Source organism: Brettanomyces bruxellensis, chromosome 4 (genome assembly GCF_011074885.1).
Source record: "Brettanomyces bruxellensis chromosome 4, complete sequence".
Lineage (NCBI taxonomy): Eukaryota > Fungi > Ascomycota > Pichiomycetes > Pichiales > Pichiaceae > Brettanomyces > Brettanomyces bruxellensis.
The window spans coordinates 1-834315 of NC_054685.1; the positions used below are offsets into that span (position 1 = coordinate 1).

General features: G+C 39.6%; 333 protein-coding genes and 8 non-coding genes across 341 annotated transcripts; 181 read left to right on the forward strand and 160 right to left on the reverse strand.

Annotated features, from left to right (window-relative positions):
* Positions 1–374: 374 nt before the first annotated feature.
* On the reverse strand, positions 375–2879 carry BRETT_001557 (uncharacterized protein; the record flags this gene model as incomplete). Its single annotated transcript, XM_041280104.1, has 1 exon — positions 375–2879. The coding sequence occupies one exon, from the start codon at positions 2877–2879 to the stop codon at positions 375–377; it is 2505 nt and encodes an 834-aa protein (XP_041134987.1).
* A 512-nt stretch (positions 2880–3391) lies between these two features.
* Positions 3392–5464, forward strand: BRETT_001558 (uncharacterized protein; the record flags this gene model as incomplete). Its single annotated transcript, XM_041280105.1, has 1 exon — positions 3392–5464. One exon carries the CDS (start codon positions 3392–3394, stop codon positions 5462–5464), a length of 2073 nt encoding a protein of 690 aa, XP_041134988.1.
* A 255-nt stretch (positions 5465–5719) lies between these two features.
* On the reverse strand, positions 5720–6721 carry BRETT_001559 (uncharacterized protein; the record flags this gene model as incomplete). The annotated part of the gene is made up of 1 exon (XM_041280106.1): positions 5720–6721. One exon carries the CDS (start codon positions 6719–6721, stop codon positions 5720–5722), a length of 1002 nt encoding a protein of 333 aa, XP_041134989.1.
* An 865-nt stretch (positions 6722–7586) lies between these two features.
* On the forward strand, positions 7587–8960 carry BRETT_001560 (uncharacterized protein; the record flags this gene model as incomplete). Its single annotated transcript, XM_041280107.1, has 1 exon — positions 7587–8960. The coding sequence occupies one exon, from the start codon at positions 7587–7589 to the stop codon at positions 8958–8960; it is 1374 nt and encodes a 457-aa protein (XP_041134990.1).
* Positions 8961–10885: 1925 nt separating this feature from the next.
* Positions 10886–13474, forward strand: BRETT_001561 (uncharacterized protein; the record flags this gene model as incomplete). The annotated part of the gene is made up of 1 exon (XM_041280108.1): positions 10886–13474. The coding sequence occupies one exon, from the start codon at positions 10886–10888 to the stop codon at positions 13472–13474; it is 2589 nt and encodes an 862-aa protein (XP_041134991.1).
* Positions 13475–13775: 301 nt separating this feature from the next.
* On the reverse strand, positions 13776–14921 carry BRETT_001562 (uncharacterized protein; the record flags this gene model as incomplete). Its single annotated transcript, XM_041280109.1, has 1 exon — positions 13776–14921. The coding sequence occupies one exon, from the start codon at positions 14919–14921 to the stop codon at positions 13776–13778; it is 1146 nt and encodes a 381-aa protein (XP_041134992.1).
* A 984-nt stretch (positions 14922–15905) lies between these two features.
* BRETT_001563 (uncharacterized protein) lies at positions 15906–18200 on the forward strand (the record flags this gene model as incomplete). Its single annotated transcript, XM_041280110.1, has 1 exon — positions 15906–18200. One exon carries the CDS (start codon positions 15906–15908, stop codon positions 18198–18200), a length of 2295 nt encoding a protein of 764 aa, XP_041134993.1.
* Positions 18201–18319: 119 nt separating this feature from the next.
* Positions 18320–19444, reverse strand: ARO2 (bifunctional chorismate synthase/riboflavin reductase [NAD(P)H] aro2; the record flags this gene model as incomplete). The annotated part of the gene is made up of 1 exon (XM_041280111.1): positions 18320–19444. The coding sequence occupies one exon, from the start codon at positions 19442–19444 to the stop codon at positions 18320–18322; it is 1125 nt and encodes a 374-aa protein (XP_041134994.1).
* Positions 19445–19752: 308 nt separating this feature from the next.
* On the reverse strand, positions 19753–21327 carry BRETT_001565 (uncharacterized protein; the record flags this gene model as incomplete). Its single annotated transcript, XM_041280112.1, has 1 exon — positions 19753–21327. One exon carries the CDS (start codon positions 21325–21327, stop codon positions 19753–19755), a length of 1575 nt encoding a protein of 524 aa, XP_041134995.1.
* Positions 21328–22441: 1114 nt separating this feature from the next.
* Positions 22442–24879, reverse strand: BRETT_001566 (uncharacterized protein; the record flags this gene model as incomplete). Its single annotated transcript, XM_041280113.1, has 2 exons — positions 22442–23694; positions 23742–24879. 2 exons carry the CDS (start codon positions 24877–24879, stop codon positions 22442–22444), a joined length of 2391 nt encoding a protein of 796 aa, XP_041134996.1.
* Positions 24880–27059: 2180 nt separating this feature from the next.
* Positions 27060–28760, forward strand: BRETT_001567 (uncharacterized protein; the record flags this gene model as incomplete). Its single annotated transcript, XM_041280114.1, has 1 exon — positions 27060–28760. The coding sequence occupies one exon, from the start codon at positions 27060–27062 to the stop codon at positions 28758–28760; it is 1701 nt and encodes a 566-aa protein (XP_041134997.1).
* A 318-nt stretch (positions 28761–29078) lies between these two features.
* MIS1_1 (mitochondrial C1- tetrahydrofolate synthase precursor) lies at positions 29079–32048 on the reverse strand (the record flags this gene model as incomplete). Its single annotated transcript, XM_041280115.1, has 1 exon — positions 29079–32048. One exon carries the CDS (start codon positions 32046–32048, stop codon positions 29079–29081), a length of 2970 nt encoding a protein of 989 aa, XP_041134998.1.
* Positions 32049–33079: 1031 nt separating this feature from the next.
* Positions 33080–34252, reverse strand: RML2 (mitochondrial 54S ribosomal protein rml2; the record flags this gene model as incomplete). The annotated part of the gene is made up of 1 exon (XM_041280116.1): positions 33080–34252. The coding sequence occupies one exon, from the start codon at positions 34250–34252 to the stop codon at positions 33080–33082; it is 1173 nt and encodes a 390-aa protein (XP_041134999.1).
* A 1714-nt stretch (positions 34253–35966) lies between these two features.
* On the forward strand, positions 35967–36584 carry ATP5 (ATP synthase F0 subcomplex subunit OSCP atp5; the record flags this gene model as incomplete). Its single annotated transcript, XM_041280117.1, has 1 exon — positions 35967–36584. One exon carries the CDS (start codon positions 35967–35969, stop codon positions 36582–36584), a length of 618 nt encoding a protein of 205 aa, XP_041135000.1.
* Positions 36585–37141: 557 nt separating this feature from the next.
* On the forward strand, positions 37142–39547 carry BRETT_001571 (uncharacterized protein; the record flags this gene model as incomplete). Its single annotated transcript, XM_041280118.1, has 1 exon — positions 37142–39547. One exon carries the CDS (start codon positions 37142–37144, stop codon positions 39545–39547), a length of 2406 nt encoding a protein of 801 aa, XP_041135001.1.
* Positions 39548–40153: 606 nt separating this feature from the next.
* Positions 40154–40648, forward strand: RPL12A (60S ribosomal protein L12A; the record flags this gene model as incomplete). Its single annotated transcript, XM_041280119.1, has 1 exon — positions 40154–40648. The coding sequence occupies one exon, from the start codon at positions 40154–40156 to the stop codon at positions 40646–40648; it is 495 nt and encodes a 164-aa protein (XP_041135002.1).
* Positions 40649–41494: 846 nt separating this feature from the next.
* On the forward strand, positions 41495–42643 carry BRETT_001573 (uncharacterized protein; the record flags this gene model as incomplete). The annotated part of the gene is made up of 1 exon (XM_041280120.1): positions 41495–42643. The coding sequence occupies one exon, from the start codon at positions 41495–41497 to the stop codon at positions 42641–42643; it is 1149 nt and encodes a 382-aa protein (XP_041135003.1).
* A 654-nt stretch (positions 42644–43297) lies between these two features.
* BRETT_001574 (uncharacterized protein) lies at positions 43298–44782 on the forward strand (the record flags this gene model as incomplete). The annotated part of the gene is made up of 1 exon (XM_041280121.1): positions 43298–44782. One exon carries the CDS (start codon positions 43298–43300, stop codon positions 44780–44782), a length of 1485 nt encoding a protein of 494 aa, XP_041135004.1.
* Positions 44783–45663: 881 nt separating this feature from the next.
* Positions 45664–48072, forward strand: BRETT_001575 (uncharacterized protein; the record flags this gene model as incomplete). Its single annotated transcript, XM_041280122.1, has 1 exon — positions 45664–48072. The coding sequence occupies one exon, from the start codon at positions 45664–45666 to the stop codon at positions 48070–48072; it is 2409 nt and encodes an 802-aa protein (XP_041135005.1).
* Positions 48073–48548: 476 nt separating this feature from the next.
* On the reverse strand, positions 48549–50192 carry BRETT_001576 (uncharacterized protein; the record flags this gene model as incomplete). Its single annotated transcript, XM_041280123.1, has 1 exon — positions 48549–50192. One exon carries the CDS (start codon positions 50190–50192, stop codon positions 48549–48551), a length of 1644 nt encoding a protein of 547 aa, XP_041135006.1.
* Positions 50193–53395: 3203 nt separating this feature from the next.
* BRETT_001577 (uncharacterized protein) lies at positions 53396–55039 on the forward strand (the record flags this gene model as incomplete). The annotated part of the gene is made up of 1 exon (XM_041280124.1): positions 53396–55039. The coding sequence occupies one exon, from the start codon at positions 53396–53398 to the stop codon at positions 55037–55039; it is 1644 nt and encodes a 547-aa protein (XP_041135007.1).
* Positions 55040–55489: 450 nt separating this feature from the next.
* Positions 55490–56317, forward strand: BRETT_001578 (uncharacterized protein; the record flags this gene model as incomplete). The annotated part of the gene is made up of 1 exon (XM_041280125.1): positions 55490–56317. The coding sequence occupies one exon, from the start codon at positions 55490–55492 to the stop codon at positions 56315–56317; it is 828 nt and encodes a 275-aa protein (XP_041135008.1).
* Positions 56318–56691: 374 nt separating this feature from the next.
* Positions 56692–58317, forward strand: BRETT_001579 (uncharacterized protein; the record flags this gene model as incomplete). The annotated part of the gene is made up of 1 exon (XM_041280126.1): positions 56692–58317. The coding sequence occupies one exon, from the start codon at positions 56692–56694 to the stop codon at positions 58315–58317; it is 1626 nt and encodes a 541-aa protein (XP_041135009.1).
* Positions 58318–58834: 517 nt separating this feature from the next.
* Positions 58835–60760, reverse strand: BRETT_001580 (uncharacterized protein; the record flags this gene model as incomplete). The annotated part of the gene is made up of 1 exon (XM_041280127.1): positions 58835–60760. The coding sequence occupies one exon, from the start codon at positions 60758–60760 to the stop codon at positions 58835–58837; it is 1926 nt and encodes a 641-aa protein (XP_041135010.1).
* Positions 60761–62510: 1750 nt separating this feature from the next.
* Positions 62511–64847, forward strand: BRETT_001581 (uncharacterized protein; the record flags this gene model as incomplete). Its single annotated transcript, XM_041280128.1, has 1 exon — positions 62511–64847. The coding sequence occupies one exon, from the start codon at positions 62511–62513 to the stop codon at positions 64845–64847; it is 2337 nt and encodes a 778-aa protein (XP_041135011.1).
* A 407-nt stretch (positions 64848–65254) lies between these two features.
* ACO2 (aconitate hydratase) lies at positions 65255–67690 on the forward strand (the record flags this gene model as incomplete). Its single annotated transcript, XM_041280129.1, has 1 exon — positions 65255–67690. One exon carries the CDS (start codon positions 65255–65257, stop codon positions 67688–67690), a length of 2436 nt encoding a protein of 811 aa, XP_041135012.1.
* Positions 67691–67892: 202 nt separating this feature from the next.
* RPS22A_2 (ribosomal 40S subunit protein S22A) lies at positions 67893–68285 on the reverse strand (the record flags this gene model as incomplete). Its single annotated transcript, XM_041280130.1, has 1 exon — positions 67893–68285. The coding sequence occupies one exon, from the start codon at positions 68283–68285 to the stop codon at positions 67893–67895; it is 393 nt and encodes a 130-aa protein (XP_041135013.1).
* Positions 68286–70461: 2176 nt separating this feature from the next.
* Positions 70462–71148, reverse strand: BRETT_001584 (uncharacterized protein; the record flags this gene model as incomplete). Its single annotated transcript, XM_041280131.1, has 3 exons — positions 70462–70920; positions 70998–71039; positions 71113–71148. 3 exons carry the CDS (start codon positions 71146–71148, stop codon positions 70462–70464), a joined length of 537 nt encoding a protein of 178 aa, XP_041135014.1.
* Positions 71149–71517: 369 nt separating this feature from the next.
* On the reverse strand, positions 71518–72672 carry BRETT_001585 (uncharacterized protein; the record flags this gene model as incomplete). The annotated part of the gene is made up of 1 exon (XM_041280132.1): positions 71518–72672. One exon carries the CDS (start codon positions 72670–72672, stop codon positions 71518–71520), a length of 1155 nt encoding a protein of 384 aa, XP_041135015.1.
* Positions 72673–75513: 2841 nt separating this feature from the next.
* Positions 75514–77448, forward strand: BRETT_001586 (uncharacterized protein; the record flags this gene model as incomplete). Its single annotated transcript, XM_041280133.1, has 1 exon — positions 75514–77448. One exon carries the CDS (start codon positions 75514–75516, stop codon positions 77446–77448), a length of 1935 nt encoding a protein of 644 aa, XP_041135016.1.
* Positions 77449–77796: 348 nt separating this feature from the next.
* Positions 77797–80352, reverse strand: BRETT_001587 (DNA replication licensing factor MCM7; the record flags this gene model as incomplete). Its single annotated transcript, XM_041280134.1, has 1 exon — positions 77797–80352. The coding sequence occupies one exon, from the start codon at positions 80350–80352 to the stop codon at positions 77797–77799; it is 2556 nt and encodes an 851-aa protein (XP_041135017.1).
* Positions 80353–81759: 1407 nt separating this feature from the next.
* Positions 81760–83535, forward strand: BRETT_001588 (uncharacterized protein; the record flags this gene model as incomplete). Its single annotated transcript, XM_041280135.1, has 1 exon — positions 81760–83535. The coding sequence occupies one exon, from the start codon at positions 81760–81762 to the stop codon at positions 83533–83535; it is 1776 nt and encodes a 591-aa protein (XP_041135018.1).
* A 771-nt stretch (positions 83536–84306) lies between these two features.
* ITR1 (myo-inositol transporter itr1) lies at positions 84307–85986 on the forward strand (the record flags this gene model as incomplete). The annotated part of the gene is made up of 1 exon (XM_041280136.1): positions 84307–85986. The coding sequence occupies one exon, from the start codon at positions 84307–84309 to the stop codon at positions 85984–85986; it is 1680 nt and encodes a 559-aa protein (XP_041135019.1).
* Positions 85987–87084: 1098 nt separating this feature from the next.
* BRETT_001590 (uncharacterized protein) lies at positions 87085–87702 on the forward strand (the record flags this gene model as incomplete). The annotated part of the gene is made up of 1 exon (XM_041280137.1): positions 87085–87702. One exon carries the CDS (start codon positions 87085–87087, stop codon positions 87700–87702), a length of 618 nt encoding a protein of 205 aa, XP_041135020.1.
* A 319-nt stretch (positions 87703–88021) lies between these two features.
* On the forward strand, positions 88022–89410 carry BRETT_001591 (uncharacterized protein; the record flags this gene model as incomplete). Its single annotated transcript, XM_041280138.1, has 1 exon — positions 88022–89410. The coding sequence occupies one exon, from the start codon at positions 88022–88024 to the stop codon at positions 89408–89410; it is 1389 nt and encodes a 462-aa protein (XP_041135021.1).
* A 1122-nt stretch (positions 89411–90532) lies between these two features.
* Positions 90533–91249, forward strand: BRETT_001592 (uncharacterized protein; the record flags this gene model as incomplete). Its single annotated transcript, XM_041280139.1, has 1 exon — positions 90533–91249. One exon carries the CDS (start codon positions 90533–90535, stop codon positions 91247–91249), a length of 717 nt encoding a protein of 238 aa, XP_041135022.1.
* A 469-nt stretch (positions 91250–91718) lies between these two features.
* BRETT_001593 (uncharacterized protein) lies at positions 91719–93185 on the forward strand (the record flags this gene model as incomplete). Its single annotated transcript, XM_041280140.1, has 1 exon — positions 91719–93185. The coding sequence occupies one exon, from the start codon at positions 91719–91721 to the stop codon at positions 93183–93185; it is 1467 nt and encodes a 488-aa protein (XP_041135023.1).
* A 244-nt stretch (positions 93186–93429) lies between these two features.
* Positions 93430–94407, forward strand: BRETT_001594 (uncharacterized protein; the record flags this gene model as incomplete). The annotated part of the gene is made up of 1 exon (XM_041280141.1): positions 93430–94407. The coding sequence occupies one exon, from the start codon at positions 93430–93432 to the stop codon at positions 94405–94407; it is 978 nt and encodes a 325-aa protein (XP_041135024.1).
* Positions 94408–94617: 210 nt separating this feature from the next.
* On the reverse strand, positions 94618–96657 carry BRETT_001595 (uncharacterized protein; the record flags this gene model as incomplete). The annotated part of the gene is made up of 1 exon (XM_041280142.1): positions 94618–96657. One exon carries the CDS (start codon positions 96655–96657, stop codon positions 94618–94620), a length of 2040 nt encoding a protein of 679 aa, XP_041135025.1.
* Positions 96658–97411: 754 nt separating this feature from the next.
* On the forward strand, positions 97412–98923 carry BRETT_001596 (uncharacterized protein; the record flags this gene model as incomplete). The annotated part of the gene is made up of 1 exon (XM_041280143.1): positions 97412–98923. One exon carries the CDS (start codon positions 97412–97414, stop codon positions 98921–98923), a length of 1512 nt encoding a protein of 503 aa, XP_041135026.1.
* Positions 98924–99558: 635 nt separating this feature from the next.
* On the forward strand, positions 99559–101610 carry BRETT_001597 (uncharacterized protein; the record flags this gene model as incomplete). Its single annotated transcript, XM_041280144.1, has 1 exon — positions 99559–101610. One exon carries the CDS (start codon positions 99559–99561, stop codon positions 101608–101610), a length of 2052 nt encoding a protein of 683 aa, XP_041135027.1.
* Positions 101611–101911: 301 nt separating this feature from the next.
* Positions 101912–104107, reverse strand: BRETT_001598 (uncharacterized protein; the record flags this gene model as incomplete). Its single annotated transcript, XM_041280145.1, has 1 exon — positions 101912–104107. The coding sequence occupies one exon, from the start codon at positions 104105–104107 to the stop codon at positions 101912–101914; it is 2196 nt and encodes a 731-aa protein (XP_041135028.1).
* A 1032-nt stretch (positions 104108–105139) lies between these two features.
* On the reverse strand, positions 105140–105922 carry BRETT_001599 (uncharacterized protein; the record flags this gene model as incomplete). Its single annotated transcript, XM_041280146.1, has 1 exon — positions 105140–105922. The coding sequence occupies one exon, from the start codon at positions 105920–105922 to the stop codon at positions 105140–105142; it is 783 nt and encodes a 260-aa protein (XP_041135029.1).
* A 422-nt stretch (positions 105923–106344) lies between these two features.
* TIF45 (eukaryotic translation initiation factor 4E) lies at positions 106345–107058 on the reverse strand (the record flags this gene model as incomplete). The annotated part of the gene is made up of 1 exon (XM_041280147.1): positions 106345–107058. The coding sequence occupies one exon, from the start codon at positions 107056–107058 to the stop codon at positions 106345–106347; it is 714 nt and encodes a 237-aa protein (XP_041135030.1).
* Positions 107059–107673: 615 nt separating this feature from the next.
* BRETT_001601 (uncharacterized protein) lies at positions 107674–108324 on the forward strand (the record flags this gene model as incomplete). The annotated part of the gene is made up of 1 exon (XM_041280148.1): positions 107674–108324. One exon carries the CDS (start codon positions 107674–107676, stop codon positions 108322–108324), a length of 651 nt encoding a protein of 216 aa, XP_041135031.1.
* A 106-nt stretch (positions 108325–108430) lies between these two features.
* On the reverse strand, positions 108431–108775 carry BRETT_001602 (uncharacterized protein; the record flags this gene model as incomplete). The annotated part of the gene is made up of 1 exon (XM_041280149.1): positions 108431–108775. One exon carries the CDS (start codon positions 108773–108775, stop codon positions 108431–108433), a length of 345 nt encoding a protein of 114 aa, XP_041135032.1.
* Positions 108776–109247: 472 nt separating this feature from the next.
* Positions 109248–110198, forward strand: BRETT_001603 (uncharacterized protein; the record flags this gene model as incomplete). Its single annotated transcript, XM_041280150.1, has 1 exon — positions 109248–110198. One exon carries the CDS (start codon positions 109248–109250, stop codon positions 110196–110198), a length of 951 nt encoding a protein of 316 aa, XP_041135033.1.
* A 930-nt stretch (positions 110199–111128) lies between these two features.
* Positions 111129–114932, forward strand: BRETT_001604 (uncharacterized protein; the record flags this gene model as incomplete). The annotated part of the gene is made up of 1 exon (XM_041280151.1): positions 111129–114932. The coding sequence occupies one exon, from the start codon at positions 111129–111131 to the stop codon at positions 114930–114932; it is 3804 nt and encodes a 1267-aa protein (XP_041135034.1).
* A 207-nt stretch (positions 114933–115139) lies between these two features.
* Positions 115140–116486, reverse strand: ARG8 (acetylornithine aminotransferase; the record flags this gene model as incomplete). Its single annotated transcript, XM_041280152.1, has 1 exon — positions 115140–116486. One exon carries the CDS (start codon positions 116484–116486, stop codon positions 115140–115142), a length of 1347 nt encoding a protein of 448 aa, XP_041135035.1.
* A 748-nt stretch (positions 116487–117234) lies between these two features.
* On the forward strand, positions 117235–117729 carry BRETT_001606 (uncharacterized protein; the record flags this gene model as incomplete). Its single annotated transcript, XM_041280153.1, has 1 exon — positions 117235–117729. The coding sequence occupies one exon, from the start codon at positions 117235–117237 to the stop codon at positions 117727–117729; it is 495 nt and encodes a 164-aa protein (XP_041135036.1).
* Positions 117730–118429: 700 nt separating this feature from the next.
* Positions 118430–119284, reverse strand: BRETT_001607 (uncharacterized protein; the record flags this gene model as incomplete). The annotated part of the gene is made up of 1 exon (XM_041280154.1): positions 118430–119284. The coding sequence occupies one exon, from the start codon at positions 119282–119284 to the stop codon at positions 118430–118432; it is 855 nt and encodes a 284-aa protein (XP_041135037.1).
* Positions 119285–120040: 756 nt separating this feature from the next.
* BRETT_001608 (uncharacterized protein) lies at positions 120041–121645 on the forward strand (the record flags this gene model as incomplete). The annotated part of the gene is made up of 1 exon (XM_041280155.1): positions 120041–121645. The coding sequence occupies one exon, from the start codon at positions 120041–120043 to the stop codon at positions 121643–121645; it is 1605 nt and encodes a 534-aa protein (XP_041135038.1).
* Positions 121646–121877: 232 nt separating this feature from the next.
* Positions 121878–123653, reverse strand: IMA1_1 (Integral inner nuclear membrane protein ima1; the record flags this gene model as incomplete). Its single annotated transcript, XM_041280156.1, has 1 exon — positions 121878–123653. The coding sequence occupies one exon, from the start codon at positions 123651–123653 to the stop codon at positions 121878–121880; it is 1776 nt and encodes a 591-aa protein (XP_041135039.1).
* Positions 123654–124834: 1181 nt separating this feature from the next.
* Positions 124835–125872, reverse strand: BRETT_001610 (uncharacterized protein; the record flags this gene model as incomplete). Its single annotated transcript, XM_041280157.1, has 1 exon — positions 124835–125872. One exon carries the CDS (start codon positions 125870–125872, stop codon positions 124835–124837), a length of 1038 nt encoding a protein of 345 aa, XP_041135040.1.
* Positions 125873–127056: 1184 nt separating this feature from the next.
* BRETT_001611 (uncharacterized protein) lies at positions 127057–129594 on the forward strand (the record flags this gene model as incomplete). Its single annotated transcript, XM_041280158.1, has 1 exon — positions 127057–129594. The coding sequence occupies one exon, from the start codon at positions 127057–127059 to the stop codon at positions 129592–129594; it is 2538 nt and encodes an 845-aa protein (XP_041135041.1).
* Positions 129595–129768: 174 nt separating this feature from the next.
* On the reverse strand, positions 129769–131238 carry SLT2 (Mitogen-activated protein kinase slt2/MPK1; the record flags this gene model as incomplete). The annotated part of the gene is made up of 1 exon (XM_041280159.1): positions 129769–131238. The coding sequence occupies one exon, from the start codon at positions 131236–131238 to the stop codon at positions 129769–129771; it is 1470 nt and encodes a 489-aa protein (XP_041135042.1).
* A 1698-nt stretch (positions 131239–132936) lies between these two features.
* BRETT_001613 (uncharacterized protein) lies at positions 132937–134421 on the forward strand (the record flags this gene model as incomplete). Its single annotated transcript, XM_041280160.1, has 1 exon — positions 132937–134421. The coding sequence occupies one exon, from the start codon at positions 132937–132939 to the stop codon at positions 134419–134421; it is 1485 nt and encodes a 494-aa protein (XP_041135043.1).
* A 548-nt stretch (positions 134422–134969) lies between these two features.
* On the forward strand, positions 134970–138023 carry BRETT_001614 (uncharacterized protein; the record flags this gene model as incomplete). Its single annotated transcript, XM_041280161.1, has 1 exon — positions 134970–138023. The coding sequence occupies one exon, from the start codon at positions 134970–134972 to the stop codon at positions 138021–138023; it is 3054 nt and encodes a 1017-aa protein (XP_041135044.1).
* Positions 138024–138507: 484 nt separating this feature from the next.
* VMA16 (H(+)-transporting V0 sector ATPase subunit c'') lies at positions 138508–139095 on the forward strand (the record flags this gene model as incomplete). Its single annotated transcript, XM_041280162.1, has 1 exon — positions 138508–139095. The coding sequence occupies one exon, from the start codon at positions 138508–138510 to the stop codon at positions 139093–139095; it is 588 nt and encodes a 195-aa protein (XP_041135045.1).
* A 499-nt stretch (positions 139096–139594) lies between these two features.
* On the reverse strand, positions 139595–140659 carry BRETT_001616 (uncharacterized protein; the record flags this gene model as incomplete). Its single annotated transcript, XM_041280163.1, has 1 exon — positions 139595–140659. One exon carries the CDS (start codon positions 140657–140659, stop codon positions 139595–139597), a length of 1065 nt encoding a protein of 354 aa, XP_041135046.1.
* Positions 140660–142117: 1458 nt separating this feature from the next.
* Positions 142118–142984, forward strand: BRETT_001617 (uncharacterized protein; the record flags this gene model as incomplete). The annotated part of the gene is made up of 1 exon (XM_041280164.1): positions 142118–142984. The coding sequence occupies one exon, from the start codon at positions 142118–142120 to the stop codon at positions 142982–142984; it is 867 nt and encodes a 288-aa protein (XP_041135047.1).
* Positions 142985–143022: 38 nt separating this feature from the next.
* Positions 143023–145254, forward strand: BRETT_001618 (uncharacterized protein; the record flags this gene model as incomplete). The annotated part of the gene is made up of 1 exon (XM_041280165.1): positions 143023–145254. The coding sequence occupies one exon, from the start codon at positions 143023–143025 to the stop codon at positions 145252–145254; it is 2232 nt and encodes a 743-aa protein (XP_041135048.1).
* A 126-nt stretch (positions 145255–145380) lies between these two features.
* Positions 145381–146316, reverse strand: BRETT_001619 (uncharacterized protein; the record flags this gene model as incomplete). The annotated part of the gene is made up of 1 exon (XM_041280166.1): positions 145381–146316. One exon carries the CDS (start codon positions 146314–146316, stop codon positions 145381–145383), a length of 936 nt encoding a protein of 311 aa, XP_041135049.1.
* Positions 146317–146601: 285 nt separating this feature from the next.
* BRETT_001620 (uncharacterized protein) lies at positions 146602–148533 on the reverse strand (the record flags this gene model as incomplete). The annotated part of the gene is made up of 1 exon (XM_041280167.1): positions 146602–148533. The coding sequence occupies one exon, from the start codon at positions 148531–148533 to the stop codon at positions 146602–146604; it is 1932 nt and encodes a 643-aa protein (XP_041135050.1).
* A 406-nt stretch (positions 148534–148939) lies between these two features.
* On the forward strand, positions 148940–149953 carry BRETT_001621 (uncharacterized protein; the record flags this gene model as incomplete). Its single annotated transcript, XM_041280168.1, has 1 exon — positions 148940–149953. The coding sequence occupies one exon, from the start codon at positions 148940–148942 to the stop codon at positions 149951–149953; it is 1014 nt and encodes a 337-aa protein (XP_041135051.1).
* A 270-nt stretch (positions 149954–150223) lies between these two features.
* On the forward strand, positions 150224–151870 carry BRETT_001622 (uncharacterized protein; the record flags this gene model as incomplete). Its single annotated transcript, XM_041280169.1, has 1 exon — positions 150224–151870. The coding sequence occupies one exon, from the start codon at positions 150224–150226 to the stop codon at positions 151868–151870; it is 1647 nt and encodes a 548-aa protein (XP_041135052.1).
* A 168-nt stretch (positions 151871–152038) lies between these two features.
* Positions 152039–152809, reverse strand: BRETT_001623 (uncharacterized protein; the record flags this gene model as incomplete). Its single annotated transcript, XM_041280170.1, has 1 exon — positions 152039–152809. One exon carries the CDS (start codon positions 152807–152809, stop codon positions 152039–152041), a length of 771 nt encoding a protein of 256 aa, XP_041135053.1.
* Positions 152810–153370: 561 nt separating this feature from the next.
* On the forward strand, positions 153371–155098 carry BRETT_001624 (uncharacterized protein; the record flags this gene model as incomplete). The annotated part of the gene is made up of 1 exon (XM_041280171.1): positions 153371–155098. One exon carries the CDS (start codon positions 153371–153373, stop codon positions 155096–155098), a length of 1728 nt encoding a protein of 575 aa, XP_041135054.1.
* Positions 155099–155265: 167 nt separating this feature from the next.
* Positions 155266–156159, reverse strand: BRETT_001625 (uncharacterized protein; the record flags this gene model as incomplete). The annotated part of the gene is made up of 1 exon (XM_041280172.1): positions 155266–156159. The coding sequence occupies one exon, from the start codon at positions 156157–156159 to the stop codon at positions 155266–155268; it is 894 nt and encodes a 297-aa protein (XP_041135055.1).
* A 353-nt stretch (positions 156160–156512) lies between these two features.
* Positions 156513–157805, reverse strand: BRETT_001626 (uncharacterized protein; the record flags this gene model as incomplete). Its single annotated transcript, XM_041280173.1, has 1 exon — positions 156513–157805. One exon carries the CDS (start codon positions 157803–157805, stop codon positions 156513–156515), a length of 1293 nt encoding a protein of 430 aa, XP_041135056.1.
* Positions 157806–158444: 639 nt separating this feature from the next.
* On the reverse strand, positions 158445–160271 carry BRETT_001627 (uncharacterized protein; the record flags this gene model as incomplete). The annotated part of the gene is made up of 1 exon (XM_041280174.1): positions 158445–160271. One exon carries the CDS (start codon positions 160269–160271, stop codon positions 158445–158447), a length of 1827 nt encoding a protein of 608 aa, XP_041135057.1.
* Positions 160272–161037: 766 nt separating this feature from the next.
* Positions 161038–163461, forward strand: BRETT_001628 (uncharacterized protein; the record flags this gene model as incomplete). The annotated part of the gene is made up of 1 exon (XM_041280175.1): positions 161038–163461. The coding sequence occupies one exon, from the start codon at positions 161038–161040 to the stop codon at positions 163459–163461; it is 2424 nt and encodes an 807-aa protein (XP_041135058.1).
* Positions 163462–163539: 78 nt separating this feature from the next.
* Positions 163540–165273, reverse strand: BRETT_001629 (uncharacterized protein; the record flags this gene model as incomplete). Its single annotated transcript, XM_041280176.1, has 1 exon — positions 163540–165273. One exon carries the CDS (start codon positions 165271–165273, stop codon positions 163540–163542), a length of 1734 nt encoding a protein of 577 aa, XP_041135059.1.
* A 558-nt stretch (positions 165274–165831) lies between these two features.
* Positions 165832–165913, reverse strand: BRETT_001630. The gene has a single exon. It is a non-coding gene; the product is annotated as a tRNA-Ser (tRNA).
* A 2866-nt stretch (positions 165914–168779) lies between these two features.
* BRETT_001631 (uncharacterized protein) lies at positions 168780–170660 on the forward strand (the record flags this gene model as incomplete). The annotated part of the gene is made up of 1 exon (XM_041280177.1): positions 168780–170660. The coding sequence occupies one exon, from the start codon at positions 168780–168782 to the stop codon at positions 170658–170660; it is 1881 nt and encodes a 626-aa protein (XP_041135060.1).
* Positions 170661–170761: 101 nt separating this feature from the next.
* BRETT_001632 (uncharacterized protein) lies at positions 170762–172681 on the reverse strand (the record flags this gene model as incomplete). The annotated part of the gene is made up of 1 exon (XM_041280178.1): positions 170762–172681. The coding sequence occupies one exon, from the start codon at positions 172679–172681 to the stop codon at positions 170762–170764; it is 1920 nt and encodes a 639-aa protein (XP_041135061.1).
* Positions 172682–173153: 472 nt separating this feature from the next.
* On the reverse strand, positions 173154–174500 carry BRETT_001633 (uncharacterized protein; the record flags this gene model as incomplete). The annotated part of the gene is made up of 1 exon (XM_041280179.1): positions 173154–174500. The coding sequence occupies one exon, from the start codon at positions 174498–174500 to the stop codon at positions 173154–173156; it is 1347 nt and encodes a 448-aa protein (XP_041135062.1).
* Positions 174501–175874: 1374 nt separating this feature from the next.
* Positions 175875–176426, forward strand: BRETT_001634 (uncharacterized protein; the record flags this gene model as incomplete). Its single annotated transcript, XM_041280180.1, has 1 exon — positions 175875–176426. The coding sequence occupies one exon, from the start codon at positions 175875–175877 to the stop codon at positions 176424–176426; it is 552 nt and encodes a 183-aa protein (XP_041135063.1).
* Positions 176427–176972: 546 nt separating this feature from the next.
* Positions 176973–177911, forward strand: BRETT_001635 (uncharacterized protein; the record flags this gene model as incomplete). The annotated part of the gene is made up of 1 exon (XM_041280181.1): positions 176973–177911. The coding sequence occupies one exon, from the start codon at positions 176973–176975 to the stop codon at positions 177909–177911; it is 939 nt and encodes a 312-aa protein (XP_041135064.1).
* Positions 177912–177992: 81 nt separating this feature from the next.
* On the reverse strand, positions 177993–179668 carry BRETT_001636 (uncharacterized protein; the record flags this gene model as incomplete). Its single annotated transcript, XM_041280182.1, has 2 exons — positions 177993–179031; positions 179409–179668. 2 exons carry the CDS (start codon positions 179666–179668, stop codon positions 177993–177995), a joined length of 1299 nt encoding a protein of 432 aa, XP_041135065.1.
* Positions 179669–180655: 987 nt separating this feature from the next.
* QCR8 (ubiquinol--cytochrome-c reductase subunit 8) lies at positions 180656–180988 on the forward strand (the record flags this gene model as incomplete). Its single annotated transcript, XM_041280183.1, has 2 exons — positions 180656–180703; positions 180764–180988. The coding sequence occupies 2 exons, from the start codon at positions 180656–180658 to the stop codon at positions 180986–180988; spliced, it is 273 nt and encodes a 90-aa protein (XP_041135066.1).
* Positions 180989–182030: 1042 nt separating this feature from the next.
* Positions 182031–182954, forward strand: BRETT_001638 (uncharacterized protein; the record flags this gene model as incomplete). Its single annotated transcript, XM_041280184.1, has 1 exon — positions 182031–182954. One exon carries the CDS (start codon positions 182031–182033, stop codon positions 182952–182954), a length of 924 nt encoding a protein of 307 aa, XP_041135067.1.
* Positions 182955–183354: 400 nt separating this feature from the next.
* BRETT_001639 (uncharacterized protein) lies at positions 183355–186438 on the reverse strand (the record flags this gene model as incomplete). The annotated part of the gene is made up of 1 exon (XM_041280185.1): positions 183355–186438. One exon carries the CDS (start codon positions 186436–186438, stop codon positions 183355–183357), a length of 3084 nt encoding a protein of 1027 aa, XP_041135068.1.
* A 387-nt stretch (positions 186439–186825) lies between these two features.
* GPM1 (Phosphoglycerate mutase) lies at positions 186826–187575 on the reverse strand (the record flags this gene model as incomplete). Its single annotated transcript, XM_041280186.1, has 1 exon — positions 186826–187575. One exon carries the CDS (start codon positions 187573–187575, stop codon positions 186826–186828), a length of 750 nt encoding a protein of 249 aa, XP_041135069.1.
* Positions 187576–188312: 737 nt separating this feature from the next.
* Positions 188313–188384, reverse strand: BRETT_001641. The gene has a single exon. It is a non-coding gene; the product is annotated as a tRNA-Asp (tRNA).
* A 1650-nt stretch (positions 188385–190034) lies between these two features.
* On the reverse strand, positions 190035–190799 carry BRETT_001642 (uncharacterized protein; the record flags this gene model as incomplete). The annotated part of the gene is made up of 1 exon (XM_041280187.1): positions 190035–190799. The coding sequence occupies one exon, from the start codon at positions 190797–190799 to the stop codon at positions 190035–190037; it is 765 nt and encodes a 254-aa protein (XP_041135070.1).
* A 301-nt stretch (positions 190800–191100) lies between these two features.
* Positions 191101–191766, forward strand: BRETT_001643 (uncharacterized protein; the record flags this gene model as incomplete). Its single annotated transcript, XM_041280188.1, has 1 exon — positions 191101–191766. One exon carries the CDS (start codon positions 191101–191103, stop codon positions 191764–191766), a length of 666 nt encoding a protein of 221 aa, XP_041135071.1.
* A 49-nt stretch (positions 191767–191815) lies between these two features.
* BRETT_001644 (uncharacterized protein) lies at positions 191816–192191 on the reverse strand (the record flags this gene model as incomplete). The annotated part of the gene is made up of 2 exons (XM_041280189.1): positions 191816–192098; positions 192157–192191. 2 exons carry the CDS (start codon positions 192189–192191, stop codon positions 191816–191818), a joined length of 318 nt encoding a protein of 105 aa, XP_041135072.1.
* A 736-nt stretch (positions 192192–192927) lies between these two features.
* On the forward strand, positions 192928–194700 carry BRETT_001645 (uncharacterized protein; the record flags this gene model as incomplete). The annotated part of the gene is made up of 1 exon (XM_041280190.1): positions 192928–194700. The coding sequence occupies one exon, from the start codon at positions 192928–192930 to the stop codon at positions 194698–194700; it is 1773 nt and encodes a 590-aa protein (XP_041135073.1).
* Positions 194701–194813: 113 nt separating this feature from the next.
* BRETT_001646 (uncharacterized protein) lies at positions 194814–196592 on the reverse strand (the record flags this gene model as incomplete). Its single annotated transcript, XM_041280191.1, has 1 exon — positions 194814–196592. One exon carries the CDS (start codon positions 196590–196592, stop codon positions 194814–194816), a length of 1779 nt encoding a protein of 592 aa, XP_041135074.1.
* A 3899-nt stretch (positions 196593–200491) lies between these two features.
* On the forward strand, positions 200492–200563 carry BRETT_001647. Its single transcript has one exon. It is a non-coding gene; the product is annotated as a tRNA-Asp (tRNA).
* Positions 200564–200752: 189 nt separating this feature from the next.
* BRETT_001648 (uncharacterized protein) lies at positions 200753–203329 on the reverse strand (the record flags this gene model as incomplete). Its single annotated transcript, XM_041280192.1, has 1 exon — positions 200753–203329. One exon carries the CDS (start codon positions 203327–203329, stop codon positions 200753–200755), a length of 2577 nt encoding a protein of 858 aa, XP_041135075.1.
* Positions 203330–204043: 714 nt separating this feature from the next.
* ADE1_2 (Bifunctional purine biosynthetic protein ade1) lies at positions 204044–206413 on the reverse strand (the record flags this gene model as incomplete). The annotated part of the gene is made up of 1 exon (XM_041280193.1): positions 204044–206413. The coding sequence occupies one exon, from the start codon at positions 206411–206413 to the stop codon at positions 204044–204046; it is 2370 nt and encodes a 789-aa protein (XP_041135076.1).
* Positions 206414–212338: 5925 nt separating this feature from the next.
* On the reverse strand, positions 212339–213550 carry BRETT_001650 (uncharacterized protein; the record flags this gene model as incomplete). The annotated part of the gene is made up of 1 exon (XM_041280194.1): positions 212339–213550. One exon carries the CDS (start codon positions 213548–213550, stop codon positions 212339–212341), a length of 1212 nt encoding a protein of 403 aa, XP_041135077.1.
* A 1401-nt stretch (positions 213551–214951) lies between these two features.
* Positions 214952–216031, forward strand: BRETT_001651 (uncharacterized protein; the record flags this gene model as incomplete). The annotated part of the gene is made up of 1 exon (XM_041280195.1): positions 214952–216031. The coding sequence occupies one exon, from the start codon at positions 214952–214954 to the stop codon at positions 216029–216031; it is 1080 nt and encodes a 359-aa protein (XP_041135078.1).
* Positions 216032–217139: 1108 nt separating this feature from the next.
* Positions 217140–219383, forward strand: BRETT_001652 (uncharacterized protein; the record flags this gene model as incomplete). Its single annotated transcript, XM_041280196.1, has 1 exon — positions 217140–219383. One exon carries the CDS (start codon positions 217140–217142, stop codon positions 219381–219383), a length of 2244 nt encoding a protein of 747 aa, XP_041135079.1.
* A 529-nt stretch (positions 219384–219912) lies between these two features.
* Positions 219913–221319, forward strand: BRETT_001653 (uncharacterized protein; the record flags this gene model as incomplete). The annotated part of the gene is made up of 1 exon (XM_041280197.1): positions 219913–221319. The coding sequence occupies one exon, from the start codon at positions 219913–219915 to the stop codon at positions 221317–221319; it is 1407 nt and encodes a 468-aa protein (XP_041135080.1).
* Positions 221320–223365: 2046 nt separating this feature from the next.
* ACH1 (acetyl-CoA hydrolase) lies at positions 223366–224940 on the forward strand (the record flags this gene model as incomplete). Its single annotated transcript, XM_041280198.1, has 1 exon — positions 223366–224940. The coding sequence occupies one exon, from the start codon at positions 223366–223368 to the stop codon at positions 224938–224940; it is 1575 nt and encodes a 524-aa protein (XP_041135081.1).
* A 1010-nt stretch (positions 224941–225950) lies between these two features.
* Positions 225951–227039, forward strand: BRETT_001655 (uncharacterized protein; the record flags this gene model as incomplete). The annotated part of the gene is made up of 1 exon (XM_041280199.1): positions 225951–227039. The coding sequence occupies one exon, from the start codon at positions 225951–225953 to the stop codon at positions 227037–227039; it is 1089 nt and encodes a 362-aa protein (XP_041135082.1).
* Positions 227040–227728: 689 nt separating this feature from the next.
* ADK1 (Adenylate kinase) lies at positions 227729–228397 on the forward strand (the record flags this gene model as incomplete). The annotated part of the gene is made up of 1 exon (XM_041280200.1): positions 227729–228397. One exon carries the CDS (start codon positions 227729–227731, stop codon positions 228395–228397), a length of 669 nt encoding a protein of 222 aa, XP_041135083.1.
* A 492-nt stretch (positions 228398–228889) lies between these two features.
* On the forward strand, positions 228890–229810 carry BRETT_001657 (uncharacterized protein; the record flags this gene model as incomplete). The annotated part of the gene is made up of 1 exon (XM_041280201.1): positions 228890–229810. The coding sequence occupies one exon, from the start codon at positions 228890–228892 to the stop codon at positions 229808–229810; it is 921 nt and encodes a 306-aa protein (XP_041135084.1).
* A 306-nt stretch (positions 229811–230116) lies between these two features.
* BRETT_001658 (uncharacterized protein) lies at positions 230117–232141 on the forward strand (the record flags this gene model as incomplete). Its single annotated transcript, XM_041280202.1, has 1 exon — positions 230117–232141. One exon carries the CDS (start codon positions 230117–230119, stop codon positions 232139–232141), a length of 2025 nt encoding a protein of 674 aa, XP_041135085.1.
* Positions 232142–232297: 156 nt separating this feature from the next.
* RPT6 (26S proteasome regulatory subunit 8) lies at positions 232298–233494 on the reverse strand (the record flags this gene model as incomplete). Its single annotated transcript, XM_041280203.1, has 1 exon — positions 232298–233494. The coding sequence occupies one exon, from the start codon at positions 233492–233494 to the stop codon at positions 232298–232300; it is 1197 nt and encodes a 398-aa protein (XP_041135086.1).
* Positions 233495–235370: 1876 nt separating this feature from the next.
* On the forward strand, positions 235371–238919 carry BRETT_001660 (uncharacterized protein; the record flags this gene model as incomplete). Its single annotated transcript, XM_041280204.1, has 1 exon — positions 235371–238919. The coding sequence occupies one exon, from the start codon at positions 235371–235373 to the stop codon at positions 238917–238919; it is 3549 nt and encodes a 1182-aa protein (XP_041135087.1).
* A 309-nt stretch (positions 238920–239228) lies between these two features.
* BRETT_001661 (uncharacterized protein) lies at positions 239229–241487 on the reverse strand (the record flags this gene model as incomplete). The annotated part of the gene is made up of 1 exon (XM_041280205.1): positions 239229–241487. The coding sequence occupies one exon, from the start codon at positions 241485–241487 to the stop codon at positions 239229–239231; it is 2259 nt and encodes a 752-aa protein (XP_041135088.1).
* Positions 241488–243342: 1855 nt separating this feature from the next.
* On the reverse strand, positions 243343–245084 carry BRETT_001662 (uncharacterized protein; the record flags this gene model as incomplete). The annotated part of the gene is made up of 2 exons (XM_041280206.1): positions 243343–244835; positions 245075–245084. 2 exons carry the CDS (start codon positions 245082–245084, stop codon positions 243343–243345), a joined length of 1503 nt encoding a protein of 500 aa, XP_041135089.1.
* A 583-nt stretch (positions 245085–245667) lies between these two features.
* BRETT_001663 (uncharacterized protein) lies at positions 245668–246405 on the forward strand (the record flags this gene model as incomplete). The annotated part of the gene is made up of 1 exon (XM_041280207.1): positions 245668–246405. The coding sequence occupies one exon, from the start codon at positions 245668–245670 to the stop codon at positions 246403–246405; it is 738 nt and encodes a 245-aa protein (XP_041135090.1).
* An 811-nt stretch (positions 246406–247216) lies between these two features.
* On the forward strand, positions 247217–248395 carry BRETT_001664 (uncharacterized protein; the record flags this gene model as incomplete). The annotated part of the gene is made up of 1 exon (XM_041280208.1): positions 247217–248395. The coding sequence occupies one exon, from the start codon at positions 247217–247219 to the stop codon at positions 248393–248395; it is 1179 nt and encodes a 392-aa protein (XP_041135091.1).
* A 286-nt stretch (positions 248396–248681) lies between these two features.
* BRETT_001665 (uncharacterized protein) lies at positions 248682–249488 on the forward strand (the record flags this gene model as incomplete). Its single annotated transcript, XM_041280209.1, has 1 exon — positions 248682–249488. The coding sequence occupies one exon, from the start codon at positions 248682–248684 to the stop codon at positions 249486–249488; it is 807 nt and encodes a 268-aa protein (XP_041135092.1).
* A 44-nt stretch (positions 249489–249532) lies between these two features.
* On the reverse strand, positions 249533–250132 carry BRETT_001666 (uncharacterized protein; the record flags this gene model as incomplete). The annotated part of the gene is made up of 1 exon (XM_041280210.1): positions 249533–250132. One exon carries the CDS (start codon positions 250130–250132, stop codon positions 249533–249535), a length of 600 nt encoding a protein of 199 aa, XP_041135093.1.
* A 1272-nt stretch (positions 250133–251404) lies between these two features.
* Positions 251405–252307, forward strand: BRETT_001667 (uncharacterized protein; the record flags this gene model as incomplete). Its single annotated transcript, XM_041280211.1, has 1 exon — positions 251405–252307. The coding sequence occupies one exon, from the start codon at positions 251405–251407 to the stop codon at positions 252305–252307; it is 903 nt and encodes a 300-aa protein (XP_041135094.1).
* Positions 252308–252882: 575 nt separating this feature from the next.
* On the forward strand, positions 252883–253158 carry SMT3 (SUMO protein smt3; the record flags this gene model as incomplete). The annotated part of the gene is made up of 1 exon (XM_041280212.1): positions 252883–253158. The coding sequence occupies one exon, from the start codon at positions 252883–252885 to the stop codon at positions 253156–253158; it is 276 nt and encodes a 91-aa protein (XP_041135095.1).
* Positions 253159–254208: 1050 nt separating this feature from the next.
* BRETT_001669 (uncharacterized protein) lies at positions 254209–258339 on the forward strand (the record flags this gene model as incomplete). Its single annotated transcript, XM_041280213.1, has 1 exon — positions 254209–258339. The coding sequence occupies one exon, from the start codon at positions 254209–254211 to the stop codon at positions 258337–258339; it is 4131 nt and encodes a 1376-aa protein (XP_041135096.1).
* A 500-nt stretch (positions 258340–258839) lies between these two features.
* On the reverse strand, positions 258840–261302 carry BRETT_001670 (uncharacterized protein; the record flags this gene model as incomplete). Its single annotated transcript, XM_041280214.1, has 1 exon — positions 258840–261302. The coding sequence occupies one exon, from the start codon at positions 261300–261302 to the stop codon at positions 258840–258842; it is 2463 nt and encodes an 820-aa protein (XP_041135097.1).
* A 1716-nt stretch (positions 261303–263018) lies between these two features.
* BRETT_001671 (uncharacterized protein) lies at positions 263019–264047 on the reverse strand (the record flags this gene model as incomplete). The annotated part of the gene is made up of 1 exon (XM_041280215.1): positions 263019–264047. The coding sequence occupies one exon, from the start codon at positions 264045–264047 to the stop codon at positions 263019–263021; it is 1029 nt and encodes a 342-aa protein (XP_041135098.1).
* A 662-nt stretch (positions 264048–264709) lies between these two features.
* On the reverse strand, positions 264710–267103 carry BRETT_001672 (uncharacterized protein; the record flags this gene model as incomplete). Its single annotated transcript, XM_041280216.1, has 1 exon — positions 264710–267103. The coding sequence occupies one exon, from the start codon at positions 267101–267103 to the stop codon at positions 264710–264712; it is 2394 nt and encodes a 797-aa protein (XP_041135099.1).
* Positions 267104–268445: 1342 nt separating this feature from the next.
* BRETT_001673 (uncharacterized protein) lies at positions 268446–269564 on the forward strand (the record flags this gene model as incomplete). The annotated part of the gene is made up of 1 exon (XM_041280217.1): positions 268446–269564. One exon carries the CDS (start codon positions 268446–268448, stop codon positions 269562–269564), a length of 1119 nt encoding a protein of 372 aa, XP_041135100.1.
* A 216-nt stretch (positions 269565–269780) lies between these two features.
* BRETT_001674 (uncharacterized protein) lies at positions 269781–272582 on the reverse strand (the record flags this gene model as incomplete). Its single annotated transcript, XM_041280218.1, has 1 exon — positions 269781–272582. The coding sequence occupies one exon, from the start codon at positions 272580–272582 to the stop codon at positions 269781–269783; it is 2802 nt and encodes a 933-aa protein (XP_041135101.1).
* Positions 272583–273339: 757 nt separating this feature from the next.
* On the forward strand, positions 273340–274791 carry BRETT_001675 (uncharacterized protein; the record flags this gene model as incomplete). Its single annotated transcript, XM_041280219.1, has 1 exon — positions 273340–274791. One exon carries the CDS (start codon positions 273340–273342, stop codon positions 274789–274791), a length of 1452 nt encoding a protein of 483 aa, XP_041135102.1.
* Positions 274792–275722: 931 nt separating this feature from the next.
* BRETT_001676 (uncharacterized protein) lies at positions 275723–276187 on the forward strand (the record flags this gene model as incomplete). Its single annotated transcript, XM_041280220.1, has 1 exon — positions 275723–276187. The coding sequence occupies one exon, from the start codon at positions 275723–275725 to the stop codon at positions 276185–276187; it is 465 nt and encodes a 154-aa protein (XP_041135103.1).
* A 724-nt stretch (positions 276188–276911) lies between these two features.
* On the forward strand, positions 276912–278057 carry BRETT_001677 (uncharacterized protein; the record flags this gene model as incomplete). Its single annotated transcript, XM_041280221.1, has 1 exon — positions 276912–278057. The coding sequence occupies one exon, from the start codon at positions 276912–276914 to the stop codon at positions 278055–278057; it is 1146 nt and encodes a 381-aa protein (XP_041135104.1).
* Positions 278058–278423: 366 nt separating this feature from the next.
* Positions 278424–278863, forward strand: SWS2 (37S ribosomal protein subunit sws2, mitochondrial; the record flags this gene model as incomplete). The annotated part of the gene is made up of 2 exons (XM_041280222.1): positions 278424–278474; positions 278549–278863. The coding sequence occupies 2 exons, from the start codon at positions 278424–278426 to the stop codon at positions 278861–278863; spliced, it is 366 nt and encodes a 121-aa protein (XP_041135105.1).
* Positions 278864–279306: 443 nt separating this feature from the next.
* Positions 279307–280140, forward strand: BRETT_001679 (uncharacterized protein; the record flags this gene model as incomplete). The annotated part of the gene is made up of 1 exon (XM_041280223.1): positions 279307–280140. The coding sequence occupies one exon, from the start codon at positions 279307–279309 to the stop codon at positions 280138–280140; it is 834 nt and encodes a 277-aa protein (XP_041135106.1).
* Positions 280141–280419: 279 nt separating this feature from the next.
* BRETT_001680 (uncharacterized protein) lies at positions 280420–280905 on the forward strand (the record flags this gene model as incomplete). Its single annotated transcript, XM_041280224.1, has 1 exon — positions 280420–280905. The coding sequence occupies one exon, from the start codon at positions 280420–280422 to the stop codon at positions 280903–280905; it is 486 nt and encodes a 161-aa protein (XP_041135107.1).
* A 1032-nt stretch (positions 280906–281937) lies between these two features.
* On the forward strand, positions 281938–284997 carry BRETT_001681 (uncharacterized protein; the record flags this gene model as incomplete). The annotated part of the gene is made up of 1 exon (XM_041280225.1): positions 281938–284997. The coding sequence occupies one exon, from the start codon at positions 281938–281940 to the stop codon at positions 284995–284997; it is 3060 nt and encodes a 1019-aa protein (XP_041135108.1).
* A 1127-nt stretch (positions 284998–286124) lies between these two features.
* BRETT_001682 (uncharacterized protein) lies at positions 286125–287660 on the forward strand (the record flags this gene model as incomplete). Its single annotated transcript, XM_041280226.1, has 1 exon — positions 286125–287660. One exon carries the CDS (start codon positions 286125–286127, stop codon positions 287658–287660), a length of 1536 nt encoding a protein of 511 aa, XP_041135109.1.
* A 175-nt stretch (positions 287661–287835) lies between these two features.
* Positions 287836–287907, reverse strand: BRETT_001683. Its single transcript has one exon. It is a non-coding gene; the product is annotated as a tRNA-Pro (tRNA).
* An 8805-nt stretch (positions 287908–296712) lies between these two features.
* Positions 296713–298866, reverse strand: BRETT_001684 (uncharacterized protein; the record flags this gene model as incomplete). Its single annotated transcript, XM_041280227.1, has 1 exon — positions 296713–298866. One exon carries the CDS (start codon positions 298864–298866, stop codon positions 296713–296715), a length of 2154 nt encoding a protein of 717 aa, XP_041135110.1.
* A 777-nt stretch (positions 298867–299643) lies between these two features.
* On the reverse strand, positions 299644–301953 carry BRETT_001685 (uncharacterized protein; the record flags this gene model as incomplete). The annotated part of the gene is made up of 2 exons (XM_041280228.1): positions 299644–301169; positions 301221–301953. 2 exons carry the CDS (start codon positions 301951–301953, stop codon positions 299644–299646), a joined length of 2259 nt encoding a protein of 752 aa, XP_041135111.1.
* A 1760-nt stretch (positions 301954–303713) lies between these two features.
* BRETT_001686 (uncharacterized protein) lies at positions 303714–305180 on the forward strand (the record flags this gene model as incomplete). The annotated part of the gene is made up of 1 exon (XM_041280229.1): positions 303714–305180. One exon carries the CDS (start codon positions 303714–303716, stop codon positions 305178–305180), a length of 1467 nt encoding a protein of 488 aa, XP_041135112.1.
* A 302-nt stretch (positions 305181–305482) lies between these two features.
* On the forward strand, positions 305483–308362 carry BRETT_001687 (uncharacterized protein; the record flags this gene model as incomplete). Its single annotated transcript, XM_041280230.1, has 1 exon — positions 305483–308362. The coding sequence occupies one exon, from the start codon at positions 305483–305485 to the stop codon at positions 308360–308362; it is 2880 nt and encodes a 959-aa protein (XP_041135113.1).
* A 312-nt stretch (positions 308363–308674) lies between these two features.
* On the forward strand, positions 308675–309484 carry BRETT_001688 (uncharacterized protein; the record flags this gene model as incomplete). Its single annotated transcript, XM_041280231.1, has 1 exon — positions 308675–309484. One exon carries the CDS (start codon positions 308675–308677, stop codon positions 309482–309484), a length of 810 nt encoding a protein of 269 aa, XP_041135114.1.
* A 156-nt stretch (positions 309485–309640) lies between these two features.
* Positions 309641–310312, reverse strand: BRETT_001689 (uncharacterized protein; the record flags this gene model as incomplete). Its single annotated transcript, XM_041280232.1, has 1 exon — positions 309641–310312. The coding sequence occupies one exon, from the start codon at positions 310310–310312 to the stop codon at positions 309641–309643; it is 672 nt and encodes a 223-aa protein (XP_041135115.1).
* Positions 310313–310703: 391 nt separating this feature from the next.
* BRETT_001690 (uncharacterized protein) lies at positions 310704–313073 on the forward strand (the record flags this gene model as incomplete). Its single annotated transcript, XM_041280233.1, has 1 exon — positions 310704–313073. The coding sequence occupies one exon, from the start codon at positions 310704–310706 to the stop codon at positions 313071–313073; it is 2370 nt and encodes a 789-aa protein (XP_041135116.1).
* An 845-nt stretch (positions 313074–313918) lies between these two features.
* BRETT_001691 (uncharacterized protein) lies at positions 313919–315772 on the reverse strand (the record flags this gene model as incomplete). The annotated part of the gene is made up of 1 exon (XM_041280234.1): positions 313919–315772. One exon carries the CDS (start codon positions 315770–315772, stop codon positions 313919–313921), a length of 1854 nt encoding a protein of 617 aa, XP_041135117.1.
* Positions 315773–316769: 997 nt separating this feature from the next.
* ATP17 (ATP synthase f chain, mitochondrial precursor) lies at positions 316770–317366 on the forward strand (the record flags this gene model as incomplete). Its single annotated transcript, XM_041280235.1, has 2 exons — positions 316770–316832; positions 317130–317366. The coding sequence occupies 2 exons, from the start codon at positions 316770–316772 to the stop codon at positions 317364–317366; spliced, it is 300 nt and encodes a 99-aa protein (XP_041135118.1).
* Positions 317367–317601: 235 nt separating this feature from the next.
* On the reverse strand, positions 317602–319080 carry BRETT_001693 (uncharacterized protein; the record flags this gene model as incomplete). Its single annotated transcript, XM_041280236.1, has 1 exon — positions 317602–319080. The coding sequence occupies one exon, from the start codon at positions 319078–319080 to the stop codon at positions 317602–317604; it is 1479 nt and encodes a 492-aa protein (XP_041135119.1).
* A 411-nt stretch (positions 319081–319491) lies between these two features.
* BRETT_001694 (uncharacterized protein) lies at positions 319492–320730 on the reverse strand (the record flags this gene model as incomplete). The annotated part of the gene is made up of 1 exon (XM_041280237.1): positions 319492–320730. One exon carries the CDS (start codon positions 320728–320730, stop codon positions 319492–319494), a length of 1239 nt encoding a protein of 412 aa, XP_041135120.1.
* A 501-nt stretch (positions 320731–321231) lies between these two features.
* Positions 321232–321894, forward strand: BRETT_001695 (uncharacterized protein; the record flags this gene model as incomplete). Its single annotated transcript, XM_041280238.1, has 1 exon — positions 321232–321894. The coding sequence occupies one exon, from the start codon at positions 321232–321234 to the stop codon at positions 321892–321894; it is 663 nt and encodes a 220-aa protein (XP_041135121.1).
* A 1799-nt stretch (positions 321895–323693) lies between these two features.
* On the forward strand, positions 323694–325979 carry BRETT_001696 (uncharacterized protein; the record flags this gene model as incomplete). The annotated part of the gene is made up of 1 exon (XM_041280239.1): positions 323694–325979. One exon carries the CDS (start codon positions 323694–323696, stop codon positions 325977–325979), a length of 2286 nt encoding a protein of 761 aa, XP_041135122.1.
* A 326-nt stretch (positions 325980–326305) lies between these two features.
* Positions 326306–327838, forward strand: BRETT_001697 (uncharacterized protein; the record flags this gene model as incomplete). The annotated part of the gene is made up of 1 exon (XM_041280240.1): positions 326306–327838. The coding sequence occupies one exon, from the start codon at positions 326306–326308 to the stop codon at positions 327836–327838; it is 1533 nt and encodes a 510-aa protein (XP_041135123.1).
* Positions 327839–327916: 78 nt separating this feature from the next.
* Positions 327917–330829, reverse strand: BRETT_001698 (uncharacterized protein; the record flags this gene model as incomplete). Its single annotated transcript, XM_041280241.1, has 1 exon — positions 327917–330829. One exon carries the CDS (start codon positions 330827–330829, stop codon positions 327917–327919), a length of 2913 nt encoding a protein of 970 aa, XP_041135124.1.
* Positions 330830–331815: 986 nt separating this feature from the next.
* Positions 331816–332433, forward strand: BRETT_001699 (uncharacterized protein; the record flags this gene model as incomplete). Its single annotated transcript, XM_041280242.1, has 1 exon — positions 331816–332433. The coding sequence occupies one exon, from the start codon at positions 331816–331818 to the stop codon at positions 332431–332433; it is 618 nt and encodes a 205-aa protein (XP_041135125.1).
* Positions 332434–332660: 227 nt separating this feature from the next.
* Positions 332661–334082, reverse strand: BRETT_001700 (uncharacterized protein; the record flags this gene model as incomplete). Its single annotated transcript, XM_041280243.1, has 1 exon — positions 332661–334082. The coding sequence occupies one exon, from the start codon at positions 334080–334082 to the stop codon at positions 332661–332663; it is 1422 nt and encodes a 473-aa protein (XP_041135126.1).
* Positions 334083–334699: 617 nt separating this feature from the next.
* On the forward strand, positions 334700–335800 carry BRETT_001701 (uncharacterized protein; the record flags this gene model as incomplete). Its single annotated transcript, XM_041280244.1, has 1 exon — positions 334700–335800. The coding sequence occupies one exon, from the start codon at positions 334700–334702 to the stop codon at positions 335798–335800; it is 1101 nt and encodes a 366-aa protein (XP_041135127.1).
* Positions 335801–335996: 196 nt separating this feature from the next.
* BRETT_001702 (uncharacterized protein) lies at positions 335997–336857 on the reverse strand (the record flags this gene model as incomplete). The annotated part of the gene is made up of 1 exon (XM_041280245.1): positions 335997–336857. One exon carries the CDS (start codon positions 336855–336857, stop codon positions 335997–335999), a length of 861 nt encoding a protein of 286 aa, XP_041135128.1.
* A 548-nt stretch (positions 336858–337405) lies between these two features.
* Positions 337406–339142, forward strand: BRETT_001703 (uncharacterized protein; the record flags this gene model as incomplete). The annotated part of the gene is made up of 1 exon (XM_041280246.1): positions 337406–339142. One exon carries the CDS (start codon positions 337406–337408, stop codon positions 339140–339142), a length of 1737 nt encoding a protein of 578 aa, XP_041135129.1.
* An 851-nt stretch (positions 339143–339993) lies between these two features.
* Positions 339994–341493, forward strand: BRETT_001704 (uncharacterized protein; the record flags this gene model as incomplete). Its single annotated transcript, XM_041280247.1, has 1 exon — positions 339994–341493. The coding sequence occupies one exon, from the start codon at positions 339994–339996 to the stop codon at positions 341491–341493; it is 1500 nt and encodes a 499-aa protein (XP_041135130.1).
* A 986-nt stretch (positions 341494–342479) lies between these two features.
* BRETT_001705 (uncharacterized protein) lies at positions 342480–342767 on the forward strand (the record flags this gene model as incomplete). Its single annotated transcript, XM_041280248.1, has 1 exon — positions 342480–342767. The coding sequence occupies one exon, from the start codon at positions 342480–342482 to the stop codon at positions 342765–342767; it is 288 nt and encodes a 95-aa protein (XP_041135131.1).
* Positions 342768–343023: 256 nt separating this feature from the next.
* BRETT_001706 (uncharacterized protein) lies at positions 343024–343842 on the reverse strand (the record flags this gene model as incomplete). Its single annotated transcript, XM_041280249.1, has 1 exon — positions 343024–343842. The coding sequence occupies one exon, from the start codon at positions 343840–343842 to the stop codon at positions 343024–343026; it is 819 nt and encodes a 272-aa protein (XP_041135132.1).
* A 2151-nt stretch (positions 343843–345993) lies between these two features.
* Positions 345994–348228, forward strand: BRETT_001707 (uncharacterized protein; the record flags this gene model as incomplete). The annotated part of the gene is made up of 1 exon (XM_041280250.1): positions 345994–348228. The coding sequence occupies one exon, from the start codon at positions 345994–345996 to the stop codon at positions 348226–348228; it is 2235 nt and encodes a 744-aa protein (XP_041135133.1).
* Positions 348229–349353: 1125 nt separating this feature from the next.
* Positions 349354–353619, forward strand: BRETT_001708 (uncharacterized protein; the record flags this gene model as incomplete). Its single annotated transcript, XM_041280251.1, has 1 exon — positions 349354–353619. One exon carries the CDS (start codon positions 349354–349356, stop codon positions 353617–353619), a length of 4266 nt encoding a protein of 1421 aa, XP_041135134.1.
* A 2056-nt stretch (positions 353620–355675) lies between these two features.
* BRETT_001709 (uncharacterized protein) lies at positions 355676–356380 on the reverse strand (the record flags this gene model as incomplete). The annotated part of the gene is made up of 1 exon (XM_041280252.1): positions 355676–356380. The coding sequence occupies one exon, from the start codon at positions 356378–356380 to the stop codon at positions 355676–355678; it is 705 nt and encodes a 234-aa protein (XP_041135135.1).
* Positions 356381–357125: 745 nt separating this feature from the next.
* Positions 357126–358454, forward strand: BRETT_001710 (uncharacterized protein; the record flags this gene model as incomplete). Its single annotated transcript, XM_041280253.1, has 1 exon — positions 357126–358454. The coding sequence occupies one exon, from the start codon at positions 357126–357128 to the stop codon at positions 358452–358454; it is 1329 nt and encodes a 442-aa protein (XP_041135136.1).
* Positions 358455–358649: 195 nt separating this feature from the next.
* On the reverse strand, positions 358650–360341 carry BRETT_001711 (uncharacterized protein; the record flags this gene model as incomplete). The annotated part of the gene is made up of 1 exon (XM_041280254.1): positions 358650–360341. One exon carries the CDS (start codon positions 360339–360341, stop codon positions 358650–358652), a length of 1692 nt encoding a protein of 563 aa, XP_041135137.1.
* Positions 360342–361196: 855 nt separating this feature from the next.
* On the forward strand, positions 361197–363503 carry BRETT_001712 (uncharacterized protein; the record flags this gene model as incomplete). The annotated part of the gene is made up of 1 exon (XM_041280255.1): positions 361197–363503. The coding sequence occupies one exon, from the start codon at positions 361197–361199 to the stop codon at positions 363501–363503; it is 2307 nt and encodes a 768-aa protein (XP_041135138.1).
* A 377-nt stretch (positions 363504–363880) lies between these two features.
* Positions 363881–364697, forward strand: PRE7 (Proteasome subunit beta type-6; the record flags this gene model as incomplete). Its single annotated transcript, XM_041280256.1, has 2 exons — positions 363881–363965; positions 364051–364697. The coding sequence occupies 2 exons, from the start codon at positions 363881–363883 to the stop codon at positions 364695–364697; spliced, it is 732 nt and encodes a 243-aa protein (XP_041135139.1).
* Positions 364698–364831: 134 nt separating this feature from the next.
* Positions 364832–365452, reverse strand: BRETT_001714 (uncharacterized protein; the record flags this gene model as incomplete). Its single annotated transcript, XM_041280257.1, has 1 exon — positions 364832–365452. One exon carries the CDS (start codon positions 365450–365452, stop codon positions 364832–364834), a length of 621 nt encoding a protein of 206 aa, XP_041135140.1.
* A 380-nt stretch (positions 365453–365832) lies between these two features.
* Positions 365833–366756, reverse strand: BRETT_001715 (uncharacterized protein; the record flags this gene model as incomplete). The annotated part of the gene is made up of 1 exon (XM_041280258.1): positions 365833–366756. One exon carries the CDS (start codon positions 366754–366756, stop codon positions 365833–365835), a length of 924 nt encoding a protein of 307 aa, XP_041135141.1.
* A 909-nt stretch (positions 366757–367665) lies between these two features.
* On the forward strand, positions 367666–368130 carry SOD1 (Superoxide dismutase [Cu-Zn]; the record flags this gene model as incomplete). Its single annotated transcript, XM_041280259.1, has 1 exon — positions 367666–368130. The coding sequence occupies one exon, from the start codon at positions 367666–367668 to the stop codon at positions 368128–368130; it is 465 nt and encodes a 154-aa protein (XP_041135142.1).
* Positions 368131–368316: 186 nt separating this feature from the next.
* Positions 368317–369213, reverse strand: BRETT_001717 (uncharacterized protein; the record flags this gene model as incomplete). The annotated part of the gene is made up of 1 exon (XM_041280260.1): positions 368317–369213. One exon carries the CDS (start codon positions 369211–369213, stop codon positions 368317–368319), a length of 897 nt encoding a protein of 298 aa, XP_041135143.1.
* Positions 369214–369763: 550 nt separating this feature from the next.
* Positions 369764–370525, forward strand: BRETT_001718 (uncharacterized protein; the record flags this gene model as incomplete). The annotated part of the gene is made up of 1 exon (XM_041280261.1): positions 369764–370525. One exon carries the CDS (start codon positions 369764–369766, stop codon positions 370523–370525), a length of 762 nt encoding a protein of 253 aa, XP_041135144.1.
* Positions 370526–370650: 125 nt separating this feature from the next.
* Positions 370651–371475, reverse strand: BRETT_001719 (uncharacterized protein; the record flags this gene model as incomplete). The annotated part of the gene is made up of 1 exon (XM_041280262.1): positions 370651–371475. The coding sequence occupies one exon, from the start codon at positions 371473–371475 to the stop codon at positions 370651–370653; it is 825 nt and encodes a 274-aa protein (XP_041135145.1).
* Positions 371476–371736: 261 nt separating this feature from the next.
* Positions 371737–372450, forward strand: BRETT_001720 (uncharacterized protein; the record flags this gene model as incomplete). Its single annotated transcript, XM_041280263.1, has 2 exons — positions 371737–372183; positions 372253–372450. The coding sequence occupies 2 exons, from the start codon at positions 371737–371739 to the stop codon at positions 372448–372450; spliced, it is 645 nt and encodes a 214-aa protein (XP_041135146.1).
* Positions 372451–373417: 967 nt separating this feature from the next.
* URA7 (CTP synthase ura7) lies at positions 373418–375145 on the forward strand (the record flags this gene model as incomplete). Its single annotated transcript, XM_041280264.1, has 1 exon — positions 373418–375145. The coding sequence occupies one exon, from the start codon at positions 373418–373420 to the stop codon at positions 375143–375145; it is 1728 nt and encodes a 575-aa protein (XP_041135147.1).
* Positions 375146–375682: 537 nt separating this feature from the next.
* On the reverse strand, positions 375683–376717 carry BRETT_001722 (uncharacterized protein; the record flags this gene model as incomplete). The annotated part of the gene is made up of 1 exon (XM_041280265.1): positions 375683–376717. One exon carries the CDS (start codon positions 376715–376717, stop codon positions 375683–375685), a length of 1035 nt encoding a protein of 344 aa, XP_041135148.1.
* A 603-nt stretch (positions 376718–377320) lies between these two features.
* Positions 377321–377806, reverse strand: BRETT_001723 (uncharacterized protein; the record flags this gene model as incomplete). The annotated part of the gene is made up of 1 exon (XM_041280266.1): positions 377321–377806. One exon carries the CDS (start codon positions 377804–377806, stop codon positions 377321–377323), a length of 486 nt encoding a protein of 161 aa, XP_041135149.1.
* A 545-nt stretch (positions 377807–378351) lies between these two features.
* Positions 378352–380199, reverse strand: BRETT_001724 (uncharacterized protein; the record flags this gene model as incomplete). Its single annotated transcript, XM_041280267.1, has 1 exon — positions 378352–380199. One exon carries the CDS (start codon positions 380197–380199, stop codon positions 378352–378354), a length of 1848 nt encoding a protein of 615 aa, XP_041135150.1.
* An 890-nt stretch (positions 380200–381089) lies between these two features.
* Positions 381090–381644, reverse strand: BRETT_001725 (uncharacterized protein; the record flags this gene model as incomplete). The annotated part of the gene is made up of 1 exon (XM_041280268.1): positions 381090–381644. The coding sequence occupies one exon, from the start codon at positions 381642–381644 to the stop codon at positions 381090–381092; it is 555 nt and encodes a 184-aa protein (XP_041135151.1).
* A 935-nt stretch (positions 381645–382579) lies between these two features.
* BRETT_001726 (uncharacterized protein) lies at positions 382580–383476 on the reverse strand (the record flags this gene model as incomplete). Its single annotated transcript, XM_041280269.1, has 1 exon — positions 382580–383476. One exon carries the CDS (start codon positions 383474–383476, stop codon positions 382580–382582), a length of 897 nt encoding a protein of 298 aa, XP_041135152.1.
* Positions 383477–384638: 1162 nt separating this feature from the next.
* STT3 (oligosaccharyl transferase stt3 subunit) lies at positions 384639–386978 on the reverse strand (the record flags this gene model as incomplete). The annotated part of the gene is made up of 1 exon (XM_041280270.1): positions 384639–386978. The coding sequence occupies one exon, from the start codon at positions 386976–386978 to the stop codon at positions 384639–384641; it is 2340 nt and encodes a 779-aa protein (XP_041135153.1).
* A 1212-nt stretch (positions 386979–388190) lies between these two features.
* On the forward strand, positions 388191–390131 carry BRETT_001728 (uncharacterized protein; the record flags this gene model as incomplete). The annotated part of the gene is made up of 1 exon (XM_041280271.1): positions 388191–390131. One exon carries the CDS (start codon positions 388191–388193, stop codon positions 390129–390131), a length of 1941 nt encoding a protein of 646 aa, XP_041135154.1.
* Positions 390132–390539: 408 nt separating this feature from the next.
* Positions 390540–394086, reverse strand: BRETT_001729 (uncharacterized protein; the record flags this gene model as incomplete). Its single annotated transcript, XM_041280272.1, has 2 exons — positions 390540–392780; positions 393961–394086. The coding sequence occupies 2 exons, from the start codon at positions 394084–394086 to the stop codon at positions 390540–390542; spliced, it is 2367 nt and encodes a 788-aa protein (XP_041135155.1).
* A 221-nt stretch (positions 394087–394307) lies between these two features.
* On the forward strand, positions 394308–396425 carry BRETT_001730 (uncharacterized protein; the record flags this gene model as incomplete). The annotated part of the gene is made up of 1 exon (XM_041280273.1): positions 394308–396425. The coding sequence occupies one exon, from the start codon at positions 394308–394310 to the stop codon at positions 396423–396425; it is 2118 nt and encodes a 705-aa protein (XP_041135156.1).
* Positions 396426–396579: 154 nt separating this feature from the next.
* On the reverse strand, positions 396580–401547 carry BRETT_001731 (uncharacterized protein; the record flags this gene model as incomplete). Its single annotated transcript, XM_041280274.1, has 1 exon — positions 396580–401547. One exon carries the CDS (start codon positions 401545–401547, stop codon positions 396580–396582), a length of 4968 nt encoding a protein of 1655 aa, XP_041135157.1.
* A 371-nt stretch (positions 401548–401918) lies between these two features.
* BRETT_001732 (uncharacterized protein) lies at positions 401919–402824 on the reverse strand (the record flags this gene model as incomplete). The annotated part of the gene is made up of 1 exon (XM_041280275.1): positions 401919–402824. One exon carries the CDS (start codon positions 402822–402824, stop codon positions 401919–401921), a length of 906 nt encoding a protein of 301 aa, XP_041135158.1.
* A 796-nt stretch (positions 402825–403620) lies between these two features.
* Positions 403621–404805, reverse strand: BRETT_001733 (uncharacterized protein; the record flags this gene model as incomplete). Its single annotated transcript, XM_041280276.1, has 1 exon — positions 403621–404805. One exon carries the CDS (start codon positions 404803–404805, stop codon positions 403621–403623), a length of 1185 nt encoding a protein of 394 aa, XP_041135159.1.
* Positions 404806–407189: 2384 nt separating this feature from the next.
* Positions 407190–408071, reverse strand: BRETT_001734 (uncharacterized protein; the record flags this gene model as incomplete). Its single annotated transcript, XM_041280277.1, has 1 exon — positions 407190–408071. One exon carries the CDS (start codon positions 408069–408071, stop codon positions 407190–407192), a length of 882 nt encoding a protein of 293 aa, XP_041135160.1.
* Positions 408072–408303: 232 nt separating this feature from the next.
* BRETT_001735 (uncharacterized protein) lies at positions 408304–410149 on the reverse strand (the record flags this gene model as incomplete). Its single annotated transcript, XM_041280278.1, has 2 exons — positions 408304–408749; positions 408784–410149. The coding sequence occupies 2 exons, from the start codon at positions 410147–410149 to the stop codon at positions 408304–408306; spliced, it is 1812 nt and encodes a 603-aa protein (XP_041135161.1).
* A 295-nt stretch (positions 410150–410444) lies between these two features.
* BRETT_001736 (uncharacterized protein) lies at positions 410445–411098 on the forward strand (the record flags this gene model as incomplete). The annotated part of the gene is made up of 1 exon (XM_041280279.1): positions 410445–411098. One exon carries the CDS (start codon positions 410445–410447, stop codon positions 411096–411098), a length of 654 nt encoding a protein of 217 aa, XP_041135162.1.
* A 575-nt stretch (positions 411099–411673) lies between these two features.
* HEM2 (Aminolevulinate dehydratase) lies at positions 411674–412714 on the reverse strand (the record flags this gene model as incomplete). Its single annotated transcript, XM_041280280.1, has 1 exon — positions 411674–412714. The coding sequence occupies one exon, from the start codon at positions 412712–412714 to the stop codon at positions 411674–411676; it is 1041 nt and encodes a 346-aa protein (XP_041135163.1).
* Positions 412715–413010: 296 nt separating this feature from the next.
* BRETT_001738 (uncharacterized protein) lies at positions 413011–416322 on the reverse strand (the record flags this gene model as incomplete). Its single annotated transcript, XM_041280281.1, has 3 exons — positions 413011–413221; positions 413856–416036; positions 416312–416322. 3 exons carry the CDS (start codon positions 416320–416322, stop codon positions 413011–413013), a joined length of 2403 nt encoding a protein of 800 aa, XP_041135164.1.
* A 1455-nt stretch (positions 416323–417777) lies between these two features.
* Positions 417778–418053, forward strand: COX12 (Cytochrome c oxidase subunit 6B; the record flags this gene model as incomplete). The annotated part of the gene is made up of 1 exon (XM_041280282.1): positions 417778–418053. The coding sequence occupies one exon, from the start codon at positions 417778–417780 to the stop codon at positions 418051–418053; it is 276 nt and encodes a 91-aa protein (XP_041135165.1).
* Positions 418054–418460: 407 nt separating this feature from the next.
* On the reverse strand, positions 418461–419255 carry BRETT_001740 (uncharacterized protein; the record flags this gene model as incomplete). Its single annotated transcript, XM_041280283.1, has 1 exon — positions 418461–419255. One exon carries the CDS (start codon positions 419253–419255, stop codon positions 418461–418463), a length of 795 nt encoding a protein of 264 aa, XP_041135166.1.
* A 637-nt stretch (positions 419256–419892) lies between these two features.
* On the forward strand, positions 419893–420723 carry BRETT_001741 (uncharacterized protein; the record flags this gene model as incomplete). Its single annotated transcript, XM_041280284.1, has 1 exon — positions 419893–420723. One exon carries the CDS (start codon positions 419893–419895, stop codon positions 420721–420723), a length of 831 nt encoding a protein of 276 aa, XP_041135167.1.
* An 861-nt stretch (positions 420724–421584) lies between these two features.
* BRETT_001742 (uncharacterized protein) lies at positions 421585–423630 on the forward strand (the record flags this gene model as incomplete). The annotated part of the gene is made up of 1 exon (XM_041280285.1): positions 421585–423630. The coding sequence occupies one exon, from the start codon at positions 421585–421587 to the stop codon at positions 423628–423630; it is 2046 nt and encodes a 681-aa protein (XP_041135168.1).
* Positions 423631–426573: 2943 nt separating this feature from the next.
* BRETT_001743 (uncharacterized protein) lies at positions 426574–428499 on the forward strand (the record flags this gene model as incomplete). The annotated part of the gene is made up of 1 exon (XM_041280286.1): positions 426574–428499. The coding sequence occupies one exon, from the start codon at positions 426574–426576 to the stop codon at positions 428497–428499; it is 1926 nt and encodes a 641-aa protein (XP_041135169.1).
* A 295-nt stretch (positions 428500–428794) lies between these two features.
* BRETT_001744 (uncharacterized protein) lies at positions 428795–431440 on the forward strand (the record flags this gene model as incomplete). Its single annotated transcript, XM_041280287.1, has 1 exon — positions 428795–431440. One exon carries the CDS (start codon positions 428795–428797, stop codon positions 431438–431440), a length of 2646 nt encoding a protein of 881 aa, XP_041135170.1.
* A 389-nt stretch (positions 431441–431829) lies between these two features.
* Positions 431830–432864, reverse strand: BRETT_001745 (uncharacterized protein; the record flags this gene model as incomplete). The annotated part of the gene is made up of 1 exon (XM_041280288.1): positions 431830–432864. One exon carries the CDS (start codon positions 432862–432864, stop codon positions 431830–431832), a length of 1035 nt encoding a protein of 344 aa, XP_041135171.1.
* Positions 432865–434870: 2006 nt separating this feature from the next.
* BRETT_001746 (uncharacterized protein) lies at positions 434871–435815 on the forward strand (the record flags this gene model as incomplete). The annotated part of the gene is made up of 1 exon (XM_041280289.1): positions 434871–435815. The coding sequence occupies one exon, from the start codon at positions 434871–434873 to the stop codon at positions 435813–435815; it is 945 nt and encodes a 314-aa protein (XP_041135172.1).
* Positions 435816–436225: 410 nt separating this feature from the next.
* BRETT_001747 (uncharacterized protein) lies at positions 436226–437406 on the forward strand (the record flags this gene model as incomplete). The annotated part of the gene is made up of 2 exons (XM_041280290.1): positions 436226–436279; positions 436684–437406. The coding sequence occupies 2 exons, from the start codon at positions 436226–436228 to the stop codon at positions 437404–437406; spliced, it is 777 nt and encodes a 258-aa protein (XP_041135173.1).
* Positions 437407–438196: 790 nt separating this feature from the next.
* MIC10 (Mitochondrial inner membrane organizing system component) lies at positions 438197–438463 on the forward strand (the record flags this gene model as incomplete). The annotated part of the gene is made up of 1 exon (XM_041280291.1): positions 438197–438463. The coding sequence occupies one exon, from the start codon at positions 438197–438199 to the stop codon at positions 438461–438463; it is 267 nt and encodes an 88-aa protein (XP_041135174.1).
* A 2435-nt stretch (positions 438464–440898) lies between these two features.
* On the forward strand, positions 440899–442038 carry GLY1 (Threonine aldolase; the record flags this gene model as incomplete). Its single annotated transcript, XM_041280292.1, has 1 exon — positions 440899–442038. One exon carries the CDS (start codon positions 440899–440901, stop codon positions 442036–442038), a length of 1140 nt encoding a protein of 379 aa, XP_041135175.1.
* A 651-nt stretch (positions 442039–442689) lies between these two features.
* On the forward strand, positions 442690–446004 carry BRETT_001750 (uncharacterized protein; the record flags this gene model as incomplete). Its single annotated transcript, XM_041280293.1, has 1 exon — positions 442690–446004. The coding sequence occupies one exon, from the start codon at positions 442690–442692 to the stop codon at positions 446002–446004; it is 3315 nt and encodes a 1104-aa protein (XP_041135176.1).
* Positions 446005–446301: 297 nt separating this feature from the next.
* Positions 446302–447455, reverse strand: ANP1 (Mannan polymerase II complex anp1 subunit; the record flags this gene model as incomplete). Its single annotated transcript, XM_041280294.1, has 2 exons — positions 446302–446939; positions 447032–447455. The coding sequence occupies 2 exons, from the start codon at positions 447453–447455 to the stop codon at positions 446302–446304; spliced, it is 1062 nt and encodes a 353-aa protein (XP_041135177.1).
* A 780-nt stretch (positions 447456–448235) lies between these two features.
* On the reverse strand, positions 448236–449843 carry BRETT_001752 (uncharacterized protein; the record flags this gene model as incomplete). Its single annotated transcript, XM_041280295.1, has 1 exon — positions 448236–449843. One exon carries the CDS (start codon positions 449841–449843, stop codon positions 448236–448238), a length of 1608 nt encoding a protein of 535 aa, XP_041135178.1.
* A 2004-nt stretch (positions 449844–451847) lies between these two features.
* Positions 451848–451919, forward strand: BRETT_001753. Its single transcript has one exon. It is a non-coding gene; the product is annotated as a tRNA-Pro (tRNA).
* Positions 451920–455462: 3543 nt separating this feature from the next.
* On the forward strand, positions 455463–458222 carry BRETT_001754 (uncharacterized protein; the record flags this gene model as incomplete). Its single annotated transcript, XM_041280296.1, has 1 exon — positions 455463–458222. One exon carries the CDS (start codon positions 455463–455465, stop codon positions 458220–458222), a length of 2760 nt encoding a protein of 919 aa, XP_041135179.1.
* A 179-nt stretch (positions 458223–458401) lies between these two features.
* On the reverse strand, positions 458402–459523 carry BRETT_001755 (uncharacterized protein; the record flags this gene model as incomplete). The annotated part of the gene is made up of 1 exon (XM_041280297.1): positions 458402–459523. One exon carries the CDS (start codon positions 459521–459523, stop codon positions 458402–458404), a length of 1122 nt encoding a protein of 373 aa, XP_041135180.1.
* A 2058-nt stretch (positions 459524–461581) lies between these two features.
* Positions 461582–462841, reverse strand: BRETT_001756 (uncharacterized protein; the record flags this gene model as incomplete). Its single annotated transcript, XM_041280298.1, has 1 exon — positions 461582–462841. The coding sequence occupies one exon, from the start codon at positions 462839–462841 to the stop codon at positions 461582–461584; it is 1260 nt and encodes a 419-aa protein (XP_041135181.1).
* Positions 462842–465617: 2776 nt separating this feature from the next.
* On the forward strand, positions 465618–467825 carry BRETT_001757 (uncharacterized protein; the record flags this gene model as incomplete). The annotated part of the gene is made up of 1 exon (XM_041280299.1): positions 465618–467825. One exon carries the CDS (start codon positions 465618–465620, stop codon positions 467823–467825), a length of 2208 nt encoding a protein of 735 aa, XP_041135182.1.
* A 200-nt stretch (positions 467826–468025) lies between these two features.
* BRETT_001758 (uncharacterized protein) lies at positions 468026–469047 on the reverse strand (the record flags this gene model as incomplete). The annotated part of the gene is made up of 2 exons (XM_041280300.1): positions 468026–468956; positions 469031–469047. The coding sequence occupies 2 exons, from the start codon at positions 469045–469047 to the stop codon at positions 468026–468028; spliced, it is 948 nt and encodes a 315-aa protein (XP_041135183.1).
* Positions 469048–469530: 483 nt separating this feature from the next.
* On the reverse strand, positions 469531–471006 carry BRETT_001759 (uncharacterized protein; the record flags this gene model as incomplete). The annotated part of the gene is made up of 1 exon (XM_041280301.1): positions 469531–471006. The coding sequence occupies one exon, from the start codon at positions 471004–471006 to the stop codon at positions 469531–469533; it is 1476 nt and encodes a 491-aa protein (XP_041135184.1).
* A 1922-nt stretch (positions 471007–472928) lies between these two features.
* On the forward strand, positions 472929–473765 carry BRETT_001760 (uncharacterized protein; the record flags this gene model as incomplete). Its single annotated transcript, XM_041280302.1, has 1 exon — positions 472929–473765. One exon carries the CDS (start codon positions 472929–472931, stop codon positions 473763–473765), a length of 837 nt encoding a protein of 278 aa, XP_041135185.1.
* Positions 473766–474855: 1090 nt separating this feature from the next.
* Positions 474856–475542, forward strand: BRETT_001761 (uncharacterized protein; the record flags this gene model as incomplete). Its single annotated transcript, XM_041280303.1, has 1 exon — positions 474856–475542. One exon carries the CDS (start codon positions 474856–474858, stop codon positions 475540–475542), a length of 687 nt encoding a protein of 228 aa, XP_041135186.1.
* Positions 475543–476287: 745 nt separating this feature from the next.
* BRETT_001762 (uncharacterized protein) lies at positions 476288–478951 on the forward strand (the record flags this gene model as incomplete). The annotated part of the gene is made up of 1 exon (XM_041280304.1): positions 476288–478951. The coding sequence occupies one exon, from the start codon at positions 476288–476290 to the stop codon at positions 478949–478951; it is 2664 nt and encodes an 887-aa protein (XP_041135187.1).
* Positions 478952–479269: 318 nt separating this feature from the next.
* Positions 479270–481558, forward strand: BRETT_001763 (uncharacterized protein; the record flags this gene model as incomplete). The annotated part of the gene is made up of 1 exon (XM_041280305.1): positions 479270–481558. One exon carries the CDS (start codon positions 479270–479272, stop codon positions 481556–481558), a length of 2289 nt encoding a protein of 762 aa, XP_041135188.1.
* Positions 481559–481577: 19 nt separating this feature from the next.
* Positions 481578–482702, reverse strand: BRETT_001764 (uncharacterized protein; the record flags this gene model as incomplete). The annotated part of the gene is made up of 1 exon (XM_041280306.1): positions 481578–482702. The coding sequence occupies one exon, from the start codon at positions 482700–482702 to the stop codon at positions 481578–481580; it is 1125 nt and encodes a 374-aa protein (XP_041135189.1).
* A 1435-nt stretch (positions 482703–484137) lies between these two features.
* BRETT_001765 (uncharacterized protein) lies at positions 484138–485664 on the forward strand (the record flags this gene model as incomplete). The annotated part of the gene is made up of 1 exon (XM_041280307.1): positions 484138–485664. One exon carries the CDS (start codon positions 484138–484140, stop codon positions 485662–485664), a length of 1527 nt encoding a protein of 508 aa, XP_041135190.1.
* Positions 485665–486359: 695 nt separating this feature from the next.
* On the reverse strand, positions 486360–490058 carry BRETT_001766 (uncharacterized protein; the record flags this gene model as incomplete). The annotated part of the gene is made up of 1 exon (XM_041280308.1): positions 486360–490058. The coding sequence occupies one exon, from the start codon at positions 490056–490058 to the stop codon at positions 486360–486362; it is 3699 nt and encodes a 1232-aa protein (XP_041135191.1).
* A 1574-nt stretch (positions 490059–491632) lies between these two features.
* Positions 491633–493060, reverse strand: BRETT_001767 (uncharacterized protein; the record flags this gene model as incomplete). Its single annotated transcript, XM_041280309.1, has 1 exon — positions 491633–493060. One exon carries the CDS (start codon positions 493058–493060, stop codon positions 491633–491635), a length of 1428 nt encoding a protein of 475 aa, XP_041135192.1.
* A 1266-nt stretch (positions 493061–494326) lies between these two features.
* Positions 494327–496111, reverse strand: BRETT_001768 (uncharacterized protein; the record flags this gene model as incomplete). The annotated part of the gene is made up of 1 exon (XM_041280310.1): positions 494327–496111. One exon carries the CDS (start codon positions 496109–496111, stop codon positions 494327–494329), a length of 1785 nt encoding a protein of 594 aa, XP_041135193.1.
* A 2311-nt stretch (positions 496112–498422) lies between these two features.
* Positions 498423–499316, forward strand: BRETT_001769 (uncharacterized protein; the record flags this gene model as incomplete). The annotated part of the gene is made up of 1 exon (XM_041280311.1): positions 498423–499316. The coding sequence occupies one exon, from the start codon at positions 498423–498425 to the stop codon at positions 499314–499316; it is 894 nt and encodes a 297-aa protein (XP_041135194.1).
* Positions 499317–499916: 600 nt separating this feature from the next.
* BRETT_001770 (uncharacterized protein) lies at positions 499917–501783 on the reverse strand (the record flags this gene model as incomplete). The annotated part of the gene is made up of 2 exons (XM_041280312.1): positions 499917–501656; positions 501739–501783. The coding sequence occupies 2 exons, from the start codon at positions 501781–501783 to the stop codon at positions 499917–499919; spliced, it is 1785 nt and encodes a 594-aa protein (XP_041135195.1).
* A 408-nt stretch (positions 501784–502191) lies between these two features.
* Positions 502192–503088, reverse strand: BRETT_001771 (uncharacterized protein; the record flags this gene model as incomplete). Its single annotated transcript, XM_041280313.1, has 1 exon — positions 502192–503088. One exon carries the CDS (start codon positions 503086–503088, stop codon positions 502192–502194), a length of 897 nt encoding a protein of 298 aa, XP_041135196.1.
* A 1268-nt stretch (positions 503089–504356) lies between these two features.
* Positions 504357–505637, forward strand: BRETT_001772 (uncharacterized protein; the record flags this gene model as incomplete). Its single annotated transcript, XM_041280314.1, has 1 exon — positions 504357–505637. One exon carries the CDS (start codon positions 504357–504359, stop codon positions 505635–505637), a length of 1281 nt encoding a protein of 426 aa, XP_041135197.1.
* A 145-nt stretch (positions 505638–505782) lies between these two features.
* On the reverse strand, positions 505783–506988 carry BRETT_001773 (uncharacterized protein; the record flags this gene model as incomplete). The annotated part of the gene is made up of 1 exon (XM_041280315.1): positions 505783–506988. One exon carries the CDS (start codon positions 506986–506988, stop codon positions 505783–505785), a length of 1206 nt encoding a protein of 401 aa, XP_041135198.1.
* A 371-nt stretch (positions 506989–507359) lies between these two features.
* BRETT_001774 (uncharacterized protein) lies at positions 507360–509414 on the reverse strand (the record flags this gene model as incomplete). The annotated part of the gene is made up of 1 exon (XM_041280316.1): positions 507360–509414. One exon carries the CDS (start codon positions 509412–509414, stop codon positions 507360–507362), a length of 2055 nt encoding a protein of 684 aa, XP_041135199.1.
* A 1333-nt stretch (positions 509415–510747) lies between these two features.
* Positions 510748–512478, forward strand: BRETT_001775 (uncharacterized protein; the record flags this gene model as incomplete). Its single annotated transcript, XM_041280317.1, has 1 exon — positions 510748–512478. The coding sequence occupies one exon, from the start codon at positions 510748–510750 to the stop codon at positions 512476–512478; it is 1731 nt and encodes a 576-aa protein (XP_041135200.1).
* A 684-nt stretch (positions 512479–513162) lies between these two features.
* On the reverse strand, positions 513163–514215 carry BRETT_001776 (uncharacterized protein; the record flags this gene model as incomplete). Its single annotated transcript, XM_041280318.1, has 1 exon — positions 513163–514215. The coding sequence occupies one exon, from the start codon at positions 514213–514215 to the stop codon at positions 513163–513165; it is 1053 nt and encodes a 350-aa protein (XP_041135201.1).
* Positions 514216–515850: 1635 nt separating this feature from the next.
* On the forward strand, positions 515851–517557 carry BRETT_001777 (uncharacterized protein; the record flags this gene model as incomplete). Its single annotated transcript, XM_041280319.1, has 1 exon — positions 515851–517557. One exon carries the CDS (start codon positions 515851–515853, stop codon positions 517555–517557), a length of 1707 nt encoding a protein of 568 aa, XP_041135202.1.
* A 296-nt stretch (positions 517558–517853) lies between these two features.
* BRETT_001778 (uncharacterized protein) lies at positions 517854–521031 on the forward strand (the record flags this gene model as incomplete). The annotated part of the gene is made up of 2 exons (XM_041280320.1): positions 517854–517913; positions 519088–521031. The coding sequence occupies 2 exons, from the start codon at positions 517854–517856 to the stop codon at positions 521029–521031; spliced, it is 2004 nt and encodes a 667-aa protein (XP_041135203.1).
* Positions 521032–521500: 469 nt separating this feature from the next.
* On the reverse strand, positions 521501–521824 carry BRETT_001779 (uncharacterized protein; the record flags this gene model as incomplete). The annotated part of the gene is made up of 1 exon (XM_041280321.1): positions 521501–521824. One exon carries the CDS (start codon positions 521822–521824, stop codon positions 521501–521503), a length of 324 nt encoding a protein of 107 aa, XP_041135204.1.
* Positions 521825–522155: 331 nt separating this feature from the next.
* Positions 522156–524135, forward strand: BRETT_001780 (uncharacterized protein; the record flags this gene model as incomplete). Its single annotated transcript, XM_041280322.1, has 1 exon — positions 522156–524135. The coding sequence occupies one exon, from the start codon at positions 522156–522158 to the stop codon at positions 524133–524135; it is 1980 nt and encodes a 659-aa protein (XP_041135205.1).
* Positions 524136–524925: 790 nt separating this feature from the next.
* On the forward strand, positions 524926–525891 carry BRETT_001781 (uncharacterized protein; the record flags this gene model as incomplete). Its single annotated transcript, XM_041280323.1, has 1 exon — positions 524926–525891. The coding sequence occupies one exon, from the start codon at positions 524926–524928 to the stop codon at positions 525889–525891; it is 966 nt and encodes a 321-aa protein (XP_041135206.1).
* Positions 525892–526512: 621 nt separating this feature from the next.
* BRETT_001782 (uncharacterized protein) lies at positions 526513–528162 on the reverse strand (the record flags this gene model as incomplete). Its single annotated transcript, XM_041280324.1, has 1 exon — positions 526513–528162. One exon carries the CDS (start codon positions 528160–528162, stop codon positions 526513–526515), a length of 1650 nt encoding a protein of 549 aa, XP_041135207.1.
* A 3135-nt stretch (positions 528163–531297) lies between these two features.
* On the reverse strand, positions 531298–533670 carry BRETT_001783 (uncharacterized protein; the record flags this gene model as incomplete). Its single annotated transcript, XM_041280325.1, has 1 exon — positions 531298–533670. One exon carries the CDS (start codon positions 533668–533670, stop codon positions 531298–531300), a length of 2373 nt encoding a protein of 790 aa, XP_041135208.1.
* A 459-nt stretch (positions 533671–534129) lies between these two features.
* On the forward strand, positions 534130–537555 carry BRETT_001784 (uncharacterized protein; the record flags this gene model as incomplete). Its single annotated transcript, XM_041280326.1, has 1 exon — positions 534130–537555. One exon carries the CDS (start codon positions 534130–534132, stop codon positions 537553–537555), a length of 3426 nt encoding a protein of 1141 aa, XP_041135209.1.
* A 23-nt stretch (positions 537556–537578) lies between these two features.
* Positions 537579–538049, forward strand: RAD50 (DNA repair protein rad50; the record flags this gene model as incomplete). The annotated part of the gene is made up of 1 exon (XM_041280327.1): positions 537579–538049. One exon carries the CDS (start codon positions 537579–537581, stop codon positions 538047–538049), a length of 471 nt encoding a protein of 156 aa, XP_041135210.1.
* Positions 538050–538336: 287 nt separating this feature from the next.
* Positions 538337–540001, reverse strand: BRETT_001786 (uncharacterized protein; the record flags this gene model as incomplete). The annotated part of the gene is made up of 1 exon (XM_041280328.1): positions 538337–540001. The coding sequence occupies one exon, from the start codon at positions 539999–540001 to the stop codon at positions 538337–538339; it is 1665 nt and encodes a 554-aa protein (XP_041135211.1).
* A 709-nt stretch (positions 540002–540710) lies between these two features.
* BRETT_001787 (uncharacterized protein) lies at positions 540711–541976 on the forward strand (the record flags this gene model as incomplete). Its single annotated transcript, XM_041280329.1, has 1 exon — positions 540711–541976. The coding sequence occupies one exon, from the start codon at positions 540711–540713 to the stop codon at positions 541974–541976; it is 1266 nt and encodes a 421-aa protein (XP_041135212.1).
* A 969-nt stretch (positions 541977–542945) lies between these two features.
* Positions 542946–543809, forward strand: CHO1 (CDP-diacylglycerol-serine O-phosphatidyltransferase; the record flags this gene model as incomplete). Its single annotated transcript, XM_041280330.1, has 1 exon — positions 542946–543809. One exon carries the CDS (start codon positions 542946–542948, stop codon positions 543807–543809), a length of 864 nt encoding a protein of 287 aa, XP_041135213.1.
* Positions 543810–543919: 110 nt separating this feature from the next.
* On the reverse strand, positions 543920–544570 carry BRETT_001789 (uncharacterized protein; the record flags this gene model as incomplete). The annotated part of the gene is made up of 1 exon (XM_041280331.1): positions 543920–544570. The coding sequence occupies one exon, from the start codon at positions 544568–544570 to the stop codon at positions 543920–543922; it is 651 nt and encodes a 216-aa protein (XP_041135214.1).
* A 425-nt stretch (positions 544571–544995) lies between these two features.
* On the reverse strand, positions 544996–546204 carry BRETT_001790 (uncharacterized protein; the record flags this gene model as incomplete). Its single annotated transcript, XM_041280332.1, has 1 exon — positions 544996–546204. The coding sequence occupies one exon, from the start codon at positions 546202–546204 to the stop codon at positions 544996–544998; it is 1209 nt and encodes a 402-aa protein (XP_041135215.1).
* A 615-nt stretch (positions 546205–546819) lies between these two features.
* Positions 546820–549591, reverse strand: BRETT_001791 (uncharacterized protein; the record flags this gene model as incomplete). The annotated part of the gene is made up of 1 exon (XM_041280333.1): positions 546820–549591. One exon carries the CDS (start codon positions 549589–549591, stop codon positions 546820–546822), a length of 2772 nt encoding a protein of 923 aa, XP_041135216.1.
* Positions 549592–550076: 485 nt separating this feature from the next.
* Positions 550077–551591, forward strand: BRETT_001792 (uncharacterized protein; the record flags this gene model as incomplete). Its single annotated transcript, XM_041280334.1, has 1 exon — positions 550077–551591. One exon carries the CDS (start codon positions 550077–550079, stop codon positions 551589–551591), a length of 1515 nt encoding a protein of 504 aa, XP_041135217.1.
* Positions 551592–552037: 446 nt separating this feature from the next.
* On the reverse strand, positions 552038–553336 carry BRETT_001793 (uncharacterized protein; the record flags this gene model as incomplete). Its single annotated transcript, XM_041280335.1, has 2 exons — positions 552038–552961; positions 553055–553336. 2 exons carry the CDS (start codon positions 553334–553336, stop codon positions 552038–552040), a joined length of 1206 nt encoding a protein of 401 aa, XP_041135218.1.
* A 1518-nt stretch (positions 553337–554854) lies between these two features.
* On the forward strand, positions 554855–555223 carry BRETT_001794 (uncharacterized protein; the record flags this gene model as incomplete). Its single annotated transcript, XM_041280336.1, has 1 exon — positions 554855–555223. The coding sequence occupies one exon, from the start codon at positions 554855–554857 to the stop codon at positions 555221–555223; it is 369 nt and encodes a 122-aa protein (XP_041135219.1).
* Positions 555224–555619: 396 nt separating this feature from the next.
* On the reverse strand, positions 555620–558754 carry BRETT_001795 (uncharacterized protein; the record flags this gene model as incomplete). The annotated part of the gene is made up of 1 exon (XM_041280337.1): positions 555620–558754. One exon carries the CDS (start codon positions 558752–558754, stop codon positions 555620–555622), a length of 3135 nt encoding a protein of 1044 aa, XP_041135220.1.
* A 767-nt stretch (positions 558755–559521) lies between these two features.
* Positions 559522–561198, reverse strand: TUB2 (beta-tubulin; the record flags this gene model as incomplete). Its single annotated transcript, XM_041280338.1, has 2 exons — positions 559522–560900; positions 561162–561198. 2 exons carry the CDS (start codon positions 561196–561198, stop codon positions 559522–559524), a joined length of 1416 nt encoding a protein of 471 aa, XP_041135221.1.
* Positions 561199–562822: 1624 nt separating this feature from the next.
* On the reverse strand, positions 562823–564895 carry BRETT_001797 (uncharacterized protein; the record flags this gene model as incomplete). The annotated part of the gene is made up of 1 exon (XM_041280339.1): positions 562823–564895. One exon carries the CDS (start codon positions 564893–564895, stop codon positions 562823–562825), a length of 2073 nt encoding a protein of 690 aa, XP_041135222.1.
* A 674-nt stretch (positions 564896–565569) lies between these two features.
* BRETT_001798 (uncharacterized protein) lies at positions 565570–566877 on the forward strand (the record flags this gene model as incomplete). The annotated part of the gene is made up of 1 exon (XM_041280340.1): positions 565570–566877. The coding sequence occupies one exon, from the start codon at positions 565570–565572 to the stop codon at positions 566875–566877; it is 1308 nt and encodes a 435-aa protein (XP_041135223.1).
* A 320-nt stretch (positions 566878–567197) lies between these two features.
* On the reverse strand, positions 567198–567773 carry BRETT_001799 (uncharacterized protein; the record flags this gene model as incomplete). The annotated part of the gene is made up of 1 exon (XM_041280341.1): positions 567198–567773. The coding sequence occupies one exon, from the start codon at positions 567771–567773 to the stop codon at positions 567198–567200; it is 576 nt and encodes a 191-aa protein (XP_041135224.1).
* A 2706-nt stretch (positions 567774–570479) lies between these two features.
* On the forward strand, positions 570480–572435 carry BRETT_001800 (uncharacterized protein; the record flags this gene model as incomplete). The annotated part of the gene is made up of 1 exon (XM_041280342.1): positions 570480–572435. One exon carries the CDS (start codon positions 570480–570482, stop codon positions 572433–572435), a length of 1956 nt encoding a protein of 651 aa, XP_041135225.1.
* Positions 572436–573514: 1079 nt separating this feature from the next.
* BRETT_001801 (uncharacterized protein) lies at positions 573515–574249 on the reverse strand (the record flags this gene model as incomplete). Its single annotated transcript, XM_041280343.1, has 1 exon — positions 573515–574249. The coding sequence occupies one exon, from the start codon at positions 574247–574249 to the stop codon at positions 573515–573517; it is 735 nt and encodes a 244-aa protein (XP_041135226.1).
* Positions 574250–575281: 1032 nt separating this feature from the next.
* On the forward strand, positions 575282–577042 carry BRETT_001802 (uncharacterized protein; the record flags this gene model as incomplete). The annotated part of the gene is made up of 1 exon (XM_041280344.1): positions 575282–577042. The coding sequence occupies one exon, from the start codon at positions 575282–575284 to the stop codon at positions 577040–577042; it is 1761 nt and encodes a 586-aa protein (XP_041135227.1).
* Positions 577043–578642: 1600 nt separating this feature from the next.
* BRETT_001803 (uncharacterized protein) lies at positions 578643–579983 on the forward strand (the record flags this gene model as incomplete). The annotated part of the gene is made up of 1 exon (XM_041280345.1): positions 578643–579983. One exon carries the CDS (start codon positions 578643–578645, stop codon positions 579981–579983), a length of 1341 nt encoding a protein of 446 aa, XP_041135228.1.
* A 1188-nt stretch (positions 579984–581171) lies between these two features.
* BRETT_001804 (uncharacterized protein) lies at positions 581172–584015 on the forward strand (the record flags this gene model as incomplete). The annotated part of the gene is made up of 1 exon (XM_041280346.1): positions 581172–584015. The coding sequence occupies one exon, from the start codon at positions 581172–581174 to the stop codon at positions 584013–584015; it is 2844 nt and encodes a 947-aa protein (XP_041135229.1).
* A 2087-nt stretch (positions 584016–586102) lies between these two features.
* BRETT_001805 (uncharacterized protein) lies at positions 586103–589201 on the reverse strand (the record flags this gene model as incomplete). The annotated part of the gene is made up of 1 exon (XM_041280347.1): positions 586103–589201. One exon carries the CDS (start codon positions 589199–589201, stop codon positions 586103–586105), a length of 3099 nt encoding a protein of 1032 aa, XP_041135230.1.
* Positions 589202–592737: 3536 nt separating this feature from the next.
* BRETT_001806 (uncharacterized protein) lies at positions 592738–593673 on the forward strand (the record flags this gene model as incomplete). Its single annotated transcript, XM_041280348.1, has 1 exon — positions 592738–593673. One exon carries the CDS (start codon positions 592738–592740, stop codon positions 593671–593673), a length of 936 nt encoding a protein of 311 aa, XP_041135231.1.
* A 1032-nt stretch (positions 593674–594705) lies between these two features.
* BRETT_001807 (uncharacterized protein) lies at positions 594706–596925 on the forward strand (the record flags this gene model as incomplete). The annotated part of the gene is made up of 1 exon (XM_041280349.1): positions 594706–596925. One exon carries the CDS (start codon positions 594706–594708, stop codon positions 596923–596925), a length of 2220 nt encoding a protein of 739 aa, XP_041135232.1.
* Positions 596926–597786: 861 nt separating this feature from the next.
* Positions 597787–599013, reverse strand: ARP2 (Arp2/3 complex subunit, actin nucleation center; the record flags this gene model as incomplete). Its single annotated transcript, XM_041280350.1, has 1 exon — positions 597787–599013. The coding sequence occupies one exon, from the start codon at positions 599011–599013 to the stop codon at positions 597787–597789; it is 1227 nt and encodes a 408-aa protein (XP_041135233.1).
* A 903-nt stretch (positions 599014–599916) lies between these two features.
* Positions 599917–600726, reverse strand: BRETT_001809 (uncharacterized protein; the record flags this gene model as incomplete). The annotated part of the gene is made up of 1 exon (XM_041280351.1): positions 599917–600726. One exon carries the CDS (start codon positions 600724–600726, stop codon positions 599917–599919), a length of 810 nt encoding a protein of 269 aa, XP_041135234.1.
* Positions 600727–601057: 331 nt separating this feature from the next.
* On the forward strand, positions 601058–601891 carry BRETT_001810 (uncharacterized protein; the record flags this gene model as incomplete). Its single annotated transcript, XM_041280352.1, has 1 exon — positions 601058–601891. One exon carries the CDS (start codon positions 601058–601060, stop codon positions 601889–601891), a length of 834 nt encoding a protein of 277 aa, XP_041135235.1.
* A 1110-nt stretch (positions 601892–603001) lies between these two features.
* Positions 603002–604246, reverse strand: BRETT_001811 (uncharacterized protein; the record flags this gene model as incomplete). Its single annotated transcript, XM_041280353.1, has 1 exon — positions 603002–604246. The coding sequence occupies one exon, from the start codon at positions 604244–604246 to the stop codon at positions 603002–603004; it is 1245 nt and encodes a 414-aa protein (XP_041135236.1).
* Positions 604247–605743: 1497 nt separating this feature from the next.
* On the reverse strand, positions 605744–606013 carry BRETT_001812 (uncharacterized protein; the record flags this gene model as incomplete). The annotated part of the gene is made up of 1 exon (XM_041280354.1): positions 605744–606013. The coding sequence occupies one exon, from the start codon at positions 606011–606013 to the stop codon at positions 605744–605746; it is 270 nt and encodes an 89-aa protein (XP_041135237.1).
* A 2-nt stretch (positions 606014–606015) lies between these two features.
* BRETT_001813 (uncharacterized protein) lies at positions 606016–606504 on the reverse strand (the record flags this gene model as incomplete). Its single annotated transcript, XM_041280355.1, has 1 exon — positions 606016–606504. The coding sequence occupies one exon, from the start codon at positions 606502–606504 to the stop codon at positions 606016–606018; it is 489 nt and encodes a 162-aa protein (XP_041135238.1).
* Positions 606505–607429: 925 nt separating this feature from the next.
* On the forward strand, positions 607430–607865 carry BRETT_001814 (uncharacterized protein; the record flags this gene model as incomplete). Its single annotated transcript, XM_041280356.1, has 2 exons — positions 607430–607698; positions 607787–607865. The coding sequence occupies 2 exons, from the start codon at positions 607430–607432 to the stop codon at positions 607863–607865; spliced, it is 348 nt and encodes a 115-aa protein (XP_041135239.1).
* Positions 607866–608872: 1007 nt separating this feature from the next.
* On the forward strand, positions 608873–610162 carry BRETT_001815 (uncharacterized protein; the record flags this gene model as incomplete). Its single annotated transcript, XM_041280357.1, has 1 exon — positions 608873–610162. The coding sequence occupies one exon, from the start codon at positions 608873–608875 to the stop codon at positions 610160–610162; it is 1290 nt and encodes a 429-aa protein (XP_041135240.1).
* Positions 610163–610920: 758 nt separating this feature from the next.
* BRETT_001816 (uncharacterized protein) lies at positions 610921–611787 on the forward strand (the record flags this gene model as incomplete). The annotated part of the gene is made up of 1 exon (XM_041280358.1): positions 610921–611787. One exon carries the CDS (start codon positions 610921–610923, stop codon positions 611785–611787), a length of 867 nt encoding a protein of 288 aa, XP_041135241.1.
* Positions 611788–613048: 1261 nt separating this feature from the next.
* On the forward strand, positions 613049–613705 carry BRETT_001817 (uncharacterized protein; the record flags this gene model as incomplete). The annotated part of the gene is made up of 1 exon (XM_041280359.1): positions 613049–613705. The coding sequence occupies one exon, from the start codon at positions 613049–613051 to the stop codon at positions 613703–613705; it is 657 nt and encodes a 218-aa protein (XP_041135242.1).
* A 1170-nt stretch (positions 613706–614875) lies between these two features.
* On the forward strand, positions 614876–616324 carry BRETT_001818 (uncharacterized protein; the record flags this gene model as incomplete). The annotated part of the gene is made up of 1 exon (XM_041280360.1): positions 614876–616324. One exon carries the CDS (start codon positions 614876–614878, stop codon positions 616322–616324), a length of 1449 nt encoding a protein of 482 aa, XP_041135243.1.
* A 77-nt stretch (positions 616325–616401) lies between these two features.
* RPB8 (DNA-directed RNA polymerases I, II, and III subunit RPABC3) lies at positions 616402–616845 on the reverse strand (the record flags this gene model as incomplete). The annotated part of the gene is made up of 1 exon (XM_041280361.1): positions 616402–616845. One exon carries the CDS (start codon positions 616843–616845, stop codon positions 616402–616404), a length of 444 nt encoding a protein of 147 aa, XP_041135244.1.
* A 674-nt stretch (positions 616846–617519) lies between these two features.
* Positions 617520–620324, forward strand: BRETT_001820 (uncharacterized protein; the record flags this gene model as incomplete). Its single annotated transcript, XM_041280362.1, has 1 exon — positions 617520–620324. One exon carries the CDS (start codon positions 617520–617522, stop codon positions 620322–620324), a length of 2805 nt encoding a protein of 934 aa, XP_041135245.1.
* A 678-nt stretch (positions 620325–621002) lies between these two features.
* Positions 621003–623462, forward strand: BRETT_001821 (uncharacterized protein; the record flags this gene model as incomplete). Its single annotated transcript, XM_041280363.1, has 1 exon — positions 621003–623462. The coding sequence occupies one exon, from the start codon at positions 621003–621005 to the stop codon at positions 623460–623462; it is 2460 nt and encodes an 819-aa protein (XP_041135246.1).
* Positions 623463–623748: 286 nt separating this feature from the next.
* Positions 623749–624870, reverse strand: BRETT_001822 (uncharacterized protein; the record flags this gene model as incomplete). Its single annotated transcript, XM_041280364.1, has 1 exon — positions 623749–624870. The coding sequence occupies one exon, from the start codon at positions 624868–624870 to the stop codon at positions 623749–623751; it is 1122 nt and encodes a 373-aa protein (XP_041135247.1).
* An 835-nt stretch (positions 624871–625705) lies between these two features.
* Positions 625706–626434, forward strand: BRETT_001823 (uncharacterized protein; the record flags this gene model as incomplete). Its single annotated transcript, XM_041280365.1, has 1 exon — positions 625706–626434. One exon carries the CDS (start codon positions 625706–625708, stop codon positions 626432–626434), a length of 729 nt encoding a protein of 242 aa, XP_041135248.1.
* A 303-nt stretch (positions 626435–626737) lies between these two features.
* BRETT_001824 (uncharacterized protein) lies at positions 626738–629653 on the reverse strand (the record flags this gene model as incomplete). Its single annotated transcript, XM_041280366.1, has 1 exon — positions 626738–629653. One exon carries the CDS (start codon positions 629651–629653, stop codon positions 626738–626740), a length of 2916 nt encoding a protein of 971 aa, XP_041135249.1.
* A 2357-nt stretch (positions 629654–632010) lies between these two features.
* On the forward strand, positions 632011–632874 carry BRETT_001825 (uncharacterized protein; the record flags this gene model as incomplete). Its single annotated transcript, XM_041280367.1, has 1 exon — positions 632011–632874. The coding sequence occupies one exon, from the start codon at positions 632011–632013 to the stop codon at positions 632872–632874; it is 864 nt and encodes a 287-aa protein (XP_041135250.1).
* A 3418-nt stretch (positions 632875–636292) lies between these two features.
* BRETT_001826 lies at positions 636293–636364 on the forward strand. Its single transcript has one exon. It is a non-coding gene; the product is annotated as a tRNA-Cys (tRNA).
* Positions 636365–636914: 550 nt separating this feature from the next.
* On the forward strand, positions 636915–638441 carry BRETT_001827 (uncharacterized protein; the record flags this gene model as incomplete). The annotated part of the gene is made up of 1 exon (XM_041280368.1): positions 636915–638441. The coding sequence occupies one exon, from the start codon at positions 636915–636917 to the stop codon at positions 638439–638441; it is 1527 nt and encodes a 508-aa protein (XP_041135251.1).
* A 193-nt stretch (positions 638442–638634) lies between these two features.
* BRETT_001828 (uncharacterized protein) lies at positions 638635–639864 on the reverse strand (the record flags this gene model as incomplete). Its single annotated transcript, XM_041280369.1, has 1 exon — positions 638635–639864. One exon carries the CDS (start codon positions 639862–639864, stop codon positions 638635–638637), a length of 1230 nt encoding a protein of 409 aa, XP_041135252.1.
* Positions 639865–641159: 1295 nt separating this feature from the next.
* Positions 641160–643463, reverse strand: BRETT_001829 (uncharacterized protein; the record flags this gene model as incomplete). Its single annotated transcript, XM_041280370.1, has 1 exon — positions 641160–643463. One exon carries the CDS (start codon positions 643461–643463, stop codon positions 641160–641162), a length of 2304 nt encoding a protein of 767 aa, XP_041135253.1.
* A 2817-nt stretch (positions 643464–646280) lies between these two features.
* Positions 646281–650219, reverse strand: BRETT_001830 (uncharacterized protein; the record flags this gene model as incomplete). Its single annotated transcript, XM_041280371.1, has 1 exon — positions 646281–650219. One exon carries the CDS (start codon positions 650217–650219, stop codon positions 646281–646283), a length of 3939 nt encoding a protein of 1312 aa, XP_041135254.1.
* A 1078-nt stretch (positions 650220–651297) lies between these two features.
* BRETT_001831 (uncharacterized protein) lies at positions 651298–653949 on the reverse strand (the record flags this gene model as incomplete). The annotated part of the gene is made up of 1 exon (XM_041280372.1): positions 651298–653949. One exon carries the CDS (start codon positions 653947–653949, stop codon positions 651298–651300), a length of 2652 nt encoding a protein of 883 aa, XP_041135255.1.
* An 846-nt stretch (positions 653950–654795) lies between these two features.
* Positions 654796–655881, forward strand: BRETT_001832 (uncharacterized protein; the record flags this gene model as incomplete). Its single annotated transcript, XM_041280373.1, has 2 exons — positions 654796–654813; positions 655030–655881. The coding sequence occupies 2 exons, from the start codon at positions 654796–654798 to the stop codon at positions 655879–655881; spliced, it is 870 nt and encodes a 289-aa protein (XP_041135256.1).
* A 485-nt stretch (positions 655882–656366) lies between these two features.
* BRETT_001833 (uncharacterized protein) lies at positions 656367–657167 on the forward strand (the record flags this gene model as incomplete). The annotated part of the gene is made up of 1 exon (XM_041280374.1): positions 656367–657167. One exon carries the CDS (start codon positions 656367–656369, stop codon positions 657165–657167), a length of 801 nt encoding a protein of 266 aa, XP_041135257.1.
* Positions 657168–657801: 634 nt separating this feature from the next.
* BRETT_001834 (uncharacterized protein) lies at positions 657802–659076 on the reverse strand (the record flags this gene model as incomplete). Its single annotated transcript, XM_041280375.1, has 1 exon — positions 657802–659076. The coding sequence occupies one exon, from the start codon at positions 659074–659076 to the stop codon at positions 657802–657804; it is 1275 nt and encodes a 424-aa protein (XP_041135258.1).
* A 906-nt stretch (positions 659077–659982) lies between these two features.
* Positions 659983–660651, forward strand: BRETT_001835 (uncharacterized protein; the record flags this gene model as incomplete). Its single annotated transcript, XM_041280376.1, has 1 exon — positions 659983–660651. The coding sequence occupies one exon, from the start codon at positions 659983–659985 to the stop codon at positions 660649–660651; it is 669 nt and encodes a 222-aa protein (XP_041135259.1).
* A 414-nt stretch (positions 660652–661065) lies between these two features.
* On the reverse strand, positions 661066–662987 carry BRETT_001836 (uncharacterized protein; the record flags this gene model as incomplete). Its single annotated transcript, XM_041280377.1, has 2 exons — positions 661066–662599; positions 662632–662987. 2 exons carry the CDS (start codon positions 662985–662987, stop codon positions 661066–661068), a joined length of 1890 nt encoding a protein of 629 aa, XP_041135260.1.
* A 1102-nt stretch (positions 662988–664089) lies between these two features.
* BRETT_001837 (uncharacterized protein) lies at positions 664090–664581 on the forward strand (the record flags this gene model as incomplete). The annotated part of the gene is made up of 2 exons (XM_041280378.1): positions 664090–664428; positions 664507–664581. The coding sequence occupies 2 exons, from the start codon at positions 664090–664092 to the stop codon at positions 664579–664581; spliced, it is 414 nt and encodes a 137-aa protein (XP_041135261.1).
* Positions 664582–665211: 630 nt separating this feature from the next.
* On the forward strand, positions 665212–667608 carry BRETT_001838 (uncharacterized protein; the record flags this gene model as incomplete). Its single annotated transcript, XM_041280379.1, has 1 exon — positions 665212–667608. The coding sequence occupies one exon, from the start codon at positions 665212–665214 to the stop codon at positions 667606–667608; it is 2397 nt and encodes a 798-aa protein (XP_041135262.1).
* Positions 667609–668335: 727 nt separating this feature from the next.
* On the reverse strand, positions 668336–671065 carry BRETT_001839 (uncharacterized protein; the record flags this gene model as incomplete). Its single annotated transcript, XM_041280380.1, has 1 exon — positions 668336–671065. One exon carries the CDS (start codon positions 671063–671065, stop codon positions 668336–668338), a length of 2730 nt encoding a protein of 909 aa, XP_041135263.1.
* An 876-nt stretch (positions 671066–671941) lies between these two features.
* Positions 671942–673114, forward strand: COQ2 (Para-hydroxybenzoate--polyprenyltransferase, mitochondrial precursor (PHB:polyprenyltransferase); the record flags this gene model as incomplete). Its single annotated transcript, XM_041280381.1, has 1 exon — positions 671942–673114. The coding sequence occupies one exon, from the start codon at positions 671942–671944 to the stop codon at positions 673112–673114; it is 1173 nt and encodes a 390-aa protein (XP_041135264.1).
* Positions 673115–673655: 541 nt separating this feature from the next.
* BRETT_001841 (uncharacterized protein) lies at positions 673656–674083 on the reverse strand (the record flags this gene model as incomplete). Its single annotated transcript, XM_041280382.1, has 2 exons — positions 673656–673841; positions 673907–674083. 2 exons carry the CDS (start codon positions 674081–674083, stop codon positions 673656–673658), a joined length of 363 nt encoding a protein of 120 aa, XP_041135265.1.
* A 755-nt stretch (positions 674084–674838) lies between these two features.
* BRETT_001842 (uncharacterized protein) lies at positions 674839–675279 on the reverse strand (the record flags this gene model as incomplete). Its single annotated transcript, XM_041280383.1, has 1 exon — positions 674839–675279. One exon carries the CDS (start codon positions 675277–675279, stop codon positions 674839–674841), a length of 441 nt encoding a protein of 146 aa, XP_041135266.1.
* A 566-nt stretch (positions 675280–675845) lies between these two features.
* BRETT_001843 (uncharacterized protein) lies at positions 675846–676364 on the reverse strand (the record flags this gene model as incomplete). Its single annotated transcript, XM_041280384.1, has 1 exon — positions 675846–676364. One exon carries the CDS (start codon positions 676362–676364, stop codon positions 675846–675848), a length of 519 nt encoding a protein of 172 aa, XP_041135267.1.
* Positions 676365–677742: 1378 nt separating this feature from the next.
* Positions 677743–678486, reverse strand: BRETT_001844 (uncharacterized protein; the record flags this gene model as incomplete). The annotated part of the gene is made up of 1 exon (XM_041280385.1): positions 677743–678486. The coding sequence occupies one exon, from the start codon at positions 678484–678486 to the stop codon at positions 677743–677745; it is 744 nt and encodes a 247-aa protein (XP_041135268.1).
* A 2168-nt stretch (positions 678487–680654) lies between these two features.
* Positions 680655–682484, reverse strand: BRETT_001845 (uncharacterized protein; the record flags this gene model as incomplete). The annotated part of the gene is made up of 1 exon (XM_041280386.1): positions 680655–682484. The coding sequence occupies one exon, from the start codon at positions 682482–682484 to the stop codon at positions 680655–680657; it is 1830 nt and encodes a 609-aa protein (XP_041135269.1).
* Positions 682485–683179: 695 nt separating this feature from the next.
* Positions 683180–684175, reverse strand: BRETT_001846 (uncharacterized protein; the record flags this gene model as incomplete). The annotated part of the gene is made up of 1 exon (XM_041280387.1): positions 683180–684175. One exon carries the CDS (start codon positions 684173–684175, stop codon positions 683180–683182), a length of 996 nt encoding a protein of 331 aa, XP_041135270.1.
* Positions 684176–684855: 680 nt separating this feature from the next.
* RPS28A (40S ribosomal protein S28) lies at positions 684856–685490 on the forward strand (the record flags this gene model as incomplete). The annotated part of the gene is made up of 2 exons (XM_041280388.1): positions 684856–684858; positions 685290–685490. 2 exons carry the CDS (start codon positions 684856–684858, stop codon positions 685488–685490), a joined length of 204 nt encoding a protein of 67 aa, XP_041135271.1.
* A 713-nt stretch (positions 685491–686203) lies between these two features.
* On the forward strand, positions 686204–686914 carry BRETT_001848 (uncharacterized protein; the record flags this gene model as incomplete). Its single annotated transcript, XM_041280389.1, has 1 exon — positions 686204–686914. One exon carries the CDS (start codon positions 686204–686206, stop codon positions 686912–686914), a length of 711 nt encoding a protein of 236 aa, XP_041135272.1.
* A 129-nt stretch (positions 686915–687043) lies between these two features.
* On the reverse strand, positions 687044–688117 carry BRETT_001849 (uncharacterized protein; the record flags this gene model as incomplete). The annotated part of the gene is made up of 2 exons (XM_041280390.1): positions 687044–687986; positions 688056–688117. The coding sequence occupies 2 exons, from the start codon at positions 688115–688117 to the stop codon at positions 687044–687046; spliced, it is 1005 nt and encodes a 334-aa protein (XP_041135273.1).
* Positions 688118–688538: 421 nt separating this feature from the next.
* On the reverse strand, positions 688539–689714 carry BRETT_001850 (uncharacterized protein; the record flags this gene model as incomplete). The annotated part of the gene is made up of 1 exon (XM_041280391.1): positions 688539–689714. The coding sequence occupies one exon, from the start codon at positions 689712–689714 to the stop codon at positions 688539–688541; it is 1176 nt and encodes a 391-aa protein (XP_041135274.1).
* Positions 689715–690097: 383 nt separating this feature from the next.
* On the forward strand, positions 690098–692608 carry BRETT_001851 (uncharacterized protein; the record flags this gene model as incomplete). The annotated part of the gene is made up of 1 exon (XM_041280392.1): positions 690098–692608. The coding sequence occupies one exon, from the start codon at positions 690098–690100 to the stop codon at positions 692606–692608; it is 2511 nt and encodes an 836-aa protein (XP_041135275.1).
* Positions 692609–694356: 1748 nt separating this feature from the next.
* BRETT_001852 lies at positions 694357–694430 on the forward strand. The gene has a single exon. It is a non-coding gene; the product is annotated as a tRNA-Asn (tRNA).
* Positions 694431–694835: 405 nt separating this feature from the next.
* MSRB5 (Peptide methionine sulfoxide reductase B5) lies at positions 694836–695258 on the forward strand (the record flags this gene model as incomplete). Its single annotated transcript, XM_041280393.1, has 1 exon — positions 694836–695258. One exon carries the CDS (start codon positions 694836–694838, stop codon positions 695256–695258), a length of 423 nt encoding a protein of 140 aa, XP_041135276.1.
* A 59-nt stretch (positions 695259–695317) lies between these two features.
* On the reverse strand, positions 695318–696226 carry BRETT_001854 (uncharacterized protein; the record flags this gene model as incomplete). Its single annotated transcript, XM_041280394.1, has 1 exon — positions 695318–696226. One exon carries the CDS (start codon positions 696224–696226, stop codon positions 695318–695320), a length of 909 nt encoding a protein of 302 aa, XP_041135277.1.
* Positions 696227–696851: 625 nt separating this feature from the next.
* BRETT_001855 (uncharacterized protein) lies at positions 696852–705404 on the reverse strand (the record flags this gene model as incomplete). The annotated part of the gene is made up of 1 exon (XM_041280395.1): positions 696852–705404. One exon carries the CDS (start codon positions 705402–705404, stop codon positions 696852–696854), a length of 8553 nt encoding a protein of 2850 aa, XP_041135278.1.
* Positions 705405–706207: 803 nt separating this feature from the next.
* Positions 706208–707797, reverse strand: BRETT_001856 (uncharacterized protein; the record flags this gene model as incomplete). The annotated part of the gene is made up of 1 exon (XM_041280396.1): positions 706208–707797. One exon carries the CDS (start codon positions 707795–707797, stop codon positions 706208–706210), a length of 1590 nt encoding a protein of 529 aa, XP_041135279.1.
* A 790-nt stretch (positions 707798–708587) lies between these two features.
* BRETT_001857 (uncharacterized protein) lies at positions 708588–710048 on the forward strand (the record flags this gene model as incomplete). The annotated part of the gene is made up of 1 exon (XM_041280397.1): positions 708588–710048. The coding sequence occupies one exon, from the start codon at positions 708588–708590 to the stop codon at positions 710046–710048; it is 1461 nt and encodes a 486-aa protein (XP_041135280.1).
* Positions 710049–711365: 1317 nt separating this feature from the next.
* Positions 711366–714002, forward strand: BRETT_001858 (uncharacterized protein; the record flags this gene model as incomplete). Its single annotated transcript, XM_041280398.1, has 1 exon — positions 711366–714002. One exon carries the CDS (start codon positions 711366–711368, stop codon positions 714000–714002), a length of 2637 nt encoding a protein of 878 aa, XP_041135281.1.
* Positions 714003–714069: 67 nt separating this feature from the next.
* On the reverse strand, positions 714070–718884 carry BRETT_001859 (uncharacterized protein; the record flags this gene model as incomplete). The annotated part of the gene is made up of 1 exon (XM_041280399.1): positions 714070–718884. The coding sequence occupies one exon, from the start codon at positions 718882–718884 to the stop codon at positions 714070–714072; it is 4815 nt and encodes a 1604-aa protein (XP_041135282.1).
* A 443-nt stretch (positions 718885–719327) lies between these two features.
* Positions 719328–720446, forward strand: BRETT_001860 (uncharacterized protein; the record flags this gene model as incomplete). The annotated part of the gene is made up of 1 exon (XM_041280400.1): positions 719328–720446. The coding sequence occupies one exon, from the start codon at positions 719328–719330 to the stop codon at positions 720444–720446; it is 1119 nt and encodes a 372-aa protein (XP_041135283.1).
* Positions 720447–720455: 9 nt separating this feature from the next.
* BRETT_001861 (uncharacterized protein) lies at positions 720456–720773 on the reverse strand (the record flags this gene model as incomplete). The annotated part of the gene is made up of 1 exon (XM_041280401.1): positions 720456–720773. One exon carries the CDS (start codon positions 720771–720773, stop codon positions 720456–720458), a length of 318 nt encoding a protein of 105 aa, XP_041135284.1.
* Positions 720774–721337: 564 nt separating this feature from the next.
* BRETT_001862 (uncharacterized protein) lies at positions 721338–724607 on the reverse strand (the record flags this gene model as incomplete). The annotated part of the gene is made up of 1 exon (XM_041280402.1): positions 721338–724607. One exon carries the CDS (start codon positions 724605–724607, stop codon positions 721338–721340), a length of 3270 nt encoding a protein of 1089 aa, XP_041135285.1.
* A 2296-nt stretch (positions 724608–726903) lies between these two features.
* BRETT_001863 (uncharacterized protein) lies at positions 726904–727251 on the reverse strand (the record flags this gene model as incomplete). Its single annotated transcript, XM_041280403.1, has 1 exon — positions 726904–727251. The coding sequence occupies one exon, from the start codon at positions 727249–727251 to the stop codon at positions 726904–726906; it is 348 nt and encodes a 115-aa protein (XP_041135286.1).
* A 47-nt stretch (positions 727252–727298) lies between these two features.
* On the forward strand, positions 727299–728159 carry BRETT_001864 (uncharacterized protein; the record flags this gene model as incomplete). Its single annotated transcript, XM_041280404.1, has 1 exon — positions 727299–728159. The coding sequence occupies one exon, from the start codon at positions 727299–727301 to the stop codon at positions 728157–728159; it is 861 nt and encodes a 286-aa protein (XP_041135287.1).
* Positions 728160–729432: 1273 nt separating this feature from the next.
* BRETT_001865 (uncharacterized protein) lies at positions 729433–733488 on the forward strand (the record flags this gene model as incomplete). Its single annotated transcript, XM_041280405.1, has 3 exons — positions 729433–729441; positions 729806–730819; positions 730846–733488. 3 exons carry the CDS (start codon positions 729433–729435, stop codon positions 733486–733488), a joined length of 3666 nt encoding a protein of 1221 aa, XP_041135288.1.
* A 221-nt stretch (positions 733489–733709) lies between these two features.
* Positions 733710–735692, reverse strand: BRETT_001866 (uncharacterized protein; the record flags this gene model as incomplete). Its single annotated transcript, XM_041280406.1, has 1 exon — positions 733710–735692. One exon carries the CDS (start codon positions 735690–735692, stop codon positions 733710–733712), a length of 1983 nt encoding a protein of 660 aa, XP_041135289.1.
* A 2172-nt stretch (positions 735693–737864) lies between these two features.
* On the forward strand, positions 737865–737937 carry BRETT_001867. The gene has a single exon. It is a non-coding gene; the product is annotated as a tRNA-Phe (tRNA).
* A 256-nt stretch (positions 737938–738193) lies between these two features.
* BRETT_001868 (uncharacterized protein) lies at positions 738194–739288 on the forward strand (the record flags this gene model as incomplete). The annotated part of the gene is made up of 1 exon (XM_041280407.1): positions 738194–739288. The coding sequence occupies one exon, from the start codon at positions 738194–738196 to the stop codon at positions 739286–739288; it is 1095 nt and encodes a 364-aa protein (XP_041135290.1).
* A 135-nt stretch (positions 739289–739423) lies between these two features.
* On the reverse strand, positions 739424–741604 carry ERG7 (Lanosterol synthase (Oxidosqualene--lanosterol cyclase); the record flags this gene model as incomplete). Its single annotated transcript, XM_041280408.1, has 1 exon — positions 739424–741604. One exon carries the CDS (start codon positions 741602–741604, stop codon positions 739424–739426), a length of 2181 nt encoding a protein of 726 aa, XP_041135291.1.
* A 257-nt stretch (positions 741605–741861) lies between these two features.
* Positions 741862–743391, reverse strand: BRETT_001870 (uncharacterized protein; the record flags this gene model as incomplete). The annotated part of the gene is made up of 1 exon (XM_041280409.1): positions 741862–743391. One exon carries the CDS (start codon positions 743389–743391, stop codon positions 741862–741864), a length of 1530 nt encoding a protein of 509 aa, XP_041135292.1.
* Positions 743392–743799: 408 nt separating this feature from the next.
* On the reverse strand, positions 743800–745545 carry BRETT_001871 (uncharacterized protein; the record flags this gene model as incomplete). Its single annotated transcript, XM_041280410.1, has 1 exon — positions 743800–745545. One exon carries the CDS (start codon positions 745543–745545, stop codon positions 743800–743802), a length of 1746 nt encoding a protein of 581 aa, XP_041135293.1.
* A 1745-nt stretch (positions 745546–747290) lies between these two features.
* BRETT_001872 (uncharacterized protein) lies at positions 747291–747611 on the forward strand (the record flags this gene model as incomplete). Its single annotated transcript, XM_041280411.1, has 1 exon — positions 747291–747611. One exon carries the CDS (start codon positions 747291–747293, stop codon positions 747609–747611), a length of 321 nt encoding a protein of 106 aa, XP_041135294.1.
* A 542-nt stretch (positions 747612–748153) lies between these two features.
* MRP2 (40S ribosomal protein mrp2, mitochondrial) lies at positions 748154–748525 on the reverse strand (the record flags this gene model as incomplete). The annotated part of the gene is made up of 1 exon (XM_041280412.1): positions 748154–748525. The coding sequence occupies one exon, from the start codon at positions 748523–748525 to the stop codon at positions 748154–748156; it is 372 nt and encodes a 123-aa protein (XP_041135295.1).
* A 675-nt stretch (positions 748526–749200) lies between these two features.
* Positions 749201–750538, forward strand: BRETT_001874 (uncharacterized protein; the record flags this gene model as incomplete). The annotated part of the gene is made up of 1 exon (XM_041280413.1): positions 749201–750538. The coding sequence occupies one exon, from the start codon at positions 749201–749203 to the stop codon at positions 750536–750538; it is 1338 nt and encodes a 445-aa protein (XP_041135296.1).
* A 492-nt stretch (positions 750539–751030) lies between these two features.
* Positions 751031–751906, forward strand: URA6 (bifunctional uridylate/adenylate kinase; the record flags this gene model as incomplete). The annotated part of the gene is made up of 1 exon (XM_041280414.1): positions 751031–751906. One exon carries the CDS (start codon positions 751031–751033, stop codon positions 751904–751906), a length of 876 nt encoding a protein of 291 aa, XP_041135297.1.
* Positions 751907–752047: 141 nt separating this feature from the next.
* BRETT_001876 (uncharacterized protein) lies at positions 752048–754207 on the reverse strand (the record flags this gene model as incomplete). Its single annotated transcript, XM_041280415.1, has 1 exon — positions 752048–754207. The coding sequence occupies one exon, from the start codon at positions 754205–754207 to the stop codon at positions 752048–752050; it is 2160 nt and encodes a 719-aa protein (XP_041135298.1).
* A 3492-nt stretch (positions 754208–757699) lies between these two features.
* Positions 757700–758788, forward strand: BRETT_001877 (uncharacterized protein; the record flags this gene model as incomplete). Its single annotated transcript, XM_041280416.1, has 1 exon — positions 757700–758788. One exon carries the CDS (start codon positions 757700–757702, stop codon positions 758786–758788), a length of 1089 nt encoding a protein of 362 aa, XP_041135299.1.
* Positions 758789–759904: 1116 nt separating this feature from the next.
* Positions 759905–761371, forward strand: BRETT_001878 (uncharacterized protein; the record flags this gene model as incomplete). The annotated part of the gene is made up of 1 exon (XM_041280417.1): positions 759905–761371. The coding sequence occupies one exon, from the start codon at positions 759905–759907 to the stop codon at positions 761369–761371; it is 1467 nt and encodes a 488-aa protein (XP_041135300.1).
* Positions 761372–761860: 489 nt separating this feature from the next.
* BRETT_001879 (uncharacterized protein) lies at positions 761861–763948 on the reverse strand (the record flags this gene model as incomplete). Its single annotated transcript, XM_041280418.1, has 1 exon — positions 761861–763948. The coding sequence occupies one exon, from the start codon at positions 763946–763948 to the stop codon at positions 761861–761863; it is 2088 nt and encodes a 695-aa protein (XP_041135301.1).
* A 3781-nt stretch (positions 763949–767729) lies between these two features.
* BRETT_001880 (uncharacterized protein) lies at positions 767730–769604 on the reverse strand (the record flags this gene model as incomplete). The annotated part of the gene is made up of 1 exon (XM_041280419.1): positions 767730–769604. One exon carries the CDS (start codon positions 769602–769604, stop codon positions 767730–767732), a length of 1875 nt encoding a protein of 624 aa, XP_041135302.1.
* A 431-nt stretch (positions 769605–770035) lies between these two features.
* On the forward strand, positions 770036–771412 carry BRETT_001881 (uncharacterized protein; the record flags this gene model as incomplete). Its single annotated transcript, XM_041280420.1, has 1 exon — positions 770036–771412. One exon carries the CDS (start codon positions 770036–770038, stop codon positions 771410–771412), a length of 1377 nt encoding a protein of 458 aa, XP_041135303.1.
* A 73-nt stretch (positions 771413–771485) lies between these two features.
* BRETT_001882 (uncharacterized protein) lies at positions 771486–772901 on the reverse strand (the record flags this gene model as incomplete). The annotated part of the gene is made up of 1 exon (XM_041280421.1): positions 771486–772901. One exon carries the CDS (start codon positions 772899–772901, stop codon positions 771486–771488), a length of 1416 nt encoding a protein of 471 aa, XP_041135304.1.
* A 1717-nt stretch (positions 772902–774618) lies between these two features.
* On the forward strand, positions 774619–775224 carry RHO1 (GTP-binding protein Rho1; the record flags this gene model as incomplete). Its single annotated transcript, XM_041280422.1, has 1 exon — positions 774619–775224. One exon carries the CDS (start codon positions 774619–774621, stop codon positions 775222–775224), a length of 606 nt encoding a protein of 201 aa, XP_041135305.1.
* Positions 775225–776254: 1030 nt separating this feature from the next.
* BRETT_001884 (uncharacterized protein) lies at positions 776255–777589 on the forward strand (the record flags this gene model as incomplete). The annotated part of the gene is made up of 1 exon (XM_041280423.1): positions 776255–777589. One exon carries the CDS (start codon positions 776255–776257, stop codon positions 777587–777589), a length of 1335 nt encoding a protein of 444 aa, XP_041135306.1.
* Positions 777590–778703: 1114 nt separating this feature from the next.
* BRETT_001885 (uncharacterized protein) lies at positions 778704–780539 on the forward strand (the record flags this gene model as incomplete). The annotated part of the gene is made up of 1 exon (XM_041280424.1): positions 778704–780539. One exon carries the CDS (start codon positions 778704–778706, stop codon positions 780537–780539), a length of 1836 nt encoding a protein of 611 aa, XP_041135307.1.
* A 598-nt stretch (positions 780540–781137) lies between these two features.
* Positions 781138–784395, forward strand: BRETT_001886 (uncharacterized protein; the record flags this gene model as incomplete). The annotated part of the gene is made up of 1 exon (XM_041280425.1): positions 781138–784395. One exon carries the CDS (start codon positions 781138–781140, stop codon positions 784393–784395), a length of 3258 nt encoding a protein of 1085 aa, XP_041135308.1.
* A 401-nt stretch (positions 784396–784796) lies between these two features.
* ALI1 (Putative NADH-ubiquinone oxidoreductase 30.4 kDa subunit, mitochondrial) lies at positions 784797–785705 on the forward strand (the record flags this gene model as incomplete). The annotated part of the gene is made up of 1 exon (XM_041280426.1): positions 784797–785705. One exon carries the CDS (start codon positions 784797–784799, stop codon positions 785703–785705), a length of 909 nt encoding a protein of 302 aa, XP_041135309.1.
* Positions 785706–785951: 246 nt separating this feature from the next.
* BRETT_001888 (uncharacterized protein) lies at positions 785952–787102 on the reverse strand (the record flags this gene model as incomplete). Its single annotated transcript, XM_041280427.1, has 2 exons — positions 785952–786815; positions 786878–787102. The coding sequence occupies 2 exons, from the start codon at positions 787100–787102 to the stop codon at positions 785952–785954; spliced, it is 1089 nt and encodes a 362-aa protein (XP_041135310.1).
* A 541-nt stretch (positions 787103–787643) lies between these two features.
* BRETT_001889 (uncharacterized protein) lies at positions 787644–788309 on the forward strand (the record flags this gene model as incomplete). Its single annotated transcript, XM_041280428.1, has 1 exon — positions 787644–788309. One exon carries the CDS (start codon positions 787644–787646, stop codon positions 788307–788309), a length of 666 nt encoding a protein of 221 aa, XP_041135311.1.
* A 454-nt stretch (positions 788310–788763) lies between these two features.
* BRETT_001890 (uncharacterized protein) lies at positions 788764–790725 on the reverse strand (the record flags this gene model as incomplete). The annotated part of the gene is made up of 1 exon (XM_041280429.1): positions 788764–790725. One exon carries the CDS (start codon positions 790723–790725, stop codon positions 788764–788766), a length of 1962 nt encoding a protein of 653 aa, XP_041135312.1.
* Positions 790726–791624: 899 nt separating this feature from the next.
* BRETT_001891 (uncharacterized protein) lies at positions 791625–794696 on the forward strand (the record flags this gene model as incomplete). Its single annotated transcript, XM_041280430.1, has 1 exon — positions 791625–794696. One exon carries the CDS (start codon positions 791625–791627, stop codon positions 794694–794696), a length of 3072 nt encoding a protein of 1023 aa, XP_041135313.1.
* A 162-nt stretch (positions 794697–794858) lies between these two features.
* Positions 794859–798443, reverse strand: BRETT_001892 (uncharacterized protein; the record flags this gene model as incomplete). The annotated part of the gene is made up of 1 exon (XM_041280431.1): positions 794859–798443. One exon carries the CDS (start codon positions 798441–798443, stop codon positions 794859–794861), a length of 3585 nt encoding a protein of 1194 aa, XP_041135314.1.
* A 634-nt stretch (positions 798444–799077) lies between these two features.
* On the reverse strand, positions 799078–800100 carry BRETT_001893 (uncharacterized protein; the record flags this gene model as incomplete). The annotated part of the gene is made up of 1 exon (XM_041280432.1): positions 799078–800100. The coding sequence occupies one exon, from the start codon at positions 800098–800100 to the stop codon at positions 799078–799080; it is 1023 nt and encodes a 340-aa protein (XP_041135315.1).
* Positions 800101–800605: 505 nt separating this feature from the next.
* On the reverse strand, positions 800606–802381 carry BRETT_001894 (uncharacterized protein; the record flags this gene model as incomplete). Its single annotated transcript, XM_041280433.1, has 1 exon — positions 800606–802381. The coding sequence occupies one exon, from the start codon at positions 802379–802381 to the stop codon at positions 800606–800608; it is 1776 nt and encodes a 591-aa protein (XP_041135316.1).
* A 1520-nt stretch (positions 802382–803901) lies between these two features.
* MPC1 (pyruvate transporter mpc1) lies at positions 803902–804279 on the forward strand (the record flags this gene model as incomplete). Its single annotated transcript, XM_041280434.1, has 1 exon — positions 803902–804279. One exon carries the CDS (start codon positions 803902–803904, stop codon positions 804277–804279), a length of 378 nt encoding a protein of 125 aa, XP_041135317.1.
* A 130-nt stretch (positions 804280–804409) lies between these two features.
* BRETT_001896 (uncharacterized protein) lies at positions 804410–806167 on the reverse strand (the record flags this gene model as incomplete). Its single annotated transcript, XM_041280435.1, has 1 exon — positions 804410–806167. The coding sequence occupies one exon, from the start codon at positions 806165–806167 to the stop codon at positions 804410–804412; it is 1758 nt and encodes a 585-aa protein (XP_041135318.1).
* A 399-nt stretch (positions 806168–806566) lies between these two features.
* On the forward strand, positions 806567–810081 carry BRETT_001897 (uncharacterized protein; the record flags this gene model as incomplete). Its single annotated transcript, XM_041280436.1, has 2 exons — positions 806567–806669; positions 806741–810081. The coding sequence occupies 2 exons, from the start codon at positions 806567–806569 to the stop codon at positions 810079–810081; spliced, it is 3444 nt and encodes a 1147-aa protein (XP_041135319.1).
* Positions 810082–834315: the final 24234 nt, after the last annotated feature.

Genomic DNA, 834315 nt, shown 5'->3' on the forward strand with positions numbered 1-834315 from the left:
ACCTTGGCTCCCAATGTTTATGCAGTACTGGCTTTAATATTTTATGAGGGTCTACTAGGTGGTACATCGTACGTTAATACATATAGATCGCTAACTGAGCATACAGAACCAACAGAAAGAGAGTTTGCGATTGGATGCGTTGGAATGAGTGATAGTGCAGGAGTTTTAACAGCAGCACTTATCTCAATGCTGCTTGAACCATCCCTCTGTCATTATCAAGCTAAAAATGGGAGACCATGGTGTCAAATGACTTGACACTTTCATATCTATATTTGTGCGCGTACTAGAATCTTTACATAACATGATACATTCCTTTCAACTGTGACGTATTATTTTTTATCTTGACGTATTTTATTCATTTTGATATGCTCTTTCTAATCTTGATCGTCATCATTTTCACTTGTGTCTTGCTCATTTCTCGTAGACGATCTATGCATTAAACATCTTTCTCTCATTTGCTGCATGAGATTCTCTATAATCTTCTGGTTTGTGTCATGCGTCTGTACCCCATTAAGTATGGTGAAACATCTAAGTAAATCAGTGCCTTGCAAGTAATTTGAATCCGTGCTATTTTCATTTGCTTTCTCATCGTCATTCGGACTTGTAGACTTGTCCGCATTCACTATGGCGGTGTTGTCGGATTTGTCCGCGTCTTCAAAATTATCAACGATTCTAGTTTCCCGAAAGTTAACATTTGATACCATTGCACCAATGACACCATCATGCTCTCGTTTTCTTTCATTTTCCGTTTCCACTTGTCTATTGACCTGGTATAAAGGAATAATCACCTGATCCCTGAAAGCCGCAAGAATCAGGTCCGACATAACTACGTCATTATCTGAAATCGTCTGATCTGATCCATTGTTATAGCCACCCAGTGCGGATGCTTTTGCTTCGTTTTTGTTGATTGGCAAAAATACTCCTTGAAGATAAAAGTATATTTTTCTGTAGAACAAATTCCAAAGCAGTAAACAACTTTTCTCAAAGTTATCATCTGATAGATATGAAGAGAAACTCATATCGGCGGTGTTTGTGAATGATCGACTATTGTTTGTGCATTCGGATCCTGGCAGGGATCGTATCTTCATGATTTTATCATTTTGATCGTAGTAAAGTAAGGATAGTGTTGTTGTCATACCAACCTTAAGAAATTCTTGAACCTCCTCGTAAATCCGTCTACTTCCATTTACACAATTTGTATTTAATACATCATTAGTCTCAGCGGGAGATGATGTATTACTCGGAAAACCAAATGTTGGTGACGGCGCAGTAATAGGAGTATAAGGAGAGGAGCTTAAGCGATTATTATATGAATCCATACTCATTGCCGTACTTTGAACAGATGCTTCATTATGATTCCATTGCATGGCATTATTTGAGCTTTCGATATTTCCGGGAGAGCGCAACTTCTGATAAAGGTAAACTAGTTTGTTGATCTTCTCCATTGGAGCCTTTAGCCTATCTCCTTTGAATAAAGGGTTAACTAAAGAACAAAAAATTGCCCAAGACTCGTCTGCAACGTTTTCTCTGTCAATGCTAAATGCATCATAGTCTTCCGAATTCATATTTTTCCTAGAAGCATCGGCAGTACCCAATTCTTCTAACTCCTTTAGAACAGATTGAAGATCATTTGTGGAAAATGTATTATTTGCCGCCGACGGACGAAAAGAGTATCTTGTTTCAGCTTGTCCTCTACGAGTTACCTTCGAATTGGAATTTGAAGATGACTTTAACGAATCTTTACGTGACCTAAGTAGGTACATGTGCGAATGCGCCTTCATCCAGTTCTTTGCTGGTTGTGTGGCGGCTTGAACTTTTCCTGGTAGTGTGTCGGATGAGCCATTGTTTAATCTATAAGCCGCTATTCGTTCGACTTCTTTGGAGGTTCTAGCAAGCGGTGATTTCGTATCCTTTGAAACGGATGGAAGAAGCGATGTTTGAATGGATAAATTGTCGTGACCCTTCAAGTTTTGGACATTCAGCAGTGTTGCCGTGTCAGAATAGTTCTTCTCTCCTAAAGTTGCAGATGAGTTATTCGATTTAATATTGAAAATGGAACCTTTGTTGGAATCCATTGTGGATTGTCGATGAAATCTACTGGCAGTCCTTGTCAACAAGTTGCCAAATCGAGTGGTAGATGATGAGGTTTTAAGACCAGGAAGCTTCTTTATTGGCTGTTGTCTTACCAATGATGATGAGGAATTGGCGAACGGCTCAACTACTGTACTGCTATAACTTGTACTGCCAGAACTTTTATCCTCATTTGATCTATTTGCGGAAAGAGAGCCAATATCATCTTTGATATGAAGAGCATTTTGTGTTTTGCTTCGAAGTCTCCCATACAAAGTACCACGATGCTGCTTTGAAATGGCGTTTGATTGAGCGGTTCCTTGTTTCTGGGATATACCAGATAAAGATAAACGATGTCTTTGAAACGAAGACGGGGGCTCAGTTGGTAATCCTCGAATATTGTTGAATTCCACATTATTTATGCTTGGTGCTGGTAGACTGACACGATCGGAAGCATCAGGCGGCACATCAATTGTCAATGGGGGAGGCTTTCTTCCTCTTCTCTGGATATGATCAAATTTTAAAGTCTCAGGCACCATCGTACCGCTTGATTCCTCAGCAGTTGAATTAATATATGAGCGAGAACTCTCTACTGTATCTCTGGAATCGTTGAATGCTGAAGAAGTGCTTAGATGCCGTATTGAAGCTTTTGAAGTGTTGGATGAACGCCGTGAAGAAATAACGTGCGGCAAATGAAATATTCCTGATACTCTTCTGAAATGCTCATGATGATGTTGATGATGAGGGAGACGTTGTGTGGTGGACATAAATGAAGGCGGGGAGCTATTTGCCGAAGAATTGATTGCCATTGCTCGAATATAAGGCGATATGCCATATACAACGCTATTGATTATGAACAGAACCGCAAGATATAACCGTCTTGATAAAACACAAGCTCAATCCTGATAAAACCTTATTATGAAGGCACAAAAAACCACAGATTTTCTTCGAATACAGGAGATAGGTCCCTTAATTAAGTAAATTGACCGTATATGCGGAGATATACACATTATACTTAGTCGATTCATCAACTATATATTATATTTTGGCACAAAGCAAAGCCAACTTTTGCGCGATTCCCGACTAAAAATACGGGGGTCTCAAAATTTCTCCATATACTAAGGCACCGCCAATTAGACTTAATAATAATCAATTCATCACTTTTCATGTGAATGGCTAAAACACATAGAAATAGGTCAATTGTTCAAAAGGTTATTTGCTTTAATCTAATCAATTCTTTCAAGAGGTTTGATTAGGACATTAGAGCAATAGACGCTTTTTTGACATTCAACGTTGTTAGTTCATTCATTTCATATTCAATATGCATCCATCTCAGACTGATCCATATGACAACTTGTCCATTAGTGCAGTAAAGCAGAAGCATAAGCTCTCCAAGAAGGCTTCTAAAATGTTCATTACCGCTGAAAGCATAATCCCTGACGGTCTATTGGATCGACAAGAACCAATTTCATCTTTAACCGCAGAGAATGTAGAAAATACAGAAACAGGTTTCATTTCAGAGCAACCATCTTTATACGAAGAATCTATTGAACCGGATAACCAACAGATTAAGAAGATAAAATCAACCGGGGTGTTAAATACTGAAACTGGAGGACCAAGACTGGAGATTAACAAAGGTGATAATCAAACGTCTCACCACAAACAAAATATAAGCACAGATGAGCCAACTGTGACTTGGTCAAATACGGGAAGTCATTCATCAAGCATTAATATTACAAATAGCAATGGTGCATTTGTCGACTCGCCAAGTTTTCTTTCCCCATACATTAACGATACACAAAATCATACATCTAGTGGGTCTTTAGAGCAATCTTCAATACTGGATAGGTTGTCATTGGTAGAGTCTGTTACGCACACACCTTCATCCTGTGCATCTATGGCACCATTCACAAATTTTGGTTTTACACCTGATTTCTCTGATCACAAAGCGACCGAAAGGGTGTTCTTTTCCAAAAAAAAGCATTTCTTTATCCTCTCTTCCGCTGGAAAACCGATTTATTCGATGAATGGCTGCGATGACATTGTTACAGTCTATGCTGGCATTATACAAACAATAGTTTCATTTTTTCAGTATCATCCTGACGGTAGTTCTCAACATATTCATTCCGTCACGGCCAAAGACGGCATTGGTAAAACGGTGAAATTAGTATTTGCAGATCGATCTCCAATTTTATTGATGACCTCATCATCGACTGGGGAGTCAGATGCTCAATTGGCTCAGCAACTTGATATAATATACAGCTTTCTTATTGCAACACTCAGCAAACCTCATATTGAGAAGGTCTATGAGAAAAGGGACAACTTTGATTTGAGGAGCATTTTGGGAAAAGCTGATATTTCATGCTTGGACGCCATTTGTAACGATTTAACAAATTTTGGGAATCCTGGTGCCATTGTTGGTGGTCTTGAATGTCTTAATATCAGGCATAAAACCAGAAAGAAGTTGGATGGCATTTTTCTGAAGCATAGGTCTGAAAACTTGCTATATGGGTTGCTAGTGGCACCAAATGGAAGATTGGTCAGTGTGCTTAGGCCAAGACTACACACTCTTCATTCATTGGATCTTATGTTGCTATTCTCGATGATCTACAACACCAATACTTTCAAGTCAACTGTTGAAGAAGGTACCGACCATCCCAGCGGTACTATGCCTTTAGCGACAAATGAGGACTTTTGGGTCCCGATATGTCTGCCAAAATTTAATCCTAACGGATTTCTCTACGCTTTCATTCAACTCGTAGAGATGAAAGATGAGCTATTGCTAAAATTGCACGATCTAAACACCGATGTACTTGGAAATCAATATTCATATGCCAATAACAACTTAGGTAAGGGAACACAGCTGGCTGTTATTCTAATCAGTGTCTTCAAAGACACATTTTTTGAGATGAGAAAAGCTTCCCATGCCATAGTCCAGGATATTAAACTCAATAGAACTATATTCAGAGAGTTGTATAAATCTGTGGTCGGAACACAGGGGTCGGATGGTACCACTGGTTTCCCAAATGGTCGAGTTTCACCAATTGAAATACCTGCTCCATTAATCAAGCATTTTATATTTAAAAGCAGGCGCTATACACAATTTGTATCTTCTAATTTACAAGGCAGCAAGGTTGAGATGAGAACGCAGGATGACATTAAAGTCAAAGGTCAGATCATGGAGTTATATTCACATCTGAGATCAAGGCAAATGCAGAATGTCTCCATTAAGGCTACCGGAAACCAGGTTGAGGGAATTGGTAACACGTTAAGCACAAGTCAAAAGGAGAAATACGTGGATATTATTGAATGGAGTGTTAATGGTGACTTGGTAACCGGAGTTTTAATATCATCGCCATCCTATGATCTATATGCCATAAGTAATGGGGTGTGATTAATAGGGCCAGTCTTTTGAAGTCCTGCAAAAGGATTGTTAGATGGTGTTTAGATAATTCAGACAGGTTGCTTATAAAAACAGGGGCAACATTTTAACCACTAATGTTAACTTTTCTAATATTCAGTCATTAAATATAAAATTCATAAAATAACCCAACGACATCGCAGAAACTTGCTCACCATTATAGCGTAAACCAATGAACAAGAAGGACAAAAGAAATATAGAAAAGGAAAATGTGTACCTAAACAACGATCATGGCATGAGAGTAGTGTGTGCCGTTATGTAACTCTCGACCAGCCCTCTAAAATGTGAGAAAGCACTTAAAACAACAAAAACGTGAAAGATCTGATGCGAATGTCCCCATATATCGAATTTTCCTGGTCTAAATCTTTCCGGAATTCTCAATGCATACAACACTGCACCTGTGATATATCCAACGCCTTCACCCACAACATACCAGAAGCCACAGCGGTGAACAGACGCCTCAAAGCCATATCTATATATTCCATAACCAATTGGCAAAAGTGCAGATAAACCGAAAGCGATAAACATAAGGGCTCTGAAAGGTCTCCATTCGTTAGACTTAAATTCTGGCCTCAAACTGGTGATTAGACAAGACACACCGAAAAGGAAGGTAATAGCCAGAAATATGAATCTTGGAATAGGAGAATCAATATATCCATAATATATTATACCAATCATTGATGTAATGACAAGAACCACGATGCCCGCATAATCAATACTATTACCCATATTAGCCACTTTAAGCGAATGAACCTTGATTGTATGGAAAACTGCCGAGCACGAAAGGCATGTCATGAACCCAAAAAAGAAAAGTCCGAAAATCAACTTGTCGGTACCATTTGTGTTTTCAAACTTTGGAATCGAGACAATTGCAGATGGTATAAAGCCTATGAAATTGTCATTGTTAACTCTTCTAAAAGGACGTAAAAGAAAAAGGACAACCGGCATTAAAGTTCCAGGGACCAGATGTGTGTAGACATTGACCCATTCATTATTGAGATAGAAAAGTGACTTAAAGCATCTTCTGAAACTGTTTGTTTCTCTAACATATCCGCCCAGGATGAAATCGTTATCTCGCTGCCATAATGGCACCTCATCAATTGTGCATAATCCATGTGAATCGTAACTTTTATGCCTTATTAATGGTGTACGAGACATTTTGGAACGAGATTTGATGATAGAATATGGACGGTCTTCACTCACAGATGTAGACTGGGTTGCTGAATTCATTCTTAACAAATGATATTCTCTTTCCTGGGATGAATGGAAGGTTTATGCAGTGATTATCAATCGCTAACTCATCGATTAATCTTAGGACTTTTCAAAATACATGATATGGTGCGGTGAACATCTATTTTATAGAAGGAACGAAGATTCGTTTTGTTAAGCAGGATTCTAAAATGTTCCGGAACGGTAAATAAAATGTTGGGTAGGAGAAATTTGGATATATTTTGAAGCGCAACAGTCGTATACCTGCGGGCTAAAATTTCGCCGATAAGATTTCGGCCTAACAGGACTTGGGCCCTCTCCTAACTAAAAGCTGCCATTTTTTTTAGACTGTTACGGGATAATGCGGGCAAGTATTTAAGGATGACACCATATCAAACAAAGGAGCTTCGGTGATAGATAATATCCAAAAGCATTCACAGCTTATTCCACCGGACTATGGATAAAACATTAAGGTAAATAAAATTGTAATTACTCCGAGTTTGAAGATAATACAGTTCGTGATGTAAAATATTTTACAATTACATCAATATTTGAAGACATTTTGCTGATAGTGATGTATTCATTCCTTTATTTTCAGGGTCAAGCTAAGCGTGAGATGAGAGCATATACTTCTCACCGAGATATTATATTCTAAATTTATTTTTATTTTTTTTTACCTTGGTATATTTTTTATTTTTTTGCGTGTCTCGTTCGCTACGATCTTGATGAAAATCCGGTTTTCGATAGGCCAGTCGATAAACAATATTGTACAGAAGCAGAATGAAAATTTAAAAATCTTGATACGGAACTGCAACAAGCCACTGATACTAGATAAATACTCTTGCTTTCAGGTGTAACACGATTTCTTGTCAAAAAAAGTACAAAAATGAAGTCAAGACAAGAAAAAGTGTTGCTAAGTCTCCTTAATGCACCGGGAAACCGTAATCAGTGCTGTGAGTGTTCATCCTCATACCCTACGTGGGCTTCGTGCAATTTGGGTATATTTCTTTGTGGAAAATGCGCATCTGCCCATCGTGCATTGGGAGAGGATGTCTCAGTTGTTAAATCGTTGAGTTTGGATACCTGGACTTCGGAAGAGCTCGATTTCATGGAGAGAATGGGTAATGACAGAAATCACCGTGTGTGGAATGCAAGACGGATTCCATTCCCGTTCAACGGAGAAGATAAGGATACAGTGATCTCATATCTCAGAGATAAGTACGTTTTGGGGAAGTTTAGGAACACACCAATCTCTGAAGAAGACTACCATCTGGATGTTTTAAACTCAGGGGACTTTGATAGGTCATATGGAGGAAGGAGAGATAGATTCAGAGATTACGAAGATAACGCCAGCTACACTTCTGGAAGTTCTGGAGGGTATGGCAGTCATAGAAGATCGTCCAGGTCAAGAAGTTATGCACGCTCGTATAGTTCGAGAAATGGAAGTAGTGCTTCATTGACCTTGCAGCACAGGCCTTCAACAGGTGAAGAAAGGAGAAAATACGGAGATATGGCACGAAAGATGAAGTTTGACATGGGCTATGAGGATCTGGATCTTAACATAGAAGCTCTTAGTCGGACACACGGCAATTTAAGTCGTGCTGCAAGACTAGTTGAAAATGAGGGAAGTTCAAGTAGACGAGAGGACTCTGAAACGCCACCACCTTTGCCCCAAAGAAGGGATCAGGAAGGAAAGCATAGCGAAAGCAGCTCAAGCTTGGCAAAAAAGCAGAATGGAGAAACGTATGATTGGATTGATTCGAATCCGAGTACTTCTGCACAAGCTAGTACGCCAAGCAGTGCACCAAATAATAGCGGCGACAAGATATATCAGTATGTTGATCCAAATACAGGCATATACTACTACTTGGATAAAAATGGACAGCAGTATGTTGATCCAGCCCAAAGTCAGAGATTACAGATGCAACAGACAGCAGCTTATGGTGTTGCCGCCGGTGGTATGCCAACTTCAATGTTGGTAAATCCATCTGCTCCTACTGTTAATCCCGGAGCCAGTACTAGTTCTCTGACTTTGAATCAGTTGAAGCAACAGCAGCGGCAGCAGCAGCAGCAACAACAACAACAGCAATTCCCGCAGCAGACCGGAATGTTTACATATATGCCTACGAATGCAATGCCTCAATTCCAAACAGGAGTTGCCCCTATGCAATTTGCAAATGGTGTTCCTCAGTACCAGCAGCCTCAGCAGCCTCAACAGCAAGCGCAATTCCAGCAGCAGAATAAATTTACAGGTTTCTGAGTGCTACTTATACTCAAAGGCGTTGGTTTACAAATTGATGCTCACAACTCACGATGTTGGTTTATTCAGATAAAATGGACAATAATTTGGTATTTTTACTTCTCACTGTAAGCGGTTGTAATCTACGATTTCTTTTCCTTGATTGTGATATTATCGGAAAAGATAAATTGACAAAAGGTATTGGAATCTATTAGAGATTGTAGGAATGACTTGATAATTGTTATATCGCTCTTTATTAGTATCATCATAGTTTCTCGAACGATCCTCACTTATATGTAACTTGGACTATTCACTTTTCGGAATACAAGTAGACAGGACAAGCACTGAGTACAACATGAAGGGGAACACCTAAAAATAGCAATGTCTCAAGTCCAATATTTATTCCCATTATTTAAGCAGGCTGATACAGATTGTACATTAAAGGTTATGAACGAGATTTTTTTTKKTTCTTAGGAGTAGCCGCTAATCGTCTAAAAAATTTAGAAATATGGCAATCTGAGTAGTGCATTCTCTGTATCAGATTCACGGCAAGCTTACCGTTTTAAGCGGTATTCCGTTTGGATTGCCACCCCATGCACTATGAATAAATATATACTTGAATAATCATAACCATCTTCATAAAATATGTTTTATCCGCACTATCACAGAGTTGTTATCAATTTTTGTTAGTATTATCTAGAGCCCAATACTTGCTTAATTTACTTTCAAATATATCGACGGTTATTATTTATTATAAGGGGTCAAAAGGCGCTCTCCAAATTTTTTATCAGTCTTTGTGTGGCTCCTTAATCTTCCCAATTTTGTACGCACATTTAGAAAGATAACATTTTATCTGGTACACCCCTTCACTTTAAAATGTTGCTGTGTATTACAGAGAAGCCGCCTGTATTCCTTGTTTTGTATTTGTTCTGAATATCATGTAGTGCATTAGACTCCTTTAGCATTTGATAGCTTTCTCTACTATGTGTGAGCATGCACGATTGTCCGCGCCAGGTTACCTAATTGATCGGCATTCTCTCATATTCGTTATCAGTTAGTCATTCATTTTTTTTTGTAGCTTTCAATTATATTTTTTGCACGCTAACTAAATCTAGCAGGACGCCATCCCTTTTCTTAATAATAAAAAATATTTTATCCCCTCTACTATGGCTCCAGATTTATTTATACTAAGCTCCCCCTCCCAACTTTACGTGCCATACCTTTACGACTCTTTTCCTTATCCCTTTCTAACATACTCTTGTTTCTCTTGTAGTAATTACTTTCTTCGATAACTACTAGTTGGTCCTTGCATGGTGTTACGCCATCTAAATGTTATTTCAAAAAGCATATAAATCATTCTCTCCGGCTAGCATACAGAAAATTACACGGTCGTTGTAATCTCATGGTTACACCTGATTATAAATTTGATCAGCACTAATATTCTCTTTCTGAGTCATAAACTTTTACAATTTCTGTGACTCAGTTGAAACACACATATACTTATACGTGATTGTTTCTCTTACTCTTACAACATCTCCTTCCCGCTCCTTGGATTGTTAGAACCGTGATAGTACCTGTCTCTGAATTTACTAGGGAAAATCACTGTGGTTACAGATTCTTTCCTCTTCATTACAAGCAAAGGAAAAGCATATTTAAATAGTGTCTGCTTGATTTACCTTCGTATCATCTGGTCGACAACACGTGAACTATCTATCTGGGCATCCCTCTTCTCTGTTTAGTCGCGCGCATTTCCTTTATATATTTTATTTTTATTTTTTTTGAGATCGGTTCTTATCGCATAAAGGCAAATCAAGGCTGTGCTTACAAATATTTACTGGTCATCGGCTGGGAATCAGAGATAAAACTAAAGTTTCTCCCCACTATAACCATCAAGTGCATTCCAATTTTTTTCCAACGAAGATAAGTAATAGCTACAAACATCCACAATGTCCCTGAAATCTTCAGATGAAATGGAAAATCACATTGTGGGACATTTTCGAATAGGTCCCGAAATCGGTAAAGGATCATTCGCAAATGTCTACAAAGGTTATGATTTGAGAACACGCAAAGCAGTCGCAATCAAGTCTGTATTTCGAAGTCGCTTAAAAAACCAGAAACTCATCGATAACTTGGAGGTTGAAATTTCGATTCTTAAGAACCTTAAGAATCCTCATATAGTTGCATTGCTTGATTGTACTCGAACGGACGAGCACTTTCATTTGTTCATGGAATATTGCTCTCTAGGTGACTTATCATATTTTATCAAGAAAAGAGACCAGCTTGCAACTCATCATCCATTAATTAAATCAATTCTTGAAAAGTATCCTTCTCCTCCTCAGAGTAGAGGAATGAACGAAGTACTCGTCATTAACTTTATACAGCAGCTGGCTTCTGCCTTAAAGTTCCTACGTTCGCAGAATTTGGTTCATAGAGATATCAAACCTCAGAATTTGCTGCTATGCCCACCAGTACATTCTAAGAAAGAATTTGAAGAAAAGCACTATGCAGGTCTCTGGGAGTTACCAGTTCTTAAGATTGCTGACTTTGGCTTTGCAAGGTTTCTTCCGGCGACCTCCATGGCAGAAACTCTTTGTGGTTCTCCATTATACATGGCACCGGAAATTCTCAGATATGAAAAGTACAATGCAAAAGCTGACTTGTGGTCTGTTGGTGCTGTTATATATGAAATGGCCGTCGGAAGGCCTCCCTTTCGGGCTGCAAATCACGTCGAATTGTTGAAAAAAATAGAAAGGGCGAAGGACAAAATATCGTTTCCATCTTCTGCAAAACTTTCCGAAGGGCTGGTTAAATTAATTTGCAGTCTTCTAAAGGCAGATCCTACAGAAAGAATGGGCTTTACCGAGTTTTTTGAATATCCATTGGTTGTGGGCGAGATAAAGAGTGATGATCAACCCTTGGAATGCTCTCTGGATGATGATCAACTTTTCATTAGTGAATATCTACCAAAGAAAGGTTCAAGTTTGGGCACGACTTCACCATTAACAACTTTGCCCGAAGAAGAGTTGGAAAACTCTGATCAGAATGATGACGTTTCGACAAATCACATTAAGAGTACGGTGCAAGATGAAAATGAAACAAAAATTGATAAGAAAGCCCACACTGAGGCAATTGATACAAATTCTTCGAAACCCACGTCGGATAGCAAGAGCATAGAATTTGGAATACAGCCGAAGGATGAGATAATAAAAAGTATAATAACCAGGAATAGTCCTCCTCCTGGGAAAAAGGATGCCTCCTTGCTACAAAAGTTACACCAGAGAACAGTAAATACATACAAAATTGAGCAGCCAAGGGCTATTTCTCCATTTGAAAAGGATTATGTTGTCGTTGAGAAGCGAACGGTTGAGGTAAATGCACTAGCAGATGAATTAAATAAAAGAGGATCGGGTGCGGTTGCCATTTCTCCCAGAAATGATAGCTTTCTTCCTGCAGACAGGAGATATTCGTCTGGAAGTTCCTCATCGAGTGCTTCCTCACATAGGAAGCCCAGCTTCAGTGAACGGAAAACACCTCTCATCATGAATTCCACAAATGCACTCTCCAGAGCCTTGGGCTACACTTCGAGTCGACTGTTCGGCATCGCGCATCATGGATCACCAGGTCAACGGAAGTACTCACAGGATTTCTGGAAGTATCAACAGTTACAGCAGCAGCAAAAAGCTGCTTCCGGTGCAAAGATTCTTGAAAGTAAAATATTGAATCCACTATTGACTAGTGCTCTTTCGGGAAACGATGGCAACTCTAAGCAGATAGTTAAGCCAATATCTCCGGATGATTCGCAAACTATATCTGAGGATAAGAAGGTTGTTTCACAATTGGAGACACTTGCTACTATGGCTCATGCGGTGAGTTTATTTGCCGAAGTGAAATTTAGTCAGTTGATTCCCATGCCACCATCTTTCAGAACGATTAGTTCAAATGTATCCCCAGGAAGTGATGGTTCTAGTGGAACAAATGACTCGTTACCATCCATGATGATAAGAAATATCAGTGAAGAGGGCCTGTCATTATATGTGAAGACGTTATCATTATTGGCTCAGGCGATGTATGTTGCATCAGAGTGGTGGCACACAAATTCTATGGATTCTGCCGCATCTCCAAGGATGAATGAATTAGTTCAATGGATTCGATCTAAGTTCAATGAATGCTTGGAGAAAGCAGAATATTTGCGTGAGAAACTAGTCAATAGCACAGATTCTAAAGATATAAGTAATGGCAGAGGACAATGGGTAGTGGCAGAAAAGCTTATTTTTGATAGGGCACTCGAGATGTCGAAGAATGCGGCTTTAAATGAAATGAAAAATAGGGATTTATATGGCTGTGAGCTAACTTATTCAACTGCAATATGGATGCTGGAGGCATTATTAAATAATGAAGAAAATGTGTCGGCAAGCAAGACTTTTGATAAGTTGGATGACTCGGATAGGAAAACAGTACAGGGGTTTATTAATGTCATTGGCAAAAGGCTTCTTTTGCTTCGCAAAAAGATTGAGGTTCAACAAATTAAACATTGAATTCGTGCAATGGATATCGCTTTTATGAGTTTGGTTATTTATATAGCTATTTTTATACAAAAAAGGAAAAATAAAGAAATGGGTTTCTGGTTTGGGTTTACATACTGAGTTACTAAAAAAAAGGGATTGTAATTACTCTCTCCTGGAACATGCAATATAATTCTGGGGTTATAAACTAAACTAATTTTATACTAACGTTACATCGGAATGCAGCAGATTACTAAACTAAACTTCGGACTTGCTCTTAGAAAAGGATCACTCACACTGTTTTTTGCCGTTTCCATCGTCAATTTTACCCAGATTAGACCTTTGTGTTTTCTTCCAAATCGGCCTTCTCTGCTAAAAGGAAACGTGGAACACACGAGTAAGCTAAATTTGTGAAACTTCGGGCAGGTTCACATTTGCAATGGAGTGCATTAAATATGTCTGGATCAGATGGACAATCGAAATTAGGTTTATGGTAGTAACCAGTGTTGGCAAAATAGTGAATTTTTTTGAATGGAAGAAGGTATGAGACAGCTAGTGAGTGAATAGGTGCATCGCCCCATCTCTCGTAGAAAAAGTTCCCCGTGGCATCAAGATATTGAAAGTAATCCTCATATTCCTTGGATCGAAAGAAATTCAAATCTGCAATCTCAAAATTGGACCAATAGTGACAAAGATTATAATTTCTAGGCTCAAATGTATGCGTTTCCGAATCATGTGTAATGAACTTTATGCTGTTCCGCTTTCCAACATACTCTGGATGTTCACTTTCAAAAAACTCCAACGTGTTACTCCACAACTGTCGGATTGTTTTTCTGTCCTCTAGCATTGCCATAGTAAAACCATAAGCACGTTTCTCCTCGTGCATAATCTTGAATGGATCTTCCGCTATGTCACAATAGAATCTAATGAAAGGTTCCACTCTCCAATAATACTGATACGTATTCATAACGGGCATTTTATAGAAAAATCCCGAGTTGAAACGACACATTTGGCGATAAGTCACCTTTCTTGCGTAAAGGACTTGCTCTCTTGCCATGAAGTCCATATCTTTCTTCATTTCGTCCTTATCTATACTGTCTGGTATATCCCAGAACTCTTCTGGTATCTCGGAAAAGATTGCTCTGCCACTGACAGCTGCACTCACATTACCTTTAAAATATTCGGTAAATGGCTTGTCGTTCATGAACACCCAGTCATAGTGGAAACGATTATTGAATCTTTCTTCAACATATTTAATCGATGAGAGCATACCATCCAACTCACTATTTCGCACCAATGAAAATAACGTGGCATTCTCTCTTTTGACCTTATTCTGTGTCACGTCGTTGTAATATTCCGGAGCTTTAAATTCTATACCTTTGGAATAGAAGCCCAAATTTGAAAAAAGCATGATGCTACTGGCTTTTTCCGTTTTAGCAATGGTTAAAATTCCTACACCAAGAGCAATTAAGGCAAGCATACACAACGATATGGCTGACACGGCTCGCCTCGAATGCAAATGCATTAAACGACATCCTCTGGGATATTTCATGCTGGCATTGGTTTTGTTAATTTTTTTGTCTATATTGTTGTTGATCACATAAGTTTTCTACAGTAGAGAAGGCTTTATAAATCGTCAATAGTAGAATGTTTCGAATTTTAAACTTTTTTGTTGTTGTTTCTGTTACACCAGCCTCGATGTTTAATGCACCAAAGTCATAGGCCGGAGGGAACGGTTTGGCTAAAATTGTTTTAGTTCTATTGTTTATGGTGGAGATTCTAGTAGACCACTAAACGGTATGTACCGGAAAAGAAGAACATTGAAAAAAAAAAATTTGAAAGCCGAAATCTTCAACCGTGATTCGAGCTGCGTTCAGCGCACCTACGTAATCAAAAATGCAAAAAGCGGTTTCAACTATTGTTCTCATAGTTGGAGAATATGATTTTCAATCAGCGAAACAAAATGAGCTTTGAAAGAGCTTCAAAAAACTTTTGGGCTGCCGCAGGTGCAGAGGTTTGAAATGATTTTTCTTCATGTAGTATCGCAGAGGAAAAAAGCATAAAACCGAAAATTCGGTGAAGTTTGCATTTTCTTGCTGTGCACCAAAAATGGTGCTGTTTTAGGAAATTTGTCAATACTTTTCATAATCATATCCTTAATAGGTTAAATGTCCCAAACACCAGGGAAGGTTTTTACGTCAGTAAAAAAATAAATAAATGAACGAGAGTTTAATGATGTCTGAAGCAGTGCCCATAACCTGAAGTTCGTTCGATTAATTTGATTGCTCTGTTGATTATCATATAGTATATTCAAACCGCAAGCAGGCTAATATTCTAATCTATCTTTGGTCCCTTTTTCCTAGACATTTAACGGTAGCATCACAATATAAACATTGAAGATTATAAGACAGCAGTTTAACATCAGATCAAAATGTACATATGTACATTCATATTGCTGTGTACAATGCTCAATCTGGTACGAGCCTCCACATTGAAAAATGCGGTATATAACTTCTGGAACAGTACAGTGTACATTCATCTTGCTGAGTCAGAAACATCGGACGATGTAATAGTTGAACTTCCATTTAATTCCAAATATCAGAGCGGTGCAGAAGTGACAGATTATTTTAGTCCGCCAACATCCTCATGTGATCTTGTTTCTGCAAATAGCAGTTTACTTTCCATTTGTCCAGGATCCACGTCAGAAGATGGGATCAATAAGATTATTGTCCTCTATAGATACAATTCCACCGAAAAAATGTGGCACACAATTACAACCGACAAAACAGTACCACTCTTTACAGGGTCTTCCTACATGAGCACTTTTGATGACCCATATTCTCTTTATATTTTTGGTGGTTACGATAATTACACGCAAGAAGTGTCAAATCGAACTCTTAAAATTGATCTAACACACCTTACCGTATCTAATTTTAGTACAACGATTCAACCATCTTCATTTTACGGGGCATCCTCTGTTCAAATAAACTACAATACAGAGCTTATTATAGGCGGAAAGGTCCAAGATGGATGGATTAGTCTTACACAGATGGCAATGTGGCAATACGAGGCTTGGGCATTTAAATCTGTGAGCAAAGCACAAACAAAATCTATTAATCCAAGATTGTATCCACTTACGTTGCCACTTTTTGGTAGGAATAGCTTTGCTGATGTATTTGAAACTAACAATTTTACTGGATTCGATGTCAATTCTATATTGGTAGTTGGCGGTCAACTTCTAAATGGATATAGTAATCCAGAGTTTGCCATGTTGAATACTTCCGGAAGTACATGGTCATGGGAATCATTGGACGATTCAATTAGTATCGCCAACAGCAAAATGAATTCTGACTACGATGACAATTTATCACTGGACAACATCATGGGGGCAGCCGTAATTTATGACACGTTAATTGTGATTTCAAATAGTTCAGGCACTGAAGTAAAAACGTCAAATTCCAAACACAAACGATCTGATTCATACTTTTTGAAGCTTTATAATACAACCACTTTTGAAGTCATGAATGAGGTAGACTTCACTGATCTCAATCAGTCAACAACGCACACAATTGAGAAAGTGTCAAATAAGAATACGATTATCGCACTTTCCACCGTGATCCCAATATTAAGTATTATAATTGCTATTGTTGGCGGAATTCTTCTTCACAAAAAATACAAGAAAAGAAAGGAAGAGGAGGAAAACGAGCGGGAAATTCGAGAGATAATGGAGTTCTACAAAGCTCCCGGACAAGACAGTTCGTACTCTTCTTTTGGATCTGGATCTACAACTGATGTGAGTGAGAAGCCTGTAAGCTCTCATTTCAGTAGTTGTGATGGAAGAGAAATTCAGGTGAATAATTTTGATGACGGTGATAACCTTTCAATCAGCTCTTGGAAGCGAAAAAGAGAAATGTACGAACGACAGAAGAAAAATAGATTACTGCCGTTGTCTGATCGGAAATCAGGAATTAAAGCAAGCTCTACGGATGATGAGTTCCTAAAAAGTGAGGAAGGATCATTGGTGAGAAGATTATCCTCGCTGTCTACACGTCTTGGAAGATCATTAAGGAGAACGTTTTCTTACCAATCCTCGATAGGATCTTATGCAACAAACCAAAATGGAGACAGCAGTCAGACAGGAAGTAACAATATGATCCAAGAAAGCAACACTGTCAGGCGTCCAACATCAACATACTCTGGAAGATACGGACTTAGAAAAAGTAACTCTGCATTATATCAGATTCCTGAGGATTCGTCAATTTCGGGACATCAAAAATTCTTTGTGGAACCCAGGGATTCACTTTATTTCCATCCTTCGGAGGTATCGAGTGAAGGAAAGCTTTCACCCCAACGATCATTGCTATCCAATTCGAATAAAAGTTCATCTTCTCCAAGCAGTTCTCCTTCTGTGCGTACAGAGTCCACACCAAATGAGAGTGCTTTATCGTCATTAAAGATGAATGCAGCTACGATTATTCCACCACCAAATCGCTCGTACGTTCCTCCATTTGGGGAGGATGAAGAGCCAGATGAAAATCTTGACGTACAAATATTGGTCAGTTCTAAACGGAGATCCAAATTGCACATCACTAATCCAGACCTCGAGCGGGAGAGATCAATGAGATCTGCTGTCAACAGTGTCGGAAATTCACCAGTTGACACAGAAGTTAAGATGGCCAGTGATAGATCTGTCTCCGATTCAAGTAATACCAGACGAAGGTGTGTCAGCCAAGAGAGTAAAAAAGAAGAGCATAATTAACTCCGAGCTTTGTTACGTCTGAAGAGTTGGAAACCTTGGGCTATGTACTTTTATTACAAGATATTATTAATGAATGGAAATTTTATTTTAGGTATTATCAAATTTATGCGTCCATCATATTAATGGACAAGGTTGAAGGTAGATTCTCTAGACTTCTGGATCAAATAAGAATCAGCAAGTGCTAACGCAGTCATTGCTTCAACGATTGGAACAGCTCTTGGAACAACGTTTGGATCATGTCTACCTTTGGCCTCGAGTGTGCCATCCTTGCCATCGTAAGTAGCAGTACTCTGTGGCTTCGAAATAGTAGCGGGTGATTTGAAAGCAACGGAGAAGTAAATATTCTCACCGTTACTAATTCCGCCCTGAATACCACCTGAGTTGTTGGTGGTTGTTCCCAGATGGCCATTCTTCATAATGAAGGGATCATTGTGCTTGGAGCCTGGAATGGCAGTACCAGCGAAACCAGAACCAATTTCAAAGCCTTTGGTTGCAGGAATAGAAAGCATTGCGTGGGCAAGCATAGCCTCCAGTTTGTCGAAAGCAGGTTCACCAAGACCAATTGGAACATTCCTAACAACACACGTGACAATACCACCAATGGAGTCATTTTGTGCCTTGTAATCCTCAACTATTTTCGTCATCTTCTCAGCCTTGTCAGGAATTGGGCATCTGATAGGGCCTGCGGCATCCACTGTTTCTCTAGTGATGTTCTGGAGCAATTCCATAAACTCTGGATTCTGCGAAGATCTGTCAAGTTGACATTCTCCCACACCGGAGACAAAGGCCACTATTTCGACATTGTTGGCCTGCTTCAAAAACTTCTCTGCGATTGCACCTGCAGCAACCCTGCCAATAGTTTCTCTTGCCGATGCTCTTCCACCGCCAGATGAAGCCTTTATGCCATATTTCTCTATGTATGTGTAATCGGCATGGGAAGGTCTAGGGTACTTTGCCATTTCACTGTAATCCTTTGGTCTCTGGTTTTCATTAAGAACAAGCATTCCAATAGGAGTTCCCAATGTCTTTCCAAATTCCGTACCGGACTGGATGTAAACCCGATCTTTTTCATTTCTTGGAGTAGAAAGTTTCGACTGTCCTGGTCTTCTCCTACTTAACTGAGGCTGGATGTCTTCCTCAGTTAATGACATGTTTGGAGGAACACCATCGACAATACAGCCGACTGATTTGCAGTGGGATTCACCGTAGGTAGTAACCTTGAACAGAGTACCAAAAGTAGACATTTCGTTCACTATTTCTTCGAATTCGCTTCGGCCAAAGCAAAAAAAAAAAGAGAAAGCTAGCTAGCTATGTGGAAGACGATGAGTTTTTTTCTCCGATTTTATTTGGATTAGTTGATCTTCTCGAGGTACTCCGTTCCGGTTTATGTCATCGGAGTTGAAAAAAAAAATCTTTGAATTTTTTATGACTCAATAGCCTACCTATCTCTTTAGTGCATACCACGAGTCATCATATATACTATGGGGTCTACACGCAACTTTTTATTACATATAAAATTGCTTTGTAGGGTAGTTATATAGTGCTGAATAACTTATATATAGCTGTGAACAACAAGGCATCTGAGTAAAATTTCATTCTTATACCTTTTCACCTGTGAAATGAAGCATTTCCATGAAGCTGTACGAATAGGGACCTTAAGTTGAAGTCTCTCACTTTCAGTCTTGCAATTCTTGGCAAGCCTGTTTCTGGCAATGATCCAACCTCTTAAAATGCACAAGCATAACCCGGCAGCAAAATATGAGAAGCCAACAAATATGGCCGGATGCCTATATTGAGTTGGACTAGCTGGACCATCCGCCTTAAGAGCTATACCAATAACTGGAGAGACTATTCCCGTAGCACCAACAGCAATCCAAGATAAAGACATACCGATACCAAACTTTTGAAGGCCAATAATTGCTCCGTTGATTGTTGGCATAGTCAACCAAATAGTGCCCATTAGTGAACCTTCAAACATCGCAAATACAATTGCTGTAGCGTAATTTCGACATGGAATCCACATTGCAAAATCGAATAAACTGACTAGCCAACTTGCTATAATCGTGGCTTGTATCGGGCCTATGTAGTCAGCTATCTTGCCGATTGTTGGTCGGCCATATATAATTCCCACAGCAACCATAGTGGATACAACAGAAGCCTCTGTGTTACCATATCCAAGAGATCTCATGAAATCCCCTAAATTGTACATCAAAGTAACATATCCCAAGATTGTGAACATCTCCCATAGCATCATTATCTGGCTGCCAAAAATGCTGTAGACAGTCTTGTCATAAATTTTGTATATCGGCTTCACTTCCTTATTTCTGCTCCGAATTAAAAACACAGCCATCAAATTTAACACTGCACACATGATTGCCTGAGTTCTGAGAGCCCAACGCCAACTATGCTGACGAAGTATGGGTTCCATTCCAATATTATAAATTATGCCACCCAAGCCCGAACCTGCACACATAATCCCAACAGCATAGTTTCTCTTCCCTCCAGGTCCTCCTTTAAACCACTGTGGAACAATGATAACGCTTGGAATGGCAACAAGACCCATCCCTATACCTTGCATAATGCCTTGAGTGCAATAAAGTTGCCAAAGTTTGGTGGAAAAAGATGCCAATAAGACACCTGCAAGTTGAACAACAATTCCCATGATGGCCACAGTTTTAATTCCCAAGATTCCAACAAAATAGTTGATCAATGGGCCAAAAATAACCCCAGATCCAAAGGCAAATCCTCCAATAGCGGCGATTCCCGTCTTACTTGCTGTTGGAAATAAATCATTGTTGATATATGCCTGCAAGTACAATGCAAAAGCTGAATTGGAACCCCACGTATTAAAATTGAAGAAAAAGCATCCGATGACTGAGAGAAGACCCCATCCAGTAAACTTATCCGGAATATCCTCACTCAATGCAATTATAGTGCGAACTCTTTCTAATTCAGCTTCCTCTATGCTTGTTAGGTCCTCGTTTGTGCTATCTTGTTCTTCATTTTGGTTGTTCTGATTTATAAGATTGTATGAAATCACGTCAGCCCCCAGACTAGAATCTGATCCAGCCTGGCTTGTGCTATCACGTACAATCTTCTCTTTAATATTTTTTCCTTCTCCTGGCATGAATGATACAATCTAATATAATCTTCGTTTCTGAAAAGCAATAATCAACTTCAGTATAAAGCTAAAGTTGGCTACAGTCCTCTGAGAGCAAGAAATCAGATCTATTATACGCACGATTTGCCTTATTTATATATCATTAAAAGATGGGAACTTGTATCTTGTAAAATCAAGATTCCTTTCATATTGCCTATAATGACTTCATGCATTGATGGGTTTACCCGCCTGTATCGGGCCAAGTAACCGTTATTACTGAATTAGAATAATTTACCGCCATCTCGGACATAAAAAAAAAAAAATCTTGCTCTCTATTTCCTCAGCACTGATACAAAATGTATTAGTAATTCAGAAAATTCGCAATTTCTGATCTCGCGGAACGGAACTACAAACTGAAAATAAAAAACGTCCGAGGTGTCATCGAAATAGGCATCTTTCTATGAGAGATATATTGTTTGATTTTTCAGGTGAAGTCATTCTAGGGAACGTTTTCAATCTGAATTAATAAAATTTTCGATAACCATCACAAATAGCCTTCACACAGAAAATTGAGATAACTAAGAATAGAGTGGAACTGTGCCGTACAATCCCGTTCAAAATGCCTTTCGAGGATGAACATTCAAGTAATTGCTGCTCTAACGATGAAGCGTAATTTCAACTCTAAATTGCGGAACTACATTTGCTTGAAGATGCTCTGATGAGCAACGTTTGCTTCCCATTGTCTTACTATTAATAATATGTTTTTTTTATTTTCTTGCATCAGAAGGACATAGTTTTCAACACGCAAAAGCATTTGTTGAAAGCATCAAATCATGCTCAGTATGCCCAGAAATTGCTACTGAACTTCCTCAATTTGTGTATTGTACTATTATTAACGGTAGTTCGTATATAGGAGGCATTAAAAAGCGTTGTTGGCCGATTTTAAACTACAATTGAATATTTTACACTGCTCGAATTGCTGTACCCGAATTGATATATTATTTATCGTGTTATGACACTGGATTACATAATAATTAGGTTCAGTTCAAAAAGAAGAATTAAGCGGTAAAGCGAAAATAGGAATAAGTTGGAACGCTAACGTAGGAAATGTTACCGGCATATCTAACGAATGTAATAATCGTTATATATCAGATGCCCATTCCCATACACGCATGATCTCACCATTCACTTCAAGTTGGTAAGCACTAATGTTACTATTCCTTTCTATCACTTTCGTGACCTTTTCCCAAATCTCTGTACGCTTTTTCTGTTTAATAGATGGATCAGTTAAATAATAATCACGAAGTTGTATTTTTCCAATATACCGATGCTCAACCTCGTGATGCCTGAAAAGAGTAGATTGCTGTTGCAATTTTTCAATCACCTTTTCTGTCAACTCTTTTACCATCTTTTTTTCGCCTATGTACATTTTCAACTTTAAGTAAACTGCACCCATTATAATAAGTACTGCAGAGAGTCCCATAATCCAGTATTTAAGACGGATGAGCATATCCAAAAAGAAGTGCTTTAATTTACATTTGATACTGAATTTCGAGTGCGAGTTGGACCTTATGAAATCATCATGGAACACCAAATCCTGCTTTTCCTTCATTAAAGCCAATGATTTATCCCATAAATAGCCGAATTCCCCATCCTCTAGTTCTTTATCCATATCGAGTCTTTCAATTATGTAGTCCTGAAGGGATCTGAAATCAAGTCCAACCTGGTCGTCGTCTCCGGTGCCACAATTGAAATTGGCATTCCTTTTTGCCAACACATCACAACTCACCTTCACAATTTTATTGATTTTGGCAACTTTCTCAGAATCCAAAACGCATTTATTCAAAGTTGGAATTAACCCAAATCCGGAATACCAAGGTTTTGAAATGGTATAATCCTGTCTGCATTCTAAATGAGAATGCTTGCCACATATCGCGTGTTCGGGACATGGAACGCAGTTCATTTTGAAAGCCTCGTTCAAAGCATCGGCATACTCCGCCAAAGCAGGATGTTCCAACTTGTTAACTGTTAAAAATGGCTTGTAAACCTCATACCCACAAAAGCCAATGGATATTCTCTGTTGGCGATATATTGAAAAAAAGAGAAATGAGAACAAGAAGAATATCCATGTAAAAATGAATCGGTATATTGCAATCCGAGAGATAAAGGGCTTGAGTGACGAGTCAACGGATTTCATGGCGATCATAGATTCCTCTTCCACTCTAGAAGTCTCCTTATCGAATTCATCCTGTAGGTGCTTTAAAACAGTTTCATCCTCTTCAGATGACTGCATTTCTGGTGTGTGTATTTGCGCGCGGATAGACTCGTCGGATGAGGACAAATCATGAGAAGATGTGCTTTTGATAATTTCATGCTTTCTCTCCCTTTTTCCGACTTTATTGGAGATTCAATACGTTTCGTTGGTCCTTTGAGAATCTTACCCTGTGCTTCATTCATTAATTTGAGTGTAAGCGCATTGTTATTTTTCTTTGTAGACTTGATTCTCATATGAGCCTTCTTTTTAGGAGAGCCTACTGGAGTGGAAGCCGAGACGGCCATTATTTTGTTTATATTCAAATTAGATTCGTTGTCTGATACCTCTCTTGGCTCATTAACCGCAGTTATGTAATTAAGAGATGACAATTCTGAGCTTTCAGGATGTAACTCTGATTGGTCTTTGCGCACGACACTACTTCCTGTTTCATTTTCATATCTTTCAAGGCCAGATAAATTGTGTTTTTCATCTGGCTCACCGTCTCTAAGCTGAGAGGTGGTTGATGATGATTCATTAGGAGTATTTTGCTCTTCTCTGGTCTCAGATTTCACATTCTTACCGTCTTTCTGAGTCTTTTCCGGTTTAACATCACTTTTAGACGTTTTTCTCGGGGAGCGACGTGAAGTTTTCCGTCTCTTGGTTGATTTGACAGTATCTTCCCGCTTACTGTCCTCGTTGATGTTATCGTCCTCAAATTTAATGGCAACATTCCTTGGAAACAATGCATCAGTAGGAGCTCCTGATTTCGAAGGTGAACTAATCGGTGAAGACGAAAATTGCTCTTTTCTCCTAGTTGGTTTATAGAAAGAATCGGAATGTGTCAATGTATTTCCATTTTTGTTACTTGTTTCATCCACGCGCTTGAATGGTCTCTTTTTTGGAACTGTAGATTCTATAAATGGGTTAATTGACGTCCTATCTTCGGAAACGGACATAATTGATGAATTCTGTTGTTGTTCTAACAGGTGATGAAGTGTTTTTCGTGATTCCTTGCTAGGTGACTTCAGTATTGGCTTTTCCACTTTGAAGACTTTTTTCCCCGTCTTCACCTTCACAAAATCCGGTGATGATCCTGCGGCCTTTTTTCGGTGTGAAACGTTTTTTTTTGTTTCGACAAACCTGCCATTCTCTTCCCTCAACTTTGGAATCAACTCATCGGAAAAAATCTCTATTAAAGCTGCTTTTCTTGCTTTGGATGGATATGCTATGTCATAATGATCCAAAAGTTGTTTCAAATCCACCACCCGCAATTGATGAGGATCATATCCTGGTTCCAAATATTTCTTTGTATTTTTCTCTTTCATATTGTTGATGAATGAGTAACAATCTCAGATCAATTATAAAATGTGTAAAGTTAAGCGGTTTGTATGATAACAGTTAGTAGTGTACTTTTTTCTCCTGGCACTCTTTTTTACACCATAGGTAGAGATATGATAAACAAACCTGATTTGTGACGCGTCGATTTTAAATAAATTGTGAGAAAAAAATGTCGACGTTACGAGGAGTCGATTGACCAGGTAACTACTTCAAATATTATCATCCCACCATTCCTTCCAGCCTGAATCATTTGATTGCTGTGCTTCAATGAGATAGTTTAAGGAATAATGCAAGCTGTTGAAATAACAACGCAAAATAATATTGTTCCGGCAATCAAGCACGTAGTAACGATAAACACAATAACGGGGGCAAAAAACTTTTCCCATCTTTTTTTCCTCGTTCACCTGGGTGAAATTTTTCAACACTGAAATCTACCGGAAGACACCAGCCCACGGAAAATAAGTTCAGTTCCCTGAAAACGTTGATCCATATACAAACAAGTTAACCATCGAAACAATAGCAGATCTAACGAAATATTGGTTAATCGACGAAAAGCGTGGGAGGTTTATTTTTCTTATATGCTGATGTCTTGCACCTTCCAGCTTAATCAATTAATCGATTACAAGGTCTTCGCGGAATCGATTGAACACGTCTAATCATCAAGCGATATATGTATTTCGATGGTAAAAATAAGTGTACTGCGTAAGGCATGTGAGCGGCGATGTTCTATTTTTTTTCTTGAAAATTTCTGATTTCACTATGCAGGAAAAATAAATTGAAGTTTTAATATAGCTTCCTCTAACGCACTGTTCAGCATTGTTGCGGTGCCTCCTTTGCGTAATCTAACTCCGATAAAAAAAAAAGAGAATCAAGTGCAAATAAAGGACAACGGAAAAAAATATTCCGATAATAATAACAGGGTTAACGCGAAAAAAATAAAAAAAATAAAAAAAAAGATGGCGGATGGAATCTAATCATGAATCACATCGAGAACATACATACACGGATCAAACTTATCCAACGAGGCCTTGAAATATTATTAATAATACAGTAGTTTTGATTTATTTTATCACCCACGACTTAGTAAGAGAAATAAAGGGCGTATTACCGAAATGGTGTAAGAAGCAAGGCTAAGAATATGCACGGCGGAAAAGTGTTAATTTTCCTTTACGGTATCCTACTTTGTGAATATTTATTTGCCCAACTCCGATAGCCTGCCTTGGAATCCGAGAATGCTTGCCGGATAATGCTAACCTCACCGGATCTAAAGTCAATAATTTTTTTTTCTAGCAATTATGAAGATAGCTGTGTTACAGTAGTGGTTATCTATGAGGAAGGTAATTTGAACGGTTCAATTGCATTAATTTTTGAAAATCACGGTAGATATCTCAAATGAAGGTACCTTCTCTACAAATAGGCTATGGCGGAAAACGGTTAGCATTTGTACAAATGAATGGGATCGATAAGAATTACGGGCGGAGAAGTTGAAATGGCAAAGAAGGACTTTTGTCCCGTTCATTGTAAGCATGAACGGTGGAGTATATTTTCAAACGGTCATCGGATTCTGCAGTGAGCGTGGGCTTATCTAAATACCGAAATTACCATGATACAGGTAAAAGAAGGGAGTTTTGAAGGTTACAAAAAAAAGGCAAGTCAAAAGAAAGGTGGCAGTGAAAGCAGAAAAATCTTGAAGGGTGTAAATCATTGAACAATGAATGCTTTTTCAAATTACGGAGAATAACCCACGGAATAGAACTACTTTGAGAAAATAAAACAGTTTGGTAAGTTACTGGAAAATTTCCAGCGTCCATCTCGAGGCTGTGCTGCATGAGTAAAGGACACAAAGCAAAAAAAAAAAATTTTCACGATTAAGAGAAAGGACCCACGCATCTCCGACGGGCGGGATGATGTGATACCAGTGATTAAGCAAAAGTGTCTATTTTAGGTTTCCAAGTTTGTCCGATACAAATTAGGCGGCTTCCTTTTGATGGGCGGCGGAAACATTATATAAGACGAAGTTTAGCACAATTTTCACAGATCAAAGGTTAACGTGTTATCTCAATGTATTTTTTTTTTTTTAAGTTATTCTTCAGAGATATTATAGATTTTATTAGTGCTTCTTGCATCTGATTGATTTATAGGATAATCTTTATATAGTTTCACAACAATGGCTACTATTTCTTTGGCAACATACATCTTCACCAGACTCAAGCAGATCGGTGTTGACACTGTTTTCGGTGTCCCAGGTGATTTCAACTTGGCCTTCCTTGACCACATTGATGAGGTCCCAAACCTCAGATGGGCTGGTAACGCCAATGAGTTGAATGCTGCTTACGCTGCTGATGGATACTCTCGTATCAAGGGTTTCGCTGCTATCTGCACGACTTTCGGTGTTGGTGAGCTTTCTGCCACTAACGGTATTGCCGGTGCTTACGCTGAGCACGTTGGTTTGATCCACATTGTCGGTTCCCCAACCATCAGCGCCGAGCACAACAAGCTTCTTTTGCACCACACTCTGGCTGATGGTAAGTTCGATATCTTCAACAAGATGTCCAGACACATCACTTTGAAGACCGCTGCTTTGGATGACATCACTACTGCCCCAGCTATCATTGATGACCTTATCAGAACTGGTTACATCTACAAGAGACCAGTGTACGTTGAGGTTCCATCTAACTTGGGTGAGGAACAGGTTCCTGCTGCTCGTCTTAACACTCCAATCGACTTGAGTCTCCCACCTAACGACCCAGCTGCCGAGAAGGAGTTTGTCCAGGAGGTTATCGATAAGATCACCAAGGCTACCAAGCCATGTATCTTGGTCGATGCTTGTGCCGTCAGACACGATGTCAAGAACTTCGTTGCTGACTTGGTCAATGCTACCAAGTACCCAGTCTACGTTACTCCTATGGGTAAGTCTGCCTTTGATGAGGATAACGAGAGATTCTGCGGTGTCTACGTCGGTGCTCTTTCTAAGCCAGATGTCAAGGAGTCTTTGGAGAACTCCGATTTGATTCTTTCTATCGGTGGTTTGCTTTCCGACTACAACACTGGTGCCTTCACTTACCAGTACCACACCACCAACGTCGTCGAGTTCCACTCTGACTACTGTAAGGTCAAGTCCGCTGTTTACCAGGGTATCCAGATGCAGGCTGCTTTGGCTAAGATCATTAAGGCTTTGTCCAGCGTTAACTTGAACTACGTCCCAACTCCAGTCCCAGCTTCCGTCTCCGAGTACAAGCAGGTCCAGAAGGTTACTTCCGGTAAGATCACCCAGGAGTTCTTGTGGAGAAAGCTTTCTTACTTCCTCAAGGCTGACGATGTTATCGTCTCTGAGACCGGTACCTCTTCCTTCGGTATCTTGCAATGCCACTACCCAGCTGGTGTCACTGCCATCTCCCAGGTCTTGTGGGGTTCTATTGGTTACGCTCTCCCATCTTCCGTCGGTGCCGCTTTCGCTGCCGATGAGATCAGCAAGGACAAGAGAGTTATCTTGTTCACCGGTGAGGGTTCTTTGCAGTTGACTGTCCAGGCTATCTCCGATGCCTTCAGACGCCACTTGCACCCATACTTCTTTGTCTTGAACAACAAGGGTTACACCATTGAGAAGCTTATTCACGGTTTGCACGCTGAATACAACAACATTCAGACCTGGGACCACCAGAAGCTTTGCGGTGTCTTCCATGACAAGGATGACTACGAGAACTACAAGGTCTCCACTGTTCAGGAATTGAACAAGTTGTGGTCTGACCCAGAGTTCAACAAGCCAACCAAGTTAAGATTGATCGAGATCATGTTGGATGAGTTCGATGCTCCAAAGAACTTGATCGGCCAGGCTAAGTTGTCCGAGACCATCAACTCTGGTAACTAAGCTAGATTGGTGTAGAGTTGCAGTCATATTCTGTGTTTAATTTTACGTGTTTTTAACACACATTTATATCACGATTAATTGGAATGATTTTAATTATTAACTTATCTGGTGTATATATGATCGCATATGAATAAAAGTTTTTCTAAGTTAAATTTGTTGTGTGGTGCGGGTGCATTACTCTGTAGATGAGTCTCTTTCTATATTTGTTCTGAAAGCTACCGTACGCTGTTCTATGTAGTTCGATTGAATAATGTTTAAAGTAGTCCTTTTTTTCTAGTTACTTATATATATCTAGTGACGTGAGATCGCACGTTTCCCTTAAAACATACCCTCGATCTCCTCATTCTCGCCAATATCCACATTCATGAATCCTGAATAAGTTGGTAATCCTGGAATAGTCATTATCTTACCAGCCAACGCGTACAAGTATCCGGCACCAGCACTAATTTTGATCTCTCTAATTGGGAAAGTGAATCCAGATGGAGCACCCTTCAACTCAGGGTCATGCGAAAGCGAATACTGTGTCTTTGCAATGCAGATTGGCAAGTGAGACAAGCCCTGTTTCTCATATCTTGCAATTTGCTGCTTGGCAAGGTCCGATAGTTCAATATTCTTTGCTCCATATGTCTTCGTAGCAATGTCGTTGAGTCTGTCTTCGATACTTCCATCAAGATCATACAAGAACTTCAAAGGTTTCTTACCAACAGGTGCCTCCTTAGTTGCTCTAATGACGGCCTTAGCTAGATCAATCGCACCTTTTCCTCCCTCAGCAAAGTGGTTTGAAACAGCTGTGGCAAATGCACCTGCCTTCTGTGCCTCCTTTGTAATAGCCTCGATTTCAGCATCCGTATCAGTTCCAAACTTGTTGACGGCAACGACAACAGGCGATCCATATGCCTTTGCATCGGCAATTTCTTTGGCTAAGTTGGAAGCAGCACCCTTGGCAACGAAGTCAACATTTTCGCTGAGATACTCTGGTGGAATTGCACGTCCAGGTTTCACGCCTGGTGCACCACCATGTAGTTTCAAAGCTCTAACGGTGGTAACGATGACAACAACATCAGGTCTCAAGCCCGAGGCCCTGCACTTAATATTGAAGAAACGTTCACCTCCCATGGAGAAATCGAAACCAGCCTCAGTGACGACAAAGCCCTTCTTGCCGGTTTCAGCGGAAGAAGCACCGTCCTTGGTCTTTGGAGAACCAACAAGTTTGAGAGCGAGTTTATCTGCGACAACAGATGAGGCACCGATGGAAATGTTGGCGAATGGACCAGCATGAACAAAGACAGGTGTTCCTTCCAATGTCTGCATCAAGTTAGGATTGATTGCATCCTTCATTATGACAGTCAACGCTCCGGCAACACCAATATCATCAGCAGTAATTGGGGTGCCGTCTCTACTCGAGGCAACAACAAGGCGTGCAATACGCTGTCTCATGTCCTTCAAGCCAGTTGAAAGTGCCAAAATAGCCATCAACTCGGAGGCGACGGTAATGTCGAATCCGGTCTTTCTGACAAAGCCCTTTTCTGAAGGTGACTGTCCAATGGTGATTCCTCTGAGCATACGATCGTTAACATCGACAACACGCTTGACGGTAATGGTGTCCGGATCGATGTTCAACTTGGCAAACCTTGTAATCTCCTCTGGGGTAAGCGTGTCCGGATCGGTCTTTGATATTCCAAGCTTCTCCAATCTTCTAAGCATGGACTGGGTGAAGTACTTAGTTCCATCTTTCTTCTTTGGAATAAGCCTCTTGTAGAACGATTTGTCCGACTGTCTGGACTCGTGGAAGGCGCGAGCATCAACAGCTGCTGCAAGAAGGTTGTTTGCAGCCTCAATGACGAGAATATCGCCGGTCAATTGAAGGTTGAACTCCTCCATAGGAATGACCTGTGCGTATCCTCCACCTGCAGCACCACCTTTCACACCAAATGTTGGTCCCATTGAAGGCTGACGAACATTGGCAACTGCTGGAACACCCAGGTGTGCACCCAAAGCCTGCACCAAACCCATAGTCGTGGTAGATTTACCCTCGCCAAAAGGTGTAGGAGTAACACCGGCAACAAGAACATAGTAGCCGTTGTCTCTACGATTCTTCAACCGGTCGTATGCCTTCAAATTCACCTTTGCCTTGTGATCACCGAACGACTCGAGTTCTCCAGGCAAAATGCCCAACTCCTTGGCAATAGTACCAATTGGTTTAGGCTGCTGGGATCTGGAAATCTCGATATCCGACGGAATAGGGTTCTTTGGGTGGATTTTAAGAGGCTTGCACGTGGCAGGCTTCAAGTATGCCGAATATTGCTGACGGGCGGCTTCGAAAGCGTTGGAAATCAACATGGCAACAGTCATAGGACCAACACCACCTGGCACAGGTGTAATCCAAGAAGCCTTTTCCTTGGCCTTGTCGAACTCAACATCACCAACGGCTCTGTGTCCGGTCTTCTTCGTAGCATCTGGAACGTAGTTCATACCAACGTCGATGACAATTGCACCTTCCTTAATCCAGGAACCCTTGACGAACTCCTTCTTTCCCATGGCAACAATCAAAATGTCGGCCTTGGACACGATTTCTGGAATGTTCTTTGTATGGCTATGGCAAACGGTGACAGTGCAGTCGGCCTTTCTCAACATGGCGGCAACAGGCGAGCCAACAATATCGGATCTGCCGACAACAACTGCATTTTTACCAGCGAGCGAAACTCCAGTTTCTTTCAAAAGCTTCATGCAACCGTTAGGCGTACATGGATAGAAATGAGGGCTTCCATGTCTTTTGGCAAGCTCTCCCACATTGTACCTGTCAAAACCATCAACATCTTTGCTTGGCAACACACTGTTGGTCACCTTAGTCTCGTCAATGTGCTTTGGTAGTGGAAGCTGGATCAAGATACCATTGACATCGATGTTATCGTTCAACTTGGCAATGATGTTTAGCAGAGTGGTTTCATCCACATCCTCTGGGAGATTGATCACATTACAGCTCACACCAGCCTTTGTGCTGACTTTTTGTTTTCTGTGGACATATGCAGATGAATCAGGTCTGCTTCCAACTTGAATAATTGTCAATGAAGGCTTGAATTCTGGGAATTTCTCCTGATACTTTAGAACGTTTGCACGAACCTCCTCTCTGACTTTCTGTGCAACCTTCTTACCAGATAGGATCTTTGCCTCTAATGCTGTAGCACTCGAGGAAAAGGATCTCATCAAAGCTGAAGTTTTTCTGACTCCGGCCACCTGACGGAGCACCCGGGTGGTCAATAAAGTTCTAGAAGAAGCAATTCTAAACATTGTACGATCTAAAGTGCTGTTAGCTAATAGCTCTCAGCCAATGTATAATGTGCTGATCCAATCAACATCCACCAAGAAGGGTTGGTTTCTCGATTGAAATGTCGGCATGGTTCAATTTGACTGCTTTTAAATCTTGATCTTCTTTTTTTTTTCAAAAAAATTTTTTCAGTCATCGTGGGATTGCCAAATTCGGACTCCTCCTGAATTTTGACTCCTCGTTATCTTACACCGGTTCATCGTCCCGTCAGCTACCTAAGATGCTCGATTCTGACTCTGCCATTCACATGTAGATCTAATTAACAGAGGCAATTTAGACAGGCGTAAGTTTCGAGATCACAAACGTATTTTTTAAAATACAAATCGAAGGTTGCAAAATATTCATGTTTTCCCCTGAGCATAACGCTTTAAAGTTTCATGCATTCCGTGTTCAGCAAAATTGGGATTTTTTTTTTTCTTTAAAATCCTTAAGCCATAAAATAATATACTACAAAAAAATCAACCGTACTTCTTGCACCATTTGATATGTATGTTTCTTCCACATTATCCTAATGCGCAGTATCCCTTTGTATACCACCAATAATGAAGGCTGGCCCCAGATTAAGGTCATCATCAGTACTGCAATGGATTTGTCATAGAATATCATGCAAGCTATTTTTTCACACCCGTTCTCGGCCTATTTTTACTTTAGCGAAGTGTGTAGAAAAAAAAACATATAAACCAATCAATCGAACCGGAAGTACTGAAAAATTTAAGGGGAGGGATCAAGCCACAAATCTGACGGAGTTCTTCACGGCCTCTTTACCTCCGAATATCCTGGAGTGGAACAAGATTTCGGCAAAAAAATGCCAAACATTATGCTGAACATTATTCTTTCATGGACAAACAACATCCATCGTAAATTTCGGAGCCCACTACACTACCGTTAGCAGTTAGATTCATACGTTAAACTATGTACAAAGAGAAACGACCGCGTGAATATGGTTAAAATAAATAATGCACAAAGAGCACGCATCAGGAATGATGGAAAATATTCAGGCACGTGCCTCCTTACCTCTTGGCCTGTCTCTAACCTTATTCTTATTAACATGCTTGCCAGTTCTGGTCTTAAAGCCACCCTTGGCAAGCACACCCCATGGGGACATCGAGAGCTTGTTTGACTTCGATTTACCTCTACCACCACCCATAGGATGGTCACATTTGTTCATCGCGACACCCCTGACTGTAGGTCTAATACCCTTATGCCTGGATCTACCGGCTTTACCGAGAGATTCATTGTGATGTGCCGCATTGGAAACAACACCCAATGTAGCACAAGCTCCCAGGGACACATACCTCTGTTCTCCGCTCTGAAGTTGAATCACTGCCTTGTTCTTTTCCGGCAACTTGGACACCACACGACCGTACGAACCTGCTGCACGACAATATTTGGCTGGACCATTTTCATGCTCTCCAATACTATGGATAATGGTTCCCACAGGGAGCATACTGATCGGCATACAATTCCCCTTCCTTGTAATACGCACAGAGAGAATTGCAGGATCAATCTTTCCACCCATCTCCCTGATCAAACGTTTCGGAATTCCTGATCTGAACGATTCAACTTCATCTCCTGCACGCAATCCTTCACATGCAATGATGTAACTCAATGTTCCCGAGGCCTCATGCTTTATAAGTGCTATATGTGCAGTTCTGTTCGGGTCATACTCGATTCTCACCACTTTCTGGCGTCCTGGCATAATTCTTTCATAATCAATGAGTCTAATTCTTCTTTTGTGACCACCTCCACGATGCCGAACTGTGATTCTACCAGTTCTATTTCTTCCCGCAGAGTCAACCTTTCGCATAGTAAGGGGCTTATATGGCTTGCCTTTCCAAAGATACGGATATATTGGCTTTCTCCACCATCTTATACCTGGCGATGTCGGTTTCACTCTTTTCATGGCCACCTTCTCTTTGGAAAGTTCTAGCTGTCTTCTTGTCAACTCATCTTGCTTTTCCAACTCAGTAACATCTGCTTCTCTTCTTCCTAAGGAATCATTGGCATTTCTCTTCTCTGTGGCTCCCACTGTTGAAGCAAATCTTTGTTGTGCAAATGCACTCAGAAAATTGTATGATCTCACATGGGATGCAACCAATGATGATTGCTGTTGTGTTGATGGTAAAATCCCTTTAATGGACCGTCCTATCGTCCACCGAAACATCATACCAATTTATTAACTGAACGTTTTATAAAATGCGTTTGTGAGGTCTATTTGTTGATAACAACTTGTTAGTTAGCTGAGACCGCTAATCTCTCTTTTTTATTTTACGCAGGCCAATATTTTTGAGATCTTTTTTTTTTCGCTAAACTCTACTTTTCTTCTCTGAAAGTCCTATCGCCATATGCTGACGTAACGAACAATGTCTTATATGGTGAAACAACCCTGTGTAGTATATAAATCTGATGTTTAATAGTGAATCAAAATAACACTGATAATGCTTGCTAATAATGTATGCTGGACACTGTATTGGGGAAAGAACATTTACAGTGCGCATAAACAAATGAGAACTTGGGATTCTAAATTTTACTATTCCAAAAAAAAAAAAATAAAAAAGGAGGACTTGGTAATAGAGGTGCTTAAATGAAAAAAAAAGTAAGGAAGGGGTCAGGGCAATGAACAATAGGTTCACAACGCCCAAAGCTACTTGAAAGCAAGAGAACTGATTATTGTGTTACGCCCTCTTTAAAAGTATAGGTTCTACTTAGATCGGATGGGCAATTATACATGTTGTTCTATAAAACGAGAACCTTCACACATGCTTTAATTTTCATTCCTTTAACCATCACCACTAGGCAAGAGATGAGTGTAAACAGCAATAAGAACTTCAATATTGTTAATAGGAGGGTTGCTGGTAATTTTTAGAGAAAACATATTCAACATATAACGGGATAGTATTACGTGTGCGAATACATCTAAGCATCCTTTACTTCGTAGGAAATAAACCAGAGAAGTCATGACAAACGTTAATACGGCACTAAAAGCCTCTGGAGTCTCATACATCAATATGTAGATAATAATTTTCATTATTCCTGCACCATTACCCTGACATCACCGAAATCTTTGCATATCGCTTCATTCATAGCGGTGGGCACTTTATGAGAAATCATCGATATTGAAAATTCATGAAAAGCTGCAGATGATTTACAGGCAATCTTCAGATGATTATTAATAAATTTCTACACTTTTATCACACTAGGCTTGCCAGCACTTGTGGATTCTTTTTGTTGTTCCTCTCCAAAAAATATTCTTCCGTATAAACCAAGGGGTCGTGCTTTGCAGGATCCGATTGTATAGAATACTCTTAATCAAATAAATTTGAACTCTACATGTCAGTAATCGGTTAAATGAAAGTTAATAATACATGCTTGCAAGGAAAGCAATACCCAATAAAATGCTAGTAGCATGTCTTGAAGTCTTTAAAATGTTTGTTTGGTCTAGTTACGCGTTCCGTCCTGTCTCCATTCTCATAGACCAAATTATGTAAGCAACAAAAGAAGAAAAAACGTGTACATGACGGTTATGCCGGACAAATGAAAAGAAACTATTTTATTAGGACAGTACAAATTGAACAAGAGGATATCGATAAACTACAGTGACCTTTATGGAGACTTTTAAGAATACTCTAGGGAAACATAAGAAGGATACATTTATACTACGCATCTAAAAGGAAAAAAGGAGTGGATAGTGAAATGTCGAAGAAAATAATTTATATTAGTACACGGCAGAAAAAAAGAAACACAGGAAACTTAGGATTGATTTTCTCGCAACTAAAAAAAAAAAGGAAGAAATCCGTTAATATAAGCTTTTAAAGTTTACAGCTTCTCGTTTAAGACATCCCACAAAAGCTTTTAGCATTCCAAATTCATCAATTCACAAAATGGTTGCACGTCAATTTGTTAGATGCTTGGCCACTGCGGTCAAATCAGTGAAGCCACCTGTTGAGTTGTTTGGCCTTGATGGCACATACGCATCAGCATTATATACAGCGGCAGCCAAAAACAACAGCCTTGACAAGTCATTTGCTTCAATGTCTAAGCTTTCAGAAACTATCAACAAAGATCCTAAGGTGATGCGGATTCTTTCGAACCCATCATTGTCTGCCGGCTCCAGAAAAGAGGTTGTTTCCGTGTTGTCCCAGCAACTTAGCTTGGATCCAATGGTTTCTAACCTTTTGACTGTTTTGGCCGAGAACAACCGTTTGGAAATTTTCAAGGAGGTGTCTAAGAAATTCGCTCTTTTGAACGATGCCCATAACGGTGTCGTTGAAGCCAGAATTGTCAGTGCAAAGGCCTTGGATGAGAGAGTTCTTGCTAAATTGGATAGAGCCATCAGCCACTCAAAGTTCGTCCAGAATGGTCAGCACTTGAAGATTAAAAACGAGGTTGACCCATCAATTTTGGGAGGTTTGATTGTGGAGGTTGGAGATAGGTCGGTGGATCTTTCTGTGCAGACCAAGGTCATCAAATTGAACAGAGCTATTTCAGAAAACATCTAAATGATGGAAATAAATCTTGCTACACATTATTAGAAGGCAGGGCTTTGTATTCACTCCTCGCCTACTATCATTATAACTCAATACATATTCTGACGTTTTATATTTAAATGTTGCTGTCTGTAGGTAATGTATGATCACGTACTTTATTGTGGTTTGAATAATTTTGGCTTTAACAGGTAAACTGCGCGCTCGCTCTGCTTATTCCTAGGTTCTTCTTTTTTTTACCGCTTGAAATGAGTGAGGGTACTTGTCCTGGAGCACTCTCTCACCCTATTTATTATTTTTTTGAACCCATGTATTTATTTCGTGAATGAACAACTTCCATGAGCGAAAGGAATGATTTTTTTTTTCTTGTTGTTCCACACTCTATTTTTCATTTATTTCACCCCAACTGTTACCGCAATTCAGATCATCGACACCTCAAATATAAAACCAACGTGTAATCTGTTCAGAATTTTTAGTCATTCTACAGACACTGTATATCAAGCACTGAGGTGCTTCAAGGCTTATCCAATATCACCCCTCCTCCGTACTGATTCAAGCAGACATCTATAATAATGCAAGAGGAATTGGAAAAGGGAATAATCTCTCTGGATATTAACGATACTGCCTCAGACATCGACATAACAGATACGTTTCAGGAGGTCATCGGAGAAATAGATTATGGTACCGTGGTGAAATCGCAGCAGTTTAAACTTCTTCATGGTACACATGCTTTGGAAGTAATGAATCCCAAGCTTGACACATCTTTGCTACCTACAATTCAGTTTGATTTATGTTCTGTGAATTCAATGGAAAAAGTCAACTCCATCATTGTCGGGATTTTTGACGCATTATGTGCATGGCTGGACAACAATTCCCTTAGTGTATCGGTATTTAGTTGTGCATACATAGAGAGACTTTTAGTGAATTACAGACAGTGTGGTGTAAGCGGGTTAGACTTTCACACACATAGTGGGAACAAACAAGAGCACGAAAAGCAGGAAAATTCAATTTCAGATATACTACAGTCTAATGATGAATCTATAATACTGAAGGATGCAATTCTTCGAACATTTTGTGTTTCAATTCTTCAGTTTGTGAAGTTCGTGATTAAGATGGGACTTGCTGGTGTCATTTACGAAGAAGAAGATCTTAATACACAAACAATGAACATGAACATAATTCAGGAAGTGGATTTGGATCGCTCAGTTTTGGAACTATCTCGTGTTATGACATGGGTTCAAACCCATACGACTGAGAAAAATCCAAAGAGTGCTGATTTTCAGTTTTGTTACGACTCCCTTAAGCTGGTTAATTGCATGCTAGAAATTCCAAAGGTTTTGAACCTAAATTTGCAGCCGTATTCGAACATTAAGAATGAGAAGTCAAACTCAAGTTCAAAGCTTCATGAAATCAGAAAGAATGTAACCGAATGTCTTTCTATAATTAAAAAACTATCAAGCCTTACTTCTTATGTGGAAGGTCTACCGGAGATACAAGGCTGCTTCAGTACTAATGTTCAGAAACACTTAGATAATTGCAGCCCTCCAAAGCCAGTTGTTCTTTTGAAATTTGATGATACGATGCAAAATTTGGACAGACTAATTACAGACTCACTAGCAGTTTTGAGACTGGTCGATGTTGAGGATTCTGTGCAGATGGTCGAATACTTGTCATATCTTATGAATAAAAGGGAATCAACAGATGATGAAGATGATATTCTTGGCATGCATGTGGTTGCCCGTTCAGTCTTGCAACTATTCCTGATTAGGGATGATGAATCCATTTTTGGCAGTAAAAATTATAACATCAGCAGTTTGCTGACAGATTTTATGACAAAGATAGCAACACAAAATGCGAAGATATTTGATATAAACAAAAAGGAAGTCCAGGTTGCAATGGGCGAACTTTTGTCCAACATCAAATTCCCGTTTTATAATTTCTTGACATGTGTTTCACAGAACCCTGCAAGGCAAAGGCAGATTTGTGGAAGGGAGATCATACTTTGGGACAGGTTTCAAGTGGATGCTGAAAACTTGGAGTTGAAATTTAATAACCTGTTCCCTGATAATTTTGATGGTGCATCTTTCCCAATAATGCCGATTGCATCCTTTATATACTATTCGAAGTTGAAGAAAATGATCCAGCTGGTACTCAAAAACGTTGAATTGCATCTCTACAAAGATTTAAGCGAGCTCAATATTGGCTACTGGGGTGTTTCTTATTTGATAGATTATCTCCTTCAGCATTTGAACAGACTTATAGATCTAGTCAAGTTAAGACAGAAGCAAGTGAATATTCTTTATGCGTCACTTGGCAAGGCGAGGGGGAAGAAGAAGGAAGAACTTATGAAGTTGTACAAGAAGAAATCTGCACCAGTGCCGGATCTTATTAGGACACAAAAATATCTCGAATATGAGGTGAGTAAATTTTCTATTTTAAGAGGAATAATCGAAGTTAAGCTCGTGGAACTGCAAATACTTAATTACTTTGGCTATTTGAAACTTCCCAGAATGTGCAAAGTACCAGAGCAAATGCTTTTCGAGATCCAATTTAAACCAATTCAATCTGTTGGCGTTCCAGAGATGCCAAGCTTTGATGATTATCAAAAGACATTGAATAGATTCAATGATGCTTTTAAGGAGGTGTTGCGGCAGAATGACTTCGGATACTTTAAGAAGTTGATCACGGTAAAGGCACATAATTTAAACGATTACTTCCACAGTATTGAAAAACAATTAAAGGAACTAGGCTTTCCATCTTTTCTAAGCGATATCATTTCATCTGATATCAAGAATTTGAGACGCGCTTCGATTTATGCCGAACTCTCCATCAACAAGTTGATAAGGATTTTAGGAGACAACTCGGAAAATCACAAGAACTTGAATATATCGATAGAGCGCCTGCATCAAAATCCTTATTTTCCGAATATTCAAGTTGAATTGATGAAGCAGACGTCGGATGCTCATAAAACTAATTGATACATCATGATATATAAACTTTTTTTTTATTATTCTGCTACTAAATCCAGACGGATTACATGATAAAAAATTTCGCATGAACATACATTAATTCGCAAGAGTTAAGGAAACCGGGCGGTGGCTATACTATCAGTTGGCATCCGTTAAAGATACTTTTCATAGTGCACCGGTTTTTCTCTATGCTGGATTGAAGACTATATTTAGTAGTATCGTAACGTATTTCGGAAGAGCGTATGTGGAGGGAAAAAATACAGTCCAGCCGATCGACCCGATCATGAAAGAGAGAATGTGCAGTAGAAAATTGCGGGAACCAACCCTCGCACCTCCAGGTGGAAAATGCGTGCGGCCGAATTTTATTAGGCCCTCCATGGACCAATAGTGTGTAGCGAGGGAAAAAATATTGGAGGGAGCGGAAACCCACTTCGAGAAAGCCCGCGTTGGAGAACTTTTTTTTTCAGTGGGTTAGGCTAGGAAAATTTTCCAGGTGCAGCGAACGGTTAAAGGAAGCTTATAACTGATTTTCAATATTTTCTTGCTTTAAAGGTTTTTGGTCGAATCGGTTCCTTTTGACAAGCAGCAAACAATCAATAGATAACTATTAACAAAATGCCTCCAAAGTTCGATCCAAATGAAATCAAGTACCTTTACATGAGAGCCGTTGGTGGTGAAGTCGGTGCTTCAGCTTCTTTGGCCCCAAAGATCGGTCCTCTTGGTTTATCTCCAAAGAGAATTGGTGACCAGATTGCTAAGGCTACCAAGGATTTCAAGGGAATTAAGGTCACTGTTCAGCTGAAGATTCAGAACAGACAGGCTGAGGTTTCTGTTGTTCCATCTGCTTCATCTCTTATCATCAGTGCCCTTAAGGAGCCACCAAGAGACAGAAAGAAAGACAAGAACATCCAGCACTCTGGTAACTTGACTTTGGACCAAATCTTTGAGATTGCTAAGACCATGAGCGAGAAGTCCTTCGGTAAGACGTTGGCTTCTGTCTCCAAGGAGATCTTGGGAACTTGCCAGTCTATTGGATGTACCGTTGATGGAAAGCCTCCACATGATGTCATTGAGGCTATCGATGCCGGTGAAGTTGATGGTAAGTTTTAATGAAATACAACATTTTTTTTTTTTTGTTATTTGTGAACCTTTACTAACAATTCTAAATTTTTAATAGTTCCTGAAAACTAAATCAGTTGTTGAACTTTAAGAGACAAATAAATCCAAGAGTTTGCATAGGGATTCATCCGAATGGTATATATGTATATCCTACTCAGAGTTAATAAATGCTGTTACTAATATATGGTATTTCCGGATCGTTTTAGGAGCTAAAAGCAGTTGCATGAGTTTTTACCTTTCTTTTTTCACGGCAATGATACGATATCGTAACATACGTCATGATTTTATTTATTTCGCAGTTCATATGCACCCTAGGTTAAGAAGTTTGCTAACACTCTGAAGCCAAATCTCTCAATATTTGGATTCAATTTTGAATGCAAACAAAATCAAAAATGTCTATTACTTACCGTGCAATTCTCTCAATGTATTGTACGGTCCTTTTTTAACCCAGACAACTGTGAAATCTTGACGCATTTTTTTTCTTTTTTTTTTGCTTTGCCTGCCTGCTCGTTACACTCTGATTCCAAGGAATAATCGTAGCTGTTTAAACAAGTAGGTTTTGTATTAGTTATAGTGACCTATGTTGATCGTATCGTCTCACGTTCGGTACTTTTTCATCGGTCTATCTTTATTTTATTTTTTTTCTAGTGAGATCGCGCGGCTCGTAGTCGATTGGGGTTGTTTACTTTTTAGATGAATTGGTAGTGGGAAGATCAACATGAAATTGTTGTGTCTGAACATCAAATACTTTTGAGCTTTTTCCTCGATTACTTTCATAAAAACACAAAATAAATCATCTGAATAAAAGAAATCGAATTATTTCTAATTGTCGATAGAATGACAAATGCTATTGACACAGCATTCGCAAAAGCTGTAAGTACTCTACAGAAATTGTCCATATGGTCAGCTCAGTACCCAGCTTTGAAACCACCACAGGCAGATAGAGTAGAATTGTATGGATTGTACAAACAGGCAACTGAAGGTGATATCTCCAATCAAAATGTGCCATTTCCTACGGGCGATTCTCAAGAAAGTGACGTTGCAAGGTGGAAATGGCGTTCATGGAAAGGAAAAGAAGGAATGTCAAGTGAAGATGCCAAACAGCATTATACACAATATCTTTTGAATATGATGAAGATATATGCCAGCGGATATGACGATACCGAGATTCTCGAGTCAGAATTAGAAGTAGCACTCCAAAATGCAAAGGAATCAACGTTAGAATCAAGGAAGCCTGCAAGATCAGAGTATACCAACTTCGATACATCTGCTGGACATCAAGGAGTTAGAAGAGCAGAATCTCCAGCTGTGTCTCTTTATAGAGTTGCATCTAGCGGATTCAACAGTAAAATTGCTAGACCACCGTCCAGGAGCTACTCGACAACAAATACCAACCAGAACATTAAAAATGACAACACCGGTTTCGGCGGCATCACTGGAGAATCGGATGTTGCAGGCAATTTTGATTTGAAAGATGATGAAACAAACGAATTCGTGAATCCAAGTCGAATAGATTTTATTCGGTGGCAGAATCAGGTGAATTATGCCCTAACGAAGATAACACAGAAGTTGGACAGAATGAATAACGATCAGCCGACAACCTCATCTCTAAACTTATCACAGAAGGATTCCGGAATTCTGGCGAAAGGAAATAATACAAACACAGACAAGTTAAACACAAATCATGAAAAACGATTTCTAAAACTACTATACGAGTTACGGAAAATCACCACAGACACCATGTTGAAGATTTACAACTACAGTAAATCATGTTTCAGCTCAGCCAGGTCGCGTACCGGGATCATCGTTCTTATATATCTTATCATTCAGCTACGAAAGTCCTTTCGATTTCATTCTTTCTACCAAAAACTCGCTTCAACGATGATCCGTCTTTTCTCTCGTTTGCAGACATATTTCGATAGGGGACATTCCAGAAGTTTGAAAACGAACAATGCTTCTCATGTTATAGTTGGAAACTTATGCTGAATTCTGCCTACATAGATATAGACCACGACTGTATAAATTTGCAGTAATTAAAAATGGGTAGGGTGCTTCAGATTTTGCAATTAGATGAAATAGATGAAATTCCGCTCTGACTTGTAACTTTTGGAGTGAATGAACAAAATATGGTATGTATATTGCTACGCGGCTGAAGGTCGTTAAACAATAGCATTCCAAATTATTTCCGAGCCAACATATCTCCTCGTTTTTTTTTTTTTTTTTTTTTTTGTAGATTTTTGCCCTGCTTACTAATTAAAATTAATGGGGTTTAGTACCGAGGAAAATGGACTCAAATCAGGAGTACGGAGAATTATGCCAGTTAATTTGCTGCCAGACCTTGGTCATGAAAGATTATCATTCTTTTATATTTTATTTTATTTCATATAAGGAGGTAAAGTTTCAGATCGACTAAACAATATTACATTCAGTTGGCTGATACGTTACTGTGACGACTGCTCTTTTGGTCTCATAGACATTATACTGTTGCAAACATAAATTGTGAACAAGGAGTCCGATATACCCGTTCCATATTAAAGAAACCATCATTTCACATCCAACTTTCGTCCTCAATTCTAATTCAATAAAAAAAAGCCGCTTTCTGCAGAAAATTATACAAAACAAAGGTACAAGTTCGTAAAAATGTCGACAAACAAGGCACCATCTAAGAAAGGTTCCAGGCCAGGCAGGAAGCCACTAACAACAGAGCCAAAAAATAAAAGGACAGCCCAAAACAGGGCAGCGCAAAGGGCATTTCGTGAGCGTAAAGAGCGGAAAATGCGTGAGCTGCAGGACAAAGTGAAGAAGCTTGAGGATGAAAAGTTACAGATCACGAACGAAAAGGAGCTTCTCAGATCGCAGGTGCAAACATTACTTCAGGAGTTGTCAAGATTTAGGAATGAACAACTTACTGATTTACCACAGCAGCAATCTCCGTACTCTGCCGTCGACCCTTCTGACTCATCAATTTCTTCTGGAACCACCCCTGAATTTTCAAACTCTATGCACACACCTCAGTCCTCTGCTACTTCAACTACAGCCATGTCGATATCCGGAGGAGGGAAGAAACCGATCACTTTTAGCAATGATACGTACAAATTTCCAAGTGGTTGGAGTTTTAGCGGATCAAACAATAAAGAAATCAGGAGTGAGCTCGACCAGTCAAACTTCAAGGGTGACTTCGACGAGGGTGTGAGTCATTTCTGCTCAGAGCTTAATGAGGCATGTGGCACGAAAAGCTGCCCATTTCCTAAGAGTAAGAGGCAAGAGCTGGAGGCCAAGTATGCTGACAGCGAAATTTTAAATCATAATAGAACACCAACATTGAAATCCAACGATACTTCAGGTAAAGTGTCGGAGATCGGTGTACAGAAAGGATTTAGTAAAGCCACATCTGTTGGTGCTCCCTTTTTCAACCTGATCAAGAGCCAGGCTCCGGCAGCTGCTAAGCCATCAGACGAAATGAATTTTCTTTTAGATTCTATGGGTGTGGATCCATCTGTATCTACGTCTTCATTTACTACACCAAACCCAACGGCATTTAACGAAGAGGAATTTTTGGCAGACAACTTCTCCTCTGCAATTAAACGCAACACCGATAATTTGGAAGATGACACATTGGGAGGCCTAGTGACGGAATCTTCCAAGTATGATCCGTTGGATGAGATTTTTGGTTCAAGTGCTGCTGTTGTCGCCGATGGTATAGACGGATCTTTAGGAGTATCAGCTGATACTGGTGATTTAATCAACAGCTACATATCGCCAACAACGCTGCCTGCATTTAGTACAGATGCTGATGGTAATGCTGTGGTTAAGGACGAGACGGACAAAATTCCAAAAGCTGATAGTAAGGTAACGACACAGAGTAACTCTGATGTCGTTCCTGATAGTAATAAGAGTCTTATGAAATGCTCGCAGATCTGGGAGCGGATAACTTCGCATCCAAGATTCTCCGAAATCGATATCGATGGACTTTGTAAGGAGCTTAAGGAGAAGGCTAAGTGCAGCGAGCACGGAGTTGTTGTCGATGGTAAGGATGTTGGCAAGTTGATAAATGATGCCGTTGACAACAACAATCATGAATCTAAGGTTAAAGAGAATCACTTTTTGAAAGGTGTTACTTGCTGATTCGTTTTAATGTCTGCTCGTTACTGCGCTGCTTCCTCCTTATTTTAAATTCCCTTACATTTTTATTTCAAGCTTCTTTTTTCTTTTGTTCTTCTTTCTTGTATGCCCTTTATAACATCTGGTCATTTGATTAATTCTGGTGGTTTTCGGTATTTCCTATAGTTCGCTATAATATAAAATTAATTTATCTGGTATTAACGTTTCTGTACTTATTTGTGAGGACCATGAAAGGATTTAAATTCAAGTGCTGAAGTTTCCCAGAATACGACGCTCTTTACGAGTTACCACTATTCGGGCACACCAATTTTTCTAGGCTTCATTCGGCTTGTTTATTAATAAAAAAATTGACTCCCTGCCGGAAGTTTTTCGCGGTCTCGTCTTTTTGCATCAGCACTATAAAGTGTTTATTTTTTTGATTTTCTTTGGCTCTGATTTCAGACAACAAGAATTGTGGAAAAAAAAAAAAGGAAGGTGTTGTCATTTTCGATTCGAGCGAACAGGGAGCACTGTCAACAAATTTCTTTAAGTTTTAATTCGTAAGATCTAATTATTCAATCAAAAGGGAAGGTTCAAACATCAGACTTAAGAACAAGCCGATATTTCTGTTGAAAGGAAGGACAAACTTTGCAAGTTTAAGAAAGTGCTGATAATTTTCATTCTTGATTCAGTTGGACGGAACTTTTGTTGATATTTGGTCAGACTTTCAGTGCCCATTTTGAAAGTTTACAGGTTATCAGAGAACAGAAATCGACTGGTATATATACACTTATAGGCGTGGATAAAACCAATTAAAGCATACGTGATACATTAAAGTGGACACCTGAATACACAACTGGTACAACGGACAGTCTTATAAGTTAGATTTTTCACACTGCACAAAAATGGCTGACATTTATGAAATCGAAGACATTGATGGTGTCCGTTTTAACTGGAACGCATTCCCTGTTACGAGGCAGGAGGCTGATAACATGTCCTCACCTGTCGGATGCCTGTACACTCCTCTTCTGGCTAGAGATGATCTTCCGGTGGCAGAATACGATCCACAGGTTTGCAGAAGATGCCGTGCTGTACTGAACGTGTTTTCGCAGATTGACTTGGGATCTAAGACATGGGTTTGCACACTCTGTAACTCCAGAAACCCATTACCTCCTCATTATGCAGGAATAACGGCTGAGAACCTACCATTAGAATTGAATCCACAATCATCTTCTATTGAATACATTTTATCTCGTACACAGCCGCCACCTCCTCCATGCTATATTTATGTTGTGGATTTGTGCCAGGAGCCGGAAGACCTCGAGTCTTTGAAGAAGACCTTGATCACAACTCTTCCATTGCATCCTCCTGGGGCACTTGTTGGTCTCATCACCTTCGACTCCGTTGTTAACGTCCACGAGCTTGGCTTCAAGTCATGTTCCAAGACATATGTCTTCAGCGGAAGCCACGAATACGAGTCTGTTGCCGCACAGAAGCAGCTAGGCATATACGGAAACTGTTCTAGAGACTGGATGCGTCAGTTGGAAGGATCCGCACCTGTGAAAGCTCCAGGAGCTGGTGCAGCTGCCCAGTTCGGTCCAATTGCTTCTACCGTTGGTAGATTCCTTATTCCAATAGGTGATGAGGATTCCATCACACGCCTCACTAAGACTATAACCTCATTAGAGACTTCAAAATGGACAGTTAAGCCTGGCCACAGGGCTGTGCGTGTTACTGGTGCTGCCCTAGATATAGCTTCATGCCTTATTGACGGTTCCTACACGCAGTGTTGTGCCAAAGTTATGCTTTTCAGTGCCGGTGCCTGTACTTTTGGCCCGGGTAAGATTGTTGGCACTGAGCTCAAAGAACCTATTAGATCACACAGTGACATTGACAAGGGTTCGGCTTCGCATTACAAGAAAGCCGTGAAATTCTACCAGAAGCTTGCCACAAAGGCCGTTGGCTCAAATGCTGCCAGGGAGAATACCAAAGACAAATTCTTTGACCATAATGCATCCTCCAGTTTCTGTGTTAATATATTTGCAGGATGCTATGATCAGACTGGTGTCTACGAGATGCTCCCTCTTGCCAACAAGACAGGCGGTGTTGTTGTTGTGACGGATTCCTTCCAGACTTCCATCTTCAGAAACTCATTCTTTGAATTGTATGCTAAGGATGACAATGGATATCCATTTGACTATTCTGCAGGCAGCTTGGATGTTCTCACATCTCCGCGTTTGAAAGTTGCGGGCTTGATTGGTCATGGTGCCTCTCTCAAGGCAGATGGTGAAAATGTTGCTGATGTTGAGATTGGTGAAGGATTTACTCATCGGTGGAGTCTTCGCTCTATTTCTCCTAGACACACATATGCAATCTTCTTTGATATGCAGACTGTTGGCTCCGTGGAGCAACGTACATCGTCAGTTCCTGAGGTTTATATTCAGTTCCAGACTACATACAGGCATACTGACGGAACTGTTAGGATGAGAGTGACAACATTGAGTAGATTAACATCTAATTCCACGGATTTATCCTCCACATTCGACCAGGAGGCGGCTGCAGTCTTGTACGCTAGACTTGTTGTTAACAAGCTTGAGAGAGGTGGTGAGTACTCTGACCTTCTTCGTTGGATTGATAAATCACTTGTCAAGCTCTGTACCGTTTTTGGTGATTATACTAAGGGTGATGCCAACTCGTTCAGGCTGTCTAACAAATTCTCTCTTCTTCCACAGTTCATCTATCATCTCCGGCGTTCTCAGTTCCTTCAGGTGTTCAACTACTCACCTGATGAGACTGCCTTCTACCACCATACTCTTCTTCGGACTGATGTTAGGGATTCATTGGTTATGATTCAGCCAACTTTGGTGCGTTTTCTTGCAGATGGATCTGAGCCAGAGCCTGTGCTATTGGATTCTGCATCATTAAAACCAGATGCAGTCTTACTTTTGGATGCATTCTTCTACACTGTCATCTACTATGGAAGAGTTGCCGCTGAGTGGAGAGATGCACATTATCCAAAGGATGAATATCCTGGGGTCTACGACATGATGGATAAGTCTAGAGAAGAAGCTGCATCTTTAATTGCCGACAGATTCCCTCTTCCTAGATATGTTACATGTGACGAAGGTAAATCACAAGCTAGATTTTTGTATTCCAAATTAAATCCTTCCGAGAATGATAACAACCAATTTGTTGGAGGCAGAATGGGCGGTTACGTTCCTGACGAAGGAGAGGCATCTGTTGTCCACACCGAGGATGTTAGTTTGCGGACTTTCTTCCAGCACTTGGCTAAGCTGGTTGTTAATGCTAGCTGAAAGCTACTATAGAATGGAAATAAAAATTGTCCTTTTTTCTTCTTATTGTTACTTCTTTTTATATATTAGCTTTTTTTATCTCGCCTTTTCTTACTCCTCTCCATCATATATCTCTCTCTCTCTTTACAACTAAATCTTTATTTTTTTCTTCAATGCTCTGCATTTTATAATTGTTCTATTTTGAATTTTATAACTTGTAGGGGGGATTGTGGTGGTACTTTATTTCAAAGCTACTTTTCTTCTTTTTCCGTTTTGTCAGATATTAATCATAAATTAAGCGATAAGAGAATTTCGCTGGAAGGGGAAGTAAATAAGAAAGAAAAAATAATGGGGGAAAACGACTCTGATTGGAAATGGTACCATCCAATCAGCATAACATAACCTTTATGAAGTTAAACGGGTATATGTATGCAATTCGTATAAGCGCTTTTTTCTTTTTCACTCATCGAGGGTATATTTAATAAAATAATCATAATTTAAAAGGAGCTCCATGTCCAATCGCTGGGAACACCTTTTGCAACAGAACTTTTTCTTCTCTTGCCTTCTGATTTGTTGGTATTTTCCAAAACGTCTAAATCCTTGTGATCAGACTCAAACTCCGACCCTTCACCTAAAAATTCAATCCATGCCTCATAACACTTAAAACAGACTTTACTAAACTTCGAATAGTCCACTGAGGTAGATCTGGAGGATGCAGTAGAATCATGTGAAATAACTTTAAAGAGCTGTTCACTCAAAGATCCATTTGAAGAGCAAGCGGTACTATCATCCGTGTCGGAAGATCTCTTGAGTCCAGGATCAGATGTTATTGCACAAAGTTCCTTTCTGTCCTCTACTGGGTAGGGATTCTCAAACTTCGCTAATAAATTAAGATTCGCTTTTTGTTGTAAGCAATCGGCGCAGAACAAATATCCACAGTGTCTGCAGTGATGCCTTCTTCTCACCATAGTAAATGGCTTTTCACATGCTTCACAGTAATTACTCGAATTATTTGGCTTCCAACAAGAATGGGTTGGCTCGAGTTTTGAACTATAACCCAATCTGAACAATGAAGAGGAGCTGTGTAGTAATTCACGAGAAAGAAGCTTGTCTTCAATTGACATAATCCTGGACGATGCTTTTAATCTGAGGTTGGCTGTGCTACATTTGTTGCTCAGAAGACCAGCTTCCGAGAATGGCCCCCGTCTCATATTCTGATTTCTGTTAGGAGGGGTGTTATTATCCTCCTCTGTCGTGGATTTGGGTATTATAAGCGAATCTTTATCGATGGCCCTTAAAACAGGAGGGATATAACCTGGCAAAGTACTTGGCTCATCTATCTGACGTAATCGTTTCTGGGAGGACGTGCTTTTAAAGCCAGAGAGATATAAAGGTCTAGCCTGCTCGGTCTGTTTTGCAACATGACTATATTTCTGGTTATCGCTTGTTTCATTATCGGATGTATCATCTAACTCAATAGTGGTAGTTTTTCCGGGAGAAACTCCTGATGAACCGGAAGATGCGATAGACTTTTTGCGAAAGGTATAAGCATGAAGCAGAAACCCGGGTGTTGCGGCCTCTTGATGAATATTTTGTTGCTGTTTCTGCTCTTTCAACACATCTTGAGAACTCTTAGCCCGTTCCGGAAGCTCAAATTCTGCAGGCTTGTAAGAACTATTGGCTGCCGGAGACATAGACCTTTTTTGGGGATGTAACAATCTCTGTTGCTCACTTGTACTCAACAGATTAGGTGTCCCGCTCTTGCTAGTACCAGAAGAATGAAAAGTATTTAGATTTGACATTCGTGGAGCACGAATTTTTTCGTCATAGTCATAATCGAACGACAGATCGTTTATTAAGTCATCTGAAAGCTGGTCTTTATTCTTGAGAATTCCTCTGTATTTACAGTAAAATTTTCTGTGATCACAATCATGATCAACACGATCACAACGTTGAGGAGGGAAATCATGTATTATAGAAATCTGGGAGCAACGCCCAGACCTTGTTGTGTTCACCATAGGCTTTTTGCTAAACGAGAAGTTTGATGGTTGCAAACTGGATGATGCATTTTCTGAATCGGTTGTATTCAGTTGCTGATATGACACACCACCATTTCGGCTGTCAAAAGCAGTATCAGCCATTTGAATGAATGCTTTGTGAGGAGTTTTGGATGCTTGTATATATTAATATTTCGATGTTATCGCCTCGTTTACGGAAGGTGAAATCAAATACGAAGCAAACTGTAAGAATTATGCGTAAAAAAAAAAGATAGAAGTGATAGGATCAAATATATAAATTCAGAGGAGAATGTTTACCAGCAGTAGCTATCAATCAGCTATCATATCTGCGGCTGCACTTGACAGGAGTGTGAAGAAAGCTCTTACGTACAAAATTGAAAGATAGGGCAAATCGAATGAAAATAACAATGCAGAATAAGAATAACAACAAGGAAGAAAGCTGACAAAGCGCCTTACCATTCTAGGAAGGGAAGAATTATCAGAAATTAATTGTTCTGCAGAGGTTGTAGCTGGCTTCGGGATGAATAAATAAAAAAAGAAGAATAGCTAAACTTACCAGAACAAACACCTAGGATGCATTGAAACGAACTACAGTCGACTGGCGAGGTTGTTCGCGAACAATAGTAAAATAATATTTTTTTGTGCGTTGGGTAGTGAATTTACCGATGGTTTTTTACTGATAAGAAAAAAAAAGCGGCTTAACTAAACAAATTCTACAAAATTGGCGTTTCCAGCCAGTGAACAAACATAATAATATATCATCGTCTTTGTCCACTCTATCTTTGCTTTCATCATTAATGCGTACTTACCATATCTCTCGTACTTGCTAATTTACAACTTGTAAAGATAAGAACAACTGCCTTCTGCGATCTATCATTTTGGTGCGTACAAATACTTCTCAAAGCTGAATGCAGGTACAGTACTGAGACTTTTCCAGGGACATACGTGCAACAAATGATTATTCATGATTCAACTGAATTAAAAGAAACCTCGTTATAGAACTGTGAAGTTATAATTTCAAGCTAATTTGAATTTATATGCGCTGAATTTCACTTCTCACTTTATTTATTTGTTCGGTGATGCAACTGCAAGTACTTGTGCTATTGATAATATTTTTCTGTAGGTTCGCTGTATCAATGAAGACTCTTTTCTGATTGGCTACCACTCCATACTTATCTTAAACTTTTTCCCGGTCAAAAAAAAAAAAAAATTAACGTGAGTAAAAAATAGGCTTTGTCGTTCGTAACAGAAATGGTGCACGGGTGCTATATGCTTTTTTTTAAAACTGCTAAATAGCGAACGAAGCGCGGACGAAGCCTCGCCATTAGATCAGGTACTAATTTTCTTGATCTCTGTCCCTGGTTGAAGTTCATAAGGCACGACTTTGAAACAAATGTGCTCACAATTTGACTTCAGGTCATTTAAAATACATTAAATTTTGTGCTATTTTAATGCTATTTAAAAATTTGCACATTATGGGAACATAACATTGACAAATTCCGAAAAGCAATCCTGTAATTACACGATTGGTGATAAGAACTGTGTAATCCCGGAAATAAATAGAAGAAACTAAAACAGTAATTTTAAATAGACCTGACTTCTTTTCCTAAAATAAGACAAGAATTTGCATTGTCAGAGCTGTAAAAAGAGAAAAAGTATTGGAAATAGAAGAACACAAAGTAAAGAAGAAGTAATAAATAGGGAAGTTGGTAAGACTGTCGGTCTGTAAGATGATTCTTTAAAAAACTATTTAGCCCCGGTAAGATATTTTGTTGTAAAGAGGTATTCGTTATTGTTTTTGAAAACACCAACAGAGGAAGCTCTCAACCACCAAATCAACCTCGTTGGGGAAGATTCTGTATTACTGGGGTAAATATTAATATAAACTACCATCCCTTTTATCGTATAAGATAACTTTACAATTTAATAATGATTAACTATGCTCGATATTAATAACAACTTTAATTACTACCACCTTCTAAATCTCACTTGAAGGTCCATAAATATGAAAATGATAATACCACAGATCGATTTATCAGATATGTGGGAAATATGACTTTTTAACAACAACAAAGTGTGCATATATATATGTAGAACATCAGGTATTTTATCTGGGCTGATTTCATCCTGAATTACAAAAGCGGAATTAATCAATAGGCGTCAAAATATAATTGAAAAATGGAGTCGCTAAGTAATCAGAGAATAAAACACGGAATTGGATTCTGATTTAGGAAGGCAATTCCATAAATATTTTTATTGAATTAGGAAATTAAAAACTTTTTTATTCTTGTTGTGTGCGTTTCAGGATGCTGATTCCGCTTCAACGCTTTAGACCGCTTAAACTCGCATAATCGTCGTTAGGGTTCATCGCATGGCTTTAAAGTCATCTATAAAACCTGAAAGATCATGTCTGCTCCTTAAATTTGATAGACTTCGCCTGTGATGGAGGGCTATCATACTTTCTGGTGCCGACCAATTACATTGCTTCAAAAAAATTTTTGCCTCAATTATGCCGGGAAGAAGTCATGCGAGGAAATTCAACAAATTTCAGCACCGGTCCAAAATGTGAATGTGAAAGTTTCTAGTTAACGTTGGAAGGAAGTACACCAAGCCAACATGGGTTGGATACCTATATTTTAAAAAAAGAAATGTGTGCATTCATGTGAAGGAAAGGCTGCCAATCGTAATCACACATCAAAATGCCCGTCAAAATGCCGAAACGGTGCCCTTTTGCATCATTTTAAGCCCTTAAGAAGACTTTTCGTCATAGGAAATATAACTTTGCAAAATATGAAGAAAACTTTTATCAAGTCTATTGTTCTCCGCCTCGCAAAAAATAGCTTTTCAAAATTTATTCACAGAAACTTATAGTATATGCTTAAAAGATGACTTTCTGTCAATTAGGTAAGCCTTTGGAAGCAGAGTAATCTCCAAGTAAAATTACACAAGTATGTAGTTAAACTTTAGTAGGATCTATATCTTGATTGGCGTAACTTGCTTGGAATTTTAGGTAGGTCGTCTGACAAATTTTTGCATGCATGTGTCTGTGTTCTTTATCTAAAGAACCGGGTCCATCATTTCTATTGTTCGAATAATTTTGTTTTATTTTCGTTTCTCAAGTTCGAGACTATCGCATTATCAAATTCGATCCAACTCAGATACATAAGAATATATCTATATATATATATATAGGTGTATTTCTGCCTATAGAAAATGGACTACGTATTTGTTTGATCAGTCTTATTTTCGAATTTTTAACTCTTTCTATCGGTTATCTACCCTGACTATCTATTGCTCAACCGTATTCCATAGACTTTCAAATTCAAATGAGCGGCTCTAAAAAGGATCTCACAGAGATGAACACACGTTCTCTCTCGATGGACAGTGATGCAGCTGAATTAGCCAAGATGGGATATAAACAAGAATTTTCAAGGCATTACGGATTTCTTTCCACATTTTCATTTGCACTTTCTATTTCCGGTTTAATGGGAACCATTTCCATCACATATATGTATCCACTCATCTCTGGTGGTCCGGCAGCCGGAGTTTGGTGTTGGTTTATTGGATCAATTGGTTGTCTTTGTATTGCATGGTCTGTCGCTGAAATTACTTCATGCTTTCCTACATCTGGGGGTATGTACTACGTTATTACGCATGTTGTTCCAAAAAAATGGGTCCCCGCACTATGTTGGACTGATGGCTGGCTTTATTTCACCGGTGCATTAACCGGTACCTGTTCGACAGATTTTGGAGCTGCAACACTACTTTTGCAAACCATTTCCATGCATTCGGATTATTCATATATTCCATCAAAGGGTCAAACTACTGCTGTTGCCATATTGATTATGCTATCACATGCTTTGCTTAACTCGCTTCCAGGTGATATTCTTTCTAGAGTGACGAAATACTACTGCATCATCAACATTGGAACCACAATTGCTTTGATTGTGACTCTATTGGTCAAGTGCCCAAAAATTAATACCGCCGAATTTACATTCACAAAGGTCGTTAATTCAACAGGATGGGATTCAAATGGTTGGGCTTTTCTCTTTGGTTTTTTAGAGGTTTCTTGGGTCATGACTTGCTATGATGCGACGTCGAGAATATCGGAAGAAGTGAAAGATGCTGCTCTTTATACACCCTTAGCTATTGCATCCGCACTTACAACTACTGCTGTCCTTGGTTGGGTTCTAAACGTTGTGATCACTTTGACCATGGGAACAGATGTGACTGGAATTATTAATGGTGTTTCTGGCCAGCCAATCGTGGAGATATATCTTCACGCTATGGGAAAAACAGGCGCAACTGCATTTTTGGCACTTGCCTTTCTTATTATTTGGTTCACCGGTGCTACAGCTACATGCTATACCTCGAGATCGTTGTGGTCGTTTGCCAGAGACAGAGGACTTCCATTTTCAGATTTCTGGCACCACATCACACCAAGAACAGGTGTTCCAACACGTTGTGTTTGGTTGGTTTGTGTAATCAACTGCCTTTTGACACTCATAAACTTGGGATCTACCATTGCCATGAACGCAATCTTTTCCGCATGTGCAATTTGTACTGATTGGTCCTATATTCTAGTTATCTTCTGCTTTGCCGTTAATGCCCGTAAGATGGGTGTTGCTAAGGGACCATTCAATTTGAAGAAGCTTTCGCACCCAATAATGTTTGCATCATGTGTTTGGACTGTGTTTGTGTCTATCGTCTTTGTTTTCCCTAACTATATGCCGGTCACCAAGGAAAACATGAACTACACTGTGGTCATTCTAGCTGCAGTTTTCTTCTTTTCTGGTGGATGGTACTTGCTGAGTGCCAGAAAATGGTACAGTGGTCCAGTGGCTAACGTTGTCGATAGCTCTGACTCTACAGTTGAGCAAGCAATAACGCAAAGTGAAACCAACACTTTAGAAATGTCTTCCGAGTCTGACACCAGGAAGACAAAGGCAAATTCTGATGATAGTGCCTAAAGCAGAAGTAGATAAATTTAGATTTTTACGGATTTTTTGGGGTTTAGATAATTTAGAGGAAACTGGATAAGGCGGGCTTTGTCTAGACTCACTCTGAAGGGATTGTCTTCCGTTTTATTATGCTGTTTAGTTAATGCTTTTATTTAGCGTCTGTCTGTATAAACATAAAATTCATTATTAAAGGAGGTCTGTTGCTGCAACGTAGTATAGTACAATTATGAACCGTTTTTTGAGTACACCCGTACTTTACTTCAGTTTTAATTATAATAAAGCTAAATTTTAGAGCGTCCCAAAGACGAGATTATTTTTCAGATGATGGAACGCGTATCCACTGATCGGATTGATAATTTTTATGTGACATTGAGATAAATCAAATCAAACGTTTGATTTTCACATCTTTCCTCTGTACGAGCAATTTTCATATAGAGTTACATGCGTTTCCAATCAAAAATGTTGGATGACCTCATAATAGAGGTCCAATCAGTTCTTGAGGATGACCACATGAAATTTGTCTTGACTGCAATTGTGGCATTGCTTGTGATTATTATTACATCGTTCATAGTGCAAAAAACTTTGTTCAAGAATAAGAATCGAACGTTCATTCTTACTGGACCGAAGAAAAGCGGAAAGACGTCTCTTTTCTATTATTTAACAACTGGGAAAATACCAGAACTAACAGTTACATCTATAGAGCCAAGTGTTGGTAAACTTAAACTTCATAGCGATGAATATAGTGAGGCATTTGCAGATGTGGTGATTCGTGATTACCCAGCTAGTTCGAAACTCAAAAATCTTTACTTGTATCCGTTTTTGAAAGAGAATATTAGAGGATGCAAGGGTTTAATATACGTCATTGATTCATCCTGCTTTGATTCGAGCTATTGCAATATGGTGGCAAATGACTTGCTCGATCTCTTGAAGATTACAGAATCAATTCCAAATGGCGTTGATATTGCCATATTTTGCAATAAATGTGACTATTTCACAAGCAGAAAGCCTAAAAAGATCAAAGAAATGCTTGAAAATGAAATCACAAAACTTTACAAATTAAAGTTGAGAAATCTAAACAAAGTTTCGTTACACGATACAACAGAAAATGCTGAGGCCGACGAGTCAGAGGAGGAAGATAACTTCGAGGACACACTTAATACTGCATTCCAGCGGGGCGAATTCAAATTCGAGATGCTTGAAGGAAATGTTGATTTTTTGGAGGGTAATGCATTTAAGCAAAAAACAGAGCCGTTAACGGTCTGGTTCTGCGAGAAAGCCGCTAATTAGAATCGTTGAGATATAATTTTGTTGCTTAAAGATATACCTATATGTTCCTGTAATGTTTCAGCTGCTTAATTTCAAGGAAATATCTATTATGTTGCACATAGTCCAATCCTTTTAGTTCTTCTTACTTATTAAATCTGGTGAATGCATATCTGCGTCCCATCCATAAAAAATACCGTTGAGAAAAATAAAAAAAAAATATGGACAACTATATTGTAGATATTTTTGTTGAGTATGAGAACAGCCAGTGCCTCAGAGCACACATACATCTACATTTGAAAAAGGTACAACGCTTTCATCTCATCTTTTTCATCAATTACTTTATTGTGCGAATCAGTACTTGCTTTATATCAAACCAACGGCTGGGATGCTTGACAATGGTCTTTAGTTTGACATCAGCATTTGCTGCTGTTACGTTTATTGGTTTACACTATGCGAATTACATGTTCTCAAAGTATGTTGCTCAGGGTATTTTAGTGCCGATATTGAGTAAGCAATCGACAAGTGACCATTTTGTCACTTCTTTAAACGAAAGATTATACAAACTTGGAATTAGTTACAAAGTCCGAATTTCAGATGGCAGAAAAGCTTCTCAAGCAACGGTGTCCGCATCATACCCATCTGTAAAAGATAAGTGGGCTCCAGCAAAAGGTTATGGCCAAATTTTTACATTCACTAATAATCTACTCTTCAATGCCACGGTTTCATTATCTTTGCAGATAGCGTGTCTATTTTTATTTGACATAGCCGGAGTATTTGACTCCCCGGTGAAAACATTTGATACCAATATTACCTTGTTGTTTCTCACGATCATTCTTTCTTATGTATTACCAGGATGGGTAATCCAGTGCGTGATATATCAAAGGATTAGTAGACCAAACAATAGGAAAATATATGATCTCAAAAGGGTTCTTCTTACATTCTGTGCTATTGAAATAATCTGGTTATTGCTGTTGAGAGCCTGCTCTAGCATCCTTCTGAAATCGGGTCTTCAGCTATCAAAGATGAGCATGTTACAAATGGCATTGTATCGGATATCTATTTTTGGGGTTGTTTGTATGGCAATTTTGAATGGAACAGGGTGCATCAGCTCAATCTTTTCCTTCATTACATTTACAAAGAGTAAAGTTTCGAAGACTGACGTTCTCTCCATAGTGAAATCTTTAAAGCTCGTTGACTCATTGATTTCAAGTCGAAGAGAACGGTTTTCATTGCCAGACAACAATTATAATGACGAATCACTTCTAGATAACGAATTAGTTGTTCTTGAAAGTAATAGGGATGACCTTATCAGACGTCTCGCGTTATCTTCAGAAAATTATCTTCGTAAGGAAGGTGAACACAACTTAACTCGAAAGCTTGAGGCTTTATTTGAGCTAGGACTTCTGGTTTATTGTTCGTATAGGGTCATCAATAACTTTCTGTTTCAACTACCAATGATTATTCTGGCGAAAATCGGAATATTAAATGAAAAGACTTCGGAGCAGGATCCAGTCTCTGCCACTTTAGCAAGGATAACAGTCAAATATTTCAACACTGGTTATAGTTCGGAACAGCTTGCTGTACTTATAGATATTGGATTTGCGGTATGTTTATTTATTTGTTCGTTCAGAAGTGTGGAACTCACATTATCAAATATCGGAAAGGCATTGCTATTTAAAACAGGCTTTGAAGACAAAGCAACGATGAATGCTTCTATCTCCCAATTTAGTTATGTTTTTAATTTGGTCGTTGCAGAAGTAACGGGAGTCTATGTGCTTTCCACAATTTTACTTTTGGATAACGGCAGTCTTCAGAGTCAACCGAAAGAAGAATCCCTAAATTCCGAATATATTGATGCACAGTCAATTAATGTATTATACAGCAGTTGGTTTGGGTTGAGCGCTATCTGCTCCATAATCGGCCTTTACTTATTGCAAAAATTTCAGAATTTTTCAAACAATGACTTTGAGGATGATGAGTACGACGAAGAAAAGCTAGTGGAAGGTATACGGTCGGTATAAACATGCTTAGTTATTCACGCTATCTTTTATAGAAAAAAAAATTAATACATTCTAAACCTTACTCTTTTGCGAAAAAACATATGACGAATTAGTAGTAAATTAAGGAAGTATAAACGTAGGGGAATAACTTCAAAAAGCTATAAAAAAGTGGCTGCTCGATGATATGAATGCTTTTGCTGGTATGTACAACAGCCGTGGAATAATCCAAAAGAAAAGATAAAAATGTAATAGAAGTCTTTTTTTTTCAATAACCTTGAAGATAAGCATCGTGAGATAAAACACACACACACACAAATGGAAATCACGCTAGGAATATTGAATCAAAGTTTCATATCGCATATAATCTCTCAATCTGTTAAGCACATCATTGCACAAACTAACAAAAGGGATCAAACATTAAGCTCCCACACAAAATAGACGAGGTTTGCTTAGAAAAGAATAATAATATCTTCGGGGAAAAATAATTATAGTAACAGAAGTGAAGAAAACAAAAAAAGAAGGCACGTAAGGCAAATATTCAACTACGAGAGATGATTTTTGTTTCACCATCCTTCTCTGAAGATGAACCTTCCTTTTTTATTTTGCTGTCACTACTAGCTTCTTCCTCATCCTCAATGTCATCATCATCCTCTTTGTCCAACATCAATCTCTCTTCTGGGGATAGTTCAGCATACACCTTCTTTTCCATATCTGGTATCTGGGCCATACCATAGTAGCAAATAGCAGCACATCCCAAAATACCGGCAATACAAGAGAAGACCAAGGCAACAATACCTCTAGCAGTAAAACCGGCAGGTAAGTTCTTGACCTGAACGTTTTGATTGGTTAAGTCCAAAAAGTTGTTGGTGTTGGCAGCAGCATTACCGTCATAAGGAACACCGTTTGCATTACATATATCCTTCCAATTTTCAGAAACTGATTGATCTTTCTGGATTTGTTCTGGGTCTTCTATAAGGACAATTGCAAGTCCTTGAAGCAAATGCCACTCAATATGGCAATGGAAGTACCACACACCAGGGTTATCAGCCTTGAATCTAATACGGAAGTAAGATTGTGGTCTGACATAAAGCGTGTCTCTGATCATTGGATATTCTGGAGCAGTGTATGGAGCACTCTCATTGTAAGGGACAGGATCCTCACTGTCAGTGTAATCTGGACCTCTTTCAACGACTTGGAAAACATGTCCGTGCAAGTGGAATGGATGCTTACCGGTATCGTTATTGTTGAGAACCAATTCGACAACTTCATCTTTCTGGAGAACGAAAGAGTTCGTGTTGGTACCATAAACCAACTCATTTGTACTGTAGTTACCAGAGGAAAGAACAGTTCCCAATGCTGGGACCTTTGGAGCAACATACGTGATATTATTGAAGAATGCATAGTTTATACCATCATCTAAGTTGTCCATCACAACGTCGATCTTGATTTGATAGTCGTAGTCATCGTAAAGCTCCTGCTTGTCAACAGGAACCAAGTAGAAGTCATCCAAGAAGTCATCAAGGTAGTTGTCAGAATAATACTCATCAGGCAATGGAGCAGATGAATTGTAAACCACAGCATTAGTGCTGTTCATGTGAATAACACCATCGGTGGTATCTAACATATCCTCATCCATCTTTTGCATGAAAGCATAGTTTTTGGAAGTATCGTTCTTGGTGTGAACCAAGACATCGTATCTTTGAGCAACGGTGATATACAAATAGTCAGTCTCGTTAGGCTCGACATAAACACCATCAACTGCGACAACAGTGAAGCTATGGTCCTCGATCCACACATACTGAGATAGAAAACCACCGATGTTGATGATACGAAGAAGATAAGTGGTGTCAGGTTTGACATTCCACGTTCCGTTAAGAGTGTTGTTGAACAAAAGAGTCTGAGGAATTGGCTCAGCACCAGTTGGGTTAAATCTGTTCAAGAATTCGGGAATCAAGTCGGAAATCATACTATGATACCATTCGGTGATGGTGAGGGTGACATCTTCATCATAATCGAATGGAGCATCATCCTTATCTTCAATAATGAAAGCGCCACGCATGCCATCCATGTATTGTCCCTTGGTATGAGAGTGATACCAGTAACTTCCGTGCTGGTCAGGAACAGTGAAGTTATAAACCATAGTTTCATTTGGAGGAATATCACATTGGGTAAGCATTGGAACACCATCATACTCGTTGGTGTTCTCTTGGAACAAACCGTGGAAATGAAGAGAAGTGTTCTGATCAGGCAACCCGTTGGTCAAGTTGATGATAACTCTGTCACCTTCCTTAACTCTGATGTCAGGCCATGGATATTCGCCATTGCACAACACGACATCCATCTTATGCAATCCATCTGGGTTCTCTTTACCCCATGATGTTGTCCAGTTGTAGACATGCGTGTCAGCAAGCACGTTTCCCAACAAAAGGAAAAATGAAGAAATTAATAGTGGAACCGATCTCATCGCTATGCTATTAAAACTTATCTGGCAAGCTCACGAAGGAGAAGTTTGGATCTTGGAAAAACCAGCGATTGTTGTAATAGGTAGTTGTTAGTTGAAGTGCTTGCAGCAGTTCCTCCTACCTTTATATAATGTATTCAATCGACAAGATGTAAATTTCAACTATCCAAAATTTTCTCCTTTTTTTCGAAGATGCATTTTTCATTCGTTTATTGTTAGTCGTAAATTACCCAAAGAACTTGGGGATTTTTAACTACCCACACACTTGTCTTATTGTATCCATTATTCTTTTTTCTTTGCTCTGTGAATTTACCGATGTTCTTTTATTGTTTTCTACAAAAATGTACAACCAGCGTACTTTTTTTTTCCGTGCTCTCTAAATTCCTGAGACATTTATCTGTATCTAATTGGGCTATTTTTCTAAAAAAAACGGAGGACTTATCCATCGACAGTTTTTAAGCTTAAACTAATATACGGCAGGGATATCCTTCCTACATATGAAAAATAGCTTTACGTCCAGTTATTTCACATTTTCGATCCCTCAATACCTGCTATTAGAATTAATCACTTTGCTATGATTACTATGTCTTGATGATTTGTGAACAAAGTTCTCCCACTGAAAGTGAGTTAGTAGGTACCCAAATAAAATTTCACCAGTTTTTTTTTTCAACTGATTGATCAGATAACCCTGCAGTAGTTCAAAAATCTAGCGCTTATTGTCCGTTGAGCCTTGTTTCCAGACATCATTCACCGCGCTTTTTTCCCTATTGTTGTTTTAATTATTTCAGATACTTAAAAAACTTTTACAGAATTAAAAACGATAACAGCGAGATTTAAGGTAAGTTAATTAATCGAATGATCTTGCTTATTGACACTCATCCTTAGATGATTGTCGGGTGATATTATTGTCCATAAAATTTATGGGGCTAGTCGTCATAATGCCATCCACTCCAACTAATTTGTTTCGTACTAGCTAATATAAATTAATTTCGTAAAAATCCTAAATAGTTACTTGCTTTTATGGGTACCGATTTCTCCTTTAGTGCCTTTTTTTTTGGAAGTTTTACGATAGGTTTGTCCTGTTTCGCCTGGTTAAAAAAGCTTTCCTTTGGAATCCTTGCTCTCAGTATTGCTGATATAGTTTATTATGTATACTGGTAAGAAATAATGTTACTGTATTTATTTACTTCACCTCAAAAATATTTAGCCGTCACAGGCAGCATTACATATATTAATACAAATTAGTATCCAAGCTTTGGCAAATTTCACTCTATTATCCACAAATTTATATAAATGATAATGGAACAAGATGATCGTATTTATCATGCAGAGATATGTTGTAAAGTAGTGTAAATTAGCTTTCTTCCACTCGTGTACATAGTTGTAAAGAACCTAAAAAGAATTGAGTCTTGCTATTAACCTTGCGTTATCACGAAATTTCGTTCAAATGAATATGAATAGTCTGTATTAAATTGAAGGCTGAAATAATGCTTTGTTTATGAACTTCGACACGGGACTAATGAACCGTGAGCATATCATTGTCTAAGCAACATTATTCACCCCTACACCATAATTGAAAACGCGCTTTGTTGATTGACAACACGAAATTTTCAACTTCGGGCGATCCATTCAAAGAAACACCATCGCGTTCTTCGAGGTTAAAGCATTTGTGACATTTTTTTCATTGAAATTTATATATATACAGATCTTACTGCTTTGTTATTGTGAGCATATTCTCAATGTGCAAGGAAACATGGATCGTTTCTTTACCACAAAATCTGAAAACAGAAAAAGAAGTCTTAACGGTTCATCTACTTGCACTAAGGGTGAGAGTACCAATGGCAAAACACCAGCTGATATTTTACAGCTAGCCAAAAAAAATGATAAGAAGAGACATGATGAGTTGATTAAAGCAAAATTGATTGCACTTAAACGTGACAAAAATGATGCTACTACTATTCCTGTGGTAAATCTTATTGATGAGGAGGACAAACCAGACTCGGGGGACAATTTGCAATCGATTAAGTCCAAGTGTTGTAATCGGACACAAAATATTTCTTCACCAACATACAATTTGGCAAGTCTTGATACAGATGCGAATTGTTTAGATATGGTTATAACTGGTGCTAAGGATAAACCTTCCAAGAATTCAATCAAGTTGTCAACTTTGCTGAAAAATGGTAGATTTGATATTGCAGTGAATCGTCCGGTGTTCAATGTTTGCTTGAAGGTTGACTCAAAAATGCTTCGAAATGTTGTGAAAAGAGATATCAGGGTTCCAGCTGAAAATAAAGGTTTTTTGAAGTCTTTTGGAATCCACAATTCACGGAAACCTCACCGACCTTCATTTGAAGAGATCGTAAAGCAATTTTCCGACAATGAAAAGCAAAGAAACACAAGGAAAACAACAGATTATATGGAATTGCCAACTTTGAAGGTTGCCAATTTTTGGATCATGGATGAAGCTGATAAGATTGAATATCAAAATATGATCGCCCAGAAGTTGAAGCTTCCATTTACTTCTAGAAAAGAGCATCTTGAACATCCGTTTCATTTTTCTGCGAATGACTATATGTCGTTCTTTGATAAAAGTTTCAAAGCAGAGACTTGTCCAAAGGTTCAACCTTTTGAGGTTTTCTATTATCCTGAGCGTGATGCCACATATAAAATGAAGGAAGAAGTGAAAAGAGCTCCCAAGGATCCACGTTTTTCCAGACTAATCTCAAACTATGAGTATTTCAGAGAGAATGATTGTACTCAATGGTGTGACCTTTTTAGACCAAAAACTCATAGTGCTATATTACAGAAAAAGGCAACTCGGGAATTCTTATATTCGTGGATTAATGATGCATTTAGCAAACTTAAAAATGTGAATCCAAGAAAACGTCAGCAATTCTTAAAGAGGCAGAGGAAAAAAAACAAGCAGGATTCCGAAATGGGTGATTTTATTGTAGATGATAATGATGGATACGAAGAAGATGGCAGAGAAATACAGAAAGATAAATTCATTCCATCCCTAATTGTGACTGGGCCCATTGGTTGTGGGAAGACTTCATCAATTTATGCAATAGTAAAGGAGGAACTCAACGGCAGTGTATTTGAACTCAATTCCTCACAACCAAGAGCTAAGAAAGATATCAATTTTCATCTCAAACAAATTGGAACCACTCATCTAGTCAACGCAGAGACAGGTATAAATCACGATAGAACAGTCATACTTTTTGATGATGTCGACCTTATAGATGATGAGGGAAGAGATAAGGAGTTTTGGATGGGTGCTAGCCAACTTCTTTCCTATACGTATAGACCAGTTATTTTTATTGCTAGGGATCTTACTACGATACCTTCGAATATTATTGAGGAGTCAACGGTAATAAATTTGGGGCTAAATAGTGCCAAATTAGTTGACAGCTATTTAAAATTAGTTGCACTCAGCAAGGGATTTGACATTGACTCTTCGATTTTGAGATCTTTGCAAAGAGGAGGCATTCGGGGGTCGATAATGCAATTACAACTATTCAGCAATCGTTTTGATAAACTAGACGTGGGTCTAGTAAAGGTTTGTCGGCAGCAAGTTGCAGCTGAAAAATCAGAATCAAAAAAAAACAGAAATAATTTATCATCCATTAAAGGGAGCCCTATTTCTCATCTAAGCAAGTTGAGAAAGCTTGATCTTATGCGGGATATAAAATTTGGAATAAGATTTATAGAATTTACAGAACGTACGGGAGATGTGAAATACTATCATTACAATCACTTGTCTTCTTCTCAGAAATTGTCTTCCGACAGATATCAAACGGTTTCGTTTTACTCACAACTTCTTTTCCCAAGTGGCTCCCGAAAACGGAAGTTACTTTACAATGATGCCTACGATTACACGGAACTCAATCCAGGGGGCTCTTTTGAATATTTGAGTGATATCCGATTTGCTACAGAGGTTAGGCCATTGATAAAGAGTATGGCCAAGAAGGAATACGAACGGATACATAAAATAAGAATTTTAAAGAGAACGGGAGAAGAAAGCAAACTAAGAAAGAATAGACGGATGTTTCATGCAAACCCGAAGGATTTCTTTGAGGATTTGGACTGAGTAAATAAATTACATTGATTATCATAGATGTAACTAATATACAAAATATATTAAACCCTGCGATTGTACCGGTATTTCAATTTCCGTTTTGATGACTTAGAACGCGATTTTCATTGGTTGTTTCGTGACCGAGAAGAAATCGAAAAATGAACAAGCCGCACTGCGTTAAGTGAGTCATTAAAGCCAAAAACAGGGAAGGAGAAATAATTTTTGTGAAAAACATGAAAATCTATGCTTACATGGATATTGGTGGTGAAAAAAAAAAAAAAAATTAGAGAGTGCCGAAGAAACGATTAACTTTCATGTTTATCAAGTGTGATAGTTCATTATAAATTTAACACTCAACCAAATTTACCTGTTCTATAGTGTCAGAAAAACTTGTTTGTATATAGTACATTGGAAAAGCAATGCTTTCAACCGCCGGAATTCGTCGAAATTTATGTAACAAGGTTCGCCATTTAGGCGGATCTTTGTTAACGGCATCACCTATGACGTGTCGAGGATTGGCATCTAGTGTCAATAACTTTGAGCAATACTCCTCTCCTGAAGGCTTTGAGGCAAGGACACCTCCATACACAAAGCTTCTCAGAAATTTACAAAAGGTTCGCCAGGTTTTGGGTGGTTCCGACAAGCCATTGACGTTGGCAGAGAAAATTCTCTACTCACACTTAGTGAATCCAGAGGAACTTGATATTGCTAAGGGAGATGTTGGCAATATCAGAGGTAAACAATATTTAAAATTGAATCCTGATAGGGTTGCGATGCAAGATGCCTCGGCACAGATGGCCATGCTTCAGTTCATTACATGTGGTATGAAGTCTACTGCCGTTCCTGCATCCATTCATTGCGATCACTTGATTGTGGGCAAAGATGGCGAAGAAAAAGATCTTCCAAGATCAATCAAGAACAATATTGAGGTGTTTGACTTCTTGAAATCTTGTGGTGAAAAATTCGGAATTCAGGTCTGGGGTCCTGGTTCTGGTATCATCCATCAGATTGTTCTTGAGAATTTCTCTGTTCCAGGTTTGATGATGCTTGGTACCGATTCCCATACTCCAAATGCAGGTGGACTTGGTGCCATTGCAATTGGTGTTGGTGGTGCCGATGCCGTGGATGCATTGACCGGAACACCTTGGGAATTAAAGGCTCCAAAAATCCTTGGTGTTAATCTTAAAGGTGAATTGCATGGATGGACTTCTCCAAAGGATATTATTACCAAGTTGGCTGGTGACCTAACAGTTCGTGGTGGTACTGGATATATTGTGGAGTACTTTGGAGACGGTGTCAAACAGCTGGGTTGTACCGGTATGGCAACAATTTGCAATATGGGTGCCGAAATAGGTGCCACTACATCTACCTTCCCTATGCAAGACTCTCACTTTGATTACCTTACGGCAACTGGTAGAGGGCCAGTTGCAGATTTGGCTCGTAAAGTGAATAATGAGACTCAGTTGATGACTGCTGATAAAGGTGCCCAGTACGATAAGATCGTTGAGATTGATCTTTCAGCCTTGGAACCTAGTGTGAATGGACCATTCACCCCAGATCTTCGTACTCCTATTTCTGAATTGAAAAGCAAGTGGAGAAAGGAAAGCTGGCCCGGCGAAATTTCTGCAGGCTTGATTGGTTCATGTACAAACTCTTCATACCAAGATATGTCTCGTGCTGCTTCTCTCGTTTTGCAGGCCGAAAAAGCCGGCCTCAAGCCAAAGATTCCATTCTTTGTTACTCCTGGTTCAGAGAGAGTTCGTGCTACTATTGGCAGAGATGGAATTATCGACATCTTTAAGCGTAATGGTGCAAAGGTTCTTGCAAATGCTTGTGGCCCATGTATTGGACAGTGGGATCGCGGTGAAAACAAGCCAACTGGATCTAATGTGATCTTCACATCTTTCAACAGAAACTTCAAAGCAAGAAATGATGGAAATAGGAAAACTATGAATTTCTTGACATCGCCTGATATTGTGACGGCCATGATATATTCTGGATCGATGGACTTCAATCCTTTAGCAGATTCCATTACAACCCCAGATGGTAAGAAGTTCAAATTCAACCCACCGGTTGGAGACAAGCTTCCATCAAAAGGTTTCATTGAGGGAAGAAAGCAGTTCTACCCAGAGATGTCACCTAAACCAAAGCCAAGTGTTGAAATCCAAGTTTCACCTGAGAGTGACAGACTTCAACTTCTCAAGCCTTTTGCCCCATGGTCAGGAAAGGAGTTTACCACTACTGTGATATTGAAGGTTCAAGGTAAATGTACCACTGATCATATTTCAGCAGCCGGTCCTTGGTTGAAGTACAAGGGACATTTGGGAAATATCGCCCATAACACGTTAATTGGCGCAGTTAATAAGGAGACCGGGGAAGTTAACACGGTTTATGACTTTGATGGAAAGTCTTATGGTATTCCAGAATTGATGCAGAAATGGAAGGATGAACAAAGGCCATGGATTGTTGTTGCGGAGCACAACTATGGTGAGGGTTCTGCCCGTGAGCATGCTGCTTTACAGCCAAGATATTTAGGCGGAGAAATCATTCTAACTAAATCTTTTGCAAGAATCCACGAGACCAACTTGAAGAAGCAAGGTATGCTTCCATTGACTTTTGCCAATGAGGCCGACTACGATAAATTACATACTGGTGATGTTATTACTACTTTAAATCTCCGCGATATGATTAAGAAACATGGTGATAATGGAGGATTCATAGATTTAGAAGTCACCAAACGGGATACCGGCAAGAAGTTTGTCATCAAGGCCCGCCACACCATGTCAGCCGATCAAGTTGAGTGGTTCAAAGCCGGCTCTGCAATAAACTATATCAGAGATCAGGCTAAGAACTGATCATGTTACGCATAAGAACGTCTAGTTAATAAATTTACTATTAAGGTAATCAGCTGCTCTGCTTTTTGATATTGTTTTCTCTATCTTCTGTATTAAAATCTATTATAAATGAGCATACACATCAGTAACATAGAAAACTAATACATTAATGCGAACTATGAACCTATTAAAATTAAAAGTCCCTTCCGTACATTTTGCTCCCTTAGTAAACAAATCCAAGGATCTTACCAGAAACATGCTTTCTCTTAGCCTCCTCGTGATCCATGATACCAGCAGATGTGGTCAAGATGATGTAACCGAACTGTCTGGCTGGCAACAAGTTGTCAGTCCACTTCTCAATCTCGTTGATCTTAACGTTGAATCTTGGCTGAATAACACCAACCTTGTTCAATCTTCCATTCAACTGAACGACAACCTTACCAGATCTGTGGTCATCGATGTACTCGAATTCTCCAATGTATCCATGCTTCTGGATAACTCTCAAGAACTTGATGATCACCTTTGAGGATGGTCTGATCAAGACTTGTCTCTTACCGTTCTTCTCGGCGTTTGTGATGGTCTTCAAGGCGTCAGCCAAAACAGATGTTCTTCCCATTTTTGATTTCTAGATCGGTCGAATTGCTTGTATTCAAAATTAAGCGGAAGTGAACACGAACTCACTTTTGGAATAGTTCACCTTCGAATGTCTTCCATCTCTATACTTCAATTTTTCACTCCCATCCCATGAAGCGCGCGAACAAAAATTTGAATTGAAAAATTGGTTCGGGGGGGGGGGAAAAAAAAAAAAATAGTCTCTACAATTAACTCGACTACCTTCATCAAGTTTACATGTAACTACATGTAATATATATCCATTGATAGAAGACCAAGATACTACAAACTGACTTGATATATATATGTACTGGTAGGTTGATAATGTAGAATTGGGAAATAATTAAACTCTACAGGGATCTACAAAAAGGTCTTGAACACCATTTCTTCTCTACAAATATTCCTAATGTTAAATTATAAGAGGTGTGAGGTGTATATCTCAAATCACGTGTATCCAGCTTTCTTGAATTTTGATTTATAGAAAAAATTTTATTCTCCCAGCCTGTGTAGCCCAGCCTTAGTCGCGCTTAGGATGTGCACGAAAATACAGATTTGAATATATGAAGGCTCCATAACAGTACTTACATTTACTTGCTTTATCCTTTTCGTTCATATTAATTAACCAACAAGAAATACATTAAGATGCCTGTAAGTTGAAATTGATGCCATTTAGGTGGACCAACCATTATAACGTCTAAACGCCATATTGTTAAGAGCAGACATAGGGAGCGGAAGTTTAAAGATACAACAAGTAGCATTCGGTGGAAAGCATATGTGTGGATGTTACAAAAGCTTAGGTGACACAAAGTACCACACATTACGTTATTTTTCATGAAGTGGATTATCAAAGACGGTACATGCAATCAAGAATAGCCGGATTTTTTGCATATTGAATATTAATCAACAACTGTGTTCTAAAATAACTTTTACGGCTGGTCTATTTGAAAGAAATTTCTTATTGGAGGAACTGCAATACTAACAAATCTTTTAATATATTATGCAGTCCCACAAGACTTTCAGAATTAAGCAGAAGTTGGCTAAGCACCAGAAGCAAAACAGACCTTTGCCTCAGTGGATCAGACTTAGAACTGGTAACAAGATCAGATACAATGCTAAGAGAATCAACTGGAGAAGAAGAAAGTTGCATCTATGAGTTAGTTGCTATTTGCTAGAGGAAGCTGGCAGTTGTTTTTGCTTAATGGTGATCAGATTGATAAACATGCGGGTTATCACTGTGCCTTTGTAATATGGTGGGATTTACTATCAACTGTGTGATTTATCATTACAAACTTTTGGCCTGATGTTGCCTATACGTTTGCGATATCTCAAATTTTGTTGACACCTTACGGCGGGATTATTGTTAACTTTCTATCTTAGTCTTAATAAGTTTAATACATGTTCTTACATAGGTAATGCCTCTAGTTTTTTGTACGTTGTATGCTTTTGCAATAATCAATGTGGGACGGGTGTACCTGCATTCATTGATCTCAATTTTAGTATGTCGTATGATAGTTTACTGCCTTTCCTGGAATACTTTAATAAAATTTAAAAGCCCTGAAAATATTGAAGTGTTGGACGACCTGAAAAGTTTTAAGAACTGAGACACCCGCAAAAAATTTTCCGCTATAAAAAGGATCAATTTTCCCGCAAAAAAGTATCGACTTATGTTTCTGAGTATAAACACCTGTGTAATGAAGAGACGGACTTAGACTTGCGAGGGGTCTACACTCAGAATAATGAACATCATTCTTCTAAAGTGCTATGTTTTCTTATAGTTTTTTTTGCCTATAGGTTGAGAAATTTCTGATTATGATATGATTGGTTTTGCTTTGTATTGGGCGGCAGTAGCTGTCTGAATGAAGCAATTCTGATACCTCTCTGATTAAGAGGAATAAGAACTTACATGATGAACAAAAAATTTTTTTAAAAAGTCAAGCTAGATAGTATCTGATATCGATTTTCCGAATTTTTTAATTCGGTTCATGATAGATAATTTAGGGTCTTCTTCTGACAAGTTCTTACTTCTTTTACAGGATGTTCGTATTCAAGAATTATCAACTAATTAAAGGTTGAAATAAAAATAGTAGTATATAGTAGTGCCACTAACAGACGTAAACCACAAAATGACGAACAAATACCGGTTCAGCATAAATGAAAGGGTATATTGCCTATCTAACCATTCAGACCTGCTCCTCGAACACCGTTTCGATTGGTTTTTCCATTAATGCTGCATGTGAAACAATACTGACAGCTGAAGAACCAATGAGCCACATCATAGTGCTAACAGGAGAGGCCAGAAAACCTAATGGGAGCGAAATGATAAGTAATCCGGTGTATAATTGGGAAGTAGACAAACTACCGATCGGTAAATGAAGATCCTCTCCGTTCAATCTGGAGATTCCAAAGACACCGAGCCCAGTAAATAGTACAACAAACAATAAAAGACCGTTTGTAACGAGTGCATACACCGAGAGAAGAAGCACGATTGCAATATAGTTGGATTGGAAATAACCTATGTTGTAAAAAACCCTTTGTTTAACCTCGTTGAAATCAGCCGGTTTTGACACCCTCCGCACATCAAAAAATTCTTGTGGAGGTCTTATGGTCGAAAACTTTCCCTGTAGAGATGTGTACGTGTTCTGGAACAGAATAATATTTATTAGTATGAATGTTGTGCAGTGTAGTCAAACCTTGAATTCAAGAAAGTAGAACTTACCTTTATGTTCTCAACACTAAATGAATCAGCCAAAGAAGCGACCTTAAGTAAAGTTATGTGTTGTTAGTATGCAATGATCTGAAAAGCGTGTTGCAAGAATGATGACGAAACTTACATTGAGTCGTTGAACAGGAGCAAATAAATTGGACATCGCGCTTCAATATAACCTCTTGATATTGATGTGTTTAGAAGTTGCTCAGTGAATACAACGTGCAGTGAACAGGAGAAGACAGAAAAAAAAGTGCTACCGTGAAGTCTATCTTGCAAATATGTCTAAGCCTAGACGCCGTCTAGAAACTCGCGACTAAATGACTTCAACAATAAATAAATATAAATACGGTAATTTTTTTTCGAATTTCATAACCAAAAAAAGACCAGACCATCTGGACAGAGAGAAAAGTAACAGAAGGGATTTGCTTGTTTATTTTCTCTTAAAAAAGCTGTTTAGGGTTCATATTCAAATCATAAGTCGAAATTATGTACACGTGTATTTACAAAATTTAGAGTGTATTTTAACTCTTCAGATCACAATGCTTAGCATGCTGCCCTTATCTGTATGCCAGATATCATTAAGCATGAATCCTTTTTCGTTCCCCAGTCCAGCAACATTTTCAAGAATAAGTTCAGCATCATTCGAATCCGCATAATTTCTGAATCCAACTTCGGGTTGACTGCAATCCAGAGTTAGAATCTCGCTCTGGTGTTCGGAAGCAATCCTCGGCCTTTTAATGCTAGGATCGTATTGAAATAAACGGCAATATCTATGGCCGATATTCCCCACTATTGGGTCTAGGACTATCATTCCTTGCTTCTCACCCCATCCCAAACCACCCACCACTATTTTATAAAATTGGTTTGTATAGTTAGTACGGGAGAATGGTTTTGCATCTTTCAAGTCTAAAGGGTCGATTAATTCCATGAAAACGTCCCGCCTGGAATTTTGTATTTCTTTATTCGCAATTAAATAGTCAGCAGCAGGCCGACCATTTATCTTTTTAATCATATTGGATGTAAAGTCGGTCACTTGAAAGCACCCGTCGTTATCAGATAAATTGGCACCCAGGTCTAGTTCCTTTAACTGATGAAATGCTTGTAACTTTATGCAATCAGTTTTTAGCAACGGAAGCTTGATCGAGAGACGGCTGCAGTTTTCCAAATTTGCTGCATGATGATCATCATCATAGAAAAAGCTAGTATAATATTCCCCGTTTGTAAACAGAGTATTCGCTAGAGGCATGTTCAATAAATGGGACCCAGATGAGCATGCGATCTCTATATTTAGATTCGAATTCACCGATTTATCTTTCCAGTTTTTATCAAGTTGGGTAGGTGCAACAGCACTAAATGAACTTTTTACACTGCCAATACTTTCATTGCTGTTATCCGGAGCAAGTTCATAGTTCTCGATCGTAATCGGTTGATCAAACCATAATTCCGAAATAGCATTGCGTCTCCCAACAACGGTATCAACACAAGCTGTGACGATCTTTAGATTACTTGTATTCCGAGTCTCAATAATATTGTAAACATTTTCTATGGTTTGCTGTAGCTGAGATGGTGTTGTAAGTAATATCAACGAATGCTCGTTCTGGGATGGTCCGAGACGAAATTTCCGACTTGGATTTATTGTTGTTCTGAAAGATAACGAACGTCTGAAAATTTGAAATCTGAACATGGATATCCTGTAACTTCAGATCTACCTATCTAACCACTAGTGAGTAGATTAGAAAGCAAAATGGGTTGTTCATGTAACATATACTTCTTAATCGATAACAAAAAATAATATTTGAGCACTTTTCCCCTAGAGCAAAAAAAAAAGCACATAAACATACCAACTTCAGCCCCAATAGTACTTGTAGACTCATCCTTTTCTTCATTTCTTTACGGCTACAGTTTTCTTTGCAAAGATTTTAATTATATTACCTTATCGAAAAAGCGTACTACACATGAGCATCAACTAAACCGAATAATTGCATGATGAATCCAAGTCAAACAAGGGACTCGCACGTATGATTCATATACTGAAACGGAATCCTCAAAAAATGAGAATGGCACTCACTTTAAAAATGTCACCAACAGTAGAATAAGCATACGGATAATCCAAAAGATCGGCTCGAAAGCAGCAGCAACAATAGTGAGAAGATAAATTATTCATTTAAGCTTCTTCTTTGGTCTCAACTGATTGCAGTGACCGCACTTTCTCTTTCTGCAGTTGTGAGCTCTTGGTGGCAATCTGGCGTAGCACTTTCTGCAAATAGCCTTGTCACAGTTGTACTTGGAAGCCAAAGCCTTAAGGGATGGCTCAATGATACCTCCTCTCAATCTCAAGACCAAGTGAAGAGTTGACTCCTTTTGGATGTTGTAGTCAGACAAAGTTCTGCCATCCTCCAACTGCTTACCGGCAAAGATCAATCTCTGCTGATCAGGTGGGATTCCCTCCTTATCCTGGATCTTTTGCTTGACATTGTCAATGGTATCTGAAGACTCCACCTCCAAGGTGATAGTCTTACCCGTCAAGGTCTTAACGAAAATTTGCATTTTTCTGTATCAAAAAAATAATGTCTGTTAGTACGAATAATCATCTTCTTTAAAATAAATTATCTGATTTCTGTGCAGGTGCGTTTGCTGGGTTCAACCAAGTGAAAAGTTTGCAATCAGGAAGAATAAGTATTCTAAAGCTTCAAAGTTGGACATCTCATGATGATATAGAATAACCAGTGAAAACAATAGGTCGCCATCAAATAGTCTTACATGACTAACTGTTTCCAATATTAGCTAACTAAGTATGTAATACCGTCTATGTTATCCTTGTCAAGGTGAAGTAATCTAATCCATTTGCAACATCTGTTTATTAACAACCATACCAACCAAAAGCAAACATTCATCTAAACACATAATCACACTCTTGTGTTACTTACGATTTTTGTTATGCGAATGATCCGTTACTAAATTATAATAAATTATACGAAGGATTTGACGTTGAAACAGCAGCTTAAAGTCGCTCCTCAACTTGAAACCTACTGGCCTCAAATCCGTACGCACTACAAAGTGCCATCAAAAAAAAAATAAAAAAACGGAACTCGAAAAATTTGAAGTTAATTAGTTTAAGGGTTTGTACCCCTTATGTGATCACGTGATGCATATTGAAATTGTTATAATATTTGTGGTGTACGGGTGCAGTGCTTGGGAGTACTACTTCTTTGTCAGTTGTAATCCCTTCGGTACTTTTCTGTATAATAAATAGTATTTAGTGGCCATCAAGCAACATATATTGAACTTCAATAATTTGTGAAAAATGCATAGAAACTTTTCAAATTAAAGCCAGCATCGAAAAGGAGGTCTTTGTTGTTAGTTTCTTAAAGGAATATAACTACTGTCAAATAAAGGGAAGGAGCCTCCCTCGATTTATATTTATCTATTTGTTCCCTTATATTTTAAATAATGTATGATATGCTACTAAATGTAAAAACATAAACTTTGATAGATACTTTGGTATTATACAGAAAGTAAACTGTAAATAATTATGGTTATCTTTAGTAAAATATGAAATTGTTATATCGAATTTATTAGAACTCAAAAATTATGAATTTTATTCTTCCGATCAACATAATACCATATTTTCCAAGATTTCAACGGTTTTACAGGACATATAATTATATACAACATTTCAATCATTTTCTTCATAGTTTGAACATGTACACAAAGATAATATGGGTTACGATCAGGGGAAAACATAAGTTAGCAAAATATTCTTGCTAGTAAACCGCTCCAACAGATTTCAGTCCCTGATACGGAAGTGTCCTTCAAAAAAAAAGAAGGGGGAAAAAAGCGACTCGGAAATACGTCGCCGACGTTACCGCTTGAGCTTACGGCACCTTAAGATAGCCGTTCGCACAAAAGAATGAATAAATCGTCCCTCAATGCCCCATTCATTCAAGATTTTATAAAACAATAGTCCCAACGGCTTTCAGTCAAACGGTGCTACTACTATTTCTTGTGAGATGAGTAAGCAAAGGGTGGCCTTTCCAACTCGAGGCTTTAAATTCTCATGTGTGACAGGGTATGCATACGAGCTGTAATGAATACATCTTTTAGTTTCATTTGTAACTAAATTCAAGAACCTATAGACAATAATTTGAGATTCAGAGGAAGGTGTCAGAACATATTTGAATGTAAGCTGTAGCTTTGTCTGAAATTGGGAGCTGACACTTTGTAATTTGGAGGTTCCGCTACCAGCGGAAAGCCGCTTTATTTTTTAAGCATTCGCGATACAATAAGAATTACATTATGTACAGTACAGCAGGCACGTCTGATTTATTTGCCTGATTTTCCTGAACATAAAAGAGACCAATGCCATTCCAAAAAAGTGGCCCCAAAACACAACTAAGACTCGTTTAGTTTTTGTTCGACCTTTCTAATCATTCAGTATATGTTTAAAAGGTTTGCCGGCACATTCTGGTATTTTGCTAAACCTAAAAAGACCTTTTCACAACTCTCACCCTCAACATTTTGGAACATGTCTACATTCTCAAGATATCCAAACATCTCACCCCATTTGGCTGAGATTGTGAAACCCCATTTACCAAAGGATGGGTCACCTGAAATTGATCCATCGACCAAGTCAAATTATTACAATTTCAAGGTCGAGCATTTGTACCTCGATTTAGCCGTGAGATTTGATAAGAAGCGTCTTATTGGTTCAGCTTCTTTTGATATCAAGGCTATTCAAGACTCTGGTAACATTATTCTGGATTCATCGTTCTTGAATATCAAGGATGTTTTCATCAATGGCGAAAAGACATCATTTACTGTGAAGCCAAGAGAGGAGCCACTAGGCTCTCCATTTGTTATTAATTATTCAGTGAGAATAAATGATTCATTTAAGCTGAAGGTGGATTATGAAACAACTGATAAATGTACTGCATTACAATGGCTAGACCCAGAGCAAACGGATGGTCACAAGCTACCATATCTGTTCTCACAGTGTGAACCATCACACGCTCGATCTTTCTTCCCATGCTTTGATACCCCCTCAATAAAAGCACCTGTATCATACCATATAACTTCTCCATTAAATACATTGGTTTCCGGCTTGTTGTCAGACAAGAAGCCTTCTTCCAGTGATCCAAAACATTTTGTTTATCACTATGAACAGCCTGTTCCTATTCCATCCTATTTGGTTTCCATAGCATCCGGTGATATTGTGGGTGCAAAAATTGGACCTCGATCCACCGTTTACTCAGAGCCTTCCTTCATTGACAAATGCCAATATGAGTTTGAAGCTGACACTGAAAAGTTTATTAAGACTGCTGAGGATTTGGTGTTTGAGTATGAATGGAAAGAGTACAATGTTCTAATCCTACCGCAGTCGATGCCGTTTGGTGGTATGGAACATCCAAATTGTACCTTTGCCACACCCACCTTGGTTTCCGGTGATCGCGAAAATGTTGATGTCATTGCTCATGAACTTTCTCACAGTTGGTCTGGAAATTTGGTCACTAACTGTTCCTTTGAACACTTTTGGTTGAATGAAGGCTGGACTGTTTATCTTGAGCGCCGTATTATTGGAAAACTGCATGGTGATAAGTATAGAGACTTCAGCGCTATCATTGGATGGACAGATTTAGTTAATGCGATTGATGCCATGGGTGACACTGCCAACAGATACAGCAGCTTAATTCAAGACTTAAAGGATGGAACTGATCCTGACGATTCGTTCAGTGATGTACCTTATGAAAAAGGCTCTAATATGCTTTACACAATTGAAAAAACACTGGGTGGAAAAGAGCAATTTGATCCCTTTATCAAATACTACTTTAGGAAATTTAAGTACAGTTCATTGGATACATATCAATTCTTAGATACTCTTTACGGCTTTTATGCTGACAGAAAGAATATTTTGGATACAATTGACTGGCAAAGATGGCTATATGGGCCAGGATTACCACCAAAGCCAAAGTTTGATACTGAACTTGTTGACCAATGCTATAATCTATCTGACAAATGGATCAAAGTTGCATCAACAACACCAGAACAGCTTGAGTCTATATTTGATCCATCTGATATTAAGAACTTCTCATCCAATCAAAATTTGGTCTTTTTGGATACGTTGGTTGGCTCTGATGGCGATGACGGATTTCATTGGAATTCATCAAGTGGAAGAAAAGCAGTTGAAGTTATGGGAAAGAAGTATGCAAATTATGAGACATCTCAAAACGCCGAGGTTCTTTTCCGTTGGTTCAGAATTCAGTTGATTGCAAGGATCGAATCTTCTTATATTAAATTGGCTGACTGGCTTGGAACAGTTGGACGTATGAAATTCGTGAGACCTTCTTACATCTTGTTGAACAAGGTTGATAGAGCTCTTGCCTTGAAAACATTTAAAAAGTTTGAAGCAGGCTATCATCCTATATGTCGCTCGATGGTTAAAAAAGATCTTGGTTTAGCATAATATATACATTGATATGTCTATTTATAGCATATGATAAATGCTGTTGGTTATCTGTAGTGCCTAGACATATCACTCAATATTGCAATGAAATTTCCATTTACGGAGTGTTACACGAAAATATTGTATTAATTACTCTTACTTTATTAAAGTGCATATTTCCAGTAGTGCTGTGTGCCTCATATAATATTTTGCTATATTTTACCTCTGATTTCTCCTTTTCAAATTCGCAAAAACACACACGAAAGTGTGAGTTGTTACGCATGTTTCACACCAAAAAGTAAAATTCATCTTCTATCCAAAAACTACAAAACAATAATATACAAAATGTGATGAAATACAAAAATCCAATCATTCGCTCATGGACTTGTCGCCATCTCCATCCGTGTCGGCATCCGAACCATGTTTTGAGTCTTTGACCGCAGACTCATCGTTATCCTTATCAGCGGCATCAAAATCCTCATCACCAAGGTTTCCAACAATAGCAAGCATCTCATCATCGTCCACAAGATGCCATAAATTCAAGGATTGATATCTATATATACATTCCTTGAAAAGATCTTCTGTAAAACCTTTACCAATGCAAGCATTTCTGAGAGCTGCGACTGACACGATTTTCTCACCGGACTGCCTGATTTTTTCCCTGATGAGATTGAAAACTTTGGATGAATCCGATTCACTAAGATTATCCGATTCATCTATGTTATCACTCAAACTTTGGCGAGCCACATTCACCAATCTCAAAGCTTCGTCAATATCTTCTGTGTCAACCTCATTGCTAAATCTCACTCTTGCCAAAGCTTGCGACAACCGCAAAATACCCAATAATGTTCTTGGGGTTGTGTGACCAAAGTAGAATTTAGAAAATTCATATTTCTTACTCTCCTTCCTCATCTTCACGTACTGTTGAACAACATAGTCACGAACTTCAGGAGTAATGACAGGCCTAAACCTTCTAGCTATGGAAATAAACTGTCTCATTGTTGTTGCATCTAATGGTTCTAGAGCACTAGCCGGCTGTTTGTTGTACATATGAACATATGCAACGTGTTCAGCTAACCGCTCATCTTGTTCCCTGTCTGGTTTATCCAAAATGACAAACATGATATCAAATCTGGACATAAGTGCAGCAGGAAGATTTATATTCTGGAATGGTGATAACTTCGGATTGTAACGGCCGTACAAAGGGTTAGCGGCTGCTAATATTGAGGCTCTTGCATTCAAAGTTGTGGTAATTCCGGCCTTGGATATGGATATCGTTTGTTGCTCCATAACTTCATGGATAGCAGTACGGTCACTTTCGTCCATCTTATCAAACTCATCAATACAGCAGACACCGTTATCGGCTAACACCAAAGCACCACCTTCTAAAACCATTTCATCGGTAATAGGGTCTCTCATAACAGCAGCAGTAAGACCCACCCCCGATGAACCTTTACCAGTTGTATAAACACCTCTTGGAGCCAGCTTTGAGATCGACTTCAAAAGCTGTGATTTGGCAACACCGGGATCACCCATTAAAAGAATGTTGACGTCACCTCTAATTCTCATACCATCATTCATCTCCTTTGTGACACCACCAACAAGCAAAAGCAAAAGAGCCTTCTTAATGTCAAGATTTCCATAAATTTCAGGTGCAATGGAAGAAGCCAATCTTTCGTAAAGATGACCCTGAGAGCGAATTTCAGACACCTTCTCCTCAACCTCTGGGGTAATTCCCAAGTTTTCATATTTCCTCTTATGCTGCTTGACACTCTGTGCTAATAGATATGTTTCTGTAAGTAAGCCTGCCTTCCATGCTTTGTAGGCAGTATATGGAACAGGTAAAAAGATACCTGCAACATCCACAATATCACCAGGATCCATGGATCGCACCAAAGTTCCAACAACGTGAATATTTAACATTCTTGGGATTTGTCCCACCGGAACTTGACTGGCCAATTCCTGAATTTTCACATCTTGGAATGGCAAGAATTTAGAGGCCCTTGTGGATGGGAAAAGATGGCCCCTGTGTTGGTTGCTCATACACTGCGGAGAATTACATTCTGTTAATGGTGTGAAGGTGTTGGATGTAACCTCTTGAAAGATCTCATATCCACAAGTATCACAAGTGTATGCATTAACCTGAACAGCTGGTTTAACATCCGAAACTCTGGTAACAATGCCCCGTACCGTAATCAATTTACCCAAGTGGCTTCCTCGGACTTCTCTCACAGCCAATGCTTTTCTAGGGCCTTTCAAAGTTGCACCAGTAGGAGGGCGGAAGTAGAGATTGTATCTTCTGGTTAACTCAGCTGGGAATAGATCGGCCGAACCTTCAACATCTATTGCAGCTCTCTGTTGCTGTTCAGCATTATCACCAACTAAACCACTATTTGCCAATTCTTGCTGATGCTCTTCTATAAGTCGGGCATTTCTAAGCTTTCTCTGATGAATGATAACATCAAGTACATCATCCTTATGCGATAGGTTCACTGTAGGATCAGGCATGATCTCATCGATAACTTCAGAAAACAGGTTGACAAAATGTTCCGTATTTCTCATAACAATATCGGTCAGGCTTCCGGAAGAACGACCAGCCGGTCTTTGGGTTTCCTCATAAGTTTTCACATCATCCAGATCAATATAAAGGGCAGTTAATTCTCTATTGGCCACTCTTTGTAAAAGATGCATATATTTTGGTCCCTTACCAACACCCTGTAAATCTTCGTCATCATGTTCCAATTCCGCAGCACTGTGATCATATAGACCTTCTGCGGATTCTTCCTTGGCTTCTTCAAGAGATTCCGTCGATTTGAAGTGTTGTAGGAAATCACGTATTTCTTCTTTTAAATCTCCATAGTTAATATTCATTTGCACTGCCGGTAGCACAACACCACCCGGTGCGGAAGCAGCTAATGTAGCCATTTTATGATTGTTGGCTCTTGAAATAAGATGATGCTTGTGGGTGAACAAATGGTATAATTATCAATCAAGGTTCAAAAGTCTGCGATGAATTCTAACTTCACGTAAAAGAAAAAGTATCTTCATCTCGCTTCGGGACTTTTTTTTTATGAAACATACAGGGGGGGGGTTAGCATTATATTTCCAGCATCATTCAGTATGGTAACAAAAAAAAAAAGGTTAGTTATTCGCTCTTAATAATTATTATTCTATTTGTGGAAAATTACATACATGAAGCTTACAAAAAAATTTCCAATTCGGTGAAAATTCACGCGTCAAAAGAAATGTGCTTATGCGCATCAGAGATATTTCATATTTGAGGCTAAACATATGTTACGTCGATCGACCCGACTGGCGGCTTTAAAACAAGAAGAAAACAAAGAGCATTCGAGATAAAAAAAAAAAGGGAGGAGGACCTTACGCGAAAGTTTTTTCCAGTCTTTTCCATCTGTAGTTTTCTTTTATTTTCTTTCGCAGCCCCGTTTGATAGGGCTAGACCCTTCCTTAGTCATTTTGTCGCAATATGCCTTTTATATTTATTTCCAATAGTTTCTCTAGGGTTATCTTGATCTCTTTTACTTTATCAATAAAATTTATGACAGAATGAATTGTACGGCGAAACACCGGAAGGAAAACAACTATAATAAAAGTGTAAAACGTAAGCACTTCTCCTTATCTAACAACACACACAAGATCGCACAAAATCGAACAAAGATCTCTTTTTTACTGGAGTCTATTAAGTTTCAGGGAAAGATTTAGAGCTTGAAAAAATTTACTCTAAAAAATTAAACAATGCCAAAGAAGAACAAAAACAAAGAAAATTTATTTATTGATTGTTGCTCGCAGTGACGTAAACCCAAGCATGCATTTTCATTGGTCAGTACTACTTGCGTATGATTCAATAGCCCTTTTTCGGGCAGCTTCATGTTCTCATACCTAGCAGGCCACGTCAAATCAATCAAATTCATACTAGAAAATTACGTTGCAGGCAGTAAACAAGTAATACGTGACTATTTTTTGAAACCTTGCTCGACTATTTAAAGGTTGCCTTTTTCCCTCTCCCCCGTTGCAACCTATGACTCGCAAAATGTTTTTTCTTCTTTTTCATTCGTCTCTTTCTACTGTATACTTCTGACGCCAATCTTTTCTTGCTTCTTCATTCTTTGCGTGGATAGTTACCAAGTGCGGATACAATCCATCATTGTTAGCAATCGCTTTTACATTTTTACTTGAGCTAATTACTTTCTGTTTATACTTTATTCAAAGAGAGAATATCTCACACATTTCTTAAAAAAAGTAACCATAAAAGAAGAACACACAATTAGTAGAAGAACCATAGAGGATCAACAAAAGACAACAAGAAACATCAGTATGTCGCTGTTCAAATTATTTGGAAAAAAGCATGATTCTGATCGGCAGCATGATGTGAAGCTCTCCCATAGTGCGGAGGGATCGACCACAGTAAAAGACCTAGCAAAGTCGAAGATTGCACCCAGTGGTGAATACTTTGAAAATTTGGACGATAACAGCCGAAAGTCAACAGGTCAGTACGAAAATAAAGGCACAAGATTTCAAAAAATCCAGCCAGTAGACGATGAAGACACCGATGATGATGAGGTGCAGGAAGATAAAGTTTCAGGGCTTATCATCTTGCTTACACTTACTGCCTCCATTTCCGGTTTCATGTTTGGCTATGATACCGGTTATATTTCGTCGGCATTAGTCTCGATTGGTGGAGATTTGGGCAAGACATTGTCATACGGAGAGGAGGAATACATTACTGCTGCCACTTCCTTGGGTGCATTGATTGCATCAATTTTGTCTGGCGTGCTTGGGGATTATTTCGGAAGAAGACCGATTTTAATGCTCTCAAACATTCTTTTCGTCATTGGGGCTATTGTTCAATGCGCTGCACATTCAGTTTGGATGATGATTTCAGGAAGACTTGTCATGGGATTCGGTGTCGGAATTGGATCTTTACTGGCTCCAGTTTTCATTTCGGAGCTTGCCCCAAGAAAGTACAGAGGCCGTTTGGTGATAATAAACTGTTTTGGTACTACAGGAGGCCAATTAGTTGCCTATGCTATAGGTGCTGGACTTTCCAGAATTAAAAATGGCTGGAGAGCCGCCGTTGGAATATCTATGTTTCCACCCCTTCTTCAGTTTCTGGCATTTCTCTTTTTCCTTCCAGACACACCAAGATTCTTAGTTATGAAGGGCAGAATTTCACAGGCGCACGGAATACTTATGAAAATATATCCGGATGCTACAGAGGAACAAGTCAATTCATCCATAAAAGAACTCCAAGAATTGAATAGAGCATTACCTGGAGGTAATGTCTTGCAGAGACTATGGTACGGTGCTAAGTTGCTCCATACATCGGGACCAGCCTTTAGAGCTCTATTCATCACATGCGGAATGCAAGCCCTTCAGCAATTCACGGGTTTCAATTCATTGATGTACTTCTCCGCCACGATTTTCAAAGCAGTCGGATTCAAGGACTCCACTGCGGTTTCCATAATAGTTGCTGCAACCAACTTCATATTTACTGTGGTTGCATTTTTTATCATTGATAAGGTTGGTAGAAGACGTTTGATGCTAGCCAGTTTGTACGGTATGCTAGCATTTCTGGTGTTGAATTCAGTGGCATTTCATTTTCTTGACATTACATTTCATGGTAGCGATGCAATCGTGAACTCATCTGATAGTCATACTTGGGGTATTGTGATTATTATAGCCATGATTGGTTATGTTGCATCCTATGCCGTCGGATGTGGTAATGTTCCATGGCAACAAGGTGAGATGTTTCCACAAGCAGTTCGTGCATTGGGTTCATCCTATGCTACTGCAACTAACTGGACAGGATCTTTAGTCATTTCAGCCACATTTTTAACAATGCTTCAGAACATTTCGCCTACTGGTACTTTTGCTTTGTTTGCTGGTTTAACACTGCTATCCATTATATTCATTCTACTTTTCTTCCCAGAACTATCTGGTATGAGCTTAGAAGAGTCCCAAAAGGTTTTAACCGGTGGTTTCCATATAAGGGAATCCATGAAGATCGCCAAAATGAGAAAGAAGTATGGTAATAAAGTTCCACTAAGCGTCATGGAAAAGCCCGAGAGCGGAGTCGAAGACATGGCTTGAAGTTAACACGACATGATTTAAAAATGTATCACATACGGAACTCGCTGCATGTCCATATATTTTTATTGAGGTAGTCCGATAGACTACACATAACCGTGAACTTATCTGAACAGCTGTAGAAAAGAAAAAAGAAGGTACTCACAATGCGCTGTGAGGTGCTTTATAGTCTTTTTGCAGTTTTTACTTCTTAGTTTTCCTTTTCAAATCTACATAAATACTTTTCACTTTATTTCTAAATAAGCTATTCTTTTAATTAAATGATGAGTTTGTCAAATGATCACTTCTAATTCTAAAACCATATACTGAAATTAGAATTGGTATTTTCTATTCGGATGCCGTGAAATTTCAGAAGCCAAATTTGATTTTCACGTTCTGAGGCTTGACACTTTTTAGTTCCCCAACACTTTTTTCCGATATTCCGGGTCTCGGGATATTTACCGGTCCTGAGGACTAATAGACTAGCAAGAAACTGGAGAAGAAAATTTTACACTCGGTAAACAAACCGAGGGGCAGAGGGGAGCAAAGCAAATTTCTGGCGAATCAGCACAAGAGGTGGGAATCAAAAAAAAGCTAATTCAACTCCCCTTGATTTTAGAACAAGAAATATTTAGATTTAAATATGTGTACTTTTGCACGTAAATCTAAATTGTCACAAATCACAGCTGTTCTCTTCTTTTGAAATTACCCAGGACCTTTACATTCTTTTATATTTTGAATTTAATCGAACGCTAAATTTCTGTGGGCTACTGACAGGAAAGGTATATTCACAGAATGCCGTCAGAATACCCCCAAGGATCATTGAAAAAGATACACAGGGTCAGCGAGACTACACAGAGAACAGATGATATAACAGATATACAATTTTCGCCAGATTTTGGTACAAGGATTGAACCTTTTCCAGATGAGGACACGACCTCAACAGTGATGGTGCTGGAAAATGAGAAGCCATCACTGATGGTTTTATTTTTAACCTTTTTGGCTTCCATCTCTGGTTTTATGTTTGGATATGACACCGGTTATATTTCATCTGCATTGGTGTCTATCGGGGACAGTTTCGGCAAAACATTGTCATATGGTAATGAACAATTCATTACGGCTGCCACTTCACTTGGTGCCTTGATTACCGCCATTATATCTGGATTAATCGTTGACTATTTTGGCAGGAAGCCAGTTTTAATGGTTTCTAACATCTTATTTGTTATTGGCAGTGTTATTCAATGTGCTTCACATAATGTGTGGACAATGATAATTGGAAGGTTGATAATGGGTTTTGGTGTTGGAACTGGATCATTGATTGCCCCTCTTTATATTTCCGAATTAGCTCCAAGCACATTTAGGGGTAGATTAGTTGTGCTTAATGTTCTTGGAATCACAGGGGGCCAACTTATTGCATATGCCATTGGTGCAGGATTAGATTCAGTGCATAATGGCTGGAGAATAGTGGTTGGCATATCTATTATTCCTCCGGTGATCCAATTTGCTTCATTTCTCTTCTTACCGGATACACCTAGGTTTTTGGTGATGAAAGGAAAATTCGATCTTGCAGCCAAGGTCATCAACAGGATTTATAACGGTGCAACACCTGAATTAGTGGAAGAAAAAATACGGGAATTGCAGATCGCTAATTCAGAGATTCCTGGTAGAAGTGTACTTCAAAGGTATAAATATTCTCTCATTAAGATTCACACAGTTCCATCTAATTTCAGGGCATTGTTTCTTGCCTGTGCCCTTCAAGCTATTCAACAGTTTACAGGTTTCAACTCTTTAATGTATTTCTCTGCCACAATATTTAAGGCGATCGGCTTCAACAACTCTACAGCCGTGTCAATTATTGTTGCAGGAACAAACTTTGTTGTCACCTTACTTGCATTTTTTGTTATCGATCGTGTTGGACGGAGGCGGATGCTATTACTTTCGCTCCCATTAATGATGATTTTCCTTATTTTGTGTGCTGTCGCATTTCATTTTATTGATATACACTTTGAAAATCATTCCGCATATGTTAATGGCTCAGTCTCCAAATGGGGGATTGTTGTTGTCATCGCAATGATTCTTTATACCGCTTCTTATGCAATTGGAATTGGCAATGTTCCTTGGCAGCAATCTGAACTATTCCCACAGTCTGTTCGGGGACTTGGAACATCATTTTCTACGGCAACGAATTGGGCTGGATCACTCGTTATTTCGGCCACTTTCTTAACAATGTTGGAAAATATTACGCCCACCGGTACCTTCGCTTTATTTGCTGTACTTTCAGCATTGTCGTTTGTTTTGGTGTACTTCTGTTACCCAGAGCTTTCAAACCTAAGTTTGGAAGAAGTTGAAATGGTTCTTACGGGAGGTTTTAATATTAAAGCCTCTGAGAAACTTGCAAAGAAGAGAAAGAGACAACGGATCAACAATAAAATGAAAGACCAGGATAAGCCAAGCACCCAAATCAATGCTGCATGAGTCTGATTTTATAGTAATTAGACGCATGCACTTTTTTCTTTTTTTGAAGAATAGCTATATTTATATTTAAATAATAATAATAATAATGAAGGTAATATTATATCTAGTGTAAACCGAACTAGCATCCAACATCAGATAACTCTTCCAAGCCATTTTCCCTACAATTTTTATAGCCACTTCGAATATCAAAAACTTTCATAACTTCAGATGAAAACGATGAGAAGAAAAATTGGCGCCGAAAAGCCAGCAGTTCTAGTACTTGTTGAATTTACTTATGAAATATTGTAGATGCTGAAATGCCCACATACGAAGCCATATAAAATATTGTGGTAATTCAAGCTCAATTATTGAACCAAGACCACACCAAGAAATTTAAAATAAAAAGATACCATTAATAGCATCCAAAAACAAAGTGAATGCAGGTAGGTTTAGGAATCTGTTCTATGAATTGTGGACATTACGAGAAATAATGAACGAGAGAGGATTCTCAAAATCCTGAAAATTGTTGATTAGCCATTTAAGAAGACCAATTTACTTCACATATTTCATATTACTAATTGGATGCTATTAAGGTTCAGAGGAGAAATTATCAAAGTATTAAAATAAAAGAGTAAAATATCAAACACCTGAGTTTAACAGTAAGGTATTAAGGTGAAAGCCACCTATGTCAACAGGTCTACATGTCATGTATATTAGCGTTGAATATATAATAATTAGGGCTTATTTTAAACTACTCAGGCGCGACTATCGACGTGTATCTTACCAATTATATGAATTGTCAGTGTGCCTTGTAACTATTATATACGAACAAAGCAGATCTACCGTAATGCGGGAGCAAAATTTCGGCGGTATCCGTGTTCGATATAATTAGTAATAAGGACCGGTGTAAATTTATTTCACAATAGGGAAAATAACAATAGCACTCCTATGTTACCGTTTAAATGATTGCGGTTTAAATTCATCCCAAATCGTATAAAGAGGGATGTTATTTCGGAAGCAGATTCAGCTGTGGAAAACCAATAAATAGATGTTTGTCAATTTACCGATATCGTATTTCTTATCGTTTTGTTGTTGAAGAACAGGCAAGTTGTATCAGTCATGACAGACCAAGGAACGTGCTACTTATTGCTTCCATCGCCAAGGAACTCACTCCTTCCAGATTTAGCGCACTATCTAGGCTTAAATATTACTTTTAAGGACAACAAAGATCCTCATTATCTTGAAACTTTTCCCCTTCATAGAGCTCCATCATTTGAATCAAAGGATGGATTTAAACTACATGAAGCAATGACAATATTAAAATACTTTATATCGCTTCGGCCGGTGGATTGCAAGTACAATTTCTTTGGACACAGCAAGCGGGAAGAAGCTCAAGTTTGGCAATGGGTATCATTCACAAACTCAGATTGTATAGTTGCATTAGTTGATTATCTTGATAAGCCAATGACTCCAGAAGGAAAGAAAGCAGCATGGAAGTGGTCCGAACAAAATGCGCAAGAGTTCGAGAGACAACTAGAAACGACTCCCTATCTCGTTGGATCCGAAAAAACCTTAGCAGATATTTACGGTGTCCAACTCTTCATATGGGGTTTTCAGGTTTGTTGGTATAAAGATTGGTTGGCAAAACATCCAGCCATTGAAAAGTGGTTCCGGAAAATCGTTGACAACGATGAAATTGTGTCTCGGACATACAAAGGCTTTGGACCCGAAAAATGATGTGCGGGTGAAGTTGTGAATATTATTGTTGCTATAGTTGTTACTGTTATTAATAAATTATGATTGACTTATTATTAATTTTGAGCTTTTCATAGGTTCCTCCTACTTTGAGGACATAGTGCTAGAGCGTACGCAGTCTCATAAGAGATCGAATGTTTGCTGGATTACCGATCTTGACGCGAAACGCGACTTCCTGATTTTTATTTTTATTTTTTTTTTAACTTCATCTTGTTTGTATTAATCAATTTCACGTTAAGAGATCCAAGTACATAACTCAAAACACGGGAAATTATCACAGTAAATTTGGGTGAAATCTAGCATGTCATTTATACCACATCTTAGGCGGCCAATTGGAACGAAAGTTAAAGGCTCAGAGGATCATGTTCGGTTTGCCGATGAACCTGAAACGAGATATAGTAGGACTGGAAGACACCCAACTAGATTGACAAGACACGAAAAAGAAGCCAGAAAAGAAGACGCTTTGAGGTTTCTTCGCCGACGCAATGAAGATCTGGATGGATTAATGGATAATGGTGGCATATCTAGGAGGCTTCGAACATCATCATACGCAATAGATCATCCAATACACAGGGACAGGGACCTCAACAAACGTACATATGAATTAATGAGAGAATCACCAATAAGGCGGATACCAAATCCACAGAGCTTGAACAATGATAATGTTCTACGTAGTGTACGGAAAGAGGCAAGTTCAAACCTTCCAATATTAAATAATAGGAAGTTCACGACCTCCACCACAGAAAGTCCACGGAAGAGACACAGAGGATTACTGGATTCCTTATCTTCAGTTGGATCTCGATTACTCAATGCTGCATTGTTTAATGAGAGGAAGGAAGACAGAAAAATGAGGGATAATGATAGGAATATCAATACTGACAGCCTAGTTGAGAAATGGGATAAGGAAGAGTTGAAACGCATTAATGCTAATAATGAGCTTGAACGACAAATAAGGCAGAAAAGAAGATTATTGGAACAACTGAATTCAAGTATAAGAAGATCTGAGTGGAAGGACCAAGACACACCCACGCGGGATGAGTTTAATAAGTATGATCTTGAAGCTAAAATGGACAAACTAGAAAACGCTATTAAAACTTTACATGGTAGTACGTCAAAAGAAGATGTTCTAAAAGAATTAGGGGCAATTAGACAAGAACTTTTAGGCATGAAAAGTAGACAAGAAAGCAATAATATGAAGTTTGAGTCGAGAATGGAAGAATTACAGCTAGAGGCCCAGTTAAATCTAAGAAGGTACAAGAAGATGCTGGAGGATCTAGGACGGAAAAGAAATGAAATAGAGAAGCAGAAAGATGAAATGATTAAAATGTTAAGGAAAGCAGTTAGGAAGAAGAGGAAAAGAAGAGAGGTTAGTGATAGTGGAAGCGAGGAAGAAGAAGAGGAAGAAGATGACGATTATGACTTCCCTGCCGGTAGCAAAAGCCGTGATTACGATAAGGATAATATAGATTTGAGCAGTGATTCAGATTCGATCTCCGAGTTCGAGAACGAAAAATCGCCTAAACATACTTCAAAGTTGTCACCAACTCACACAAGGGGCCGAAAAAGAAGAAAGACAACCTCGAGTTCGATTCGATCTAAACTAAATAAAATAACGAAGAGAATGAAGAGTATGGAACATGACGTTAGCAATAACAGGCATCAGGCCAAAAAATTACAGGAGGAAATTTAGAAACGGTGCTCCTTTCAATTGAATAGATATGCACATATTTAACGAACGACTGTAGGGACAATTGGTAAACATCTCCATCGGATGAAAAGCTGACAATTTGCTTAAGTTGTCTTCTCAAGATGTACTAAGACATTTATTGGCAAAGTTGAATTGACCCGTCGATGAATAAGTAAAAGAATAAATAATACCTTTTCGAAACTGCTTCTTTCAAAGTATGAAGCAGCATCAATGCTAATTCACAGCAATAATAAAGTCTGGATTTTCCTCTGAAAGTTTAGCAATTAGCTCAGCCTGCTCTATAAGAATCCCGATTAGATTAATTTGAATTTGTATGCTTTAAGTAGAAAAAAAGGGAATATTTGGATGAAAAATTCAGATTAGGCATCAGTCGAGTCAATTTTTTTTTACGAAGCCCTGATGAAATGATGAATGCGGTACGTGGTAGCTGCGGTGCATTGTATTTTCTGCGATTTGTAAAATTTATCGCGATGATGGTTTTCTGCACTGATGCGTAAGTAAACCACGGTGTGTGAATAAATTTCTTTCAGTTGGTATGCTGCCCAATTTTTTTTTTATTTATCCTTGCAAGTACATATTATTAGTCGCGGCTGGCCATCTACAAATTTTGGGCGGCCCTATTATCTGGGTTGTTTATGTATGCCGACCTGCTATTGTTGGAATGGCATGGGGGCAGTTAGTTGCTCTCGTGTTTTCCCTGGTGCCCAGACGCACCCACAACATTTGTACCGAAAATGTTTTTGGAGCGTAATATTTTTACTAACATACCTAAAATTCCGTTGCCACTAATTTAACTTAAAATTTCATTTCGATAAACATACCGTCTCTGATCGGAAATCCAACGTAAATTTTATTTTAGATCTCGCCTTTGTCTTTCTTTTTCTAGGCACAGAGTGAAGTTAAGCAACACGATCCGAACTCGCTTTTAAAAGTTGGAGCCAAGCCTATCTTCTTCATATACTCTCGTGATTCACATTCTGCACAAGTGTGTGACATTCGACTGTTTGATCTATACCAACGTTACAGCTCATACAGCCTCGTTACTCAGGTTAGTTTTCACATTCTTTTCGTTCCGGCGAGTTTAATACTTGGAAATAGGGCACGATGAGATTTGGTTGCCTCGTGCAAGCTTGTGCACTATTTATTGCAAGTGCCCAAACTGCAAATGCTGCAGTAGTGGATACAGATACCACCACCACAGCAGCAGCAGCAGCAGCAGCAGTTACAACAGATACGGCTGCAACAACTACAGCAGCAGCTGCAGCTGCAGCTGCCGCCGCTGCTACAACTACAAATACGGTAAACACCTTGCCAACTACTACAACTGCAGCAACAGCAGTTACAACAGCAGACACTACAGACACAGCAAATACATTGACAAATGCTGCTACAACACCAACAACTACAACTACTACGCCGGCAGCAGCAGCAGCAGCAGCAGCAGCGGCAGCTGCAACAACAACATCGGCTACAACAGATACAGATGCAGCAGCAGTAGCAGCAACAACGACAGCAGCAGCAGCAGCAGCAACTACAACCCCACTTACAGTTGACACTGACGAAACTACAGATGACACCGCTACAGATACGGATACAACGTCAAGTGAATCGAAAACTCTAGTTTGGGTTACGATTACGGAACAGGGGGGTGCTACTACGGCCATCCAAACTGCATACACGCAGAAGTTTGTGAGTATGTACTCCACACTCAACACCCCATCATCTGGCGTCATTGGTCTTGGCACCATCAAGGGTACTGTGGGTGCACTCAAGCAATATAAGACGGTTACCATATCCGTTTCGGAAGCCGACAATGATTAGGCTGGTTGTCAAAACACGCGAGACCTCTGACTTCATTTTCATTTTCATTTTCTCTTTCGCATTTGTATTTTCCATTCCCATTCTTTCTCTTCCTGCGCTTTGCGTTTATATTACAAACTGTACTGCTAATCTATAATTTTTATTTCTTTGCTATTGGCTTCGTGAATGTATTTGAAAAATAACCGGCCCGACTTTATCGCGGGATGCCCAAACTCAGTCGATCGTCCGATTATCCTATATTGCTCCAAATTTATACAATAAAAAAAAAAAATTTAATTAATTGGCCCTAATTGCCATATCAGTCTCGATGACGGGCCCCTTCCATCTGTATATAATCGGTATCGATGCAAGAAGACTGCTCGGCCATTTTGCTTTATCCAGATAGGTGGCCTCATTGAATAAGAGGCTTTAGATAAGGAAACAATATATCATTTTTTTTTTCTCTCCATTCAATCTGACTACAGCTCTAATGAATACTGATCATCCAGACGCACACAAACCTGTACAGGATAGGTTGAAGACAGATCATGAACCACCAGGAATTGATGTCGTCAAGAAAGATGCTGATATTAACATTGATGTCAGGTCTCTCGAATACATTTTGACCTATGAGCATCTTATATGCCCAATTTGCAAAACACCATTTATCAACCCATACACAACCACCTGTGGTCACACCTTCTGCAGGAGTTGTCTATTTGAAGCTCTTAGGTCTCCTCTCGGGTGTAGATGTCCATTGGATCGTATTCCACTTCATGTGAATGACAGACTTTTACACAATGATGACTTTTCCAATGTAACATCATACGCACAACAAAACGATGATAATTCCTCTAGTATCAACTCGGATGACGTCAGGAACGATGACGAAGATGTGGGAAGTGCTGCAGATAATGATATATTCCCAGCTCCTATAATAATTTCAAACATAGCGGATGATTTGAAGGTGTGGTGCATTAATAGAAAGCGAGGATGTACGTGGACTGGACCAAGGTGGGAAATAAGGACACATGTCTTGAAAAGCTGCCTTTATACTAGAATCATTTGTGGAAGAAAGGGACGCGATGGTAAGCCATGTAAGAAATTATGCGAAAGAAGATTTCTCACCGGTAACAGCGGGGATGATGCTAGCAATCATGAAAGCAATGATACACAAAAGGAACTGAGTTGCCCGCATGTAGAGCATCCCTGCAAATTTTGCAAGAAAATGATAAGCACAGTCGATTTGGAATGGCATTTAAATAATGAATGTACACGGAACGTCAAATGCTGCCATGGGTGCAATCTGGAATTTCCTGTGAAGACATTTCAGGCTCATGAAAAGTATTGTGAAAAGTTGCATGTAAGATGCCCTGGATCCAGATTTGGCTGTACATGGAAAGGAAGTCGAGAGTTACTACTGAAAGTTCATCGACAGGAGTGCATATTTATAAAGTTGTCAGGGTATTTGGAGAGTCAAGAAGAAAAATTGAAAACGATTTCTACAGAAAATGCATTCCTAAAGACTGAAATGTCAAATATTTTGGATTCTGTTATTCAAGGCCGGGTGAAAAACCTTGGATTTCAGATGGACATGGAAGAGATTTCTTCTGACTCAGAGAGGTTAGCAGAACTTAATTTTAAAGATAACATTAACGATGAGGGTTCCGGACTCCGTTTTGATTTTGAAAAGCTTCGGCTAGGGACACAACGTGCTAAAAGAGCATTGAAAGAACTTGAACTGAGCAAAAAGATAATAACGGATTTGGCCGTTGATAATTATCAAATAAAGGAAGAACTTAAGAATCAGAAAATTGCTATGAATACTATTCATCAGCAACTTCAATTTGTGCTTATGGACAGAAAAAGATTAGATAACAGGATTACCAAGCTGGGATCCGAATCAAACTTGACAAATGTGGATTTGCCCGGAAGCAAGCTCAGCAATAAGTTATAGGATTATATACTACATCATGAAAATGAACAATACTTAAGCTTTATGTAGGTGCCACCGTCTGTTTAAGGATTGACTTATCCTTAAGATAAAAAAGGTTAACGAGAAAAAAAAAAAAAAAAATTCCCAATTAAATAAGATGCACTTTTTTGTACTGCTCAAACCGAAAGAGCTTTAAATTGGACTACATTTCTTTGTGCTTTCCATAATGTGCTGCTTTCTTTAGCAAAAGCTATCTGGTCACAAAATGAATGAACATAATGATGATGAACTCCTTCTAGTAGAAAAGCATACAAATTACATCAAAGACTTATTCCGAAAGCCCGTGTACCTTGAACATTGGATGGCCGATCATTTAAAGATGAATGCATTATATTGGGGGATATGCGCTCTATTTCTAATGCATCAAGAGGATGCCTTTAAAAAGGAAGATGTTGTTTCTTTTATTATAAAGTGTTATGATAATAAATACGGAGGTTTTGGTTCTGCACCAAGACACGAAGCCCACATTCTCTCAACACTATCGGCTCTTCAGGTACTCAAGCTTTACGATTCATTAGATGCACTCAGTAAGGAGCAAAAGGATAAAACTATAAGCTTTATTAAAAGTCTACAGTTATCAGATGGTTCTTTTGAGGGCGATCGATTTGGTGAAGTGGATACTAGATTTGTTTATACCGCAATACAATCACTAGCAATTTTGGAGGAATTGGACAAATCGATCGTGGATCCAGCAGTAGATTTTATTCTAAAGTGTCAAAATTTTGATGGCTGCTTTGGAATGGTTCCTGGAGCCGAGTCACATGCTGCACAAGCATTCACTTGTCTAGGGACATTGGCTATATGCAATTCATTAAATAAAATTAAGAATCCTGAAGCTTTAGAATGGTGGCTAAGTGATAGACAAACAGCAAACGGTGGTCTCAATGGGCGCCCAGAAAAGTTACCGGATGTATGCTACAGCTGGTGGGTATTATCATGTCTTTCAATATTAAAGAAACTTGATTATATAGATGCCGAAAGCCTTGTTAAATTTATATTGAGAGCGCAAAACAGCGAAACCGGAGGGATTGCCGATCGACCGGGAAATGAATGTGATGTTTATCACACATTCTTTGGGATGGCAGGTTTAAGTTTAATGAAGAAGGGAGATCTTTTGCTTATTGATCCAATATACGGCTTACCTACAAATGTCACTAAGACGATAAAGAAATATCCGTATTAAGCCGATATGTATATAGAGTCCTGTGTAAACGATTAATCATTAAATTCAAAAAAAAAAAAAAAAAATGTTGATCTATAACCCAAAGTGACATGCTGTTAAGAACTATCATTTAACTTTATTTCAATCAAGTTTAACTATGTATACAGCCACTTGATTTGAATGCCACAAAATGGCACCATACGTCTTCCAGTATATGTATAAACTGTTGTATCATAATAACTGCCGAAATTTTGACTTCCTTGTGGCTGGTCTGTACTCAAAAAAGCTGACTTTACCATCCTGTATAAACTTACCGGGATTTATGACATGACAGTTTTTGTATATGAGATCAAAAATAGGTGTAGTGGGGTCACAAATCACAAGAAGATCCGGAAGAGGGATGAGACTAAGAATTTGTGCATAATTCGATAATATTGGTCTGATTCTACTACTAAATGGTGACAAGGTGCCTTGATCAAGAAGAGTTTTGACCACCTTCCTGGATTGAATCTCATCAGGCTTCAGCTTCGGTTTCGTCACTCGATCTATCTCTAGTAGAAGGTCATCCCCCTTTTCAACGGTGCTATCAGCTTTCTTTTCAAGCTCTTCCTTTTTAATATCGTTTAGTTTGTCCTTTGATAAATAGGTAATATCATTTCTTCGCAACCTACTTCCAATATCATCTCTGACAATGGTAATATCATGCGAGAGATAATTCATCTTGCATGGATTTGATGCCCAGTCAACATCTTTTACCCACCTTTTTAAACGCCGTCCAAACATGGCTGGAACCTTAAACTTAGGCCAAATAGAATTGGATCCTTTGGTAACCAAAGATGACCAAGGATCATTATCACCAGGCAAAATCGTAAAGTGAACTTTCCCACAAAGTTTTGGGAATCCTTGCAATATTGATGCAAATGAATCGAAGTATGATTTATATAGACTAGATGATGTAATGTAAGAAAATGAAGAACTTTCTGTCACATCAAGTGGGCTGTCTATGAATGATCCCGGAAAGACAATGGAGATGATGTTGACATTCTGCTCATCGATCTCATTGGTCAATGTGGTGAACAATTTCTTGAGAGCCTCCAATACTTTCAAATTATTTAAAAATATGTCACATCCAAGAAATATCATTTTGTGTTCCGGAAATTCTCTCTCTATCATTGGAAGTCGTTTTTTCAAGCCAGTATCTATATGGCCATGCTTTGAATAAATACCATTGAAGTCAATATTCCCTAACGAATCGATTGAAACCTCTTGGAGTTCCGATGGGGGAGATGCCAATGCACTAACATAGAATTTTCCACTATTGGAATAAATTCCATCACAGATCACGTAATTTCCGGAAGTCACAAAGCAGTTTGTGGGGAAAATGCACTGAGACAACTCCAAAATAATAGTATCGGTATCATCTTGTAACTGCCATAGACCTGCGGAGCTGAGAGTCAAAATCCCGAAAAGAACAAAATGTTCACCATGGTGTCCTAGCAAATTCTTGATTGAGGTGATCTGTTGATTAGCCATCTGAGGATGAAAAGAACCAGTTATGGAATTCATAGAGCTAAATGTTCGTGGCTGGAAGTGATCATTTCTTAATAATCTGTCTTTGAGTATATGAAATCTATCCACATAGAAACTGATACTATCTTTAGACGTAGGAAGAGATATGCTATCATCTTGGGAGTTTTGAACGGGAAGAAAATATAGTTGCCTTCTACGTTCATCAAACCTGATTCGTTGAAATCTGGAAATGTCGACAATTTTGAAAAAATCTGTCCAATCGATGGAGTCATCTAGCATTTGTAATTCTTGGTCAACTCTATTCTGACTAGAAAGAGAAGAAGCTGGCTGTGTATCTTGTGTACTTTGCATAGAGTCACTAAAAACTTTAAATGATTTCCGAGTATTTCCAGGCAACTGACCTGAATTTCCAAAAGAGAGATCTCTAGATTTCAATTCTTTTGCATTTTGTTCGGAATCTATTTCCTTGATTATAACTTCGACACCGTCTCCGTTAAGAAACAATCCTCTATTTTGATCTTTCCATAACTTTCCAACACGTTCCAGAAAAGATACCGTTAACGGGCCTCTCCATTGATTCCCAAAATTACGCCCGATATAAGAACTTAATTTTTCTAAAGCATCTGATTGTATATTCAACCCAAATTTCTTAGTTAATGTTCTGTAAGCTATGGGCCTTAAATTAGATGGCCGTAATACAATCGGAAGGATAATTGGTTTATTCAAGTTCGCTGATTCCATTACCGATAGATCAATTCCAGAAACTTAACTGCAAATTCTTACTTTTTAAAAAATGAAAGAATACCACTCAGATCTGATTTATTGACAGGAAATACAGTTTTCATGCTTTATCCCTTACGCGTTTCCAAAAAACATGTTTCGTCAATTACTACTTTTTCACCGCTTCTCTGTTCAGTCAATGACATGAGTTTTACATCCCTACACAATTGGCCGAAAATAATTTAGATTCGAGATTCGAGACTAGTAACATTTACAGCCCACGGATGGCTTGCATCTTATTGTTGGCGAAAAAAAAAAATATTTTTTCCAGAATTATATGAATAGGGCTTTAGGCTATTGTTTAAAAGCTGGAGTTGCATGAAAAATATCCGCAGAAAATGCCTGCGAGTTATATCAATTAGCGAACGGTGAAAAAAAAGTAATCGATCCTTAAATTTTTCGCGGGATTTTAATTGCTTAACCTGTAAAGTTGGTAGGTAGATCAGTAAATAGCGCAATTTCGAATTTAATCAATTGTCAAGTCCGATTAAAATTAGCGTACAAGGTAATGAAATGATTAAAAACCTCATGCATTTTTAAATTTCTAATATCAAACTACAGATGGAAGGAGAGAGGAGTGATGTATATAACATTTATGTTTCCTCCCTCAACATTTCTCATGTCAACTTTTGCGCAGAGTTAAGTGCATCTTGAACTTCAATATTTTCTTCAATTTATATATCAGCAAAGCATACACAAAAGCATTTTATTAAAAATGCTCAGAGTAAATGAAAATTCAATAAAGAAAGAAAGTATTCAAACCGAGAAGGAGTTAAATCATGATTTGGCAGATTCTAAGGTTAGTACTTCTGACTTTTCTAGTATTCCATCTTTCAAGAAAGAACATCAACTTAGCAAGAAATTGAGATGGAAGATATATTTTCAAATTATGCCGTTGTTCATACTTGTATATTTTTTTCAGTTCCTCGACAAAACATTGTTAAATTATGCGGCTGTTATGGGTATCACGAAGTATTTAAAAGGAAATGAGTACAGTAACTTGAGCACAATCTTTTATGTAAGTTACTTAGCTATGGAACCATTTGCTGGTATTTGCATTCAAAAATTACCGGTTGCAAAGTTTCTTGGAGTCAATGTTATTATATGGGGTATCGTGGTCAGCTGCCATGCTGCCACAAAGACCTATGCAGGGTTGATGATTGTAAGAACACTTCTTGGTCTTTGCGAAGCTAGTGCGGGAGCTTGCCTTATCGTGATAACTGGAATGTGGTGGACTAAAAAGGAGCAAAGCCAGCTCACTGGTTTATGGTTTATGCAGATTGGTACTGCACAAATTATTGGAGCTCTTATTTCTTTTGGCTTTCAGCATGTCCATACAACCACAATTGAAAGCTGGCAGATTTTGTTCATTGTTATTGGTATTATAACTGCTCTATTGGGTGTTGCAGTTTTGATTTTCCTTCCAGACAATCCTCTGACATGCAAGTTTCTTACCGAAGGTGAGAAACAAGAGGTCATTGACCATATTAGAATTAATCAAACTGGGGTCGAAAATAGAAAGTATAAGTTCTACCAGGTGAAAGAGATTTTGTTTAAAGATAAACAGACCTGGCTATTATTTTTTATTGTGTTGCTTTCCCTTATCAATGGAGGTGCAATTACTACATTTTCTAGTATTATCTTGGAATCGTTCGGATTTGATCACTATCAAAGCACCTTTATGCAATTTCCTTCCGGTGTTATCACCATAATCTCGGCTTTGCTTTGCTGCTACCTTCCAAGTTATATTGGGGAGAGGTGTCTTATTGTTTCCTTTATTAGCTTACTATCATTGATAGGTATTGTGTTACAAATTAGTCTCGATGCTTCTCAAAAAGCCGGTCGCTTAATCGGTGTTTATTTGATGAATTTCAATGGAGCCCTTGTTGCATTAGTTTATACGTGGGGTGCGATCAATACCTCAGGTCATACAAAGCGTATCACAAGAAATACAATGACATTAATGGCCTTCTGTATAGGTTGCTTGCTTGGTCCACAACAGTTTAGGAGTAAAAACGCTCCGAATTATACACCAGGAAAGATTGCATTGATTGCAGAACTTGCAGTTGTCATAGTTCTTGCATTGATATTAAGAATTGTCATTATTAAAGAGAATAAATCAAGAGATGAGAAGTACAGAGATCTGCCAGCTGAAATTCGTAATAGGGATGCAACTTTTCTGGATATTACAGATATTGAAAATGTTAATTTCAGATATAGTTATTGATTTTGATGACTTTGATTTGTCTTTCAAAAAGCTTCATTTTTCATGTTTTAATTCATTCTAATAAAATAAGTATGTATGACCACGACTGCAGTAATAAATGATAATATTGATGGGCGTACAACTGTGTGCGAGTGCTTTCCATACACCTCAAAAAGCATCACTTAATAAAAATTAAAGATATTTAAGCATGTACATTCCACTTTTAATTTCACAACTTTATAATTTGGTATTTTCTCTCTTATTCAGCCTGAAAAACATTCAATATACTATTTAACGACAACTTCAAAAAGAAATCGGAGTCACACCTAAACCCAATTCAAGAAATCTTGCACCTTAATTAAAAAAAAAAAATAAAAATGGGTAGAACAATAATATCAATTTTTGTAAAAAGTTCGGCAATTCTTCATGCGTACGATAAGTAAATACGTAGTAAAAAAAAAAAAAAAAAAAACGATAGCCACTGAACTGACAACATTTGTACTTGGCACATTAAAATATCAAACTACTTCAATAATTTTTAGGCAGGCATGGAATTTTTTGTCTGAGTGCCAAAGCTAATACTTGTTGTGACGCCAAATAGCAATTTGTAGAATTCCGCAGGGTTGTGATGACTAACCCAAATTGTGGAATAAAGAATGCCAAGAAAAATAAAGCATGTATCGGACTCTAAAAGAAAAAGAGCAATTTTTAGCTGTGATTGGTGCAAACTTCGCAAGAGGGCATGTTGTCGGTTCAAAAATGGAACAAGAGTATTTGACGGGAACACACCTTGTACAGAATGTGTTAAAGGAAAAAGAAACTGTATTACAACCATTAAACGAAGGGCAAGAAATCATGGACAAAACTCAGATTTGAAGTACCATTTAGAATGCCTTCAAAGAATTGTCAAAGCTATGTTTCCTGAAACGGATCCAAACAATATTGATGATCTCAGAAGTATGGCCAAGGCTCTATTTGTTTCCTTACCGGACACGGATACCGGGATCAATATCAATGATTCCATTTTTAAGAGACAATCTACTAATTCTACCAAGGCGCATATCAATTTTAGAGGAGGTTCGAACGTTTTTAATGCATTATTGCAATTAGGAGATAATAATAAGGGTAAAGATGACATCTTACGATTCGAAAATCATGGCTTAAATTCAGCAATTGGCTCGGCAGAGGTACCAAATTTACGGAAATATTTAATGATTAACCTTATTCCACAGTCCGAAGCTGAAAAATACACTGAGGTCTTCTTTAAGAAGGTACATTCAAGCTATTTTATTTTTAATGAAGAAAGATTCCGTAGCCGAATGGACATTTATTTCAGAGATTATCCAGTTTTGGCGTCAAATAATTATGAACAGTTCACCAGTGAAGAAATATGCACAATGTATTTAGTGTGGATTTTAGGGCGAAATACACTTTTATCGATGGGCGCTCCAAATGAAAATATTAATGTGGTAGCCGATACCATTATTGCTCGTTATCTCAGAGTCATTAATTTGTGTCTGTCTGATTTTGTCTTTTCTAAGTCGATTGATAGCGTACGAATGTTGTATTTGGCTGCTCTATATCACGATACTTTAAAAAATAGGGAAACTTGCTGGCTTCTTCTCAGTAACTGTTGCTTGAAGTGTATCAGTATGGGTTTTCATCGGAATCAATGCATTCAGAAATTGGACCCAGATCTCCAAGAAGAAATACGAATAGTGTGGTGGTCCAGTTTTAGATTACAAGTTAACAATTCCGCTATTTTGGGGAAGCTACCCGTATTTTCTCTTCAGGACGTAAACTTGGATCTACCAAAATTGGATTGCGTTGAAGATCCATTGTTTAAAGCCTCATATTTTAAATCGGTATCATTATTGAAGGTGATGTACTCTGTTCTTAAAAACAGAGAATATCTTTTGTCTAGTAATGACCCCTGGTCAAAGGAGAATATTGGTACAGTAATGAAACTTCAAAGGTCTCTTATACATTGGAAAGAAACATGCGATATTAATCTTCAAAATTATAAGACGAATCCCCCAAAGCGATACTGCATAAAAATGCACCTGCAATTCCATTATGTCTCGATGTCTTTAAGTCTGCCATATTTATTGGAGGTGAGTATTAAAATGAAAGGCCATATGAACAATAAGACAGCCTTTTTGACACCGATGTGTTATGGTTTGTCGTCGGCAGTGGAACTTACAAATGTCCTCCAGTTCTCTGTCGAATCGCATTTGATAAACGGACTACTATACTATGATCTTTTCTATGCATATAATGCTTTAATGGTTTTATTACTTGGCTACACATTGACGAAGGAGAAGTCCAGCGACGAAAATTCACAAAATTATAGTTTGGTATTATATACGTTGGAAAAAACATTTTCAATCGATTCCCTCTCTATTCTGAAAGCCATCGAAACAATTCGATCGGTTAACCAAAAGTATGGGGATAAAGCAGTAGGTGTTATGAAAGAATCAAGCAAAAAAATTAAGCTGTTGCTAAAGCACTTCAAGCTAGACAACTCTAATAATGAAGTAACCATATACAGGAAGAAGGAACTGGATGGTACACCATCTGACACAAACTCTATTATAGCAGGTGCTCCAAATTTCCAGAGCATATTTCAAAGTAGCGAAAACTTTCAAGATATCATGAATTACTATTTTTCTTATAATTCACCATCTGAATGGACTAATGTACTTTAAGCTATGAAGACTGTTAAAAAAGTATGCACCATTAGTAATATTGCTTCTTCGATATCGATGCTGATCTTTTATTACGGTATTGCTAGTTGAGAAAGATTATGTAAAAAGGTAAATGGCAGGAATAATTAGGAAAAGGAGCAAGATCATAAAGCTACTCATGCTTAAATATTGACAATTTTACTCACTATAAAATGTTACATATACATGCATGCAAATCTTTACTATCTACTATTTTATATTATTTTATATTAATTGTACAGAAAAGGCATTACATCGTTTATTCACACACTTCATATGGGAATCACAGTGTAATGATGGCGACACCGACGAGGGCAACTAATAGTAAAGGCAATGACGTGGTTTGTATCATTGGAGCCATTCCCTCATAGTTATAAACTGATGGTGTCGTAAAGTTTTGGGAAGAAACTGAGCTATATAGCAACGTTGATAAACTGAGTGTAGGATGAACGTTTGAGCTCAAAAGTTGTGAACTGCTCTCAGGTGCAGCTTGAGTAGTTGGAATTGAATATTCTGATTGCGTATTGATAAAGGTTGAACTACTCTTTGTAGAGCAAGGAATTGAGGTGATGGTGCTGGTTGTAATATTTTGTGCCGAAATAGACGAGGACAAATTGTAATTCTCGAAGTACTGGTTAGGTGCACCAACTGAGCGGGTTGTAAATGAAAGAATGGCTGAAGTTGGTACAGATATCTTATCAGAACTAGATGTGCGCAATGAATGAAATTCTGTCCCTGTAGTCTTGGTTTCATCTTTAATACTTGATGGAATCTCGGAAGAACTATTTTGAGGAACAAATGTTGGAAAAATGTAAGTACTAACTTTGACAGTTGTTGTACCTGGTGCGGCCAAAACTTCAGTACTGCTATTGTTGGATATCGAGGAAATAGTTGGTAATGAGCCTGACCAATCTTTAGAAATGGTGCTAGACTGACTCTTTGTGTTTGAAGAAATTGTAACAGTTCTCCAGTAATCGATGGAGGTACCGGACTCTGAAATGTTTCCGAAAGTGGCAGCATTTAAAGATGTCGATGATGAAATCTGCAGGCTTTGTGTCGTTGTGGTAGAACTTAAAGAAGATGAAGCTGGGTAGCCCATGGATGTGCTAGTAGGGTTAAGTGATCTGGTTGTATTTGACAAAGTGAACGAAGCTGCAAGAGACAAACTTAGCCCTGAGGAACTTTGTATTGAAGTGGACGTTGTAACAGTAGAAGTGATTGACTGTATGGAGGACGAACTGGCTGAATCTGAAATTGAATTTGTACCTGTTGTCGTTAAGATAGAGGAGAAACTCGATGACAAGGATAGGGAGGATGAGGATGAAGATAATGGTGAAAATGAAGAAGAAGAAAGCGATAATGGTGATGAGGAGGAAACAGAAGACGATGGGGTTGATGATGTAGTCGAAGAAAGGGATAACGTTGATGAAGAGGAAGCAGAAGACGATGATGCGGATGATGATGATGATGATGAGGATGATGATGTGGCTGTTGATGATACAGCACTAGTTGTATTAAGCAAATCAGCCATTGCATCTAAATATGTTTCATCATCAACCACATTATTTGTGGCATAATAAGCATTCCAAAGCATGATACCGCCAAAGTTAGATGATTCTGGAAGTATGTCATCTGTAAGAGCCGTACTAACGATAGATGGTTCGACATAACCACCAGATGGAGCTGCTGCAGAAGAACCAGGTAAACCCAAAAACAATTTGATATCTTTATTTTTGCTTGTGGTATTTGCCCAGTCAGCCCACCATTCCCAATTAAAGCTGGAGCCGGATAAACTGCAGTAGTTATTGTAGAATTGAATAAATGCGAAGTCGATATCAGCCCCATTAAGTAAAGGTCCAACATATGCATCATTTTCTGGACATTGTGGAGCTGCAGAAAGATAGTATGTCTTTGAAGAATCTTCAGAAAACTTACTTCTTAATTCATTGGCAGTAGCAACCAAACCTGTGCTACTTCCACCTTCTATGTCAAAGTCAAATCCATCGATAACGGCATCTCCAAAAGGTCTTGTGATGGAACTGTTATTATCAGGTCCAAAATACTTCCATAAATCATCGGCAAAGGTAACGCCTTCGGCATCGCTGGTTAGTTCACTACTACCTGTTGAACCTCCAATAGAAAGCATAACCTTTTTTCCAAGGTTTTGACAGTATTTGATTCCAGACACGATATCCGTAGTACCATCGGTACCATCACAGGTATAAGTCCAGGAGCCATCTGATGTCTCTGGATAACATTCTGCGGGCCAAAGATTTATTTCCATAGGATCTGGATAGACATTTAAAAAACTCAAGATAACAATGTCCACGCCATCATCAGCACATGTTTCTTCTAAGGTTGGAGTATCAGTAGCCTGCCCCCAGTACAAAGCAATCTGTCCAGGGAGAACAGGAGAAAGCTTTGCTGTTGCTAGCACAAAGCAAAAATTTATGAAAGTCAATATGATAAGAAATTGCATCTTTATGATCGATAAAATAACGAATGAATGATCACGTAAGTGAGTGTATGCTTTTTGTATGTATAATCTTTGAATTTGTTCTACTCGGAGCACATATTTAGTTTAAATTAGTAATGGAACGAACCAAATGTATTCATAAACACTCATACTTATATAGTCATCGAAGATAATTATTTTTGTTGATGTACTTCGTTGAAGTGAATCAAATTAGAAATATTTGCATCCAGCCATATTGATTTAGCTTCGGAAATCAGCTTCTACGAGTAGATCACGACGATTCTTGATCCTCGAAACAAGAATATGTGCAAGCATTTCCATTATTGCATGAAAACAAAATTTCAATTGTTCCAATAGCAAACTTTAGGGAACAAATAAATTACATAAAAATACGTCTGGACTTAACTAATGATCCATAATGCTTTGGTTCATGTTCATTTTTCTCAAAAAGTAGTTGTCAAAAACTTTTGGGATCAAGTCCTAAAAAAGAAATTTATCTCCTCAGCCATCTCCCCATAATTCTCTTTTTAGAGGAAATATTTCCTAAAGAGAAATAATTTATTTTTTTCATCCCCAATGCAAGATCCAATTCAGCTCAATTCAGAAGATTGAAAATTTTGAAACAATAGGCTGAATAAATTTATTTCCTGATCCATAAAGTATTTTCCTGATCCATATTTATGCAGGCCTCTTTTTTTGTACTCATGTCTTCCGTACGAGGCGTGTTAATAATCTGAAAAGGTATGGATTGTCCTAGCATGTGTTACTCAATGCTTGAAATAACGAGAATTAAATTTCTTTTTAAAATAATTGTTTTTATGAATATTAATCCCAAGTATCTGGATGGGTCATATATTAATGATGCAACCCAAATCGTACCTAGAAGTTTACAATACATATCAAATTTCTCCCAATAAATGGCGATCTTCAAAAGTACGCAGTACTTCCAATTAATATATTCATACTTAGAAATAAATTATCGTTGGTAGCCAAAAAGAAAATTAAATCTTTGTATGCGAAAGAATATTTCCTGGTTCATGTGTACAAGATATACATGTATACACGACTCCTGATTTCCCTTGTGCTTTCATCTTTATCATCTTTGAAAAGAGGCGAGTAGTGCACCATTTCGATAAAATCAAGCTTGAAATTGTACGGTTGTTCCTGTGCCTTTTGGAAAAATGATAAATCCGCGTCGAGAAGATGAGGTCTATGAGGAGTGAATGCAACTAGTACTTTACCAGTTTTCGGCGTAATCAATTGTTTGCATGTTTTTAGCAACTTGTAATGCTCAGTGTGATTGAAAATAACATCACTTAAAATGATGGTATCAAATGTTTTCCTCTCAACTGGGGGTCCCGATATCAGTGATAGTATGTCGCTGATATCGTTTCCCCATATGAATCCTAAGGACTTACAGTTGTTCTGAATTTTATTCATCTTTATATTGTATTCTATGTTGTTTACTAACTCTGGATCGGGATAATCTGTTGCTAAAGCCATTGAAGCTCCTAATTTGGCGCAGAGGATGGATGGAAGAGCACCGCCAGAACCAAATTCTATAACGGTTCGGTCTTTTACCAGTGTATCCATATTTTTCTCCAGATATTTTGCAATATACTTGCATGCATTTGTCAATATGTGTCCATACAAAGGTGATTTTCCTATAAGGTGTATATCTATAGGCATGCCAAGCATTGTATAAAATTTCACCAGGTGTCCCTTTATTACCGGTTCCTCATAATCATTGTTTCCAAAAATCCCACCCAGTAGTACATCTGTATCACTTTCATCACTATTTTTTGGTGCTTCCGACATCCTGTTCCAAAAAATACTTAAAATATCATTTTGTACAATTATCTACGTTCATATTAAGATTCTGTAATCTCGTTAGAACTTTTCAACTAAAACCTCGAGCGAAAAAAACTCCAGAAAACAGAGTGAAAAGGAAAAATAGCACGAGCTACAAAAACAACTTCTACTCTCCAATTCTCTGAAACAATATACATATACCTATATACTTCTTGGCGGTCAAAGCATGGGTGAATTTTACAAAGGGTGCATAATAGAGTTATCTTACTTTTGAGGTCTTTTTAACAACATAATACACTTTAAAAAAAAGAAATTAATCCACATATGGGATAAAGTTGTTAAAGCAAATATTGCTAGTGTATAAAGCGAAACATTTGAAACAGCAATGTATTAACATTTTTCTTGTCTCTTTTCGATTTTCAGACAGCTTACATAGTAATCAAAGGAGCTGCATTCCTATCTCCGTAGTTATTGTGCTTCATGAACTCAATAGTGTCACGGTCAGACAACTTAAGCACTTTCTTAAACCTTGTTCCGATAGGTTTCAATTTCTCAATATCACAAGATTTAGTCCACAAACCAATCTTAAATCCATTTCTTCTAACATTAAGAACAACACCATTCACCTCAGTTTGATCATCATCCTCGATAGTCTCTCCAATCACACTCAATAAAGCTCTTGTCCAAATCTCATGAATATCAATATTTTTAGATCTAAACTGGTGCGACCATTTACCACCTTCGGCATTTGCTGTATCCTCCCATTCTGGTTTAATATCATTACGGAACAGATGGTAGTCTGATTTTAGAGGTAGATCAACAGCTTTAGGAACAGCATGGTATATTCCCCAGAATTCTTCGACAGTATCAAATGACACAATAGGCTTTAACAAATCAGCCCAGCTCTCATTCTTATCGACTGCAGGCTTCGTGTACCACAAGGTCCACTTGGAATTAAGAGGATGTTTAACTGTGAATTCTTCTTTATTTTCCAACACTGTAACATCCTTCTTCTCCTCTTCAGGTTTGGCCACTTCTGCTTCGACTGGTTTCTCTTCCTGCTTTGCCTTGTCCTCCTGTTCTTCCTTCTTATCTTCTAGGGATAATTCAGCAGTCTTTTTATTTATTTCTTCTTCCGACATCTGCGTAAAGTCTCAATAGTTAGTATGTGAATCGGCATAAAAATATGCCTTCTTCGTGAAAAGTTCCAAATACTTAGCTCAAAGTCCAGTTATTTGATCTCATAATCTAATCAACATATGATGAAGTCAAATGCATACCAAATGTTAATTATTTGTATTAGAATAGCCTGCAAGGATATTCCACTAACAAACAAAAGTATACCCAATGATGAAATGAAAACTTCGTGTGAACTTCAATTTAGCAAAAAAAAAAGACTTACCTTTGTACAAATATCTTAAAACTTAGCAGAATAATTTCTAGGAGTTAGATGTGACCTTTAAAATGATACCGCTTCTTTATGTAAATGCTAAAGGTACAAATCGCATCGTCAATTAATGATATTTGAACTTTTTTTTGTCTACAGGCTATGCCTTCCACTTCCACGAATACAAGACAAAAATTTTTTTTCATATATTTATGCACATTGTTTATGTATATATTATATTTATGCTTCACGACGGCCCATATATATGCTCATAAATTTATCTCCTCGTTCCTCAGTTGTAGAGATTATTTCCAGTGCCCGATACTTATATCATCTTATATTACGGACTAAGTATGACACTGAACTCAAGATGTCAAACGTTTCTAAAACTTCCAGCACAAAATCTGTCATTACTACTGATGTTGGTCTTGCTTATGGCGTATCAAAAATACACGGTGTCAATCCAGTCCTTTTAATCGAGAAAATTCTGAGAGAACGAATATTATACTCGTTGTACTGGCAACAGCCCTGTGTTACATTAAATTTAATGACACTCCTCGATGAAGTGGTATTTAATGTTAAATTAATAGGCACATACTCTGATGCTGGAAAGGTGCGACCTACGAGATTCATTTGCATTATTCTTCGACTTCTTCAAATTCAACCTACATCCGATATCATCGCTTATCTACTGCAACAAAATGATTTTAAATACTTGCAAGCTATTGCAGCATTATATGTTCGCATCACGATGAACAGTATTGATATTTATAAAAATCTTGAGCCACTTCTATCAAATTACTGCCGCCTCCGAATTTATGATAGTGGAAAATCATATATAATACATATGGATGAATATATAGATAATTTGTTGACCGGTTCAAGCTTTTGCGATTTGACTTTTCCCAGAATAGTTAGACGAGACCAGTTGGAAGAAACAGGAAAATTAGACGAGAGGTTAAGCTCCATACGTGATGACTTTGAGAAAGAAGTTGAGGAGCAGGAGGAGGGGCAGCTTTAAGTAAAAACAAAAATGTCATACCACCTGATAGGACTGCCATTAGATTAATTAGGCTTTGGGTAACTGATATGTATTTTTAAACATTGAATTTGCTAAAATATTTATATTAAAATGAGTGCTGACCTCTTCTAGATTTAGTTGTATTCCTTTCCTTCACCGCTGATGGACGTTCCGTTGACGGATTAACCTTTGGCTGACTGATTGATTTTGCCAAAACACGGTCAACATCAAGTTCGTCTGGTAGAATTACCAATCTCACTTGATTTCCTCTTATATTAACAAACTCGAGTTCTTTCGGATTTCGATCCTTCAATGTCATCCGAACGTTTTTGAGATTCATATTCATCGAAGGTGCCACTGATATTATGTCACCTATAATCACGGTTCCATCTTTCAGTTCAACTTGAACCCTCTCATTTATCATGTTCATAAGAAAACTGCAAAGTTTCATTTTTCCAAATAGCTTGCGATCTATGTTCGTTTAATATGTTTGCTTACAAAAATATCAAGTTGATGTACACCTGTAGCTTTTGTTGAGCAGTATATACCCTCATAAGCTTAATAGCGTTGGCCAACGTTGAACTGTGTTCTCGCACAACCTTACATTTTCTTCTTTTTCTAAGCTCAGTAGAATATTTTATGCATCAAAACTTCCAACGAAAATTTTCGCGCAGAACTCTATGGATTTATGAACTCAAAACTGACAGGATGCCAGATTCGGCAAAATAGCTTTTCATCTTCAAATCGCTATATATATAAATTTCATTTATTTTTTCCCCTCAGTTTTAGTTGGAGCACAAAAAGTTTGACTCGCATTTTCAAATAATTCTGATAGTTAATCTTTTACCTTAATATACTAAGCTGGGGCATTTAGTCTTAATTATAGGTATTGCGTCGGATAAGCATTGTATAAAATTATCACGATGGTTAACTTACTTATTACTCCAAGGTCGAAGAATCTCAAGAAAATTAACTGTGATACTGAACCAAATACTAGGGTGCAGGCAATTATAAATGCATATGCCAAAGTCAACAATATTAATCCAAACCGCGTGAAGCTCTCTTATGCATTTGATGATGACCCAAAGACAAAGAAGCAGGTTAGAAAAACGTTGAAAAATTTTGAAACACTAGAGGAAAATGGACTTGATTTTACCCAAACAGATACTCTCACAGTGGGTGCCAAAGATGTTGGTCCACAGATTGGTTGGAGACTGGTGTATTTCATTGAGTATTTGGGACCGGTCTTGATTCACTCACTTATATATTATGGATTGTATAATCCAACATATAATACCTTAACACAGAAGGCTGCCTACATTATGACTTTACTTCACTATCTTAAAAGGGAGTACGAGACTCTTTTCGTTCATTTGTTTTCTGCCGACACCATGCCACTGTCATATTTATTTAGAAACTGTGGTCATTATTGGATCTTCAATGGTCTATTGATGGCATACTCAATGTATGCACCACAATCGGTCGAGTACACTGGTTACAAAAAGATTCTTTTCCACGTTGAGGATAGAACTGTGGATCAAACAGAGATATTTGCAACTCTTTGGGTTCTCTGTGCAATTTCAAACTTTTACTGTCATTGGCTGTTGAGGCAGCTCCGTTCAGATGGCTCAAGAGAGCACAAAATTCCACACGGATTTCTGTTCGAATACGTGTCATTTCCTAACTATTTCTTTGAATCACTTTGTTGGCTTATATTTGCCATTTATGTGAACAATTGGTCGGCGTACTTATTCTACGTTATTGGTACCGGTACCATGATGGACTGGGCCATAAAGAAGCACCACAAATATATCAAGGAGTTTGGTGACAAGTATCCGAAGGGAAGAAAGGCTATGATTCCGTTCATATTCTAGGCCTGCGGATACAATCCCTTGTTATTTTTCTATTTTGATCACAGCAGTGTTTTGGGCATCTACAGATGTTGCTGCTGTATTGTTTATGTACGTATGATGAAGCATCATAAAAATTGAGCAGGTTTACGTAAACGTGTAGATACCACTAAATGTTGTTAATGTGTCCGAAGTAACTCAGAGTTCGAATAATTAATAGTCTTTTTTTACCCGATAGGGTAGGACGGTGATATGTCACGGTAAAATCAAAATCTGATAATACGTAATTTCGTGTGAATATTGCACACATTCTTGGTGTAGTCTTGACGATAATAAAAAAAAAATCCTACCCTCTCAAAAATATTGTCCCTTCAAAAATAACAAAACTAATGATTGTTACAGTACCGTTTCGTGGTTTGATTGTTTATGAAGGCATGGCTTTATTGTGGTGGAAGTTTTCTTCATGTTCTAAAATGAATAATATTTGACCGAAAAGTCATAATTATTGCAACATTCTATTTAGTCCGGCGAGTAACGAGCGACTTTTAAGGGTATGAAACTGAAATGATAGGTTATGGAAATTTTAATGTGGTGATTGTTGATGTTTTACGGTCCTAGGAATTTTTTGTTGTTTACTGTCTTCGCTGTATCTGATACCTCTTCCCCAAATTTCGAACTGCTATCGCACATTATTATTTACTTAATCTTTTTCCCCCTATTAATTGAGAGCACATGCATAACTAGCGTATTGCAGTTCCCTAATAATTGTATCCACTTTATTTATTACCTTTTGTTTTGCAACTTCTTCCAATAACCATAAGGAGGCCTTAGTTTTCTATTTTACGATTTGCAACTATTCTCTGTAGTAGCAAGGCCGTGATCCGGCACCAATTAAGCTGTTAACCGTGCTCTTCTTTATAGAAATTCAAATTTTATTACGATACTCCGTTGATCATGTCATCCCAAAAGTTGTCGGGTGATGATGATCACAATGATGAAGTTTTGAATAGTGTTACCGGAAACTCCGACACAAAAGTTTCCAATTCTACATCTTCGCATGGAGATGAGGATTCAAGCGAAGACGTTGAGAAATTTTTAGGGGCAGGATCTGAACAGAATCATTCTGCCGGTATTCCAGAAAAATCGGCCAATCCTGAAAATACTGCTTTGGCTGCTCATTCAAAAGAAGCGGTATATCCACAAAAATATGCTGTTAAATCTGATTCAGCGTCAAAGCCAATAATTGGTACAGCTGCAATGGGTAGTCCCTTTACTGCAAATTTAAACGAAGCAGCTTCAACTTTCACGACTTCTTCGCCCAGAGCAGCCCCAATAATGCCGTTAACTTCTTCGAATTCCGAAGTTGGAGATGCCAAGGAAATTTCTTCACGAACACACACTGAGAATGAGAATATTTCAAGTAAGAATCTACACGACAAGCCACATGGAAAACCTCTTGCTGAATCAAAACCAAAAAAAGCTCAGCCCCAGCAACATTTGAAGTCCCAATCTGTTCAGGCACCATCAGTACAAAGTACAAGTGATTCACAACTAGTTTCACCTCTTCTTCAAAGTTATCTTCCGAACCTTCACAACGTGCGAAACCAAAAATCTAATAGATCTATTAAATCAGCCACACGCTCAGTTACGGCGCAGCCAAACCGTGTTCTTCTTAAGCAGAGGCCGCAGGGATCATACCATAGGCAATATGTTCTGCTCCGCGATAAACAAGGCCCAATGCCAAGTCCTTTATTCAGTCCTGCAAACCCACCATTGAGCTTTGGTACTAATTCGGATGCGGCCGGTTTTAAACTTGACTCGCCTCAACTCTATCCGGTGAGATCGGCAAGGTCACTTCGCTCTAAAACGCATCCAAAGAGGGAATCATCAAAGTACGTCTTTAGTGTTGATGATGATGAGGATGAGGTGGAGGAAGATTTGAACAGGGAATACTTACAAGATTATAATAACACCTTACACCACCGAAGATCCCAACTTCCATCACAAGCCAATGGCTTGGAAGGACAACCTTTATCTGCTCAGGCAGATTACGATGATAACTTGGCATCATTGAGCAATTTTGATGATAATAGCACTATCAGGCAGACCACATCCAGGCTTTCCGAAAATGAAGAGTTACAGGATGCTGATCATTCAACAAGCGTCGAAAATCCGGTAGACGAAGATGCGGCTATGACCGCAACACAAAGTAGAAAGTCATCAGTCGCACCGATTGATCCTGCTTATGATGAATATCCGGATGATGCGTCAACTAGCTCAAATGAAAGTTTTACTTTGAGAGAACGGCAAGATGCTATTAATGAAACACATCCTTTTGGAATTCGTATTTGGAAGCCTGCCGTTTACAAAAAGCATCGCTCTGTTGAAAAAGAAGCTGATAATGATATTCATTCCAATCCTAGTACGGCAAAGACTATTGGTAAAAGTGTGAAGTTTTTTAACTTTCTATGGACATGCACATTTGGATTGGCATTCTTTTCCATCTGTCTTATATTCTCTGCCTTAACTGCAATTATGTCCATTATCTGTGTAAAATGCACAGATCAGTCGTTGAAATATGCTCAACTATACCTCCGCTTAGGTCTCTATCTTTTGATGCCATTTGGAAAGATTGTTCTTATGAATTCTAGCACAAACTATATTCGTGAAGATGCCTATGTAGGTACTTCTGTGGCAGATTTTCGCAGATGGCGTGCCCAGAATGAAGGCAGACTTTTCTTTTCTGCCCCAAATGCAATGAAAGGTCGTATCACGGAGGCAACACCGTTGAATAGCAGATTACCTCTGAATGCCAGAAATTATACGGATCATTCAAATGTTTCAAGTCCACAAGGTAGCAGTGATCATGCTCATGATGGGGGAGACGATGTTACAGTGAAGGAAAGATTATTTGGTAGAGGACAATGGAATGCTGGCAGAGTCGCTTTCTTTTTACAATTCTATTTAATATTTGTGCCATTTACTAGTATCATTGCATTTGCTCAGTGGCTTGGTGTTTTCACTATTCCTATGGCAAAGGTTTTGGTAATTCTTTTGAATCATCTTAGAATGCATCCTTTGGCTTTGTCCTTTGAACCGGAAAAGGACTATTATGAGAAAAGGCTTAACAGTATTCCTCGGAATGAATCCATTTTAATCTGCACCTATAGATCTTTTGGATTTCATTATTACAAATATACAGTTGATGGAACAAACATTTTCTTTATCAATCTGAATTTTTTGGTTATTTTTACCATTTTTGATTACTTCTGCTTAAACCAGAAATTGCATTGGGTCACACCTATTACCAACCCTTCTTTGATTTTTATTCTTTGTCTTGCATCTATCATTCCACTTGCCTACTTTATCGGTCAGGCAGTTGCTTCCATCTCCGCACAAACTTCCATGGGTGTCGGTGCAGTTATTAATGCATTCTTCTCCACTATCGTGGAAGTTTTCTTATATTGTGTCGCTTTGAACCAATCTAAGGCAAAGCTTGTCGAGGGTTCAATTATTGGTTCCATCCTCGGTGCGGTTCTTCTTTTGCCAGGAACATCAATGTGCAGTGGCGCCATCAGAAGAAAAACACAGAGATACAATCCAGCGTCTGCTGGTGTGTCATCCACTATGCTTCTATACTCTATTTTGATCATGTTTTCTCCTACAATTCTGCATCAAATATTCGGTCAATACGAAGAAAGATGTCGGGATTGTACAGAAGTTTCTAATTCAGCTCAGAGTTGTAAACGGTGCCATTATATACAGTCAACTGTTGTCATAGATCGGCTTTACACTAAGTATTTAAGGCCTTTCACCATTGTATGCTCCATCTGCCTATTCACTGCATATTGTATTGGTCTGCTTTTCACATTGAAAACGCATGCAGCATTGATTTGGAGTACACCTGTCTCCGTCGAGAAGGAGAAAAGAGCTACTGGAGCAGCAATCACCGTTCAGACTCCTGAAAACTCAAGTATGGGCTCTAGGTCAAAGGCTTCTGGTTCTGTTTCAAATCAAAATGATCTTTCTTTGGTTCGCGCTTTAACAAGATCTACCAGCTTTATGCAAAGTCAACAACAGCAGCAGCGTCAACCTCAGCAGCCTCAACTTCAGCAACAGACATCTGTTCAGTCGATGCAGCCACAAATGCAACAGCAACAGCAGTTACAGCTACAAAGTGATGGAGGTCATGACTCTCCAAACTGGTCTAGATCTAAGTCCACAAGTATTCTTTTACTTGCTACGTTTACATATGCAATTATTGCGGAAATTTTGGTCGATGTTGTCGATGACGTTTTGAAAGCATTCCCTATAAATCCTAAGTTCCTTGGCTTGACCGTTTTTGCTTTAGTGCCAAACACTACTGAGTTTGTTAATGCTATTCTGTTTGCCATGCATGGGAATGTTGCCTTATCTATGGAAATTGGTTCTGCCTATGCACTTCAAGTCTGCCTTTTGCAAATTCCTATTTTGGTTGTTTACACGTGTTGGGGTGCAATTAAAACTGGATTTATTGATCCTTCCAAATTGTTTTCTCTTATCTTCCCACGCTGGGATTTTATTGCCTGTCTAATGTCTGTCTACATGTTTACATATGTGTACGCTGAAGGAAAGTCGAATTACTTTAAAGGATCCATTCTTATTCTCCTTTATATCGGGATAATATTTGGTTTCTTTATAGCCATCTCCATTGATGACGAGCATGAGTATATTTCAAAAGGGGTGGCCTTAACTTCCAACTTGTTATTTAATAACTGAGTGCAACAAAATGATACCAATACTACATTTCAAGAAAACTTATGTTTGCGTTTCCAGATCACTTCGCATTCAAAGTATTGTCTTCAACTTTTTTTTTTTTTTTTTTTTAGTACGAGTATATCTATTTATTATTATAGTCTTGTTTTAATCAATAGAAGAAAAATGCTTAGTCTATTAGTATGTGATGTCCAGTTTCAAGGTTTGCGATTATTTTTTTTGAACAAAAGTCTCATTCATAGCCTTCTCTAAAATCTTCAAACCATCAATAATGACTTCGTCGGGGATGTTTAAGGGAGGAACAATTCTAATGACATTTCCGCCGGCACTAATAACCAAAAGTCCTAGTTCTCTTGCTTTTTCAATAACAGCAGATGGGTTTTCAGTGCATTCAAGTCCAAGGATTAACCCTTCACCCCTGATATCCTTAATATTTTTGGGGAACTTTTCTTTTAATTCATTCAGTTTAACCTTGAAGAGTTCGGACTTCTTCTGAACATTATTTAAGAATTCATCAGTAGCTATCTGATTTAAAACATAGCATCCAATTCTTGCCCCCAATGGATTTCCACCAAAAGTTGTTCCATGATCTCCAACCTTTATTACATCACCAACCTCTTTTGAAATCATGGTGGCACCAATTGGAAATCCATTTCCTAATGCCTTTGCCATTGTGAGAATATCCGGATGTCCTTCTTTTGGAAGCTTTGCATGGGCCCAAAGCTTTCCCGATCTTCCCAGTCCACATTGTATTTCATCATATATTAAAAGAGCTTTATGCTTACTGCAAAGTTTCTTCAAAGAAACCAGGAATTCATGATTCTGTGGATGAACGCCACCTTCACCTTGAATTGGTTCGATGATTACACCACAAGTTTCATCACTGATCAATTTTTCAACCGATGCAATGTCGCCGGGTTTAGCAACAGAAACACCCGGAACCAATGGTGCAAAAGGCTTCTGGTACTTAGGATTTGGGGTCACAGATAATGAACCAAATGTTCTACCGTGAAATGAGGTTTCAAAGGTTATGAATTTTGTCTTTTTAAGAGAAATGGAAGTTCCGTATTTTCTAGCGAACTTTAGGGCAGCCTCATTCGCTTCCGTACCGGAGTTGCACAAAAACACTTGTGATGCATTGTACATCCCACCAAACTGCTTTGTTTTTTCAACCAATTCTTTACTTAACTTTAAAGTCCATAGGTTGTAGAAAAGATTTGAACTATGGACAAGTGTGTTCGCCTGCTCAAACATAATCTTTGCAACCTCTGGGTTGGAATGGCCAAGAGCAGTCACGGCAATTCCGGCAGAAAAATCAACGTACTTCTTTCCCTCGACATCCCAAAGAAAAGAACCTTTCCCTTTTTTCAGAACCATTTCTGGTCTGCTGTATGTGGTCACTCCAAATGGCGCATTATTGCCAATAAACTCTGATGTCTTCGACAAAGTGGTTTTGTTAGCATGAATTAATGCCCTGCCAGAGTTGGTGAATGACCTGCTTTGGATCGCAACAGTTAATCTCTTGGATGCTGATTTCAAAACTGACGCTCTAAACATAATGAAATTTCTTAACTGTTATACACCAAACTTAACTTCAGAAAAGTGCCGGGGCTATTAAAGTTGAAAAGACTATTCGTGGATAAAACGTAAGATCAAAAAAGAAGGATGTACTGCAATTTATATACTCGATGTGACTCACCGTATTTTTGGACGAAATAACAATAAATTCTGTGATATAATGTAAAAATTTTATTCTTATAATAATAGGAATAGTTGCGCGCTTAGTAAAAGAAATTACTTTAAATGGAATAAGTGATAGTTTATGAAATTTATATTTTGGAAATTAGGCTGCTATGGTGGAATTATTTCAGATGTCTAGTACATCTTGACACCGAATACGTTAAACCGATGACAACTTTGGAAAGTCGTGGGTCCTATTACCTGAACCATTTCTAGAGTTGATGAAACATTTTTTCTTAAAGCTAATTGCTTTTGCTTCATAATCTGTACGTAAATGCATTTTTTGCGGAGTTAGATATATGCATTTGATCAAAATCACTTTGCAAAGGAGATCATTTATCTATCTCATCTCATTCTTTTTTTCTCATTAGAACAAAGTCCACATCCGTAAACCCTACATATAAATGTTTTTCATTCGCCCCGAAAAATATCTTATTTTCGCTTGTCTCCAGAGTAAGCAAGCATAGGCATGGCATCACTTTATTATTTATGATTTTTATTCATAAGAGCTTTACAATATTTTGTGTTCAATAGAATCAACTTAAAGTCATTAGACACAATCAAGATGTCAACTAAGTTTTTTAATCTCACAGCTAACGAGGCATTTAAAAAACTTCCACGAACGTTACAAACATTCTTTACCAGATATCCGCCGGCACCAATTAAAATATATGCTACAAAACCCACATTTACAAATGCCACTGATGCCAATCCATTTTTGCCCAATATTCATCCAATTACAAAGAAAGTTCATAATCCAGTGTACTCCTTACGAAAGCAGTCGGAGTTGTATAAGACGGCTTATAAATTTGGAATTGCTGATCTGATGCCAGTTATGCAAAACCAAAAGAAAGTGTATCAGGAAAAATATGTTAGCAAGCCTGTTCTTAAAGGTGTTTTGAATCCTAAGGGCCACAAATGGGAAAGAACATATGCTGAGAGAAAGCGGAAGATCGCCGAAGGTATTGCAAATGCTGACAAGGTGCTTATTCAGTACAGAGGTTCAAAGTACAAGAAGAGATTGGAGAGGAGAGAAAAGGAGAAACCTACATGGTATTGATGGACTAGATTTTATAAAAAGCATATTTAACAAGCAATTCTACTCTTGTATATATAATATAGAGACGCTGTCTCCTGAACAGTTATTTTAATACCTTCTCAATGATTTATTTCTATTTTAATTCTGTTATTATCGATCATGTTGAGTTTTAGAATTCGCGGAGGAATCCGAATAACTCGTATTTGGCTCTAAGAAGGGAGCCTGACCTGTTTCGGCAGGAGTATTACCGCCTTTTGGGGTGTATTATAAGTTATCCGAAGGATTGGAAGGCATATTGATAGAATAGTGACTTATATTAAGATATATAGCGGTGATAGTCTCTAAAGAAAGAGGTAAAATAGTAACAAAATAATAATAGAGTGAGAAAATACAAGGGGTGTTGCTAGACCCCTTATATATTCTTACTCGGGGAGAGGCCACATATCCCAAATATGGGCAATGACCCGTTCAAAGTAATATAAAAAGTAATAAGGGCAATTCGCATGGCTTTAACACCAGTGAAATACAATAAAAGTAATAAAAGATAAAGTAATCCCTAAATATAATTGGTCCAAGGATGTAAATAAAGAGAAAATTTCTCGAGGTTGTGTGGTTAACAACAATTGTCTTTGCAATATTCCGCTGATGGTGAAATATTCCAACAGATCATACTCTATTTGTTTGCATTAAATAATATTTACAAGTGACGACCGCAAAAAAGCTAATTTTGCGCCTCATCAAATTTACTTAGTTTCCTAAATATATCCTCTTCCGTAGACTCTTCTTGAACCTCTTCCTTCTCACCGTTTTCACCTTCAAATTCAGCCTTCAAGTTATCATTCTCGCCCATATTACTACCACTTGCAGATGAATTAGCCCGTTTTGCTTCAATAACCTTAGTTAATGCAATTGCATCCTTCTTCCACTTGCTCAACACTGCCATTTCTTTATCGAATCCATATTCGATTGCCGATTTATTATATACTGCTCCAAACATCTCACTCTGCTCGGCAGTCACACTAGATTCAGTCTCATCTGCAATCTTCAACCTATAATATTCGTATTTTGATTGTTCATAGGCATTATAAAGGGGCGTATTTTCTACCCTCACAAGGTAAAGAGTTCTCTGAACAACAGACTCGCCGTCCAATTTCTTGGTGTACTGTTTCATTGTAGACCAGTCAAGCTTTCCAATGTTTAAATTTCGCTCATTTTCGTTTAGTACTTTGGGATCCGCTAATTCCCAAGGATGCTGCCTATAAAATAATGACCTGATGTCATCTTCCACAAAACGAAGTTTCTCCGGTTTCAAGAAATCTTTATTCATCTGTTTTGGAGTTAATCTTGTTTTGTAAAAGCCATTTGTTTTGTTAACATTAAGTATTTCATTATACCGTGAGTCTTCTTCCTCTTTTATTTTCTTCAACAATTGTATTTTGACTGTTTTGGTGTTATTAAACATTGGTGGATGGTAAGCAAGCACCTTATACCAAGAGGGTTGCTTTGTCACCAACCCGGAATCTAAGTATTGAGAGGTTCTCTCAAGTACCTGTCCAGCATTTTTAATAGCATTCATGACTGCTACAATGGTTTTTTTTTCTGAAAAAAAAGCCTCCCTTTATATGAGTGCAATAAGTCTAACAAATTATTTAAAGAATAGATAGACAAACCAGGTTTAAATAAGTGAGTTTTTTTTTCTTTCCATGATCACTCTTTTCTCTCTCAATATTTATGATACCAACTGAGTAAAAATATATACATCCTTACACGAGGCTGGATCCACAACGACTGGAAGAGAAAAGAATATGTATCAGGTAAAAATATAGCAAAAATTCAATGGTAAAGCAAAGATTAATTGTAAGCATCAAATTAAACCCTGTGGCTATTTAAATAATACTAGTGCAATCGATTAGCCTACATTGTTTCTTCAGCTTTTATTAAAATATGCTATCAGCTAACAGAAATTACAGTTGGGACAAAAAAAAAAATTGCTGCAAGATTTTTTTCAGCCCTCGGAATTCTTTATTCTACATAAAATTGTTCACCATTTGTCGTCTGGCAGTCACGACCACTAAAGATGATTCAAGATGATTCAACTGCGCGAAAAAATACTGAAAATCTCTTTCAAACAATAAGAATTTTGTTAGATAAGTCACCTGTCGATTATCATAAAAGAAGACTGAAACGATATATAAGGGAACAAGTTTTAACTTGTTTCTGTATTTCTTGTTCTCAATTTTTGTTTCGGTCAATGATATAAATTAAATCGTATCAGTCATTTCGATCGTCGCTACAATCCAATAAACAATTTGGGGGACACCATTTGCATAATATGACTGCTGAAAATATTAAGGGACTTCCATCTCTTAGTGCTGAAAGCCAGAGAATCCTGGAAACTTCTCCTTCAGAGAGAGCAAGTGATGATATAAAAAAGTCGGATATCGATGAAAGCATAATAACAAGTAACTTGCCTTCACCATCCAAAAAGCAACTTGATAGAGTGTATCGTCATTTAGATTATAGGATCATTCCCGCAATTTGGTGCCTATATTTTTTAACCTCATTTGGTTCTTCCGCTTATGGTAATACGCTTACAATGAACTTTGAGGAAAATCATTCGTTGCAAGCAAGTTTGAATCTAGATACGCGTGCTCTTTCAACTGCTACAGCGTTGTATTATGTCGCATATATAATTTTTGATCTTCCGATGAACTTAGTTATGACTAAATTGTCACCACAAGTTTGGTTGTGTCGAATTGTTATGAGTGTTGGCCTCTGTTATATTTGTTATGCAGCTCTTCATAATGCTTCTGGTCTAGAGGCTATTAGATTTATGACAGGTTTCGCTGAATCTGGTACCTGGCCTGGTCTCACCTATTACATATCATTATGGTATCCCGAAGAAAGAACTGCCAGGAGAATTGGTTACTATTTTACCGCAGCCCAGTTGAGTGCTGCAGCTGCTGGTTTGGTTGCTGCAGGTTTTCAGAAAATGGACATGGTTCGTGGATTTTATGGATGGAAATGGCTTTATATAGTTTATGGCTCCATTGTTATTGCTTGTGGTATTTCTCTTATATGGTGGCTTCCGGACAGACCTGCTCATCTTTTAGGGAAGGAAACAAAATCCCATAGTATTCTTCCAGAAAGTATACACAAATTCTTTACTACAACACAGCCACTCTCATCAGAAGAGAGAAAATTGCATGCTATAGATATGGGCGAAAGATACAAAAAAGTTGAATGGGGTGTTATTGATTTATTGAGGGTTGTATCCGATATTCGGACATGGGCCTTGATTGTGATGTACTTTGGTGTGGTTGGTACCGGATATGGTCTAGCAGTCTTTGCTACAACATTGATTAAGGTGAATAACCCAAAGTTGTCTGGGATTGATGTATCCTTATTGTACGCTCCTATTTGGCTATTCGATTTGGCAGCCATTCTTTTGGTTACTCCTTTTGCAGATAAGTTTAAAGCGCAAAGGTATATTTTCTTTTCTTGTGCATGCCTTGTCATTATAATAGGCTTGCTCGTCACTACTTATGCTAAAGGTCCTTGGAGCAGATGGGGTGGATTGTTAATTTGCGGTTTTGGTTTAGGGCCAACCGTTCCAATATGCATGACATTGGCAGCAGAAATTATGACGCATGTCTATGGTGACGTTGGATGTGCAGCATCAGCGGCTCTTGTGTCTGGACTTGGAAATTTGGGATCTGTCACTTCTACTTATGCACTATACACCGGATGGCCTGCCGATGAGAAAAATTTGTATCGAAACTCAAATATGATCCTACTATTAATGTGTGCTATGAGTATTGTGGCGTGCATTGTTTTGACAGTCTTGAGAAAATATATGAGTGAAGAGCCATACGACAAATCAAAAGTTGCTGAATCAAATAGCAATACAAGTATATCCATGAAGAGTACAGTTTAATTATGTGATCATGGTGAATAATCATAATACGAAAGTTTTTGTAAACCCTATAAATTTACTGCGAATCACTTTGCAACTTAGTTGAGGTATAAGTATTTGTTCATATATAGCTTTGCTTAAACTACCAGCTTTAAAAAAAGTTCAAGATAATGGAGATAGTAAATTTTATACTATACACATTTTTTAACAAATATTGGTTGCAATACACAATAAAATTTTAGATTTGTAGTAATCATTTGGAAGCACTAACAAAATATAAGCGACCCTCCCAGGGTTTTAAAATGTCAGCAGCTCCATCCGTATTTTTATGCGTACCAAAGAAGATAGTATACTTTCGATCGTCCGGGAATTTGAATTTAACATCCTTTCCGGAAAAACTGAAAATTCCAAAAAATCTCTTGTTGGCATATTGCTTAGTAAAGGCAAAATAATCAGGATTATCAAGGTCGTAAAAATCAAAATTGTAGCCATATACTAAAATATCCTTGTTTTCTTTCCTAAACCTGATAGCTCTTTTCCAGAAGTTAAGAACGGAATTTGGATCGTCCAGCTCATCCTCGACGTTTATTCCCTCCTTGTATACTTCATTCATTTTAAACCATGGTTTTGCGCTGTCACTAAATCCACCAGTAAGTCCCTTTGATGACCATGGAATTGGAGTTCTAGCATGATCTCTTGATATCACAGAAAGTGCATTCTTAAACTTTAAGACCTCCGAAGAGTCCTTTCCAAATTTCTTGCATAAAATTTTATAATTGTTACGAACTTCAACATCTTCGTAATCTTCCACTGGCCAACCCTTAAAGTTAATTGAGCCCAATTCCTGACCCTGGTAGATATACATAGTACCCGTGAGGGATATCAAAAGTGAACACAATAACTTTGCCGAAGCAACACGGGAAGTTATTGTTGAATCATCGCCAAATCTACTCACCGATCTTGCTCTATCGTGGTTTTCAAAGTATACTGTAGCCCAAGAATCTGTTCCATTAATCCAACGGAATGAATCAGCAACTGCTAATTTCCAATCCTTCAATGTAAATGGTAACAAGTCATATATAAAACTCTGCGAAGTACCGACATCGGTATGCTTGAAAGTAAAAATCTCCGATAGTTCTTGTGATTTCTCACTGGTATAGCTTAACCTTGCATCCATGCCGGCTGAGCCAATTTCACCAACAGTCATAATTGTCCTACCATCATCAATTTGAGAGAGCATATAATGATGCATCAGTTTATGGAATTCATGTATTCTTGCACCATTTGCTGTATATGGATCTGAGGGTTGATAATCATCCTTTGGATTAGATAAAGGTGCATCCGGCATTGTCATGGTTTTTGAGTAGAGAAATGCAACATCTATTCTGAATCCATCAACGCCATGTCTCAACCAGAAGCCAACAGCACTATCAAAAATGGCGGCCCTGCAATTAATATTTTCCCAATTTAGATCAGGTTGACCTTCGGCAAACAAATGTAGGTAAAACTCTTTTGTTTTTGAATCATATTTCCAGGCGGAGCCTCCAAAATAAGATCTCCAATTATTAGGAGGAATTGGAGTTCCATTGGCAGTGTATCCCTTTGGCTTTCTCCAGTAAAACCAATTACGCTTTGAATTTGTTTTGCTGGATCTACTTTCCTTAAACCATGCATGCTGATCAGAGCAATGATTCACCACCAAGTCAACTAAAATCTTCATACCTTTGTTGTGGGCCTCCTTAATTAGATTAAAGATATCCTCATTCTTCCCGTATTTTGGCCAAACTTTCTCATAATTTGCAATGTCATATCCCATATCTTTCTGCGGTGAATCATAGAATGGTGAAATCCAAATAGCCGTAATTCCAAGGTCTTTCAGGTAATCTAGTTTTGATCTAATTCCATTAATATCACCCCAACCATCATTATTCGAATCTTTAAATGAGGCTGGGTATATCTGATAAAATGTTGCCTCCTTCCACCACTGAGGTTTGGTTTCTGGATGCTCTTCAACTGTTTTTGTTGACATTCTTATTTTTGCTTGTCGAATTATGAAATAGCATCGTGTAAATTATCGTTTTGATTGTGCGATTTATGCCGGAATATTGTATCTATAAATACACTAACTTCCAAAGAATCATGCAAAAATAGTAAGAAAGAAAATGATTTTTAAAATTGGAAATTATCGAAGATCAGCCAATAATCGAAACCACTTCATTCAATCCCCGGATTTTCAAATAAAAAAGCGGGGAAGTTGATTCCGAAAAAGTATTAATAATTACACGCTTTTTCGATGAATCTCGGAAACAATTTCCCTTACATTTTTATTTGTTGAATGCTAACCCATCCTTGCGCATCATACTTGTTCTCTTATAAAATGATTTAATAATTGCTCTCTCACAAGATGAGTGTATAGTATTGATTAATAGATATTGCATTGGAAGAAATGTGGAAACCACTATACTTGAATAACTAAGAATATTGTAGTTAAGACATGAAAATGTTGCGTCCTATTATTATATAAAGATATACCAACAATTTTGCTTAGTTATGATTCTAGGTAAAAGAGGCCAAACTAATCTTTGAAATTGTTTCTTTGCTACAACAAAGTAAAATGCAAACATACAAGTAAAAGCGTGGAAAGTGAAATTATGTATTTTTTTTCTTCAAACGAGTTTGAGTGATCATTATTCGATTGAGTGTAATTTAAACAAATTTGCTCGTATAAACATCAGTAGGAAATAATATGAGGGTCAATAGCAAGGAAATATTGAAATCGTCTGGTACGTACCGGCTACGCGTTTTCAATGAAGTCTCATGATTTGTGTGTTGTGTTGGGCATATCGGTTTTTACCATTAAATTTCTATTTCATTTAATAATGCATTTCTTTATATTTAGATTTTATATTTAGATTACGTTGGAAATAGGTATGGAAGAACGTATTTATTATTATCATCGATTGAATAGTCCTGTTGTAGTAGCAGGTAGACGACCAAAATATGTTTGCATTTATTGAGTTAATCACTATTATAAGAAAGTGTGAATGTAACCACTTCTTAATCCTTATTTTTAAATAGTACCGGCTCCATGAATACAATTCTTGTGAGGGAGCACGGTGAGTTTGCATACGAAAGTATTAAGTTAATGTTCATAAAATGAGCCATTTCAATTAATAGTAAAAATAAAGGCAAAAAAGCATCGAAAGCATTTTATGGCTTCGCAACAACGACTGTGTCTCCTCCCTTGGAAGAACTCTTGAGAGCAGCGTCAATAATAGCAAGATGATGAAAAGCGACTTCTGGAGTAGCGATGATTCCACTCTTATCTCCAGTCTTGATCGCTTCACCTAAAACATCAAACTCTTTGGATGGAGTCCGGTATTCATCCTCGATAGGAATATCCATTTCGTATGACTTTGTTTCTGCTGTGAGACCGCCAACTCTCAATGTTAATTTTTCTGGATGTTTTGGACTGAAATCCAAGAACACAGAGCCATTATCACCCAAAATCTTGAAAATACAGCTCTTATCAGTATTTCCAAAAGCGGATCCATACGTGAATGTTCCAATCACTCCGGATTCCATTTCCACAAGAGAGTATAATATATCATCTGTTCCACTCAACTCACGGACCCTTTTAGTATGAGCGTTGACCTTTCTAATTTGACCTAACACACCTGTTAAAAGGGCTAATTGGTGAACACCCCCATCTGATAAAAAGCCGCCAATATGCTTAGGTTGTCTTCTCCAAGATGTACTGAGATATTTATTGGCAAAGTTAAATTGACCTGTGGATGAATAAGTAAAAGAATAAACATTGCCTATCTTTGAGACTGCCTCTTTCAAAGCATCAACTGCTTTGAAGTAGCACCAATGCTCGTTCACAGCAATAATAAGATCCGGATTTTCCTTTGAAAGTTTAACAATTTGCGCAGCCTGCTCCAGGTCTGCCGCAATTGGCTTTTCAACGCAGATATTCTTCTTGTATTTAACTGCTAATTTAACAGCACTCAAGTTGAATTGCACTGGAAGTAGAGCGTCCACGAGATTAACCTCTGGATCCTTGAAAGCATCTTCCATATCATCATAGATAATCTTAATATCAGCGTTTTTTGCAAAGACCTCAGCCTTCTCCTTTGTTCTATTAAAGCATGAGTAAGGTGTGAAATACTTTGATGCCTTCAATGCTGGTAGGTGAGCATCTGTAGCAAAAATTCCAGTGCCAACAACACAAACTTTATACGACATTATGATTGACTAACAAAAAATTCGGATAGTTAAGTCGATTCTAATCAAGAAATCAAAGCACTTTTTGGTGCCTTTCTCTGTGCTTAACTCAAAATAATTAAGTTCTGGTGTCCGATATTTATATATTCGGGAAATTTTTTGTGGTTCGAGTTAAAGTTCGGCCATTCGGATAAATTTCCATGTCTATCTACTCTTCAATCATGGGGTTCAATGCGGAGTGAACTAGTAAAAAAAATAACAATGCGGAAAAGCCAGGTTCAACCAGTCAATGATTCGAAATAGAAAAATCAGCGAGGAAGTAAAGTAGGTTTACAATGTTAAAAAGATGCAATTTTTCCGGACGATATCTTCCGACCAAACTACAACATTATGTCATTTCATAAAAGGAAGTGTTTTTAGGTCCGCGTTTTAATGCGATGAGTGATATAAGGCCAAACACAATCAGAACGCATTATTTAATTATAGATCAATACAGAAAGAAGGTGCGTGACGGAAAGAAAAGGTTGAAGTAAACATCGCTTTTGAAAACCTATGTTCAGCCTTCCAAATATTAAGGAATCTAGATACATGTAAGCGGGGGGTAACTTTTTTTCTCAAAACAGAAACTTGTAGTTTACTTTTTATTCTTTCAATCCTCTCAGCAAGCAAATCGTTTGAAATTTGAGACGGAAGAAACCGCAACCCGCCAAGGAATCAACAAAAAAAAAGGTATAGCTATCTTCCAACGACTCACAGACGCGTCGCTTCAAAGTAATAAAAATAACACCGGGAGTGTGGCTTATTGGACAATCTCCGTATGTGTAAATGGCATGTATTTACATATTTCTTTGTACGGTAATTTCCAATTTTATTAATTGTTCTTCATTTTGCTGTCTAGGTATATAATAACTTCCAAAAAGAGCATGATGGCAGTGCTATCGTATTATTCCTTATTCCTTATTACTGGCAGTCGCCGGTTCAAACAGGAATCAATTCCAGGACGTTTGTTTTTTTATCTCCTGTGATATGCAACCAACACTTCTTTTTCTTTAAAAAAGTTTTGCGTTTTTCTTTCTCAGAGCATTAAACATTTAATCTAATCAATTATATAAGTACGCATAACCCATTTCTTCATACCCTGGTACAATTAACAAATTTTTGATTCATTCATTTCTTCTACACTTTGAAGTCTGTCGATTGAATCTATGGAAGAAAAAGTTGTTGAAAGAGAATCAGCGTGGAGTTGGGGACCTCATAATAGCGTCTTCACTTCACTCTCAACAATTTCAATCGTTTGTCTTCTTTTAATCTATGGTTCTAGTCTTCTCATAAGTCAGGTTACAGTATTCTATAAAAATTCTCACGGTATGAAAGAATTTGATAGTTTGTCCAACAGGCTTTTTCCACAAAAGCACACAAGTATTGAAGGCAAGGTTCCGTTAACTTTTAAGAGTGTTAGAGCAGGTACCTTTAAACCTGAGACTAAAGAAATACAGTGGTTAGAGACATCTGTCTCTAAAACCAATGATACGGGTGACTTTGTTGTCACTAAAGGATCGAAATACTTTTTAAAAAATGTGCAAGATCCAGAGTTTTCTAAACTGTTATATGATGGTTCGGAGATCGTTTATGATGATAAAAAGTATAAGATTGAGGATGTCGTCTTCAGTAATGATTTGAAGCATGTTCTTTTGGTGTGCGACAAAATTCACAACTGGAGACATTCGTTCTTCGCATCCTATTTCATTTATAATATCGAGACGAAAACTACGCAGTCATTGTATGATAAAAATAACGAATTGAATGAGAAAATTGCTTTGGCCAAATGGTCTCCTGATTCCAAGAAGATTGCATTTGTGCTTGAGAACAACGTGTATATTAAGAATATTTCCGATTTTATTCATCCAACTTTGACGCAAGTTACCCATGATGGGGGAAAAGAGATTTTCTATGGCAAGCCAGACTGGGTATATGAAGAGGAAGTTTTCGAAAGTGATACCGCTCTCTGGTGGTCCCCAAATTCTGAGTTTTTATCTATGTTACGTTGCAATGATACGCAAGTGCCAACTTACCCGATACCATATTTTGTCCAGGATGATGAGAAGTACAAAAATTCCTCGTATCCAGAGTTACGAGAGATTAAGTATCCGAAGGCCGGTTATCCAAATCCAGTTGTTGACTTCTTGGTTTACGATATGTCTGCTGAGGAAGTTAAATATATCGACCAGGATGATGATTTTTATCATGACAAGGATATTCCAAATGATACCAGACTTATTACAGAAATGGTTTGGGTCGGAGACCAGCAAGTTCTAGTGAGAACCACAAATCGTGTCTCTGATATCTTGAAAATTTTCATAGTTGATGTTACTGGTTCAAAACTGAACAGTACATTGACTCGCTCGGAAGACTTACGGAAGAAGAATAGTTGGTTTGAAATTGAACACAATACCCTCTATATTCCAAAGGCCGAAACACGGCCAGAAGAAGGATATATTGATGTTCTTGAGGTCGATGGCTATGATCACTTAGCTTACTTCTCGCCACCTACTGCCGCGACACCAAAAGCTTATCTAACTAGAGGTGATTGGGAGGTTGTTGGTGGACCACGAGCATTTGATTACATCACTAACAAGGTTTACTTTATATCAACAGAAAAATCTTCAATGGAAAGACACCTTTATTCTGTCGGTTTAGATGGAAAAGATAAAACAAATGTCACGGATGTTTCTAAGGAGGGTGTTTATTCTGCATCGTTTTCCAAGGGTTCTCGCTATTTACTATTGAATTACAACGGTCCGGATGTTCCATATCAAAATTTGATTGACCTCCACACAATGAAAGTTGACTCATTTGAGACAAATGAAAAGTTGAAAGGCGTTCTTGAAAAGTATATCGTTCCAAAAGTTATTTATGGTGAGTTGAATTTGGGTGATGGTGTGAAAGCTAATTACAAGCAGACTTTTCCATTGAATTTTAATCCTTCTCATAAGTATCCACTACTCTTTTTCGTTTATGGAGGCCCGGGTTCCCAGTTGGTTGTAAAAACTTTTGGGCAGCCTTTTTCATCTGTGATTGCGTCAGAACTAGACGCTGTTGTTGTTACCGTTGATGGTAGAGGAACTGGCTTTAAAGGCAAACAATTCAGAAATGTTGTGAAAAATAATCTTTCTCATTATGAGGTTATTGATCAGATCGCAGCTGGAAACATTTTTATTTCCAAGCCATATATTGATCCCGAGAGAACAGCCATTTGGGGCTGGTCTTATGGAGGGTTCATGACTTTGAAAACTTTGGAAAAAGATCAGGGGAATGTTTTCAAGTATGGTATGGCTGTTGCACCTGTTACAAACTGGATGTTTTATGATTCCATTTACACTGAGCGTTATATGAATACACCTCAGAACAATCCAAACTATAAAAATGGTTCTGTTCATGACGTTGAAGGTTTTAAATCAGTGAAGAGATTTTTGCTTATGCATGGTACTGGTGATGATAATGTTCATCTACAGAACAGTTTAAAGTTCTTGGATATGCTCGACCAAGCAGGTGTAGAGAATTATGATGTGCATGTCTTTCCAGATAGCGACCACTCTATCAGCTATCACAATGCAAACACTATCGTGTATGATAAATTGTTCATTTGGTTAAAACTTGCCTTTGCAGGTGTTTATGATGAGATTTATGAGCCTGTCAGAATTGACAATTACGGGCCAATCGATCCCGATCTCCATGTTTTGTGAGCTAAAACTTTTTTCCATGATGTTGTACATACTCTTCTAATACGCATTTTACTTTAAATCAATTAGAACATACCTATTGCAAAAAAATAATAATGATATTAATTGGTCGTTACACTTTATATAGGAATGAAGCAAACAGTTAAGGATGGAACAAGATGATCTTCGTTTTTCATATCAGTTATATCTTTCGGCTCCAAATACTAAATCATGCTCTAGATCCATTTCGCCATCATCGGTGGCTTCTTCTGGTCTTGGTGGTATATCTGGGTCATTTGAATATGCACCAGTTGGTGTCCGTAATGATCCTTGCATTGATGGATGTTCGTGTAAATCTACCTGAGGTGTAGCTTCCGGCGAAGCAAATGTGGCTCTTGGAGACATGATTCCAGGTGACTCCTGGATAGTTTCCTGAGGAGATTGAATCTGAAAGTTCTGTTGCGTTCTTTCAAAGTCCGAATGTTGTTGCTGTTGCTGTAAACTTGTCTGGTTAACTTGTTCCTCTCTTTGTTGTTCCTCTTGATATATTCGCTCCTGTTCCTCCAATGGTTTTCTGACATATTCTCTAAATCCTGCAACTTCATCCACTATCATCTTCTTCATATCATGAATATCATCCACAGACTCAAATGAAAAGTCAAATTTACGTGGACAAACAGGTTCGTCGTTTGGATCATGCCATACTTCCAAGTAAGGGTGCTCTAATGCTTGCTCGGCTGTAATTCTTGTCTTTGGATCCAGGGTTAAAAGTTTGCTCAAAAGATCTAAAGCTAGAGGGGATGCATCTGGATAGAGAGTTTCAAATGGAATTCTTGGCATATAAGGTAGAGACCGAATATACGCCCTCGCCCTTGGTGATTTGATATTTTCTATGGTTTTCTCATCAGGTGTGCCCAAAACCCTCAGTATTTGATTTAGCTGATCAACATAGTCCTTTCCTTTAAAAATTGTACGCCTTCCAAGTAGTTCTGCCAAAATACATCCCGCAGACCACATATCAATAGCTTTCGTGTATCCTTGAAAACTTAAGATAATTTCAGGAGCACGGTACCATCTGGTTGCAACATATTCTGTCATGAAGCCATTATTTTTGGTTGGATCACTGGAATAACCTCTCGCAAGCCCAAAATCACAAATCTTTAACTCACAGTCGGCATTAACAAGTAAGTTTCCAGGCTTCAAATCTCTATGAAGAACATCTGCCGAATGTATATATTTCAATCCACATAGTGTTTGGTAAATAAAGGATTGAAAATGTGCGTCTGTTAAAGGTTGTCCTGAGCGTATGATTTGGTGCATATCACACTCCATCAACTCCTCGTATAAGTAAACTTCATTGAAGTTCCCGTTTGCATCTGGAACAATATCTAGATCGTATAAACAAGTAATATTTTTATGCCCACGAAAATGGCGTAGAAGTTTGATTTCTCTAAGCGCTCTTTTACAGAGAATCTTCTTGCTAAAAATGTTTGTGATCTTTTTAATAGCCACTTTATCTTCCCCCTCGTCTCCGTCTAAGTACTTTGCAGAGCAAACAATACCATATGCACCCTGGCCTAGACCTTTAATCAGTTGAAACCGCTTATCAACAATAAAATTCTGCTGAAATACGCGGAAAACGTGATATTGATCTAGACTTCCATTCATTTTATACGTAGTATCTCAATAGTCTCTTAGAAAGAATGCTGTTGTGGTGTAAAAATGAAAGCAGAAACTGAGCCAAGCAGCCAAATTTTTTAATGTAAAAGACGCTTTCGGATATAATTAAGAAAAAGCACCTAGTACCTAAATACTTTGTCTTTCCACTCGGTTTTAAGTGCCTAAATTACTGAAACAACTGTTTGGATTCTTGAAGACCCTTAGCCCGCGTTTTTTTGACAAGTTCTAGATCAGCTCAAAAAAAGGATAGTTTGGTGTATGGAATAGGGCAGGAAAAATTAGTAGCACCGTGTCGCGAATCGCTAACATTCAATGCAAAAAAAAGGTCTTTTGATAGTACCAGGACTAATGTTCCGATAAATGGATTGATAGTATTTATGTTTTAATAGCTCTAGTTGGATTCTATATCCCAAAATTCAGAATGATGATATTAGACGATACCGTTTGATATTTTGTAATAACAAGTTAACTCAGAAAAGTAGTCCAAACCCCCTTATGGAAATAATAATATACAAATAATTAGTGTAAATCAAATCGTAAATGAGTCTGATCCAGAACAAACTTCTTGGGAACAACGTCTGTATTTATAACGTTGGTAAATATGTATTGAGGTTCAGGAATGATTATCTTCTTTGATTTCATTTCCTTAATTCCTTTTCCGGGGTGCATATTACCATCAGGGAAATAATAGAATTGATGTCCTTAGGTCTAACTTTTCAATGTACTTGTTCGATTCCCAGTTCAAGCTTCTAAAAATATCCTGAAAATACTATTTAAAACAATCCGAATAAAGCTACATAAATTTTCTCTGTCTTGATCGCGAGATCTCAACTTTTTCTGTGCTTTAATTCAATAGTCCTGAAGCATGAATCAATATTATTCTCGAGGAGCCCCTTAGATTGGAAAATGTGCTCAACACTAAAAAAAGAAGATACGCTGAAATTTTAAAGTGGTGTTCAAGCGTTTAATTTACGTAAAATTGTTGTTTTCTTTCCTCGACGATAGACGTAGGTAGAACTTTTCAGATGTTCAAATGCCCTTTTCAACGTCGATCCTGCTATTTTTATACTCTCTTTTATGTCTTGAGTTAATTTCGCATTTATTTTCCTCAATCAACTTTCTTTCTAATTTGATCTATTGTGCGCTTAGCACCCCAGGCAGTTTTTGGATATGGAACGAACTTGCTATATTCTTTGTATTAGTTTACATAATAATTTTTTTACCCTTTATATTTTTGAACAGTTGGTTCGATAGAAGAGCTTTACGTATAAAGGATTCTTTTGTATTAGTGATACTTTCTGATTTTGACCTCAATAATGAGCATGCAGATTATATTTATCTTATTGCCCTTGTTTGCATTTTGATGAATACCGCTGTTTCTTCTTTCTGTCGATATAAATTTGTTCGGAGGATCAATTCATGAAGTAAGAAGTTTTTTTTTTTTTTTTTTTTTTTTTTTTGAAGCCTAAATTCAAGCAAAAGTCAACAGTGCTTCTACTTATTTTCCTCAAGGTAGGGTATTGCTTCTGCTTTAATCTTCATCATTTGCAGCATTACTAAATTGTTATAACCACGTAATAACAGCATAGACTCCATTAAATTCTATTAGTTTTCGTTTCTTTTTTTTTCATTTCGGTTGATTTGGAACTAAGTGGAGTATCAGTCACTCATATATTAGATAACACCATGTCAGTGGCTACACAGCCAACTCTCAGAGGCAAAAGTGACCTACAGGAAAAACCCTCTGATGTTACAAATGGCTCTTTGTCTAAGGCTGCTGAACCTGAACCTGAACCCGACACTCGAGACCAAATGAGCAGGGTCGACATAGATGGACTTGTTATGAAATTTCAGAAAAAACTAGGGAAAAGGTGGGATGACTATCAGATGGTAGTTTCACTTTTTCTTGTAGGAAAGCTTTCTAGAGAAGAATTGATGGCAAAACTTGAAGAGACTCTTGATAGTACAACAATCCGATTTCATAATCAACTTCTTCTTGCTAACCTTGCGAACTGTCTTAGGGCAGAACCATCTGATGGGATGTCAAGTGCAAGATTTGGAAGTCAAACACAACAAAGCAAAAAAAGAAAAACAGGTCGATCATCACAATATGATATGTTGAAGAGAAATATTCTTTCGCTTCCTATAAGAGAAAGAAGACGGCTAAAAAGCATTGTACGAGAATCCGGTAAAAGGGGAATGACAAATTCAACATTAGCTCTTACCCGTCAGGCTATTCTTCCAAAGATTCCTATGAAAGCCCCCAAAGGAGCTGAAGTTCAATCGAAGGAAACTATTGCTGCAACATTGGAGCAGACAAGTAAGTGGTCTAAAGATGTTTCACGTGCAATTAAAGCACCGCTTTGTTCTGAAAGTTTTGAACTTCCTGATATAGAATCATTACAAACACGCATGCTAGGTATTGCAAGGGAGCATGGCCTAGAGGGTAGTGTGAGTCCACGTGCCGCACAATTTCTTTTGGTTGGACTTGAATATCATTTAAAATCACTCATTGAGAGGTCACTTGCCAAAGTGAAAAGAAATAAAAATGGCTCAAAACGTCAGCGTGTTACTCTTACTGTTGAAGATATGTATGATACACTATCACAGGTGCCACATTCAGTAGATAACAGTGGGTCTCTCTATTATTTAAACGATGCATTATTAAAGAATGATGATGATGCCTCTGTGATTCATCTTCAGAGGCAACCGTTGGCAAAAAAAATGCCGCATAGTTTTGACACCCAGACAGATATCATGAAACTTCAAGAGAAAGATAAATCATTCAAGGCAAATGACAGGTCCAACCATATGAATCTTGCTATTAGCGAAGAGAATCCAAAAGGTGATACAAATACGGAGAATGCCTCAGAAGAGCACAAAAATATGCAAGGCAAAAAGACGGAATCTCAAGGATCACAAACATTTGTTAGGCCATCATTCTCGAAAGAAAGTACGGATCACCATATGAAATTTTCGAAAAGCATCATTAACCGTAAATTTCATGTCAGTGAATATTCACCCATTAGTTTTGTATTGAAGCCAAAAGGGCTGGGGGTCAGGAAAAATGAAGAAAAGCAAGCAGGCAGGCCCAACTTAGTACTTCATGATCCAAGCATCGGCAGTCCTAATGACCTTAATTGGGTCATTAATGAGCTTTTGTCAGAGTAAATTTATGTATTAGTAATCCCTTTAAATAAACCCACAATTATGACATTTTTTAAAATGAAATTGGAAACAACCGGGTAGAATAGATCTAAATGCTTTTACGCTACATATCGACGTTGCAGAGAATTGTTTGTCGGATCCAATTATTTCATTTCCAGAGCATGTAGGGTGCGCAAATAAACGTTTATGTAATTTGGTTCAGCCTAAATGAAAACTGTTTCCTATAGAATGGTATTCTCGCATCAAAAAGAACTAAATAAACGGAGATTTTGTTGAGAAGAGGATTCCAAGAGAATGGAGGTAGAAGACCTGATAATGAATGGGTATATGATTTATTTTATATCAGAACGCATCCGATCACCAGTTAATCTTGTTTTTTGTTTTTTTTCTTAGGCCTTCCGTCTTTCCATTTCGATTTCGCTCGCGATCAATATTTCTCTGAGTAGAGAGCACTTTTTGCCCTGAAAGAGATTTCATGAGATTTTGTCCTTCATATTACAAAGCATTAAAGCTGTGAGGGGCACTACGGTAGTTTTATAAAGCATTAGAATATGACGAACGAAAAGGATAAGAGTGCAGCTAAGCACGATGTTGCTGCTTCACTTACCGAAAGCAAGAAACAGAAGGGCAAAAAGGCGTTGCAAAAAGAGGAAGAAGAACTTAGCGAGGAAGATCTACAATTGAAGTCCGATTTGGATATGCTTGTTGAGCGTTTGTTGGGTTCTCAATTGGACCTATATTTACCATCCTTAGAAAGCATGAAAAAGTTTATAAGGGAGTCTACATCTTCAATGACAGCTGTTCCAAAGCCATTGAAATTTTTAAGGCCACATTATCCAGCATTGGTTTCTCTAACGGATAAATGGGATAATAAGGAGTATAAGCAAAAGTTAAGCGATATTCTTTCTATTATTGGTATGACTTATTCAGACACTGATGGTCCTCAATATCACTTGGATAGTTTAAGATGGAGACTTCAAAGCAATGTCGATTCAGCCATTGGAGAATGGGGTCATGAATATCTCCGTCATTTGGCATTGGAAATTGGAGACGCTTACCATGAAACAGTTGATGATGAAGATTCGTCGAAGCCTGAAGTTGCAAGTCGGGATGTCGAAGGCGATCAAAGCATCAAAAAGGAGAAGGATACTGATTCTTCTGAAGTTAGCAAGCAATCTGAGCTAAATGCAAAAAATGTTCATGTTACTTTCAAGGTCGAAGAACTTATTCAGCTATCCATGATTATTGTTGAATATTTTCTAAAGCATAATGCTGAAACTGAGGCTGTCGACTTATTGCTGGAAATTGAACAGATAGAAAGGTTGCCAAAGTATGTTGACCATGAAACTTATAGCCGTGTTTGCAACTACATAGAGGCATGCGTTCCTTTGTTGGCACCACCTGATGATTTGGCCTTTTTACATACAGCCTATACAATTTATCTTAACAATAATCAGCTTCCACAAGCCCTTAGATTGGCTATGCATTTGGACGATGATTCTCTAATCAAGGCTGTTTTCGATGCGACGAACGATGAACTTGTCCAGAAGCAGCTGGGTTTAATTTTAGCACAGCAAAATTCATCTTACACCGTTGAAAATGAGGACGTGCAGGCTTGCATTTCAAATGTCAAACTCTCAGAATATTTCAAATATTTGGTTGGTGAATTAAATTTGTTAAAGCCAAAGGTTCCTGAGGATGTTTATAAATCGCACTTGGAGACCAGCATCTTTGCTTCCACGTCCAGACTGGAAAGTGCTAAGCAAAATTTGGCTGCTGCATTTGTGAGCTCTTTCCTTAATGCTGGTTATGGAACGGAGAAGCTAATTGACGACGAAAAATGGATATACAGGACTAAAGGGGAAGGTATGTTATCAACCACTGCTTCATTAGGTCTTGTTAATTTGTGGGATATCAATGAAGGTCTACAAAAGCTAGATAAATTTCTCTATTCCGATCAACCGGACGTTAAAGCTGGTGCGTTATTAGGAATGGGCATTGCAACTTCGAGCGTTCATGACAGCGTTGAGCCTGCGCTTTTGATATTGCAGGATTATGTCTCTGCAGATACTGAGCAGGATGCTAAGTTAACTGCTGCTGCCATAAATGGATTGGGAATTGCATTTGCAGGCAGTAAAAACGAGGAGGTCTTGAATTTACTTTCCCCATTGGTTTCAGATCCTTCCGTTTCTTTAGAAATTCAAGCTTTAGCCGCTTTAGCATTAGGTCATGTTTTCGTTGGTACATGTAATGGAGATATAACATCTACAATTTTGCAAGCTTTGCTAGAGGAAGATCCTTTGGAGCTGACGTCAAAGTGGATTAGATTTATGTCTCTAGGTTTGGGATTGCTATACATGGGTAAATATGATCAAATTGACGATGTTTTGGAAACCATCGATGCCATTGAGCACCCTATTGTTAAGACTCTTAAAGTCTTGGTCACGATTTGCGCATATGCAGGTACGGGTAATGTTCTTCAAATTCAACAACTTCTGCAAATGTGTACAGTCAAGGCTAGAAATGACGACGATGATGAAGATGATGACGATGAGGATGAAGATGAAGATGAGGCTGAAGTTGATCCAGCAGCAGAGGAAGAGGAAGATGAGGATGATAATGAGGCTGCGGGTGCGGAAACTAGTAATGTTGAGTCTGAAAATGCCACATCTTCTGTTGTTAAGTCAAGCAATGATAATGCTGATAACGATAATGAGAATGGTAACGACTCGCAAATGGACACAGATGAATCCAGCACTAAGTCTGGTAAAGCAAGTGAACCTAGTCAGGATAATAGTGGAGAAGATGATACCTACCAGGGTTATTGTGTTCTCGGCTTAGCCTTGATAGCTATGGGTGAGGAAATTGGACAGGAAATGTCACTGCGGCATTTTGATCATCTTGTGCACTACGGTACGGCACTTATCAGAAGAGCTGTTCCTTTGGCTATGGGACTAGTGTCAGCATCAAATCCAGAGATGAGCGTTTACGATACATTATCTAGATATTCACATGATCAGGATTTGGATGTGGCATACAATGCCATTTTTTCCATGGGATTAATCGGTGCCGGAACTAATAATGCACGTCTAGCCCAACTTTTACGTCAGTTGGCATCTTACTATATTAATGATCAGAACGGATTGTTCATTACAAGAATAGCACAGGGTCTTGTTCACTTAGGTAAGGGAACATTGACTTTATCACCATTCAGCACGGATCGTCAAGCCATGTCCAAGGTGAGTCTAGCCTCCTTACTCACTGTTTCTATTGCATTGTTAGATCCTACTTCATTCATCTTGAATGATCATTCTAGTTTTCTCTTCTATTTAGTTCCAGCTATGAACCCAAGAATGCTGGTGACTGTTGATTCTGACTTAAAGCCATTAAAAGTCAATGTTAGAGTTGGGCAGGCTGTTGATGTCGTTGGACAGGCTGGTAGACCAAAGACCATTACTGGTTGGGTTACTCATTCCACACCTGTCCTTCTTGGATACGGTGAGAGGGCAGAATTAGAGAATGATGAATATTACGCTTTGGCATCATCCCTTGAGGGTGTTGTGATACTTAAAAAGAATCCGGATTATATGGAGGTGGATGCCTAATTATCTCTGGATGATTTTTAATTATTTGCGATGTTGCTTTTGCTTACAAGCATATATTTCGAGCCACAATATATTTCTTTGATTTTAGTAACAGAGTAAAAAAAGAAAGAAAAAAAAAAAAAAAAAAAACAGGACACCAAAACTTTCAGGACTGCTGCTCAATTGAAAGGAAGGAGGAGAAAAAAATATAATATTAAAAAAAAAGTAAAGTGTATGTATGTCCCGTATCGCGGTAATGCATATTTTCCCTCAATCGGTCGTCCTTCCATTTCCTGTTCCTTGGACTTCTCAGATGTTCTGAAGAGGTCTTAGGTTCATAAGGGTTCACATCAATCTGCATCATTCTCCTTTAAATACCAAGTTTTGTTTTCGTTCATTTTGTTTTCATCGTTGTTGTTTTTTACTCAATTGATTGACTACGATAAAGCAACTTGGTGTGCATCATCTTCCTGTTCTGCTCTTCATTAATTTTTGTCTCATAATAATGTCTTACACTACAACAGCAACTGTCACAACGGTGGCGTTAGCGATCGCCTGCTATATAATTCTTACAGGGTCAGGGGAGAAATTCGATGTGGGAAATTTCCTACAGAAAACATCTCCGTATATGTGGTCTAATCTTGGTATAGCATGCTGCATAGGCCTCTCTGTGATAGGTGCAGCGTGGGGTATTTTCATTACTGGTGCCTCTATTATTGGTGCAGGTGTCAGGGCCCCAAGAATCACAACAAAGAACCTTATTTCCGTTATTTTCTGTGAGGTTGTCGCTATCTATGGTCTTATTATGTCTATTGTTTTTTCTGCCAAGATTACGCCGACCGCAAATATCCTAACAAGGGAAAATGTGTATACAGGTCACTGCTTATTCTGGGCTGGGCTAACTGTCGGTCTAAGTAATCTCATATGCGGTGTTTGTGTTGGTGTCACAGGTTCAACAGCAGCGATTTCCGACGCTACGGATTCCACCTTATTCGTTAAAATTTTGGTGATCGAGATTTTTGGTTCCGTTCTTGGTTTATTCGGATTAATTGTTGGTCTTTTGATGGCTGCCAAGGCTGGTGAATTCCATTGATGATGCTAACTTCTACGGCTAAGATTAAGGGCAATTAGGTATTGTTGCAATCTGTTTTCTTGGTGTTTATTGGGGCTTTGAACATGTGCCATTAGACTTCTTTTATCGTGCTCACTTGTCGCATTTTATTTGCTTTGGATGGCGACTATTTGTTTATTTTTGCTCATCTCTTAGTTAATTAGCATTACTCTAAAATTAAACACTTACGTTCTAACCCTCTTCTCTTCGTTCGAAGCCAACTTGTAACATGTAGGACCTGTTTATTCTAGTAAACATTAAGCGATCAAAATTATAGCACCGGATAATTTGCTTCTGGATAGCGCCAGATGGTATTTGCGGTAAAATTCAAGATCTTCGGGTCATTCAGATCAATCGAAGATGTATGAAAGTATCCAAAAAGCCTAAATTGCAGCAAAAGGATATTGCTTTGCTCTAACTGAGTAAAAAAAAGTTTATATACGTACAGCCCACGTTTTTACACGTAGTTGTATGCTGTATTTTATAGTTTGCTTATTTCCTCCACTGTTGCACCCTCGTATGCTGGCTCTAGCAACCGCCATTTGCAAATAACATTCTTCTTTCTGAAGATCTCTATCACATCTGAGGCTATCTGATTGAAATTTTTTGTTGCCAAGCAAAGAATAGTAGGTCCGGCTCCACTTAAGCATATACCCAATAATCCTGGATGATTCTCCGGTGTAAACTTCGTTATAACCTCTGAAAGACCCGGTATTAGCACCTTTCTGTAAGGTTGATGTAATCTATCTTGCATAGCACTGTAAATCAAAGCTGGATCTAAATTTTCTGCACCAACTGCCGACGTTAGCACGGCCAATCTCTGTAAATTAAACACAATATCCTCTCTGCTGTATGAACTAGGAAGAACGGAACGTGATTTGTTCGTGCTGACCTCAAATTGTGGAATAATCGCAACACATTTGATCTTCTCAGACATATGATACTTAACGTGGGTTCCGAGATTTGAAGGAGCGTCTGTACTTGTTTCACCTTTCTTTGGTGAAAGTATATTTTCCAATGGTTGGTGAACCCTTTCAGACTCGGATTTCGAAAGATCTCTCAAAAATGATCCAACAAAACCCCCCATCATCGATGCCGTAATGTTATCTGGATGTCTTTCTATCATAAGACAATAATCCAAACACCTTTGTTTGGAAAATCCAAAACCTCCAATGGCATTTGCAAGCAACACTCCTCCAACCACTGCAGTTCCAGAGGATCCAAGCCCACGTCCTAGTGGCACGTCATTATGAACTAAAATACGAGTTCCGAGTGGGAAAGTTCTCACACTATTGACCCTCAAAACATAAAGTGCTGTCTGTGTAAGAAAGTTCTTATCTGATTGAAATGGAACCTCATCAGCACCTTCACCCTCGTATGATATTAGACAGTTGAATGGATCCTTCTTGGATTCTTCCCCAAATTGTTCCGCATCTATCTTTACATTTATCGTCAGATATAGGTTGAGGCCTATACCCAAAACGTCAAAACCTGGACCAATGTTAGCCGAAGATGCCGGAACCCTAATGACGAACTCTCTAGCCATTTCTCACGGATATGCGTGACTCACCTCACCTATATATCTCTACTATATTTATAAAAATATAGGGTTTCTTTGGGTCTTATGTAATGTTGTTTATCAATCTTGACATTTTTCAGATCGTAGCCATTAAGGATTCTTCTGCTCGCTGAATTTTCATGCTGATGAAAAAAAAAAAAAAAAAAAAAAAATAGTCACTGCATGAAATGTAATGTTTCTGTTCTGTAACTTGTCGCTCGATATTTTGACAAACATTCAATTTTTTTTTCACGCTTCGGCAGGGCAGGATAAGAGCCTCCCTAAAAACATAAAGAAAAGGGATATTTTAGTAAGTATAATTTTTAGGTATAATCAAAGTTAAAGTAATCTTTTACTAATTTACCTAGCAATGCATCATATTAGGCATGTCTCTCCTAACACCACGTCAGTTCTGTCTGTTCATACTATATCACTGAGTATAGTTTTTCTTGTGCTCCTTCCCTTCCTGTCTGCTCGATTTTGTTTTCTAGGATTTCTACCATGTTTTTCAGGCTCTACGGATTCTCTCTCCCAAGGTTCAAATTAAGAAAAGAGGGAGGTGTAAAAAAAAATTAAATGAATGTTGGAATTGGCGCGTCGGAAATAGTCGTTAATTATTCTGCGATCCGGATTACTCGTGCTAATAGTAAAAATGAACTTTCAAGACAAATGTTTCAACAACTAACCCGTTCGTAATCCACCTATGTTAGAATACTTCATTTGTCTTTAAATTCTAAGTCACAATTCATTGTGATTGTTATCAGTTGCTTGAAACTTTATCTCCCGTGTTCAGAAGAGAAATATTAGTAATAGTTCTTCACTCCTCATCAACGCGTATGTATACAGTTTTCTTTTTTTTTTTAGTGATTCCCTCACGATTCCAGAAATTTATTTAATTATGGAGACAAAATTCCACTTGATCCTAGCACCTGTAAATTGGTTGATTTTGCAACAAATTCGTGGTTGGTTCAAGAAACAAAGAATTTGCTTTGCACAAACTTTCTAAAGCGTTCAGTGAGATTTCAAAGGGTGGCTAATTTATCATTTTTCACCAAGGCATCAAGCTCAGCACACTTTTTTTAAAGGCCGATACTTCGGTCTCGTCAATCGTTTTCAAGTGTATATTTAAGCCAACTCTGAGATCAACTTTGGACCTCATCGTTTATATATATCTATCATTCATCAATTTGAGGACCTGAGTTTTGGATCCCGTGTTAATCAAGCAGATTTATATAGTGGAGCATCATATAATTTGATTTTCACGCTACGTTCTTTTGGTTTCCACAGAGCAGCATCCTCCGTTTTTGCTCGCTTCATACTCTTATCATTTTGTATCTCCTGGAATTTTCAAATCGGCTGAACTACTTCCGGCAAGGGATCTAACGTTTTGTGCTTGGAGCCGGCAAATATCTCCCATTGTTATAGGCATATATTACTTTTTACAAAATGTCTATGTCGTCAAGAGGCCGAACCTCAGCATCGGCAAGGAATTCGCAAGAGAGTGGTATAAGTTCGCGAAAGTCTACTCATGAGGAACTTGTTGCGGCATCTCATGCTGTGGAGCAGGAACTTAATGTTGTCAAGGCCCTCAAAAGATTGAGTATAGGTAACAGCTTCAATTATGACCCAGATCTTCCTCCAGATGAATCTGACCTGATAGACCTCAACGCATATATTGATTTGAACAGAAGCCCTACGCAAAGGTCTGTTGCATCCACATCTAGTGCCTCGTCTTCTTCTTCTAAATCATCAGCATCATACAAAAGGTCTAGTTTATGTGAAGAGCAGCATGTAGATATGGGAGGACAGTATGACCACGGTGATGACCAAACACAAGAGTCATTTGATGATAAGGAAAATAAAAGAGAAGCGCAAGAGCTAACAAGAAGTAAATTAGAACGGAACGCTCTGTCTAAAGAAAAATTGCGTCGTGATCAAGAAAGTGAAGTAGATGCAGAGGATGTTATATTGGAATCAAACAAATTGATGTGGGTTCCGGCAACTGCACACCCAAAATTAGCACCTGAAAACTTCAGAAAGTATGTACAAGAAACAGTGCAAGAGATTACCACAAAGCTGGATAAGACACGCTCTAAGCGGTCTTCTTTGTCTCAGGAATCAGCGAATGGGGATAATAGTACTGGTGAAAACAGGAATGTGGACAGAACCTCAGATAATAGTTCTAGGCGGACTTCTTCTTCTTCTACAAGCTCGTCAAGAAAGTCTCGTCAGCCTTCATTGAAAGAGCTGAGTACGGAGCTTGAGATTTGTCTCATTTGGCTGGAATGGATTCCACTGATGCAGTTACCTTAGCCAGAACCCTTTCTTCTTCGTCGTTAGGTTTTACCCAAATGGAGAAAGATCTTTATGCATCTTCGGACTCTGCGTTGAAAAGGACAGATAGTTTTCCCAGATCCAGTGATGTACTCAACTCCAGTAAAAGTGAAAAATCGAGCTCTTCGTCACCAGATGCTATTGATGAAAATCTCCCTATACCAACTTCTGGAATTGGTGGTGGTTTAAGACGAGCACGCTGGACAACTTACAGGAAAAGAGGTCGTCCAAACCTTCAAAAACTACAGAGCAAGAGTGCAGAAAAGCAGAAAGCGGCTCTTGGGAAAAATATTTCAAGACATGATGAACAAGTATCTTCGGGAAAGACTGTTTTTTCACGAGAAGCAAATAGAGTTCCAGTTCGCTCCTTTTCTACACCGTTGCCATCCTCAACTGGTTCGGCAATAAATTCGGTGGATAAGCCATTAAGCCGCACTCCATCGAGTAAACTTCCACCGTTACCTGTTACTAATGAGAACAAGTCTTTTGCTTTCTCTCAAAAGGGCGGTGTTTCTCCAAAGGCACCAGAATATGCTTCAAAGAATGCAAATACATCTTCTATTTCCTCTGTACCCTCTGTTAATTCGAAGCACTCTGGTTGGAAATGGCTGAAGGAGAAAGCATCAACGCGAAACGAGAATCAAAATCAGAAAGGTTCGGATCATTTTGAAGATTCAACAGAAGTTTTCAATACCGAACCAGCAGCTTCTTCGCTCTCAGGAGGGTATGTTGATAAAAATGCGTTTGAAAGTGATAAAGCAGCGGGTGAACCTGATGTTTCGACTTCTTCCACTTTTTCAAGTATATTCCATTTCAGATCTCGTACTTCTGATGATAGCACATCGCAATCTGGTAAATCATTTAAGGAACTTAAAACGGTATTTGGATCGCATCGTCACCACAAGCATGAGGAGCCGGTTAAGGAACAAATACACGAGAATCCAAAATTGGATACAAATATTGATAATCATATCCATCAAGAGATGAATCACGGTTTACAGCCATATCCGACCCCGGAGCAAGTTAACGGTCGTTCAGGGTTATCGTCGATGAATGGACAGCAAAGCAGTAATGCCAGGCATTCTAATAAATATGAACATAATGTTCCTGTTCAATCTGACCATACGAAATCAGAAGTAATTACAGATAATTCAATGTCAATAGAAAACGGAGACTCCCCTTATCAACAGCAATCTCAAAGAATTCCTGTTTCAGGTTCGTCATCTCAGCAATCTTACGTTGGACCGCAGAATCAAACTAGCGGTCAGTTTGTTGACCAACGTAAATTGCCGGAGAATCTACAAATGGAAGTGCACCGGCATCATCATCATCAGAGAAATAATGGAGAGCATAGACAGAATGTTCAATATGGAAGATATTCGGATGAGGATGTGGGTGAACGTTTTAATTCTGGAATGTTAACACAGGAACAATCCAAGAGGCAGAAGTACCAAATGCGTGTGCTTCGTCAGCATCGTCACAGACCTTCTAAAGGACAAAGGAAAGGAGGTCGACCTTCGGACAGGAAGAATATTTTACCTATGCAACAAAGTGAACAACGTCGTTCTGGAACTCGACAGAAGTTATCAGGATCTAACAGTATGAATGTCTCTCGTTCTTCTATGCCGATTTCTCAATCACAGAAGACGCAATTGAGCCAGAACGAGAACCACATTCAAAATCAAGCTTCTACGGCAAATGTAGATGCATCTGTTAAGAAAGCAGCTAAGGTTGAAGCCAAAGCGAAAAGTCAACTTCCAATGGTACCTGAGCCATCGACGGAAGCTCTCAAAAGAAGTCTTAAAGTTTCACGTCATAACACGAGAGCCAATCAGCCATTGGAAATGCGTGATTCGGCTTTTGGCTTTCCCTTACCTCCTGTCTCAAAGTCTACGCTTGTCATGTTGGATTACAGGTTCCCGATCCACGTCGAAAGAGCAGTTTACAGACTTTCCCATCTGAAACTTGCCGACCCAAAGCGGCCACTTTACCAGCAGGTGTTGCTCAGTAACTTCATGTATTCATATCTTAATCTGGTGAATCACACATTGTATCTTCAGCAGCAACAACAAGAGCAGATGTTCCAACAGCAGCAAAGAGAAATTGGGGCTAATGATGACGACTATGCTCTTTCTGGAAATGAACAGCAACAAATAATGCCGAATGAGACAGTTATTTCGGAATCACAGGATGGTATGGTTGCTGGTAGCTATGGAGTGGCTGTACAGCGGGCGGACAGTCATTACTGAACATTAAATTAATCTTTTTCATTTTCTCTTTTATGACAGTTAACGATATAAGGATCCAAATAATATGCGATATAGAGTTGTTTTACTGATGTATATAATCGAGTAAGCGCATGCCATAAGATGAATTCATTGAGATGAAATGGGCATGGTAAGACTATTGAACCTTGTCCGAAAGAACCAAACACCAAAGGCTAGTAAAAGCCAGTACATAAATTTATAAGCCATATTTTCTGTTCTGGGATTTAAGGAAGGAACCCCCATAAAGTTGCAGAATGAATGTGCTGCAATACAGCACCATATCGATTCACTGTTGAAAAACACAAGATTTGTTAAGACGCCAAAAAGCGTTGTGTATAACAGTTGAAACGTAACTGTAAAAATTATAGCAGACTTGGGATAGCCTTCTTTGCAAAGTTCGAATGCGTGATGCAAGTGTGCCGTGCCAAAAAGAAATGGTGTCCAAATAATAACATTCTCCTTCATTCCAGAATGATTTTCAAAAAAGGGCTGAAATATACCTGCGGCGATACCAGTGTAGGTGATCTCTTCTGTACCTGGAGCAACCAAATAATCTCGCATCTGAAGTTCTGTTTCAGTTGCTTTTCCCTGCACTGTATTTACGTTAGTTTTACCACTTGTGTCATCGTTTAGGTGATTAAGATTTTTAATCTCGCGTGTTTCATCCCTGCTATACCTGTGAAGTTCTTTTAACCTATTCATCTCCTGATAATCTTCAACTATTTTTTTCATAATTGGTCCGATAAATAAGCCTGCAAATAAGATTATAGTTCTCGCCACATCTACTATAGTAAGCCAATTAATTCCAAGACCAAAATAATTGAAAGCCTGGCCGATGCTCTCGCTCGATCCAATTGCATATGTCATGATAAAAGCAGCCAATATCACATTTGCTAAGGTAGAAATTAGTGCCCTATGAATACGTGACCTTACAACTATGTGGTCATCCCTATTACCTTCTGGAGGATGAAAAAGATGGAGAACAGCAACGTAACCCAGTGTTGCCGCCAGCACATATACCAAGCTTGCTAAAATTGCACCCATATTAAGTGCTATTAGTCAAAGTAATGTAGTATACATTGCCCAATACGAAGTCTAATGTAATATTAATTGATCATGTTAGGAAAACTTTGGATATATTTCATATCTCGTTCTTCTCTAGGACCCTTCCTAGGAATTATTCAACAAAAAATTAGAAATTTTTCAGATTAGTAGATGATGCCGTATTGGGGTATTACAATACGCAGGAAAAAAAAATTACTCAGAACAAGCGATAATATTATCATTAATAAATTTGCATTAATAAATAGAATCTAGTTGTGTATTTGATCACTTCCTGGAAATTGTGCCTCTAAGATACCACAATGAAATAAGAGTCATAAATCCAAGTGCACCACAGCCCAAAGCAAACGGGGTCATCATTAATTCGGATTCTGGTTCTGGCTTTAAGCCAGGTGTTGCAGTTTTTGGATCTGCAGCTGCCTGCACTAATTGTCCCAGAAGCTCGCCTAATGATGATGACCATCCTGATGAAATATGCATCGGGGGCCCGAGGTAAAGAGACCTCGTGTATGGTTCAGGTTGCAAATCGGCCCTTTGCTGTTGACGATCAAGATCTGCTTTTAAAGCCACATATACTGCAGGAATATGATCCAGTTCGGGATATTTCGACCTTAAATCAATCAAATATTGGAATGACTCGGGATCGGATGAATCATATGCAAAACAGATCACATCGCATGATTCCAGTTTTGTTTTATTTTCTAATATGGCGCCCTCTAGTTCTCCCAGTTCTTGAATTATCAAATAGCACTGCTTGCCACCTTTAAGTTCGACATTATTGACTACCAATCTTGGCTGAATTGTCGGTGAATATGCACTGCTATATTGTCTTCCCAAGAATGATATTAGTAATGATGTTTTCCCGCATCCTCTTGCTCCTATTATGAAACAGTTGAAGACTGTTCTGTCACCAACAGTAGAACGATATGTTTTTCCGTATCTTTTTCTGCTTTTACGCTGTTTTGTTACATGTAGTGCGGTCGTCGTTGGCTCCTCTCCATTCCGACGACCAGAACTTTCAACTCTGTCACTATATCCAAAATATCCAAGATATTCCAACGTAGTCTTATAGTCGAGAAATGTACACATGGACCATTGGGCAAGCCATCCTTGTAAAGTGATATCTCCTTGTTCGTTGCACACCACACTTTTCGGAAAATTGCATTCTTTCCATGATCTTGGAATTCCAGGTGTTGGATAGAATAATTTCGTAAGCTCTTGCTCATTAAGTCCGCCGTCGTTGTCTTTGTCAAAGAGTAAAAAAAGATCAACAAGAAACTGATATCCTTTTGGAGAAAGCTCGACACTAGAGTTCTGACCAACCTCCATTTTTGGATGTAAACATTTATCATCAACGGAAAGAGAGTCGGTATAGTGATAAGCCCTCAATATTCCCCATATTGTTTCGTGCCGCCCTATCTCAACATATAGTTTGTTTAAAGCTAGGAAGCCTTCTTCCGTAATTCCATTCTGTCCAGCAGATCCAGGAATCGATGTATTTAAGGTTGATTTAATCAAATGTAGTTCATTAATGTCCATTGTTTTGTGAAAGCACTTCTCTTGTAATTCAAGAAATTCTTTATCATTCAAAAATTCATCCTGGTCCTTATCGCACAAATAAAATATTCTTTTTAAGGCAGTCACCGCCAAAGTTTTTAAGTTACTGTCCTTGTAATCATATAATGGAGCAATCGGATATGTAACAGCTCGCTGACACAAGTAAAATGCTTGTATAACATTATAATTCTCTTTGGCACTGCATCTTATGCAAGCCTCTATTTCCTTAAACTCCCGCAACAAGGGAATAAATTCTTCGTTGATAACAGTCTCTTCTTTGATGGATTTATCAATGTCAACCTTATTATTGCATAGGACTATAGGTAAGTTCACACCAAGCGATCTAAAAGTTGGTATCCAATAAAGAGATATCCTTTCATAAGTGTAATGATCGGAATAAACAAGCCAGATCACGTCAGCTTGTCTGACCTCATACTGAAGAGTATATGTGTCCGATGATGATGTGTCCACCACTATAGTTGAGTTTGGGGAATGTGAAGAATTAGAAAAATCCCTTGGTATTATCAATTCAGGAATAACATGCTGAATGTTCGGAACGTACTTTTCTTTGACAAGTGAGGCTATCAAACTTGATTTTCCAACACCTTCATCGCCGCAAACAATTACTCGTATACTATCCATTAAATTCTTCTTCTGTACAGGGTAAATAGTAATATATCTAATGTTGCTTATTCCAATATTTTCTTAATTCTCACCTTTCTGTACCCAAAAATGTTCTATGAGCAGAAAGTTCTTATCAGTCTCCCCTATTTATATATCACATTTATTTCTAAATTAGATATCGGTTTGATGTGAAAAAATGCGGATGACTAGAGGGGCCATGCTATCTCGTGCTCGTGTTCGGTATTTTTGACGCTCAAAAATATAAATAAAAAAATACATTATGATAAGATAGATCAAATAAGTATTCGTTTGTTTGCAAGTTTCTTTTCTTCTTTAACTTTGGTTATTTCAATACAACATGCCAATAATATTATAGAATGTTTGAAAATTAGACAGTTTAATATTTTAAATAAGTTCAAAAAAGATGGCGTTACATAACCAATTGTTAAAATTAACTTCCCTCTTACAAGAACTGGAATCAAGCATAGATGAGTACAACACTTTAAAGGAAATATCTGATGATCCTGTTACAGTTGATTCGGACAGTGATATTTCTCACACTTTTGAGCAATTTCTGGCGCTTTTTTCCAACATATCATCGAACTTACAAGACCGTTTGAAGGGTCCAATTTCAGCGAGAAGAGCGAATCAACAGCTGGCATCTGATGAACCTCTTGACGAATTTACTGAATTGAAAAAGATAATAAATACTATGAAGCATCTTATAGAGAAAGTTCCTGAATTTTCTAAAATTAGTTCCAGCTTAGATATGGTGGAAATAGACAACTTAAGTGAGAATAGAAAAGCTAAACTTCAAAATATGATGACCACTACTCGGGATCATATGCAAGATTATTCAGTTCCATCTACATCGGATTCTTCCTCCTCGCAGAATTCGCAGAGCTATTCGCTGCTTCAAAAAGGCTCCAGGACGAAATCCTTACACAAGAAGTCTGTAAGATTCAAGGATCATTTAATAGACGGTGTTTCTGATAAGCCTTTAGATACAAATTTGAGGCCTTATCGTGATCATGTTGAAAAGTACGGTCAAGTAGGAAAAAATTGCAAAGCAGATAGCGACAATTTAAGATATCATGATGAACCGATTGTTGATGATGATAACAGCATGAGCATGTCCGATAGAGATGTTTTTATAGCGAATCAACAACAAATGCTTGAGCAAAATCGTTCTTTAGATCACTTATCCGATTCGGTACAACGGCAACATGAGATGTCTTTACAAATAAATGATGAAGTAAGTGATCATATGGTACTTTTAGATGATCTTGAAAATGGCATAGATAGGACTAATGCCCGTTTGATGAGAGGTACAAGAAACATCAAAAAATTCCGGGAGGCTTTACGAGAGAGAGGTGATTGGTGCACGATTCTCATTTTAGTGATAGTTCTTCTTTTTTTATTAATAGTTTTGAAATAGATCTGCAAAAAGATGTGTGCTTGTCTTTAAGGTTCATCGTCTGCTTTTATAGTTGATTATTGTGTGGGCGATGAAATAATTTGAAGTCTTCGTTACTAGTATCTGTCTGCCGACTTAAGTGGTGTAAAGTTTTTTTGTTTTTGCACCCTCTCTGTTCCACCAACGGTAGACACTTACTGCTTATTAGTTTCATCCAGATTGAAAACAAAGCGTTTTTAATGTTAACCAAAAGGCTCATTACAGAAGTCATTATTTATTTAACTCAATCATATGTACTGTATTACAATTGAAAGAAGATTGCTTTGCAAACTAACGAGTAGTAGAGTTCGGGCGACACATCATTATTCCAAGTTTTCGTTGAGAGAAAGAGAGAAAGAACACGTTAGTCATGATCTTTTATCACAACCCACAAACCCCGTAAGATCAAGATTTGCACCTTCGCCTACAGGATTTTTACATCTTGGTTCTTTGAGAACAGCTTTATATAATTATTTAATTGCTCGTTCTACACACGGGCAATTCATTCTTCGGTTAGAGGATACCGATCAGAAAAGATTGGTTGAAGGCGCCGAGGAAAACATCTACCATACTCTCGAATGGTTAGGGTTGTCGGTTGATGAAGGTCCTCAAAATTGTGGTACATATGCACCCTATAAGCAGAGCGAAAGAACGGCAATTTATTCAAAGTACATTAAAAAGCTTTTGGATAAAGGACTCGCTTACAGATGCTTTTGTACCAAAGACCGTTTGACGCAGTTGAGAGATTCCGCGAGACTTCTTAAGCCGCCCACTACTGCGTCCTATGATAGATATTGCTTGAAGCATTATTCAAAAGAAGAGTCTGATGAAAAGGCATCTGCTGGAGAACATTTTACCGTGAGATTTGTTTCCCCTCATAAATATCCGACATTTCTTGATCTGCTCCATGGTAAGATAGATCAACAAATTCAGATAAATCCATTGGATGTTCGATATGAGGATCCGGTGTTATTAAAAAGTGATGGTTTGCCAACATATCATTTTGCGAATGTAATTGATGATCATTTGATGAAGATTACGCACGTTATACGTGGTGAAGAATGGCTAGCCTCGACCCCTAAGCATGTTGCATTGTATGATGCCTTTGGATGGAATCCTCCAAAGTTTATCCATATTCCGTTGTTAACAACTGTTGATAACAGAAAACTCTCCAAACGCTCTGGAGATATTGATATCATGTCTTTAAAATCTAAGGGCTTTCTACCTGAAGCTTTGATTAATTTTAGTGTTCTTTTTGGTTGGTCACCGAGAAGAGAGTATGGAAAGAAGTCGAGTGAAATTTACAGCTTAAAAGAATTGGAAAAAATATTTACTCTTGAAGGATTGACTAAGGGGAATGCGAAGGTTGATTTCAAAAAACTTGATTTCTTCAATAAGCATTATCTTGGAGTAAAGTTAAGTGATCGTACTTCTGATTTTTATAACAACAATCTTGATGATATTTATCGAAAATTGAAGACGACGCTTAAAATGGACAGTTTAGATTATCATCTTGTCGATCGTGTTCTCCAGTCAGTTGGTACAGCTTTAAGCAATATTAATGAGTTGAACACGGAGAAGTACTGGTACTTTTTTGTGAGACCAGAATATACACTAGTCACGTTGTTGCAGCATACAATTCAAGATAAAGATACGGTTAAAGTAATTGTGAATGAGCTCAATGAGAGGGCAGCTGGTTTAATTCCTGAGAAGCTGAGCGATACAATTAAAGCAATTGCGAAATCGCATTCAGGCCTGAAAAGAAAAACTGTCTATCAAACTCTTAGATATGCTCTAAGTGGCCCACAATCAGGTATCAGTATGCACACTATTATCGATATTCTTGGACTATATGAAGTCAAACAGAGATTACAAAATTTGGCAGATTTTGTTAGTTGAGCGTAGATGCCCCAAAGTGTGATTGATCACTTGTGAAGTGTATGTGACCAAGCCCTCCCTGTACATATATAGAATTAAGAATAAAGTGTAAATTATTACAGAATATTCTATCACTATCCGTTTTTCATCATATCGTACACATTTTTTATTGATATTTAAGAATTTTAATCAGTCCTGAGCATCACATAAGCGTTTTAAATAGTCGGGATCATTTGTCATCCTACTCTTAAATTTGTTCCACCAATCATTAAATTTATCCATCGAAACTTTGTTGTTTACATCCGCAAACGATGAAAGAAAATTGAAGGCATTGGCAATAATTTTATTGGAAAAATCAAGCACCTGTGACTGTGTTAGATCATTTGATAATGCGAGTGCCGAGCCGGAACCTGATTTTATTCCTGGTTTATTCGAAACGACCATAGATGACGAATTGCCTGTAGATTGAGTTTTCTGTTGCTCAAGCAATGATGATGCCGATTCTGTAGGCTCCACCGAAATTCCAATTGTTATCGAAGCTGTTGACTGTTGTTGATCAGTCAATCCTGATTGGTTGCCTGGTACGTCCATCCCTAAATCCATATCAATATCACCTTCTGACGGAAATTGAGCCCGTCGAGTCCGATATTTCTCAGCAATATTGCCCGGATTGACTTTAAATATTGCGCTTTGCTTTTTGAAGTTTAATCCACCGAGGAGTTTAAATTCTGTACTTACTGTAGGATGACGATCCGGGTCCGTAGATCCCGTTGAAAATACCTGGAATTGATAGTATATTAATGCAGTAAATGCTGGATCAAATGGAACATTAGGCAAAACAAAGAGAGATAAATAGTATCTGTCTTTGACGGATAGGTCGTCGTATGTTAACGTGAACTTTGTGCTCTCGATTTGTTGCGCGATCTTCAGTGGTCGTCCTCCTAGAGTTGATGCAAACATTTGTCTTCTGCTCACTTCTTAAAGTAAAAGCCCTTACTACCATACAATAAAATTAATTTTATCAAAATGAATATTGACCTTGTTTCAATTGATGATAAAAAATTATCCAAGGTCGGTGACACAAATATATGTATTGGTAAATGCTGAAACACGATTATTGGCTGGTCCTTCCAATATTGTAATATAAATTTCGGAAGCATCTAGAGAGTTCTGGTTCACAAGTATTGTGGTGTATGGTTGAACGCAATTTTATTTTTCGTTTCACTAAATTTTCCTCTTTCAACGTTAGATCTACCTCTCAGGTGTCTGTGTTCTTAGTTTTCAGTCCAACTTCAATATCATTGGAAACTTCCATATGTACTATTGTAACGCATGTTTACACGATGGCAGCCGTTAGGGCATATTTTTTCTGACCTGCGAGTATCATGTGCTCGATTAGTTGTTGGTTCACACCGAAGGGAGCACCACTTAAGCAAAGGGCAGTTCGAATTTCTTCGATCTAGAGCTGATATGAATGTTATCTACTTAAGGGAGACAAATAAATTATATAAGGGGCAATTAATGTTTATGCAGGAACGAAATCATACGAATTTGTCTGCTTATAATACTTCCCAGTTTACATCAGATATCCCTTCGGAGGCGATTATGGGATGGTATGGCATCCTTACAAGGCAGTTGAACAATGATGAAATAAAAGAAGAAATTGAAATATTTAAGAATCATGTTATATCAGACCTATCACGTCCGGATCTTTACGGTCGCTTCAAAGTGTGCTTCTTCAGAAAAATGATCGCGTTTGGTCAAATAAACTTTTCACTTTCCCCCGAATGCTTCGGAGTCGATAAAACATCTTTTAAAAACAAATCGCCGAATATTAAGCAGCTTTCAAGAGTGAAGAAGATGGTCGATTTTGTATCAAGCAGATTTAATCCGTCAAGAGATAATTTGGCCATCATTAGTAAGCGTCTTAAAGCGGAGAGGTTTCCCGCGGATCTTTTTCTTCATCATCAATTTATGGTGAACCTCAATAGGCGTGATATGGGTAGACTTCTAGAAGTATACTTCAATTTTCCGAGGCCCAGAGCTTACCATTTGACATCTTTGGAGTTTGAGAAGTTTATGGGTTTGGTTTTACGTTACAAAGTTGGTGATACAGATCATTTAATACACACCGAAGCACTGATCGCATTTTTTGACAGTTTACTTGATGATAATATACCCCTTACAAAGTTTGAATTGACAAAGTACATATTTTTTGTGCTGAAAAACTTACTTAATGTTCAAAAGGTTAGCAATACAGAATGTTTCAATAAAATAATGGCTCTACAAGGACGAATTACATTCTCTCAATCAATTTGGAATCTCCTTTTATGTCAGTTTTGGGATAAGAAGGATATAATTCTTCAGGAAATGTCTCATAAAGTAATTCTTAATAGTGACTTAATTCGAACAATATGTTGTCGATGTACCTCGAAGAATGAGTTAATCAACATCATAGAAATTATAAAGTTGAAGCACATGCACCTTGATCCAGAACTGTTTGAATTGATCATTCAAAGATTGTTATTCTTCAAAGAGTTTGGTTATGCCACAATTTTGGTAAAAGCTGTGCTTGAATCATTTAAACGTTTGCGCCAGACTAACAACTTTGAAAGAGGAACGGTTATTCACCGCACAAAAATTTTGAGACTAATTGATAGCAGATATGAGGAATTGAATAGTGTGCTTTTATATGAAGCCCGTCAACAAGTACTGAATGAGTCACAGCATTCCGATTCACAATTGTTATATTATACGTTCAAACCTTCACCTATGCTAATGTATTATTTTTTGGACTGTCTAACCTTAACAAGCGACACACAAAAAGTTGCTGCATATTCCGTGCTAAAAATTATGAATGCCTACAAAATACCATTGTTGAATTCTCAAAGCTTACGCATGCTAAGCGATTTGTATTTACATCCAGTGGATTCCATAGAGTGTATGGAGACTGACATGAATTTGGTTAAGACAATAGTGAATCTTGCTTATAACTCGGCTCATTATAATCAATACTTCCATAACTGTGTGGGAGATTCCAGATATGACAAAAAGTATTTGAGTGGATTTCTTCACAAAAACATTAATTCTAGTGCAGCACAAGAAACAAGGGCTATATTCGAACTCGCTTTTAATATTTATAAGCAATGGTCACTTAATGACCAATCCTCAACCTTGAAGGACAAGCGAGCTGAGATTAAAAAGTCTATGCTACAAATTTACAAAGAACTAGTTGCAATCAGCGCATGATTGCCATCAGTATTCGCGTACAACACCTGATATATTGGCGGTTCTTCTATATAAAAAAAACTTGTAAATATATTACCGTATGGGATTACAACAAATTACTCTGCCATAATGAAAGTGCAATAATAAGCTGTTCTTCCTTAAAACTATGTACACAGACACTCATTAATTTAATGACCTCTTTTATGAAGTTGTATTGCACCAGTTGCATTTCGAAGAAGGTCAAGATCTTCATTCACTTCTTCCGGTTTTAATGGTGGACAGCCCTCGTAGCCCTTACTTGAATACCTCATACTGGCTTTCTCTTTTCGTTTAAGTAAATCTTCACCGTATAAAAAAATATTAAGCTTGGGATTATCTGTAAGAATCGGTTTTTCCTGTTTTTCATTGCTTGACGATGTATTTTTAGCTTTATGCCGTTTCCTTCCACCTGCCGAACCATATCCGGTTGTCGCTCCTGTGGAGTCATATGAATCTTCGGCATTGCTATCCATAAATCCAGTTTCATCATATCTCTTGTGTCTCCGAGACCGCCGTTCTGATGACAGGAAAAATGATGATGATGAATCAAACCCAGAGTTGTAGCCACTTTCCGCTCTTGATGTACCACCCACAGCTGAACCTATATTCATTGGATGATGATATCTAGTACCAACATGCCCTGTAGAAGATGATGATGTTGCTATGTCTATAAGAGCTTTGTCCTCCTTCAACTGTCTTATTCTACTTATAACTCTATTTTGAAGCTTCTGCTTCACCATCTGAACAATCCTTTTCGTATCTTCTGAAATCTTATCATAATCTTCCTTAAATTGTTTGTTAATAAATTGAACTTGATATTCCTCCGCAAGACGAAGCCTCAATAATTCCGCATCCCGTTGTTCCTCAAAATCTCGAACGTTCTGAAGATATTGTGGATCACTACTGGAATGTAAGGAGCTAAGTTTGTACTGTAGTTGGATAAGGGCATCCCTGTAATGATAATCTTTATCTGTCTTAAACTGTTGCTCAAGCCGATCAATTTTGGACTTGATTTGAATTTTCTTTTTATCTTTCTTTGACATCGTCGTATACTACTTATGTCCTTGCATGCACTACTTATTTGATTCTAATGTTTTCAAGTCAAACACCTATCGGAAAAGTCATTTCACCCCTATCAGAAGTTTTCTTTCTTTTTTGTGTACTTATTATTATATACATTTCAGTTTTTTTTTTTTTTTTTTTTTTAATTCATGATAGCGAATCTTTACAAAATTATTTTCTGCTCCCCTATGTAGGCTCGACTCTTTCCTATGAGTATGATTTAACAACCTTATATTTACATCTGCATATATAATTTAATACACTAGTCCAAAAAACGAATTAATATAATTATGGAATGTGTAAATTTATTGAAAGAGAGAAACAAAATAATAAATTATACTGATTCCATTTTTCCCCCTAGCTGTTTGGACCCCTTCTCGATCCTGGGCTTTTGCACTCCAAGGATTTTATTTCCTGCGTTAGTTCTTTTTATGGTTTCTAGATAATTGTAGGGCACAAATCCGATTCTGCCATCCCTCGATCTACATTTCCACCATTTTGACTCTTGGCCATTCGGAGAAAGATTTGATAGCACAGCAACCAAATCCCCTTTTCTTAAAGCTAGCTCAACCCGTTCATCCTCTGGATTGAAATTATATGTTGCTCTCGCAAATTGGAGTTTTTTTGGATCCAGTGGAGCTGCTGAACCATTCTCCGACAATCCTTCCAACAAATATTTTCCTGAGGCCGTTAACATATTGTTCTGATGCTGTCGTTGCCTTCTTAAAAATTTATTATGTTGATTCTTGGCAATAATCGTGACCAACTTTCTGAGAAGATATGGCATTCCAAAAACAGCCGCTATAAAGAATAAAAGTGGTTTCAAAGAGGCGCTATGTCTTTTCGGAGCTTTGCTATTGTTGTCTCGTCTAATTCCAGCTTTTATTTCTTTCTGGTACTGTTGAAACTCTTCAACTGAAAATGTACCATTTGATCCTTTCACGTACCCCAAAAGTTTCTTTATCCATCCCCTAGCTCTATAGATCCCTGAAACAGACCCTAAAGCATCCTTAATGTGCGTAAATTGTTCCGCTACAGACATCATTGTGAAGAAAGAATTATGGGTCGCGAAATAGGCGCTCTCCAGCATCTGTGCAAAGCCAGCAATGGCCCCTATAAAGCTTTCTATCATTTGAAATGTGGCCTCAGTTCCCTGAGCAAGTGATCCTTCATTGCCTCCAAGTTGGCCACCTAGACCCCCACCATACATCCCCAGGCCAGATCCATACATCCCCGAACCATACAGCCCTGAACCATACATTCCACCTCCATATAGTCCACCGCCATACATCCCATTGCCATACATCCCACTACTATACATTCCATTGCCGTATAGTCCGTTACTTCCATACGTATTTGACCCATAACCATCGCTTATCTGATTTGCGTTGTTTATGTTATTGTTATCACACCTTTTATCTTTATCAGCATAATCTCTGCCTGCCATCAGATTTTCTGGTTTTGGAGGTATTGCTGGAGGAGCATCACTTGTCTGTGCCAAAGAAGTTGGTTTCCCTATAACTGTTTGAGTCTGTTGAGTTTGAATAGAACCTGCTGATTCAATACCCACAGACGCACCAGACGTACCCGAACTCACCTCCCATGGTTTCGGACGTGAATGCGACATTCTATTTAACACAAAAATATGTCCTGTCTAATGTTGTTTTAAAAGGCATTAAACATGAGTGTTAGCACACATCGATAAAAATTATAACCTGCGATAAAAATTAATTTGACCCAGAAAATAGTCAGCTAAGATCAAACCAAAAATTAGCCGAAATTCTGCAACACTAGATTCGCACTCTGCAGAGACAGGTGGGGTCACGTTTTTCCCGCCCTCACTATATAATTTGCTACCTAGAGTTAAATTCCAATCCCCTTCCCCACATCACCCTTTTTCCCGTAACTTTTCAACCGAGCATTATCATCTACTCTTCTAAGACGGTAACTCAGAGCTGCGTGCTCAGATAATGTATAGCAATTTAAAAGAGCTCGCTAGAATAATGTAAAGGTCGTTTATATTACTTTCTACGTCATCTATATTTACGTCTTAACTCATATGTTTGTAGTGCGAGGATAAAGGGCAAGCAACTAAATGCTACAATCGTAATACAAGCCGAACAAATTTCAAAAAAAATAGAGAGAAGAAAAGAGAAAAAATACAATATCAAATTGCCGACAATATAGGCATTATAGTACAAAGATGATGCACGAAGCATCATAAACAGCATAACCACTCTGTATCAAGAAAACTTGTTAAATCTTCTCAAGCATTCCAGATTGTGTATTTCTGAGGTTCTATCAGGCTTAATGGTTGAACATTCTCATCCTGGTCATTGTTTTTGTCCTCATCGACTATATTATCATCATCCTCGTTTTCGGTCGAAACCACTAACTCATTTTTGCGGCTGATAACAACTCTAGGTGCCTTATTGGCCTCTAAAACTGCTTCTTCACAAAGTTGAAGACCTCTGTCTGTTGCACCAAGTTGACTGGCCTTAAGCAATTTTGCCCTCACGTTGTGTGCCTGTTTCCGTAAAGAAAGTCTATCCACAAGAAGGTTATGTTTCTCAAGAGCCAAACTTCTCTTGTGCTGTTCGACTTCCTTCTCGATGGAATCAAGCTGCATTATCTTTAAGTTGAACTTTTTTAGAGAAAGCTCCACTATTGTTGATATTAATCTATCTTCACTCTCCTTTTCTTGTTGAGATCGTCCTTCTGCGTTTCCTATTAAAGCGCCAAAAGCGAGTTTGGCTGCTTTTGTTGCATCCGCATCCTTTTTCAAGGAATCTATTGTAGTCTGGTCAACACTTCTTAAAAGCTGTCCTAGTAGCTCATGAGCATTTGAAGTCATAGTTGAAGATGATGCCTCCATCGAATGTCCACTTGAGTTGTCTGCATCCCTTAAGTGGGAAATCCTAAGCTGCTTCAAGTATTTAGAAAATGATTTTTTATTTAATTGTTTCTCCAAGTACCTATCTTCGATAGGCAGTTGAATAAACTTTGCAATGCACTGCTCCTTGGTTCGTGAACCAACATGACCACAGATTGAGTTCCAATCATCTCCATACATCTCAATTGCCTCTAAAAGAAGTAAAATTTCTTGGTCGGACCAAGGATTCGAATCAGATTGTGCTTGGATTTTGTTCAACTTGACGAAATCAGCACTCTTGAATGTTGATGGAAATTGGGCATCCTCAAATGCGCGAGATGATATATTTTGTTTATTTTTCAAATTATGATATCTTGTTTCTGTTATATCATTTCCAGTAATACTGCAATAAAGTTCCTTTACTCCAGCAAGCTTATTATTTTTATTAGCTTCTTCGTTTCTTAAAGTAAACGCATCTTGTGTTGAATCATATATGTTATGTCTAAGCTCCAAGTTAATTGGAATATCTTCCTTTTGAACGTTTGGACTATCATCCTCGTCGGATAATTTTATCTTTTTAGCTGGAGGTTCTTCCTCATTATCATGGGACCCCTCGCTTGTATCTTTTGAATCAGATGATTCCAGCTGCGACTCGATCAGTTTAGTCTCTCGTGGAATATAAGGTTCAAATCCAGATGGCTTATCCAAGGTAACCTGAAAGTGACCCGTATACTGTGGACCCATTAAGAAAGGTTTGGTCTTAGGGTCAATTTGAAAATTGATGAGGCCCCATTTTGTTAGAAACCCATGTACACGCATGATAGTCGCAACATCACCTGCAAGGTTTCTCCTTGCCGCAGTAACAGTCAAATATTCTAATGGATTTAATCTATATGTGTTTATCATGAAGTCACGCATTTCTTTATAAATGGATGGCGTCTTAAACCGTGACTCTCCGGCAAAGAACTCTGGTAATGATCTTTTCTCAATGTCATGAATCTTGTTCATATCAAACCACTTAGCGTAGGATGGAATAATCACCGGCTTAGTCTGTTTAGCAAGGTATTTTCTGGCATCTTCTCCCATCTTCTTCACTTTCGCTTCAAGTTCTTCTTTAGTAACTTTGGGATCTGCATCTCCTTCTTCAACATTCTCCGGAGATATATTATGCTCAGGTGCATTTACCTGTTCATCGTGTTTCTTCTCCTCTGATTCATTCATTTTTCTAAAAAGAACGTGTTTAGATTTACGAACTGTAATTTTGGTTTTCCCCCTTTTTCCTTAAATGTTTTTTATTATCGTTTTCAATGCGCACAAGCAAGCAAATTACGCTGTTAGTCCACAATATGTATATGCTTTATTGTGAAGCTCGTACTGTTATTCAAGGAATACTTACTACCAGTGTACCGGCACAACGGGATGATGAAAAAAAAAAAAAACTTGTTGGATGGAGCCTGAACGAAAGACGAAAACTTAGATCAGCAAGCTTTGCTTTTACTTTAACTAAATTATGACGCTCGTTTTCCCAAATATGAGAAAAAAAAATTTTTGTTCCACCCAATTGTTTGCTTTCTTCGTAATTGATATATGTACGGATGTACGCTTTTTGGAGAGAAAGGGGGGGAGTAAATGAACACCCTCTTAGATTTATACCCTTAGGACGTCATAGGTTTGGAGATACCTATAAATTCAGTTTCGTGACTCTCTTTCTGTCTTCATCGTAGAATACCTAGCTGAACATATGTAATGGTTGATATTAATTTTATATATATATGCGGCTACACCTAAAGCGTAGATGTTTCGTTTTCTTTTAGCACTGCAGAAAAAAAACGCGTCGCGTTTGCGCTTAGTTTTTCCCCATCCTTCAATGGAACGCATTAATTAAGCCTAAGTAGATGTGGAACAAGATTAACCTTCAATTTAACCCCAAAAACTAAATTTATCATATATAAGAAACAGAGAATAATTACCTAACAATCTTGGTATTATGAGTTCTCCTTCAACTTCACCATCAGGATCTGTTGTTCCATCTTCCAGAGTATCTACGCCATCAACATCGGTTTACGGTTCGGATGAAGAAGAAGGTGAGGATAAAGAGGAGAAGAGAATTCTGAAGTTGCTCGAGCAAAAATATGCTAATGACACAAATTCCAGTGAACAATTTAAGAAAGAGGTTAAGGAATTTGAAGGATTATCGAATGGCCGAAAATTGAAAAAGTTGGACGAACTCGTGAAGAGATCTCAGCTTTTCAGTAGTATTATTGCGAATACTTTATTGGAAAGCCGCCTCTCTTCACAAGGAAAAAATAAGAAAATAAGAAAACATTTAGGGGATACTTCTAAGTCAAATGTATCAAACTTTGCAGGTCCATTGAAGAAGAAGCAGAGAACGCAAGGAAATAAAACAAAAGGTAAGATGATTCAATCGAAAATTACTGATCTTCTTAAAATAAAGTCTAATGTTAAGAAAAGAGATGCCAGAGTATCCCAAAATTCCCTGAAGAAATTTGAGCGACCAAATATTGGACAGCCGAAACTTATTACGGGTTGCAGAATGAAAGATTATCAGGTGACAGGAATGCAATGGTTGGTGACGTTGTACCAAAATGGCTTGAATGGCATTCTAGCAGATGAGATGGGTTTAGGAAAGACTCTTGAGAGTATTGCAATGTTAGCATATTTATATGAGCAAGGAATTAGCGGCCCTTTTTTGATATGTTGCCCATTAAGTACAGTATCAAATTGGGTAGATGAATTTCATAGATTTGCCTCAACATTTAATGTTATTGCTTACGTTGGATCTAAGGATAAGAGGGCTAATCTAAGGAGGACCTTATTTCATGCAAATGTTGTTGTTACCTCCTATGAAATTAGCATTAGGGATTCTAAATATTTGGAAAAAAAAGATTGGAAATATTTAATTGTGGATGAGGGACATAGGTTGAAAAATTCGCATTGTCTTTTGATTCAGCAGCTCAAACGAATACGAACGTCTAATCGTTTGCTTTTGACAGGCACACCATTACAAAATAATTTGGATGAACTCTGGTCATTGCTTAATTTTATTCTTCCTGATATTTTCCATGATGTAGAAGTTTTCCAACAGTGGTTTGATTTTTCAGCATTTGAGAATTTAAAAGAAGATAGTTCTAGTGCAGTATCTCAACATTTTAACGACATAGTGAGCCTCGAAATTCAAAAGACGTTGGTTAAGAACTTGCATACTATTCTCAAGCCATTTTTGTTACGAAGATTAAAAAAAGATGTGATGAAGGGATTGCCTCCAAAGCGAGAGTATATCATATACTCAAAACTTTCCAAAAAGCAAGATCTTATCTATAAGGCTATTCTTTCTCGACACCTGAAGGATTTGTTGTATATTCAGGGCTTCGAGGATTACATGAGCCTCAATCATAATGCATCTGAAAGGAGTTATTCCAAAAGTGATCTCAAGAAATATGTATTGTCACAATTACATGATGAGAATCCAAAGGAGGATAATGATCTTTTTAAGCATTGGAGCTTTGTCCGTCAGCAAGTGAATAGAAAAAAATTGCAGAACGTTATGATGCAATTACGTTTAGTATGCGATTCACCATACTTATTCTTTTTTCCATGGAATGATGACACAAAATTGACCTCTGATCTTATCCAAAACTCTTGTAAGTTGCAAATATTGGATCAGCTTCTCCCACTTCTATTAAAACAAAAGCATAAAGTTCTAATATTCTCACAATTTACGGGTATGCTTGATATTTTGCAATCCTATTTGACTGAGATCCGTGATATTAGCTGTTGCAGAATTGATGGTTCAACGTCTCAAAGTGATCGAGAATTTTTAATATCGGAATTCAACAAGATTGCATCAAAGTCAGGTGTGTTTTTATTATCGACGAGAGCTGGTGGCCTTGGAATAAACTTAACAGCAGCAGATACTGTAATTCTCTTTGACTCAGACTGGAATCCACAAGTGGACCTTCAAGCTATGGACAGAGTACATAGAATTGGGCAAACCAAGCCTGTATTGGTTTACCGTTTAGTTTGTGCACATACGATTGAGGAATTTCTTCTAGCAAATGCCGATTCCAAGCGAAGGCTTGAAAAGCTTGTTATACAATTAGGTGACTTTCATACTTTGTTACAAAAGCCGTCCGAGATGCACCTGACATTTAGAAGGAAAAAGCAGGTGCCTAATACAAATGATGAGCTTTTGGACAATTTGAAGAAGTTTTTGGATTCTAAAACTGTAAAAACTAAGGATATTGATAGTAATGTTTTAAGTGAAGCTGATATAACGGACCTCTTGGACCGTTCGGAGTCAGCATACACTAGAAGAGATGCCGGCGAGCAGACGGCTGATGGTAAAAAGTCACATATTTCATTGTTTGAAACAGTGTCTACTATGGCGTGAAACAATACTGAATTATGTGTAACCATTTTGATTTACCGTATATCAAATAATTTAAATATATATAATTATGAAATTCAGCTAATTGTATACTTTTTTGTAACATTCTGCAACCTCAAAAATTATCTTGGAAATGGCATCGGAATTTGGACGTTTCGCCGGCTCCAAAGTAAGACAACTTTGAAGGAGGTCAATCATAGTGTTTTTAATATGTGTGTTGCTAAGTGTGTCAAGCTGCTGTCCATAAAATTGATCATCGTACTGACATCGAATTATTTGTAAACGTACTCTAGGTTCAAATCTATGGCAGAATGGAAGCTTTAAGGTTATTAACGTGTACATTATAACACCAAATGCCCATATGTCACAGCAATTATCGGGACTGTGTGGCTCAGGGTTGAGAAGCTCGGGTGCAGCATAAGGTAATGATCCTATCTCATCATCTGGAAAGGAGAAGCCTTCACAGTCCATGGGGCATTCGTGCGCACTTTGTCTTCCGCACAATGAACAATCGTTAAGAATCTGTCTCGTCATAGGCGAAACATGGATATTATTTTTGACATAATCTTCAAAAAAATTCGCCATTCCAAAATCGCAAAGCAGTAAGCAATTTTCATGTTGTGAATCAACAAGGCAGTTCTCCAGCTTCAAATCGCCATGATATATTCCCCTAGAATGTATATATTCCAACGCTGAGCAAAGATCTTTAAGGAAACCTAAAATTTGTTCAAACCTTTTGCCAAGAGGTATTCTATAAGCCTCCCACATCTTTACAATATCATAAAGGCATCCTCCAGAGACATTTGGCATAACCAAAAAAATGTATTCATTCGTCAAGCAGACATCTTGAAGCTTGAGGATATTCTCATGCTGCATTAATGACCATATTAAAGCTTCCGTCTCAAATCTTTTCACGAAGTAAAAAGAGTTATGAGTAGCAATGATTTTAACAGCTTTTTCATCTGATGTATCATCAATGTCAAAACATTTCCGTATGACTCCAAAGGTGCCTCGATTGAAAATATCTCCTAGAACCCATTTTCCATTAACAAGCGACCCGATTTTGTTTTTATCAGCAGTATTAATACTGTTGTCTCGAGTTGAGCTATCACTGAAAGAAAAATTTCCAAGAAATGAAATAGCTGTAGCAGATGGTTTATCTTGATGCATTGAATGTCGTCTGATCAACTTCACAATATGATTCTTATAGTTTGTATTGCGCTTCAGTTCATCTGGTAGTAGCTGGTCGAGTACTGAGTTTCGTTGACTAAAAGTCATTGAAGAAAAATTATGAGGCAAACTAGAAATTAAAGTCAAATCCCCGTCAGAACACCCACGACTACATTGCTGCTTTGATTTCCTATTCAACAGCAAACCTGTATCGGATGCATTCTCTTTTCCGCCAATTGTTGGCTTTACCGAAGGGTATGATCCTTTGATCAAAGTCTTTCTGCCCGGTAAATGTGATCTGCCAAGATCATATTCAAAATTCAAGTTGTTCGTCTTCATCGAAGTTAACTTTCTCCCGGTATTCTTATTTTCTGAATCTTTATAATCCCTCTGAAACTCAAACTGAGGCGGGGTCGTATCTTTGAAACCAGAGGTATACTCATTTCGAATTTCTTCTGCCGTATCTTCAATATCACTATCATTTCTAAGCGTATTTTGTTCCTTCAATTCCGAAGTTCTTATACTGCGAAGTCTTCTCCCCCTAGTAGAGTCAAATTGTGAAGTCTCACTTGTGGAAAACGCTCTTTTCCTGATCACAGGGCAAAATCTCCCTTCCAGGAATTGAGCCTTTTCAAAATGATTCATTGACTGACTTCTACATGTTTTGCAGGTCTGATAAACCAGATTTAAGATGACTATATCGCTTTTGATCCCCTCGTTATCAGAATTCATCTATTTTGAGTTTTTAAATATGGTAAAGAATGCCTATCTTCAATATCAATGTCAAACAAAATATTTGTCATTATCTTTTACGAATTTTGCTTCTTTGTATCGAATATAAACTCTGTTCTGTTTGTATATGTGAGTGCCAAATATAAAATAAAAAAGGTAAAAGGTACGCTTACAGTTAAAAAAGTTATAAAGCGTACGTAAGAGAAGTGTCATGAAGTCGAAAGGTATTACTTATCTGGGCCTGCGACGATAAGTAACGTACCGCGGGTTGGTTTTCCATAATACCAAATAAAAAGGCATCGATAACATAATTATTGGTATCCACACACTACTTTTCAAAGCTCCCATATAGGAAACAATACTAATCATATTAAACAATTTCGATTTTTCGTAAGTCACAATTAATTTGAGTTTGAGAAGATGGCAATTAATCATCTTCTCCATAGGAGAGAGGATCTAAAAAAATTATACCGTCAGCTACAGGATTCGAACCTGTGCGGGCAAAGCCCAAAAGATTTCTAATCTTTCTCCTTAACCACTCGGACAAACTGACAGAACGTCACTTGTAAGGGGTCTGCTTTGGTTTGAACCTAAATTATTTTAGATTATGTAAGTACAAAGTGATTTGTGTGTTTGTTTTGCAGTGTTGAATCAAACCACTAAAAGATGAAGTATTGTATGTTGTAAAATAGTGTTTTTAGAATGTTATGATGTAATTTAAGTAAGTGCGGAAGTAATGTATAATGAAATAATCAACTAGTTTGTATTCACTAGGATATAGATAAAAGCACCCCTTTGTATATGTTTATAATTTGAAGTGTTATTATATTTATTTTAATGACTTGTTTTTTATTTGTTTTGTTTGTTTTTCTTATTTCTATCTTCTTGTTATATTTTCTCTTATTCTTATCTCTGTTCTTCTTATTCTCTTTTTTCTAAGCTGTTGCTTCTTCTTTCTTATCTTCATCTTGAGTTTTCCAAAAAGGCTAAATACTCATTTAATATTTTCTCGTTTTTCTGCTTAATAAAATATTTGCATCTCGTCGTCCAATTTTAATAAATAATTCGCTCATGTTGCTTCGCTCATAATATTACGTAACCATTTGGATAACACGTGACTTTTCCTTGTTCGATCCCTCACATCACTTGTAAGGGATCTGCTTATAATTGAACCTAAATTATTTTAGATTATGTAAGTGCAAAGTGATTTGTGTGTTTGTTTTGAAGTGTTGAATCAAACCACTAAAAGATGAAGTATTGTATATTGTAAAATAATGGTTTTAGAATGTTATGATATAATTTAAGTAAGTGCAGAAGTAATGTAGAATGAAATAATCAACTAGTTTGTATTCACTAGGATATAGATAAAAGCACCCCTTTGTATATGTTTATAATTCGAAGTAATCTAGTATTCATTTTAATGACTTGTTTTTATTTATTTTATTTGTTTTTCTTATTTTTATCTTCTTGTTATCTTTTCTCTTATTCTTCCCGTTCTCTTCTTCTGTAAGCTGTTAATGTCAAAACCATGAAGCTCTCGAACAATGGAGTTCAAGTAAGTCAAGTAAGGAAAGATGGTATTGTTATATCATCCGATTAATACGAGAACTACATCTATATAAAGTGAAGATATTCCCTTTCGTATATTATCATACATACTCTTTATTACATACTACGATAAGTATCGAAATACTATATAAATCTGGTAACACTAACTTTAACAAATATGTTACCTAATACTAGGTGAGATTCTCATATGTCCGATAATACTGGAACCTACGGGGTATTATTATGTCTGCTGAGGTTAGTGTTACCAGATTAGTCTAGAATTTTGATATTTATTGTAGTATATAACTTGTACATAAGGTTTAGTATAGATACAAGAGGATATCTCAGCTTTAAGTAGTTGTCATTCTTCTTGTACGACAACCTAGACAATAGACCTTCTTCTACTTAGAACCTTATCGTTTTATACTTCTATTGTTTTGATAATGTCTCACCAGTTATCATACCATATAGCTTTACCTGCCATTTTTTAAGTATAGTGTGCCATTCAAATTAATGATTGAACACGGTGATATTTTTGTGTTAGGCTTTTAGGTCCTTGATAAAATTTATCATTAATGTGCCTTTGACATAAAAACAGTTGTTAAATTGAAAGAGACAAGTTTCAAGTCATAGGCCTCTTTTAGAAAGAACGTGAACTTAATAAAGCAATCAGTGTCACACATAAAATCAAGTTAGAATGTTTTTGTGGACATACACTTCTACAAATTGAGCTATTGTTACATAATATGACGATATTCCCTTTTGTGCAAATTCAACGGCATGCTTCTCATATACATCAAATATTATGAAATACTACACTGAAGTTTGTGACACCAACTTTAACGATAATTCATTCAACATATATTAAGAATCATCTCATACGTACATGTACTACTTTATTTCTTTTTATTACATGACTCAATTAAAGAGAAAAGGAATTTGCATGGTTTACAACTACTTATCAAAAAATGTATACATTTTGACATAAACCTTCAGTTGAACACAATAGTGACCTGGAATTTCACACTGGAAAACAAATAAGTTTGGATATATATTTTTTTTTTGGATGCTGGGACTATTTGGTGTAACATATGCCTCTTTCGTGTGTGAATTACCTGTTCAACCATTAAAGGTCTGTATTATTGATGGTGTGATAGTCATGAAAGAATAGAAACATAACTCTGATTGATATGCGGTACCACAGTTATATATTCAGACATCATGGCTGCTGACTTGGATCAACATTACTTAAAAGGCTTTGGTTGTACTACCAATTCTAATGCCAGAATCCACCATTGGAGTGATCAAGTGGTAAGCTCAAAAGAATAGATATCATTCCATATAGTTTGTAATGATACTTGTGTCGTTTTCATATGAAAATAATTTTCCAAAAGAAGTCAATTTAGTCAACAGATATTAACCATGTAAGCAAAAATAAAAATTTAAATTGGGAAAAGATCCCTTAAATCAAATTTGGAAAAATCATAGAAAGTGGCAAAGTCTATAATATATTACCATAGCTAAAAATAATCATTAACACAACCAAAAAAATACCATTGCCTACCTAAAGAAGAAAAACAAGCAGAAAGAACAGCGTAACGTCACATTACTCTTTGTAATTGTTCAGAGAGTTCGTTAACGCATCTTTCACTTAAAAGCAAAATCCTACTGCGATAAGCATGAACTCATATTCAAAAAATTTCTTCCGTGCACTGAAAGTTTGCGAAGAAAATTATCATACACATTTTTTAACAAAATAAAAAGGCACATTTTTTACAAACAAATACAAATACGAAACACAAAGGTTAAATAAACTTCAGCTAAACAAGCCAGAATAAATTCCTAATATCAGTGATAACGACCGAAGCGAAATGGTGTTTTCATTTTCCGTAAATAATCAAAACGGTAATGGCTCTTCAGGAAATATCTTTGGAGGTGACAATTCCGGTACAGGTAACAACAGCAACAACAACCTTTCGTTTGGCAGCAGCAATATGAATTCTACTGGTTTGAATTTGAATAAATCTTCCGGGAATAAGGGTCCAAGCTTTAACTTTGATAGTCAAAGTCAGAGCGGTTCATTGAGTGCAAACGGTAATACAAACGGAACATTTAATTTTGGTACCAATAATAACAACAAGACTTTACCAGGACAGAATTCAAGTGTTGGTACCAAAAAAACTAGCAATAGTGGTCCTATTTTTGGCTTTGGGTCTGGCAGCAACAGTGCAGAAGCAGGAAATGCCAAATTCAGTTTTGGTGGTTCAGACAGTAAACCAATTGGAAATGCAATTAACCAGAAAGCCAATTCAACTGCAAGTAAGCCAACTTTCAACTTTTCATCATCGGCTTCCAATGAAGTTCCAACCGCTAGTAACAAAAAGATTTCCTTCGGATCATCTTTATCTGACCAAAATTCTTCAAGCAAGCCCTCATTTTCGTTCGGTACTGCAAATAATAACAAAAATATTGCAAACGCTTCGAAAATTTCGTTTGGAAGTGCGAAGAATAATATTTCTCAAGAGAATAATAGCAGTGGCACATTCTCTTTAGGCGTTGGCAATACCTCTGTGAAATCTTCAGATTCGAAAGCATCTTCAGGTTTTGCTTTACCAGCGAAAGGAAACCAAAGTCAACCCACTTTCCTGCTCGGAAAGCAGGGGAATGCCAACAGTGCCGGTACATCTGACAATTCAAATGCAAAAACATTTAACTTTGCAGGTATTTCCAGTAACCTAACAAAGAAGGCGGAGGATAATCCCTCTTCTGAGGACTCCGATAAAAATAAAAAGCAGCCAGCAACAAGCGCACCAAAATTTTCATTTGGCGTGACTAAGGACGATACTTCCAAATCAAACTCCAGCAGTAGCGTGAATAAACCAACATTTACTTTTGGTGCAAAGGCTATAAATCCAGTCGATAAAGATACAAAAACCAACAAATCAGCTATAACTGAAAAAGGATCACAATTCACGTTTGATTCTTCGAAAAATAATGATAAATTAAAGCAGGCACCAACAAATGAAAATAATGGCAAAAAACATGCACTTCCAGGATTCAAGACCAACGACGAGAAGAAGGCTTCTGTGAAGGTTGAAGATTTTAAACCAAAACAAGTTTCTATTACAAATAAAAATTTAGATGATCTTATCAATAAGTGGACGAACCAGCTTTCTTCTGCTTCTAAGATGTTTAAGAATTATGGTGAAAAGATTAGATCATGGGATGAGGTTATGGTTTCTTCTTCAGAAAAGATTACTAAGCTTTATTCAGATTCATTGGAATGTGAAAATAAGCAAAACAAGATAGATCAAACACTCTCATACATCGAAAGGCAACAAGAGGAGCTAGAAACACTACTCACAGGTTATGAAAAACAGTCAGAGTCTCTTCTTTCTTCCTCCAGACAGGGTGGATCTTCTGAAATTGTAACCGTAACCTCTGGTGGTTCAATCGGTTCGTTGACAAATGATCAGGTGAGAGAAAAATCTTACAAACTCGCAGAGATTTTGGAAATGAGATTGAATTCTTTGGGAACAAACTTCTCCTCATTGATATCCGAAGTAAACAAGGTGAACGACAATTTCAATCGTTCTCTACTTACTTCAAATAGTAAGACAGACGAAGAGGAAGGCCTTCTTGAGGATGTATTAAAACTTTTGAACAGCCACCTTGAAAGTTTGAATTGGGTTGAGGAGAGTGAAAGAAGCCTTCGTATGCAAGTGAATAAGATAAAAAAAAGTTCTATTTAGTTAGCTATCGATTATTAAGATTGACATATATTATAAAATTTGAGTAAAGGCTTTTCTTCTCTTTCTTGTAATGTTCTAACCACTGATTGTCATTCCATTGCTTATTGCTTATCTGATTTACTATTGAGCGTGTGCTTAACCCTCTTCCGCAACAGTAGCTCTACTCTGGTTCGGTCAAAATCCTTGCTCAAGTCTTGCTTGGGTTGCATTTCTGCTCGGCTAATAGTCATTTTACCCAACCCCGTGGAGATACGATTGACTGTTTTAGCAATGCCACTGTTAGATCTTCCATGTCCCCATGAATGTGCCCTTGATAGTAAATTTTCTAGCATTCCAGAATTGCTCAAGTGCTGTATCTTTTTCGTAGAGATACCACCGTGGCCATCTCCTTTATTGTGCATTTTGGAATAATTTTCAAGTATTTTACAACCTTCCGTTTGAAGTTCGAAATCAGTCATCCTAAATAACCTAATTGCATCTGGTACAATCAATTTTATAGATAGCATGATATGTTCTCCTTCGCCGTCCAAACTACTGGAACTTTTACCCGATGAGGTACTGCCGGAAGAATCTCTTGTGAGGGATGATTCAGTCAATCTTTGTCGTTGATGATTTTGCTCAATATAAGTGAAGTCTGTATCGTTATTTAATGCTTCGCTATCATATCCATTTTTATTATTATGCGGCAACTCATTACATGAATGATATTCTTCACCACGTACACTAATGTCGAAATTACCAGATGTGTTATCGTTCCCATTGTTTTGATCACGGGTTATCTCTTCCTCCTCATCGTTCTCATTATCACTTATTAATATGATAGAATCCTTCAAAGATGTAGGGCCAGAAATTAATCCCTCTTTTTGAACTGGATAATGAAGAAGAAGATACAGTGCCTCTCCATAATCAGAAACAATCAATTTTTGCTTGATCAGTGCAAGCATGATAAGAATGATAAATGGAATCAAAAGGGTGATATCTATGTCAGATTGAAACAGATTTTGCAAAAAACTAAAACAAATTAGCCTATCCCATAATTTGAGAGAAGTGGAAATACCAATTTCCCTTGTTAGAACAAGCCGTAGATATCTCATTAACCAGATTCGACCATCCAATTTGAACTTGTTTTTGAATAAGTGATACAAAAATTTATCACACTGATGAAGTTTCAAATCAAACATTATTGTCTCCTGTAATAGGGCACCATCTGAATAATACTTACTCATGATAGGCTTCATCAGAATATTGAAAGCGCCAAAAGTATCATGAGAAACAGCGTTAGGATCCATCAGAAGCAAAATCTCCTCATCGAGCTTTGTGATTGGTTCTTTTCTTTTTCCAAGTGAGTGTCGTGGTATATTCTCTGAGAAGAACACCATATAGATAACCCCACACAATTCATGTAAGCCTTGATAATAAGGAATTGCATTCAACTGGCACCATAAATATAATATTGTAATTACTTGTCGTCTATTTGAAATATTTTGAATAAAATATTTTGGATATTCAGGAAACAACCTATCAACATCTGTAATAATGGCTTCAAGAGTTTGCGTATCTGATTCCTGCTGTTTGATATCGTTATGAGTTTCATTCAAGTCAGGATCAACTGATCGAGATAGGGGATCACTACTTACCCTAATTTTTTGTAGCACCCTTTTCTTGTTTACATCATCAGTTATATCAAATCCTTCAATATGATCATAAGAGGATTTTTGATAATATTCATTCTGTTTACTCAATTGATTCCAGGGTATTTCAAACTCATCCAATAGTTCGCTGTAATCACGTCGTAACTTCAAGATATTGCTCAAATTGAGTTCGACATCACTATGCCCTTTCTGTGGGTTGATCTTGTTTATTCTTAATATTGTCAATTTCCAAACCAATGCTCGTGAGAAAATCGATGGCTTACTGATCTCGCTATAATTTCCATTAAGTGTGTCTTCTGCCAAGTCGGATATAGTTTGAAATGAATCTAGACTCAATTTCGCTCGCTCGAGCATGGATGGACCCAACATTATGTAAGAACGTTGGCAGTTCGATTACGTGAATAAAATTCTCAACTAATCAAGATGGTGTACCTAAAGAATATAAATTGTGATGGTAAAAGATACAGAAACTTATGAAATACTACATAGTGAATTTGATGGATGTATTTTTAGATTATGTCTACTTATTGTATTCGCATACTCATTCTTAAAATAATTGTTTCTATTCTTATACGAATCGCGCTTTCTTTTGGCACTGGTAGGTGACAGACGGTTATTTATCAAGAATAGAAAACATATACAAATTCACTGGGTTTCAATTATTATTTTTGGAGGCAGAATCTTAAGACGCAAAACAAATAAATGACAAGAGGAACGACAAACACTACAAGAGTGTAATAAGGACAATCCCACATATAATAAAATTAATATTTCAAAAAAAAACTTAACTTTCTGCTTTAAGGTATGGAAAACTACGTCGAGCTTAATAATACCGCATACCTTAAGTAACAATATCGTTGCTATCATCATCATCATCACTTAAACTGCTCATGGAGATCGATTCACCTGATGAATGTCCTCCCATAGCAAAAGATTCGGTATCGGTGTGTGAGGACGATGAAGATGAGTCATCTTTGCAGTAGAGAATAGATATAACAGCGGCTATAATAATGAATTCTCCAATTAAACTCATCCTAGAGGGCCAATGACCAAAAATAACGAGGTCAAAGAAAGATGCATATACAAGCTGAGAGTATGACATAGCAATGGCCCTTGCAGCTTTCTCCCTTTGCATACCGGCGGTTAGGAGATACTGCATAATAAACCCAGCTAATCCTAAGAGAATCAAATATGCCCATTGCCGCGCATTGCGAGGCATTTCAAAATTAAGACCAGGAGTTAACATTATTCCAAGAAAAGAAAAGATGCAGGTAATTAAAGCGAAAAAGGAGACAGTAACCAAGGCATGAGCATGAAAACCAATCTTCCTGATAGAACACATAGCTATACCTGTTCCAAATGGTGCAGACAACGCAAAAAGACTTCCTAATAATCTTAATTTCGGGTCAGAAGTTTCCAAGTTTCTTCCGCTTCCAGAAGAGCCTTGATCAACGGTTGTTGCCCCAGCTTCAGTTCCTGCTGTAGTTGAATCCAAGGTCGACTCGCCTCCAAAGATAAAGCTAGGTCTAGAGATGAATATAACGCCCACAAATGCAACCATACCACCAATTGCCTCCGCTTTGGTGAATCGCTCATGAAGAAACATGTATGCCATTAATGATGTTATAACTGGCGCCAAGAATGTGATCGATATTGTATCGGACATTGTGAGATAAAGTAAAGCGAAATACTGACCCGCCACAGCTATGTAACCTCCAATTCCTCTGCCGATCATATACTTTCTGTAGCCTTTTGGGCCAAACGGGAAATCAGCATCATGCTTGATGATCAAATAAATTGCACAGCAGACGTACGTTATACTCATACGAACAAATAGAATTTGAAATGGATGCATTGGCTCGTCAAAATCAGGATCCATGAGTAGGAGCTTGCAGAAAAGGATCATTAGTGAGTTGAAAATTTGTGAAATCAATGTTAAAGTGACACCCATGTTGGGCACCACATAACTGTTATAACAATAAACAAATTTATCGGCAATCCTATTGAAGATGCGATGACGTCTAGTCAGATACAATCCCGGTTGCCAAAGCTTGTTCGACGAAACGGATGACTGTGCTATAGTCTCGGACTCTGAATCGCCAATACTCCGCGGCTGTATACTTATGCGTGATAAAGACTTTTCGGACGCTCTAGAGTCAAGCCTTTTATATGAAGAGGCTTTAGCCATGCTCAAAAGTATTTACGGCCGACTTAATTCGGATCCAATCTATCAGATTGTGTTGGGAAACAGATTTGAAATAATTGTGATACAAGTCGTCATATTTTGAACTGATCTCAAAGATTAACTACAGTAATCACTTCAGCGGTAGGCTTCTGAGCAGATTAGCTTTTTTTTATCTTGGGGCGGGACAATATGAATCCTACATCATCTCAGCCTAGAAGAAAACTTTCATGTTTCTTAATAGTAGGGACAATAGACAATAGCAAAAAATAAAAAAAGAGCCGATCGATCGTAAAGAGAGAGACGAAAGAGATTTTTTGGAAAGACGACTGAAATGGGTAAAAAAGACGAGTAATAGTAAAACTACATCCATACCCAAGTAAAAAAAAATTGCAGCTATCCGAATATTTAATACACCCGTACATTCTCTGTTTATTCGAAGTCTGAAATCAGCCACCACCCAACGACTACGCTTATTCCACCAGACATCAGTATTCTTTCCACTCACATAAAAAAATTCATTTTTTTCCGCAACATCACTACGTATTTTTTTTGTTTTCATAAATCGACTCCGCCTTCTTAATTGGTCGCTTGCTCATTTTCGCATAAAAATTAGAGAGCAGATTACGGCATCTGTAAACAAATAAGTTGCATGATACACCATCAAAGATTAAACCAGAGTATAATTTTAGCACCAATAATATAATATAGTGATTTCTGGAAATATTATTATTCTGACGTACAGCGGCTTTAGAATGGATCCCCAAAGAAGTACAGGCAGAAATGTGCAAGATGTTGGAAATTGGGTATAAATATTTCATCAAGACTAAAGCTTTTGAGAAAAAAGCAGATTTGAGCAAGCGTTGCAAGGTAAAGCCAGAAAAGCGTGATTATGCTGGGAAGTGGGAGTGTAACCACACAGACGGGAAATAATGCATGAAATTAGTAAAGAACACAAATTTAGATGAATGAAAACAATGCAGAAAGTAGGTGGGACTTTGAACAATGCATATTATCTTATAAAGACAAAGAGTCTTGTAAACAAAAAACACAGCAAAAATAACGAGTAATATTCGTAAAATAAACAAAAAAAAAGCGCATACCCCAGCAGTGCGAAGCGAAATATAAGTCGCGTGTTTGTTGCACAAAAAAAGTTACCTGTAAACTAATTCCTTAACATCTTACTGAGAAAAGGGAAAAGAAAAAAATACATATATAAACAAGTAAACATATTTAATACTATCTCAAAGCTGCAATATTTTCAATCCTAACAGGTGTGTGAATCAAATTAACGCTTCATACAGTAATACTTGGAATTGAAAATAACCAGATCGTTCGAATTTAATTGACGGTCTTGTACTGACTCTTTGACATAAACTAATGTTTAACCACTTGTCCAAAAAAATCACACCAAGGATTCTTAAGTCCTCAATAGCTTTGACAACGTCGCGCTCATTTATTACAGCTTCCCCAGTGTTCGAAGAGGCTGGCTTGTCCTCTTCGATCCAACCTGTCAAGGGAAAGAAAAGATCGAAAAAGAGAAAGAGCCAAAAGGACCTCGAAAAGCCAAAGAGACCAATGAGTGCCTTCTCTCTTTACTACAAGGAGCGTCGTGCTGAATTGGGAAAGACAGACACTCCGCCAACAGATGCAATGAAGCAAATTGCTGAGAAATGGAGAGAGGAATCATCAGATGTCAAGGAGAAGTACAACGCTCTTAAGGAAGAGGCTAAAGCTGAATATGACCGTAAGATGGCGGAATGGAAAGCTAAATATCCACCTAAGCTTTCAGGCTACAATAAGTTTGTTAAAGTCAATTTCAACAGAGCCAATGTGACATCTGCTTCGCAGCTGCCAACTGAATCTAAGAGGGTTGCTGCTCTCTGGAGACAATTGACCCCTGAGGAAAAGAAACAGTGGAACAGCAAATAAGGAGCACTCTAAAGTACTTTGATTTATATTTCGCGTTTTATGCAGGTCTGCTCATCTCTTGGTTGATGTGACAGGATTATGATGGTGTTATCGATCAGCCAATGGGTCAGGCTCAACAAATTTTTTTTTTTTCTTCTTCTTCTTCTTATATTTGTTATTCTTCTTTTCCTTCAATGGTCTTCGTTATAATTTCTTTTTTCGTTGTCCAGCAGTTCTTTATTCTTTATAATTTTTCAGGTTGTACTATTTCAATATGATATTAGCGAGTAAACAGATCCACTTGTATGTGTGCAATAAGATATTATTCCAATGCCACTAAATTGAAAGTTTGTTGTTTAATTTAAACTTCTTATATTTCGTAATTCTTGTATGTTTGCTTTACTTTAAATAGCAGATTGAAAGAAAGGATCAAGCAACGACCAAAAAAAAAGTTTGGGATGCGTGCATTAAAATTCCTGTTCCGAATTAGATATGAAGTTAAGAGATTCTTAAGGAATTTCTTTGCGGCACATGTTACCGTTAACAAAGTTTGTATTATATTAGGAAATGAGAATTGAATACTTAGTTGCGTTCTTTGTCACTATTTGGACAGTGGTTGCTGAATCCTCCAAAGTAACCGAGAATGTTTCGGCTGAAGGTGATCCTAAGATCGGAAGAGTTGTTATCCTTGAGGTCGAGCAAAATAAGGAAATTATTGGAAACCTAACGCTAGGAATATTTTATGATGATGTTCCAAAGACTGCCAAAAACTTCTATCTTTTGGCCAAAACCCAGAAGTACACGGGAACTCTTTTTCACAGGGTGATAAAGGACTTTATGATTCAAGGGGGAGATATCGATGGAAGCGGCGGTTATTCTATATATGGAAAAGAAAGGGGATCTATGCCAGATGAGAACTTTAAAATTAAACATGATAGACCAGGACGGCTCGCAATGGCTAATGCTGGACCAGACAGCGCTCTTTCACAATTTTATATCACTATGAAGGCAACTAGCTGGTTGGACGGACATTATGTAGTGTTCGGGCAACTTATCGATGGATTTGACACCCTCAAGAGTATTGACATTACCGAAACTGATCGGAACAATAAACCAAAAAACGATGTCAACATACATTCCGTTTATACCTATCTTTCTGATGGCACCTTAGATAACACGTTAACCGATGAGGAAAGAACATTTGACATTACTGTTGATGTTCCGACAGAAGAGGATCGAAATTCACTGTTGAATTTGGAGACAGGTAAAAAAGATGAGCCTGGTGGCGAAGATAATGGAAAGCAAAAACAAAATGATCGGGAAGCACAGTACAAGGAACATGAAGCTCAGCGTGCAGCAACAAGGCCAAAATATGAGGCATTTTACGTTCTAGTTCCATTGGTAATTTTTGGAGCTCTTATAACTTTCATGTTGGTGAGATCCAGAAGAAACATCATGTATGCAATTAGAGGTCCTCGTTACAGAAGGGTACAAGTTCATCGCTGAGAATTAAAAAAAAAAAAAATATGTAATCTATTTGAATGCTGGACACTAGGCCGCGTACAAAGGATGCTTGCGCACTAAAAATCACTTAAATGAAGGGCAATACTTTTCATATACAAACACCTGGGGTTCGATATGCACAAAACTTCTTAACAAAGACCGAAAGTACGAAATATCCAACTTCCTGATAATTACATAAATTGTCAGGGTTGCTTTCTGTGGATTCGAAAGAAAGCTTATTGCACCCACACGATTAACTCCAACTAGGGAATCGACTGAATCAATCTTGATCCACGTGCACCCGTCCTTCGCAGGAAAGACTTTCTTGTTATTGACACTATCATCAATGTCTGCATAAGTAACCAAATAATTGAAGCTATCCCATTTTGATTTTAATTCGGTAATATTTTCTGTCTTGTCGTAGGTGATGTCAAGCTTTCCATCTTCATTTCTAAGTTTGTTGAAAAGAGTAATACCGCTCATGCAGGATGCGATATCCGAATGAATAACAATCGGATAGAGCATTCCTTCTGAAAATTGATGTCCGAGACGAATATTAAGTCGTGTAAGAGCTTCTCCTCCAGGATAGTTAAAGCTCGAAGCATATGCTGAAAATAATGAAAGCATGTAGTTTCCAAGGCAAAGCAGTGCCAATACAATTTTAAGCGTATAACCTTTATACCTATGTTCGGTCAAATTTGCTATGCCGGTTGCAGCTGACATGGTCAATGCAGGAACTGCATATATGATAAATCTCCATTCTTTATGAGGCTGCAACGACATAACACCAATGAAGACGAACGAAGAAATTACCACAGTTTTAATTGTGCTCACATGATAATTCACTAGATCTGACTTTAGACTCGACAAGCAAAATATTGGAACCACCGGAATCATAAACGTTCGTGGGAGATATTTGGTAAAATATGCGTGAAAAGGTTCCGTACCCCATTTTTTTGATTGCCCCTGGACCAAATTGAAGAAAAATGATTCAAGCTCAGGAAGTGAAGGCTCTCCCCAAAAAAAGCTATCTGTTTTATAACTGATTAAGCATCCGACAATTCCTCCAAGTGATGCTACCACGATTAATGACCTGAATTCTATTTGTCGTTGTATAGGGCTACTGTAGAAAGTATGCCGGCGAACATAATGATTTCGAGACGAAAAATAACCCCAAGCGCAAAGAGAAGGCCAATGCTTCTAGTCGTATCACCATTGATAAAGTTTCCAATACAAATGTTGAAAATAGGGAGGGCCATGAAATTTGGTAATGTTCTGGAGCTATAGAAAACGATGTGAAATTGTGTAAACTGTAATAAACCAAACCATGTACCTATTGATTTCGTCCTTCTGCTGCACGATATACTGATCTGATGCTTTAAATAGCACAATGCATAGCAGTTGAAAATGCAAAGTAATAATCTGGAAGTAAATTGGTAATTCAGCCAAGTGAGATTATATGCCTGGGAAAAACTCGTAGGAGAAAAGACATCTACTAACGGCTTGAGTCTCATTATCAGTGATTCAGGTAGGATACTAAGTGGAATTGCAATTAATAAAGCACCAATAAAGGTTCTTTTCACAACACCAGGGAACTCTTTATGATCATAATTAGATAGATCATCAACCCCATTGAAAATTATGTCATGAATGGCCTGGAGGTTAAATGACTCTTCAACTTTGGTATATGGTGCAATGCACAAAAAGTATATTGCTGTTCCAAAAAGCAGACTGTCTAGAAACTTTGAACAGAATATCATGTCTTGGGGCAAATATCTGGAAAGAGTGTGCAAATTTGTTCTATATTAAATTAAAAATGTAAATTCAAAATATTCGATATGGTGATAAGCAAATGTTTTATTTGAGGCAAGAAAACCCCATATTACAGTTCACTATATTCGAAGTTACCACGAACCAAGTCACTTGAGAAACGTATCGTGTTTCCATTGGACACAATTTGCGAGACCATATTTGTTTCGCTCTTTTACACTACACATTCTTCAACTCTGAACTCTACTAAAATAATCTATCACGTGGCTCCTTTTAATACACGCATGCACTTATTACTTTTTTAATACACGTACAGATAATACTTTTATCATTTATAGCACTAGATTTATATATATATAAATGATCATCAAGTTTTCACATTCTGCAAAAGTCAGCTTATCTGTTAGTTATCCTACAGTCGTGGTTTTCAAAATAAATACAAAATGCTTTTTCTCCTCATCTAATTAGGCTGTGTAGAAATATAGATCAACATCCAACCAATGGAGTTGTTCCAAATCTTGGGGATTTTTTAATTTGGTTGTGTAAGGAGGGGAGGAGATGCGAAGAGTTTTGGGATAGGAAATTTAACGCAAAAAATTGAACATTGATTCTTTGCAAAGAGACTAATAAAAAAAAAATTATGTCTTTTACGTAGCGTCTTAATAAAGAGAATGAACACATTAAACAAATATTTGTAACTCTTAGACATCTAAGGAATTACGAAAAAAAAGATATATATCATACGTTAATAATGGTTGTTCATTACATGGGATGGTGGGGACATATGGGTAAGTGTTTTATGCGTACATTATGCAGCATGTTAATATTGTGATACTTTTCTCGCTGACAAGCAGGTGATATCAACTTAGAAATTCATCATATGCTGACTGTTTGTCAGCATATTTGAGATAAATTTTGAGCTTATAGCTTGCTTAAATGTTAAGGATATACATTTGATTATGTCCAATAGTCATATAATGGATGATAATGCAGATGACGTTGAATCATATATCTGCCGCCGGTACGTAAATTGACTTGTCATCTATCAAATACTAACATATGTTAATATTAAAGGTTCTCCAAAGCAAAAGTACATTGCTCAGTATACAGTCTCTCCTTATGCTCAAAGTCCATTAAAGGGCTCTCTGAATAGAGCTGTGTTTAGTACATTTAGCAGATTTAAGTCACAAGTTTTCTACTGGGCTGTTCCATTATGTATTGTTTATGGCTTTTGGGCAAAGGCTAGAGACTATAATGCTTATTTATATACCAAGGCCGGAAGAGAGGAGCTAGAGAGGGTCAATGTTTAATGTACTATCATACCATGGTAGCATGATGAGTGTTTAATCTTCCGCTTCTATTATTTAAGGATGAAATATATTTATTTATTATTAAAACCTTCGCTTTTGAATCTTAAAGTAATATACGCTGTAATATTCGTTAAGCAGTTTTACAAGGAAAAAAATATTTCGTAATCGACAATTGGAACACTATTAAACCTATTCTAATTTCATGCGGCCCTCGTTTATTGAGTATGTTCAAATCATTGCTCTTTTTTCTTCTCTACCTCTTTGGAGCTATAGGAAGGCGAAACGTCTTCGTTAAATGCAATGTAAACATATAACATCATTACAACATTTGCCACGAATGCAGCTGCACCACCACTCACTATGTCATTGTCAGTTAAGGATCTCGTAGCAAAAAATACAATAAGTGGTGCGCTCACCATTAAAGCTGTAAATAATAAGAGCTTTTTAACCACAGGACTGCTCAAAGGAAAACAATAACTTAAGTTAGTAGCTAGATATTAAAACAAACCGTATCAACAGACATACTTACGCTGGTATATCAACCATTATGAAGATTCTCGATACTGGATGGTTAATCCAAATTTGTGAAAGTGTAAGATGGAAAGAGTTCTTGTTACGTACTCTGATATACCGATAGAGAGGGCAATGTTCTATCGGCAGCAGAAATTTATTGCCCAGAATTAGTGATCAGCTGAGGTCGATCGACGTAATTAAATACTGTTTCAGATTGATCAAAATAGGACAGTACATATTTAGCAATGTTATCTTTTATGTGTCAACGTTTTGAAAATCTTTAATAAGGTGGAGCAACGTCTGAATGCATGCTCTCAAATTAAGGTGTTTTCGCTAGTTTGAGAAGCGTCCTTTGGCTGGCAAATAAAATGTAGACGTGATGGCGTAATGTCGCAAGCAAGAAAAAATATATATATCTAGAATTCTGGGAATCCAGTTACTAAATGAGGACATGAACAGAAAATGCCAGCAGCCAACCCAATTGCTTTATGATCTACACTAAGTTTAACATTCAGTTTGTCATTTAAACATGAGGCTTTCACCAACACAAATTAATGATTTTGAAAAAAATGGTTGCCTTGTAATTCCAAACTTTCTAAGGTTGGATGTGGTTGAATCTTTAAATTATGAGATTGAACACCTATATTCCAAGTTCGACATCAACAAGCATCCTATGACAAAGTTCACGACTGAGATTAATGGAAAGCATATTGGCAATAAGTATTTCTTGGAATCTTCTGATAAAATACACTATTTTTTTGAACCAGATGCCTTTGATTCCAAAAGCATGTTGACAAAACCAGTTGATAAATCAATTAACAAGATCGGTCATGGTTTACATATTTTGGATAAAAATTTCAAAAGTATAACCATTAATTCAACCATAAGTGAAATTTGCACCCAGTTAGGTTATAGAGATCCCAGGGCGTTACAAAGCATGGTTATCATAAAACAACCTGGAATAGGTAACGAGGTTCCCCCGCACACGGATTCGGAATTTCTTTATACGAATCCTGTTACGTGTCTTGGATTCTGGTTTGCTTTGGAGAACTGTACTGCAAAAAATGGATGCTTACAGATTATTTCAGGGTCGCATAAAATGCATACTTTGAAGAAAAGATTTGTCCGAGACACGGAAAAAGGTGGAACTAAGTTTGTTCACGTTAATGAGCCTTTGAAAAACTGGAATTCAAATGTTGATCATGAAAAGGGAGAAAATTCATGGCAAAAATCATCAAAATATACGAATGTCGAGGTTCCTGCAGGAAGTTTGGTTTTGATTCATGGAAATTTGGTCCACAAATCAGATAGAAATAATTCCCAGACCTCGAGAAATGCATATGTATTTCATGTTTTGGAAGCAGATTCAAAATATGACGACTTGAATTGGTTACAGATCCCGTTTGATAATCCGAGTGGTACTGATAACTTTACTAGAATATCTGAAAGGTAAGACTCATATTCTGGTGTATTGTTATCCGTAAGATAAACAACAACTTCGTTTTATATTTATGTTTTTCATTTATATTATATAATTAACACTCCCTAATACATGTAACTTTTTTTTCTTTCGACCCAAGAAAGTGAGGAGCTGGTACGAAAGAAGTGAGTGTTCAATTGCTACATATTTATTATTCATTATTTATTTATCAGCACGCCAATCATAAATTTATTGTTCCGTTCTTTTTGATAAGCAGTCGTGACGTTTAAAAAGAATGCGGTCAAAGTCACGAGCATCAAAATATTTACAAGTATGAAAAAATAAATGTATAAGAATCCTTTTCTTCGAACAATGCTAAATGTTATTTGAATTTTATCAACGAGTCGTCAATTCAAGTAGCCAGTATTTTACTTCAAACGTTGCTCCAGAATCCTGTGTGTCCGACTTTCATTTCTTTTAAAGTTAATACCCATCTTTTCATAGATGAGCCATACTGTGAAATATTAGGAGTTCTTATAAATTTTCTTAATCCCCAAGATAAAGTCATCAACGAGCCTTTTCCACTCACTTTAGCATCTTTTATTATTAAATCGACAAGTGCAATATGTACATCTTTGAACCTAACGTAACAATGAAATAGGGATGAATCATTTGAATCATAAATCATTGCTCCCAGTTTCTCCAATCTTTTGAAGAGCTCTAATTTGGTATTAAAAGTATTTTTGCTCTTGAAAATTCCGATCATCATGGAATGTATCAATGTTAATGGAATATCACCATTATAAGTTTGATAGTAATAAGTTATCAGTCTAGGAACCCTATCCGGATATCTAGAGATCAAATCTTCCACCATTTTTGACTTTATTCTTAACGTGCAAAAGATGTTTAAAAGGGATTGCTTTTGTTCCAAACTAAGTCGCGTTTTGTTTCCACTTCGTGGGCCATCGTCATCAATATCAATTAGGAATGGCGCAGATTTATCGTTTTTGCTTTCCGAAATAAGTCTATCTGCACTGTTGTTAGACTCACCGGTCTCTGAGTGATGCGAATCAATATTCAGAATCCAAAACATATTCATCATGGTACTATATATATCATTATTTTCAGAGCAATCGAATTCTTTAGAAGGTTTACCTTCAAGAGGAGAAACCTTCGAATCAAAAAGTGAATCTAACAGAAAGTTTAATTTAGGATTTCCGACTGTCCGATTTGCCACTGTACTTGTGGCCTTTATAGGATTAATAGCATTTATCGGCGGGTATTTTTGGGGATATTTCAATGTTATTGAGTCCAAAAAGTCATGGATATCCCAAAAGAGTTTTGGATCTAAGTTTAAATCCGAGTTTTCAATTTTTATCCTCGGAAGAATCTTGAAAAGCATTTTTATAAAAAGCTCTAAGATAACAGACTCCGCGGTAATACGCCTGCTGAAGCAATCCAAGTTATCGTCAGCATTTACTTTAGCAATACTCTCAATTTGCTTTCTAAGAATGTATTTCTTGAACTTGTAATCACACTTTGAAAATTCTATGGCAACAGCTTTTAGCAATTCCCTATTTGATAAATATATTTTGGACACATTCTTTGTAGAAGAATAATTTATTGTTGAAATTAGGAATTTGTTCAACAGATCAGAAAGTCTATCTGCAAGCACATAGGATTCAAATCTATCATTGAGCTGATGACAATTCCGCAGCCAGATTAATAAGAATGGTAAAAAATATGATGCGGATATCTTTTTAGACTCGCTTAATATATCGATCCAACTCTTTAAGGTGCGTACTGGAGTTGCGTCCTTTTCAAAAAAATCATTAGCATTACTCATTAATGAATTTCCAATCTGCTTTTGCCTGTTGTGAGACAGTGTATCGACATTTGATGATATTAGGAGCATCTTAAGGAGCTTTCTTGGACGCTTCAAGTATTCTCTATGATCCACATAAAAATATTTCACTATGAACTGAACCACATATTTAACCTCATCCTTATCGCTTATTTCTCCTAGCAAATAAAGAAAACGACCATAGTGTTTTCCCGCAACTTCTTCGTTCACATTGTCAAACCGTTCAAATGCTTTATATTCAATGATGAGTCCTTTCCCTTTTTTTGATCTGGATAATCTTCCAAATTCTTGAACAAAGAATTGCGTTTGATTTAAAATGCGGTTCCCTAGATTGTCTATAATTAGTGGTGTAAAAGAGCTGCCTTGGTCGTTGTATGCCGAACTGACCGAATATTCTTTATAGATTTGTACTGAAAGACGCCTGTTACTAACAAAGCGTGTCAACGAAAAAAAGTCAATTGGCGTAGCATATTGTAAAGGATATCTGCTTAACAATTCCAAAACCTTCTGCTGACGATTTAGCACAAAATAATAAAGATCGAAGTCTTTATTTAAACCAAGTTTAATAAGTTCGTAATTTTTAACCTCTATAAGATGATTTAGGATGGAACTAAAAAAGTTTGTTTCCTTAAATATACTTTCACCTGTGCAGTATGACGTTAACAATTTATTGAACCCGGATAGCTGTCCCTTCAAGTTTCCCTGGTTTTTTGCCTTTACTATATCTATCATGGCATATAGATGAAGAGCACTTATGTCGGGATCCGTTTTACCATTAAGCGCATTATTGTGAAAATCTTTGATAGCCATATCTAAATCTCCAACACTAAAATCAAGGGTACTGAGCCTATGCAAGATCAGGTTCATAAATTTTAATTTTATCAAATTGTAGCCATTCTTGTAATTTAAATAACTGATCTGTGAAACCAATCGGGGATTGACCACCTCAAGTACGTCAGATAGTCTGCAGAGAAAAAGGAATTTCATCCAACTCGAATTGTGCAACAATTCATTCTTTTTTAAAAGTGTGTCAACAAATGAAAGTAAATCGCCAAGCTGTAAGTCCATCTTCAGAATTAAAGCCGCAGCATTGTGAAACCAAAGATGATTAATTAATATTTCTACTGCTCGTGACATAATTTGAATATCATGTATATCGAAATCTTTAGAGTTCATGAATAAATATAATAGTTTTGCGCAGTCGTATCTTGTTCCTTTCCCAGTCAAAGGAACTTTTGCGCTGCTTCCATGTAATCTGCGGTATTTGGTAAGGAGATGGTGCCAATCTTGCTGATTTAATATACTAAATGATTCTGTTTGTAGCAAACTTCCTATTGTCAGCCTCTTTGTTGTCAAATCATTGGTTTTATCAAAATCAGCAGTATCATTATTTATATCTGAAGTCTGAGTAGCTTGCTGAACTAATGCCTTTTGGGCTTTCTGTATTGTGCAGTTTACAAATTTCCAAGCACGTCTTCTCTCTTGTCTGATCAAACGAGGCCATACCTTCTTGGTGCTCTTTAGTTCATTACTGTCAACTTTATGTCTCGGGAATTTTGTGTGAAATGATCGAGCAGAAACATGTGGGGATCTTATCAGCATATGGCAGTACCTGACTTGTACAAGGGGATGGTACTTTGGACACCAAAGCATGTGAGTAGGTACAACATGTATCCAATATTAATTGATCACCTGAATATTATGAGACTCCGTTTTCGAATAATTTAAGTGTACAACGCGATTACTATCGGATTTGAATTGTAAGTTAACTAATCAAAGAAAGGCCTACCAAAAAGTCTTTCGAAATACTAGATAAATTAAAAAAATATTGAAAAAATATCACGAACTCTATATAAGAAATAAGTTATCTACATATCGACGGGTCGGAAGTATCCTCACATCCTACTACCAAAAAAAAAATACAACTTACGAACACACTAGTACTCAAGATTTCATATCATTAAAAGATATAACACCGTATGTAATGCAAAAGCCAAGACCAAAAAAAGGCATAACCTAACACTTACGAATGAATGTCATTTATTTCTTCTGTCCCTGAGCAGCAACGGCGGCAGCACCAGCAGCAGCAGCTTCTGGGTCCAAGTAGTATGGCTTCTTAATTGGCTTGAGATCATCATCCAATTCAAAGACCAATGGAATACCAGTTGGAATGTTCAAGTTAGCGATATCGTCGTCAGAGATCTTCTCCAAGTACTTGACCAAACCTCTCAAAGAGTTACCATGGGCTGCAATCAAGACAGTCTTGTTCTCTCTCAATTCCTTAGCAATGACATCTTGGTAGAATGGCAACATTCTCTCAATAACCAATTGCAAAGATTCCGTAGCTGGAAGAACGGATGGGTCCAAGTGTGCGTATCTGGCATCATCGAACTGTGCGAACTTGTTACCCCTGGCAATAGGAGGTGGTGGGGTGTTGTATGATCTTCTCCAGACCTTGAACTGGACAGGTCCAACTTCCTCCAAAACCTCAGCTTTGTTCTTACCCTGCAGATCACCGTAGTGTCTCTCGTTCAATCTCCATGATCTAACGACTGGAAGGTAAAGGAAGTCAGCCTCCTCCAAAGCAATGTTAGCAGTCTGAATAGCTCTGCTCAACAAGGAAGTGAAGACAATATCTGGTTTCAATCCAGAGTCCTTCAACAACTCACCTGCTCTCTTAGCCTCCTTACGACCCTGAGCAGAAAGCTTCACATCAACCCAACCAGTGAACAAATTCTTTGAGTTCCATTCGGATTGACCGTGTCTAAGAAGAATAAGCTTATGAACCATTTTGACAGAATTATACTTTTTGCTGATAAATGCAACACTTGATAACAGGAAGTAGAAACGTACGCAGCTCGGGAAGGAAAAGAAGGGGTTTTAATGACTGTGGGCAGAAAGTGACTTTTCTCTTTTTATATATGTTTCTTCTGGCATTAATTTGGGTGTGCACATTCTGATTCTTTCTCATTTTTCTCATTGCTGTTAGCCGACTCATCGGAGCTTTCTCAATTTTGAAATTTTTTTTTTAATCATCCTTTGCCCTATACAGCCACATGCGTAATCCACGCCGGAGATGACTGCTCCCCGTTATTTTTATTCGTCGACTACTCACGCATCTTTTTTATCCAGAAGAAAAGAATCATCATCAGATCCGCACTTCTTTTATTTACGACCGATTACCTTTGTATAATATTGGCATGCACTCATCTAATGAGATTTAACCTATGGTTATTTATGTAATCAATACCCTCTAGCTGATAATACCTAATTTGGTCTTTGTCCGACATCTGCGGTTGATCTCCGCCCGTAGTCACCTGGGGGCCGCTCTGAGATCTTTCGCGAAACTCCCGAATAAATAAATTTTCAGTTTGAACGATTCAAAACAATAGAAAATTCGAACACTACTGTGGCAAACGTGTGTTGCATTTAATTTTCAAGGAGTGAAAAAAAAATAAAAAGTCCGAGAAAAATGACGACAGCGCATCAAGAACCTGTAATAATTGAATGGCAAAAAAATTCGCGTCCTCTCAGACCGAGAATTGAACTCGGATCCCTCGCGTGACAAGCGAAAATTCTAGCCATTAAACTATCTGAGATTTACATATTTTTAAATTTCCCGCATATTTATATCATTATTTTGATTTACTAATACCTCTTGTGGAATATTCTTGAGTGCGGTAAGTGTACCACATGTAGATTATGTGAGACTGTGTAAGACTTTATGATTGTCGGACATATGAGAATATTACTTAATAATAGTGTCAGAGTATATAAATCATGTGTGGCATATGTATCCGCTTAATTGTTCTTATACCCATTTATCGTAGGTACCGAGGACGCAGATGTTCAAGATTATGAACGAGATTGGTCATATAGTTCCGATCTAGAAAAGACTTCTATTGCATAGAATGACCCTCATAAAAAGCGGGGTCCTTATAAGCACGTTTGTAATTCTGTCAAAACAATGTAGCTCTCGAACAATGGAGTTTAAGTAAGTGAAGATGGTATTGTTATATCATCTGATCAATACGAGAACCACATCTATATAAAGTGAAGATATTCCCTTTTGTCTATCATTATACATACTATCTATTACATACTACAATAAATATCGAAACACTATATAAATCTGGTAACACTAACTTTAACAAATTCAGTGAGAACCCGAAAGTTACTCTTGGTTTCAGCTGAAGGTTCACTTCAAGATGGATAAATTCCTTTACATCAATATGTATTGCGAATTACGCAATAAAGTCGTCGTCCCTTTTAAGGCACACATAGTATATAAAGAAAAAGTAGTACATACATATAAGAAATATTTTTCCATAGAAGTGGAGTAGGTCATTCTCAGCTGAAAGTAAATTAAGGAGAGTTTTGTTTCAGGGCAAAAATTTTCCTGCGGTCTATTTCTGATATCCGTCTGAATATTAACTTGATTTACATCTTATAAATCAAATACCAGTTGAACCTTTATGAGATATCAACATAAAAAGTATTATTATAACTCATAGGTTTCGACAATATAAATCGTGTGTGGTAAACTTTCTGTCTCATATTCCTATGCATTTATGAATTAGCTATTTGTAAAAGGAACTAAAAAATAAGGTAAAAAGAATGTGATAAAAAGAGAAAATGCACATGCTTTAAATACCTTTAGTCCTTATGAGCGAGGACTTCTCGGCATAAGCAATGCAAGACAGTTTTCTGTAGATGCGGCTGTCGACGCATTTATTACAGCACTCATGTACATTTATAATTCCAGAAGATGCAAGTATGTCAAAACAAAATAAGTATAAATCAATAAGGTTCCTAGGAGAACAAGATATAGGGTGTCATATAAGAAGAAGAATGTCAATTATATAAAGATGAGATATCCTCTTGTGTCTATACTAAATCTTATGTACAGGTTATGTACTACAAGAAGTATCGAGGTACTATACCAATCTGGTAACACTAACTTTAATAAAGTACACCAAAAAGCTGAATTCTGCTCCACAGTATAGGTTCTTATTTTAAGGTTGCCAAAGAAGAGCACACTGGAGCTATCTACAATTTACTCCCCCACTGTAAACAAAAATTAAGCTATATGTATACATCAAAGAAAATAAATTACTCAAACTAGAATGATTGATGACAAAAATTACATTTGACCTCAAAAAAGAAGAAAAAATATACTTTATTTGCGATACAGCTTCTAGCAACAAAATTCTATCCCTTCATATGAATGTTTATAAGCTTCAAGATATTTAATTAGATTTCTTAGATTTCTTTGTGATTTCTCTAAGATGCGTTTTTGGGAGCCATTCGTCAACACCAGTAGATTTAGAGATTGAAGTAGTGGATTTCTTTGATGCCTTCTGTTTAGAAGCTTTTAAGGTAGGAGAAGGAAGAATCCCTTTCAAATACGTTTTACCGAATGTGCCATATAGAACATAAACCAAGCCAGCAACGGTAGCCCCGAGTAATAATTCCGAGACAATCAATTTCGGATTAAAGAAGGATATTTTTGGATCGGTCACATCAAATATCTGATTTCTTGCGCCCAACTTCATGAACTTCTTCTCGTACACAATGTAGACAGCAGGTACAAACAAATAGTCATCAGGAATCATATTCACTGCAACATTTTGAATAAACGTGACACTTTCATCAGTGGAAACAGCAAGAGGACCGATCTGGTTTGCCGTCACGTTGGCTTTCACATCACCGGTGACAGGAGAAACCAACTGACCCCCAACACCAATAATCGTGCAAGGTTCCTCCTCCCCAGAAGTGAAATTATAAACAACACTAACAGTTTCACCATTTGAAACCTTTACAACTTCAGTTGAAGACTTTTCCTGTTTACCTTTGATAAGATAGTCAATCTTAAAATTAAATGGCTTTTCATCAGTTGGCTGGAATTTCTGATAGGCCGGTGCTTGTTTCGCATTAATGTCTGCATTGTCGGCAGCAACGGCCGTCGATGCTAAGAGAGAGGTCAGAGTCAACAAAATTTTCGAGAATTTCATTTTCTGTAGTTGCTTAGCTGGTATATATCCAAGGAGAAAGCTCTGACATATATGAGTAGACGGTGATGCAAAAAGAACGTGGGAGGGGAGCAGTTTCGCTTTCTAATTTTTTCAACTTGTCCTTCAATATCAGTCGAAAAAAAATGTTTTCGGCGACGAAGCACTAAATTGCAGCTTACGTAATTCAAATTTAAAAAACAGATCGAAAGCTACGTGAGAGAAAACATTTGCCATACATATTCTCCTAACTTCAGTTACAATCATTTTCATTCTATTCGGGAGCAACAACAATAATTCATAAATGTCATTTGAGAATGCAATGGGAGATTTGAATCTCCCGCTGCCCGACTGTGACCTAGTTGCTGCTAGGAATTATAGCTTGGATAAATTAAGCACGCTCAAGGAACGGATCGAACGATCATTAGATATGTTGTTTACTCGGCTGAAGTCTTTACATGTGGACATGGACACCAAGTTATTAACAGAGGATGGATTTCCTAGGAGTGATATAGATGTTATTCAGACACGTTTGGTAAGGGTACAGATCATTCGCCTACGTAATGATCTTAAAGAAGTTATTGATATCGTCGATTTCAAAATCAAGGATATGTTCCAAGAGATAAAATTAAAAACCAATAAAGTTGATCCCGAAAACAGGGGCGCTAAATGGAATTGCAAACAACTCATTTCTTTCGCCATTGTTGAGGAAGTTGAACCCAATAGTCCTGCTGCAAAGGCAGGGCTTAAATCCGGCGATAAAATCTTGAGTTTTGGACATATTAATGTAACAAATCATAAGCACCTACAAAGCGTGGCAACCGTGGTCAAAAGCAACATCGATCGCACTATAGAAATTGTTGTTGAAAGAAATGAGGCAAACAGTCCCAGAGTGTCATTAAAACTTTCTCCGAGTACAAGTTGGGGTGGAAAGGGGTTATTGGGTTGCAAAATAACCGAAATTAAATGATAAAACTAATTATGTGTTGCTATCATGATCATACATTATAATTAAAACTTCATCCTCCGTGGAGAGTGGATGTGAAAGAAATTAAATCATCGTTGTTTAATTTGTAATTAAGTTCGCCTTCAAGTTCCCAGTCAGTATCATTTATGAGCACCAAAATACCCGGTCTAACATTTTCTTCCTGCATGAAAACACAAAGATCTTTCTCTCTATCCACCAAAATATTCTGCACGATGTAAGCCAAGAGATCTCTCATTGTGGGAACATTGTTATCCTTACGAGTGACAATACACTTTGCTTTTGTGAGTCCACCGAAAATAGAGTCCAATCCTCCTCTTTTCCAAATATTGTTAGTATTACACTCAAAGTTGTCGGCAAATTTATAAAACTTACAAAAATTCAACATCAACATTTATACCACCTGCCATTATAATATGATTATTTAGGATACAACACAGTATGTGAAAATGAATTCGAGTTAATGGTGAAATCCAATTTAGCTCTGATATTTTTGACATCAGAAATATTTGTTTCGAAGAATTCAAAATTTTCTCCTCTTTTATCGCGAAAAAGTAGACTCGCCTTTTATCCGGAATTTTGAGGAGAGCGCGAAGCCCGAAATTATGTAATGATTTTTTTCAAAACTCCGAGCTCCGAGTTTGAAAATTCCTGAACTAACTGCCTAGCACTAATTAATACAACATTATAAGTACCAGAATTGTACACATAAATTTATACATAGTATCACTATATAATCTTAAACTTGAACAAAAAAATTATAGTACGCTATATGCTTTTCCTCAAGACTCGGATGGGTGGTCTGTCACACTCTTTTGCTGATATGACTCTAGAATGATGACTCTACAAGAAGTTTCCCGAAAGAGCTAAGCGGGGCATGTTAGAGAAAAATATATAATGAAATTTTATTCATAGAGGAAAATTTTTTGTCAATATGTCACACAAATAACTATTAACTGCTAATGTTATAATTCGTGTGGAATATAAATAAACTGGTGTTAGCGCGTCCTCTTTTTCGTTAATCATAACTCTTAGTTTTAATATAATGGATTCACCGACCGCGGTAGGACATATCTTTATAAGTTCGACTCACTGTATTGTACAAGAAGGCCATATACTGTTTTGCTTTTTATATCCAAATAAGAAATGACAATGCTCAAGGATCCCTCACTTAAGTACAAAAAATTTGATCCAAAACTCAATTTAAAAACCAGGCAGTGGCCTCTCAGAACACTGGACAAGCCACCAAGATGGCTTTCCACTGATCTCCGGGACGGAAATCAATCCCTTCCTGATCCAATGACAGTGGAAGAAAAGCAAGTTTATTTTAAGAAGTTAGTTGAAATAGGTTTCAAAGAAATTGAGGTTGCATTTCCATCTGCTTCACAAATTGATTTTGATTTTACGCGCTGGTGTGTCCAGAATGCTCCTTCCGATGTGGCCATACAGGTCCTTGCGCCATGTAGGCCACAGTTTATAAAGCGAACAATTGATGCTCTCAAAGGTGCTAAGAAAGCTATTGTTCATATATACATGGCTACATCAGAGTGCTTCAGAGATATTGTATTCAATCTCTCTAAAGAGGAAACAAAAAAGCAGGCAACTGAATGCACACGTTATGTGCGAACTCTCACGAAAGATGATCCAAACATGCATGAAACTGAATGGATGTTTGAATTTTCACCCGAGACTTTCAGTGATACTGATCCAGATTACGCAATTGAGGTGTGTGAATCAGTGAAGGCAGCCTGGAATCCATCCATTAGAAATCCGATTATTTTTAATTTGCCGGCTACTGTTGAGATGTCGACACCTAACGTTTATGCTGATCAAATAGAGAATTTTTGCAATAAAATATCTGAGAGTAAAAAAGTTTGCATTTCTCTTCATCCGCACAACGATAGAGGCTGTGCTGTTGCAGCCGCAGAGTTGGCTCAATTGGCAGGGGCAGATAGGGTGGAAGGATGCCTTTTCGGAAACGGGGAACGTACCGGTAATGTTGACTTAGTGACATTGGCCTTAAACCTTTATACACAGGGCATAAATCCACATTTGGATTTCTCTGACATGAAGTCTGTGATTGATGTCGTTGAAAAATGCAATAAAATTCCTATTCATCCCAGAGCACCGTATGGCGGACAACTTGTTGTCTGTGCTTTCTCTGGATCTCATCAGGACGCAATTAAAAAAGGGTTTAAGAAGCATGAACAGAAAAAGAGAAAGCTTGCATTTGAAGCTGAAAGTTCGGGAAAGAAGTGCCGCATTGCGGATTGGAAAATGCCATATTTACCATTGGATCCTCGAGACATTGGCCGGACATACGAAGCAATTATCAGAGTTAATTCTCAGTCAGGTAAAGGGGGGGCCTCTTGGATCATTCTGAGAAACTTGGAATTAGATCTTCCTAGAGGACTTCAGATTGAGTTTTCTAAGGTTGTTCAGCGTGAAACAGAGGCTAAAACAAGAGAATTGAAAACGTCAGAAATTGTCGGTCTCTTTGAAACAAAATATATCATATTTCCGGAAAACACTGTAATCAAGCTGGAGAAAGTTAACGCTTTTAGACTTGTTGATTATCATAGTGATACCAAAAAAGGAGGAAAGAGAGAAATACATTCTATCATCAAGAACAACAACAAGGAAATCAAGTTAAATGGGGTGGGAAACGGTCCAATATCTGCTTTTGCAAATTCGCTCGCCGCATATTTCAATAGAGACTTCGACGTTGTGAATTATCACGAACACTCTCTTGGTAAAGATTCTGATTCTCAAGCTGCGTCATATATCAACTGTAGGATTGGTTCAAACCCTCCTCTGTGGGGTGTGGGAATTCACGAAGATGTTAACGTTGCCGGCTTTAACGCGCTAATCAGTTGCTTGAATCAAAGCGTTAGAGCTAACTTTATTCATCTGAATTAATAAAATTCTCAATTTTTGATGAATATTAATCAAGATACGATATTTCAAAATAATAGTACTTTCGACTCAATATATCTTCTTTTTTAGTCGGATGCATTTCAACAAGCGATTGTTTAAAGTGGAACTTTGTTAAATTCTCCGGTATCCAGTCCAAGATTCTGTACCACTTTGTCTAATGCGGATACTTCGGATTCATATCTTTTTTTCCTTTGCTTGTAGTTTTCATCGTCTTCTACATATTTCAAGTTAGGATTCAACGGACCTTCGTCCTCGTTATCTATATGATATTTCCGTCGAAGATAATATTTAATATCAGCAACTAATTCGATTGTATCATAGTCTTCTCGTGCGTCAATCCTCCCAGCTGATTCTTCAATCACAGCTTTAAATTCCGGATCGTGTAAATATTTAGAAAGATTGGCACTTATAATTTTGGCCACATGTGTTTCGAGCCTTTGGACTCGCGTCTTCCATGACACTCGAAGTACATCGTATAATGATATCTCGCATTCATCATAATTGTCTATTTGAGTAATAGCAATGGCAGCCATAGTCTTAAGCCTATCAATAAAAAGAGAATCAGCTAACATCAATGTGTCTATTGCAAGAACAGTAGGGATGTCTACTGTGTCAAAATAAAGAAAGTCCAAAATTATTTCCACAAGTTTGCTACCCCTAATTTGCAGTTCTTCTGATGATAACCCATCTATACACTGCGTCACAGATGAAACTGGTAAAGAAAGAACAGGAATTGCATTCGGATTTTTCAAGAAATATTGCCTATCAATTATACCTTCATCCTCGAGCATTGTATCCAAAAAAAGAGATGTCTCCACGAAAGAAGACCTAAAAAGAGTGTCAAAATATTCTGAGCGAGATAAGATTGCACGATGAACAGGGTAAAACAGGTAATGATCTGCGACCTCAACACAAAGGATCACGTCCGCTCCGTTTTTATCTATGAAATGTCTCTTTTCATCCGGGGAAAGAACATTTTTATAAGCATCGTTATTAGTTATATCTATCACAGTATCGTCATTGTTTATTTTCAAAGATACATTAATTTTTCGAACGATCATTGGTTGGATTATTTGTTGAGTTACGAATCGCTTCAATTTCCCACGAGCAATAGAACATATTTGCTGTTGAACCTGATTTTTAACCCTAGATCTCTCGGCCATAGTATTAGCCACATATATCCGCTTAACTACAGATGCAAGATCGGGTAAATGAACATCTTCTGCTAAGGAAATAAGATCATCAATATCAATATCTTTAAGATCTAATTTTGGAACTAAATAAATATAGTCCACAAGAAATTTCCAACTCCGAACATTATGCCGGTTACAGAGTATATCTTGTGTACTCACGCAAAAGGAACTATCTTTTGTGTCACTAGATGAAAGCTTTTCCCAAAAATAATCTGAGATCACCATTAGCATAAAGCGATGAATTTTCATGCTTTCCTTAGGCAGATCAGGAAAAGTAAGAAGAGCATCAAAGCTAACAAATTTTGGCCTTAACAATATGCCTGTTATATGGGATGCGAATGGTTGAGTAACATCGACGGCTTTAGTAATATCATAGCTAAGCAAAATCGACCTTATAGAATCATTTAAGGCGCCGTAAATGGCCCGTGAGCCTTCAAACGTATCACGACTAACAATGCATCCCTTTTCTAGTAAAAGCTTTACTATATTTTCATGTCCACATATTGAAGCCAAAATAAGAGGCGAATAATCCCACTCATCCATTTGATTTAAATTAATACCCGTCGCAATATACTTATCAGCTAATTCTATATCACCTTTCCTGCATGCAGTACATAGTTCTCTAAATTCCTTTGACAGATTATAATTCTTCGCAAAATGCCCCTTAGCCCATATATCCATCCTGATATATAATTGAAGTTATTATCATAACACTTAGATGGATATTATGTAACACTCTTCTGTATGTCAAAATATACAACTATTCTCACGCATAATTTCAGGATTTCTTTCTCATGCTTTTTTTCCCCCATCCCCCCCTTTCTTTTTCTAAACCGCATTTCAATGATTTTTATCTTACTTTATTGAGACTTGGTTAAATCATTCTATAGTTCCACAAACTCCTAAGTCTCAAAATTCATTCCTCAAGCAAATTGTTGCAAGACCAGTATAAGTGAAATGTGTTTAATTAAAAGCATTCAACTTTTTAAGTTAATGAATAACTTTCTTAAATTATAATTTCTTGTAAAAATGATTCTGCAATATCACCCGTTATAAGCATTGCATTATAATGCTATCGTAAAAAGGTTGTAAGGATAAAAGGTGAGGGATTTGGCTTTCATAATAATAATCATATTGAATGGTATTTAAGTTATTATATCAAATCAGTACTTTTTGTAATACAATAGATATTTAAAAGCAATCGCAAAAACTTGTCCAATACATTATATATTGCAGGACAAACTTTTGAAAACAAGAAACTATCATGCGTCCGTCTTTTAGCTTAAGCATTGCGATATTCTCACGTTTATTTTAATGAATTTAAAATAAATGGCAACTAATTCTGGCCATCCGTCTAATTTAATTTAATAGCAAAAAAGGTATATTGACCGTTTTATGCCACTTTTTCGTGCTAAGTGTAAAGCATTTGAATCCTTTCTGCAATATGTATTCCTTGTCTGCAAGCATAACACCTATCCTGATATTTGTTTCATTCGTGCGTTGTGTATCACGACTCCCTTCATCATTAAAAAGTTGACTAGTTTCATGTGTTCATCTAGTCTGTATAACTGGAATATATATTTGTAAAGATGATGAGAAAAATGAGGATTAATCAGGATCCTTATCATACCTGAAAAATGTTGGGTAGAATGTATTCGTCGATGGTCAGATCAAAAAAACTGTACCGCCTTGTTTCAATCATATTTTTGATAAGTATTTATAAGTATTTAATTATATGCATGCAATCCTCACAATATTTTAGGCTCATACATTTTTTGTCCCCTTCAATTCTACACCCTTCTTTCAAAAAATTAAAGTATGTACTTCACATCAATTATAAAAGTTGGCGTTATTTTTCTAAGTTATCAACTATATACAAATAATTTTATCAGAAAAAATGGATTCTGCTATTTATCCAACTGGACTTTCAGCTCTAATAAAGTTTGGTATTGTGCTATTATATATCTAATGATTTTGCTCTTCTCAAGTCAATCCAAAGTGTGACATAATTTGATCCAATATTTTCATTAGTTATAGTTCATATACGATATTGTTGTAACATCAGCGCCTGCTTTGTACTCTTGTACCTTCCTTCGCATGTGCTGCTGGGTACACAAATATCCAATTGTTATGGGTAAGTTTGACTAGAGAATTTGAATTCAAAAAAGGACATGTTTGAATTGAGTGACCAGAATAGCTAAATAGGGTTTATACGGTCCTATTTGCCCTTCATTGAGAAACCGAGGTTGTTCTAAAATTCTGCTGAAAATTTGTTTCAAGTGAAATTTCATTTTTAGCGTGTGCAATTTGAAATCACTAAAAAGTTTAAAGGAGTTGAGTAGGAATGAAGATTGTGATCAACATTGTGTCCAAAAAGTATGTTTCTTTGTTTTAAGATTGATTTGATTCACATATTTTAAATAAAATAATTACAAGTGAAGAATCATGTTATTTCATAAGTTCCAACAGCAGTGGTGTTAAAGTTAGTGTTACCAGATTAGTCTAGTATCTTGAGATATATTGTAGTACATAACTTGTACATATATTTAGTACAGACACAAGAGGATATTTCATCTTTATGTCGGACATATGAGAATATTACCTAGTATTAGATAATCTATTATTATATGTCATTAGATTTATTTGTTTTGAGATCTGAACTTATTCTAAAATAACGAAGATTTAGAATAATATCTAATAGAGACAATCCTGGATAAAATGCACTAACTGTGTATGTTAGGGAATCAGCAGAAAAATAATTATGCGCGATCATAATTCTGTTTCTGAGAATTAAATCTTTTTTTTTTATTATGTATGATTACCTCACTTTATTTTCCTTTTTATTTTTACTTTACTTTACCTCTTTTTATATAACTTGTTTCTTCTACGAAGGGACGAGACCCGATAGCCTATTTTGCAATACAACTAGTTCGACTCCACTTTGATGGTAACAGAGTAAAGGAAGTAAATTCATTTTCTTCTATGGTGACACATACACAATTGTTAGAATGTTAAAGGCATTAACATTATCACACAGACCACTTGGTACATTTATATCCACCCATTTAGGTAACCGACCTTACAATTGTCTGAATCTCCCCGACTGCTAGGTTCTTATTAGTTCTATTAAAGAAGGAGTTTGATAACTAAAGCTCGGGAGTAACTCATAAGGTCTCTCTTAACTCTGACACATAATCTATAGGTTATGCCTTCACCGTACTCACAAAAATTCCACAGGATGCATATCGTAATTTCAATAGTGTTATAAGTGCCCATGAATCTTTATTAAATGTAAGGGGTCAAACCAAGAACATATTGGTTTAAAGCCAGATAAAATATTAATGAATTCATTTACCTGATTAGGTAACACGGAAAGATATAAATAGTTTCCGAAATAATTTATGAGAAGCGCGAATAAGAAATAAAGCGTACTGAAAGGATAGTGATCCGAAAGACAATAAGAAAGAGCTACATCGGAATAAACTGACTAATATTCGTGTGGCGACTGCATATGCAAAACAACAGGTTTTTGCATGATCGCGGGTTATGCTGAATTCACATAATGTGATGTTCCCAAACAGGATGGATTCCTCTTTGGCATACAATTTGTTATTGTATGAAATTGGAAGAGAAATGGAAGAAGTGTCATTCTCCATTTAATATAAATATGCGCCCTTGCCCTCCTTTGATACAGAGGCAAGGTTAGATTATGATTTAGTTATTTTTCGAGAAAGAGAGATTGGGGAGAAAGGTGATTAGATAGAATAATGAATGAATAGAATGATTCATAGAGAGCTATTGTCGGAGTTAAGAGAGACCTTGTGAGTTACTCCCGGGCTTTAGCTATCAAACTCCTTCTTTAATAGAACTAATAAGAACCTAGCAGTCGGGGAGATTCAGACAATTGTAAGGTCGGTTACCTAAGTGGGTGGATATAAATGTACCAAGTGGTCTGTGTGATAATGTTAATGCCTTTAACATTCTAACAATTGTGTATGTGTCACCATAGAAGAAAATGAATTTACTTCCTTTACTCTGTTACCATCAAAGTGGAGTCGAACTAGTTGTATTGCAAAATAGGCTATCGGGTCTCGTCCCTTCGTAGAAGAAACAAGTTATATAAAAAGAGGTAAAGTAAAGTAAAAATAAAAAGGAAAATAAAGTGAGGTAATCATACATAATAAAAAAAAAAGATTTAATTCTCAGAAACAGAATTATGATCGCGCATAATTATTTTTCTGCTGATTCCCTAACATACACAGTTAGTGCATTTTATCCAGGATTGTCTCTATTAGATATTATTCTAAATCTTCGTTATTTTAGAATAAGTTCAGATCTCAAAACAAATAAATCTAATGACATATAATAATAGATTACCTAATACTAGGTAATATTCTCATATGTCCGACAGCTATGAGATAAGAGATATGAAAGGATACGAGAAGTATCAGATAAGAATCTAATTAATCTAATATATATCTTTAGACGGATTTGGTAATCATCTAAAGAATCCTTATACTTCAGGTTATTAAAAATAATATTTTGTTACCTTCAGTCCGACCATTTACATTAAATGTAGATCTCAGATAGTTTAATGGCTAGAATTTTCGCTTGTCACGCGAGGGATCCGAGTTCAATTCTCGGTCTGAGAGTTTTTTTGGCCATTTTTTGGCCACCCCTTTCTTGCTTTGTCCAGCCATGAGGATTGATTTCCTTCTAGATCCTGGATGTACACAGCATATTTTTTGGATTAAAATTTGTTCAGACTATTACAACTCTTTATTATAATATATATCTATATTAAACTTGTTTTAAAATATTTAATAGGGTAAATTTCAACATTAGGCCAAGTCGCCGTATCTCGTGTAACGACTTGGAAGGCTGACCATTGATCTATTTGTTCGATCCCTTTGCTCTTGCTTGCGTTTTCTTCCAAAGCCAAATGTCTTAACAGACACTCCAGAATTTATGGCACTCTTTCTTGTATCTCTTCTTTGTGCCATATCCATGTACCAGTTGGCAGCAAAACCAGAAACAATGATGGCAACAATAATGAATCCCAAAATACCACCAAACCATGCGTAAGTAGTTTCATCCTGACCTGGAACATGAACATTCATTCCAAACAAACCAGTGACTAAATTCATTGGAACCAATATAGTGCCAATCATTGTAACTTTAGACAACATATCAGTGACCTGATTATTCGAATAAAAGGACTCAACTTGAAGTTGTGCCAAGTAATTCGAGTGCGACCTACTGAATATTTTTTCATAAGAAAGTAGGGACTGAAACATAGTGATTATATGATCCTGAATATCACCTAGATAGAGAGCAATATCTGCTCTTGGCTGTGCAGAATGCCCTGCCAGAGGACTACTATCCTCATGACATCTTTTGGCAAACATCTTGATAACGTCTGCCTTTCCTTGAAGTAATCTCATTAAGGTCATGACTTTCCGCCTTGATTCACCAATCCGAAAGAGCATCTCTCTGAAATCTTTCTCTTTGAACAAAAAGACCGAATCCTCTATTGCGTCAGCTTCGTACTCAATTGAATGGATAACCGGTGCAAAACCGTCAGTAATATCATCAATCATAGCATAACAAAGCCAATCTGCAGAAACATCAACATAATCTCTAAGCTGACGGACCCTTCTCCTAACACTAGCCGGATTGCTGATAGGAGAAAAATGGAAGGTCAATATTCCTTGTTGAAATACAACCATATAAACATTTATAGGCTCCAAAAAATCTTCACTCTCACTGTCGGGATCAAAAGTATGGAAACAGACAAAGTAATAAGTTCGAAAAAGCTCAACCTTTTCTCGTGCTTCTTGCATACGAATATCTTCTGCTGTTAATGGGTGAATTCCAAATGCTTTTGCAAGCATTTTCATTTCTTCATCCGTTGGGCAGATACAATCCAGCCACCACACAGAGTCTTCTGGTTCAAAAAGGGATCTTACAGGGGTACCCTTTTTCACAATAGAAGCTATATCTGCAGCATGAATCGTTTCCTCCCTGTTTGAGTTGAAGAAACTGAATCGATCAGGCACTATATCATTATCCGTGTCAGTGTTAATCGAAGAATCAAATGATGCTCTCTCCGTCGATGAGTTCAAAGTATTTTGTGTATTTGCAACTTTAATTTCCATACCCAACTTATTGTCCTCAGTATCCATTTCCTTCTCAAATTCCATAGTAGATGAGGAACTTGTGCCCATTTTTTCCTCATTTTCAGACACTTTATTTTTCAAAACCCCAGATTTTTTAGTCTTCCTGAAGCGTGGAGTATACTTTAAGGCGGCAGTACTAAATTTCTCAGAAGATGTAGTCACAGAACTTTCTCCACGTAATTTAAGTTCGTTCTCCCTCTTTGAAATTTCCTCATTTTCTAGTCTTTGCTCTGTAATAAATTCCTCTATCTCATCAAAATCAATTCCACGAATACGGACATGCTTAGGGACCATTGGAAAACAAACATCTTCTTCTGTTTCTTGTGAATCACGAGAACCATGCGAATCAACATCACTATCAGTATCACTACTTGGTGGATGTGAGGACTTCGAAGAAACATGTGAAGTTGCCCGTCCCAAATTATTCGTGGTATCAACTATTGTTACGCCAGGAACGCCAGCTTTATGTATTCCAGCAGAACCCCTTGAAGATCTGGAAAACCTTCTCACTTCGCCCTGGCTTATGCTTGGAAGAAGTATTCCACTTGGATGCGAAGCAGAATCCTTAGATTTAGAACGTAGCAACATTTTTACTTCTTCACTCATAGATTTGGATCGGTGACGCATCCCAGAAGACGGCTTCTTTTTCGGAACTCTTAAACCCCCAACTTTAGTTTCAATTTCGGATAATGGGCCCACTGACCTTGCAATCGTACCATATCTATCCTGAAATTTTGTGGCATACTCATCTTCTTCACCTTCATCATCTGTAGCGAGCATTTTACTACGAAGATCCCTCGAATTGACAGATGGGTTAAAAGGATGTGGCAAAGGGCCATCCTTACGGAATAATCTATCTCTAACCGGAGGATCCACATCCACAGAAGAACAGTGGCCTGTCATAGTATCAAGTGTACGTTCATGTACATTTTTATCATCGACCTCATCCCCTAGAAATTTGCTTGACTGCTTTGGGGAAGCACAATTACCTCGGCCTAAATATTGTTTGTTCCATTTCGGAGGAGTTAAATGCTTGTTGTGAAAACTTTTTGTTTCAACCTGATGTGGCTCATATTCATGAGCAAGCCTAGAGTTCGTCCTAACTGGAAGTGACAGACTCTGGTGCCTGTGATCATTTAAACGAGCATCTCCAATAATACTTGAGTTATTAGATGTGGCTGAAATAGAATTAACACCAGAAATTGACGATGATGCAGAATTCGAGTCAGTTGCACTCATATTAGCGTCCTAAATAAACAATACTAGCTTTCGGATTAAGATTCTCTCGATACTTGCTTTGGCTGCTTTCACTATATTGAATATAAACGGTTATGCCTTGAACTTAATTAAACGTGGTGTTCTCATTTGAATTCTGAACAATACGTATACCTCCGAATAAGCATATGTAAGATGACTCTTTAATCATAAAGAACAAATACTTTCAAGAATACTGGCAATACTTGGGCCAAACTCGAAACAAATAGCTAAATTTCTAATTCACAGAATAGAAAGAGCACCACCAAGCTTAAACGTTTGAGGGGAAAAACTTTTCCTTTGTCTGATAGCTACATAAAAATTTATCATAATTTCTAAAAGAAAGGAGAAAAAAAAATATATATATATATTTAGTTACACATTTTGTAATTGAAAAGTTGATTAACTATTATTAACTAGAAACGTGCGCTTATTGTGCATCACTACACCGGTGATATTTATTTTTCTAAAACGGTTGTTTCATATTATTTCGATAGTTTATAAATGATCCGGTCTGTTGATGAGCTGCAAGACACTAAATAAAAATTAAGTATCAAAATTAAGTAAATTTTAAGCAGCCACTTGATTATGTAGAAGCTTTTTTATGAACGAATCACACTACCATTCTAGAACTTATATCTCTAAAAGAAACACCCTTTTTTCTTCCTTAACTCATCTCACTTTATTACATGCATTTATTCAATACAATCCTTCAGCATTGTCAACAATACAGCCGACCATACCGGGCATCCGCTTCACAAGTTTACCAATTTTGTACACAGTTTCACCTGCCTTAGTCAAATTCTCAGTGACCCTTTCGACATTTATTGCTTTCACTATCACAACCATACCAACACCAAGATTGAGCGTTTTTAGAATATCTGGGATCGGGACATTACCTTCTTTGCCGAGCCACTTGAAAATCTCCGGAACCTCCCACGTGGAAATGTCAATCTTGGCTGTAACATTATCAGGCAAGGCGCGAGGAACATTTTCAATCAAACCTCCACCTGTAATGTGGGCTAAACCCAAAATTAACCCAGACTTTATTGATGGAAGAAGCTGTTTGACGTAAATTCTTGTTGGAATAAGAACTTCTCTGCCAATAGTAGACTTAGGATTCCATGGAGCAGGATCAGTGTAGCTGTAACTACTACTTTCAATTATTTTTCTCACCAATGAATAACCATTGGAATGAATACCGTTTGAAGCAATTCCAAGCAAAATGTCTCCGGCACCCATTTCGTCCGTACGAGGAAGCATTTCATCCTTCAAAACCGCACCAACAGCAGTTCCGTTAGTATCATAATGTCCAGGCGGATACATCCCAGGCATTTCTGAAGTTTCACCTCCAACCAAAGCACATCCAGCCTGTTTACAGCCATCGGCAACACCACGAACAAAACTCTGAGCGACAGGTAAATCTAAATGACCCGTTGCAAAATAATCTAAAAACATAAGAGGCTCAGCACCCTGAACGACCAAATCGTTAACATTCATTGCCACTAAATCAATTCCCACCGTGTCATGTACATCGAGAATCTGCGCAATACGAAGCTTTGTACCAACACCATCAGTTGCTCCGACAAGAAGTGTGTTATCAATATCATTGTAACCAGCAGCCTTAAGGTCGAAAAGACCACCGAAACCACCGAGTTCTGGATTTGCTCCAGGTCTAGATGTTGACTTGACCATCTTTTTAATATTTTCAACCAACTTATTACCGGCATCAACGGAGACACCTGCTGCTTCATAAGTTAAAGTATTACCGTCCACAATTTTCGAGTCAAAGGCTCTGTGAGCTATATCGTCCCTCGTGTACTTGCCTGTGAATGTAACAAAGCCAACCCCCACATATGCTTTCTTAACCGCATCCTTAAGGGTATCAGATATCGCAGTAGCAGCAATAACACGACCACCAGCGGTGACAAGAGAGCCATTAACAAGCTTTGTTCCTGCATGAAAAATGAATGTATCCTCCGGTAAAGGCTCCTTAATGGATATTTTATCTCCTTTATTATATTTCACTGGATAACCGGAAGCCGCCATGACAACCGTAGCACTTGACTTTCCTTCATAGATACTGAAGGGCACACTATCAAGACGATGCTCAACAGTGGCAATCATTAAGTCTAGAAGATCACTTTTCATCAAAGGAAGAACGGTCTGAGTTTCTGGGTCACCAAACCTCACATTATATTCTAGAACCTTAGGCTCACCTTGAGGGCTGATCATCAAACCAACAAACAAAACACCGACCATAGGATAACCATCTTTTCTCATACCATCAATACTTGGTTTCAAGATGGTCTTCTCTATTTTAGATAGAAGAGAAGGAGTAGCCAGAGGTGCAGGAGCATAGGCACCCATACCACCGGTATTAAGTCCAGTATCACCATTGCCCACGCGCTTATGGTCCTGAGCTGGTGGAAGATAGACATAAGAATAACCATCACTTATACAAAGTATAGATAACTCGTCACCTTCCAGGTATTCTTCAACCACAACTTCAGAACCTGCAGCACCAAAATTACGGTCCACCATTATCTCCTTAAGTGCTAGTAATGCTTCATCTTTATTTTCTGGAATTATGACACCTTTTCCGGCGGCGATTCCTGAAGCTTTGATAACGACCTTCGTGTTACAGTTTTGGACGTACCTTTTAGCCTCTTCATAATCAGTAAAATTCTGATAAGTAGCAGTTGGAATACCGTGCTTTTTCATGAAATCTTTTGCAAAAGCTTTGGAACCTTCCATGCGGGCTGCAGTAGAAGAAGGACCAAATGAAGGAATACCGATTTTTGCAAAAGCATCGGCAACACCATCAACAAGAGGCTGCTCAGGGCCAGGAACCACTAACTTAACATCATTTTTAAGTGCAAATGAAGTAAGCTCTGGATAGTCCGATGAAGACAATCCAATAGGAACGCAGGTAACATTTTTCATCGAGGCAATACCTCCGTTACCAGGAGCACAAAATATCTTACCAATCTTGGGTGATTGCGAAAGTTTCCAGATGAGTGCATGCTCACGACCACCTTCTCCGAGAACGAGAACATTAAACGACATCTTGCAAAATTAACAATATACTTGGTAGCAATAAGGTATAACAGAGCTGCAACACTTCCTCCAAAGGATGTCGTAAAGTCGATTTCTGTTTAGTAAATGGCTATGATGTTGTACTTATGAGAAGTAATCAGCAGAGACAATTTAAATTTGATGTACTGAATAATTTTCTGAACCAAAAAAAAAAAAAAAAAAAATAAATAACTTTCTTAATTACATCTGACTTCTCCATTTTTAGACCGGGAATGACTACAGAAAACACTTCTTCTTCTTATACTATGACTTCAAGATTAAAAATAACCAAGAAATTAATTTATATCGACGCTGATACAAATATTAAATTGTGGATCATATATATTAAACGGTATTTCTTAAAGCAGATTAGGCTTTATAAGGGACTATCCATTAAAATTTCATTGCTCTTGGCGTAACTTTAGATGAAGATGAAGTTCTTGTAAACCCCAATTTCTGTGATGTATTATCTTGCTGAGATCTATTTCTTGTAGAAATAGGCTTTTTGGGGTTCCTGTAGGAATACTTTCTTTTCACCGACGATCTATGGCTTCCTCTTGTAGATTTTCTTTTCCTAGCTCTATAATTTCCTCCATTTGAGGTCGTCCTGTTTTGATCCACTTCTTTTACCGTGGATTGCGAATTTAAGAGTGTTTCCAACTGATTTAGGGTTCCATTATCATCACTGTGAAAAAACTTAGAAGTGTTGCCTGTAGTGAGTGCCATTCTTGGCTGCTGAGATGAAATAGATGAAGCTATGACTTCGTTGGAACTGTTTCCCGCATAATCAAAATCCAACGATACTGCTGGGACTGTACTGGTGCCAAACAACTTTTCTCTCTCCTTCCTAAGATTTCCAAGAACTCTTTTAAAGACACTGAAATATTGCATCTGTGACTTCTTTAAATCATCCAGCACAGTATACTCCATTTCAGTAGATGGTAGTTTTAACGCCATGTCCTTTAAAGTGGTATCCGAAGCAATCGATGTTTCTGATGCATGAGAAAATCGGGTAGAAGCTCTTGACCTTTGAGCTCGGAGGCGCATATAGCACTCATTTACATGACTTTTCATTGCTGGATCTTCAATCGTTGTTTGTCTGGGATTTGCTGCACGATAACCAAATTTTGATATCGGTACAATCTTAGCTGCTGATTGATTTATTTCAGCAGTTCTTGTAGTATTAATACCGACAGATTCCAAATCATCAATGCTAGATGTATGCGCCTCTTTTCTTGCTTTATTAGGCCTCACACTTTTGTGCGTTCGTTTAATTTTTCGTTTACCATCAGATCCCATGTGACCTTTATTGCCAGAATCATCCATAGTTTGATTAAAAGTCATAATGACTTTTTCTCCTTTGACCAACACTTTAGAAGCATTACGTCCAAGGCGTAGATAATTTGTTGCAAAACCTGCCCTATTCATTATCGACTTTTCTTCCAAATAATAATTGTGAACTAGGTGAAAGAAAACCCTTTCGACATCCACTTTAGAAAGATTTTTTCCTATCCCGTAAAACTCATTATCTGCAAGTCCACTTTTCAAAACCTTTGCACTTCTGGAACCTTTGATGGCATCTTGAAACTGTATCATAGTGATACGAGAATTCTGAAACTGTTTTACAAGTGACATTATATTGTGAGCAAGACCGGTGACATCTTTTTTCATTTGCTTTATGGTTCCAACCCTAGCACAATTATCACATTGCTTGTGACAATTCTTTCGATCAAAGGATTCATTAAAATATTGCAAAACTTGTTGCCGTCTGCAGTCAGTAGTATTTTCACAATACTGGATAACTTGTCGAAGTTTAGCAAGATGCTGCTCTTTACTATCCCTATCTAGCTCACGATCTCGCTGTATCAAATTCTGTAATGTCATAGCATCCCTCATACTATAGTACATCAGACAATCAGAATGCTTACCATCTCTTCCCGCACGTCCTGTTTCTTGATAATAACCTTCTAAGTTTCGAGGCATCGTTAAATGAATGACAAAACGAACATCTGGTTTATCAATACCCATACCAAATGCAATCGTGGCACATATGACTTTAATCTGATCATGCTGCCAAGCCATCTGTACCCGAGAACGATCCTCCGTCGACATTCCCGCATGATAAAAATCACACTTTATTCCAAAAGCACACAACTTTTCTGACGTATGTTCACAAGAGTTCTTAGAGTGACAATATATAATTCCTGTGTAATTGGTATACTTTTTATTGATCAATTCAGCGATCCTCTGAACCGTATTCTTCTTCTTTGGGACGACACCATAATAAAGGTTAGTTCGATTAAAACTTTGTTTCAGAAATTTGGGCGAGGAAAGCTTTAAATTATGCACAATATCCAGACAGACGTGATCATTAGCTGTAGCAGTAAGGGCCATAACAGGAATGTCTGGATACTGCTCTTTGAAATAACTCAAAGCCTTATAATCTGGTCTAAAGTCATGACCCCAAGACGAAACACAATGCGCCTCATCAACAACAACTCTGGCCAATCTTCCATCTCTATGCAATTTTTCAATGGCTCTTTTACACTGACCACTGGCACTAATCATTTCAGGTGAAAAGTATACAAGGTCCAAAAAACCATTCTTGAATAAATTAAACGTTTCACGACGCACTTTAACATCAGTTCTCGAATTAAGCATTGCAGCCTTGATATGCCTATCTAACAAATGCCTAACCTGATCCTGCATTAACGAAATCAAGGGTGAGATCACAACTGTAGTACCCTTTGTCTTTCCAGAATTTACAAGAGCAGGAAGTTGATAGCAAAGAGACTTTCCTCCTCCAGTCGGCATTAAAACAAAAACATCACTACCGGAAAGGGTTGCGTTAATTGCTTCTAACTGATTTTGTCGAAAGGATTTAAGATGAAAAACGTTCGATAAAACAGAAAAAACCTCGTTTGTCCAAGGGTAAGTATTTTCTGTCATCTTTTCTGTCGATGGCTTAAGTTTGGATTCATTGTAATGATCAATCTGGTATGCGCATTCTTCTTTATTTTCCTGTTTTATAACGGTGCTTTCCACAATATTTTTTGATTCAACACCATCAATGGTGATAAAATCATCATCAGACTCATTATCATCATCATCAGCAATCTCTATGGTTTCTAACTCCCTTTCCTCATTAAGCTGGGTGAAATAATCGCTATCTGACTTTACAGCTATATCTTCTTCAGAATCATCTTCAATATCAACAGAAGGGCTATGCAAAATATCATTCTCATTCAATTCAGTCACCGGGTCTTCAATCTCTTCTACATCTGATGATTTATTAATGCCTACTGTAAATGTCCCATCACCTACGCCAACGTCAACGTCAAAGTCAACATCAACATTGTCTGTAGGATCTATATGTGTGCTGTTGACAGCATTTATGTCATTTTCTTCTTTAGCATCAACATAAGTTACATCGGCATCGGGGGAATTATTGTACCCATCAGAGACTATAAAATCGTTCAGTTCGTTTCTCTCTTGTGTGCTTAATTTGTTCTCTGTCAACCGTTCTTCAGGATCCGTCTCGCAGTTGAGTGAAGAACTATCAGGAGCTCCACAATCTTCCCCAGTTGCACCCAATTCCAGCGATGTAGAAATAGCTTTCAATGATTCTTGATGCGCAGAATCTTTTATTGCATCGGAACTATCTGCCTGAAACTTAATTTCTGACAAAGCAGACCTTTCACAGTTGATCTTAGCATTAAGCACATTATCTTTTGCATTTTGGATTTTTTTGTTAATAACTTTAACATCTGCATCATTTTCCGATTTTGATGATAATGCACGACACATATTACAATAAAGAGAACCTAAAGCTTCTAGTGAATCAATAAAACCATATAGATGGCTCACTAATCTCTGAAGTTCAGAATTTGCAAGATTGGATGTATTTTCATGCCTAAGATGCAAAGAAGGATAATCAAGATTAGTGTCATCTGAATTGATATATTTACTTCCATCATCCTGCTTCCCTGGAGATACGAGAATACCTTTATGATCAGGTTTTTCTCTCCGACTTGCCAAAAGTGCTTCAAGTTCATCATCATCATCATCACTGAAAAAGTCATCATCACCTTCACTGTTATTTATCACCTCATTATCATCAAATTGTTCCGCAATATTACCATGTGTTGCATTTAGATTGACTTGCCTCCCACTTTCATTGACTTTTAGATGCTTCGTTGATTCATTTCTCTCGCTCAAAACGTCGCCATTTCTCTTCTTAGGCAAAATTTTATCACTATCTCCCGTAAGATCAATAAAATGCTTCGAATCCGATTTTGAAGGAACGTCCTTCAGTGACAAGGCTGCTTTTTGCATTAGCTTTGTAATTTCCAGCTGATCATCGCTTTTTGAAACAGACCTCTGAAATGTATTATGCAATTCTGGCTGTGTTAATCTCATTGCTTGTTCAATAGAAGAGGATGTACAATCATTTGATTTCTGCGTACTGGTTTTAACAGAGTTCATTGTTCCATTGCCAAAGGTTCTAGCATGTTTTGATAGTTCGCCCACTGCATCGGAAGATACTCCATCCTTACTGGTATCTAAAACTACCGATTCATGATTATTGTCTGGTTGATTATCAAAAACATCATCTGATTCAAGATCAATTATCAAATTATTTGGTATATCGTCAACGGATAATCGAATATTAAATTCATTTGAATGACCATATTTTGCAATTTGTTCTTCAGTAAGCTTAGGAAGTATAGGAAGCTTTCCTGGTATAAACGGTCGACAATTCCGTATCCAAGAAATTTCTTCCTTAATATTTGTAATCATTAGACGGGACTGTGAACATCAGATAATGTTGATGTTTAGATGCCAAAAGAAGCACCAAATAGATTAGCTATGTACAGTTCCGAAGGGTAAAAAATTGTTAAACCGTGTTGAATGAAGATGTGACGCGAATAAGGGCGAGCGAAAAAGTAAACACATCAAACACCAAAATGTACAATAGGTGAAAAATTAAAAATAATGAAGACAACCACAAACATTACTAGACGTTAAGATAAATCTACCCATTACACAATTCACTATAAAAAACTCTCTTCAATCATTAATGCTAAACACATTTGGCGACAAGAAAAAACATACCTATATACCCTTATACATATTAGATCAGATCCTCAGTTCCACCAACCCTCCTCTCAAGAAGCCCAGGTTCAAAGTTAATATACTTTCCACGAACAAACACAAAACACAAACCTTTTTCTTACAAAAATTCTAAATAACAAATCAAACCCTTGCTTTGACACTTAGAAAAATGAAGAAAAAAAGGGCGTCAGAAACCGAAAAGTGTAATAGTAACGACACCCAGCTCATAAGAAACAAAGCCCAGATAAATCTGAGACTAAATTCTCGTAATAGAGCCAAGACGATCTAACGTCTTCAGAATTGCCAAAAATAAATTGTAACTAATAAGATAACTTCCGAAGAAGTTATTTCAGCTGTTACACTGAAAAGAACAGATACTACACATGATCTAAGCCAAAAGGCAAAGAGATCTTAGAGAAAGGAAAAATTTCAAAAGAAAAAAATATGCGCATTGTGGCATGGTAAAGTCTTCAAAAATGAGGAAGACCGTGAGTATTTATAGCAAGAGGAAGGAAACAGAAAAAAAAAATTTTACCCAGCGGGCGGGCGCAAAGGAACAATTATTATTCAGAATTATGAAAACTGAATCAATGAAATTGATTTTCAAAACACTAGAAAATACCATCGTTACAAGCGATGCCATATTATAATAACTCTATGAAATGCATACCATCAAAATAAAAAGAGGATAGTACTTATGAAAGCCATATAAATCACCAATTTATTCATGCGATTGGCATAAGAAGTGATTTACGAGTTTCTTTTCTTACTAGGTCACAGACCGTAGTCCCAATCGATTTTTCACACCTCACTATCTTCAAAGTTTTCGTAGTCATCAACATTGCTACGTTTGGGTTCGATATTATCCATGCTTTGATTGTTTCCCTCATCATCCGATTCGTTAAAATTTGAAACTTCACCATCATCAGAACTCTCCAATTCGTTATCGTCCATCATTGTACTTGAAACTCTTGGAATAAACTGCTGGCAATCTCCATCATATGGCTTGCAGAATAATACTGGCTTTCCACAGCGTAAACAGTTCCAATGAGTACCATCATCAGAAACTTTATCAACCAAAACTCCCCCATTGAGCTCGTTATAGTCGTCCAACTTATTTATGATACAATAGTAGCAATACAAGTGTCCGCAGTTGGTAATATATGGATTTGTGACTAAATTATCCTCTATCGAGACATCTTCTCCATTATGCAAATTCTCCGAACTCTTTTTGTAGCATATTGCACAACAGGCTTGAGGAAGGAAACGATGAATATTATTGCTTCCATCTATCATTGTCTTCTTTGTATACTTATTAATATGAAATATACTCTTTAAACTTATCAAAAACTTTTTAATTGAAATCAACGGAAGAGTAAATGCTAAGAATTCGGTCAGCGTGTTCCAGACAAGCTGACGATCTTGAAATTCATAAGATATAGCCTCAGGATTTGATGCCAAAGACACCTCTGTATTTGATATAGGAATGTACGACACTTTTAATATCCTGTCCATCAAGCTTGGAAACTTTCCGTTCAAAAGGAAAGTAACAAAATTAGCAAGAGAGAGAATAGCATAATATTTGTTAAGCTGTCGAACTAGTTTACCTAAAGATTTGATCAGTGATCTTTCAGTAAGATTTGGTGCGTTGAGTTCTAATTCGGAAGAATACAACTGCTTTTCGAACCTGGAATATAAATATGAACCAACAATTGATGATAGAAGAAACAACTTTCGAAGTTTTGATATATTCTGCCTATATGGAGCACCTAAATCATGAAGTGTTAAATTCTGTAATCGAAGACCATACGTGTTACCTTTGCTCCAAATAGTTGATTTGAAAAGGAAAAGTTTCAATATCAGTTCGAGTTCCAAAGCGAATCTAGTTCCAAATTTTTGTATATTAATAGGTAATTTGGAATCTCCAAATGCGACTGATAACTTTGAATTTAGAGTTTTAAGAAGCTCTATATCCAACGACAATGCATCTAGTTGAAGCACCTTGTTCGGCATTTTGATATTAAAAAAAAAACACCTATTTAACATACTTTTGGCATATGAGAGAAATACCACAATCACATTGCAAATATTGGACCAGTAGACATTCACAGAAACGATTTTCAAAATATCATTTTATATCTAGCTTCCATATAAGAATCATCGAAGATTTTTTAGCGGTCGATAATTTTTTTTGAACACGGTGCGAAGACAGGCAACGAACGCTAATACCTGGAAGTTCAATTCTGGTATTATTAAGTCAATCACTACTCTAATCCTTGAATTACGTATACCAGTAAAAATGTATTGTTGGTGAAGCTGAAATAGTGCTTAAAAAAAAGTCATTTGATATCAGGTCTTTAGTCTAGGATATTTTACAAAATTTCTTTCCTTGGAAGTAGACGTTCACTAGTGAAAATCTATCTACGTATCCAGTATATGTATGACCCACAGTTACACCGAAAGAATGCGCTACGTTGTTTCATGTCCAGAAAACCTCATTTGAGAATATTCATAACCTGAATAAATCAGAGGAGGGAACAAGGACCAAAACGTATTGTCGTTTTTTGAATTCCAACAGAAATAAAGAATGATATTCTACAATAAATTATAGCGGATTTTTGAAAGAGCTTTGCTATCCCTTAACTGTGTAATAATGACAGCAACTTCTAAGTGTATCTGTATAACAGTTAATATGGAATTGCAATCCAACAACGATTTTTTTTGCAAATAAATTATGAGTAGGATAAAATTGTTGTTAGTATGCGCTAATATTTGGTTGAGTTACGTAATCTGGAATGTGAATTTGGTGAACGGATGTGATTCTGATTTGTATGGTGATTGGTCTTTAATACGGATTGAAGAGGAAAGCGAGAAAGGTTAGTTAAACGAAAAGATGGTTGAGAAAAAGGTATTTCTCATTGGTTGATTAAGTAATCAAACAATAAAAATTAAGGAACTCAGGAAACCATCAGAGAAAAGTTTTTTGTTTATAATTAAGGGCTTTGCCACTTCTGTGCAGATGAAATATGCATGATGTAAACGGTCATGTGGAATAACGAAAGTTAACGAAGTTAAGCAAGTTATTAAGGGACCAACCTACTGATATTATTTCTACTACAGAGAATTAGTATTAGCTGCTTATTTACGTAATTAGTATATAAAGGAAGCTTTCAATAAATCTCGGATTACAACAAAAATGACTTCTCAAAGAAAAAAAAGAAAAACTGGGGTAACAAATTTCGTGGAGTGTGTAAGCAAATTTAAAGTACGGAATAATTAAAGATCCACAGCCGTGGAAAACTGCATCATTGCAACGGACAAGTCAAAAATATAGTTTTTAATAGCCTTTGCGGCTCACGGTCAAATAACCCAGATTAATAGTGCACACTTTTTACCGATAACAGCAAAACAAAAATGCAAACTAGTAAGGAAAACAGAGAAATAGTGATTGTAGGGGCTGGTGTAATCGGATTGACATGTGGCTATCAATTAGCCTTGAAGGGTTACAAAAATGTGATCATTATTTCAAAGGATTTCCCAACTACTGGCTTGCGGAAAGCTGAATACACATCTTCAAAGAGTGGTGCACATTTTAGACCCTTTCCATCTAGAAATTCTGACCAGTACAGAGACAGCAGGTACACGAGATCGACATACAATTACTTTAAAAGATTGGCAGTTGAACATCCAGAAAGCTCCGTTAAGTTTATGAAGGGAATCGATTATCTTGAATATCCAGATCCACTATATATGAAGCTCGGAAAAGGATATCATGAGGGTGTTGATGACTTCAAGCTCATTCCAAAAAAAAAACTTCCCAGAAATGTTGTTTTTGGTGCTACTTACAAGACTTGGTGTATGAATTCACCTGTGTATCTTGAGTTCTTACAGAATGAGCTTGATATGAAATATGGCTATAAATTCATTTTCAAAAACGTACCTTCGTTAAGCATAATCGCCGAAACGTATCCACATGCCTTAATTATTAATGCTACTGGGATGGGATTACAATATGATGGCTCATATGATCCTTCTTGCTATCAAATCAGGGGCCAGACATTGCTAGTGAGACCTCCATTGAACAACAAATATGAAAGATGCACGGTCACTTATCAAATGGCGAACGGTGAATGGTCATTTGTGATTCCAAGACCTCTAAGTGGTGGAGTAATTATAGGAGGTACAAAGGTGGTCAATGGAAAAAACCCCAATCCAGATCCTGTTGAGACCAAAAATCTTATTGAAAATGCAAAAAAGAGATTTCCTGAATTATTATTAGGAAGCAAAAACGAGTTCGAAATACGCAGAGTTAACGTCGGATTTAGACCTGCTAGAAGGGGCGGTGCCAAGGTTAAAAAATCTGTCGTTGCGGGCACAACCATAATTGACTGTTATGGGTTTGCAGGATCTGGGATGGAAATGTCATGGGGTGCTGCTGAGAAAGTTGTTTCACTCCTGGAAAACGATGAAGCATTCCAAAGATCAAAGCTTTAACAATATTTAAATTTGGATTATGCTTGCGTCATCGTGGTTATGCTATGTAAAATGTAAAGCACTAATATTGTAGTCACCAGTTCTATGTATGACGCCAGTAGGGTTAATTTTAATTTAATTGTTTTGTCCGCCCATCTCAAAAACATTAAAATTTCTTCGTACGTGGAAATACATACTCTAGACTTTTTTTTTCTTTACTAGAAGAAAAACAGAAACGGATTAATTGATACTCTCTGCATATGATCAAGGAAAAACTTTTTACAGGTGCTTATTACCTTACACCCGAAGGATCGCTTTTTAGTCCTAACTCCGGGAGTAACCACCGGAAGGAAAAGTAAACCGTTCTATTTCACCAAACATTCAGGGACATATTAACCTTACCCCCAATATATAGGAGTGGAAAATTGTAAAAATTAATCATGTGTGCTTAGATATTGAGAATAACATGCAAAATTGTTGCACTTATGCGGAGATAGCACAACATCTATTAGACGAAAACAATTCATTAAAGGCGAGTTTTCGGACCGAAAAAGGAAAAATCGTACCAAAAAAAAGAATAAACTTACAATAATCAGCCTTTCACTTCAACCATGGCCCTTTGCCTTAATATTTCAGTAGATCCCTTCCATTGTTATTACATTTACATTTGTAAACGGCTCACACGGCATTGCTTCTGCCATATACCGGTTTTTCTCACACTAATTTCTCTATTATTTATATATTTCCCTTCCTTCAACGTAATATAATTCTCTATCCTCTTTTAACTTTAGCTTGTAGATGATTATTTACTGCATAATATTGCCCAGATCATCTTCTATAATTATATTTTGTGGTTCATACATACTATATGCAAGAAGCTCATCATGATTTACACAGAACATCCAAATCGTCGAGGGTCAAATCTATTCGGCCAATTCGGAGTCGGCGAAGAAAGTACTCGAAAAAAGGTTGCAAGGAATGTAAAAGAAGAAAGATCAAGGTATGTATTAATGACAATCTTTTACTTTTAGTGTTACAATAAGTTACTAATAACTTGTGAATACAGTGTGACGAAGAGAAGCCTGAATGCTGGAATTGTGTTCATTTAGGGAAGAAATGCGTCTATACGATGTCACCACTTGATAAAGGGCACAGCATTGATCAAGGTGGAATTGAATATAAGCATTCAGAGAACACAACAGTCGCAGCGAGTGCCATTCCTTTTGTTATTCCAAGTTCAAAATATCATAGCAATTCAAACCCTAGTGGTGGTTATACATGCACGTTTGTGACTCAACCAATGTCCGTTTCCAACGGTGTGTCGACAAATATAAATAATGAAAATCACTATCATTCGGGGATTAAAACAGCACCACTTCTGCTTTATGATGGAAATTTATATCCTGGTGCAATTCTAAATGGCAATATATATCATCAAGGTGCACCATTAAACCCATTGAATCCTTCACCGTATAACAGTTCAAACATGGTTCAAGTTCCGACGTCTGCTCCTATCCCAGTTACCCAACAAATCAGGATTCCAGTAACGGTACCGATACCTAATGCCCACCTGAATGCGAGATCAAATATTTCAACAACAGCTTTATCCCCTCTTATTTTACCAACTCCTGGGAATAATGCGCATGCAGTACTAGAACAAAATTTATTGGTTTCACCAATATCACAAATGAATACGATTAGACCATTATCAGCTATTTCATCTAGACCACCCTACCTGAGCCGGTCTTGGAGTGAGAATGGAAATACCATTGCCACGAAACATGATAAGTCTGAAGTCGTTGCAAGAAAAGTACCAGATTTCAAGGAGAACGCTTCCGGAAGAAACATATTGCAAAGACAGACACATTCTTGTACATCATCACCATGTATCGAGCATCGCAATACTTCCGAGATATCTGAGCATTATGACTCAATATCATCATTAATCAACATCATTAACGTGATAATTTCTAAAAAGTTGGATGAAAACACTCTAAATACACATGACGTATCTGAAGACAGTAATTTGAGCATAGAATTTAGTCGATTTCCTGATCAAAAATTGGTATTTGATGAAACTCAGAATACAGATGATCTGAAATCAGAAACGATTGCTCTTCCTTCTGTGGTCAAAACTTGCCCATCATTTGATTCGTTTGGCATTCTACCTCGAGACATAAAATATTTGAACGAGTTTTATAAAAACTTCACCCGTATGACTTTTCCGTTGTGTTCACAGTCACATTTAAATCCTGCTAAGAATATTATTCTAAACTATGCCATGAATAATAAGTACCTCTTATCAGCCGTTCTTGCCTGTGGTGCATTTCAAAAATGGACACAATCGCATAATGTCAAAGACGGGGATGCTTATTACAAATATCTAGGGAACTCGCAAACAATACTTTCTTCTACGTCTGATTCAAAAGGTATTCCCACGGAGAGCTTGGTTTTGGATATTTTACTGATGGCATCGTTTACACCAAGAAAGGAGATCACACATTGGAAGCCACATCTATTAGCAGTTAAGAAATTGTTGATGCAACCAAACCGGAACAGTACGATATGTACCTACGTTTTGGAATTTTGCCGAACATGGTATATTTCAATATGCCTGTCTATTAGTATTCCATTTCCATATTTAGATAAGGATATATCATCAACAGATTTTCGACTTTCAATACCAGAGAGTGTGTTATCAAAAAAATATCTGCAGAGCATGAAACTTATCCGAAAGGATGGTTTTAATTACATATATGGTCACACAAATAAACTTTGTTCAATAATCCAGCAAATACACGAATACGGAAGAAGAGTCAATAGGTGGAAATATACTAACTCTGAATGCAAACCACAAATTACTCTTCTTGAGACAAATAGAATATTGAATGAATTGATGAAGGAACACGAATATTCTATCATTGGCAATGATGGAATTTCTGAATCCTTTAACAAAATTTCTCTAAAAACACTATCACTACCCGAGGGGGCAGTGGAGGAAATTGAGTTGAAAAATGGAACTACGATTACCGTTTCATGGTATGACATAAGTCAACAGTCATTCGTCTGGTCTGCAATTATAATTCTTCTTTCGGTCATTGGTGAATTGCCTTCGGATCACTACATGGTCCAAGAGGCCGTGCATAAAATTCTTAGTCTTCTCGTATTTATGAATGCCAAGGAACCATTATCCAACAATTTAATGTTTATACTTGAGCGTCCAGTATACGTGGCTGCGGTTAATTGTATTACCACCGATGACAGAAAATTGATATCGAAATTCTTTTTGCAGTTACATCGGATGGGTCACATTTCCGCCCACATCGACTTGGAGGACTTGTATGAATGCTGGGGAAACAAGAAACATGATTAGTATTGATTTCATGGGGTTTAAAGATTTCATGCCACTTTATAATTTATTATATATTTGGGCATGATTAATGCTTCTGGCCTTATCTTTTGCAGTTGTTGTTCTATATATATATATATGTATATAATTCATGGGTTCAAGATGTGTCTCGAAAAAGACAGAAGAACAGTCGCTGCTGTTAAAAATTTTTTTAACATATGATATGGTGATTAATATAAATCACAGCAAGATTAGTGTTGACTACAAAGTCGAACCTTTACGGTAGATAACGAAATACAGCGTATTTTATTAATTTTTTTGGTGCCAGCTTTCTAATCTTAAGATATCAATAATAAAGCTATTGTTTACTGGGAAACCGAATTAACAAAGAATTTTTTTTTTTACTTTCGATCAGTCACGCTTCAACATGTTTTTTGCAAAAATAAAATTTAGAATAAGAACGTTCCTTATCTTTTTTTATTACTTCTTTTCTCTGTTACTACCAGTTATTGTATTAGAACCAGTTTGAAAAGCAAAGTTTCTTTTTTTAAAAATGAAGCGTTCATTTGTTGATGCTCAAGGGGAGCAAAACCGAAGTTTCGTCCGAAAGAAGCCTCACGGATTGAGTGAGGGCAATCAGCATGGAAAACAATGCGATATAATAACAAGGCTTCCACTGGAGCTCGTTGAAATAATATTTAAGAAGGGAAATTTATCACGACAAGATATTATCAATATTTCAATGACTTCCAGTTCACATAGGGCACGCTTTTTTATGCTGGTGTTTCAGAGCATAAAGATTACATGGGGAGATTTTGAACGTTTTGACAAGACATTTAAACACAAAGATTTGATTCGTCACGTTAGAATCTATAGTGATTTGTCGGACATCAAAAAGACAACATTTGGGGAGTGGAATATTTCTATGCGTAACTTGTTGTTAGAATGCACAAATTTATGGAAAATGATCATTGAAGTTATGACTTCCGCCCGTTGTCTTAAGTACCAAGACAAATTTGATGTCGATTTATCAGATAAAATAACCAGTTTAACTTTGATTAGTCATGCGAATGAGGCTGCTGACGAATCTCTTTTTGAGCTTTCACAGCTTCAGAAATTTCATAATCTGAGTGAATTAAAATTGAACGGCTTTTTTATTAATAAAGACCAATATTTTTACCCCAAATTTAAACCAGACTTATCTGACTATGCAGTGCGCTGTTTAGATGGAAAGGTGCTTAATTTAAAGCATCTCAAGCTTGTGAACTGTCGATGGGAACATCCATCAAATTTAAGTGATATTTTTAGTCCCAACTATCCATCTCCAAATCCTGTGCTAATTTGCGGAAGAGAGAAAGAGAAATTTACTGCACCATCCAGTATTTCGATCTTTTACAGTGAAGAATCAGCACCTTTTGTAGTGAGTGAAAGGTTTCGCAATTTCGTTAATAATGATAACGATGAACAATTTCTTTTTCAAACACAATTCTATAGCAGATTAAAGCAATTGTCGATTGTCATATTAAACAGGAAGGAGCTGACAAATCCGGAAAGATATGATTACTATTATCCATGGATTGGACAACTTGGATTCCGGCGGAAATTTCATGTGCATTCAGATGCGTCAGGGGAAATTGAATGCCGCTCAATACTTACATCCTTAGAAAGGCTAACACTTGTGGGCTGGAGATTGTCTAATTTAAGTGAACTCGAGAAGGCATTTAAAACGGACGGTGGAATGAAATATAACATGAAACACATCACACTTTATATCATGCCGGTTACTGGTAGCGGGGCAGAAAACAGAAATGAGGAAGAACTAAAAGGCATAAAGAAACGTCTAGAAGAAATTTTCAATGCTCCCGGAATTAACAACAATCATTGTACCATGGATATCGGCTACGCTTATGATTGTTTAAAAGATCATCGTTATGATCAAGAATTTTCAAAATACAATTGAATAAGCACAAACATTCAATTGAAGTGGGAAAAGGGGTTGCCAATTTAGATCCGGGTGGATTTTGGCACAAATAAAGATATATAAATAAACTAGTATTTTAAGGGACAAAGATGGGAGGACTTCAGGGAAAGTAGTTAGAATCTTTGTGATCATATGCTGCACTTCATTATTGCGACTTTATAATGAATAGGAAATAATTTTGGGATAATTGTCTATGCTAGTTTGAATAATCAATAATATAAATTCAGGTTGAACTAAGATTCTATCAAGAAAATTTGTGGGGTAAATAAAGGTTAATGGAATCTTCAATTTAAATTATGAAATCCCGAGTAATCATTGTGAAACTTGTTCGTATGCGAAGGAAGCCATCCAAGCTGAATGCAAAAAAAGACCTTATGTACGCATTTGAACGAGGATTGTCGTCCTTTACTCCGGGGCGGACAAATAGAAGGGTATGGCTACAACCCTGCCTTCGTTAATTTACTTGATACCAAAGCATTCTAACCAACATTTTTCTGCGTACAATAACCGAATTGCTGTACCTTTTTTTGAGATTCCGGTAATGGACTGTCAGAACACGATTAACCACTTGACGTAGCACTGAAAAGGTTATGCTTTGGCTAGCCGGATCAACCTTGTCAAAGTTCTAAAGCCCCAGCCATTAATAAAATCTTTGCGGAGACGATTCTCCCGATACCAGTAGAAACCATTTCGGAATTTTTCTGGGACCACTCCCAGCCGGTAAGGTAAGTATCGATAGGACAATGCTCAATATCCTCTGGTGGGGAAAAGCGCGACTGCACTAATGAGCAAGAGTTGATCAACACGAAAACCGAAGTCCAGAGGGGAATTTTTTTTCGTAAGTAGAGACAAAAAAAAAAGGCGGGCTTTGTAAAATCATGAATTGACTAGGATAATAATCCGTCTATTATAACTGCATTGTGTGATAATAAGGGGGTGGGGGTATTAAGCCAACGCAAAATAAAAAAGGTCGGAAATCTGAACATAAGGCTTTTCGTGAAGTCCGCTGACATTGAAAGCCCCATATTTGGTTGGACAGCTTTTAATATTGGGGTGGGCTAGAATAATGCCAAACCATTGACCAGAGTATTCACACAATGTCCGACATTGTACCAAATGCTATCAGATAAAAATGGTTATTAAAAGAACAAACAAGGCACCTTACTAGATCGTCTCACTTTGGGTACAGTTTATTTGTAACGGACCTTTCTTTAAGTTTCAAACTATCTCCCTGAATCTACATTGATTTAAAGCTCAAGGAAAGCGGCCACCTTGCTCAATCTAAATATGGGTTAGGAAGGGAGGAAAAAATGAAATAAATAAAAAAAAAAGAAAATCAAGCTAATTCTTTGTGGAGCCCCGCAATATCGGTACTTCTGACATTCGAGGTATGCTGATGAGGTGAGACAAAGAAAATCTGAAAGCCATTGTTAAAGCATCATAAACCACCAAAACAAGCATTATTTTCCCACGCGCCGAATCCGGTACATATCCGACCGCCCTAATCACAAAGTGCAGTATTGAGGTTACTTTTGCAATTTGTTACCTTGTACTTCCGATACACCGCTCACCTTCACCATAAATTCCCACTATAATAGCACCTTTTCATCCACTTGTTATTTATTTATTTTTTGGAAAATGTTCTATTGTGATATAACAAATGGAACTCAACCTGCTTTCTTGTACTATTATTCTTTTTTTTTTCCTCCAAAGCGAACGTCCGACTTTCGTAAAGTTATGAAATTATAAATATGCGTATATTCATATATATTTTATTTTATTTCCTACTTTTCATCATTTAGGCTTTTCAGATCTTTACCTGCTTGGTTGATTTGGGCTAAAGTATTCTTTTAGTTTTATCGCTACATCTTTTTCATATTCATAACTGACACTTTTCTTCATCGGTCGTGTGGTAAACCACTTCTAAGAGAAAAGCAGTAGAACAATTCAATTGCACTTTGGATTTCTCGTGTTTAGATCAGTTCCCACATAAGATACATTTGATAAAGTAAAAAAGACACAAATATGTCTGCAATTCTTAAACAGAGAGTGAGGTTCGCTCCATATTTGAAGAAGCTTAGAACGCCTGAGCAGTGTGTTCCATTCTTCAAGAATGGTCAATATTTGGGATGGTCCGGTTTCACTGGTGTTGGCTCACCTAAGGCTGTTCCAACCGCACTTGCCAATTATGTTGAAAAGAACCACTTGCAAGGGAAACTCGCTTTTAACTTATTCGTTGGTGCTTCCGCTGGCCCCGAAGAGTCCAGATGGGCTGACTTGAACATGTTGGCAAGACGTGCACCACATCAGGTTGGTAAGCCAATTAGAAAAGCAATCAATGAAGGCCGAACTCTGTTCTTAGATAAGCACCTTTCCATGTTCCCTCAGGATTTAACCTACGGATTTTACACAAGAAACAAGAAGGATAACGATCTTTTGGATTACATGCTGATCGAAGCTACTGCCATTACAGAGGATGGTGCAATCGTTCCAGGTCCAGCAGTCGGTGGTTCTCCGGAAATGCTTTCTGTTGCTGACAAGATTATTATTGAAGTGAACACCTCTATTCCATCTTTCGAAGGTATTCACGACATTGATATGCCAATAAATCCTCCAAACAGACCACCTATTCCATACACAAGGGTTGATCAACGTAGTGGTTTGACATCCATCCCAATCGATCCAGAGAAGGTGGTCGCAATCGTTGAATCTACGATTCCGGATAAGGTTCCAGCACCTGCCAAGCCAGATGCTAAGTCTAAGAAGATCGCCGAGCACTTGATTGAGTTCTTTGAACAGGAAGTGAAGGCTGGCAGAATGCCAGAGAATTTGCATCCCCTTCAATCTGGTATTGGTAATGTTGGTAATGCCATTATTGATGGTCTTGCCAGCTCCAGCTTCAAGCACATGAACGTCTGGACTGAGGTTATGCAGGATTCTTTCTTGCAATACTTCGAGAAGGGAAAGATCGACTTTGCCACAGCAACATCCGTTAGATTATCTCCAGAGGGTTTCAAGAAGTTCTTCGGAAACTGGGACTTGTTCAGCAAAAAGGTTTGCTTGCGTTCCCAGGTCGTTTCGAATTCTCCAGAGGTGATTAGAAGATTGGGTGTTATTGCCATGAACACACCAGTTGAATTCGATATTTATGGTCACGCAAACTCCACAAATGTTGGTGGATCTAAAATGTTGAATGGTTTGGGAGGATCTGGTGATTTCTTGAGAAACGCCAAGTATTCGATCATGCACACTCCATCGGCAAGACCATCCAAGACTGATCCAACGGGTATTTCTTGTGTTGTTCCATTCTGCTCACACGTTGATCAAACTGAGCATGATGTCGATGTTTATGTGACTGAGCAAGGTCTAGCTGATTTGAGAGGACTGGCACCAAAGGAGAGAGCACGCGAGATTATAAAGCAATGTGCCCACCCAGATTATCGTGCACAACTTGACGATTACCTGGACAGAGCTATTTTCTACTGCACGAAGAGAAAGTCATTGCACGAACCCCACATCTTGAGTAATGCTTTGAAGATGCACATAAATCTTGAGAAGAATGGTACCATGAAGCTCAAGTCCTGGGATGACCAAATATAAATGTGTTAGGAAGATGTATGAGAACAGAGCCCGAAATTTAGCGCTCCTTTTGATTTATTTAACTTGGAAAGGAGCCTTTCCTTTTTTGTGCACTGTTTCCGATTTTGGGAAGCGATTCGTTGGTTGTGGTGAAGATGAATATAAAAAAATAAAAGTTTGAAAGCAAATTTGCTGTCTAATGCTTTTGTAGATCTAACGTTTCTGAAATTAAATTCCACTGGATGGCCGACGACCGGATTATGGTGAATACGGAATTGCGTGTACCTTGTTTAGAGATAGCGCTAATTTTTTTTTATTGGGAGGGGACTTTTATACTGCGCCTATGAATAAAAGTATTAAGACGTGATAGTACGAAATAAATAGCTTAGATAATTAGAATGAAAAATCATGAATACACAAGAAACTAGAATAGGCAATTTAAATAAATAATGACCCATTTAATTATCGGGCAGGAACATGAAGTGACATGAACTTAGATAACGCATGGCAAACGTTTTTTTTTTCGATTGTCTTACAACTCTTTAGAAACGTTGACATTGAATAGAAAAGAGAAAGCGAAAGCCGATCTATTATCGATTATTAAGGTAATATTATTGAAAACATCCCGAACCGCAGGAAGAAATTAGACTAATAACAAAAATGCTTTATGTTTAGTGCTCATTCTTTTATTTTATACATTATACATTGCGCGGAAACATCAAGGGTCCGAACTCCGGAGAATAGTGCTGAAGTTACAAAAAAAAAAAAAGGAAATAAATCCGGTTTCGCACATGCTTGAAGCCGATTGTTCCTCCATTTGGAAACCAGGAAAGCACCTGATTTCTTAATTGAGCATAGCAAAATTTGGTGACTTTTACTTGCTATGACATTCATAAACTTTACGACCAACCACGTTCAGGTATAAAAGCCAACGGTTGTCACCTTTTTCCTGTTTTAACTCTTGCGATGTAGAAGACATCGAGGTATATATATGTATAAAGTGTGATTAAACAGTTGAAACTACTGTAAAAATGAAGGGATTATCTTATCTTAAACCAGGAGTTATCAAACTTCAAGATATACCAAAGCCAGAAATTACCTCACCAACCGATGTGATTGGGAAAGTGGTCATGACCACAATTTGCGGTTCGGATCTTCACATGATAAAAGGTGAATTAGAATTTATCAACAAACATGCAGAAGAAACAGGAAGAGGTGTTGTTCTCGGTCACGAGGCAATAATTAAGGTTGAGGAAGTTGGCTCCTCAGTTAAGAATTTCAAAAAAAATGACGTTTGCATTATGTCCTGTACTACATGCTGTGGAAAGTGTCACTATTGTAAAGAAGGATGCCCAGCACACTGTCTCAACTCAATTGGTATCTGCGGTTGCTATCTTGGAAGCATAATTGATGGAGCTCAAGCTGAATACGTTCGAATACCTTACGCTGATTTCTCACTTTACAAGTGTCTAAAAGGTCTTCCTTTAAGCTCATGCTTGATGTTGAGTGATATCTTGCCAACTTCGTATGAATTGGGTGTTTTGAACGGAAAAGTTAAGGAAGGTTCCACGGTCGCAATCATTGGTGTCGGCCCAATTGGTTTAGCAGCTTTGCTTAGTGCAAAGGCCATGAAACCTGCATACATTGTGGCAATTGACTTGGATGATTCTAGATTGGAAAAGGCCAGGTCACTTGGAGCAGATTACACGGTCAATTCAGGAAAGGAGGACGTTGTGAAATTCATTCAAGGACTTCCTTCTATTGATGGAAGACTTCCTGGAGTCGATACTGTAATTGAGTGCGTGGGAAGTCCAGTCACGTTTGAACTCTGTCAAAACATCGTGGGTGTTAACGGAACTATTGCTAATGTGGGAGTTCACGGAAGACCAGCGAAGATTCTCATTGACAAATTATGGATTATGAATATCGACATTACCACTGGTCTAGTCAATTGCACGTCTACAAAAGAGCTAATGGATAGGGTGGCTGATGGAAAGTTGGATCCATCTAAACTTATTACTCACCACTTCAAACTTTCAGAGATTGAGGAAGCGTACAAAGTTTTTTCGAATGCTGCGGAAAGTAAAGCCATTAAGATTGTCATAGAAAACGATTATTAACCAAACTTTGCTGTGGTGTGGGCAGACAAAAAGAAGAAAAAAAATAAAAAAGATGGATACTTTTCCGTCTATCCATAAACTTTATGTACAAATTTCAAAGTTGATTAATATTTACTGGAGAAGAGTGATCCTTTAACTTTGTAGAATTACTATTGTATTAGTTCAAGCTCAGAATGTACAGAAATGTTTCTTGAAAAATCAATCTTAAAAAAAGAACAGAGAGAAACTAACTAATACCAAACACTCTTTACATAGTTCCGGCTATCCGAATTTTGGGTATTTCGGCTCTCGAAAAAGCGGGGATAGTAGTCTCACACTAAATACTTACGTTTGAAATGATTCCTTCTGAATAAGTTGTGGGAAAAGCCCTTCCTCGGTTCTGAGGAAATGCGAAAGCGAGAAAAAAAAAAAAAAAAAAAAAAAAAATTACTATAGTAAACTGCAGCGGCAACGGAGGGAAGAAGATGAAAAATTATGAGTGCCGAATTTATTATTGGGCGAATGCGAATTCGGGGAAAAAATTACGCATTGATCTTTTTTACAAGAATATCATGTCTACACATATTGAACTTCTTCATTAACACTTATTTTTTAGCTTGCCTTGTTTTCCTTAATTTCATCACTACACTCATATATTTGCTGGTAAAGCATAATTTGCACTGAATAAAAATCGTCAAATCGATATCATCATGGCCGCCGAAAACGATACTTTGAGAATGGTTTTGCTTGGACCTCCAGGTGCTGGTAAAGGTACCCAAGCACCAAATCTCGTCAACAAGTTTGGTGCTTGTCACTTGTCTACTGGTGATATGTTGAGATCGCAGATCTCCAAGAAGACAGAACTGGGTCTCCAGGCCAAGAAGATTATGGATGCTGGTGGATTGATTTCCGACGACATCATGGTTGGTATGATCAAAGGTGAGTTGGAGAACAACCCAGCCTGTAAGAAGGGGTTCATTTTGGATGGATTCCCAAGAACTATTCCACAAGCAGAGAAGTTAGATGCTATGTTGGCCGAGAAAAAGATTCCATTGCAGAAGGCTCTTGAATTGAAAGTTGATGACGAGCTTTTAGTTGCTAGAATTACCGGTAGACTTGTTCACCCGGCTTCAGGTAGATCATATCACAAGTTGTTCAATCCACCAAAGGTTCCAGGTAAGGATGATGTTACAGGTGAGCCATTGGTTCAAAGATCAGATGATAATGCCGATGCTTTGAAGAAGAGATTGGCTACATATCACAAGCAGACCGAGCCAATCGTTAAGTACTATCAGAAAACAGGTGTTTGGGCTGCAGTTGATGCTTCCCAGAATCCAAAGAATGTCTGGAGCGATATTTTGAAGTGTCTTGGTCAATAAGTGATGACTGTGATGCAAGAGGTTACGGGCACCTGTGAACTGTAAACATGATACTTTAGATTTATATAATGCTATCTATGCATGTTCAATATGATGTCTCTTGTATGCTTTTAGAATGATAACTAGGGAGTCGTAGAAGATTTTGGGGTATGAATCTTTTGGTATTTCGGGGGTTGGATAGAGAAGGAGAGAGGGGAAATAAAATAAAAAAAAAATAAAAAAAAAAGAACGATGCGCAGCTGAGTGTAATCGATCAATCACTTCCTGACACAGAAAAGTTGCTAATTGGTGTAATCTTAACCATCTCAGATGCTGGAAGAGTTAATTAAATGTGGTATTAATCACTATCGCTAATATCATCATTTTTATTAATGCCAGTTTGAATGTAAATTGGCTGTGTTGTAACATTATTGAAATTCATTTCCTCAAGATTGTGCTCAATTAATAACGTCAGCTTTCATTAATCATATTTACAATAACTGCGTACAGGCCATGTTTAGATCACCATTAGACATTGAATTAAGGTTGGACGGGGAGGACACTAGGGAGATGGTTGATATCAAAAGTTTGAAAGGTCGTAAAGAAAGAATTCCATTATATAAGGACGGCGAGACAGTAAAAGGTCAGGTGACAGTCAGAACGAGAGACAACAAGAAGATCGAGCACATGGGCATAAAGATACAATTATTAGGAACAATTGAGACAAAGGGAGATGGCGTTCAATCAGATGACTTTCTTTCATTGGCACATGAACTTGCCAGCCCCGGAGAAATGCGTCACCAGGAAACATTCCCATTCGAATTCAGAAATGTTGAAAAGCCATACGAAAGCTATAAAGGGATAAACGTGAAGCTTAGATACTACTTGAAAGTCACCGTTAGCCGAAAGTCTGCTGATGTTATTAGAGAGAAGGAATTATGGGTTTATCAGTATCAGAGTCAAGAACAATTGGAAAGACAGGTGGTGCAGACAACAAAGGACAAAAAGTCGGCACCTACATCAATGGTGAAGATGGATGTTGGAATAGAAAATTGCCTTCATATTGAGTTCGAATACTCCAAGAACAGATATTCATTGAAAGATGTTATTGTGGGGAGAATATACTTTCTGCTAGTGCGCCTCAAAATTAAGCACATGGAGCTTTCGTTGATTAGACGTGAAACATGCGGTGCCTCACCAAATCAAAAAAGTGAAAGTCAAACCATAGTCAGATTTGAAATTATGGACGGTGCTCCTGTTCGGGGAGAGACAATCCCTATAAGGCTCTTCCTCGGGGGATTCGACTTGACACCTACATATAAGGATGTCAACAAGAAATTTTCTACCCGAACATTCCTAAGCTTAGTTCTTATTGATGAGGATGCTAGAAGATATTTCAAGCAAAGCGAGATCATCCTTTACAGAGAAGAATAGATTTTATAAGAGTACGATTATTATTAATTTTTTTCTTGATTTGTAATGATGTTATTTTGTAGTGTCAGATCTTAAAGAAAATATGATTTGCCTTCTATGCATCTACTTGTTGATCTTCTGCGGTCTTCCAAAATATTCTGTTTGAAATTTCTCAGCGGCGTATTGTTCGGGCTATCTTGATAAGATATATTTTATTTGAGAAAGTTTTGCAGATCACCGAGTTCCATCTAAGTTTCTTCTTAGTTCAAATATTTAAGTGTAATTCAAAGCAATCTTTGTATAATAAACATTAACATCATTATCGGGATGTCCAGCAATATACCCAATGGGCAGTATCTTGAGTTTTCAGATAAATTATTTTGCAACCGCTCATCCTCGAAGCAAGCTAACCTTCCTTATTATTCAGATAAGGTCTTATTACCAGAAACAGTGTTGGAACAGTTATTGAACGAGCAGAAAGCACTTAACATCAAAAGTCTACCACATCCATTGATATTTCGTTTGAGTACGCCTAGCAATCAATGCTATGCAGGTGTTCGAGAATTCATATCTAGTGAAGGAGAAATCGAATTACCTGGCCTTTTGGGGGACAAGTTAGGAATATTACAGGATGCAATGAGCACACCGGTGATTGTGCAGCTAGTTAACGAGGTAAAGAGTGCAAAAAAATTAGTTTTGACTCCAGAAATGGTATATAGTCAATTTACAAGTGATCAGGACTGGAAGTGGTTTCTCGAAGCTAAGCTGACTTCATTATACACTACACTTACACAGGGAGATGACCTAATAATAAAGGACGATAGCGCTTCTTTGCAAATATATAAACTAAAAGTTTCAAAGACTTCACCAGGTAGGACTGTCTGCATAATAGATACAGATATAGATTTAGATATAACTCCTTTGAATAATGAAATGGCGGAGAGATTATCGGCCGGAAAGGCAAAAAGAGATGTTGAATTTCTCACAGTCAAGGTCGATGATGTTGCTACTGTTTCTGTTGAGAATTCACAGAAGTTACTTATTAATGTTACTCCAAATATTCAACAGCACGGCTTAATTATTTCTGCAGATGTGGATTTTGCCATTTCTGGAAATAGATTAATTAGTCAGGATTTATTTCTTAAATCCACTTTTTCGAAGGGTGATAAAGAGTTAATTATTAATACAGGAAACAAACTGTTGGATGGGGCAAACATTTATGTTATCCCGATGGGGAGGGAATTTGTTGAAGCCAAATTTAAGATTTGCAGTGCAGATCGAAAGATTGTGGAGGTCGATAATAAGGATAATGAAGGGACAACTTCGCACAATTCTTCATATGTTCAATGCGCCTATTGCAAGTCTTGGATTTTAAAAAGGTCACAGTTGATGCATGAAAATTTCTGCAGAAGAAATAACATTCCATGCGATAAAGGTTGTGGAAGGGTCTTTTTAAGAAAGATTCCGGAGACTCACTGGCACTGCTGTTCAACATATGGAGATTCTACCGAATCATTACGTCTCCATAAGGAGTATTGTCATGAAGGGCCAGTTACGTGTCCAAAATGTGATATGAAATTTTCAAATAAGCAGGAGTTATGCAGGCATAGAGATATGGAATGTCCAAAATCATTGCATGAGTGTCGCTTTTGTCATCTTATTGTTCCTAGAGGCGAGCAAACTCCTGAAACTAGACTATTAGATATGTCAGCTCATGAGTTCACATGCGGGGCTAAAACAACAGAGTGCAGAAATTGTGGAAAAGTAATTAGGAGAATGGACATGGAATCACACCATAGAATACATGAACTTGATAGAGTCAGCAGATCTGAACCAATCGTATGTTCGAACCAGAACTGTACTAGGATAATTTCACAAACAGGTGCACAGAATGTTTTTGGTTTATGCAATGTGTGCTTTGGCCCACTTTATTCTTCAGCATATGACCCTAAGCATATTAAGTTACGTTCAAGACTTGAACGAAAATATATTATTCAGATGCAACATGGATGTGGTAATAATTGGTGTGACAACACGTTTTGCAGGAGTTCTAAACGATTTGCATGGAAGAACCTTCAATTGTCGGATATCATCAAGTTTGTGAGGTCTGATCTCGTACCACGAGATGTCTATGAACACCGGGAATACAACTTCTGTGTTGATGAGACAATAACAAGACAAAAGCATCTGGAGGAAACTTTGTTAGAAGTTCCAGACTTCTCAGAGTATGGCAAAGGGTGGATTTGCGAGGGGCTTAATAGTGTCTCTGCGGGTGAAGAGAATGCGAACCGGATTGTTCCCAAATTAAAAGGATGGCTAATTAAATACGGCGTCAAAAAATCTGAATACTAAGCAGTGTTCCAGTTTATAGATGTACTATAACACTACAATATACGAAAATGTAATTCTTACTATCACCTATATTCTCACCTTATATCAAACACTTAATATGCACTGTGGAAAATATACATCATATCCAACCTGTTTGAAAGCAATGCCTCCTAGTAATCACTTGTACAATTTCTGCACCGAAACACCTCCCTCCTCATTCTTATTCATCACCTTGGCAACTGCAAGTTCGAAGTCTTCTTGTGTAACGTGAATACGCCTTTCTCTAAGAGCATACATACCAGCTTCAGTACAAACACCTTTAATTTCGGCACCTGTACATCCATTCATTTTTTCCGCAATTTTCTTCAAGTCGATTCCCCTAGTAAGATTCATTTTCCGTGAGTGTATTTTCAAAATATCTGTCCTTGCTGCAACAGATGGTGGAGGGAACTCAATCTTCCTGTCAATTCTTCCCGGTCTGAGTAAAGCAGGATCCAATATATCCAACCTATTTGTTGCCATGATGATTTTAATATCCTTTGAAGATTCGAAACCATCCAACTGGTTCAACAATTCAAGCATGGTTCTCTGAACTTCTGAATCTCCACCCCCTGAAGATGATTCAACTCTTGAGGATCCAATGGAATCGATTTCATCCATGAATATAATAGATGGTGCATGCTCCCTAGCCATAACGAACAACTCCCGAACCATTCTGGAACCCTCACCAATATACTTCTGCACCAATTCAGATCCTGAAACACGAATGAACTTGCAATCAGTGTGATGAGCAACAGCCCTTGCCAAAAGAGTTTTACCCGTTCCTGGAGGACCATACAATATAACACCTTTTGGTTGTGCTATTCCCAAACTTTCAAATAACTCTGGATGTTTCACAGGTAGCTCAATAACCTCCTTGATTTCCTTGATTTGCTTATCAAGACCGCCAATCATATCATATGTAGAATCCGGAACTTTCTCCACCATCATAAGGGAAATTAATGGATCAACTTTATTAGGAAGAATTTTATGTAGTTCATAAGTGTCACTTCTTAGGCAAACTCTTAAACCTGCCATGACATCCTTGATATCAATACTGTCGGCAACATTGACCACATATTTACCTTCAGGATGCACTTTCACTAACACTTTCTTCTTTCCCATAACTTTAACAACTTCTCCAACATATGAGCCAGGCTCCTGTAACAAACGAAGCTCATCTTTTAGAGATCTCACCTTGGAGTTGAGCGTATTTCTCTGTGCTTCGAGTCTTCTTAAATTCTGTGTCTTTGCGGCAATCTGAATTTCATAATCTTGTATTTTCTGCCTGAAAAACGGCTTCACACCGCTCTCGTGCGTCACTGCTGTTGCCATTCCTATTTTCCTTCTTTACTGATAATTTATCAAAATCAAGCTTATTACGGCCAAGATTAATGTATTAAAGGCAAATTATGAGTTTGAAGCTTTGGGATAAAATTCTGTGGTGTATGTACATATGAATTAAATGCTTGATAAAACTAATCGGGCCCACTCTTTTATGCCATCCATTATACCACTTGTTTTTTTTCTTTTACTTACTACCATCGCCTATATTCGCCACATAAAAAATTCATTGGAAAGTTACCTATTGTCCATGTGTACGGATGTATTTTATATTTCAAAGCGATGCACAAATTTCTTTCGTTCATAGTATCAAGGTACAGCATTGCAAGTGACATTATCGACAAGACAAAGATTACTAACGGGGGATTTCACAAAACTAATAGTAAAAACAAGATAGTATGCCATTGAATGCGCTGAAGCGGTGCTTGCTAATTTTAATTGCAATCACATCCTTTGCATCAGCTTATGAAACTTATTGCAAATGCCAATGCGGACAGGATTATGCCATTTACACTTTAGAACATAAACAGACTTGTCGAGACTGTAATGCTAGCTTTTGCCTTTCAAAAGGGTCGGTTTTATGCAGCGGGAAAACCAAGGACGAGGCTAAAAAAGAAATTATAACTTCGTGCTTTCGTAGGTACATATTTTGAAATATGTTTGAACTGACAGAATCATTACTCTAATACTAACGTGCTTAATATCTTTTTTTTAGAGAGAGAATCGACTCGTGACATGCTGGTTATTTACGGATTTATGATTCTTATAGGGATGTTACTTCTCTTTGTAGTGGTGAAAAAGCACCTCTAGGACAATTATATTGATGAATGCCATGAAATTTGAATAGAATTACAATAAAATAACTTGATTAGAGCACTAACAGAGGAATTCCTGCTTAGTGTTAGATGCTTGTTTAATATGAGTATCTGGATAGCCACCAAACAGTCAACAGGATGCGTTACAGCTTCCAAAGCAAGACATCCTTACACAAATTGAATATGCACAGCAGATATCAGATATCAGTGGCCAAAACCACTACTATTTAAAGCAGAATATTAATGGGCCCGGAATTGAACGGCTGAAAAACCAAAACATGTCGCATATGTAAGGGCATTTTAATATATAAGGATAAACTTAATCATAAATGAATTAGCTATGAGTTTACGAAAAAAAACATACTAAGGGTAGGGTAGAGTGACTTTTAAGGGGGACGACGACCTGGTGGGATCGCTTACCATTTTCCATTCCATTTGCGTAAAAAAAAAGGATGATGAAAAAAAAAAATTGATACTTCCTAGTACGCCGGCCGCATGAAAAATTAAATACCCAGTTAAAAATTTTTTTCGCGTTTGAAAAGTCTTACGGAAATCTGGGTACCACTGAAAAAAAAGAGTAGCTTGAAAGAGAAAGAAAAAAAAAGGAAATGGGCAGAAAATAGCTTTAGTACTTTGAGGAGAGTGCTTACTGTTCTTTAAAAGCGATATCTTTACTAATACTATCGTTAGCATACTATTGCACAATTTTTAAGATAAGTGCATAGGTGTATATATACTTACATATATATACTTTGTTTCGGGAACAATATCTACTCATAGATATAAATCATTTCCGATCTTCTTGCGATTAATATTGGAAGAAGAACACCTGCATTATTAGATCGAAAGGAAGCGAAGCCATACGCACACTTCTTCCCGTTAATTTGCACCATTTTTGACTTTGTCTCATCTTTTTATTTTCTGGACCTTTGGGGATCATTGATATAAAAAACCACAAACAAAGTTTTGTCATTACTTTCAAGAGGGAGCAGACAATAAACAAAACAATTGATTCAACTTTAGATCAAGTTAGTTATCATTTGTTCAACATAATGGGCTCATCCTCAGAACAGACGAGTACGGGTAGTCCCGCGACTGCCGAAAAGAAGATAGCACAAGCAAATGAACAAGCGTCGGAACAGCCGAAGCAACAACAGAAAAATTCACCTGCAGTTTCAGCTGCACCATCACCAGCTACTGTCAATGCCTCTACAGGAAACGCACAGGCTCCATCAGCAGCATCATCATCATCATCGTCATCATTTAATGCGGGCCACAGAAGGGGGTCGTCTACATCATATCGTAAAAATAATGGTGGAAGGCGTGGAAACGGATATAATCACAGACACTATAACCAACGTCCCCAAAATCCTCCAATGTATGCAGCTGCCCGCGGATGGACGGAATACATGAATCAGCAATATTACGCAGCAGCAGCAGCAGCGGCTCAAGGATATTATTATAATCCACAAGCTCCGGCACCTCAAGGATTTTTCACACCTGTGATGGGTGCTATGCCAGGCGTTATTCCAGGTGCTGTGAATGAAGATAACGGGGCTAGAGCCTCTCATCCGGTGGATCTGCCGGCTAAGCCTGCATCCCATGCTGGAATCAGCATAAAGACGAAAGATGGAAGGCCAGTTTCATTTGCTCAGTTTAAGAAGGCCGAGAATTTTGAACCAAGCAATGCCCCAGTGACTGCAGCCTTGAAGACACCTGTTCCAGAACAAAAGCCTTCTCCCGAGCCAGTGAAAAAGCCGGAAGTGGTTGCCGTTAAGGAAGAGGAAGCCAATAAAAGTAAGGAAAACAAGAATGCTTTTAAGGAAGCCATTCTTGCCAAAATCCGTGCTAAAAAGGCATTAGAAGCCCAAAAGAAGGAAGCAACGGTTCAGAAACCAACTCAAAAGCCTGAAACTGCTGAGTCCGCAGATAAGAAGCCAGCAGCATCGTCAGTTGAGACCAAATCTACAAAGGTTGAGAAGCCCGCACCTACTCCTGCTAAATCAATTCCTGTTACGAAAGCGGAGAAGAAGGAGTTATCAGTTGAAAAGCCTGTCGAAAAAGTTTCAAAGGTTCCATCCGCTCCTGTGACTACCGCTGTCGAAAAGAAAGAGGAGGAGACTGAAAAGCAAGAAAAGAAGCTTACAGAGCCAGTTAAGAAGGAAGTGGCCGAGCCAAGTGCCGAAAAGCCAGCTTCCAAGAAGCCAGTTGCAGAAAAGCCAGCTGCAGAGAAGCCAGTTGCAGAAAAGTCAGTTACAGAAAAGCCAGCTGCGGAAAAGCCAAGTGCAGAAAAGCCATCTTCAAAAGTTTCAATGGCACAACTTATTGCTCAGAAGAATGATGCCAAATTTCAGCCAGCTGGCGAAGTGGAAACTCCAGCAAAGCAGGCTATACCTTCACTTCCTACAACGCCAAGTTCGTTACCGGTTCATATTCCTCAAAAGCCAACATTATCATCAAAATCTGAAAATTTGATGTCCACAGCCATTACGAATGCTGCAGTTTCAAGATTAGAACAAGACATATCAGAATCACAATCGGCCGATGCTAAGGAGGCAGAGAACAATGTTTCTAAGGTGACGATGTCGCAATTCTTTGAGCGTATAAAGGCGGCAAAGCCAGTCGAGAATGTTTATAAATTTTCATACCCAGATGGTGTGATACTCCCAGACGAGAAATTCCAGTCCTACCATAAAAAAACGTATGATCCCGGATTCCTGTATCAGTTCTGTGAGGCATGCGACTTTGAAGTTGATGATGACTGGAAGACCAAATACTCTTCGCACGTTCTGTTGCTTGATCGCTCTGGAAGCAAAGGTGGATACCGCAATGGCAGCCAGTATGGTGGACGTGGAATGTCGCGTAATGGTCCTAGGGGTGAATATAATGGATCCAGAAATGGATCTCGTGGTGGAAGTGGTAGAAGACGGTCTGGTAGAGGCGAAAAGAGCCGCCAGGGATCGAGGAGAAGAAAGGATTCTCACAGAAGCCGTAGAGGAGAGCCAAGAGATATGCGTGAAATGAGAGAGATTGGTCACGGCTCTAGACACGAAGAGTGGAATTCGAACCCAGAAGAGAATGCTGGTTCCAGGGAGGCAGCTTCTGCTCCTGCAATCCCAGAAACGCTTCCAAACGGTGAGCCTCTATTGAAGAAGGCTGAGCACAAATGGGTGCCTCGTTCCTTGAGAAAGAAGGAGAAGGAGGTTAAGTATGCACCAGATGGAAAGACGGTGCTTTTAGAGGAGGATGACATCAGAAGCAAGACGCAATCTTTGCTTAACAAGCTTACATTGGAGCAGTTTGATAATATTACTGGAAAAATGCTGGAGGTGGCAAACCAATCTAAGTGGGAAGAGGATGCACAGGCTTTGAAGCTTGTTATTGAGATCACATTTGCAAAGGCCTGCGATGAGCCCCATTGGTCCAACATGTATGCTAGGTGGTGCTTCAAGCTCTGTAAGGATGTCGACCCAGAGGTGAAGGACTCCAAGGATGAGGAATTGGGAGAAACAAGAAACAGTGGCTCCAACCTTGTTCATTACTTATTGGTTTCACGTTGTCAAACCGAGTACGAGAAGGGATGGGAAGATAAGCTTCCAACAAACCCAGATGGATCTCAACTAGAACCAGAGATGATGTCGGATGAATACTATAAGATGGCCGCTGCAAAGAGAAGAGGACTTGGCTTAGTTAGATTCATTGGTGAGTTGTTCAGTTATAAACTTCTTAACAGACACGTCATCATGCGTTGTATCGTGGAAATTCTAAGTAAGGACGAGCCATCGGATGATGCAATGGAGACACTTTCCCAGCTGTTGAAGACATGTGGTCCAAGTTTGGATCAGACTTCAGAGGGCAAGCATCATTTGGATCTTGCGTTCTCGAAGATCCATACCTTGCTAGATACCAGCAAATCACTAACCTCTCGTATTAAGTTCAGTATTCTTGATATGATGGAACTCAGAAAGAGGAACTGGCGTGATGAAAATGCCGAAAAGTCCGGTCCAAAGACTATTCAGGAGATTCACATGGAGGCTGAACGTAAGAGAGAGCAGGAAGAATACGAAAAGGAAATGAGAAGAAGACATCATGGAGGTCGTGGTGGTATGGATCATCGAGGAGGTAGTAGAATGGGTTCTAGAGCCGGATCTAGGTTGGGTTCTAGGTCAAACTCATCCAGATGGGGATCTTCGGACAGACTTTCTTCTAAAGATTTGAGTAAGGTTGGTGTTGTGAGGAACTCATCTGAAGGATCTTTGGGACCATTCAAAAAGAATAAGACATTTCAGACACTTGCCTCTCTGAGAAGAGGAAGGGATAGATCATCTGATAACTTCACAACAGTTTCTGGAAGTATGAGATCATCATCCACAAGGTCTACCACAAATACGCCACCTACGCCGGAGCCAAGAGAGGCATCAGTGAACAGATTCGCCGCTTTAGGATTAGATGAAGATGAAGATGACGATGAGGAGGAAGAGGAAGAAGAAGAAGCAGAAAGAGGCAATGCAGATGAAGATGTTGCCTCTTCGAATAAAGAGAGTACAGAAGATAATGTTAAGTCAAACGGCAAACCGGAAGATCAGAAGGACGAGCAGTAATTAAAGCACGCATGAGTATACTCTTTAATAATTATGGTGATCGTCGAGCTCTTTTGTACATCTTTTCTTAATCTACTTTGTTTGTTATTTTACACACTTTTTTTTTTAATATTTTGCGTTTCTACGTCTTAATTGTAGTTGGTAAAAGGATTTCTAACTTTACTTGAGTTTTAATTATTATTACTTATTAGCCTATACTCTAGTATTTTCTGGAACCTGAAGTTCCTACCGCTAGTAGGGGGAGCATATCACTATAGGCCACGCGATCCGAAAGGAGTACATATATATATATAAATGTAAAGCATTGTCTTAAGGCCTGTTGCTTTCAACTGTTAGCTGAACTAATTCCTCCACCGGATTGGAACTGAATTTTGAGGCATCTATATTGAACAAAACCTTTTTGATCGCAATATTAATCTTACCATCTTGGAATATCTGCAGCAATTGTTTATTCACCTTCTCTGAAGCTGCCTCAACATTTGGCGCTCCAAACTGTGTTTGAAGCATCACACTTTTAAGCTCTTCTAAGGATGTCAAATTATTCACGGGAATCTCGTCGTTAAAGCAATTCAAGACATCAAGATTTTTTATCAACCTGTAATTTGATGTTGTCGCCAAGACAATTAAACGATGAGACTCCGGAGGAGGCTTTCTCATCCTGGTCATTAGAGCACGTAATATGACAGAGGAAAATCGAGGACCAATAGGAACGTAATCTATTATGGCTTCAATATCATCAACTATGAGGATATTTAACGGGGACTTGTATGCATCACGGAACGTATTATCGATGTATTGGACCTTTGCAGACTCTGACATACCAATCAATTCGTCGGATGAGATCATTCGAATAAATGGAAACTTAGATTTCAAGGCCATATTTGCGGCCAATGCGGTCTTTCCAGAACCAGGAGGACCATACAGTAACACAGAAGAGAAGTTAAATCTTTTGGAGTTTTTCAACTGCGCAATATCTCTATTAACTCTGTTGATAATACCATCAATTTTTGGGGAGAATTTGAGAATACCTCCTTTGACACAGTCGTGTAAATCTTCTTCATTAACACCATATGCCGGCTTCACTTCATTAAGAGCATTCAAAAAGCAATCCATATTGACAACCACATCTTTCCAATCACCTTTTATCTGTCCCACTGTACCAACCTTAATATGCCGGCTCAATGCAAAGGAAGTGGCAGACTTAACCAAACCTTCCAATTCAGCACCACTGAAATTCTTGGTTAGTTTAGCGAGTTTATGAAGATCAACATCCGATGCCAAAGCTCCATTATCACGCATTTTTTTAGTCTTAATTTCCAAAATTTGATTTCGTCCCTCCTCGTCTGGCAAATGTATCTCCACTTGCACTTCAAATCTTCCAGGACGAAGCAAAGCTTCATCAATCAAGTCACGTCTGTTGGTCATTCCAATCACGAGAATGTTGTTTAACTGGTCAACACCATCCATTTTAGCAAGTAACTGATTGACCACATTATCTGCGACACCAGTGCCATCACCTCTGGAACCACGCTGCTTGAAAATTGAATCCAACTCATCGAATATGATGATATGAAGTGATGATGCATCACCCTTTTGTTTATACTCAGCCTCTGCATCTTTGAACAAATTTCTAATATTTTCTTCAGAAGAACCAACATACTTGGATAGGATTTCCGGACCGTTAACAATCTTCGGCTCCTTTGCATTCAACATTTTACCAATTTGCCTAGCAATCAAAGTCTTTCCTGTACCCGGAGGTCCATACAAAAGCATACCTTTGACATGCTGAATTCCCAACTTCTCAACCAATGCCGGTGGGAAAATTCTTGATGCAAATGCTCTTCTGAAAATAGAGGTAAATTCGTTGTCCAAACCACCAATACCCATATCTTCAAATTTGAAATCAGGTCTAATAATTGCATCAACATTTGGCCTTTTCATTGAAGCTTTCAGGTTCACAAGACCATCAGATCCTTTATAGAAACTCACTTGTGTCTGCTGAACAACTATTCCTTTATTCATAATATCACCGCTAACTGGGACATTTTCCATACTCACATCAGCAAGATCAACAACCTGGGTAGCTGTGACCTTGAGTTCAAAGTAATTGCCCTTGAACTCGAAGAGCAGAATTTGGGTAGGTTGCAATATTTGTGAATCAAACTTCTTCACGAATGCATCGGCCATTTCATCCGGATCGTATAACCTGCTATTTGCTCTATTTCTGTTCCAAAAATTCACCTCAACATTAATTGCCCCCAAATATGCTCCTTTCTTACCATTGGCATGAAATAAATCATAAGGCGAAACCAAGACAGATTGATCTGTGGACCAAGAACCCCAAAATCTTTGATTTCCAGATAGACCAATGGCACCGGGAATCATTTTTGTGCTTTGCTTAATTGTGAACACAAACTTGTTATCCAATATCACATATGTACCTTCCTTAAAATCTTGTGGATTTACAGCTGCACAATTCGACTTCGCAGTTTCATTGTCAGGTGAATTCTTCACCAGCATCGTCTTGGCAGCATCTGCCTTCGACTTTCTAAATGGTAACTTCTCCATTTCATTTACTGCACAATGCTTTCAATTATGGACAAGTGATAAAAGAAAGGACGTTGACAGGTATCAGCTGAAGAAAAAAAAGACATTCTAGGTCTTTATCTAATAGTGCGAATAATCTTTGTTTATCTGAAATTTATACATATTTTTGTATCGTACATAATTTTTATTTGCTGTCAACTTCTCGGCATTCCCTATTCTTTCAGTACCGGCCCAAGATCTCATGCACGGATGTATAATTCGGTCATGCTTAGTTGTTAGCTTTCAACCCTTAATACACCGTATTGATGTTCTCTAGAACTAAAGCCAAATATTCTTGACAGATACAATTGCTCGGATGAGTCAACTTTGCTCGGTTTTTGCTTTAATAAAGGCTGCTGAGTTATTTGCAGTTATTATATCCCCTTCCCAATTTGATGTATCTACTATCACACTATTGCATGAGTATACGTCAGATCGATCTGTGATTCTTGACTCACTGTCATCATTAATCAACACCGAAAGGATCAAGAAGCACGTTTTGGATAAGCTTTTATCTTGGGATTCGGTGTATTTTTTTAAACTTACATTTGACGGAATCGCTTTTGAACATGAATGGGTTTTTGGTCCCCTGCTTTGGCGTTTATTAGGCGTACTAATGAAGCTCTTCTCGAGTAATATATACGATGCATTGATAGTATCAATGATCATCAACAATATATGCCATTTCTTAAGTTGTGTTTTGTTAAGAAAACTAACTCTACTGATTTTCGGACCAAGGTTTAAAAGCAAGAAGCTGGTTTCCACGTTTGCAAATACGTGCTCATTGCTATGTGCCATTCAACCATCCGGAATATTTTCAACGGTGGGTTACAGTGAATCCGTGTCACAACTATTCTGCTATCTTGGACTTTATTACAGGGCATATGCCTTAACAAACAATGTTAGACTGCATCGCAAACAATATCTTCTCTCCGGGATTTGCTTTTCCATCGCATTTGGATACAGATCGAATTGCCTACTATACGGAATTTTGTACCTTTATGATTTGTTCAATGCCATTAAACATAGAACCTTTGTTTCTATGTTAATGCCGCTGATATCCGGCTTGCTTTTATTTGCATCTTTGTACATTTCCGTGGCTCTTCCATACTTGAGATATTGTCCTCAAAGGGGAGAATGGTGTCACTCGATCACTAAATCATTGGTTACCTATGCACAATCATATTATTGGAATGTTGGATTTCTCAAATATTTTACACTTGGCAACATTCCCCTTTTTCTAATGGCAATGCCACAGCTTCTTGTGCTTGTTCTCTCATTGATTAGGTTCAAAGCATGCAAGAAAATTAGAGGAGAGTGGCTCGTTTGCTTTGTGTATACATTTTTGCAATTCACCACAATGCATGTCCAAATTGTTAATAGAGTTAGTACTTGCACATTCCTCCACATTTGGTTTCTCTCTTCATTGTTGTATCAAGATGCATTTAACGGAAATGCAAATGCAAACAAAAAGAAACAGAATTTTCTTTTCTCTCAGAGATTTGCACATTGGATGATACTATTTTGGATGGTTTGGGTAATAGTCCAGGCAGGATTGTATGCTGTCTTCTTACCACCAGCATAGATCTAAAGATTTGAGCTATTATTCATACAATAAAAATAACATGTACATTTTACGCAGTTTAGACAATCACCGAGTTTTTCTTACCTTCCATTCTATTGAGGACATGAAAAATAATAAGGAGCAAAAAACGTATGAAGTATTGAAGAAAAAGGAAACGACAAAAAAGTAATAACAACACCCACATGCACTCTTAATAAGTATACAACGGCCGAAGAAATTTCAACCAATTTGAAGCCTATGTAGCCGCATCAATCACTGTGTAGGTAGAAATTGTGAAAACTGTGAGTTTGCAGCGGCACCTGTCTGCTGCCATTCAGAAACTATGTCTTCCATAATTGAAAGACCGGCCAAAATGCCAACACATGTACTGAAAGCAATTCCTTTGCATCTACCACAGCACTCGGCAAATGCCACAATGGCTGATGAAAATAGAGCACCTGATCTGCTTGCTGGTGATATAATCTTTCCAAGCTCTTTAGCCACAGCAACATCTCTACGACCGACAAGAGTAATATCCTGTTCCTTGAGCATCTTGGCAACACCCCTTGCAGCAGAGCCAGACATAAATGGCCAAAATTTGCCAAAGTATGTAGAAACCATAACCACAAAGAACAAAAATGTAAATGGCCTGATAATGGAAAGAACCAAGTTGCTCGAAGAAGGAGCTGCAGATATCAAATACAAAATACCACCGTCAAGATTGTATGTTTTTTTCGTCTCAGCATCCAAAGTCCAGTGTCCAATTAGACTGATATAGTTAATGTACTTTGAGTTAGCACATATTCTTGTTAACGTGAACCCAACAATGTTCAAAAAGTATAGAATAGAAAATGTGAAGAGAACTGGAAGAGCACCGCAATAAAGAAGCTTAACAGGATAAACAGTAGACATTCCTCTGACTTTGGTCGACTTCACAGAAATTTCGTATCTGCAATTCGATAGGTAGAGGGTAGCAAAGAAAGCTGCAATAGCAACATAGACTTGAGTCAAGTTGGCCCCGATGTTTCTAGTGAAAGCTTCATACACGGCATAAGTCCAGCTTTTGGAGGAAAACAAATTTCGGCCAAGCTGAATGAGCGCACCGGAAGATTCCTTACCACGAGAAGTAACAAATGTGGTTAAACCAAACATTGAAGTGGCCAAAGTGGTAGCAGCAGAAGCCGTAATGTAAGCCAAAATGCCAGGACCAAAGCCATAACCCTTATCAAGAAGTTCAACCAACAAAGTGACAATAGCATTGCTAACAGTCAACTCGACAATAATGAGAGATTTAGCAACAACGGAGGGGGATGTCAAGGCTGAACTTCCTTCCTCTGTCTTTGAGAAAAGGTCCAAAGGCTCAAAGTAGTCGGAGAAAACGAGAAGAATTGCAAAAACAAATCCGAGAATGAAAGAAGTTATCTTTTGCAAAGTTTGAAACAACCTCCGATCTGACGGAGAACTGAAGTCAACTTTGAGTAGCTTCTTTCCGGCGAGAATCTGCCAAAAGAATGCGGAAAATGCAGCTGGGAAAACACCAAATTCCAAGAAAGTTCCGGCTCTTGAACCAAAACCCGACCTGAGCCAAGAAAATGGGTCAACAATTTTGCTATCATCGACACCACTCACTGGAAGACCAAGAAGAAGATATATAGCTGCAGCTGCCACAGTGTACACAATCTTCTCATCGAAAATAATTTTTTCGTATGGAAGTTGCACTTCAGGAACAACTGATTGAAAAGGCTTGATGAGATCCAAAAGACGAACTTTAAAAATAAATAAACGGGTGAGTTAGTACGAGACCCTCTAACTTTTTCATGTAAACACTAAACAAAATATTATCACATATTAATATACGTGCAAAAAGCATGTAAAAAGTAGCATATATCTATGGAAAATGCTTGCTAGTTCGTTTTATCATATTGAGTGGGAAATCGAGACATCAAACACATATCTAAGGTTAGAAGTAAAAGCCGCAACTAGATATGTGTAATACTGTACTTACTTTCACTCATCTTGACAGGAATAATGAATAACTTTGCTTTATTCAGTCTTAAGGCAGAGTTAGTGATCTTGCAGGTACCCGCTATTTCTGCTTGAGTGCAGTGAGAAAAGGTGATAGTGCACTTTCTGAAAAAATACAAGTTTTCTCGACAGCCGATGAAAACTGGGCAATTCAGCCATTCTAATTCCCAGTCGAGCGAATGAAAAAAAAAAAATAGCATTGGAGAACAACTCGTAATCGAGGGATCGAGAAAAAGAACACTCAACTAATGGGGTTCAGTTAGGTTGTGGGAGCCGCAGGATAAAAAATTCACAAACAGGGAAAGTGGGCGGGAAAAAAAAGTCGATATTAGTCGCGTCAATCGTACATAAATGGAAATTGAATCATAAACTAGGATTCATTAATAGAAAATTTCCTCGTGCCAAGAAATGTGTAAAATTTTTATTGAATTATTGTGATGTCCGTCATCATTAATCGGCAATAACACTACCGAGATTCAAAGCATCTAGTTACTAAGTAGTCATAAACCAACTTTCTTGACTAAAATTTGAGCCTGGACATACTACATTTGAATTTTAAAAGGGCAACTAATGATGACATTGAAACTATCCACAGAGAAGGAACGGACAGCTCCGGATGATCTTATTAGTTACGATGATGCAATTAAATACTGGTCAAGTATAGAACCTAGTATTAATGGAGTACTTGGTGGATATGGCGATACAACAAACGTTCCAAGAGTTGACATAGTAGGATCGCTCATTTTTTATAGGAGAGTGAAAACAAAATTTCTTAAAACATCAGAAGAAACCAAATACGGCATAGACTTCGGAGCTGGCATTGGCCGGGTGACGAAAAATTTACTATCAAACATTTGTGATCAAGTGGATCTTCTTGAACCGGTCGAAAACTTTGTGGTAAAAATGAATGAAGAGTTAAGGATACTAAAAGCACAGGGGAAAATAGGCGAAATATTGCAAATTTCTATGCAGAATTGGGTACCAAAGAAGACTCATAAGTATCATTTGTTATGGTGTCAATGGTGTTGCGGCCACATTACAGACGATGATTTTTTAAAGTGGATGGACAACTGTCGGTTAGCTCTGAAAGAAGGAGGCATATTGATTATTAAAGAAAACAACTCAACTGATTTGCATGGGAACGATATTTTCGATCCGACCGATTTTAGCAAGACTCGCTCGGATTTACATTTTAAAAAACTTTTCAAGCAAGCTGGTTGGAACTTATGTTTAACCATGAAGCAGAGAGGAATGCCAAGAGAACTCTATCCGATCCAAATGTATGCCTTACAGCCAGATAAAAACCCTTAAGTTCAACATATGTACAACAAATAAAAGGACCACGTTTCCTGCAAAAGAAAAATTTCAAGCCTAAAATCAGATAGGGGTGAAAGACTATATTGATGGAAATATTTTCTTCATAGAAATCAGTTGAACTATGCGTTAATTCTCAATCATCATCTTTAGGTTTGAATTTCTTTAGCAGGTGACTTACATTACTTCTCTAAGGTGCCTTCTTTCTTCTGAACAGAATGTACCTATTGTAAAACTAATGTTCGACATTGCATCTAAGCTCATTGGCATAATTAAAATTCATAAATTAGAGACACGTATAAAAACAGAGAAAGTGAAAGAAGAGAGAACGCTGAAAATTTTAAAGAAACTTTGATGCCTTTATATACGCTCAACATATATCTGTTAAATGAAAAAGACTGGAAAAAATTTTTTCCCATATTTATACAATTCTTGAGCATGGGACAAATAAAGTTTCATTGAAGAACCAAACCGATGACAGAATGCAGGTGTCTGTACAGGAAAATATTCTTTAGAAAACAATTAATTATGAACTAACTTTTGGATATCTTTAATATCATAGAAATGGATGTCACCTATATAGTTTATTGCTTGTCTTTTATATTGTTAAATTCACCGAAGAACAGGCACAATGATAAATAAAATCCCATGCTGTTTTTCATCGAATTTTCAATTAACATCCTTACATGTAAATTTGATGGTCTTTGCACTCCTTTCGAGGAAATAAAATGCGTATTCATGAGGGGCTAGGTGCATTTGTATTCACTCGAGGGCTACGTAACAAAAGCAAAAAGGTAATTTTAACACGATGACATCAAGAGAGGGGCTAGGAAAACAAATTTCCGCAGCACAGTTTCAGTCTTCACAAGGTTATGTGACTCAAAATAAAGTCAAACATAATTTTTCCAGAAATTTGAGTGTGGATATTTTCAAGTTTGACCACAGCCTTTTTGAAACGCCTATACCAAATTATTCACTTTTCAATAGCGATAGTATTCAAATATTAACCGACAGATCACCCGATAATGATTTAGATTGGTATAAAGAGCCGACGTTTCTTTCTATGGCCGGGGTTCGTGTTTTTGAGGATGGAAGCTATCCCCAAAATAAAATGTGGAATGACACATTATGTAGCATTGTACGGCACAATATTTCAGATAACTGGAGGATATCCATATTATACTGCGATAGACAGTGGACAGAAGCAACACAAAATATCATTGAAAATTTGCTTCGGGTAAGGAACTTGGAATTCAGCAGTATTGAAATCACGGAAGAGCCCTTTGAGGATCTGGTATGCCGAATTATTCAACAATTTCAACCACGGGAAATCTCATACTATGCCAATCGGGATGAAAAAGAGGATATTATAGCAACATATATGAAAAATATGCATTCAAATATAGACTACTTTAGGATAAACGTGCAGTTCTTATATTCTTTTATTAATCCTTACGTGGAGTTCAAAAAAGTTGTCGTTCTTATAAATAAGCACAACGGTAATCTGAATTCGGGATCCCCAACTACAATGAGCAAATTATATTTTGGCACATACTTTCGTATATTCTATGCTGGAAGAAGGGAACTATTAAATAAATTTGTCACAAACGAATTCATTCCAGAAAAGTTCCAAGCTAAGCTCAAGTTTGAAGCCTCTCGAGTTAACATTAGCAATCGAAGGATACCGACTTCTGAATTTAAGCAATATGGTCAGTTGAATGGCCGAAGCATGTTAAGACCAATTCAGAAAGGTTGCATCCCGGGGATTATTTATGCATTGAAGGTCCTCATTTGTGATTGTAATGCTAATTCTTTTCTTTATGGTGAATCCCCAATAGTTATTATCGCGTACGACCCCATGATATCACGTGCAAACCTGGGTCTCTATGTGAGACAAATTCCAGTGTGGGAGCCCGTGAATGAAGTGGCCATAGTAGACTGCTCGTTACGTGTTGAGAGATTGCTCCGGATAAACTTGGGTGCTTGATGTATATTAACATAATAAAGAAGATTTCTGAAGCCGAACGAGATCGCTTGCGGGGAAAAAAAAATTCAGAAGTAAATAAATAAAATAGAAAAAATGTAACGGTATAATTATGGGGTCCGTATAATTTGTATTTCTTTTGTGCCTATTATAGAAATATACATTCAACGTTAAATTTTAGTGACTGCCTTCTCTAAATAGTTAACACAGTTGTTGTTGTTTTACAGGTTTTAGTTCGTTATTTTTGTTTTGAATGAAATAAGAAAGCAAGTGCGCTGATAGTGATTAAATGTGTAGGCCAGACAAAATCTTGGACAATGCTTGGGATAGAGTGAGCTTAAATTCCCGAATGAAATTACCGGAAACCATTAATTTATTGGATCAAATTGAGGCAATATATGGCAGGCCCATAATATCAAATGAATATCGCTCTTTTTGGATTGACACAGTGTTAAGCAACCCAGGACTATTTGTATCTAAAAGCGACTTTAAGGAACTTTTCAGAACCCTCTTTGATATGAATTTCGAAGAAGCCTTCCAATCAACAGAAAGAAATCGGGATAATCTAACAAAACGTATGACTGATAGTATATTGGAAGAAACCACAAATCTTAACAAGTTACGATATATGGATGATACTAAAAAAATTGATGAATACTCGAAAAGAATACATCTACTACGAGACGCGTTAGAGACTCGGGATTCTCATGGGAAATCCAGATATCTCGACCACAGTACGGAATTTGCCATTAATCAAAAGCTTGTTAAATACTTAAGTGCACTAAACGCGATTTACAAGCATCATCTGCAAACACTCAGCGATCGTTCACCTTCGCAGTATGTGAATAAGCTATCTTCCGGAATTGCACAACAAGAAGACTTGTTGAAAACTTTAAGTGAGAAGTTCAGTGAACGTGAAATGACCCACAAGTTTGGCTGGATTCAAATTGGAAAAATGCACCTTAGATCGGTCTTACTTAAATTGATCATTTTTGTGACGGTGATCATGATGACTTCATATGGATTAAGTCTTTTAGCGGAATCAGATGATGGGTATGCTTCGTACTATTACTATGATAATGAAAACCAAAGATAACCCGAAAAGACTTTCACTGTTCGCTATCAAATACTTAATTTAAATCAACCTTCCCATGTTCTGGTGCATTCCAAACATTCTTCAGTAAATGTCTTTGTCCGTGCAAGTGATGACCCTTGCGATGATTTTGAGTTTGCAGAGCCTTGTGTTGGTGGCAACGACCTGTTTGAGCAGCTTTCGCCACCGCCGCTAATCAAGCAACCGTTTGAGCTTTCACTTGGACGATCTAAGTGGCGCATTTTTAGACCTGGCTTAACAATGTCCCTGATTTTCTGCTTAACAACCTTGGAATCCGGAAAGCCTCCGTTCATCTTCCTATCCCAGAGAACAGTCCAGTTATCTGCTCTTCTTGGCTTAATTGCTATGGTGAAGGTGCCGGCCACAAGTGAAGGCTTTAGGAGAACAGAGTTTATGGTTAATTTCGAGAAACCATCTCCTGCTTTCTCTGTGGCTTCCGGATCTTCTTTGCTTGCGAAAGTTTGAAGAATTTCCTGTTGGTACCATGCTGCCCGAAGCATCCATTTGCAACGAACACAATATGCAATTGACACTATCGGATAATCCAGCATTATGTTATCATTTTCCGGATTGCTTTTAGTTGAAGACTCCGACTTTGGTCTTGGCGGATTGACTTGTTGTGACATCTGGTTTTTATCCTACTCTGTCTAATAAATAATCAAATTGCTAATTTATGATTGCTAGAAAGCATATATCTATATATATAAGAATATATATATTTAGAGTCGATGTTTGCATGTAATATGTATGTGTCGTATTCGAAGAAACATGTTGTTCTTGGTTTCTCTTTTTCTCCCTCTTCCCGCCGCCGCCTTAAATTTTTCCCCCTCCCCGCCTGGAAAATAAATATTATGCGTGATCCGGACGGGTCACTCAAATATTCCTTGTGACAGTAATGCCAGAAAAAGCACCACGGCACCAGGAAATCGATCGCAGAGTGCTTTATTTGGACTCTTTTTTTTTTAACCGCTTCAACGCAGACTTGATCATGCTAGCGTACGTTCAATATCTTGCCCGCATTTAAAGATCTCCCAATGATATCTTCTTTCTGAATTGTTTATTTTCCTGTCTGTGTTTTTTAGTGTGCAATCGTTTTTCATTCTCAACCTTTCGATATCGTGCCCAAGTTCTCTTTGTTGTCTCAGATTGCCTCTGTCTGGGTTCACCACATTGTCGAACAGCATGAACAAATTTATCAAGACAATCCTGCAAATTCTTATCCCGATATCTTGTCAGCTGACTTTCTACTAGTATATCTCCGGAAATGGTGAAATATGGGAACCTCTTTTTGACCGGAGTATCTTTATTGATATAATTTTTCATAATTTCGTCAAAGGCATTCTCATTCATCCAACTTCCTCTTGATCTGTACCATGAGGAACTACTCATACTCATTTGTGCCTTTGTATCTGTTTTGTTCACATGCTCTCCCCCTTTCCCGGAAGAGTGCGTATATGTGACTTTAAAATGTCTCAATAAGCTTTTGTCTGGTTTGAGATTCTGTAACCATTGTCTAACATTATTACTGTCACCTTGAGCTTTTGTTGACAATAGTCGGATTGAGAAAATGCCAACAAGATTGAGTTTAGTTTGCATACTTCTTAATGGTGTGCCATTAAACTTGGTTGTGCTTATTAAATAATGACTGCGTTCAATACCATACATAAGCAATATAACACCGAATGATTGTGACGACTCCCATATGTGCATCCGTGCATCCTAAGATCCGAGATAGCAAAAAACGTACCAGCTGATGTACGGAAAAACCCCTGCCAAGAACGATTTCTTTCTTTTTTTCGACCTCTCCTCTATTTTGATTTAATTGACTCAAGTAGCAATGTTTAGATTATAACCGGTAGGACAGAAAATTGTATATTGGGCTAAGATAAACGGGGAATATGCTCTCTTTTTCTCCTTTGGAAAATTGTGGTGAATACCTGAAGGCCTATATTCCAACATGGATTGTAACAGGTGCGATCTTTGCAATCAGTTTCATCATGGAGTTGACTTGCGAACCGTTTAAGCGGCATTTCGTATTAAGTGACCCGTCAATAAGTTATCCATTTTCATATCATGAAAGATTTAATGACACAAATTTGTGGCTTTCTGCCGTTATTGTTCCATATGTTGTAATGATTTGGATATCTTTGCTTAAGCATTTATTCGGAGGAGAACAAAACACCCCCAAATACGCACACGTTATTCATATTACCACGCTTGCGTTCTTTCTAGCAATGGGCATCAATGGATTTGTGACGGAGTTTTTGAAACTACGAATTGGAAAATTGAGACCTGATTTTCTTGAGCGTTGTGGCCCAACCATAGATTCATCTGCGGCTTTAATTGGCAAAGTTTACAATGAAACCATCTGTTCCAAACCATTGGGCGAGATTTTATTTAAAGATGGTTTTAAATCGTGTCCTTCTGGTCATTCATCTTTTGCTTGGTGTGGCTTTAATTTCTTGAATCTTTGGATTTCCGGCCAATTGCATCTTCATTCGCCGCTGGATCAAGATATTGACCCTATTGCAAATCCTTCTCAAAATAGCAAGTACCATAGGTTTCATCTTCTTCAGTTAGTAAACCTCGTACCGATTGGATGTGCTCTTCAAATCAGTCTAAGCAGATCGCAAGATTATAGGCATGATTTTATTGACATATCTTTGGGCAGTTTCATTGGTTTTGCTGTCTCTACATTCATTTACTGTCAGTTTTTCCGGTCGATCTTTGGTTATCATTCCTCTGAAACAAAGTTTTCTGATTATCAAGTTATGAATTCTTACAATGATATTCCTCTTTAGTGGTATAATATACTTTTGTGTGCTTTGTGTACATGAATGAAGTATATAGCCATAAATTTTGCTACACTTATAGACTTCCTTTCTGTGATTTCAAAGCCTGAGTATTAATGACGAACTAGTTTAGTATGCATCCGTACATCAAATAAGCTTTTGATTGTACCGGACTCTTTTTTTTTCTTCTTTTTCGAAGCGTTCATTAACGCGAAGTTCAGTCTCATTAAGGGCCGAAATCAAAAAAAAAAAAATAAAGTAAAAAACATTTGAACTTAATTGCCACAAAACTTCTGAAGTCAGTGTAAATACTTCTAAAGTAGGTCTACCGTTTCTCCTGTGAAACAACAGCCAAGTTTAGATTTTTTAGGTAAGTTAATAAGATTCCACAATGTGATGATTACGATGAAAGAAGAATCATTTTGTTATCACTTGCATGTTTGCTTTTGTCGTTTAAAGTTTAACATTGAATATTTACAATAGATGTTTTATAATGGTACATAAAATTAACCGTTTAATACATATTACACTGCTTCAGCTTCTTGATATACTAACTATTTGTTTTCAAAAAGATTTAATCAATTATGTCTGAAGAACCAAAGTCAGAGCCAAAGGACAGTCACATCAACCTTAAGGTTACAGATGGAAGCTCAGAGGTCTTTTTTAAGATCAAAAGAACGACTCCTTTGAAGAGATTAATGGAAGCCTTTTGCAAGAGACAGGGCAAAAGTGTCGAAAGTTTGAGATTTTTATATGAAGGTCAGAGGTTGACACCAGATTCCACTCCAGAGAGCTTGGACATGGAGGATGGTGACTTGATAGAGGCTCATAGAGAGCAAGTTGGAGGGGCTTTTTATTAGGGAGATTCGGCCATTAAGGCAGCGTTCGCCTTTACATTAACTGAGGCGTTTCTCTCCGGTTTTGCTTTACCTTCTTAGTTTGAGATGGATACTATTAATCTTATTTCACGGATTTCTATTTCTGATCAATGGATAGTGGAGCTAACGCTGTCATTATACCCCGTTTTTAGTTGTGTATTATTTCCGTATTGCTAATGTGTTGAATACTTAGTCTTTATTTTTAGTGTGAAGTAATATGAAAAACATAAATTTGGTTTCTTAATTGTAGCATAATACATCCTTACATTCATTTGGTTGGAGGGGTAATCGCCGAGTAAAAAAAGTTTTTTTTTAAATTTTCAGCGCTAGCTTTCCATACAAGCGAAAGCTGAATTCTGCAAGTAATTGATCCCAAAAAGGAATTGCATTCGCCAAAGGAGTGGGCGACGCGAACTTCGGATTGTGAAAAGGGATATAATTATCCAAAAACGCGCTTGAATATTCCACTACAATAAGAATGTTCGCGTCCTCAATAATTAGCCAGCCCCTTTAAAAAAATGTGTGTTTTCCTTTTACCTAAATTTGGCGTTTTTTCATCTGCATTTACAAGGCTGTTCCTTATTTTCCTGCCTGCATCAAGACAAAAAATTTGTTTCCCAACGCATGTCCATGGATGGATGTGTTACTTTATTACTATGCCGCTTTTTTTTCTATTTCAACAAATCTTGACTAATAAGGCTTTCTTTTTCCTTATAAATCATTCTCATTTACAACTGTAGGCTTGTTCATAGGTTATATTTTTAGACCTGTTCATACTCTACAAGCAACAACTGGTCGACACGTCGTTTTTGAAGCTTTTTAACCAACTCATACTTTTCATTCGCTTTTCATCTTCTTCGAACTTGCCTCTTTGTTTCCTTTCTTCATTCATTTAGATAACTCGTACAGTTCTTTCAACGGCAAAGAGAAAACGCTTGAGTTGCATTCAAATATCTTTCAATCATTCAAAGTTACGCCCTCTTTTATTTTCACTTTGGAATTACTTCGCAAATTTCTACGAATCGCCAAAAAATGACATCTGTTCATTCAAGACAGGAATCATTTGCTTCCTCATATGTCTCCACAAACGCACTTAGGGGAACAAACACAAGAACTAGTGGCATGCCACCAACCCCAAGAACCAGACATCTGGTGAAGATAGGCCCATGGAAACTAGGAACAACTTTGGGAAAGGGTGCAACAAGCCGTGTTTTCCTAGCAACAAACAGCCAGACAGGTGAGAAGGCTGCCGTTAAAGTCGTGTCCAAATCTACTCTTAATGCGGCAAGGAACTCGGAGCCTGCTTCTGATAGAGATTGCGACTCTGCTGGACTCAGCTACGGTATTGAACGTGAAATAATTATCATGAAGCTATTGAATCATCCAAATGTTCTTAGACTGTACGACGTCTGGGAAACAGAGAAGGCACTTTACTTGGTTCTTGAATATGTGGAAGGTGGTGAATTGTTTGACTTGCTTGTTGAAAGTGGTCCGCTTCCTGAAAGAACGGCTGTTGCCTTTTTCAGGCAAATTATTCTCGGAGCCTCATATTGTCACAGCTTGGGTATCTGCCATAGAGACCTGAAGCCAGAAAACTTACTTCTGGATCGTGATTATAACATCAAGATTGCCGATTTTGGAATGGCTGCTCTGGAGTCCAAAGATAGACTTTTGGAAACATCGTGTGGCTCACCTCATTATGCAGCTCCAGAAATTGTTTCTGGACTTCGCTATCATGGCTCTGCATCTGATGTCTGGTCTTGCGGTGTTATCCTATTTGCACTTTTAACCGGTCGACTTCCATTTGACGACGAAAATATTAGAGACCTCTTGCTCAAGGTTCAAAGGGGTCACTACGAAATTGTCGAAGATCTTTCTACTGAAGCTCGTGATTTGATCTCCAAGATGCTTACAGTTGATCCAGAGAAGAGAATCAAGACTCGCGATATCTTATACCATCCTTTGCTATTGAAATATTTCGGAGGACCTGAAGATCTTGCCGATTACAACAGTCTTCCTGCCCCAGAGGCAGCATCCCAACCTGTGGCCAAGTCCGCTGATGGTATAGATAAGCACATCATTCGCAATTTGGTTACATTATGGCACGGAAGATCTAAAGATGACATTGTGAAAGCTCTTTTAAGTCCTGAGCAGAACTCGGAAAAGACATTCTACTCCCTTCTCCTGCGTTATCGTCATGATCATATTGACAGGGGCGGAAATTCACTCGTGAGAAGTAGTTCTATGATTTCCAAAATTACATCGAGTCCGGCTAGATCCGCAATGAGTAGTGGTGCAGGCAGTAGTCGGCATTCGAAAAGCCGGTCTAAGAGCTCGTTTGCAAATTCATTTACCGCTTCTTCTGCCCACAACAGACCAGTGTCTTTCCAAAACATTCATTCACACAGACCTGGGGCCTCTACTAGTGGATCTAGTAGAAGCACATCCAGCAATAGTTTAGTGAATAATTTGTCTAACCCATCCAGAAGAAATTCATTTATTAGATCTGCCTCGATTCCGCCACTTCCCGAAGGAGCGACATATGACAAATACCTTCAGAAAGACACTTCCACCGATCCACAGGCAGCTGCCGACAATTCTTCTTTGAACAATTCTCAGAGGCAAAGTTTGTCGACATTGAAACGGAAGTCACTGACACTTTGCGAGAACGATAGTACTGTTACAGCCGATGCGAAATCTTCTATGGCTGCCGGTGAAGCAGGTACGGTTGTCGATGTTGATGCAGCCGTTAAATCATCATACATGTTGGAAAGGTCAGTGTCGGGTTCTGCCAATAGATCCTTGGACACAACTCATAATGCTATGAAAAAATCCAGGAATTCCATGGCTTTCAGCGATTCCAATATATTACAGAGTGGCTCGGAAACAAGTGTATCTGTCCAGAACACTACTGGAGATACATCCACCTCTGTTAATAATGAGAATGAGTCGGCACTAAAGAATTCAATAACGTCCAAAGTTCTTTCTGCATATGCACAATTGGCATCGGTTGAGGAAGGAAGTAAGAAGAAAGTGGAGGATTATGGTAAGCGCACATCAACCGACTTTGGCAAGCTCTGTGATGCATTGTTTGGAACTGAAAGCAAATCAAATACCGCAATTCCTACTTCTGATTCTATGGCCACCATTAATGCCATAGTGTTGAACAGTCCGCATGAACAGGATAAGAGAAGAAGCAGAAGAGCAAGCAGGAGAATGTCCAAGTTGAAGAGATTATCTACTACTTCCAAGAGGAGATCTGTGATCACCAAGCATAATTCTTCTCGCCGTCTAAGTATGTATCTTGAAAAGAGGGGTGGTAAAAGGTCCGAAAATTCAAAGAGAGCGTATTCGACACCTCTAGATAGGATCTCTCAGATTTTGCAGTCTGAAGATGTTCAAGGTAATAAACGTAGAGCAGCTTCTGACTTTGATGCTGAACATGTGCTAGGTAGAACGGCGATTTCTGCACCTCCTAAGCCTGTTTCACGGTTGGATCCGAGATATAACGCATATCACAGATATGAGGTCACAGTGGAGAAGCTTGCGTTGGAAAAGAAGGAGGCTGCTTTGGAAGAAAAGAGGAGAAAGGAAGCTGAAAAAAAGAGAAAAGAGGAGGAGGAGCAAAAGGAGGCAGCACAGGCCAAAGCTAACGCTGATATTCAACAGGCTGACGAAAGTGGTGAGAGAAGTGAGGGTGATGATGATAGAACGGACGACGATGATGAGCGTCATGATTTGAAATCTACTGTGGAGCGCAGAGAAAGCCTTAGGCGGAGTGTTGATGTTGATAAATCGTATGATAAGCCTGCTCGTCATTTTTCGTCTGCTAGAGGTTCGAGGATTCCAACAAGAATCAGTGATGTTGTTATTCCACAGGTTGCTCGTAAGTCAAAGGCATTTCCAAATGAAAATAGGTACAGCGTTCTTTCCATATATTCTGCTTTGAATTCCTCGAGTCGCCTCAGTCAGTACGTTAGGGAACTTGATGATGAAATGAGCAAATCCAAATCTGCAGCATTTAGAAAATCAACCTCCAGGATGAGTCGACTTAGTATGCTTTTGCAGGATATCGATGTGGGACCCCAATTTGACGAGGGGAATGAGGATGATGAAATGGGTGGTGATTCTGATGATACTATTAGGAGAAGCCCAGCAATTGAAGAGGAAGATGAATGTGAGAATGTCGACAATGACGATCCACAACTTGATGATGCTCTTGATGACACCGTTGACATGAATCTTCGTTTGGATGATCCTAAACAGAAACGTGCCTCCGGCGCTACAGATGATCTTTGCTTTGTTGACAAAAAATCACAATCAAAGTTGGTCACCAGTAAGCCAAATCTTGCTTATAACTCCTCGCACAACTCTCTTATCTCAAATCACTCAGATGATGCGAATGCTTATAAGGGAATGCATCTCCCTGAAATACCTGGATCACCTCTAAAAAAAGAAATTTCACGAAATTCAAAGTCTGATTTGGCGAAGAACACTGAGGAAAACGCTGTTGAATCAAAAGCCCAAGCTGCAAGTACAGGAATGACTAAGAGTAAAGAAAAAAGCTCTCTTCCTGCTGTTCCAGCTGCTGAGACGAAAAAGGTGATTGCTGGTAAAGACTCTGAAAGCAGAGTTCCAAAAAAAGAAGCTCAAAGAGCAGCATTGAGGCCAATAAACGGAAATAGGCCCGAGATAAAGAATACTAGAAAGACATCTTTCTTTAGGAGATTCTCTAGAAAGAGCCATGAAAAGGAGGATGAGCCTGATAAGGACACAAAGAGGAAAAGTTCCATTTCATTGCTGTTCAAACGTATTTTCTCTGGAGATACCGAAGCCAAGCAGGTGATTCAGACGAAGTTGGGTACGCAGGAGTTGTATGATGCAATGAAATCACTTTTCTTCAATTGGAGACATCATGGTATAACACACTTGGATTACGATGAGAATTTCCGTCGCATTAATGCTGCAGTTGCTAAGCATAATGCAATGGGTGTGAAGCCATGCAAATTCTCTTGCAGGGTACTTCAAGTCGAGGATGATTTGAAACCTGATGCTCAGTCTGAGCTGGTTTTTACTTGTACAAGCGGGTCCGGTAAAACATTCAGCAAGATGGTTCATGAGATTCAGGTGATATTGGATAAGGAGTCTGTGTATGTTGCTTAAATATTGGTGTTTAAATTAATTAATTTGCTTTTTAAAATAAACTGTAATCCTGAAGTATGTACTTGGATCTTGCTTCCATTTAATTGAGCGAAAAATCGTGTATCTATGTCCTGTATAGTAAGACATTCATTTTCCGTTCTTAGAGTTGTTATCAATAAGCGAAAATATCGCCTAATGTCTTATAGCCCATTCGATATGATTACTGAAATGATACTAAGTACTGCCATATTTGATCTTCTCATGTAACTTATGTATTTAGTTTCAAAACATAAGTCATGGTGAAACCTCATAGCCAACACTGCTTAAAGAGCAGCATGTACAATTTTTGTTTTTACGCCTGTTGCTTGTCTTTATGCCTTTATTTTTTTATACATTCTTTTTTATGATCTTAACCTTGATCTCTTATTGATGTACAAAGTTTCAACAGTAATGCCAAATTTAAAAAGTCAAAAAACAAACATGTTTTCATAAATGCAAAGTGAAAGGTCAAAACAAGTAATCTATTTATTGAGAGACTCCTGCTTTAATTCATTGAATACATTTTGAATAAATGAACCACCAGATATCTCAAAATACTTTAAGAGCCCGTCTAGTGGTACATCACTGAAGTTATTTTGGCTGACGGTAGGTATATCATCGCATTTGAAGGCTGTGCTATCAATATTGAAATTTGCAGAATCAAAATCGGGACCAGTACCTTCAGTGCCTTCGTCAACTTTCATGGTATCCAAAGAATAAACGTGAGTTTCGTGTTTTATCATCACTGAATTTTGGGGTTCCTTCAAATCGCTAACCATAGTATTCAAACCGTATCCAAAATTAAAATTTTCGTTTGTATTGTCATCTTTCTCAGAAGGTGGTGTCATCCCGTTATCTCCAAATGAATTTTTAACGACATTCACTAACCTTTGAAATGTTTCTTCAAAAACTTCCGCACTCTTCCAATGGTCCGCAGCAACGTGAAGAATATCGCTGCACGCACCAATAGTCCTATTTATAATATTACATTTTTCCCATTTTAGGACGTGAAGTTTCCTATCGAGCCAAATTGAGTAAATAAATGAAATGCCGGCAACGAAACAACAGTGAACACTCATCCACATAAATCGGAAAAGTCCCTTTTCATATAACTTCTTGTAGTTTAAACAAATTGCAGCCGTACTTCTAGCAAATGTACGGAACCATTCCAAGTCATTTGAGCTTGACTGAACCCCAGTTTTTGATATCTTAATTATGATCGGTCTTAGAAGAACGGTCATAGAGTTATGGTATGAAATTATAGCCCAGTTATTGGATTGGAATGCACTTCTAGCCCGCTTCTCATAAGAAAAATTCTTTACCCAATCGTTCAACTCCAAAACAATTTGAACACGAGTACATTCCAATTCCTCCTTCGTTCCAATCAAACGTTCTGGTTTATATATAAATGTGGAAATACTGGATTGAATTCTGCGAAGCTTAATAACCTGGCATCCAATTTGTGTTTCTGGCGTCTCTTCTGGCATCGGAAGATCAATATCGACGTCAGATATACTAAAAGGGCGTCCTAGAATTAGCCCGTTAACTCTTTCGATTCCGTAGGCTGACCAGAACACACGAGCTCTCAGTTCTTCCCTTTTCGTAATTTCTTCCGAAGACAGTTCTTGCCTGGAAATGATATCTGTAGTCTGACCACGATGAAGACCAAGGGCAACTGCAGAACGAATAGCCATTCCAGTTGCTTCCCAAACAGATGCTCCAGCAGGCATTCCCTGAGCGAATTGAGTTAGCATGAGGTAAGCTTGAATGGTGTGAATGGTGTTGTGGTGAATCATGTGGTCAAGATTTTCAAATGCTTTATCATAATACATTCTCATCATTTTTGTATGCCCTGAAAGCGGATTCAGCAGTTGAGAACCTATAGCAAAGATCATATAGATAAAGAACTTGGCTGTCTTACTCTTCGATTTATCACCATTCTTGATGACATTGTCAAACCATTTCAGGACCTCATCCCAGTCCAGGTATGGGTATTGACATTGAATTGTATTTTTATAAGCCTTGAGATAGGCATTTGCGGCAGTGGCTGATGGCATTAAAAAAGGAGTCTTTGATGTCGGATTTTGAATATGTATATCTTTAGGGAGTTTGTTCTCGCTTTGATAGAAGCCAATATCATCGAAGAAGTATATTGACTTGGATATTGCTCGTGCGATCGAATAAGCACTGGTTTCACCTACGTATCTAGGATCTTCCTCTGAACCCACAGTTATCATTCCAACTTGCTCAAGGAAATCATTGTTATTCTTGCTCGCTTCAACGCTGCTGCTTGATCCCGTAATTGACATAGGTGATGTCAGCTCGGTTTTAGAGAATGATAAAGAATTCATCTTTACGGACGGAATCGACATCCCCATAAGGTTATTTTCATCACCTTTCATTGTTGCGCCATCCGAATGCTCAGTAGTCAAATCATCCTTACAAATAGATGAGGCATCACTTCTGGACTTTTCCCTCAATAAATTTTCCAGTTTTGTTAACTTGCCCTCTAGCAAATCAATATAATTCCGTTTAATTTCCCTACCAGTAGGTGCATATATTATTGTACACTCCAAGCCTAGCCTTTTGCAGCCTGAGCAAATCGGATATTTACCGTCACACTTCTTCCTTCGCCTCTTGCAATTGCAACATGCTGCCATTTGATGTTTAGAGGAGCGTCTGTGTCTTTTTGGCTTCATAGCTGTCGGCATAACTGGACTTAAACTTGTAGATGAATTAAGTACCATCATGCTCCCTACCACCTTTCCTGGGCCTCCACTGTTGGTATCAGTACATATATTTTGAATATTTGACGCTAATTTTGAAGATTCAGAGGATGGACCGAGTACAGATAACCCAACAGAGCAAGACGCATCGTATGCAGACTTTGATTCTGTGGATTTTAAGACCCTAAATCTCGTCTGACCGTCGCAAAGTTGTTTCATGTATATTTCTACCTCTAGCCGTATGTTGATTGCCGGACTTCTCTAAAATGCATTAGATCAAGAGAGATTCTCTCTCAGCAATTTTATTTACATTCAAACTTTATTGGTACTTGAGCTTCATAAAATATGTCATCATATATATATATTGTAAGCACGTTAACGCTTTGTTCTGCTTTTGGTGGGTATCTTAAAAGACGGAATCCATGATATTTGAAGTTTCCCGACTGCATAGAAATTCGGTCACCCAATTGTTTTTCAATATTTCCTATTGTTCAGTGCGAAGTATAGTAATTGGCGAACGAATGGCAGTCGACTATAGAAATTTTTACCGATAAGATTTCAGCAGATATACAAAAAAAAACATCTACCCAGCAAGTACGAACAATAGCATTTTTTTCTAATATAGTGCCAAAGTAGAAAACGAGAGGATTAAATTAAAGATAAATGGAAAGATCAACCACCGACGAATGAAAGACTGCTAAGCTCAAAATTGTTCTTTAGATAATAAAATAAAACTAAATTAAAAACTAGCAGTCAACGACTGTTACTTGCAGCATATAACCTAAGTACTGTTTCCCTCGTTGCGCTTTATTTGGGCTTAGCATAAAAGAACTTTGTACACCCTAAGGCTCTAGTTTCTTTTTAATAAAATTACTGTATCCACACCTGATTAGTATTATTTCACAACATGTAGAGCAATTGCAATCAAATGCGGAAAGCCGTACCCGCATCTCAGCCCATTTCCATAAATGAAATTTGATGAAATTACCCCAGGACGCATAATTAATTTGACTGAGACTCGGAGTTCTTGGTACGGAAATTTCCTTTTATGTGGTTGTGTCCGCGAATCCAAGTGGCACTTTTTTTAGAGGAATGATAAGGGTCGGTTTATCTCGGAAAAAAGCCCCGAAATGGGAGCGAACGATAGATAACACGTAAAACTTGGCAATCGTCGATGTAAACAAAATTGCGGACGTTACATTCGTCGGAGAGCAAAATAAATTATTTCCTGTTCTGTGAGCGAAAACATAAGCATGTGTGCAATTTACTCTTCCTACCGTTGTTTTGAATACTTCCCCACAAGTCAAAAAAGCTTAAAACATCTACTTTTCGACATCATGTGCTAAAGCAAATGAACGATTGCAATATTCGTTGAATCTTTTTAGTCTGCAAAAGTTCAGAGAATAATCCTTTTTACAAGATCCAGTTAGCTGGGAATTTGTGGTTATCTGTTTTCTCTACAATTTATGTTCCAGCGCAAAGGTATAAATATTGTAATATTGTATACACTTGTATTGATATGTCTACACTCAACATACATCGTTTGTCATGATTCTACAAACCCAAAATGTAAGAATTTGAGCCCAAATATATACCGTGGTGGCATCGAGACCTATTATTATTTTTGTCCATTGTTATACATATACAATCAGCGATAAGTTTCCTTTGATCATTCATAAAATCAGTACATTATCTTTGATGAATAAAGTGGTTTGAATTGTGGCACAGCCTCTTCCAACCAAGAGTTGTTTGTCTGCTTTTATAGCGAGTACTGTTAAAATGAAAAGTTTCATTTTCTCATCAATGCCGTTCAAAAGTGGTTTCTTGGTAGCATATCCAATGAATACGATTACGTGCACCACTCAAAAGTACTACATTCAGATCTCAATAGCTATTCATCTTTCTTATTATTAGATCATTGCAATAAATAAAATATCAGGAATAATACTTGTCGGTGATGGGTCTCTTTTCTGGTAACTTGACTTGACCTTTTCCCTCCCTTAGCTTTAGCTGGACCGCCTTCAAAAGATTATATAAAAGAGTTAATGTTGGTGTTTGCACATCCAATTCTCCTGCTCTTATAAGTAGATTACCTAGAATTACTTCAAGTTCAATTGGATTACCTTTCTTGACATCTATCAACATTGAAGGTTCATACCAATCTCCATCATCAGAATGAATAACTTTGTTGATGATTCCTTCAGGAAGCTTAACTCCGTCCTTCTCGGCCACATCGATAACTTCATGCATAGCAGGAACACAAATTGAATCATTTGTGCCTGCAACTTCTAATCTTCCGGTGTCAACCCTTGTAAGTGCACATGTGGTATTCATCGCTGCATTATACACCAATTTCATGTATCTGTATTTCTTGACGTCGGGGTAGTATGATACCGCATTTTTTGCATTGCTGTAGAGGGTGATGAACTCTTCAGCTTTCAATTTTTGAATATCTAAAGGAATCGCCTCATTGAAAAAGCAACTAATAAAGCAGCGATCGTGTTGTGTTTGATGAATGACACCATTAAAGTTATGTGATCCAATGTGCGAAACTCCCGAAAGGCAAATATTCTTTGGATACTTTTTTAAAAATGGACGTTCAATCCCAAATCCATTTTGAATGAGCACAATTGTGGTTTTCCTGGGAGTAATGACCTTCTCAATCACATCTTCCATTTTCACTATATCCGGGAGGGATTTTGTAGTAATGATAACAAAGTCATAGTACTCGTTATCTGGGAGGATTGCTTCTTCAATATTAGGGAAGATATTGTGAGGTTTCCAGTGTGTTACATGACCATAATCAATGGATTTAAATTCGTACCCATCCTTCGAGACCTTTGGATAATCTCTTCTAACCACAATTGAAAGATCTGCTTTTCCTGTATAGTCAATTCCAAGGGCAACGACACTTCCAACGCCACCAGGGCCCACTAGTAAAACCTTTGGCATATCTTGGGTCATGTCTTTGTTATAGAAATATGTCACAGCAATATGATATCAATACACACACAAAAAAAGCTTAAAAGCAGTCGAAGGATAAATGTATCATACATCCATGTGAGAATTCTCTCAGTATTTATTTTATCTGAATATAATGATATTCTTTTCCCAAATTGCGATAAGAAAATTTTGGGCTTTATCAAAGTTTCCGACCACTGGCTAAATCAGGTAATTCTAATCGGGACTAGCGAAACTCAACAAAAGTTTACAATTTCTCCTGTTATAAAATTGAAATAATTAAATAACTAAATATAGTATACATTTTTGACAGATTATATGAAGAGAAAGGTACCAGCAACATGAATTATCCGGTCAAAACTACCCTTTCCTTTTTCTTGGTATATTTATTCTTGTGCTTAATTCCGGTGACAAAATAACTGACAGAATAAACTTTTTTTTGTTGATAATATATGCGTTAGACATCAACTCATTAAAGTGGGTGTTTTTGTTCATATCAAAGGTAAGGCACAAAAAGAATAAAAGAGATGACCAATATAGTATTATGAATTTTGCTATATTTTTTACCGTTAGATAAGAGTACACAAAGGATTTTCAGCACGACAGCGATCAAATGATCCTAAAAATAATATCGGCATTAGTTGAATGGCCTATTCTCCCCACGTTTAGTAATAATACATCATTCTATGCTTATTTTTTTCACCAACAGAGGTCTTGTTTTTCATTTCTTCTATCTGAAGTTCCACCATAACAGAATCCATCTTGAAATACTTCGGCATGGTGAAAAATGAATCAAGATCGGCCAAAAACAATTCTATTAAATAGGGACGGAAATTGAAAAACACTTTGGATAAACCCTTGGAAACGGCTGTCATAACCACTTTGTTGGGCCTTCTAGCAGATATTTTCATTCCCGGAAATACTAAACCTGCCAATATTCTCATAAATTCTTGAGTACTTAGATGCTTTCTGATATGCATACTGTCAAGTCTTATTCCCCTAGCTGATGTGACAACAGCCTTCCTATTATCTGTGTGATCAGTTGTTGGACCTTGAAAATCTCTGACTGAAAGAGCATGTGCACCCTTTGGAAATCTTCTCCTTTTTCCGGCCACTTTGCTTTTTACCTTCTCCTCGCTAGTGGTTCCATTCTGTGTTCTATCCTGTACTTCGTTTTTATTGTTCCCTTCATGCATATCTTTATCGTAAGCAATATTATCCTCCTCCTCATCATCATCATCGTCAGAACTAACAAATAACGAAGAGTTTTTAAACATATCCGGCATCTCAAAATTGTTTGCATTATCTTCAGACCCAGAAATCTGTTCCTTGGAATCATGAACCCCACTTACCTCAGAATTCACCTGCTTTTGATCGTCATTTGCCGTTTGGTCTTCCTTTTTTTTGTCTCTTATATCCATATACCCGCCATAATCATCTTGTGTTTTATCTTTTGAATCGGTGTATATTGCATCTTTAGCGTCATCGATATCGCTATCATTTTCACCATCTTGAACAGTTTCCGCGTAATTTTCATCTTCACCTACATAATCATCTTCATCTGTTTCATCATCTTCATACTCCTCTTGGTTTTCATCTTCATCGTCTGTTTCAACATTAAGCATCGGATTGGATCTCATGAGACGTACTATTGCATCAAGTTTATCACACGAATATAATGCCTTTCCGTCGGTTATCAAGGAATTTATCCATTGAAAGCGCTTTTTGGCCTCATCCTTAATGGTCATGTTTTTGAACTTCTTTAAATATTGCCCTGTAGATCGAAAAATCTTTAATTTCCAGAGGTTCTTGACTTTAGTCGGTTGAATAGTTAAATTTGCCATGCTTATATGATGGCCTTTTTCTTGCATATCGGCATCAATGCTTATAGCCGGACGTTGGTCAAAAATCAATGGTGGTAAGATAACATTTAGAAATGGTTCCAGATTAGACATAATATACTCGTATTCACTCTCGTGCAAAAATGGTGTTTGATCGAGATCGCCAAAAGCCACCCGTTTATATGCTTGTTCCATAAATTTATTCAGAAGGCAATCTAAATTTGCTGCTATCGCTGGATCCGCCTCTTTATCATATTTAGCAAAAAGGCTATACTGGGGTGGCTTGTAAAAAAAACCATGTCGAGCCTCTTTGACCAATTCCGGGGTAAATTCGGTGGAATAATCCAACCTGGAAAATAGAAAATCCATGTTGTCTTCCATGACCAATTTCATTTTCTTGTTCTTGTACGATTCTTCCTCATTATCTTCATTTTGTTTCTTCGGATGTAGCTTCTTTGTAGAAACCCTTCTATGTGATGAATCCGATGGTGCTTTCCGGATAGTTCCAAGTTTCTTTTTCTTTTCCAATACCTTTTTCGTGGATGATGCTTTTTTCTTCACGGCTTTCTTTCTGCGCTTACTTTTTCTTGTCTTCCCATTTGACTTTGGGGGTATAAGATCATTGGAGAAGTTCCTTTTATTCATAATAGCTCTTTCAATAGCTGCCAGTGATGCATTTGACGTCCTTTTGCGCGGTTGCCTTCTTTCCACATATGTGTTGTAATCCTTCTGATTGGCCTCACTTGATTCTTCTGAACTGCCTTCGGCCTCAGCTTCATGATGATCTGTACTAATATCTGGATTTATACCGCTCAATCTTGGATCAAAATTGTAATCCACTCTTTCCTTATTAAAAATGTGTTTCTTAAGGCTCCCAAATATCTCACTTGAAGATATGTCCTTAACCGCATCATTTGGTAATGGCCTGAAAGCCGTATCATACTTGGAAAGATTCACCAGGAAATCAATTAAGCACAAAATCTTGTTCTCATTTTCAAGTGATTCTATAATTAAGTTACTAAAAATGTTATAAACAATAATGTATCGATTTTTGAATGTTAATAGCTCTTTTATCTCAGGAAGCACTTTCTCCTCGAACTCTGATTGTGTGAGAAGTGGTTTGAAGGTAAAATCATAATCTCGGAACTCGTCTACCAAGCCGTCTAACAGATCTCGAAGACGCACAATAAATTTCGATATGTCTATACTGGAGGACATAACTCTATAGCACTATTTTCATGTAACCAGTATTTTTGCTTCAGGTACATTCACTATTCAGATATATTTGTAGTGAATTCTGTATTTATTTGTGTCGAGTTAAATTTCAAAATCTAGACGCGTGAATTCACTAAATACGATATCCGGGAAGAGAGAAAAAAAATACTGAAATCAATTTTTGATAATATGTTAGCGATTAAGGAAAGGAGTAAGGGTATCATTATTATGTTGATAAAAAACGATAAAAAACGATATTCCAATGATCTATCGAAGCATTAACTGCCTGAAATCTGGATTATGTTTCAAGATTACTGCATTTACATAATTCATGACACCAAGTGAAACATTTTGGTCACGTTCCTCTTTTATTTTTTTAGTCAACTTTCTGGTTCATAACAAGTACTTTTTTCAGGGATTTTAATTGCTGAATATCTTGTAATCAGCTTGCATATTATTAATTACAACCCTGAAGGTAATTTTTGTTTTCTTAAATAACGCTAATACTGATGCTGGAACATGACATGTTTCCTTTTAAAATTTGAATGTCAGCTTTTCAAGTTCCTCAAAAACACCATAATTTAGAAAATATTTGCCAATAGTTGGAGCAATGAAGTTGGAGCTTTCATAATTATGAAATCGAGATAGGCTATTGAACTGTATTGAAAAAGCATCAAGTAATCAAGTCGTTCTCATAAGACGTCATACTTTTAAGACATACCCATCTCCAAACTATCTCACTCTTGTTAAGATGTATTGTTATTCATTAATATTATGATTTCTTTAGACGAATCAGTGTGTTGATACAGCCCTAATTAAAGGGGCACTTTCAGAATGCTTCTGTCAACTATTTCCTTCCCAGGGTGATTTGATAAATCACTATTTCGCACTCTAAAAAAAAATTAAAACTTAAAAAAAAAAGGAAACCCTTTTCGCGATGTACCATAGTTAGTAATCCTTGAAAACCAGCCTTCTTTGGGTGTACCATCAATCAATCAAGTTTTCCGAATCATGCATCAAGTTATGAGCAATTTCAAGTTCATCTATTCAAAATGCATGAAATGTTTTTGAATAATTTCTCAACTTCATTATGAGATGTCGCTTATTTTTTTGATGATAAATTGCAAAGCCCATGTTCAAACATTGTTCTCTCAGAATTGTGGTTTTATAAGTGGCACCTTGGAATGCTCTTAAAGAATGCATATTTTACTGAACATCATTTCGTTGTATAGTCTTTTCTTTTCCTTTCCTTTTTACTTCCTCTCAATTTTGCAACTTATAGAAGGAACTTTGAATCGTATGTTAAATTGTTCGATAGTGGGTACATTCTGTCTGTTGAAAGAGAATGACTGCTGTATATCGCACACAGGCAATCGGGACATTGCAAGAACCCGATCATATTATTCAATATCATGGACCATCTTTATCGAAAAAGGAATCAATACGGGGCTTCAGAAGACCTAAAATTAGTCCCATGAAACGACCCAGTATGCAAGTTCAAAGAGAAGGAAGTTTAAGCAGGCATGGAAGCAAAAGAAAGCTATATCATGAATACCGAGTGCCAACAAAAACAGCTTTTCATAAACCGGGATATTACCAGTTTCCACACTCTGAGTATGGCACTAGGCACACAAAAAGAGCGAAGTCAGTCCAGTTAAAGCCGAAGTATAAAAACAGTCTAGACATTGATTCGATATTCAAGCTGTCAGGTGAGCGTTTAAACAGAAGTACAATTCCGTACTACTTAATACAGTACTCGCTTCGTAACTGGTATGATGGCTGTAGAAAAAATCCAGTGATTAGGTATGAAATTGAAAATACCAAATTAAAGGGAGATGAAATTGTTTTGGAGGATTCTGGATTTAATATGGAACAATATCTTACACTGCCAATATCAGAGATAATGCACTCAGTCGAAGAGAATAAAGTGAAACCCGTTAAAAAGAATGCATACATGAAAACTAAGTTTGTGCCGTTACAATATAAAGCAAATAGGAATACGAGTCCACTTTCAATGGAATCATGGACAAACGATCAAATGAAAAAATACGGCCTTAGCACAAGATCATTGCGATCATTGGATCAGGCAGATTATAGCATCAAGAAGAAATCAATTGGAGGTATTAGTGAAATTGCGGGACTTAGTATAGAATCCAGTTCAGAACTGTACGACGAATACTTTGCCGATATATCTGGGGGGCATTTCAACACTTGGAGCGAAGCTTGTTCTTATCTCGAAAAAGAATCTCCTGAGTTTTATTCAAATGATTACTTTCTTCTCAGGTTGATGCTTGATATCTATATCAGGCGGATAGTAGCTGCAAGGATATCTGCATCAATTGGAACTGAGCGGGCAAGAAGGTTGCCGGATCTCTCAATGGATGAAATATGGCATTTATTAGCAGACAATGTGAAAGCAGTTTATGGCTTAAAGCAGCTTCATGTGTTTCAGCAACAAAAATAGAGTTCACATCCACTCCTTTGCATCTTTTTTTTTCTTCCTCTTCTTGCGACATCAATAGCATACATCTTACTTTTTGCATAATCGAATTCTAGTTAATAAGTTTTCAAAATATGATTTTCCATTCACGGTATATTATTAATTTTTATACTTATTAGTAGTGTGAAATGGTGAAATTATAATAGCTTGTGCTTCTGTGTACATATTCAAACAATCTATTCAAACAAGATATTCCCTAAGTTCATCATTGCTACCATTCAAAAGTTTTATATTTTCAAACTTTTCGGTCGCAGAGTTAAAACAGTTATTTACAAGTTCGACATTCTGCTTTTTAACAAAGGTAGTCACTTCCCCCGACAAACGATCATCATGCAGACAGCTCTCAAAGATCATTTCAGTGACAGCGTTGAAAAACTTTGTGAACTTGCCATCTTTCTCTCTAGCGGCCCTGCTGTATATTGTTCTAAAATGCAAATTGAACCACGACCATAGTTCATCGTAAAAGTCAGGCTGCAACCTGAAGCCAATAACAGCAAATTCAATCATTGCAATATCAAAATTTGTACTCACAAAATTCAAGGTCTTGTTCCGAAGGTATTTTGCAGTCACAAAGCCAAGAGAATTCACCGCCGCTATTTGAACATCATATGAACTTGCAGGCTGGATTATATTTTGAACAACCAAGCCCGGTGACTTAATAAGCTTAAATATTTCCTTAAACTCTTTGTTTGATGCGCTTGTTTGTACCAATGCAAATATAGGCAGTAATAATTCCTTTGGAATAGAGTTCTTCGGTCCATGCATCAATTTTTTATACAACTTTTTGGCAATCTTGGCTGCCGTACCATTTTGATAGTTCAATGACATTAATAGACGTCTGAGCTCCGCCTCTGTTTCATCTATTGAGGATAGGTCATCCCATTGCAACTGTGATAGCCACCTGCTTTCAATCTGATCAATAAACTTCAAAAGTCTCTGGTATAAGTTTTTGTCCTTAAAGTAAGAATAGCTTGAGACGGCTTGAGACAAATTCGTCAACTCTGTAACAGCAATAATCAGTGCTTTTTTACTAAAGTGTTTTATCTTCCTAATGCCTTTAACTGTTTCAAGAAGTCCAAGAGCAACATCCGAATTGTTCGTGTTTGTGCTGAGCAAAACTGCAATATCTTCAAAAAGTTGTATTAGTTCCACCTCGGTCAATTTTTCTAAATTCTCTGCTAACATTCTGTAGAATTCTAATGAATATTTCACGGTAACAAAGGCGACATCGTTGTAATTCACGAAAAAAACATTCTGTGTGTCTAGGACTAATTTCCTATCGGTTAGCATTTGCCTACCAAGATTGCCGTCCTTCGTCTTGAGAAATAATGGTATTTGATATGGAATGTCTTCAATATCAGTCGCGTCTGATGCGTTATTTAAAAGTCTATGCTGTTCCACAACGACTCGTTCGGATTCATCATAGCTAACAGAAATAACCGGATATCCCGCTGTGTGGATCCAAGAGGACATAATAGTAGATATATCATACTTGAATTTATTGAGTTTATGATCCTTTAAAAAGTTCCAAAGGTCAATAGGCTTGAATGTACCGTATGCATTCTCTTTAATAAACTCACCCACCATTCTAAAAAGGGTGCCAAAACTATAATTTTTTATATCTGTATCCTCAAGCAGAAATCCAAGCATCCTAAGAAGCCAAATGCCTTTATCGTATGCTTCACGTGCAAACGTGTTATTAATATTCGAAGTATCAACATGGGACACAAAAATCGGTTTAATATTCTTGCGTCTTTGTGCATCTTGAACTTTGACTAATTCTGAATTGATCATATCAATCCAAGTATTATTGTCATCCATGTCCTGAATAAGGCATGTGGCCATAAATGTAGCAAACGATTCATTTAACCACGTATGAATATAGCTATCATAAGTGACATAGTCTCCCATATACATATGGATCATCTCGTGAACAAGTACGAGTCTAATGTTCTTTTTAATCAATTCAAGTTCTTTCGGATCATCTGAATTCCATCCTGGTAAAAGAATTTGTTGGCTGATCACCTGAATTAAGGACCAGTCTTCAACTGCACCATCAAAGAGAAATGGAAGAGCAACCACATCAAGTTTTGGAATTGGGTATTTAACGCCAAACCTATTTTCAACAACAGGAAGATACTTCTGTACAATGTCAAGGGCATATTGAGCTCTTGAGCTTTCACCAACTTGTGTGAATATTCTTAATGGAAAATGTTCATTGTCTATCATTTTGGTTTCAGTTTCTAATATATCTAGATCACCAAGAGCAAAGCTAAAAACTGCAACAGACATTTTTGGAGATTCTTCAAATATTATAGTTTTTCGGTCGCCATTTTTTTCTGAAAGCTGAGGTTCTACTGTCAAGACGGGCATATTTGATACGCATTTGTAGTTATCATCAATTGTAAGAGAAAGCTGTATGTTGGCTTTCCAGTTAGATTCGTCAATGCATGGGAAAATTTCCCTTCCAAAATGCGGCTGACAGTGTGAACCCAAAATATGAAGATCGGAACGTCCTGTTTTAGGATTTGTGTAATGTGTTTGAAAAATACCTGTTGTTGGCTGATCAAACGTGAGAACCTCATGTACAACACCTAAGAAATTGATCTTCATTTTCGGAATATCTGTTGCACAGAGAACATCATCAAACTTAATTTCATCTGAAGAATATTCAGTTGTCTGAGCTTTTGTGTCCAATTTTGACTTTAATTTAAATGCAGTACCGTCAAGAAAAAGTACACTTTTCAATGAAATAAGCTTTAAAGTATGAAGCACGATTGTAAATGTAGTTGTTAAACCTTCCGAGTCAGTGCTATCTGGAAGATTCTTGTTTAAAATAAGATCAATGGTAATCTCACCTGTATAATTTTTCTTTAAAGGAGAAACATCCAAATTAATAGAGTACTTCGATGGTAACAAACGATTCTTGAAACTTAAAAGAGTTTCTTGCTTAGTGGCATTTCTGATGCTGGAAAAGGTCATCTTAATTTATTATTTTTATTTCGCCTCTACTGACAAACAGTTCCTAGACGAAAAAAGTACATAAAATTAAATCGCTTAAAGTTCAAGTACAAAAGGCATGTAATCGAAGGATATTTGATACGTACCAGGCATGAATTGAGTAAATTTTTCACCGATGCTTCTCACCCTCGAGAGAACTTAAAAGCAAAATAAACGACTCTTATGGACGCGTCGATTATTGTTAATTTTTTTTTTTTTAAACGGCAATTTTCTCTCCCCTCAATAATAAGCCCAGATCGGATCGCGTAAAATTTTTGAATAAGCTTTAGCTTCGAAAAAGTTCCATGAATTTCTAAACGCAAGATTCAGGCGTCTGTGATCAAAAATTTCTTTGTTCGATATCATTCCAAGCCTTTCCTAGCAAATAATGCTGATTTCAGCACAACTAGCTGAAATAAAACGGTCGAATTAAAATAATGTATAATCTATTATTTTATCAAGTGGAGTGCTGGGGAACCTCACTTTTTATCCTTGAGAAAGTTTAACTATTTAAACCAAATTAGTTTAAATCTTCGTTCATAAAAGTCTGCACGACATTTTGCCCCTTTAAGAAGCCTAGTTCGGCTGTTCATACGTTTTCTTTTCCAGTCTCGGATACATTAGTTCAGCAGTATAGGGTATAGTGCAATACTAGCAACTAAGATAGAGTGACATTATATCGTAAGCATACATCTATTGTTTGAAATTGTTCGGAATTTTCTGCCAGGTTGTGTGAATTATGGTCAAAGAGACAAAATTCTACGACTTGCTGCAGATTCCACCAAATGCAGATCCACATCAAATCAAGAAAGCATACAGAGCGTGCGCTCTCAAGTATCATCCAGATAAGGTGAGAAACGTGAATGATGAGACGACTAGACGTAAAAGAACAGAGTTGTTTCAAGAGATGACGAGAGCATATGAAGTTCTTTCTGACGATCAAAAAAGAGCGATATACGACCGTTACGGCGAGGAGGCTGTTAATCAAGGAGTTGTGGCTCAGGAGAATGGCAATTCTCAAGGTATGGCATCACCGGCAGAAAGTTTATTCTCTAATTTCTTTGGGGGAAGCTCTGAAATGCATGGGGGAGGAAGAAGCTTTTTTGACGATGCCTTTAATGCCTTTCAGTCATTTGATCGCGATTTTGATAGTCCGTTTGGTTCTGCAAAGTTCGGTAACTTTGGCCAAAACTTCTTTTCCCATAATCACAATTCTCCTGAAAAAGGTAGAGATATCTACCATACTATTTATTGCACCTTGATGGACTTTTATAACGGGAAGAAGATTAAGCTCAGTTTACTGAGAAAGGTGCAATGTAGTAAATGCCATGGTACCGGGGGACTTCGTCGTGTAACATGTTCTCGATGCAATGGAGCGGGTATCCAAGTTGTCGAACGTAGAATGGGCGGGGTTTACCAACGATCCTCGAGCACTTGTCAACAGTGTGGGGGTTCAGGAGAATATATTCCTGAGGATAGTATTTGTCCCGAGTGTGAAGGCCGGAGGCTAGTTGACAAAAAAGTAATTTTAGAGGTTACCGTTCCGCGTGGTTGTGGGTCTGGTTATCAGATTGTGTTTGCCAAGGGAGCCGACGAAGGAATAAATATCATCCCTGGTGATGTTATTGTCACTCTTAAGGAGAGAAAGAAGGCTCATAAGAAGAATTATAGGATGGCAGGTGTTAAGGATGATGATGAGATGGACTTAAATGAGAAATTCGCCCGCAGCAACGATGACCTTTTGACTACGGTAAAGGTTCCGTTAAGAACGGCTATTTGTGGAGGTGATGTCTCCTTAAAGCATTTAGATGGTAGTGTTCTACACATCTACGTTGATCGTGGGGACCTGCAACATTTTAGCAATATTAGAGTTGTGAAAAATAGAGGAATGCCGATATCTACTAATGAGCCCGGTACCTCCAGCGAAGTTATTGGATACGGTGATTTATATGTGAAGTTTGAGGTGGAGCTCCCAAAACCAGAAGATCTTACAAAAGAGCAGTACACTGCTCTTTCTATGATATTAGCACCAAAAGGGCAGCAACATGATGATGTTGAAATGCTCCCCAACAGGGAGACTGAAGGCATCAGCGAAAAGGGAAACAAGTGTAATGGTAATGATATGATATACTCCTCGCCTGTTGATTCAAAACGAATAAAAGCTTTGGATATAGACTTCCCGGAAGTTTAATGAATAATCGCTTTTGCTGCAACCTATTTTTTCTTCTGTGTGTACTTATATAAATTTTATGTTGATGGATGAATGTACCGACTCGCCGGTTCCATACTCATTGATAAGTTTAGCTTTTTTTGTTTATTTTCGAGTCTAGTTTTTTAGCTTATCTTATCCCAATTGGCTGTATTTTAAAGATTTCCGAGGAGTACAGGAGGGTGAAGTACTGTATATGTATATTATATATATTTTCTATTTTCGAATATTTATTCTCCAATTTTAAATGGAAACTACGAAGGTGATGAGAATTTTGGAAATTGCAGAGAGTAGAGTATCCTAAAAAATACCATCATAGCGCGTACTTGGCCTGGAAAGCACAATGCATATGCACGAAAAGTAAGCGCAGATGATCGGAATTTTATTCTCTTGATATTGACCAGTGAAATTTGAAGTATGATATTAATCGACTAATGGGCAAAAATAGTTCAAAATTTTTTTTTATCCGAACGTGTTTTCTTTGTATACGGATTTTCTGGCAAGCTCTAAACATTTTCTCTTTTTGCCCAACAGTCGAAACCCCCGTTCCCGTTTCATAGTTTTTTTTTCGACCTCTTTCTCTCATCTCACATACTTAATACATAGTTTTTTTATTTTATTTACTTTTCCCTCACTGTTTGACCTCAAATTTAATATTAACTTAAAAAAAGCCCCCTGTCCTTTGTTCGTGCTCTTGTATCCTTAACAAACTTGAGTACCTTTTTTGCGCACAATCAAAAACTAGGAAACCAATTGAACAACCAAAAGTATATTAACAAAATGGAAAAGTTAAGAGAAGTAAGTATATGCTCTTAATATACAAGGATGAATGGTGGCGCATTCTTTTTTTGATCCGCATAGATCAGTGACATGTTTTTGATTCATATACTAATGAATTGCCATTTTAAAGAAAATGAACAAGCTTAAGCTTGATGCCGAAACATGGCAGGAGAAATCGGATGAGCAGACTGAGAAAGTGAAAACTCTTGAGCAGAAGCTTCTTGAAAAGGATAATGAAATCAAGGCATTGACAACCAAGAATCAGACATTAGAGGAGGAGAATGAAAAAGTTAGTGGTGAGCTAGAAGACCTTAAAAAGGTTGCTGGTGAATCCACACAGCTTAAGTCGACAAATGAGAACTATACAAAGAAGAATTCGATGTTGGAGGAAGAATTGGAGGCTTCTGATAAAAATTTGAAGGAAACTACTGCAAAGTTGAGAGAAACTGATGTCAAGGCTGAGCAGTTGGAGAAGAAAGTTGCTTCTCTTGAGGCTGAGAAGGCAGAATTAGAGACTAAATATGATGAACTTGAGGAGAAGTTTAAGAAGGCATCCGACGAGTTGGAGGAGATCAACAAACAGTTGGAGGATATATAAACAGATGGCGCTCCAAGTTTTCATCTCGTTGCAACCATCATATTATCCGTGTGTCTGATATTAGCTGTGATGATAAATACCATGGATACTCAACATTTTGTACTTGGAGAGCGTGTACTTCTCGCTCTTTCCACACATGTATTGGGGAATTGAGCTTTTGTCCCAGTGCGTAGTCGTTTTATACAGTGGTTTTTATATGGCTACTTAGTGTCATGCTTTGTGCTCTTTTCCACTGAGAGAGCATCCTCGTCTTTTGAATGGTATTTCTTTTTTGATTAACTTTTTTTTTCTTCTATATCTTTAGTTTATTAAAATTAATGATCATTACCTGCCCCATATAGTTAACATCATTGTTTATTTATACTCTTTGAACTACTTTTGCTTTTGATGATTGGCTAGCTTAGTGGTAGAACAAATGTTTCTTAATATATTATGAAATCAAACACTAGTGCAGTTCAGAAGCTCAAAATTTTCAGGACATTTGAATTTTCCGAAAATCCTGCAATGGATAAATAAATCTTACCTAGAGCAGGGAAAGGATGTGCGGGAAAAAAAAAAAAACAGCGGGGAAGACAGGAAATGTTAATCAAGGTACTTCAAGTATGTTGTAGCTTGGGAAATGCTGCAATAATAAGTTTAGTTTGTCAAAATTCAAGGCTGTATATTTGGAGTTGAGTTAACGTGCATTTGAGGTCCTATAAATAATAAAGATCAAGTCATCTTAATGACGGAAAACAATAATGAAGAAGGCAGACGCCAACAACGACTGCAACGACAGAATAATTCACTGGCGAGCCCTCCTCCATACTCCGAAGGAGAGACAAGTGTATTACCAGCACTATCCTGCGCGGATTATGGTCCTTCTGGAGACAGCTTTAATAGGCATTTTGAAGAGCTGGGTACGGACGATGAGGACATAGAAATGGATCGAATGCATGTGGGGCAACCTACCCATCCTGAAAATCGAAACATTCTTTTTGGAATTAATTCTACATCGGCAAAAGAATTAACGCATCAGCATAGCTCACTAAAAGAGATTGGTCTTAAAAGGTTGAATCCAAGGCAACATTTTACCGTTGCAATTTCCAGAGATATTTCATTGGTGCTCATCTTGAAAAACTTACTGATATTCTGGACAAAATGGTACAAGATGATTATATCACCTTCTAAGAATTCAAGTTGGACAGCTGTCTGGGCAACCGAGTTTTTTCTTGCAGGTATATGGTGTTTAGTTTCTGCCCTACTTTCATACTGTATTTTGGATGGATTAATGGCTCGATGGATGGTTATGTACACGTTGCAAGGTGCGGTAATACGCATATTGAGTATATCTTTGTTGATTATTTCGCTGATTGAGCTTTTAAACTACATGTTCAACAATCCTAAAAATGAGTTTTGTCTAGCCGCATGGATTATTATTAGCTGTGTCCTTACTTTTATCTTCATAGTGCAAAATTATGTGACTTCGAACCTGAGGTTAAATGAAATCCTCCTTAGGAATGCCAAATCAGAAGGGAATAATCAGTATTCTACAGAAATCGCTTCAATTGGATCTTCTGCCGAAGGGGTCGGAGAGCCTCCCGATGTGTTTACAGATTCTGGTTCATTACATCGAAGAATAGATCACACGTTACAACGAGAATCAACAGGTTCGTGTGCAGAATCGAATAAAAGAAAATTTGAGAAACCCCATAGGACGGTCGATATTTATAACCTTACCGTTTTTGCTGTTGTTCCGATAGGAGTTGCGAGCTTTATCACCATGTGTGGTCTAGTTCGTTTGGTGGTAATACTTAGACTTGATATAGGCCTCAAAATAAGTAAAATCCTTCCTGAGGACACCATCGATGCAGCCTCTCAGTTACTTTAACTCATTGCAGTGTATTATTTATCTTTTCTAGAATTTTTCATTACCTATTCGTCGCTTTAATATCAATATCTCGCTTTATAATTGCTTGTTTTTTTTTCGTATTGCGGTAGGTAATCATAAGGCCGAGTTAAACTTACTCTCCAAGTATTACTCCAGGTGTTTCCACTTTTCGTAAAAACTTTTCCCCTTCCTCCTTGCACCATTCTACCGTTTTTTTTCTTACCTACTTTTTTCACCGTACATGAAAAGAGATGATAATCTATCAGATCAACGTGTAGTCCCACAATCATAAAGGTTCTGACAATAATCAAATAATAGCATTTATTTCGATAAATTGAATTCTGATTGAATTCAGGTGCATTCATAATGGTTGTTCATATTCTCGGTAAGGCCGTTAAGGGCAAAGCGAGGGTTGCAGTAAGTATATCAATTTATATCAGTGAAAATTATCTTTATAAGCAACATCTAACAAATATACTGTTTTTGTTTAGTACGGCCTAGCAGCAACGTTTTATGGAATTGGATTTAACACAGCAACAAGAATATGCTCTAAATTGGGGTTTTACCCGGAAATGAGGGTGCATCAGTTAACTGAGCAACAAGTGATGTCTATAACAAAAGAGCTTTCAGATATGACAATAGAATCGAAGCTTTTATCACAAATAAGATCGAATATTCAACTTAAAAAGGATACTGGCTCCTATGCTGGTCTACGTCACGCCATGGGTCTCCCTGTTAGAGGTCAGAAAACAAGAAATAATGCAAAGACTGCAAGAAAGCTCAATCGTTTGGACAGAAAGCGTTGAATGTAGACTGTCTTTGTTATTTATTTGTGATTGATCATAGTTTATACATGCCTTGTACATATATAACATATTACTTTGAAAAGTTTCATACAGCAGAAGTTCAAATGCGCAACTGTTTATTTGTCTTCCGTAGATCGTATAAGAATGAGTGGGGCGGTTCTTTATTTTATTTGCACGTAAGCATTACTTAATATATATATATATCTCTATCTAAATGTTCCAGCTTATAAAAATATGCGAAGCTCTCCAGTTGTGCAAAATGTTGAGCTCATGTTCATTTTTCTTTTTGGGATGCGGTAACATTTTAAACAGAGAAGAAAAAAAAAGTACATCAGCGAGCTGAACGTCTGCCCTTCCCAATTTACTTAATTCTCTCCTAACAGTAAACTTTATCTTATTAGACCGATTGCAGCTTGTTGGCAAGGATTTTTAAGTAAACAAGAATGACATTCTTTTGTGGTATTGGAAAAAGTATAAAATTCTATACTAAGGGCTTTTTTGCCTTGACGCTTTTGTTACTCAGTGCCACGTATGGTGTTTTATGTTCTCTCGTTATGTCATTGGTTGGGCAAAGGCAGTATGCCCAATACAGTGTTGCAAGAGTGTATTATGCGCTTCTCAGTTTCTTCATGGGTCTCAAAATTGAGGTGGACAGACCAGAATTGTTAACAAAGTTACCTGCTCTGTTGATTTCAAATCATCAATCGGAAATGGATATCTACATTTTGGGCAGAGTATTCCCTCCAAAGTGTGTTATTACGGCGAAGAATTCATTGAAATATGTTCCATTCCTTGGATGGTTCATGTATTTGTCGGGTACATTCTTTTTAGTGAGGCATAACAAGAAGAAGGATGTTTCAACTTTGAATCGTGCACTTGCCCAGCTCAAGCAGAGAAAAGGTGGTCTTTACATGTTTCCTGAAGGAACTAGATCGTATGCTACAAGGCCCACATTACTGCCATTTAAGAAGGGTGCATTTCACTTGGCCATTCAGGGCCAGATCCCTATCATTCCAATCGTGGTCTCTAACACGTCCAATATCTACTCTATGAAGTTAAAAAACTTTAATCGTGGAACCGTTAAAATCAAGATTCTCGACCCTATCCCTACAGTTGGATTAACAAAGGACGATGTTCCAAAACTTTGCCTTGACACGGAAAAGAAGATGAGAGAGGCAATCACAGATTTAGGAATGAGTGTTCTTTCCGGTGGTGAAAGAAAGAAAGTTAATGACCACGAAAATATTGATGAAACGACAACACTTCTCGACCATTAGATGCGATTTAAGTACAGATACGGTTTTATTTTTTGATTTTTTTTATATAACTTGACTAATACCGAGATATGACGAAATGAACTTAACGGTAACGTAGAAAGGTATTAATTGATTATTGAAGGCCAGATATCTTTTCCATTTGTGGTGTGCGGGTGTGCCCTGTTTTCATAGAATCTGCTGAAGGGAGAAAGTTAATCTGAGAATTGTAGGTAAATTAGTTCTTGTTCATACTTGTTATAATTATTTAACAAATGAATACACATTCAAAAATCGTTCATAATGTGGTTTTGGAATGCAGAAAAGGAGGCTAGTGATGCACAATCTTCTTTGAAAAGTCCTCCGGATGATGTGGAAGAGGCAGCTGAGGTTTTAAACAGAGCACTTAAAGGGGATATCAATGACAAAGGCACAAAAGACGCTATAGCGTCACATCAAACATCGCAATCAACCAAAAGCATGAGAGATCTTGCGAATATAAGGGCAAAATCAATAAAATTAAGTGAATTTCCAAAAGAAATGTCATGTCTTACCGCTATGGATGAACTTTTAGAATGCATGTCTATGGGAGGACAAATAAGAAATTATTACAGGTACGGGGACTTCACGATGTGCGACAAACAAACAAAGAAGTTGGATTTTTGTATTAGAAATAAGGGTAAACCTAATGAGGTGAAAGAGGAAAATGTGCAGCGATATTATAAAGACAGGCTCATTGAGAAATTGAAAAGAGGAAGTAGTGAAGATGTATGGGAGTCGAGGAAATAGGTAAAGCTCTAAGGATCGCTTAATTCCGTGATCATGAGAGTAAAAGCATGTACATATACAATAATAGATATCATTACATTCTTACCGTAAATAAGAAACTGTTTTCCAATATTTACACTAGATAAAAGCATATTATTATTAGCCGACATTTCTGCAGCTGTAAGGATGTTCATCCGACCTTATTTCAAGTATAGAGGTTCCTTCCTGATTTCTTGTACTGAACCTTGTTGTTACTTAGAGAATGGTTCAAATTGTAATACAACTCAAATAAACTTTTGGCATAACTCGAATAGGTAAATGTTACAAAATGTGACTGCGTTATCTGTTTTACCCGAATTAGTATAATGTAATTAAAGGTTATTTAATTTTGTTCAGTATAAATGTGCATTCATACCTCGGCGTTTACTCAGTAACAAATTACCTCGCTACAGTAGCTTTTTTTTTTTTTTTTTTTGATTGTTCATCTCAAAATCTGAAACATTTGGAAATGAAAAATTTAATGGGCCCTAATTCAAGATATATTTCCTAATCTGGGTTAAAGATTATACTTGAGGTTTCATATTTATCACCAAATTGTTTAATGGTGTACAGTTAAAAGAAATGTCGTATTGTTCTTATAATATTTTTAATGCAAATAGTTAATAACAATTTGAGAATATGTTGCTTGCTTACGAACGAGTTGTTATTATAATAACATGCAGAAATCTGTATTTCATGCTTGATCCTAGTGATGCATCTCCGGGTTCGATCGAATAAATATTAATTAGCGGAAGAGCCCAAATTTTTTTTTTTCCAATATTTTCCTTATAAATTGATAAAGTCCTGCAAATGCAGATCAGTAAACATTTTTATTTCTGAATATATTCACCATTTGATATTCATTTTGAAACGTTTCTTGTTAAAAGTATCGTCAGCGTATTCGCCGTGATCAGATCAAGCTTGATTTGATCTCTTTTTTTTTTTTTTTCTTCCTTGTTTGTTATCCATCTTATTTCATGGTCTTCAATTAGTGCAGGTTCACTATAAAGAAAAATGCGTCACACTGTCCTACCCCTCATTAAACATATAAGTTCGACAATTTCTCACTCCACGCATTCTTCACCTCGTGTTGGTGATGGAATGCGTGCTGATTTTTCAACGCCAAAATCGGCTTTCTCAACACAGTCACCATCTGATTCTCTTTATTCGGGCCGGGATCCATATGAGCCATCGTCTACCAGAACGACTCCTCTGAGACCAAAAATTAACCTCAAGAGAAGAACCCAAATATCCCCGAATGAAACATGTTGTTTCTGCTTGGAACCTGTGATAATTTGTTTTGATGGTGAAGAATTTTTAGAATTAACATGTGGTCATTTTATTCATTTTGACTGTATGGTTGAGTTGCACGAGTCCGAAAAGGAACAATTGTTCCCTTCTTCAAAGGATAATTTGTTTGATGCAGATTTAGAATCATCATTCTCTGTGATCTGCCCAATCTGCGCAAAGAAGGCTTTTTGTGCCCATGGTGAGTTGGAAGATAAGCTTTTAAAAACCAAGCTGTTGAATTCTGCAAAAGCATGGATAAGTACCGATTTGCAATCTGAGACTGCTACGCCTACAAGCGCTCCAGAACTACCTGAAGCGCAGTCTACCATGTCTGATTCATCTTTTACGCCATTAAAGACTCCGGAAAGTCAGATTGGTGATCGGTTTTGGGATAATATGAAAGAACAGGTTGTCACTGCTCCGCAGAAATCTTCAGATTCCTTGCAGGAACCATTATCTGCAACAATGCCACTCTTTGCCGAAAAGTCATCATTGTGTTTACCATCGCCATCAACTGTTGATACTTCCTCTTCGTTAAGTAATCCAAAATTGGTCAAGGTGTCTTTGAATCCGGAAGAAACATGTATATCTCTAGATGATATGTCTGCAGATGGACATAATGAATATCTTTTATCTGCGGTTATTAATATAAAGACTGCTGCTTTCGAGCCCCTACCGATAAATCAACCGAAGACTGAAAAAATTATAACAGATGTGAACAAAAGCAAGATTCTGAATTCTTTGTTGGATGTCTTGAAATCACGGTTGAGCGAAAACGATCAACAGAAATTGGATGTCGCAAATTTTGGCCCATTGGTTTTGTTCGATTATATGAACTCGATCAGTTATACTGGAGTATCATATCATTGGCCGTTGATTATGCTGTTTGAGTTTGCGCTTATTGTCTTAAATTCGGAAGCAAGTGAAGTTATATTGGCTCAAAAATTGGGTGAGGGTGATATTATCTCTTCTGTTTACACGAATCATAAAAACGACACAATCCTAATAAATATGACAACTTTGCAGTTGCCCGAGATTCGACTTGAAACTGATGGTAAAGTCATGCTGCAAAAATGGAGCAATGTGCTTAAACATTTCGTCAACAACGATCAGTGTGAGATTCCAAACAGAGCTGACGCAACCGTTATTGGGGCGAGATTTCATGGCAATGGTCCGAGTGATCATGTACCATGTGTTCTAATGACTACTAATGCTTGGGGCTTAATTTCTGATCGAGATGACAGCATACCAGATGAAATCCAGAAAATTAACAAGCTGGAATCGAATGGTCTTGAGTTGCCTTTTGAGTATATAAACAAAAGATTACCGAAACCTGAAAGAGCATCGCTCAAGCTCATTTTGGTTTTGCCGATGGTGAAGAGCAAGGAGTCTGAGTTGACTGATGGGCAATATGCAAGTAAAATACGTCAAGTCATAAAATGTGTCTTTGATAAACTTGAAGATGGTGATAGTGTGGGTCTCGTATTTGTTGGTCAGAAAGCTTTACAAGACAGTAATCTTGGGCATTATTATGGTTTAGTAGGCAAGTCATGGCCGGGTTGGAAGGATATTTTGAGTAGCATAACTGCAGAAAGTGTTTCCCAACATGAAGAAGGAAATTCACAATGGACTGAAGGTTTAAAGTATGTGAATACTCTTCTTAAAGTTGGATTTGAACAAGAAGATAAGACGATACGGCACTTAGTATTTGTCACAACGCAAGCAATAGATGATTCGTGTTTCTCTATTCCAGCCTTCATGGAAAATGAACATAATATACAGAACCCATTTTGTGAAACTTCGCAACCTAATAAGACATCAGTCCCTATCGATATGGCGATCAATCAAATATGCTCCAAATATCATGCGTCGTTTTCTTCTATTCTTATGGCTGATGAATTCAGATATACCTTGAGTCAATATATGACCAATCATCTAGTATTGAATGGAACGAAAGCAGATATGAAGTATAATAATTTTTTACGGGAATTCCTTGTTCTTGATCTCGCTGACTTAGAGGCTACGGTTGAAAGTATTTTAGGCCATTTAAATAATGCTACGGTAAAGAATCTTGATATTTCGTTAGCAACCCCAAGTGGAATAGAGTTGAGGGAATTCGAATTTGATGGCGAAATGGTGAAGTCTGAAAGCAGCGATTCACTTCGCATACACATTATCAATTTGGAGTCTGGATATAATGTATCTTTAATGTTTAAGGTCGCAATCCAACTTGATCGGTTGGACCACAAGATTTTAGAAAAAGGAGGAAAAGTATCGGTCGCCGTGGCCAAGTCCTCAATGCTGGCATTGCAATCAACGGCTGAGGTCTGTACAATCAGTCCGCTAGATATTAGAATTATGCCAGTGGGAAAAAATATTGATGCTACGCAATTGAACCTAACAATCAGAAATTCATTTGATGTTAGGGATGTCGAATTACCCATAGTTTCTGGGTCAAGATCTGTCAAGGATGTCTGCTTCATGAAAAGAAAGATGCAATTTATGGTGTTAGACGTGTTGAAAAAATACATTTTTGGTGCAAGTAAGTTTGACCATGCCCAAAAGGAGGCAATAATGGTACATCTAACAGACTTAGTGAGCAAATTGGACAATTTGGAAAATTCTTGTAATAATTCTGGCGGTTCAAGCATGGGTATTGACGTATTTAAGAACTGGGTAAACACCTTAACGGAGTTACTCGAGGAGTGTAAAGAAGGCTACTCCTTACGAAATTATCAATTAAGCAATTATAGGTGCTTCAATTATTACTTGCGAACCGTCTAATTTATCACATATACAAATTTCATACAGTTAAATATAATTTTTTTGTTGTCAATAGCAGTCACAAATTGAAAAAAGTTGTCTCTTGCATTTTACATTTCACACATATTAGTGCTAACAATCGGAGTCGTTTCAATTGTAGTTTATTTTACAGCGTGACTAGTAAAGAGGATGGTTGTAAAATTTCCGTTAGTACAATGAATAAAATTCTTTGCGAACAATAGCTATCTACAAGAGAAAAAAAAAAAAGGCCTAATTTTTTGTGATGAAATATTTTCTCCCGCAATGTTTAATAATTTATCCGCTAATCATAAATTCATAAATGCGATCTGCCAAGCAAAAGTCAGCCGCCGCAAACGGAAATTGTTGTCGCGCGCTCCTCAAACCAAAACAAGATTCAATAAATGATCAATTGGCGTCAAATATACAAGCAGTCGGCAAAAGTCATGATTAAAATGTGTCGTTAGGAAAAAGTTTACAAATTTTTGTCAAGTCGCTAGTCAGTCTAAGTTCCATATCGTGAATCACTCACTCGCTTAGTAACCTGAAGTGCAAATTTTTTATATGTTGTCTTTGATTGCCTCACGTTTGGTTTGATTTGAGAGAATATTTATTGAGTCTGTAGGAAAATGCTACTATATGTGGGTACGATGAAATGCTGTTTTCTGGCAATACACCAATTTAATGATTATCCGCTAGCATTCATTCTTCCGATTTAATTTTTGCCGCATTAAAAACACCGGGTTTTTTTTGGTCACTCGTATTTTTCGCTCCCTTTTTTCACTTTTCGAATTTATTATTTTCATCCTTTGGGTGAAGATACAAAACTTATTGTTAGTGTAACGGAGATTACCATTTAACAATGCAAGGAATTTTGGTACCTTAATGTGGTTTAATTGATGTCAGAAATAGTAGTGAGAAATACATGACCATCGGTCACTGTTACATGAAAGGTAGTACCCTTTTGACGATAAAGCCGTATTTTTTTTTTCAGCTACAAACTATTTAAATACTAATGGGTAGAGCTTTCTTTCAGTGCTAATCCTAATGATGAAGATGCTGCTAATAAAAAGAAGATTAATTCGAGCCGACCCAAGATTAGGTTGCACATTCAATTTTGTTTTGAAGAAATGAGTTCACGTGCTTCAACAATTACTAAGCGTTCTACAGAATTTTCCATTGCGGAAGATCGAACAACAGAAAATGGTGGCGCCAAGCTGGATTTTTCGGGCAAGGCGATCAAGCATTATGTTATCACAAGGTTTACCGATCTTATTCCTTCGAAGAGAATGATTCAAGCGAACAAGAGATTGATGAACCCAATTCCAGCTTTAAGAGAAATGAACAAAAAGCAATGGCTTATGTTTTCATCCGCATTTTTGGCATGGATGTGGGTTGCATATGATTTCTTCACTATTTCGCTTAATATTTCTAATCTTTCCGAGGAGTTCAATCTTCCTGTAAAGAGTATAACTTGGGGCATTACTCTAGTGTTGATGGTTCGCACGGTTGGTAGCATAATGTTTGGCTATTTGGGTGATCGTTATGGAAGAAAATGGCCTTTGGTTCTTAACATGGGACTTGTGTGCATTCTTCAAATAGGTACTGGATTTGTGAAAAATTACAAGGAGTTTTTAGCAGTGAGAGCATTGTTTGGTGTTTTGTTGGGAGGTGTTTATGGTAATGCTGCAGCTACAGCTCTAGATGACTGCCCTAATGATGCCAGAGGATTTATATCCGGTTTTCTTCAACAAGGATATACGTTTGGCTACTTAATGGCCGTTATCTTCAAGAGAGCAATTGCCGACAATTCCAGTTATGGATGGAAGTCTACCTTTTGGTTTGGTTCTGGAATCAGTTTTTTGATCATGATATTCAGATGTCTTTTACCTGAAACAGATAGCTTTATTAAGTCTCAGGAGCTTGCTAGATACAAGAAGGAGAATAACATTCAAGACAAGAGCTTTTCACAAACTGCTAAGGAGGCTTGTAGAGAGTACTGGTTAATTATGATTTACTTGGTCCTTTTTGCAGCAGGTTTCAACTTCATATCTCATAGTTCCCAAGATATGTACCCAACCTTGTTGACTGTTCAATACTCGTTTTCCGAAGATAGATCTACTGTTACTAACTGTGTTGCCAATATTGGTGCTATGTTTGGCGGTATAATTATGGGACATGCCTCCAGTATTTTTGGAAGAAGGTTTATTATTATCATTTGTTGTATTGCTGGTGGTGCTTTAATTTATCCTTGGGCTTTTACTAAAGGATCTGCTATTAATGTCGGAGCTTTCTTTTTACAATTTTGTGTTCAGGGTGCTTGGGGTGCAGTTCCGATTCAATTATCTGAACTTGCACCTCCTCAATTTAGAGCATTTGTTGTTGGTCTTGCTTACCAACTAGGAAATTTAGCGTCTTCAGCTTCATCTACAATCGAGACAACCATAGGTGAGCAGTTCCCTATCACATTAAAAGATGGTAAGAAAACATTTGATTATGCCAAGGTTATGGCTATCTTTGTTGGTTGTGTGTTTGCTTACATTATCATTGTCACGTTTCTGGGTCCTGAAAGGAGAAACTATTCTTTTGATGGGGATGACGAATCAAATGATGAATATGAAGATAAAGAGGTCACGGTGCCCAAAGACAAAACCTCCATGGTTTGAATACTAAATTGTTTGTATATATACTCCCGTTGTGCTGGCACAACCACTAATAGAGATAATTCAATTTTAATATATTTAAAAATAAACAATCAATAGTACAGAAATTCGATTGTTATTTTCTGTTGTTGAATTAATTTGATTCAAATCATATAAGGGATTTCTACGCAAAAAATAAGGGGTCAACTGGGAATTGAACCCAGGGCCTCCTGCACCCAAAGCAGGAATCATACCACTAGACCATTAACCCCACTACAAAATTTAAACCCTCTTTGTAAATGGTCGGACTGAAGGTAACAAAATATTATTTTTTAATAACCTGAAGTATAAGGATTCTTTAGATGATTACCAAATCCGTCTAAAGATATATATTAGATTAATAAGATTGTTATCTGATACTTCTCGTATCTTTCCTTCTTCAGATTTCTTTGTTGGAGTTAAGAGAGACCTTATGAGTTACTCCCGGGCTTTAGCTATCAAACTCCTTCTTTAATAGAACTAATAAGAACCTAGCAGTCGGGGAGATTCAGACAATTGTAAGGTCGGTTACCTAAGTGGGTGGATATAAATGTACCAAGTGGTCTGTGTGATAATGTTAATGCCTTTAACATTCTAACAATTGTGTATGTATCACCATAGAAGAAAATGAATTTACTTCCTTTACTCTGTTACCATCAAAGTGGAGTCGAACTAGTTGTATTGCAAAATAGGCTATCGGGTCTCGTCCCTTCGTAGAAGAAACAAGTTATATAAAAAGAGGTAAAGTAAAGTAAAAATAAAAAGGAAAATAAAGTGAGGTAATCATACATAATWAAAAAAAAAGATTTAATTCTCAGAAACAGAATTATGATCGCGCATAATTATTTTTCTGCTGATTCCCTAACATACACAGTTAGTGCATTTTATCCAGGATTGTCTCTATTAGATATTATTCTAAATCTTCGTTATTTTAGAATAAGTTCAGATCTCAAAACAAATAAATCTAATGACATATAATAATAGATTACCTAATACTAGGTAATATTCTCATATGTCCGACACGCTCCCTTGATTTGTAGCATCTGAATAATCATGCTCCTTAACTTACCCAATACCTTGGTAGTAATAGGTTTAGTAAGAATATCAGCTAACTGGTCCTTCGTACTAACGTGTTTGATAATGAAACGCTTCTCTTCAAATCGTTCTTCTAAACATTTCWACCTGACAGCGTATGGCTTTGATTTTGGTGAAAAGTTACCATAAACTATCGTATCAACAGCGGATTTGTTATCCACTAAAAGTTCAGGATAWTTTCCTTCGCCTTGATAAGCGGACATGAACTTCATGAGAGGGTGAAACCATTCAAGCTCATTAGAAAGTAGGTAAATTGCCTGAAGTTCCGCCTCAGTAGATGACTTGCAGACCAATGGGGTATACTGGCACTTCCAATAGAGAGGTGCATCCGAAAACATGATGAGAAATCCGTTCATGGACTTCCTTGTAATCGGATCTTGAGCATAGTCACTATCTGAGTAGCAAATCAAATGATCCATTTTAGTTTCCGAAGTGTGTTGATAAATGATAGATTTGAAACGACTATGATAGAGGTAGTTTAAAACATGTTTCAACTGATCAACGACTAGACGATGAGGATACGTCGAAAAACGCGCTAAGTAATCAACAGCATAAGCAATATCAGGCCTTGTCATAACCGCGACGTATAATAAACAACCAATTTTGCGTCGAAAATCACTGACTGCCTTATTAAGCATCTCCTTAGTAGCTTCTAACGGATGTTCCGCAGTATCGAAGTAGAAATTTTGGACTTAACGGAGTAGCACAGCTTCTAGCAAAAGTAAGGTGAAGCTTCTCAACGAATTCTTCGATATAGGCAGACTGACATAGCTTAATCTTTTTCACACGACCATCCTTTAAGATCAATCCCCAAAAACTTCTGTAAATTGGTCTTCTTATCAGGTTGGATCGTTTTAAGCTCATATTTACCAGATATATGTTTGTAAACTTTGTCCAGTATAGCTTTATTCGAAGCGCCAACAATAATGTCATCCACAAATAAACCAACAACGCAATCGACTTTTCCATTCCGATTCTTATGAATGTAGGTGGATGGAAAAGGGTGGGAACTTTCAAAATTAATTTTGGCCAAATGTTTCTGAATTTCCTTATGCCACAAATTGCCCGATTGCTTGAGACCATATAAAGCTTTGTTAAGCTTATAGACCACCCTCATGCCGGATGGCACTTTTGCATGCCTTGTGTGGGTAGAATACCCTTGAGGCTGATAAATGTACAATTCGGTATCAATAGGACTGTATAGATAAGCAGTTTTGACATCAAACTGAGCCATAAACCAATGCTGAGTAGCAATAAGAGCAAAAATCGCTCTCATGATCTCTGGTCGAAGAGTTGGAGAAAATGTAATTGAATATGTATTCTCCTTCTGGTGATCACCGCGAGCAACGAGACGTGCTTTGCGTCGACCATCAGATTTAACGGTAAAAACCCAACTTGTGGAGACGCAGCAATTCAAAATTTTCGGATCATCTGTAAGAATTGGATTGCGATCCCATGTGTTATGTATATGATGAGAGTGAAACTACTCGTCATCAATTGCTGCCTTCCATTTTGCAGCGTCCTTGCTGCACATCGCTTGTTTGTAACCTTTCGGATTAGCTGCGAGATAAATGTCGCTTAACAACACTTGAAAAATCCGTGGCTTCTTCCGAGCAACCATATAGGTACGCTCAGGAGCAGAAGATTCGCCAGGAGTGCTGTTAATCAACGGCACCGAGGAACGGGTGTCCCCATTCACAAGATCATCATAAGTATGTTTTCTTGATAAACGAGTTCCAGTCCTAAAAGGCTCTAAGGAAGAGAATTTGGACTTGTTCAAACGGCTTGAACCCTTCTCGGTCTTCACTTTTTCACCAGCAGAAGTCGCAGGAATCACTTGAAATGATATCTTATGGCCAGAGGATCCGGATTTGTCCGCCAAAGTATCATGAGGTGAAGTAACTTGAGGTAACTTAGAGTGATTGACTTCTCCATCCAATGACGAGTTGAGTAATGCTCGATCATCTTCATGTTCTGCTTGTAAAGGGATGTTAAGATGCCTGGTCGTAGTATGATGCTTGGACTCCGTGTGATTGTGTCCAGTTAGTCTCTGATAATCCTTTTCACCAGCATTTAAACTTGGTGAATCAGAAACTGCAAATTTCTCAGGTTCGACCACGGGCAACGGACGATTTAACGTGCTCAGTGCTTCCATATTTTCAGGAACTGTCACTCTGGAAGTAGCAAGATTGTTCGATTCCTTTCCACCGACAACAGGGTTGTCGTCAGTAGAAGTTGCAGTAGATCTCTCAGCTTTAACGTTCTCCTTAGGAGCTTGGGGCATTGAATGCTTCGCTCCCTTAATCTTACCAGCATGACCAACCATAGGTGAACGCTTCGCATTAGGAGCGGGCTTCGATGAAACTTTCTTGGGTTTAGTACCCTTGGCAGGCTTCTTAAAGTTTGGCTTCCTGTAATGCAGTTGAGGAGTTGAGTGATCTCCTGCATCCAAGTCGAAAAGCATAGTAGTTTCCGCTGTAGGCTTCTCGTCTGATGCTTGGATAGTCTGAGGTTCCTCTGAGTTTGAGACTTCACGTAAGTCGGCAGCGCTCTCAATATCATCAGAGTAGTCCTCAGACGTAGAAGAAGTAGTAGACAGTATGTCTGAATTATCATCTGAATCTGGCACCCAGTCAGAATCACTTTCGTAGTCATCGTCTGAACTGGATACAATTGGACTGCCAGCACGCAATGTGGGCTCTGTCACAATCGAATGATCATCATCTTCAGATAGCTCGGTCTCCATAGCAGCATCGTCGTAGAGCTTTCTGTCAACAGGAATAGATGACGCATTCTGACCTTCAGATAATCCAACAATACTCGGCACCTCAGAAGAAATATCACTTGATGCATCATCAGCAGATAGATCGGCAAAAATCTCAATTCTTGGATCATAAAGTGACTGCAATGAATCATCCACGCGTGATTGAGGTGTAAGAAAATAGTCTGTATAAAGTACAGACGGGTTCATAAATTGAACATGGCGTGTATCCGTAAATGTACCGTAACGTGTGTCTCCTGGCGTATTCGGGATGAAGACTTGGCAACCAAAGGTTTCATTGCTCCATCCAAGATATATGCCCTGAACAGCCCTTTCCCCAAGCTTAGGTGTGTATTTCGGAGGGTAAGTAACCTCACAAAGTTCACCAAAGATATGCAAATCCTTAGTTTTGGGAGACATAAACTTGAGTTTAAGTGACGGACTGGTTCCAATATTATCATTCACGAGATTGTTCCTGACAAATACTGAATATAGCACAGCTTCCTTCCAAAAATTGTGAGAAACTTTACCAGAATGCAACATGGCACGCGCATCATTCATAATCGTTAAGTTCAAGCGTTCAGCAACACCATTAGACGCAGATGTATAACCGGAGGTAGTATGAAGTTCAATACCTTCACGTTCTAATATGGTTTTCAATTCAGCATTTAAGTATTCAGTACCTTTATCTGAGAAGATTTTATGCACTCTGTATCCTTCCTTGCTAAATTGGTTTGATACCCATCGAACGTATTTATCAACTGCACGAGCAACATCACTCTTGTGTTTCATCATAAAAACCGTTGTATACTTAGTATATTGGTCCTTAAAAGTAACAAAGCAACCCATTTCGCCAACACTCGTGTGCGTCTWGACAATGCAAACATCGGAATAAACAACATCAAAAGGAATAGGACGCAAGTAATAGTCTCTTGAACCCTCTATAGCATTTGCTCGTCTCGCCTTCGCTTCCATACAATCAACACAACCTTTGCTGAGCAATTCATCAAGTTCCTTTATTTCCTTYTTCGAAGCAGTAATCGTCCCATGATTAATAGACTTTTTTTGATTAGCCTAAGGTTAGCATGAGCCAATTTAAGATGTAAGTTGTTTATATGCAATTGTCCTCCACCAATCATAAACTGATTAAAATCACCTGGTATATACCATAGCTTGTTAACTTGAACTAACTGAATACATTCATCTCCAACATTGAGAACCTTTGAATAAGTCTGAGATTTGGTACCAAAATCGTGAAAGTAGGTCTGAATTCGGCATTCAGGGCAACGGTTGATATCGTCTTCTGAAAAGATAGTAGGAGCACCCTCATAATAGTGTAGGTAGAGTGTAAGAACATTTCCCATGTAATTAAAGATTATCCTACCGGAACCTTCCAATTTCTTTTGACTATCGTCATAACCAACAGAGAAAACTTTATCGTCCTTGCGGAAAGGCATGTAATCATGTAGCCATTCCCTATGACCTGTGAGACTAATGGCAGCGCCATTATCAATTAAGATAAAATCTCGAATGCCTCGGAGTATTCAAACTATCCATTGGCACGCTGCCTAGGACTTGTAACTCGGAGATATTAGTAGATTCATCGCTCAATTTGACATTATTCATATTCTCCTTCCTCTCATTCTTCTTGCCTTTGTTAGATTGATCCTTCTTCTGATGATCAGATCCATGCGAACGGTTATTATTCGGCGGCTCTTGTCTTTTCTTGTTTTTCGAAATGCTGGAATAACCTTGCTTGTTGGAAGTCACAAAGATTGACTTGGAAAGCGACTTCGAAACAATCGCAGCATTACGTTTAGACTTGACTTTTCTTTCGATCCATTTCTTAAATTCAACTAAGTCGTTTATTTCATCAAATTCTGAACAATTTCCTTTAATCGATTCAGCGACACCGGGTCTAAGATGGGCCAAAATATCTGTATCCCCGTGATAGCAACTACACCATTTTATAGATGTAATGACATTGTCAATGATGTTGACATAAACACTAAAGAGGCTTCTAATAATCATCATGCCTGATAACATCTAAAACATTCCTAAACCATCCTGATGTAATTCAATGTTTGTCACAATCGTAAGTTCCCAGAATAATAAGTAGGGCTTGCAGTATTCTATGAACAAATTCCATTTGCATAAGCAGCTCTATTCATCAATAGCAGAGTTTGGTAGTAATTCCATTTCTGACAAATTTCTGATTAATATATATGAGATCATCTCGTTAAGAATATCGAGTAGGAACAGCTTCCTTGACTCAAAATTGAGATAACAACAATTCACGCGCAGCAAAATATGATTTCACTTGAAAAGTAAACGAATCATTAAACATCTTTAGGCATCGAAATAATGTATCTGAAGCTCAGTTAAAAACCAGCTGATAAAGATAATATGAATGAGATTATGTAATCGATATGATCAGCGATCTACACAAATTTCTCAATCTGTTAACACTCATAACGGATCTTAGAAAATTTTCCCAGGAGGCATAACCTGAAAATATTTTCATCAAGCGAGAATTTTTCTTGAGAGAAATTCAGTAGACATAAAAAAAATTCCTTCTCGTAGAATTCTCAACTAAATTCAAAAGAAAAAAGATGGCATACACATCTGCCTCTTCACAAAAATCACACAAATTGGTTATCCTGTCTGTGACGCCATGTTGGAGTTAAGAGAGACCTTATGAGTTACTCCCGGGCTTTAGCTATCAAACTCCTTCTTTAATAGAACTAATAAGAACCTAGCAGTCGGGGAGATTCAGACAATTGTAAGGTCGGTTACCTAAGTGGGTGGATATAAATGTACCAAGTGGTCTGTGTGATAATGTTAATGCCTTTAACATTCTAACAATTGTGTATGTATCACCATAGAAGAAAATGAATTTACTTCCTTTACTCTGTTACCATCAAAGTGGAGTCGAACTAGTTGTATTGCAAAATAGGCTATCGGGTCTCGTCCCTTCGTAGAAGAAACAAGTTATATAAAAAGAGGTAAAGTAAAGTAAAAATAAAAAGGAAAATAAAGTGAGGTAATCATACATAATAAAAAAAAARAGATTTAATTCTCAGAAACAGAATTATGATCGCGCATAATTATTTTTCTGCTGATTCCCTAACATACACAGTTAGTGGCATTTTATCCAGGATTGTCTCTATTAGATATTATTCTAAATCTTCGTTATTTTAGAATAAGTTCAGATCTCAAAAACAAATAAATCTAATGACATATAATAATAGATTACCTAATACTAGGTAATATTCTCATATGTCCGACATTCTTTCCATCCTTCTCTCATTACCAGAGGGTAAGGACCTCTATTTATATTAAATGGAAATGACACATTTCCCGAAATTAATTATTATTTTACTAATATCAGTTCATGACAACGGAAGACACTTTCCCTCCTCGGGAAATGTTCGTCAGTCATTTACAATGGCATGGACTGTCCCCGTCCATTCTTTAACCAGAAGTCAATTCTCTTGACTTAATTACTATTGTTAATTAGCTCATAGTTATTTTAAACATGAAATTAATTCATCTCTCGCGTGACTCTTATTTCGGACCAAGTCAGAGTATTTCTCACTCTCCCTTTCCTTATTGGGAACAGTGACTTTCAATTATTTCTCTGGCTTTAAACCAATAGGTTCTTGGTTTGACCCCTTACACTCTTATTATTATAACAGCATAAATCATTTAACATCTTTTGCTCATTTATTTTTTAGACTTTTGTTAATTCTGTCGGAATTAAGAGAGACCTTATGAGTTATTCCCAGATTTTAACTATCAAACTCCATTTTTAATAAAACCGATAAGAACATAGTAGTTGGGAAGATTCAGACAATTGTAAGGTCGGCTATCTAAGATGGGTAGATATAAATGTACCAAGTGGTCTGAGTGAAGATGGCAATGCATTCAACATTCTAACAAATGTGTATATGTCATCATATAAGAAAATTAATTTACTTCCTGTACTTTGTCATGTCAAAACGATGAAGCTCTCGAACAATGGAGTCCAACTTAGAGAAGATGGTATTGTTATATCATCTGATTAATACGAGAACTACATCTATATAGTGAAGATATTCCCTTTCGTATATCATTATACATACCCTTTATTATATACTACAATAAATATCGAAATACTATATAAATTTGGTAACACTAACTTTAACATGTCTCCATCAAGTGGTGTCGAACTAGTTGTATTGCAAAATAGGCTATTGGGTCTCGTCCCTTCGTAGAAGAAATAAGTTATATAAAAAGAGGTAAAGCAAAGTGAAAAATCAAAAAAGGAAAATAAAGTGAGGTAATCATACATAATATAAAAAAAGATTTAATTCTCAGAAACGGAATTATGATTGCGTATAATTATTTTTCTGCTGATTTCCTAAGATACAAAGTTAGTGCATTTTATCCAGGATTGTCTATAATAGATATTATTCTAAATTTTCGTTATTTAAGAATGAGTTCAGATCTCAAAACAAATAAATCTAACGAAACTTAATAATATATCACCTAATACTAGGTAATATTCTCACATGCCCGACATATCCATATTTATCTTGGTCAGATTGTTTGGATATCAGGAAATATTTACCCTACGATGAATAACCATATTCAAAGGAAAACGATGCCCTCTCTTGCTTTCTTTGGAAATCTACCAGTTATTTTAACATTGGGCTGGAAATTCATTTCAAGATGCTGCTTTCCCTAGTATATAACTGCACTTATTAAAGTTGTTGTTACCACATTTAGTATAGTTTTCGATACTTATTGTAGTATATAATTCCTATACAAGTTTTAGTATAAATCCAAGAGGGCAGCTCAACTTCGTATAAGAAGAACAACGACAACTATATTGAGATGTAATATCCTCTTGTGTCTATGCTAAATTTGACATACAAGTTATATACCACAATAAATGTCGGAACACTATAGTATACTAATCGGGTAATACAAACCTTAACATTGTACTTAATGTGACAAGGCTACATACAAGATTGACGAGCCTTGGCAAAAAATCTCTCTTTTAAAAACTATGGTTCTAGCTTTTTAATGCATACAAATTATAACGGTAAGCAAGTAGCCATAAATTATTACCAAAACAATATATTTTCATATTACATTATAGATCGGGCGATTGTATTACCGTTCTGTTTGCTGCTTTTAATGCCAATCACCATACCGCGTGAACTTACTCGGCAAACTAGTGACTGTACGACGATCATACACAGCACTGTTCCGGTGCTTTCCAATTTTGAAACTTCTAGTTGAGGAAGTGGACTCAACACTAGCTTTTTTGGATAATCGATTCATGTACCATTCACCCAATCCTGCTGCCACAATGCACACAAAAATAATAAATCCCAAAATACCTCCAAACCAACCATAATTTTCGACATCCCCACCAGGAACAGTAACGTTCATACCAAATAATCCCGTTACCAAATTCATAGGAACTAAAATGGTTCCCAAGAATGTAACTTTAGATAACATATCCGTGACCAAATTATTAAAATTAAAGGATTCAACCTGAAGTTGAGCAAGATAATTTGCATGCGCTCTACTAAGCACCTTTTCATAAGACAACAACGACTGGAACATAGTAATAAGATGATCCTGAATATCACCAAGATAAAGCGCTATTCCGGATCGTGGCTTGACAGGTTGGCTAGCGGTCACAGATGGTAATTTTTTATCTTCCTGACACCGCTTCGCAAACATTTTAATGACATCCGCCTTACCTTGTAGCAAACGCATCAAAGTCATCACCTTTCTTCGTGATTCACCAATTCTGAAAAGCATTGCCCTGAAATCCTTTTCCTTTAAAAAAAATACTGTGTCCTCTATTGCCTCAGCCTCATATTCAATTGAAGATATAACAGGGGCAAATCCATCGGTGATGTCATCGACCAGTGCGTAACAAAGCCAGTCGGATGATAACTCAACATAGTCCCTTAACTGCCTGACTCTTCGCCTAACACTTGCCGGATTATTAATCGGTGAGAAATGAACAGTTAGCATACCCTGCCGAAAAACGACCATATATACATTAACTCGTTCCAAAAAATCTTCGCTTTCATTGTCGTCCTCAAAAGTATGAAAACAGACAAAGTAATACGTTTTAAATAGTTCAACTTTCTCCCGTGCTTCCTGGGTTCTAATATCCTCGGCCGTCAAAGGATGAATACCAAATGCCTTCGCAAGTACTTTCATTTCATCCTCAGTTGGACACGTGCAGTCTAACCACCACACCGAATCCTCTGGTTCAAACAAATCTAAAACATGCGTCCCTGGCGCCAAAAGACTTGAAATATCTGGGGAATGTATTGTTTCTTCACGTTTAGAATTAAAGAAGCTGAATCTGTTCGGAGGTTCTGAAGTTCCATTCTCACCCCCATAAAACTTTTCAACTTGAGGGAAAGAGGCAGGTGCATTATTACCAGAGGATGAATTTGACGATACATTGTCACCAATTTGAAAGCTGCCTATTTTGTGATTCTGATCTAGTCCACCACCAGAGAGCCCATTTCTGGAAAAGTTCGACAACTGATAACCTTTGGGTGAGTATTTTAAAGCAGAAGTACTAAAGTTTTGTGATCCCGTAGTCATCATTCTATTTAACCCCACGGAAGAATTTCTAATGGCTTGTTCACGTTTTAAAATTTCCTCATTTTCAATCTTCTCTGTTTGAATATATTCTTCGAGCTCATCGACATCAACATCACCAACCCGAATGTGCTTCGGTATCATAGGGAAGCAGACATCCTCCTCTGTTTCTTGAGAATCGCCCGATGCATGTGAGTCCACATCACTTTCAGATTCACTAGAATCATTATTACTAGACTGCACAGATTCTTTTCTAGGAGATTTCCTTTGGCTGTTGTTACTAACTTTTGAAATGGATTTAAAGATCGGGGGATTGAGATTATTCACATTACTTGAATTGGACCTAGTGCGGTTGCGAATTTTATTATTGGCTGGAGTAAGTAAAATACTGCCAGTTCTATGCCCTCTTCCTGATTCTATCAAATTTTCAGCCTGCCTTTTAATTGCTTTCGAACCTGTGCGTGAAAATTTTGAAGAACTTCTATGCAATGGATGACTTTTCGATGCATTAGACTTCATTCGATTTAACGAGGAATCCTTCCGCGTACTGCCATGATTGCTAATTCCGTCTACACTAGCGACAACATCATCATCAAAAATCACGGCACTTTCATTTTCTTCTTCATCTCGACTAGTCAACTTATTCCCAATGGGTTTATCGGAGGTGAAGCTAACCCTATTATTAGAAATGCGGTTTGATTCCAACGACATTATGTGCCATATAGAAAGTAAAATGTATCGAAACTTAGTGCATTCGTTTATCCAAGATATTTAATAGATGTATCCCAAATCTCCGCAACTGAAGTAACAATATTACTTTTCTAAGGTAACTCTTCTGATGCGTTGGATAAGTTTAAACGCTTCTATGTAAATCAATTATCATTTTTTCACTCTAAAAAATTGCGCAAGAACGATAAAGCTTGCACGTTTTCCCAGATTATTATTATTTTTTTCCAGTCTGGATTATTCGGCGGGCTGTGAAATGATGCAAATTGGCACAAAAAGCGTTATCAGAACATAGAATAGAAGCTCAATATGACATGACTTGGATTTATTCCAACTTATTTGCGCACCTTTGTACAAAAACACTTTTTAATTTTCAAAATATGACATAATAAGGTGTACTGAAACAACAAAATAGATGCTTTCGTCGATTAGATATAACGATGACTATTTATATTATTTTTGATTTGTTGCAATTGTATCTTCTATTCTTTTAGTCATATATTGTAAAGGCTAAAAAACACTTAAACTAAAAAAGGTCGATGTGGAAACGAGTGGTGAGAGCAACAGTAGACAATAAATGGGGAATTGCCTATTATTCAACACAGAATACTCTATGTAGTGAGCATTTATCTATGTGATTATGCCTTACGGAGCAGCATTCGATATAATGCGGAAAAATATACATTACACATTTGCTATTAGTTAAATTTGATATTGAATACACAGAGAGAGAAAGCAAAAAACATTGACATCATATCATCATTATAATTCCAATGTGCTCATATTTCTTGCTTTTTCAAGAGGCTTTTCGCAGAGCCAAGTAGAGGCATACATGTTAACCCTATCGATAGCTGTTCCATCCTCACGGACAGCTGCTGGTGTACATTTAAAGCCAAATTCTTCAAAATTTTTAATGTACCATGGCGATTTTGATGCCGAACGCAACATCACCCTCCCACCAGGAGCAAGAGCACCATCCAAAGCTTCAATTTCCTCATTTGCTTCAGATCCTTCCTTAGAAAACCAATCCATATGATCCATAATAATGGCTATTGTTAACGAATGTTTTGTCATTCTGGAAAACACATCATTGAGATAGTCTGTGTGAATTCTAATGTTGTTTAATGGACTATCATTAGATGTGAACTTCCGGAAAGCACTTTTGGTGAGGTAGTCAGGACAATTACTTTTGGAGTACTTTCCCTTCAAGCAGAGGTAGTAAAAGTAATTATCATCCGAAATCATGTATTTATTGATAATTGGATCCAACGTATCGGCAAGATATTTAAAAACGGATGACCCCATCAAGGAAGCTTGATTTGCAGGAACACCTAATGCCTTCCAAAGGAAAAAAGGATTGCCAATGAAGAGAGTCGAAAAGACTGGATTAAGGAGTTTTGATCTGAGTTTTGTCTGCCAAACTAACCTTTGCTGTTTCATGGTCTTCGCATTACACAACTCTTCCACGTAGTCTCCCATTCCAGCCATTTTGAAAATATATCTAGTGAATTTCAAAGGCCATTTTGAGAAACCGGTAAAATAAAGACCATTTCCTTTGATGTCAAAAGTTTTTGGACCATATTTGTACCAAAACTGGAATGCATTAGAGGACATATGGGCCGACATTTTAAGAAGATAGTTTTTGAAGTCATCAATTTTTCCCTCACCAAACATCTGCCATATTTCTTCTCTTGATAGGGATTTAAATGCAGCCAATTTAAGCTCTAGTAGATGACCTTGACAAGGATTCAAATCCACACAATGAATTCTTCTTGGAGGAGAAGATAAAGAAGCATATGACAAAATATTATCACCTGCAGATGTAATGGCTAAAACTGTATCATCCTTAGTGAAATGCAAAATACGATCGTCTTCCCGTGGGTCTTCCCAAGTGAAGGCATATATATACTGATCTTTAAATTGCCTATAGACCGGCTTTTGCTCATCATAATAAACACGATAAATGTCTTTCTGATAATACATGGAAGGATAAGGTAGGTTTCTGGACTCATTAGACATAGCGGCCTCGTGACTCTTACTTGTTTTGACCGTTAATACTTCTGAACTAGGAACATCCTTTGGGGCCAAATAAGGCGATTCAGTTGCTAGCGCATTAATTCTGTACAACAAAGACGACGACTTGCTTTTATCACAACCTAACCAAATATAATATGGAATTCTTCCAAGAATATTATTATAGAGGTTCAGGGACTTGATGGTGCCAAAACGGTACTCAAGGTAATCTCTTCTAGCAGGATCTAGAAAAACACGGTCAGCTTCAAACCAAGCTCTCCAGAACGTACGCAAAATCCATGGAACATGTCATCCGGCAAGTCCACCGACAGTATTGACTTTTCCAATAGTATTCGCACTGCTTTGAATTCCAAAATCAACACAGCATATGAGACCTTCCTTTTTTAAAAGGTCCGCGGCATGGTCGATAGCGGAATGGAACGTTGGAATCATCGAAAGGGAATAGGAAAAGGTTATAATATCAGCTTGTTGCTCTGGAATTGTGAATGTACAAGCGTCAGCTAACATAAAATGAACATTTGTAAATCCTTGACCTTCAAATCTTTGACGAGCAACTTCCAATAGAGAAGATGATAAATCGACAATATAGATTGCCTTAAAATGCTTCAAAGGAAGAATAGAAATCATCTGTTCAACATTATGGCCCGTTCCTCCTCCAACGTCCACCCACACTAAGTTGTCAATTTTTTGAACGTGGGAAACTAATAACTTCAACGAGTCTTCCCTTCCCTTCAAAAGTGCAGATCTCGTAGAGTCGTATATACTCGCTTGCGTTTCGTAAAAAGTTTCCAAAGCCTGCTGTTGGGGGGCATGATCCGAGCGTCTTTTTGAGGAAGGTAAAAATGGCTTAAAAAAGCAATTCCAACAGAACAGAAAAACAGTTCCAACCTTGATCTTCTTCAGTGCTGAATAAATTGCTGCTGTGATAATTCCAGCAAGAACAACTGTTAAAATCGCGGAAGAGTTTTGTTCTTGGGACAATCCCTTTTCGAGGTACGAGGGAATTTTATCCGAGACGAAACTGCTGACGTTTTCCATTTTGAGGGAATTATGTCGTTGTCCAAGGGAAAACAAGTAGTACTTCGGTCAAAATCGTATTGAAACAATATTTTACAGCAGCGGAAATTTGACACTGCAGTCATGGAAATATTACCATACTTATATATGGAAACATACACGTCCTACAAAATAAGGTTGGCCCCAGCGGGGAAATGCACATGTATGAACCCAACAGAAAGCACACCAGTTCCAGGATCATTTGTGGCCGGAGGAACAAGAAGAAAAGAAAATAAAGAATCAATAGAAAGACATCTAAATGCGGGAAATTTATTCTTACATCTTACATGTCAGTGAGTATATTAATTTATTTTGTTTAAAGAAATACAAGAATAACCCATGTGCCATGTGTATTCTAGAATGAAATATATACCAAATAAAGCTAAAAATTGTAATCTGGGGAACTGGGAACTGTGATAAGGACTCAAAAAAAAAAAAAAAGCTAAGAATAATAAATGAATAAAACGTGCCCCAAGAGATTGCACACACTGAGCATTTCAGAATTGATCTCGAAGATTTTTGGACAGGACATGATCCTTTAGTAATAAATAACTTTTCATTATAATTACTTTCACATGCAAATAAATATACTTACTCTTTTTGTTCAGAGCTCTCAAATGAACATTCCACATGGCCCAACTATGTGATATGCTCTGACATCTTTTTTGATAAAATGAAACAAACACAATATTACTGGAAACTATCCCCATATTATTGTTTAGTCGTAAAGAACTTTTTTTTTCGAACTATATACGTAAGACAGGATGGATATCTCTAAAAATTCAAGTCGGGATCAATGTCTTAGTATGCGTATTTTTGATTTTGCATACGTAGTACGAAGAAACGAGTCAGTTTCGTGATACCAAATATAGTCGTAAAAATGCCGGTCAGATAGATGCCTCGCCCGGTAAATGATTGGGCTAGATTTCAACATTTTGCAACCATATATTGCTTTATGTGAAGCTATGAATTATTTCGTGCACCCAGTCGCGCTATTTGTGAAACGGTTGAACAAAAATCCCAGAAATCTTTTTTTTTTGTGAATTGTTCATTCTTGTATGCTTCCCACTCCTGTCGGGATTTGTCTCAATTATGACATTTCGTTCATTTATATATACAATTACATGTTAAATAAGTGGGATAATCAATATTTTGGGATTATGCGATTGATGAATGTTATAAAAAGATAAAATCATAAAGAAAAAGTCCAAGCCTCGAATCACGATGCTAATCACAATCTAATAAAATTTGTGCTATCTCTCCCACATACCAACTTATTTACAAACGAAACAGGCATTATATATTCAATTACTAACTTTTAATAATCTTGAAAAAAGATTCAGTCAACTCATGAGATATCTTCGAAATATGTACTCGATATTCCCCGTTCTACTCGATACGATTACTATAGATGAATAAAAAACGTGACGTAAGCGCGAAATATCGATGGATTATCGTTAATGTCGAATTCGTTCGTTCACCACCTTTTTTTGCGTACAATCTTTTTTATCAACACCAAAGAAGGCTTTAAACCAAATTTTAAAGTCGGATCCACAAGCTATATTTGGCAAGAGATGTTACAGATCAGGCCTATATTAGGTCTGAGATTTATTGGGATCCGAAACATTCCTCGAATACAGCCGGGAGAGCCTCTTCTTCTACATCTAAAACCTCACTATGCTTCCCGAAACGCATTCTTTTGGTCGGGATCAGCAATAAATCAAAGAAAACTGCTGCATCAAATGGTTCCATTTTTGCAAACAACAAATTTTCCAAAAATATTAACTGAGCATAACGTATTAAATGTTGATTTGAACTTTCGCCGCAGAAGACTAAACCAGTTTTGGAAAGGGCAGGTCAGAGGAGCAGCATTCTGGAGGATCGGTACAAATCTTAGGATATTCAAACAGATGCTTCAAGACTCTGGGGACAATGAATGGAAATATCGTCTTCTTTTGTTTTTATTTCTATTCATTATAATCAATTTCCTATTTAATATAATGATGGCAATTTTGACAAATATATATTTGGAGAGATTACAGGCTACATCCAGCAAATTTGGGTTTATGATTAATAGTGTATACAAGCATGGAGTGGTGGAGGAAATGATTACCATAAACGATCAAAAGGCGAACGAAAACTACTTGAGATGCTTACGAATGCTTGCCCAAAAAAACGGGTTGAAGAATTATGACACCGAGGAAGACCCAAAGAACAAGCAAAAATTGGAGGAGGATGCTAATTATAAATATAACATTGACAACATAATAATGTCTACGGACCAACTTGATAAATGGTATTTCGAGAGAAATGACTTGGACTACATTTCAATGTATTGTGATCTTGCCTTAAGATACGCATTAACTCTTCCAAGCAAGCAAAGCAGATTAGTCGAGCACACAGTAGATATTTGTTTCGGGATAATTAATCACTATGAGAAGGTTGCCCACGAAGAAGTTGGATCATACAAGTTGAAGAACAAGGCTCTAAGAACAAAGGCGGATATTATGGAATACAACAATGTGAATTTCGATGAGATACGGACGTGTCTTTTTAATGCTTTGGAACTTTTGGAAAAACACGAGTTTACAAGCCAAAACACGAAATCGATAATAAAGGATGTCACTGAAATTCCAGAAGACCAGACTCTTGGAAACAATATGCTAAATTCCATTCTAGATTTGTGCTCTTTTTTCACAGATTCAAGAAGACCAAATTATATCAATATAGCATTGCAAATGCTAACATCCACATTGAGATCGCTTGAATGCGAGCTATCTGTGCTCGACAAAAAATATGACTCAGAAGCGTTATTTGGAAGGAAGCAGGCGGTTCACTCAAAAGATGAAAGAAGGTTAATGGAACTTAAATTTGAAAAGATACCATTAATTCAAATGGAGATTAGCGAGATCCTTTGGTATGGAAAACATTATAATCAGGCCATTGATCTTGCAAGAAGTTCGGCCCAGAAATCTATGCTATACTCACATGGAAATTACAATTGTGCTAAAATAGCACGAATTGGATTTAAGAATTTGGCAACAATGTATTCCAAGGAGGGAGATAAGGAGACAGCAGAACTTTGCAAGGTGCAATCTGAGGGTATTGAGATACCATTAGAAGCGTTTTCTGTTCCTAGCCGTACGGTAAGGGACGCCGTTCTAGAATACTGGTTTGGATCCTGGGGTGAAGTAATGTTCCCGGGTTAATTAATACGGTAACAACGATGATTTCGAAATATGTAATTTATTCGCTCACACATGTACATACTATATTATAATTAATTTGTTAACAGGAGAAATCCGTGTACGTAAATTTTTTTCGCACACTTTCATTCAACTTTTTTTTTAGAGGCATCAGAATAAACTCATTCAAACTCCAAGTTAAATTATATACAATTAATTTTTAAGGATACAGGTACACACACTAACTTGAAGGTTGCAACAATCGTGTTACATCAGGATTAAACTGTAATCAGTTGCAATTGCCTTATATAAGGTATAAAAGCACAATGTCAGAGACTACGACTACATTGGGTCAACCTCAATTGGATCGCCTTGTTTTGATCAGTTTGAGGAAGAAGTTCCACCCTTTGACATTTGGTAAACTTTACAGGGAATACAAATTTAAAACACTTTCAGGCTCAAATGATGCTAAAATTGACTTATTGCCTCTTTTCCAAGATTGCTCTTCATCAGCATTACAATTAAAGTATATATTTGAGGTTCTTGTAACCAATGACCTAGACAACACGTTCGAAGATCTTGTCAACTTTTTTTCAACATATTTAGCCAAATTAAAGCAAGAAGATCAAACGGCTATCCTGGTATATTTCAATCAAATATCGGATGAATTTCCTTGGAAAAGCCTTGGTTGTCACGAAGAATTTCTTAAAGCCCTTGGATCTTTCCTTGAATCGTTTCCCAAATTTCAGAGTTCATTAGATAATGATGCCAAATTCATTCTAATGCTAACAAAATTTGTGGCAAATATTCTTAGTAGTGGGTCAAAGATATTCCCACAATTCACTCAGGACATTTTGAACTATCTGGAATATTTGAAAAAAAACGGCTTTAATTCTTCCTATGAATACTTGAATGCATCTTTCAGCGACTATAACTTATCAGCGGTCAAGAAGGGTTATAACACACTAACTGTCTCTCAAAATGGTAGACAGGGATCGTTGGAATCTGCAAAACTTTTGAAGATGAGAAAGATTTTATGGCTTTCACAACAATTTATTGTGAAGTATTCTCCTGTTAACGAGAAACTTATTCGGGTATTCAAACGTGTACTTAACTTGTCTAGTGTCACAACTGCAGCTACGAATACATCAATTGCCTATGAATTTACTACGTCAATGTTTGATTGCTTACTTTTATCGACGAAGAGGACCAGAGATGTTTGGATCAACGCTATCACCAACAAATTACCTCTGGTAATGAAACTATTAAAGATAAGTCAGGCTAAATTAGCAACTACACTGCAAAACATTGCAGATGCTTCTAATGTTGATCAGAATAGGCAGGTGTTCATCAAATTTTTAAAGAATTTGATCACACTTGATTTGGTAAAGCCTGAGCATCTTCAGAGAATTGTTACGAATGCACCCAGTACTTTAGCTATGAAAAATATAAAGACAGAGGAGGTGGTGGCTACTTATAACAATATTTTTCACAAAAGTAATCCCGAGTTCTCTTCTATTGAAGAGTCTGGGGCATTGAACTTTATGAAGACAGTGAGCCAATCTATTTTGTACATGCAAACGGTTTCAAAGTTGATACTAGACTCAATACGTACTTTTATTACAGAAAAAGATAATCTTAGACTGAGGAGGATTCTTATATCTTTGGCATCCGAGAAATCAGTACTGGATTACGTTCTTTTGGAGAGATCACCATATGACTTCATTCAAAAGCTTTTGTCGTATTTAGACCAACTTGTTGATACTAAACCTGGAACAGAAACAAAAAGCGACCAGTTCATGAGAGAAAATAATGAGGATTTCATGGATCTTGATTTGGGTAGCGACGATGCTTCAAACGCCCAGGAATTTTTCACCGATTTAGGAACTGTTTTAATATTTGTTCAGTATGCCGTCTACAGGTACAACATGAATCTTTGGAAATTTGAGAAGAATGATATTACTCTGCAATTATTGAATAATGCCAGTACTATCAATTCAAATGACTATTTGGAAAAGCTTCAGGATCCTTCCTCGGAACTAAATAAAATCATGAACAAATGGATCAGTTCATTGTTTAACAGCGATAACACAGATGGAATATCGGACGATCTTATTAAAATGTGCAGCTTACGTGATTATCATTTTATAATGCCCAGAATATTGGAAGAGGCAATAATGGCATACAGCTCCTGTTTGATCGATGAAGATTCTTTGATTGGTGGATTGGAGTATTTTTATCAACCTTTTTTGATTAACAACCTTACAACTATTTTCAGATACTTGGTGAATGCCAGCTGGGAGAAAGAAGGACAAAATTCAATTATCACCCTCACCAAGATTCTTGAGAAATTGAGTAAACCAGGTGAAATGAACGATGAAGCTCGAATATTACACTCAATGGTGATGGAGAATGTTAATGATGTGGTGTTTACCGCACTTGAAAATTTGAGTGGTCTACCACAGGTGGAGAACTATCTTAAACAACTAAAAAAGCCAGATCCGGATAGCACCGACTTAAGCGGACTTATAACATATATTTTAGAAGGTAAACCAGCTAAGTTTGAACTCCCTGAAGTCTACATGATTGCTGATTCTATTGGAGAGCGATTAGATATGTTTTATGATGAACTCACATTCATTCTTTCCACATCTACAAAGGATGGAGGAAATTCCCACGTTAACAATAGATTGGCGGAGGCGCTTGACTATGAACTAATTGCTTCTTTGATGGTTTACTATTCCTCCTTTAAAACATGCACACCATTGAAATCATGGGTGAACCATTTAAACTACTTTAACGAAAAAAGAAACTTGGATATTGCTTACGATAGGGTGCCTTCAAATAGTTTAACAATTACAAATAGTGCTTCTACGAAGCATGAGGAAGAAACAGCTTCTGATAGTAAAGAAAATATAACGGGTACTCATACGGGCTCATCTTTTGATGAGAGTTTGATGGGCTTTGTGAAAGATCCAGAAGAAGCGGAACAGAATAACATTACAGTCAAGTTAGATCCAGATGCCATGATTGATGATTCCAAAGAGGAAAACAGTTTAGAAAAAATAGAAGAAAAGAGGGATAAAGGAAAAAACGAGTGCGATTTGTTTATCGTCAATCTACTTATTTTGATTAGGTACAATGATCCAAAAGTCATGAACAACTTGATTACAAGAATATTATCGAACCTAGAGTGCATACATTGACAATGCGTCTTGTTCATCTTTTGTCAGGCTTTTATTTGCTATTTAACCGGTAAATAATCAGGGGTTGATTATTTTAGAAGGATTTTAATTCTGGGAGATTTGTAGTGGGTAGATGTATATTTAAAATTGGGTATCAAGGATCGCGGCTTTTGCTAAAGGAAGTACATGCCAAAGAAAGACGTTTTTTTTTTTTTTTGTCACTTAACGCAAGATAAATTGACGATTGCTCTCTTAGAGTAAATAATATACTCCTATACACTTAATAAAGCACAGGCAAATAGAGGACGTAAATAACAACATATTTTCAAGGTAATGTCAGCTATTAGTTTTCCAGAGGTCGATATTCCTAATTCCCAAAGATCCGATATTATTGCAGGCCACAGAACGCTTGTTTATCTTATCAGGCTTTTGAAAGGCACCAGCTATTCAGTTTTCATGATCTATTTGACATCAATATTTGTGCTTAGGCCATTGCTTTCGTTAAAGTACGAAAGGAGACAAGAATTTTTACAATTTGCCTTTGAAAGAATAAAAAAGCTTTATTCCAAAGTTTCAAAAAACGTGAAGCATATCCCAGCCGTCGAAGAAAACTACAACGGTAGAGTTTACAAAGACGAATCAGTTGGTACGGGTGATTTTCTTGTGAAAGATTATTCATTTATACCCGGTGATTGGAGTAGCTCAAAATGTTATTCTGGAAGTGAGCAGCAACTTTCTTTAGATGAAGATGATCTTACTTCACGCTGCCTTAATTCAACCGATAAATTGTTTAATAGCATGACGAACATGAAGAGAACTCTCGAATATCTTAAGGTGCATGAATATAAGAAGAAGAATACTTATTATAGCGGATCAAGTTTCAGAAATAAAGATGATTCATCTGAAATGCAACCATTATTGTTCCAGCTCAAGCAGTTGGACAACTACATGGGAATGGTGAATGCAGATCATCCCAGAGACTACTTTTTTAGGAGGTCTCCGTTACAGAATTTATATGCGGATCAAGCTGGGGCACAGAGAAAAGACGGTAACTATCTTGACAGTATTCATAAAGGTATAATTGAATGCCAAAATCTCATTGAGCAAGTTCGCATGGTGAAGCCAGGAAAATTATCACAGTAAATTTTCCCATGGAAGAAGCAGCGGGTCTGCAGTGAATCTATGGCTTTTTTCTCAATTGTTTCATATATATCGTCATATTACATATGTCTATAAATGACGTCGTACATACACTTAGATATGTATATTTTAAATGCACATGTAATAGAAGAAATCGATTTATCGGCCTTGGAACTCAGATTCCTTTCCCTCATCTTTAATTCTTTGACTTTTTTCCCGAATTTCATTCAAGCTATCAAAAATTTTCCCTAGCTTTTCCTTTGCATGGAGATGAACATAACTTGAAAGTTCTTGTTTGACGAAATACGGTATTTCCATTTTTAACTCCTCCTCTTTCTCTTTGAAATACTCATTAAGCTTTTGATCAAGCATTTGCTCTTTTATTAATTTGGCCCCTCTTTTCTTCCAGTGCTCCTGCTTCTTCTCCTTTTCACTAGAACTTGGTCGCCAGTTCGATTTGAGGATTTTCGAAATACTTATAGGTGAGATTTTAAAGAACTCGGATAACTTTTGCGTCGTGAGCTCTTTAGGATATTTCTTATGTAGCATTTTTATTCCATCCATTGCAGTCCTACTCAGCCTCTTTGTTTTGGAAAGATCCAACTTCATGGCTTTTTCTCTTAAAGCATATTTATTTCTCATATATTGTGGTAAATCCATTTTCCTCCATCCCTTAGGAGGTGGCTTTAAATGCATTCTTCCTCCATTTTTAATCTGCTCTTGCTGTATGATATCTGTATTTTTTTTTAAATAATCAGTCCAGTCTCGTCGGTTATACACCTTTCCTCTGAAACCACCTGGAAGTTTATCCAAATCAGGAAGCTTCCACATTGTAGGCCTTTTCTTTGAGAAAACAATACAAGATGTACCGAAACGACGTAAAAACATATATATTATGCAGCAGTAATAGCGGCTGCTTGAAAGTAATCCTTTGAGATGTAAAGAATAGAGTCTGGATATTCACCAATGTAAACTCTCTTAAGACTTTTATTCTAGGACATGTACGACAATAATTTTTCTGGAAAGAGCGACGATATGAAACTGATACTTTTTTTTATGATTATATTTTTTTTAAGCATATGTTTACAACATGAAGAATGAACAAACGCATTCCAATTCGACCAAGTGTACAGCGTACTCTTTATTCTTGACTTCTTCTTTACTTCGACAGTAAGTTATATCTCAAACGATTTTCTTTTTAATAGCGCAGGAAGTACCTATAATGAATATCTTAAGAAGGTTTTTTTTAAGCAATAAAACACATTCTGGAGATACATCCGTTTCAATTCCTTCTGGACAGCTAATTCTTGTGCGTTCACCCGCATCTCCGAAGTCAGAAAATGAATGCCTTTATGAGGATGTAATTCTTTCAATAAGAGAAACCAGCAGTCCATTCAATTATCAACTTGTTGTTGGAAAGAACCACACTTCCGAGCAGGATTTAATCAGTGATGGTGATGATGAAAATAATGAAGAGGACGAACTTTTTGAATCGGATACAACCGTTTTGAAGTCATTTCTTATTGATGCTCAATTAAAATTCATTTTATTTGAGGATACCGAAAGTGAAATTCTTGGTTGGAAAGACTTAGAAGGGGATGCAGGTGACATGTATGAATACAGAATTAACCCAACGGTTCCCCAAGACACGGTTGATCATTTCTTATTTGCTGTTTATAGGTGTGAATACGAAAGAAAATACAAAAGATCCAGCGCAGATATTCATGCCGCTTCCTTGAAGGAGTTTGTTGTTGAGCAAAAGGATTTACAATTAGAAGGGGATCATATTCTATCTTCCATATCGACTGCATCATCTACTTTGGATCTTCATAGTAATTTGCAGGGAGCAGATGACGAGGATGAGGCAGATGAGGGAGATGAGGATGAATTTCAAGATGCCATCGAAGAAGTGGCTACTGAAGAACAGGTAAAGGGTGAGCTAATTGGATCTGTGCTATGTGATTTGTTCGTTTATGATGCCAAGAAACAATCTTTCAAGACTAAACAAAAGGGGATGGAAGCTTCTATTGAGGACATCGGACATTGGAATTATTTGATGCAGATAAAAAAGAAGCAGAGCGAAGAGGATACGAAGAGCAAAGATTTCTCAATAGTTTCGTACGTTATTGAGCAGCTTGATCCAACCTTCAGATTCGAGCAGTTCTCATTTATTTTCAACTATTTCACAGAGAAAGCTGGTTACACATTTCTTATGCGATTTGCTAACAGGGATGAGTACGATAAATTTCAGAAAATGTTTGCGAAAGCTTTGTGGCAACATAACAACGAAAGAGAATGGCGTCTTATCAAAGAAACGGAGCAGGACTATTTGGTTGATACATTTAGGGATGTATCTCTTAGCGATGAAGATATGCCAGATGCCGTTAGTGATGATGACGATGATGTTGAAATGACCGATTCTACGATTAACATGAAAGATAATGAGAGTGATAGTGAAGACGAACAAAAGACACGCTATAAAAATAGCGCAGAACATAACAAAGGGCTCAAGATAGGATTAAAAGACGACAGAGCTTTTATTTCCAGGGGAAACAAGCTTGGAATTTTCCGTACAGACAACGATGATAGGAAGTTAACTTTCTCTACCGCTATTGAAAGCATTTCTAGCTCCAGGCAAAAAAACAAAAAGATTAATCTTGACCGTATGATGCTTCAAAAAGGAGATACCACTATGATTATTCAGGATACCGCAGATCCTAACACAATTTATAAGATGGATCTTAATCGTGGTAAGGTGGTTGAGGACTGGACTATGACGAAAGATTCGGTTGGCATTCCGGTGGTTAACTTTGCACCAAACGACAAGTATGCGGAGATGGGCGATGAGGAGACTTTCTTGGGACTTTCAAAACAGTCCCTTTTCAGAGTTGACCCTAGAACAAAGAATAAAATCGTTGATTCTGATTTCAAGCAGTACAAATCGAAGACGAATTTCAGTCAGATAGCTACGACGGACAATGGATACATTGTGGCATCTACTAAAGGAGGAGAAATTAAGCTGTACGACGAACTTGGAAGAAACGCAAAAACCTCGCTTCCAGGTCTTGGTGATGATTTTATTGGCTTGACAACTTCCAGTGACGGAAGGTTCATATTGGCCACGTGCAAGACATATTTGCTATTAATTGACGTGAAGATCAAAAAGGGAAAATATCGCTATAAAATGGGATTCGAGAGGTCATTCGGCAAGGATGATAAACCATTGCCTAAGAAGCTCACTTTAAAACCGGAGCATCTTGCTTATTTGAGACAAGTGTGCGGAAACAACATGTCCTTTACCAAAGCTAACTTCAATTCAACATTACAATACAAAACGAACACACCATCATCTATAATCACATCTATTGGACCGTTTGCCGTCACGTGGAGCATGAGAAAAGTTTTAAAGAATGATCCAGAACCTTATACCATTCGCAGATATAATGATACTGTCATGATGGGTGACTTCACAGTTCATAATGCTCATAGGATGATATTCACGTTGCCAGATGATGTGACGCTTGCATCTTCTAAATCATTCAAAAAACCATCCACTGAATTTGGCGGAGTAGTGAAGGAATACCAAGGCTAAGTTCCATCGTATGATGACGCCAAATATATGGAACTCTTAATACTCCGGAAGCCTTTTTTTTGGCACTTCGTTACATTTTTCTGATAAAATGTTATGAGTGCTTTCAATATAATAACCTTATTTCTTTTTCTCCTTTTTCTATGTACTTTTAGTGACTCGCTTAATAAATATACTTTGACTTATTGTTGTAAAATCTATACATCTTATTTCCTGAACAAGAAAGTATTTTTTAACTCATCCTGGAATACTTTTCTAAAGGCATTCATTTTCTGTATCATCGTAGGTCTATATTCAAATCTACTTTGCACTTTTGGCGGTCGGTGGAAAGGTAGATCATCAGACACCGGCCGTGGAGGCTTTATGTTATTCATTCTGCAGTATATATTGCGCACAATTTGATTGAAAAGTTTTGATCTTATGAGCTAAATTGAGTATACTTGTTAGTTATGTATTTCATTTATGCTATTCTTTAAAGTTACTTACTGTTCGGTAAAGAAGTTCTTCGAATGGATCTGGAGCTCCGTAAAGCATTCTGAAACACTATGCAGGATCGTGCCAAGTATTTACTTGAAGATGAATATAAAATTTAATTGCCGTATTTAAACTTTGACTAAGAATTTATTCTAGATTAAATAAAGCACAAACAAGGAAGATATATTCAAGTGCCACCTTTAAATGAAGTTGGCTTTAATATGAATAAATATTTATCATCTTAAAATTTATGACCCTCTCGAATTATTTTAGCTAACTTTAAATTTTCTAACGGCTCACCATTTCCCAGTTTTCCATACATTCTCCTCACCTCACAAAAATTATGTATCCTCTTTGCTTAATAAAAGATGCATTCAATTTTTACGGTTTGGTCGATACTTATATTCAGGATAGCATAAAGTATGTATCTTCTTTTCAATGCCGGCAACACGATAAAATTCTTCCTTAATCGTTGGATCTTCGTTAGCCCACATCAAGGATACAATCTGTATCAGTAAATGGTGATTGAACTTTTTGACCTTGAACTGGGATTTTAGTTGCTGTTTTAATTCCTCTGTTACAGCAATTTCGGAGTTCTCCAAAAATACTTTTTCTTTTTCAGGATCATACGTTTTGTAGTTCAGTCCCGTTTTTTCAAACAAGAAATCCGAAAGTGAGTCCATAAATGAGAGCAAAATAATTGCTTTGACCATCAGCGCTCTATAAAGCATAAATGAATTTAAAGGTCTCTTGACGCATTTGATAGGAATCAATCCTTTCTCTAATTTTCTTTTTTTAGTTGCATTCTTCAAAAGATTATTTTTTGACTTATAGGTTGTCGGCTGATTTGGCTGTCTAAAATATATTTGAAACTGTTTGACATCTTTAAAGCAGGAAACAATCGATCCATCGAATGTTTCTGCTGAATCATCAGCGCCAGCATATGTCTTTATTGTCATACTTAAATGCTTATCTGTTCTTTCAGTTATAATTAATCCATTATCTTTTTCATGAGGAGGTAATTTCTGCTTTGATGGCCTACCAATAATTGAAACAAGAAATTTTAGCTTTAAATCAAAGTTTCGCAATTTGAATAGCCACAACACCTGTTGGACATCTTTAATACTCATTGCTTTCTGCCTGGACATCCGAAGAATTTTCCCTTCTCTTTCATTCGTCATTAAAGGCAAAATGACTTTAGATTTGAACTTTGGGTATTCCGAAGAATAATCTTTAATATATTCGGGATCTTTGTGAAGGGATTTCTCTTTATTTTTTGAAGTTTTCAATTTTCTCTTCCTTGTATTTTTGTCGGCATATATACCAGGAAGGTTATTATTACCTTTTGACGATGTAATATCCTCGATTCTAAACATATCAAACTTAAACTTACGATTCTTACCACCTGCATACTGATAAATTGTTGGAGCGGGCTTAGGTGGAACCACCTTTGTGGTGAGCGAAGGAATAACTGAACTTATTGAGACAGTATTTTGTGCAATGGGTTCAATTTTAATAGCCAATTCATCATCATTTTGCAGATTAAATATGCTGTTATCTTGACTTCGCTTCAAAATTTTAGTTTGCGAAGCCCCTATGCTATTGGATTTACTTTCTTCCGTTAAGGGTGAATATATTGAGTCCAAGTCCAATACGATCTCCGACAGTGGGAGTGATTGGGAGGAAAGGCTCTCATTATAAATATTGTATTCAGTTGTTAATGAATGCCCAGTCATTGGTGGAATATATCTTAAATCAGCTTGATTCCCTCCATCTGTAATTGATGAAACAACAGGATTTACTGCAATACTTTGAAACAGAGCACCATTCTCACACGAGCAAAACGCAGAATGCGCTGTTGATGTATCACGATGAAGCAAGCAAGATGGATCAGTCGAACGTTTCAAAAAATCTCTTGGAATTTCATGTGAATTTAATTCAGGAAAAGCAGTAAAACTATTAGAAGATGGAGGTGGCGGGGTTCCACCTGCAACATTTTCTGGTATTACTGCATTTTGAGAAGTATTGCCAGATGTCGACCAATCGGTATCAGAATGACACCGGATGTAAGAAGAATTATCTAACAAGGCTTGGGGTAAAAATGTTGAAGATTGCTTTTTATGGTCAATTAAGGTTCCACTTGAGTCATTTTTTAACAAACCAATAGGATCGGAGGAGTTTTCTATCACTCTCTCAATATCTGGGATATTGGATGAACATGAAGACATTGAAACAAAATACTTGATAGTCTGAAGATAAAATAATAGCCAGACCTTTATATTTATTTGGAATGTTGGCTACAGACCTAAATGCAATGAATGAAAGGGAAATTGGCATACAAGATAGAGGAGAAGACGAAAATTTTAAATAATGGAGCTTCTCAAATATGACAAAGGAAATAATAGCACCGTTTTAGGACATGTGTACTAAAACTATTCATTTCATATAGACGCACAAAGATGTGTATATTGCATAAAATTTGAACACATTGATTCAGTATTTATGTAGGATACGCATGACTTACTATGAACAAATCAAGAAGACAAGGGTGAATACTCCTAAAGAGGAAAGAAATTAAATCCCTCGAAGGAGGTGCTGAAATAATAATTTTTTTTTTAAAAAGTTGAGCAATAGCTATACATCAAAGTAAGTAGGCAAGGAAAAAACGGGTTAAAATGATCTGTATAAAAAAAGAATATGACTTTATAGAACTTGCCCATGACTGTCATATAGTCTGTTCAAAAATCCTTTCCAGAAGAAACTGCCAAAGTATCTTGTCTGTCTATGTATTTATTCATTGCATCTAGAAAAAGATATATAAATAAATGTGACCAGTTAGATAAAACACTTAATCGGAGAATACATTGTTTCATTCACTAACAGAAATACAGGAAAGTAGTAGTTTAATTTTACCTAACTTAGTCATAGCCTGAGCCAACTTAGAAAATAAACTTACGTAAGCAGACCTTTTTTTGAGATTCTTCGCTGTCTCTCAATTTTTACTATTTTCCCCTTTCTCGTCCAATAAGAAGTAAAAAAAATTGTTAAATTCGCGGCCTGGAAGTTGAAAATGTAACTTGAGAAGAAGCTAAAAAAAAGTAAAAGCAGTGAGGTTATTATTGATCAATTGCTGACTACGGCAAGAATACAACCTGACAATCTAGTATTCAAGTGCAGTTTCTTATCTGCTTTTTGAACGGAACAAGCAACATTAAATATCGCAGGATGTCGTTCATTTTTAGAAGAAGTTTGTCGACTTTGATTCCACCAAAGATTGCTTCTCCAGCAGTAAGTTGCCTTTCAGGATATTCTTTGCAGTTTTAAACACTAAGCACTTCAAAATATCCAGACCAACTCTATGGATGTGTTAAAACACAAAGTGACTGGTTGAGATACCTTGAGGAAAGTATAGAAAGTATTAGTGAAATCCATACACGTGGGCGGATGGCCGATACATCAAATTAGCGGTATTCATTATTCACATTTTGAGACTTTCATCGTTTTTTGACTAGCTACCTATAAAGGGTTCTTCTTATTATATTAAATTGGGTGGACTTATACTAACATGTGATACCAATTATTTAGAACCTTGGCTCAAATCCGGCTGCTAAAAGAATGCAGAATATTGTTTCGTTCTACTCAAAACTTCCAAGAGGACACGCTCCTACACCAGTGGCAAAGACACTTTTTGCCAAATACAGAGAAAAGTACAGAAACACCGGAAAACCAGTGTTCCACGTTACAATGGCTCTTTTGATTTCTGGATATGCATTGAATTACTACTTTGTGTTCCGTCATGAGAAGGGAGAGGAAGGCCTATAAGCGCCGTTTTCTATGATGGAATATCCACTTTCATTAGTTGGCGGATGCCAGGTATATTATTCACATTTTATGTTATTTTGCAATTCCTTCATGCTCAAGGGCCCAGTATGTATTTACAAATTCCAATACAAATTCAGAAATATATAAATATAAGCCAACATGCTGTATTCGAAAAATAAATCTATAGAAACGTAAGTATGTACACGATAACCAACGATCGTTTGATCCGTAAAATTTATTTACATATATTCAGCATTTCCTTGAAGTCGGTGACCTTTTCCATCGGCTTACCAGACTCCTTACCTTTCATTTTCTCGAAAGCCTCGATTGTTGTCCAATCATCCCAGTTGACAACATTTACATTCCTCTTACCTAATAGCTCTTCCGTAACCTTACGACCGGGTTTGTCTATATTATTGTTCTTAGCATTAAGCTGCTCCTGTATAATTTCAGCTAGTAAACCGCTTGTCATGACAGTCGAGTTAATATTTCCCCTTGAACCATTTGCAACCCAGCCCACGCAATAAGAATCGTTTCTTCCGATAACCTTTCCATCTACATTCGGAATCACTCCTTTTTTCTCATCGAACGGTATTCCAAGCTTTTTGAATTCGGGTAAAGGTTTGCATTTATATCCGATTGATGGAATCACTAATTGACAATTTATCGAACTGAAACCTTCTGTAGGAGTTATGATAGATCTATAACTGCGGGTATTTGGAATACGCTCAATCTTTATAGAATTATCTCTGAAAATAACCTCTTCCAAGAGTTCTGGATCAGCACGGTTCACTTTGAATCCGATTGGGCTTTTCAAGTAATCCAAATACCAGACTCTTCTTGGGGTTTTGCCACCTGCATTTTCTTTCTCCAACAACCCTTTATACTTATTAACCAACGAAAGCCGTCTTTTGTCCACTCTCCCAAGTTTTAAATCTTGAAGTGTGACAAACTTCTGTTTAGGCCAACCTCCAAAATACACACCTTCCTTATACAATTCAAAAAGTTCTTTGAACTCCTTATTGGTGAACTTACTTTCCAGGAAGCCTTTACGGGCAACAATAGTCACCTTCTCAACTTTTGATTTCCTCAACTGCTCAATCGCATGCCTGGATATGTCTGTCATCTTCCAATGAGACTCTATAGGTGCCAAGAGAACTCTCGCAATATCAATTGCAACATTACCATTTCCAATAATGACTACGCTTTTAACTTTATCCAAGGGAGGATCAAGGTCCTTGTATTCAGGACTGCCATTATACCAACCGACAAATGCCTTAGAATTAATTATACCAGGGTGATCATCCTCTCCAGGTATTCCAAGCTTATTCTCTTTATTTGAACCGTATGCATAAACAACAATATCATAGTTGTCATAAAGCTCTTTTAACTTTAAATCAATCCCAACAGTTACATTTCCGTAATATTTGAACCTCTCATCTTTTCGGGTATCTTGAAATCGTTCTTGGCAATTTTTGACCTCTGGGTGATCAGGTGCCACTCCATATCGAACTAATCCGAAGGGGCAAGGATTTCTTTCAAACATATCTATTTGGAGAGATGGATCATTGTCTTTGAGTAGATTCAAGGATGTATAAAATCCGGATGGTCCTGCACCAACAACAGCAACCTTTTTGGAGAGTCGACAAGCTGTTGTTGAAAGAAATCTTCTTGAAATATATGCAAGTGTGAATCTAGTGAATGTAGGTGTCATACCGTTAAAATATATCAACTGTTTCCCTATCTCAAAACCAAAAAACTAAATTTCTTCAAAATACCGGAGAAACGAAAGAGTGAGCAGTTGTCAATGATTCTCAAGGATATAATGTAGAAAGATGCACTGAATTGAAGTAAACTGGGGTAAAATCATTATGCTTCTGAAATGGAAAATGGTGATCCCAACTGATCTGCGTGAAAAAAAAAAAGAAAAAAAGAAAACCGGTGATAGAATGAAAGATAATAAAATTCCGAAGAAAGAATACCGAAAATATGCCTACATCGCAAATACATGGATACCTAACAAATTGTACCACTACAATCATATTAAGTACAGACATTCGAGTCCTCATAAACAATGATATAATCAACATTGAGCCTTCCACGTGTCTTATTTTTTTTTCTTTTTTTAGGAAAGTTTTGCATATTCTCTACGCACATCCACAACAGGAAGCCTCATAGAACACCACTGCATATCTCTTAAAAGCTTTTTGGGATCACTATGGCCGGCTGCAAGATTTAACAGCTTGTCATAATCTTGTTGCTGTCGCTTGAACTCCCGCACGACCAAATTTTCTTCAAAATCAACATAGAGTCTGGTATCATGTATCCGCACTAGAACATTGTCGACACGCACAAATGATCTTTGTAATACAAGCATACAGTCATGCATCACTCTTATCTTAATATTAAGTGTCGATATTCCGTTATCACCCAATTCATCTTCAAAGAGTGTCATATCGTCAAAGAATAAGATGGGACTATGCTTTGTAAGCTTATCATGCGGAATTGTGTAGCTGTCATCATGAACGAACCCACCTTCGGGCACTGTAAGATCGGTTCCAAAATAATGAGTAGTGTATGTCCAATCATATGGTTTGATGATCTCCATTAGCACATCATCATCGTTATGGTGAGCCTTAGCCCGACTTTTGAACCATTCATCTGCATAGGAGACCTTTAGTATATCCTTATTATCAATACTGACAGTTCTGAGTGCATCAAGAGAATTAAAACAGATATGGAGATTCTTGTTGCTATTCAAAACCTCGACTTTGTTGTTTCCAAAAATCATCTCGGGTACAGGAACTCCAAGAATGCTTTCAAAATGTTCAATTTCTTCTTTCGTAAGAATTGGCTTTCTGGCAGTATATATCTCCCAGTCATTGATGGATATTGAAGGTGTATCCTTGAACGGAAATGTAGCAGCTGGTGCAGGTATGATAACAGCACCACAATGTGCACAACGTGGGTTCTGACAATTTTGATCATCACATCCCATTGCTGGTACTTGAACTTGAACGTCTTTATCTGTTGTGCTTTGCTCATTTTTATCCGGTGACCTACTTTCGGAACTTTTTTCATCGTGGAAATGACGTGATTGACCATCTTTTGTATCCCGTGAGTTTGAATTAGGCGTTTTAAATCTAGGAGGCATTCTTGAGTTAATTGTTAGCATATGCATACGCCTAGCAGCGTCTATCTGAAATGTATTAAAGGAACTTGCAATCGGTTTTGGATAAAGCCCATCTGGCGCCTTCGTAATCGCTTTTCGACTTGGCTGATTCTCATGGTTTATAACATCATGAGATGAGAAGGTGGGTCCACTCGAGGCTTCGTCTTTTTCACCATTATTGGCTTTTACCATTATTTATATGTATGCGAGCTGGATGCTTCTATTCTCTTATGTCAGTAGGCCTTTCTTAAACGCTAATCGGTGGATGTGAATGTTTAGTTTTCGACCACTGGCTATCGTTAAATTATGGGGATGCAGATGTTAATTAGAAATGAAAAGGAGCGGGTCGATCGACTGGGGTTCGCCTGAGAGGTGTATGGAATGACAAGACGCACTAAAAATAAACACGAGAAACTTTTTTTTTTTTCATGTCTCTTTTTATTCTTGCCCTGAATGCGAATACGGTAGGCGTGCGGCATGCAGAGCTGTCAATAATTAACGCGACAATCACAATAACCAGTACTGAATAGACTAATAGCCAAGCCGAATACAAGCTTGAAATAATCAGATATCGCCGAGGAATATAAGGCTTCTGAGAATATGAAGTTCCTTGCACGAGGTTCGCGGAGCACAGGTGGTCTACAGAGGATTTTCTCGAGATCACCTGGGCTAATTATAATCTCAATTATCATTATGACATCTTTCGTTTACATGTTTTCAAGTTCTGCGTTCAGTAACCCAGGAGAAACACTTGGAACATTTTCCGAAGAAGGCGATGGTATAAAAGTGACCACGCCATCAGATTCAGATATTTCTGAAGTTTCTGAAGGGCTCAATATCGATTTAGAGCGGGAAGGATTGGAGCAGACTGATACACCATTTATGCCAAAGATGGGCAATGCAACTCTACGGAAAGAACTAGGCAATGCATCCTGGAAGCTATTTCACACAATCCTTGCAAGATATCCTGACGAGCCTACAGATGCCCAGAAATCGCATCTTCGAACTTACATCTATACATTTGCCCAGGTTTATCCTTGTGGTGACTGTGCAAGACATTTTATCAAACTACTTAAGAAGTTCCCACCCCAGCTAAACTCGAGGAAGAATGCCGCTGTCTGGGGATGTGATGTGCACAATCAGGTTAACGAGAAACTCCATCACCCAATATACGATTGCAGTAATATTCTTGAAGATTATGATTGCGGATGTGGTGTTGATGAGGAGTCAGAAGATTACACTCTTCAAGGTAAAACACTGAAGGAGGTTCAAGGGGATGCTGTGGACAAATTGGAGTCACAAAAACATCTCGATAGTATACATGTGGAGAGTAAGGAGGCCCATGTGGGCGGTTGATTATGTAAAAGAGGATATTTGCTGTTTGCCATTAGTCATCTCACTGTATTTCTTCGTTGTCGAGCAAATATTTACGATACCAAGGTCAAGTCCAAACCTATGGAGCTTATTGTATGCTTGTTTGCAATATATTGAAATAAACCGAACCGTACATAACATGTAGTTAGAAGTAGATGTGTGTACGCTCAACAAGTATACATATAGTTTCTTTTTAATCATTTGTTATTTCAGTAGGCATTTCCATGACCATTTCGAAGTGACAGGTTAACAATAGGAAATAAATAATGATTTCGAAAGAACCATCTGTCGTATGGGTTAATCCGGATTCGTGAGAAATATCGGAGTGCGACACTTTTGACGATGCCCGTTGCAGCTCTCGGAAACTACTAAAGAATTTTGCATTTGCTCTGAAAAAAAAATTGCCGACAATTGTATTCCTTTAAGCTTTCATTGGTCAGAAATGCATTCAAATAAATAAATTGAAGCAAAGATATTAAATTCATGCTAACCAAAATTTAAAGTTTGTTCCGTAATGGACATTTTGGTTCTACGAATGATGGCAACATATTAAATGGAAATCGCCATGGATATCGGGCCAGCCGAAATGACGTTTCGAAATCAAGAAGTTTGACAATCCACTTTGTCCGTTAATACTCTCGATCTACACACAAATAGGATAAAACACCCCATTCAAAAGCAAGTGAATCCACTTTTGCGGGGTGAGAAAATTTGAATCTAACCATAGAAGCGAGTTCTTAAATTAAAATCCTGTACGCACTATTATTATTTATGCATGATCAATAATTTAGCTTATAAAACCAAACGCGGCTTGCACCTGTATCTCCACAAAATTTACTACCTTAATGATTTCCTTACAATCTGGAAAATAATTTACTAGAGTTTGTATTGAAACAATCCATATTCATTCCGTAATTTAACAATTTTAATAAAGAATCGATTGCGGACATGACAAAGGTGCGACGATTACAGATCTGATAAACTACTCCTGAGATCCAATCGCTCAGTTACTTGAATTCCTGAATAATTTTTATGCTAGCAAAAGCTTCAAGTGTGATATCCAGTTACTAATATAGTCGACGACACTCTTAACGTTTTGTAAGATTTCAATCAAAAGTCCCTCCGGAAAAAGGCACCGAAAAGTGCACATCTCCGGAAATTGCTGCAAAGAGCGGCTAAAGCAAAAAAAAAAAAAATAGGAAATGAAGCGGGCAATTGCGGGGGCTCTATTGTCTCGCAAAATAAAGTTGTCCGCTCTAAACACGGTAAAGTTTCCGGACTCCACAAATAAAAAATAAAAAATAAAAGGGCTTCTATTTGAAATTAAAATCATTGGACAGCTGATGGAAAGCCATAGATGGCATTGTACAAAATGAATCCGTAAGTATGTAAATGTGTTTGACTACATATATAAATGAGTTCACCCTTTCGGTACCAAACTACGGACTTTGCATCTTTTGGATGTCTAAATGCATTTGATTCACTCTTAGTCGATTTATTCCTTGTACACTAAAGCCAGATCATTGATAAATCATATCCATCGCCATTCAGTCGATGTCTTGTTCTTTTTAAAGAAATCGATAAAAGTACAATTCAAAACCTCAAAGCCGGTGAATTTCTTCGAACTTCGATTTATTCCAAAACATCAACGAGGAGAACTGAACAATTTCGAGGCCAAATAAGCGGGCTAGCTATTGATTTAAAGGTAATTTCTAGATCTGATTACAATTCATTGGATTAGATTACACAAAAGTGTAGTGTGATACGCTCAATATCGCACAATGAAACAGAGTGATTTGAACACAGCATGCCAAAAATTAGTCCCTCTATTACCAAATACTCAGCGCATGGAAAACAATAGAGGCCAGAAAATTGGCAAGCCAAAAAAAGGTCGTGGGCCAGGAAGATCAAAAATCAGAGGATACTATGCCGCGAAGCAGCCGAGGGTCACGACAAGGATTGTGAACAAAAACCCACCCACATTTGTTGATCAGGCTAAACCACGGCATTTGAGAAGTTGTGCAAGATGTAGAAAGCACAAAACAAAGTGTGACTATGTCGATACAGTCCCAAATCCCTGCTCATCATGTGCTCAGCGAGGTGTCACATGTGAGCTAGAAATAGTTATTCCAATAAAACGGTCCAACATCATCAAAAATATATCGGATGATATTAATGGGTTAAAAGATATGGTCGATTCTTTGTTGGCACGTGATGCGTATTTAAGAGACATGTGCCAGCGATCTAATATAGCTGTTTCTGGGCTTGTCGATCTGAAGTGCAAGGCTGATCGAAACATCTACAATAAGGATACAACATTATTTGGGAAGAAAGGTAATGTCACGAAGGAAATCTTGACACCCCCGGACTCAGTTAAGTCATTCCGAATGTCAGATAGTTGTTCTTGCTCAAATGATATGGGGATCAATAGTTATTCTGTGGGGAGAACCAACTCGATGGAATCTACAATAAGAGGCCAGGTGACCCCTCCGAGTGATAACGAATATAAGTCACTGGTAAACAAATCAGAGAAATGCCAAATAAAAGGTGTTTGTTCGTACGGAATGCTTGAAATTGAACGCTTCTTCTACATTTTTAATGAGAAATTACTCCCCCGTATCCCGATCATGCCCGCAATAACTTCGGCAAAAACACTTTACAGCAACAATAAGCTGTTGTTTTGGTCCATCATATATGTGGTATCAGGGGATAAAAAAATTGAGCATGATTACCTAAGGGGGGAATTGGCACGGTGGTGCTGGCTTCACACACCCCGTGACTTATCAATTATCCAATCCATAATAATAATGTCTGCTTTTCCAATCAAGCGGATTGAACAAGTGAAATCCTCATATGAATTTGATACATACATCTTTCAGCAACTTGAACTTGCGAAAGATCTATCTGTGCAGATAGGTCTCGGAAAAAGTGTAATATTTTCTAAGGAGTTTTCCAGAAGTATAGAAAATAGAGAAATTAAGGATAAGTATATATACAATACATGGTGCATGCTATATATTCTGGGAACAATATATGGTTTCAAGTTGGGGTTAGAATGGGATTTCAGAAGAGATTATATTATCGAAAATATGCGGAAAACCAATTCATACGTGGGAAGACTTTTAAATATCGTGATTCTCCACTCTGAAATTATAGGAATTATCGCCTTTAATTACGAGGCGCCTTCCGAATATCATGAAAATACAACATACTTAGAGAGAAAGTTGGATAATTGGAGCGAAATGCTTCAAAGATACAAATCTCAAGAAACGGATATCAATATTCTAGTGATGCTCTCAGTAGTTGAACTAACATTACGGCTATGTGACAATGGAGCTAGTGTGCAGGAAAAGATTGAGCAAAATAAACGCAGCATTGAGCTATGTAACGACACATATAACCTAATTTCGGTCATTAACATTGCTACGGCTCCAATATTTGTGAAAATGGCATTAGAGTTTGTGAGTGTTGTCTTGATTAAACTTTCACTTTCTCCTTACAATTTGCAGGAGCTCAATACAGAGTTTTTAGGCTTTGTTTTCCAGAAGCTTGCCGGCCTAAGTGAGTACGCTGATACTAGGCAAATACTAGATCTTCTTATGGAGATCCAATCAAGCTTTACGATGGACGATACTGCACTCTTGATGAGTGATTTTTCTTGGTTTCAGGTTCAATTACTGCAAGGGTTGATGTTTGATTTGAAAAACACTGTTGATTTATTTAGAACATGCCGTGGAAACAGACAGGAATTGTCTAGACTTTTTGATAACAGCATTCTGGACAAAAATGTCTTTCGAAGAAACGCAGAAAATTTTATTCGTAACGTTGATCTCATAGGCCCATATTCAGATGCATTATTTAATGCTACGCCCTTACCTGTGGATGAAAGTGATAATTCCTATGCTTACGAAAAAAGAGGCCGCACTCTTCAAGGTGATGGTGAATACGCACTAATCAATATCAATTCTTATGATTCCGATCGGAAGTTAACTTCGCTAGACTGCCATTATAATGAAGATTATCAGTCTAATTTTCCTTTCATGTTTAACGAGATGAAAATCACTTAGATTTATAAGGAAAATTCTTATTTATACTTGAATTTATACATCATGAATAATGACCAATATATAAGAAAAATGTAATTATGTGGCGTGGTGTAAGAAAATCCTTTTTTTTTTTGGTTGAAACGGCTGAAAATTTTACCATGACTCTAAGCACCCTTCCTTATGTTCGGAGATAAGAAAAATCTGATAGAATCTGCAGGATGACAATGTGTCATACCCTCCTGCTCCCTGATAATCCCTTTTGAGGTATATATACGGCGCGATTTACAGATCTAATAAAATTCATCATACGTATATTTTCTTATGCTTGAAATATTGGTTTAAATAATATGAGTGAAGACCGGAGTACAAGTATAGAAAGTGTACATTCTCTTGAAGAAGATGAAATAACTCAAACAAGAATGAAATCACAGTGTCATCAAGACAAAGAGACTGGTATCGCTAAAAATGGGAGTTTCAAAGAATTAGCTCACACGGATTCTGCTTCTGCAACATCGGATAGTGACATAGATCAAGATGATAAACCTCATATGGACTATCCGGATGGCGGCCTTAAGGCCAATACAATAGTTTTAGCATGCTGGATCGGGTTTGTGTCCAACTTTGGGCTTATAAACTCGACTGGTGCAATAGAGTCACGCGTACAGCAATATATTCTAACGGAAAATACGGCGACAGAGATTTCATGGATATTTTCGATATTCTCTTTTGTGGCCTTCGGCTGTAATCTTATATCTGGTCGTTTGTTTGACAAATACGGTGCTAAAACCATTTCCATAATAGGGAGTATTCTTCTGGTCGGCGGATTGTTTGCCACTGCAAACTGTCGCACATTGGTCGAGTTCATACTTGGATTTGGAATATGCTGTGGTGTGGGATGTGCATTATTGATGGCTCCAAATGTTAGCGTTATAGGACATTATTTTGACAAACATCGTGGAATTGCGATGGGTATTGCGATGTCCGGAGCATCGGTTGGTGGAATTGTCTGGCCATTGCTATGCCTTGGACTCTATGACAAAGTTGGCTATACGTGGACGATTAGGATTTTGGCATTTGCCATGCTGCTTCTCTTGGGAATATACTGCATTCTTATTGATGATCGCAGAAAAGAGGTGGCACAATACAGTACAGAGTTGAAGGCACAGAGATTAAGAGAGCGGGAGAAATTAGGCATCTGCGAAGTGTCATTTTCACGGAAAATAGCCAATAAAATGTTTCTTACACGGAAATTACTCAGTACTGCTCATAAAATACAAGATGCCGTTGACTTCTCTATGCTCAGGGACCTCACATATGATTTTTTAGTTCTTGGAGTTTTTCTAAACGAGTTTTCCCTTCTTTTAGTGTTTACCTACATTCCGACATATGCCATTAGCGAGAACTTTTCACAGTCAACCGGATTACTAGCGTTGATCATTGTTAATGCCACTGGTGTCGTCGGTAGATACGTACCTTCCTACATCGCTGATAAATATGGTAACTTCAACATTATAACAGTTTCATCTTTTTTTATGTCTTGTTTTATTTTTGTTCTTTGGGTTCCATTCGGAAACTATTATGGCTGCTTTATGACATTTGCTGGACTTTTTGGCGTTGCCTGTGCATCGACTTTAGTTTTGACACCACTTTGCACTTCAGAAATAAGCGAGCCACAGAATTACGGTAAAGCATATGGTACATGCTATTTCTTTTGCGCTTTTGGAAATCTTATATCTCTTCCAATTGGAATGGCCTTAACCGGATCCAATGGTAACTATCAAAACATGGCAATCTTTAGTGGTGTTACATCGGCCATCGGAACTATCGCTTTCGCTTCAGCCAGATACAGATTAGGAGGATTTAAACTTGTTGCTGTCTAGCAATTTCATTTCATAAAGCATTAAAATTATATAGATATATATTCTCTAATATTCATATCCTTTCCGCCGAAAGACATGCTACATAATTATACAATCCTCTGGAGTAAATCCGTACATAATTTTGTCCACTGACTTCTTGATTTTCAGCCAATCGCTTCTTCTTGATACAAATCGATAAACCTCTTCGGGTGAAAATATTCCATTGTCCCTACCAATATCGATGATCAATTTTCCCAACTCTTTGCACTGCTTGTTGTTCTCAGAACAATCTATTAGGTAAAGCTGACTTATCTTTTTGAAACTTGCAAAGTACTGAACAGTAGCTTTAACCCTGTATCTCTGGAAAAACGAATAAAGAAAATTCACATCCCTGATAAACGGCATTGCACCAGTAACTGATATGATGAACCTCTGAGTCAACAACTTTATAAATATGGCCACAAAACGTTCTCCTATTTCCTGATTGAAAACATCAAGAATTGCCTTATCAATTGAACTTCGTAGCATGGAAAAGTGTGTATCTAAGATTTGAACTGACCTAAGAACCCATTCAGTGGCCTTATCATTTATATATACGGAGTTATCAGAGGCAGAAATATCATATGTTGTTTCATTAGCGTCACAACTCTGAATAGTATAGCTCACTTCACTTATGATAACGCCGATACTGATGTTAAGACCATCAGCCACATACGTATCCAAAATAGTTTCAAAATTTTTAATTTCCTTCTCACACGGGGACATCGATAGAAAATCCTTATACTTTCCTGATTTGGATTTCACTACCCCATTGGCAACTAATTCTTTCTGATAAAAAACGGTCACCATTTGCAACACAAAGTCACCGACTTTCACCAACTCAACAAAGCTATTAAGTGGGACCACGGCAACTGAATTGGCGTTTAATTTTCCTTCAAATTTTGTTGGTTTATAATCTCTGAGTGTTGCCAATGCTTCATTAAATCCTGGTTGGATATGCTCATGAATAAGAACTCCAAGCATGTTAATAAAAATGTCAGAACATGTCGAATAAAGCTGACTTTTAAGATCGGAAGTCATTGAATATTTGGTCAAGCCTAAAAGAAGATCATAACTGTTTTTCACATGTTGTAAAGCTAAAACTGTCAAGTCAACATTCACTAATGACTTCATCTCTTCGACATTACTTTGGAGAATCTTTAGTTTTGCTGCCATCTTCGAAATCTTTGTTACACCATCACCTTCTTCCTTTGTGGCTTCACTTGTCTTTATTTCTCCATCACTAGTGGTTTTCAATTTTTTGTTTGACCGAAAATTGAAGATGTTGGAAAAACTCGAAAACATATCAAAATTCTTCTTCTTAGTGCCAGGATCATCTACCATTCGCATGATTTCACGCTCCATTTTTTTACGGTCGTCCATTTTGTTAGATTTCCAAGTTTTGATCATGAATTTAAGAGATTCAATACATTTCATTGGAAGCTGCTCAGAAAAATCTATCAAGTATGGCTCATAATACATGTTAACAAAGCCACATGCAATATTGATATAATTCATTTTTTCTGTCTTCCCTTTGCCAAGTTCCACCATGGTTTCAGGGTACTCCAAGTTCTGAAGTGTGGAAATAAGTTTGTAGTGAATATATGGAACCGATTGAAAAAATAAAGAACCCATGTTCATTATATTGATTCTTGAATCGGATCGATCAGAAGTACTCCGAGCGGGTAGTGTCTCATCTTTATCATCTGTTTTAAGTTTCAATTCTTTAATTTCACTCGTGACTAAACCAGCATCATCATTCCAAACATTTGCATCATCCTGAACTATTGGGGTAGGTTCTTTTGTTTCTTCAGGCTCATTTTCTGTATCCTTAGATTTATCCAACAATTCGTCTAGCTCTTTCTTCTCGACAATTTCCTCCGTACTTTCACCGGCTTTAGCATCAATTTCCTTTGCTTTATTCACAATTGCATCGATCAATCCGCCGATTAAATAGTTGCTCAAGAAAGTCTCAATGACTTTGAGAACGATTGGCACCTCATTCATTTCACCTTTATTCTTAGATGGTTCGACAAAGGCCATTCCAATCTCTTGAAGGTCCGCATTCATAAGCAAAGCAATCTTTTGATCGAATATACTATCCAACATATCGAAGCTGAGCTTATAACCATTAACAGCTCCATCCGTACCCTCATCCGCCTCCTTAAAAACGCTATCAACAATTTTCGGATCGGTGCATATGGAAAATCCATCTGCATATCTTGAAATAAAGAATTCACTTAGTGAATTCAGTGGATCCACGGTGAGTTGTTGATTTTCCACCTTCAATGCATCCAGAGCCGCTATTAACACTTTCACTGCTTTGAAATTCCTTTTGTCCAATTGAATGCCTATCTCTCTTGTGACTGTATTGACAAAAAGATTTAACATTGTGTCCAAACGGAGGAGAATCGCATCATAGTCACGACTATCTGCTACTTCATATAGTTGCAAAAATCTAATAACATTGCTGAAAAGTTTAGTTTGCAACTCTGGAGTGTTATACTTTTTGAACAATCCCAGCTCACTGGCATCCCTATTGTTCCTCACCAACAGAGATATTACAATTGGCTGCATTATTGAATATATCTTGAGAAAATGTTGTCTTGCGAGCAACTCGCTTGATACTATAGTATCGAAGCAGTTCAGTGGATCCATGGATGAATCATCATCTAAACTTAAAAGAGAGTTTTCCCCACCAGACGTAAACGATCCACTCGCTATCTTATCATTTTTCAGCTCTATCTGCGTATTTTGAGGTCTAGTCTCCCACACCCTGAGAGTTTTGAGATATTGCACCCATAAAGAACTATCCGTAGATATCAGTTGATAAACTTGTTTATTGACAATACTAAAGTTGTAGAGATCCCTGTAATCATGTAAATTTATTGCAATTTTGTGCACAACCCGATCAGGTATATATACGCTGTTACCATAATGTAATGGCAACGGTAATTTGATTTGAAGGACCATTCTGGAATTTTTGAATTGTACATGAAACTAGTACATTAATGGAGCCAGAAATTTTGATACTGGTATAGATACAATGTGTAAATCGTCGTATCTTATACGGCACCTCCTGAAATATGTATTATCCGAGCTACGTATACAAAATAGTCGTTTAACTGGTCTTGGAGATCTCGGAAAATACAACAGATAGACGACACCTAAAATCAAAAAATGTGAAGATACTAGTAGAATATGGAATGCAGGTCGATAGACGCGATATTTTCGTCTGTTGACACGAAAGCATAGTTAACAGCTCGACCCTCATTTTCTCAAACCTATCTTGAAATACGCAACATGATTGATGGATTGGTTTCTAATTTATTGACTCTTCCAACATTATTATGTTCATATAACCTTTTGATAGTTTGTTGGGTTAACAAGTTACTACACGTATCAAAATGATCTCACGGCGAATGGAGAAGTGGTGTGAGGCAAAAAAACACGTAATGCTGCTTTTATCTACGTTAATGAGCGGAAAGTAAGGGAGAAACAATTAATCGGCAACGACTGAGTAAAGACGATCTTTTTTCCTCCCCCAACCCCCCTGGCCCCGCTCTCTCACTAAGAGGAACATTGATATTCAATTACTAAGCAGCCGTTAACCTCAACTCGCGGTAAAAAACATAATGGAAAGAACAATAGTTGCAACATTAATTTCCGTTTGGTGCGTATATTTCAGGGATAAATGTTCAGAAAAAAATTCATTGTTCTCGTTCGAAAAAATAGCGCTTATTATCTATTTCTGGAGCTTTCTTCGAGGATGAAGTTGAGACGGAAAATCAGGATTCACAAAATTTGGAGGGTATAAAAGGGTCTGTTATTCCCTTTCACGAAAGCCACGTTCATTGCTGGGACATTTCTATTGCGTTTTGGTCTTTCAAAGTAAACTATTGACGCTAATAGTTGAAATATACATTATATTACAATAACAAATACATTATAACTTCACAATGGCAGAATCCGGAGCAGTCTACCTTCTTCTTCCTTCACCAAGATCAACCCTCTTTCCACCTCTTATCAAGTATTTGAACTTGGACATCAAGATTTCGGATAGAAATGACCCAGAGTACAAAGCAGCATTTCCTTTGAACAAAGCTCCCGCTTTTAAGTCCAAGGATGGATGGAAGCTTCACGAAGCTATGGCCATTTTGCAGTACATTGTCTCGTTGAAACCAGAGAGTTGCAAATATAAATTCTACGGAAACAATGAGCGTGAAAAAGCCAAGGTCTGGCAATGGATTTCTTTTGCAAACTCTGATTGTGTCAGCGTCGTTGCAGGCTATTTTTTCCATAGCACTACTGAGGAAGAGAAAAAGGCAGCTGCGGTCAATGTGAATAAGACTGCTAGCGAGTTTGAAGATCAGCTTAAGCAGACTAAATATTTGGCTGGTGCTGAGTGCACGTTGGCTGATATCTTCTGCGTTAATCTCTTTGTGTGGGGACTTGACAAGCTGTTTGACAAGGAGTTTTTCGCCAAGCATCCATCGATTCACAGATGGCTCAGAGAGGTTTGCGACCACGATCCAATTCTTTCTCCAACTTTGAAGGGTAAAGATGCAACCAAATAAATGAAACACTGTTAGATAAATTTTTTATGTGGCGTATAGACAAATATGACATTTTCATGCCATTAGTTGTGCTTTACGTAGTTTCCTCGTAAGTGCGTAACGTAATACAATACATACCACCAGTCCCCGACTACTGCTTATACATGACCAGGATCCCCATACGGAAGTACAAATAATATCTATAAACATTGAGAAGGGAAATTAATCGCCGGTGCGTACTTTCCGGCTTATATAGAAGTGATGCTGCGATGGAAAGTGTAAATTATAAATACCGTTAAAATGACGGTATCAATAGCAAACGAACTCCAGTCTGGACGAATAGGAAGTTGCCAATCCAACAAAAGATTAACCAGAATCGGTTTCTTGGAAAATTTCGCTTTGAACTGGTCGTCGGTCAATTTTTCTGACAGTGGTAGGATTTCTCTTTTCTGCCTGAAAATTGGTAAGTTTGATAAACGAGACTCAAGTTTGGAAGCCTGGTGGGGAAGAACAGTGCAGAAAAAAAGTGACAAATAAGATATCACCGCTAACACCCCATACCATATCAGTGGTCTCAGGAAATCCGGCAAATAGCAAAGGTGTGACTCGAATGTATCGTGAAGAACAGTCTGACTACCTGTTTCTTGCCAAATTTCCGAATCTGCCCGATTAAGTCCGCCTTCTTCACCTGGATTCCAAAGAGAGAGCATCTGTATGGCTGGCCATCTGATTCCTCCGGTCATCGCACTTGATTTGACAGTGATCTCATCAGAAAAGTCACGCCCAACAGAGTCGTGATTCTCATCGTAAATGTGGTCTTGCTTGTCAAGGCCGGATCTACCAAGTGGGTGTCTTACATGGCAATAATCATGATCATCTCCAGACAATATCAACTTTGGCTTTATCCAATCCAATATTTCCCTTGAGTATTTATACTCGATGACTGTTTGATACTGCTTTCCCTTAACAATGGGAAAAGGTTTGCTAGACTCTCTGTATCTTCCACATTTTTGATCTTTGGGATTTCTGTATAGTGGAACATGCGTAATAACAATTCGAGGAAATTCCTTAGCTGGATGGTCAGGCTTTTGGAAAGATTCCAAGAACTCTCTTGATGATTTGGCCACCAAGTCATTGTCGGTATCCGAAAGAGAGACAGTATCTAGAAGAATAATTGAATGATTTCCAAGGGTCACATATGTGTCTGCATCTCCGAAGAAAGTTTTAAATCTTTTGTAAACATCATAAGAGATACCTGTTCCAAAGCCAACATCATGGTTGCCCGGAATTTGCTGATAAGCTCTGTTATCTTTTTGCTCGGGAAAGACACGATTGAATCGATCGAATTCCTGAAACCAATCTTTATCCTTCCATTCGCGTCCGCCGTCAAATAAATCACCCACAAAGATTGTCGAATGTTGTTTCAAGACTCTATTCATAAGTTCGTAGTTGCGATGAAGATAATTGTCCGCTAGGATTCGTGTTAACCACATTAAAGGGCCTGGTCTAGTAGGGTAAGAAAATGCATCAACAATCTGGGGATCCCCGATGATAATTGAATGATGAGGATCGGAATCTTTGGGCCATTGCTCCCATTTACGCCAATTGCATTTGCTGAAGGCGGAATACACAGCTGTTCTTTCAAAATAATGGATCGTTAAAATCCACATCATGCAAAGGACAAAGAGATGCTTCCACCTTACGCTTCTTAATAGACCAAAAAATGTGCGTGCTAAGCCATGACTCTGTAATTTTCTTATGGGTGGAGGTGTCCCAAATGATGCCTTATGAAGGAAAGAGGGACTTTTCGGTGTGAAGTCCATTGGATCAGAATTTGACAATAAACAGAGTGATCTAACAGATCAATTTATTAAACGATTTATACTCCTTCAATATCGTAGATTCCAGACACCTGTCCCCCTTGCGTAGTTCGTCTCGAATAATAACTGTATATGTAGCGAGTAGAAGTGAAAAGCTACTAAACAGGCTTAGATGGCCTTCAGCAGCCGCAATAAACTTTACCTCGATAAACGCGAAATTTCGAGGTGTGGAATTTTTCCATTTTTTTTTCTATTTATTTTCATTTTTAATTTTTTATCATCTTAGTTTTTTTCTCTGCACCAATATCGGCTTCATCGACCCGACTGAAGTTGAGATGGGCCGGTACGGCAGTTTTGAAATATGGTTTTCATAGTTTTCCAGACAACGGAGCCAGGAAAAGCCACGGATTTGATGCGACATTGTTTCCAGGCAGGGAGGTTTGAAGTGGAAAATAGAGCTGCTTGAAATGGAACTCAGGTCAACACGTAGCTCTAAACGTGAGCTAAATTTGGAAGATGGTAAAATTCTGGGGAACGACAAAATAGGCTATAAGACAGATTCAGTTGATCGGAAGAATGACATGAAAGTGGAAAATGGCCAAGAATCAAATGATGACCGATTCAACTTTGATGATTACTTGGCAGACGGTGTACCGGAGCATTTCACTATTAACATAGCTTCAGATCATGATGCAATACCGAGTGGTGCTACCCTTCTGTATAATGCTGAATTAGACGGTGTAGGTAAACCACTTGGTGATGCATACAAGCTTGATCTTGTTGATTTAACTCAAAAACAGAAAGACGCTTCTTCTAATTCAAAGAATAAACACTGGAGGAAAGCATTACGAACTCAGAGTGAGAGGAATCATAGCGGATCAAATAATAACAACAACAATAATAACATTAATTTATCCAGTGATCCACTCACACAAAATACAGGGATAAAGAGAAAGCAACCAAAGGGGTGGGTCGATCCCTTGAGCAATAAACTATACGATGTTGCTCATAGGAGAAAAGAAATGAAAGAGAGAAAGTTTGGAGCTGCTGATCGAACAAAATCTCTGAGTGAATTTGACGAATGTATGAACGCGATGGAAAAACTCGGAAGATCCGTCAAGTTAAAGGCCAGACTGAGTCTCAAGGAACAATATCATCGAATTATGAAGCAGCATCTTGACAATAAGGAACTGGAAAATCTGGCCAAGGTACTACCAGAGCTGACGAGAGTGGAAAACACATCAGATCTGAATGAGGTGTGCATTAAATATAAACTGACGGTAAAGGAGTTGATGAAATTTATTATAAGGTTTGAAGATATTAGAATTAAAGAGCAAAGCATGAAAAGGGCCAGGACAGAAATTAGACAGCATCGTGCGGAACCAGTAGTGGATACAGACGATGATGAGTCTACCGACCCAATAAACTTGAAGGATTTTAAAGAAAGATCGAGAAAAAGGCTACGGAAACGTAATAAGAAGTACGGCAAGATCATTAAGGTTCACTTTTATGATGGTGTGACACTTGTGATAGATCCAGTGTACAACCCAAAAGTCATCAGAGACTGAGTGTGGCCACCGAATAATATTAGGAAGGAGGTGCGTCGTTTAAACATGATCATCATAAATCCAACGGCAAGTACAATTAGGATTTAATTATCGTGTTAGTTACTTTGGAATTTACAATAGAGCAGAACCGCTTTTTTCATTAATAATACACTTATTAATACATTGGAATGGCATTTATACAAATCGGGGCTGCTTTTCAAACCTTTGAGTGGCTGTCATCACAATCATTTATAAACGTTGTGTCAATGCCACCGAATTCAAAGCTTAGCGTCTTTAAAAATTCGATATCGGTTAAGATAAAAAGCTTTGGCAAGAATCCTTTTAGTAAGCTGGACTCTTTAGTGGTACTGGAGTATATCTGGAACGTGGAAAATATGAATGAGAATGAGAGAATTAGGGTCAGAACAAAAAGAATTGTCCTCCTCAATCGCATCCTTGCGCTTTCATATTTGGCGTTTCTCGTGTGCTTTTGGAAGAAACTTTTTAATCCGTCCATAATAGAAATTTGTTCAATACCCCTGCCCTTCATGGAAGCGTCGGCATTCATTATAAGACGGTGAAAAATCATATTAACAGCTAAATAGTCTAAAAATGCTTTCACGTGAACGGAACTGTCATCATCATTAGTTATCAGCGCAAAACTTACAAATAAGACCACTTTTGCTAAAGAGACCATGCCGTAAGAAGCAACGAGAGTATTAACCTGAGACGATTTTCTAAGTCTAGTAGCAGCCAGAATCCTTCCTGTAATATTAGATATAAAATTCACAGTTGCTATAATCATGTTAGGCACAAAGTTTAGAATTGTGTAGAGAGCTCCTTCATTTCGAAAATTTGAAGTCCCGGATGTTTCCGAAATCATTACCGACTTGAAAAATAGAGGGATCGAATAAAGGGCAAGAATCACAGAATAAATTCCTGTATACAATGCAACACCAATCTTAGCAAAATCATTTGAGGATGGAAGCAAAAGAATAAACATGGCTGCAATAAACAAAGTGTACATTAAATATCTTCCAATCTCTGAGAGTGAGACTGTGGTAGGTCCGGCTGCCATTTGGTGGAAAATCTAGAAGAGTGAAAGAATGAAATTAGTAGAATGGTGAATAAACAACTACCAGTGATAAGGAGTCGCTCGGATGATACTAATGAAATTGTTTGGTATATTATGCATAGACACTGCGCAAAACGATCTGAAAAGAAGTTTATTTTGATGTCGAGAAAAAATACCGAATTGATAGATTACGTCAATACAGGAGTATTTGAGCAATAGTTTTTAACATGGACGCATCGAGGTAGAGCTGGGAGAAAAAAAAAAAAAAGACTATTTATAGTCGATCGACGTCCCTAAAAAAATTGTGGATCAACCTACTGTATCACAATGATCTACAGAACCTATGTGCAATTAAACATACTGTTACAAACAGATAAATTATGCTTTATTCATTCCCAAGAGTTATTTAGCAAATCTGAGAATATACAAAGGATTTCAATTTCTTAAGTGAACAGCAGCGAACACTCAATTGGTGTTTGATTGGACTTTTATCAAATTTCATTTACTTTTCCCGTATCGAGTTGCCTAACCGAAACATACTACTACTAATAATGAAACCTGCAGCGGACAAAGACCAAAAAGATGATATATTAACTCAGACGGATACTGAAAATACCTCCGATCTGGATATACATACTTCAATTATAAGTAAGGTCGAGATATCTCATCCAGTGCGTATTTGCAAAATCATTGATGAGACTAAAAATCTTAAAATCTTCATTACGGGAGCGTCAAAATCAACAGAAGTTCATAGCAGATTGCAGCCATTCATTGTGTATTCGATCAAACTTGGACCTTTAATAGTAAAGCGTCGTTACAGTGAGTTTGAGAGTCTTCGGAGTTGCCTTGTGAAATGCTATCCTACAATGATAGTACCTCCAATACCCGAGAAGCAGTCTCTGGCATCGAATATTTCACAGACTACGAGTTCATCATTAGGAATAATTGGACCTAACAATAGCGAAGAACTACTTAATCCTGATGCTGGTGGCGAAAATGATATCTTTCAAGGAAATGAACAAATAGTTACTAAGAACAGTGAAGATAAGAAACATACAGTGGATGAAAATGAAAATAGGATATCTGTGGATGACGCCGACGGCATTGGTGCTGAGCAAGCTTCAAACCATTCGCCAAATACGTCTGTATTTCTTTCTGGTTTGCCACATCTTATCGAGTATCGGAAGAGAATGCTTGCGGTTTTTTTGAATCGATGCCTTGAGAACAAACAAATACGTGATTGCAAATTCTTCCTTAACTTTTTGGACCCGGAGGTTAATTTCCACGATTACCTTGAAATAAAAGAAAATCATATTTTATTCAAGACATCTATATATCGACTATCGCCGTTTAATCCCCTGGAAAATTTAAGTAATCAACTTTATCTAACGCTTCCACTTCCATCGTCCGCTGATATAAGCAGGTTTATTGAGCTTGCGGATGAAGCCCAGTTCCAGCGTATTGTCAACTTTGAGAAAAAGTTTCAAAAGTATGAGGATTCATTAGACAAAATCGGAAAGGATAATAAGCGAATACTGAAGAACTTTGAAGCTTTATGTCCAGACTTAGCAGATCTTGGTTCTTTATACAACTCCCTCTCCATGATGCAGGATTCAAATTTCATGGATAATTTTGCCAAATTATATGAAAGAGAGGTGATTTTCTTGAAGGCCATGGCTGGATCCATGAGTCTAAACTTTCTTGACAGGATAGTAGAATTGAAGCATTTTGCAAAGACCGTGAAAGAGTTAACGGAGTATAATCGGAAAAAATTCATTCAAGGAAAGATGGTTTCGCATCAGTTGAGTGATATTCAACAGAAATATAAAGTTTTTGAAATGCAGGAGGTCAAAATACAAAACATTGATGCTAAGGCAAGTGCAGCAATGGGCAAGAGTATCACGAACAATAAACAAATTGCTCTAGAGGCGCCTATAACCGATGCTGAGCTTCAGACGGCACTTTTTGCCAAATCTAAGAAGCCATTTTACGGAAAAATTCCCGGATTTAAGAAGATCGGCAGTGTTTTCAAGAAATATACCGACACAAATCCTGATCAAACACGCAGAAATAAAATGTACAACTTAAAGCTTCGTTTATACCAATTACGGAGGCAGCATGAAATTATAGAGAATGAAATTGGCAAAATAAATAGGGAAGTGATAAAACAATTAGTATGGTTTCATAAATGGTTCAAGGTCGAACTTATTAAAGTGGTTGGCCAATATCATGAGAGTATGAATGACTTTACTACAAGCAATATTGAGGCAATCCAGGAGGTGTTCTGAGATGTAACTACAATAATAAGGAAATTCAATTGGCTTTTTTTTATGGTGTATGAGCATTACTTGTTAATTCTATTGGCGTTCATTTTGGGACGGTGGTTTTGAGTATATCTTTATAACAAATAATTTTGATATTATGCGGGGGAGGTTTAAGTGAAAATATGTAGCATTATCTGGCGTCTAAATTTTATGAGCGATAGGAAAAAGCTTTTAATCAATGATTTGGGCCTATTAAAGTAACAAAATAATTTAAACTCTGTCTATATTTTTGAGAATCAAATTTTTTTTTTTGTGGGGAATCCCACTACACTCGATGCTTAAGGTCAAGCATTAAAAGAGGTTGCAGAGAAAAAGGATAATAAAATGAATTACTTTTTTGTAAGCGTTATATTTGTATTGATAAGGACTAAAATTCACCAATACAATTGTACCCTTTTATAATTAAACCAAGAACGAATACTGTAAGGGAAACGGACTATGCGTCTGTTTAATATATTGTGAATTTCTTATCTCTTGCATGGAGGCAGAAATTGTAACCTCATTTGGAAACAAATGAATAGAATATAAATTATATAAAATTACAACCTAAAGTGCCAGGCTAATAATAACCATTGTTCTAATTAAACTTGCACATTGTCGCCTTTTTTTTTTTTTTTTTTTTTTTTGTGATAGTGTAGTTATCTGGTAATGATTCAATTTGAATGCACACACTCAACAGATAAATGAGTTCTCTTCGTTTCGGAACTATTACATCCCGATAACATCATCATAAAGTGTATTATTCAGATTGGTGGTCTACTTATTCTTTTGAAGTGTATTACCTCCTGTTTTATTTTAGTCCATTTACATTAAAGATGGCAAAGCATTCTAAGGACGTCAAGATTCATCAAAGTCCTAATTCTCAAAGGCAAGATTCATCACCCTCTATATCTGATTCATCAGATGGTGTAGGTCACTTCTCTGACTTAGACGATAACTCAGATGCTGGTATTCTTTCAAACAGTTCATCGTCTAATCCATCCCATTATGCTTCTTCCGAAACATTATCGACAACTGAGGATTCATGGTCGGTTATAGTGGGTGATGAAGGAGTTTCAGACGCGGAACATGATCAAGAGGTTGGTACGCAGACTTTTGTTAATGGTGAAATTTCAGCCGTGAGTTCGAATGGTGATTTTCGTGGAGTTAAGCCATCGTCAGATGATCTTTTGGAAACTCCAAGAGGCTCAATACAGACGTTAAAAGGTGAAGGAGTTTCATCTTCTTCTGCTTATACTGAGAGAGCATTCATTGCTTCCATTGATCGCAACAAGATTGATGTGACTGAGTATACGTGTGCAACAGAACTGAAATTTGATTTGTGGGAATCTGTGAGAGAAAACTCCGAGTATTGTGTGAGCGAGTTTTTGAAGATGCTGATATATGTCAGGAAGTACTTGCAGGCACATCGGGCAATTTCATTTTCTATGGCAATTTTTGCCATCATCTGTGTTATAGGAAGAGCAGTGTACATGTTTGATGATTACTTATGGAAAAATAGTATTTTAAACAAGTCTCTTCCTGTAAACTACATTGCTGATCACCCTAATTATAAGGCGCTTTATGAGAAGGTATGTGACAATACGCAGGAGAATTTACACAATGAGCTTACCCACTGCATTGCGGACTTTTTTTCTACTCATCCGCAGGCAAATAATTATCGTGAATGTTTTGACAGGTATGAACAAGGGTTGGGGCAAGATGCAGAGTTTTGTGGTTTTGATGTGGATAAGCTACTAAGAAAGGAAATGTGGAAATATTACGGATCGTCTTTTCAGCAATCACGTGAGCTTTTCCAGATTGCAACCTCGAAACTTTTTAAGGGATTTGTTTCGTGGAGTGTAAGCAGTACACAAGCTCTGGGTAAAAAAACGGTTACATCATACACTAAGGTGCGGAATTTGATACAAAAGGATGGCACCGAAGAAGCTAGACATTTGTACAACCGATATTATGAACTTCAGATCCAGTTAATTAATAACTGGAGCAAGTTGTATAATGCTTCCAAAGCAAGAACTGTGAAGATATACAATGGCCGTATTGTTCCGATGATTAATGCAGGATTATCCGGTTGTGAAAGCATATACCTGAATCAATTGATACCATTAAATAAAACTTTTCGAAAGTTTTATGATCAAAAGATTGTGCCCACAGCTAGAGAATCGTATTCTAGGATAAAATCCTTCCCTTTCCGAAAGCATGCTGATGAACTTCATCAAGAAGTTTTGCGCCTGAACAAAACAATTGGCAGCTTTTTGAATAGGAAGGTGAAAGATATCGAGAAGGCAGTCAGCAATATATTAGCGACGGTATAAAAGGTATTAAACATACGGCTTTTTCTTTTAATTGTTATTCAATTGTGCCTTAATATGTTTTCTCTAATGTTCGGATTTTATTTGGATGGTGTGGCAACCTTGTTGTCTTTTCTTTGAACTTTATTTTTTTTTTATTTTTTCTTTTATAGTGTTCCTCTTCGTTGGGTTTATGGATAGCCGCCAAATTTTAATTTTGGTGGATCCGCTTACTTATTTCAAGTGATCCTCTAAATATGTGGTACTTGGTATACGACATCGCATTATGTAGTAAGTTAAAGCCATTGTCGAAATGGAACATCAATAAGATGATAGGACTGACAAAAAGATTTGTCATTAGGCAGTATATTCAAATTTTATAATGAATAAATAGCACCATCGCTTTTGTTCGAAACGTGTGAGTTTGAAGTGTATTCAAAAAGTATTTGGGAGACATGAATATTAGCGGAGATCTAATCTATATTGTTTTTGATCTTCTCAGCTACAATAGAATTAATTACACAATTTTATTTTTGTTTCATATTTACTGCATATTTATAATAAACATTGTATTACCTTAAGAAATTATCAACAAGATCAGAAGATTGTAATGCTCATATACTGGAGTTTTCATAGGAAGTATTACTGTATTTGGAATAAATCCTTTGAACGTAACTTCTATTTTAAGGGAAGATACTTTTCTGTTGAATGCACCTAACCCCTATTAGAAGTGAAGGTATCTTTTTGTTATAAGTACATAACTATATATGCCTTATTATCTCAAATATCATTGAGTGTTTACGAATGAAAACAAAAATAATGAATCAGAGTGTACACAGATTACCGTTGAACCAAAACTGGAACTGCAAATCCCAAAATTATAAATCCGTACACCGTTCGAGTATTAGGCGTAAGAATCGTAAGAAAATAAATCCCAGCATTTGATGTCTCAATGTATCTTCATAACTTCTTGATTACTACGGGTTCTCGTATACTATTTTATACTACAAATGTCATCAGCAGCAGGAGCTGGACTTGGGCCACTTAGAACAACCCCTCCTCAAAGAGGTTCGTTCCCATTAGATCATTTCGGAGACTGTACGGAACAGATGAAGAAGTACATGAAATGTCTTGAGCTTGTTCACAACGATAATGCACCAAACTGCCGTCTTCTTGCAAAGGAGTATCTTGATTGTCGAATGAAACACGATTTAATGGATAAAACTGAGTGGAAAAATCTTGGTTTGCCGGATGATCCACAAGAGTCCAAAGAGCAAACTGAACCGCATAAAGACTAGGAGTGGCTTAATTGACAACACAAACACAAATTAGAAGGAAATACTATGAACAGATTACATGTATATAAACGCATACGCATCTTATTTATATGATCAAATAGAAATTGACTAAAAGATTGAGGTCAATCAGCAGATTTGTAGGGGTCTGTTTGGCTTTCTTGAATACCATTCCTATCCTAATAAAATACATCATGAACTAAAAATACAGCAGTATTCATTTCGTTTCTAAGGCGGCATCTCTCATTTTTTTCAGCTATTAATCTCCACGCTGGGCAATTTTATGCTCTAAATACTCTACCCGCTTCTCTAGACTTTCTATTATCTCTAGAACCTCCCTCTTATGCTCAAGCGAGATATACTTTTCAGTATTCCCTATAAGTCTCGCAACATATTCCTTGAGAGAGACGGGATTGGTGAAGTCTTCAGATTTATTGCTAACCACTAGTTTTCCGTCACCTTGAACATCAATTTTTCTTGCCGAACCAATAACATCATCAGCAACTTCTTTAGGCGTATCTGCTTTATGCATATCTGGAGTACTCGAGGTACTCGGATGAGAAGATATATGTCTGACGTTAGTTTTCACCGGAGTAGTTGGACTCTTAGTATAAAGTATTCGATGCTGTTTCTTGAATTTTTGAAGTGAACAACCAGATTGGGACTTTTCATGACGAAGCAAGGCATCTCCTCTGGAGAAAGAACGACCACACTTTGAGCATACAAACGGTTTCTTATGCAAATGCAGCTTTTGATGGCGGCGCATATCATGCTTTCTTCTAAACGCTCGCTCACATGTAGGACAGAAATAAGGCCTTAAATCTTTGTGAATCATCTCGTGTGAGATGAGGTTCTGCTTTCTTGTAAATCTTTTGTGACACTGCGAACATTCAAACTTCTTTTCATGCTTCGATGTATCCATGCTACTGTCTGATGATACCACGGTACCATCATTAGTATGATCAAAGGATAAATTGGAGGTTGATACCGAAACTTCATTACCTTTAGAGCTTGAAGCTGCAACTGCAGTAGCGGCAGCCGCTACTGCTTGCGTATTTTGAACTGTTATGGTACTCATCAAAAGGTATTGACACTGCGGGATATATCACTAGGTTAGAGAAAATATATTTTCAATATAAGTTGGAGAACAACACAATTCACCGAATTGTTCACCACCAATTGCCACAAATAAACAGTACACACGCTTATCGTGGACACGTATGGTTGGAAGATGGAATATGCAGCAAATTTATGTTACTGAACCCAAAGAAAATATGATGTTAACAACTTTTGTACATTGGGGTTGGAAAAGAGGAGTTCAAAAATCGGTGGCTGAGCTCAGGCGAGATATGGGAAACTGTGGCGGCGCAGAAAACTCAAAAGCAAAAAAAATGTTATTTTGATTTCCACTGAATACGTGAGCGAACAAATGAACGACTACATAGTTGTGGTGTGCGGATGCTCAGACTGGAACGGAAAAAACTGAAACAATTTAATTAGCCGCCTCACATATTCCACCTACACCCTAAATCCAGAAAACATACTTATAAAACATGTTGGAACAAGGAACAAAGACGTATCACATAAAGCATCTGGATGAGGAATTTGGAATTTACTGCGTTGAAATTAAATGCCATTCAATCCCAATTGGGAAAGATAAGTGGCTCAGCAATGGCTGATATCCGAACCAAACTAACGTGAAGATTTGCGTAGATAAATATATTCAGACCGGGGAGACAATGCTACTACCACCATTCTTTAAATTCTTGTTCATGTACCTGCAGTATCTATCAAAAAATTGTAGATTCGGGAAATCAAGTACACACAGATCAGTTGCATTGAAAGAAGGAAAAAGGAAAACCTAGCATGTTAATCATCGGAGTGAAAAATTCGTATACCAACCAAATATACTTATTTTCTGGAAAAGCACGGGTCTAGGCTCTTGAAAATCGCAATTGCTTTCCTCTGCCTAATTAATTCTAATACCTGGCGCCACTCAAACTGCAGTACTAATAATGCACTATGTTTGAAAAAAAGTAACCGTTTGAAAACACTGCAGTCCCAGTATTCGTATCGGATGAATTTCACAGGCAGGATGTGATAAGTAAAGCAAAACAGGAAGAAATCTTCGGATAGGCATGTACAAGTTCGGTGATAATGATTGAGGATGAAGAGCCAGCACCAACAATGTTAAGCTATTGGGTAATTGGGCAAGGAAAGTACCGGGTAAAGGAAATTTACGGTAGTCAGCCGTTTTAATTTAAAAATTTTTTTTCGCGATATTGAGAAAAAGCCGCTTATCCCGCATTTTAAAAAAGCAGAATGCTTAACGAACTCCACTTTTTGTTTGCCGCTGTATGAGAATTCATATCATAATATTTTTTTGTTCAACAAATTCCATTATTTACTTTTTGGCACCGCTCGTTCTCACATGGGGATCGTAATAAAAAACGCCCCGAATTAATTTTAAAGCTCAAATGAGATAGATATTCCCCCCGGCTTGCCTTGGGAACTAAGTTTAAATTAAATTACTTCCACTGCAAGCATTCAACACATTTTTCATTACGAGCCTATTGATCTTCGGCAATGTGCCATATTTTTCATGAGCTTTCAATCACTCAAATTGTGGTTTCATCGTATTCTCTCTATGCTTGCTTATCTGGTATAAACAGTTGTTACAGCAACCTCTTTATGCTATTATACTCTATATCCTCCCCACCCTTCCGACCATCATAAAAAAAATAAAAAAAAAAAAATAAAAAGTGCTTAGTAAGAGTTTCGTGGTATTCCCCTCCCCAAGTCCGAGAGGTAATTTTCCTTATTCCTCCAATTTCAATTTTTTTTTCCGCACACATTTCACCATTGCCTAATATTAGCAACAAAATCAAATTACCAGCGTTATTTCCATTTTTTTTTTTTGTGATGCTTTTCTCGCACCGTAATAAATTAATACCGATACCCTCCATCTTCAACTATGTGCTCTTCCTACAACATCTTCCTTCACTATGATCATTCAAAACTTAAGCACATCATAAATTCTATACTCAATCGCACCATAATATTGCAAAAATTTGTCTGGTTTCTGCTCTGCAGCCGTTTAAAACTGCATCGACAGTGCTACAATTTTTATAAGGGACTTTTTTCACGCTTTACCTATTAGTGCAGATAATTACATCGGGCACGCCCTTTATTACGTTTAGCATAACTACACCACTAAGCTTTTAGGATGATGTCTGCAATCAAGTTGATGGATTTTGGCAACAAGCGCCGCAGGCTTGAATCTCAGCAGCAGGATGTCAATTTCCTAAATGGGACTTCCATGGCAATGCAGATCGCTGCAGACTCCATGTCTGATTCTTTTACAAGTGATGAGGGCACCAAGACAATTACACAGCCCGAGGTCATCGATCTCGATTCGGACTCGGACAATTATATTTTCAAGGATGAGGTTGATCAGCATCAACTGACACAAAACCAAAGGGCTTGTTTGCTAAATGGAGCAGGCCAATCTTCGGCAGGCGATGACAGCAATAGCAACGGGAAAACAGGCTTTTCGTGGAAGGACGATGCATATATGAATAATCAGCAGACACAGTTTGGATATCAGGACGGACACAACTTGATTGATCTGACTGAGGCTAACCAGGATGATAATAACGAAGATGAAACCGAAGATCAGGCAATGAACAAGCTGTTGGATGTTGAAGAGGATGACGAGGGTGCATTTGGCAAGATGGATGACGTGTTTGGCTCAAAGGACAGCAACAGCGATCTTTTGCTTCATATTTCTGACAGCTCGCGGAACTTTTCGTCCGGTTCCACTGGTTCTAGTGAGATGTGCATTAAGGAAAACCCAAACTCCCCGATTTCCTCCGCCTCCTCATACAATTTCCCGTCACCTTCGGGATCATCCTTACATTCTGCAAACGTCAAGTTGGACTCAATACGACCTGGATTTTTCACAAGTGAGGCTCGGCTTGGTGCCGTGCCGCAACTTCCGTACACCAAGCTCGAATACATAGCCCCTACAGACTACACATCGATCAGGGAGAAAATTGGGGATGTCCAGGCGGCAGTCATTCCATACTATTCACATTATTCACAAAGAAGCTCTCCATCAAGTACTTACCGGGAAAATTTGAGCCATGGCAAGAGGCCTCACTTCTACAAAAAGTTGTCCAGGCCTCGCCGGCATGCGCCTTCGTCATCATCGGATGAGGAGTCTCCGTGTGACGATAGCGATGGATACTATATCATCAGAAGAGGCTCAAATTTTGCCAACGGGCGTTTCCGGATACGGAAACTACTGGGCCAGGGAACTTTTGGAAAAGTGGTAAAGGCTTACGACAAGAAGTCGCATGCAGTTGTAGCGATCAAGATAATAAAGTCGATCTCGAAGTATCGCAGTGCTGCAAGGATCGAACTCCGTGTTCTTGCCATGCTAAAGAAGCATGATCCTAAGAATATCTACCAATGTATTCATTTACGAGAATGCTTTGATTACAGAGGCCACATATGCATTGTGACGGACATGCTTGGGCAGTCACTTTTCGATTTCATGGAGAACAACAAGTGCTTGCCGTTCCCAGGCTCCCACATCCAGGCTTTTGCAAAGCAAATCCTTCGCTCAGTCGCATTCATGCACGATCTAAATTTAATACACACCGATCTGAAGCCGGAAAACATCTTACTTCAGAACGATTCGTTTGTTCGTCGTCCCTTCTGCCCTCCTTCGGTTGCAACTAAGGCTATCTCAAGGAAGGTGCTTAAAGACCCCAAGATTTTCACAATTGATTTCGGTGCTGCCATCTTTGACGATGAGTCACACGCTCGAGTGGTCTCAACACGCCATTACCGTGCTCCTGAAATTATTATGGACACTGGATGGTCATTTCCTTGTGATATATGGTCTGTTGGCTGTATTTTGGTGGAACTTGCGACTGGTGACACGCTTTTCAAAACGCACAACAATGTTCAGCACTTGGCAATGATGGAAAGAGTGGTAGGTGAGCCGATCGATCTTAGCCTGGTCAGAGACTGTATCTATAACTATTACACTGCCAATGGCCAGAGAAGAGGCTACCATTCACATGATGAGGAGTGCATTGCCGATGCATTTTCAAAATCGACTGGCCGCCTAAGGTTCCCTATAGTGTCAACGTCTAAAAAGATCATGAACGAGGTGGATCAACTATCATGCATAGAGGACATTATTGGTGATAGTGTTGGCTTCAGATTTAGCAGACGCATGTCGCTTAGTGATTCCTTGAAGCACTTTAATATTCCAAGAGCTAAGCAGCAAGAGTACACATTTTGGTTTTGGTTTGTTGATTTAATAAGGAAGATGCTTATTTTCGATCCAGAGCGTAGAATCACTGCTGTCGAGGCACTGGATCACGAATGGTTTAATTACGGAATTCTCGATGATGGCTTGCTGTCATTGAATTCCGAAATTGCTAACTGATCAGCACGTGCTTGAAGGACTGCTGAGCTGATTCTTTTCACCCGCCTCATTTTCTTCACTTACACCAGTTCAGTTTTCATCAGAGTACACAAGTCTAATTCACATCGGGCACGTTTAGTCGATAGCACTTCTCCTGTTGGTACTTGCTTGCTACTCTTTTTCTAACAGAGACACTTCGTTGCCTGCCTATCATTTTTCACTTTTATAGCTAGTGTTCATTTTCTATCTTCACCATTATTTTTCTTTGTTTTGTCTTCATTTTTCTGTCTAAGAGCTTTTTACTTCTGTGGGTTACCAGGTGCCGGGTTAAACATATTTGCGCCATCTTTTCTTACAATTGACGTTACTATTTATAAGGGGTTATGATTACCGAGATTCACTTTCAGGACATTTTCCAATCAAAGTTTGTTTATTTCTACTTGCCAAAAGGATAAATTTAATTCGAGTTATATCGTTATATTTTACATTCACAAGTCTGTATATTCGATGTGCAACGGTTTAGTGACGGCTTTCAGCCATCTTCATTTATGTAGTATTACAACGGTTGGCTATTTTTCCTTTATTGCATACCGCATATATAATCTATATCTTAGTATTCTTAATCATTTTCCTTGGACTGCATTAATAAATATTTTTCCATACGCCTGCTGCACTTCCGCGGAGATCACCGATAAGAAGAAGTTGGCGCGGATGTGCATTATTGGGTAAGAACATTCCAAATGTGAAAAAAAAATGCGGCACTAGTAGATAAGAAAAGAGGTTCAGTAGAGTCGGAAAACGCGAGAAGGAAGGAAGAAAGAAAGAAAGAAAAAAAAAAGATAAAGAACGCAACCAAATTTGTTTTTCTCGATGTCGTGTGCTTATTATATGGGAGAAAGCTATTGGCTGCACAAGCGCACATTTCAGATTTGGCAATACTATTTGATTTATCGGCTGGCCGATACGGTCTGGAGTTGTGGCAAAAATGTATATTATATTATTGCTTAGATCTGCTCTTTTCCTACAATCGCCTGAGATGAAGATCTTAGTACTCAAATCCCAAGTGTGCTCTCTTCAGTGTATTTCCTTCAGTGCCGAAGTCTACATACAGTAGAGGTGCGTCAACTTAAAACTAGGACCAAAAAAATGGCACCAATAGCGGTCGAACCCAGCCCATATGATGGCACAGCAAACAATGATCTTAAAGATATTCAATTCACAGATACCATACGATTTTACCTCAACGATAAACTCCAGGTGGTGAAAAATCCAGATCCGGAGGAGCGACTCATTGACTATATCAGAAATGAGGCTGATCTCAGAGGCACAAAAGAAGCATGTTCGGAATCGGGATGTAATGCTTGCTCTGTTACCATTGCATCCATTTCATACACAGACACGGATTATCCAGAGCGCCCACAGGTTCACTATCGGTCCGTAAATTCATGTGTTACTCCTTTGATTCTTGCAGACGGCAAGCAAGTGATCACAGTTGAAGGTGTTGGCTCGTCTAAAAACCCACATCCAGTTCAGGAGAGAATTGCTAAATTCCACGGTTCACAGTGTGGATTTTGCACACCTGGTTTTGTGATGTCTTTGTATGCGTTGCTAAGGGAGAAAAATGGCCACGTGTCGGTTGCAGAAATTGATGAAGCATTGGAATCAAATTTGTGCAGATGCACGGGCTACATGCCAATCTATGATGCGGCATATTCGTTTGCGTACGATTCTGATAATTACAACAGGGAGAAGATCAGACCTTTCCTCAAGAAGAAGGACACGAGTTCTGAGACTGGAAATGACTTGTATGGCGGTTCAGTGTGTGCGTTAGGAACCAAATGCTGCAGATACAAGTCTGGAAAAGAGAAAGCTGACGAAGAATGTGATAAGTCTGCATCCAATTCGGACATGGAGATCGATATGAACAAAATATTCACACCAAACGGTCTGCCATTGAAGCCATACAATCCGGCAGCAGATTTGCCGTTCCCTCTTAAACTTTCCAGGATCAACCCTAAGCCAATTTGCTACGGAAATGAGCGAAAGATGTGGTTTCGCCCCGTGACTAAAGAACAATTTCTAGAGATATACAGAATCTATCCGGATGCCAAAATTGTCGCCGGAGCATCGGAGGTTCAGATCGAGGTGAAGTTCAAGGCTGCCAATTACAAGGTGAATATTTATGCTGGGGACGTCAAGGAACTCAAAGGATGGTCATACGAGAAGGGGAAGGGTTTAACAATTGGAGGTGATATTCCATTGATCGAGTTAGAATCTATCTGCGGTGATTTGGCAAAACGGTTGGGTAGAACTGCAGCTGGACAGACATACAACGCAATTGAGGAGCAGTTGAAGGTCTTTGCTTCTAAAGCTGTTCGTAATGTGGCCACTCCGGCAGGTAATATCGTGACAGCATCGCCAATTGCGGATCTAAATCCAATATTTGTGGCTTGTGGTGCAATCATAACGGCGGAAAAACTGACTGAGGATGGTAAACTAGAAAAGACGCACATTGATATGCGTGACAACTTCTTTACTGGGTACAGGCGGCACAAATTACCTGCATCATCGGTGATTACCGAGATCTTCATCCCAGATACTGCAGATAACGAATACATCCACTGCTATAAGCAGTGCAAGCGGAAAGATGACGATATCTCCATTGTCACTGCCTGCTTGAGAATGCAGCTAGATGACGAAGGAAATGTGCTCGATTCAACATTAGTCTACGGTGGTATGGCTCCTATAACCAAGAACTCACCAAAGGCCGAAAAAACTATCAAGGGGAAGAATATTTACAACTCATCATTTAGCGAGGAATGCTGTAAGTGCCTTAGTGAAGATGATTATAAGATGCCATACGGCGTTCCTGGCGGTGCTGCCTCGTATAGAAGATCCCTAACATTGTCCTTCTTCTACAAATTTTGGCAGTACGTTTTGGCCACAGCGCCAATTCCCAAGGCTAACGTTGCCACGATCCAGTATAGGGATGCTCTTCTGGATGTTGATTCGTTGAGTGAAGTGACAAGAGTCCAAAAGCATGGCTACAGAGAAATGAACACTCCAGGGCACAAGACTGGAATCATTGGCAAGCCTATCGTTCATGTGAATGCAATAAAACAGGCAACAGGCGAAGCTCAGTATACCAATGATATTCCACCATTGCACCGCGAACTATTTGGTGTGCAGGTGATGTCTGAAAAGGCGCATGCTAAGATTCTCTCCGTGGACTGGAGTGAGGCCTTGGAAGTGGAATCAGTTGTTGGATACGTAGACATTAACGACTTGCCTAACAAGGAGGCCAATCTTTGGGGCAATTTACCCTTTGGAAAGGAACCTTTCTTTGCAGATGGTGAGGTGTTCTTTGTTGGCCAGGCTATTGGTGTTATCCTTGCCTCAAGTAAAGAGAGGGCCTATGAGGCATCTAGAAAAGTTAGAGTTGTGTACGATGAGCTTCCCCGAATCATCTCCGTTGAGGACGGTGTGCAACAGAAGTCGTTCTTTCCAGACAGGAGAGAAGTCAAGCTTGGGGATTGGGAATCTGCATTCAAGAACAGTAAATATTATCTTGAGAACACTGCGAGATTATCGGCCCAAGAACATTTCTACTTCGAGGTTCAGAACTGCCTCGTTATACCACAGGAAGGTGGTGAGCTCAAGGTGTATTCTTCCACACAAAATCCTACCGAGACCCAGTTGTGTGCCGCACAGGTCACGGGTGTTCCTGCAAACAGAGTCATATGCCGTGTTAAAAGACTCGGAGGTGGATTTGGTGGTAAGGAGACCAGATCTATCCAACTTTCGAGTTTGGCGGCAGTTGCAGCCAGAAAGTTTAATCGTCCAGTCAGGTTGGAACTCAACCGAAGCGAAGACATGAAAACTTCCGGTGAAAGACATCCATTTTTGGTAAAGTACCGGGCCTCGTTGGACGAAGATTTAAAGTTCACTGGATTGGACATGGTTCTTTATGCGAATGCTGGTTGGTCGATGGATTTGACTCGTGGTGTCATTGACAGATCCGTTCTCCATGCATCAAATGCTTATTACATTCCTAATGCTCGGGTTTGTGGCATACCAGTGAAGACCAACATTGCCTCTAACACGGCATATCGGACGTTTGGTGCCCAGGCTGGATTCTATGCGATTGAGTCTGTTGTGACGGAGTTCGCCGAGAAGCTTGGTGTGGATCCGGAGGAAATAAGAAGAAGGAATTACTTGAAGCCAAATTGTGGTGAGGTGTTCCCATACAAGCAGGTAGTTGGTGAAGACATCACGATTTCCAACGTGGTGGATGAAAACTTGAAGGAGTGCAACTACAAGAAGATGAAGCAGAAAATCAATGAGTTCAACAAGCATTCAAAATGGATAAAGCGTGGTATAGCACAAATTCCCGCAGTGTTTGGTGTTTCGTTCGGTGTTCTTTTCTTGAATCAGGCTGGTGCTTTAGTCCACATTTATAACGATGGCTCCTGCTTGATTTCAACTGGTGGTGTTGAGATTGGCCAGGGTATTAGTACCGTGATGAGGATGATTGCAGCTGAAGAATTGGGCGTTCCGTTTGACAAGATATTCTTGAGCGAGACTTCTACCGAATGTGTTCCTAACACATCATCTACTGCAGCTTCTTCCGGATCCGATTTGAACGGAATGGCGTTAAAGGATGCATGCATGAAGCTTAACAAGCGTTTAAAGCCGGTGAAGGATGCAATCACGAAGGAAAAAGGTGACAAATGGACGTGGGAGGAGTTGATCACAAAGGCCTACTTGGACAGAGTCTCATTGAGTGCAACTGGATTCTACAAGACGCCAGAAATCGGCTTTGAGTGGGGAGATGAGAATCCTAAACCCGCCTTTTTCTATCACACTCAGGGATCTGCTGTATCTGTAGTCGAAGTAGATACGTTAACCGGTGATTGGAGTTGCTTGGAGTCACACATCAAGATGGACTGTGGACGGCCGTTAAATAAAGCAATCATATACGGTCAAATTGAAGGAGCTTTCGTCCAGGGAATGGGCTACTTTACCATGGAACAGTCATTATGGTTAAGCAGGACAGGAGGGCTGGCCACAACCGGTCCTGGTGCCTACAAAATTCCAGGGTTCAGGGATACTCCACAACGATTTGTGCTATCAATGTACAAGGGAAGCGATTTCAGGCATTTGAGAACCATTCATTCATCTAAGGGAGTTGGTGAACCACCATTTTTCCTTGGTGCAAGTGTCCACTTTGCCCTCAGAGATGCAATTGGACATGCAAGAAGACAGAATGGCATTGAATCGGGAAGTCAGGGCTTGAGATTCCGGGTTCCTTTGACTACTGAGAGAATCAGAGTTGATTGTGGTGATAAGCTTGCCAAACAGTCGTTTGTGGCAGCCAAAGAGGGCGAGGAGGAATTCTTTATCGAGGGATGATTTAATTATTTATATGTTCATGCACATACTGTATATTGAATTTAGATGCTCAGTAACAAAACAAACACAAGTTAACTGGAAAGTAAAATATCTCAAGAAAGTGGATATAAACACTATCTGAAGCAGGCTCCATTGGTAAGTTTATCGGCCATTTCATTTACTTCTACACTTCGATATTCAGGAGTATGCATAATTTCCAAATTGTCGAAGCCTGTCTAATTCTTGACCTGATTGAGCTGATTGATTTTATTCAGGCAAGGTTCAATCAAATTTTTATTCTTCACCAGCTTTCCAGATGATTATTTCCAGCCATTTTGCTGCCACCGAATACTGCATTTATAGAGTGCAATGTGTACTTCAAGTTGGTTGCAATATTATACCTTTTGTCCGTATTACCACTGAAAATTTTGTTAAAGGTGGAATGATTTCTGCTCTCTGATTTGACTGTTTGTTGTCCTTCACTAGGGCAGAAGCATTAACATATGACCAAAAAAAACACCATATGCAACCAATTAGCTTTAATCTTCATTGTACTTGGATGCAATCTGCAACAATGGTTTTTACCTAGAGAGCTACCCGATTGTTCATTTGAAGAACGAACCACCAAAGATTCCATAAGAATTGACAACGGAAGATCTTCCATCCAAATGAATATCATCAGAACTGTTTATACGACTATTGTTCTGAGCACATGCTCAAGCTTCAGCAGGAGTATCAACGCTGTTGAATTAGGAATTTGGGTATCCATCTACCGACTGTTTACAGCTCAACAAGTCCGAAAAGACACCATTTGATCTGCCACTTACGATATCGTAATATTTTCCTTGTATTAATAACATCCATACGAAGCCAACAGGGTTGTGTTATGTTTGTATAGACACTATATTTGTATATTTGAAACGAGTACTAGTGTACATAAAATTAAACTGAGAAAACGTACAGATACATGTATATTCATACTTACTGAAGTATTTACTTTGCGAAAAGACAGGGAAATTGCCGTTTAACGAGTGGTATCTCAAGGTTTGAAGGGCTAGGACCATTACTTTAATTCACCCACTCATATCCGTCCATATAACTTTATTGAACCAAACTTGCATCTCGCATGTCTAAATTAGTTACAAATACTAATGCTATGTAGTGAAAATGGTGTCTGTTAGTTGGTTCGTTTGTACCACGGAAAATATTTAACAATAATGTTAAATCGTAAATGGACACATCACTTTTCTGAAGACCATATGCAATCTTTTAGACGCAATTAAAGTAATTGATTTCAGCAAGAACATCCAGGATTGATCATTGCGTTGCTTACTATTTATTACCCAGAAATCAGATGCCTCGTTCTGGATTAGGTATGTTTAATAAGTTATTTCTTTTGGTATAATGGTGTTTATTCTGAGATCCCATGACATGAGAAATGCTGTTGCTGTTAACACTTGTACTCAGAAATATGCTATGAGAGTTGTTAGGTAAACGAATATACTCTGCCCAGAAAGCCATAAGTAAATTGTCCCATTTTTTTGTGTTAACGACTCTTGTAAGTTCTAAAACTAATGCACATACATTAAAAGATTTCCCGACTGTCTCCAACCAAGCACTCTAAATAATTTCAAGCAGATAGTTCAACTTGCTCATGTCCCTCTTTCGGAGTTTTTGATCAGACTTGTCTCCATGTGAAGATAAACACATTTTCCAAAGACACCGTCTCCTGAACAAATATCACAAGTTCTGCAACCGAAGATCACAGCACTTTGAGAAGTATCCGTGCTACAGAACAAATATCGGTACAAATTGTGGAATGCTCTTTAAAATTCATATCCTTAAATTCATACAGCAAGGTTACATAAACTACGGTGTTAGCATCTCAGCAGTTGTCTATTAGGCTTAGGCCCTGGATGAAATCATGAAGAGCTGCATGCTAACCGGAACAAAGTTTAGTATGTCATTATTCGTGTCGAAGTAGCTTCAAAAGGTATAAGAAATAAATGTGAACTGCATAAGTTAATTTAATGAAGTATCATCCCGGACTCCACAAGAGGCAATGTAATACCATTTATCATGGAATGTTCATACGACAGCCCATATTGGCGAGTCTGTCGGCATTCTCGTTTCCAGGGTTTCCAGAATGACCTGGAATGTAGCATATTTCAATATCTCCAAAATCGTTGTCGTCATTAAGATCATTGATTCTGTCAATCATTCTTAAAGATGGCTCTATAATATCTCTATTTGAGACTTTAGTGCCAGCACTAGTACACCAATCATTCTGTTGCCACTTACGGGCCCAATGCTTGAAGCAATTGATTGCATATCCTGAATCAGTGGCAATGTTATGCTTGTTCTCGAATGTGGAATGCAGAATTACCTTCAACGCCGCCATAATCCCCATAAGCTCAGCACGTTGGTTTGTCTGATTTTTGCCATTCAAAGGAGCCGCAATACTTTCAAAGTTACAAAATGGTAAGTACACTCCATAGCCACCGTATGCTCTACCTCTGTCTTGATTGTTTTTGCATGCACCATCTGTGAAAATCCAGTGAATGTTAAAATTTGGACCATCGTCATCATCATCATGCAGATAGTTAGTGTAATCTGGAATATCGTCACCTAGGCATCCTAGATACTCTAAAGCATCGTACCGATTATTAAACCCTCTGTATATGGCATCCCTGTATCCTGAAACATTTTCTTGACAATCATCCCAGCTGTCATACAAGCCAGGATTATATCCATTAATTACAGCATAGTATTCTTTTGACATGTATCTAAGTATGTGAATGTTCTAAACGCTGATTGATCGTTTCAAATCAAAACATGACTTCGAAATCAGACCATAAAGTTGATCTGCGGACGTACGAGGAGGGAAATTAGAAAATGTAGAAATCAAAAAAATCAAATTCCAACAACTTTTCGACGTGAGAGGCAAAATTCAGAAGTGTGTATACATCGTTTCACACATAAGCCGATTCCTGCAGTGTCACATTTTTTTCCCGGCTTCTCGCTTCTCCCCATTTTTCACCTAACCCACCTAATCTGAAAATGTGGAAATGTGTCCTCCAGCTCCCTAGTCTGAGATCGGGGAAAAAAGCATTTACAGAAGATAGCGATAATGAAACGATGACATATTTCTTAAAATCGTAAAATTTCCGACGTACATTATTCATACTTGTCTTTCCGATAAAACAAAGCTACATTACGTCAACAGAACAAAGAGCAAGATGTACTTAGATTCAAACAATCCCCGGCAGAAACAACAAAAAGTGAAAAAAAATAAAGGATAAACATCAGATAAACAGATGTGAAAAATAGGAGGTGTAAAAAAAAGCGAGTGGAGGGTGTGAGAGATTTAAGTAAGACCCCAAAAAATACTACATCAGATCCTCTTATTCATGATAACTTTTATGCTAAATTCCACAGTCTGTCTTCTACAATTGCTGTTAAACCACTCGAATTACCCATATTTAGACCCCAATACTACACATACAGTTGGACACTTTGAAAACAAGATGAGTCACGAAACAATCGCCCCGTTTAATTTCTTTAAAGGGCACCCTACAGTTAGCATACTCCCGACAAAGGAGATTATGGAGGCTACAATAAGAATTATGAAGAGGTTCAATAAGACCATGGATACGTATGATGATTTTGTGAATAGACATCCGCTCGATTATGGAACAGATCCAGGAAATTTAGAGGTGCGTAAATTGATAGCAAAATGGAACGATAAAAACTTCAATGTGGTTAGGCCAAGCAACCCAGACTGCATTAATTTGACATCTGGGGCATCTGCTGGATTGATGAATCTCCTCTTGCAATTAACCAGCCCTCATCATGGCTTGACTAGAAGAGCTTTTTTTATTAGTCCTACGTATTTCTTGATTAATTCAGTCTTTATTGATGCTGGCTTTGGCGGAAAGTTGAGTGCAGTGGTGGAACAGGCAGACGGCCAAGTTGATGTTAAAAAATTTGGGGAGAGACTCAACTATTATGACTCTCTTTTGCCGAAACCAAAAGCAATCATTTGCAAGGAAGATATACCTCAGATATATGACCCGAGCAGACCATTAAAGAAAATCTTCAGGTATGTTTTGTACGTTGTTCCCTCCTTTTCAAATCCCAAGGGAAGTTCACTGACCGATGAGACCAAATTGGCCCTTATAAAATTGGCCAGAAAGCACGACATGCTAATTGTCTGTGATGATGTTTACGATTTGCTTGATTACAGGGAAGGTGCAAACCTCAAGCACAGCAAGAGGATGGTGTATTTGGACAGAGAGACACTTCCTGAAGGCGAGGAATACGGAAATGTAATTTCTAATGCCACGTTTTCAAAACTTTTGGGTCCTGGACTTCGTGCGGGATATCAAGAATCATCAACACCAAAGCTTGCATATCTCCTTTCGCAGGGAGGTGCCAATAAATCGGGAGGCACTCCTTCTCAGTTGAATACCGTTATCATTGGTGATTTGTTGAAAACGGGGGTTGTCGACAAAGTCATTGCGGGTTTGAATAAGGTGTACTCAGAGAGGGCAAAAGTACTGAAGCAAAGCATCAAAAAATATCTTCCTGATGGCACTAAAGCATCCGCTTTTGAAGGAGGCTATTTTGGCTGGGTGGAGTTGCCAGAAAGATACGATCTTAAGGAAATTGCTGCTGAGTGTCTCAAGCGAGGTGTTGTTTTGGCAACTGGCGATAATTTTGAAGTTACCGGTGATCCTCAGGGATGGGGAAAGCATTGTGTCCGTCTTTCACTTAGCTTTCTGTCCCCAGATAAGATTAAAGAAGGCATCAAAATTTGGGGCGATGTCTGTAAGAACAGCGTTAAAGATGCATAAAAGAAGCTTGCCGTATATCAAGATGTTGCATATTTACTCTCCAGATTAATGACACTTATAGAGTTAGAGTTCCAATTTGGACATTACCGGATTAATGGTATCTTTATTTAATCATCAATACTACATTTGTGGACAACTTTATGCGCTATTATTGATTGTACGGTATATACAGGGAGGAACCAGATTATATTTATGCTATGAAACTGCCGATCGTACCTTTGACGTTTCCAGTTTTACACGATCGTAATATGCCATCGCCTGTTGCAGTCTGTATTTTTGAGGAGAATACTCTGTTTGCTGCTGTATTTTTTTATACAAAGCTTCAAATTGTGATTTTTCATGTGCATCCACCTGATCACAACAATTAACTCGAACCAACTCTTGCTTTTCGTTTGGGTTGATCGCCACTTTTAAACAACCACGAATATTTGCTTGTATGGAAGCTGAAGGAATCACTTGCTTCTTCGACTCTTCTTTTGCTAGGCTTTCTTCGCAATTCTTTAGCCAGGAGAATTTGTGAATGAATAGTCTAAGTTTTTGGTAGTGTCGTTTTGTTGAATCCTTTGGCTTCTTATTTTTCTTTTGCAAGAGTACTCCAAACTTGGAAAATATTGCTTTGAAAGGATGGGAGCTGTTCTGGTTAGACTTGCTTTCCTTTTTGGTGCTACAGTTCCGACCTGCTGTAACATCAAATGAGGTTAATGCGGAATCTAACGGTACTGGATTTTCATTGCTTTGAACGGCATTGCCTTGAAATATTTTCCAGTCTTCCAGTTTTTTGAAGCTTAATATTCTTTTCTTAGTAGAGAATTGCACCTGCTTTGGAGGTGAAGCCTTAATATCGCAATGATGTCTTGAAAAATGCAACCATGAAAATCTCTTTGAAACCTTCTTCTGCTTATCATCGCCACTTTGATGAGACACGTCTGAAGGTTTGGTCACTTTACAATGCGGAACAGGCTTGTTGAAAACCGCCTTTGGTGTTGCTTTCTCCAATCTCTTATTACTCCGTAGCTTGTTGCAAAGATCTCTGACATAAGGTTCATTGGTATAAATCGAACGTGCTGTTACCCAGGACTTGTTGGAACATAAATTTTCGTTACTTGATACTGGAGGTTCCGTACAATCATCCATATTTGGGAGACTGGAAACAATTTCCGGTTTATTCTCTGGTTGCCAACGTTGTGGTGGAGCAATAAATGTGTAAGGACGATAAGGGGTGTATGTGTATTGATAGCCCAACTGCTGGAAATCCAGAGAGAGATTGGAACTAACGCCACTGAAGGTTCCAAGCTCGAGATCAAGAGATCCACGTTCATCCATAGTATTAATGCGTTGCTGATTTTGCGCCATCAATTGACAACATTGAATATCTGTCTCGTTGAAATTATATGAATCTTCAGTTCCAGTTCCTCCATTGCCTTCACAAAGCTGCTGAATTCTTATTTTGCTGAGAAGATGCGTATTTGAATCTTTGAAACTCTTGTTAGCGCCAAATCCGTAATCTTGTTTGATTGGATACTGTGTACCAGTCGTACTGCTACCAATGGTGGTAGCCGGAGTTTCATACATTGCTGAAGATGAATCACCTCTCTGACTCTTGAAAGTAGAATTATCATCAATTGATTTAAAGTTGCATTTTTTGAAGGGATTTGAGTCGCTCAACCAAGTGCTTTCCCCAATCATATTTGCTTTCTGAGAATCAGGATCATTGCATTCAGTGCCATCGTCACCATTATACTGGCACGTTGTTTCCTTAACGAACATTTTGTTATCCATTTCATATTCTTTACACCATGCATCTCCTTTCCGGTAGCCTGCGAATGGATCTGTCTCAGTCCTTGGTAGCTTGTTTTCTTGGGAGGAAGAATAAATCTCTTGGTTCATCGTATTATCACTATTTATTTGTAGTAAATTCACTGATTCGCTTTGCGAAATATAATTGTTTTGTAGATTAATACAAGAAACCGTAGTACGGTGATGATTAATGCAAACATTTTGTCTTGTTAGAGATTTAGCGCTATTTTAAATCCTTTTCTTTGACTTGGCTGACCAGAAATATAATTTAGGCGCCAAATCCAATTCCCAACGATCGAAATAGAAAGACACATTTTTAAGCATGCACTAGTGAGAAAAGCAAATTGATAGTGCATCTAGCAACTATTATATGGTAATTGAATTAAAGTATTAAATACTTCCAGTTGAAAACCGCACATTAATTTTGACTTCCTAATTTGGATAGATCCTGCATCAGGATATATGCAGTGAACATCAAGAGTGAAATATTTTTAAATCGTTCAGATTGTTAGGGCATCAGTACAGTATGGTCATTTTCTATTCTGCTTGGAAAAATACATATATATAAAAGCATACATATATTGGGCAATAATATTATGAATTAAGTCTAATTATTGAAAATGTTTTCAACACTGGTTATTTCTTTATTTACTGAATAGCTTGGTTAAACTGATTGAACGTAAAATGCCAGGTGGACTTTTTTGCTGCACAACCATTATAGTTTCTCCGTTGCACGATGCCCGTTCAAGGGCTTTTTTTTTCCCCTCCCCCGAATTTATTTATTTATTTATTTATTCATCTCGTACCTTTTTCTTCAACACAGTCTAATGTACAGCTTCAATGATTTCGCTACTGAGCATTCTTTCTTGTCGGAGTATCATTTTGAATCACATCTTCTTGTTAAACTGAACACATCAAGAATACAACATTGGAAATTCGCCAATTATGGGACTCCAAGCATTTGTGGATCTATCCCCGGTGCTTCTTTGTCTCCCAGGCCTAACCATCTCGTTGTTATATTTACAGGAGTCTCTTAACCCATGGAGTCAACTGTTCGATAAATCTTCAAAATTAACGGAGAGAGTGCCGCCTTTGCTTGTGCAAAGCATTTTCTTTTCATCTATTACACTGTTGATAACGGCAGCGTTTAAAAAGATTGGTTCATATGAGCAACATCAATTGATATCATCACCGGTTGAAGAGGAGGAAGATTCAACTGATAGCAACACAAGAGATATTACTATTCTTCGCATAGTACTGCAGCCGATTCGATTTATTTGCCTTCTTCTTATACCAATAGCCATGATATTTCTGGCGAACCAACTCTTACTCCCTGTGCGGACATCAACATTGGTTATGATTGCAATACTTATAAATAGAGCACCAAGATCGACATACCGATCTTTGAAATTAGAGCAAGAATACTCTATGACGCAATCAATTGCCGGGGTAGCATTTCGAAGGTACCAACCAATAATTGTACACACTGCTTGCTTTATTTATGACTATATATATTCATCATGGCAAGGCAACGGCATGGCCAATTCATCGCTATTAGGATATGCCTTATTACTTATTCCTCATGCTCTCTTTTTGAATTCTAGCACAAACAAGAATTTCCGTGAGAACATGATTCCACTTATACAGATTAGGAGTTCATTGGTCTCCTCCATAATTTCATTACTGGTACTATTAGGCCTTTATATTAGGAATGTCAACTTTAAAATGCTTTTTGTTGCAATGGGCTCTCTTTTCATCTTACTAATGAGCCAAATAGACTACGAGAATATTGGCAAGAAGGGAAATGCTTGCAAACTATTTCATAGGTATGTCACTAAGGAAAATTACAAAGTGGCACTCGTGGGCTTAAATATTATTATGGCATGTGTCCACGCATTGACGATAAATGTAAATCGATCAAGCTTGGATGATTACAATTCATTACAAATGGCAATGATTAAGGATTCTGTCTCAGACTTTCTATCAAATTTTATTCTCATATTCACCATTCGAGTTCCTAAAACCTCACAACAAGATTCAGATATCAAGGACAAGGAGCTGCCAGATGATGAAAGTAAAAATAGTCGAAAGATCTCATTTACTTCAATGCTGGTTCAACTGATTCGTAATGAAGATTCAAGGTCGATCTTCAATTTTCTTCTACTTAATCTTTCGTTCATGTTCGTTCAGATACTATATTCTTTTAGATCTAAGTCATTAAGCTTACTTAGTGATTCTTTGCACATGTTCTTGGATTGCACATCATTGTTTCTTGGCCTCTTGGCTTCGGTGATTGCAAAACACAACATTCAGAATCCGAGCTTGTCATATCCGTTTGGGTTGGCAAGAATTGAGACTCTGGCCGGCTTTACAAATGGTTCTTTATTACTTGGGATTGTTTTTGGCATATTTTCACAAGCTATTCAGCGACTCATTAATCCAATTGCTTTAGAAAATACGACAGAGTTGCTAATTGTCAGTATTTTAGGTTTGCTTGTAAATATTGTTGGCATATTTGCAGTTGGTCATGATCACGACCATGCACATGGTCATTCCCATGGTCATGCTCACCACCACCACCACCATCATCATCATCATACGTATGCTGAGCACACAAATAATGGGGAAAATGTGAATTTACAAGAAAATAATCATGAACAAGATCATGAGCATATAGGTGAACATAATTATGAAAAAGAACAGGAGCATGACCAGAATTCGTCTCGCGAGGCAGAAATAGAGGAAAATATAAAATATGAAAATGATAATATGCATGGAATATTTTTGCACATTATGGCAGATACATTAGGCTCAGTTGGTGTTGTTGTTTCCACTCTTCTTGTTAAGTACTTTGGCTGGAAGCTTATTGATCCATTGACATCAATTTTGATTGGCGCTTTGATATTAATCTCGGCGATTCCCCTTTTAAAATCGTCGTCATCAAATCTTTTACTCTCCTTAAACGAAACGTACGCTACTGAATTAAAGAATTTATTAGGACAGGTTAGACAAATTCAAGGAGTGAAAAATTACGCTACGCCAAGATTTTGGCCCAAGAATGATTCATCTTCTCGTTTGATAGGCTACTTACACGTTGTGTATTATCGCACAGAAAACTCAACATTAATCAGAGAAAAGATTAATAAGATATTTGCTTCGTCAGATGTGATTGAAAAATGTTACATTCAGGTGGAAAATGAGATCGATGATTGTTGGTGCAGAACAAAGGGTGTTTTCAGCACCAACAGCTGAGTTGTGAGATGGTTGACTTTCTAAGTGTACTTTTTCTATAGATGCGATTTTAAACTGTGCATGCGATGACATGTGTTTATGTTGTGGAGTACGTAGAAGCAGAATGTGTACATATATTGGTACTTAAGGGACGGGAATAGCTATGTCCCAAAAAAAAAAAAAAATCAAGCGAGAGCGTAAAATAAAAAATAAAAAAAACAGTAACTAAAATTGTATACTCTTCGCGAAAGATTTCTTTGATGTGTCCGGAAGGCAAAGAAAGGAAGAAAGACAGCGATGAAAACATCTTGGTAAATGGCATATATCAGCAACATAGGTTAATGAATTATTATTACCCTGTTTTTACTAGAGCAATACATAAATTCAATAACACAAGCATGCAACAAAGTACACTTTTGAATACTGAGTATTCGACTGATGTTCAGCAAGAGCCTATAGAGCACAGATTCAATCCATATCAGGGTAAGTATACAAATGTCAGAAATTACAGAAGTCACACAGTAATTTATATATTTCAGCTACTAACCACATGCCATAATCAATTTAGATAATGGTGGTACCATCTTGGGAATTGCCGGAGAGGATTTTGCTGTTTTAGCCGGAGATACAAGACAGACGGTTGGATACAGTATTGATTCCAGATACGAGCCGAAAGTGCACAATGTTGGCGATAATCTACTTTTATCAGCGAATGGATTTTCCGCAGATGGTGTTCAATTGGTGAAGGTGTTTCAGAATCAGCTTAAATGGTATCATTTTGACAACAACAAGGATATGTCCGTCGATAGTGCCGCCAGATTAATTCAACATTTGCTTTATGGAAAGAGAATGTTTCCATACTATGTGTCTACAATATTGGCTGGTCTTGACAAAGAGGGAAAAGGTGCAATATACTCGTTTGACCCAGTTGGATCATATGAAAGAGAGCAATGTAGGGCAGGTGGAGCTGCTGCCTCATTGATTATGCCTTTTCTTGATAATCAGGTGAATTTCAAGAATCAGATGGATCCAGAGAGCAACGGAACAAAGCAGAGACCCATAAAATATCTTAAGTTAGATGAGGTGATTCAATTGGTTAGAGATGCCTTCACTTCAGCAACTGAAAGACATATAGAAGTTGGTGATGGTCTTCAGATTCTTGTGGTTACAAAAGATGGCGTTAAGACAGAGTACTATCCATTAAAGAGAGATTGAGGCGATAACAAGTTTCAGAAGTAGCTACAGTTCAGTTGCAATGGAGAAAAAAAGTATTTCATATATTACATAGTATCGGATTTATATATGTCTGAACAGTTTCGATCAAACAGCAGGTAGCAAGTGTAGGCTCTTCATTGAGGAAGGCTAAAGACACTATTTTTGATAACCTTCTTGTAGTAAACGTAAAAGAAATCAGAGTAGACCAAAGTTTGTATGATACCAGTCACAATGGAAAGTTTGTCAAGACGACCCTCGGTGAAATATCTGTAGAACCAGTTTGGAATATACAATGCTCTATAGAGTCCCAAAGCAAAAATGTAGTGAATTGTCAAAAGCTCGGCCTCACCTTTTGATTCTAGAAGAAACAATTGGGGCAAAATAGCCACAGATTCAAGCCATAAACTATAGCTCCAGAGTAACTCAATTGGGGAAAAGCTGTAGTGGAAAAGAAGAGCACACACAGCTGCACCCAGTAATAGATACTGAACAGGAAATATGTCCGCATTCTCTTTTATCTCGCTGGAGTACTTTTTGAGAAGATAAACCGCGTATATGGAAGAGGCGATAAAGAATATCTTCATAAGTGTGTTGTATACTGAGATGAATGTGGTAAATAAATCCAAGTATCTTGTCACAAAAACAATGACGTATAGCACCTGTGTTTTCAAGGATATGCCCTTGGCACTCTTCTTCTTCTGGATTGAATGTATAAGAATTAAGATGGAAACCAAATGGCTCAGATCTCCAGCCATTCTAAATAAATTTAGCATGATGTGTATGTGTTATCTTCTTGCTTTGAGTGGAGCGTATCAACAGACGGCAATTTAAATTCGGCACAATTCTTATGGCTCAAATGCACTTTGAAACCTCTCTATGTTATTTGCTATATATGTGAATGGTGTCAGTTTCAACAAAAAGCTTGGCGTGTGTTGATCTTATAAATTCTTTGAATTGTTTTTTTCCTGCCATATTTTTTACGACACAGGGTCATAATTTTTCACCTGGCTTCTTGCAGATTAATGCAAAAGCCAGTCCCCGATATATATAATTACCGTTTCTCCAGCCCCACTAAATCAAATCCTTTTAGAATGTTATAGATTGAATTTTAAGAGTACAAACTCTTGGAGAGGAATTATAAATCTCTATACACAGCATAATCATCATCATCATCATCATCTTCTTCCTCCTCGGTTATATCCTCAATTTGAAGTTTCTGGATTACCTTGGCAATGTTACGCTCCATTTCCTCCAAATTGACAGGCTTCTGACCAATATCTTTACCTGAAAGTATATCAATGATCATTTTTGAGTCAGGATTTTCCGGAAGTTTATAAACCGTGTATTTTTCATCTGCCGAGCGTCCCTTAGGAAGATAAAAAATCACAGGAAACTGCCCAACTTCAAACTTACTCATCAATTCAGTGGATTTACTATCCGTCACATCGATACCATAGAATTCTGTTCTCGGCTCATGTTCTTTCTCACCGTAATATTTGGCAAGACGTTCAAAATATGAGTTGTACGGGTTTCCAAGTTTCTTATCCCACGGCTGGAAGAATGCCACAAAAATATCACGATCTTGACGATTGAAAATATTCAATTTCATATCCTCCGTATTCCCTTCATAGTTATCAAGGCGGTTGACATAGCTTGGTAGTTTATTTGCGACGGCACCTGTAGCTTCGAATATATAGTCCATAATCTCTGGTGTCCGTCTTTTTCCATTGTAAAACCCAACCTGCGTACCATCTGATGAAAAGAGTTTCACCACTGGAAATCCAATAAGTTTGTATTTTGCTCTAATTCTTTTATTATGTAAACCATCTATCTTAAATACATTTAACCTAGTTCCTCTGTAAAGATCACCTAGTGGCTCAAATTCCGGATCAAACTGGCGACAGTAAGAACAATAAGGTGAATTGAAATAGACCAATGAGTATGTTCCAGGATTGCCGAAGACCTGATTTTCAAAATTAGTATCATCAACCTCTGTGACGGAAGCTGTAATAATTTGCAATATTGCAAATAACGTAATAAGGAATAAAGGGACAAACATTACGCCTACTCATGAGTCCTTCATCATAAAGATCATACTTACTATCCGTTAGCTTGATATATTAAATTTTTGTCCATCTGATATCAGACTTCGTTTTCATGTATGGGGATTTCGGAGATAATCTCCATTTTATGTACCACTTAAGGTCGGCACTGCCTTGATCAATGGTACCGAAAAATTTGATGGCACAAACAGTCTTGAGCAGACGCGTCGCCAAATATTTGGTACAACCATTATGTTTGAGCAAATTATGCTTCTTTTTTGGTACTATGATGGTTCCCAGAAGATGCATTTCATGGTTGTCGAAAACTATAAAGGGATGCCATTTCCAATAATATGCTGATTTTTATTTTTGTCTCTATTCATAATATCTTTTTATCTCTACCTTTGGTAACGTTTTATATCTTTCAGTTATACCTTTTGGTTTAACGCTTATTTCAAAGCAATGACACCAGTGCATGTAGCTAATGGCACGTCCGTACACCATCAGACATTTGCCTGGACAATAAGCTGAGGGGAACGATAGAGACAAAAAATTAGTAAGCAAGGGGAACAGTACTGGACTCAAAGCGGCTGGCTGACTGAGGGGTTCAAAAATAATAGCCAACAGATCTTGCGAAACAAAGGGGATAAATTTATAGAAGAATCATATTCTCCGTGTTTGGAAAAGCATGGAAAGAAAAAAAAAGAAAAGTTTATTTGAGTCGCAATTCGAAAAGGAAAATGAATGCAATTGAGGCAAAATAATTGGGAACTAGCAGCGTATAAAAAGGGGGCCGCAATCCTGAATTAAATGTGGGAAACTGTGTGTGTTCTGAGTGATTATTTACTTTAGACTCAGTCAGTATAGTAAATTGTCGATAGTGATTGGTTTACTACAAAACTATAAAAACATACAAACACAAAGAAATGGTTAAAGCAGTTGCAGTTGTCAGAGGAGACTCTACAGTCAAAGGTGTTGTTACCTTTGAGCAAACCTCAGAGAGTGAGCCAACAACCATTAACTACAACATCGAGGGTAACGATCCAAATGCTTTGAGAGGATTCCACATTCACACATTTGGTGACAACACCAACGGTTGCACATCAGCCGGTCCTCACTTCAACCCATTCGGTAAGACTCATGGTGCTCCAACTGACGAAAACAGGCACGTTGGTGATTTGGGTAACATCAAGACGGATGCCAATGGAGTTGCTAAGGGCACCATCAAGGACAAGTTAGTTAAGCTTATTGGTGTGAACTCCATCATTGGAAGAACCGTCGTTGTTCATGCTGGAACTGACGATTTGGGTAAGGGCGGCGATGCTGGTTCTTTGCAGACTGGTAACGCCGGTGGCAGACCAGCATGCGGTGTCATTGGCTTGTCTGCATAAGCATCTTTTTGGCCCGTCATATGTATTTAACAAAAATCTAGTGTAAATAGGGAGGCAGATATTCTATATTCAAAGTAATTATCAGCATATTGAACACGTTTCTGTGGTACTACGGGTAGATGTAATATCATAATAAGGAATACTATAACGTATGTGATGTGCAATAAAGCATATATTCAGATGTGTTCAGATGTCATCGCCTCCACCAATCATGAAAAAGCTGGAGTTTTGAGATGAGTGCCGGCTGAAGTAGTCGAAATCAATTGAAACAGCATTTGCCAACATCACAGCTTTCTGGTCTAACGTTAACGAGCGGTTCGATATTTGGCCATAATAGTTCTCCATTCCCTGAAAGCTGATTGGATCCATTCTCACAATGTACACACCAGTATCGGTAAACATCTCCCTGAAAAGACCACCGAAATTCCGTGACACATCACCAACAACCTCCTTATCTCTGTTGTAAACCGGAAAATCCCAGCTTAGAAAGCCACTGTCAATCTTTCCGTACTGTATAAAGCTTTCCTCGTCCTGGTTTGCACCAACTGGATTTTCGTATCCAGTACCCCGTCCGAATAAATTGTACCTACGCCTCCATAGATGCCAACTTTGCACAGATTCGCCAACAACAATTCCATCTGGATCGTTGGGAGATCTCACGTTAGGAAGAATGGCTTTAATGTGCGAGTTGATGATACTAAAGCGTCTTCTAATAGTCAGCAACAAGTTTCCGTTGTTATCCAACAAGTCAACAGTAAATGGTCGATGAAGACGATATACCTGCCGCATTATGGCCTTGCCTATACCGAAGTCTCTCTCAATGAGCCATCCGATCTGATTTCCCATTGAATCCATCACCGAATACTTATTTGCTTGCTCAAACCCAAGAAACAAGTTCATGAATTCAATCTGCCTCTGAATAACGATAGTTGGCTGATTGAGAATCTGTGTGACAGGATCAGAAGTCCCGATTATTCCATTTGGGTTGTCTGTGAATATCGGTTGTGCCTGATATTCTGCCTGTGAAGTACCATTTCCAGGATTATTTCCATATACATTTCTGTATCCGTTCGACCGGCCCATTGGATTATACCTTTGATGCACCTTCGAGTGTGTGTGATACTGACAGTAGTTGAAAGGAGGAAAAAGCCCACTCTGGAAAGCAGAAATTCCTGCCTTAGAGGAATGACTTATTGAACGCTTTGAAATAGTGGCTATTTGAAAGCAGGGCAGCTTAAACATCACAAAAAAAAGTAAATTTGAACCAATTGGAACAGGTTGATCTTGCAAGATGTCTAAGTTGAAATAAATAATCGCAGCGTTATTTGTTGTCTCTAGCTCACATAGGCATGAGCGCAAAGACTATTCCAGATTGTTCCTCTTCCCAAGAGTACATAAATTTGCCATTATGCAATTTATCAATTATATTGAGCACATCAATACACCGCAGATACAAATCCTATCTTTTTTTTTTTTTTTTGTGAATGATCGACCAGCTGAATCTTCGAAGTTCCTAACAACACAGTCCAGTCTATTTATTTTTTCAGATACATTTAAATCAAGCATTGCACCTTGGCAAAAATACCATATTGCTTTCTTAGCAAGTATTATCTGACATATTTATTACACAAGCATGGCTCTCTTAGGTCAAATAATTGCCAGAAGAGGGATCCATCTGGCCCCCAAACTCCCCCTTCAGGCAGAATTCGCTAAGGCCGGTATCCCTGGGTTGATGTCTAAGGAACAGTTTAAAATTGGATGGATAGATTATCAAGATTTTTTAACTAAGAACTTAACACTAAAGACAGTCGACACAGAATTTGAAGCAAGAAGTCCGTTGGCAATTTTACTCAGTACGGCAAAAACTCAACGACTAGCCTCAGTTTTTCACTATGCTTCTCAATGCCACAATAATCATCTCTTTTTCCAACAGTTGATGCCAAAGGGAACTTGTACTACACCCATCAAAGCGAATTTGCTTGAGAAAATCAACGACCAGTATGGCGATCTAGATACTTTCAAGAATGAGTTTCTTTTCAATGCTGATTCGTTAACTGGAAATGGATGGGTGTTTTTGGTGGAAAATAGTGACAAGACCTTGAAAATACTTCAGTGCAACAATGACGGCACACCGTATTTCTTTGGAAGGAACCAGAACATTGATCTCAATGGGGCAATAGATATTTCCGAGTATGAGCAGTTGCTTTCAAAGAAAGAAGGAGTTATAAATCATACGAAGGACTACTCGTTACCCCTTCTATGCGTGAATGTATGGGAATTTGCCTATATTCAAGATTACGGAGTCACAGGAAAGGCTGATTATTTGGAGAATTTCTGGGACTGTATAAATTGGGAAGTGATCAATAAGCGGATATTCAGTAACGTTCAGAATTGAGATTCCACTGGAGATGGGAAGTGCATGTAAATAACATAGACAAAAATAGTAATACATATAAAGGCAGTTAATTTTGCGTAGCAAAGACGATGTTTGTATAGAAAGATAGGCCAAATGTAATGCAATCAGCTGCTTTCTTCGTCACTCAAAGCACTATAATCACTATAATCACCACAAAATAAGATCATATCCGTCAACCTTTGATCATTTACCATATCTGCTTTTGACAATGACGAAATGAGATTTATATTGAATTGTGAAAGTATTTTATCCTTACGCACCAGGGATTTGTACTTATTTTTCAACTTTTCATATTCCCGTGTGGATAGCATATCTTTTTCTTTCCCTTTCATGCTGTTAACCACCTCAGATAATTTTCGATCACGTGCCACTTTATCTCTGAGAAGTTTCAATTTTGGTGCAGATATCTCCCTTAGATGACCCAAATTTTCTTCCAATTTGAAGTTTTGCTGAATCAATTTGGCAGCCTCTATATTGTTCTTATCATTTTCTTTTATGAGCGATGAAAGATCATTATCATGAGCAGCATCGGTATTCCTAAAATCTCTTTCAGTATATGTAGTCTTTAAGATTGGGGATGTCACTAGTCTTTGCTCAATTATCAGACGTCTTATTCTAATTAGTTGCCTTAAAAAACTGGCTATGCTTTCCAAATTCTTCCTGTCATTGAAATTTGCATCAGTAGATACACCATTTATTAAATTCTGATGAAGTGTACCTAGAACAAGAGACTCGTTTTCTTGAATTGTTTCTCTAAACTTTTCATCCTTATCAATTTCATTGAAACCATTGTTTTTCACTGTTTGTTGTATTAAGTTATCAATTGTGCTCACCAATTCTCTGTATGTTTGTGCGTGCTCAATTTCAAGTTTTCTAACATTTTTCTTAGAACTGTCCGAGTCAGCTGTATCTTCGGATATTTCAGACATTTGGAAGCATGCAAATGTGTGAATAATACCTGTTTAATGCTGAAAAGTCATACTATTAAATAATATACAATCGAAGATTATTAGATTGTGCTATACATGTTATGTAAATAAGTAGTCGCGATAAAAAAAAAATAAATAGAAATGAATTAGTCTTGTAAGACTTATTGTTGATGAAACTTATATTTGCATACGAAGACAACAAGTACTGCAAATCTCAGTATACTAGTAATAGGTAATACTACTACAGACATTTATTGACTTATGGATGAACAAACATCATTAAAGAAGACAGCCTTTTCATTCCCAAAGCTCTATAACTTTCCGCCTTTTTTCACAAGGCAGCCTAATCAGCAGACATATCACACACAACTCGAGGCTTGGAGGAAGATTGTGATAGAATATTGTCGATTTTATCGAATATGGGCTCTCTCTTTGAATGGGATAGCATTGACAAACGTAAAAGCCGGGTCCTCTTCCGGTGATGATGAGGATGAAGAATCTGAACCTTCTGGGACGGAAGGTGAAAAAGCATCGGTATTCAAAAACACAAAGATAAATCGTGAAGTGAAGGGTGATTTCATTATGACAATCTACGAGAGTTTGATTGAGAAGAAAGAGGCTAGTTGGATAAATGAACAAAACCAGCGTTTAGGTATTCTGATATATTGGAATAGTCTTGAAGACTGGGCAACAATGCTAATGAACTGGGTAAGTAACCAATGGATGCTTATATGAATATTTTCGAAACTTTTTATTAACATTGCTTGAGTAATTTAGGTGGTATCAACAGGACAAGACGGAAATGTTTTAACTATATACGAACTTCAGAATGGTGAAGCAGTTCAAGATCAAGAATTTGCTGGCATGGCTACCGAGACACTTACACGGGTGATTTCTGTTCTCGCCAAGGAAGGAAGAGCAAGAGTTCTTAAAGATGACGATGGAACGATCGCTGGAGTCAAATTCGGATCATAATGAATCAAAAAGACGCAGTAGAGGTTGAAAGCTTCTTTTAGGCAGTACTTACTATTTTGCTGGTCATTCTAGAGCATGCAGCATGAAAATATTTGATGTAATAAGGATCTTTCTGGACCATCTCTATAAATTGGTGCAGTTATCGTACAAACATTGTACTTTGACTTACACGTAGAAATAAAACAGTTTGCAGAGATTATAGTGCAAGATGTTTCAACAAAATCGATTAATTACTATCAGGTGTATTGTAACGTTAAATACAGTGGCATGCATACTGCCACGATGTCTAATATAAAATGCATAAATGTCCAAAGTGAAAAGAGCGTAATAAGCGTGCACCACATTTGACTGGAAAATATAGTAACCACTCCCAGACGCGTTTTTAGGCGTTTAGGATTGACCCTAAAAGATAAAGAAAAAAAAAAAAAAAAAAAAAAAAAAAAAAAAAAACGGTTCGTCTTGCGAAATATAATACTGTCAGCAACTGAAGAGAGATGAAGCAATGGCATTGTTAAGCCAAAAAGCTTCTATTGATAAAATTTTTTTTTTATGTATATATTTTTTTGCGTGTGTAAAATTTCTTCAAAAACCCTCTCATATATATATAGGGGGAAATTGTGCTGAGTGGAACCAAATCCTGAACTACGTTGTAACACTCCGCTCTTCCCGCACTCTCGCCCCCTTTCTTTTGGTTCTCTTCTTTCTTCCCCTCTCTCAGCCTTATTTTCTTTTCTTTACGGTGAAACCGAACGTTTGTTAGCTTTATTTTTAAGGAGACTTAGATCTTGCTTTAGCTGGACCGTTTTCTTGACAATCGTCATCGCAAAAAAAATTTTCGCATTTTTCAACTTTACGCGTTCTTCACATATACTACAGGCTGAGTTTGGGGCATTTCTTATCGCTTAGATTAACATAAGTGTAAAACAAAACTCCCCTGTACTTACTTACTAGTGTCAATACATACAGAATGAAATACGTTTGCGTCTCTGGTGGTGTTATTTCCGGTATCGGTAAGGGTGTTCTTGCATCGTCTACCGGTATGCTGATGAAGACATACGGCCTCCGTGTTACTTCTATCAAGATCGATCCTTACTTGAATATTGATGCTGGTACGATGTCTCCTTTGGAGCACGGAGAGTGCTATGTGCTAGATGATGGTGGTGAGGTTGATTTGGACTTGGGAAACTACGAGAGATACCTCGGAATTTCTCTCAACAGGCAGAACAACATCACTACCGGTAAGATTTACTCTACGGTGATTAAAAGAGAGAGGAAAGGTGACTATCTTGGTAAGACCGTCCAGGTCGTTCCACACATCACGGACACGATTCAGAACTGGATCGAGAAGGTCGCCAAGATCCCGGTTGACAACTCTGGTATCGAGCCAGACGTGTGTATTATCGAATTGGGAGGTACCGTTGGTGATATCGAGTCTGCCCCATTCGTTGAGGCTCTCAGACAGTTCCAGTTCCGCGTGGGCCGTGAGAACTTCGCATTGATTCATGTTTCACTGGTTCCAGTTGTCAGTGGAGAGCAGAAGACCAAACCAACGCAGGCTGCTATCAAAGAGCTTAGATCTCTTGGTTTGTACCCAGACATGATTGCCTGCCGTTGCAAGCAGAAGTTGGTGAAGAAGACCATCGACAAGATTGCCATGTTCTGCCACGTGGGCCCAGAGCAGGTGTTGGCAGTGCACAACGTTTCTTCGACGTACCATGTTCCATTGCTCTTGAAGCAGGAGAAGGAGTTGGACTTTTTGGCAGAAAGATTGCACTTGTCGGAGTTGAACATCAGCGATGAGATGAAGAGCAAGGGGGAGAAGTTGCTCGAAGATTGGACCCGCCTTACGACGCAGGAGGACCGGTCTTTCAAGAAGGTGACGATCGCGATTGTTGGAAAGTACACGAATTTGCATGACTCGTATCTTTCCGTGATCAAGTCCTTGGAGCACAGTGCCATGCGTTGCTCCAGAAAGCTTGAGATCGTCTGGGTTGAGTCGACGGACCTTGAGCCAGAGTGCGAGATCAAGAACAAGGCCAACTTCCACAAGGCTTGGCAGGCCGTGTGTACCGCGGATGGTATTCTTGTTCCAGGAGGCTTTGGACACAGAGGTACCGAAGGTATGATTGCTGCCACCAAGTGGGCCAGGGAGAACAAGGTCCCATTTTTGGGAGTCTGTCTCGGATTGCAGATTGCAGTCATTGAGTTTGCCAGAAACGTTCTTGGCAAGGCCAGTGCCACATCGCAGGAGTTTGACGAGAATTCGGCCGAGGCTGACCGTGCCGTTGTGTACATGCCTGAGATAAGCAAGGAGACCATGGGTGGAACCATGAGATTGGGATCCAGAAAGACTGTTTTCCAGCCTGGAAGTGAGGACTCCGTCATCAGAAAGCTGTACGGAGATGCTGAGGTTATCGATGAGAGACACAGACACAGATACGAGGTGAATCCGGCCATGTCCGAGGAGCTGGAGGAGAAAGGACTCAAGTTTGTGGGAAGAGACGAGACCGGTGAGAGAATGGAGATTTTCGAGCTTCAGGACCACCCATTCTTTGTTGGAACCCAGTTCCACCCAGAGTACTTGTCCAAGGTGTTGGATCCTTCTAGACCATTCCTTGGTTTGGTTTCTGCTGCTGCTGGAATCTTGGATGATGTGCTTTCTCAGGATTTGTCCAGAAAGGAGATCGACTTCTGATTGGGCTCGCCTGGTTGCACATACTGGACTGATGCGGATCTATGGGGTTGGAATTACGAAAAAAAGCGAGGATGAAGGGAAGATGAAGAGAAGATGAAGAGAAGATGATGCTATGGATTGGAGTGATTCGTTCACTGTGAAAGAAGCAGCGCTTTAGTTGGCAAATTGTTTTGGTTTACTGATAATCTAAGCTTGCGTCTTACGGTTGTCGCTTTTGGTTCTATTCTGCTTTTTGTTTGATTATATCTTGCTATTTTGATTCGGCTTTATTTTATCTTATTATTATTTCTTTCCTTCGTCATCCCCTCTTTCCAGTACATTTGCTTGGGTAGTAATATAAATTAATGATATAGACTTAAACATCATAGAAATCTACGCTCTAAAAAGAAAAAAAAGGGTACGGACTCGCATACTGTACGCACGGATATTGCCGAATTAGGCCTATTATATATATATAAGCACCCTGTAATAATGGACTAAGAAGTGGAAAAACATTAACATTTATTACAATTATTACCCGGCCAGCTCTTCCAATTCTTATAAACTATTGCCCAACGGCTTCCTGGCAATCTTAATAGCGACATCCAAAAATAAACTAGACAACACTGGAATGGTGAGATTATCATCCAACTCCATGATGTCTATTCCCTCGCTAAGTGCAGCAATAAATCCGCAGAGAATCGCCAAAGCATGCAAAGAAAGATAACTTGTGGCTGCAGTCCAGAAGAAATCTTGCGAATATTCTGGATACTTTGGAGCAAGATATCCGTAGAAGAAGTAGCACGCAAAAACGCCCATCACGAAAGCGCCAAAAGAACCTGCTAATGATTTGCCACGTGCGATTTTTGGTGTCAAATAGCCGAATTTGCGACCAATTGTGGATGCAGCAGTATCACACCAGCTCAAAAGAAGAATTGACATGACCGCAACATCCTTGTGGGCAAACTTCAAGCTGAAATAGCATCCAAGAATATACCAGATAACGCCGTTGATCGAATTGACCTCACCTTCTCTCATCATGAAACCCACAACAGCGCAATAAGCCTTATTAAAAGCTTTCCACCTGAAACGAAGGAGGTCAAAAGAGAATATGGCCAAACCAGCAGCTCCCAATGGAAGAAGAATCTCCCCCGTCTGGTGTCCAAGCGTAAACAAATACAATGTGAAGAATCCGATCGAAACATGCAGAAGCTTTCTCGGTATCTCTTGCTCGTGTATGAATCTCTTGAACTTTTTATGTGTTTCTTCAATCATTTCTAGGCTACTTTGGCTGGTGGACATCTCTGTGCTCGAAACCGGGACTTCCAAAGTTTCTTTCTTCTCATCCCCCTCGGAAAAGGTCGACGTGTCATCATCCGTGATATGAGTTTCCGAGATATCTGACAAAAGATCGTCATCAGCTTCGTATTCGTCTTCCTCAAGTATGGTATCTTTATTTAAAGTGTAGTCCGGATCCGCCGACTCGTCGTAATTTTCCTCATCTATGATTTGTGAAAGTGATATACTAGTCTTTCGTGGACTGCTTTCGGGTTCATGGGCATTAGCTCCGGATGTATTTACTCCCGAAGCCATTTCAACTGATTAGCAATTTTCAGTGTATTCGTATTTGTATGCAAAACGTGCAGTTTGAACAGACTGCGAAAAAAAGTCCAATATCAGAGAACAGGAAGGAAATTTTAAACGGAAGAAGAACCTGTAGGAAAAAGAAGACGGCAATTGGGATAAACAAACAGGGAAATCAAAATGTGTACAGATCACCGATTCATCAGTGCGGGAAAAAAAAAAAATAAGTAAAAAAAAAAATAAGTAAAAATAAAAAAAAATAAAAATAAAAAAAATAAGTAAAAATGAAAGTAAAAGTTCATACGCAGAATTTTACGTCTATCTTCACATTCATCGCCTATTTTTGCTGGCGCGCCGCATGCTTACAAATGTACGGATGTGCATGACAGCATGAATCCTGAATAAATTGCACTCCTAGCAGCCACCGCACACTCTCCAAGAGCAGCAATACACAATCAGCAACAAAAATCAATCATAAAATTCAATTATAGAAATCAATCATAAAAACCAATTACAGAAATCAATTGTAGAAGATCAACCACAAAATCAACCCACCTACATTAAATCCATAAGTATCATTTATTCTTCAAATTATCCATTTCTACAAGAAATTCATTTATTGGCTGCTTCTTCAGCTCCCTTTTCACCACCTTTCTTTGCACCTCCAACAACACCTTGTATGTACTCAGAAGCATTATTCACAGCCTTCTTTCCAGCTTCCACATACTCGCCCGCGGTTTCTGAAAACTTCTTTCCCTGAGCTTCGATTGACTTCTTCCAGTCCTGGTTCTTGGTTTCCAAGTCACTCTTGGCAGCCTCGTTTTTTTTCTGTATTCCGTCCTTCTTAGCCTCAAAGCCGCTCTTGGCAGCGTCGTTATCCTTCTGTATTTGATCCTTTGTGTCATCTAACTTCTTTTGAGCGTTATCTGCGAAATTCTGCAGTCCTGATTTCTTCTTGTCGGGGTTGAATTTGGCGGCAATCTTGTCTGCCTCATTTGTAACAGTCTCTTTTGCCTTTTGGAATCCGCTTTTCTGGGAATCTGGAGTCACAGCCTCGGTGGCCTTGTCCGTAAATGATTTTCTTCCTGGATCCGACATACTTATTTCTCGATGCTCGACTGAATATATGATTGCTTCTTACCTGCTTTGATATCTGCAATACACCTGTACAGTTGAGGAAGCAATCACAAAAATGGTCCTGGATGCATCATAAAAAAATAAAATAATAAAAACCAAGACAATTCCCGCCTTTTATATATCGCTGTAGTGGAAGTAGCAAGTATGCTTGCCACACAACCCACTTCCTAGCTGTATGGTTGCTTCCTAATACAATTACGTATGGGTTGCCTATTTGGGATACTTCTGGATAAATAGCAAACTTGGCGGAGAAAAAAGAATGTGAAAAAATTGAAAAGCCGATGCTTTTTTTTTTATTTTTTTTTTAGAAAAGCCTGCTTTTTCACAAGGTGGGGCACATAATACAACCCCAGCAACCGCAGAGTAACCCATTCAAAAGCGGAAATTGCCCATGGGTCAGGAAATCAGCACAGCCCAATTGTGCCTAGCAGCGGCCTGCATTGTCAGTTTTCTTGGTATTGATGTGTTTCTTCAAAGTCTATATACATTATACTCGTACATAATCTCTACTCGTCCTTAAGCCAGCCTTGAGCCCTGTGCACAGCCTTCTCCCAGAGGTGCCAGGCTGCTCTACGCTCATCATCTGGGAGTCTGGCGTGAAATGTATTCTTTGCACTCATTCCTGCACCCAAAGTTCTTCGTACATCACCGAGTGAGTTCCAGAATCGGACATCTTTTTGTAAACCAGCGGCAATTGCAGCACCCAATGCAGTACATTCGGAGTAGTTGGCCCGCTTAATGTCGACACAGGGACCCAATATATCGGCCTGGATCTGCATGACGTGTGCAGATTTGGACATACCACCGTCTACATGTAGAGAATTGATGCTGATGCCTTCTCCCTTAGTGCTATCGTCCAAAAAGCCGGTCTCTGAACCTCGGTCACTTAGCATGGCCTTAAGAATGGCTCTAACCTGGAAGCAGACGCCCTCTATGGCTGCTCTCGCTATATGTGCAGCAGTTGAGTACTGCGTCAAGCCAAAAATAGAGCCTCTTGTAGATGCATCCCAGTAAGGTGCAAAAAGGCCCGAGAAAGCAGGAACAAACACCACACCTCCGGAGTCAGGAGCTGCCGCTGCCAGAGGCCCGATGTCAGATGCCTTATCGATAAGTTTGAGGTTGTCTCTAAGCCACTGCACACATGAACCAGCCACAGCTATCGAGCCCTCCAAGCAGTAATGTGGCTTGTTGCAATTCTCACCATCCACCCCCGGGTCTAACGAATCAAACCAGTACCCAACTGTGGTCACCAACCCATGCCGGGAGATGAATTTCTTTGGTCCGACATTGAACAACATAAATGCTCCCGTGCCATAAGTGCACTTGGCATCACCTTCATCAAAAGCCATCTGGCCAACAAGCGATGCCGATTGGTCCCCGAGACACCCTGTGATGGGAATGTGGTCGAAAATCCGGTGGAGGCAGTCTTTCTGGTCAATTGGCAACGGTTTTAATTGGTTGTCGAGCCGTCTGATGTCAGGCATACTGAAAGAGCCAAAAAAGTGGCTGCTAGGGACGATCTTGGGCAGGTTGATCTTCTTGGGGTCGACTTGGAAAAACCGGAGGAGTCGATCGTCGTAATCGTGCGTCTGGAGGTTCATCATGGCCGTTCTCGATGCATTCGACATGTCTGTCTCAAAAGTGTGCTCTCTAGTGAGATTGTAGATCAACCACGTGTCAACAGTACCAAACATGAGGTCGCAATCTCCGGATTCGTAACTTTTCCGTATTGCTGGCACATTCTGGTACATCCAGACCCACTTTAGGCCAGAGAAGTATGTAGAAAGAGGGCATCCGGAGCGGTCTGTCATGTCATCTAGCACCTTCTGGGGTGTGGCCTTCCTGTATTGAAGCATCAACGGTGTTGTACGGGTGTCATTCCAGACAATGCCGTTATATAGTGGCACGCCTGTCTTTTTCGACCATATTATGGTGGTCTCTCGCATGTTGGCAATACCAATTGCCTCAATCTGATACTGAACTTGCTCGCTGGCATCTGAATCGTCCAATGGCACCTCACTATTGATCATCTCAAGTGTCATGGCACATTCAGACATGCACTGAATCACGTTGTTGAGAATATGGCATGGATTGCACTCTGCCCACCCAGGGTTCGGAAATAGAAGTGTTGGGTTGTTTGGTGCATCCTCGATCACAAGATTGTTGTCTCTCATATTCAATGCAATACCCTCACTGGAGAAAATGGTTGGTGAGTTTCGTCTCGAACCTTCTTGAGCTGATGTTGAATACTCGATCTGATGCTTGGCGATTTCTCTGCCATCTTTCGTTAAGAGAATTGCTCTTGTTGACGTGGTTCCGACGTCAACTGTGCATATAACTGGTTCGACCGGCATTGTGCTGTTTTCTTAGTCTAGTCTTGTTAAATGGGGTGAAGTAAAATGGTATTTTGAAAATACTTGTCAGTACCCTGAATTTTTTTTGTGTCAGCACTTCCTCAGATATCGACTATCAGGAATCAAAGTATACTTGAGCGTGCTATTGTGACGATTTGTGGAATTATAGTATTTAATGGGGAAAGATAGTGTCGTCCACGCGACTGATAAAATTGCCGATGATCTGTTATATTTAAATCACATAAATAATAGAACAGATGTTGGTTCATCAGGATTGTTGACTGTTCTGACCTTCTCCACATTTCCATTTTCTCTCATGCATGGTGTATTTTTTTTTTTTTTTTTTTCACTGCACTCTCGTGCCAAAATGCCGTTGCTCATTATTTCTGGCTTTATTGTCCAATACATTTTCCCCACACTGACTCAATCTGATTACTGGCAATGCCATCTATCTATCCGTAAGTCGCATTGTAAATTATCTATTTTGTGTTACTATTCTCTTTGATCAGTCTAGGCGTTTCAGTATTTGGTCTTTTTAATTACTTTGCAAGTTATTTTAGTAAATAAGTATATGCGCCGGTATTATTTATCCCATGCTGAGTCATCACAGGAGTTTTCGAAACTAACTTAACGAGAATATATATATTTCGTTGGATCTCTGGGTGTTTTCTTGACATCTTATTATCTCATTCGAAAGTTATAGAATATCTTATATAATTAAACAAATACACATGTCATGATATTTTCAGTGCAGAAATGAAGACAGTAATTATTGTTCGCTTGCAATGTGATAGACACAAACTCCTCAAGCATAACATTTTGGCCTATGTCCGGTATTTACTCATCATCGTACTCCCAATTATCTTCCTCATTCTCCTGAAACTCAACATTTACTCTTGATTTCCATGAATGGCATTGCTTAACTCAAGCCATTCTTCTAGCTTTTTCGCACTGTCGCTTTCTATGTCTGGAAGACTGTCATGTCCATAACTCACAAGTTTATCACCTCTACCAATCCTATCATATATTTTTTCATCCGAAATTCCACCTATGCCATCGTCCTTCTCCTGAAACACCGATATTTCATAATTGTACTTCTCTTTAATGTTGTATTCCCTCCCCAGAAGTCGCCTACCCCGTAGATATGCAACATTTACCCTATCTTTGGGGTTACTTATATCAGTATCACAATTAGCATGCTCGTCCTTTTTGTTTAACACCCCAGCATCTTCACCAGGCTTATTCTGATCCTCCTCGGATATTCCATTCCACCCTTTATTCAATTTATCCGTCATTTGTGTTTGTTCAACAGTCCTATTCCAGTCATTAGAGCCTGAGCTCACATATCCAGTATAATCAATGTGAACCGGTAATATATTGCATGTTACACCATCAGACAGATTGCCCAGCTCCTGTTTTTGCTCCAAATTGTACGTGATACTCATTTTACTCCAAAAGTATCTCTTCGATCTTGAATCATTTGAATCAAAATGTATTATAAGCTGATATTGGTGGTCCAGCAATTATATTCACGCGTCTTATTTTTATCACGTGACCTGAGCTTTGAAATCCGCTCTGAAAAAGTATGCCGAAGCCCTCACTATATTGATGCTGGAACCCGCTGAATGAAAAAAAGCTAAGAAACAAATTTTTTTGAACTTTTTTTTTCTTCCAGTATATTGGACGCTCGTTATTAATTTACTTCTGTCTTCTTAGCACCACTTTACTTATTTTAACTTTAAAAATAGTTCTACTCTTCCTTTCCTCATCTATCCAGTCCGAAAATGATGTCGCCTGCAGTGCAACAGTTTCAGCACTACCCTCATCTAATTTCTAAGTAAGTAGAGTTTGAAAAGATACACTTGTTTATTCTTCAAAAAATACAAATCTCAATGATGATTTAACATATGAGTGAACAATCTCTTAGCCCCCTGGGCGTTGATTACAAACTTATGTTGCCTTCCTACTGAAAGATAAAGTATATTGCGAGGAGTGAAATTGTGAAGCACGGCTTCTTTTGACCTTATTTGTGTTACTAACATCTTGCAAACAGATGGATGGATCCAATATTTGCTATTTCGATGGGTGTTGCAGCTTATTATTTATATGAGCGGCGAGTTGGCCGTGAGCCAGGGCACACGTTGAACGAGCTTATTGCTCGTAAGTATCAGAGGTGGAGAAGTCAATGAGCAAAATTTTCGGCTCTGGTAGCTTGGAAATTTTGTTGACTTGGACACTTATTTATGTACTACTAATGAATTTATGATTTTGGATAAAAGTTTATGTGGTGTAAAAGTAGTAGTTTAGTCGTCATTTGGGATTCTACAATGTACGGTCGTTAGTGGTCATGCTCAATTTTATCATCATGTATAAGTAGTACTTAGTAGTAATCTGCAATGTCCTGCTCCAAGGTATTATGGGTAGGAGTCCATCCAAGTTCCTTCTGTGATATATCCGACAATGTTGGGCAGTCCATAGCCATGACATAAGCCAAGAATCCCAAATACTTGGAGGCTTCCTCAACACGCATTGTTTTTATTGGAAGAATCTGCTTTGAAGCGATTGCCACAGCAATGTTCTTGAAAGGAATGCCAGTTTCACCGATGCAGTTGTACTTTTTACCTGGTTTTCCATTCTCAAGTGCAAGAACCAAGAAGTTTGCCGCATCCTCGAGGTTCACAGCAGGCCATCTGTTCTCTCCTTTTCCGATATAGATCGAGACTCCGTTATCATGGCAAGATTTGACAAGGACGGGAATCCATGCACGGGTGTCTCCCTTACCATGGACAGTGGGTGGAAATCTGACAGACATGGCTCTGACACCCTGCTTGGCGAAATCAAGTGCTGCCTGCTCGTTAATTGCCCTTTCGCCAAATCCTGATGCCTTGGAGTATGGAGTATTTTCATCAGAAGGTTTTCCTGACTCGTTGGACAAAACTAATGTGCCAACAATATTCACAAACGGCTTGTCTGTGCCCTTCATTGCCTCAAGCATAACTGCACTCGCCTGCTTATCCACTTTAAGGCATCGATCCATGTGTTCGTAGTCCGGAATAAATGCTAAGTGTATAACACCGTCTGCCTCGGTTGCTCCTTTTCTTAGTGCATCCTTGTCATTTAGATCACCCATGATAACACCACATCCTTTTGCCCTAAGCTTGTCTGCAGAACCTTCAGATTTGGCCAATCCAATCACCTTGTAACCCTTCTTTAGCAACTCATCAACTGTGACACTGCCTATTGTGCCGGTTGCTCCTGTGACGAATACTGTTTTCATATTGCGTATGTTTTATTCCTATTTGCGGTTTTTTCTTGCCTTGTACCGATAATACTCGTAGCAATCGTACTGTAAAACTCTTCGTTGAAGCAGAGTTACAAATGTGGATCAGATTATGCAAATTGTTGGGAATATTGACTCTCTTTTATACCTTAAAAACCAGACACCCGGGGTCCCCTAAATTTTTCTGCGGGTTTTCCCAATCGAGGTTGCTCTGCTCTTTTCTTCCGAACTTTGTGGGGATACAATAAAATCTTATTTAATTCAGCTACCTATTATTAAGCACGCATTTTTAGGTCTTACTAATAATGTCGCCTGAAAGAAGTGAGGTGACGAAATATATCTCTCATTGCATTATCTAATTATTAATGTGTTCGTTCCGTTTTATTTCCTTCATTTCCTTTTTTTTCCCGCAGTTTATTCCTTAGTGCCGATGCATTTTGATTGGCTACTAGTTAGGTTATACTTGGACCTTTTATGCTTTGGCCTTTATATTTAGACTTCTTATATTTGTATTCTTTATATTTCAGCATTGTCAAGCATTCAAAGTTTTCTAGTGTGTTTGTGGCTGTTTATTCTGATTTGTCATGTTTCCTTCCTGGTCGCTACCAATTCTCAAATATATATTTTCTATTGTAATATGTCGGCCTTCTGAAATTGCTCACCCCACATTTTTTTGTCACTTTTTTACCGATTTCCGTGTCTTTTCATTCGGCTATAGTTGATCGGGAAAACTAATAATGCACAAAATGACTTAATAATGAAAAAGCGGCGATTTCCAAATTTCCGTTATTAACTGCTAGTCGGCAATGAGATATATGTTTTTTCGATAGGAGAGGAGCACTCCGAATATGTCCGTGGTAGATGTGTGTCAGTTATACATGTTCCCTAAATCAGAGTAAATAAGTGCACATTCCCCCATGCACGGGTATTGCACACACTACATAAATAGATAAATGCTACTGTAATACTTCTTTAGACGGTTTTAAACGTAACGTTGGTTCCTCTACGGAGTTCTTGCTAACGTCTATTTTGAGCTTTTTGAAGTGTACTACATCCTTTACTGAATCATTAAAAGTGCTACCACTAAATTCCTGTAATACGACAACCACTTCAATCTGTTCAATATTTTCCTTTACTTTATATCAACAACTTTAGATGCTTACAATAAGTTCAACTGGGTATCAGGCTTTGTCCGCGTCAATTTTCTTAATGCTCTTCTGCTTTTTCCTGCTAGATTCTCCTCACCAATCGACACCAAGTCTCTTCCAAAATTGTCAGGGTCCTTGAGCTTATAAATACGGACAATCCAGTTTTCACTGGTGAACACCTCATCTAAAACATCCAAGTGTATGCTTTCCGCATATGGCCGGCTCAATCTCTGTCTTCTGACCCTATCGACAGGATCTGATCCTCCAAATGCCTCGGACAGCCTGTAGTAGCTCATCTTGTACATGAGGGAGTCCTTCATCGTTTGTGAGGCAAGATCATCAACCCTGTAGTTTCCATCTCCAGTGAAAAACTTGGTCTCGTCTACCTCATCTGGCCATATTCCATGGGCAATACGAATCATCCATAGGAATTTGTTGAGGTCATCACCGGAATACCCGATCAAACCTCCGAAAATGATTAAAACGTAGTCCACACCCAATCTTCTCATTATCACTTCGGACTCCCTCTCACCAACAGACATTGCTTTACCAACAGTGGCAATGTGAGTGTTGTTCCAAGTGTTGTTGTCAACAAAAGTCGTTCTGTTGGCCATTCCACCGATTTGGTATCCATAATCCCACCAGGCCATCACCTTGGAATCCTCGGCAGTGTTCATACGTAGCCAGTAGTAAGCTTCTCTGAAATCATCAATGATAGTATTGCTACCATCTGGAAGTTTGGATGCCAAAACGACAGATGGGGACGAGTAAGCATTTGAAGTGACCCATGTGCAGTGCTGCACATAGTAGTACAAGTAGAAGATCACGGAAGCACTAACGAGCAACTTGGAAACAAGAGAAAAGACACGCGAGGCGGATTTCTGGGCCTTGGCGGAAATCTCATCCCTGAAGTCCATGTAAATTCCACAAATTCTGCCCAAGCAAAGTCCGGCGCAGATGCAAACGACCGGAGAAAGAGTAAGCATCAATCTGATCATGACACCGGCAAAATATGATGCCAAAACTGAGTAGATGATGATAAAGACGGACTCGTTTGACAAGTCCTGGAAGCAGAGGAAGACTCCAACCGGGAAAAGCCACACCAGGAAGTTCATATCGAAAAAGAACGAGGCCCAAGGTGTAGGCTGATGCTCAGAGACAGAGGCAATGATTGGAATGTGGATTTTGGCATAGGACGTATCCCAAAGAGAGTAGAATCTTCCTGTCCAGGGAGCAATGAGGCCAACTTTGGTGGCCACGACTATGGCGGCTATTCCCAACGTGAAGACGAGGAATCCGGAAGCAATCATAAGACGGTGGAATTTCTCAGCGGTTAACACACGCTTGAGGTAGTTTGCAACCAAGACTAGCTGCAAGAGGCCGAATATTCCAAGTGAAGCCATATGGTCGTTTGATCTTATAGGGAGGAAACCGACAAATGGGATCTGCATCGACATAACTGTTCCCAGAACGTACCATGTGCAGTAAGAAGTGTACAACTTGTAGGAAAAGCGACCCATGAGGACCAAAATGAAAACGTGCAATGGAATCATGTTGGTGATGAACACGTATCCACCCCAGGCACTAACCATGTAGAAGTAACTCAAGGCTGTGAGAGAAGCATAGAAAACAGAGCCATGGCGAACGGCTTTGATCCAGAAATAAAACGTCAACATCAACAAAGTGATGGCAATTGCCTCGTTATCGTATGAGCCAGCCACGGAACGTGAAATGTAGCCTGGCACTATTGCCATGAATAGTGCACTGAAGAAGGCTGCCGTTTTCTTGAAGCGAAGACCTTTGACAGTGTCTGAAATCTCCAAAGTGAGAAGATACGTGGCTAGTGCAGTAACTGAGGAAAATGCTGGTGCAAGAAGCACGCAAATGTTTCTGACATCAATTGGAAGCCCAAACTTGTGGAGGAGATGATACAACACGGAAGATGTGACCATAAGTCCAGGATAAAGCGTGCCTCCTGTGACACGGCCTAATGGGTACCAAGTTTTGTCATCAAACCAATTGAGAAACTTGTAGAATGAATGCGTCACCAAATATTTCGTTGCACGATAGTTGAACCAGGGATCGAATTCATGGATAATGGATTCAAACCTTATGACGGAAAACAACCGTGATGAAACTGCCGCAAAGGAGATCGAAACGAAAATGGCTGTCTTGAGCAAGATCTTGAATGCTGCCAACAGACGCCCATCGACGCGAATATATCCCTCCTTGTCGACTGTGCAGAGCATTTTGTCTGAAAATGAATGTTTCAGGGCAAAGTACTTCCTCAACTGTAATATAAATGCACTAAGTTTGGACTGCTGGTGTTCGAGATGAGCCTGGTTGTTCATGTCAGTTATTTTCCTAGGTAGTTTTTTTTTTAGTTTTTCGTCCCTCGCTTTTTTTTTTAGACGTGTCCTCGCTATTCGTGAAATTGGAATATGAAAAGCCGGGCTGTGTACCGAGTAAGTAATGAGTAGTACTAACTATGTGTGCATACAGTAGAGAGACGTCTGTACAAAGTACACAGTCTCGGCTGGAAGTGGAATGAAACAAGAGCAAGCGTATTTGGGGCAATAAACCTCTTTGGTTAGTGTGGCCACGTGGAAAACAGGGTAATATCGGACTGCACAGCCCGGTTCCAAGGTGTCACGACAAACTTTTATGTAAGGCAGGATGAAGTACAGATTTTGACAACATGGGTATTACGATGATTTTGGGGAAGGAATTTGATCTGGAGGATTAGTTTAGTAACTATGTGGGTAAAATAAAGTACTGGAGAGATTGGCAAGGTGGATTGGAGAAAGTATACAAATCAGAATTGCGATAGTTAGAATGTACATACATAAAGTAGTCATATTGTAGATAGTAATAAATTATTTCTAAGGTGAATAATTATTTGTAATGTGGATAATTATGTGCTAATATGGAGAATTCTTTGGTGTGAAAATGAAAAGTTTGCGTTGTTTTTTCACGAATCTGCGTATAATTCAAATCCAATCCCTGATTTTGAAGCTGGTAATAGAAATAAAGATTTACAGACAGCTTTAATTTGGGATTGTAATTCCCGAAATATGCATACCTACACTTTTTTAATAAAATATGTGAACATTTTGTGAAAAGCAAATTGGTCAAATCCCAAGTACACTTATCATCGTGAATGTGTGTACTGGGATATTTTCCGGGTACTGGTAATTTTATTATTATTTCCACGCAGCATTTCTTCTACATTTCATGCAGATTTTCTTTCTTCTTTTTCATTTGTGCTCGGCAATTTCATTTTTTATCAGACTACATACACATTTTTTTTTTTTTATCGCGATTACTTATAATCAGTGAATTTTAATCTTTTATTGCCCTGAAATAGTGAGCTGACTCTTGGACACATATATATTTCAAACGGGGATAATCTCTGTGAATTACAGTTGCACAGCACTCGGCCGGTGGCATACATACCAGATTTAGGGTAGATTACAGCACAGCGCGATAAACGAAAAGGCAGAGGAGGAAAGAGGCGAATTGAACACAAGGCCATACTTCATCACATTTAAGTGGAACATTAGATGACATCAGGTGCAATAAACGGAAGTCTGCATCTCCAGCGGATGGATAGCAGTAACAGGACAGCAGCGAAAGCAGGGGTGCACAGGTTGGAGCGGAATTCGGGCAGTTCAAGCTCAAGTTCTGGGGGCCAGTCTGAGGAGAGCTCAATAGAGTCACAGAGCCATGAATACACAAAGGAGGAGGTAGATACGAGCCGGGAGGCCACAAACTCGCCCGTGGGGAGTCAGGCGGATGGGCAGGTTGCCGGTGGCGGTGGCGTGATGAGCAAAACCGGGGTGGAAAATGGCGGAAAAGACGGCACGGAGTATTTAAGGAGGGAAGCGGTCGATTACCGAGGAGGGGCAGCCCAGGAGGCAAATAAGGCTGGGAGAGAGGCGGACAGCCGGCAGCGGACGCTGGCGAGAATGCAGCAGTACGGCATGGTGCAGAATGCGGAGGATATGGTGCCGAATGTGGATGGGCAGAGGCACAATGCGATGAATCCGCTGTATGCGAGTATTCAGTTGTCGCAGTCGAGTGGAGGGAGTGAGGTTGGGGATGGTGAAAAGGGTGAAGTGAGAAATGGGAGAAATGTGGGAAATGCTGAAATTAGAGAAGTGAGAAATGTGGGAAATAGTGATGTGGGAAATAGTGAAATGAGTAGTGAAATGGGAAATAGTGATATCGGCAATGAAATGAAAAACATCAACAGGTTTGTAGGCAAAGCATTGCCATATCAGCCCCCTCATGAGCACCCTGCTCGCATATCCCCCAGGGACTTTGTGCAGAACGGGAGGAGGCCAGGACAGGTGGGCGGTGTACGCGGGACGCCCGGTAGGACTCCCGGTAAAGTTATTACCACCCCCGGTGAAGTCACCGCGACGCCCGGTAGGCATTTTGGCCGAACCTCCGGTGGAGATTCTGGTAGCGTTACTGCGACGCCCGGTAGAGTGCCAGGTGGAACTTTCGGGACGCTCGGCGCGTCTACCAGGCTTCCCAGTGCCGCTACCAGGCACCCTCCCGGCAGATACCGCTCGCAGGGCCTGCAGCCCAGACCAGTGCCTTCTCTCCACCCGTCCACCATTCTCGACGCGCCCTTCGACGTGTCGGCGTCCGCCCCGATGTCCGGATACAGGGGCTCATCCTCACCCTTCAGAGATGAGTCTTGTGCCGATTTGAAGCAGATCAACATCCAAAGAAGGCCCTTGTACACCCCGGCGGTTCTCCGGTCCACCACCACGCTGACCGACCTGGACACCGGGCGGCCTGGTGCCGACACCGGGCAGGTGGCCCGCCCCCGACTGGTTTCCACCGGGTCGGCATCGTCTGTGGGGTCGCTCGGGTCGATTTCTTCGTACTGGAATTTTTTACGGGGCAGCCCACCGGGCGACCGCGAGGCCGGGCCCGGGCCCACCAGGCGGCACTGGCGGCCGGATTCTGCCCGGTACAGCTGCCACCACTGCGGCCGGCTGCTCAACTACCTGACTCCCGTCCGCCGTAAGCACCACTGCCGGTACTGCGGGGACATTTTCTGCAGTGACTGCCTACGCAATTACATATACTTGGACCAGCAGGCGCACTTTGCTGTTTTTGGATCGAATGGGGAGGGCGATGGAAGTGAGAGTGAGAATTATAGAGGTGATGAGATGAATCATGATGAAAGTAGTCAGATGAATCGTGAAGAAGGTAATGAGATGAATTATGGTGGGGGTGATGTGATGAATCACGGAAGCAATCAAAATAATGCTAATGCAACCACCTCCACCGACAAAAAATTCCTCTGCAAAGTTTGTGCCTCGTGTGCCCAGAAATACGAAGACTTCGTAAAGCTTCACTCAACTAGAGACCACAACTTGGGGTCTGCAGCAGACCAAGCCGGCGGTAAAAAAGGATCTGCAAGAAGAGATACGCTCAAGCCGCAGTCGGGCGTTCCCATCGACTGGGACTGGAGCTCCTTTTGAAATGATATTTAGAATAATTTAACGATACGACAATGTAACATAATATTAATACATTAATATCCCTCCTAATATCGATACAATAATATCCCTCCTAATATCAATACATTAATATCACTCCTAATATCAATACATTAATTACCCCAATATCAACACATTAATCACCCCAATATCAACACATTAATTTTATCCATCTGAGTAATAATACATCCATCTTTGCTCTCTCACAACACACTGCCTCATACCAATACATATACTCACTCCTTTCTCCTAAGATTGATACATTGATTTATGCTTACCTTTACTTTAATGTTAATACACTAATCACCCCGATAGCAATACATTAATCCCAATGTTAATACATTAATCCTAATGTTAATACATCAATCACTCCAATATCAACACATATCCTCACTCGGCCCTCCTACGGTTGCTGTCAATGATTTTATCGTGGACCAGGCTGAGCGAGTCGCGGAATCCCGGCCCGGGCTCACCTTCCGAGTCGGAAACCAACGATTCCACCTCACTGGACGAAGAACTCGACAATCCAATGCCCGAAGACGAAGAATCATCCTGGAGAATCGGAACCTCGCCCACCTTGATGGGCCTGGCAGCTTTCTTGGCAGCTTTTCTTCTTGCTCTTCTCCTCCGGAGCCTCTGGGTCTTTGCCTCCTCGTACTCATCCTCGGTCGCATACTTGGCCTCCCTGGCCAACTGCTCGGCATCCTTGTAGCTCCGGAGATTGAAGTCCGCGTATAACTGGGGGCCATACTCGTTGATGACCGAGGTAATCTCACCAGCAAGCAGTGTTCTCTCAAGCTGCAAATCGGCGAAGCCCTTATTTCCCACAAGCATGAGCCTGAGCGGCTTTATCGAGCGGATGAGGTCGGCCCCGCGGTCCCCGAACACAAGTGCCGAGTACGTGATGCACGCACACACCAGGTAGAGAAGCGGCACTGTTTTCCACAGTGAGAGGCTGCTTGCACAGTACTTTCGAAGCAGATACGCACCAACAAACGAGTACAACGTGTAGAGGAGCGGTGCCAAGAGCATGCCCACTAGAATCTTCCATGTGGCAATGACGTCCCTGGCGTGAATCTTCACGGTTGACGCTGCAAGGGCAGCTTTCCTCTTTCTCTCTGAGATGACCTTGGCCGTAACGAAAACGGGCAGGAACAATATGCTTCCAGGGAGGGCCAATGCCCCTAGAAACCCGACCCGCACCACGACAGACACGAGTCTGAACAGTACATGCAACTTGCTGCGTTGCTGTGTGTGCTGCTGCTCAACCAAGTGGTCCGGAATCTGGAAAGACCGGAGCTCCTGGTTGTAGTGAAGGATGGCAGCCCGCAGTTTCTGGATCCGTGCGTTGTCCTGGAACGTGGTGTAGCCGTGAAGAAGCCTTCTGTTCATTTCCACGATGGCTGGGGGCGACAAGTGGGCGGAAAAGCTGTGCGAGTACAACCTGCGGGCGGTCTGGACCACCAGGAGCGTCTCGAAGTCTGGGCAGGTCACCGTGACAGCCTTGAGAGCCTTCGTTATGGTGTCCAAGAGCTGCCTCACTGCATCTCTGGATGTTTCTGCATTCGCATACAGGTCCACCGTCTCCTTTGAGATCTCAATCGGCGGCCCAAACTCCACCACTGCCCGCGAGCGGAACCTGTCCGCGTGGAAATAGTTCATGCCACATGGCGTGATGCACACGGAACACCCCGGATTCGCATCCATCGCACCTAACGCCATAATGGCGACGCCGGCCTTTAGGGGGAGCAAATCCGGCCTGTCGTGCGACCCGCCCTCCGAAAAAACGCCTAGGCAGTTGCCCCGTGCCAAGTGCTCGAACACCTGGGCGTAAACCTCCGCCTGGTCCACCTTGGGAGCCGTTTTGAACGGTGTACCGCGTGCAAACAGCTTTTCACCCACACTACGGGCCTCTTCGTTTGAAAATCTAAACGGTTTGCGAAGATAAAGCTCGTGGTCATCGACAATTCGGCCCACCTGGCCCACCCCCAGCGAATGGGGCAATGCTAACAGACTCTTGGGCTGGCACTGCGACCTAAAAGCTGTATTATCGTCTCCCAAGATGTGCAAAGAATCGCCAGGATCCATTTTGATCTTGCCGTCTGCAGCCTTCAAGTTGTCCTGGGCTCGCTTCACCGGGATCGAAAGCTGGCACCGTGATAAGTCGCCTATGACCCGCTTCTTGTACGATTTTTCTGCGATGAGGAAAGAAACACGGCGTCCAACCTCACGCTTGATCTGCATTTGGAGAATTAACGGGTCCACGAACTGGTTTGCGTGCGGTGCAGCCACAAATATCACCGGGCCTGTTTTCGGAATACGGAACGCACCCCTCGTGCGAATCTCCCTGAAAAAACAGCTGAAGATGAACTCCAGGCACCAAAGCACAAAGTCGTAAATCAGCTTCTGCGTGCTACTTGGTGCGTGATAGAGCTTTCTAAGGGCCTCGTAGTTCTGCAAGGCCTCTTGCTGAGCAGAGGCAACCTTGCGGTTGTCTCCTGAGGATTCGTTAGATTCCGGCGTCGTTTTGGAATGTGCTTTCCTGGTTCTTTGATGCTGCAGTGTCTCGTATAAAACTTCTAGGATGAAATTATAATGCGAATAACTGTGCCCGAGAAGCTGGTCAATCCACTGTTGCAAAAGTGCTGAATTTTCCTTTCTTTATATCAAATCAGGTTCAACCTAATCTCGGCGGTGGAACTTTCCGAAATTGGCCCCTGCTTTGACCAAGACAAGACAGGTCTAATAACCTGATCCAGCCTGCATTTATTTAATCGCTTATTGTGCTTTTTATTTATTTTTTGCTCTGCCAAGAAACCTGAAAAACTTTGCAAATTTCTGTTTAAGGTTAAATGCCAGGCTGCGAAGCGGACTCGCGGAAATTTGGAATTCAAGCAGTAGCTGGTATAGCCACAAATCACCAATAAGTCGAGCCTAAGTATGTGTTTGAATTTTGTTTTTATTTCCGACTTGTGTTGTATTTATGTTCTAGTTGTAACGTCTGCTTTAATTTAACTTTTATTTAATTTTCATCTGTGCTTTATTTTTCATTTGTGCTTAACCATCAGGACTGGCTGACCCAACAAACCAGCGGTAAAGCATAAAACGTTTGGGTGCACGGATGTAAATATTCAAAAGATGGAATGCATAGCTGCAGTTGATAATGTGGACAGACACATTTTTCCTGGAAGCTGAGTGTCTCGTACTTTCCGCAAAATGTTCAGTTAAAATTTAGTCGCACAGGGGCGTCCATATTATTCTCCTTTACGTCTCAAAACTACAGAAATTTGTCATGTTTGTACCTTGATATTGAAGTAAACACGATAGCTAAATCAGGTACGCTATAACAAACAGAAGGTAAGGAAGAAAGTTACGAGGAGAACTGAATGGAAAGTAATACCAACATCTCTTGGCAAATTCTAAGTTACAGTAGGAGCAGTTGTTTGAAAATTTGATTTATGTAGCTGGATGTAAAAATTCCAGTTTTATTTTGACGGAAAATAAAAGTCTCATGTTTCGGACTTTTGCAAGACAGAAGACCCGAAAATTTCCAGGATGCACATATACACTAATCCTACATTCCCCGGATACATTCAATGCTGAGCCCTGTTTGTCTGCAACATATCCTATCAATGCAGAAGAAAGCAACTGAGAAAGAATTTTTCATCCGCAGAGTTTTAGGGATCGGATTAAAAAAAATTATCAACAGCCACAATAGGAAATACGTAAACAAATATTATATCTCTAAGCGGAAAAGTGGTTACAGTTAATGATTTTCGCATACGAATAAAAGCAAAATAGAATGGAGTACGTGAGAGTGGAACAATTCCCAAGGTGTTCCTGCAGCATTGTTCGTAGTACGAGAAATGGTCTCCGGAGTTCTTTCTGCAAAGATGTTTTTGCCGGCAACTTGCATTCCAACCTGTGTTATCTTCATTTATTTGAAGTGCACAAACTAGGACAACCATATCCATAGCAGGAGCTTCTAAGAGCTTTCAATATTTATAGCGGTAAGGAGGCAACTGGTACATCAGGATCAGGAAGATATTGATAACAGGGAATCAGAAAATATATTCATTATTCGGGACAGTTGAATCAACAGTGTGAATGTCAAATCAGCTTTCTTATATTCAACACAAATAGGAGCGGTAAATCAACATGTCAAGAGTATGGCTCCTGGATTTGATAGGAGCCATTTTAATGCTTTCCGTTGGCGGTATTTCAGTAGCTCTCATTACAATCGACCGGACTTCAGTGGCCGTACTATCCATACTTACGGCATTTTGCTGGCTCTATGGTGTTTTATCACTGATAGATATACTGCATCGCACAATCACAGCACCGATAAGTCATAAAATCAGCGGTGTTCTATATCATGCGATGCTTCTTCTGAAGATTAGTCTTTTCCTCGGGTCTCAAGCGCTGGAAATTTACTGGCTGGATCACTTGATTCTGGAAATGGACATCCAGCATATAAGCGGCACAAACAAAAGGTTGCAAGCCTCTTTAGCCTCTGTAGTTATCCTATCTGCTATTTTCTGTTCTCCAGGAGTCTATGCAAATGCAACTTACATGTGTGGAAAATCCGGAATGCAGGATCGAATACCGAATTTGGACATCAAGAAAGCAGGTAAAGGACCTGATGTGAATAGTAAGCAGTTGAGATTCGAATCGGACAGTACTGCAGCAGCTGGATCTGCTTTCGGGTCGTCTATCAACAGCAGCCTGGGACAAACAGTTAAGATTAAGGACTCGATACAAACTCTAGCGCCGGATCAGGCCACCAAGTGTGAGATTGAACAAACAAAGAAGGCTGCCGAAAACATGTTTTGGACAGCAAAGCCAGATGTAGCCCCAGATGCAATAGTACACCGAGCAAAGCCCACTGAACAGACAGACAGTTGGGATAGCGGCAATTCGGATTTGGCTAAGGAAAAGCTAGCGGTTGAAAAGCACTGTGATATTTCGAAGAAAGCCAAAAAAGTGGAAGTTTCCATTCCATCTCTTGAAACTACTGAGTATGAGGATTTGAGCAAACCTGTTTACCGGTTCCCAGAACCTATATCGGAGGAATATGGTGAGAACAGGGGGGCAAAGTTTACTTTTCCTCCAACGCAGGAAAATGCATACATGCAGGCCTATGAGGAAGCTTCCATGGGCAGCCTTGATAATCTCAGCGATATTCCAGAACATTCGACTGACAGATGGCCACTTTTCTCCACGGGCTCCGGGTTGTCTGCCGAGAACGGTGTGGCGGGTTCACTAAACAAAAATGTAAAGATGAATCACGTGAGTCCAGAGTCATGGAAGCTGAATTCTGATCACTGGCAGCGGAATAGAGAGCGGGTTGGATTCAACAATGGTATTATCACATCCACCAAAAGAATTGACCAGGGATGGTGGGAAAACGATGAGGGAAATGCTCATGATGCGATAAGCGAGCAAGAACAAGCGAAAGTAGATATCACCGCCAGTAAGAACAGAGCAAGCAATCTTGATATGCCAGATTTAAGCCCCCCACCGTTGGATACAAGGCTCCGGAAAAGCGCCTCGTTAAGTCCCGAGAAATTGATTCCGGGCTCTCCAAGGCATCATTCTTCAAAGTTGAGTCTTCCAGACACCAGTTTCACTAACAGCGGTCTTGCATCCAAGGACTCGCGATTATCACTAAGAATTGGGGGAGTGCTTCGCAATAGCAGAAGCATACCTATGCTAAGAACATCGTTCACTCACAGCCGGTCACATTCTGTGCTTGGAATCTTTTCCAGATCAACACCATCGTCTCCGAAAAGGAGTTCACCCTCGAAATCTGTTCTTACGAGTCCAATCAAGGGGATTAGAGGTATCCGATTTGGCAGCAGGGAGAACATAAAGCACCAAAGATACACTCCAAGACACTGTGGACACTCGCAGTCCGTTCCCGAGCTCAATTTCGAGTTTATCCAGTCTCTTCAAAGCTCTCCAACCCATAAAAAATCACTTTCTTCCGTTAAGGGCCACAGACGTGCAACATCGTCTCTAACGTACAAAAGCTCGCCGAAAAGGAGAGCACTTCACAGGAAAGATAACAGCAGATTAATGCTTGTTGAAGCCCATAATGAAACCAGCTTAGTCGTGCAAGGAAGTGATGCTTCGTCTGCAAACAGCGACTTGAGCACATCTGATTCATTGGAGGAAGAAAGTTTGAATTCTGTACCATCCATGCTTATAGGCCAATATGACCGCGAAAAATGGAGGGTCATTCGCCGTAAGCAGCTATCTGAGGTAGCACTATAACCTGACAGGTCACTTTACTACATAATTTTAAGTATTATACAATATATTCTGCCAAGACAGTCATGTAGATAGGGGGAAAAATTTTATAAGCAGCTCTAGATCTAATTATGTAACAATGTGACGAACTAACTATTCAGCTTGTGAACAACCGCTATTACTCTAGCACAGATTTCAACTCCTTCAACTTGGCCAAAACCCCTTCCACTAATTTCGAGCTGTCGTCGCTTTGAAGAATTCTCTGCTCATCTTCATTCGAAGGAACAATCCTTAAGCTCAAATACTTGGGATGCGATATTAGGTACTTCAGAGCTATCACAAGCTTTTTCCTCTCCGTTTCAGTATCCAACCCTGGAACCAATACAACGGCGGTTTGGTCGAATTGTTCGCTTACAGAGTTGCGAATATAATTGTAGGCATCGAGAGAACTCAACGCCTTAGCTAGCAAAACAATCTGCGACGTCTCCTGTATCAATTTTGTACAGATGAACGAGTCAGCGTTGAACCACTCCTGAATAGTGCTGGCTATCTGCTTATTGAACGCTGTAGCAAACAAGCAAATCTGGGGCAAAATTGAGTCGCCAAAGAAACTAAGTGCCACCAAAGCTATCGGGAGAAGTCCATCACTCCAAAGATGCTGCAACCCGGAATTGGCAATCGGATAAGCCTTTGCGTTTCCAGCCTGTATTCTATTAGATATTGGTGAGTCTATCAGCACATCAAAGAGTCCGTTTCTAATAAGTTCCCTAGCAATAAGTTTCTTGTGGCTGACAAACTCGAACAGAAACATCAAGGAATAGTCTGCGAAAACCTCATTATCGTGGAACTTGATCATGTGCGAAACGCCGTATACAGAGCACAAAGTCCGGAAACAGCCGGTAGTGACGACAAACTTCGCAACTGCCTTCTCCACACTTTCGTGCAGATCCAACTCCATGAACACCTTCAAAAGCGAAAGAATCAACGTAATGTCTCCGGTCTGTTTCAAAACCAACGGAGAATGCCCTATTTCTGTGTTGGGCTTGCTCAATGCCTTGGCCTTGATATTCTGGAAAAGCACGTTGATCGACCTGCAGATAATTACACTGAAAACATCGATAAATGTGGCCGAGTACTGGATGGTCATGTCGCTCAGCTGTGCCTTGACCATACTTAAAGCAATCAACAGAATCCTCAACAAGGGCTTGTAGCAATTGACTTCCATGCTGAGTAGACTTCCAGAAAGATCCACCTCTCTAGAAACCAAGAGCTTCGAGCAGAAGGAGATGATTTCGAATAGGAATTGCTTGTCAGGCTTGAAATCTGGATTTTGAGAGAAGCACATACAAATGTAAAAGGTAAGCTCCACCCTGGTCTGGAAAACTGTTCCAAAGATATCCGTGATCTCACTTCCATCACACTGCTTCATCAACTCAGCACCAAGCTTGAGATAGCCGGAATCCATCTCCGACTTTCCGACTTTGCAGAGACACGTGATTAGTGCACCGTATGCCTTGACTACCGACACTTGTGCCATCGCATACTGCAAGTTGATGCTTGCGGATTCGATTTGCTCACTGATCTGCGACCAGTTGTCACTTTCACCCAAAAGCAATTCGAGAAGATTGAATGAAAAGACCGACCGAGAACCATAATGATGCTCCTTGTATCCGCTGGCTATAGCAAACTGGGAAAGCTTGTAGGAGGGCCAAAGTCTGTGGAAATCAGATTCGACAGCTCTTTGAAGCGAGCTATCGTACCCGAGAACGGCAAATTTCGAGCTCAACGATTTTATAAACGACGGATCGTTGAGTTTCTTCAAAATTATCTGTCTGTCAGCCCTGTCGTACGAAACGAAAAGGTACAACGATAATATTTCGGCCACCTTGGATATCAGCCTGACCTCATAACAGTAATCAACGTAGGCCGACTTTGGAGCATCCTCTTTGACACCTCCTGAAGGGAAATCGTCCAACTTTGAAAGTAGCTGCTTGACAAACTCGGTATCGTCAGCTTGCTGCTCGGCAGATGTCCAAGAGCTGAAGGCTAAAGAGATCGCGTCTGTCATATGCAGAGCAACATGTGGTGGGAATATTCGGATTGACCCAACGTCCTTCTTGATGACCTCAAGAAGTGACATTCTCTTCGATGCGGATAACTTCTCGGTATCATCACGCATACTGTCCTTGATATCTCTACCCGTAATCAATACTATTGAAAGGCCTTCCTGCCCACCCTTGATAACGGCTGAAAAGAGATCGTAAAGTGTAACTCTGAGCGTGTAGAGCTCTGCGCGATTTCCCGTATCCACACAGAGGCACCTGAGTAGGATTTCGGTATGGACATGGCTCAAATGGGTAAGAAATGATGGAGGCTCGGTGTGCCACTTGGCAGAGGCCATACTGATTAAAAGCTGCGAGACAAGCTGCCTTTTATCCAAATTGGTCAAGTACAGCGTGACCAAATTTGGAAGACGCGAGAACAACTCCATCTCCAATGAGGAAACGGTGTCTGGAAGTGTCGTGGAACGGACCTTGATCAAGGTTGATGCAAAGCTGAAAGCATCATGCAGCCACCGATAATTCCAGAAACCATACATATCACTTGACACGCAATCGGTGAAAGTCGACGATATACTTTCGATTAACGAGACAATTGGCTTGACACAGCGAGACTCCTGAGATGCGGGCAGAAGGAAAGCATCGAGTATCCGTTTTGAAGAAGCGTAAAAGAACGAGTTGACCTTATTTTCCGGCTTGGAGTACTCATCGACTCCGTAGAGAGAGGTCAAGATTGCGTCAAATAGACGGACACACTGCGAACCAATCTGAGGCCTTTGGTGGATGTCAGTGTACTTCCATGATGAGAAATTGGCAAACAGCTGGACGAAGTATACAATTAAAGCCTCGATCACCTGCGATTTAAGCTTGAGAGAAACGTTTTCCTCAATTCTTATGCAGTCACGAACTAATGCAGAACCCAACTTGAGCAACGAGAGAGTGAGTGCAAAATCTCCAGACACAACTTCCCTGGTTCCGGTAACCATGGCAATCTTGCAGCCACCTGGCCTAATGCCAAAAATATTGGATCTGTACAAATAGGACCACACACGATACGAATATCCTTTAACACAGAGTGCAGTCAGGAAATCGACACACGCAGACAAAAGTGGCACGGAACGTATATTGAGCCCCTGCTCAAAAATCCTGAACGTGACATCAATAAAGTCGTGCTGTCCAATGAAGGAATTCAACGCGGAAATAATATCCGCAATCGTACGTGAGTCGGACTGGCGGAAAACCCTGGTAAGCAGCCAGAAAACACGTTGAAGAAACGATATCCTGGCCTCATCATCTTCCAAATGGATTGCCAGATTGTGCAAAATACGCCCAAGCACGGCCCACCCTGAATATGTGTATAGAAAAGCGACTAAAACGGCATTATCCTCATTGCTGCTTGCATCCAAAAGCGAGGCTTTCTCCCCCTTTATGACTTTCAACTGGCCAGTCGGAAATATCTGCGCCCTGGTTCCCTGCTTTAGAAGAAGTGAAAGCTCTTTTCCAGACTCGAAAGGCGGTGCAACATCAACATCTTCGACAAGCTTAATGAGATCAGGGTTGACGTCATCGATCGAGTATTTATAACCGAACGGTTTCTCTGGCATGATTTGCATATACGATGAGAAGGTCTTCATTTCCTCAGTTGCCAAGTTGGCGTTAATGCCGACCAATGAAACAAACGACTTCAAAGAAAGTGGCAATTTAGCCCGTGCCAAAGTCATCATATCCTCTGCAGCAGGATTCTCGAAAAATCTCTTGACGGTATCATCAGAGGCACTAGAGAGAATGTTGCTTATTTCCGTAATCGTTTTATCGGCCATACGAACATACGGAGCAAATGCAATCACAAATGAGCCAAGGATGTCTGAATAGATAGGATCGTACTGAAGAAGCTTATGGCAGTTTTGGAGTGCATCTGTCACACCCAATCGAGCTGCGTTATTGGCAAAGGACACAAATAGATTGCGAATCGTTGCAAGTGGCATAAATTTGTCAATAAAGGAAGCAGCCTTGCCATCCGTACCCTTATTTGATTCCAGATCCAAAACAGTGTATTTTCTGTGCAAGATGATACTCCATGCATACAGAACGATCGGATTCGAGGCAGACTCGCTTAACGCCTTGTTGATGTCAAGCATGCATTGCGGCTGATTCATGTATGACCAGTCATCCTCAAGAGAGCCAAAGTTTCTGTCCATATCCAGCAAAGAAAGTGAAATTACAGTGCATAGGGCCTCCACCGTCATCTGCTGCTCGTTACTTATTATATCCAGACTCTTGAAATGCGATAGATATGACGATTTGTGCATAATATCAAACCACTTGACCACAACAGATGCTACAACGGCAGTTTCGGACGTTGTTACAAGGTATGTGATATATCCGAGAAGGTCCAACAGAGTGAGGAAATACTCGTGCAATATGAGCTTGCCCACCTGGTCGTCAGCCTGTTTGTTCTCTAACTGTGATACAATATCGTCTATATTTTGTATCTGCTTCTCAACCAAAGCATATCCATTTTTCATTAATCCATGTGAAACCTCTTCCGAAACAGAGCAGGCCGTGGCAATATTGTCGTTCTTCAACAACAAGAAACACGTGCGAATTATGCTTCTTTGCTCCCGCAATACCTGGCTCAAGTAGTATAATAGAGTTTCAGTCTTGCCGGAATTAGCCAACCCTAGTCTTGCGGTATCTGTACAAATATCGGTCAAACCTTGCTTCGGTATCTTCTGAGATGCACATAGCACAATTCTCAACACTTCAATTTGGTCTAACTGCAAGATGTCACTTATCTCGTTGACGTATTTAGTATTTTCCTCAGAAAGTGTGTTCTCATACTTGACTGTTCTTAGAGTAAACGATTTTGGAAGATCCTTGTGTTCGACTTTAGCAGCTTTAAAGGGCAAACCACCGTCTGTGTATATGTCTTTGTTTGCAGTTAAAAACGATATGAGGCAGCCATTAAGAAGCTTGTCATCTCGAGGACCTTGTTCTTCATGCTGTAATAACAATAGAATGTGCTCGAATGTCCAAGTTGCAGAAACGGCAGTGGCTGACTGCGGAGCAGCAACTGTCAAAGCCATGCTGATAAACTTGTAATAAATGATCAAGTGATTCAGCCAAAAAATGCAAAGATATGAGCCGATCTAGGATGTTGATCAGGTGGTAAGGCAATAGTAAATATTTCAGTAGATGAAAATATGGCTTTGTTTATTGAACAATTTTTTTTCGCTACTTTTTTACTCCTACTTTCTCACACCAGGAAGATGAAAATCCTAGTGGTAAATCCATTCAAATGATAAGAAGGAAGTACAGCATTCAGCATAGCAAGTATTTTCCATTCAGCATAGCATTTATTTACCATCATTTACCATTACCATTCAGTCACCCATCTATTAGGCATTATAAATAATATGTATATGTACACGAATGTCACTCTAAATCTCTAATCAAGTTAATTTCCGTAATAGAATACAGTCGAATCAGGTTTAGGAACACCATTCTCACCTGAATAAGCCTCAATATGGAGTTCGGTTCGATTTCTAAAACCAATAGACTCCCTAATGGTCGAATTTAAAATCTGAGGAAGCTTTTTTCCCTTGAGTGTTGTTTTCCCGGAGACGAGAGCTGACCATCTTTTGTTGCACTGTTCAATTACAGAAACAGCATCATTGCGGCCTAAGTACCTTCCATCGAATGCAAAGGTGTTCTCTGGTTTACCAGCGGGTCTTTTATAGTCCTTAAACCAGATTTTGATTGCATTTAGAGATCCGGGCATAACAGTTGAAACATCATTAATGTCTGTCAATACTTTAGCCATTGGATCCTTCAAGTTGATTGTAATGATTTTCCAGTCTAGCTCTCCTTCATCTATCATTGCCAAAGCACCCAACACTTTTACAGTTTTGATCTCACCCAACTTGCCAACAGTACTTCCCAATTCAAGCACATCAAGCGGATCATCATCTCCATACAATTCTTTATTTCCCAAGGCTTCAAACGTTGGATCCTCCCAAGTCTGTGGAAAAGCACCATAATTAAACGGGTAGCCTTTAAATGGGAAGATGTTGTTGACGTATCTCAATTTTCCTTTCTTGGTATCCTGCGTTATTGGGTTCCAGGGCAGTTCCTTTGATATTTCAAACTTTGCTTGCGAATATCTTGGAATTTCGATAACCATCGAAGCTGTGCTTGTTTTTGGATTTAAATCCAATGGAACATCGTGAAAAAACGAAGCTGGTCGTCCAGAGTCGTCTATAAGGTAGGTCTGGAACTCTTTAGTGTACTTCCGACCTTTCTGGATTGTTGAAAATAATCTCCTGGAGCATTTTCCGGCTTCTTTAGTAAGGCATGCAAACATATTGCAGATGGTGGGTTCAAAGTTGAGCAGTTCTTTCAATATAGTAGAAACAAAAAAAAAAATAAATGAAAGTATGCGGGGCCGATCTTCGTTAATGTGCATGAGGAGATATTTGTAGCCTCGGTTACGTAATCGGTGAAGATTAGATTGGAATGGTTTTAAAGGGAGCGAAGAAGGAACAGCATATTAGGACAAACAATTAGGCAAAGCAATTATAATGAACGCAAATAGATTTCACACATGTTGGATGAAGTAGATTAAAAAGGTGTCAGGATATATATGCTAAGAAGTACCAGAAGATACCACTGGAACGTTCTTACTAGTGCAAGGATGTAAAGTACATGCAGTGAAGACAACAAATCAGCCAATTGACTATGAAGGTCAAGCAAGCTGGAAACAGGCATATGAGCTCACAATCTGGTCGTGGAATGATGGCATATTTAATTGAAGTTTCTCCAGCAGGTCGATGAGTAATGTATTATGGTATTAAACTCCGATTTTTTATTGAAATCGATTTTTCTGGGGTGGAGCGAGAGAACAGAAATAGACGCAGAAGTAAAATACATTAAAATTTTAAAGCATTGTTGAATAATCCCTTTAAAGTGAAAACAGACGAAATCTAACAGTAGACCTACCACGAAGAGGGGAGTAAGAAGAGGACAAAAAATACAAGAACGGGAACAATATAAAAAGGAGGAAGATTAGTAGAGAAAGAGGAGGGGAAACAACAAGAAAAAACAAAAAAGCAAACCAACAAGCCAGCAAACCGTACAATAGCAAGGCAAATAGAATGGTCCTAATCGACATACTTCCACCCATCGCGGCATAGAATGTATGACAGAGAGCTTCCTATAAGACCCTCATAGTTTATTCCAGATATGCCACTAGCAGCCGGTTCCTTGTGAGTCTTATCTTTCAGCGAATAGACAACCTTGAGAAGCGAGTTGGACTCGTTAAACGGCAGGCGGTACATCTGGTGGAACTTGCGAGCGCAGAATTCGGCATTGAACTTCCGGGATTGCAACCGGGAGAGCTTGCTGGAGAGGTATTTCCACTTGTGCGATTCGGCCAGCGGTAAAAGACTCTTGAGGATGTATACATCTTCCTCGTTAAAGCCAGCAATGTCTGCATTCTGGTCAGCCGGCAGATAGCAGGATGGGCTAATTTTATTCTGGTTGTTGACCGATTTGTACACCCGATCGGGCCTCTCGACTAGAGAATCGCGGCCCGAGGAGGCTCGCGAGGACCCACGCCTCCTTGCACCAGAAGCCCGCCTGGAACGGGGCCTGGAAGAGGCTGATGAAGAGCGTGCACGGAGCCCGAGTGAGTTCCGGCGGCTCAGGGAGTTCCGGCGGCCCATACTGGCGGACCGGAATCCCGAGGATGAGGAGTAGGAGGTGAGCTGGTGTGCCTGGTTGGCCATCTTGGACTGGTGTGAGGATGTGCCGTCGAAATAGACACGGGGCGAGATGTCGGGAGTATTTGCAGAGCTGGGTGCTTTATCGTGCATGCCGTACGGAGGGGAGAAGTAGGCAGGCGTGGAGGACGCTGATTGGACGGCTGAGGGCTGCTGGGGCAGCTGGAACGACTGTGAAGGCTGTGGTTGTTGTGTTCGTGGCTGAGTCTGCGATTGTGTCTGTGATTGAGGCTGAGAGTATGAATTCTGCATTTGGGCAGGCCTGGAAGTGGTTGGATAGGAAAGAGACAAAGAGGACATTGCCGAAGAACCCTGTGGAAAGAACCCGGAGGAGGCCGGGTGCCTTATTTCTGGTTGTTGTGGGGACAGATGTTGGATTGACTGATTCATATAATCGGGTAACTGCGACTTTTGGGGTACAATGTGACGTTGCTGCTGCTTTTCCAACGCAAGTTCAAACAATGATGCCGGGTTTGAGTCTAGGAGCGTTGGATAGACTGCCGTTTGAAGCGTGATAGTATTTAAATGTGTTTGGTAAGTCTGGCTTTGGTTTGAAAATAGCATCTCAGTAGTCGAGGGCAGGCGGAAGCAAAATGCGGCTCAAACCACGAAAAAATAGAAGGAAAAAAAAATGTCTAGCGAGCGGAAAAAAAATGAGAAAATGAAAGTAAAAATTGAAATGGATGGGAAGAAAAAAAAGACTTAAAAAAATATTGTGCGAGTGCTTACCAAAGAGGAAATAGATCGGCCAATTCGGTCAATCACTGAGTAGCCGGTTGCTCTGAAATGCCTCTTTCAATAAATTGAAACGGTGTAGACGGTCGCTGTAAAATTGAAAGGATGTCCTTTTAGTGATTCTGTGTGAATTGATGGTGGTTTCTGTCAAAAAAAAGATATCTCTGAGGTGGATATCTGGGGTTGATGTCTCGTAGAATGGATAATAGTTGGTGCGGCGAACCCGATTTTGACATGTATTGAGGCTCGACTGCACGGAAGAAAAAAAATCCGTTGCCGAGCAAAGCCAAAATTTTGTGTCAGACGTAAACCAGGAATTCTCAACGGAAGCTGACCGGATTCGAATACTTAGGCTTCAAATATTGAAAGTGTAGTATTTGCAGTCACTTAAAAGTATCCGATATCTGTTTGGGGTGTTTAGGAATGTTTGCGAATGTTTGAGATTGATTGATAATGCTTGATGTGTAACAACACTCGATAGTGAATCAAATATCCAAGTGGGAAGGCAAGAATATTAAGAGAACTGAAAAGCAGTAACAGCAATATTAGTAAGATCTTTGTGGAATATCAAAGAACAACAGAAATGAAATGGCTAAAGGAAAAAGAAGAGAGCTGAAATAAAAGAAGTAGGACTGGGATAAAAGAAATTGGACTAAGAAAAGAAAACAGGAGCCAGGATAAAATGCAAACTAAGAAGTGACACCTTATATATACATTTATATATACATTTATATATACATCTGCACCTAAACATATTTAGTCGGATTCCAGACTTTGTATGTGCAAAAGCCTTTGCTAAAAACAACGGCAGACAAATGATTGCCGATAAAGAGAAATTAAAATATGCCTTCGAACTTAAAGGTTGTGCTAATTGCAAACGCAAAAGCAACAAACAAGCAAGATGAGTGGATGATAGGAGAATGGTTAAGCGCCCAAAGAATACGGCCTGTCCATTTTTGGAGAAGTAAAGAAAGAAGATTCTGTATTGAGGCTGAAACCATTAAGCACCGGAGAATGGAAATGCTCCGCCTAGAGATTAAAAAGGGGAAAAAGGCAGTTCCAGAACCAGAACAGACATGTATCATGTAGGAACCGAAAAGAGGGGCATTAAGATAAAGGAAAAAAAAATAATACTGGAAAGGGAAATGGAAAATAATGATGAATGAAAGGAAAATGGCACTGGAAACATGATGAAAAACTCAGAATTCAGACTTTTATTGTAATACCAGAGCATGATAATAGTTGATAGAAATTTAGGGCGCAGGAGAACGACAGGGCGAAAACCGAAAACAATGCAAAAGCCTAATTCGCAGGATATTTCTATCCTGACGCAGCAAGCAAAGAATGCTCTTCAAACAAAAAATATGCGGCATTGTCTCTTTGTTCTCTAAATCACAATTATATGCTCTGTCTTCAATCGTGAGATTTCCATGCGTCACAATTTTCCTGATTTGATCATTATTTGCGACCGAAAATTCTTTACGCGCCAATTACCGAGAGTGCTATCCACGACGTATTCTTGATTATCTATTATTGCTATTGAATTCCATATTCATCCAATTATTCTTCTCATATTTATTTTTTTGTGTTCCATTTATCGAGCACTCATGTATTCCAGATTAAGTCATCTTTTCTCCCCGCTTTTGGAAACTATACTGGCTGCTACGTTCTAAGTGAAATTATCAAAACTTTTTACTGGCAATAATTGGGGCTCTTTCTCTTTATCATTATCTTCATGCAGTGTCAAAATTTCACCACATGCCTTAAGATGCAATTAGATCTCCACTGGTGCCCGTATAAGCACTACCTGGATGTACATATCGCAATATACATTCTGCTTCAGAGTAGTGTACTATCTTATCTTCGATATTGAAACGCCATAATACTGTACGATTGCTAAAGAAAGAGGAATACGGTACCAGAAACAGCATCAAGTATAAGCCAGCCAACATTACTAAATACCCGCAATCTAAATTTAACTCCAGTACTATTATTAAATTAATAAATATTGGTTTCAGTTTATTCTAATTGTTAAACACACTAATGTGAGTTCTTCCGTTTCCGTCGAGTATATCTGCAGCTTTATGCTTTTTACTCATCAGGCATAAAAGATGGTCTTTTGTCTTCATGGTAGTCTAGTCTTTATGTGGTTGCTCTAAATTACACTGCACTTATTCTCGTATTGTCGCTCTTGACTAATTACGCTCTTTCTATTACTCTGTCTTTCTCTTCTTTGAGCGGTGACCACCAGTGTCTCCACTCTGCTTATTTTTGTGGCTATGTTTTCTTTTCTTGTGTGTTCCTGAATTGTGGGAATGTCTATTATGGTGTCTGCTATCGTTTATCATTTTTCCTCCGATATCCGGGAAAAACATTTGATTCTCCTTTTTTCCGCCAATCAGAACTCCGGCCTCTTTCCCCTCCATCGTAACCTTGACGTTTTCATGTTTGTGCTTATGCTTGTGATTATGTTTGTGACTGTGACTATTGGGTTTTTCATCGCTATGTGATTGTATCTTGTCCTTATCCTCATCAGAACTGTGATTGTGTCTATGCTTATGACTTTTCTTGTGTCCAGACTTATGCTTGTGCCTGTGTCCGTGCTCATGCTTGTGTTCCTCATCATTATCAGACGACACATCGAAAATCACTAATCGGTCATCTGAGGAAACAAGACTTACATCCGACTTTGCATTTTTCTGTGGTGTCAAAATCTTTTCCACCTTAGGAGGCTCTGCATGATTGCCGATCGTACCTTGTAGAATTTCTCCAAACACAAACATTCGATATAATGGCGATTCCGACTTATCAATTCCGCTAGCTTTGACTTTACTAGCATTAGGATTGAACATTGTTGGAATTCCAGTGTTCTTTTTACCTGCAGCCACCTGATCTATTCCGCCCCCATTGACATCTAATGCCTTAAGCTGCCCATCAAACAATCTTTCCCACCAAGCAACACCGTCATTTGCATCTTGTCCAACACCTTTATAATCATACTTGTGTTTAACCAAGATAGGGCGTTTAAGTCCGCCTTCTTTTAATGCTTCTCCTTCCTTCCAGCCAAACTTCTTAAGATACTCAACTGAGTTCATCTTCCCAATATAAGTTCATGGGATCTGGTATGCTTTTTGGTCACTAAATGCCCAGTCTAATAGTTAAACGATATTGTTACAGATGGCAGATCTTATCGAAAATTTTTCGGCTGATACAAAAAAAAATAAAAAAGATTAAAATAAAAAAAGCTCTCAGATGAAAAATGTACAATCATCGGCGTCTATAAAATTTGAGCTGCATCACATTTCTACATATACATATTTAGTGGGGCTATTTCTTGGTGGTCTTCCTTAAAGCTGCCAAATTTCCAAGCCGTATAGTGCCTCCTTCGGCCATCGGAAAGCCATCCAACTTTAAGCCTGCCAAACCACAATCCTTCTCTGTAGCAAATTCAGCAACCACTGTATGTAAATCTGGTCTTTCCTCATACTTAGTGATCTTTCCAATCTCCTCAATTTTATGCTTGATATCACTCATAGCGGTAGATTGCACATTCAGTAAAACAACAGTTCTCGACTGATTAAATCTGATCTGCTTGAGTTTCCGTCCATGTGTTCTAGTATGAACTTTTCCAGCATCTGCTAATACTACGTGTATTTTCCTTCCAAATAATTCATAATTGTCCAACTCCTGAACCGCCTTTTCGGCAGATTCCGGTAGCACGTATGTAACATAAGCGAAGCCATCGTTGTTTCTTCCCTGGATGGCTCTGTTTTCTTTTTAATGGGATTTTGGCAGCTTCTATATCACCCACTTTTGATAATAGGCTTTTCAAAGCGTCGGAATCAACATTAAAATCGAGTTGCGTGATGTACACTTCACGTTTTTCCTCTAATGCCCGGGTTAGTCCACTTGCATGTGGTGCTGAGTTCATTCTCTTGGCAGAATTTACAGCGCTAACTTTATTACTATCACTAAAAGCCCGCTTCTTTACCCCTGGAATGTCATCCATCGGGTACTTTTTATCCTCATCAATATACATTGTCTTAAAGATCATCCATTTGGATCTCAGCTGAGCATACTCCGGTCTGCCATAAAAGCTAGCATGGCATTTCTCAAATAGTTTAGTGATACTATCTCTAGCCTCAGCATCGATGAAATCTAGAGAAGCCACGCAGATATCGAGGCTGAACAACCAGTCATCAGCAATCAGAGAAGCAGGACCACGATCAAGATGGAGGAATGAGTGTATTGTGTCTAAAAGTTGGTGTGAAAGCTTAAATCTCAAAAATGTGCATATGCAAGTCCGTTGCACATCCGTTAATGATAGATCCGAGGCCCATGTGAAAACCTGTTTTACAACATAAGAAATTTCAGGAGTTTGTGTGATTGAAGATGCAACCCTGTTTACCCGCCATAGTATTCCCTCGAGTACTCTTTGTGTTCCTTCATCTGAAGGATGCATGCACTCTAGTTCTGCCCTAAATTCGTATAACTTCTGAATCTCGGACGAGTACTTTTTCACAACCAACTGTAAGGCCCACGATGAGTTGGGAAATCTAGTAGTTAAGGACCTTATTGTTTCCGGACTCGCGTTCCGCTTAGTACAGTATCTATTCCAAGACTCGAATGACATATTCAACAAGCCAAGATCGCACAAACGGCACATTCTTTCAAAAATGTTATCGGCAAATCCGTAAGATGTGGAATCAACATTTTCCATGCAGTACAGCATGTATTTGATCCAGTAAGACTCATCGCTTTTGTTTCTTGCAAGATGTATTTCGTACATCATCATTGAATCGGATATTCTGGATGTCTTAGAATGCATCGAAGCAACTTTTGACATCGCAGCCATATAATTATTATCTGAGCTGTACGCACTTAGACATTCCACACATTGTTGATAGAGATCTTTAATTGCAATAGATGGAATCGCAAGCCTCCACATCCATATCGAACTTGCCTGTGATAGGTTCATATTCTGATTCTTCACTACCTGCTCATAATATATTTGCCAGACTTTGTATCCATCGGCAAAATCAAACATTGTATCCTCAGCAGCACCTTTAACTAATGCATTGATATCATCTCTGTATTCTGAAAGCAGTTCATGCGGTATATCTGATGGCTTTGACAAGATGTCAAGCCACTCCGAAGTTGTCCGATGCTTCATGAGAAGTGTATTTGATAATTTAAGACAGCAATTCTAAAATCATGAAATGTTGAAAGTATGCTAGTGGCATATGGAGGTAGTTCGGAATTAATGTTGGATGTACGGAAATGGATCGGAACGGAGTATTCTCGCGTTATCAAAAAAAAATAAAAATAAAAATAAAGTAGGCACTGATCTAAAAGCACTAGACATTATTTTCCAGCATAAACATGATACACTTCGATCACAGTATTGCACATTTCAAATATTTCAAGTATAGTGACACGTGTCTGAAACTCGAGAGCATATTCACATTATGGGAAACAACGTGTCTAGTGGGAGGAAAGCACCGAAGATTACGTCACAGGATAAGGCAATTCTCCAATTGAAAATACAGAGAGATAAGTTGAGGAAGACAAGCATCAAGGTGCAAACGGTGATCAAAAGAGAAAATGAAATAGCCCGGCAATGTGTTCGAAAAGGAGACAAGAGGAGGGCCCTTTTGGCGCTTAAGAAGAGGAAATACCAGGAGAATTTGTTGGATACAGTTGGGAAGCAGTCGGATTCACTAGAGACTCTTATCAATACGATAGAGTTCAAACTCATAGAGAAGGATGTGGTGTATGGATTACAGGAGGGAAATAAGGTGTTGAAGCAGCTCAACACAGAGCTCTCGGTTGACAAAGTGGATAAGATCATGGATGAAACTGCAGAGGGTGTTAGTTATCAGGAGGAATTGAGTGAACGACTTGGAGAGTTGATGCCGAGGGCATTGGATGCCGAGGTGGATGAGGAGCTAGAAAGAATGGAGAGAGAGGAAGCGGAGAAGACGGAAGAGGGCAGTAAGAACGAGGCGGCAAAGCTTGGAGAGCTTCCTGCTGCACCATCTGGAGAATTGATAGATGGAGGGAGGAAAGAGGAGAAAGAGAGGAGGGAGAAGGGAGAGAAGCCACAGGCAGTGCCTGCATAGACTGAAGTTGCTTACCTACACATTCAAGTAATAATCTAACCCACAGACTGTAAGCAGTAATATAACTGCTTATCATAGACTTCAAGCAATAATGCTACTTATCTATAGATATAACGCATATATACAGATTCCACACAATAAACCGAAGCTGCTTATCAACAGATTTTAGTCAACAATCTAACTCCTACCTACATATTCCAAGCAATAAACTAAAAGCTGCACTTAAAGAAACAATCCAACTACTTATCCATACACCCTAAGTGATAAGCTAACTGCCTATCTACGGATTCTGGACAATAATCTGAAATTGCTCACCTACACATTCAAGCAATACTACTTATCCTCACACTTCAAGCAATAATACTACTTATCTAGTGGTTGCAAGCTGTACCTGAAGTAAGCTGAAATCAACAATCTGAACAAACTAAGCTACGCTATCTACACCACATACACTCCAAGAAGCACTTGATTCTATTTGCACGAAAGCAGCCGTAAAGCCACGTCCACTAGCTATGTACAGGAGCGGTGTTAGGCGTTAAAGCAGGTAGAACAGAGATCACGAAGCAGAGGTGTCCTCACATAGGAATGGGCTCGTCCTCGTCAAGCCAGTCAAGGAAGTAAGGCGTGAAGTAGGAGATAATGAGCCTGGCACCGGCCCTGAGGAATCCGTAGTGTGCCTCAAAGGCAATTGTCTTCAAATCAACGACATTCTTCTCGGCGGCAGCCCAGAGCATCGCGTACTCGCCACTCACGTGATACGCACACACCGGGTAGTCTGCACACAAGTTGGAGGCATCCCGGACAACGTCCAAGTAGAAAGTGGAAGGTTTGACGATTATGGCATCTGTTCCCTCGCTCATGTCTCTCTTCATGGCTCTTCTTGCCAAGCCTGCACCGCCGGAAGGAAGCTGGTAGCACTTCCGGTCCCCGTGGGAGGGAGAGGAGCCGGCGGCATCCCGGAATGGGCCGTACAAGTTGCCGCTAAACTTGGCAGCGTACGACATCACGAAAACCTTGTGTGCCAAACCTGCATCCACCAAACCCTCCTTGATGGCTTTGACCCGGCCATCCATCATGTCTGAAGGAGCTACACAGTGCGCTCCCGCCTTGGCATAGTTGACAGCAACAGCGGCAATACGGCGAATGGACATCTCATTGTTGATGGTACCGTCCTCGTATAGGATTCCACAATGTCCGTGCGAGGTGTACTCGCACAAGCACACGTCACACATCACGAAGAGGTCCGGGAAGTGCTTTCTGAGGGCCTTCACCGCCTGGATCACGGGTCCGCTCGGGTCGTCTGCAGGGGTGCCCTCAGCATCTTTCTTGGTGTCCAACAAAACACCAAAGATGATAACTGCACGGAGACCTTTCTTAACAAGGCCTGCCACGTATGGAATCAGCTTGTTGACGCCATACCTGTTGATGTGGGGCAAGGATGGGATTGGAACCTCCTCGTCCGGCCGGTCCGACACGAACAACGGATAAATAAACATGTTTTTCGAGAGTTGTCTCTCGTGCTGCCATGTTCTGGTTAGCGGAGTGTTGTATCCTCCTTGGAGAATCGATGGGATGTTCGTTGCCCTTGCTGGGAGGTATTCTGCAGTGTGAGGCATGCTGGGAGTTTACTCTGGTTGTGAATAAATAGATCTGCGTATATACACGAGTGCCAAAGCTGCGAATATGCGAATGAAGAGTATATGGAGTGTTGGCAGAAGCTAAATGTAGACTGAACAAAAAGCGAGTGAAGACAACGCAAAAACTGGCGAAATGACTTCAAAACGGATCCAAAATGGATGGCAAATACTGCACTGCTTGGTCTGGGGTCGCCGATTTCGATATTTTTGTTTCTCCATTCATATTTATACGCTGCCCAATGTATATGTGTCTACCCCTATCGCTGTTTATCCATTCACCAAATTGCTGGTGCGAAATTTTTCTTCTCCCGTTTTCTCCAACGCTTGAAATATTTCCCAGATCTTGCCTGGCTCCCCCATTGTTGATTTTTACACGCGATAAAAATTTTATTTCCGCCCCCAGCTGCCATTGTTTGGTCGTATTCTTTACCTGCCAACGGCATGACCGCCTCTCCAGCCAAATCATGCCGTTTGGCCGCCATTCGGCTGTTCAAAATGCATAAAATGTACTTTTCAGGGCTGTCCTAAGTAAGGCATTTAGTCTGTGACACTTCTGAAAAGTGCAGTCTTGCAATTTCCAAACATGCTTCCTCTCTTGCCATTTTCCTTGATTGCCGCCATATGGGTGGTACCGGTAAAATACTAAGAATAAGTCAAATAAATTTATTTGAATTTGAAATTTTCACACCGCACAACGTTTCACGCCAAATCGGGAAATCCAGGAACTGAACAATTACTAATTTCTGCACGTCCCTACTTCCAACATTTCAACACTCTGCTTCCGAAGTTTGACGGCATGTAATCTACTTTCAAAAGCTTTATTTCGTTTGATTTGATAAAGGACATCAATATTAAGGTAATCAATAATAGGATAAGATTAAGGTAAGATTAAGGTAATATCAATATCAAGCTAATATCGATCGACTACACCACTACTACCAACATTCATTAAAACACTTTACAAATTCTCTGGTATCTACTTTATTATATCTATCACTGCAAATCCCACAAATCATCCCCTCCTTTTCGTTATCATCCCTTGAGGTTTCTCCTCTGTATATTATGCCTGGCATTAACAGCTTTTCCACCCTTTCCAACATCTCTATTAAAGCTCAGATACGGAATCCAGCCGCTTTCAATCCGGCTGCAATCAATATCACCTTCCCTGTACATTGCTTCCGGGAATATTTCCTGAACCGGATACTTGAGTCCTCCTTTCACAAACACCAACTTTTCATCTTGCTCTGTCACCAACTCCGAAATATGCGATAGGTCGATCGGCGTGTATATGTTAACCGATTTGGACCGACGGTCTATCGAATGAATAAGCGCCAATCCATGGTATTTCATATCTGCCCCTTCAAGGAGTTGGGAGCACTCAACGGCTATATTAGGCAGTCCCTTTGCCTGTATCAAACGGCCACTTTTTCTCACGCTGTCTGTCAAAGAACTAACGAGATCACTGAAATGGCTTTTTGTCGCTGTGAACATTCCCACAACCTGAAAAACTAGAAAATCATCCACATCCTCTGCATTCACGTTGCTGTTTCCATCGAGAAGCGAGATGAAAGCAAGTGGCTTCTGAGTTCCACATTCCAGTGATGAGTAAGGTATCCTGTATGGTGATTCTGATAGTAGAGGTGTGAAATCATAGTGGTGTGTGTGTATGCTGTAGTGGAAGTACGATAAGATCTTAAAATTTCGTATCTGCGAAGAAGAGTACTTCATGGTGTGAACACTTGAGGGAAGATGGAAGCCTTGAAGACGAATTAAATAGTCATATTGTAGTCCTTCCAAAAGATACTGGTCGTTCTCTGGTCTTTCCGAGTTTGTAAACAATACGAGATGTGTTATATGCATCATTCTGGTTAACTCTTCGAAGATCTGAACTCCAAACCCTTTAATCCAGCCAGGAGTATTCACCAAAACTGGACAATCGGCTGGCAAATTGTCTATGAGTCTCTTCAGTTTCCTAAAGAAGCTTTGAGGTTGTACTTGTGGGCTTGTAAATCCAACAAATTCCTGTATGTCTGGAACTGGCATTTCGCTCTTTTGAGACAGTTCCTTTAATGAATTTATGGATCCAAATGCAGGCTTGCGATGTATTGTCACGGAGATGCATCCGGGGTCCGAAAATTCGGTTTGTCCTGGGTCAATATCTAAAACTGCAACCTGCTGCACACTGATCAAATCCGCTTTTCGCACCATATGATTAAGTAATATTCTTAAAAAAGTCGACTTGCCGGAATTCTTACCGCCTAGAAGTAATATGTTGTGTGGTGTTGGCTTTTTTGAAAGGTGTGCCTCCTGTATCTCTGATGTTAACGCATTCCGATAGTATCTCCAATCCTCGAGTTCCGTCGTCCCGATTTCACCCTCAGAAGACGATTTAATAGGCCGAAACGAGTACGGATTAGAGTGCATGCCATTTTTGACATTAACATCATCTTTCGTGCAGTATATATTCTTCAATTGCGAGTACAGCATTCCAATCTCGTTGCTTCCATCAAACCAGTTCTCTATCTTCACCACTGACATGTACTTAGGAGAGAAAAAGTTTGCAATCCATTTATTCTGGCTGTTCTTTACCAGTTGTGAATTTTGAGCTGATGTTGGTCGGATCACCGGGAGAGAAGAAAGAGAAGATGCCTCCACCTCCAACACATGTTTTTCGTCAGCATGAAAAACGATTGTATTTAACGTTATTGCACCTTTTTGCACGATCAGCTTGAACTTACCTTTTATCATAAGGCAGTCCCCTGCTCTTAATCCAACAACTATATTATTGTTATAGTAATTTATACCTTCTGGATCAACAGTTGAACTAGTAGTCACATCAACATCAACGTATCCTCTCTTTGAGTTTGACAAAAGCGTCTTCGCACCCATCCCAAAATCAATACTGAGCGATTCGGCGCTTGTTTTGAATCTATCATCGCTGTTCTTATCATTATTATCGTCTTGGCTACTATCAGAACTGTTATCAGTACTATCATTTGTGTCGGAATTCTCAGTATCATTTGTATCACTTGATTGGTCTACCATACCATTTATCAATCCAAGTTCAATCGCACTCTTAACCCCGTCCTCATCTTCATCGATTTGCAAGATCTCATCATCATTCGTGTTTTTTTCGCAATTTACTTTTTGGCGCTTAATGTTGATCCTATTATTTGATTGTATCTCATGTATTGAACTCAATGTATCTGTTTCACCACCCGTCACCACATTTTTGGTATGTATCTTTCTTGTAATATCAACACTTATCTTGTCCGTATCATTCTTTCTTGCCCTTTTTAGCCTTGCAAATGCACTCACTGTATCGGATATTTACTCCAAAGTTAGTATGTGAATAAATTACATAAAGTAACAGCTTCAACTTACGCCTTTGAGACATTTCCTGAGGAAAATGGTCAATAATGTGTTAAACACCTGATTTTCCAATCACTTGATATTCTCTGTAGGTTTGAATTGAAGTTTTGCATAGATACAACAAACCGTTAAGTTTTGGTTATAGACAAATTTTCGTTTGTTGCCAGGTCTTTTTGTAAAGATAAATCTCTACACCACAAATACTGTCCTACCATCGTATTTTCGCTATAATCAGGGATTGTACTTCTTTTCGGTATATTTTGTGTGGTAGGAACTAGTAGAGCTATAAAGTAAATGTCCATGTGTACAAATTCTGCAAATCTCTTCTGTTGAAATTTCAATCTTTACTCCTTATATCACATACAAAAATATAAGCGTAATTGCATCTTGTTTACTACTTGATGGATATTGTATATGATGTTTAATCAAAGGTATGAAGACAAGTTCCAAATATGTCAAATGATCATTATTTTTATGTTCGACATGAAAGTGTTATTTCTTAATGTGAATTGATAGTGGAAATTGGCGAAGAAATCGTAAGATGACATCTCTCTTTTTTACTTTAAAAAGTATATAGCATAACATGACTCTAAAGATTCAACCATCCTATAACCTCATTCAATACAAGCTCAAAGGCATCTTTCATGAAACATTGCTAAGCATTAACATTTTGAGTTTCAGATTTAATTCACTTTCTTTTACCACTAATTGAATTCTTATACATAACCAATCTTTCTTACTGCATAAGAGAACAACTTCGAAGGTCAATTGAACTCGATTACATTTTAGATTCTTGTATTCAGCAATGGTTGATCGTTTGCATTAATATCAGCAAATTGCCTTTTGAATGATAAATCCAGATCAAATATTGATAATACTTCTTATGAAAGCATTTATTTTCATGTTCGGAATTTGGTACTTATCTTCATCACATTTGTTAAAATGAATACGATAGGCAGACCTAACTTCCTGCGTCGATTATGGACGATCTCTTCGAAAGCTTCATTAAGCGCCAGAAAAGTTTTTTGTAGCTGGTTTTACCGATGACCAATAGGAAAGCAGCGAAATTTTCACTGGGCTACTAAGCAGTGGGGTGATTTTCACTCAAATCCCAATTCTTACTGGTAACTACAAAACGACGGACTTGCACTTATCAATATTTAGGGTACTGTGAATAACAATTAAGATAAGTTCCTCTTGAAATCTGAAAGTATCTGACTGAAGAAACTAAAAGTACCTGATTGAAGAAAGAAAAAAAGTCTTCCAAAGCTAGATCATGTAACTCCTATTGGAAAGTGCATTACTATCTAATTCGCAAAGTTTGATGAGAAAAATACAAGTAGTTACCTCCGTACAGTAAGTAAGGACTGTGGTATTATTTCTACGAGTTACATTTAAAGTTATCTTTCCAATAATACCGCCCAAATAGACTGAACATTATGCATGCGTTTTAGCTTGCCTATTATTGCGTGAAACAACTTATGATGCTCTGTGGTGTGTTTTTTCGGTAATTTTTTTTTTTTTTCTACTTCCTCCAAACCTTATTTTCTCAACCTAATTTCATGCTTAAATTCTGTCAAGCACATTACTTTTCTCTACTTCGAACCTCTTCCAATTTCACACAACGGTAACGTTCCAAATAGAGTATAAACCAAAGATAGGATATCAAAATGACCGAATACAAACTACAAACACCAGGTTTCGATGCTAGATTCCCCCAACAAAATCAAACCAAGCATTGCTATCAATCATACTTGGATTATCACAAATGCGTTGCTTTGAAAGGTAGTGATTTTGAGCCTTGCAAAGTGTTCTGGCACACTTTCCAGTCTCTATGCCCTCATGATTGGGTGGAGAACTGGGATGATGAAAGAGAAAAGGGAATTTTCCCGGGTGACTTGTCTATTGATCAATTTAAGGATAAGACTGAAGAGAAGAAGGAGTAAAGAAAGCTGCCAATACATATAAACATCCTCATCACTTTCCAAGATGCATCACACACTGTCATTCACACCAGAATTTAATTGTTGCCCATCATTGAACACGTCTTGTTTTTTTGAAATATTGTGTTAGGCATCCGTGGACGGTTGTTATTGACTTTTATTCTTATTTATTCTGCCAGCAGCTAACGCATCCTTAGTTGGCTGGACTCTGGATGATTGAACCACGAAAAAAGTGGAATACCATCGCTTTCCATATTTTTGTTTACTTGTTGTTGGTGCTTATTGCTGAATTGTTGCTTTCTATTCTAACTCCATATCCTTGCTGCGATTAATGGCCAGCTATTTATTATTATATCTTCAATTCACATCTATTTTTTTACTGCTATCATTATCTCGTAACTATACAAACTCTATTCTCTCTGCCGGCTCCACCCTTCTTCAACCAAGCCTGTAAATTTGTCCTTTAATTCGCTTGAAATCTCGGCATCCTGGTTTTCGGGCCTGAGATTCAGGTAAGAGTAGAAAACTGGAATTTTTACATCTTCTTGTATCTTCAAAGCATCAAGTTCTCTTCTAGTGTACCCACCGTTTTCTGTTACCGTTTGATTTCGCCCAGTTTTACTTCCAGTAATCTCTGTTTTGCCTTTGGCCCTCTTTCTTCGCTGCTGCCGAAACTCCGATTCGCTCATCAAGCTATAATCCAAGTAGTTGAACTGATCAAACCTAAACCGAAGATTCTGCACTTCCTTATCTCCAACGACAACTTTTTCCATTCCATCGATTTTAGCATTTCTTCGATTCCGCTCAACCTTATCCATCTTACTCTTCTCAGAGACCTGCACTCCTATCTTTTGCTTCACAATTTCAACTATCGTCACTAGCTTCTGTATTGATTGGCCACTTGCAATTAATAGAATTTCAATCTCTGGTTCTTTCATTCTCTCCTGTAGAAGTTTCAGTATCTTGGACAATCTCTTCTTAATGCTGTCATTCTTGTTGATCACCATCCTGTTCATATTCGATTGTGTGCCCTGACCTGCCTCTGTCAAAAATCTGGTATTCTGACTTTCGCTTTGCGACAATATTTCTCCCCACACTAAGCTTCTAGTCGTTTCTGATTGTGTACCATGTGCATTTTGTTGTGTATCTTTATAATTTGACAATCCAGTGCCCTTTCTTTTTCGTGGATTCTCTGTTGCAACCATTTGTATTTTTTATTCGAGATCTGTGCAATGCTTTGTGATATTTTGTAATCTCTTGCAATGCTTTGTGACACTTCCTATTGCTTTGTAGTAAATTCTGAGTTGATATCGGTGCACCTGAAAAATCATCTCTCATCCAGAAAAATAAGGAGCGCAAATCGACGCGTCGGTTGGGCTTGTGGACGCGTCCAATAACATCCGACAAGGATTTGACATGATTCTTGTTTGCAAGAAACAAGTATGGGGTTCAAATTATAGTAATGAATTGAAATGTGTTAAGTAAAAGTGTCAGTATAGGTTTTTGAGCTAAGTTGAGTAAAAGCATGGGTAAAATCGTTTGAGGTGTTGTTTTATATGTTATATGCCCTTCGTTAACTCATTAGTATATGCAGTATAAGGCATAATTTGGCCTTCATGTCTACCAGTAAGTATATGACACCCGAATTAACCAATCACAGTGTTTGTGCCGCTTCACATGACTACAAAATTGCACGTTCATGCTAAAACTGTTTATTTTTGTCACACCTACCACGCTGAAAAATTCGTAAACACATAAATAGCGACAAGGGCCGATTTTTTACTTCACGTACTATTTATTAAGAAGCACATATACAGTGGCACAAAGCAACACCTACACACAATGGGGGTTCCGTTTCCAGATATTGATCCATACGAAGAACTAGGTGTGGCGAATGATGCCGTCCCGCCTGCAATTAAGAAAGCATACTATAAATTATGCTTGAAGTACCATCCGGATAAGTTGCAAAAAGAGTCTAAGGAAACGCGAGAAAGGCACAGGGAGAAGTTTCAAAGGGTCCAGTTCAGCTATTCGATATTGAAAGATGCGAAAAAAAGAGCACGCTACGATGCCTCAGGCAGTGTTGAGGATAGTTGTGTTTTGGATGATGACTTTGACTGGAAGGATTTTTTTAAGAGATACACGGAGACTAAAGTGACGGAAGAGATGATTGATCAGGATAAAAAGCAGTACCAGAACTCGGCCGAGGAGAGGGATGACGTGTTAAATTCGATGGAGTACTACAAGGGGCAGTTTCTGCGTTTGTTTGAGGCGATTCCGCACTTGGAGTTCAGCAAAAAGGAAGAGGAACGAGTTTTCAAGATAGTTGAAGGGTTGGTAGAGGGAGGAGAATTGGAGGAGTATCCGGCATGGAAGAAATACGTGGGGGACAGAAAGAAGGAGGTGCGCAAAATGCTTCGAAAGTCGAAAAAAGAGGCCAAGGAGGCCGAAAAGCTGTTGGCAGACATCAAAGCCAAAAATAAGAAAAAGGATAATTCACAAGACACACTTTCGGCAATGATCAAAGCGAACCACAAGAAGAGGAAAGATCCGTTCGAACAGCTTGTGGCAAAGTATTCGAAGAATAGCCGAGGCCGGGCATCCGGGAAAAGTGAGTATGATATGGATGATGAGGAATTCGAGCGAATGCAAAAGGAGATGTTGAAGAAGTAGAGGAAAAGCGGTTAGCAGTTTGAAGGAAGAGGTCGAAACACAGAGTTGGAGTGGGGTGCACATTTACTAATATGAACACACAAGCTGCAGTTCGGTAGAGTGTGGCTTATGGTCAAAGTAAATTTGGTCGAAGTAAATTTTGTGTACGTAATGTCAAAGTAGATTTGGACAAAGTAAATTTTGTGTAGGTAACGTCGAAGTCATTTTGGTACAGGCAATGCGTACGTAATATTTAAGTCCGAGAATCCAGGAATGAGGAACCGCGGGATATGTTGTGTGTGTGAATTTTTGAATGCGATAATTTTTTGTGCCTGCGTACTTGTTTACTTAACTTAGGGTAGTTGAGCATTTTCATGGATTTGATGGGTTAGAGACACTTTGTCTGTTACAGATTGTTGTTGATATACAAGCTAAATTTATAGATTTGAGATTTCATTTTTGCTAAGTTGTTTTGTTTTAGTGTCGAAGGAGCCAAGATATAGATTTTTGAAGATACAGTATCTGGTAGAGATTTCTAATACTGCAATTTCTCATAATAGCGGATACTGAATCTTCTAATACAGTGATTTCTGATTGAAACTTCTAACACAGATTCTGACTGAGACTTCTGATACAGTGATTTGTGAATTAATAGTGGAAATCGTTACATTAGGCAGTACAGTGATAGGATATTGATATTTGTTTGTGCATAGACTCTTTTGGTCTGGCATAATTGATAGAGACATAGCATTCAGGATTTAATATATTAACAGAATTTGATTGGTTTTGTTAATATCTAAAGGTGCTTGTTGGAAAAGTTTGCATTACATAATAAAATAAGTGCCTGCTAGCACTAGCATTAGCATTTGATACTTTTAAATTATGACTTTGGAGGAAGAGAAATTTCCCCTTGAGGGGAAAGAGGCGTGTGAAGTTTTTTCTACGGGCGAGCTTGAGTTGATTGGGCGGATGCTGGGAGCGAGTGGAGTAAATGAACCGCAGGGATTAAATGAAGCGCAGGGAGTAAATGCGCAGAGAGTAAATGCGCAGGGAGTAAATACGCAGGGAGCAAATGAAACACAGGATGCGCAGGAAGTGCGCGCATTGCCGAGGTGGCGGCGGCGGAGCCGGGTGCGAGAGAGCCGCATGCCTGCGCCAGCAGGGCAGGAGACTCTGGCGCCCCCGACAAAGCGCCGACTGGTGTCTGGGGAGAAACTTCGGGGCGCGCTTACGCCGCTTGCACCGCTTGCGCCGCCACTCCCGTCTCCCGGCGCGTCGCCCACGCGTATGGAGGAATCTATGGGGCTAGTGGTAGCGTCAGGAGGTGCGCCGGTTGTGGGCGCTGATGGGCGAGCGTGGGAGGCGGTGCGGCAGGCTGCGCAAGTGCTTGCGGCAGTGCCGCCCGGGTCGTTGGCGGCGCGATATGCGCTGTGGCAGCTGGTGCAGCGCGCCGACCGCCCGGCTCTCTCGACGTTGCAGCGTGTGATTAAGAGTGCGCTTCGCAAGGATGTCGTTCAAAGCCTCCCCGCAGAGGTGGCGTACCGCATCTTTGCGGAGTTGGACTTCCGTACGCTGGTGCGCGCATCGGAGGTATGCCGCGCATGGCGCACGACTAGCGAGCAGGACGCGGCACACTTGTGGAAGCGGCTGGTGCTGCGGGACAACTTGGTGCGCGATGAGGCGGAGTATGATGCGGAGCGGAGGTGGCTTGCGGGGCTGCGCCCGGAAAAGGAGTGCGGGTGGGTTGCACGGCAGATCTACCGGCGGCGGCGCATGATCGGGCAGCGGTGGCGCGATCCGGATTTCCACCCCGTGCGCAAGACGCTCCCCTGCCAGGGCCCCAGCGTGATCACATGCCTGCAGTTCGACGATGACAAGATTGCCGCCGGATCGGATGACAACAACATCACAATCTACGACACGCGCACGGGCAAAGTACGCGCAGTGCTTGCGGGTCACACAGGGGGTGTGTGGGCAATGAAATACCGCGGGAACACGCTAGCGTCCGGGTCGACGGACCGCACGGTGCGCATCTGGAACATAGCGCAAGGGGTGTGCACGCATATTTTCCGCGGCCACGTGTCAACCGTGCGCTGCCTGGAGATAATCGAGCCGCGGCGCATTGGCACAGATGACGAGGGCCGCGCCATTGTGTTTCCTGAGACGCCGCTACTCGTGACTGGGTCGCGGGACGCAACGTTGTTTGTTTGGCGGCTGCCGGAGAACGGCGCGCAGGATGCGGTTGCGGGTGCGCCGGTGGATTTGGACGAGCGCGCGAACCCGTACCTGGTGCGCGTACTGCGCGGGCACACGGGGTCGGTACGGGCAGTTGCGGGTGCAGGTAACATCTTGGTTTCCGCAAGCTACGACACGACGGCGCGCGTGTGGGACTTGCGCACGGGCGAGTGCAAGTTTGTGCTTGCCGGCCATGCAGACCGCATCTACAGCTGCGTGTACGATGCGCAGCGCAGCCGCTGCTACACGGGGTCCGTGGACAACACGGTGCGCATGTGGGACGTGCGCACGGGGCGCTGCGCCGCCATCCTGGAGGGCCACCAGATGCTCGTCGGCCTCATCACGCTGTCGCCGCATGCGCTCGTATCTGCAGCCGCAGATTGGACCGTGCGCGTGTGGGACCCAGACTCCGGCGCGCCGCGCCACGTCCTGCGCGGCCACTCCTCCGCAATCACGTGCGTCCAGAACAATGACTACTTCATTGTTTCCGGATCCCAGGGCATGTTGAAGCTATGGGATACCCGCACAGGTCGCTTTATCCGCGATCTCGTCGATGACGTCAGCGGCGCCGTGTGGCAGGTGCGCTTCGACTACCGGCGCTGCGTGGCGGCGGTGCAAAAAACAGACCGCACCTGTCTCGAGATTCTTGACTTCTGCCCGCCGGAGTCCGACCGCTGGGCCAGGGGCGAGTGAGGGAGCGCGGGAGTTGCCGTTTTTGGATGATGGGTTTTGCAATGCGTGAGGAGGGATTATTTGCTGTAGCTTAGGCAGGTGTCTGGTAATGGTGGAATTTAACATAGCTCTGAAATATAATGCAGTCGTATAGATGTTTGAGAAAATTCATAATTGATGATGTAATCTGAGCGGAGGGTGGATGTCTATATTAGAGAGTGTAATTCATGCTGGGACTGGATATAATGCATAATATAATTAAGCATAGACCGGATATCTGATAATAGATAATGTACTTTGATAACTATAATATATTATTTAGTGTGATCTAGGCTAAGAGTGAATATAATACATAATGCAATTAAGCATGGACCAGGTGTTTGATAATGATGTAATTTAAGCATAGCTTTAATATATAATGCAACCGTGTAAATGTTCGAGGGCATCCATAATAGATGATGTAATCTGAGCAGAGACTGGATATCTATAATGCATAATGGAATCTAAGTAGAGAGTGGATATTCATAATAGATAATGTGATCTAAGTGAAGAGTGGATATCTATAATAGATAATGTAATCTAATCAGAGACTGTATATCTATAATAGATGATGTAATTTGATATCTATAAGAGATAGTGCAATTTAAGTAGAGAGTGGATACTTGATAGTAGATTATTTGATGTGATCTAAGCGCAGACTGGATATTTATAATAGCTAGCGTAATTTAAGCAGAGAGTGAATATTTGATGGTAGATTATTTGATCTAATCGAAGCATAGACCGGTCATCTGCAAATGATGTAATCTAAGCATATATTATTTGGGTGATCTTAGCATAGACCGAATGTCTGATAATAGATGGTATAATCTCGGTATATATGCTGAATGTCTGATAATAGATCATTTGAAGTACTATTAGCCTAGGCTGAATGGTGGATAATGGATACTATAATCTAAGCATACATTATTTGGATAGTCTAAGTATAGACTGATATCTAATAATAGAGGCTATAATCCAAGCATACGCTTGATAATACAATTCAATGCTATAGATGTTCCAGGATATCCATCACAGCTCTGACTTTCACAATATTACTATTCATATTGTCTCAAGTGTTAACTGATGGTTTGACCATCATCTCATGATATCTTCGTTTTGATGTTTGTGATGTAAACTACGATCTTGCAATCACAAATCTCTGCATGTACCAAACTGAACATGAAGCTTATATGAATTTCGAATTTCTGCTATATAGTCTGACTACTCTGATCTCCCATTAATAAATCCGAAAAATGCATTTATCTGATGATATAACGAATGTCTGGCATTTATATCAAATGTGATGAATAGGTAATATTGATACCTGGTATATCTCTATCCAAACTCCTAAAGCTTGATCATGAACATGCATGAAATAGAATATGCTGGATATATGTCTAGTGTGATATATGACCTGGAAATGCCGATGTCTGTGATTTCATCTGAATGTGCGAAATCTGAATGTGCGAAATCTAAATGTGCCGTATCCCAAAGGTATCCAGTATCCGGGAGATTCCGATCTTGATTCATGACATCTAAAAATGGATGAAACTTAGAATGCTATGTAAATAACCTATGTTCTGTCTAGAGATATCAGAATATCTTGGATATAACACATTGGTTGTTATAACAAGATGTACGCAAATCATGAGTCTCAAGAATATAATCTACAACATCTGGACTACGATCTCAAATATGTAAATATATGAACTGTCTTGTCTTTGGACATACGAGCCTTTAATATGTAGCGGAGATGCAATGAATTTATTGATTTTAGATAGATCATACACCTAGCAGATACATGCTTGCGTGTTCGGGTAATAAATTGGATTACCCTAATAAATGAAAGATATGCACGAGATCATAAAATTTAGGAGTAAGATCGATGTAGCATATATGGCTGCATATTATCATTGGGTAGTGTATATAGTTACATATAAAGAGGTAGCTTGCAGTTGGCTTGATTATAGTTTTAGCTACTGCCAATACCAAATTGTTTGCCAAGCTAAGATGAACACCTTTTTTTAGTTTACAACAGAAAAGATTTCTAGGTATAAAAATGAAAGTACTTTTACTCTTACAAAGAAGTACCAGTTTCAGGCATACTGTGCGGTATTGTGCGGTATTTGTGGGACCTCGATCAGGAAACCAATAAAGTGGTATACTTGCAGATTGTATGTGGCACACGTAAATTATTGGTATTGAGCATCCTGAAAATCAAGCTTCGTTTGGTAATCTTATGAGAAACTGAAGTCAAGAAAGAATGATTATGCTGAGATTAGCTTTCTCGTTTGCTTGCCAATTCTGTGTGCACTCCTTTCTCTGGTTGCAATTTGCATTATGCCTGAGGTGAATGATGATGACTAATAGGAATATAATGCCTGGCATTAACACAGATGCTAACTAAGGTGCATTCTCCATATGTACCTGCTGCAGAGTCCTGCCGGCTGCCCAATCTCTTCTTTCTATTGTCCCAAATTATCTCTTCCTCAATTATCACTTCCCAATGCATCATTTTCTCCGTTTTTCTCAACCCGCCCCGCGTGTAAGGTTGCTGCGAATTTTGTCGCATTTGTGTGTACTCCGCGAACCGGTGCTTATTCTTCTTTTATTGTCATTTATTGTCATTTATTGTCATTTATTTTCATTTGTTTTCATTATTTATTCTGCCTGCAGTGTAAACTTTCTTCACATCAGCACTGGTTTCCAATTTACGCGTAAACAACAGGCGGCGATCAGTTGTTCACAGTAAGCAGAGTTCACGCGGATATTTGTCGTTGAGCGTGTGAGGCAGCCAGAATCGATAGTTTGCCAATTAAAGGGAAAAGAGCGAAAGCAAACGAAAGCAAAGCAAAGCAAAGGCAAAGCAAAAGCAAAAGAAAGCAAAGCAAAAGCAAAAGAAAGCAAAAGCAGAAAGCATTTAACATGATCCGCCGAACAAGACGCGTGGTGGCATTTGCAGTGGTGCTATGCCTAGTGTTGACGTCGTTCTTCCTATTGCCTAAAAACCCGTTGATGTTCTTATCGAAGAACATGCCGCTCACATACTCGGATCTCGCGGACACAACGCGGGCCGGCGTGGGTAGAAGTCTCCAGAAGGTTGGTCTCCGGCCGCTGGGCTGGAAAGAGACGGCCGACGAGTCGTTTTTCGTGTCTCCAGTGTCAGATTTGGTCACAGAGGCCCAATACTCGCACAGCGAGGATATCGTGGGCTACACGAGCCGCAAACTCACGGACGAGGAGTTCACGAAGTCGCAGGTGCAGTGCGGGCAGATCCGGTACCGGTCCGGGTCGAATAACGAGCGTGTGGAGGTGACTAAGCCGCGAGTTTTGGAAGATCCGAGCGGATTTCATGATTTGTGGAATTACTTGGAGCAGTCCGGGTACTCGAAGCTGGTGAAGCCGCAGGACGCCGAGCACTGGTACCGGTTCTCCGGGTCGGCCGTGTGGATGCCCGGAGACAACTGCTACTTGATGGTTACCCGGTACATCTACGCACCAACCGAAAGAGACGTTCCTGTTCTCTCACTCTGCCGTTTGCAGGCGTTTGACTCCAAGTGGGCCGAGATCCCGGGCAAGCGGATCCGGTACGTGGACGTGACGTCAAACAAGATCCTTGCCGCATTGAGGAAGTACTTGAGACACGATAAGGACGACTCCATGTTGGATGCGATCTCTTTGAAGATGCCTGCATTCATGGATGTGCCAATCCAGCAGGTCCCCGGCCGCAAGGCTGTGTTCTTGGGCCCGGAGGACCCCCGCATCGTGTATCGGGAGAACAGCTTGATGGAGGACGAGCCAATCATCACTTTCAACGAGCTCACCGAGTCCAAAGACCGCTTGATACACGCCGCGTTCCCGTTGCGGAAACCCGTTGATGGCAAACTCAGGGTCGTTGCATTGAGGTCCTCGCTCTCGGACCGGATGCCGCTCGTGGAGAAAAACTGGTCGCCGTTTTTCGAAAGAGGCGACGGCGACTTCCAATCCGGCTCTTTGGGCTTTGCACACTTCATCTACGACCTGGGAGACATCACCATTGTGCGTTGCGACTTTGACACGGGCAAGTGCAAGCAGACGAGCCGCGAAGACGAGGATAAAAAGGACTCCGAGGACGGAAAGACCAAGAACAGCCTCGGCAAGGTGTTTATCCGCGGCGGGACAAACATCGTGGCCGTTCCGGAGGTGTTGCAGAGGCGGATCTTGCGGCCGAAGAGAACTAAAGGCATGAGCAAGAACGCAGAGCCCGAGATGTGGTTTGGCATCTCGAAAACGCACGATGAGGAGTGCAGCTGCGGCAAGTCCAACTACAGGCCTAACATGTTCATCCTCTACAAGAACAACGGGCTCTACCGCATGGAGATCGTCACCGAGAGCTCCAATCTCGGCATAGACATCACTGCATGGTCTGCGGACGGTTCTACGGCATGTGACGGTCTTCCAAACGTTCTTTCACCAAACAGCATCGCTTTCTGGAGTGTCCATGAGGGTGCCTTTGGCCTCGATGACTACTTGGCGCTCACCATCAGTTTGGCCGACCACGATACACAGCTTGTCTTTTTGAAAGGTGTTGCCAGCTACATTGATGGTTTGTACCGAGAGAACGCTATCCAGGCCGATGATTCCCTTTCGGCCGAGCGGGCTGCTGCAGTCATCCGCTGTGCACTCCAGGGCTCTTATTCGAGGTGTGAGGCCTATGCCAAGACACATAAGATGTTTGTTGAATTGTCTGGAGAGTCTGGAGAGTCTGGAGAGTCTGGAGAGTCTGCTAAGGCTGAAAATGCTGAAAATGCTGAAAATGCTGAAAAGATAGAAGAGGACGCAGCTGCGGCCAATGCAGAGAAGCAGGCTTGAGCTTCTGCTGCGTTATATATACAAATTTTTGTTTAATGGACAGCGACCTGGATTTATTTACGTCTGGATTACGTAGTGTAGCTTCTGAATTTTCATGATATTTCAATCCTATTTTTTTTTAGCTATCTCAAACTTTCATTGTTGAATAATTTTATTTGTTTTATTTTTTTTTTTTTTTTTTTTTTTTTTACTTCTTCCATTTTTCACTCCTAGCTAAAGATACAAGCCATAACATATCCCCTTCTTCCCCACCTCACACCTCTCCAGCAAGCATCAACAGTTGCACATTCGCAGAATGGTGAAGAAAGTATCGTCCGCGCACAAGCTCGGGCCGTTACAGCGGAATATGGACAAAAAAGTGTCGAAGTTGGTTTTGCAGCTGCTAGATGAAAGAACACAAGAGATGAAAGCAAAAGGGCAGACAATCGGCCCATTCAGCGTCGCTTTGGTGCGAAACTTGAGCGAGGTAGAGATAGTGAAGTATGCACAGAGTCAGGACAGGTCGTTTGGCCGAGTCAAGGAGGAGAATATACGCAAATCGGTGCAAAGAACGTTGAAACCGTTATTGCAGGAGGAGGAGGAAGAGATCAAGAATCTTGGAATAAACCCGGACACACTTTTGCATTCGGAGGATGTGGATGATAACAACGAGCCGTTGATGGAGGTGCAGGACCTAAACAAGGCGAACAAGAGCATAGTGGAGATGTGGAAGGAAGGTGCGAAGGAAGGGAGTGAAAAATTGAAGAGTGACAGAGATACAGACAGCGAAACAAGGGCAAACTCCACTCGGAGCACTGGGAACGGCAGAGTGGGGGATGCAGAAGTCAGCGATGATGATAAAAGAGGAAAGAAGCGGGTGAAGCACGGCGGTGCAGGCGGTGCAGGCGGAGAAACCAAGAGAAAGAGAGTTTCGAAGAAAGATCGGTCTCCGCCGAATATAAGGCTAAGTTCGCTGGGAGGGCTTGATGACGTGATCACAGAGCTCATGGAGACGGTTGGAATGCCGATATTGCACCCGGAGATATACAGTGCGACCGGGATTGAGCCTCCGAGAGGGGTTCTGCTTCACGGACCGCCGGGATGTGGAAAAACGACAATTGCGAATGCCTTGGCAGGCGAACTTCAAGTCCCGTTCATCCCGGTTAGTGCACCGTCGGTTGTTAGCGGTATGTCCGGGGAGAGCGAGAAGAAAGTGCGGGAAATCTTTGCTGAGGCAAAGAGAATTGCCCCGTGTCTCGTTTTCATAGATGAAATAGACGCAATCACGCCGAAAAGGGACGGTGGGGCGCAGCGGGAGATGGAGAAACGGATTGTGGCGCAGCTGTTGACCTGCCTTGACGATCTCAGTTTGGAAAAAACAGGCGGCAGGCCCGTGATCGTGATCGGAGCAACAAACAGGCCGGACTCACTTGACACAGCCTTGAGACGTGCAGGCCGGTTTGACCGCGAGATATGCATCAGTGTGCCCGATGAGGAGGCCCGCGCGCGCATATTGGAGTCGATGACGCACGGCTTGAAGATAAGCGGCAGTCTTGGCACGGCGGAGATTGCAAAGCTAACCCCCGGCTTTGTTGGTGCCGATTTGAAGGCACTAGTGACTGCTGCCGGTGTGGCGGCGATCAAGCGGATATTTTCGATATTTGCGGGTGCCAAAGTGCCCATTGGCAACGATGCAGATGATGCAGATGCAGATGCAATAGGTAATATGCTTATCAGTAATGCCGATGCAGATGCAATGGGTAACATGCCCAGCACCAATGCGGATGGAAATGCAATTGGTAACATGCTTATCAGCAATGCAGATGAGGATGCAATGGATGTGGATGCAGGCGAAAATCACTTAACTCCCCATTCTCAAGTGGACCCGCGTGTCAGCCGGCTTCCACACTCGGTAATCCAGAAGTTTCTAGAAACCCACCCCCAGCCGTTGACGGAGCAGGAGTTGGCTCCATTGTGCATCACAAAGGCTGATTTCTTGAGTGCGTTGCCGACGATCCAGCCCACAGCCAAAAGAGAAGGCTTTGCGACGATTCCAGACGTCACATGGGACCATGTTGGAGCTTTGAGGAGCGTGCGAGTGGAGCTTCACATGGCGATTGTTCAGCCCATCAAGCGGCCGGATCTATACCGGAAAGTAGGCATCACAGCACCCGGAGGAGTGCTCATGTGGGGTCCGCCGGGCTGTGGTAAGACGTTGCTAGCCAAAGCGGTTGCAAACGAGTCGAAGGCCAACTTCATCTCGGTCAAGGGTCCCGAGTTGTTGAATAAGTTTGTGGGTGAGTCCGAGCGCGCCGTCAGGAAAGTCTTTTCGAGAGCAAGAGCGTCTGTTCCATGCATCATCTTCTTCGATGAGTTGGATGCACTCGTTCCGCGGCGAGATTCCGCACTCAGTGAGGCCAGCAGCCGAGTTGTCAACACGCTTTTGACCGAGCTTGATGGTCTCAACGATAGACACGGCATCTTTGTCATTGGTGCCACCAACAGGCCCGATATGATAGATCCGGCCATGCTCCGTCCTGGCCGGCTTGACAAGACTTTGTACGTGCAACTTCCGTCTCCTGACGAGAGATTCGAGATTTTGAAGACCATCGTTAGGGCCAACCACACTCCCGTTGCCCCGTCTGTCGATCTTTCGGCCATTTCGCGCGACCACCGCTGCAAGAACTTCTCGGGAGCAGACATCTCGTCACTCGTCAAGGAGGCCAGTGTGCGATCGTTGAAGCGGGTGTTTTTCAAGGAGATAGGCCAGGGGATCGAGACCGTTAGCGATTCCATCCCTGCAGACGGCATAGTTGTGTCTCGGGATGATTTCGAGAGTGCTTTAAGTGCTGTCAAGCCGTCTGTCAGTGATCGCGACAGACTGAGGTACGAGAGGCTCAATAGACAGTGGAGCAAGGCCTCCATACAGAAGGAGGCTGATGAGAAGCCTGCCGAGGCTTGATCTGCTGCTCATGTAATATATATACAGTACACATTAATTGATTGTGGAGGCTTTGGGGCTTTCTTACTTCCTTAATACCTTCTTACTACCTTCTTAAGCTTCCTAGTCTCATCAGTACTCTGTTTATTTTTTCATCCTGCTCACATCATCTTCTCCTACATCTTACTACACCTACCTCACTACACTTCTTTGCTTCTTACCACTACAGTTTATACACTATCCCCAGAAAGCAACTATCTAATTCGCTCAGCTGGTTTCAGTCTACTTCAGATTGCACTTATCCAGATCACACTCCCTTCTGCAGTGCTAACTACAACAAGCAAAGTTCACGCTATCGCTTACATTTCATTTCATTCTCTTTTATTCAGCACATACTTATTCGAAATAATTCACTCGTTCTTTGGCCAGTTGTCCTTGAGACTCTGGATAGTCTGCTCAGCAGTAAGTGGCTTCCTTCCAGTAAGCTTCTCAATGTCGTTGGTCACATTTCTCATCAATCCACGCTTCACGACAATACCACAAGACTCCAAATCATCCATAATTAAAGGCATTGGCGACTTGTTCTTGCTCTTATCACCCTCAACATCCTTTGGAACACCCTGGGCAGTCCAGTATTTGCGCAACTCTTCGTCAGAAACCGGAACATACTCACCCTTGTAACCAGAAGCTGCACAGATCTTGTCAAACACTTGCTTGTTGGTCAAAGCCTCGGGACCTGTCAAAGTATAGACTGTATTTGGCTTGCCCCTTCCCATAATCAATGCTCCAAAGGTGCGACCGCAATCTTCCCTTGACACAAATGCTCCTGGAACACCATCACTGTTATCTAGCCACTTGGCACCGCAGTAATTCCAACTTGGGGCAAAGAAGTTGATGGTGTTGTCAAGATAAAGACAGTCTCTCTGAATGGAGTACTGCAACCCACTCTTGAAGATCACTTGCTCCGTGTAGTGGTGGTCTTGAGGAAGAACTGGGATGTCCTTATCCAAATCTGCTCCAACAAATGATGTGTAGCAGACCCTTGTGACACCTGCTTTGACACATGCGTCAACAACATTCTTGTGCTGCCTTCTTCTCCTCTCACCAATGAGCCAAGTCGACACAAACGAGACGACATCCGCACCTTTAAAGACTGCAACCATCGCATCTATATCATCGTATGTCAAATCGATGATTTCTGCACCGGCTGCCTTGGCTTTTGCAACCAATTTGGCAGGAATATGGGTCTTGTCGTACGAAGCAAGAACAATTTGCTGGTCTGCAGTTTTGATATCAAGTGCAAAATCTGCTGCATGGCCCCAAGAAAGCCATCCACTCCTGTAATAATGTACTTTGTCATGTTTGTAGTTTGAATCAGGCTCGATTAGGTTTCGATTATAGTATTCACTAGCTGTTAACTGTTGGTTTTCGCCTCTTTGGTACATAAGTCAAAACTACGGCTTACATTTACACTCTGCACCGGCTCTTAACACACAAAACTTGGGGGTCTACATCAATTTATACCTCCACAGAAAACCAAGTGTACGAAAATCCCACAAAAAGCAAAGCAGCAATATATCTCTCCCCGTATACTTCCGCTTTGCTTTTGCCCTTATTCAGGTACTGCCGTACATCATCGTCTGTCTGATTTCTGATCACCCCATTTTCTTACTTTTCAAGACTTACCGGAGTTACTTACTCCCTAAAGATTTTCATAACCACTTTGCTGAGAATTAGTTTCGGTCCGGTAGTGAATAATAAAAAAAAATACATTCATTTGTTTTCCTGCGGTTCACACGGGTCCTTTTTATTATCAAAATTTTCTTTTGTCTCCGGGATTCTACTTTCGGGCTTCGGACTTCGTTATTGTGTTTTTTTTTTTTTCGCTCAGAATCCTTAGAATTCCGATTACGATGACTATGCGAGATACGATATATGAATATTCCGGAATAACTTTACGGAAATAACATGCCACTTTGGCCTATCTATAGCTTAACAAAGAGCTTGTGTTCCGATTGCAACAAAACCGTCTTTGTTTTTTCAACCGTTCGTAACCCTCCTTTCCTTATCCACTTAGTAAGCATTGTCACTAATTACTAATTAAGTGTCTATAATGCTCATATTATGCTGTCTTAGTGCTTGCAGTTAGGGATTATTCCCCAAGTCAAATTTATGTTCTTTTCTGCTGGCATCATTTTGTTAATTTCAAATGTCGAGGTTCATTTTGTTGATTTTTTCTCTGTTCTTCCTTATTGTGTCGCATTTTCTCGTCATTCTCTCTGCACTTCCCTTGCACTTCCCTTTTTATTTACATTAGAAGATTGGAAGAGAAGTTAAGGAGCGCTAGAAAATAGGTTATACTAAGAGGTAAAATCAACTACCCAGAATTGAAGATGGAATAATTCATGAATATCCATTGCAGTCTTACAAATATGTTTCTGCGAGTCATTTTTCCTGAAGTATTTGCTTGTTGTTGATTTTATGCATGTACGTTTTATTCATTATTTGAGTGGTTGTTTTTCAGCATTAGCCTAAAAACAAAAGTGGCATAAAGTAATGCTTGCTAGAACATTTACCATCCTTCTGGTCTTTGAGTTCTTTCTTCTAATTTGTGTCTTATACTTGATGTAATCTTGTCATGTAATGCCATATGGTCAAAACTGAACATATTTGTTAGTAAATATCCTCTATTGGTTCATGGATCTCGATGTTTCTGCACTTACAGCATTGTAAACAAAATGCTAAAACCAATCCAGTAGATTACTAAAATAATCCAGATTATGGTTCTAAGTAATATAATCTCGCGGTTTAATAAAGAATCGATATAAATGGACATGTTTGCTTGTTCCAATACTACGATACCTAATGCTGTGAATATTCCATCTGTGAATTTGTTGAAAATGATAATCCACACCTTGTTTAATATTTTTTTTCAGTTCACAGCGCTTATGTTGTTCCTAAGAATTTATTTTCAGTTGATTTTTTCAGTTCAATTCTAAATAAATATCGTTCATTTAATGCCAATACGATAATCAGAATAGTAATCTTATATTACAAATAGCATAATTTGCTTATCTCACGGAGTTATATCCTTTTTTGTGACTTCACTATCTATGTAATCCTTTTGTACTGCAACAGAAAACATGATTTTCTTTTCCCCAAAGCGGAATAACGCGAAATGCAACAGACTCGCGTAAGAAAAAAAGAAGGTAAAAAATAAAAATTCGTGGTACCCAATTCACCTGGAATGAGATACAAATAAAGCCGGAAATAGACGCTGTCGAAAAGTAGGCTTGTATATGAGCACATAATCATCTGTCAAAAGATATTGACATCTGCATACATCGAGGTCACTTGATTGGATCTTAAATACCTCAAGATACGACTTGGATCAGCGTTAAAAGACGATCTGAATATCATAATTAAAAGGATTTCCGGATCGCGTTTACAAATGTTAATAGCACATGATACGAAGGCACAATCTGCCTTGGAAAGTACACCAAAGGATTATTCACAATCCCAAAGGTTGTCCGATTCCAGTCTTGGGATTATTTCGCCTGCAAAGACACCAAATGATCAGATAAAGGTAGCTCTTTCGATCTCACCACCTACTTCCACATCTTCTGAACCATTATCTTCATCACAAAACTCAAGAATTACACATATGACAACACTTACAAGTCCTACGATATTAAGTACGAAGTACAAAATGCCTGGAGTGCTGAACACAGGGTCTGTATCAAAGAAACATGATGAAAAAGATATTGAGGATAAAACTGGTGCTGGAAGTAATGCCAATAGTTTACGTGTTGTGGATGAAGAGATGGGACAACTAATGGAAACACTAGATGCAATTGAGGGTCATGTCAGCGGGGAAAGGCCAATGAGGGGAGGAGCTGCTGGAAAAACACTAAAGACGGTTCGCCAAAAGATACTCCGTCTCAATTTGGCGAAGAACTTGATAAAAAATGAGCTCAAGAACATCAAGGATGAGAGCCAACTAGAAAGACGGATGTTCCTGAAAAGTGTTTCCAGCTTTGAAAGAAACCTGGAGTTGATAAGAAGCGAAAACGAGGCTATCAATGAAAAGAATCTCAAGCTCATCCGATATTGCCGTAAATTGAAAAATGGAAGACTCAAGCGGCTTAAAGCTGAGAATACCCAGCTACGGCAAAGCCTTGAGCAGGCATTGGATCATCAGGAGGACTCATTAAACTTGAACAGAAGCCGCAAATTGAGAACGGATAGCGTTTTGACTAATGATACTGTTGTTGCCTCAAGACAGAATAGTAATGTCAGCATGCTCGATACTTTGGGGCGTTTAGCATCTCACGTTCTTGCAGATGAAAGTACGCTAAGCTCGCAAGGCCCAAATCTGCATGATGGAAAAGCTTAAGTTGACATATTGCTTGTTGTATGCTTAATATTTGTTATGGTTACAAGTGTGACATCGGCCGCCTTGAGTTTTCGGGCAGTGCCGCCTTATGGACTACATTTTGGAGTGCGATCGCATTTCCCTGTATTTACTCTGGTTCTAGGAATAAGTACGTAATTACATATGATTCTGTGACGCTAAAGGACTTGGACTTGAGATAGCTCAGCGTAGTATGTAGACGCGTCGATCGGCGCGGGCTGACTAATTTTTCATGGCTGGCGAAGATGCCCAACTTTTCTGCGGTGCAATTCGCTGCGGCAGAAACCTGTTTTTTGTCCTTTGAAGATTAATGCTGGGACCTCCTCCTTGCTGCATGGAAGTTTATTGTGAATGCAAAGTAAACTATAAACAGTATAGAAATATTCTCAAACATGTCGTCGCTTCTGGAACAATCTTTGGATGAGATCATCGGGTCATCCAGAAGTGTAAGTATCGAATAAACACTGTGAATAGGGAAGAATGGTCAGCGAGTCTAGAATCATGTATTGTGTGGATACATGGGCAGATATCCGGTTATAAGAAGTGTAAATGGCACAAATATATGGTGTGGTTAGTTTTATGCAGTGGACTGATTTATGAAGGGTCTCTCTGTGCATTATTGCCGCGATTCATGCTTTATATGGGGCATAGTTGAATATACACCAAGAGAGGAGAGTATTTGCTTAGTTGGTGGCATTTAGACACATTTATGCAGATATGAGCCCTTACATTAAGCCAGGTTTGTGCCGTGTGACCAGAAGATACGTGAAAATGTGTCGATTCAGTCCTGCAAGTCCATTCTTCCAGTTTTCCGCCAGAAATGCAAATTAACTAACACAACGTTTTTCAGAGTAAAAGCCGCGTCAACAAGCCGGCCCGTCGGAACAGCAGACGCAGAAACGGAAGGCACTTCCGGCCGGTTCTTCATCTGGATGAGGAGACGGAACATCTTGCAAAAGGCGAGCCATACTTGAGAGTAAGCAATCTCCATCCTGATCTTACAGAAAAAGATCTTAGGGAACTATTCAGTCGAATTGGCGAGGTCAAGTTCGTCAAGCTTGAGATGAACACCAGAGGCCAATCAACAGGTGTCGCATTTGTTGGATACACGCACCCAAGTGATTGCAGCCTTGCAATCGATAAATTTGACGGAAGAAGAGCTGCCGGACAGATTATCTGTGTCGAAAATGCAGTTCCTTTGGCTGACCGGATATTTGCAGCCTCGCAAAGAAAGCCAAAGAAGAAAAACAACAGACGCAAAGAGAGAAAAGAGAAGAAGAAGAAGCAAACACACAGAAAGACGGCTGAGGAGCTTGATGCCGAACTCAGCCAGTACATGTCAAACGAGGGGCAAATTCCGGTTGCCCAGGATAATGGTGGTGCAAATGCTGCTGATACTGATGCTCCAATGGACGAACCGGCGGCCGAACAGCCTGAAAATGTTCCTGCATCCCAAAATGCACCTGCAAATACACCTGCAAGTGAATCTGCAAATGCACAGAATGCACCTGCACAGAATGCCGAGCCACAAGCCACGGATGAGCGATTCGCCGCTGTCAATAACGGGGAATGAAAAGTGTACTTTTAAGATTTTCAGATTGTTAGTTTGCTAATGGTCAATTTGCCAAAACATTCAATTGTTGATTTGCCAAAACGTTTATTTGTTGATTTGGCAAAACGTTTATTTGCCATTCTGTTTACTTGCCCTTTGATTTCTTATCATTTTGTAATTTGTGTATTTCTATACCTTGAAATGGAGCATCTATGCTGTTAAGACATCAGAATAGTTGGAATAAACAATCAGATGTAACACTTAACCACTTCCCTGACTCTTAACCGTGGCTTCCACGTAACCCGATTGACGCGTCTGTGTATTCCCTTCTTTTGGGCCAGCTGAAAAAAACAACAAATTAAAAAATCTTACCGACCCTCGCCTTGCCCCAATTGGTCACCGAAAAGAGACATATTGTTGTTGGCTGTTCTTTTCATGTGCAAAGCTTTAAGTAAACTGATACTCACATAAAGGAACAACCATTTGATAGAGAAAGTATGTGAATGAAGGATTCTTGCCCTTAGATACCGGATTGTCGTTGAATCGGCAATTGTTTATCAAGTACTCCATACCTCCATGCTAATTAAATAAGATGCCTGATGATATTCGGAACAAATCACCGGCTTTAGTACAAATACTAAAGTCTAAAGAAAACGCAAATGCAAATGCAAACAGCATGATAATGCTGGACTGGTACTCGAGTAAAGATAACAATTGATTCAACACTTTTTGACACTGGTGTCCTTCTGCAAATTAGCATTATCTGATTCAACTCTTATACTAACATAGCATTCACCCCAGATAGATAAAGATGTCGCAGGCAGCACCGAAAGTGGCAGTTGATAGCAAGTCATCCGTCCCATCATCCGAAATTATCAGTTCGAAGTGGGATGTTGTGATTTCTAACGCAATTGTGAAGACAGGACTTGGATTTGGTGCCGGTATCTTGCTTTCGGTACTTTTCTTCAAAAAGAGAAGTTTTCCGATTTGGCTTGGAACCGGTATAGGTCTTGGCAAGGCCTGGTCTGAAGGTGATAGCGTGTTTAGAGGTGCAGGTGTGCGCGATGTGCATGCATAGACGTGGTTTCGCATAAAAAGCAAAAGCAAAAGCAAATGCAAATGCAAATGCAAATGCAAAAGTAAATGCATGTCTGGCCTATGCTGTACATAACACTTAGGTCAATCAATGTAAATTTCTGCTCAATATTCACCATATTGATTCTGGCAACAGGAAAAGAAGAAGTTTGATGTGACAAATTTGCTTGCAATATAGTATCCCTTCCATATTCATTTAATCTGCCATTTCACTTGTTCTTCAAGCATTTCAAGTTGTTCTACTTGTCACTTTTGCTCTTACTTATTCCATTTATATACATAACTCTTTCCATCGTTCTATTTATTCCAACGGCCACATCAGTACACCAACACTCTTGAGGCACCATATTCTTACAAATATACTCAGTTAAACGGATAGAAGAGTCCATTTCCACATATACCTATCTCTCTTTATTTAGGTTGAACATAAGCAACATATTCCGACTGCTAGATTTTGATGTAGGGCAGGCAGGTCTTCGTAAACTATACAGAGTCAACATGAAAGTGGTTTGACTTCGAATCTCTAAAATGCTTTTCTTGTGATGTTTATAGCTCTTGCGAAATCGACGGGCTATCTACATCCGACAAGAAAATTTTGTATCGCATACATTATAATAGTACTTCGTTATCGTTTGGGTAGAAAAAGGAAGAGAATTCCTTCTCAGCACGCATTAGCTTCCATGCAGGAGCATCTCAGTATGCATTAACCTAACGTAGGCAGATGCAGACATATTTGTATCTTGGGGTGCCTGAATTGGCGAGCATGTGCTGCAAAGCGCCTGGGATTCGGCGCGCCTTGCGCTGATACGGAACGGACAATTCAAACAAAGACGGGAGTATTGTGTCGGCGGCCGACCGCATCAGTGCCGTTGCATGGGGTGCAGATAAGCGTGGGGAAGGCATTGAAGTCTGTGAGAAGTCAATGCAAAATTCGACAAATGTGCGCGAAGTCCGCACGAAGTCATGAGAAGTGGGGGTGAGAAATTGACTTCTTTCCACCGGAGTCAGTCCAAGTAAGCATTTTTGCAGAGGTGTGAGGTGTGGTCTGCTGACTTCTGCCACAAATTTCGCCGCAACGGCTATCTTGAAGCATTTAAAGTTCTTTGTGTCATTTTTTCCCCTTTTTTTGTTCTATTCATTATCTGTATGGCCCCTCATCCCAATGTTATCCTTATCAGTTGCAGTTATGCTTATCTAGATGGTCTGCCATCTGTCATATCGTTTCTGGGATGAACCTATTTTAACCCTTAAAGTTCTTTTTTACTCCCACAGCCCCAACCCTCGCTCAGTTTCCCTCACAGACACTGGCAGCCAATAGAAATGCCTGGAAGTTTTTTCTACCTGCTTCCGTGTCAATTTCTGATGACTAATATTTCACTTTTTTTTTTTTCGAACCTTGCGGATTTGTGCCGAGACTACTGTCATCTCTCATCCGTCTCGCTGCTTGTTGGCCAATCGTAACTTCCCGGATCGGGTTAGATATTCCCAAAACCAATATTTTGTGTGGTCATTCGCACATACCGGGATGTCGCAGCTGAGTTCTGAGTGCTTCGTTTAGGGTATGGGAACCCGATTAGACTAAGTCAGGTGCCAAGTAGTAATTTTTTTCAATGCACCACTTTTTCGGAGGCCATCAGAGGTATAAGGCAAAGGCATGATCAAGCAAAATTTCGGGAATTTACAAATTACTCGGGGCGAAAATTTGCACTTTTACAGGTGTTACCGCCAACACTTTTAACTGGCTGGCATGTAGTGTTCAGTCACCATTCTTTATCAAAGTAAATGCCAAGTAGATAGAACTTTCCAGCGATTAAGAGAATGAGGATAATGGGGAGAAAAAAAAAAAAAGCAAGAAGAAAAAAGATATGAAAAATTGACTAATCTATTCTGGATTAAAGCGAATCATGCTCGCCAAAGCTAACCGGTCCACATATATCTGTATTGTTTAGGAGCTGTAAATTTTTCATCCCCAGACAATGGACTCCGTGTGTGGTGTCCCTTGCCCGTTAGTGCCTATTTCCCTTCCCTGTGGTTCTCCAAACGCCTCCGATTACCAAATCCGCTTAGGCATCGTGCGTTGTTTTTTCCCCCGCTTGCTTACGGATATATAAAGACACAACTTTGTCTGTTGAATAATGATGTAGTTCGCATGTCTCATGTTGGCGAGCACCCTCTAAACTTTCAGATTTGCCAACGTACTTCTGTTTCCCCCACTCTTCCAATCACAAGTCCCTTCGTTAAAGAAGTTTTGTAACTTCAACTGGATATTCAGCCACAACTCAACAGACAAACAGCAAAGCATTCAACTGCATTTCGTTTGTTTCTGCTAAGCCAAAGCAAGACTGATCGCCTCAGATTATACATCTGTCCACAATAGAATTACACTACACAAAATAAACGTCCTTTTCAAAATAAAAAATGACTTTCGAGAGCCACAACGAATTTAGAAGTGATACTTTCACAGTGCCAACTCCAGAGATGTTGGCCTCAGCAGTGAATTGTTCCGTCGGAGATTCCGTCTACAAGGAAGACCGTGATACTTTAGAGCTTGAGAGCTATGTTGCCAAGCTTGCTGGAAAGGAAGCTGGTCTTTTCTGCTGTTCCGGAACGATGTCGAACCAAATTGCACTCAGAACTCATCTTTTCCAGCCTCCACATCGTATTTTGTGCGATTACCGCTCCCACGTTTACACACACGAGGCAGGTGGTCTCGCCACACTTTCTCAAGCTATGGTGACGCCGGTGATTCCATCAAATGGCCTATATCTCACGCTTGATGACATTATCGACAACTTCATCCCAGATGACGGTGATGTGCACATGGCTCCAACCAGGGTTGTTTCCTTGGAGAACACCTTGAGTGGCATCATCTTCCCATTGGATGAGTTGGCCAAGATTTCCCACTGGTGCCACCAGCATGGTATTAGATTGCACTGTGATGGTGCAAGGTTGTGGAATGCTGCTGCCGAGGTTGGTGTTCCGATCTCCGAGTACTGCAAATATTTCGACTCTGTCTCTTTATGTCTGTCGAAGTCGCTTGGTGCACCGATCGGCTCTGTTCTTGTAGGCCCACGTGAATACATCGAGAAGGCTAATCACTTCAAGAAGCAAAATGGTGGTGGTATACGGCAGAGTGGTATGCTAGCCAGAATGGCCCTCATGGCACTAAAGACCAACTACTCGAAGCTCACGCAGACCCACAAGTGGGCCAAGGAGTTCGGCAAGTGGTGTGATAAGCAAGGTATTGCTCTGGAGGTGCCTGTGCAGACTAATTTCGTGTTTTTGGACTCGAAAAAGGTCCATTTGAACCCTGCCGTGTGGCAGGAGGCCGCAAAGAAGCATAACGTCAAAGTTATGGGCTACCGAATCGCCTTCCACTACCAGAATGATGCCGCTTCCGTGGAAAATCTCAAAAAGGCTCTTCTAGAGGCTTTCAAGGACTCGCTGGTCAATCCTTACGTGTTTAGAGGTGCTCCTAAGCTTTATAGAGTCAACTCAAACAGCTCAGAGTTGACTATGGTTGCAGAACACGAGAAGCAGTCTGCCAAGGTGATTTGAGGATTGGGTATACATACATTCCGCTGGCTTTGCATGTTAATACTTTATTATCTTTTTGTTATCACACTTGATGGGGGCATCTTATAGCTTTATATGCCGGCGCTTTACTAAGTTGTTGGGTATAGTATGTACGTACGTTAAATAATATTAGGTATCTGGATATCTGCTGATTGGCGATGTATCGTATTTTCGTGCTTAGTTATTCTGTACTTCCGAAATGTGCTGGTTACCAGCAGGAGTCGGTGTACATTGCGAATTTTGGCACTAATTGGCAAGGTTGATTTTCCTGTTCATTCCTCGGAGAAGTTTTGCACGCATTCTATTCAGCATAATTTCCATCGCTCGCTTAAAACAATAACGCCCCAAGAAAACAAATATAATATAAACCGAGAATAAACCCGGTGATGGCTCTCGAGAATTTTTGGGCTCTTTTTCAATACTTCCCACACAAGGGGGAAAAAATGAATAAAAATAAAAAACATAGAATCAAAAAAAATTAAATAGAAACTATCCTGACCCAGGCATACATGTATCCCAGCATCTATCTGATATACCTTGGCCTCATTGATTTGTAAATTTTCTTTCTTCTTCTCTTTCTTTGTAGAATTTCTATACAGGCAGTCAATTTTCAATACAGAGGCAGATGCTCAGATGCTCATTCCATTCCTTTTTGCATTTGCCGGCCTTTGCTGGCTTGCCCATCGTTTTTCATCACTTATTTCTATTAGCTTGGAAAAAGCGGTCAAAACATTAAATGTCTGTGTTCCCAATGTTCCCCTCATTTCTATAGATAAGGTGTCATTCAACCGTATAGCATTACATTGGGACTCTGGAATTGGCAGATTCAACTCGGAAACAGGTAAAAATGCTGCCGGAAACGTGTCAAATAGCAGTAATACACCTGATGGCTCTTATGAGGGCACAAACAGCGGTCCCAACACAGAGGCAAACATTGAGGGTCCACGAAAGCTTCCTCAGGTCTCACCTTATGCAATAAGTCATTATGTCTTGTACATCAACGGTCTTCAAACAGCGATTATAGATGGAAATAAGCAGTCTTGTGTTTTAAACGGCCTTACTCCAGACACAAACTATCAAGTTGATCTCGTCGCCTTTAACATGACTAACTTCCGATCCAGAAGTTGCCCTATATATGTGAAAACTGCAGCCAGAGATGATCCAAAGTTTGCACAAAACGGTCTTGGTGGTTCTTTAGACCATCCTGATGCACTACTGCGAACTTTAGTTCCTGATCCGGGTGATCTGATTGTCCATGAAGCCTTTAAATCTCGTTCAAGAAGTTCCACGATTGATGGTGGCTCCAGTTTTGGATTTGACAGTGCGAATAACTCCGGTGTGCAGCAAGAGCCAACCAGAACGCCGCCTAATCTAATTACGGATATAAACGAGTTGAAGTTTTTACTTGAAAGTGGATTAGAAGAAGTGAAAAGCTTGATCCACTCTCATCGCAATATGGAAACAGAATTCAAAGAAGAAGAGGAGGCTCTTATTTTGGCAAGAAGAGAGGCCAAGCAGCGGAGAAAGATAGAAGATTCAAACAGAGCCAATCTTCGTCAGGAAATAAAGTATCTTGAGGAGCAGAGGATGAAGTCGGAGAATAAATTATCGGCAAATAGGCAAAAGCTGAACGTACGCTTGAAGAAAATACATTTGAAGGAGGATCAGATTGATGCATGGAACAAAGAAATTGATAAAATGAAAGAGGAGAAACGGACCATTTTGGAAAAAGACCACCCGGAGCAAATGGATAAATTGCAATACCAGATACAGGAGTTGAACAAGGTGTCGTTTTCCCTCCAGGTTGAAATCCATGACTTTGAAAACGAGTTGAAGTCTTTGATGAAAAGTAAAAAGCAGCTGGATACGTTGAAACAGAAATTGGGCGACCTGTTTCGGCTTTTGGACGAACAGACAGATTTGCAAACCGGTGTTCTAAAGCCGGAAGGTCAGGAAACACTCGAAAAACTACTACTTTTGAAACCGGACTGGAGCAAAGAGTTGACTGATGAAGTTCTAACGATAGACAAGCAGATGGAAGCTGAGTGGAAAGAATTACAAAAGAAGGAGTTTGGAAGAGTCGAAATGTTGAGGAATTCAAGAAATAGCAGTTATTCGAACGGTGTTTCTAATCCAGACGCTGATTTAGATGTTAAATGGTCAGAATCTCCATCAGATCTTAATAGACTACTCCCACAAAGTCTTATTGATGATGATTTTGATTACAATGTGGGTGCAGTCAGACAGCCAGTTGCTTCAGCAGCTCAATCACCGGTTTCTTCTGCTATTCCAAGTCAGGATGTCTCGATGGATAGTCCCGTTAACTTCTCATCTGTTGGTGTGCTTCAGCAGCCTATTAGCAACTCATACAATTCTTCATTAAATGCCCAACCAATATCTCATGATGATCGCAACATATCCGGATTATCGCAACCACAAAGTTCAGACTTTGGTAATTCAAATTCGACAGCTGTTGGTCATAAAGCGGCCAGCAGCTTGGACATTCTTGCCGGTTTGTACAATAATGATATGAACGCCTCGAATATGAACTACTCGACTATTACTTCACTCAGTGCTTTGGCCAGTAAAGCCAGTGAGATGGCAGCAAATCAAAGCAGCGGTGTGATGTCTCCGCAATCGCTACGTGCTGTTCAGCTTCATCCTACTGACAGTGCCATTTCAGCATCATTGCTAGATATGGGAAATACACTAGGCATGCCGTCAAACAGGAGATCCATGCTTGATGGATTTTCGCGTATTTCTTCTTCTGGAGGAAGCATAATGGCTCTTGGAAGCTCTCCGCCAACCCAAACAGACCCGGCAATTGGTCTGAGTGTCAGTAATAGCCAGTTTTCACGGCTTTTCAGTAGTCCTACTAACAATATTGCTGCTGCCAGAGCTGGTAATGTTGGAACTGTCAGTCCAGTTGATCGCGGACGCAGTTCGCTTGAATATGTTACCCGTGCAAGAAGTACGAGTTTTGGTTCGAGTATCTGGAGCAATGGTGGTGTAAACAGCAAAGGTATCAATGCCAATAATCATGAAAACCTTGGAAATCCAGACAAGTCTGAATCTTCAGCCACAAACATGGCTGATTGGACCGTTGGTTCGGGATGGGGAACCTCTATGGGAAACTTGGGCGAACCCATTTCACTGGTTGCAAGTTCTTCATCTGCTCCTCGCACTGCTCCCGAAAGTATGTCTAACAAAGATAGTAAGCAGCACAATCATAATTGGCTTCATAATTGGGGTCTAAGTTCTGCAACAGACGAGTCTGCAAATGACTCTTCTAAGCTTGAGGAAGGAGACTCGTTAAAGTATGATGAGGAGCAACATCAGGGTTCGCAATCCTTCTTCAAAAATAAGATCTTCAAGTTTGGCATGACTCCTACGAAGGCTAAAAACTCTGCTAAATCTGGGCCTGAAATCACCGTGTCAGAGGACAAAGATGCTGTGAATAATCAAAGCAATACCGATTCTCCGAGATCTGGGGAGTCTAGTGGGCATTTGGGAAGTGGATTTGGTTCCAGGTCATCACGAATATTTAAACTAGGATCCAGAAAGGCGTCTTTCCACAGTATGGGATCCGGAAAGAGTAACATTTCAGGAGAAACCAATGGAAGTACGGCTGTTGGTGAGGATGTATCTGTAAATGAGGACGAAGAGAATAGTCACAGTGGTGGAAAAAGCGGCAAAAGAGGAAGTAGCGGAAGTGACAGCAGTAGTGGAAGCGTGTTTTCGAGAAAGTTGAGCTTTCCATTCAAGAAGGACAAGGAAAAGGAGGAAGCAAGCGGCAGATTAGAAGAAGTCAAGGAAGAGGATGAGGAGGATTCAGATAAAAGACGTGTTGGTAATGAAGAAAGCGAGGAGCTTTCAGAAGAAAAGAGTAAGAATAAAAAGTCGAAGAAAAGAAGAAAGAAGAAGCACAGGACTGAAAAAGAAAGATGAAGCACAAGGCTAAAAATAAATATAACCGGAACAAAGATGAAAATTGCGTGAATAAGAGATACATAGCAGAGACACTGTTCTCTTCTACATGAAAGTTACCGCTACGGACAACAAAACACGATGTCGGTAGCCAAGTAAAGATCAAAATGCTTGTAATTATATGGATATATATAGATGCTTTAGTTAAATGATTGAATGAATGAATGAATGACTTGGCTAAGAGAAGATATGTGGAAGTAGTAAAGAGGGTGCTTGTCATCAGCACCTTTTCTCCCTTGAAAGCTTTTTATTTGGTTTTCAATCACTCCAGTCAACACGGACGTTTCTGGAAAGACGGACCGGATCAGAGTTTTTAAGCACACGTAATCTTTCATCTTCCCAGCCTTTTTGCACGTTTTCAAATCCGGCTTTCCACACTTTCTTGTACACCTTCATCACCTCTTTCCGCTTTTCTGCTTTCTCTTCTTCCTGAGCCATCCATTCCATGTGCTTCAAATCATCAGTCGATGGTTCATAGATGTGCCATATAACATAATGAGGAAGACCGACCACCGATAGACCCATCCTACGGCATAATTTACCAAATCCTTCAGTTTCAGCATGCTTTTCGAATGAAAAGGCCGGAAAATGTGCACCATCACGAAACACGTGGGCTTTGGAAAGAATAGAAACACCTCCTATGCCATCTAGTTCCATTTCCGTCTCTGGGTCTCCGTATGGATCCCTCAAATATGCTAAATGAGGTCTCCAAGTGGCATATTCAACATATCCTTCAACAATAACCGCATCCTCATCCAACGTATCGGCTAATTGTAGCCCGCCGTCACTCTCACGCCAAGAATTCAAGTCATATGGTTGTTGACCTCCCAACCAATCGGGAAGTGGTCTCCAAACATTCGGAACTATCACATCTTTATCGTGGTGCATGAGATCCTCTAAAATTGTTGGCGGACAGGTTTCGACATCCACATCACGCCAGTACACCCATGAGTGATATGGCTTTAAGCCACTGACGTCAACCAGTTACGGGCCTTGGCCATAAGTTTTCTACGTGGTCCTTGAGCAGCAAATCCATGTCTATCACTAAAACTCTGACCGATTGCCTGACCGAAGTCCTTTTCAAATATTTCAATGTTTCCGAAATGAATCGATGGGTCCTCATCATTCTGTAATTCCCTAAGCATTGTCACTAAAAGCCCCATAGTATCATCCTTCGAATCTGAGACAAGAAATGCCAAATCAATAAGATGATGCGGATATGTCATATTCCGCATGTGTGAGAAAAACATCGGCATATGTTCTGCAGCATCTCTGAGTGGAACACAAAAAAGAATTCGGTCCTGTTTCATCCAGCCATCCGAATGGCCATCCACTTTGTCGAGATCATAAAATTCCGTGTATTCTGCATTTGATTCGGTAAACAGAGGCACATAGGGAAGCTGGCCCAGCATTTTAAATGTGATTCCTGCCGATCCCGCCAAAATCAATATCAACAATACCACTATTCGAATGATTGAAATCTGGCAAATCCTCGCTTTTCGTGAATGCTTGAGAGGGCTAATTGGCGGCCCTAATCTTTGGCTCATATTGTAAAATTCTTAGTTAATTATCCCAGTAGTATATGTTCCTAATCAAATTTACCACCTTCCTTGTGAGCCTGCTTGTTTCCTTATCGTCTAAGGGATCGAAATATGTTTTCTCTATTAATATAAAATAAAATCTTGTAACAACAACAGATATTTTGTGTTTATGTGTGTGAGATCACAATTCTTGAAACTAGTTAACCTCCTCACTTTATTGTAAAGCCCTAAAGCCACCTTCCAAGGGTCTGATCCTTTCGAAGCCAATGATTGCAGTTGGATCCTGCGAATTGCGGTGCTAAGGTGCTTTTACACGAGCCTGCGATTGTTGTTATAAAAAGTTCAACTCTATCTGAAAAAAAATTTTGATGTAAAAATTAAGGAATTAGTGAGCTAAGAGGAACTGCTTTAAATAGAAATGTTGCCAACATTAACACTGCGGATTATCATCCTGGTATGTTTTTCCAGAAAAAAAGACAGTAATAATACATCCTTACATCTTAATGACATGATCTCCATTCATTTACATAAGTTTTTCTACTCTTACTTTACATTGGATTATTTTATCAGAAGACAAAAGGTCCACTGCAAAACGATTAGGCAAAGAAAATGGAATGTATGTCCAAGATGAAGAGAGCGTCCACTCTAATTCTAATTTAATGAAATGTTTCTCGAAGGCCGCTTGATTGGCGGTGGTGTTTTTTTTTGTGCTGCATCAATATTCGATCCTCTATTTTTCCCTCCCAAATTTCGTGGCAATCTTCTTTTTGGTCCACGTGCTCTATTCTTTGTCAGATGATGAAGCTTCTTACTACTTCCGTTAAGATCGGAGTTATCAATTGTTTTTGAGCGACTTGTCGTATTTGTCGTTATAGTTTTTCCTTTGATCATCCTAGCCAATGCATCCGGCATGGATGACATTGTTTGTGCTTTAACCATGCCCGGTAATGCCACTGGCATCATTTCAGTTTTGACCGCGTTTCTAAATTTGTTATGACTTGCTCCATCAACTCCGTTTTCGACACCTCTTGTTTCTTGTATTCTGACCCTGCTTGTGTCCGTTTTCTTCGCATTAAAGCGGTCGTTTCGGAGTTTTAACTGCTGAATCATTTTCAAAGCCTCTGGAACGTCTGCATCTGCCGAGTTTTTTTTGTACACACTAGTATGTTTTTTCAGATTTTCCCTTTTCGCAATAGCCTCTGGGATAGTTAAATTAGGTTTGGGACCTACCTTTGGTTTTTGAAGTTTCTTCATCTGAGTGAATGCTTCAGGAACAACCTTCTCCGGTTTTGCAGCCGGTTTTGGTGACCTTAAACTTTCTAATTGCTTTACAAATTGAGGAATTTCCTTTGATTTAGGTGGAACTTCGGGAACTGGCCGAAGTTTATGCATGGGTATTTCTGCTTTCTCCCGTTTTCCCATTTGTGTATTGTCTTTTTTATTGGGTATTACATGTCTAAGAGAAACTAGTGGCTTTGGTTTTGGCTTTGGCTTTGGTCTTGATTGTGGCTTTAACGTTTGTTTTCGTTTATTGGGCATCTGCTCTAGTTCTCTTTTTTGCTTTGGCACTGATTTAAGTGTGTTCTGTGCCTTCGTAGCATTTTCTCTCATTCTCTGTCTTTCCACTTTTTTGTTTTCACCACTATTACTTCGCTTATTCATTGAAGATACAGTTTCCCTATTTACGTTATGTTCACCTGCATATATATCGTCCTTAATATTCAAATCAACTTCATTAATCTTGACTTTCTTGTTTTTACTATCATTATCCGGTCTCCTTCTCTCTATCTGAGCATGTTTATTCCATGGGAGATCTGGGCGTGCTTCTTTCTTTATCAAATCATTATAATGAATCACACGTGGTCCTTTTCCTGGCTTAATCATATCAGCCGACGTCTCTATATGTATGGATTGTACAAAGGTTTCAAAATCCCGGATTTCCTCCCCATTCCTATCGGATCTAAAGGGTTTGATATTTGTTGAATTATTCGTATCTTTTCTCGCCGTGGGTTTCAAAAGAAAAATTGTATCCTTCGTATCCCCATCTTTCTCGACTATACTAGATAAAGATTTACTCTTCATTGGAACAATCGGAGGTACCTTTTTCTTTTTGGGGGACCTCTTATATAGCTCCCTTTCAATATTCACCTGATCTTCCAATGACTTCATCCTTTCCGCAGTTTGTTTCTGCCTTTCGTCATGAAGTTGTTCAAACGTACTTAAAAAGTTTTCAACATCTGTATCTGAATTTATGGCCATTCTTGTCTTTTTCAAGATATATTGACTTAATTACTGACGTTCAATTGCACAAACTATGTGGACGAATATGAGTATAGTGATTTGTCAACCGTCGGCCATAATTCACAGTTAGAAACGCGACAGAAAAAAATGGAGCAAAATAAATCTACCGAAAGATATCCTCGAATTCTGGAAGATCGAAAAAAAGAAGGATTTCACTTTTTATGGATTCTGAAAAAGCAACAGCTGTAGGGCGAGAATTATTGCATTGTTATGTTCTTTGTCGCTTTGCAAATTTTGATACAAGTATGTCATAGCAAAAGAAGTATAAATCATTAAGGTTCCAGAGAGAACAAGGTCTAGGTTGTCATATGAGAAGAAAAATGACGACTATATAAAGATGAGATATCCTCTTGTGTCTATACTAAATCTTGTGTACAAGTTATGTACTGCAATAAATATCGAAATACTATATAAATCTGGTAGCACTAGCTTTAACAATTAGGTAATCTATTACTGTATGTCATCAGATTTATTTGTTTTGAAATCTGAACTTATTTTTAAATAACGAAGATTTAGAATAATATATACTAAAAACAATCCTATGTATGTGAGGGAATCAGCAGAAAAAAAATCATTCACTGTTAAAGTTAGTGTTACCAAATTTATATAGTATTTCGATATTTATTATAGTATGTAATAAAGAGTATGTATAATGATATACAAAAGAGAATATCTTCATTTTATATAGATGTGTCAGAGTATATAAATCCCGTGTGACATTCGTATCTGCTTAATTGCTCACATATCTCTGTGCCGTAGCACTACCGAGCGCGCAGATGCCCAAGGTTATGAACGAGATTGGTCATATAGTTCGGATATAGAAAAGACTTCTGTTGCATAGAATGACCCCCATAACAAAATAGGGTCCTTACGAACACGTTTGTAATCCAGCGAGAACCCGAAGGTTACTCTTGGTTTGAGCTGAAGGTTCACTTCAAGATGGATTTCCTTATATGAATATGTATTGCAAATTACACAATAAAGTCGTCGTCCCTTCTAAGAGACACATAGTATATAAGGAAAAAGTAGTACATACATGTAAGAGATATTTTTCCGCAGAAGTGGAATAGGTCATTCTCAGCCGAAAGTAGATTAGGGAGAAATTTATTTCACAGGAAAAATTTCCCCGCGAATTATTTCTCATATCTGTCTGAACATTAATTTGATTCACATATTATAAATCAAATACCAGTTGAACCTTTATGCGTTATTACCATATAAAACATTATTATAACTCATAGGTTCCGACAAGATGTAGTTCGCGTATTAATCAGATGATATAACAATACCATCTTTCCTTACTTGAACTCCATTGTTCGAGAGCTTCATTGTTTTGACATTCACAATTATAATTTTGCTTCTTAGAACTAAGTATTCTTTTTTATATTATGTAAGATTACCTCACTTTATTTTCCTTTTTATTTTTACATTACTTTACCTCTTTTTATATAGTTTCTTCTACAATGGGACGAGACCAGATAGTATATTTTGCAATATATCTAGTTTGACTCCAGTTGATAATGGCAGAGTAAAGGAAGTATATTCATTTTCTTCTATGGTGACACATATACAGTTATTAGAATGTTAAAGGCATTAACATTATCACACAGACCACTTGGTACATTTATATCCACCCACTTAGGTAACCGACCTTACAATTGTCTGAATCTCCCCGACTGCTAGGTTCTTATTAATACTATTAAAGAAGGAGTTTGATAGCTAAAGCCCGAGAGTAACTCATAAGGTCTCTCTTAACTCCGACACCACGGCATAGAGATATGTGAGCAATTAAGCAGATACAAATGTCACACGGGATTTATATACTCTGACACAATATTTATACACTCCGACAATCTTAGTTTTCATGCATAATTCAGAAGCAGAAACAAAAAATAGAATTTCCTATATAAATCTAAAATAATTATACTGAAAGGATACATAAAAACACATTTTTTCATAATTGGGTCAATGGTCTAGTGGTATGATTCCTGCTTTGGGAGCAGGAGGCCCTGGGTTCAATTCCCAGTTGACCCCTTATTTTTTTTATATGACTTATTGTAGTCATACAGTATATTCTTATAGTGACGTCTCTTATGGATTTTAACTGTTTGAGGATCAGATAGAAAGTGTGAATGAAATCGATGTGAAATCACATCTTATCAGAGGGTTAGTAAAAAATGATAATTTATGGGACAAAACGGAAAGTGCAACTAACTGTGGAAGCTTGTTGAAAGTAAACTTTTTTTTATTTTTTTTGGCATTGGGATTTTACGTTTCAAATACTCTGCTAAATCTTACTATTCAATCAAAAAAGGAGCTTAATTATGCACAACTTGGATGTAGGAAATAGTTGTGTGATATCAAGATAACCGAAAAGAATGGTAATTGTGTGAGTACAGTTGAATAGATGCCATTATATATATTATATAAATAAACACACATGAAATTACGTAGAATGTGCACATACTGATATAATGTTTTGTTCACTTCGTTGAACAGAATCCCAATAGTTGCAGAAAGGGAAACGGAATAATGCTTATGAAATAATTCAATAAGGAGAGTTGTGCTACTTCTTGGAACAAGGCTGTCGGTCTGAAAATTGAGCGTACATAAAAGGAAATGAATATTACTTCATCAGTGACGAACCTTAGCAGAATATTAAAAAGGAAAAGTCCAGGAATATTCTGAAAATAGTCAGTAGAGCAAGTGACATTATCTTTCCCCTTTTAATTACTGAATAAAGGAAAATCTGAACATGGATGCTCGGTTCCGTTGCTTTCATTAAAGTACACACTGAACAATTCTAAATATTGATCATTTGAGGAATGTGCTATTTGTTATGAAAGTCGAGCCTCTAGTACCATCTCAGCTAAAAATTGCTTTCGGACCATCAGCAAACAAAGCTCTGTATTATTTTAACCAATAATATATATATATATATCCGCCCATAATTAATGATCTGCAACCGTATCTAGATTATTCCTATTTCTCAACCAACTGCAATATCATCCTCATACGATTTCTCAGAATTTCTTTTACGTTTTCCTTTCAATGCCAAGCGGATCTCTCTTCTCAATTTGGAAGAGGAAAAGTTATTGAGACCAATTTAGATATTATTTTGGGATCATCGGTTGGTGACGTAGACATCGAACTTTTTATCAATCGACCAATTGTTGCAGGAGGTGAGTCCACTAGTTTGATAAAATATTCAACGTAGCCCGAATATAATCCAAGCGGGTGGATTTAAACAGATCATCTATAGGATGAGAATGCACCTCTAACTGCTCAATTCTCACACTATGATAATCAAAATTTATATACACCTTGTGCTTGTACGGACATGACTCACAAGGACATGACATGAAACAAACACATTCTCTTTCTTCACTGGTACCATTAAAACTTATATCTCTGGTTTTGAAACTCTCAGATATGAATAATCCTTTCCAAAGTGGAGTAATAATACGAAAGTGCACAAAAGACATACAAACCAACTTTAAACTTAGAATGTCATGTCTAACCTTCAGTATCATTTTTAAATCACGATTTGTAGGTAACCTTTCAAATTTGTAGGATGATGAATCTTTAAGAAGCACATTTGCAGCACGGGATAAAGCATTATCTATAAAAACGCCAACCATAACATGATAAATGCTTCTTTCCACCGTGTTTATATCGACAAATCGTTTTAAAAAGTCAAAAACACATTTCCTGGCTGCCAAAATAACTAAGCACAAGTTTCCTCTCCACAAAACATCAGATAATCTACGGGAAACAGTTGGTTCATGAAAAGCTAAATGGATACATTCGTCAAGAGCGTGATAATCAGTAGGCATCCCTTTCGTGATATTCGTCTTCGGTAAAGCATCATTTATTACTTTCAAGTGTTTTCAGTACATCCTTGAACTTCGTAATTTTTATTGCCGAACAGAACGACCGTACAGTTCCAAGTTTCCTTTTCGCATTTTTCGTCACCGAAACATGAGACCCATGATAAATATGCAATCTGGTGGCCGTTCTATGCTTCCATAAAGATGGATCAGCCCAATAAGATGTTGCATCCGCAGCGAAGGAAGCGCACGAGGAACTAAGCATTTTTCTTCTTTTCCTTTCTGATGGTGTTTCTGAAAGACAAAAGCTGTTAGTACTCTTACCCTCAGACACGTAATGTTTAAACTTGTAAACAGTATTGCGTTTTGACCAGGTATGCTAAAATGACTGGTACATGGAACCGTTGTAACACTGTGTAAACCACCAACTGTATAGACACTGGTATTGAAAAAAGGCTGGAGTTGAGGCTGAAGCAATATAGCACCCATCATATTAACACCATGATAAAAACTCCGGGACTGAGGCTGTGGAAAGAATCTTTAAATACAATTAACTTCGTTAGTAATCAGTAATCTAGGGGGATGAACATCATTAAAATTCATACTCACATTTGAATTGGCACTGCATTATATGCATGACTGTAAAGCGATACAAGGTTAGTATCATATCCAAAACATGCAAAGAAAAATGGGAAGCAACAAGCGATCATTACGGTACCATCTCCGGAACAGATCAAACAAACAAAAATAATTCCAAAATGATCTGGGAAAATCAAATAGAAAACACTTACTTACAGGGAGTAGCCGCATAGCTACCAACAGTAGGTTTAGAATCATCACCATTTACGCTCATATTTTTAAGACGATTCATCGCAAACCAATGAATCCATCCAGGACCAAAATAAATTTCACATTGACCAACAACTAAGAAGTATCGTGAAGGGAAAAGCTATATGTAACCATAGGAGGAAAAAACAACAACACGGTATGCACTCGAACGCGTCTGTTTACATAAAAAAAGTAAGAAGCTAATAGAGATTTAAGGTGTCGTCAATTTGAATGCCAGATGGAAGAAACCGAAGGCTGCAAGTTAACAATAGCAAATTTATCCGCAGAAGATCGAGACAAACACAAGTCGAAAATTGTACGCTTGCAAGCATATATTCTTCGTTCTCTGAGAATTCGTTTCATTGAGAATAAAAAGGATAACAAAGATTTTGAAATAAAATTATCGAAAGGGGAAAGCCGCGATCGTACTTTTAATTTCAACCACATCCGTACTATTACACATGGATGTGTATATCTGTCGACGGATTACCTTTCTTGCTTAATGCACAACAGCTCTCGATCGAGAACTTATTTGGCCACATTAAATATTAAATAATGTACGTTTAATGACTAACCCTTGTCTTACATAGTTTACTTGTCAGGATGCACCACAGATGTTTCAGATGGAAAACTTGAGCTAGTGCCACCCACAAAGTAAGAAAAAATTAAAATTTGCAATATTGTGAAGTTGCGTATTCAGTACGATTTTATTTTATTTTATTCTACTTTATTCCACCTTGTACAAACCTTTTCTAACAAGAAGCGGAGGTGTCCAAATCCGGAGTACAAACTGGGTAGATCGACAGATCATATGGACGGATTCAGTTCCCAAGCTGCAGCAGATCACTAAAAGTGGTGAAATACCAATTTCTTGGACGGACATACCCAATCAGAAATAAGAGTGATCTTAAAATTGATTATGACGGAGGCTTCAACTTCAACAGCACTAAGTTCCCATACTGTCCATCAGAATACATCAACGCAGGATGTTATGACCACAATAGTGTACAATGCAGTGGTGTGTGGCGGTATGGTACTTGCGTTTCTAATTCTGAGACTTCGATTTAAACGTATTTATGAACCCAAGTCTAACTTCAAAATTGTTCCTCCAAATCAACGACCAGATAAGCTTCCCAAAACACCATGGGGATGGTTTAAAACTCTACTCACTAGACCAGCTAGGCAGACAATTTCAGAGGCCGGTGTAGATGGGTATTTGTTCCTTCGGTACCTAAAAGTTTTCACCTCGCTTTTTTTAGGTGGAATTTCCACGTGGGTGATTCTTCTTCCAATAAACATGACACACAGTAAGCAGGAGACTGGATTGGATCAGCTGGGAATTTCTAACGTTGGAACGGCAAAACGATATTATGCACATGCAGTTGTTTCATGGCTCTTTTACGGTATATCTCTTTTCACAATATACAGAGAACTTGTGTTCTATACAAACTTTAGAAATGCTATTTTGGTTTCTCCAGCACATGCGGGAAAGTTGAGCACACGTACAGTTATCTTTCAAAGCGTCCCAGATGCATTTTTAGATGAGAGGAGAATAAGAAAACTTTTTGAAGGGGTGAAACATGTATGGATTGCACGTGGTCAGCGGAAATTACAGAAACGGGTCAATGAGCGAGAACGTGCTTGTCGTAATCTGGAAGGTGCTCTTTGTAAACTTCTTAAAAAGGCTATGAAAAAGCTAAAGAAAGCAGAAAAGAAAGGACATATAATTGAGCCAGCAGATGAACTTGAACAATACGTTCCTCGTAAGAAATGGCCACGTTTGCGTCCATCGAAGTTTAGCCGCAAGGTGGATATGATAGATTACTATAAGAAGAGAATTCCAGAATTAAATGAAGAGATCGAGGAATTGCAAAATGGTTACAAGTTATCGAATCCGATGAATTCCGTGGCGGTTGAATTTGTTAACTTATCCTATGCTCAAGTGGCATTTCAGCAGGAACCATATGATCAACCTCAGTACTTCACTCCCCGCCAATTTGGTGTTGAGCCTAGTGATATTTTCTGGCCAAATATGCAGATTTTCTGGTGGGAGAGGATTAGTCGACGTGCTGTAGGTGTTTCTATCATTACTGTTTTGGTTATCTTCTGGGCTATTCCATCAGCATTGGTGGGTATGATATCGAATCTTACATATTTAACCAACAAACTAACTTTCTTGCGCTTCATTTACAAACTACCAAGTTCTCTACTTGGCCTTGTTACATCACTTCTCCCAACCGTGATGATGACACTTTTGATGATGATTCTCCCGATGTTTATCCGATTTGTGGCAAAGCTTAGTGGAGCAATTTCTATTCAACAAATTGAATATTACACACAACAATCATATTTTGCATTTCAGGTGATTCAAGTGTTTTTAGTGACTACAGTTGCCTCGTCAATAACATCGGTCATCACACAAATCATGGACCGTCCATCCTCTGTCATGTCACTTCTCTCCAGTAACTTGCCAAAATGTTCGAATTTTTTCGTTTCATACGTTCTTTTCCAAGGCTTTTCTATTTCCGGTGGTGCTCTTCTGCAGGTTGTCACATTAATCCTATTTTACTTCTTAGGCCAACTACTAGACAATACACCAAGGAAGAAATGGATTCGGTTTAATGATATCGGCTCTTATTCATGGGGTACAACATTTCCAGTGTATACAAACTTGGCTGTTATTACATTTGCATATTGTATCATTTCACCAGTTATTCTCCTCTTTGCTGGTGCATCATTCTTGATTTTATATATCTGCTACCAGAACAACATCAACTATGTATATGGTCAGGCTCCAGATGCTTTGGGCATATATTATGTCCGTGCTCTTTTCCAGAGCATGGTTGGAATATATTTAGGAGAAATATGCTTGATGGGCATATTTGCTGTTTCAAAAGCCTGGGGTCCTGTTATAATGGAGCTTATATTTTTGGTTGCAACGACATTTTTTCACATTCAGCTCAACAATGCATATGATGCACATCTTAAGGTTTTACCAAATACCGTTATGCGTCCATTAGATGGAAAAACAGACACTATTTCGTGGACGAATCGTAAACATGAAAACGATGATCAGTTAACAAACAAGGCTGCTTCACAGGCCGACTACATTTCCAGATATATACACAAAGAAGTTCCACTTCTTATTGATGGTGAGCATGGTAATCAGGAGGCAAAAAGGACAAATTTCTTGGTTCGATTCTTCAAACCGAATACGTATCTATCATACACGAGCATACAATCATATATTCCAGACAGATTCCGAGAACTTCCAAACGAGTCACCCGAGTACATTGAACATGCTTACGATTATAAGGTTGTGAGTGAGAAATGCCCAAAAGTCTGGATTCCACGCGATCCAATGGGTATTTCACAAAGCCTAGCTTTTGAGTTCAAGGATGTCGTTGAGATAGTTGATACAAATGCATTATTTGATGCCTCTTGTAATATAATATGGACTGGTCCACCACCAGAGGAGAATTTCTTTGAGGGTGATGATAAGAGTAGTGAGAATACTGATCTAGATAATAAAAAGGACAGGAAAAGCTTGCTATTTGGATGGACCGACAAATTACCGATCAACCCATTTACAATAAACAAGCGTGGTGACAAGGATAATGAAGCTACCCGGGAGGATGCTGAAAAGTCAGCAGATGAAAGTGAAGGACCGTTTGCATAGTGTAGAATGACAATTACTAGTTACTATTAAGCAGCTTGATGCGAGATACCAATACTGCTGATTATATCTATAGACAGATGACAACGCATGCTCATACATATGTACAAGCCATCAAATTTATACATTGCTTTATTTGATACCCAATTATCCATTGTAAGTTTAAACGAACCGGATACACTTCATTGCGAATCTGCAATTTCATCCGTTTCTAAGGGCTGATGGCCGATTATTGATGTCGATGGCAGCACATTCTCTACGTTATCGACATCAATGATATCAAATGTTACAGTATCAATTTTGAACCAACCCTCGGTGAATCGTTGATTGGCAGATTTACTTGGACCACAAGATGCTATCAGAAAATGAGGAGCACTTTTCATCCGACCGCCATTAAGCAATTCGATATACTTTTTGATTGAAGTTGTTTTGTCAAGACCAGTTGTTACTGGTCCATCAGGGGATACTTGACGAATCCAATCGTTGTAAAGTATGATTCTGTTGGTATACAACTCGGAAACATGATCCTGAAGGGATACCGCCGGCACTAAAATACGCTGAATAAAGAACTCTGGAGTTCTCTGCCCATCAGAAGACGTCGATGAGTCCGTATCCGAACACTCTTCACTGTTACTCTCAGTATTTAACTCTTCCTGGCGAATTCGTTGATTAAAAACATCACACTTTCCGGTAGTAATGATTACAAGTTGATATTTCGATGCGATCGATGCAAGTGTGACAACTATGTCCTCCATTACACGGTATAACTTTTGAATTGGTCCAGTATACATATTATTTGTCAATGTACTTTTCCGTCTTCTTTTCCTATTTCGATTTATCTGCTTTTGAATTTCTATTCGATTCATCCTGTATAGGTCCTGAAAGCCATCTATAAGAACCATTTTAAATTTGGAGAAATCACTATTTTGTAAGAAAACAATGAGCTGGGATAATGTTTGTACCTGAACCACCTGAATATGATTAACAAACCGCTCATGAAAATGGCTTGATTTCCTTAGCTTGAACCATGGAATCTGATCAAAAGTTTGTACCACCAATACTTTTTTAGTTGCAGATGAGGTTTCTGATTGCAGACACTCCAGAATTATCCTGAAAATAAGTTCCCACTTTCCGACATTTCCAGGGACACAGTTCAAATCATAAATTAACCCACTTCTGAATCCACATCCTTCATATAGAGACGCGTTCAGCTTTTTTATACCACATGAATATCGAGGAAGTTGATGTCGTAGATTTATCACATCCCGTATACTCAAAGAGTTCTGATCACTATTTATTACCATTTTATTTTTTGCTCATGACAGGAAATATAAGAAGTGGATGTGTAAAATCTTTAATGAGGGCTTTGGTGCTATATTGAAGCGTATCCTTCAGTGAACGCGTAGATAATACAAATATCTTATGGTGCACGGATGCATAAAAGTATGCACAACCATCATTTATCCGGAAAGAAGCATTCGGAGAAACCTACGGAAATAAACCCGTTCAATGCGATTATTTTCCGTTCTGAGATCCCGATTCCCTACGAGTGTTGGCTCAGCTTATCAAACACCGAAGATAATGGAACATTTGTACTATAATTACACCTAAAAAGCCCACGGAAATCAAGTTTGCAATCAAAGAACATGGATCAGAAATGAAAATGTTTCACTGTAAACAGTATTTGAAGAATATTTATAACATATAAACATTTTCGTAGGACACGTATGGTAATGATGCTCCTTTTCTGGTGTCTTAATCGAAGTCGATAGTCGCGATGCTGCTTAAGGAAATCGAAGAGTAATATGGCGTCTGCGAACAAAGAAGGAGTAAGAAAAATCACTCCACTGCTGTGGTTGAGACAATAAGAATAATCTTTTGGGATGATCGAGATATATTCCATTAAACGGAAATGAAATTCCGAACTTTCCTTCGCTTTATTCCATGCATTCTATTGTTTATAATTTTCAGATTTTGCTATATGGCGCCAAATTTCCAGTTTTGGTTGTATTCGCCGAAAAAAGGGAGAAAAACGGAAGCCAACATTTATGGACAGAAAATATGCACACAAGTCGATATCACTACACTATCCATCAGGAGCTCGCCGCTTAATTATTGTATTGTCTAATATTATCACCAAATTTTCAATGTAATAATTCTAAGGCAAGTAATCTGACGTGTCATTTTACCTAGACCAAAAATATTAGACAAAAAGAAAAGCAAATAAATAATATTATTACACACTGGTTCAGCTTTATTTGAAACATTCCAGAATGAAGTAACATCATGTCAAGCTTCCAGAAGCATGAACCGAGGAGGCATGTATATATGTGTATGTGATTGACAGTACATCTAAAACGAAAAATTTTAATGCAGAGTATTCATTTATTATTAGCCATTTATTATGATTCAATGTGACGATACACTTATAAGGAGAGGCTTAAATGCGGCGGAGCGAGCATTATCTCCAATTTCGTTATACATATAATTTATCTGGTATCAAGCGATTGACCAAATAGTAAAATCAGAGGACAAAAGAAATAAAAAGAGAAAATATAAGATTCATTATAGATCTTTCGGCCGATCAAGTACGAAGCATTCATTCTAAAAGCCATCACATAATTTTTTTTAGATTTCTTTTCGTACAGTTCGTTTATAGAAAATTTTTAGCAGGCTGACCAATAAGACGAAAGCCATCAAAAATGGTTGGGTTCTCTTAAGGTCTGTGTAGGGATCTTCGCGGGCATATTTTTTTTTTTGCAATTAGATAAATAATGCAGGGGAAACTTCGAAGTAATTCAAATGCAGTAAGCGGAAGTAAATGCGTTAGCGAACGCATGAATGCCCAAATTTGGAATGCATTGTGTTACAATTTCATGCGTCGAGTGTACGTGTGCATAGCAATTATAAAATTATTTTTTTCCCCTGAAAAGAACAAAAGAGCTTTTTTTCAAGTGCGCACAATATTTATTTATTTGTTTTATTTTTTTCACCCAAGACCAACTTTATTAGTTTTATAAATATTATTATGATTAGAATTAAACGTGAAATATAGATGCACTGGAATGAAAACCAGCATGGATGGCAGAGAGAAATGAAATCCAAAGGGAATAATGCTCCTGAAATGGATATATTCTATACCCAAAAAGATAAACGCTATAGAAAGAGAACAAGGAAGCAAAATGAACACGCACAAAAAAAAGAAAACAGAACGATAATGGTATGAAAGATTGGTTGGTACTTTAGAATTGAATAACTAAAAAAAATAACCGTAAGCAACACAAATTATAGCGGGAAAACTTGTGAGAATGAAAGAAGAAATGAAATGAACACAAGAAAACGTCGGACGTTATCATTATTTCTCAACTGAGACGGTACTCTTTTGGTACTTTGACATAGTAGCTTTGCATAACTCTGGTTAGAGCATCCATCAACCTATTCCATTCCAAGATTCTAACATCCTTATCAAAACCTCTAGGCTTTCTAGTTTTGTAGGACATTATTCTCTGAGCCAGTTGCTGCTTGCAGTCATCATCTGTCTTTGGTTCAATATGCGGCGACCCGGAATCCAATGGGAAAGGAGATGTTGTGGAAACAGAATTTCTGGAACCTGGAGACGAGCTTGCGGAGATATCCTTTTTAGAATTTATGGACTTTGACCAGAATGGGAGGAGATTCGATCTCACTCTTCCTCTTTCTCTTCTCTTCTGATCATTCGGCGTTGTTGATCCCCAATCATAAATCATGAGCTCAACAATGTGAATAACTTCAACACTTGTAATATAGAAGCGTTTATGTGAGTTGTCAAGACCTTGGTCATCCGGCGCACATTGACATTGCAAACATGAAACCTCTATTGATTGTGGAGCTGCATCTATAGAACTACATGATCTTTTATCCGACATCATTAATTCAGAAGATTCATGTTCCGTATCGACAATACTAAAATGAAGCTGAAACTTGTTCAGATCTTTAAACTTTTCAATCCGAACGATCCGCCTCATCTCTAATTGTTCTGTATGCGTCCATGGTGTCAGACACAAAGTTTTATAGTCAGAGCCAGTAGAGGATAAATCACACTCTAGGTAGTTATATTCTGGATCGTATAGGGCCGCCTGTGTAGACTTTTTGTGTGACTTTGGACCAAAGTCTTTCTTCCTTACTAATGGAAAACCATCAGTTAAAGGTTGATTAATAAAACCAGAAAGTGGGACATCCACAGGAGTTGAGAAAGTCGTGTACGACAAAAGACTGTTCTCATGTGTTGGAAGAATCGTGGATGACGAAGCGGTATCACTTATTCCATAAGCATTTGTAGGATCAGACGGGTTGGCAGTTGTCGTTTGGGAAGGTTCCATAGGCGGGAGTAGATTTGAAAGTGAAAACGTGTCTAGTATACCAAGAGATGAGGATTTCAAATCAGGAGTCATAGAACGTGGGGGAGCACAAGCGGAAGCAGGTGGAAACATATCAGGACGTGAATATTCATAAAGCTGAGTCTGGCTTTCATTAGCATTAACTTTATTGGTCAATGAACTGTCATCATCCTTGAGAATACTATGGTAGCTGTTGGGGATTTTAGAATAGCATGATGAAGAAAGACGACGCCTCTTGCTATTCATACAGAGGGCACCAAAGCCCTTTTTTTTTGGCAAGGACGAGTCTTGCGTACTCGAACAGAAGATAGAGCTATCAAATGGGACAAAGTCCGAATTAAAAGTAAACGGATCGGGGCTTATTGCAGTGTTAACAGATAAAGGTGAGTTGCCTTGGAGATTATCGTTAGATTGAAACGTTTTCGTTTTTTCTTTGATTAACTCGGGAACAAGGATTCACCTTATCAGTATTTTTGGAAAGAAGAAATGAGTCTTCCAAAACAAACAAAAGAAAGCAAAAAATATGAAAAGCAAAATATGAGACAGAGAGGAGGATAAATGTGGCAACCAAATGATCAAATGATTGAATATATTATTTTGGCGGAGAGCTTGATTTTTATATTCTTTTGATTTTCGCTTAAAGGTATATGAGTATTTTTGGTACTTCTCAATGCTTTGCCGTCTCTTCCCAAACTTATTCGGCTTTTTGCACACTTTGCTTTCAAGATTGGCAAATGTGATTAAACAATTTTCAAAGGTGTGATACAACAAGAACAGAGGAAAGTGAAATACAAGCCACCGGTAAACCACTGACAGTTGTAAAATATGGCAGAGGATTCCTTTAAATACAGTGCAGACGAAAATTTTGAGATGTCGGCCATTATGACAAAGAAAAGCACGGGAAAAATAAAAGAAGACTAAGAAAATAATATGATGGGAAAAACAAGGCAGAAGCCGGGAAAATCTTTCATTGTAGAACAATCGCTGCCTTGAAAGGAGAAGTGCGAGAAGTAGAATGTCGAAGTAAGTAAAAAAGAAATAAGAAGTACGAGTACAGGTGGGAAGACTTCCCATGCTTAATTTTTTAAAGAAATAATTAGAGTTCTTATGCAATGGAAAACAAAGAGCGCTTAACAAACAAAAAGCACACGAGAATTTTTTCCTAGATAGGTTTGTTTGCTATTTCGATTGGAGTTCTGGAACTGGGTAATTCCAATAGGGGTGGTTCGAGAAAAAGAAAAGGAAGGAGAGAGTTCAAGGGGAGGGGAAAATGTAAAATAAAGGGGGAAAAAATAAAATGAAGTAGAATGAAAATGGGAATAGAAAAATAAAGCAAGAAATGGAAATCCATCTACGGCTGCGTTAACGCTATGGAAGTTCTTTTTTTGATTCCTTTACTTACGCCATAATTCAGAGACGCTATTTCCAATTTTCCATTTCCGAGTTTTTTTTTTTTTTTTTTTGAAATCGCCTTGCAAAGCTTTATGAGCAAAGAAAGTTCTGAGATAGCAGACTGTGCCAAATTCGTATCGTCATATGATATGGTTATTCAATGCAGATTTTTGACGGAATCCGGAAATAAAACTGAAAATGACATATGAGGGAAAATGTCAAAGTAGCAATAGAACTTGAGCAAGGAGTAATCAGCACTACAATTTAATTCTAGTATTTTCTTGACCAAAAAAATAATAAGCGACCTTGAGGACAGTACACTATTTTTAAAACTTTTTCCGCCAAATTTGCAGAAAATCAAACAATTATCATGAGAGAATTAGGTGATCTTCAGAAAATTTACAGGGCATATAGTCTCTGAAACTACATGGACAATCAAGCAGTAAATAATTGAGTCTCAATCATATATTGCTGATGGACTCTTTTATTTTCATCGTACAACACAAATAGAAATAGTAACACTGCCCATGTGTACGAATCAAGACTGACAGAATTACATCACCTGCATTTTTTTCCCCATGCCATAGTGCTCTTTTTTCCATATCCCGGAGCCGGTACATTGTTGAAATGGAAATCTCGCGTTACAAAAGTCCACTTATTCATTTCGGCATGTTTTCCATGCGTTTTTAGGCTTCTATAACATTCTGACTACCTCTTGTTGCTCTTCCAGATTTTATTTTATTTTTTTTTCTTTTCCACCTCTACGAATTATTTTTCCCTGTTATTTTTTTATTTCCGTAACCATCGTACCGAATGTGTAAGGTACTCAATAGTGGAGCACTTATTTCCAGTGGTTCATCAATAATCAAATTTCAGAAATCTTATCTTTGAGAGCAAAGAAAAGAATATTTTTTTTTTTTCACATTCTTCGATCGTGATATATTTTCTGGAATTTCAGGACTGTAAGGACTGTAAGGTTACCATAATTCATATTTACTTCTCTAGTTGTATGTATCAATATGAAAATGGTTGCTTATTAACTGACACGAGGCTTGTTCTGGCCTTTTTACGTACTTTGAGAAGTGTTGGAATTGAGGGACAATAATTCTAGTTACGATTCTAGCTACGCCTCTTCCTTTATTCTTCACTTTTTTTTACATAATAGGCATTAATAACAATGCGGCGGCATCTCTGATGTGGTACAAAATCGAGATTTTTACTTGATGCCGGTAAGGGAATCCGATTTTCGGACTCTACCATTTTTTCTTTAATTGCTTCATTTAATGAGGCCATTATCATTCCAATTATCAATACTGTGGTGCTTCTTTAATCCTATGTTTTTGCTAATCTTTTTGTATCTCATTTTCGCTTTTGTACGAAGAGTATCAAATATCAACCAGGTACTACTAATTTCTGCAGCAAATATCTTCAATATATTTGGGTATGCGCCACAAATGCGACTGAGCTCCACTGATGTTTACATTCACCGGATGAGGCGTTTTTTTATTTTTAATTTTTTTTTTCTTCGTAGATGTTGGCTTTAATTTATCGTGACTGAATTTTACTGATTCATGTTTGAAGAAATGAAATTTAGGGGGTACCAGCGTAAAGATTAGCCTACACATACACAATGGTAGGCGAAAACCTGCTTGGGGTACCATTGAAGCGTACAGATAAAGTTGATCTATGTAAGGAACTCACAAGTGTTTTTCAGAATGAATTTTACCAACCTCCTTCAAATTTCACGGATGACCTTCAAATAATCAATGAGTTAAGGAGATACACAGAGGAGGAACAGCCAAATTTGAAGACAATCACTGCGTTGAAGAGCTATTACATTCAGATAAGTGCTCTATCTCAAAAGCTCCCCCAAGACAGTTTGCAATTTGCATGGTATCCGATATTTGACACGGACGGCTTAAAGGGGAAACCGTTTGTAAGTCGATCATTCTTATACGAGAGGTGTTGCGTACTCTTTTTACTAGGTGGAATGTATTCGCAGTTGGCGTTAGTTCAAAATAGAATGACATCGGATGGGTTAAAGAAGGCAGGAATCTATTTTCAGTATGCTGCTGGCTGTTTCCAGGTTTTGACTGAGGATCAGTTTGCACCGTCACTAGATGCATTACCGGGTGATTTGCGTACAAATACACTTTCTGCACTAACTTATCTAATGCTGGCTTCAGCCCAGGAGATATACTGGTTAAAGGCTGTGACAGATGCATTAAAAGATACGGTTGTGGCCAAACTTTCGATGCAGACAAGTTCTTTTTATGAAAGCACAGCTTTAGTTATGCAGAAGGCAGGCGTATTTCCATCCGAATGGATCTCATTCTGCAGGGTTAAATCGCTTCATTTTAAATCAGCAACGTTAAACAGACTGGCTACGCATTTAACTTCCAAAGAACAGTATGGTGAAGCTCTTAGCAGGCTAAGAAGTAGTTCCAGGATAGCTGGTGAGGCTTTGAAGATAAAGATAACAAACGAACAGGTGCTGAAGGATTTGACGGATCTCAACAAGGTGGTTCAAGAAGAACTTTCAAAAGCAGAACGAGAAAACGATCTTATTTATTTACAGGATGTTCCAGACGAGAAATCACTGCCGGAACCGGCAAAAGCGAATCTTGTAAAGCCATTAGTTTCTTCTGGAATAATACACCCTGTAAAAGCTTTAAGTGAGAGTGCTGAATACGGCAAGCCACTTTTCAAGTCTCTTATACCATACTTTGTTGTAGAGATGGCTGCTGGATTCAAAGAGAAGTGTATCACTTATATAAATTCAAATGTGAAGGGGCCACTTAGTGTGGCCACAAAGCAACTTGACGATATGATGGAGTCGCTGAATATTGAATATTCCATAGAGGCGATCATGAAACCGCAAAGAGTACCGGAAACGATTATGAAATATAGAGAAAACATTACCGATATGGGTGGTGCCTCAAGGCTTGATGAAATGTTGAGCCAGCTGAATAGTCTAAAGTTGAGATGCCATACGGAGTTGGATTCAAATTGGAGAAAATTTAATGAAGCCAATGAGGAAGATAAAAGTCTTCGGGTGATGTACGGGGAAAAACGCTGGACGTTGCAACCATTAAAAGAGGAGGCAAACGATATTTTGAGCGGGTTTAAGCAGTTTGAGCAGTACTTGAGAGAATCCACGAAGGGAGATGAAACAATTGAGCAACAACTAGAAGAACTACGACCATTTCTAGGTGTTTATACCGATGAAGACGCGCTTAGGCAATTTATTCCGGCCGAGAAAGTGTTGGACCTCAATCCACAGTTTTGTGAGTTGGTAATGAAGATGAAGAACATTCTCAAGGAGATTGACACACTAAAAACAGAGAGATTAAAGCTGCTAGAGAATGTGCAAACAAAACTGGATCACGTGAGTGTTTTACCGGACGTTATCAAGAAATATAACGAAGTGCGGAAGCAGGGAGAAGGTGATGTTAACGCCGAACAACTGTCTCCCGTAGTTGAAGTGGAAATAGCTAAGTTCAAAGATGATCTTTTGGCCGTGAGAAACTCAATTCAGCGCCAACATCAGCTGCTAAACGAGTTACAGAAGAGAAATATAGAATACATGGAACAGAAACGCCGCTTACGGGTTTCTCCAGAGAGAGAGCAGGCACTAGATGTGCTCAGCAAAACGTATCATGGATTTTGTGAAGTTATCGGGAATATAAAGCAGGGATATGAGTTCTACAATGATTTTTCGACACGTCTTGGGCTGAAGCATGAGGAACTGGAGCAGCATTTGGAAGAAAGATATACAGCAATGAAACAGTTACAAAGAGCATTAGACGAACAGGATAGGCAGTTTGGTGGAATGTAAAAGGAGAAATAGTACAGTACCAGCACAAGTCTTTAGACTGATAGATATGGGTTACATGTACAAGCAGATATATCACCTCACAGGAAAGTTTATCGGTGAGGCAAATCGATAAATCGATAAATCAATAATGACATACTTATTTTATGTAATAAAGCACCAGTAATCAGTATCTAAATGACATTAAAACTATGTAAGAAGGCTTAATTGAAGTGAGCATCACTTTCAAAGATGTTGACACCCCAGTCCGGAGAAACAAACCGCTTATGGATGGTCTTGTACAGTTCACCGACGGCTTTGAAGTCCTCATCAGCAAGTTCAACGACTTTCCTGTTCGATGCAATCCTGATCGGGTTCACAGACTTTGGAATAACGACAATTCCACGCTGAACATCCCAACTCAAAATGATAGTGGCAGGTGAAACATCATACTTAGCAGCAATTACGCGAAGAGTCGAATCTTTCAATAAAGGAGCACCGGATGAGCCCAAAGGTGAGTATGCCTCAACAACAATTCCTTTAGAAGTGCAGAAATCCACCAATTCATGCTGTGGAAGGTAAGGATGTAGCTCGACTTGGAGGCAGGCTGGGACTGTGTGAACATCCTTGTCATTCAAAAGAGCCTCAATCTTTGGAATATTGAAGTTAGAAATACCAATTGCCCTGGTAAGTTTCAAGTCCACAAGCTTTTGCATTGCCTTGTAGGTGTCAACGTAACTCCATTCATCGAATGGAAGCAGAGCACGGCCTCCATCTGGTCTCCTTGGGAACAATTCAGTCTTACTTGGAGCCATTGCTGCAGGCCAGTGCATTAAGTAAAGATCAATGTAATCAAGACCAAGTCTCTTCAAAGAATCACGAATTGCCTCCTCTGGATCCTCAAACTCCGTGCACCACAACTTTGTCGTGACAAAAAGATCCGAACGTGGAACTTTTGACTCTTTCAAGAAGTCGTTGATGGCCTTTCCAACCCATTCCTCATTACCATAAACCCGGGCGGTGTCAATATGCCTGTATCCACTTTGCAAAGCTGCTTTCACTGAGGCGTAACATTGATCACCGGGGGATTTCCACGTTCCAAGTCCGATCTGTGGGATGTGTGCTCCTGTGTTGAGCGTGAGTGTTTTTGTACAGCTTTAAAATGTATAATTGTTAGTATCACATTGAATATCAAGTAGACACTTATAAAGTGACGATGCTATACTTACTTGTTAGGAGTGACCATTCTTAAAGATGCAATTCCTTTTCTTTATTTTTTCTATTGATATCAGCTCTGACTCCCTTTCTGTTTAGTTCCCTTAGACTGCCCTTACGTGTTCACAAGGTAAAAATTCAAATGCCTGAGGCCGCTTTTATATAACCAATGCTTTTTTTTTTTCTTCTTTCTCGAACTCACACATTTTCGGATACCAGATTAATAATATCCTGGTGTCTTATCTTGGCAAGGGTAGCACCATAATGGGTGGAGTTTTTCCGCGATATTCCACTAGTACGACCATAAATGCGGAGAAGAAAGAGGGGCTAAAAAAAAAAAAAAACTGTAAAAAAGTCGAGGTTCCCCCATCTCATCTACTGAAAAGTTTTCGAAACAATCTATCAAAGAAAAACGTTGACATATCTTCTTAGCGGCTAATCAGGTGCCTATATTGGACAATGCATTAAATATTATAACTATTCTATAAAAATTCTATCGTGACGTACATGACTTTCAAGCTTCCCGATCCGGAATCCCCTGCTTGTCCCATATCGCCACAATCTGCTCTCCATAGCCAACAATCGGCTCAAAATCCCTATAAAGAAGTCCTGTATTGTCTCTAAAATGGTCCACCAAGACATCTACAAGTTCCAAAGAGTCCAAAGTGCATTTGCTAACTTTGTAGTCATGTGTATTGTCTGATTCATAAAGCTGAGTGTAGATGCGACTGAAATGTTCTTTATACTTACTAATTACCAACTTTTCATCTGCCTGTGTTTCAGTTTCTTGATCCAGTGAAAAAATAGAGTTAAGACCACGGACAAGCATTTTCTGACCCCCTGAACCTTTTGCGAAAGTTGGGATATTCTCGTTCGAAGAAACTGGAAGATAGTACTTCTGGTATAAATCAGCAACCTGTTTGATTTTGTACCTATCCCAACGAAAGATATCCTTTGGTTTCGAATGGAACTGAATCTCGGCCTGCACAGCCGCAGGATTAACCAACGTATTAAATCTTTCAGGGTCATTTCTATGCTCCGTGTATAGGAACAGCCACTTTCCATACATATTTGGAGAATGCTGAAAAAATATACGGACAGCAACAATTAAGATCCCGATTAACTTGAGCTCCGGGTGGAGTTCTTCTTGATCAAACTTCATACTAACCGAGGCCCGTGAAATGATCTCTGAAACAAGTTGGATAAGCTCAAGTGGTAAATACATATCAAGCACCAGGCGGACCAAAAGAGGGTGATAATTCAACTTGATCTGAGACAATTCGGAGCGGTGCTTGACAAAGCGATTCACATATCTATATTTGAAAAAGCTGGCCCGGAAATTTAAGTTGAATTTGAACTTTGTATGTGAAGTGGGGGGTATTCTTCTAAAAATACTCGCGGGAAGACAATCTATCGCCTTATTGCATGGTATCAACTCCAAATTAACAGCATTTAGAAAATCAGTAAGATAAACTGGCGTAGTAACCTTGCAGAGTGCGATATAGCATATTTCCAAAAGAACTGCAATGTTTATTGCAAATTTAAAACCTGCCGAGGTCTGATCTTTATATGACTCGGCAAGTAATCGACTCCAGTATAGTTTAACAAATGAAATGTAAAGATCAGAGTCAAGTCCATATATATCAATCACAGCACGAGCCTGCTTTGATAATATGATCTGCATTGATCGTAACATAAGCACATTGAGCTCAGAACCATACAAAAATCCAGTATTTGCATTATCCATCATTTTTTGTGCGATCCTATGTCTAGCCGTGGTTTGCGATAGGCCAACAACATTGTTGAGTCTCCTTGTCATCCGTCCACTAGCCAAAGACTCCATATTCTCTTCCTCATCATTAAATTCTAATGCATATTCATTAACATGGCCAAACTGACAAACCATCCGACCGTTGATTGTTCGCCATAATCTGGATGGACAATTGTCAACACCACAAATGGGTCCTCGTCGAAACCCAGATGTACTCATATTGCCACTTTGCAGTGTGATTGACCTCTGATTAGACTTGCTTTAGTGTAAATGACTTGTTAAACTGCAGTACACTTACTGGAGTGCAGAATTTTCATGGCGGTGCAAAATGAAGAAAAAGCGCGTACACAAAAAGCCAACATCCTTACACTACTTTGGATCATCAGTGATGACAGTCCGGAAATAAAATAAGAAAATGAATTAATTATAAAAGATGATAGTGATGACAGTCCGGAAATAAAAATAAGAAAATGAATTAATTATAAAAGATGATAGTCCCGTCTATAGTCTCAAACTAATATCAGTCGTGGTTTTCTGATAAGACAACTTAGATATATTATCACTAAATTCCTTAGTTAGTTTGTTAGTTTCTTATCTTCAATAAACCTATTCACATCACGTAGAAGTTTCAAAGTCACTGACAAGGACCATCTTTATATAGTCCTACGATTACTTTTACTTTTTACATTCACAAATAAGATTCTCTCTAATTTCTATTATCAGAACATTCTAGATGTCAGTTAGCGTCTTTCGACATGACACATAATCTTTAATATTGTTTGCCTTCGTTTGCCCTCAATACTAAAGTCGTATCTATATCCTGCTAAACTAGTTACCAGAAGATTCTTTAGAAATCTCGAAATCCTTATTTGTAGCACAGCCTTAATTTAAGTTTTCTGAGCACAACTCTCAACAATCAGTACCTGCTAGATCTGCATTTTAACTAGTATGGTCATAGTATGGGAGCAGTGGAAAGAAAAGCATCACTTCAACTTGTGTCAATTTGTTGTCTGGCTTTTATTTTTGAAAAAACTGGTTGAGAAATGGTTACACGATTTCCGAAATTTCGATTACTGATATCTCAGTGTTACCAGAATGGAAATAATATTTGCACAGCCATGTTCACGGCCATAAGAAATAAACGGAAATATCAATATTACCAAACACAGATAATTTGAAAGACGATAATGTTTTGGTTGAGTCAGCCATATTTGAATCCAAAATTGTATTGCTGTTATTGCATTGTTATTGAAGAAAATGATTCGACTGTATGTGTAGCCACAATTATGTCCAACAAAGTTTGACTATACAACATGCACAAAACCATATTACACCAAATTATTCTATATATTGTGTGCTTGATTTTGTTGTATCAAGAACCTTACAGAAGAGAGTAAATGTGGAACAGTTCACAACAGTTGCTGAAATGAGATACATTTTATACCCTAGCTTAAATCCAGGATCATAATTATTCAAGCTTGCAAAATTCTGTGTTTATCATTATAACCTTGCTAACCCTAAGAACATACCAATAATTGCATTAAAAAGGCATTTTAACAAGAATGCAGTATTGCAATACTTATAATTTGTTGCTTCCACGAGGATAACTTCTGTTGAAAAAATAGTTCAAGATTTTCAATATCCCTATACTTCGGGTGTTGGGAAACAGGGCCATGATACATTCAAAGGGGAAAACTATATTACAGAGTATTGTAAACATGCAAATACCTTCGTAATGTTCGTCCAAAGTAGAAACCTATCATTTCTTTTAATAGTTATTAATCATCATACTCAAGATCAGATTTCACAGGGTGTGGTTATCGATTCGAATCCAGCCTCGCGAAATGTTTTTCACTTCTACCTTTTTTTTCAGCAGTTATTCCGATTTACATGAATCTGAACAACTGCAAACAGTTTAGAAGTTGAAACTTGTCGCTTTTCTGATCATACAAGAATATTGAAAATTACATACTTCAAATCAGTACTAAGGTTAAGATATTTGATTCCAAAAACAAAAACAAAAACAAAAACAGATAGAAAAAGTTCTATTGCTGAAAATAATATCAGTACTGTGTTTCATTCCTATTGACAACAAGCATCATTTTCCAACATCGGTAGCAATAATATAAATCTTTTGTCAAATGGAGGATTACAATTTAGATGATGACTTGGCAATTTTGAATAATGGATCGATGTTCCCACCCAAAATGAGAAAGTACTGGAGAAATAGGTATCGTATCTTTTCTAAGTATGATGAAGGAGTGATTATGACTAAAGAGCTCTGGTACAGTGTTACACCTGAAGACGTTTCTAGATTCATTGCGAAATTTCTCCGGAAGTCAATGAAGAATCCAAATAGTCGAATTCTCGATCTCTGTTGCGGAGGAGGAGGAGATACGATACAGTTTTTAAGATTATTTTCGCACGTTTATGGCATAGATAACAAGCAAATACATTTGGACTGTACCTTGAATAACTCAAGTGTCTACCTTACTCCCAGTTATATAGAGAAGAGACTTAAATTATTAAGATGTGATTGGAGCTATTCAGTAGAAGCGGCAGAGTTTATTGCAAGCAAGAAAAAGATAAACGAGGAAATGAATCCAGAACTTATCAATTGTATTAAGACAATCACCTATCTCATTGAGGAACATTTAGATATAGTTTACAGCTCTCCACCATGGGGTGGTCCTTCGTATTCGGACAATGGTAGTTTTAATCTTGATGATTTGCGGCCTTTCGGACTGGAGAAGTTCTTGAGGAGTATTCTGCCCATCTGCAATAACATCGCAGTGTTTTTACCGAGAAACTCAGATCTAGCTCAGCTAAAAAGCACAAGTATTGCTGTATTTGGGCCGAATTTCAAGCTTCGTGTGCTAAAGATTTCTACAAATGGACACTTGAAAGGTCTACTGTGCTGCTGGGGTGATGCTTTCACAGGTATAGCTCTGCCAGATGCTGCTGGGGATAATTGCTAAAGCAATCCTATCTTTTAACAGAATAGTAGAATCAGAATTTGTGATAACTTACAGAATGCTGAAGGATTATGGGTTCACAGTATTTTAGAATGGCTTGAATCAAACTTACGTGTGGAAGATATTGCCTCTATAATGGTTGTTTGATTTGTTATGTGATGGGCTTTGCTTTTATGTTGAGAGCTCTATTAACTAATATTAGGCTTTTATTAAGCCCACGGTAATATATTCATGCCGAGTTTGGAAATTTAGAGCTAGTTGATACATCTAGTATAGACAATTGACTTTGCACTCACATGCTATTAGACATATTATTAGACAATATAACTGGCCTAATATTGATTATCTGGCATTACCATTATTGATAATGGCCTCGGTCTAACTTGGGCGAAACTTACACAAAAAATTAGCATCATACATTTGTGTAACATGTTTACTTTAACTACATATAATTTTTACTTAATAGATCCATATTTTAAAAAATGGCCTAATGCAGTAAAACCATTTTAGACTGCACTAAAACAGAAATACTACTATTCGGCGTTACATTGTAATGCCAAGTTTGGGCTATAGGATTTGACACAACAAAATAATTATTTTTTCTGGTAAGACTACTCAATTTGCTATAAACAGCTATAACTTGCAAATGTGAAATTAAGCGCTTTTAATAGCACTTATCTTTCATATTAATTCAGCAGAAGTTTGGCAGTTTTTGAGTTAAAGTATAACTCCATCTGGAGATCATTATTGATAATTACTAATGACCAGGTTTGACAAGTTCATAAATATTATTCAATCTGTTGACAATAAGATTAATTTTATATACAACAAGATGAAACCATGGATCTTATTTAAAAAACATAATAATTTGATGCAAATACAATTACAGCTTTGTTGGGATTTTCCATAACGAGTACACGATTATCTCAATGCAGAGAACAGGAGCAAATGACATCCCTACACCTCTGTTGTGATTTTCTTTTTTTTTTCGAACTGATCAATGTTGTCTTTGTATCACAATACGATAAGTTAGGTCAACAACTGCATATTTCATCGGGTATACTTTCCTTTACGGTTAACAAGTTTTGACAAAATGCAATCCTTCAATCCAATCAGGATGGTGATGCTTGGCGCACCTGGAGCTGGAAAAGGAACACTTTCCAGAAGACTTCTTGCCAAAATAAGCCAACTTAGCTCAATTTCTACAGGTGATCTTTTACGTGCACAAATTGCTAAGAATACGGACATAGGCAAAACAGCTTCCGGCTATATCAAAAGCGGAAAGCTTCTCCCGGACACGTTCATGGCAAATTTGCTAACGGCTGAACTATCAAAGAAAAATTGGCTTAACGAAAAAGCATCATTTCTTTTGGATGGCTTTCCAAGAACTGCTGGTCAAGCGGAGCAGCTCAGCAAAGCCTTGAACCCTCATAAAGCCAATATAAACTTAGTACTGGAGCTTGATGTTCCACCGGAAGTGATTTTAGATAGAATTGCAAATAGATGGATACATCCGGGATCAGGAAGAGTGTACAATTTAAGGTATAATCCACCAAAGGTGCCATTCAAGGATGATGTCACGGGAGAGCCTTTAGCAAAAAGAGCTGATGATAATCCAGAAACATTCAAAGTGAGGCTTTCGCAATATTTCGAGGAACTCAAGCCGATTAAGCAGTTTTATGCTAAAGAAGGTGTTTTGAGGACGTTATCTGGAGAGACTTCAGACATTATATTCCCTAAAATGCTTAAGCTAGTTGAAGATGAATTCGAAAGACATTAGGAGTGTTAAGTTGCTTTGTTATAATGAACTGATGCATATATAGAATAGACTTAATGATGGAATTTGGCGCTGGCATGCATGCCTTGTTTTGTTTTAATTATTTTGATCATTATTTTGCTTATTATTTCACTTTTTTCATCCATAATTTATTCCCTATTTATTTTCTCAATTTGAAATTCATTGAACAGAAAAGCTGCCAAGCCAACGCTTATTTCTGCATTTCTGAATAAAGTTTTACAATGAAATCCATGTACAGGTATAAGGTCAGAATGAATAAAATGACAACAAAAAGCATGTCTTACAGATAATACGAGGGTCATGTTATTTAAATTTATTTTTGAAATATAAATATGTTGCCAACTTACATGAGAGGCTGATGATAAAACAAATAAATCCCGCAAGTGCAGCCAGTAGGGCTCCGAGCTATCTATTCATTCTATTTTTTTTTTTTTTTTTTACTTTCCCCCAACATACATTTTCCTCCTCCTCGTTTTGCATAATTTTATTTTCATTATTATTTTTTTTAGTTCATTCCATAATTTAGTTCATTCCGCACACTACCGCTAGTAGTGTCAGCTAGGATTTGAACAAGCATCAAACGCAAAACGCAGATAAATACAGATCATCGAGAAAGAACCAGGAAAGGAACAAAATTTAACAAAGAAGGGAATTAGGCAAGAAAAAAATAGCCAGATCAAATCAAGGCGCAATCTCGGAAGTGTTCGGTTAGAGTAATAACAGCAGGATGAAAAATACAGCAAGAAAGCATTCAATACAAAAGGAAGGAAAGCGAGCAAAAAGAGTGAGGTCATCGCATGCATGTCTGGTATGCAGGCAGCGGAAAGTGAAGTGCGATGCGATGGAAAGATACCCCGAAAAATGTACAAACTGTGTGCAGTTCAACATTCCTCGGTGTGAGATACTACAGCCCAGAAAAAGACAGAGCAAGAAACTCGAAAAGTTTCTAAGGGAGCATGATCTTTTTATAGGTTCGAAGGTGAAGCAGGAGCGGCTGGAAGACGCGGGTTCTCCTGAGAGCGGAAATATTACAGATGGCAAGTTTCAGCGGGAGGTAAAGGTGGAAAATTCACCAAATGAGCAAAATTCCAACATACTGCAATCAAAGCCGGAAATGGTGATGGAGGATCCACAGAAATTCGTCCCAGAGGTGAGTGCCATAGTGCTCAACCCGGATACAGTGTTGAAAAAGGTGCTTGGGTCGGATCCAACACCAGAATATGTCGGTTTGACCGGTCCGGCACCTATAATCGAACAGATACTTCAGGAATATCTGGACGTGAGGCGTAAAACGATGGGGCAGAGGCCGAGGCTTGATGCCACGGAGTATGAGCAGCTTGTGAGGCTAGGGTGCTTCACTTTGCCCCGGGAAGACCTCTGCCACAAATACATAGAGGTGTATTTTAGAATTCTCCACTGGCAGCAACCGGTGCTTGACAAACGCAAGTTTCTTCACGATTACAAGAACCTCAGGGACCCGCCGAGCCTCCTTCTTTTGCAGGCCGTGCTCTTTGCAGGCTCGCGGTTTTACGAAGAGGATGATTGGAGCAAAGAGCAGATTGCTCGCCAGGATAGGATCAGTTACGTGTTGCACAGAAGAGCCCAGTCGTTGTACTCGGCTCGTTTGGAGGCTTCTTCGCTTCCGATGCTCCAGGCATTGATAATTTTTGGCAACTACTGGGACTCGGACTTCATCTCTGCGAAGAACAGCACGTTCTGCTACTTGAAAGTGGCAGTTTGTACGGCATACTCGATCGGCATCCACAAGAACAAGATGGTGAGGCGCAATAGCAAGCTCTTGAAGCGCATCTGGTGGGCCTTGTTCATGAAGGACACGTTTTCGTCGTTTGCGTTTGGTCGGCCGTGGTCGATCGACCTCAATCAGTGCGACGTCGACCTGCTCACCGAGGACGACATGCTCGAGGAAAGGAGCACCGGAAAATCCGCCGTTAATTCCGGCGGAATCGACATGAGCGGCACACCGGACTCTTCATGGAGTGGCAGTAGTAACGATGGTGAATCTGCAACTGAAACCCATGTTCAGTCGTTGTACTTTGTGCACAGAGTTCGACTTGCGTGCGTAACAAGGCAGGTATCCGATATAATGCATGAGATGCACAAGCAGGCTTTGGCAGGCCACTCTTCGGCTTCTCTGCTTGCAGAATGCAACAATTTGCTCACAGGGTGGCTCCAACAGCTTCCCAAGTGCCTCGAGTTCACGTTTGACGACAGCTGCGTCAACAACTTCTACGCTGCATCTCTAGCACTAGAGTACTACTCGATCGTCTTGATCGTCTACAGGGGAAACATCGTCTACAAGTCCAAAGGTGGTGTTCTTGACACGGGCAGATACGATCTGGAACACTATCCATCATGGAGTATAACTTTCAAGGCGGCGCATCTCATCACTTACCTTGGCCAGTACTTGGAGAAGCAGCATTACTTGCAAATATACCACTGCTTTGTCGTGTACAGCATGGTTACCGCCGGAATTATGATGATCTGCCACCTGTACAACGAGGATAACAGCGTTTCCCAGGTTGCCGACACCGACATCCGGATTTGCCTCGATGTCATGAAGGCATCTTCGTCCAAATGGCCGATTTCCAGACTTGGCACTTTCTATCTTGACGCCATATACCACAACAAGCGCTTGCAGTGCACTGTGATCCGAGATATCCTCGAGGCTGCCAACAAGAGCACCTTTGTTGGCAAAGTGGAGCCTCATCTTGTCATGTTGGACAGCTCTGTCAAGAATTTCAACGCCGCAGGAAACCTTGCTGCGAACGTTAGTGCACAGAGATCCACTTCATATACTTCATCTTCTGCAACAACGCACAGCCCTTCCCCGCAACAGGAAAACGGCAATCAGAAGTATTTGGCTTCAAGAGCTTCAACTCCTGGTGAGGAAATGCACCAGAAAATGGCCAATACTTCTGCAAAATCAATCATGTATGAGGATGGGGGTCCGTCTGCCTCGGAAATTCTAATGCCAACAATTCCTCAAAGGCCAACCGCCCGTGGATGGGATAGTGGCAAGGATGAAAGAAGAGCTTCCGACTACAGCTCGCTTGGAAAGCTTGCTGAGGCTGCATCTGCCATGAGTGCAAATACAAATATGAGCACAGAGCTAATTCCACAGAAGCAGGCAGAAATTCGGCAGAATACAAACGGTAACGGCAACAATTCCGGGAGCCAGAACTCACTATTCTCGGCGATGAACTTTCCTGGTGTACGGAATACATTCCCGGAGGTGGTTAAGGACAATTGGCGGCCGAAGTTTGACACTTCGTCGTTTCCAACTGACACATTCAACTTTGACAACTCCAGCAACATGATTGACGATTTCTTTGATTACTTAGGAGGAACCAACATCGGCCTGCTCGGATAGACACGGATTTTTACTTTAACCTTAATTATTAATAATGTATTATAGTTTTCAGGGGTTTTTAATTTTAGTAAATGCTTTGGAAGCTGGCCCAGCTTTGTCTGGTCAATTTGCCCAGCGTGTATTTTCTGTACGAAAAAAAAAAAAAAAAATAGTAATACCGAAAACAGCGTTATGACGGATTTGGAAATCTCCAATCTAAATTTCATATCGTATCTAAACATGAACTATGCTTTTTCCCCGATTTCTATAGCTGGTCATATTGCTAGATATTAACATATAGGTATTTTCATCACAACCTTAAATTAAACAATTCACAAGATGATACTATTACAGCAAAGATCGCTTTATCTTATCAACCCTTTTAAAGCCAATACAAACACACTTCTGAAATGCTTAGGCCCTCGCTATTATAACATACGGCAGTTTGGAATTGCGCATGATAAGAATCAAAAATCGTTCATTGGACAGACGATGACATTTACAAGACTAAGTAAGCAGACTATTTTGCACGGCAAATTTGGTCAGATTAGATTGATATCGACGACAAATGTAAATGAACAGGGCAATGAGCACAATGATCCGTTTAATAGAAACGGTGATAAACAACCATCCAAGAATAGAAAAGACAAGAAAAGTAATCAAAATCCCAAAGATAAGAAGTCATTTTCAGAGATACTGGATCTATTAAGACTGACAAAACCAGAAATTCCAAAGTTTGCAATCGCAATGGTACTATTATGCATTTCTTCAGCGGTCAGCATGCTTTTCCCAACTATCATGGGAAAGATCATCGATACAGCAAATCCAGAAAAGACGGATGTGCCTGAAGGCGGCATTGAAAAGCAGACAAAGATATTTGGAATCCCAATGCCGTCGACAATTCACATTTTTTCCAAAGATGTTGCAACAAGTGTCTTTTACGGATCATTAGGAGTAATCTTTCTGATTGGTGCCGGAGCCAATTTCGGCCGAATTGTCTTGTTGCGGACGATCGGTGAGCGGATCATGATGAATATGAGAGTCAACATCTTGGGCAAGATTCTACTTCAGGATGCGAAATTTTGGGATTATCACAAGGCCGGTGATTTGATATCTCGATTAGTAAACGACTCGACTGTTGTTGCCAGGTCTGTTACACAGAATGTAAGCAATGGTATGCGGTCATTAATAAGTGGTTTTGTCGGTATGGGGATGATGATTGCCATTTCAGCTAAGCTTACGGCATACATGATGATTATTTTCCCAGTTTTGCTATTCATAGCGCTGGTATTCGGTCGTAGAGTGAAACGAGTTTCACGAGACATTCAGTCACAGTTAGGAAGCCTTACAAAGGTGTGTGAGGAGCAATTCAACTTTGTGAAGACAATCCAGAGTTTCAACAACGAGAAATACGAGGTTGGGAAGTTTAAGAAAGAGGTAAAGAAATTATACAACTTGTCGATATTTGAGGGAAAGTTAAATGGAGTCTTCTACGGGACAAACGGGTTTATTGGAAACACGTTTCTCTTATTTATGCTCACGTTGGGAACATACATGGTGAGACAGGGTGATTTATCTCTTGGTGAGCTTTCTTCATATTTGATGTACACTACATACTCGGCAACAAGTGTGTACTCACTTTCGAACTTTTACTCAGAGCTAATGAAGGGAGTTGGTGCTTCGGGGCGAGTGTTTGAGCTTTTGAGATTGAAGCCCTCGATTGATCCCGAGGCAGGTCAAAATTTGAATGTTAACGGTGACATTATGCTAAAACACGTCCATTTCAAGTATCCAACAAGACCTCATGACGTGATCTTTCAGGATTTATCTCTCACAGTGAAAAAAGGGGATCACGTTTGTCTAGTTGGCCCAAGTGGTTGTGGAAAAAGTACAATTGCACAACTTCTTTTGAGATATTACTCAGCAGAGAGCGGATCTATCAGTGCAAACAAACATACATTAAACGATGTTAACATCAAATGTTACCGAGAACAGGTTGGAGTCGTTGATCAAGAACCTACGCTGTTTTCTGGAACGATCAGAGAGAACTTAGCTTACGGAAGAAAGGATGTTTCAGACGAAGATATATGGAAAGTGTGCGATCTCGCTTATTGTAGCCACTTTATTCGGGAATTCCCAGAAGGATTGTATACGATTATTGGTTCAAAAGGTGCCCAATTAAGTGGAGGCCAGAAACAGCGTGTAGCTTTGGCAAGAGCCTTACTATTGGGTACAAAAATAGACGAGGATACGAAGCAGAAACTTATGGATAGGGAAGGGTCAAGATTGTTTGATTCTGAAGGAAGAACGCTTCTCGGACCAAGCATTCTACTTTTGGATGAGGCAACATCAGCATTGGATGCACATTCTGAAGATGCAATCAAGAATACGTTAAATCTTCGCAGTGAGGCCAATTTGACCACAATATCGATTGCCCACAGGGTGAGCACGATTAAGATGAGCAATATTGTTGTTGTCCTGGATTCCAACGGTAATATTGTTGAGCAAGGTGGATACTATGAGCTTACATCCAAACCAGATAGTGAGCTTAATAAGCTTTTGCGCAAGGATATGGAAAAAAGCAGCGTTGAAATTAAGGGGAAAAAGCAGAGTATAGAGGATTTATAGAGTATGTTACACAGTGTATTTAATGGTGGGAGTCACTGCTATCGACAATTTCCCACGCTATATATTTTGACAATCTAGGAGATACAAGAAGAACTGTATCATTACAGCCATCCTCGGAGAAGCCGTGTGCAGTACTTTCACCATAGCTGGTATTGCAATCTCGCACACCATACATTAGAAGAGCAAACCACGGCAACCCATTGCTTGATAGCAAATTTTGCAGTGTGGTGATTGTTAGTTCTGTGTCGATAAGCGCTCCTGAAAAATCAACCTTGAGCAACTTCGCTTCACTTTTCTTTTCCAGCAGACTTTTGTAGCTTGAAATGTAATCGTCCGTACTATCGAATGGGAAAAGCTGCTGCCCGCCTATAGATGCATATGTGATCCATTCGAGAGTATCGGCAAGTGACGACATTCGATTTTCTTTATCAATTGATGATTTCCCGATAGGATCCACAAAAGCAGCATCGAGATCCGGAATATTGCACAATCCAAGGTCAATGGATCTGACATGACTCTGCTTTAACGTGCACGAGTCAACAAACCGCTCTAAAACTCGTTTGAGATTCAAAGAATCACAATTTCCGCAAGATATAAAATACCTATCTTTGACATTTTTCATATTCTCTGCATACCAGAACAATCTGGCGGTGTTTTTATCGCGTTGCTTTAGCTGCTTATCCAATCCTTTGGTTAAGTCTATAGTAATGTCGTGAAATTGTTGATGAACAACGTTATTTCCCTGTGAAACCTGCGATTTCTTACCTTCAAAGCCAGACGACTGGTATGTGGGCTGTGTCAAACGCAAGTGTAATTGTCCTTTCGCTAAGCATAAAGTATCCTCATGTGTGATATCCCGATCAAGAAGTACCAGCTTTAAATATGGAATCGATGGTCCATCATCAGTTTCCAAATTTTCAACAGCAAGGAGGAACTGAAGTATATTGTTCAAAGAAGCTTGTACCAAATAACCTGAACATAGCTCCTTATTTATTCCGTTTTTGTAGTGCGACGACTGCGTAAACTGCTTAGGAAACAATGCCGTCAGCTTACATATAAAATTATGCTGCTCTATACAATCGATTAATGCAGATGCATCGGATGGTAATGTGCCAATGTGAAGATGACAATGGGAAGGTTTCATTTGTCTATTATGAAATTCAATTTATTAAATGGTATGCCAAGCAAAGACGATGATGTATATATGCAATGCATGCACATGTACCTTCTATGAATATGTCTCAACAGAAACAAGAACAAATTCTGAAACCACGTAATCGTCTTCTAGCTTTAAACGAGGGGTCTGCACAATATTCGGCTTAAATTGGGGATGATATTGGCTCTAGTCTGGGGCTTCATATGGATAAGATTCAGAAGAAGTGAAGGTGAAGAAATTTCGATTCGCTAAAATGTGGCACGTGACTTGGGGTGAAATCGCGAAGTTATCGTCTACAAACTGAGATATATCATTTTGTGATAAGGATAAGTGAGAAAGAAGCTTAAGTTTAAGTTGCATCGATGCTTGAAAACAGTGGCATTGTAAGAGATAGCCTGATACAAGGTTGAAGAATTCAAAATAAACAGAGAGAACTGAAAATTGCCGAAAAAAAGTATCACCTGCTTTAATCGTATATGCGAAAACTGTGGATCGAAGATGCAAACAATAGTATTAGACGCCAGAAAAGAACGGCCAATTATAATGGGTATTTTTGCCAAACGGTGGACATTTGTTTAGGAGGGGGAAAATGGCAGGGTTATTGTATAGATTGGCACATTTTCTTAACAGCCTTGGCTTATTTTTTGTGGGTGAATCATCAAGTAGCATTTATACATTTATTAAGGACTTGTAAGGCAGATATAGGGGAATCTTACATCCGAGAAAAACACACAGTACATGCAGAATTATGAGCAAAAACGAAATAAAATGAGAAACCAAAATTATTCTTTTTGCGTGTAACAGTGGGGGATACGTGAGCTTGTATTTCACAATGATATTACAAGCCACATACATAATTGCGTAAGCATTATCAATAGTCTGGCAAGCTCTCTCACATGCTTGTCCGATTTTTGATTTTTTGGGTATATATAATTTTCTCAGATTTTTTTACAGTGACTAACTATTTTTTTCTCGCACTTTTTCTCCAGTTATTCCTTTTTTTTTTTTTTTTTTCGTTCATCCTTATCCGAATCTGCTGACTTGCATATCTGATTTTTCACTTTCACACACCAGGCTTATACCGTGAGCATAATCTTCACGCGGATCGTTCATTCAACTGACACAGATCTGGCAGAAAACAAGCTGGACACGGGTGTAACTTATTTCTGGTGGCAAAAGCGCTAGATTCAAATACATAGAGCATACTGGCAGAGTCTAAACGAAGTCATTTGCAGGAGTCGTACAGAGCGAAACGGAAACAGCGTTTGTCGACAAAAGGACAACAAAGCACGTACAGCAGGCAGAGGCGAAAATCAAGAAAGGCTTTGTGGACAAGATTGGGGAAGCTTGCAGAGGTTTAAACAGTAAAAAGACACTTGAAAGTATACAGAAACACAGATCAAAGAATACGGGCGAGTCAGACATGGCATACAGAGAAGTCAATTTAGAGGAGGAGAATCCATTTTCAAAGCTTGTTACAGGGCAGACGATCGTGGAAATCCCGCGGTTCGAGTTGGAGTGTGGCGAAGTAATTACAAAAGTGCCTGTGGCGTATAAGACGTGGGGAAAACTCAATAAGGAAGGCAGTAACTGCATGATAATCACGCATGCACTCACCGGGTCGGCGGATGTGTCCGATTGGTGGGGGCCGTTGCTAGGCAAGGGCAAGGCTTTCGACCCAAGCAAGTTTTTCATCATCTGCCTAAATTCTTTGGGCTCTCCGTACGGTTCGGCATCACCTGTGACGACCGATTGGGAATACGGCGGCCGATATGGTCCCGAGTTCCCTCTGTGCACTATCCGGGATGATGTGCGGATCCACAAGCTGGTTCTAGACTCGTTGGGCGTGAAGAAAGTGCCGATTTGCATCGGTGGCTCGATGGGTGGAATGCTAGCCCTAGAATGGATGTTTGTAGACGATGGAAAGTATGTAGAGAACGTGGTGGCACTCGCGACAAGTGCAAAACACTCTGCCTGGTGCATCTCCTGGGGAGAGGCCCAAAGGCAGTGCATCTATTCGGATCCCAAGTACAACGACGGCTATTATTTGCTGGACGACCCGCCTATAAACGGATTGGGGGCTGCCCGGATGGCTGCTTTGCTCACTTACCGGTCTCGCAACTCGTTTGAGTCCAGATTCGGTCGGCAGGCGCCAACTGAGAGGCAGAAGGCCAAGAGTCTTGGCAACAGCCACCAAGAAACCGTTGAAAGCGACGAGTCGGCCATAGACGACCAATCTGCGGGCTCCAGTCTTGTCAGAGAGGAAAACTGGAAGGTGCACAACGATGGGTCTGCCAGAAAGAAGTCTTTTGAGGAGTATCACTCCAGGGCCCCGTCAACAGACACCGTGAATGTGATTTCTGCCCAGCAAAACGACACTTTGGGCACCAGCCCTGCTCTTGGCACCAACAAAACCAGCCCAACTGCCTCTTCCAGGTCTTCCCGCTCGTCTTCAGTGTCTGGGAGACGCCACAGAATGCCTAGACACTACTTTTCGGCCCAGTCGTACCTCCGGTACCAGGCAAACAAGTTTGTTGGCCGGTTCGATGCCAACTGCTATATTTCAATCACGCGAAAGCTTGACACACACGATGTTGGCCGTGACAGGCCTCAGTATGACAATGATGCAGCCAAGGCTCTCGAAAGCCGCAAGCAACCCACTATGGTGATCGGAATCTCATCGGACGCTCTTTTCACGCTCAGCGAGCAGATATTCATTGCAAAGCATCTCCAGAACTCGACAATCCACAAAATCAACTCGAACGAGGGCCATGATGCGTTTCTCTTGGAGTTCAAGGAGATAAACGGCCTTATTCTGGATTTCGAGAATAAGCACTTGAAGAATATCATGCAGGCCGAGGGAAATAACGCGGAGTGGGACGATGCCAACATCAACGACGGAAAGAAGGAGAGTGTGTTTGGTGAGGCTGAGGATGTGGCTAGTTGGTGATAAGGCGGTGGCACGCACGCCACATTTATATAGGCGGAGACGAACATTTGTACAAACAGCACAGGTATATACTAATGATAGAGCTTATGCAGTGTGTGAGGTAGGAGTTTTGGTTGGCTAGTGGGAAATGTAGATATACGAAGTAGTGATAAAATGTATGGCAGAATTTTGCATGGTAGTGGTTATGGAGTATGCAAAGGATAAATGCACAAGATGAAACGAATGCAGCGAAAAGAAATATGTAGATACAACAGTGGATAATGATATGTGGTGAAAGGGACATGACGCTGAACAGTGATGAAGAAAATAAGTATATGATGCAAAGCATATGGTGTACAAAGTATATAGACTGGATCATATAGTGCACAAAGTATGTAGAACAGTTCATATAGTATAAGAAGGAGTGACATAGAGTAAAAGTATACAGAATAACCCATATAGTAATACGATTAGATTTCCACAAGTACACTGGTGGTGGGTCAAATGTAAAAACTACATCACTCATCATATCCAAAGATCAAACTAAATAAATTACGTAGATAGCGCTACATCTTATAATTCAACGTTTAGGTACATGAGCGTGCAATGCATACCACAGTAAAGATGACTAATAAATGCAGAAAGCAGACATACAGAGACGCCAGCAAACAAAGTATATACACAAGTATACCAAAGCTTCACTCAGAAACAACTCCTTATACCAGCAGCCATGATTCCCCATCCTCCGAAGTTACCTCGTCCAGCTTGCATTCAACTTTATCATCATCCGCAACTGATGCCCGTCTTTTCTGCAAGGACAAGTTCTTGGCGTACTTCATTTCGCTGTATATTGCAGCAATGGCATTTTGCACTCCGTTTTCTTTGCAAATCATCGACCCAATGGCCTCAGCCTTCTGCATTAGCCGGTTGTTGGTGGTGATTTCCTTTAAGGCAGACGCCAAACTACTCACAGTCAACTCTTTCAAGGCTATTCCACAGCCTAGATCCTCCACCCGGTTCGCATAGAACTTCTGGTCTCCGAAAAAAGGTTTGATGACAGTTGGAAGGCCAAATTTGAGCGACGCACCGGTTGTTCCAGAGCCTCCGTGATGTACGGCTGCGTCGATGCGTGGGAAAAGCCAGTCATGCGGAATAGAGCCGATGCTGAGGATCTCTGGTGGGAACTCGTCCATTCTACGAGATGTATCGCGAGGATTTTTGCTAGAATCAGTGCATTGGCTGTTTCCCTTACTCTTGCCACGCTCTGACCAGCCCTTATTCAACACACACCACACACCGGCCCTGAGAACGGCCTGCGTGATTACAAACGATATCTTGTGCGGGTCCTCCACTACAATTGACCCGAAACCTATGTACACTAGCTTCTTATGGTTGCGCCTGGCATCCTTTATGAAGCTTTTGAGCTTTTCGGGTGGTTTGTAGTCATCGTGGCCCTCGTTTAAGAACCAATATCCGGTAACTTTGACCCACTCTGGGAAATCTACGCTTGGCGGAAATACAACCGGCGACATGTTGTACAAAAAGGGCACGGAATTCTGCTTTAGTGCTGCCAAAGTCGTCCGCGGAATGTGCAGAGTGTTCTCTCTCCATTTGTTCACCTGGGTCGACACTCCTCTCCAGTATCCGTTTTCAAAAACAACGTGTGTCATGTAATTGTACGATCCGCCCAATTTCTGGTCGGGAACCATAAAAGCATTCGGATATGCCCGAGTCCGAGACCACGGCATAGTAAATGCCCTAAAGTATGCAATGCCAAGTGCCTCTGCAATATGGATACCGGAAAATGATGATGGAGACTCAATAAGCACGTCTGTTCCCTGGCAAGCCTTCCAAGAGGTGTCTAAAAGCTCGTTAATCCAGGATGAAAACTTGGACTTGGCCTCTCGCACAAACGAGTAGCTGATTGTCGGATGGCTCACCATTAGAGACATCAATTCGGACGGATCGCCGGCAATCGGTGCAAATTCCAACCCGTGCGACTTGATCCAGGGTTCGAACTCCCCATGGGTCACGATTCTCACTGAATGGCCTTCCTTTTTCAATGCCTTGCCTAGTGCTATATACGGCTGCACATCGCCCCTGGATCCAATTGTAAGCAACGTGAATCTGTAGTGTTTCAAGGGCTTGAGAACTGTGCGCTGTAAGGGATTATCCTCGATCAGAATTGGCACATCTGCCCCAATCTCGTCGTTCAATTTGCTTTCTACAAGTTTTATCCTGGCCGAGGTCAACGTTGGCGCTGACTCGGACGATTCGGGACTATTGGAGTGCGAGGCAGTGCTTGTACTTGCATGGCTGCCCTTGTAGCTTCTGTGTCTTCTTTTATCGTTATTTCTCATTCTATCTTTCTGCCGGAGAAGCTGGCACTCGCAGTCGTCACGTGCCTTTTCAGTTGAAAATTCAAAGAAAAGCTCCTCGTGGCCTTTTATTACCACCACCAATCCGCAGTATCCGAACCGGAACCCCTTCTCTTTCGAGGCGTTTTCCAGAACTGTAAGTGGAAGAATCATCAGGGTATTCGAACCAGGAAGAGATGACTGGAAACAGAGGTAGTCGGTACTGATGAACACTTTTCCATACACGGGGAGTCCTCTGAGACAGTAACCGTGATATATTGCTCTGAGTTCTTGATCGTGAAGCGAGAAAGCCTTCAAAAACCCGCTCTGCTTCTTCTCTCTTGCCGTCTTGTCGAAAATGTAGAATGGATCACCAACGAACTCAGACCCTACGTGAACAATCTGCTGCTGCTTGTACGATAAATTCCTCGTGATTGTAGAAATTCCAGAGGCTGCAGCCTTCGATACACGCTGGAAAGTCGAACTTGTGGCTGAATCGGGTGATTGCACCTCTACGGACTCCGGCTGAGACCCATCCTTAATCTTTTTTGTCTCCTTCTGTATGCTTTCCGGATCTCGAATCATACAATTTGACGTCTCAATGCCTTCATTGATCTCCTTCATGAGCTCAGCCTTACGTTTCACAAACTGTGCACACTCCTCCTCATTTCTGCCATCTGTAAGTTTCACTCCGGCACGATCCACAACATTTCGAATGTCTCCAGCCACTTTTGCGCCATCGGAAAAAAGCAAGAGAAAGTAGTCGTCTATGGCATAAGAGTCTGCATTCTCGATCACCTTGATTCGCAAATTCTTCGTCTCACCAAGAACTGTCGTAAGCTCAAAATCAAGAATGCTCCTAAGCGGTATCTTCACAATGGCTTGGTCCCCTTTATTTCTGCTTTGAAATATTTGTTTTTTGATTGCCGACACCCACGAACGGGCCGAGCTCATGCTGTCTGCCTGAAACCAGTATGCCTTTTTCGGTGTAAGGACTTTGAACCAGACCGGAGCACTCTCCGACGTTTTCTCCTTCCCTGTGCCGCTCTTTTTCGATTTATAGTATATTTCCGCTCTTAAGGCCGCCTTGAGGTCCAATACCATATCTGGGAAGTACAAGTCATTGGAATGCGAAAACACAGAAAGCGTTCCTTCCTTCAAGATAATCCATCTCCGGTGTAATATTGCAGACTTCACTGATAATGTTCCCTGCTGTATTATCTTCTCAGGCTGCCGTTTGGGCAAGTATGCTGAGAAAAACAAAAACTGCGTTGTGATGAAAAGGTGTCCTTGAAGAAGAACATCACCCATTAACCAACAGTTGTAATCGGAAACAAACTCACAGTCATCGGGGATTTTAAACCGTTGTCTGAGCATCTCAGCAAACATTCTAGCCTTTTCCTTAGAAAGTAGTGGCTTGTGAATTGTAATGGACAGCTCGAGCTTACTCTTTGAAGCATTGCTCTTCGAGTATATTGTATTTTTACTTTGTTTTGTGCCACCATAATCTGCAGCCTCACTATCTATGATTTCGTTTTCTTCCTGTTGTGCTTCCTGCAAATCCTCAAATCCAGCATAAACACTTGCAGTAGTGAGAAAGCCGGCAAACGACCTTGATATTCCCAATATGGAGGCCGATGCGTCTGTTGTCCTTCTGCTTCTTGTTGCAGATTTTATATCTAATTGTAAACCTCCTGTATCACTGCTTACTTTTGTATTCACATCATCTTCAGATTGATTGGCTGCTTCTTTATCTCCAGTTTTTCCACCCCGCATAGGAGAAAGGGACGACCAGATGTGCGATGGGGAAAACGATAGTCTTGAAAATCTGGATTTTCCTTGCTTGTCCCTTCTTGAACGTCCATCTCTATTTGTTTTGGAAGATTTGTCATAATCATTGTCGTCTCCAATTTGAATAGAAGGAAAATCAACATTTAATAATTGTGAACTTGAATCTAGAGTTGAGCTGCTAGTATTATCAGTGACAACATCATTATCTGACTGTCCTTGTATCACACCTGGACTTATATGCTTTTTATTTGTATTGAATACCGCCATTGTATGTTTGTTCTAAATAAAAGATGTAGCAACTAGTGTAATACTGACGAATATTCAAAGAGGAACTTATCAGAGATACAGTTGCTGCGCTCCACACTTAAATTGTACCGATATTGCTATATACTCTGGCACTGCCACAAATAAGAATACAATTGGCATTAAATTTTGATGATGATATTTGCCCAAGTTGAAGAGAACAAAAATGAAGACAAAAAATAAATAGGAGAAAAATAGAGAAAAATAAATTATTTATGATCGATCCGATTTGGATCTGATTTAGAGATAAATTAGATCAATTTTGCTGATAAATAAAAGAGCATCCCGTTTCAGCCGCACCAAGGTTGAAATCTATCTACTTCAAAATTTGATACCTAAGTCATTTCCTGTAGGCTTGCAAATAAGAAAATAGAGTTTTTGCCACAATTTATTATGTAAAACAAATAATTGCACAATACTGAATGTTCACGGTATAATAATCATTGTCATCGGACATCGTCATAGTGTTTATCCATTAGCATCAACGGTCGATAGTCGCGTCGAAATCGTATTTCAGCAATTAGACACAAATTACCTTTCTAACCTGTTCATTCTTTTAATGTGCATCTCATATATATTCCAAATCCGAAAATTTAACTGTTACGGGACCCTGCAAAATTCACATTTAGCAAGCAGAAAATATCTATCATAAATTGCTTTTTCGAATCAATGTTAATGGCTAGGTAGTTTGTGAGAGGTGCTTATTTTTTTTTTTTTTTTTTTTTTTTTTTTGTTGCTATCTTATCTGATAAATTTCTTTTTTTCGCATAGAAACCAAAATTAGGCATATTGGGAAAGGTGCGCTTTGATAGTAGGCAGGACTTGATGAATATCATGTCTCTTCTTAATGCCTTTATTATTTGTCGATCTAAGTTTTCAGATTTATAAATAAAGTTGCAAAAATTTACTGTAAAGTGAAACCGTCAAATATTGGAGGGGGTACCACTTATCACGATAGTTAAAGTTCCAAGAAACTTTTAATATTTGAGGACAATAAAGACAACTTTGATACATTGCTCTAGTGATTGCAAAATATATCTTACTTAGATGATCAATATTTATGCAATTTTGCATTGATATTTTAAGTAAAAAATAGTAGCAAAACGTTTTTAATTTATCACCTTTAAGAATGCAGACTTCATTAACACTAATTAAGGTTCAGCTATGCAAAATACTCTGTTGTAGAAATGAATAGTCTCATATTCAGTTAAGTAAAAATACATATTAGTTACTTCATCTTCAAATTTGTGAACTAAAATGATTAAGAAATTATAATTAATTCTGAAGCGTCTTTATGATATATCTAGTAGCTGTGAGTTTTAGCAAAAGTAAACGAAATCTGCTCGAAAAGATGTTGATATTCAGCCTTATCTCAATTGTCCCCTAAAACTATCATGTCATGTATCCTATAAAGAAAAAATTAAAATCAGGATTGAAACAAGGGCCTCCCAAATAATTAGCATATAACATAAGCTACTGCCTTGACTTAACTCGTTGACACTTCTCATGAGCAGTTTTATTTCTAACAATTTCATCATTTAGTATCCGTGAGATCCCTCATCACTATGTTCATTTCTATCTATCTGGATGTACCTGATCCTATCGTCTATCTGCATGATTTCTTCTTTTAGCGCGCGCTGCTCATGTCTTCCAAATAGGAAGGAGATTAGTCCATCGATAACACCGGAAACAGTAATTAAGCAGCCAATTATGTAGAAGATAACAGAAGCCCAAGGTGCCTGATAGGAAACAACAATTATCACAGGTATAAAAGCAATGAAAAGCACCATCGAAACAACAAAATGGAAAAATCTCCAGAACCGCTGCTTCTTAGATGTAGTTAGCAGATAGTTGGACATTGTAATACGAGCATCCTTGCACACAGATAAAGGGTCTTCGTGCGTTGCTGGGTAATTATGCACGCTAGTCTCATCTCTTTGAGACCTAGTTTCGTTATCGATGGAAAGAACACTAACAGTAGCATCACTGACATTTCCAGTAACTTTCTTGCATGAATGTGGAGACGTTTTCCTTCTGCTTTCGCACGGTTTTTGTTTATCTGTCACCTTGAACGTGGCTGTGTAAGCGAAGTGGTCCGAATAAGAGCCGATTCCGGGTATTCGCTCGGTAAATACGACCGATGCATCCACTGCGGTAAGCATATCACCTCCAACAAAAGCATAGTCAAGTCTGCATGCTTCAGTTGGAGCCCTGGATGCCCTCCAAGTGTTAATAGTGGAATCGCAAGTTGTTCCAGCAAGCTTTACTTGATCAGACGGTGACATAAGTGCAATTTTCGATAATGGAAGAGGCTCGTGAAGCATAAGCCATGAATCCTTGAGCTTACCTACACTGGAAAGAATCCGGTGAGGTAAAGTTCCGGGTCTGGAGTTGAGATCTCCAACCAATATGACACCGTATCCTTGATTTTTGAGTCTTATAGTAAGCCCAGCAAGATCCCAGGCCTGCGTTGTTCGATGACATTCATAGGCAGCATCTCCTGTTAAAGCATACGGTGCATGCATATGCGAATTAACGAGAGCAATACGATGTCCAGTGTCAGTTGGCTCCAAAATCGTTACAGATGCAGATTTTCCGACGTACCAATCACCTCTGTAAAAGGCAGATGGACGCCCATTGACCGCATAGCGGTACAAGAATGTTTCTACTATTGGAAATCTGGACAAAACTGCAAGACCTGGTCCGGATATCATTCCAGAAGAAAACCACCTTCTATAAGGATATCGAAGAGCACAAACGCGATCGATATAGTCCCAATCATCCTGACACCAGACCTCCTGAAGTGCCACTATGTCGTAGTTGTCTGTTTGCAATGCATCATCACCTGATGCAAGTCTGTTTGCTACTGCATGCAAACGCTCTTTTCTAAAGTGTGAAACATACTTGAGGCCCCAAAGATTAAACGTGAGGAGTTTGAATTTGAACTCTTCTTTCTGTTTTGCCATTTCTCACCCACTGAATTTCGCACTTTTGCTCTTTAATGCTTACTATATTGAGAGAATGTGTGTGTATCTTGCTCTATTAGCTAACTCTCGATGCCGTAATTACCCGATATATTATGCAAATGTTCAACTGATCAATATTCGAATGCCGCCTTGAACTTTATAAACTTGGATTTAAAACTCTAATAATTCTGCAAACAATTCGTCTTGGCGCTTCCTCAATGTGCTGTTTTCCGTAATGTTCCCGTAACACAAAGAAAAGTGATACATTTACGTGGTGAAATTTGTGGAGACCGGTGTTTTCCTTTTTTACGATAAACGAGAAAATAGCAAAACACCAATCTCGTTTGAGCCGGGAGGGAATTTTTCCTGAATTGCTCCGAAATGGTTATGACACTGTGCTTGATGTGATGAGGGGGGAGTGAAAATGTATTTTTGTCATTCAGATATTATATGTTACTGCAAGGCTTTCATAATTGTGACGTTTTATAGATTTAAGTGTGCCAAATATATGGAAACATAGAATCTTGCTGATTATACATATGGTTTGCAAGTAAATTGGAGTTTATGAACTGAACATCTAAATCAACATCTATTTAGGAATGAATTCTGTATCACATTTTAAAAAGGCACTAATTTTAGCAACCAATCTTATTATTTCAGTTGAATAAAATTTCGCTATGGTATAAAACATGAAATTAAAAAGAACGTGATATATGATACTGTACGAAGGAATTAGAGTTTCCAAATGAAAATATTAAGCTACACCATGAAGAACAGCAAGGCTCAGTGAATAAAAAATGCTAATCTCCCAAACAAATCACACATTGAACAACATCACTCTTACTATGTTGTGTATCGTAGATTGTAGTTGATAGATTCCAATACTCGATACGAAAGTGTCTTTAACCTTAAAGCCAGCATAGCTACAAGAAATAAAGTATCCAATAAGTAATCCGATATCGTAATTTCATCCTCATAGATACATACACAGGTGTGAACACAACAGATACACATAAACATACTCGCGAATTTGAAATGCAGCCACCGTGTATCTTTATGCATGGGTATAAATATTAGCAAAACAAAGCAAAGAGGAGGAGTGGAATGCAAGTAAGGCAGAGTGCAACAAACGGGAAAGGAGGGAAGCAAGTGAGTAGAATGCAAAACGGAGATAGTACGCACATACAAATCAGATGCCGGCAAGCAGAACGCAAAACAGAGATAGCATGCAAGATATAGCAGGCTGCACCTGACATCTCCAAAGTCTCACTTCTTCTTTGCTGCATCTTTACTGGTGGCAGCACTTGTTCTCCTTGCACTGCTCATACTGAGGGTTGTGGCATTTGTGCTGCTGGAGGACCCGGAGTCTCTGTCATGGGAAGCAGGCTTAGTGGGTGAATTTCGCTGGTTGCTAAACACAAACTGGGTCGCACCCGGGCTTCTCCGATTGGTCTGCGGTGTGGCGTTTGGAGGAAAGCGGTAAGAGGGAAAAGATCGTTGCTGGGGTTGCATTTGTTGCTGGGAGTGCCGATAATAGTACGGAGGCTGTTGGGGAGCATAATAGGGTCCGGATTGGGAAAAAGATGTCCCCTGAGTTGATGCTGATCCTAATCCTTGTCCAGGTCCGAACCCTAATCCTTGTCTAGACCCAGGTTCTAATCCAGGCCCGGATCCAGGGCCAGATCCAGACCCTATTCCCGGCCCATATCCCGGGTACCGCTGATTATAGTAAGGTCCACCCGAAGGCTGACCGTACTGCGGATATCTGTACATATAAGGCCCCGGAACGGCACCCTGAGCCGCCGGATACTGCCCGGAAACAGCCGGCGGAAAGCCCGTGACGTCCGACCGGCTTTTCTTATGCTCCGGTGATCGCCGATGATCCATCCCGCGTCCTCCAGTCACAGTGATGGATTCTCCCCGGCTGTGGAGGCCTCTCCGCGGCTGAAGGGAGAAAACTGCCTCCGTTCCGCCGAAGCCAGCCTCCGCAGACTCGTTTCTCGAATCGAGCTTCCTCTTCGTGGAGGTGGTCGGCGACGCCGTCTCGGAGACGAGTGAGAGGTCTGCCGGCGAGTCGATCGACGCGTCGTCCGGCTGCCTCGCGCTCCGGCTCGACGTTCGCGAGTGCCCAAGTCTCGACTTCCTGTTTTCGTCCTCGTTATCTCCGGGACCCGACCAGTGGTGAAACTGGAATTGCTGCTGCTGCGGTAAGTTCACCTTCCACACGGATGTTGTTCCCGTCATCCCGGAAATAGTGTGTGAGCGTTGGTGTGACCGCCGGAAGGGGCTCCCGGTGGGCTGCTGCTGCTGCCTCCTTACACCAGATCCAGATCGCTGGCTCACTGCGTGCTCCACGGGCACGGATGCCACAACGAGGCCCGGAGTATGTTGCACAGCCCGTCCCGTATTTGCTGCCGGTGCAAATTGTGGATTTTTTTCGGGAGTGCGGATCCCCAGCCCGGTGGAACCAGTGGAAGTGGGCCCGGTGTGCCCCGTGGACCCAGGTGGCCCGGTAGATGCCGACGGCCCGCCCACGGTATCCCCGTGCGGCCTCTCGGTGTCCCCCGTGTGCCCCCTCTCCCAGTCAGAGATCAGCCTTGCGAAAGATTGCGACTCAGTTCTCGAAAATAGGAAAAGGTAAGGGATCAGCCCCGGCGGAATGCCAACCGAGTGGGCTTGTTCTAGAAGCTTCATCGACAACTCGAGATCTCTCGCCCGGGCCTGCTCTGCCTTGACGGTCTCTTGCTGAATTTTGAGCGATATGAGGGAGTCGAACGAGTCCCGGCTATATGGCCAATCAGAAGGCTGCACTCCCAATATCTGCGAGACCATCTGCTTCATGTCCTGAACTGCCACCGAGGGCATTTCGTCCTTCCACGTTTTTTTGGGATTCATCATCTCGCCAATCGACGGCGCGTGGCTCATCCCTGACCCGCTTTGTTCGGCATGCTTCGACTCCCCCTGTGGCGCAGTCTCTGAACTCTCCTTCCTCTGCTTTGGAAGCCCCTTTGGATAATGCCCCCTCTCCTCTTCTGTGCTGTCGACTTCCATTTGGCGTCAAGTGCACAAGTGTCTGCGGAAAAATCACAAAAGCAAAACGAATTTAATGCCCTGTCTTGTGCTCTGATGTTAAAATGCTGTTTTCACGTGTCCGGCGAATAAAATTGGTGAAACCGCACCAATGTACGGTGTTGCGTCTTCTTGTACTGTGTGTATTTGTGCTGTATGTAACTGGACGGGCACAATGAAACTCAACGTGTACTCTTTGGAGGTGAAATTCGTCAATTGTGCGAACTGTATGTGATTAATGTATAATGGGTGGAGCAGAGCCACGAAGCACTGCTTCAAGAAAGAAATGCTAGGTTTTCTAATGAACGATTATACGACGTGTTCACACGGTAAACTGAGATGTGTTCAGCAGTCGGAGATTACTGGCAAACCATTTCTAAGAAGGGAAAGACTGAGTTCAAAGGCTTTGCGACCTGCTTACAGCTGCGATCGTATATATAAATGGACTTTGCCGAAAAATGAGGAAATTTAAAAACAAATATAAAAAAAAAAAAAAAAAAAGCCAAACAATCAAACAAAAATACAGTGCTACTAACAATACATTAGGCAGACAGGTGAGAGGCAGGCAACTTGCTGTGTTTACCTTGAATTCTTTACGTATTTGTTTTAAAATCGGTTTGGCGTTTGTTGTCTAAAATTTTTTTATCTCTTTATGCGTCCTATTCTTCTGCATTTACAGCTTTAGGCGAATTTATCAATTACCGTATTGTCCCTGGGATGTGATTTAACGTTACTTAACTATTTTGAGAAATGCCGATTTTTTTTAGCTTGTAGATTGTCTAATCTTAGCACAAACAGGCGTCCATTTCAGGGTATGGGATCTCCCTTTTTGTGGTTCAAATTAACTGCCGTCTGGTAACTGTATCGAATAATTTGTGTAACATGACACGCCAAATAATAATTATATCTGATTTTGACACACATTCTGATAAGATGTGCCAATTGAAAGCCTTGGTATTTCAGCTATCATCCGTGTATCAATTATATTATTTAGCAGTAAGCGCTATACTTGAGATTTGGAAACCATGTTTCTAAATTCGGCATTCGCTTTTTCTTTTTCTTTCTTTGATTATTTTTATATTTTTATGCTTTTGCATTGACAACTGAATTAGTGATAATCATAATACTATTTGTATGTATTGGTTTTCTGCTTATTTTCGGTAGGCACACTTTTCGATTTCGAAAATAAGGTTGCTTTCCTGAAGGATCAAATTTTGTTCCATGTAGCATCTCACTGATAACCCATTACAAAATGTAAGCGCCTGATCAATAATAATATGACGTATTGATTCACAATTTGGCTGTGCATATTCATTTTTGTAAGGCTAGATTCTACGTTCGAGGCAGCGAAAGCAGGATTGGAGATTCTAAAAAAAGTACTTGAGAGGGATATGCATGTATAATTTTTTCATACCTGTTAGAGCAAATCTTTCAAAATACTATTTCTTCTTTACTTATTATGTCGGCTTCTAGTACTACTTAATCCCAGCGCTAAATAAATTACATCTTTTACCCATTGAAAACGTAATAAAATCGATCAATGAAAAAGGCATGGCGTCTGGGAGTTGGGTGTAACTATAAAGATTAATCACATATGGGGATATACATTTATATGTTATATCAAAGAGAAATTAAAATTTGTAGAGGAAGTATTTTGAAATATCAAACAAACGGCTGGCCAAGGGGACATACAGGAATTTTAATAATTTGGGCTGGGTAAAGACGGGTAAAACGTATGGAAATTAAAAGGAATTGGGGTGTCATTTTTAAAAATAACAGTTATTCACATGCATATATTACGGGATTTGATACAAAATTCATCATTACTTTGATTGTGTATGTGATTCTTAGATGTAGACTCTATGGATTAGCTTTTAATAGCTCTAGTATGTTGCATAAAGCGTCAAAAAATTTCCCTAAGCTCTTCAGACTTAAAATCGGTACATCCGGTGGGCCATCCTTTTTCCTTCTTGTAAAAGTTAAATATTTTCTAAATAGTTTTTAGGTATATCTTCAAACCGTTTATTTTGATATATTTCAAGGACCATGTGAATCCGATGGTCATCCAGATGGTGAAAAATTAGTCAATAAACGCGGCGTACTACTTTTTTTTTTTATTTTTTTGTAGTCCCCAAATACGGCCCATGATTCAGATACTACTTCCTTATTTTTCACATTCATCTCGTCATATCTTTGCGAAAATACAGTGGATAACACTGATTTTTTAAGTGATATAGATATAAGGGGAAGTTGCTTTCTTGTTTGACGTAATAGGAACACAAAGTTTGCAAAAATGACCGCAGATATAATCCAGGGAAAGGTTATAAGCAAAGAACTCCGGCAGAACATTAAGAATGAAATAGATGCCATTAAAGCCAAAAACCCAGAGTTCAAGCCAAAATTGGTGGTAATTCAAGTTGGTGCTCGTCCAGATTCATCAACCTATGTTAGAATGAAGCTCAAATCATGCAAAGCTGTGGGGATCGAAGGTGAATTAAGAAAGTACGATTCTACTATTGGTGAAGAAGAGCTTCTTAAGAGTGTCCATGAACTGAATGAAGATACATCTGTTCACGGCGTCTTGGTTCAACTCCCGCTTCCGGCACATATCAGTGAAGAGAAGATCACAGATGCTGTGGAGCAGGCTAAAGATGTGGATGGCTTTTCTCCTTTGAATATGGCAGCTATTTTTAAAAGAAAAGCTCAACCTTTACAGATTCCATGTACTCCAAAGGGTGTCATGTACATGCTTGATCACGAAAAGGTTGTTATTGACGGTAAAAACGTTGTTGTCTGTGGAAGATCGGACATTGTTGGTGGACCAATGGCTAAACTTCTCGAGAAAAGAGGTGGAACCGTCACTATTATTCATTCAAAGACTACGGAGGAACAGAAAAAGTTCTACTGCTCCAATGCCGATATTATTGTCAGTGCGGTGGGTAAAGTGAACTTTTTGAGAGGTGATTATGTGAAGCCGGGTGCCGTTATTATCGATGTTGGTACAAACTACGTTGAAGATAGCACTAAGAAATCCGGACATAGATTAGTGGGAGATGTGGACTTCGAATCGTGCCGGGAGAAAGCATCTAAGATAACTCCTGTTCCAGGGGGAGTTGGACCTATGACTGTTGCTATGGTGCTTCATAATTTGCTAGAAGCTTCTAAGAGGGCTTACGGAATCGAGTAGAAAGTCTTTTTTTAACGCATCTATTTTACTATAAATGATTAGACGGATTCACAATAAATTGATCCATATACACGGTGGAAGGATGAGTTAAACATTCCAGTAATATATTTATGCCGGGCAGAGTTGCACATAATGGTTTCCGAATTGTGTAAACTGATACTTCTTCCGGGTAACGGTGCATACTATCAAATATCCTTTTAGTATGTTACTATTTACTAAGTAAATAACCAGAAATATATAACTAAATACATACTGAGAAGGCGACGCGTAGGCTGTAACAAAGCATAACGAATATTTATGATTAAACTCTGGATATATTGCAAGCATATTAGTCTAGGCAGATTCCAGGCAGACTACATGTATATGACAGATTACGGCTAGATAACATGATATACATACGGATACTGCATGATTAACACTTTAGATTAGTACATGCTGATACCACAGTAACGTTTCTGCTAACGTTTCCACATGCTTTTTCAGTCATTTATAAGTCATCCTGAGATCCTATCCAGATCTCACGATGATCCTCGTAATTATTCCAATTATATATATAATACCTCTATTTGTTCTAACTTTGAAAAAATAAAAACGCAACGTTTACTTCAAATGAGCAGATGCATTCTCATACAGACTCTCCCAGACATATGCCTCACTTAGCATCATCTCAATATCCTTTTCCGTCCATAAATCAGTCTTCTTGCTATCCTGAAGAAACATTATGATATCCTGGAATTCCATATTAATTAAAACGTCACCAAACCGCCGCAGAAATGCACAGCAAACATACACGTGGAACTTGCTGAAACCGTCTGGAAAATCAGAAAGATAGGTATCCCACATCCTGATAACTAATGGAAGCTCAAATTCTCGCATGAGGAGACAATTCATCCACCTGAAAGCAAACTGAATGAAATCCAAATTCTGGTCCGCCAAATGCTTTGCCAAACGTGGTTCATCCCGCGTAATTAAGTCCTTCAACTGATCGATCTGCCGGATGATTCCCGGCTGCTCATGAATGTAGTTATCCTGGATCGTATCTAGCATTTTTGTCAGACACCAATACGTGTCAGCCTCAACTGTCGTCATAAGTTCAGTTGGTGCTTGCTTTGGGTCAAAATTGACAACAGTCTCTGGCTTGCAAAGATATGCAGAGAGAAAAACCTGAAAAAATGGTGTAACCAAGTCGTTTATTCCCTGAACATAGCCAGAAGCGGGATGCCTAACCGCCCAAAGGTATAAAATTCGCTCAAGAGACCTATGTGTGGCATCTTGCGCATATAGATGTATACCAGGATTCGTTCTGGGGACATCTATCTCGATCTGATGCCACATGGCCTGGTCTTTCTGTCCTTGAAGTAACTGTCGAATGCTACTGGCATATTCCTTACGTTTTCTACCCAAGACCGAAGCTCGAGTTCCCCTATTTGCAGGCAGATATCCCACCAATATCTGCCACACTAGTGGTCTTATCGAGGCCGGAATTCCGCTCCAGCTCTGCTTCCTGAGCTCGCCTATGTCAAAAGGCTCTTTTGTGAGCACACGCACAATTTTTTTATACTTGATGGCCTCCTTATCGTTAGGAAGGTACTTTGTAAGACTCGAAAAGGGATTCCCCACCAACTCCTTCCAATCTGATCGTATCAAACTGTATTCACTATCACTTGCAACCACATTATTTTTTGAGACATCGTGCGCCAGGCCTGCTTTTGGTAATTTTGAGCCTGCTTTGATATTAATGTTATTACTTTCGTCACGCTTACTATCCTCAGACTTACCCTCAAGTGTCAACCCCTCAAGTGAGGGATATAGTGCGGGCTTTACCATTCCGGGGCTCTCTTTCCCAACTGTGCTCTCACTATTTTGACCTATATCTCCTATATCTGCACTCCAAACATCATCTTCCTCCTCAGAGCCAGATATTGCACGGCCACTCTGGTGGCTGTGATTGTGGCGGTGACGATGGCTGTGCTGATGGTGTGCATATGTGCTATCCAAGTTGCTTTTGGCTACTGCTGGTGGAATACTAGGAGAAATTGATCTTATGCTTGGGGAAGGGGAAGGTGATGCTGTATCCATATAACTGAACCCAGCACCTATAACAACTTTGCCAGAATTCGCAGATGCTACTCGTGAACGATTGAACGATTGCCTAGCATCGATACTGCTAATGCTAGTTCGTCCGTTTCCATACTCATGTGAGGACTTGCCCAAAGTGCTTAACGAGGTTAGAGATTTGAAAAATGATGATTTTGTCAGTGGATTCTTGGTTTCTTTTTGAAGATCGTCATTTAGACTGTCACTTGAATTGAACAGATAGTCATTCGATCCGGGTGTTTGCTAAAGAATAGGTAGGTAAATGTGAAATGTTAGTGAAACATGCTAACAAATTAATTTTGCTCTAACAAATGATCAAACTTACCTCAATTGGATGGTGGTATCCATGCTGACCAGATTTTCTCCACATAATAAGAAAGAACCAACCTGCTTGGTTCCACTCAAGTGTATTTCACGCAATATGAAATGCTGATAGACGTACAAAAGACCCATATATTATTATACGAGGTATATAAACAGAGGTAGCGAGCGCATTGCTAGGCATTAATTTTATTTCATTTATTTACTTATTTTTTTTTTTTTTTCCCCTGATGCTAACTTGATTTCTCACTATTTGAAAGTATGCAGAACAGTCAAATATACGTAGTGGGTAACACAAAAAGTTAGCATGCGGATTAAAGCAAGCAAGTAAGATTGCGAATTGATGCATTTTACAAACCCTAAGATGATTATTCAATATGCTAATTAGTCGATGTACTGCAGTTTTACCAACACTAAATCTACCACACTTTTAAAGCATTCTAGTGGAATTGCGTTCCTACTGGGTGTAATTTCTCATTCCTAAATTCCATAAGTCATGAGACTCACTCAAACCATATGTAATGGTCTTTTTGGAAAAGCCATCCTTCCCAAGAAGCTTTAATGATTCGATAACTTCCTCGAGCAAAATAGCCTTTCCTGCCAATATGGTTTGACCAAGACCAGTATAATTAGCATTAACAACGTGGATATGAAAGTGATAGAAAGAGGGCTGATAATGCACATACAACCTGAGTTGATCTCTAGCAATCGGATACTTTGTAGGAACGTTTTCTAAAATGCTATCCCGAATAGCCTCCAAATATGGTATATCTCCTTGCTTTAGGTCCCTGATGGACGCAATATCGTTCCTATAAACAATTGCAACAAGATAAAGCGAGTCTATAGCCACTCCGTCCCATTTCATATCTGGAAGTAGAATGTAACTGCTGTCTTTGAACACAACTCTCTCTGCTTCCTGTCCATGATACAAGATATTCCTCACCCAGGACAAACGATCACCTTTCTGAGTTTCTATGTATGGTCTTACTATTTTCTGATAGGCTTTTGGCGTCTCTATCACCATATGCAATGGATGCTTACGATATTTCGCAATGTGTGCTGCAGATGCCGGGTATATGAGATTAATTTTGCATTCTGCTGAATCAGTAGTTTGTTTATCACCAGGATCTTCTGTTGATCTCGAACCTGTACCCCAAAAGTACACATCATTGCTTTGTGCTTGGATGATATTCGAATTTGGAATACATGCTTTTGAGTCAAAAGGCCTCTTCTCTAGCTGTAAGATGGCATTTTTTCCGTTAATAGTGCCGAGAAGACTGACTTTCTTTGTTTGAGAGTCTGACTCTAGATTTTCCGTTGAGTGGAATAATGGTAAAAGGGTACTCAATGACATTACTGCTTGCTTTGAATAGTAACACTATCGACAGTTCAAAGTGTTGTTGTCGGGAGAGAAATCCACATGAAAAAATAAAATCATTCAGGATGGGAATGTGAAAATTATTCTGTAGCGCGATCTCCCTGAAAAGACATACATACATTACTTCTATTCATTTGTCTATTAAAAAGAGATCAAACGGTACATCTTAATATAACTGATATAACATGCAGTAAACAGTAATAAAAGTTTCTAAAATGCTTACCACCACCTCGCTTGACGAACAGTACTATCACGTGACCCAAATACCAACACCCCGGTATAATCCAACAGAAAAATCCGGGCAATCCCGATGCCAAGGCTGAGTTTTAAATGCGGGAAAAACGTTAAAAATGGCAAGAGTTGTATAAAAAAGTTTCATGAATGACACTGTAAGCTTAACTGCGCCACATCATACTCCTCATTAGTACAATGCAAATATTTATCAGCTAAAGAAAGACCAGGTGTTCAATATAGGGTATCGCATATTGACTCATAAGTCACAAGCATGTCCATTAAGGTAATGATGTGTAATCAGGGCTAGGCTATTTCTTTTAGGCACTATTAGTGAGCATTTCTTTATATTACCGTAATGCATATTGTTCAGGAGTCCTAAAAAAACTTTTTGGTAGCGCTCAGTACAATTAACTGCACTCTTCTATTTCAACCTGAAACCAGGTACGGAATCTCGAATGTTGGTTGATCTACATTCCCCTCGCTTCATACATAAACGCTGGCCTTACTGATCGCCCGCCTGCTATCATAGTTTAGTTAATTTCCATTCATATTTATTTTTATAATTTATTTTTATCATTTATCGAGTACATATATTTTTTTTTCTTCTTTTGAGCATTTGCATTTGACAGCTGGCTCCCCACCTCCCGGCAGTCTTTTAGTTAACCTTAACTTTCTTATAGATACTTTTTGAGCTCCGGACCAACTTCAGTTAATTGCACCGCTCACTGCAATTGCAAAAGGTAGTTTGAATTTTTGGAGCAGGAAAAGCCTACCAATATTTGTTAGCCATAATACAGGCCATCACATCACATAAGATTGCTTCTAGGTTTGAAATTGTACAAATTATAGGAATTTCGCAAATTTCGCAAATTTCACAAACTGCACAAATTGCACAAACTGCACCTTTTAGATCATCCTTATTGCTAGAAACACTTGTCGTATTCTCTGAAGCTATTGATTAAGTGGTAGATTATTGGGAAAAGAAAGTTCAGCATCAAGATATTCGCACAATGTCACTCTTAGCAAGCAACTCGAAAAAGAAGCTATACGAGTTTCAGGAAACTCTTGGGGCTGGATCATTTGGAACAGTGCGTAAAGCTGTGCTGAAGGAAACAGGCGAAGAAGTGGCTATCAAGATAATCTTAAAATCTCGACTTAAAGGCCATTTAGAGGCCGTTGAAAGAGAAATTAGGCTTCTTGCTTCTATCTCTCATCCAAACATCGTCAGGCTTATTGACTGGTTTGAAACCAGACATAACTTTTACATTGTGACCCAGTTGGCCACGGGAGGTGAACTTTTCGAAAGACTCGTGAAGCAAACGTGCTTTACCGAGTATGATGCTTGCGAAATTATATATCAGTTGTTATGCGTACTTGATTATCTTCACAAAAGAGGGATTATTCACCGAGATATCAAACCGGAAAATGTGTTGTACTTGACCAAGGCGACCGACTCGCCGATCGTCCTCGCTGACTTTGGTGTTTCCAAGCAGACAAACGCCAAGGGAGACCAGAAAATTACAGGGTTGGCAGGTTCGTACGGCTATATAGCACCAGAAGTGTACGCGAGTGAGGGAGTTGGCGATTTATACGGATTGGGAAAGGGCGGATACACAAATGCATGCGATATCTGGTCGCTTGGTGTCGTGGCCTACACACTTATAGGTGGATACTCTCCGTTTTGCGCTCAGACACCAGAAGAATTCCTCGATGAGGTCCGTAGCAACAATTTCGTTGTTTTCCACCAGAAATACTGGAAGGATATCAGTGAAGATGCCAAGGACTATATAGTGAAGAGTCTTGACATTGACAACAGACGAAGACCAAGCGCAGAGCAACTGCTTCACCATCCATGGATTTTGAAGCATGTTGCACAGAAGAATAGTACTAAGGCATTGCCTCAGCAGAGAAATATCATCACGAACATCCAGGGTGGATTCAATGCTGCCGAGAAGTTGCGTAAGGCTGTTAGATTTGTGATAATGAAGAACAAGCTTGCCAAGTTGCGCGTATTGAGAAAACAGGAGGGTGAGGAGTTCGACTCCGACTCAGAAGACTTTGTTTTCCACGCATCACCGACAAAGAGCAATGTTGTGATGGATTTCTCGAAGCTGTCACTTGACGAACTTCGTGATAAAGAGCATAAGGCTGAGGAAGGGGCCCGGAAGTCCAGGAGACAGCAGAAAAGTGAGCATTTGACACTTGCATTCCAGAACCTGGTAAGGTTGGCACAGGACTCGAAGGAGCGGATCAAGAGGTACCAGGATGAGGAAGATAGAAATAGCAATTGATCGTATATGATATTACGGATGTGTCTCACAGACAGTTTGGAACGATAATAAATAAACTTCAGGTTTTTCTAGCAAAGACTATGTATATGGATGTAGAAGTACATAATTTATAAAAAGTCGTCCGGCGTCCTGCTGATCCTCCTACTCATCCAAAGAGCTCATCAAGTGCCTCATCAGCCAAATAGCGTTGCATAGCACTTACTGCACTTACATCAATGTGTTGTGTTAGCAAGGCACCTCTGTACTCATCATCTTCTTTTTGCCTACCCCCCGATTTCGAACCTGGACCATCAGATGCCCCAAACATTGGCGAAGAGATAGCCGAAACCTGCCGCCTGTAGTTCGAAGAAGAAGAAGTTCTTTCCATCTCCGCTCCACTTCTGTATTCGTTATTCCTGAGTGCACTGTTAATTTCTCTGCTCACGTGATCGTTCAATCGACTTAACTCTTCAATATCCACAGCATCATTAGATTTCACCGTGTCACAAAGAGCCGAAAACCAGCTTGATGTGCCCATGTTGGAAAGAACTTTCTGGTCCTCATCTGTGCAGAAAACACTAACATTAAGCGCGTAGTACTGGTTGGCATGAAATCCGTAATCTTTCAACTGCTCATGGCTTGTCTGGTCCTTTATTTCCGTTCTATTTGTTACGCCATGGCGTATTTCCGACTGTATCTTCTCATCCTGTCGTGCATTAGGATAATAGGCCCGAAATGCGCCGATCGAAACTTTTCCAAGACTGGCAGTCTGTTCGGGGTCAATAACTATTGCCACATACGGATCTTGAAACGTCTGATTGAGTAGTTGTGTCTTCACATCTATACCCGAAAGCCAGCATCCAAATCCTGGATGTGAATGATACCAGCCAATGATATTTTCGGGATGCAAACCTGATTTGTGCTCCTGCTCAATATAACTAAGCATGAACTCATATGCCTCATCTAGCGGGTTAACCCTTGACTCTGTACCATGAACTGGAAGTGGGAAACTGTCGAGAACTACGAGATCATTTCCAATATACTTGCCAGTCATCATTCCCATAATCTCCAGTGGTCCTCCCAATCTTGCGTGCACTGTCATTTTGATCAAAGCAGAAATCGCTATATGAACCGTCTGAAAGTAGTGTGCTTGCTTTTTCCATGGTTTGGCATCTCCTGGCTTCAAACTCTTGACTTCGGTGGTGTAAAAGCTCCTAATCTTCGTATCATCAGTTCGCTTAATTTTTGTAATGCCCATTTCTTTCTCAACGTTTGGCTTCAGGTCCAATCGTTTATTTCTTAGTTGTTGCTCAAATTCCGCAGCCCTAACCGTTTCCTCGGTGAGCTTTGAACAGATGTCCACGGTTACCATTTTGAGGCGGTGTTGAGGTACTTTAACGTCCTTATTCATGGATTTGTAACTTGTTAACTATAAAAGGCACCTGAAAGTTCCATTCCAGTTGTGAATTTCGAAAATGAAAATGTGCGTTTGCAGGACTCCGTTTATAATGATGTATGTCAATATTTGTCCATAAATACAAGTTATCACGAAATCAATCGATGAAAGTGGCATCTAGCTGCCAATAAAGTAAGAATTATAAGTTCGTGTGCTTTCGCTTTGTTCAACCTATTATTTATTTTTTGGTCTGATAGTTTTTTTTATTTCTTCCGCATTTTGCTATTTTCTTCTACCTACAAAGTATTTAAAAATAACCAGTGACCCATTATGACTATACATATTATCTATATAAGAAGCTCCCTTAGTCTGGAGACCAATTCCTTGTTAGCCAGAATTGAGCTGATCTGCTTATCTAGCTTATCTTGAACGTCCGGCGTGTTGATTGCTTTCTCCAATGGCTTATCAGAAATGGACTTTGCATCTGAATTCTTCTCAACATTGCTCTTTTCAGAGCACTCTTTCCCAGTGTTACTGTGCATAAATTCGTAACATTGGGAGTCGGATCTCTCACAGAAAACCTTCTGATACTGCTTAATATCAGTAATCGACGGCTCTTTCTGAATTTTGGTTTCATCATCACTGGCATAACTTTCATCAACAGCGGCATTAGAATTGCATGACTTCAAAACTGGTTTATACTCGTTGTCCACAGAGAGTGACAATCTCTTTCTTTTCCTCTTCATAAGCTCTATTTCATCAACCTCATAAAAATCATCCGTGGTCTCATCATACTGCCAAATTTTCAAATCCAGGCCATAAGGTTTGGGCTCAATACAGTAGATATAGCCATGATGCACGTCTAACTCTGTTAGCATCTCCTTACTGAGGTCCATGAAATAACAAAGTAAGACTCTAATCACAACACGGTGTGATATAAGTAGTACGTGCTCTTTGCATCTTTCCAATTCGATGATGATCGGTCTTAGTCGAGAGATAAGATCCAAGTATGACTCTCCGCCAAGTCCAGGAAACCTGTAACTGAGCTTGTTTTGAATCATATTGTAGTACTCGTCAAAGTGATCTATTCTAAAGTCATAGTCTTTTGATGAATCTAAAGACCCGTAACAAATATCATTCAGCATTCGGAAAGATTTCATCTGGTACTCGTTATGCGAAAAATACTGGGCTGTTTCGTTTGTTCTTTTCAAGGTGGATGTCCACACGTTGAATTTCTGCTCAATATGTGGCCCGTTATGGAACGAAAAGAAGTCCGAATTCTTGACAAATTGCTTGTTGAGTTGTCTAAGATTGAATTCCTGTCTTTTTCTGGCAATAAACTTTGGAAGTGCTTTCGCAAACTTCCAACCATTTGTGGATAAGTCCGAATCTCCCCCTATTATATGCTGAACATCATCTTCAGTCTCTCCATTTGGAGTAAGCCATATTTGACGATCGGTGAGGTTGAAGTTGAGCAAAAAGAACACGCACTGCGAAGATAGATAGCCGCTGATGTTATACGATGTGATCTTCTTGCCTGCATTGATGATTTTCACGTACTGCACATCATATTTCTGATTTTCCATCTCCTCTATTTCATCGATTGTTTCATACACACTCTCATAGTTTCTCAGCCTATTTCTAAAGTCCTCTAATGCAAGTTTGGGCTTCATGGATCGGTAGTCCGGACCCATAAGCTTCAAGTGGATGTTCTTTTCAATAAGTTCACCATCCGTGCATATGCTTTCCAAAAAGAGAATCTTTGCCGAGCCCTTCATTCGACTCGTGACTGTTTCCACAATCCACTTACGGCGGTTCTTTGTTGTGTTGGTTGCATCAAATATTCCAACGTTTCCGTCTTCATACTGAAGATAATCCAGAAGCCTGTTCAAGGTCTCTTTTGCCCATTTTTCCCTCAGTTTGAGATTTCCCTTGTTGCGTGAGTCAAAAAAGCTGGCATCATGTGTTGTGGAGGTCCCTTTATGTTTGTTCTCTGTGCTTTTTTCCTGCTTCTTTGGTGCGGTATTGCAATTGTTCGATATTGGTCCTAGAACAGGCACTTCACTTGGTCCTGTATGCTTTTCACGCCTAGTATTACCGACATTGAATATCTTCGTATTGAATTGGGACCAGTTGAAATATCGCTGGAGCTTTTTTGTAATATAGGATTTTCCCCTTGCTGGAAGACCAACACAAACGATAACGAGCTTTAGGGATTCTCCCGGAGACACATCGGATGATGTCATAGATGAGCTGTTGGAAATGTTTGACATGGCTGAAAGTGATGTTGAAGAAGCTCCTGTTGATGCTGCAGCTGAAATAGTTGGTGATGGTAATTGGTCGAATTTTAAACTAAATTGTGCTTTTGATGCTGTTGGATTAGAACTCGGTATTAAAGTCATATTGAAATTTTTATCTGGCGCTTAATGCCACTCGAGGAAGATGAATGTGTAAACAGCTTGACCACTTTAATTTTTTCTAAATGTATATGAATCTCACAGTCTCTGTCGAGTATACTTGGTACTAGAAGCCAATTGCTATCAGGAAATAATTGACCGTTATCATACATATATTGATGTAGTGGTATAAAGAAGAAGACAAACTACCAGGGAAAAATAATATTTGTGGATGATATATCGAGGAAACTACATCTTACTTATATCTGATATCTAACAATGACACACGAGCATTGCGAAGACTCATGACTTGACTATTCGTCATAAATATTGATGTTGCTAGCATGTAAGCGGCTGGAATTGCAATAATGGGTAAGAGGTGAAAAATATGAACAATGGAAATTGCCAGACGAGAAAATTATTTGATGGGTGGAGAAATGGAGAAATTCGGACTCAAGATGATTTGGGAATTATTCTGAAAACTGGACTTTTTCGACAATCTACGCTGAGATTTGTCGATTAAAGTTATTCCGAACATGATGAAAATTTTCGCTATTAAGTGATGCAAATGTTAATTTACGGTATGATTGAAAAGCTAGATTTTCACTTTTGGTCTGTACTAGGTACATGTTATACAATTTTTTGCCTGCTCCCACAATCCAAAACACAATTTGCTGACCTCCCTGATTTCGGCAAGGTTTGCTTTCGCGGCTAAAATTATCGCAGTCCTCATTCTGTAACCTTTCCCCGCGCTAGTTCACAATTAACTGAATGAGTCAACTGGAGAAATGGCTGATTCTTCTGATGGGTGGAGAAACGGAAGACCAAGGGTGTAGGGATGTTCAACTCAAATTGATTAATATTCTTTCGAAAGGGAATTATTCATCTGTAAAAGGTTGGTTTATGTTGTAGTTTTACAATAAATCATAGTATAAGTTTGGGCAGAAGTGATGTTCAAATAGAATACTTATAAATCTATGACTAGCAGTAATGGTTCAAATGTCCTCCTGGAACCTATTTTATTTTGGAGTAACTTTTTTTTTTTTTTTTTTTTTTTTTTTTTTTTTTGGCAGCAACCTGTGCAAACTCTAAAATGAAAAATTCATAATTATCGAAAATCAATATCGGCAGCGCAATTCTCGATCATGTAAATACGTCAGTATTTTCTTTTACTAATTTAACTACTTAAGGTAGGCCTTTTTCCGAAACACCTACAACAGGTTATCATTGGAATATATCATTCAAGATATTCTAAGTTCGCCGTTATCTGATTGCGGGCTGTGGCTTAACACTACTTCACATACATATTCATCTTTTAATATATCTCAAGAACTGAATGATGTCTGGTCTCCTTCGCATTCAACTAAGGCCACAGGCATCCGGATTGCTCCGTGTTTCCGAATCAGGTAGAGCCAGTTTTGCGCATGTTGCCAAAGCCGTTGCTAGCATCGGGGAACTATCTGGTGCACGGATGTGTAACATAGCTAAGAAGAACTTAAGTATGAGGAGACGTTTTGATTACTTCAGTCGGGGAATGGCCACTAAGAAGGAGGTTACATTGACTTCAGAGATGTATCCCGAGACCAAACGGAATCCCGCATTTAAGAAAATCACAACTGACGATATTGACTTCTTCAAAAAAGTTCTCGGAGACAAGCAGGTGATTACAGATGTAGAAGAGTTAGAGAAGTACAATGTGGACTGGATGGCCAAATACAGAGGCCAGTCACGTGTCGCATTGCGTCCCAAAACGGTCCAGGAAGTGTCAAAGGTTGTGAAGTACTGTAATGAAAATATGATTGCAATTGTTCCACAAGGTGGAAACACAGGCTTAGTTGGTGGTTCGGTCCCAGTTTTCGACGAAGTTGTTATTTCTGTGGCTAACATGAACAAGGTGAGATCGTTTGATGAGACCTCTGGTATCCTCAAACTTGATGCGGGTGTGATTATGGAGGATGCAGACAACTTTCTTGCCAAAAACGGGCATATCTTCCCGCTCGATTTGGGAGCCAAAGGGTCATGTTTCGTTGGAGGAAATGTTGCAACCAATGCTGGTGGTGTCCGGTTATTGAGGTACGGATCACTGCATGGTTCTGTTCTTGGATTGGAAGCAGTTTTACCGGACGGAACGATATATGATTCGATGCACTCACTTAGAAAGGACAACACTGGCTATGATTTGAAGCAGTTGTTTATTGGATCCGAGGGAACATTGGGAATCATCACTGGCATTTCTATTTTGTGTCCGGGTCGTCCAAAGTTCTCGAATGTTGCATTTTTGGGACTTGATAGCTATGAAAAGGTCCAGCAGACGTTTAAAGCGGCCAGATCTCAGCTTTGCGAAGTTCTTTCTGCATTTGAGTTCATGGATCGCCGCTCAGAAGTTTTCTCGTCACGTTTACTTGGCCGTGCACATCCTTTGGCTGGTGAAGACGTGGATGTGGATTCTCTCAAAGGAAATTATGCAGCTTCCGTTCCAGAGTATCCATTCTATGTGCTTATAGAGGTTGCTGGTTCAAGCAAGGAGCACGATGATGAAAAGCTCGAGTCTTTTCTTGAAAACGTGATGGAAAGTGGTGAAGTTTCAGATGGTACAGTTTCGCAAGATGAGGCACAGATGGCGGAACTTTGGGAATGGAGAGAGTCCATCAGTATGGCTGCTAAGATTGATGGCGGTGTTTACAAGTATGACGTGTCGTTACCGCAGTCAAAGATTTACGACTTGGTCAATACTGTTCGGGAGCATCTTACGGAGAAGAATTTACTTTCTGCTACAGACAAGTCGAAACCGATCGTTGATGTTATTGGATACGGCCACATTGGTGATGGCAACTTGCATCTCAATGTTTGTGTTCGTGAGTACTCCAAGGTTGTTGAAGAGGCTTTGGAGCCATATGTGTATGAGCAGGTTCAGAAATACCACGGATCTATTTCGGCCGAGCACGGTTTGGGATTCCAGAAGAAACACGCAATTCAGTACACGAAGAATCCGGTTGAGCTGCACCTTATTCGTGATATGAAGAAGCACTTCGATCCGAAGGGAATCATGAATCCATACAAATATGTTTGAATGAGCAATACACAGTGTGTTTGAATTAGAGTGTGTGACTCCATATTACGTTTAGTGCTGACTTATTTATAGTTTATTTATGAAATCGGCCAGAGATGTGGTCGGCTATTAGAGGTGCTCTGTGATGTAAGATTTTTCTTAGAATGAGATGTAATGAAGTAATAGTAAGCAATAACCCCAGGTTCAATACTTTCAGCTTCAGCACTTCCTGTTTCCAAGTAATACTAATCAGAGAGAAAATCAACAAGTACGAACTAGTACGAACTAGTTCATTTCCAAGTCCAATACAAGATCAGAGCTAGAACCAACATTACAACAGAGACGCATATTAAATGATAACTGGATGTAGGTAAATATCATCTGTATAAATACAAACTATAGGGAGATCTGCCGGAAGGCCCGTTTCCCCCAGGCCGGCGACAAATCACCAAACAAAGCAACGCAACGCACACAAAAACTAAGGAATAGCAAGAAAAAAAAAAGCGAAACCGTATTCAGAGCCAAACGCTGCCATCAACAGATGAGCATTTGCAGCATACTCTAGTAAGGATGCCTGCAAAAAAAAGAAGCAAGAGAAAATAATTGTACGTCGAGAAGCAGCGACTGGAAGGAATATGAGAGAAGAGATAAAGGCAAGACTAAGCAAAGAACAAAAAAAGAGAGCGAAAAAAGGATTCTCGTCGATCAGAACTTGCCCGTGGTGTTGTTCTCAGGAATATCATCATCAGGATTTGCGACTCTTAGAACTTTTCGGTTGTAATCGGCAGCATCTGCAAGAGATCCATCACTCAATCTCCGCCTTCCCAGCATCACTCTGTTTGCCGTATCATCCTGCTCAGAGGCAAATGGATTCGTGCTCGACTTAAGGGCCTCCTCGTAAGCCACATCATCAACTATTCCGTTGCTTGTGTTGTCGCCAGACTCGTAATCATCGTTTCTCCTCTTTCTCCAGATGAAGAAGAACAATCCAGCCGCAATTAGGCCTAGACCCACGACTCCGCCAACGACTCCACCGGCTATTGCACCTGTATTTGACCCAGAAGAGCTTTTTTTGCTCTCTGGTGTGGATGAAGCTGTGGCTGACGATGTGGCTGACGAAGATGATGACGTGTCCGTCGATTTAGGAGACGACGTCTTCGACGTGACTGTCACCACAGATGTGACAATCGTGCTACTGTTCAAAACGGTTGTTTCAACAGTTGCACTAGACTTTGAGCTCGTTGTAGGGTTTGCAGAGTCGGAATTTGTAGATGAGGTCTCGGAAGAGCTTTCTGAGTCCGAACTCGTGCCTGCAGCCGAGGTTGTCGCACCAGCATTCGTCTGACTGCTTGATGCTGCTGCTGTTGACGAGGTGCCGGCGGCAGAAGTCGAATCTTCGGTCGAACTTGAGCCTGAGTCGTCTGAATTTGCGGATGATACAGTCACACCTTCCTGCGCATAAACGTTGTACGCGTTTGTTCCTCCACACATATCCGATGGATATCCATCGCATGTTGTTGAGCAAGAGTTACTCTGGCTGCCTGATGGCTGTGATGAGCCACAGTAGCATTTGTTGCCTGACATGGCATAAAAGTCATACCCACTACATTGACTGGAGCAATAATCCGACGACTGCCAGGTATATGAGCCCTTATCGACCCAGGACGACGGGACGCTGGAGTAGCAGCCCACCATATCGCCTGTGGCCCCCACCAATGACGGTATCACGGCTAGTGTGAGTGCTATAAGTGCCGACATTTGTCTTTATGTGTATATGTTTTAGTTTTCAGCTGTTGAAATGTGAAACGAGCGGGAAAGCAACGCGTGCAATCTGTTTGTGGTATGTGGAGCGTGTATGCAGTACACCAGATAAAGTAGAATGCGTCTGAAATATAGCTGTGATTCAAATAAAACTCCTGTGACTTTTTCTTGCTGTTAGACTTATGGCGTCCTCAAAGCTGAAAAAGAATGATTGCTCTGGGTTGTACAAGTCGGTTTTTATAAAGAAATGAAAAAGACAACAAGTTCCTCGCGTAAAAGACTATAAGTATTCTTCAGACTGTGTGAATGTGCAAAATACTGTATGGTATACCTTGGATGACTTAAGGATAAGATGAATGGTCAAGACGTGAAAAGATCCATTCGAGTATTTCCCAAAAAAATATAAAATAAAAATGGATAAATTTAAAAAAAGAAAATTCAAAAATTCAAAAATTCAAAAAATCAAAAAAATCAAAAAGTCAATAAAAAAAAAAAAAAAAAAAAAAAAACCTACGTATAACAAATAGCTCACGCTAGAAAGAACCCGAATAATAAGGAAAACGGTCAGAAGTGAAAATGTCGATTGTAGCTCTTCGGCAAAGGGGCGAGAAGGCCAAAAAAAATTGAATGAATGCTAAATTGTTTGATTTCGAAGAACAAAAATACCGAAAGAGAAAATATTTCGCATTTTTAGCATTCGGCGTCCTTGGTCTCGAGCAATTTTTCATTGTTCCGGGTCCCATACAACCTTAATGCGTTATTCTGAATCCGAGTTATTTGCCTGCACCTCTAATTTTTAATTTCGCGTTTCTATGCAATTACGCTTTTACTATTTGCCGGTACCAAATGCTCAATCAATTATTGAATACATTGATTAAGTTCAGATAATATGTAACTAGGATAAGATGTTCCGAATGTATTTGTTAAACTTGACTTTTCTCAGCATTTCAAGAAACATTCTGCAGGGCATTTGGCAAGTCACCATTCACGACCTTAGGATTCATCCTTACACCGTAAAGCTGCACTTTGTATGGCGTTGTCTCTGAATGTTGATTTGATAGCATTAGAGTAATTATTAATTTAAACTGTTTCGAATTATTAATTCCGACTACTTCGAATTATTGGTTCTAACTACTTCAAATTATTTATTCCAACTACTTCAAATTATTTATTCCAACTACTAATTAGTCTTCTGTTGTTGCATGTGTTTGTACCGTACTCCTAAAGCTCATCAAATCAATGAGGCACTTACGCATCCTTGCACCATTACATTTTTTGCGACGAATGTAAGTCATCGTCCGGACTTCTGTATCACTCAGTATTTTTTTTTGGATTTTTTCTGTTGCTTCTGAGTAATATTCAAACACAGGAATATAGTCTTTTTTTGGACCCCCGCTTTGACGTAACCGGCTGGAACGGAATAGCATCTCCATTATAATTAATTTGATTAGTCCGAATCTTAATATCATTTGACAATTTAGCAAGACTTGAAACAGTGCAAGGATTGTTAATACTACTAGCTTTCAATTTTGAGTCTAGTATGGAAGCAAACGGAAAATAGTTGAGGTGATTAAATAGACAGCATCGAGAAAATACATTAAAGGCAGTTTGACAGGTATATGCAATATAGAAATGGTTACATCAGTCAACCCTGTGCCGAAATATGAGGAAACAGTGTACAATGCATTGTTAGGACTTCAGACGAAGCTTCTTGAGGCAAAAGCAGACCCAAAGTACTCAGATAACAAGGAAATACAGAAAATATACAAAGACGTTCTTGAACAGATCACAGCATTAGGAACTATTCGGGATGACAGAAAGGAGGATACGGTAGGTAATGCGGATGGCAAGAAGCCAACGGCAATTTTGAACAAGGTGGATGTGCTAATTGACGAAATTTTCCAGCTTTTATCGCTTTTCTTTGTGAGTTTTGGATTGTCAAATACTGCACCTGCCACTTACGCATCGCTTACAACGGTGCAAAGACTTCTTATACATTTGGAGGAGTCACGTGTTTACACAAGGCAAGACTTAGAGCCAATCAAGGAGCGGCTTAATGAGATTTCAAAGATCATAGAGCAGGCTTCAATTGCAAATCAGGATGATATGGCAGAAGTGCAAAGAAGGCAAGCCCAATATAGGGAGAGAGATCGGTGGGAGGACGATAGTATGAGTGAGGAGGAAGAGGAAGAGGAGTACAATGAGGATGAAGAGAGAGGAAAAGCTACCGAGACGGAAATCCAGTTGTTGAGGCACAAACTGGCAGTTTCGTATGCAACGTACGACGAGCTGAGTAAAAGGATCCAGAATGTTCCACCCGAGGTGCAGACTTTGATTGATGAACTTCTTTCGATTAAGTACAGGGTGCTTCAGCTTATGTCAGAGTCGGGTAAGAGAGATGCTTCCAGAGACATGAAGAATTACCACAAGAGTTTGAATCACTTGGCCAGAAAGCTTGAGAGAACGCAAGCCGAGTGTGATGTGGCGTTGAAAAAGCAGGCTGATGCTCCTGAAAAGAAAGATGCCGGAAACTCGGACGAAGGTTCCGAGGCTGTGCTCAAAGGTCTCTTGGATGATTGCCACAACTATCTCAGCAACTTGCAGATGGGAGTGGACAGGGTGGATCCCCACCTTAGACCTCTATACCAGAGATTGATCTTGCTCCACTCGAAATTATCCAAGCTCTTGGTTACCCGGCGTTGGTCTATGCGAACTGTGGACTTATACAGCTATCAGAAAGAGCTCGGAAAGTTTGATAAGTCTCGTGTTGGGGGCTTTTTCGGCAGCAAGGACTACAAAGGCCAGTCTGTTCTTCTCTACTTGCTGAGATCGTGCTATGCCATCGTCTATAAGCTTTTGGAGTCATCAGAGCCTGTCAGTGAGGCTTTACAACCTTTGCACAACCAGCTTAGTACTGTTCATCGTTGTCTTTTGGACCTCAAGCGGTCCGGTGGAGTTTCTTCACTCAGAGAGCTTTATCCATACCAGCTGAAGCTCACCTCAATAGACAATGAGGCTGTTGATGGCGTTTTTAAAGTTAATGGCCAGATCCCACCCGGTCAGGCCACTCTTACCGCACTTTTATCGGAGTGTTTTGACATTTTGCACGAGCTTAAGGTGGACTACTATGATACTCATGAAGATATTGATGAAAGCACGCTTCAAACCTCAAATGATAAAGCTGCAAATATCATTGGAACTAAAGCTTTACAGGAGAGCACTTACGATTACAACGATGTTGGTGAGGAAAATTACAATGAGGCCGAGGACAACTTGGCAGACTATCCTTCCAGTTATAATAGTGATGAAGAGAGTGATCCTGAGGAGGAAGAGAAGTAGAATGGTGTTGAAATGAGAATCTCAAACACATTAATTGTTCAATGGCATCGTTAAGCTCCACAGCAATCCTCAGCATGTACTTTCGCTTTAATCCATTGACGCACTTTATTCATGGGTCGATGATTGTATTTCTTTTTTGCCACGGGCTTCCATTTTTAGATTTGCAGGCTTTTCGCTTGTAGTCTTTGATATGACTTTCTTGCTATGACACTTTTCAACGTTGTATTTAAATGCTGGTTTCGCCACATCTCTTTTAGATACTGTACCTCTGTTTATTAAATGATGCTTGCGAATTCATGGTCTCGTATTATAGTCACAGTAATGTTAGATTTTCGGATGAAGATGAATGCTTTAAAGTTGATATACTTAAGCGCGGTCCAACTTTTCCGTTTTTTCTTTGTACTGATATAAATTTGGGAGCTTTTGCTGAAACTAAATTTAAGGTGTAGCACATTTTTGTAAATTAGTAAATTTAGCTAGAATTAACTCATTTAAATTTACTTAGACAATAATATACCACATAAACATTTCGGATGGAAGCTAATTATATGCTAAGGTGATCAATTAAAGACAAATTAATTGCGTTAGAGTAGGTACTGTTTCATCATTAGTTGGACTTTAGTTCATATTATTGGTCAAAGTGAAGACTTCCTTCTTTAAGAAATTCTTTTGATCTACAATACCAACCTTAATAAGTATCACATACATTATTAATATCAAATATCTGATCAATGCCAATTGTGTATAGAAAGTAATGGGTATGACAATCATTTTTGCATTTTGATTGCATTTATCCCAAGACCGCTTTATCACATACTACATGTTTTACATTTACAACTACTAACGACACTCTTTATCGGAACGATCAAAGCTCGTTTTGATTGGACAACTAGGTCAATTTAAATATCTGTTCAAAAGAATCCCAGTTAAGTATTTTACCGAGCCACAGGGCTTCTGCAGTGTGGCTGAATACCAGGAAAAAGTTTTTTTTTTTTTTTTCAGTGCTACTCTGTCTTGGTGAAATTTTTTTGCAGCGAACATTTTAGAGAGGGGTACACACAATAAATTGTAGTTATTTATATCCTTACGAATCGAAACAACATTCAAACACATACATAATTAGACGATCAACATCTAACAGTGAGAAAAGCACAATCACCTTAAAACAATTTATACAAAGAATAAGAAAGCAATTGCTGCAAATCAGAATATCTAGCGTCAGAATTCAAATACTTCAACGTTTAAATTTAAAGAGCGTACAATTATACTCAGTGTTAATATTGGCTTTGGTTGCAAGTTACTGTTAAGGAAGATCAATCATAGCTTCAAACTGCAAGCAGACAAATACTTGGAAATCAAGGGGAGAAGCGAATAAAGGAAAGCACACAAATAACACCTTTTTCCGAAAACAGACATCTATAAGTGAACATTGAAATCGATTGAAAAAGCGCAAGGCTATACGAGAAAGATAAAAAAGGAGAGATCTTAGGTTGGAAGCAAAATGTCGAAGTTCTTTGATTTGTCAAAAAGCAGCCAGTTGTAGCAGCACCAGTTCCAGAAGTGGCATCAACAGTTTCTGGATTGGTGCCAAATCAGGTTGGGGCTGTGGATGGAGTGAGTGGAGAAAACCTGCATCTTCTTCCTGATTGGTGGACTTTCTGGCATCATCAGCGGTACACTGCCAATGAGTGGATCGCCATAAACAAAGAGATGAATGCCGAAAAGGACGAGAACGTCGACGAGGCCGAAAATAAGGAAGATACTGAAGAAAAAGACAACGAGGAGAAAGCGATTGAGGAAGAGAAGAAGAATCGGTTCTCAGTGATGCAAAACCAGTACCTTGAGGGCACTAATCCGGTTAGTTTTCCCAAGTATGGAGCACCGGATGAGGCGCAGACAATGGTAATAGACAGCGTTGAACAATTCTGGCAGTGCGAGTCGAACTTGAAGTCAGTTGAAAAGTTGCCTCAGGGTGCAGAGTTGTTTTTCTTTAAGGACGGCATTAAGCCAATGTGGGAAGACCCGAGAAATGTGAAGGGAGGACGTTGGTCGTTTTTCTTCACGATTAGTGCCCATGGGGAAAAACGTCAGGAGTCACTTAAGCGAGTTGGAATGATTTGGGAGCGGATAATCATGAAACTTGCCTGTGGAACGTTTATTCCGGCCGATAACCACTACCAGGAGATAATTGAGCGGGAGGTGTGTGGAGCCATATTGAGTATTCGGGCGTCAAAGGCGATCATTTCGATTTGGAACACGCACATTGAGTACGAGAAGTATGTTTCAGACTTGATGAACTTGTATCGGGCCGAGACTGCAAGACTTAGGCGTGCTTTGAGGGAGGATCAGGGAGGGGAAGATGGAGAAGAAGTGGATTCTGGACTTGCAGATGCAGAGAAAGTCAGAGAGTCGTCTTTTTCGGATGTGGCAAGAGTGGTGTCTCGTATGTTGCACAGAGACTCGGGTGAAGACGAAGAAGAGGTTAAGCCGGCATTAAACCGGGATGTGGACCCTACGGCAGATGCGGAATCAGATGTGAATGAGGATAATCAGGCAGAAGATGTGCAGAAGGTGCTCAAGTCACCACATTTCACAGGATTAACACCATTCATGATCCGTAGAGGCATCTGTGATTCGATGCTGCGTAATGTGGCGGAGGTGGACAACATACTGAAGACAGGCGAGAACCCAATCACTGCAAATGTGACAGAGTTGAAGCACAGAACTGCAAACATGAGGCTACAGTACAAGCGGCACTTCAACCACGGGAAGGCAAGTGGTGAGACTTACTACGAGGTTCCGGGTGAGAGTGGTTCGAACCCAGGTGCCGGCAGTAACAGCAATGGCAGCAATGGCTACAGAAACCACAATTACAGAGGCAGCCGGGAAAACAACAACGGCAATAACAATACCGGAAGCAGGGAAGGAAACGATGGAACGTTTAATTTCCACCGCAGGCACCGGTATATTCGGCATGGCGATAATGGAGCAAATGAGAGAGAAAGCGGTGGCAGTAAGGAATCGGCATTAAGTGAGGAATCGACAGGTGGCAGAAGGCAGGACTCTGATCACGTGTTCTCGTTTAGGAGAAGAAAACACTACCAACCAGCAGTGAAAAATTCTGGGGAAGATGGTGAATCTGGTGCCGAGAACGATGAATTTGTCGTTCAGGGAAGAAGGGCGGGCAATTTTGGCCGTTGGAGGAGGAAAAACGGCTCGAACGGCAACCAGAGAAATGATAAAGGATTGAATTCGAGAAATAACAACCACACAAATAATAGCAACCCAAGTTCAGGAGCCGAAGTCTTTGAGAGCAGCAATCAAAGCAACTCGTTTGCATCTTTGGGAAAACAGCGTAAGCGGCTCGAGATCAAGGAGGATGGAAAGCTGATTGGTGAAGTGAATATGCTCAGTTTTGGCTCTCGCAGAAGACGGCTACTGCAAAAGCAGCATACTGCAGGAAGCAAGGAATGAACAGATAAATAGATTACGATATCCTGTAATATAAAGTAATTATAATACAAGTGACAATCACTACACTTTTTAGTCTCTAGATATCGACTTTAGTTACATCCACCCTATTATCTTCATCAAATAGCTTGTATCAAACTTATAAATATATAACGGAATAAATAACTTGTTAGCTGGAGCATATACCACCTTCACTAATGCCAATTCAAGCGGACTTGGATAACGTGGTTCCGAATTTTCTTTCAGTTACGTATCCAAAGATCCCTTGCCGTATGTGCACTTCAAACCTATTGCCATAACAACATCTCAAAACCTTCTTGCTGCAACATCTCAAAATCTTCTTGCTGCAACATCTCCAAACCTTCTTGCTGCAACATCTCAAAATCTTCTTGCTGCAACATCTCCAAACCTTCTTACTGCAACATCTCCAAACCTTCTTTTTACAGCATCTCAGAACCCTCTTGCTGCAACCTCAAAACTTCCTTGCTGCAACAGCATGATCATCACCATCAACCAATCCCAAAGTTTTGGGCGTGAGAAAATCTCTCTTTTTCACGTATGGTGCACCAATCTCCTCCTTAGACAAATCCGGCCTAACCTTATCTAGATGATCCTGTATAATGGACATCTTATAAGTCTCTAGTCTGTGCCTTCTACACTCTATGAAGTCACTCTTGAAGTTTGCACACTCATCATTACTTTTGGTCTTCGGGTTGGTCATACACTCGATTGCCTTTTGGAATTGTCCAAAGCACTTGTTGGGTCCACCAACTCTGCTGACTTGTTGTAGTGGCATTTTTGATTTTCCGGATGAATATATAAATGATGCTGTGCTGCAATTATCTCAAAGAATAAATTGGTACCTGGTGTATTTTGAGGCTTCGAATATTTCTGTGTCTCCACACTGAGAGTGCTGTAGTAAGCGAGGGAGTGTAGTGCTTTTTTATTTTTATTCTTATTTTTTTACCTTTTCGCATTTTTTTGGGGGAACACCCGTGCACCTAGAAAACTCTGCCAATGAATTTTCCTGAAATTCATTCTCCAGAAAGACTTCACCAGCCTCTTACTACACCAGATATAGCAAATAAGAGATTTTCAAGCCAACAAATCAAAGCCAAATACACAACATGTCTTTGGAAACGATTTATGGACGAGGTAGGACTCGAACTCGCCAAGAAAACATAACAGATGATGGAAAATGGTCAGGACGGCCAAAACTACAAGCAACATTTGAACCTGGCATTACTGTGCAAACAGTAATCACAAAATCTCTTACAGATGAGCAGATCAAGGAAATTACAACCTTAGGACGGTTATCCGAGATTGAACACATGCTCAAAACCAACAGCTATGTGCCGGATGAAAGGAACAGATCGCCGTCTCCAGCTCCCACATATAATAGCAAAGGTCAGAGAACAAACACTCGAGAATTGCGGTATAAGAATAAGTTCATGAATGAAAGAGACGAGCTGATCCTCGATCTATTGCAGAATGTTCCAGAATACGAGGCTCCATTTTGGTACCGGCGCATGAAGCATATTACAGGCAAATTGTTTGTTCCGACCGAGGAGCATCCCGAAATCAACTTTATGGGACTTCTGATTGGCCCAAGAGGAAACACACTTCGGCGTATTGAGCGTGAAAGTGGTGCAAAAATTGGCCTTAGGGGCAAGGGATCTGTTAAAGGAGGAAATGCCAACTCGGCATCGAGTGAAAAAATGCTCTTGGAGGAGCCTCTTCATTGCCAAATAGTCGCAGATACCAGGGAACAGGTAGCTAAGGCAAAAAAGCTCTGCCAAGAGGTTATAGATAAGGCCATATACTCGGGACCTGGCGAAAATGACTTTAAACGTAACCAGTTGAAAGAGCTTGCCATATTAAATGGTACATTGCGAGAGGAATCGGAGCACATTTGCAGTCTTTGTGGTGAAAAGGGCCATACCAGACATGATTGCCCAAACAAAAGAAAGATAGATTATGTTAGCACACTTGTTTGCTCCAAGTGTGGAAATGTCGGTCATCTTGCCAAAGACTGCCGACTTAGTGTCGGTCAGTATGCCACTGATGCAAATACAGGTGCAGCAAGAACAATTATGGATGCTGGCCAGGATAAAAACAAGGCCATGGACGATGAGTTTGCATCCATGATGCGTGATTTGAACGGCGAGGATCAGCCTGAAGATCAGAATGATGAAGGTGCTCTCCAGATTTCAGAAAATACTGAAAATCAAGTGACCCGTTCCGAAAGTCAATATTCAAATAGTCCAAGGGAATATTCAAACAATCCAGGCCAGTATTCAAATAGTTCAAGACATTTCTCAAATCACTCTGACATGAACATGAATCGCGGTCAATCGCAAAATTTGTATCAATCGGGCCATAGACCCGATTACTACCCAGGTTCAAGTGAAGGCTACTCCAGAGAATATGGTGGAAGCAACAATGGTTATAATGCTGATTACCGTTCTCATTCTTACAATGATAATCGTAATAAGGCTCGTGGACGAAGCGAATACCACAATCCAGCAAGATTTTCGGATCACCGGCACGACCAACCACCTTCATATTCGCAAGAAATGCGCAATTCTTCTCGCTTCAATATTGGGCCGAGCGATTATCATCATTCTTCATCATTCAGGGGTTCTGACAGATCCAGATATGGGGATAATGAATCAAGATGGCATGATGACAGACCTCATGGATACAACAATGGATATAATGGAAGGGATAATGCCGATAGAAACGTCCAAAGACCATATAATGGAGGAAACAGACAATATTCCGGAGGAGAAAGTCACTATGAGACTTCGTCTCAAAACTGGAATCACCGGGATACTCAGTATAGTAGTGGAAACTATAGAGAAGAAATGTCATCTTATGGACAGGGTCAACATCATGGATATGCGGAAAAACGCCACTATACTGAAGATAGGAACAGCAATTATAACGGAAAGAGGCCGAGATTTGAATCTGCCGCGCCACAGCCGAAACTTCAGGCACCTCCTGGATTCTACTCTGATAATTCTGTATCAAGGCAAAGAGCTCCTCCACCTCCACCTTCAAATAGGCCAAGAAGGCCACCTCCACCTCCTGGAGGATCAAGATGATTGATAAGGGTGAATACCAAAATATGTATGTAAACTTATCGCTATCATAATGAATGCACATGTATCATAACCTTATGTCACAAATGATTTAGTCTGGATTTAGTTTTGTATTTAGTTTGGATTTAATTTCGAATCTAGCTTTGGAAGATAACGTATTTGCATAGTAAAAATTTGGTGATCTGATAGTCTGTATGAATGTTCTGTTTGCATATTAATAGCTGTCATGAACACACAATCAAAAATCTATTGAAATATGTATAGTACTCTATGCAGGTGTACTGAGCAAAAAGCAATATATATAATAACCTAACCAAGTGTTTGAATTTAAAGAAAACACGTTGAGATGGAAATATACCTCTTTTTTATATACGTTTTTTCCTTATATAAAACAAAATAACCACGCAAACATTCAATCCTTAAAATGATAAAAACATTATTATGATTGGATATATCTGAGGGCTCAGGGTAATTTCCTAAAATGGCTGGCTCCTTTTTTTTTCGGAAGACGGCATCAAACTTGCTCAACAAATTTGCGGGGATAAAGAAATCTGACCGATTCGGACACAATGCATAAATAGACGGCATTTTCCCACCTTCCTAACTCTAATATACAATATTCTTATATCATGCACTCTATTTCTTATACATATCCTCCTATCTGAATATTATAATTAATCTTAGCATCAGACATATATTTAAAGCTTACTCTTCGCATCCTTAAAATTGCTCAACAGAATTTCATAAATTCCGGTAGATCTGAACCGCAAGCAAAAAAAAAAAGCAAAGCTAAATGCAGGAAAACGATCTTCCATACTTTCCCAAAAATGTGACCCCTTCTGAAAAGGTTATCCCAGTTGCTGATTGCAACTATCACACATACTTCTGGAGTGTGGAAAGAGATCCGAAAGATTATAAGGGAAGAATTTTGATTCTTCATGGATATAGAGACCTTAGACAGGTGTACTACTACTTTTTGGAGCAGTTGGCACTAAACGGATATGATGTGTTCTACTTCGACCAGAGAGGAGAAGGAGAAACAGTTTTGAAAAACGGTAAAAAAGGAACTACCAACGATGAGCACGCATTTAAAGCCGTTGACTATTTCATTGAGTACAATCAGAAAGAGTTAGAGCAAGAGGCGAAGGAGGGAAAAGTGGATGAAGCAAAGAAGTTGAGCATTCTAAGTGTCTCAATGGGAGGTGGAATCTCACTAAACTACGCGGCAATAGGAAAATATGCCTCGAATTTGGCCGGCATGGTTAACATTGCACCACTAATTCTTTTGCACGAAAAAACGTACCCCGGGAGAATTACCGAGTTTGTCGTCCGAACATTGTGTGCAATTCCAGGATGCCAGTCTCTACATGTGAAAACTAATCTTCATCCAGAATACATTTCGGGAGATTCGAAATACAGTGAATATATCAGGGAAAGAGACAGGAAAAGCCCGCTTTCAGCCACGCTTGTAGAGTCACGTGACTTCATTCTTAGAGGACGCCGACTTCTTTTGCCAGCGTACTACAAGAAAGTTGACAAGGAGTTACCAATTTTAATTTGCCATGGAGATACAGATTACATCAATGATATCGAAGGAAGCCGTATGTTTTTAGTGAAGTTGAAGGAGGTTCCGGGCATGAAGAACAAGAAAATTATTGAATACCGTAACGGGAGGCACGAACTTTTCATTGATCGTCCGGAGATAAGAGACAAGGTGATCAATGATGTTGTTGATTTTTTGGATAGCATACACAAATAAGAGTGGTGTACTAGAACTGTGATTATAGCTATTTATCTCAAGTGCTTACATTCCACGGAAAAGTCATTTAATTTAGCTTAATACAATTTGACCATTCAATTTAGTTTATTATAATTTAACCATTCAATATAGCTTAATATAGTTTGACCACTCAATTTGGCTTGACTTAATTGAAATGTTTGATTTGGTTTAAATATTTAATTCAGTTTAAGTTATTTTTAGTGAGCTATTCAACTTATCTCAATGTAATGTAATTCAACAACTTAACTTAATTTTATGTAACTTAATTTACTTAACTTTACTTTACTTGACTTAATTTACTTAACTTCACTTTACTTAACTTTACTTTACTTGACTTAATTTACTTAACTTCACTTTACTTGACCTAATTTAACATAATTTAATAGCTCTATTTTTTGGAAGCAACTTAAATAAACTTTATAAGAGCCGGAGATTCCATTGATATCGTGAAGCAAAGACAATTAGCAAAAGAGAATAAAGGAAAAGAAAAGAAAAAAAAAAGTAAAAAAAATAAAAGATATGATAAAGTATAATATGATATAATAAAATAGAATGAAAGTTAACACCAGAAATTTACCCGTGCTATACCAAGTACGGATTTTAATCATAAGAGCACTGCAAAAGTTTCCGCGTGCAGTTCAGACAACTCGAGGAGCCGTCAATTTTTATGCATTTGATCTTTTTGACTCTGCAGACGCGGCACGAGGTTTTCTTCGAAGCCCGAGAGCCGTGCGCGGAAGAACTTCTCCTGGACCGCGCCGAATCGGCCGCAGGCCTGCGGGGATCATCCGCCATCTGCGCAGGGTTGCGCTCCGAGGAACAGCTTGCACTGCGCTCCAGGCTGCCCCTGCGCTCCCTTTGGCACTTGTTAAACTTGATGATATCATTTCTAGTGAAGCCCTTGGTGAATTTGCAATCGAGATTCTTCGAATTGCAGGCTTTGCAAGGCTTGAATTTCAGATAGTTGAAAGTTCCCAGCTTGGCGCGGCGCGACGATGATGGCGCAGCCTCCCAATCCGTTGGGCGCACAATTTTAAAGTACTGATATCCGGTATCTGCGTCTGCGGCTATCCACTCGCAGTGCGCTATCTGGGATTTGCGGCTGCCGTCAGCCGCTTTATCGGATATACCGTCGGGAAGATGCGCTAAGATCACAATCTCTGAATCGCACTTAATTTTTCTCGATCTGCAACAATCGCACGATGGTCCAGAACGCTGTCTTTTGGTAGAGGTTGATGGTGAGGCCAACTTGATTGCAATAGGACTGGATGAAGAGAAATCGTTTAGAGACTCATGCCTGCGCTTCTTGCCTGCGGCGCCGTCAGCGCCATCAGCGCCGTTTCTGCGGCCATCCGCGTGTGCGTGCATGTGTGTATGCAGATGCGCATGGTGGCGCGCATGCTCAAATTGTTCCGGCAACGACTCCTTGACGTACATTGCGGAGTCATCGATCAGATTTCTGGATGGTCCGATGTGAGCGCTGTGGGCGGCGGTTGGGGTGCGCGGCACAGGCGGAATAGAAGAGGAGGAAGAGCGCGAAGAACAAAGCGAAGGTGGGCGCGGAACCTGCGCAGGGTACCCTGCGGGACCTTTATAACCGAGAAATGGAGGAAGCATTGGTTCTAGACTTCCGGGAGAGGCTGTTGCGGTTTGAACAAGCAAGTCTAGTCTGCTGTGAGGGTAAGAAATACTGGATGGTAGTCCAATAGAAGCCTCGTGCGAGATTGCCGCAGCGCCCGAAAGTTCAGCGCCAGCGGGTGCGGGGGAGTCTGCGCTGATGCCTGCGCCGACGCATGCGCCGACGCTCGTGCTGCGCGAGCCCATGGCGCTCGACACGGACTTGAGGCGTGGAAGCCGGATGCCATGCGCTCTGAAGAACGGGTGGCCGCCCAAGGATTCTGACGAATCAGAGCCAAAGCTGCGCTCAGAAGATGTCGGCGCAGAAGTTGTGACGGATGATGAAGAAGGAAATGCGTCAGGCGGCTGGAGTTCGTGCGGTCGGTAGCGCATGGCGGGCGGCGGCGCATGGCGCTGCAAAGAGCGTACCGCCTCGGACGCGGCCCTAGCAGCCGCCGCAGAGCTTACGGGTGCGCGCTTCTGCGGGAAAAACGACGGCCCCGGAGAAAACGGCTGAAACCCAAATGGTCTCGTGGTAGCATATGTGGTTGGAATGTTGGTGTTTAACCGAAGAGAGTAAAAAGACAGATCCGTGACTGGAGAGTCGGATCGAATGTAATTAGGGGTGCACATGATAATTGTGGATGTTTTGAATTTCAATTGCAAATATAATAATTAAATTTTGTTAGCGGTGCTTTGGTGGTTTCACGTGGTGTAAGGTGCCGCACTTTTCTATGTGAGGGTTGTACTTGTGCTTGTTTTGGTATCCCCCGCTTTTTTTTTTCTCGAGAAAATAAAAGGGAGAAAAAAAAATTTAATTTATCGTAGTTTTTCCGCGACGGAGTTCGGAAGAAGATTTGGGATGGAAAGGAAAAAGACAAGTCGTAAGATCAGAATCTAGCCGATTAGTGCTAGAAGCCCGGAGTATAGTGAATATCGCAGCTTTCCTGCTGATATTACCGATAACGAAGTAGTGATGAACGTTCTAATAAGCAAACCAAGATTTCTGCAGTGTACAAGAGCCCAAGAAATCCAAACGCTTCGAAGTATATTTTAGAGTTCAAAAAAAAAAAAGGAGAGGAAATGAGAGGAATACGAAGATTTAAGAAAACGGTGTATTTAAGTAATAAGTAATGTCATATTTTCACAATCCATTTCGAATATAATGGAGATTGATTAGAGTCGGAAACAACGAGAGAAAAAAATAAAAAAAAATATCCAAGGATCAAAGCTCCGTTTTTCTCGAATGCCTATTGGCAAAAATAATCTTGAAGGGCTTGTACATTGTTCCAGCACAATGCAAAATTTGAACAATGGATGAATGAGCGCCGTCAGGGTGCATTAACCGGCAAAGAAAATAGGTGGGTGCAGGCGAGGATGGGATTTAAATTTTTTTGCCTTGTTTTCATGTCAGACGATTGAAAAAGAGGAGGTTGGTCCGCGGGCGGCTCCGGCCGCTAGTACCCGCACTACGGGGAGCGCTTACTGCGCGTACCCGGCGTGGCGCAGGCGCCGCCAGTGTGCGCTAGCCGGATCTCCGACTCTAAAGGTGGCGGAAAAAATGTCACAAACGACTTTTTGTTGTATGCGCTCGTATTCGTGGATAAAGTTCATACCAATGTATAGCCTGTGAGTGGTGTCATTGTATCAAAGGGCATGAACATGTCCCAAAAATAGTATGTGAAGCTTGAGGTGCGAGAAGATGCGGTGCGCTGGACAAGGCACCATAGGCCGCGCTGGCGGTTTGCGCTAACGGGCAAAGTGCGCCAAAGAAATGAAACAACGAAAAAAGTAATAAAAAAGGTAAAAAAAGAAAAGAGGACGACAGAAAAAAAATCAAGAAAACCTTTTTCTTTGTTTTCGGTTTGATACATGTCGGACCCAAACTCCTCCGAACTGTGATTCGGAGTATCATAGTGGATCTCTGTGCACTCAAATAGATGGGAAAAAATGCAGTATATCGGCCGGAAGAACTTTGAGGGATTGACACATGGAGTACTGAACCTGAAGATATGTATTTCTTTAAAAAAGGAAGAAAGGAAAACAGAGTATTTTGTGAAAATGTAAATGAACCCATGTTTGAATTCTTGAGATTTTTGAATCGCTCTATTGTCTGGCTCCCCCACGTTAAATTAGTAACTCCACTTTTTACATGTTAAATTTTTTCTGCTCGCGATTCGTATCCGTTGCGATTTGTACTCCGAAAATCCGCTGGTAGTGAGACATTAAAATTTTCCACTTTGTAGAAAAGCCCGCGCTTATTGTTCAAACGCATATTCCTCTATTCTATCTTAGCTTTATTTCAAATAATTTATGTACACGTTTTAATTTTTGACAGGGCTTGCTGGCTCAGAAGCATCATAGTGAACATGCCCGGCAGTTATTGTTTTTTTTAATTAATAAAGACCGGGTAAATCTTATCAGGTAGCGGCTAATCGTGTTGTGATATCCGTGGAGAGAGTCATTGCCGAATAAACGCACATTGTATTTGCACTTCAATTTGAATTCGCTTTTGATTGCGATTGGTGCAATGGATCATGTCATTACTTTTCAATTACATTTTGATGATACAATTTCCTTGCTTTCATGTATCTTTACCATGGTAAGCACTACATCCTGTAAATACAGTAATTATACCGATTTCTACCCGCGTTTACATATTCTTAACAGTATGAGTTTTTTTGCGTTATTTTTTGTGATTCTCGGAGTAAGAAGATCTAAATATTTTTCCCTTATGCATTCGCTCTCTTTAACCCTATAGGTCGAATCTCCGATCATGCGGACTCGGATTCTTCCGATTTTACCCGATAGTGTACGGGATGACTTTTCGTGCGAATATTTTTTGAATTGTAGTTGGACATGAAGGATTTGAAGAATTATAATTGGAGGAAAGCATCATTCTACAGTTGCTTAGGGTTATATTTATGAATGGTGCAGTATAAGGTCACAAGATGGAAAGTATGACATGACAGAGTAGGGGAGTGGATAGAAGGAAGATGATGAGTGACGTAATAATATATGTAAAAGAGAGTGTAAGTCAGGTAAAGGTATAGAATTATGTGAGAGTGGAAGTGGGATGGACATTTTAAGGTCAACACAGAGGTAAATAGTAGATATTGCCAATTCTGACATCGTAACATAGAATACTGAATAAATCATAATGTAAGCAAAACCAAGATGCCACTAAGGACATATTTAGGATAAGCAAGACGAGTTTGGCCGAAAAGGAAGAAGATATGGAAAATATTAAAGTCAGCAGATTAGTGAGCGAGTAAGTAGAAAAGCACGGCAGTGTAATTAAATGGCTAGGTATATATTAAGTACATTACATTAAGTACAGTACATTAGGTATAGTACCTTAAGAGTATTTCAAAAGTGAATTGAAAAAAGTACATTACTGTAAATGCATTAACAAACCGAAACAGAGATGCGAACGACATGCATCCAGTTGAAAGATACTACAAGCCACATAGAAATAATCAAAGCATGTCAGAAGGACATTATAAATAAAGATATGTCATCAGATATGAGAAAGAATATCAAACATAAGTAAGAACATCGAACCTCAGAAATTATACCAGATAAGATGGCAGATAAGATGGCAGATAAGATGGCAGATAAGATGGCAGATAAGATACCAGATAGGATACCAGATAGGATACCAGTGTTTCAGAAAGAACGCATCAAAAGAATGAACATACTCCTACAACAACTAAAGCATACTATATTAAACTAAAAAGCACGACCACATTACAACCTGCCCAGCACCTATTTCTGCTGCTTCAAGAACCACTCGTGCAGTTTCTGCTGCTGCCTCCACTGCTTGGCAAGCTTCTTACGAGCACTCTTGCTAAGCTCTTCACCCTTCTTATTCTTGACAGGGATCCCATCATCATCCCAGGCACTGTATTGGCTCTCAAAAGCACGCGTACGGAACATTTTCACAGGATCAACGCTCGCTTTCTCGAGCTTTTCGCGCATCTTCTGCTCGTTGATGCTTTTCTGGGCCTGCTTACGCTTTCTCTTCTCCTCAAGTTGCTGCTGCTTCTCCTTCTGCTGCTCCACCAACTCGTCACGCTCCTTGTCGCTCACAAATTTGATCAATGCACCCTGGCCCTGCGTGCGATCATCAAGAACTACATTCAACGGAAGCAACTGCTCGTCCCGGAGCTTGTCGCAGGCCTCAAGGAGGGATCCAAGACCCTTTTTCTCGATCGCAGTTTGCCGGACGAGGTCCCTGAACCGTGATAAAACCTGCAAGTAAGGCATTGCGACCGCCTCAGCAGACACAGCCTGGCTTTGACCGGATACCTGGCCGCTGGAGCCGGTTCCGGCGGCATTTCCGGTGCTGAAGGTGGCATTTCCGTCCTCAACCCAGCCCAAACCGTCTTGCCGGACGGGAAATCCAAACACCCTGACCATTTTAGTGAGGTAGAGAGACACCTGGGCAAGCAAATCGACCCGGAGATCCACCCCCGCACCGCTAACGTAGCTGTTTGCCCTGGTCACGAGGTCTGCCAGCTCCCGGAGGGCAACTGGGGTGGCAAGGTTGTCGCACAAAGCCGCGTGCACAGCCTTCTTGCACTCCTGCAAGTCTGCAAAGAGCCTCTTTTCCGGCGCATTGAACTTCTTGCCGATGAGCTCCCCAGCAGCAAGCCGAGCCTGGTTATCCAACTGCAAGGCCCGAACCTTCTGGAAAAACTTGCTGAACGCGGACTCCAGCGACCGGGCCTCGGCCAAAAGACTGTCCTTGAAGTCTAGCGGGTTGTTCCACTGGACCAACGCGAAACAGAGCCGGAGTTCACGACACGTGTACTTCTTCAACGCGTCACCAATCGTGATGAAGTTCTTCAACGACTTCGACATCTTCTGGCCCTCGATGTGTAGGTGGCCCGTGTGCAAAAAGTAGTTCACCCACTGCCTACAGTCGAAATAGGCCTCGGACTGGGCCGATTCGTTGTCGTGGTGCGGGAATGCAAGGTCAATTCCGCCCGAGTGGATGTCCATGTGCTGCCCAAAGAAGTCCGACGACATCACAGAGCACTCAATGTGCCACCCGGGTCTTCCCTTGCCCCATGGTGACTCCCATGCCGGTTCGCCGGGCTTCGATGCCTTCCAGAGGGCGAAATCTGACGCGTTAAGCTTTGATTCCGGGTGGCCGAGCGAAAGTGAGCCCTCCGCATCCTCAATAAGCGCCAAATCGTGCTTGGACCATGGCTGGTTCTTTGCATAGGTGTGGTTTTCCGCCGCGTCGAATTTCGCCGTGTTGAAGTACACCGACCCGTCTTTCGTCGCGTACCCGTACCCATTCTTCACGATTCTCGCCACAAAATCCACAATCTCCGGAATGTACTCCGACACGCGTGTGATGACTGTTGGGGGCATCACGTTCAACCGGCTCATGTCCTCATCGAACTTCCTCTCCCAGAAAGCGGCACAATTCCGGAAAATCGCCGGGTCGGTCACCGTCGAGCCCAGTTCCGCGTCCAAAAGTGGCATCACAACATCCCTCGTCGCATCAACAAACACCTTAAACTGTTCTCCGTCCACTTCAGCATCTGCTTTACCGCTGTTTGCGCTCTCGACTGCCGAAAATGCTCCAAGACACGATTTCACGTGCATCGGCACTTTTGGCCGGCTAATCTTCAACTGCTTCATGTCCAACTGCTCTGCCCACTTACGGAACGCCCCGTAGTCTAAAGCCGGGCCCTTGTAATCCGGCAAGTTCTTCGCAATGTACTTTCCAAGTCCTTCCTTCACCTTCTCCACATACTCCTTAGTAATCTTCCCAGACTGCTTCTCAATGTAATTCTTCAAGAGATACTCCTCCCTCGCCTTGAGGATGATCTTGTCGTCAATGTCCGTCACATTCTGCACAAACGTCACATCGTAGTTAAAGTAATCCTGCAATATCCGCCGATTGATATCGATCGTAACATAATTCCGGGCGTGACCCATATGACTCACATTGTAAACCGTTGGGCCACACGAGTACCATTTCACTTCATGCGGTTTGATCGGCACAAACTCCACCTTCGAATGTGTGAGTGTGTTGTACAGCTTCAACACTGGCTCATCTGCTGGTGTTTCAGTCTTTGGTTTCACCCAAAATGTTTGTTTTTGGCCTGCTTTTTCTGACATTGTCCTCAACAATCGTTTACCTATATTGCTCACGACTCTCGGGCGCATATACGCTGAAAAATGTGTGTCTAGGAAAATGGATAGCTAATATTGCAATGTCACACCCTGTAACTGCATGGGGTATACCTTTTTCCACTTAATGTTCACTTTCTTTCTTCACGTTGGAACGCTTCGACTTTATATAGAAAAAATAAAAATAAAAAAAAAAAATGTCATGAAAAATTCTGCCGCATCCCACCACTACTGTGGCTCATCCGATCACCAGAAAACATGAGACGCCCGACTCCGAAATTTCACGCTTCTCCTTGTCTGTCAGAAAAGGAAACATTGCTGATCCCTCCGCAATCTTTTGCGATTCATACATTCCTGAAATCTTCTGCATACATAAATAGTGCCTTTTCCTGCAACTCAATCCCGCATCTGCATATTCCTACACACCCTTTTCTTCCTCATTTATTTATGTCATCCATATACAAACTTTCGATCTCCGGTATACGATCTTTCAGCGACCAATCGCAGGAGACTATCCAATTTGGAAAGCCCCTCACACTTATCGTCGGAACAAATGGATCAGGTAAAACGACAATTATCGAATGCTTGAGGTATGCGACTTCCAGTGAATTGCCTCCCAACACCAGAAATGGCGCCTCCTTCATTAATGATCCCTCACTTCACGCATCTAATGAGACAAAAGCACAGATCAAGCTCGCATTCCAAAATGTCAATGGTGTCAGCATGATCTTGTCGAAGAATCTAATGGCAATCCGAAACCCCAAATCGCATAACACCAGTTTCAAAACAAGAGAAAATCAATTGATGGCCATTAGGCACGGCGAGAGACAGACCATCAGCTCCAAGATGGCCGATATCGAGTCATTGATCCCTCAACAGCTGGGAGCATCGAAGGCTGTGCTTACTTATGTGATATTCTGTCATCAAGAGGATAATTTATGGCCAATCAGTGATTCATCGACTCTTAAGAAGCGATTCGATGAGATATTCGATTCTGTCAAGTTTATTAAAGTGCTTGAGGAATTGAAGCTGACGTCGAAACAGTTGAATGTGGACATTAAAGTCCTCGCGAATGATGTCTCACATTTGAAAAATGATCGTGATCGTGCAGTTAGTCGTGAGCGGATGATAAATCAACTTACAAGCCAAGTTTCCACTCTTGAGGAAGAGATGAACACGTTACAGGAGCAAATTGATAATGATGATAGACGGTTGGATAAGCTTTATAGCAGCAAACGGGATTATGAGCAGACCCTTTCAAAGTTGTCGGTGCTAAAGCAGGAAAAGCTTAATATTCAGCATAGGATTGACCGGATAAGATCAACGACCAAAATACTCAAAGTACCAAAAGAGGTTTTGAAGTCCAGGCTTAATCATTTTTCGACCTTTCTTGCCGATCAAAACCAACAGGTCGAAGATATTACTAAGAAGATAAAGGAGCTAGATGCCACATATCAACATTTAATGTCTGAATATGGCGAAAAGACATTTGAGAAGGGAAAGCTTGAAGGATACTATCAAAAATATAAAGCAAATCGGAATGAGTATGCAGGGCTTATTTCTTCTTTTCAAAAAGACGTTGATGCTACCGCTCCAGGAGAACTGAAGAGATTTCAACAGTTTGTTAAGACGGCTTTTGAAAGCTTGAACTCAGACTATCAAAAGAAAATGAAAGTAGAGCAAGAGAAATTGGATCAGCAACAAGAAACTGTGAACGAACTAAAAGATAAACTAAAAGAGCAGACAAGACACTCAGAGTATATACATTCAGACAGGGAAAATTTGAAAAGGACTTGTCAAAAGATGCAAGATAAGCTCTCCGAATTGAGTGATAACTCCCTCAGACTTGAAGAAGCAAAGTCCGATTTGGTAGAGAAAGAAAAGCTGCTTCAAGAATTTAAGCAAAAGAAGCAGATATCTGGTATTGCTTCTGAAATTGAAAATATAACTAACACTATAAAGCAGGACGAGATTTCAATTGATGATATTCACCGCAAGATGGAGATTGTTCGTACCAATGATAGCATTTCAAGTCGGAAGAAGGTTTTGGTTGACATGAATACGAAGACTGCCAAGATGAGAGAGTTAGCATTGGGAAAGGTTAGAAGCGTTGTCACTTTTGAAAAAGATCCGGATAGCGAGTATTATACAAAGCTAGGGAAAATTGATATTGCACATACGAAGCTAAATGCAGAACTTGAAAAGCTGAAAATGCACAAAGCAAAGCTTGAAATAGGACTCACATCACAAACTGATGCAAAGACGTCTTTTGAGAAAGAGATCAAGACTCTAGAAGTAAATTTTCTACGGTCAGTTCAGGAATATAGATCAATTTATAATGGTGATGTGACGTTGGATAATTTTGAAGAACGCCTACAAAATGTTGCCGATGATTACAACAGCGACTATGTAGCAATGAAGAATCATGAATCATATGTTACGTTTAATCAACGTGCGATAGCATTGGCTGATTCCAAAAATGCCTGTCTTTTGTGCCATAGGGAGTTTCATGGTGGTGAAAAATCACAATTTTTTGAGATTCTAAAAAAGCAAACAGCTAAACTTTCACATACAGAAGAGGCAAGGCAACTGCTGAAAAATAAACAGAATGTGTTACATATCTTTAGAGAAACATCAAAAATAGTTTCAAGGCTTAAGCAGTTGAAAAATGTTGAACTGAGTAAGGCGCAATCAACTATAGACAAGTTGAATACGGAAATTTCAGCAATATCAAGAGACGTGGATTCCACAAAAGAAAAAATCGAGGAGATTACAACTGAAAGTAATCGTTTGAAAAGTATTTCACAGGATATATACAACGTAAAGCATTGGACCGAAGACATAGAAGAGAGAAAGGATGAAATTACGAAAATATCCGAGGATATTGTTGATGAAGGACTTGAATATGATTATGATGAACTCGAGAAGACTTACAAGGAGGTTGAGCAACGTATCAGAATATCAAGATCAAAGTTGGAAAATCTAAGGAGTGATAAAGAACTAAAGACAACCGCGTTTAATCACATGAAAGCGGCAGTTAGTGAGCTCCAGATAAAAATAAAGAACTTGGAACTTAAGTCCATGGATAAGATTAATATTGAACGTTCTGTTGAGGAGAACAAGAGGCAAATCCAAGAAATGGAAAACGCATTGAAAGAAGCGGAAGTTGAGATTAGCAAAATTCAAAAGAAATATGAAGAGAATAACCTGGAACTTCAGAAGATGGCAAACAGGATGGAAAAGGAGAAGGCCGAGTCCGAAAAGAGCATATCTGTGCTGAAGGAATACTCAGATAAATCACAAATGCTAAGTAAGGACATTATGGATTTTGAGGAAAATAAAGCTGCCACACTTGAGAAGACTAAGGAGGAGGCATCTGTTCTTAAGCGAAAGATGACCGAAATGTCATCGCAGATAGAGAAGGAGGAAAATTCTCGAAGAGAGTTGGAGAAAGTAATTAATGATGCAAACGGACAGGAAGCCACAATTTCCTACAATCTAGAGCTTTACAGTTTGGATGACGAGTCAGTGTCAATTGATGAGCAGATTGGTATGCTTGATGTGGAAAAGGCAGAGGCTGAGAAGAGTAAATATGTTGAAGAGAGTCAGAAGCTTCAGGAACAGCAGATGCAGCATCGTAAAGAGTATGCAACAAGATTGGGACAGAAAACACAAATTGAGAGACAGATTTCTGATATTAGAACGGAAATACAAAGGGATTTCAAAGATGTAAATAAGCGATACGTGAAGCAATGTGCACTGTTGCAGACAAAGCTTGCTTTAGTCACGGATTTGGGAACATGCTATAAGGCTACTGACGATGGTGTGATGAAATTCCATCATGAAAAATGGCTGAGATCAACCGGATTATAGATGAGCTCTGGAAAGGCACATATATGGGAAATGATGTGGAGAGTATTATGATTCGGGCCGATCCGGGAGCAAGTAAAAGTCGTGCTGGTACACTTAAGACGAGACGATCATACAATTATAGAGTTGTCATGGTGAAGAATGGAGTGGAATTAGATATGAGAGGCCGTTGTTCTGCTGGTCAGAAAGTTTTAGCCTCCATTATTATTCGTTTGGCATTGGCTGAGTGTTTCGGCTTGAACTTTGGAATGATTACCTTAGATGAGCCTACAACAAACTTGGATGAAGAGAATATTGAAAGTTTGGCTAAGGCCCTAAATAAAATCATTGAGATGAGGTCGGTACAGAGTAATTTCCAGTTAATAGTGATCACACATGATGAGAAGTTTTTGCGGTATATGAATGCAGTTGAGTTCACCGATCATTATTTTAAGGTTGTACGGGATGAAAGATTGCATTCGACAATTAACAAAGTGAAGATCAACACACTAGAATGATGCTTTATCTGATTGTTTTTGTCTAAAATCAAAGTGCCAGCATAATAACCCACATGATGACATCATCAAACATTAGTATTCATTACGACGTTCATGGAAATATTCATGGCCAACTATCGCAAATTTTTGGTATCTCACCAGTCTGCCCAAATTGTTACATTTAATGTGGATACGGCATTTAGTTTTTTATATAGTTTCTGCTTTGTTTCTTCTACAGAGCAGCATCGATTATTGATTTGTCACATCCATACTATCATCGCATTTAATTAATAGAACTCATCCGGTTATTACACCTGATATATTTGCCTTTCTCTTTCAACCTGGGCAGCCACCTTTTTGCAAATATTATCTCCATCTGCCTGAGACCACAACCATAATGCTTCAATTGCATAATTTCTAACACTGATGTTTTTCTCTGTCTCAGCTGCACTGTTATTAAGCATTTCCAAAATACGCAATTTCAAAATCAGCTCCCAGCACTTTTGCTCAAACAGTCCTTGCTCACCAGATGCTTTCCTTTTCTCTTTTTCAACTCCTCCCGCCTTCTCGTTGGTCACTTCGGTTATGCTATAGCTTAAGGATCCAAGCTTAAACATGATTCGACCGAGAGTTCGGCTTGCTATACATCTTTGGCCTGGATATGTTGACTGTAGGTATTGTGCTAGTTCTGGTATTGTGTAACCGGGTAGTTCTGGATGTGCCGAATGGTTGTGAAGCCCATCCTTGGTTGTTTCAGAGTGCTGAGCAATGTTTTCAGATGTGATGATCTCGCCTTTGAAATCAAAACGGAGATCATCGATTGAGTCGTAGCTGACAACTTTTGGTGTTTTCGGCACGTTCTTATTCGACATCCATTCCAGTTGGTTTGGGTTGCTTGGAAGATCAGGGAAATACTTTTCATGAAGTTTTTCGTTGAATGCCGGGTCTGCAAGATCTATCTTCTGGTATTCATCCTCTCTTTTATGAAATTTCGCGTGATCAATCGTTTTCTTAGCACTTTCTCCCAAAAGCTTTCTTGCTTCCTCATATGTGGGACCCGCATCATCCAAGAACTCGATATCTTCCCACTCATCATCACTATTGTGCTTATCTGACTCTTTACCTTTCGCATCTGGATACTGAACCTTTGCCTCGTTGTTAAATCTCACTTTCTTTGCCTTCTGCTTGGACTTGCCGTATTTTTTCAATACTGGTTTCAAACTGGAGCCGCTACTACCATTTTCAACTTCTCCGGACTTCTTTCCATCATTCTGTTTACATTTAGCTGCTTTATCTTCTTTTTTAGTATCAATGTAAACGCCACTATCCTTTGCTTCAGTAGCAGTTTCAGTATTCTTATATCCTCCTATCCAAGTATTGTCTGCATCTATAATAGGAACAACATCCGGAACCAGTTTTGTTCCCATATCACCACTTTCCTCTGATTTAGAATTCTTATTTTTGTCATCATTATTCTCTTTCTTCCCCTTTTCATAATCCTCCTTCTTCTCCTTCTCTTCATTATTCTCCTCCTTCTTCTCATCATTCTCCTCTTTCTTTCCTTGCCTACTTCTCTTGATTAATAGACTCAATGTCTTACTATTAACATTCTCCAAAAGCTCTTTCCGCATTTCCTCTTTTTCGGAAACGTTCATGTGCTTCACATAGTCCAAATTTTGTTGGCTTATCTGTTCCCTTTGTGACTTTTCGTTTGCTAATCCGTCAGTTCCATCAATTTTCTCTTCATTAACTGAAAATTTCTGATCGATTCGATCTGCCTTCACAACGCCAGAAATTGATGTTATACCCTTTTTCTCTAATCTTTGTCTCCATCTGCTTGGTCTCTGTTTCCTTGCCGTAGGAAAACCGTTATTACTTGCTTTTCTTCTTCCATTTTCCTGCTGTTTCGGTTTTGGTGGAAGTGCTTCTGCTCCACTTAAATCATGCTCCACAATATCACCCAGAAGATCCATTTTTAAAGCGTAAAACTTCTGCCCTGGAGTTTTTAACTACTAAATACAAATGTACTCTGAGATTGGGTAGTTTTAAAGATAAGTATAATGTCCTTCTAGGGCTGGTCCTAATTAAAATGAGTGGCATAATTTTTTTTTTTTTTTCAACTCTCCTTATCGCCTTGCACAGCCGTGATTTGGTAGCAATAGAAGAGGCATTAATAATAGAGCGAAAATTTCATGAATCCTGAAAGAATTGGAGTGCACATAGCCGGTGCTATATAAAAGTGAACCAACATACTTAGAATAACACTGTATATGAAATAAATTTTGGTTCCTCAAATCGACCATGTAGTATATTATGGGTCGGTATTGGTTTATATTAAAATTCAAAGCTAGCTATAAGTGATATGGTGCATAAGGAACTCGTTCAATAGTATATCTACTCGCCAAGAGTTTCCCATTAACTAGGTTTTGACTCATTTGAGAAAGTGGGGATGGAGATTTTTCGACGGTGAAAAAAAAAAAATTAAATTAAATGGCATACAAGAAAACGAAAAGAAAAAGTACTGAGTAATTTTTGAAGTATAAATAGTAAGCGAGTGCATCTTAAGAATGAATGTGTCATGAAATACAAAGCATACAGAAGCCTCTAATCAAATATCCACCCTTTGTTCAATACAAAATTTCAGAGTAGCACAGTAAATTGTTGCTTTCATCGTACCCCGACATGTCGAGAGGTTTTTATTCAGAAAACATCAAGCAACTTCCACCAGATCCATTATTTGGCATCAAAACCAGATGTGCAAAGGATACAAGGCCTGAGAAAGTGGACTTGGGTATCGGTGCATACAGAGATGACCAGGGAAAGCCTTGGATTCTTCCTTCTGTGAGAAAAGCCGAGAAATTGCTTCATGAGTCTGACGACTACAATCATGAGTATTTGCCTATTCCAGGTCTCAAGCAATTCACACAACTAGCCGCAAAAGTCATTCTTGGTGATGATTCGAAGGCCATCAGTGAGGATCGTGTTGTTTCTGTGCAGTCGCTATCTGGAACTGGCTCTCTTCACCTTGCTGGAGAGTTTGTGGCGAAGTTTTTCGTTCCAAAGTCTTCAAACGAGTCCTCTAAGGCAACTATCTACGTTTCAGACCCAACCTGGGCTAACCACATCCAGATTTTCGAGCATTGCGGACTCGAGGTGCAAAAGTATCCTTATTGGAATGCTGCTACCAAGTCTCTCAGGATTAAAGAGTATGTTGAAACCATCCAGAAAGCTCCAAAGGGCTCTATTTTCTTGCTTCATGCCACGGCACACAACCCTACCGGTATGGACCCAACTGAGGAGCAGTGGAAGGCCATATTGAAGGCCATTTCGGACAACGGACATCTTCCATTGTTCGACTGTGCTTATCAAGGCTTCACAACCGGATCTTTGGCAAAAGATGCTTGGGCTCTTCGGTATGCCATTGACTCTGGTCTCTACAGCTTCCCTGGTGTGCTAGTCTGCCAGTCTTTTGCCAAGAATTGTGGAATGTACGGCGAAAGAATTGGTGCTTTCCATGTTATTCTTCCTGAGCATAATCAGGCCTTGAACTCTGCGGTTTTCTCGCAGTTGTCCAAGCTCATCCGGTCCGAGATCTCTAATCCTCCTGGATATGGTGCCAAGATTGTTTCTCTCGTTCTATCTCACCCAGAATTGAGGAAACAGTGGCAGCAAGACTTGATCACTATGTCTTCTCGTATTATGGGAATGAGAAAGGATCTTGTTGCTGAACTACAGAGATTGAACACCCCTGGTGTCTGGACACACATCACCCAGCAAAAGGGTATGTTTTCCTTCACGGGTTTGTCTCCTTCCCAGGTGCAAGAGCTTGCTGAAAAATATGCAATTTACATGTCTGGAAATGGACGGGCTTCGATTGCCGGTTTGAACCCCGGAAATGTCAAATATGTTGCCAAAGCTATTGACGCAGTTGTCCGTGAGGGTAATTAAGGCTGTATTTACGTAGTATGCGAACTTATCTAGTGAATGAATTTGTTAAATGTATGCTTTAAGTTGTGTTCCCCTCGTAAATTGTTACTTTGATTTCGTTTACCTTACTATCTTTTGCTTACGTCGATCGACGTATGTAGTCCAGCCCCTGGCTCAGAATATCACATTCTGACCTTACACTCAACAATTGAACCCTTTAGTAGAAAGCATGTGAAACTGACGCGCATATTCAACGCCCCCTTTAAGAATAAACCCAATCTGTCAACATATGTTACGTGTATCGATCATGTTGCCAGCAATTATAGAACATGTGAAAAAATATTTTCCAAAAAAAGCTGGCTGTTACTGATAGTGTTCTGTTTGCTGAATACACCTAAGCCTAGCACTAATCCAATTGGTGGACACAAAAAAAGTTTGGTGATCAAAAAAAAAAATAGGAGAATAAGCAAGAATTGGAATTACAAAAATGAGGAGAACAGGGAATACCGAGAAAAACTAAATAAAATAGAAAAAATGCATATGTAAATAGAATATTTTTTAAAAAAAAAATTGGTCCTATATAACAGAAGACAAATACCCGTTCTCTCTATCTTTCAGCATAGACAACGTGTTGGTTTACTGATACATTATTTGAGTTCCCTTGCCTATATATAAATATAGTTATTTTTTGATAAGGCACTAGTTCATTTAGCTGATAACTCAATTAGTGGTACTCAATTGGATATATTTTGCACGAGAATCAGTTACTACTAGTGTACGTTGTTTATTTGAAAAAAGTTGGTATTTCCTTTACTCCACGTTCGAACAAGTGAGTTTAAGATTGTGCTACTTGCGAATCTGAAAATACTTTGGATACCATCCTTTGCAGGCACTACATTAGTTTATCGCCAACCAATCAGCTATATTAAGTGAAATTACACGTTGGTTACATTTACTTTTCCTTTCCAATACTCACAACACATACAGAAAATGGCACATAAAAGCAGACAAAGTCATACAAAGGCATCAGGATCGGCCGCAATACCATTAACTGCGGAAATACCTGATCCACAATCGGATGCCCTGTCGGATACATCGGATGTAGAAGAGTTTTTGAATCCAGATCTTAAGAAAAGAAGAACATCTTCGGTTTCATCACTGTCATCCATGTTTTCGCTTCATCAAGAGCCACTCCCACCTCCAGACCAAAAGGAGATCTTGGCTTTCACATCTGATGAAAGGCACCTTTCGTTTGTGCGGAATTTGCACATGGCAGACTGCATTACGATGCTTAATGGGTTCTCCGGTTTCTATGCAATTATCTCGTGTCTTCGGTTCGAACTTAATCATGATGAGTCGTACATCAAAAGGGCAGTGTTCTTCTCATTTATGGGTGGTTTCTTCGACTTTTTCGACGGAAAAGTCGCCAGATTGAGACACAAAGCCTCGCTTATTGGCCAAGAATTGGATTCTTTGGCAGACCTCATCTCGTTTGGTGTTTCCCCAACATGCATTGCTTTCTGTATGGGTCTACAAAGTACTGCAGATGTTCTTTCCATGGCATTTTGCGTTTTGTGTGGCCTGGGAAGACTAGCACGTTTCAATGTTACAGTTGTAAACATTCCTAAGGATCAAACCGGAAAATCAAAGTACTTCGAAGGTTTCCCAATTCCAACAACCTTGTTCATGGTGCTCATAATGTTGATTTTGGTGTTTTCCGGTCATTACGGTGAAAATATTCCCGGTGGCTTGCTCTTTAGTGGTGCCTCTTACGAATGGCATCCTATTTCTGCGTTTTTCCTTTTCCAAGGCTGTATGATGATCAGCAAGAGCATCCATATTCCTAAGCCTTGAGTTTTTATAGTCTAATGTGTACTTATTCTGCTTCCTGCTCCAATTTTCGTTTTTTTCTGTTATCTTTTTTGTCCTGTAATTAATTTCGAGTAGTTCCAGTTTTTTCTTCTTTATCTCTGCATCGTATTTAACTTGAGTGTCGAATCATTGATACTCGAAATCGTGTCGGCGCCTTCTTTTTCTTCAAGAGTTGTTTTAAACGCCGAAGCAGTATTCAAAACTGCTGTATTTGGATTTGCTACAATCTCTATTCTCCTCCTTTTCTTGGCAACGGTTCTACCTACGCTTGGTTCATGTCTCCACATCTTCTTTGTTCTTGTGCCCGAAATTTCCTGCTTCAAATTCTTAATCTTTGCTTCGTACTTGGCTATTTCTCTGTTCACATTCTGAAGCTCTTTCCACTGCTTCCAGGTGTTTGAATTGGGTGCATTTTCAAAATGCACACACCATGCATTCACATTGAGACCCATAAGTAATGATCCAAGTGATTCATTGAAATCTGATAGTGAATTGCTGGCACACCTAAGCTGTTCCATGTTATTTCCAATAGAAACTAGTCTGTCTGCCAATCGGTTCATTTCAGGACTCAAGTCTTGAATATTTTTGGTGGAATCTTCAGACTCATACTCCGCTATTGTAGGAGATAGCATTGGAAACCTAAATGGTGAAGATGGGAAACCGGAACCATTGAAAAATGCTTCATTGATATTGTCAATGTGCATGTCGGTTGGTTTGTTACTTTTTTCTGAAATGTGAGACATTATTAGGTCAAAATAATGCTGGGATCTATGGAAATAAACAAATAAATAGCAAGCAGCATATGTTGTTTGGATATATGCTTATGTACTAGAATGAAATAAGAGCCTATCAATCTAAATGTGACATTGATAAATCTTGAAAGAAAGCAAGTCTAAAATGATGAAGAAAAAAAAAAATAAATAAATAAAATAAAAAAGAGCCGAAAGTAAATAAACGACCAAGCGGAAGTATACGTAAAATAGAATCCTCAAAAACTTCTTATTAAAATTGAAGTCCTTACCACAAAAGCTCGATTAAGATCCATCACTGTTGGTCACACATACTCATTTAGAGCTCATAGCACTCATCTACGCTGATTTATTCAATAAACCATCATTATGTACATGCAGAATAATAGAAATAACAGTATGTATAGACATGCATATTTTCAACGCAAGAACCTCTTGGCATACTTCACTTTTTCGTCTCTTGGATCCACCCACCGCTTCTTCTTCACTATTATAAAGAGTAGAACAGTAGCTGCAAATGAAAGTGAAAACCACGTAATTAAATATTGCATGTGGTTATTCCTATACTCGATTCTTGGTTCCTGACCAACTGGAACACCTGCAGAAACAAATTGTTGTTCATCAAACTCAATATCCCTTTGCTCATCCTGTTCCAACTCACCGATTTGCTTCTTTTGCAAATCAGAAAGTGTAAGTTTTGGCTTTTTGTCAGAGTTACCACCAAATCCGACTAAAGAAGCCAAGGCGATCCATATTCCCTTCTTTTCTGTGGAATTTTCATGTTCATCTGAATCGCTATCTAGTGTTTCTTCTTGCCTCCATTCCGGACGATCGCAAAACGACTTGACTGCTTGCAAATAAGAGTGTCTTGTTCCAAGTTCATCCGCCATTGCATAAGCATCGGTATATTCAAATAGTCTGGCACCTTTATCGTGTTTCATCTGTAGTGCACTTTTCTTATGGGGCATTTTCACCACACATTCTATAGTAATTGTTCCCTGGGGACATGATAAGTGTTGAAGTTTTCTAGAGTCAGGAATCACTTTGGATTCGCCAATCCATCCTCTTTCCACCAATATATCGCCATCACCGTTACTCAAGACAAAGGGGCAAACTACTGTATATCCTTTCCGGCCATCACGAAGTCGTGGGCCCACGTATACCTCCCGAGTATAGTCGAATTTACCCGTAATGTAAACTTTTCTGTATAGCAACTCTTTTTCGACTTCTTCGTCTGTAAGTCCGTTTGGAAACACGATTGGTTTATATGCCAATCTGTCCTCGGCCTGTGCAATTAACTTGGTTTTCCACTTTAGACGTTTCACCTGCCAAACTCCCAAGCAAAATGTGAGAATAGGGGCAAAACAAAGCAAGCCAAAAACAACTTTATGCGATTTTGTTCGATCTCCCTCGTTGTTGAGATCATGCTTTGACCTCATCGGATTCCAGTCAATATTTGGAGTCTTCACAGTAGCATATCCTCTGCTTGTTAGTCTTACGTTTATTTTGTGGTTTATCCATCCCGATGTTGTGCTTGCAATATTTGAAGTTTTGTATGTATGCATGAATGTTCGCACAGGCAATGAGCCCAGCTTTAAGCCGTAAATGGCTCCCTTAAATGGCAACATTTCCGTACCTATAAACAATTAACCAATTGCAAATTGACGGCACAAAATGTTATGTTCCTCGAGGCAGTGTTCAGTGATTATGTCTCGATGATAATGAAATGTTGTCTTGATCTTACTTATTTCTATGTACTCTTTTTTTTCTCCCTCTATTATTTCTATCGCTAACTATTAGTTTTACCGAATTAATAAAATATTTTAAGCGCGCCCGTTTGGTTATTTCAGGTTATCTGCTCTAATCAGTAACGTTCATATTGTATGACAGTTATTTTGTTGTGCATTGATAAGGATTTTCTCTTAACAGCTACAAAATCATAACTATAAAGTATACCCGCGATGATTTCCGTAAACAAAGGATTACATACATATAGGAACTTTTCCCTTTATATAGTTACCCATACCGGGTACCATATTTGAAATAACTTCAAAGGAAATTGAACAACTATCCGTTTTATTTTGGGGTATAAAATATAACGAAGTACCATACAGTTATTGCATCCCACATCATACATACAATTTATATACAATTTGCAATGCAAAAACATTGTTCAAACAAACTACTTTAATGACCTGCCTGTTCTATATTTGAAATATCTTCATAAGCTAGCAGAATATTAGTTATAAAACATACTTTTCACGGCTTACCTTATCAGCGACATTCCTTAGCATTTCAACAGGCTTTTTATCCCAATTCTTAATATCCTTAACCACTTTGCACCACAACAGACCTCTGCTAGGATTATTGTCCACAAGCTTTTTCTCCAAGATTGAAACTTCATCAACAGTACCATGATCTCGCAAAAAGCACGTATAATATATATATCCATCACCATAATCAGGATCTTTGTCAATACAAGCATCGAAAAATTGCTTAGCCTTTGAAAGCTTTCCTCTTTTCCAAAGATCCCGGGCAATGGTTAAGATTACCACCGGGTTATCTTTAGTGCTGTTAAGCGCCGAGGAGTAAAAATTCTTTCTGTGTTGAAGTTTGGCGGTTTGAATCTTCTCTGACCACAAATATCCAGAGTCTGGAATTTCTCTAAGTCCTTTACTGAGAATAATTTCCGCTGTTTTCGAACCTGGACCCTCAAGTTTCATTCTTGAAAAATACAATAGATCACTCTTTGGATTAAGTGCCATACCTTCTTCCAATGCAGATCTAGCTTTAATCTTTCTTCCCAGTTTATGCTCATAGATATCTGCTAACTGTATCCACAATTTTACTGAGGATGGACACATCTTCACACCTTCATTAAGAGTATCTCGTGCCTTATTAACGTCATTTTGGTCCTCATATATCTGGCTCAACTGCAAATAAAAGTTGGCTTCTTTCGGATACCTTTTGAGTCCATCTTGAGAGATAGCTATTGCTTTATCTGAATTGCCAAGGCATCTTTCAAGAGTGGACTGTTTATACCACAACTTTGCTGAAGGAATATTCAGTTTTTTCCTACATTCCTCGTATATTTCACCGGCTTTCCTTGGGCTTTTTTCAAGCCATTCAAGTTTCGCATACAAAAGCCATAAATCCTCACACTGCTCATTCTTCTTAATACCTCTCAATAGTATATCCTCAGCTTTATCAACATTTCCATCAATCTTCCAAAGGGATTTAGCATACTCCTGATACAAGGCCGATGCTTGAGGACAATTTTCAATCGCCATCTCGTAGACAATGTATAATTCAGCAGTATGATGCTGTTCCAGTTCGAACTTTGCGTATTCCAGCCACAAGATTTCATTTGTCTTGAACTTAGATGTCATATAGGTGTATATGGCTCTTACCACTTCAAAATTCTTCATGGTTCGTGCCTTTGCTATATCATTCTGCCATAACTGAATACTTTCCTCTGTACCCAGCTTTTGCGTTCCAATTCCAATACAATTCCATATAATAGCTCGTGCAGTCATTCCATACTTTTCGTTCTCAACTTTGCATGCCATTTCAATCCACTGATCCCTGTCGAGACATGAAGAGTATTTACCTCCAAAACAGTTTTCGACATCTCGCCCAACTTTCACCCCATTTCCGGTAGTTTCTTCTTCGAACTTTGCTGCCGCAAGCCAAAGTTTATAAATATCATCGGTATTCACCTTTCCCTCAGCCTCTGTGATAACACTCGATATTTGCTTTGGTGAACCAACATTTATCAAACAAATCCAGAGCTGTATCGAGGTTGGAACTAGCTGTGTAGCCTTTTTTAAGATCATCTCCTTCATATGTGGATCAGCTTCCAGCCTCACAATCTCAAGCCAAAGATTTTCTGAGTGTGGAACTTGTTCAAGTGCTCGCATTAGCACTCGCTTTTGAAAAAGGGTACTTTCTTCATACGAAGCAGCCTTTAACCAAAGCTTAACAGAGCCTGGAATGTTCTGAAGTGCATCTGCTACCAAGGCCCGACATAAAGGAATATTACTAGAATGTATTTCAAGACTCACAAGCCATATTTCCTCGTTCTGTGGACACTTATCGCATCCGTGCTCCACAATCTCTCTTGCTTTCTTCATCTTACCAACTGAAGCTTCCAATCTTGCGCTGGCTATCCAATTTTCAGCCTTGTGTGGCTCCAACTTTCGTAATTTCTTAAATAGAGACCTTGTCCGTGCATAATCACCAGTATTAGTTTGGAATTGACCTCCGACATCCGTACCATTGACTTTCAAATTGGTATCGGTATTCTTTCCGAACAGTTGCCGAATATATTCTTCCTTATCAACAGAACTATGATCTTCAAGATTCTCTTGTCTATCCTTGTTAGCAAGCTTGGAAAGCTGACTCTTTAAAACTTTGTCTCTTGCCAACGATATTTGGGTTATGTCAATGTCTCCAGGCTCATTTGTCCTATTATTAGTACTCCTGTCTCTTAATTCAGCAGTTATAGTATCTGAATTCCTATAAAACCGTTGCTGCGCCTGCAATTCCATCCGTCTTCTTTTCGTTTTTCTCGTAAAATCACCTGATTCTGGCAAGTTGAGCCACTGATCCTCGGATATGGAGGATAATGCTTTCTTTTCATTAACGAAGTCCTTACTTATTGCTTTAATAGCCTCAGCTGAATCCAAAACTTCAACTTGAACACGCCCACTTTTCGCCTGACCACTTTCAGCAACCTTCTTTTTCCTTGATGTCCGCTTTTTATGTAATTTACTCTCTATCTGCTCGAAAAATTCATCTGCCTCCTTATCATCTTCTTCCTCTTTCTTTTCATATTTTATGCTTTCCTCATCGGCATCATCAAATCTACCATCATTATTCGATTGCCCCTGTTCAGCAACAGCTACATGTGCCGTTGATCCAAGATCCGCCTGTGTAACAAATCCAGTTGCACCTCTTCCAAGACCGGCAATATATCCTGGAGGTGGCTCTTCATCCAAAAAGCTGTGTGCCATATGTAAGGTTAACTTTCTTCAATGGTGGAACTGGTGGAGTAAAGTTTTCACTTTTTAGACTTCTATAGTGTATTTGAATAAGGCTGGATGTCCAGTGCTGTTAAATTCAAGAGATACTGGCTTTGATAATGTTGTTACATGCATCGTCAAAGAGATAACTGGTCCCGTCTATATCGGAAGGCTGTGCAAAATGAGAAGGAGGTTAAGAAAAATGATTGAGGTGAAAAAAAAAAAAAAAAAAAAAAAGTTTAAAAAATAAAAATGAAGGATAAAATTAAAGTGAAAATTTTACTGGCATACCTAAGGAAGATGAGGATATCCACCTAACTGTGAAGGAAGTACTAGTATTGACAATCCTCATAATTTACAGAAGCATAGAGAAGAGAATTTAGAAAGCACGAAAGAGCTTTTGGTTTTGTTGATAGACAATCAATTGTTTGGTAGAGTAAGAAAACACAAGCTGAAGTACCACAGCAGATTTCGCAATGCCAAAAAGAGCAGCTGAAGAAACAGGGCCGCAAAAAGCAGCCAGAACGAGTTTGAGCGGGGCACCACCAGCAAAAGTGGTAGAGTGGGGTGATGCGGATGAAGATATGGATTTAAAAATTGAAGGTGGAATGGAAGGAAGAGTTGGGGATGATTATGAAAGTGAGGAAGAGATAGTAGAGCTAGGGGATGAGGAAGGGGAACACATGGAGGAAATCAAAGAGGAAAAGGATGGAGAAAGCAATAAGAACGGAGCACAACAGATATATGTGCCGGGTAAGTCGCGTGCATTGGAGCCGGGTGAGATTTTGGAGCCAGATCCAACAACATATGAGATGTATCACAAGGTGAATATGCCTTGGCCCTGTATGAGTGTGGATATACTTCAAGACAAGCTTGGTAATGAGAGAAGAAGCTATCCTGCAACGATGTATGTTGTCACAGCAACGCAGGCGATGCGGCCAAAAGACAATGAGCTTCTCGTGCTGAAACTTTCGTCTTTGAAAAAGACACTTGAGAAAGATGAAAATGAACAAGATTCAGATGCAGACTCCGATTCGGACGATGACTTCTCCGGTGACCCAATTCTCGAGTCGGAAGTGATTCCATTGCGTAGTACGACAAATAGAATACACACGAATACACTTACAAGCAGATCGGACCGGTATTATACGGCGACAATGCACGAGAATGGAGAAGTGTGCATTTTCGATGTTGGTGCACAGATGCGTGCATTCGACACTCCCGGCTACGTTATTCCGAAAACAGCGAAAAGACCACAGCAGGTGGTGAAGGCACACGGAAATGTGGAGGGATACGGAATGGATTGGTCGCCCTTGGAGCAGAATGGTGCACTATTAACAGGAGATGTGAGCGGCAGAGTTTATCTAACAAAAAATACCGGGTCGAAGTGGACGACCGACCGCGAAGCATTTCAGGCAAGCGACGCGTCGATCGAGGACATTCAGTGGTCGAAGTCAGAGCGGACAGTTTTTTCGACCGCGGGGGTTGACGGGTACATCAGGATTTGGGACACGCGCGCGAAAAACCACACTCCGGCCCTCAGCGTCGTCGCGTCGAAAACGGACGTTAATGTTATTTCGTGGTGTGAGAAGATCGACTATCTCTTGGCTTCCGGCCACGATGATGGTGTTTGGGGTGTGTGGGACTTGCGAAACTTCCGCCCGAACAAGCAACCCTCTCCTGTTGTGTCGTACGATTTCCACAAAAAGCCAATCACGGCTATTTCGTTCGACCCGCTCGACGAGTCGATCGTCGCAGTCGCGTCTGAGGACAACACAGTCACACTTTGGGATCTTGCAGTGGAGGCCGATGATGAAGAAGTCCGCCAACAGCAGGCTGGAAATGATCAGCTTAAGGATATACCACCTCAGATGATGTTTGGCCACTGGCAGAGAGATGTGAAGGATGTTTGTTGGCATAGGCAGATTCCGGGAACACTTTTGAGTACTGGAAGTGACGGAATGAACGTGTGGAAGACCATCTCTGTGTGAGTGCAGGGTGTATTTTTTGAGTTATTATGTGTACAGGAAGGGTAGAAATGGCCGTGTAATGTGAAATAGGTAGAAATAAAGAAGAAGACAAGTATAATGTAAGGGAACCTTTTGCTAACGCTACTCTGAATGTGATTGGTATTAACATAATTGTAAGTGATATTAATGATACTTTATAATATTATTTTAAGTGTAATTCAACTCTAAAAATGTCTACACATCACATCGTAATGCCTTGCATTACAATTAATGCTCCATTATCGTATATCCGGTTGCAGATCATTCGACACATTAGGCAACCCAAAAGAAGCAGAAAAAAAGCATATTAAGCATGGAGGAGAAGAAGAAAAATGTACTTGAAAATGGATAAAAGAAAGCTTCATGTCCCGTAATAATATAGTGTCGCTTAGTAAAGTTATAATGGCACTCTCGGCCCACCCACCCGCTCACTTGTGCAAGGATGTAGCATCCAACGATCTCTGTGGCGTTTCCATGTTAATCGCCGTCTGAAGATCAAACGTGCTTCTAGTTGCACTGAGGGGAAACGCGTTCTCCGTAGTGTTGGCTTTATCGGCAATGATGCTAGGCGATCGTGAGGCTACCACGGAAATCCCGTTCGACACCAGGGAGTGCGCGTCGATCGACGCGTCAACCGCTTTTCCGACGTCCGACGCCCGATTCTGCGCACTGTGAACAGCAGGAACCGTTTCAGAAATAATGCTGCCGGCACGAGAAACAATGCTGTTGACGTGGGCTGCAGATAAGGCTGGAATCTGCATGTCAGACACATCCTGGGAGCCGTCGCGATCTTCGCGGTGCAAGGATGTGCGACCATTTTCGGAGACTGCAGCTTGACTGTTTCGGTGCGAAAGCACACCCTGTTCGGGATCGGCAGTTCTAGAAGAGGAGTTACTTGCAATAACAGAGCCGTCTGTATCCGCCGCGTCGTCGACGCTATCCTGGTCGCTCGATTGGAGAGTAAGTTGGCGAGATTTGCGAACATGCATTCTCCATCTGTAGAAAATGCACATCAACAACAAGATTCCTTGAAGTGAGGCGGCAGCAAAGAAGGGGAGGTAGGAACTCCACTTAGAGTCGGCCTCATCGTAAAGAGAGTATGCCCAGTAAAAGGTTCCGGGCACTTGAATGACCAAAGAAGGAATGGAGAGAGTTCCAGGCTCCCTGATTCGGTATGTGGTCCATAATTGGGGAAGATACTGGACAACCTGCAAAATCAACGAGACAACACCACTGACATCTGCGTAAGCATTACGTCCATGTTGTTGTCCGGGTGCGTGGACCACACAAATACAGGCGATGAAGTTGACTATGACATAAATCACGAAAAAGAGATAGTACCGGTATATCATCTTATATTCGTGTGCAGGTTCGTTCGGCGAGTTTTTCGTAAGGTAAACACACAACACGATCACCAAGCAGAAGCCAACTGCCTACACACCAACCTGGATATAGCCGGTCATGGCATTTGCGCACTGATAGGCATTGAGATCCACAGTGCAGCAATGCCTGGCTGGAACAGTCACCAAATACATATTGACGAATGAGGCAAATGCAGAAATGGACCCCATCAACAAATATGACGGTGAAAGTCCCTCACTGGTTCGTCGTCTAATCACACGAACGTGTTGTGGAACAAACGAGATGTAAATACCGACCACAAGCACCCAACTGAGGATGAAGTCGGTCTTGCCAACTTCATAGTACGAAGAACAATCTGATGCCATCGAAATTTCAATGTATAGAGTAGAGTTCTATTCTAGATGATCAGGTTCGCAGCTTTAAAGTATGGCAAAAAGAAAGATACCAGCACAAGTTCAGAGTTGAAATTCAGAAATGAAGTTCAGAAATGAAGTTTAGAATCGAAGATTAGAGTTGAAAACCAGAGTTGGAGTTCAGAGTTGAAGTTCAGAGTTGAAGCTCAGAGTTGAAGCTCACAATTCAAAATTCACACTTCAGCTCACTTTACTTCAAAGTTCAAACAACACTCTCAATAATGTAGTAGCAGATCAAGCAGTGAAAAACCGTACTTGACGAGACTATCAACTATACAGAAAACAGTTGCTGCTTTCTCGTTTTGACGCCGGTGAAAAAACAAATCTGGTTTATCTTTCGAAGTCAAACAACGAGTAAAAAATGGTTGTTCTATTTGCCCAGGGCACCTGGCTCAACGAGCAAACACTGCTATAGTCCTAAAGATTATACCAGAAAAGGTTGTAAAAAAATGACCTTAACGCAGGATAATAGTGTTAAAGGTGAATATATGCCGCTTTAATGCAGAAGCTATGCGAAGAGCTCAAAGAAGCTTCTTTAAGGACAAAAAAAAATATTTTGTATGCGACGTTCTAACGCGATTTTTTTTTTCGTTCTTTCGTATATTCCAATTAGTGAATGAACAACGCCCTAAAGCTGATAATCTAGAAAGTTACAAGACAACAAAAAGAAGAAGAAAGGTTACAAGATAAGAATGAACTGATATCAGAATATCGGCTTAAGAAACATCTTAAAAAAAGGAGAAACAAAAAAAACTAAGACAGAAACAAAAAAAAATCAAAGACCGAATAGTCTGCTAATCTGGATAGAAAAAAATGAAAAAAAAAGGAGAATATCGGGAGAGAAAAAAATAAGTAAGAAGGACGGCTGCAGTCGGCCATATGTAAAAAATATGTGTTGATCTTCATCATAATACCACATTGGGAAATCTTGCTGATCGTGTTGACGTCGGGCGGTCATCAATAGTAAAAAAATTATTATTCTTGAGTTCTTAATAATTTGAGCAGAACAATCATCTTAATTCCCGGAGAAATATCGGACGCGCGAAAACACATACTTAGATCCGAGAGAAAAAGATAGGAGAATGTGAAAAAGAAGCGAAAAGTGAGCGAGCACGAGGAAATGCGAAAAAGCAGGAAAGACAAGAAAAAAAAGAAACTTACTGCCAAGTAAAGTGAGAAAAAGCTTATACTCACGAAAAGCAGGAAAAAATATCCTGGAATCCAGCGCGAAAATCCACACAAATGTCACATCAAATAACGCACAATTGAGGGTACATTTGTGCATAAAAAAACGCATCAAGTTTTGCCGTAGCTTGCCCAATTTTTCCCCCTACTCTCATTTGCTTACTTTACTTTTTCCCCATCCTATTATTTCTCGCTTAAACAGCCATGTTAGTTGTAGCCGAATGGTACAGCAATATTATCAACATTGCATATATTTATAACAGCATATCTTTACAGCCAATCACAATGACTCTTCCCACGGCATTTGCTGAAACCACAAGGTTTTCAACGTCACATGCCGAGATGAGAATCCGCATGCTTAACCTGTATAGGAGATACATTAGACATTCTAGAGAGTTTGTCAACAATTACGATCTTGATATTCCAACATCAGAAGTGAAGACAAAAATTAGGCAGGAATTTGAAAAGCACAGACACGTGAACGATTTGGCAGTGCAGAATGTCATGTACATGAAGGGTCAGATGGAATTCCAGGAGTTGGTGAACTTCTGGAAACAGAAATGTCATGTTATGAAGTACTTCGAGAACTTTGATTACTATGATAAGGCCGGAAAGAACAACTTTGTGCAGAGATTTTTGAAGGGTGCTGACTAAGCTTCATGAGGCCAACGCATTGGGCAAATTGCCCGTTTTATTTATTAATATCACGCAATATTTATTAATTTATCTAGGGAGAAAGTACACTTGCTATCAATAGAACATTACATTCTCAGGTATACCTGGTTCAATACCTCTTCACTAATGATCTCCTGCATGCATACAGTGAAGTTTGTAGATTATTGATACTGCTGTAAAATCACGCACTATTAAAAGGAGAAGAGACCGAGCGTCAAGCAATTGTCTATACAGTAAAAGACGCTTTGGAAGTCATAGCTATTTGACTTGATTTACCAAATTAAACAGTGTACATATAACATTCACAACATTCACATTAACTTCATTAAATATACACACACAAAAATATTATAATAATGGCATAACAGTTTGAATTCACTCAATGCTTTTAATAACTTCAGTGCAAGCTTTGGGGTCCACCAACTTTAGGAAGTGAAGCATTTCAAAGCATGTCACATAGTCACGTGCTGATGCCAATTTTTGCACGATACTTCTGAACAGCAAAGCATCCTCCGCCTTTAGTTTTGTGTCGGACCAACTTTCGATCCCATCTTTTGGCAGTTTATCATCGTGCTTTTCACCATTTAGTGCAATAATAAGGTAATGGGCGCTTAACTTATAGTTTTGGTCCTCGTGCAGCAACGTTCCAACTATATCTCTTGCGTTCTCACCCAGCTTTTCAAACAAAACATTCCAGTATTGTGCCTCCGTCTTCTTGAGGCAGTTTAGTAAAATTTCATACATCTTTCCAGTCATCTTTATCAATTCAAAGAGTCTGTCAAAATACTCGTCTTCAGAATCAAATAGTTTCTTTTCGTACACATGCTGTATGTACCGCACCATTAGCAACTCTAAGACATACTTAAAATGTGGTAGTTTGTGCATTTTCCTGTAAACAGTTGTTATTCCAAGGGCTTCCATGCTATCCGACTTGCGGACACGAATATTTGCCCAAATTTGGTGGTCAATGATATCATCCAAGTAGTTTTTCTTGGTTGGAACAAGCCTGATCTTTGTATCTGAGTAGCATTCAACCTCAACCCCATAAACTGTACTATCTGATTGCTGTGTAGTAAGCGGATATGGTGTTACCCCAGAAGATTCCACATCATACGAACCGGATTCCAAACTCTCGACCTCATTTCCAATATTTATATTCACTGGAACGCCCAGATTCGTTCCAGAACTCAAGTCGTCAACTATTACACTGTAATGGAGAATTTTCGAGCCATCAAACACAAGAAACGTCTTCTGGTCTAATTTCTGGACGTACTCGACTTGATTATTTACAAGTGAAATGTGATACCTGCTTAATTGTGCGGTTCCGGCCTGCTTTGACACAATAAAGAGAGACGTTCCGTCAAGTATAAGAAGATCCGTTTTCCGAAGAAGAAGTACGCTTCTCACGTTACACATTGCATTGTCCAGTTCTTTAAAAGCATCCTTTAGCTGATAGAGACTTAGCTTCTCAAAAATCAACAATGCACGTACATTGGATACGCTATCTGTACTTTTTTCACAAATCTTCCATGTGTAAATGCTCATCTCGTTTGTCGTAACAATAAGAGTAGACTGGGAAAGGTCAAGATCTACTGAAATAATGTTTGGCCTTGCACCTTTGCCGGCGTTTGGAAGTTTGAAATTCCACACTGTAGAATCAATTTTGAACTCAGAATCCGATTTCAGGCAGGATGGCGGGAAAACATAAACTGCAGGATCAAAAGTTGGATCCTCTGCATTTTCAGCCACAAATACTTCTTCCCTGGCAGAAAGAATCAAGTAATCCTGATACCAAAGGCAGGAAAAGAATGCATGACATCTTCCTGAGGCAGATTGCTCAAGGATGTCTTCCTGCTTCCAATCGAGAAATTTCCATAAATGCAATTTACAATCAAAAACAATCACATCTTTCTCTCCCACAACACAGAAAAAGGTACCACGCTTGTTGGCACAAGAAGCTCGAACCTGCGAGTTTCTTTGAGTGAATGCAAGAGGCAATGTTTGCAGCATCCATGAATCGGCAAACCTTGATTCGTTGTAAAGTGTTTCCTCACTGGCAGATTTCAAAGTATCAGGGGCAGATGACTTATTCGAACCGCAAAACAATCGTAAAACGTCAGCAGAAAACAAAATTGGTCTATTTACTGCAAGCGATGAAAGATCAGACATGAAATTAAGACCAGAGAGCTTAAGACGAAGGATTTTGTCTGCATGGGTCAGTAAGATGTTTTGATAATCGATGAAACGAATGTCGTTGGGACTGGATATCAAGAGTGGGTCAAACTCAAAGGTGGAAAAGTTGAGATTGCCCAAAAAGGAGTGGATAGTCCAGCCGTCGGAATACTGAATGATGAGAGTATTTTCATCTGGAGAAAGTGAAAAATGCCGTAGCTGGCCAGCATTCGGAGGCTTATTGATGGTTTTGAGCAATGTAGAAGAACCATTATTTCCTATTTTGAAAAGTAAAAGCCGTCCATCGTGGAGACCAACATACACAAGGCCTTTGGAGTTGGATATAAGAGTCAATATGGCCTTTTCGGATCCGGAGTACAAACACGTGCCAGTTAATGCGTCTGGCTCAAGAAGTGTGATGTCTCTAGATTTGCCAACTTGTGCCAGCCAGCATTTTCCCAAAGAATTCACCCAGCAAAAGCAATGCAAAGCGTAATTATAATGGAAATCAATTATATCAGCATTTCTATCTTCCTCCGGATACCATGTAAGGTTTTCGGCGAGGAGGTATGTGATCTTCTTATCTTTCCCCAAAGGAACAACCTGAAAAGCAGTCGGTGACTTGTTCACTAGAATGATGTGCAAGTCGGAAAGAAAGAAGAAGTCAGCAAGCCGGCTTTGAACGTTTAGAATCAGTCGAAGTCGCAATCCAAAATCTGTCACTGGAGTTTCATTCTCAGTACTTGGTTTAAAGGCTTTAAGCAAAGACTGGACGAATCCATTGGCAGTTCCCTCATCAAGATTCAATCCAGAGTCCTCATATGTCTCGTCATGCTTGACAACTCTATATCTTGGTAGAGGAAGACCGTTTTGAAGTACAAAGCCATCTGAATTGAACACAGTAAGCATTTCATGATCGGAAAGATCTGTCCGAATTGTGTAAATCAAAGCAACATTTCCGGAGGTCTCAACTGCAAATATACGGCCGCATGGAGACACTCGGACCTTTACATTGGATCCGTACTTGGCAATTGAGTTGTCTGAACGAATATGAGCAGAAATAGGTGAACCAGTTCTGGAATCGTACAAATATAAGCCGCGATAAGTCAAAATTGCGTATGGAAGATGCAGGCCAGACCTTGCATAGTGTTTCTTGTAGCTTTTGGTGTATACTGGCTGTGTCACACTTCCAATTATGGGATCTTTCTCGGGAGATGGTTGATACTCGATGGATTTTGCATTTTCTGGACCTTTAACGGGTTTTTTGTCAAATATAGCTTTAAGGTTTGGCAATTCCGGCAATACCTGAACGCTTGTGAGCTCAGTTGGCCAAAACATTTTAATTGTGCACTTTTAGTCTACTGATTGCTGTCCGAAAGATATAATTGCCAAGGTAGAAGTTCAATTGGAATGCCGAAATTTGGCAGATAGGTACGTGTAAGCAAGTAAAAAAAAAAGGAGATAAAAAAAAAAAATAAATACTTAAGCAGCGAAAAGAACACGATCACATATTGTAGCTGGATGGTTGGCAAATTAACATTATATGGATGAAAATACTAAAGTTGAATTGATTAACACTAAGAAAGCAAGAAAACAAGTGTGTTGTTAAAGCAAGAGGTGTTCAAATTGCCGCTCCCACCAATACAGAGCAATACTTAAGGAAATAGCATGTCACGTGACTTTGGGCGCTTAATCCAAGAAGGAGCAGTAGAAACGGTCTACAAGTAATTTGTAATCGGGTATATGAATTGCTCAGAATCAACAGACGGAAAACAAAAAAAGGAAGAGTCGAAGCAAAAGTAAAATAGAGAAGAAGAGTAGAATAAAACGAAGAGATAATAAAATAAAATATAAGATAAAGTAAAAGAGAAAGTAAGACGTATTGAAACAAAGCAAAGGAGTGAAGCAACCAATAAGCAGAGTTAAAGCAATATGTAATAGGCTATTAAAGCATGATGAAAAGGCACATTGCGGCCGATATATTGGCACAACGGTATGGCGGGATAAAGGAGAGAAAGGGCAGAAAATAACAGAAACAACAACAAGAAGTAGGTGGTATCGCTAAAACAAAAACAAGTAATTAAAATAAGAAAAAAGACAGTGCTTCAGGCAGCAGCTGCAGGAGCAGGCTCAGTCTCAGCAGGCTGATCATCTTCCATTGGAGCCTCATCAGCATACTCAGCAGCAGCATTAACATCAGCATCTGCCTCATCATCAGCATCACTAACATCCTGGTACTGCTGGTACTCGTTGACCAAGTCCTGCATGTTGGATTCTGCCTCCACAAACTCCATTTCGTCCATTCCCTCGGACGTGTACCAGTGCAAGAAGGCCTTTCTTCTGAACATGGCACTAAACTGATCACCAACACGTCTGAAAAGCTGTTGGATGGAGGTGGAATTGCCAATAAAGGTGGCAGCCATGTCCAAACCGACAGGAGGAACTGAACAGACTGCAGATTGAACATTGTTAGGTATCCAATCGACAAAGTAGTCTGCATTTTTCGTCTGCACCTTGTGCATTTCGTCCTCGACCTCCTTCACAGACACGTTACCCCGGAAAAAGGCAGCAGCAGTCAAATATCTGCCCTTTCGAGGATCGGCGGCTGCCATCATGTTCTTTGAATCGAACAACTGTTGGGTCAACTCTGGAACTGTTAACGAGCGGAACGACTGTGATCCGGTCGACGTCAATGGAGCATATCCAACCATAAAGAAGTGGAGACGAGGAAATGGAACCAAATTAACGGCCAATTTCCGGAGGTCGGAGTTAAGCTGACCTGGGAAACGAAGAGAAGTCGTAACGCCAGACATAACTGCAGAAACAAGGTGGTTGAGATCTTCGTACGAAGGCTGTGGAAGCTTAAGTGTGTTGACGCAGATGTTGTAAAGGGCCTCATTGTCGATACAGAATGTCTCATCTGAATTCTCAACCAACTGGTGGATCGAAAGCGTCGCATTGTAAGGCTCAACGACAGTGTCCGAAACTTTTGGAGAAGGCAGAACACTAAATGTGGCCATCATCCGGTCAGGGAACTCTTCTCTAATCTTGGAGATCAACAAGGTACCCATTCCGGATCCCGTACCTCCACCCAACGAATGTGCAATCTGGAATCCTTGAAGCGAGTCGCATCCCTCTGCCTCTCTTCTGATCACATCCATCACCGAATCAACCAATTCTGCACCTTCCGTATAGTGGCCTTTAGCCCACACGTTACCGGCTGATGACTGGCCATAAATCATGTTATCAGGACGGAACAAGTTGCCGTACTTCGACGATTTGACGGCGTCGATTGTACCTGGCTCTAGATCCACTAAGACTGCTCTTGGGACGTATTTTCCCGAAGAGGCCTCGTTGAAATAAACGTTAAGCCTTGATTTTTGAAGTTCTGACGTGCCATGATAGTTTCCCTGAGCATCGAGACCGTGCTCATTGCAGATATTTTCCCAGAAGGCTGCTCCAATCTGGTTACCACACTGACCGGCTGATAAATGAATCTGTGTTAGATAATGTTAGTAATGCTGCTTTGAAAAATGTGCGTGTTTACATTTGAAGAATTGTGATGTTAAGATCTAGACTCTCTAATGCTGTTTATCGCAGCACTCGATTTTTCTTCTCTTGATTTTCTACTATCTTGATTTCTCCCTTCTTGCTTATTGCTGACTCCGGCTAACTTTGTTTTCTGGATTTGATCACTTTGAACTTATTCCACAACTCTTGATTCTTGCACCTGCAATTTCAATACGCAACGCAAATATAGATGTATTCGCACTATTATTCATTAATTGCCGAACACACTCTCGTGTATGTTGCCCAACTGTAAGAATAACACATGTAAACAAACAATAAATACCTGTATGGAATCAAAATTGCACCTTAAATCCAATCAAATGATATCCAACCAACATATGAAATCCAGCATTATCAAAAATCGCACGATCAACAATTTGCTGCAGGATACCTGCTTAAGAATGCTTGAAAAGTCCAAATCAACAACCCAACGCGTTATTTGCTTTTACCACTAGAAACTTGAAAAAAAGGCAATATGCTTACAATTTCTCTCATTGTGCAACGGTAACTATCCCAACTGAAGTATTATGAGTTCTGCCAGAATTTTAGGTTGTGCAAATTCTGGTGATAAAGTCTGAAAAGGAGAAGAAATATAACCTTAGAGTAGGCTTGAGATTTAGATGAAGGGTAACTAACAAGGAGAACTGACAACAAAGTTCGAGGGAAAATGTAGATTAAAAAAAAATAAAAAAAGTACACAATACTATTAAGGGGCAGTTATTCAGATAATGGGCACAAAACCTTTTTCAGTGTTTTGGCGAAAAATATATATATACATTATGAATACTTCTGTTCAGGTGAAACAGGAATGCAAAAGAGAGAACAAAAATTAAAAATAAAAATTCAGATGGCTAAGGCGATGGAGTGAGAACCTTACGGAATAAAGGCATTACTGGGGGAGAAAAATTTTAAGTAAATAAATGAAAAGTATAGTATGCACAAGTGGAATTGCCCAAATGTGCAGGATTAGGGAAAGTAAGTAAATATAAATACAGCAGCCAGAAGATCTGTTCTACATCATATCTAATAACTAGGCAATTTACTTTAATAACATATTTTTACACCATATTATTGCAATAATTTTTCATAATGTGTTTTCGTAGCACTTTTTCATCAAACCTTATAGACAAACCAATTGCACATGCCCTGAATTCTCATATTCCACCCCTATATGTATGCCATAGTCACATAATCAATATTTTGTTCTCTGTTTATTTCCGGCCTCCTTTATTACGTTTCTGCATTCGACGGCGTCAATTAGGATATAGCGAAAAAAAATTGATAGAATGGAAAAATCTCCCGTGCTTATTTACATTAAATTGTACCCTATTGTTTATAAGTTTCCATATTCGAGAGCCCAGTGAATTCTCGCGAAAGGGGAAAAATGTTGTAATAGCTACCTTTATTCGGCATTCATATGTTGGCGTTGCCGATTAGTGCTAATTAAGAATTGGCGCCGTGACTAGGACAAACAGATGATCTGGCATCGATGATATCAATTACATTCAGTACTAAGTCCTACAAAGGAATTAAAGAAATTGACTAGCTAAAATCGATGTATCGAATTTTTTGATGGGATTTTATGCCCACTAAGATCGTATTCAGTAATTTGTGCGGAATTTACACACCGTAAATCCCGTATACTTTATTCTTTCACGTATTTTATTTTGTACATATTCTAAATCATTAAACTTGCAGTTTGGCTTATCACGCCAAATATCTCAACAGAAAAGGCACAAACACGTTCGTTATCTATTCATTCATTGTTGACGTTTTTATATTATTCCATTTTATCTCTTAAATACCCAAATTTATCAGCCGATCATATCCTTATCATTACGGCACATAAACCTTACTGTAGCTTTCAACTTTAGAACGGCAACACACACACGTCTTGAAATTTCTCATATACAATGAAATTCTGCACCGATCACAAATTGCAAAGCACTTACAAGGCCATAGTATTATCTGCCTTGAGTTCACATGACAAATCACACAGGTTCCAAGTTCATTAATATCATCTTCTGATTTTCCAGTGTCTTGATTCTTTTCCAATGATTGCGATTTCTCTTTTTCCTGCAACCGTCTTTCTCGAATCAGATCTATCAGCTTCAAGTCATCACTGTAATAATTTAAGAAGCTGGACCTTGTCAATGCAGAAGCCGGACGATTGATATTTTGCAAATGGTATTCCATAATTCGACTTTCAATAAAGTCATCTGCATTTCTTGGTCTTACAAGTGAGCAAAACTCTTTTACATCAACTAAATCAGTGAAAGCATGATTTTCTAATTGGTAGTTTTGCTCTTCTTCATTGAACTGGGATGGGTCGTTGATATCAGTGACATCTTCATATTTTTTTGGCACATAATCCTGTGAGTCATCGTCACTCTCAATTTCTGTTTCTAGCAAAATGTGTGCGTACTCTTTAGAAAGTTCGCTTTCTGTCAAATTTTCGATATGTGCTTCTGGAAGTTTATCAATGTCGGTTGCTTTGGATAAATTTCGGGCAGTTTTATGTGATTCTTCTTTCACATCCTTCTTATTTCCAACTGAGCGAACCGGAATTCCCAAAAATTGCACAAACTCAACCAGAAGCATTCCCATTCTTTTGAATCTGTTTGCAATTACCCAGCTGTTCTTTCCGGTATACTTTCCTTCTCCATTATCAATTGCTTCAAGTTTCTTCCCGTAACCGGAGTTCACTAATTTGGATAGTTTGCCATTTGCAGTCTCAAGATAAGTACCTCTGGGAATTGAAATTGAGGATTTCTCGTACAAGTAGCCTTTTCCAATTGCGTTTCGCATAGTAAAAGAACTAACCATTGTTAATGCGGTATAAAAATCGTCCGATGCCGAAATATTGATTGCAGAGAAGTTCTTAATGAGTGACGTCATTGAAAGATCCTCAAAGGATCCCTTGAAAAGACCTGCAATGACATATATAAGCAAGCTGAAGATGAACACTAGAGCGCATATGACAAACGGCATATAGCCAAACACAACAAATACAGGAAGGTAGAACATTCTGCCTGTGGCTAAAACTCGCCCAAAGAATGCCATAAAAGTCATTTCAATAACTGTTGAGCAGGCCAACCTGTAATCAAATAAGTTGAAGATGGAAAATGTGTGCTTCAGGAGCTGTCTGAAAACCTCAAATATGCACAGCACAAGTAATTCAAATGATGGACGTGAAGACAGACCTTGAGTTTCTTGGAATGCAATTGAATATTCGAATAGTGTTAAAGAATTGTCTCTGCAAGGCCTGTCACCGCCTGTAATTGATATAAATGCGAGAATTATCTGATTAATGCACATTGCCAAAAATAGAGGCCGAAGAATTGATGTTGAAGGTCCCACTAATGCATCAGGTAGCTTTTCTGTGCTTTTAGGATTTCCTATCATACTGGAAACTGCAGAAGATAATGACACAACGGCCCGCAAAGCCTTTCCTTGCTTATCTATATCAGTTACTGCTTCTTCTGTGGCATTTGGAGCGGCAATTAATTTAGTGCAATAATACATTCCAAGAAAGCTTTTCTGCTTGAATTCCGCCGGATCAAAGTTGAAATAGGATGATCCAAGTATGTAGTTCACAATCGTAGATGGATAATAAAGCTTTAGACACACGCAAATGCCATAGCTGGCTCTTATTAGAAAATACATGGCGACTAATCTGAGAAACGTTCTTGAAATGTAAGGAAGTTGCTTTCTTCTAGTGGTACTTGCAAAAAGCATGATGCGATTCACAACCACAGCTGTAAACATTGACATCACAGAAAATATTGAAATGCAGTACGAAAATAGCATCTTACTCCTATCCACGTTCAGTTGATCAACTCTCGACTGTTCGGTAATAGCCGCGGTAAATGCCTGATACACTTCACGGATTTGGGTGAAAAGTTGCATTTTAATGATCTCTGTTGATGGTCAGCAGTTGCTGAAATAGGCAGCTATCAGGCTTTGTTCCGAAATGCCAGCTTGCTAATTAAATAAGAATAACAAGTCATTGTCGTTTATCTGTTCAATTTCTTTTTTTGGTCGTTTTGCGGGTCCCCTTTAATTTCCGACGATATCGATTTGGTTGGTACTGCACCCGTACATCGGAATAATGGTCGCAAGAAATAAATAAAAATGAACGATTTAAGAAATTAAGAAATGATTTTTTTTTTTTTTTTTTTTTTTTTCACTATTGTATTGTTTGCTGCTGCTTAGATCCGATCATGTTCCCACCATTTTTCAACATCTCGTAACCTACAGTTATTGTATGCCATGCTTTTTGAATAAATGACATTTAGCTTTATTTATTAGTGGACTACTTGTACTACTTGACTTTCTGAAGCCAGGATCACTTGGAAAGTTGTGATAACATCCAGTTATTAGTGATCATCGTCACTTTTGGTCAACTTTTGGGCGTTGCGTTTAGTTGTTTTCTCAGATGAACTAAGGTTTCCCACATTATATTTATTTAAGCTTTTCATCCAAGCTTATTTTATTATTTGATATTCTGGTGCTCACACTGCAAAGGGAAAAGAGTATAGTGAAAAGTGAATTTTGTTTTCTGCTGAAAAATATGGATAAGTATGGCTTCACAAACCTTCTTTCACGAGTCAATAGAATGGCCGCATCTAAAGGCTGACGCACCAGAATCTCTTCGAGGGCTCTTTCTTCATAGTTCAGAATTTGATGCTAGCCTGGCTGATTGTTTGTCAACGCATGATTGGGGAAATACGATTGAAACGTTGCCTAATATGGCAAATTACTTTTCTATCGTCCGTCAAATTGACCATGGCTCCAGTGGGATTATCATGAAGGTCAAATTAAATGATGACATGCACTCTGACAGGCAGAATATTTCGGAAAAGTTGCACGATCTACAACTATCCGAAAGATCTAACTCGATGGCTAGTGAAACTTCGTCTGCCCGAAGCACCCCTACACCACAAAAGTCGTATGGCCAGTTTTTCGTGCTCAAGGAGTTCATTCATCCAGACAACAAATCACAGGATTCGTACAATTTCGATGCTGTGAATGAGTACCTTGTGCTAAAAGCGGCATGCAGGCACACAGGGTCGAATCGATGGCTTGCATCTGTTTATGGTTTGCTGTATGACTCAGCGTCGAATTCTTTGGCTATGGCTCTTGATTTTTATCCAAATGGTGATCTTCTCAGTCTGCTAGTTAGAGCCCGAAAACACAAAATAGATGTATCACGAGATTTCATTGATATGGCATTCTACAAAGTGTTTCTTGCCGTGAAGTTTTTGCATTATCGTAACATTGTCCATCGGGACATCAAACCGGAAAATGTGCTCATAGACTCAAATGGACAATTAAGGCTTGGCGATTTTGGATATGCGGTCGATCTGAGCCGGATCAGCGACTATCGACTCGACGGCAACTACTTATCGCTAGGCACAAGATCGTTCAAGGCACCGGAATTGTTCAAGTACAAGCAGATCGGCGACAAGGAAGTCGACGCGGCAGATGTAGAGTTTGCGTCGATCGACGTGTGGTCGCTTGGCATCTTGTACTACCAACTCCGGACGCTGTCGAAGCCATGGATCGAGGCGACGCCTGCCGACGCGTCGTTCAAGGCATACCTGCGGATTCATGAGACGGTTACAAGTTCGAAACTGGATGGATACGGAATTCGCCAACTTTTTGCCACAAGCAAGAAAATCGATCATGGATTTACCAAATTAACGAGAGACGAGACGGTCACCACTATGTTGGCACTGCTCGACCCGGATCCGCGTCGAAGAGCGTCGATCCGCCAGTTGGGGCTGACTGAGTGGATAATCCAGCTCAGGCTGAAGTACGAAAAAATTAGTAAAACTAAAAAATCACTACGCGATAACGAAGTTTTGAGACTGGCAACATTGAAGTGAAGAGGATCCATTTTGATTATCTTGCAGTATGCACGTTATTTCATGACACTTTCGCGTTTGCATCAGCATTTGGCATCTTAATGGTGTTTTATTTGCATTTCATCTGCATCTCAATCCCCGATTCTCCACTTCTCATGCGACCCTGTATAGCAAACTAATATACTCAAGTAGAAAAGAAAATGATATTCCCGTTTTGATTTTATTGGCCCTATGCTAAGAAGAAAATTAAGAAAATGAATAAGTAGAAGTCTGAATGTTGTAAACTACCGAGCGCTGCGAATATTTTTTTGGGGGTATTTTGGAAGCTATCCCGTTTTCTCCTAATTGAACTCGCATCCAGGCAGTGCCAGACCATCGCCTATCTCGTCCTTGCCAACTATCTTTGGAGATGTGGTCAAGTCATCTGATTTCAAAACATACGGTTCCTGAATATCGAAACCCACAAGCACCTTCTCGTTGGTCCTGCCAACTTTTTGTACTTCAGCATCCTGGTCCACCCCCTCTTCTTCCACTTGATCTTCTTCGGATTCACAGTTGGATGCCGAGTCCTCCAAATCTGGAACCATTCCCAATCTGTACATCGACTCGATATGTTTTCTTTCCATTGCCCTTGCCAAGTAGCAAATTAACGAAGTTCTAGATGAGGTCAAACCTTCTTGAAGTAGTGCTGCGCTATCCTCTTCTTCAATGTACTTTATTCGTAATTCTTCGTTTTTCTCAGATGTGCAAAATCCACCATAAATCACCCGGAGGTCTGGACGGTGGCCTCTGGAGTTGAGTGGGTATTTCTCTTTTTTAAACTCGCAATTGTCTGTCAGTACTAGAGGTCCGACCGCGGAAATGGTATCGTTCACAGAGATCTGAAGCTTTCTGATTTTTCTTGATTTTCTCACCATTTTGTGTTCAGCTATACTTGATGAGGTTTAATTATGAGTAATGGTATTTCCGCTCGATTAATACTTGCTTGGTGTCTTGACAAAATGATCGAATCGATGTTTGAAAATAAGGAGTTTAGCTCAGTATGTTGAATTTGTTTTCAATGTTCAATTATAGTTCAGTAATATAAAACAAAAAAAAAGAGCATCTTGATTTATATATATATATATATATATATTTAGTCGATATCTGTTAATGATATATATCATCTGTTGTCCAGATGGGCAACAACAAAAGTAACAAAAACGGATAAAAAAAATGTACTGCAGATGATCTAAGGGACTGGGCTCAAAAAGGGCGCTATTGGATTTCCGCATTTACAGGTCCACATGTCAGTATCAGATGGCATAGTCAAATTATCCAGTTGTATATTTTTGTACGAAAGCGACCGCAATTCCGAAGATGACGGAAGCCACGTCGGAAAAACTGATAAGCGCAGGGATTTTCTTCTAATGCTTCGATGTTCCAAAAGGGCATAGAAATGAGTACATGATTTATTTTTTTACATGCCGTGCCCTCGAAAAAAAAAAAAAGATTTACACAATTTGCGGGGTGCGGGCACTCAAACAAAAGTTGTACCAGAAAATAGCTTTGATTGTAATACGCCGGACTCCATTTTGTATTTGACTTGCGCACGTAATACAAAAAATAACAAATTTCACGGAAAATGCAACTCATTCCTTTTCTAACTACTGCAAGGTCACAGAAAAATAAAAAAATAAAATAAAGCTTACGTAAACTAGCGAGGAATGGAATGATGGAAAGGGTAGTGTGTGTACGCAGGAAAAAAATGCAAGTGTAATCGAGCATCCCGATCAGTACATATGAAGTGCGCTCATTGGCTGGGAAGAGCCCTCGGCATTTCCTAATCGGGCCGCCAATTAATTCACACATTAAGTCTAGGTCGCGGTGGAAGAATTTTGCAATAAGAAGGGGCAGGAAAATTTTAGCAGGGCCGCCGTCGCCAAAGCGGATAGATAGTGTCAGCGTAAATCTCAGCACGGCCAAAATGTCCCGCATGTCCCAGGAATGGGAGTTGCTAGGAGGAAAGTATGTTCCAAGCTGTGACTTAGGGAATGTGCATTAGGTAACATCCAGCGGGAATTGGCTGAAACAAGATGAAGTGTACAGTTGTAATATCCATTTGAAACTTTACCGATTATTTTGCAAGGGAAAATATGCACTTATAAATTTTTCTACTTTTTCTCTGCTTGTTTTCGTTCTAACTTCTTTATATTTAGTTTCCGTACATTGAGGATCATACGGTACAAAGGAAAATCCGAACGACTAAAGGGGCATGATTATAGGGAAAGGAATTTTAGGACGAAACAAAAAAAAAATTTGAAAATTGAAAATTTTGGTTAGGGTTTGAAAGAAATCGCGATTATCCTTTAGGTACCAGAAAGGGATATTAATGTGTGAGACAATGCAGCTGTGTGTTCTACATTGATCGTTTGGGAATAGCACAAAGTGAATGCGAACAATCAAAAGACAAAGTGGGCATAATACAAGCGCCCAAACCCGAATCGAAAACAAGAGTTTGAAAAAGAACAACAAGTTAAATTGAGAAAAAAAATAATAGCCAAAGACAATAGGGAAATAATAAGGGAAACAGCGATACCCGAGTACGGTTGCGGAATAGAGGCGAAAAAGAAACGAGCGTGCAAAAAAAATAAAATAAAATCAAAGTCAGCGGGATAGATAGGTAGGACGTACTTAACGTTTCTTTTTTTTCGTGAACGGTTGGTTGATTTGTGTAAGAACGTGAAAAATAATCCCCATCTATCATCTACGTGAAGAGTAACAGGCATCTCAGACCCTTTTGTGCACTTTTTTCTTTTTCCAATATTTGGCGCATTCCCCAGTTTAAAGCGTTTGCATTTTCATCGGAATCACTTCTAAGTGACATATTGCATAGAGGCAATTACACTTGTGTCTTGTTTGCGAAATTGTTTTGCTTCCATTTTAAAAGGGCCACTTTTAATTTTTTACGGGCAACAGGCACACCACTGTAATTTGTCGCTTACAAAAGGGCAGCCGTGGTATCGCAACAGCATTAATCGGCAAATAATTAATAGGTGAACTCTTCAACCACCAACAGCCAGAATCATTGAAAAGACAAGTTAATATCCTCCTTACATACAATTTGTTAATTAGTCATCTGTTTCAGCATTTACCAAGAGGGCAACTGCACTTTAGTCATTAATAATAATATTGTTAACGTTGATATTAATCTCCTTTACCGATAACTGCAGTAGAACAAAGTGAAAGACAAGAAAGGAAAGAAATAACAAAAGAAAATCAAGAGAAGTAAGAAAAGATTAACGAAAATCAACTAAAATCAACGACAATCAAAGAAACTCAAAGAGAACCAATAACTAGAAAAGACAACAGTCACAAGTCATTTTTGCATTAAGCTTTCAGTCATTTGTATTAAGGCATATTCATAACGCGTCGCATTTAGCAAATACGATATTTGTCCCAGCCGACATTCAACATTTAGTCTTGCATAGTGCATTGAGGATTTCTTTTCTACAACCGTAAAAATATTGAAATCCCAGAAAAAAGGGGAAAAAAGATCAAAGAGATATAAGCAGCAACAAATAACATCAAATAACATCAAATAAATTGAAATACCCACGAAAGATTTCTCATCGGTATCAAACATGAATTCAACCTCGAATCCTCCAACCGCAGGATTCTCTAGACAGTCGGGAGTGACGCCAATTGACGGGTCGTTGATGGACGGGCAGATAGCATTTGACGACCTTGTTGCGCCGATGGCGACCCTATCCCTGTACGGCTCTGCGCTTTCGCGCACCTCATCCGCATCTGCACCTGCGCCGGACGCCGCCGCACCCGCTGCATCTTCACCAACGTCTTCCGTTGTGCGCGCCGACTCCCCAGTGCGCGCATCCGCGCCCTGCGTCAGAATATCCAACATTCCAGCGGACACCTCGTTGCGCGAGGCGTACTTGGTGTTTTCGCTCTGCATTGACGAGATCACGTACGTGAATATCGTCAGAGAGCGCGGCACTGACGATGCGCAGCGCACCGCCGATGGTTCGCTTGACGGCGCAGCGCCAGTTATTTTGGCGTACTTTGCGTCCGACAAGACTGCGCAGCAGGTTGCGCAGCTTCTAGACAGCCGGCGGCTCTTTGGCTCGTCGCACGGTTCAGTTGCCGTCGATTACCTGGACGGCACACATCCGCGTTCTGTTCAGCAGCGCACGCAAGCGCAGCATGCATCGCATGCTCAGTCTGCGCCACAGGCGCACCAGCGCACTCAGCAGAGCCAGTTCTTGCAAGGGCCGCCCGTGCCGCAGAAGGCTATGCTGAGCGGCAAGTCGCGCATGCTTTTTGGCGGCCTCGACCCTGCGCCAGCTGCATCTGCGCCAACATCCGCATCCTCATCCTCCGGCTCCAGCAGCGGCCGCAGCTCTGCGCCAAACTTGTTCCTGCACCAGCCGCAGCTTGCGCAGCGCCCGGAACCTAGCCAGTCCTTCAGCGCACAGAGTGTCTTGAGCAGTTTGACTTCTCCAATTGTGACTTCATCCGGGCGCAACGTGCTCATGTTGGACCAGTACGATCACATGATGCATCCGTGGGCAAACGGCAATACGCCGGTTGGGTCGCCGGTATCCGCATCTGCGTCACAGACGCCGCTTTCCGTCAATACGTCACTTGCGGGCGTAGGCGCGCTATCCGCATCCTCGACGCCGCTATCCGCAACCTTCGGCGCTGCCGAGTGGGACCGCCGTGCGCACCCCTTTTTAGCCGCAGATCACCGGACCTCTCAATCGAAGGGTCTTTCGCTGGGACAAGGCATGGGTGCGCTTGGCGCCGACCTGCTTTCTATGCCAGGCGCGCAGCCGCAGAGCCGCGCAGCGCAGATGCCGCAGTTGACGTCGCCGGCACGCCTGGACGCGCAGCAGCGTCAGCGCCAGCAGGCCAAGCAGCAGCTGCAGGTGCAGATTCCGCCAGCGCAGGGACAGCAAGCGCAGCAGGCGCAACAGGTGCAACAGGTGCAACAAGCGCAGCAGGAGCAGGACGCACTGGGCGGCTCGCCGCAGCTGGGCATGGCGGAGCGCGGTGCGCCAAAACAGCTCCCGCCTGCGCAGACAGCGCTGGAGCAGCAGCAGCAGCAGCAGCTCATCCCAGAACTATCGCTGCTCTCGCGCATCCCGCCGCCTACCAACCCAGCAGACCAAAATCCTCCTTGCAACACTTTGTACGTGGGCAATTTGCCGCCAGATGCCACCGAACTCGAGCTCAGAGAGCTGTTCCAGCCGCAGAAAGGCTTCAAGCGCCTCTCGTTCAAAAACAAGCAGTCGAATGGCAACTCGCACCATGGCCCAATGTGCTTTGTGGAGTTTGAGGATGTCGCGCATGCCACCAGGGCGCTAGCCGAGCTGTATGGGCGCACTCTTCCGCGCTCGGGCAGCAATGCTAAGGGCGGAATTCGCCTTAGTTTCAGTAAGAATCCACTTGGGGTGCGTGGACCAGGATCCAGCAGAAGAGCCAGCGCACCCAACCAGTACAGGGGCGGCGCTGGCGCCGGCGGCTACTCCAATTACTCCGGCGGCAATTACGGCCAGTACTCATACGCGCGGGGAAAATGAGAGAATGCATCTCGCAGAAAATACACAATACGTATCATTTTCTCTCCCATCTCCTCTATCATGCTTCGTGACTTTCCCCATTCATGCCATCTTCTCACTGTCTCACTTGGCAATCCCGTCTCTCCTCTTGCAACTGCCGCTTTTCTCGTTCTGCCTGTCAGTTTTGGCTTCCTAGTCGATATTCCGGCAAGGCATTTACCAGCATCAGCACTGGCTACTGCTCAGGAGACACCTGCCGACCCCCTCATGCTCCTCCCCTGCTTACCTAATCCGCATCGCTGATTACGTAAGCGGTCCCCCAACTGCTCCCGGATTACCTAAGCGGGCCGCCCGAGTCCTCGAGAAGCCTTTTGTATGCTTCTGGTCCCTGAGATGGCTGTCATGTTTGTTTTTTTTTTGTCTTCCTTTCCTGCTTAATGTTAACTTTGTTTGTTCTTCTTCTTTTGCTCGTCATAGCTTCATTTCCTTTTTGACTTCTTCTGCATTCTTCCACATTCTCAAGCTCTTTTCCATTTCTACTACACTTCATTATATTATATAATATTTTCCATTTTGTGCACTAGTTTTCAGCTTTATCTGTGTTTACCTTACTTTCCATTTTTCTTCTTTAGAGCATCATACCATCATCTTTTTTTCTTTTCACACGTGTTAATATTATACATACATTACATCAGAAAATTGTACTCAAGAACCAGTTAAGTGTGATTGTCAGTATCGAGTTGTTTTAATAGATGAAGACGTAATGCGTGTGTCCTAAGCATCATAATGCACGGATTCTGGTATTTGTACTGTAGCTAATCCCTTTTTCTTAAAATTCATACCAAATCATTGGTTTCATTACATAGTTTGATTAAAAAGAGCCTCCGGATGCATTTGTACCGTCCAACATTCGAAACTCGAGGCAAAAGTGTAAACGTAAAGCTTTAATTGGGTTGTTAAAGCAAGCATTTTTTTCAACTCTCTTCATTTCTCTTCCCCTTTCTCCCAACTTCCTCCAGTTTGATTTCTCCATTTGATTTCTCCATTTTGATTTCTCCATTTGATTTCTCCATTTGATTTCTCCATTTGATTTCTCCAGTTCAATTATTCTCCACCTCAACCGTCTCGTCAACCCCCGGATAATCAGGAATCTCGATTCCCCACCTCTTGGCAATATCCTCGGAGATAAATCGGCCTCCCCAGAAGTGTCTTGCCTCTTTCTTCAACTTCAAAGCTGCTGGCTTTGGAGCAGTCAATGAAATAAGAACATCTGGCTGGTATTTTGCAACCTGCACATTGTTTGGGCCCTCATTGACATCCCATCCAGATGGAATATCCACAGCCACGACCTTCTTTCCCTTTTCCTGCGCTTTCAACATATTGGATAACACACCATCAAAAGGAGCCCTCATTGGAGCATGAAAAGAGAAGCCAAACAGTGCATCAATGACAATGTCGCTGGTTTCCAACTCCCGATTGAGCTCCGAAAACTGATCGTCGTCCTTCGAGATCACTTCGATCTTAAATTGTGCCAACTGCTTCTCCAAATTTAGGAAAAGCGGTTTTTTTGAAGGCCGTGGATAGTACACTTTCAGTTGCTTGTATCCAAATAGCTTAAGATGCCTGGCTGCAACTAAACCATCACCTCCGTTGTTTCCCGGTCCACATAGAACAACACAGTTTGGATTCGTCTTTGGAGGATAGCTCTTGTAAACAGATTGGGCCACCGACAAACCCGCAAGCTCCATTAACTGGTCAATTGAGTAGCCGCATGTGGACATGAGCTCCTTGTCCAATGCTGCTGCTTTTGCTGCCTGTAGTACACTAAATGGCATTTTTTGAATGTGTGCGACTAGTTCAACAAATGGTAAATCAAGTATTTTTGTGGTATTATTGAAGTTTGATCAAATCCAACAACAGCTAGCTTGTATATGTAGAAATAGTGTGATATAATTTAAACTAAGACACTAAGGCGAAAATGCGACTCAAGAAAACATAAAGCAGTTAACACACCTTTGGTTTATTAAAATTCATTTGAACGGAATCCTCCCGCCTTTTATACTTTTGCAGTCAGTGTGCTTTTTCTTCTTATCCCTTCCGTGTGCCTTTTCTCCTTATCCCCTTTTTTTATGCATCGCCGGCCGGTGCGTGATTCACAAGTTTGCCGAAACCAGCAAATCCCCGCCAAAAAGTTCGGCCCGGGAAGCCGCACCGAAGCACACCGGGCAGGGATAGACTCTCCCCACAAAAAAAAAATAAAAAGTAGTGTACGCCGTCGTTCATCGACGCGTCGCAGGGCCCCCAGGGAGAACGCATTCCGCGTTCGCGGCTGAAAAAAAAAAGCATCTGGAATTCTGTGGAAAAACAGACCAAGCAGGGGCTCAAAACGGAATTTCGCGAATTGTTGACTTGGCAGTATTTTTTCCAATTTTTAGCACCATTTATTTTTGGATGTTTCGAAATCCAACCGTGCTAAGTACCCATTATTACCAGCTTAATTATAATTTCATGCCTGTTTGCTAGGGATTCCCGTTGCAAAAGCTTTTATCAGGTGGTTTAAAGGGTATATTTCTGAGGTGGAGTTTTGCATTATCTGTGATCGAAGAATTCTCGTTGTGTCACGTTGGCAAATTTATCATTCAATCATATTTCTAGTGTTTTGATCCATTCCCAATTGGTGATTGCATACGACTGTGTCAGGAGACGTGATCTGGGCTTTAAATTCCATATAGCGAAGTACTAGAAGCAGTTTTTGCGTAGCAGCCCTTTGTTAGTATCGATTTGAGATTCAACGGCGTTACCGATAGCATTAATTTCGAGAAAAGTGAGACAAAAAGCAGCTGTACCAGCCGGAATTGCAATAGAAAATGGCATTCAGAGTATCACCTTCGCTTCTCAAGAGGCAACGTGAGCTGAAGAGAGGAACACGGTTCACGTTGATGGTGTGTGGGCCCTCAGGAACAGGGAAAACGTCGTTTGTGAACTCGCTTGTGGATAAGAACATCCTTGCACACAGATATCAGGCGAGCGGTACCAAGAGTGGCAAAAAGGCGGATGAGGACATGACGATTCCTAAAACGGTGACCTTTTCGAACATCAGCGGGGTGATCGAGAACGCGGCAGAGGCCAGGAGGGCGTTTGATCCGCAAACAGCCAATAAGGAGCCGGGAATCGCGATTACAGAGACAGAAGTGGAAATTGTGGATGATGACGACTCGAAGTTGTTTTTAAAGGTGGTGGACACGCCCGGATTCGGCGAAAACTTGGACAACACGCTCTGCGTGAACGAGATATGCAACTATCTGGAGCAGCAGTTCGATATGGTGCTTGCTGAAGAGACGAAAGTTAGGCGTAATCCTAGATTTCAAGACACCAGAGTTCACGCATGCCTCTACTTCTTGCCACCAACTGGGCACGGACTCCGGGAGTTGGATGTGCTGGCGATGAAGCGGATGGCGAAGTATGTGAACGTGATTCCGGTCGTTTCAAGGGCGGATTCATTCACCAAAACAGAGTTGATCAACTTTAAGAGGCGAATCAACGAGGATATCGAGCGGATGCACATCCCAGTGTTCCAGTTTTCGTGTGATGAGGATGAGGACGAGCCCGAGATCGTGGAAGAGGCCCATTTCCTCCAGCATCTCCAGCCGTTTGCAATTGTGACGTCAGACGAAGTGGCAACGTTGAAAAACGGCACCAGGACACGTGTCCGGAGCTATCCGTGGGGCCAGGTCGATATAAACGACCCGGACTTGTCCGATTTCGCCATCTTGCGGTCGACCGTGCTGGGTTCGCACTTGCAGGACTTGAAAGACATCACGCACGACTTTTTGTACGAGAATTATCGTACCGAACGTTTGTCTGCAGTCTCCGGTCTTAAGGGAGACTTTCCACGTGATACGACTGCAGCAAGTCTTGCTGCATCGACTGCAGACGCTCCGTCGATGTCGAATTTGGCGGCAATTGCCAACTCGAGGTCGATGCGGCAGTTTGGGGGCGCCGGCGGCGAAAAGGAGCAAGAAGGTGCCGAAAGGGATCAAGAAGGTGCCGAAAGGGAGCAAGATGGTGCAGAAAAGGATGCAGATGGTGCGGAAAAGGATGCAGATGGTGCAGATGGAGAAACGCCAAACCACGAAAACAGCTCCAGCATGCTATATCCAGAAAGCAGCACTGCAAAGATGCCAGACTTGCTCCGGATGAAGACTTCCTCGGGATACAGCTTGGGAGACGACCAGGAGTTGAAGTCCATGACCACAGACGAGGATTCGGATGCCGGCGGCAACGCTGGTGCCAAGAGTCCGTCCGTCGGCTCATCCAGGGCCGGATCCGGCACTTCGGCGGCAGAAACAAGCAAGGAAAGCATGGTTGTCGACACCAGAAGGCTCCGCAAGATCAGCGAGACCGTTCCGTACATGTTGAGGCACCAGAATCTGTTGACAAAGCAGCAGAAACTCGAGGAGTTGGAGCGGAGGTCTGCCTTGAGTCTTGCAAAGAGGGCTGCCGAGTTGGAGAAGAAGGCCATGCAGCTCAAGTTGAAGGAGAAGCGTCTCAAGGAGAGGATTGCGTCCCGCGGCACTGTTGCCGAATCCAGCTCCTCTGCTTCTGTGCGAACTGCTTCATCTGGTTGAATACTGTCTGCCCGATGCTTTTTCGCTTGGTGCTCTGTCCTACCACTGATTTATACTTAATAAACATGTTTACTGTTCTGCGTTTGTTTTGTGTAGTTGTTAAAGAAATGAGTGTCTGGAGATGTTTAGTATAAGTATTAGATATTAGGTACTATGTATAGTATTTAGTATACACTATTCACTATTCACTATTCACTGTCCTCCTTTCTTTATTCTCCCGTACGACTTTATTTCTACGTATAATCATATTCACATATCGGGAAATATAACATCAGCAGCTTTCGATGCTGCCGTATTATACTCATTAAAATTTCACTGGTTGCACTAATATGTTTTCTGCACTTGCATGTATATCTTTGGATGGTACCCTGATTTGATTTCTGGAAGTCATAATTTATCATTAAGTTTACATTAGTGGGCATCTATAGGATTTTACAGATTTCATCTCTTAGCTTTTTATTATGCAATCACATAAACAACTTCCTTTCTTCTTCCTGGAAGAATATTGTTATCGCACCTAGTTACTCATCAAAATATATATTCAACATTTTCTATTTTGATAGAATTTATATCTTCACAGTATTCATGAAGTTTGTAGTGTCCAAACAAGCATGGTTGCCATTCATTTCTTACCATTTCTCTCCCTAATTCCATCTCTGATACCTCCTGATACATCTCCAATCATAATCTACACACAACAGCATATTTGTCGCATGACCGATCGACGCGTCTTGTCATCTTTCGGTGTTATATGAATCTTCAGCACATTACCCACAGAATGCACACGGCAGGTTTATTCAGGAATATGAGTACCAGCGGAATTATAATTATAGAATTCAACAAAAAACGGCCGCATGTTTTTATCATGAACCTTGGCAAAACGGCTTTTTCAATTTCTCCATTCCTGCACGCGGCATCGTTGAAACAATGAATTTTGGGAAGTTGGCCAGTTGCGAAAAAATACTTTACAATCTGATAGACGTCATTTGGTTCCGATAAAGCTTCCATATTTGTCATGCCGAACAAAGCCATGCTTGGGTGCGGATGCGTATTGTTTGCAAGATGCAATTTGGAGGCACGGAGATGATTGGATAATTGGAGTGTTTGATTAAAGTGCTTGATAATATTAATTGAAGTATTCGATTGTTTGTTGAAGTGTTGATTATTTGTAAAGTGTTGATTATTTGTCAAGTGTTGATTATTTGTAAAGTGTTGATTATTTGTAAAATGTTGATTATTTGTAAAGTGGTTATATGCGTTAAAGTGGTTATATTTGTTAAAGTATACGATAATTAGTCAATTTTATATTCAGTTATTCAATTTCGGTAATTAGTCCATTGTACTGTCGATAATAGTCCATTGTAGTGTCAATCAGTCCATTTCAAGTACTTGTCACAATACTTACATTTCAATCTGGCGATTCGCGGATTGTGCTTCCTCTCTGGGGCATCTCCATAATTTTGCAATCTGTGTTTTTTGGGGTCTACGATAAAAAAAACAAGCGGAGCAGTGATCTTTTTCCCCACTGAGCATCACTTTCTTCTCCTCAAAGTTACAGTCTAGGGCTTTTCCAATGCAACTAACTAAAGCAGTACTAAGAATGGCACACGCAGCAGATAAAATCAGCTTGGAAAGCATCACGAAGTGGTCGCAAGAGTATAAGAATGACCAAGTTGGCCGTTTGGCAGGGTCAGTTTTCCAGCATGGAAACATGAATGAACTCTTGATCAACAGGGCAAGGGAGGTGGCCGATTCGCATGTTTTCAACAACAAGATTGACCCAGAAGGTGCCCCAGTGACAGACCAGAAGCGTTCGGGAAGATGTTGGTTGTTCGCATCAACAAATCTACTTAGACTAAATGTGATCCACAAATACAACATGAAGGAGTGCCGTTTGAGCCCTGCATACTTGTTCTTCTACGACAAACTCGAGAAGGCAAACTACTTCCTCGAGCAGATCATCGACACGTACAAGATGGACATCAACTCGAGACTAGTGCAGTACTTCTTGTCGGATCCGATTGGCGACGGTGGCCAATTCACCATGATGACTCACATCGTCGACAAATACGGCCTGGTTCCGTACGATGTGTACCCAGACGCCTTCAATGCGACAAAGTCGATGATTATGGACAAGTTCATCACGTCGAAGTTGCGGTCCTACGCCAAAACTTTGCGTGACAAGCTCAGCAGCGGCGCGTCGATCGACGCAGACAAGCTTGAGATGCAGCATGACATCTACCGGTTGATGTGCATCTTCTTGGGCGAGCCTCCAAAGCCCGACGAGCAGTTCACCTGGGATTTCTACGATAAGGACAAGAAGTTCCACAGTGTGAAAGCCACGCCAAAGAGCTTTGTGTCAGAAAACGTCGATTTTAAGACCTCCGAGTACGTTTCCTTGTTGAACGATCCAAGAAATCCTTACAAACGCGTCATTCAGATCGACAGACTAGGCAACGTGTTCGGTGCCAGCCCTGTTTCCTACTTGAATATGGACACCAGTGTGCTTTCGCAGGCTGTGGTGAACAGAATCAAGAAAAACAAGCCTGTTTTCTTCGGTACCGACACGCCAAAGTTCATGGATACCAAGCGCGGAATCATGGACATCGACTTGTGGGATTACAAGCTCATTGGCTATGATCAGAGGTCGCTCGACAAGGCTTCACGTGTTCTCTATGGTGATTCTCTCATGACTCACGCCATGTTGATCACAGGAGTGCACTTGGATGAAGATGGAAAGCCTGTGCGTTACCGGGTGGAGAACAGCTGGTCCGATAAGTCCGGCCACGAGGGTTACTACACCATGACCCAGGATTACTTCAACCAGTACGTTTACCAGGTTGTTGTGGAGAAGGACGATATTCCTGAGCTTGTTCCTCTTCTTGAGGACAAACAGGTCATTCACTTGCCTCCTTATGACCCAATGGGTGCCTTGGCTTGAGTCTTGTGTAGCACTAGCGAGTAATTGATATAGTGAATAGTGTGTTTAGGAGTAATCAACTAATACCAAGTGAATAGTTGGCATAGTACTGTAGAGTATGGTTAATAAGGAACTATAAGTACGGCTTTACGGAACTATAAAGTACGGTTGTAAGTAGTGAGTACAGTACTTAGAAAATAGGGCAGCTGAAATTGGTAGATTATAGCAACAAGTAATAGGCATTTGGTAATTAGTTACTATAGTGGATTATTAGCTGAAGGAATTAATCAGCCGATTCGAATGTCTTAGAACTAAATGTTAGTACCACTCGATATATAGTATTTACTTCCGTCTGCTTTCATGAAAATCATGTCAATTCAACTAAGCAGGCAATGCAAACAATTAGATGCAACAGCTACCTAAATTACTAAGCAAAGACGATACATGGCAAATAAATTTCAAACAACGGTGTAGATGAGATATGCTTCAAGAAGCATCATTTCTAATAGTCTGTTTCTTACAAAGCGAAGGCAATACTCTGGCAAACCAGATAATAATGGTATTATCCTAATATATACACCTGTTGATATCTTAATTGATATTTTATTATCTACTAATATCTTATATTTCCTTCTCAGGATTTTCACTCCTCTTAGTGCAGTTTTTTTGGCGGATATGGCGCGTATCCTCAATTCAGCCACATGGCTTAATTCCGCATCTTTTACATTTATGCTCTTTATGTTTCACGTAGTTTATAGTTAATGTTTCAGATTATCTAATTTTTTTTTAGATTATTTTTTTCCCGAAGAGAATGCAAGGCTTGTGCCTATACTCTGAAGTTGCATATATGTCTTAATTTAAGCAAGCAATACAATAATAGAGTTACTGACTAAGCTGAAATTGTGACTGTGAGTTGAGCGGGCAAATATAGTTTTTCATCTAATACTCCGGATATATCAGATATTACATAGACAGGCTATAGATCACTGAGTATCATAGTTGATGAATATTTGAGAATAACAGATCGGTGGATATCAAACATCAGAAACAGGTTTATTGTCACATACAGATTGAATATACAGGGATCTGAGGTACAAGAAGACACGCCGTTTAGAATAGTGCATAGTGGGTATATTATAGAAAGCATTCATAGGCTTATTTCAAGCTTTATTTCTTAGCTTCAAAGTTTCTTCGTAGCTTTATCACATTATGAAGAATTACACGGTGCCAAAGAGAGATTTCCAAAAGAGGGAATATTTCATGGTGGAAGCAGACAGCAGCATAGAAGAAGTGCGAAAGCAGCATCCAAGTTGGCGATACGAGTATTTAGATCGAGCTTTGGGCAAGTATCATGTTTTTTCGCTTCCCAAGAAGCACAGGGATGTGTTTCTTTTAAAGAGGATGTCTGGAAAGGGATTGTTAGAGAAGAGGGATGGGGAAAGTACGTTAAAATCAGTTTACATGTTACCTGAGAAGAAGTTAGAGAGGCGGGCTCCTGTTCCTGAGGAGTATTGGGGAGAGGGGGATAGTAAAAGTGAAGATTGTGAGGATAGTGAGATGAGGGGAGAAGTTAATGAAGGTGAAGATAGTGGAAGAGGAATTAGTGGAATGAAAAGAGAGAATAGTGAAATGAAGGAAGAGGATAATGAAAGTGAAGATAATGAAAGGGAAAATAATGAAAGTGAAAATAGTGAAAGTGAAAATAGTGAAAGGGAAAATAGTGAAAGGGAAAATAGTGAAAGTGAAAATAGTATGAATGAGGAAGGAGAAAATGAAGAAGGAAAAAATGAAGGTGAGGAATATCAAGAATATGAAGATAGAAATAAAAATAAAAATAAAGATATTCAGGATATTCAAGATCTCAGCTCCAGGTTGGCAAAAAAGGAAAGCAAAAAAGTGACCGACTCGTCCCAGCTCGTGGTGGAAAAAGCGCGCGAGGAGTTTGGCATCGACGACCCGCAGTTTTCCCAGCAGTGGCACATCGTCAACGCGGAGTTCCCCGGTGAGGATGTCGACGTGGTCCCCGTGTGGCGGCAGAATATCACGGGCAAGGGCGTGGTGACGGCGATCATCGACGACGGGCTCGACTTCGATAACCCGGACCTCGCGGGGGCTTTCTGCGCGGAGGGCTCCTGGGACTACAACGACAACACTGCACTGCCGCGCCCGCGGCTCCAGGACGACTACCACGGGACGCGGTGCGCAGGGGAGATTGCGGCTGCGCTCGGCAACGGCTTCTGCGGTGTCGGCGTTGCGCACGGCTCGCGCGTATCGGGGGTGCGCATCCTCTCCGGCAGCCTCACTGCGGAGGACGAAGCCGCCGCAATGGTGCATGCGCTGGGCGTCAACGACATCTACTCTTGTTCCTGGGGGCCACCAGACAATGGGCGCGCAATGGATGTGCCGGATAAAATTGTGCGCGAGGCAATTTTGAAAGGCGTCCAGGAGGGGCGCAGCGGCAAGGGCGCATTGTACGTTTTCGCGAGCGGCAACGGCGCGTTGCATCAGGATAGCTGCAATTTTGATGGGTACACGAACAGCATTTATTCGATAACGGTGACTGCGCTGGACCACCGCGGGCTCCACCCGCAGTATGCGGAGTCGTGCGCCGCCGTGATGGTTGCCGCTTACTCGTCTGGGTCGGGCGCGCACATCAGCACGACGGATTTCAAGGAGGGGTGCTCTGCGCGGCATGGCGGGACGTCTGCGGCTGCGCCGCTCGCCGCAGGGCTCTATGCGCTCGTCCTCGAGGCGAACCCTGCGCTCACGTGGCGCGACGTGCAGCAGTTGACCGTCATGGCCGCCGTGCAGGTGCATCCGGAGGATCCCGGGTGGCAGGACTCGGCGATTCCCGGCCGGAGGTACTCGTACAAATTCGGGTGGGGCAAGTTGGACGCTGCGAAAATTGTCGCCGCTGCCCGCGACAACTACCGCCTCCTTCGCCCTCAGGCCTGGTACTACACGCCGTACCTGCACCTGGGCGAGGGGCAAAAAAATGATGACAAAAACAATATCTCCTCGCACGTCCAGCCCGAGGGCTCGAACCTGCCCTGGCCAGACCACTCAGTAATTTTTTCGTCCTCTTTTGACGTGTCCCAAAAGGGCATCGCGAATGCCAACCTTCACCACATCGAGCAAATTACAGTCACCGTCAACGTTTCCACCTCAAAAAGAGGTGCCGTTTACATCCGCTTGGTTTCCCCACACGGAATCGTGTCCCGGTTGGCCCAGCAGAGACCTCACGATACCGATTCGTCGGGTTTTAACAACTGGACTTTTTCGTCTGTGGCCCATTGGGGTGAGGACCCAGTTGGAAATTGGGAAATCCAGGTCATCAACACTGAACCTGATAGTCAGCGGGTCGAATTCCACGGCTGGCAGCTTCGATTTTTCGGTGAGTGCGTAGATCCGAAAAGGGCAAGGCGGTTTGACATGGATAAGGATTATAGTGAGGAGGGGGAGAAGGAACTGACTTCGATTTTGTCTGTATCATCTTTATCAACATCAACATCAGCATTGCCTTTATCTTCATCTTCATCTTCATCAACATTGCCTTTATCTTCATCTTCATCTTCATCAACATTGCCTTTATCTTCTTCTCCATCCTCTTCTTCCTCATCCTCTTCTTCTCCTCATTCTTCACACACTCTCCCATCAGACCACGCTGACTGGTACTTCCTTGCACTCCTCCTCCTTGGCTTCGGAATCTGCATGTGGATGCTCAAATGCCGCAAAAAACCCGGAAGAGCTCGCCAAAGAGACGAATACGAGTTTGAAATCATCAATCCTGACGAAGAAGACTCCGATTTCGACCACAACTCTCGTTTTCAGCCCAGTATCGACTCCTCTGAAGACGTTGCCGGATCTCCAGCCGCCAAAAATGCTGATGCCGATGATGAAAATGCTGAAACTGCACACGATGAGCTTTTTAACAACTCCTACGCTCAAGATGACCAGTCAGCGTTTAATACTGAAGAGGAAGAAAGAGAGCGTTTATTTAATACTTCGAACGCAGACGATCCCTTCAGGGTTTCAGATGATGACAGTACATAGTGTATAGATAAGAATAGACAAGAAAGATTCGTGTAATTCCTGGATGAAACATTTTTGGAGTGTTCAGTAATATTTGTAATTACCCAAATGCTTACCCAAACGCTTACCCCACAATTTTTTGCTTGAAAAATTACGCGCCGTTCGATTTATCTTTTCTCCATTATTTCTTTTCGGTATTCTTTTGCTTATCGTTTCTCCTCGCTTTTTCAGTTATCGTTCTCCTTTCTTCCACTTATCGTTTCTCCTTTCTTCCACTTATCTTTTCCCCTTGCTTCTCCTTGCTTTTTCCCGCTTTCTTCTACCTACTTATTTTTACAATCACCAACCTTTGGCTATGCAGCAGCCACAAACAAATGCAAAGCATCATAAGCCAACGGATATACCCAAGAAACCGTCCTTATACCAGAGGTATATGAAGCTCCCCCTGAAATGGAAGTTGTACATATGGGGAAGCACATTTGTTGTTGCTCTGTTGGCTGATAGCATTAGTGAGAAGATATTTCAGCAGAACATGATTGATGCGGAGGCTGAGCGAAGAGTTGATATACAGATGGAGAAGGAGAAGGCAGAAAAGGATGCGAAGGTGATAAAATGATCTTAACGGCAGATGTTAAAAAGTGCACATATAGATAATTCATTGGGTACTTCAAGCTTGTCAGACGATGCAAATTAAGCAAATATGTGGCCGTTTGAAAGTGATTAGGTGAATTGGTGTTTGTTTTGTCAATGAAATTTCTCTAGAAACAAGTGATAGTGGAAAAGTATTCTCAGTGATCTTTGAGAATCATCCATTCATGCATTATTATACTAAGTGTATCTTTCCCCGTACTTCTTCGCCGTACACTTCTCCTTATATTTATCATCATACCTTCAGGTTTCATTTTCTTCTTATCCCAGATATACGTTTCATTACTCTCTTCATCATCGGCAATCCATAGTTTATTCTATAATACAACTTCGCCATCTTATCATCCTCCATAATGCGTATCTCCTCCCTATTGCACAATTCACTTCTCACACATAATTGTCTTCATAGTGCTTGTCTTCCTTTAATGCGAACTATTGCTCCTCCATTAATTACCATCTCCTAATTACTTCATTATCTACTTCTCTCTGCTATTCTACCTAAATCATTCCAAGCATAATTTTTGCAATACCTCTTATTTGTAGCTTGCTGTTCATAATCAGTCTTTAAAGAATTAGCACTTTTTATCCACATCATCTTTACTATTTCTTACAACGCACCACTGTATAAACTGCCATCATCTCATAAAATGGCTTCTTTACGATGCATTTCTTTCCAAGTATATTTATTAATTCACCTTTATATGCTTATAAGCCCTTAGTCCATCCATAATTTCTTACATGTTATCATAATACATCACCATGATGAGTTCTTTTTGAGTTATCATTATTTCACTTTCTGACTCTTTCATCACACTTTCTTGGATCTACATTCTACTTTCACTCAATCACCATTATTTTGCTAGTCCATACCACTGAATAATGTTTATCACACACAGTCATATTTCTTACACAAGCAATATTCCATACTCCGATTTCTTCCTACTTGCTTTTTTTGGTTATCGTTTTGTGTGCATCTCCATTCTGATCCACAATGTATTCTATGATACTTGTCGTAATATCTCCTCTCTACTTTATACCTAAAGCTTTCCTGATACTTCTGTAAGTACTACATCGTAATATAGATTTTGTCTCATTTCTCTTATGACTCTCTTTGATGTCTCTTCCTGATTGCTTTTCATTTGGAAGACGGTGGCTTATTCTTCTCCTTAGCATTATTTTTTTGTATAACAGTTACTGATTGCACTTCAACAATACCCACATTAAACATCCATTATATTCTTTAATCGTTTCTCTTAAATACTCATTATTCTTTATTAATCAACCCCCTTTAATCGTTGATGGTATTTAATTTTACTACTCTCCAATCTTTAATCTCTAATTGCTAGTACTTTAATCTTTAATTTTTAATCTTTATTACGCTATCATCTCATCTCTAATCTCTATTCTCTAATCTCACATCCTATCTTTATTACTCTTTACTTATCAATTTAAAACACACTTCACACCTTCTCGTACTTCTCCTTCAACTCGGAGATAAACTGCAAGAAAGTTGCCGGATTAGGGTGGACGCCCCTTGTGTAGACAAACTCGCCGGCCAACTTGGTGGCAAACATGGCCTTCAAGTATGCGTCAGGAATCCGGCGGACAAGTGCGTCAATTCCGACGGTCTGGAGCAAAACCGGTGGGACAGCAGCGGCGATGACGTGGTTACGGAAACTCAAATCCTGCTTCCACAACTCGTCCGACTCGCGCAACTGGTCGGCCAACGTGTTGATTGCGACAGAAAGCGTGTCACTCAACTCGCTGAAGGTCTTGCCGGTCTCCTCCTTCAACTTCCACAAGAGATTGAACTCCAACTTGGCCTTTTCGACGATGTTGGCCTCGTCCTGCTTCACGTAGGTCTTGTAGAAGGCTGGGAGCTCTCCGGACTCGGCGTCTAGGCACATATTGTGCTTGAACTGGTCATCATCCAAAGACAAGGCTGCCAACACCTCCATCGAGGAAGACGTGACACCTCCCTTGTTTGTGGAGGCATCCTTGAACACCACGGCACCTGCTTTCTCGAGAATGATCTTGGCAGGCTGCGTGATGAACAAGTTGGCGCCCTCGACGATGATCGGGACGATCGACTTGCCCGTCTTGTCGTCCAAGAGCAGATGGACGTTGTTTGCATTGATGGAGGCAGGACGTCCTCCACATGGAACAAACAAGTTGACGAAATCCTTGCGAGGGTAGATCTCTGGAATCATCAAGTGGAAGTTGTTTCTGAACTGCAATCCGTTCTTGATGACTTTTCCACCTGGAGTCTTGACGTTGTTCTCGTCAATCATCACCGCATATCCCTTTGGGCCGAGCTTCGAGCGATCAAACTTGTTGTTGCCCAACCTCTGCTCAGCAAGACGCAACAACTCCTTCTTGTCGATTCCGTCCTCGTCGACAATTGCACCAAAGCCATCAACCAAACCCACGTACCGCTCATCACCAGAAAACTTGATCTCGTTCGAACCCAAGTCTCCGTCTCCACCTGCCATCTGCAACTTGTTGATCTTCGACCAGTCTGTGATTCCAAGCTTCTTGTACGTGCCCGTGATGTACTCACGCACACTCAACGTGGTCATACCGTACTTATCGTGCGGAATTCCGCCCAACTCCGGCGATTTTCCCGTGAAGAAGGCCTTCCATGGGAATCCGAGCTTGGCACCTCTCTTCTTGGCGTGCAACGTAGCCCAGTCCACAAGATCGGCCGTGTTCTCGTCCGGGCCCATGAACAACATCTCCGGCTCGCCGTACAAGTCCACAATCTTCTCCTTGGCTGGGTCCTTGATCAACAAGTCCAAGATCGCGTCGATGTACTTCTGGAAGCACTCCTTGACCTTATTCTGTGCACTGCCCGCATCGAGCAAGATCACACCCTTGCATCCACCTTCTGGAATATCCTTGTTCTTCCTCTGCTGCGTGCTGGCCAACCCGTAATTCTCGTCAAACATCGTCCGTCTGTTCTTGGCGTACGCATCTGCAGATGCAGATTTCACGATACGGATTCCACCCCTTGCAATATCGCGGAAACGCACGTGGAAGCCCCGGAAGTCCGAGCCAACGACGAAAAACATGCCGAATGGAGTGTTTGGGTACTCCTCCTTGGGCAAAAACGTCGGCCGCAACCGGAACGAGATCGCCAACTTCGATGTCACGAAGAAATTCGTCTTAAGAATGCTCTTCGTAAAGGTGTATAAGGCCCTCAACACAAGTGCGTGACCTTTGTTCGTGGCACACTCGTCCTCGACGATCTGGTCGAACTGGTCGTCCGAGTCGATCGACTCAGCCTGCGACGCCCGCTTGTACGACAACGTCTTCTCCAGCGACGAAGTCGTGTAGTGCGTGTCCATAAACACCCGGTACAGCCTCCGGACCACCGCCAAGTGCTGCTTCACGCACTCTGAGATGTACTCTGGGCTGTAAGTCTCCGAAGTGAGCCTCTCTTTCAACCGTGCGAGGAGTTCAACGTCCTCCGTCGAGCCCTTAAGCGTCTTCTTGAGCTCGCTGTACTCCGGGCCAAGCCTGTTGAGGAAGTGGGTCACGAAAACGGCACCACAGTGTGCAAAGATGCACTCCTGGGCCGACATTTTGCCCGCCACAAACTGCGTGTGGAACGTGTTGTTTGGAATGCAGTACAACAACGATGCCTCGCGCGTGATCTGGTAGATAATTGTGTCTGCTGAGTACTTTTCCGAGTGCTCGATGTACAAAGTCACCACCGTTGATCCCTCAGCAAAGTTTTCCACGTACTTCCGCTTCACAACCACCCCGTAGTACTTGGCAAGTGCCGAGAGAGCCGAATTGTACTGTGGAGACGATCCCTTTGGATAGCCAATCACGATCCGCTGTTCCCCGCTTGCTGCCACCGCATAGTGCTTCACCACAGCACCGTCTGTGGTCTTCATCTCGTCCAAAACCTCCTTGTAGAGGCCCTTGGTGTGTGCGGATGCTGTTTTGGCGAAAACAACGTCGCTCACCGATTCAATTGTGCCATCAGGCGACTTCGAGCCGCTGAAAACACACCGATACACGAAGCTGCACTGGAGTTTCGTCCCGTTTGGTAACTCCGACACAAATGACTCAACTCTGAAGCTGGCATCTGCCCTGTCGAGGAACTTCTCGTCGATCTCAAGATCGAACTCAGCAGCTGCCGGTCCCGAGGCAAAGAAGGCCGAGTGGTCCTCGCCAATCTTCTTGTAGCTGAAATGGGTATCTTCAGCTGCCTCTGCTCCCGAAACCCCGTTTCCCCGTGCAAATGCGTCCACTTTGGCCGAGTAAAGCCCCAAAATGTCGCACGCAATGTCCTTCACCGACACTGCCGAAAAGAACGTGTCATCGATGCCCAACTCCTTGTAGAACCAGTTGGTCTCGTGCTCAATAAGCGACTCTGGGATCAAGCCTGATTTATCCAACTCATCCATCACCTTGGCCATCTGCTCCTTCTTGCCGGCGAATGCCTCGGACTTGTAGCCTGAACCCTCCAACTCTGTTTCCTCCACATTGTCAAAGGACGAGGCACTGAAGTTATTGTGCGTGGTTAGCTTGTTGGCAACTGATGTCATTTTTGGTTTTCTTTTGTTTTGTTTTCGATTCTTGCTTTTGCTTCAAGGATTCTAGCTCAGCAAGGATTTCTAGCGGTTCCTTGTTACTTCAAATTCGAACTGTTACTGCTTGTATCACGGTTCAAACCTGTTTGCAATTCGCTTAACTTAACTCAGCTTAGTCTTGCTTTACTGTACTTGAATGCTCCCTTCTGAATACAAAAGTACTGGATGGAAATCGTTACGAGAAGAGAAAGGTAAAAAAAAAAAAAGCAAGAGGGGAAAAGAAAAGACAAGTGGAAATAACAAAGGGCTTAAATACTGCAAAAGATTGCCCGTTGTCAATAGTGGGGAAAAGGGGAAACCTCTCTGGTATTTATACCTGTCCTGTTCCCGCCCAAAAGCATTTCCAAAATCGTAACCCACAGATTTCCCTCCTTCCGCATTCAGTCATTGCCCCATTGGCGACTGAGGAATTTGCTTAGTGGGGACGTGGCTGAAAAAATCCAGATCATGGGTTTTTTTGTTTCCTGAAAAAATGATTCAGAGAAACTCCGAGAAGTTTTGACAAAGCTGATAACAGAATGAAATGCCTAAGAATTGAGTGCATTTGATTATTACTTACTTTACCACTTTGCTACCACTTTACTACCACTTTACTACCACTTCACTACCACTTTACTTTACTAATTTGCTTTACTAATTTGCTTTACCACTTTACTTTAACTTCACTTTATCACCTTCTTTAACTTCGCTTTACTGTTTTCCTTAGTATCACTTTACTTGCTACTACTTTCTTTATCTTCACTTCGGCCTGACCTCTATCTCATTTCTACCTCATTTCCGCTTCACATTAATCTACTCCACTCGCACCTCTATTCATCGTTATTTCAACTTCACCTTTCGCATTATCCTCTTCTTTTTTCTTTTTTCATCATTGTTTTTCCGTAAAAAAGCTATATAGAGCATCGCGACTTTATTGGCTGAATGCATTTTTCGGAGTTCGTTTTACATGGCTCCGAAATCAGTCAGAAAGTGCAATTCTGTCCATCCAACCGATTTGTTTCTTGTTTTTAATTGGCTGTCAAATTTCTTCTGTGCTATTTACAATGTGCACAGTCCGCTGATAATTAATTTGTTACCGTCCTGGATCTTGTCTCACGTTATTTTTCAGCAAATGGGCTCATGTCCATCTCATCTCTGTTTTTGTGCTATCCAATATCTGCACAAATTAAACTCCCAACGTTTTACTACCTAATACTGCTTTCACCATTTTTCATCCAACACATTTCTCATCATCTAAAGCCATTTCTCACTTGATAATGCCCTTTTCCCCCATTTAATGCCTTTTCTCACTCTCGACCCGTTTCCACTTCCTTTTTCACATTTTTCAAATCTGCTTTTTTCATTCTTTTTTTCACCCCATCCGGCTTTACGTCTTTTCTGAATTATCGTACACACAATAGAATTACCCTCGATTTTTTCCTCTTTGAGGATTTTGCTGCACTTCCGGAGCACTCCGTCACATTCATAACCGAGAATTTCCTAACTATACGGGGGCATCTGTCCGGACAGCGGCCTTTTGCTGGTTTTATTATACATGGTATCCTTTTTTTTTTATCTTGCCCAATAGTGGGTACTTGATTAAAACTGCTGTCGTGTGTATGTTTCCGATTCTCCACCTTCTTCATACCCACTCTAATTATTCGTCTTGCTTTTCTTTCTTTCACTTCCAGCCATCCCCGTTCCCATTCACCCTTACACACTATTTTTTTTGTTTATTTCTCTTTATGTTTGCTTTATTTCCGTCATTCATCTATTTTTCCGCTCCTTTCCTCTTTCTCCTGACTTTTTTCACTCTTGATATCATCTCTTTCTATTGTGCTTTTACAGTTTGTCTTATTATTCTCAACCGTGATTTTTCTTCCCCCTACATTTTTGCTTTCTGTTTACAGCTTCCTTATCTTGCAAAGTCTTCTTAGCCTTGCCCATTTGTCCTTTGTCTGACTCATTTTTTAGTCTCATGATCGTTATACTAATTATAGTATTTTTTTTCTGGCGCTTATGGTTGCCCTATAATTTTTTTGCGATGACCCATTTTTATCGCGCTAAATTTTTCAGTTACCTTTTTCGGACATCTGGTACAAGTTTCCGCATCTGCAAATTACTTTTTTCTCACCCCGTTAACTGAACGGCTCTATTGTCGGCAATCGTGTATTACCCCGCTTGGCTTGTCGGCAATTCTTAGCGGCTATCTTTTATCTCTCAGATCTGGTCGTATTTTCAGACAACTTCTAGACTTTATTGTTGTCTTATTTCAACCTAGAAAGCTTTGTTGTTGAATTTTTCACCCAGTTTGGGCGGTTATGGAATGAACCAAAATGTAGATATTTATTCTGATTTCGGGTAAAAAAATGGTTCTACTGATGAAAGGTTTTTATTACTGAAACTCTTCCTTTGCTTCTAGTTTGTACTGCTAGAATATTTTGGTATATCTGTATGTTAGATTTTTCAATCATTGCTCTGAGCCGGGTGCTCAGAATACAATCTTGAAAATTTTCAAATGCTATAGCGTATTTCACATAAATTCTATCAAACTATCATTCATGTAGGCTGTTTGGAATGCTGTTGTATCTCTGCTAAGCAAAAAAAAAAAAAAAGTCAGAATTGATTAATTATCAACTGAACAAATGCCCCAGTTCAGCCGCTTAAAGCTGATAATGATTCATTTTGTTGTTCTCCACAGATAGTCAGGAAAAAAAAAAAGTAAAACGTCAAACTTCTTTTCAAGCCAATCGACCTTTTCAGACCGTTTCTGTCATCTTCTGGCGCCCAGATTTTTTATCGTTTTTTTCATCGTTTTTTACGAACCTCTCCTTATTTTCTTTTTGTTTCCTTGATTTTTTTCTTTTTCAATTTATTTTCTCGATTTTTTCCTTTTCTATTTTTGCTCCTCTTCCCGCTTTGTGCACTTTCACGCGTTTCATAAAGGTATTTTCTGCACATAAAAACGCGAACCGCCCAACAAGCGCAAGCATTAGGTGCACGGGTGTCAGCCGAAATTGTTTTACGAGGGCATGCATCGGTCATAGATCGCATGCAAATCAGGTATAATGTTCACGTACAATATCCAATGTCCACATCCTGTTGTTAGTAGATTAATTGTGAAAAATGATGATTTGAGTTTGCTTCAAATGGTATAAGGTATGGACGTGATGAACAGTATGAGAGTTTGGAGAAACGAATTAAGCAAAATGAGGCGCATCGATTAGTAGGAATAGGAAAAAATCAATGATGAAAAAAAAAAAATAATAATAATAATAATAAAAGCTACCACATGAAATCAGAAGGGACCCCTATAGCCCCTATAAAATTGTTCTTCCTTCCTCACTCCTCTGTTTGCTTCATCTTTATCGGTAGTTGATCCATCTTGTGTCATTTTACCTTTAGTCTTTGAGACAGAACATTGTACATTATACAGGTCTTCCAACTGAATCAAGAGTGGATAGTAGCACATCAAAGATTATTCAAAGCAAGAAAAAGTAATTATATACGTCATGGTACGGCTCTCTACAATAAGATCAACAAGTCTGTTTGGAATAAGTACATACTTGTTGGCAGTGGCGGCATGGATTGTTGCATTTGCAGGCTCCATAGCGGCAGCCTCGGATTTAAACAGTTACTATCCGAAGTTTGCATGGTGGGGGTTAGTTTTCCAACTTCTCCTTCTAATATTTGTCATCGTGCTATATCTCACGAGCACGTTTCACAGGCACCGGATGTTTCTCAACTGCTTTATAGCCATTGCATTTGTCTACAACTCCAACTCAACCAACAACTTGATTTATTACTCATGGTCGTCCACAGCTGCTGCAAGTGCAGGTTTTATTCTATGCTGTATTATCAATATTTTATGGCTTTTCTACTTCGGATCCGACCCCACCTCTCCTCTTATCGAGCTGCTCGACTCAGTCGGTGATGGAGAAAATCTCGTGCTTCAATCCAGAAGGCTTTCTGCTCGGACAACCGGAAACCCGGCTTCCCATAATGCCGCTACTTTCAATAACGGCAGAAATGAGGTTTATTCACCTGGTAAGGACAACCAGAATCCATTTGAAGGTGAGCCATACTCTCGGGAGCTTAATGGGTTTGAGAATCCAGCCCAGGACGATGTTTCAGCTTCTGAAGATGGCTCTTCTAAACGTTCTTCGTCTGATATTGCCGAAAATACTGCAACTGGCGTTTCTGAGCATGCTAATGGTAAAGTTGCTAGCTCTAATAGTCATAAATCCATTATTCCGGACTCAGACTATCCAATTCTAGTTAGGGGCTTGTATGATTACGCGGCAAATCCCGATGATATCAATGAACTTTCATTCAAGAAAGGCGAAATCTTCAAGGTTAAGGACACGACAGGAAACTGGTGGCAGGGAAAGAACTCTAATGGTGATATTGGTATGTGTCCAAGTAACTATCTGGAGGTGATAAGTTAAGGATAGATTTTGAGATCCTCTAATGATTTTCTCTGGTCTTTATTTTATTGTTTCGTCTCTAACTGTAAATTATCTGCATGAGCTTCTTTTCCTAAGGTGCCTGTTTCTCATCCATTCATACTGTTTTTCTTTCTTTATTCTCATACCTGCCTTCTATAAGAACATTACATTTCTATAGTAAATACATTTCAAACTGTGGTTAAGTGTTGTTGTAATTTTCAACGTTTATAATAATTTCTTTCTACAAATAGTAAAGCGAGTTCGTGAAGTTTTCATATACAATTATCAATGTCTATTCTTTTAGATGCGTGAAAAGTTATTATAACTTATACTAATAAATCCCTAGTACTCTCATTATTGCCCAATCAATTTTACCAACAAGCAGATTTTATAATGAATGAAACTGCATTACTTTGCCCCAGCTACTACTTATTTCTTACTGTCAGATTACTTTATTTTACTGGTCTATTTCGTTATCCACTTGTATAGGCCCAATTTAAAATTCTTGTCGCAGTAATCACGGAATCACGTGATACAGTTGAAAGCACAAAAGGAAACTCAAAGAGACACAAAAATGATTAAAATGAAATGTGTTGCTAAATATGTATGAGGGAAGCAATGCATTCAAAAGTGTATGTAATGCTTTTGTACTTTGGTACCTTGTCTTCTTTGATATATCAGATCTGGCCTGGCGCTTAATTTGTAACTTATCGAGTATAAGAGTGCGAGAATTTCATAGTGCAGCAATTTTTTTTTTTTTTTTTTGTATGTTTATCAATAAAGCGAGCGTGTCGCATGTATTTTTTTAGCCTTCGCATGCAACGAACTTTCAACTTTAGATAGTTCATTATTCATTTCCAAGCAACGGCCAAATCGGTTAGTTTGGTATTGAAGGTACTCATATAGAACTTGTGAGGGTTATAAAGGAGTTGCATTCCGATTTGACGAGCCAGCAAGCACGCGATTTCACAATTTATCATTTGAGTTAATGTGTCTAAGTTTAAAGCTCTAATACCCTACAAGCATCTCTAAATGACGGAATATCTGAGAACTAAGTCACCGCCTCACATTAATAGCATTACACATCAGACGAGTGGATCATTAGTATCAGAAAAAACGAATATCCTGTCCACGCTGACTTCATCAGCTACATCTTTAGACATCGAATTGAATAAAAAGCAGAGGACGCGAAACTTGCACATTGACAATAGTAGAGGGCACAATTTAAAGGTGGCGCAGTCAACAATGACTGCGAGAAGGCCAAGGTCTGGATATGAGGCATTTGAAGATGATTCAGATGATGAACCCGGTCCACCGGCTTTGAGTACATATGCAATGTCGTTACTGGAAAAATTAGATGTTAGCGACACTCATCCGAGGAATGTTGGTGGAAATGGGCAAACACAAACGGCAAGTGGTCGTGGAAGAAGCTATGAAGTGTCTGTAAATGGCACTGGAGGCAAACAAGAGGGCGGAACCGAAGTTTCGAACCTGGAAAATTCACATTACAGAGATTTAGGCAAGAACAGTCTGTGCTCGCTCTCCAGGACTCAGCAGGGGTTATTACACATGAAAGACAGTTCTAGCAGTAGGCGACATCCAAGGCTGAAGCCACGGTTGAGCTTGGGAGCACCAAGAAGAGTTTCCGGGTCGAAAATATCACTGGAAATGGAATCCAACATGGACAATGAATCGATAAAACGAAATAAACGGCCACTTACTGCCACGCGGACTCCCATACATATTAGAACGGGTTGTTCCCCGGTGGTGAAGCGGAGTGATCGGGGCGATATGTCTTGCAGCCTGGAATTGGAGAAAACACCGACAAGAATGAGTGAAAGAAGAAAATCTATGGATGAAAGCGAGTTGGATCTTTTGGCAACTCCGGAACAGGCCAGACGGGCACAGGTTGTGCCGAAATCGCAGGAGAAGGTGAAGCAAATGCAGTTCAATGTGTGGGAGAGCAACAAGGAGAACGAGCCCAGGAGTTTGGCAATAGACTTTTCAGATAAAGGCAGTAGAAATAAAAAAGGAGAAATTGGAAGAAGTGGCATGGACAGAAGAAATAGCAGAAATAGCACACGAAGCGACCGAAGCTCGGTTTTGGCTAAAGAGCTCTTGAGGCAGAAGCAGCGGATGCTTGCCGAAATGAGCCAGAAGTCGGTTGGAGAAAGAAGCAACCGAGCAGTACGAGAAAAGATGGATGTGGACCCCAGAAATGGGTCGGGCGGTGCAGGCAGAAGCAACATTCTGGAGGTGAATGGGAGACAGTTTTCAATTATAGAGCAGATCGGAAAAGGAGGGTCGTCTAGAGTTTATCGTGCGAAATACACGGGAGGGAAGGAAGAGGAGCCGAAAGGTGGCTTTAATCGGCATGATAGCTACGCGGTGAAGGTTGTCCGGCTAGCGGAGCACGAACAGAGCACGGTGGACGAGTTTAAAGGAGAAGTGAGCATACTACAGAGGCTACATGATGAGGAGAGGGTGGTAAAGCTGCTGGATTACTCAACAAGCAAGAAAAGTCTCATGTTTGTGATGGAGTTTGGAGAAATCGATCTTGCACATGTCTTGGCGAGCCGGTCGGGCAAACCGTTCGATTTGGAGTTCGTCCGGTATCACACACGAGAAATGATCAAGTGTGTGGAGGCAGTACATCGGGCAGGAGTGGTGCATTCGGACTTGAAGCCAGCAAATTTCGTGTTTGTGCGAGGAGTGCTGAAGTTGATCGACTTTGGAATCTCAAACCAGGTCTCAGACCACACGGTAAACGTTTACCGAGAGTGTCAGATGGGTACGCCCAACTATATGGCACCAGAAACGTTGATTGAGGCTGGAAACGTGTGGAAAGTCGGCAAGCCGGCCGACATTTGGTCTTGTGGATGCATCATATACCAGATGTGCTACGGCAAACCTCCCTATGCCCAGTATCCGGGCTCCAAGAAGATTATCGCAATCACTAATTCACAGCTTCAAATCACGTATCCGCGTACTTCTCCACATGGAGGGCCGCCTGTTAACTGTCTTGCAATCGATACCATGCGAAAATGCTTGAGACGGGATCCCGACAGGCGGGCAACTGCGGAAGAAGTGCTGAAAATGCCGTTTCTCAGTCCGAAAACGGTCACCGAGCGTTTTATGGGCGATCTGGTCCGGAATGCCGTCAAGTACGGGGCTGTGCACCCGGATATGTCCGACAAGAAGATTGAACTGCTGGTCAGGAATGTCTGGAGGAGAGTGAATGAGTATTGTTGAGGGAGATGCAATTTTATTCTTTCATTTACTTTGATTGTTGATGTTGTCTTTATGTCTTTGATGCTGCGATTGATTTTATGCCTTTGGTGTTGTCATTGATACTGTCTCTATGCCATTGATGCTGTGATTGATGTTCTATCTTTGACATTCTACCCCTCACTCCTCTCTTTGATCTTCTACTCTTGCTTATTTACCCTTCCCCCCATCTTCATCCGCTCATCCATTCATTCTTACATGGCCTTAGATTCCGCTTTGACCTTTTCTTATTACCGCTTTTGTATAATACCGTCCATCTACATTATTGCTATGGACAATCAATAGAATCGACATCGTATATAACTACTGTCTATATGACATAAATATAGCATTGATGTAATCACTTAGCGTGTTTGCAGGTGTTCGAATTGTTAACCTAACAGTAAATTGTACTCTTAGTGCTTGCATATATTGGCATTTATCGTCACGCTAATACTGTATTGTTGCACCATCGTTCATAATAGTTGCCACTGATGTCCCTTGACACTTTTAAAGAAGATATATTTTGTAATTTAAGCAAGTGGGGTGTTAGAGGGTCGTTAATTATACAATTATAAATATTAGAGGAGTACGTCATTCCAGCTTTGATGCAACGACATTAAGCAATGAACGCATAATAAGCAGACAAGCTCGAAGGTATCATTTTCATATCTTATCACCTCTCAACAACCTACACATACAAATCACTACTAATACCAATTAACATTGAAGTACGCTCGACTAAACACTAAACCATCCCATGGCTCCAACCTGGCACATCTAACTGAATGGATCAATTCGCTCACATCTCAACCTACTCTGAGCCCTATTTACAACTTCACATCCTCACTGAGGAGCAAACTTCGATAGCGAACGAGCACCCTGCTCATCCCACTCTGCCTTACTAACCCACATGTGATCCTTGTCGGCCATAATATTGGCCAAAACAGCTCCTCCAATGAAAACCATGTATTTTCTCCTAGGAGGATCCTCAATCCGCACTTTAAACTTTGGCAAACGAGCCGGATCCCCGTGGAGAACTTTGGCAAGCCACTGCTGCTTGAGTTCGCGCTCCAACCGCGATGGGAGACCGGGATACATCGAGGATCCTCCACTCAAAACAATCGACTTGTAAAGGGTCGAGCGGATGTCGACTTCACATCCTTGCACCACATTGAAGAGCGCCTCGCCGATTCCCGGCTGCTCCACATCCACAAGCGAGGGCTGGAAAAGGCACTCGGGTGCCTCAAACCGCTCAGATCCGATCTTTATGAGCCGGCCGTCCGGAAGTTCGAATTTCCGAACCAGAGTTGTTGTCTCATTACTCAATTTTTCGTCAAACGCCAAATCGTACGACACATAGCACATCTTCTCCTTGATCTGGCGGACAGTCTCGAAGTCCGCCGTCCTGTTGAATGCGTACCCCCTTCTAAGCAAGAGATTGATCAAGTTTCTCGTCACATCTCGGCCGGCAACATCGATTCTTTTCGTCATGTGACTCAAAACGACCGACTCATACACCGGAACGATATGCGTCACACCGTCACCCGAGTCTATCACCACTCCCGATGACAAACCCTGCGCATACAATGCCAAAACAGCCTGGATCGCCACGTAAACTCCTCCAAACCCGTACTTTTCAAACATCACCTCGCACATTTTCTCTCTGTTCTTCAATGGGTTCAACGGTGCCTCGGTCAGCAAGATTTTCCGGCCCTCCGTGTCCATCTTCATCTTATCGTAAAACGCATAGTCCCACAAGTGCTCCATGTCCTCCCAGTTCCGGATTATGCCGTTTTCCATCGGATACGACACTTGCAAAGATGACCTCACACTTGATGCCTCATCTCCACACATGATGTCTTTAATCTTCACATCACCTGTTTTTTCCTCTGCCCGGAGTATCGGCCGGCCCACTATTGAGGGAAACGTGTGATCGGGGAAATTCTGGCCTGCCCGGCCGATTTTCACAAATCCTGTACCTTGATCAAGAACTGAATGAATTTTGTTGGTTTTGTTAGTAAAGTGTGCTGAAAATGCCTCCAAATGCAACCAGAAACGTTCTATAATCATGCACCTACAACAAATCCCATTCCAAACTGCACTTTCCAATGCTTTTCCTGCCTTCTCTCATCAGTCTTTTCTTATGCCCAAAAATACGCCTCTGCTATCTCTTCCCCTAATTTCCATCGTATTCCACTTCATCTTGCTCTTCTTGTTGCACTGCATCAATCACAAAAGCAATACTATCACAAAATATGCCTCCAGCCACTAAATACAGTTCCATAACACTCAATTATCCCACATAGTGCTCCCGTATACCATATTTGTCCCCATCGTCTTTCCGATTGCTCGTCATCCAATTACTTACCAATTGGTGCTTGATCCATTTCCAAATTTTCACTCGTTGTCTGCTCGTGCCTTGGTATCCTTAATTCCACCAAGCTTACTTTAAATATGCTCTGTAATGCTTTAATTGTGCCAATTGTAACCTCCTGGGCTTTACCATTACTTTAGAATTTTTTCTGGCCCTCACCCAATCTCGCTCGCTACTCTTCGATTTTATTTATTTTACCTACTTCTCTTTCATCTATTTATTTTTCTCCCCACAGGCCCAATTTATTAAGCTGCGGCAGGCAGTCGCGCCGATCGACGTACTTACCTCAGCCGACTGCATCGGCGCCATATGCACAGGATTAGCCCAAAATGATGATATTGATACCAACCTTACACTATGGGCAGCACACCGAACAGAATTATACTAATTATCATTCTCTAAGACCTCCAAAAATTACACTTACGAACCCTTTCCCACTAGATGAAAGTCGAAAGTTTTACTCATTCAAAAAAAGTTGTATTACGTCAGCCGAAACTAGCAGTGAATGTGAAAATGGCCATTTTCACACCTTTCACCCACATATCGCACACGAAAAGCTTTTAAAGAACACAAGATACATGCAATGAATCATACATAACTCAGCCCTCCATGGTCCGCTTCCTTCCACGCATCCGCACCTCCTTAAACCGGGCAATTGTATCAGCGTACTTCCTTGCACCACTTTTTCCATCCTCCAAGTGGACATCATGGTAGCCATCGAGGATCCAGTCCGAGTATTTTTCAGCATATACAGGATGAGTAGACTTGAGTGCACGCTCTAAAACGTACAGATCGACGGCACGATCCTCAGGAAGCTCAGAATATGAAGAAAGACCAAAATCTATAAGGCTGGGTTTGTGCGTCTCTTTATCGGCAAGAACGATATTGGATGATGTTAAATCGCCGTGAACTATTCCATTTAAGTGAAGCACACCAATTAAGCGCCCGATACCCAGCAAGCAATTCTTCACTTCTTCAGAAAGTGCTGCTTGGTTTTGTCGTGTGGATTCTTTCTCTAGAAGCCATAGCCAGTTCTTTAAAGAGCTAGATTTCCCATCTGGGAGCTTATATCCAACGAATTCCATCCATATCAGCCCGTTTGGGGCATCAATAGCCACCAACTTTGGTGCCTTTACTCCTAAAAGGAAAAGTTTATGTAAAAGTCTTGCCTCCGAAGATGTTCTCGAAGCGGTTATTTGACGGTCCAATTTCGGATGTCTATAAGGCTTCCGTGGCCTATACTTGATTACGTACTTGCTCTTGTTTGATAAACCCCGCGGATAGATGTCTTTGGGTAGATATGGATGCTTATCAGTAAGAAATATCATTGCTTCCGCACCCTGAGATATTAAATGAAGTGGGATCGATGGGATCACCGACTGGATATGTTTTATAATCTCATCACGCATTGCTGGTTGTACTATTGTTGTTTGCGTGCAGGTATTTGTGTGTTTATATACCTTATATTGTTTGTGCTGTACCTGTTATCTTTTTCGTGCATATAGATCGGAGCTTAATATTTTTATTTTTCAGTTTTTTTTTTCGCTCTTCTTAATTCTAGCACTTCAATATTTCCTCACCTCAATTTTTTTTTTTTTTTTTTTGGTACTTGTTTACCTCATCTGCTTGTTTACATTCAATTCAACTCCACATCATCCATTACTATCTTCTAATTCACATCATCCATTACTATCTTTTACTTTCAGACCATTCTCTTTGTTTTAAAGCTCATCCTACATAATGCAGGCGTCGCTGGATGAGGGACTTCCTATTCTTCAAGCAGAAGATTTGTACAAGAAGTTTGCCAAAAGTCTAGAGTCACAAAATGGACCAAGCACATATGAAAAAGATATCGCAAGGAAACTTTTAGATCATCCAGAATGCCTTTCGGAGTTGGCCGACAGGAACAGAAGCTATCTGGAGAAGCTGAACTATCAATTTTTGGAGCTTGATAGCAAGGAGAAGTTCTTTCGGTATTTGAACCAGGGAAGCATCTTGAAAAAAGACGAGATGCTGCAGATAAGCAAGGAAAATGAAAAGTTGGAGAAGCAAATTGCCGAGCAGCAGAACGAGATCAAAACACTCAAGGCACAGCTTGATGCGAAATCGGATAAGGTGATCCGAATTCTTGTTAAGGAATGCAAAAAACGGAATGAGACAACACGAGAAATGGAGGAAGAAGTGAGCAGGTTGGAGGCAGAAAAGCTTCATTTGGGGCAGATAATAAGTGGTCTAAGTGCTGGAAAGGAGCCAAACAGTGAACTTTTTGTGGGGAAGGGGCGCCCAGAGCTAGATATTATGAAAAAGAACGAAATTCAGCGTATGAAGAGTTTGGAAGAGAGTTTGGAAAAGGCCAAGAGGGAAAATTCTGATGTTGAAGAACGCAAACGGATGGCGGAACAGAAACAGCAACGTTTGAAAAAGGAACTTTCTCGATTAGAGGCGGAGTTGAGGCAAGAACCGGCGGAAAAGGACGATGAACATTTGAAAGAGAGGCAGCAACTCAAATTGAAGCATCGATTGCTTCTGCGTTTAGTCAAAATGTTGAAGAGATTTGATACGGAAAGTGTATGAAGAATTTCGAGAAATAGTGAGTGAATAGTGGACATTGAGAAATAGATAAAGTGATTTGCGTGAAGAAAAGCTGTAAATTTGGAGCTTTGTGGTTTGAGTGTATACTACAGTTGGAGAGTGATTAATTTGGATAGGAATATTTGCGTATGTATTGTAATGGATATGTATTATAATTGATATATATTGTAATGTATTGTAATCAATATGTATTGTAATTGGGTATTTGTTGAAATGCGAATGTGTACCCTTAGAGGTATGTGGTAGAAAAATCAGGATTTCCTGCTGAATTAGGTAACTGCAATTTTTCGGTGAAAAGTAGGAGTCAGATTTAGTGGGGATAAAATAGTACGAGAGCTCATAAGGAATTGTTGAAATTGCAAGGTAATGAATGCTATATATATCAAATTTTTGGGTCAATATTGAGTATTTATATGGAAATAGCGCATTATTTGAATAAGTTTGTTTAGGTAAACTCCGAGTTTATGTGTGTAGTATATAGGTAACTGAAGAAATCATCAAGTTAAAAAAATAGGAGCTACGGCAAGTTATTACTAAGAGGAACTAAGAAAGCTATCGATTGAATTTGGTATTGCAATAATACCACTTGAAAATCTTTGCGATTCTTACATTTTGACGAATTAATTGAGTCGGAGACCATTTGGGGTTCGAAACAGCATAATAGGGAATCAAGCTTGATAGCAGAAACAATAATAATACTGGTGGATAAAGAAGAAGTCTGCAAAAGCAACTAATCAGAGATCAAGATTCTGAATTAACAGCTATGACAGCTAGTAGAGACCCTAGAATTGAGAAAGATACAGTTGAGAAAGGCTACATGTCAATTTTGGCATGTGGAACTCAACTGTTGGCAATTGCATTGGTATACAATCGTATTTCATCTTTAAGGATTCCAGAAATATGCACTATCAATGCTAGCAGTAATTTATCTATCAATAATCAGAGAACCCTCTATCAAACAACAATATCTGTAACATTGCACCTTTCAATCTCTGAAATACTACACCCACCAATTCTGCATTCACACACAACTTCTTAGCATCTACAATACACAGCAAGCATTAGTTCATATTACGTAGCATTAATAAACGTCTACTCGGCCCGCCGCATGAGAAAAGCACCCATGCTGCCCAAGTAGCCCTCATGGCGAAGAAAATAGGCCTTCTTAGTCCCCTGGGACCAGAAGTCGATAGCGTAGCTTAAAGTGCGAATTGTCTGGTAGTGGTTGCGGATGTAAGAACCGGCGAAGTATATCTTTTTGAGGTTGTACCGCTGGGCTTGCAGGTAGGCAATCTGGCCAATGTTGTTGGAAACAGCGTAGAGAAGAGACCTTGCTATGTCCTCCTGGTGGAATTTGTCCAGGCGGTGCGCCCTGTCCATATTCTTCCCGCTTTCATCCTCAAAAACATTCTTGTACACTTTCCCCATGCTGCTGGCAATGTGGCTGGCTTTCAACCCGATGTTGTTGTACGATCGGCCGTATATGTCACCCACCAGAAGGTCTACATTCTCGTTTTTGCCGCGGGCTGCCATCTCAAGCATCTCGTCAAACGTTTTGCAGTCTGTAAGAATGGAAAGAAGCCCCCAAAGCGTGCCACCGCCCAAAGATGAGCCGCCAACCCGAACAAAGCTGTCCGGACCGGGTCCCGTCACTTTCACCATCGAAACACCCGATCCGATGTTTACCAAGAGATACGGGTACTGGTCCTGGACGATCGGCGTGCACGTGACCGGATCCTCGGCCATCTGCACGTCGATATACCGGTGGGCCGACTCATCGAAGTAGAAAACCTCACGGCGGATTTCCGTGACGAAGAAATCAAGCCCAATGATAAGACACTGCATCTCGTCTTCTTTCTGCACTTTGCACTGCAAGCTTGTGTTCAACTTGTCGTAAAACTTGTATGCACCGCCGCCGGTCGCTATGAGCACCAGATTGCCGTTTATTGCACCTTTTTCCGGGTTGTGCCCGTAGTATTTGGCCAAAACCTGCTTGATCACCGTGATAAATTCCTCGATCCGGTCTGTTTCAATGCTGAAAAAGCAAAATCGCACCCCCTGCCCCGAGTCGTCTCGTATAGCGTAGCACAGCTTTGCCAAGGACCCCCCGATATCAATTGAAATTTCGTTGATGTCGCCGTCGTTAAACGGGAGAGCAATATCCTTGGTGTCAGCCACATTTCCCTCGTATACGATGTGTGCATCAGCCACATTCAACGGTTTCGGGTTCTTGCAATGATGATGAATGTAGATGCAGCTGTTTGTGCGTGAACTCGAGGCTGATGAGCTGCTTGTTGACACTGTTAATGCTGATGATACTGAAGGAGACACCGACATTTTCAATAATATACTTGTGCAATTCAGCCAAAGGTCTAAGCTTATCTAATTCTCTAGCGATGAACTGTGAAATGTGAAATGTGAAATGTGAAATGTGAAATGTGAACTTTGAGCTGGGAACTCAACCGTGCTCTGAAATGAACTAAATGAGCCAATCTCAATTAATCAAATAAAGTCTATCAACTTTGTCAACTGTATCAGCTCTTGACCCACCTAATAAATTCTCAATTAGCCCAATTAACTTAACCAACTTGTCCAATCAATTTACTCAACTGAACTAACCAACTCCTCACTTTTCTTCCCTGTTCAAACTCCAATCAAACAAACAACGCAAACTTCCTGTAGCTAAATCCGATTGAATTTCGGCTTATCAACTAAAGCGGAGTCGTGTCTAGCCAAGTGGAGTCCGGCTTTATCCTGCAAGTCAGATTATAATACGGAAAAGCGAGAAAAAAATTTCTTATTATGTGCCTTTTTGCTCCTATTAGAAACAAAAACACGTTCACACGGCGTCTGTCTGTTTAAACACACGTTCCCTGGTCAAAGCACATTGCAAATGAACAGTTACAAAAGACTTTGAATCAACTCTCCTCGTGAAAAATGTACATTTAGCACACTCCAGATTTACCTGAAGTCCAAATCTTCAATGCGAAAATTTTATGGGGCACGAAAAAATGGGAAAGTGGTCAGGGAAAGGGGAAAAATGCGGGAGAAATCCGAGAGCCCGATTGTTAGCAATCCTGATTGTTCACCGGCGGCATTAACAAAAGTCAAGGGAATTAATTCTATGCGGTGCATTAAGCCAGGGGTGTTGTTGGGCAAAAAAAGATGACAACTGGAATAAAGCATTAGGGAATTTTACGTAAGCTTTGAATGGGAGAGGGAAGGAATCCGTCAGAAATCTAACTGCTATACGAGGGGTAAGAGAACCAAAGAAGTGTACGGATGCGTTGGGGATGAGCCCATTTGACGCCAAATCTGCTCAAGTGTATTCTGTATGACTTGCAATTATCAAATGCATTCATGCGTTTGAATCCTTCAAGGTTCATATGTACTTTAATTATGTGATTGTATTGTTTGTGTGTTTGTGTGCTCAAATATAACTATTGGATAATAATCTAGAATAGATCTAAATCACATTCAGAATTCACCCTAACACACATCTTTTCTATCTCTTTTACTATTTCCTGAATATTTACATCCGTTTTAACTACAATTGGACCATAATTCAGTGCAGCATATGCACTACATAATAATATTTCACTCATGTATATAGGCAAGTATGTTCATCTGGAGGTTTCTCCAAGGCCAGTTTTACTGTAACATCGAAATAAGAAATGTTCCTTGTAGAAAATAATGCAGTGAGTGTAAGATGCAGTGAGATGTAAACAAATAACCAGAAAACGAAAGCAACAACTGTTGAACCTTCTTCAGCTATACCCTGCTTTCTTTGTCTTGTCCACTCGCACATTCATTTATCACACGAATGCTTATCACTTAGTTTCCTGATTTGTATGTGCTCGTTTTCACATTGGCATCTTCGATTGCCGCCTCATCAACAAACCATGAAACTGGAATCTTCTTGAACTGGTTCACCTTAACTGAAGGAAGATTTGTGGCTGTTCCAGAAAACACCTTCTTTAAAATAGGCTTCTTTCCAGAACCCCGAGCATAGAATGCAATCTGGGTTGCCTTCTTAAGATATGGAAAAGTGAATGTGATTCTTCTTGGAGGAAGCTTTGGTGAATCCTCCAAATTGGCCACCATCTTCACATTTTCCTCCAGTAGCTCGTGTCCTGGGAATAATGAGCAAATATGCCATCTTCTCCACATCCTAATATGATCAAGTCCATGTGATCTGGAAGCTTCTTCTCGTAGTCCTTTGCAATACTGTCGTCTTGTCCACCAGATGGCGAAAGCAATGTTGTGTTGATTGCTGCAATATATGGTCTTGTGACCTTTGGATCTAAAAGGTTCACTAGCTTTCTCTTGAACAATCCGTAGTTCGAGTCTTCATGGCTCAATGGAAGCAACCTTTCATCCACAAAGTAGATCTCCCATTGGCCCCACTTCACTCTTGGGGCCACCTTCTTGTTCAAGATAAGACCCTCCTGTAATGCACCAACCAAAGATCCTCCACTGATGGCAATTCTAAACACTTTATTCTTTGCCAATGCTTTATCTTGGGCATCCGCGATATATTCGCCTAGTGCATAGGCTGCCGACTCCGAGTTCCGATAACTGTAGACTTCCACCATGTGTGATGTGTTTGTTGTGTACGTTGATCCTTTAAGATGTGTTGTAAATGTACTTGTTTCAAGTCTCTATTCAATTATTAACCTGTCAGCGATAACGTCAACCGGAAACAAAATCGTTGGCAAGTAGTTTATTTGTGAAGTAAATGCGTAAGGTGATGTTAAAAATGTTTGCGAATGGTGAATAAAAAAGCGAAAGTTGAAATTGTTAGGGTGTGGCAAATGCAGGATTTAAAAGATGGGAATTTCAATCCTATTTATATTCCTGAGAAGATTGGCTGTTGACTTTCTGGGTTTTGATACCAGATCAATTACATAACGTCGAACAAAGGGGAAACCTACCCACAGCTTTGTTATCATGCGAAGGGATTTATTTGTCTAGCAATTGCGGGTCATGAATTGCTTTGGCTTGCCGTTTAAAGGCGTCCATGAATTTCAGATGAATGCGCTCCACCGGGGTTATTGTTAGTCGTTTCTTTTTTCTCCCGCTTTAATTTTTTTTTTTTTTTTCGGAGACGAGGTGGGGCAACTTTAGAATCGCTAGCACTAAACTAATAGTTGGGCCATTTGATGGATCTTCGGAGATTTTTAGCATTTTATCGTTTGGTATTATTCATTTCGTTTTAGTTTGAAAATGCAGGAGCTTTTTCTTTTCAGATAGATGACACGGTATATAAATACATGTACAAGATGAGGATCAGTAGGAGGAATTTTGATTGTACGAGAAAGAACATGAAAGAATAAGCATTAATCATATGTCGTAGGTATTTCTTTTTGATTTTATTCCATATTTCTTCCCCTTAATTTTTTTTTAGCCGTCCTCGTGCAAATTTTCTAGGGGCAGAAATATTGCTGATCGCAGGCAGATAAGATTATCTTATCTTCTGGAGATCAAAAAAGCCACATTCGGCACACAAATCAACAGTAAATGGCACAAGGAAAGTTGAAGTTGGCTAAGAAAAAGCCACATAGAGTGACAAAGAGGCAGAGAAATCCAAAAGCCAAAGCCAGAAAAATCTTCAAGCCAAAGAAAATCTCTTTTAGAGAAAAAGAGTTGCACAAACTTGACAAAAAAGAGAGAGGGCGACTTTGGGAGGCAACAGAAAAGGCAATATCCGCCAAGATTGGCCATTTGGAGTTGTTGAAGGGTACTAGAAGGGAAATCGAGGCTAATGAAAAAAAAGCAAAGCAAAAAAAGTGAGTGCAAACCGCCATCTGGCATTCCTCGTGTTATACACAGCTGGTCAGAGACAAATGCAGTTATAGATGTACGCCCCAAGTACAGATTTGGCGAAACGCCTGACACTGATGATGTGCAGGATGCAAAGAAGCTCAAAAAGGCACGTGTTGATGCCGAAAAGTGATGGATGCTGGCTGCATTTGACTTGGCGATTTACTTGTGTAACTTTCTCTTTTACTTTAGATAGTCTTTTCTAAGCCTGGTAAACATTCACATTAGTGCATCACTCTGTAAACCGCTCACTTAGGCCTTTTGTTTTCTGTAGTATCTCCTTGCTGAGTTCATCGTTGAGTGCTTTATCTGTGGAAATAAGTTTCTTGAGCTTTTTTTCCTTAATGCGTCCTAATCTAATATCTCTGGCCTCTTGAATCTCTACAGGAACTTTTGGTCCGATCTCTTGAACTTTGGTCATCTGCATTATATGAAAAGATGTACGAATTTTTATTAAGTTGACTGCATTTCTCCTTTTGCTCTTTTCTTCATGAATGGGCTATGTGATTATTCAGGGGTTCTCCTCATGTCAACACAGAGAGGTTTGTTTGGTGCACGGATGTTTCAGAGTGCACGTTGAGAAAAAAAATCACAGATAGTACTGGCATACGTATTTTCTACAATGTATGCATAATGATGCACAATTCAATTCTTATTTTGTTTCTTCCTACTTGTGTAGTACGTAAATATTAAGAGTGGCTTGGAGATCACGAATTAAAGCAGTACAAAAGAAGATGAGCAAGGACAAAGTAGGAGTAAAAAATAGTAAAATATCTGAGAGTAAAATATTTGAGAGTAAAATATCTGGGAGAAAAATATCTGAGAGTAAAATATCTGTCTGAGAGTAAAATATCTGTCTGAGAGTAAAAATAAATAGTGATAAAATCTATCTGAGGAAGCAGGTCTCTTTTTTTTCCTCCATTCTGCCCTCACTATTTTCGAGATACATTCTCAAAATAAATTTAAACGCAGCATCCCGTAGTACGCAATCTTTCTCTTTAAAGGGTCGTCAATTTATCCAATAACCATCCGAAATTGCCATTTTTGCCTTTCCCTCGATACTTACGGGTCTGATTTCTCAACCAGTAGTGATTTCATACTGAAAAAGGCGGAGCTAGGGGAGAAGCATCGAAAATAAATATGAAGACATCTTTGTCAGTTGGATTATCACTCATCTCAGTAATATCTAAAGCCTGGGCCTCAGGTGAAACCGCGGAAGTTTACAAGTTTCTAAATTGTCCAGGTGAGAGTTTAGCCTCGAGTTCATTTCGGTCTATATCCGAGAAAGATGCTCTTTTGAATCTTGCAGACGACTGGGGACTTTCTCCACTTTACACTATTGAAGGAGATGCGGAGGATTATGAGGCGATTTCGCTTGGAAAGTGTGTTCAGAGGCATAGCAACAGCACCGTGTTTGTGGGTGTGTCTGGTGTTGAGGATTTGGACGCATTCTTGAGCGATAAAACACCTCTTTTCACAATTGAGTCAGCAGGAAAAGGCAGTGAGTCCTTTTCTGAGCTCAGAGAGTTCATAAGTGATGCTCCTACAGCATTGGCCCGCCTCAGGAGCGATGTGTTGAAGAAAAGAAGATTGACAGCTGGCATTACGATCGACCAGCCCAAAACAGAGGCTGATAAGTTTGGAAGTGTGTATGGGCAGGTGAAAAGTGCATTCAAGACTCTTGCCGGTTTGTTTTCCCTGCAGCAACAGCAGCAGCCGTTTGGATCATCGTTGTCCGAGTTGAGAACGGCTTATTCCGGCTACGAGAGTGTGGTTGAGTCGCTTAAGGGAAGCGATTTGGCACAGGATAGGTCTGTAGTCAAGCAGTTCATGCAATTGCGCTACTTTGCATCCAATGACGTGCAGCACATTCCATGCGGCAGCGTTGTCAGCATCAATATTGACGTTCTTGACCAGGTTTTGGCCAAATTCGGCCGGTCTGACACCTACAATCTCGCGTTGGGAATTGTTTCCGAGGCTTTGGCCGATCTTATCGAATCTGCAAAGAGGAATTCTGCAGTCGATGTTGTGCTTGTTGCACTACCGGCGGCCTCTTCTGGCGATTTGCAGCATGAGGCATCTGGAATTTTCAAAAGAGAAGTGTCAACACCGAAATCTGCGTGCCAAGCCACTCAGGAGCAATGCAAGGAGGCATTTGGATCCTGTTCCGGCCATGGAACATGTACGAAAGTGGGCAAATGCTGGACCTGCGTGTGCTCGGCAACGGTCAAAAAGGGAAAGACCAGCTACTGGAAGGGAAACGAGTGCGAAAAGGAGGATATTTCGTCCCAGTTTAACCTTCTTCTCTGGACCACCATCTTTATTGTGATTGCAGCAATTGTCGGGGTCAGGTTTTTGTACGAATGCGGAGAGGGAAGGCTTCCAGGCATCTTGCTTGCAGCTACTACACAGACGAAGAAGTCGCAGTGATGCGTTTCGCCATGCATGGAAGAGGGGTGGAAGAAATGAGAAAGTGAAAAAATAAGAAAGACGGAGAAACAAAGCCGCCATATTGCCATATTTAGCCTAGTTTCCAGTCAATATACAGACTGTTTACGCATAGAAACGCAGCATTACGTAGTGTAACGGGATGTAGCTGCCGTAGAAATACAACAAAATTAAATGTATGGATCTACCGGCCCTTTCGAGGTAGTAGAAGTAAAGCTACCAGCAAAATGAGCACTAAGATGATCCACTATGTTCTCGCCAGATACTTGACGCCTCTTTAACAATTGAAGAATGCCGAAAAGAGGCAACACGGTTAATATTAGTATTGGCTGTCCGCACGATTAAAAATAATCAAAGAAAGAAGAGAGGAAAAAAAGGAAGTCGAACCAGTTGTGGTGGTTGGTAGAGAGAAGCGTTTAGGTGGGAAAAGCTGTCAATTTATAGGAATGAGAAAAAACGAGAAACAGAGATGAAAACAGGGACGAACAACGCAGATGAAAAAATTTTTTTCTACCCTAGCTCAGGCTGCGCCACGGAGTATACATTTATGCGCCACGGCAGAAAGAAAGCTGTGGAGGTAATTTTTCGCATAATAAGAAAAACGAGGGCAGACTGTCAAACCAGCCGGAGGGCAACTCAGGTTTGTGATTGGCCGAATTGTGAACTAAACAAGCATTTCGTATATCCATAAAGTGCATTGCAGTAATAATCGTACAAGCACATGCACAGCATCACTATTTATGTCTGGCATTAACTCCAACAGTGACAAAGGCTCCTCGAAGCAGTACGAGCTAATTATTCGATTTGTGGGAAATGTCAAAGACCTCGAAATTCCGCTAAGTTCCGAGATACAGCTCAAAGACGTTTCGACGCCGTTTATCCGCAGGCGGATACGCGGTGCCAAGCCTGCGCTGGCGCGCAAGCGGCTCAAGTTGATTCATAACGGTCGAGTTTTAATGAATCACACAGATTTCGAGAAAGAGTTAGGATATTACCGCAATATGGAGCACGAAGCGGGTGCGCCAGTGCGCATCTACATCCATTGTATGGTTGGTGAGGATTTGACGGATGAAGAATTGGCACACGAAGAAAAATTGGAAAAACAACCTCAAAAATCAACTACGGAGGCGCCAAAAGGTTTTGACCGCTTTCTTTCTCAAGGATTTTCGCAGCAGGACGTTGCGGATCTCCGCAGCCAGTTCCGGCGCATACATGGCGGGTATCTTTCTGGCCAATCAGAGGACTCGATGCTGAATTTGGAAGACCGTTGGATTGACAGTACGGTAAATAATGAGATTGATGAATTTCCCGCAGGGTTGGAGGCCTCGGGGGACACGCAGGCCGGAGGAGCGCCTGGGAACGGCGCTGGGGCGCAGGCAGGCGGCGCTGCCAATGGTGCCAACCAAAATGGCGGCTTTGTGAGTCGATCCGTTAACATTCACAAGGACTTGTTTGTAGGTGTTTGCATTGGATTTTTCTTGGGTGTCTTTGCCGTCCTTTTGTTGTCTATGGATATCCAGGGGGTGTTTAACAAGCGCACGCGCATGGCTATAGTTTCTGGTGTGATTGTCAACATAAGTTTTGGAATATTGAAGGTATGGTCTTAGGAATAGCATATAGGGAATTAATGCTTTGGTACGCATAATAATAGCAATAAGAATTAGAGTTTTGTAGATCTGGTTCCAGGCTAGGCTTGTACTTATCTTAGGGGACTTGTACGCGTCGATCTACCTTTATTGCGTCGATCGACGTCTACTACGTCAATTGGGTCGATGCGCGTCGATCGACTGTTTCAATATGTAGCATAGAGTATGTATACTGTATCATCATTGTATTCATTATAAAAATTGGCAATTCACTTGAATCCTTGTGGTGAAATGTCGTTGACTATTGTGTTTTACCTTTTGCCCCAGTTCTGCCTTTATCATCAGCACAAAATATAAAGCCATAATAAGGGTCTAAGTTGGTTGGATTATTCTGGGTTTCCAAATACGGTCGCATTTGATTACGTGATACAACATCAATTTTTCGTGTTTGGTTAGATTAGATTTGATCGGAACTTAAAGTGCAGGGACCAGCCGAAATTAGCCGCTTTTTGTGGCGGGTCGTTTATTCAGAGATTCGCGCAGGCCTGCGGGGCACCCCACGTTTTAGCGCTGCCGTCCGCTATGCCTGAAAAGCAGACCCGGGCGCCGGGCGCGCGCCGCGCTCCTCCAGTCCAGATTTCCGCCAAGTCCTATTGTTCTCTCTTCTCCCCACATTTTTATTCTGCGAATCCGTCATTAGGGCTATAATTAAATTGGCATGGGGCGGGGCTGAATAGGTAAAAGGCAGTCAGCCGGATTTTTTTGATTTGTCTATTGTGCTGCCAAATCAGCTTTTTAATTGCATTGCTTTTAATTTTTATTGGACCATTTCCAGAATGCTGTTGTCAGTGCTTTCATCTGTTTATTTTACAAATTGCTTCCAGTTGCATTTCCAATTTTCTTCTATTAATCCTTTACTTTTTTTACAGTCAGCCACCTCCATAATTCTCTTCAGTTCATCCACCCTTTCCACATTATTCTTATCTTTGCTTGCTTAGCTACAGTTTACTGGTCATTATTTCTGAATCATTGAATTTATCTGATAGCATTCCATCATTATTAAGAGTATTTCATCCATTTATTATATCTTTAAGTAATATATCATTTATTATTCTGTCATCCATTATCTTCCATTAGATTTGATTATCTTCCATTAGATTTGATTATCTTCCATTAGCTTTCATTATCTTCCATCTTCCATTATCTTCCATCTTCCATTATCCTATCATCCACCGTTTTAAGGATATCTTGAATCACAAACAAAAGTCACACATAGCATCAAATGGCAAGCAAACAGCCTGATACACTAGAGCTCTCGGAGCAACATAAGCAAGAAGAAATTGAGGAGTCGAAAAATCCCCAAAAAGATGTCACTTCTACAGATAGTGCCATCAGATATACTGCCTATGCCAAGAGAATTACGCAAATATTCAGGGCTGCCCACAGATATGTCGCATATACTTCCGATATAGGCGAATCCTTTCGGCCGGTTGCCCATCCAGTGCTCGTGAAGTTGGGATACAGCATTTCGTGGATTTATGTGCTTGGAGATATCAGTTTTGAGACTTGGAGAGCCAAATTGAGGCAGCAAGGCTCGTATTATCCGGGTTTGATGCCATGGCAACCACAACCGTTGTCAAATGATGAAGCAGCATCTCAATATAACGACCTAGACTGGAGACTTGTTGGCCTTAAAAGAGCTTTATTCCAGTCAATTGCCTCAATGGGGCTTCCTGCACTCACAATTCATACTACTGTGCGGTACAGCGTGGGTGTCTTCAAAAAATCAGCAAGTAAAACTCTCAGATCGGTTGGTCCGGTTGCCTGCGGCTTGGCAGTCGTGCCTTTGCTTCCATATGTCTTTGATAAGCCTGTTGAAATTATTCTCGACAAGGTTTTCTATGGATTATTCCCTAGAAAGGGCATTAAGAACGAGTAAGCAAGGATTTATGGGAATGCCTAGAGATGCTGCTTTTATACTGTTGCTTCGAGAATAATGCGAGGGCCAGAGATGTATGTTCTATCCTGTTGTCGTGTTCTCTCTACTTTTTCTCTACTATATTAGCCGTCTAATGAAATACAATTACCATCGATCGATATTTCAGTCGCTAAATGCCGTGCTATTCAAATGTTAGTAGTCCATTTGTGAACACAGATGACTTCAACTTTTATCACTGCTCGCTCTTTCCTTTCCGCCTGTTTTGCTACTATGAGAGAAACAAACTCTACAGACGCGTCGATCGGCGCGTCACTGGTGGAGGCCGATCGACGCAACACCACCTCGCACGACCCTGCTCGTACACCTCGTATTTCCCAAACCGGGGGACCCTGACCACTTGCCGTTAGTTCCGGAATGCCGAATTCTGCGGACTGAGCCCCAGAGATGCGGATTTAAGGATTACATACAAAAGGACGTCGGATGATAGCGAGAAATTTCCCGAAGGGCGAAACTTGGGGATGACAAATATGTGCCAACGGTTGTTTTAGGGTGTATTAAAGTTCAGATTAAAATTTCTTGCTCCTTTCTGTTTTTTCTTTTGCTTCCTCATTTCTCTTTTTCCTTATTGTTAAAGATAGATTTTCGGATCCTGCTTGGATTCGGGTTCGGATTGGTTTTCGGACGAACCAGAGATTTGGGGATGCTGCATACCCCAGCGAAAAGAATAGGAGAGAAAATAAAGCGAATGAAACAAAAAAAAAATAAGATAAAATAGAACTAAATAAAGTAAAAATAAAATTTAAAAAAACTTAGAATAATCAAAAAACCTAAAAAGACATATTTGAAAAAAATTAAGAAAAAGTAGGAGATCGATTTCACATTCTGTTTCTGAGAGCTGGACATCTTTTGATTTTTCTTCCTATATCCAGTTCAATTCTTAGATATCCGGTTCATCAATTATTTATCCATACATACAGTCAGAATTGCATTGAACGCAGAGAATCCTTGATTGGTTTCATCAGATCACTCCTTGTTTTTCCGGCTTATTTTCTACCAAGCATTCGTTGACAGGGAATTTTACGTTTGCACAATTTGCCGCATAAAGTGCATTTCTCGATAGCATTGTAACAGTTCTGGAACTGGCATTTAGATCTCATTAACTTTCACCATATGTTCCGCACAAAAAAAGCACAAAAAAAGGTGTGGGTGACCGATCCAAAAAGACCCATCTACACAAAGCCAATTGCACATCCACCAAGTCGAATATTGAAACATCCACCCAAATTTCAAGATATTGAAAATGAAAAGCAGCAGCAAGACTATGATTCGGTTCTCCGGCACTTCCAAAACACAGAGCTTTATCCAGTGAAGGAGAAAGATTGCCCAAAGGACGAATACAAGCCTCTCAATGATAATGAAAAGGCATGGCTCTCAAGGCAGTGCATCCAACGATATCTACGGGCATGTGACTGGAAGGTTGATGATGTAATCAAGCGTCTGACGTGCTCGATTGGCTGGCGGAGAGAATTTGGAATTGCGGGCGGTGAATTTGATACTTTGACATCGGAAACTGTGAAAGTTGAAGGAGAAACTGGTAAAATTATCGTCTTTGGATACGATAAAGGGGGAAGACCATGCTTGACGTTATTTAATGGGCGGCAAAATACGAAAACATCGTTTCGCCAGATCCAACACATGATATATTTATTAGAAAGGAGCGTTGATTTCATGCCTCAAGGTCAGGATAAGCTCGCCCTATGTGTGGACTTCAAGAAGTATCCAGAGGCTTGTACATATGAGCCGAAAGTTCCAGCAGTGTCCGTTGGAAAAGATGTTTTGCATATTTTGCAGTATCACTACCCGGAAAGACTTGGAAGAGCACTTTTCATCAATATTCCATGGCTTGTGTGGGGATTCCTCAAGATTTGCTGGCCGTTTGTCGATCCGTACACTAAGAAGAAGGTGAGATTCGACGAGCCATTTCTGAATTCCATAGATGCAGATCAACTGGCCGTAAATCATGGTGGTGATGTTAATTTCGAGTATAAGCATGAAGATTTTTGGGATGAGCTTGATAGGCTGGCTGCTAACAAGAGACGTGTCGTTATGGACAATTATCACCGTCTTGGAGGTGGAATTGGGTTGAGTGAGTGGGATTTGAAGCAAGGTGTTGATGATGTGGATGTTGGGCTTGATATGCCTCCTGAGGTGAACGATACAAGTTCAATTGAGAACGTGAGTGATGAAAGCGTCAAAAATGCTACTGACTCTCTTTCCAGTGGAGTTAGTGCTAAGACTTCCGCCAAAGAATCCACTAAAAGCATGAAAAATGTTACTCTGGCAGCAAAGGAACGATTTTCTTCTGCCGATGATACTGTGGATTCAATAAAGGCTACTAAGAACGGTGTAAAAGCTGCTAAGAATACTTCTAAAACGACTACGCCTACTATTAAATCTCCCGTGAAAGAAACCACAAACGATTTCTCCCAACTAAAAGATAAAAGAGACGGAGATATTACACATCTTCAGTCTCACCTAAAAGGCGACAAAGACACTTTCTATGATGCCGCAGAGAAGCTGAATGAACTCTCCATAAGTACTGCTACAAAAGATAATTGAGCAACACACACTTCTATTTTCTAATATACAATTGTTAACGGTAGCGTAGCCTCCAGGGGTGCATTGCATCCTTGCACCTAATGTCTCATGAGAATGTATAAGTTCTCCTGTCTCAATGATGATAATGTTCTGTAGTTACCTTCCAAGCACATCAACAAACCGCCAAACGAGCAATATAGTGAGATCTTATCGTTTGAGCCCTCCTCAAATTTATAAACAGTACCATACATCACATAATCGTAATCATCCATCAAAGTACGTTGGTTTGGCTTTGGAGGTCTCCATGATCCATTTGCCGTGAACATTCCGGAGTCCCCCGAGTCATCAATGCTGAGAGATTTGGCCAATGTAATCGTGAGCGTGTCCATCTTTGCCACAGGGAAAAGTTCCGTATTTATATCTATAGTTATCTTAGTGTCTGGAGAAGTAGTAGATTTTGCAATGACCCTGCAAACTTTCGTATATCTGCCGTGATCCACCGACTCAACATCAAAGATATCATCAAAAAGTGTAGAGGACATTTCTTTCTGCTCGCTTGCTGCCAAATTCCCTGCTTGTACGATAATTTATGTCCTTAGAAAACTTATACTCTAGCAGAACACTTTGATCATCTTAAAAAAAAATTTACCGACGACAAAAATGGTTTTGAAAAAAAAATAAAAAAATAAAAAGTACCATGCAAAATTTCTCTACAGCACAGCCATGTTCATATCAGTATGGATAAGTTCGTTTAGCTAATTCAAAGAAGGACGGGTTTGTGAAAATCGGACTAAAGATTGTCACATACCACATACTCTCATGTTTGTACTATTTTTCTTGCTTCAAATCGAAATTTTCTTGTCTTTCCTACCCCTCTGAACACCCTACCCTAGGCGAGCAAGGCGGTGCAGAATTGTTTTGGTGTACGTATGTATCTTCCCCATCGATTGGTTCATCGCACTCTTTTTTTTTCAAACACGGCTGTGCAGTAGGCGAGTACATTTGAGTACGAGTATGAAGAGAATAAGGAGGGTCTGCTATTTGTTAAAGCCGATAGCAAACCCGTTCAACAAGGTGATAAATCACATTATATTGAAGCCTACCGAATAGAAGAATACTGGAGTGGTGTTGAAACCCGTTTTCGAGTATTTGGGCATACGTTTTTTTCAAATTCATATTCACCAAGTTTTCATTCGTTATAGTTAGCAGTTAAAGTATGGGGCGAAAAGATGCAAATCTTGCCGTTGACAGCATAGAATTGCAGCCTCAAGTGAGGTCAAGGAATAGTACATCGAGTACGAGGTATATGGAAGGAACAGAAGTGACAGCAAGCGAAAATCCTTATGATGAAAGACTTACTGAGAATGAAGATGTAGATTATTATCCAGATGTTTCACACCACGGACGTCATACAGCAATTCCGACGTTTGATGACAGTGTGGAAGATGACTTTAGTATCCAGAAAGACTCTGGGTGGAAGGAGAGGCTCCGAAAATACATTCATGGTGGAAAGATCAAGTTGCTGATAGTAATTGGTGCAGGGATGATTACCGTCTGCTTGTTGGCATATACACTTATAGCGTATGGAGGTGATAGCGAGTCGAGTAATGAAAACTCGACACATGACAGTACCGGGCTTATTGGAGGAATTAGCAGCGGTTCAGAAAAGGTGAATAAGTATAAAGATGACAGCAGTTTTGTCTCGTTGACACCAGCGTTTGGAGAAAGTGATCTTCTGATGAAGAAAAACCTAACGATGCAAGATTTCCGGATGGGTATGTACTATCCGTTTGAATTTGACGCCGAGTTTGTTGATGTGGATGGAAGCGGTATTAAGGTCAGGAGCGAAAGTGACAAGGCAAACGCTGAGAATACTGATTCTGGATTTTATATACACAGATCAGGATCCGTCTGGGTTCTAAAGAAAGCAAATGACAGCAGCTTTGAAAAGAAGTTTCTTGATACCAAGAGCATAAAGTTTGAGGATAAAGGGGTTTATGTGGGTCTTGTTTCAGTGGACAAGAACCTCAAGAGAGCACTTGTGTATTCTGATTTCGAATCCGGTTTCCGGCACTCGTCAAAAGCGAAATATTGGATAGTTGACTTGGACTCTTTGAAGCCGGAGCCTGTCTACAAGCTTGAAAATGGGCATGTTGCAAAACTTTCATATGCAACTACATCCCCGGATTTCAATTATGTGACGTTTGTCTACGAGAGCAACGTGTATATTCGAGATTTGAGGCAGAAGAGTGTTCTTTCTGTCACGCAGGATGGTTCCAAAGATATTTTCAATGGAAAACCGGACTGGGTGTATGAAGAGGAAGTGCTTGGAACGGGAGATACTATCTGGTGGTGTCCAGATGAGTCAAAGTTTGCATTTTTGACACTCAACGACACTCAGGTGGACGACTATCAGCTCGAATTTTTCAAGGATCTGAAATATCCACAAATCGAGAGAATCAAATATCCGAAGGCCGGCGAGAAGAATCCAATTGCAAGTATTCACGTGTACGATGTGCAGCAGGGAATAGTCAGCACTGTTGGGCATGATGGAAGTAAGTTGGGTGATGACTACCTTGTTTACTCGATGAATTGGATCACCGGAAACGAACTTTTAGTTAAGGAAACTGACAGAACAAGCCGAACTGTCGATATGAGACTCTACGATGTGGAAAATGATGTCAGCAAGATTGTCAGAACTATAAATACCGCAGAATATGGCGGATGGTACTATGGATCAGATATTAAAGGTCGGATTTTCTCGGTTCCGCATGATCCCGGTTATATTGATGATATCGTTGTCAATAATCACAGTCGACTTGCTTATTTTGCGAGTAGCACATCCACAAAACCGCAAAATGTGCTTGGTGGCACCTCTGGTAACTGGGAAACTATTGGAGGTGTTGTTGGATACAACAAAGAGAAAAGACTTGTTTATTTCATAGGTACAGGTGGTTCATCCGTGCAAAGAATTATATATGAAGCGAAATTAGATGGAGATGGGGGTTTCCGGGCGTTTTCAGATACTGATAAAATCGAAAACTACCAAGTAAAGTTTTCATCTAGTGCTCAGTACGCTTTACTGAGGTATGAGGGACCTAACTTCCCATGGCAGCGTGTAGTGGATGTTGCAAAGTGGTTTGGTGTTGATCAAGAGCAGTATAGGAATGATAAAAGCGATTTTCACGAGTCGAAAGAAGTATATGACGCAATGAGGGACTATTCTGCACCAACGAAGACCTTTGAAAAGATTAAAATGGATGATGGCACGGAAATTGAGATGGTGGAAGTCCGACCAGCAGCATTTGATGTACAGAAGAAGTACCCGTTGCTTGTAAGTGTGTATGGGGGTCCGGGACTTCAGAAATTACAGTGTTCATTTAATTACGGCTTTGAGGAGGTTGTTTCATCATCTTTAGGAGCTGTTATCCTCTATATTGATCCACGAGGAACTGGAGGTCGTGATTGGAGGTTTCAATCCTATGCAAGAGACAAATTGGGCTATTGGGAGCCACGAGATGTGACTGATGCGGTTAAAAAAGTGATTGAAAACAGAGGATACATTGATGCAGATAGAACTGCAGTCTGGGGGTGGTCATATGGAGGATTCACAACTCTAAAAACGCTGGAATATGATAAGGGAAGTACGTTCAAATATGGTATGGCAGTTGCTCCAGTTACGGACTGGAAACTTTACGATTCAGTGTATTCAGAAAGATATATGGGCCTCCCAGGCAAAAATGCGAATTATGACTCCACTTCCAGGGTTGTTGATGTGGAGTCTTTCAAGACGGTGAAAAGATTCTTGATTATGCATGGAACCGGTGATGATAACGTTCACGTGCAGAATACATACCGGTTACTCGATAGATTCAATATACAAAGCGTGGAAAATTATGACATGCGTATTTTCCCAGACTCGGACCATAATATCAACTATCACAATGCTTATAAGATTGTCTTCGATAAGCTATATGATTGGCTAGATAGGGCTTTCCGAGGAGAATATGCCAACTTTTGAATTCAAACGGTGTTTATGTGTATTTTGTTCGATAGTATTATTAATGTAATCTTGGTGCAGGCTAATGCTTTCTGATAAACTGTAATTTGTGTAGAAGTACTTACATTTGGAAGGTAACACGTCTCAATTGATAGTTACACCACGTTCTGGAATTCTCCACACATAGGCTGAGACCTGGTACTATTTTAGCATTCATGTTATTTTCCAAGGTTATTTTTCCTCGATCGCAGTAGAATTGTGCGTTTTCCCCCACTCTTCTAGCATTGATGTGCTAATTCTTGCCTTTTTGCCCAAAGAAATGTCAAAATGTAGCACATGGAAGAATGAGATTTTTTATCCAAACATAGCGCGCACAGGCAGATCTTATTGTTTATTGTTTATTTGCCTGACTGCTGACAGTAGCAATATTTTCTTTTTTTTTGGTTCGCACTATTTTTGTTGTCCCTGAGGGGCATCTCTTATCGCATGCGTATAAATACCCAAGCCTCTTCCCAACACTTAAAATTTGAAAAAGCAATCCTTTCCCACCTTTGTTCTCTAAAATCATCATATTCTTGCTTCTCACCGCTTATACTTCCTAATAACACATTGCTGATCTGACTGATTCATTCTTTGTCTGCTGTTTTGCCCACAATAACTTGGAAATACCCGTCCCTTTATTGAGCAAGTAGGATTTCAATGACTACCTCATCTGGAATTCTTGCGGGGGCAAACCCCCTAGAATACAACAGCTCGACTCCATATACGCTTTTCATCTTTCAGCTGATCCTCATTATTGGTGTTGCGGAGCTTTTGCATTATCCCCTTTCGAAAATCAAGCAGCCTAAAGTCATTTCAGATGTTCTTTCAGGTATAATCTTGGGACCAACAGCCCTCGGCAAGATTCCAGGTTTCACGGATGCTGTTTTTCCTGACCAATCGATGCAGGGGCTCACACTAGTTTCCACTTTGGGTATTTGCCTCTTGCTTTTCATGGTTGGATGCGAGGTCGACATCAAATTCATCAAAAAGCACTTTGCCACGGCTTTATCGGTGGGAATTTTCAACATGGCTGTGCCCTTTGGCTTGGGATGTGCATACTCCATCACTCTTTGGAAACACTACCGGCTTAACCAGCCCAATTTGCCTGATATCAAGTTTTCCACCTTTATGGTTTTCATTGGTGTCTCGATGTGCATAACAGCATTTCCTGTTCTTGTCAGAATTCTCACAGAATTGCGTTTGGTGAAAGATCGTGTTGGAGTCGTTGTTTTGGCAGCTGGTATCACCAACGATTTGCTTGGATGGATTCTTCTTGCACTCTCAATCACATTGGCAAACTCTTCAAAGTCCGAAACAACTGTATATATCGTTTTGGTGACAATAGCTTGGGGTCTCTTCATCTGTTATCCGGTGCGCTGGCTTTTGAACTGGGTTTTAAACTCTGTCCTTCATGATCTCGATAATCCTTCCGGACCTTCCACCATGGCAATGTTAATTATCCTATTGATGATGTTTGCCTCTGCTTTTTTCACCGATATTATAGGGGTTCATCCCATTTTCGGAGCATTTATTATGGGAACAATTGTGCCGCGGACTAATAACTACGTTATCCGTCTTACCGAACGCATAGAGGATCTTGTCAACATCATTCTTTCGCCACTCTATTTTGGAATTGCCGGTTTGAATGCTGATCTCACTTTACTAAATAAGGGATTGGACTGGGCGTACATGATTGGTCTTTTGGCAATTGCCCTATTTGGCAAGATCCTTGGTGGAGCCTCTGCTGCCAGATTGCACGGACTTTATTGGAGAGAAAGTCTTACTGTTGGTGTCTTGATGTCCTGTAAAGGTATTGTTGAGATTGTTGTTCTTCAAACAGGTCTCAGGGCGGAAATCGTGTCGAAGAAGATATTTGCCATGTTCATATTAATGGCACTTATATCGACATTTCTCACCACACCGTTGACTTTGTGGTGCTATCCTCAAGCTTACAGAGAAGATGTTAGACAGAAGTTAAGGGACGAGAAGTTCAAAGAGATAGAAAATGGGAAGAAGGACGGAAATGATGCCTCGTCCTCTTCATCTTCAGTTTCTTCTTCCACTTCCAGTAAACTTCATCATCTGAAGAAGGAGTATGAGAATCTGAGATTTGACAAATTGATTCTTCCCGTTGATAGCTTGGAAAGTGTTTCCAACAATTTAATTCTGATGGACCGCTTCTGCAAACCGGGAAAGATCCCGATTCATGCTGTGAACATCAAGCATTTGACAGAGCGTACTGCAGATATGTTGCATGCCTCTATGGTGAGAGATATGGATGATCAGTTTGACCAGTTTGATGGTCAGTATTTGAACGGAATTCTTAGTATTCTTAAAATCTTCTGCGACCTGAGCGGAGTGCCGTTTTCGTCTGAGATTGTTTTCAGTTTGCCTGAGAGTACACTTCAAAGTTTACTCTTGAACGAGAACTTGCTTCCAAATGATCTTCTCATTCTAACAGTGGGAAGAAAGTTCTACAACAGCCAGCCAAAGTTTTTGGATCAATTCAACAAAATTGTGTCAAAGACAGATTACTTCAGTGCTCTGTTCATCAACAACAATCAGGATATAGGTCGGATGGCTGATGTTGATGATGGTAAAAAGAGTATGTCTTCTGTAAGTAGGAAAGAATTCCTAGAAGAGGAATCATTGCTTTCCAATGAGACGATTCTCAATCCGAAGTCGTTTAAGATCTCTTCTGTGAGCTTGATTTGCACGTCTAGCAATATTAGTAAAGATGAACTTACGGCATTAAAGCTGTTTAGTATATTGGTGAGGCACGAGGATGTTGATTGCGGATATATAGTGACTGCCGGTGGAAGCATGACGGATATAGCCTCACTCTTGAAAGATGATCTTCGATTGGCTGAGAAGATTCATTCGACGGTATACGAGGATGACAAGAAGGAAAAGGAAGAAGGAAAAAGTAAGGTCAAGACTGAAAATCCAGAGAATGAAAGTCAGGATGGATACAGGAAGTTTGTGTTGGACCTGGCTAGATCAAGATCAGGAAAGGATATAGATGATTTGGTTATCATCACAAAGAACTGTCCGTTTGTGACTACGCTCATTAAGGAGTTGGAGGATAGTAATAGGAAGATCCTGGTGGTTTTCTGAGTGGATTTTCGCTGCATGCAGTTGGTCTGCATGTTTAATCTATACTTTATAAAATATTGATGAATACTATTCGACACGATAATGGAATTGGATTTTCAATGTCTGTAACCTGTTTACATTGATTTTTAGGTCACTATTTCTCCCTCAATAACTTACAAAAAGCTCTACTCATTACTACAATCACAACTCTCGAGTCTTTCAAATCATCAAGCTGAACGCGCACAATTATTAAGAAAGAAATTAAACAGAAAGTAAACATACAAAGCAAGCAAAAACACACTCAAAGTTAGAACTTAAGAACAACCTTACCCTGGGAAGAAGCTGAGGCAACTTTATTTATTGCAGTCTCGTAATCGGTCTTGTAATCGTGGACCGAGTCCAAAGTCACAACAAACTTGTTTTCTTTCCAAAGCTTCTCAACTGCTGGACCATACTCTTTATCAGGGGTCTCCAAAAGACTGAAGAACTGGAATTTAGAGAGGCCAATCTTCTCCTTGATATATTCAACAATGTATTGCCATTGAGGAAGGAAGTCCGACACGATAATCTTAGAGTAGTTAACAGACTTGGAACCCTGAATCTGGGTGAAAATTCCACCCTCTTCCTTAGTCTTCAAAGTACTGTCCAAGTATCCGTACAAAATTGGGTCCCTCACAGAGTCCACAACAATATCGAACTTTCCATACTCCTTGACACTTTCAAGAATCTCGTTGATCTCACTTGTCTTACCCTTCTTGTAGTCAATCAACTTGTCAGCGCCGAACTTCTTAACCCTCTCAGTAGACTTTGCCGAACATGTGGCAGCAACATGCTTGGCACCAAAGAAGTATTTTGCAAACTGGATGGTGTGAGAACCGACAGACGTTCCGCCACCCAAAACCAAGACATTTCCTCCTTTAAGAGACTTTTTATGGGTCTTCAAAGCCTCGAAAGCTGTTCCTGATGCAATGCAAAGGGAAGAAGCCTCCTCATAAGTCATTCCCTCAGGAATCTTGTTGCAGAACATAATGCTTGCAGGTTCAAACAAGAGATATTGTGAGAATGCACCTGTCGAGCTAAATGGCTTTATGATGTCACCATAGACACGATCACCAGCCTTGAATCCAGACTCAGCTCCTGCCTTAACCACAAGTCCTGCAAAATCGCCACCCATCACCTTCTGGACAGATGCCTTGTAAAATCTTGATGAAAGACCCTTCAAGCAAAGATCAACCGGGTTTATCGAAGCGGCCTTTGTCTGGACCAAAACCTGCTTTGGAGTAACAATATCGCCACTCTTTGCCGCAGCAGGATCAAGCTTCAAGTCCATAGTTGCCACTTTTAATGGATCCTTGAATGTATAATAGGTTAATGCCTCAGTTTTGATGGCACCATCCACAACTGGTGGAACTTGCACGGACGAAGACATATTTGTTGTACACTAAAAATGTGTGCTTATGAATAGATTCCCTGTAACAGTAAATTCGCAATTAAGCAATTGAAAAGTCAAGGTATATTGGAAGGGAATTTTATGTGGATAAGGACCCAAGCAATGATGTTCGAATCCGAAAAGGGAGAAAGCAGTTTGCTTTTATATTAACTTGTGTGTGGATTGATAAAAAAAAAACTTTAATTTTGAAAGTGGAGGCGCCATTTTTTTCGCCTGCCTGACCATTCCCCATTGTCCGGTATTATTAAGCAGATTTTTATGGCACATAGTATTGTGTAAATTTAGAAATTTGAGTTTTTGCTTTCTTCAACTCCGTTATTATCAATTGCATATGCACATCTGATTTATAAGCAGGCGATAAGGAACTACATTCAGAATAGTCGACTCGACAACCGCCGGAAAATATATGAGCACTATTATCATCACCTGCAAATCAATCCAGAACCGTTTCGTCCTCGGAAAACAACAATAATCAACGAAACTTGTATTTCTTGACATTTTTCTTCTACAGCATTCTTTACATCATTGGCACCTATAAATCAATACCCCTTATTATCATGTGTCGGAATTTTTTTTTGTTCCTGGCTTTCGGCGTTTGCATTGACGTAGTGCTTGAAAAAAAGCGAAAAAAAATTTTTGATTTTCAACGGCTATCGATTGATGCAGTACTACTAGATTCTTCCATTCATCTCTAGTAATTCTGATATTGTTGATCTTTTTCTAAACGGGTATCGCCAAATTTCCGGGCCCGTAATCAATATTATTTGGTAACCATCACCCGCAATATAGTCCTCCTGTATTATCATAAGCTCAAATGTCTTCTCGAGTACAAGCCTCGGTGTATAAGAATTTCATTGTCTATTCAAGGTCGCCAATAGTATCATTATACGGTCCTCAAGGGTTGGACAGCCAAGTTTTATGTCGAGATTTCTCAAAAAGAGATCGCAGACTCGTGCTATATAGAAACTTTGTGCGATTACTACGATTTGTCAAGCGGCCAAAATTTCTTCGTGGTGAATATTTCGACTACTTGAAGTTCCGCTTTATTGATGATTACAATTATCGGAGAAACAAGCTTCTGGGAATCGACTCCTCACTAGATGAGAGAGAGCTTATGAGCAGGGCTGTCAATACGCTCAACTTTGTTAACAATGCATTCTGTGCTCCGAAAAGTGCTCCAGAGTTAAATGAAAACTTTGAACTAAGAGGAAGAGTCGGCAGAAGCCAAGAATATCTCGTTCTAGACTCTATAATGCAGTATGAAGCATCTAAGTTAGGATCGAGGGTTGTAGAAGGCCTTAAAATAGGTGTGAAAAGCTTGAAGGATGCAAATGAGTATCGTATTACTTGCAAAAATCTGAACATTGGCAAACCCGTCCCGCAAATTCAGGGAGAAAAATGGTATTCATACATAGGCATGCTTCAGGAAATGCCATCAAGCATCTCTTCCAAAAAAATTGCTGCATTTGACTTCGCAAAATCGATTCTCACCTTTGAGAAGAACTTGGTCCTATTGAATGAGGATTGCAAGTTGCTTCTTTGAAAAAGGACGAGTGGTCAACACGAGAATAGTCGCGATAAGCGCCGACAGCAGTACAGTGCACCACATTTGAACAAACTACTTGTATTTAAAAGCATATATCTTTCCTACTAGGCGTTAATAAACGTGTGCATACTTTGAATTGTGTGATTCAACAGTTCGCGGAGTGTGAGCTCTCTTAATTAAATGAATGTATGGAGTGAGTCGAAAATGAGAGTAAAATAGTAACACAATAATAAAAAAAAAGAACGGTTAAGATAAAACAAGAAAAATAACATAAAATAAAAGAAGTGAAATGAAAAATGTTTACCATCCAAGAGAGTTCTTCAAGTTTATTGGAGCAGAAATGCTTGGAATGGAATGCTGGGATCCGGAATTGCGGAATGATCTGCTCGTGTGGGCACTTGAATAGTAAGCGGAATCTTCGCTGTCATAAGGCTCACTATCACATCCAACTGAGAGCCTGATGTCACCCATGTTTCCACTGCCAGAGTATGAGTAGGATGGATTGTAGCTCTCGAAGGAACTTCCATCGTATGGCGAACAGTAGGACTCGAAGTTACTTCTTGGTCTGGTCTTCTCCTCGGTCATTTCCTGGTCCTGTTTTTGTTTTCTATTCTTTCTCCGGATGTAAAAGGCAACGATAGCACTCAAATACGCGCCAGCACCGACTGCAGAACCGGCGATAATTCCGGCCATCTTTCCACCGCTTGTACTGGATTTGCCAACTGAAGAATTGGCCTCAGATGAAAAGTCCATCGAGCCCAAACTTTGAGGATCAACACTACTGCTTCCAGATCCAGACGAGGAATCACTATTGGAGCCAATCCAAACAGAAGTCGATGAGCTTCCCAGAAGTCCCTGGATTGGGATTCTGCTATCGATGAGATTGGCCAAAGTGCTTTGCGCACTGTTTGGGTTTTCGTAAATCTTGGATCCAGACGTCGTCAACTCGTTTTGCAACGAGGTCAACTTGCTCTTGGGGAAATACACCTCAGCAATGGTTATGATGTAGCTCAACTGCGAGGATGTGTATGGAACCAACTGCTTGACAGTGACATCAGACTTATCGATGCTGTCGAATGGGTACGACAACACATCCGGCAAGTACTCGAAGATCTGAGCAGACGAGATGGAGTTTTCAACCACGAAGACGTAGTTGAGACTTCTCTTGAAGCCGATGGTAATCAGAGTGTAATCGTCTGGGATAGACGCGGTTGTTGCAGCAGGCGAAATTGCCTTAGGCAAGGCTGTGGTTGCAACGGATATCGAAGTTGTTGAAGCGTCTGGAGCCGAGGCGGTGACGATAACATCAGGAAGCCAGCCAGTAGATTGTGAAGATGATGGCTTTGAGGATTCTGAGCTGGAAGATGTGGCCGTTATGGTGGATTGTGAGCCTGAGTCCGTTCCAAAGATGGCTCGAGAGCTTGTTTTGGAGGATGAGGCAGAGGTCTGGACAACAATTGAAGGTCCCTTTGTGCTGGTTGGGTACTGCGGAGACTCATACAGACTCGAAGTCGTCTGAGTGTTTGCTGCAGAGTGCGAAATCGACCTGTAGTCGTCTGTCGACACACTCAGCACCTTGGAAGACGAGCTTGCAGTGCTTGAAGTGGTGCCTGAGACTGATAATGTGGAATGTGCACCCGAGGTGGTACTTCTAGATGTGGATGTTGGCACCTGGGAGGATCCAGAACTTGCACTGGTACTGCTACTTGCCAGATTTGCAGAAGTCTGCGACGTTGAAACTGTTGTCTCGGCCGAGGACGACTCGGAAAGAGCAGTTGTGGAACTCTCTGAAGTTGCAGAAGAGGTTGAGGCAGAGACAGGTGTAGAAACTGCACTCGATGCCGAACCAGAGACTCCAGAAGATGTATCTGTTGAAGTGGATGCAGTCGGTGTAACAGTAGTCGAGGCGTTGGGTTCAGCACTCGAAGAAACTGCCGAAGTGACAACCGAGGAGCTGCCAACAGACGAAGGTTGCAAGCTTGTTACAGCTGCATTTGCAGTTGTTGAAGATGATAAGAAGTTATCTGAGGCTGAAGCTGACGAATACGTCAAAGAAGACGATGCACTTGTGCCACTGCTTGAAAAAACGGCAGTTGTAACAGCGTTATAGCTTGATGAAGCCGAGCCGTATGTCAGTGATGTCTCCTGATAGCTTGAGCTTGCAGAGCCAACGAGTGATGAAGCTGCACTCGTGTAAACGGCATTCTGAATACTCGAAGCAGTTGATGAGTCTGTGCTTGCAGTAACCACCGAAACTGAGTCTGTGGAAGCTGAAGTTGAGCCTGAAGCAGAGGCCGAACTTGTGTATGCGGCATTCTGCAAGGCCGATGACGAATCAACGACTGTGGCAGCGCCTGAATTCACAAGTGCCGGATAATCGATCGAGCCTGAACTTGCGGTTGGAGAGGCAGTAGTAAGGCTGGTAGTGTCTGTTGCAGAAGTTACATCATCTGTATTTGCCGTTGTTGCTGTTGCTGCATTTTCAGCAGTGTCAGTAGCACTCGTAGCTGCATCTGTGGCAGTATTGGCTGCAGTATTGACTGCAGTATCTTCAGCAGCACTTGTAGTTGTATCTGTGGCAGTATTGGCAGCAGTATCTTCTGTAGCACTTGTAGTTGTGGCAGCAGCCGAAATTGCAGCTGTATTCTCAACTGTATCCGCAATATTCACGGTATTGTCTGAAGAACTTGTAGTTGTGGCCTCAACCGTGTTAGCAGCACTTGTAGTATCTGCTGTATCAACTGCACTTGTAGCATCTGCTGTATCAACTGCACTTGTAGCATCTGCTGTATCAACTGCACTTGTAGCATCTGCTGTATCAACTGCACTTGTAGCATCAACCGTATTGGCGACATTCGTAGCAATTGTATCGGCACTTGTAGCTGTTCCTGCATTTTCAACAGTGTTCACATCATTAGTTGTACTAGAAACAGCTACTTGAGTATCGCTAGTAGTAGAATCCTGTTCATTGGCCTGTGTTGTCGCCTGTGCCGCTGCAGTTGTCTGCTCTTCTATTTGCGAAGATGAAATTTGTGCCATTTGTGCAAGAATGTTAGCAGATGTCTCCTCTGTTGTAGTTGCAGACATATTGTTATATCCCGGAACATTGCTGGCAGCAAGTTGCTGGAAGTCATCATTCTGGCCTAGATCAATAGCATGAGCTCTGCTTATCAAAATTGAGGCTAAAAGGCACTTGAAAACAAACATTGTAAGCATTTTCGAAGGTGGTAAACCAGTACTAAGCGTGATCTGTGTAATTTAAACGAGTGAATAAGTGGGGAGCTTAGATGCTGGGCCAACCTGGCAATGCTATGTTTTCTGGTTGTCGCGATTGACTAGGTGTGCTGACCGATTGACCAATCGACTTTGTTTATGTTTGGCTTGATGAAAGTTTTAGGCTTGAATATGAAGGAATGAACTTGTTTCACGTGTGCGTTTCTTGTATTTTTTCGATTCTGTCTAATCTTTATCTGTACCTCGGTGGTCAACTGTGTTCGGATGTTGGAGATCTGTTTGTGAATAGTCAATCAAAAAGAAAGCTTAACGCTTGGCAATGGATGTGTAACAAAAAAATAACAAAAAGACACGATCCTGAGTGAAAAATATGGCTCACTGTTGAAACTCCGAGATTGTAATGGTAGAAACTTCTCTGTATTAAAACGAAGGACCTAAGTTAAAAGAGTGAAAATGATACCAACGTTGTTTAAGCTTACGAAAAGAACCCAGGGGAAATGGAACGTTATGTAAGGAGTTTAGGTTCAACAGGGAAAGAATTGAAAGAAAATACTAATGCTGTGTTTAGGCAATAATTTTAGTTGCTAAAAAAAAATATGTACAATAATAAGGTCCGAGTTGATTCAACAAGACGACAGAGCCAGGAATTTCAGCTCTAAAAAATAATAAGAATTTTTTCAAAGAAGTAACGAAGCTTGCCGAATAAAGCTTTTCGCACCGCTCTACAAAGGAGATAAATCAGAATAGGTAAACATAAAGGCACGCTAAAAGAAACGAGTGGTGAGGTAATAATCAAGGAGTAAATAAAAGAAAAAATTTATTGCATTGTTCAGTTGGGTATGTAAATAAATAAACAATGCCTGGTACAGTCAATGGAATTTCTTATTGTTTGAGACCAGGAGGGGCAGAGGAATTTGGATGAGAGCTGTGTCAGAATGGAATTGATTCTTTGTATTTTGGTTTAAGGCCTTTAATGTGTTTTTCCGAAACAGGAACCACAGGAACCACCACTTATCCCCCGGGTAAAGACCCTGTAATTCCCTGTATAACTAAGTGTGTTAAACTGAGAATACTGAGTATTCCTTCTGTTGGTGTTTTGCCCCCTTTAGCGCCCACTTGACAAAAGGAGTACAAAAGCGAATTTCTTGTTTCTTTTGTCTTCCTATTTATTTTCCCTACCATTCTTGGAAGATTCCTGTAAAGCGTACCCTGCTTATATTTCCCGTTTCATGTACCCGTGCTTTATTCTTCTATATTTCTGTTTCCGTGCTTTCCATTTCATAATATCTTTACATTTTGGCATACATTTTCTGGAATACTAATTGCAGCTTTTTTTTTCCACCCTTCTTTCTCTATGTTTCAATGAAATTTCGCACATAACGCGTATACTTTAAACTTGTCCATGTGCTACCACCGGCTTTTCTAACATTCCGCTTAATAACTAACTATCGTCGAATCACTCATTATGATTGACACTCACTTATGTTTTGTGTGCTTAACACACTCGATGGCTTCATAATATTTCCTATTCTTTTTGACGTATAAAATGATAATGTCCAATTCTGTTTAATGATATTGAAGCATTATCTAGGGCATCGACCCTATCATCGATACTGTTATCATCTGACATTTATTTGTTCAATTCTTATCAGGAAGCGTTAATCCCAGATTATTTTGTATCATGTAGTTTTATTCTTATTTTTATTTTATGTTCGCCGGACTGTCATAATTTCTTGATGTGGTATCCAGCGGCATTTTTGATTCAAGTTATTTTATGTTTCAAATCAGCTTCATCATTACTTTTATTTAATATTTCATCTGTGTCACACTTCTTTCAACATGAGTCCTTGAATCCCTTTCGTATACTCTTTCCTTCAGCAAATATAGGTTTCTCTTCTCCCACACTATTTCTTCAACCGTATTCCCTTGAGTACAATGAAAACAGTGCCTCCGCTTTTCAAGCGTACTTTCACGCTTGAATTTTCTTTTTGACGCGTGTATTTCCCAATTGAGTAATGTTTTCAGGTCCGAACAAAAAAAAAGTTATAATCGCTTAGCTGCAGCTCGTCCACACTACTCCGTTAGAGATATCGTTACATCCTTGCATTTGCTTTTGATTTTTTGTGTGTCCTGCAAGAAAAATAAAAATAAATACTCTACCAAAATTTAAATGGTCTAACATAGCGTACATGTATGTTGTGTATATCTTTACACAAAGTATGTCACATACAGGGAACTTTTAAGAATAAGAGCATACATATATATAATTTAACGAGTGTTTACCTAGCATTGCTATACTTCTGGTTTTCTATTTTCCTCACAATTTAAGCCAACGATAAATGTCAGACCCATTCCAAATAGATGACGATGATATGGTTATCGAACCAGACCATTTAGTGAACAAGAACACGTCAAGCGCACATGATTCAATGCAGGATGTTGAGTTTAATGCAGATACATCTGTATCTGGAAATATGACAACACAACCAGCCAGTTCACCCAAAAAATCATATAATGGAGGTCCTTTCTCCCTCAATTATTACAGAAGATACTTTGATATAAGCACTTTAGATTTCTTCAAGAGTTGTTACAGAAGTCTCAATCCATTGAGTAAACTGGACAGCTATGAATTTCAAGAGGTCGGAGATTTGTATGGCCCGATTTGGGTCACCGCTACACTTATATTCTTGCTATTCTTCTGTAATTCATTTGCCGAACTTTTATCCTCCTTGGGTCATTCAAAGGATGATAAAGACGTTGTCATACATGTCAATTATTTCAAAATTATATTATCATCGATTAACCTTTTATACGGTTATACATTCCTTGTTCCAACCGTGTTATGGGCTGTTCTCAAATTTTACTTGAAGGTGGCAGACCTTGCACCCCTAACCAGGTTTATCTCCATATACGCTTATGCCAATCTTCTGTGGGTTCCAGCCGCAGTTTTATCTATATTTAGAGGATTGTTATCTTCTCATCGCTTTCTTGATGGATGTCTCAAATGGGGATGTATCCTTCTTGGCTGTGTTCTCAGTGGATGTAGTATTTTAGTGAAACTGAATCAATATTTTCACATAGTGTTTTCAAACGAGAATGCTGAAGAGCAAAAGAAGCATATACTACTCCTCATGAGTCTTTTAGCTATACCTCATTTAGGATTCGCATTGGCTGTTAAAGTTGCCTTTTTCGGCACTCTTTAACTTCTGCTTTGTATATGTATTTGATGTGTATTAACACAAGGTTTTTGGATGTTTTACGTAAATATATCTTTAAAATTATGTGCATAAAGAGTGATGCTAATATATAATTTATGAAACAGTGTTGGTTAACTTATGTTGCTTTCATTGCAACCGTGAAAAAGTTTGACTTATTTGTCTGGAAGCTTTTAATATATGATTGAAAAACGGATCTGTTTTATAGGTTCGCTGTTACAGGATTTTGTCAATGAAACAGATATCCATAAATGAGTACATTTTTTGCAGCCTTCTGTTTTACCGTTTCCCAAGCACGTATACCTAAAATCGAATATAACAATACTGCTGTTTTCGAACACATTTTAATTGTTTATGATATTTCATTCCAGTTCATCATTCTTGGCTAAAATCCCTAAGCACTAAGGAAGTCGATATTGAAAAAAAGCGGAATACCTTATAAAAGATTGTTTGTTAAGTGCAACGGCCATTAAAAAGTGTAGTAGAAATGTTTTCTACTGTACGTTCTTTTTTACTTTTTTTAATTCAAGCTTATTTACTATTGTCTATCCCAGAAGGTCAATCTTTGTCACCCTTGGTCTGTACTATGTTTAAAATTGCACGATAGCCCTTTTCATTTCAATCGGCTTAATTTCGTCTTCATTGTGGTGAAGTAAGGAAATAAATCTGTATTTTTTATTGCACCATGAGAAGTTATTGTTATGATCTGCTCAGTGCTTTTATATCGACCCCAATCAAATACCTATTACGTCGAGCATACGAAAATATTACATACTATCAAGCATTATTATATATTATTAGACTTAATTGTTTTCAAAATTTCAACCTATTGTTGCGTAGAAATTGCGGATAAATTTGAGTAAATTGGTTAATATGGTATGTGAGAGCAATTAGACGCATACAGGATGTTAGCCTTCGGAATACAACTCTTTTTGATATGTATTACTCCTTTTCCCCTTAGTCGTATATCGTTTTCATAACTGATATATTGTTATCATGTTCTTTCATAGATAAAGGCACTGCTACTAAAGTGAAAATATTCTCCTCCGTATTTTCTCAACTACATCCTTCTTTGCATATTCTGAATATTATTGAATATTACACCAAGTTTAATTCAAGGGCATCAAAATATAATTTCAAAAGATATTAAATAAAGGAGATGGTCAATTAAAAGCATTAAAATTTATATAGTATTCGATATTTATTGTAGTACATAAAATATTTGTGTGTGTGTGCATACATACAAGGGAAGATCTTCATTTCATACAGTTTCAATTCTACTGTTATGTGGACGCTAGAACAATAATATCCTTGCTAATAAAGACTCCATTCTTCTAAGGCTATATTGTTTTAAAATAAGATTGTCTCGTTTCATTTATGACGCCATATACACAACTACTAATATAGGCATCCGAATTATCATACGTAGTACTAGATACATTCACGACACGTATAAATTCATTCTTGTGCCCTTCAAACTACTAGTGTAATTACTAATTGCATCTGAAAAGCAGTTTTATAGCTATGGTTCAACTTTAAATTATCACCTTCGTTTTAACCCAAATAAATTATGACTTATTGTCGGACATATGGGAATATTACCTAGTATTAGGCAATCTATTATTATATGTCATTAGATTTATTTGTTTTGAGATCTGAACATATTCTTAAATAACGAAAATTTAGAATAATATGTATTATAGACAATCCTTGATAAAATGTACTAACTGTGTATGTTAGGAAATCAGCAAAAAAATAATCTATCATAATTATGTTTCTGAGAATTAGATATCTTTTATATTAGGTATGATTACCTCACTTTATTTTCCTTTTTATTTTTACTTTACTTTACCTCTTTTTATATAACTTGTTTCTTCTACGAAGGGACGAGACCCGATAGCCTATTTTGCAATACAACTAGTTCGACTCCACTTTGATGGTAACAGAGTAAAGGAAAGTAAATTCATTTTCTTTTATGGTGACACATACACAATTGTTAGAATGTTAGAGGCATTAACATTATCAAACAGACCACTTGGTACATTTATATCCACCCACTCAGGTAAACGATATTACAATTGTCTGAATCTCCCCAACTGCTAGGTTCTTATTAGTTCTATTAAAGAAGGAGTTTGATAGCTAAAGCCCGGGAGTAACTCATAAGGTCTCTCTTAACTCCGACAGACATATATACCTTTAGACGGATTTGGTAATCATCTAAAGAATCCTTATACTTTAGCTTATTGAAAATAATATTTTGTTACCCTCAGTCCGACAATCTACAATTTTTGTAAGGGGTCAAATCAAGAACCTATTGGTTTAAAGCCAGAGAAATAATTGAAAGTCACTGTTCCCAATAAGGAAAGGGAGAGTGAGAAATATTCTGACTTGGTCCGAAATAAGAGTCACGCGAGAGATGAATTAATTTCATGTTTTAAAATAACTATGAGCTAATTAACAATAGTAATTAAGTCAAGAGAATTGACTTCTGGTTAAAGGATGGACGGGGACAGTCCATGCCATTGTAAATGACTGACGAACGTTTCCCGAGGAGGGAAAGTGTCTTCCGTTGTCATGAACTGATATTAGTAAAATAATAATTAATTTCGGGAAATGTGTCATTTCCATTTAATATAAATAGAGGTCCTTACCCTCTGGTAATGAGAGAAGGATGGAAAGAAATCTGAAGAAAGAAAGATACGGGAAGGATCAGAGAACAATCTTATTAATCTATTATATATTGTCAGAGTATATAAATCCCGTGTGACATTTGTATCTACTTAATTGCTCACATATCTCTGTGCCGTAGCACTACCGAGCGCGCAGATGCCCAAGGTTATGAACGGGATTGGCCATATAGTTCGGATATAGAAAAGACTTCTGTTGCATAGAATGACCCCCATAACAAAATAGGGTCCTTACGAACACGTTTGTAATCCAGCGAGAACCCGAAGGTTACTCTTGGTTTCAGCTGAAGGTTCACTTCAAGATGGATTTCCTTATATGAATATGTATTGCAAATTACACAATAAAGTCGTCGTCCCTTCTAAGAGACACATAGTATATAAGGAAAAAGTAGTACATACATATAAGAGATATTTTTCCGCAGAAGTGGAATAGGTCATTCTCAGCCGAAAGTAGATTAGGGAGAAATTTATTTCACAGGAAAAATTTCCCCGCGAATTATTTCTTCTATCTGTCTGAACATTAATTTGATTCACATATTATAAATCAAATACCAGTTGAACCTTTATGCGTTATTAACATATGAAACATTATTATAACTCATAGGTTCCGACATATATCTTTAGACGGATTTGGTAATCATCTAAAGAATCCTTATACTTCAGGTTATAAAAAATAATATTTTGTTACCTTCAGTCCGACCATTTACAATTTTGTTAATGCACGTGTAGCTCAGTGGTAGAGCATCAGATTGCAAATCTGTGGGTCCCTGGTTCAATTCCGGGCACGAGCTTAATTTTTATTTTTGACAAGTTCGGATCTCTGTATATTTTATTTTTTTACAATTGTGATTGGTACCCAAAATAAACAAGCGGAAAACAACTAATCACCCTATTTACATTTAAATGTATTCTTTTAAGGATTATGAATTGTAATACTATAATACAAAAATTCAACGAGATAGTTTCGGTGGAGAAACCCGCAACATCTTTAAGAATTTCCCTGATTATTTTATCGAGAAGATTCAAATCGATAAATCAAAAAAAGAACGTCGAAGAAAATGGAAAAATGAAAAATTCTGAGGATAACGAAAAATCGCGCGGAGGATTTGCGAGGTATGAAAAGCCAAGGTGTTTTTTTTGGGGGTGGGAATTTGGACAACCATGATTCCATCAAACCTTTTATTTTGGTTATATTTGGTCAAAAGTGTTACCAGGGACAAAGTACCATATTCAAGGAAAAGAAGCCGATTAAACAATAGTATTTAATTTGCTAATTTGCCTTGATAATTGATCGATATCTTTGGAAATAGAGTAGAACAAAAATAGAACTAATTTGAAACCATGTCTGAAGAAACAGGATCAGAAGATCGTGAGAGAAGTAGGGTTTTCTCTAAGAGGAGATATATAAAATCCCCAAACTTTAAGGAGAGAGATCAGAAGGTGAATGACATTAGGGAGTTAATCAAGAAGGCAGATGCTGAGTTGAGCAAGATCAACGAAGAGATCAAGGTTACCATTACACCAAAGCCAATCAAGGATAAGAGAAAGGAACTCAGCAGTGGATTGGAGGAAGTGATAAAGAAGCAAGGTGAGCTCAAGAGAAAGAGGGGAGACATCAGCAGCCAGATTAAGGCTATTGAGATGTCAATGAAGCAGAAGATCAACAAAATCCAAGGCAAGACTTCCAAGCACAAGTTTAAGAGTGTCGGAGAACTCGACAAGAGAATCAAGCACTTGGAAGAATTAATTGATACTGGTACTTTGAAGATTGTTGAGGAGAGAAGATTTGTGAAGGAAATCTCGTCTTTGAGAAGAATGAGGAAGGACTATGCGTCAATAGACGCAGAACAAAAACTGATCGACGAGGATAAGGCTAAGATCAAGGAATTGAGAAAGAGCTTTGGAGAGGCAAATGCTAGAGAAGAAGAAACCAAATTTGAAGATTTGATGAAGAAGATGGATGAGCTGTCGCTCAAGACTAAGGACATTAAAGAGAAGAGAGACAAGTTGTTTTCTAGAAGAAGAGAGTTGCACAACGAGAAGGATCACTTGTACGACTCAATCAGAGCCATTAGAAAGGACTTTGACGATCAATTCAATAAGTTCAAGCAGGACCTGGAGAGGGAAAAGAAGAGACGTGAAGAAGAGGAGAAGGAGTACAACTTGACTGAGAAGAAAGAAGACTTGGAAAAGCAGATCACTGAGATCGAAGACAGTTCCAACAAACCAGCAAATGCCGCCGAAATGGAGACAGTCACCAATCTTTTGGCCCACTTTGACCCATCATTTGTTAAACCAGAGAAATCCTTGCAGGATCAGAATGCTTTGGACAAATTGAACAAGCATCATGCTCACACCAAGGTTGAAATTTCTGCTGAAGAGGCTGCTCTTTTCAAAAAGGAGCCAAAGAATCCAAACGAGACCTTGTCGAAGTCCAAGAAGGGTAAGAAGCATAAGAAGAGAGCATCAAAGACCAGGGTTATTCTTGAGCCAACCATCATTGTGGACCTGGCATCATTGGGAATTCCACTTCCTATCACGAAGGATGATACTGAGAAGACTGTTGATGCTCTTCGTACTAAATTGGATGAGCTCAAGAATACTCAGGATGAAAAGACAAAGGAGAACATCGAGGCTGGTGAAAAGCAGATTGCCGAGTTGAGAAAGCAGATTGCCGATATCGATGCGGAAATTGCTAAGATTAAGGAGGAGAAGAAGAGCAAGAAGGTTGCAGAGGAGGAAGAAAAGGAGGAAAAGGAAGAGGAAAAGGAAGAGGAAGAAGAAAAGGAAGAGGAAGAAGAAAAAGAGGGAAAGAAAGAGGATGAAAAAGCGGATAAGAAGGAAGAAAAGAAAGACGAGGAGAACTGATTTAATGGAGTACTACAATAAAATAACTCATAATAAAATATCTTCATCGTATTATAGTTATATGTATGTCATTAGTAAATTGCGTGTGCCCAGTCCACGAGAAAAGGAAATATACAGATGCAGCAAAGAGAGAGACAGGTTGGGAAAAGAAAACCGCCCAACAACAACATATTGCAGTAGCAGTTTCGGCACTTCATTGCGGCTTTATGTCTTTTAAGGCCTCCTTGGAACTGAAACGCTCATTTGGAATCTCCTGATCACGTGGAACGCCGACATTTCTGTGCCTCTTCTTCAAAACATTCTCGATGAAAGCCTCACCTGCCTTGTAGGAAGATCTAACAAGCGGAGCAGATGCACAGTATAAGAAACCCATTTTAAGCGCCTGATCTTTCCAGTAGTCGAACTTTTCTGGTCTCACGTACTCGACAACTTTAACATGGCGCCTAGTAGGTCTCATGTACTGTCCAAAAGTGACAACATCAACGTTGTTCTTCCTTAAATCACGCAAAGTCTGCATCACCTGCTCGTCAGTTTCACCGAATCCGAGCATTAAAGACGATTTTGTGACGAGTTTCGGGTTGAACTCCTTGGCAGCCCTTAGCACCTTCAAAGATTGTCTGTATGTAGCTCTTCTATCCCTCACATATGGAGTAAGAGCCTCAACAGTCTCCATATTGTGTGCATAGACATCCATAGGGGCCAAAGCAAGCGTCTTCACATCATCCAAGTTTCCCCTCATGTCACCCGATAAAACTTCCACAAGAGTGCTTGGTGATCTCTTCTTGATCTCCACCACGGTCTGCAGAAGATGCCGTGAGCCTCCATCTGGCAAATCATCACGATCAACAGTAGTTAGCACCACGTATCCCAACCCCCACCGGGAAATAGCCCTAGCAGTATCCACAGGTTCCTTCGGGTCCAAAGGGGGAGGGTGTCTGCTTGTTTTCACGGAGCAGAATCGACATCCTCTCGTGCAAGTGTCCCCCATAAGCATAATTGTGGCAGTTGCCTCAGAACGCTTTCCACCCCAACATTCAGAAATATTCGGACACCTGGCCTCCTGACAAACCGTTGATAGATGAAGCTGCTTCAAGTCTTCACTTATTCTGCGATAAGACCGGCCTTTGGGGATCGGAACACGAAGCCAAGGTGGCATTCTTAAATCATCTTTACCTTCTTGGGCTGCCACTATAGGATCAACAGTTGACATTTCACTTGCCCGACCACTCACAAAATCCGCAAACGATGGACCCATGTTGAGCTTGTCCGAGAAATGCGTTCTGCGACGTCTTTTTACTGCTTTAGGCGGCTTTGTTGCCGGATGTGCTGATTGTGATGGCTCGGCTGCTGACAATACTTTAGCGGAAGTGAACAATCCGCGACGGATCACTTTTAGCGAAGTTTTTGCTGAGTTCCTCAACATGTTTGGCCCAGTTTAGGTATCTGAAGTGTGAGAGAATGATGCCACGATCTATAAAGCGAGTGATATATTGAAAGAAAGTACGGAATGGTAWAAAAGGAAGAGAGGGAGTGTATTAAGGTTTGGAAGATGGCGGGAGCGGAAAAATAATTATGTTAACGGAAGATAATCTGGGGATATTGAAAAGTCGGGGAAATGAGGGAAAAGTCAAAAAAAAGGAGTCGAAAAATGGGGGGAAAAACCAAATAATAAAGAAAAAAAAGTTTTAGTTTATTATTACTTCCTGCAGTAACGGGATATCCAATTTCCTATTATCATCATTTTATTGTTGTTGTTATTGTACCTGTTGTAATCTCCCCACGCAAATTTTATACCCACGCAGGCTTTATTCCGATACCAGAAGGTTGCACATCATTTTTAGAGCGGGAGAAATCCGAACGCTGACAATAGCGATTCAATTTCTCTCCACCCTTCAGTGTCAAATGCATAAATGCTATTTAGTAAACGAGCAGGGCTTGTAAGAGTGACAAAACGTCTAATTACAAGGGAAATATGATATAGGGATAGATGAAGGGAATAGGAGGATAGACGAGGGTATTATTATATAATGAATATAGAGTAGAGAAATGGAGTAAAAAAGAGAAATGGAGTAAAAAAGAGAAATGAAGTAGAAGGTAACAGAAATGAAGTAGGGGGAAAGAGATAAAGTAGATAAATAAGATAGTGAGATAAAGGAGGAAAGTAAGACATCGACATAACCAAACATAAAATAGAGAAAGAAATACAAGTTAAATCAATTCAATTCATACACTTGTTAAACTCGGTCGTATGAGCACTATACCCGGCTACCAATATATACTACAGATATACTACCAAAAATAACTGACCAAATTTATGCTCCACAAACTAACTCTTAATTAGTGCGTAACACTGCTATTTATTTATATAAGTAGGAAATCATCATGCGAAAACTTCTAAAAGACCAATGCTCACAAAAGACGTCTGTGATATCAAATAACTGTAAATGAAGGAAGCAAGCGGAAAAAAGAGATTCATATAAAATGCTTCAGTCTGTGAATGCGAAACCCAACATTGAAACCTAATCAAAACAATTTTGGCGTCTAATTTAGACAATCAGACTGAAGCGCCGGTAGGTTGTCAAATAGACGCCGAAAGAAGAAAATAATAAAAAAAAAATATAATGCATATTGCGGCTCTTCTACACATGTGCAAAAGCCACTGTCATCTATATAAGAGCATTGCCATGTTTAAGTAACGATGCTCATTGAAATAATACATCATTTCTTGTGCTTCTTGCCCAAAAACTTGAGGTCAACACGATGCAAAGCAGGAGTTCTATCGTTTTGAGAGCTTGTACCCTTTTCAGAACGTTTTGTCAGCCTCTCAGCAACAAGTTGGGCCATTTTACGTTGGCCCAGACCTACATCAAAGTCTGTCAGCCAAGGATCATCAAGCATTTGGGCATATGTAGGACGAGTCTTTGGGTCTTTACGTAAACAGCGTTTCACGAACTGGCGGCCTTGCTTAGAAAACAACTTCTTTGGAAGCTCAGGTGGCTCACCTTCGACTATAGCGCTTAATTGTGAAAAGATGTTGGCAGAGGTCTCGGGAGGATAAGGATATCTGCCCATGGCAATTTCCAATATGGATAAACCCAGCGACCAGACATCTGATTGGACAGAATATGTGCTTGCACCTTTGGCAGGAGCCTTTATTCTTTCTGGAGCCATATAAGACTGGCATCCGATGTTGGTCTTGGCCAAAGATGCGACCAAATTTCCACTGACACCGAAATCGCACAATTTTACCTCACCCTGCCGGTTGACCAATATATTTGTGGGTTTCACATCACGGTGTATGATGTTATGATCATCTTTTAGCTGCTTCAAGCCATGGACCACCTGTCTGGTGATGTATCGAAGTTGTAGTTCAGGAACTCCACCATCGTAAATTCTATCCAAGGAACCTCCTTGCATGTATTCCATGCACATATAAACGGCACCTTCGACGAAGAACGCACCGTAAAACTCGACGATGCAGTTACTGTCGCAATTGTGCAGAACTTCCAACTCCATTAGAATCTGGCGGAACTTCGAGTCGTCTAATTCCAGCCGGACCTCCTTCATTGCCATAATTACACCTGTAGGCTTGTGCAACACCTTGGAAACTAACCCATAGTTTCCTCTGCCCAACTCCCCAAGAATCTCAAGGTCATCCATCGAGATTCTAAACGAAGATCCGTTCGAAAAATCAATTCCTTTGGCATGCACAGACGCTTTTCCCGCAAAGTTCAACGAACCGGACTTGATATCGACATACTTGGCAAAGGGAGCAAACAAGCCTTGCGGCTGATACTGTACATCATCGTCCTCAGCCACTTGTTCCACCGGATTCCACAATTGCTTACACGAATCTGGCGTTTTTAAAGAGTCCTGCGAGTTTAACGACTCTGCAGTTGACGATCGTCTAAAGTCCTCATTTGCATCTGGTGTAAGAGCCATATTTGGGACGGCGGGCATTGTCCGCAAGCCTGAATCTAGGTTGAGCCCCAAGCTTGCAATGATATTGCTGCTGGTGGTGCTTATGCCTTTGGTATTGCTATTATTAATGTTATTTCTGTTATTACTGCGGCCCTTATCATTGTTATCACCTTTATCGTTGGTGCCGTCGCCATTGTTACCGTCATTATCATTATCGTTACTGTTGAAGTTCGCAAATCTCAACCTGGGAGAAAAAGACACACCATTGTCTGTCTTCGTGGTTGGCGCACTGCCGATACCTTTTCCGTCCTTGACTGTTGTCAAATGCAACGAGCTGAGGTCCAACTTCATGCCTCTACGTTCAGATAGAGAGCGTTTCGGCCTCGAGGAGCCGGAAGAAGGTGTTGAAGAAGATGAACAGGCAGTTCGCGAGTGCTTTACCGAATCCAGGCCAGTTCTAAGCCTGCCAAAGCGGTCCCTGCACTCCGATTTGGAGGCCTTCTGCTTGTTTTCCATTAGTGAAGGGCTGAACATTTGCGGATTGGACACCATCAACGGACTGGAAAGTGATCTGTTGCGAGGATTGGAGGTGAAAAGACCAACAGAGCCAATTGCTGGAGTATGGTTGGCCTGACTGGCTCTTCGCAGTCGCATGGCGGGCCTTTGGGTTATTCTGGAGTCAGAGTCAGAGGCCGGGTCCAAATTTGAATTCTCACATGAATCAGAATCCAGACACGAGTCGGAATCAGAGTCAGTGAAGGAACACGAGTCAAATGTTGAACCTGTGAGGGAGGGCGACTTGGAATCGACGAGGTGGTCTGAATCTCTTTGTGAATTGGTCTTGGATGCCGATCCGTAAGGGGATCGCAGCAAACTGGAATTTCTTGACATTGTGTTTGCTGCTGATGAGACAGGTGGAGAATCATCATAAGATTCTGATTGGTAGCGATGCTGCTCCTCCATTCTCTGCCGCCTCTGTGTCTGAAAGGCCACTAACTTTGCCTGAACGTTTGGATTCATGTTTCTGACACTGTGCTGTCTGTGGGGCAGCGAGGAACCGGTGCTTTTTGAATTTTGCGAAGATGAATGATTGTGTGACATTGTCGGCTGAATCTATATATGAAAGGCGGTTCACAAAATGCAACTATTGCGCCTACAACTGTACCCGATCGAGTAATCCTTCGTGTGTGGCTGTAGTAAAGAAGTGGAAAAAATTTTTAATACTTGTATCAGACGTGAATGCTCCGATGAGACACAACAACGGACAAACAACACAATACTGTGAATGGGATAATAACAAGCAAATATAAAAGGGATGTATCTCCGCTTCCAAGTTGGCTACCTGAATAGTTTCCTATCTATCTTTTTTTCCTGATATTTGGGGTGAATGAATGAAAACGTGTGTACTGTAATATCAAGTTCTGTAAAGTAAACTGCTACCGAGTGTGCTATTTTTCTTTTTTTTCTTCTCTTTTCTAATCTGCCTTTCTCTCTTTCTCCGCTAGGTGGCTGCACAGTTTGCACGAAACGGTGTAGATTGATGCTCAAAAGAGGCAGTTGTTGATGAAGAAAAAAGGAACTAAGTTGAGAAATGATCTGTCGGTAGTATAGGGAAATTAGAAAAGTGGACTAACTAACTAGATAAAGAAAATCAAACCTTGTTGTGACAACCAAAAAATAAAAAATAAAAAATAAATCCAGATAAGTGAGCAGGCAGGCAGGTTGAGGATAATAGCAGAAAAATAGATCGGGGTAAATTTGAAAATTCAGAGAGGAAGAAAAAAAATCAAAAAAAAAAATCAAAAATTCAAAGCAGAGCAAACCTGAGATCAGCTCGGTTTTAAATATTATTCTCCCGATAATGTAGCAGTGGGAAACCGACGAAGGGCTGAAAATAAGGGATGGCCATGCACAGCTGGGTCAATATGCCTATTACTGGTAAAACAAGGGGCCAATTCACTACATTAAGGGTTTGTTAAAGCCTCAGTATGTTTAAACCTGTTTTTCTATTTTTGTGGTGCTATTTAAGCGCCGCAATGACAATTGTAAAAAAAGAAAAAAGGAAAAAGAAAAAGAACATGAAGAAAAAACGTAACTGACAAAGAGACAAATACCAGTTAAAGCCGTTTTAGGTTACATTACAACGACAGGACCCGGACATAGATCTAGGATAGTCTTAAAATAGATCGGGCAAGCGAGGAGGGAAAGACCTAATGACAATTGTAGATATTGCAGAATACCAATTAAAGCCCCTTGTGGAAGAGATAACAAATAATTGAATGGAAGAATCAGGTGAGATTTAGTAGCTAGGATCGCTGAGAAACGAGTGACAAAAAAAAATTTGAAAAAACAACAAACTCGAATACATGCAAACACTTAAAATGCCAAAATACTTTGAAAGAATGCACAAAAGGATAAAAAAGCATTAAACTAATTATAGGGGCCGGTATGATAAATTTAGAAGATACCTGAACATGTACGATGGAAACCGTAGAAAATAAAAAGTAACAATTGCGATTGTTCGCTCAACCAATTAAAGGTAAATAGTGCCGGCATTACATCCGTCGGTTTGCAAATGTATCATTTATATCGACTAGTAGCATATTATTAAACGTAGCAACATGAAACATGGAAAAAGTTATTGTTAAAGGATTATGCGCGCTGATAGAATGCAAAAAAAAGAGGAGAAAGATATATATCGGGTGGGAAAACACAATAAACTAGAACTAAAGACAGAGAAATGGAACAATAGGCCAAGACCAATGAATAACAATTCTTAAGAAATCAGGACATAAGAGAGTTGAGAAAACAGGATAGGAACTAAGATAGAAAAAACAACAGCAACCACAAAGTACAACAAAACAAAACAGGAAACCCAAGAGAATCTCAAACAGCAATATAAACAGCAATATACTAATGCATAACCATCCAGTAACCCACAAATTATCACAACTGTGAAAGCCTCAAATACGGAAGTAGGCGTGTACAAACAGATATCATATAGACAGGCCGATCAATTTGAGAAAATGAAATTTGAATGAAAAGATAGGGTCCATTAGTAGGAAGTTTTACTTGATTTGGAAGCCGGCGCTTAAATTTAACGTGCTTGCTTATACGGGAAGTCAGCAAGCTTGGTTAAGGGCGTGGATCTCAAAATTTATAATTTTTTAGGGTTTGATTTGGTGCAGACAAGAGTAAATGCAGAATACATGAGACCATGACATGAAACTTTAATCAACCAAAAATAAGAGGGGAAGCAAGCGGCAAAAAGTTGCGGCAAATTTGCCGATGATGCAGCTATTTTTGGGAGTGCAAATATTAATACGATGCCATAAACGTCCAGAAAATTGAATTATGTGATCGAATACTTTTAGACAATAAACGTTGTTCGTACAAAATGGATCGGGAAGGTGTAAATTTTTGGGAAAAGAGAAAGAGTTGTATAGAGTAAACAAGTTTAAGACGAGGGTTAACAGAATGAAAAATCCGGGAACTTTAAGGGGCTTGGAATTGGGTTAAAAACATTACGTATTAGATACGTCAAAATTAAAAATTGTAGAATACGAGATGCGGCGCTAACAGAAAGATAATGGGGGGTTGACATATGGCTTTGATAGGCATGACGTACGGAACAAAATGAGCGAGAGAAAGTTGAAAGGTGAAAGGTGAGTCAGGGGTAACTAGGAAGTAATTGAATTGTAATTTAGAAAGGATTGAATATAAATTCATGGATAGAGGAGCAGTAGCATGGATAATTATGTAGCTTAGACAATGAAAAGAGAAGAGTTACTCATATAAAAAAAAAAATAAAGGCAGGGAGTGAAATAAAAGAAACGGCGCAATTTAATTGTACAAAAGACTACACGTGAAGTTCACAAATGATGAAATAAGAATCTATTCAAGCGAAATACATAGCACCTAAACCGCATTCCTCTCCTCCGGAGAAAGAATCTGACCATTTTCGAAATAGTAAGAGTAGTTAATAAGGATCTCTGCGCAGATCTCCTTTGCACCATCAAAGGGAGTCAAATTAGGCGCCATAAGAACGCTTATGGCCCCAACGCTCATCTTATTCAGCTCTTTAAACTTGAGAACCTCGCGGAAATACCGGAAAAGCACGTAGAGAACATCAAAATTGAGCTTTGGCAAAGACACAAGAACGCGTTTGAAGTCAGGAGCAGGATCGGATTCCCGCGATGACATAGTTAGCGTCATTAGCTGCTTTGCCTCGTCTTCAGGAATAATGGTGACCTGCAAAGTCCGGAGATATCTCTTCAAAAGAGTTGCAATCGAGTGGACATCCGGCTGGGAAGGCAGTGCAGCCAAATCGCAGTCTGCCTCCTCGTTAAACACCCGCTGAATTTTGTTAACTTCGGACATCATGCCGTTCAACCTGAAGATTCCCTCATTGAAAATGGCATTCTTGCTGTCCAGGTAGCTGATACTTCTGTAGACGATCGACGGGACGGGTCTCCCGGCTATGGCGAATTTTGGACACCTGTCATAGGACTCCTGTAGATTCAATCCAAAGTACTTTTTCCCCTCATCGAGCTGCTTGAACACGCCTGGCGAGCTTCTCAGAGAGTCAACCGAGTAAGGAGAGTTTGGAGTTGTGAAAGATGATCTTATTGGTGTGTGGAGCGAGCCAATCGACGTCGATGAGCCACTTACACTCTGATCGGTCAACCCTAGACTCAAGTGCAATCTTTGACGTTGCTGTTTGCGCTGCTGGGGTCGGTCCGCCTGCCTTTGCTGCATCTGCTGCATCTTTTCCAGTTTCTTCTGCCTCCTCTGCTCTCTTCGCGACAGCTTCTGCGTTGTGGCTTCGTACGGAATCACCTTAAAGTCCAAAATGGAGCCTCTCTGGCTGCCGTTTCCATCAATACTGCCGTTAACCTTGGTGGAAAGACTGTCGGCACTCTTGGCAAACAGACTCCGGCCTTTGACGCTGGCTGAAGGGCTGCCGACGGCGGAATTTGCGTCGTTAAGCCCCGAGTTAGACGCCGAGCCCGAAAAAAGAGTGCCTGACATCGAAGGTGTCGAACTTGCAGATCCACTATGTGCCAGATGAAGCCCATCCCGCCCTATATGAAGGCCAAACCACTTCGAGCTGTCGGTACTGGCTCTTTTTTGGGGTGGCGACCGCTGAAGTTCCGCTTTTTCCGCTGGGATTTCCTCCGGGATCTCCGGAATCGTGCGAATATCGGCTTTGGAACCAGCATTTGCGCCATCTGGAGGCCTGCCAAGCACCTTGCACCACTCATCAGCATCCTGGACCGACTCGCAGTACAAGATCCAGCGGTGGTTGGACTTGAAGGTCCGTTTTTGGTGTCTTGTGATCGTAAGCACTTGCCCATCTCGCGAAATATCGGTCTCGGCAACACCAAACACCTCGGGCGGGCGGCCGAGGTCGGGCTGGATGCTCACGAGTTGCTCGATGGTGTCAAAAACAAGCCGGACGATGCGGAAAGACCTCTTGAGACCCTTGTTTCCGACCAGAACAAAGTGTCCTTCCCGTTTCGACATGTCATAGTCCTCATCCGGGTTGAAGTATCCCGTAAACAGCTTCCAGATCGAGGTGCCCTTGCTCTGCCGCATCACCCTGCACAACTCCGCAATGTACATCCGGATGATTGTCTTCTGGGTATCCCAGTTTGTCGGATCCACTTCCAAGAAGTGCTTTGGGTCGGGCAACTTTGGAAGGTTCACAAACGACGTGTGCCTAATGTCCGCGTCCATCGACAAAAGCTCCGAGTACCGCCTTTTCACCATGTATAGCGGGATCAACTGCCCGCTCCGCTCGCTGGAATTCACCATGAACTGAATTGTGAAGTCTCCAGATGCCGGATTTTCCAGTGCCGCCGGATCCACAATCGAATACACTGATATCACCGTTGTGTCTATAGAGTTAAGCAGATAGTCATACTGGGTCTGCGAACCTGCGGACGAAGTACTTGCCATTGATAGTCGAGAGACGGAGGCAGAGGGGGACATCGAAACTCCGCCTTTTGACTCTGGCCGCACCAGAACTCCACCGTGCGAATTCCCGCTTTCAGACGATTTCGTGCGGAGATGCCGCCCGGAAATCAACGTTGAAGCTTTTCTCCTCAAGTTGAAAAGTGTCCTTTGAGGCGATTTCGACCTCCTGCGTGGACTTGTGCGGCCCGAATTGTCCGAGGCGGACTTTCTAGGCGGAGAAACGGACCTTCCGGACGAATATCCGCGGTCCTCGTCGCTCGAATCTCCGCCATAACGCAAGTCCGCCCGGCCAGGTGCCCTCAACACAGGAGACGAAGGCGGAGATATGGAAAACCCCGCCGGGGCGACCGGCGGAGAAACGTTTGGTGCCCTCGGCGTCGGCTGAAGAAATTCACTTTGCGACGATACGCCTCTTTCCGGGCTCAAAGATGCAATTGCCTTCTGAACGGTGGTAAGTTTTACCGATGCCGCTGCAGATGACTGAAGTGTACGCATCGGAGAAGGTGAGGCATCGGCATTTCTCCGGTCCGGTCCGCTTTCAAAGCCAACATCTTCGTTTTTTGGAGTGGATACCGGCATTTCCGCACCTGAACCAACATTTTGCGGAATTTCAGCTGGAACCGGCTTTCTGGAACTCACATCAGGCATCTTCCTACTCTCGGGACTCCGGGAGGCTGCCGAACCGGCATTAAAGTCGAAATTATCCCCGCCTGCCACATTTTCAGAGGTATCATCATGGTGGTAAAACCGAAGATCAACATCCACCTTCGACAATCTTGGTCTCGTCGGACTTTCGACGACGGTCGACTCGGGCCGACTCATATTCATAGTTGTAGACCGCGAAACTGGCCTGTTTGGTGTTTCGACTGCATACTGTGACGAAGTTATCGATTGCGTAGATTCAGTAGACTCAGCCGATCCAGAAACATCAGACTTGGCAGGTTGAATAATTTTGGCAGGTTGAATAACTTCACCAGGTTGAATAACTTCACCAGGTTGAATAACTTCAGTAGATTGAATAACTTCAGAAGGTTCAATAATTTTAGGAGATTCATTAATTCTAGTAGATTGAGAAGATTCACCAACTTTAGCAGATCCACCAACTTTAGCAGATTCAACCAGCTCAACAGACTCCGCAGTCACATCCCGGCGGTGGCTTCTCTCCGGTAATGGAATGTCCGTGCTTTCCGTCCGCTCCATGTGTTTGATTTCCGTACTTTTCTCCGCCTTCCTCATCTCATACTCATACTTCCGCTTTCCCTCACTTAACTGCCTCCGCAATCCCGCTATCACCGAGTCCTTCTCCATCCGCTCCGTCTCGTGCCTTTGCATCTCCTCATCCTGCTGCCTCTCAAAAACACCAATCGCTTTTCTTAGCTTTTCGATTTCACCGTTTTTCAGCGATACTTGCTGCATAAACTCACGAAGCTGAACTCGTAACCGCTCATTTTCCTTCTCCAGCTGCGCCACACGCGGGTCCGAGTACTGGCCAATTATCGTGTCGTTTGCATCTTCGTTAACTGTCCCATTTGCATCACATTCCGGCTCCTGCTCGTCTCCCTCACTATACGATACACTTCTGGAGCTACTTCTCGAATTTCCAGAATCCGGCACTGGATCTCCGCCTCCCACATCTCGCCGAGCCTCACTTTCTACATTTGGACGTGCCCCTGGCTCCTGTTGTGCTTCTTCTGTCCCATAAACTTCCTGTATCGGTAATCGAACAATTTCATGAACACTTCCCAATTCTCCTTCTAACACCTCTCTTTCGCTTTCATTCAAATTCGACCCGCTGCTATACTCAGACCCGCTTGCTAGCGAGCTGCTGGATTGCTTTAGTGGTACTGCTAGGCTTTGTGTGGAATTAGACGCCGACATATTGATCCTTGTGTTAGTCGAACTTCGCAATTTTAACGCGCGCGTTTATTTCACACGCTTTATCAAAGTTCTCCGCTTGCTTTACCCTTTTCGTTTCTTCTGCTTGATCTCTGCGTTTCCTTGTCTTTGCTTTCCGGTCCTAAGGCTGCTTATACGCCCCTTTGTCTTATTATATACTCTATTTTCTATTACTGATACTGCTGTATCAAATTCTTATCCTGGTACCTCCTGAATTCCGTGTAAGATCTCTAATTCGTGGGCTTTAAACTGCTGAATTTCCACCGACGCCTGATAACCAATCTGCCCTGTTCTCACTCTGAGCTTCAGATTGACAATCTGCAAAAATTATGCAACTTCAGACACTTCTCATCAATCATACATGCTACTTATCGTCGTGCATGTATACAGTATGCTCGATATTTTTTATCCACGATTTTTTTTTTTTTTTTTGAAATGCCAGAATCGCTCACGACTGGCGATTGTTTCTGGACACAATCCCATTTTTATGATCTCATGCTTTATTCAGCAGCAAAAATTCGCGGTTGAGACGCGTTCTAAGTAATGGCCTAAAACAAAACAAAGAGACACAAAAAAATTAAGCATGCGCATACACGCAGCGTACATTATTTTGTCATTTCTTCACACTTTTTTTTGTCTTATTGGGGTGTAGGGAGGCTGCCTGTTTCAGATTTACGCAAAGCAGGATTTCCATGAAATATTATTTTCATAATATCATTTATCTAGTATTTGTAGACTGTAATCAGTTATTTCTAGTGTTTATATGAAATTGTTTTGTATCATTATAGTATTATCTCTACTACTATCATCGTAGCACTAATAACATTTCATCCCCCTTTGCACTATCGCAGTATGACTTTGTAACTATACTAACATCCTAATATCATTTTGTACCATCATCAATTGTCTTATCACTTACTTTTTGTACCATCATAATATCATTTATCACTTTACTTTTCGTACAGCTACAATATCATTTACACCACCTTGGCACATTCTTACTATCATTACATCCTAAGTATACTTAACTTATTTTAACCAACACCTTCATGCATCTCACCTAGCTCTTCATCTTCGGCCCCTTCTTTTCAAGACTCACATACTCATCCCAGAGCTTAACAAGCTGCTTTTTTTCATTTGTCTCCACCTCAAGTCTCTTTTTAAGACTTGCAATCTCACGCTTCAACGCATCGTTATCTCTGGTGAATTTTTTGACTTTTCCCATCCACTTCATCTCATATCCTTTCTTCAGAGTCGCCACCTTCTGCTCATGCTTTGCCGAATACTGGAGGTATAGATCCTGCGCCAGTTTCTCCATCTGCATCTCCATCTCTTTGTCGTTATTCGCTATTTTGGCCTTTGCTGACGTAATCTCCTTCTCCAGAGTCTCTATTCTATTCTTCAACGTGCCGTTTTGCTCGTTCAACTTCTTGTTTTCCTGAATTCCGGCCTGTATCTCTTTAGATTGAGCAGCCTGCTCGGCTTTGACTGCCTTTTCGAGACTGGACTTCTCCTCCTCCAAAGCCTTGATCTTCTCGTTGAGTTTTTCAACATTCTGCTGCCCATTTGCGAGTTTCTTCTGCAATTCCTCGTTCCGGGTCTTCTTCATCTCCAGATACTTCTTATCCAACTCATCCAACTCTCTCTGGGCTTTGCTTATCTTGCTGTCTGCAGCCTTCTTCTCTAGCAGCAATTTGCTGTTGCTCGTTTCAACATTCTGCATCCTGGTCTTCAGACTGGTCAAATTTGCCAATGCCGAGTCTCTCTCCTTCTTCATTTGTTCCAGCTTGGCCGCTTTTTCCTTTATCTGCTTCGCAGAATCAGCCATCTGTGTCGATATGCTGTCATTTCTCTTCCTGAGATCTTCAAGCTTCTCCTTTGTAGCATTTAGTCTCGCCTTAAGCTTTTTTAGCTCGGAGTCACTCTCGTCATTTATGCGTTTGAGATTTCTTATCATCACCTCATTCTCCGATTTCTCCTCCAAAAGACTCTTCACTTCTGCATTTTTGAGCTCTAACGATGACTGAAGCTCCGACTTGCCCGCCTGGTCTCGCTCAAACTTTTGTTTCATCTCCGTTAGCTTCCGCTTCAATTGAGAAACTGTCTTCTTCTCTTTCGAAACCTCTTTCTCAAGGTTTTTCGCCGCTCCCATCAGCTCCACATACAACTCCTTGTACCTGGCAAGTCTGGACTCACAAACCCGGAGTTTATGGTCAGCCACATTACACCGCCTGTCGGAGTTTGCTGCATACTCCGTGGCCGACGAAGATTCAACCCTAAGAGTCTTAACTGTGGCCTCAAGTTGCGTTTTCTCCGACTCCGCCTGCTCCATTTTCGATTTTGCATCAACAACTTCCAGTTTCAACCCACTCAAATTCTTCTCAAGCAGACTGCACCGCTTGGATTTCTGCTTCAAGGATTCCTGCAGCCCGGAAACCACACTTTCAAAACTGTTTCTGATTTCCTGGACTTGGTCCGACGTGAAAATCGGCCTTTTTGCACCTTTTACATTGCCAGATTGCCTCACTTCCTCATCTTTTGCACTGGCAGCATCTTCAAGCTGTCTCTCTTTCTCCAACTTCCTCTCTTTCTCGTCCAAGGCTAAAAGCACACTGTCTTGCTCGGTCGAATCAACATTCACACTCTCTTTGGAAAGCGGAGAAAGTGCCTTGCTGTTAAAACGGACCGGAGACATTCGCAAATTGCTATCATCGCTGTCGTCGGACATTTGGCCGTCCGTGTCGGAGTCCGCTTCCCGCAAATCCGACTCCTTAGCACCGCCCGCATCAAGCTCGTGGATATTCGATTTTGTCGCTTTTTTAAGCTGGTCAAACACCTCCGTCTCACCCTCAATCTTCTGGTCTACAATACTGCCCTGGCTCACATTGGCAAGCGGACTGTTATCAGGGTCCAATGCCGGGTTTGTATCCCCATCTTGGTGAATCTTTGACTCATCTATCACCCTGCTTCGATGTGTTCTTGATGGGGCCTTTTTAGTGCTATTTCCGGAGTAAAAATCATGCCGGACTGGTGTGCGGTACGAGGATGTCGAGTTTCGCCGGTGATACTCGATCAGAGGGAGCTTTGATCCCTCTTCGTCTGCATTGCAATCACCAAAATGTTGCCGTTTGCTGTCGGAAACAGAAACAGAGATCGCATTTCGTTTCCGGCTCATCTTTATGCTCTGCTTTTTCTTCACAACACGGTCCTGGTGGCTGTTCACAGGCGAAGATTCAATATCGTCCGGTCCTTGGCTATTTGCAAGAGATGGAACGGGGAAAATACTCCTTGGAGATCCGTCTTCAGTTAAATCTCCGGTGCTAATATGCACTGACGCGTCGCTTTCCGCGTCGCTGCCCACCCCCTGGTCCCTCTTGTCGTTCTTGCCATTCTCCTTGTTCTTGTTTTTGTCCACTGTTGTGAGAATAGACGTCAAATCGTGCTTGGCGCCCACTATGTCCAGTTTTTTGTAGTTTGTGTCTTTCACACACGTCAAAGGATGTCTTTTCAGCTCAACAGTCGACGATGTACGCTTTGGTGAAGTCGAATGACGCCTATAAGACGAATGGTGACGTGTTTCGTGCTTGTATGTGAGACCATGGGGAATAGTCCGGTAAGATATTGCTGTGTCCGGATTCACTTCATCTTTTGAACTTGTTGATTTTGATGGGGTTGACGTTGCCGGTTCCTCCGAAGATGCATTTAACGACATTGTTTCTGTTTTATATTTTCCTCTGTTGCCCTTTTTTTTCCCTTATTATCGCTTCTGTTGTGCTTTTTCTGTTTGCGTAAAATAGGTTTAACTGTGTCAAAACCTGTGAGGGAAGATCTGAAACCACTAAAATTATACCAAATAGCCTGTTTCACTATTTGTGATTCCTTTGATTTTATGCTGTTTGCAACTGTTGGCCTGTTTAACAGCTGCTTCGGATAAAATGGGTTAATTGGGAAAAGAGCCAAAAGTTAAACAAATGTCAGATGTCGGAAGAAAACAGACGCGCATTATTATTCCTTCAATGTTATTATCAATCTGATTATTATTTTTTTTTGTTGTCATTATCAATTTTGAATTTTTTTGAACTTTTTTATTTTTTTGGTGCTCTCTTTCTGGTCTAACCGACACAAACAAACCTGAAACTCGAAACTTTAAGGCGGAAAAAATCCAATCACATGTCTTCTCTCTTTTACGCGACCTTGCCATTTGGTCGTGCTCGCAGATTTCAGCAAGAAAACACCACACCTTCACTTATCATCGAATTATTCAAAAATAGCCGATCGACGCAGACAACAATTATGTCCCACCTCGTTTTTCTCTCTTGTTCTCTCAGGTGTAAGGATGAAAGCAAGGTCAGAAAAAAGGGTAAATGAGCCGGGGATCCTCACCCACAATTATTGTGAGACAAAAAAAAAAGTTGAGATGTTCTTCCTCCATTCATCTCTTATCGTTAACGAGATCGGGAACATATTTAAATCGTCGAGCGTCGAGTTGCCCTTTTATGTTTGTTAGTGCTGTGTTTACTTTGAGTGTCATCTTAGTTCTAACAAGTTAATTTTCGAGATGTCGAACCAAGAATGTGTAAGTATACGAGGCTCCAAATGAGGATATATATGATGCAATGAAATACGTTAGGGGGAATGATAGGAATGGGGAAAAAATGCAAATCATCACTCATAGACAAGTTGGAAATGTTGATATTGTGTGGCTGTTAGGTTGCCGTTTGCAAAAACATGGGTTTTACCACCTTGTTCACAATCAGAAATACTAACTTCAACAATATTTGTAATAATACAGGCCAATTTGTATGAAAGAATCATTGATGATGTTATACAAGAGTCCAGACAGGACTTTGAGGACTCCGGAATAGATGAACAGACACTATTGGACTTGCGGAATATATGGAAGGAGAAACTTTCAAAGACGAACGTTGCGAAATTCAGCTGGGATAAGAAAAGAGAGGAGGAAGAAGCGAAAGAAAAAGCGTTAGAGGCACAAGAACAGGCTCTAGAAACAAGTACAAGCATAGGTGCGCCATCAGTAGGCATGAATGGAACTTCAGATACAAATGAATACGCAATAAAGGCAGAAGAAGCGAAAACTTCACCACAAGCACAGAATATTGACGGCAATACAACATCTAAGCCGGAAGAAAACGGCACCGCAAACCTTGAAACACATAATATAATACTTCCTGGAGGTGGAGCTGCGGGTTTGGGGCAAACCGACGGTAGCTTACCGACGGAAATTGAAATCACAATCGACGATGTTCCTACAAATTTACGAAGAAAGCTTGCTGAGCAGAGGAGGAAATCTAGAAAGCACAAAAAACGGAGTTTGTTGAGGACGGCAAGCCAGGCAGATGGGGCTAACGATGAGCAATCAGACGATTCAGCAGATGATTCCGACTTAGGTTCGGATTTGGGTATTGATTCTGATGAGATTAATTCGGATTTGGACGATCCGGAGTCTGACGACATCAACTCTGATGAAGATAACGACAATCCGGAGGCTAACATCATGCTATGTCTTTATGATAGGGTTCAAAGAGTGAGAAATAGATGGAAATGCAGTTTGAAAGATGGAATTGCAAACATCGATGGCCAGGATTACGCTTTTCAGAAGGCCACGGGCGACTCCGAATGGTAATTGGAGGATCACTGATGGATTCCTTTTTTTTCATTTACGTTTCTTGCTGTATGCTGTTTTAAGTACTTTATCTCTCTTTTAGTTTCTACCACGTCTTTGTCTTTTTTTGATTCTTCTTGTTTTTAGTGTGTAGAGACGAAGAGAGAATGTGGGTTGGTGTGAGTTGTCACATGCATATATAGCAAGAATATGTATGTAATAATAATATATATTTACCTATGGAACATCTAGGAGGAGGGCAGGAAGCCGTGTGGGGAAACCATGCCGGTTAATGCGTGTGCGATTTTCAACCCGAAAATGATGAAATTGAAGTACCAAAAAAAAAAAATGCCGACTCGAACATCTTCGAAATCGATGTCAAATCGCTAGATACATGCAGATATACGCAAGCTTCCAATGCATAACATATAATCCAAGTATGTATTTTTATCTCTTTCCTTTTCAACCACAAAGAACGTAATTTAGAACGCACCGGGTCCTGAACAATGATTAAGACAACACCATACCGGAATGTGCTGGTACGGAAGTTGGGATATAGTACCAGGCTGGAAAATTTCAAATATGCAATGACAAGAAATACAATGCACGGAAAAACAGCAATTGCAGGTTTTAGATCTTGGGCATCAAGCTCACAATGTGTGGCGTTTAGCACTGTGACCATATGCAGGCAGAAAAAAGAGGGCAATACAGCAAATGAAGCATTTGATGGACCAGTTACTCCACCACCTACAAATATCAAGTTTCCAGAGATCATAAGCATGAAAAAGCTCACAAAAGAGCAACTAATGAAAGTGGAGGATGCTAAAAGAAAGCAGGAAGAGCTTGCGAAAAAGTACACGGCGAAGCAGAAGGAGGAAATAGAACTTACAGGTTCGAAATATTACCAACCAAAGAATCCCTTAGGCTCCAGTAAGAATAGAGAGCTGATAGAGCAAAGAATAGCATCTATACGGAAACGACTTGAGAAGCAGGGGAAATTGCATGCTGCAGAGCTTCAGAGACTGAAGAAAAAGCAACTGGAGGCGGAAAAGCCACAGTTAAGTGACTTTAAAAGACCAATTAGTGCATGCTTTCTTCTTGCAGTATCTATATTTATGGGATTAGAGTACGCGTGGTATTCTTTGGAAGGCGAAGAAAACGTGATCCACAAGGAAGAGCAGACACGCATATACGAGGAGAAGATACAGGGACTTTTAAACGAGCAGAAACGGGTGGTTGAGGATAATAAATCTGGCAATGAGAGGAAAGGCTTCTGGAATAAGCTTGTGGCATATTGGAAGATATAGTGAGCTGAGGGAATTCTTGTAAATAGCAGAGGTTACGATTCGATGCATACAGGTAAACGAGTACTTTGTAGAATGTGGATGAGTGCATTATGTTGGTTTATGGTCGAAAGTTGAGGTGGCCTTGAGTTAGACATCTAGCAAACTTCTTTGACCAGACAGTTGAAGAAACATTTAAGCACTTGACTTGTGAGGAATAATTAATGACAGCACTACATTAGATCAAAAGGAGAAGCAAAAAGGGAAGGGAGAAGTGAAAAGAGAAGGGAGAAGTGAAAAGAGAAGGGAGAAGTGAAAAGAGAAGGGAGAAGTGAAAAGAGAAGGGAGAAGTAAAAAGGAGAAATGAAAAGGGAAAGAAGTAGTATAAACGAAACAGAAGTATTCGGGAAACCACACAGTATCACTATAAAGTAAACTCTGAAAGGTGGCAGCAAATACTGCAAGCTACATATAAAGGTGCGTGAATGGTGTACATATAATTAAATACACGAATACACATTTAGCATCAACAAATGTCAAAATACACAGAGGCATTGAAACAAATTGAATCAGCACTGTAGCATTGAGATTTTACCACGAGATTCACTAAATAATCCAGCGCATACTCCACTAAATGCCTCTACAGCACAAACAACATCTATTTGAAGTAGTCGTAAGACTTTCCGGTGGCCTTGGCAGCAGCAAGCAGAAGACTCTTGATCTTTTCAGCATCATCACCTGCAGCCTTGACATTATCGCCAAGCTCCACCAGGGGTTCGAATTCAAGAGAGGAAAGAAGAGTTTCGACATCAGAATCGATGACGGAAGCATTGGCCTCATCACCAAAGTACTTTGTGTCCTTAACAGCGGCTCTGATGGTTCTTTTACTCTTCTTTTTGGCGCTCTTCTTGGCCTCCTTGGACTTTTTGTTCTTCTCTCTTTTCTGCTTTTGCTCTGCTTCCTTCTTTGCTTTCTCGGCAGCCTCCTTTTCGGCTTTTTCCTTTGCCTCAGCAGCAGCCTGCCTAGCACCAGCCTCTCTCTCCCATTTCTTACGTGCCTTCTCCTCCTTTTCAAGCTGCTTGAACTTCTTGATCCGGGGATCTTCACTGTGTGCTCTTTTAACCAAAGCATCCAATCTCTTGTTGTCATCGGTCTTTCTCTTTCTTCTGGCACTATGATTCTTCTTCTCGATGTACCGCTTGTGGTCTCTGTTGGAGGTATCGTCGGGAACATCCTCATCCAAGAACTCAAACGACCTCCAGGAATCGAAATTGTTCCAGAACTTGTAGAATTCTTCGACATCCTGCTTGGAAGATTCGGTATTTCCAAGTTTTGGCACCGGCTGCCTCACCGAGAACCGACCCTCAGCCTCAAACACGGGTCCCCAGGCCTCGAAAAAGTCGTACTTGCTCTTTTTCGATGGTGCAGGCACCTCTGCAGCCTTATCAACAGAGTCAAACTGTCTTCTTTTGGTTGCATCTGTCAAAACCTCGTATGCCTTCTGGATAATCTTGAAGAAACCATCCTGGAAACCGCCCTTCTCACCTTGCTTGTCAGGGTGGAACTGGAGAACCTGCTTCCGGTATGCTCTGTCGATCTGATCACGTGTTGCTCTGCTTCTGAACTTGTTCAATCCCAAAACTGCGTACAAGTCACACTTTTTCCAGTCTCTTGGGTCGTGCTCCAACAACTCTGGGTCTGTCACATCCTCGAACTCATCACCATCATCTTTCTTCTGCTTTGAAGCCTCTTCCCGGGCTTTCTTCTCCTTAATCTGCTCGTACTCACTCCAAGTACGGTCTTGAAGAATTCTTGTTGCATGTGCCAAGAAATATTGGCCAACTGGCTCAACTTTGGCCTCGAGAGGTTCGGAGAACTTCGATGCGGCCTTGAAGTCTTCTTTGAAGTCTGCTGGAACTGCTGGGAGCGACATTTGGTGATTGTTTGCTGTTTGGTCGGTGTATATTTGTCCTCTAAACGTGAAAAGGTGGTCAAGACTGCGTGAAAAAATTTTATGAAGGGGAGGAAAAATGGAGAAATGGAGAAATGAAGAAAAAATTGAGGAAGGAGACAAATCGGGTGAAAAATTATTTTAGAACCCATATTTATTACTTTTAATTTTTTCCAATATGCTGAATCTCAAAATTGTGCTAGCTGCTTTGCCTTGATTACGTGAGCTACTCTCAAATTACTGAAAGCATGCTTTGAGTTGCCCAAATCAACTAAATGGTACAAATAGCACAAACATCACAAACAGCACAAATAGCACAAACAGCACAAACAGCACAAATAGCACAATATCTGGCTGGCTTTCTTATATTCTCACTCAGCAATACTTATACCTGTCTTCAACTCTGCTGCTGTGTATCACTTACTGCTTTTCCAAGGAGTGGCTGCCGGCTGAAACATTTGGGGTACAGATGTGTGCGAACGTCGCTTCTTGCTCCAAAGCGCGGATATTTGCACTGATAGCATTTTGAATTTTTTCGTGCTCTCGAATTCACCCACAGAAAATAGGTGCAATAGAATAAAGCATAATTGCAAGAACGAAATCAAAAAAAAATAAAAAATAGAAAATAGGAATAGGAGACCATTTAAAAGCTGAGGGCTCCAATTAAACCACTTTACTTCACCGATCGGAATTTGCAATTAATCCCGGTGTATCTCTATAAAAATCCAATATCGCAACACAGTCATCTGATTGCACCGCACCAAGACCGCAGTTTGCAGCAGGACAAATTTTTTTTGCTGAAAAAGGAAGTATTGGAATTGGGAGTCTACTTTTTCTAGAGAAGCAACTCATAGGGTAAACAATTGAGCATCACGCATAGAACAAGGCATGTCGGACAAGCAAAAATCAAAGGTGGTGCTACCCAGCCCACGGATGATTCAGGATTACGATGTGGAAAAGAAAACAGCATCATCATTCACTCCTGTGAATACATTAGGAGAAGCAAGTAAAATAACATTTTGGTCAGGTGTCTTTCTTGGTGGAATGCACGTGAGGAGATTGCTCCAGCACAGAAAAGGAGCCTCGAGGCCCGGCCAGGCCAGATATCTTGCTTTATTTGAGCTTAGCAAGAGGCACTTTGTGTCAATTCCGTTAGCTTTGGGAACATACTGTTTTCTGTCAGATTCGTTTTACAACTTGAACAACGGCCGCAAAACCACAAAGAACGAGATGATCTCGACTGCCACAGCCGTTCTGGTGGCCACCATCTTCAAAAGAAGCATGCCAACTGTCAACAAAGTGGGATTAGCACTTGGAATGGCAGGATTTGTTGGTTTATTCAAGTGGGCAGGTGAGTTTGTCGGAACCTACAACACAAATCTTTCATACACGCGCTCGCATGGTTTGAACCATGACCAGGAGTCCAACAAGGACTTGGATCGCGACTTTGAGAATGGAACATACAAAAAACAGGGCTTTTGGGAAGTTATGTACAGAAGGCCACTTTCCGAGACTATTAACGATCTTGGTGAGGGTAGAGGTATAGGAAAGGCTTAAGAGGGATGCGGTGGCGTCATTTATTTATTGATTAACTAACGTATATACAACGCACATACATACAGTGTGATTATTTATTCATCGACTATATTGGTGTAGGGAGGTAGATATGGAGTGTGGAGTTTGGGAATAGCAGGTAAGTAGGGTACGGGATTAAGACAGATAAGATATACTTTGAATATGCTTTTAGGACACATAAGATATACTTTCAACATACTTTCAAAACAGATAAGATATACACATTTAAGACAGTTAAGATATACTCTGGGATATACAACTAAGACACATACAATATACCTCGGGATGTAGAATATACTTTTACACTCAATGTGTACAAACTATCATCTAATATACACATCACACATTCAGCTAAAACATAACTTGTTACCTAATCATACCTAAAACACCTTTAATCTACTCGGGCCCATACTTAACAAAAACCTTGACCTTGCCAGGGCAATGGTAGCGCTTGTTCAACTTCTTGATCTTTTTCTGCAAGTTCAAAATCCGGCTCCGCACACTGTAACTGTACTTGATGTCGTCACCGGGAAGAATCACATACAATGCATACTTGACCTTTGCAGGGTCGGAGGGCGGGGATGCAGCAAGCAGGTTGCCGCTTTCGGAATCATGTGCGTCATTGACGCTGCCGATGGCCTGCAGCCGGAATAACAGCGAGCCTGGCCGGATGTTGCCGCCGGGATGAATTCCGCAGATGACGTGCATCATCTTGCCGCAGTACTTAGTCCAGTAAATAAGGCTCTCCCCGTTTTCGGGGTCCGCCTCCATCACCAATTTTTCCAGCCGCGAGTAGAAATTCTGCTCGCTCGCGGGGATGTCGCCACCCCAGCGCTCACACCCGGCCATGCCGATTAGTGCGCGGATCTTGTGCGAGAGCCCGTGGGAGCCCGCAATAATTCCCGTTGTGGCAACATGCAATGCGGCGGTGGGCTGGAGTTCCTTCGGGTAGGAGCAATGCACAAAGGCGATATTACAGAGCGCCGGCGCCACGCGCAGGGACACTTCGTTGGGCACTATTGCGGGTGCCGATGGGAGCCCCGTGCGCAAGAGCTCCCAGTACTTCTGTGCAAGGAGCGGCGCATACGGCCGCGTTGCGGTTAGAAGCGGATCTTCCAGCTTGATCTCATCCGGGATCATTGAGTACAGTACGCCCTCTCGGACTCCGCCCTCGCTGAAGTGGAAAGTCTTGATGCGCGGCAACGATTCCAGCGCCGCGCATAGCATGAGTCCCACTGCGGGTAGCTGCTGTTCCCTGCGCTGCGACACGCGGAAAATCGTGCTGCTCGATGCGCTGGCGCCGCTGAAGCAGCCAAAGGACTGCCGCCCGTATTTGTAGCCCTTCGCAATGTCAGGAACACTGCGCTTCAACATGAGGAAACTGGCCATGCGCTCGACGCTCTCGCAGGTCGTGGAATAACCGTTAATTATGGTCTGAATCGGGTATTCGGGCTCGCACGCAAGCAGAAGATGGCCAAGGCCGCGGAAGCCGCCGCCGCACACAAACATGCGGAAGCCGCCATTGGTTTGCGCCTCGTCCAGCAGCACTGGCGGCATATGTAGCTGCTCCAAAGCTGCGGCAAATGCGGCCTTAATCTCTCCGTATAGCGCAGTGACGGGTGCGCCATCGTATTTCATGCGCCGGGTGAGCGCCGCGGCGCCGTACGGCAAGGACACCGGCCGGTCGCTAATCTTGACGGCGCCGTCCTTGGCGCGGATCCAGCTGAGCTGCACGCCGCCGCCGCCCATATCCATAAAGAGGCCGGAAATGTCGTGGAAGGAAGACGCAACACCGTATGCCGCAGTGCGGCCCTCCTCCTCGCGGCTCAACAGCGCAACCTTCCACCCCGTGGCGTCAAATATGGAATCACGAAACTGCTGCGAGTTGGGCGCCTCGCGCACAGCCTCGGTGGCAACAACCTTGACGCCACTCGGGGAACTCCGAAATCCTCGCATATCCACCTGAATCTTTTCATGGCCTGAATAATTTCGTGAACCGCGGTGTCCGGGATCGGCTTTCTCGCGGAAGACCGGGTGCCGTCCGGCAGCTGCACGTCAAACAAGGAGATGCCGAGCCGGTCTTTGAACACGCAGGGCATGATTCGCGCGTGGTGCGGGGCCTTGGAGGAAATCGAAAACCGAATCCCGTTTGAGCCTATATCGACGATCGCCGTGAGTGCCCGGCCGACCACCGAGGCCTCGTCGCTATCGTTGCCATCATTCATATTTTCGTCCTCCGTCAGCAAGGCTGTGTACGCCTCGTCTATGTGGTGGCTGTCTGATGTTTCCTGGTAGAGGAGGTTGTCATCGAGGGACATTTTTTTTTTTTTTTTTCCTGTGCCCTCCGGTTTTCCTCTGGGTGATTGTATCTGAATTCGATCTTGGAGAAATTAGTGTTCTGTCAATGTTCTTTTTCGACTCTGCTTATGTAGTCTAGAAAATCACCAATGAGCTGCTAACTGGTACTCTGATAACTGATACTCTGATAACTGATACTCTAATACTCTGATAACTGATAACTAATACTCTGATAACTGATAACTAATACTCTGATAACTGACTATTTTCACTTACTTTTCACTGACTGCTTTCACTCACTAATTCTCTATAGCACTATAGTGTTTGCCGATTTAGGATATCTTCTCTTTTGTAGGATATCTTCTCTTTTGTAGGATATCTCCTTCAATATCCACTTCTCTGTACAATATCACTTTCTTCAATCTCTTCAATATCCACTTTTCTGTATATATCCTCTTTGTACTACCTTCCTAGATCGATACCGCAGTACAACTATACTTATGCTCTATAATAGACACCAACAGTATCGCTTTCCAATATCAAAAGACAATCTATCTGTATTCTATCACGCTAGTTACTTTTCTAATACTATCCGTAATAGCCAATGCCCGCCTTTGCTATACTTAGCCCCTATCTGCAAGATTTAAATCGTAAGTCAAATGCACTAAACTGAAAAATTACAGCTTTCGCCTCACATCAATTAAAGACGTTACTCATAATTTTGATGACATCTCTGTCACAATAAATTTTTGGAAATTGAATTGTTAAGAGTCACTCGCGGCTTCAAGGTGGGGGAAGGGCCAAAAAATTTTGAAAAATAAAATGACAAAACTATGGCATCAAAGTCAACGCAGAGAAAGACAAGAAAAAGGTTTTCATATTATGGTGTACAGATGTGCTTGATCATCTTTTTATTCATCTCTCAGATCGTCAGTCTCGATTTGGGTCGATCTAAAATTTGCAAGATGCCAACTGTAGCTTTATGTGTTGATGTGGCTAAACCAACAAGCTTTTCAATTTTCTTGATCCGTTTTTTCTAGCATATATCTGCCACCGTATTTAGAGCTTCACCTTGGACTCAGCACTTGTTGTATCCTATTTTGTGCCCTTATATTTTTACCAATGGAAGCCGCACAAAGTTCTTTTGAAGAAGCTCTTAATTCGGCTTCGGATGCATTATCGCCAAAATCAGGAGATATCATCCAGGATTCTGCAGCTGCTAACATTCTCGAAGCTTCCAGCAGTGATGCTGATGCTTTGGATGAGGAGAGTGTGAGTATCAGTGCAGAATCAGACGAGTCAACTGAATTATTCGATACAATACATGTTAGCACATTTTTCAGCTTTTTGGCAAAATGCGGTGTGAATCTCGTTCTTCCGTTTATCAATGGAGTGATGCTTGGATTTGGTGAGATATTTGCTCATGAATTCGCATACAAGCGCCACTGGATAGGTGCAAGGGTAGGTTTTTGCAAACTAAGGTGAATTTTTACGTACAATTAAGCTTCTGCATACTAACACCACTCGTTATTTTTCAAGATATACCCTCCTAGAAGAATGCTTGCCGCCAACTCTGCTAATGGCGGAAAGAAGGAGAAATCTGTTTTGATGTAATCTTACTTGATGTTACTTTTTGTGAGTTTCCTAGATTTTTGCCAATCATCACAACAATACATGCATTGCAGATAATAAATTAAATCAAATTTCATTCCATGTTGTGCTTTATGCCAATATACGGCCGGTTCATGTGGAAGATGATGTGTGTTCTTAATGTATAAAGTCATCTTCTAACATGTACATACTGCTTGGATTCTACTCTTTTCAAAGTCCAGTTTCTCGGTTGCTCTGGAGCATGCACTATTCGGCAAGCGTTCTGTAACACGTCAAACAGGATCTCTCCCCGCAATAATATCTTCGGGGCAAAAAATATTATTTAACCTGATGAAAAAAAGTCCATCCTACGATCGGCATGGTCGCGGAGTTCCTATTTGTCCGTACCCCACTTGAGAAAAAGGACTTCCCGGTGCGTTATCCCGCAAGTTTGCGTATCATGCAGAAGTTGGCCGTTACATGCTTCTCTCCCTTTTTGGCATATAAAAATTGAAGAATAAGGGGGAAATGGTATTCATATATAGAATATATATATCCCTCGGTTTGGCAGCTCCTTTTATGATTCTTGTTTTCTCTTATTCTCATATATTCTCTACTCTATGATAAATTCGCAATCCCTTTCCATTATAAAAGATGTCTGAGCTTGCCCAGATTTTCACTTTTCCCCAACAAAGGAGCAAAATACCGGTTAGGAAAATTCTTGCCTTTTACATAAAGCATCGCAAGCTATTGACACGAACAGCATACATTCTCATACTTTACTCAATTTTTAATGCTGGGTCATCTGTGCCGTCAAACAAGAGAAAAGGATCATCTAATACCAAGAATGCACATTCAAAAAGACCAAGCCATTTAACACTTAAAAGAATTCGTTCTTTCTGGAGTCGTTCTCCCACAATTAGCTTTTTCAAGCAAGTTCTCACCAAAGACAGGAAATCTGCACTTCGAATAGCACAATATCTAACATGGCAGCTGGGCTTACTCGGTGTAAAAGCTGCAATCACTTTGAATATAGCCTCCTTGGATGGAAAACTTGTGTCGTTGATTGTGGGGAAGAAATTTAAGCAATTCTTCAAGTGTTTGGTGATATGGTTTCTCATCGGCATTCCAGCTTCATTAACAAACTCCCTCATTAGGAAAGTCCAGGGTATGTTGGCACAATCGTTCCGTACTGGGGCAACAAACACCATTATGGACAACTATCTTCCAAATTCTGGAAATAGCAGCATTTATCAGTTGACGAACAAGATGAGTGCCGGGTCAAAGGACAAAATCTCTGCCAGCAGACCGAACAAAGTCTCCAGTCCTAACCAAATGGTCACTGTAACGATTGACCAACTCGCAGATACTGTTTCGAAGCTCCCGGTTCAGCTTATTGATCCGATTTTGGACATTCTGCTTACTGCAAACAGATTCAGTAAAGTCAGCGAGTATGCAACAGAGAGCTCCCTCCTGCTTGGGTTGATTGCAAGTGTGTCAACGTTAGTTTTAAAGGTGTTCACTCCAAACTTTGCCAAGTTGACATCTGTCCATAATGCTCTCGAGAACAAATTTCACACATACCACACTCAGCTCATCAACCACAAAGAGGAAATAGCACTTGCAAGGGGCCATCGGAGAGAGTTGGACCTGCTTGACACGTCATACTTCGAATTGGAGAGATTTCAGAGGTTGGAGCTTCGGAAAATGGCCATTTACAACTTTGCAATGGGTTTTATTTTCAAATATGGACTTGGAGCATTTGGGTTGATGATGTGTGCGGCGCCAATATTTTCAACTGCATACTTTTCAGGGTTTGTTGTGGATGAGAGAGTCGTTTCCCGGCTGGCGGCCGACTTTTTTGCAAATAAACGGCTCTTATTGTCTGCCTCGGACTCGTTGGGCCGTTTAATTTACTCCAAAAAGGCAGTACAGAACATCATCGAGTACTGTACCTCACTCTACGGATTTGATGCCTCCTTAAAGGAGATAAGCATGCTTTCTACGAATAGTTGCGATCTAGATGGCGATCATTTGATTGAGGGACCAAATGTGTCGTATGGAGAAGAAATCACCTTTGACCATGTTCCTGTTATAACGCCAACAGGAAATATTCTTGTGAAAGATCTCACATTCTCCATTAAACCGGGTCAGAGTCTTCTGGTGATTGGACCAAACGGGTGCGGAAAGTCGTCGTTATTTCGCATTTTGGGAGGATTGTGGGAAGTGCGGAGTCCAGGTCACGTGATTGTGCCTTCATCCCGCAAGCAGGTGTTCTATCTTCCGCAAAGCAGTTATTTTACGTATGGGACACTTCGTGAGCAGATTCTATATCCTGATTCAATGGCCGAGTATCGGGAAAATGTTGAATTTGCAAGAAAAAGGGGCAATACGGTGGTGAAAGACGACCTTTATCTTATGAAGTTGCTCAAGTTGATTCATTTAGAACATCTTTTGGCCAATTCAGACAGTTTGAGCTCTGACGATGAGGATGAGGCCGATGGATTCCAGTTTGGGGAGCTTGCGGGATCAAAAAACTCTAGAAGCAGCTTTTTACAGGATGAGAATTCGAGACTGAGAGGTGGAAATTCGCACTTCCCACCTTCTGGGCTCGACATTGTGGCAAAATGGCCCGATATTCTTTCAACTGGCGAGCAGCAAAGATTAGCCATGGCCAGATTGTACTACCACCAGCCTAAATTTGCCGTTTTGGACGAATGCACATCAGCAATTTCGCCTGATTTAGAAAAAGAGTGCTACCGAATCGCTACCAAGTCCTTTGGCATTACCGTTTTGAGCGTTTGCCATCGGACTTCACTTTGGAAATTCCATGATTACATTCTCAAGTTTCAAAAGGGGCCTCAGGACAAATATGCAACTGCTCTTTTTACTAGATTTGATCCTGAAAAACGGCTTCGGAGACACAAGGAGCTTCTCCAGATCAAAGCAGACCTCAAGAAAAACCAGGAGTTGGTTGCAAGACTTGAATTTTTGAAAAGGACGCAAAGCCGGCCGAATATCAGAAGAAAGATGCTGTACATAGACGAATAAGTATGTTTTAGGAAGTGTTTGGATTTAGGAAGTATTTGGATGATTCAGAAAGCGTTTGGATGATTTAGGATGTATCTAGATGATAAATCTAGTAGAAGCGAATATTCTGAGAATCATATTTTCTGAGATATATCGCGTTCCCAATGTGAACCGATGATTAATGGTGAAGATGACACCGAAGATCTCGCAGAATTGAGGTGTTACTAACCATAATGGTTATTTATGTTGTGTTCAATATTTCTAAAGAATAAGTAAAGTATGAACGGTTTAGATAAAAATAAAAACTTAAGAAAGTTTGAAAAGAGTTATCCGGATTTAGCTGGAAGAATTGAAGACGATATGTATTTGTATGCTTTGAGTGAATGTAATTAGAGGAGGAGTGCCGATCAATGTGACGGATATTCGGCAACATTTTTGTTGTGTTAAAGTGAGGTGTCAGTTTGGAAGTAGTTTATGAAGTTAGGCCGATTTCAAGCCGTTTTATCAGGGTTGATAAATTATATGTATACCTTCATGGCCCTTTTCTTTCGCATTACTCTATATTACATCATCTCCTTTCACACTACTTTCACATTTTCACACCATTTTCACACTCTCTCACACCATTTACACTCTCATGACCATACATCTTAGATGACAAACATACAAGCTAAGCCAACACCCTAATCAAAGATATAGTAAATTCGTAAAGACCTACTTATTTAGTAAAAGAAAGCACTTGAGGCCCTCACAGAAAAACAACATGCCGGTTCTCGGTATGCATTATTTCATACCAGTCCCTCCCTGTTTTCCAGCACTTTTCCATGATTTCAGTTGCCTGGGTTGCAGAAGGTGAGCCTTGCGCAACCAGATCTCGCATTTTGGTCTTGTATAAGGCTTTTTCTGGCTCACTTTCGCACTCGCAACCACCCACAAATATAGGCAAGATGAGGCAAAGCGAGCTAGGCTTTGCAGTATCAACAAAATTGTCGAGGACATTAACAATTGAATCGGACATGTGCTGAACGAGAGTCGATTTGCGAGGAATTTGAAGTACCCGGCGGTATAATTGAAGCATGCCCATCAGTAGGAAGCAGTGGTTGGATGCCACGATACTGTTGAATGAGTCCTTCTTTGCCGTTTTGTCGGTGTCGAACTCCATGATGCCCAATTTTCGGAACTGGGTTTCAATCTGTAACGATTTTTCTATAATTGCGGGGCAGATCTTGAACACGGGTGACACGGGTAGGCCAAGCTCCCTGCGGCGTCGATCGACGCGTCGGCTGAAGTTGATCTTCTCGATGAGCTTGCACAACTTGGAGAAAAGCGGGAGAAACTTCACGTTGAACCCAAGCATGTAGTCAATGCTCTTGTGCGACTCATCTTTGAAGAACGTCCCGTCGTTATCCACGTCATAGTCGATTTGTTGCTGGTTGTGTTTGTCGGTTGCCGTTTTTTCGTCGTCTATCGTCTCTTCAAGCGACGATTCGGTCCAAGCGGGCGAAAATCCCTGCGATGCAACCTCAATCCGGTTCATAAACTTGTCAATTTCTGCTTCAGCGGGCTCAAGGGGTGATGAGAGACTTGAGAAAATGTCGATGTATGCGAACCAGCGAATGAGGAAGTACAAGAGCTTGGATTTCTTGATTTCGGAGCTCATGTTGGCAGTAGTCGGGGAATCGGACCTCGGAAAGTCACAAATCAGCTTCCGGAACGGCTGATTGTACCCACGCATCAAGATTATCTGGCGTGCCCCCTTGATATGGACCCGCCATTTGTCTCCGGAAAATGCAAATACCATAAATGAGCTGAGGAAGATCACCAACGTTAAAGTAAGATCGCTTGTCGAGGTATGTGCATTATCTAGCAACGCCAACAAATCCCGCAACGCACGACTCATCAAGGACTCCTCAATGTTGTAAGGGGTGTGTTGGTGCAAGAGTGTTGTTCTGTGTGCAATTCCATATGCAATCATGATCGCCATCAATCCCTCATTCTGCATTGCCAAGGCCGGAAGAACCGTTTTAAACGGGTTGCTTGCGTAGATCGACGGGTCGGCCGGCGTCAAAAGAAGCGAAGTCGACTGAAGGAAGAAGTTGAACGACTCATAGTAGTAGGGGACGTTCAGAAGAATGTCCGGGAGAGGCATGATACCTCTGGGGATCGAACTTTGGACCGGAGCCTCACTCTCTAGTTCGTCCACTAGAAAAATCTTCCTTCTCTGGCCCGTCAACCTCTCCAGCGGGTCCGAAAAGTGAATTTTCGTCTTCCCGTACGTTCTCCGCCTCCATATGTTCTCCAAATCGTCTGTAAAATCGTTCATCTCCGCTCGGTGCAATGCAAACACATCCTGATGTGCTTCCGATGAGATTTCTGCCGGTTCAACAGACGCTTTTTCTATTTGTTTGTCGGCTTTTTCATCTTTCCTCTTTTCTGCCGCAATTCTTTCTTCTGCTCCATCTCCTGAATACGCAGCTGCCTTCCCGGGGCTTTTTGCACGGTCACTCGCCCCGGGTTTTTCCCTGCAAGATGTCCTTTTCCACTTGTCAATACCTTCAAACTCGTCTTTCCCATCATTCATATTCTCAGCCTGGAATTCACCCAAATCCTCTAAAAAGGCCCATGGATTCGTCTGCACCACATCCCCGCCTATTATGCTGCCGAGAGCATCCGAAACCGACTTGATGCCCTCCCCAAAATTCCCAATGCTCGATTGCTGCGTGTCCAATTGCTGATCCCGATAATCTTCAAGTGGCACATCACCAAAAGACTCATCTAATGATCGAAACCCGCCCAATATCGGGCTGTCAGCATCCCTACACTCCTCCGCAGCCGGATTTTGTGTCCTCACATCCCCACCAGATGCCATCCGAAGTAGATACTCGAGGTTTCCCGACGGACTCACGATGTGGTCCGACTCGCTTCGGGTCGACGCGGCGATCGACGCGCCTCCGGACATGGCGACCGACTCCACATTGTTGACGGCATCCCCCCTTGATTCCCGTATTTCTTCGGTACTCTCCGGCTCCAGCTTCACCCTAACCTTCTTCCCCGCCACAAGAATGTTTTTAACAGGTGGTTTTTTGCGTTTATTCTGCCCAATAATGCCACACATGGCCGATGTGCCATTTTTCAGCCTTTTCACTCCAGTTTCCGGTTCCTTCTCACCGTTCGGCTTCACTAGGCTTTCCTGAACAGACTGAAACGGAAGGGCAATCTTCTTCACCGGCTCCTGCAGTTGCTCACGTGATATTGATGCTATCATGTTCAGTTTCTCTTTCTTTGGTTTTTTGTACGGCCTTCCTCCCCATGTCAAAACAATCGAGTAATCGCACTTTCTCTTGAATTTCTGGCAGTTCATACAAACCGGCCGGGTCTCGTCGCACTTTATCTTTGCTTTCTTGCAGGCGTGACATCCATTTCTGCTTCTTTTCTTCACCCCGGCACTTCTCTTTCTTTTTTTTGAATATGTAGCCATCCGAACAAAACTTGGAAAATGAACTTAGAACAGATCTAGGAAAAGTCCCGCTTGGGTTCAGATCAAAGATCCAATTTGTCTTCGCCCTACTGTTTGGTACTATTCACTTTGGGCAAATCGAAACTCTTCTAGTTGCACACTCCGATATCCTCTTTCGTCGATGAAATTTCAACCAACACATACGATCTTTGGATACTTCTTTCCCCTATTTCGGAAGTCGGCGCTTATCTGTGTGCCTTTTAGCTGTATTCTCTCCTTTGTCAGGCCTAAGTTTATATTCGACCGCTTGCGTTAATCGGCAGGCAAACAGTCGAATTTGGCACTGTTGCATTATTCGTTTTTTTCCCCACTCGGATAATCCTGGATTTATATAAATGGCATTCCCTGTCTTTGATAAGCGTGTAAGCGGATCAGAATTTTTTTTTTTTTTTTTTTTCAAAATGTGTCAACTCCAGCAGTTAATTGGGCGTAGCCGAGTTTTGGTGCTAAAACAGGTAACAGTAAGAGTTCCGCACCGCACAATGCGACTCCCGCGACCACCCGATAACAACGCGGGGCTTCACTAGAGCCGGAACCCGATTCCGCCGAATCAGGAATGTCCAGCCGAGGCAGTTTACGTTTATATGCGCCAGTAATTATTTATGCGCATAATTGGTATTTTTATGCTGGATCTTGACCCGTTCTTTTCCTGCGATGCCCCTTGATCATTTTGATCCCTTTTCTCCCCTTCTTCTAAGTTAGGCGCATATAAATAAGAACAAGAATCCCTTTCCTTTCTTTTTTAATTATCTGAGGGTTTCCATCTTCACTCTTTTCTACGCCCCTTACCTCCTGTCCTTTTAATCCTTTCTCTCTTTTCCGGTTCATTCTTTCATCATGATTCCCACATTGACTTCCAGATTCTTCTGGAAGTCTTTAACCAGACCATCTGTGTGTAGACAGGCTGACCTAATGTTTATAGTGCGGCATCAAGTTGTGAAAAGTTTTCATCATCCCACTATGTTATACTCTCTTAACAAGAAAAGGGCATTTTCAACAACTCCAAAGCAAAGAGGAGATACCGTGTTGCCAAAAGCCAGGCCGGGTCGTTCCAAATTTACCGAAAAGGAGATCGAAACCGCCAAACAAGAGAGATTGGATGGCCTTGGTGTCTTGAAGAAGTTTCCAGAAAAATGGATCCCCTACATGGAGTTAATGAGGATCGAAAAACCTGCCGGAACGTGGCTCTTGTTAAGCCCGTGTATGTGGGCCATTACTATGGCCGGATACATGACATCCGCGCCGTTTCTTTCAACAGCATGGATGCTTGGTGTTTTTTCTGTAGGTGCGTTTGTCATGAGAGGTGCAGGGTGTACAATCAATGATATATGGGACAGAGATCTAGACAACAAGGTGGCCAGAACAATCGAAAGACCTATTACTTCTGGCCGCGTTAATGTGAAGCAGGCAGTGGCGTTTTTAGGTGCTCAATGCATGGTTGGGTTACTTGTTTTGCTTCAATTGCCGGCAGACTGCTTTTTGTTAGGAGCCTCGTCTCTTTTTTTTGTGGCAACGTATCCTCTTTTTAAGCGGTTCACGTATTATCCTCAGGCAATGCTTGCAGCATGCTTTAATTGGGGTGCATTGCTTGGATTTCCGGCAATGGGGGTCTGGAATTGGTCTGTGATGATCCCGCTCTACTTGAGTGGCTTTTTCTGGTGCATGCACTACGACACGGTTTATGGACACCAGGATAAGAAGTACGATGTGAAGGTTGGAATCAAATCTACAGCCTTAGCTTGGGGAAAGCATTCCAAACCTGTTTTTGTTGGTTTGGCAGTTGCCCAGATGTCATGCCTCACTCTTGCCGGTTTAATGGCCGGAATGGGGCCTGGCTTCTACACTGGTACGTTTATTGCCGGATTTAGGCTTTTCAACATGATCCGAAAAGTCAATTTGGACAATCCTGCTAGCTGCGGCTTTTATTTCCGTGATAACATCAAAACCGGACATGTCATTTGGCTTGGCATCTTGTTGGATTACATTCTGCAGCTGCTTGGCTTTTTGTAGATGCAGATCAGAAGAAGGTGGTAAGCAACCCCCTAATCATGGAAATGCAATTTCGTTATAGAAAGGCTTAGTTTACTCGTTATAGAGACGTTCATTAGAGACGGTGATCTAATTATTAGATAGTTCATCAAGAAATCCACTTATTTATCGAAGGCTTTCTTATCCATCAAATGCGTGTTTGTCAATTGAATGCTTGCTTATTCACCAGATACTTGCTTATTTATTAAATGCTTACTTATTTATCAAATTCCCCATCAAATGCTGGCCTATTCATCAAATCTTTACTTCCCTTATTCATATAAATAATGTCTGTTCATAATAGAAACTCCTATTCACTTCTCAAATTCACTTGACGCAACTCTAAAAACATATCTTGTCCCATCACTACTCTACATCATTCTCAAAAGCAAGTACTCATGTTTATTATGGCTCGCTAACAGTGTGTATAATTATATAGAACGTCCACCGAATGAAACATCCCAGAAAAGTTATAACCCTCTCTTATTAATCTCTTTATCCACGACAAACAAAAAGAATTTGCTTAAGCAGCATTAGAGTTCATCTTTCTCTTTCCATTTGGAGTAGCTGCAACATTGACAAATCTTCTGGTGTATAGAAGTCTCTTGTATGCTCTTCCCTTAGGCTTCTTTGGCTTTTCAGTCTTCTCAACCTTTGGAGTCTGAGACTTAACCTTACCAGCTCTTGCTAAAGATCCGTGAACTTTACCCTGTAATAAAGAATTACGTGTTAGTACTTTTTCCTTCAAACTTGGTCGTAACATTAAAATTTAACATCGTCTAAAGCAGAATCGCCCATGTATGTTTCCACAATTTGCAATGTGCGCCATATCCTAATCGAGGAAACCTCATTCGCCATTAGTTGTGTCTTAACATTTGAATCAATCCAATATTTATCATTACACCTGTTTAACGCTATATCCTCTTTGCCTTGAATGCTTTCCTTCAACATTATAATATTATCTGTTTCCAAAAGGTAATACACCTGTGTTTTTTTAATTCAACATGGATGTTTTCAATGAGTATATCTCTCTGTTCCTCCTTATTCTACTACTCCAACTGCCAATAAACATTTTTCTGTTCTTTACTGTCAAGTTTGCTTTAATCAATCTTTCCACACGTCGCCTTCCAATGCTTGAAATTAGTTTCACCATATCCCGAACCACACACAAGCTCCGCTTCAACTGCTATTAGACGCCATGTAACCTTGTTCATACATACCATATTGTCTTATTGGTTTAGTTTTCAGTTATGGTGTTATAGTTTTCACTTTAAACAACAAAAGGTTGTACTCGCACAAACGTCAAGTAAATTTGGCCTGTGCTTTTTTTGAAGGTGAGGGGGAAGTTTTCATTGAAAAAATTTTGAATGCGAACCTTGGACAAAAAAAAAATTAATAGGGTCAAATAGCAGCTCTTGCTGGTTAAAGCCACACACCGCGCGGGCTGAGTTAGAATTGTTAGATTCGCGGCCAGCATAATAGTAGGTCTTTTATAACCCTTCATGTGATCACGTGATTTCTCAAGGGTGGCTTTAACGTTGTAACAAAGGCTGTAATATATTAACTGGAAAAGGCATAATGCCGAATCTCGCCAGGTCCACCACTTATACATAAACTACTTATTTTGTAAAAGCCCAGAGATCATGCAATGCAATTAAGTCATATTTATACAATGATTAATTAGAAAAGATAGACATTAAAAGGGATCAGAGCCTTAGCACCATGGCAAAAGTTGCAATACTTAAAACTGCTGCAAATAACGAAACTACACAAATCCCACCTACACTAGCCGGAAATTTGTTCTGGGTTAGCATGTGTTGAACAGTAAAGTATCGGAATCCGCCAATTGCCAAGGTAACTGCAGCAAGAGCAATGAAACAAAGACCCATAGCTTTTCCCACACATATTATATTTGGAGAATTGGAACTATCTTCACCAAGTTTAAGCAATTGGGTCAAACCAACACCAATTGATGCAAGACTAATGGAGGTCCTCAACCATGCAAGAAATGTTCTTTCTGATGCTAAATGATCTCTTGCAATTGTGCCTTTGTTCTCTAGAAAAAGCGCTCCATAATTGTAAAATGTATTTGGCTTTTTGATACTTGGCCTTACCGGAGCTAAAACTGTTGATGCTCTTCTTGACATTTCTTTACTTTTAATGTAATTGTGTTTGTATCGTGGTGCCACTGTAACTGTGAAAAATTGATATCCTTGCCTGAATGCCCTAATAGCAATTATTTGGCGCAAGAGTAGTTTGGAATCTATTAATAGAGTAGCTGTTTATCCCTGAAAGCGGCACAGGTTTGTCGATAATGACCAGATTTATGTGAACAGAAGAAAAAAAGTACGGATCTTAAACCTTGTTGTTTCGGTTCCGACCTTATCTCTCGTCCGATACAACGGAATGCTTTTTTTTTTATCTAATCACATTTTTTTATTTTTTTCTCTCTGTTATTCGCGATAAAGTGTGGATTTCTCCATCATCGAGCGCCACTTGCTCGTTTTAGCTAACATTCCAGATAGCCACCACAGTGCCAACTTACGGCTTATATCATGCAAAGATGCATGAATTGAACGTATATCGTTGTCGAAAGTACCATAGCAAGCATTATGCTCAGCTGGGATTTCATTATTCTTTTTTTCTGTGATCCTCCTCGGAAAATATCTCTCTTCCAGATATCTGTATTAGTAAATGTCCAAATGTCTAATGTCTAAAGCTCACTCATTAAAATGAACGTAAGCACTGTTACCACCAATAATGTACAAAATATAATCGAGGAGAACAATGATCCACTCATAAACACATTTCTTCTATGATCAAGCAACTTGAAATTAATCGTGTATCGTATGGCACCACAAATGATGGTTATAATACCGGATACGGCAACAACTATGCCCGATGGCTTACAGTACTTATCCACCACCATTTCATCGTGTTTAAGCTTGTCGATAATCTCACCATCGTCCAAATTTTGAAGATTTCCAAGCTTGGAAATCGATTCCGTTACAGAAAATCGGCCTAATAAAATTATTGTTATTCCCATCGCCATAAAACTTCCACCAGTCCTTATATATGCCAACAATGTCCTCTCGTTAGAAAGATGATCTCTTGTTTCATTTTCTGGTCCCTTAATCGGCGATATGTGTTCCACAATGTTGACAATTGTTCTTTCGATCCTTTGGCCAGTTTTGGTTTTTGCTCTTTTTCTGATACTAGTGGATGTGCTCATTTTGTAATTAAAAAGTTTTCATCAGCTTTGCAATTAAGTGTAGAAGTTTTCTTGGCATGGCATTTGCATCCTTATGTAGAAAGAATGTAGAATCTAATGGAAATGTACAGAACTAGAATACAAATCTAAAGTCAATGTGGTGTACGGAAGGTTGTGGTTAGTACTGAGATCTCGTAACTTTTTTTTTTCTTATCTTTTTACCTGTAATTGGAAATACTTACAACAGCACATATAGCGATAACAACGAATGCCGATACAGTGAAAGGACTGAATTGTTTATCGTTTAGTAGCAAATTAAGATTCAAGATGTATCTGAAGAATCCCACTAGGGTGATAACGAGGGAGGCAGTTGTGGCAAAGAATGTAAGAGGTCGAACTATTGTAGAATAAATGTTATTTAAAGCCAGATTAGCTTTCATCCAGGATGATGATTGATTTGTATCCCGAATCTGGTCTAAGAGTTTCGTAACCTGGTCTTTGATGATGATCTTTTTGTACACCTGTGTGATTGATATGGCACTGACAAGAAGTGTGAGTGATGCTCTTGCAAAGGCTAAAAATGACCTTTCATTAGCCAACTGATCTCTCACCGTATTTTTGGCATTTGGCACTTCTTTAAAAAGCCTCAAAAGCTGAAAACTCTCCTTTATGGTACTTTTTTGTCTTCTTTGCTGAGGTATCATGTTTCTAGAAAGCTTTGTGTCTTGCTGAATTTGTGGTTGTCTCGTTCAGCAAATGAACACTGTTTAGGATAGGCTGTGAAATGTGAATCATAGACACGGGTAAAAAAAAATTGTGGAAAATAAAAAGTAGATAAATATTGATCGGAAGATAGATGAAAGCTGTGGGGTAGATCCGTATAAGAAAACTAGTGTTCTCGTGATTTAAGTGCTGAATAGCCTTCACTAATGTCAGAATGAGTATCAGCAGAAATAATAAAACAAATAAGCACGTTTTAGACACAGGATTTCCCATAGGTATTTGGAAAGCTGTCTACAGGAGATATAGTTAATGCAAATATATATTAATTTTCTCTTTAATGCTGAAAAAGTGTTGCACTAGATCATTGCGCAGCAAAAGAAGAGTATATGTTGTTCTATAGAGCCGAGCAGTAGGTACAATCCGTTAATGAATGCACCCGGCAATGTTTGAGTATGATTTTCCATGTCAAGTAATCAGAATGTACTGTTCTTGAAAAAGTAAACTTGCGATGACAAAAAATGGGAGCTTGTAGTGGGAAAAAATGGAAGCTTGTGATGGAAAATGGAAGCCTGTGAGACGAAAAGGGGCCGAGCCCTATAAAAAATAAGAGCTGATGAAGTTCCAGGAAGGATGATAGAGACAAAAAAGAAGAAGAAAAGTATGGCGAAAGCAGCGATCAGTCGTCAGTTCCAGCCTTAACAGAGATGGTAACGGTCTTGTATGATCTCAAAGCACCAACACTTCCCTTGATGGTTCCCAAGCCAATCACACCAGACGATGGAGATGCTATAGTGCTGTAGAATGTCTCAAATTTCTGCGAAAACATGATGGAAGGTGTGGTAGCCACTCCGTTTACAGTTGTTGTCACCCAAACCCATGTTGGGGAAACTGAGGCCGATGTTGAAGTGCCTGTATCCGTGCTTGTGTCATCAGAAGTGTCTGTACCGGTTGTTAGAGCAGTTGCCGTATCGGTTGTTGCTGCTGGAGTTACAGTATCTGCGGCAGTTGTAGCCACAGGAGTGGTAGCAGCTGCAGCAGGGGTTGTAGTGGTGGCTGGTGTGGTAGTTGTAGTGGCTGGTGTAGTAGTTGCTGCTGTAGTAGTTGCTGCTGTAGTAGTTGCTGGTGTAGTTGCTGCAGTGTTTACAGCAGTTGTATCAGTTGTAGTTGCTGCAGTAGTTCCAGCAGTTGCAGCATTTGTATCTGTAGTAGTTGCTGCATTTGTATTTGTAGTAGTTGCAGCATTTGTGTTTGTTGTAGTTGCAGCAGTTGTATCTGTAGTAGTTGCTGCAGTATTTACAGTGGTTGCTGCATTTGCAGCTGTATCTGTTGTATCTCCAACTGCTGCTGTGGTCGTTGTGTCAGCACCATAAACAAAGGCTGTCCACACTAAAGATGCGAATATTAGTCGAGAGAAGTGCATGTCGGCTGTGTATGGACTGTATATGTTGCGGGATGAACACTTTACAAGCTTCAGGCTGTCTGAAAGCAAACGAGAAACGTAAACTACGATAAATCTACAGGCGACCATGTTTCATCAACACAACCAAAAAGGCGCACCCGGCTCCTGCTTCATCTATATACTACAACATCATCATAATGCTTACTTCTATTTTTTGCAGCGTTAAAATTTTCATTTATTTCTCGATTTTGTATTTTTATTTTTTTAGTACGTTCTGCGCGGGTGAGCCTTTGAACTCTCATTCAGCCCTTTAGGAATAGAAGCGGATCAACAATTTGCGAACACAATACTTGTTTGCATGTTTTTTCGGCAAATGCATCCTCATTTGCATTCTGCTCCTTTGTCAATCCATGCTGTTTTGTTTTATGAGACTTGAGTGTTTTCTTAACTTTTATTCTTCCTGCTTCCATTGTCTGCCTGATACGTTCGTTCTCTGACTGGTAGGTAATTTTCAAATTTCTTCCTTTTAGCGCCCAGTCCTATTGTTAGGAGTTTTATGCATACATCATAACTGGTTTTACAATTGTTTTGTCCCGGCATCAACCAAATCACGGATCACTTCTTACTTCTCGCTTTTGTTTGCACCCATTGATGCTTTCTTTAATTTTTCGTCTTCCATGTCATATACTTACTTACAAAAATATTTACACACAAGTAAAATAACTACACATACGAAATGCTTTTTTTTTTTTGGAAACTATGCTACTATCACACACTCTGTCTTTCTTTTTTCTTTTCTGTTCTGTGTTTCATGTGACAAATCTTTTATCTCTTTTATCCACCTCTCTTTATCCATATTCTGATAATCTTCTTTTTTTGACTTTGTCTTCATTTTCGTGATGTTATGTTCTCAGTCTCTGCTTCACTCATTATCCTTTCACTTGCGTACTTTTTTTTTTGTATTTATACTTGAAGTCTAATTTTCTTACTAACCTCTCCTTTGAATTTTTCCTCCTCCTTCCATCCTATTATCTTCCCTTCTTCTTTTTTGAAAAAATTTTACTGCGTGTATTATTATTTCTTCTCGGGCCAACTTCTCTGGCGCAGTTGTATTGTCAGCCTCTGGATCTCAAACAGTAACCAAATATAAACAATTATTTTTTTCGAAAATCTTCCTTTTGTTTGGTCCACCCCGTTCTAAAAACCGCTTACTTCTTTTCTTCTTCCTTTACATGTACATTTTCCAATTGTTTAATTTTTCATTGTCCATTGCCAAGCCTTTTTTTTCTTCTTTTCTTCATCCCTTCGGTATATCCTCCCCAACCTCTTTCTTATTTTCATGTACTTTGATTGTTTTTGTGTTTACTTGAACGCGTTTCTCTTTATCTGCAATTTCTTCCAATCCTGTTATCTATTTTAATACACTCAAAATATCTGATTAACTGCGCTCGCTATCTTTCTGATTTTCCGCAACTTTTATATTCTACGTCATAACACGAAGCAATGCGAAAATTAATTGTCTTCCCATAATTAAAAGTTCTTCTTCGCTTTATTTCGCCCGATCTTAATAAACATATACCTGTGGCTTTATTATTTTGCTTGTGTTATGAGCTATACCGCCAGTTATGATTTGTTTACCTGCGAAACTAAATATGGCATTTCATTTAATTTCGCTTTCGTGTTTTAACTTTTGCTTTTCAATGTCTTGCTTCAAAATGCTTACCCTCTTCCCGTTATACAAATGCAGAACCCAATATTCTGGAGCCCCTTTTTTATTACCTTAAGACATTGTTCTACTCACTTCTAAATTCCACTGTTGATTAAAATTACGTCATCAAATCTCATTTTCACATTTTCTTTTCTAATTATATCCTCAATCCTGCTGGTATCCTCCGGATTTTTCGGTTCTATCTATATTATAGTACATTACCTAAGTAAACAATTGTTTTGTGGAATGCAGATATGTTCGTCTACACTTATGTCTGCCGTTGATGCGACATTATTTTTTCATCCACTGATATTATCAAAAAAGCGTTGCCAAGCTTTTTTAACATCTAGCCTGTCACTCGTAAACGCATACTGCAAAACTTTGTTGATCCCACTCATAATAAAACCACATGAAATAAACTATTAAATTTAATACAAATAAGAACACGGCAAATGTCTACGGCAAAAGAAAGTTGCCCCGCTCAGCTTTGCAAGTGACCATTGTAGTTCCTCACTTTATAATCTAAATGGACAAAGCATCTTTCAACATACGGAATTGTCTCTATTGCGTACTGAAGCGACTCTCCTAAATCATGGCAATCCCTTAATCCTAAGTGGTGGTCCGAGATAACAATATCAACTTCAACGTTAACAAGATCACCCTGATGATACATCCGATAGTTCTTCACCGCAGAAATTTTATCACTGAATCTGAAAATCAGGTAAAGAATTTGTGAATACTCCTCTTTAGAGGCATGAGAGCCAGAGAGATGATCTATGTGCTCAAACATTATCATTGACCATTGTCCCATCACATACATACAGAGGCAGCAGGCACCTAATGCATCAATCCACCATATTTTGAAAAACCACTCGGCAAGAGGGAATAGAAGCGAAAATGTGTTGAAGATAACATCCGTTTTCGCATCTTGTGTCAAAGCTTCAACTGATGAATTTTTGATAGATGAGCACCATAGATAGCAGACGACTTTAGCCAGAATAGTCGACACCATGATAGTTATCGAAGGAAGAGTTAATGTGACCAAGCTGTGACTGGAACCAAAAAGACGCTCTATAGACAAAATCATCACCTGAAGAAACGAGATGATAATCACAATCGAGAAAACAAGCACCCCGATTGGCTCCAATCTCTTTCGACCAATAGGGAAACGGGCAGACTTTATGGCTGCGTATTTGTTTGCAAAAAAGATGATAAGCGTCGACATAAAGTCCAAAACAGAGTCGACTAAAGATGCAATAATAGACATGGACTTAGAAGCGTATACAACAACTATCTTGGCAAGTAAAAGAAGGATATTGACCACAAAGTTGACATAAATTGCTGTCTTCACCTTCTTATCACCATCCTGCTCTTCGCCTAGCACCTTTTTACCCCTTGCATCGATATTACCTGGAACAGCACCCTCTGAAACATGTCTATGTAGACTTGAAGAGCCTGATCCTGATCCTGATCCTGATCCTGATCCTGATCCTGATCCTGATCCTGATCCTGATCCTGAATTTGGTGTTTTCTTTGGTGCCGAAGGCTTGGATGAAGGATTTGGTTCAAAAGCTGGATCCTCCGCAGTTATCACTGTTCCAGACACATCCTCGATATTTTCACCACTCTTTTTTTGCTGCGACACTTTTGAAGGAGTATTTATTCCATCTGTTTCCTCGTCAGAAGTCTCGTCTTCGGATGTTCCGGAAGAAGTATTCTCATCGTAATTCTGAATCATCTCGTAATGAACTCCCGTGTCCAAAAGCCTGTCCACATCCTCATATTCTGATATCAACTCATTCTGCTCATCGTAAAATTTCCTAACACCTTTTGGGTGCTTACTCTTTTCAGCCAATCTCTTAATCTTATCCTCACTTACACTGTATTTTTCCCAGTCAATAAGTCTGTGGGCTCTTCCTATCAACCCAAATGGTCTCCTGGACCGTAAAGAGTCAACCCGCACGTTAAGCGCTTCCGCATCGATCGACGGGTCGACAAAGATGCTGAGTCGATGACCATATGCCGGTTTGGAGCTTACCGGTCTGTTTACACTAAAAGATTGCCGTCTTGACGTCTCCCCGGTGTTCACTTCTGTCATGGAATGTTTTAATGTACATGAATTCTCCAAACCTCTTCCTCTTAAAAGCTCCGATGTCGACAGATTTGCTTTCGATGAAGATTGATCAGAAACTGTGTAAAATCGCTGCTTGAATATTGGCAAATTTCGATTCCTCCCTTGAGTTTCACTTGATGAATTTTGTAAGAGAGGTGTACTCTCAATGTCTTTGAAAGCGTTTTTGTGGCCGCCCATGTTTGTTTATATTGCAGAAAATCGTAAATCCTGGGGTGCTCTATGAAATGATGAACTTTATGAGTTAGCAATGAATGAATGAATGTAGAGAAACGGTTTAATGCCTTATTCTAGTAAATACGATAGTCAATTAAAATACGGGTAAGAAACAGTAGCTTATATATGCTTGAAAGAGATAGGTATAGACCCTATAGGCTGTACAGAATATTTATTTTATTTTATCGGTCTGACTAATTTCAAAAGTAGAAAATGCCAAAAAAGTCAAAAAAATAATGGGATGCTGTAAAAGGCCGAGAGGAAGCCTGGGTCAATCTTATATCCTTTATTACCCTTTATCCAGCAATATAAACTTTATTTCCTCGCATCTATTTGCTTTTTTTTCGCCGCGCAATGGAGACGGGGGCAATCTCATCTCACCTAGTAAGCTTCATGATTGACTTCCAAAGTTTATAATTGTCCATTATTCCCCATGTAATCCGCAAACTTGATACATTTTTGGTCGAAATCAATACCGAATATTAAATAGGTCATAAAATATAAAGTCTTCTCGCTAATAAAGATTCTTTATTTATTTATTTCCATTTCATCTTTATTTCCATTTCATTCCTATTTCCACTTCCATCTGCCGGTGTCAAATTAACGTGATTAGGCATTTTCCAAGGCGGAAGATTGTCCTTCCAAGTTTTCACTTTTCATTAGTTGTTCTTCTTCGTTCTAGTCTCCTTCTTGCTGTCCTTAGATATGTTATTCCCACTTTTCTGTCCTCCGTTTTCAAGTTTAATGTGTAGCATCTGATCCATAAGTACCGGTCCGTGGAATTTTTCATCGAGAGCTTTTTCGACGGCCCATTTTGCGACTGTTTGCGTCGATATTGGTGGTCTCACCAACCCGTCCAATGCATTTCTGAATAATGTTCTATTTACAGTGCTTCCAACCGATAAAGCATCCTTTAAAGTGTTCCTAAACATACCATTATTGGCGGATTTTTCATCGTACATGAACCCAGGCCGCATCAAGACTGGCCTAATTGCAGGTTGCAACTGATAAAGCTCATATTCAGCCTGTCTTTTCGACTCAATATATCCCGATGGCACTCCAGGGAATCCTCTATCTGCAGAAATGTATATGAATGCAGGTTTTTGCTTATTACACTCCACCAATGTTTGTGCAAGCACAAGTGCACTTTGCTTATTCATTCTGTCGTACGTCATATCCATAATTGGTTCTTCATCCTCCTGTATTTCGTCCTCTTGCTCGTTTAATGCCTGTTTCTGTGCAGTTTTGGTTTTCTTATCTTTTTTATTCTTCAATTGCGAAGATTTCGGTGGACTGCGCTTCATAGGATTTCCATCTGGCTGTGCAAAAAAGCTCTCAATGAGTCCGAACATATCACCAGTTGAACGAACCACTTTTTTGTAGTTTTGGTTCTCCAGGAGAATTCCAATTGAATGTGCAACTCCAAAGGCATCTTTAATTAAATCAGTGTAGCTTTCAGGTCTAAAAACATCTCCGTGATTCCAACTAACCTCCTTCATCCATTCCCTATCGGATTCCGTAGCAGTATCCGGCATTTTCCCACTTGTTGAAACTGATAAAACCTGCATGCCCCTTTTCACTCCAGCCTCACAGATTCTTCTTCCGAGAAATCCGTTTCCGCCAAAAACAACAAGCTTTTTTCCAAATATGCTCATTGTTTCTTTCAATTGATGTTAAATTTGTGAGTTTATACTCAATTCTTGCGATTTCCGTAGTGTCTATTTACTATAGTACTTATATGATGGGGTCTGTTTTCAAAGTCAAATGTCAAGTATTCTGCCTGTCTGATAAGATATTTTGGTGCTTATCCAACAGTAATACTAAACTTTGTATATATTTGCAGATCGAAAATAATGCATGCCCATTCGGGTTCTCGGGATTTACGTGACCATTTATATATGATTCGAAAGTTGTCATTTACTTCCAAGCAGCATCCCGCTTTTTTATTTATTTTGTTCTTCATTTTCTTTTTTATCACCCCGCAAAATAATCAATGATCTTCGCTTCTCTTACGTCCCGAAAGACACTACCGAAAGCTCCTGTCGCGTCTATCGACGTGCTAATCCAGCGTGCACCTAAAATCTTCTTTTAAATTTTTCCTCCCAGCCATCCCTACACATAAGTTGAAGTCTTGCTTTTCTTCAGCCCACCAATACTTTTTTCCCCCCTGAATTTTTCACCTGGAAAAATTTTTTCTCTCGACGAAGCGAACAAAAAAAAAAAGGTAGAGCTTCAAGTTGAACTTCTTGTACAACCTTTCTAAAAACCACTTCAATATCACATTTTTGTTCTATAACCACATATTGGCAATACATAGATAATCTAAATATTCAAAATGGTATGTTTCATCTTCTACGATAGATGGCTTTGGGTTTTTAGGTCCTGACAAATCATCTCACATTTCAATTACACGTGGAGCAGCATCAACAAAAGTCTAAGATGAGAATACAGATCATAATATGGGTTCATGTTCAACAGCTATTTCAATCTAAATTTGAGCGGTGAAGAGACTTTGTGTGGCTCAAAGCTGGATATTTTCGAGTAGAAAATCACTAAGAAGTACATTAATCAAGTTTGCGAGTTGTTTTGCAGGAAAAGACAAACAGGCAGGATGAGTTTAATATAAGATGTGCTCACGTATATTGTTGAATATTGTGATCAATATTTTAACCTGAAGTCAGAGACAAGCAAACCGATCTAAATTTGAAGCCGTATACCAATTTTTGCCATATCTGCAGCATTACTAACGTTATTCACCTTCTCTTATAGGATACCAAAACTCCTGTCACACTTGCAAAGGTTATCAAGGTTCTTGGAAGAACCGGTTCTAGAGGTGGTGTCACTCAAGTTAGAGTTGAGTTCTTGGACGATACTTCCAGAACTATTGTCAGAAACGTCAAGGGACCAGTCAGAGAAAACGACATTTTGTGCTTGATGGAGTCCGAGAGAGAGGCCAGACGTTTGCGTTAATTTCCCTTGCAACAGTTTCTTCTCTTTGCTCATGTTTTTTGTTTGAAGGTTTTCAATACAGGTCATGTTAGAGCGGGACTAAGCAATATGATACGTTAGGATGCCATTGACTCCTCACTTGCTTTTTTTTGCTACAGTATAGTATCTACTTGTTAACACCGTTATAAACTATAATTCTAACTTACTTTTGTAAATGTTACGGACGTTTAATCGTTTTGTACATGTAAATATGCTAGTATCAATTTTGAAATGCTTTTCTGTCATCAGGTTTTCGCCGTCACAGTTTTGGGTTGAGCCGCGTTATTCACACCTCGCACCTCCAAGTGGAAATTTATAATGTTGATTGTGACACATTCTCTGTTGTGCATGTCGATCGACTATATTTGAAGACCGTCTGGTCTGCGGTAATCATATGTACGGATGTACTGCAAGGACATGTGTTTTTCTGCGGCTCTCTGAATTTAAGAATGTGCCGCAATGACTTTTATAAAGTGTTGGCCAAGCCAAAGTTTCATAATGCCCCATCGATAGCTTGCTCTAATATACATATTCTGTATCAACCAATTGAAGAGGGATTGGACTTTTCGTTGATTAGCTTTCGGAATCAGCTGACATCTAGTTACAAGATTAGATAATTAACAGAGGCGGTAAGTTTCTGTTGATAAAACAAATTTTATAGGAGGTATCGTTTATTCTAATATCATCACATAGAAATGCTTCCGGACATTGCAGATTTGAATGTAGACCTTGAGAAACTGGATCGAAAGTATTTTGTTGATCCCGATATATGCGATGAAGAGTCAAAAAGAGACAATCCTGGAAGCTTCCTGAAGACCACAAAATCTAGAGAAGGACGATCGACTCAGGTTTACAACAAGAAGACATATGCACGTCTGGTGGCCGGTTGCCTTGTTTTTAACCAAACATTTGAAAAGGTGTTGATGGTTTCATCGTCAAAGCACAAGGACAAGTGGATATTTCCGAAAGGAGGCATCGAGTATGATGAGAAGAACGATTTTCGTAAAACAGCACGCAGAGAAACTTGGGAAGAGGCCGGAGTGACAGGTCAAATCATCAAGAGGTTACCGACTGTAGAGGATCACAGATTTATGAAGTCAAAGGCTGTAAATAAGACCTTTAAAGGTGTTGATTTAACAGTTGATGGAGACAAAATTCCCCGTTCCGAGTTTCACTTTTACGAAATGCAGGTTCTGGAACTCAGTCAAGTGTGGCCTGAGTGCAAGAAAAGGCAACGTAAGTGGTGCACTTACGACGAGGCAAAGCATGAATTGATCAGAGCCAAAAGGCCGGAACTTTTGGAGGCATTGAACTTTTCGAAAATTGCCAAAAATTGTGCAGAGACCAAGCTTGACAAGCATTCTAGCAAAATTCTCGATGCCGAACCTCTAAAGGATGATTACTGATTGATGATTAATGAAGGCATAGCATATATGTAAGTATATATACGCGGTTATATATGTACATATACTTTTATTTACCCTATTTGTATATCGTGGACATTATCGGTAGAAAAGCACGGTCTCCTTTTTTTCTTAATTTGCAGGTGTTCCCCCTAAAAGATTTCCCATCATACTGCGAAGGAAGTCATTCTGCTTTTGTTCAACAGTCACATTAAAGTAAAGCTGGCCAATTGCGTTGATCGTGTCTATAAGTCCTTCAAATTGCAATAAAATAGGTCTGTATCTCGTGAATAATCCTTTAAAATTCTCATTATTGCCTGAGCTCCCATGTTCGCATGTTTCCACCAGCAGCTGCAAAAAGTTCACTAGCTTGCAGTTGTTATCAAGTTCTTCTGAGTTGTTTTCTGTGTGTGGCTCCAAAATCGACCACTCGTTCACGGGAGTAAATTCAACATTCTTGGCGATATCAACAGCAAGTTTCTTAATCAAAATGGTAAGTCCCTCCTTTGCAAAAGATGCATGTCTCACAGCAAGATAGGGCGTAGCAATTTGTGCCAAATATGTACCGAAATTATTGAGATTTCCCGAATTCTTGTATGTGTCGTAATATAGAGCCGCTAGAAGTCTAACATCTGACAAATCATCACTGAAGACAAGAAACTTCTGACTCTGCTCGATCGTCTTTGCATCTCCACTATAGTAAAGCTTTTCACCGACCAATTTGTTCAATCTAGGAAATCCCACCTCATTCTGGCATTGTTTGCGAGCGAACTTAAATGTTTCGTTGGCCAAGTTAGAGATATTGGAGTCAGAATCTGGTAACGCATTCAAGAAGTCCTCAATTTTGATCAAATCGTCTCTTTCAAATTCTTGACCTTGCTTCCCTTCCATTGTGAACACTTCTAAAAGGTAAAGGAATAAATCTGATGCCTCGTCATATTTCTTATACTCTGTTAAGATCATTGAGCTCTGATACAATAATTCTGTTGCAGCATCATAATTTTTAGCGTAAACATATCGATTCGTTATGGCACGTATCGTTTGTTGAGCTTCATAATAGGAACCATCCTCAATTCTAAGATATAAAATTCATTAGTAAATGTGACTGTTGTAATTATTCAGGTTATTCTTGTTCCATACTTACCTGCTCTTAAATCTGGCAAGTGATTTCTTTAAACGGAGTTGAACAGATGAGCTTTTTGGCATTTTGACACGTATGTGGTTCTGGATTTGATAATCTAGAATTTCGTTTGAATTTGAATTCAAAGCTTCACAAATATACAAGCTGATTACTGATTAGACTCGGTCAGATAAGCAATTATATCAATTGTAAGATAATAAACGTTCGTCAATGCACTTTTCACTTGTGGCGTGTTTATAGCAGAAGGAAAAAAATCGCAGATTCCAAAAAAAAAAAAAGAGCTCGACCAAAGTGAATCCCGCGAGTTGCCCAGTTATAACTATTAAGCCCTGTTGCTATCAAACTAGGTGTTATCAAGAATGTTATATATAGAGCTAGTTACATGCTCGAATAAATACAGAAAATTAAGATTGAATCACTGTTTTGTGCAAATCTATAGTGAAAATGCCTTAAATTGTTTTAAGCACGTGAGTGTGCCAGAGAATTTTAAAAGTAGTAATATCTTCTCCAAAAATCCTTCGCAGCTCCATCTAATGAAATCCAGTGACCCTGTGATCGACTAAAGCACTTTAACAAACAGATATATCTCTTATCTGATGGGTCTAAACTGGGATAATGCTGAAAAATATCACTGAATATTACCACTACTGGTGGAAGGCACTCTTCTTTGCCACTATCCGGTTTCAATGTTGGGCGTCTATTAAAATTTAGCAATTCAAGATCTCTTAGCCACAGATTAAGCTTCTGAATACTTCTCTCACATAATCTTATAATACGGAGATTTTCCATATAATTATTAGTGTCTGGATGCTGAAATATTATACTTGCATCCATGCCAACCACTTCGATTGTGAATAAGGTCTTAGAACTTGATGCAACAATCTGAGCAAGTTTTTGGCCTAAGCACTTGATTTTTGCCTCTTCCCGACAAAGAAGCTTTTTTAATGTACCTTTCCTCTCCTGCTTTATGTGTTCTATAAGAGTTTCATTAATGCTATTTTCTGAAAACCATCCCTCACCATTTTCATCTCTTAATTGCCCAATTGCACGACGAATATATCTGATTTTAATCGGCCTAAAGTTTAACGGTTTTGAACCGGTATAGATTATTTTCAAAAACTTTAGTTTGTGTCTCGTTTTTGCAATAACACTATTTTCAAGTGAATCCAGAATTGTGCAACTAGTAATATTGATTATAAGTGTCTTGAGGTTGTTATGAAACCCTTGAACAAGTAAATCAAGCAGTTGTCCTTTTGATATTTCACAATATAGCATCCGTACACCGCAAAGCAAAGGAAGTTCATCGATAATGGCCATACTTAGTCTATCATATCTTTTAAAATGGAAATAAGGCCCTTCATTCGGTTTTGTAAATAGTTTATTATCGTTTCTGATTTCAATGGATCTTATAGATTCTGCAAGAATTTGTTTTTTATGTAACTGTTCAAGTAGCTGTTCTGTTGCTCTTAACTGTTTGTAACATTTAAATCCAGACGTTAATCCGGTTGGGTAGTACAACCTGACTGAAAGAAATTTAAATATATTTTTCTGGCATTTGTTGTAAATTCTACTGCTTATCAGAAGAAAGTTGAGATAATCCTTTGAATTTATGTAAAGAAATACCAAATCTAGTATTTCCGTAGGAAGATCATCTAGTTTCATCTGGTAACTGAATCACAAATATTTTGATGTGCCACGCATGGCATGACTTTGTGTTTCTGGGTTATTTATTGATTGGTTTGAGTTTTTTATAAAGTGTGTGAACATTCCGTTAATTTGCATTCCCATTAATTTAAATCCCTAAGAAAGCTCTAGCGCCAATTCGCTCAAATAGGTAAGAAACCAACACAAAAAATGTCTTCCGAAATTTTTCCCATCTCATCAACAGCTATCATTCCTAACCTCTCCCGAGGAATTCTACAATTTTCGATTCCAACATTTTTGTATTGATCAAACTTTAACATAAACTTCACGAAGACACACAACCAGATCGATCTTATCAGCTCGTATAATTATCTAAATTTGCAAGCAACAGTGTTGAAATAATGAGTGTGACTTCAGATGCTGCTGTAAATAGCAGCCCAGCATCAAATCAGCATGTTGCAAGTACTATTGATCAATTAAATGAGCGATTGACCAAACCAGAACCTTCAAAAATGTCAGCCGAGACTCAAGCAAGTGACTCTGCATTTTCGCTTCAGCTCATAGATGAAAACAAGAACTTTAATGACAAATTGTTAACATACATAAATCGATTTACAGATCAAACAGACTCTAGTGGTCTCAACTATCATATTGTGTCTGTGTTCGGTTCCCAATCTACAGGAAAGTCTACACTATTGAACGGATTGTTTGGCACAAAGTTTGATGTTATGGATGAGAAAAAAAGACAGCAGACCACAAAAGGTATCTGGTTTTCGCACGCAAATTATATAGCGAGTGAAAGTTTGCCGGAAAAGCGGCAAGATAATAGTAAGCACATATTTGTGCTTGATGTTGAAGGTGTGGATGGAAGAGAGAAGGCTGATGATAAGGATTTTGAAAGAAAATCGGCATTATTTGCTCTAGCGTCGACTGAAGTGCTTATTATAAATATCTGGGAACATCAAGTGGGTCTTTACCAAGGTGCAAATATGGAGTTACTCAAAACAGTCATGGAGGTCAATCTCAGCTTATTCCATTCCAGCAAACAGAAGTGTCTATTATTATTTGTTATTCGTGATTTCACAGGTGTCACGCCTTTGTCAAATCTTGCTGACAGCTTGAGGTCAGACTTGAATCACATATGGCAAGAAATGACAAAGCCGGAAGGATGTGAGAATGAGGAAATTCAGTCTTATTTTGATTTGGATTTCTTTAGTATTGCTCATAAACATTTCCAATCTGAAGAATTTGCTAAAAACATTAGGCAACTAGGTGATAGATTTTCTTCAGAAGATAGTTTATTTAAACCAAAATATCATCGGGGAATTCCAATAGACGCGTGGGCCGTCTATTCCAGACAGATATGGGAACAAATTGAACTTAACAAGGATTTGGATTTACCGACTCAACAAATTCTTGTTGCACGGTTCCGTTGTGATGAAATTTCAGCTGAAGTTTACAAGGAGTTCTATGACGTTTTTAATCAAATTAATTTTGAGAACATTAAATCAGATGAGGATATTGCCGAGAAGATGAAATCCGTTCGTTCTGATGCTTTGAGTGCATATGATGAGCAGGCCTCTCGTTATCAAAATTCTGTTTTTGAGGAGCGTAAAAAAAAGCTCGAAGATAAAATAGATGCTAAACTTTTTGAAGTTCAGAGTGAGCGACTTGATGCTGTTTCCAAGGCCTTGATTGCGGATTTCGAACAAAATGCTTTAAAGTTGAAGCGCAAATCATCAAAAGATGGTGATGTACACTTCGGTGAAATATTGGATTCTTCAAATAGCAAATGCGTGGAAGCCTTTACCCGTGTCATATCTATTTACAAAATGTCCAATGGCGTGACTTTTTCTAAGCAACTGGAAGACTTCAAAGTGATATTGCATAAATCCGGATTGGAGCTTAAAATGAAAGAAAGAGAACGTCTTGTATCGAAAATAACTAAGAAATTTCAGTTGAGATTTAAAGAAAAAGTTATCATAATTTTGTCAAACCCATCTACCGACAGCTGGGATAAAATTTTAGCATATTTCCATGAATTAGAGGATAAGTTGGTGAAGAAGTATATTGTTAAAGGAAAGGAATCAGATTCGAAGTTTGACTTTTTGTTGGGATTGGATGAAAATACAAACAAAGATACCGGAGCCCAGATTGAGAAGGCATTGTGGCTTAAATTTAAAGATATCATACATGATTTCATCACTGAAGAAACAGTATCAAGAATATTGCGCAATAAGTTTGAAGATGCCTTCAAGTATGATAGTGATGGTACGCCAACGTTGTGGAGAAGTGTTGCTCAGGTAGACAGCAGGTTTACTAAAGCTCGAACTGATGCTGTATCACTTCTTCCCGTGCTTAGCACTGCTATTCTTGAGGAGGGACAAGAAATTATTCCTGATGTTGACATTTCTCATAAGGATGATGAAGATGACGAAGATGATGAGGACTACGATGGTGATATTCCTCTGCACTTTTTTGGTCATTTATTATCAGCTCGTCAGCAGAGCAATATTTCGAGACGTCTTAGAAGAGAAACGGACGCAATTTATGTTGATGCCAAGAGATCTGTCATAGCTGGGCAGACGCATATTCCATGGTGGATGTATGTTCTCGTTGTTGCTTTAGGATGGAACGAAATTACCGCCATTCTTCGTAACCCAGCTTTAGTAATGTTATTGGTCATAGGAGCTTCCATTCTTTATTTTGCATATAATATGCAGATGTTGGGTCCAATGATAAGTGTTGGAAAAGCCACTTTGAATCAAGCTAAAGTGGTGACAAAAAAGAAGCTGCGTGATATTTTGCTTGATGAAGATTATGAGAAGAAATCGAATGAGAGGGATGATCAGAACACTACTGAGAGCATTGAACTCGAAGATTGGAATGAAAAAGTTGAGAAGTCAAATTAAACGAATTAAGATGAATTATAATGATTTTGTTCAATAATTAGACTATAAATAGCTCTTTATAGTGTTAAATCTAGTTATTATTGTAAATGAAATTATTCGTCCAATGAGTGGAAACTTTGAATATTCAGATCAGATCAGATAAGCTTTGCTTGTAGTGGTGGATGGAGTGGGGGTATGCATTCCAATCTACAAATAATCTGAGTTGTCCTTTTTTCGAAAGATTTCTCCGTTAACTAACAGGGGTACTGAACATTGCAATTTGCTCTCAATTCTTTATAATCTGTGGGACATATAAAGGCACTAAAACTTGGCATTTGTTTATGATATACTATTATCATTTGCTTCGAGATCCGAGCTTATTTTTAGATGATAATGATTTGAATATGTATGAAAGATAGAGTAAATTGCAGTTATTGCGTAAGAAACTGGTATTATAAATTATTTCCTGACAATTAAGTCTTTTATGATTTCCTTGCATTGGTATTTCTTTTAATTTTGCTTCAGTTTCTTCATTTATATAAGTTTACCTATAAATAAGCAAGACCAAAAAGTCTATTCTGCAATATAACCAGTTACTTTAATTGTACGGTTGCAAAGAAAAAGAAGTAGATTTGTTTTCTTCTGTGATATTACGTATATGTCGGAGATGAAAGGAACCTTATAAACTATACCCAGGCCTTAACTATCAAAAATCTTCTTTAATAGATTAATAAGAATCTAGCAGTCGGGGAGTTTCAGACAGTGGTGAGGTCTGTTATCTAAAATGGGTAGATATAAGTTTACCAAGTGGTGTATGTGATGATGTAAATGCCTTTAACATTTTAACAATCGTGAATGTGTCATCATAAAAGAAAATGAACGTGCTTTCTTTGCTCAGTCACCATCAGATGAAGTCAAATTAGATATTGCGAAATAGGATATCGGATCTCCTCCCCCCCCCTTGTAGAAGAAACTAGTTATATTAAAAGAGTTAAAGCAGAGTTAAAATAAAAAGGGGAATAAAATAGGATTTAATTCTGAGAAAGAGAATTATGAATTATGATGGTGCATAGTAAAATTTCTGCTGATTCCCCAACATATTGCCGGAACCAATGAGTTATAATAATGTTTTATATGTTAATAACGCATAAAGTTTCAACTGGTATTTGATTTATAATATGTGAATCAAATTAATGTTCGGACAGATATAAGAAATAATTCGCGGGGGAATTTTTCCTGTGAAATAAATTTCTCCCTAATCTACTTTCGGCTGAGAATGACCTATTCCACTTCTGCGGAAAAATATCTCTTATATGTATGTACTACTTTTTCCTTATATACTATGTGTCTCTTAGAAGGGACGACGACTTTATTGTGTAATTTGCAATACATATTCATATAAGGAAATCCATCTTGAAGTGAACCTTCAGCTGAAACCAAGAGTAACCTTCGGGTTCTCGCTGGATTACAAACGTGTTCGTAAGGACCCTATTTTGTTATGGGGGTCATTCTATGCAACAGAAGTCTTTTCTATATCCGAACTATATGGCCAATCTTGTTCATAACCTTGGGCATCTGCGCGCTTGGTAGTGCTACGGCACAAAGGTATGTGAGCAATTAAGCACATACAAATGTCACACGGGATTTATATACTCTGACAAAGTGTTCAAACCATGAGCATGTATCTTAAATTATTCAAAAATATAAATTCGACACCTCAAAAATATTTGATTCTTATAAATGAAATAAAAATTTTATTTTTTGAAAATGACTGGGTGGCCAAGCTGGTTAAGGCGTGCGACTGTTAATCGCAAGAGCGTGAGTTCAATCCTCACCCTGGTCGTTGTTTTTTTACCTTTTTGATGTTACTTACTTTCTCTCTAGAAAGAGGTAGCTTTGCTGTTTTTTTGGATTCATCCTATTTTCTGTCCATGATCGTTTTTAATGAATTATAAATCGCACTCACAAGAATCATGAACAGTAATGTTGTTGATCGATTGATTTTTGCCTTAGGTTGCTATAGGTGATTTGTCATAAGAAAAAACTTGCTTTACATCCGTACATTATCAAGATATGGGAATGCGTTGATAAGTTGAATCTTGCTGATAGCGCTACTCTTCCACTCTTTGATCACTTTTGTTTTGTGGGCAAAACAAACAAATAAACAAAAGCGACTTATATGTTCAGAAACGGATTAAGAGTTCTTACGAAAGGAAAACAGTGCAAAGCAGGTTGGAATAATTTCAGAATGTCGACGAAAGATGGCTCACAAAAAAATAAATCGGAATCGGAGTGGAGAGCAATCCTAGATCCAGTTCAATTTGCTGTGCTACGAGAGAAGGCTACAGAAAAGCCAGGACTAGGGAAATACAACAATTTCTTTGAGAGTGGAATTTATCGTTGTGTGGGCTGTGGACAACCATTATACAAGTCAAAAGCAAAATTTCAATCCGGATGTGGCTGGCCAGCCTTTTATGAAGGGATTCCAGGAGCTATAAGCACACATACGGATAAAAGCCATGGAATGGAAAGAACAGAGATCACATGTAGTTCATGCGGCGGCCACTTGGGCCATATTTTTAAAGGAGAAGGCTTCCAAACACCTACCAATGAAAGACATTGTGTGAATTCAGTGTGTCTAAAGTTCACTCCAGCAGAGGGTAAGGAGTAACGTTTCACAAATCGTATTTAATTTTGATCCTAATTTAAATTTGTCAACTTTCTCAACACTCACTGAGATTGAACGTAGACTTTGTATCCATCTGGGTCCTGAAGCACAACTGCGTTTTTAGCATCTGGATTTTCATTGTACTTAGAAACAACACTAGAACTGTCACCAAGTTCCTTTGAAAACTTCTCAGCATCCGGAATTGAAACGACGAAATGGTCAAAACCAACAATACCCTGATCCTTGCCAAAAACGTAGTATGAGAATTTATCATCAGACTCGGTTCCCCAATTGTGGGTAAGCTCAAGAATAGACTCTCTTCTAGCTCTGTAGACAACGTCATCACTATCTTCAACATAGTTAGGGTCGCTGTCATAACCCAAGAAGTACAAAGTGAACTTGGCATTAGGGAAATCCTTCTTCTTGAACAACTTCATTCCAAGAACTCCTTGGTAAAAGGCAAGACTTTTCTGTGGATCCCTAACCCTGATCATAGTATGATTCAATCTGTTTGATTCAATGTCATAAACGCCATCTTTCTTGTCGAGTTTGTTCTCGATCAACTCAATCCAGTATGTATCCGGATCCTGGACAAAAGCAATGTCTTTTTGTCTACCATCCTCCAATCTCTTCTTGAATGTTACACCAGCAGCCAATAAATGCTTCTGAGCTGCAACAATATTCGAGACAGAAACACAAAGATGTCCGAATCCTCTGTAGGGCTCGGTGTTTCCGTTGTATATTTTCACAGAAGTAGAATCTTGTCTTAATTCAACAACGCCACTTCTTTGGGAAATCGGTTTTCCATATCCAGGATGCTTAGAAGTGTCCAAACCAATGAAAGATGATTCATACTTAGCTGTTTTCACATGTGAAAGCTCTTTGAATCCAAATGCGTCTTTATAAAACTTCACAGAAGCTTTAAGGTTTGAGACATGAAGTGATGTGAGGTTTGTAATTCCTGAGACCATTTTCGAGCGTAAAGTGCAATGCTTACTTTAAATTATGTTTGTCACTGATTTGACGGACTTGGGGCACAAAAATAAAAGCGTTTAAAAATAGGAAAGTGAAGAAGGATGCGATGATATTTTAATATTTTGAAGTGTCGCAGCTGACATATGGAAACTTTTGGAATTTCAGCAAGAAAGAATACGAATGGCCCGCAGTCCGATGATGACAAATTCGTGCCGCAAATGATTAGCGCGGGATCTGCAGCGGGGTGGGATTGTTTTCCGAACCAAATAATCTCGTTACTTACTTTCGTATACTGAGGCATATTTCTCAAGCAAAATACAAATAAGGTAATAAATGCCCAAAATGTATAATTCACCGAACATATCAATTGGGGGGTGAGTGATAATATACAGCCGAAACACAAGAAACAACGTAAATTGTCAATGTTCATTATTGCTGTATATATCATTTACGTAGGCACAACTGCTGATACAAAGCATCCTGTGCATTTTAGTAATATATCTATCATTCCACCTAATATTTGGCGACTGTCCCATAAATCGGGATGAATTTCGGCATATGAACCATGAAACCCTGAATTTTTTATAAGTATGTGTCCTATCCATTGACCATACAACCAATTTACTGCGCAGATCTCCGTGAGTGTCTGCCAAATCTTGAGGATCTATAGGGACTTCTTGGAGTACCTAAACGTAAAGGCGGTGTTCCAAGATCTCCAAGACGATTAGTACCAGCATTTGGACTTTTTCTGTGTGATCTTCCAAGAATCAACGAATCGAAGCCAAAAAGACCGTCCGACTCACCCTTTTGTAGTGATTGGTTAGGCGTGCCAAACAGTGTCGACCCAATACCTCTACTGGCTCTATTTCCACGAGAGTTTCTTGAATTCATACCCATTGTGTAGCTTGTATCTCTATTTCCACGCATGGTAGTATTCGCTTTTCCAAGATTAGAGTTATTTCTCTCGCTTGCTACAGACCCAATACTGTTTCGAACAACCTTGAATGCAGACTGTGCACCCTTGGTAACAGCATTGTGGGAGTTACCACCACCAGTTTTGTCAATCTGTGCCTCGGAATCCGTAAATCCAAGCGTATCGCGCGTAAAGAACGAATCGAGATTCTCCAAAGTGGCCAACATGTTGGAAAGTGAGTCCGTATCTCCATTTCCGGCACCATAATTACCAGTTACAGATCCATTATTCACAGGCAATTCATCATTTGCTGAGAAAAGTTGCTGCTCGTTCAACTGCTGCTGAATTTCCGGCGTTAATGGATTATATTGCACGTAAGAAGAGGGAACGGAAACAGATGGTTCGAGAGGAAGATCCGATTCGACATCAGAAGCATCAAATTCTCCCATGTCAGGTTCTGGAGTAATTACATTTGGCAATTCTGGAGAGACACCTGCCTCAGGTGTCATTTGTGCCTGAGATACAGCTTCAGAGCTTTCTACAGACTTACCTTCAATCTTCGACTCGCGTTTGCATGCCAAATAAACGGCGTGTATGTTGTTTCTGGTTCTGGCAGTACTAACTGCGGGCATTGGCACAGACCAGCCCGATTCATCAGGTATACCGAAGAGAGTAGCAATCTTTTCGTACTCCTTACGCATTGTCGAATCACCTGCACTCATCATTAAATAATGCTTGTCGAAAGGTGAAGCAGAAATGGCCGAGGCTTCATCAAGCACCTCTAGTGCATCGTCAACATAGTCTGTCATCAAAAGTCTAAGTAGAGGTGCAACTAGATCTGCACCTAAGCCCACAAATTCGTCTGATGAGAGATCAATGGCTCGAAAGACGTGCTTTAGTAAAGACATCACCTCGGTCTTAACCCAAGGAGTACTGTTGAAAAGTAACCCAAGTAAGAAAACGAGTGTTTCTGCAGAATAGGTAGGGAAGAAATGGGCCTTCAGCACGGAAACAGTCTGAGAAAGGAAATCTTCCTTATTACGGAACCGTTTGTGCACCAATGAGCGAATAATTCTTGCCAGTCCAGGTAGATTGTTACGATCAGCCATCGCCACAATAACTTCTGCCGAATGAACAGTTTCCGCCGAAAATTTGCCAATGGTCTGCGAGTGCAGAAGAACAGGGAGATTTGCAAGAAGCGATAAAAGAAGTCTTTCCGGTCCGCTTCCCACGATCTGGCTGTCTTTAAGCAAATCAAGGCGACGCAACAATGCTAAAGATGGCGTTGCAGCAATTCCTGAGCGCAGACCAGTCAATAAAATCTTCTGAAGCCCTTCAAACCTTCCCTCCCAATGGGGTGGAAAGGTCGAGATGAGACACTGAACAGTTTCATCACTGTCAAGATCGATTTTAGAAAGAAACTTGGACAACGCTGACAAAACTTCAATGAACTCGTGTTCGTGAACGGTCGAAAGACTGGCAACAGTGCACCAGAATAACTGTGGATAATCTATAAGTTGGCTTGATGGAAGCTCTGCTGTAATTGCATTGAGGGTCATTAGAATCTGCATAGAAAAGCCTTGAATACCTTTGCTCTCATCCGATATGGTTTTTGATAGACAGGACAGCATACCACGAAGAATACGAGTGTCGATAAAGCTGATGAGGCTCCTGAAAACTTGGAAAGATCGTGATGCAATGTGCATAACTTTGCAAGTGGTTGCCCAATCAACAGCGATTCTAGACCATTGCTTCTGTATCTCAGGAGCAACAGGCCGGAAAACATCTAAAACTGAACGCACCATTGAATCCATCGAATCTGGAATACGTGGGGATGAAACTGTATTTTTTGAGCTTGTCCTAGAGGACAAAGCTGGCATGCCATCATCAGTGTAAGACCAAAGATGGAACTTAGAGTCAGGTGATCGCAACATTTTCACGATTTCCTTTGCCTCAGGAGAATCTCGTGACCCGTATTGGTGAATGAGGAGGATCAACAACGAGCATGCCTGATCCTGAATGAGTGCAAGCTGATGGTCAAGCAAGACAAAGCACAAATGAAGAAGTAACGGCAACTTATCTTGAACAGCCTTATTTGGAGTGCATGCCAAATCTGCGAGGAAAATCGTGTAGAGCTCACCGGGAGAAAAAGCTGGTGCTGAAGGAGTGCCCTCTGGAACTCTTAGCAATGCTTGAAGATCTGCCACGTAGGGAAATATTTTATCTGGAATATGGACAAACACGGGAGAAGTTGAACTTTGGTGCTTTTGCGATTTCGACGTGGTCTTTATTCTATGAGTAGGGACCATAGCCTTTGGTTCTAGACGACTCAACAGCACGTTTACAGCATCGAATCCCGGAATTCCAGACAAACTGACAACAATTTGGCGCGCACACTCAATGAATGGCAAACTGTGCAGCTTCAGGAATGTCTCAACAAGAAAATCGAATATCTGGCGAGCACCGGAAGTAGTTTCATCGGTGGATGGAACCTGCCCGTTACCAGATGTCATTTCGGCACGTTTTTCCGTTATAGGAGTTGCTGGCTTTGATGCCAAGGCGACCCACAAGGCCTCGACCTCGTTCTGAATGAGATGCGAGTACTTTAGAGTGATTTCAATGAAGTTATAGAGTACCATCAAGGAGGGGTAACACTCATCAGAAGGTTCAGCATACGAGTGACAGTCGGATGTATTGTCACCACCGTTGCTATTTGGGTCATCATCGTTGGTACTCCCGGAAATATTCAAGTTGACGGTCTGGATCCATGGAAGAAGGACGGCAATGATATCTCTACGGGGTGCAGAATCGACCAGATGAAAAAGCATGGTGAGCTCAGAAATCACCATGTACTTCTCCTCGGGATGTGCATTGGCAAAATATGTAGACAGCTCAAACAGAGTACGTTTATAGATGATTCGAGAGCGGCAACAAACACCATCTACGTACCTGATGCAACCATCGGAATGGTAAAACTTCTGCTCGAGAGTTTCCATCATGCTGGCAGCTGCCGAACGGACAACATATGAGTCAGATCCGCAGGCAAACAAAGCAAGCGAGAGCATTCTGTAAGGAGGACAGCTTGCCAAAGCTGAGGAGTGATTTTCCGCCTGGAGTGCACCATTCAAAGCAACGAAATAGTCACAGGCACAGGAATCATTGCCATAACATCGGCGGACCACGTGGCCTGCCAACACCTTTGATGGTGTATGGGTGAGCAGATCTATGACGGCTGTTGAAGCTAGGCAACGAATGCGCTCGTTGTGAGTTTTGAATAATGCGTCCGACCAGGAAAGTGTTGCATCGAAATCAAACGTGTCCGGCTTGACTTGCTTGCCACTTTTAGGCCTCGACTTTCCATCGGCATCAACATTGTACGCGGAGTCTATGGCAGAACTGCTGCATAGCTCGGTCATGCAGCTGATGGCTGAATACTGCAACTGATGCTTTTGCAACTCAAGGGATGCAATCATTGTGACGGAGGACCCGGCAGCATGTGCCATAGTGCTGTATCTGTTCTGGAAAAGACTGATGCTGGGCCCATAACCGGACCACTCCATCATAAACATGAAAGCACGCTTTCTGAAGCTGTAAGGAAGCCATCTCTCGACATCGGCAGACTTGACGAGCTCGCGATGTAAGCATTCAAGCAAACCGCAGAAATACCGGCGGAGACGCTGGAACTTGAAGCTATGCTGAGCCGACGGAGACAGCAACTGGGCCTGGACATCCAATAAGAGTGCCTGCAACCTGGAGAGAATCCAGTCATCGGCGAATTGCTGGTTCTTGCGGCCAAACCGCGAGATTACCTTGTTGAGAATGCAGCATATCTCCGTTGCCAAGGGGGTGGCAACTGTTATCGGAGAAACTGCAGGTGAGAGGGACCTGGAGTGTGAATGCGAGTATTTGGTACTGTGCTGTTTGGAAGCCAAGCTTGTAGAAGAGTCGCTGGATGGCGGAGCACTTGCCAAGGCAGCTTTTCCGGGTCCCGAGTCAGAAATTCGGGCAGAAACGACCTGGGCCGAAGGAGAAACAAGTGAGGAAGAAGGATCCGCGTTGCCGTTCAAGGCCAGATCGACCTCCTGGACAAAACTGCGAAAAATGTTGACGTTTAGGCACGAAAGACCCTCAACCAGTGCCTCGCGGAGCTTGACATTGCTTGTGGTGAGAAGTGGGATGGTAATTCTGAAAACAGAGCGGGCTGACGTAATTTTCTGGTGCTGTACAGTGAGAAGTTGGGACGGTTTTCCTGCCCCGGCGGCAGCAGCTGAGAATGCACGGCCCACCAACAGACTATTGCTTCTTTTAACGGCCTGGAGGGCACGCAACTTGGCGTTTTTGGGCGGCAAGGCGGTGGCAGAGGAGGGCACGTGCAATCTCTGGTCGCCGGTGCTGGTGAGCGAGCTACAAGCAACCTTCAAGTAAAGCATGTACTCCCAGACTAGCGCGTTTGCACTTCCGACGGGTCTTCCGGAGCCTAGCCGCACAATGGAGTCGTACAATTGAACCAATCGGATGCAGCTGAGGCTCCGGACAATGGCAATCTGGATAACACACTTCTGAACTAGCTGCTCCAGCACAGAGTCAAATATTTTGAACCAGAGTGCAGCATCTACACCATGTGGAGACTCGGCAATTCGGAGAACTATGGCCTTTCGGCCGAGTCTCTGCAGCCGCGCGCACCTCTTTCGCTCGGCCTCCGAGAGCAAGGCCCGCTTGGCAGAGATGAAGCTGAAAAAATCCATCTTGCCGATGACCTGGATGGCCCTGGTGCCAAAGTCGGCAGCAAACTTTGACGGTGTACGGGTGTGGGAGGGCTTGGGGTCGGATTTTTCCGGCAGGAGCTGGAGTCCTGGGTTCGAACCCGGGGCTGCCCCTGGGACGGCCTTTTCTGTCAACACGTAAATGGAGTCGTCGAACTGCGTAACAGTCCGCAGGATTTCGGCACCAAGGTACCGGAGTCGAGAGTCGTGGCTGAAAAAGAAGAAAAGCCCATTTCCCTCGACCTCGTCGACGGTGTTGGCGATGTTTTTGAGCTCGAGCGAGTCCAACTGGCGGGTGAAGTGTGGAGCTTGCTGAACAAAGCCTCGATTCACATCGTACATGGCAGCTGCAGGTTCCGCATCCACAACGGCCCCATCCTCATCGGGAGATGCCAAAAGCGACTCCTGCCAGCTCTGGAGAACCTCCAGGTACACCTCGACGAGCCGGACGTAGTTGTCGGAGCACAGGTAGCCGTGACTGACGTAAGAGGCAGTGCGTTCATCAAGCAAAAACGCAACACTCGAAAAACTGCCCGTCACCACCCCGGGGTGCCGCTTGACGACGAGCAACTTGAGCGCGTCGACGCAGTACGCGGCGATCGACGCGTCGGCGTGCACCACGTTCTTCACGAGCAGCTCCACTAGCCGGCGGTAGCTGGATGCGTCACCTACATCCGCACACCAGGTCACGACGGAGATGGCCACCGCGAAGATCTCTGCAAGTGGTGCCTTTTTCTGCGTGTGGAAAATCGACAGAGAACGCAACCGCTGCTTGAGCCCCGACCCGGACGACTGCGACGACTGCGACGAGGAGTCGGCCGAGGCGAACGGCGCGTCGGAGATAGACGACGGCGACCCACCTTGCAGCGGGGACGACGCGGCGATCGGCGACGTGGGAGAATCCTCGACGGACGCCGATCGGCGGGTCGGTGCTGTCTCCAAAATGGTGCATCCGACCTCGCGCTGGAGCATGGCGAGAAGCTTCTGGAAGATTCCAGACACCTCCAGGTGCACGGCGGCATTCGAAGATGTGAGCTTGAAAACCTGGCCTGCAGACCCGGTGGCCGCATTGCAGAAATCTAGCGGGTCCATGCACGACTGCACGATCTCATCAGTGGGGAAAAAGGGCCTCGACGAGTGCTGGTGGTCCCACATGATGCATGCATATGCACGTATGCAGAGCTGGACGCGGTCAGGCCGCATGGTTTCGAGCGACGCGCCGTCAAACGACGATTTGAGGAGCGGCAGGAAGATGTTCTCCAAAGTGAAGTTGAGCTGCGAGAATGCCATCGCACGAAGAATTTGAGCTGCTGCCAACAAAACCGATGCGTCTGCCCCGGCGAACCAGTCGTGCCGCCGGTGGTAGGTGTGCTGGTGGGCGGAGTTAGCCGAGATGCCGCCGGAAAAGAGCTCCGTGGCCACATTCTGCATGTTCCTGGTCTTGGCGTTCAACGTGTCCGAGTACCGGAACAGGTACGACCACAGCAACCGCGCAATGCACGCCACAATCGTGTACTTGTCCTGAGGCGGCAGTTTCGGACGCAACCGCGCCACAAGCGTGTGTGTCAAGTCCAGCCACCGACCCAAAAACGTGTCTCTGGGAGAAACACACAATACTGCAACCACCAAAGTTGTTGCAGGCCTCGAAAACGGCTGCTCAGGCCCCCGCTGCGCCAACTTGTATGCCTTTGCGTAGATTGTCCTTGTGGCATCGATCCACGTCGGGTGGTTCACCTCCGCGGTCAAATTGCCCGCCAAACGCAGAACCAGCTGCCCGAGAACCTCGCAGTACGCCAGGCATACGGAGTCGTTCTCGCACCGGTAGAAGAACTTCGCCATTGACTTCAGGAAGTCCGCGGCCTCCTCGAATCGCTCCAGAGACGTATTCGACAGCCTTAAGTACCGCATTGCGTGGATCAGAAGGCACAATGTGGCCTCAGAGACGGCCGACCCGCTCGTATAGCCCGTTGGGAACCGCTCCAAGTCGCCAATGAACCTGTCACTTACACTGAGGAACGAGTGCTCCGACATCTCGCCCACCAGCTCCGCCAAAAGACTCCAGTTTGCCGACTCAATCAGGCTGCCGCTCACCTCGTACGGATCCATGTTCCGCAACTGCTTGTACATGATTTCCTCCAGTGACTTATCCTCGGCACTCTCAGAAGATGGTTTTCCGCTCTGCCGCACCACCTCGATCAGAACTCGCCACAAGATAAACGTCGAAACGCTCAACTGCCGCTCCGCCTGCCGGTATGTGCGTTCTGCCTTCTGGACTTTTTCCAGAAGCTCTGCGATCTTCTTCCTGCCCTCTTTCGGCATGTTCTCGGTGCCCTTGCTGCCACACGCACCATCCTTACCGTTTCCGTCTAGCAAGGCCCCATTTTCGCCCTGCGCCTGCCTGTATGCCGAAATATCCCTCTCCAAAATCGTCCGGGCCATCTCCTTCAGCTCAGACTTGCCCCGACGCCAATGCATCACTGCATCAGTCACACGTCGCCTCGACTGCCGGGCTATGTACCCGAGGGCTGCAATCGTCCGGTCGAAAGTCGCGTCGACGCCCTCCGCGAGCAGCTCCACCACATTTGGCTCCTGGTCCACCGGAACCGTGTTGAGGCACATGTTAAGTTTTCTTTCGGCCTCTTTTGTGAACTGCCGCACCATAATGTTGAGTGTGTACGCCGGTGGGCCCCTCCGGCTGCCAGATTCGGGCATTTCCGTGCTCCTTTCGCCCGTCTCACCGCCCATTTTGTACCCGCTCCCGCCATTTTCGGCGCCCAGCCAAAATCCCATTGGCTGCTCCCCATACGGATTCGTGTCTCCTGAATCCACATGGTGGTCATGCATCGGCCGTTGCGCCGTCTCCTGTGTCGGCGTCGGCAAGCTTTCCTCGTCTGTCTCATCCGGAATGCATATCTCGTTTAATTGCGGCTGCATTGCATACTGCGTATGCTGCACCTGTGCATTTTGCGATGCAACACTGATTCCCAACCCGCTGCTTGTCGTGTCGGCTGCCCTTAGCTCGGCTTTCTGCATTTGCTGTATCTGCTGTCTTCGATGCCCTCTTTTCGTGCCTGATTCCGGCAACGCTTTTTTACTTAGCGTCTGCACTTCTTCACTCGTCATCCCCTCTTCATTCATTATCCCCCCTTCACTCATCATTCCCCTTTTACTCGCAGACTGCTGCTGATCATTCTCATTATTCTGACTTCCATCTCTCTGCATCTCCTGTTTACCGCCCTCAGATCCTCCAAAAACAAATCCCTGAGGGCTCTGCCCGGACTCTCCGCTTGTGTCTCCACTCGTGTCAACCCCAGACAAGTCCGGAATCTCAATTATCGGCGACGAAAGCATCCCGGTTTGTACAGAACCCTGTTGCTTTGTGGAATGTTCCTGCTTCATATGTCTTATATTCGAATCCTCATGCTTTTGGCCCTTATTGTTCGATTGACCGGCCAAGTCAGCCCGCTTTCCCTCTCCAGGATCTTGCGGTGCAGACATGCCAATACAAATCTTTGTGCTTGCTATTCTGATAAAGGCCCGCCTAGATCAAGCACTTAAATGAAGCTGTGCCTAGGTGTAGTATGAAAAATGCTGGCCAAAGGTGTGCTCTGGAATGGTAAGTTGTGATCTTGCCAATTTCAATGTACCAGCGACAACTATATCTTGTCTAGTAATAACAATAAACAAAAGAATGTTTAAATAAACAGGGGGCAAAGGAGATAGATCAATATAAATACTGAAACACAAGTGATCAAATCAATTTACATGGGGCATCGATCCAATTTTTTTTTTTATTTACTTAATTTTTCGACGGCCTTCCTTAGATAAGCCGATTTCCCCTGCATTAGGTAGATCGACCTGATGAGGGGGCGGTTTAAAAAATTTTGGACTGTCCGCGATCGGAAAACAGACTGGACGAATTATATTCACTCGCACTTTGAAGCTTTGGGGATTTCATAGATATCTCATAGATTTCCCCTCAAAAACTCTTTCACATGCTTTATCCAGCATGCAATCTATGCCTACATAGGCTACTTCTCCCCAAAAAGGTACAAACTTAGAACCAAAGGTGCCTTTCAATGCCCCCAGAAGCGCCCTTTCTTTTTCCCACAATTATTTCAAAAATGTATGTGCAAGACTTAATGCCAGTTGCTATCTTGCACCCCACAGAAGATAAAAGGGAAAGAAGGCAAATATATAGATCGTACGACAAAATATAACAATTAGGGTGAATACTTTTACAATTATGATCTATCTTTATTGTCCTCATCAGAGTAATCTGGGCAACTTTATATTACTATTTATGCATAAGAGTAGAAGCAACCATCAGGAGCGAACTGGCCGTTTATTCCAAGCCGAACCCAGAAATTCTCGTCGTAGTCTTCTCCTTCCACACCCTTGCCGACGGAATAACCCCTGGCATATAATTCACCATCTTTATCTTCATCTTTACTCTTTTTCAACTTCAGCTCCAAACAATCCGCTGGAACACCAAACTGCACGAATCTATGACCATTAAGCTTAGAATCAGTGAGAACCCGGCTCTCGTAGACGTTTGTCTTGAATATTGGACCCATTGTCAAAGAAGTATACTTCTCCCTTATAATTCTTGAGCCTAAGCACGATCTTAAAGTATTGTATAGTCTAGAACTTAGTGGATTCGAGCTTTGCATGCTGTAGACAAGCTTCAAATGAAGTCCGCCAACTGAGCAACCAATAGTGTTGAATATACCAGTAGAATTTAGATACTCGCTTCTGTCAATGAGGAACTTCTTGAACAAAGAGACTGAAGTTTGGGACACTAACCGCTTGAGACTTTGGTCCCTGGCAGTTAAAATAGTGACATTTCTATCGATCTTCAGCAAGTCATTTAGGTTATTAACATCGGAATCAGACACAACAGAAATCTGTCTGACACCGGAAAGAATTCCACACAAAATATTCATCAAGAGGAAGTTTTTCGACTGACCATCCATTGGGGAGGCAACGACAAGCAGAGAATCGTCTTTGGACCAATTGAATGCCTTTGGGAGAGACATGAGTCGTGATCCAATGCTTGAGACAAAGCTTCTCTGGAAAAAATCAACCTCTCGAGACTCATTGATCTCTGTGTAAGGCTTGTTGTTGAATTTCATGTATTGTGTATCTGGATCATACGAATACTTGAAAGTTGGCTCAACGGTGCCGCCAACATCGGCAATCTTCGTCTTGAAATCTAGAACTTTTGTGGTCTTTTCATCCGAGGATACGATGCTTGGAATACCTGGTCGGCCAATAACAACAATATTCTTGAATCCCATTGAAGAAACCTTGCCGTACTGTGCCGCATCAACAAATATAAGGTCGAGATCTTCAACTGGTTTCTTAGGAAGCGAATTGTAGGAGACAAGAGTCTTTTCAGACACAAAAAAGCAGCTCAATGCTAGAAAAATGCTCTCCGGTGATGTGAAATCCGTGAAAATTCCAACTTTTGACTTATCGGTCAACCTGCTCGTCCTTTCTGCAATCTGGTGTAAAAGTGTATTAACCTGGCCAATCGTCAGTTTTAAGCCACTTGGGAACGCAAATTTCATCAGATCAGAAATCCTTTTACCAGATTTAGTCTCATCTCGAGAGTTTGCATTGGCCAAAGCCTGACTCCAAACATCTTTGAGACAGCCATCTCTCAATTTGTAACCGATTCTTATCCGGAGACCTCCGGTCAGTGATATTCCATGTGGCACATTCACAGATCTGTATATCGCAGACTCCCCTTTTTGTCGTGTAGACCCAACTGATGACTGGCGCTCAAGAAATGCCGGGTTTATGTCCTGAAAATTATCCTTTATATAAGGATAAGAAATCAAAAGTGTGATAAGACCTATGAGTACTAAAAGTGTCACTACAGACATGGTTTAAATATGAAATCCTTGTACGCAAACACCAAAGTATTTCCACCTTCTTAATAAATAGTTGTGCTGTTGATAGTAGAGACTGGAAATTATATCCTTACCGTTCCAGAACTCGGAGTTTTCATCCGTTAGAAAACAAAAGTTTGTCCGGACTACTTCTAAAAAAAGGGGGAAAAATGCTTGGTTATACGCTGCTAAGCGAGCGATACTGCGAAAAAAGTAGTACGAGGAACGAGCAAATATTTAGGGGATACCTTCACTTAGGGAATAATGCGAAGAATCTTACCGACGGCGGATACGGATAACAAATGAGCTCCTACGATAATTTAATTATCTAACTAAGCTTCTGCCTTTTTCGGGCCTCTTCTTATTGTGGTTTTCTGTCAATATTTTTAGGTTTTATCGCGTGTCTTAGCGTTTGGATCATCAATAAAAGCGTAATCTGAAAAGGCGCACCCCCTCTCCACTAACAATCCATATTGGCTTCCATCTTATAATTTACAATTCACGGCATCAACATTGGCATATACATATAAATTCAAACATATTTGTCTCTGTGACTCCCTTATGAACCCTGATTGTCATTTGTACCAACCTATTTGCACGCAGTCAGCGATTCTTTGTCAAATTTAAAGTTACATCCTCACACCAGAGCATTCCAATATATTTTCATCGGTAGGCTAGAACTGAGGTAAACATAGCAGAATTGGAACTGTTTGAGCCGTTTACAATTCTTAAATTTTCGCTTAATTGAGCTGCAATTTTAAATAATACATTTACAAACGCCAGGATGTTTTCACTTGTTGCATCCTTGTCGAGAAAACTGCGACGTTCTTCGTATTATCGCGTGGAAGATGAAGACAGAGGTGATCATGGTGAAGATGACGAATATGACCTTAATGCAGGGAAAACATCGAGAATACGGCGTTTTCTGACGAAGTACAGACCCTTGGGATCACCTTTGATAGGTTGGATATTGTTGTTTCTCTTTTTCCAGCAGATTGAACCGAGATTTCAGGCATTTAGGTGCAATTTTATCGCCCCTCCAGGAACCAACGAATATCGTCCATACAACATTCTCCTAGTGGCAGACCCACAGTTGATTGATAACCACACGTATCCTAGTTACAATCCGCTAGTTTTATCACTTTCAAAGTTCACGGTGGACAATTACATCTACAAAAACTACTGGCGGCTTGTTGAGCATTTGAATCCGGATGCAGTTATATTCTTGGGGGATCTACTAGATAACGGACGCGAATCTTCAGATAAGTACTATGAGCACGAACTCACGCGTTTTAGCAAGATTTTTCAACCAGAGAGGCTCCGGAAAGACGGCGTGGAGGTTTTTATGAATATTCCAGGTAATCATGATATAGGTTTTGGCGACGGCATTATCAAGCACTCTGTTGACAGGTTCAAGAGAGATTTCGGTCTGCCGAACCAGAACTTTCTCCGTGAAAAGCACAAACTTGTCTTCTTGGACACCATCTCCCTATCCAACAAGAAAGACGCGTCGATCGGCGCGGAAGCGAGGTCATTCATGGACGAATTGGTCGCCGAAGAATTTCCGCACCACCCGCGAATCATGTTTGATCACGTGCCCGTGTATAGAGACGGCTCGAAACAGACCTGTGGAAAGGAGAGAGAAATGGGTACATTTATCAAGCCTGTAGCTGGGTATCAGTATCAGAATCTTATCGATCCCGAGTTGTCGAAAACTGTATTGGAAAAAGTTCAGCCTCAGATTATTTTCAGTGGTGACGATCACGATTATTGCGAAGTAATTCACGAATATGATGCGAAAGACGAAAATGGCAACCAGGTGAAAAAAACTGCGATAGAGATAAACGTCAAGTCAATATCGATGGCTATGGGTATCCGCAAGCCAGCCGTCGAATTGCTTTCGTTGTACAACAAGGCTGTGCCGGGGAAGGTGTTGGAAGTGAATGGAAAACCCATCGACGATATTCCGTACACGTTCTCCTACAAAATGTGCTACCTCCCACTTCCATACACCGACATTGTGTTCTACGCGATATTTGCATTTTTCAACTTTCTCTATTTGGTTTACACGTGTATTCCAAGGTCCAAGTACTCTGGCTTTGCGATAGATGAAGTCTACACAGAGCCAAAGCTATTGGATAGGATAAGAGGGCTCAAAGTGAAATTCTTGGCCGAGTTATGCTTTGTCGAGTGTTTAGCGTTATGGGCGATTTATTGTTGGGTATTCACTATACATTACTATTAGAAAAAGATTGCACTCGCAGTCCTTTTGTTTTCTTCTTGTTGTTAACCTGTTTCACATGAATGTAAACAACGCAATTCTTGTACCTAGTAAGCTTTTTCAGAATTGGATCCTAGTCTTGGCAAATTGCTCAAACATCTCGTTGCATGAGATTTAAAACAAGCCATTGCCAAACGGAGCCGCGCCAATGTTCCACAGTACTGTGTACACGTCGCAGGCATTCCCGTATTAGGCAATAGTGGTAATTGTTTGAAGTTAGATTTGTCGAAGAGACCGGAGCCACTAAAAAAGCTTTGGTATAGTGATTGATTGACAACCATGTTGAAATTTAGATAATCCAGCACCGCCATCTCGTTGCTTTTAAGTTCCGTGGGGGAAAGTCCCGAAAGTTTACCCCAGGCTTTCAGCGAATAATTGCAGTCCTCGTGATATTTTGAGGCTAAAATCAAACAGCTGAGCCAACACCGTCGAATATCCATCTTAAGACCCTTCTTTTTCGTCCCTTTGGACGTGCGAATGTGGAGAATATAAAACATGTAAATCAAACTAATGCGGAAAACAGAAGTAGACGCATTACTTCTGCTCATGATGATCCTTGCAAACGAACACAATTTAGCAGTGGACGGCGATTCCATCCCAAGCAATTTTGTTATAATCACAAATATGATTAATTCCTGTAAGTAACGTCTTGGTTGTATCCTTTTCTCCCCCTTAAAGCATGAAAGCCGATCAGCTTTCGAATAAGGTGGAGTGACCTCACAATATTGTGCCCGTGAGGTCGGTCGCACTTTAAAGCAATGTACACCCATCCATGAATAATTGAGATCAAAGATAAAACGAATAAAAGAATAACAAAGATCAATAAGTGAGTCGAAGTCAAATGCTCGACAGGGAAAAGTGTTCTTTTTATAATGCATCTATATGCAAGGGAATAATAACAGCATCGCAATTTTTTTTTTTTAACACGTATGGTAAAAACGGTTAGAAGCCGGATAAAGGTATAGCCGAAAAGGACAGATAAATATTCTGGGGTTGATAACAGCGGCAGATTTCTTATCATACAAAAAAAAATAATTATAATAATAATAATTAAGTTCATGTGTACGGATGAGATACCAAAATAAAAATTCCAGCACGTCGAGATGAATCGAGCTTTAGTTATATCAAGAATTTGAGTAACTAACATCTGATAATCTCCACATAGATTTAAACTCAAGAGCGTGTTATTTTTCTTGGAAGATTTGAGCACCACAATTTGTCATATTTTCTTATTTTGAATTCCGGTTTTGTTTTTCCTCGAACGATCTTTTGGGCCTTTAGATGTCGTCTCTTTACCAGTTGGATGAAGAAACAAAGGAATTACTCACCCTTGACAATTTCCTCAAGGATTTAAGTATTTCGGAGTTTGTTGACCGTCTATCGAAACAGAATGTGGAGTATAAATCAAAATTCAACAACGGTGTCGAGTACATTGATCCGAAACCATACATACGAACATTTGAGTTAGTTGAAAAGCAATTGGATAAACTCAACAAAGAGTGCTCCGAAACCAGGACAAGAATTGAGAATCAAGTTCATATTAGATCATTGCAGCACTACAAAAATGTTTTACAACTCAATGGGAAGGCTGCAGATTTAGATAGAAGGTACAAAAATCTTTCCAGTGATGTTTCTAAATTATACGATAGTCGAATTAGTCCGATGAGAGAGAAACTCACACAGGCCAAGAATCTTAAAGAGCATTCCGAGGAGTTGATTTTTGTGGCGAAGTGTTATAATGAGTTTTACATAAATGGCAAACCTCCTTCAGAACTTGTTGATTACAAGTTTTCTGATTTGGAGAAGATATCAAAAGCTTTCAATCAGCTTCTTTCTCTTTCATCAAAGCTATCTGAGGATAGTGCATTTTTACCAAAGGTTAAGCCCGCAAATGAGGCAATAATCAAGTGTGCTGAGAGTTTTGAGCAGAAGCAATTGCAAAATTTTGTTTCCTATTACGATAGCAAAGACAGCAAAAGAACTCGTTATATTGCAAAAATATTGTTCAACCTCAATGGAGGTACGCATATCGTCGAAACATTTGTTGAGCATCATCCTCTTTTTGGAAAACTGCAATCTAGTAAGCAACCTGCTGTTGATAAAGATTATTGGCTTGCCCTTGGAAACCCAGACGAGGCATTCTACAGTCTAGATCAAGCAACATTAGATCTTTTCAACTCAATTGGAAAGAATTTCGACCAGGAATTGCCCAAGATTATAGATATATTCGAGGATGATACTAGTGCTGTACTCGAATCTCTCATTTCAAAGTTGTTCGGTGATATTATCCATTCGAGAGTTGATTACCTAATAAAAATGGCATCATCATACTCTAAGCTTGCATTCTTACGTATTCTACATCTTGTGGCGACAGAATTATACCGACTAACATTAAGCAAAATGACTAATTTACTGCAGGAGAAAGATATCCAGCTTACTGCAGTACTTGACAAAGCCTACACTGATATATTTGCATCGTATTTAAAAGACAATGCTTACTTCAAAGTTGAAAAGGCTAATCTTCTCGAAATGCTTGATCCATTGACTGTGGATATTGATGGTGTGTGGACAAAAGCAGCCCAGAAGCATGCACTCAGTGATAAAATAGCTTCGTTTAAGGATGCGCATACAAACTCTGAGCCAAAGATTTCCGAAAAGGTGGAAATTGATGAAACGTCATCTTCTTCAGATGGTGGGAAAAAGCGCGATTCAAGATCTTTGAATGAGATCACAAGAGATGCTTTTTCCAGAAAGCAAGCACATGCTTTCACTTCAATATCTGGTCAAATACACAATTCTGGCTGGAGAGAACGTCTTAGAAAGTCTGCTGTCGGTGCTAGTCATTTAAGCTTTGGATCCTCTTCAATAATTTCATCAATGGCACCTTCTTCTGTTCCAGCTGCAATACAAAATGCAAATAAATTGTCATCTTTGCAAATCGTACAGAAGGTTCTCAACTATGTGGTTGAGTCGTTAAACCGTTCAATCGAACTTGTTCCCGGAAAAATTAATGAATATTCGATGGATATTTTTGATATTCTCATGTTCAAGATAGGACCTTCGTACATATTACCTGAGATGGAATCGCTCTACTATAATGATGTTTTAATTCCTCATCAAAAGCTCAATTCTTTCTTCACTTTATCCTCCACATCAGTGAATTTGGATTTCTTGCCACAGTTCAGTGAAATCACATTTCAGCTTTACCTTCTATCTCTGGTGGTAAGAAAATCTTTTTACCCGTTGCTTTTAACGGGTTCAACTAAAGCCAAGCTTGTTAACTTGTTTAATGGCTTTATTCAGGATATGGAAATTGGTTTGAACATTACTTTGAACAGTCTTATTGATCTGATAGAAGCTAATATCAAGTCAATTTTGAATAGGCAGAATACTGAAGATTTCTGCCCAAGCACTCAGAACGTGGTCATTGATAAGACACACGTTTGTGATAAATTAACCCAGTTCATTGAGTATACTTTGCGGACTGTTCACATAAGTATGGCTTCAAATCCATTTTTTGAGTTTGAGTTGATTAAGCGTATCTCTGCATTGCTTTTAACAACCTTAATTGCACACTTTCAGCACTTTAAAGTGAATTCTACGGGTTCTCTCATTATAACCCAGGATATTATTCATTATATCTCTGTCTTTGATGTTGTAAACTTTGATGATTTAAAAAAAAGAAGAGAGTCCGCAATCAAGGGTGTCAAACAGACTTTGCCAAGCTCTGAAGATGTTTCCGGAATTAGGGAAAACTTCAGCGTTCTTAAAGAATTGGCAAATCTCTTTTCGTGTCAACCTGAGCTTCTCTCTGATCTTTGTAATGAGGGCAAGCTTGCCAACTTGAAACGAAGTGTGTTAAGAGAGTACATTCGGAATAGAATAGATTTTAAGGAATCGTTCTTGAACGGAATATAATGTAATTATTTCATCTAATACATGCTTTTTTTATATTACATATGTTTGTATTATACAATTGCTATTCTCATACTTCTTCCCGAAGGCATTCAAGCAAGTTAGCCCTTTCTTCACGTGTAAAGTTTTCCTCCTTGCCCATGTTGACGTCACTTATATCAAAGCTGCTCTTTTCTGCCTTGCTAACTGCAGTTTTGAAATCACTCAGCTTGTTATTTTCTTGATACTTCATCATCAAGTCATTGGAGATCGAGTAATCGGTTATAAGTGCGTCTCTGAGCCGAACTAAAGCAAGTAAACATGATAACAAGGCATCTATTTTCACTTGACGTTCATGATCGACAGTAATACCTTCCAAAGTTTCATCTGCATCATCGTCCGCTTCACCCAATAAATCAGACACCTGTGATGATAAAAGCTGGCTTATATTGCTTATTGCAACCAAAACTTCTTCCTGGCTCTCCAAAACAATGTTATTAAAATTCTTGGCAATGAAGACAGAGTAGTCAGCAGCAAATAGAGTTTTTTCTATATGCTGATCCAGCAACGAGTCAACTTGTATTATACTTAACGTTTTGGTTATCATATCGACCATTTGCACGGATTTACCCTTTGGGCCCCACATTCTGACAATTTTCATTAATTGCTTCAAAAATGTTTCGTTAACATAAAACTCCTTAGATGACATTATGCTTCTTCTGTATCCGACTGCGACATAAAGTGCCTTGGAGTAAGACGTTTCGATAAAGCTTTCATATTTCTCAGAAAGGTATTCATGCACATGACAAGCAATATATCTAATATGGGCATCAGGTGATAATTCAAGGGATAAAACAGTCGGCAAAATCGGCTTTGGGTTAGCCAAACCTAAACGTGTAACTGAACGAATAAAATTGATACAGACTAATGTTCCTTGCTGGTCTTTATTTAGAGCAAAATCAAGTATTTGTCTCAAGTATCTTTGGACCAAGGATGTGCATATACCATCATTTATTTGCTGGTTACCCCTCCCATGAAAGGCTGCAATGTCTAAAATTGTATTGTCGGATTTTTTTGCATCAAGCCCGTTTCGTTCCAATGCTTCTCTGTCTTGCCTTTCTAAAAATTGGTCCATTTGTTCGATTACAGCCGTTTTCAAATTTTTGTCATCCCATTTATTGAATGTGCTATCAAGAATGCTCAATATTCTTGGATTCATAAATATTCTAGGGTGTGCCGCACAGATTCCAACTATATTACGAACAGATGATCTTCTAAACTCTATTCTTTTAGAGAAAGGAAGTAAATGTCTAACCAATAAGGATATGACTGTTTCTTTTTCTTTCAGCCCTAAGAATTCAAAGACAGACTTGTCTTTTTCAAAATTGCACTCCTTACCGAAGCATCCAATGAGATAAATGAGCCTTCTTACCTTGGAGATCATATTCTGATTAAAGGAATTCTTCGAGTTCACAGAAAGTATGTGTACACGTAAAAGCTTCAAAGTTGACGCGCAAGCACTTGCGACCATTTTTGGTTTACTATTCCTCTTAGAAAGAGTCCACAAACTAGCAACAGCTTCCTCGAGTTCTTTCGAGTTAAACCTGCCTAGTTTGGACATTATCACAGTTTCACAATCATTGATGAAGCGTGCATTGAGATTTGTCACATTTGGTAAGGCAATACGAAATATTTGCAATGTATAGTAGCATAAATTGCTTCCGGTCTTGAGATCTTCTGTTAAAAAAGGTTGTAATGCAAGAAGTTGGTCTTGTGAGATAGAAGACGAATCGCACTTAACAACGATTGCAAGAAATCTCATCAGTTCACCTATTTTCTGTCTCATATCATCATAATTGGTAATCATAATTGCATCCTCAGTGATATATTCTAATACAAACTCCGCCATCAGTGAAAGTGAGTTTCGAAGTTCATCCTCCATACCCTCATTGAGCTCATTGGGATGTAATACTTTTTCCTTCAAAAAACGCTCAAAATACTCCCAATTACGATCACCCTTGTTGAACACTTGAACAATAACACCCGTGGTAGCCAAAACTTCTGTTTTCAAAAATATCGCCGAATTCTCCTGGGCTTCTTCGCATCGATCACTTATAGATATGAACCAGACTGATAGCAATGCTTCACACGCTTCATATGTAACAGTATCATCCTCATCATCGAGCCTCTTTAATAATTTCTCTGAAATAGTAGACCTAACCTTTACATCAATGTCATTTTTGTATAAATAAGTGCATATTCCGATTGCTTTTTTACGTACGGACACACTTTTATTAGTAATCATTGGTGCAATCATTTGATAGAAGTCATTTATCAATTCATGATGTGAGTATAGCACCTTGGCCAAAAGATCAAGAATTGAGTTACAAACAGATGCATACGATTCTCTCAATCGTATATCTATGATTTTCTTAACCGCCGGCAACTGTATAATTGTCGGATCTTTATCAGACAACAATGATAGACACTTTATGGCTAATGATCTTTGTTTCACTTTAATGCCAGTCAAACTTTTTGTGATGAGTGCAATAAATGGATTATATTGTTTAATAAGATTTTGGTTAAGCATAATTACTTGATAGTTGGCAAGGATATCTTGTTCATGGTTTAAGTTATATTTGAAAATTGTTGGATTATCGTTCAAAAGTTGGATTAATGATCGAATGACCTTTTTAACTTCTTTGATTAAATTTTTGAATTGGACATCCTTATTTCCCGACTCAAGAGAGTCTGCAGTGATTTTTCTCTCCTCTTCTTCTATCAATGTACAGAATGCCTTTAATGTGAACAGGTATTGTGTATAGAAAAAATAGAAGCTGTTATCCTGGGAAATATTCTGAGTCTTCAAGCTCTTCAACACCTCTAAAAAGTACTCTCTATTCATTTGACGAAACTCCTTCACGGACAGATTGACGTTGAAAAGCTGGGCATAATCTTTCCGTATACTGATAAGTCTAGATCCAATCATACCTGCTATGTCGAATGCCATTGTTAGCGATGTTGATTGACCTTTTTCTTTGAGATTATTCTCGCAGATATAAATCATCGATATCATTATTGAGTTAAGTATTTGCTCAGAAGCCGAGTATTCCGGGTACGCAAGCATATCCAATAAATCAGAGATGATCCCGAGAATAACTTTCTTTGCATTAGCATTCAAAGCCATTGAAATTCTAGTGACTATTGCTACTGCTATCTGATTGCATATCCCATTTGAATATTTGATTTTCTTGCTGAGATAATTATAGAATTTGGTGGTAATCTCAGTAACTACTTTGTTTTGGGAGTATCTCGAAGAAGATCCGGATCCAGTCATTCGCCAATACTCTTCTTCGAAGCTATAGTCCGAACAATCCATCGCTTGCACTAATCTTAGCAAAAGAATCGTGATGTGTTGGACGCTTATTCCTTTTGATAAGCGATATTTCCTACTTTTGGATTTAAGCTGGGATATGTTATCTAGGTTGGCAAACATCTCGTTTACTATAAATTGTGATTGTTCTGGATGCTTCCTTGAAATAGTAAGCAACACATCTGATGAGCATTGTCGAAGCTCTTCTAAATCAGGGGCCAGTTGGTTTTTTTCCAATTCGGTTGCATCTGCAAAAATGTACTGAAAAGCAAAATACTCCATGTGAGTGATCAATGAGTCTCCAACGATTGTTTTCGACAAAAAAATGCCAATGAGCTCAATAAGCTTCGCTTGTTCTTTAATTAGCTTGCTTGTCTGAGTTGTTAACACACACAAATTTGAGGAAGTTGTTTGTTGCCATCCGAATAATGGGAGAACGGACTCTTGGATATTGTGCAAAAGCTCAAAAAGAAGCTCAAAAAGACTTTCCTTAAACAAATGTTTATCTTTAACACCCGAGTTAAGCACTAGAAGAAGTGTATCGGAACTTAGAATTAATATTGAGGCTAGCTGAAAGCTTTTTAAAGATCTGTTATGATTATTGCCAAACAAAGCATTCCAATCGTAAGAATTCAGTGCTACAAGTGTCCGCTGAATTTCATCCTCTAGTTGCACCAATACCTTAATATCTGTGTCTGGTATTTCTTCGTGAGTCTGTAGCAAAAAGGAAAGTGAGTTTTTCATCTTAGTCCAAAAGTTCACAGAAAATAGGGAAATGGTACACTCTTCGGATATATTGTATACAACCTTAAAGTGAGATTCAGTGCATGCCAACTCTGATAAGAGCATCTTGAATTCAGACTTAGAGTCATGCCTTAGTTTTTTGGAATCAAAGATGTTCCTCATCTCACTTTTCGTGAGCTCACTACCTTCCGATTTCAATCTCTTTCTTCCTACCTCAGAGCCATCACTATCTCTTTTTCTTGTGTGATTTGTTTCTCTAGAAATTATGGTTTTCTCCAGTTTCTCGAGGGCCGTTTCCTTAAATGTTTGCCCTAATTTCACGCGTTTCACTTTGTAGTTTGGTTTTATATAGTCCTGCTTTGTCACTTTCTCAGTAAGCTCCATAATTTGTTTCTCGAACTGGGTAAGAGTGCTTTCAGGCTCTTCAACTGGTTCAATTTCATCACTGGGTGCTAATCTAAATGCTGGTTTCTTAAACGATATATAGCTTAATTCTTCTGCTGGAGCACGAAGCACGTCAAGAATCTCACTTTGAAGCGCGTCTGCATTTTCCAATGAAGTTGCTTCCCCAAATAAAGATACCACAGGTTCGTAAGGATGTGAAATACCAAATGGTACACTAAACGAGCTCAATCCTTGAGTTGGAATTAAATAATCAAAAGGGTGTAATGCTATTGCTGAAGATAATGGAGGATGCGTCTCTTTTTCATTTTCACGTTCACGTGATGGCGATTTCAATAGTACGGCATTTGATACATGATTTCTATTTGGTAAATCCTTTGATGTCATTTTTAAAATGTATTGCTGACAACTCTTTTCATACTCGATCTCTAAATCTGGACAATCATGTACGTTAAAGAGTTAGTCGGGTAGTTGTACCTTAAGATGCAGTGAAGCTTTATCCTGCAACAGATTAAATAGGATGGAAGTGAAAAGTAAAGCCATTTGAAAAAAAAAAAAAAAAATAGCGCCTGCTATATTTTATCAGTGTACTGTACGATGAAGGTTTTAGTCAATTGGCTGTCTTCTCTTCATCTTGCAACAGGGTAATATATACATGGCGGATTGATCCGAATTATTAAACCTCTTTATTTTATTTGACACTTAAATTGTGACATTCTAGTGGTTGCGAATTTCTTCTTTCAACAACACAACAAGATTTCGATATAGAAGGATTGATATCGCCAACAGTTGGCTGGAGAAGGTATTATTATACATTAAATCAACACATAATGACCACACAAGTTTTTTCGGATAAAAAGCTCACCGATGAGCAGATAGAAAAGGCTGCCAATATGAACAAGAAGCGTGAATTGGCTTGGCTTATAAAAGAGATTGTTCGTCCTCGATTACCGCAGATAAAAGAAGGGCTCAATTCATGCTTACGACAAGTCTCTGAGGACAACGAGTCTATCTTCAAGTTACCGTTAACATCGCATAAGTCTGAAATGTTGAAAGGCACTATAAGTCGGCAAAATTACAAGATAGTTGGTCTAAACATTTCAATTCGCGCCAAAAGTTTCAATGGTGGTACTCCCTACGATTTAAAGCTAAAAACGACCAAGAAGCCCATATTAATCCGGCAATTATTAGATTGTCATGATCGTATATACAATGCAGTGAGTGCAATAGACAAAGCTCTTGAAGCACCCGAAGTTGCGCCGCTTGTTTTCCTTTCATATATCGAAAGACTTTCACAGCATATTTGTGCTGCCAGATTAGCACTAGACAAGCCTAATCCGGCATATATATTTCCTGAATATAGAACGCCAAGCGCGAAGTTCGAGCCTGAAATGCCTCAGCAAATGAGTTTGGACTTTTTTGTGAATAATAGTGAACTTACGGCTGATTTTCAAAGTCTCAAACATGTCACAAAAAAGCCTTGGTGTACAATGTTAAGCCGGAGGGATAGACTTTCGTTTGCTGACCATGTTAGGGCCCAAATCTCGAAGGACAGATCCAAATCCGTGCACCAGATCATTGCCGATGAGTATCAACGTCTTCTCGACTGGAAAAAAAGACGATCTGGAATAGAAAAGACAAGTCACTTGAACGAAGCAAAAAGCCCCGGACAAAATACAAATTCCGGCACGTCATTTGGTTCGACATTAAAATCAATGTTTGTTTCAACTGGCGATATCTCTCTTTCAACCTTGCTAAAAAGTGCAAGCAAGTATTTAGAGCAAAGTATTACTTATGTGGATAATCGAAACGATCCATACGTGGTGCATATTCTCGAAAAGTGCGAGATGGTCACATCTGACCCAATATTGCTCTCTTTGAGCATTAAACTTGATAGTCTTGAGAAGGTCGTCCGAAGAATTCATGAAAATCTTAAGAATTGTTCGTAAATTTCGATTTCAACTTGATTCGGCATTTTCAATCTTGAGACGAAGAACTTCATGTTGTTTCTCGAGGTTCTTCTTTTTCTTTTCGTATAGCTCCACAAGCTCATTAAGATCTCTGACCTCCTGCACGAGTTGGGGCTTAATATAGTTATCCACGAGTTGTGTTTTCTGTTTGAGTGTAGATTCTGAAACCACATCAAAAACGCGTCGCATTCCAAAGTCCGGCTTTTCCTTTGTTGCTGCATCAATTGATTGAGTTGCTTCTTCTGCAAAGCTTAGGCAGCTCTCAAAAAGGTCTACAGTTGATTCTAGTTTTCCCGCTTCGCTCATTATGTCTCACCTAACCTATCGATTATTATTGCTTCCGATAGAGTGCTCAAACGTATCTCTTGGTTCTTTACTCGCTCGTTTAAATTGATACCTTTTGAAAAGTACTCTCTCCGTTTGTTTGATGTTAGTGAGTTTGAGAAAGACAGAATGAGCTCTATGAATTTCTTAGTTGACCTGCATAGAAAAGGGTTGGAAATTCTTGTTTATATTACTTTATGTATAATCTTTTGATGTTTATATAGTATCCGAAGTTTTCTTGCAACAATGATGTGAATTAAGCTAATCTAGAACGTTTCGTATCTTTATTTCCATTTTTTATTTTTTCGCGTTATTTATGTCCGGTTCACCACAAATTAAACACAACTAAAATTCTTTATGTGCAATTCATTAAGATTGTAAATGCCCAAAAAATCAGAAGAAATAATCAATGAAAAGATACTACGTAATCCAGACACTCCTGTCACTAATTTATTTGTTTATTACAGTTTTATTGCGTACTTATATATCTGAGAGCACGTTCAATCTCAACCTTGATAAAGCAACACTTCCTTCATCAGTCGTTTTTCATGATCTCGTCAACATTCCAAACTCCATCCAAAGACTTTTTAAGCTTTCCAGATAGATTCCATAAAACAAATTGAATGTATCATAATAGTCAACCACGATGTTCGTCACAAACTCTTCCATCTTATCTGTTTTATAAAACTGACCAATAAGTCCGGAATATTCTTCTTTGGTCCCAGTAGTATTGGGAGCCTTTCCGTTATTAGAAGCTAGCTGAAGTAGATTTGAAATGGTTTTCGTGTATACTGAAGCCACGGTAAGACTAGCTTTATTTCCATCAATATTCACTTTGATTGACTGATCTATTAGTCCCAGTATCACGTTTGTGTCAATATTTGATTCGATTAACTGCTTTTTATCACGTTTGCTCACACCGACAAGCCTGGAACCGCAATTCTCTTTAATTATACGAATAACTTGCAATTTCACAAAGCCATCAATAGAGTATATACCAGTTTCCTCGAAGTGATCAGTTAGGAAACTTTCCATTTTGGTGAAAAGATCCTGGAAATCAAAAAGGGATTTTTGTGTTTCACCAAGCTCTTTTCGAATATTTTCTGCCTTGATCAATGTTTCCTGTCCAAAATATGTGATTAATAGGACAAGTAATGCCTGAGAAAAGATAAAGCTTCTAATTCTGCCATGGATCTTTTCAAATTGAATGGCAAAAGCTTCTGCAGGTTCCGGTAACTCTAATATATCTAAATTGGCATTGCACAGTAAGTGGATGAAAATTTCATTGAAAAATGTATAGTAGGTCTTACACTTTGTAGCAATTTGAGTCTCTGAATTCTGCTGCTGAATGCAAAGGAAAATATTAAACAATATTGGAAGCCTGAGGTCCAGTGGAACGCTTGAAGAACCATGAGTATTGTCAAACATGGTCACTTCAAAGGTTTTAATTCTATCTGAAACAAACAAAAGACACTCAGATATAAACTTGTTTATACCATGTATCATATAATCTCTGATTAACTCGATAAATCTCTGAATAAAAGTACCATCTATCTTTTCATTATCCAAAAGTTTCTTGAGCTCTCTATTTTCTTCAGCCAAAAACTGTGGTACCTGTTTACTTAGAGCTTGTAGAACAGTGGTAAAGTATTTTTCGATTTTAAGACTGGAATTGTCAATCAGACCTAAAGCAGTCGATGCATTACCAATCAAAGCTATTAACTCTCTATCTTTAGCATCGTTGGGGCCACCGACAATTGCGATTTTGCTTTGTAAAGTATCGTCTGATACTATCATCAAAGCCCTCATGCATCTTTCAACAATCTGAACTACATCAACCAGCATGGAGTTTACTGAAGGCATGTGAGACAATTTTTCAACAGTTTCTATAACACCTTCGTTGAAAGTCTTGAGCGAGAGCCATTCCCTAAGATTCTCGACATCTGAAACATACTTATTTGCCAAATAATTGCTAAATCCTGATCTCCGGCGAATCTGTCTCCTCCTTATTATTGGGTGCTTTGCAGTTTGACTTTTGAAATGACGCTGAAGTCGTATGATACGATGAAACTGATGGCCAGTTTTCAGAAACTTCATCGTTGATAACTTTCCCATTTCGTTAATAGCAGCATCATGGCGGTAGTCGATATAAGTTTTTATGATACTCTGTCTCCATTGAAGTAGTGAAAAGGTTGGTGGAATCAACAGAAGAGGAATACCCCATTCTTGGACCCTACTCTGACTCGAAGGTTGACTTAGAGAGGATGAATATCCGGAATAATGGTGACTACTGGAACTATCTCTATTTCCGAAAGGACTTGAACCTGTAGAACATCTAATTTCCGTTAATCCACCGTTTATTCCCTTTGCGGATTCACTATCGTATTTTCTATACATGATCTTTTCTTCTTTCAGAATATCTGATCGAAACTCTTTTTTGATATAACGTTCGCTTAGTTCTTTTAGATGTGCATTATTGGTTGCAATTGATTTCTCACATTCCTTTATAGTTAGGTCGTATTGGTTGATTATCTCATGTCCAGTGGCCAATTCCTTCAGCATCTTCAAGTATTCCAAATGTGAATCCAACTTTCCATTTACTTCTATCAAAGAAGCTGCGCTCCTGAACAAGTTTAAATATCTGAAGACTCCAAATTGCTGTATGAACTCTGTTTCGAAATGCTCGTAAAAGAAGTCCATCAGCTTCTGAGTCTCCTCTTTATCATGATTTTTATCTAATAGCTTCGAGAAGAGCGTCCACAGAGATAATGAAGTCTCGAGGATACTCTTCACAATAAAATCATAGTACTCGTTACTTAGAAATTGACTCTTTACTATTAAATTCCTCTCACGAAGGGATTGTGAAACGTAAAACGGATCAGCGTTTTCTAACCTTGCCGCATACGTTGGAACCCGAAATGCATTTTTGTGGTAACTGTCTTCAACTAACATAGTAAGACTGTACAAAAATGAACGTGCTTCAATCGATGTTGGGCGTTCTTCAGACTTGACATCTGCATATTTAGCAGATAGATTTTCTCGCATATGATCAAATACGATGGTAATGCTATACCGAATCTTTTGCGATAAAAGAAGCTTATACATCGATTTTAGATCCACATTCTTGTATTGCCCTGAAACATCAGAAAAAAACTGGGATTTGGACAATATTTCTATAATTTCCTCTGCCTTCACCTTATCATTATCAATCTCCGGTAGATTCAGCTCCAATTTCTCAATTTCGTTTGTAATGTTTTGCTGTCCATCTACAAACTCTTTAACTTTAACTGAGTCTGTAAATACAAACCTCTCATTTTCTGGTGCAATTATGCTACTACCAAAGGAATTTAGGCTTTCGGAAGAATTGGTTATCATCTGGATTGTTGCACTTGCCGATAACCTACGTTTTGCGATAAACGTCTCTCTCAACTTTTCAGATGTTTCCAACTTATCTTTGACTTTTTGCTGCTTCTGCTCCTTTTGCAATCTTGTTCGTTCAATGCCAGATGAAATCCTGTCAAAATGAGCTGAAATACTTTTAATCTTTGATGAAAGAAAACTTTCTCTTCTTCTACTATGCTCTTTTATGTCTGTTTGAATTGCTGTTTCCTCTGTGCATATTGTTATCCCATCTTTTTGCTTTGTTTTCGAATGTTCCTGGTCACGTGTTGAGGAAAGTTGTCCATTTGTTGCTTTTGATGAATAGTATTGATCGAGGTTACAATAAGCGAAACCTTCTGAAGCTTCATTTTTTGGTGGGGACTCTTCGTCCTGATTCGAACTAACACTGCTCCTGATGGATGGGGAATCGCTCATTCCTGTTAATAAATATAATTGTTTCAAGTAACTTAAAATTTGAATGATGTTGTCTAATTAACAGTTTAGTCCTTAAATCATAGATAAACACTTTATGAATATTTATTACGGAAAAAAAAATTCAGGATTCTCCAAAAAATCCAAGTTTGTTTGCTGAAACCCGTTTTGTCTTGTCGTCCTCTCTTGTCTCGAGTATATACTATTGTTCTTTTTTCTCCATGAGTCTATTTGCGTATTATTTCTTGTTTGCGATTGCTATTTTGTTTGTTTGCTGGTATCCTTTTTGCTGATATTTCTCTTCGTCTTGTGATTCCTTGAGTTTCTACAAAATAGTTGTTATCTCGCATTTGATTACCTGACCGGGATCAAGGTTTATTTACATGTATACATATATATTTTTGTTTCATCATCTTCCTTTCGGTAAATTATATGTCTGTATTACATCATGAATACAACTGATCAAGTCAACTTCAGTCCTGCCAATTTTCACACGTTGCTATATATACCACTTAAGAAAGTTCTACAGTGCCAAGTGAATGCATCGTTGTACGAATCGCGAATCCATTAGTATTGCCGAAATCAATCCGACACTAAAGCATGTAACAAAAATTTAACGTGATTATTTTTTTATTTGCACAGCGGAGTCATTGACACTGAAATTGTTGACATTTTCAATGTAGGCATACGTGCTGGTGACCTATATGAAGATTATATTTAAAATTATCAACTCACTTGCTAGCCTGTCAATTTTTTTCGAAATTTTTTGCTCGCTTGTCCATGATTTTTTGTATTACTTACCCTTGTAATTGCCTCACCATGTCAAATGATACTCAATGAATAACAAGTAAATATAGGTTATTTACGTCGTTTCTCCCGGGTTTAACAATATTCATCCTCTGTCCCGGATGCGGCATTTTTGGTTTTTGTTTTTTTTCTTTGTTTCCAACGTTAGGTTCTCGTTCCCACGGGAGTTTTTTTTTCCCAAGCTACAATATCGAATAAGTTTTTTATTGTTCGGGTAACTTCTATGCATTTTTCCATTCGATCATTTCGGGTTTGAAACCTTTTCAACACGATGCATACTAAGAAAGCAATAAGTACCACTTAAGTTTTTGAAGAAATGATACACCATAGCTATGTATCTAAACTGTAGACTCCCTTGTAAGTGTCTTAATTTGCTTGGACCAAATGGAGCATTCAAAAATAAACCACATAAAAAATGTAAAGTATAAAATGTGAACAATGGGCCCAAAGTCCAGCATAACGCAGTAGAATGCTGTCAATTCGCCGTTTGAAGTATCCCACGATGATTTTGTTCTATTAACTGATTCAAAAGTTTTATTTGTATTCACTTTAAAACTTTTCGTTGAAAATTTTTGAAGCACGGATAAACATCAGCATTATCCTATCGTTTCTTTTTACAAATAAAGTGGCACATTTTTTTTTTGTTCCATCCCTCTTGTTTGTAGCCGTTTTGGGCATTCTGAGCATTCCTTCCTCCCAACCGTTGTTCCATTTCATGACAATCGTCGAAAAAAAATTTAGAAAAAAATTAAAAAAATAACAAAAAAAAATAGAATTTCCTCGTACTTAATCGGCGGACACCCCACACGTAATTTTCTTTCCTTCTTCTTTTCTATCCTGTACGAAAATAGCGATTTTATTCGACACCGTCTGTCTTTACTAATATTAATAAATCCTTTTCTATACCACTTAACTCAAAGGTTATTTCAAGTGTTCTTTTGACCACTGTCGCAAAATTAAAAGTTCGCTTTAGTCCGATAAGATCCGCCTAGCAGGGAAGTTGGATCATTTTGCTTAGTGAACCACACTAGTTGAAAAAGCATTATTGGTTTCGACTGACACATATTTTATTTTTGCCCTATTCACAGATTTTATTCAAATAGCATATACCTGTTTCCCTTTTCGATTTCATTTGATTTGTCCATTTCACTTCTATTCCGCTGATCCCTTCATTTGTTCTGTATTATTGTTGTTGTTGTTATCGGGAGGACGACTTCTCCATTTTTTTGCTGCTTTAAATACCTGCTCATTTCTGCACAAGTTTTCCGAGATATTTTCTGCACTCAATCACAACTTGATCTTGTTTCACTTAGACGAGCCACATAACCACCCTTTCTTAGCGAATTCAACATATATCACACACACAGCCATCTAATGAAGCTCTGAATATGCAAACAGCAGAAAGCAAGGAGGAACAATTACAGAGTTCCACACATAAGCACAGACACAAAGATTATGTCATACCGACACTTGAGGATTTAGTCAGGATGTCTTATCCTGAGTTTGCCTCGTGCAAAATAACAACCAGTGATATTACTGGTGGTCTCACAGTTAAAGACGGCTCATTTAGCGCGCCATACGCAAATCTAAATATCAACATTTTTTCAATCCGCAAAGATTTAGGGAATTTGTCCATCATGCCCACTGCTCTGAAAATCTGCAGTTTCTCATTGATATACATCTCTATAGCCAGATTTGGGACGACCTTGCCCGTATTAGAGGCAAAGATTATGATACTCAAAGTGTTCTTTCTTGCAATTGGAAACGAATACTTCCTTCTGAAAAGCTTCAGAAGACATTCTCGCAACTCGAGCTGGCTCGCCACTTTTCTGGATCTCATCATAAAGCATCTGCTTCTTTGGATGTTCCTTATCACCAACTGATGTCATGTCATCTTTTTCATCTTTTGCTCCAAAAAGTACACCTAATGTTGCAATTTCCTCTGTCTCTTCACCTGTGAGAACACAGCTATCAACAGCTTCTTCTTCAGCTGCACAATCTCCTGTACCATTCATACCTGATTCAGACAAGCTTCCGTCTTCCACAAGTCCATCAGCTTCTGATAGAGTATCGGTGATTTCATCGAATGCGGCATCTGCGGTGTCTTCGGCCGCGTCAAATCTTAATGAATCTTTCAAGAATCTTGATTTGAATGATGTGAACTCAATAGTTGATCTCGATCAGTATAACCGCAGTATCAGCAGCAAAAATGCCGAAGCAGGTTCTGGTTCTGCTGTTCCTTCAAACGCCATATTTGGCATGGATGTGAATGTCCATGCATTTCCAGATCTTACCGGAAGTGATGCCAGTAGTGTAAAATCTGGGTCATCTGCCTCCAATAAGTCCACATCCAGCAAATCGAGCTCCTCGTCATCATTAATAATTAAGGAGGAAAAGCGCATAAAGCACGAATTGAAGCATTGTTGGAACGACATCATAAATACATACTGCAAGAAGAACTCAGTGTGTGAACTTAACTTGCCAAATGAAATTATACATTCGGTGATGATTGAGGATGGTAAGAAAAGAATTCACAACCCAAAGGCTTTGCTCAAAGCTAAGAAGTTGGTTCTTTCCTTGCTCAGGCAGAATGTGTATTGGCAGTTTATACGGAGTGCGGAATCGGATATTGCCGAACAGGAGTCGCGTGAGAATCCATCAAAGTTCTCAAATTCAAGTGTATTGGATGGACGAAATGTAATACATAATAGCAAGCAGATCAATAATAGGAGAGGACAGCGGGTATAGTCTTTTATGGTACTGATGAGGGAGTCATGTGCGCTGACTCCCGTGTACCAATGCTTTCTCCAGCAATTGCAAGTCCTGAACCTCATCGGGCAGGGTTTTGCGGTTTTATGGAAGAAGCGGTCTGAAGCGGGGAGGGAAAACGCGTATGAAAGGAAGAAAATGGAGAAGAAATGGGGGTCTGATGTCTGGCCAGTTGCATAATACAGGAATGAATAAGACTAGTGATAAATCCATAAACTCTGTTGATCAATCTGTCTCGGCGGAGGCATCGGTGAGCTCATTTGCTTCAACTTTATCGTCCGAAACATCTTCATCAACTATGATCCGACGGCAAGGTTGGCCGCATCTTTCACACACGCTTTCCCAAAAAACAAATGCCGTGTTTGATTTTGTACACGGCTTCTCGGCAAGCAAAAAGCACGAAGTGCGGAAGGTGTTACTAGAAATCGCCTCACCCCAATACTAATAGTTCGACAAGTTCTACAATAACTTCAAAGTCTAGCCTAAGTTCTAGAGATAATTTACCCGTCGATTTATCCGCAGTGAAGCTTATTCCTAATTTATCATCGTCTTCTGCTTTATCAGATCGCGTGAAGCTGCAGTCGGGTCGCATCTTTCATCATCATATGATGAGAAGTGAATCTGCGGATTCTCGTAAATGACATCAATTTGTCACGTTTACTTGAAACTTATAGAAAATAAACTTAACGCAAAAAACCATTTATAACAAGCGTAGCATTATTTAAACTTTATGCTGTCAAAATGTTACTTAAATAAGAATCATTGGCTGGTTAAATTGTAGCAAAGCCTAAACTCTTGATGCTCTTCTTTGGAGCTATATCTTGCTATGTCGTGCATCCTTGCATTCTTACATAAAAAATGGCTAGGCTGAGGCTTCGCCGGCTTTTTAATTTGAACACAATGTGCATAGCGTTTTTTTTTCATTTTTTTTCTCGGTGTTCTGCAGCAAATATAATTTTCTTTGTTCGCTTTCGTCCTTGTCCTTTATTGCCAAAGTCAATTGGATAATACAAAGTTCTATTTTTTTCTTCCCTCTTTTCTTTCTGGTATCCAGCCACACATGGTAATTTTCCTTAAGCTTTTTTTTCTTTCCCTCACCCTGTCTAATAATCTCCTTCGAGGTGAGAATAATCTCTTCTTTACCACTCTTGCATTTTTTTCTAATTAAGACCCTTCAATCTGCATTTGTTCTCAGGTAACACCAATTGGAAGAGGTTTACAAATAGGATAGGTGACCCTTCAGTATTTAATAATGGAAGAGGTAAGTCTTGTATCGTGTCCGTATTGTCGTGAAAACTAGAAACAGCAATATTTTCGGTATATTTGTTGATAAGGCGATGTGGAATGGCTACTAATATGTCATTTAAGAGATGTGGTGCATTTGCAATTACAATGTTTGTCAATCATTGAGTCTGGTTTGTTGATAAAGAATGCGGATTATCCTTTTTTCATTCATTCTTCGTCTGAAGTTTTTTTTTTTCGGCATGTTTGTTTTCACTACGATACGTGATCAATTGAGTCCTCCAAGAATTGAAACGTACTCTGCAATTTGGAGGAATACTGCTTATACGGAATCTTGGATAATTTGCTCAGTAATACTAACATATTCATATTTATCTGTTAAGCACTCGTCTAAAGCATCTTCATCACAAACACCGACGGAGTCGGCACCAACATCTTCGACACCGGCAACATCAACGTCGGATGTTACAGGGCATGGCACAAATACAAAATTGAACGTTATGGGCCCTGTTTCACTCTCAGCAGACAAGGATTTACTCAAAAAGGTGAAGGAAAAACTTGAGGCCAAATCCAGGGTCCATCCGGCAGCTTTTAGAGGTTGGAAAGAGGTCGGCGGATATCAGGAGGGCGACCAATTGACACACACGGATGAAATTATGGATCTTTTGACGCGTAGCACGTTTCTCGAGGAGCATCTTCCCGAGTGGCTTTATGGTGATTGGTATCACATTGTTGCAGCTTTAACTCTTGGTGCTTTAATCTGCTGGGCTTTTGGTTATTTCAAGTTTTACTTGGGCCCGGTTTTTTTCGTTACTGTTCCAGTGGCATTATACTACAGGTCGTGCATTCGCAAGTATAGGCAGAAGATCAGACTCGAGGCACAGCGTGAGTTTTCCGTTGCCGCAATTGAGGATGACTTTGAGTCTTTGGACTGGCTGAATGTGTTTCTTGAGAAATTGTGGCCAAACGTTGAGCCATTTGTGTCTGAGCAGGTCTGTGAGCAAGGTAATGCTGTTCTGGCCGAACTCCCACTCCCAAGTTTTGTTAAACAGGTTTGGATTCACACTTTCACCGTTGGAACTAAGCCTCCTCGTGTTGACAAAGTTCGCACTCTCTCCAGAACTGGCGACGATGTCACCGTGATGGATTGGTGGGTTTCGTTTGTGCCAAATGTGAGGGCTGATCTTACAGACAAACAACTCCGGAACCGTGCAAACCAGACGTTTGTCTTGAAGGCCAAATTGTTTGGATTGACGATTCCCTTCCGCTTGACTGACGCTTCATTCCAGGCGAAAATCCGTGTTCGTTTACGGATGATGCCTAACTTCCCCCACATTCAGACCGTTAACGTTTCTCTCATGGAAGCCCCAAAGTTTGACGCTGTGACAGTTCCAATCGTGGAAGCTCTGTCTTCTCACCAGAGGTGTTTGCCATTCCAGGCTTGTATATGTTCCTCAATGAGATGGTCAAGAAGTTTGCCGGTCCAATGCTATTCAGTCCACTCTCTTTCCAGGTTAATCTCGAGCAGTTGTTGGCTGGTAACGGTATGAGAGGTGCTCTTGGTATCCTAGAGTTGAATATTAAGAGTGCCAAGGACTTGAGAGGGGCCGATACGTTCAACAACACCATCGATCCATACTTCACGTTTGGATTTGGAAGCCAGGTCCTTGGAAAGACTAAAGTTGTCCCTGATACCGTTAATCCTGTGTTCAACCAACGTGTTAATGTGATGCTTAAGACTTCTACAGAGCCTTTGGCCATCGTATTGTACGATGAGAATGAGTCTGATGGTCGTAAGGATAAGTTTATGGGTGCTGTGTTGTATGACTTGGAAGATATCATGGCAAAGGGAAGAATTGACGACGTCACCCTTCCAGTTTTGAGAAATAACCGTCCCGCCGGCCAAATCAGCTTTGGCCTCAAGTTGATGAGATCTTTGCAGGGTTCGCGTTTGCCTGATGGCTCTTATTTGCCACCTCCTGATTTAAACACAGGTGTTTTGAACTTGAAGTTGCTCGGTGCCCGTGGCTACAGTGAGGATGATAAGAAGCCTGGTTCTGTTTACGCTGAAGTCTTCGTCAACAGGGAGAAGAAGTTGACATCCGGTTCTGTTAAAAAGTCTAAGGAGGCCTCCTGGAACATGCCATATGAGGAAATCGTCACCGACAGAGCAAATACCTCCGTCAGGGTTCTTCTCCGTGATCCGACAAAGAAAGTCGATCCGAAGGACAATAAGTCCAACTTGATTGGCTCTGCTACGATCAAGTTGACCGATATCATCGATGCCTCATTCGTTGGAAATGAGTGGTTCTCGATGAACAGAGGAACCGGTGAGGTCAAACTCTCTTGCGAGTGGAATTCTGTTCACATGACCGGCGTTGCCGGAGCTATTGGATACACCGAGCCAATTGGTGTTGTCAGAGTGTTTATCTCCAAGGCACACGACCTTCTGAACTTGAAAAAGATTGGGAAGGTTGATCCTTACGTTAGGCTTATGGTGAATGGTGTACAGAGAGGACGTACATTGGCCATGGATGCTACATTGGATCCTGTTTACAATGAATCCATCTACATTCCAGTTTCATCGCCAAACCAAAGAATCAAAATCGAGGCCATGTCCACCGAGAGGACCTCGAGAGACAGAACTTTGGGATCATTCCAAGTTCGTTTGGATAAGTTCATTGATTATGACGATAAGGGAGAGCCTATTGAGACCGTTGGAGACTCTGAGACTGATTCCTTACTCCATAAGAATGGAATTCATGGCTCTATTGAGTACTCCCTGGCCTTCTTCTCGTGTAAGTCTGTCCACACACCGATGGAAGCTAAAGAGCGTTCCGACCGTATTTCTGAAATCAAGGAGACTATTAAAGTCAAAGAAGCTGAGAGAGAAAAGGAGGAAAAGGATGTCGGATCCAAGGAGAAGAAAAAGACTGCTAAGTTCAGTAAAAAGGTTAAGAAGGCTAAAGAACATTTGGTTGAAGACTCCGAACAGATTGCAGAGCTTCAGGATGAATTAGAGGAGATTGAGGATGAGAAAGCAAGTGAGAAGCTTACTGTAGACCAGTTAAAGGATCAAAATGCCGGTGTTCTTGTCTTCAGTATACTTGAAGGACAATTCCCATCAGACGGGTACTTGCAGGTGTTCTTTGATATGCAAGGTTACGCAACGCTTTCCTCCAATAAAGTTGGTCCACATAACAGCAGAGTGGCTCTTACTGGAGATGTCATGATCAAGGAGTTGAAAGAGTTTTCGACTGTTACTTTCCAGCTTGCCAGAAAGAAAGATGCTAACATCAAGTCTGACGCCATCTGCAAGATGACTATCCCAACCTTGAAGTTTGTTGAGCAAAGCTATGATAAAGTGACGGTGATGCAAATCGGTGAAGGTAGCCCTTGTAAAGTCAAGATCCGGACTCGTTTCATCCCAGTCAGCATGAGCAGTTTGCCTGACTTAGATTCGATCGGTAATTCCGGTACCCTTCACTTGAAGATTCTTCGTGCGGAAGGTTTGCCATCTGCAGACTCGAATGGAAAGTCCGATCCATTTGCAAAGCTTTACCTCAACGGTGAAGAGTTCTTCAAGACGAAGAACAAGAAGAAGACATTGAACCCAGAGTGGAATGAAGAAACAGAGATAAGTGTGGATAATAGGGTGAGCTCTGTTGTTCGTATAAAGGTGATCGACTGGGACTTTGGTGTTGAGGCCGATGACAGTTTGTGTGAATACACATTCCCACTTTCTGGTATTGATCCATTTGCAAAAGACTGGCAGAGCTTCCAATTTGCCCTTTCTGACGAGAACAACAAACCATCTGGCCAAATCTATCTTGAAGGTTTATTTAAGCCTGCCTATCATACAGTCCTTAACCCTGAGAAGAAGCTTCCAAATGTTGGAAATATGGCTGTTGACGGCGCCGGTAAACTTATCTCCACTGGTGTCGGTGGTGCCGGTAAAGTTCTATCAACGGGTGTTGGTGGAGCTGGAAAAGTCCTTGGAACTGCCGGAAAGGTCGGAGGAAAGGTGTTTGGAACTGCCAGTGGTATCTTCAGGAAGAAGAAATAGGGTAGCATTCCGTTCCCAAGATGAAAATTTTGTTTTTCCTTACTGCCGTGTTAGTCGGCATCTTGTATTGTGCTTTTTGTGGACATCCTTTTGTGATTTTATTCAACGCTGTATCATTTTTTCCCCACTAACGTTTCTTCAATTTTTTGTACTTACAATTTAAGTCTACCATAGTTTGTATTTAAATTAAAGAATAATAAATGTGAAAATATTTCTTGCCTTTAGAGAAGATATCCCATCACAGCAATAGCTAACGCATACACAGTCATGGCCGAAACAGAAGTTGATGCGGCATGTCCTTCGTATGTGCTCACAACGGCAGATGTTGAAGTATGTATAGCGGTTTCAGCTGTGGATGTTTCTTGAGATTCCTTACTACATCCACCTTTGCAACTTGTGATGATTTCCACGGTAGTCGCTGTTTGGTCTATATCACTTGCAGAATATGTGTCAGAGCATTTTTCCAATGTACATGTTACAGTCTTCAAAGCATTCGTACTACCATTGTGGTAAGATGTAGTACTGTTTCCAAATGGTGTTTGAGTTGTTGAGGAGAGTGTGTCTGTGAATGAGCTTGTGCTGTTTGAGAATGTTTTGGTATTAATGTTTGTGGTATTGACTGTACTGTTAAGTAATGTGGCAGTAGCAGCAGTGCTGTTAGCATAAGTGGAGGATGTAGATGTTGCTAATGTTGAAGAATTGCTTGACGAAGTGGAAGAGCATGATCCTTCATTGTGAGGAATTGCAGCAAGCTTAACTCTCCACATCAAGGATTGGTTTTCGAAGTCATCTCCTGAATCAAATGGAATTGTTCCAAAGTTCATCCAGCCGTTTGTTGTGGTAAAGTCGTTGTCGGAAACTGCAAGAAGAAAGTACTCGTCTGTTGTACAAGGAATTGGAATAAGCGTTAAGCCCTCCCACTTCTCATTTAGAAGAGTAGAATTGTTGTCTCCTCCATTATGAACGCCATACTTGTTCAACTGGGTGTTATCATTTATGTCTATCCACTCATAATGGGTTGCAGCTGTGATCCCACTAACCAATTTACCTTTAGAAGAAGCTATTTGGTCTCCCTCGCCATCATATTTACCAAGAATGTTTGTGGCATTCTTAAGAGAATATAGATCAACATGTCTGTACACTGACTCTGTTCCATCTTCTTGCCCCCTACCAAGTCCGGAATCACGAGGAAGTACCATTACCACGTCATCTGTCACATACAATAATTCTGACTGAGCAGCAGTCTTTGTTTTCCCATCCGATGGATTCACATATGTTGGGAGCACTATCACATATTCTCCAACTGCTGTTGCTGATCCACCCGAAAGATCATATTTCATTAAACGAGCATTATAAGCGTACTTTTTCTTGTCACCCCCTTCCTGCATAGCAGCACTTTGGAGAAGTGCAAATAATGTCTTTCCATTTGGAGATAAATCCATTCCCTCGTACCCGTGGTTATCTTCACGTCCTGATGTAGGATCAGAAACAGTATACTGGTCCCAGGCAGGGCAACTATTTGAAGAAAAATTAATTTTTCCATCAACATAAGGTAGGATCGAATCTGGTGCCGTGATATACTCCTGAAGTTGACCATTCGAATCGAATCTATAAATTCCTGGACCATACTCATCACTAATCCAGAATCCATTTGCAATGTCACCTTCAATTAAGGCCAAAGCTTCAGAGTCCATGCTGGCACGTGTAGTAGTACTATTGGAGTTCAAATTATTTCCCCAGCCATCGCCATGATAAGTCACACCTGGGAGACTGAAGCCATTCATTTCAACCGTGGTATTTGCATCTAGTCCCGTGAAATAGTTACCATTAAAGTCCTTTAAAAGTATTGAATCAAGATATGTCCACTCAATATTTGGAGTGGAAGATTCGTTAGCCGGGTTTAATGTTACCTGGTATTTATATAGCCTGTTGGCAAAGTTCACAGTTCCATCCACATTCCATCCTCTATCAGGAAGATTGTAGGTTATGAAAGTATAATAACCATCATCAGTCTGTTTTAAAGATCCCTTCTGATATTTCACAGAAGATCCAAACGATATAGTGTCGCCATACTTGTCTCTTGCATTTGCTGGTGCGTATCCAAATCCCTGGAGTCCTAAATCAATGTAATCTGATCCCTCTATCTGAACGGTTGTGTCTGCCAACACAGTTCCAATTAAAAGTAATAATGTCGCAAAACTCATTGTCGATTCTCCTAGATTTGGAATTTGTTGTTTTCCACTCTTTCACTTATGAGCGCTGGCACGGCAAAGGTCTAACATGGAGCATTTTGCACCATTTTATATTGCAGACCGTATTTCACAATGCAAAGAATAAAACAGTCACCCAAATTAATTAATTTGTTTTTGCTGTATTCTCCAAAAGTCAAAACAATATATCATTTCTACCTAGCTAATAATTCATACTACGTAACTGGAACTCGTATATATAAAAGGATGAATACGTGAAACGCGGTTACCTGATTTGGAAATATTTCCCTTGTCCGTGTGCACGTGGGTTGAGAGTTTTCGGCTAGAAAAGTGGCTTTAATGCATACGCATCTCCCAAAAGTATTAACTATTACTCTCCATGACTTTATATATGATCAAACAAAGCATGCTCCATCATATATATAATATTTATCCGATTATCTCCGAATCGAGCAAAGATTTCGTTTGAAAAGAAATTAATTTCATTCTAGCTGATGCTTGTATTGATCCGTTCTCGATTTTTCTATTATTCAAAATATCCCACATTAATTCTAACTTTTGTAAATTTTGATGTATCTTCTGCCAAATGTTATGTGGAATAATGACCTTTCGTCTTTCACAGTTCGTGAAAAATGTTCGTATTTCCGAGGCTCATCATGATTTTATACAAAATAGAAAATCAAATTTGACACGGGGTTCTCGTGCTTACATGTTCCAAGAAGTATAGGTAATTTCATGCATACCTTACGTTGTGATAATTTTGAGTTAATATACTTTTTTTTCATTTGGAAGAGGGAGAGTCCCCCCATAAAGTACGATTTATGTACATTCAGCATGATAACATTTGAATATCAATAATAACTCAGATTAAATCGAAATTCTAGAAATAAATAAACTTCAATATTATACAGCATTCATTTAATTGAATACGATCTTCGTATTAAAATATCTATCTACACATTAATTCTGAAGTGTCTATAATGATTCAAATAAATTTCTTTTCAAATAATGTGCATTAGATTTTGGTTCACAAATAAAACTTAAGAATGTTTAAACAGGTGGGTATAGAATGTTAGGCCATTCATACTTATATAAGACAGTTCACAAAATCAAATTTCATTTAATTATATCTGAAGTATAAAAATATATTATGTAAAACATTTTAAAATGGAATCTAGTCATAAATGTGGAAATATATGCGTATTTAATCGTAAATTCTATTAAAGAATATACATAAGACTAAAAGTGTCGGACATATGAGAATATTACCTAGTATTAGGTAATCCATTATTATAAGTCATTAAATTTCTTTGTTTTGAGATCTGAACTTATTCTAAAATAACGAAGATTTCAAATAATATCCATTAGAGACAATCCTGGATAAAATGCACTAACTGTGTATGTTAGGGAATCAACAGAAAATTAATTATGCGCGATCATACTTCTGTTTCTGAGAATTAAATCTTTTTTTTTATATTATGCATGATTACCTCACTTTATTTTCCTTTTTATTTTTACTTTACTTTACCTCTTTTTATATAACTTGTTTCTTCTACGAAGGGACGAGACCCGCTAGCCTATTTTGCAATACAATTAGTTCGACTCCACTTTGATGGTAACAGAGTAAAGGAAGTAAATTCATTTTCTTCCATGGTGACACATACACAATTGTTAGAATGTTAAAGGCATTAACATTATCACACATACCACTTGGTACAGTTATATCCACCCATTTGGGTAACCGACCTTACAATTGTCTGAATCTCCCCGACTGCTAGGTTCTTATTAGTTCTATCAAAAAAAGGAGTTTGATAACTAAAACCCGGGGGTAACTCATAAGGTCTCTCTTAACTTCGACACGAACGTTTCCCGAGGAGGGAAAGTGTCTTCCGTAGTCATGAACGGATATTAGTAAAATGATAATTAATTTCGGGAAATGTGTCATTTCCATTCAATATATATAGAGGTCCTTACCCTCTGGTAATGAGAGAAGGATGGAAAGAAATCTGAAGAAAGAAAGATACGAGAATTATCAGATAACAATCTTATTAATCTATTATATATCTTTAGACGGATTTGGTAATCATCTAACGAATACTTATACTTCAGGTTATTGAAAATAATATTTTGTTACCTTAAGTCAGACCATTTACAAAGCTATTGCATGCGAGCTTAGCTCAGTCGGGAGAGCGTCAGACTGAAGATCTGAAGGTCCCGAGTTCAATCCTCGGAGATCGCATATTTTTTAAATTTTTCTTTTTCTTTTTCTTTTTCTTTTTAGACATCTTTTCCTATTTCACAACACTACTTAAACATTATGTATCGTGCCTTATATAGTTTTAAGCGCTTCGAAATGCTCGTGTATTTAAGCTTGTACATGATCTCGGGTAGACTTAATAATATTTAATGGGAACTCAATCACATTGAACTTGGATGCATGCTTGTTAACTTTTGATACAAATATTGTTAGGCTTTAAGGTACGCTGTTACATCAGATGCAACAAAAAAATCAGAATGGAAATAGCACATTAGGTTATGTCGAAGACAGTACCTCTAGAAAATCTCGGGACAGTGAATCAAAGGAAGAAAGTAACGTTCGAAAAATCGATAATATTAATGATGAAGAGGCAAAGGAAGGGAATATATCACAGAGAATCGAGCACCGTTCGGATAATCGGACGATGAGATCTAGTAATAATTTGACTGAGCATAAAAGTAATAGAAATGAAGAAGAAGAAAACGATGAAGAAGGAGAAGATGATTTTGGCGATTTTGAGGAAGAGGAATCGGGCCCTAATAAAGATGGTGATGATATATTTGGCGACTTTCAAGAAAATGAATTCAAAAAATCCGATGTTTCTGAAAATGCAAACACTGCCATCGAATTAAGCTTTAAAGAGGATTATGATCCTAAGTCTGAGGTAATAAAGAATCTTATGACAAGTATGATGGGCCTCGAAAATGAGGACAATAGTGTCAATGATACTATTGAACAACAGAATGCAATCAATGATGATTATCATTCTGAGATACAGTTAAGTGAAAGATGTCAAGCATTGTATAACCGATTGACACAGCAGCCATCGAATCTACAACAAATAAATTGGAAAAAATCGTTTATCCGGCGGCAGCTATTATTGAATTTACAGATACCGATAAATTTGGATGAAATGGCCCCAAAAATGTCCGAAAATGACGTTTATCCAGATATTAAATTAAATCCAAAAGATAGAGAAAGGATGGAAATGACTCTTAAACGTCAGATTGTGCCATTCAATGATCTCAAAATCACATCCGAACAATTGAACATTGTATTAAAAAATACGGAAAGTCAGATTGAAGATTTTTATGGCCTGCTTCAGCCAGTATCATATTATAAAGCTGTTTGCGAGCAGAATCCGGATAGATTAGAGAGGGAGTGGGAAAAACTAGTGAAGATTAAAGAGAAACTTTTGGAAATGGTTTCCTGCTGGGATAAACGAGTATCTGAAGTGCAAACCGATAGTGATATTTTTTCTGAGTACGTGGAAAATCTTGTTGGAAACACGCAGAAACTGAGAAGACAACGACTGGCTGGAAAGTCGAAATAGTCATTCATACATACGATAAGAAGGAAGAAAATTTATATACAAAAAGAATCCTAAATATAATAATTAAAATATTTGGAGAAACTCAATATTGATAATATCAAATCTAAACTGTCATTCAAATAAAACGATAAAAGATTACAAGTCAAAATCACCATACTTTTTGATGTATAATCCAAGCGCCTTAATAGGGAACACAAACTTGTAGTTCGGATACTGAATAGCACAAGAATGATTGAAAACTCCTTCGTCAGCTTCAAATAACCACTCACCAGATGGCTGTTGTCTGGAAATAATGAGGTCAATCCCCTTCTTGATTACTTCATGGTTAGGATACTTGGAAAGAAGTAGAGCGATAACAACCCAAGCTGTTTGAACTACCAAAGACTTCTTACTTGAAATATAGGTATGTGTCTCACTGGCTCTCATAGTTTCACCCCATCCACCATCAGCCAATTGTCGTTTAACAAGAAAGTCGCAGCCCTTCCGAACGACATCACTATTGTGATAATACTGACCAACGTGTGATAAAGCCTCAAGTGCAAACATTCCAGCATATGTATAGCAAATACCCCAAGAGCCATACCAAGAGCCATCAGTTCCTTGTGCCTTGGTAATATATTCAATAGCACGCTCAATAGCACGCTTGATATCAGCCTCTCTGTAAAATTCAGTTTCTGAGTATGATATCAAACCAAGAACAGATGAGTCTGTACATTCAACATATGGATATTCAACCATAATATTACCAAAAACTTCAGCAGGATTAATCTTCTCAAGTAATGGTGTAGCCTTAATCGGTTCATATGAGGCAAATGAGCCAAATTCGAAGGAACCGACATTTTGAAGACCGAGGAGAACGTCAATACCGGAGTGAAGCCTTCCCGTATCAAACAATATATGCAAATAAGAGAACGCATCACTATTCATAACCATAAGAATGGACTTCATAGCCTCAGCTGTACAGTCACTAACAGTATACCCTTGCTCTTTTGTAGAGAAAGGCCAAGAGCCCTTCCTAGGTTCTCTGAATGAGCCAGGAACGCAATCCGTATCAAACTGCGACCTCACCAAAAACTTAAATGCATCCTCGATAGTCTTTTGATACTGCGGCTTTCCAGCAAGTCCGGATACAAATAAGCACTGAATTGCAAATGCAGCATCCCACACCTGACTTCCATTGGTACCCATAACAGTCATTCCCTGAGGACCCATGAATAATTCCTCTGACATACGATCGAAGACCTTGTTGAACTTACTTCCATATATACCTTCTTCGACAAAAAGTACAATGGCAGTGAATGCACCAGAAACAGGAGCAATCGATAGATATGTACTGTTTTCAAGATCTTTTAGAAGAAGTTCGTAAGCACGCTTGTTCGAAAATTTCTGTAACCAGCGTGGCCTAATATACTTTTCATACTTCACCATACACCAATTGAGGGTGTTTAATAGTGTAGTATGTGGGTAATACAAGTCCACACCACAGACTGTGTTTCGATTGTGAGAAAAGTCAACATCATCAAAAGGTTTTGTAAATATTTCACTTCTAATCTCTTTTAGAAGAGGAGTCAACGGACATGAAACCTTAGCGGTACCAAGATAACCAGCTGCCAAGTAGATGGCTCTAGTATGAACCCACCAACGCATTGGGTGAATAGGCACCCAATAAGGAAGAGTGAAAAGTTCTGTAGGTGCCGGATTAACCCCATCCCAGCTATATAAGTTAAGTAAGGCAAGCCACATTTTACCCCAGTGTGGACATCCAATTGCACCACCCAGTTTCTTAAGTGTCACCCTTGCCTTTACACAAACAGGATGATCCGCAGGAAGTCCAAGAAGCCTAAGAACGACATAATTCATTGTGGTTCCAAAGCAGGTCGATTTATCCTGTTCATGAAGCCCCCATCCACCATCCACTGGATGTGAAGAATTAACTAAATAGCGAATCATTTCTTGACGAACAGCTTCAGGAATCTCTTTTCCTGAAAAATAGGCGGCCGCAACATAGCCAATGGTCATAAACATGGGACCTTTATACTGGTTAGGCCAAGTACCTGACTTACTATCCTGAATTTCGCTGAAAAATGTAGCACCATCCTCCAACACTTCAGAAGCTCGTGTTCTTTGCTGCTTAAAACTTTTAACTGGAAATTTCTCACCTAAGAGATACTTTGTACAGTTGTCTTGAGGGTCTTTCGACACATCTGCGTCTTCTGGCAAATACGTCCATCTTTGAGCTCCAAGCTTGGTAGTTCTCAACCTCCAACGAGACAAATCCGTTGGCTGAATTCCAACTTCACTAGAATAATACTGCATTCTTTTCTTTTCCTGATTATTCAACCAGAATTGAATAACATTAGAGGAATGCCAAGTGACCTTCAAAATAGACCCAGGCGCTAATAAGGCACGACACGTGAGCCGGGAAAAAATAAAAAAACGTGGGAAGGAAAAAATAAATTGTTACACGGGCCGGGCGGGGGAACGAGCGCGTTACGGGATTAAGCCCTCGCCAATCTTAGCTAACATTATACGAGCTTTTAAATTTCAGGAAAGAGCCTCTATAAATTGAAGACTTATATTTTCCATGTCACTGCCTGTGAATGAATACCATCATAACTTAGGCAATTGTCTAAAGTAACATATTGGCCTGTGATCACTTTAATCGCCTCCTGCGAAGCAATTCCACCTATTAGTGCGGATATGTTATGAATCTGTGCACCAGAACATCTGCACAACTCATCTAAAACCTTATCGAGACCATCTGGGAAGTCTTTAACCGAATTGTAGCGGCACAATAGTGATATAGTAATGGTACGCAGCTTGGATCTGTCCTGCATCGTAGGCAAACGATGAAACTTGAAGAAAAATTCCTCAGTCGATATGAGAGCGAGATATATATTGACATTTCGGAGTTCACTTGAATTTTCCCTATCAGTAAGTATTTCAGATCTAAACAAATCCCTTGAGCCCCGATGCACCTGCATAAAGCGGCAATTCTTCACAAAACTTGTTAATTGCAAATCTGTGAAGGGTAAAGTTTCTTCTCCAAGGAGCCTGTGAACAATTTGCACCATTTTATTCTTGTCTGCATTGAATTTGTTCTCGTAGAGCTTCTTTAGAGTAATATATTGGTCAGTGTCCGATTCCATATCTGGAATAACTCCACTCAAAGGGAGAATGCCCTCTTCCTCATAAAAAATTTTTAATGCCCTACAAAGTAGCCAAAAATTATTAAGGCTACTTGGATCACCCTTAATTTTCAAATTATTGAAGATATCCTGTAAATTTGAAGGGATAGAGCTTGATCTTTTAAGCACAATTGCTGCCCTATTACAAGCTTGATCTAGATTTGCTTCTTCGCCTGTTCGTCTCAAGTGATCCTTTATATAGGTCCTGATTGCTGAAGGTGTCAACTGCTGATTTTTAGTTCTTTCAAAACTCTGGTATATCTTGGAAAGAATAATACTGTATGGGACATTTGAAAATGTTTGGTCATCCATCCCATCGAGATCTATATTATCAATATAGTCCTGAAGTTCTGACCAACAGTTATCTATACGCAAATCCTCCAAATTATTATCATGAGTCTCCAAAATATCTTGTTCCTGCATCTGGATACGGACCGATCCATATAAACCAGCATTTACAGCTTTTATCAAGCACACGTTATTTTCCCAGAGAATGTTTGATAGTTGCTCTGACATGCCACTGTCTGGCAAATATTGATTCAAAATAACACAATCAAACTTATTCCAAAAAGGTACATCTTTTATGAGTTCCTTTAGATGACGATTTTCAACGGATATCAAGACATCCTTGTTCATTTCAGATATGTTTTGAGTTATCATTTCCGCTCGATTTTTACCCGTAAGTCCGTATGATATGAAAAAGTTTGATGCAATATCATCTTCATTAACCTTTGTGTCATTATCAATAATAACAGCCCTACCAATTCCTGCAAGAACAATATTCTTTAATGTTTCGCTTGCAGTCGCATTTGCTCCGATTATGCAGACAGATGAACGACTTAAACTTTTCTGTCCACGGCTACTCCATAATCTAATTTGACGATCATACTTACTATTGACATCTTTCTCGTCCATGCTTTTAAACCCGGATAGCGCCCACCAATGATTATATGTAATGTTTATGATTGTTAATGTATGCCACAAGGACGGTGATGGATTTCTTAATCACAAAAATCAGGTCAAGCACAGCCCGAATAAACAATTTAAATTCGGGAAAAAAGTTTAAGCCGTCCAAAATTAAAGAAAAGTCGAACCGAATAAACCATAGCTATATCCACGAGTCTATAAAGTACACCGAATATGAATACAAAGCAGAAAAATTAAAGATCTAAAATAGAACAAAAACCTAACAAGAGCAAGAACGGAGGGATAAAAGATTAAAAGCACAGCGTCAAAAAAGTACCACAAAAAAGAAAACAAAAAGTATGGATTAGGCACGAATAAGTGCATATTAGTCGTAAAAGCAATTGATATTTTCAATCCTCACATTATCACACATGCTTTTGAATCAGGATCAACAATGCCTCCATATTGCTCTTTGAATATTTCCTTCTCATTTTCAGCCTGCTTCTTTTTCACTTCCTTAGGGAAGTACATCTTAAGATATTCCATCTGCGAGACATCCAAATTGTTTTCGTCTGCCTTTAAAACAACATCTTTACGGCACAGTGGGCATCTGTCTTCACCCTTACGTTGTAATTTTACCAGGCAGCGAACGCAAAACGTATGACCACAATCAAGTCGAATCGGCTTATAGGCAACTGAACAGCATATTGGACAAAGATAATCATCGACCTGAGGAACAATATTAAGGAGTCTGTTTGCAACGATGGAACAGATATCTCTGCCAATTGAACTTTGTAAAATGTCAATCTTCTCAGACTGTTCCATCAGTTCAGGAAATAATTGTTTGGTCTTAAAGTGAGTACGCTTATCAAATTTCTTGAGGATCTTTGAAATCGCCATAATGTTCAATGCCTGAAAGTTCGACACCTTTAACATGGACTCATTCAAATCCTTAAATTCCATAAAGGCCTCCAATGACTCTTTTCTTTTGAATCGTCTCACTAACTTTTGCTTCTCTATCTCCTCCAGAAACTTTCCATATCTTATTTTGGACGTCGTGTTACTAAGTACACCGGCTGATCTCTCAATCGTGCTAAAGAAAATCTGAGACTCTGTATATATCTGGAAGATCTTCCTCCAAACATACAAGTCACTCTTCTTAGCTTCTGGGGAAGAAGTCTTTGCCACTATAGAACCTATTTTCTCAACACAAGTAATAATTTCACTCTCTCGCTCGTCGGTAAAGTTATTCAAAGCTTCGATTTCCTCATAGAGCATTTGGAAAAACTTTGCATCTTGGTGTAAGGAAACCGTGATTTCGTAGTACGGCTTATCATCGAACGGATTCAATGCCGTCATTGCACTTGATGTAGACAAAATACTTTGAGACGTTCCCATTGGAAGTGAAAGATATGCAGCAGCAGATCTTTCAATTGAAGTTTCTACTGATGATCTTTCATCTATGGATGGAGCACCAGCATCCATCGGCGTAGATGCAATTACATCATTGTTGGCACTATTTTCATTTGGACTAGCAGTGTTGATCTTTTCAACCGAAACAGTTGGGGTGGCACTTGATGATTTTGCATTTAGTTTGTTATCGGCAGAAATTGTCGAAGCAGACGGATTTCTATCCTCAGCATCATCCTCAGCATCATCCTCAGCATCATCCTCAGCATCATCCTCATCGTTCTTCTCTGTCTCGTCATTTTCTGGTTTCATTTCTTCATCCTCTAAACTCTTGGTATCAATTTCTTTCGTACTTTCCGTTACTGGCTCAGATTTTGAGGAATAACTAGAATTCACTAGATGATCACCAGCATTCAATTCTGAATTGAGAACTTCCACATCAACTTTAGAATTTAATTTCAACTGCAACGGTTTAACATCATATTCATATCCAAGTTTATCAAGCTTGTCTGTTATAAGACTTTCCGTCAAAGGTGAAACATTCATACGAAGAACTGGCCTAATTTGCCTGTGAAGCTTGGATATTTCATAATTAATGGACATATTCTCTCTACTAGCTCCAACTTCCTCCATCTCTGTGACAGTCCTGTTAATAATCTTTTTTAGAGCCTTGTATCGAATGGCTTTCTGAATCCATTCATCTGGAAGTGTTTCCTCGGAAAGGACCTTCTGAAATTTTTTTGCAAACTTCATGGTTGAATACAAATGACATTTAACCTCGAGTAGTCTTGCAATTTGAAACCTTTTTGATTGGTTAATCTGTAGCTAAAGAGCTTGCTTATACTATCCAATCTTTAAACCTTGAGCACGTTGCTTGTGGTCTAACGCTATCTTTTTGTTTATTCTAATCTGTACTCTCTCAGTTTATGTCATATATGGACCATACCTCCTTAAAGTATAAATATGATTATTAATAACAAGTAATGATTAAGCAACCCAGAATGTCTCTTCGAAATAAAAGGAGTTTTACAAGGCGACAGTTCAAAAAGAATGATGTCCATCCATCTTTTCCGTACAAAAATTCAAAAAAAATTGAAACTTTGCGTGATGGTGGGAAAGATCGCCAAGATCAAAAATCAGCCGGAGTATTAACTTTGCATTTCTAGAAGTTTTTTAAAGAAGTCAAAATTTTCGAGTTAGCGCAATGTGATATCCAAATACGGAAATTGTTGGTTTTTATTGGTCCCAGCCCAGTCATCCTGAAGCGAGCTAAAATGACTTTGCATTCTGTCAATTTAAATAAAGGATAAACTGCATTGATTCATTGTGATATTTTCTTAAAAGATTTCAGATTCCGATTAGAAGGGGGACCAAAAGATTGTTTGTATTTTACTGGGACAGGATAAAAAAAAACAGGGACCACAATTTTTATAAAGTGTACGGATGTATCACCAAAGGAGAAAAAAGAAAAGGAAAAGCATATCTTGAAATTTTCATTATTGGTGTAATGATGGTTACACAGTAAAACAATCGAATCATGCGCGTGAATCACAAATGACCAAAACGTTTGAATATGGATGTATGATAAAGAACATGACAGAAGGATGCACAATCTAAATGCAATAACTGACAATTAAAATGACAACCAATAATCCGGAGTTCGATGAAATAAACTACAGGAAGGATCACACAAAAGATCGGAAGGATTGTAATGATACAAGCAAAGCAAAAGGAGCTTAGCGATAAGCGGTTGTAGTCTGTTCTGGGTAATAGAGGGGTTTGTTTGTATTGCTTTTCAGGCAGCCAAATCAGTTGTACAATACAGAAAAGTAACAAATAAGAAAATAAGGGCCGTTGCTTATTTTCCTTAGTCTGCGGATGAGGGTTGTGTGGCTGTAGTTTGCCTGATTAGTGATTGCTCCCTCCATATTTTCAACGTTAGGTTAAAAGCATCAGAAAAAAGACTTGGCTGAAAACAGGGAGAAAATAAACTTTGATGAAGTCATGACCGCGCGATGATATTTGGGCTCACGGATATCAGCAAATATTTTCCTATAAGGAAATCAGCTTTGCTGGATAACGGACCGGAATAATTTTTCACGAAATTTGGGGGCACTGGACTTTATCGGGTGTGGTTCAAAATTTTTCCAGTACCTGGTGGATAAGAAGATCCAAGCAAGGACAATGGAATTTTGTAAAAAATAAGACCCGCGCTATTGTGTGGATGGTCATGACTTTTTTTTACAATCAGTAGCGGCACCCGATTGAGTCCGCATGGAAATAGCGTTTAGCGGGCATAACAAAGGTGAGGGGTGAGCTATATAAAAAGCAAGGCAATTCACACTTAGCGAGTGAAAAATGCAGATCAAACGTCTCGCTGAACCTGAAAACCTCGCCATACAGTATTTATTTACTTTAAGTCTCAGTAATCAATTGCAGCTTGATATTTGCAATCGTGGTAGCTTTTTATCCATCAAAAAGAAGAAATATAAAACAAAATGACTCCAATGCTCGTGAGATCTCTAGGATTAGCCACATCTGCTAGCTCTGTGGCAACGGCTATTGCTACTAAGCGTCTTCTTAGCACTTCAATAAGAGCAATGCACGCACAGTCGGCAGCCCAAAGTAAGGGTAATGGTAAAAATGGCACCTGGGCTACTTTTGCGGAATACAGAGAGGCCATTATTAAAAGGGACCCTGTTACGATGGAAACCAGAAATAACATCATGGCTCCACACAGCAGACTTGTCAATGAGCCCGAGGGTGAGAAGGTTGAGGAGAAGAGCTTTAAGGATCTGGCAAAGAGGGTTGCGTACTGAAGAAATTTGCTAGTGTTGCATATTTTCTTTTCTTACTTCTATTTTACTATTCAGATTTAGGCTTGTTCTGCTTATTCACTCCGATTTAATACGCTGGATTCGTTGGATATCGGTGGTTGCAGTTACAAAGTTCGTCCGTCATTGATCTTTTTACTTATTGGTCTACATAATTCAACATTATAATACATGGGAATGCGTACGTAAGATAAATTTATTCCACACAATATTACACCGCTTTCATATATATTTCCTTAGTTTGTAGTGGGTTGGTACCTTGTTACAGCAGTGTGTGCTTTTATTGATGGCACAATAGCTGTCCAAGTTATTATACGTACTAGTGAGCAGCATGCTACTGCCGGAAGAAGCATGATTTATTCTTAGCTTAATCTTAACGATCGTTAAGCATCATAGAGACAATGAATTCTAATTATCCATAAGTTTACAACAAATTAATATATTCATTTTATTATATTCATAGGAAGCCTAACATAATGGTCTATAATAGTTGGGCCATTCGCTTTATATACAGATAAATAAAAAAATCACCAGACACCCTTTTTCACTCCAGGCAAAAGCCCCTGAAGAGCCTGTAATCTAAATTGGTACCTACATAATCTGAAGTCTCGAAGAATACCCCTACCTCTTCCTGTATCAAGACATCTTCCTTTCAATTGTGTACTTCTAGTGTAATTTGGCATGGCCGTGAGTTGTATTTGTGCTTCGAGTCTCACCTTTTGAGGAAGAGCTGCATTTCTGGCTATAAATTTTAATGCTCTGGTTGTGACTTCATTTTGTGCCATCATCTGTCTCTTATAATTGTCCCTAAGAACACGAGAGTTAATATACGTAGATGGTAAAGTTGTTGGATGAGCGAATCGCTTCATCATGGAACCCTTTATAAGTTGTTTCGACATTTCGACTATCCCCTTTGGTATCTTTGGTGTTATGCTTTAATATTCTACTTTGATATTATGCATTAGTATATTCAGAATAATAATCCTCCACGTACTGAAGTGGTGCGTGCAAGCCATTTCTTCCAGAAGCCACAATGTACCCAAGTTCTACAAAGAAGAAAAAAAAATAATGCTTACTTCATCTCAAATTTCACCCTTACACCACAAAAGATCGTTTCGACACTTGTGCGCGAAACCACCATTTGATGATCGATGATTGGTCAATTCTTAAGAACTCTCTTGAAGAAACGTTCAGGTCTTACACTTTAATTACCAATAATAACAACATACAAAATGTAACAATAACATCAATATCTTATTGCTAGTGTAGATTACATGAGATGTAAAGAGAGCAATTTCCTACCGCCACTCATACTGTGCAAAAGCAGCCTCCAGTATGTGCCGTGTTAATACTCCCTATAATTTTTTCCATTCTGTCCCCATCACGAACGATACCAAATAAAGCCAAATTTATTAAACCGCATGAACAAGCAAAGTTTCGCTTTTTTTTTTTTTTTTTTTGAGCACTCAAATGTTTTCTCGTCTCAATCGATTTTCTACACTCCAAGAGAACACATGACAGATCTAAGATAAAAGTCCATTAAGCAAAATACAGCACACTAGCCCTCCATCGAAATGCTCTCTAGAAGATTCTTCTCGACCACTGTCAGAAAGCTGGCAAAAGCTGAGATCACCACACTTTCAAATGGTCTAACGGTGATTTCGAAACCAGGAAACTCAAAACTCTCTTCTATTGGACTCTACCTCAATTCAGGAGCTAGATCAGAGAACGCATATAACTCCGGTGTTTCAACCTTGTTTGGAAATGTTCTCAAGAATTCGTCGATCGCTAAGAAGGCACTAAATTCCGGTGTCAAGGTTTCTTCGACTAACGCCAAAGAGCTTACTGGAGCAGCAGTTGCTTCATTTGCACCGGGAAATGCTGATGCTGCTATATCTACACTTGGGGAATTGGTTAAGAATGCTTCAAAGTTGGCCGAGGATCGGGTTACGGTCTCGGAGGAGGTTGCCAAGGCAGCAACTTTTGCTGAAGATTTTGAAAATGATTCAAAAAAGATGGTTGTCGAACATATGACAGCCACAGCTTTTCAAGGTACTTCGCTTGCACTTCCTTCCTACGGTAAGGCTGAGACTTTGTCAATTTTAGAGAGCCAGGATATTTCTGACTTCATTGGAAAGAACCTTTTGGCTGCAAATACCGCCTTGGTCGCTTACGGTTCGGATATTTCTCACGAGAAGCTTGTTGAAGCAGCCTCCAAACTTTCCATTAAGGACGGCTCGCGTGCGCCATATCCAGCCACGTCGTTTTTGGGCTCTGATGTGCGTTTGAGGGATGACACTTTGCCAAAAGCTTATGTTGCAATTTCCGTCAAGACTCCAGGTGCCAAATCCGACAAGGATTACTTCACTGGTTTGGTCGCAGCTCACATTAACGGTGAGTTTGTGGGACATGATTCGCTATACACACAGTTCGAGGGATCCAAATTGTCCCAACTGGTGTATGCAAGCAGCTTGGGTGATTACTACAAGCATTTCCAGCTTGCTTACTCGGACATTGGCCTTTGGGGTGCTCTTATGACTTCTCCAAATATCGGCTGTGTCGATGAGTTGATTCACTTCACTTTGAAGAGCTGGAACAGAATGTCTACTAGGACAATTACGGATGCTGAGCTCCAGAAGGCTAAGCAGGAGATCAAGTTGTCTCTTTCTAGCATCAACACCGACTCTGCAGCACAGACTGAGAAGCTAGCAGATTCATTCTTCTCCAAGGGACTTCTATACTCTGATGGTGAACTTATACAGAACATTGACAGTATTACCCTCAAAGATATCGCAACTTGGGCCGACAAATACTTGTACGACCAGGATATTGCTCTTGCTGCTACTGGACAGATCGAGGATGTGTTCGACTACAACAGAATCAGAAATGACATGTCTATGCTCAGATGGTGATTTGAAAATGCTGGCTGGCTCTTTTTTCCTGAGAATAAAGGATATATATTTATTTATTTATTTGATGCGTTCCGCTAGTTTGTAAGGGTGTGCGTATTACCAAATATTTATTCTGTGTGTAGATAACGGGATTCTAATTGATTACTTTATTGTTGTGTATTTGCTATCTGGTAACATGTAAGTGCTCTTTCTGGAAAGAGCCTATTACATTTGGTCGGTACACTCCACTGCCTTTTCTCCGGCCAGCATTGATTGATCGATTATTATTATGATCCAATTTTTTTTTCTTTTTCCCCTGAAATAATTTTCACGTTTCCGATTATTCTCATTAATCTAAAGTCAGCGTGGAATAGACAGCTATATTCATGTAGCATTCATTCCCTTCTCAGTTCCGAAACATTCTGGTTCCAATTAAACTTTAAACTTGTATCAAATTTCTCACCTGGCTTGACTTTGATTTCTGCAATTCTGCTAAGTACATATCCACATACAATGTTTAAATACACAAAAAGCACGCTTCAACTTACGCGGACAGTACAGAGATCTGCCCTTAAAATGGCACAATCAAGGGTTCTACAGCGTAGAATGTACGCTTCATCGAATAAGGAGGCACCTAAGAAGCAGAGAAGAAGTCTTGTGCCACTTGCAATTCTTGGTATTGCCGCATTGGGCCTCACCTATTATAACATGGGCCATGTTTCAAAGCCACCTAGAGCCAGTGTCGATCCAGTTAGCCGGTCAAAGAAGGATATTGAATCAAAGGAACAACCTTTATTCAAAGATAACGAAATCAGTGTGATCTACGTTCTCGGTGGTCCGGGCGCAGGAAAAGGTACTCAGTCTGCAAAATTGGTCAAAGAGTATGGATTCGTTCATTTATCGGCTGGAGATTTACTCAGAGCCGAGCAGAATGATGCATCTTCTAAATACGGTGAGCTAATTGCTAACTACATAAAGGAAGGCCGAATCGTCCCCCAGGAAATCACAGTGGCACTTTTAAGAAAGGCCATCGTCAACAATTACAATCAGGGAAAGACAAAGTTCTTGGTGGATGGCTTCCCAAGGAAAATGGACCAGGCCTTGGCTTTTGAAAATCAAATTGCTCATGGAAAGTTTGTTCTTTTCTTCCAGTGTCCAGAAGATGTGATGCTGCACCGTTTGCTTGAAAGAGGAAAGACTTCCGGCCGCTCGGATGACAACATGGAGACTATCAGAAAGAGATTCCACGTCTTCGAGGAGACAAGTATGCCAGTAGTGGACTACTTTGAGAAGCAAGGAAAAGTTTTGAAGGTGAGCTGTGACCATCCCGTGGATGTTGTGTTTGGCCAGGTTGTGGCCCAGCTCAAAAAGGAGGGTATTACCGACTGAGTATGTTTATATGGCACCTTTGCCAGCAGTACTATTGACTTACATAGAAAGTATCAAAAGCTGTAATCGAGAGTACTTCTCATTTTCATTTATTTTTGTTTTGTCATTACCGTAACAGCAGGATCCTAGTTCTACAGGATTCTATTTCATCTCCTGTTGAACCATTTTGAAGCGCTCGTCCCTATAAATGCTGGTAATCGAGTCAGCAAAAATTTTCAACTGCTCTGTCTGGCGGTACTTGCACAAAGTTCCTATACCAACTAACAGCCTATACGAAGATTCTTCATCATCTAAAAGTAACGAGGTATACTCGTCGTATATTTCCACGCTTTTCTGATACAATGGCCCAAAAGAGAATTTGTTTATCAAGACCGAAAAGTCAAGAAGAAGGGTTGCAACAGCAACCGAAAGTGGTCTCTTCTGCTTATTTGAGGTCTTTTCATTCTGAACAGTGGCCGACAACTTTGAGGTAAAAATCACATCCAAGATGTTTGGATCCATAAGCGTCTGCTCTCCCCATTTTGAAGCCGAAAAGATGTTACATAGGATACGTACGCACATCATAATCACGGCCGGTTGTTCGCTCTCCAATCCCTTTCTTATTGGTGTAAATATATCCCCAAACGGGTTTATTTCAGCAATGGCAACCCGCAAAAGATCATAACCGACAAGATTGGTGTTTGTCTTCCAGTTAAGAATTATCTGAAAGGCTATCTTCCCTAATTTATCGTAATCCTCTCCATCTAGAGCCATTTCCATCTCTCTTGGGTCGATTCTGTTTTCCTCCGTCTGGTCGGTATTAAGCTTTTTAAATCCCTTCATAATCTGTGCAACATTTACCTTTTTGAATGTTAAGTAATTCTGTTGTGGGAGAATCGATGATCCACCCGGCACTTTTTCCTGGTAAGCATCTTTGACATGTGGCCGGGTTGCAGATGCATTACTCTCACCTATTGTAGCTCCCCGTGCATTTTTCATGATGAAGTCTACTATCTGTTGAAGGTAAGAGTAAGGAAGATTATTGTCTGCGAGAAATTTGTCTGCGACTTCATACGGGTTATCTGAAACGTTAAATGGAAGCTTTAGAGGGGGTTTTCCATCCTCCACATCAATATCAAACACGTAATCGTAGGACAAACCATTGTACATGATTTTACGATCTGATCCTGACGATGTGACCATCTTTCCCACTTTAATCCATTTATTCTCATCCCATCGGTAAAGAACAACTACCAAGCTTTCATCCTTGACGATCTTCAACTCTCCTTCAGTCTTTCCATTCACCTTCAATGCATTAACGCCACAAAGCTTTTCCATGTTAACATTTCCAAGAAGATCTTCACCTACACCCGATTCAGCCACCTCTTTCTTGAAAGAAGAAATAATCTCCTTTGACGCTTTTCTTTCTGCAGACCTCGAGAAGACCCGAATCTTTGAATCGCTGGATCCAGCAACGATATCACCGTTTGGAAGGGAAGTGACATCCCAAACCGAAACACACGGAACAGTTATCGTTTGAATGCATCTTCCAGATCTCCAAACACGAATAGTTCTATCCTCACCACAACTGACAATATCACCATCAGGTAGGCAGCAAATAGAATAGACGAAACTCTCGTGTCCCGAAAGCACACTTTTGAGTTCGTAAGTTTTGCCGTCCCATATTTTAACTGTGCTATCATTAGAACACGAAGCAATACCACCGTTTGGTAAAACCAACACATCACGTACAACATCTTTATGAGCAATAATAGTTTTGACAAGTCGTGATTTTTCCCAAATTCTGATGGTTTTGTCTGCACCACAGGTCACAAATGTATCCTTTCCGGGTAAAAAGCTTGCTCCCCATACTGGGCCTTTGTGTCCTTTCAAATTATATATCACGTCTCCAATTTTCGTCCAAACTTTTGCTGTTCCATCCCATGATGTACTCAAAATGTATCTATCCTTGCACTGAAGAGAGCTGACATTAGCAGTGTGACCCACCAAGCAATATGAAGTGTTTCCTTCATTGATTGTAGAATATGGCGACGTTAGATTAATGAGATTGTCATTTCCACCACTTGCAATGAGCCGTTGTTGCCCGTCATCATAAATTGCCAAGCAATTAATAAACCTTTCGGCTTTGAAATTCATTACACAGTCATCAAAGTTGGGTGTCCTTTGCTTCGAATCATTCCTCCAAATTTTGACTGTGCTGTCTCTTGATCCACTTACTATTTCATTATTTGAAAGTGACGCTACACATCTCACGTCATCTTCATGGCCTGACAACGTTGTAGACAATTCAAAACGTGACATTATTGTTATCAGCCCAAGCTTATTCTGCAGTTGAGCTTTTTGACCAATAATTTATATTTAAATAAGAAGACCGCAAAATGAACTGCTGGCAGAAGTGCGTCAATGTGCATCCTATATCCTCTATTCGATAACCAGGGAAAAAATCGCAATTTCAGATTAGGGGTGGTAGTGTCGGATTGCGCGGATTTTAGAAATTCGAAAAAGGGTACAATTTCTAAGAATTGATGCGACACAGTGAATCCCAGTTGTGAAAGGGGATATCTGAATTTTGCTAAAAACTATACTACGTAATTAACTCTTTTTCTTGTAACAATCCATGAGAGAGAACCAATATATTTTAATTTGAACTGATTGTACCATAAGTTGGCAATATAGTTCAGATTTGATACCACCATTGATTATTCGTATCTCTGATATCTGTAACTTCACGAACCAGGAACCGGCATTCAGCCAGGTCGACATACCATCCTTACACAAATTAACTAGCTTCAGATGAATCTTGGGTACCATTCGCTAAAAGGACTACTTACCGTGTTCCTGTAAATACTTTCACTCTGAGACAGATGTAACATTTATACTTTCTTCTTAAATGTGTTGCCTCCATATATCTCAAAATGAGCCACTATTCTATCGCTATGCCTTGTAATTCTTCAAAAACTTATAGCATGATAAGCTCTGGGATACAACATTTACATGATACCTATTTCTAATAAATTCCAACACAGATCAACATAGTAAGTACAACTAGGCCTAAACTTTCGATCTAATGTTTAAATAAATGTTTTTCTTTCTGTACCAGTGTTCAACTAAACTTCACTAAATATAGAAACTTATTTATTTACCAATGTTACAACTCGGGGTAGATAGAATTCACTACTTCTATGAGTCGCTAAAAAAAGAAACAAGCAATAACAAAATTATATGGGCTTTCTCATATTCGAAGAGGTACATCATTTGAAGTTTTCGTTGTTCATGCAAACAATACGAAACCACTAATTCGAAGACAGTACAAAATGTGTGCCTAAAATGCAAGAGATCTGGAGAAGAGAGGTTGCAGCAAAGAAAAATCTTGCTAGATCTGCTTCTTTGAACAAACCCGAGTTCTAATGATTATTCAAAGACATTCATCAGTTTAAGAATAAAAAAATATAATAAGTCATCAAAAAGAGTTCATCTTTTGTGCTTGAAGTAAATAAATGTCAACGGTGCTAAATTTAGTACGGTAGGATCGATAGGTGAACCTAAATATAGGTACAAGCAGAATTTTTTTAAACTTCCACCCAACTTTTTCCCAAATATTTTTACTGTAGCATGCAACGAATTCCTTTGAACCCCAGAGTGAAGTGCCAAGTGAAACATTAAGGATAAAAATGCAAAAATAGAATGTAAAGAAATAGGGTTCTCGCAAACTCAGACTTTCTGAAAAATTCGTGGTCATGGTATTTGATACTTGAGAATAATAATAGTCTTGTGATTTTCAGTTGGGAGCGCTTTGTGCACCCCAAGAAGGACCTAAATGTTAACATGGGAATTACGGATGCCTCTAATTTCCCTTTTTTATTTACTAACTGCAAAATTTTGAACAGCAATAGTATAGCACAAAATTGCTAGGGTACTTGAAAGAAATTATCACGAGCAATCTGATAATTTAAATGGGGTTCTATTTGTGTGGTTTCTCCGCTTGTAATCTTCTACAGTCTGACGCAGGTAATTTGACTTCTACAGTACAGCTCTGAATAATTTAGATCGTTGTAAACAATTATGATATCTTCTGTCAATTAACTGTTATGTATAAAAATTAACATTTTGGGACCAGGAGGTAAAATGTAAATAACGCGAACTGTGATCAAGAGAAGCAAAATACAATTAGTTAACAGAATCGAAAATGTTTCGTGAATTTTTTTTTTTTTTCTTCATGCAGCTTTCAATATTTTGCGTCCCGTGCGTTTTCGGCCTGCAAATCTGTCTTGGCATTTATTTAAGGAGCAAGAAAAAAAAAGTGTAGACGTAACCGATCGAAAACACAGTTTCCTAAACGAAAAAAAATCTAGAGCATCAACGTCGTTTGTGTGTTGTGATGGAACGTAAATCTTGCATTTTCAAAGTTCTTGAAACACGTGTGAATGTAATGCAGAAACTGAACGCATGAAAAAGGAATATTGGATACAGCTGCGTTTCACAGGGGATTGAAAAAGCCAAAATAAACAAGTCTATTGGATTAGTCGAAGCCAGCGACGTGTAACAATCGTAACAGTTGGGGAAAAAATGTAGGAGATTCTTCTCTAAAGGAGGCGAGCTGAGAAAAATTCCTCATTCGCGAAACGGTAATTCTATCTGCGAGCTTCGGGTAAAAAAAAAAGTATTGTCAGCTAACAGAGGGAAGAATAACGCATAAAAAATACCACGGAAGGCATGCGAGAATTTACAATAGGATCAGTCAAACGTACAATGTTGAGATTGCAAACCAGACCACGGGAGTTCGCAATACCAATGTTTACTGGTTGTCCTTCTTTATGCTACTCTTAAATTTTGAACTTGCCCGACAGGCCAGCCAAAAGTTTACACTGCCTTAAGCCGGCCATTTTTGTGTCATATGTGCATTTTAGGGAGGGTAGTGGCATAACCAGACTGACCGAGAAAGCTACCGCCGGCCACCAGTTTCCCTCGAAAGGAATGGGGTATTATTATGATGTAACGGTAAAAAATGCCATATACTCCAAATTGAGAGTCCATCGTACCAATTACTTGCCAAGTTGAGCAAATCGTGTGCGTGCGCTAGCAAAATTATAGAGAAACGCTTTTGGAGGACAGAATTATGAGAAGAAACCCTATTAATGCTATTCATAGTAGTGATTTTAATGGTAATTTAAAGTTTTTCTTTCACTTCGTTGACCCCTGTAGACAAAGGGGAAAAAAAATTTAGAACAGAAATAGAACGCCGATATATTTTTTTTTTGCAAAAGTTCCTTCCTACTATTTCAATTTCTTAGCGAGCGCGCATTTTTTTTTTTTTTATCATTATTCTTTTTTTGGAAGCACTGAATGCCAGCCACCTCGAGGAATAAGCATACTCAACCATGTGTACCAATGATCTATCATTATTCTAATAATATGTCCCATGAGGCGTCTAATTATAGCACACGAGAAACCGTGGTTTGAGAAGTTTTTATTCATTGGCAGTGCGCCCACCTCTGTTTCTCTCCCCAACGGAACTCTGACCATTGATCTGCATGATTTTTTTTCCCGAATCGGGAAATTTCTGGCTGGTTCTATGATATCATTTGGAAATGATACAGTTGAACTTTTCGCCGATCCAACAGGTTGTTTCACTTTAGCACCGATATTTAAAGGTGCCGATATCCACTCCCACATCAGAAACTAAGTAGCTGTATTGTAAACTTTTTCTTCTGCTCAGGTATCGTAATCGCTTAGATCAACAGTGTTCACGCTTAATAGACAGACATCGCTATTTGAACTACTAGTACATTCACAATGAAGTTCGCATCTGCAATTCTTTCTGCCCCAGTTTTGGCCTCTGTTGCCTCTGCTGCCGCATTCTCTCAGTACACCAACTCTACCGCCTCTTCAGCCGAGGATATCGCCACTACTGTGGTCACTATCACTTCTTGTGCTGATAACAAGTGTTCTGAGACTGCTGTTACCACTGGTCTTACCACTGCTACCACAAACGTCGGTGGCACTGAGACCATCTACACTACCTACTGTCCTTTGACTGCTGCTGAGGCTGCTGAGGCTGCTGAATCTGCCGCAGCCACCACCTCTGCACCAGTTTCTGAGCAGGCAGTTACTACTTTGGTCACGGTCACGTGTCACGAGCAGACCTGCGAGTCTTCCACCGTTACCACGGGACTTACCTCATACACCACCACTGTTGGTGGTACCGAGACCATCTACACGACTTACTGCCCATTGACTGCAGCTGAGTCTACCGAAGCATCTTCTAGTGCTTCTCCTTCTAGTGCAGTTCCTTCTAGTGTTGCTCCAGAGGTCACCTCTTCGTCAAAATCTGCTGCCGCTGCTGATACTACTGCTCCAGCTGAGTCTGCCATCACTACTGTTGTCACTGTCACCTGCCACGAGAGCAAGTGCGAGTCATCCACAGTTACCACCGGCCTCACTTCATACACCACTACTATTGGTGGCACCGAAACTGTCTACACCACTTACTGCCCATTGACCGCCGAGACTTCAACTAGTGCTCCTGCCGAGACCACCGAATCTTCCTCGAGTGCTCCTGCTGAAACTACTGAGGCTTCATCAAGCGCTCCTGCTGAAACCAGCAAGTCTTCATCCGAAGCTGCAGTCGAGACTTCTCAGGCTGAGTCTGCCATCACCACTCTCGTCACTGTCACATGCCACGAGAGCAAGTGTGAGACTTCAACCATCACATCTGCTGCTCCAGTTTCTACCACTTCATCCGGTTCGGTTGCACCTGTCGAAACTTCTTCCACTTCTTCTGCAGCTCCAGAGGTCTCAACCTTCTCTAACGCTGCTCCAGTCGAAAAATCGGCCGGCTTCCTCGCAGGTGGTGCTCTCTTTGTTGCTGCCCTTCTTTTGTAAGCTCTCTGAAGAGTGATCTCGTTCCTTCTCCAGGGATTTTACATTTACGCTTCTTCCTGCTTTATTGGATCAGGCGAGGTGGTTAGGTTTCCACTTAGGATACGGCAGTGGGGACCCTGACTTTGTTGCATCCGGTTTCTGCATATGCTCAGCTTCTTCGCTGGACTGTGACTGTCTATCTGACTTTTAGACGGTTTCTTCTTTTTTTCAATTATCATTTTCCCTCTAGCATTTAATTATCTGCATTATTTCTTTCAGCATGTATAGCTTTCGGTAAGAAATATTCAATTAATATCGAATCTTGCGTCGAGAGTCTGTTCTCTGTAGCTTTCGTTTCTACTACTTTTCTCTTATTCTCGTTTGTTTCTTGCTTGTGCTAACACTTCAAGGGGCTCAATGTAGCTTGTCATTGCTCATTCTTTCTCTGCTTTAAAAATATATATACATCCGTACACAAAAAGAAATGGATAAGGAATCTCTGTCTTTATCCGATTCCGCGATCTTGGCCATTAGTGCTACTAGATTTATGGCCACTTATATCTGCATCGCTATAATCAAAATCACCCATATGATAATCTGTAATCATTTGTGGCCCTAATATCTTCCTATTCACATCGCCAGCTTGGGAAGCTTGCTCAAATGCTAAGGTAAATATATTATACCGTTTAAAGCCGATCGTGCGATTGTGATCGATGTCGAACAATCTAGAATGTAGAGATAAGATCGTGCAAACGGAAAAAAATATGGATGGGCTCAAGGCCCGAATTCCGGATAACGAAAAACATGCAAATCCATCACTCGATTTTGTTATCCTGGGGAGAAAAAAACAATAATAATGATAATAGCAGATATCCAATTTCCTCCTCTTTTGCTCTCTCACTTTCTCCCTGATTCAGGCATGCTTTTTCCCAATTTTTTTTTTTTTCGTTTGTTTGTTTGTTGTTGACCGCTTAACTCCGCAACTCTTTTCTGCATGATTCCCTGAGATTACGGAATAAAGCCATTTCCTCCCCCACAATTTCCCTGTCACCCAGCTTATCCATCCTAATTAATTAATCACACTGCATGTGGCATCTCTGCACTGCCGTACTTTTTCGATCCACTTATAAAAGGAGCATGATTTGCCTTTCTGATATCAGCGGGCAATTAGGGCCGCAATTGAGTGCATCGGCTTGCTCTCTACCCTTTTATCGTGCGATTTCCACCCTAATGGCAAAATCCCACCCTTTTATTGATCAATCATCTAACTTATTCAACTCTCCCATTACCACATCCAGTCTTTCTCTCAATTCATCTAGATCATCTTCTTCTCTTTGTTCAACCACTTCTTCTACCAAAGATGCTCCTCAAGTATCCTTGCTGACGGCAGCCCCCTTTTCCACAAAGGCTTCACAATATATTCCTATTTCTCTTAATGCAAACCATTTGGAGTCTTCTAAAAATGGCATTCTTCAGTGCCAGAACAGTGATACCAGAAAGATGAGCGCTTCATCAGCCACTACCACTGATGATGAGTTTCTTGTTGAAAAGACTTACTCTGATTCATCCAGAACGTCGATTTCATCGGATGATGAGACACTTCCGTTCAAAGGATCTCCTTATTTTGGAAGTTTTGATGATGTCTCATCTCTTGAAAAGTTGCTCGCTTTGAAACGCATCGATAAGCATACTTTTGTCAACTGCTCAGAGCTCTTTATTCCATACAGAGGGCGTGGATTATTTGGAGGAACAATGGCCTCCCAAGCTATATTGGCTGCTCTTCTGTTCTCAAATACAGTTGAGAAGAAATGGAAGCCTATCTCTATACACTGCCACTTTCTCTATGCTGCACAGCCCCAGCCACAGTTATTCTACAAAGTGGCAAGTCTCAAAGATGGAAAAAACTACAGGACGCTTTCAGTGGATCTTTTTCAAAATGACAAGCTCATATTTAGGGCTACTTGTTCTTTGCAGGCGTACGAGCTGAGTGGTTCTGCATCAAAGTTGAATGGCCAATTGAGCCATCACAAAAAAGGCCCTGTTGTGGGTAAAGATATTGATCCACCAGAAAAGATGTTCTCTCAAAAAGAAGCATTTTCCGCATGGTCTAAGGTCGCATACAAGCATAAGCATCTAGGATACCTAAAGGATGCTTTGGCAGCAGTTACTGCAAGCTATTCGAGGGAGCCTTGTGTATGGAAATTACCTTTGGACATGTTTGACCTAAATAAGGTGTCTGAATCCGAAAAGAGCATAATTCCTAGTGAGCGAACTCTTCGTTATTGGGTTAAAACCAAAGAGCCACTAGCAGATGCTCACGTCTTTTCATGGGTGGCTTTAGCTTATGTGTCTGATTATTTCTTTCTCAGTACCAACATGCGGCTTAACATGAGAGAGATGTTTACGACCAAGTTTTCCGTCTCCTTGGATCACACAATTTACTTTAACACTGAAACTGATGTCTCGGACTGGTTCAACTACAATGTGAAAAGTCTGAAATCAGGCGAGAACCGTACAATAATGGCTGGAGAAATGTTTGACAGAGCTGGAAATCTTCTTGCAACTACATACCAGGAGGGCCTCTCTGTTATTTTTACCGACTGAGCGCTATTATTGTCATATTCATATATGATGTTCGTATTTCTTTCACTTATTATATCAGGTATATTATGTTCTATGTATTTTAAATTGGTTAATGGGCAAGTCTGAGGTTTTAGATATATCTTTAAGCATGTATATATATATATATGTAATATTTCTTCGTTCAAATAAAGTATATATAAAACCAAATAATACGATGCCGAGCTGTAATAAGCATGCGGTATATGAAATGAGTATTATTCATATTTTAGCAAATCATAGCCTGTGAAAAAGAAGAAAATGCAATTTAATGATGTGCAAGGCATAGCAAAGTTTAAAAAAGTGACTTGGTGTTGGGCTTACAGGCAATCTGTTTTCATACTTTTTCAACTAATTTCAAGCACTACACATTAAGCATTCATTAGAGTTTGCCGGTGTATAAATGGAGTATATATTTATGAATATAGAAGTAGGCTCAGTTGCGTGCTGCTCCACCAATTCTATAAATTCACCTCATTGCTGATTATTTCTGGTTTGCTGTGCCTCGTGTGCCTGATCGATTAACTGCTGAATTTGCTGGCTATCCACCTCTTGTGCGCTTCTGTTTATGACAGCTTCAGCAGCCCTATTTTGGTCTAGATAGTCGTAAATCTTGGTGCCATGATCTGGTGGAAGAATGTCAAACTCATACACCTCGTGAGTACTCCAGAAAGATTCAGGGATCTTCGCCATTGCAGATGTCTCGTCTGAGAGTATCACATGTCTCAACAAGTTGTGTGGAATCTCCTTCAATGTATTTAGGTAATACTTGTCATCATCTTGCAGGATGTCTTTGGCATTCTTTGCAAAAAGAAGCAACTTTAACTCTTCAGTAATAAAGTTTTTCAGCTGAACATCGCCAAGCATCTGTCCGACCCTCACAGTATAAACGGCAGTTGCAATTTCCACTGTTTTTGACACCTCTTTCTCAGTCGGCCACTCATACGAGGAAGACAGAGAAGAAGCACCTAAAAGCTTCGAGAGAATGGCATATCCGGTGTATGGATGCCTCTTTACTGCCATCCTGAGTTGCTCCTTGGCCTCGTCTATGTGTCCAAGTTTCCAATGGCAGAAGGAGGCTGTGTAACACATTGAAGGAGTGATCCACTCCTCGTAGCACTGGATTAGCGGGCTGTTGAACAAATCGATTATATACTGGAACTCGTCTGAGACAAATGCATAATAATCGATGAAGTATCGCACTCCGTATGGATCGTTTGCCGGGTCGAACGAAAAGAGCAGTTTGCAGTAATTGAAGGCTGTATAAAGTGTTGATTTCCTAGTGAGCACGGTAATGTAGCGGAAAACAGAGAGGTAGATCTGCCTGTTGAGGTAGAACTCGAACGGTAACCGACAGCAGCCGCTGCCTATGTCGAAAGTGTTCTTCAAGGACCAGTCAAAGATGAAAAGTGCTCTTTCAATCAAACCGTTGGTGTTTGACTTGTCACCCTGCCTCTGAAGTATGGATGCGACCTGCAAAATACTCTCTAGATGGTATGGTGCCTTCTGTAAAAGCTGTATAACGCTCTCGTGATCTGGCTCTATGGCTATTGAAATGAAAAATTCAGTAGTTAGTGCTCTAGAGTAGAGTGGGCCTTCGGTCATGCGGAAATACTTGATTCCAGCATCTGTATCTGCCTTTATTTGCGAGTCCACTGCGTCGTCCCAATCATCCGGATGCTTGCTTCTGATAAGTGCCTTCAGCTCACCCTCCTTCATCTCCTCCATCACCAAAGGTTTTCTGTTTGTAGGAATCCAGTCATCTCTAATCTTCGTCAGTGTTAATTTTCGTGTTCTACCAGGAACACTACGATGATCCGAGCCTCCCCATCCACGAACCCGGCGGCTCATCCGCTTGATCTGCTTCAAAACTTCGGGTGTAACAAATGAAGATGCTGTGGAGTCGGCGTCCTTGATCGCAGCGTTCGAAAGCTTGCCGAATAGTCCCTGATACTCTCTGTCTGGGTCCATATATCTCTTATCTGGTGAAACAAATCGTCTGCACCGCCTAAACATCGCTGCTGTGAATAGTCTGCAGTCTAATGTGAGTATGCCCGATGGCTCTAGAACAACATTTTCACTCTCATCCTCCTTTTTCGGTCTTCTTCCACTCTTCACATCTTCTAGCTCAACTTGCGATAGCAACTTTTCAAGTTCATCTTCGTCGATCTGGTCGATTGTTTTCGCCTTTGATGTCTTCTTTTTCTTTCTCTTATTCTTCTTTTTGTTGCCCTTTATTCTCTCCTTTGCATCTACAAATTTCTCATCTTCTTCCTCTGTATCCTTGCCATCTTCTGCACTTCTCTCCTCAGATTCATTAATTTTCGTATTATCGTTTATCTTGTTGATGCCTTTTTCAGTATCACTATCCACTCCTTCCTCTTCTTTTTCTTTTTCTTCCTCATCTAAAAACACCGCAAAATTGTTCCGTGCAACTCTCTGCTTTACCTTTTTCTTGCCGTTCTTTTGGCCTTTGCTCTTTTCAAGCAGTCTACTGTTAATCTCAGCAAGCTCGTCCTCAATATTTTTATTCTCAAGCTTCCTAATTGTCCTAGAACTCATCTTTCACACAATTCTCCTCCTTTCACCGGTTTCTGTGCTTGTCCAGAATGTTCTTGATGTGTTTCCCCGGTACTTTCACTCTTCCAATCTTCAACATCCACTTTCGTTTTATTTTTCGAGTACGCCGGATCTTCTTCAGGGCAGTGCAATTTTATACCTGAAAGAATAAAGTGAAAAAAAAATTTAAGAAAAAGTGCGTTCGTTGTTACTCTTGTCGAATTACTCACTCAAGAAAGTAGATCAGGCAAACGATAACTTGGAGAAAAAATTAATCACCTTTTCTTGTAGTTCACACATTACCACAATACAGGAACTTGTCTTCTTTAAATGTTTGCAAACAAAATAGTACTATACCTATTACCCCTTCTGTAACTTAATTGCGGCCTGTTTTCTAGCACTGCCAGGTAATTGGGAATTTTCAGGCGCGGTATGCATAGCGAATCCTTGTCAGTAGGCATCCGAATTCAGAACGTGTAGAAAGATATTTCGGCGCTTAACGAAATCGAATATTTACATTTAAAAATTGGATTAATGTATAGAAAATAAGTACAAACTCTTTCCTTGTTCTTGTCTCTGCTCTTTATCAAAGCCTTCACAATAAAGCAAAGCAAAACCAAACAAGCGAATAAAAAAAAGCCAACACATGTGAGCGGCGAGTTGTGCACACACCGTCTTGTGCCGGGCAATTAATGATGGATGAAGTTGTGCTTAGTGTCTGACCATAATAACACAGAAAGCACGTATGCCCCGCGACTCGCCGCTTATTTTAATGATCGTTATAGCTCAGTGACAGCATTTTTTTCAATTTTAATGTTTTTCCCTACCTTTGTCACACGCCGCAAGAGCTTGAAAAGCAGAACTCTGGGAGTCGAATTGCGGTAAAGCAGATATAGTTCGATGAAGCAGGCACTTGGGATTCTGCCAGGCTTTCACCACTCCAGAGATTCATGCACCTTAGACGGAGAGCGATCAATTGTAAGTCTTCCAAGGTGTTCAGCCCGCATTGAGTCCATCTCTGCGGTAGCTTAACTGTACGCCACCAGCTTTTATAGCTGCCAGTTAGGACGACTTGACCATCTTATGCCCTTTGTGGGTTTCCTCACCAACGCATGGCCGCAAACTACGGTTTCCGCACGACCATCCTAGGGTTGGCCGCATTCAATAATATGTATATTATGCGTTCTTCCCTGATTTGCTTTCGTTTTTTTCTTCTGTTGTCAAGGTTCTTTGTTTCCTTAGGCATAGCCACTGGAGTTGAGCCTTCTGGATCCTCCGGCTTAAGTGAGCCCTTGACATCGAAAGCAGCGACCTTAATTGTCTATAAGGTCAAATCCATTGGATCCTGCTCCCAGTTCCTGAGCATTTTTCTGAGAAGTTTTATTTTATTTCATTTCTTTTCTTATTCCTTTTCTTTTTCTTTCTCTTTTTTCTTTGCATCGCATCCAACCGATCTATCACTCACTCAGCCAGTCAACCATCAACATTTCTCTTAGAGCCTCGGCCGTCTACCCGGGGATTCGCCGATTCTTGGCTCTCCCATCTCTTGGCTGGCATCTTCACTAGTTGCTTCACTTATCGGTTGGCCTGCCTCACATCAAATAATCAGGCATTCACTCTCTCCTGTTCGAAAGATTATTCGCTCTTTCTTGAACCTACTGGACTGTTGTTTCGATCAGTCACAGCTTGGCTTGCTGATGTGATGCTCCCTTTTCTCCTATTTTTTCCCCTTCTTCTTTTTCTTTTTCTTTCTCCTTCTTCTTCTTTTTCTTTCTCCTTCTTCTTCTTTTTCTTTTCCTCCTTCTTCTCCTCCTTTCAGGAACTCCAAAGCCTCAGGTGACGTTCGCCTTTCGACCATTTAGGCAGCGTCCCCTGACTCGCTTTCAGATGGATGAGTATGGAGACCACTCTATGGTCTCCGCAGCATCCTTACGATGGACGTTTTTCTTGTCCCCGAGTCCATCCAATCTTTCTTCTGGTCTTCTTGGACATTCCCAAAATCTTGACAGCTCTGCGAAACAGTCAGATGGTGCAATCTAGCGCCAACGCATTAATGTGGAGCATGACAGGAGACCACGAATCAGTATTCCTTTTTCTTTTCCTGCTTTGCCAGTCGGCCGACAAATACTCATCACTCCCACCGGTCTCTTGAAGAGCCGAGGGTGACCGATTGGTTTTCCAGCCTGGGGAAGCAAGGTTTATGCCGAGAGCAAATGGTATCACAGACTGTGTCGGACCGTACGGAGCGAAGTCTGTGGGTACCTTTCTGCCAGCTTACCAAACGGGTGTTCAAATGGGTGAATGAGCGCGTCCCGAATTCCTAGCTATGGGCGTCTAGCACGGTTCACAGGATAGTGAACGATGAGCCTGGGGTAGGTGATTGAAGGGTGAGAGTCTGCACTTGTTGTTGATCTTTCTGCTGCGCATGCCGAGGCACTGTTGCCGGGTCCGGATGCCGGAATTTTGGCGGTGCAATGAGGTCAATATCCTCTTTTCCATTCCTCTGTCCACGTCTCTTTTATTCTTAGACTTTTTTCTGTTTTCGTTCTTTTATTCCTTCACTCTTTTCCGCTTGACCAGCCTGGAAGTCCCCACCAATTCCAGTTTTCCTGTAGTTACAGCTCAGTTTCGGAGCTGTATGCCTATATACTGTATAGTACTTATATAACGGGGACTTTCACACACCGGTCTTGCGGACCCATCAAAAAGAACGTGGACTTTTGAGGAAAAGGAGAAGAGGTGAGGCCTCTTGCATCTGCACAAACATTCTGGCAGTATGGAAACGGCAGCTTTGCCAAAAGTGTGCGTACGTAGGAGAACTGCAATGAGGGGCAGCACTGGATCCTGAATTGAGCCAACCCAGGTAAATCTATTAGCTATCGACTGCGGATTTGTCTGCTGGATAGCACCGGCGGGTCTGACGGGCAACGATGCTTGCACCTATTGATCATCGACAGATGGAAGTTGGGGATCGAGTATGCCACAGGCCTCCCGGTCGGGGGGCCAGCTGGATGCCTACCTCAAAGCATAAACCAAGTAGAACCAGGTTGGCGATCCATGAGAGATCGCAACGCTTTGATTGAGAGTTTCAGGTCAAGCCATGTAGCAAAGCAGATCGGAGCCACATTCAAAAAGAAATCGGAAACGTGTCTTCATTGGTTTTCTAGGTAACAAATACGCGGCAATGCAGCGGCTCAGTTTACACTGGGAAAAAACAAAAGAGAGCAGCCAGCATGAGCGGAAAGCCTAGAGAAGAAAAGTGAGTCTTGTGCAAGTGCAGGAGCAGCACTTTGAGTTAGCGACGAGACGAAACAAGAAAGATTCTACCATCCATCTTTATTAGCAGGATCCCGGAGACGCATACAAGTGAAGCCACTTGGCTTTACATACATAGCAAGTATTTAAAAAAGGGCCTTAACATCCCCCAGGACTTAAACATTGGAAATCCTGATAAAAAAAAGGCCGATAACCAGAGTGGTGATATGGCATGCTAGGAAGCATCAGGGATTTTATGATTAGACACACAATATGTTGTCTCTGCCACTCTGCCTGTTATCTTTAGTCGTTGTTTGTTGTTTTTTCTTCTATTATCTTTTTATTATTTTTTTTAGTTTTTTTTTAAGCCTTGAATAAAGCTGTTTTTTTTCTTCCTGTTATTATCACCTCCGTGTAGACAGTTGTACTGTACTGCTAAATCTATAACATTCAAACTCTCGTTTATTAGTCATTCACACTGGATCTATAAAATTCAACTAAACCATCTTCCGTTTCGACACTCTCATAGTCAAAAGATGAATTCACTGTCGTATAGATGAACTGTCTTCTCGTCTATTTGTGATAAGAGACTAGCGTTTCCCTTGCTCACAGTTGGGAATACAAATCCTTCCACCTCCTTTCGTTTTGGAATCTTCTCTGGTATCGAATCTATTGTCTCATGGACATTGCTAACAAATTTCTTTTTGGTTTTTCCAACAGATGGCAACTCTGATGTTTCCTGGGACTCCAATGCATCCAAAAGATGACTATTGCTTGAGCTCACGTCTGGAAAAGAAAAACTGTCTATTTTCTCTTGCACTTTCAAATCACTCGGCACAGTCTTAATTCCACCAAAGTTAAACTTATTATGCTTGTTAGGTGCAAAACTCACAGGTTGCTCTTTTTCAGGCTCTTTGAAGTCAAATGATGCACTTGAAAAGCTCTTCTTCTCCTCACCGTTCCCGTTTGCGCTCTTTTTTGCCTCCTTAAGATCCTGCTTGAGGTTACTTATTAGCTTCTTGGAAAAACTGCCATTTGAGTCAAAGTGGAAACCATCAAACTTTTTGCCTTCCTCTGTGTCCACACCATTTATCTTCTGTGGCTTCTTAAACTCTGGAATCGATATCTTAGGCTTCTCTATATCCGTGGCTACCTTTGCTGGTTTGTGTATAGTAAAACCCGTAAGCACAGCTTGCTTTTGCTTTTCCTCCTTCTTAGGAGCCGGCTGTTCCTTCTTTTCAAGTATTTCTAACCTTTGGTCCTTAGACAAATCTATAAAAGAAGCTTTCTTCATCACTTTTTCAGGAGATGCTTTTGGTTTCGGTATGATCTTGTCCTTTTCATCTGCTTTAGGTTCGTTTTTTACCGTTTTTGGCTTTCCTTCTATTATAGACAACAAGTGCGCAGCAGTCTTACTCATTGGCTGCTTGACTTTCTGATCTGGTTTTGTTTCATCTGTCATTTCAATATCAATATCAAAGGCAGGCTCTTCTTGCTTCAAAGTAGGTGCAACCTTATGCGGCAATTCAGTATGAACTTCCTCCTCGCCGTCACTTTCTTCTCCAATATGTGTGAGATCTATCACTCCACCATTATACTTCTTCTGTTTCTTGTTTTTGTGACCTGTTTTTTCTTGCTCCAATTTGTGCTGCTCAATTTTTTTCCGCTCAGCAATCTTTTTTTCTAGCTCTTTCTTCTCCTTTAGTTGCTCTCGGTATTCCTCAAGCGGTGACCTAAATCTTTTCCCGGTGGATAATCCAGAATTGTGTGGTCTTCCATATCTGACTATCCTCTGTAAATGTGGCCGTCTAATAGTTTGGATTTTTGGTTTGTATGATGGCGTGTGAATTCGCACTGGTTCTTTCAAATTGCTAGGCCTGAGAATCGTCTTGTTTCCGTTCTCTGCCCCAATAACCGTCTGATTGTATCCGTGAAGAAGAGTGGAGTTGTTTGCCGATGTTCTCCCGCTTTGTGGATATATAAATGTAGTCCTATTTGGGAACATCGACTGTGATCCTCGTTGTGTTTTGTTGATCAGAGACATAACGCCTTCCACCTCAATTTCCGTTAGTGGCTGATCGCCCTTTCTCTTGAAAAACTCTGCGAGGGTGTCGTTCGGGTTACGGTTTGTAAATGTGGTGGACGCGTTGGAAAGATTTGACATATCTAAAGTGGATAGATTGCTGGCAGCATTAAGTGCAGAGGCGTTAAATGACATGTTAGGCCTGACAATCGATTTGTTTGCCTGTAGGATTCCAGCTGGCCTTGTGTGTTGGTTTTTCCTTGTTTCGTCAGCAGCCTTTGAAACGCCTGAAAAGATTCTTCTCATTTTGGAAAAGAGCCCTCCAGAGTTCCTTCCAGCCCTGTTACTTTGGTCTTGATTTGCCATATCACGTCTTATCATGATAAAGGAGCTGAGCCTTGTGCTCTTAGAAGCAGTATCTTGTGGTCTAAGAATGCTTGAAGCAGTGTTCGATAATATTGGAGGGAAAAAGGTATAAGAGCATTCTGTAAATTTCAATGAAGGAATTAGGGTAAGGAGAAAAAAATGCCGCAAACATCATAAGCGGAAGAAAATGAAAGAAAAAAAAAAAAAAAAAAAAGTAGGGAAAGGAAAAAAAGCTCGGAGTAGGTAAGCAAGAATGGGGCTGGCATATGTGAAAAGGATAGTACGTTTTTCATGCCTGTTTCAGCCCAGTCTCAGATTGAGAGCCTAAAATTTAGCAGCAGCTGTGATTGAACAGAGAAATGCAATCCGGCAAAAAGGAACAGCCAACAAGTAGAGGGTTTCAAATTTCCGTTCAATAATCCAGATATCACTATTTAAAAGGCAAAATGACGGCTGCCGAATCAATTGGAAGTGCCATTGTTGGTGCACTTGCCTGCCAAAGGGATTCGTATCTGAAGACACTTACAACTACTGTCATCTCCTGTAAACAGCATGTTGTTTCTGCGGGTTCTGAGTCAGTGAATAAAGCGAAGAAAGGCAAGAAATTCAAAAAGGTAAAACAGTCAGTTGAAGGGAAGTCTGGGGGTGAAAAATCATTGCCAGACGAAAACGCAAAGAAACTGTACAAAGTTGAATTTCAGGACACTATTCTTTTCCCTGAGGGAGGAGGGCAGCCTTCTGACACTGGATTCTTGACGGTGAGGTGTAAGGATGAATGTGATACCGACTCGCACGTCATCCCAGTTTCACATGTGAAAAGAGAGGGACTGAAAGCAGTTCATATTACTTCGGAGCCTATTTCAGTTGGTGCCGAAGTGGGGATGCAGGTGGACTGGAAGCGGAGATTCGATCACATGCAGCAGCATACGGGTCAGCACTTACTTTCTGCCGTGTTAGACAAGCGGGATTTGCCCACTTTAAGCTGGAACATGGGTGAGACCACCAACTATATCGAGATTCCAAGAAAACTCAGTGAGCAGGAATTGTGTGACGTGAGCGACGAGGTAAATGCCTTAATTACGCAGGGCGTCCCAGTTTCTGTGGAGATCCCACCCAAGGAAGATGTGAAAAAGACCAAGATGCCAAAAGACTACGACTTGGATCTCGGAGTTCTCCGTGTGGTCCACATTGGAAATATAGACTCCAATCCTTGCTGTGGAACCCACCTCTCGTCGACTTCGCAGATCAAGGCTGTGGTTCTACTCAATGAGGCCCGTGGCAAGGGCACTAACTTCAGGCTCAACTTCGTTTGTGGTGACAGGGTGGTGTCTTTTACGCGTGGTGAAGATAGTGTTATAAGATCTCTAGTTGGATCGATGACATGCCAGGAGCAGATGCTTCCGGACAAAGTTAGGGATCTTGTGAAGGATCACAAGAGACTCCAGACCAGGGAGACGAGTCTAATGAAGGAGATCGCGGAGTTGAAAGCCAAAGAGCTGCTTGCAGACCTAGAATCTAGAAACAAGTCTCTTGTTTTTCACCACAGACCGGACGGCGATCTCTCGTACATCTTTCATATTTTCAAGTCAATGACGCCTCTTGCTCATGGCACCGTTGCCCTTATTACTGGGGAGACGCACATGCCGGGTGCAGTAATTGTCTTTGGGCAGCATGTGGATCCTGTAGTTGCTGAATTGAAAAAGCACATCGGGTTGGTTAGAGGTGGTGGAAAGGACAAGTTCCAGGGTAAGATAGTGTGCTTTGAGAAGGGAGAGCTGGACTCTACGCTCAAGGCTTTGCAAGGGCTGAAATTGGAGGACTAGGATTGAACTTTACATGTACTTAGCTAAGAATAGGGTGTACCTAAACTATGAATTGTATCTTCTTATTAAATTATTAAGCGCTCTGGTTTTCTCTATAAGTATGCATATTAAATTTACCCATCGACCTCGTCGATGCCCGTTTCTTCGTTGGCCTGTTATCCCTGCGATCCCTGTCTCCCATAATCCATGTTGATAGAGTCGATCTCTTGTGTCTGAGAAGCCTGCTTCTAATCGAATCGTCACGTTTCTTGATCATCTTCAACTTGTGGATTGTTCGTTCCAGCAGACCATTTTTGTAAGTATCGGACGACATTCTGGATACGGAACATTCTGAGGCCGTGTACTTGCTCGAAAATGTGCAATCTGTTAGCAGATTACTGTGTTGGTTATTGCTTGCTGAGTATGTATCCAATATGGCCGTATTTTGTGTTTCACATTCCGTTCCCTGAAGTGTAGTATCGTTTGCAAAGCAGCTGCATTCTGTTTCAGCCTCTGAAGAGTTCACTGAGTAATCTGTGGCATTATCTGTGCTTTGCATTTCCTTTTCTTCTTTCTCCCCACATTTTCTTTCCTCTTCTTCCTCCTCCTGGGAATACATCGCCTTTAATGATCCCCAAATGTTCTCGTACTCCTCAAAGCAGTCGGAGCACACGAGTTCCTTGAAATTCCGGTTAGCCGGTATCAAACTGCTAGTTTCATAAAGTGGTCTATCACAAATCACACAGTATTTTAACCGTCCACTCTCTCTTGCCACTGAAGGTTGCTCCTCTATGATTTCCCTAACATATGGCTCTGTGTCATCATGTCCTGAAGTTACAGAAGACAGTGTTGATATGGTCGAAAAAGCTGAGGGTTTGTGCTTGAGCTCAAGGGAGTACATACTCAGACTTGCACGCTTAGAATTATCGCTTGAACTTCCACCATGTGCACTAAAATTCTGATTTCCTGACATAAAGGACGGCTCTGGTATTGCTCTCCGCGTAGAGCAGCCGGTACTTTCCTGCTTCATCGATTCTTTAAAGTCAAGAACTGATATCCGTTTACGGCATTTGTGAGCATATGTCCTGCTTCTCGTATTTGACAAGCATTCATTTTGAGGCTCTAAGTTCTTGAAGATACTCTCTGCATCCTCAATATAATCCTCCACTAACACCAATGGTTCACTTTCATTCACTTCCTCTAGTGGTCTTTTCCTTGAGTTTCGTTGTGCCATACGGCAACTATTCCATTTTGATTTTCCAACTGTGGTTCCTCCTTTTGCCTGGCATCGATTCTCCTTGTCTGTAATTGTGCGGTCTGACGTGAATGGGCTTTCGTACTCTCCCCCGGCAACCAAGCTCTCATCCTCTTCTCCTATTGGATGAGCTAGCGGGAATGATGTGAGCTGAGTGTTGTCAATTAAATCCAATCGAGATGTCTTCTTGCCAATAGGCTTGGCACAATTGCCCGCAGTATATTCTCGGCTGTATAATTGACTGTTCCCATTCATAAATTTTTATGGCACCTTTATTTAAGGTCCTGTCAAACGCAAGAGTGTTAAAGCACTCGTACAGGAATGCAGTATTTTTATACAATGACGTGAAAAAAAAAACGGTTGCTGAAGCGTTAAGGTGATGCTGAAAAAATGATTTCTTAATGTTAACAAAATTAGTTATACGTGCCTACCCAGATCAACACAAACTAATATTGATGATAAAGTCAATTGTTGATTTGTTACGGGGCGTTTCCAACTTGCAATGTTGCTATTAAGCATAGGTCACATTTTCCACTTCGCTTAAACCGTTTCCGTGCCTTTCCCATATGTTTTCCTGTTTCCTAATACAGACTGGGGATTCGCGGAATTTTTTTTTTTTTTTTTTTTTTGCTGTGACCGTTTTTACTCGATGTGGTGCGACCATGTTTTCTTTGTATGTATTTACGTGCTTTTTCTTCAGGTTTCTCTAATTTCAATCGTGACAGTGTTAATGTATACTTAATACGCTGACTGGCTGGGTTAATTCATAAATTTATGCAAATTTTAATGCTGAAAGTGCGCCATTTCTAGAAAAGAATGTATATTTCGTTCTATTTTTAGAACATCTAGAAAAAAAAAGGTTTAAAAAATGATTCCCAATGAGACCGTATCAAGATAAGATATTCATTTAAGTTAAAAGATATAGAATAAATTCAGGTATTCTCAAATTATAACATTATGATGTTAAGTATTTTCTGAGTATGAATCAAATAAAAACGTTTTAAATTGGATAATGTCTTATCTAATTCACGGAATTTCGGATATTAGGTTTATAATTCCGATTTGTTTAGGAAGGGATTTACCCATATTATACACCCAATAGAAACTTCATACTCCAATTCAAATTGTATTACAAGTTTCTTGAAGTCATTATAGAAATTTCCGTTGAATTATCAAGTGAAAATCCTACATTTCTGGACTTGATCCAGCTGAATATTAAAAAGTTGGATTATTAAATCACGTGACTGAATGGGGCTCGGAGCCTTTTGTATACATTTCGTGCGGGTGTTTTTATAAATAGCAAATTAGAAAGGAGAAGTTAAAACCTAAAAGAAGAAAGATATATATAGCTGTAGTGTGTTTTTGAGGGTTAATTTAAAGCTATATTAATAGCGAATTTTCTGTATCTTCGTGGCTAATTTATCGATAGGCCCATATATCTTATTTTGGATGATGTGATTGAATAACCTCCAAAAGTCTGGATTCCCTCATGCTCTCCCTTCATTTTTTTTCAGCCATCATTTTCGATTTTCATAGTTTTGGTCTTAATATTTATTTTTATTCTCCTTTTTTCTTCGCATAAGTTTTTTTACCATTTTTTTTTCTTCATTTATTTTTTCCATGTACCGCCTGCCTGCTGATCTTGTTTCTTTGTCACTACATATTCTTTACTAGATCAAAAGTATCAAGAAAAACAGTATATATATACATTAGGAGATACAATTATCTTTTAATTGTCAAGCGGTTGAATCTACGACAGAATTAACGCTTGAAAATTTATAGTGCTCATATCAAATCAAAGTTAATTAAGTCAAATAACTTTGATAAGGGTGGAAATAACAAAAAGGAGGATACCCAAGGGAAAAGAACTCCAAAAAGTTACACTGTTTGATAGCTTCACAGATAGATCATAGCAGGTTTATATCCTTCTAGGGAAGTTTAATAGCCAACTAAAATATATTAATAATCCAAAATGTCAGGTGTCGGAGCTCCTATGCCAAAGATTAGAAAGAAATTGGTTATTGTCGGTGATGGTGCATGTGGAAAAACCTGTTTGTTGATCGTATTTTCAAAAGGTGCATTCCCAGAACTTTATGTTCCAACCGTGTTTGAGAATTATGTTGCGGATGTTGAGGTCGATGGCAGAAGAATCGAGTTGGCCTTATGGGATACTGCTGGTCAGGAGGATTACGATAGATTACGTCCACTATCTTATCCAGATTCCAACGTGATTTTGATCTGTTTCGCCGTCAGTGCTCCAGATACGTTGGAGAATGTTGAGGAGAAGTGGATTTCCGAAGTGCTACACTTCTGCCAGGGTGTTCCTATCATCCTCGTTGGTTGCAAGATAGATCTTAGAAATGATCCAAAGACTAACCAGCAATTGGCAAAGTTGGGACAGAAACCTGTTTCTACAGCCGAGGGTCAGGCGGTTGCCGAGAAGATCAAAGCATTGACTTACATGGAATGCTCCGCTAAGCTTAACCAGGGTGTGAGGGAAGTGTTTGAGACTGCCACCAGGGCTGCTCTTCAGACTAAAGAGAAGAAGGAGAAGAAGAGAAAATGCTTGTTACTCTAAGTGGGTATTATTAATACTACCTTTCCCCCTCTTTAGTTTCTCGCCATTTACTTAATCTGGGCGTCGGCTCTGTTTATCATTTTCGAGAATGTAAAGCTAAGCAAGCTGCACTGATTTATTTTAATCCATTTTCTTTTTCGAAATTTCAAAAAATCCTGCATTTAACTCTAGTCTTTTGGTGGGCCATCTATGATCTAAAGTGTATGCACTCCAAATTGACTGATAATTCACATCTCAGTTTTTATTAGTCGTTATCAGACTATCTTTTTCTGTTCTAAGTCAAATGCTTTATTTTTTTCTTTCTTTCTACTTGATTTGACTCCTTCGACCAAAATTTTTTTTCTTTTTGCTCAATCCTTTTTTCTCTCACCTCATCCCAGGTTGTTTTTCATACCAAATTCAATCATCTGTGTTTATGTACGTGATTCACTTGTAGCACATATGTTATAGTTACAACTTGTTTCATGAAGAAATGTGCTTACTATTGCACAAGTTAAACCATTGAGTAGTATTAGAAATTAAAACCTTTCTTGCTTTTTTAATTCTACAAATATAGGAGTGAAATAAATGAACTATAAAAGTTGGCGAAGCATGAATGTAAGATAGCGATGTAATGAACATATATGTTGGAGTATGTATAACCAATACCATGGTAGCAAAAATTTAATGCAAAAAGCAGTAAAGAATTGCTATGTTTTAGCCACCATAAAACCGTTATCGTAGTGTTTGAAGCAATCATATTAATTTGCAGCTAAATGATAGTATCAATAGTCCAAATGCAGTTATTAATGAAAGTATGTTTTTGATAAAATTATAGTAGATGGTTATCGCGCGGCTATCTAATCTTTCTATCGGCACAAAGCCAAGAAGATCGAAGAAAGAAATTCCTGAAATTTTTTCAGGTTGAAAAATATTCAATCCTGGGAGGGTCAAGAGTTCCATGCTTTGACTTTGGATGCTTATGAACTCAAAACGATAAAGTTAAGGATCACAGTGATACGGGCCACAAGAAAGCTTTTACATAGAAAGAATGGGCAAGAAATCAAAGAAAAAGGGTATCGAGAAAGCACATAGATCATCGGCTTATCCCATATTAGAGATAAGCCACTCTATTAGCGATCCGCTATTTGCCGCAGCATTCCATCCATCAGCAAACATATTTGCAACAGGAACTGCCAAAGGCTACTTGAGACTTATGAAGTATGATGCTAACAAGTTGGAGAATGCAATTGTTCAGCAAAAAGAGCCTGTTTCTTCAGGTGCAGAAGAGGAATTACCTCCTTGGACATCGATTGGTGTCTACGGTGAAGAAGTAGACCTGGATGACGTAATTAATGACGATGTTCAGGTCTGCTGGAAGGCCAATCAACATAAAAAGAGCTGCAGGGATATAAAATTCGATTATGAAGGAAAGCACATTTATACAGCCGGCCATGATGGTATATTAAAGAAAACAGATGTGGAGACGGCTAAGGCAATTGGTGAAACTTCAATAGAGGAGGGTTCATCGGCAATAACAAGAATTCTCACTGTTCCAAACAAGAACTTTCTTGTTGTTGGTGATGAGGGCGGTGATATAACATGCTACGACACAAAAAGTATGAAGAAGATTTATCACATAGCAAAAGTGCACGATGATACAGTGAACTGTATCAACAGTTGCATTCCCAAGTCGGACTATAAATTTGTGAGTGTTGGATCAATGACAGTAGCAAACTGGGATATCAGAAAGGAAAAGGTTCTACACAAAAGTGAGCAACAAGATGACGAGTTATTTTCCTCGTGCTGGGCAGATCAAGAGACACAAAAAACACTATTGGGAGGAATGGCGGGTGGAATAGTAACATTATGGAAGCCGTATCTGAATGAGTTTGAAGATCAAATCTCGAGGATAAACATAAATAAGAACGAATCTGTGCAGTCTGTTATCAGTGCAATGGATTCTGCTTCTAGATTTGCTTATGCCGGTCTTTCCGACGGAAAAGCAGTTAAATTGGATGTGGAAAATGGCCAAGTTATTGATTTCAGGAACCACAGTAATGATGGAACCGATGATGTGGATGGCTTGGATCTTGACTATGAGTATCGCTTGGTTACATTCGGAATGGACAAGTTGAAAATATGGACTAATAAATATGACGATCCAGATTCAAGTGAGGAGGAGAATCTAGACGGCGACTCGGATTCAGAGTTTAATAATACAGGTAGTGATGAGGAATCGGAAAATGGTTCTTCTAGTGACAATGAAGAAGAGGTTCAAAAGGACAACAAAAGAGCTTTAGAGACGGACAAAAAAACTAAAAGCAAAAATAAAAAGGCCAAGAAGAACGGCAATCCTAGTATTAGAAGATTCGAGGGGTTATGAGAAGATATTTAAGGAGGTTGTCACAAAATAAATATGGTGTGTATGTAATGCTATTACTCAAACTTAAAAAGTGCGGAGCTTAATTGACCCGACGATGAGTTAGTCACTGATGCTGTAGACCCTGAGATCTGGGATCTGGTATCTACAAAGCCTAAAGTACATAGTCATCACTTCTGAATTGCTGATTTCTGTGTTCACTAAATAAAGTTTATAACTTTTAATAATTCTAGTTAGAGATTTGAAAACCGTTCTAAAGTTTTACTTCAGATATCATTTCAGTGCAGAGCGCCAATTTGTATTTCCGTTGCGTAATAACGATATTCTTTAACAGAAATATTTTTAAGTCCACGCTTGTTTTGATACAATAAAATGACTTTACGAGCAACTTTAGGGTTCCAATGTAGCAACTAAATACAGCCGTATAATTAGTAATGCATTCCTTTTCCAAATTTAAAAGAAAGAAACGTTGGCCATCGCTGAATTTATTATTTCGGTGAATGAAACTGGATAGCAGATTGAAAATTGAATAAGAAGCGATACAGGTTAAAGGCCGGGAAAGATTCAAGGAAATAAATGTAGTGTTTGGCCGAAAAAATATAGGGAAGGGGAAAAAATAAAAGTTTTTATTCTTTACAGTTTGTTGATATAATGATGACGTCAGGTCGGGTGGAAATTACGTTCCAAAAAAGTAGCCAAGATTTTTTATTGTTAGGGAATCATGGGATCTGATTGTAAAGGGATCTTACTTGAAAGCATTGTTCGACATATTATATATTCTCTTTGGCAGTATCCGGCTATATTGTCTGAGATTCGAATTCTTCCTTCAGAAAGGGCGTAATTACTACATTGTCAGCTAAATATGAACTCTGCTATTGTTTTACCGCACTATGGTTACCTAACACTGGCACAATTTTGTCACACATACTGGTTGCAGCCACCGATTAAGCAAACGATAAATAGTTTCATTCATTCTAGTTGAAACAAGTATACACATATATATAAAGGGAACATATCTCATTAAATGTGAAATATTTCTTTTGGCAGAGTGTACAATTATTTTTAAAAAGAAGAAGAATAAAAATTCAACGACCAGAAGGAATCATCAGAAAGAAAAATGCCAGATTATATCAAAAGAGACACTAGACCCAATGATACCACTTTACAAAAGAAAATAGTCGGTGAAAGGGATCCAAAAAAAATTGATTCCACAATTATGAACTCATCTTCTGGAAGTGAATCGACTTCAACGAATATTGAATCATCACACTCCGATTCTTCTAGTTTGGATATTTCACTAGAAATTACTGAACTGCAAGATGTCAAGTGCAGTTTAAAGGACAGACACTGCTGTTGGGGATTAGAAGGAAGAAAGCTCAGAGTGTTGATCACCTTCATTTGTGTTGTTGGCTTTTCTCTTTTTGGATACGATCAGGGACTTATGAGCGGAATTCTATCTAATGCAGACTATATGAACACATTTCCAGCAGTTAAGGGAACTAGTCGTCATGCTACAGTTATTCAGGGTACTGTAACATCCTGCTATGAGCTTGGATGCTTTTTTGGTGCTTTAACTGCACTCTGGGCCGGTGAAAAGCATGGAAGAAGGCCAATGATGCTTTTTGGTGCATTTGTGTTGACAATAGGAACATTTATTACGATATTCCCATTTAAAGGACACTGGCCTTTGGGTCATTTCATCATTGGAAGGGTTGTGACCGGAGTTGGAAACGGGTTCAATACTGCAACCATCCCAATGTATCAATCAGAATTGAGTCGGCCGGAGATGAGGGGAAGACTTGTCAATTTGGAAGGTTCGTTTGTTGCAGTTGGAACTTTTCTTGCTTACTGGATTGATTTTGGTCTTTCTTATGCCTCAGGTTCTGTTTCATGGCGTCTTCCGATCTCTATCCAGATCATATTCTCTGCAACATTGCTTGTTGGAATTATGGGACTTCCAGAATCTCCAAGATGGTTGGTTTCCAAGGGAAAGATTAGTGAAGCCTGCTATGTTCTAGGAAAAAACAAAGGACTTCCATATGACGATGACGAAATTATTGCCGAGATCACTGCTGTCAGGGATGCAGTCAACAAATTTGATAGCAAACAACTTACCCTTGAGGAAATTTGGAACAGCGGTAAGCACCAATATTTCAAAAGAATGGTTGTTGGTGCTTCCGGCCAATTTTTTCAACAGTTCACTGGCTGTAATGCCGCTATTTACTACTCCACTATTTTATTTGAGAATACCATTGGCTTGAGCCGTAGAATGTCATTAACACTTGGTGGTATTTTTTCCACTGTTTATGCACTCTTTACCATTCCATCTTTCTTTATGGTTGACAAACTTGGAAGAAGACCGCTCTTTTTTATTGGTGCAATTGGACAAGGTGTGTCTTTCATTATTGCATTTGCTTGTTTGATTCCGGATACAGAAGAATCTGCCAAAGGTGCGGCATTCGGCTTGTTTTTATTCATTGCATTCTTTGCCTTTACTCTCCTTCCTCTCCCATGGGTTTATCCACCAGAAATTAACTCTTTGAGAACCAGAACATTTGCAACCTCCGTGTCTACATGCACAAATTGGCTTTGTAACTTTGCTGTCGTGATGTTCACCCCCATCTTTATCAATCAGACAAAGTGGGGATGCTACCTCTTCTTTGCATTAGTTAACTTTTCCTATGTTCCCTTCATCTACTTTTTCTATCCTGAAACAGCTGGTAGAGCATTGGAGGAAATTGATATCATTTATGCAAAGGCTTATGTCGAACATAGATCTGTTGTTTCGGTTGCAAGCAGTATGCCAAAGCTTAATTTCCAGGAGATGGAACAGGAAAGTAAAAAGCTCCATCTTAATGGAGATTTTAAGGGTGAGACTGAATTTACTGAGGTGAATCTTCGGAAGACATCATTGTTGGAGAAAAGACAACCAACTTCCGAAAATATAGTTTAAAAAAAAAAGGCAAAAAAAAAGCAGGGACTTAATGAGGAGACGCTCTGAATCGGGAAATTGGTTTCTTTGATTATATATCGCTAAGGTGCACATACATAATACACGCATAAAGGAAATACAGGCTTTCATGCACATCTATACATTTAATAATACATTGAGTGTTTCATAACTTAACCAAGACTTGTGTAGTACTCTCCGTATTTTCATTCTTTGACTTTCTCTCTTTCTTGTTTTTTTCTTGTGAAGGCTTTAAATTTGTAACAAATACATATTAGATATTTGATCTGTACTTCATATGATAGGCCGGCCCATCTGCCTCGCAGATTGTGGGTAACTTTTCTCTTATTATTTTTTTTATTTTTTAATATTCTCCGATATTTGTGCTGGAAATTTTCTCGTCAGAATACAAAAGTATTCTCCGTTTTAACTTTTTCATGCTCTCTTACGTAAACTCTATTTTGCCTCCTACCCCCATTATCTCTGGGTGTTGACTTGAAAAATTCTGTACCGCTGAACTTTACTATGAATTGAATAGTGGCTCGTTCTTCAGCATTTTGAACGCTTTGTCAGGTAAAATTAACAGCAGGAATTAGCCACCATGTCACTTGAAGTAAAATCACATATAAATCAGTTTATGGTCTCATCAGACCCAAAATCCAGTGAGCCGTTAAAGGCAATCACTGCCATAGTGACGCTTATCGGGCAAGATAAGATGTCATTACTTGATTTGGTTAAGAACTTGGGTGATTTTTTAACTGATGAAGAGGAATCAATCAGAAGAAGGTCATTGCTATTACTATCAAGCACTTTGGGTGAACTGAATTCCAAAAAACTGGGTCCCCAGGATATCAAAGTTCTGCTAGCATTTTACAGCAGCAAGTTAGATGATATTGTTTGCACAAGAGATGCTCTTTTAGGTATCATATCATTGCTAAAGATGGACAGACTTGATAAGAATGACATAACCATATATTTGAATCAGATAAATGAAAAGTATGATCCTTCTGAACAGTTGGCTTCAGCTAGGTACCTAGCATTTTCTTCATTGAATTGCATGCTCGACAAATATCCAGAATACCTTTCTTCAAATTTGAACGATATTTTTATAGATTCCTTTATCAAGGTCACCACAAATGAAAAGGACCCCAAAAATTTGATGCTGTCTTTCAAAATTAACAAAAAGATTTCCGAGTCTTTCGATATTTCTGCCAAAGAGTCGGATCTGTTTGATTGCCTCTTTTGCTACTTTCCTATTTCATTCAGGGCTCCAGAGAACAATCCATACGATGTTACCGGTGATCAGCTTAGGCAAGCTCTTCGTGATTGTATCTCATGTAATTCGTTGTATGCGAAGGATGCCTTTCCAACTCTTTTGGAAAAACTAACATCTACAACACCATCAGTTCGAATGGATGTACTTCAAACCATAAAACAGTGCATTGAAAAGTATGATGTTTCCACCATTGAAGAATATTGGATGACGTTGTGGAATTCGTTGAAATACGAAATTTTACACAAGGAGTTGGCCAGTGCAGAGACTGTCGGTGAGATGCTCAAATACTACGGAAATGCTGAAAGTATAGATGAGAGGCCAGTTGCCACTACCTTAAAAATATTTGAATCTATGTCCAAGCGGTTCCAGGACCCTACTCGTGGTAGCTACAGAGACTATCTGATTTTGGTCTACGATTCGTTGAAACCGTTTTTAGAGGACCCAAAGAGCACCAAAGTGAAGCAATCAACCATTATTATGTCTATTATGTGTGGTGCAAATGAAAACACATTTAATCTTCTTATCGACAGGGTGATGTCGTCGCTCTTTAAGCGGGCAAAGAGTGCCACCGGATCAGAAAATATGAATATCAACGATGAGAGGATGCTTCTGTCAAACGTTTCCTTTATGCTAGATGCATATTACAGGCTCTATGATGATTCGAAGGCAGTGGTGGACTCCAATAACAAATTCTTCAAGTTCAAGGATGACATCATGATGATCATCAACCGCTCGTTGCTTTCTACGTCGAATGTGGAAGTGAAATTAAGGTGTCTTGCCGTTAGGTTAGCGGTGAAACTTTTCAAGTTGAATCAATTTTTACAGGAGGAAGAGCGTCAACTTATGGTTCAAACATTAGGAGATGTTTTACTCGATGATACAAACAAAAATACATTTGCACAGATTTTGGCAGCACTATCCACCATTTCCAAAATATATCCTATGCTAATCTTGGAGTACGTTGTTCCAAAATTGATGGTTTTACTACCGGATGGCACTAAACGAGATGAATATACTCCGACGGTTACCACTGAGTCCAAATTGACTAAAGAAGAAGTTCTTGACACATTGTTAAAGCTATCTGACAACAAGCTCGTGGCAAATTCTGTGATAATTCGACTTTTGAATATGTTGGAGTTGATTTTGAAAATCAAGGAGGGGGCCAGCGCAAAGGAAAATTCACGTTACTGCAAATTGTTGCTTTTCACAATATCAAAGGCCTTGAGTGGACTCTCGTACAAGGATTCCACGGAAGACTACTTGACCAAATTCTTGCCATCGTTCTTACCACTAGTATTCAACAACATTTGCTTTGATAAGCAATCATGCATTTATAGAAGTGCTGTTTCTGTTGAATATGTGAGCCGTTCTGTGAAGGAAATAGTGGGTAAGTGCTCTCTTTCTACACATCAACAAATCATTAATGATGCATTTTCATTACTTGCAAATAAAGGTTCAGATAATCACAAGAACCACCTTGTTTCAGGAGAATTTGACAGAGTGATTGATGTTCGTGAAGGTAATGGCACAATTCTTATGCCAGTATTGTTGGCATTTTGCTCTGCTTGTAGCTACGAAAATGTGAAATTACCTGTTGACAAGATTAAATTTGTTGATTCATTAGTTGCGGCACTCGATGACAAACATCTAAAACTTGCTGAAAGACAGGCATGCTTGCAGTTGATATCGGTTACTGTAAATAAGTGGTTTACAGGGGAGCAAGATACTTATCTGAGATCTAAATTTGAGGAAATTGGTAATGGCCTTACCGAGAATAGTGATTTGGCAGCCGTTATAAATATTTTAGAGGTTCATATCTGGGTTACAAAGGGATTGATGTTGAGAGATGATTCCCTTACCAAGACATATGTGGACTGGATGGTTGATGCCTTGGACAAAAATCAAAATGGTCAGAGTAATAGCTACAAGAAGTTCAGAAATTTTATTCCTAGATGCTTTGACATCTTACTAGAAGATAAAGACGATTATGCCAACTGCTTCAAATGCTATACTAGGCCAATTGGGGCATTTGGAAAATCGGTTGCCGTTAATGCTAACATTAGAAAGTTGTACAAGCAGAAGTTTACGGACCATGTTCTTCCTCTTCTTATCAAAAGATTTCAAGAGACAAGTAACGGTGAGGATAAGGCTGATTTGATGGCCATATCCGCCATTGTCAAGCACTTGAATAGACAGCTTATCAATCCTCACTTGAAGCAATTTACGCCAGTGCTTATGTCGGCATTGAAGCATGATGAGATGATCATATTGGATGCTGCTCTAGAAATATTGCGTACGAGTATTGAGGAGCTTCCGGAGGAAGTGGAAGCACAAATTTATACTGTCATCCCAAGATTGTTGGAGATTTTGAACGATACCAATATTTCAAAGACAGAGGAGTCGAGGGAGAAGGTGCTGAGATGCTTGATTGGAATTTCTAAGTTTACCCTTCATAAGATTATGCCATTTAGAGATGACATAATTCTGGGATGTGAAAGTGCATTGGATGATGATAAGCGTGCTATTAGAAAGTTGGATTGTGATTGCCGGCAGATATATTATGAGCTTGGCCATTCGACATGATATATTGAGATATGGGTATGATAACTGACTATAATACGCAAACATGAAAGACATTAGAATATATTTGAATGAATAATTAAATGGATGTAGTAAATGAATGTAGTGAATGGATGAAATAGGTAGTAAAGAGTATGATGTACTTAAAAGCAAGAAGAGTAAAACCTTACAGAGCCGATTGACGCGACGGCAACAATTCTATTTAATTATTTTGCTATTGGAGAAACAGCGAACAGGCGGCCGAAAAAAAAGGTTGGATTAAACGGACAGGGGAAAAATAATGAGGATGTAAAATGTCAGTCGAGTCTCGTACAGTTGGAATAATCATAAACACAAACAACATTTGATTGGTGGGTGCTAAACTAATCAAAAGCTGCACAATTAGCATATATAGGATAGCAGAAATGTTATCGTATTATAGGAGATTGGGGACCCAAGCTTTTAGGGGGGCCTCAAATAAAAGTTTTGCTAGAGCATTTTGCAATAGTAGCATCAGATTGAACAAGGCAGTGGAGATTAAGCATGAGACAAAACCAGTGGAGTCGATAAAACAACATCCAACGTATGAGGATCTTCCGAACCCACGTGAGTTTCCCCGAGCAGAAATACACGAAGTGAACCAACCAATTGTGGATCCAAAGGACAGATACAAAGAGCAGACAGCAGAACTTCATAAATTCGGCAGATATATCATGGGTTGCATGCCCAAATTCATCCAGCAGTTCTCGGTCTGGAAGGACGAATTGACCCTATATGTGGCACCATCTGCGTTGAAACAAGTGGCAACATTTTTACGGGATCACACCTCATCGCAATTTAAAGCATGTATGGACGTGACCGCTGCAGATTACCCTACCAGACATAACAGATTTGACGTGATGTACGATCTTCTATCTGTGCGGTTCAACTCGCGTATCCGTATTAAGACATACGCGTCAGAGGTGAGCCCAGTTCCAAGTCTTGTCCCTGTGTGGCCAGGATGCAACTGGTTTGAGAGAGAGACGTATGACATGTATGGAATTTTCTTTGAAGGCCATCCGGATCTCCGTAGAATCATGACTGACTATGGCTTTGAGGGCCACCCATTGAGGAAGGACTTCCCTACCACAGGATACACCGAGGTCCGCTATGATGCCGAGAAGAAACGTCTGGTTTACGAGCCTTTAGAAATGACGCAGGCTTGGAGAAACTTCAAGGTTGGATCCTCCGTGTGGGATCAAGTTGGTGATGGCATTGATACCACCCCAGCAGACTTCAAGCTTCCAAAGCCAGAGATTGATGAGGAGAAGAAAGACGACAAAGGTAAGAAATGAGCGACGCATATCATGCAACCTCTTGTCTATTTATTTATTTATATTTATCATTCCAAGAATAAGCAAACACCGATTCAACTATTTAAACTGGGCTAGCTCCCGGCTAAGCGGATAAAAAACGTAGAGCGAACTGAATTACACTAACTAAACTAAACTAACTAAACTAGACCAGCTAAACCAACTAAGCTGGACCAACCAGACCGACTAAACCAAACTAATCGGTTGAAACGAGCTAAGAGCACATGTTTAACTCTTGGCCGCATTAACCTGCGACTGTAAACTCGATAATTGCTCCTTTTGACTCTTCAAAAAATCCCTCAACTGGGCCACTTGGGTCTCCACTGATTCTATATTATCCTGAATAGTCTGCATGTCGACGCCACTCTGCGACTGTCCCGCAGCAAGTATTGACTGCTTGTATTTTAGAAGTTGCTCTAGTTCGTATTTCTGCATGCTTATTTCACTCTTCGACTGCTCTTTTTCCTTGTCAATGTTATCCAACCGGCTCGTGAGATTCTTCAATTCTCTCTCTAGCTTCACCTGCTCCCAATTTTCATCGTGTGTCTCATCAAAATCATCTTCCTGCGTGTTCACACGTCCCTGGGCAGATCCATGCTTTTTTTCCAAGTATCCAGATGCAAATGCATTCGAATTCTGACTCGAGCTTCTCACACCAATGTTCCCTTGGTGAGAATCCACGTTGTAGTCAGGGGTTTCTTTTGAAAATGTTGCACGTAAAGAGGCGGGAACAGAACGTGGAACACGCCGCCCATGCGATCTCTGGTTTAATATATGTAGGTAAACCATACACTGGTCTTTATCCACAGCTCTAGACTGTTTTGGATTCACCAAATTCCACGCAGACGAAATATCCGTCTGTGGAACATTGTTGAGTGTCTTGTATAGATCCTTTAAGGAATCAAACTTCACCCGGCCGAACTTGTCGCATGCAACATCATAAACAGACTCGTACGTTTTCTTATCCGTTGGTGAGATGTACCAATCAAAATCATCGCTCAATTGATAATCTTCATCACTATCATCGCTGTCAGCCACCTGATTTGACGAGCCTGATCCTGAATTGTCTCCTCTTTGCTTGAGAATCTGAGCCTTGGATCCAGGAATTAACCATGATGGTAGATTTGTTGGTGGGTCTTTATATTGCCATTAACCAGATCAAATATAAGCCTCATGGCAATACAAAACTCCTCGAAATCCAATTGTGCATCTTCATCGATATCTGCCAACTTCCACACCTCGGCAAGCGTACTGTCATCAAGATGTGAGTTGCGGAAAACGGTTTCAAGTTTCTGTTTGCTGAGTTTTTTGGAGACTGGCTTGAGGCCACAGAATATCTGCCAGTATTTCTTTATTTCCCACTGTTCTAACTTCGGCATTCTTGAATTTACGTTCTTTGGGATTTAACACTTCAAGTGATAATCAAATTTGTTACGGGCCAATATGGGGGAAACTATTGCTCGTTCTAATCGTCTTTCCATGTTTCATTAGACTGAACTCTTTCCAATTGGCCTCATATCCGCACCAAACGAGAAGGAGAAAGAGGAAGCAGAAGAAAAAAAAAGGTTGGTGCGGAAAATAGGGTGACGCGGTTTCACAGTACTGTTTGTGATGTGAGCATCCGTACATTGTAAATATAACGCAAACGTAAACGCAAAGATAAGATACATTAAGTATGTAAGAACGATAAAGCAGGAGAAAACGGATGGGTCACTTTGCTGTATTGTGAAATAAAAATCATAAAGTGAACTTGGAGGGGAACACCTTGGTACAAGACAGTTAAAAAAGACAAGACGATTAAGAAAGAAGAACTGGAAACGCTATTAAGTGCTGAATGGACATAATCAGTTATCAGAAAAGTTTAATTTATTGCATGACCACGACAAAGTGCTTTCCCATTTAGTGAAACCAAGTAGCATGATGCCAGATCTGCTCAGCAAAGATTTCAGATTCCAGGATATTTATAAAGATCGTGCGAGATTAACGTTTACCAAAGGCACAGATCAGAGATACAGAAACTATCTTGTTCCATATGAGCTAGATCCAAACAAAGAGATGCCTACGAGCATGCAGCGGATTAATCAAAACATACTTTTCCAGATTGTGGGAATCCGGGATGTCAGTGTTTCCATTATCAACTATATCGACCGGCTGACGGAGTTGACCGACGTAAACTCATCATTTGCCGACAGGCAGAGGAAGAACACCGGCGCGTCGAAAGTCGTGCGGGCTGTGGACGTCGGGAGAGAGGACGAGGATGAAGATGCGCTTGAGGACGAGTCGCGACTTAAGAAGTTTGACCATCGTCTGTTTAAGTTGACGCTTCAGGATGCATTTGGTAATTTGTGTTTCGGCATGGAGACCGAGCCGTTGCAATTTCTCCGCCGGAGCGGGCAACTCTACCCGGTACCATTGGGATCAAAGCTTCTGGTAAAAGGCGGGTTGACGTCTTCGCTGTTTGGATGTATACAGCTGTCGGCACGAAATACAAAATACTTAGGGGGAGAACTCGATTACATGAACTACGAGTTATTTGAGCGAGAGCTTGTACGGCTCAAGAAGGAGATACATTACGGGGAGAAGTGAATGGGGATGTTTGTCGAATTATATACGGGATACATACACAAATAGACCTGCATTGCACGCTTTGCGGCCTAATAGACACATAATAAGGAAGGAGTATAGTTATATATATATGTATATAGATCTAGATATATGTATATAGATCTAGATATCTGTACATATCATGAATTAGCTGGCCCCTGACCACAAGCAGAGCACTGAGTAAAAGTAGCAAGTTTCAGGCAGTAGGATGCAACAGGATATCCAAAAATCATGTTCACGTTCACTGTATGCTATTTACCCGTGCTGGAGATATAATAGGTGACCAAGCAGCAATTTATCGGCACCTGGTGCAGAAAACAGTCCATTTGAAAAGCAGTAAAAGCAAAATACGCCTGTGCCCGGGGTCGAACTCGCGACACATCTGGCGTGGAGTCGGCAGACACTCGAAAAGAAAGCAAGTGCAAAGAAATACCGCTTACTCGGTGTCGCCGACCAAGAGGTCCCATAGGGCATCCTCATCAGGATAATCATGGTGGACTATGGCGGTCAAATAGTAGCCATCTAGCACCTCCTTGAGAACGTTGGCGGAGGGCGAGTTGCCAGGATAGAGCATCATCCACTCACGCCAGATCTGGAAGCCCTCATCTTTCCATGCCTTGAAGGAATCCTCGTTAACGACAGTCGTCTGGACGATCTGCCTATCCGGGAACACACCCCAGGTCACACAGTTTGTGTCCTTGGCCTTGAGACTCGAGTCGAAGTAGCTCTTGCTGTCTCCCACGTAGTACGAGACGTCAGGGTTGCCCTTCAACTTCGGAAGAATGTTCTTCTTCCAGTCTTCTTTGCTCACAAACATCTCCACGTAGGCCTTCTGGTACACGTAGCCGTGTGCAGGACCCCATCCGAAAATCTTGTCCGCGGACTGTGCACAATTACATGCGGGCTGAGAGGACATGGTGAAGCGATGGTGCTGGTTTAGGATAATCAAAGGCTCCTGGATGAGTGCAGTTTCCGGGTTGATGCTCATCTCGTTCCAGGGGATCGCGTCCACCTTCCTACTTAGGTAGTTCACGAACACGCTCGACACATCGTCCATGGTCTCCGGCTGGCCCCAGAGCTCAAACGCCTTTTCTGGTGTCACGTGCAAGGATGGGCCGTAAGGTCCGTACCCTGACGAACCAAAGGCCGGCGACCTGGTATCTCCGAAACGGCCGTTCGGATGGTCATCCCAGGTGGCATCCTTGCCCAAGGCACCGTGTCCCGAGGAGATCGACATGATCTTTTGGAATTGTGACGACGATCTCCGCTTGATTTGGCGGCTGGCCAACGTTTTGGCCGCAGAATCTTTGTGCTTGCCGTCTTCCACGATGATCTGGTTCGTTGGCTGTTTGAACCGGTTCATATACGCTGCTCTCTTGGCAGTGGTCACGTTGTCATCAATCTCATCATCCGAAGAGTCGCTCACACACTCTTCCAACTCACGCTCCTTCTTGTCGACCACCTGGCTCAACAAGCTGGACCGGTTGACGATCTGGGCGATCGACTTCTCCAAGTTGAGCGTGTAGAAGTGGAATCCGCGCGTGTGCACGGATGTCTTCTGGTGAATGTCCTCGATCATCTCTGTCATAATATCCACACCGATTTCTTTCACGCGGTCATCATCGCACTGAATCTCCTCCGAGAACCGGCCGAGCACCGAATCTGGAATCGTCGCATGTGCAAGCTTCGTGGCCCTCTTGAACACATCGTAACTGTTAATTGGCATGAGGCCTGGGATCACCGGAATCTCCTTATTCTTGAGATCCGCCTGCGACCGAAGAAGAGCATCGAAATTGATGAATGAGCGGTCGTCGAAGAAAAGCTGCGTCAGAACAAAGTCTGCACCAGCGTTGATCTTCTCCACGAGGAATGGCATGTCCTTGTGTGGGTCCTGTGACTCATCGTAGAACCCATCTGCGTGTCCCTCTGGGTATCCGGCAACTCCAATGCAGAAATAGTCCCCATACTGCTCACGGATGTACTTCACAAGGTCCACCGCATACTGGAATGGTGCCTCTTCCTTGCTGAGCTTGTTCACCTCGCTGGTCCTCGACGGATCCCCACGTAAGGCCAAAATGTTCCGGATTCCGGCTGCCTTGGCAGATGCCAAAGCCTTATCTATGATCTTCTTCGTTGTGTTCGTGCAGGTCAAGTGCAAACATGTCGTCAACCCAAGCTCTTTCTGACACGTGATTGCCAGGTCCACACTCTTCTCAGCCGTAGTACCACCTGCACCCCATGTCACTGTCACGAAAAGTGGTCCCATCAAAGACATTCTTCCTAGACGTGCGTACAAGTTTCGCATACCATGTTCCGTCTTAGGTGGGAAGAACTCAAACGAGAAGAAGGGCTCATCCTTATCGAGCGCGTTAATTTTATCTGTTATCTTCATAGACATTTTGACACGTTTTCTTTGGTTTTATGTTCGAACCTGTACTTCTTGTAAATGATATAGTTAATCTTCAATATCTAGAATCTCCGGCTTTTTTCCCCCCTTTATTATCGTAAGGTGAAAAAAAAAAAAATTTATATAGTAAAAGGAAGATCGAGAAATCTATTCCGTTATGATTGAAACACAATATGGAGGAAGGTGTGAAAAGTTAAGGGCCGCTGATTTTCACTCGGCCAAGAAAACAAGGCAAAATGGCTTTTACCAGAAAATGAATGTCCCCTTTTTTATTTATCAATCAGCTTTCAATCACTTTTGTTCAATCATCCATTTCTTGCGATGATGGCCACAAATGTGCTCTCGACTTGACTCCACACTTCAGAGTTGGATGCCACACTTCTTTTGGCCGGTTTTGGCACTACCAATCCGCTGCCTGAAAATATTTGAATGAAAAATCAGTCAGATTACCGTTTCTCAACTAGCGCGCATAACGGCAAAAAAAAAAATTAAAAATAAAAATCAGATAAAAGGTTTTAATCAGTCATTTGGACTATTTTATCTACTCCTCGTTTAATTAAGCTGAGATGACATGTACGTAGCCTCAAAAAAGATATGCTAAAACCTAACTACAATCATCTTGAAATATACCTAAGCTATCTCTTAACTCTTTCCCTCCGTTAATGCTTCCACGTATAACGAATAATTAAGCCTAAAGAATTGCACTAAATTGAATTGAATTCTTCAATGCTCGAAATCCTATTGCTAAAAAAGGTGTACAGATGCAATATTGTCTCATATTTAAATAACACAGCAACATAAATATTATAATATATGACTATTTCCAACACATCATCCTCGGCAAATTCACCCAACCAATTTCAGTTAAGGTTTGATGTGATATCTAGGAGATGTCTGAGTCTCTTTTTGTGCCGGACGACAACCCATCAGAAGTGTTCAACGATGATGAATCAAATGTTCGAAAGACAAACAGTCAAAATCCAAGCAATAATGGTGTGTCCAGTAAAGAGCATACCATTGAAGAATATACCACACAGGAAGGAACAACCCAGAACCTAAATCTGGAACCAATTCAGGCAGCGACATCCTTGAATCTTAAATATCAACAAGAGATTGTACGGCAGCTAATTTCTCAAGATGCTTTAGTAATACTGGGTAGAGGATTAGGAATCGAGAAAATAGTGGCAAACCTTCTTCAGATCCTTGGAATATCCACGTCTGGCACTAAAAAACGCAAAAAATCGCTCATATTTCTTATAAATGCATCGGAATATGAAAACTTTCGAATCGGGGAGGACCTGATGGAACTATCATGGATGAACGAAGATAGTGTTGATGGAAATGAAAATGTGCAATTTACTGTGATTGGGGCCGGCGAGGGCACGACTGTAGATAAAAGAAGGGCTACTTATGAAAGAGGAGGAATAATATCTCTTTCGAATAGAGTTTTGGTGACGGATTTATTGGCTGAAGTTGTTGATCCAGGATCAGTTACTGGAATAGTTTTACTTCATGCCGAAAACGTTCGGGAATATTCGAATGACAGATTTGTTGTAAATCTCTACCGGCGGAAAAATAAGTGGGGCTTTGTAAAAGCATTTTCCGAGGATCCAGAGAGACTCAGTATTGGATTTCAGCCGTTATACACCGAGCTTAAGTTTTTGAAGCTGCAGAAGGCACTTCTTTGGCCCAGATTTCACATAGACGTGACTCGATCTCTCAGATCCCGCAAGAGAAGTGATAATACCGTCACCGAGGTTCGAGTGAAACTCACTTCATACACCGAAAAGATTCAAAATGCTTTAATGTCTTGCATAGAGGCCCTTATAGGGGAACTTCGCAGAAACAACCCTGACGTCGCTTCTGATTACTGGACGATAGATAATGCACTTGACAATAACTTTGTTCAACGTATTCATATGGGTCTTGAACCTGTTTGGCACAGAATCTCGCTCACGACTCGACAGATTGTATTTGATCTAGAAACTTTGAAAATGTTGCTGAAACACCTATTGGAGAGGGACTGTGTTGAGTTTTATGGGGAACTTAATGGGATTGTTGAGGCAAATAAACCGACAATCACACGAAATAACAAGGCGATGGCCACATGGTTAATGCTTGATGAAAGCATGGCCATGATTGCGTGTGCGAAAGCAAGAATTTTTGATAAAATCAAGGATTCTGACAAGCATAACGAGGAAAGCACATACTTGCTTGAGGAACAGCCAAAATGGGATCAACTCTCTATCATTTTGGAAGATATCAATCGGGAGAAGATGGTCCATGATTCCAGCAACGATGGACCAACGTTGATTATGTGTTACAGCTATCATACATGTCGTCAGTTAAGATATTACTTATCTACATGCAAAGATTACACACTTCCAGGTGGCCAAAAAATTTACAGCGGCAGGAAATACATGATAAATCAGTTGAAAAGGTATATCCAGGAGAAGAGGGGACCTCAGACGAGAAATATAAAGATCCAACGTGATCTTAACGAAGATGCCAGGATCCACGATACGCATAGTGAAGTTGAAGGTACAGCCGCAGCTGAAAATGCCAATGCAGCAGATAAGCTGAATATTTCGAAGACATTTCTTCGAGGAAGACAGCCATCTTCCAAGAGGAGAAGAACAAGAGGTGGTTCAATAATTGCCGAGCATGATCGGCTTCTTGACAAAGATGTGGGTGGAGACGAAAGCGGAAAAATTGACGAGGAGATGATTTTAGAGCTTGAAACGCAGATGGTGTCTAATAATGACAGCGAAGAGAGTGATGAAGATGATGACCTGATGGTCTTAGGATCAAATGAATACGATAATGATGATGGGAAAGAAAATGGTAAATCTGCATCATGGAGGGCTATTGATCTAGACTATATTGATCGGTCTAACCAGTTGATCATTGAGCAGTACAACAGTAAGTCGGATGACTTGCTTTTAGAGGAATTTATGCCCTCCAATGTGATTTTGTATGAGCCAAATCTTTTGTTCATCAGAAAAATTGAGCAGTATCAGGCTGAACGAAGAAAGTCTGACAGGGCCAAATGCTACTTTATGTATTATGGTGGCTCTGTGGAGGAGCAGAGGTATTTGAATGATATCAAATGCGAGAAGGATTCTTTTACAAAGCTTATTAGAGAAAAAGCTAATATGCCAAAAGTTTTCACCACCGATGAGGATGAGGTATCCAAGTTTTCAACGCCAGTTGAAACAAACACTAGAATTGCAGGTGGTGGAACGACTGCTATTGCAAAGGTTAAGGTTATTGTAGACATGCGAGAGTTTAGGTCGCACCTTCCATTTTTATGCCATTTATCTGGATTGGAGGTGATACCTTGCATGCTAACAGTTGGTGACTACATATTGAGCCCCAAGATTTGTGTGGAGAGAAAATCACTTCCAGACCTTGTAGGATCTTTAAAAAACGGTCGGCTTTATCAGCAGTGCGAGCAAATGTTTCGCTACTATGAGAGACCGACACTTTTAATTGAATTTGAAGAGGGCAAATCTTTTTCTTTGCAACCTTTCACAACATTCAAGAACGGAGTTTTAATGCGAACAACAAACGCCGAAAACACATACGTCCAAAGAGATTTGCAGCTTAAGCTTATGGTTCTTCTCACATCCTATCCAAGCTTGAGAATTCTCTGGACGAGCTCACCGTTTGAAACGGCCAAATTATTTAAGGAGCTTAAGTTGAATCAGAACGAGCCTGATGTTACAGAAGCTGTCAGCAAAGGGTTGAATCCACTCTTTGATCAGGAATCTCTTTTCAACGATATGTCGATCGATCTTATACAAAGCATTCCGGGAATCAATACTGTCAATTACACTTTGATCATGAGTAAGATCAAGAGTCTCTATGAGTTGAGCCATACTTCAATCGAGGACTTGGCAAAGATCATCGGCCATTCTGCCGCAAGTAAGGTGGTGGACTTTTTTGAAAAGCATATATAAAGTATACAGGAGGACGACACTTTGCTAATAATTTTATATTTTCGGTAGAGCATACTAATAGTACAAAAAGGGCATTAATAAAGACAGAATAAGAACAAGCCTAGACCAAGAAAAGAACAACATTTAAAAAAAAAAGCACAGACGGTGCAAATGGATGGCATCTTACTCACTGGTAATCAGCTTTTGTTTGGCCGAACGAGAATCCTTACACAACTTCTTTAACTCCGCCATAAGCTTGGTAGACTCAACAACCTGGGCTGCAATTTCTGACGGTATATTAGGGGTGATTAAAACACCAATAAGATTATTGTCGTTTGCAAAAAGTCCCTGTAGATGCGACAGCCTTCCCATGTCCACTTGCAACGTATCTTTATCTTTGCAGTAGTCAATGGCAGTACGCATCAGCAAGTTAACAAGCTCAGAGCACTTACATGAGATGTACGCGTGCTGAATCTTGGTCTCAAAGTTTGTGTTGACGTAAATTGCCGCGTAAATAAAGGAGAGATGAACTGTGCCGTTACCGATATCCTCTGGAGAGCAGAGGATGTCCAGCGCAACGTTTGTAGTAAATTCACACTCCTGCACTGCATGGATGAGCGAGATACAGCCAAGTAAAGCCTCGAGGCAGCTGGCCAACCTCGTATTGAATGGCTCGATACCTCTATGAAGAAGATTGAGCGGTATAACCGAAAACATGGAGGAAAACAGTTTTTTGGCGAGAGAGCCATCGCAAAGATTCTGTGTTCCGGAAAGCTTCTCGAGATACTGAACCAAAGCGGGGTCCTGAATGTCACCGCCAATCACATTCTTCAAAACGAGGCGGTTGTTAGCAGATCCGCAGAGGATCTTTGACAGCACATCAACAGAGTGTAGCTGGTATTTATCAATGATGGGATCAAGCTTGGCGGTCAAAAAGTTATCAGCCTTATCAGACTCGGTCAACTGCCCACAGAACGAAAAGCAAAGTACCATCAGTAGAACGAACTCGTGTTCATTTCTGATCTCCAATGCATGCGAGATGTTTGCAAAGATTATGAGGATGTCTTTCATGAGGCACAACCGCTTCCTGGACAGAAGAAAAGCATCCGGATGGGTGCCGATAGACTCGATCATGGTAAAAAGATAGTCAAGGAAGTGGCTGCATGTGGCCATGTATAGATTGTTGTAGCAGACACGCCCGCCGTTTATAAACGACATGTTGCGTAGAATCATCGAGAGCGTACTGAGCTCTTCGATCAGCATTAGCTGGCGGTTCTGGTACGATTTGATGTGCACGCCTCTTTCGAAGTCTTCGGCCTCATTTCTGCATTCATGTAGCAAGTCGACATACGATGGTAGTGCAAAGTTTACGCGCTCGAAATGATCTTGGCAGCCATCTGCGGGATTCGGATGCTCCCCGGTGCTCTCCTTATTATCCTCAGTGTCAATATCACTGGCGGCACTGCTCGTGTCGCTTTTTTCGCCATCCTCCACATCATTAGCATTATCCTTATGACCTTCATCGGCGGATGCGGATACCCCAGTTGCACAAGCTTCATTGTCACAGCCTGGTTGATGGTGCACGTCGATAATGTCACCATTTGCGTCCTTGAACTCGGACTTCAACTCCTCTCCCGTGAAGGAGTCGACGGTTATTTCCCTAGTGGTGGAATTGCCAATGGAGTTTTCAAACATCTCCTTGTACTTGGCAAACGTCTTCTCGATCACCGACCCCTGCTTCTCACCATCGGCCTCCGTCCGTCCCTCATCAACCTCCTCCAGCGAGTCGTTCAGCCTCCTGCGGATATCCCCCTTGCAGAGACTATCCACGATGTCCTGGCCCAAGTAGCAGAGGTTGTCAAGCAACTCCTTGCAGTCGTCCAAGGGTAGTCCAAAGGATGGGTCCGAAGTGACTATGAGCAACACGTTCAACGCGACGTTAATCTCGGCGTCCAGCTTGGACCCCAACGCCATAGTTAGTGCGTGGATGCTCACCTTGCCCAACTCTGGGAAGTACAAGAACACGGGCTTCAAGTGGTCGACTTGGCTGCCGTACGACTCCAGCGCCTCCAAGTTGAACCCTGCAACCTTATCGAGGAGTCTGTTGTGCGGGACATAGTTCCTGACAAAATCCGGGGCACGATGACGGCCGTGAAGACCGTGTGGGGTGCCTGCACGGGACGCTTTTGGCTTTTTGGCCGCCTTACCGTCTGCCTGCCGGCCAGAATCCTGGCTCCGTTTGCGCGAACGGTGGGGAGTCCGGCCCTGGTCCTCCGAGCCCACACTTGTGCGAGCTTTCGAGCTTGGTTTAGGCGTGCTGATGCTGCTTCTCGGAGTGTTGCTGGATGTGTTTGGCATGCTGATGCTGGACACTCCGGCCTGGTTCTGCAGCTGCTGCCGCCTGACCGCGAGCTGCCTCATTCCATCGGGTGTGCTGGCAAACTGCTCGAAGGGGAAAAGCGTCTTGTGGTACAACTGGACGAACTCGGACAGAAGCTGCCTATTCTTCGGGTCGATTCCCAACTTCCCGGCGATAAACTGGATCTTCCCCGTCTTCAGAACGTGCACAAACCCGCCTAGCTTCGAAACCATGAAATACATCAAAAACAAGTTCAGCTGCCGGCCACCGATCACGGGGATTTTCTGCGGTAGAGGCGTGCCGCGCTTAGCCATGAACTCGCTAAGGATCACCAGGAACTTCTGCACGTTCTGTGGGCCAAACTGGTGCTGCGAGTTCGGCGGCTGTGACTGGGACCTCGAATGTCCCCCGCCCAGGCCCTGTGGTGAACCAACAGAGTTCGGCGTGGACACATTTTGGCCGGGTGCAAACTGGGGCGGAGACCCGGCACGCGATATGTGGGCAGACGAAACACTTGTGCCACTGCTCTTTCTTCTTTGCTGTTGCATATGCTGCTGCTGTTGCTGTTGTAAATGCTGCTGCTGGAGTTGTTGTTGCTGCAAATGCTGCTGCTGTTGTTGCTGTTGTTGTTGTTGTTGTTGTTGTTGTTGTTGTTGTTGTTGTTGTTGTTGTTGTTGCTGCTGCTGCTGCTGCTGCAGCTGAAGAAACATCTGCTGCCTCTGCTGCTGATTTATCTGCGATAAATTCATCTGTTGCATATTGGCCCCGTGGACATTTCCGGGAGCCTCCTGCTTTGACCCCCCCGCCTGCTGCTGTGCCGCCCTCTGCTGCATCACCATCTGGCGATACTGCCTTTGCCGTTCAATAAAACGACGCCGCTGTTCAGGTGTCAACGACATAAACTTTGCCATGAGAGCCTTTCTGGCAGTTTCGTTTCGCATGCTTGGTTGGTTTGGCTGGCCTGAATGCAGCTGCGTGCCCTGTTGGGTCTGGAAGTTGCCATCGTCTGAAATAGGCAACGATATGCCACTCTGGGATGATAAGGCCATATTTCCTGTATTCTGCAGGTTCTGTGACAAATTCCCACCCATGATATTCTGGCCTTGACCCTGCATCTGCGGTGCCACACTCTGGGATGCCTGCTGGTGCTGCTGTTGCTGTTGTGGGGTCTGCTGTACCGAACTCGAACCGGTTGACTGGCTATTCTTATTTGAGCCAAAATCAAGATTCAAAGCACTTTCATCGATAAGTGGAAATGTATCTTGGTGCATCATTCCTGAGTTTTCTCCCTCATTTAGCAAGTTTCCATCTCCCACACCAAGTGTGAATCCATCGGAGTTCTGCATTTCATTTCCGGAACTCTTTTGGTGGGCTGGGCCTGTAGGATCATCAAAATTCAGGAAATCCATTGCTGCTACAAGAGAATGCTTGATTGTGCTCCAATTTTCTTTCCACACAAATCTGGAAACGGCAGAAAAAAATCTTCGGTCAATTCGCCGTGTAGCTATCTGTTTCTTTTATGGTTTGAAGCTGTTCTCAAGGTTAAAACTGTATTTATCTACATAGTGAGGAGAAACAACGAGCGCGCCTGAAGAGATGCACCGCATAATAAAGAAAAAAAAAAAAAAAGCTTTGTGAAGCGAAATGAAACGAGAACCTGGAAGACTTTCACATCCTTACACACGCAGCCCCAGGCCCTGTCCGCATGTGTTATGAGGTCCAGGCCAGATTACAGAAATAACGATGAACATGATTTGCCACCTGATTAAAGAAGATTGCAGTTCTCTTCCACAAACATTCTTCACACCCATCTCACAGTAATAGTTTTACTTCCATACAGTACTTGTATATGTATCTTATTTTTTCAAGAGACAGATCATAAGACATACGCCATCTATCTGTCTCCTTAATGCTTAGATTGAAAAGTAGTAGTAATAGTAGAACAATGCAAAAAATATAGTAGGAAATAATACACGTCGTTAACATCCTAAAGGTTGACTCAGTACATCCTCCTAATGCTATATGGTAAATCAATTATGTCTCTCACCATAACTTCCACCAAGGCGCCACATTGTGAGAGCGCTGGAGCTTCCGGTAGTGTTCATATTCATCCCAGCATGAACGTCCTCCATAGTTGCAACCGGCCATGTTAACAACAAAATCCCTGTCCTCTCCATTATAGAAATATCGAGGATCATCCTTTTGGTCCGAACATGCCCCTGGTGGGAAACTATTTATGGCCCTCAATGGCACGAACCCAAGCCTGTCACGAACCCAAGGGAGGGTTGAATACATCACTTCCAGACAGTCCTGTTCCTTATGTTCCCATTCCATATGCTTTTGGTCATACCAAGCAGGGTCCCACCACATGTCAAGAAGCATCTCGCTCCACTCGGATTTCCTAATAAAGAAAGATCCGAGGTTAAAACCTCCGCAATCCTCCGCGAGCACCAGATCAACGGGTGAAATGGATGTTTCTTCGTATGGAATTTCAGTTTCGATTTTCAATGGGTTGAAATGGTCAACCGTTCTGTATGTCTTATTCTCAACACGATCCAAAAGATATTCATACAAATCCACATCCGGTTCCATGATAAATGTGTACAAATCAAGCCACCAAAACCACTCAGCATCCGGATACTGCCTCATTGTTTGTTTTAGAATATCTGCCTTTTCCCATCCTTCTCTCCACTCGTGACTGTACCGTCGCTTAAGTGAAACATCCTTGATTGTAAGCGTATATCCATGCTTTTCCGCATATTCTTTTTTGTTGGCGATCGACGATCTTTCCACAGACCATTCCTGCGGCGTTTTCCACCTCTGAACACCACCCCCTTCGTTTGCCGCTAATATAATCACAATCTTTGGATCCTTTGTTGCAAAAACCTTCGTTAGGGCAATAAAGAATGCTACCGTCGAAAAGAAACTTAAAATCATGATAATTTTACGGACATTGTGCCCTCTCTGTGAGAAAGTTCTTTTTATCATATCGGTGAGCTGAAGCTTTTTCCCTTTCTTCGGCTTCAACCCACCATAACCTGCTTCAAGGCTCAGATCATCCGTCATTTCAACTTAAGATTGTATTCGTGGGAAACAAAAAATATCTTAACTATTAAACTTTAACGTAATTATCGATGTATGGAGATATACTTTTTCCGAAGCCTGTTGACATATCAGACAGAAATATCGCTTTTCGTTGTTTTCTTTCTTTTTCTTAAAAATCCGGATCTTTTTTTATTATTCTTATTTCCTACTAAAAATGAAAATTAGAAAATCCAAAATTCAAAGCTGGAAAAGAGCATCAAAAAAAAATTGTATAGTTTCGTCCTACGCTTGTGTCTAGCTTTCTTTTTGTTTCTAATTTAACTGCCGTTACTCAAGCCAATATATACAATTTATTATACGTATTAGCATTCGGAAGGCCTGTTTCTCCAAAGTATCGCTTTCCCCTTCAATTGTGATCTTTTCTTTTTGAATCTTGCATGCATCGTAAATTTTAATGTTAATGTACATTAACAATTAACAGGATCTGTTCGAGTATCAAAGTGAGTTAGCCCCTAGTTCATTACATTCAAAAGTTATACTTCTTTCTGAACTCTTCCACCCTCATTCCAGGTTTGACTTCATCAAGAAGATCACGCCTGTTCATTGCTAAAAAAGCCCGCTTCAAGGTCTCCATTAAACTTGTGGGTTGAACATCGTCATTAAGATAGGAGCCGTTTCCATCCGGACCCTCCACTTCATGAAGACTAAGGCCGGTCAACAAGTGATCAACAGCATCTTTGTACATACCCATATTAATAAAGGAAACTCCTAAATTGTAACGTGCACGGACAAAGTTTGGATTTAACTGAAGTGCACGGGTGTAAGCCTCTATGGCCTGTTCTGGGCGATTGGAGTTCGCAAGTGATGCCCCAAGTCTATTCCAGCTCAGAGCATTGTTAGGATCACACTTAATCGCCGCCCTGAAGCAATCAAGAGTCTTGTCATACTCCTCAAGCGAATAAAAAAGCACACCTAATCCCGTCTGAACATCCGCATCTATGTTTGCACCTTGTGGCGAGATCTGGGCAGCTTTAAGAAAGAGCTTGGTGATCCGTTTGTTAAGAGTGTATCTGTCGTCCGAATTGATGTCTTTATCATTAATGCGTGCCTGGCTGACAACAGTTGGATATTTTGTTTCAATCCACCTCTCCAATGTAGCATACGCAGCATTATCGTATCCTTCATTGACATAAGAAATTGCCAGCGTCATTAGAGCCTGTAGATTCTGCGGTGAAAGTTCCAAGCACTTCTCCAAAGCAGCAATTCCAGCCTGCTCCTTTTCATTTTGTGTCTGAACTTGCCCTAATTTCAACCACGCATCTGTGTGCATTGAATTTTGCTGCACTGCAGCCTCAAAAGCTAGTGCAGCTTCACTCAATCGAGCACCACCTTCAAGAAGCTTGCATCCAATTTCGTACGCCCCTTCTTGATTCAAATATCTATTCTTCTGGGCAAACTGGTACTCTCCATAGTTCTCCCTTCCACTGGCATATCTTTCGAAGTCTGCCTGCCATGCCGCTGCTGCCTCATCTTCTTGGTTCTGGTTTGCGCCTATTTCCTCCTTCTGTGCCTCTTCCGCTTTTTCTGCCAAGGTCTCCTCTTCCAGATTCTTGTCACCCTCTGCTATCTTCTCAGTATTTACTTCACTCTCCACTTCCTTAAATGATTCTTCCCAGTTCTGCATACTCTGCTGGTTCTGTTTCAACTCTGTCTTTTCTGTATTCTCCGCCAGAGAAGTGCCTTGGTGCAATGTATTGGCACTAAATGGCATCATTCCCTGATATGGCATCCCATAACTCATTCCAAGAGGCAAACTACCCATTCTATAATTCCGACTTTGTTGTGCTTCTGTACCTTCATATTGCATCTGGGGCATTTGCTGCCTCTTCATCTTCTGTTGCTCCTGTCCCGAGAACTCCGAACTCCACAAAGCACTATTTCTATCACCTGCTGCCCTGGCACCAGCCGGCAATATGGATATATTATTTGTCCTTTCCCTAAAATGTAGCTTGCCGTTGCTTTGATTAATTTTCTGAAGTTCTTGCCCTATTGGTCGCATATTAAAGGTTCCCAGAGGGTGTCCGGAAGTCAAATCTCCTCCGATAAACTTATTCATTTGAGTTTTATCACCCGAATCAATCATATTCACACGGCGTATTCCATTTCCTCTTTCCAATTTGTTGTCTAATGGAGCACCCTGCCTCAACCCTTGTTGTAATGATTGATCACCAGCAGCTCTCTTGCCGAATTGAGCAAGTGCATTTCCGTTCACAGAGCAATCACTCCCTCCTAAAAAAGACATTGTACCGTTACCTGAATTTGTTCCAATTTTAACAAAGTTCCTTCAGCACTCAGTAGTTTTATTTTCTATTCTTATATCGACCGGAATGCAAGTGAGATCTATGTTCCGAAAATGAAATATTACTGAATGGCAAATTTAAAAGAAGGCACTGCCTCTAATTATTCTGTCGTTATTAATTATAGTAAAAATTTGGTCTGATTTTATCTCAGTGTTTCTTTCAATATCGATATTTCATATGTAGCGTGTGACTTTGCCCATTTAAATAGCTTTTCTGTATGTTTGTTAGTATTTTCTTTCTGACTGATAACAAAAATAATTTACGATACAAGCGATCGCCATATCTGTTAGGTTCGCGTACAGTCGTCGAGAAGAAAAAAAAAAGTTTATCCTTCTTCGTTTTCATTATACCTTTCCAAAGGCAAGATAAGTAAGTGATCCCTGTAATAGAAGTAAATGTAAATAAAGTTAAATTCATATTTGCAGCAAAATATTAAAACCTCCTGAACGATAATTCCATACTTTTCCCTATGCAAGAATTATGTGTAAATAATCGTGCCCCTTTCCGATTCCCTTTTCCTGCAATGTAGCACTCCCGTACACCAGACTGTTTGGTTTACCGTAACATTCGTTTGTATCTGTACTTTGTTCTCATGATCATATTTACGAAAATGAAGGAAATAGAAGATCAAAGCAGACGTACCGATTTCCGTGTTATATATATTTCCGGAAGCCTCACTTAGCATATCTATAAACCTAAATTAAACATTTACTTTATATTTAACGTTCGACAATTGTTACATGGCTTCTTCAATATATGGTTCATTGAATTCATAACGTCCTGTCTTACTATAGTACAAGAATAATCCGGCTGTCAAATAGGTAACAGGTGTACAAAAATGTCGGTGTTTTTTTTGCCACGGCTTTCGGAAACAAACCAATGTCTTCCTTGTTTTGCCCCACAAAGCTAAAATTCCGTATTGTAAGAATTGTATGTGGAGTTAAACAATGAGATTATGACAACAGTTATCCCATCTCATAAATTTCTTTTTTTAATGCAGATTCAAGCTTGGTCATCACAAATTTTTCCCCGCCTGACATCTCAAAAAAAATTTTCCCGTGCGTACCGGAGGCGGAGGAACAGGACTATCCGGCAATACCATAGAAAATAAACAATACACTAAATCTCTTTCCTAATCATTTCTCTTGTTCGATACGGTTCAGTACTTCCCGACCTCTGTTTTTCTATTTTAAATAAATATAAGTCGTTCAACTCCATAAGTTTCATCATTCCTCATACTTCAACTCTAGGTAACTTTTTGCTGTCATTCGCAAAGGCATTGCCTTTTTACTCAGATTTATTAAGCAGTTTAGCATATTTCGTACTCCAAAGGAATAGATATTCTTGTCAATTATTTGGTCATTTTACAGTTTCGGTCTTTATATCAGGTTATCTGTGTGTTAGTTCGGTTGATTTCTTTTTTTATATCACCTTATATTTACTACAGTTAAGCACACTTAAAATGTCAACGTCTCAAGCTTCATCAACCGTTAGCCGTAAACTGGCTCAACAGATCTTTAACAAACAGAATTTGAAGTATTTGCTCACTACGCATTTTTGGGGTCCTGTCTCAAACTTCGGTATTCCAGTTGCAGCAATAGTTGATCTTAAAAATAAGCCCGCCGATACAATCAGTGGTCCGATGACACTGGCTCTTACCGTTTATTCAGCCATTTTTATGAAGTATTCTCTTGCAATCACTCCTAAAAATTATCTTCTTTTGGGATGTCACATTATTAATGAATTTGCCCAACTTGGTCAAGGTGCACGTTTTATAAATTACCATTACCTAACGAAGCATGATGATACCAAGCCAATAAAAAAGGAGAAGACTGCTTGATATTTTTTGGATGCTCAAGAAGAGTGTATATACATTATCACGTTAGTACAATAAACGACTTTTAGTATGATGTTGTACCTGTACGTAAAGAAGTTACATTATCCATAGTATATGAAAGAAGTGGGATTTGTCAGTTACCAAAAACTCCTTTAAACGTGTTCTTTTGCGTTGGCCCCAGCAATTGAGTAATATGATCTTCCTCTTTTTCTTTATCACCGTCGTTTTCCTTGTTCTTGTTTTTTATAAGTGGTACTTCCGTTTCTAGTCGGTTTATAGCTGCACGGTGATATTTAACATTATCCCAAAATATGCTGTCATAATCCTTATTCCCTTTGTGGAATTCTTCATTTTCCCCATTCATATTCTCTGAAATGATATTTTTATTCTGAACCTTGGTATTTTTCTTTATATGTAAATTCTTCTCAGTCTTACTTGATTCCGTAGGAATGTTACTGTTCTTCATCACATCATCACTACCAATCAGGGCATCCTTGCTTTTTATTTCTTGTTGATCAGTATCAGCTGATTCAAAATCGCTTCCATCCAACGGAACGAACAACGGTCCATTTGTGCTTGGATTCCTTCCACTTCTTGCTAGTTCAAGTTTCTTTACAGATTCTAGATATGTCAAACCATTTTTCCGTTTCATGCCCGAATGCGAATTATCTAACGCACTACGCAAACGAACGCTTTCCATATTATTCAAGTCTACCTTATCTGTTTCACTGTCAGTTGCAGCGATTAAAGTTATTTCACAACATACTGGTCCATCCTCTGAGATGTCATCTTCCCTATACTTTCTATCGAATACGATCGGAAAAGCCGGTCCAATAAGTAGCAATTCACAATAATTGTTTCCAATTCCGTTCAATATATCTCTAGAATGATCGTGTGTTTGAATCGAACTATCATGGAAAGAATAGTCGTTTCCAATTAATTGTATAAATGTTCTCATATATCGTAGTCTAAAGGAAACTTGAAATTTATCCTTCATCTTAGAGTTAGTATCGCTAGTTTTCATGATATTATCATAGATTAGGTCATTCAAGCTAACCTGAATGGACAGACTCATAGGTTGATTGGATAATGGAGTTAATTTTGTTCTTGCACTAAGGGCTTTCTGACGATTGAACCCGTGAAACTGTATCTTTCTAGCGTTGGGATACATTTCAATTTTAAAGTCCTCAAGGGTATTTGAAAACATTGCAATGAAATTTCTGAGTATAGAAGTCTCAAGAATTATCTGATGTACTCGGTTGCCAGTATCATTAGTCTCGGATTTATTGTCAGTTGAGCTTCCCTTTCGGAACTCCTTGATATTGTCAGTCAACGATTGATCTTTCAACATTTCTAAATATATGTGTTCCACTCGTAAATCAAATGACTCCTTCCCTATCCGGAAATTTACCGAATATCGTTTCGTCATTCCAGCCTTCGTTTCAAGTTCAATGAATAGCTTGTTGGAAAATATGCGATCTCTTTTTTCGTTGGAATTCTCGTGGATAAGAAGAAGTTTAAATGTTTTGCTGTTTTCCCCACAGTCTTTAAACAAAACATTGAGGGTCTTACTGTTAACTAAAATACTAAAGCAGCGTGCCATATTGCAATCATCCGGTGTAGACTCATCCGGTAAGTATCCGTCTATTGTGAATGTACTAAAGAAATTGCTTCTAAAAGAGCAATTGAGGGAACTTGTTTTAGTGATATTAACCGCAGTAAGCAAAAGTTCCGGATAGTTGGCCCTGGGGTCATTCATAGCTGAATTTTTAATTTTTTGTCTGAATGTAATCTTGATCACATCTGATGCTGTTGATAACGCATATATCGACCTTGTCCATAGCGATTTTGAGCTCGCTGAGCTTAAGGTTGCAAGAAACTTAAATGGCATCTTTTCTTATAGATAATCCGTATTCCTTTCAATGAATTGGTAAAAATCTCTGCCATAAGTTAATGAAAATGACTCTATGAGTGTGACATAACTCTTGCAATTTTAATTCCATGAGGTTGTACTAAATGATTGAACAAACGGAACTAATATGATAAATTTTCTTGAAAAACCGACCATGAATCCTGGGGAAAAAAAGACTCGGTGATATTTCTAGGAAGCATTTTTTTTCGTGCCCTGTTGATGGTTGGTCCCATCTATCTTTTTGATCGAACGCGAAAGCAAAACGTAAACATTAAACTATTCTATTCTCTTAAGCTACATTTTATATCAAAGCTCGAAATTTTACCGAATACAGAGGACAAGTCGGTTTCAACAATATTTTGCAACATAATACTAATCATGTATGTGGAAGAACTCGTTATCGATGGGTTCAAGTCCTACGCTGTTAGGACTGTAATCACTGGATGGGATCGACAATTCAATGCCATAACAGGCCTTAATGGTTCGGGAAAATCGAATATTCTAGATGCTGTTTGTTTTGTGTTGGAATAAATAACACCTCAAACTTAAGAGCACAAAATCTACAGGATTTAATATACAAGAGAGGTCAGGCTGGAGTTACAAAGGCATCTGTTACTATCACTTTTGATAACACTGATAAGTCCAAATCTCCGATTGGATTTGATCAGTACCCTAAGATTAGTGTTACACGACAAATTCTTCTTGGTGGAAATTCAAAGTATCTTATCAACGGACACAAAGCACAGCAGGTGCAGGTTCTTAATCTTTTTCAATCTGTCCAATTGAATATTAATCATCCAAATTTCCTCATCATGCAAGGAAAAATCACTAAGATGTTGAACATGAAGCCAAAAGAGATTTTGGGGTTGATTGAGGAGGCAGCAGGTACAAAGATTTATGAATGGCAAAGGGAAAAAGCTGAGAAGACTATGAAAAAAAAGAATCTCAAGCTTGAAACGACTGAAAACTTGCTTAAGGAAGAGGTGGAGCCCAAATTGCGACATCTACACGAACAGAAGCGTATTGTCTTGGAATATCAGGATATACAGACAGAGTTAGAAACTTTAATGAAGGCAGTAGCAGCCCATGACTATATGCTTTATACGAAGAAATTGGAAGAGGCGAAGCAATCTCTTCTTTTATCTGAATCTCATAGGAAAAATCAACTAGCAAATATTGATGAATTAGAAAAGGAAATTAGAAATTTACAAAATGATTTGGAGGAAATAAAACAAAAAAGGCAGGAAGAGGTCGGAAGATCTGCCGTTGTTAAAGAGTTGGAGGACGCTGAGAATGAAATTCAGAATGAGATTACACGATTGGTAACAACTAAAGGTATACAAGAGCAATTGCTGTGTGAACAAAAAAAAGAGCGGGAAACTGCGCTTGGAAGGATTGATAAACTCAAAACAGATATTGAATCCAACAAAGGTAATCATGATAAATTAGAGAGCGATTATCACAATTTTAAGGATGAATTAGAGCATAAGAAACAAGCACTTCAGAGGAACGAAGATCTTTTTTCAACCTTATCGACGGGTATATCTATTGAAGGTTCCACAACCGGTGGTTACCTAGCAAATCTACAGAATGTAAAGAAGAAGCTTTCGGATACAATGGTAGAGATCCAAAAATGTAATATGCAAATATCTCATCTAACTACTGAACTGGAAGTTGGAAGGACCAAAGAAAAGTCCAAGAAAGCTGATCTTCTGAAAATTGATAGTGACATAGCTAGATATAAACAAAATTTAGACGGTTTAAAGTTGAAGCTTAGTCAAATTGGATTTGATCCTTCTAAATATCTAGAATTACAAAGAAAAGAAAAGGATGCTTTTGAAGTTTTAAATCAATTAAAGGCCAGATTTCAGAACTTTAGACGTCAAAACCCACAGTTTGACTTTACATACGAACCTCCTTGTTCCAATTTTGATCCAAAATCAGTGAAAGGTTTAGCAGGTGAATTGTTTTCATTACCTGAAAATAATGTTTCTGCGGCAACGGCCTTGGAGGTTTGTGCCGGTCGGCGACTTTTCAATGTTGTCGTTGATAATCAAGTAGTTGGTGCACAGCTATTGGAACATGGAAAATTAAGAAGGCGTGTTACTCTTATACCGTTGAATAAAATTCGTGCCAGAATAACGGAACGATCGAAGGTTCAAATTGCGAAACAAATTGGACCTCATAATGTGGATCTTGCATTAGATTTAATTAAATATGATGATGATTCAAAAAAAGCAATGGAATACATTTTTGGTAACAAACTTATTTGTCAGGATCCAGAGACGGCAAAAAATGTAACGTTTAACCACCAAGTCCATACTGGTTCGGTTACACTAGATGGTGATTATTATGATCCAGAGGGTAGACTTTCTGGAGGGTCTAGAAAAGGTGGATCATTTACTCTGAAAAAATTTATGGAATTTAGAAGGATTAGACAGAAAATTGGTGTTTTAACCCAACAGTTAAGTGAGATTCAGATTCAGCTCAAACAGCTGAGCGTCTTAAGTAATCAGACACAGCCAATACAGCATAGCTTGCAGGTTACGCAGTATCAAATTGATGTGCTGGAAAAAAAACTCACTCATGGTGATAGTGCTACGTTTCTCCAGCATCTTCAGCAGACTACAGATGAAATTCGAACTCTTCATGAAAAAGTTGATAAGCTAAGGATTGAAGCACAAACATATAAGGTAGATATTAAACGGATTGAAAAAGATATGCAAGAGTTCAACTCGGATAGTGTTAAAAAGCTTCAAGAATTAAAGGAGAATATTAAAGCTATGAATATCGAGGTGAAAAATGACGATAAGCGGTTACAACGAATTCAGAAAATGTATCAGGAATCTGATATTTCAACAGATCAAATAAAATTAGACATTCATTCGTTAGAAGAGTCTATTAAAAGTATAGATGGACAATGTTTGCAGAGTACGAATAAAATAAAAGTGATCACTTTAGACATTGATGAGCAACAGAAAAAGCTTGTCAAAAAGAGAAGCCTAATTGATGAACAAAAGTCTAAACTTGCAGGAATAAATGAGGAATTCAATGAAGTCACATCCGTTCTCAACAAAAAAAGAACTGCTTTGAACGACGTCAACCTCAAAAAAGCCAAAATCTCACAAGAAGTTGAGCATGCTGAATCAAAATTACGGGCCATTAAGACCTATCTAGAAAGCGTCATAGAAGAGCATGATTGGGTACAAAATGATAAAATTCGAGAAAGTGTTTTGGAAACATATCCAAATATTGATTTGAGTGATTGTCACCAGCGTATCAAGCAATTGGGTTTAAGGGTTAATGCGATGAAAAAGAAGGGTGTGAATGTGAATATAATGAGTCAGATTGAACAACATGAAAAGCATGAAACTTCGTTGAAAACGAAAATCAAGCAGATCAACAGGGACAAAAAGAAAATTGAAGAAACTATAGCAAAATTGGATAATTATAAGCGTGCTGAGTTGATTAAAACATATAAAAAAGTTTCTAAAGACTTTGGCGAAATTTTTTCTGTCCTTCTACCCCATTCGTTTGCAAAATTGGTTTCACTTGATAAAGATGATGTTACAAAGGGCTTGGAAGTTAAAGTTCAACTAGGTAATGTTTGGAAAGACTCTTTAGTAGAACTTTCTGGTGGTCAAAGGTCGTTGGCTGCACTTTCATTAATAATGTCTCTTCTTCAGTTTCGTCCAGCACCGCTCTATATTTTAGATGAAGTGGATGCCGCTTTGGATCTAAATCACACCCAAAGCATTGGCCATCTAATTAAAACGAGATTTAAGGGTTCTCAATTTATGGTTGTCTCTTTAAAGGAAGGAATGTTTACAAATGCAAACAGATTGTTTAGAGTTCGTTTTCAAGAGGGAACATCCGTGGTTACTGCAATGTAAATTTGAAGAATGCCGCTATTTATGCAGTACATTATTATATAATAAATCAAATGCATGGTGATGATTCGGTTTGTATGTTTGTTCCATAATCACGCACAAAATATCTGTATATGAGTCCATCATTCTTTTCCGCCAAGAGTGATCTGTATTCGAAATGACAAAAAAATGGCAAGAGTCTAAACGCAATCAACCAATAGAAAAATCCAACCGAGAGAGCTGCATAACTTGCTAATGTAAATCTAAAATGTTGCGTTAAAAATGGAGAAAGTACCACAGAAAGTGATCCAAATAAGCAAACGTATATACAAACTGTTGGCGCCCTAATAGGTGCACGAATGTTTCCAAATCTCCTTCTTACCTTGAAAAGAAGGCCAAGGCAGAGCAATGCATGAAAAAGCTGATTTGGATAATATTGCACCGATATAATAGTATCATATATTCGGCGTTTCGGAATATACATGATCGCACAACTTGCTATGCAGTGTATTATGAGACCCCCGCATGGTGTGCCAAATGGGTAATTAGAACATAGAATGTTGCTGAAAGGGAGAAAGCCTTCCTTAAAAATCTCTTGGTTCATAATTGAATCTGTGTATACAACAATAATGACATTTGTTGCAGAACTTAGTGCAATAATAGAGCTCATGAGGCGTGAACCAAGGGTTGAACCAAATATTTTACCAAATAATAAAGCTCCTACAAGCTGATCACTGTTGAAAAATTCATCCTTGGGCAATAATTTTAAATATGTTAGATTCAACATTGAGTAGAGTAAAAATATTGTCCCAAGTGCTAGAGGGCCAGCTTTAGACAACGTTTCAATCGGATTTCTAATCTCATTCTGAAATATATGACATGTCGTCCAGCCTCCGAAGCTCTGTATGCATTTAAGAACCGCAGCCGAATAATACATCCATTGAATTTCTTTCAACTCAGGAATTCTGAAATCTTCTTTACTGAATTGGTTCTGAAGGTATGATACTGACTCAGGAAGTAATAGAGCATAAGAACACACGAGAATAATGAAAACTATAAGTCCGAGTTTTAATGTTCCGAGAACATTTTGAGCGATCAATCCACACCTTTTCGAAAATAGATGAAGTAATGTGCTGCAAACAATGAGTAAACATGCAATATTTCTATTTGAAATTTCATCCGAAGGTAATGCAAATGAATAGCGAATGTATTCCCCAAACACAAGAGCATTTGTACTACTAAAAGAAAACAAGATTGTGAATACTGAGAACACCACCGTAGTCATATACGCTGGGTTTGGATAAATGTACTCTAGAAACACTTTAGTTGCCCCGTTCACAGGTAAGTAAGAGCCAAGCTCTAAGTATAGAAGAAGTCCCGTGTATGCAATGCCTGCTCCTATCAACCATAATAGCATGTAAATTGTATAAAAACCATTTGCATTTTTCATCACTAGCCCTGGAGTAGCAAAGATCCCTGATCCAAACATTCTACCAACAAACATTATAAACGTAGTATAAAACCCAAAAAGTCTCGACCCCTTGACCGAATTGTCTAACGGAACTAATGAACGTGTGACAACGGTTGGGTGCTTTTGCAAATCTGACTGTAAGTCCATCGGAATGTTATCAATATTCATTTTTTCTAGTTATCTGGATCAGAGAATCCTTTAATAATCAATTTGGGGTGGCGTACTAACTTTCCGTGATCGAATCGTTTGTTCAATGTCTTCCTCAGAAATAAAATAATAAATTCAAAACAAATAATTGCAGGCACCTAGCAAATTGTACGTACTTCTTCGTATAAAAACGAAATTATGGCCATCCAAGGATATAATCTAACTATCAGATCAAAATAAAAAGTAGGAACAGACAAACTATATATATATACTTCACGTAATGGAAATCAATTCAAATCATCGAAATAATCTCGATGCAAGATAACTTCCTTCCGAAATAATATGAGTCAATCGTCGCGTCAATAGTTGTTGGCAAGTAATTATCAAAATTCTTCCTACATCGGATTTCGAACCTGGAAGCTGTATGAATACTCGTATGATCCTGTGTACATTAAAAAAGTTCGCTAAGCAGGGCTCGAACACATCTCAAGTTGGGAAAGGGATTGCAACGAAATATTACGAAATTCAGATGGCGGTTGCCGTTGACTAACACTTGAGATTTTAACTGATGTTAATAAGTACTGACATATCCTAAAAGAAGCAGAAAGAATTTACTTTTTTTGAATGAGTTGTTAGGGTAGGATGTGAATCAGTAAGCATCACATGGAATGCAGGTTTTACTAATTAATTTTATTGTTGTGTTGGACGAAAGGTGAATATTAATTCTTACTGAAAGGATACCTGAAACCTTGTTAAAATTTTGAACTTAAGATTAACATCCATAGTAAGTTGTATCAATTAGACCTCGGTATTCCTTCTGTTACAAAAAATATATATATATATCTAAGAAAGATTTGCGTTGCTCAATCGATGTGATGATGTCAAGGAATAGCAAGGACGGTTCGCAAAGCCGGACTCGAACTGTCGCACAAGGCTTGGTGGTGTCAGATCTATCAAACTTAGACCAAAGTTGTTAGATGACGAATCAAGCTGGTTGCAGCAAATTCAAAAAAAAAGCGGCATTATTAAGGGTAGCTAAATGATAGTTGTACTGTATCTGTCCAAATGAATGCGCATCAGAAATGAACAGCATAGCCATTGACTTGCAAAAGGTCTCTGCCTACAACGAATTAAATCTTGGTAAATTAAGAGAATATCTGAGGGTGTTCATACCTCACATTAAACTGCACTTGAAAAGCAAATATTCAAGCCATATAAATTACTTTGTTCATATTCTGAAACTTAGTTTCTGGTATTTGTGTTTGAATAAAGGAAGCAAGACCGGTTAAATGTACTTATAGCCGATATATAAAGAACAAAAACATGAGATTCGTTATTGAAATGCCAAAATAAATGGTGTTGTAATTGATTATAGGCGCATTCATTTATAGAGATAACCTGAAAGAATATCATTTGATGAATGAATATGGGGCCTTTGGTACAGCCATAAGCTCTGCACGATGCTTTGACGGTGAGGAAAAACTCTGCAGAAACTTGATTTTCTGAATTGGTCGATAGACGCGTCGACATCGGTCGAAGCGTTGGAGAAATCGATGAGAGAAAATTGTGCTGGCTTTATCCGGCATGGTTTGATCTTTGAAGAAAATCGAGCAAGCTAACTTATGAGAATTAGGTTGCTAGTTCGATTAAGGGAGCTTGTTACAGTGATCAATTTAGTTTGATCAGCCAGCGCAAGTTGGTTGATAAAATTGACAAATGAGTTTCTACGCATTTGGCTTTGGCCGGCATGGTCAAGTCAACGAACGGTGGATCTTGCATCTGACGGCTTTATTCGGCAATGTCAGGTTAACTATGGGTTCCCGGAGCTGAGGTCGAACTGAGCGCAGTGCTCGGGAAGTTCCGACGGGATCCTAAGACTCGGCTGGGAAACGGGAATAGTTGTTACCCCACTAGGCGTAGGTATTACGGGATCAATTATTGACGAATGAAAGATCATTGATCATTGTGGCTGCAGCAAGTTTCAGAATGTGCAGAATCACCTGATTCGGTGGCATTATTCGTCTGGGAAAACAAAGGAAAATGGTGGCTGCATTTTCTGGTCTGGGAATCGTTGTGCGGGAAATTTACTGTAGTCAGGACAGATATATATAGTAGTGTCTCTGCCCTGAGTGTCTTATGACTGATACTTCGCTTTGGAATATGGATTGAAAATGGATTAACGAGCTTCTAACGAGTTAACTAATTAACAAGAAAATTAACTGTTTCTACAAGAATTGTTGATTCTGTTAGTGATCTTACAAGATTATATTTGATACAAAGCAGTTGAATACTGACAGGCTTAAGTTATCTGAGGACACGTTATATAATAGTATATAGCACAGGTAACATGACTCAATAAAGGAAAATTTGAGGAGGGCAAATTTATCAATCTTGAGGAATTATCCTTACAACAAGGTGAAGCCATATCCAACAAATGCATTACAGACCGAGGCGATTAGGATTTTTGTTGAAGAAGCAGTAACAAACCATATAATGGAGGAACAAGCAGATGATAATGAATTGATCGCACTCGCTCCAGTATCCAGTAGCGCTGAAGGACATAACACGTGTTGTCACCGATTTTCGTCACATAAACGAGCATTTGGTTTATCAAAATTTCCCGATACTGCGAGTCCAATCTTTACTCCAGTCATTAGCAACATTTCATTACTTTACGACAATTGACTTAAAGATGGCATACTACCATGTTCATTTGGATCCAACTGGAGATCAAATTGGAGTTTGCACCACATTTGGAAACTATCGTTTCACCAGACTACCATTTGGACTCGCAAGTTCACCTGCTGTTTTCACTCGCTTTATCAAGAAGCTATTGAGACATCTACAAGAAAGAGGAAACGTATATGTGGATAATTATATCGATGACATAATCATTGCTACCCATACTCTTGACGAGCAACACAGAGTCGTTAAGCAAGTTTTCCAATTATTGGACAAGTTTCAGCTTAGAATATCACAGAAGAAGCTTAAACTTATTCAGGAAAAGGTGAATTTTCTTGGTTATGTTATTTCAGATGGAAAGTACTGTTGAGTTATAGAATTCGCGGAGGAATCCGAATAACTCGTATTTGGCTCTAAAAAGGGAGCCTGACCTGTTTCGGCAGTAGCATTACCACCTTTTGGAGTAGATTGTAAGTTATCCGAAGGGTTAGTTGACATATTAATAGAATACTAGCTTATATTAAGATATATAGCGGTGATAGTCTCTGAAGAAAGAGGTAAAATAGTAACAAAATAATAATAGAGTGAGAAAATACAAGAGGTGTTGCTAGACCCCTTATATATTCTTGCTCGGGGAGAGGCCACATATCCCAAATATGGGCAATGGCCCGTTCAAAGTAATATAAAAAGTAATAAAGGCAATTCGCATGGCTTTAACACCAGTGAAATACAATAAAAGTAATAAAAGATAAAGTAATCCTTAAATATAATTGGTCCAAGGATGTAAATAAAGAGAAATTTTCTCGAGGCTGTGTGGTTAACAACAATTGTCTTTGCAATATTCCGCTGAGGGTAGAATATTCCAACAAGTACTACCCCGATCCAACAAAGGTTGAAGCTCTTGATCATTGGTCTACACCACATACGATCAAACAATGGGAATCATTTTTGGGTTTCATTAATTACTTGAGAAATTTTATTCCAAACTGTTCTCTTCTTTTGAAACCAATGTATGATCATATGACCAAGATGAAGAAGGCAAGGAAGGCTATACCACCCCCTAGTGAAATAATCACATCTTTTGAAACTGTGAAAAGTTTGCTTAAGCGTTGCATAGGATTCTAGATTTTTAATCCTAAAATGCCATTGATCATATTTTGTGACGCCTCTCAGTTAGGTGTAGGTGCAGTGGTAATGCAACAAGAAGGTGAAAATGGATCATATTTTAATATTCAAAATTATAAAGATAAAAATATTTTAAGATTACGTTTTATCTTAGATCAAAAAGATGAAAAAGATTTATTAAATTATATTAAAGTACTTAAAAATAAAGATAATTTAAAACCATTAGATATACCAACTTTAAAAGATAGATATATTCAATTATATATGTCTTTAATTATGGAAGCTTATATGGAACCTTGTGGAGATAGAAATTCCTGAGGTTTTAGACCTGGTAGAGGTACTAGGCATGCTATAACTCAATTAGGACATATGTCCCTATTGCTTTTACCAGCAGATCTTTCTCACCAACCCAGCAGCACTATTCCACATTGGAAAGAGAATTACTTGCAATAATTACAACATTAACGCAAAACAGAATTTTCTTAACGCATGATGCGACCTTATTCATTGACCATCGAGCTTTACTTAGTTTGAACAACCAGGATTGCAAGCTTAGTTTTCGAGTTTTAAAATTTGCGGAGATTATTAGTCCTTACAACATCAAATTGAGGCATGAGAAGGGCCAAAGGAATATTAGCGATTTTATCAGCCGTCATAGCATTGACAAACAACCAGAGCTTAATGAAAATGAGCTCCTTAAGATGGCTGCTGTTCCTGTTAATATTGGATCTCCATCTTTCTTAAGAATTCTTAACGTTGAGGATCTCCAATCACTTGACCCTGAGCTCAAAGAGCTTTTTGCATTACATGAGGAGGACGAACACGAGGGAAACTCCATAAGCGACACAGACGAAGAACAGTCCCTTACCGACGACGAAGATAACAGGCGCCCTATAAGAAGAGTCGAGAATATATCATTGAATGATCTTGAATTGATCAACAGGAAATTGAAGAAGGAGAAAATACACAATTTTCCGAGTTGTCTTAAGGAAATCACTCAAGACTTTGTGTTAAGAAATGGTAATTTATCCTACATGCCCGACGATCATACATTATTGAAGGTTGTCTCAGTTGAAGAGATTGTTGCATTATGTCAGACTGAACACGAGAAATTCCATGGATCTCCTAGACTTCTAATGCATATCATAACACAAGGAAAAGGCTGGTTTAACCCCCATGCAAGGTTGATAGCAATGGATACCGTACGAAACTGTACGAAGTGTGACCTATTCAAACGTTTTCAAGATCTTGAAGGGAACATTGACTCGGTGAAAATTGTCGAACCATTTTCAGTATGGCACTTAGATTTGATTGGTCCAATACAGTCTGCGGAGAGCGGAAGCTGCAAGCATGTATTACACGCAGTTAAATACACCACTGGCCTATGTTTAGGTTTCCCAGTCAATGCAGTATCAGCAAGACCTGTGCTACAACTCATATTCACTATATATTCTATTTTCCCACCACCAAAGGAAATTGTTTCAGATAATGCTACCGTTTTTAATGGTATTATAGTTGAAACGATAAAGAAGGCTTTCTGTTTCGATTGGAAACATACTAGTGCATGTCATCCAAGAGCAAACGCAAAGGTAGAGAAGGTGAACCATCTTATCAAGGAAATATTGAAACGGATAACGCCCGAAAACCAACATTGGGAACGTTCTATTTATGAAGCCATTCATATCTATAACAATCAGGCCAGTATTTATGGTTACACACCGACCCAGTTAGCGTTTGGAACACAAGGTTTATACAAACCTCCTATGCAAGAAAATTCCGAATTTTCAAAATTCTGGAATCAGGAATCCGAACCATTTTTGACTGTTGATATTATTAATAGTATGGGACTACAACAATATCGATTACATCAAATGAAGGAAAATAGAACGGTGACTAACTAGAAACGGAATCATATTCGAGACATGATTAAATTGTTGAATGATCCAAAGGAAAATCACAATTCATATGCCGTTGGCGAATTTGTGATGCTCAGAAAACGTATCAGACATCGGTAATCCGACCCTGCTATTGAAGGTCCTTTTATTGTCAAGGAAGCATATACAAAGGATAGCTATTTATTAAACAAACTTAATGGAACCACATTGGGAACATAGAACGTGAAGATGATTTATCCAGCTTTCCAATACTATAGTTCGCGATTGAGATGTATTCACTCATACACTCTTTCAGGATCGGAAAGAATCAACACCACAAGGATTTTTGGCAACAACAGTATTTGAATCTTTATGGAACAAATCACCACTGAAAGCTTGAACGCTTCGCTTTTTCCGGAGAGAGGCATGGTCTTTAGTGTCGGATTTCGCGGATTTTTAGAAATTCTAACAAGAGCATAATTTCTGAGAATTGATGCGACACAGAGAATCCCACTTGTGAAAGGGGATATCTGAGTTTTGCTAAAACTATTCTACCTAACAAATAGTAGAAGGAAGACAAGCTAATATATATTTTCAATTTGAATTGATCTTAATTCAATATTCATTGTATCACAAGTTGACAGTATTGTCCATATTGATATCATTATTGATTATTATTCGTGTCACTGAGTTTTGTAACTTCACACACCAGGAACCGGTATTTAGCTAGTCGACATACCATCCTTACACAAATTAATTAGCTTCATTCTAAATTTGGGTACCATTCACTAAAGAGGTTAGTGCTGTGTGACATATCTTAAAGACTGAAGGTTCCATTAAGTTAAATTTATGTGTTAATCTAAAAATTGAATTAAATGTTCACATCTGAATCAAAATGTACCTCTCTAGATATGATAGTGTCGTTGAGTTATGATACGATAAAATATATTGGCTTTTTAATGTATATGGCTACAGCAACATTTTAGAACACTTAAGCTCGTTACCCTGTCCGTGTCAGTAATTCTTTTTTTTGCACAAATTAATTATTTCTTAGCATTATTTTTGAGAGAATATAATATAGTTCAATTTGAAACACATAACGTTCACTACTGGACACTGTACCAAAGAAGATATCAATATATATATATAACAGCAAAATAATCATACTATTTTGGTCCTGTCATTCAATTTGACTTTCATCGTAAATATTTATGGGCTTTTCAGTGGAGAGTGGCATACGTACATATATCTGCACACCAGAATATTTTTCTCTCCTGAATAATGTATTGATTAAATTGAATATGATAAAAAAATTCCCAATGTCAAATTCCGTCGAAAGTATCAAGAAAGCATTAGGTCAACAATACATCCTTTCATGTTTGTTTGCAAAAAGATGAACATATATATATATTTTTTTCATGCTGCCAGTATATACGTAGTAAGGCATCATGTTAAATTGTTAAGCAAGTAACAACAATAGATTAACAAACTTTTATTTATATTCATGTACAATCATCAATGTTATTGATACTACTATAACATAAAATTTCTGGACTGTGTTACGGGAACTATTTGTTCGTTTAGGCATAGTTCAACAAATAGGTAATTTATGATAAATTTGCCCTCCTCAAATTTTCCTTTATTGAGTCATGTTACCTGTGCTATATACTATTATATAACGTGTCCTCAGATAACTTAAGCCTGTCAGTATTCAACTGCTTTGTATCAAATATAATCTTGTAAGATCACTAACAGAATCAACAATTCTTGTAGAAACAGTTAATTTTCTTGTTAATTAGTTAACTCGTTAGAAGCTCGTTAATCCATTTTCAATCCATATTCCAAAGCGAAGTATCAGTCATAAGACACTCAGGGCAGAGACACTACTATATATATCTGTCCTGACTACAGTAAATTTCCCGCACAACGATTCCCAGACCAGAAAATGCAGCCACCATTTTCCTTTGTTTTCCCAGACGAACAATGCCTCCGAATCAGGTGATTCTGCACATTCTGAAACTTGCTGCAGCAACAATGATCAATGATCTTTTATTCGTCAATAATTGATCCCGTAATACCTACGCCAAGTGGGGTAACTATTCCCGTTTCCCAGCCGAGTCTTAGGATCCCGTCGGAACTTCCCGAGCACTGCGCTCAGTTCGACCTCAGCTCCGGGAACCCATAGTTAACCTGACATTGCCGAATAAAGCCGTCAGATGCAAGATCCACCGTTCGTTGACTTGACCATGCCGGCCAAAGCCAAATGCGTAGAAACTCATTTGTCAATTTTATCAACCAACTTGCGCTGGCTGATCAAACCAAATTGATCACTGTAACAAGCTCCCTTAATCGAACTAGCAACCTAATTCTCATAGGTTAACTTGCTCGATTTTCTTCAAAGATCAAACCATGCCGGATAAAGCCAGCACAATTTTCTCTCATCGATTTCCCCAACGCTTCGACCAATATCGACGCGTCTATCGACCAATTCAGAAAATCAAGTTTCTGCTCAGTTTTTCCTCGCCGTCAAAACTATCGCGGTCTCATCGTTCTGCTCTACTGTAAATTTTACTTCCAAGCTTATGTTTACAACTAAGTATACTTTTGTTGTATCAGGTATTTTTATTTCAGAACAATATTCATTCTTGTTATTATATACCTTTACAAGCATACTTAGCTGATCACATGTCTTCAACTTCAACATTCCATTCCTTAGAAGATCACCAAATCCATGTAAGGATATTTTATCTGATACTTCTTATCTTGTTTCATATTTCTTCTCTCATGACTATCTTTGAAACATTATACTCGTTCACTATTTTGTGCATTTATTCCGAAGTTTAGGTAATTTTTATGCGAGCGGTCCAATGTGTGTACTATCTCGACAGGCTTAAACTTGTAGTATGCACAAATAATATGTCAAGCAATTTTGAAACAAAAATATTTCATTTCGACGTCCAATTTTGGATTTAATAATTTTATCTCTTTTTATGGAATTTGTGTATGACAGACATTCTTTTTATTGCATTTTTTATTAGTATGTCCATGGTCACTAATAGTTAACGTAATAATCGTCTAGGTTGAATTTGCTTATGTTCTACACTTCAAATACCTAATGTTGTCAAAACACAATTTTTTTTGAAGAAATCAGCCATAAAACTTTCAAGATTCGAGAGTGCATCTATCCTTAAATAGCGTTAACGTTTGGTTTTGGCGCTTTTTAAAAGCTTTTTCATTGTTTGTTTTCTTGAAAAAAATAGCGAAATTTCAAGGTTTTACAACATAATGATACACGAAGTAATTCCCCCACCCATTTAACAACAAAACGGATCGCACAAATCGAAATTGATTTTTTTCTCGTAAAGAAATTCGCCGTCAGAATCAGCGCGTGAAAATATGTCGATTTTTTTTTTTTTTCGGGTAAATATCCACTGGCACTGGATGGTACAAAAAAATATGGTCGAAAAAAAAAATCAGCATGCGATCGGATTTAAAAACCTCATTTAGTGGTTGGTGGACTTCATTTAGCATTAATCGGTATATATATTTTTGAAGAAAAAACTGCAAGTGCCCGATTATGCTAAATTCAGGGATATCAACACGCACACACTCTCTCTCAACGTGTGTTCACTTTGATATTGGGCTGGTTCATCCATAAAAATAATTAAAAAGTGTGGCTTTTCAGTGTATTTGCTAAACTTTAAGTCATTCCTAGTCAATAAATGTAGTCAAACAATATTGTAAATATACCAGATGAAATAAAATTATCTACTTTTTTCTCAAAGGTTGTGAAAGCGTTTCGGACAGGAAACAATAACAATTCAGAATTGCGTTACAAAGCATCATTTAAAGAGACGTAAATGAAGTTTTGGATAATTATGCAAATAACTTCTCAGAGATACGACTAAAACAATAAATTTATTTTCACCTAAAATTGAATATGATATTGATCCGTTAGAAATGAGTTACTTGAAGAATACAAGGATTTTCATATAATACATGAAAGGTTCCGTCGCAGAAAACTCATAAGGATTGTGATATGCTTTTGTAAAAATTTTCATATGCTTTTGTAAAAATTTTCATTATTTATATTGTATTCAGGCTTTAATAATTGAAAACAAAGGTTTAAGAGGAGAAATGTTTGTTGAGTTCTTGACGATGATGAAAGTAGATTTAGCATGTGTGCAATCATTCGGCTAGAGTTGTCTAACACGGTCTTGTAAAACTATTTTATGGGTTCGTTATTGGCAGTCTTGATTTTTTTTTGTTACTTCTTTTTTATAATCTGTATATATATACACTACTTGTATTTGTCATCACCTTACTGTTCTTTTCAAATTAATAATGTTTGTTATTCTATGTTATAATATGAGCAGTAGTTAAAGTTCAATTTGGGACAAAATTCTGAGGGAGAAATGTCAGAGTATATAAATCCCGTGTGACATTTGTATCTGCTTAATTGCTCACATATTTCTGTGCCGTAGCACTACCGAGCACGCACATGCCCAAGGTTATGAACGGGATTAGCCATATAGTTTAGATATAGAAAAGACTTTTGTTGCATAGAATGACCCCCATAACAAAATAGGGTCCTTACGAACACGTTTGTAATCCAGCGAGAACCCGAAGGTTACTCTTGGTTTAAGCTGAAGGTTCACTTCAAGATGGATTTCCTAATATGAATATGTATTGCAAATTACACAATAAAGTCGTCATCCTTTCTAAGAGACACATAGTATATAAGGAAAAAGTAGTACATACATATAAGAGATATTTTTCCGCAGAAGTGGAATAGGTCATTCTCAGCCGAAAGTAGATTAGGGAGAGATTAAGAAATTATTTATCATATCTGTCTGAACACTAATTTGATTCACATATATTATAAATCGAATACCAGTTGAACCTTTATGTGTTACTAACATATAAAACATTATTATAACTCATAGGTTCCGACAAGAATATGTATAGCACTAGATGATATGTCCGCAAACCAGTGCTAATCGACAAGCTTATTTAAATACAAAAGAATCATTGGTATATTTCTCTTTAAAAACATTTACAGTAGACAGTGGAAATTATTTTTTGGTAATTATATAAAAGCCCTTGCAAAATTTAAAAAAAACATATCAACCGCATTATTATTATAATCAATCATTTATTCCTTTACTATGAATAAGAATTAGTGTTCTCAACACATTTAAACTTTAAGGTTTCCAAATTCGGGCAAGCATTCAACTATAGAAACATTTATTATTTCAAAAAAGTTTCGCAACTTTGTGGGAAAAAAAAAATTTGGTAAGAGATTTTATATTGTCGGAGTTAAAAGAGACCTTATGAGTTACCCCCGGGTTTTAGTTATCAAACTCCTTTTTTTAATAGAACTAATAAGAACCTAGCAGTCGGGGAGATTCAGACAATTGTAAGGTCTGTTACCCAAGTGGGTGGATATAACTGTACCAAGTGGTATGTGTGATAATGTTAATGCCTTTAACATTCTAACAATTGTGTATGTGTCATCATAGAAGAAAATTAATTTACTTCCTTTACTCTGTCACCATCAAAGTGGAGTCGAACTAGTTGTATTGCAAAATAGGCTATCGGGTCTCATCCCTTCGTAGAAGAAACAAGTTATTTAAAAAGAGGTAAAGTAAAGTAAAAATAAAAAGGAAAATAAAGTGAGGTAATCATACATAATATAAAAAAAATATTTAATTCTCAGAAACAGAATTATGATCGCGCATAATTAATGTTCTGCTGATTCCGTAACATACACAGTTAGTGCATTTTATCCAGGATTGTCTCTAATGGATATTATTTGAAATCTTCGTTATTTTAGAATAAGTTCAGATCTCAAAACAAAGAAATTTAATGACGTATAATAATAGATTACCTAATACTAGGTAATATTCTCATATGTCCGACAAGGATGTAGATAAAGGCACCCCATTTTATATGTTTATAATTTGAAGTGTCATATTTACTTTAATGACTTGTTTTATTTGTTCTTCTTATTTTTCTCTTCTTGTTATCTTATTCTTATCGTTTTCTTTTTTTGTAAGCAGCTTTTTGTTGGTTCTTTCGTATTTTCATCTTGAGTTTTTCAAAAAGGCTAAATACTCATTTAATATTTTGAAGGCTTTACTGTTGAGTTCTAGAATCCGTGGAGGAATCCGAATAACTCGTATTTGGCTCTAAAAATGGAGCCTGACCTGTTTCGGCAGCAGCATTACCGCCTTTTGGGGTATATTATATGTTATCCGAAGGATTGGAAGGCATTATAGAATAGTGGCTTATATTAAGATATATAGCGGTGATAGTCTCTAAAGAAAGGGGCGAAATAACAATAAAATAATAATGGAATGAGAAAATACAAGGGGTGCTGCGAGACCCCTTATATTATATATTCTTACTCGGGGAGAGGCCACATATCCCAAATATGGGCAATGACTGAAAAAATTGTCCTCCTCAAACTTTTCCTTTATTGAGTCGTGTTACCTGTGATGTATATATACAACTGTATAACGTGTCCTCAGATAACTTAAGCCTGTCAGTATTCAAGTGCTTTGTATCAAATATAATCATGTAAGATCACTAACAAAAATCAACAATTCTTGTAGAAACAGTTAATTTTCTTGTTAATTCGTTAACTCGCTAGAAACTCGTTAATTTGTTATCAATCATATTGCAAAGCGAAGTATCAGTCATAAGACACTCAGGGCAGAGACACTACTATATATATCTGTCCTGACTACAGTAAATTTCCTGTACAACGATTCCCAGACGAACAATGCCACCGAATCAGGTGATTCTGCACATTCTGAAACTTGCTGCACCCATAATGATCAATGATCTTTCATTCGTCAATAATTGATCCCGTAATACCTACGCCTAGTGGGGTAACTATTCCCGTTTCCCAGCCGAGTCTTAGGATCCCGTCGGAACTTCCCGAGCACTGCGCTCAGTTCGACCTCAGCTCCGGGAACCCATAGTTAACCTGACATTGCCGAATAAAGCCGTCAGATGCAAGATCCACCGTTCGTTGACTTGACCATGCCGGCCAAAGCCAAATGCGTAGAAACTCATTTGTCAATTTTATCAACCAACTTGCGCTGGCTGATCAAACCAAATTGATCACTGTAACAAGCTCCCTTAATCGAACTAGCAACCTAATTCTCATAAGTTAGCTTGCTCGATTTTCTTCAAAGATCAAACCATGCCGGATAAAGCCAGCACAATTTTCTCTCATCGATTTCTCCAACACTTCGACCGATGTCGACGTGTCTATCGACCAATTCAGAAAATCAAGTTTCTGCAGAGTTTTTCCTCGCCGTCAAAACTATCGCGGTCTCATCGTTCTGCTCTACTGTAAATTTTACTTCCAAGCTTATGTTTACAACTGAGTATACTTTTGTTGTATCAGGTATTTTTATTTCAGAACAATATTCGTTCTTGTTATTATATACCTTTACAAGCATACTTAGCTGATCACATATCTTCAACTTCAACAAAATCCACTTCAGGGACAGAAGATGCAGTCAGCATAGCATAGACGTCTTTTAGCGCCACAGTTGAAAGATCGTCTTTTCTATCTTCTCCATTATCTCCACCATTTTGCTTCTTATTCTCATCATATCCGTACGCGGTATATATTCACGTAATTTTTCCAATTTCGAGGAATTCATAAATTCAAATACTTCTTTAGTCAATAGCTCGCACGAAGTTAGGCCAACCCTGATCACCGTGTGTGTGAAAAGTGAATTATGTGGTCCATTGTATCTATATACTGCGTTTGCAGAACCCTTAGCTGTATATTTCCATAAGTTGTAATCTTTTAGTTTTAAAATATTGTAATCACACATTATACGCAGTCGTTTCACAATTTCATTAGGTTCATAAAATCAGTAATGTACGACATTAATTGATAATACACTTTTCAGAAATATTTCTATTCAAGAGGAAAAGAAGTACAAGAAAAATTCACTCACCATTATTTTATTGTAAAGAAATTACATCTCGATAAGTCTCAATCAAAGTATTTTTACCCAATGTTTTGATATGTACATTTTTTTTTCTTCGCTCATACTGATGTATCGCTTGATAATATTGAGATCAATAAATGGTCTTTTCACCAATTTCATTATGTGTGAAAAATGGCTAAATGTTTGTAGAAAAAAAAAATTGAACTTTAATAGTTCAATTAACCGAAATCCAAAAATGCCACCAGCACTGATAAAAAATTCTTAACAAAGGGCAATTAATTGTTTAAATGTGATTCTAATTTTATGGTATCAAATTAACCCCGATCCCGTGGCTCTTTGGATTCTGAGCATTCTGATTCGGTTGAATTCATCCGATGGTTGCCTCAAGATAAAGAAGATACAATACTTATACTATGCTTGTTTATTGCGTCTTTCCCAGATTGAATAAAATTGCATAAAAGCACCACCTCGAGAATTGATGTTAACGACTAGTGGCCAGATGCAACACTGTATTTATTTGCATTGAACTAAAGCAAAATTGCCGGAGTTAAAAGAGACCTTATGAGTTACCCCCGGGCTTTAGTTATCGAACTCCTTCTTTAATAGAACTAATAAGAACCTAGTAGTCGGGGAGATTCATCGTAAGGTATATATGCCCAAGTGGGTGGATATAGATGTACCAAGTGGTCTGTGTGATAACGTTAATGCCTTTAACATTCTAACAATTGTGTATGTGTCACCATAGAATAAAATGAATTTACTTCCTTTACTCTGTTACCATCAAGTGGAGTTAAACTAGTTGTATTGCGAAATAGGCTATCGGGTCTCGTCCCTTCGTAGAAGAAACAAGTTATATAAAAAGAGCTAAAGTAAAGTAAAAATAAAAATAAAAATAAAGTGAGGATATCATATATAATATAAAAAGAAAGGATTCAATTTTAGAAACAGAATTACGACCGCCCATAATTATTTTTCTGCTGATTCCCCCTATACCTTAGTGTCGGATTTTCAGAAATTCTAACAAGAGCATAATTTCTGAAAATTGATGCGACACAAAGAATTCCATTTGTGAAAAGGGATATCTGAGTTTTGCTAAAACTACTACGTAACAGATATTCCCTTTTTCTTGAAAGAATTTAGGGAAGACAAGCTAATATATATTTTCAATTTGAATTGATTTTAATTTAATATTGATTGTATCATAAATTGACAGAGAATTGTCCGTATTGATATTATTATTGATTATTATTCGTGTCACTGAGTCTTGTAACCTCCTCACACACCAGGAATCGGTATCTAGCTAGTCGACATACCATCCTTACACAAATTAATTAGCCTCAGTCTAAATTTGGGTTGCCATTCATTAAAATGCACACAGTGCAGTTTTTCCAGTGTCTTTAATAGATAGATATATTATTTGAAATCTTCGTTATTTAAGTTCAGATCCTCAGAACAAAACAAATAAATCTAATGACATATAATAATAGGATTACCTAATTCTAGGTAATATTCTCATATGTCCGACAAAAATTTCAGGGGGCAACAAACTGATAGAAGGCAAAATAAAAATATGCGTGAATTTTAGGCTTCGGTATTTTTGGATATTTATTTAAATAAAACACATTTACGGCTTGTCAAAACAATGAAGCTTTCGAACAATGGAGTTCAAGTAAGGAAAGATGATATTGTTATATCATCTGATTAATACGAGATATTCCCTTTTGTATATCATTCATTATACATACTCTTTATTACATACTACAATAAATATCGAAATACTATATAAATCTGGTAACACTAACTTTAACAATATGTGAGCAACTAAGCAGATACAAAGATCACACGGGATTTATATACTCTGACATGGTACCGGACAATATAAGATATAATAGACAACGGACGAATGGTTCCCAAAAAGGAAATGGATTAAAGTCCGACCAGAAAATGTTGGAATATTTCACTAATGGTAGAATATTACAACGACTTCGATTAATTATTCACTACCTTACCAATTTTCTTTATTTTCAAACTATCTGAAACCTTATCACGTCTCAGGACTGTTTTATCCGTTATACCTTCTATCTATTTTATTGTATTTCACTGATATTTACATCTTGTGAAACACTTTTATTCACTTTTATTACACCTTAAATAACTTAGAAACCATATTTATGGTTTCTGACCTTACCCTGAGGAAGAATATATAAGGGGTCTAGCAGCACCCCTTGTATTTTCTCACCCTATTATTATTTTGTTACTATTTTACCTCTTTCTTTAGACTATCACCGCTATATTATATATCTTAATATAAGTTAGTATTTGATAAATTTGCCCTCCTCAAATTTTCCTTTATTGAGTCGTGTTACCTGTACTATATACTAGTATATAATGTGTCCTCAGATAACTTAAGCTTGTCAATACTTAAGTGCTTTGTATCAAATATAGTCTTGTAAGATCACTAACAAAAAATCAACAATTCTTGTAGAAACAGTTAATTTTCTTGTTAATTCATTAACTCGTTAGAAACTCGTTAATTCGTTATTAATCCATATTTCAAAGCGAAGTATCAGTCATAAGACACTCAGGGCAGAGACACTACTATATATATCTGTCCTGACTACAGTAAATTTCCTGCACAACGATTCCCAGACCAGAAAATGCAGCCACCATTTTCCTTTGTTTTCCCAGACGAACAATGCCTCCGAATCAGGTGATTCTGCACATTCTGAAACTTGCTGCAGCAACAATGATCAATGATCTTTTATTCGTCAATAATTGATCCCGTAATACCTACGCCAAGTGGGGTAACTATTCCCGTTTCCCAGCCGAGTCTTAGGATCCCGTCGGAACTTCCCGAGCACTGCGCTCAGTTCGACCTCAGCTCCGGGAACCCATAGTTAACCTGACATTGCCGAATAAAGCCGTCAGATGCAAGATCCACCGTTCGTTGACTTGACCATGCCGGCCAAAGCCAAATGCGTAGAAACTCATTTGTCAATTTTATCAACCAACTTGCGCTGGCTGATCAAACTAAATTGATCACTGTAACAAGCTCCCTTAGTCGAACTAGCAACCTAATTCTCATAAGTTAGCTTGCTCGATTTTCTTCAAATATCAAACCATGCCGGATAAAGCCAGCACGATTTTCTCTCATCGATTTCCCCAACGCTTCGACCAATATCGACGCGTCTATCGACCAATTCAGAAAATCAAGTTTCTGCTCAGTTTTTCCTCGCTGTCAAAACTATCGCGGTCTCATCGTTCTGCTCTACTGTAAATTTTACTTCCAAGCTTATGTTTACAACTAAGTATACTTTGTTGTATCAGGWTATTTTTTATTTCAGAACAATATTCGTTCTTGTTTATTAATATACCTTTACAAGCATACTTAGCTGATCACATATCTTCAACTTCAACAGTTCCGCCTCAGTAGATGACTTGCAGACCAATGGGGTATACTGGCACTTCCAATAGAGAGGTGCATCCGAAAACATGATGAGAAATCCGTTCATGGACTTCCTTGTAATCGGATCTTGAGCATAGTCACTATCTGAGTAGCAAATCAAATGATCCATTTTAGTTTCCGAAGTGTGTTGATAAATGATAGATTTGAAACGACTATGATAGAGGTAGTTTAAAACATGTTTCAACTGATCAACGACTAGACGATGAGGATACGTCGAAAAACGCGCTAAGTAATCAACAGCATAAGCAATATCAGGCCTTGTCATAACCGCGACGTATAATAAACAACAAATTTTGCGTCGAAAATCACTGACTGCCTTATTAAGCATCTCCTTAGTAGCTTCTAACGGATGTTCCGCAGTATCGAAGTAGAAATTTGGACTTAACGGAGTAGCACAGCTTCTAGCAAAAGTAAGGTGAAGCTTCTCAACGAATTCTTCGATATAGGCAGACTGACATAGCTTAATCTTTTTCACACGACCATCCTTTAATCTTTCCACAGTGAGATCAATCCCCAAAAACTTCTGTAAATTGGTCTTCTTATCAGGTTGGATCGTTTTAAGCTCATATTTACCAGATATATGTTTGTAAACTTTGTCCAGTATAGCTTTATTCGAAGCGCCAACAATAATGTCATCCACAAATAAACCAACAACGCAATCGACTTTTCCATTCCGATTCTTATGAATGTAGGTGGATGGAAAAGGGTGGGAACTTTCAAAATTAATTTTGGCCAAATGTTTCTGAATTTCCTTATGCCACAAATTGCCCGATTGCTTGAGACCATATAAAGYTTTGTTAAGCTTATAGACCCCACCCTCATGCCGGATGGCACTTTTGCAATGCCTTGTGTGGGTAGAATACCCTTGAGGCTKTATAAATGTACAATTCGGTATCAATAGGACTGTATAKAKAAGCAGTTTTGACATCAAACTGAGCCATAAACCAATGCTGAGTAGCAATAAGAGCAAAAATCGCTCTCATGATCTCTGGTCGAAGAGTTGGAGAAAATGTRWATTGTGAATAATTGTATTCTCCTTCTTGGTRWTACACCGCGGAGCGAACGAGACKKGCTTTTTGGCGTCGACCATCAGATTTAACGGTAAAAACCCAACTTGTGGAGACGCAGCAATTCAAAATTTTCGGATCATCTGTAAGAAWTGGATTGCGATCCCATGTGTTATGTATATGATTGAGAGTGAAACTCGTCATCAATTGCTGCCTTCCATTTTGCAGCGTTCCTTGCTGCACATCGCTTGTTTGTAACCTTTCGGATTTAGCTGCGAGATAAATGTCGCTTAACAACACTTGAAAAATCCGTGGCTTACTTCCGAGCAACCATATAGGTACGCTCAGGAGCAGAAGATTCGCCAGGCAGTGCTGTTAATCAACGGCCCACCGAGGAACGGGTGTCCCCATTCACAAGATCATCATAAAGTATGTTTTCTTGATAAAACGAGTTCCAGTCCTAAAAGGCTCTAAGGAAGATGAATTTGGACTTGTTCAAACGGCTTGAACCCTTCTCGGTCTTCACTTTTTCACCAGCAGAAGTCGCAGGAATCACTACTGAAATGATATCTTATTGGCCAGAGGAATCCGGATTTGTCCGCCAAAGTATCATGAGGTGAAGTAACTTGCAGGTAACTWKAGWRTGATTGACTTCTCCATCCAATGACGAGTTGAGTAATGCTCGATCATCTTCATGTTCTGCTTGTAAAGGGATGTTAAGATGCCTKGTCGTAGTATGATGCTTGGACTCCGTGTGATTGTGTCCAGTTAGTCTCTGATAATCCTTTTCACCAGCATTTAAACTTGGTAGAATCAGAAACTGCAAAYTCTYYYCAGGTTCGACCACGGGCAACGGACGATTTAACGTGCTCAGTGCTTCCATATTTTCAGGAACTGTCACTCTGGAGAGTAGCAAAGATTGTTCGATTCCTTTCCACCGACAACAGGGTTGTCGTCAGTAGAAGTTGCAGTAGATCTCTCAGCTTTAACGTTCTCCTTAGGAGCTTGGGGCATTGAATGCTTCGCTCCCTTAATCTTACCAGCATGACCAACCATAGGTGAACGCTCTCGCATTAGGAGCGGGCTTCGATGAAACTTTCTTGGGTTTAGTACCCTTGGCAGGCTTCTCTTAACAGTTTGGCTTCCTGTAATGCAGTTGAGGAGCTTGAGTGATCTCCTGCATCCAAGTCGAAAAGCATAGTASTTTCCGCTGTAGGCTTCTCGTCTGATGCTTGGATAGTCTGAGGTTCCTCTGAGTTTGMKASTTCACGTAAGTCGGCAGCGCTCTCAATCATCATCAGAGTAGTCCTCAGACGTAGAAGAAGTAGTAKACAGTATGTCTGAATTATTCATCTGAATCTGGCACCCAGTCAGAATCACTTTCGTAGTCATCGTCTGAACTGGATCAACATTGGACTGCCAGCACGCAATGTGGGCTCTGTCACAATCGWATGATCATCATCTTCAGATAGGCTCGGTCTCCATAGCCAGCATCGTCGTAGAGCTTTCTGTCAACAGGAATAGATGACGCATTCTGACCTTCAGATAATCCAACAATACTCGGCACCTCAGAAGAAAWWTCACTTGATGCATCAATCAGCAGATAGATCGGCAAAACTCTCAATTCTKGSATCATAAAGTGACTGCAATGAATCATCCACGCGTGATTGAGGTGTAAGAAAATAGTCTGTATAAAGTACAGACGGGTTCATAAATTGAACATGGCGTGTATCCGTAAATGTACCGTAACGTGTGTCTCCTGGCGTATTCGGGATGAAGACTTGGCAACCMAARGTTTCATTGCTCCATCCAAGATATATGCCCTGAACAGCCCTTTCCCCAAGCTTAGGTGTGTATTTCGGAGGCGTAAGTAACCTCACAAAGTTCACCAAAGATATGCAAATCCTTAGTTTTGGGAGACATAAACTTGAGTTTAAGTGACGGACTGGTTCCAATATTATCATTCACGATKAGWTKKTCCTGACAAATACTGAATATAGCACAGCTTCCTTCCAAAAWTGTGAGAAMYTATACCAGAATGCAMMATGGCACGCGCATCATTCATAATCGTTAAGTTCAAGCGTTCAGCAACACACATTCAGACGCAGATGTATAACSGRACCAGGTAGTATGAAGTTCAATACCTTCACGTTCTAATATGTTTTTTCAATTCAGCATTTAAGTATTCAGTACCTTTATCTGAGAAGATTTTATGCACTCTGTATCCTTCCTTGCTAAATTGGTTTWRWTACCCATCGAACGTATTTATCAACTGCACCGAGCAAACATCACTCTTGTGTTTCWTCATMAAAACCGTTGTATACTTAGTATATTGGTCCTTAAAAGTAACAAAGCAAACCCATTTCGCCAACACTCGTGTGCGTCTTGACAATGCAAACATCGGAATAAACAACATCAAAAGGAATAGGACGCAAGTAATAGTCTCTTGAACCCTCTATAGCATTTGCTCGTCTCGCCTTCGCTTCCATACAATCAACACAACCTTTGCTGAGCAATTCATCAAGTTCCTTTATTTCCTTTCTTCGAAGCAGTAGTCGTCCCACATGATTAATAGACTTTTTTGATTAGCCTAGGGTTAGCATGAGCCAATTTAAGATGTACAGTTGTTTATATGCAATTGTCCTCCACCAATCATAAACTGATTAAAATCACCTGGTATATTACCATAGCTTGTTAACTTGAAACTAACTGAATACATTCATCTCCAACATTGAGAACCTTTGAATAAGTCTGAGATTTGGTACCMAAATCGTGAAAGTAGGTCTGAATTCGGCATTCAGGGCAACGGTTGATATCGTCTTCTGAAAAGATAGTAGGAGCACCCTCATAATAGTGTAGGTTAGAGTGTAAAAGACTTRTATCGTCCTTGCCGGAAAGGCATGTAATCATGTAGCCATTCCCTATGACCTGTGAGACTAATGGCAGCGCCATTATCAATTAAGATAAAATCTCGAATGCCTCGGAGTATTCAAACTATCCATTGGCACGCTGCCTAGGACTTGTAACTCGGAGATATTAGTAGATTCATCGCTCAATTTGACATTATTCATATTCTCCTTCCTCTCATTCTTCTTGCCTTTGTTAGATTGATCTTCTTCTGATGATCAGATCCATGCGAACGGTTATTATTCGGCGGCTCTTGTCTTTTCTTGTTTTTCGAAATGCTGGATAACCTTGCTTTTGGAAGTCACAAAGATTGACTTGGAAAGCGACTTCGAAACAATCGCAGCATTACGTTTGACTTGACTTTTCTTTCGATCCATTTCTTAAATTCAACTAAGTCGTTTATTTCATCAAATTCTGAACATTTCCTTTAATCGATTCAGCGACACCGGGTCTAAGATGGGCCAAAATATCTGTATCCCGTGATAGCAACTACACCTTTTATAGATGTAATGACATTGTCAATGATGTTGACTAAACACTAAGAGGCTTCTAATAATCATCATGCCTGATAACATCTAAAACTTCCTAAACCATCCTGATGTAATTCAATGTTTGTCACATCGTAAGTCCCAGAATAATAAGTAGCTTGCAGTATTCTATGAACAAAATTCCATTTGCATAAGCAGCTCTATTCATCAATAGCAGAGTTTGGTAGTAATTCCATTTCTGACAAATTTCTGATTAATTATATATGATCATCTCGTTAAGAATCGAGTAGGAACAGCTTCCTTGACTCAAATTGAGATAACAACAATTCAGCGCAGCAAAATATGATTTCACTTGAAAAGTAAACGAATCATTAACTCTTTAGCATCGAAATAATGTATCTGAGCTCAGTTAAAAACCAGCTGATAAAGATAATATGAATGAGATTATGTATCGATATGATCAGCGATCTACACAAATTTCTCAATCTGTTAACACTCATAACGGATCTTAAAATTTTCCCAGGGGCATAACCTGAAAATATTTTCATCAAGTGAGAATTTTTCTTGAGAGAAATTCAGTAGACAATAAAAAAAATTCCTTCTCGTAGATCTCAACAAATTCAAAGAAAAAGATGGCATACACATTTGCCTCTTCACAAAAATCACACAAATTGGTTATCTGTCTGTGACGCCATGTCGGAGTTAAGAGACCTTATGAGTTACTCCCGGGCTTTAGCTATCAAATCCTTCTTTATAGAACTAATAAACCTAGCAGTCGGGAGTTCAGACAATTGTAAGGTCGGTTACTAAGTGGGTGGATATAAATGTACCAAGTGGTCTGTGTGATAATGTTAATGCCTTAACATTTCTAACATTGTGTATGTATCACCATAGAAGAAATAAAATTTATTCCTTATCTGTTACCATCAAAGTGGAGTCGAATAGTTGATTGCAAATAGGCTATCGGGTCTCGTCCCTTGTAAGAACAAGTTATATAAAAGAGGTAAAGTAAAGTAAAATAAAAAGGAAAATAAAGTGAGGTAATCATACATATAAAAAAAGATTTAATTCTCAGAAACGAATTATGATCGCGCATAATTATTCTTTCTGCT